The 1,000,576-nt window shown below is 35.4% G+C and overlaps 2 protein-coding genes across 12 annotated transcripts; both read left to right on the top strand.

The window, feature by feature from the left end:
* Positions 1-78,332: 78,332 nt before the first annotated feature.
* Positions 78,333-801,365, top strand: RhoGAPp190 (Rho GTPase-activating protein 190). Of its 11 annotated transcripts, none has more exons than XM_090410499.1 (28): positions 78,333-78,700; positions 161,386-162,060; positions 191,323-191,995; positions 262,010-262,219; positions 270,597-270,899; positions 285,797-285,949; positions 318,174-318,227; positions 338,719-338,833; positions 363,325-363,448; positions 391,302-391,503; positions 414,071-414,244; positions 415,507-415,758; positions 423,619-423,797; positions 437,917-438,088; positions 466,550-466,758; positions 496,332-496,820; positions 524,702-524,740; positions 547,215-547,351; positions 558,291-558,455; positions 563,481-563,619; positions 589,240-589,464; positions 605,429-605,692; positions 655,741-655,784; positions 658,380-658,481; positions 672,672-672,912; positions 694,405-694,536; positions 756,788-756,893; positions 799,632-801,365. In XM_090410499.1, exons 2-28 carry the CDS (start codon positions 161,652-161,654, stop codon positions 799,828-799,830), a joined length of 5,511 nt encoding a protein of 1,836 aa, XP_090266625.1. In that variant the 5' UTR covers positions 78,333-78,700; positions 161,386-161,651; the 3' UTR covers positions 799,831-801,365. The 11 variants fall into 11 exon arrangements, with proteins under 11 accessions (XP_090266625.1, XP_090266620.1, XP_090266626.1 ...); XM_090410494.1 differs by having other exon boundaries at positions 524,699-524,740; XM_090410498.1 differs by lacking the exon at positions 78,333-78,700 and adding an exon at positions 132,776-132,797 and having other exon boundaries at positions 524,699-524,740.
* Positions 801,366-843,348: 41,983 nt separating this feature from the next.
* LOC150095593 (trimeric intracellular cation channel type 1B.1) lies at positions 843,349-998,794 on the top strand. The gene is made up of 6 exons (XM_090409760.1): positions 843,349-843,590; positions 932,333-932,489; positions 948,828-949,012; positions 953,864-953,951; positions 980,250-980,601; positions 997,075-998,794. Exons 1-5 carry the CDS (start codon positions 843,470-843,472, stop codon positions 980,563-980,565), a joined length of 867 nt encoding a protein of 288 aa, XP_090265886.1. The 5' UTR covers positions 843,349-843,469; the 3' UTR covers positions 980,566-980,601; positions 997,075-998,794.
* Positions 998,795-1,000,576: the final 1,782 nt, after the last annotated feature.

Raw genomic sequence — 1,000,576 nt, 5'->3', positions numbered from 1 at the left:
TATTGTACGCTTGTGAAAAGCATTGCCTGTGGGACTGCTGTAATCACTGCAGCAAAAGGAGGTATGACAAGGCATCGTGGTTGTTTGTTTCTTACATTATGGTGACTTCTTTCCAAGCAGTGTATCTTAGCAAAGTGTGCACACTCATTAGCTTCTGACACTAAAGAGATTAAACTGAACTCTTTTTGATGCAGCTAAGCTAAATTATCAATGCTCATATTCTCCTCTATTTGCAATTCTTGGACAATTTATAACAAAGTACTACAGATGACTGCTGCTACTATTCCTGACTTATACAACTGTATGAATTAGAGTAGACTGCTTTATCTGAGTGGTAGCTGGATTGGTCACAAAATGTTCTTTGGTTAAAAAGATTTATGTTCAAATCTCATCTAGGATGCAAAGAACCTATAAAAATAAATAACAGTCTATTAAATGTGTTTTATTTCCCAAAGGGAGTAGACAGAGCTCTTTTAGACTTAACTAGCTTTTTTTTGAAAATTGATGACCAGGCAATCCTTTTCTATAGCTATCACTAGCAAGCTCAAGACTATCCGTAATACAAACCATCCTCAGTGGAGAGTAAGGTAGACAGCTGGTGTCATCTTGTGGTTCATAGCTTCAAGATTACATGTTATTGTCTGAAATAGTGCGAACACAATTGTCAATTTTCTTGATTTGCTGGGTTAAATATCTGAATTTCCAGGAGGGGAAAAAAAAAAAAACTTAATTGTCCATGCCAAAGACTAACTCAGGAACTGGCCGAAAAAAAAGGCACTGGAGAAATTTCTGTGGCTAATGACTAGAATCAAATTTAGAACATTATTTTTCTGGTAACCATGAAAGCAAATGCCACAAAGCTATACAGGCATCTGTAAAAAAGTTTTTCATCCGAATGAAATTATCTGGTCATGTGCTTAGGTGGAAGGGTTTTTCTTTCCAAAACTCGAGCTTTTCATCCATCAAAACCATACCTAATTAATGGGCATAATATGCTATGCTCTCAGCCTTAATTGCTTCTGCCTTAAGTCCAAATAACTGTTGTAGGGAAAATGAAGTCCACACTTGCCTCTTCAAAGATCATCTAATTTAATAACTGGATGGAAAAAATAAAACTTGAGAAACTGCTACTTCAAGCCAGTCACATCAAAGAGGCCAAATTTATCACAACCTTTCTTCTGCTAACATAGCATAAAATATTGGAAAAGGTTTTTGAATCTATACATTGACACGTAGTTTCCATTTAAAAAAAATTTGTAATCACACCCTTTAATTAGCATGACTCTCAAAGTTTATACTATTATGTGTTTTTGTCTTTTGTGTGTTTGGTATATTATTATTATTATTATATTATACTCTTATATTATTATATTAGTAATAACTATATAGTAATAGTATTAATAATATTATACTAATAATGTTATAAATGGATATGTTTGGTATATGTTCAAGTCATGCAATCAGGAGGTGTAGTTGATTTTTGACTGTCAACTAATAGTAAGCACCTGTAAAATTGGCAATTTTCCCCTTATTTATTCAGTTTTATTAAATTAATTGGTATATTTTTAAGATATTACTTTAATTTTTAATTCATTTGATGTATTTAAAAATATAATTTCAGATATATTATTAAGTTTTAGATATTTTAAAAACGGCACCAAAAACTTTTTAGAATAAAGAGGTGTTGCAAGCACAGGTTAATTTAGATGTCAGAGATGAAAACTTTTGTCCTGCCGAACAAAAGCATTGCAGCACCATTATTGATGATGTAAGTGAGGATAACTTGAAATTTGAATAATCAAATCAAAATTAGACAATCCACTGGAAAATTAGAACAAGTTAAAAATTATTTAAAGAAACTCAGACTGGATAAGAAAAATGAGCATAACAAGAAGCATGAAAAACAAACAGTGAATAATAATATCTCCCAAAGTAATATGGCCTTGTTATAGTGTGTGTTGGGGGAGGGGGGGGGAGATAATGCATGCTTCAGTGATGTTGAAAGCTGACAGTAGCTTTGCCAACAACAGGACCACTCTAATCAGACTAGTAGTGTTCCATTCCCGAAATTAATGGTGAAAAGCAAGAAGAAATCTTTATTGGATCATTCGATGCTCGGGTCATCAAAGACAGATGTTGGGATCCTGGACATCAGGTGATGAGTGCACTACAGGACTCAGCTCTCCTAGGTCCTGTAGTGCACCCAGGAGAGGAAACTGAAAAGTGACTGGTAAAAACAAATATAAAAAATTGATTGTAGAAGAAAATGAAGAAATTATGAAATGTTTTACAGATCAGCACCAGAAAATCAGAGTTTTAGAAAGTCTACGTACACAATCTGGAAATAAGCAACAGGAAAAAAAAAAAAAAAAAAAAAATCTGCTAATGCCTTTTTTCACCCTATAGGAGTAAGAGGCTGTTTCAGCCCTGTCTAAGATGGGGAAGTTCAATCTCCACGGTAAGCAAATCAGAGGTAGCTTCCCAAGACTATCACTTACTATCCGGTGAAGAGATGCAGCTAACAAGTGCTTCCAACTTGTGGTTCCTAATCCTAACACTATTTAATGCCTAATATAGTGTGGGTTTTAAGGTAGTTTTTTTTTTTTAGTTTATGTAATGCAAAAACTCACTTGCCTATGCCAGAGATCGACTAACTCAGGAACCGGTCAGATAAGGACATAAAAAAAGTTCCTCTAGTTGGCAACTAGAATTGAACTTAGGCCATTCTTCAGGCAGCCTAAGTACTGTGGATGCACATGCAACTTCCACTTAGCTATACCAAACATTCCCTGAATCTGCAATAACAGAACAAAGACTAATGGACCAGAAGAATTATATTTTCTGCAACAAAATATATACTGAACTTCAGTTGCATAAGTTATGTAATAAATCAACAGCTCTAGCAGTGAGAAATAAATAGGAGGAAGCACTATTTAATTTCAAAATTCAACTCAGTGATGAGCATGCTGATGACACCTCAGAATGTGTTGACAGAAATGCAGTATGAAATGAATTTGCCATATTGGTATGTGCGAACTCCATAAATGACCGTATGAAACTACCAACATTAAAAGCCCTACATAAATCTAGGCTAAAACAGCTCCTCTTATATGCAGATTATTATATTGTTATGTTGCAAGTAAAAGAAAGAATGAATTTGAAAGAATAACTCTACCAAATACAGATATGCAGGTGAGTAATGCAGAAGTGATTGTTCAACTAATGATTAGCCATTATGCTATAAACTATCGACCTGATATATGCAACATTGAACTCACCACTACCTCTTCACTGTATGAGGAAGTACTAAAGCTGTTGCACAAACTGAATAAGAATTCTGCAATAGGAAGAACTGATGGGATATCAGGACAGATGCTAAAAGAGTGTTCAGGGAACTCGCTGTTCCTTTGACCAGGCTATATAATTTTAGTCTCAGACCAAGTAAGATTCCACAAGAGTGGAAGGAATGTATGGTAATCCCATTGCACAAGGGTGTGGTGCAAAGACAGATGTATCCAACTATTGACCAATGAGTATCTCAGGAGTGGTGGTGAAGATTTTTGAAAAGTTAGTTAGGGCTTGCATTTAGAAATGGGTTGTCAGAGAATCTCTACTTTGCAATGAACAGTGTGGGTTTACCAAGGGAAGGTCATGTTTTAGCAACTTGCTCACATTCTATAATAATGTTACCACTGAGTTAGACAAGGAGAATAAATACACCTTGATACTTTTGGATTTTGCTAACGCTTTTGACAGAAAACAACATAGAAGACTGTTGCATGAATTGGAAAATATGGGATTTGATTATGGATAAGAGGATGGCTGACTGACAGATATAAAAAAGTTGTGTGTAGGGATGTGAATCTGCAAGATTCAAGGTAACCAATGTTGTTCCTCAAGGATCGGTCCTTGGTTATTCAATCTGCACATTAATGACATTGGGAAGGGTTTGACATGTGATGTACAGCTATTTTCTGATGATGCAAAGATAGGCAGGGTAATCAGCAGTGCTGCGGAATGATTTGAATAGACTGGAATTGTGGGCTTGTGAAAATTCCTGTCTGTTCAATGTTAATAAATGTAAATTCATACACTTTGGTGTGATTAGATATCCAATGCCATATTAGGAGGGATAATGCTAGAAGAAACTGATCAGGCTAGGAATCTTGGAGTTTTAGTATACAGGAAGTTGAAGTTCAAGAGTCATATAACAAAAATTGTAAATACAACTCGGAGAATAATTTCAATGCTGAAACAAACCATGACATGTAAAGATAAAGAAGTCATTTTGCCTCGTTACAAAGCCTTTATCATCATCATCATCATCATCAAATTCCTGCCATGTACCCTCAAGGGGTGAACAGGATATGACAATACTACATGAAAAAATTACATCATTACTAACTTCTTATCTACAATTTTCCTCCAAATCAGTCTGTTACTTGTCAAGACTCCAACATTATCAGATCTTATATTTCTATCGTCTAAGGCACTTTGTACCGTATCAATCCACCTATATCTTGGTCTTCCTCTGGGTCGTTTTCCTGCCAACCTGGCAGAGAACACTTGTTTTGCTAATCTTTCCTCTCCCATTCTATTTAAGTGACCATACCATCTGAGATTAGCTCTGCTAACGCATTCCTGGATGCTGACAATGTCAAGTTCTTTCCTAATATCCTCATTTTTAATATGATATTGCCATTGATGCCATCTGTTCACGCCTCTAATCTTTCTCAGGACTCTCATATCTGCGGTCTCTAGTCTTTGGTCAAGTGTTTTACTTCTGACCCAGCTCTCAGATCCATAAGTTAAAATTGGTTTGAACACAGTCTTGTATACAGCTAATTTAGTGTTCCGACTAATTTCTTTCTTATTCCATATGAATTTATTCAATTGACTTCCCACGATACCAGCTTTGCTGATTCTGTTGTCTATTTCTATATTTAGTTTACCATCTTCAGTAAAAATTGTGCCTAAGTAGCTGAAATGTTTTACTTGTTCCACAGGTTCTCCATTCACAACACAGTTGACATTTTCAATGATTCTGCCTATTTTCATTGTCTTTGTCTTTTTATTGCTGACCTTCATACCATATCTATTACAACAGCTATTCAATTTAGTCAGAGAATCTTGCAGACTTGTAGCGGATTTATTTACAAGTATAACATCATCCGCATAAAGCAAAGAGCTGACATTAACATCTCCAATTTTGATATCAGGTTCCTTCATAATGTGATCCATATAGATAATGAATAACAGAGGGGATAATGTACATCCTTGTCTCACACCAGATTTAACATTAAACCATCTTCCTGTACTTCCTTCAATTCTAACTGCTGACTTACAACTCAAATAAAGACTAAGTATTGCTTGATATAATGCCCCATTGACACCATATAACTGCAGCGTATTGAATAGCTTCTCTCTTGGCACCTCGTCATATGCCTTTTCCAAATCGACAAAACTTAAATACAGATCTTTGTTATATTCCCATGCTTTCTCCACTATTTGTCGTAAAGTGAAGATCTGATCCTGACACCCTCTATTTGGCCTGAATCCAGCTTGTTCTTCACCAAGCTTTTCTTCTACAATTCTTCTCAACCGTTTCTCAAGTATACTTGCATAGATCTTGCCAGGAACACTCAGTAGGGAAATACCTCTGTAATTCTCACATTCAGTTTTATTTCCTTTTTTATATATGGGTACTATGAGAGCTCTACTCCAATCATTGGGAATTCGTCCCTCTGTCCAGGCTTTCTGAACTATGCAGTGCAGCCACTGTAAGACTCTTATACCACCATACTTCAGCATTTCTGGTCGAATATCATCTACTCCTGCTGCCCTTCCACATTTCAAGCCTTTGATGGCTTTTTCTACTTCAAGTATGGATATGTATTCCTGACTGCATGCCTGGTCAGTGTTTTTTATCACTGTGCTGTCATCACTGCTTGTTTGAGCAGTGTTGTCATCACTGCTTTGCTTGTCAGCAAAGCCTTTATAGACACAAAAAAAAAGTCTTCTCCCGTGATACATTCCTCCAATTGTCCTGAAAGTTTGTGCACCAGAAATGACTCCTATCCTCTGTCACCTGTATGTGTGTATATATATATATATATATTTATATATTATTATTTGACACCTCCAGGGAGTCCAAGGACTCATCGAAGGAGGACACCTGCTCTACAACTCCGTCTCCGCCATTCAATCACCAACTAACCGCAACTGCATCAATGCCATCTACTGCTCACCATCCCTATTATTTCCACAGACAATCACATCCATGCTCACAGTGGGATTTGAACCCACAGCCTTTTGGCTGGAGAGCAGATACACTATCCACTTGGCCAACCAGGCTGGCAATATACACTCTTACTCCACCGGGAAATTGGCCTGTATTCAACCCATTCCCAAGAAGGATCTGTCCAACTACTGTCCCATTTCGCTTACTTCAGTCTTGTCTAAAGTAATGGAAAAAAATCATTTCCCAATTGCCGGTCATTTATTAGGTACCCACCTAATAAATGACTGCCAGTATGGATTCCGTTGCTGCCAATCAACAGGAGATCTGCTTACATATGTCACCCATCTCTGGACAAATGCCATGGAGAAGTTTGGCAAATCTGAAGTGGTTGCACTTGATATCTCCAAAGCTTTTGACTGGGTCTGGCACAAAGGCTTACTAAACAAACTACCATCATTTGTCTGTCTCAGGACTTCTGTAGTTGGATTGCCAGCTTTCTGTCTGGACTCACACTATGTGTGATGGTAGACAGTTCTTTATCCTCTCACCATTCAACTAATTTTGGGGTTACACAAGGTTCTATCCTCTCTCACCAACCCAAGTTTGAGCACCTTGGGCTAAAAAAATTGCCTTAATCACATCGGATTGAGCAATAATTAAATAATACATATACTTAATTAAATAACTTTCATTGCAAAAAATGTTATTTTTAAATTATATCGACATTGCACATTTTTATTTAATTCAACAATATTTATAATATAATAAAGGTGGTTTATTTGTATTTATAAAAATACACACAATAGAAAAAAGCTTAAAGAAATCTAATTAATTTTTTTTTTTTGTAGCATTTACTTTCTACAAATCTATAATTTCACTATGATCTGTCCTTTCTAATATATTGTATTCTTGGATAGAATATTTAAATTATTTAATTTGGATTGTCTTAACGATGATCATGATCGCAGATAATTTTTAATTCCTTTCAAAGTAGAAAATTATCTTTCCCCTGGGCTATAGCCCATTTAGCCCAATGAATAAGGAGGTCCTGCTCTTCCTGCTATATATCAATGACCTACTTTAGTTAACCTGCAACCCAATACATAGTTTTGCAGATGACAGCACGTTGCACCCTCTCTTTCATTTGATAAACCTTGCTCTACGCAATTCACCTCAACCTACAGAATATCAGCTATCACTACCCTCAATTCTGATCTCCAAGCTATCCTTCAATGGGGTTAGATAACATCAATTTCAATGCTAATAAAACCCAGTTGTGTCTTATTTTTCATAAAAAAGAACCATTTTTTTTCCCAGTATTCCAGACAATTTGAGATTACCCTGGCATCAAACCTCTCCTGGCATAAACATATCACAACCATTGCATCCTCAGCTTCAAAAAAAACTAGGATTTCTCTTTCACTCAAGACGTTACTTCACCCCTGAACGACTGTTAACATTATACAAATCACATATCCTCCCAGCAACCCACTACCCATATATTGTACTAATGTACTATAGGTTGATCAACCAACCTCTCGTCTATGAGCTCGACATAAACAAAAGACTTCACTTGTAGTATTGTGTGCAGGTCTGGTCTCTGTTATGATTCTGATTGGAGAGTATGCAAACAAATGTTAAAAATCATATCAGAATTGTGGAATACTGATTATGAAGCCAGATTGAGAATTTGTAGACTGCATACACTAGCAAACAGGAGAAAGAGGGGTGATATGATTGAGACTTGCAAACATCTGAAAGGGTCATACAGGATTTCGGTTGATGGAAGTTTTTTATTTTATGGAGGGCGGAGAAAAATCTTTCCCCACCCACAAGGGCTAGATTTTTCTCTCATAGGGTGGTGCATCATTGGAATGGATTGTTATAGGATATTGTGTATGCAAGCAGTGTGAATGAATTCAAGAGTAAGTATGATAGCTTGTGCTTGTAATATGTAACCTCCCATGATGAGTCCCTGACACTTTGGAGGTCTCTCTTAATAATAAAATGATCATCAGGAATTCCAAAAGATGAAAAACGAACTTAAACATAGCATGGATAGACTACAAGAAAACATTTGACTCTCTCCAACACTCTTGGATCATAAAATCACTAGAAACATTTGGAATTAACAAAAACAAGTTCGTTTTATGCTGCTATGAAATCATGACAATTTTAATAGTCAACAATGAACGATTCCGGGATTAAACATCGAATATTCTATAGTGATTCCCTGTCACCATCACTCTTCGTTTCTTTGATACTTTTGCCTATGATTTTGAAGAAAATAATTTCTTATATGAATTTCCTAAAAATAATATTCAAATTTCCGATCTGGATCATATGAAGTTATATGGGAAATTGGCACAGCGAATAAATTTATATTGTATTGTCACGCAAATTTGATATCATCAGGATATCAAAATGGAATTTGTTTGCGATAAATGCTCAATTTTATTTTGTAAACAAGGAAAAATTACTGTTGCCAGTGTTTTAATTTTGCCCACAAGAAAAATATAAGAAAAGCAATTTCAGTGGACGGATACTAAACATCTAGGAATATTTAAAGCTATGATATTTTCCACTCAAAAGGTTAACAAGCAGGGGCGAATGCTGATCTTGAAATTCACGCTTGCTCTTGTTATCATTCAGGGAGTGAGAGGTGTGATTGAAGTCTGATTAGCAGAATAATGAATTACTGACCATTTAAAGCTATATATTTAGAAATTTATGTACATTTAATCATACAAATACAGCATTTATTTTACAAATGATATTCTATCTTTTTATATTTAGCTACCTGAATACAAATTCTACCCTGCGGTTCTTCTTTATGAACTGGTCAATAACATCATCATAAAAAGTTGGTTGTAACATAATTTTCCCAAGCAACACGCACAATTGTAAAGGCTGGCTGAAGCTCACTGGCTAGAGCTACGTTGACTGTGTATGGCCTGTGTTTAAGCAACAGAGTGAGACGATGTGAAATGGCTATGCGCGCGCATGAAATCACAGTGCTGCTGTGAGGACCTGGAAGCTCCTACAACCGAGCTAGACAAGGTAGCTTTGACTAGATGAGCAAGCATCGGCCTTCGATACACAATGCAAAGCTCAATTATTGCCGAGCAAGCTTAAGACGTCTTTTGTCTACAAAAATAAAAGCCTAAATGGAATGCTTATAAATGCATGCATTTATTAACAAATAAATATTAATTATTTCTCAATTAATGAGCTTGCACAGCAAGCATGGAGAATTCGCCACTGAAAGAGACAAAGTAAACATGATTAGCACTACGACCACTCTACTACTGGCGCAAACTGCCTATTAAACAACAGTGGAACTGTGCGACGGACAGTGCCGCATTACGCTAATAGCTCGCATCTCGCTGTGAAGATGGATTTGTAATATTTTTTATAGAAAATAAGATAATTGTATAGATAAAATTAAATATCACAAGCAAATATTAATAAATATATTTATATATCGAGAAAAATTGGGGGTGCTCAATTCTGCAGTGCCTATGCACGAGCTGCCCCTGGTTAGATGCATCCTTCTTATCAATCTTTTTCTGTGCTCTGCAGAAAAAAAAAGGAAAAGCTTTATTAGGCCATTTTCAAGAAACAAGGCTATGTTAGTTGGATTTTAATTGGACGAAAAAGGTTAAATGTTAATTCAACATCTGATAGGATAATGAACTGATATTTAAATACTGACTACAAAATAGTGTTTCATCCATTTTGTAGATAACAAAAACAGGACATCTTACGCATCCTTGCTTAGCATTCAGCAACTACTTTATCAATGGATTACAGTTGCACATATACGTGATAAAATGTTATTTCCAAAAACAAGACCTTGCCATTAATCCCTACATAAAGTTGTTCATTTCGATTTCTCCATGTTCCAATTGAGATAGATTAATTGTCGTAGAAGCCGACAATAAGGCATTTTGGGTATTACTCCTGTCCAAAAAGAAACCGAACTTTTCGAAAATAGAAGAAACTAGTGGCGCCACCTGTTGTATCTTTTTCTTGTCGAAAGCGGCAACCTTCCTTAGTGTTGTGTCACTGTTTATGACATTTGTTTCATTAGAAGCCGAATTATAGTACCAAACGTCACAGTGTGTTTTGACGAACGGTCGTCACGATATTCATGCCGTACGAGACAAATTCTAGCTTCAAAACTTCAATATAAAACTCGCCATTGACCGTTTGGCCAGCCGGAACAAATTCTTTGTGGATAATGTCTTTGGAATGGTAGAAACAAATCAGCATTGTCTTTACTTTTGACTTCTCCAAGCAACTTTTTTTTCGGATGCCCATCTTCTGGTGGTCTCCACTCGGCACGCTGCCGCTTTGTTTCGGGCTCATACTCAAAACACATTTCGTCACCAGGTTTGAGTCCTTATGAGGTCCTTGCAGTGTTCAATTCGATACAATTTTTGGTCGTCGGTCAACTTGTGGGGAACAAATCACGAATTCAATTTACGAAGGCCCAAACTCTGTCAAAATGTTATGCACAGTTGATTTTAAAATCCCCAATTCATCTTCAAACAGTCTCACGGACGATTTCGGGTTTTCTTTGATGAAATCACGCACTTTGTGGATGTTAACTTCGCTCAATCCATTTTTTGGACGGCCCGGCTTTTCGTCGTCCTCAAGCCTCTCACGACCACTTTGAAATATCTTAAACCACTCGTAAACTTGAGTACGGGATAAGCATTCATCGCCGTATGCTTTATGAAGCATTCGATGCGTTTCGGTGAAACTTTTACCGAGTTTAACAGAAGTCAATCGCAGCTCTCTTTTTGAAACTCATTTTCCGACCGTTCGGCAAAAAAAACACTGTCACTCTTGGCGCTATACCTCAGCTTCTAATGAAACAAATGTCATAAACAGTTGACACCACTAATGAAGGTTGCCGCTTTCGACAACAAAACGATACAACAGGCCGTGCCACTAGTTTCTTCTATTTGCGAAAAGTTCGGTTTCTTTTTGGACAGAGGATGTAGAATGTGACGCGACTTTTCCTATAGAAGCAAGCAAAAAGCAGGTAACCAGAATGGGAACGTTTGGATTGGTGCTTTGTCAACAACACCATTTTGAAGTGAAGGTATCTTCAGCGGACTTTATTAAAACTGTCAAGTTTGTCTGTATTGATGGACAAGAAAATCAAAAGGATAGATTTTATTGAAACTGCCAAAATCCAGACAACTAGTTTCTTCTGAATTGCTTGCTTAGCATTGTAAAAGAAAATCCCATTTGTCTTTTACTTGGCATTATCTAATTTAAAAAAAGCGTCCAAAGAAGCTCATCTGTTGTTATTTTTATTAATCCTGACTCAACTGTCTAGTTGAGCTCCCTAATTAGAGATTTTTGACAACTTGAATGCAGTCGACTTGCCATTCATCTGTTACATCTCTATTGAGGGCATTTTATGTTTCCAATTGTGGACAATGCTGCAGCAGGCATGGCTGAAATTGCCTACGGCATCTGGTGGAGTCAATGCCTCGGAGAGTACAAGCTGCTATTAGATGGGTATCTCTATTTATATTGTCCATGTGTGTGTGTGTGTGTGTATATACAGGGTGTTCGGGATAAATTTGACAGTTTCGTAAGGAAAAAGAAAATCTTCTTTGTATCTATTAAATTTAATGAATTGACAAAAAAAACATTACAGGCAGAGTTAATTACAATACTATCAACAAGATTTACTCAAAATAACCACCATTAGCATCGATCACAGCTTCAATTCTGCTTCGGAACCTCGAACAAGCTGATGCTACAGTCTCCCTGGGAAGGGCCGCAAAAACTGTTTTAATTTTATCCATTAACTGGGCTTTTGTATTACTGGAAGTGCGATTGGTGTCTTTTTCAACTGCGCCCCATACAAAATAATCCATGGGGTTAAGGTCTGGGGAGTTTGGAGGCCAAACATTTGGACTGGTGAAGTCGTAGAAATTTTCAGACAACCATTTTTGACTTTTCCCAGAGGTGTGGCAAGGGGCCGAATCCTGCTGCCATACATACGGCCTACCATTGGCTACCCTTGTTATCCAGGGCTTGACTACAGTTAGCAACTCCACGAACAAAGCCCGAATTCCAATGCCAGGGTTCTTCAACACCTGTTCCTGCAGATTTGCGAGGAATTCTGCTGTACGAACGCAATCAGATCGTCTGCTAGGGATCTTTCTTCTTGCTACATCCTCGTAGTCACCATTGCAAGTCTCTAGTTCATGCCTGATTGTTTTTACTGTATTCAGGGAGCATTGGGCAGCAGTCGTAATATCCTTATTTTGATGGCGGGCACGAATCATCATGATACAAGTTATTCTCTTCCATGATTCAGGTCGGTTCCAGCTATCCATCCTTTCTGACATCTTGTATATGAATGAAGAAGGGTCCAAACTTTTAAATGAAGAGAAGTGTGTGTTAATACATGTAACTTACGGAAAAATATAATTAATTATAAATATATCAAATTTATCCCGAACACCCTGTATATATATACATAATTGTGTTCTTCAGATGATTTGCCTGTTGTGGTAGGAAAAACCATGCCCTCCCATATGTGATCGGCTGATATACTTATGTTAAAATTGGGAATGGTTCGGATGGGAAATGTCACACTTGTTCTTGTTTATCTTCTAGACTTAAAATTCGGCATCCTAAAATTGTTTTAATATTTTAGTAATGGGGAGTTAAAAAATGTTAATTAAAAATGTTAATATGACTATTACAAGTAGTAATATTAATAGCAGACAACTTCAGTGATTGTCTCCTGCAACTGCGTTTATAGTGCCGAGACCACATCGTGACACATTAATAATACCGTTTGTCTTAAAATCCCAAAATGATCATATATTTACAAATGGCATAGTACCGTCGAACCTTGAACAACGCGGGTCCACTTATGCGCTGATTTTTTTTTTTTTTTTAAATAAATATACTGGAAATTTTTTTGGAGATTTGCGACAATTTGAAAAACTCGCAGAAGAACCGCGTAGCCTAGAAATATCGAAAACATTAAGAAAGAGTTAAAGTATATCATGCATTCATAAAGTCTATTTTATCATCATTTACTCCATAAAATATACACGTATATTACAAAAAAAAATTAAGATTTATCAAAACTTACGCATCCAAACACTTACAGACAGTGCATGACCATTCGCAGTCAAGAGAAATGTAAACAAATGTAAAGATGCAGTATTAAATCATTGCTGCATAAAATTAACTTATTAATTAGTTAAATTTAGTTAATATTAGAATAAAATAAAAATTGTATACCGATAGGCTAGGCTATCTCGAAGCAATTGTAAATAAATATGAATTTATTTTTCACATCTTTTCATTTTTGATGTCTAGTGTTAGAAATACGTATAACATCTACATTGTTTTTGTATCATATAATTCATGTAAGTACTGACAGGCATGCGATTCATCGGGTATACAGATGATGTAAATTTACGGTATCGATAAATACAGTACAGTACTGCAAATGATTTTCTAAATAAGATTTGCTTTCTTTTGCTTACTTTATTATAAGAATATAGTATATAATACATGCATGCCATGTATTATATACATACAAAAATAGATGTTAATCGACTGTTCATGTTATCGGTAAGGCTTCCGGTTAACAGTAGGCTATTAGTAGTTACGGTAAGTTTTTGGGGAGTCAAAAGTCATACGCGGATTTTCGAACAACGCGGGGAGTCGGTGTCCCTAACTCCCACGTTGTTCAAGGGTTCACTGTATTTGTAATTCATTTCTGTAGTTGAACGAGTTGGTTTTTCAGAAAATAATTTACTTGGTAACCTTTAGGAGCAGCCATTCGGCAGGAATGATTCAACAGGAGTAAAAGTACCTCTTTCTTTCTTTCTATATTGTATTGCATATACTATATTCATTACAATATACATATGGCAGCCGCCGAATTAGAAATCTTCATGCAGATATATGTAAACAGCACTTACGCATCGTAAAAGCAAAATACTTGATCACGTGTTCTAAGCAACTATTGAAGAATGCTGCTGGACAGTAATAGTGTTGATCACAATGGGAAGAACAAAGGATCGTTAGGAGTTCGATAAAAGGCTTTTTATTCAGTGCCCATCTGGCTGGAACAGAGACGGCGTGAGGAATTTTGGCGCCTATGGCTAGGAAAGAAAATTGTGCCGTTCTAAAAACAAACTTTAAAAATCTCAATTTTAGTGTCTATGGCCGGGGCCACATTGGCCGTAGCCTCACTACGCCTCTGGGCTGGAACCACGATTTTGAAAACAGCAGAGCTGACTGGTTCACAAAAGGTAAGATATCCCGAGTGCTTAATCAGTGGGAAAATAACCCACATCTCTTGTCTAAGAAAAATGTGGTCTTAAAGACAGTTTTCAGGAACGTGATCACCGTCGTCTGAGTGAGCTGGTGCGGACTAAAAGAATTTTCTGTGTGCAGCACTTGACTGAAGCATTTAATGAAGGCTGTTCCTGACCCATCTCACCGAACTGTGCGCAGGGAATTGAAGATCAAACAGAATATATTTTCCTTATTTAAATTTAACATACTTATTCGGGCACTGAGCTAGTCAATTTAATCACTAAAATTACAATTTTACACTGTGCTGGATTTAAAAAAAAAAAGAATTAAAATGAATCTGTTTCTGGAACACACACTTCATTTTTATGAACTTCAGCAAAGTTTTAGCCCTGAAACGGTGGTGTTTTAAGGCTAAAACACTGCCGTTTTAGGTTGAAATGGGTTGAAAGGTGAGGTAAGTTTGTTTTTTTTTTTCGGTTGCTCGCGTCCAGATATTCAAACATATTTCAAATCCAGTGGGGCAACAATAGATTGAGTGAATGGCTGTGTTGTTTGTTTGAATAAATGTTTTTTGTCAATCTGTAGTTTACTTTGTTATTTGTAACAATGCCACAGTGTCATTTCCTTGACTTCTATGTTGAAGAGAAGTGTTTTTTTTTTTTTTTTCTGATCTACTAAACTATAATATTTTCAAGAGATTATTTGATGATTTTATATGAAGACAGTGCCATTTGCTCCCAGAAGAATTTAGTATGGGAGCCGTGTTGACGTTACTAAGACGTAAGTATTTCACACACTACCTGATGGCTTTTAAGTGCTGTATTTAGTGACGAAATATTTATTTTGTTCTCATGTGCAATCTTAGCCATGAAGCATGATTCAAGAGTATTGTGTGAATTTATTTTACCCACGCCTGAAAATTATTTCTTTATTGATCTACCCTAACAAGCCTTTAAATCTAACAAATCAAAGGTGAACTTTGATTTGTTTACCTCTGAGAGAACCAACTATTAACTGTTTGATTAATATAAATGCGTTATCGGCTATGCAAATGAGCATTTCTCCATTCCTTCCTTCACAAGATTATATCAATATCTTGAAAGTTGTCTGTGCAGGTGGACAATTGCGAATCATCCCCCGCACACAACTGGAAAGTAAAACTCAAATAACCTCTCCACTGGCATGGACCCCACACGTCCAGGAAAACCTGGATATGATTCATACCCCTGTTGAAAGAACATGGATAAGTAGTGTAATTTGGCCGTCATGTCCATTAGAAGGTGCAACAATCCTTCACGCTGACGAGTACACTTAATCAGATAATCTCGCGTATGTAGGCTACGTTCAGTTACCTATAGCAAGAAGGCAGTTTGTTAAAGATGCCAAGCTATTTTAAACCTGGTTTTACTCCATTTCCCAAGTAAGCAAACAGACAAATAAGTCAAGTTTGTGCCTGCATGTATTGCGACTCTAGGTGACCTATAAAGTAGTACAAGTCTAGGCAACTTGTGGTAAAGGTGGAATAAGCTCTGATCACTATTCTTAATATTTACCCTTAATGCAAAGCCCATCTCCTTGAGGAAATGTATGATGCTATGCACTAAAGGCAAGGGACCACTACCCAGACCGGTTTCGACCTTTATTGAGGTCTCATCAGTGGGAGCCAGGCTTAGAAATACCAAGGTTAAGTAATACAGAGATAAGTATTTTACCAAAACAAGTTACCATATGGTGCTTTGACCTTATTAAATAAAAATCTCAGGATGAGAGATAGATGTAGAAAGTATTTTACCTTGGGTATAATATTTGTTAAAGATGCCAAGCTATTTTAAACCTGGTTTTACTCCATTTCCCAAGTAAGCAAACAGACAAATAAGTCAAGTTTGTGCCTGCACGTAATGCAAGTCTAGGCGACCCGTAAATAGTACAAGTCTAGGCAACTCGTGTTACGGGTCACCAATACTTGCAATATATGCAGGCGCAAACTTGACTTATTTGTCTGTTTGATTACTTGGGAAATGGAGTAAAACCAGGTTTAAAATAGCTTGGCGTATTTAACATATATTATACCCAAGGTAAAAAATTTTCTACAAGAAAGCAGTTGTTTGCTATTTGCTCGATAACTGGAATCATATCAATCATGTAAAAATCATATACATAAAAAGTCATATGATTTTTTATCACATAAAAAATCATATCACATAGCAAAAATAAATATAATTTGTAGGCATTTAGTTATGTTAGACTAAATGCCTACAAGTTATATTTATTTTTGCTACTTGTTTTATATTGTCCAAGAGAATTCTGCTTGTGTATCGTACAGTTGCAACAGTGTGAAAGAAAAATCAGTACTAACTGATACAAGCCAGGCATTAAATACAGCTGGCACAGTATGTGCTTCTTTCTGCAGCGATTCAGATAATTCAGTTGAAAACCCACTTTGGCATGGGCTAGCGGGTTTTTTCTCCCGGAAACTGGTTTTTCATCCCATAAACTCAAGAAAATCGACCGTCAAACCCACACTATTTTCAAACATTAAAAATATGGTGTTAGGTAACACGAGATGGCGGCACTAGCTGCCGCCTTTTCACTGCATACCGATGAATCAGTGATAGCCTTGGGCCAGCTATCTCTGATTGGCTACCAGTGGAGATTGAACTGCCCAGTCAATCTCCAAAAGTTAGATAGGGTAAACGGCCCCGCCTACTCCCTATACGGGAACAAATAGGCATTAGCTGATTTTCTGATTTGAGTGTTTTATCCTATAATTATAGTTCTTACGACAGTGCAAAATCGGAGATCCTTTCATACTTTCTTCACTTCATATTGTATCACTTTGGAAGATCAATTTTTTTGGCAATTATCTTAGTCGCAGATACATTTTATTCTCCCAGAACTGGATTCCAGATAATTATTTTTATCAAACGATTATTTTATAAATTCGTGAAAATATGATTCTTAAAATAAATACTGCCTCCATCTGTCCCAAATTAAGTTTTCTTTATGTTTTATTCATAATTTTAGTTCGAAGGTTAGTTCACAGATTCCGTGAATGTTCGCACTTTTATGATTTTGCTTTATAAAGAATACGTAAATCTTGAATCATATCACGTAAAGATTTTTAATTTTCGCGATTGAGTGTTTCTTTGTTTTTATCTGTGTTTCTATCGCTACCGTTAATTTTGTCTTTATTTCTCGTACGGTTCCTAACATTTCTTCAGAGTTCACGTTATTGAACTGTGTGTAATGTTCATACTCCTCAAATTTTTTGTTGATTTGTTCCACGTGTGTATTTAGCAAGTTTTTAACCATGAGTTTGAATGAAGCAATGTTATCTGTAATTTTAGGATCAGGAAGTGGCTTACTTTGATGTGCGTCGTTGGTTTTCTTTGATGTCTGTTCTTTGTTCTTCATTTTCTCACGGCATAACAGTGCCATTCGGTCCGTTTCGTGGCTCCTTTTGCGCTCTGAGATCCCAGAGCATTGATAGTGTTGTCTTTTGCCACATCCAGAACAATGCGGCCCGTCCCCTTCGTCGCCTAATGGATTATTGCACTTGTTACAGCTCATTGTGCTTGACCTTTGCTGTCTCGGTGACATTTAGACTTTCTTCCCGTTAGCGACTGTAGTGCGACTTTTAAAATGGCGATGTCCTTTGTTCTTTATTGGTTGGTGACAGCAGTTCACTCTATGACTTTCAGCACTGAAAATCTGGATATTACTTAGCCGATTTTGATGATTTAAACGTCCCTGTCTTCAGCGTGACTTGAAGAATTAAAGAGCAGCAGTTTCAAATTAAAAACATGAGTTAAAACCACTTTAAATCTTTAAAAACGGGAGCAGCGATAACAGCGTGCGTGCATCCGCCTCCTAATTAAAGCAGAGCTTGATAATTCAGTTTTTTTTTTAAAGAAGAATCCGAATTTTCTTCATTTTCGTCTTCTAATGTCCTGGAACAGCTGTGAGCTCCTACTTCTTTTAAAGTCACAGCACTGCTACCAGCTTCTGTTTCCTTTGATGTTACTGCAGCACTGACACCAGTTTCAACATCAGTAGGCGAAATCTTTCGTTTCTTTTCTAAATGTGATGTTTCTGCAGTCAAGAATTTATCTACGGAACCAACCAATTCTTGTTCGATTTGCAATTTCTTTGCTCTTCTTTTCCTCTATTGGTCTCAGGACAAAGTCGTTGGTTTTGTTTTTTCTTATAATATTCTTTTTCTGACATCCGACAACATTTAAAAGTTAAATATAATTATTAATTTTTAAGAATTTTCATGATGGGTTGAGTTATATATAAAGAAATTAATTGATAAGCATTATTTGAAATCAGTATTATCAATCAATAATATCACTTATCCTTAGGATTATATTCGCAGGTTTCTCTTAAAAAATATTCAACTCAAATATACGTAAGATCGCGCAAGATAGAAAATAATGACAATATTCGTTCAACCACGGCTATACTATGTCTAAATGAGGCCGGATACATCATACGGATATTGTATATATAATTCTGGGATTCCTTAAATTGTCCCCTAAAAATAAATTTTGTTATATATGGGAAGTGGTATTCCCATCATACCTTCAGTATTCCATCATACCTCCAGCCTTCAATATTGGTGCAATGGCAGTTTCACATGCCATGGCACCAACCCAAGTAATCTCCTAAGCTTGTAATACTTACCATCCGTGTAATTCTACATATACTCCATTTTAAATGAAAATTCCATACATTTATGTATGGAATTTTCATTTCACTCCCAGGACAATACCATATGATCACTCTCACTTATTGGTGGCAACGTGGTCATATTCGTTATAGACAAATGCTCAGATGCAATTACTAGATCGAGCACTCTCGATCCCTTAGTAACTGCATAAATTCCATTTCCTTCCTCCCATGCGTCCTCTCCTCCTTCCAATCTATGTTTCCATAGTTGAAACCCCCCCATAATAATTACTTGTCCTACACTCAGAGTATATTTGCCAATGCATACTGTCTCCATCATCTATTCCGTCGCCTGGTCTACGACAGCACTCAACTGTATCTTTTATTCTGCTGGCCTCAGTCTCACACCAGATAGCCTGAAATGTGCTATTTTCACTATCATGAAATAGAACTTCTATTCTCTTTGGCTGCAGTTCATCAGCTATCATGAGTAACATCCTCCCCCCATTTTTTTCTCTCTGTCTTTCCTGAACACATATACCCCTCACATTCTATCATCTTCTGTCAGCCATGTCTCACTAATACCAATAACCTTTGGCAAGGATGAGCCAACTAATGCCATAAATTCCTTCTGCTTGTTCCAAATGCTCCTGGCATTAGTGTACATGAAGTGCAAAAGTCCCTTAGGCCCACCGCTATCCTGATGCTTTATGCTAACTATCCCATTCTGGTTTGTTACCAGTGATACTAACTTAGGCATATTATACATAATCTTACATGAAATCACATGCAGAATTTTTCCTTGCACACAATTCATCACCTGATTGATGATGAAAATGTAAGAATGTTTAATTATGTGTAACTCGAAACTTCTGGAAAGATTTATGCAAGACTTGAGAAGAGGCTAAAGAAATATGGAAGAGAAACTTGGGGAAAGAAAAAAAGTTCAGGCCAAATAGAGGATGTGAGCAGCAGATTGTTATTTTAAGATAAACACTTCAGAAAATATGAGATTGTAACATAAGGCATGATAAGATGCCACGAGAATTCAAAACGCAAGGTGTAAATGTGACATTTATGTCACAACATGATATTAAGGTTGTATGTCAGCAGTTAGAAATGAATAACGGCTAGAAATGGCATCATCAATTCCTCATATGCACTACATGATAGAATTCATATTTGAATTCAATCACAAGTCGTTTCCTCTCCAAATTATTCTGTTATTTGTCAGGATCCCAAGCGTCTGATATTTCAGTCTTCAAAAGCACTTCCACACTAAATCAATCCACCTAAATCTTGATTGTCCTTCGAGTTTTTTTTCCTGCTTGAACCTGTTTTGCAAACTTTTGCTGTCTTATTTTCAGTAAATTTTTCTACCACTTTTAGATTAGCTTTGCTCACACAATTCAAGGTTATGATGGGGATATACTGAAGAAGGCAGAGAGAATAAATGTAGACAAAGAAATGAAATTCAAGGACCACAGTTCAAGAACTGAAAGGCCAATGCAACAGGTTATTACAGTAACAAAGAGGGTAGTGGCATGCAGAAATACCGACGTAATAGTAAAACAGGTTTAATCAGTCTTCATTTAAGACTACTATATGTAAATTTTGTCACCCAGTTTTTGACGATATGAAGAGATTTTGGAAGGGATCCAGATAAGAGTGAATAATGTAATAACAAGGTAACATCAGATCTCAAGAATGTTGGATACAAGAAGAGACTTAAGGAATACTATTTACATAGTATTCCTTAAGTCTGAATAAAGGAACATGAAGTAATTTATTTTGCCCTTGTGTGTGTGTGGGGGGGGGGGTGACATATCAGTGGAATGCAGTGCAGAGGGTGTAGAGAGTGCAGCAACTGTAGTAATAGTACACCAGCTTAAGGTGTAGTTTGATGAGCAGTGTGTTAATGACTATTCAACTGCATGCTGGTCTAGTGATGATTGTAATAATTAATTTTCCAACCAGATTGACATTATTGTCGCCTGAGTACGACTGTACGAACGAACAGAATTTTCGGCGTGCAGCACTTGACCGAAGCATTTAATGAAGGCTGTTCCCGACCCATCTCACCGAACTGTGCGCAGGGAATTGAAGAGGATCGGTATTGAAGGTCAAACCGAATATATTCAATTTAACATACTCATTCAGGCACTGAACTAGTCAATTTAACTACTAAAAATACAATTTTACACCGAGTTGGATTACAAAAAACGAATTGAAATGAATTTTTCTTATCATGCAAGTCCTTTTATGAACGTACCATGAGCTTCGACAAGGTACAGTTTAACCCTAAAACGTTTTATGGGTTGAAATGTGAGTTTTTTTTTTTTTTTTTTTTTTTTTCAGTTGCTCAAACAGATATTCAGACAGATTTCGAATCCAGTGAGGCAACAATAGATTGAGTGAATGGTTGCGATGTTTGTTTAAACGAATGTTCATTGTCAGTCTGTAGTTTACTTGATTATTTGTAACAATGCCACAGTGTCATTTCTTTGACTTCTATGTTGAATAGAAATGGTTTTTTCAGCTCAAATAAAGTGCATAATTTTCAAGAGATTATTTCGAAGATTTTATGTAAAGACAGTGCCATTTGCTCCCAGAATAATTCAGTATGGGAGCCGTGTTGACGTTACTAAGACGTAAGTAGTTCACACACTACCTGATGGTTTTTAAGTGCTGCATTTAGTAATGAAATATTTATTTTTCTCGTGTGCAATATTAGCCATGAAACATGGTTCAAGAGTATTGTGTGAATTTATTTTACTCACGCCTGAAAATTAATTATTTCTTTATTGATCTACCCTAACAAGACTTTAAACTTAACAAATCAAGGGTAAACTTTGATTTGTTTACCTCTGAGAGAACCAACTATTTATATTTAACGTTTAGATTTATATTTAATTATTTATAATTTATATTCAACTATTTAACGCATTTATATTAATCAAACCGACTGTTTGATTAATATAAATGCTTTATCGGCTATGCAAATGAGCAGTTCCCCATTCCTTTCTTCGCAGGATTACATCAATGTCTGGAAAGTTGACTGTGCAGATGAACAATTGCAAATCCTTCCCCCCCCCACACACACACAAACTGGAAAGTAAAGTTCAAATAATACGATATTTAAAGTTTCCAATTGTGATATACACTAAAATGGCTCTCATTCTGCATTTCTCGCAGGACTTTTTCTTGAAATGATTCACATTCGCCGTTTCGTCCGCGTGGTTAGCCTAGTGGCTTTGCACTTCGCAACCATATGCCTGGGGAAGGAATGTCCTAGGTTCGATTCCCGTCGACTAGGCAAGGAGCTTAAGGATCTTCCTCAGCCATAGCCAAGTTTGCCGGTCTTGGGCGTGGACAGCACGGTTTTTTCAACCAGTTTGTCTGGGGTTTTTGATCCAGCAAACAGGCAAACCGGTCAAGTAAACACACACGGATTACAGTCAGGAATACTGACCCAGCCATAGGCCCGATTGGTCAGCTATGCTGGTTCTGGAGCCCAGATAAAATTTGGGGGAACTGTATGGTGCCGTACTACCTCATAAAAAGGGTATTCATGGCTACTGTACCATCACACGGAAATTTAACTTTTAATTCTCTATTCCGACAAAAGCTTCTCCATTTCTGTTTCTTCGTTTACATATCATCATCATCATTATCATACGTATCAAGGATTTAGGCCTAGCATTGCCTGTTCCGACCTTAGAAGTCATCGTTGAATCGTTTAAAAGAGGACGTCCTGGTTTTCTTTTCCCTAATGACTTGTATTTTTAGGCTTGTTTTGGTAATCTTTCTGTTTTCATTCTTTGAACGTGTTCCATCCATTTATGTTTATATTTTTTAATTTTTTCTATTACTGGTTCTTGGTTTAATTCTTTCATAATTCCTTCGTTTCTTTTATGATCAAATAGGGTATACTGCAAATTTTCTCATAAACTTCGTTTCTGCTGTTATTAATCTTGGTTTATCTTTTTGTTTTATTGTCCAGATTTCGCTTCCATACATTAAGACTGGCAGGGCTAATGTATTGTATGCTTTTAGTCTGGTTTGTTTTTGAACTAGGTTTGGTTTAAATATAGAGTTAATTGCACCTGTTATTTTTAAATATTTTGCAATTTTTACGTTTATATCTTTTTCATTTTCATATGTGATCATACATCCTAGGTAGTTAAATGAATTCACCTGTTCTAAGATCTTGTTATCTATTACTATTTTAGTTCTTGCTGGATCTTGTCCTTTAAAGGCCATAGTTTTTGATTTTTCCGTTGATATTATCATACCATAATCTTTGAATATCTCATTTAGATCTAAAATAGCTTTCTGTAAGTTATCTTCAGAATTTGTAATTATTATTTGGTCGTCGGCAAAGAGGAGAGTGTTTAAGTTTACTGTAGGAGAAAGTTTAATTCCTTGATGTAAATTTTTATTCCAGTTTCTTATTATTTCATTTAAGCAGATATTAAAAAGAGTTTTGCTGATAGGGAACATCCATGTAGGACCTCTTGGTTTATCTCTTTCGTATATGATAGCTCATGATTTAATGTTATTTGTATTTGATTATTTTCATATATATACTTGTGATAGGTTTTAGGATATTATTTGGTATTTGTCTTTCTCTTAATATATTATAATGAATTTCTTTTAACTTGGTTAAAACGTTTTCAAAGTCAATAAATGAAAATTTAGTAATTTTCATTTAAAGAGAATACAATTTAGTAACAATATGTGTTACTAAATTGTATTCTCTTCTTTTCTCTATTATTAATTTTAAGCAAAAGGCCGGGTCTATACATGATCGTCCTTTTCTAAACCCATTCTGTACTTCTAAAATGAAGTTTTAGGAATATTTCATTAGTTTGCTATTTAAAATTCTGCTATATATATTTTTTAACAGGAATTTAGTATACTTATACCTATATAGTTTTTAGGGTCATCTCTATTATCTTCTTTAAAGATAGGAATCACAATTGCTTTTTTCCATTCTATTGGGGGGGGGGGGGAATACCAGTTGAGTAGATTTTATTTTAGAATAATAACAGTCTTTCTTTGAGTCTTGTTGCTGCGTATTTATATAGTGGTGAACCTAGCTCATCTTCTCCAGGTGATTTTCCGTTTCTTGTTTCTTACAGGCTGATTTCTAATTCATCTTTAGTTATTTCCTTTTCATTTTCGTTAATTGTTTGAAAGTTGTCTTTTTTTAAAATATTTGTCTGTCCACAGTTCTGTGTGGTAATTTATAGATTCTTCTAATTTCAATTCGGTGTTTAATTTTATGTTTTCTTTAGTATCTGCATTTAGGTGTTTCAAAATCTTATATACATTGGGTCTTATTTTATATAAATCATGTTCTAAATTAGAAACAAATTTGTTCCATGATTCTCGATGTTTTTTTCTGACTTCTCTTTTAGCTATGGCTCTTATTCTTTTATATTCTATTTCATCTTCTAATCTTTTACTGCTTAGCCATTTGTGATAGGCTTCTTTTTTCTTTTTGATTATTTCTTTGGTTGTATCATCCCAGATCTTCAGTTTTTTGCTATTATTGAATTTCTTGGTCTTTTCTAAGCTTTCATTTGCTGCTGCATTTAGTATCGTTTTTATATTAAGCCATTCTATTTCCATTTCTTCATTTTTCTTCGTTTACATATTGCAGACATAATTTACGGGTTTCTCCTTCTTTCGATATCCAGATTCAAAATATACACAGGATCTATAACCATCTTCTACTCTTTATCTCACTATAACGTCTCTCAGTCTGCAAAGTTACTTGAAAAAATAAGATGTCGATCTAAAATTTTATTCATATTACCAAATGAAGGTAATCTTATGATTTTTATTTTTCACGCAGTCATTTCCTGTTGCAATGATTCCACATCAGAAAATGAACACACGCACGAAGAGAGAAAACAACACCATACTGACGCTCTTAAAACAGAATGTAGTAACCCACTTAGAGGAGAAACAAATGACGGTGATCCGACGGAATCGACCATTATTAAGGGAAACATGACGGATTTCTCCGATGAGGACAAAATGGGACAAACCTATATGGAAAGTCGAGACCCGATTAGAAAAGAAACAAATGACGGTAATCTGATGGAATCGACCATTATTAAGGAAAAGATGACGGATTTCTCTGATCAGGACAAAATGGGACAAATGTCTGATGCTATTAATATGGAAAATCGTGACCCGATTAGAAAAGAAGCAAATGACGGTGATCCGATGGAATCGACCATTATTAAGGAAAAGATGACGGATTTCTCTGATGAGGATAAAATGGAACAAACCTGTGATGCCATTAATATGTAAAGTCGTGACCCGATTAGAAAAGAAACAAATGTCGGCAATCCGATGGAATCGACCATTATTAAGGAAAAGATGACGGATTTTGCTGATGAGGACAAAATGGGACAAACCTGTGAAGCTATTAATATGGAAAGTCGTGACCCAATTAGAAAAGAAACGAATGACGGTGATCCGATGGAATCCACCATTATTGAGGAAAAGATGACGGATTTCTCTGATCAGGACAAAATGGGACAAATGTCTGATGATATTAATATGGAAAGTCGTGTCCCGATTAGAAAAGAAACAAATGTCGGCAATCCGACGGAATCGACCATTATTAAGGAAAAGATGATGGATTTCTGTGATGAGGACAAAATGGGACAAACCTGTGATGCTATTAATATGGAAAGGCGTGACCCGATTAGAAAAGAAACAAAAGACGGTGATCCGACGGAATCGACCATTATTAAGGGAAACATGACGGATTTCTCCGATGAGGACAAAATGGGACAAACCTATATGGAAAGTCGTGACCCGATTAGAAAAGAAACAAAAGACGGTGATCCGACGGAATCGACCATTATTAAGGAAAAGATGACGGATTTCTCTGATGAGGACAAAATGGTACAAACCTGTGATGCTATTAATATGGAAAGTCGTGACCCGATTAGAAAAGAAACAAATGACGGTGATCCGACGGAATCGACCATTATTAAGGGAAACATGACGGATTTCTCCGATGAGGACAAAATGGTACAAACCTGTGATGCTATTAATATGGAAAGTCGTGACCCGATTAAAAAAGAAACAAATGACGGTGATCCGACGTAATCCACCATTATTGAGGAAAAGATGACGGATTTCTCTGATCAGGACAAAATGGGACAAATGTCTGATGCTATTAATATGGAAAGTCGTGTCCCGATTAGAAAAGAAACAAATGTAGGCAATCCAACAGAATCGACCATTATTAAGGAAAAGATGACAGATTTCTCTGATCAGGACAAAATGGTACAAACCTGTGATGCTATTAATATGGAAAGTCGTGACCCGATTAGAAAAGAAACAAATGTAGGCAATCCGACAGAATCGACCATTATTAAGGGAAACATGACGGATTTCTCCGATGAGGACAAAATGGGACAAACCTATATGGAAAGTCGTGACCCGATTAGAAAAAAACAATGACGGTGATCCGACGGAATCGACCATTATTAAGGAAAAGATGACGGATTTCGCTAATGAGAACAAAATGGGACAAACCTATATGGAAAGTCGTGACCCGATTAGCAAAGAAACAAATGACGGTGATCCGACGGAATCGACCATTATTGAGGAAAAGATGACAGATTTCTCTGATCAGGACAAAATGGTACAAACCTGTGATGCTATTAATATGGAAAGTCGTGACCCGATTAGAAAAGAAACAAATGTAGGCAATCCGACAGAATCGACCATTATTAAGGGAAACATGATGGATTTCTCCGATGAGGACAAAATGGGACAAACCTATATGGAAAGTCGTTACCCGATTAGAAAAGAAACAAATGACGGTGATCCGACGGAATCGACCATTATTGAGGAAAAGATGACGGATTTCTCTGATCAAGACAAAATGGGACAAATGTCTGATGCCATTAATATGGCAAGTCGTGTCCCGATTAGAAAAGAAACAAATGTCGGCAATCCGACGGAATCGGCCATTATTAAGGAAAAGATGATGGATTTCTGTGATGAGGACAAAATAGGACAAACCTGTGATGCTATTAATATGGAAAGGCGTGACCCGATTAGAAAAGAAACAAAAGACGGGGATCCGACGGAATCGACCATTATTAAGGGAAACATGACGGATTTCTCCGATGAGGACAAAATGGGACAAACCTATATGGAAAGTCGTGACCCGATTAGAAAAAAACAATGACGGTGATCCGACGGAATCGACAATTATTAAGGAAAAGATGACGGATTTCGCTGATGAGGACAAAATGGGACAAACCTATATGGAAAGTCGTGACCCGATTAGAAAAAAACAATGACGGTGATCCGACGGAATCGACCATTATTAAGGAAAAGATGACGGATTTCGCTGATGAGGACAAAATGGGACAAACCTATATGGAAAGTCGTGACCCGATTAGAAAAGAAACAAATGACTGTGATCCGACGGAATCGACCATTATTAAGGAAAAGATGACGGATTTCTCTGATGAGGACAAAATGGTACAAACCTGTGATGCTATTAATATGGAAAGTCGTGACCCGATTAGAAAAGAAACAAATGATGGTGATCCGATGGAATCGACCATTATTAAGGGAAACATGACGGATTTCTCCGATGAGGACAAAATGGGACAAACCTATATGGAAAGTTGTGATCCGATTAGAAAAGAAACAAATGACGGTGATCCGACGGAATCGACCATTATTAAGGAAAAGATGATGGATTTCTCTGATGAGGACAAAATTGTACAAACCTGTGATGCTATTAATATGGAAAGTCGTGACCCGATTAGAAAAGAAACAAATAACGGTGATCCGACGGAATCCACCATTATTGAGGAAAAGATGACGGATTTCTCTGATCAGGACAAAATGGGACAAATGTCTGATGCTATTAATATGGAAAGTCGTGTCCCGATTAGAAAAGAAACAAATGTCGGCAATCCGACGGAATCGACCATTATTACGGAAAAGATGACGGATTTCTGTGATGAGGACAAAATGGGACAAACCTGTGATGCTATTAATATGGAAAGGCGTGACCCGATGAGAAAAGAAACAAAAGACGGTGATCCGACGGAATCGACCATTATTAAGGGAAACATAACGGATTTCTCCGATGAGGACAAAATGGGACAAACCTATATGGAAAGTTGTGACCCGATTAGGAAAGAAACAAATGACGGTGATCCGACGGAATCGACCATTATTAAGGAAAAGATGACGGATTTCTCTGATGAGGACAAAATGGTACAAACCTGTGATGCTATTAATATGGAAAGTCGTGACCCGATTAGAAAAGAAACAAATGACGGTGATCCGATGGAATCGACCGTTATTAAGGGAAACATGACGGATTTCTCCGATGAGGACAAAATGGGACAAACCTATATGGAAAGTTGTGACACGATTAGAAAAGAAACAAATGATGGTGATCTGACGGAATCGACCATTATTAAGGAAAAGATGACGGATTTCTCTGATGAGGACAAAATGGTACAAATCTGTGATGCTATTAATATGGAAAGTCGTGACCCGATTAGAAAAGAAACAAATGACGGTGATCCGACGGAATCCACCATTATTGAGGAAAAGATGACGGATTTCTCTGATCAGGACAAAATGGGACAAATGTCTGATGCTATTAATATGGAAAGTCGTGTCCCGATTAGAAAAGAAACAAATGTCGGCAATCCGACGGAATCGACCATTATTAAGGAAAGGATGACGGATTTATCTTATGAGGACAAAATGGAACAAACCTGTGATGCTATTAATATGGAAAGGCGTGACCCGATGAGAAAAGAAACAAAAGACGGTGATCCGACGGAATCGACCATTATTAAGGGAAACATAACGGATTTCTCCGATGAGGACAAAATGGGACAAACCTATATGGAAAGTTGTGACCCGATTAGAAAAGAAACAAATGTCGGCAATCCGACGGAATCGACCATTATTAAGGAAAAGATGACGGATTTCTGTGATGAGGACAAAATGGGACAAACCTGTGATGCTATTAATATGGAAAGGCGTGACCCGATTAGAAAAGAAACAAAAGACGGTGATCCGACGGAATCGACCATTATTAAGGGAAACATGACGGATTTCTCCGATGAGCACAAAATGGGACAAACCTATATGGAAAGTTGTGACCTGATTAGAAAAGAAACAAATGACGGTGATCCGACGGAATCGACCATTATTAAGGAAAAGATGACGGATTTCTCTGATGAGGACAAAATGGTACAAACCTGTGATGCTAATAATATGGAAAGTCGTGACCCGATTAGAAAAGAAACAAATGACAGTGATCCGACGGAATCGACCATTATTAAGGAAAAGATGACGGATTTCGCTGATGAGGACAAAATGGGACAAACCTATATGGAAAGTCGTGACCCGATTAGAAAAGAAACAAATGACTGTGATCCGACGGAATCGACCATTATTAAGGAAAAGATGACGGATTTCTCTGATGAGGACAAAATGGTACAAACCTGTGATGCTATTAATATGGAAAGTCGTGACCCGATTAGAAAAGAAACAAATGATGGTGATCCGATGGAATCGACCATTATTAAGGGAAACATGACGGATTTCTCCGATGAGGACAAAATGGGACAAACCTATATGGAAAGTTGTGATCCGATTAGAAAAGAAACAAATGACGGTGATCCGACGGAATCGACCATTATTAAGGAAAAGATGATGGATTTCTCTGATGAGGACAAAATTGTACAAACCTGTGATGCTATTAATATGGAAAGTCGTGACCCGATTAGAAAAGAAACAAATAACGGTGATCCGACGGAATCCACCATTATTGAGGAAAAGATGACGGATTTCTCTGATCAGGACAAAATGGGACAAATGTCTGATGCTATTAATATGGAAAGTCGTGTCCCGATTAGAAAAGAAACAAATGTCGGCAATCCGACGGAATCGATCATTATTACGGAAAAGATGACGGATTTCTGTGATGAGGACAAAATGGGACAAACCTGTGATGCTATTAATATGGAAAGGCGTGACCCGATGAGAAAAGAAACAAAAGACGGTGATCCGACGGAATCGACCATTATTAAGGGAAACATAACGGATTTCTCCGATGAGGACAAAATGGGACAAACCTATATGGAAAGTTGTGACCTGATTAGGAAAGAAACAAATGACGGTGATCCGACGGAATCGACCATTATTAAGGAAAAGATGACGGATTTCTCTGATGAGGACAAAATGGTACAAACCTGTGATGCTATTAATATGGAAAGTCGTGACCCGATTAGAAAAGAAACAAATGACGGTGATCCGATGGAATCGACCGTTATTAAGGGAAACATGACGGATTTCTCCGATGAGGACAAAATGGGACAAACCTATATGGAAAGTTGTGACACGATTAGAAAAGAAACAAATGATGGTGATCTGACGGAATCGACCATTATTAAGGAAAAGATGACGGATTTCTCTGATGAGGACAAAATGGTACAAATCTGTGATGCTATTAATATGGAAAGTCGTGACCCGATTAGAAAAGAAACAAATGACGGTGATCCGACGGAATCCACCATTATTGAGGAAAAGATGACGGATTTCTCTGATCAGGACAAAATGGGACAAATGTCTGATGCTATTAATATGGAAAGTCGTGTCCCGATTAGAAAAGAAACAAATGTCGGCAATCCGACGGAATCGACCATTATTACGGAAAAGATGACGGATTTCTGTGATGAGGACAAAATGGGACAAACCTGTGATGCTATTAATATGGAAAGGCGTGACCCGATGAGAAAAGAAACAAAAGACGGTGATCCGACGGAATCGACCATTATTAAGGGAAACATAACGGATTTCTCCGATGAGGACAAAATGGGACAAACCTATATGGAAAGTTGTGACCCGATTAGAAAAGAAACAAATGTCGGCAATCCGACGGAATCGACCATTATTAAGGAAAAGATGACGGATTTCTGTGATGAGGACAAAATGGGACAAACCTGTGATGCTATTAATATGGAAAGGCGTGACCCGATTAGAAAAGAAACAAAAGACGGTGATCCGACGGAATCGACCATTATTAAGGGAAACATGACGGATTTCTCCGATGAGCACAAAATGGGACAAACCTATATGGAAAGTTGTGACCTGATTAGAAAAGAAACAAATGACGGTGATCCGACGGAATCGACCATTATTAAGGAAAAGATGACGGATTTCTCTGATGAGGACAAAATGGTACAAACCTGTGATGCTAATAATATGGAAAGTCGTGACCCGATTAGAAAAGAAACAAATGACAGTGATCCGACGGAATCGACCATTATTAAGGGAAACATGACGGATTTCTCCGATGAGGACAAAATGGGACAAACCTATATGGAAAGTTGTGACCCGATTAGAAAAGAAACAAATGACGGTGATCCGACGGAATCGACCATTATTAAGGAAAACATGACGGATTTCTCTGATGAGGACAAAATGGTACAAACCTGTGAGGTTATTAATATGGAAAGTCGTGACCCGATTAGAAAAGAAACAAATGACGGTGATCCGACGGAGTCCACCATTATTGAGGAAAAGATGATGGATTTCTCTGATCAGGACAAAATGGGACAAATGTCTGATGCTATTAATATGGAAAGTCGTGTCCCGATTAGAAAAGAAACAAATGTCGGCAATCCGACGGAATCGACCATTATTAAGGAAAGGATGACGGATTTATCTTATGAGGACAAAATGGAACAAACCTGCGATGCTATTAATATGGAAAGTCGTAACCCGATTAAAAAAGAAACAAATGGCGATGATCCGACGGAATCGGCCATTATTATGGAAAGGTTGACGGATTTCTCTGATCAGGACAAAATGGGACAAACGTCTGATGCTGTTAACATGGAATGTCGTGTAGCACTTACAGGAGAATCAAATGGGGCTATATCTCTCTCCTTAACTCATTTTGAAACATCAGAAAAAGTGGCGAAAGGCGATGCTAATCCATTTGAAAAGGGAGCAACTGATGAAGATTCATCTACAGAAGGCAATCAAATCGATTATGCTCCAGATGGAATGGAAGCAACAGATCCCTGGCCGTCCAATGCACCCATGGATTTTCCGGAGATACAGATAGAATCTGAAGAAGAACTGAGTGGTTCACCGGGTTCTGATAAATCTGTGCAATTTGCACTGCAGCTGAACACTATCCACACTTATGAGTAAGTAATTGTAAAGCATTTAACATACTAGATCCTTCCTAAGTTAAATATTCTGTTATTTGAAAAAGATATCCGACGTTTTTCTTATGTTTAACGTTAGTTACAGACAATGTAACGATATATATAAAAGTTTAATTCTTTCCATTATTGCTTAAGAATTATTTATGTAGAAGACTTCCTTAAGATTCTTATACAATTCCTGTCGCATAACTGAAGAGGTGAACACGAATGACCTATGAGTCAAAAATTTCTTTTAAAATAGAAGAGCCTTCATAAATGAATCTCCTACAATCTTTTGAAAGGATAAGAAAAACATTTTGCATCATTATTAGACTTTTGATTGGGGTCCAAAGATGTTTCTTGGCTCAATTTTTCTTTCATTATTTTTATTTTATTTTTTTATCATTTATGATATTTCTCTTCCTTGTAGTTTTCACCGAAACCAATCTTATACCTATAGGTTTCAGTTGCATGCGGACATTCAATCGACCGTGCTGTTGAGGCAGGACACGTCAAAATAAAACTACGTGGAGCAGTCATTGACAATCTGAGAAAACTCTCTCGCTCATATTACTAAACATTAAAACTTTTAGAGAACGTTGCATTAAATGACAAAAAAAGCACTACTAATATTCACATTTGTCCCCAACATGATGTATCAACGCATTTTTCTGCTAAAACTAGCTTCTCTTCGATGTAAGTAAAGCCAAAAGTTTTGCTTTCATCGAATGATTTAAATGTTTTGGATGTTACCAACATCATAGCGACATGTTGATCATTTAGTGATAATAAAACATTGCCTTTCGAATGACACGAACACATACATGCTAAAATCTACTTTTATTACTTGAATACTTTTAGTAACTATTTAATAAACATCAATTACTCTTTTTTTATTGCAGGGTTAACGAAGAAGAGGTAAAGGCAAGGAAAGAGGAATACAAAAGAATAAAGGAGAAAATAGAGCACTGCCGTCTTATGAGAAAACGTCGTCATACTATGGAGCAAAACGCAAGTGACCTGCAAATGAAGACAGATGAATTGTCACCAAGACAGGACGGGAAAAAAAAAGACAGTTACTTTTGGGAAAGAATCTATTCAAGATTCTTACTCATTCAGACCGCAGCTCGAGCAAATAAACAGAAAAAAAATGAGTTGACCTGTTACAATGGTCGATATGCAAAAAAAAAAATGATCTGATTCATTTTTTATTATTGTTAATGTTTTATTTATATTTCATATTTATTCGTTTCATATTTATTATAATTGTTATTATTTTCATCTAATTTATAAAATGAGTTTAATGAGTTCCATTGCACCGTTAATGTATTTAAGTGTATTTCCCCATATACAGTGGGAGTTGTAAAATTTTAAATTCAGAATGCAGTGATCTCAAAATCCAGATCAGGGTGATGGTATTCCTACTTTTAAGTGTGTGTTTAGTTGGTGACGGCGGAACAGTCAAAGGGCATGTAACTGGAGAATCTGAGAAAAATATCTGTTGCTACATTAGGAGTTGAGATACATCCACTTGTATTTCATACAAATCGTGGTCCTGTTAGGTTCAATGTGTGGGATACTGCAGGCTAGGAAAAGTTTGGTGGATTTAGAGATGGCTATTATATCCAGGGTTAGTGTGCGATCATCATCATGTTTGATGTTACAACACGTGTAACATAGAAAAATGTCCCGAACTGGCATAGAGACCTGGTGAGAGTGTGTGAAAATGTGTTCTCTGTGGTAACAAAGTCGATATTAAAGACAGAAAAGTCAAGGAAAAATCTATTGTTCTTCATAGGAAAAAGAATCTGCAGTATTATGATATCAGTGCCAAAAGCAACTGCAATTTTGAGAAGCCTTTCCTTTGGTTAGCAAGAAAACATATTGGTAATCCAATTTTATAATTTGTGGCAATTCCAGCGCTTGTCCACCCAAAAGTAACTATCGATCCAGAATGGCAAGCAAAGCTTGAGAGTGATATGAAAGAAGTCCAGAATACACTGCTCCTGATGAAGATGATTTGTGGCTGTTTTGTCTGAATTTGTTCTCTTGTGCAGAAAGCCCCTTGGAATACTTACCTTCGATTTGTATATAATGTTAACTGCTTTTATTTTTGTATTAGTTTAATATTTAATCGTTTTTTCTTCTTAGTTTTATTATTATTATTATTATTATTATTATTTAATCGTTTTTATTTCTTGTTGTTATTGATATTATTATTAATTTGGAATTTAATCGTTTTTTTCTTGTAATTATATATCAAAATTCTATTTGTAAACATGTTAGAACTTAAAAAAAAAAGAAAAAGAAATATTATTGCTGTTATTATTCAATCAATTTACTATGGATGTATCTTATTCTTTTCTAATAACAATCAAATTTGTGAAATTCAAATTATACTACAGAATAATCTTACTCCTGAATATTTTGGCTTAGTAGAATTTCTCTTTGTTCATCCTGACGCGCTTACTTCAAGTATAAAAAGGAATTTCTAAAAATAGAATTGCATCATATTTGTATTCATAGCTCGGGTGTGCATTCAAAATACAGACACCTTTGAGAAGATGCACAGCGGACGGATCTGGTCCATATCTTAGCTTTCCAGTGGTTTTAAACCGGTTAGAAGGCGAAGATGGGTGAGCTCTGAGAGATTAGCACCTAGAGGGCGTGATTGGTTATTGTCAACCAATCCAATTGAATGTTGTCATTTGTCATGAGTTGCTATTTTTATTATCTGAGTTTCATCTTTTTTGCGTGCGTGAAGTGTGAAATGACGTGGTAGGTAAGTTTTTATATATAATATAGATATATAATATAGACAAGCTTTTAATATATAATTTTCGATAAATTTATAACGTTTTTGTCCATATTTACAATGGGAATCGGTATTCTGTCGAAGGCGATAAGCCTCGTCCTCCACTTCCAAATTTTACACCTTTGAGTAATTCAAATATATCAACCCACTAAATATAGCATTCCCCTTCATTATTGTTTTCTAATATATCTTAAAACAAACACATTGTCCCCCTGCGCAGATTTGGATAAAATTAATTGATAAATTAAAGTATTCAAAGTTATCCTACAGTAATTGCGTTGGACCAATTAAGATGAGTGCTGATGTGCTATACACTCTTAAAACTTTCATACATCGATAAAAATGTGGTCAGATTGACGTGAATTTTGTAGCATGGGTTGCAATAAGCCACGACAGCACACTCCACCGAAATGGGCACCTGACGCCACAATCTTTCAAGTTCATCATATCGAAAGATTGTCGAATCTAGAGAAATTACCTTAGATTCTTCCCATATCAATAACAGCCTAAGTTTCAATCTCTCTGATGCACACATTGCCTCTGTTCAATACTGGCGCACTCGTGACAGCACGTAGTCAACTTTTATTTGGACCTCAAGCTCGCATTACTGTTTTCAAAATGTACTACTGTCTTTTGTACTAGTACTGTTAATGCAATTTTTAAATCTCTGTTATTTTTTGTATATTTCTTTGATTGTGATACCTGAAGAAGTTGATCCATTCAACGAAACTAGTAAACTAGTAGTATCTTTTTAAATAAACTATGTCAACTCTTTATCTCTCGGTATCAGTCATTTAAACTAATTAATAATATTTTCTACCGAGTAAAAACGAACAATCACAATATATATATATTTTATGAAGAATTAAATGACTCTGTTCTAGTCATTTAATTCTTCATAAAACTATGTATGTTAACCGAGTCAATGATCATTCTGTCATATATATATATATATATATAAAAGGTGAACATCCTCAGGTATCATAATCAAAGAAGTATATAAAAAATTACAGAGACTTAAAATTGTACTAACAGAACAAATATAAAAAACAGTAGCGTGTTTGAAAAAAATGCAAGTATGAGTTCCAAACAAACGAATACTACGCGCTGTCGCGAGTGCGCCAGTACTGAACAGAAGCAACGTGTGCGTCAGAGAGATTGTAACTCAGGCTGTTGTTGATATGAGAGGAATCTAGAGAAATTTCCCTAGATTCAACAATCTTTCTTTCGAGTTCATCATAGCACACATGGATGTTAGCAGTTTGAGTCCAGTTTACAATGTGCTGGCGGCCATCGTCTGAGTTAGCTGAAAAGAGAACGTGGCTAGAGAGAGCGCTAGCTCTAGTCCTGTTATAGGAGATATCTCTACGGTGTTCATCCAAACGTAGAAGGATGGATTTAGCAGTCTGTCCATAGTATGGTTTTCCGCAATCACATAAAATCTTGAATACTCCTGGAAACTGAGTAGGAAGATGTTTCTGTTTATGTTTGCTAAGTAATGAACGAAGTTTTGGAAGCGTAGTGAAGCACGTATTGAAGTTGAATTTCTTGAGAATCTTTAGAAACATCTTCCTACTCAGTTTCCAGGAGTATACAAGATTTTTGTGATTGCGGAAAGCCATACTATGGACAGACTGCTAAATCCATCCTTCTACGTTTGGATGAACACCGTAGAGATATCTCCTATAACAGGACTAGAGCTAGCGCTCTCTCTAGCCACGTTCTCTTTTCAGCTAACTCAGACGATGGCCGCCAGCACATTGTAAACTGGACTCAAACTGCTAACATCCATGTGTGCTATGATGAACTCGAAAGAAAGATTGTTGAATCTAGGGAAATTTCTCTAGATTCCTCTCATATCAACAACAGCCTGAGTTACAATCTCTCTGACGCACACGTTGCTTCTGTTCAGTACTGGCGCACTCGCGACAGCGCGTAGTATTCGTTTGTTTGGAACTCATACTTGCATTTTTTTCAAACACGCTACTGTTTTTTATACTTGTTCTGTTAGTACAATTTTAAGTCTCTGTAATTTTTTATATACTTCTTTCATTATGATACCTGAGGATGTTCATGTAACGAAACTAGTAAACTAGTAGTATCTCGTTTAAATATATCTTGTCATCTTTTCTCGCGGTAATAGTCATTAAACCTTTTTTATAATATTCCAACCGAGTAAAAATGAATTTTGAAAAAAAAAAAAAAAATATATATATATATATATATATATATATATATATATATATATATATATATATATATATATATATATATATATATATATATATATATATAAATAATTTAATTGTAATTTAGTGAACCTGGCCATAAATCTTTCCACTATGAACTGTATGCAGTTTATTTATTGGCCATAATATATCATTTTTGAACTTGGTGTCATCTGTGCTACTAAAAATAGGCAAACTGAAGCCAGATTAAATGACAAAATTTTAGAGAAGATTCGAAATAATAAATCGACATATGATCTCTCCAGCCAGATCAGAGTTTAGTACAGGGTGTTCGGGATAAATTTGACATATTTATAATTAATTATATTTTTCCGTAAGTTACATGTATTAACACACACTTCTCTTCATTTAAAAGTTTGGACCCTTCTTCATTCATATACAAGATGTCAGAAAGGATGGATAGCTGGAACCCACCTGAATCATGGAAGAGAATAACTCGTATCATGATGATTCGTGCCCGCCATCAAAATAAGGATATTACGACTGCTGCCCAATGCTCCCTGAATACAGTAAAAACAATCAGGCATGAACTAGAGACTTGCAATGGTGACTACGAGGATGTAGCAAGAAGAAAGATCCCTAGCAGACGATCTGATTGCGTTCGTACAGCAGAATTCCTCGCAAATCTGCAGGAACAGGTGTTGAAGAACCCTGGCATTGGAATTCGGGCTTTGTTCGTGGAGTTGCTAACTGTAGTCAAGCCCTGGATAACAAGGGTAGCCAATGGTAGGCCGTATGTATGGCAGCAGGATTCGGCCCCTTGCCACACCTCTGGGAAAAGTCAAAAATGGTTGTCTGAAAATTTCTACGACTTCACCAGTCCAAATGTTTGGCCTCCAAACTCCCCAGACCTTAACCCCATGGATTATTTTGTATGGGGCGCAGTTGAAAAAGACACCAATCGCACTTCCAGTAATACAAAAGCCCAGTTAATGGATAAAATTAAAACAGTTTTTGCGGCCCTTCCCAGGGAGACTGTAGCATCAGCTTGTTCGAGGTTCCGAAGCAGAATTGAAGCTGTGATCGATGCTAATGGTGGTTATTTTGAGTAAATCTTGTTGATGGTATTGTAATTAACTCTGCCTGTAATGTTTTTTTGTCAATTCATTAAATTTAATAGATACAAAGAAGATTTTCTTTTTCCTTACGAAACTGTCAAATTTATCCCGAACACCCTGTATATTCATAAAAATACAAAATTAATAACGGAAAAACTCACGTAAAAAGATTATTTAATAATATTATTTTCGTCTGCGCGTTACATGCATCTTCTATACATTTTAAGCTAAAATTAAACAATAACTGACAATTCCAAAAAGCGCCACCTAAGTAACTAATGTAAGATAACTAAAAAGGTCAATAAATTTCCTAACTAAAAGGAAAAAAAAAATTACCGGTATATATACAATAAAAAGTTAGGAAAGATTAGCTGATTTATAAAGTACTATCTCCCACAAGGGGGATAGACGTAAACCATCGGATCTGTTTAAGTTAGGAGAGTGAAGTAAAGTTTCATATGTTTCTTTATAAAGCCGTTCCATGAAGAACCGACTTTTGCGAAGGTTCTGTCTTTTTCCAATCAACTCTATGTCTAGTGATGATGGCATGTTCTGCAAGTCCAGACTGTTCAGGTTCAAGGTATTGAATATAAGACTGGTGTTCTTCTAGCCGAATAGAAGCAGATCTTCCTGTTTGTCCGAAATAAGATAATCCACAAGAGCAAGGAATCTGGTAGACACCTGGAGAATTAGGATGTGGAAGCCTGTCCTTAAGAGAAGTGAGAAAGGTGGAGATTTTTCTGAACGGTCGGAAGGCAACAAAAATATTCAGTGGTTTTAAAACTTTTGCTATACGTTCACTAATTCCTTGTACATAAGGGATAGGAATGCGCGTTATTTCTTCTGTATTTGAAGAGGAAGACATTAAAATTACTCAAAGTTCTTTTGATGAAGGAATTCGTATATCCATTATATAGAAAGGAAGAAATAATATTTGCAGTTCTTTCTGTAATGGATCGTCTGAAGAACAAAAGGAGTTGGTCCGATGACCAGTGTTTTAATAGTTCCTGCCTTTTGACTGGGATGGTGATGAGATTCAGCATGGATATAATGGCCTGTATGAGTCTTCTTTCTATAGACTGAGAAATGTAGGTTACCATCTGGTTGGCGAAGAATTAAAAGATTTAAAAAGGCTAACTGCTTATTTGATTCTACTTCTAGGTTAAACTGGATCCTTGGATAAAGTGCATTTAACTTAGAGAGAAACTGTTGAGGTTTATCACCATTCCAGACAGCAAAAATGTCATCAACATATCTGAACCAATGAGTAGGTCTGGGAGAAATGTTGTCAAAGATACGTTGTTCAAAATGTTCCATAAAGAAGTTGGAGATAGCAGGAGAAAGAGGATTGCCCATTGCTGTTCCTTCAATTTGTTGACACAACTTATTTTTAAAGGAAAAATAACCAGAATGTATTACAAAATCAAATATTTTTACAACGTCTGAAGGAAATTCCTGTTGCAGTAATTCAATGCTTTCAGATAAAGGAACATTTATAAATAAAGAAACGATATCTAAACTGATCATGATATTATCCGAAACGTCCAAATGAAGATCTGAAATTTTATTTTTGAAATCCAAGGTACTTTTTATATAAGTATCAGTTCTTCTAGTTGAAGAAATGAGTAAATTGATAAAAATTTTGAAATTTTGTAAGTCGGACAACCTATACAATCTACAACTGGCTCAGCGGAATGCCTGGTTTATGAACTTTCGGAAGATCATACAATCTAGGTGGACGGCCGAAGAAGGTTTTAAGTTTTTTCTTTTGATCTTCATTCCATTTAGATACATTATCTATAAGAGAATTAAGTTTCTTCAATTGACTCCCGGTAGGATCCGATGTAAGAGGCCCTATAAGTTGAATAGTGGCGGAGCAATAGAGACATTTTTCTCTCATATTCCTTCCTATCTTGAATAACTACAGCCTTCCCTTTGTCAGCTTTTGTAATAATTAAATTATTATTATTCAATGATTTCAGGGCTTTAAATTCAGAGTAAGAAAGATTAGGACAAGGAAGCTTGGCATTAAAAAGAATTTTTGCACATTCAAAACATAACGTGTTGGCTGTTTTTTGCGATAGAGATCGAATACCTCTGTTTATGTTATGAAAAAAAATCCATCAAGAGCACCTTATTCGGCGAAATCATGTCTTTTTGATAAAACAAAATGTTGAGTGTCTCATCAGAATCATTAAAGACCTTCAGGTAAAAATTCGAAGTTATGCGCAATATAGTGTTAAACGTATCAGCCATTAAAACAGATTCTAGAGCATTCTTGATGTCCATAATTTCTCTATTTAAGAGGGCTAGAAATCTTTTAGCTTCGTGTAGCTGATAATTTAAAATAGATTTACTAGCTTTTAAATAGATCCGATTCTTTGAGACCTAAAAACTTCTTTTATTTTACAGCAGGTAGGAATAACCTGAGCCATCTTACAACGCTTTAGGAATATTACATTACAGGTCTATTACAGAAAGTACTGCAATATATTATTTCTTCCTTTCTATCTAATGGATGTAAGAATTCCTTCATCAAAATAGCTTTGAGTAGTTTTAATGTCTTCCTCTTCAAATACAGAAGAAATAACGCGCATTCCTATCCCTTACAAGGCATTAGTGAACGTATAGCAAAAGGTTTATAACTAATCAATGTTTTTGTTGCCTTCCGACCGTTCAGAAATATCTCCACCTTTCTCACTTCTCCTAAGGACACGCTTCCACATCTAATTATCCAGGTGTCTACCAGATTCCTTGCTCTTGTGGATTATCTTATTTCGGACAAACAGGAAGATCTGCCTCTATTCGGCTAGAAGAACACTATTCTTATATTCAATACCTTGAACCTGAACAGTCTGAGCTTGCAGAACATGCCATCATCACTAGACATAGAGTTCATTGGAAAAAGACAAGAGTCCTTCACAAAAGTCGGTTCCTCATGGAACGGCTTTATAAAGAAACATGTGAAACTTTACATCACTCTCCTAACTTAAATAGATCCGATGGTTTATGTCTATCCCCGAGATGGTACTTTATAAATAAGCTAATCTTTCCTAAGTTTTTATTGTATATATGCCGGTAATTTTTTTTCTTTTAGTTAGGAAATTTATTGACCTTTTTAGTTATCTTACATTAGTTACTTAGGTGGCGCTTTTTGGAGTTGCCAGTTATTGTTTAATTTTAGCTTAAAATGTACTGAAGATGCCTTCAGTACATTTTAGGCGAAAATTATACTATAAACTAATCTTTTTACGTGAGTTTCTCCGTTATTAATTTTGTATTTATATGTGTGCTCACAGTATTCCCTTATTAAAACTTATTTTAGTAAATTCGTACGTAAATAGTGACAAATCGAGTGAAATATAGGAACTTGTAATTTTGCAAAACATACCAGAAGCGTAGAAAGAAGTCATCGCGATGGATCAGCTTCCCTAAATATTGCATGGTTTGACTGATTCTGGAATATAAAGCTGCCCTGAAGTTCTTACATCTGAATTCATGATAATATAGCATGTTGGATCGTAATGTGAGCTGTGGCAATATTCGCCATCTAGATTTCAGAACGATTACTTCTACTTAGGGGTTTAATATCCATAAGGAAACTTACGTGTACAATTTATGGAGCTTATCAGATTAGCCAGTACTTCTGTCGAACTACTGGTTAATCTGATAAGCCCACACAAAATGTATACATTCTATCCAAAAAGAAACGGAACTTTTCGAAAATAGAAGAAACTGGTGGCGCCACCTGTTTTATCTTTTTGTTGTCGAAATCGGCACTCTGCATTAGTGTTGTGTCAACTGTTTATGACATTTGTTTCATTAGAAGCCGAGTTAGAGTGCCAAGAGTGACAGTGTGTTTTGACGAACTGTCGGAAAATGAGTTTCAAACAGAGCTGTGATTGACTTCTGTATTAAACTTGATAAAAGTTTTACTGAAACCCACCAAATGCTTCAAAAAGCATACGGTGATGAATGTTTATCCCGTACTCAAGTTTACCAGTGGTTTAAGCGATTTTAAAGTGGTCGTGAGACGCTTCAGGACGACGAAAAGCCGGGCCGGCCAAAAAACTAAACTGAGGGAAGTTAACATCCAAAAAGTGCGTGATTTCATCAAAGAAAACCCGAAATCGTCTGTGAGATTGATTGAAGATGAATTGGGGATTCCAAAATCAATTGTGCACAACATTTTGGCCGAGAGTTTGGGTCTTCGTAAATTGAATTCGCGATTTGTTCCCCACAAGTTGGCCGACGACCAAAAAATGTACCGATTAAAACACTGCAAGGACCTCATTAAAACTGCTCGTAAGGACTCAAACTTCCTTGAAACGATCGTTACTGGTGACGAAACGTGGTGTATTGAGTATGAGCCCGAAACAAAAACACCAGAAGAGGGGCGTCCGAAAAAAAGTCGCTAGGAGAAGTCAAAAGTAAAGACAATGCTGATTTGTTTCTACTATTCCAAGGGCATTATCCAAAGAATTCGTTCCGCATGGGCAAAACGGTCAATGGTGAGTTTTATCTCGAAGTTTTGAAGCGATTGATAGCGAAAATTCGTCGCGTACGGCATGAATATCTTGACGACCGACCGTTCGTCAAAGCCCACTGTCACTCTTGGCAGTATAACTCGCTGGTATTGAAACAAATGTCCTAAACAGTTGGCACAACAGTAACGTAGGTTGCCGCTTTCGACAACCAAAATATACAACAGGTGGCGCCACTAGTTTCTTCTATTTTCGAAAAGTTCGGTTTCTTTTTAGACAGAGGGTGTATGTACTGCAGAATCCCACAAAATAACTGATTCCGTATGTTGACTTTATTTATGTATTTTATTATTATTATTATTATTTTTTTTTTTTTTGGTAACCTGAGATTTGCTGTATGTATACTATATGACCACTTTAAGATATTGCTAGGTACTCTTGGTATAAAAAATTGCTGAAATAATTTCATATTTTAATTTACGCTATGAGCTAAAATATCTTCGAAAAGGCTGACGATAATTCCTAGTAAAAAGATCAATTTCATTTTGTAAGTAACACAACTAGATAAAAGATGGCAGCACTATTCCATTCTCTGTATAACACTGATCAATAGAGTTTCCATGTTCAGGTAGTGAAAAATTGTTAGGACAGAATGCGAGTAAAAATTGCGTACAAATCTAGAAGCAGATAGGAGAGTACGACAAAGAGAGGATTAGGGTCCAAAATATATTGGTTAACAGTATTTTTTTTTAAATTCTGCTCTGCGAATGGATAATCGGATTCTGTTTAAAAATAATGTTAGTTTAAATTCTTCAAAACCTTGGGCAGATTTTCTTATGAATTTTCAGTCTAATCCTTAGGATTCGCATCTCATATCGACAATTTAAACAATAATATAACTGGTATTCGCACTCTAAATCAGTATGTTAAGGAATGAGTCAAATAAACATTGAATATCAGCTTAACACAGAAATCAAGATACGATAAATAGAAAGAAAATAACACCGACTTTCACTTAACACACTGAAACCATGCAAAACGTGCAAGGTATTTCGCTTAATCAATCCAAAAATATTTTTTTCATTAAATACTGTTACAAGAAGTCAGGAAATTATATTTATAATGCATCACTGATTTGAAGTTTCGAAATGGTATGTGTGCTGAAGTAATAATTAGACGTAGCCGACATTTCTTAACTGGAATCGAAACTGTGGGAGTATCTATTGAGTAGCTTAAAGTAAAATTTAAAAAATTTTTAAATATTAAAAAATTAAAAAGTTAAAAAATATAAATACAAATGGATGGAACACGTTCAAAGAATGAAAACAGAAAGATTACCAAAACAAGCCTTAAAGTACAAGCCATTAGGAAAAAGAAAACCGGGAAGTCCTCTTTAACGATTCAACGATGACTTCTAAGGCCGGAACAGGCCACGCTAGGCCTAAATCCTTGATACGTGATGATGATGATGATGAAAGTAAAATTTAAATATAATGTAAAAAATTAAATAAAAAATATGTTTTTATACTACACAAGGTAGGCACTGCAGCAGGCTGTGTAACAACATTACTCGAAATTGCTCAGTTATCGACGATACCTTTTATTTGGAAAGGCCTCGGTTGAAAGCCGGTCCAGGAAGCTGAGAACCTTTATCAGAATTTTTCCAATGAGGTGAGTTAGAGGGTCTAAAAAGAATTGGGAAGGTTTTCATCTCGGAAAACTTGGGGTTTTTTAATCCGCAAAACTGAACACATGCATTTAAGATAATACGCAAATCTATAAACACAAAAATCTAGGAGTCTAAATCCAATCTTATATAGGGAAGTTCAGGAGTGTGTTTTGGAGAGGGGGGGGGATGCAAGAAATGAAATCCTCCTCTAGAATGAGAACTAAGAGAATTTCGAATGAGGAAAGTAATTGAGTAAAGGGGGAGGGAGTTGACGGATTACACTGTCCTTCAGAGATTTCGAAATGTTATTTAATTTTAATTTCATTTATGGAGACAGAAATCGGCAAATAAAACGATGTACTGGACAGCAGTTTTTTCCCCTGTATAGAAAGCTCTCCAAAATAATTCCTTGACAAGATTATACAATTTTGAAATAAACTCCTATTGGATTTTGCACTGCTTGGAAAGAAATCAATAGATACCCCCATGGGCAAGTTGCCATTTAACGAGCCACGTGTTTTCAGCCGGTATTAATTGGAGGAATACGATTCTCTCAAGTCAGTGCAACTGTGCCCGGATGGAATGACTGCTTGATGGGAACTGATGGGGGGTTTGAAAGAGGCGTTGTGATAGGATGTAATGATGTTGCAGGCCTATCTGTTCGGAAAATTGTTGACAAATTGGACCCTCCCAGATGAACAATCAGTGATATCATACTGAGATGGAAGCACAGAGAGTCAAATGCAAGTGCTACCCGCAGTAGACAACCTCCAAACTCTCATCGAACGTGACCGTAGGATGCTACGAAGGATAATATCGAAAAAAATCACCATTCGTCGGCCGACACGTCGAATGCGGAGTTCCAGGCATCGACTGGAACACGAATCTGAACAAAATCGAGATTCACAACATGCGTGTCCATGTTGTGAGTCTCGTTTAAAGAGATTAAATTTATTAGATTAGTTATTATTAGTTATTATATTAAAGAAATTAATTGATTAAAGTTATTTGTAGTATATCATTTTTTGTAACTGTAAAATTTATCATCAAAGAGCGTTTTGTAAAATATGTAGAATTTAAGTTTTGTTTGTCCGTGACTATGTCATCCAGGATTTTTATATTGATATTTACACATTTGCCACTGAATTAGAAACTTCTGTTTAATAACGTGTTGGATTTGCTTTAGCCCATTTACACGCCAAGCTGGATTCATTGCTTCATGGGGCTCCAGCCACTCTCTACCTAACGTTGAAGGTGTACGTGACTCAGTGGACTACGCGAGTTTTTTTTAGTCTTCTAGTGTCCAGTCACGCTGTTCCTGACACCATTGTAGGCTTATTTTCCGATTCTTCTTCGCTGAAATCGGTGGTTTCCGTAAAAGTATGCCACTGTCAATACCGATTCTCTTCAAATCCCTGTGCATGGTTCGGTGAGATATGAGTCAGGAACAACTTTCATTAACATTCAGCCCGTTGCTGAACACGAGAAGATTTGTTTATCCATACGTCTTCTCAGATGACAGCGATCTCGTTCCTGACAGTGTTAGGACCACAGTTATGCCTCTTAGATAAGCAGAGTTGTTTATTTTTTCACTGATTGAACACTAGGAATATCTCACTTTTTGAGAAATCAGTCAGCCCTGCTGTTTTCAAAATCGTGGCTCCACTTAGAAGGGCACTCACAATAAGCCCTTTATCGAAGTCTGAAAGAGCCTTTGTTTTTCCCATTATGATCAATACTGCTGATGATTACTGATCAGCAGCATTCTTAAATAGTTGCCTAGAACACGTGTTGATGCACGTAACTGCATAAGTCAAATTTACGTACATCTGCATAAAGCTTTTTAATTCAGTGGCCGGTATTATGTGCACTATTTGGAATTCTTGTAATAATCTTTATATTTCAATTTGTTTCCATGAAATGGTTTGTAGGAGCACAAATTAGCAAAACTCGTCAAACTAATATATTGCAATGAACTCTGTAGGACGATGGAATTTAACAAAATTTGGGATTTGTCTCTGGTTCAATTATGGTTTAAATCAAATCAATTTTTATGTTTTTATGTATTTATTATTTTTTTTGTGATTCAAAGATTTTTGTAAACTTATAGTACATCCCATGAGCACTGTCGATGCCAGGTTATTTTGCGTCCTAGGCAAAGTTTACAAGTGTGCCCCCTATTTTATAAATGAAAATGTTTCTAATTGATATTAAACAAAATAAAATTGTATATTAGTTTAAATTAATAGGAATATTAAATGGGGCTTTTTTTAGTTTTCTTTTTTAATTAATTTGAAAATTCTCTATTATAATTCATTTACAAAAAAAAAGTTATAAAATACCGAAATTTAATATTTTAAAATGTTAACGTTTTAAAATATTTATCTTAACTGAATTTTAAATAGCAGTAAGTTCAAATCATTTAGGTAAGGAACAAAAAAGAAAAAAGAGTTAAATAGTAAAATAATGTAATGTGTGAAGGATAAGGAAAAAGAATCGATTCCTAAATCATATATCACTATTTCATTTTGATATTTTAGTAAAGTATGAATAAAGCATAGCTTGAAGTTTTGCGCCCCTTCATAGCTTGCGCCCTAGGCGGTTGCCTAGTTTGCCTAGATGGTAGCGTCGGCCCTACCCATAAGTGAGATGAGAATGTTTCCCCTAATTTTATATTTATTTTTCACACAGTCTAGCGTCCTGCACTAGAGACAAGCCGTGTCAGGCTTCCAATAATGGACGCAGTGGTCTATAAAATTCATCTTCCACCCCAAGACAATCACAAACATTGTCCATAGCAGGATGCGAAACCCCAGCCTGTTGGTTGGAGGGAGGGATATGCTAACCACTCAGACAACCAGGCTGGCGATTAGCGAACCATTTTTACTCATATTAGTAATTTCACTTTGATGTTATTTAATGAAGTCTGGTATTTCAGGTTTATTTTTTAAAAAATAACCATTTGTCTGAACTATGTAAGTCAAAATATCGAACTTTAAGAAAAACGTGTTTATGATTTTTCACATTTGCGAGGTTTTTTCCCCACAAAATCTTGACTATTCAATGTAGTTTTTATAAGCATTCCATTAAAGGTATGCAATTCTTGCAAAAAGACTGGAATTATTTTCTTCCTCTTCTTTCTTAGACCTGTTGCGACACTGTATTGCATTCTATCTTTTCGTGGACTTCCAACACTGGTCTGACCGCTTGGTTTCCATTTTTCTATTCTTCTAATTTCCTTTTTCTTGTTTACACCCATTCATTTACTGGTTGTAAGGCACACTTTCATGTATTTCTTAAGTAGATGGCGTTGATGTTGATGATGGTAGTAGAAGTTTCATGCAATGGTGGAGATGGAGGGTTGTATTGAAGGTGTCCTCCCTCGAGGAGTCTTCGGACTCCTTGAAAGTGTCACGAAATAATAATAAGAAGAATAATTTTATCTTTCTTAAGAGTTTTCTGCAGTAACGTGTAACTTCTTCATCTAACCTGTTTCACATGCATAAAGTAGCTGAAACTAGTCTTATTATACTTGTGTTTAGGTGCAATATTTAGAATTTTATTTTTCTACTTAAACATCCAGAATTGTTTGTCTTAACGACTTGCTCATTTTTTCGTTCTGTTATTCTTTGAATTAATATGAATTCCTAACTAAGTACATAAAAGTCACGTTTGATTATTTGTTTATTTCTAGCTTACACCAGATTTGCTGTACACTAATCACGTGTTTTATCTATTGATATTTCAATAAAAAAAATATTTTGGCGAATTTCTAGAAATGAAATATTTCTCTTTATAAATTATATGGAATTATACAAAAGTTAATTAAAAATAAAAAGACATTGACAGTTTTTTCACGTGGTTATACTATAAATTAAAGTTACTAAGAAATTATATTCATGGGATAAAGGGGAAAAAAAGTGTATGCAAACAATGTTTGCACATGAAGCATCAAGACTGACTGGGCTACTTACATATAGAGGCTAATGACTTCACATCAGTGAAACAACTTGCAACATCTGTCTCTGATCCACAGTATTTTAATAATAAGGTGATGACTTATGCATTGCTTCAACCTTGGTATCTTCCATTGATGAGACCTGAATAAAGGTCAAAACCAGGGTAGTGGCCCTTTTCCATGATGCTTAGTATCACACAAGTCTGAAAGTGCCCTTTGAATTATGGGATACCAAGGCAACCGATGAAGTTACCAGCTTCTATATACAAGTAGCCCAATCGAAATTATATTAATAATTTACACTTGGATAAATAATTTGGTCATGACATGCATCCCTTGATGCTATGACCAAATCCAAAATAATCCTTGGGTTACCCAAGGCAAAGACTCCAACATGCTGTTTTGCCCACCCTGAATCAGAATCTAACACATATTCCTTATTCTCTACTCTCTTTTACAAAGAAGTATCCTTCCACTCATTTCTGCTACTTTTCTACTGTCATCACATTCCCATTCTTTGCCTTCTTCACCTATTATATTATCTTCCTTTCACTTATATTGAAATCAACTAATCTCTTCTCTAATGTCTTAATATCCTTTACCCCAGGCATAATTCACTATTTTTAATAGCTTGTACTATCGACAATGTTGAAATGGATGATAATGCATTCCTATTAAATTTTTCTACCAATTTATCGAGTTATCTTACAATGTTGAACGAGATGACTCAATAATAATAATAATAATAATTTTTTTTTCAGATAAATTACATATATTATATGAACACAACTTTGCATAACAAATACTTTCTCCTACATAAAGTTTTTTTAAAATAATAATAACAATAACTGTTTATAACGTATATTATTATAATATTCATAATGATGATTATTACAGATGTTTTTAATTATTAATTAAAATTTTTTTTAAAAAATTGTTTAACATTTTATTATTTCTCATTTGTAATAATAACAATTAATAATAGTAATAATTATAATTATTATTTCTCATTAATTTTTATTTATATATATATATATATATATATTTTTTTTTAAAGTTTGAGAAAGAGTGAGTATTCATACAAATTTCTGCATCTGCTGATTACTTGTAGATGAGTGAGGCAAGTTAATCCCACCTACTTCGAAGCTTGGGTTAGCTTTTGAAGAGAGTGGGATTTAGCCTTCACTATTTGTGTTGTTGCTACTGTTTATGTGTGGGGCGTAGGCATTGGATGCTAGTGATTTATAATGTGAATATTAGTGTTAATGGTTTCTTAACTTTGTTGGTATATTTTCCAGAGTTCGTTTTTTAATGTTCTGTAGTTATCTACGTGTTTTAACTTTCTTGGTAGGTTGTTGAGTTGCGTGGGTATCTGATGTGATCTCACAAATGAACCGTGAGTTGTTGAAGGGTGTAGGGATGTAGAGAGTTGTTGTAGGTCGTGTTATACGATATATGTCTCTGTTGTTTCGGTAGGTGATGTTGAAATAATTCCTTGTTAATGTCATGTAGTGTTTCAGGTTTTTAATGCTCAGAATTTTGTGTATCGCCATATGCTTGTCGGATATTGGTTGTTGCGTGTAAGGTGTCCAGATCACTGTTGACACGATTTTCCTGTGTAGTGTTTCTAATTTTGTTAGGTGGCTGTTTGATGTATTTGCATAGACTGTTATTCCGTATCTGAGTAGGGATTCGCAGATACCGTGATATAGGAGTTTTTTTATGTTGGGTTGAATAATATCTTTAACTTGGAAGAGTTTTGCTGCGATGATCCGGAGTTTAGTGTGTAGGTATTTTATATGTTTTTTCCATTTAAGGTGGGAATCTATATAGAGACCGAGATATTTTGCGTGTGTTACAAGTTTGATTTCGGAACATTGACAGGAATTTTTGATGTTAATGCAGCAGTATGTGTGACAATGTATCGATAGTGATGTAGTGCGTATGATTCTTGGGTTGTGTATTATCAACATCTGTGTTTTGGTGCCGTTGATTAGAATTGCGTTTTGGTGGAAGTATGTTGTGATTTCGTTTAGGTCTTGTTGTGCTTTGCAGAGAGCTGTGTTAATGTCTGTGTGGATTGCTAGTAGTGCAGTGTCATCTGCGTATTGAAATATTTGACTTCTTATGGATATGTTATGAACATCGTTAATGTATATGTTGAATAGAGTGGGTGATAATATGGCACCTTGAGGTACACCGTGTTTTACTTGTATACTCCGACTGTGACATGTACCTATTTTTGTTACTTGTGTTCTGTTTGAGAGGTAGTTCTTGAACCATGTATGCAGTGTTCCTCTTATACCTATTGAGTATAGTTTGGTGAGTAGTATGTCATGTTCAAGTGTGTCAAATGCTTTGATTAAGTCCAGCAGTATGAGGACGGCGTACTTGTTTTTGTCGAGAGCTTTGTTTATTGTGTCGGCGATGTCTTCTAATAAAGTAATGGTGCTTTTTGTTTTCTGGAATCTGTACTGGTTTTGTGAAATGATGTTGTACTTCTGTAAATAGTTCTGTAGTCTGGTGTGTGTTATTTTTTCTAGAATTTTTGAGATGACTGGTAGTGTAGCTATTGGTCTGTAGTTCTGAGTATCGTTTCTTTTGCCGTGTTTGTATATTGGCGTAATTACTGCAGTTTTTAGTTGTTGTGGAATAATGCCTGTGTCGAATGTTATGTTCACGAGTTTCAAAAGTATTGGATTTATTTGTTCAAAATGTGTTATAAGGTCTGTGAGTCTTATTTTGTCTATTCCTGGAGTGGACTTTTTAGTTGTAGGATTGCTTCTTTCAGTTCTTGTTTTGTTATGGGTGGAAAATACATCGTTTGTTGTTGACTTTGTGTCGGTAGTTTTTTGTTGATCGTTAGTAGTTTGTCTTTTTTGAGTTGTGTGATGTTGTTGTAAAAGCATGGTTGAATGAGTCTGCAAGTCTCTCTTGGTTTGTGTCCTAACCGAAGCTTTTTGCAATAAAATCTTGTGCTGAAGTTTTCTTTTTTCGGGTTATTAATTCGTTGAGTATAGCTCATGTTTGCTTAATGTTGTTGTTATATTCCATGAATTTTTGGAAGTAGTATCGTCTTTTTGCCCTACGAATTTTTGTTGTTACTTTATTTCTTGTGTTTTTGTATAAGGTTTGTAAATGTGTGTTACTGGGTGACTTTTTAAGTTTTTTCCATAGAGATTTTCTTTTTCAGTAATAGTATGTCGTCATTTATCCATGGGTTGCTGTCTGTTTGTCGCCTCGTTGGTGTAGGTTTTGTTGCTTTTTTGTATATTTCTGTGAAAATTAGTTAAAAATTCTCGTATAATGTTACAGGATCGTTTATTTTAAGTAGGAAATTCCAGTCTGTATTTTTTATTTGGTTATCGACAATGCTCTTTAGTATGATCGAGTTTTGTCGACTTTTGTGGTGGTGGGAGGGGGGGGGGGTAGGAAACGTAATAAAACGAAGTTGAGACAAAGTAGTGATCGGCAATTTTTACGTTAATTACTGATGATGTATACGTATGGATGGGAGCCCGTATGTTGATATGATCAATGCATGATTGTGTTAGTGAGTTATTGAGTATTTCTTCTCTTGTTGGTGTGTTAATGGTAGGGTTTATGTTGTACTGGCTTAGTATATCAAGATATGTGTTAGTGGTTGAAGAAGCGTGGTCTAGAGTATTTATGTTAATGTCTCCTATTAGGATGAGCCTGTGTGTTGTACGCGGTTCGATGCCGCTTAGCCATGTTCCTAACTCGTGAAGAAAACTGAGTGGATTATTATCTGGGGGTCTGTATATTGTGTTTATTGTGTGTTTGATACTATTGTGGCTATTTGTGAGTTCTAAAATTAGTGTTTCCGCATGTTCGAAGTGAGTTTGTTTTTCTGTCACATTGTATTTTTCTTTGATAAATGCCACAATTCCACCTCCTCTTTTGTTTGGTCTACATAAGTTGTAGGTTTGATAATTATTTATGTTGTATGCGTAAATTTCTGTGTCATTTATTGCAACTTCGGTCAGTATTAGCGCCTCTATGTTTATCATAGTATAATTGAGCTGTGTTATCAATGTTAGCCAGTGTTTTTTTATACTTCTTATGTTTGTGTGTATGATAGTGAAGTTGGTGTTGGTGGAAATGTTGTCTGACCATTCCTTCAAAGAGTCAAAGACCTTGAAGTTTATGTTGTCTGACTGGATATATTCGCCTATGTTTAAGATTTCCATTATATAGTTTTTAAATGAGTTCTAATCTTATTCTTAAGGATGTAAAGAGTTAGTTTTATATTGGTAGGCTGTGTAAGTCGGATTCACTTGTAATTATGTATACTCGAGTGTTTTCCCTCTTTCTCAAAAATATCTGGGAATTCTTTGTCCACAGGAACTTGTAGTTTTTCTCTGTTTTTGTCTTCCTTGCTTCAAGTAGGGGTTAAATGGATGAATAACACTATTAAGCTTGAGCTGCAAAAAAAGAAACAATTGTAGAGGGAATTTAAGGAGAAGGGTGACCATCAGGTGCAGGAACAGTATAAAGCTCAGGCCAGGATGGTAACAAGGGTGGCAAGAAGAGCAAAAGCAGATTACGAAAGGAAATTGGCCACGCAGGCTAAAGAGAATCCCAAACAGTTTTTTCAATATGTTGCAAGTAAAAGGAAAAATGCTCATGGTAGAATGATCTTAAAAAATTCTGAGGGTAGGGAGATAACCGAATCAGTCGATATTGTGGAATTACTGAGCGAGCACTTTGCAAGAGTATATCATCCAGGTGGTGACTTTGCAGGAAAGGAAGAACCAACAGCTTGTACTGGAATTGTGATGAATGAAGTAGAGGTAACTAGTCTATTAGAGAACCTCAATGTCAATACATCTGTGGGATTGGATGGTATACCAGCTCGTGTCGTACGTGAAGCGGCCAAAGAATTGTCAGTGCCCTTGACCATTTTGTTTAATTTGAGTTTCAGGACTGGGTCAGTCCCAAGGGGGTGGAAAGAGGGGAAAATAGTTCCACTGCACAAAGGTGGTTCCAAGGCTGCGGTTGAAAATTACCGGCCAATCAGCATAACAGGAATCATTATCAAGGTCTTAGAGAAAATAGTCAAGAGGAAAATACAAGATTTGATAGAAGAAAATGGGATACTGTATGGGGGACAGCATGGTTTTGTGAAGGGTAGGTCATGCCTCAGTAACTTGCTCACGTATTATAACACAGTGGCGGCTGAACTGGATAAAGGTAATGGGTTTACAGTGATTCTACTGGACCTTGCTAAGGCCTTTGACAGGATACCACATGGAATTCTAATCAGTAAATTGCAGCATATGGGAATGGACATAGGGTTGGTGAGATGGATAGGAGGGTGGTTGACGGAGAGATATCAGAGAGTGGTTTACTCAGGAGTAGAGTCCACAAGACGGCCTGTGACTAGTGGTGTGCCACAAGGATCTGTTCTTGGACCGCTGCTGTTTAATTTGTTCATAAATGATATAGGAAAGGATCTAAGAGGAACAGTTCATTTGTTTGCGGATGATGCGAAGTTGGGTCGGGCAATAGTGAATGCAGATGACGTCAAAATTTTGCAGGATGATTTAGATAGATTGGAGGTCTGGGCTAAGGAGAATGGATGTCAATTTAATGTGTCAAAATGTAAGGTTATGCATTTTGGGGTGAAAAGATTGGCGGCAGTTTACTGCATTGGTGGAACCGTGCTCCAGGAAATTGATGAGGCACGAGATTTAGAAGTGTTGGTGGATAAGGAATTGAAATTTAGGGGACACATTGCAAAAGTGGCCAAATCAGCTCATCAAATCACTTGGTTGCTGAAGAATACGTTGACAAGCAGAGACAAGCAGGTTATTGTTCCTCTGTATCGAGCCTTGATAAGACCCCATCTCGACTACTGTGCTGAGATTTGGTCACCTAGGTTTCTTCTTGATGGGGAGGACGTGGAGAGGATCCAGAGGCGAGTGACCAAGATGATAGCAGGTCTGTGGAATGAACCGTATGAGAACAGGTTGAGGATTTGTGGGTTGCAAAAATTGGTTGATTGGCGGAGGAGGGGAGATATGATTGAGACATTCAAATTACTGAAGGGTTTCTATAAAATTAATTCAGAAGATATTTTTGAGAACAGGGCTGGTTGTGGGAGAACTAGGGGACATCCATGGAAACTGGGCAAAAGTGTGGTTAGTAAAGGTGTTAGAGCTGGGTTCTTTACTTTTAGAGTAGTGAATGAGTGGAATGCGCTCCCTGAGACTGTGGTGGATGCTGTGACAGTGAATGAGTTTAAGGCGGGGTATGATAGATACTGTATGAATGTCGAATAGTTGTGAATATGATTTAGGACCTCCCTCAATGAGTCTAATGACTCCCTGGAGTTGCCCGTAATAATAGTAATAGTAATAGTAATAATTATGTTGCTTAAGTCTTCTGTATTTTCGTTATTCCCTCAATTTGAAGTTCTTTTTTTCTTTCTTTTTGTAGCATGTGTTCCATTTGACTCTTGAGTGTGTTTACTTCTTTCCGTAATTCTTGATTTTCGCGTTGGAGTGTTTCTTGCGTTTCTATCGCTACCGTTAATTTCGTCTTTATTTCTCGCACGGTTCTTAACATTTGTTCAGTGGTCTCGTTATTAAACTGTATGTAATGTTCATATTCATCGAATTTTTTGTTAATTTTATCCATGTGTGCATATAATAAGTCTTTCACCATGAGTTTAAATGAATCAAAATTATCTATAATTTTAGGATCCGGAAGTGGCTTACCTTGATGTGCGTCGTTACTTTTCTTTGGTGTCTGGTCTTTGTTCTTCGTTTTCTCACGGCACTGTTGACATCGCCATTCGGACCGTTTCACAGCTCCTTTTGCTTTCCACGTGCTTTCTGAGATCCCTGAACAGTGGAAGTGTTGTTTTTTGTTACATCCGGAACAATGCGGCCCGTCCCCTTCATCGCTTAATGGCTTATTGCATTTGTTACAGCTCATTTTGTTTTACTTCACTGTCTCCGTCACCTTTAGCCTTTCTTCCCGTTAGCGACTATAGTGCGACTTTTAAAATGGCGACGCCCTTTGTTCTTCGTTGGCTGGTGACTGCAGTACACTCTATGAACTTCCAACACTGAGAATTTGAACCTTACTTATCCGATTTTGGTAATTTGAACGTCCCTGTCTTCAGCGTGACTAGTAGAATTAAATAGTAGCACTTTCAAGTTAGAAACATTAGTTAATTAACACTTTAAACCTTTAAAACCAGCAACAGCAATACAACATACGTGCATCCGTCTGCCTACACAGCGCCCTCTTATATATATATATATATATATAGGAATATATATATATATATATATATATATATATATATATATATATATATATATATATATATATATATATATATATATATATATATATATATATATATATATATATATATATATATATATATATATATATATATATATATATATATATATATATATATATATATATAGGAATAATAATAATAATAATAATTGTTCTTTCTTTTTTTTATTATTTTATTTTATTTTTTTATGGTTCTTTCAAATATTTACATATGTACAATGATCATCTATTCAGTATATTATTTTACAAGGTTCAGCACTTTTTGCTACATATAATGAGGTTTAAATAGTAATGATGATAACATAGTTTTTTTAAAATAACAATCACAGTAATAATTTACAATTATATTGTCCAGAGTTACATAAGCTGTGTAATATTACATGTTGTAGTTTACTATTTTTTTTTCAGCTTTGAAAAGGTGATTATACAACAGTATTTACACATGCAATTAAAATATTATATTTCCTAATTCTCACAAACATGCAGTGTAAACTCATGATTTGCATTTTATTTTTTTATTTTTTTTTATTACATTGCATACATTTGTTACAGTTATTACATACATTACATACATTTGGTTACATATGATACATTACTTACATTTGTTTATATATGATACTTACATTACGCACATTTATTTACATATAATGCATACATTACGTATATTGGTTTACATGTGACATGTACATTACATGCATTTGGTTACATGAGAACTAATTTCTCTGCTTTCATCCTCGAGGCTTATATGTAAGCTTATCTGAGGATGACACCAGTTGGTTATTAATTATTGGTTTTTTTGCTGTGTTTGGAAGCTACGAAATCTATGATTCAGAAATTCGCGCACCCTCACGCACACACACACACACACATACATGCTTACAATAATTTGGAATGTATTGATGCGTCGCCGACCTGGAAGCCTGAACGAATATATTGTGTTTCATTAAGTTTGTATGGTATTTTGGGTGCGTGTTTCTTGTTCATAGTATGTCCTTGAGCTCTTTTCAGGCTATTTTAGTTTGTAAGGTTTCTGTGTTCAAAAGGTAATTTGTTTATCATGTCTGGGATGTAGAAGTTTCTCGTGGCCTTTCCGTAGTGATTATTGTATTTATATGTGATATAATTAGTCTGAGGTCTTGTTATACGGTATGTATTTCTGACTGTCCTGTAGTTGGCATCGAAATAATGTTTTAACAAAGCTGCATAGTGACATAAATGCGTTGCTGTCAGTATTTTGTGTTCTGACATTGCAATGTTTATAAGGTCGTGATTTTCTCTTTGTTCCCGAAAGATCAGTTTTATCATTTTGTACTGTAGCGACATTAATCTATTTAATTTGTAGGGTGCACAGAAAGCATACGTTTTTATAATGTATCTTAGTATATTTTGGCATAGTGCTTTGTATATTAGTGTTTTTAAGCGTGTGGGAACTATGTCTTTTAACCTGTAGAGTTTGCCAGTTATTGTTCGGAGTTTATTGTGTAGATGGTTTATGTGGCTATTCCAATTCATACCTGCATCGATGTAAATTCCAAGGTATCGTATTGTTTCAACCTAAGCGATTGTAGTGGTTTCGCTGTTCTGTGTGCTTTTTATGTTGGAAAATGGATGTTGAATGGTTATATATTTGTTATCAACTGGTTGAGTCAGTGAATTTCTGAATATCATTAATTTTGTCTTATCTGAGTTTAGGTGTATGGAGTTTTTCTTGAGCCAGTCTGTGATCAGATTTATGTCATGTTGCATATTTGTTTGGGCTATGCTTCCGTTATTATGGATGGATATTATTGCTGTATCGTCTGCGTGTTGGAATATCTTACCTTTGAGAGGTAGCTGATTAATATCGTGCGTGTAAATGTTGAATAGAGTTGGGGAGAGTACAACTCCCTGTGGCACTCCACAGGTTACTGGTAGCTCTCTACTTCGGTTTAACCCGATACATGTGATATTCTTTCTATTTTGGAGGTGGTTTGTAAACCACCTGTGCAGAGGCCCGTCTATTCCAACATGCCTCAGCTTTTCTAATTTAAAATTATTAATAATAATAATAATAATAATTTTTTTTAAATATATATTTTTACTGATTGCTAAAAATTAATAATAATAATAAAATTTTTTTAAAATATATATTTTTATTGATTGCTAAAATATTTATGCATACAATAAACATCTTGTGTGACATTGCACCTTATAATTTTACAGAGTTCAGCACTAAGTGCTACAGTTCCTACATTGGATTTCAATTAAAATTTTTAATAGTACTTTTTTGCCTTTATATTATGTATTTACAACACATGTTCTTCTAGTATTAACAATGAAGATTATACAGAATTTTTTGTATAATTTTTTTATTTTTTTATTTTATTTTATTTTATTTTTAAAGTTTGAGAAAGAGTGATTATACATACAAATTTCTGCATTTGCTTATAAGGATTACTTATAAGCAAATGCAGAATAATAATAATAATGATGATAATAATAATTATTAGTATTACCTGAGACATCCAAGGAGTCAAGGACTCATCGAGGGAGGCTATAAATCACCCAAACCAGCTATCCTACCGTCCCTTAAATTCATTCACACTAGATGCACTCAAATACGCCTAAGGCCAAATTATTCCACTCACTCACTGCTCTCTGGGAGAAAAACCTAGCTCTTACCCCTTTCTTGACTATGAACAAATTTAACTTCCATGGATGCCCCTGTGTTCTCTCCCCGCCTTCAATATAACGAAAAATTTCATGCTTGAAATCCTACACCTTTGAATTATGGGATACCAAGGCAACCGATGTGAAGTCACCAGCCTCCATATACAAGTAGCACAAGTTACACACCCATTGTGTTATACATAATGGGTGTATAACACCCATTCAAAAGTTTACTGGCCTCTATCATATCACCCCGCTTTCTCCTGTTACTCAAAGTCTGCAGTCCTCCATATACTTTCAATCTGTGCTCGTAATCTAAATCCCATAATCCGGATATAATATTTGTAACTCTTCTTTGCACCCCTTCCACAGCATCCTTATCCTCTTGAAACCCGTTAGACCAAATCTGCGCACAATAATCCAGGTGTAGTCTTATCAAAGCCATATAAAGCAGCAAAATGACTCACTTATCCTTGACATCGATATTATCCTCTGAGTTGTATTTGCAACTTTTACTATGTGATATTTGAATTTTAAATTCTTATCCGCCAATTCACCAAGATCCCTGCCTTTTCAGTTTCTTGTACCATACTTCACTAATATAATATGCCGCTGTAATTCTATTCAAGCTAAAGTTCATAACTTTACACTTACTGACATTAAACTGATAGCCATTTTCGTTTGCCACATTTTCAGTTTATTCGAATCATTTTACAATTGCTGAATATCAGTAGCATCCCTGATTGCCCTGCCCATCTTCGCGTCATAGACAAACAATTGCCTACCTGATGTCGTTAATGTATAGATTGAACAATAATAGCCCAAGGACTGAACCCTGAGGTACACCACTGGTTACCTTAAATCTGGCAGATTCACACCCACTGTATACCACTTTTCGATATCTGTCTCTCAGCCATCCCCTCATTCAAGTCAAGAGTTTATATTCCAATCCCATATTCTACAGTTTATGCAACAGCTTTCGTGTGGTATCCTATCAAATGCCTTAGAAAAATTCAACATTATCATAGAGTATCCATTTCGTTTATCACTCGGCCGTAACATTGTTCTTCTCTAAAATCTTCACTACCACACCAGAGACACTGATAGGTCGGTAGTGAGACACATCAGTTTTTGCACCACCCTTGTACAACTGGTTGATATATCTTAGCAAAGTGAGCACTCACTAACTGAACAATCTCCTTAGCTTCCGACACTCCAGTACCATCTACATTCAATAAAGTTATTCTTCCATATTCATTCTTTCTTTTGCTTGCAGCATAACGATAAAATTCGTTTGGTGTGCCTTCAGCTTGCAAGGCCAATTTTTTTCATACTCCGTTTTTGCTTTCCTCGTAATGCTTTTATGGCCTGAGCTTTTTATATAATTCATAACTCCTCTCACTCTTATTCTCAGGATATTCATTCCACATCATCTGCTTCTTGTGGATCTCTTGCTTAATAAGGTTGCACATCATTTCACACCCAACCTATTAATTCTTTGAACACTAGCATAGCCGTTTTTCCTGTTTTTTCTTTCTTTTTATTTTTTATTTTTTCTTTTTTTTTGCATATGTAACTACGTAGAAACAGAAATGGTGTAACTAATTTAGTAATTAAATTAATATTTACAAACCGGACGTTTTGTCAACTCAAGCTCACATTATCAAAGTCACTTTTAAGATAAACATTAAACGGAGGCTAGAATTAAAATAACTTCCAGAACAAGGACAGTCGTCTGTACGGAGTCACTTACATGGCAATTCGTGATTATTGTGAAGCGATGATAGGAAGGTTCGCCAAAATTTACCTAGAATTGTATCATCATTTCTGTAACAGTTGAAAAGGTTTTGTAGCAAATGAGCTGCTTCTAAGAACTGTCTCTGTGATCTAAACTGGGATTTAAGTAGTATCTTCGCTTTTCCACCTAATGAAACGATCTTCATCTAAGGCCTAATTGGCTGGTTCACCATTGTTTTGATGTCCATACCGAATATATTTTTGTGTTGATTTTTTCTGGAAATGGTGGTGTTTAATTTGTCTGAGGACATTAAAGATTTTGTCTGGAAATTTGTAAACCGCCCTGATATTGCGTTGTTTCAGGAGTAAGATCAGATTTTCTGTTTTATCATTGATATATTTATATATATAAAGAATCAGCTAACGCCTTTTTATTCCTGTATAGGGAGTAAGGGAGGTCGTTATAGCCCTATTTAACTTTTTGGAGGGAGAATGAGTGGACAGTTCAATCTCCACTGGTAGCAATCAGAGAGAGTTGGCTCAAGGCAATTATTAATTTAATTGGCACGCAGTGAAGAGATGGCTAACAGTGTCACCATTTCTTGGTCTCTAAGACGATCTTTTTAATGTCTGAAAATAGTGTTGGTTCGACTGTCGATTTTCTTGAGTTTACAGGACAAAAACCCTAAGTTTCTGGGAGAAAAAATCCGCTTGCCATACCAGAGATCGACTAACTCGGGAAGCTGTCAAAAAAGGCTTAGAAAATTGTCCTCTAATCGGCTACTAGATTTCAGTCTAAGTCTTCCTTCATGCAATCATGCGTTGTAGAGTGCAAATGCCACATTCACCGAGCTACACAGGCTCATCATTGATATAAGAGAAGAATATTTCATGTCATCTGGTCGGAGAATGATGGGTTAGTTCTATTTTAAAGGTTAATGAGTTTGTTTGTTGTAACCGTCCTGTTCAAAAAGTGTAAGTATAGCTTATTGTTCTAGATTCAGTACTCGTCCTGAGGACGAAATTCTCTCTCTACTCCTGAGGCTAAATTTTTTGAAAATTTTATGTTTTGGACAGGATGGTGATGGGAAGTGGTATGTAAATATTGCCAGTGTATGTGGACTTCATAGACTGAACACATGAGCGACTGGATGTCTCGTAACTGAGATATCTAAGAAATTTAGAGCTCCTTTTCCCTTTCAACAGCAGAAATGATTCGGCGAGAGGGAGTGTGGTTGAGAAATTGTAAAATGTTGGAAAGAACCTTTTGGCCATGCGGCTAAATAACAAAAATCCATTGGAATGTTAGTGCAAAGAAGCTGACAGATCAGAGCTTATTAAGCGATATTTTCCTTCTAAATGAAGGTTCTGTATAGCGTTTTTAAAGAGTGGATTTTTTTAATTTAAGACTATATATATCTTGCCAATATGTTTGTTGAGTTGAAGTAGGATAATTTGGGTAGCCCTTATAGTCTTTGTCTGCCCAACGGAAACGTCCAAATTAAATTTTATTTAATTTGGACGTTTCCGTTGGGCAGCTTGTAATATTGTCTGAAAAATTTAAGATTTTTTTAAAAATTTATTATTATTATGTGACACCTCCAAGGAGCTCGAGATTCATCGAGGGAGGACACCTATTCTACATCTCTTCGTTCTTAACCACTTCATCCACCAACTACACCGAACGTCTACTATAGTCATCTACAATAACGCCATCTACCGCCCACCAATACTAGTATTTCTTTGTCCGCAAATTGCGTGTGTTCTGAAGGACCGATTTCTCTGCACAGGGGAAGAAAAACCAGACTTTCAGGATGAAAAAACCCTGCTATCTCCGTGTGAGATCGGCTAATTTACTGTCAACTGAAAAATTCATATAAAGATTTCTCCCACCATGACGAGAATCGAACTGAGGCCTTTTCCAATCGAAGAGCGCAAGGTACCGTCGTTTTTCTAATTTTTTTAGATTTTTTTTTTTATTGTCATAATCCATTGGGATGTTCTTACAAGTTTAGCGATGTAGAAAGGCAAATAAGAAAAATAATACCAGGACTGTAGAATGTTGGTTATGAAGATACACTGAAAGCAGAAATCCGAAAAGTCTGGTGGTCAAAAGTATGAAAGACAAACTGTTGAGAGAGATTTGACAGATAAGACTGATAAGATTTGACAGGTAAGAGTGAACTGCCCACTAAATTTATAAAAGTTAGATAGGGCTAGAATGGCCTATCTACTCCCTATAAGAGAATAAAATGCGTTAGCTGATATATATATTATTTATTTTGTATGGTGTGTGGAAGCGAGTAGAAACACACCAACACATCCGCATGTATGCAATTTAACCTTCTTGAAAGGGGAGAAGTGTTTGAAAAGCTGTGTTTATGTCCTAATACTAGTAGTTGAGAAAACTTCGGTTTATTTTTAGATATTACCCTCTATTTTTTCATCTCACTATAATATCTATATACTACGTTTCAGCTTTCCATAAGTCCTCAGGTTTCTCCTATCCAATTGCAGTTCGATCATGTATTCCTGGATCATGTGTTTATTACTTGGAGCGTTACGACGGCCTGGGCATAAGTCTTTTTTACCTTAGTATTTTGTGTTCTATCATTGCGGCTCACATAAGTGTGGAATCTCCTCTTTGTTACCAGAAGATCAAGTTTACCATTTCGTATTGCAATGATTGTAATCTGTTAAGTTTGCATATGTTGTAATTGCATTTCTTAAGATGTTTTCACATAATAACTTATAGATTAGTATTCTTATGTGTGTGTGTGGTGGCAATTTGCTTTAACCAGTACAAGCTGCTTGTCATTATCTGGAGTTTGTTGTGCAGGTAATTTATATGGCTATTTCAGTTTAGATCGGAATCGAAGAGAAGTCAAAGTTATGGTGTTGTTTTCATCCGCAGGACAGTTTCAGTTTTTAATAGAATTGGTGATTTATGTATAGGGGATGGTTGTCGGAAAGCGAGATACTTATTTTCTCCAAGTTGAGTGTATAGGTTTTTCAATATCATTAGTATTCAGTTGGCCACCTTATGAACAAATTACTATCGTATTTCATTTTTGTGTATGCTGTATTTATATCATTATGAATGGGCACTATGGCGTCATCTGTGTATTGAAAGTCGTTACTATTTGAAGAAAGATTGTGAATGAAGCGCGTGTATATGTTAAAGAGTATCGGAGAAAGAATGTTCCTTGTGGTGCTTCGCAGGTTGCTTTGCCAGACAAGCGACCTTCACAGGTTGTTTTAAAAAAACTTCACAGGTGTGTGTGTGTGTGTGTGTGTGTGTGTGTGTGTGTGTGTGTGTGTGTGTGTGTGTGTGTGTGTGTGTGTGTGTGTGTGTGTGTGTGTGTGTGTGTGTGTGTGTGTGCGTGCGTGCGTGCGTGCATGCGTGCGTGCATGCGTGCGTGTGTGTGTGTGTGTGTGTGTGTAAAACTCGGACTTGTGATGAGTGGTAAAGCTGGTGAAAGTCTTGATCATTACGCAGAATGAATGCTCGCTTATACATATACTTTTAGAACACATTCATACGCATTTCACTGATGTAACTCTAGTGATGTTATTTATTTCTGAAAAACTTGACACAAACTTGCTTTACAAGATTCTTGAAACTACAAAAACATTATAATTTGCTTTCAAACACTAATGTTGTACTTATTCTTTCACTTCGGGCACATTTTAAAAAAATGGATACCACACACAGCGGAAACTTTGCTAATGAAGGGCCAAGCGTCGTCTGCTTCTGTCACGACTGCAGCGCCTCCTCGCCACAGTACACAGTTTAAAGAGAATTCGCAAGTCTTTGTGACAAAAATCTTTACAACTCCCTTTGGGGGAGGCACATCCGTCACAGGAGTGTCGATGTTGCATCTAAAAAAAAAAAAAAACTCAGGCGAGTAATTGACTCTAAAATACAAGAAATGAGGTGAGAGCTTTATGGTGCGATGCAGCTCCCACACACAAAAAAACTATATAATTATCATTAACTAAACATCAAGAAAATATATAATCATTATTAAGAAACAAGCCAATAACATTAATTAATTATATCAGTTTTTAATCTGGAAAGGGCATCAGCGTTACCATGACGACTACCCTTTCTATATGTAACGGTCAGATTATAACGTTGTAGGGCTAAAGCCCATCGGGACAACTTGGCACAATGAGGGGCACTTTTAGTTAGATAGGTCAGAGGGTTATGATCTGAAATTACCTGTATTTCAGCACCAAATACCCATGTGTCAAACTTTTCAACGCCTCCAAGACGCAAAAAGCTTCCCTTTCAATGGTTGACCATTTCATTTGACAGGAATTTAGTGTCTTACTGAAGAAAGCAATGGGCAATTCTTTTCCTTGTTCGTTGTTTTGAGCTAAGCATGCGCCAATTGCTGTTGCTGATGCATCCGTATACAACTGGAACGGCTTGTCGAGATCTGGAGTATGCAAAGAAGGCATTTTTATAAGCTCTTCTTAGAGTTTCGTAAAAGCTTCATCAGCATCAGTAGTCCAAGGAATGTTGTTTGGGACACTTTCCTTAGTCAGATTTGTCAGTGGTAATACAATTTGGGAGAATCGTGGTATGTAGTCACGGTAGTAGCTAGCCGGTCCAAGTAGACTTCTTACTTCCTTCTTTGTTGCTGGTGTCGCTAAACCTTTTATAACCTCGAGCTTCTCTAGGTCCGGGGAGTGTTGACCAGATCCAATCAAATGACCTAGGAACTTCACTTGATTTTTCCCGAATTCGCATTTTTCTAAGTTTACTGTTAAACCCACCTCTCTTAATGTTTTGAAGACTTCATCTATATGGGTGAGATGTTCAGACCATGTTTTAGAAAATATACCCAAATCGGCGATATAAGATCGGCAGTATGCCTTATGAGGAGCTAGTGCTTTATCTGATGATTTCTGGAATGTGCTTCCAGCATTCTTCATTCCAAACGGTAAGACGTTCCATTGATAGTGACCAGAATGCGTCACGAATGCGGTGAAGATCTTTGCTTCCTTTTCCATAGGGATTTGCCAATATCCCTTGGTGAGGTCAACTACAGCGATAAATCTTGCTTGTCCTACCTCAAATAATAAATCTCTAGCTATTTTCATTGGATAAGCATCTGGAATAGTAAAACTATTCAGCAATCTAAAGTCAATGCATAGTCTGACACTTCCATTTTTCTTAGCCACACAAACCACGGGATGAGCCCATTCACTGACACTTGGCTCAATGAGACCCATATCTAACAGTTCTTTGACTTGTCGATCTACTTCCTTTTGTAGAGTGATTGGCACCCTATAGGGTTTGAGTCTCTTAGGGGAACAGTTCTCTGTAACTTTGATGGAGTGTCCATCAACTTTGGCATGACCAGGTTTGGAACTAAAAACATCTGCATATTTCCGGAGGATGTCAAAAAGTTCTTGTTTTTGTTCTCCCGTCAAGAGAGCTTTCATATCCTCAAGGTGTTTCCTAATATTATCTTCAACTGATTTATTCATCTTGTCAGCAGGTGCATAGTAGAGTGTTCCGAAATCTTCATCTAGTTCGAAAACTAGACCGACATGATTAATTCTTTGAATATATGGTCGAAGCTTATTTATGTGGAGCTCACTGATACTTCCATCCTTCATCTCAACCTTCGCAGAATGTGGTCTAGTAAGTTGGATGACTGTAGCAGGTCCTGTCCAAGTATTTAGAAGCTTATGAGAGGATGAAGGTAACAATACTAAAACCTTTTCACCAACAATGAAGGATTTTTCTTTGGAACGAAGATTATATCTGGAGGAGTATTGTTCTTGAGACCCTTTGGCATTCTCGGATGCAATTTCATGAGCTTTTCTTAGATTTTCAAGAAGCTCTTGTAAATAATTTTCAACCGAGCGAGAGGCAGCGGTTGGGATGACTCGTCCACCAGTCCAAATTTCTTTTAACAAAGATAAAGGGCCTGGAGGTAATCTTCCATATACCAACTGGAAAGGTGATAACCCAGTAGTGCTATGTGGTACTTCTCGGTATGCGAATAGAAGATAGGGAAGATGTAAATCCCAATTTCTTCCATGTTCCTGTATATTCTTATTCATCATCTCTTTTAAAGTTCTGTTCCAACGTTCAACAGCGCCCATACTCTCAGGACGTCCTGGAGTGGAAAAACGTGGAGCTATGCCTAGCAGATCTTCAAAATCTTGAGTGAGTTTAGATGTGAAATTCGTACCTTGGTCGGTACAGACCATTAGAACGTTACATGTGGTTTTAGCACTTATTTCCTTGACAGGTATGGCTTCGGCCCATCTAGTGCATAAATCAACAGCACATATTATGAATCGACGTCCTCTTCCCGATGGAGGTTCCAACGGTCCGATACAATCCACGCTCCATACCTCAAACGGAGTTTTTGGTCTGACGATAGGTCGTATGGGGATTCTATCTCTATATGTAGCAGTCCTTCTCATTTGACATTCCTTGCAGCTTTCGCAATATTTTTTCACATCTTGTTTAATGGTAGGCCAAAAGAATGAGTTCTTGATTCGCTGACGGGTTTTCTTTTCGCCGAGATGGCCAGCAAGGGGGATTTCATGTGCCATCTTTAAGACATTTAATCGTTTCACACGCGGTAGCACTACTTGTCTAATATTCTCACCACAAATATGTTCGTTATGAAGCAGAACCCCATTGTCAAACGCATAGGAATTTGTCTGCTTTTTGCCCATTCAAAACACCTTCGAAGCGTCTCATCATCCTTTTGAAGTTTGCCAAATTCGAATTTTGTTTTTTCTGGTATACACTCATTTTCTGCACCTGGTGGGGACTCTATCGTACTTACTGCCAATGCTGTACTGGTTATTTTCGAAGGCATGTCTTCGTCTTCATCATCTTCTGACCGTTTATCACTTAAATCTTTTGATTTCAGAACCGGTGTCTCCCAATGATGACTACTCTCGTGTAGCTCGACGCTTTCGACCAGCATTTCATAGGCAGAGGAGCTCAGTAGCAGATCGGTAACCAGTCTTCTTGAGACGGTACAGGTGACTGGAACATTACCATGTAAATTATCATCAATTTTCATTTCAAAAATCCTTAAGGGTGTTATTTCATTTTCTCCGAAAGCAGAAGATATTTCTATCTTACTTTCTCCATCATGGGGCGTATCTGCCACTAAATCTTCGCTCACTACCGATATTTGCGCTCCCGTATCTATTATTCCATTTAAAACCCTACTTCCACATTTGATTTTGATGACCTTCAAATCATCTACGTTTCGATCAATGTCCACTGATTTGGATACTGGAAGGGAAATTTTGGCAGTCAACACACCTGATTTATCGTCATCCCCAGTGGTAGACGTTTTGTCGTGACGTTCTATTTTCATGTTGTGTTCTAATTTACCATCTTGTTTCGAGTCACTCTTATAAATAAAACAACTAATTGCGAATTGATCACCGATCCAAAAGTAGGGAAATTTATAATTATACTGCGCCACCCTATTTTTAGATTAGTCTATATAAAATAGCAGGATCAATTCTTAATTAAGTTAGCAGTCTTCTCATTTATTTAGGCCGAATTATTTCTATTTCACTCGGGGTTCCTGCAAGATTCGAATATTTATGAACGGTGCAATAAAAAGGAATTCAGGCAAACACAATATTTAGATTAACAAAATAAAACATTTAATATATGATATACTGTATATATAATAAATACAAGAATTCTGCTTTAAAATGAAAGAATACAATCAACTTAGTACATCTTGCTAAGTCACTCATTCCAATTCAATGTTCTAAACTTTAAAATACAATTCACTGCTTCAAAATTATAAATTTTCTTAATTCAAGTTAATAAAACAAAACTTCTCATTTGATCAGTCTGCACACATCTATCAGTTGTACTTAATGTTTAAATTCACAGCAGGGACTAATCAAGGTAGACATTATTCCAAGCAATCTTATTTCGGACCTTGAACTTCGAAGATACGCTATAGTTAATGTTAGAATAAACAAACATATATGACTACTCTTACCAGATACAATCTTCAATACATCAATTTATTGCGAGCACACTTATGAATTAACTTATTTCAGCTAGCGGAACACATTAAATAAAATTCTCCAACGCTTTAACTGAACTACTGTTAATCGCGCTTCACTACTCTAAAAAAACAGCAATAAGGTACTGATATCCTTCCTTGTTTACTTTTCTACAACAAGTTAAGTTCATTATATTCTTCTCAGGGCAACACAGAATTAAGACGTAATCCAAGATTAACTGGAACTAATCAGAATTTCCCATTGAATGTCCAGTTCTTTATTTATCCGATTACGACATCAATTTTCCTCTATAACCACAGCTGATTTCACTTGCAGCTGAGTATAAGATTCACTGCGTTTTTTGCTCACTTCTAAATACTATGCTCTTGAATTTCTGCCCTAAAGAATTTATAATCTTTCTTTCACTTCTTTGCTTGTATCGTACCTTCCTTCAGGCTCCGCAAAACTCTTTTTTTTTTCTTTCTATAAAATTCTTATTGCCTCCCCTTTCTCCTTTCTGGTTCCAAGGTCACGCACTCTTCGACTCGTGCTTGTTTATTTCATGCGTCTCCATGACAACGCATGAACGTAAATATTTCGCTAATGTAATACAACGCTCTACTCTTACATAAGTGATTACATAACATTAAATTTTCACAAATAAGAATAAACAGAATATTTGAGCTACTTAATCAGCTCTTTCATTACGTATACAATTATTTATAATACACTTTTCGTTACTTTACATATATATTTTAGTTATCATAAATTTCTACACATATTATTATTTAATAAATTAATAGTAGGTTAAGTTTAGAATAAATATTTAAATAGTAATCCTTAATTAAGGAACAATAAATAATCCTTATACAAATTATGATTAATACATAATAAGCAATGTTAAATGTGAATGAAAAAAAATAAATTACACAACATAGTTTCATTCACAATTTAACAATTGAACTAGGTTACTCTGTGCTGTAGTAGGAGTACCTTTTGATTGACTATTTTTCACACAAAACTTGGCGATATGACCTTCCCTTCTACAAGTAAAACAATTTGGTTTGTAGTGAGGCTTGTATGAATCACCATTTCGCCGCGGCTGGTACCATCTCGGTGGACTTTGAGAGGGAGATAATAACTTATTCTTGATTGTTCGCTCAGCAAGTGGAGTATAAGGTCTAAACTTTTCAGTAACCTTGTCCTTCGGAATAGCTCCGATGGGCTTCCTTGATGTACTACGAACACTGTCGTATTCGTCCAATCTGTCAGCTAACTTGGTTGGAGAAACGAATTTTGCCCAGTCGTCTAAGAGATGTTCTCTCACTTCATGTGGTACTTTCTTCTTCAGTTGATCCGTAATAATTAGATCTTTTAACCCTTCAAAATCCTTGATATCAAGGCCACCAATCCACTCTTCGAAATAATTAGTTATTTCATAACAGAAATCCCTCCAAGATTTTTCAGCAACCTTTTGGTGCATCACAAACTTTTTTCTGAAACTTTCAGGATTCAGTCTAAATCTCTTCAGTAGAATTGTTTTAATATATTCATAATCTTCGCAATTTTATTCTGACTCTCTTCCAATTAAATGGACAATCTCAAATGGTAACAAAGTCAAGAGACATGATATCCAGTCTTTAACATCTATTTTTGTTCTCTTAGCTTGTCTTTCAAACAGGGATAGGTATATCACAATGTCATCCTCTTGTAATCTAAACCTAGGCATTAGCTTAATTAGTTCAAGACAATATGTTTTATTGTCACTGGATACTGGAGTTGAGGTTGGTTGAATACGCGCTTCAATTTCCAGTTTCTTCAACTCGAACTCCATTTGTTCTCTTTTCTGTTGGGCTCCCAATTCATCTTTCCGGAATTGGGCTTCTAGTTCTTTCTTCATCAGTTCTTCATCGAGTCTGGTACTAATAATCGTCTCCAACATCCCTTTAACAAATTCTTCTTCATAAAATTTACTTCCCGTAATAATCATTTTAAGATCTATCACTTTCATTTCAACAGTTGGCTTCTCTCCCAATTCTTCAGCCAATTTACGTAAATCTTCCTTTCTACCTTTGGCTAAATAAGCCATGGTGCTAAACAATAACTCTCTTTACTGATTAAAAAAAAAAAAAATCACCCTTAAAAAAGAATTAATTGCAATTTTTTTTTTAAATGCCCAAAAAGAGATGTATACATTTGGCGATTATCGGACTCATAATTAAATTCAACATATCATTTGTAAACATAGATAAATCTTACAATATTATCAGATAAAAACTTCAACTACACAATTTACTACACTTTCAAATACACAAATATATATATATCTGTGTGGATATATAAAAACAAAACAAAAACAAAAAAAATAGTTCCGATTTTACACCGCTACTATATAATAACTGAAATCTCGAAACAGAACTATCAAAACAGTATGCAAAAATTAACTATGATAACACTGTCGTGTTCTTTCTCTGGCGAGAAATCACAAGTACTGACTGTTCCAAGATGGAACTAACATGCAAAACAGGACAAATCGGTAACTGCAGAACAAAATAAATTTAAAATGAAAAAAAACAAAAAAAAAACACAACTATTCTGATTTATCTGGGACGAAAATATAGCTTGAACACTGGCGTGTTTTTCATTTATCCAAACTGTTGTACTACTGTTCAAGGATGGAACAAAATTTGAATACTGATGTATTCTTTCCCTGGCGAGAAATCAAAACTACTACTGTTCCAGGATGGAAGGATGGAACAAACTCCGAACACTATTTTTTTTTGTATTAAAACAGACTTTCGCCCAAATAATCAAAATAGAACTCTAAAACATGGGAGCATGCATTTACATAACGAATGGCTCTCACCTTGTAGATCCTGTCGACTGCGCCAGTAAAACTCGGACTTGTGATGAGTGGTAAAGCTGGTGAAAGTCTTGATCATTACGCAGAATGAATGCTCGCTTATACGTATACTTTTAGAACACATTCATACGCATTTCACTGATGTAACTCTAGTGATGTTATTTATTTCTGAAAAACTTGACACAAACTTGCTTTACAAGATTCTTGAAACTACAAAAACATTATAATTTGCTATTATAATACAGCTATATTGCCTGCTTCAGTGTAGGAGTGCCCCTGTTTAAATGTCATTGGCTATTTACTCATGGGTTCTTAGGGCATTATGAGTGTAGATGTACTAAAAAGTATATGTAGCTTAAGGAATAGAAATTGCACATACCTTTTTCTGGGTGTTGTGGCTTTTCCTCTGTCTGCGATGTCGAGAACTGCAGAGTGTGTGTGTGGTGTGGGGGGGGGTAGGCAGTTTGGTAGAATAAGTTAGAAAAACCCGGGTTTTTTTCGTAATATATAGAAACATATACTTTTATATAGGGTGGGGAAAAAGGTGAAAGGGTTAATTTTTTAAAATAAGGAGGGGGAAGGGGAATCCCCCTCCTTATTTTAAAAAATTTTAAAAAATTAACCCTTTCACCTTTTTCCCCACCCTATATAAAAGTATATGTTTCTATATATTACGAAAAAAACCCGGGTTTTTCTAACTTATTCTACCAAACTGCCTACCCCCCCCACACCACACACACACTCTGCAGTTCTCGACATCGCAGACAGAGGAAAAGCCACAACACCCAGAAAAAGGTATGTGCAATTTCTATTCCTTAAGCTACATATACTTTTTAGTACATCTACACTCATAATGCCCTAAGAACCCATGAGTAAATAGCCAATGACATTTAAACAGGGGCACTCCTAAACTGAAGCAGGCAATATAGCTGTATTATAATAGTTTATAATGAGGAGTAACATGGGAGTTTTCCCAGAAATAATATACATTATAATTTGCTTTCAAACACTAATGTTGTACTTATTCTTTCACTTCGGGCACATTTAAAAAAAAATGGATACCACACACAGCGGAAACTTTGCTAATAAAGTGCCAAGCGTCATCTGCTTCTGTCACGACTGCAGCGCCTCCTCGCCACAGTACACAGTTTAAAGAGAATTCGCAAGTCTTTGTGACAAAAATCTTTACAGTGTGTGTGTGTGTGTGTGTGTGTGTTGTATATCAATCTTTTAGGACGTTTAGTGTTCCTTTATATTTTTGAAAACCATACTGTGTTATTGTGATGCTGTGGAATTTTTCTGTGTGTGGAGAGTTTGTGATAATCAATGTGCTCCATAATTTGGTTCATTACTGACACATAGTGAGGGTCTGTAATTAATTATTATGTTTGCATTCCTCATTTATGTGTAGGAGTGATTCATTCAATCCTTCGTTTTTCATATATGTGTGCAGTTTCAGAAATTTTATGTAACCGTTTTAGAATTAGTGTTTTTCTAAAAAAAAAAATCAGCTAACACCTTTTTATTCCCGTATATACGGGAGTAGGCGAGGCCATTTAGCCCTATCTAACATTTGGAGACTGAGTGGGCAGTTCATCTCCACTGGTACCAATCAGAGACAGATGGCCCAAGGCTATCACTAATTAAGCGGTACGCAGTGAAGAGAGACGGCTCAAATGTGCCGCCATCTCGTGGTCCCTAACCCTAACACAATATATTTAATGTCTGAAATAATGTGGGTTCTACGGTCGATTTTCTTGCGTTTACGGGACGAAAAACCCGAGTTTCCTGGAGGAAATACCCGCTAGCCCGTGCCAGAGATCGACTAACTCGGGAACCGGTCGAAAAAAGGCTTAGAAAAATTTCCTCTAGTCGCCGACTAGACTCGAAACCAAGTCTTCCTTCGTGCGGCCAAGCGCCGTGGTTGGCAAACGCCACATCCACTGAGCTACACAGGTTCTTTAGTGTTTTTCATGACTTTTAATTTAATTGCATCGATACATAGTTCTTTGTTGGAGTTAATTTAATAATTGTAAGTGGGAGATCTTCCTTTGTTACCGCTGGGAATTTCATTGACTATATTGCTCGTGGTGCTAGTCGACTTGCTTTGTATTTTTTTTTGAGGGGGAGGAGGAATGTTTCCTACAGTTTTCGAATGGTGTTTTCAAAATGTTTAAAGGTGTGCCCACTGTATGGGAGATTTTTGCTCGCAAACAAAGCTGTGTTTGATCGTATCAGAGGAGATTGCTTTATATATATGATCTAGCACCTTGTTAGGATGCCAGGTTATTTCCTTATTGCCACGCTGAGCTGTTGGCAGTTTGTTTCTATAATATTTGAAATTCGTGTTTATATGATATTCTATAATATAATAGAATATTATAGAAATATTACTTATTACTTAGACCTTAGAAATATTAGTTAAACCACTAATTAGACTAGTGGTCTAACTAGTTCTAATATTTGTTGCAAGATTAATCAATTTTGTTTGGTATTCTGCTTGTAATACTGTGTTGTTAAGAGATCTTCCTTAAGTTGTTTCTATGTTATTTATATATTACTCGACAAATACAATATTTACATCAATACTTTTGGCTCGACGAACAGAACTCCTTGAATAACTTTGAATATCAATTATTCTTCTTACTATTACTATTATTATTATTATTAAAAAAATCCCACCAGGTCTTTTAGTCCATTGAAATAGCAGCTTGCACCCATTGCGCTAAGCCACTCGAAGAAAGTGAATAGTTCGAATCTAGCCCTACTAGAGATACTTTTCTAACGCATCATTTGATATTTTCCCGAGTTTGTCGATCTCCGACATGGGAAAACTTTTTTTTTTTCTCTGACAATCGGGTTCCGTAAACAGAAAAATCGGCTGTAGAACCCACAATATATCAGACAATAAATACATTATTTTAAGGCTAGGGATCACAAAATGACAGCACTCTTTGCCATTTCTTCACTACATGCTCTTTATACTTAATGATAGTCTTGGACATCTCTGATTGGCTACCGATGGAGACTAAACTCCCCCCTCATTTTCCAAAAGTTAGATAGAGTTAAACGACCTCGCTTACTTAATGCTGTATAGCGGAATAAAGGGTGTCAGTGGATTTATTTATTTATTTTTAAAAATTCTCTCAGGAAATATGGCTTTGTATTCGCAAAGGAGAATTGCATGCTGAGTAATGTTTAGAGCTATGCAAGTTGTACCATAGCCACTAGAACTTCCAGACTAGTTTAAGTCGGAACTAGATTAATAGTGTTTCACATCCATCTATATGATGAAATCATGAAGATCCATACTAGATCATTCTGCGGCTGGGTAATCAGGTGAGATCTGTGCTGGAGGACCAAGTCTGGGACGACACAGGACACTTCTACGGAGCTACACAATCCAATTCCTTATATTTAATAAACTTCATTCGAATTAAAAGGACAGTTCTAAAACATGTTAGATGAACAAATGACTAACTTGTTATAGAGAACATAATTCTCAAAAAGATAACATCGAATTTAAACATGGAATGGATAGGCAATAAGACAGAATTTAATTCTCTCACTCATTCGTAAAACCATCCTAGATATTCGAAATTAGCAAAAACATATATACGTTTGATGTCGTCATTGGGAAAACACTCAACACAATTTTCTTAATAATAACGAATAATTTATAGATGTTATCATTAGGCGTCTAAGTTTCCAATGGAATTCAGTGTCGTAATTACTCTTCAACATTTTGTTGATAGAAGATGCGGGCCGTTGTTCGTTGTAGTGTGCGAATTAATTTATTTGCTTTCTGTCTTTTACCAGTTTTAGTCAGATACCAATTAAACTTACTGAGTCTTGAGCTAGCTATTCTGTGATGGAATAAGTGTGGATAAAAGCTGTTCACTAGTATTCAAAAGTTAGTTATGACGTAAATGTTTTCGTCTACTCCTATGGTGAATAAAATGCGTTAGCGGATTTTTTTAAAAAATTTTCTTAGTCATTGTTTGTTTTAGTATCATAATTATCTTCTGACTATACCTAAAATATTTGCTATGTGACTGTTCGAACCTTAGCTTCCTAACCGTGATAAAAACTCCAAGATCCTCATTAGTTTCTTCAGATAATCATCAGTTATATAATATGCCAATGAAAATCTCATCATGCAAATGTGCATAATGTCACACTCACTATGACTGAACTGATAATCAGTATCATTTGTCCACAGTTTCTAAGTGCTAAATATCCGTAGCATCCCTGGATACTTTTGCATCATCAGTAAACAAAATTTGAGCATATTCTGTTTTGTCTTTTCTATTATCATTAATATCTCAATCAAACAACAATGATTTACCATTAACCACTCACTTGTCTAAGCTTACATTCAAATACTATAATCCTCCAATTCATTCAACAACATTACATGTGATATCGTTTCGTTTGCCTTAGCAACCAACAATTTCATACTGTATCCATTCCCTTTATCCATCTCAGCCCTCACCACCGTTACAGACGTACTGATGGTCAGTATTTAGACATACTAGTTTTTGTTCCACCGTTGTACAATAGAATTACCATGCATTCTTTCCATTTCTGTGAAATATTTCCTGAACTTAAATTATACAACTAAGTCAGTGGTCTAACCAGTTTAAGTGAATGCTCCTTTAGCATGCATGCATGCATGCATGCTGTATTCCATCTATCCACATCACTGAATTTTTATCTATGTTATGCACCAGCTAGAACCACCTTCTCGTGCACCTCTCCCGACCTATCCAATGTACTGGTGGCATTGTGCATCATTTTACGTAGTCCAGTCGATCAATATTAGCTAACTGAGCACTCATTATTTGAATATTAGCATTCTGTTATCTTCTCCTTATGAATGTAATGCTTAACATGTTATGTATCCAATTCAATCCTGTCTATTCGTTCTTCAACCTCTGACGACGCATTCATATAATAAAACATTTAAACATGTTTTCAAAGCTGTCCTTGCACTGTTGAAATACTCTCTATTCAGTATCTGATATTATGGGAAGAAAAACAGAATATTCTCTTACGTTTATCATAATTTCCACATAATTCAGTATGTAACATCTGCTAACTGGAAAATTTAAGTGCTAAGGTCCCTTTCAGCATCTAATACTATCCTATCCTATCCTTCTCGTCCGTCCGTCCTAGAACGGGTTGAGTCCCCTCCTAATGAGGGATTACTGGCATATTAATGCAGCCGGTTCGCCACTCCTCTGCTGCATCCTCTATGGGCGATATTCGTGACTGTATCTGTGTGTATTCACGGAGTCGGTTTGCCGGCTTGTGGGATCAAAAACCCCAGATAAACTGGCAGAAATAACCGTGCTGTCCACGCCCAGGACCGGCTAACTTGGCTATGGCTGAGGAAGATCCTTAAGTTCCTCACGTTGTCGACGGGAATCGAACCCAGGACACTCCTTCCCCAGGCATATGGTTGCGAAGCGCAAAGCCACTAGGCTAGCCGCGCAGACCTCATCTAATACTATGGGACCGAAAACAGTTATCTTGAATTTATCATAATTTCTAGTTTTGTAATTCAGCATGTAACTCACCCTAACTGGAAAATTTACATGCGGAACTATTTCCCTGTTCAAAATGCAATGATCTCCGTCACTAGGTGGTGGCATAATCGTGACATTCTTAATTAAGAAGCCTTTTGACGTTATGATCAAATCCAGCATTCTGACTTTCAGTGCCTCTTCATTCACACGCCTTGAGAAAGTTTTATTGCAACAGCTCAATAAATTTTATTTTATTTTATTTTTATGATGAGTATTTTTCTGCTTCTAAATGAATATTCAGGTAATTTATGTCAGTCATAATCAGTGGCGCACCCAGAGGTGGGGCCAAGGGGGCCCTTCCCCCCAAAGGAAAAGGGGAAAAAACACGAAAAAAGTTTCCAAAAATCTTTTCCTAATTAAAATTAATTTTTTTTTATTTATGTTGTGTCGTGTCTTCTATTTCTGTACTACTTATGAATTAGCGATCATTGCAGATGCTCAGTCATAGGTCGTATGCGATGCGTAGTTTGTATTCTCAAATCGTCTACTGAACTCCCCCCCCCCCCCCCAAGATTAAATCTTGAGTGCGCTACTGGTCATAATGATTACTTGACAATTATGAAATCAGAAAGCTGAAATTGCAAATTATCTGAGCAGTGCAGTGCCTGCCGCTAAATTTCTCATACTGATTACAAATACCAGTACGATCATGTATCCAACAACATTCCTTGGTATTTATGTAAAAATTACTGCTTTTGTGCCTGTGACAAGTGGTTAAAGCACAAAATGAAAGCAGTATTTGTAAAACGAAACTGCAAAAATTCTCTGGTTCGAATGAAAAAATTTTTCTGTTTGTATCGCAGCAGACCCGATTTTACAATTAATGAACATTGACGAGTTTGGATTATGAACATCACAGTACTGATACATCAACACCGTTATTAAAATGGTGCTCTTGTTTCAATTTACTATTCACAAGAATTAGACATAAAGATTTAAAGATATGGTTTGCAAAAAACACAATTTACTTCGAACAGTACATATTTTAGGACGTTACGTGCGGATAATTACATATAAGGACATGATGTAGATAATAATAATAATAATTATTATCTACATCATGTAGGTTATTATTATTATTATTATTATTATTATTATTATTATTATTATTATTATTATTATTATTATTAATAATTTGCCTGTTTGGGCGGACAAAGAGGTGTCACTTATGTTTCCATGACAGTGTATTATTACATAGTGGAATACCACAAAAGTTCATTTTTTGAATTAAAAAGAAATTCGAAATAGGCGACTCTTTTGCGCAAAAAAAAAGGACTGTTTATTTATATGAAACTTTTCTGTTAAAAATGTCGTTTCTAGTTATGGAATTATTACGAAGTTTTTTTTTAATATAAATTAATTTTTAATCATTTACTTTCTTCTTTTCTTCTAGATGTCGCTTAACTGCTATAAAATTGTATGATGGTGGATTAAGTTTGTTCTGAGTGTAGTGTATTGTAAGCAGATTAAATGGAAATGCCAAGAAAGCTTTCGAAGTTGATTTGCTAACGTCGTTTTTACTCATTAATGAATAAAAATGTGTTACGGTGAGGAAGCTGTTAAGCCTGGTGTACGGTTAACGATTCAGCCATGTTTAGTGCGTAGGTGTATACTAGCCCAAAATGGCTGCTGAGGAGTAGTCGATTTGCGAGTTAAATGGTTTGCATCAAGTGTATTGATTAACATCTGCAAGAAATTTTCGTGCTTCCGTTATTATATTCATTATACAAAGGACTCTGCCCTAATTTCTAATTTCCAGTCAGTCTGCGTGCAATTCAATGAATGGGTAAGTTGATCAACTCAGCTTCTGTTATCCAGTTCGACTTTCTCATTGAATTAAAATTTTATGTAGGTATTATTACAGTCGGTTTTTGTATGTTCATATGAAATTAAATGCATTCAGACAATCCAGCTACATGATATAGGGCATATTCAGTATTTGTTACTAGTTTTAGCGTTATTTTGCCTTGTAGCAATCTGCTTGTTTGCTGTCATGAATGAAGACTGAATATTGTATGATCAGGTATAAATTCTTAGATATTCGTTTGATTAGTCAGCCACTCGCATCGAGAAAATTTTTTCGAAAATATTAGAAAATTTTGTTTGCTATTTGATTTTATGCATGTCAAATGCATGACATGATAATATACGTAGTCCACCGTTTCAATTCATATGGTGCTTCCAAAGTTGCATATTGTGGTCACTATTTTTTTTTTTTTTAATTTTTTTTATCACAGGTATATTCATAGAAGTGGTAGATTAAATTTGTAATTGGGTGTGGCTTACTTAAACCACCAATAATCATCATTGATTGCATTGTGTAAATAGTTACATGAAAATGAATAAGATAAAACTTACCATTTCCATTAATGTACATAATACTTACTTTGACCAATTATCTGGTGGTCAAAGTAACTGTTGAGATGGTATGTCTTTTTTGAAATAAATAAATAAATATTAACCTAACTTTCTTGCTATCAGTGAATTTTTTGTTGATATGTTCAGGTCTTATACAGATAACTATTATGCATTTAGGAATACTATCATAACTCACGCTGTCTTTACTTTTGAGCATTAACATTATTCTTCTATGAAATCATTTTTCAGCATCTGGAATCACTTTCCTCAAAAGAGTGCCAGATAAGATCATGTATTGCATACTGTATTGTGCAATATATCATTTAATTTGGCAGTGCTTTGTTACCAAATTTTGCAAAATCAGTAGTATAGATAATTTGAAGACTAACAATCATCAGTGGTATATGAGATAGATGTGGGGGAGTTTGTACAATCCCCATGAAGAATGCACTCTATGTATATCCCAGAACAATGATTAAGGCACTAATTTTCATTTTCATTTTGGCAGGGTTTAATTTGATTTTTTTTTTTATATTGCTAATTGAAACTTTATTGTTGGATAACAGAACAACAACAAAAAATAACAACTGGGTCTTCTTTGGGAAAATTACCATTTATCTGACCACACTGGGAAGGCAACTTGCAGTTCTGATAATTGAAGGGTCAGATAAGTGAAGTAAAATTACATTTATCATAAGTCATTTGGTGTACATTGGTCAGTTAATTGAATACTTTTTGTTTGATTGTCAGATAAATGGTAGATAACTGCAACTGGACCTTTTTAGTGAACTTCTAAAATAAAAAAGCTCCAGATATTCTTTTTTTTTTTTTTTTAATTCAATTTTTTTCCACTACTATACATTAAGTGCTAACAGAGGAAAGTTTCAAGTACAGAAGATGCTTGTGAGATTGCCATATGAGTCTCCAGCAGTTTTCATGATTTGTTGTATGGGAGTTCATTTGCATACTAGGGCTTGTAGAAGTTTGAAGGCTATATAGAAAAAGAATTGGTATGCAAATACCTATGTTTTTGAACAGAATTGTTATATCACTACAGCTGGTCTAATTGATTACGTAAAATACATGCCCTTAAGCTAGTTAAGGGAGCATTGTATTCTCAGATAATCAAATTTCAGACAAGGCAGGTTCCATCAGCTTTCAGAACTATTTGCACAAGAAATTCACATGAAATTGTTGTAATCAAGAAAGGTTAGTGTTCAAGTTTTTCATTCTGTAAATCCCAAAAGGTTGGGTTTTTTTTATTCTGTGTGCAAACTAGCCTGAGAACATAGGTAGTTTTTACATAAATCGTGCTTTGAGTAGGGATTGATAGATTGTTTTTAGTGAAATAATGATCACTGAATTGGTAATTAAAATCTTTATTTTTAAGTCTTTTTTTTATTTTTATGTCTTTTTTTTTTTAGTTAGTTTCCCCCATTTGTCTTGGCTTTTCTATGTTGAAAGTTTCCATTTTGTCACCAGCTGTCTTAAGAATCTTACCAAAATCTTAACTACAGAAGAAGTACATACAGTCATATAGTTTGTCTCCATTCTATTGCCACCCTTATGCAATGGCACTATCTTGCCCTCTTTCCACTCTCCAGGAACCTGTCCTATTGCAAGACTTTCATTAAACAGCTTGGTTAATGGGACAGCCAGTTCCACAGCACATTTGCTTAAAACACAATTTTTTATTATAATACTAAAATTCCAGGGGTTGCTTAAGAGTCAAAGCCTGGGAAGAGACCTCTGCATCGCCTTTCAAGAATGCAGAGAACTGACTGGGTTTTCTGATCTAATGTTCAATCGATACCCTCACGTGGTGCACCCCATTAGTAGGTATTTACTAGATACTGAATGAACAAAGATGTGCTGGTAGTTTAGGACTTAGCCAATGATATTGTACTCTCTATTGGCTTTAACCAGTGTTATATTCAGGCATGGTACAACATGATGAGATTTCATGCCAACTAGGGCATTGCCCAGTTAAACAAGAGCCATGTTGTTTTCTGGGCCATAGCAAACAGTGAAAAGTCAGCTACTGGAACAAGCTCCAACTCAACATCTGGAAGAAGAAAAATAAACCCAACGTCAGAAGAACTGAAGATAGGAACCGTCAGTATAAGAAGTGTTAATGGAAAGGAAATTACACTTACAGAAGAATTGGAAAAGTACCACTTGGACATGATTGGCATTACTGAGACAAAGAAAACAAAAACAGGTGAAATCTTATTAAATAATATGTATAGGATGTTATATTTAGGCAGTAATGATCATGGAAAGGAAGGAGTAGTGATAGCATTCAATACCAAAGGTGAAGATAAACTTCTTGATTGGAAGGCAGTTTCAAATAGTGATGTGGGCACACTTCAGAAGGGAGAAATGGACAATGAAACCTATTTGTGCCTATGGTCCCACAGAAGTTTTTCTAAGGAAGAAGTTGAATTTTTTGAATCATTAGAACAGGCAATTGACATAAAGAAAACGGAAAAAGTTGTACTTGTTGGAGATCTAAACAGCAGAGTAGGAAATGAATCCCAACAGGCATATAGAAATGTTTTGGGAAAATTTGGAGAATAGGGCAAAGTCAATAATGATGGTAAATATTTGCTGGATTTCTGCTCAACACACTGACTAGTCAGGACTAGTACATCTTCTAACATAAAGAGATGTATATAAGTTCACATGGAGAGAAGACACGAAATAAGAAAAGCCTCATTGACTCATCTTCATTGTTGATAGTGATATCTTCATGCTAGTTCAAGATACTAGAGTGTACATAGGATCTGAAATTGGAAGTGACCATTACTTAGTGCTAAGCAGGATGAACAGGGATATTACATTGAAAAGAACAGTATATAAGAAAGTATTGAAAAGAATTAAAGTTGAGCAGCTTTTACAGGTGAACTGTAGGCTCAACTATACACAAACATTATTGAAGAAAATTAGGAGTTTGAAAACAAGAACCAAACCTTGGAGTCTCAGTGGCAAACTGTGAAGAAAACATCGATTCAGTTAGGGGGAGATATGTGGTGAAGGATAGAAAAATAAGAACCTCATGATGGACACAAAAAGTTAAAGAAACAGTTCTGGAAAAGAAGAAAGCATACCAAAAGTTTCTAGCAAATAAGTTGGCAGAGGTGCTAAAAGAATACAGAGAAAAATGTAAGAGAGCTAAGTTATGTGTAAAAGTAGCTAAACAAAAGTCATGCAAAGACTGGTAAGAATACAGAAAATAAATATCAGGAAGGTGGCAAAATGTTCTGGAGGTATTGAAAAAGCTTACAAATGGAGGAAAGAGTACTGTAAGAGGAATCAAAGATGATAAAGGTAACATAAGGAAAGATAATGATATTTTAGATGTCTGGAGTAAGTACTTTGAAAGACTGTTTAATCAAACCAAGCAGTGACAGAATCATACTAGAGCATTTTCAAGAAGAATGCAAAGAGGAGTACATGTCAATACTCGAGGTAAAAAAATATGCAAAAAACTTGAAACGAAGAAAGGCAGCTGGAATACATGATATTCGACAAGAAATGCTAAAATATGGAAGTATAATAGTTTTGCAGTGGTTACACTGCATAATTCAGAAGGCTTATTAGTAAGAAGGTTGAATTCCAGAAGATTGGAGTAGAGCTCTCATAGTTCCCATCTATAAAAAAAGGGAATAAAGCTGAATCTGAGAATTAGAGGGATTTCTGTATTAAGTGTTCCATGTAAGATTAATGAAAGCATATTTAAAAAGAGGCTGAGAAAAATTGGGAAAGAGAAACTTGTAGAAGAACAAGGTGGGTTCAGGATAAATAGTGGTTGTCAAGATCAGATTTTCACTCTATGACAAATAATTGAGAAATTGTAGGAATAGGACAAGGATTTGTACTTCAATTTTGTAGATCTGGAGAAGGCATACAATGGAGTGCCAATAGAAAAGCTTCTCAAAACACTACAATTATATGGAGTGAAAGGAACATTATACAGAGCAGTACGTAGAAATTTATAAGTTAGTGGTTAGAATTCAAGGAAATACAGGCAGGAAATAAAATCAGGGGTAAGACAAGGATGCACATTATCTCCATGCTTATTCATTATCTACATCATTGGTTCCCAACTGGTGGTACAAGTACCCCCGGAGGGTACACGTTATTGACGGGTTATTAGTTCAGTTATTGACTGAATATAAGTAAGTCCGTTACATTAAGATAGGCACTGAACAAAAGTGTCAGTATTTAAAAACAGCTATTTTAAAAACAAGTGGTACAATTTATAGAAAGGTGTTTAAAAGAGTTACACAAGTGAAAAAAGGTTGGGAACCACTGATCTACATGGATCACATTATGAAAAAAGTGGCATTAGATGTGATATTAGAATTGGATGTGTCAAACTTAGTTCTTTGCTTTATGCAGATGATGTTATACTCCTAAACATCTAGTGTAAGTCTCCAGAATTCCCTCACTAAATTGAATAACAGCTGTAACAAATTTGGCATGAAAATGAACAATAAAAAAGACCAAACCAATGAAAATAGACAGGAGCATGGAAAACTTCAGCTGCATTGTGAATGGGAAGCTGATAGAATAAGTAAAATATTTCAGCCATTTAGACAGTTTTTAGTGAAGATAGCAAGTTAAATCTGGAAATAGACAACTGAATAAGCAAAATTGTTATGGTGGGTAGCCTGCTGCATAAATTTGTATGGAAGAAGAGAGACATTAGCCAAAAGAAACTAGCAGTATACAAGTGCTTAAACCAACTTGAAGTTATGGATCTGGGAGTTGGATTAGAAATAAAGCACTTGACCAAAGACTAGAGACCACAAATATGAGGATTGTCAGAAAAATTAGGGGAGTGAACAGACGACATCAATGATGGAATCATATTAAAAATGGAGATATTAGAATTGAACTTGACATTGCATTCATGTGGAAGCAGAGCTAATCTAAGGTGGTATGGCCACTTAAATAGAATGGGTGTGGAAATGTTAGCAAAATAGATGTTTGATGCCAAGATGGTAAGAAAGAGACCATGAGCAAGGTCTAGGTTGATTGATTCAGTTAGAAGTGCCTTAGAAGCATGAAATATTAGATATGATAGTATTGGAGTGCTGACAAGTAACAGACTAGACTAATCTGGAGGAAAATTGTGGATAGGAGATTAATAATAATGTAAACCTAATCATGCAGTGCTGTCATAGAGCCTGAGCATCCCTTGAAAGTATATATCAGGAAATTGATGATGATAATAATAAAATACCATTTAGTGTTCTCCCCCCCCTCCCCATTTAGCATTCTCTATAATTGGAATACTTATCATATAGCAAAAAACTTCTTATGGTTCTTGCATTGTAGTGCTAGGCTGCTCTCATATTCTAATTTTGCTCCCTTTACAATACTAGTCACTTTTCTAGTCAGAGACTTATGTTCTTCAGCAACTGTTCTCCCTCTTTGTTTTCCTGTTATTTCTTGTCTTCCATTTGATTCCAAATTGCTTTATCTTCCTCACTCGAGGTATAGAATCTATCATTGCTGTCAAAAAAAAAATTTGACAGAAAAAAAAAATCACTTGCCAAACTAATTTGCATAACCATTTCCTGCTTATCATCATTTGCATGTGTATTCACTGGTCTATAGCAACAGTCCACCAAAATATCTTGTCTTATAAACATCTGTTTCACAATATCCTCTGAAATCCATTAGTATTATTCCACTCTGATTCTACACCCAGAGAGGGTATGATTCCTCTTTTATCATGAGCAACACTCCACCAGGTGCAGTTTTGATAAATAGTTGATAGGCTGATATGTCTATAATTTTCTGATTACTCTCTTTCAGCAAGAATTAGGATGTCAAGATTGTGTAAAAGTTTTTGCAAAGAAATGAAACTGAATATTCATTTACGAATGTCTGGGATGAGTTTGATAAAAGGAATTTTAAGAGTGATGGTTTGCACTTAAATGGATTGGTGCATGACATTTGGAACATTTATTGATAAAGGATAGAGTAAATGGTCAAAAACAGGGAAATGGGATTTGCTAGGGAGGCAAGGTAATAGTCAGCTGTTAATAGCACTAAGGTCAATAATCACTGTGAATATGGGATTAATTGTTTTCAAAAAATTAACTGTACTGTATACAAAATGGGCTAATTCACATGAAGGGAGTATTGCAGTTTATGTATACCAATGCCCGAAGTATTCGGAATAAGTGAAGAATTTTTGTCATTGGTTAGTACAACTTGGCCAAAAATTACAGGAATTAGTGACACTTAGTTAACTAAGAATGATATAGTTAGAGGGATAGAATGTAAGAGATCCAGTATTTTCAGACTGGACAGAGTACAGAATTGGGAGAGGGTTTTACTAATAATAAACATTGTTGAAGCCAAAAAGGGCAGAAGTGCCCCAAGATGATAGGTATGCAGAGGGCAGTTCATTTGAGGCTATTTGGTGTGATCAACAGGGCAAAATATGTAATCGATTGCTGCTATAATCCAGGGGGTATGAGGGAGAATGTAGATGGTATGCATTGGCAAATTAGCATGCTGAGTGAAGGTTGAGTAATTATTATGGGGGATTTTAAATATGGTGTAGATTGGGAGAAGGAATGGTTACAGGGAAGGAAGGAAATGGAGTTTATACAGTTAAGAGATAACTATCTGAGACAGCATGTAATAGAAGGGACAAGAGATTCAAGAATGTTAGATCTGGTCATAACATTGGAGAACATATCAGTAACCAATTTAGTTGCACTGTCTGCATTTGGGGAAAGAGAATATGTGGTCTTGACCTGGGAAATTGTAAGATGTGCTGAATATTCTGTTAAGAAGGGGTACATGTGGAATTCAAGGCTAGTGATTATGACAAGCTGAGAATTCAGCTTTCAACAGTGCTATGGCATGAGAAATTGAAGGGGAGAGATGTTGATGGTGCGTGGGAGATTGTCAAAGAGTGTTTAAGAAAAGCAGTATCAGACTATTCCCAGAGTAAGGAGGAGAAATCAAGTTAGGAGTAAGATGGATGAATGGTATTATTAAGCAGGAGTTGCAGATAAAGAAAAGGTTGTGATGGAAGTATAAAGAAAAAGGTGATGAGCATACCCATGAGCAGTATAAGGTACAGGCAAAGAGGGTGACTTGTATGGTAAGGAAGGCCAAAGCTAATTATAAGAGGAAGCTAGCGATGAATCCAGAAGAAATCCTAGGGAGTTTTTTCGCTATGTGACAAGTAAAAGGGGAATGACTATGGAAAGATGACTTTAAAAAGTGTTGATAGTATGGAAGTTACAGAAGCAAATCAAATAGTTGTTACTTAATGATCATTTTGCAAAAGTGTATCATCTTGGTTGTGATATTGCAGTGCTGAATGTGTCATTGACTGGTGAGAGTCTAGAGATAGAAGAAATAGAGGTGCTTAGTATATAGTATATTACAGAATCTTAATGCTAACACTGCCATGGGGTTAGATGACATATCAGCTCGTGCTACGAGAATGTGCGAGAGAATTAGCACCTCCTCTAATCAGGCTGTTTAGTTTAAGCCTCAGTTTTGGTAAAGTTCCAATAGAGTGGAAAGAGGGGAAAATAATTCCACTGCATAAGGGAGGCTCCAAAACAGAAGTAGCAAATTATGGGCCAATCAGTATATCTGGAGTGGTGGTTAAGGTTTTGGAGAAATTGATAAAAATTTGAATTCAGGACTGGGTGGACAGCAATATGATACTTGATAAGGGGCAATATGGTTTTGTGAAGGATATGTCTTGCCTTAGTAACTTACTTTCCATAATAAAGTAACGGTGGAGTTGGATAAAGGAAATCCTTACTTGGTGATACTGTTGGACTTTGCAGAGGCATTTGACAGGATTCCACAGGATTCCACATGCCCTTTTGCTCCAATTTATGCAACATTTTGTTGCATAAATTGGAGCAAAAGGGCATGGATCTGAAGCTGGTGATTTGGTTTAGAGGGTGGCTGATGGACAGATATCAGAGTGGTTTATGGAGGAGCAGAGTCCAGGAGAAGGCAGGTGACTAGTGGTGTATCTGATGGCTCAGTGCTTGGTCATCCGTTGTTTGATTTGTACATTAATGATATTGGAAATAATTTGAAAGGAAATATTCACTTATTTGCTAATGATGCAAAATTGGGAAGAGCAATAGTCAATTCAGGTTATGTAGTTATCTTGCTGGATGACTTAAATAGGCTGGCAGCATGGACTGAAGTAAATGGCTGTCAGTTTAACATGCCTAAGTGTAACTTGATGCACTTTGAGAGAATGAGATCACATGCTGTGTACTATATTAATGGAACTGAAGTGCAGGAAGTTGATGTGGCAAGGGACTAAGGGGTTATTGTGGGCAGAGAACTTATTCTAAGTAGAGGGCATATTGCAAAGGTTCCAAAACAACACATCAAATTACATGGTGGTTGAAGAACACACACTGACAAGCAGGGATAGGAAAGTGATTGTTTCATTTTATAAGGCATTAATAAGGCCGCATTTGGACTGTTGCACACAGATCTGGCACTTGGATTTCTTGGTGATGAAGAAATGGTAGACAGGGGAGTTGCAGAGATTGTTGCACGTCTGTGGAATGTTCCCTGTGAGGAAAGATTGTTCTGTGGGCTCCAAAAACTAGCTGATAGACATAGGAGCAGAGATATGACAGAGGCATATAAATTATTAAAGGGGTTTTATAGGACTGGTACTGATGACTTTTTTTTTTCTGAACAGTGCAGGAAGAGAGAGAACGAGGGGAGGGGGGTCATCCTTGGAGATTGTGCAAGAGTGTGGTTAACAAGAGTGTTAGGACTAGATTTTTTGCTTGGAGGGTGGCGAATGTGTGGAATGCGTTACCAGAGTTGATTGTGATTGTTTCGTCTGTTAACGAATTTAAGGAGAAGTTTGATAGGTATTGTGACAATAATGGTTAGTGCGTGTCAGTGTGGGGTCTTTTAACTCCATAGACACTGTAATAATAACAACTACATTATAATGGTATTTTGGTATATATTTTAAACATTTATTAAACAAATTTTTAGTTCCTTTATTAATGGTTCCCCTGTTAATAAAGGAACTAAATTCTACTTGTTTTTGGTCTTTTCTTTTGTAATTCCTTCTCTTGGTTTTTTTTTCATGTTCTTTCACTGCCTGTCATACTTCTTTTATGATCCTCTTGTACTTGTTACAGAAAATAACAAGCACGAAAATAACTGGAAAATTAAAGAGTTGAAAAATACTGTGTGCTCCTATCTATAACAGATTGTTGAATGAGGTGAGAAAAACAGTAAATAGTCAAGATTGTTGGCAAGGTGTGATGTGAATGAACTGAGATATAAGGCATAGCTTTGATTGCAAATGATTTCAATGCATAAAGTTTAGAAGTGGTGTGCAGTATGATGTATCGGGTGATTTCTGATGCTTGAATGTAGGATAGATTTCACTTAAATGGGTTTAGTTAAGTCTTTGGAGACTTAACTCCAAATAACTCAGTAAAAGAGTGATAGAACATAAAGTACAGGATGTGCACATTAAGGTGGAAGGACTAAGTTGTAATAGCGGAGAGAGAATGTGATAGCATAGTAATGATGACTTCCATGAATAATGTCAGGATTCATTTTCTCAGAAAAGAAAAATGAATACAGCAGTATATGTGTACTTGTGATTGGAATTTGGTCATTCACCTCTGAGTGCTTATTTGAATTAGCTTTGTAGATGCTATCAATCACATTAACTAATGCTCAAAGCATCAGGAATAAAGACAATGACTTCTTGGCAATAGTCAAGCCTGGTTGAAAGAAGAGGAGTCCTTTCAGGATTACATGGTGATGGGTATGCTGTATTCAGGATTTCAAACGGTGAATGAGTTTTATAATAGGTTCATAGCCTTTTGGTGAGAGATCAAGATTAACAGGACAACATAGTTGAATGCCTCTGCATACTTGAATCATCGGAAGAGGACCGAACTGTGTAGACAGTTTCATGTCATTGTTATTATGGGATGGCTATCATTATGAGTGATTAACTCTGGAGATATAGATTAGAGGGAAACCGTATTTATAGTTGCTCAGGGATAACCATCTTAAGCAGCTTGTGACAGAATGGACTTCGGGTGTTAAGAATATTGGATTTAGTAATTGTATCTGATTATCTCTATAAATGAAATGACTTATGGATCCAGTTTGAGAAGTGACAAATCATATTAGATGGGGATAGAATTGGTGTATGTGGAACTATAAGTCAGGTAATTATAATAAATTGAGAACAATTTGAAGCAGTGCCCTGCTGTGAGTGAGAAGCTGCATGTTCAAGAAATTAGTAGTGCATTGGAGGAAGTCAAGGCATGGGTGCCAAAACAAGCCATATCTGACTGTTCCAGAATTAAAAGAACACATCACATGGGAGTCGAATAAAACTTTAAAGCAAGAGCTGTATAAAAAAAAAAAAAAAAAAAATTGTGGAACCAGTCATTTCTCTAATATAGCTGATTAGGAAAATAATTTGATTCTAAAAAAGCATCATCTGAACAGGCCAAGGGAAATCTGAGTTTTATTATTATTATTATTATTTTTTTTTTAAGCGGTGTGGCAAATAACAGAAAAATGGATGATATTTAGTATAGGATGAAGGAATGTGCAACAGAACCAACTTCTGTCTCAGCATAAACATGATTTCTGATGAATGGAAGGAGGACAAGATAATTTCATTATATAATGGAGCTACTAGGACTGAAGCAGCTAGTTATAAATCATTTTGTATTTCTGGAGTGGTTCATTAAGATATTGGAAAATGCTGGTGAGGACCTATATGTTCTATACTAGTGCAAGAGGGGTGAAATGGATATACCACAATATTTATGGATTATGTCAAGGCATTTGACAAATTTCCAGCTGAAAGGTTATGTTAACACAGAGAAGAAACGAGTATACAAAATAGGTTTCTGATGTACATAGGAGAGCAGCCTGTCTGACAAATAATAGGAACAAGGTGATAGGACATGTAGAAATGTGGACATGTTGAAACGCTTAGTCTTTGGCAGTTGTTCATTTTCAATTTTTTGCGGTTTAATTCACAACACAAAGAAAATAAATATGTATTATATATATAAATATATATTTAATTATGATTTAATTTATAATTCAATATCTTATTATCTTTGTGCTGTGAATTAAACTGCAAAAAAAAAAAAAAAAAATCAAAATAGTTCTATACTTGGTCCATTACTGTTTACCTTGTATATTAATGATATTGTGGATGGTCTGCAGCATTGGTCTCCAAACTTTTGTGACTGCTCTATCCTCTACTATAACAGTAAATATAACAGTGTGCATATATGGAATGAGCTTCCATTTTATGGCACGAGTGCATTTTCAAAGAATGTATTCAGGAGAGGGTTGTTTTCCTTCATTGAGTTGAGTCCTTGAACTCTTTGCTTATTTATTGGTAGTATATAATATCTCTTTTTTTAATTTTTTATATATTCCATAAACCCTGCTCTAGACCAAGCATGGAACTTTATTCAAGCAACTTCAGGCCTCCACTAAATGGGGTGGTGGCCTTGCAGTGGGCAGTTAAATTCATCTCCCACCTGAAGCCAATCACAACAGAGTGAGTTCATTAACCATTTGACCAACTAATGTTTGTAGATTGCTGTTTTCCACCTTATTACTGTGTTATTTATTTTTTGATCTTGTTCTTGATATGGTTTTCTGTTGGCTAAATAAGTGTCAGTATTTGCTTGTTGTGCTTTATGCAGTTTCTGCTGTTCAATCACTTTCTTCCATCAAACTATTCTGTGATCACTTCCTATACCTATTTGATAACAGAAATATCTTTAAAGATTTTTGCATGTGATATAATATGCATGTATTTTGGATACGAAAAGACAAACTATAATTTCACTTTTAGTCTTTTCTTATATTTCGCATTACTTTCTTGTTTACTTTTATTTTTCTCCAGTTGCACATTTTTAAATAAACTATTTTATTATTATTATTATTAAGAGAGAGACCCCCCCCCAGGTTGTCAGAAACTCATCGAGGGAGGTCACATGTTACCTTCACCAACTGTCATACCTGTTCTTGAATTCGTTCACACCTTCCTTCACCACTCTGAGAGAAATCTATCTCACCTCCTTCCTTGCATTCATTCTCAACTTCCAGGAATGCCTTCTTGTCCTTTCTTCACCCTCATTTTCCCATCTACTGATATCTTGTACAACCTTTTTCAGAAGTTTGTAAGTCTCAGTTATATCATCTTTCTCCCCCTTCCTTCCTGTTTGCTAATGTCTGCAGCTCACAAATTCTCAATCTGTCTTCCATAATCCTGATAAAATTTTTCACGCTCTACTTTGCACTCTTTCCACTGTATCAGAATCACCGAGGAAACCAGGAGATTAGATCTGCACACAATAGTTCAAGTGAGGTCTTATCAAGGCCTTGAACGAGACAAATTGACTTCATTATCTTTACATCTCAAGGTTTGTATAAGCATTCAAATTATAATCCCACCAGTGTAATATAACATTGAATATCTCACTACACCAGGTGCATGAATTTACATTTACTAATTGAACAGACAGGAATTTTCACATGCTCACAATTCCTGTCTATTCAAATCATTCTGCAGGTACTATATATATCAGCAGAACTCTTGATTACCCTATTTATCTTTGCATCATCAGCAAAGATAAGTAAATGACATGATATATGTTGCATGTCAAATCCTTCCCAATGTCATTAATGTATAGATTGAATAACAGTTTACCAAGGATTGATCTTTGTGGTACACCATTCGTTACCCTCAATTTTGCAGACTCGTCACCCATATAGCACATTTTGATGTGTCATTCAGCCATCCTTTTATCCATGCTAATATTTTATAATCCAAACCAATATTCTTCAATTTATGCAGTAGTCTTCCATGCTGTATTCTGTTAAAAGCCTCTCCATCCCCCTTATCTAGCTCAGCTGTGACTTTATTATAGAATATGAGCAAGTTGGTCAAACATGACCTTCCCATAGTAAACCAATGCTATTCATTGTATAGATTCTTTGTTAACTCATTTTGCATGCAAGCCCTAATCAGATTTTACAGAATCTTTACCCCATTCTAGAGATTTTTAATATTGGGACTACTGACCGAACATTCTCTCTCTCTCTCTGAGACACCAACACTAATCAGATCTAACACTCTCTGGCCTTGAGTTCTTCCTTCTGTCATGCTTAAGGAAGTTGTCTTGCAACAAATCAAATTGTTTCTTTCTTCTAATGGGATTTCACTGTCACCCAGTAAATGCTTGGATAATTGAAGTTATCCATTATGATTACTTATTTAGTATCCATTAGGATGAATTGGTGATGCATTTTGTTGTCACCAGCAACTGATCCAACTTGTATTTGATAGATTACACCTTGCACCACAGCTTCAACTTACTGCTATATTGGAAAGCTGTTACTATTATTGCAGCCATATTTTTCTATCCTAACTGGACTCAAATCATCTAATATCATTAACAGCATATTCACACCTTCTCTCCTATCTTGTTTATCCTTCCTAAAATACTGTACCCTTTATACTCAGTACCAGTTAGTATATCTTCCTCTGAAAGCTAGATCTCACTGATGCCTACACTCTGAAGTCCAATTTATTCACCAAGGCCACAAACTTCTATCCCTTTGTTCCAAATACTACTGAGATTTCTATACAGACATAAGTTACTTCCATGCTTTTTGTATATGCTAATTTTTATCACACATTTGGATATTGGATACTTAAACAACCTGTGTATTTCTAGATTTATTTGTTAAAATGATACAGCCCTTGAAACTGAGCTTAGGGACCTTAACAACACTTTTTTAGCCAATGCTATAGCCCATATAAAATATTACATGCCCCCCCATCCCTCCTACACCCAACACACAGAATCACAACAAAACCATTCCGATTCCGTATGTTAAGGGTACTTCAGAAAAAATAGCCAAAGTTCTTTGCAAATATGATCTTCATACCACTTTCAAACCTTTAATTCAACTAGCTACTTTTATATGTTCTCCTAAAGATCGACTACATCCTCTTGAACACCCAGGAGTGCATAAAGTTCCTTGTGCCTGCAAATGAGTGTACTTTGAACAGACTGATAAATCATTTAACATACACCTTGAATAGCATGAAAGTTGCATCTAAGATCATCTGTATAGCAAGTCAAGATTGGTATATATACCAAGCTCTGGATTCTCCTTCACATAGGATCAGATGAGGGAAAACATTTTTATTACACACAAGTTGTTACAGATCTGAGAGGCTATTCTTAGAATCAGCATCAGCTATGAAACACTTTCCCAATCTCAGCTAGTATGGTTGCATTAATTTACCAAATATCTGGGAGACCATCATTTTAAGATAATAATAGCTTCTTAATTAAATTTAGTTATCTGATCCATAGAGGGCGCAACATAAGGACATTAGGTAACAATTTAAAAATTGTTTCTACAATTACATAAAGTTTATGCTATATGCCTGTCACAGTTATCGTTGTTGCTCTGATGATGCTGGGTAGAAAACCAGTGAAATATTAGTGAGTTTAATAAATGTATTTTATCCTCTTGGTGTTAATTATACTGTTAAGCTTTATTATGGATAATGAACAACACCTAAGCCTTTTTTTTATGAAGAAAAACATAAGGTGGGAGCAAAACTTCTGAGTTTTGAAGCAAGTCTGTGAGAGGCATCTATTAACCAGACTGCGATCTTTTGGATAGCATCAAGCATTTTAGGGACTTTTTTTGTGAATCACTCAAAATGAGAGAACAGCATTGTAAGATTGAATGGATTTGGGATTTATGTAAGGAATTGTATAAGTGAGATGCCCCAAATTGGCAAGAGCAAGTTTTGTATATTCATACATTTATATATATAAATATGAAAGATGATATGGATGTTTATTCTGAAACACAACTTTGTGCTTAACTGGAAGATGTTATATTATCCAAAGGCTTGTTGACATCCAACCCATTTAGTATTTTTTTAACATATTTCTTATGAAAGATCATCAGAGCCATGTAGTGTATAGTTTACTGGAATGTGCTTTGTCCCATCAATCTATGTAGTAATTTGAAGAGAATAATGATGCCAGTAAGTCAGCTTCCACCACTCTAACTTCCAGATAATACTGTCATAACATTAAAGATTAAGCTTATTTCCTGGTATCAGTGTTGTGGCTTTAGTAATGTACCAGAAGGCTCAGCTTCTATTTGAATTGGAGGCAGGACCTGTTCTTTTTTCATTCATCTATTTTGTGGTGTTTTTTTTTTGCAGTTATTGCAAACTATAAATATACTACAGGCCGTAAATTTTTTTACGGCCTGTAGTATATTTCTTTACTCTTTTTCAGGTTATCTTGGAAGTAAAGAAATACACTACAGGTCGTACTGCTTCCAAAGGTAGGGGGATATTAGTTCGCTGTTACTATGGCAACAGTGAAAACTGTGATGTCGGAGACCACGTGATAGATAATTGCATTTTCCAAAAATAAGTTCCCTGTAACAAATTAATGATATGAAACATAATTCTGGTATCAGCAAGTAAGGAAGTAGCAAAATAATTATATACAAAGTATACTACACGATGTGATAATGTAAAAAATTTAAAACTATTTTGTGCAGCATAAGTCTATAGTACAAATGGTAAAAAAAAGCCAGAGATGTAGCTTATTCCACTACTTCCAAGATAACCTGAAAAAGAGTATTGTGTGTGTGTGTGTTTGCTTGCTAAGGATGAATGCAGAATTAAGTTACTGATATAATATGCTGAAATTTTTTCATAGACTGCCTTGGCACAGTCGTTGGCATACTAAGACTTGGATTTTGAATGGCAGTTTTAAGTGGAATGGGAATTGAAGACTGCCATTCTACCAGTAATTATTTTATTTATTTGGTCAGAATAAGTGTTTTGATGAGGAGAATGAAATCAGTGCCATGGGAAGAAAGAATAAAAGTTACAGTTGATCCCATTATCATCCTTTTAGTACCAAAGGACATGAGACTGGGAGATGGGCATTCTTTAGAAAAGGAAACATGGAAAAAGTATAATCAAATATAACCAGGAGGAGAACTGTAAAGATTTTTTTCCTTCTCTTTGCAAAGAGTTAACTGGCTGAGGTTTGGAGGATGATGAGGATTATCTGATATTCCAATGAGTAAATTTTGTATTAGGCCATTTCTGATAGCATGTGACTCACCATTTCTATCAGTGAGGCAATGGAATTGAAAAAGGAAAACTAGTTTGAGTTCTGAAATTTAAGTCCTCAAGGAAAATGATCTCACTGTTTGTCTAGTTAAATTGCAGAAAATGAAGTTTCAGAGATAAAGAAGTCGGAGTGATTATTAGAATTTAGAGACTGATAAATGCAACAAATTCATGCAACAGAGCCAGGACATTTTAAGCCCAAGAAGATTAGGGAAAAAAAAGGATTCCAGGTTTTGCATTCTTTTTCATAGGATATCAAATGTCATGAATGCATTATTACCATTTATGATAAAAGGAATTATGTAGGGTATAATTTGGAGATGGACAGTTGGCCCTCCAAACCCAGAAACTATTGGCTAGCCACTAGGTTCTCATCTCACTGTGTGCATGATGTTGGTTGAATATCCTTATGCGTTAGACAGTTTTTGTCACTCTGTGTGTAAGACCACATTTTACTTATTGGAGGCCTGAAGTAGCGTAAAAAAAAATATAGTGTTTGTTCTTGAGAGTAGGTTCCTGGATTATCTAACTCTTAACTCATCTATAGTAAAAAACTATTAAAGGTTTTCATCTTTTAATGAATTGTCATTAAACACGTTTGCACCCTCTTTCAAAATAATAATAGCAAAGTGTGTGCTAAATAATTGCAGCACTTTTTAAAACTTTTAATCAGCATAAATTACTCAGAGTTTATATATTACTCTACAAATATAAATGACTCGCATGAGCCATCCTGTTAACCATGACATGATTAGCTCTCATGTAAAACATACATGCAAAATGCACCAGTGAAATAGCATGAATATGAAGCTAATATAGTTGATAATTTGCTGGCCTGGTTGACTGATTAATATGCTGTTCTGTAACCAACAGGCTGCATAGGTTTGAATCTCGCTATGCACCTGTATGTTTGTGATTGTCTTTAGGCAGGAGATGAATTTTGTCACCCAAAACTCAACAAAAGACCAAACTCCTTGCATACACCCTCCTTTATATAACTTCTGTTTTAAATTCTTTCAGTTTGATTTTTTGTGTAGTGGTCACCATTGTATTTCATTTCGTCTGAATCTTGCTTATTCAGGAAGTGGACATTATTGTTGCTGACTGCAGCTCTTCGTTGCTATTAACTTCTCACGAAAGTGCATTCAAATCATTTCCCCTCAAAGTTTGGAAAAATCTGCACTGCATTGTCATCCCCATTATCTATGTTGAAAGTTTATTTTTCACTTGGTTAGAGTATAATAAATTTAGTTTAATCCTTTATCCAAGTGTGAGCAAACAAAGTTTGCACCTGAAAGTATCTTCAGGACTGGGGTAAGGTGGTACAACACCAAGGCACTCCTTGCAAAGGTGGAGCAAGCTACCAACACTCCTATCTCAGTATCTCCCATAATGCAAAACACATCTCCTTGCAGATATGTCTAATGTTATGCATTAAGGGAAGGGCCACAACCCAGACTAGTTGCAACCTTTATTGAGGTCTCTTCAGTGGGAGCCAGGCCCAAGTGGAGATACCAGGCAGAAGCATTAGCAAGTCATCTCCACCTATAGGAGTTGCCAAATGGTGTGCCACCCTTTTTTAATAAATTACTCTGGATTTAGAGAAAGATGGTGAAAATTTATTTTTCACTTGGTTAGAGTATAATAAATTTAGTTTAATCCTTTATCCAAGTGTGAGCAAACAAAGTTTGCGCCTGAAAGTATCTTCAGGACTGGGGTAAGGTGGTACAACACCTTACCCTAGTCCAACACTTTCAACATCTTTCTCTAAATCCAGAGTAATTTATTAAAAAAGGGTGGCACACCATTTGGCAACTCCTATAGGTGGAGATGACTTGCTAATGCTTCTGCCTGGTATCTCCACTTGGGCCTGGCTCCCACTGAAGAGACCTTAATAAAGGTCGAAACTAGTCTGGGTTGTGGCCCTTCCCTTAATGCATAACATTAGACATATCTGCAAGGAGATGTGTTTTGCATTATGGGAGATACTGAGATAGGAGTGTTGATGGCTTGCTCCACCTTTGCAAGGAGTGCTGTGGTGTTGTACCACCTTATCCCAGTCCTGAAGATACTTTCAGGCGCAAACTTTGTTTGCTCACACTTGGATAAAGGATTAAACTAAATTTATTATTATCCCCATTTTCTACTTCATATTGTTTTATAGTAATGTCAATAAGTGAGGTTGTTTGTGCTATATTTCTTTATTATCATAGATGAGAAGAAAGTTGTCAACATTGGATTTCATGACCTGTAGGAAATACATAAGTGAAGATTATTCCAAATGACCATGGTAGAAGATATGAATGAAGAGAAAGAAATGTGTTCTGCCAGTTTAGAATTGAACTGTGAAATAGTGTTTAATTTAACAGATTTAGAGTAGAGTGGAATGCCAATTCTGATGAACATCGACAATGGAAATGTTTATAGAAAATGCAAATATAAACAGTCTGTGGGAAATGAGCAGAATGAATTGATGAGATGAGTCATTTTCATTAACCTGATTGTCTTCTTCTGTATTGAATAAAGTATTTTTAAGGAACCCTGGGAGTATTCAGTGGTCGGATGGGTTTGCAGTGTGTTTAGAGGTAATTGCTGCTCATAGGTAAAGTAACGTCTTGAGCAAAAGAGAATCTAATTTTTTAGATGCTGAGTAGTTGATATTTGTAATGTATGTGCTTATGCCAAGCAAGATAGTTTAGTGTTATCCCATGAAGGGAAATCTCATTTTGTTCAGAGATATGGCTGTTGTCAAAAGGAAGACCAGAAGAAAAATTTTTTTTTTTTTTTTTTGCAAGAAATAAGACAGGATCAAGTCTTATTACTATTGTGATTATTGATTATGCTTTTGCATTTTTCTTTTTTGTTACAAGTTTCTTCTTTTTAGCATTTTTCAGAATCAGTTTTGGATGTGTTGATTGTTACTTGTAGCTGTTTCAGTCTTTCAAATAAACAGTAAAGGAAGATGGAGATTTTGATTAAAGCAGTGCATTATGCTTGGTTTCTTTCTCATACAGTATCAGCACATGCATGGAACTAAATAGGAGAATAAAGTTTGCTTGCAAATAAGTGTTGTTTCAGTGATATGTTCAGTACAGTTGTATGGATCAGAAGACTGCAAACATAACCCAACAATAATTTTATCCAATTCCTCTGAAAATATTCGTCTTTGCAGCATTTTCCATATACTATTTCTCTCCAGGTGCACATGTCACAATTCTGTTAGTAAAATTATGAAGATTTTCTGCCACTAGTGCACCATGTGCTGTTTGACTTGGATACTTCCTAAAACGTTACCAGTTGGTCTTTCAGATAAGTTTCTAAGCTATACCTTGAAAATAAGAAATATTTTTCAGGATATATCTTATCATCATGGAGGTCTCTCCATGTTTAACCCAAATCTGAAATCTCATTTACATAAATTGCATGCTGAAAGAAATGGGGAAAACAAGAAAATTGGGTGTTTTGCTCTGGACACCAAATTTGCTATTTAGTCAGTCCAGTTTTCTGCTGAGCAGAGTAGTGATATTTGTGAGACTTTGCACTTTGACTCCTGTCTATGTTAGCTTACTCTTGATAGTTTCCTCCAGGCTGATTTTGTGTGTTTTGACTTTTGACTGTGTATATATATATGTATATATATTATATCAGTGGTGTTGTGTGCTGTCATGTGGCTTATGCAACCCAATTCACGTCAATGTCTGAAAGTTTTAAGAAATCTCATTTACATAAATTGCATGCTGAAAGAAATGGGGAAAACAAGAAAATTGGGTCTTTTGCTCTGGACGCCAAATTTGCTATTTAGTCAGTCCAGTTTTCTGCTGAGCAGAGTAGTGATATTTGTGAGACTTTGCACTTTGACTCCTGTCTATGTTAGCTTACTCTTGATAGTTTCCTCCAGGCTGATTTTGTGTGTTTTGACTTTTGACTGTGTATATATATATGTATATATATTATATCAGTGGTGTTGTGTGCTGTCATGTGGCTTATGCAACCCAATTCACGTCAATGTCTGAAAGTTTTAAGAAATCTCATTTACATAAATTGCATGCTGAAAGAAATGGGGAAAACAAGAAAATTGGGTCTTTTGCTCTGGACACCAAATTTGCTATTTAGTCAGTCCAGTTTTCTGCTGAGCAGAGTAGTGATATTTGTGAGACTTTGCACTTTGACTCCTGTCTATGTTAGCTTACTCTTGATAGTTTCCTCCAGGCTGATTTTGTGTGTTTTGACTTTTGACTGTGTATATATATATATGTATATATATTATATCAGTGGTGTTGTGTGCTGTCATGTGGCTTATGCAACCCAATTCACGTCAATGTCTGAAAGTTTTAAGAATGCATAGCGCATCATCACGCACCTTAATTGGTCCAATGCAATTAATTGTATGTTAACTTTGAATACTTTAATTTATCATTAATTTTAACCAAATCTTCATAGAGTGGGAGAATAGTGTGTTTGTTTTAAGATATATTAGGAAACAATAACAAAGGAAAATGCTACTTTTGGTTGGTATATTTGAATTACTCAAAGCTGTAAATATGTGAACCATCATTAATAAGTCATATGAGAATGGGAAATGTTAAGGAAAGAATAAGTGTGAGTAGATTTACTTTCATTAATGGCAAATGAATTATTAATAACATTTGTGATGTGTGTCCTATAAGTCGCTAAGTAGAATGAATAGCATGTGATCCTATAAAGTGTAGATCTGAATAAGTGAATTTATAATGACATAATTAAAAAAAAAAAGAAAAAGAAAAAAAGAAACGAGGAGAGAGAAAGAGATTTGTTTGCAAAGTATAAATAACTAGCCAATAATTAAATTTCTATATGTTGTTATTATTTCGGGCGACTCCGGGAGTCCTTAGACTCATCGAGGGAGGCCTCAAATCATGTCCACACAACTATGCGATTACATTCTCACAGTATCTATCATACCTTGCCTTGAACTCACTCACCGTCATAGCACCCACAACAGACTCTGGCAGCTTATTCCACTCATTTACCACTCTAAAAGTAATGAACCCAGCTCTAACACCCCTGCTAACCACACTCTTGCTCAGCTTCCATAGGTGTCCCCTAGTTCTCCCACCACCAGTCCTGATCTTAAAAATATCCTCTGAATTAATCCTATAGAATCCCTTTAGCAATTTGAATGTCTCAATCGTATCTCCCCTTTTCCGCCTATCAACTAGTTTCTGCAACCCACAAATTTTCAACCTGTTCTCATATGGTTCATTCCATAGACCTGCTATCATCTTAGTCACTTGCCTCTGGATCCTCTCCACCTCCTCCCCATCAAGAAGGAACCGAGGTGACCAAATCTGGGCACAGTAGTCGAGATGAGGTCTTATCAAGGCTCAGTCAGAGGTACAATAACTTGCTTGTCTCTGCTCGTCAAGGTATTTTTCAACAACCAAGTGAGTTGATGAGCTGATTTAGCTTCTTTTGCAATGTGCCCCCTAAACTTCATCTCCCTATCCACCAACACTCCCAAGTCCCTGGCCTCATCAATCTCTTTGAGTACAGTTCCACCAATGTGGTATACTGCTGCTAATCTTTTCACCCCAAAATGCATAACCTTACATTTTGTCACATTAAATTGACATCCATTCTCCTTAGCCCAGAACTTCGATCTATCCAAGTTCATCCTGCAAGATTTTGACATCTTCTGCATTCACTATCACCCTACCCAACTTTGCATCATCAGCAAACAAATGAACTGTTCCACTTAGATCCTTCCCTATATCGTTAATAAACAGATTAAACAGCAGTGGTCCAAGAACAGAACCCGACGGCACACCACTAGTCACAGGCCGTCTTTTGGACTCTACTCCTGAATAAACTACTCTTTGATATCTGTCCATCAACCACCCACCTATCCATCTCACCAACCCTATATCCATTCCCATATGTTGTAGTTTACAGATTAGAATTCCATGTGGTATCCTGTCAAATGCTTTTGCCAGGTCCAGCAGTATCACTAAACCCATTACCCTTATCCAGTTCACCCGTCAGCTTGTTATAAAACTTGAGCAAGTTACTGAGGCATGATCTACCCTTCACAAAGCCATGCTGTTCCCTCTACAGTATCTCATTTTCATCAATCCATTCCTGTATTTTTCCCTTGACTACTTTCTCCAAGACCTTGACAACGACTCCTGATATGCTGATCGGTCGGTAATTTGCAACCGTAGTCTTGGATCCTCCTTTATGCAGTGAAACTATTTTCCTCTCTTTCCACACCTTCGGGACTAAACCAGACCCGACACTCAGATTAAACAACATGGTCAATGGCACTGATAATTCCTTAGCTGCTTCACGCAAGACCCGTGCCGGTATACCATCCAATCCCACAGATGTATTCACATTAAGGTTCTGTAATAGACTATTCACCTCCACTTCATTCATCACAATTCCCATATAAACTAATGGTTCCTTCATTTTTTCAATGTCACCACCTGGATGATATACTTTTGCAAAGTGCGCGCTCAAGTAACTCCTCTATATCGACTGATTCAGTGACCTCCCTACCATCATCATTCCTTAAAATCATTTTGCCGTGTACAGTTTTTTTCTTGCTTGCAGCATATTGAAAGAACTGTTTGGGATTCTCTTTAGCTTGCATAGCTAGTTTCCTTTCATAATCCACTTTTGCTTATTTACCACACTCGTTACCCTTCTGGCCTGCAGGTCACCCCTTTCTTTAAATTCCCTCCACAGTTGTTTCTTTTTTTGCAGCTCAAGCTTAATGGTGTTATTCATCCATTTAACCCTTCCTTGTTTCACTATTCGGACCCTAGGTATACAATCAGCCATAACTCCTGTAAATGCTCCTTGACCACTTCTCATGCTCTATCGACGTCCAGCCCTTGCAGTTGTACATGCCATGGCACTGATCCAAGCAATCTCCTAAGCTTGTCATACTTGCCAGCACGGTAATTCCACATATACCCAGTCTTAATCGAAAATTCCACGCCTTTAGCCACCTCCCAGGTCAAGACCTTATGATCACTCACCAATAGGTGGCAATATGGTCATATTCATTACAGTCAAATTCTGAGATGCTATTACCAGTCGAGCACTCTCAACCCCCCTAGTATTTTCAATTACATGCTGTCTCAAATAGTTATTCCTTAATAATTGAATAAAATCCATTTCTTTCCTCACATGTGTCCTCTCCTCCTTCCAATCAATGTTACCATAGTTGAAATCCCCATAATTCCCACCTTCCACTCATTTCATCAATTTGTTTATGCATACTATCTCCACCATCTATTCCATCACCTGGTCTATAGCAGCACCCAACTGTATATTTTATTCTGCCAGTCTCAATCTCACACCAAATAGCCTCAAATGAGCTCCTTTCACTATCCTGCGATACAACTTCAATTCTCCTTGGCTACAGTTCATCAGCTATCATCAATAACACCCCTTCCCCCATTTTATTCTCTCTGTCCCTCCTAAACACACTATAACCTACACATTCTATCCCATTAACTATATCATCTTCCGTCAGTCATGTTTCACTAATGCCAATAACCTGTGGCCAAGAAGAGCCAATCAAGGCCAAAAATTCTTCCTTCTTGTTCCTAATACTCCTGGCATTAGTATACATGAAATGCAGTGATCCCTTTGTCCCACCTCAATCTTGATGCGTTATTCTAAATGTCCCATTCCCATTTTTTGTCCTTAGTGCTTGCTCAGGTACATTATATACATTCTTACACTCAACTGTCTCACTGATGTCCGCATATCCACTCCTTCCCCTCCTTGGTAGTTCTAGTTTCCCTGGTTCTGCACATCAATTTTCACTTCATTCAGCAACACTTTTTCCAGTTTCTGCACACCAAGTCCATTCAAATGCAGGCCATCCATCTTGTATAAATCCTTTTGCCCATCAAACTCATTCCACACCATACATTCTGCATAACCTGCACATAATGTCATTTGCGATTATGGCCCTCCTAAACTCCTCTCTGTCATACTGTGGCAACACTCGCCATTCTAACTCTGTCACTCTTTTCTTTCGCTACCTTTAACAATACTTTCAAGTCCTCTTTCATAAAAAATTTATATCCTTTCAATTCATTCGTACCCGCCACAAGTATCAATTCTTTCACCCTCTGTTTTTGCGCTCTAATACTCTCACTTACATAGTCTTTAATAATCTCACTTATATGTATACATTTAGTAGTTCAGTTAAAATCTATGTGGAGAGGCTAATCCAATGAACTAATATTGATGAGATTCCTTTAGGCACGGCAGGAATACACGTTGTTTAATGGAGCAGCAAATTATCTCGTAAAATTTGTTGTACTTGTTATTGTGTATTTCTCTGGTTTATGTATGTTTTGCGTTATTTTCTTTTGTTTACTGAGACTCAGTATATCTTTCACACAGTAGTAGGATACATAATACCTGATCATTATCAGAAATATCCACGATTTTCGGAATCCTACATTCATTAGTTTTTTTTTTAGTGTCGGTGGCTCTTTTGTTTTATCAATAATAGATATCTCACATATGCTAGTATTTTGTTGTAGACCAACAACTTCTTATAATACACAGAAGTATTCATTTTTATTCAGGAATAGATACATTTTTTGTTATGTCTGTTATTGTCCCTGTACTGTTAAAAGAATTTCCAACCTCAATAGATGCTATACTGCACAAGCAAGAAAACCAATTAGCTTTGTTTATCACTAAATATAGTAAACAGACATTTAACATCTGTGTACTGTATTTAAGACAATTAGTGTAATTAGAGACAACTTGAACTACACACTTAATGGAAAAACACACTGCTCCTGCATACTATTATGCTGCATGCATGCATCAAACACAATAACCAATCACAGCCACTGATTTCTAGGTGTTATTGTATCAGTGATTTAAAACTTCTGAGTGGTTTAAAACCGCTGGAACGCTAATAATTTGATGCACTGTGTCATCTGTTCAAAGGGCCCAAAGGTGTGTGTATTTGTGACTGCACACCTGGGCTGTTAACACAAATGTGATACAATATTTTGTGACACCTCCAATGAGTATGAGGACTCATTGAGGAGGACACCCACTTCCCAACCCTGTATCTTCACCACTCCATCCACCAACTACACCTAACCTCTACTATTATCATCTACATCAATGCCATCTACTAGCCACCAGTAGTATTTTTTGTGTGCAAATTGCGTGTGTTCTGAAGGGCCGATTTGTCTGTATGCAGGATGAAAAATCCAAGTTTTCGAGAGGGAAAAAACCTGCTACCTCCATATGAGATCAGCTAACTCGCCTTCAACTGAAAAAGACCATATAAAGATTTCTCCCGTCACAACAAGAATTGAACTTAGACCTTTTCCAATCAAAGGGTGTAACTTACTGTCGTTCTTCCAATTGGACTACAGAGTTTACGCATCAAAGTGTCCTCTTCATGAAGCATTAGTATATTGTATTTAATTTTAGGAATCGTGAAGCAAGGAAACAATTAGGGGAGTCTTTAACGCAAATAAATGCAAAAATATATGTGATATTGCTATTCCGTGGATGTGCACTGCACACACCTAGAATATTTGCCCCTGATATATAATCTAGGATTACTAATTGGCCTGTGAACATGAAAGTGTAGGCAAAGGATTTTCTTGCTGCAGACTGAGTGAATTCTATATTTGTGGTGGTCAGAAAGTTATTTCCATCAGTATTTTAGACTTCTGAGGTGTTTAGCCATTTAGACATTGCAATCTATTTTAGCTATCCTGAGAGTAATGTCCTCAGCCTCCTTTTAAGCACAGAAATTGGTTATATCAAAAATTATATAATTGTAGTCTTTCAAGGCACAGTGAAGCAGTTATTACATCCAAAAAAAAGCAAAATAATACATTATTGTCTGTCATTAAGGACTTGTTTTGTTTATATATGCAGTTACTTTATAACACTTTGGTTAAGATCGTGTATATGTATTCATCACCAGTTAAGGTTAAGCCATTATTGATTTTAAGTATGATGTAGTGTTGTCTCCACCCAGTACTTCAGCAAGTTACTCTGGATTCTTCCAGTGTAGTGAAATGTGTATATCTAACATGGTGATAAATTCCATTGCTTTAACAAAAATTCTGCAGTATTGCCAGAATATTTTTCTGGTCTCAAGACTCCCATAAATGAAAGGTTGCTAATGTTATTGTGTGTTAGTACCATGGGCAGGCTAAGTATTTTTTTAAAATTGTTTTTAATATATATATATATATATATTTATTAGGAAGAATGGCAAGCAGTTATATATTTCTTTTGTATTTTGTGTATTTCTTTCAAGCATTTATAAGTTCTTGCAACATTTTTCTTGCCTAGTTGGCCAAATGGTTAGTGTATCTGCTCTGCAGCTGAGAGGCTGCAAATTCGAATCTCACCTGGGACATGGATGTTTCTGATTGTCCTAACTCTTTAGGAGTGGTACCTTCTGATAGAAGACTTGACCACCCAAAACCCAATGTTAATGGAGTGACCATCCAGGCATCAAAATGATGTCACATGTGAATAACTAACTAAATATATTTTACATAATCTGGAAACTTTACTCTAAAGACCAAGCATGGAACTCTTTGAAGCCACTTCAGGCTTCCAATAAGATACTGTCTGTTTTGGCCTTGTAGTTAAATTTACTAGCTAGTCTGTCCTAAAAACTTGATAGTTGTTTCTCTGTAATCAAGTGTTAAGTGACATTTGTGCCAAAACACATGAACAAAATTTTGTATTATTCATAATGCATATTAAGGAAATTCAGACATTTTGATCTGAAACTTAACAGATCATCTTCAGTATAAATGACAATTCAAAAGGTAGAATAACAATGGATTTCACAACTCGGATATGAGTGACGTTCTAGAGATGCTATGTTACTACGATTGATATAAAATTGACACATGTATGCCAAATTATTCAGAATTGCTAAGAATAAAATTTTTTCCAAATTTTTGGTAAGGACCTAGTCATTTCTTTTCAAGTTTGGGTGATGCAATAGTCACCAGTAGTTTGTTTATAAAATGACATCTCTTTAAGATCCATTCTTCTGGTTGAATCTTTGACCAGAAGATTCTGTGGACTGTGTTGACTCTGTTCTTAGCCACACTATACTTGTGGTATTTCTTATCATAGATACCATGTTTTTTTTTCCTGGAGTCTTTATCAGAATATCCCATATACAGACATATGTTCTAAACCACTGTCGTATAGAAAAATTGGCTTTTTCCCTCCCCCCCCCCCCCACTTAATGCATGTAATAGTTTTAACATTGTTTTTTAGCAGTCATGTGTGTAAATGATGTAAATAAAGCATTTATTTATCAGATACTATGCAAGCAAAAAATTTTAAATGTCAAAAAAAAAAATCATCTAACGCCTTTTTATTCCCGTATACGGTAGTAGGCGAGGCCATTTAGCCCTTTCTAACTTTTGGAGACTGAGTGGGCAGTTCAATCTCCACTGGTACCCAATCAGAGACAGATGGTCCAAGGCTATCACTAATTAAGCGGTTCGCAGTGAAGAGAGACGGCTCAAATGTGCCGCCATCTCGTGGTCCCTAACCCTAACACAATATATTTAATGTCTGAAATAATGTGGGTTCTACGGTCGATTTTCTTGAGTTTACAGGACGAAAAACCCGAGTTTCCGGGAGGAAAAACCTGCTTGCCCGTGCCAGAGATCGACTAACTCGGGAACCAGTCGAAAAAAGGCTTAGAAAAATTTCCTCTAGTCGCCGACTAGACTCGAAACTAAGTCTTCCTTCGTGCGGCCAAGCGCGGCGGTGTGCAAACGCCACATCCGCTGAGCTACACAGGCTCTAAATTTTAAATGTCACAAGCTGAAAAGTTTAGCTTGGCTTAAGGGAATAGGTATATGCCAACCAGTTTGGTCATCAGTCTACACCATTAAAAGATTTTCTGTTTCGGCAATAAGATTGTCATGTTTATGGATAATTATAGCATTAACCAGTGTAGAACTTTTTACTTTACTAAGAATCTAAATTTAAATATAAGACTTTATTTTTGTCTTTAACAACTGTAACAACAATAGTACGAGGCAAGTTTAGCCTGTGGCCTCTCTCTTTCTGTGTTCGGTTCATCATCGTCACTAAACTTGCTCATTTTTATCTTAATATTTAATGTAATAGGTTTACTTATCTCCTCTTCAATGAAGCAGCAGAAATTTTATCTTGAATTTTATGTTGAATTTTATCTGTCATTATTAACAATAATAAAATAAATGATAGTTATAAGCAGTTTATAATTCAAAGCAAAACACAAATGTTTCAGCAAGCAATGCAGTCATAAATAAACTAAGCTGATGGATACTATGCATTAATTGATTCACATTAGCATCATATGAGTGGATTGTCATAAACAAAGCATCATGAGGTGGGGTATTACTGTATGTCCCAAATATGAGAGATGGAAATTACAAAGAACTTGGTGAATCCCTGGGAGGAGAAAACAGAGACAAGTTTTTCCTTTATAGATGATAATGAGGACAGTTTCACCAGTTATACTTTGGCAGTTATGCCTTCCTTCCTTATCTAATTATTACCTAGAACATCTACAGGATTCATTTCTCCTCCATACATCCTCAACCTTCATTCTGGGTATGTTACATAGATGACATCTTTGCTACATGGCCATATTTTGAATCTGCTTTGGTTGGAAAGACTTGGGTTCAGATCCCATCTAGGATGGGAAGAATCTTTATTAGGGCTTTTTAATGTAAGGTGAGTTAGCTGGTCTCATATGTAGGTGGCATGGTTTTTCATCCCACACAACAGAAACTGGTCATAAGATCTCACATAATTAAGACATAATACACTGGCCTCATAGTCTGAGTTTCTTCAGCTGTAAATCTAAACTAACCAACCAACCAACTTGAAGTTGCTATACCTCCATTACTAGCTCATATTTGTGAGGAAGGAAACCAGTCAGTGATGATCCTGTCCATTTTTATTCCTCCTTTTATTTTTCTGTACATTTTTTTCCTGTTCTCTTTTCTTAGCTTCTAATGAGCCTATTTTTACTCTTCTATTTTCCAGACCATCATCACAAGGATATAATGCCTTTCTGTCATGTTGGCCATGTGATGTGACCCATGGGCATCTGGAAAGAAGGATACTTGCAATCTTGCATTATTTGGCCACTGTTTTGGTAAGGTGGGATGTCCTAAATAGCCTAGTCAGGATCATTTGGCTAGTGGACTTGCCTACAAGGTCAGTGTTTTGGAGTAAATCTCCTTTCCCATGGTCTTGAGACAGGGGCCAAGGCTTGCTGCAGTGCTAGGATAGCATCTGAGGTAAACCCTAATATTCCATTCTGAGTGCATTTATTGTTTGCCGAATAGTGAGTATCCATGTGTAGTTCAATAGCTGATGAGGATCTCCATCGCTGAACCAGAAACTACCATTGAGCATCAATCCTTTCAGAGGTTCTCACAAGGCCCATGACTATGGATACATCATTTGATATAAATAAAAGCTTCTGCACACATGCGTGCGAGTTGTTAGCAAGATAGTGAAGTGAGGAGACAGTAGTTTTAGTGACGGATTATTCTCAAAGTATTGGAACCTTACTACAAAAAGGACTACAGGAGCGTTTCTGAGTGCAATTCAGAAAAACCTATTCAGGTAAGTAGCAGCCAATTCTCTATATAACTTAGCAATACCAAGACCATGGAAAAGCCCGTAATGTTCGAAGAAATTTACAGAGAGTTCCTAAGATTAGGAAAACTCTTAAACGATAACTGGCCAGGGAAGGTAAAACTGTACGACACATCCCCCCCCCTGCAGTAGTTGCAGACAACATCATGGACAACCAAAACAACGAAGACGACACACACACCCTCAACAAGACTTAGCACTCTTGCCACAACCAGAACAAGCAACGCCTACCAAACATCTGAAAGTAGTACTAAGAGGAATGACAGAAACAATATCAGAAGTCACCGCAGACCTACATAACAAAGGATTTAACCACCATTAAGGTAAGCCAAATGCACAGAGCAGATAAGACTCCCTACCCTTGATCCTAGTTGAAATCTCAAAAGACCAGAAATATATATGTGACCTCCAAACCATCTGCGACCTAATTATAAAAGTAGAATCTCTGAGATGCAAATCCACAACAACACGTCACAGATGTCAGAAGTTCGGTCATGCACAGCGATGCTGCAAGCAGAATTCCGATGTGTGAAGGAAAACACGCCACACTAGAATGCAAGAAACCGCGCGCCCAGCCAGCGAAATGTGCTAACTGCGGGGGCCTACACCCCGCCAACTACAGAGGGGTACAGCATATCCCCAAAACCAGAAGATACAACCCCAAAGCAGCAAGCCCATACAAGAAAGCAGACCCACCCAACAAATCACAGCCTGCACAACAAACGGAAGAACATATGCAGAAGTTGCAAGACCAACCCAACAACAAGACTCCAAACCCAAAACAAACCACCTACAGCAAACCAGCAAGAACAATCTCCTCAATATAACAAGCTGCATAGGAGAGATGCTTGCTCCGACAAACTGACCCAACACAAGAAGCCAAGGACATCATTCTAAAACACAGATTTTATTCTCTGCAATCCTTAATGGATAAAAGCAAAATAAAACCCAACTCTCTACAGATCATCAGCTGGAATACTAACGGACTACCCAACAAAGCAATAGAACTACAGGAATTCGCGGCAGAAACCCAAGCAGACATCATCTTAGTAAATGAAACACACCTACGTACATCTGACAAGACAAGAATCAACAACTACACCATGTACCGCACAGACAGAACCTATGGAAGAGGAGGAGGAACTGCCATCTTCATTAAAAGAAGTATAAAACAGCAATCGCCACACCTCAAACAGAACACATGGAAACAACAGGAATTGAAATACACATGGAGAACACAAACGTATCATGGTATTTGCAGCATATATCCCCCCCAAATAAAAAAACTCCTAGAATCAGATCTGGACGAAATACTAAATGCAGGTAAAGCAGTAATCATAGCTCGAGATTTTAATGCCAGACATTCAGCCTGAAATAGCAGAAACTCAAATATCAATGGAAGAATATTCAACTCTTATTCTGCTTCACGAAACATAACAGTAATAGGACCCACAGAACCCACACACTATGGAGCAACCGGACGTCCTGATGTACTTGATATAGCTATATTAAAAAACAGCACACAGCTATCAAACACATGCAGTCAACGAATTAAGTTCTGATCCCAATCTCATCATATTGCAACTAGGCACCACATAAGATTTAACGGAAAATACCTTCACCTTTATAAACTGGAAACAACTTCCCTCAGCCTTACAGGAAATTCTTGGCCCAGTACCTCATGTAATATCCACTGAAGACATAGAAAAAGCAGTAAAAACTTTTGAAAAGCAAGTACTAAAATTAAGTTCTGATCACAACCCCATCATATTGCAACTAGGCACCACACAAGATTTAACGGAAAATACCTCCACCTTTATAAACTGGAAACAACTTCCCTCAGCCTTCCAGGAAATTCTTGGCCGAGTACCGCATATAATATCCACTGAAGACATAGAAAAAGCAGTAAAAACCTTTGAAAAGCAAGTATTAGATTACTAGAAATAAATATATAAGATTTAACGGAAAATCCCTCCACCTTTATAAACTGGAAACAACTTCCCTCAGCCTTCCAGGAAATTCTTGGCCCAGTACCACATATAATATCCACTGAAGACATAGAAAAAGCAGTAAAAACCTTTGAAAAGCAAGTACTAACAGCAGTATCACAGGTAACACATACAACCAAATGCGCACCACCAAATAAACTCCCAGAGGACATAAAATCTCTTATCCGAGAGAAAAACAGGTTAGGAAGAAAATATCACAGAACACTGGATCCCGCAGATAAGCAGGCAGTCAACAGAGCTATAAACCAGGTTCGGTATTCTTTAAAGGATCACTGTAACGAACTCTGGAATAACAAAATACACCAATTAAACACAGAGGGTCAATCATTGTGAAGAATAATGAGATCACTTCGTTCAAAATGTAACACGCTTCTCCCGATCCAAGGAGAATATAGAATCGCCTACAGTGATGAGGAAAAGGTAGAAGCATTTGCAGACAGCTTAGATAGACAATGCAGTCCCAATTATTCCAATGTAGATTTAAGCTTCATAAGAAAAATCCACACCCAAGTGCATAATAGAATCGCCTACAGTGATGAGGAAAAGGTAGAAGCATTTGCAGACAGCTTAGATAGACAATGCAGTCCCAATTATTCCAATGTAGATTTAAGCTTCATAAGAAAAATCCACACCCAAATGCATAAAATAACTCAAAACACCTCACTCCAATCCAACAACAAATCCGTGTCACCAACAGAAATATGACATCATAAGAAAACTAAACAACAAAAAGGCTCTGGGTCCAGATGGTATAAGGTGCTCAAGCTACTCCCCATAAAGGGGTTATACATCTGGTAGCCATCACCAATGCCATCCTTCGGCTAAATTATTTCCCAGAGCGATGGAAGCTTGCAGATATCTTCCTAATTCCAAAACCTGGGAAAAATGCATCAGTCTTCTATCATGTGTAGGCAGGATAGCTGAACGCGCTATACTAACACAAATTCAAGAAGCAACAGATAACAATTAAGTCCAAGACGAGCAATTCAGATTCAGAAAACAGCATTCTACGATCCTCCAAATTTACAGAATCATTGAATACGTCACCCAAGGCTATGAAAGGCACCAACATTCTGGCGCAGTCTTCTTGGACATAACACGAGCATTTGATAGAATTTGGCATAATGGTCTAATTTTTAAGCTATACCAAGTAGGAATCCCAATACCACTTGTTCTACTTATCAAATCATATCTCAGTAACAAAAAATTTAAAATAAAACTGAATGGAATCAGATCCACAGAAAGGAGAGTCATGGCAGGAGTCCCACAAGGCCCTCTGCTATCTATCTACCCTACTCTGCGCCATATACATGGTGGATCTCCCCAGGTTGTCCCCATCCATCACTGCTCTTTATGCTGACATCACAATTATCATAGCCAGATCCTCTCCACATTTGGCCACAAACAAGCTACAGAGAGCAGTCAACGAATTAGAGGACTGGTACACCAAATGGCACATTGCCATTAATCCAGGAAAAAGCTCTGCAGTACTTTTCACCAGACATAAAGCAGAACCGAACACAAGCATACAAATGTTTGGAAAAATCATCCCTTGGCACAACTCTACCAAATATCTAGGAGTTCATCTTGACAAATGTCTGAATTTCAAGACACACATAAATAGTATCTCCACCAAAGCAAGTCAGACCATAGCACAGCTATATCCACTTTTGAATAGGAACAGCTTCCTAAGCATAAGCAACAAAATTCTCCTTTACAAATCAATAATCAGACCACAACTAACTTACGCTTCTCCAACCTGGGGACACACAACTAAAAGCAACATCAACAGGTTATAGACGATCCAGAACAAATGCCTGAGAATGGCATTTAATGCCGCTTGGTTCATGAGAAACCTCCAGTTACACCAGGAAGCCAACCTTCCGGATATCAACACCTACATGACAGGCATTGCAGAAAAATTCTTCACAGACACAGATAATCACCCAAATCAGTTAATTCAACAGGCAGTAGACTACAAACCCTCAGATCATTTCAAACATAAAAAACCAAAATCCTCCATCGCAAGATAAAGCTAATACAGCTTACAGTGCTCACAATGAGCGGGTAATTACCCACAATAATCCTTTCATACACAAGCTAAAATCAGATGAAGGGATAAAGACGATCAAGGACTCGGTCCATCTCCCAAAGAAGTTCCAAGCAGTGGCCCGCACACTCACAGACATGCATATATATATATATATATATATATATATATATATATATACGCCAGTTTCTTATCAGTGCAAATAGGGAAAATGTCGTCCTTTTTTATTCAAAAGGGTTTAGAAGAATTTCCCAGATATCCTGAAAACTACATTCCAGTGATTTTTTTTTTTTTAAATGCTGAACTATTCTAAAAGTGTTATATCAGAGTAGGAGCTTCTTAATGTTCCATATGAGGAGGTATCTTTTGAGCTTATACACCATCTGTCCAAAAAGAAACTGAACTTTTCGAAAATAGAAGAAACCAGTGGCGCCACCTGTTGTATCTTTTTGTTGTCAAAAGCGGCAACCTTCATTAGTTTTGTGTCAACTGTTTGACATTTGTTTCATTAGAAGCTGAGTTATAGTGCCAAGAGTGGCAGTGTATTTTGATGAACAGTTGGAAAATGAGTTTCAAACAGAGAGCTGCGATTGACTTTTGTGTTAAACTTCGTAAAAGTGTTACCGAAATGCATCAAAAAGCATACATACGGTGATGAATGCTTATCCTGTACTCAAGTTTACGAGTTTCTGGATAAAGCGATTTCAAAGTGGTCGTGAGACGCTTCAGGACGACGAAAAGCCGTCCAAAAACTGGACCGAGCGAAGTTAACATCCAAAAAGTGTGCGATTTCATCAAAGTAAACCCAAAATCAACTGTGCACAGCATTTTGACCGAGAGTTTGGGCCTTCATAAATTGAATTCGTGACTTGTTACCCACAAGTTAACCGATGACCAAAAAATGTATCAAATTGAACACTGCAAGGACCTCATTAAAACTGCTCGTAAGAACTCAGAATTCCTTGAAACTATTGTTACTGGTGAAAAAACATGCTCAAAATGTTACTGGTGACAAAACGGGCTCGTACTCAAAACACCGTTTTGAGTATGAGTTCGAAATAAAGCAAGCGCCAGAGTGTTGAATGGAGACCACCAAAAGAGGGCATCTGAAAAAAAAAGTTGCTTGGAGAAGTCAAAAGTAAAGACAATGCTGATTTGTTTCTATGATTCCAAGAGTATTATTCACAAAGAATTTGTTCAGCCTGGCTAAAACGGTCAATGGTGAGTTTTATCTCGAAGTTTTGAAGCCATTGATAGCGAGAATTCGTCGTGTATGGCATGAATGTCATGATGCAGGCACTGGTCACTTTTGCATGATAATGCACCATCTCATCATTCGAACATTATGAGACAGTTTTTCAGCAAAAACCAAGTTTGTGTTTTGGATCACTCGCCGTATTCACCTGATTTAGCACACTGTGACTTCTTTCTCTTCCCCTGACTTCATTTGCCAATGACAGGAAAGCGATACGTCACCATTTAAAACTTTCAAGGTGTGTTGAGGGTTGTGGCAGTAACCACGACCCTCAACAGTATCTCAAAAACAGATATAAAAACTTATTTAACGAATTAATTGACCATGCTAAACGCTGTATCGAAGCTGAGGGAGAGTATATTGATTGAAATAAATGATTTGAATAATTATAATTGGCCTGTGTTTTATTTTCTATCAAAAGTTCAGTTTCTTTTCGGACAGAGGATGTAGATCAAGGGGTGACATGTATGAGGTGCATCCTAATATGTAGGCATGGTCACTTGGTTCTGTCCAGGAATATCATCGTTGCTTTTGACACGCATCCAAACCTCCATTATCAGGATACCTCAACTCTCCTGTTAGGTTCTACATCCTTAATCCACTGAGATGGTTTAAATGTCAGAAATACAGACATAGACAAACTGCTAGTTGTCTTCGCCACCTGTGCTCAAGGGACAATAATCTTGCTCAGAAAAGATTTATTATCATAGCAGTATGCCTATTACCATCAGATAATTTCAGCATACCTGAACTTTATGATAGTCTTTCTCTTTTGGCCAACCTTTCTCTTTATGATAGTTTTTCTCAGTTGCCCAACCTGTTAGGAACTTGCTCTTGAAAGAGCTCCTAAAATGATCCCTCTAAATGAGAACCCACTTATCAAGAAAATTATGGCAAGGATATCACTGAAATAAAAACAACAGAGACCATAGGAAAAAAAAAAAATAGATACCTCCGTATCCACCAAATGAAAATTAAACCTAAGAACTGATCTGGGTGTATCTGATGACTATTAAACTTTTCCAGAGAAAGAGATGGACATTAGTTGTCCATACTTCCCAAAATCAGTTGATAAACATCTGCCATATAATGGTAAGCCCTCAACTTCTTGGAAATCTAAGTCAATAAAGCAAAAATAAAGAGTTTTTTTACAGTGAAACTATTGTTAATGCACCAGAATATTGAGGGTATCAAAGTTCTACCAAAACATAAACCAGTTTGTTTCTGTCTGCAGGAGACACATTTAAACTCTAGTGAGAATCCCACATTAAAGCATTTTCTATAATTTCCTGATCATTTCAGGCAATGCATTTCACTTACCAGTCACTCTTCATGCAAAGAACTTGCTTCTCACTCCCCTGCTCATGCTTTCCTTATACAGCTTCCATTAGTTCTACCCTTGCCTCCCTCCACTCTATGAAATGTCTTCTTCACATTAATTTGGTAACCACCACCACCCCTCACCAACTTATGTTTCCATCTTATTCCCCCTCTCTTCTTCTATTCACAAGGCTCTGTAAGTTACATTTTCTCAATCTCTTGTTATATCTGACATTACATAGACCTGACACTAACTTAGTAAACCTTCTCTGGACCTTCTTCAGTACATCCTCATTCCCCTGAAAACCACGTGACCAAAGCTGTGCATAGGAGTCCATGTGTGACCTGATCAAAGCCTTAACAGAGGAATCATAACCTCTTTGCTGTCCTCATTATTGCCGTAATTCGTTGGGATGTTCTTACAATTTTGGCACTGTGATTCTTAAACTTCAAGTCTCTGTTTACTATCACTCCTAGATCTCCCATCTCCTCCACTGCCTTCAAAATTTCTCAATTAATTGTATACTGTGCATCCCAACTTTGCCTACCAAATTTCAAGACCTTGCACTTTGCAATATTAAACTGATAGCTCCAATCATTTGCCTACCCACATAGTCTATTCAGATCACTCTTGCCAAGCTACGTCTTCTCTACTTTTCATAACTCGTCCCAACTTTACATCATCAGCAAGCAGCTGCACATCTACATTTAAACCAATCCCAATATCATTAACATACAAGTTAAACAATAATGGGCATTGATTATTGTCCAAAGCAGATCCCTGTGACACTCCACTAGTCACCTTCCTCATTTGGGATACCATTCCTCCATATACAGCTTGCTGATGCCTGTCTGACAGCCAATCAGCTATCCAGCTTACTAGTCTGTTACCTGATCCCATCTGTTTCAGTTTAGCTACTAGCTTGTCATGTGACAGTCTATCAAAGGCCTTTGAAAAATCTAAGTACACCACTGTACATGCATCTGCTTCTTTATTGAGTGAGTTTGTCACCTTGTAATACATAAGTAGGTTTCTGAAATATGACCTTCCCCTAACAAACCCATGCTGACCATCATAAAGAATACTGCTTTTATCAACCCACTTCTAAATCCTAGTCCTCACCATCTTCTCTAATACCTTAACAACATCTCCGAAACACACAGATTGGCTTATAATTTGTAGCGTTAATCTTATCCCTCCTCATTTGTGAAGTGGAATATTTTTTCCCACTTTCCCCTTGGGATTGATCTGTTATAAGATGCATGTTAAATAGTTGTGCTAAAGGTGCCATTAACCATGCTAGGTTAAAATGTCTATAGACGTCAAGGTTATCATGGATGCGAAGTGCATATTGAAATTGTAATACCATTGATATTACATTGAAATATATGATGGATACGAAGCATATGAGGATGCGTATTTTATCCATAATGGCCGGTTAGGTGGTTAATTCCATAGGGTATTCTCTCGAGATACATGGTGATATACTGTCAAATCCTACTATCTTATTAACATAAAGTTTGCTTAATTCCTCATATACCTGCTCATTCACCATTGGTCCCTCTTCCACCATGCATTCTACACTCCAATTTCTCCTGATGTTGCCTTCATGAGGATGAAATACACTGATAAACTGATTATTGAATAATTCAACTATATCCTCCGCACTGGTTACCAATCTGCCAGTGTCATCAACTAGCATCATCATACCACAGTCATTTTCCTTCTACTTGCCAAATATCGAAATAACTCACTAGGATTTCTTAACTTGATTGGCTAATTTCTTCTCATAATCCACTTTTGTTGGCTTTACCAAGTTACCTTCTTGGCCTACTCTTTTCGCTGTACTCTTCATGCAACTGATCATTACCATCATTCATCTTATGTTGCTTTCACAGTGCCTTCTTCCAGATTTCACACTGGGCCAGCATGGTTGGCCGAGTGGTTAGCGTATCCACTCTCCAGCCAAAATGCTGCGGGTTCGAATCCTGCCATGGGCTTGGATGTTTGTGATTGTCTGTGAAAATACTAGTGGTTGTGGTTGGCGATAGATGGCATTGGTGTAGTTGTGGTTTGTTGTAGTTGGTGGATTGAGTGGTGGAGACAGAGAGCTGTAGAGTAGGCGTCCTCCCTCGATAAGTCCTTGGACTCCCTGGAGGTTTCACGTAATAATAATCTCTTCATTCATCCATTTTACTCCTGCCTTGTTAGCCTTTTCACCTTTGGAATAACTCGCACATTGCCCTTAAATAACTCTTGATGAATGCTCATGCAGTGTCTGTATCCTTCCCACTCAGCTCCTCTTTCCATGCTATAGCTCTCCTAAGCTTTCCATTATCACCAGCCTTGTAGTTCTACAGATATCACTTCTTTATAGAAGTTTTCATGTGACTGGCCACAACCCATGTGATCACTTTATGATCACTCTCTCTGCTCTTACTTCTCATATCTCAATTATCCTGTTCATTCATACTTTGTACACCTCCTCATCCACTACACCAGGAGAAGATTACACATCCCATTCCTAATTACATCCTCTGATAAGTATATCTAAACCTCTTAACCCTCATGTTCCCTCTGTTATGTACTTCCTAAGATTGTTGTCTCTTAAGAACTCAAATTCATTCTCCTTATTCCTGATGCTATTTCTTCATTCTAATCAATATTCTTATAGTTGAAATCACCCATAATGATCATCCTTTGCTTGCTAACTAATCAAGTTGCCTTTGTCTTTTACATTTCTTTGTCTCCACCTTCTACATTCCCTGGCCTGTAGCAACATCCCACCAAATATCTCATTCTATTCGATCTCTATTTCCCACCGCACTGCTTCAAAACCACCTCTAATTTTTTCTCCTTATATCTCAACCTTGAAAAGACACTACCATCACTATCATCAGGATCCCCCCCCCCCCTCCTTCTTGCCTTTCCTGTCTTCATGAAAACATCATATCCTTTCATTTCTATCTGCTGATATTTTGCCCCACATTCTCCTGAATTTATCCAACCATATTTCACTTATTCCAGCTATTTTAAGGCACATAAACTTAATCAACAGTTTCATTTCCCTTATTTCTGACACTCCTGGCATTTGTAAACAAACAATTCATTTCTACTCATGCTGTTCTTTGTCTGTGGCTTCTCCTCACCTTCTCTTGTCTGCTGATATTTTGCCCCACATAGACTCCAGACTAATCCCACCAATGTATTTCTGACCATTCCATTCCTGTGGTGACCATCCACATTTGTGCATTCATTACCATTTTCAGAATCCACTCTCCTTACACCAGGTCCCACTGATTTCCCTGACCCACCCTGTTTCCCCTGTCCAATTTGCTTTTCTGTTCTCACATCTTCTCCATTCACAACTACATCATTTTTATCTAGCCCACTCTCCTGCTTATTCACATCTTCTTTGACTTCCACTAATTCTTTCCAGCAGCAACCTTCCCAAATGACTCAGAGCTTCCAAAACTATTCAGATGCAGTCCATTTCTCTTATTCAGTTCCATTTGTCCCTCAAACTCATTCTTTATGTTCACATACTCCTTTCTCTTCACATATTTCCACTAACATTGCATTGAAGATCTTTGCTCTTTGCTGCAGTTCATCATTGTCATACCTGGGCAACACACCAACTATCCTTTCTACCACACTGTTGTCTTTCACTCTCCTCAATAATCTGCTGATATCTCATCTCACGTTCTTTCTATGCCCAATCAAATCATTTGTTCCAAACTACAACCACTAATTCCTTCACACTCTTACTTCTCATACCGCAATTACCCTGTTTATTCATACTTTGTGCACCTTTTCATCCATTACACCTTTTATGATAAAATCTCCATAAACTACTATTCTTGAGTCATTCACTTCCTCTTTCTCTCCACTATCTTTTTATTTTTTTGCACACACACTTAATTTCATTCCTCCTCTTAATTGTTTTTTTCTTCAATTCTTACATTCCAGCAGTTGCTTCCACTATTGCTTTGACAGTCAAACTTTCTTCTATTTCCACAATCATGCCAGCTCTTGCTTCCTCAGTCAGCTATGCTTCCACGATTATGCAAATTTATCAAAGACTTTGCAGAATTCTTTGGTAAATTAATGCAGCTACACTTATTTAGGTTATGGGAGTGCATTATAGTCAGTGCTTATTCTAAAAGTAGTCTCTCAAACTCAGCAACTTCTATGCAGCACAGTACTCTTCTGTGCTGCATAGTAGACCACACTCAGAATAGCCTGCATGGCAGGCTATTCTGAGTGTGGTCTACTAGTCCATGCTGTGGATATTCTGGCTTGTCATTATGACAAGCCTGTAACTTGATCTACTATGGACAGACTGACAAGTCTGTTCAAAGTTGACTAAGCTGCACGCATGTAACTTTAACACTTCGTGATGCACAAGTGCATTAAATTGTTTTTTAACTTAGGAAAAGCAGATGGCTTCTAATTGAATGTGTGGTTTAAATGTGGCATGGAGTTTATGATGAACTTTACCTATCTTTTAAGATGTATGCTTGATGTTAAGGAATGAGAATAGTTTTGTTGTGATTTTGTGTTAGATGAGGGAGGAATATGGACATTTCATATTTTGCATTTTATCAGGTTTTTGTAACCATTGGCTAACAAAGTGTGATGAAAACAGTTTTATGGCAAAAGCTGTCATTATAACAAATGGCTTCATCTCTATGTGTTTGATACATGCCTTTGGGATGGATGATGTGCTCTACCCTATTATGTAAGTGATTTCCATTGTATATTAGGTTGTTTGTAAACAAACAAAAAAAAAGATATGAACCATAGAAAGTGATGTAACTACTACGCATAAGAAGAGAGAATGATGGTTATTTAATTGCACAAAAAAAATTACCTAAAAATATATCTGAGTTCTACCCATGGGGGTCAAATAGCAAAGACAATAATAAATTTAGTTTAATCCTTTATCCAAGTGTGAGCAAACAAAGTTTGCGCCTGAAAGTATCTTCAGGACTGGGGTAAGGTGGTACAACACCAGGAAACTCGTTGCAAAGGTGGAGCAAGTATGAAATTGGTATTTCATATTTGTTAAAATATGAAATACCAATAAATCTACGGAAGTTTAGCACAACAGTAACGTTTCAACTTCTTAATGATTTCTTTGAGATAAGAACTTGTTTTGAGTAATCATTTATGCACTTAAAATTATTATTCACAACTATTAGTTCCAACAATTACAAAAGTATTAATTATTAAAAAATTAAAACCATACCATGTTAAACCACCCTGGATATACTGAACTACAAAAATTCACAAATTTATCTTGCAGTTGAAAGCAAAGACAAACAGATCATTTATGAACTGGCCAAATACTTCACAAAATTACTCTCCTCCACCCTTTCTCGGGGCAACTTACCCCTATATTAAAAATTTTATTCACTTTAAAACTTTAATTTAAAAAAATCTCATCCTAAGAGATTTATACATCATGATCAGCTTTGATATCACTTCTCTTTTCAGCAATGTGCCAGTCACAAAGACCACTGACCGGATTAGGCCATGATTACCCTCTGACAAACCTGAATTATTCCAATTCACCGTATATTCAAGTTATTTTACGTGGAGAGGAAAAATATGCAAAACAGAAATGCAACAGACTTTGCCACAACCAGCCAGTTTCTATACAGAACACGTAGAGATCAAAACACTCAATACTGCAACACTCAAATAGTCTGACATTATCTTTGCTGAAAGTTTTTTTTTTCTCACTTGGTTAGACTATAATAAATTTAGTTTAATCCTTTATCCAAGTGTGAGCAAACAAAGTTTGCACCTGAAAGTATCTTCATGACTGGAGTACAACACCAGGCAACTCATTGGCAAAGGTGAAGCAAGCCAACATCACTCCTATCTCAGTATCTCCTATAATGCAAAACACCTCTCCTTGCGGATATGTATAATGTTATGTATTAAGGGAAGGGCCACTACCCAGACTAGTTTCGACCTTTATTGAGGTCTCTTCAGTGGGAGGTAGGCCCAAGTGGAGATACCAGGCAGAAGCATTAGCAAGGTCATCTCTACCTATAGGAGTTGCCAATTTAATAAAAAGGTGGCACGCCGTTTGGCAACTCCTATAGGTAGAGATGACCTTGCTAATGCTTCTGCCTGGTATCTCCACTTGGGCCTGGCTCCCACCGAAGAGACCTCAATAAAAGTCGAAACTAGTCTGGGTAGTGGCCCTTCCCTTAATGCATAACATTATACATATCCACAAGGAGGTGTTTTGCATTATAGGAGATACTGAGATAGGAGTAATGTTAGATGACTTTTTGTTGTTATTATTGAACTCCATGGAGATAGACTCATTGCAGGGAGACCCATGCTAACCTTAATACACACATTACCTATCATATCTCTCCTTAAACTTGTTCACTGTTAGAGCACTTACAACTAATTCTGGTAATCCATTTCACTCACTCATTGCTCTCCAATGTTTTGACTAGTTAGCAGGTTTTTCAATATCAAAGTAATCCCTTGAGCTATTTTGCCAACTTTTGCAATATGAACCTCAACTCCCTGTCCCTCATTACTACCAAGAGATATTAAACTGACAATCATTATCCTTTTCCCATAGTGCCAATATATTTAAATCATCCTGCAGGATATCTACATCAACTTTATCATCAATCATCCTCCTCTTTTGCATCATCAGCAAACAATTGAATATATACCCACCTTTAAATCTTTCCATATATCATGAATATACAAATTAAAGAGTAGTGGTCCTAGTGCAGAACCTTTAGGTATTCAACTAGTCACCCTCAATTCTCCTAGATTCCACTCCACCATATATTACTCTATGGTATCTGTTAATCAGCCATCTCCAATCCATGATACCAGCTCCATATCCATTCCCATTTGCTCCAACTGTTTGTTCCAACTATCCATCAACTTAGCTCCAACCATTTGTAATAGTTTTCTCTGCAGTTTTATCTAATTCTGCTGTCACTATTATAAAGCATTGATAAATACACGACATACCTTTGACAAAGCCATGCTGTCCACTATAGAGTACTGTATTACCATTCACCCATTGCTGGATTTTACCTTTAATTATCACTCCTGAGATACTCCATAGGTTGTATAGTTTATAGTCTGCAATTTGCTACCTCTGTCTTGGGGTAATATAGTTCAATTTCATAGAGGTGGCTCTATGAAATTGAACTATATTACCCCCTCTTTTCTCACTCCCTTGGAATCTTGCCGGAGGTGTGATTGAACAATTTCGTCATAGGCACTACCAGTTCTCTTGCACACATTTCAACATGCTATACAGTTCTACTTCTGCATTCACATTGATTTTATATATATATATATATATATATATATATATATATGCTAAGCACCTCATGTTAATCTACCTCAAAATCAATATATCTACATTCTATACATGGAGTCTACTGCCAGAAGAACTAAAGATAGAATTTGTGGTTAGTGAGAGAGTCATCTATCTTCAAAAAAGTTAGTGCTAAAACCTGAGGCATAGCTGGGGAGGAGTGGACTGCCCCAGGCAGCACTTTGAACTTTTGCAGTTAATTCTAAAATGCAATCTCAATAACTCATTCCCAAATATTGTAATACCACTCGAATTTTCCTCACAATTGCCGTCAGTGTTGCTAGTTGTAAGAGGAGTTTTTCAAAATAAAATTGATTAATAATTACCTACATTACTATGAAATAGATTTTGCCAATGTCATCGACGCTTTTGCTAACAGAAAAGCAAGAAAAATAACATTTCAGAATGTTGAAATTAAAGTTTTACTTCAAAAATAAACATGCCGTTTTAATTTATTTCCCTATACGTCATTTTGACTTTTTGTAGTATTTTTGGTGTGTATTGAGAGGGGCAGCAAAAACTCTAACTACACCACTGGCTAAAACAGTGTACTTTCTTTGGATGAGAAGCGATAGATGTTAATGGATTAATTATTTATTTATTTGGCATAGAATGTCATTGAGTTATAGGAGGAAGGTTGTGGAGGGAAGCAGAGGCCCTGTGGTGTCCAAGCATTGAGAGAGAAATGTGATAAAAGTAAACTGAGCTTGATGAGAAGGCCTCCCTCAAGAACAATCATGTCATTGTCTCCACACTTTTAGTGGAGAGGCTTGCTTCCATGATGTTGGGATCTACCCAACATCATGGAGGCAAAAGTTTTTAATAATTGAAGATTTGGAACAGAAGACTTATTACTAATCAAGCTACGGAGAAATTTTCCGATCTTCCAAATGAACAGAGGAGTCATGCAGTTGAACACCATGTGGTATAGAACTAGAGATTTGCCCAATTCGTTTGAGTTGTCAGAAAAGATTGATGCCAAAAGGTGATGGTACCATACATTGTGCCATCAGGTGAGAAAAATGGAAACATAGAATGGTAGAGGTTGCATCCAGTGACCTTCATGAGGACCAAAAGGCTGAACTTCATATGACCAGAAGGCAAGTGATTGTGCATTTGGACATTGCAAAGTCTGCTTTGGATTAATATCTGTAAGTGGCACTGCACATCAATGATTGTATCTTGATGTGGAAGTGTGCTTTCATGGAATTATGCTGTTTTTTTTAGTTGTGTTGCTTGGTGAAATGGAAAATTTATACAGCAGGGATATACAGCACATTAATTGGTTGTTTTGGATTTACAGTTGAAACAGCTAAGGTTATGAGGCCAGCGTATCTGTAAATTGTGTGTTCTTATTGGTTTGCCCAGTTTTTTCAGGATGAAAAACCAGTTCTGTGGAGGAACTGGTCCTATATCCTCCATATGGGACCAGCTGGCTCATCTTTGCTGTTGAAAAACCTTCACATTGCCATGAAGAAGGTAATGTCAACTTGGTAGAGTAAGCAACAGCAGGAATATTTGCCAGCTTATCTGGAAAGCTAGTTAGATGCAGTCCTGTGTACCAAGTCTAGACTTCTGAAACTGCTTTACTGCTATACACTTGGAGGAGGTACTTGCAGCATATTTAATTGCTACAATATGTTGAGCATGTACAGCAAGACTGCCCTTACAATTATCCTCACATTTATCCTTACATTCATCACACACACACACACACACACACACACACACTGAAATTCTCCATCAGTGAAAATAGGGTTATCTCAACTACCTGTTAGGCTCTATATCCCAAACAGTTTATGCTGCTTAAAGTGTCATCAGTATGGTCATTCTCAGGCTGCCTGTCGCAGCTCTATCTTAGCTAGATATGGCATATTATATTAGTGTGATTATGCTACATGAAACTGATTAGGTTAGTGATCTTGGTTTTCTGGTGAATAGGAATTTGAAGTTCAAAGGTCACATAGTAAAAATTGCAAATACAACTCAGATGGTAATTGAGATGTTGAAATGAACCTTGATAGGTAAGGATATTTTATCTCTTTACAAGGCCCTGATAAGACTGTGCCTTCACTACTGTACACAGGTTTTGGTCTTCTTAGTTCGGAGGCAGTAAAGAAGCTGTGGAAAGTTCTGCACTTTTTTGCAGTCAAGGTTAACTCGATAACTGAACAGCTTCTTCCACCTGTAAGTAATGCCTTTTCATGGATGACGTTATCATTTCCTGTCATTCATGCATCACGGAAAGACAGCTGCATCAAGCTGTTGACCATCTTTAAATAGATACTTGCAAATTGGTTCAGATTTTTACCACATATGACTGCTTCTATGTATTTTTGACATAAACATGTTCTTCATTCTGATCCAGAACTAAATTTGGAGAAACTTTAATTCCAGTTGCAAACAGAAGCCAAATTCTTGGAGCTCATGTTTGATAAAAAAACTTTTTCTCCCTTGTGGAAGCTAGCATGCAGATGTTAATTGCTCTACACGACGTATCATACAAATGACGTAAAACCATTGATGCTACTTTCAGGATGGGTGAAGCACAAGTGCTTTTCATATTCCCCTTTGTCTGTAATGAGAGTTATTTGGGAAAGGGAGTTTTGTGAGCAATTGAGCTCGCCCTCTGGGGACAGTCGTTAGCTGTGATCAGTTGGAAGTAGAATAGACTTCGGTCTTTTATATTTGTAGTAATCTGTTTCATTGTAATTGACAGCTTGTACGATCAGCAGGTTTGAATGTGAACTTTACTTGACGAGTTTTTCTGCGAGATCACGAAGAAGGGAGGAGATGTGTGGAATGCCGGTTTCTCGATAAATCTGAATTTCTGATAAACCATTGGGCATCTAGGATCATTCTTAGTCACTTATTTTGGATTCTTTGTAGTTTTGAAATGTTTGATCATGAAGTGTGACTTCATGCTGGTGAGGCATAGGTAATAACTGGACGTATGACCATCCGGTAAAGTAGTAATTTATTTTGTAAGTTCAGTTTGCTCTTGCAGCTGATCATTGGGTAGAGTTGAGCTATTACTTTTGAATGGAGCCAATGAGATTGATATGCTTGTTAAAAAGGAGTTTCTTATCCAGTAGTACCCCAAGATATTTGATCTCTGATTGCCATGGAATCTTTTGACCAGAGAGCAAGATGTCTTCTTTAATGCAGATTAAACTAAATTTATTATAGTCTAACCAAGTGAAAAATAAACTTCCGACATTTTTTTCTAAATCCAGAGTAATTCAATAATAAGGTGGTACACCTGTTGGCAGCTCCTATAGGTAAATATGACCTCTCCTATTGCTTCTGCCTTAATATCTCCACGTTTGGGTCTGCCTCCCACTGATGAGACCTCTATAAAGATTAAAACCGGTCTGGGTAGTGGCCCTTACCTTAATGCATAGCAGTATACATCTCTGCAAGGAGATGTGCTTTGCATTATGGGAGACAAGGAGTGATGAGAGCTTGGTCCATCTTTGCTTGGAGTTGCCTGGTGTTGCACCACCTTACCTCAGTCCTGAAGATATTTTCAGGTGCAAACTTTGTTTGCTTACACTTGGATAAAGAATTAAACTAAATTTATTATAAGGAGTTTCTTATCCAGTAGTACCCCCAAGATATTTGATCTCTGATTGCCGTTGGATCTTTTGACCAGAGAGCAAGATGTCTTCTTTAATGCAGACCTTTCTTCTAGAGAAGAGCATGGCTGAGCTTTTGAGGGGTTCACTTGAATCCTCCAGTTGGTGAACTAATTTTCTAGAGTATTGCTAGGCGAGGGTTGAGAGACCTTGCTAGAATAGTGGTGTCGTCAGCATAAAGGGCTGTAATGGTTGTTCTTCAATTAAGAGGGATGTCTGATATGTAAGTTGTGAAAAGTATTGGGGCCAGAAGAGAACCTTGAGGTACTCCAGCTAGAATTTTGCACCTTGATGAAACAATTCCGTTAAGCTTTACTTGCATGTATCTTTCTCTAAGGTATGAGTATATAAGTTTTACTAGCTTAATTGGGATGTAGTTTGAAGATAAGGCCTTGATGCCAGACCTTATCAAAGGCCTTGGCAACATCCAAAAACACAGCAGCAGTGTGAAGGTGTTAAAACCATGGGTGATGTGTTTTGTTAATCGGTGAATTTGTTGCACTGTGTTGTAAGCGTTGCAAAAACCAAATTGCTCATTTGGAATTATTTTATGTTTGTCCACTGCTAATTGTAGCCTTGTTAGGATGACTTTTTTCTGTTACTTTGCCAAGGTAGGAATGAAGACTAATGGGCCTGTAGCTTTGGAGGAGTTGTGGGTTATTACCAGGCTTTTTCAGAGGGATGATATCAGCAGTTTTCCAATCTGCGGAAAAGTACTAGAATCTTAATATATTCGTTATATTGACTAGAGGAATTATCGCTTTCCTTGGGAGTAATTTTATTATTCTATTGGTGATGCCGTCGGAGCCAGGAGCCTTTTTATTCTTCAATTGGGATATAATATTGATTATTTCTGTTGGAGTAGTAGGGGTGATGATTTCTGAATTATCCTTAGGCTGTGTTAAGGCTTTTCTGACTTGACGATGAACTTTATAGATGAGATTTTCATAAGATGGGATGCATTGATTTTCCAGCTTGTCAATTAGGGCTTCTACTTTTTCTTCATCTGAGTGTGAAAATCCAAGTTTGGTCTTCATAGGGGGAGGGGGGTTGTCTTTGTACGAAGAGATTTTAGAAATTTCCACATGGAGTTATCTTCTGGGTTGATTTTCGTAAGTTTAGATTCCCATTTGGAATTCTTGTGTTTCTGGAGAGCTTATCGAACCTGTCTGTTCCAAGTTGTTTAAGGTTGTTTTATCCTGTGGGGCTCTGGTGTTGTGATATCGCTTTCTGGCTTTGTTTTTAGTCCTAATGAGATCCATTATCTCTTCCGGAATCCAACTGGACGTGTAGAAGACACACAGTAGTTTGTGTGACTGATGTTATTGTTGTGCTGATTTGTCTAGTTAGGTGCTTACAGCTAAGTCTGTCTTCCTTTTTGCAAATGACAGGTGGGCCGATGTGGTCTGAGAGAACCTTAGCTTATCCCATGCTGCAAAAGTATGTTGAGGAGAGAGCTGATCTTCGGTACCTAGCTTGAGCTGGATGGGATTATGATCTGAATTAAGCTCTACTAATGTCTCCAACTGATATTGATATCTGATGTTCCTGAGGATAACTATGTCTAGTACATTAGAACTTCCTGATGGGCTGTAGTGGGTGGGCTCAGTAGGTCCAGCTACTATTGATGAGTTGAGTGATGTGTAGTTAAATAAAGTACAGCCTTTGGGGTTGATTGACGAACTGAACGAAGCTGTATGTTTGGAGTTGAGGTCTCCTGCTATAATTATGGAATCCGTGGAGCTGAGGATGGAGTCTAAATCTGATGTCAAAAGTGGAATGCTGGGAGGATTGTACACTGCATAGATTTTTAAGTTTATCTGCATTGTTTGTGTGCACCTCCATACCTGTCACCTCAAGGTTTAAAGTTTGAGGGTTGGTTAATACATTGGGGCTTAAATAGTTTTTAATAAAAATGGTTGTGGTGCCACCACTCAAGTTAAGTCTGTCTCCTATATAGAATATAACCTCTAAATCTTGGGTTGTTTGATGGTCTGAGGTGGGATTCACTGATCCAGATTATGTCCGGATTGTATCTCTTTGCAGATTCTTGCAGCTCAAGAATTTTATTTATCAAGCCATTAGCATTCCATGCTATAATCATGAGGGAGTTTGGTTTCAATTTTTTAAACATTATAGAGAGCTGTCAATATGGATCGAGTTTTTAGATAAATTCTCTTTCTGGAAGATGGTGAGGTGCTTGCTTTGCTGAATTCATGCAGCATTGTGCAAGTGAGGCGGTTAGAGCTGATGTTAATTTGGAGCTTGTTTGCTCTTGAGATGAAGGAATCTGAGTTCGTGCCACTTCTGCATAAGATTTGGACATCGATGAAGGTCGAGTGCCTTACTGTGCTGCTGAATGTGAAGCATTTCGATCTGTAGAACGACCTGCTTGGTTGTTTATGGTGTCATTGCATGGGGGAGCATGGTTTAACTCTTGCTGACCCACGATTTTTTGGGTAGAAAAGGTACCCCTTGTAATTAGCAGGACGTGGTCCTCTACAGTTAGCACAACAGGCTGGTGTGGATCTTGGCTTGGCTTGGTGCAGGTGTTGGTCTGGTGTCCCTCCCCACATTTCAGACATCTGTAAGCAGCTCTGCACAGCTTTTGGGCATGCCCAAATTTTTGGCATTTGTGACATTGCCCTGCTGATGCCTTCTTCCTTAGAGGCTCGGTTGTGATTTTGAGCCTGCAGATATCTGTCATTTCATATATCCTTTTCTGTGTTGCTGATTTCGACCAACACCAACGGCATTGGCCTTTTATCAGATTTTAGCATCCTGCTGACTTTGATTGGGGTCAGTCCTTGACTGATGAGGTCAGCAGTGATCTCATCAGTTGTGATGCCCTCAGCAACCCCTCTAAGCACCACTTTAAAAGTTTTCTTGATTGCTAGCACGAAGGTATGGAAGGGCAATTTGGAGTTGTCCAACATTTTCGTCATCTTACGATAATCTGAAACAGTAGTAGGATGAATCTTTACACCATTATCAGTATTTCTTGCCCTGGAGAAGTTGATGTTTTGTTCTCCTAGGGACCTTGAGACTGATGTCTACTTCTCTTTATCTCGGAGGATAACTGGAGGGACCTTTTCTTTTCTATCTTGGGTAACTTGAGTATCTTGTGTTGCTACATCCTCTTCCATATCATCTTCAGATATTCTTCGTCTTTTATTTGATTGTTCCTCCTGCGAACAATCGTCCTGTCGTGGAGTCTTTGGAGGTGGAAATCTTCTTCCGTGTCATTAGCCTGAGTGAAGAGATTCAGACAGCCAGGATATTCTGTATCTTTTACGTTCTCCATTATTGCACACTGTCAAAGAATACTCAGGTGACTAGATAATCCTGTAGAATTTCGAGGTCCACTGACAAATCCCGTACACGCACACACTCGTGTGTCTACCAGCAAAACAGTATTTGTTAGAATTTATGATGCCCTAATAGCGGGGAAAAGGAGTGTCAGGATCTCACTTGGGCACAGAGCAAAAACCTACCTTCCTAAAGTACCATTAATCCACCACTGGTCCTCTTTGCGGGTGGAGCCTACACGGCCATCAGACCTTGTGCATATTTCATGCAGAGGGAGACAGTAGGTTTCGAACTGTGTTAGCTCCAGTGCAATGTGAGATTCCCGAAAAACCTTATATAAAATTCAATCAGGCACAGTCTAAAGTAATACATCCGATCACGTCAAAAGTCAACAAGCAATCTTCCTCAATTCAAATTACGTAAAAAGATAGAAACCTTTTTTTTTTTTAATGTTTTTTGTTTCACCTGTATTGTACACTTATCAGATCAACACTTGATTGAGTCTTGTCCTAAGTCTATGCCTCTGTCGAGGACGATTGTTGGATCCTATCCATCATCAAGCAATAAGAATTGAAGGTTGAGCATTTCGAACTTCACTGTTTCCTGTCCTTTGCGCCGGAGCAAATGGAATAGCTTTTGTCCTTTCGACTTCAATATGGGAATATCATTATTCTCATATGATATTCCCATATCATATGAGAATAAAATAAAATCCTGCCAGACCATACTGCATGGCCAATTATTTTGTCCACGGTGTAAGAATTTGTACAATAATCATGGGACTATCGTGTATGTCCCATTGGTTTGCGAACAAAAACATCCCTACGAGTTCTTGATATCGTTGTAGACAATATTGTACGGACTCCGCTAGTTAAACTGCTTCCGTGATAACTGCCGACATGCAGGTTTTCTTTGTGCACGTTAACCAAACATTCCGCTCACTACTAGCAGCTTTTTCAAGCTCAGAGAAACAAATACACTGATGATTCAAGATCAGAGGTTCAAGTGGGATTTTCAGTTGTCTTTCTAGAGACAGCGTAATATATACTCCGATCCCACTGGAACCGAGAACTTGTACCGCTGAATTGTATGCCACAGAGCTTGTATTAAATTACATAAAATTGAAACGCAACCAAAGGTACATATACAGATCAACAAAGCTCTCTCTCTACAGGCAGTAAGTAGAAACACCGTCTGTTGCTCTCTTAGATCCAACACTTGTTCTCTCGGTTAGGAACGCTACAACTAGACGTGCATTTCTTTTGGATCCCAAGTCATGTTGGATTTAACGGAAACGATGTAGCAGATAGTTCAGCCGGGTGAACTCGTTTGTCAAGATACCATCGTGTACCATTTCTCTACACTGATTATCGGCAGATTATAAAACAATCAGTGGTGTGCTTCATAATAGAGAGATGAACAAACTTTCCTCAAGCCTGAAATTAAATTATGGCGGTCTAGTCTATGCAGAGACCGTAAAGAGGAAGTTGTTCTTGCTTACCTGCTTAGATCGTAGTCATCTTACATACTCCTTCCTATTGAGGATGACATGTCTATATGTGTGTTCTGTAGTTCTTTATCCATAACACATCGTAATCGACAGCCCTTAGTACACGAATAAGAGCCAATCCTGTTTTACTGCTGTTAGTAATCTGAGTCCTGTGCACTCAGATTTTATTAGATTCCTCATGTATTCATTTTGTTCTCAAATTTGTAGACAATTAACGTTTAAGTTTACTTATGCATGTTGGCTCTAAGTAATGGAACATGCCATAGAAAGGGCCAGTCTTAGGGAAGCAACCGCATAAGTTTTTTTTTTATATTTTTTTAACACCTATAATTTTTTTATTAGTTATGAAAAACCACAGTACTTCAATGCTTTCCGTTTCACAAAGAACAGGCCATTTCTACAGAATATTTCATGACATATGGGCTACCCTGTAGAAGTTACAAGTTACATTTTATTTATAAAAATGTTATATATATTTTTTTAAAATATGTGATTGTTTTTACATTTTTTTATTTTATTATTATTTTTTTTTACACTGACCTTTGTATTAGCGCAGTATGACCATTAACTGTTTTTGCGCCACTAAACTTGAAACAAACCAAATCAATCTAGCTAGTTTTAATCCATTTCATTACTGTCTTTTAATGCTAATCATTGCTTATATTTATTATACTTATCTGATTTATCGTACCAATACTCTTTCCATGGCTTTTTTCTTATTTGTTTAATAATTGTATTGTTCTGGCCGTAAGCCTATTATGAAATTTGTTCCTAGGGATAGGATTTAAATTATGTGCGATGACCCTCAGCACCTGCGCCGGATTAAACCCTGTGGAGGCCCCTAGGCAGTCGAAATCTCTCTCCTCCCTCCCTCTCAAATTATCTCCTAATATGTTTTTAATCTTACCAACCAACAATTTTAATAAACCAATTTGATTACACAAAACAAACATTAACAATTATTAATGTTATTAAACAATAATTATTAAATCTTATTAAACAAAAAGTAAGAAATTTTTAATTTTAATAAACAAACAAAACTGAACATTCACTTTCCTCAATTTTTTTATGGTAAAATCTTTCAGGAAAACAGTCTCCCTTATGCAAGACGTCGTATTCAGTGGCCATAATGGTAAGTGAGTTCAGTCGTTCTTGTGTCATTGAAGATCGATGGCAATTTTTCAGTCTGGGTTTGGAGTCGGCGGGAACTCGCGACACACTCACAGAAATCTTGAATTCTGAGGTTCCTCCGCGCGCCCTCTAGTGTGATAACATTAATGTAAAGTTTTCGTTTTTTGAGTTGATTCATTTATTTCCATCTATTGGAAACAATTTAAGAAAGCTTGATTGTAATTTTCTTTCAAGATCAAATCAATATTATTTTGATCCATTGGCGCGGGGCCCCAGAAGGGTTGGGGCCCATAGGCCGGTGCCTACTTTTCCTAGTCTCTCGTCCATTAAATAATGTTTCCCGGTTAATACTTCTTAATTTTCTTATAGTCTGAAGGTTTTTTTTAACTTCCATTCTTGATTCTTTCTAATCTTCGTCTTAAATTGCTCTTCCAAGATCAAATGATTGCAATCGCTGAGGGGGTTCTAAGTTAGTAATATGGTCCACGAATTCTTTTCAAGAATTCATGGACCATAGAAATGAAGTTCAAGGTCCTGTCCCTACTAGTAAGTTTTCCCTTTGTATAATTATCACGAAATCCACTACGGCTGTATTATAAGCTTTTTCGTCAATTTATCGCCTATATTAAAATCAGCCAGTTAAGAATACTTTAATTTTCTATATATGATGCACAAATAGCACTACTTCCTCCACTACGGTAACATACTCCTGCCGTAAAAATGTAGACTACGTGTTTATTTTGCACCACTCTGTCTTCTGTCCCGAATAGGAATTAATGTGTTCATTTGAAAATCCTAACTCAAGCACGTCCCTCCTCTCTTTTCTTTTTCTTCTGAGAATTTTATCATTACCATTATGCACATCGATATCAAGAACTTCATGTATACCTTAAGTATTCTTTGGTATGCCAAAAGTATGCATAGGATTATCATTTGTTACTCTATAAATACGCACCTTACCCTCCTTGCTCAAAATGTAATTATCCCGTCTTTAAATAACATCTCAAAAACAGTTTTTTTTTTTTTAAAAGTCCAAATTTGCAAACAAATTGGTGCCGAACTGTCAGCCCAATTTTCTGTCAATAAAGTTACAAGCCAGTAATGAAATTTCAAATTTCACACACACCTCTTGTACTGTGTTAAAACATTCAAGCACAACAAAACCGAAAGTGTCTTTGATATTCACCTGCAGGGAAACTTTTTGAGTTAAACAGAATTTCAGTAGCTGTTCCTTTTCATTAGGACACTTATTAGCGTAAGGTTTATTATTAAACATACCGAATTACTTTACATAAATTACACAGCCGTAATCGCATTCTTTGCGCGGTTTTCCAAATTTTATTTTCCTAATAAACAATTTTTCTAGAAAGCAAGGTATTGATCTATTTTCCATCATCAGTAATTTTCTGGAGGTCAGAGTGAAAGCAAACTCTTTGCCTTATACGTTGGTGTTATAAATTATATAACTATGAGGAAGTGCAATTCTTGTGTATCAGATATGTGTGCCATCATCTTTCTCACTTTTGTACGACCTATGCATGTCTCTGGTCCGATCTTGACCGAATTGAGCTTTCATAGCTTGATACATTTTATTTGGAAAGTTCTTTATAAAAATGAAGATTCTTCATCCAAAACATGAATCTTTAAGAGTATTTCAACAGAAGGCGATAAGCCCTTTCTCATACTGAGGTGCAGAGCTTTCCTTTTACATAACAAGAAACCGGACAGAGAATACATAAACTTTACAGACAAAAGAAAATACACTTGCGATGCATGTTAGTGGAGAGGCCTCCGCAATGCGCCCGGTACTCCGTGGAGATGCCATGTAATAATATCTGATTTATAGGGATATAACTTGACTAATGACATAATTTAATGTGCACTAATTCCTGTTTTCAATTTTCATCAACTTTTTCTTCGAAAGATTTCACTAAACTCGATTACTGAAGCTTATTTCAGACGAATGCTGCGATACTAATTTTATTGTTTTTCCAATAATTACGTACCATAAAATTTTAGATGCTTTGAGTGTTTAATGAACCTTTTTTTCGCATTTTTCATCCAAGAACTTCATTGTGGACTTACTCTTTCAGTAGACTTCTGAATAGAATATCAGTTCAAAATATTTTGAGAATGGTTCCATTACAGCAAGGTTAATCCTCGCATTTACTCTGTAATAGAGTGGACGAATAGAATGTACCCTATATTCTGTCCGCATGCCAGTTATAAAAATAAAAATAGTGTATGGTTCAAAACTGTTGGATATCTTGATTATGACTGAAGCAAATTAAGGATATGTGGTCAGTGTATTATGACTGTGAATTGCGTGTGATCTTATGGCTGGTCTGCTTGTTTTGTGGAATTAAAAAAAAAACCTAGTTTCTACTGGGAATCCTGCCGTATCCGTTTGAGACCGGTTAACTTACCGTGTTTAAAAAGAAGTCAACAATGTCGCATGTATAAAATATATTTGACTTTTCATTCAAACATTTCTTATATCTATCGTGAATTGTTAATTACAGTAATAACTGTATTATAAAGATTTTTTATATATATTTAGTTCTCGCCGGTGTTCTTTTTTGAGCTGTTTTACTTGCAGGCCGCTAATCTGAAAGAGCGTTTAATTTTTTCCTCACCTTGCTTCTCAGGAAGTTGTTTAAATTGAATTTTCACCACAGTTCGGTTTCATTTTTATCAGCTGATAGTAGGATAATCGAATAATATCTCCAGGAAAATAGTAGCGTTATCTAACGCGAGGACGTGCGACGATGTAGCCTGGTAAAGGTGGCATGGCGGCGGTGCTTTCATGGTTGCGCATGTACGAAAGTGAAGATGTGTAACTGATACAAACAAATAGATGTTTTACGAGATTCTTATAATTATTGATTAAACTTCGTTTAGAATTCTGTATCCGGAAAGAATTGGTAAATAAATTCTGATTACAATATCGGAGAATCGAGCGCAGCCAACAGTGAATTTGACTTGTTATGGAATCGTTTCATTGCTCTCCGAGTGAGTCGGTCACACGTTTGACAGAATGTCTGCGTCAGACGTTACCGAGGCAATCGTTACCCGGTTGTGGAGGATTTAAGAGGCCGGATTCTAAACGTGTCTGCATTGGTATGATTTTTTACCCTCATCAAGAGATGTACTAGTAAATACCTGCAAATGTTATATTCACGTTGATGATACCAAAACGATTCTCACATCGAAATGTGAGAATTAACGAAGTATGTTATTATTATTAGGCATTATTTTCTTTTTATGTTTGTTTCGGTTTTCAAAACGTGAAAAAAAATAATTCACCAGAAAGTTTTGAACAGATGAATTATTCACAGCATTATAATTTTTAATGTTTGATAAGGTAAAAGAAACATTAGATTATTTTAGGAGAATAGACTAGTTTAGTTCCCTGAAATGTTCTTTGCCCTTGTACTTTCTTTTAAGCAGCTTGTTTGTTTTGTTGGTAGATAATGAAAAAGACACACTAAACTTAGTAAGTTCCTACAAATGTTACCTATAATTTCTTAAGTGTTTGGACAAATATTGTGAAACTCTTAATTCATAATTGATAGGATTAGTATAGCATAGGTAATTGATATATTTCAGCAATTTTAGCTCCATAATCTATATATAAAGGTCATAGCTCATAATACAGATTGAACATTAATTCTATATGCATACATGTGGCATTAATGAGATGTGCTTATTATTAAATGTATGAATAAGCCTGAAATTAGTCGGAGATGGTCTGATTATTACATGACACTTTCCAGAATCTTAATGAGTATTCTGTATATATGCTGGAGCATTTCTCAGTGCATTACTCAAATTTTGGAAGTACTCTAATGATTAGTGCAGTTTGCTCTGCTATACAGTGTGTATGATCTAATAAATTAATGCATTAGCATGAATCATATGTATGTTTGTAGCACTTCTAGGACAAACAAAAAACCTATCTGTACCTTTGCAATATTTCTTTAAAAAAAAAACAAAAAAAAACATACTTTCTGATAAAGGAATAATTGACAACATTAGACCTCCCTCCCTTTTCAGCCATTATGATGTAATTGAACATTAGAAACATGCACAAAGATACAACATTATTGTTACTATTTATCATTATCAATTTCCTGATAATTATGTATTGCTGATTATGAATAATTATGTAGTGCTGTAGTAACCTGAACACCCCATAGGGGTGTTCAGGTTACTGCAGCACTACATAATTATTACATTACACATTATTATTAATCTATCAACAATTTTCCTCCAAATCAGTCTATTACTTCTGAGCACTACAATACTAATATTTCATGCTTCTAAGTACAAAATGTTAGTATTGGAGTCAATCCACCTGGACCTTGGTCTTCCTCTGGGTCTCCTTCCTGCTATCTTGGCATCAAACACCTGTTTTGCTAACTTTCCTCACTCATTCCATTTAAGTGACCGTATACTATCTTAGATTAGCTTTGCTGACATATTCTTGAATGCTAATAATGTCAAGTTCCTTTCTAATATCTTCATTTTTAATATGATTCTGCCATTGATGCTATCGGTTTCACTTCTCAGAACCATCATTCATATCTTGTCGTCTCTAGTCTTTGATCAAGTGCTTTATTTCTAACCCAACTCTCAGATCCATAACTTAAAACTGGGTTGAACACACCATTTTCACTAAAAACTGTACCTAAATAGCTGAAATATTTTACTTGTTCTATTAAATCTCCATTCAGAATGCAGCTGAAGTTTTCTATGCTCCTGTCTATTTTCATAGGTTTGGTCTTTTTATTGCTGATATTCGTACCAAATTTGTTACGGCTATTATTCAATTTAGTGAGAGAATCCTAGAAACTTACACTAGATGTTTAGGAGTACATCATCTGCATAAAGCAAAGAGCTAAGTTTGACATCTCCAATTCTAATCCAGGCCTAATGCCACTTTCTTTCATAATGTGATCCATATAGATGATGAATAAGAGTATAGATTATGTGCATCCTTGTCCTGCCCATGATTTTATATCACACCATCTTCATTCAATTCTAATTGCAGACTGACAGTTTAAATATGGACTATGTATTGCTCTGTATAATTTTTCCATTCACCTCATACAAATCAAGTATTTTGAAAAGCTCTACTCTGGGCACTTTGTCATATGCCTTTTCCAGATCTACAAAACTGAAGTACAGATCCTTGTCATATTCCTGCAATTTCTCAACTGTTTATCTTAAAGTTAACTCTGATTTTGAAGGCCTCTATTTTGCCTGAACCCAGCTTGTTCGTCTTCAAGTTTCTTTTTCACAATCATTCTCAACCTCCTTTTCAAGTATGCTTGCGTAAATCTTACCTGGAAACACTTAGTAGAGAGTTTCCTCTGTATTTCTCACATTCAGCTTTATTCCCTTTTTTTATAGATGGTTACTAGGAGAAACCTACTCTGATCATCTGGAATTCGACCTTCTTACCCATCCCTCTGAATTATGCAATGTAGCCATTGCAAAACTTTATATCTCCATACTTAAGCATTTCTGGTCGAATATCATCTACTCAGCTGCCCATTTCCACATCTTAATTTTTTGACTGCTTTTTCTACTTCATGCATTGGTATGTAATCCTCTTTGCATCCCTCTTGAAAATTTTCTAGTGCAGTTCTGTCATTGCTTGGTTTGTGTAACAGTTTTTCAAAGTAATTACTCCAGACATCTAGGATATCCTTATCTTCAGTTTTCATGTCACTTTTATCATAGTTGATTCCTTTTACAGTACTCTCCTGAATTGCTAAGCTTCTTCAATAACCTCCAGAACATTTTGCCACCTTCCTGATATTTAGTTTTCATATTATTACTAAAGTCTTCCCATGACTTTCGTTTAGCTAATTTTGCACATGGCTTAACTCTCTTACATTTTTCTCTGTATTCTTCTAGGCATATGCTGACTTATTTGCTGGGAAAGTTGGTATGCTTCTTTCTTTTCCAGGACTGCTTCTTTAACTGTCCTTCATGGTGTTCTTATTTTTCTGTCCTTGCAGGCAACTTCACCACATACCTCCCTAGCTGAATCAGTGTGTTCTTCAGAGTTTGCCACTGAGACTCCAAGGTTTGGTTCTTTTCAATTTGTTTCATTTATTTAATAATATTTGTATAGTTGAGTACAGTTCACCTGTAAAAGCTGCTCAACTCAAGTTCTCTTTAAAACTTCTTGAAAAGAACCAATGTGATAACCATTTTTATCCTGCTTAGTATTAAGTAATGGTCACTTTCAATTTCAAATCCACTCTAAACACTATCTATCCTGAATCAGCATGATGATATCATTATCAACAATGATGTGGTCAATGAGGCTTTCTTATTTATTGTGTCTTCTCTCCATGTGAACTTGTGCACATCTTTATGTTGGGATATGGTGTTAATAATAATGACTGGTCTGTGTCCCGAGCAGAAGTTCAGTAAATACTTACCATTATTATTGGCTTTGCCCTTTACCCCAAATGTTCCTATATGCCTGTTGGGATTTATTTCCTAGTCTGCTGTTCAGCTCTCTAACAGGGACCATTTTTTCCATTTTCTTTATGTCAGCTTTGTTCTAATGACTCAAAAAATTTCTCCACTTCTTCCTTAGAAGAACCTTCTATGGGACCATATGCACAAATAAGTTTCATTATCCATTTTGAAGTTTGCCCACATAATGCTGCTTGAAACTGCTTTCCAATGAAGACATTGTCTTCATGTTCGGTGTTGCTATCACTACTTCTTGATCATTATTGCCTGAAAATAACATTCTGTACTTATTATTTAGTAAGATATCACCTGTTTTTGTCGCTTTGTCCCAGTAATGCCAATGATGTCTACACAGTACTTTTCCAATTATTCTGCTAATTCGATTTCCTTTCCATTAATATTCCTTATATTGATGGTTCCTTTCTTCAGTTCTTCTGATATTGGGTTTATTTTTCACTCAGAAACTTGGTTTTTCACCTGAATACAGACAAATTGTCCATGAGAACACACAGTTTACAGACAAAATATACTGTTATTGATGGTGGGCGGTAGATGGTTTTAATGATAGGAATGTCATTTTGTGTAGTTGGAGCATTAAGTAGTAAGGAAGACGGTGAGAAGCATGTAGTAGAGTGCCCTTCAATGATGAGTCTTTGGAGGTGTCAGTGTCTCATCTCATCTTCCTTTTACCCTCTTTTACTTTGCGGTGTCGAGGGGTTTATTAATTAATGGACCTCAAACCGTTCACAGGATAAGGTGGTCAGCCCTATGCCCCGGTGTATCGATGTCCATAGTGTTGAGTTCTCAAGGCCGGTTTGCCTGCTTTGCGAGATGAAAAACCCTAGGATTAACTGGGGGAAAAACCCTACTGTCCATGCCAAGACTGACTAACTTGGCTATGGCTGAGGAGCTGAGGAAGATCCTTCAGCTCTTCACATCTCTGACAGGAATTGAACCTAGGACACTGCTTCCCAGGTTGCGAAGCAATTAACTAGGCTAACCACGATGTCAGTGTCACATAACCATAATGACGTCCTCCTTTGCTTCCTCTTCAATTTATCTGTATCACCTTGGAAATCAGGAGACCAGATCTGTGCACAATACAGATGAATAGCTATAGCTATTCATCTGAGTTAGTCTTATGAAGAGGTAAAAGGCTGCCTTATTCTTACATGTGAATGTTTGTTTCAGCATTTCAGTTATCCTCTGAGATGCATGATCTCATGTCTGATGAATTTTTCTAACATAATCCTGCCAATAAAATACATCATTGCACTGGATATCTCATTATGCCAATGTAACCTTTATATTTACTAACGTTGAACTGGCAGCAGTTTTCGCATGACTAAAATTTGATCTTATTCAAATATTCTGAAAGTACTGCATGTCAATTGTATTCCTGATTATCCTGCCTATATTGCATTATCAGCAAATAGTTGTCTCCTGTTAAATATTTTCCAGTTTCAATGTAAAGATTGAATTTATTTTATTTTGTATGATGGATGATACAATGGCCACGAGCGCCTTTTATAGGGAGGTACGGCATCATCTCAATTCCCCCTAATTTTATTTGGGCTCAGGACTGGTATAGCTGACTAATCAGGCCTATAGCTGGGTCTTAAGTACTGTAATCCATGTATGTTCACGGGGCCAGTTCACCTGTTCTGGGGGACGAAAAACCCAATTTTCTGGGTAAAAAAAAAAACTCTCTACCTCTATATGAGACCAGCTAACTCATAAAGATTGAATAACAGTGAACCATGGACTGATCCATGGGATACAATATTGGTCACCTGAAATCTTGTAGACTCACCTCCTCTATATACTACTTTTTTGATGTCTGTCAGCCATCTTCTTATGATGGCAAAATCCCATATCCTCCAACTTATGATACAGCCATCTCTAAAACCTGTCGAAAGCTGTCTTACTCAATTGTCACATTATTACAAAATGTGAGCAAGTTATTCAAACATAACCTTCCCTTAATAAACCCATGCTGTTCTTTGCAAATTATAGATTCTCTGCCAACCTATTTAAGTATTCATATTTTATGAACTTTTTCAGAAACTTCACCACCACTCCATAGTTACTGATAGGTCAATAGTTAGGCACATGAGTCTTTGCACCACCCCTGTGCAATGGGATTATCATAGATTCTTTCTGCCCCTATGAAATCTTCCCTGTGTGGAGATTCAAATTATACAGTCATTAAAGGAACTGTCAGTTCAGCTGAACATTGATATTCAGTTTATGCAACAATTTGGATGCCTCCACCTCACACACCTGAGTTTCTTCTTCCAGTGTAAAGCCTAAACTGCCTGTTGTGGCTCTACCACCTGTACCCAATGTAGTAAAGAGTATGGTGATAAATCTTATAATAATAATATATGGTTTCCAGATCAAGTGTTGATCAATTTTGTTGGTCAATTTGATCAAATGTTGATCAACACTTGATCTGGAAACCAAATATTATTATTATACTAATTTATGATCAAGAAAATACCTTCACGATGATAAATCTTGTTCTGTAAAAAAAAGCTAAATGTGTTAGCTGTCAGGGAGATTATTATTATTGCAAGCATCTCCATGGAGTCTGAAGACTCATTGCAGGAGACTTAATTTATCAACGCAATACAAGGGTGGTCTGAAAAGTTCTCGGCCTAACAATGAAAAAACAAATTTATAATTTCAAAATTATTTTTATTTTTCAACATAATCTCCCTTAAGACTAATACGTTTATTCCAGCGATGCTCCAGTGCCATTATCCTATCCCTATAGTGGTTCTTAGTAAGATCTGCAACCACCTCTTGATTCAAAGAAAAATGCTGACCAGCGAGGAAGAGTTTTAGTTTTGGGAAGAGGTAGAAGTCAGAGGGAGCCAAATCTGAGGAATAGGGTGGATGTTCCAACAATTCATACTGCAGATCCCCTAATTTTCCCATTGCCAAAACACTTTTATGGGCAGGTGCATTGTCCTGATGAAAGATGATTTTTCTTCTTCTGAAAACCAGGTCTTTTCTCATGAATTTCGTCTAGTCTAGTTAAAAGATCGGAATAACATTCCCTGGTTATTGTTTTACTCTTTTCAAGATAATAAACAGCATCTTAAAACACTGATGCCATGACCTTTCCTTCTGATGGAACCAACTTTGTCTTCTTTGGGCAGTGAACAACTGGCTTCTGTCCACTGTTTTGACTGCTGTTTGGATTTTGGTGTGTAATGGTGAATCCAAGTCTCATCCATAATAATAAATCGATGCACAAAATCAGTTTTATTCTTGTTAAACTGCTCCAAGCACTGTTTAGAGATTTTCATGCGAGCGCATTTTTAATCTGCTGTGAGCAAGTACGGCACCTATCTTATCTTGCGCAAAGCTTTTTCATTTGCAATTCTTCATGCAAAATATATCCTACATGTTCTTTTGAAATGCCTATAGTCTCAGCAATTTCACGCACTTTGACTCGCTGGTCATCCAATACCATATCATTTACTTGATTAATGATTTCTGGACATTCTTCACATGGATCATCTTCAAGGCTGGTACGGCTACATTTAAACTCGACAGCCCATTTCTTAATTGTCAAAAATGGAGAAGAGTTCCCATAAACTTTTATGAACTTCGAATGAATTTCTTTTGGTATTAAACCTTCTTTTACAAAGAATTTTATAACCACACAATACACAAATTTTATCCATTTCAAGGGATACAGACAGCTGTGTAAAACAAACTACTTGATAAAATGACTTGCAATTTCACATGGACGCTTATGACAGATGTACCAACTTAGAAAAAAAAAAATCTTGCCGATAGTGTTGCCGTCTATGGTGAAGACCAAGAACTTTTCAGACCACTCTCGTATATTATACCTCTACTTCAGCCTATTAACAGAAAAAGCGCCAACAGCTGACTAGCAACCCATTCCATTCATTCACAACTCTCTAATTGAAAAATCTAGTCCTCGCACCACACCACTACTAACCACTCTTTTATTCAACTTCCAGGGATGACGACCACTTGTTCTGCTCCATTTATCTAAATGCTGAAACATTGGCCCAGCATTAATTCTATAAAACCCTGTAAGTAACTTAAATATTTCTATTATATCCACTCTTTTCTCCTTATCAACCAACTTCTGCAGTCTGCGCACTCTCAATCCCACTTCATATGGAATTTTCCACAGACTACTCACCATCATGTTGCTCACCTCTGAATTCTCTCCAGCAGTTCCTCATCCCCAGGAAACGAGACCTGAGCACTGTAATTCATATGTAGATGTATCATGGCCTTATAAAGAGGAATAACTTCCTTATCTCTACTTGTTAGCGTCTTCTTCAATAGCCAAGTAATCTTATGGGTCACCTTTCTCCTTAGCAATATGTCCTCTAAGTCTGTAGCTTCATCTATTTCCTGGATACCTCTACCTAATTTTACATCATCAGCAAACAGCTGAATATTTTTTCTTTTATATTATTTCTTATATCATTTATGTACCAGTTAAACAGTTGTGGTCCTAGACTGAACCTTGTAGCACCATTCTAGTCACCAGCTTTTTGCAGGATTCTGCTTCTCTGTATGTCACTCTTTGATATCTGTCCAGCAGCCACCTTATCTACAATAACCAGTGTCATATCCATACCCATTTGTTTTAATTCAAGTAACAGTTCCATGTGTATTCAACCAAATGCCTTTGCAAAATCCAGCAGAATCATTATGTAGCCATTTCCCTTATCCAACTTCACTCTCATTCCATTATAAAGGTTAGTAAATTACTAAGACATGACTAATCCTTCACATAGCCACGTTGCCTTTCATAGAGTATCATATTCCTTCTACCCATTCCTGAATTTTCTTTTTGACCAATTTTTCCAGTACTTCACTACTGTACACACCACTCCTGAGGTACTGATTCATCCCATTTAATCCCATAGTTATATTCCCATTGAGATTCTGCAGTATCCCAAGAACCTCCATTTCAACTACCTCTGTTCCCACATAAGTCTGTCTCATATGTCACAGCATTGATCTCACTTGTATGATATATCCTTGCAAAGTGGTCACTCAGGAACTCAACTATATTATCTAGTTATGTCATCCTGTGACCATCAGCACTCATTAACATTATTCTTCCATCATCATTCTTCCTCCTTCGTGCCGCATAGGGAAAGACCTCTTTGCGATTTCCTTTTGCCTGCTCAGCTAGTTTGTTCTCATAATCTGATTTTGTCTTCTTTGCCGTATGGGTCATCTTTCTTGCCTGACCCTTGTACTGTTCATAAGTTTGCTTGTCACCTTTCTCCTTATATACCCTCCATAGCATTTCCTTCTTCTGCAGCTCATACTCATCCATCTAACTCCTACTTCATTAACCCTCCTTATCTTGCAGGGTTTTATACCATGGCACAGCTTTGCGCTTCCTCCTAAGTTTATCATAATCATTTGCATTGTAATTCCATATATATATCTCTTCTTGACAGAATATTTTTAATTTTTTACAGTCTCCCAAGTCAAGACCACATGATCACTTTCTCCAATTGGAGACAATGTGGCCACTTTAGTTCTGGATAGCTCTTTTGATTCTGTGACCAGGTTGCACCTCAAGTTCCCTCAATCACATGCTGCCACAAGTAATTATTTCTCAGTAGGTGTATAAATTCCATTTCCTTCCTTCCATGTGATCTCCTTCCTATCATTCTATATCTCCATAGTTGAAATCTCCCATAATGATCACTCGACCTTAATTTGCTGATGCATACCGATCATCCCTGGAACCCTTTACCCTATAGCAGCAACCAACTATGTATTTTGTCTTAGTGGCCTTGACCTCACACCAGACTGGTTCAAATGAACACCCACCCTCCTGCCTATCTCCTGTTCTTTTTGGTAGCAGCTCATCTGCTATCATGTGCAGTACTCTCTCCCACGTCCTATCTTCTCCATCTTCCTTGAAAATTATATCTGCTGAGATCACCCAGCTTATTCCCATGCATGTCAGAGGTAGAAAAGTGAAAAAAAAATACACAAAATTAAAACAAAACCAAATTTTTTATCATATTCATGATGCAAAAAGGAAGTTAGCGATCACCACACCTGTTCTGAGATCCTGTTAGGCTGAGAAGGTAGCAGCAAAGAAAATGTCAACAGCATCTCAAATATGTATGTCTATTCTACCATTTGATATTTTCACCATACCTGAACTTAATGATTGTGTGAGTGCTTCTCTATTGAGTGCATCAATCACATGCCTATGATCTCAAATATGTATGTCTATTCTACCATTTGATATTTTCACCATACCTGAACTTAATGATTGTGTGAGTGCTTCTCTATTGAGTGCATCAATCACATGCCTATGATCTCACTCAGAAACAACTCCAAAAATCTTTCCATTTGATGAGAATGCACTTGTCAAAAAATTATGGCAAGGATAATATCACTTAAACCTTTTCTGTTTCTTATATAGAAACAGAAAAGGGTAATGTTTCTGCAGTAAAATCTTGATATCAATATTCTGCCCCCCCCCCCCATTGAAAAAAATCGAGGCTTTGGTATCCACCGAAAGTAAATTAAATTTGCCAATTGACTCTAACACATCAGATGTATTGAATATTTTACCAGAGAAAAAAAGATGGACACTGGCTGTCCATACTTCCCAAAATTAGTTGATAAATATAAACCAGACAAAGGTAAGTCCTCAAACTCCTGAAAATTGGACAAGCCTACAAAATCAAAACAGGATGTTGTGGGTTTGCCAGAATATCAATGATGTCAAGATTTTACTGCAGAAACACAAACCTTTTCTGTTTCTGTCTGCAAGAAATATATCTAAGATCCATTGAGGATTCTACCTTTAGCAAGTTCATTGTTGTATGCATGGGCAGAATTAGAGATTGTCCTGGTCATGGAGGAGTAGCTATCCTTGTGGGCAGTCATACTCCTTTACATGATGTCTAGCTCAATACTGCTATGGAAGCAGTAGTGATTTGCTTATCTGGGATTTCTTATTACAGTATGTTCAATTTATTTATCACTAGGTGCTGAGTTAAATCAATCTTGATAACCTTATCTTGCAACTGCCTGAACCCATACTTTTTATTGGTAACTTTAATGGGCACAACACTCGGGGATAGTACCAACACAAATGGATCAGACGGTATCATATCCTTGACAATATTGACCTCTCTCTTTTAAATAATAGATTCAATACTTTCTTCCATATGCCTACCTGCTCATATTCTGCAAACGATCTTACAGTCTCTCCTGTCATTTTTTCTACTGCTCACATGGGATGTTGAAGACAACAACTATGGAAGTGATCATTTTCCTGTTGTTTGCACAATGTCTTCACTCGAATTGATGTTCCATATGGGCATCCACCTACATGGGTGCCCATATGGAAAATGGATCCAGTCTACTAGACTACTTTTTTTCCCCATCTTGCAAAATTCTTATACAGTCAGTCAGACATCTTTCAGTGAAGCAGTAAAGTATGTAACAGGATTGCATTATCCAGACAGCAACAGGCCTCAATTCCAAAAATGTCATCTCAATTTATGCATTACCCAAAGCCTTAGTGGAACCCAGAAATGCTAGGCAGCCAAAAAAGATCAACACAGAGTATAGGGTATATTTCGTAGATACCCCACCACATTGAAATTAATAGCTTTTAAGCATGCTCAGGTCAGAGCACGTTATATGAGACATTAGTCAAAAACAATTTTGGATCCTATTTATCTCATCAAACAACCAACGCAAAAATTGTATGGAATGAAATCTGGAAAATGCAAATAGATAGAGAACACACTATTTGTCTATCTTAAACCATAACGGATGTGTTGTTGCTGATACTAAAACTATTGCAGACAACTTCAGAAGATACTTTTGCCAGAATCTCAGTGACAGCTTCCTATTCCCCTGAATTTTTAATATTGAAAGAGCAGAGCAAAAAGAGAGAGATAGTGGCTATAGAATCAGTCATTTGTTAAGGAGGAACTAAAACGAGCTCTTTTGCTGTCTCATCTTAGTGCAGTTGGCCCCGATGACATCCATTATGAGATGATAAAATACCTCCCATCATCTTCTGCAGATCTACTCTTACTTCACAACAAAATACTTGCAGAGGAAGAATTTCTGGATTCTTGACATAAGTCGGTTGTCTTTGCTATCCTGAAACCAGGAAAGGATCCAATGCAAGTAAATAATTATTGGCCTATTGCTCTGACCAGCTGCCTTTGTAATATATTGGATAAAATTGTTAATGCCAGACTTCTCTGGTATTTAGAAAGCAATAATCTTCTATCTAATACATGTAGTTTTCGTACACATTGTTAAGCTATGGACCCATTTATTCTGTGTAGAAACTTGTATGAGAAAGGGATTCCTGAAACAAGGACATCTGGATCCAGTGTTCTTTGACAGAAACCTGACATTCTTTGCACACATTTGTTAACTAAGAGAAAAGTGCAAGAGTGCATCTTAGTTATACTATGTTATAATATAATATAGTGACACACCTTTCTGGCAATCGTATAGCAAAAGTATGTAAGTTCTTTTCACTTAAACTCTGATATTCTAGGTCTAGCTACTCACTGATGAGACCTCAAAAAAGGTTGAAACTGGTCTGGGTAGTGACCTCTCCTCATAATGTAAAACAGTACTACATTTCCTAAGAGCTGTGTGTTTTTACATTATGAGAAAATATCAAGAACAGTGAGGGAACTTGCTCCACCTTTGCAACATTATGAGGTGTAAATGTAAAACAGTACTACATCTCCTAAGAGCTGTGTGTTTTTACATTATGAGAAAATATCAAGAACAGTGAGGGAGCTCGCTCCACCTTTGCAACGAGTTGCCGTGGTGTGGCACTACCAAGTGGTCACTTACGCTTGGATACGCTGACAGTTTGTCGGCATGAAACGTTCAGATCGTAGTTTTCGATCTTAGTTTCGCTTACTGGCTGAAAAACAATAAGGGATTTTTATCCCCTTAACTGATCAACCTCGCCAGAAAAAAATAGCCGTCTGGCTTTTCATCATAACAGCATTATGTTAAACCCACCAAACATAACCCACCATGGAGTGCAAACCCTCCATGGTGGGTTTGCACTCCATCCTGCGACCTCTGACTTTGTCAACTTCAGAAATCTCATACTCCATCATCTGTCTACCTGCAAAAGCACACAGAGCAGCCCACTCTGATTTCTTGCCTATCTATACTGATGGTTCAAGAACTGGCACCTGTGTTGGCTATCCTGCCATGTTTATCTGACATTACCATCTCCTTCTAGATCCTACCTGATTGCAGTAATTATACAGCAGAGTTGCATATCATTCAGCTCACACTTGTACATATAAAAGAAACTTGCTACCGAAAAATATGTAATTTATACAGACTCACTGAATTCTTTACAGGGTAGCTCCTCTCCTGTGTGTTATCCATCTCCAGTGCTGTGTGAGGTGTTACACCTGTTGTACAAAATGAAGACTCTTAATTTTGATATTCGGTTGTGCTAGTTTCCTGGCCACATTGGAGTTAAGAGAAATGAGACTGCAGATGCATCTCCTAGATCAGCTCATACTTCTATGATATATGTATCATATACACACTACAGAAAGTTTATAAGATCAAAGCTAATTGCCCAATGGCAGTCATCATGGTAGGAAGCACTGACAAACAGGTTCATGAACAATTCATTGTGGGAACTATTCATCGTGGAAAAAAATTCACTGAAAACATTATTCGCTAGAAAATTTAAATGATATTGTATTGATACCAATATATTAAAAGTAAATGCAGTGCAAGATACAGTTCACAAAATATAGTTTTTTTTTTTTATGTATTATTTGTTTAGATTTTAATTAGATGTTCATATTTTTATTCTTATAAAATTAAAGTAATATATTATTGATCAGTGAGCTTCCTAATTTCAGTTTCGTTGTAATTTTTATTCATTTTAACCTGGTTCGGAAATCCTGCTCAAATTCCATCACCAAACATGGAAACCACTCGAGCCACTTCAGGCCTCCAATAAGCAGTGCTATGGTTTCACATCAGATGACAAAATTCATTTCTTACCTAAAAACGATTACAAACATCCATGTCCATTGCAAGTTTTGAATCCACAGCTCGTTGGTGGGTGAGAGTACGCTGTCTATTCAGTTTTCTTAATAACATGATATTTCTGATTACAGTTTATTTTTGAACATTTCATAAGAGAAGTAATTAATTACTTATTTCACTTTGGGAGCATGCATCTATATTTTTTTTCAGTAAAGAAGACTAAATATTTAAAATTTCTTAGTGTTATGAAATACTAGTATTGGAGGAAAAGGTAAAGACTAGTATTGCACCTGCAGATGGCAGTTTAGCTTATGCTGATTTACATGATGATAGGATTTGCATAATTTTATTATAATTTCCTTTAATATAATTATCCAAAAGTGAACAATGATCTTAAAGTAGCTTTGTAAACAATAGCAGCATACAACATGTCTTTCGTATGCAGGAAAAGTGGAGTCATTTTCAAAATGCATGTTTATTCAATAACTGAAAGACTTCACCTTCTGAATTAGTTCAGATAAAAAATTATAATACACTTGGATGAATGTCTGAATGTGCAGAACAGAAAAATAGCGAATGATTAGAAGAATAAATATTCTTAAATGTTGTGCCCTTTCTCCTTAACTATTCTTAAATATTGTATTCTCTCTCTCTAATAACTATTCTAACTATTAATAGTTAGAATAGTTAATAGAAATAATACAAATATGTAAATAATTAACTATAAATATTAGTTGGATATATAACTATTATCCCTAAATATTCTTAAATATGGTACTTAATATTCTTTCTTTTAGTAAGAAAGAATATTAATAAACTTTATACAGAAGAAAAATTTTCAAAAAGCTAAATATAATTGAAATATTAAATAATATATGAAATATTTCTTAAATTTTTTAAAATATTTTTAAAAGAAATATTTAAAAAAAATATTTATATGGGAAATATTTATTTTATATTTAGCTTTCTGAAAATTAACTATTAACTATTTCTATTAACTATTCTAACTATTAATAGTTAGACAGTTAATGGGAATAATAGAAATATGTATATAGTTAACTATAAATATTAGTTGGATAGATTCATCCCTCGATGAGTCTAAGGACTCCTTGGAGTTGCCCGTAATAATAATATATTACTATTATCCCTAAATATTCGTAAATATGGTGCTCTTTCTCCTTAACCATCCTATCCCAGTTCTGTGACAATTAATATTCTATCTACAAGAGCCTGTAGTAAGAAAGAATATTAACAACTTTATACGGAATAAAAATTTTCAGAAAGCTAAATATAATTGAAATATTAAATAATATATAAACTATTTCTTAAATTTTTAAGAATATTTCCTAAATTTTTAAAAGAAATATTTAAAAAAAAAAATTTATTTTTTTTCACATATATCTGTGAAAAATTTTTGTGCAATTAATTTTCCTGCAGTGAATAGTCTCCGTGATGAATTTTCTCTGCAGCAAATTGTCTGGACACGCTGACTAACAAATTATGTGATTTTAAGCATGATGTTAAGCATTGGCAATTGAGTCAATGTAGAGCCAGAAGAAAGGAAGTTGCTCTTGCTAGGCTCTGCAAGAGCAACTTCTGCATTCTCACACATCTCATCATCTCACACATTCTTATTTACTGAAGGCTGATGACCCACCTATATGTGAAAAATGCAAAACGTGTTTGACCATGTGTCATATTCTTGTGGCGTGCTAGCATTTCGCATGAGAGATGAATGAAATTTTTACTTATCTAACCGAGCCATTTACTCTCAGTGATGTTGTTGGACTCTGGCAAATTGCATGATTATAAATGCATTATAAATTGATTATAAACTTTATTTATTTATAAGCAAACAGTTTTTGTGTGAAGTAGTATCTTCACTACTAGGCTACGTGTATGTAGAGACTGTTGACCCCCACATCAATTGCCCCAGTAGCCATAATGCAAAGCACACTTCCTTTTGGATGTATATATTGCTCATCATTAATAGAGGCATCACTCTGATAATGACTGGTTTTGACCTTTATTGAGGTCTCATCAGTGGGTACTAGAACCAGAAAGATATTGAGGTTAAATTGTATCATCAGGGAGTCCAAAGACTTGGTGTGGTAGGTCCCAGAGTAACTCACACAGCTGATCACACAATGCCTTAAACATATCCACTGTCTCCACACACTTGCCACACGTTCCAATCACTTACTTACTCTCCATGCAAAAAAAAAAAAAAAAAACCCTTCTCCCTGCTCACATTCTCCTTATACAGCTTCCAGGGAAGGCTTCTTTTTCTCTCTCCATAATAATTTCTTACCAACTTGTGTCATAACTCTCCCCTGCCCTTTCCTATCCAATAGACTTTACAAATTGCACTCCCTCACCTGTTCTCATATTCATCATTCCAGATGCCAGAAACCAACTTAGTCATCTCTGGATCTCCAATATCTCTTTTTTGGGAGGGGGATTTTTACAAGACTAGGATTTTTCTCATTAAGTAATGAAAACCCTTCTAATGCTCACAGCTTTAAATTCTATACATTAATTCTTCTCTTCTTCTTAGAAGCCCAGTTGTCAGCAGCTTTTTCGTAATTAAAATCTGTTGGATCTGGTCCCTCCAGTGAAATCAGCATCAGATTATTTAGAGTGTTCTGACTGATGCGATTCCTCATACAGGTTTTTATCCTGTTTAATGCAGAGAAATCCCTTTCACATTCAGCTGTATTTGTCTTGGATCTAGATTTTTGTATGACTGTCCATTAATCATTTTTAATGTAGCTGCCCATTCTAGTTTAGTATTTTCATAGTTTAAACCTGCAGGACTTCCATTTCTAGAATAATAATCAAAAAGAATCTCAGAAGCCTCACGTTGATCATGACTTTCTGCATTGAAAAGTCTTGAAAAGCAGGAAATGATTGTCATATCTGGAAATCTTGCTTCTAGGTGTTTAATAACTGTGCCTATGTATTTATCATATATTGTAGTCTTAAATGTAATAACATTAGACTCTGAATAATCCATGTGAAGGTCTGACCATTCACCTGAAAGATGCTGATGAAGATTTTGAAAATGACTACCAGGAGTCTTTCAATTCCATTATGGATAGTTTTCTGGCTTCTAAGACTGGCTCTATTTCAGTTAAGTTAATATCTTGCCTTTGCCATGATCTAGACAAGTTAGATAAATGTAGTAACACATCTGAGAGCATCATTAGTGAAGCTATGAAATTGTATGTTCTGATATATTTATTTAAACCTTCAGATGTGATATATTTTCGTTCGGTGGCCTCTCTTTCCAATTCAGCTATAACACTTGCCATGCATTCTCTTAGAGACTGTATTGCAGAATCATGAGACAGCCATCTAGGTGTCACTAGCCATTTTAAGTTTAATCTGAGGACTGTTCAGTATATTTTGGATTTGGGTTAAACCAGCCATCCTGACTGAGGAATTTTGGAAGAACAAAAACAATTGCCTTAAGATATCATTAAACATGACTAAATAAAGCACTTCAGCAGTTGCTTGGGCACTAGCAAGAACCAGTCGGTGGTTTACACAATGACAGTTGACCATGAGTCCATCTGTTTTATCTTTGAGCAGTTTTGCAACTCCCTTTTGCTTTCCAATCATGACAGCTGCTCCATCAGATCCTAGGCCCACCAGATTACAAGTTTTTAAGCCTAGACTGTCAAGGGTTTCAATTACTTTGTTAGTTATAGTCTCAGCTTTGCCATCAATGATATTGCAAGTTGATACAAAACTAACCCTGACTCAGTGGTGAGCTATAAGGGGCTCGCGGGGACTCTCGTACGAGCCCTTTGTTAAATTTTTCTAAAATTTGCGTGCCCCTTGTTCTTCTTGTTTAATAATCTTGTAGAACTAGAAAATACCACTGTGGAATGTATACATGCTACTATAATTGCTACTTTACATTCATATGGATTTTCTGTAACTATTTAAAAAATCATCTCATGCATTTTGTTCTGATGGAGCTAGTGTAATATTAGGAAACAAATCAGGTGTTGCAATCAAACTTCTACAAAAATTTCCCAACGTTGTGATTTGGCATTGCGCTCATCGTTTACACTTAGCATTAGACAATTAGATAAAAAAAATATTAACGAAATAAATCATTTTGAAATATTTATGGATAAATTATATGCTTATTATCATCAACCACCAAAAAATCAAGGAGAATTAAATAAGATTTCAAAAGACCTTGGTATCAAAATTTTAAAGATCGGCAGCGTGTTTGGACCATGATGGGCAGTTTGCGAACAGCTCTTGCTTTGTGGAGAAATTCCCCAGCTTTATGCAAGCATTTTGCATTGAACTATAAATATAAGGGCTTTTTAAACCGACTTCTCAATTTGGAATTTTTAAAAGATCCAGCATTAATGATTGACATCCTACAGAATTATATCTGTCAGAAGCTCTACAAAGTCGCAATATAAGTATTATAAGGGCTAAGTTAGGCTTTTTTTTTTGCTCGACTATGCGAGCCCTTTGTTAAAATTTCCATAACTCACCACTGCCCTGACCTCTTTTCTAAGTTGACATCATCATCAAATTCCTGCCATGTACCCTCAAGGGGTGTACAGGATATGACAGTACTACATGAAAAATTACATCATTACAAACTTCCTATCTACAATTTTCCTCCAAATCAGTCTGTTACTTGTCAAAACTCCAACATTATCAGATCTTATATTTCTATCGTCTAAGGCACTTTGTACCGTATCAATCCACCTATATCTTGGTCTTCCTCTGGGTCGTTTTCCTGCCAACCTGGCAGAGAACACTTGTTTTGCTAATCTTTCCTCTCCCATTCTATTTAAGTGACCATAACATCTGAGATTAGCTCTGCTAACGCATTCCTGGATGCTGACAATGTCAAGTTCTTTCCTAATATCCTCATTTTTAATATGATATTGCCATTGATGCCATCTGTTCACGCCTCTAATCTTTCTCAGGACTCTCATATCTGTGGTCTCTAGTCTTTGGTCAAGTGTTTTACTTCTGACCCATCTCTCAGATCCATAAGTTAAAATTGGTTTGAACACTGTCTTGTATACAGCTAATTTCTTTCTTATTCCATATGAATTTATTCAATTGACTTCCTGCCATACCAGCTTTGCTGATTCTGTTGTCTATTTCTATATTTAGTTTACCATCTTCAGTAAAAATTGTGCCTAAGTAGCTGAAATGTTTTACTTGTTCCACAGGTTCTCCATTCACAACACAGTTGACATTTTCAATGATTCTGCCTATTTTCATTGTCTTTGTCTTTTTATTGCTGACCTTCATACCATATCTATTACAACAGCTATTCAATTTAGTCACAGAATCTTGCAGACTTGTAGCGGATTTATTTAGAAGTATAACATCATCTGCATAAAGCAAAGAGCTGACATTAACATCTCCAATTTTGATATCAGGTTTAATACCACATTCCTTCATAATGTGATCCATATAGATAATGAATAACAGAGGGGATAATGTACATCCTTGTCTCACACCAGATTTAACATTAAACCATCTTCCTGTACTTCCTTCAATTCTAACTGCTGACTCACAACTCAAATAAAGACTAAGTATTGCTTGATATAATGCCCCATTGACACCATATAACTGTAGCGTATTGAATAGCTTCTCTCTTGGCACCTTGTCATATGCCTTTTCCAAATCGACAAAACTTAAATACAGATCTTTGTTATATTCCCATGCTTTCTCGACTATTTGCCGTAAAGTGAAGATCTGATCCTGACAGCCTCTATTTGGCCTGAATCCAGCTTGTTCTTCACCAAGCTTTTCTTCTACAATTCTTCTCAACCGTTTCTCAAGTATACTTGCATAGATCTTGCCAGGAACACTCAGTAGGGAAATACCTCTGTAATTCTCACATTCAGTTTTATTTCCCTTTTTATATATGGGTACTATGAGAGCTCTACTCCAATCATCGGGAATTCGTCCCTCTGTCCAGGCTTTCTGAACTATGCAGTGCAGCCACTGTTCTCAAACTCTTATACCACCATACTTCAGCATTTCTGGTCGAATATCATCTACTCCTGCTGCCTTTCCACATTTCAAGCCTTTGATGGCTTTTTCTACTTCAAGTATGGATATGTATTCCTGACTGCATGCCTGGTCAATGTTTTTTATCACTGTGCTGTCATCACTGCTTATTTCATTTAGCAGTTTTTCAAAGTAATTACTCCATACTTCAAGGATATCTTTTTCTCCTGTTTTCATTTCACCTTTATCATCTCTAATTCCTTTTACAGCACTCTTTCCTCCATTCCTAAGCTTCTTCAACAACCTCCAGAATATTTTGCCACCTTCTTGATATTTATTTTGTATATTCTTGCCAAAGTCCTCCCATGACTTTTGTTTAGCTAGTTTTACACACTGTTTAGCTTTCTTACATTTGTCTCTGTATTCTGTAAGAGTAAAAGCTGACTTATTTGCCAGGAACTTTTGATATGCTTTCTTCTCTTCCTTCACTGCCTCTTTAACTTCCTGTGTCCACCAGGGAGTTCTGATTTTTTTATCCTTGCACACAACCTCACCACATGCTTCTCTGGCAGAATCAATCAATGTTTCCTTCAGAGTTTGCCACTGAATCTCCAAGGTTTGATTCCTGTTCTCAAACTCTTTCATTTTCTTTTCAATAATATTTTTGTATTTTAGTCTACAGTTCACATCTGAGAGCTGCTCAACTTTTATTCGCTTTATATGAAATTCAATTTTATCCTGCTCAAGACTAAATAGTGATCACGTCCAATTTCAAATCCTCTGTACACTCTGGTGTCCTGCACCAGGGAGAAAACATCACTATCAACAATAACATAGTCAATGAGACTTTTATTTCTTGCCTCTTCTCTCTATGAATTTGTGCACATTTTTATGTTGGAACATGGTGTTAGTAATAACCAGTCCATGTCCTGAGAAGAAATCCAACAGGTATTTGCCATTATTATTAGCTTTGCTCTTTTCTCCAAATTTTCCCAAAATATTTTTGTGTCTGACAATCATTTCCTACTCTGCTATTTAGATCCCCAATAAGGACCAACTTTTCCTTTTTCATTGTGTCAGTTGCTTATCTAAAGCATGAAAAAATTTCTATCTTAGTAGAACCTTCTGTGGGACCATAGGCAAAAATAAGTCTCATTGTCCAGTTCCTCATTCTGATATTTGCCAACATCACTCTACTTGAGACTGCCTGCCAATCATGAAGATTAGCCTCATATTTTGTGTTGAATACTATGGCTACTCCTTCTTTTTCTTGATTGTCTTTGCCTGAATAGAACATTTTGTATTTATTACTCAAAAAGATCTCGCCAGTTTTTGTCTTTTTTGTTTCAGTCACCCCTATGATGTCGATCTGGTACTTATCTAATTCCTCAGCTAGCTCCATTTCTTTGCCATTCAGGCTTCTTATGTTGATAGTACCAATCTTTAACTCTGGTGATGTTGAGTTGGGGTTTGTTTTCAGATTTGTTCCAGTAGCTGACTTTTCGCTGTTCGCCCTGGTTCCCTGGCAACGGGGGCCTTGTTTAACCGGGCGACGCCCCAGCCGGCATGAAATTTTGTCATGTTGTACCCTCATTTTTTATTTTGGTTTAACCAATAAGAATACAATTTGGTCGGCTAAATCCCAAATTGCCAGCCCATCCTCGTTCGTTCAGTATCAAAGTAGATACCCAACAGGGTGCACCATGAGAAGGTGAGGATTGGTCATTAATTCAGAAGCCCTGGTCAGTTCTCTGCATTCCTTTAAAGGCTATGTGGAGGTCTCCTCTCAGTTATACAGCTTTGACCCTTAAGCACCCCTTTCTAAGTTGACTAACATATTTAATGTACACAATCTTAAAACTGAGATGTCTGTAGTTTCATCACATAAAACACTGAAATAATCTGCAGAATGTATATTTTTCAGTATTTCAGATCTAATTTCTGATGATAAAATATCAATCAAATCTTGCATTATTCATTCTGTGGTATAATGTGCATTTTTACCAACATTAAGATGTTCTAAGTAGAAACATCCCATAGCCTTGCAATGCTCAAGCAATTTTTCAAATAATGTAGTATGTGGTAACTTATTTTTTGCTAACGTAGATCTTAAAGGTCCCAGAAAAGCATCTCTCTGCAAGTTATTCAAAATTGAAATTGATTTTTCAATTTGCCCTATTCCAGTTTCTTCTAGCATACATTTTTCAATTATATCTGAAGAAGAATAAAAAAACTATTGTCCAATCTGTCTATTCTCTCACATATATAAAATCATGAACAGAGTAATACTGAACAGAATCCAAAACACACTTGAAGACAACTTCAGTAGAGAGCAGGCAGGATTCAGAATAGGCTTCTCCACAATAGATCATATCCAGGTCATTTTACAACTAACAGAAAAATGCAGAGAATACCAAATCCCTCTATGTTTCCTCTTTATTGATTTTAAAAAAGCATTTGATACCATAGAACACAATGCAGTCATCAGTGTCTTACTGGAAATAAATGTGGACCCTACTTACATCCACATGATAAAAGAAATTAACAAAAATCAGACCACACAAATAACCTTATTTGATCAACCTATAAATATAGATATAAAGAGAGGGGTCTGTCAAGGTGATGTGATCTCCCCAAATCTATTTACCAGCACTTTAGAATACATTCTGAAAAAAATGGACCTAAACGGAGGAATAAGCATAGATGGTGAAAAACTACAAATCCTTATGTTTGCCGATGATCTAGTACTGATATCCCACAACCCAAAAGACCTAGAAGAAATGGGTGAAAAAATATACACAAGCAGCAGTAAAATAGGCTTAGAAATGGATCAAAAACATCTACATAAGTTAGTTACTTATGTATTGATAACATCCCTATAGAACAAGTTGACTCCTATAATTACCTAGGACAAACAATAAAAATGAATAATGATTTATCTGAAGAACTAGCAAAAAGAAAGAAAGCTGCATGGCTTCAACAGACTAAAAGAAACACTTACTGATCCAAATCTTGACATCTCTGCAAAGGCAAAACTATTTAATAGTGACATTCTTCCATCACTCACATATGGATCAGAAACATGGAACATGACAAGAAAAGAAGAAACTCTCAGAATAACTCAGCATGCAATAGAACACAGAATTTGCAACATCAGCAAAATGGAACATGTTAGAAACACGGAACTAAGAAAGAGATTAGGCATAAAAGATGTAACTACAGTATATGAAAGCAAGATGAGATGGGCAGGTCACATAGCCAGACTCAGGGATAACAGATGGACATATGGAATACTCAACTGGCAACCAAGAGTAAAGAGAAAAGCAGAAAGACCACCTACAAGATGGGAAGATCCACTAGTGAAATCTATGGGTATAACATGGAAGCGAGAGGATCGAGATTGTTGGAGGCATCTTTGTGTTTCACTCATGGAGAAATCCTGAGTGAAACACAGGTCCATCAAGGTAATCTGAAGAAGAAGAATCAGTGTGTAACTTGCTTTGTTCACGGTCAACCAAGCTTTCTTTTCGAAGTCTTGTGCATTGCATAGTTACCCAAGTCACTTCCTTGTTTGTGGATCATCTCTTTCCATATTTCATACATGTGGAACACATCATTCAATTATCTTTCACTACTAACCAATGGAATTTTTTAAACCACTCGCTGTTAATACCTGATAAGCGAAATTCAGATGCATGTTTTACATTTGAAAGAGACTCTGCAGAAATCAATGATTCTGTTGCTGGTTTGGTATTTTTGCTACTATGCTTATCGGTTTCATCTTTCTTAAAATAACTTAAGAGTGTGGTTTTCTGACTAGACTTTTTACTCATTATGGGGTAATTTAATAAATACAAAATATCATTGTTATTAAATTAATCAGAACAAATCACTGAATTGTGCACTGACAGTAATACCCGAGACACACAACGCATGTTATATCACAATTTTACTATTTATAAGTATTAATTATTAGGAATGTGAATTGGTATCACTCGTGACTGACGTCATAGTCCTCGAGAGTTTCGAAAATTCCCCAAGATCACAACTATATTTGATGCGTAGGTCTATTTTCTTTTTATCTGATAATTTTACCTTAGTAAAATTAAATAGGTGTAGGCCTATTTAATTTTACTAAGGGTATTCTTTGGTGTATTATTATTTTTTTATTTTTTAAAAGAGAGACAAATGTTTCTTGATCCCCAGAGCTACTGTAAACTGAAGATTTTCATTTATTACATTGGAACCTGATGCTTCTAATTTTGGTAGCATTAGTTTCACAAACAGCAATGATTGTTTGTCAGCAGTTGCATTTTGATAGCAGCATTTAGTAATGCATTTAAATGAATCATATTGAACATTATGAATGTAGCATTAGTCTTCAATGAAATTTCATTATCTAAGGCAAGATAATTTGCCATATTCCCATTGATCGAGTTTGACTATATATTTATGGAAATTAAGGAAGAGCTGTAAACTGTTTTGGAGTAACCATTAGTTGGCACTGGACTAGACAGCAAAATATAAATAACAAAATTTTGTTGATTACATTTTGAGCAACAATTTTGTCTCAAAAATCACGAGTATTTATGGTTCAGATCAAAATATTAGTTGTAAAAGTGTTCAGAGTTTTTTTGAAAGTTAATTCCATGTAAAAATCCTGGAATGTCTTAGAAGTTATTCTATTTCATAGTTTGTTAATGGTTACCTGTTTCCCTGTGACTATTCTGTTAATTTTTTTTCTTTGGCTGGGCTCCTGCAAATTTTAGATTTGTGAAGGATCTAAACCAGAAAACTTGCCAGATGTCTAAATTGCATCTTCATATTTGTCAGAAGTAACGCTTCTCTTGATCGGAAAAAAAAAAAAAAAAAAAAAACTCTGGGTTCAAGTCCTATCTAGAATATGAGGAAAAAAAGGCTTTTCAATTGGAAGTGATAAAGTTGAATCCTGTCTCATACCTGAGGCTGGCAATGTTTTCCCTCTTAGAAACATTGTCCCCCTTGCAAAACAGATAAAAGAGCTAGAGAATATACAGTCAAGATATATATGCGGCTCATAATAGTAATTTAATCTTCTACCTTCTTGTCCCTTATAAGACCACGAGTAGCAACTTGCATCTTTTTCTAACGAACTGCAAAAACATATCAGTTGAATTATTAATTATATGAAGAGCCAAAGGCTTCAATTCGGTGATGTGAAACTATTTAAGTTAAGGGATATTATATCCCATATTGTTAGTGCAACACTGAGGCAACTCATGGAGTTGTCTCAGTGTTGCACTAACAAATGGGTTATGTGTTGCACTATCCAGGTATTTGCTTAAGCTTGGACTCGCTGAACTTTATATAGTTCTTGGCGGTTCTTATAGTACGGTATGTAAGTTCTGTTCGCTACAAACTTGGTATTAACTACGTACTCACCGATGAGACCTCAATAAAGGTTGAAACCGGTCTGGGTAGTGACCTTCTCTCATAATGTAGAACAGTAACCCAGCTCCTATGAGCTGGGTTTCACATTATGGACAAATACCAAGATTAGTGATCGGAGCTTTGCCACCCTTACTATGAGTTGCCTCAGTGTTGCACTAACAAATGGGTTATGTGTTGCACTATCCAGGTATTTGCTTACACTTGGACTCGCCGAACTTTATATAGTTTCTATATTTGGCATGAAACTCTTTGAGTTTCTTATTCGGCTATGAAACAATATGGGATATAATATCCCTTAACTTAAATAATATCAGTTGAATATGTCACTTGATAAGAACATTTCTTATAGTTGATGCAACTTCTTGTTTCCAATCTGCATGAACCAGTAAGTACTTCAGTATGTTGCAAGTTATTCTTAGCTTAATCCAATGAAACACTTAGTTAGAGAAGACTAACTTCATTCAGCAGTTTTTTATTAAAATAATTTTTTGAAGTTTCTTAGTCTACATTGTTATTTTTATAACACTAAATTAATCTGTATATGTAGACATCATTAAGCAATTTTGGCTATTTTTTTTTCTTTCTTTTTTTAGGCTTGCCCGCTGTGCAGTCTTCAGAGGTCAGCATGGCGGGTCAATCAGCAATCAAAGATAGGCACAGTGTACTATTGTTCTTTATCATAGAGACCAGATAAAAGGATATAGTCATGTCTCATTTAATACAGGGACCATTAAACTGCTGCAAAATCTGTGGGAGGTGTTCATTCCATGAACACCTTAATCGAAAGCATTTCTATCAACATTTAAATTTACCAAGACTCTGCTAAAGGCAAAGTTCATGTGCCATCCATAGCTAAGATATGGCCAGAAAGTCTGATTCCCAGCGCTTCTTCAACATTGCTGTTGTAGGATTATCTGGGACAGAAAAAGAAAAAGGAAGCACAGGAGTTGGCAAGTCTTGTCTTTGTAATCGCTTCATTCGACCTTTAGCTGATGATTATTATACTGATCATATATCAGTTTTGAGTCAAACAGATTTTAGTGGCAGAGTAGTTAACAATGATCATTTCCTCTATTGGGGAGAAGTTTCAAAAACTTCAGAAGAAGGTGCAGATTTTTCTTTTCATGTTGTGGAACAGACAGAATTTATAGATGATTCCTCTTTCCAGCCATTCAAAAGTGGTAAAACAGATCCATATTATAAAAGGTGCACTATTGCAAAACTCACTTCTGCAGAAAAGTTAATGTATATCTGCAAAAATCAGCTAGGTAATAATCTTTCATATGTTACATATATCAGAACTTTTAAATAATCTGAATCTTACAAAAATAAAATTTCACCTTGGCTTATTGTATTATATTGGCTTTTTTTTTATTTCCTTTACCAGTCATATATATACAGTAGCAAACACATTAATCCTAACACATTTTAAAGAGAAATTTTAATTTTGCAAAAAAATAAGTACAAAAATTAAACTCCAATTTTACCTAATAATTTATGTGCACTCCTCTGTTCCTAATAAGTTAATTAATTCACTTAGGCATGGACTCTACCAATGTAGAACACATTCTTATTTCTGCATCTCGAAACCATACTGTTATAATGGATTGTATTAAGTTATCCTTTGTATCAAAATAATTTTCCAAGTCTCTTTTTCACTATGAACCACAAGTTTTCTATTGGATTAAACTCAGGAGAGTTACCTGGCTACTGAAGCAATTGACTGTTGTGATTTTTGAGGAACTCTTTCATTTTTTTGAAGTGTGGCATGGAGCAAGATCCTATTGGAAGATGAGTTCTTGTCTTTCTGGATCTGTGGGACCACTTTTTTCTCCAATATTTTTATGTATTGTCCCTTTTCATCATACCATCAACAGGCACAAGTGATCTTGGACTGTCATGTATAAAACAATCCCAGTACATCTTTTTAGCTGGGTATTTTGAAGGTGGGCAGGAGAAGTCTTCTCCAGCCACTGATTTGTGAACATTGGGTACTCACTCTCCTTGGACAAAGAAATGACTCTCATCTGAGAATATGACCTTCTTCCAATTCTCAACAATTCAATCTTTGTACACTTTTGCCCACTGGAGCCTTTTTTTCTGCATAGGCTTTGTCAACAGTTATTTATTTATTTATTTTTTTGGTCTATGGACAGACCTCCCTGTTTCGGACAATCTTTGACAGACTCATGTCAGAAACATTAATCTAACCTAGCTGCAAAGTCTATTTAAGTCTACAGTAGCCAATCTTGGATTCATTTTGGTTTTCCTAACTAGTAAATGATCTTGAGTAAGTGTAGTTTTCCTTTTCATCCACATTTTTCTTTTTTTGTCAAGAGAAAAGGTACCTGTCTTGCTAAACCTCTTTAAAATCATATTAACAGTATCCAAACCAACATCACACTCATTGGCAATTTATCTTTGAATCATGGATGTGTGCTAAGAAAGAGCACACATTTTTGAATGCTTTCTTGGGGATGTATCCATTTTTATAGCTACACAAAATGAATAAAACGCTCTGAATATCAGCTTGTTTACACTATTAGAAATGCATAACACTGTTAATAAACATCATAGAGACAGTTAAAACATGCAGCATTCAACCAAAATTGTGAACTGAAACAATAACGAAACCAAAAAACTTCATGAAAATTTAGCTTGTATGAATTAATTTGTTTGCTACTGTATATTGTTTTATGTCTTTCAAAAATTTTGATGCCTTTTCATAATTAGTAAATAAAATTTTATGTGTTTAAGCTCGGCAATTTTTGTTGAGGGTTGCTATGGGTTTTGATCCATTAATGGATCACAACCATCATTTTTTAAAATGAAATAGAAAATATCAGAATGGATCTCAATCTCACGGATTGTGTTGTCTTAAAACACTGATTTTGTACAAGTGTTCAAATTTAACTATAAGACACAGATGCCATACAAAAAAATGTTGCTCACCCTTGGTGATTTGCCAAAGGGGTAGTGGTATGTGTGTGTTTGGGGGAGTTGCACTGTTTGCCTTTATCAGAAACCTCTCACAGCATGTCTTCATAAGTATTTCTTTAAAAAAATACCATTTAGCTGTCAGTTATGAATTATCAGCTCACTGAATAGATGACAGTTTAAAATATTTTGAAAAACAGAAATTAGTAAATTTTAAATCAATAGGTTCACCCCCATGTATTAAATAAAATATTTCCTGATTTCTTTTTGTATTGTTTTTGAGATATTTTTCCTTACATTGTTTTTAAATATTAAAATTATATCTACATTAAAATCATATTTAATATTAACTTTGTTACATTTTTTTATTTATTTATTTACTTCATAATATGAAATAAGGTTATGCATTGCTTATGGAAACTTTGTGTGTGTGCACGCCACAAAGTTTCATGATTTTAAGTTTCCTTGTGGGTTGCAGTCAAAAAAGGTTTGAATTTAAGCTTATGCATATCAGCTATATGGATGTATGAATTGCAGTTATTTCTTCTTAACTCAAATTATTTCTTCTGTTATAGGATTATCATGCAGTTGAATTACTTTGTAAATGAGGATTTGCAAGATTTCTTGTATATTTTAATAGAATCATAATGGTTAAAACACAGGATGTTTGACACCATTCTGGTCATTGTGCTATGGATCCATTTCTCAGTGGCTGTAGAGCTATTGGTATTTGAAACATCTTGTCTTGAGCAAAATAATAGTTTTTGTAAAACAAGTTTTACGATATCCAGTTCAGTTTCAAGAATGATCAAAATGACTGTCAGCCTTTCTGGTAGGACTTGATCATTCACATGTTGCATGACATTCTCTGAAATGTGAGGCTATCCATTTCTCTGTAGTATAGGTATGGAGGAAAGCTTTCAAGAACGCTGCAAGCCTACTTGAAATCCTTAATTTCCAAAAGTTGTTGGAAATTAATCTCTGCCATTGTTATATCATCATTATCTTGTTTATCCTCATTGAATGTAATGGTCATAATGTAATATTATGATGGTCACACAGTTCATATTTCACTATTGGTTTCCTATGTTTTTTTTTCCATGATTGGTCTTTATCAAGTCCCTGATTTGATCAGTTGTTACTTTTTAATGTACTCCTATATTTTTCATTATTTTGTGTGTGTGTGTGTGTGTGTGTGTGTGTGTGTGTGTGTGTGTGTGTGTGTGTGTGTGTGTGTGTGTGTGTTGACCTTATACAAGAGACCTCACAAGACCTATTAACACCACAGTGTTGTGTGTAGGCAAGTACAGGTAACCCTCGTATAACGCGGTACTTATACAATGTGGTTTCGATATAACGCAGCCTACAATTTCTAGTAGCCCTTTATTTTTTTTTTTTTTTTCATATTTTTCACTGCTGGACTTAAAAATCAAATTTTATCTTAGTTAAATTTGTGTCTGCCCATATTGCACAAGTAGTTATAAGTATCGAATTTAGTTTTATTACATCACTGAATAAGGTACTGTACAGAGACTTTTGCAGTCTGTGTCATTCTCAACAAATAGTGCAATTAGAGACAGATGAAATAAAAACGGTGCTAAGTAATAAATCACATGTCCCCTCTCACAGAAACTATGCTGTATAGACTTAAGCAAAACCATATGTTGCACTGAAACACAGTATCTAACTAAAAACTATTGTCCACTTTTTTCAATTATGAAATAAGTGTTTGTTTTATTGCATTTGAAATTCTCAATGTCATTATGACAGATCACAAAGGCTAACTTAAAATAAAAGACTACCAAGAATTGAAACGTGCCATATAATGAATGTGTGAGTTCGCCTGCCACCTCAAACACAAACAAGAAGCCATAAATTTCAACCAAGGGTTGAAACGTTTGTGTGAGTTGAGCCAGTCAGTAATGAGAAGTTCCATCGGAACGATAAATGACACCCTGTTGTGAATGTGTTAAAACTAATAGTGAATGTTGTTATGACAGTTTCAGATGTTATGGAATTCGATTGATGAGAATTAGCATTTCAACTCAACACTTGTCGGTTGCTTTTGTCTTTGGGTACCACGATCTTTTGTTAATAACGCACCAATTATATGCACGTCTATAGTTGCTGTCTTGTCTAAAACAAAATTCAGCTTGTACGTATTGTGACAATTAAAAAAAAAACTTGAATAATTTATAAGCGTATAAAAGGATATCACCTGTAAATCGTTGACATGCGAGCAAAATTCTCAGACGTGCCACCTCTGGCATGGGTGCCATAGGTTCGGCATCTAGGATTTACTCTATAAAGTGTTTATTGTTGAAAATTGTCTTCGTTTTCTGGCAGGAAAGCACATTACAAATCATAAGGAAACCGCATTTTCAAATCAAGCTGAGCAGTTTATTTTCTGATGAGTCTCATACATATAAGAATTATACAAATGATATCCAAGAGATTTCAAGTGGTGACGACCTCCGGCCACTTAAAGAACATCTATGAAATGTTATTTCTGAAGACAGTGATGATGATTAAAATATGTGCTTTATTTTATTGTCTAAAACATTTATGAATTATGTGCAATGAAATTTATGCACAATTTATAATTTTTATAATTTTATACTATGTATTTGTCTCATAGTTGGGGACAACATGGTTTTGTGAAGGGTAGATCATGCCTCAGTAACTTGCTCACGTTTTATAACACAGTGACGGCTGAACTGGATAAGGGTAATGGGTTTACAGTGATTCTACGGGACCTTGCTAAGGCCTTTGACAGGATACCACATGGAACTCTAATCAATAAACAGCAGCATGTGGGGATGGATAAAGGGTTGGTGAGATGGATAGGAGGGTGGCTGATGGAGAGATATCAGAGAGTGGTTTATTCAGGAGTAGAGTCCAAAAGACGGCTTGTGATTAGTGGTGTGCCGCAGGGTTCTGTTCTTGGACCACTACTTTCCAATTTGTTCATTAACGATATAGGAAAGGATCTGAGAGGAAGTGTTCACTTGTTTGCTGATGATGCAAAGTTGGGTAGAGCAATAGTTGAGTGCACAGGATGTCAAAATTTTGCAAGATGATTTGGATAGTTTGGATGACTGGACTAAGGAAAATGGATGTCAATTTAATGTGGCAAAGTGTGAGGTTATGCATTTTGGGGTGAAAAGATTAGCAGCAGTATATGACATTGGTGGAACCGTACTCCAGGAGATTGATGAACCCAGGGATTTAGGAGTGTTGGTGGATAGGGAGTTGAAGTTTAGCCGGCACATCGCAAAAGTGGCTAAATCAGCTCATCAAATCACTTGGTTGCTGAAAAATACTTTAACAAGCAGAGACAAACACGTTATTGTTTCTCTGTATCAAGTTGATAAGATCCCATCTAGACTACTGTGCCCAGATATGGTCACCAGGGTTTCTTCTTGATGGGGAGGAGGTGGAGAGGATTCAGAGACAAGTGACCAAGATGATAGCAGGTCTATGGAATGAACTTATGAGAACAGGTTGAAGATTTGTGGGTTGCAAAAATTGGTTGATAGGCGGAAAAGGGGTGATATGATTGAGACATTCAAATTACTGAAGGGTTTCTATATGATCTCATAGCGTACATCATCCCGCCACTAGCATATTTCAGGCAAAAGTTTGAAGAAGCATATGCTCTTGCCCTAGACATTTCCAGGGCATTTGATTGTGTTTGGCATTATGGCCTGCTTAGCAAACTTATATTCTGTTTTCCTTTCGCTCTCTGATCTAATTGAATATCCACCTTTCTCTCTGGTCATTCATTGTATGTCATAGTGGACAGCACCCTCTCTTCGAGCTTTGTCACTAATGCTGGAGTGCATTTGTGACATCATTTCTCAATGTGATTTGTCAGAAATATATATATATATATATATATATATATATATAATATAGGTGGGGCTATTATAGGTCAAAGTTGTATAACTGAGAGGAGACCTCCACATAGCCTTTAAAGGAATGCGGAGAACCGACCAAGGCTTCTGACCTAATGTCCAATCCTCACCTTCTCGTGGCGCACCTTGTTAGGTACCTACCTGGGTACCAAACGAATGAGGATGGACTGGCAATTTGGGATTTAGCCGACCAAATTGTATTCTTATTGACTTAAACCAAAATATAAAATTATGGTACAACATGACAGAATTTCATGCCTGCTGGGGCATCGCCCGGTTAAACAAGGCCCCGTTGATTTTGCCAGGGAACCAGGGCAAACAGCAAAAAGTCAGCTACTGGAACAAATCTTAAAGCACAACCAAACTCAACATCACCAGAGTACAGGATCGGTACTATCAACATCAGAAGTCTGAATAGCAAAGAAATGGAGCTAGCTGAGGAATTAGATAAGTACCAGATCGACATAATAGGAGTGACTGAAACAAAAAAAGATGAAAACTGCTGAGATTGATATCTTTCTAAACAATAAATACAAAATGATACATTCAGGAAATAACAATCAGGGAAAAGGAGTAGCTATTGTATTCAATGCTAAATACAAGGCTATTCTTCTTGAATGGAAGGCAATATCAAGAAGAGTGATGTGGGTAAATATCAGAATGGAGAACTAGACAAAGACTTATTTGTACCTATGGTCCCACAGAAGGTATATTCTGTGGGATAATTTCTTTCTTTAGAGAAAGCAACTGACACAATGGAAAAAAAAAAAGTTTGTCTTTATTGGGGACCTAAATAGAGTAGGAAATAATTGTCAGACATACAGAAATATTTTGGGAATATTTGGAGAAAAGATTAAAGCTAATAATCATGGCAAATACCTGTTGGATTTCTGCTAAGGACATGGACTGGTTATTACTAACACAGTGTTTCAACATAATTTATGCACATTTGTGCATAAATTCACATGGAGAGAACCGACAAGGAATAAGAAAAGTCTCATTGACTATTCTGCTGTTGATGGTGATGTTTTCTTACTGGTGCTGGACACTAGAGTGTACAGAGGATATGAAATTAGAAGTGATACTATTTAGACTTGAGCAAGATAAAATTGAATTTCATACTGAAAAGAAGAACATATAAGAAAGTTTTAAAGCGAATAAAAGTTTGAGCAGCTCTCAGATGTGAACTGTACACTAAAATACACAAACATTATTCAAGAAAAAATGAAAGAGTTTGAGAACAGGAACCAAACTTGGGAGATTCAGTGGTAAATCCTGAAGAAAACACTGATCGATTCAGCCAGAGAGGCATGTGCTGAGGTTGTCTGTGATAGAAAAATCAGAAATCCATGGTGGATCTAAATAGCTGAAGAAAGTTAAAGAGGCAGTGAAGGAAAAGTAGAAAGCATATCAAAAGTTCCTGACAAGTTAGCTTGTGCTCTTAGAGAATACAGAGACAAATGTAAGAAAGCTAAACACTGTGTACAACTAGCTAAACAAAAGTCATGGGAAGACTTTTCTAAGAAGATAAAAAATAAATATCAAGAAGGTGACATGATATTCTGGAGGTTGTTGAAGAAGCTCAGAAATGGAGGAAACAGTTCTGTAAAAGGTGGTAAAGGTAACATGAAAACTGGAGAAAAAGATATCCTTGAAGAATGAGTAATTACTTCAAAAAATTGCTAAATGAAACAAATAGTGATAGCACAGTGGTAAAAAAACACTCAACAGGCATGCAATAAGGAATACATATCCATACTTGAAGTAGAAAAAGCCATCAAATGCCTGAAATGTGGAAAGGCAGCAGGAGTAGATGATATTCGACCAGAAATGCTGAAGTATGGAGGTATAAAAGTCTTACAGTGGCTGCACTACTTAGTTCAGAAGGATTGGACAGGGACGAATTCCTAATGATTGGAATAGAGCTCTCATAGTACCATTATATAAAAAGGGAAATAAAACTGAATGTGAGAATTACAGAAGTATTTCTCTACTGAGTGTTTATGGTAAGATTTACTCAAGTATGGTTGAGAAGAATTGTGGAAGAAAAGTTGGTTTAGAACAAGCTGGATTGAGGCCAAATAGAGGCTGTCATGATCAGATCTTAACTTTATGACAAATAGTTGAGAAATCATGGGAATATAACAAAGATCTGTATTTAAGTTTTGTAGATCTGGAAAAGGCATATGACAAGTTGCCAAGAGAGAAGCTATTCAATACGCTGCAGTTATATGGTATCAATGGGCATTATATCAAGCAATACTTAGTCTTTATTTGAGTTGTAAGTCAACAGTTAGAATTGAAGGAAGTACAGGAAGATAAGTAGTTTAATGTTAAATCTGGTATCAGACAAGGATGTACATTATCCCCTCTATTATTCGTTATCTATATGGATCACATTATGAAGGAAAGTGGTATTAAACCTGATATGAAAATTGGAGATGTTAATGTCAGCTCTTTGCTTTACGTGGATGTTGTTATGCTTCTAAATAAATCTGCTACAAGTCTGCAAGATTCCCTGACTAAATTGAATAACTGTTGTAATAGAAGGTCATATGTTGTATGAAGGTCAGCAATAACAAGACAAAGACGATGAAAATAGGCAGAAGCATTGAAAATATCATCTGCATTGTGAATGGAGAATCTATAGAACAAGTGAAACTTTTCAGTTACTTAGGCATCATTTTTAGTGAAGATGGTAAATTAAATGGAAATAGACAACAGATTCAACAAAGCTGGTATGGTAGGAAGTCAAGTGAATAAATTTATATGGAATAAGAGAGAAATTAGTCAGAACACACTTAATTAGCTGTATACAAGACAGCGTTCAAACCGTTTAACTTATGGATCTGAGAACTGGGTCAGAAGTAAAACACTTGACCAAAGACTAGAGACCGCAGATATGAGAGTCCTAGAAAGATTAGAGGCTTGAACAGATGGCATTGATGGCAATATCATATTAAAAACAAGGATATTAGGAAAGAACTTGACATTGTCAGCATCCAGGAATGCGTTAGCAGAGCTAATCTCAGGTAGTATGGTCACTTAAATAGAATGGGTGAGGAAGAATTAGCGAAACAAGTGTTATCTGCTAGGTTGGCAAGAAAAAGACCCACAGGAAGACCAAGATATAGGTGGATTGATACAGTAAAAAGTGTCTTAGAAGACAGAAATATAAGATCTGATAATGTTGGAGTCTTAACAGGTGACAGACTGATTTGGAGGAAAATTGTAGATAGGAAGTTAGTAATGATGTAAATTTTTCATTACTACACGAAAAATTTAGTCAAGCATATCCTGTACACCCCTTGGGGGTGCATGGCAGGAATTTGATGATGATATACCGGGTGATTGTAAAATAACGTCAAGTGTTCAGAGCCCTCTAGCAATTAATGTATTGGACGAAACACACCATTATTCGGTAGACGTACACAGTGGAACATGGGGATTCGATTTAACAAAAAAAAAAAAAGTACAAAGTCGCTAATAGTTGAAATTTTGGTGCTGTTTACTGAGTAAAATGCATTAATTTGCATTATCGCGTTTCTTGTGAGCGATCATGCAATGAAAGGAAAGCCTGTGAGATTTCTTATCATTCTTAGATGAACTGCCTTTCGATGTCTTTTACCTTACGTGAGTGTGGTTTGTTAGTCAAACTCTAATATCAGTGGAACAATAATGCCCGTGCTTGTCTTCATGATTTTCGGCGTATGAAAAATTTATGAAAAGGATCGATTAGCGTAACAAACTTATGAAAACTGATTCGGTGATTTGAAACTACTGGAAGCAGTGCAGGTAGGCAGGGGATGCAAACCAATTAATCACTAACAAGTTGAACAAGTTGCAACTGCTATTGTGGAACAGGAGATGACGAATGTGCAGGGTTCCAGCAGTGCACAGGCAATATCCTGGCAAACGGATATTGCATACACAATGGTGTGGAAAATCCTACATCAGATGTTAAAGTTTTACCCCTATGAAATCAGTCATGTTCAAGAATTGCGCCCTGGTGATGCGACCACACGAATCGACTTATCTTTGAGATTCTTAGCATGCATGGAAGTGGATGATGCATGGCTGTGGCAGATTTTATGGAGTGACGAAGCGCACTTTTATTTGAACGGCGATATTAACACACGCAACTGTTGCATTTGGGCTGCAGCTAATCCGAACATGTGTCTGCAGATGCCTATCCACTTGCCCAAAGTCGCAGTGTGGTGCGGATTTACGGCATCTTTTATCATCGGTCCATACTTTTGCGAGGAAAATCACCAAAATGGACCAGTGATTTGTTCCGTCAATGCTAACAGGTATGCCAATATGCTACAGAACTTTGTGGTTCCACAACTGCAAAGAGGATGTCTCGATTTGACCATCTTCATGCAGGATGGTGCACCACCCCACATTGGACTTCGGGTACAGCGTGTTTTTCGACAACATTTCTCTGACAGAAGAATCATTAGCCGTGCATTTCCCACGCCATGATCACCGAGATCGTCTGATCTGCAGTTCCTGGAACATCAGAATGGTGGTCATATCGAATCTCATTTGTAATTAACAATAAACATTATGAAATTGATGTGTGCTGTCTCTCATTTGCCATTTAGTCATTCATTAGTCACACCTACTAAAATTAATTTGGCAGCACCAAAATTTCCCCTGTTGGCGACTCTTGGTACTTTTTTTTTTTTTTCGTTAAATCGAATCCTCATGTTCCACTTTGTACGTCTACTGAATATTGGTGTGTTTTGTCCAATACATTACTCGCTAGAGGGCTCTGAACACTTGACGTTATTTTATAATCATGTATATTTTATAACCCTCTCTTATATATTGCTGACCAGTATATTGGTCAGCAATATATAAGAGAGGATGATCTCACCTATCCTTTTTCTTATATACAAATACGGGAAACTCCTTTTTCATGTGTATAAATCGCTTGCTATAAATCCACAGTTTTGCTGATAGGACATTCCATTCATCCTATTCTTTTGACATGCCATGTAGTTCTCAGATATCCAAAGGATCAAGATTTGCAACCAGTACCTTGAACACTGATCTCTATACCATTCTTCAGTAGAGCAAGAACAATCTGGTCACCTTCGTTGCTACCAAAATGCAGTCTTGCCTTTTCTCTCAATAAAGGGAACCCAGCTCACCCCCTTATCCTCAGTAATGCACAAATCGCTAGGCAAGATAAAATCTCTCTTCTTGAATGACATTTACCATCGGCATTTCATGGCATAAACCTTTATCAGTAAATCATTTGCGGTTTTCAGCACATACAGATAACATGTATAACGTGCACGTAGCAGCAGCACTTATTATTCGAAATGTTGCCCTTTTACCTTCATATACACCCGAAGTCTGTGAGGCCACATATCAATGGGGCATGCCCAACATTCAACAGAAATTCTCCCACTGCTCACTCCAAATTCACTTTCAGGTTAGTGATACTGGGTTGTTGTTTCTTGCAGGTTACTCTCTCAAGCTCTGATAACAATTTGAAGTCCAATAGATTCAGATTGGAACTTTATATGCAGGATTAGGGCGATAGTACTTGAGAATTCTACCAATAACTTCAATGATATCAGAAATATAAGGGATTTGAACCCTGCGGTCTGTCGAACCATCCTTAGGTGTTGGAACATAGGTGTCAGTTATGTTGGATTTCATGAGGGTTGTAACCATATAATTCCGTTACGTTGTGAGAGAGAGATGAGCACACGTGCTTTATTAATTAATGACTTGATAACACCAGTCTTTTGAGAGGTGCAACGATCAGACTTTTGATCAGTGTATCTGCTGGTAAAGGTAGGTTTCCAGTAAACACTGGTTAACAAAGTACTGGAGGCTGTGCGAGTAAGATGGATGTCCAAGAATGGTAAACTCCTAGCATTTTCTTTTTGCATGGTGAATTGAATGCATGAGTGAAGGCTATAGATCTGATGTTGGAATGTGATGTGTTAATTTTCAGACAGACTCCAAAGAGAAAAAAACTTATTCGACGTAACATAACAAAAGAGAGGTTTAGGGATGAATGGATGAGAATATGGTATCTTCCATACGGTTAAAAAAAAATGGTTTGACAAAGGTCGAGATAGAAGACTACTTATAGTAATGCCTTCAGTCTGTCTGTAGATCTTGTTTTCCAGCTGAAATATCCTCATTGTATAACAAATTCAGAAATCTTCACAATATCAGGATCATCATACAGTAAACTCATAGTCAAATAACGGAAAGTTTGTAAATAAAGATACAGCTTCAAAGCTGAACTGACATATCTATTTTTTTTTTAAAGAAAATATGAGGAATTCTTGAAGAATGATCTGGATTGTCCAAATATGGACAGTTGATAAACATGAAAAAACTTAGTAGTTTTATAGATGGGAGAGTTAATAGAATTCAGTGGGTCTTACTGGACAACCTTCTTTATGAATTTTGAGTATACTAAACGAGGAGGCCTTCCAAAATGTGTGCAACTTATGCAAAGTATTTTGATCAGAGCTTACAACTTTGTCAAGGAGTTTATTTGTTTATTCTGTGTTTTTGTAGGATTACAAGTACTTTCTTGATAGATAGAGGTATCCTGTAAAAGACAGTCTATCTTCCTCTTAGTTGGCTTTATCCATTTTCAAAATCAATATATGGTTCTTTTGTTTTAATCACATGGAAATTTAGCAGATCTTTGCATGAAAGTCCCAAAAAATTGCATTCGATATTATGCAAAACAAGATGAAGAATGCCCTTTTGCTAACATGCTAGTCTCAGCATCAGACAATTGCCATCCAGATATGTTAACCCATTTATTGAGTAGGAGTGTTGTTGCTATTAAATATTTGTTTATGATATAACAATTAATATTTCTATTATAAAATATACACGTTTACACAAGAATATTATTTAATTTGCTAAATATTTCAGTCTGAATATTACAGACCATCTTCAGTCGCTACATAGGAATAGTTTTAAAAAACAAGGTGGGTGGAATACAAACAATTGATCATTCACAAATAGAACGAGCCACGTGATGTCATATCACTAAGTATTAAAAGAGTAAACATTTTTTATCGGAGTCATGATTAAATTAAAGATATTAATTCAGAAATTCATGTAATAATCTTAAATAACATTAGACTAATATAGGAAATTTTTTAAAAAAAATAAAAAATAAAATAATGTGTTATCCTGATTAAACTTTCCCAAATTGGAAAGCCATGGGAAGTCCTCCCATGGCTTTCCATGTTCCAAATAAAAGTTGGCTAGAAGAAGTCCTGTTCTCATCTATATTCCCTCAACCATCCTTTTCGGTGAGATATATAGATGACATCTTTGCTGTATGGCTTCATAACAGAGCCTCCTTACCTTCCTTTTTAAGCAGTATCAATTCCTTACATCCTCGTATAAAGTTTACCATGGAGATTGAAAAAGACAAAGAGTTATCATTTTTAGACGTCCTCCTCATCCGTTCACCTTCAGGTATTCTTACCACAAAAGTTTACAGAAGACCAACTTTCACAGGTCGTTATATTCTCAAAGAATCTGCCCATCATCCTTGTCAAAAAACAGGAATCATAAAATGTTTAATCCGACGAGCCAAAACTAATTGTTCAACTTCTCATTTATTACAGAAAGAACTATCGACTATCAAACATCACATGAAACTAAATGGCTTCTCCGAAAAGAGTACACAACATCTTTTCGATTCTTACAATCCAACACAAAACAGCAAAGATTCAATTCAATACGTCGAGTTCCAATTCCTTACATTTCCAGGATTTCAGAACCAATTTCAAGAATTCTGAAGAAATATGATTTAACAGCCACTTATACACCTATTAACAAATTATCAACCCATTTTCCTTCTTCTAAAGATAAATGCTCAACTATGTCTCTACCTGGTATGTATCAAGTTCCTTGTAACTGTAATCTTTCCTACTTTGGACAAACTGGACGCTCTATATATAAAAAAGAATTCAAGAGTATCAATCATTCATTCAACACAACAAACCCGAAAAATCTGGATTAGCTCAGCACGGAATAGAAACAAGCCACAACATCCTTTGGTCCAAGACTCTCCTCCTACACAGACGTCGCTATAAATTTGAATGTTTATTTAAAGAAAATGTGGAGGCCTTACTTCATCGTCCTAACTTGAATCGTAATGACTGTATATCTGTATCAAAAATTTGGGAAAGTTTAATCAGGATAACACATTAATTTTTTAAAATTTTTATTTTTTAATTTCCTATATTAGTCTAATGTTATTTAAGATTATTACATGAATTTCTGAATTAATATCTTTAATTTAATCATGACTGATAAAAAAATGTTTACTCTTTTAATACTTAGCGATATGACATCACCTGGTTTGATCTATTTGTGAATGATCAATTGTTTGTATTCCACCTTGTTTTTTAAAACTATTCCTATATAGCCACTGAAGATGGTCTGAAATATTTGACAAATTAAATAATATTCTTGTGTAAACGTGTATATATTTTATAATCCTAATGTCATAAGTATCTTTAAAGAATCAATTAATATTTCTGTCAGTTTGTATTGAATGTCTTTAATAAGAATGGATTAGTGATTGTTTGAAAACAGGTAGAACGATATCCAGTAATTCATCACCCATATTACTGAATTCCCTTCTTTCAAGATTTGAAATACACTGGTTATTGGATGATAAATGGTTCTCTAACTGTCCAAAGTTTGTTCTGTATCAAAGAAAAACTTGTGCAAGTAGAAATTGTGAGCTCCAGGTGACTGAGTAGTCTCTAAAATTTAGCAAACATAGTAATAGCTTTTGTATCACAGCATATTTTGAGAAAGGCAATCTGAGGCAATTTAAAGGTTAGATCTGTTATGAATTCATTTATTTCAGCTCAAACACTTATCTGTATATATCTGCTATTATCTGGATGAAAATATTTGTACTAGTGCATAACAGAAGAAATCCCCCATCTGTTGTATCACATAGTCTGTGTCTTACCAGAATAATAAAAATGGAAAGTATGCATGCAGACTACAGGTCATGAAAATTACATGAAATCATCAGAAATGAGATCAACTAATAATGATGCCCCGTTATGTAACAGAATACAGTAAGAATATGAGAGTAGTTGACATGTCAGGCATGATTAATTCTGTTGAATGCTTATTTAAGGGTTTGAAGAGATAGTTCTAAATTCTCAGAAAATGTACAAACGAAAAACGGAAAAAAATATGATGCTCTGAAGATTTTCAGCTAACTCTCATAAGAACCGTTTTACAAAACTTCCATGCATTGAGAGCAACCACTAAAATGAGATTTGTATAATCTTGCGAATCAACCCATCATTAAAAGGAAGGCATTTGCCAACTATGGTTCTACATGTGTGTGCGTGCACACACGCACACACAAATCCTATTATGTATCACCATGTTGTTCAACTACATCTGAAGAGAGAACAATAGGCTAAGAGAGAGAGAGAGAGAGAGAGCAGATTTGTGACAAATGTTGCAGTGTTCTGTGTGTTCTGCCCCTTGTTTTGAAAAATATCATATAGAGGTCATGCAGAATGTTCAGTATTGTATAAAAATACTGAGCAAGATTTTCATTAAAAATAATTTATAAATGTCACAGTTTTGGTTAACCTTGATTTGAAAACAGTTTTGCATGTTATTTTAATTTAAATTATAAAAGAAAATTTGAAAATGAGTCATAAAGAGGAGTCTGGCTGGCTTTTATCTTAGCATTGAAAAAGCTAATTAAAAATACTTCAACATAAACCTCCAATAATGAAAACAGTTTCGCACGTTATTTTAATTATAAAAGAAAATTAGAAAACGAATCATTAAGGGAAGTCTGGCTGGCTTTTATCTTAGCATTGAAAAAGTTAATTAAAAAAATACTTCAACATAAACCTCTAATAATGAAAACTTCTCTGATAAGGCAGTTCAAATTTATCTTTCTGACATACAAGTGTGCTTGATATTACATATTCTTACTATGACAATATGTTACAACTAAGAGCTTGTTATAATCAGTCTTTACTTTATATTTCATTTTAGATTGTTAAACCAAAATATATTCATTCTTTGTGTATAATAGAATCAAATTTCCTTGTGGATCATTTGTGGGATATGAGGTTACCTATTTTATGGAAAGTTTGATATATTTATGGTTTTTGAAAGTGGAGACATGGGTTTGAAAATTCCAGGAAATACTGTTGTGTTGCATAATTTTAAGATGATTCCTTAAAAGCAACATATGTATTACTGGAAGAAGTATTAATGATTGTTCTTGATGAAAATAATAAATTCATTATCTATAATGAATTTAAATTTGATGCTACAAATATATGACAACTTCAGGTATATGATGAACTTAATATGTCCAGCACCTTTTATACATATGGATAACATTCTTCTGTTGAAGAATTATGTTGAATAAAATCTTGGATCAATACACTTTTTCATCAAAAAAAAAACAACTCAGGAGGTTGTGGAAATGGCCTTCCCCAATCACTGTCACTTGTTTATGCCATTATGATCATATAATTATATCCTCAAAAGAATTAAGAGCAGCATTGAAGACTGTTCGACTGATCATGGCATTATTTGCTTTACCATGTGTAAAGCAAATAATTCCACCAGGAGTGCATCTAAGATGACATTAAATGCAGATCACACATATAGACAGTGATATTCTGAATGTTATCTCAAAATGCTGCTAGTTCCAATCTCAGCTTCAGTTACCTTCCTTATGTTACTTAAGAAACCTGAGCAGCACTAGTTGAACTTGTTTACCATCCTAGTTATCAAAATAACATGGCTAACAGATAAAAAAAAAAAAAAAAAAAAAAAAAAAAAAAAAAAAAATCAATCCATCTTTTGATAAGAAATGGAAAGCTTTCCATGCTTGGCAGAAAGGATTCGAGCTGCTCTTTAAGAAAATGGTACATCAAGAATTAAACTAGGACAGAAGTACGAAAGTTGAATAGTGATTGCAGAAATTTAGGGAACTAAATGTTTGACACATTACCCTCAAAGCTTCTTTAAGGCAGTCAAGGTATTCTGGGACACTTTCTCAATTAATGTGCGTCATCATCATCATATTCCTGATGTATCCTCAGGGGTGTACAGGATAACTGTGATTATACTACATGAAAAAGCTGCATTATTACTAACTTCCAATCAACAATTTTCCTTCAAATTAATCTGCAATCTGTTAAGATTTCGACATTATCAAATCTAATATTTCTACCTTTCAAGGCACTTTTTACTGTATCACTCTAATAATTGATACAGTAAAAATGCACTTGCATCTTAGTCTTCCTCTGGATCTTTTTTTCCTGGCAAAGGTGACTTGTTTTGCTAATCTTCCCTGTCCCATTCTGTTTAAGTGACCATACCACCTGAGATTAGCTCTGCTAACAATGCCAAGTTCTTCCCTAATATCCTCATTTTTAATATGATACTGCAATTGGTGCCATTATTTACTCCACTAATCTTTCTTAGAACTCTCATACCAGAGGTCTCGTCTGATCAAGTGTTTTATTTCTAACACAGCTCTCAGATTCATAAGTTAAAAATGATTTGGACACTGTTTTGTATATAGATAATTTAGTGTTTTCACTAATTTTTTTATTATTCCATATAAATTTATTCAGCTGACTACCCATCATACGAGCTTTGCTAATTCTGTTGTCTATTTCCAGATTTAACTTGCCATCTGCACTTAAATATGTGATAAAATAGCTGAAATATTTTCGTTGTCTGGTTTTAGAATGCAGCTGAAATTTTCTATGCTCCTGCCTATTTTCATAGTTTTAGTCTTTTTTAATTCCTGATCTTCATAGCACATCTATTACAACAGTTATTCAATTTAATCCGGGAATCTTGCAGACTTGTGCTGGATTTATTCAAAAGTATAACATCATCTGCATAAAGCAAAGAGCTTAGATTAACATTGCCAATTTTGATATCAGATTTAATACTACTTTCCTTCATAATGTGATCCATATAGATAGAGAATAACAGTGAAGATAATTTGCATCCTTGTTGCCCACCTGATTTTGCAGCAAAGCCTCTTCCTGTACCTCCTTCAATTCTAACTGCTGACTGAGAGAGGATACCTCCAGATAGCCTTTAAAGCAGTATTTCCCAACATTTTTTGGATCATGCCCCCACCTCAACGCCTCAAAGATTTTGATGCCCCCCCCCTTCCCAGACAATGGTGAGTGTTTTGAGTATATCAATGATGAGGTGACGAATGCAACATTGTTTTCTAATTGTTCCCCAAAATATTCAAATTGCCCCCCTGTGGGGCATACACCCCACGTTGAGAAACACTGCTTTATAGGAATGTGGAGAACCAACCAGCTTCAGACCTAATGCCCATTCCTCCTCACCTTCTCATAGTGCACCTTCTTAAGTATCTACCTGGATACTGAACAAACAAGGATGGACTGGAAATTTGGGATTAGCGATCAAATTGTATACTTATTGGCTTAAACCACAACATAAAATGATAGCACAACATGACAGAATTTCATGCTGTCTGGGGTATCGCCCCATTAAACAAAGTCCCCGTTGTTTTCGCTAGAGAACCAGGGTGAACAGCAAAAAGTCAGTTACTGGAACAAATCCTGAAACACATTCCAGCTCAACATCACCAGAGTTCAAGATTGGTACAATCAACATATGAAGCCTGAATGGCAAAAAATGGAACTAGCAGAAGAAGGGTGACTAAAACGAAAAGGACAACAAAATCTAGTAAGATGTTTCTAAGCAATAAATACAATATGTTATATTCAGGGTAAAGGAGGAGTAGCTATAGTATTCAACACCAAATACGAAGCTAATCTTGATTGAATCAAGAAGATTAGCTGATATTGCCTGAATGGCAGGCAATATCATGTACAGGGATGTGGACAAATATCAGAATGGGGAACTGGACAATGAGCCTTATTTGTGCCTATGATCCCGAATAAGGTTCTACTAAAGTAGAGGTGGAGAAATTTTTTGAGGCTTTAGAGAAAGCAACTGATACCATGAAAAAGGAAAAGTTGGTTCTTGTTGGAGATCTAAATAACAGAGTAGGAAAGGATTGTCATACATACAGAAATATGTTGGGAAAATTTGGAGAAAAGAGTAAAGCTAATAATAATGGAAAATACTTGTTAGATTTCTGCACAGGACTGTTATTAACACAATGTTCCAACATAAAAATGCGCACAAACTTGCATGCACAGAAGAGGCAAGGAATAAGAAAAATCCAATTGACTGTTATTTTTTATAGTGATGTTTTCACTATAAACAATAACATGGTTTCTTTTCAGTATAAAATCGAATTTCATACTGAAAAGAAGAACATATAAGAAAGTTTTAAAGCGAATAAAAGTTGAGCAGCTGTCTGATGTGAACTGTAGACTAAAATACACAAACATTATTCAAAAAAAAATGGAAGAGTTTGAGAATAGGAACCAAACCTTGGAGATTCATTGGTAAATCCTGAAGAAAACACTGATTGATTCAGCCAGAGAGGCATGGGGTGAAGTGTCTGCAAGGATGGAAAAATCAGAACTGCATGGTGGATCTAAATAGCAGAAGGAAGTTAAAGAGGCAGTGAAGGAAATGAAGAAAGCATACCAAAAGTTCCTGGTAAATAAGTCAGCTTGTGCTCTTAGAGAATACAGAGACAAATGTAAGAAAGCTGAATGCTGTGTAAAACAAGCTAAACAAAAGCCATGGGACGACTTTGGTAAGAACATAGAAAATAAATATCAGGAAGGTAGCAAAATATTCTAGAGGTTGTTGAAAAAGATCAGAAATGGAGGAACGAGTGGTCTAAAGGAATAGAGATGATATAGGTAGCATGAAAACCGGAGAAAAAAATATATTCTTGATGTATTGTGTAATTTCTTCAAAAGCAGTGACAGGACAGTGGTAAGAAACATTTAACAGGCATGCAGTCAGGAATAGGTATCCATACTTGAATTAGAAAAAGCAATCAAAAGCCTGAAATATGGAAAGGCAGTAAAAGCAGATGATATTTGCCTGAGGTTATCGTGGGTTCGAATCCTGTCATGGGCATGGATTTTTGTGATAGTCCGTGAAAATACTAGTGGTGGTGGGCAGTAGATGATGATGGTAGTTGTTCATTGTAGTTCGTGGATTGAGTTGTGGAAAGGAAAGTTGTAAGTAGGTGCCCTCCCTCGAATGAGTCTTTGGACTTCTTGTAGGTGTCACTTAATAATTATAATTATTATTATTTTCCATAGTACAAAAGTCTTGCAATGGCTGCACTGCATAATTCAGAAGGCCTGTACAGAGGGACGAATTCCAGATGATTTCAGTAGAGCTCTCATAGTATCTACAGTCAAACCCCGTTTTTACGTTCCCGCAATTTACTTTTTCCTGCCATTTACGTAATTATCCGTTGGTCCCGTCTTAAGGCCTATTCTTACAATATATTGTTTTCCAGCCATTAACAACTTGATGTGGACGTTATTGCCTGTGATTTGCGTCTTTTCTTGGGTGGCAATACTGATTTTCGAACCGATTTCTGCAGAAATCTGCGCATTTCTGTTCCCAGATGGCGTTGCTTTCGGCTGTAGTTTTGTTTCCGCCATCACGGTGATTTGCATGATTGCAGCAGTGATGAGCGATACCGTGATTTTTCAATCACAGTACGAATTGATATTGCAGAATTTATGCTATGTAATTTACAAGTTGCGGTGGTGGATTATCCATGTTAGTAACATGGAGAAAAAAGACAGAAAATGTATTTCGGTAGAAGAAAAGATGGCAATTCTGCGACGTGTAGATTGGCATGCCGGAACACGTGTTCATTTAGCAAAAGATCTTTGACTCTCCATGTCCACTATGATCACGATAGTAAAAAACAGGCCAAGCATTGAACTCAATGCAAAGCAATCTGGTGCTATGTCAAAAAAAAAAATAAAATAAACCCGAAAAGCAAAACCAATTAACAATTAAAGATTTTTTTGAATAGATAAATGTAAGTAATTGTAAATTCATTTATTTTCAGGTATTAAATTTTGTAATCGAGTATGTAGACTTACATACTAGCAGTAAGTCATCTTTTAGCCTTTTTTTTAATGTTTTTTTTACATTTCCTGCTATTTACACTTTCTTGCTATTTACACTTTTTTCCATCAGTCCCCTGAAAAGTGTAAAAAAAAAAAAAAAAAAAAAAAGGGGTTTTAGTGTATATACAAAAAGGGAAATAAAACTAAATATGAGAATTAGAGTTGTATTAACTGAGCGTTCCGGGTAAGATTTATGCAAGTACACCTCCAAATCAAAAAAAATTAGAGTAATCAATAACTAGAAAATAGTTATTACCAAATATGAATTAGCATCATCTAAATCTATTATATAACCATATAAATGCATAAAAATGTAATATAAATTATAAGAAAACTGTTATCTGAAAATATTCACAAAATTAGAATAATTTTTAACATGGTTCAAAATATTAGAATATTCCACATTTTTTTTACGATTGGTTTTGAGGAGTGCATAGAAATAGCATATATTTCAGTTTCGGCAAGACTGATTCATGCATGAGGAAAGAAAATGTGTGAATGTGCCTAAATCTATGACGTTCAGATGACTTCACAAATTTGATTTTAAATCACTTGTGCCTAAGACGAAGCTGCTTATGACTTCCAATCAAAAGGCAGCTAGAGTGCGATGATGTAAGCAAAGACTGTTATGGGGTGAAGAGGACTGGAAGAAGGTACTTTTTAGTAATGAAAGCATGTTTTGTGTGTCCCATGGTTTTCAAGGGATATGTGTTTAGTGTCTTAAGCAAGAAGCATTTGATAAAGAATGCATGGAATGTTTGGTAAAATTTGCAACCTTTGTCATGGTATGGGCTTGTATGACTGCAGAGGGTCTAGGTAGGCTGTGTATTGTATATGAAAGAGTCGATTCCAAAGTGTACCAAGAAATTCTTGAGCACTTTGTTACTGGCATCGGAAGATTTTTCTGATGATGATTTCCTTTTTCACCAAGATTCAGCTTCTTGCCACACTTCCAACACCACTACTAGATGACTGAAAGAAAGGCAAATCAATGTAATTCCTTGGCTGGCAAACTCACCAGATTTAAGCCCCATTGAGAATTTGTGGGGATTTTATGAAGAAACATCTTCAAGAAGTTGTCCTAAGAGACAAAAATGAATTTGTTTCTAGTCTGCAGACCATATGGGCATGTTTTGATTAAAAAAAAAGTGAACTGCTGTTCACAAATGGATAAAAGCTAAGGGGATGCAATAAAGTACTAATTATCATGTTGTTTTCTCTGACTCTAATTTTAGTGCATTTATTTTCCCATTATTCTAATATTTTGAACCATGTTAAAATTATTCTGATTTTGTGAATGTTTTCAGATAACAAGTTTCTTATAATTTATATTAAATTTTTGTGTTTACATTGTTATATAATCTACAAAGCATAGATTTAGATTATGCTAATTCATATTTGCTAATAATTGCTTCCTAAGCAATAAATTAGAATTGCAAATAAATCAACACATTTTCTTTGATTGTTCTAATTTTTGATTCGGAGATGTATACTTGAGAAATCGTTGAGGAGGATTGTGGAAGGGAAGCTTGGCAAAGAAGAACAACATGGATTTGGGCCAAATAGAGGCTGTCACGATCAGATTTTCACTTTACAACAAATAGTTGAGAAATCTTGGGAATATAACATCTGTATTTAAGTTTTGTAAACAAAAGGTATATGACAAGCTGCCAAGAGAAAAGCTATTCCAAACCCTACAGTTATATGGTGTGAATGGGGCATTATATCAAGTAATACTTAGTCTTTATTTGAGTTGTAAGTCAGCAGTTAGAATTGAAGTACAGGAAGAAAGTTTAATGTTAATCTGGATGTACATTATCCCTTCTGTTATTCATTATCTATATGGATCACATTATGAAGGAAAGCGGTATTAAACCTGATATCAAAATGGAAGATGATAATGTCAAGTCTTTGCTTTATGCAGACGATGTTATACCTCTAAATAAATCTGCTACAAGTCTGCTAGATTCCCTGACTAAATTGAATAACTATTGTAATAAATTTGGTATGAAAATCAGCAATAACAAGACAAAGACAATGAAAAAAGACAGAAACATTGAAAATATCAACTGCATCGTGAATGGAGAACCTGTAAAACAGTTCAGTTACTTAGGCACAATTTTTAGTGAAGATGGTAAAATACATATGGGCAACAGAATCATAAACAACAAAGAAACAACAAGGACCACAAAGTTAGTATGGTAGAAAGTCAACTAAATAAATTTATATAGAATAAGAGAGAAATTAGTCAAAACACTAAATTAGTTATATACAAGATGGTGTTCAAACCAATTTTAACTTATGGATCTGAGAGCTGGATTAGAAATAAAACAATTGACCAAAGAGTACAGACCACAGATATGAGAGTCCTGAGAAAGATTAGGGTCATGAACAGATGGCATCAATGTCAATATCATGTTAAAAATGAGGATATTAGAAAAGAATTTGACATTGTTAGCAAAGCTAATCTAAGATGTTTTGGTCACTTAAACAGAATGGGAGAGGAAAGATTAGCAAAACAAGTGTTCTCTGCTAGGTTGGCAAGAAAAAGACCCAGAGGAAGACCAAGATATAGGTGGATTGATACAGTAAAAAGTGCCTTAGAAGACATAAATATAAGATCTGATGATGTTGGAATCTTGATAATAGATAATTTGGAGGAAAATTGTTGATAGGAAGTCAGTAATGATGCAAGTTTTTCATGTTGTACTATCATAGTATCCTGTACATCCCTTGAGGATAAACATCAGTTATTTGATGATGATGATTTATAGCCTTACTAGAAACCGTGTATTGCTCGATATAATGTTCTATTTTCACTATATATCTGTTGTGTTTTGAAGAGCCATCTTGTGATATACCTTTTCCAGATCCACAACTTAAATACAAATCCTTGTTATATTCCCAAGATTTCTCAACTATTTGTGTTCAAGTGGAAATCTGATCCTGACGACCTCCGTTTGGCCTGAATCCAGCATGTGTTTTACTAAGCTTACATTCCATAATTTTTCTGAGCCTTTTCTCAAGTATATTTTTGCATAAATCTTACTGGGAACACTCAACAGGGAAATACCTCTGTAATTCTCACATTCAGTTTTAGTTCGCTTTTTATTGATGGATACTATGAGAGCTCTGCCCTAATCATCTGAACTTCAAGCCTCTAAATTATGCCATGCAGCTACCATAAGACCTCTATACCTCCATATTTGAGCATTTCTGGTCAAATTGTATCTCCCCCCCCCCCAACTGCCTTTTCACATTTCATTTTTTATGACTTTTTCTTCTACTTCAAGTATGACTACATTCTGGTTGGGAGGTCCCTACCACCATGATGACAATGCTTGTTTCATTTAGCAGTATTTCAAAGTAATTACTCCAGACATGTACAGTTCCTTTTATCTTCAGTTTTCATGTCGTGTTTATCATCTTTGATTCCTTTTATAGTACTTTTTCCTCCATTTCTAAGGTTTTTCAATAGCTTCCAAAATATTTTGCCATCTTCCTGATATTTATTTTCTATGTTCTTACCAACTTCTTCCCATGACGTTTGTTTAGCTTGTTTTACACAGTGCTTTGTTTCTTACATTTTTTTTCTGTATTTTCTAAGAGCACAAGCTGACTTATTCACCAGGAACTTTTGATATGCTTTCTTCTTTTCCTTGACTGACTCTTTAACTTTCTGATTCCACCATGGAGTGCTTATTTTTCTATCCTTGCAGACAACTTTATCACATGCCTCCCTAGCTGAATCAATCAGTGTCTTCTTCAGAGTTTTCAAATTCTTTCATTTTTTTTTTCTTAAATGATGTTTGCTTATCTAATTCTATAGTTCACTTCTGAAAGCTTCTGAACTTTGATTTGTTTTAAAACTTTCTTATATACTCTTCTTTTCAATATGAAATACAATTTTATCCTGCTCACAACTAAATAGTGATTACTCCTATTTCAAATCCTCTGTATGCTCTCTTTTTTCTAAACCAGTGGGAAAATTATCAACGCTATCAACCATAACATAGTCAGTGAGCTTTTTCTTATTTCTTGCCCCTTCTTCCCATGTTGAATTTATGCACATTTTGATGTTGGAATGTGGTGTTAGTAATAACTAGTCTGTGTCCTTAACAGAAATCCAGCAGGCACTTAACCATTATTAGTAGCTTTTCTTTATTTCTCCAAATTTTCCCCAAACATTTCGATATGTCTGGTAATCATTTCGTACTCTGCTGTTTAGATCTCTAGTAAGAACCAACTTTTCCTTTTTCATTGTGTCAGCTGTCTTTTCTAATCCCTCAAAAAAATTCTTCCGCTTCTAAGTAAAACCTTCTTTGGGACCATAAATAAACACAAATAAGTCATTGTCCAGATTATCATCATATTTAGTGTTGAATACCATAGCCAATCCCTCTTTTTCCCATTTGTTATTGCGTGAATATAACGTTTTGTATTTGCTGCTTAGAAAGATCTCACTTGTTTTTGTCTTCTTGGTTTCAGTTGATCTGGTACATATTTAATTCTACTGCTAGTTCCATCTTTTTTCTACAGATGCTTCTTACATTGATAGTACTGGTCTTGAACTTTGCTGATGTTGAGTTGGGATATATTCTGGGATTTGTTCCAATAGCTGACTTTGTGCCATTCACTCTGGTTTCCTAAAGAAAACAGTGGGGCCTTGTTTAACCGGGTGATACCCTAGCTGGCACGAAATTCTTTCATGTTGTACCATGATTTTACATTGTGGTTTAAGCCAATAAGAATTTGGTAGACTAAATCTCAAATTGCCAGTCCATCTTTATTCATTCAGTATCTTGGTAGATAACAGGGTGTACCAGGAGAAAGTGAGGATTTGACATTAGGTCAGATGCTCTGATTCATTCTCCACATTCCTTTAAAGGCTATATGGAGGTCTCCTTCCTGTTTTAGAGCTTTGATGCTTAATGTTTGTTGAAGGGAATATATTAGAGATCCAGTTGAAAACGGTTTGCCCATTAATTTCTCAACAAAAATTCTCCTAAAGCATTGATTCCAACCTGAGGTTTGGAATCTAAGGGGTTTGCTGAGCTGTTTCAGGGGATTCACTAAAAATTCTGTAACGGCATCTGCTTAGATAGATATTGGTATATATTTTGTAAACTACAAAAGTGTTTAATATGAACAGAAGTGTCTAATATGAATAAGGGGAAAAAGAAGTAGCTTGAGTAGCATGGAAAAAGTCACATCAATTAAGTGGTGTCAATGGAACTTGCTGTAGATCGAGGAATGAGCTGTTATGTTTGTATACAAATGCTAGAAGCATAAGAAACAAGGTAAATGAAATGGTTGCATTAATCGAGTCTGTTCACCCAAGAATTGTTGGAATATGTGAGACATGGTTGGATGTGGATGATGTCCTCACAGGAATAGAGATGAAAGGGTATTATGTGTTTCATGAAGATAGAACGGGAGGGGGGGTGTGCTATTGATGATAGAGAAAGAGTTATAGCTATACAAGGTAGAGATGTAAGAATGAAATAGTGCCAAGTGGTTTTGAGTGGTGTGAGGTAGAGGTGAATAGAATGAAATACTTAGTCGAATGTTGTTATAGACCTTGTGATATGGATGTAGTGACAATGAAATGTATAATGAAATTAAGCCATGCAAATAAGAAAAGGGTGATTTTAATCATCTCATCAGAGGATGGATGTAATTATAAATGAGGTGTCAAATCACCCTCCAGTTGGTGAGAGTAACCATGAAGTGATTACCTCGGTGGTTGCCTGCAGTTCAAGGTCCTCTGTGAGCATAGGTTATATGTGGAACTATAAGGCTGCTGATTATGAGGAGCTCAGGAGACAGCTTGCAGGTTTAGCATGGAATGAGGAGTTAGCTGGAAAGGAGCTTTGTGCAGCTTGGGGGATATGCAAGAACTCTCTACTAGAAGCAGTGTTTAAATGTATTCCATGGATCAGAAGGTTAAATAAGCTAGGTGTGAAATGGATGAATGATGAGATTAAGCATGTGATACAAGAAAAAGGGCATTATGGAGACAGCATAAGAGAAGTGGTAATAACCAATTCCATGAGGATTACAAAGACCAGGCAAGATGGGTGACTTTGGTTGGTGAGGGTAGCAGAAGTGAGATATGAGCAGCAGTTAGACAATGAAGCCAAAAAGAATCCTAGGGAGTTCTTTCAATATGTAGCCAGCAAAAAAAAAAAAAAGGAAAGATGACATTGATTAGAGAAAATGGTATAAGAAGAACTGCTGCAGAGGTTATTGTTGAGATACTTAATGAGCAGTTCATAAAGGTCTTTCATTCTTATGATTGTGAAATCATTGAGAGTTTGAGAGCAGTTGGTGATGAGGAGGAGAGGCTGACTGTAAGTGAGCAAGAGGTACATGGGGAACTGAGCAAACATAATGTTAATAAGACTGTGGGACTTGATAATATATCATTACATATTTTGAAGAAATGTGCCAGGGAGTTGGCATCTGCCTTGACATATTTGTTTAATGAGTCTTGCAGTTGGGGATGCCAATTCAGTGTTTGAAAATGTAAGGTTTTAAATTTTGGGAAACAAAGATGGGATATAGAATTTATGCTTTGTGGGATATATTGTTGGAGGTGGAGGAAATAAGAGATCTTTGGATGATGGTAGATAAGGATCTAAAATTTAGAGGACATTGCCAAAATTGTGAGTACAACACAACGAATTCTGGGAATGATGTGGAGGACACTGACTTTAGAAGCAAGGAGATTCTTGTTCCATTGTATGAGGCTCTGATTAGGCCACACATGGATTATTGTGCATGCACAGATTTGGTCTTCTGGTTTTCAAAGGATGAAGAAATGTTGGAAAGGGTTCAGAGGTGACTTACTAAGGTAGTTTCTGATCTCTGGATTGTCGAATATGAGGAAAGGTTGAGAAGATGCAATCTGCAGATCTGGTGGATAGGAGGAAGAGGGGGGTGTGTGATATGATAGAGACCTACAAGTTTAATAAGGGATTTTATAAAAGAACAATGTTGAAGAGGTTTTACCGAAAATGGTTGGGAGATCCGGGGAGAACAAGAGGTCATCCCTGGAAGCTGAATGAGGAGGTTGTGAACAAGGGATGAGAAGCATGTTTTTTGCATACCAATATGTGTGACACCATTCAGTCAAGTATACACAGTCTACAGTAAACAGTGCTAGTAGCTTATTAGAATATTAATACTAACATAATTCATAGACATGAACTTTTTTATACATGCAGATTAGGTAAAGAAAAAATAAGGCATTTAATATCAAACATTTTATGTGTATATCATCACATATTCAGAGAGAACACAAAGAAATGAACAGTATATGAAGTGAGCTTAAAAAAGAATTTATAAATTGAAATGTTATGAATTATAACATTTACATGAAAATTAAATATGTAGTGCAAATGTAATTCATAGATTATTTATGTAAAGTGAATATAAAGTTTATTTTAAAAAATAACAAAATCAACTTATATAGAATTTCATGCAAGAATTGTGTATAATAGGAATAAACATTAGATGCTTATGAGAGTTCAAAGTCACTATTTCCCATGAAAATGAAAATTATGGACCATCATTATGATTTAGATTAAGCTCCTTGTGAAGTGCTTCATAGTCTTCTTTGAAGTTTCTCTCTTAAATTTGAAAACATGTTTGTGAAGGAAAGCTTTCCATCCCCGGCAAAAGGATTTATTGAATTGTTCCACAGGATCCTGTGGCTAGTAGAAACTTCATGTTCTCTAAGAGCAGATTTCTTGGCTTGTGGAAAACTAATATAATGCATATGTTCTGATGATCAGATGTTTACTGCATGACCCATCTAGCCAAAGCAGAATAGAACTGCAGAAACAAGAACTGTGGTTCTTGTTTATGCAGATTCACTCCTGGTTCAGCTGAAAGAGGAAGTTTGTCTTTGTTGAAAGGCAAGATAGAAAAAAAAACAACAACTTGTATATGTCTTGAAAGCTGTCCTGAAGTTAAAAAAAAAAAAATCGAAGCATTGAGATTTGTCTTTTATACAAAGAATGGAAATTATCTTTATCTGATGATAAGCATTATTAGTAAGAGAGTAATTATCTAAGATGGGTTGTAATTTTTGGCTGGAAAGTTATATAATTAATGCATTGTAATTCTAAGTATAAGTATCTGCAGAAGAGTAGACATGCCCTGTGGGCAAGTCCCGAAAATTCCAAATTTTTGTGAAGGCTAATGCATTCTGTCATGGAGAATGTATTTTCTGGTAGGCTAGAGTTGAAATCACCAGTATTCTTAATGTTACAAGATGATTTTCCAGTTTGATTGGAAAGCAGGTTAGAAATTTTGACAGTTTATAAGTAGGACAACCAATACAACCAACAACTTGTCACAAACTGCCAAAAACATATCACATCCATAGCTGTTGCATCCTTCAAATATTTATAGCATCACAAATGTGAAATGAATTATTTTGATCGTGAGATAAATTTAAAACATAATTTTAAACAATTGCTAAATAACATTGAGTATGATGCATGCACTTATTTATTTGTTTTTCCTTTTAATACTTATGTGATTAATTTTTCATTCTTATTTTCAGGTATTGAAAAGGAATACGAACAGAAGTTATTGCCTGATGGGAAAATGAATATAGATGGCTTTGTATGTGTTTTTGATGTAAGTGAAATACAGGGGCGTAGTATTGAGAAACAGGTTGAATTTACAGCCCTCATTTTAAATAATTTAATTAAAACCAAAAAACCAATTGTTCTAGCTAATACAAAAAGTGATGAGGCTAAGGAATTGTACATTAAAGAAGCCGAGAAACTAGTAAACCGAAAGGAATATAAGAACAACATTCCAATTGTTGAAACTTCAGCACATGAAAATGTTAATGTTGAACTAGCCTTTATTGTTGTAGCTCAGATGATAGATAGGACAAAAGGAAAGTCAAAAATTGTGCCATTCGTTGAGGCAGCACGAGCACGAAAGGAAGTGCTCGATGTTGCCACAGAGGCATATCAGTCACTTATACGTGCTCAAGTCACAGATTACCGTGCCCTATGGAGTTCAGTTAATAAGAAATTTGCACAAAATCAAGACTTTGTTCATTATTGCGATCTTTTTGGACATGAAGCTGCCCAGAAGATGTTTAGACGGCATGTTAAAAAACTGAAAGAAGAATATATTGGCAGGAAGATGCAAATGTATATAAGGATATTACCTGAAGTACTTAGTGAATTGCTTCCTGATCTTGCAAGCATAGGTGATGGGTAAGTAATTCAATTAAGGATATTCTTGGTAACATCAAAATTTTTGTTCATGCTTTTAACATGTTATGAAAAATTTGAAAAACATGCTTGATCATATCCTTACAATTGTTTTTGCTTTAATCATTAATCTCATCTCCATTAATTGAGTTCCTTTAATCAATTAAATGTTGTACTTTCTTGCCAGCTCAATGTACAACTGAATCTTGACTGTATTTAGGCAATTATTGCATAATTATATATAACACACCAAATTTTTGATTCTCATTTCCTTCCCACTCAAAAATATTCAAAAGTTATCACTCCAAGACAGAGTATAAAGAAGACATAAAATTACACATTAAGACATTAGCAATTAACAGTAAATGATTATAAATTTCAATTTTTATTGACAGTACAGTATTTACTTAAAGTGGAATGAGTTATTTTTAGGTAGGTTTTGTTTTTGCCTTTTAACAGTATTGCATAACACACTTATGGTCAACTTTCACTATAGCAGATACCATAATAACAAACTGACTGTAAACAAGCTTTTTTCCCTGACCTCATTTCATAGGCATAATGCCATTTTGAAGAAAATTCACTATATAACAAGCTGCCCACTATAAGAAATTAAAAATGCCAAGAAATTATATTCTTGTTTAATCCATATTCAAGTTTAACCAAACAAAGTTTGCATGTGAAGTTTCTTCATGACTAGGCTATTTGCATATAGAAGCCAATGACCTCTCATTAATTGTATTAGTATCCCATAATGTAAAGCACACATCCTTTAGGGATGTGCTTTGCATTATGGATAATACACAGAATACAAATTGCTGACTTCTGGGTGGGGTTCAAAGAATCATGCAAAGAGCAAGAAACTAAGAGGACAATCTTGCTTTATTTCTTTAATTTTTATTTGGTCTGATAGGAACTCCTTGACTAGGAAGCAGGTAGTTTCCATTAATAGGCTCCTTTGATGATGGATAGTAGCCTTTTTCCCATGAAAGATACCAAGAAATTATATACTGGGTTTTAATCCTTTTCCCAAGCAAGCATAACAATGATTTGCACGTGAAATATATTCATGTCTGAGTTACTTGTATATAGAGGCTAATCACTTCATATCACTTGCCTTAGTATGTATCCCATAATGCAAAGCACCCCCCCCCCTTGTGGACATGTATAACGCTATTCATAACGACAGTACTGGATTAAGGGGCAGGATGATTGGGTACCCACCCCTGGTGCCAGACATAAGGGGAAAAAACTAAGATCGGCACTAGGTCCTTAGAGCCTGTGCTCCTTCCAAAAATAATGAAAATAATGATTTGCAAATTTCAAATTCAAAAATGACAATTTACTTCCAGAAAACATCAGTTTGCCTTTAGAAACTACAATTTTTAAAAGCAAGCAATTTGCAGAATATAGTTCCAAATACGTGGGTTGCATTGAGAATTTTGCTGACAATTTCAATAACGGTAGCAATAGCTGAAAGAAGTTTTAGCAAATTAACAAATTTATGAAATTATTAATAATTTGAAAAAATACAATTAGAAAATACTTAAGTATAAAAAAAAGCTTAGTGGCATTACACATGAAGTCTGTCTGCCCAGGGCACGAAATTATCTTGGTCCAATACTGCATCATGGGAAGGCTACTATCCAGACTGGTTTTGACCTTTATTGAAGTCTCATCAGTGGGAGCCAGACCTGGGAGAGATACCAAGACCAAAGTAATGCAGTAGTCATATATACAGGGTGTTCGGGATAAATTTGACATATTTATAATTAATTATATTTTTCCGTAAGTTACATGTATTAACACACACTTCTCTTCATTTAAAAGTTTGGACCCTTCTTCATTCATATACAAGATGTCAGAAAGGATGGATAGCTGGAACCCACCTGAATCATGGAAGAGAATAACTTGTATCATGATGATTCGTGCCCGCCATCAAAATAAGGATATTACGACTGCTGCCCAATGCTCCCTGAATAGAGTAAAAACAATCAGGCATGAACTAGAGACTTGCAATGGTGACTACGAGGATGTAGCAAGAAGAAAGATCCCTAGCAGACGATCTGATTGCGTTCGTACAGCAGAATTCCTCGCAAATCTGCAGGAACAGGTGTTGAAGAACCCTGGCATTGGAATTCGGGCTTTGTTCGTAGAGTTGCTAACTGTAGTCAAGCCCTGGATAACAAGGGTAGCCAATGGTAGGCCGTATGTATGGCAGCAGGATTCGGCCCCTTGCCACACCTCTGGGAAAAGTCAAAAATGGTTGTCTGAAAATTTCTACGACTTCACCAGTCCAAATGTTTGGCCTCCAAACTCCCCAGACCTTAACCCCATGGATTATTTTGTATGGGGCGCAGTTGAAAAAGACACCAATCGCACTTCCAGTAATACAAAAGCCCAGTTAATGGATAAAATTAAAACAGTTTTTGCGGCCCTTCCCAGGGAGACTGTAGCATCAGCTTGTTCGAGGTTCCGAAGCAGAATTGAAGCTGTGATCGATGCTAATGGTGGTTATTTTGAGTAAATCTTGTTGATAGTATTGTAATTAACTCTGCCTGTAATGTTTTTTTGTCAATTCATTAAATTTAATAGATACAAAGAAGATTTTCTTTTTCCTTACGAAACTGTCAAATTTATCCCGAACACCCTGTATATCATATACAAGTAACCAAAAGGTGCTCAGACGTGAATATATTTAACGCACAAACATTGTTTTGCTTCCTTGGGAAAAGGATTAAAACCAATTATATAATTTCTTGGTATCTTTAATGTATAATAAACCCAAGGTAAAAAATCTTTTTTCATCTTTCTCTCATCCAGAGATTTTTTTACTAATAAAGTCGAGCACCTTTTGGCTACTTGTATATGAGATATATATGACTTCTGCATTACTTCAACCTTGGTATCTCTACTGGGTCTGTCTCCCACTGATGAGACCTCAATAAAGGTTGAAACTGGTCTGGGTAGTGGCTCTTCCCATTATGCATAGCAATATACACATCTAAAAAGGGAGTGTGTGCTTTGCATTAAGGGATACGTACTAAGGCAAATGATATCAAGGCATTAGCCTCTAGATACAAGTAACTCAGACGTGAATATGTTTCACGCACATATTGTTTTGCTTCCTTGGGAATAGGATTAAAACCAAGTATATAATTTCTTGGTATCTTTAACATATAATAAATCCAAGGTAAAAAAAAAAAAAAAAAAAAAAAAAACATAGTACAGCCTATTTCCCATTCCAGTGTACTGGAGGATTTGAAACAAAGAAGGATGCTAGACACTTTAGAAATGTTTTGTTAGTATTTTTCCACAGGAAAGAAATAGATGAGATAGAATAATTTGACTACTCAACTAATTTTTTGAAAATTCTTATTTCTTATCATCAGGAGAAATAAGTGAATAAACTAAAAAAATGCAACAATAGTTGGTATACATAATTAAAATATTTGAACATGAATAATAATGGAAAGCATGCATTAGCTATGTCGTTTTCTGGCTCATGGACTTCTGTATACTACTTAGAACTATGTGCACTCATGATGAATTAGAGAAGACCATACCTGATGTAAAATCATTCCTTGTTTTTTTGATGCACTGTAGAGAATTTTTCATCATTTCAGCTGATTCTTTGAATGCTCTTGAAAAAAAAAAAAAAAAAAATCTGTAATCTATTTGGCTTGTTGCCATAATACTTGATGTTTAGTTTCACTTGTAGGTGCTGCTAGTTGTGTTTCCTTTTTGTTCTCTCTGTTCTTGATGTGTTCAGATTGGTGTACTTTTCCAGAGCTGCCTGCCTATCAAAAAGCCTGGTATATTTTGCATATACCAGGCTTTTTAAGAGGTGGATGGGAAGTTTTGGAGGTTTCAGATTAGATATCTTGTTGGGGGAGAGGTGAGAAGGCAACCTATATATTTTATTGATGTAGTGTCCTTGACATTTTATCAGTGACTAACTGACTGTATATAGGGGAGAAACTGTTCCTCTGCAGTCTTGTTTTTCATGTTCATCTGATTATCTTGGAGAATGACTTAGAATTTTGTTGACTAATTTTCTGTTATAACCATCCTTTGGTAGAATGATGATGAGGTGGTCAAGCTCTTAATTTCTTTTATCTATATTGCTGGAGATTTTGTAAGCTCACATAGAAAATGAGTAATGCCTATTTTTTGGACCGGGTGGTGATGGGATGTGGTGTGCAAATATCTTCCAATGTTTGTTGGCTTCCTATACTGTGAGAAATTGACTATTCTGCTTGGATACTTCAAGTGTGTCTAAAAATGGTAAAGACCTGTTTTCTTCCAGTTCAACAGTACATTTAATACGAGGGTCACTGCTATTCAGGTACGAGAGAAATTCTTCTAATTGGGTAATAGTCTGACCAAACACTGAATGTTGTTCAGTGTCTGAGCCAAATTTTAGGCTATGTTGTGATGCGTTCTATGAAGTGCATTGCGTTCTTTACAAATGAGGTTGATTTACCAATGTGAGAGTTTTGTTAGATATTTGGATAGCAATCAAGCTGTAGAATACTTTGCATCAACAATGGATCTCAGTGGTAAGCCATGCTTGTGCATGTTTGGGACTCCATAAATTCTTGGTACTAGATATGTTTTTTTTTAAATCAAATTATTGGTCTTGTTATGGAAATAACCCATTGGATCATGAACCAGTTTTGTTTAGGTGTTTGTATCATCCTGTAGTGATTGGCATTTCTTGTATGTATTCTGCATGAAAAAATATTAAAGGATAAGAGCATCATAGTTTTGGATTCTGATTATGTAGAGATTAGAGTAATTATTATTTGGTTCAGAATCCAACATGATCTTCCATCACAAAGGCTAGACTTGTAATTATGTAAATCACTTGTTTATAATTTAATATTCATATAACTACCTTTAATTTTATCTAATATTTAATTAATTAATCAAAGATATGTATTAATAATGAAAAGACTGTATTAAATATTATTAAGCTATTTTATTCATTACTATATTAATATTATAAGAACTTGTATTTGATAATTTAACTGCGCATTAATTGAAATGTAAATATTCTCTATTTATTCCTATTTGTAGAAGCTTAACATTATGCAATAGCTCAATTTTATTATGTTTTGTTTTGTTGTCATGGAGACGTATGTAAGTGAGCGAGCACGAGTTTGGAACAGCACGTGAGGAGAATGTTGAAAATTATTAAAAAGAGTTTTAGTCAAAGAAATCACGAGAACAATTTAGGCGGGAAGAACGCATATATAAAGGAAGAACACTGAAAAAATAGATTAGAGAGGAAACAGAGAGAGAGGATTGGCATTGGGTTGGAATCGTAGCATTGGGCATTCGGGAATCAGAGTGTAATAATAGCGAGTCGGCGAGTTACTCAAGCAGCTAATTTAAGTATACTAGTCGAGAAGCAGTTAGCTAATAAGGTGTAGAATAACAATTATAGCTACGGAAAACAGCTGAGAGACTATTAAATAGACTAGCGATACTTGAATTGAGATTTAATTTCAGCGCCGACCTTTCAAGGACATACGGAACCTTGAAGCAAAGCACGGAGTAACTAGAGAATAGTAGAGGCTGTGAAGTTTAATGATAGCTGTGTTTAGAATTATAGTGCCTAAAGAATTAATTGAATGCCGGAGGAATGGACAACTGTGCATATAAAACTTCAAGTCAAGGAATTAATGTGTGTTACCTTAATTCATAAGTGATTAGCAGTACTTCATGCAAGAAAGTTTGATTAAGTGCATTGTATCCGTTGATTAATTCAGTTATTGCTTAGAAGATATATTTTAATAAATGCCGTTTGTTGTTAAAAGTGTTTACAGTTTTAAAAAGTGTTTGTGTGTAAGTTGATGAAGAAAGAAGATTATCGGTAAGAACATTCCAACCATTAATATTCCTATGCAGAGATGTGAGTGTGTTTCATCCTAGAATTTCTTTGTTAACAGTAACTATTGCGAAGATTAGCTGAAGTGTAAATTTAAAAGTGTTTGCTTGTAAAGTGGTGTTACTGCGATTTTATTGTATTTGGAACTTAAGGAACTGTGAGAAGACTGTATTAGAGATAACAAATTTGCCATTGTCTGAATTTGTATGACAGTATTATCAGAAAGGCTGAAGTGTTTATAATAACTTAATTAGTGATTTGATCTTAAGTGTAAAATTTGTAATTTTAAAATTAAATGTTTGTTTTGTTAATCAAAAGTTGTAATTTGCCTGAATCTCTTTTACTGCACCATTCATAAAATATTCTAACCAAAGCGGGTGAATTAAGTAAGTCAAATATACTCGGTCAGTATATATAATAACAACATATAAAGGAAGGTAGTTGAGAGTTGATTTATCTTCAATTCTTGAACTAATTCAAATATAAAGTGGCGCAGTCTTTAAATATAAATTTTCTTTATATTTGAGTTAGAAATCAACTTACAACTTATCAATTAGTTAAGAACATCGTAATAGTAATCATGTCGGATCCAAAGTATAGATTGAGAAGAAGTAGGATCCAACAATAGTACTGAAATCTGACAAAGGCAACACAAGTCTTAATGAATTCAGTAGAATATGTTCCATTTTGTCTGCATTTCAATATGATTCCATTCTCTAGCTATCATAATGTAGTGGTGTTGTATAAGTATGGCTGCAGTTCCTAGAAGAGTCATTATGTAAATTCTGCATTTATTAATGTTAAGATACATCTACGATATTGTCACTCTGTTGTCAGCATTAGCCTTTCTTTGTCTCTTTCGATGTTTTAGAAAAGATCCAAGGGGTGGGTACAAGAATAAGAACTTCTACTCCGGGCCCTTTCAAAACTCTAGTAAGACTGGAGTGGGCATTTGTCTGTTAAGGCTTTTTTATCTGTAGAAGTATGTCTCTTGGCAAAATAACAGCCTAATATTATGGGATAGCATAAGTGTCCATATGAATTCTTATTTAACTGGACTGTGGAATCCTTATACATTTAATTAAGCAAGATAGAAAGGAGATATGATTAGTGAAATGTAGCTAGTACATCTTTGGTCTAGATTTGAGATTAATCGAATGAAGTTTTCAATTAATGAAGGAGCAGTCGTATATTTTACTCATGGTTAAATATTTTTGCATTTGCTTTTATTTTTTTAAATTTATTAATTCAGTTATTTTGTTCTTTTCTTGATGTGGAAGTTGGTTATTTATTTTTATTATGTGAACATTATTTATACTCAGATCTTTGCATCAGTGTACTTCATTATTTTTTCTTTGGTCGAATTTTTTATTGTATTCAGTCATATCTTTTTATTGTATTGAATTTTTTCTTTCTAATTTTTATTTTATTTTATTTATCTTTATTTTTGATGATCTTGTCATTGTATATCCTACATTTTATGTTTCCTCTTCCCTGATTTCTCCTTGTAGAAATGTTTCTTTTGTTTTCATTTGGACATCTGTTTGTTCAGCTGTTAAACTAAATTTTAAGGAGGGAGGATATCATCGAAACATTTAAATTACTTAAAGGATTTTATAAGATTAATACAAAGAAAATATTTCAGCACTTGGCTAGAGAGGGCAGAACAAGAGGTTATTCCTGGAAGTTGGGTAAGAGTGTGGCTAGCAAGGGCATGTGGTAGAATTTTTGCTTGGAAAATGGTGAATGAATGAAATGGGTTGCCTGAGTCAGTTGTGAGTGCTTTGTCTGTTAGTGGTTTCAAGGAGAGGTATGATAGATGTGTTGATAGTTTGGGTCTTACACAATGAGTCTTAGAAGTCCATGGAGGTGCTTGTGCAATAATAATATAGCTTATTGCTATTAATTTTAACTAATGATGGTCCTTCCATGGTTGATAGGGAAGATGGCTTGTGCAGTTCTGGAACTTTTGATATATTGTTGCAGACTTTTTTTTGTGATTTATCGAATATAGTTTCTTTGAAAGTGCTCTCTTTGCTAGACGGAATTGGACGATCTAGGAACTCTTCTTTATTGGCCTCCTCAGTGTATATGTTGGTTCTACTGCCTGCACTTTCAACAAAAGGTTTAAGGAACAGCTAGTATCACAGTGTGCTTAACTTTTGTTTTTTCTGCATAGATTGTGATGCTGACTGGTGATATGTCTAGTCTTTACACACACAAAATATTTTTCCTTGAATGAGTGTTACCAAAGTGATCACATGAGCTACAAATGCAGTGTTTCTGTGCCCTTGAATAGTTCACCATAACTCAAGTTGTGCCATTATTGACATAATTTGATATGGGCAACTTGCCCATTGTAAAAGTAACCTCACCTGAAAACCAGTTTGGATCTTCATTTAGATAATACTCTTTTTATTTTAATTCATTTTAGTCCATTTTGAGAAAAACGTGGATAAGGATTTCATTGCTGCTTTCTTAGTTGGAAATCTCAGTTTTTACTGCTTGCCTCTCTTCCTACTTCTTCTTCTGTAGCTTATCCCACTAAAATAGGATTGCTGTTTCTAATGAGTCTCCTCCACATCCACCTGCATGACCTTTCTTCCCATATACTTGTCCTCCCTCCTCGTTACATGACCAAACCATCTTAACCTTGCCTCCTGTATCTTCGCTCCTGAGTTTGTGACTTTCACCATTCCCCTTACATAGTCATTTCTCAGACGATCCTTTCTGGTCACCCCACACATCCACGCACAGCAGCAACACCGGCTGCTGTGTGCAGACTTTAAAATAAGCCATGGGATGAAGACCTGTCTTATTACCATTACAGAAATTATTGTGTACTATCTTGGAATGTAAAAAAAAAAAAAAAATCAGCTAACGCCTTTTTATTCCCGTATACGGGAGTAGGCGAGGCCATTTAGCCCTATCTAACTTTTGGAGACTGAGTGGGCAGTTCAATTTCCACTGGTACCCAATCAGAGACAGATGGCCCAAGGCTATCACTAATTAAGCGGTACGCAGTGTAGAGAGACGGCTCAAATGTGCCGCCATCTCGTGGTCCCTAACCCTAACACAATATATTTAATGTCTGAAATAATGTGGGTTCTACGGTCGATTTTCTTGAGTTTACAGGACGAAAAACCCGAGTTTCTGGGAGGAAAAACCTGCTTGCCCGTGCCAGAGATCGACTAACTCGGGAACCGGTCGAAAAAAGGCTTAGAAAAATTTCCTCTAGTCGCCGACTAGACTCGAAACCAAGTCTTCCTTCGTGCAGCCAAGCGCGGCGGTGTGCAAACGCCACATCCACTGAGCTAAAACCCTGTAATAATTTATCCTTGGTTTCCACATTGTTAACTACAACTAAATATTTCTCTCTAGTGTATAGCTTGAATAAATGAATCTGATTAGCATATTGTCTCATCTTCCATTTCATGTTAGGCTCAGTAGTTTGTCACTTACTCCTCCTATTATCTCTTTTAAAACCTTAGTCACTTGTCTCATCTCTTCACGTGATGGAATTTCATTTACCAGAGTTTGTACTGTTGGGGAAATTAATGTACACTAGTGGCCAAAATTGTGGAAACCTTTTGGAAAAAGTGTATTTCTGAGGTTTGATGGCTCATAACACTACTTTTTTTTTGAATAATATCATAAAATTATGTATCAATGGAAAGATAATTTAATCAAGAATGTAATGCAATAACTTTTATGAAGGATTTTTTTATTAGAACAGCAGTTATAAACAAGAAAAGTGAAACACGTAGAAAAAATGAGATATACAAAAATTCTCAGTGTGAGTTAATACTTAGTTGGGTAACCTTTAGCGTTAATTACGGCCTTACAATGCCTTCCCATGGAGTGAAGCAAGTTTTTTAGTTCTGCAGCTGTTATAATGTGAAACCAAGATTGAATTATTACTTCTATTAATTGGATTTTATTGGTGGGTTGCTTCTGACTAACAAGTTTCTTTAGTCGGCTCCATAGATTTTCGATTGGGTTAAGGTCTGGGCTATTCCAGCAATGGAATATGATTATCTTGAAACCACTTTTTGCACACAGCAGCAACATGACATGGAGCTGAATCCTGTTGGAATATAAATGCTTCATTATCTTGGAAAAGATCACGTGCGGAAGACTTCAGTTTGGGCTCAAGTATTTCATTTATATATTTTTGGGCATTTATATTCCCATTAATCATGCAAATTCTGCCCACACCTTTTGATGTCGTACAACCCCAGATCATAACACTAAGTGGGTGTTTCATGGTAGGTGTAATGCAATCAGGATGCAAATCTTCTCCGATTCTTCTCCTTACGTATTATATGCCATCACTACCAAACAGGGAGATTTTGGTCTCATCACTTCAAATAACACTGTCCCATTGTTCTGCTGTCCAGTTAACATGGGTTTTAGCCCAGTTTAATCTTTTCAACCTTTGTTTGAGAGATAAATATGGCGTTTTTCATGGAATTCTTGCAGTCTGCGCCGAACAGTCCTTGCACTCAACTTCACATTGTATTGCTCCATTTCATCTTGTACCCAGATGATTTTCTTCTGTCACGTAGGCACAGTCTCTCAATTCTTCTATCATCACTTGCTGTTGTGCACCTTTTCCTGCCTTTGCCAGTCTGGGTTTGTAGTGACTGAGTCCCCTTATACCTCTTCAGAAATTTAGAAATGCCACCTTTGGTAAAGTTTCCACCAATTTTTTTTTCTAATTTCTTCATAACTGTAGCCTTGTTCACTTAATAGTACTATTTTACATTGCTTTCTGGGTTATCAGTCAACTCTTTGCGCCATTTCTTTAATTTTATTATATTTTACAAGCTCACTAAATGAAAGAAGACAAAAAAACCCAACCAACTTGATAGCAATCACATAACACACTGACAGATATCCTCCTCTCAGATCCAATACATGACATCAATAACTGAATCCTACTGTGACCTTATTGGCTCATTGCCAAATCAAGATGACATCTGATTGGCTCTCTAAACACTCATGCTCACTACATTCAAATGAAGGAAAGCTACTTCATATGAACCTAAGCAAGTTGTGTTTCTTTTTTCTGGTTATTTGGCTATAACTTTTCATAGAATACAGATAATTGAACAAAATTTGTTGCATTACATTCTTGATTAAATTATCTTTCCATTGATATATAATTTTATGGTATTACACCAAAAAAAGCGGTGTTATGAGCCATCAAACCTCAAAAATACACTTTTTCCAAAAGGTTTCCACAATTTTAGCCATTAGTGTACTCTTAAAATATTCTTGACTAGAGATAGTTGTAGAAAGTTTTTTCCTCATTACAGAATGTTATACTTGACACGAAATTATATTCTTGTTTAATCCTTTATCCAAGTGTAAGCATATAGTTTGCTTATAAATTGCCTCAGTGTTTTATAATGCAAAGCACACTTCCTTTCGGATTTGTATATTGCTGTACATCATAGGAAGGTTGTTGTGTAGATAGACTGGCTTTCACATTTGAGGTCTCATCAGTGGAAGCCAGACCCAGGAAGATACTAAGATTAAATAGATTTTTGTCTGCATTTCATCATACATTTTCTATATAAAGAAATAATAAAATAGTGAATCTCCATGTTTATTAAATTTCGCCAAGTGAAAAAACTTTCTACAACTCAACCCTGAATCCTATCTCCTACAAACATTTTTTCCCCCTGTCATTGTTTTTACAATTGATGCTTTTCTTTCTGTATGAAAGACTTCATAAATATCTGCCTTTGAATTCCAAAAATCCCCTAATTTCTCTAGTAGGAATTTAACCTTTGTTATGAACAGTTACAGAAAGAAAACACAAACTGAGTTGTGATGAGCTGTGTAAGGGTATGTTTTAAGTCCACATTAAAGGAAAACATATTTCTCTAGAATTACGTGTAATGTATAGTGAGAATTACAAAATGTATTACTTTGTTATATCATCATAACATCACTTATAACAACATTTATATAATAATAATAATCGTATGATGATACACGGCCGTGAGTCCCCTTTACAGGGAGGTACAGCACCATCTAAGTCCCCCCAAATTTTATCCGGGCTCCGGAACTGGCATAGCTGACGAATCAGACCTATGGCTGGGTCAGTATTGCTGACTGTAATCCGTCTGTTCACTGGACCCGTTTGCCTGCTTGCGGAATGAAAAACCCCAGATAAACTGGTGGAAAAAACCCTGCTGTCCACGCCCAAAACCGGCTAACTTGGCTATGGCTGAGGAAGATCCTTAAGTTCCTCGCGTTGTCGACGGGAATCGAACCTAGGACACTCCTTCCCCAGGCATATGGTTGCGAAGCGCATATGGGTCAAAGATGTATAACTGAGAGGAGACCTCCACATAGCCTTTAAAGGAATGCGGAGAACCGACCAGTGCTTCTGACCTAATGTCCAATCCTCACCTTCTCGTGGTGCACCGTGTTGGGTATCTGCTTGGATACTGAACGAACGAGGATGGGCTGCCAATTTGGGATTTAGCCGACCAAATTGTATTCTTATTGGTTAAACCAAAATAAAAAAATGATGGTACAACATGACAAAATTTCATGCCGGCTGGTGCGTCGCCCGGTTAAACAAGGCCCCCGTTGCCAGGGAACCAGGGCGAACAGCGAAAAGTCAGCTACTGGAACAAATCTGAAAACAACCCCAACTCAACATCACCAGAGTTAAAGATCGGTACTATCAACGTAAGAAATCTGAATGGCAAAGAAATGGAGATAGCTGAGGAATTAGATAAGTACCAGATCGACATCATAGGGGTGACTGAAACAAAAAAGACCAAAACTGGTGAGATCTTTCTGAGCAATAAATACAAAATGTTATATTCAGGCAATGACAATCAAGGAAAAGAAGGAGTAGCCATAGTATTCAACACAAAATACGAAGCTAATCTTCTTGAATGGCAGTCAGTCTCAAGTAGAGTAATGTGGGCAAATATGAGAATGGGGAACTAGACAATGAGACTTATTTGTGCCTATGGTCCCACAGAAGGTTCTACTAAGGTAAAAGTGGAGACTTTAGAAAAAGCAACTGACACAATGAAAAAGGAAAAGTTGGTCCTTGTTGGGGATCTAAATAGCAGAGTAGGAAATGATTGTGAGACATACAAAATATTTTGGGAAAATTTGGAGAAAAGAGCAAAGCTAATAATAATGGCAAATATCTGTTGGATTTCTGCTCAGGACATGGACTGGTTATTACTAACACCATGTTCCAACATAAAAATGTGCACAAATTCACATGGAGAGAAGAGGCTAGGAATAAGAAAAGTCTCATTGACTATGTTATTGTTGATAGTGATGTTTTCTCCCTGGTGCAGGACACCGGAGTGTACAGAGGATTTGAAATTGGAAGTGATCACTATTTAGTCTTGAGCAGGATAAAATTGAATTTCATATTGAAAAGAATAACATGTAAGAAAGTTTTAAAGCGAATAAAAGTTGAGCAGCTCTCAGATGTGAACTGTAGACTAAAATACACAAAGGTTATTAAAGAAAAAATGGAGTTTGAGAACAGGAATCACACCTTGGAGAATCAGTGGCAAACTCTGAAGAAAACATTGATTGATTCTGCCAGAGAGGCATGTGGTGAGGTTGTCTGTAAGGATAAAAAAATCAGAACTCCCTGGTGGTCACAGGAAGTTAAAGAGGCAGTGAAGGAAAAGTAGAAAGCATATCAAAAGTTCCTGTCAAATAAGTCAGCTTGTGCTCTTAGAGAATATAGAGACAAATGCAAGAATGCTAAACACTGTGTAAAACTAGCTAAACAAAAGTCATGGGAGGACTTTGGCAAGAATATAGAAAATAAATATCAAGAAGGTGGCAAAATATTCTGGAGGTTGTTGAAGAAGCTTAGGAATGGAGGAAAGAGTGCTGTAAATGGAATTAGAGATGATAAAGGTGACATGAAAACTGGAGAAAAAGATATCCTTGAAGTATGGAGTAATTACTTTGAAAAACTGCTAAATGAAATAAGCAGTGATGACAGCACAGTGGTAAAAAAACACTGACCAGGCATGCAGGCAGAATACATATCCATACTTGAAGTAGAAAAAGCCATCAAAGGCTTGAAATGTGGAAAGGTAGCTGTAGTAGATGATATTTGACCAGAAATGCTGAAGTATGGTGGTATAAGTGTCTTACAGTGGCTGCACTGCATAGTTCAGAAAGCCTGGATAGGGGGATGAATTCCTGATGATTGGAGTAGAGCTCTCATTATACCCATATATAAAAAGGGAAATAAAACTGAATGTGAGAATTACAGAGGTATTTGCCTACTGAGTGTTCCTGGCAAAATCTATGCAAGTACAGGGTGTTCGGGATAAATTTGACATATTTATAATTAATTATATTTTTCCGTAAGTTACATGTATTAACACACACTTCTCTTCATTTAAAAGTTTGGACCCTTCTTCATTCATATACAAGATGTCAGAAAGGATGGATAGCTGGAACCCACCTGAATCATGGAAGAGAATAACTTGTATCATGATGATTCGTGCCCGCCATCAAAATAAGGATATTACGACTGCTGCCCAATGCTCCCTGAATACAGTAAAAACAATCAGGCATGAACTAGAGACTTGCAATGGTGACTACGAGGATGTAGCAAGAAGAAAGATCCCTAGCAGACGATCTGATTGCGTTCGTACAGCAGAATTCCTCGCAAATCTGCAGGAACAGGTGTTGAAGAACCCTGGCATTGGAATTCGGGCTTTGTTCGTGGAGTTGCTAACTGTAGTCAAGCCCTGGATAACAAGGGTAGCCAATGGTAGGCCGTATGTATGGCAGCAGGATTCGGCCCCTTGCCACACCTCTGGGAAAAGTCAAAAATGGTTGTCTGAAAATTTCTACGACTTCACCAGTCCAAATGTTTGGCCTCCAAACTCCCCAGACCCTAACACCATGGATTATTTTGTATGGGGCGCAGTTGAAAAAGACACCAATCGCACTTCCAGTAATACAAAATCCCAGTTAATGGATAAAATTAAAACAGTTTTTGCGGCCCTTCCCAGGGAGACTGTAGCATCAGCTTGTTCGAGGTTCCGAAGCAGAATTGAAGCTGTGATCGATGCTAATGGTGGTTATTTTGAGTAAATCTTGTTGATAGTATTGTAATTAACTCTGCCTGTAATGTTTTTTTGTCAATTCATTAAATTTAATAGATACAAAGAAGATTTTCTTTTTCCTTACGAAACTGTCAAATTTATCCCGAACACCCTGTATACTTGAGAAACGGTTGAGAAGAATTGTGGAAGAAAAGTTTGGTGAAGAACAAGCTGGATTCAGGCTAAACAGAGGCTGTCAGGATCAGATCTTCACTTTATGACAAATAGTCGAGAAAGCATGGGAATATAACAAAGATCTGTATTTAAGTTTTGTCGATTTGGAAAAGGCATATGGCACTTTGAGAAGCTATTCAATACACTGCAGTTATATGGTGTCAATGGGGCATTATATCAAGCAATACTTAGTCTTTATTTGAGTTGTAAGTCAACAGTTAGAATTGAAGGAAATACAGGAAGATAAGTAGTTTAATGTTAAATCTGGTATCAGACAAGGATGTACATTATCCTCTCTATTATTCGTTATCTATATGGATCACATTATGAAGGAAAGTGGTATTAAACATGCTATCAGAATTGAAGATGTTAATGTCAGCTCTTTGCTTTATGTGGATGTTGTTATGCTTCTAAATAAATCTGCTACAAGTCTGCAAGATTCCCTGACTAAATTGAATAGCTGTTGTAATAGATATGGTATGAAGGTCAGCAATAAAAAGACAAAGACAATGAAAATAGGCAGAATCATTGAAAATGTCAACTGTGTTGTGAATGGAGAACCTGTGGAACAAGTAAAACATTTCAGCTACTTAGGCACGATTTTTACTGAAGATGGTAAATTAAATATAGAAATAGACAACAGAATCAGCAAGGCTGGTATGGTGGGAAGTCAATTGAATAAATTCATATGGAATAAGAGAGAAATTAGTCGGAACACTAAATTAGCTGTATACAAGACAGTGTTCAAACCAGTTTTAACTTATGGATCTGAGAGATGGGTCAGAAGTAAAACACTTGACCAAAGACTAGAGACCGCAGATATGAGAGTCCTGAGAAAGATTATAGGTCTGAACAGATGGCATCAATGGCAATATCATATTAAAAACGAGGATATTAGGAAAGAACTTGACATTGTCTGCATCCAGGAATGCGTTAGCAGAGCTAATCTCAGGTGGTATGGTCACCTAAACAGAATGAGCGAGGAAAGATTAGCAAAACAAGTGTTCTCTGCCAGGTTGGCAGCAAAACGACCCAGAGGAAGACCAAGATATAATGGATTGATACGGTACAAAGTGCCTTAGACAATAGAAATATAAGATCTGATAATGTTGGAGTCTTGACAAGTAACAGACTGATTTGGAGGAAAATTGTAGATAGAAAGTTAGTAATGATATAATTTTTTTCATGTAGTACTATCATATCCTGTACACCCCGTGTAGGTACATTGCAGGAATTTGATGATGATGATACCTTGGGTTAGTAAAATTTTTTGTGGTTAATAGATTTAAGTTGTGTAGAGACCTGGCTACTGGTTCCTTTCACACATTGTCAATTCAGTCTTTCTGTTGAAGCAAAAGAAACTGTCTCTTCCAGAGCAGTTTATATGGTGTAGTCTGTTTTCTATACTTTGGGAGGTAGAATATCAGACACTTTAGACTGCCATACATTCTTTTGCTATGCATGTTAAAGATTATTTTCGCTGTTGGTATGAATGATGACAACATTATCTGCGCTAAACATAACAGCATTGTTTCATGCACACACAGCAGCCCACTCTGATTTCTTGCCCATTGATACTGATGGTTCAAGATATGAGAACCTCTCTTAGCTGTGTTTCCTAATATTAGTATCTCCAAACAGATACAACTTAATTGCAGTAATTATACAGCAGAGTTGCATGCCAATTAGCTTGTAACGCTGCTGTTTAAAGAAATCACTACCAAAAGTGGTTTCTATAAATACAGTATTACACATACACATATATTTTACACATTTTATTCACTCATTGAGGACTTTACAGGCTATCTCCTCTCCTGTGTGTAATCCACAATCAGTATGTTGTGAGGCTTTACAACTATACAAAATGAATGCATCTTAATTTTGATGTTCTGTTGTGCTTGGTTACCAGCCACACAGAAATTAAGGAAAATGAGACTACAGATGCTTCTGCAAGGTCAGCTCATACTTTTATGATGTACATTTTACAGTTTATAAGTTCAAAGCCCATTGGTTGTCATCATTGCAGGAAATACTGACAAACAAATTACATTATATTAAGCCTTTCAAATTACATGAAATTAAGTATTGGCAGTCTAGTCAACCTAGAAACAGAAGAGAGAAGTTGTCTAAGGCTCTGCATGAGTCAGTCATCTTGAACATTACCACATTTCCACTCATATGCAAAAAATGCAACATGTGCCTCACCTCTTGTCATTATCTGATGCAGTGCCTGTACTTCATGTGAAAGGAAAATGAAGTTTTTAATTATCTGACTGAGCCATATATATATATATATATACAGGAAAGAGCAGTGCACAACTGCTCAGATTAGCACAAGAGCGCAGTTTGTTCACCAAGATGGTCGCTGACCTTCGATAGAAGATAGCACAATAAGAAGAAGGAGGTATCAAAAAGTTTCAAGACTAGCTCTGTTTACGAGAAATACTTTATTTATCGTTTACACACTATCAACTTCAAAATAGTCCCCTTTCACTACATCGCTCCCAGCATTCTTGCCACTTCTGGAATGTGTCCTGGAAGTCTTCTTTTCGAAGTGTGTCAAGCACCTTCTGCTCTGAATCTCAGCAATGGTGTCAAACACAACGACTTTTGAGCTGGATCTTCATCTTCGGGAAGAGGGTGAAGTCCATAGGAGCCAAATCTGGTGAGTAGAGTGGGTGCGGACGTTAGATCATGTTGTTTCCGGCGAGAAAGTCACGTGTGAGGAGAGCTCGGTGACAGGTTGCATTGTTGTCGTGGAGCATCCAGTTTTTCGTACACCACAGATCCCGTTTGCTTTTGCCGAATGTCTTCCCTCAGACGCCTTAAAACCTGGCAGTAGAACTAATTATTGACGGTCTGGCCCCTGGGGACAAATTCTCTATTTGTCTCCAGGGGCCAGAATGCCGAATGTCGAAAAAGACGATGAGCATGCACTTGGTTGAGCTGAGGACCTGCCTTGCCTTTTTCGGTCGTGGAGATGATGGGCTCTTCCACTGTGAAGACTGTTGCTTCGTCTCAGGGTCGTACCCGTACACCCAAGTTTCATCACCGGTAATGATCCTCGACGTGAAGGATGGGTCATCCACGGCACGCTGATGGAATTCTTGGCAGACTTTGATGCGGTGTTTCTTCTGCTCCTTGGGCAGCAGCCTGGGGACGAACTTGGCAGCAACACAGCGCATGTTCAAATCACACTTGAGGATGACGCACTGACAATGGCAACAATGTTGTGGAGTGTTCTCTGACGATCCTCATGCAGGAGTTGCCGAATGGTGTGACATTTTTGGGGGTTGAGCTCGTTGAAGGTCTTCCTGATCTCTCGTCGTCTTCCAGTGATGTTCTTCTGCTCTTGAAGCACACATGCCACTCAAAACGCTTCGAACGACTCATTGCAGCATCGCCGTAAACTTGTCGAATCATGTCAAATGTCTGTGGCAAATTTGCCCAGTTTTACAGAATTTCACGTTCGCTTTTCTAACTTGCTGTCCATGATGAAATCGCAGATGTGGTAATGCACGTGGTCAGAATAGCACCAGTTGCACAAATCCCGATGTACACATGATGGTGTCTTTTGGTACACTGACTTATGAAGGTAGGTGCTCCTTGTGACTGTGCGTGCAGCCTTGTGTTGCCATCTGTTGACGTGTTACAAAACTAGTCTCAAAACTTTTTGATACCACCTCGTACTCAAGCAGACATTATTGGATTTTGATTTGGACAAATCGCATAACATTTTTAATTTTTTACAAGTAATTAATTTATATAAAGAGATTTAATTATAAATTCAATTTATATGTAGATACTGCATTGCTTAATTTAATTATTATTTGCTAATTTATTTCTTTGACTATATTAATATCTTGTATACTGCTGTAACCTTTGATGTGGTTCAGTATGAACTTTGCTGTCTTTGCACTAATAAATATTAAATCAACCATCCAACACTTTCATGCATTTACCTGAATATTCACTGCCATTGATTAAACTATCTGCTCACCCTCCATTTTCCCACTCTTTCAGTGGGAAACTGATGGGAACTTTACAGGATGGGCAAGTACGCACTCTGTCATGGATATGACGATGGAAAATTGAGCAAACCAACTGATTCACATTGTCCACATTCAATTCTGTGATGGTCTTCTTCTCTTCAATCTGCAATGCAGTGAATTAAATGACTGAGTGTATTACATAAACTGCCACACCTGCAGTTTCTAAACCATCAAGATGGTTCCCATATTTCTCTATGCCTAGATGGTGGTTGCACAGGAGCGAAAGAAGCTCCAAGGAAAGCTTTGGGTATTTTCTGCAGACCCTACAACAAAATAACATAGTTGCTTTGAAATGTGCTTGAATTTGAGCAAGACACATCTGGCGTCAGAGTCAGAAGGAATCTTGGATCCAATACATATCTTCCATGACATCTGTGACCAATAGTAAACAAGTGTGTGTGTGTGGGGGGGGGGGATGATGGGCAGATATATACCTCCCATCAGCTCTCCATCCTTGAATATGGATGCACTCTATCCTTGACACCAGATGCACAGTAAATCTAACAGTAGTTGCTGACACTTAGAGACTTTGACTGAAACATCAGCAGTATTCTCTTATTCCCTGTTCCTTGCCCAAAGAACCAAGTAGAAAGACAACAAATTCTCTTTTCTTCGAATGGCACTGAAGAATACAATTCTCTTCACTAAAGAAGAAATGAAAGCTGCTTTGCTTAAGTGACTGCTTAAGACCAGATAATATCCATTATGAGATGGTAAAACATCTATCGCAATTAATTCTTTGACTAATCCAGGGAATGATCCAGAATACCTAACTATCACCCAATGCACTGACTGACTGCTTGTGCAAGAATCTGGAAAAAAAAATGGTTTACTCTCTTTTATTGCTTGAAATAAAATTCCTGGAGCGAAACAATCTGTTTTCAAGAATAAAATCTGGCTTTTGAAAATATTCTACTACTTGCCATCTAGTTTGGCTGAAGGCATCCATTAAAGATATCTTCCTGAAATGCGAGCATCTAGTATCAGTCTTTGATAAGTACAAAGCATATGCATCTTGGAGATTTGGAATCCTGAAAAACCTACAGTTTTGATCTCAAAGGGCATCTCCTTGTTTTTATCAAGAACATTTTTTCTAACTAAATCTTTCAAGTCAGAGTGGGAACTGCTCTTTCCCAGTCATATATCCAAGTGGGGGAGACCCACAAGGTTTGGTTGTAAGTGTCATGCTTTTTGCCATTGAGGGCAACTTGATAACAGAACAACTTCCTACAAACTGTAATATCCTCTATCTTTCTATGATCCAAATATTACATTTATGTAATATTTGGATCATAGAAAGACAGCTACAGCAAGCTATTGACCATCTCTCAAAATGGGTGCTTGCAAATGGATTCAGATTTTCACAGCAGATGATAGTTTGTGTGCTTTTGTTGCAGATGTGGTCTTCATTCTGATCCAGAAAACTGATTAGGACAAACATTAATCCCAATTGCACCAAAAGCCAAGTTCTTGGGGATCATATTTGACAAACGTACCTTTTTCCCTCATATGAGGCAGTTTTGACTTATATGCTGCAAAGCAATGAATCCTATTTTCCAACTATTGGAATGCTGACAGGTGTTCTTTTCTTTGACTGTACAGGGTACTGATTAGATCAAAACTTGATTATTGGTTCTAAGTCTGCTTCTGCTAGAGAAAGCACCTTGTGATGGCTGTACCGTGTTCACCATCAAGCCATCAAGATTACAACTGGAGCATTTTGAAATTCACCCCTTCCTAGTCTCTCTATCGAGGCAAATAAACTACCTTTGTCACTTCAATGACAACAGCTGTCAGTTATATGCAACAAAAATAAAATCTATGTCAGATCATCTTGCATGATCAACTGTTTTCATCCACGATTGGCGAATCTGTACACCTCTTGATAGTCTGCCATTAAAACCCTTAGGTTTGCAAATAAATGATCTCTTGCAAGCTCTAGAATTGGGGTAAATAACAAAGCACAAATGGCACCAGTCTGTGCTTTGTTGTCATTCATGAATGTCATGATGCAGCTTTTCTTTCTGTAAGGTACCAAAATATTCCACCCTTCCTTTAGCTGTTTTAAGCACACAGAATCGAATACTCTGATTTTGTGCCTGTCTATGCAGATGGTTCCAAATTGGAGAACCTAATGAGATCTTCTGCTGTCTTTCCAGACAGCATTATCTACACAGATCCCATTAGCATGTAACAACTTAATAGTTGAGCTGTATGTGATTAAACTACTTGCATTAAAACACATGTGACTGCATTGCTACCAAAGGTGTATAATATATTCAGACTCAACTATTAAGTTGTTACATGCTAGTTACAGGCAATAAAATGATCTACAGGGCTTTCTTGAATCCAACACCTCTCTCTGTTATGGAAGCTATACTTAAATGTACATTTCTGTTGAATTTCAAATCACATTGGGATCACAGAAATGAGGGTGCAGATACTGCAGCTAGGTCAGCTCGTTTCTCAATCATCCATCTATGCGTATGAAACACTGTTCACCAGCAGATTATCAGACATAAACTTTTATCTCCTTAGAGTAGAGAGAGAGAGACTAATAATAAACTCTGCCAAATTAAATCTTGAAATTAAGTTATGCAGTCTAGTCCGTGTAGAGTTTGGACCGAGCAAGTTGTTCTGTTCTGCATAGGTCATAGTCATGTCACTTGCTGCTCCTTATTAAATGGATGATGGCCTCATCATCCATTTAATAAGGAGCCTGTGTATAAGTTTTGAAATTCTAGACTAACCATCAGTCATATTTTAATTGCCTGTCCTCATTTCAAGAATGAGCACAGTCATTATTTTAGCCATATTCACAGTCTATCTTCTTCTTCTTCTGCAGCTTCTCCCACTTAAGTGGGGTCACTGTTTGTTATGAGTCTCCTCCCCACCTTCCTGTCTTGGGCTGTCACCACATCCAAGTTCTTCATCTTCAAGTCCTCTTCTACCAGCTCCCTCCATCTCTTCTTTGGCCGCCCACGCTTCCGCCTTCCTTGCACATCCATCTGCATGACCCTTCTTCCCACTTATTCGTCCTCCCTCCTCATCACATGACCAAACCATCTCAACCTTGCCTCCTGTATTTTCACTCCTAATTTCGTAACTTTTACTGTTCCCCTGACATAGTCATTTCTCTGATGATCCTTTCTGGTCACACCGCACATCCACCTAAGCATTTTCATCTCTGCTACTTCCATCCTGCTGATGTTATTTTTCCTCAGGGCCACAGTTTCTATAGCATATGTCATAGCTGGCCTCACTACTGACCTATAAATTTTGCCTTTCAGATTGATCGGCACCCTCTTATCGCATAACACTCCAGCCATCTCCCTCCAGTTCCTCCAACCCGCTTGTATCCTGCATCCCACTTCCTTCTCAGCTCCTCCATCTTCTTCCACTGTTGAACCTAAGTATCTAAAGTCTCTCACTTTCCTGATGACATTTCCTTCCAGCTCCAGATCTGTCTCCTGGCCACCGCCCACTGCACAACACATATACTCTGTCTTACTTCTGCTCAGTCTCATACCCCTCTCTTCCAGTACTTTTCTCCATCTTTCCAGTTTAGTTTCCGCTTCTTCTCTTGAATCTACACACAGCAAGATGTCATCTGCATACAACATTGTCCAAGGTGCATCTTCTCTCACCTCCTCTGTTACCACCTCCATTACAATATTAAACAGAAACGGACTTAATGCTGACCCTTGATGCAAGCCAACTGTTACTTGAAAACTTTCTGTCTGTCCCAAACAGGTCCGAACACTTGTCTTCACATTTCTGTACATTTCCCGCACCAACCTGACATATTTCTCCTGCACCTTCTTCTCCCTCAGACACCTCCACACTTCTTGCCTTGGCACTCTATCGTATGCTTTCTCCAGATCAATAAATACCAGATATAGCTCCCTTTGTTTCTCTCGATATTTTTCCATCATCTGTCGTAACCCAAAGATAGCATCTGTTGTTGATCTACCAGGCATGAAGCCAAATTGTTCCTTTGCAATCTCCACCTCCTCCCTCAATCTACCATCAATAACCCTTTCTAGGATCTTCATTGTGTGGGACATCAACTTTATTCCTCTGTAATTTTTACAGTCTTGTACATCTCCTTTACCCTTGTAGATGGGAACAAGAGTACTCTCCCTCCATTCCTCGGGTATATTTTCCTGTTGGCAAACTTTCATGAACAAGTCCCACAGCAGGTCAATTCCCTCTTTCCCCAGTGCCTTCCACCTCCACTGGAATTCTGTCGGGGCCCACCGCTTTTCCATTCCTCATCCTCTTCATGGCCTCCGTCACTTCCATTCTGCTGATGTTCTGCACCATCCCCTCAGAAGGCTGCCCATCTCCTCTGTGAGTCCTTGCATTTTCCTCATTCAAAAGTCCCTCAAAGTATATTTTCCATCTGTTTCTTATGTCCACATCCCTCCATAATACTCTTCCTTCAGCATCTTTGATCTGCCTCACATGTAAGATGTCCTTAGCTGCTTTATTTCTACATTTCGCTAGTTGGTAAATTTTTCTCTGTCCTTCCTTTGTTTCTAATTGATCATACAGATCTTGATATGCCATGGCCTTCACCTGTGCCACAACTCTCTTGGCTTCTTGCTTTCTCTCTTTGTACACCTCTGTGTCCTCTTCCACTCTTGACTCATCCCACTTCTGCTTTGCCTTCCTCTTAGCTGTCACTGCCACTTGTACATCATTATTCCACCACCAACCCTCCTTCTGCTCTCTAATCTTTCCAGATGTCTCACCAAGCACCTCGATTGCACAGCTCAGGATTACTTTTGAATTATGTTTCCACCAATCCTGTACACTTTCCAGTCCCTCCGAAATCCTTTCTAACACTCTCTCCCTAAAACGATTCCTCACACTCTCCTCTTTTAAGCGAAACCACTTAATTGTCTTCATCCCATGGCAACCAGAAGTTCTTATCTTCGATCTTATTTTAAAGTCTGCGCACAGCAGTCGGTGTTGTTGCGCTACTTGATCTGTTGGAATTACTTTACATTTTGTCACAACCTTAAGATGTTTTCTTCTAGTCAAAATGTAGTCAATTTGGGAGCTGTTGTTACCACTTCTAAATGTTATCAAATGTTCTTCCCTCGTGAAGAAAAACGAGTTCACAATTGCCAGATCAAACGTTACTGCAAAGCCCACAACCCTCTCTCCTTCCTGGTTCATCATTCCCACTCCGTAGCCACCATGCACCCTTTCACAGTCTCTATTCTGTCTTCCTATGTGCCCGTTCAAGTCTCCTCCGACAATCACCATCTCATTTTCTTCCAATTCCCTCATTTCTTCATCTAACACATTCCAGAACTCATCTTTTTCCTCTGCTGTACAACCAACTTGCGGGGCATATACACATAATACGACCACCCGCTCTTCTCCAAGACCCAATTTCATTCGCATGACCCTGTCGTTCCTTCTACCCACGTCCAGTACTTCACCCTTCATTCTGCCACACACCACAATTCCTACACCATTTCTTCCCTCGTTATTCGCTCCAGAGTAGAACAATTTATATCCATCTCCCAGTTCCTTTGCCTTTCCCCCTTTCCACCTTGTCTCCTGCACACATAAAATGTCCATCTTCCTCATCATGTCTGCCACCTCTCTTCCCCTTCCAGTCATGCTTCCACCATTCAGTGTTCCCACTCGCAACATCCTCTCCACCTGCTGGGCTCGCTTCTTTAACCGCATCTGCCCTTGATGCTGTAGCCCTCGTCCACTTCTCACAGCTGTAGGGTGATGTGGCTGCGCGTCGCTTAAGGGGTACGCTCTAGCCCTTATATCATTTTCTCTTCGACTCATAATCATAGTGAGTTGGCACTGAAGTTTTCCGACCGGATGCCCTTCCTGACATCAACCCTCGCATTTATCCGGGCTTGGGACCGGCACCTATTGAGGCTAGCTTGCCTCCTTCAGTGGCTGCGTAAGACGAAATGACTTAGCAAGATAGGAAAGATTCACCCCTAGCCCTTGAATACTCTAATAGCATCAGGGGGAAGGAGCAAGGTTCCTTCCCCCTGATGACATATTCACAGTCTATGTGAATGATATATTCACATATGACATATTCACAGTCTATGTGAGCCCTATATGTTCAGATAGTTTCATCAGACTCAACTTTTGTTTTTAAATTTTTACAGAAAATTAATCTTTTACCACATATAGATCATTTACATTATTTTTATCTATACAATGTTTCTTGTATTACTTAAATTAAGGGGATATTAAATCCCACATAGTTTTAAAACCGAATAAGAAACTCAAAGATTGGAATCAGAGTTTCTTGCCGAATATAGTAAACATTATGGAAAATACCTAAGAATAGCAATCTAAACTTCCCCACCTTTGCAACGAGTTGCCCTGTATTGTACTACATACTAGGATCACTTGCATTGGCTAACGCTAGTGTCGCCGATACTTTATAGTTTACTATATTCGGCAAGAAACTCTCTGATTCCAATCTTTGAGTTTCTTATTCGGTTTTAAAACTATGTGGGATTTAATATCCCCTTAATTTAAGTAATGTTTTCATTGCCGAAATGAAGCTTATTAGCTCTTTATACTTAAATGTTTCTTGTATATACTAATATTCCTTTATTACACGGTTTCAACACTTCCTTTTCATCCATCTTTTTTCCTCTTTAGTACGCCTTTCTCTTATGAACTACATTTATAATTTTTATCTATATCCATTTATGCCTTTTTTTTTTTTTTTTAAATATAACTTGTATACTGCTATGATCATTTATTGGTGCAGTTCCACAGCTGTCCTTGCACAATAACATATCAAACAAACAGTGCCTTCACCATCACATGTAATTCTCAAACTGGGCTATAGATTGAGCTCATTTGGATTCTCACTTATGAATGATGCTATTTTTGTCTATTGTCATTCTTCAGGGACTGTTCTTATTGCCAGTTTTGTTGATCAACCAAATCTATGGAAGAGATGGATGATGTAGATGAAATCTACTTGGCTGAAACTTGCATTCTTGTTTGGATTTATAGCCAAAGTCACTAAGGCTATGAGGTCTGTGTATTATGTCTGTAAATTGCATGTGTTCTAGCAATTTTGCCTGTGTTTGGAGGTAAAACCCTGAGATCTGTGAGACTAAACTCCCATTCAGTTGAATAACCTCTAAAAATTATCATATTTGGTTTTTCCTACCAAATAGCATCATCAATACATTCAGACTTAGATACAGATTCTCTTCATGCTTGGTGGTGTGTAGAACAGGGTTTCCATATTATAAGAAATGAATGAAAAATATAGAAAAACAGATATATAAATAAAATGATTAAAAAAACCTTAGCCCACTCATGGTACTAATGTACTATAGGTGTACAACCTTATGGTGTATAATATAAACTTGGTGAGTGCTAACTGACACTAATAACAATTAAGGTTACATTGAGATAAATAGCAATCCATGCTGTTGTTCTAAACACAAGTTATTTTATTGTAGATCTTTACATGACTGATTAATAGATAAATTGATGAAGATCGCATATGTTCATTATGCCTGACAACTATCTTTAGAGCAATTGTTTAGTAGGTGTTAAACATTTCTGAACTACCATAGTATCTTCATAAACATTGTCCTCCTGGAAAGTTCACTTCACAGAAACTTCAGGCAGAGCTGCATTTATACTTTTGGAGGCCCGAGGCACAACATCATTATGAGGCCCTCAAAAATAAGCATTTTTTTATTTTATTGAAAATAAAAGTCAACATTTTCATAACTCATTTTAATAACACAATTCAACATTGGTATACATATATTTGCATTTTAAAAAAAAAGTATAAAAATAACTCAGCTCAAATTTAAATTAAAAAAATTAATAACTAAAAGTTTTTTTTTCTGGCTTTGGTTTTAGCAAATATATCTATATTGTCATCATAATTGATCGAGTCTATTACATCTGATTCAATGCATAATAACGGTAGGTCACTTGTTTTATTTTGGTGCAAGTTGCTACTTAAATAATTTTTTATTCGTTTCAACACTGAAAATGAGCGTTCAGCACATGCATTAGAAATAGGCATCGTCAAAAATATTTTTAAAATTGTTTCTACATTCAGAAAAGTAGACCTTAACCCATCATTTATAAATTTGTACATAATTTTAATTGAAGAATTTTCTTCCTTTATCATTATTAAAAATTGCTTAACTTTATCAGTAAATTTTTTCTGGATCAATATCAGTCCCATAAGTTTGTAAAATTTTATCAGTACTAGTCTTGTACTAGTTTAGTTAATTTCCGAAATTAGCTTATCGCAAATGACATTAAAAGTGTTCACAGCGAAATTTTCTTTCCCAGGTAATATAATCTTGTTGTTAGATTGTGAAACGTTGTCACTCATTTTTTGCCCATTTTTTAATTCTTTCCTTTTCATATTTAAATTTTGTCTCATCTGTTAATAAATTCACTTCATTTACAGCAGCAAAACTATTTCTTATATCTAAAATAAAACAAACTAAAGAGTGTAACAAATTATTAGCTAAAAACAAATCCATATCGAAATCTTGTAGAGATTTACTAGTAGCATCTATTCATTGTGAAATTTTGTCCCACATAACGGTTAAAATTGCTGTTTCTGGTTTGTCAAAATGTTCAGCCAATGATGAGCTCTCTAATTTAGAAACAGGTTTTTCATGAGGATCAATGGATAGTTCAAGTAATGCGTCTTTAATTTGTTTATATCCATGTTTCAAAGCCAATATAGCATCAGCTCTTGCGGACCACCTCGTTTCACTTAATCTTCTAACTGTTAAAGATTTTTTTCTAATTGTTTAAGGAGTATACCCCATCTTCTTGTTGAAGATGAAAAGCAATTATATACATTTTGAATAAAACAAAAATATTGCTCTGCTTCCAGACAAGATTCTGCAGCATAGTTACCAATTAAATTAATTGGAGAGCTCCTGAGAGATTTGTGTTTTTTGTTGATTTATTGGTGTTTTGGATTCAATTTAATGGACTTAAGTGTGTAATTTTGGTATATTATTGGAGCTTTATTAGCGTGGTTAGTGTACTAAAGTGTTTTATAACATAATCTATGTCGGGAAGTCGCCGCTAGATGAATTCGTCATGTGTAGTGTTCGTGCAAGCTACAGATAAGTATCATTTTCAGTTATCGATACAAATTACTTAATATTGTGTAGTTTTGTTTTGTTTGCCTTGCATATTTTAGTGCGTCTATTTTTGGTGTGTTATAACGTATAATTTGACAAAACACGTTGCAAATAAGAATGGCACCTGTGCGAAAGAAAATGGCGGCCAGTAATGAAGGTTCGCCATCGTTATCAAAGAACGGTAGCATAAAAGAAATGAGTCAGTGTACTAGCTGTGAAATATACGCTTTGAGGAGTGCGGTCGGAGTATGGTTAGATGATAATAAAGGATTGAATGTATGTAGAAAATGTAGGGAGAATGAGGAATTGAAGTGTATTTCGGATCGTGAGTGCGATATTTTTGTCAACTTTCAGAATGAAGGAAATAGGGATATGACAAGAAACGGCAAGGTTGTAAATTGTGAGAGTGTGAATGATAGTATAAATGGTTTCTCAGAGAACAAAAAAGATGAGATAGATGCATTGAGTGAGATCACGTTGTTGAATAGTGCGATAGAAAGAGCAAAACAGCAGCTAGAGTGCATGAACAAAAGTAGATTGAATGAACCAACCAATAATAAAAGGTATGACAGTAAAAAATAGATGTAAGAATGTGAACATGAATAAAATGAAGGATAGAGTGCTGTATGGAGACTCGTTAGTACGAGGTGTGTTAGTAGAGGATTTGACAAAATCGTACCAACCTGGTGCGACCATAAAGGGCGTAACTGCGTCTATTAGAGAGCAAAAGGAAAGGGTGAAAGAAATGATTGTTGTGGCAGGTACGAATGATTTGAAAGGAGATAAAATGGAAATGATAGAAGACCTGAATGAATTGTTTGGGGGTGGGGGGGGGGGGGGGTGGGGGGGGGGGGGGGTGGGGGGGGGGGGGGGTGGGGGGGGGGGGGGGTGGGGGGGGGGGGGGGTGGGGGGGGGGGGGGGTGGGGGGGGGGGGGGGTGGGGGGGGGGGGGGGTGGGGGGGGGGGGGGGTGGGGGGGGGGGGGGGTGGGGGGGGGGGGGGGTGGGGGGGGGGGGGGGTGGGGGGGGGGGGGGGTGGGGGGGGGGGGGGGTGGGGGGGGGGGGGGGTGGGGGGGGGGGGGGGTGGGGGGGGGGGGGGGTGGGGGGGGGGGGGGGTGGGGGGGGGGGGGGGTGGGGGGGGGGGGGGGTGGGGGGGGGGGGGGGTGGGGGGGGGGGGGGGTGGGGGGGGGGGGGGGTGGGGGGGGGGGGGGGTGGGGGGGGGGGGGGGTGGGGGGGGGGGGGGGTGGGGGGGGGGGGGGGTGGGGGGGGGGGGGGGTGGGGGGGGGGGGGGGTGGGGGGGGGGGGGGGTGGGGGGGGGGGGTACAGAAAATTAATCTTTTACCACATATAGATCATTTACATTATTTTTATCTATACAATGTTTCTTGTATTACTTAAATTAAGGGGATATTAAATCCCACATAGTTTTAAAACCGAATAAGAAACTCAAAGATTGGAATCAGAGTTTCTTGCCGAATATAGTAAACATTATGGAAAATACCTAAGAATAGCAATCTAAACTTCCCCACCTTTGCAACGAGTTGCCCTGTATTGTACTACATACTAGGATCACTTGCATTGGCTAACGCTAGTGTCGCCGATACTTTATAGTTTACTATATTCGGCAAGAAACTCTCTGATTCCAATCTTTGAGTTTCTTATTCGGTTTTAAAACTATGTGGGATTTAATATCCCCTTAATTTAAGTAATGTTTTCATTGCCGAAATGAAGCTTATTAGCTCTTTATACTTAAATGTTTCTTGTATATACTAATATTCCTTTATTACACGGTTTCAACACTTCCTTTTCATCCATCTTTTTTCCTCTTTAGTACGCCTTTCTCTTATGAACTACATTTATAATTTTTATCTATATCCATTTATGCCTTTTTTTTTTTTTTTAAATATAACTTGTATACTGCTATGATCATTTATTGGTGCAGTTCCACAGCTGTCCTTGCACAATAACATATCAAACAAACAGTGCCTTCACCATCACATGTAATTCTCAAACTGGGCTATAGATTGAGCTCATTTGGATTCTCACTTATGAATGATGCTATTTTTGTCTATTGTCATTCTTCAGGGACTGTTCTTATTGCCAGTTTTGTTGATCAACCAAATCTATGGAAGAGATGGATGATGTAGATGAAATCTACTTGGCTGAAACTTGCATTCTTGTTTGGATTTATAGCCAAAGTCACTAAGGCTATGAGGTCTGTGTATTATGTCTGTAAATTGCATGTGTTCTAGCAATTTTGCCTGTGTTTGGAGGTAAAACCCTGAGATCTGTGAGACTAAACTCCCATTCAGTTGAATAACCTCTAAAAATTATCATATTTGGTTTTTCCTACCAAATAGCATCATCAATACATTCAGACTTAGATACAGATTCTCTTCATGCTTGGTGGTGTGTAGAACAGGGTTTCCATATTATAAGAAATGAATGAAAAATATAGAAAAACAGATATATAAATAAAATGATTAAAAAAACCTTAGCCCACTCATGGTACTAATGTACTATAGGTGTACAACCTTATGGTGTATAATATAAACTTGGTGAGTGCTAACTGACACTAATAACAATTAAGGTTACATTGAGATAAATAGCAATCCATGCTGTTGTTCTAAACACAAGTTATTTTATTGTAGATCTTTACATGACTGATTAATAGATAAATTGATGAAGATCGCATATGTTCATTATGCCTGACAACTATCTTTAGAGCAATTGTTTAGTAGGTGTTAAACATTTCTGAACTACCATAGTATCTTCATAAACATTGTCCTCCTGGAAAGTTCACTTCACAGAAACTTCAGGCAGAGCTGCATTTATACTTTTGGAGGCCCGAGGCACAACATCATTATGAGGCCCTCAAAAATAAGCATTTTTTTATTTTATTGAAAATAAAAGTCAACATTTTCATAACTCATTTTAATAACACAATTCAACATTGGTATACATATATTTGCATTTTAAAAAAAAAGTATAAAAATAACTCAGCTCAAATTTAAATTAAAAAAATTAATAACTAAAAGTTTTTTTTTCTGGCTTTGGTTTTAGCAAATATATCTATATTGTCATCATAATTGATCGAGTCTATTACATCTGATTCAATGCATAATAACGGTAGGTCACTTGTTTTATTTTGGTGCAAGTTGCTACTTAAATAATTTTTTATTCGTTTCAACACTGAAAATGAGCGTTCAGCACATGCATTAGAAATAGGCATCGTCAAAAATATTTTTAAAATTGTTTCTACATTCAGAAAAGTAGACCTTAACCCATCATTTATAAATTTGTACATAATTTTAATTGAAGAATTTTCTTCCTTTATCATTATTAAAAATTGCTTAACTTTATCAGTAAATTTTTTCTGGATCAATATCAGTCCCATAAGTTTGTAAAATTTTATCAGTACTAGTCTTGTACTAGTTTAGTTAATTTCCGAAATTAGCTTATCGCAAATGACATTAAAAGTGTTCACAGCGAAATTTTCTTTCCCAGGTAATATAATCTTGTTGTTAGATTGTGAAACGTTGTCACTCATTTTTTGCCCATTTTTTAATTCTTTCCTTTTCATATTTAAATTTTGTCTCATCTGTTAATAAATTCACTTCATTTACAGCAGCAAAACTATTTCTTATATCTAAAATAAAACAAACTAAAGAGTGTAACAAATTATTAGCTAAAAACAAATCCATATCGAAATCTTGTAGAGATTTACTAGTAGCATCTATTCATTGTGAAATTTTGTCCCACATAACGGTTAAAATTGCTGTTTCTGGTTTGTCAAAATGTTCAGCCAATGATGAGCTCTCTAATTTAGAAACAGGTTTTTCATGAGGATCAATGGATAGTTCAAGTAATGCGTCTTTAATTTGTTTATATCCATGTTTCAAAGCCAATATAGCATCAGCTCTTGCGGACCACCTCGTTTCACTTAATCTTCTAACTGTTAAAGATTTTTTTCTAATTGTTTAAGGAGTATACCCCATCTTCTTGTTGAAGATGAAAAGCAATTATATACATTTTGAATAAAACAAAAATATTGCTCTGCTTCCAGACAAGATTCTGCAGCATAGTTACCAATTAAATTAATTGGAGAGCTCCTGAGAGATTTGTGTTTTTTGTTGATTTATTGGTGTTTTGGATTCAATTTAATGGACTTAAGTGTGTAATTTTGGTATATTATTGGAGCTTTATTAGCGTGGTTAGTGTACTAAAGTGTTTTATAACATAATCTATGTCGGGAAGTCGCCGCTAGATGAATTCGTCATGTGTAGTGTTCGTGCAAGCTACAGATAAGTATCATTTTCAGTTATCGATACAAATTACTTAATATTGTGTAGTTTTGTTTTGTTTGCCTTGCATATTTTAGTGCGTCTATTTTTGGTGTGTTATAACGTATAATTTGACAAAACACGTTGCAAATAAGAATGGCACCTGTGCGAAAGAAAATGGCAGCCAGTAATGAAGGTTCGCCATCGTTATCAAAGAACGGTAGCATAAAAGAAATGAGTCAGTGTACTAGCTGTGAAATATACGCTTTGAGGAGTGCGGTCGGAGTATGGTTAGATGATAATAAAGGATTGAATGTATGTAGAAAATGTAGGGAGAATGAGGAATTGAAGTGTATTTCGGATCGTGAGTGCGATATTTTTGTCAACTTTCAGAATGAAGGAAATAGGGATATGACAAGAAACGGCAAGGTTGTAAATTGTGAGAGTGTGAATGATAGTATAAATGGTTTCTCAGAGAACAAAAAAGATGAGATAGATGCATTGAGTGAGATCACGTTGTTGAATAGTGCGATAGAAAGAGCAAAACAGCAGCTAGAGTGCATGAACAAAAGTAGATTGAATGAACCAACCAATAATAAAAGGTATGACAGTAAAAATAGATGTAAGAATGTGAACATGAATAAAATGAAGGATAGAGTGCTGTATGGAGACTCGTTAGTACGAGGTGTGTTAGTAGAGGATTTGACAAAATCGTACCAACCTGGTGCGACCATAAAGGGCGTAACTGCGTCTATTAGAGAGCAAAAGGAAAGGGTGAAAGAAATGATTGTTGTGGCAGGTACGAATGATTTGAAAGGAGATAAAATGGAAATGATAGAAGACCTGAATGAATTGTTTGAGGTAGCAAAAGAAAAGAGTGAGAGAGTTAGAATGATTAGTCTTTTGCCACGGTGTGACAGTGAAATGTTTAAAAGGAGGGCTATAATTGCGAATGACTTTATGCGTGGGTTATGTATGATGAGTGGTGTGGAATTTGTGGATGTGTGGAGTGAGTTTGATGGGCGAAAGGATCTATATAAGATGGATGGCTTGCATTTGAATGGTTACGGTGTAAGAAGACTTGAGAAAGTGTTGCTGAATGTAGTGGATGTGCAAATTCAGGGAAACTAGATTTGTTAGGGGCGGGGAGTAGAGATACAGTCCTTATGGAGGCAGTTGAATGTAAGAATGAATATAATATGCCAGAGCAAATAAGGACAACAAATCTGAGTGGGATAGTTAATATAAGGCATCAAGGTAGAGTTGGGGCTAATGGGGGTCTTAAATTCATGTACACTAATACTAGGAGTATTAGGAACAAGAAGGAAGAGTTTTTGGCCATGGTTGGCACTTCCAGACCACAGGTTATAGGTATTAGTGAAACATGGCTGACTGTAGATGATATAACTAGTGGGATTGAATGTGATGGGTATAGTGTGTTCAGGAATGACAGAGAGAATAAAATGGGGGGAGGAGTATTGTTGATGATAGCTGATGAGCTCCAGCCAAGGAGAATAGAAGTTGAATTGCAGGATAGAGAAAAGAGCACATTTGAGGCCATTTGGTGTGAGATTGTGGCTAGCAGAACTAAATATACAATTGGGTGCTGCTATAGACCAGGTGATGGAAAAGATGGTGGTGACAGTATGCACAAGCAAATAGAAGAAATGGGTGGAAGGAGGGTGATTATTATGGGAGATTTCAACTATGGTCGCATTGATTGGAGTGAGGAGAGGACACACGGGAGGAAAGAACTGGATTTTATGCGGTTATTAAGGGATAACTATCTGTGACAGCATGTAATGGAAAATACTAGGGGTCAGAGAGTGCTTGACCTAGTAATTACATCTGAGGATTTGGCTGTAACAAATATGACCACATTGCCACTAATCGGTGAGAGTGATCATAGGGTCTTAACTTGGGAGGTGGCTAAAGGTGTAGAATTTTCAATTAAGACAGGGTACATGTGGAATTATCGGGCTGGAAAGTATGACAAGCTTAGGAGTTTGATTGGTTCGGTGCCATGGCATGTACAACTGCAAGGACTAGAAGTTGATAGTGCATGGGAGGTAGTTAAGAAGTGCTTGTATGAAGCAATGGCTGACTGTATACCTAGAGTCCGAATAATAAATGAAGTAGGGGTTAAATGGATGAATAACACCATTAAGCTTGAATTGCAAAAAAAGAAACAACTATCGAGGGAATTTAAGGAGAAGGGTGACCGGCAGGCACATGAACGGTATAAAGCGCAGGCCAGAAGGGTGACGAGTGTGGTAAGAAAAGCAAAAAAGGATTACGAAAGAACATTGGCCATGCAGGCTAAAGAGAATCCTAAACAGTTTTTTAGATATGTAGCAAGTAAAAGGAAAAATGTACATGGCAGATTGATTTTAAAGAATGCCGATGGTAGGGAGGTAACTGAATCAGTTGAGATAGTTGAGTTACTGAGTGAGCACTTTGCAAAAGTATATCATCCAGGTGGTGACATTGCAGAAACGAATAAACCAGTAGATTATACGGGAATTGTGGTTAATGAAGTGGAGGTGAGTAGTCTATTGCATAACCTCAATGTCAATACATCTGTGGGATTGGATGGTATACCAGCTCGTGTTGTACAAGAAGCAGCTAAAGAATTGTCAGTACCCTTGACCATTTTGTTTAATTTGAGTCTCGGGTCTGGGTTAGTCCCGAGCGGGTGGAAAGAAGGAAAAATAGTTCCACTGCATAAAGGTGGTTCCAAGACTGCTGTTGTAAATTACCGACCGATTAGCATATCAGGAATCATTGTCAAGGTCTTAGAGAAATTAGTCACGAAAAGAATACAGGATTGGATAGATGAAAATAGGATATTGTATGGGGGACAACATGGTTTTGTGAAGGGTAGATCATGCCTCAGTAACTTGCTCATGTTTTATAACACAGTGACGGCTGAACTGGATAGGGGTAATGGGTTTACAGTGATACTACTGGACCTTGCCAAGGCCTTTGATAGGATACCACATGGAACCCTAATCAGTAAACTGGAGCAGATGGGTATAGATATAGGGTTGGTGAGATGGATAAGAGGGTGGTTGAAGGAGAGATATCAAAGAGTGGTTTATTCAGGAGTGGAGTCTAAAAGACGTCTTGTGACTAGTGGAGTGCCACAGGGCTCTGTTCTTGGACCACTGCTTTTCAATTTGTTCATCAATGATATTGGAAAGGATCTGAGAGGAAGTGTTCACTTGTTTGCTGATGATGCAAAGTTGGGTAGAGCAATTGTGAGTGCACAAGATGTCAAAATTTTACAGGATGATTTGGATAGTTTGGAGGACTGGGCGAGGAAAAATGGATGTCAATTTAATGTGGCAAAGTGTGAGGTTATGCACTTTGGGGTGAAAAGAATAGCAGCAGTATATCGCATTGGTGGAGTCATACTCCAGGAGATTGATGAGGTTAGGGATTTGGGAGTGTTGGTGGATAGGGAGTTGAAGTTTAGGGGGAACATTGCAAAAGTAACTAAAACAGCTCACCAAATCACTTGGCTTCTGAAAAATACTTTAACATGCAGAGACGAACAAGTTGTTGTTCCTCTGTATCGAGCCTTGATAAGACCCCATCTGGACTTCTGTGCCCAGCTATGGGCACCAGGGTTTCTTCGTGATGGGGAGGAAGTGGAGAGGGTCCAGAGACGAGTGACCAAGATGATAGCAGGTCTGTGGAATGAACCTTATGAGAATAGGTTGAAGATTTGTGGGTTGCAGAAATTGGACGATAGGCGAAGGAGGGGTGATATGATTGAGACATTCAAATTACTGAAGGGTTTTTATAAGATTGATCCAGAAGATATTTTTGAAAATATGACTGGTGGTGGGAGGACTAGGGGCCATGCATGGAAGCTGGGCAAGAGCGTGGTTGACAAGGGTGTTAGAGCTAGGTTCTTTACTTGGAGAGTGGTAAATGAGTGGAATAAGCTTCCAGAGTCTGTTGTGGGTGCTACGACCGTGAATGAGTTCAAGGCAAGGTATGATAGATACTGTGTGAATGTTGAATAGTTGTTCTTGACATGATGTTAGGGCCTCCCTCGATGAGTCTGTTGACTCCTTGGAGTTTCCTGGAACAATAATAATAATAAATTTAAGGAATGACTACAGTATGGTATATAATGTGCAGAGGGACTACGTTTTTTCAGCCTAGCTTGCAAACCTGTATATATACCTTTCATATTGGCAGCGTTATCATAGCTTTGCCCTCTGCACATTTTTATATCCAAAGATAATTCTTCTAATTTTTTTAATACTACCTCTTCTAAATATAAGGAATTATGTTGTAATTCTGATGAACCCGATAAATGTTTCTCTAATGTCAGAATTTGCAGCAACATACCTAAATATCATAGCGCTAGTTGGTCGTTATGGGCAATGTCTGGCATTGAATCTAGTATTATTGCAAAATAAGCAGCTTCCTTAATTTCTAATATTAATATTTCTCTTGTTATTTTAGCTATGAATTCATCACAAGTATGGTAAGAAAGATAATTTGATCTGCCAGAACCATAGTTGGCATACATTTTCATGTGAAGTTTTAAAAAATCATCAAATTCACTTAAATAATGTAAACATGATAAATAATTTCTGCAAGAAAAAAATCATTTGTATTTCCTCTAAATGCTATCCCTAGTTTACTCAGTAACTTAATGGTAGCTATTATTCTTTTTAAAACCTCTCTCCAATAATTTTCTTCAGATTGTATTTGTTTGATCAATTCAGAATCAATTCGACTATTTACAGAACTTGATTTTCTTTTGCGTTATGTGCACATCGCTCGTATATGCTCAGTTGAATGCTCGTGATCACATAAGGTCCGTGTTATATTTCCCCAGTCATTAAACCCTTCATTAAGCTATTATTTGACTTAGAAAACAATATACAAACAAAGCAGTACATTGGGCAGCCTGTGTAGCTCAGTGGATGTGGCGTTTGCACACCACCGCGCTTGGCCGCACGAAGGAAGACATGTTTCGAGTCTAGTCGGCGACTAGAGGAAATTTTTCTAAGCCTTTTTTCGACCAGTTCCCGAGTTAGTCGATCTCTGGCACGGGCAAGCAGGTTTTTCCTCCCGGAAACTCGGGTTTTTCGTCCTGTAAACTCAAGAAAATCGACCGTAGAACCCACATTATTTCAGACATTAAATATATTGTGTTAGGGTTAGGGACCACGAGATGGCGGCACATTTGAGCCGTCTCTCTTCACTGCATACCGCTTAATTAGTGATAGCATTGGGCCGTCTATCGCTGATTGGTACCCGTGGAGATTGAACTGCCCACTCAGTCTCCAAAAAAAGTTAGATAGGGCTAAATGGCCTCGCCTACTCCTGTATACGGGAATAAAAAGGCGTTAGCTGATGATTTTGTTGAGCAGTACATTGCTTTGCTGGTTTCTGAAAAAATTAGCCACTCATTTCTCCTTTGTTCCATTCGCCTTTTTACAGTGCAAATGTGATATATTTACATTTCAGACATATATTCTATTGCATTCTGTGTATTCTTTTTTCAAATTTTCGATTTTGCCACATTCTGGGGCATATTTATTAAAATATGTTCGATAAACTGTTCATTAATAGTAAGTGGCCACTATATGCTATATCGGTAGGATAAGAGATAGCTTGCTTGCTGATAAGTACAGACTCAGATTGAAAATTTTCTTCAGAATTCTCTTGATTTGTTTCATTTACTTCTTTCTCGCCTTCTATGTTTTCCACATCATTTTGATGTTCTTCATTTTCAGTTTCATCTCCTCCTGATAATGATACCAATATTTCGTTTTCATTCTGAGAACTGTGAAGTACAACTTCAGTTCTACGAAATTCTTCATTTTCAGAATGCAAGAAAGACAAAATTGCCCCCTTTTGACTATTTAGCTGTTTTTCATTTTCTCTAAGTCGTTTTCTTTTACTAGCTCCGGATTCAAATTTTCTTGGTATCATGTGTGTTAATCTATCAAAAGTGAAATAAATATTTATTAAATCCAAAATAAACATATAAATAAAATAAACAATTACGTTAAAAGCTTAAAAATACAAAAATAGAAACAGTAGTATCTTGGTTTTGTTAAAATAAACGAGTAACATTAAAATAAGAATAATTAATTGAATAATATATTCTTACAGACTGCGACAACTATTTTAACCATATAATTAGGTATATACAGTACTGTATACGCTTGTATACAGTATACTGCATTACAAGTACTAGCCAAATAATGGTAACTAAATTACAGTTTAATTACCGTTTTTTTCGTATTTCCTTTACTGTTCTACGATATTTGATCCTTTTTGGTGCACAATTTATTATCTCTTCCCAAAAATATAAACGAATTTCACATATATACAATAAATATTAATATTAAAAAAATCTTGGTAATATTAAACTAGCAACCTTGTAAGTCATTTTATATAAATAAATGACTAACTTATATCAATGGATTATAAATAATTATGCAACTTCTACGATACTTCATATTTAATATTAAATTTTCTAAATAGTTTAAAATCTTTTAATGTAATTCTAAATATATATATTATTTACACTTTTAAATATTCCATGTAATTGAATCATAATTAAAATAAAGAAAGATGTAATTAAAATCTTTCTGAAAGATTTCAGTTGCAGTGTTGATTATTGATTTTGAGAACGTTGATTTTGTTTGACAAGCTTCGTTGACAAGCATCATGGTTGCTACAAAAATTCTGAACACCGAAAAAAGTATTAAAATATATGGTAATAATTTAGTATAAGGATAAAAGTGTTTTTCTTTTTAAAAAAAAAACTGTGAAGTTCAGATATTCTCACTAAAAATAAAAATCTTGAATTTATGGTAATAAAAATTATAGCAAAAATCATCTTATTTATGGAATTACAACATTTCTTTATTACAAGATTTATTCAACTCCAGCTTTGATTTTTTTAAGTTGCAGGAATAAGCATAATAATTCCAGCTTTAGTTAAAACGTAGAGGCAATAAATAGTAACGATAACTTGCTATGCTCACTAACATCCACTTTTTTACTCGAGAGTTTACCCTAAAATGACTAGAATCTTGATGCACAAAAAAATGAACTGAAAAATCAATTTAATTTATAAATAATAATAAACTTGAAATTCAAATACTCTATTTATGTGATATAGAAACTGCTCTAACCCAACTAATTAATACAAATAGCAGCGCACAAAAAACCTGTGTTGTTTCTGGAACATGTTTCAAAATGATTGCAAAAACTTTCTTGAACTCAAAAACATATTTACTCTATTTACAATTTTCACTTATTAAACTTCTAGTATACTTGCAAAGAGGTTAGCTAACTCTCTATTAAGTTACTTTTACAAACTGTATATCATCTTCAAATATGCCAATAGATTCTCTTAATGACACTTCTTCTTACTGTTAATCTAAATCTTAATTGTCCTACTAAAACACATTAGTAGGACATTACATTACACATTAGTATAACTTACAAAAGCTCTGTATCGCACATTCAGTCAAAGGTCTTGCACAAAAAGTTCTAAGGCAATTCTCTCATCTCAGATCTTGAGCTTCCTTCAGGAAATCTGGCTTCAGAAATATCTCATCGGGAAAATAGCGGACTGTAAACTGTGCCCTGCGATACTCATATACAGCTCCAGCAAAAAGTTATTCTCCCACAGCGAAAAGAAACACTTCCGAGCGAAGGTGCTTCGGGTAATATGTCTCTCCTTTTCTCCTTTGCTTGGGCTCGCCAAAAATGCTTGACTACTGCCTCCTTTTTCTGCCGCCTCCACTAACTCGAATTGCCGCCAACTATCAACCAGGAATCCTCTGTCTTGGAAGCTTTTCTCCGGCGATTAGAACATCTCCTTTCGGCAACTCGAAGCCTTCTCTTAAGACTGAAACCGGGAAGCTCCTCTCTGGCAACGTCTGGAAACAGGAAGCCCTCTCTCTCTAGCGACTTCTAGACCTGGGAAGCTCTATATGCTTGGCTCTGTCCCCTTTTATTATGCCATCTCTGAGACCTCGCATGAAGTTTGTAACCGCCAAAGAATTCGGCATGATTCTTTCATCTTAAGTTTCAAGGTCAGCCCACTTTTTGTTCGCTTGTGTGCCTTCTTTTGATTGTAAGTTGCCGACCATCGGAAAGTTGTTTGAACCTTTCTGACTGACTTCGGAGGTGTTTACGTGCAGAGCTTGTAAGCCTTTCTCATACACACGAAATTTAATAAACAACCTTTCTAATGCCGCCATGTAGATCTATAACATACAGCTCCAGCGAAAACATTGCCTTTGTTTTTAACATTGTAATGTATTCTTATTAAAGAAGTATATACAGTTAATTTCCAAAGAGCTATTTACAAAAATATTTAATACAAAATATACAGAGACAAACAAGGTTATTTTTTACAACATTCTTATGGGACTTGACCTAAGTAAAAAATCGATGTAATGTGCTTTGGAATATTTAAGCTACAATCGAGTTTTTACAATATTGATAAGAACATCTAAAAGTCCAGGTAGTCCAGCGAAAACCATCTGTGGCAAAATAAAACTAGTTTATTTATTTAAAAACACAAAAATACAAATTTATTAAATATATCTTTATAGAGTTCATAATTAAAAGGACTCTAATAATAATAATAGATTTCTACAGATGTGTCTGTCTCATCTTGTTTTGGCATTATCAAAATGATCAAGTTATTCTGAAGCATTATGAATTTTGCTATTTTATTATTATGCCACTAATATTTCTTCAAATGCGGCAATTTTTACAACAAAACTGGCTGAGTTATGTTGAATATTACTGTTCGCAAATATACTCAAAATCCCTTTGACCTAATAAAAAGGCAGAATGCTGATGAAGTTTCATCAGCATTCTGTCTGTTAAAATGCAACCCCCCCCCTGCCGTTAATGGATTATTGTCGTTATGTGCACTGTACTTCTTGGATTGACCCCTTTTTGCTGCACAATTTACTTTTTGTGTCTCTTCCCAAATAAATACGAATTTCACATGTGCGAAAATAATCAAAATGTTTGTTTGCATTGAAATATTATGTCAAATATTTATATTTTTTAAATAACATTAATTGAAATAAGTATGACATTTTGCTTCCTTTCCTTGCAAAATAAGATTACATAGATCGCACATTTCAGTTTTAGGAACGATTTTTTTAAATTTATGATTTAAATTTAAATTTAAATTTAAATTTATGAACAACAAATGGTGTTAAACTGCATTACTCGGTGTTACTGATTGTGAGTCTTTTTAATTTATATGCAATGGTATTTTATCAGAGATTCTATGCCTTTGTCTTTTGCTTAAAACTGCAACAGTACAATTACTTTGGAAAAATAACGAATTCAAACAAAATGAAAGTACACACATGTTATCTAACAGTATTTGTGTGTGTGTGTGTGTGTGTGTGTGTGTGTGGGGTGATAATTTTGGGAGGGGGCAGTTAGCCATTAAAGGCGAATTAATTCTGGTATGAAAATTTTGGAAATGAAATTTCATTTTGATGCATGCACCTACACATGTTTCAAAGATAAACCGTAGGGAAAATATCGCTACTTCAAAACTGCCGCATAATATCGAAATTAGCCGAAAATATGTACATAACAGTTGACTTCATAACTGCCGTTTATTTTGATTTGCAGTGAGTGATTAGGGGGAAACCAAGAAAGTTGAAGTGCAAAAACCAACAGATTGCGTTGTAAAAATTATGCATTACACGATATGATTCCAGATTTACGTATGATAACTAACCTTCGAACTAAGATTATGAATAAAAAAGAAAACTTAATTTGGAACAGATGGAGGCTGTATTCATTTTTAGATTCGGATTTTCATGAATTTATAAAATAATTGTTTGACAAAAATAATTATCTTCAATCAAGTTCTTGGAGAATTTTAAAATGTATTGGCGATTAAAATAATTAGCAAAAAAAAACTGATAGCGACATTGATCTTCCAAAGTGATACAATATGAAGTGAAGAAAGTATGAAAGGATTTCTTATTTTACGTTGGCATTAAAAACTATAATTATACGATAAAAACAAGCAGCAAAATTAATATAACTCATAGGTATTTAGTCTGATATAACTTAGATTCCGGTTACCGAGCAAACGGTAAGCAACTGCATTTCATGCTGTAGGCCACAGAACGTAGCTACTACGTACGCCATGTAATGTAGTTAAGTGTTCTTTTCAGCATGAAGGATTATTTCCCCTTCTAATGGACATGGTCAAACTGCACTTCTTAATCATGTTCTTTCAGCAGGTGGACAGAATATTATCCAGGTTTGCTGGACGTGTATATAAGTCCAGCAAAGAAATGATACGCTTACATACATGAATTTTATGGAATACAGAGTTCCTGTTAGTTTTATATTCTAAGGAAAGAACAATGTATTTCAAATGGAAGCCTCACAAATTTTTCAACAGCCTCTAGTTTTTATATTATGAACTGAATATTTAAAAATAAGTATTTTATTTTGCAACTATAACTGTTTTTTAATTGTTCTTTGTTGTAAGTAAGGTTTTAGAGTGAGGCCCCCATTTTGCGCCTCATGCACCTAATGGTAAATGCAGCCCTGACTTCAGGAATGAATGTAAGTATAGCAAATTCTAATCAGTTTGCTGTAGTGCAGTCATTCCTGCTAAAAGACTACTTCTGCTTTTAACAATTTGTGTTATGACATCCTGTCTTATATCGCACAAGAAAGATTACCCTTGATAAATCCAGATTTCTAACTGAATCGAATTTCTTTTCTTAGGCTGAGTTGCACATCACAATCTTAGTTTCATCATCTTATAAAAAAACTAGGTGTACTTTTCTACTCAAGACATTATTTCTCACCCATACAACTGCTGACACTTCATTAATCCCAAATCCACCCAACCCCAAATTTGGGATTGTCACATAAAACCATCTTAAGAATGCTTGATGCTGTCCAGAAGAGTATTTCCATGGATAACATTCATCTGACTGGCCGTCGCCATTCCTCAACTTCCTTCCAAAACTGTCGCAAGCAGCTGCTGGTAAGCAGTCATTTACTGTCTAATTTCAAACTTTAAACTTTAAATCCATGCACTTCTGTTCTTTGGAACATTCTCATTGTCTTTCCCCATTACTATGATGTGTTCTTGAACAACCTTTTGACTGTTCAAGAACGTATCAGATTCCTTCTTTCTTCTGACACCTATTCAAACATGCAGAATTAAGTGCTACAGGCTTTGCAACCTTGTATCACTCTTCAATACCTTAATGACTACTTCAGAGATAATGTAGGCCAGTAATTGGTTGTTTTTGTGTCATCTGTTCCCTTCTGTGATAGAATTATCTTGTCCACTGTGCACTCATTAAGAACCATGCTCGTGTTAAGGCTTAAGTTGAATAAGTCAGAGGCAACTAATCCTCTTTTATATTTGTTTCAGTACCTTTATCAATATTTCATCCGATTGCATTGCTGTGTTCAAATGTTCTTGCAGTAGCTTCGATGTATCCAACTCAGTCAATTCTATCATTTCATATAGTTCTGCCTCAGTATCCACGTAATTGGTTTGCCAGGATGTATAACCTTAGTAATGTGAGCACCTAACAACTCCATTTCTAAAGCACCTCACACATTATACTTTTAGCATTTATTAGGATTATTCTTCCATGGTTGTTTTCCATTTTACATTGGCACATGATGAAAAAATTCCCAAATTTCCCTTTGCATGGCAAGCCAGCTGCCAACTTCTTTTCATAGTTGCACTTTGCTTCTGCACCATGGCTATACTTTTCCTAACTTCCTTTTTTTTATATTATAAATGACACATGTAACTTGCCATTTTGTTAGCAAGATAATGTTCACAAAATAATGGTCGTCAGAAGCTTTTGTATCTTGTATGTTATCTTTTTATTTCAGTTGATACCATTAGCTAGTTTTAGTGAAACATGTCTAAATGTTCTGATAAATTTGCTTATTAATAAATTTTAATTCTCCTTGTAGTTTTTACTCCAGCAGTGATTCACTAATCTTCACTAAATTCAACCAAAAAATATTACATATTATGCATGGACTAGACTGGTGCACTTCTACTTTGTACTTATATCATATGCTGCAGTTAATTAAGTTAAGGGGATAATAAGTCCCTCGTTATTTTAAAGCCTGATAAGAAACTCTGAGATCGAAATCTAAGCGTTTCATGCCGAAGAACTTTCGGTGAGTGCAAGCGTTAGTCAACACTGCTTGGACTCGTCAAAAGTTCTTCGACATGAAACTCTTAGATTTCGATCTCCGAGTTTCTTATCCGGCTTTAAAATAACGAGGAATTTATTATCCCCTTAACTTAATTTATGTCGCCGGAAAAAATAGCCTCTTGGCTCTTTAATGCTGCAGTTAGTTAGAAAACCAATTGGTCAATCTGAAATTAGATTTACTGAGAGGACCGTCACCTACAGTAGGTTTTGTCTGGATTTCAGTTAGGCTCATACATATATACTATGCATTACTGTGATGTAAGTATATGTACGTTGTTCTGAACCATTAGTTCAAATTTTACTAGCAGACCCCTGAAATGACTCGGTGTTTTTATTATTCACAATTCTTCTGATTTGTTTCTTATTAAAGACTAAAGAATATTTGTAGTGAATATTTCTTAGTTGGTGTGTGTGTGTGTGTGAGAGAGAGAGAGAGAGAGAGAGAGGAAGGGATAACTTTTCCTTAGTCATTGTTACAGGAATTGGAAGAGAAGAGAGATGCCAGTAGGTCAGCATTGTCTTTGGAAGGTTATGATACATACCATCTGGATGTTGGAGATGGAAACATAGATAGCCCAAAGTTGCACACCCAATTACTTCTGGTCACTCATTAAGGCTTGACTGTTTTTCTGAATAGGAAGTGAGTTTTCTGCATTTGACATGTTCAAAATCAGATTTTGATTTCTTGATAGGTTTATGCAGTTGTTATGAGCTGCAGAGTATGAAGCTGAAATTTTATTCTTGCACCATTTGTGATATGTTAAATTTCTTTTGTGGACTGCTTTTGACATGCTTGTCAGAGAATGAATGCATCGATAGTGGTCAGAAATTTTGGATCAAATAAGGAGTCTTCAATCCTGTAAGAATTATTTATTATTCTGTATGTGCAGGTATTTGGATCAGGAAACAGTAATTTGACCATGCAAAGGATGCATATATACAGTTCATGGAGGTCATCCCATTTAGGACCTGTGTAATGCCACAGGACATTGTTAGGTTATTGTAGATGGTAAATATCTCAGCATCCCTATCAAATTGATCAGTGAATTTGATAAGGGAAGTCAGATTGAGTTCTGGATATGTCCAGAACACAAGTCCCTCAAGAAAGATGACCTGTGTTATTTTGACTGCAGAAAATTAAGCTTTAGAGATAGTTAATCAGTGAGGTCTGATATCGAAATTTAGAAACAGTAAATGAGAAGTTGCAGAGAGAGAGTTTCAAAGATGTTTGGAGTTCTAGCAGATCAAATGAGATGGGGTTGGAGGCTTCAAGATTCTCTGATATGGGATGATAGTTCTAGTGAATATATAAGGGTGGTCTGAAAGTTCTCAGTCTAACAATGAAAAAACGAATTTATAATTTCAAAACTATTTTTATTTTTCGACATAATCTCCCTTAAGACTAATACATTTATTCCAGCGATATTCTACCGCCATTATCCCATCCCTGTAGTGGTTCTAAGTAAGCTCTGCAAAATACCCCTCTACAACTGCAATCATCTCTTCATTCGAAGAAAAATGCTGACCAGCGAGGAAGAGTTTTAGGAAGAGATAGAACTCAGAGGGAGCCAAATCTGGGGAATAGACTGGATGTTCCAACAATTCATAGTGGAGATCCCTTAATTTTCCCATTGCCAAAACACTTTTGTGGACAGGCGCATTGTCCTGATGAAAGATGATTTTTTTTTTCTGCAAACTGGGTCTTTTCTCACAAATTTTTTCGTCTAGTCTGGTTAAAAGATCGGAATAATATTCCCTGGTTAATTTTCATGATAATTAATAAACAAAATACCTTTAACATCCCCAAACACCTGTAATAATGGGAGGTCTATTCTCTGTAATCTTAGCTTTATATATCTCTTTTTTTTGCAATGGATTTTTCTCCTCTGTTCCATGTTTTGGAATTCTCCTAGAAGCGACACCGGGCACTGATGAATACTCGCGGCAGCAGGCGGGATATAGGGTAGGTGTTCCGGCGTCTTGAACTGACCGGCGAAGGATTTTTGCATAGGCCTGGTCGCACTTACTCAACTTCAGAACCTTTATGGCAAGATTTCTCCTTAAATATCTTCAGATATCTTCCGGATATCTTCAGCTGTGACTGGAATGACATCGGTGGACGGGCTTCTCCATCTTCCCCACCGGAATTTACAACACCTCAGTCCTCGATTTCTCGTGGATAGATAACTCAGGATGAAGAAAAGGAAGCCTTTCTCATCTTCAACCAACCCTTTTATACACCAGAGTCCCTGCACCTTTGATTAAGTTTTTGGGACCCCTGGCGTCCCCGTGCAAGTCTTGCTAGTAGTTTGGAGAACCCTGTATAATGTTTCTCGAAAATTCGCCGACAATCTTACTTCCTCCCTTTACTGCCTTAATCTTGCCTACAGACCTTTCTCTTTGATTTGCGCCGTGCCCTTTCAATATTGACCTTGAAGGTCACCTGCGACGGGTCTTGCAAACAATCTTCAAAAGACATGCCAAATTTCGGGCGATGCTCTTGGTTTCAATACTTCTACATCCCTTCTGTTATTCCTAACAGAACCAACTGAAGTTCTGTTAGGAATAACAGAACTTCAGGCAGGATGTGATTCAGGAAACTCTGGATATGAGAATGTTGGATCCAGTCGTAAAATCAGAAGAGCTGTCAATAATTAAATTCTATGTTTCCACCATTTGGAGAGAGAAAGTGATTGTGCAATCTTGACTTGGGAGGTAGCAAAACATGGAATTATCAGTGAAGAAGGGGTATATGTGGAATTAAAAAGTAGGTGTTTATGACAAGCTTGAAGCAGTGCTATAGCATAAAAACTGCAATGGAAGGATGTTCACAGCACATGCAAGATAGGCAAGGTGTATCTGGAAGTCAGGAGGGTAAATCAGTTAGGAGTTAGATGAATGAGTAGTATCATTAAGCATGACCTATGAAAAAAGAAAGTGTTGTGGAGGATATATATAACGAAAAAGGTGATCAGCAAAATCAAGAACTGTACAAGGATCAGGCAAGAAAGGTGACAAGCATTGTTAGGAAGGTAAATTAAGATTATGAGAAGTAGGCCAAAGGAAATCCCAAAGAGTTCTTTTGTTTTGTGGCAAGGAGGTAGAACGACTATGGAAGGCTAACATTAATGAGTACTGATGGTAGAGTGGTGATAGAGGCTGAAGAAATAGTTGAGCTGCTGAGTGAGGCTATTGATGCTGTAGCAGAGGTGACAGGGATTGTGGGATGCATGACGACCATGCATCCCACAGCTGTATTTGCAGAATCTCAATGCAAATACAGCTGTGGGATTAGATGGGATGTCAGCTTGTCTTTTATGAAAATGTGCAAGGGAGTCAAATCTTGTTAAACTGACAATGAGTTTAACTATGCTGTTTATTTACTGTATATCTCATCTCTGGCAAAGTCCCAAGGGAGTGAAAGGAAGGCAAGTTATCTCAATATAACAAGACCAATCTCAAGAATGGTGATAAAAGTAGTGAAAAGTTGGTCACAAAGAGAATTCATGAATGGGTGGATAAGAATGATTCTTTATGAAGGCATGGCTTTGTGAAGGATTGGTCATGCCTTTGTAATTTACTAACTTTTTTCTAGCTGAGTGGGATAAGGGGAAATGGCTACATGATGATACTGCTGCATTGTGCAAAGGCATTTGACAGGATACCACATGGAACTCTATTATGCAAACTGGAACAAAAGAGGATTGATATGAAATTGGTGATACACATATAAGGATGCTAATGGACAGATACCAAAAAGTAGTACATAGAAGAGCAGAATCCAGGAGAAAGTAGGTGACTAGTGGTGTCACAAAGCTTGGACCACTTCTGTTTAATTTGTGCATAAATGATATAGGAAATATGAAGGTAGATATTTAGTTATTTGCTGATGATGCAAAGTTGAGTAGAGTAATGGTTAATTGAGGCGGTGTAGAAAGCCTGCAGGGTGATTTAATCTCATCCAAATTTAATTTGTAAAAAGTGTAAAGTTATGCATTTTGGGATAAAAAGATTACAAGTTGCGTATCAACAGCAAATAACTAAATATCTACCTTCATATTTCCTATATCATTTATGCACAAATTCATGCAGTATTAGATAGTTACGGTCTGTAGGGCATATTGCTAAGCCAGCCAGGGTAGCTCACAGTTGGGGATGAAGTGGTTGAGTATCCAGAGGTGAGTGACCAAAATGGTGAGTGATGTGTGGACTGCTCCCTCTGAGGATAGATTAAGGGTTTGTGGATTGCAAAAGTGTTGACACATGAAAAAAGAGGGATATGATAAAAGCATTTTAGTTACATAAAAGATTTTATAGGATTAATAAACAGGAAATATTTCAGCACTTGGATACAGGGAGCAGGACAAGGGGTCATCCCTGGAAATTGGCTAAGAAGTGCATTCTGGACTAGATAAGCAAATAGTGTGAGGACTAGATTTTTTGCTTGGGGAGTAATAATGAATGGAATGGGTTGCCAGAGTCAGTTGTGAGGATTTGCGTGTTAATGGATTCAAGGAGAGGTACAATAAATATTGTGTGGATGGTTTGGGTCCCTCACAATGAGTCTTAGGACTCCATGGAGGTGGCATGCAGTAATATAATAATTGGTTTGATGACTTATTAGTGCTGCACATCATTTAAATTAAGGCCATTGAAGTGGATGTAGAAATTCCCTCTACCCCAAGTATTATTAATGCTTGTGGTTTTTTGGAAGGTTTTAATGAGTTTTTTTTTTTTTGTCTGATCTGCAGCAAAATTTAATTTGAATATATTCTGCATTGTTGATATGGAGAAAAGTTGGAGTATGGGCATGCAGTGAGAGTAAATGACTAATGAATATACTGGCTGCACCATGGAAATCCATTCTCCTGTCCATCCCTGGACTTGACATTTCCATCTAGATACCACTTTACTTAGACTTCCTCCATTCTTCTTCTGACAGTAAATATCAGCACAATTACAGTTGCAAACAAATTAATCTGCTCACTTACAATTAAAGAAAAATTTTAATTTTGCAAGAAAATAAGTACAAAAATTAAACTTCAAATTTACTTCATAATTTGTGTGTTCCTCTGTTCATAATAAGCTCATTAATTTGATTAGGCATGGATTCCACCAATGTAGAACACACATTACTTATTTCTGCATCTCGAAACAATACTTTTATTATGGATAATGGAAAATGTGTTAAGTTATCCTTTGTATTCACAATTTAATTTTCTGAGTCTCTTTTTTCATTCTGGCCCACAAATTTTCTATTGGGTTAATGTCAGGAAAGTTACCTGGCCACTGAAGCAATTGGATGTTGTGATTTTTGAGGCTCTCCCACTTTTTTTGAGTGTGGCATGGAGCGAGATCCTGTTGGAAGATAAGTTCTTTGTCTTTCTGGATCTGTGAGGGCCATTCTTTCCTCCAATATTTTTATGTATGGGTCACTTTTCACCATACTGGATTGTAACGTGCAAAACCATCCCAGTGCATCTTTTTAGCTAGGTATTTAGGAGCTTGTTGAAGGTGGGCGGGAGAAGTGTAGTAGCAGATTTCCTATCTATCTTCAGGATCTGATGATAAATTATCTAGATAATCATTTAAGTCAAGAAAAACAGAAGTCTGATGATGAATAAGAAATGTAGTTCACAAATTTGGAAAAAGGATGGAATTGTTCAAGCTCAGAAAGATGATCCTGTACTCAAAACTATTTATGAAGCAGTATTGAGGGGTGAATGTCAGATATATTTTTAAACCTTAAAAAGTTATGTTTAGATAAAGATGGATTACTTCTATCTAGACAAATGGAAGAAGGAAGGTTGAAAGTGAAAATATTGGCACCAACTCAAATGATTCCTTGGATTATATACACTTTCCATGATTCTGACTTGGCAGGACACCAAGGATTTTCTAGAACTTGGGAAAGAATAAAAGATGTACATCTGGAAAGGTATGAAGAATGATATACTCGCTTATGTCAAATCATGCCATAAGTGCCAATTAAGATTCAGAGGAAAAGCTCCACTACAACCATTTCCAATTCCAGCAAGACCTTTTCAGGCTGTTGTTATTGGTGTAGTAGGTCCATTGCCAACTACTAAAAAGGCAATAACTATATTCTAGTAGCCATAGATATGCTAAGTAGATTTCCTGAAGCAGTCTCAATGAAAGATCAAGACTAATTACAAGACTATTATTTGTAGATTCGGAACTCCTCAGAACCAGGTAGCAAATTTTACATCCGAACTGTCGTTACAGTTCTGTAAATTACTCAATGTTAAGAAGATTTTTACTACACTTTACCACCCACAGTTCAATGGTATGTGAAAGGCTGAATAAAAATATAAAACAAATATTCTAATCTGGCAAACATTAAAATAAAAGTGATTTTTATAGGTGTTCGTGCATTTTTGCAAAATGCCTGTTATTTTGTCCATCCATCTTGTATATATGCAAGTTATTTGGGACTCTGATTGAAACTGCTTTTTCCCAATAGTATTTTGAATCACTACAAAAATTTCCAAGGCATTTCAGATTTTGTATTAGAACAATTTCCAATGGCATAAAGGGATAGAATATATCAAAGGTATATTGTGATACAGTTTTACTCTGACTGGATGGCTGCCTGGTAGGACTAATGGAATTATGTTTTGTTCCCTATTAGTTAACAGTAACCATGTTTAAGTTACTGTTAACTAATGACCCACTCTCCTCCTTTACATACAGTACTAACATGTCTATTACTTGAATAGACATGTTTATTCGAATTGCAACCAAATTGCTCTTTTGCCAGGGGAAGTATTTACATAAGAAGCTACATTGCTTAATGAAATTAAATTAGCAGTGATGAGCCCATCAGAGCAGTGAAACATGGATGAGTTAGTAAATCTCTAAGCATACACAGTACTGTATCTTGTATACCATAATTACCAGTTCATCTCTCTAAAAATAATAGTACTATTCATGGCACTGTTGTATTGCAGATTTACAGACTTTTGTGGTAAAACACTAATATTATTTGTGCAACATCGAGAAGCATATATTCAAATTTTTCAGTGAGTAGAATGTTTTCAGATTATAACTTAGTGTTGTAAACATTCATGACTGTCAGTGTTCTTGGTAGCATTCTTTATATTTAAAAAAACATTGGCACTGCTTACTTAGCAATGTCATTTTTCCTGATCAGAGGTAGAGTTGCTACTGTAGTTAGATCGTCTGATGCTAGTACCAGATCCAACTCTCTCAAACCCCCCCCCCCCCCCATCACATTCTGTTTCTGGTAATTATCCCTTAGTAACTGTATAAATTCCATTTCCATTTTGCTAAGTGACCTTCCACTCTCGTATCCTTATAGTAAGTCTGCTATGATAATTTCTTGGTCTGCACTCATTGTGCTGATCTACTGATGTGTATCATCAACATTTTCTTCTGGATCCCCTGGTCTATAGCAGCAACCAACAATATTTTGTACTGTTGTCTTTTATCTCACACCAGACAGCATCAAATGAACCATTTCTCTCAGATCTGCATCTTCTTTACCCTTCTGTTTTTGTTGGTTGATGTTCTTTAGCTATCATTAATAATATCCCTCTTCCTACCTTATTTCTTCTATCTTATTTGAAAATTATTATTATTATTACGTGACTCCTCCAGGGAGTACAAAGACTCATCAAGGGAGGGCACTTACAACTCTGTCTCCACCACTCAATCCACCAACTACAGAGAACCGCAACATCCACACCAATGCATCTATTGCCCACCACCACTAATATTTTCACAGACAATCGCAACACATCTCTTACAACGGGATTCGAACCCGCAGCCTTTTGGCTTGATAGCAGATACTCTAATCACTTGGCCAACCAGGCCATCAAATACTATATCCTTACATTCTATCATTCTCTGACATCTAGGTGTTGCTGTTGCCAACTATTTTTGTCCAAGTTGAGCTGACCAATGCCCAAAACTCCTCTCCTTTATTTTTGATACTTTGTGTTTTTATGTACATGCATTTCAACATCCCCTTGGTCCCATAGTTATCCTTTCATAATGTCATTACCTGCCCATTGAGATTTGAAACTTGGGAAATAGCACCCAGCTCTTCACAATGATTCATGTACTCAGACTTATCTATCCCAGGGGTGGGTCTTCTATGTTTTTTTGAAAATACTATATCTTTAACATTCTCTAACAACCAAGTGTCACTGTTGCCAATAATTTTTGGCCAAGTTGAGCTGACCAATGCCCAAAACTCCTCTCCTTTATTTCTGTTACTTCAGGTGTTCCTGTACATGCATTTCAACATCCCCTTGGACCCACAGTTATCCTTACATAATGTCATTACCTGCCCATTGAGATTTGAAACCTGGGAAATAGCACTCAGCTCTTACATAATATTTATTGCACTCAAAGTTATCTATCCCAAGGGTGGCTATTTTTGGAGAGTTATTCCTGTACCTACTCATTTGTCCCAGAGGTGGTTCAACACATGCTTGATTGTTCTTCTCCCCTGAATATTTCTAGTTTCTCTGGTTTTGCACTTCCAGAACAACACTTTCTCCAATCATCTGACACTAAAGCCATTTAAATGCATTCCATCAGGCATATAGCTGGCCTGCTTGGCCGAGTGGTTAGCATATCCGCTCTCCAGCCAAAATGCTGTGGGTTCAAATCCCATTGGGCACGGATGTTTGCGATCGTCTGTGAAAATACTAGTGGTGGTTGTGGGCGGTAGATGGCATTGGTGTAAATGATGATTGTAGCTGCAGTTAATTGTAGTAGGTGAATTGAGTGGTGGAGACTGAGTTGTAGAGTAGGTGCCCTCCTGTGATGAGTCTTTGGACTCCCTGAAGGTGTCATATGATGATGATGATAATAATAATAATATACAGGTCCTTACATCCATCAGGTTCACTCCACACATCTTCATTACCCCAGTATTCACACAAATTCACTCCACACATTCTTCACTACCCCTGTTTTAATCTGGTTATTTTGTTGATGAAGAAAATATCTTGTATTATGACAACATGGCTCAACCATTTGTAGCCTTTCTTCATACAGGATAGGTACTAAAAGGTGGCTGATTATTTAAACGCATCTCATCATTATTCACAAAGTCAGACTATCTTACTTCCAAAATACTCAAACATTGAACAAAAGCATGGAGTCTCCAATTATCACTCTTACACAGTGTTCGTTTCTGAACTCCATACCTCAAAACAAGGAGAGCCATACTATTCAAAATTAAGTTTTATTTCTTTCTATATGTTTTTGAATTTTTTTGCAACCATTATTAATCTTCTATCCACTTCATTCTTCACCTCACTAGCTCATATCACTAACAGTTACCAAGATAATTGGATTGAGTGACTTGGTTTATATCATTTTTTTAAGAAAGACAGAGGACTCATCTTTATCACCTGCTTTCATTACGTTTATTTTCTCAATATTAATAATTAAACCTTTTTGACCTCAAGCAGCAGGAGTTATTTTATTCCATTTTATTTGCAAATAAGGCCATATCATTAGCATAATTCAGATCAGATATTCTGAGATTCTTAGACCACTTTAATCCTCATTCTTGCCCTTGCGGAGGCTTTTTCATCACGAAATTAATTACAAGACTAAATAGAAAAGATAACAAGCCATACTTTTGTTTTAATCTGGTTATTTTAAACCATTCACTGTATGCTTTGACAACTTAGCACAAGTCTTGCTGTTATATAAAGCAGTCATAATGCTAATAAGTTTGTCAGATAATCTATAAGCTCTTACAGTCCTCATAAATTTTGCATATGAACTGAATCAAAAGCCTTTTTGATGTCAACAGAAAATACAATCACAGGTTTCTGAAATTCTAAATTTCTCAAGGATCTGTTCAGTAGTCTATGCAGCTTCTTACCCTTCTGAATCCAACTTGCTCATCTCAAGTTGCTTGTCAACCAGATCCTTTATCCTGATGAGAATAATAATGCAAAGCACATTATAATCATATTGGTGATAACTAACTGTGATTAATCTTCAGGTAGTGGAGAAGGTGGGTGTTAATGACTTTTCATCACTTTTAAGAGTATTGAGATAAGGGCAATGGGATGATAGTGTGATGGTTGACTTTTATCTCTTTATAGGAACAGGCTGCATAAGAGCTTGCTTCCATTCTATTGGAAAAATGCTGGATGAATATTACATGTAAAGGTAATACAGGATGGTGTTAATTCTTGAGTACTTCAAGTATAACAGGTGGAATATCATCTGAGCCATGGAACTTGTTAATATCAAGGCTATTTGAGTATTTTCTCAAATAGCCTTGATAGATCAGAGGAATTGTACTGTGATAAGTTTTGTGGCATAGAGGAGGAGGAGAAGAATTGCCTTACTCATCTAAACAAGAGTTGCAGGAGAGGATTGTTGCCAAGAGTTTGCCTTATATTTAGATGTCACCAGAAAGAGAGAGAGATTGAAATGTAGTAGGACAAAAGTCTTGCCAATAGTGCTCAGAAGGCTTGATTATCATTTGAGCAGAAGGCAAGCTTAGTGCATTTGGCTCTTACAGAATCTGAATTAGATTTATTAATGAATTTTTGCAGTTGTTATAGTCAGTAGTTTGTGGAGTGAGAAGCTGGAGTATGTTACTTGGTCACTGAGTGCATGCTGAATTTTTTAGTTCAGATAAATTTGGCATATTTGTTGGAAAACCAAGACTGAAATAACTCTTATTCTTTATGGAAACAAGAAATAATTGCACAATGGTTTGATTATTCTTGTTTCAAATCATTATTTTGAAGATCCCATATACAGACTATTCACCACTTGTAATGGGTGACGAACTGTAATCCCCCCCCCCCCTCCCTGAGAAAGTGTCAGAATACAAACACTATAACCAGTGGAAAATTCAAAGGGTCTTGGATTTTGAGGGAGAGGGGAAGGCACTAAAATAATTACATAATATTTTGAAATATTTCTTTATGGACTGACATGCTGGTTTTATAATACTGCTGGACCTATGAAATAGTTCTATTAACTGGCCACAGAAATAAAATATATCAAAAATATACACTTCCATATTATTTATCCATATTATTTCTACAGTATCCAAAATCCAAAGGTTGTATTAACTTTAATGGACTCTTCACATCATCAATAATTATATATTTTGAAATATTTATTTATTGACTTGACAGATTGGATTTATTCTACTGCTGAACCTGTAAAATAATTCACTTAACAACCCAAACAGCCATGTAGATAAAATATATCAACAACATACACTTCCATATCCATATTATTTAACCATCATATCCATGTTATCCATATTATTTCTACAGTATTAATGCAAAGTTAATACAAAGGTTGTATTAACTTCCATGGACACTTCACATCCATGCAATTGCAGACGTGTACACATGTCAAGGCTGGTGCAGAATTAAAAAAAAAAACTATTATCAAAAATAAAATTCTTTCTGAAGAAAATAAACAATGTATGTCTATGTACATTAAAGCAAAATAAATAAAAAAAAAATTGACCAAATTATGACTGGTCTATAAGTCTTTGGTTTATAAAATTATAGACCAGGAGGAGGGGAGGGGGCAAGGAAGACCAGCGACAAGATAGAAAGACTAGTGAAGCCAGAACAGGCAAATGCCTAATCCTCAAAAAGAAGAAAAGGGAAAGAAATAATTCTTTATATTGAATATCAAGTTAAGCATATTAAAAAAATATAAGCAGAATAATTGCTCTTGGTAAATATTCATGGACTTTCATCAGGTTTTTGGGCATGCCAGCAAAGGTTGGTCGATTGGTAGAGCCTCTGCTACTAATGGCTCACGCAAAAAGTTATAGTTGGAAGGGGATCAGTCGTTCGATGCTGTTGGCACACTCTTCCTCGATGAGTCTTTGGACTTCCTGGAGGTGTCACTTAATAATAATAATATCTGTCTCTGAAACCGTGGTTTTTTTTCCTGAGTATTTTTCTGAGGAAAGTATATATTTTTTTCACTATGATGTTATTATTTTTAATTTTTTCATAAAATTGCCTGTAGTCTTCTTTGAAGTTGCATTTTATAGTTAATAAATTTGAAATTATTGACACTTTCAATTGACTCTTCTGTAGACCATAATATTTTAAATCGAGAAAACTCTCTCTCTGTACAAGTTCTGAGATACTGCTAAGCTCAGAGCAAATTGTACTAAATGGAAATATTTTGTATTGATGAAATGTGTAAATATTTTAGCCCAAATATTTTCTCAAGTACTATCCTTTTGCCTTCATTCGCACAACATTTATTCAAGTATTTTTACAAGACAGAATGCATAAAATAAGTTTCCTCTATTTATGTTTCTTTTGAATGTTTAATCAAATTTAGATGCTGCAAAATCACAGGCTTCCTCAGTGTCATTCCATTTCAGTACAGAATATAAATTTATTCAATTAAAAATAAAACCCCATCAAAAGATTCTTCCTGCAAGCCAATATATTCCAAAGTGCAATTATAAAATCCCAGAATTAAATCTTGTACATTGCTTGAGCTCTTTATTTAATTTGTTCTATTCTTCCCTTGCTTTTCTAGAAACAGATTTCACTGTCTTCATGTTTTCAATCTTTGTTTTCAATAATTACAATTTGCCTAAAAACTCCAAATGCTGAATTTCATTGGTGCTCCATGCATTGAATACTTGGATTAGATTTCCAACTGATTTTGAAAAAAATGCAACCGAAATTTAGAGATCTCTTTTAAAAATATGAGACACTTAAGTTGATTTATAAAGTAGTTCTTCAAAGGCTCAAACTTCTAAAATTTGAGTCCTGCTGTATAGAAAGCTATACAGTAGGACTCGTAGTCTATTTCCCTGCACGTATTGTACTTACATCCAAACATAATTTCCAATGCTTTCCAATGACTCCTGCTGATTGGTGGCTTGGCAGCATTATGTATCTCGCAGGTTGTGATATGAGGTTCACTTGTAAGATATAGCAACTGAGTAGTACAATGATTGCCAGCAGGTCAGCATCATCAAATACTTTTTTCCACCATCCTTACCTAAAGGAGTTAGCCATCCCTAGCCAATCATATCTGAGCATGCTTCATTTTATCAGCAGGTGCTCTGTATACTATCTCTAAAAAGAAGTGTTAGTTACATTGCCCTGAGAAAAGGGCATTAAAATAAAAATGAGACAAGTGCTAAACTGGATGGGATGCTGGGTCACCCTACTTAATGGCAAATATCAATTTACACAGCTTTATGCCTATAGGTAATTCACAGGAAATGAACTACTAAGAACCAGAATAGTTCTGTAGGCACACAAATGGTAGAATTTGTATTATTAAACCTCAGTTTTTTTTTTTTTTTTTTTTTTTTTTTTTTTTTTTTTTTTTTTACATTACTGAAATTAATCAAATCTTAGAGAGGAATAACAGTAGCCAGATTTTTAACATGCTGTTAACAAACTTTGCTTGATGTGAAATTCATGCATATGCAAGAAATGCCCAAAACTATATATATAAATAGCTATAATTTATGCTTGCCTTAGAAAGAATTAACATTGCTATTTCTTAATTGACTAATAGCAAATAAGAAAGCTTGCACTATAAAATGATAATTTAATGAAAGGAAAATAAATATTGATGCTACATAGCGAAATAACCACAAACAAGAGTCACTGCTATATATCTACAGTACTGTATGTGATACCATAGTTTGTGATAATGAGGATAAGTGAGAACATCATGTTTTAATTAATTTTTTCTTCTCTTTCTTCCTCCTCAGTTTACCAAAGCAGTGTATTATTGATTGTTAGGTTTGCTCTCGTTCTTTACAGGTTTGTCATTACAGGTTACATTACTCATTTCATATGATTTACACTACACCAGTCTGGCTACAAGAACACTTAGATATTACATGATATTGTAGTTTCAAGGATCAGTTGAAGTTTTCTAGAGGAGCAGTGTTGATACATTATTTATTCTATGCCACATAGAGCATCCATTTATTGGTGGAGAGAATCTCTAGTGATGACTGGCCCCTTTTCATTTGTCATCTTTTTTTCAGTACTTCCTGTCTTCTTTGCTTTACTCCAAATCACAATTCATGCATATGCAATATTATGCAAGAAATGCCAAAAACTATATATATAAATAGCTATAATTTATGCTCATTTGGATTTGAATATAATTCATATTCAAATCCAAATATTACAATCCAAAGCCTTGATGCCATGTGTGCAGTGCATTGAGACCCTTCAACATCTGGAAAATTTGGATATTAAAAAAAAAAAAAAATTACATTAGAATCCTTCTAAACATGTTCCCAAACTATTGTAGTAAGTCCCAGCTTCCCTTATGGCAGGTAAGGACTAGCACACGCCTTGGATACCCCTTCACAGAGGATTGGATGGAAGAAAACAACACTGCTACACACAAGTCTTAGGAATCAGCAGCAGCTTTTAAAACCTTCTCCAAACCTCACCAGGAATGGCTGTATCATTTTATCAAAAATCTGGGAGTCGGTCATTTTAAGATCAAGTTAATACTCGTTAAACCTTATCCAACAATATATGGCACAAGTTAGGACTGCTTTGTGTTGTCTGTTACAATTTTAAGATTTTCCCACTAATGTCAAGAGAGCATTCAGAAGAAGGGGGAGGAGTCTCTGACATGGGTTACTTCATCTTTGCTAGAAGCTATTGGCATTAGTGAGACATGGCTGACAGAAGACAATATAGTTAGTGGGATAGAACTTGAAGGATATAGTATTTTCAGGCAGGATAGAGAGAAAAGAATGGGAATAATAGTATTGTTGGTGATAGCTGATGAACTGCAATTGCAGGCCAGTGAAAATAGCACTTTGAGGCCATTTGGTGTGAGATAGAAGTAACCAGAACAAAATATACGTTTGTGTGAGCAAAGAAAGTTTCCACCTGAAAATATCTTCAGGACTGGGGTAAGGCAGTACAACACCGGGCAACACATAGCAAAGGTGGAGCAAGCTACCATCACTCCTATCCCAGTATCTCCCATAATGCAAAATGCATCTCCTTGCGGATATGTATAATGTTAAGGGAAGGGCCACTACCCAGACTAGTTTCAACCTTTATTGAGGTCTCTTCAGTGGGAGCCATGCCCAGAGGTGGAGATACCAGGCAGAAGCAATAGCAAGGTCATCTTTACCTATAGGAGTTGCCAAATGGTGTGCCACCTTTTTATTAAATTACTCGGGATTTAGAGAAAGATGTTGAAAGTTTATTTTTCACTTGGTTAGACTATAATAAATTTAGTTTAATCCTTTATCCAAGTGTGAGCAAAAGGTGGCACACTGTTTGGCAACTCCTATAGGTAAAGATGACCTTGCTATTGCTTCTGCCTGGTATCTCCACCTCTGGGCCTGGCTCCCACTAAAGAGACCTCAATAAAAGTCGAAACTAGTCTTGGTGGTGGCCCTTCCCTTAATGCATAACATTATACATATCTGCAAGGAGATGTGTTTTGCATTAGGGGAGATACTAGGATAGGAGTGATGGTAGCTTGCTCCACCGTTGCTATGAGTTGCCCGGTGTTGTTACTGCCATACCCCAGTCCTGAAGATATTTTCAGACGCAAACTTTTGTTTGCTCACACTTGGATAAAGGATTAAACTAAATTTATTATAAAATATACATTTGGTTGCTGCTATGTAGACCAGATGTGAAGGATAATGTAGAGTGTATGCATCAGCAAATAAGCTCATTTGAGTAGAGGGCAGGTAATTATTATGGAAGACTTCAACTATGGAAACATAGACTGGAAGAAGGAAAGGGCACATGGGAGGAATTAAATGGACTTTGTGCAGTTAGTAAGGAATAATTACCTGAGGCAGCATGTAATGGAATGTACTAGATGTTGGAGAGTGTTAGATCCAGTAACAATTGCATTAGAGAAATTGACCAAAATCTAACCAAATGATCACATTGCTACCATTTGGCGATTGTGCACGGCAGGTTGTAAAGGAGTGTTGGAAGGAAGTAATAGTAGACTGCATACCTAGAGTCAGGAGGATAAATCAATATTCAGTATCTCTAGTGTGGTAGCATTTCACTAACTTCTCTTACCAACTTACCAGAAATGGGTAGACAAACAAGCTATACTCTGCAAGGAGGAGGAGGGGGGGGGGGTTACTAAAGGAAGGTCATGTTGTAGCAATTTGCTCATATTTTATAACGATGTTATTGCCGGGTTGGAAAAAGGGAATGAATACACTATGATAATGTTGGATTTTTCTAAGGCATTTGATAGGATACCACATGAAAGGCTGTTGCATAAACTGGAGAATATAGGATATTCTCCAGTTTATCAGATATCAAAAAGGTTACATACAGTGGGCGTGAATCTGCCAGATTTAAGGTCACCAGTGGTTACCTCGGTTCAGTCCTTGGGCCATTATTGTTCAATCTATACATTAATGACATCAGGAAGAGTCTAACATCAGATGTGCAATTATTTGCCGATGATGTGAAGATAGGCAGGACAATCAGGGATACTGCTGATATTCAGCACTTACAAAGTGATTTGAATAGTCTGGAAATTTGGACAAACAAAAATGGCTGTCAGTTTAATGTTAGTAAGTGTAAAGTTATGCACTTTGGTGTGATTAGATTTCCAATGGCATATAATATTAGTGGGTTATGCTACAAGAAACTGAGGAGGCACAGGATCTTGGCTTATTGGTGGATAGGAATTTGAAAATCAAAGGTCAAATTGCAATAGTTTCAGATACAACTCAGAGGATAATTGCAATGTTGAAGCGAACCTCGACATGTAAGGATAAGGAAATCAATTTGCCTCTTTATAAGTCTTTGATAAGATCACATACAGCTTCTTTATTCCAAGGGAATAAAGAAGCTGTGGAAAGGGTGCAAAAGAGAGTTACAAAGATTATATCCAGATTATGGGATTTAGATTATGAGGACATATTGCAAGTATCTGGATTACAGATTCTGATGAACAGGAGAAAGAGGGATGATTTGATAGACGTCTATAACATTTTGAATGGGTGTTACAGGGTATCGTCTGAAATTTTTCATTATATGGAAGGTGGGGAGAGAACACGGGGGCATCTATAGAAGTTAAATTTGTTTATAATCAAGAAAGGGGTAAGAGCTAGGTTTTTCTCTCATAGAGCAGTGAGCGAGTGGAATAGTTTGACTTTAGGGGTAGTTAGTGCATCTATTGTAAATGAATTTAAGGGAGGGTATGATAGCTGGTTGGGTGATTTATGGCCTCTCTCGATGAGTCCTTGACTCCTTTGAGGTCTTAGATAATAACAATGGATGAATTGCATCATTAAACCAGAGCTAGAGAGAAAATTTGTGGAGGGAATTCAATGAGATAGGTAACTAACATACAAAGCACAGTAGGTTAATCAATATGATAAGAAGGGCAAACTCAGTATGAGAGGAAATTAGCAGTACAGGCCACCCAAAGAGTTATTTTGGTATGTTGCAAATAAAAGGAAGAATATTTATGGCAGAATAATTTTAATGAATGCTAATGATAGGGAAGTAAGTGAATCAGACAAAATAGTTGAATTATTAAGTGAACATTTTGCAAAAGTATATCATCCAAGTGGAGATACAAATAGGCAAGTGCTTGTATGGAAACAGATATATGGAATTAGATGGTATACTAGCTCTAGTTAAAAAAACGTTTAATTTTCTTGACCAAAAAGCTCTGGAAAAACTTTAATTGGGATTATATTCATCAAGTGTATATAATAAACAACTAAGTTATACCAACTAGTTTCACCAACTAAGTCTGTTGGCATCTTCAGGGTACATAACTGATGTAAGGCACTAAAAAGTAAAAAACTGTTACAAACTAAAATCAACCGATTCCAATTATATTAAACAAAGAACAGAGCGCGTACAATACATTCATAGAGCGTGGATGATCTCACTTGTTGTTATTTAGGAACGTTCTATAGTTGGCACTATAATTCAGTTCTGGCGAGTTGAAGGATCTGATAAGGGTCTTCCAGATCATGGGCAAGATTAGTCCTTGGTTCCTGTTAAGGTTTTGTGCACAGCGGGCAACTATTGTGGCCTCCTTAAAAATTCGGAAGCAGAAGTCCTCCTCCATGTAAGGAATTGTGCTTCTATCCCACTCTATGGTATGGTTAGTTCTTGAGAAATGAAACGCTAACCCCGATTTTTCTTCTCTGTTATTATTGACGTCACCTATATGTTCTTTTTTGCCTAATTTCAAGGCTCCTTGAAGTTTGGCCGATGTAATTCAAGCCGCACGAGCATGGTATGTTATAAACTCCAGCATGTTTGGAGAAAGGGTGGCTATCTTTTGGAGATCTTAAGAATTGTCTAATCGTTTCTGTGGGTTTAAAGGCCACTCTTATTTTATGTGGTCTAAGGAGTCTAGCAATCTTATTAGAAACTGTCCCTAAGTATGGAATGACGATGATAGAAATATAACGTACATCATCTTGTTGTCTTTGTCGGGGTTCAGAGAAAAGTATCTTGTGGACGAGTCTTCGAGGAAATCCATTCATGGTAAGGTTGGTGGATATCAGGGATAGTTCGTCCTGGAGGTCTTGTTGATCTGTTTTAAGGAGAGAGGCACGGTTCTTCAGCATGTGTACAATACTAAGTTTCTGAGAAATGTGGTGGCAGGAAGTGAAATGTAAATAACGTCCTGTATTGGTAGGCTTGCGGTAAACTGAGAGGTTGATACCACCATTCGGAAGCTTCTTAATTAAAGTGTCCAGAAATGATAATTGGTTATCTTCAAGTTCTAGAGTGAATTTGATTGTGTGGTGTAGAGAGTTGATTTTCTTAAGAAAGTCGAACAGGTCCTTTTTTGTGTGGTTCCAAACGATAAAGATATCATCCACATATCTCCACCATACCGTCGGTTTAGGGTCTGTTTGAGTTAAGATTTTACTTTCAAAATCCTCCATAAAGAGACCAGCACAAGATGGAGAGAGGGGGGGGGGGGGCTACCCATTGCAAGGCCAGTCAATTGCTGACATATGGTTTTATTCCATAAGAAAAAGTTTGATGTTAAACAATGATGGAACAGAGAAGTAATGTCTTGTGGGAGCAAACTTCCTAAAATGTTGATCACTTCCTCCACAGGGATGTTAGTGAATAGAGATGTAACATTCAAGCTGGTGAGTAAATCCGTATTGGATACAGAGATGTTGTTCAGTTTCTCAACGAAATGTTGCGAATTTCGTATATAAGTGTCCGAATTATGGATGTGAGGTTTGAGGAGGCTTGCCAGGTGTTTAGATAAATAACAGATAAGTTGGCGAATTGATTCCATCCACAATCGGGGGGTAGTAGTATTCCATTTTCGTGTACCTTAGGAGCGCCATATAGTCTTGGTGTTAGTGGCTGCATGGATTTCAATCTTCGTTTTAAGTCTATAGACCAGTTCTCCATATGACATATTAAATCATTGGTATCATTGTGGTTCTTTAGTGTTGGGTCTGTGACTAAGACACGGTAGGTTGATGTATCCGACAATAAGCTATTAATCTTATCTTCGTAATCACTGGTGTTTAAAATCACTGTTGAATTCTCCTTATCTGCCTTCAATATGATAATGTCTTTCTTTTTTTCTTCTTAATTGTTCTTTTATTTTTAAAAGAACAATTCCATTCAAGATGAGCGAAACATATTTATTTTAAAACATCTTTGGCACTTCTACATGAAAGGATACAGCATACCAGATTTCTTTTAAGCCAAATAGATTTAGACTGTTATCAGATTTATGACGACATTTCTAGTACTTTAGATCATGATATACAGGGTTTTCGGGATAAATTTGACAGTTTCGTAAGGAAAAAGAAAATCTTCTTTGTATCTATTAAATTTAATGAATTGACAAAAAAACATTACAGGCAGAGTTAATTACAATACTATCAACAAGATTTACTCAAAATAACCACCATTAGCATCGATCACAGCTTCAATTCTGCTTCGGAACCTCGAACAAGCTGATGCTACAGTCTCCCTGGGAAAGGCCGCAAAAACTGTTTTAATTTTATCCATTAACTGGGCTTTTGTATTACTGGAAGTGCGATTGGTGTCTTTTTCAACTGCGCCCCATACAAAATAATCCATGGGGTTAAGGTCTGGGGAGTTTGGAGGCCAAACATTTGGACTGGTGAAGTCGTAGAAATTTTCAGACAACCATTTTTGACTTTTCCCAGAGGTGTGGCAAGGGGCCGAATCCTGCTGCCATACATACGGCCTACCATTGGCTACCCTTGTTATCCAGGGCTTGACTACAGTTAGCAACTCCACGAACAAAGCCCGAATTCCAATGCCAGGGTTCTTCAACACCTGTTCCTGCAGATTTGCGAGGAATTCTGCTGTACGAACGCAATCAGATCGTCTGCTAGGGATCTTTCTTCTTGCTACATCCTCGTAGTCACCATTGCAAGTCTCTAGTTCATGCCTGATTGTTTTTACTGTATTCAGGGAGCATTGGGCAGCAGTCGTAATATCCTTATTTTGATGGCGGGCACGAATCATCATGATACAAGTTATTCTCTTCCATGATTCAGATGGGTTCCAGCTATCCATCCTTTCTGACATCTTGTATATGAATGAAGAAGGGTCCAAACTTTTAAATGAAGAGAAGTGTGTGTTAATACATGTAACTTACGAAAAAATATAATTAATTATAATATGTCAAATTTATCCCGAACACCCTGTATGGTCGCATTTGGATAGAATGGTCACTACTAGCTATGATAAAGCCTTTACAACAAGCAATCGAAACCAAATCAAAAAATTTAACGATCTTTATACAAAACGTTTTAAGTCAAAACCTTCTCTACCAGACAACAAAGTTATTTTTAATTTATCAGATCATGTATTAACAAAACCAGAGATCAATATACTTAAAAAAGGGTTCAATTTTGCGATAACACCTCATAATGTCCCTAAAGTGGATATCATTTGTAATCTAGAAAAGGCAGTCTCGTCGTTACCGGAACCCATAGCTAATGATATTAGATTAAAAAGCAGTATCATCCTCTCATCTTCCAAAACTCCTAACAAAAACATCACTACTCTGGAAAAAAGAACATTGTACAGTTTGAAGAAAAAGAAAGACATTATCATATTGAAGGCAGATAAGGAAAATTCAACAGTGATTTTAAACACCAGTGATTACGAAGATAAGATTAATAGCTTATTGTCGGATACATCAACCTATCATGTCCTAGTCACAGACCCAACACTAAAGAACCACAATGATACCAATGATTTAATACGTCATATGGAGAACTGGTCTATAGACTTAAAACGAAGATTGAAATCCATGCAGCCACTAACACCAAGACTATATGGCGCTTCTAAGGTACACAAAAATGGAATACCACTACGCCCGATTGTGGATGGAATCAATTCGCCAACTTATCTGTTATTTATCTAAACACCTGGCAGGCCTCCTCATACCTCACATCCATAATTCAGACACTTATATACGAAATTCGCAACATTTCGTTGAGAAACTGAACAACATCTCTGTATCCAATACGGATTTACTCACCAGCTTGAATGTTACATCTCTATTCACTAACATCCCTGTGGAGGAAGTGATCAACATTTTAGGAAGTTTGCTCCCACAAGACATTACTTCTCTGTTCCATCATTGTTTAACATCAAACTTTTTCTTATGGAATAAAACCATATGTCAGCAATTGACTGGCCTTGCAATGGGTAGCCCCCCCCTCTCTCTCTCCATCTTGTGCTGGTCTCTTTATGGAGGATTTTGAAAGTAAAATCTTAACTCAAACAGACCCTAAACCGACGGTATGGTGGAGATATGTGGATGATATCTTTATCGTTTGGAACCACACAAAAAAGGACCTGTTCGACTTTCTTAAGAAAATCAACTCTCTACACCACACAATCAAATTCACGCTAGAACTTGAAGAAGATAACCAATTATCATTTCTAGACACTTTAATTAAGAAGCTTCCGAATGGTGGTATCAACCTCTCAGTTTACCGCAAGCCTACCAATACAGGACGTTATTTACATTTCACTTCCTGCCACCACATTTCTCAGAAACTTAGTATTGTACACATGCTGAAGAACCGTGCCTCTCTCCTTAAAACAGATCAACAAGACCTCCAGGAAGAACTATCCCTGATATCCACCAACCTTATCATGAATGGATTTCCTCGAAGACTCGTCCACAAGATACTTTTCTCTGAACCCCGACAAAGACAACAAGATGATGTACGTTATATTTCTACCATCGTCATTCCATACTTAGAGACAGTTTCTAATAAGATTGCTAGACTCCTTAGACCACATAAAATAAGAGTGGCCTTTAAACCCACAGAAACGATTAGACACTTCTTAAGATCTCCAAAAGATAGCCACCCTTTCTCCAAATATGCTGGAGTTTATAACATACCATGCTCGTGCGGCTTGAATTACATTGGCCAAACTTCAAGGAGCCTTGAAATTAGGCAAAAAGAATATATAGGTGACGTCAATAATAACAGAGAAGAAAAATCGGGGTTAGCGTTTCATTTCTCAAGAACTAACCATACAATAGAGTGGGATAGAAGCACAATTCCTTACATGGAGGAGGACTTCCGCTCCCGAATTTTTAAGGAGGCCACAACAGTTGCCTGCTGTGCACAAAACCTTAACAGGAACCTAGGACTAATCTTGCCCATGATCTGGAAGACCCTTATCAGATTCTTCAACTTGCCAGAACTGAATTATAGTGCCAACTATAGAACGTTCCTAAATAACAACAAGTGAGATCATCCACGCTCTATGAATGTATTGTACGCACTCTGTTCTTTGTTTAATATAATTGGAATCGGTTGATTTTAGTTTGTAACAGTTTTTTACTTTTTAGTGCCTTACATCAGTTATGTACCCTGAAGATGCCAACAGACTTAGTTGTTGAAACTAGTTTATTATATACACTTGATCAATATAATCCCAATAAAAGTTTTTCCATACTAGCTCTAGTTTTATGAGAAGATCCTAGGGAATCAGTAGTGCATTTTACTACATTGCTTAATTTAAGTCTTAGTTCTGGGTTGCTCCCAATGGATAAGTCCGTTGCATAAAGGAGACTCCAAGACCAAGGTAGTAAATTATCAACTGATCAGCATCTCAGGAGTCGTGGTCAAGGTATTGGAGAAGATGGTTAAGTGCAAAATACATAAATGGTAGTTAGGAACAGGAACTATATGGGAGAGTGATATCATTCTGCGAAGGATAGGTCATGCCTCATTAACTTGCTCACCTTTTATAATATAGTGACAGCTGTGTTGGATAAAGATAATGTGTTTATAGTGATATTGCTGAGCTTTTGCAAAGGCTGTAGATAGGATGCCACATAAAATTCTAATCAGTAAATTACAGTGCATGAGGATCTGTATAAAGTTGAAGTGGGTGGTTGATGGAGAGATATCAGAGAATAGCCCTCCATCAACCACCCACTTCAACTATACAAATATTGTGTATATCACTCCTAATTAGTATTCAACTGATGTGCATCGTAGTCTTTCTCTAAATGTGTAAAGTAGTTGTCTCTGTAACGTATTCTTAAAACTACTTTTAAAAGTATGTATGTAATGTTTGTACTAATATATGTTATCAAGCATCATTATCAGAAAATTTGCAGGAATTAAAAAAAAAAGCTCCCACTGAAATTTTAAAATCTCTCCCTCTCTCTTTTTTTTATAATGTTTTTTTTGTACATTTTAAGACAGCATATTTTTATCCCTACAGTTGGGTATTTTGCGAAGCTAACATAATTATTGCACCTTTTGTTAACCTTCTTGACTATGGCTGTTGCACTGAAGAAGAATGAATAGGAATATTTTCGTGATTGTCATTTCTTCATTACTTTCTGTCCATATCACTGAAATTACTTTCATAATAATAGTAAATTTAGTTTAATCCTTTATCCAAGTGTAAGCAAACAAAGTTTGCGTCTGAAGTATCTTCAGGACTGAGGCAACTCGTGATAAAGGTGGACCAAGCTCTCATCACTCCTTGTCTTAGTATCTCCCATAATGCAAAGCACATCTCCTTGCAGACATGTATAATGCTATGCATTAAAGTAAGGGCCACTACCCAGACCAGTTTTGATATTTATTGAAGTCTTGTCAGTGGTAGCCAGACCCAGAGGTGGTGATACCAATGCAGAAGCAATGGAGAAGTTATATTTACCTATACGAGTTGCCAAAAGGTGTCTCACCATATTATTAAATTACTCTGGATTTAGAGAAAGATGTTGGAAGTTTTTTTCCCACTTGGTTAGACTATAATAAATTTAGTTTAATCCTTTATCCTTTTATCCTTTATTTTTTGAAATTACTTTCCACAATCCATTTGTGATAAACTTGTATTTCAGAGTGTTAACATTACCAAACAAAATATTCCACTTTTCTTTTATAAGGGCCAAAGTTAGAATCAGATTCTGTCTCTCTAGAAATGGGAATTCTCACTTGAACAGTGCATCCCTCTGCATGTCTGTAGGGAAAGTGACATACTCTTTAAGTGTTTAGATTGAATTGTTCACAGGATTTTCAGAGGAGAGTAAATTCTTCCTGTAAAGTATGTATTTTCTTAACAGCCCCCACCATTTATGTCCAGTTGGGCTGAAATTTTTAGGAAAACTAAGAAACTGCTATTTCATATTGGGTCTAAATTAATTGGATGAAAGAGGTGTCATTGAGGGAAGCATTCCTTTCATTTTAGTTTGATTAGGCTGAATAGATTAGGGAACCTTGAGCATTGCAACACACTTCTATATTCCATATTTGGAATATAATACAGATACCTGCAGAGGATTGGTTTTTTGGGGTTTTGTACCACTTTGAAGGTACCTGTCAAAACGAAGTAGTGGATAAATAACCCACTGAAGTTATAAAAGTTCAGATTTTGGCTACAAAATTTCAAGTAATAAGTGTAAGTCGATGATTTGCTACAGTATGTTGCTAGTCACTTAAGCATGTTTTGTGACTCTTGGTATATAGATTACAAATAACTCCTTATTTTGATCACTGTTAAATAGATATGTAATTAACTTATTTATTATTTAGGGAGTGGAGCAGTGTTAGGGTAAAGCTACAGCAACATCCTGATTTTAGCCAGTATTTCCTAGAGAGTCCAGATGAACAGCCATGGCAGGAGAGTGATCTTGTAGATAGTTCGGAAACTCGCATTCCACTAGATATTTTAGATACACCCGAAGCTGAAACTTGTTTTGAAGAACATAAGGCCACTCTGAAAGCTGAAGAAAAGAGGAAAGAGTATGTATCTGTGGTTAAAAATATTATTTATGAGTACTGTGAATGTTACATACTGATTTTTAGAAGTTTGAGTAATTTCTATATTAACAAAGTATATACTATTTAACATAAAGGCTTAAGGGATTTTAATAATTCTTTAAGAATGATGACATTGAAAATAAGAATTATTGTCGTCACAAGAATAATTAAGTAACCATTCAATAAACATAGCTCTTCTACTAGTTTCCATTCAATCACATGAAACTGTATGATAAAGAGAAATTCAGATGTAGTCACATGAGCACAAAGCAAACAAAAAGTGTGAAGTTTTCACATGATGTCCTATCCATGCTTTGTAGATGTAGTCAAGAGTAGCTGGTTTTGTTTGCATTTCTTGAAACCTACATTCTGCCAAACTTGTGAAAATTTTCTGAGCTTAAACAAAAACTGGAGACTGTTATTCTGAATTGCATAAGTGGTGGTCTAGAATAATCTTGGATTTTCAAATTAGTTCTTTTTAGGTAATTTATTTCATGTTACTGAGCAAAGTACAGGTAACCCTTGTATAATGTGGTACTTATACAACACGGTTTCAATATAACTCGGTCTACAATTTCTAGTAACCCTTTATTTATTTATTTATTTTTTCATATTTTTCACCGCGGGACTTAAAAATCAAATTTTATCTTTGTTAAATTTGTGTCTGCCCGTATCGTGCAGTATCAGATTTAGTTTTATTGTATCGCTGAATAAGTTACTGTGCAGAGGCTTTTGCAGTCTGTGTCATTCTCTACAAATAGTGCAATTAGAGACAAATGGAATAAAAACGGCGCTAACTAATAAATCACATGTCCCTTCTCACAGAAACTATGCTGTATAGACTTAAGCAAAACCATATGTTGCACCGAAACACAGTATCTAACTAAAAACTATTGTCTAATTTTTCAATTATGAAACAAGTATTTGTTTTATTGCATTTGAGATTCTCAATGTCATTATGACATCACAAAGGCTAACTTAAAATAAAAGACTACCAAGAATTGAAACATGCCATATAATGAATGTGTGAGTTCGCCTGCCAAGAAGCCATAAAATTCAACCAAGGGTTGAAACATTTGTGTGAGTTGAGCCAGTAAGTAATGAGAAGTTCCATCGGAATGATAAATGACACCCTGTTGTGAACGTGTTAAAATAATAGTGAATGTTGTTATGACAGTTTCAGATGTTATGGAATTTGATTGAAGAGAATTAGCATTTCAACTCAACGGTTGCTTTTGTCTTTGGGTCGCGCAATCTTTTGTTAATACCGCACCAATCATATGCACGTCTTTATAGCTGCTGCCTTGTGTAAAACAAAAATTCAGCTTGTACGTATTGTAACAATTAAAAAAAAAAAAAACTTGAATAATTTATAAGCGTATAAAAGGATATCACCTGTAAATCATTGACATGCCAGCAAAATTCTCAGATGTGCCACCTCTGGCACGGGTGCCGTAGGTTTACCATTTAGGGTTTACTGTATAAAGTGTTTATTGTTGAAAATTGTCTTAGTTTTCTTCCAGGAAAGCGCATTTAAAATCATGCGCATGTGTTATTCTCAAGCTGAGCAGTTTATTTTCTGGTTAGTTACATACATACGTAATGCTTTTTTTTTATGTAAAAGTTTATTTTTATTGTAATGGCCACTAAAATTGCAACTAAAGGGAAACATTGAAGAGGAAATTCATTTCTCTCGAAGAAAAAATTAAAATCTTGGATCGGTTGAAAATTGGAGAAAAACCAGGAGTTGTTGAAAGAACTCTGAATTTAAATGAATCAACAATTCGAAAAATCAAACAAAATGTACATAAAATCTGAGAAAGTGTTATTGCTGGGTCAACGGTAAGTGCGAAACGCGTTGCTCATGTTTGTGATATTCTAATAGAAAAAAATGGAGAAATCTCTAATGATTTGGATAGAAGATTGCACTCAAAAGAAAATTCCTTTGGATCGACACCTTATTAAGCAAAAAGTTCTCACAGTTCATAAACATTTAAAAGAACTCGATCAAGATTCTTCAGAAGAAATCTCTCAGCATGGATTTTGTACCAGTAAGGGTTGGTTCGAAAAGTTTAAAAAGCAGTTTTCTTTGTATAATCTTAAAATCCAGGGAGAATCAGCATCAGCAGACGTTGAAGGTGCCCGGAAATACCCAGCAGAACTTTTAAAAATCATTAAAGAAGGTGGTTACAGTGCAGACCAGGTGTTCAATTCCAATGAATCTGGATTATATTGGAAAAAAATGCCAAAATACACCTATATATTTTGAAAATGAAAGATCAGCTCCTGGATTCAAAGTTTCCAAAGACAGAATTACTCTACTGTTTTGTAGTAATGCATCAGGTGATTACATGACAAAACCAATGTTTATTAACCGATCTGCAAATACTCATGCGATGAAAGAGCCCGACAAGTCCACCCTACCTGTTTATTGGCGGGCCAACAAAATGGCATAGGTTACAGCTAGCATGTTTGAAAATTGGTTTTTCAAGTGTTTTGTACCCGATGTAGAAAGTTACACAAAGAAAAAGAATATGGACTCTAAAATTCTACTAATTTTAGATAACGTACCAGGCCACCCAACAAATTTAAGCCATCCAAATATTAAAATAACTTTTTTGTTTTGTCTCAATTACACATTGAGACAAAGACTCAATGTGTAATTGAGAAAATTGAGATGAGTAGTTTTGTTCAGAAGCTGAAATTTGAGCTTCTATGTGGAAAAGTAGATGTTTTTGCAGGTTAGAGATTGAAACAAACATTGTACCTATTGTAACTAAGACAACATAGTTGGCACTTTTTTTGTTTAAAAAAAAAAGTGCCCCACTCATTCTTTGCTAGCATCAATAATTAAAAATTAAAAGGATATGAAAAGAAAACTAAAAAATTATTGCATGGATTACTGATTCTGAATCTTCGGTTTCAAAAAAATCAATTTGTTTACTAAAAAAAAATTACTGATATTGGCATTTCATAGTGTAATAACTTTTCTAGAATAAGAACAACAGATTAAATAAATATAACACACAGCTTATTAAACATAAATTTATTGTGCACATATATACAAATTAAGTAAAATGTATAGGATAATTTTTATAACAAATTCCAAATTTTTATTAAGTTGGTTTCTCTACATATCTTAAACAGTCATGAATCATTATATTTTGTTGGAATGAAATGTTTCAACAGAGGACCTATAATTTTAACAAATAGTGACAAATAAATTGTTTTTGTCATCAATGAAGCTGTGGTTGGACTGATGATCAGATTTATTGCATTGCTTTTTGAAAATGATGAATAAAACTTCCTACTTAAGCACATCATTTATTTAAAATTCTTTTGAATTTTCATTATCATCAATGTAGTACTATGACAGTACTACATAATTAGGTTTACATTATTAATCTCCTATCAAAAATTTTCCTCAAAATTAGTCTGCTCTTGTCAACACTCCCTAACATTCGATATTCTAAGAGACACTTCTAACTGAATGCATCCACCTCAATCTTGGTTTTCCTCTAGGTTTTTTCCCTGCCATCTTAGCATGAAACATGTGCACCCCCTTATCTAATATTTTGCTAACCTTTCCTCTCCCATTCTATTTAAGTGACCATACCATTTTAGATTAGTCCTGCTCACACATTCTTGAATGCTAATAATGTAAAATTCCCTCCTAATATCTTCATCTTAAAGTGGGCAGAAGAAAAACTGATTCCAAACCTTCCTAAAAATGCTGTTGTTATAATTGATAACACTTCATATCACTCTATTCGATTAAACAAAGTTCCAAATTGGTCTAATAAGAATCAAGTTCTTATGGATTGGCTCTCTGCAAATAACATTTCTCATTCCCCAGATATGCGAAAAATTGAATTGCTTAATTTGGTCAAAAGAAACTCGCCCACAACTAAACTATTTAAATTCGACATGATGCTCAAAGAGCATGAATTTCTAGCTTTGAGGTTACCACCATATCATTGCGATAATAATGCTATTGAGTATGTTTGGGCAGAAGTGAAAAGTTTCATTCGCCATCGCAACGTAACTGGAGATATTGAAGTGTCAAAACTTTTTAAGCTTTCAGAACAGGTGATTAAAAGTATTACAGTTCAAAACTGGGGAAAATATTGCTTTCATGTCACCTCATTGGAAAATATGTATTGGGACAGAGACGGAATTATCGAAGAATTATGTGAACCTTTTGTGATCAGTTTAAGTGAAAGTGATGGCGATTCGGACACTGATTCAGATGACTGAAGATTAAAAGGATTTGATAATGGTATTTTTTTCCAACATTTTTTTTTTGCATGGGTTTGTTAAAAGAGTCACAAGTCATAAATAATTATTCGATTTAGGACATCAAAGTGTCTCAGTTCTCTCAACTGTATAAGCTCATTTGAAAAAATTTCTGTTTTTCTGTATAATTATTTTTATTTTATAGAAAACTTTCTTAAAAATAAACTTAGTTAAATTTTTGTTTTATGCTATAGCTTTTTTAATTTTGTTAATACTCTACGTACATTTTTCCAACTGTTATACAAGCAAAATAGTTACACTTTAAAAACTACAATGTACGTAAAAGAAAAGCTAAATTTTCCGACCTGTAATAATAAACAAACTCATCCCAGAAGACAGATTGATTATCCTATTATCCTCTATTGATTACCCTCTCACCCCCCCCTTGCCAATTTCTATATGGAAGATTTCGAAAAACGAGCCATAGACTCACTCAGCCCCACTCAAACCTTCTATCTGGCTAAGATATGTAGATGATGTGTTCTCTATTTGGCCTCATGGCCCAGACACGTTAGACTCCTTCCTCAGTCATCTCAATAGTCTACATCCAAGAATCCAGTTCACTATGGAAAAGGAAAAGAACAATTGTTTACCCTTCCTAGACACCTTAGTCACACGCCTGCCTAATGATACACTTACCTTCACCGTATACAGAAAACCCACACACACAGGCAGATACATTCACAAACTCTCCCACCACCACCCCTCTCAACAATATGGCATTATTAAAACTCTTACCAAGAGAGCCCACAATCTTTGTTCCAGTGGAACCGCCCTCACTAATGAGCTTAACCACATACACAGCACTTTCCTCTCTAATGGCTACAGTGATCACAGTATCAAAAAAATAATCAACTCCTCCCCCATTCCCCTTCCTTCTCGTCAACAAGATTTTAAAAATGCCATCACCATACCTTACATCCGTGGCACTTCTGAAAAAATAGCCAAGATACTAAAACAGTACAATCTACACACAGCATATAAGCCCCACCGCAAACTGGCTACCATTATCCGTTCTATGAAAGATCAGCTCCCTCCTCTCTCTCTCTGCCTGGAGTTTACAAAGTACCCTGTTCCTGTAAGCTGGTGTACTTTGGACAGACAGGCAGATCAGCATCCATCCGTCTAGAGGAACACAAGTCTTACATCTTCAAACACAACTATGGCCATTCAGGCTTGGCTGACCATGCTTTGGACACCACCCACAGAGTATCATGGAAGAAAACCACCATGCTCCACCACAGCAAATTCAAGAAAGAGAGACTTTTCTTAGAAGCAGCAGCAGCTCTCAAAAACCAACCAAATCTCAATAAATATGGTTGCATTAAGCTTCCAAAGATTTGGGAAACACTCATCACCAGAGTTCCCACCTTACATTCCAGGCCACCTACTACTGCCCTTAGAGGGCGCTCTACCTAGATAGGACTTTAGTGTCACCCACGTGGTTGAGCTTAGTATTGTTTGTTATTTGTGCATATGTTACATTAATTGATTTTGTAATCCCCGTAGATGTCCTAGTGACTAGGACGAAATATAGGAGTATTAAATTCTATTTTAATTCTTTGTGAGTGTTGTAAAAAATCCATTAAGCCTCCAACATGATATCCTATTATCGGAATGGATTCTCCTTTTTCTGACATGTGCCGAAGTGTCGAGAGACCTCTAATCGGTGGGCGAACTATATCCCTGATGGCTCTGTGAGAGATGAAATAAACTTCAGTATGAGTTTTAAACCAGGGTTTAGGTGGTGGTCTGGGATGTTGAGTGGAATTGAGTTACTGAGTTGAGAGCAGATGTTTGGATCATAAATGCAAAAGCAGTGGCAGCAAGTAGAAATCATGTATGTCATCCAGTTTTGTATTGTGGCACAAAATGTCTGAGTTGTCAGGAGGATAGCTCACGATATATTTGAAAGGAGAGCTAAGTTAAGAAGTGATCAAGCATGTTAAGAGATTGGAGAGAATCATCTGGTTTTTCTTGTGTTAAATGGACTGGGAAATATCTTGTCACCTCTTGCAGCTTGATGAAGTTCTGACCGCAATTGAAAAAGGAAGCAAGTTCGTTTCAAATGTTAATGCCCTCAAGGAAGATGACCTGTCTGTTTGGGTATTTGGACTCTGAAACTCAAACTTCAAAGACCAATAATGAAAAAAAATCAGAATGTATGAATTTGGAGAGTGATAGTGACAGCAAATGAATGCAACAAAATTGAGCATGGAAATTTGAGCCAGAGCAGATTAAAAAAGTGATTCCATTTTTATTTTTTATTTTTTTACATGGGATGTCAGATCTCCATAGTGCAATTGGAAGTTGAGGCTGCAACTTGAGATTAGAGGTAACATATCATGTTTTAGATATCTTAATGGTGATTTAGTTTATGTCAGAGTACATGAATATTGCATTCATGTATGGTGTAGTTGGAAAGTTGAGGCTTTAGCTTGATGTTAGAAATGACATGTTAGGTTTGTTTCTGTGTTTCACTTTCATTATTAATTTAATGGCACAAAGTAATGTGAACAAATTGCTATTTAGTGAATCATAGCTGTTAAGTAATTGCCAATATCATTTAACATAATGAAATCAGTGGTTATGCTATATAACTTCTTGTGGATATTTTGGGATACTCTATTCCCACTTCAGTAAAAAGTGGTGGCAAGTTTTATAAAATATGAAAAATATTAGACAAATGTCTTAATGGTGGTGTAAAAGACTTTTCATTTAGCAAAAGAAGAAACATTTAGAAATAACCAGGACAAAATAAGAAAGAAAGAAAATTAAATCTTGTTGGAAGTTTTTTCACTTGGTTATACTATAAATTAAAGATACCAAGAAATTATATACTTGGTTTTATCCTTTATCCAAGTGTAAGTAAAGAAGCATTTTCAGGACTGAGGCAACTCGTATAAGGTAGGTAAGACTTCACATCACTTGCCTTAAGCATCCCATAATGCAAAGCACATCTCCTTGCAGACATGTATAATGCTATGCATTATGGGAAGGATCACTACCCAGACTGGTTTCGACCTTGATTGAGGTCTCTTCAGTGGGAGCCAGACCCAGAGGTGGTACTGAGGTTGAAGTAATGCAGAAGTCATATTTTCATATACGAGTTGCCAAAAGGTGCTGCACTTTATTATTAAATTACTCTGGATTAGAGAAAGTTGTTCTCTAATCCAAAGTAATTTGAGAAAGTTGTTCTCTAATCTAGAGTAATTTAATAATAAGGTGTGACACTTTTGGCAACTCGTATATGAAAATGACTTCTGCATTACTTCAATCTTAGTATCACCTCTGGGTTTGGCTCCCACTTGAGAGATCTCGATCAAGGTCGAAACCAGTCCGTAGTAGTGACCCTTCCCATAATGCATAGCATTATACATGCCTACAAGGAGATGTGTTTTGCGTTATGGGATACTAAGGCAAGTGATGTGAAGTCTTAGCTTCCTTATATGAGTTGCCCCAGTCCTGAAAATACTTCAGGCGCAAACTTTGTTTGCTTACACTTGGATAAAGGATTAAACCAAATATATAATTTCTTGGTATCTTTAATTTATAAAATTAAATCTTCCTGGGACATTCTTTGTTGGCTATTTTACCATTAGTTCCTTTAACCCTGCTTAATGCGTTAAGTGGTCTGATACTTTCTCATATAAAAACAATTCTAAAATGAATGAGTTTCCTGTCTTTTTCTTTTCTTTCTTTCTTTTCTTTTTTTTTTTTTTTGCATGAGAGAGAGAGAGAGATAGGAAAATGTTACTTTAAAGGCAAACCTCACTAATAGATTATTTTTGTGAATAATTTTTGATTTTGAAAAAGGTAATTTTCAGGATATTATATTAGATTACTTTCCTAGTACTGCATTCTTTAAAGTGCTTTATGCTTTTTATCTCCAACATAATCCAGAATTGTGTATCTAATATCGATCATGAGCTGTACTTTCAATAAAAAAAAGAAAGGGGAATTTCACTGTATTTTATATTAATTTTTAATATGCTTAAAGTAAAATGTTTCAAGCATTGTGTAAAGATGTATTTTTTATTACTCTGTCTTATCTTATTTACAGAATGAGGAAGCAGTTTAAGCAGCTTCTAGAAGAAACTGGATATATAACACCAGGCAAACCGCTGTCAGAAGTTAAAGTTCTTTTAATGGGTAGGGACTGCTATGAAGCTCTCCAAGAACAGGACTTACAAGATATTTATGATGGTCATCAAAAAGAAATTACTGAACGAGCAAAACAGAACTTTCAGGAATTATTACTAGAACATGCAGAACTTTTTTATCACTTTGCTAGTATAGGTCCAGGAAGTGTGATAACTCAAGAAGATATCAATAAAATAACTGAAACTTTGCAAGAAGATTCTAGGTAAATTTTTATCAAAATAATGATCAATTCCTAAATAACAAGGAACTTTTGTAATAACTCTTTGTGAAAATGATATTATCAAAAATATTTTTGACTTGTTATATTAGGAAATAATAGACTTCCAGGTTTTTAGATGTTATTTTAGAAATCTTTATTAAGAATGCTGTGCTTTGATAGCTGAAGAATATATGAACCCTGTCATGAATATAATTTAAAAGTGGCATTAAAGAAGGGTTTATTACTTAGTTTAAAATCAGAAGGATGCTATGTTGATCAGATATATTAAGCCTGCTTTGGTAGGTAAAAAGCCATGGCTTGTTTACTGCAGAGGCTGTGGATTTGAATCTTGCGGGTATAAGTGTGTGTAAAAAAACTGTTTTGGACTAGTTTGTATAGCTCTTCGAGTTTGTAAGGTTTATTTCTTTTTTAAATAAAAAATATATAATTTTTAATGATTTTTTATTTATTTATCAACTTTTTAAATATATTTTGAATTTTGAACAGCATCTCTTCCAGAAGCTTGTAGTATAGTATAGTTCTATGAATGATGTTTTTGCCATGTTCATCACAGTGCTTTGTAAACAAAATGTCATTCATCTTAAGGATGTAGTTTATACACCAAACTGAAAATACCAGGTGTATCTTTTTTAGCCTATCATTTAGAGGCCTTCAAATTCCTACTTGTTCAGAAGCATGCTATGTATGCATGCAGAGGACATAAGGTATAGATATTCTCTATCTTGCCAACATGTGTATCAAAAATCTGTTATCATAAAACATAGAATGTGCAATCTGTGTATCAATGGACTTTTCGAACATTGATACTTCATTTGGTTACTTGAATGCTTCAGGGATGGATTTAGCGATACAAAGAGTACATATCAAACTATCTTATCTTCAACTGTTATGTTCAAGAAACTGCTGAACATAGTTGATTTGCCTAAAAATTGTTGGTATAAGTGATACATGGTTGAATAAGGATGGCATTTTGACAGGAATAGAGATGAAGGTATATGTAGTCTTTTGTAAAGACAGACAAAGCAACAAGAGAGGAGGAGTGTTATTGATAATATCAGAGGAGTTGTACCCATCTAGGGTGGAGATGCTAGGAGCAAATACTGACAATAGTTTTGAAGCGGTATGGCATGAAGTGCAGGTGGACAGGATGAAATGTTTAGTAGAATGTTGCTATAGACATGGTAATGTGCAAGGCAGTGAAAAGGAAATGTTTAGACAAATTGGTCTGGCTAATAAGGAAAGGGTGATCATTATGGGTGATTTCAATTATGGTAATCTTCTTCTTCTACGCGTTATTCCCGCTTCCTATGCAGGGTGCGTGTTACTTTTAGATGCGACTTCTTGTTAGTACTACTCCCAACCGACCCGTCGCCTGGTCTGCCGCTGGGGGGAGGATATATTTTTGACTGTAGAGGCGTATGTTCACGGGGCCGATTTGCCTGTTTGCGGGATGAAAAACGCCAGATAAACTGGCAGAAAAAACCCTACTGACCGCGCCCAAGACCGGCTAACTTGGCTATGCCTGAGGAAGATCCTCAAATTCCTCACGTCTACAACGGGAATCGAACCTGGGACACTCCTTCCCCAGGCATATGGTCGCGAAGCGCAAAGCCACTAGGCTAACCGCGCGGTTTATTTCAATTATGGTAATATAAACTGGAATTCAGAGACAGCATGGAACCAAAGAGAATGAATTTCTTGAGTTTTTAAGGGATAACTACCTTTTACAGTATGTAATAGAGGCCACATGTGGATCAAGGGTCTTGGATTTGATTATCACATTAGAAGATATTGTTGTAAATGAAGTGATCTCTTGGGTGGTGGCCATCCATATCAGGAGTTTTGTGAGAAAGAGTTATATCTGGAATTATAAGGTAAGTAATTATGGCAAACTCAGGAGGCAGCTTGCAGCGATATCATGGAATGAGGATTGCATAGGAAGGAAATCATTGCTGCTTGGTCACTATTCAGGAATTATCTGGCTGAAGCAATGACTGAGTGTATTCCAAAGGTCAGGAGATTAAATAAGGCAGGAGTAAAATGGATGACTGAAGTGGTGAAGCATGCAATCTGTTAGAAAAAGGCATTGTGGAGGCAGCACAAAATGTGTGGAGATAATCAGTTACATGAAGAGTACAAAGAGCAAGCAAGGAAGTTGACTCACTTAGTAAGGGTAGCAACAGTATGGTATGAGCAGCAGTTAGCAAATGATGCTAAAAGAAATCCTAGGCAAGGCAGTTTTTATGTGGCCAGTAGAAAGAAGAATGATTATGGGAGAATGATGTTGTCAGTGGTAATCGGAGAATGATAACAACTGAGGAGGATATAGTAGAGGTATTGAATGAGCAGTTCATTAAACTGCTCATTCAATGTGTAAGGCCCATTGAAAAGCGTAAGTATGGCCTTGCATGTCAGTTATCTGAACTATTCATTTACCTCAAAAATGTTTTGAAATTAAAATAGTGCAGATTGGTTTGCATGTTATAATTCTGATGCATCAATATTTTATATTTCTGTAAATAAGTTAATGCTAATTAAAAGTAATATGTTTAGAATAAAAATGTTTTTAGGTAATTCACTATCGATAGATTTACATGTTTTATCTAGTAGATATTTTTTATTAATATGTTTCTATGGCATGTTTTGCTGGCAGATTGTAATCTAATTTTGCCATAGATAATTGATTCCAGACCAAGTACAAGGCACTGCTGATTTCTTTCCCCTTCAACTCACCAAGCCACTGCACATCACCAATCTGTTTACTTAATTTTTCATATTCCACTGATCTGTTATTCCACACATCTCTTGTTCCCTGAAGCTTACACCTGCCAGCTACTCCTTGCATCAAACCACATGAACACTCTCCCCAACTGGTGGCATCATGGTTATATCTTCTATTTTTGGGTAATTTACTATGAGCAGATCTACATTAACTTAATAAATAATTAGTTTTAAATGTTAGGTGTCGTTTATTACCACAAGATGTTTTGTTGTCTATATGGCTGACAGCATGTAATAAATTTAGTTTAATCCTTTATCCAAGTGTGTGCAAACAAAGTTTGCACCTGAAAGTATCTTCAGGAGTGGGGTAAAGCGGTACAACACTGGGCGACTCCTTGCAAAGGTGGAGCAAGCTACCAACACTCCTATCTCAGTATCTCCATAATGCAAGGAGTCCTTCGGTGTTGTACCCAGTCCTGAAGATACTTTCAGACGCAAACTTTGTTTGCACACACTTGGATAAAGGATTAAACTAAATTTATTATAGTCTGACCAAGTGAAAAATAAACTTTCAATGGCTGACAGCATGCATCTTCAAGAAGTTATTTTACACAAGCAAAAAAAAAAAAAAAAAATCAAATGTTTTCCAACACTCATTTTTTTTATAAATTAAAAATTGGAATTATAGGTTACTTACATGTATCATTTGACATATTATGCACAGTCTCTACATTGTTGTGTAAATTCTGCATATGTGATTGCTGGCATAGGAGATATCTTTAATGTTATAAATTAATTAATGACTTCCAAATGCCATGAAGAATCATTCCTTGGTTTCTATTTAGTGTGCCTTTTGAGTGAATGACCTTAGGAACCTCCTTGAATAATGTGTTAAGGATATCTAGGAATGGTAATTTTTTATTTATGTGAATTCGATTTTAATATGATTATTATTCAGGAACTATACAAAATCTTCAAAGTCTTTCTGGATATGTTTCCAAATAAAGATGTCATCAACATACCTCCATTAGACATGTTGTTTTTAAGGTCACCTGTGCTATAGCTCTTCCTCAAATTTTTCCATGTATAATTGGCAGTGGGAGGCAATAGAGGTGAATTCATTGTCAGATCATGTTTTTGGTAGTAAACTTTTTCTTTTCAAGTAAAGAATGAGGATTTGAGGTAATGAGATGGAAGAGATGTGTGATGTCTGGAGGAAATAGGTCTGTATTGACTCTTTGACAGAGGCATTTGTAAACACCAAAATTATGTCTAAACTAGCTAATAGATCTGATGGTGCAATCTACATGTTTGTATTATATATGTTATGTATGGTTAGATATGTTTCTCTACAAACTGCATTGAAATTTTCAAATAGGAGTTGGAATGTTCAATATAAGGTGTGAGGTGCTTTGGTAGTTGTTGGGAAAGAAAACATAGCCGAGCTTGTGTCATCCACTAACAGATGGAGAGATATGTCTAGTTTATGCACTTTAGGCACTCCATACAATCTGGTAGTGATTGGGTATCTTCATTTTAGCTGTTTTTTAAGATCTTTTGTAAATTCAAATGTATTAAAGATCATATGTAATTATCAAGTTGGATCATGATCCATTCTGAATATGTGGTCTGATAACATGGAGGTGATCTTGTTGTCATAATCTTTATTACATTATATAAAATAACTGTTTAATTCCCTTTATCTGTCATCACATGATGCTTCATGTGATGACAGAAATTTGGTAGCTTTATTGAATACTGGCCATGTCAGCTTTTGGAATGTGTCTAGAACTGAAGTTTCCTTATTATCAACATTATAGTTAGAAGAAATCAATACAAATTTATTAGAATTCAGAGAGGTTGTTTTTTTTGTAAACTGTTATTTAACAGCTTGAATTTTTTCTGCAGTCAGTATATACAATCTTTATCTACACTTGAGACTTTCAAATGCATACTATCTATGGCATTACATATATTTGGGGATATTGAATGAGCCAGAGTGTTATGCATGTAATATACTTCTTTGTTCAGTAGAGAGCAAGTCAGATCTGGTTTTTTGTATTTCAGCTTATAAAAGAGCAAAATTTGCATTTTTTTAATATCCTCAGTACTTTTGTGCAAAAAGTACATTTTCTTTGATTTTTAGAAATCAGGGATTATAGAATTATCTCTTCAGTTTTTTCAACGAATTAAGTCTGTTGGAAGGCAATGCTTTTTTTTTCCTTTTTTTTTTTTTGGCATTTAAGCTTTTCCAAGGAACATAACTGTTTCCTTTTCTCTTTGTCAAGATGATACACTTTTAGGTAATTCACTACATGTAGATTTGCATTAACTTAATAATTAATCAGGTTTTAACTTTTAGACATTTTTTGTTATCAGTAGATGTCTCTCCAGCATCTTCAGGTAGTTATTTTATATAAGCAAAAAATGACAAAAAAAATCAAATGATTCCCAACATTTGATTTTTATTCAGGATTCCTTTTTATAAACATCCATACAAGATTCCATATTCTTGCGGAAAGGCTTAAGGTGTCAAAATGAGAGAAGTTTTGAAATCCATAGCGCAAAAAAAAGGGATTAAAGATACTAAGAAATTATATACTTGGTTTAATCCTTTATCCAAGTATAAGCAAACAATTTTTGCATCTGAAGTATTCTCAGGACTGGGGCAACTCGTAGTAAAGGTGGTATGAGTTCACATCACTTGCTTTAGTATCCTATAATGCAAAGCACATCTTATGGACATGTATACTGCTATGCATTATGGGAAGGGTCACTACCCAGACTGGTTTTGACCTTTTTTGAGGTCTCATCAGTGAGAGGTAATACCATGGTTGAAGTAATGCAGAAGTCATATTTTTCTATACGAGTTGCCAAAAGGTGTCACACATTGTTATAATACTCTGGATTAGACAGTCCTGAAAATACTTCAGGCGCAAACTTTGTTTGCTTACACTTGGATAAAGGATCAAACCAAGTATATAATTTCTTGGTATCTTTAATTTATATAACCAAGTGAAAAAAACTTTCAACAACTATTTCTAATCCAGAGTATTATAATAATGTGTTACACCTTTTGGCAACTCGTATAGAAAAATATGACTTCTGCATTAATTCAATGCAGAAGTAAAAATGATCTTGGGAGTTTTGGTTTTGTTCAGTACAGACGTGTTTCTCAGTGCTCTAGTTATTACAGCAGTGATTAAAGTTTTTGAGATTTAATACTGATGATTAGTTCACAGTTCCTTTCAACATTAAAATAGTGATTGTTTGAAGTTTCTCCTGTAGCGTCAACAGCGTGCTCGATCAACAGAGCAGGTAAGACTTTTATTTTCATCTTCAAAAAAAAAAAAAATTTTTTTTTTTTCAGGCCCTCTCCTGTTCCCTGCCCTGTGCAGCACTTGGTGGTTGAAGGGACAAGGCAGGTCCTGTCCACACTTCAAGTCTAGATTTAATTATGGATTCACCATATAAGGATCTCCCTTTCAAGGAACTTGTAGCTATTTTTCGGTACATCGGTAACATTTGACACACGAAATGGCCAGGAAAGGTTGAAGTCCATCAGATTATGGAGGTCGAGACAGAAGACCCTCAAACCTCCGAACTTCTCCTAACCTTACACATGACAGTGTAATTTCCTCCGCTACAACAACTGACTTAGATTCTAATGATTACCAGGAGGTCAGCAGAAAGAAGAGAAAGAAAGATTCTCTTGCTGCAGAACCTGAATTTGCACCTCAAATGGACACATCAGCACTATCTGGTGCAAGAACAGAGACAGATATACTGACACAGCCCAAAGAGAGGATTCCACCAGTAATCTTGAGATCTAAAGAAAAATGGTCGTTGCTTGCAGAGACGATGAAGAACAATAACATCAAGTTCTCATCAGCCAAAAACACAGATGATGGAGTCCGCATACAGCCCGAAGGAACAATGGACTACCGCCAGCTCACCAGACTTATGGATGATCAGAAATTCCGGTTTTCATACATGCCAACTGAAAAGTGAAAAAAACCTTAAGGTAGTCATCAGAGGGTTGGTAGAAAACATAACATCAGAAGAGATAGCTACTAGCCTCAGATCACAAGGCTTGGAACCGATCAAGATTTCTCGCATGTATCGAGCAGACAAGTGTCCCATGCCTCTGGTCTTAGTGGAGATCAGTAAAGATCAGAGAGAAATTTACGATCTTAGAAAAGTCTGCAACGTGGTCATCAAGACCGAGCCACTGAGAAGAAGGGCATTAGCTGGTCAATGCCACTGCTGCCAAAAATTTGGGCATGCACAAATGTTATGCAGAGCAGATTACAAGTGTGTTAAGTGCAGTGGCAACCATCCCTCGCACACTTGCGTCAAGCCAAAGACCACACCTGCTAAATGTGCGAACTGCAGTGGTCCACATCCTGCTAATTACAAGGATTGTTTATGACTTATTTTTCATGGTATTAACAACACCACAAACACTTTTAACAACAAAGATGTTTTATTAACGCTAATATTTCGCTGATTTTCAACTCAGCATCATCAGAGCACAACACACATGTAAATGCGACAGTGAGTGAGTGAAACAATATAATTGCAAAAGACAAAAAATCTAAAGTCCTATTTTTTGGTGTCCTCTAACGAAGGGAAAAAAAAAAAGGCAGCAGTTATCCAGGAGTTTTTCTTAGGATAACCGTCTCCCAAATTTTTGGCAAATTAATGCAACCATATTTGTTAAGGTTAAGGTTCTTCAAAGCCATTGCTGACTCAAAAAATAATCTTTCAGATCTATAACGACTCCTAAATAGCACATTCGTTTTCCTCCATCTAATCCTGTGTGAAGGAGTGTCCAAAGCGTGGTCTGCCAGTCCCGACTTGCCATAGTAATAGTAGCGAATGTATCTTTCATGTTCTTCCAGGCGGATGTTCACTGATCTTCCTGTTTGCCCATAATAGGCCAAATCACAGTCACACAGAACTTCATACACTCCTGGTTGTGCTAAAGGGTGAAGTTTATCCTTAGGCAAGCGGATCAGAGTTGCCAGCTTGACATGAGGTTTGAAAGTGGTGCGGAGGCCATGTTTCAACAATACTTTGGCTATCTTTTCCGATGTATCTCTGATACAGGGAATAGAAATGGTCATGTTGTATTCTTGTGTATTAGGGGAGGGCAGAGTAATGGGCCTATGTAGTATTTTATCTATTTTGTAGGGATTGTAGCCGTTGGCTAAGAACGTATGGTGCAGGCATTTTAAAAACACTTACACACAGAGCCAGAGCCATTTGTTCTAAAGATACAGCTCTGACCACTGAACTCCAATACCTGCGTCATACGTTCTTAGCCAACGGCAAGAGTTTTAACAACAATGGAATGATGCTCTACAATTTTGCCTTGAAGAGAAATATTGTTATTGCAGGCCCGATCGAGCCAACACATTACGGAGCGATCGGCAGACCTGATGTTTTGGATATTGCTATATTTAACAACATTTCTCATCAATTCCAACTTCAAGTGGTTGACGAGCTCAGCTCAGATCACAATCCAGTACTTTTAAGTTTAGGAGGGGAGCCTGAGCTCATTCCCAGCCAATCCCACACTAACTTTGCAAAATTCAAAGCTAAAATGAACGCTATCATAGACTCAGTACCTACTATCTCCTCCCATGAAGAAATTGACGTGGCAGTCAGCAATCTTGAATGTAAAATACACTCTGGCTTATCCACAGCATGTTCTATTTCCACCCCATCTCAAGTAAACTTACTTCCTGAAGAAATCCTTGCTCTGATCAGGAACAAAAATAGACTCGGACGCCGCTATCACAACACGCTATCTCCGCAAGACCGTCGTGAACTAAATAGAGCGTCCAACCTAGTCCATTATGCATTAAAAGATCACAGGAATCAGCAATGGGAAAGAAAACTCTGTTCTCTCAAAATTGAAGATAATTCTCTGTGGAAATTGACTAAAGTTCTCCGTACGGATTGTTCTAACATCCAGCCCATTCACGGAGAAAGAGGTCTTGTTTACAGAGATAATGAAAAAGCAGAAGCTTTCGCTGACACTCTCCAACTTCAGTGCCGTCCTAATTATGCGCATGCGGATCTGGTCTTCATAGAGAAAATACACCGTCGAGTACGCTCCGCTCTTCGACAACCTTGTAGCCGTGAAAATATCTGTCCCATCTCACCTAAAGAGGTCTATTCAATCATTAGGAAGCTTAAAAACAAAAAGCCCCTAGTCCAGATGAAATTACCAACAAAACAATTAAAGCCCTCCCACACAAAGCTGTCATGCATTTAGTAGCCATTATTAATGCAATGCTGAGATTAAATTATTTCCCCTCAAGATGGAAACAAGCTGATATATTCCTTATTCTCAAGCCTGGTAAGGCACCTCAAATGCCACAAAGCTATAGACCTATCAGTCTTTTATCATGCCTGGGAAAAATCACAAAAAGAGTCATTCTCAACCGACTTAATGAGGAGGTGAATAAAAACAACATAATTCCGAAAGAACAATTTGGTTTCCGTACCGGACATAGCACTACACAGCAAATTCACAGACTGACTGAATTCATCACTACAGGCTTTAACTGGAAACAACACACAGGAGCTATCTTTTTAGATGTTGCAAAAGCTTTCGATAAGGTGTGGCGCAAAGGTCTCATCTATAAATTAATTTCAGCCAACATCCCTCTTTACCTTACTAAAATTATTGACTCCTTTCTAAAGGACTGTAAAATCCAGGTCAAGTTGCATGGAATTCAATCCTCACTGAAAAAAATCACTGCTGGTGTCCCTCAAGGCTTGCTGCTCTCACTGCTGCTTTTTAACATCTTTGTTTCTGATGTTCCTAGCACATCACTAACCACTATAGCTAGTTATGCAGATGATATGGCAATTCTTAGCAGATCTCTCAGGCTGAATATAGCTATGCAGTGCTTATGAACTGCAGCAACAAATTTGGAGGACTGGTTTAAAAAATGGAGAATATCTGTAAATGCTGATAAAAGTACTGCCATTCTCTTTGCAAGAAAACAAGCATCTCACTTTGGAGAAGTTAAACTTTTTAACACAGCCATCCCATGGAGATCTAGCACAAAATATCTAGGCATTCAACTTGATAACCATTTAAACTTCAACTCCCATATAGTTTATGCATGCAAAAAAGCAAACTGCAATTGTGCAATTCTATTCTCTCCTCAATCGAAGAAGTCAAGTCAGCACTGAAAACAAACTACAGATCTACAAAACAATTATCAGACCATCGTTAACTTACGGATCGCCGGCCTGGGGGCACACTTGCCCCACCAACATCAAAAAGCTACAAGTTATTCAAAACAAGTGCCTTCGTATGATTTTCAACGCTCCATGGTTTGTCAGAAATGCTCTCTTACATCGTGATGCCGATATTCCAAATATTCCCACGTTTCTCCATAATAGTGCCACTGCTTATTTTGCAAAAGCAGCTGTTCATCCCAATCAACTCATTCAAGAGTCATCTAACTATGACGAACACAATAGGTGGAAACATAAGTGCTCGAAAGCAGCTCTGCTTATCGGTTCAGGTGCCTCTGTACAGCCCTAAATAAGGTGAGCCAGGTGCTCGCTAACCTTTAATATAAGACTATTTCATAGCGATGAAGGGATCGGAGTCCATGGGACTGATATCCATCAAGCCACATCAGTTATCAATTATCAGCAGAAGTAAAATAACAACTGAATAGGTACACAATGAAATGCAAAAATATTCAACTGCTCTATAAGGAGATACTAGAGAAGAAACAGAAAAGCAAGTAAGACAACTGAAAGAATTATAACTAAGATAAAAAGCCAAACGTCTTTTTATCTTAGTTATAAACTAAAACTACAACTGAAAGAACTTAATATTCAGACAAGATCATTAAAAAGGAAAGATGAATTAATAAAAAAAAATTGAAGATAAACAAAAACAAATTAAAAAAAAAAAAGAAGTAATAAAAAATGTAAAGATGAAGAAGGTTGTAGATCATCAAATGAAACTCTTCAGGCTCAGAAAAGTTTATGGATTATGAAGAGCCAACTCTTGCTAATAAAGAGAAAGCAAGAGATACAATTAAAGAAAATATAAAGTTTACTGATTCAAAGTTTTCTCAGTGCAGTTATCATTTACTTAGAAAATAACTGGCTTCCAAATCAAAAATGATAGCTATAAAATTGAAGTAATGGAAAGCAACTATAAAAAAACTGGAAAACAGTGTACAAGAAGCAGGCTACACAATTGCTTCTTCACAGATTGAAGACCTCATCGGGTTCATCCAAAATTTAGAAGTTAAAGACTTACCAGTGACACTTCAATAATCATAGCATCTCCTTTTTGCATTGCCTCATTAAATGTATGCGGATTCCATAGGCAAATTAAACAAGAAACTATATGGAAACTTATGCTGTTCCATAATATCAGGTTTTTATTTTTCCAAGAAACATATTTCTGCAGATATATAAAAAGTTTAACAGATAGATATCCACTTCTTTCTTATTGGAGCTTTGGAAGATTTAACAGGGTTGGAGTAGGAGGTCTTATTCTTGCCCCCCCTCCTTGGGCCTTTCTGTAATATCCAAAGGGATGCAGAAGGGAGAATCTTGACAATAGATTGGAAATACCATGGATGTGTAATAAGGTTTATAAATATTTATGCTCCATCCAATGGAACAGTTAGACAAAAATTCTTCTAGGAATTGGAGCCATATTTATATGGTGCCCACACATAGCAATTGGAGACTGGTTGTATTGAAAACCTCACATTAGACAAAATAGGACACCCAGGAGTGGAAAAGTGGAATATGCAGTTAAAACATGTCTTGACAATGCTCAACTAGTAGACATTTTTGGATGATTATTCTCAATCCTAATCTCCAGATATTCACATAGGTGAATCAAGGTATTGGTAGTCGTATTGATTGAATTTATATCTATTCTTCCCTTATAAATAGGATAATTCAGATGAAACATCTTGACATCAACATGTCAGATCATAATCCAGTTATACTTAAGTTCCACTTGATGGAAAAAGTAGAGATCTCTTCTGGACCACAGAGACTTCCACCAAATTTTCCGTCGATCTTTTCAACTAAATTCCAGATCCTCTGTTTGAATTAGAATAATGTTACCTGGAATTGGGATATGTGGTTAAAATTCAAACAAGCAGTAAAGCAGAATATGATGGAATGGGGAAAGGAACCAGCTTTCCTCAAAAGGAAAAAGCTGAAAGTCAACCATACACATGCTGTGTGAGGAATAACAGTTCCTTCAACTAAAAAGGAAAATGAGGTATTAGCATATGCTGATGATGTAATCGGAAAAGGAAAATAATGTATTAGCATATGCCGATGATGTAGTCGGAACGGTGAAGGATAATGATTCCATATATATGTATTTTGGAAAAATTCAGCAAAAGCAGCAGATTAATTACTAATGCAGACAAGACAAAATTAAAAGTTTATGGAAAGTGGAATCTTGGAGGCATTCCTTTTGGACTAACCCCTAAAGGAAAACTGATTTTGACTTTGGCTATATGATGATATAAAAGAGCTGAGGCCTTCTCTCTCTCATGCTATCTGTCTTTTTTTCTCTGATACTATCAGGCTCTCTTGCACCCCTATACTAACTACTCTAGGCTTATGATGAGCAACCCTTTACTTTTTCACTTCAATAAAGGATGAAACTGGTCTGGGTAGTGACCCTTCCCATAATGCATAACATTATACATGTCTCTAAGGAGATGTGCTTTGCATTATGGGATACTAAGGCAAGTGATGTGAAGTCATACCACATTTATTACGAGCTGCCCCCAGTCCTGAAAACACTTCAGGCACAAACTTTATTTGCTTACACTTGGATAAAGGATTAAACTAAGTATATAATTTCTTGATATCTTTAATTGATATAACCAAGTGAAAAAACTTTCAACAACAAAAAAAAGAGATTTTGAAAACAAAAGGGAACCAAAAAGCAGACTTGCAGCACACATCATCACAAAATATTACGTAGCAAATTGGCAAGCCTCCTCCATCCCATGTTTAGAAGAGAATTACTTTGACAGATTGTTCAAGGAATCTTCTGAGGTCATTTGTTCAAAATGCACACTAAATAGAAATGAAGGACTGGTTCTTCATGACCTTTAAAAGTCATTAATTGATATGCGTAATATTAAAGACCTCTTCTATGACAGCAGTCACATACAGAATTTACACAACAGTGTAGAGACAACATAATATGCCTAATGATACATGTGATTAAACTATCATTCCAATCTTTTAAAATCAGTTTATTAAAATAATGTCGGGAAATGTTAGATTTTTTTTTTTTTTTTACTTATGCGAAATAACTTCCTGAAGATGCTGTCAGCCATATAGACAGTGAACCATGCTGTAGAAACATTTCATGTTAATAAACATCTAAGAGTTAAAACCATTATTTGTTAAGTTGAAATGTTTCTTTTTAAACTGAAAATACTGATGACATAATATTGCAATATAATATACCTACCACCTGGCAAATGTTTTTTTTGGAAAACTGATGTTAATTTTTATTGTGACAGTGTTCTTCATCATCAACAACCATGGGTCCAATGCCCGTAGGCGTCTGATGCCATCTTGGTATGATTCTTCCATTGCATTCTATTTTGTGCAAAATGACTCAGTTTGTGTATAGAGTTTCTGCACCATTTGACAATGTCATCTCCCCATTCTCTGTTTGGTCTTCCTTTTTTGTTCTTTCCTTCAAACATCCCAAACAACAGCATTTTTATTTTCCTCTCATCATTCATTCTACACATATGACCAAAGAGACATAGTTTCCTTTTGATTATTTTCTGGATCAGGTTTTCTTTTGGTTGTATTTGTCTGTAGATTTCCTCATTGTTCACTTTCTGGATCCAGCTTATTCTCAAGATCTTTCTATAGCACTTCCACTCAAATGCTAATATCCTCCTTTCAGATTCTCAGGCCTCACATGCATAGAGCATGCTGCTGAAGGTACAGGTTTCTACTATAACTATACACATATCCACAATATGTGTATAGTGTTTGCAATGTCTGTTCCAGCCTTGCTGCGTCTTCTTCAATCAGGACAGTGTCATCTTCCAAGCAGAGGTAGTTTATTCTCATGCCATTTATTAAAATGCCTCTACCTTCTTCTTTAATCTTATCTAGTGTTCTTCTTAGATGTGTGATAAAGATGATTGGTGATATTGGGGTCCCCTTGTCTTGTGCCTTGGCACTCCTGTCTCACCTGCTATTCTGATTTTTGCTTGTGCTTGGCTGTTTATATCTTTCAGCAGGCAGATCAATTTATTGTCTACACCATAGGATTCCAAGACAGCCCCTATTATATGTGATAGTGTTATATGGTACATTTATACTGTTAGATAATTGCCAGGTGTGGGACTGGGAAAATGCATATGGCATGAAAGACTAGTTTTAGTTTTTAAATTTGGTTATCAGTATATATCCATTGTGCTAATGCTCTGTATGTTCCACATTTTCACAAGACTTAGAGCACTGTGTCTCGGATATACAAAGCAAATTTTATTCTGTTTTTGAAGAAGTCGAGCATCGATCATCGTCCCATTTTACTCCACTGATTAAGAGCATGCTCTCATAGCTGAGCCTCCATAGCTCAGTCAGTATAGATGACCCCCTATGGTCGGAAAGACCTAGGTTCGATTCCCCTCTGTGACGTGAGGAACCTTTATCTGGTCTCTTTTGATGAAAGGTGAGTTAGCCAGTCTCATACTTAGGTAGGGAGTTTTTTCAGCCAGAAACTTGGGCTTTTCGTCCCCCAGAACAGGTAAGCCAGCCCTGTGAACACACACATCTACACCTCATGATGCTCTCACAGCTACCATCATTATCAATGGCTTTTATCCATTTGATAAAAGCCATTGATAATGATGGTATCTGTTATTTTTGAAATGTCGTATAGTTTTTATATGTCCACCTTTATGTAATCACTAAATTGCTAGATATCAAACACAATATTTTTTAGTATGATTTTGTTTTAATCACATGGTTGGTTTCTGAGAAAGACAATTTAGAAGGAAAGGTATATATAATACTTGACTCAAAGAAGTGGATTTTTTTCTCTACTTATATATCATGTTGTTTGTACAAGCTATTTTATTTCTTTAAAGGTATAAAACATTGGATCGATTAGATCAAGAAAGAATGCTTATGCTTCTTCGGCATTTAGGCTTTGTTCATGGGCCTATTCGAGAGCATTGTCCTGCTTATCCTAAATGTATGGATACTCTGATAGAAAAGGTTATAGCACAGAAAGCACACAGGTATGAAACTCTCCCTCACCGACAATTCTTTTGTTTCAGATATTAAGATTTCTGACATTCATAATAGACATTTAAGATATTTCACACTGTTTTGGTTAATTTGACTGAAATGTACTAATTTGAATAATTATATTATAATATAGAATTCTATCATTCGTCATATCTAAAAGTATATGGGCTGTGTGAAATAGTGTATCAGAATTGGGTACTATACATGGCTTGCCCATCCCTTTCGTTACAAATTTCTGAAGTTAGTTTGATTTGTTGAATGAGAAGTCAAGAATCACTGCTGTTCATAAGTCAGTTGTTTCATTTCAAAGCATGATTAATTTTTAGAAGTTACTTTTTTTTTTTTTTGTTCAAAAACCTCTACCAGGTTTTTATTCATCCATTTTATCTAATGTAAATGAAAAATCTGTATTACTTATTGCCATCATCTTTTTAAATAAATATTAATTTTTTTAGAGTGTACCTGTATATTATTACATTAAAAGGAAGTTTTGGAAGTCTTATTGAATTAAGGTGCTATTATCATGTTTTAAAAAAAATAATAAATTGAGAACTACTGAACTTAATTTTAGAAGGAACAAGATAAATCATAATAGATGATACTCTTGATTTATTGATATCATTGAAAGGTAATGTGGAGAAGCCACTGCATAATAGTGATGAACTTCCTAACCTCCATACAACTAATAATTGAAGACAATGAAAGTAAGCAAATGAAAGGAATCAGATTTAGGTGTTGAATTTTAGGTTAAGAAGACAAACTTCTTAATAAATCAAACTGAATCTGAATGATCTTTTCAAGATTTCATTTTGTCAAAAACCCAGGCTGAGCTAGGGTCTAATCTAAGATAGAGATTTATTTGGTGGGGATGGGGAATTTTTTTTAACCACTTTGTTTTTGATGAGTGAAGCTATTATTGGTATGATGATTATGGAGTGGATACTGGATAAAATACACTCCTTGAGAATTTAGTCAGCTAATTTTTTCAAGTAAAAACTATGTAGCTTTTCTTTTTTTTTTTTTTTTTTACTTGAATTGTAGTTACAGTTTTCATAATTTGAGTATTTTTGACTGTTATTGTTTCATAATAAATGTATTCTCTCTACTAAATTTATATTGTGATATAATGATATAAACTTCCTAACTTCCATACAACTAATCAGGGAAGACAATGAAAGCAAGCAAATGAAAGGAATCAAATTTAGATGTTGAATTTTAGGTTAAGAAGATGAACTTCTTAACAAGTCAAACTGAATTTGAATGATCTTTTCAAGATTTCATTATGTCAAAAACCCAGGCTGAGCTAGGGTCTAATCTAAGATAGGGATTTATTTGAAAAAAAAAAAAGGGGGGGGGGGGTTGACCACTTTCCCTTTGATGAGTGAAGCTATTATGATAAATGATGATTGTGGAGTAGATACTGGATAAAATACAGTCTTCTAGAATTTAGTCAGTTAATTTTTTCTTGATTTTTTAAAAACTTTTTTTACTTGAATTGTAGAGTTTATATTATTACAGAGTTTCATAATTTGAGTATTTTTGACTGCTATTGTTTCATAATAAATGTATTCTCTCTGCTAAATAAAACAGATTGTTGTTTGCAAGAGAAATTAGGTATGTATATTTTAAGTAGAATGTTTTTTTAATTTCTTAAATCAATGGCCAGAAAGACAAGTTACAGAGCTTTTAACTTTAATTTTGAGCTTGAGTGTACAAAGATGAAGTGAGAAGAACCAAGTATATTGCAAAAGGCCAGAATGTTATGAAGAAAAGCACTGCATTTTTCAAATTCCAGAAGTTCAAGGGTGGCTATAACATTCTCAAAGACCATCCTCATTCATTACTGTTGCTCTCATAATAGGTCCTGAGTAGTTGCATTGAATTATGGAAGCCAGTTCAACTTAAGAACTTACAGCTAGTTGGCTGACTACACTCCATAGCTAACTATACACTTTCACATTCACCAACTTTGCAACTCAACAAACCTTGTCAAAATTATTTGATAACAAATTGTCATAAGAACATGTTCAATACTACCATTGTCTAGGAAATTGCTTACCTCTTCTCAGGATGAACATTTCATCAAACAGATTATTACTAGTTTAAGAGAAATTATTCTTGTAGTTTAAAAATCAGAACTCATAAAATCATAATGTAGAACGTAGAAAACAAAAAATATTTCAGCTATTGGAGCAAAATTTTTAACGAAAATTATACTTTAAGAATGGAAAGAATTCATTGAATAATCATAGTAGATATATGGGCAGAATCCAATTCAATAAACTGATATGGAATAAAAGCAAAATGAGCTAAAACATCAGACTAGCAGTATGAATGATAATCCTCCAAATTGTGTTACAAATAAGTTATTGAAGAGATCACAAATATGATCTGAGACAAATTGAAGGAGTGAACAGATTCCATATTAAAAGTGAAGATACTAGAAAGGAGCTTGATATTATTAGCAACAAAAATGTGCCTGAAGCACTATCATGGTATGGCTGCTTGAACAGAATAAGAGAGGAAATATTAGCAAAATTCAGGGTTTGCCAAAATAGAAGGCCAAGATCTGCAGAGAAAGTGAAGACCTAGATAGATTGATTTAGTTAGTAGGTAAGTTAGTCGGAAACCAGGCAAGTAGCAAATTAATTTGAAAGAAAATTATAAATAGAAAGCCAGTAATAATTTGAAAGAAAATTATAAATAGAAAGCCAGTAATAATTCTCACTTAATTATGTGTTAGCCTAAAACATACATCTGTTCTCCTGATCCTAACTTCTATTTTGATCAAATAGCTGAAATTGTGCTAGCTTGAATGAAAATCTTCATGCCATGTTTTGTTCAAAATTTCCAACTATTATTCATGTATTGGATTTCCAACTAGTGCTAATAAGGCAGCCCAAGAAGAAGAATTTAGTATATTGTAGGTGGCTTGAAACAATGATGTCTGCATTGTGCAGATTTACACTCCAGTTTATGATACTTGAAACAAAAGGGAAGGGGTGGGACGAGGGCGTCAACTGATTGCGTTACGTAACGCAAAACTTGCGTTACACTGAAATGGCAATGCATCTTCTTGTCACTTACCAAGGTCACTGTGTGCATTTTGTGAAATTTGTGCAATTTCACAAGACATTTCCATGTCATTTGGTTAGGTTTATTTAAAGGCCTGATCATCAAACTATCATCTTGTCTACCTTCTGCCCTTTCTGTTTGTTAACTGTGTCATCGTGGATAGTTTCCTTTCTTCAAATATACATATTTTGGCGCATCTGAGGAGTGTAGTAACTGTAGTGTACTTCTGTCCACTGCCTTCTTCCTATAATTAATTTTCTCTTAATAAACTCTAATCTGTCAGTAGAATTGCTGAGGACAGTACACTATATTCCTGTTTTGTAATTTGACATAACTTTGTACTGTTAAAATATCCCAAGCTTCAAGATTCTCCATCTGACATGAACAATGGTTTCCTTGCCATTCTACAGGGAGATGGAAATAAGCATTGTGAACTTAAACTATCAAAATGCAGTTAAGTCTTACTACTTAGAATCTAAATTTCATATTACTTTCTTTCTATAATAATGCTCATTGCTACTTTCCTCTTTTTCATTTGATAAACTTTTCAGTGCTCAAATATCCCAAATTGCAAGATCTTCAATAACCAATGCCTCTGCCAGCATAAATCATCATAGCATCTTTGGCCTTCAAAACACTGGACGATTTTTCTACTGAAGATGCCACTTCTCAACTACAGCTGCTAACACTACATAATAAATCTCAAATCTGCTTATTTTAAAATACTGTTTCCATATTTGCATTGTGAGAGCAGTATGGATAGTTAGTAGCTCCCTTCTGAAAGACTTACACCAGTCACTTTCTTATGTTCTCTCTCTTTTGTAGCTATTTTCATGGCCTATGTAAATTGAACTCCAGTGAATTGAGCATCATTATTCATTCATGAAGTTCATTTTAAGATTGTAAGAACATGAACAGCTGTGTTGGTCATGTGTATTATACTTGACAAGAAATTATATTATTGTTTTAATTCTGTATCCAAGTATAAGCAGATGCATAAAGTAGCTTCATAACTGGTCAATTTGTATAATAGAGGCTGTTGTCTTCACATTGGCTGCATTTAGTATTCCATAATTCAAAAACATTTTGGGATGGGGACTCCCACAGGCAAGATGTAAGGGTCAAAACTGGTCTGGATAGTGATCTTTCTCATAATTTATTTAATTAGTTATGGGGAAATACAAGAAGTTATTGAACAAAAATATATACAGACTGACATTTCAGTTAACCAGTTGATGGTACTGTCTGGGAGTAAATGCAAATTCCCGAAGCCTCCAGGAAAGGAGTGTATTGGGACAATCATTGGTAGTATGATGCATAATCTACACAGCACCACACATACACATACAAAAGGGTGACTGAAATTTCTCACAGATGTTGTAATAACTGGCACATCAACCTAGTCCAGCCGAAATCTGTTTGTCTGACTCCAGTGCTGTCAAGTTAGATTGAATCCTGGCAGTTTGATCTGTGATCAGGCTACTCTTGATTGTAGTTCATTCCAGAGTCTTCTCCACTAGTCCTGGGGACCATCATCTGGTAGTATCACAAGCCATACGGGAGATCTGGAGGCATGGTGATGTGCTGGAGGTGGTGATATTTTGATGAACAGGAAGATACATATTATTTCTGATTTCTTTTTTACTTTGATTATAGCCTCATCAAATCTTCATCTCTTCTGAATCATGGAGGAGTGATGTGGGAAAGAAGAGATAACCATGGGAGAGGAGTATATCGTAAGGTACCAGAGATGGTTCTCATTGTTGTATTAGCTGTGTGTGTCCATGAGTCATGATGATTTCAGCTCCAAAGCAGTGAACAGTACAGGAAAGACTGGAGCCAATGCTGCTGTTCTAAGAGTTAATGCATTACAACCCCAAGTTGTGCCTGTCAACTTGTTTATGATGTTCCTGGCAGATATCTTTAACTTAGTATTTTCCCAATGTTTTCAGTGAATTAGACTATAGTGAAGTGGTACACTAAGGTAATAAGGGCTACTTTCATGGATGAGTCCTGTTACAGCAGTTTATTTTTAGTTTCCTATGAGCTTTATGGTTATTTGGGCAGAAAGCAGAAACAACAGTTTTGCTGGAATTAGGATATAGTCCCCAGCACTCAAAGCATCATATTTATAATTTCAGCATCTGATTTGATTTCGAATTCACTTTTGGCTCTACCTGTAATCCATTCCGTAACATCTGTTTGTGAAATTTCAACATCTGGATTTATATTTTTAACCAAATTATGCATGTTTTGAATTTCCTCTTTTTGTGTATCACCGTAGTTATACTGTACTGTAATAATAATAAAATAAATAATAATAGTTAAAATAATAATTATTAAATAAAAATAATAGTACACAAAATAATAATACGTAATAAATAAAACTTTTTTTTTCTTTCAAACTGCAGTTCGGATTTGCGAAATACCACTGTATATTATAAAAAAATGTAAGTGTACCATCATCCAGATAACCTTATTAGGCCTTCTGAATTACATAGTGTATCTGTTGAAGAACTTATGCTTCCATATTTGAGAATTTTCTGGTCAAATTTCCTCTACATAATTTTCTTTCCATATTTCTGATTTCTTACATTTTTTCTGCCTCCAATACTGAAATGTACTCATGGCTATGTTCCCCTCAGATATTTTGTGCTACTGTTTGCCACTTATTTTTTAACATAATTCCTCTAGATTGAGAATATCCTTATCATTGTTTTATGTGGCATTTATCATTTCTTATTCTTTTTACAAGACTATTTTCTCTGTTTCTTTAGCTTTTTCAATAGTATCCAGAATGTTTTGCTGTCTTATATTTTTCTTTTATGTGCTTCCCAAGGTCTTCTGTTAGAAACTTGATAAGAAATTGTTATTTATTTATTTATTTTAATCCTTTACTCAGGCATGAGCAAACAAAAGTTTGCATATGAAGTAATTTCACAACTGCTTATACATGGGGACAGAAGACCTTCATTAATTTTCCCATATGCACAGCTAATGTCCTTTTTTGAAGTATATATCACCAATTGTTATGCAAATCGTCATTATCCAGATTGGTTTCTAATTAGAATAGATTGTGGTTTGAGATCTGGTTATAGGATATTAGGGCAGTTTGATGTGACGTCATCTGTGTCTCTCCAACTTAGTTGCCTGAGTAGTTAGCATATCTGCTCTCCAGCCAACAGGCTTCAGGTTCAAATCCTTTCCGGGGCATGGATGTTTGTGATTGTCTCTAGCAGATTAATTTCATCACCCTGTGGGAAACCACCACCACCACCACCTCTACCCTACTTATTGGGGGCTTGAAGTGGCTTAAAAAAGTTCTATACTTGGTCTCTAGAGCAGGATTTCTGGATTATGTAAAAATAAGTGAAAATACATAAAAAAATACAAAAACGAATTTAAAAAATAGAAAAAAACCTTATCCTATTCATGGTGTTATTGTACTATAGGCTTACAAACTTAGTTGAGTGGGAATCATATAACATAAATGTACTCCAGTCGTTTTGAAATTTCCGTATTTGCTGGCATATAAGACGCACTTTTTTTATTTGAAAATAGGTCTGATAAACAGGGTGTGTCTTATACGCAGATACTCTGTTATTTATTACTTTCATTTCTGGAAATTTTCTTGGAACAGAGAAAATTTACGCGATTTCTATCTTGCTTCCTTGCGGTGTGTGAGATCATTCCAGTTACATAGAATTCAGTGGATGCGCATGCGCTGTCATCATCGATCACAGCTGTGTTCCTGTTGGTTTAAACTTTCCAATTGTTGTCACTGTTGTTTTGAATGGTGATAAATTTCTGCCGTTAAATTAAATTTTCTCTAAATGTTTTGGCAAATTATGGCTGAAAAACATCGTCATTACTACAATATTGCATACAAGCTACGTGTGATTGTGTTAGGTATTTGTTGAAAGTTGACCTACTTATTACTTTATATTTCAAATACTGTAAATTCATTATAATATTCAGTGATAAAGTTTTTTTCCTGAAAAATGTGTACAAAAAAGGGGGTTCGTCTTATACGCCGCCAAATACGGTACTTCATTATTAACTTTGTTGCCTCATTCTTGGATAAAGAGATATAATATAATTTCTTGACAAATATAATTTGTCATTATCAAATTCCTGAGATATATTCTCAAAGGATGTAGAGCATGCTTAAATAATACCTTATCGTTAAGTTTCCATTATTACTGATTTCCTTCATATTTTTTCAGTATTTCTTCATATTAATCTTCTGCTTGTTAGGACTACAATATTGTCACATCTTATACAAGGGGCATATGAAAGTAGTTCCCTCCCCCTCTCCCACTCTGCTTAAGTGCTTCTATAACTGTCAACATTGTGAACTAGTTGTGTGCTGCAGTCATCTGACCTACTAATTATATATTTTAAAAACATGGATTTAAAAGAAATTAGAATTTCATATGAACTCCTGTATGTTTCACTGACTGTGACATGAGCATCATTCAGGGAGAGTATAGAAAGACTAGTTACAACATTCAAAATCACAAGAATTAATCACATAGCATGAGTACTTCCTTGTGTCTTGGTCACAGCTGAATGAGCAGGAGAATGTTATTAGAGCTCAAGGGAACCAAGTGTAGCTCGGTAATTCAAGGTTAACTAAATAATTGATAACGTATTACAAATACTTTATGGCAATAAATTCCCAGAACTTTGAGACAGTCTGTATTGTAGTGCAAAAGCTTGGTTTGATTCCAAAGAACTAACTCTATGTGTTTTGTGTGGCAAAACAATTTTTACCTTCAGAAAGAGGGTACAGCCATGCCCCCCCCCCCAACAGCTAACTTTTATGTGGAAGATGAAAGACTTTGAGCAACGAGCTCTAGAGTCAGCGTGCCTAAAGCCCAAAATTTGGCTCAGATATGTTGATGATATTTTCGCCATTTGGCCCCATCACCACAAAGCACTAAATACATTACTTAACCACCTGAAAAACACAACAACAACACAAATGTATCCAATTCACCATTCAAATAGAAAAAAGCAACTCTCTTTTCCGTTCCTAGACATACTCGTCACACATCTTCCCTCAGGCTGTGTCTCCGCAAACCTACACACACAGTCTACCGTAAACCTACACACACACAGGCCAGTATATACACAAAAATTCTTATCACCACCCAACACAAAAACTAGGGGTCATAAGCACCCTTAAACACAGAGCTCAACTATTTGTTCAAATGAACAAGCTCTAAACCAGGAATACAAGATCATCAACCATACATTTATAAAAAATGGATACAGTAAAAAAAAAAAAACTATTCACAAGATCCTCCACAGAAATACCACTAAAAACAAAAAAGATTTTAAGAATGCAATTGCCATACCTTATGTTAGAGGCATTTTCGAAAAAATAGATAGAACTACACAAATACAACATCAAAACCACCTTTAAACCTCCGTCAAAATTAAGACACCTACTCAGTTCTTTCAAAGATCTTCTTCCACACCTAACCCACCTAGGGATTTACAAAATACAATGCACATGTAACCTACCATACATAGGAGGAAACAGAGCGAACTATCCCAATTAGGAAGGACGAACACAAAAGATACATTAAATACCTTCATTTTGTAAAAACTGGTCTTTCTGACCACACACGCTAAACATACCACAGAATTGATTTGAAAGGTACCAAGTTCCTACACTGCACCAAAACCTGATTCGAGAGCAAATTTAAGGAAGCATGTGAAATGCTCGTAATCCAAATCTGAACAAAAATGATGCTCTAACCATTCCAAGAATATGGAGGACTCATTTGCAACCTTTATAGCAACCACAACAAGCCAAAGAAAAATTGCAACACAAGAAGAAGTGAAGTGTTCCCCCCCCCCCCCTTAACATTCAAGCAACTTGAACTCTACAAATCCAGAAGAAAATCATAGTATAACAATCTGAACTCTATAAATTCAGAAGAATCTTAGTGCAGGAACTCTTTAGCAGAATTTTTTTTAAATAATTTTTTATCATCATCATCATCAAATTCCTGCCAGGTACCCTCATGGGATGTACAGGATATGATAGTGCTACATGAAAAAAATTACATCATTACTAACTTCCTATCTACAATTTCCTCTAAATTAGTCTGTTACTTGTCAAGACTCCAACATTATCAGATCTTATATTTCTATCATCTAAGGCACACTGTACCGTATCAATCCACCTTTATCTTGGTCTTCCTCTGGGTCGTTTTGCTGCCAACCTGGCAGAGAACACTTGTTTTGCTAATCTTTCTTCGCCCATTCTGTTTAAGTGACCATACCACCTGAGATTAGCTCTGCTAACGCATTCCTGGATGCTGACAATGTCAAGTTCTTTCCTAATATCCTCGTTTTTAATATGATATTGCCATTAATGCCATCTGTTCATGCCTATAATCTTTCTCAGGACTCTCATATCTGCAGTCTCTAGTCTTTGGTCAAGTGTTTTACTTCTGACGCAGCTCTCAGATCCATAAGTTAAAACTGGTTTGAACACTGTCTTGTATACAGCTAATTTAATGTTCGGACTAATTTCTCTCTTATTCCATACGAATTTATTCAATTGACTTCCCACCATACCAGCTTTGCTGATTCTGTTGTCTATTTCTATATTTAATTGGGTACCATCTTCACTAAAAATCGTGCCTAAGTAGCTGAAATGTTTTACTTGTTCCACAGGTTCTCTATTCACAACACAGTTGACATTTTCAATGATTCTGCCTATTTTCATTGTCTTTGTCTTTTTATTGCTGACCTTCATACCATATCTATTACAACAGCTATTCAATTTAGTCAGAGAATCTTGCAGACTTGTAGCAGATTTATTTAGAAGTATAACATCGTCCGCATAAAGCAAAGAGCTGACATTAACATCTCCAATTTTGATATCATGCTTAATACCACTTTCCTTCATAATGTGATCCATATAGGTAATGAATAACAGAGAGGATAATGTACATCCTTGTCTCACACCAGATTTAATATTAAACCATTTTCCTGTACTTTGTTCAATTCTAACTGCTCACAACTCAAATAAGATTAAGTATTGCTTGATATAATGTCCCATTGACACCATATAACTGTTGCGTATTGAATAGCTTCTCTCTTGGCATCTTGTCATCTTGTCATATGCCTTTTCCAAATCAACGAAACTTAAATACAGATCTCTGTTATATTCCCATGCTTTCTCAACTATTTGTCTTAAAGTGAAGATCTGATCCTGACAGCCTCTATTTGGCCTGAATCCAGCTTGTTCTTCACCAAGCTTTTCTTCCACAATTCTTCTCAACCGTTTATCAAGTATACTTGCATAGATCTTGCCAGAAACACTCAGTAGGAAAATACCTCTGTAATTCTCACATTCAGTTTTATTTCCCTTTTTATATATGGGTACTATGAGAGCTCTACTCCAATCATCGGGAATTCGTCCCTCTGTCCAGGCTTTCTGAACTATGCAGTGCAGCCACTGTAAGACTCTTATATCACCACACTTCAGCATTTCTGGTCGAATATCATCTACTCCTGCTGCCTTTCCACATTTCAAGCCTGTGATGGCTTTTTCTACATTAAGTATGGATATGTATTCCTGACTGCATGCCTAGTCAGTGTTTTTTACCACTGTGCTGTCATCACTGCTTGTTTCATTTAGCAGTTTTTTAAAGTAATTACTCCATACTTCAAGGATATCTTTTTCTCCTGTTTTCATTTCACCTTTATCATCTCTAATTCCTTTTACAGCACTCTTTCCTCCATTCCTAAGCTTCTTCAACAACCTCCAGAATATTTTGCCACCTTCTTGATATTTATTTTGTATATTCTTGCCAAAGTCCTCCCATGACTTTTGTTTAGCTAGTTTTACACAGTGTTTAGCATTCTTGCATTTGTCTCTATATTCTCTAAGAGCACAAGCTGACTTATTTGATAGGAACTTTTGATATGCTTTCTTCTTTTCCTTCACTGCCTCTTTAACTTCCTGTGTCCACCATGGAGTTCTGATTTTTTTTATCCTTGCACACAACCTCACCACATGCCTCTCTGGCAGAATCAATCGATGTTTTCTTCAGAGTTTGCCACTGAATCTCCAAGGTTTGATTCCTGTTCTCAAACCCTTTCATTTTTTCTTCAATAATCTTTGTGTATTTTAGTCTACAGTTCACACACCTGAGAGCTGCTCAACTTTTATTCGCTTTAAAACTTTCTTACATGTTATTCTTTTCAATATGAAATTCAATTTTATCCTGCTCAAGACTAAATAGTGATCACTTCCAATTTCAAATCCTCTGTACACTCTGGTGTCCTGCACCAGGGAGGAAACATCACTATCAACAATAACATAGTCAATGAGACTTTTCTTATTCCTAGCCTCTTCTCTCCATGTGAATTTGTGCACATTTTTATGTTGGAACATGGTGGTAGTAATAACCAGTCCATGTCCTGAGCAGAAATCCAACAGATATTTGCCATTATTATTAGCTTTGCTCTTTTCTCCACTTTTTCCCAAAATATTTTTTTTTGTCTGACAATCATTTCCTACTCTGCTATTGAGATCCCCAATAAGGACCAACTTTTCCTTTTTCGTTGTGTCAGTTGCTTTTTCTAAAGCCTCAAAAATTCCTCCACTTCAACCTTAGTAGAACCTTTTGTGGGACTATAGGCACAAATAAATCTCATTGTCCAGTTCCCCATTCTCATATTTGCCCACATTACTCTACTGGAGACCGACTGGCCATTCAAGAAGATTAGCCTCGTATTTTGTGTTGAATACTATGGCTACTCCTTCTTTTCCTTGATTGTCATTGCCTGAATATAACATTTTGTATTTATTGCTCAGAAAGATCTCACCAGTTTTTGTCTTTTTTGTTTCAGTCACCCCTATTATGTCAATCTGGTACTTATCTAATTCCTCAGCTAGCTCCATTTCTTTGCCATTCAGGCTTCTTATGTTGATAGTAATGATCTTTAACTTTGGTGATGTTGAGTTGGGGTTTGTTTTCAGATTTCTTCCAGTAGCTGACTTTTCGCTGTTCGCCCTGGTTCCCTGGCGAAAACAACGCGGGCCTTGTTTAACCGGGCGACGCCCCAGCCATCATGAAATTTTGTCATGTCGTACCATCATTTTTTTTATTTTGGTTTAACCAATAAAAATTAAATTTGGTCGGCTAAATCCCAAATTGGCAACCCATCCTCGTTCCTTTAGTATCCAAGTAGATACCCAACAGGGTGCACCACGAGAAGGTGAGGATTGAACATTAGTTCAGAAGCCCTGGTCGGTTCTCCGCATTCCTTTAAAGGCTATGTGGAGGTCTTCTCTCAGTTATACAACTTTGATCCTTAAGCACCCCAATAATTTTTTATTTTATTTATTTATTTTTTTTTATCAGAGGTCAGGCTAAGAAAAAGAACAATTAACAGCGTAGATTAATTTACCTTTATAGAGCGCAAGAACTTGTAGCTTGGTTTCCTGTATACATGTATTTTTTTGATGATGCACATGGGTCGAAACGTCAAGTGTTATTTTATTAATAATAAGTAAAATAATCATTTCAACATGTATGTTTTGTGTCCCTAAATTCGTAAATATGAATAATTCTGTGTAGTTTGTATGGCATAAAAAGTAAGTTCTAGAAGCTTTTGATTCTAAAAATATGATGCAATATGATACTTCTGCAAATGTGTTCTCAATCCAGAGTGACTGGGAGACACAATCAGGGCCTTGATAAACACCAGGCAAGGATAAAGGTGGCGATTTATTCTTAAATAATCCATTCTTCTACAGACAGTAGTAATATGTTTTCTTTTTATAGAAACCCTTCTTACAATGGCAGATATGTCCACTTGTCTACATTCCATCATCCATAAAATAAGATAGGTATTATCAAAAGTCTTACAGGTATTATTTCTGGGAAATTTCCCATAAAATGTGACGAAAACGCAATAAACATCCTCCGACCCTACATAATCTCTGAGAGTTGGAAGCTTTATAACATGAAAAATAGGTCACGACTCCAACCAATAGGAGACAACACAAGCACACCAAAGACAGAAACACCTAGCCGACATGACATAGCCTCTACTTCCCCCACGAATTGCAAAGACGACACATTGTCGAAATAGCGCGCATCCCATTAAGAACCAACTTTTTTCCCATCAATCTCTCCTCTCTCACCCAAAATTAATTTCTATCTTCAGATCCTTTTCTCACCCCCCCCCTCCCAAACACTCTGTACCCACCTTTAATAATAATAGTAATATTATACATGTAAAAAACCGGGTTTTTCCAAATAATTCCCTCGCGTATGTCTTCCAACACCCCCTTCCTTTGACAGCTTAAGAGCAGATGAATACATTTTGCTTGGATAAGGAGACAGAAAACAACATCCAAAAAAGTATGCCCAATTTTTCCTCCGATATTATTTTCATATATTAGTTTTATAACACTTCAGTAATGCCCTAAGATCTGAGTAAAGAGCCAATGACATCACGGGCACTCCTAAATGAAAGCAGGCTATATTAGGCATTAAAATAATAATCAAAAGTTTTGTTTATAGAGCTCATGCAATTTGTTCTTTGGATTTCCTTCTATTAGAAGAATTAAATAAGAATTACTTCAATGACTAATCGATATAAACAGTGAATATCATCCAGCAGCTAGATTACAATATGATGTTAAAAATTTCTATACCCAACCTCAAAGGAACTTCTGAACAAATAGCATGGATTCCTAACAAATCCAATTAATAGATTACTATCAAACCAGCTTGGAAGTTACCTTTTCCCCCACCATCTGCTAAGGGTAAATTGTCACATCTATCTTTGCATGGTGTTTATCAAGTGCCCTGTCCTATCTACTTTGTTACTTTGGACACACTGACCATTCTACTAAGATTAGAAATCAATATAACACCAAGACTGCATCACATTTTTAAACTCAGAGGGTTCTAGCCTCGCTGATTATGCAATTGACATTGTACATATAGTTCTTTGGAATCAAACCAAGATTTTGCACTGCAATACATTTAAATTCAGATACATATGCCTTGAAACTTGCAAAAACTTTTGACATTTTCCTAAACTTAAGTGCTTGGATTGCATACTTGTCTCAAAGTTCTAGGAAGTTATTACCATGAACTGCTCATATGTTTTTTTTTTTAATTTTTAAAATTAAGGGTCAAAGCTGTATAACTGAGAGGAGACCTCCACATAGCCTTTAAAGGAATGCGGAGAACCGACCAGGGCTTCTGACCTAATGTCCAATCCTCACCTTCTCGTGGTGCACCCTGTTGGGTATCTACTTTGATACTGAACGAACGAGGATGGGCTGGCAATTTGGGATTTAGCCGACCAAATTGTATTCTTATTGGTTAAACCAAAATAAAAAATGATGGTACAACATGACAAAATTTCATGCCGGCAGGGGCGTCGCCGGTTAAACAAGGCCCCCGTTGTTTTCGCCAGGGAACCAGGGCGAACAGCGAAAAGTCAGCTACTGGAACAAATCTGAAAACAAACCCCAACTCAACATCACCAGAGTTAAAGATTGGTACTATCAACGTAAGAAGCCTGAATGGCAAAGAAATGGAGCTAGCTGAGGAATTAGATAAGTACCAGATCGACATAATAGGGGTGACTGAAACAAAAAAGACCAAAACTGGTGAGATCTTTCTGAGCAATAAATACAAAATGTTATATTCAGGCAATAACAATCAAGGAAAAGAAGGAGTAGCCATAGTATTCAACACAAAATACGAGGCTAATCTTCTTGAATGGCAGTCAGTCTCAAGTAGAGTAATGTGGGCAAATATGAGAATGGGGAACTGGACAATGAGACTTATTTGTGCCTATGGTCCCACAGAAGGCTCTACTAAGGTAGAAGTGGAGGAATTTTTTGAGGCTTTAGAAAAAGCAACTGACACAATGAAAAAGAAAAAGTTGTTCCTTGTTGGGGATCTAAATAGTAGAGTAGGAAATGATTGTGAGACATACAAAAATATTTTGGGAAAATTTGGAGAAAAGAGCAAAGCTAATAATAATGGCAAATATCTGTTGGATTTCTGCTCAGGACATGGACTGGTTATTACTAACACCATGTTCCAACATAAAAATGTGCACAAATTCACATGGAGAGAAGAGGCTAGGAATAAGAAAAGTCTCATTGACTATGTTATTGTTGATAGTGATGTTTTCTCCCTGGTGCAGGACACCAGAGTGTACAGAGGATTTGAAATTGGAAGTGATCACTATTTAGTCTTGAGCAGGATAAAATTGAATTTCATATTGAAAAGAATAACATTTAAGAAAGTTTTAAAGCGAATAAAAGTTGAGCAGCTCTCAGATGTAAACTGTAGACTAAAATACAGAAATATTATTGAAAAGAAAATGAAAGAGTTTGAGAACAGGAATCAAACCTTGGAGATTCAGTGGCAAACTCTGAAGGAAACATTGATTGATTCTGCCAGAGAGGCATGTGGTGAGGTTGTGTGCAAAGATAAAAAAAATCAGAACTCCCTGGTGGACACAGGAAGTTAAAGAGGCAGTGAAGGAAAAGAAGAAAGCATATCAAAAGTTCCTGGCAAATAAGTCAGCTTTTACTCTTACAGAATACAGAGACAAATGTAAGAAAGCTAAACAGTGTGTAAAACTAGCTAAACAAAAGTCATGGGAGGACTTTGGCAAGAATATAGAAAATAAATATCAAGAAGGTGGCAAAATATTCTGGAGGTTGTTGAAGAAGCTTAGGAATGGAGGAAAGAGTGCTGTAAAAGGAATTAGAGATGATAAAGGTGAAATGAAAACAGGAGAAAAAGATATCCTTGAAGTATGGAGTAATTACTTTGAAAAACTGCTAAATGAAACAAGCAGTGATGACAGCACAGTGATAAAAAACATTGACCAGGCATGCAGTCAGGAATACATATCCATACTTGAAGTAGAAAAAGCCATCAAAGGCTTGAAATGTGGAAAGGCAGCAGGAGTAGATGATATTCGACCAGAAATGCTGAAGTATGGTGGTATAAGAGTCTTACAGTGGCTGCACTGCATAGTTCAGAAAGCCTGGACAGAGGGACGAATTCCCGATGATTGGAGTAGAGCTCTCATAGTACCCATATATAAAAAGGGAAATAAAACTGAATGTGAGAATTACAGAGGTATTTCCCTACTGAGTGTTCCTGGCAAGATCTATGCAAGTATACTTGAGAAACGGTTGAGAAGAATAGTGGAAGAAAAGCTTGGTGAAGAACAAGCTGGATTCAGGCCAAATAGAGGCTGTCAGGATCAGATCTTCACTTTACGACAAATAGTCGAGAAAGCATGGGAATATAACAGAGATCTGTATTTAAGTTTTGTCGATTTGGAAAAGGCATATGACAAGGTGCCAAGAGAGAAGCTATTCAATACGCTGCAGTTATATGGTGTCAATGGGGCATTATATCAAGCAATACTTAGTCTTTATTTGAGTTGTGAGTCTGCAGTTAGAATTGAAGGAAGTACAGGAAGATGGTTTAATGTTAAATCTGGTGTGAGACAAGGATGTACATTATCCCCTCTGTTATTCATTATCTATATGGATCACATTATGAAGGAATGTGGTATTAAACCTGATATCAAAATTGGAGATGTTAATGTCAGCTCTTTGCTTTATGCGGATGATGTTATACTTCTAAATAAGTCCGCTAGAAGTCTGCAAGATTCTCTGACTAAATTGAATAGCTGTTGTAATAGATATGGTATGAAGGTCAGCAATAAAAAGACAAAGACAATGAAAATAGGCAGAATCATTGAAAATATCAACTGTGTTGTGAATGGAGAACCTGTGGAACAAGTAAAACATTTTAGCTACTTAGGCACAATTTTTACTGAAGATGGTAAACTAAATATAGAAATAGACAACAGAATCAGCAAAGCTGGTATCGTGGGAAGTCAATTGAATAAATTCATATGGAATAAGAAAGAAATTAGTCGGAACACTAAATTAGCTGTATACAAAACTGTGTTCAAACCAATTTTAACTTATGGATCTGAGAGCTGGATCAGAAGTAAAACACTTGACCAAAGACTAGAGACCGCAGATATGAGAGTCCTGAGAAAGATTACAGGCGTGAACAGATGGCATCAATGGCAATATCATATTAAAAATGAGGATATTAGGAAAGAACTTGACATTGTCAGCATCCAGGAATGCGTTAGCAGAGCTAATCTCAGATGGTATGGTCACTTAAATAGAATGGGAGAGGAAAGATTAGCAAAACAAGTGTTCTCTGCCAGGTTGGCAGGAAAACGACCCAGAGGAAGACCAAGATATAGGTGGATTGATACGGTACAAAGTGCCGTAGACGATAGAAATACAAGATCTGATAATGTTGGAGTCTTGACAAGTAACAGACTGATATGGAGGAAAATTGTAGATAGGAAGTTAGTAATGATGTAATTTTTTCATGTAGTACTGTCATATTCTGTACACCCCTTGAGGGTACATGGCAGGAATTTGATGATGATGATGATGAAATTTTTTTAAAATATTTTTTTATTACTTAAGTAACCTAAAAATACAAAGCTATGATAATGATAAAAAGTTATTGATTAAAAGAACTATGGGAGAGATTGACTTCAATTTGGGTTTATATAGGTCAAATTTATTTGAAACTAAGTAAGAAAATACCAACAAGTTTCACCAACTTAGCTGTTTGGCTTCTTCAGGGTAAAAAATAGATTTAAAACAACTTAAACGCTAAAACTATTAATGAATGAAGAACCGAATACAATTGTATTTTTTACAAAAAACAAAGAATATATACATCACACGCATAGAACGTGTATGATCTCACTTGTTATGTAGGAACGTTCTGTAATTAGCAGCAAGATTTAATTCTGGCATGCTTAAAGATCTTATGAGGGTCTTCCAAATATCAGGCAGAATTAATCCTTGGTTTCTATTTAAGTTATGATTAGAACAGATCACTGTTATGGCTTCTTTTATGATTCGGGAGCGAAAATCCTCTAAGTAGGGCATGGAGCTTTTGTCCCATTGTATGGTATGGTTTGTCCTGGAGAAATGAAATGCTAACCCCTGAGTTGTCATCTCTATTATTATTATATTGTCTATGTCTCCTACTTGTTCCTTTTTTCTGATTTCAAAACTTCTAGAGGTCTGACCAATGTAGTTTAATCTGCACGAACAGAGGATATTGTAGACTCCATCATATTTGAAGAAAGGATGACTGTCTTTCGGAGATCTTAAGAATTGGCGTATGATCTTTGAAGGTTTAAAAGCCACTCGTATTTCATTTGGCTTGAGGAGTGTAGCAATCTTATTGGAAACTGACCCCGTATACGGAATCGCGATAGTGTAATTATAATGTATTTCTTCAGGCTGTCATTGTGGGGAGGTCACAGAAAAGTATCTTGTGGATCAATTTTCTTGGGTGACCATTGTCTATAAGGTTTTTTGATATCAGGGATAGTTCATCTCTGAGGTCTTTATCTTCTGTAGTGATGAGAGAGGCTCTATTTTTTAGCATGTGTATGATGCTTAGTTTCTGAGAAATGTGGCGTGAAGAAGTGAAGTGCAAGTATCGACCTGTGTCGGTTGGTTTGCGATAGACTGTAAGGCTGATGCATCCATCCATTTGTTTCTTAATTAAGGTGCCCAGAAATGGTAATTGATTTTCTTTCTCAAGTTCTAATGTGAATTTAATTTTGTGATGGAAGGAGTTGATCTTGGTAAGAAAATCAAACAGATCCTTTTCTGTGTTTTTTCATACAATGAAAATGTCATCCACATATCTCTACCACACTGTGGGTTTAGGGTCTAGTTGAGATAAAATTTCACTTTCAAGTTTCTCCATAAAGAGATCCACACAAGGGAGTGAAAGAGGGCTGCCCATTGCAAGGCCTGTTGATTGTTGGTAAATCGTTTTATTCCATAGGAAGAAATTAGATTTTAAGCAATGATGGAAAAGAGAAGTAATGTTTTGAGGGAAGAGGGTTCTCAAAATGCTGATTACTTCATCTACTGGAATATTTGTAAATAATGATGTAACATCCAGGCTTGCAAGAAGGTCTGTATTGAAGATCAAGATATTACTTAATATTTCAACGAAATGTTGTGAATTTCTTATGTAGGTATCCGAAGTACGGATGTGTGCCTTAAGGAGACCTGCGAGGTGTTTCGATAATAAATAAGTGGGAGAATTAATTCCATCAACTATAGGGCATATCACTATTCCATTTTTGTGAACTTTGGGAGAGAGACATATAGTCTTGGCATTAGTGGATGCATTGACTTTAATCTTCGTTTTAAGTCTGTTGGCCAGCTGTCCATATTGCGTAACAAGTTGATAGTATCATTGTGATTCTTTATTGTGGGGTCTGAATCTAAAACACAGTAGGTAGATGTATCAGAGAGTAAGTCTGTGATCTTTTCTTTGTAATCTCTGGTGTTTAAGACCACTGTAGAGTTCCCTTTATCAGCTTTTAAGATGATGATCTCTTTATTTTCTTCAACCTAAACATAACTCTTTTGTCTAGAGAAGTGATATTTTTGTTTGGAGCGCTTGAAGAATAGAGAATGATAGTGCTTTTTAGTCTGAGATCATTAGCTATGGGTTCCGGTAATGACGAAACTGCATTTTCTATGTTGCATATGATGTCAGCTTTAGGAATTTGTTCAGGGGTAATTGCAAAGTTGAACCCTTTCTTAAGTAAACTAATGTTACAAAGCTATATTGTCTCGCTATGCTTTTTCTCAACTGTTAGATCTGTAAGTTAAAACAAGTTTGAACCCTGTTTTGTATACTGTTAATCAAGAGATTTTGCCAGTTTGTCTTATTCCATATAAACATATTCAATTGACTCTCCATTGTACCAACCTTGGAATATTCTGCTGTCTATTTTATTATGTAATTTACCATTTTCTCTATAAGTAAAATATTTCAGCTCTTTAGGCACAAGTTCTAAGGTTCTTCCTTGTAAATGCAGTCAATGTTTTTTAGAATCTGCCTATTTTAATAATTTTACTCTTTTTATTTGCTAGTTTTCATGCCAAAATTCTTGTAGCATATTCAGTTTACAGTATTGAAGACTTGCACTAGATTTATTTAGGAGTAATAAACTACTGAATTTGAATACCTTTATCCTTTTGTAGTTCATCCAAGTGCAGCTTCTTTGTATATATGTGTATACTCCAGATGATGTGAATATGAATTCATTTCCATCACACCTAGATAGGACAGTTACCTAGAAGGGCTATGATTGCAAATGATTCAGTGTGTAGGCAGTGTAGAAGGAATGAGGAGAGTTTTTGGGTGTATGGAGGGAATTTCAGGGAAGATTGGATTTGTATAAGAGGGATGGACTATACTTGAATGCATTTGGCATCAGCAGTCTTGCTGATAAATATTAATTGATATAAGACCTAACACAGAGTCAGGGAAACTGAATTTTGATGGGAGGAATGGTGAGAATCTATGTGTAAGAACGACAATGTAAGATAACTGTGTTAATAATGGCAGTGGTTATTATTATTATTGAAATGATTATGAAGAGACAATTCTGTGTTCGTCCAGTTTGGATCTTTCAATCATGTGTAATGATGTCGGCATAAGTAAGGAACTAGATAAGAACAGAGATCTGCAAATTGTTGAACTGTCATGCAGATCACAGATAAGTGTACAAAGGAGCATATAGGTAATTTATTATGTTTCTACATGAATACTAGGAGATACAGAAACAGAGGAGTAGAGTTTGTTGCCTTTGTTAATATGAGGGTGGTCTAAAAAGGTGATCTAAACCGGGTCTTTTCTCACAAATTTTTTAGTCTAGTCTGGTTAAAAGATCCGAATAATATTCTCTGGTTAATTTTCAAGATAATTAATAAAAAAAATGCCTTTAAGCATCCCAAAACACCGATGCCATGACCTTTCCTGCTGATGTTACCAACTTTGTCTTCTTTTGCACTAAACAACCAGCTTCTGTCCACTATTTTGACTGCTGGTTGGATTGTGTAATGGTGAATCCAAGTCTCATCCATAGTAATAAATTGATGCACAAAATCAGTTTTATTCTTGTTAAAATGGTCCAAGCACTGTTCAGAGATTTTCATGTGAGTGCATTTTTTGATCTGCTGTGAGCAAGGCTGACACCCATCTTGTGCAAAGCTTTTTCATATGCAATTCTTCATGCAAAATATATCCTACGTTCTTTTGAAATGCCTATAGTCTTAGCAATTTCATGCACTTTAACTCACCGGTCATCCTGTGCACTTGATCAATGATTTCTGGTGGGTGTTGCATTTTTTGGACGTCCTTCACATAGATCATCTTCAAGGCTGGTACGGCCATGTTTAAACTCGGCAGCCCATTTCTTAATTGTCGAAAATGAAGGAGAAGAGTGCCCATAAACTTTTATGAACTGACAGCTGTTTCAAATTCTTAAAGACCAGGCAAGGTTTCTTCCTGGTTTCTAATGAAAACCAACCATTTGAAACAGCTGTCAGGCCAGTGAAACTTTATCAAAATGGACCAGTAGGAGGCGAATATATGGGTGCTGTCATAGCGGGCATGTCTCCTATTAGGTCTGTCTAGGGCAACTCGTAAATACCAGCATGTGCATTCCCATAATGTTCAGATTTCATACGAAACGCTTATAGTTTCTGTATTCAGCTTTGAAATAATGCTGGATTTAATGTCCACTTGATTTTTATAAATTTTGCATCGCTGAAGTGAAGCCTTTTGGCTCTTTATTTTAGTAAATACTTTTACGCACCGACTGAGAGTTTGCTTACGAAAAACGCACCTCTTTGATGTTTCAAGTTCCTTAGTAGTGAGAGTTTTTGCTCTCTTAAGGTTTCTGCCTGGTCTCTGACAAAAAACCAACCAGTTTGAAAACATCTGTCAGGCCAGTGAAACTTTATCAAAATGGATCAATAGAAGGCGAATATATGGATGCTGTCATAGTGGGCATGTCTCCTATAAGGTCCGGCTAGGGTAACTAGTAAATACCGGCAAGGGTATTCCCGTAAGCTCTCTTGTCAAATTTCATATGAAACTTCTATAGTTTCTGTATTCGGCTTTGAAATAATGCTGGTTTTAATATCCACTTGATTTTTATAAACAGTTAATTAAGGTAATGTGGAGAGCTTGCAGGATGATTTAAATAGGCTGAAATTATTGGCAATACACAAGCCAGTTTATTGTAGAAAAGATGCCAAGTTATGCATTTTGGAATACAACGATTACAATCAATGTACCATATTAAGGGAATTACATAAGGAAATTGATGAAGCCAGGGATTTGGGTGTACTAGTAGATAGTTGGAGGGTACACCGCTATAGTAGCCAAGGGCAGCTCACTTGGTTATTGAAAACACTGACAAACAGAGATAAGGGAGTTATTATTCCTCTTTATAAAGCTTTGATAGAACCACAGATTTTTGTGCTCAGATCAGGTCACTCTGATTTCTTGGGGATGAGGAAGTAATGAAGAGATCAGAGATGAGTCACCAAAATGGTGAGTGACCTGTAAAATGCTTTCTATTTGGTTCTATTGACATTTTTGGGTTGCAAAGATTGATTGATAGGTGATAAAAAAGAGATATGGTAGAAACAAAGTGCAAATATTTCCTCACTTGACTAGAGGGGCAGGACAAGAGGTCATTCCTGGACGTTGGGTAAGAGCATGACTAGCAAGCTTGTGGGGACAAGAATTTTCACTTTGAGAGTGGTGAATGAATGGAATGCGTTGCCAGAGTCAGTTGTGAGTGAGATTTATTATTATCTCACCCTCCATGGAGTCGACAGACTCATTGTGGGTGGTTCATTCAACTGACAACATATTTATCATATAGAATCTAAAAGTCCTTAACACTCCTGGCATTAACAACACATTCTGGTAATGCATTCCATTCACTGACAATTCTCCACGTAAAAAATCTACTCCTCACACCCTTCTTCACCACACTTTTACATAACTTCCAGGAATGACCTCAGGTTCTTCCCCTCTCACCTTCTACTCTTTTTATAATCCCCTCTGGATTAATCTGATAAAAACCTCTTAATAACTTAGATGTCTCTATCATATCACCTCTCTTTCTCCCATCCACAAACTCTGCAATCCACATCTCTTCAACCTTTCTCCATAGCCAGCATTCCAAACTCCTGATATTGTCTTATTCACTCATCACTGGACCCTCTCCAATGTCTACACATCACATTGAAAACAGGTGACCAGATCTGAGCACAATAGTCCAAGTGTGGTCTGACCAGTGCCTTATACAGTGGCACAATCACTTCCCTATCCTTGTATGTTAGAGTACTTCTTATCATAGCAGCACTACGATGTGCAACCTTTGCAACCCTAGCAATAGCCCTCTAAACCTCAGTCTATTGTCAACCATCACTCCCAAATCTTTAATCTCATCCACTTCCTCCAGTACGGCACCATCGATATAGTGCACAGCCCTATATTTCTGCATTCTAAAAAGCAACACCTTTCACTTATTGATATTAAAATTACAACCCTACTCTTTTGTCCAAGTATGTTTGTGTGTTAATAGATTCAAGGAGAGGTATTATAGTTATTGTGTGGGTAGCGAGGGTGTTCGGCGATGTGCCTTTGGACTTGACAGAGTCACCCGAATAATAATTATAAGATTTGATTCTGGCATTTTGTGAAGTCTGATATCTCATACCAGAGAATGTCAAAATTTGAAGTCCATCTTTACGATCTTCTGTTGCTCAAACTTTCCTTGTCCCATTCAGTGGATTTCTATCGCCATTACAACCATGGGCTCACTGCCCATTGGTGTTTGATGCCTTCTTCACTATCTTCTTCCACCTTTCTTTTTCCAGTGCACAGTGTCGCAGTTTTTGTACACCCATTCCACACCAGTCTTTTATATCGTCTATCCATTCTCTATATGGTCTACCTCTTCTGTTTAAACCATCCATAATACCAAACACAAATGTCTTTATCTTCCGGTCCTCACTCATTCTACAGATGTGTCCAAATAATTGCAGCTTCCATTTTATAATCTTCTGCATTAGATTCTCTTTTGGTTGTATCTTCTGATAGAGCTCTTCATTTGTGATTTTCTGTACTCATCTATTCTTAGACTCTTCCTGTAACAAGTTCTTTCAAATACCAAAATTCTTTTTCTTGATTCCTTATTTATTACCCACGTTTCAGATCCATACAGTGCACTGCTAAAGATGCATGTTCCCAGCATTCTTAGTGTTGTTTGCAGGCTGATCACTTTACTTTTCCAGATGTTATCCATGGCCTTCAGATTTGCTCTTCCCTTTGCAATCCTGATCTTTATTTCTTTTTTACGGTACAAATCATATGTCATTTTACTTCCCAAATATGTGAATTGTTCTACATTTTCTGTATCAATTCCATCCACTTGTATCTTTTGGAATTGATAGAAATAGATCCAAATACAATTATCGTCGTTTTTTCCAAGTTCATAACAAGTCCAAATCTCTTCCCTTCACCATTTAACAGTTTCAGTGTTTTTTGTAGTTCTCTTTCGACTTCTTCAATAATAACAATGTCATCTTCAAATCTCAGATTATTAATTCTCATCCCATGTACCGATATTCCTTTTGCATCTTCCTTCATTTTATCCATTGCTCTTTCTAAATGTGCGATGAAAATGCTTGGTGATATTGGGTCCCCCTGTCTAGTACCTCTGCTTGTTCTAAACCATTTCCCCAAATCATCACCTATTCTAACTGCTGCAATTGCATTCTTATAAACATCTTTTAATATAGCTATTAGTTTTCTATCAATTCCATTTGATTTTAGTACTGCTAATGTCCCTTTCTGGTCAATATCAAATGCCTTCTGAAAATCAACAAAGCAAGTATATATGTTTTTGTTTTTTCTCCTAGCTTTCTTTGCTATTCACTTTTGCCATTGTTAACATCTGTTGAATTTTAGTTCTATCTTTCCTAAATCCTGCTTGCTTATCTGCAAAGTATGCTTCCTGTTATGTTCTCAATCTTTCTGTCAATATCATCATCATCACTTTACCAATGTGACTTATGAAGGCAATTGTTCTATAATTTTGACATTCTAGTTTATTTCCTATTTTGTATAATGTCATTAATATTGATTTTACCCACTCCTCTTGTGTTTTCTCTTCTTTCCATACCATATTACATAGTTGGTGCGTTTCTGTAACCATACTTTTGCCACTGTATTTAATCATTTCTCCAGTGATTTTATCGTTACCAGGACTTGTGTTTTAGCCATCCTGTTGCTTTTTCTACCTCTCCTCTTAAAATGTCCATATCATACTCATTACCTGGTGGTGATATCTGCTTCAATTCTTCAGTCAGTTTTCCAAAGCCATCTAAATCTAGATTTTTTTCATATAACTCACTACACTATCTTGTCCACTGCTGTACAATTTTTTCTTTATTCATCAATACTTAGCCTTTTTCATCTTTAAATTGTGGTCTGTTTTGGTTGTCACCTTCTATTAATGGTTCTAATCATTTTGTATACATCCCTTATTTTATGCTCTCCATAGTACTGTTCTATATTATTGCATTGGGCTTCTAACCATTTCATCTTATCCATTCTGGCTGCTTTTTTCACCTCATTACACTTTCTTCTATATTGCTCCTCTATTTGTTCTGATGTATCCCTTCTTATCTTCAACATTCTTTTCTCCTGTACTAACATCAGTGTTTCTTGTCTAATCCATTTCTTCTTGATCTTCTTTTCTTCTGGTACTGTTTCATCATCTGCATCTTCTATCACCTTCATTACTCTTTTCACTCTTAGATTCGAATTTTTTTCTTTGTCCACACTTAAGTTTCTATTCTAACACTGTTCTGTACCTTCTTCCTATTTCTGCTTCATTTATTCTTGCTGTATCTCTTTGTTTCTGATGCGTTTATATTTTCTTTTTAATTTCAACTTGATCTTTGCAATAACTAAATTATGATCCGAGTCTATATCTGTTCCTTGAAAAGTTCGACACTACTGTACTGATGTTATCTGTCTTGTTTTCATAATCATATCAATCATGTTCTTGGTTTTCCCATCGTTTGATCGCTACGTCCATTTTCTACACTCCTGTTGCTGGAATCTTGTGTTACAGATCATCATGTCGTTGTCCACAGCAAATTCTAACATTTTTTCACCTTGTTAATTTCTTTCTCCAAAACCATATTTTCCCATAACTCTTTTCCAACCATCATTATCTATTCTGACTTTGGCATTCCAATGTCCTTCAATAATTAGTACATCTTGCTTTAGTATTGTTTCTGTTGTCTCTGTCAGATCTCTGTAAAATAAGTCAATATCCTCATCTATACCTGTATTGAGGTTTAAGTGCTGTGAAGAATTCATGTTAGAGATTTAATGGAATATTAACAGCACTGAGAAAGGATTAAAACTAATTTTAATACTTCCAATATTGCATCTCCGTCACAGAGACATCTTTGGGGATTACAAAAACTTTTTGTAACAACACACACAAATACAATACAAAGTGAAAACAAAGTCCCATATAGGTGGTGCGCCCTCTATGGGCATTTGCAGGTGGCCTGGGATGTAAAGAGGGATCTCTGATCATTAAAGTTTCCCAAATTTTGGGAAGTTTAATGCAACCGTATTTGTTTATATTAGGTTGCATTAAACTTCCCAAAATTTGGGAAACTTTAATTATCAGAGACTCCTCTTTACATCCCTGCAAATGCCCATAGAGGGTGCACCACCTAGATAGGACTTTAGTTTCACTTTGTATTGTATTTGTGTGTGTGTTGTTACAAAAAAAGTTTTTGTAATCCCCGAAGATGTCTCTGTGATGGAGACGAAATATTGGAAGTATTAAAATTAGTTTTAATCCTTTCTCAGTGCAGTTAATATTCCATTAAACCTCTAACATGAATCCTCATCTATGCTGTCAGATGTGGGTGCATATATCTGGGCTATTGACATATTAAATAGTTTTGCTTGAAATATTGCTACAATGATTCGTTCATTGACTAGTTTGTAGCCCAACAGTGCTCCTGTAACTCTTTTGTTAAGAAGGAAACCAATTCCTGCTTTATGCTTGGTGTCATACCCTGACCATATGACTTCACATCCATTTATCTCTCCTAATGATGTCCACATCTCCGCCAGTCCTAGTATATCACACCACTATCTCTTCATTTCCTCACGAAATAATTCTAATTTTCCTGAGATCCAAAGTGTCTGCGCATTCCATGTTTTCCTACTGACAATAGTTCTGTTAGTTTCTGTTTCCTTTCAGTATCCCACTTTTCATTCCAACCTCAATCACTCGTTTGGTATCGCGGGCCTTGTTGATCCAGCTGATGTCCAAGTTGGCATGTTTTAGCTGTTGATCGTATAGGCATCAGATAACAATCATGTTCTTTCTTTACATCAGAGCATTGACACTCATTTGACTGACCTTCCTCCTTTATCCAGGTTTGGGACTGGCATGAGACCCCTAAGGATTCCATGGCTGAGTTTAGATTTCTGTGGTAACTATTATAGGGTCAGGTACTATATACTTGTCTGCTGCTTGAATGGCAGTTAAACCTTCTTTTCCCCTGCAGAGGCCATTGAATGCAACTTCTGCTTATTCATGCTGCCATCTCTTTTAGAGGCAGATATTAGTATTGTAACATCACCCAAAGATAAGAGTATTTTTTGCTTCCCGAATTCCTACATTAATAATCAGGGTAAAGTATCTTCAACATTATAAAGAACTGCACACTACATGTCTCTTGTATTCATTTGTCAGAAAGATGTCAAAAGAATCCTGAATAGCTTGGTTACCAACAAGTCTTCTGTACCTGATAGTATGGCTCTCCAATTGTGCTTAGAACTTGTTCTCCTGCACTTGCACTTATCCTGTAACATCTTTTTGGTCATTCAAACTCATCTGGCATCCACCTTTCATCATGGAAACTAATCTATATCCAATCAGTCCTGAATATAGTAAACATCATTAGGTCATTGACAATCAATTCTTTCTTCTCATAGAAGATAACTAGTTTATCATAGACCACCAATATGAACTTCAGCATGCTTTGTGATGTTTTTTGTGGTTACTGTAGAACTTTTAAGTTTTTAAGCCTTTTTGTCAGGTCTGGCATTGAGTGTGCCATCTACCACCCTTCGCAGCTTGGTTGCCAATTTCCTCTCTGGTCATACATTGGATCTATATCTATAAGTATCACTTCAACTTGAATAAAGTAAGTAACTTAAAAGTATCAGCTACTACTTTTAAAATTTTAGCTTCAAATTTTTATTTTTAACTCTTTCTAGCTCTTTTTTTTTTTTTTTTTTTTTAAAGATTTAGCTGTTTTTAGTAATTTTCATTTGGCAACACTAACCCCTGGTTACTTCCATCACATGGTGTTTCAGATAATTATCCCTTAATAACTATAAATTCCATTTCCTTTTTTGCGACATGTCCTTGCCTCCTTCCAAGTGTGACCCCCCCCCCCCTTCTTTCTCCGTATTCTCCATATATTGAAAAATTGCTTTTACATCAATTTTGAAGTCTCCCATGATAATTGCTCTGCCCTCACTCATTGTACTAATCTGCTGATGCATGTTGTCCACATATTCTTCTCTGCCCCAGGTCTATGCAGCAACAAACAATATATTTTGTAGTATTGGCTTCTATCTCACACCAGACAGCCTCAAATAAACCATTTCTTTCAAATCTACAATCTTCCTTGAATTTTTTTTGTTGGTTAAAGTTCTTCACAGCTATTATTAATAATACCCCTCCTCCTACCCCTATTTCCTCTATCTTCTCTGAAAATGCAGTATCCATTGCATTCTATCTCTTTAACTGCATGATTCTCTGATAACCAGGTCTTAATGATGGCAATAATTTTTTGACCAATGCTTAAAAGTCCTCTCCTTTATTTCTGATACTTCGGGCATTTGTGTGCATGCATTTCAACATCCTCTTGGGCCCACAATTACCCTCACATAATGTACTTGCCTACTCATTCAGATTTGAAACCTGGGAAACTGCACTCATACTTATCTATCCCAGGGGTGGCTAGTTCCACATGGTCATTCCTTCACTTACACTCATGTAAGGTAGTTGCAAGATAAATGCCCTAAAACATTAAACATCCTTCTCACCCTATCTTCCACATTTTGGGGGTGCTAGATAATGATCAAAACTTAAAGGTCACAAGTTTATTTTTCTGCCATCGAGAGAGAGAGAGTACACTGGAATGGCTATACCCTATTCACCAACAGAATTGCAACTGGAGCATTTCCAGCTCTGCCTATTCCTGGTCTGTCTGCCTCAATATGCAATCTATTCCTTTACAGACTGTTCATTTGCCTCAACTGTATCTTGAGCTAAATAAACTGTTATATGCAACAAAAATAAAATCCCTGCATGTACAGATTTTCCCATCATCCATGATGGAAAATTCTTTACAGCACTCAGCATACTGCCATAAAACTTCAGATTTGCAAATAAAAGCTCTCTTAGAAGCTCTAGATGTTAGGATAGACAGCTTAGCACAGATGTCACGAAATATACTACCATTGGCATTTATTTGTGCCACCATGCAACTTTTCTTTCTGTAAGCTACCAAAATATTTGACCTTTCCCATTGTCTACTAACAGTTCTTGCAAGCATACAGGAAGGAATACTGTGATGTTGTGTCTGTGAACACTGATTGCTGAAAATCAGAGGACTTCGCAGGATCTTGTGCTGTTTTTTCCAACAGAATTATATCTGCTCAAATCCCACTAGAATGTAACAAGTTTGCAGCTATGTTGTGTCCAATAGAGATTGCACGAAAATACCTTAATCGATAACTTCCACTTTGTTTCCCCTGGCATGTTGTAACTGAGCATTCTACAACAGTTTTCTGTGTTTATTTTTTCTTTCTCAGTCTTTATCAAATGGTTTGTGTTTGCACTTACCATTGATTTAATCTGAATGTGCATTATACTTCTGTCTTTTTTGAACTGAGGACCTTAATTCATTTTCTTTCACTGATTTAACTTTGTTTTTATTGGAATTTCTTTCATAATTTTTAGCTTGTGTTTTATTCTTTTTTACTCCCAAACTTTCTTTTTGGGTTTTTATTTAACAGTTTCATATACAAGAGGCCATAAAGCCTATAGCAGTTAAACGCTGCATGGCCTTGATCAAGAGCAGGGTAGTTTGTTGATGTTCCTTTTGAAGAGCCGGAGACGGTAGTCTTTGGTGAATACTTCACCTGGAAGGCTTTCAGATGAAGATGGAATGAAAGGTGATTGGGAGTAGCAGGTTCAGTGAGTCAGTAGTTCATCTGTAAAAGGATGTTCAATGGCTGTTGCGTGTCGATGTAATTTTAACAGAGATGGGTTGCATGATTGATGCTTTTCTTCTGAACAGTGTCCATGAAAATATATTGTACTCAACAAGAAATTATATTCTTGTTTTAAGCAAACACAGTTTGTGCACAAAGTATTTTCTTAAACTAGTCTACTACTCATAAATAGAGGCTGTCAGCTTCATGTCAATTGGCTATGTGTCCCATGTTGTTTCTACATTATGGGAAGGGCTACTAACTAGATAGGTTTCAATATCTATTGAGGTCTCATCAATAGGAGTCAGACCAAAGAGGATATCAAGATTGAATCAATATGGAAGTTATATATTTTCTATTTATAAGTGATAAACCATATTATTAAATACATAGCAGTTTAGAGATAGTTGTAGAAGTTTTACTGCTGGATTACAAAGTATTTATATTCTTGCTTTAATCTTTTACCCAAGCATAAAGGAGGTGAAAAGTGTTAGAATTAAGTCACATTCAGAAAACATAGGTATGGAGGAGATGTAACAACGAGTATTACCAAAACTGAAATATCATGCAAAAAAAAAAAAAAAAAAATTGTCACTTCTTAAAAAAAGAATACACAAACACGAGATGCATATTTGAATTACATAAAAAGTTCCAGTAAGGACTCCACTTTTTTTCATAGTTACAGTGCAGATTTTCAATTAATGTTACTATAGAAATGATTTTAAAGTCCTTTAGTTTATTTAGGAAAAAAAGTCACTGTGCAGTTGTATAATTGAAAAATCACTGCATGATAAAATTGTTTGAAGTTCTTTCTATAACCTTTCTGTTTAAATTCACATAAATAATTGTTTTTAACTTTGCATTCTTTTTAATGCAAAGTGTTTTCAGGATACATGTTATTTCTGAGGGACTTTATGCTGATTTTATATTTGGATAACTGAGTTATTGGCATCATTCATTATTTTAATAATCCTCTAATCAACTAGCTTCATGTTCAGTTCCTTTTATGGAAGTTTGATGTAATGAGTATCCTGAATGGGAATAGTTTTATGTAAAGACCATTTGTCCATTTGCATTTGTATTTTTCTGTGTATCACCATTTTTATTTCACTATAAAAAGCAATGGTGATACACAGAAAAATAAGCAGTATTAAGTACCGCCAGTGTAAAATGAGTGCAACACTTCTTTTTTTATGATTGCCTAAAATTATGCCACAATGAAGGTTATTTATGTTTCATTTGGAACACAAACCAGGGACTACTGGCTGTTCCAACTTTATTTTATTATGAGGAATTCTAAAGAACAGTAAAAAATCTAGTGTGTGTCTTTTCAAAATCTGTTTTTTTTTCTCCCCACTGATTGCTGATGAATTTTTAGCCTACTTATTGTGGAGTCAAATCTATACAGGATCATCATTAACTTGCATTGTGATCATGTTTATGCTCTCAATGTGCATAATTCCTCTGTTGTAATTTATTTATAATACTTCCTCCTATTACACTTAATTGCTACATTCAAATTGCTTTGCATTCATAATAGTGGTCATATTTTAAATTTAATAACTTGAATTTTGTAGAATATGGATTGCTGGGGATGAAATTAATGAGATATGAAGTAATGTATTTCAAGTTAAGTAAAAAAAATACTTGCATAGACTGAGAAGAGGTTAAGCTTTGAATTCGCATCAGAAGCTTAGTCTCTGTAGTATGTTAACTAATATGCTCATAAGTTTGAAAGTTTGTTCTCATATGTATATATATGTATGTATATATATATCATGTACAAGTGGACCGGTTATCTGACAGGAATTTCAAAATATAGCTATTCTCACCAGTTGGACCGCATCGCCATCATCTTGACATCATCACGAACAAGGTACATTTTATATATATATCTAATTCCTAAGTAATTGTGATTAATCCTTTATCTCATAATTCATGAGCTCCCAGCCAACTTTCATTCATTTATCATCTTGCATTAATCATCCTGTTTTGTACTAACATCTCTATACTGTCATGAGGTTCTGTGAGTTTTGTTATGATCCTTTTCTCCCAGTTCAAAAACAGCATTATAAAGAATGAAACTCAATTTGCATGACTGTATGTTTTGAAAGTCCATTAATCCTGTTATGGCTAACATTTGTTTACTACTATTTGCAGTGGTTTGTTGTTGGTCATTATTAGCAGATTTCTATTTTTTTTTTTTTTTTTTTTTTTTTAAATCTTTCTTAAATATTGTTTCTAAGTTATATTTAAAGTGGATAATCACTACTAAATGAATGAATAATGTTTTATCCTCTTTTAATTATAAATTAATATATTTAGTGTTTTTGACTTTTTTTTTTTAAATCTAAAAAAGTGAACTAGAGTTTGCTTCAGGGTCAAACTATGTATTACAGAACCTCATGTCCTGTAAGGAATATGGAGAGTGGGCTAAGACTTCGGCTTCCATTATCATATCATTATATTCTAGAATAGTAACTAAGCAATAGTAAGTGGCTACTTGATTACTAAGCAAATCAATCCATTGGTATATAGCTTATATAACCAACCAATATAACCCTCTAAGTCAACTACGTTATGTTCTACATTGATTGCAAACTAATTTCACTTATTACAATGCTATCTGAATATAATTACTGATTGCAGGGTTAAACAGACTCCCTTCATCTCCCTGCCTTTTCATTGAAGAATAAGATAGAGGGAAAAATCTTACTGGAACAACTAGAGTGATCTGAAAGGTGAAAGAGGACAATTTTGCATCGATCCTGAACATGAGACAAAGTTCAACATATGGTGTGCAAGTATCGTGAATAGTCAGAAAGGTGAGAAGAAAGAAGAAACTTGCTGATGATAGATTTAAAATGCACATGTATATAGAAATTATATAAGATGGATGGTTATTCTAAAGGGCAGTAGTAATGTGAATGAAGAAAAAAACATTGTTTCTGTAAATTTGAAGATTAAAGGGGAGGATGACTTAGTGTTGGATGTTTCACAACAGATTTAAAGGGACATTGAGAGAATTTGATACCACTCCTTACCTGATGAATGGGCCCTTTGGTGTCAAAGCCAGATAAATGGGAAGAGGCTTCTGCTTAACTTAAGGGAAGTGGAGAACTGATTGGAGCTTTTGGTCCAGCATCCCGTCTTCTTGCCACCCACATTTAGTATCAATCTACATACTGAATAAGCAAAGGATGGTTTATACATTTGGGACTTAGCCATCCAAATTATACAAGGATGCACGTTATCTACACCGTTATTCATCTATATTGATCACATTATAAAGGAAATTGGTATTAAACCTGATATCAGAATTGGTGATGTTAATCTCAGCTCTTTACTTTACGTAAATTTTGTTATACTTCTATATAAATGCAGTACAAATCTGCAGGATTCCCTGACTTAATTGAATAAGTGTTGTAATAAATTTGGTATGAAAATCAGCAATAAAAAGACGATGAAAATAGGCAGAAATATTGATAACTTAAACTGTATCCTGAATGGAGAACCTATTGAACAAACAAAGCATTTCAATTTAGGAGCCATTTTTAGTGAAGATGGCAAATTAAATATGGAAATAGACAACAGAATTAGCAAAGAAACACTAAGAATTCAGAACTTGCATCCACTCAGTAAAGACAATTCTGCTTCTTTATGTTGATTTTGTATCGGTTTCATCACGTCTGTTTAACAGTAACTATTAAAACAAAGAGTAGGCATGTGATAAGGTAACCAAGAGAAATGCTGTTTAAAATGCTACAAATATATGATGTAAATAAAAACATAGTGAAATATTCCATGCTTAATAATGATAATTAAATACTTAATGAATTGACAGCTTACACTAGAAATAAATTAAATCAACTTTAATATATACTTTCCGATATTTCGGCAACGTCGCATTACCATCTTCATGGGAACTTAAGGTAAAGACAGGCGCACGCAAGTACTACATAACAGCAAATAAGAAACGAAGCGAGGAAGCTACCATTTTCCTAAACTCCTGATGGTGCCCCCCCCGGTGGGCTATATTAGGTGTTCTTGGCCTTTGGGCTGAAGTTCTTCTGATATATGTTTCCCAAATTTGGGGCAGTCTCATGCATCCAAATTTGTTGAGGTTTGGCATGTCCCTAAGGGCTGAGGATGATTCCATGAATAGTCTTTCATATTTGAACTTGCTGCGGTGTATTACTGTGACTTTCTTCCACCTTATTCTGTGGTGAGTATCCAGAGCATGGTCTGCAAGCCCAGAGTGGCTGCACTGGTGAAATCAGATGTAGTCCTTGTGTTCTGAGATTCTGATATTTGTGTAAGAAAACCTTACATTCCAACATAATGGTCAGTTTTGACATCTCCTCCTTATTCACAAATGTCCCCCTTAAAGAAACCTTAGAGCTAATCCAAGCTAACTTTTCTCCTGATATCTCAGCCCTATTTCAGTTTATAATTAACTCAGGCTATTTCGTTTGGCAGGAAAAATTCTACAAACAGATAGAGGGGACAGCCATGGATTCACCACTTTCCTCACCCTTGGCCAACTTCTTTATGGAGACTTTTGAAGAGAAAGCCTTAAACTCTGCCCCACAAAAACCTACCATATGGCTTCACTACGTTGATAATGTGTTCGCTATTTGGCCACATGGCCCGGATACACTTCTCTCCTTCTTAACACACTTAAACAACCAGCACCCTAGAATCAAGTTCACCCTGGAAAAAGAGAAAAACAAAACTTCCCCTTCCTACACACACTAGTCACCTGCCAACCTGATGGAACCTTGGTTTTCTCAGTTTATAGAAAACCACCCATATAGGCAGATACATTCACTAACACCCCCCCCCCCCCCCCTCACAACAATATGGAGTTAAGACACTATTCAACAGGGCAAAACTAATCTGTTCAAATGACCAAGCCCTAACTACTGAACTAAATCACATCCTTAACACTTTCTCAGCCAATTGCTACCCCCCCCCCCCTTCACAAAAGAGATTACTCTAAATCCATCACCATTCCTTACATCCGAGGCACCTCGGGAAAAAATCGGCAAAATCCTAAAAAACATGACTTGACCTCTTGTTACAGACCATATAGAAAATTGGCATCCCTTATCTGCTCCACTAAAGACCAACCACTCCCCCTAGACCTACCTGGTGTATACCATGTCTCTTGCAGCTGTAAATTGTCCTACTTTAGCCAAACAGGTAGGACAGCAAATATCAGAATCTCAGAACACAAGGACTACATCCGATTTCACCAGTACAGCCACTCTGGGCTTGCAGACCATGCTCTGGATACTTGCCACAGAATAAGGTGGAAGAAAGACACAGTAATACACTGCAGCAAGTTCAAATATGAAAGACTATTCATGGAATCGGCTTCAGCCCTTAGGAACATGCCAAACCTGAACAAATTTGGATGCATGAGACTGCCCCAAATTTGGGAAACATATCAAAAGAACTTCAGCCCAAAGGCCAAGAACACCTAATATAGCCTGCCAGGGGGAACCATCAGGACTTTAGGAAAACGGTAGCTTCCTTGCTTCGTTTCTCATTTGCTGTTATGTAGTACTTGTGTGCACGTGTCTTTATCTTAAGTTCCCATAAAGATGGCAACTTGACATTGCCGAAATATCGGAAAGTATATATTAAAGTTGATTTAATTTATATTTCTAGTGTACGCTGTCAATTCCTTAAGTATATAGTTATCATGTTTAACCAGCGTATAAGCCTTTCTACAAGAATTCCCATGCTTAAATTTTAATAGCTGACAATACATGGGAATGTATTGTCAGCTATTAAAATTTAAGGAGGTGCAGTAAGATGGTTTGATATGAATTCACATGTCAGACAAGGATGTATACTAGGTCTGCTGTTATTTTTTATTATGAAGGAAAGCAGCCTTAAATCTCATATCATCTAAACTATTTACAGTACTCCAGTATTGTCAGAATTTGTTATGGTCTTCTAAGACACTTTGTCAGTTCATCTAGATCTTGCTTAGTCTTCTTCTAAATCTTTTTGTTATCAACCTGGTACCAAACTGTTTTGCTAACCTCTCTACTCCCATTCTGTTTAGGTGACCATTACGACTTTAGATAAGCTCTTTTTACATCCTCAGTGCTAATAGTGCAAGTTCCTTCCTAATGTCTTTATTTTCCATATAATGTTGCCATTGATGCCACCTGTTCACTCCCCTAATTTTTCTCAGAACTCTCATATCTCTGGAATAGGATCAAGTGTTTTATACCTAACCCAGTTTTGAGATCCACAAGTTGAACTATGCTAGCACACCATTATTTATACAACTTATTTAGTTGACTCTTTATCATACCAGCTTTGCTTGTTCTGTTGTCTGTTTCCGTATTTAATTTGCATTTGATGGTCAACCTCTGTTTGGCCTGGACCCAGCTTGTTCTTATAGGGTTTTTTTTTTTTTTTTTTTTTTTTTTCACACAAAATTTCTTAAGCTAATTCTCTGGTATGCTTGAGTAGATCTTACATGGAACATTCTGTGTAATTTTCGCATTCAATTCTATTTCCCTTTTTATAGATTAGCACTGTGAATGGCATAATCTAGAAATTTGACCTTCTGATCACGCCTCCAGGGCAGTCAGTGTAAACTTTTACCTCTATGTTTAGGTATTTCTGGACATGTATAATCTACTCCAACTGCCTTTCCACTTTTCAGATTTTAATAGATTTTTCTTCTCTTAGTGTTAACATGATCTCTGATTGCATTCCTCTTGAATATTTTCAACACCATTTCGGTCACTTCCTATTTCATCTAGCAAAATTTGATAATTATTTTGTTGGGTTTTTTTTTATTGTTAGTTTCCATTTCATCTTTATCCTCTCTGATTCCTTTTTATTCAACTATGCTGCCATTTCCATGTATATCTTACAATTTATACCTATAAGGTTATTGACTTGATTCTTTTTAAAACAATAAATGATTACATTTTGAATTTTACATTACCCTTTTTCTAGAAAAGGGGTGATCACTTACTGTTTCAAATATTTTGTATACTCTTGTGTCCTGCAATGTAATACTTTTATTTTCTTTATATTCTCTCCATGTGAATTTGTGTACATCTTTCAGTAGCCTCAAGAATGTTTTACCATCTCAATATTAATCCTCTGTATTCTTACATGTGACTTTTGTTTACTTATACATTATTTTGCTTTCTTACATTTGTCTCTATATTCTCTTTTCCAGAACTACATCTTTAACTTCTTGAGTCCACCAGTTTGAATTTTTTTAATCCTTACAGGCAACTTCACCACATGCTTTTTGCTGAAGCAGTGTTTTTAAATAATATTTTTATATTTGAATCTACAATTTATACCTATAAGCTTGTTGACTTTCATTCTTTTTAAAACAATAAATGATTACCCTTTTTCTAAAAAAGGGGTGATCACTTACTGTTTCAAATATTTTGTATACTCTTGTGTCCTGCAATGTAATACTTTTATTTCTTCATATTCTCTCCATGTGAGTTTGTGTACATCTTTATAGTGGAACATGACTACTCTGACCTGAACAGAAATACAGCAGGTATACTTCCCCATTGTTATTAACTCTTTGCTTTTCTCCAGATTTTCACCAAAAATTTCTCTCTGGTATTCATTTCCTGTTCTGATGTTTACTTCTCTAACAGTGATCAGATTTTCATTTATGTCAGCTGGTTTCTGCAGTGACTTGAGAAATTTTTCCACTTCTTCCTTAGTAGAACCTTCTATAGGACATTAGGCACAGAGAAGACTTTTTCCAGTTCCCATGTCAGTGTTCATCCACATCACCCTACTTGATATTATCTGCCATTCAAGATTATCCTCATGTTTAGTGTTGAATGTTATAGCTGCTCCTTCCTTTCTCTGATCATTATTACCTGAATGTAACATCTTATAGCTTTTATTTAGAACGAACTTGCCTGTTTTTGGTTTATTTCTTTCAGTAATATCGATTATGTTGATGTTGTTCGTTTGTTATTTTCACTTCTTTTCCATTTATAATAGTCATTAATGGTACCATCATCAATTCCCACCTCAAATCATCAATTCCCACCTCCTACACTATCTGGAAGACACTCACCAAATAAACGACTGCCAGTATGGATTCTGCCACTGCTGATCAACAGGGGATCTACTCATATACGTCACCCATCTCCGGGTCTGGCACAAAGGCCTACTAGGCAAACTACCATCATTCGGCCTGACCCAGGACTTCTGTAGGTGGATTGCCAATTTTCTGTCTGGATGCACATTGTGTGATGGTGGATAGCTTCCTATCCTCGCACCACTCAATTAATGCTGGGGTCCCACAAGATTCTGTCCTCTCACCAACTCTGTTCCTGCTGTACATCAGCGACCTAGTGCAATTGACCTCCAACCTAATACACGGTTTTGCAGATGACAGCACACTACACTCCTCACTTGTATTTGATAAACCTTACCCTACACAACTCACCTCATCCTACAGAACATCAACCACCACCACCCTCAACTCTGATCTCCACCCCATCCTACAATGGGGTTCAGATAACCTCATAAATTTCAACGCCAACAAAACCCATTTCTGTGCTATTTCCCATAAAAAGAACAACTTTTTCCCAGTATCCTTTTCGACGATACCCAAATTTTCAGACAGCCTGAGATCTCGCTCCTCAGAATCACCCTTACATCAAACCTCTCCTGGCACAAACATATCTCAAACATTGCATCCTCAGCCTCATAAAAACTAGGATTTCTCTTCTGCTCAAGACATTACTTCACCCCTGAACAGCTACTAACATTATACAAGTCACAAATCCGCCCAACTATTGAATACTGCTCCCACATATGGGGTAGGGCCCCTAAAAGCTCTCTCAAAATGCTCGACTCAATACAGAGGAGGGCAATTAGACTTATCAATGATCCATCCCTTACCAACTCTCTCCCCCCACTTTCACACAGACGTTTGGTCTCTGCAGTAAGTATATTCTACAAATATTTCCATGGGAAATGCTCATCTGAAATAACATCAATAATTCCCCCACTCAGTACTAAGCTCATTGGAACATGTGCAACTGCTGCACAACATCCCTTCACGGTACACCTAGAAACAAACAGAACAAATTTCTTTTCCTCTTTCTTCATCCCTGTGACTGCTGCACTGTGGAACAGTCTCCCACCTGCTGTGTTTCCCAACAAATAAAATTTAAAGTCATTCAAATCAAATGTAAACAAATTCTCCTTTTCCAACCCACCACCCATATATGGCACTAATGTACTATAGGTTGACCAATCAACCTCCTGTGTATGGAACCAAACAATATAAATTGTTAGTCATGTATCTTGTAGAATATATGAACATTATAAAAAATACAATTTAAAATATCTCAAAATTTTTTTCCCCTTTCCTTTTCTCATCTTTACCTGTTCCAGAATTAATGGTCTCAAACACTTTTAAATACTTCTCTCCTTTGTGAGATTCACATGAGATAGTGATCGTGGCATCCAGAAAATCTTAATGAAACATTAAACTTTTGTTTTCATTCACTCAACACATTCATATTCTTAATTTTTTTTTTTGTTTGGAATTTCAGAATTATACTATTTTTATACTCTGTATATTTAATAAAAAATAAATTTGAAGAACTAGAACTTGAAGAGTTTTACCACTATTGCCAACATTACAAAGATTAAGAAGACCGTTACCATATAAATGTGTTGATGATTCTTTTTTTGCTTCATATCACTCTGCCTTCAGGTTTGTAGTTCACCACTGTCTGGCAGCTCTTGCTCTCTGGCACCACATTTGCATCACACATAAACTATTTTTAAATTGAGCAATCAAGTATAGTTTATTAATGTACACGATTACACTTGCTCAGCTGATTTTATTTGTATGCTGCAAGGCTTCTAAAAGAGAAAAATATAGATGTAGAGTGATGTCTAGTTTTTAGAACGGATTTACATTTGCAAAACATGCTTAACATGCAGAAGAAAAGTTGTGCAGAAAAAGCAGAACTTTTTTTTTTCCTGCCAATATTGGCAATTATCATTAAGAATAAAAATGCTATCCAATTGCAAAATTCTTGAGGAATGTCATAATATAGGAGCTGAAAATGTGTTAGTGCTAATTCTGAAAAAATACCTTACAGATATTTCCAAAAAGTAAAAGATATTTTCAATAGTACCTACCCATAGATGAATGACATTTGGAACATGTCCTGCAGAAAGGTAATAACAGAATTTGTATTTACCCTTACTGACCATATATCTTCCCACCTGATACTCATACAGATGTTGAGTTGGATTTGTTTAGCCATTGTTTTGGAGATGGTTGAGTGCATATTACATGATATAAATTTATCTTTCTTGGTATAGACTAGATATGGACTGATTTCAGATATGTTAAAATTTTCTGATTTATATACATAAGATTTTTTTATTTCCTGCTTTTTTTGGGTGGGGGAGGGAAAATCAAGGAATGCACTGAATGAAGTATGATGTTCAAAATTTGGAGGAAAATGAGATGGTTAGAAGAGTTTAGCATTGTCTTAAAATCACAGGTCCACGATTCCACCGTTTATGTGAGAACATAAAGTATAGAATCCAGGACAATTAAGTGAGGGAATATTGTAATCATTTGAATCATATATACATCTTTTTTTATTTTTTATTTATTATTTTTTTTTGTCAAATTTAGATTTAGTATATCAAAGAATTAAAGCTGGGGGATTTTGAGTCTGTTGTGATATTCTTCATTTTTATTTTGAACTGTGCATCTTGTAAGAAAAAAAAGGATTGAGTAAAGAACAAAAAAATTAAGTTTACTTCAAAGATACAATCTCTTTTTGCTGATTTTGTCCAAGAGACAAATAGGTGTTGAGACCAGAACACCAAAAGGAAGTCCTTTGAAATATGGGATTGTAAAAATTACCATATCCCCTTTGTTTTTGAGAAAGAAATCTTCTGTAGTAATGTGTGCCAACTTGTGATCTGAATTGTTCCTTGCAGAAGAAGCATTGCTAAAATTAAAAGTGAAAATTTGTTAAGAAAGCATTCTTTCCATAGCATTTATACCAATACATGATTAAGATGTCGGAGTGATTCGTGGCAATTTTGATGGGTTTAAATACACTATTTGGGTAAGATCATTGCTAATATCAAATGTTTTCATCACTTTTGTTGACTCTGGGTCATTTAATGGAAAATTTGGCACATTGAATTTGCTGATTGAACTTAAAAGAATGCACAAGGAAATTTTGTGCCAGAGAAGCTTGAAGGGGAAGAGGGATCTCTGCTAAGAAACTCTTGATATACATTATAGCAAACAATACCTGAAACACCTTTAATATTGACATAATCTTGGAAGAATTACTTCCTGGAAAAGATGATCAGTAGTTCATGTAGCAGATGCATAGTTATTATTATTAGAAAGGGTGTTTCTTGTTATTAGAATTTAGACCATGTATGCTGTAAAACGTTTTTTGTTTAGTTAACGAGTAAATCATAATAGACTAAGAAAATTATATTGTTTCAATCCTTACCCAAATGTAAGCAAAGTTTACACGTGAAGTGTCACCATGACTAGGCTACTTATATATAGAGGTTGTGGACTTCGCATCTGTTGCCTCAACATTCCATATTACAATGCACAACTCCTTTTAATCATATAATCCCATTCATCATGGGAAGGATTACTATTCACATTGGTTTAAATCTTTTATTCAGGCTTCAACAGTCAGAGCTAGGCCAGGAAGATACTAAGTTAAATCATTATGATGATTGTTTACATAATGCAAGTAGTAAAATAGTGTATCACCATGCTATTAAAATACTCTGGATTACAGGTAGTTGTAGAAAGTTTTTTACTTAGTTTCCAAATAAATTTTAATAAGAAAGTTATATTCTTTTATGCTTGGGTAAGGATTAAAACAAATATTTTCTTGTCTGATATAATTTGCTAGGTAACCAATGGAAAAACCTTTCTCTGACTAATCCAGAGTATTTGAATAATGTGATTAGGCACCATTTTACATGCATACTTACAATCTCTCACCCCCCCCCCCCTACTTTAGCCATAAATACTGTTACATCTTCACATCACATAAACCTTTAATCTATCAGTAAATCATTAACAGCTTTTAGCACATACAAACCACATGTATAATGTGCATATATCAATGCACTCGATGTTCAAAATGTTCCCCTTTTACGTTCATGCGTGCCAGAGTCGGTGAGGCCACATATCAGTGGTGGTATGCACAACATCCAATGGAAATGCTGCCACTGCATGCACCAAATTCACCTTCAGGCTGGCAATGCTGCGATGTAGTTTCTTGTAGATAGTGGTTGGGCACATTAGCCTCCAACAACTTTGTGTGGTCCTTGCTTTGTGTGCAGGGGATTGAGTACTGTTGAAAAATCCACTGCATACTGTGAAACAAGGTATTGTTCAGGGCTGTACTACAGGTTTCAGCAAGGTGTCTTGATACACTTTGGCAAAAGTTTTGATCTGTTTCTCACAGAAACACAATTTGGATATCCTCCTCCCCGATGCGTTGCTCCACACCAAACCATCACTAATGCAGGGTGATGACCTGTCTTAATTCTTAGTGCTATGGCACCCACTGTGCAACCATCTGGGACATATATGCTATGGTTTTGGCAGGTAAATGACTCTTCTGTGGTCATAATGATGATACTGAGAGTATAATGATGATACTCTCACCCCCCAGGTCATCAGTTAGTACACCTGACACCATTCTCTACAAAACGATCATCTCTATTGGCATCTTCTGCATTCTCACAGGATTACAGCGGAGGCATGCCTTCACAAGCTACTGCATCCTAACGCAGCTTGGCTGATCTGTTCTTTGGTGGTCAGATACATCTTTTGTATCGTTATAACTTCTGTATCGATACACAAACATCCTACTGATCCCAAGTGCTATTATTATTTGAAAATAACAGATGGCTGCAGTCCAACCTTGTGGAGTGTTATTTCAGCTACACTATTCTCATAATCTCTCCACTGCATGTTAACTGGTACAGCTAGACAACTCTCTCTACTGATAAACATGTGAATGTTGGCTGCAGACAGTGCCACTAATTGAAACTGGGCTCATGCAATTCTGTAGGCAGAGTGGAAGTTGTAACAGTATTTATGGGAAGACTGTGTATATATACAGTATATGACTTACACATTGAATTAACTCAAATATCTTCCTGAGTCTAGCTTCCAGGAATGCTGAGACCACAATGAAGATCAAAACTAGTCTGGTTAGTGATGCTTTCCCATAGTGCATGGCAATATATACTTCTTGGAAAGTAGTCAATGGACACCATAGTCTGAGGAACAAACAGCCAAGGCAGTCACTGTAATAAAACGTACGACCTCCTTTCGATGCGATGACTGCAACAATCCTACTCGGCATACTTTCCACAAATATAGAATAGTGATCAGTGGGAATTTTGGATCATTCCTCCTGTATGCATGTAATGAGGTCCTGGACTGTTGTGGGGTGAACATCCGTTGACCTTGCCCATTTCTCCAGTTCATCCCACAGATGTTCAGTATGATTGAGATCAAGGTTGTTGAGAGACCAGTCAAGTGTGGTGACATTCATGTCCACAAACCACACAGTTACAGCAGCAGTTTATGACATGGTGCATTGTCTTGCTGAAAGATCAGTTCTGTGGAAACACTACAAAGTAGGAAGCTTTCTCCAGAATGTTCAGATATCTCTCGGAATTCACTGTTTGTGGCACCATAAACAGAGATCTGAGGCCAAACCAGGAAAAAAAAAAGATCATGCCATTGAACTATCACCTCTGAATTTCATAGTTGGGGTTAAGCCTATGTCTTTGCTGTTTTAAGGATACTTGTGACATAAGACTGAATGATAAATGTACATAAACACAAGAAAGATATTTAATTAACCAATTATTTCGGTCTGGAAATAGCAGACCATCCTCAGTGGCATTACAGGAACAGTTATAAAAAATACAAGCTAGAATATTAACAATAGATTGTTTAAAATAGAACACGCCAAGTGATGTTATATCACTAAGCATGGAACAGAATATTTTGAAGTAGAGACATGATTAAAAAAAAAAAAAAAAAAAATTAACGAGTAATCTTGATTAGACTTTCCCAGATTTTTGATATAGATATACAGTCATGTTACGATTCAGGTTGGGACAATGGAGCAAAGCCTCCACGCTTTCCTTGAACAAACGTTCAAACCTATAACGGGATCTATGTAAGAGGCGAGTCTTGGACCAGAGGATGTTGTGGTCAGTTTCAGGACTCGCCTCTTACATAGATCCCGTTATAGGTTTGAACGTTTGTTCAAGGAAAGCGTGGAGGCTTTGCTCCATCGTCCCAACCTGAATCATAATGACTGTATATCTACATCAAAAATCTGGGAAAGTCTAATCAAGATTACTCATTAAATTTTTTTTTTTTTTTTTTCAATCATGTCTCTACTTTAAAATATTCCGTTCCATACTTAGTGATATAACATCATGTGGCGTGTTCTATTTTAAATTATCTGTTGTTAATATTCTAGCTTGTATTTTTTATAATGTTCCTCTAATATCACTGAGGATGGTCTGCTATTTCCAGACCGAAATATTTGGTTAATTAAATATCTTTCTTGTGTTTACGTGCATTTATCATTAAGCCTATGTCTACACCCACACCAATCCATCTGCTTGGTAAGGGTGTAGCATTATTCATCACTCCAGAACACAAGCTTCCACTTCTCACTGTATATGCTCTTTGCACCCCTGAAGACAACACTGCATGTTGGTTTGGGTAAAGTGCAGGTTTGCATATTATAGTCCTACCACGGAAATCCGTATTTTTTGTGCAGATTTGTGTTCGTCATTTTCCATAACTCCCCACTTAATTTGTCGGCCGACGAATAGCAGTTTTGACACATTATCTTTTGTTGCACCCTACAGCTATTTTGTTTAATGCCAGTCACATTCGGTGAATGTATTGGGTCATCCATTGTGAGTACCACTTGCAGTTGACTCCCTGTTCTTCCATCTCAGTATGGTATCACTTATTTTTGACCTGAAATATGTCCCAGTTTGTCAATAATTTGCTGAGTAGACATATCTGCAACGTGGCATCCTATCACAATGCCTCTTTCAAACCCCATCATTTCCCTTCTCAACCATTTCACTTGGACACAGTTTTACTGACTTGAGATCATCATATTCACCCAGTTTATATCGGATACAAACCGTGATTTGTTACATCACACGATGCACTTTGGGGGTGTCCATTGACCTCTTTCCAAGCAGTGTGCCTATTTAAAAGGAAGTGTGTTTTGTGTTATAGAATACTAGGCATTTGATGTGAAGTCAACAATCTCTATGTACAAGTAGCCTGATAGTTTGAAGGTACTTTACATGTGACTTTGTTTATGGCTTGGTTAGGAGTGAAAGAATAATGATTTTCATATCTACATAATTTACCATGTACACTGAAAGTGTATTTTCAATATTTTTGAGGACTTGAAGCACTAATTTCCAAAGCTGGTTTGTCTGAGAATATGTTTTTGCTTTGTGACCAGCAGGCTGTGTGCATTCAGATCCCATACAGTAAGCATGTTTGTGAATGTCTTCGGGTAGCAGATGAATTTCATTATTTGGTGTGAGATTATTATTATTATTTAGGCCTCCATTGAGTCAAAAGACTCATCATGGGAGGTCCTCCTAAGAAACACAGTCTATTATACCACTCCTTAAATGCATTGACTGTTCTCACTCTCACCACTCCATCAGGCAATGCATTCCATGGTTCAACCACCCTCCATGAAAAGAAACAACTCTTCACCCTCTTTTTCACAGTTTCCTTTCGTAACTTCCAGGAATGGCCCCTTGTCATGACTCCTTCCTGCTGTTCAACCAAGCGAAAGAACTCCCCAGTGTCAACCCTGTAACCACCTCTCAACAGTTTAAAAGTCTCAATCATATCACCTCTCCTTCTATCCACCAAACTCTGCAGTCCACATTCCCTCAGCCGATCCTCATAACTAACATTCTACAGTCCCGACACCATCTTTGTTATCTGTCTTTGTAACCTTTCCACAGTTAATTTATCCCCTTCAAATCCTGGGGACCAGATCTGAGAACAATAGTCTAAGTGTGGTCTGATCAGAGCCTTATACAACGGAATGATAACCATTTTATCTCTGCAGGTCAGTGTCCTTCTCATTATTGCAGCAATCCTCTGTGTTATCTTCACTACCTTTGCAATATGTCCCCTAAATTTCAGGTTTCTATCAATCATCAAACCCAGATCTCTTGTCTCTCCTACTTCCTCCAGTTTAACTCCTCCCATGTACACTCAGTGTCCCATTGATGTGTCCCAAACCTCAAGATCTTACATTTTGCTGCATTAAACTGACACCTTCCCCCATTCATTTGCCCATCTATCTAGCTTATTCAAATCCTCTTGCAGGGCTACCACATCTACACTATTACTAATCACCCTTCCCAGTTTCGCATTATACGCAATCCACAGACAATGTCATTGATATAAAGATTAAACAATATAGGTCCCAGTACTGGTCCCTGTGGGACCTCACTTGTAACCCTCTGCTTCCTTTAAACTGCCCCACCATACACAACTCTCTGATACCTATCGGACAGCCAATCCTGAATCCAGTTTACCAACTGACATCCAGACCCATGTGCTGCAACTTGAATATCAGCTTATCATGCCTTTGCTGAGTGTAGAAAAATGGCAGTATATGCCTTTCCCTCATCTAATGCTCTTGTAACTTTATCATAAAAGGCTAGCATATTGCCAAAACAAGAGTGCCCCTTCACAAATCCATGTTGACTCTCCCTGATAACATTACCCTCATCTGCCCTATGCTGTATATGGTTCCTCACTACTTTCTCCAAGATCTGTGAGAGACTAATAAATAACTGCTGATGACACAAACTGGCCTATAATTAGACACTTCCAGTCTCCTACCGCCTTCATGCAATGGCACTATCTTACCTTCCTTCCATTCCATGGGCACCTTTCCTGCAGCCGGACTTTCATTGAAATGCCAGGTCAAGGGCACTGTCAGATCCTTAGCACATTCTCTCAAAACTTATGGTGAAATACCATCCAAACCCACAGCTTTACTAACATCCAGAGTATTCAATATGTGGAACACACTCTCCTCCTGCACCTCTAAACCTCGGACCTGCTCTATCCCTCTAGTATTCATATTGACTCCTCCAAAGTGTTCATTGAACAATTCCACTATGTCCTCTGCATCAGTCACTTTATTCCCATTTTTATCCCACAATGTCATTCTTCCAGTCATTTCTCCTCCTACTGGCCACATAGCTAAAAAATTCCCTAGGATTTTCCTTGGATCTAAGGGCCAATCTTTTCTCATATTCCAGTTTTGCCTTCCTTACCATACTAGTCACTCTTCTGGCCTGTGTCTTATATTCTTCATTCATCTTCTCTTCACCTGTCTCCTTATATCTCTACTAAAGCCTCTTTTTCGCATGTAGCTCCTGTTTAACATTGTTTGTCATCCACTTTACTCCAAATTGTGTCCTCTTCTTCACTCGTGGAATACAGCTTACCATTGCTGCTAACAAATATTCCTTCACAATTTCCCAAGCACTAATAATATCCTGGCCTTCCAGTTCCTCTCTCCACGAAACTTCCCCAAGTTGACTTCTAAGAATATTATAATCACCTGCTTTATAATTCCACATATGTTCCTGTCTCTTTGAAACTCCTGCATTTCTATTCATTTTCCAAGTCAACACCATATGGTCACTCTCTCCAACTGGTGGGAGAGATGTCATCCTAGTTATTATCAGCTCTTCAGATGCTATAACCAAATTCAAAACTCTTGAACCTCTTGTTCCCTCTGTTACATGTTGCCTAAGACATTTGTCCCTCAAGAATTCTAGAAATTCCATTCCCTTATTGCTACATGCATGTTCCTCTCCCCAGTTGATACCACAGTAGTTAAAATCTCCCATAACAATCATTCTTCTTGCACTTGCCACGCCCAATTGTCAACATCTCCTGGTCCTCACCCTCTGTGCTCCTTGGTCTGTAGCAACACCCCACTAAATATCCTGTCTTGCCCACTTCCACCTCACACCATATGCTTTCAAAATCATTAGTGTCATAGCCTTCCAAAGCCTCCACTCTTAGAGGACATAGGTCGTCACTTATCGTAAGCAGTATTCCACCACCACGCTTTCCCTTCCTATCCTGCCGAAAAATGCTGTACCCAGCAACTTCTATTCCTGTTATTATATCCTCTTCTGTCAACAACGTCTCTGTGATCCCAATAATCTTTGGTCAGGCTGATGCTATTAGCGCCACCAATTCCTCTCCCTTATTCCAAATACTCCTGGCATTGGTATAAAGCATAAAAATGCCATTTTTTCTATACCCAGCATTATCCCCTCTAGACTCCACTGGGCTCAGCGTTACCTGATGTCGTCCCCCTTCTCCCAAGTACCCATTCCCACAAGAGGCCACCCCTGCTACCATCCACACTGGGACACACTGACTCATTCAGAACAGCGATCTCTCCATATGCCTACGTCCTTCCTCATTCAAATGCAAGTGGTCTCTCGCATACAATTCCTCTCTGCTCTCAAACGCACTCCAAGCATCCACATATTCGAATCCTCTCTTCTGACACATTCTTGCTATTATGCCATTCAATATCACCGCTCTTCTGCGACATTATCATACTTAGGCAACACACACTTCTTACAGCCTCAAGCAAGAATCTCATATCTCTCACTGCCCTATTTACACTACCACTCAAGTCGTTTGTTCCCACCATCACAATCATCTCATCCACCCTTTCACCTCTCTTAATTGCCATAGCCACACTTTCTATCATTCCTCCTGGCAAACATTCCTCACACATCCTATCTTGAACACCACAGATCATTGAGTACCCATACATTACACCTCTTACCACCGTGTTTCTCAATTGCTCACATGCATCCCTCACCCTCTCTCTCTTGTAACAGTTTCTCTTTGTGCTCCCCCTACTTACCTGCCTTCCTGACATCACTCTATCTCTAGTCCCTGTGCTCCCTTGCATTCCTCTCATTCCCTCTCTCCTGCTGTTTCCACTCTTTCCTCTTCTATCATTCCTATATCTGACACTCATTCCCTCTCTTACACTTATCCTATTCTAACCTCTTCTATCATTCATACAACTCTCTCATTCCCTCTCTTATACTGTTCCTATTCTCTCTTCTACCATTCCCATAACTCTCTCTCAATCCCTCTCCTCTACTATTGTTTCTATTCTCTCCTCTTCTCTCATTTCCATAACCTTTCTCACTCCTCCCCTGATTCGCCTTGCATTCGTCTCTTCCATTCGCTTAATTTCATCTTTCACACTTCTCATCTCATTCCCCAGACATTCCACCTGTTCTTTCAGCTCATCTATCTCTCTTTGTAAGTCAGCCACTCGTTTGCCATTTATCCTCCCAATTGAGACTATCTCCTAAAACTTCAGAATCATTCAACCTTTCCATGCTCCCCACTCTTATTATTTTATTCATACTTCTCTCACCCTCTATCATACCCGTCATCTCTATACGTGGAGAATCTACCGTCTCTGACTCAACGAGGTCAGTTATGGTCATTTCTAAATCACCAAGTTCCTCCCATTGCCTGCATTTTGCGCATATACGTTTTCCCCCGTCTTTCTCCTGCCACATATACAATCGCCGGGACGATTGTATATGTGCATATATTCCGCAAGTCCCGCATGCTACAAAATCCTGTATATCGCACAAAGTGGAGTCCTTAAATGGGGGGGGGGGAGGACTTGGCAATCTGCCATTTGTAATTTTAACTTTCGCTGCCGCCATTATTTAAAATAGTGTCGCTAATTAGTGTCAAAAAATAAACGGTAAATAAGTATCAGGGAACGTGTGGACAGACTTATGTGTTCGTCGTACATGTTGTTTATTTTTTAACAGTATATATTAGAATACAGAAAAATAAGTAAATAATTAATTTATTAACTTATTGCTGATATTTCGCTGGTGTTATAACCAGCATCTTCAGAGCACAAAAACACAGTACGTCAATACTCGAGACTATAACAACATGGTGTAATCAACAGACTAGTTAAACAAAATTGTAGCAGCAACACAAAGACTAGAGTCCTAAACAGAGAAAAAACCAGTACTAGTTTTTTCTTAAGATGATTGTGTCCCAGATTTTAGGCGAATCTATACAGCCATATTTGTTGAGATTTGGAGTGTGTTTCAGGGCTTCTGTTGCCTCTAAGAACAATCTCTCCGGCTTGTAAGAGGCTCTTACAAGTCTTTGTGTTGCTGCTACAATTTTGTTTAACTAGTCCGTTGATTACACCATGTTGTTATAGTCTCGTGTATTGTGACAAACTGTGTTTTTGTGCTCTGAAGATGCTGGTTATAACACCAGTGAAATATTAAGTTAATAAATTAATTATTTACTTATTTTTCTGTGTTCTAATATATATCGTTAAAAAATAAACAAGTATCAGGGAGTATAACTATAAGAAAAAGTACAAACAATTTCAAACAGAACATTTAAGTACATTAGATATAAATAAATGAAATGAAATAACTAAATAATGAAAACTTATCCTTCGTTTTGTCTTCCACCGTTATGCATTCGATTCCGACCCCGCCTTATCGGTAACCAAAATACACAATATCGTGACAACCTAACATCATCATTATCATCACCTAATTAATTGGAGGTGAGTAACTTCAAATTACCATGTTTAAAATGTATAGTTTGTAGATCACATAATCTCTGGCACATCCTAGTGATGCTGTGCTCCAAGTTTATTTTCAACCTGTGTGGGACACGCATGAGAAAACAGTCCATGAAAAATGGCTTCATAAAATATTCTTTCTCATTTTGTTTGAGAATGATGAATATTTGGTTGTGTATGAAGAAAAGCTTTCATGGTATGTGTAACATGCTTTGAAAGCTTCTCTAAATATAAAATTTTTTGTTTGTGTGTGAGAAAGAGAGAGATTTGCACAAGTGTGAAGAGATGGACATGTGGGGCGATGCCCCACATTCTGAAAACAGAAAATTCTCTAAAGTGAGAGCAGAGCAGTTTTCCCTGTAAATTGCTAATCAAGATTTTCTGTATATTCTTTAGAACATTTATCAGCAAGGTTATTTCACTATCTAATGTGAGAAGCTTCCTGATTATTTTCAGCATTGCGCACTGTTTCAATCAAACTCTGCTGATGCATCATAAAATAAGGGAGAAGAAAGAAAATTAAACTTGGGCCCTATCTTCTGATGAATATACATGCTACAAACCAATCATCATTTTAAACCTCCTCTTAAGTAAGTTGGCAATGGAAATCATAAATGGTAATCATATCCCATCTTTCAAAATGCCCCAAATTCATTTTATAGTGAGAGGTTTTTTCCCCCCTCCATTTATTGCAGTGAGAGGAAAATTTTGTGCAATTTGCTTTCTGAATGTAAGTTTGAAATGAGAATGAAATTTCCTCTTCAGATAAGTACATATCTTTTGCAGTTTTGCTTGCTTTTAATATGGTCTTAGTTACAAAGTGTTTATTTTTAGAAGGGGAACAAAATGAGTGCTAATATTAGAAAATGCCTCCTACCAGCCTTGGGTGAATATGTTCATAGGTATATTCTTTAATCTTTATTGTGAAAACTAATACTTTTGTACCCTTAAATCAGTGTCATCATATGTGCAAATACATTTTATATGATTGTTGCATGAACTACTTTTGGTTTGAATAAATGAAATTTTTTTTAAAGTTTAATAATTGTGGATATTTGTAAGATATGTAAAATAAAAACATATTTGACAAAACTTGTCAAAAGGTGTATTATATTTCTTCAATAATGGACTTCAAATTTTGATGAATGGAAACAATAATGAGATATAGGTGAAAGGCAAAACTGCAGTTGTGGCTAACCTTCCTCCCATTTTTAAATTCTTTAAAGTTTGTTTTCATTTATTTTTAATGTACACTATTAATATTTCTATATAACAAAAGATTTTCATGTGAGTTATATCAAATTCTTTTTATTTACTGTAATTCTAAAACATTAATGTGAATAATTTTATACTGTTAATTCCTAATCTCACATGCTGCTCAGTGTTCGTGACAATTGCTCAGAGCTGAGAAAAAGGTATGGAAACTGGATAGCAATTTAAATAATACTTCTTAAATGCTTGGTAGAGCTAAATTTTAATTTTGTTTTCTTTTTATTAGTTTATTATTAAAAATAAAAATATATGAAATTGATCTAATGAAAATTGTACTGAATATTATCTCAGAAAATTTTATTTTATTAGGCCTTCCTCATGGACCAGGAATAGCCAGTGGTTATTAGAAACCGAAAACAATCAATTAAATCTAGTTTTACTTGGCTCAGGTGGCTTAGCTGATGAATTGGCAAACATAATTAAGGTAGGTATATTATGTGTGTGTGTGTTTGTGTAAAACATATACAATAAATATAAACATTTGAATTGTTGTGTAGCAGGTCACATTCTGTGCCTTTTTTTTTTTTTTTTTCTAAATAATTTTGTAACAAGGCATTTCCATATATTGTATTCCATATTGATGAACAACATGATTTTATTCACAGTTCGAAAATTCTTCCTTTAAGACCAGCTTACTGTCATTTAGCACCTTGGTGACTATTTGGATGTTGGCTGTTTCACTGATGATAGATGTGCCATGCATTATTATTCTGTATTAAACAGTTAGCCACATCCTCTAATAATTATTCATTAGGTAAACATTAAAGGACAATCATCAGATTATGAAATATTTTATAATCTTAATTTTATATGAAATGCTTAGTGTGAAAGATATTAATCATTCATGATGTAATCTTGTTAAAGATAAAATAGCACTCTGATCGCTGACTTGGCATATTTAATAGCAGGTTGCTTTGAGATTGACAAAAGTGTGAATCCCAGTAAGATATGGATATTATAAAACTATTAAAATTTACCAGTCCCCCCCATTCATTACCCTTGATTGTCACTAAGAGCAAACTGGATAATTTGCTGTTGTAAGAATCAAAAGTTGCCAATTGTGATATTAGTTTTAGGAGAGCTCGTGCTTGGCTCACCAGTCAAGAATATCTTTTACTTGACAAATTGAAATCAATTTTTTTAAAATATTTATTTTGTTTGTGCATATGAGGGAGAACTTTTTTGATGCAGATATTAATTTTAATTTTTTTATTTAAATTAAAGTATTCTCTACACTTTTGTTAGTTAATGTACTTATGACCTTGATTCACTCACTGTCAGCTTGGGAATGATCTCAGCTTTGCTCTTTTTACTTAGTAATAGATGGGGTTGCTTACTATTAAGGCTCTTTACTCACTTAACAGATGTTGATTGGAAAGAAACAATTCTTTGTGATCATCTTACTTCTTGGTCTTAATATTTGTCAGAACTCAGAATTATAAACTATTAATTAAAACCATTCATCCTCTGGCAATGAATGAATTGAAGATATTCACAGTGATAATGTTTTAGGTAGTGAATGCATTATTTTATTTCTGTTAATTTTTGTTTTAGGTATTTAATTATTTTTTACATATTTTGTTAAATGAGTGAAGAGGCTTTAATAATTAAGTAACAAACCAAATAGTATACGATCCTCTTCAATACAGACAGCACAGCTGAGGTCATTACTTAATCGGACCTTGAGTAAATCAAAGTATGGAAGCTTTGCATGTCTTTAGATTCTTGAGAATTTCACTACTAGGTGTGAAATTATGACCATGCTTAAAATGGTGGTTTGAAAAAGTTCTTTAATCTTCAGTCTCAATAGTGACTAGGGTTTCTAGATTATTTATAAGCTTTTATGAGTGGATTGAAATGAAAAGTAGCACAGTCACTGGCCTTATGATAAAAAAAAAAAAAACTATTTGTATTTAAATTATAGTTGCCTCTTAAATTGGCTCCTCTGTGTGAGGCACACCGTTTCTAGTGGAGGGGACTCGTGATGATATTGGCTCTTTTCGTTCTTAATTTTTTCTTTGCCTTTCTTCATGTATTCTTCACTCTACCTGGTAGTCTTCTGGAAAGCAAGTTTGTTTAATAACAAAATAGATCATTTTAATACTGTCATAAAAGTGGCAAAGAGATTAAGCTGGCAGTTTTTCCCTTTTTAAATCTTTTTAAGCAGCAGCAGAGATCAAGTATGATGAATGTTTTTTTTTAATAATACAGGAATTGATTAAATGTTTATTTTTTATTTATTTTTTTAATTTTTTTTATGCACTTTCAAAAGACAGTGGTACTTTAGTCTTTATTCACCATGAGTTGAGAATGGTGATTTGCGAAATACTTTTGTTCTCTTGTTGGACTATAAACTGGAGAATTTTGACTGGATTTGGAGTTAGTGGTTTTGCAAACACTTCTAGAAGTATTATTTTATTTATTTTTTTATTTTTTAACCTCAGGTAAGGGTTGTGGAATACATCTTTTGATAAGCTGAAACTGAAGTATAAGTTGCTCAGGTTTGAGAACTGAAAATTGTTTTTACAAAATTCATAAACTAGTCTTGTATCTTTTCTCAGCTCATAGTATTGTCTTCTCTTTCTTCATTTACTTATTTTTTCTCTTTTGTTCTGAGTCTCAATTAGATTGTTGTTCATCACAAATTTGATCAACTCCTAATCAGATTGTATTGTAGGAGCAGTATCATTCTTTCAGTTATTGACTTGCTTGTTAATAATGCCATTATCTGAAAGAAATATACAAAACATTCAGTGAGAGCAGTACTTTGACAAGCTGAGCAGTAGACATTTCTATAAGTTCATCCTATGGCTTTTGTTAGACATTAGATTTAAAAAAAAAAAGTTTTTTTTTGGCATTTTAGCATTGCAGCTACTTCCAGGATTATAAGAAGTTTTCTTTCTGGACTCTAAAATTGTTTATTCATATGAGTGAAAATTAACTATTGTCACAATATTTTTAAATGGGGGATGATGCATGATGTTATTTAGTCAAGTAGTATCAATTATTTTTACAGTCATCTCCTCACTATATAGTAAAGTTATTAGCACCACAGGAATAGTTTGTTATAGTGGATAGAGATTTCTTTTCATCTAGTATTATGACTATGGAACTTTGGTTAGGAAGGACTTCTCAGTATTCTATAATGAGTGTGCTATAGTAAGAATTAACTGCTTTATTTATTTTGCAAGCATGATCTTACATTCATGATTTTAACTTTTAAGTCAGAAAAAAAGTAAAAATCTTTGATGTTCCTGATGTTCATCTAGTTTTATAACTTTTGTGTTTATTACTGTTAGATGTATCATGCATAAATTTGTGCCATTCCAATATTTTATTTTATCACATCTCAGCGCACCTTGTTTGCTGAGATGTGATAAAAAATCATTTTATTGGCAAAATGATTTCAATTTCCAATAAATTTTGCATTATCTGGATGGAATTTTATCAAAATCAGCACTTATGATATACACAGGAGGATGTCCACATTCAGTTTTGCTTTCACTCATATTATCATGATTGGCAAAATGGTTTGAACTGATATTAATAATTTGACACTGCAGGATGTAATTTTATGAAATTTTGGATTTAGTTGTGCACATGAAGATGTCTATTTGATTCAGTTTGGATTCATTCAGGTCATCTTTATTGAAAATTTTGTGATAGTACTTTTTGCAGTACTTTTAGCAGTACTTTTGTAAAAATTGCATTTTTACAAAAGTACTGCTACTTGATCTTTAAGTAATTTAATTTTGTCACAGACTTGTTAGTTCTCATGAAATAAACAGAAATATTAGCAAATAAAATTCATATCTGAGGCAGTTACTTTCTTGCCCTCCAACGTCCAACATGCACACCATGAGAGATTTCCATCAAGAGCATGCCTATTCAAGGATATAGAAGTAAACAGGCAGTAAGTTTTACTTACTGGCTGCCAGATAGGTGTATAGGATTGAACCAGATGGTAATTCATTCTGGAGGTTTTTTGATCATCTGGCAGATGCTGCTATCTATATTACTATATCATGCCTGGAGGGAAGCTGTAATGGTATGTGAGGGGTGCTGTTGAGATTTTGCAAAGGCATTTGACATAATACCACATGGAATGCTGTTTCCCAAATTAGAACAAATGGGAATGGATATGTTATTTGTTATGTGGATAAGAGGGTGGTGTAATGCCTGCTGGACAGATATCGAAAAGTGGTATATGGAAGTGCAGAATTGAGGCGAAAACAAATGACTAGTGGTGCTGCAAGGTTCATTGCTGAGACTTGCTGTTTAATTTGTACATAACTGATATAGGAAATAACCTGAAAGGAAAATATTTAGTTGTTTGCTGATGATGCAAAATTAGGTAGAGTAACATCAAGGCAAAGTGGAGAGCTTGCAGGATGATATATTTAGTTGTTTGCTGATGATGCAAAATTAGGTAGAGTAACATCAAGGCAAAGTGGAGAGCTTGCAGAATGATTTAATAGGCTGTCAGTATGAACGAAAGATAATGGATATCAGTTTAATCTGGAGAAATGTAAAGTTATCCATTTTAGGATGAATAGTTTATAAGCTGTGTACCACATTGAGGAAGCTGCACTTAAGGATATATATGAAGCTAGGTATTCTAGGGCAGTAGTAGATATAGGGTCTAAGTATAGAAGACATTTCTAAGGTTGCCAAGGAAGCTTGATTACTTGGCTACTGTAGAACACATGAACAAGTAGAGATAAGTAAGTTGTTATTCCTTTTTTATAAATCCTTGATGCATCCACATCTGAATTAGTGTTGCTCAGGTTTGGTCTCCTGGGGTTCTCGGAGATGAGGAAGTAGTGGAGAGGATTCAGAGATGAGTGACCAGAATGGTTAGTGGTCTGTGGAATTGTTCCTATGAGGAGAGTTGCAGAAGTTGGTTGAAAGGTGAAAAAGAGGATACGATAGAAACATTTAAGTTACTTAAACGGATTTATAGGATTGATGCAGGGTTAAACGTTTCAGCACTGATTAGAGTGGCAAGAGTGAAGTTGAGTAAGAATGTGGTTAGTATGGTTATAAGAACAAATTTTTCATTTGGAGAGTGGTGAATGAATGGAAAGAGTCATCTGTTAATGGGTTCAAGGCGGATGTTGTGTGAATAGTCTGCGTACTGATGTGTCTTTGGACTCAGTGGAGATGCCCATACATTAAACTTAATTATAATAAAAATTGTGTTGCTTTCCTGGAGTTTAACTCCCCAGCTGACCAGGACGTCTATAGATGTCCAGCTAAATCTGGATATGATTCTGTAACACCTGTTGAATAACATGGGTTAGAAGTGCAATTTCATCTCACTATTTCATCCACCTCAGCATGTAGGGAAGTTAATTTGAAATACTGCAGATGAATTATTGGCACTTTTGTCAACTTTTACTACCACCACTTCTCTTCAACTTCTAGCAGCTATTCAGTTCCTCCCGTTTGATTTGGTTGCTGGGATGTACTGTATTTGTAGTGCAGCAAATTTTGATTTATGAAACTTAGGTTACAAAAGATTTGTTAAGAATGTCACCATTGTGTAAACCAGAGAGTGGAAGTTATGCTGGAAAATGTTCATTTCCTAAATCTCATAATTATTAATTAGTTGACATATTCCCTTTTCGGAGTCCTTAGATTATAGAATGATTGTAATGCCAATGTAACAAAGCCATAGAGAATAATTTACTATTATTATTAAGAGAGACCTCCACATAGTCGGGAACTCATCGAGGGAGGCCGTACTATTTGCACCAGTTGTCATACATGTTCTTGAATTCTTTCACACTATTACACACACTACATATGAGTGAAAAATTTATCCCTAATCCTCTTCTTGACAGCATTCATTCTCAACTTCCATGGATGCCCTTGCATCCTTTACCTGCCCTCCATAAAATGAAAAATTCCATTTACTGAAATTCTGTATAACCCTTTAAAAGTTTGTAAGTCTCAATCATATCAGCCTTCTTTCTCCTATTTATAAATTCTCACTCTATCTTCATAGCTATATTCCACAATCCTGATATCATTTTTGACATTCTCCTTTGCACTTTCTCCACTGTCAAACTCGCCACTAAAGCCAGAGACCAGACTTCCACACAATAGTCCAAGTGAGGTCTTCAATGTCTTGTAAAGTGGCAAAACAAGTTCATTATGTATATTATTTCTGGGAAAACTCCCATGTGAATCCTCTTAATAAACTATTATAATTACGGCTATTTTGCCTGCTTCAGTTTAGGAGTGCCCCTGTTTAAATGTCATTGGCTATTTACTCATGGATTCTTAGGGCATCTTTGTCTTTTACATCTACAATGCCCTAAGAATCCATGAGTAAATAGCCAATGACATTTAAACAGGGGCACTCCTAAACTGAAGCAGGCAAAATAGCCATAATTATAATAACAAGTTCATTATCTGTACATGTCAAGGTACATTTCATCATTGCTATTATTCTCTGACTTGTATTTACAATTTTTGCTATATGACTCTTGAACTTAAACTTCCTATCTACTAAAACTCCAAGATCCCCAGCTGATCAGTTTTTTTCAAACATAATCACACCAAAGTGCATGACTTTACATTTATTAACATGAAATGCCAACCTTATTCACATATCTACAGTGTCAGCCTATTCATATCATTCTGCAAGTACTGCATATCATCAGCACTCCTGATTACCCTATCTTTCTTTGCATCATCAGCAAATAGCTATATGTCACATGTCAAATTCTTCTCATTAATGTACTGATTGAATAACAATGGACCAAGGACTGATCCTAGAAGCACACCACTGGTTACCTTGATTGAATCTTGCTGATTCACATCCCTCATATCACTTTTTGTTATTTGTCAGTCAGCCAACCTCTTATCCATGCCAATAGTTTATTATCCAATCCCTTCTTCTATTGCATCAGTCTTATGACTGGTAGCTCAGCAGCATTTCCTTTCATTCATCTTTTCTGTTTTCTTTCCTCTTTAGTTCGTAGTATGTTTTTAGTCCATTGCTTTGTTTTATTTGATCAAAGTATCTTTTCCTCGGTCTTCCTCTTTCTTTTTTTCCTTTGATTTTGCCTTCCGTTATTCTTCTCATTAGACTTTCATGTCGTAAGAAATGTCCAATCCATCTGTCTCTTCTTGTTATTAATGTCTTTATCCGTGATCTGGGTTCATTTACTTCCTTAAGCACTTCTTCATTAGATTTTTTTTTTTGTCTGTCCATTTTATCTTTTGCATTCTTCTCCAACACCACATTTTAAGTGCCTCCAGTCTGCTAATATCTCCTGTTCCCATTGTCCATGTTTCACTGCCATAAAGTGCTATACTCCATAAGTTTTCAGAAGTTTTCCTTAGTTGTAGACTTAAGTTTCCTTTTAATACTTTTCCATTTTATTGAATTGGTTTTTTGCTATGCCTATTCTTCTCTTTGTCTTCTTTTGATCTTCCTTCCTCATTTATTGTACTCCCTAGGTATTTGTAATTCTTTACTTGTTTTATCTCTTTCTCATTTAATTTTCTTTGTTCTTTGGTTTCTTGCTTGCCTGTAGAATTTTGGTTGTTTCAATATTTATTTTCATGTGGTATTTACTAAATATTTCATTTGTTATGCTGATTAACTTTTTTTAGTCTTCTGCCTTTTTGCTATGAATGTGATATCATCTGCAAATCTGAGGCGAAATATTTCCTCTCCACTAATCTTTATGCTACTACTTGTTTTTTCTTTAACTTCTCTGACAGCACCTTACTCCACATCTAGTATGTATGGGTTTCTTCTTTATTATTTGTTCTTATGTATCCCATTTGTCTTACATATATCTATTTGATTACTCTTCTGTCTTTATAGTCATTGTCACTTTTCTTCATAATATTCCACATCATCTTCCAATTAATTTTGTCAAATGCTTTTTCTAAATCCATGAAGCATATAAGAGGTGGTATCAACAAGTTTCGAGACTAGCTCCGTTTACGAGAAATTACTTTATTTATCTACGTTTACACACTATCACCTTCAAAATAGTCCCCTTGCATATCAATACAGCATTCTTGCCACTTCTGGAATGTGTCCTGGAAGTCTTCTTTTCGAAGCATGTCAAGCACCTTCTGCGATTAGCGCTGGATCTCCACAATGGTTTCAAAACGGTGACCTTTGAGCTGGATCTTTATCTTCAAGAAGAGGCAAAGTCTGCAGGAGCCAAATCTGGCGAGTAGGGTGGGTGCAGAAGTGAGATCATTTTGTTTCTGGCAAGAAACTAATGTGTAAGGAGAGCTTGGAGACAGGATGCATTGTCGTCGTGGAGCATCCAGTTTTTTGCGTGCCACAGATCTGGTCGCTTTCGCCAAATGTCCTCCCTCAGACACCTTAAAACCTGGCAGTAGAACTCGCTGTTGACGGTCTGGCCCCCTGAGGACAAATTCTCGATGCACAATGCCGCGAATGTCGGAAAAGACTATGAGCATACACTTGGTCGAGCTGCAGACCTGCCTCGCCTTTTTTGGTCGTGGAGATGATGGGCTCTTCCACTGTGAAGACTCTTGCTTCGTCTCAGGGTCGTACCCGTGCACCCAAGTTTCATCACCAGTAATGATCCTTGAATTTCACGTTTGCTCTTTGTTCTAACATGCTGTTCATGATGAAATCGCAGATGTAGTAATGCAGGTGGTCAGAATAGCATCAGTTGCACAACTCCCGATGTACACAGGACGATGTCTTTTGGCACACTGACTTATGAAGGTAGGTGCTCCCTGTGACTGTGCGTGCAGCCTTGTGCTGCCATCTGTTGGTGTGTCACAAGCCTAGTCTCGAAACCTTTTGATACCACCTTGTATATGTTTTTTTGGTTTAGCTCCGTTCTTTTTCGATTATAATTCTTGGGGTTAGTATTGCTTTTCTTGTTCCTTTTCCTTTCCTGAATCCATATTGATCTTCCTCTAGTTGTGAATCTATTCTTTTATATATTTGGTTTTCTATTATTTTAAATATGATTTTGCTAATGTGTGTAATTAGAGCTATTGTTCTGTGTTGGTTACATTGGAGATCAGTTGCTTTCTTGGGGATTGGTATTATCAGGGATTTTGGGAAGTCTTCTGGGAGATCTCCATTTTCATATATTTTAGCTATTAGTTCAAATATATAATTTTTGGTTTCCTCATCCATATTTTGAAAGGCTTCACTTGGGATGTTATCGATTCCTGGGCTTTTCTTTTGACTTAAGTCTTTTTTGTCTTTTATTATTGATTGTCCATTATTGTCTTCAGCTTACATTATAAAAAATTATGGAGACAACTACCGTGTTGGAGCAAAACTTTAGTTTAATATAAACCAAGATGAGCACTCGATGTTTCGACCTTCATATCAAGGTCATCATCTGGAGCATACACACATATATACAAAGAAACAAGCTGCACTACAATCTACATGGTTTGTTAAAGTTACATACCAACCATTACAACAATTATTGGCCTGACCTCTGATGAGAAAAAAAAAAACAAAAATACTTTGCTACATCAAAGCTAGAGTCCTATTATTATAATATCTTGATACAGATGTTCAAGATATTTTTTCCATCCTTGTAATATTTCTTCAGAATAAATAATAAGTTTACCATTCTCATCTATTAAGGCATTATTGTGTGTGCCCTTTTTCAGTTTGTTGCTCATTTTTGTTATTTGGTTATAAGCTGTTTCTAGATTTCCTTTATTAAACAGTTCTTCTGTCTTACATTCTTCTTTTGCTTTCTTACATTTCTTGTTATCAGATTTTTTAATTTTGTGTTCTACTTTTTCTATATTCTCTTATTGCCTCCTTTCATCCATTAAATCTAACATTTCTTCAGTTATCCATGGTTTTCTTATATTTTGCTCTTCTCTTCCTAGTATTTTGTTACTAGCTTTTAGGATATTGTCTTTTATTTGATTACACTTATCATTGTTGTTTTCCTTTGCTTGCATTTTCTTGTGTTAGTTTTTTTTGGTGGTTTCCTGGAATTATCTTCGTGTTTTGATTTTTTTAGTTTCAATATGTTGATCTTTGTGTTTTTTTTTTTTTTTTAGTTGTGTTTTCATTAATACAAGGTTGTGGACATCTGCTCCTGGGAAAGCTTTACTAAATTTGACTTGGTTATTAAATCTTGCTTTAACCATTATATAATCAATTTGGTATCTATTTGTGTGTCTGGGTGCCTTCCAGGTATATCTTCTTCTTTTGTGTGTTTGGGATATTGTGTTTGTGATTATTAATTCCTTCTTTTTCTAGATGTTGTCCTCTATCGTTTTTCTCTGTCCTAAGCCAAATTTTACTACAGTATTATCGTTATCCTTCTCCTACCATTACATTCCAAACTCCCATTATTATTGTGTTGTCTCTTTGCTTGAATACCTTCCATATATCTTCAATTTGCTCATACATTTCAACTATTTCTTCATCTTTGTGTCCAGTCATAGGCATATAGACCATTATAATGTTCAGATTGTATGCTAATTGCCACGATTCTGTCACTGTGTTTGATTGTTGTGGTTACTTTTTTGCCTAAGTGTTTCTTGAGTATTATTGCTACCCCTGCTTTTCCTTTCTCTCTTCCTGAGATAATATTATCCTGTAGTTGTTGCTCCAGATCTGGATCACCTTGATCTTTCCATCTTGTTTCACACATTCCTAGTTATGTCTATATTGCCTCTTCATTTCCTTTTTGATGTTTTCAAGTTTTCCGATTTCTAATAGGGTTTTCACATTCCGTGTTCCACGTTTGTATAATTTTTCTACTTCTTTCTGTCTGTATCAGGGCTTCATTGGTTTACGACCTGAGAAAACTGATTTCTTTCCCTGCCAAGCACGACTCTTCTCATGGAGGCTCTATTGCTGATCTGATTTTGATTGTTTCTAGTTTCCATGCTGCTTTTTTCTAGGGATATTCATGTGGTAGTTTCCCTTGCAACAGTATTCTATGATGTATTCTGTCAAAAGCCTTAGCAAAATCCAAAAGTATCATGGTATCCATTCTCCTTCTCAGTGGTTAAGTCTGCATTTGATGTAATGAGACATGGTTGCACAATGTATTGAGATTCTTGGTGCAAATTTTCATATATTGTGTAATAATATTAACTGTACTGTTATTTTAATATATAAAAGTATGTAAACTTTGCTGGTTCTTGAATATTATTTGATTAAAGTTTATAAGGCAGAACACTGGAATAAGTTGATAGCATTTATTTACTTAGTAACATGACTTTTCATCCCATTTGCACAGGATTTCTTTAGATGTAAATGAACAGACTAGTAGACAAAACAATACGGACAATAGAAAACAAAACACAAAGGTGACAACTGTTATATAGTTATATAAAAGAGACTGGTGTTATTTTTTAAAAATTATTTCTAATTGTTCCAAACATTCTGCGTGCATGTGTGTGTATATATGTGCTGGCACGCACACACACACTCACACACACACACACTCACTCTTGTATATATCAGCCATTGTTAATTCACTACTTTGGATGAAGGTCTTTCCAAGATTACTCTAAAGCTATCTGTCATTTATTCTCCATCCCCATGTTACTTTTGCAAATTTGATATTATCAATCTGCTGTGAATTCGGTCAGTGTCATGGTCATTTTTGCTCTTGTGGAATCCAGTCTAGTACTTCTTTTATCCATCATTGATCTTGTCTTCAAGCAATATGCCGAGTTCATTGCCACTTTAGATGTCTTACTCTTTCTGTGAGGTCAGCTACTAGTTTGATTTCTTATTTACACATTCCTTCTGTGATGCAGTCTTGTGATATCAAGTGTACTTTAAATTGAAGATGCCAAAAAATTATACTTTTTATCCAAGTGTAAGCAAACAAAGTTTGCTCCTGAAGAAACTTCATGACTGGGCAACTCGTATATAGAGGCTAATGGCTTCACATCACTTGCCTTAAGTATCCCATAATGCAAAGCATATATTGTTATGGACATGTATAATGCTATGCATTACGGGAAGGGTCACTACCCAGACTGGTTTTGACCTTTATTGAGGTCTCATCAGTGGAAGCCAAACCTAGAAGTTTATCAAGGTTGAAGTAATGCAGAAGTTGTATTTCGATATACGAGGGTCTGAAAAGTTCTCGATCATAGGTGGCAAAATTATCGGCAAGATTTTTTTTTTTTTTAAGTTGGTACATCTGTCATAAGCATCCATGTAAAATTGCAAGTCATTCTATCAAATAGTTTGTTTTATACAGCTGTCTGAAGCTAAAGTGTTGTCTGTATCCCTTGAAATGGATAAAATTGAGTATCGTGTGGTTATAAAATTCTTTGTAAAAGGTTTAACGCCCTTTAAGAAGGTAAAAAGAAATTCATTCGAAGTTCATAAAGGTTTATGGGCACTCTTCTCTTTCATTTTTGACAATTAAGAAATGGGCTGCTGAGTTTAAACATGGCCATACCAGCCTTGAAGATGATCCACATGAAGAACATCTAAAAAGTGTAACAACACCAGAAATCATTGATCGAGTGTACGATATGCTATTGGATGACCAGCGAGTCAAAGTGCATGAAATTACTGAGACTATAGTCATTTCAAAAGAACATGTAGGATATATTTTGCATGAAGAATTGCAAATGAAAAAGCTTTCCGCAAGATGCTTGTCATGCTTACTCACAGCATATCAAAAACGCACTTGCATGAAAATCTCTGAACAGTGCTTGGAGCCTAAAGGATAAAGTGCTTGAAGAATAAAACTGATTTTGTTCTTCGATTTATTACTATGGATGAGACTTGGATTCACTATTACACACCAGAATCCAAACAACAGTGGGCAGGAGCCAGTTGTTCAGTGCTAAAGAAGATAAAGTCAGTTCCATCAGCAGGACAGGTCATGGCATCAGTGTTTTGGGATGCTAAAGGCATTCTGTTTATTAATTATCTTGAAAAGGGTAAAACAGTAACTGGGAAATATTATATTGATCTTTTAACCAGACTAGACAAAAAAATTCGTGAAAAAAGACCTGATTTGCAGAAGAAAAAATCATCTTTCATCAGGACGATGCACCTGCTCACAAAGGTGTTTTGACAATGGGAAAATTAAGGGATCTGCACTATGAATTATTGGAACACCATCCTATTCCCCAGATTTGGCTCTCTCTGATTTCTATCTCTTCCCAAAAAAACTAAAACTCTCCTTGCTGGTCAGCATTTTTCTTCAAATCAAGAGTTGCAGCTGTAGAGGCGTATTTTGCAGATCTTACTGAGAACCACTGCAGGGACATGATAATGGTGTTGGAGCATCGCTGGAATAAACGTATTAGTCTTAAGGGAGATTATGTTGAAAAATAAAAATAATTTTGAAATTATAAATTCGTTTTTTTTTTTTCATTGTTAGGGGAAGAACTTTTCAGACCACCCTCGTACAAGTAGCCAAAAGATGTCACCTGATTTCACTGGTTTTCTTCTCAACATCATCAGAGCACAGTTATAACTGACAGGCACACAGTACTAAACTGAGTAATTGTGGAAAACAATTTCATTGTAACTGACAACAAAACTACTGTCCCCACATGGTGCTCTCTGTGAATCTGATAACAGAAAGTTAATTTAGAGAAGTCAGTCTATCAGGTCTTAAAATGATAGTCTGCCAGATCTTCGAGATCAATGCAACCATATTTGTTGACTCTGGGAGAGTGTTCCACATTTGATGCTAATTCCAAAAATAGTCTGAGATGCATAACGACTTCTATGTAATTTAGATGTTTATCTCTATCTGATGCTACGTGAAGGAATAACCATAGCATGATTTGCCAATCCCAACTTGCCATACATGGTCGTAGATTTAATTTTTGTGTTCTTCAAAGTGGATGTTAAAACTAATTTACCAGTCAGTCCATAGTAGCCTAAATTGCAGGCACGAGAAACTTTGTATACTCCAGGACTTTCAAGCAGATGCAGTTAACTCAAGAAAATTAACCATAGAACCCAGACTATTTTCAGACAATAAACATTGTGTTAGGATAAGGAACCATAAGATGGCAGCACTTCTCATCCCTCTTTTCACCAGATGGCATGTATAATTAGTAATAGTCTTGTGCCAGCTATCACTGATTAGCTACTGGTGGAGATTGAACTTCGCCCACAGTCTTCAAAAGTTAGATAGGACTAAAACGGCCTTGCCTGCTCCCTATACAGCAATAAAAAGTGTTGGCTGATTTTTTTATTTTTTTTTTTAAATTTTAATTTTATATATTTATCTTATATTTTATCAAAATTTATATTTTGGTCTTTTAAGTTCACTTCCTACTGTATCCATCCATCTAGATGTTGACTTCTTCCTATTTGTCTTTTTTTATCACAGCCTCGCAAAAATCACTTGTTTTGCTAACATTTACTCTGTTTGCACATTCCTGATTGCTAATAATGTAAAGGTTCTTTTTCTTCCTAATATTGTCATTTTTAATATCGTTCTTCCATTAATGCGCCTGTTCACTCTCCTAATGTTTCTCCCATCTTTATCTGTGATCATTATCCCATCTTAGTCTTTGATCAACTGCTTTATTTCTAACCTAACTCTCAGGTCGTTAGATAAAATTGATTTGAACACTGCCTTGTATATGCCAATTCTGTTATCTATTTCCATATTTAGTCATTACACTAAAAATTTTGCCCAAATAGGTGGTTTGTTTTACTTGCTGTCTATTCAAGATGTAGTTAATTGTTGTCAGTGTTACTGCCTATTATGTCTTTGTCTTTTTGTTTCTGATTTCATGCAAAACTTATTGCAGCTCTTCTTCAATTAGTAAGGAATCTGCTAGCTTTCATTTGTTTAGCAGTATATCATCTGCATAAAGTAAGCACTTTATTTCACTATCTCGAGTTTTGATATCCTGTCTCAATACTGCTTTCCTTAATAATGTAATCATCTAGTAATCATCAAATAACATGCACACTTTTTTGAGACAGAAGTTCACGTTATAGGTGTTTGATTTAACATCACAAGATAGTTTGATGTTAATCAAACCACCAGGTACAGGAAGGTACTTTCTCTACCTCCTTCAATTCTAACTACTGTTGTGCCATTCAAATATAAACTATGTATTGCTTGATATAAGCCACCATTTACACCATATGATTCTAGTATTTTGAAATTGTTACACCTGATATCTTGAGAATATAGTATTCTCAGTTATCATGGTGTAACATGAAAAATAAATAACATAAATAAAAACCCCTGCATAAAAAGGATAATTTAATTAATAAAATATTCTTGCATCCAGTATAAATTGAGTAAAATGTAAAGGTCTATTGTTTAGTTAAGATAACAAAAGAAAAGAATGTATTAAGATGTATTATGACTAAACAAGGAATTTGTATTAAATAAGTAGCTAACTAAGAATTAATATGGTAATGCGATTAAGAATGAAAGAGTTAAGTGCATAAGTATAAAAGAATGAGTCATGAAATGCGCTATGTAAGAGGCTACAGATTAAGCAGTAAGTAGAATTCTGAGAAAAGGTTTGAAAAGGGGTTAAGATAGAGGCTAACAAGGGAAATAACGGAATATCGCTTAGGGCCTATACCCGGATAGAAACTTCGTTACGAGTTGCCAATCAAAATGACGTATGGCGGCAAAATGCTATCCAATTGGTAGACAGACGGAAAACAAGTAGGAGGCGGGAGAAAGAAGTAAGAAAGGGCGTCAGTAAAAGGAAAGTTAATGACATAGATGTGCGTTAATGAAGTAAATGGTCTTGTTAATATTGAGTTTGATTAGTGTAAATTGAGTAATCAAGTGGACTGAGGAATTCGAATGCCTAGTGTGATGTGTAGAGAATTGGAATTGTCATAAGTATGTGCTAGAGTTGTTAATGACTTTGTTAGTGTACTTGAAGTTGAATAATCTATTAATGTGTGGTGATCTAATATTTCCATGTTAAGTGAATTCATGTTTTGTATGAAATTTTGTGGCGGCATGATCATAGTAACTTTTGTCGAATCATAGCTCAACTATTTGTATTAAGCTAATTTTAGTGTGTAAGTAATTTAGTTGAGTAATTTGATATGTACCATGTTTAGAGAAATATAAACCTTTTGTTTAATGTAAAAGAAAGTTGTCTGATATTGCTTATCCAATGCACCACTTAGAAACATTCGAGCCTAACCACGCGCGGAACTAATGTTAAGAAACGGGAAGTTCAAGGAATTATTGTTGAGTAACAAGAAATAGTGTCACGGCTGCAATAGTTACACTTTCAGATATTTGAGTTCCTTTCTCTGTTTATGTATAAAATATCTTAAACTAAATATCCCAAAGGGCGCAGTTAAAATACAAATACTAGGGATATTACGGGGAACAATAACTCAGATATTAATAGAAACTTAGGTGATGTCTTGGAAGTAGAAGTTAGGAGAATATAGATGAAGGCAGTTTGTAAGACAAACAAAATCGTAAGATAGGGACATAACAAAATTCTAGAATTTTTTTTTTAAATAAATGGTGATCACTTCCTATTTCAAATTCCACATATAATTTTTTTATCCTGAAGAAGTGTAAACGTATTGCTGTAAACATAGTCTATGACATCTCTTATTTCTTGTGTTTTTCTTAATGTTAGAAGTTTAACTTTGTTATTATTATTATAATTATTATACAGGCACCTCATGGAGTTCGAAGACATTGCGGGAGACCCTATCAGTTATACCTCTCCTTGACCCCATTAACAGACAAAGCACTCACAAATGACTCTGGCATCCTGCTCCACCGATTCACAACTCTCTCTAAGCAAAAAATCTAGTCAGTACACCCCTACTAACCACACATTTATTCAACTATCAGTGATGAGACCTTGTTATAGTCTCTCTAGCCTAGTGCTGGAACATTTTCCATGCATATATCTTATAAAACCCTTTAAGCAACTTAAATGTTTCTATCATATCCCCTCTTTTTCTACTATCCACCAACTTCTGCAATCCACACACCCTCAATCTATCCTCATAGAGAACATTCCACAGGCCACTATCTTGGTCAGTTGCCTCTGAATCCTCTCCACCACTTTCTCATCCCCAAGAAACCCAGAGGACCAGACTTGAGCACAGTAATCAAGATATGAGCATATCAAGGCCTTATAAAGAGGAATAACAACTTCCTTATTTCTATGTATTAATGTGTTTTTCAATAGCCAAGTAACCTTATGGGCTACCTTAGCAACATATCTTATAAACTTGAACTCTCAGTCTACCACCATCCCTAAATCGCTAGCTTTAACTATTTCCGAGTGCGGTGCCATCATTGTGATACACTGCTTGTAATCTGTTTATCCCAAAATGCATAACTTTACATTTCTCCACATTAAACTGACATCCATTATCTTTTGCGCCTACTGACAGCCTATTTAAATCATACCACATTGCCTTGATTAACTATTATTCTACCTAAGTTTGCATCATCATCATACTGAATATTTTCTTTCAGGTTATTTCCTATATCATTTGATATCTCTCCAGCAGCCACCCTCTTATCCAGTTTACACAGTTTACATTCATCCCATTTGTTCTAATTTGTGTAACAGAGTTCCATGTGGTATTCTGTCAATTGCCTTTGCAAAATCCAGTAAAATTATTGTGTAGCCATTTTCTGTATCCAACTCAGCTGTTACTCTATTATAAAACCTTAGTAAATTACCAGGGCATGACCGACCGCTTCACAAAGCCACCCTCTTACAGTACCATATTTTTATTTACCCATTCTTGAATTCTCTTGATTAATTTTTCTAGTACTTGTACCACATTGCCTGAGATACTGATTGGCATATAACATGTTACTGCAGGTTTAGAACCTCCCTTATGAAAGGGAGGTTCTAATTTTGTGCTCTTTCCACTCCCTTGAAACTCTACCAGAGCTGAATCTTAAATTAAAGAGTCTAATCAAAGGCATTGCCAGTTCTCTTGCACATTCTTGTAAAACCCTAGATGATATCTTATTACAGTGGAGATAACGTACACTTCTGTGAAATGAAAGTGCATATTATAGGTATTTGATTTAATATCAGAAGATAGTTTGATTATTAAATCAAACCACTAGGTATAGGAGGTACCTACCTGTACATCCTTCAATTCTAACTGCTATCATGCAATTCAAAAAATAAACTGTGTTGCTGTATTTACGTTGGGATTCTACAACATCCTAAGAACCTCCAATTCATCCATCTCTGTTTCCAAATTAGTGTCTGTCACATAGGTGAAAACATTAACCTTACTAGGATGAAGTCCTAGTAAGGTTAATTCCTTTTGCAAGGGTTAAAACATTAACCCTTGCAAAATGACCACTCAAGTAACTCAACCATTTTATCTGCTTCCATCTTCTCATGACCATCATCACTCATTAAGGTTAATCTTCTGTAGTCATTCTTCCTCTTACTTGCCACATAAGAAAAGAGCCTTTGGTCTGCTTGACTAGATTCTTCTCATAATCTGATATTGCCTTCCTTGTCATGCTGGTCACCTTTCTCTTTATGTACTCTCCACAGCATTTTCTTCTTCTGCAACTCATGCTTAATGATAACACTCATCCATCTAACTCCTACCTGATTAACTCTCCTTACCTTAGGTATGCAATTTAATATTGTTTCCTCTAGATCATAGGTTCCCAAACTTTTTCAGGCCACTGCCTACTTTGCAAGACATATATTTTGTAACCCCCCCCCCATTATAACAGTTTTCCATGTTTAAGCCGTTTGATTTTTTTGACATAAATAGCAACTAATGATACATTACTGCTTATGCCATTAAATTTTTAAAAAGAAGTGGCCGATATGTGCTTCATCTTGAACACAGTTATTTATATACCGATTTTGGTGAAACATAGCCCATATGTAAAGATTGTAAAATGTATGCTCGAATAACATTATGCACAGTTTCATACAATGGCTTAAATATGAAAATGTGGAATACAATTAAGAGGATTGCATTGCATTAGTAAGAATCTTATTGTAATAATTAAAACACCATTAAATATATTACAAAATTGTTTATTTCTAACTTATAAAGTAAAAATACAAAGCAAAAATAACAAATTAATGTGAAGTTTCATACAATGGTTTAAATATGAAAATTCGGAATACATATTAAGAGATTGCATTACATTAGTAAGAATCTTATTGTAATAATTAAAACACCATCAAATGTATTAGAAAATTGTTTATTTTGAACTTACAAAGTAAAAATATAAAGAAAAAATAACAAATTAATGTGAAGGATGAGCCTGGTGCATTTTTAAAAGTTTGTTAATATCGGGTTCAACTTTCGTTAAAAACAGTCGCAAATCGCCATGCTCAGTTATATGCAATCGGTTCCCTTTCTTAGATAGTACATTCACTACAGCCCTAAATCCATGCTCAGGACACATAAGAAGATGGAAATGCAATTAAAAATTTCTACACTATTTCCCATAATCCAGGGTACAGTGTCGGTATTGATTTTTGAAGCCAGAACTCTTGGTATCCAGTTTTTAATTTTATTTTTAGTGCTTCATTTGTTGTGAGTTCTATGAGTTCCACTTGTAAATTTGATGATCCTGCTGTGCTTACATGTGAGAAAGGATCTAGAACCCAATTTGGTATATTCATGTTTAGAATATCCTTGAATCGCTCACTGAAATCAGCATGGAGAACCCCCACGTGTTGGCAGTATGTAAGTAAATCTTCCTTTTTGAGAGACACTGCTGATAAATTTCAAAAGTGGCTATATTCCACTCGCTTGAACAGAAGAAGTTTCCCTACAAAGCGCCGATAACGTTTTTTGTTTTAATTAAATTCAATTCATCACCTTGTAGTTGTAGATTGACTTCATTAAATATTTTATAGAGGTCTGCCAAATAAGCGATGTCATTTTTGGATGTAATCAGGTTGGCCTGCAATCCGTCGTCTCTGTTTTCTAGGAATTCTAGTACTGAATCAAACAAATTGTAAAATCGATTCAGACAAATACCTTTTGAAAGCCAGTGAACTTCTGTATGAAGCAGCAAACGATTGAAATCTTCATCATTTTTACTACAAAGTTGGCTAAACAATCTGTCACTCAATGAATTGCTTCTAATCTTGTTGACTACTCTAATAATGTAATGGAGCGACGTGTGCAGGCGTTCACTTAAATTTTTCGCAACCAAATGTTGATGATGAAGAACACAATGTATAGCGAGTACATTTGGCACTGCTTGTTTCAAATGCGCTATGAAACCCTTGTGGCGCCCTGTCATTGCTGGAGCACCATCAGTAGCAGCAGACAAAATATTACGAATAGGAATATCTTTCTCTTGAAAAAACGTATTCATGATATTAAACATATTCTTCCTTTGTATCCGCTTCCAAGTTTTTAGCAAATAATAATTCTTGACAAACTTTTTCTTCTTTTATGAATCATACATATGATAAGAGTAGTGGTTCATTATTTGGGAGAGTTGATTCATCGAGTTGAATGGAAAATTGGCATGTCTTCAAATAATCGCAGAATGATTTTTCAACGTCTTCAGCCATTTCATAGATTCTTCTTTGCACTGAATTATTGCTCAAAGGAATTTTCCTGATGATATCTGACACTGGCTTATGAAGCACAGTGTTTATTACTTCTTTTACTGCTGTCAAGATTAATTCCTCACCAATTGTGTGTGGTTTTCCCTCTTTTGCGATTAATAATGAAATATTATAAGAAGCTTGTAATCCGTCATTATCTTGTTTAGTGGACGACGTAAAAAGTTTTGATATAGTTAGAGGTTTAAAATATTTTTCTTCTAGTACTTGAAAGTAGGACATATCTTTATCCTTTTTGTCGGCATGCATTTTAGTCAAATGCTCTTGTAGCCTAGAAGGCTTCATTTGAAAACACTTTTTGACAAATCAAGCACTTGGGTAATAATTGGTTCGTAGGAGACTGAATAAAACCATATTTCCAATACTCAATACTGTACTGTCGACATTTCTTCTTATATTCAGACATAATGAAGTAATAAAATTTGCAAAAATATTCACAAAATAAAAGATTTAATTTACACTCAGCAAGCATTTATGCAAAGCACACAGAAAATAATAAAACTTATTCCTAGACCACTGGTATTTATAGATTTGAAATCTAGCCCGAATCGACTTGCATGCATTGACTTGTTTGTGATACCATCATACTCATGCTTTGAACAAGTCACTGCAAGCACCCATTCCTGTCAAAACATGCTAAATTGAGTGAATTACCTACGTAATAGTTGACCGACATACTACTAGTTAAGACTCATCTGCTGCGTGGATAGACTAAAGCCTGTATGGCACATTCAGTTTTTACAATAGCAAGTATATAAAAAATAGAAGTTAAAATACCCTGTATGACACGTTCAATTTTTTTATTTTGCACGCAAGCACATTTTGTTCGTCTGACCACGACATTGTCCGAATAATTATAAATAATAATTAATAAATAAAATAATTACACAAGATATAAACAACAAACCTACAAAACATAACCACAGAAAACAGTATAATGAGTTTTGAATAATATTTGCTTTGTTTTTTCCCTCTAGTTAGCAATATAAGTTAGTACTAACTAGAATTTACGATTTTATTTCTTTCTTGCCATTATTATTTTTACTCGTAATATTAAACTATATAAAATTGGGTTTATTTTTGTACAAATCAATTAGAAAAGTGGTTTTATATATTTTATATATATTTTAAAATGAAATATAACAAATATATTTGCTACTATAAACATAACATATTATACACACATATATACATGCTCTATTTTCTCATTGACATAGAAAATTGATAAAAAAAATTGATCGTGTAAGACGGAATAAGATGAATTATAATGCAATATTTAAATTTTAAACGATTATCTAATCGCAAAATCACGAAAATAATTAATTTTTAAATATATATTATTAATTTCTTCTATAAAGAGCCACCGACTGCCCCCCAAATGCTTCCGATCCCACTATAGCCCCCTAGAAGGCTTCAGTGCCCACTGGGGGTGGTACCGCCCACTTTGGGAACCTATGCTCTAGATGAACCTTAACTATATCCCATGTACTACTAACATCATTACCCTATAGTGTTTTATGCCATGTCACAGATTTAAGCTTCTTCCTAAGCTTGTCCTAATCACCTGCCTTGTAGTTCCACATATACCCCTTCTTGAAAAGAATATTTCCTATATTTTACAATCTCTCAAGTCATGACCACATGGTAATTTTCACAAATTGGAGTTAATGTGGTCACCTTAGTTATGGATAGCACTTCTGATTTTATGACCAGGTCCAATACTCTGCTGCCCCTAGTCCCCTCCATCACATGCAGCCATAAGTAATTATCTCTTAGCAGGTGTGTAAATTCTATTTTCTTCCTGCCATGTGATCTTTCTTCCTTCCAGTCTAGATTTCCATAGTTGAAGTCCCTCATAATAATCACTTGATCTGTACTCATTGTACTAATTTGGTGATATATGTCTTCCAGATTATCTGTGGAACTCCCTAGCCGATAGCAACAACAAATTGTATATTTTGTCTTACTGACCTTAGTCTCAGACCAGATTGTTTCAAATGGACAGCTGCCCTCCTGCCTATCTCCTATTCTGTTTGGCTGCAGTTCATCTGCTGTTATCAACAGTATTCCCCTTCTCCCATTCTATCTTCCCTGAAAATACCAAACCCTTCACATTCAATCCCTGTGACTATATCATCAATAACATTTGGCGAGGTTGCACTAAACAATGCCAGAAACTCTTCTCTCTTGTTCCTGATATTTCTGGTACTAGTATATAGAAACTGCTTTACTTCCTGAATTGACTACCGTATTAAATATTTTTGCTTGAGAGACTAGATTCCACACTTGGGTTTGGGTGGGGGGGGGGTCATTCTCACACTCACTCGCCTCATGGGTGCCTTCACACAAATTCACTTGCTTCCACCCTAATTGCTTAAGTTTTCCTGAATTTGGGCTTCAGCATGCTCAGTGAACAACTCTCTCTCCAGACACCTAACACCAAAACCATATAGATGCTGTCTATCAGCATTGTACGAATTCTTCTTTCCATCAAACACAGACCACAGATCAACAAATCCTATAACATTCTTTCTGCATAATCTATGTATAGATTTAGTGGCTACCAGTGCCCTCCTCTTAGTTCACCTCTATAATAGTGTGGTAGGAGACTTACAGTTTTCACCTTCTTGTTCTTTAGTTTTTACCTCTTCTGGCATCTCCTTTACATCCTCCCTCAGAATACGTCTCGCCTCTCAAATGATCTATACCAACCAAGACGACAATCGTTTCCTTCTGCTTACCTTTTTGCATCCAGATGGCATAGCTAATATTGTGAATTTTTGCACCTGGGAAACAGAATTTTGTCATATTTTCATTATGTACTCCCCTGATCATTGAGTCTACATTTGGTCTGTCTTTATTATTCCTTCTGACCACCTGCTTCTTTCTCTTTTCAACCCTGCTAATCTCTTGCCACTTCTGCAATTTTTAAATTTTGTGCTTTGTCCTATGAAGGATAACATTTAAGCACTTTATTGCTTTATTAATGTCCATTTCATTCTCCTCTGCACATTCGACATAATAACATCGTTTTCCATCTTATCATCAGTATTTGTCACCTAAAACACTCACTTTTGAAACACTTAATACATATACTCTCTCCAGTTTCAATTTTCTATTTTCTCAATCCATCGAATTCTGCAAATTCAAATCACTGGACAAAGTGGTCTGGCGATTTGGTTGTGAAACTAAATATAAGTTCACAGATATAACTGATATTCTTTAAGTACTAATGGTGAATAAATATGCACATGTATAACACACACACACACACACAAATCTATGTTTTATATAAAGATATATACCGTAAAACCCCATTTTTACGTTCCCACAATTTACGTCATTTTCTGTTGGTCCTGTCTTAAGGCCTATTCTAACAATGTATTGTTTTCCCACCATTAACAACTTGATGTGGACGTTATTTCCCATGATTTGCATTTTTTTTCTCGGTGGCAATACCGATTTTGGAATCAATTTCACTGGAAATCTGCACATTTCTGTTCTCAGGTGGCATTGCTTTCGGCTGTAGTTTTGTTTCCTCCATCACGGTGACTTGCGCGCATACAACAGTACTGTAGTGAAGAGTGATACCGTGATTTTTCAATCACAGTATGAATTGATATTGCAGAATTTCTGCAACGTAATTTAGCGTGTGAAAGTTGCTTTCAAGTTGAGGTGGTGGATTATCCATCATGTCTTTTTTATCCATCATGGATAAAAAAGACAGAAAATGTATTTTGGTAGAAGAAAAGATGGCAATTCTGCGACGTGTAAATTGGCATGCCAGAATACGTGTGCATTTAGCATACGATCTTGGACTCTCCATGTCCACTTTGAACATGATAGTAAAAAAACAGGTCAAGCATTGAACTCAATGCAAAGCAATCTGGCACTAAGTCAAAAAAAAAAAAATACGAAAAGCAAAAACAATCAACAATTAAAGATTTTTTTTAAATAGATAAATGTAAGTACACTGTAATTCATTTATTTTCAGTTATTAAATTTTGTAATTTAGTATGCAGACTCGCATACTAGCAGTAAGTCATCTTTTAGCCTTTTTTTTTTTAAATGTTTTTTTACATTTCCTGCTATTTACACTTTTCTGCTATTTGCACTTTTTTCCATCAGTCCCCTGAAAAGTGTTAAAAAAAAAAAAAGGTTTTACTGTATGTGTGTATATATATATATATATATATTTGAAATATATGTAATATATGTGAATCATAGGAAATGCTTTCATGGCACCTATAAACGGAGCTATTTATTGGTTTTTTTTTTTTTTTAATTTTTATTTATTCTATAAAATGTTAGTATTTGTATGGCATGTTTGTGGTTATACTATTATGAAAATATTTACAGGCACAGTGTGTAGATGATACATTTGAAGTTGACAAAATTCAGTATACACTTGACTTCAGAATTATTGATGGTGATGTTGGCTTGCCACAGAACTCATTCAGAACATCAGATTTTTTACCTCATGGTAAGTAAGAAGTTCCATTTAATGTATTTAAAAAAATCCCAATTGATATATATGGTTTAAAGTTTTGAACAGTATTAAACGGTAAGCTCATCTAAAATCATACCAAAATTTGGTAGTTAAAAATTCCAATTACAAGAAGTCTCGAATTATTATAAGGAGGAAGCATCAAAAAGCTCAAACTTTAAAAGGGAGGTAAATTTTTGCAGTTTTTGTGAGACATGAGAAAAACAAATAGCTGTTGTATTGTATTGTGAAAAATTTTCCATGGCAGTTGCACACAGTTCATATGTTGTTCATACATTGAACACACAGTTATCAAGTACTATAAGTCCTCAGAAGGGAATATATGCAAAACCTAAATAATTATTGATTAGTTTAGAAGTGAATAATTAGCAGTAAATGTGAGTTATCAGCTGTTTGTTTCCTTATTGTACTTGGGGTGGGGGAGTGCATGTAATCATGTAGTGCAGGAATGAATTGAGGGAAATTGATATTTAGGCATCATTTTAAAATGTTTAAACTTTTTAGAACAAAAATGAAGATTTTTCCATGCATTTGTTTTGTGTAAAAATAAAAGATATCCTGAAAACATGACAAGAGAACATTGGTAAATGGAAAAACAATTTTAGCCGGTTTTGACATTGTTTCTCTATTCTCAATTCTCATCATTGAATTGTCTATCAGTTTTCTATGTGATTTCCCTCCTGATGTTGTGAAGATTTTTGAATTTGTTACAATCAAGATATTTCAGCTGGACAAAACAAAACTTGGAAGGCATAACCATGGGTAGCCCTCTGTCTCCACACTTGGATAACTGATATTTCAATCATCTGGGTGATATCGCATTTTCATCCTTTCATATTATTACATGACACCACCAAGGGGTCCAAAGACTCATTGAGGGAGGGTACCTACTCTACAACTCTCCACATCAACCATTCAATCCACCAACTACAGCGATCAGCATTATCTACACTAACAGCATCTACTACCCACCACCACTAATATTTTGAAAAACATCATCCATGCCCATGGCAGGATTTGAACCTGTAGACTTTTGGCTGGAGAGCATGTATGCTAACCACTCGGCCAACCAGGCCACAACCCTCTTTCTGGTTTTTCCATGTCTGTGATGTTTTTGCTGTTTTGTCTCATTCTGAAAATGAACTCGCCACCTTTCTTCATCGAATCAATAGCCTCATGCATGCAATTCACCATGGGAAAAAGAAAGTGCTTGTAGTTCACCTTTTTTGGATATCTTTCTTACTCCGAGAGTCTACAGTACTTTGTCAACCATCGTTTATTGAAACTGGTCTTTACTGCCAAATATATGCATCAAAAGTGTGCTCATCACTCCTCCCAAAAAATCAGTGTTGTCAAGTCAATAATAGAGTACATAATGTTTGTTCTTCTCCCTCAGGCTTACAATAAGAACTTCTTACTATCAAAACTTTATTGGAATTAAATATTTACAACTCTCATCAGATCTAACAGATGATCTTTGTCAACAGAATTTCTCATCTCTTACCATCTACAAAATATAAACTTTTCCCTCTGTCTTTAGCTGGTGTTTACCAGATTCCCTGTAATGTGCTTCAAAGAACATTGCAATGCCCCCTTTATGACTGCCTAATTTGAATCAGATTTTTCTCCCTCCCTCCTCCTCCAAAAAAAAAGTCTAGGAGACTTTCATCATCAAATTCTTGAAATGTACCCTCACTCAAGGGGTGTACAGGATATGATAGTACTACATGAACAAAATTACATCATTACTAACTTCCTATCTATAATTTTCCTCCAAATCAGTCTGTTACTTAACAAGACTCCAACATTATCAGATCTTATATTTCTATCGTCTAAGGCATGTTGTTTAAAAGGCACTTTGTACCATATCAATCCACCTATATCATGGTCTTTCTCTGGGTTGTTTTCTTGCCAACCTAGCAGAGAACACTTGTTTTGCTAATCTTTCCTCTTCCATTCTGTTTAAGTGACCATACCACCTGCTATTAGCTCTGCTAACGCATTCCTGGATGCTGACAATGTCAAGTTCTTTCCTAATATCCTCGTTTTTAATATGATATTGCCATTAATGCCATCTGTTCACGCCTATAATCTTTCTAGGACTCTCATATCTGCGGTCTCTAGTATTTGGTCAAGTGTTTTACTTATGACTCAGTTCTCGGATCCATAAGTTATATTGGTTTGAACACTGTCTTGTATACAGCTAATTTAGTGTTCTGACCAATTTCTCTCTTATACCATATGAATTTATTCAATTGACTTCCTACCATACCAGCTTTGTTGATTCCGTTGTCTATTTCCATATTTAATTTACCATCTTCACTAAAAATCGTGCCTTAGTAGCTGAAATCTTTTTCTTGTTTCACAGGTTCCCTGTTCACAACACAGTTGACATTTTCAATGATTCTACCTATTTTCATTATCTTTGTCTTTTTATTGCTGAACTTCATGCCATATCTATTACAACAGTTATTCAATTTAGTCAGGGAATCTTGCAAACTTGTAGCGGATTTATTTAGAAGTATAACATCGTCCACATAAAGCAAAGAGCTGACATTAACATCTTCAATTCTGATAGCATGTTTAATACCACTTTATTTCATAATGTGATCCATATAGATAATGAATAACAGAGGGGATAATGTACATCCTTGTCTCACACCAGATTTAACATTAAACCATCTTCCTGTACTTTCTTCATTTCTAACTGCTGACTTACAACTCAAATAAAGACTTAAGTATTGCTTGATATAATGCCCCATTGACACCATATAACTGTACCGTATTGAATAGCTTCTCTCTTGGCACCTTGTCGTATGCCTTTTCCAGATCTACAAAACTTAAATACAGGTCTTTGTTATATTCCCATGCTTTCTCAACTATTTGTCGTAAAGTGAAGATCTGATCCTGAAAACCTCTATTTGGTCTGAATCCTGCTTGTCTTCACCAAACTTCCATTCCACAATCCTTCTGAAGCATTTCTCGAGTATACTTGCATAGACCTTGCCAGGAATACTCAGTACTGAAATACCTCTATAATTCTCACATTCAGTTTTATTTCCCTTTTGATATATGGGTATAATTAGAGCTCTACTCCAATCATCGGGAATTCATCCCTCTGTCCAGGCTTTCTGAACTATGCAGTGCAGCCACTGTAAGACTTTTATACCACCATACTTCAGCATTTTTGGTTGAATATCATCTATTCCTGCTGCCTTTCCACATTTCAAGCCTTTGATGGCTTTTTCTACTTCAGGTATGGATATGTATTTTACCACTGTGCTATCAGTGCTTGTTTCATTTAGCAATTTTTCGAAGTGATTACTCCATACGTCAAGGATATCTTTTTCACCTGTTTTCATGTCACCTTTATCATCTCTAACTCCTTTTAAAGCACTCTTTCCTCCGTTTCTAAGCTTCTTCAACAACCTTCAGAATATCTTGCCACCTTCTTGATATTTATTTTCTATATTCTTGCCAAAGTCCTCCTATGACTTTTGTTTAGCTAGTTTTACACGGTTTTCTTAAATGTGTCTCTGTATTCTCTAAGAGCACAAGCTGTCTTATTTGCCAGAAACTTTTGATATGCTTTCTTCATTTCCTTCACTGGCTCTTTAACTTCCTGTGTCCACCATGGAGTTCTGATTTTTATATCCTTGCAGACAACCTCACCACACATGCGTCTCTGGCTGAATCAATCAGGGTTTTCTTCAAGGCTTGCCACTGAACCTGGAAGGTTTGGTTCTTGTTCTCAGACTCTTTCATTTTTTCTTCAATTATCTTAGTGTATTTTAGTCTACAGTTCACATCTGAGAGCTGCTCAGCTTTTATTTTCTTTAAAACTTTCTTACATGTAATTTTTCAATATGAAATTCAATTTTATCCTGCTCAAGACTAAATAGTGATCACTTCCAATTTCAAATCCTCTGTACACTCTGGTGTCCTGCACTAGGGAGAAAACATCACTATCAACAATAACATAGTCAATGAGACTTTTCTTATTCCTTGCCTCTTCTCTCCATGTGAATTAGTGCACATTTTTATGTTGGAACATGGTGTTAGTAATAACCAGTCCATGTCCTGAGCAGAAATCCAACACGTATTTGCCATTATTATTAGTTTTGCTCTTTTCTCCAAATTTTCCCAAAATATTTTTGTATGTCTAACAATCATTTCCTACTCTGCTATTTATATCTCCAACAAGGACCAACTTTTCCTTTTTCATTGTGTCAGTTGCTTTTTCTAAAGCATCAAAAAATTTCTCCACTTCGTACCTTAGTAGAACATTCTGTGGGAACATAGGCACAAATAAGTCTCATTGTCCAATTCCCCATTCTGATATTTGCCCACATCGCTCTACTTGAGACTGCCTGCCATTCAATAAGATTAGCCTCGTATTTTGTGTTGAATACTATGGCTACTCCTTTTCCTTGATTGTCATTTCCTGAATATAACATTTTTTATTTATTGCTCAGAAAGATCTCACCAGTTTTTGTCTTTTTTTGTTTCAGTCATCCCTATTATGTCGATCTGGTACTTATCTAATTCTTCAGCTAGTTCCATTTCTTTGTCATTCAGGTTTCTTATGTTGATAGTACCGATATTTAACTCTGGTGATGTTGAGTAGGGGTTTGTTTTCAGATTTCTTCCAGTAGCTGACTTTTCGCTGTTCGCCCTGGTTCCCTGACGAAAACAACGGGGACCTTGTTTAACCGGGCGACGCCCAGCCGGCATGAAATTTTGTCATGTTGTACTGTAATTTTCTATATTGGTTTAAGCCAATAAGAATACAATTTGGTCGGCTAAATCCCAAATTACCAGCCCATCCTTGTTCATTCAGTATCCAGGTAGATACCCAGCAAGGTGCACCACGAGAAGGTGAGGATTCGACATTCGGTCAGAAGCCCTGGTCGGTTCTCCGCATTCCTTTAAAGGCTATGTGGAGGTCTCCTCTCAGTTACAGCTTTCACCCTTAAGCACCCCTGGAGATTTTCATCTTATGTAAATATCAAAAATTGTTCTTTAATATTATTTATCTAGTACATGACAACTGTTTTAATTGGTAAACCGATTCTTATATTTAAATTGTTTTTCTGTTCTCTGAATTGCTTGTTGTTTCCGTGCACACACTAACAATGTGTTGTTAATTCCATTATTTTTCATTTCATAACTTTTCATTAAAGTTTATTACTGTGTATTATTCTTATTCTTGTTGTTTAACAATGAACAGCCTTCATCTAGAATTTATACCAGATTTAAAATGCTAAAGATGCGATGTGATTTTCCACTTGTCAGGCAGTGTGAATGGTTACCTCTGGAATTTTTTGGAAGTTTTTTTTCCACTTGGTTAGACTATAAGTTATATAATTAGTTATTATATTTTATAAATTATATATTTAAATCCTTTAATCAAATGTAAGCGAACAAAGTTTGCCCCTGAAGTATCTTCAGGACTGCGGTAACTTGTGGCAAAGGTGGACTGGGTTCTCGTCCCTTTCCTTAGTGTCCCATAATGCAAAGCACATCTCCTTGTGGACATGTATAATGCTATACATTATTGGTAGGGTCACTACCCAGACCGGTTTCGACCTTTATTGAGGTCTCTTCAGTGGGAGCCAGACCCAGAGGTGATACCAAGGTTGAAGCAATGCAGAAGTCATATTTTCATATGCCAGATGCCAAAAGGTGTCACCTTATTAAATTACTCTGGATTGGAGAAAGATGTTGGAAGTTTTTTTTCCACTTGGTTAGAACTATAAATTATATATTTCATATTTGTATTAATAATAATTTGTATATAAATTATATAATTATATATTTGTTTGCTTACACTTGGATAAAGGATTAAACTAAATATATAATTTGTAGTCTAACCAAGGGGAAAAAAAAAATCCAATATGTTTCTCTAATCCAGAGTAATTTAATAAGATGTGACACCTTTTGGCATCTGGCATATGGAAATATGACTTCTGCATTGCTTCAACCTTGGTATCACCTCTGAGTCCGACTCCCACTGAAGAGACCTCAATAAAGGTCGAAACCAGTCTGTGGTAGTATATCATCAAGTGAAGAAATTGTTATGGCAGAGATGATGGGGACTGAAGTGAGAACAGAAGTTGATGAATTAAAAGTACCTAGGATATTGTGAAATCTGAATGCAGATACAGCTGTGGGATGATATTGCTGAATTTTGCAAAGGTCTTTTTGAAAGGATACCACATGGAACTCTATGATGCAAACTACATCAAATCTAGATGAAGACAAAACATGTAATGTATAAAAGGGCCTGATGAATTACTTACTTACTGTCCTCTTCCATCTGGGATGGGTTGAGTCTTCCGTGTTTCCACAACAACTCCAGGAGTCTCGGTTTCTTGCGTGGCTGGTGAGCTGTCTATATGCTTATAATCCAGATTTGGCCTTTATTGATGCTATTCATTTAGTTCTTGGTCTTCGTTTTTTTTCTTTTAACCTTACATACAGAGCAAGGTTGAGTAGTCTTTTTGATGGCATTCTCTCATCATGTCCATACCATTGAAGTTGTCTTCTTTTGATCTTTTCTATTAATGAGTCTGTATATTTTAGGTCTCGTTTTACAGTTTCATTTGTTTTCTTTTCTGTCCATTTTATTTTATTTATTTTTCTGAGACATTTCATCTCGAAAGCCTCCAGTTTTTATCTTTGTCTTCTTAAGTGTCCAAATTTCTGAAGCATATAGCACAGTGGGTATTATAATTGCATTATATAATTTTATTTTTAGAGGTTTGGAGATTTTATTATTTTTCCAGATTTTACCTAACTTATTAAATTATGACCATGCAGTCGATATTTTGTGTTTAATAGTGGTCATGGTATCTAGGTGTTCTGTTATTACTGTTCCTAAATAGTTGAATTATTTTACCTGTTCAATTGTTGATCCATTTAAGGAGAAATTTAGTTTTTCTTCGTTTTTTCCAATTATCAAGATTTTTGTTTTGTCTGTATTTATGGTCATGCTGTATTCTTTAGACGTATTGTTTAGTTTGGTTATTAGAAGAAAAAATGGTGAATTGGGTTCACCATTTTTTCTTTTGTCTGCTATCATTACAATGTCATCTGTTTATTTTATGTTATTAAGGTTATAACCATTGGTTGATCCATTTTCTCCTTCCAAGGCTTAGTTATCCATATCCTCTAGGTAGATGTTAAAAGGGTATGGGGAGATGGGACATCCTGGGCTACTCCTTTACTGACGTTTATTTTATCTTGTTATACTATTGAATTTAATTATTGCTTCTGTGAGACTATAATATTTTTCTAAGAAGTTTAAGGTATCTTTATGGATTTGTTTCTGTTTTAATATTCTTAATAAGATTACTTTGTTTATTGAATCGAATGCCTGTTTAAAATCTATAAAACAGTAATAGATATTTTTTGTTATATTATCAGTATAATTCTGCTAATCTTTGTGTTATGAAGATCTGAGCCAATGTGGAGCGATTCTTGCTGAAGCCTACCTGTTCTTCACTAAGAATGATCTCATGTGTGCTCTTTATTCTGTTCTGTAAGACTTGTAAATATTTTGTAATCATTGCTGAGTAATGTGATTGGTCTGTAGTTTTTACAATTTTTCTTATCACCTTTCTTGTAAATTGGTAGGATAATTCCTGTTATCCAATCTCCTGATTTAATGATTTTGTTGAAAAGTGTGGTTAAGGAATTTTAAAGTTGTTTGCTTTCCTTCTGTCCAGAATGCTGATGGAATATGGTCTATCCCAGGTACTTTGTCAGGTTTCATTTGCTTTAGAGCATTCTCCACTTCCAATGGAAGAATCATTTAGGCTTCATGTCTTGAGTTAGTGTGGAGCTTTGTTATTAAGTAGTTATTGTTTTCATTCTTAAAGATTTCTTGGTAGTGTTCCATCCATATTGCTTTTATTGCATTTGGATTTCCTGTTTCCTCGCCCTGATTGTTGATTGTTAGATGCAGTGGTGAAAAGTTTTTTATAATTTCTTTATGTTGTGTAATGCTTTTGAGTTATGGTGTTTATATGCCTCATTGCATTTTTCTGCTTTTTTGTATAGCCTGTCTGCAGAGTTTATCAGTTTCGTTTTTGAGTTGTTTGTATTTCTTCTTGGTTTCTTTTGAGGTATGTCTGTTTATTTTTGTTTTTAGTTTTATTTTTTCTTCACATTTTCTAATATTTCAAACGTTATCCATCATGTTCCCCCTTTTCCACACATCAGCTAATCTTTGCAACCCACATACCTTCAACTTATCCTTGTAGGGAGTATTCCACAGACCTGTCTCCATTTTAGTTACTTGTCTCTGAATCCTCTTTATCATCTCCTGGTCCTCAAGAAACCCAGGCAACCAAATCTCTGCGCATTAATCAAGATGTGGCGAAATCATAGTCTTATAAAGAGGGATACTAACCTCCTTATCTTTACTTGTTAGCGTGTTTTTCAACATCCAAATAATCCTTTGAGCTATTTTACCAACTTTGCAATATACCCTCTGAACATCAACTCTTTGTCCACCATTATCCCCAAGTCCCTAGCCTCATCAATTTCCTGCAATCCAATACCCAATATGATACACCATATGCAATCTTTTCAACCCGAAGTGAATAACCTTACATTTTGCAACATTAACTTCACAATCATTATCCTTTGCCCACAATGCCAGTTTATTTAAATCATCCAGCAGGATTATCTACATCCTTTATCAACTATTGCTCTTCTCAGTTTTGCATCATCAGCAAACAAGTGAATATCCTTCTTTAATGTTCCTCTATGTTACTGGTATAACAAATTAGAGTAGTGACCCTAGTACAGAACCCTGAGATACTCCACTGGTCATCATCATTATCCTAGATTCCACTTTCCCATATACTACTCTATGGTGTATGTCTGTCAGTCCCTCATCCATTACCATTTGCTCCAGTTTTTGTAATAGTTTTCCATGTGGTATTCTGTCAATGCCTTGGCAAAGTCGAGCAGTATCATGGTGTAGCCATTACCTTTATTCAGCACTTTATTATAAAATGTGAATAAATTACTAAGACAGGACCTACCCTTTAAAAAATCCTGCTGTCCACTATAGAGAGCAGGGTTTTGTAAAGGAACATATTTTGTCCTATTTGCCTTTATCCAAACTTTTCTAATACCACTCCCGATATGTTAATTGGTCTGTTGTTTGCTGCCTCTGTCTTGGAGCCACCTTTATATAATAGATCTTACCCTCTTTCCACTCACTTGGAACCCTGCCAGAGCTGCTGCTGATGAACAACCTCATCTGAGGCAGTGCCAGTTCTCTTGCACATTCACTTAGTACATGGGCTGATATGCCATCCAATCTAACTGCTGTGTTCACATTCATATTTTTAAACATGCTAAGCACCTCCTACTCATCTACCTCAATGTTGATGTGCATCTCTCTAACATCATAACTCTAAAGTCACCATCTGGATGATGCATCTTTGCAAATGATCACTCAGCAGCTCAACTGTTTCTTTTGGTTCAGTCACCTTCCTATCATGACCATGTTTAAAGTCATCCTACCATAGTCATTTTTTCTCTTACCTGCTACTTAGTAAAAAAACTTTTTTGGGTTTACTTTGGTCTGTTTGGTTAATTCTGTGTTATAATTTGATATGGCTTTCCTTACCATGCTAGTCACCCTTGCTTGCTCTTCATACTGCTCATGTGTATGCAGATAACTTTTTCTTTATTTCCTCCACAATGTTTTTTTTTTTTGCAGTTCTTGCTTTATATCCCTATTCATCCACTTAATTCCAACTTGTTTTATCATTCTGATCTTGGGTATGCAGTCTGATACTGCTACTATCAAAGCAATCTCTGACCTTTTGCTCTAGTTTTTGTCATGTCGTGCACTATTGACATTTTTTTTTTTTTGTAGTTTCTCAAGCCATGTTACTGTTCCAAGATTACTCCTGAGTTTCTCATAATTACCATCCTTATAGTTGAACATAAACTGCTTCTTAAGAGAACCCCACATGTTTGGCAACTTCTCAGAACAAGACCACATGGTCACTCTCTCCAATTGGAGGCAGAGTGTACCTTGGTTATGGATACATCTTCTGATGCTATTATCAGATCCAACACCCTCAAACCCTTTTGTCCTCTCTATCTCTCTATAACATGTTGTTTCATGTAATTATCTCTTAGCAACTGTATAAATCCCACTTCCATCTTGCCATATCCTCTTTCCTCTCTCCATTCAAAGTCCCCATAGTTAAGTCTCCCATAATAATTGTTTGGGCTACATTCATTGTGCTAATCTGCCAATACATGGCATCTTCGATCGCCTGGTCTATAGCAGTACCTAGCAACATATTTTGTCCTATTTGCTTCTATCCCACCCCAGACAGCCTCAAAATGAATCATCTCCCTGAGACATAAAATCAATTTTAACTTCTAATTTTGTTGGTTGTAATTCTTCAGCTATCATCAGCAATACCCAACCACCTGTCCTGTTCCTTCTATCCTCCTTGAAAATACAGTATCCTTTACATACAGTATTCTATCCCTGTAACTATATAATTTTCAGTCAACCTGTTATGTTACATATTTCTCACTTTTCAAATCATTTGTGCCAGCCAAAACAATTAACTTGTTCGCTTCTTTCTTCTGCATGCTTACAGCATCACTAACATCCTTTATCTTTGTACCAAGAAAATATGCTTTCATCACTTTCTTATTAATCATACCTCTTATCATTGACTCTTCATATAATACTATCTCTTTTCTTCCAGTTTCTCACACTTTTATGCTTTTCACATTCACTCTTTCTTTTTTTCATTCTCCATCCTTCTGTACCATACGGCAATTGTTTCTCCAGTCTCTTGAGCTTATGTTTTGACCCGTGAAGGAGTCTGCATGAGCATGCAATTTCTTTCTGCACTAGCATCTCATCATCCATATTATTATTTTAAACCACTTCCTTCAACTCTCATTTACTGCTTTTACTACATTCTCCACAACACCTTTGGAGACTCTGCCCACTTGCAGAGTCACAAGTGGGCAGAGTTTTGCTGAAACTATATGCAGTAATCTCTTAATTATCAGACCTTCAAATGACCAAAACCTTCAATTTACTGATTCTCCAGTGGGTTAGTTTGGCAGCCACTTCCCTGCTATGGCAATATGTAATTGTACCTTTAGTTATCAGACCCTTCAGTTCTTCAGTCAGGATATGGCTTTCCTGTTTTGGTTCAATTTATTCAACCAAATTTTCAATTTGGTTGAATAAATTGAAGTATTACTGTATTACTTTAACTAAGCTTAAGATGGATGGAACTTAATGATCTAGGATTTACCACATACACAAAATGTCATTATGGTTTTGTTTAATTTTGTGTTCATATCAATTCAAACTGATGCAATGGCATAGCTAGAGCTGTTGCCGCCTGGGGCGGTACCTGAGTTTGCCGCCCCTCTTAATACACACCAAAAATACTACAAAAGGTCATAACGACATATAGGGAAATAAATTAAACACTGTTTATTTTTAAGTAAAACTTTAATTTCAACATTCTAAAATGTTATTTTTTTTGCTTTTCTGTTAGCAAAATTGTCGATGACATTGGCGAAGTCTATTTCATAGTGATGTAGGTAATTCTTAATCAAATTTTATTTAGAAAAACTCCTTTCACAACTAGCAACACTTACAGCAATAGTGAGGAAAATATTGTAGTATTACAATATTTGGAACTGAGTTCTCGAGACTGTATTTTAAAATTATCTGCAAAAGTTCAAAAGAGTTCAAAGTGCTGCCTAGGGTGGAACCCTTTGCTCTAGGTAAAAGCTCTAGCTACACCAATGATGTCACCATCAGTGGTGTAGCTGGAGCTTTTACCGCCCGCTGGGCAGTCCCTGAGTTTGCCGCCCTTCACAAGACACACCAAAAATAATACAAGCAAAAAGACATAGCATTTCTGAAAATCTGAGGCTTAGTCACCGCTGGTAAGACTGGCCTGCGTTTTCGCCGTAAACTCCCAAACGCGCAACAGTATGATAGATTTGTTTAAATGCAGACTCTAGACCAGGGGTGGGCAACTTGTGCATTTCTCATGTACCAACTGAAATTTTGGGGAACATATTATTATTTGGTGGCTTTTAAGTATTGAGAAGACCTTTTCAAATAATTAAAAATCACACTAGAATGGTAAAATCAAAGAATGTTGCAAGAGTGATTAATGTAAATGATATATGCATGTAAACACAAGAAAGATATTTAATTAGCCAAATATTTCGCTCTGGAAATGGCAGACCATCCTCAGTGCTATTACAAGAACAGTTTTAAAAAATACAAGCTAGAATACTAACAATAGATCATTAAAAATAGAACACGCCACGTGATGTTATATCACTAAGTATTAAGTATAAAACGGAATATTTTGAAGTAGAGATATGATTGGGGGGGAAAAAATAATGAGTAATCTTGATTAGACTTTCCCAGATTTGTTGAGTTGAAGTGTTGAGCCAATCCAGACTTTTGAGGTTTGTTGTGAAGAATGGAGGATTGATGTTCTTGGATTCTTTTTTCAAGAGACCATCCAGTCTGTCTAAAATAGGAGTTAATCAAATTCCTTGCAACTGTGATCTCTCCTATTTTGGACAGACTGGATGTTCTCTTGAAAAAAGAATCCAAGAATATCAATCCTCCATTCTTCACAACAAACCTGAAAAGTCTGGATTGGCTCAACACGGGATTGAAACTGACCACAGCATCTTTTGGTCCAGGACTCGCCTCTTACATAGATCCTGTTATAGGTTCGAACGTTTGTTCAAGGAAAGCGTGGAGTCCTTGTTCCATCATCCCAACCTGAATTAATGACTGTATGTCTATATCAAAAATCTGGGAAAGTCTAATCAAGATTACTCATTAATTTTTTTTTTCCCCAATCATATCTCTACTTCAAAATATTCCATTTTATACTTAATACTTAGTGATATAACATCACGTGGCGTGTTCTATTTTTAATGATCTATTGTTAGTGTTCTAGCTTGTAATTTTTTAAAACTATTGTTGTAATACCACTGAGGATGGTCTGCTATTTCCAGACCGAAATATTTGGTTAATTAAATATCTTTCTAGTGTTTAAGTGTATATATCATTCATTCTTATGTCACAAGTATCCTTAAAACAGCAGATTATTGTAAAGATTGAATGAATCTAAAAATTAGTGACAGAATTTTTACTTAAAAGTCCTTCTATCCTGTTGATAGCATGAATATTTTTTTATTTGCACTTAAGTGTAATTCTAGCTGTCATGTAAAGCCACACAATTTAAAGACGTGATTTTTAACATCAGCAAAAGAGTCGACAATAATTCTGATTTTTTTTTTTAATAGAGATCAATCAGACATAAGTTTTTTCATGTTTTCCCAATATATTGCAGTGCACAATCTCATAATCGTTTTACTTGACTAAAGCACAATAAAAGAAAAGAAAATTAAAATATAATTATATTACTTCTTAATCCCTTACGAGTAATACATAAAAATTACAAACAAAATAAAATGGTATTTTACCTACATAATATATTAAACAGAAGTTAATCTTTACCATTTCTAGCAGAAAACATCAAATCAAAACTAGAGAAAGAAAAATAGTGGACATTTTATTTATTTAACATCAATGAAACTTCTGTTGCTGCTGCATCACTAATAACAATTAATTTATATCAGATTTATATTTTGTAGCCTTTAGAAATATGCATGCACTACTAGTTTCATATGTAAGGCTACTCCTGTTACAAGACTTAAAAAAAGTTCATCACTGAGAACATTAATTCCCAAGACTATGTAGATGCAAAAATTGATATTAATGCTGTTGCAAGGATGTTTAAACATACAAAAGTTTCGGGAATAGCATTCCAAGTTCTTAGTATCCCTTTCCCCGCATTTCTCTATCTGTTACTCCGGTCTCTAATCGATCCTTTTCAATATTTTCCAAGTCAACTTTGAAAACAAATTTCTGCCTCCAAATTGAGCTACTTTGAAAATCAATCAACTGCATTTCAAAATCTTCCATATTTATCAACATAAACATCTGCAAGTTTATTTGAAGATGATTTCGTGTCCTATAGTTTGAGGTTCAAGTCATTTAAATGTTTGCAAAAATCTCTAATAAACACCACTTTACAAACCCACACGATGTCATACATTTCTTTATAAGACATTTGTTGATCAGTCAAAAAGAGATTTATCTCATCCAGGCATTCAACAAATCATTTCTGAACAAGACCTTGACTAAGCTAACGGACACTGTTGCACATTATTAGTCTGTTGTACACCGAATCCACTTCGTTTGATAGATTCTGAAATTGTCTTTTATTCAATGCAAATGCATTGAATAAAAGACAATTTCAGAATCTATTCTGGGGGGGGGGGGGGCTAAAATCCTGTCGATGACCTTAGTTATAAACAAAATTAGAAGAAGGAAAAAAAAAATTAAAAAAATACGTTTCCGCAAATGTGTACCGAATGTGCGGTGCCTGCTGCTGAGAAGCAGCCACCACAGTATAGGCAATAAAGCAATTGCCTTGCCATACGTTTTATTTTTAAGAATTTGAATTATAGTATGATAGGGAAATGTAACAAATTTGTTATATTTATATTTTATTTATTTTGGTTGTAAGTATAGTTGTTGAAAACTAATTATTAATTAAGTAATAAATATTGCTAAGTTAACATAAATAAAAGAATTGTCGACAAATAAAATTGTGTCTCAGGCGAGACCCAAAAAAGTGCTGCCCCCCTCCTGCTATGCCACTGAACTGATGTTAATAATTCTATGCTGATTGGATAGAATTTTAGTTTTTTTTTCTTCAAATTTTTGCTCCAAATCATCAACATGAATGACTGTGAGTGTCTTAAATTCGGAATGCTTATTATGAGATCGTCAACCTGGTTTTTGAAGATTGAAATGGCTTGAGGAAATTCCATTAATTCTAGAGCAGCATTTCTGGATTATCTGATTCTTAGCTCACTCGTGATACTAATGTACTATAGATTTTACCACCTTTCCTCAATGGAATTCACATTTTAAATGTGAATTCCATTGAGGAAATAAAGGCTGAATAAAGGATGAAATTAGTCTGGGTTGTGGGCCTTCCCTTAATGCATAACATTAGACATATCCGCAAGGAGATGTGTTTTGCATTATGGGAGATACTGCGATAGGAGTGTTGGTATCTTGCTCCACCTTTGCAAGGAGTGTTCTGGTGTTGTACCACCTTACCCCAGTCCTGAAGATACTTTCAGGTGCAAACTTTGCTTGCTCACACTTTGATAAGGGATTAAACTAAATTTATTATAAAAATGGAGAACTTGTTTTTATCTGCCTGACTTGACAATTTTTGTTTGTTTGTTGGTGATTGTTCTGCATTTGTTGGCAATGAAGCATATGCTGGTCTCATTGCCTCTAGTTGCTCTGGCTGTAATTCCAAAAAAATCCACTTGTATCACAGTTGGAAAAAATAAATAAATAAATAAATGAGAAGGATCGTGTTGATATTGGATTTGAACATCTACAAATAGTACTTTGTAGGAAAGACACTAGAAGAGAAGTTATCTCAAACAATAGCAATGGATGGCACACGAAATCAGGAAAAAATTATTTTGCAAGTTTTGAGTTTATAACTGTGGATAGGTAAATAGCTACTGCTTGTATTCTTATGGATTGTAGGGTAAGGCAGAATTATTCACTGTCAAGTATGTAATATCAGGAGAAAATGCATGCAGAGTAACATTAAGTATCTTTATGAAGAAGAAAGGAAGTTTTTTAATAAGTCTTTATTATTCAGCCTAACTCAATTACTGATTTTTATGAGGTACTGTTCCAAATCTGAAGATTGTATTCAAAGTTTAGTTGGAATAAAGTTCCTTGGAGGTAATAGTTCTTGAAAATCCCTTTTACAACAGAGTAAACCTGACTTCTTGGTCGCTTAGAATGATACTTATGGGATATATTTATAGCAAGAAAGATTGGAGATTAAAACTACCTCAGGGAGAGGAATCTTTTCAGTAGATTTGGATAGTATTGCTATGACATGGAGAAAAGAGTTTTTCTGATGAGATATATGACAGGATTAATTATTATTATTAATTTTTAGCATTGGACATTACACTGGAGATAACACTTTATTACAATACAAATGGATATTCTAAATGTTCAGATGCTTCGACTTGCAACTATTTCAAGCTGAATTCAGATATGCAGAAAAGTTGGTATTTTTATTGAAGGCCAGTTGGATGTGTTTATTTCTGATTTAGTACAGCACTGATATGCTTTGAGAAGTTTATATAAGTGATGAGAATTTTGAATGGAATAGGGAATAAATGTTTTCATACCAATAACTGAAGACGTGGAAACAATCCACTGAAAAGACAAGTTATCAAAGAAAAGAAATTGCACTAATGCGTAAACTGCAATAGTAAGAATGGGTACAGTCATCTTGGTAAATGGCCTTGAGGAAAAAACAACAGTCATTGTCTGATCTGAATTTTTTAACTGTAAAATCACTGGTGTGGAGTGAGGGAGTGTTGGTCCTTTACATTTTTTTAATGTAATGACAGATATTTATAATTGTGATGCTGAACATAACATTCACTATGAACATGCACATGCGCCTGTGCGAGAGTATGATTTTAAATAAGAGAACTGTATTAATTTGGTGCTGACCAATAGTTTTTAGAATGTTCTTTCTAAAATTGAGTAATTTATTCCCCACTTTCATAATTCTTGGACCATATGAGTGATATTTTTTTTTAATTCTGCTCTTTTGGCTCAAATATGACAGAATGTGACTATATCTTGTTCCCATCAGTATAGGCTTAACAACTATAGTAATAGTCACCATCCACTTTACCGCCACAGATAACTCTACACTGGACACAAGCAGTTCTCCCTGTAGTCTGAAGGTCAATTTCAGTGAAAGTGTCACTTCTAGGAATGAGCATCAAAACTTTAAGTACTTTTGTTCATTAAAGAAAGTATGTGACTTGAGTTCAAACATGATTACAACTTTTAGTAGAAGGAAATTACCAAAATGGCAGTATATGATAAATTTGAGTGCAAGAAAGTCCTCGATTTGCTGCATAATATTGCCAGAGTAAGAAGTAATTAAAGAAATGATTTAAAAAATGATATACCAACACCAGTGAATGAGCTAACAAAGGTATTTAATAAAATGGGAAATGAAACAAAAGTGTTAAAGGAACATCAGTCCATAACTAAGCCATGCTAATTTAGCTCATCCTGCTTGACTGTATTCATAAATCATTAACACTTTGAGTCCTATCGATGTAAATATACATCGATTGTGTGTGAACCCAGAATCCCATCGATGTATATTTAACTAAATTAAAAATTCTGAAAATAACATATGCTTGAAATTTATTATCAGACTGTACTGTAGTTAAATTTAAACCTTCAGTTTCATAATCTATGAGGATAGTTAACTTTTATTAATAAAAAAAAAGAGAATTTATATTAATATATTGTAACACCTGCCCATCAGCTGCATCACGTATGATCGCACGTGTTCATGTTTATATTACATCACATCGTCATAACTCTGGCTGCTCCAATCTAAACAATATAAGGGATTCACGACTCTTCTTGTGACCCGAGAGATTAGTTTGAATGGGCATACCAGGACCCAGTGGTGCCCAAAGCATTAGATGATTGGGCAGACAGTGATCCAGAACAAGAAGAAGCGCATCTCCCCACAAATGTGAGCTCTGAGTTCAGTGACAGTGACGCAGAACTTCGAACGACAGGTGACCAAATTCGAGGCTGTCCAGCGAGTCATTTGCGATCTCATGCGAGGTCATGGCATACGAGTATCAGGGAGAAGTGGCAGTTGGCAACCAAATGACTCACAGTTAAACTGGAAAAATGAGGGTACTATGCAAGACATACCTTTTTCATCAGTACTTGGTGTATCTTGTGCATCCAACATGAATGAAAATTTATCCACTTTTCAAGCTTTTAAAATATTCTTAAATAACAATGTTATATCTGATATGAAAACTGAAACAAACCAACAGATATGCTGCACAACAACTTGCAGCAGAAAAAAGGAAAAGGCCATTACCTAAACATTCAGTCTTCTCAAGATGGAAACCTGTTACCATATCCGAAATGAAACGTTTTCTGGCAATTATTTTGCACATGGGCTTTGTTAGGAAACCTAGAATTAGGGATTACTGGTCTACCAAACCTGCTTATGATTCAAAATTTGCCTCTTCCCTCCAGATATCCCTTGATCGCTTCTTTTCTATTCTGACTTTCCTTCTTCTCGATACCAATGAGACGTACATTCCTAGGGGAAATCCTGGACATGACCCTCTGTACAGACTTCGTCCAGTGTTCAATAAACTTCTCAATGATTTCCATACTTTCTCCACTCCAGATGAACTGAAATTTGATGAAGGGATTTGTGGCTTCAGAGGAAGAGTACATTTCAGAGTATTCATAAAAGGGATACCTGAGAAATATGGCATGAAACTTTTTAAGCTGTGTGAGGTGAAATCTGGATATGTCTGTACAGCTGAAGTCTATACAGGGAGGACTGATAAGAAAGGTTTCAACTCTTCTTTCAATGTTGTGGACAGACTTGCAACTTCATATTACAATGGAGGCTATACTATCTACATGGATAGATTGTTTTCAAGTCCAAAACTCTTTGATCATTTATGGCAAAATGGTACCAAAGTTGTTGGGACAGTTATGCCAAATAGATGTGAAATGCCAAAACAGGCTTTTCAACAAAAACTGAAGAAAGGAGAGTGAGTATCTAGACAACAAGAACACCTGTTAGCAGTGAAATGAGGAATGTTTGAGATGTCTACATTCTGTCCACCAAAAATACTGATGAAATGGTGGAGACTGATATGAGAGGTCAACACCAGAAGACAAAACCAGCTGCTGTTGCTGACTACAATAAATTCAAATTTGGAGTGGATTGTAGTGATCAGTTGTTGTCATATTACTCCTTCCTTTGCCATCAGAAATGGTGGAAGAAACTGTTCAACCATATCCTGGAGTAGACGATTTGAGAAACACGACCCATTGCATACGACCTATGATTGAGCATCTGCAATGATCGCTAATTTATAAGTAGTATAGAAATAGAAGACATGACACAACATAAATAAAAAAAAAAATTTACTTAGGAAAAGATTTTTGGAAAATTTTTAGTGTTTTTTCCTTTTTCTTTGGGGGGGGCAGAGCCCCTTCGTCCCTCTCTGAATGCACCACTTGTAGATATAATATTTGGGTTTATTTTCTTTGCAATAGTAACCTTTAATAGAGCCTACCATTGATCTATAACGATATTCTGTTGGTTTAGAAGTCAATGCGCATAGCAGTCTCCAGTTGCCAATTACACTCAGAACTGTATCATGTGACATCTTTAACCGGCAGAACACTTGTAACAAGTTCGCGGAACACCAGTTAAGAACTACTGCTCTAGACCAGCACTTCCCAAACTGTGGGCCACGGCCCCCTTGGGGGCCGTAGGTTTTGTTGAGGGGGGCCGTGAAATAATGAAAACAAATTTAAAATGTTTTAAGACTAAGTATATTTTTTTTTTATTTTAAAAGAAACGTATTTAACTTTTATTATTTCTTTTTTGTTATTTTTTATATTTTAATGGAAAAATTCACACATTGGTGTTGGTTCACAAACTTTGCTTCCTGCATATTTCGGCACTTAACGAATATTAGTAAATATTGCTTATTCATATGTTTCATTTCAAAGCAGTGGTTAATTCTATTTACTTCGAATGTTCTCCAGGGAAGTTCCAAATCTTTCTGTCCCTTTCATAATGCGTTCATAATCAGGGACTTGATATTGGCTTTATGTTGATATTGACTTTATATACATATCAAAACTCGTTTTATATTATCACTGTCATCCGAGCTAGTTTTCTGTTACCAATAAAAATTTCGCATATACTTCACACATGAAAAAAAGCTTAAACAAGTTCATGTGGGGATATAGTAACTCGCTTGCAGTGGTAAACAACATGCCCTCCCTAAGAGCCACTATACTGCAGAGGCAATAAAAATAAGTACTTTTATTATGCCAGTGAATAAGGTATGAGGAGTCTGTGTAATATATTTCTCAACAAATAGTGCAATTAGAGACAACTGGGATAAAAACACTAATTAATGAATCACATGTCCCCTCATACAGAAACTATGCTGTATAGACTGAAACAAAACCATATGTTGCATGGGCAAACATAGTATCTAACTAAAAACTATTGTTATCAATTAGATGTGTGAGTTCGATTTCCCAAGGCAGCAATAAAATTCAACCGAACATGTTAAAATTCGTAAAAGTGTTAAAACTAAGTAATATATATATATAATGAATGTTATGGCAGTTTCACATATGGAATTCGGTTGAAGAGAGGTCGCATTTCAACTCAATTATCAGCTATGCTTTTATCTTTCGGTTGTGCAATCTTTTGTTAATACCACACCAATCATATGCATGTTTTAATAAACAGACTGCCTTTGCTGTCTGTTTTGCGTTAGGCATAATTACCGTAAAAGGAGAAAAGTCACAAAAGTGAAAAATGTCCCTTGTCCTGGGATTCCCGTATTCAGGTAATATTCACTAATTTCATGTTATCAGTCTGTGGTGTGTCAGTATTGGTAAGTGGTGATATTATTTGATCTATTCTACGTTAAAAAATTTAACCCTGAGATGGATAAGTGGTTGATAAAAAAAAATTTTAAAAAAATCCCGCGAACAATCAGAAGAAGCAGAAACAGACTAAAATAAAAAAGGACAGTATTTCATATTTTACCAGAACAGACCGTATCGTCTTCAGAACCAAACGGTAAGAGGCAAAAAATGTAATATATGCATTTGATTTTTGCAATATTCGCTGTGTATGTTTTGTATTGAATATAAATACAATAAATATAATAATAATATATCTCTATTACGATTTTTTTCGAGGGGGGCCGTGAAATATTTTAATTTTTGCGAAGGGGGCCCTGATATCCAGAAGTTTGGGAAGCACTGCTCTAGACCATCAGTATATCCTCCATACAGATGGTCTACAGAATTTTGTGTAGATAAATTAATGTAAACTTATATTTTCTGTTTCAAGTTATAAGTTTCCATTATTAGTGCATTTATAGTATGTAAAAAAAGCAAAATTGATTCGCTGTTTGTATAAAGTGGTTGTGCAAATGTAGTAGATTTGCTTGTTAGTTGGACTGAAAATTAGTATTACAGTTTAATATTTGTATGTTTAAATTGTATAGGTTGAAAAGACTTATTACTAAGTTGACTGAAAATGTGACTTTTTACTGCTTTCAAGCAAAATGCCATCAAGATAACATGTATTGGTGGCAGTTTCCCTTACTTCATGACTGAAGTGGAACTGGAAATATGATGGTTGCTAGAGTGTGAGTGAGTGAAAAGAACATGGTTGCAAGTAAACAGCTGGAGAGAGCTGTCAGAGAGAGAGATGTTGAGATAGGGAAGAATTTTTGGAATGACTTAAAAGTTCCATGACTATTAGTCTTTCCCAAAGAAAGATATTTTAAAAGCTATTTAGCTGTTATGTTACAAAAGTAACTGGAGTATCAATTGATGAAAAAGTTATAGGAACTTTAGAACTGGATAAATGGAGTTTCTCACATAGAAAGAGAAATGTTTATTGGATGTTAAAGGTTCCATTAGTGCAGTAATTTAACAGCTGTTTCAGCAGATACAGCAAGTTGATTTTTAAGTGTTCAATCATTTTCCCTTGGGAATCCTTCATTTTTGTGGGATTTTTTTTTAGAAGGGATTGAAAGAGGAATGCTAGATGGTGTTCTAATTTGAGTTCTTCATCAAGTGTGAGTTTTTCGCATGTCTAACTGAGATTTAGGAAATCAGCGGTTATTTTCTAGATAAACTGCTTTTCAGCAAAAGAACTGTTTCCACCAAAGAAATAAACTGTCCCCCCCCCCCCAAGGAAGGTCCAGAGAGTGTTAGTACAAATGCTATTTTTAGCTGGTATAATTTTGTACCCCCAAAAAACTAGGTAAGATGTGATTTGTTTGTCTTTTTAGATTTTAGGACAAGTTTCTGTTGTTGAGGTGAAGCTCAGAATATTATACATATTTAAAAAAAAAAACTCAATCTCCAAGAGTTGGAAGCTCCATAACATAAAAATTATTTACGACTTCGACCAATAGGAGACAACACAAGTACACCAAAGACAGAAACACCTAATCAACATGACATAGCCTCCACACTTCCTCCACAAGTTCCGAAGATGACGCTCTGTCGAAACAGATCACACCCTGTTATTCCCACCTCTGACGTTTTCCCCATCAATCCCTCCTCTTTCCTCAAAAAATAATTTATATCTTCAGATCCTTTTCTTGCCCCCCAAACGCTCTCCACCCATCCTTAATAATAAGAAGAATATTATACATATAAAAAAAAAAAAAACCCGTTTTTTTTCAAATAATTCTCCCACATTACTTTTACCCTCACTTTCTCCAAATCCCCTTCCTTTAACAGCAGATGAACGCATATTGCTGGGATAAGGAGACAGAAAACAACATCCAAAAAAGGTATTTCCGATTTTTCCTCCAATATTATTCTCATATATTAGTTTTATAACACTTCAGTAATGCCCTAAGATCTGAGTAAAGAGCCAATGACATTTTAAGAAAGGGGTACTCCTAAACGAAAGCAGGCAATATTAGCCGTTAAAATAATATTTTTAAAATGTATCTTAATATTATTAAATTGTTTTTCAGAAACATAACATTTGATTGAAGACTAGATATTATTACAGATATGAAAGTAGTGAAGAAATTTAAGGGAGTGAACAAATAATATCTGGCCAAATGATATTAAAAATGAGACATCAGAAATGTACCTGACCTTATTAATATTCAAGAATATATGATCAGAGTTAATATAAGCTGTTAGCTAAAAAGAGAATGGCAGATAAAAGATGAAGTCAAAGGTAAATTGAAAATCTAAGGTTAAAAAAGAGACTAGGTTATTATATTGATACAGTTTGCAGCTTTAAATGAATGAATTCTAATAGCTGATCAAACCAAGACCTTACAAGTAATAGACCAGTTATGCTCCATGTGCCTATGCCAGAAAATGATCATGGGTTATAGTAACAATTGGATAATCTGATAATCCTGCTTTAGAGAGATACCATGTGAATTTTTAAAAAAATTCTAGTAAAACGAGTTGTGATCTTTGGCCACAGACATAATTTGTTATAGTGGATAGTGATAAAAATTGATGTAGTCATTTGAAACATCAATATCTTAGTGGGATTTGAACCTGTGGCCTATAGTTTGAATAGCAGAGACATTATCATTCACTTGATTGTCTAGATTAGTGGTTCCCAATCTTTTTTCACTTGTGTGCCCGTTGGTAGCCCATTTCCATAAATTATCCTTCACATTAGCAAAATGTTTGTAATTAATATAATTGCTATTATTTCGAATTTATATATTGTAACTGTAAACAAATGGTCCAAACTTTAAATATATTAATTCGAAACTAATATGTTTTGAAATAATATTTATAAAACACAACAAATATTTTATACACAACAGATGTTCAGTGCATTCCTTGAGCTTGTTTTGAGTCACATAGTTTTTTGAAATCAGGTTCAACTGATGTAAGATACAGTCTTAAAATCTGGAGCTGGATTTAGCTTACTATGGTGCTTATTTTTATAAAGGTATAAGAAGAGAATTCTCTCTCCACCAACTTTGTATTTGCAAATCGCAAGAGAAACTTAAGTGCCTTATGAGAAAGCTGTTCATATTCTCTTCTGATGTCAACCCAAAAGTTAATAAGGTTTTTTTCTTTGAATTCATCTTTTAACACGTTCATTGCCAAGCTGAAAATTGGAATTTCGTGTGGTGGCCATTTTTTTTTTACTTGATAGCGACGTCCACGCGATAACGCGTGATCGGACGACCAACGAGAATGTGCAGCACGCGATATCGCGTGATTGACAATGAATGTGTTAAAGTAGTATCAGTCGAAAGTTCAGTGAACTTCTCTTTTTCCTTGATTTGATAATCTGATGGTGCAGAAGTATTTTTCTTCAAAGGGATTTATAGTCCAGTTTTCTCTTCTCCAGGTTTTGAGAAGTACTTCTCGAAAGATGATTTTAAATCTTTCAAGTGTTCTGTTATTTTCTCACTCATTTCCTGGAAGAGCTTGTTTTCAGATAGGAAATTGTGTAAAGTTTCAAATATCTCAGGTTGGCCTTTTTCAATATATTACCTCTAAAAATCTAAATTTTTAATCGTCATCAAATTCCTGATATGTACCCACAAGGGGTGTACAGGATATGATAGTACCATATGAAAAAATTACATCATTACTAACTTCCTATCTACAATTTTCCTCCAAATCAGTCTGTTACTTGTCAAGACTCCAACATTATCAGATCTTATATTTCTATTGTGTAAGGCACTTTGTACTGCATCAATCCACCTATATCTAGGTCTTTCTCTGGGTTGTTTTCTTGCCAACCTAGCAGAGAACACTTGTTTTGCTAATCTTTCCTCTTCCATTCTGTTTAAGTGACCATACCACCTGCTATTAGCTCTGCTAATGCATTCCTGGATGCTGACAATGTCAAGTTTTTTCCTAATATCCTTGTTTTTAATATGATATTGCCATCGATGCCATCTGTTCACGCCTCTAATCTTTCTAGGACTCTCATATCTGCGGTCTCTAGTCTTTGGTCAAGTGTTTTACTTCTGATCCAGTTCTCAGATCCATAAGTTAAACGGTTTGAACGTTGTCTTGTATACAGCTAATTAAGTGTGTTCTGACTAATTTCTCTCTTATTCCATATGAATTTATTCAATTGACTTCCCACCATACCAGCTTTGTTGATTCTGTTGTCTATTTCCATATTTAATTTACCATCTTCACTAAAAATCTTGCCTAAGTAGCTGAAATGTTTTACTTGTTCCACAGGTTCTCTGTTCAAAACACAGTTGATATGTTCAACCATTCTACCTATTTTCATTGTCTTTGTCTTTTTATTGTGCACTACCTACCAAATCTATTACAACAGTTATTCAATTTGGTCAGAGAATCTTGCAAACTTGTAGCGGATTTATTTAGAAGTATAACATCATCCGCATAAAGCAAAGAGCTGACATTTACATCTCCAATTCTGATATCATGTTTAACACCACTTTCCTTCATAATGTGATCCATATAGATAATGAATAACAGAGGGGATAATGTACATCCTTGTCTCACACCGGATTTAACATTAAACCCTCTTCCTGTAATTTCTTCAATTCTAACTGCTGACTTACAACTCAAATAAAGACTTAAGTTTTGCTTGATATAATGCCCCATTGACACCATATAACTGTAGTGTATTGAATAGCTTCTCTCTTGGCACCTTGTCATATGCCTTTTCCAGATCTACAAAACTTAAATACAGATCTTTGTTATATTCCCATGCTTTCTCAACTATTTGTCTTAAAGTGAAGATCTGATCCTGACAGCCTCTGTTTAGCCTGAATTCAGCTTGTTCTTCACCAAGCTTTTCTTCCACAATTCTTCTCAACCATTTCTCAAGTATACTTGCATAAATCTCACCAGGAACACTCAGTAGGGAAATACCTCTGTAATTCTCACATTCAGTTTTATTTCCCTTTTTATATATGGGTACTATTAGAGCTCTACTCCAATCATCAGGAATTCGTCCCTCTGTCCAGACCTTCTGAACTATGCAGTGCAGCCACTGTAAGAATTTTATACCACCATATTTCAGTATTTCTGGTTGAATATCATCTACTACTGCTGCCTTTCCACAATTCAAGCCTTTGATGGCTTTTTCTATTTCAAGTATGGATATGTATTCCTGACTGTATGCCTGTTGAGTGTTTTTTTACCACTGTGCTATCACTGCTTGTTTCATTTAGCAATTTTTCGAAGTAATTACTCCATACTTCAAGGATATCTTTTCTTCCATTTTGATGTCACTTTTATCATCTCTAATTCCTTTTACAGCACTCTTTCCTCCATTTCTGAGCTTCTTCAACAACCTCCAGAATATTTTCCAACCTTCTTGATATTTATTTTCTATGTTCTTGCTGAAGTCCTCTCATGACTTTTGTTTAGCTAGTTTTACATAGTTTTCTTAAATTTGTCTCTGTATTCTCTTAAGAGGAACAAGCTGACTTATTTGCCAGGAACTTTTGATATGCTTTCTTCTTTTCCTTCACTGCCTCTTTAACTTACTGTGTCCACCAGGGTGTTCTGACTTTTTTATCCTTGCAGACAACTTCACCACATACCTTTCTGGCAGAATCAATCAATGTTTTCTTCAGAGTTAGCCCCCCCCCCCCCACACACACACTCTGCAGTTTTCGACATCGCAGACTGAGGAAAAGCCACAACACCCAGAAAAAGGTATGTGCAATTTTCTATTCCTTAGGCTACATATACTTTTTAGTACATCTACACCCATAATGCCCTAAGAATCCATGAGTAAATATCCAATGACATCTAAACAGGGGTACTCCTAAACTGAAGCAAGCAAAATAGCTGTAATTATAATGGGGATCTTTATTTTTAATAGGATGATAAAAGAATTTCTTCAACCACAAGGTTGGTACCATATAATTTGTATAAATTATTTCAAAACAGATTTAAAACTTTCTCTGAGTAATATGTTGAATATGAACAAATGAAAATATGATCAATCTAAAACTAAATATTAGATTTTATAAAAAAAAAAATTCTTTTAAAAAAATCAGTTTTTTATATCCATGAAGATAGGATTATAACAGAATTATTAATATTCAGAATTGATAGAGGTACAACAGATGCAGTATTCACCATAAATATGTCAGATTTCTTAAGAGTAAAAGCCAATTCTATTCACTTGCTATTATGGTAGAAAGAATATTTTATAAGTAATTTATTTATTTATATGGGATCCCCCCCCCCCTTCCTCCCATACCTCATCCGTCGTGTGGTTGAACTCTCCCAATGAGGGATTAAATATGTATTTATAACTTTAAATCCATGTGTGTTCTGAGGGACGAAAAACCCAAGTTTCTAACTCACCTTTACTCGAAAGAGACCAGTAAATGTTCCTCATGTCATGAATAAGAATCAAACCACCCAGGTCTTTCCAACCAAAGGGCTTCGTCTATACTCAGTGAGCTACGGAGGCTCTATAATAAGTAATACCAGGTATAAATCAGTCTAGAAATATGAAAATTCTCTATATTATTTCACTTGTTCTACTTTTGCAAATCTGCAAAAGGTCTAAATGAAATACCATAATTAATCATCTGTTGAACAGTTTGGTATGATAAGCTGAAGCTGAGCATACATATAGACACAATTAGTGTCTATATGCACCCCCCCCCCCCCCACACACACAGATTGCATGGAATCAATTAAATACTTTATGTACACGTGTGCGTGTTCTTAATTGCCCACTTTTTTTGTACAGGTGCCTAAAATTCAAAAATTTTAAGTTCAAATGTCTAGATATGTTGTATCTCTTCAAGTTAAATGAAGTTTATTACATTGCAATCTCATGACAGCAGACATTTTGAGACATAACTCTATTATAGTTTGTTCTAGCTGTTTGTTATATGAAAATTTCTTTTGATTAACAGCATATTCTGCAGACTTTGGATAAGGCATTTCAGTAGTTTGTTAAAATGAGAGGGTTGATTATAAATGTACTTGCTATCATGACAGTCACCTCCATCAATTGATTTAATTCATAATTACTTTTTCCCCCCCTCCCTGCCATAGGTTGCTTCTGTGTATACTCAAATCCACAGACTTTAGAATATATTCGTGACAGCCTTGAAAAGACGCTTTTGTCTAATTTGGAACAAGAAGATAGGTTGCCATTTCATGGATTGCCCATCGTAATACTCTTTGCTGCTGATGCAAGTATTAATGAAAAAGATCTGATGTTCCTTCGAGAAGAAGGACAAAATAGGGCTAAAAGGTATGCTTCATTAAATTTTAGTATACATTTCAATAGTTCACTTCTGCTATAAAGAAAACAGTAACTTAAAGGCTCGGATGTTTTGTATCTTTATTTGAATAGAAATTTTGGTATGAACTGTAATATTATTTGTTTATTTATGTTTATATTTCATTATCCACAATGATTAACATTATGAGAGTTCTTGTGATTTTAACCATTAACAGGTAAAAGGACTTGCAGAATGCAACTTGATGGAATCAGTAATCATAACATTAAAAATAAGTAGGTGTAGAATTATTATCATGCTTTGGTAAATTAAAATCTTTCTAAGTTGCCTCATAATCACAAGGAAAGAATTTTGATGAAGCAATATAACCTGAAAGCAGTAGGGTAGATGGATACAACTGGTATGAATTATGTCTAAGTAATAATGCTTTCTAAATGTAGATGTTAATTTTCTTAAAACTGTTCTGTTTCTTAACACGTTCATTGCCAATCACGCGATATCGCTTGATGCGAGTTCTCACCAAACGGCCGATCACGTGTTATCGTGTGGACATCACTATCAAGTAAAAAAAAAATTTGGCCACCACACGAAATTCCAATTTTCAGCTTGGCAATGAACGTGTTAAAATCATCTTTGATATCCATAAGATGCATATTGGTTTATATTAAGATTTGATCTATGAAGAATCTCCTTGTAAGAAGTTTGATAATTTCAGATTACTTAGAACTGTGATGAAGCATTGTTATTTGTTTCTTCCAAAATCATGGACCATAGATAAAATATGTTCAGCCAAGTCATGCTACCAGCTTTGAAGAAACTGGATTTAATTCATATGTGCTTCAAGTCATATTCAGTAGTATGCCCAGTTTGTTCATAACGGTTCAGGTCACACTGTATGAAAAGTCCATGGACGTATTTTATCATTAAGTGTATTAGGATAGAAGATATTTTTCCACACAGGTGTAAAGGATTTAGAAGTAACTGATGTGGCATAATGTAACTCATGATCACTTTGGTCAAGAATGTTCTGCCCACAATTCATGACTCCATTCATTCACTGTTCCAAGCAAAGAATAGTCTTATCCTTGCTAACCATACTGTTATTCAACTTCCACTGTGATCATGAGTCATGAAAATCCCTTTATTAACTCGTGTTTGTATCATATCCTCTTTTTTTTTCATAGGAAATACCACCAACCCATTCACCCCTTTGGTCACTTTCCTCTGAATCCTCTCCACCACTTCCACATTTCCCCAAAAAGCCACTTGATCAAATTTATGCACAGTAGTTTAGATCTGGGAATATCAAACTTGGAAATATGAACTTTGATATTTCCAAGTTTGACGTAACATTCAATTGATCCATTGATCTATTTAGCATACTTTTGCAACATGTCTCTGTAAATTAAAGATACCGAGAAATTATATACTTGGTTTATTCCTTTATCCAAGTGTAACCAAACAAAGTTTGCACCTGAAATATTTTCGGGACTGGGGAAACTCGTATAAGGAAGCTAAGACTTCACATCACTTGCCTTAGTATCCCATAATCCAAAGCACATATCCTTGCAGAGACATGTATAATTCTATGCATTATGATCGAAGCAATGCAGAACTCATATTTCCATATGCCACCAAAAGGTGTCGCACCTTATTATTAAATTACTCTGGATTAGAGACAGATGTTGGAATTTTTTTCCCACTTGGTTAGATTATAAATTATATATTTAGTTTACTCCTTTATCCAAGTGTAAGCAAACAAAGTTCCAACATCAACAACAGTGGCAAAGGTGGACTGAGTTCTCATCATTTTCCTTAGTATCCCATAATGCAAAGCACATTTCCTTGTGGACATGTATACTGCAATGCATTATGGGAACAGTCACTACCCAGACCAGTTTCGACCTTTACTAAGGTCTCTTCAGTGGGAGTCAGTCCCAGAGCTGATACCAAGGTTGAAGCAATGCAGAACTCATATTTCCATATGGCAGTTGCCAAAAGGTGTCACTCCAAATTATTAAATTACTCTGGATTAGAGACAGATGTTGGAAGTTTTTTCCCACTTGGTTAGATTATAAATTATATATTTAGTTTACTCCTTTATCCAAGTGTAAGCAAACAAAGTTCCAACATCTGTCTCTAATCCAGAGTAATTTAATAATTTGGAGTGACACCTTTTGGCAACTGCCATATGGAAATATGAGTTCTGCATTGCTTCAACCTTGGTATCAGCTCTGGGACTGACTCCCACTGAAGAGACCTTAGTAAAGGTCGAAACTGGTCTGGGTAGTGACTGTTCCCATAATGCATTGCAGTATACATGTCCACAAGGAAATGTGCTTTGCATTATGGGATACTAAGGAAAATGATGAGAACTCAGTCCACCTTTGCCACGAGTTTCCCCAGTCCTGAAGATACTTCAGGCACAAATTTTGGTTGCTTACACTTGGATAAAGGATTAAACTAAAAATATAATTTATAGGAATGCGTTAGCAGAGCTAATCTTAGGTGGTATGGTCACTTCAACAGAATGGGAAAGGAAAGATTAGCAAAAACAAGTGGTCTCTGCCAGGTTGGCAGGAAAAAGAACCAGAGGAAGACCAAGATATAGGATGTGGATATAAATTTTTCATGTAGTGCTATCATATTTTGCACAACCCTTGAGGGTACATGGCAGGAATTTGATGAAGATGGAAAATGGATGTCAGTTCAATGTCAGTAAATGTGAAGTCTTTCACTTCAGCATGATTAGGTATCCAATGTTGTATTATATTGGTGGGGCTTGAAATATTATATTGGTGTTATGCTTGAAAAAACTGATAAGGCTAGGGACCTTGGATTGTTAGTAGATAGGAATTTGAAGTTCAGGGGCCATGTGGCAAAAATTGCAAATACAACTCAAAAGATAATTGCAATGCTGAAACGAACAGTCACATGTAAAGATATGGATTCCCTTTTGCCTCTTTACTAGGCCTTGATAAGACCTCACTTGGACTATTGTGCACAGGTCTGGTCCCTTGTTTCCGTTGTGATTCTGATATATTGGAGTGAGTGCAGAGGAGAGTGTTAAAAATGATGTCAGGATCATTCCATCATTATGAAGATAGATTTAGAATTTGTAGACTGCAAACAGGAGAAAGAGGGGGTGACTGATTGAGACTTACAAACTTCTGAAAGGGTCATACAGGATTTCAATTGATGGAATTTTTCAATTTATGGAGGGTGCAGAAAGGACAAGAGGGCATCCTTAGAAGCTGAGAATGAATGTGCTAAGAAGGGGTTAAGGGCTAGATTTTTCTCTCATAGGGTAGTGCATGTTTGGAATGGATTGCCATTGGATGTTGTGAGTGCAAGCAGTGTGAATGAATTCAAGAATAAGTATGATATCAGGTGTGTGTGGTATCTGGCCTCCCTCAATGAGTCCCTGACTCCCTGGTGGTCTCTCTTAATAGTAATAATAATAATTTATTGTACTTACCAATTTCTAATTGTCATAATAATTTCGATAGTTCTTTATTGTGATTCACATTTGTCAAGCATACTGTGATATTAGTTATTCATTATAAAGAGTAAGGATGCACAGAATATTCACTTTTGCTTTAGTGTGTTTTTCAGATATTTGGCTTTATCTCAATCAGTAGAAAGATTAGGTAATCGTACAGCTGAAGCAGGAAAAATTCCAGTTACATTGACTATAACAAACACAACCAGTCAGGAAAAGCCCTCCCTTATCTTGTTTGACCGTTCAAAGAGAAGGATTCCACGGGTAGTGAGTAAACTCATTCCACAGCAGAATTTCTCAGAAAATTCTTTGGTCACTAGCTACCAGCTTATTCCTTGAAAAAGTTTTTTTCTGAAGTCAGAAATGTTTATGAAGAAGCCACACATATGCTATTCCAAAAACACCAAAAAATTAATTTTCCTACATCATAATTTATCATGAATTTCTTTTGATTATTAAATCCATAATTCTCTATATTTCATAATTCAAAATAAATTCTGTTAATATTTTTGTTATTTGAAGAAACAAGTGCAATATTTGTTCTGAATTTTATGCTGTATTGTGTTCTAAATACAGTGTTCTCTTTGAAATTAAATGATAGTTTCCATTTGAGAATATGATGATCCATCTACATTTTATAGGCCAAATGTAGAAAGAAAGTGAAATTTTGAAAATTTACCATCTGGCATATGAGAACAAGACTGTAATTGGAGTTGCTTTGGCTGCCCTATTTAAACAACACAAACTGCACCTGCTACCCTTATATTCACTTCATATTAATACATCGAAAAAGTTTTACTAGCCTGAAACACCAGGTCAAGTTCAACAAAATTACAATCAGTAGTGAAGACAAAAACTCATTTAATGCTTATAACTAAAGCTGTGTCAGAAAGTTAGATTTATCATAAGTATTCATTAGGTTGGGGTATAATAAAATATTAAACTATAGAGCTGAGAAGCTTATATTTGTCTTGCATAGATATTATAATATACAGTGTTACAGATTCATCTATATTTTATAGCAAAATGTGGAAACAAGTGAAATTAAGAAATGCAGAAAAATTTTCTTTATTTTGGAAATTTACTAAAAGCTTATGAGAAGGTTATGTTCTTATAGCTCACCCACCATTTGTAGGTCTCTCCTTGTCATTTTGTCAAAAATAGTCGATTCATTCACTGAAGGGAAGAAAGAAATGAAGGATGTACGAATTGGTCGCCAACATGCGAAATCACTTGCTTTCTTGTCTGTCGCTGTACTAGTACCAGCTTGATTTTTGTTGTTGCTTTTTTGCATTTTTTTTTATTATTAATTTGTATGATGGATCCAGTACAGTCAACAAGTTGTTAAACGTTTCAGTAGCTCTTGCAAAAGAATATTGAATAATGTGCTGACATTCTGCGAAAAGAATCATCAGAAAGTAGTTTCCTTGTTCCCCTTTCTCAAGTCATAAAAAGTGCAATTGCGGGCATATCCGGGTCGACTGTTAAAAGAATTCGTAGGGTATCAAAAAGTGAAGGGAAGCCAAAATTTAAATCTTAAAAAAAAAAAAAAAAAAATGCCAGAGAAAGAAAACCATTGAAACCGTAGCTTTGAATGATTTTGATGTAGACGTTATAGGAAGAACCATTCACGAATTTTACGTGGTCGAGAAAAGAGTGCCAACTGTTCTTAAATTGATTCCTGTGCTTAAAGAAAAAATTAATTTTCCTTGGAAAAGAGAAACTTTAAGGAAAATACTTCATGAAATCGGATTTTGTTTTAAAAAGTACCAGAATAAAAGGGAACTTATCATGAAGTGAGGTGACATTGTTTTATCTAGAACACAGTATTTGAGACCAATAAGATGTTTCAGGGAGGAGAAAAGACCGATTGTGTATCTAGATGAAACTTGGATTGATAGAAATTTAACTTATGGAAAATGTTGGCAGGCTAAAGAAGAATGTGGAGTGCTACAAACCAGAAATTCCTCGCAACGCATAATAATTTTGTGTGCAGGTGGAGAAATGGTTTTTTTACCGAATTCAAACTTACTATACAAAGCCAATTCAACTACTGGAGATTACCATAGGCAAATGAATTCTACGATCTTCGAAAAGTGGGCAGAAGAAAAACTGATTCCAAACCTTCCTAAAAATGCTGTTGTTATAATTGATAACGCTTCATATCACTCTATTCGATTAAACAAAGTTCCAAATTGGTCTAATAAGAAGCAAGTTATGGATTGTCTCTCTGCAAATAACATTTCTCATTCCCCAGATATGCAAAAAATTAAATTGCTTAATTTGGTTAGAGGAAACTCGCCCACAACTAAATTATTTAAATTCAACATGATGCTCAAAGACCATAGATTTCTAGCTTTGAGGCTATCACCATATCATTGCGATATGAATGCTATTGAGTATGTTTGGGGAGAAGTGAAAAGTTTCATTCGCCATTGCAACGTAACTGGGGATATTGACATGTCAACACTTTATGAACTTTCAGAACAGGCAATTGAAAGTATTACAGTTCAAAACTGGGGAAAATATTGCTTTCATGTCACCTCATTGGAAAATATGTGCTGGGACAGAGACGGAATTATCGAAGAATTATGCGAACCTTTTGTGATCATTTAAGTGAAAGTGATGGCGATTCGAACACCGATTCAGATGACTATGAAAATTAAAAGGATTTGATAATGGTATTTTTTTCCAACATTTTTTTTTTTCATGGGTTTGTTAAGAGTCACAACAAGTCATAAATAATTAATCGGTTTAGGACATTAAAGTGTCTCAGTTCTCTCAACTGTAAGTTAGAATATCTAAGTTCATTTGAAAAAAATTTTGTTTTTATGTATCATTATTTTTATTTTATAGAAAACTTTCTTAAAAATAAACTTAGTTAAATTTTTGTTTTATGCTATACCGTTTTTAATTTTGTTGATACTCTACCTGCATTTTTCCAACTGTTATACAAGCAAAATAGTTACACTTTAAAAACAGCAATGTTCATAAAAGAAAAGCCAAATTTTCCGACCTGTAATAATAAACAAACTCATCCCAGAAGACAGATTGATTACCCTATTATCAGAATGGATTCTCCTTTTTCTGACATGCGCAGAAGTGTCGAAGGATCTCTAATCAGTGGGCAAACTATACAAGCTATCTGGTAAATTTTGAATTATTTTATGCTTCTTTCTACATTTGGCTATAAAATGTGGATAGATCCATAATATCCTCCATTATAATATCTCACTTATTTCAAATTGAAGCATCTCGGCTCTTATCTTAAAAATTTGAAAATTATTATATTTTGAGAAAGCAAAATTTTGTTTTCTCTTTTTATCAAAGAAAATCCTTTCATTTTTGCAATATAAAATAAACAGCAATATGATTTATTAATGAACATTCTTATTTAGTAGCGAATTTAGAATCTTGAATAAAGACGAGAGTTTATGAAAATACAATCCCACCATTGAAGTTACCTTAGCTTGCACTACTTAAAAAATTTTCAAGTTTCTTAAGTAGTGCATGAAATATGGATTGAGCTGTTTATTTTTCAATGCTGAAATGAATACATTTAGGCTCTTCTTTGATAATTACTCACATTCACACCTGGCAATGTCTGCAGGTGCATAACCCCCCCTGGCAGGAACTAGCTTTAGCGTATGTATGCTGCTTCCACATCGGGCAGTCACATTTTCACAAAGCTTATATGGCATGTTGCAATTTTTTTTGGTAGAATTTTCTATTTGTGAATTATCTTGATGATATTGAATATCACAAATGTAATTCAAACTGATTTTTTGCTTTATATAAATTGTGTGCTTTCTGTATCCAGTGACTGCATTATAAACAGCTGTTATATATATTTTCTGGAGCTGAAAATTTGAAAGAGGATATTAGGACAAATGTGTATAGTTAGCAACTATGTTTAATGTTTGAATAAATCTGTTTTGCTTGAACACATGCAGTCTAGTCTCTCTCTCTGTGTATGTGTGTGTGGTTTTGTTGGTGGGCTTGTTTCCATTATGAGTGTCATTCCAGTTGTCTCTAATCACACTCATTGCTAAATATAGTACATAGACTGTAAATGTTTCTGTACTACATTTAGTGATAAATGAAGATACTTGTTTTTCTTGCTTTTGCAGTACAGCATCTCTTGAGATTGGAATGTGTTAATAGGAATATTTTAGTTCCAGTCTTTGGGAACAACACACATAGTAAACATTTATCTATTCATGAATAATAGTGAATACTTTTATGTATAATAAGAAGTAGTTGATCTACCACAAAATACCAGCATATGTAAGATATCTATTATTGCTAAGACAGAAGAGCCATTCACAAAAAGTAGGAATTGTGGAAGTGTGGATAATTCCGATATTGTTCAGATATTATGTATGATTTTGCTGTATAAAATGCTTACTAATCCTCAGTAAATAAAAGGGAATCCTTTGGAAACAAAATATAAATAAAACAGCAGATGATTTGCTGCTCCATCAACCCACATGTATTCCTGCCATGCCTCAATGAATCACCTGATCAACATTATTAGCTCATTGAAACCCCCCCCATAATTATTTACTGAACTATCAAATGTATGCAGCAGCTGTTTATTATTGGTAAGCTATTTATACTTTGCAAGCAGATCTCTTTCCCTCTCCTCATGAGATTTTTTTTATGCCATCATAAATTCACTTATTCCTGGGTGGCGGGATTGGAATTATCTCCGTCGTCACAACAAAGAAACAAAAGTGAGCAGGATTTCGATTCCGTATTTCCTATGGTAAGAAACGAAGAATGCCATTTAGCTAAAGGAAAGAAGATATTATCTATGTGTTTCATCATCCAGTGACAACTACGAAAAAAAGGAAATCTGTAAAGAAGTCGGTGTCCACATGGCGAGTTTCACAGCCATTGTATAGATGATTCTAAAAGTGTCCATAATTCAAGTACGAAAAGTTAAGATCGTGTGAGCACAGTTTAGTGCCAAAAGAATTTAGGAGTAACAGATTATTAGAGAGATCATACCAGGATAGAATAATCGGATAAAGGTAGAGGCCAATATAGAAAACTCAAGAGAAAAAGGTACTGTAAAAATCTCATGTTAACTGAATGTCGTCTGTAATTGTTATCATTATTCTATTACTGAACTGTTGAAGAGACTAAGGAAAGTTATACTAGGACTTCAGTGCATGACTGATTATAATGAAAGTATGCTTGTTAATATTAATATTATATAAGTAATTATGTGTCCTGAAATTTCTGCATGTGTATTGTAACTTATAGGAAAGTTTTAAATGTCAAAGTTATGTGTTAGTACAGTGAAAGGATAGTTTAATCTACATAGTTTTGGATAGTTAAATAGAGTGAATTGATTACATATGTCCATGTGCTACAGCATATAGCGTATTCAGACTAAGTTAGCTAAAGTGTTAATTAGATAAGGGATTATACATATGATTGTATGAGTCGAATTTGCCATGGCGGCATGATCGCATTACTCATATAGGATCATAGCCAAATTACTTGTGATAAGCTAATGTTATTTTGTAAATATTTTCTTAGTATTGAATTGAATTATATTAGAAATTGAATTGTACCATGTTAATGAGTTTAATAAACCTTTGTTCATTGATAAAACAGTTGTCTGAAATTGCTGCCCAATGCACCACTTGAAAAACGTACGAACCTAATCATGCTGGAAATTAATGTGTTAAAAAACGAGATAAAGTGTCACGACTGCAATATTGTTTCACATTCAGACATATTTTAGTAATTGCTCCTTGTTTGTGTATTTTGTATCTCAAACTAAATGTCCCAAAAGGCGCAGTATAATATAAATATTAGGGACACTAAGGGGAGAAATAGCCAAAATATTTATATTTTGGGGTGATATCTCGTACATAGATAAAAGTTGAATATAGACAAGCAGAATTTCACTAGATAGAATTATAATCAATAAAATGGGACACAACACACCTTTGAGTAATTCAAATATACCAACCAACCCTAGCATTCTCTTTCATTATTGTTTTTTCAAATATATCATAAAACAAACACTTTGTTCCCCCCCCCCCCCCCCAACACACGCTCCCATCCCCATGCAGATTTCATTACAATTAAAGAACTATCATGATACTAATGGCGTCTGCCAAAACTCAGATACTAAATTTCCGCAGGGCACAGTGTTTTCTCTTGGCCGGTCAGATGGTTTGTTACATTCCAAGCTTATATATATATATATATATATATATATATATAACTTGGAATGCAACACACTGAATATAGCAGTGGTTGAAAAAAGTGAAAACAAGGGTGTTCAATTTATCAAAATATCGTACCAGGAGATAGCCAAATTGACGAAAAAGAAACTGAAAAAATTACAAAGTATTGCAAGTTGCGGGTCTAAGTTGAACAAATTTGGCAAAAGAAAATGAAAGTTGTTCCCATATCCCCAAAACACTGAAAAAACATCTAGAAGCACTCAAGTTAGATGGATTAAAAACTGGGCAATTGCAAAAGGCCTCTTTTTACAGCACACTATTCACATTCAAAAGGTATTTCCACAATTCATAGGCCTTTGGGTAGGGCTCGAATTATTGGCTGGGGAAGCAAATCAAGACTTCGATAGATATTATATATTTATTTATTCATTCATTAATTTTCATATGGTAATATGATTAGGTAAAGTATAATCATTTCACATTTTTTAAATCTTTCTTCATTCTGCAATTTGACCAAGGTGCTAAATATTAGACCATAATTGATAATTAATTAAATTTTGATCATCGCAAATATATTTTATAAACAAATCTTTTGAACAAAAAATATTCGCTAAAAGTTTTTAATCAATTTTTAATGAGTATACTTTTAAAAAAAATCATTTGTTTATGCCATTTAATTCAGTATGCTTTGGCTAAATCTCACTTGAGCACATCCCTAGTAAAACATTCTCTTTTCGGTCATGATGATAACATGTCAGCCACTGACTTCTTGCCTGCCGCTTAGTTGAACAAGTGTGAATGCTCACTGATAAGGTGAATGGGTGATGGACCACTGACAGAAGAAGGGTTTGGTACCGTACCTGGGTAATGAAGAAATACAAGAAGAGAGAGAGAGAGAAAGGAAGGCTGAGATTGCAGTCCATAGAAGTTATCAAAAAACTGGACAGTGGAATGTATTAAGAGGACTTGTAATAAAAGGAGATATTAAGTAGATGTTTTATTTAAACATTCAAAGAAATGCAAAATTGAAAGTTTCATCTTCTCTCTCAAGGAGGACACTATTGATACCGATTATTTTCTTGGAACAAGTGATGGAATTAGTGAAATCAGAACTGTAAAATGGCTTTAATGATGGCTTTGATACATCTTATTTATAAAGTAGTAAAAGAAACTATTATTCTCTGGTAAAGGATTTGTTTTCTTGTAATTAAGTGGCCTAAGATAGGAATGTTTGTAACCACTGAAGCAGTGAGAATGAATGGAACGATATATGCTAAAATAGCAAATTCTACATAGTCCCATGGAAGTTAAAAGTTTTGTATTTTGCAAAAAAAAAGACCTGATAAAGAACTAGTTCTTATGAACATGTATTGTTTATAGGAATTCGTTGTGAAAAACAAAGTTCAGTCTAGAAGACTGATTAAGTAGTACATGTGTTGCTCAGGTATGACAATGATGAGTTGCAGTGAAGAGTGAGGATCTTGAATGGAATGTTAGTGGAGAGAAATGAATGGAACGATATATGCTAAAATAGCAAATTTTACATAGTCCCATGGAAGTTAAAAGTTTTGTATTTTGAAAAAAAGACCTGATAAAGAACTGGTTCTTATGAACATGTATTGTTTATAGGAATTCGTTGTGAAAAACAAAGTTCAGTCTAGAAGACTGATTAAGTAGTATATGTGTTGCTCAGGTATGACAATGATGAGTTGCAATGAAGAGTGAGGATCTTGAATGGAATGTTAGTGGAGAGAAATGTGTAAAGAGAAAAGAGCGCAGTTTGTGAATGTGTGGGATGAGACTGAGGAGCAAATGAAACTATATAGGAGTGATGGACTTCATCTGAATTGTTTTAGAGTCAGTCATTTGGAAAGGTTGCTGCTGGAAGAAAGTGTAATGAGTGATGCAAACAAGGTATTAGTGGAGGTCAAAGATGATGTAAATGAGCAGGAAAGTGGGCCGGGTGGCACTAATGTGGTTATGAATGGAGAAGAGAACAGGAATGAAAGTTGGACACAGAGTGAGCCATGGTAAGTCAGGGAGATACTCTGTAAGGAGAGTGAATTCTGAAAGTAGTAAGAAATGCATGTGGTCAACATAGGAAACAAATAAAGGGAAAATATGGGACAAAGGGTATGGTGAGCAGATAGGTGCAGATGAGAAGTCACAGATAGGGGGACAGCATGAGTAGGATTAGTTATAGACCAAGTAATGAATTGTTATGCTTATTTACGAATGCCAGGAGTATCAGAAATAAGCGAGATAAGTGTTGCATTGATTGAGTTTATGCAATAATAGTTGGAATCAGTGGTTGGATGAGAATGATGTCTTCATGGGAATAGAAATGGGGAGATATCATCTTTTTTTGTAAAGATATGAAAAGCAATATATAAGGGAGGAGTGCTGCTGATGATAGCAGGGGAATTATGTCTGCACAAAGTTGAGATACAAATTGAAAAAAGAAAGTGGCTATGGTTTTGAAGCAGTATGGTGTAAAGTGGAGCGTGATAGAATAAAACATTTGCTTGCGGAGTTGCTACAGGTCAGGGAATGGAGAGAAGTGGAGACAAAGAAATATATGGGCACCTTGGCTTATTAATCAGGCGAAGGGTGATCATTATGGTGATTTCAATTATGGCAATATTGTTGGAAATGAAGTGATAGGAGCATGGATTTCTCGAGTTCTTAATGGACTCGGGAATCTTAGGCAGTACGTCATGAAGAACACACGAGGATTAAAAGTCTTTTATTCGATATATCATTGTATGTGGGTGTAAATGGAGTGTCTAATCTTCTCCTCGTTAGCTAGAGTGATCACCTGGGTTGTAGCAAGTCATGAGAACTATAAACAAGGGATATATGTGGAACTACAAGACCAGTGATTGTGGAAAGCTTAGGAGACAGCTGGGAACTATAGCATGGAAAGAGGAGTTGAGTGGGAAGGGCATACACACTGCATGAGCATTAATCAAGAGTTATTTAATAGCAATGATGTCTGAGTATAATTCATAGTTGAAATGGCTAAACAAGGTAGGAGTAAAATGGATGAATGAAGAGTTTGTATGAAATCTGGAAGAAGGCACTGTGGAGGCAATGCAAGATGAATGTTGGTAATGATCAGTTGCACAAAGAGCAGTCCAGGAAGGTAACTCGGTTTGTAAAGGCAGAAAGTGGTGTATAAGAATAAAGTAGCCAGTTAAGCTAAGAAAAATCCTGGTGAGTTCTTTTGATATTGTGGGTGCAAAATAGTTTATCATTAAGAATGAAGTAATTAGCAAAATCTGTTGCTTTGTGTTACCTGTTCGATATGCATCATTTTACAAAGTTGTCTACACTAAAATATAAAATTCATTAATTAATTATATAGTAATTAAGAGAAATTTCATTTTGTGAGATAGAACAATAGAAAATCTGACAGATTTCAACTCTGTGCAACAGTGGTTAAATTTAGTGGAAAACAAGGTACCACTAAATTTAAAGAACGTGGAACAACACTTAAATATTAAAGCATTTAATTGAATATTAATTAGCAGATATTTCACTCTGTTTCAGAAAACAGTGTGTAAGCTCTTGTAATGGAAACTTTAAAGCAAACAGGTTACAAATGTATACTGTAGTAATAGTTAATTATTTTAAATGCAGTTGCATGTATACTACGTTTGGCACTAAGAATAAAGGAAAATAAATTCTTTAATTGGATATGAACATTTGGAATTGTCCTTAGATGGGAGATGAATTTCATCCTCCCTGTGTCAAACCACTGCTCTGCTTATTGGAAGCCTGAAGTGACTTAAATCTAGGTTTTGTCTCTAGAGTAGGGTTCTGAACTATGTACAAAAATAAATCAAGAATATTTTTTAAAAATATAAAAATTCTAAAAAAAATTTATTTCATCCATGATACAAATTATAAGTTGACTATCTTTTGTGGTTGTAAGCAAAATAAAAAAAAAAATGGTCTCTTCATAATATGCTAAATTTTAAATAATTACTAACACTGGAATAACTTACAGGACACCTTTCATTTAACATAATATTTTCACTCTGTTATGTAGAGTATCTTTAATACAACTTTCAAATTAAAGTAGAAGAGATAACCAGAAAACTCAATAATGAATTTTCTTTATTATGGCAGTGGTGTTCAACCTTTTTTACTATGCTAGCTACTTTTCTATAAAAAGTTATTCTGCGATCTACTCTCTTATATAGATCACGTTCCCTTGCTGGAACGTCCTACCTAACTGACTGTTCCATTTTTGTTGGTTTATTAATCTTATCTTTACCTCCTTAAATTCCATTTCTTTTCGATAGTTGTTGATTGATGCTTATCTGAATATAAGGAAATTTATATTATACTGCGCCACCCTATATTCAGTTTAGTCTAAACAATATAGAGGAATCAATCATTAGCTATACTTATTTTACCACTTTGTTTTCAGGCCAAGGTTATTAATAGCTTTTAAGGCTTCCGCAAAGGTCCGATTAATTTTATGAGCGGTGCAATGAAAGAAAACCAGGCAAACACTAAGTTTAACTCAACAAAAGAAAACATTTAATGTGGAATAGTACAACATATACATTCAAGCATAACTATCTGCAAAAGTTATTCAATTGAAAAATTAAAGAATTCACATTCAGACATTAATAACTTCTCAATTAGGTTTGAGGATCATGACTAATGTTAACACTTCTTAATTATTAAAGCATTAGTATTTCTTTCACGTAGTTCTTTCTATCGAATTAGATGAGTCATATTACAAATATATTAGCTCAGTTTAAAGTGTTCAGAATAATTACAATTCATTAACCATCAAACATTCACTTATCAGTTCTTTATGCTCATTCAATCAAGTTGAGAATAGTTCTTAAAAGTTTAAGCTTCCTAATGTTACAATAATTGATTTTATGACAGGCTACACTATATTCTTTCTCAGTCAGCTAACGCTTATTAGAACAACATAACACTTATTATTTCGAGGGGAAAGTACTTCAGTACATCTTACATCCAACCATTAATTGATATAACACCACAGCTAAGGTCAAAATATATCCGATGGAGTTAACAGTTATAACTTCACAGGTTATAGAAAGGGCAACTCTTACCAGGTTACTGCTTCTACACATCGAAATCGCATAGACACATTTGAAATTCTCGTTGACTTTTACTTTATGGCAACACAATTCAAAAGAAATCTTCCACTATAATAACTGGATTGTAGACACAGAAATACACAAATCTTGATGCACTTGGTTTAAGTTAGCTACTAATTCCTTAATTTCTTCTTTTTATCAACTTCATTTCTGCACTTCTTCCACTAAACATTTGGAGTTTATCGTAGTATCAGAGCTCCCATAGAAATAATTCGAAATGCCTATTAATTCCCAGTCCTTCCTAGTCGATTTACGGCATATATAAATTCTCCCTCTGCCACTCGTTACTGCACTCTATGCTGTCTCCAAGGCTTCTCCCTATATCTTATTTTCGTTTTCGAATTAACTCTGTTCTCCACTTTCCCTCCAAAACTGGTTCTGACCAGTTCAGCTCATAACAGTTCGCTTCTCCCTTTTGTATACAGTATTCACGTGCTACCTAAAAATAACTGTTTCCTTGACAGTGACCAATCAAATCTCATTAGCAGAATTGCTTAAATTTACTTTCACTTTCATTTACAATAATAAAAAACATACATCACAATTCATTTAGGATATATTTACAAGTTATATAAAGAATTTATACAGAATAAATAAATAACTAAAAAAAATTACAATTATTATTTCAATAAAAATTTAACAGTAAGTGTTTAATTTACAATTTACATAGGAGCAAACTTAGCTCAGGAAATACAATAGATGTTAAATCATGAATGAAGTATTAATAAATCATAAAATTCTTCATTCACAATTTAACACCCCCAACCTGATATCTGATTACGCACAAATAAACAAGTAAAAATTTTATTTGTGTATTTAAAAATTTATTTATCACTTTTAATTATTTTAATACAAAAAAATATATATATATATATATATTTATATATATTGGAATAAAATGTTTTTTTCTCTATTTTGGAAAACCAAAGTTAGAAAAACCACAAATTGATTACAAACTCACAAGTTATAGGAAATGCTGGTTGATTAAAAAAATAATAAAAGTTAATGTGAAATTTGGCATTGTTTAGACCTCGCAATATTTTCATAGTCAAATTGATATGAAGAACTGGCCAATTGCAGACAATCCTCCATATGATCATTTGTAATTTGGTTTCTTAATTGATTTTTTATGATGTTCATATTTGAAAAAGCAGATTCTGACAAGTATATCAATCCGAAACACGACAGAATTTTTCGTGCAATATCAGTTAATATTGGGAATTTTTCATGTGCATACTTCCACATTACTTCATTGTCTATTGATTTTAAATGTAGACTATTCAGAATGTTTATTAACTCAAGTTTTACTTCAGCTTGGTTTATATCAAACAGCCCACTAATTTTATTTGAAATTTCTGTGATATTGAAGTTTTCTTGAAATGGATTATTGATAAAAGATACAATCATTTCAGTTTTATTAAAATCTTTAAATCTTGAATGTATTTCTTCCTCAACTAATTCTATTTCACGAATAAATTCTTTTAAATCATAGCGAAGCATTTCTTGATTTTGTTCAAAAAATTTTAATAAATATGGGAGATGTCTAAATTCGCGGTCATTTATATTTTTCTTTAATAAAAGTAAGTATTGCCGGAAAGTTATTTGTAGTGATAAATTAGAGATAAATTTTTATCTCTACCTTATAAATCTAAATTTAAATTGGTTAATTTCATACAGAAATCTACTAAAAATGATAAGTGTAACAACCATCTTTTATCACTCAATTGGGGATAAATATCTCCTTTTTCATCAAGAAAAATTTTTATATTGTTAATTAATATAAGAAATCTTTCTAAAAATTGACTTCTGCTGAGCCAGCGAACATTATTGTACAACACAAGTTCCCTACCATCATCTGCCTGTAATTTAAATAACTGCCGTTGCAGGGCTTTTCCTCGAACAGAATTTACAATTTTAAATGTAATATCCAAAACATCTTTTGTGTTTAATCTTTTACTACACAGTACTTGTTGGTGAATAATCCAGTGGTACTTTAAAAAATCTGGATATTTGTCATCATTTTTTTTTTTTTTTTACATAATGAAATGAAGCCTGATTTATTACCTATCATTGCAGGAGCACCATCAGTAGTAATAGACACAAGTTTAAAAAGCGGAAGTTTGTGTTGTTTCACAAATTCATCAAATGCTGAAAAAATGTCTTCTCCCCTAGTCCTTCCCAATAATTGTATAATTTTCAAGAGTTCTTCTTTACTTGAATAACCTTGAAATACTATGCGAATAAATACCATTAACTGAGCAATATCAGTGAAGTCATTTGATTCATCAAATTGTAATGAAAACACAACACACTGGTGAATGTCTGACATTAACTGAGTATTCAGATTGTCACTTAAAATTTCAATTCTTTTCATAACTGTTGTTCTGGAAAGTTGTAAATCTTTAATATTCGAAATGATTTCATTTTTATTTTTAAAATTAAAAATAAAATTGAAATGGATTATTGATAAATCAGAAAATAAAGATTCTACTGCTGCAAGAAACGATTCTTTTATTAACTCTCCATCAGTAAAAGGCTTTTTTGTTTTTGCTAATAAATGACACACTTTCAAAGATGCAACAGTGACTGATATTGGTTTATTTATTACTTTCGAAATCATATTTTGTTGTCCAGAAAGTCCTGTCTTTAAATTTATAATTTTTGATTTACATATTTGGAATTTTGGTGAAAATCTTCATATTTTGCATGTAGCGATCGAAAATGTGTCTCAATATTACCTTTTTTTGGAATTGCTACAGATGAATTACAAATCAAACAACAACACTTTCCATTTACCATTGTAAAGAAAAAATCCGTTTCCCATTCCTTGTGAAAATGACAAGTCTTCGATTTCTTTGATACACTCATGATTATCCTCAAATTAAACACAACGCATACGATATGCTTTTGTTATACGTCTACTTTTGCTATCCAGTCATTACTGTGACATTGTAAACTTTTATTATTATTTAACTTTGTATACTTGTAATTTCTATTAATTTCTTGTGATGTCTTTTACTCTATACTTTATTCTCCGTTATTCTAATTTGCTGTGCACGCTTTCTCTCTCTCAGAATCTCTGTTGTTTATCTTATTACGTGCTATGTTTATCTACCTTTCGCATTAAGAATCTTATGCCTAAGATATTAGAAAATTTATTTAAAATGAGACTGCACCACTAATATCTTTGATTAGCAAAAAAAAAAACTCAAATATACGGCTGGTAGATTTCTCTCTCTCTCTCTTTCTCTAACACAAATTCCTACATTAAAACTTTTATAAACAGTCGTGGTCTATTCTTTTTCTTATTTCACGCTCTGGCGAACTCACTTAGATTCCCGCTCAACAAGTATGATTTATTTTAGAAACAGTGCAGTTGTAAATTAACAAACAGGCAGCACTCTTTTAACAAAAAAGTCAAATGACAATTATTTACATTACTATGAAATATACACAATTTTAACGTTAGGGAGATTGCTTTCTCTATCCATCTATAAAAACTCTTTAGCAAAAATTAGAACCTTCTTTCTTTAACACATAAGGTTACCTACTCTCAGTTTACAAATTTTTACTTTTAATCTCTAAGCTTACTCGTAAAGAGGTTACCTAAATCTGTGTTAAGTTATCTTTACACATTTGATATCAACCTCTAACATGCCAATTGATTCTCTTATGGACATTTCTTAATACTATTAAACATATATCTTAAAAGTCTTTCTCGTATCAACTATAACAAGAATTATATAAAAGTTTAAACTTACGAAGGCTCTGTATCTCACATTCAGTCAAATGTCTTTCACTAAAAGTTCTACGGCAATTCTTTAGTCTCAGATCTTCAGGAAATTATGGCTCGGCTGCATCTTATCGGGAACGTAGCAGGCTATTGGGTCATTCAGCTCTGGCAAAAGGGTACTCTCCCTCGGTGAAAAGAAAATCTTACGAGTGAAGGTGCTTTGGGAAATTTGCCTTGCCTTTTCTTGGGCTCGCCGAAAATGCCTGGGCGACTGCCTTCTTTTTCTGCCGTTTCATCAGCTGGAACTGCTGTTAGCTGGATCCCTCTCTGGCCTGTAAACTTTTCTCCCTCAATTGGAACTCTTCCTTTCGGCAATTTGAAACCTTGCCTGGTGCCTAGAAGTAGTCTCTCTCTCTCTCTCTAGCGACATCTCGAACTGAGAAGCTCCTCTCTCAAGCAACGTGGATCTGATCTGGGCAGTCTCTCTGACTGCGACTCTGGACTGGGTGGCCTCCTCTCTGACAGCAATTCTGGAACTGGGACCTCTTCTGCTTGCTTCAGTCCCTTTTTATTAAACCTCCTCTGAGACCTCGCATGAAGTTTGACAACCCTCAAAGAATCGGTACGAGTCTTTCATCTTAAGTTTCAAGTTTCGGCACGCCTTTGGTTCTCCTCCGCTTTCTTTTGATTGTAAGTTGCCGGCCATCGGAAAGTTGTTTGAACTCTTTCTGACTGATTTCGGAGATGTTTACACTAGAGCCTACAACCCTTTCTCATACAAGTTTCAATAACAATCTTTCTAATGTTGCCATGAACAGCTTCGGCGACAAAAACATTGCCTTTGTTTTTAACACTCTAACATATTCTTATTAAAGCAGTATATACAGTTAGCTTCAAAAGAGTTATTTACAAAAACATCTATACCGAGACAAACAAAGTTTATTTTTTTACAACATTCACATGGGACTAAGTAAAAAATCAATGTAATGTGCTCTGGAATATTTAATATTTAAGCTACAATCAAGTTTTTACACTTTGCTTATAATCTTATTCACTCGGCTCGCTGTTTGACTTCCACTGATCCAAATTAATTCATTTACCTGGACTTAAAAGAAAATTACTGATTTGACGATTTTAACGAAAAATAAATAAACAATAGCAATACACTTAAAGCGAATTAAAAATAATAGAAAAGAATGATAAAATATTATGTTTTCAGTTTTAATTAAATTTGTAAGTAAGGAGGAATACACAAGAGACCGACCAAAAATTGCTCCACAATCGACCGGTTGATCGCGACTGACGGGTTGAACACCCTTGATGTATGGGAAGAAGTTTAAGTAAGGAGGAACTTGATCATATTAGATTTGAAAGCCTGTGTATTGTATTCCTTGGCAAACACAGGATGTTTCAGAATGCAGTAGCAGTAGGAATGAAAGGAGAAACTTAAGTTCACAAGAGGAGTTAGGAGTTGGACTTGGAAGGGATATTGAGTGGCAACTGCATGCATTTCACTGGATTTGTTAGAGAAAGACAGAGAGAGACTGGTTGGATCATTGATGCTGCTCTACTTATTGGAGACCTCAAGTGGCTTGAATCCAGGTTTTGTCTCTAGAGTAGGGTTTTGAACTATTTATAAGAATAAATCAAAAATATTTAAAAATAAAAATTAGGTGAAAAAAAAAAACACTTATCGCATCCATGGAATATGTTCTGTGATATCTGTGAAGGAAATATTTATAGAAGGTACATGTAGCAGATACTAAACACTTATGAGAAAACAGTTGGAGTAAGTTGGTCCAAGATGGTCATTAATCAGTCTGATTCTTCTCTTCTGTGTTGTGTGAAATATTTTTAAAGCACTTGAAGCACTGCCCCAAATGTGTTAGCAGTACTCAATAGATATGCGGATTTGTGATATGAACAGGGTTAACAGCTATTCAGACATAACATCTTTCCTGTGATTAAATCATTCTGCTTCACGTATTTCATAGTCATCATTAATTGTTTAGAATTAAAAACTTATCTGATCTTTAATAAATTGATGCATTTAGGACTAGTATATTTTAAATCATGTCACTTGTCATGTGTTTTTATTTTTGCAACTTCTTTGAAATGTTTCTCTTCTACTTAATTTGAAAGTTATACTTAAGATTCACTGGATACTACAGATCCACAGTCATATCTAGAAGCTCTTCAATGGACTCAATAACAACATCTAGATACTAGAGTGATAATTTTAGGTTAAATGAAAATCTTTATTAATTTATTCAGTTGTTAGTAATTATTTCTTTAGTTATGTTGGCTTACATCCTTGTTTGCTGAGATATTGTCTGTCCATTCTTGCATTCTCTTTTTCGGAATTTAACCAGTTCTGAAATAGACACTAAAAACATTTGCACTGGAAGAAAATAGTGATCAGTTTGTCCAAAAGCATAATAATCAGAGTTTATAATTCTGTACTTGAATTACTCATACTTGTCAACAAGGAAATTTAATTTGTAATATTGATTCCACTTTGCAAGGGTCTGCAACTTTTTTTTACTATGTACGAGGGTTGATCAATAAGTAATAAGACTAATTTTACTGTTGTGAAACCACTCATCACAATATTAATTTCTGTGGAATAAAGAAATGTTGCTGTCTGTATTAACAAAAGAGATTGATAGATGGCGTATACGGGCTGATGTGCCAGAGTGTCACATGACTAAACGCAAGCTTGGTTCGCCGTGCCTACGAGCCGCAACCAGTCGTCGAAATGGAAGCGTTATGCGATTAAATTTTGTGTGCATTTGCAAAAATCGGCATCGGACACTTTTAACATGATACGCGAAGCTTTCCACAATGGAGCAATGTCAAGGGCAAGTGTTTTTCACTGGCATAAAACTTTTAAGGAAGGAAGGCAAACTGTGGAAGATCTTGAATGTGAGGGAAGACCTTCAACGTCTATCACAGAGACAATGATCAACACAGCAGCGATTATCATCAAGGAGGATCGCAGAATTACAGTACGCCAGCTGCATGTTGTCCTGAATATTTCTGTGGGAAGTGTTCACTCAATCATGGCTGAACATTTGGAACTGAAACGTGTTTGTGCCTGATGGATTCCCGAACTCTTGACATTGGAGCAAAAGCAGCATCGAGTGGATGTGTGCACAGAATGGAAAGAAAGACTGGAACAAGAAGGTGACAACTTCTTAAAACGCATCATTACAGCAGATGAAGCTTGGTTGTATCACTATGACCTTACAATGAAACAACAAAGCAGTGAATGGAAGCATCCTTCTTTGCCTACCCCCAAGAAAGCAAAAACTGTAAAATCGGCTGGTAAAGTTATGACCATAATGTTTTTTTTACTACGAAGGCATTGTTTACCAACACACTGTAGAATCCGGGAATACTGTAAACGGCTCATACTATGCGGATGTTTTACGGACAATGGTACAGCATGTCAAAAGGAAGCGGCCATTGCTGAAGAATGGCTTCTTATTGCACCACGATAATGCAAGGCCATATATTGCTGGTGATGTAGTGGACTTTTTTTTGCAGAACAACAACAGAGATATCCTACCACACCCTCCATACAGCCCTGATCTCGCACCGTGCAATTTCCAGCTGTTTCCTCAGCTCAAGAAACCATTAAGAGGCCGCCATTTCGAAAGCAACAAAGCATGTTTAAAAGCTGCGGAAGCGGTTTTGAAAGAACTCTCAAAAAAAACGGACTTTAACATGTGTTTAAGAAGTGAACGCAACGTTGTGACAAATGCATCGCATCTCACAGTAGTTACTTCGAAAAAGACCTTGTAAATGATGACAATTAAAGGTAATCTGTTTTCTGTATAAATATTATCTTATAACTTATTGAACAGCCTCCGTATTTAAAAATTTTTCATTATGAACAGTAATATAAGTTTTTAATGTATGTATTAGCTTTGTTTATTTATAGAAGAAATCTTATAATGTTACATAAGATTTATTTCCTAGCCTCCAGTGTCCATTCTTAGATGTGAGCAATCTGGATGCTTCTGCTGGTCAGAGGTTTGATATGGCTAATCTTGTACAGGCTTTGCAATCCCTAATTGAAAGCATACAACGACGAGCAGGTCTTCTACAGATTTATCATTCATTACCAGAACAAGCTGTAAATCCTGATATTAGGTAAGAATAAAAACAGAGTGGTAATTGTATCTAAAGTTTACTGTAAAATCTAAATTTCAAAATAGTATCCAGAATGTCAAGATTTTAAAATAAGTTTTAGAAATATTCCTATAAATATTTCTAAACTTTATTTTAAAATCTTGATGATATTCCAGATACATGATTAACATCAATACTGTCCTTTTAATAGCTGGAGTTCTCATTCTTATGCCATGAAACATAGCAGTTTTCTGAAAGGTAAATCAGCATTTTCCATAAATTGCAACATCTGATGGAATACTGATCTATATATTGAATCGCCAACGTACATTTTTCTCTGACTATTTATGGGAGATTCATCCAACTTTTGGATAATACTACACCTGTTCTTGCAAAATATGGATTGTAGCCAAATACAGAAACACAGTATCTTGGAATGAGGCTTGCCTTCTCCATAGAAATAGTTTAAATGTGAACATCTCTTCACAGAAATTCAGAAGTACTGTTACATTGGCCTAATATTAATTGAAATGATTCACCTTTCTCCCAAAAGTTTGTGAGATTCTCATACTGTGTAAATATTGGAAATGATTTATTATATATTAGATATATAATAAATCATTTTCAAGGACATGGCTTTTGCTGTTATTGGTTAACTAATTGTATTTATTTGAGTTTTATTCTGTCTCTTTGAATTGCTTCTTTGTTCCTCACCGATGTACGTTTGATAAGAAGTATTTGTGCTAATTTCATTAGTTATTTTCTCTCTCGATACTATGGCATTTCCTCCATTAATATTAAGCCTCATACAATCTGTGTAAAAAGAAATTGAAATTTTTTTGAGAGCAGGCTTAAGAAAATATATCTCGGATTACTAATGCACTTTTGAATAAGAGTAGATAGACTGATAGCTGTCAGTCTCTTACTCAAAAGCAAATATTAAAGTTCAAATATATGAGCTCTTGGTTAGAGTAATTTCTCATAAGCAATGAAATACTATGTCAGTTGATGCTAAACATCTGCATTTTTTAATCTTTTTGATCACTTTCATAACCTATTTGCATATATCATGTGAGTTCTTTGGAAGTATCAAAGGCAAATAGTTCTTGTCTATTTATTATAAAATGATTATATTTATTATTCCCACCTTTAATATCTTGTTTCTTTGTTTATAGATTACTCAAACATAAGTAGTATCTTTAACATAATATAAAAGAAACATTGATAAATATCATACCTTTTGTATATAATTAGTTTATTTTGTATTATTATTTTCTTTACAGGATAATTATGTGTATGCTCTGTGGAGATCCTTATTCTGTAGAGCATGTCTTGGGGCCTCTCTTAAGTCACCAGTGTTGTTTTGTTACATCTCCCCATACTATTACACTTGAAACCTACTTAGGGGATTCCAAACGAAGTGTAGAGGTGCGGGTCACTTCTTATCATGGAGCTAATGCATATAGGAATGAGCTGGTCCATGGATTTATTTTAGTATACTCAACAAAACGCAAAGCATCTCTTGCTACACTAAGGTATGTAAAGATGTGTTGTGATCGCATTATTTTGTGTGCACAGAATAATTTCAAATGGCTTTTACTTTTTTTTTTTTCAGGATGATGTAGCTCTTTTCTATTATTTACTAAATCAGTTGAATTTAATCATATGTGTGCAATTCTGTTCTTTCAGTTAGTTTAGTTTTAGTGCAAACATGTAATTTGAAACTCTTGTAAGAGAAGCAAATCTGTTGATTTATTGAGTATTTTGTTAAGATTGGTTAGTGTATTTTACTATGTTATAGGATATATATATATATATATATATATATAGTTTTTACTGGTGTTATTGTATTTGGTACATTTGCTACGTAAACAGCCTGGTTTTAAATGCACCAGGCTCCAATCACCATGCAACATATGCTGTCTGTTTATGGCTTCTACCAAATGAAGAATACTATAATCGAATATACCTATGGGAAAAAGTATAATTCGTTCCTCAAATTTCTGTTTTTACCCTTAATTTTTTTAATAAAAGAATTAGGATATGTCTCAGGGCCTGGTTACAGGGAAACCACGAAGCTGAAAGACAATAAAACATTCAGAATATAAATTTATCATTCTACTTCTTAACAAAGAATTGAGCTAACGTAGTTTGGTGGGCATTCTGTTTCTCTTTTTTTCATACAACTGACTGTATGGACCGATCCCCCCTTCTACTACTTCTACAAATTTTACTGCTTCTCATCATCATCAGAGTCGGCCTCTAAACATTACTGCTTAAAAATTTGATTGTACAAAAAATATTTTCAAATTGCTTCTCTGAAATCTCTTTGGACTTGTAAGTGATTTTCTTTATATTCTTCAGGATCTTCCCGCTGTGCATCTAAATTTAGCAGGTTGGAATCACTCAGTTTCTGAGAATGAGATTTAATTCATTTAGATTTATTTGAAAAGCTTCTAAAATCATTTGCACAATGTGGAAGAATGTGCTTCTAAAGGGCTCGCATATTGTTAGCAGTAATTTCATTTGACTTTGTAACCAGGCTGAGATTTCTCTGATTTGGCCAGAAAAGTCTTGGAAGGCATTTGCTTAAAAAAAAAAAAAAAAAGGCCGGTTTCATCAACAGTAAATATTTATTGGTCACAATAGCCCCCTTGATCCACAATTTTCTTCAAAATCTCTGGATAATTTGCGGCCACCTCCTTATCTGCACTTGCAGCTTCGCCTGTGATTAGAACATTATGTAGGCTATTTCTCTCTTTGAAATGTGCTCAAACCACCCAGAACTAGCGTGGAATTCTTCCTTTCCATCATTGATAGCCCTTTCTTTCAAGGTTGCAAAAAAACTTAATACTTTTGATTTAATAAGCTCAGTGCTTAGCGGCATCTGTTACAATCTTCGATCCATGTAGAAAGAAGTCTCTCTAATTCAATCATTATAATACTTTGATTTTGAGTGCATGCATGATGAACTCGAAGCAGCCTTACTTTTCTTTGTATTCAGTAGCTTTGCTGAAAATTGTTCTTGCAGTTGATTCATTTCAAATTTCAAAGAAGGCATGGAATATGATCATCAAAATGCTGCATAATTAGCAGACAACATAAATTTTGGTGGTAAAGTTGGAACACAGTGGACATGGAAATTGTGTAGTGGGTCATTAAAAAAATAACTTTGTAAAATGTTTTAAATCAGTAACTAAATTATTTCATCCTGGTGGGTGATTTTTAAAATAGTTAGCCATAAAAAATGCATAGATAGAAAATTTTTTAAATCTGTAACATTTATTTTTAAGATGTATATAGGTGCACTAATCGAGGGATTGCTGTATGTGTATGTATAAAAGCATGTATACCAGTGGTCGCCAAAGGGGTCAATATGACATTGTTAGGGGTCGATTCGGGCTCAGGGGTCAATTGGGGGTCGACAGAAAAATATAAGACATCATTGTATGGGTAATATTTAATTCAGTTAACTTGGATTATCTCCATGACAAAAGACATAGAGTGAATCGTGGGATCAGTACCGCTATCTTACAGGTCCATGAATAGGACCTGTAAGATGGACTAAGGTCATGAAAATAGTTACTGAGGCCAATCAAGTAGGCCAAAATGACGTATTTACCAATAAATGGATCTTGGTGGTTCCTGCCGGCTGGCGCAGTGGGAGCGAGATTGCAACACGTGCGTGGTTCTTATTTACTGATACTTACATGTATTCGATCCCAGTCTCATTTTTGCGCATCGACATACAAGTGAGCGTTAATGTTCTAAAATTCATCAACATACATATTATAATTCAATCGTTATTCATTCACGAACTAAACTTCTCTAGGTTGAAGAGTTGAGCAGCGCTGGTAGTAATACCAGTAGTTTATTAATATCACTAGTAATACCAGTGCTATTACTAGTGATAGTAATATAATAATATATACTATATTATACATACAATAAACACTGTAACTATAAAATAAGCAATCTAAAAACTCAAATAAGCATCTTTTTTTGCTTGTTCTATTATAATTACGTAATAGTAAAATATAGGGGGTCGATAAAAAGTCAAGAAACTCTTGAAGGGGTCGACGGGCAAATAACTTTGGCGACCCCTGATGTAGACTGTGCCAGTTGATGGATATATATGAGTTTATAAGGCCAAAAAACACATTTCATCCTAATTACATAGTTTCTTCAGGTGTAAATACAAAATCTAGTAGGCAAACAGTAGAGACTAATCAAAGTGACAACCACTATGCAGTTATACAAGAGACTGATGTTTTTAAAATATTTCTAATTTTGTATTGCATTGTTGAACACGTGTGTTTATGCATTTGTGTACACGTTTGTTGCTGATGTACCAGCAAGCTGACAACACCTCAACCAAACTGTTGCAAATTCTGACACCGGCTAAAATGTGTTATTAGATTTTAATTTGATAAAGTGAACATGATATGATTACAACTTGATAAAATTTTAATCTAATCTAATTCTAACTTTCCCATTTCTTAATGTGAATCCTATCCACAAAATGTTGTAAACCTATGTTTTAGAATACTGCTTTAGAGACCTGATGTAGCTTAATTAAAAGTTCCATGTTTGGAAACCTCACATTGAATACCAAACATGGAACTTTTAATTAAGCTACATCAGGCCTCTAAATCAGTATTCTCTTTCACATCAGGTTATGAAATTTATCTTGCCTAAAAACAATCACCTTCCCACGGTAGGAATTGTACCCACTATCTACTGGGCGATAGTATACGTTATATAGAGTGGGCCAGTTTACTCTGTCAAATTGGCTGGCTGTATTATTGTATCTAGTGCATGAAGTGAGTGATATTATATACACACAGACACAGCTAGAAGTTGGAAATTTGCAGTTTGAATTGGTTGAAGTCTGTTTTGCTTAAATTTAATATCACACCAGGTTTGTTACCATTGTTAACATAGCATGTAAATATCTGTACATTGATTATTGAATTACTTAAGGAATTCACAACGTAAACTAGAATATAAATTAAAATAAACTTTAATATGTACGTCCTATATTTCAGTAATGTCACGTTGCCATCTTCATGGGAACTTAAGATTAAGACATGTGCATGCTGGCACTAGAACAGCAAATGAGGTAGAAGCAAGGAGACTACTGTTATTCCTAAAGTCCTGATGGTGCCCCCTAGTGGGCTATATTAGGTATTCTTGGCCGTTGGGCTGAAGTTCTCATGATGTACATTTCCCAAATTTGGTACAGTCTCATGCATCCAAATTTGTTGAGGTTCGGGACGTTTTTTAGGGCTGAGGCTGATTCCACGAATAGTCTTTCAAATTTATTACTGTGGCTTTCTTCCAACGTATTCTGTGGCGAGTATCCACAGCATGGCCTGCAAGCCCAGAGTGGCTGTACTGGTGAAACTGGATGTAGTCCTTGTGTTCTGATATTCGCTGTCCTGCCTGTTTGGCCAATATAGGACCGCTTACAGCTGCAAGGGACCTGATAAACACCAGGTAGGTCTTCTAGGAGAAGTGGTTGGTCTTTTGTGGAGCATGCCCAAGATGTAGGGAATAGTGATTGATTTAGAGTAATCTTTATTGTGTAGTGTGTGTGTGTGTGTGTTCGGGGGGGGTTACTGGTTTTAGAATTTTTGGGGGTTGTAGCCATTGACTGAAAACGTGTTAAGGATATGATTTAGTTCAGTGGTTAGGGCCTTGTCATTTGAACGGATTAGTTTAGCTGTTATGTAGTGTCTTAATAACACCAACTTGTTGTGTGTGTGTGTGGGGGGGGGATTGTTGGTGAATATTCCTGCTTGTATGGGTGGGTTTTCTATAAAATGAGAAAACTAAGGTTCCATCAGGCTGGCGGGTGATTAGTATGTCTAGGAAAGGGAGGCTGTTGTTATCCTCTTTTTCCTAGGTGAACTTGATTCTGGGGTGTTGGTTGTTTAAGTGTATCAAGAAGGAGAGGAGTGTATCTGAGTCATGTGGCCAAATAGTGAACACATCATCAGCATAGCGAAGCCATATAATAGGTTTTTGTGGGGCAGAGTTTAAGGCTTTCTCTTCAAAAGTCTCCATAAAGAAGTTGGCCAAGGGTGGGGAGAGTGGTGAACCCATGGCTGTCTCCTCTATCTGTTTGTAGAATTTTTCCTGCCAAACGAAATAGCCTTAGTTCATTGTGAAACTGAAATAGGGCTGAGATATCGGGAGGGAATTTGGCTTGGATGAGCTCTAAGGTTTCCTTGAGTGGGACATTTGTGAATAGGGAGGAGATGTCAAAACTGACCATTATGTCTGCATGCTGGAGTGTAAGGTTTTTCATACTGGCTTTGAAGTGGGCTGAGTTTTTTATGTGATGGTGTGTGAGCTCTTTGGTGGCTAATTTGTACGTGGGAGAGTCTATGCCATCCACTATGGGATGTAATAGCACATTTTGCTTATGAATTTTTAAAAGTCTATATATACATGGGGGGGGGGGTATAGAGTTAAATGGTTTTAATTTGTTGGTGACTTCTGCAGGCCAAGAAGTGACTTTCTTAAGGAGCCTATGGAGTTTCCTGATTTGTGAGTTGGTGGGATTATATTCAATAGGAAGGTAGGTAACCCAATCTAGTAATAAAGCATTGAGCTTACCTGTGTAGTCAGTATGGTTGAGAACCACAGTGGTGCTCCCCTTATCCGCTTTGGTGATTACTATTTCTTTGTTTTTCTTAATTTCCTGTATTCACATATTGGATATGTTGGTTTTTGGTGAGAACACAAGCTACATCCAGTCTAATATTGTTGGCAATGTGGTTTTGGAAGGTGGTAGATACTGCGTTCAATCTGGATCATTATATCTTTGGTCAGTATTTTTCTTGGAGCAATGGCGAAATTGTGGCCACTTGTAAGGACGTTGAGTGCCTCGGGTTTCAAATCCATGGAAGAAAGGTTGTTGACTACCGTGTTGAGTGGTAGTTTTGGATCGGATGTAGAGTTCTTTTTCAGGTTATTATATTTCTTGATGTGTTGATTCCTTATTTTCTCAAATTTTTATCTGCGGTAGTGCATGAGACGTCATATAGAATCATCCAAAGTTCATGATTCAGAGTGTTGGAAAGCTCCTCCTCTAGCGCTAGAATAGCTTTGTTTGCATCAGCTAGGAGAATAACCAAATTCCTAAAAAAATATGACTGAGCTCTTGTTACAAACCATATAGACAATTGGCATCCCTTATCTGCTCCACAAAAGACCAACCACTTCTCCTAGACCTACCTGGTGTTTACCAGGTCCCTTGCAGCTGTAAACTGTGCTATTTTGGCCAGACAAGCAGGTCAGCGAATATCAGAATTTCAGAACACAAGGACTACATCTGGTTTCACCAATACAGCCACTCTGGGCTTGCAGACCATACTCTGGATACTTGCCACAGATTATGTTGGAATAATGTCACAGTAATAAATTTGAAAGACTATTCATGGAATCAGCCTCAGCCCTAAAAAAAAAAAAAAAAACGTGCCCAACCTCAACAAATTTGGATGCATGAGACTGTCCCAAATTTGGGAAACGTACATCATGAGAACTTTAGCCCAACGTCCAAGAATACCTAATATAGCCCACCAGTGGGCACCATCAGGACTTTAGGGATAACAGTAGTCTCCTCGCTTCTACCTCATTTGCTGTTCTAGTGCCTGCGTGCGCATGTCTTAATCTTAAGTTCCCATGAAGATGACATTGCTGAAATATAGGAAGTATATATTAAAGTTTATTTTAATTTATATTCCAGTTTACATTGTGAATTCCTTGAGTAATTCAATAATCATGTTCAGCCAACGTGTAAACCTTTCTACAAGAATTACGATCATCCATGGAGATTCTATCGCACGCAAGGCCCGCCAATACGATAAACTGAAGCTGAAGTTATCAAGACAACTGAATCATTTGACCTTCCTAAAACGCTGCCGGGATAATCGGGTAATCTCAAATTGTGTGAAATTTAAGCACCGTTTCTCTTCACAGAAAGCTCTCCTAATTTATAACCGCACCAGCTTTGCCCTGCTACGAGAACAAATTACCATGACGTGCGTTCTCCTAGATGCAAACAAAGCTATTCTAGCGTTAGAGGATGAGCTTTCGAACACTCTGAACCATGAACTTTGGACGATTCTATGACATCTCGTGTGCTTCTGCAGATAAAGAATTTGAGAAAATAAGGAATAGACACATCAAGAAATATGATAACCTGAAAAAGAACTCTACTTCTGATCCAAAAGTACCACTCATCACGGGTCAACCTTTTTTCCATAGATTTGAAGCCTGAGGCACTCAACATCCTTACACGTCGCCACAATTTCGGCATTGCTCCAAGAAAAATATCGGCCAAAGATATAATGATCCAGATTGAACGTGGTATCTGCCACTTTCCAAACCACATCGCCAACATTATTAGACTGGATGTAGCTTGTGTTCTCACCAAAGCAAGGCCACCAAAAAAAACAACATATCCAATAGTGAATACAAAGCTCTACAGGAAATGAAGAAAAACAAAGAAATAGTAATCACCAAAGCGGATAAGGGAATGCCACTGTGGTTCTCAACCATACTGACTACACAAGTAAGCTTAATGCTTTATTACTAGATCGGGCTACCTACCTCCCTATTGAATATAATCCTATTAACTCACAAATCAGGAAACTCCATAGGCGCCTTAAGAAGGTCACTTCTTGGCCTGTGGAAGTCACCAACAAATTAAAACCATTTAACTCTATACCCCCCCCCCCCCCATGTATATATGGACTTTTAAAAATTCATAAATAAAATGTGCCATTATGTCCCATAGTGGATGGCATAGACTCCCCAATGTACAAATTTTACATTAGCTTTAACAAACTATTGAGCCTAGCATACAAATGCAAAGATAGGACTTACTCTGCTAATTAAATTGCAACCTCAAATTGCTTCACCCGCTCTCTCACACAGCAGCACACTGGTATAGGTTTTGCAGCCTCTTATGATTGAGGTTGATAATAATAATAAATGAGTTATTATTGTTACAATATCAATAATGCTTCTTAGTATTGAAATTAGCATTAATATTACATAATAATTAAAGCTGTATAGATTGTTGTCTTTGAGCATTGCTTACAATAAGAATTCCATAACACACCCCAAAAGTTTATTTCATTGGAATTATTGAGAAATAAATTGTGTGTGTGTGTGTGTGTGTGTGTGTTTAGTGGTGTAATGATGGGAGTTTTTTTCTCCCTCTACTTAAACTTCACTATTTTAATCCTCTGCTAATTCATTAATGTATGATATGCAGTGATATGTTATAATTGCATAATTAACTTTAATGGTTAATTTCTTATCTGTAAACTAATTATATTTTTACCACATATTATTGAATTTTATTTATTTTTTACCAGTGCATTTTCCATGAATATTCCAAACATTCCGATACAAATTTTAGCAGTCACAGAAACAGGGAGTGCAAATGCTTTTTTCTCAAGTAATTTGTCCCATCAGTTGATAACAGATGGAAATGCTATAGCTGATAAGTTACAAGCACACTTTATGACCTCCTCTTCTACTTGCCAACAGAAAAGTAAGTAGCACATATAGCATGTTAGTTGCAGCTTTTTTGGTAGAATTTTATTTGTGAAATGTTTTTAACACCAAAAATCTCAAATAAAATTTTAACTGATTTCAAATTACACACACACATGAATATATGAATCTTTATTTGCTTTAGAAAATCTGCCTTACATAAACTGTATTCTTTCTGTACCCAGTGACTGCATTATAAACAGCTCTTACACATTTTCTTGAACTAAAAATTTGCTTGCATGCATGCATGCAGCATAGGTCTGTGGGGAGGGAGTATTTTTCCTTATGAAGTGTCATTCTTATCTATAATGGCACTAGTTGTTGCGAAATATAGTGCATACATTAAATGTCTCTGTACTGTATTTAGTGAAACAATAAAAGTTATTTTTATTAAACTCTTTAATTACATAATGTGGTTCTCAGTACCAAAAATTTCTCACAGAAATTTGCATTTGCAAATAAAACTAGTTGGTTTTCTTTCTCCTGCAGTATGGAGTCTGTTGAGGATGGAATGTTTTTCACAGTATAGGAACATTTTTATTCCAGTCTTCAGTAAGAATAGAAGTAGTAAAACTTCATATATATTCTTGAGTAAACATGAATACTTTTATTTATTATAAGAAGTGGTTGATCTACAACAAAATATTAGCATCTTCAAGATATCTATTATTAATAAGACAGAATAGCCACTGACAAATTATGTAATGAACATAGGATTCATAAAAGTGGGTTGATAATTCCAATGATGATGATCAGAAATTATTTTTATGTCTATGTAAAAAGTGTATACTGATCATCAGTGAACATGCACAACAAATTTTACATGATTTGCTGCTCCATCAACCCACATGAATTTCTGGCATGCCTAAATGAATCACCTGATCAACATTATTAGTTAATTGGATTAGTCCTACCTGTAGTTCTTATCTCATAAAGTAGCTAACAAAATTCAATTTGAATGTGCAAAAATACTTTCCAATGCTAAATCTCTTGTTGGTACCAGACCAAGATAATTTCGCACCCCTGGCAGACTGTGTGTGATGCCCCTAAGTTTATTTTTTTAATACCTAAGTGCTTTCTAATTGTAAGAATAAGTATTTTTTTCAAATTATTAATAATTTCATAACTTCATTATTTCTACTTATCATTTTTATTCACTCAGATATACTACATAAAAAAGAAACAAATAAAAATGATTACGAACAAAAATTATTGATTTTACACTAATTTTAATTTAATCAATTATAATTTAGATATATTTTTTTCTTGATTTTAAATGTGCAAAAGCTTGTTATTCTTTCACTAATGTTTATTTTCTGGCAACAGCATTTTGATAGATAACAAGCTAAAAAATTTGATCTATCACTCTCCATTGTCGATCGTAAATATGTTTTAATAAGTTTTAATTTGTTAAACTACTTTCAGCTGTTGCCACCATTATAGGAATAGTTAGCAAAATTCTCAATGCGACCCATGTATTTGGAACTATATTCTGCAATGGCTTGCTTTTAAAAATTGTAAAGCTTCTAACGATGAATTGATGTTTTCTGGAAGTTAAATGTCATTTTGAATTCGAAATTTGTAAATCATTATTTTTGGAAGGAATGCAGGCTCTAAAGCCCTAGTGCTGGACTTAGTTTTGGCATCCCAAGCAGATGCTCAGTCAGCCTGTCCCGTAATACGGCAGTGTCGCCTCTCCTCTCCTAATCTTTCTTTTTCTGGATATAAGCTCGGAAGCTTTGAAGGAAAGGCTGTTCAAGATTTAAAAAAAAAATGTATAGGATAAAATTGTTGGACCAAATGTATCAGTAATGTATCTCTGTTACACAAACATCTGGTTTTAGTTTTCTTTGATATAGTAAAATCTTACAACATAGCCTGGAGATTGGGGAACGTCTTTTTTATTCAAAATCTTTTCTTTAGACAAATCCCAGCCTGATTGGGAAGTATATTAACCCTACTGTATTGCCAATTGCAGAGTATTCCATAAGATTCTGTCTTAAGTGTAACATGATTTGTTATCAAAATAAACTCAATCACTGAACAACTTCTTCCCACATGTTGGTGATGTTACCATTTTCTCTCATTCTTGTAATAAGGATTATTGAAAAGTCATGTTAAACAAGCAGTTTTGGAAGGAGTGCAGGCTCTAAGGCCCTAGTGCCAGACTTAGTTTTGGCATCCAAAGAGATCATGAATGTATACATATTCATGATCTCTTAATAAAGGGTTCAGGCTTTCAGTAGAAGAAAAGTACATGTATGGGTATGCTTCTGCTGAAAATGCAATCTTCATCCATCCTCCGAGTTAAAAATGAGACAAATTATTATCCAAGTAGCAATAGGAAGAGTTCTTGAGATTAGTTTTTGACAAAACAAAAAAAAAAAAAATCCTCTGCAGAATAAATAATAAATTACACGATAACCACAGTAATTAACTTTAAATGAAATAAAGTTACAAATATTTTGTACTGAAATTAACAGTACATCAGTGTAGACAACAAACACTTCAAAGGAATGGAATACAAAGTACATAACAGTCGGTGGATTACCAATTAAAAACTGTTGCCACGTGCTAGAAATTAATATTAATTAAATACTTCTTAAAAACTATTTCTTTGATGGTTACATAAGATAAGAATCTCCCAAACTTCTGGGAGAGAGAGAGAGAGACAGTCATTTCAATTCAGATTTGGCCGATGTAAAAGAGCTTCACAACTTTCTTTGAAAAGGCATTTGTATTTAAACTTGCATCTATGGAGAAGATGAGCTTTATCCCACTGGATATCGTGTTTAGTGTCAATATCAATACTATGTTGTGCCAGACCAGACTTTTGAGGTTACATTATTTGATATAATATTGATGTTCATTCATTCTTTTTTCCACAGAACGACCTGTTTGTCCATTCACATGGTATCTGGTAAACGCCTAATGATAGAGGTGCCAGTTTGTCTTTTGTAGATGGCAACAGGTGAACAATTTTGTTGATAGGAAAATATGTGGGAATGAGATGATACCTCAAAATTCTGCCAATCGATTCCGAGATGTCAGAAATATAAGGGATATTGGAACCTGTGGTGTGTTGAAGAATCCTGAGGTGTTGGAACATAGGAGTCTATTATCTGCTGGATTTGATTAGGGTTGTAACCATTAAACATTTTGATAGTGAAAAGTTCTTGTTGTAAGCTTGAGGGAGAGGAGCACACTTTATGTGCTCTATTAATTAAAGACTTGAAAACACCAATTTTTTGAGAGGATGAGCACACTCTCAAAAAAATATCAACACTGGTTGATAAATTACTGGAGGCTGTGCACATAAGAAAGATGTCCAAGAATGGCAAACTACCAGCCTTTTCTTTTCTATGGTGAATTGAATGTGTGGGTGAAGGTTATTGATCTGTTATAGGAAAGTGTCAAGTTTATTTTCAGAATGAGGCCAAACAGCAAAGACATCATCAACATAATGAAACCAATGAGAGGGCTGGGGATGAATGGATGAGAACAAGGTGTCTTCTAGATGGTTCAAAAAATAGTTTTCCAAAAGATGGAGACAGAGGGCACCCATGACAGTACCTTCAACTTGTTTATAGATCTTATTTTTCCAGCTAAAATATCCTGAATGTATAACAAATTCAAAAATCTTTGCAATATCGGGAGGGTAATCATCATATAGTAAATTAACAGTGTCGATAATGAAATATTGGTAAAGAGGGAAACAATATCAAAGCTGACTAATAAATCCGACTCTTGTATTTGAATGTCCTTGATTTGTTGAAGAAAACGCGTGGAATTTTTGATGAACGATCTGGGTTGCCCAGTATGGGCAGTTAATAAACGTGACAGAACTTTAGCAATTTTATAAGTGGGAGAGTCGATAGATTCGATACAATTCACAATGGGTCTTACTGAATAACCTTCTTTACGAATTTTTTGGGATGCCATATAAACGAGGAGTTCTTCCAAAATGAGTGTGCAACTTGTCCACGGTATTTTGATCCCGACTGACAACTTCATCAAGAAGCTTATTTAATTGTTGAATTTGTGATTTTGTAGGATTATGATTGATTTCTTGATAGGTGGAGGTATCTTGCAAAAGGCAGTCTACTTTTCTCTCATAGTCAGCCTTATGCATTACCACTACCGCGTTTCCTTTATCAGCTTTTGAAATAGATATATTGCTGTTTTTTCTTAATGAGGTTAGTGCATGGATTTCAGCACTCGATAAATTACATTTACAAAAGACAAACTGGGACCTTTATCATTAGCTGCTGTTTACTAGATACCGTGTGAATGTAATTTAACATGCTTTGGACCAGCAGGTCATTCATGGAAAAAAGAATGAATGAAAACATCAGTATTATATCAAATACATGAAACCTCAACAGTCTGGTCTGGCACAACATAGTATTGACACTAAAGACAATATCCAGTGGGATAAAGCTCGTCTTCTCTATAGATGCAAGTTTAAATACGAATGCCTTTTCAAAGAAAGTTGTGAAGCCCTTTTACGTTGGCTAAATCTGAATCGAAATAATTGTCTCTCTCTCTCTCTCCCAAACGTTTGGGTGATTCTTATCTTATGTAACCATCAAAGAAATAGTTTTTAAGAATTATTTAATAATATTTTATTAATATTAATTTCTAGCACGTGGCAACAGTTTTGAATAAGTAATCCACCGACTGTTATGTACTTTGTATTCCATTCCTTTGAATTGCTTGTTGTCTACACTGATGATGTACTGTTAATTACTGTGGTTATCGTGTAATTTATTATTTATAGTTATGCCACATGTACCTTTTAAAGATTAACCTCTGCAGAATGGCATGTGGATCAATATTCTTTCTTTCTTTCTGTCTATATTTGAACACGCAAGTGCTCAAATATAGACAAAAATAAAGACAGCTTGATATCACTTAGCTATGGCCAAAAAATAAAATCTTTGATTTAACCATCTTTAGTAATATTTTTTTCCTATGTTGGTGAGTTCAGTATAGACAGCATTACACTAAACATGATAGACTTCCCAATGGAAGGCTTGCACTCCATCATGCAGCCTCTCTCTCTGTATCAGAAGGCAACTGCTTACTCCATCAGCAGTTGTTTATTGCACATGGCAGAGGACTCTGATTTCTTACCTGTCTATATAGATCAGTGCTTCAGATTGAGTTCTATACTGGATGTAGTGCTGTTTTTTCTTAACCATATTGTCTTGAATCAGATTCTACTTGAATACATAAAAATACAATTAACTGTCTTCACATGTAAGCTGTTCTGTTGTGTATCCATATCCATTGTCCTATAATGTTTTACAATTATTGTGTCAAATAAAGACTCCGAATCAACTGTGCTGGATCAATCACCTCAAGAGAAATGAGATAGGAGATGCAAGTGCTAAGTCACCTTTGACTTTATTGATGTATTGTTTGTCATTTTTACAGACTACAGTCAGTGAGTAAAGGCAAGATTAAGTAATCAGTGGCATTGTCCTGTCAAGTGAAGCACTAACAGGTAAATTGCAAAAGATTAAGCCAGATCATTGGCCCAATGCTCAGACTTAATTTTATGAGAGAAAGCTATTCATGCTAGGTCTTGCATAAGTAACAGTTACCTTGCACTTTTTTTTACTGAGGGTAGATTACTCATCTTTGTGTGAACACTGTGACAATTGGCTCACCATATGTCATCTTTAAGTGGGAGTGTCAGCACTTTGCTTGAGATAGGAATGCAAATTTTACTCATCCAGCTGACCCATATATAATACACTAAGACAAATGTTGTTACACTCATATTGCATGTTTTTAATTGCATGATCATTTACACAAAAAAATTGTGTAAATGATCTGATTATATATATACTATTTTGTTCAGTGTTTTAAAGTTTGTATAAGATGTTATTTTTTGCTTTGTGTAGAGCTGTAACCTTTTGTAATGGCCATTATCTTAGCTGGCGATTGGAATGAATTTCTTTTATTCCATATAAATTTATTCACTTGACTCTCCACTGTACCACCTTTGCTTTGTCTATTTTGGCATTTGCATTTGTCATCTTCGCTTATCAATTACTAAAAATAGTGATAAGTGAAATATTTTACTTGTTCTCTAGTTTCTCTATGCGGGAACAGGATCCAGCTGATATTTTATGTTCTTGCCTATTTACATACTTTACTTTCAAGCTTTGGCTTATGAGTCAGAGAACTGGGAGGAGACTTTCACATCACCTTTCAGGAATGATGAGAGCTGACTGGGGCTTCTGACATAATCTCCAGTCCTCACCTTCATGTGGTACAACCCATTAGTAGATATCTACTGGGCACTGAATCACCGAGGATGGGTTGGCAATTTGGGACTTAGACAAACAAATTATACTCTCTATTGCCTTGAACCACAAATGCAAATGAAGGTACTTCATGTCGACTGATGCTTCACCCAGTTAAACAAGGTTCCTACTGTTTTTCTCAGTGAACCAGGGCAAACATTGAAATGTCAGCTACTGGAACATACTCCAGCACAAAATCTAGAAGAAGAAACCCAGCATCAGAAGAACAGAAGATAGGAACCATCAATATAAGAAGTATTTATGGAAAGGAAATCAAATTTTCAGAAGAATTGGAAAAGTACAACATGGACATAATTGGCATTACTGAGACAAAGAAGACAAAAACAGATTAGATCTTGCTAAATAATAAGCATAGGATGTTATTTTCAGGCAATAATGATCAAGGAAAGGAAGGAGCGATAGCATTCATTGCCAAACATGAAGATAAACTTCTTAATTTGAAGGTAGTTTACAGTAAAGTTATGTGGACAAACTTCAAAATGGGAACATGGAAAATGAAACTTGTACCTATGGTCCCACAAAAGGTTCTTCTAAGGAAGTAATGGAGGAATTTTTTGAGTCATTTGAACAGGAAGCTGACATAAAGAAAATAGTAAAAATGGTCCTTGTTGGAGATCTGAACAGCAGAGTGGGAAATTAATCCCACCAGGCATATAGAAACATTTCGGGAAAATTTGGAGAAAGGGCAAAGCTAATGATAACAGTAAGTATTTACTGGACTTCTGCTCAGGACACGGACTAGTCATTAACACTAGTTCGTGTTAACCATCTTTCAACATAAAGATATGCACAAATACACATGGAGAAAAGACACAATAAATAAGAAAAGCCTCATTGATTACATCATTGTTGCTAGTTACAGCATCATGCTCTTTCAGGATACAAAAGTACAGAGAATGTGAAAATGGAAGTGGCCATTACAAAAAAATGGATATCACATTGAAAAAAAAAAAACAGTTCTAAGAAAGTTTTAAAAAGAATTACAGTTGAGCAGCTTTTATAGTATTGTAGAATTGACTATACAAACATTGAAGAAAAACTAAAACAAAGTGTACCTCCACTTCATCTATCTCAATACTCATGTCAATCTGTCACCTCAGTAACTGCAAAGTCCTTCTCTACGCCTTCTTTCCATAATCATTCTTTCTGTTACTTCTTGCTCCATAGCAAAAAAAAAAAAACTTTTGGATTTACTTTGACCTGCTTAGCTAACTTTCTCTCAATCTGATTTACCTTTCCTTAGTATGCCAGTGACCCTTCTTGTTTGTGCTTTATACTGGTCATGTGCATGCCAATCACCTTGTTGTTTACATTTCTTCCACAATGCTTCCTTTATTTGCATCTCCTGCTTTATATTGCTAGTCATCTACTTAATCCCTACTCAGTTTATCTTCCTAAAGGACATTGATGGTAGTTTCTTATGCTATGACACTCTCCAAGTTGCCTCCTAAGTTTGTCATAATTGCCATTTTTGTAGTTCTGCATAAACACTATCTTGACTGAGATTTCCACATGTTGAGCAACCTTCCACTATAAATTCCATTTTCATTTTGCAGTGTGCCCTTTCCTCCTTCCAATCTATATCACCATAGTTGAAGTCTCCCATGATAATTATTCAACCTTTACTCATTGTGTGCCAATCTGCTGATGCATTTCATCTACATCTTCTTCTGGAACTCCATGTCTAGTCAACTACTTAATCCCTACTCAGGGATTAAGTAGATTTATCTTCCTAACCCTGGGTATGCACTATGTACTCTGATACTGCTTCGCTCAAACAATCCTTGACCACTTTTCATGCACTAAGGACATTGATGGTAGTTTTTTATGCTATGACACTGTTCCAAGTTTCCTCCTAAGTTTGTTATAATTGCCATTTTTGTAGTTCTGCATAAACACACCATCTTGACTGAGATTTCCACATGTTTAGCAGCCTTCCACTATAAATTCCATTTTCATTTTGCAATCTACAATCTTCCTTAACTTCTATTTTTGTTGGTTTGAAGCACTTCAGCTATCATTAACCCTGCAGAGGCTGATCTGACAGATACAAACAAATTGTTTAATATAAATATTCTTACACATATCCAGTGTATAGCTTGGAGGTCATGAGTAGCTGTCTATGCATATATTACGAGTGATATTCCACACTGTTTATGCAGTCAGTTTTGGTTTAACACGTGTTATATAAAGGTGTGTGTGTGTTATTTCATAGCAAATTGTATCTGAGAGATACTGCGACCTCTGATGTCAGTAGAGTATTGGTTTAGTTTTTTTGTTTTTTTCCATTGAAAATGGCTGTAAAAATATATTGATTGGATAAGCCATCAGATGTTGAAGAGAGTCAGCGATTTTGTTACTCGAGTCTGATGATGAGAATGATAGGAGTCAAATGCGAAAGTGGTATTTGATAGTAAATTGTATCTGAGAAATACCGTGAACTCTAATGTCAGTATAGCATCGATTTAGATGTTGTTGTTTTTTAGTTTCTTTGTTCAATAATTTTTAGATTGTAACCGAAAATAAATAAACAATCATGTATTATATTCGCAATTTTTTTTAAAGTTTTATCGCATTTTAGCACATTATAGTAATGAATGTATCTCTCAGATATATGCGACCTACGCTGCAATTTTTTCAACTGCGACCTCCGCAGGGTTAATAAAATACCTCCTGCCCTTTTTCTTTTATTTTCTCTGAAAATACAATATCCATTACATTCTATCCTTGTAACTACATCATTATCTAACAACTAGGTCTCATTATTGTCAGTAATTTTTGTTCTGCTAAAATCTCTCCTCCTTTATTTTTTCTGATACTTCAGGCATCATTCGTGCACACACATTTCAACATGTACTCACACTTATCCCTGGGGAGGCTATTTCCACACAGTGATGCCTGCACTCACACTCCTTTGTCGGGGGATCTAGGCGTGTGCTTGATTTCTTCCCTTCCCCAATATTCAACCTCTTACTGAACAACACTTTCTCCAAGCAGATAACTCCAAAACCGTTTAAGTGCAGTCCATCAGGCATATACAGGTCCATATGTCCATCAAATTCACTCCACACAGCAATCATGGCCCTTCTCAATTCTGTGTTATCATAGCGAGGCAACAGACTCACTATCTTAACTTTCTTACTCTTCATTTTTGCTTCTTCTAACAACTCTTTCATGTCTTCTAACACTCCTTTATATTTTTTCTCACTGCATATCTCTCACCTTCAAATCATTTGTGCCTTGCAACTAACTCATTCTCTTCTTTCTTCTGCAAACTGAAAGCTTCACTAACATCTTTTATCTTCACACCTGGAAAAAATGCTTTCATCAATGTCCTATTAAGTTTACCTCTCACCATGAAATCCCCATACAATACTATCTCTTTATTCCCGGTTTCTCGCACTTTTATACATTTCCCATTCAGTTTTTCTTTCATTCTGCGTCCCTGTGTACCACATGCTGTCATTTTTCTAGTTGATCTCACGCTTTGTCCTGTGAGGGTGTCCACATAAGCATGCAGTTCTTTCCATGTTGGCATCTCATCATCACCCACATTATTACTTTCATCTGCTTCCTTCAAAACTCTCATTTGTATTGCGTTATCATTCACTGTTTTGACTACCCTGCTTTATATCCATAATATCAGTCACCTGATTCTTTCGCTCCTGACATAACTAGCATTTCTTATACTCACTTATGAAACATTTCTGACAAATATTCTCTCTATTCTTGCTCTCATACCACAAACCATTCACTCTTAGCAACGAATACAGTAAACACATGCTGCATTGCATTAAATCCCACATGTTAATATCAGTCAGACTGATGTCTTGGTTTGCCATTTTTTTTGTACACATCAGCGCCATAATGAAGAACGTATTTGAAAGAATTTTGAGTAATAATAGTTGACTAAACAACACCACTTAACAGCACTGTCAAAAATAAACAAAATACCACCAATTATATATAACTATCAGTAATATCTGCTAAAAATAATAACTTATCTGATCGACACATGTATGTCAGCCACTATTAAGGATGATGCTAGTGCCCCTGTTGATATTGAGTTCCTTGTTCCTGCAAGTTGGCCTGCTATGGACATACAGGAAGATTACCGACCAAGCGATTGGTAGAAGATAAAAAAATACATCTGCAGTCAAGACTATTGTTGATCTGGCCTTGCAGGCCATGTTTTGTATACAGCTCACAGAATCAATTGGAAAGAGACCATCATGCTCCATCACAGTAAATTTAGAAGAGAAAGATTTTAGAATCTGCTGCTGCTCTTAAAAATCTGTGTAATTTGAATAAATATGGTTGCATAAAACTTCCCAAAATATGGGAAACGCTAACACTTCAAGATCCCAACTTACATTCTATACCTCTGACAGATGTCATAGACGTCCCACCTAGTTAGGACCCTAATCTTTTGTCAATGTGTTTCAGTTAGTTTTCTGCTGCCTTTGTGTGTTACAAGTTTTTATTTTATATTCCCTGACGATGTCTCTGTAAATGGGATGAGATAATGGAAGCCTTAAATACTATTTGTATTCATTTCCTAGTGCTATTTTACTCTTAAACTTTTATCATGAGTAGCAGCAATTTGTTCTTGTAGGAGAGCTGATTTTTCCATTTGGTAAATACGATGTGCCATAACCGAATGTAACTCTTCCTTAAATTTTAGGAAAGCAGAAGTACTGTTGCTATTACTACTACATTTGAGGAAGGCTATTCGTTCAGCTGTTCTGGCCAATTTTTGTTTTAACTTGCTGAGCTGTCATGCTTTGTATACAATATCATCTCTGTTTATGATCATCAATCTAATAGACAAGCATATTTTTCCACTATTCTGATTCCCTATGTCCAAAGTACATCTAAAAGATAGCTAAAATAAAATATAACCATTACACTATATCCAAACCACGTGTTAAATTAGCAACTCTGATCCTCTCTCTTAAGGATAAACTCCATCCTTTGGCATATCCTTGTGTGTGTGTGGGGGGGGGTAGAAGTTCCATGTGACTATGACTTGGTCTGCTATGGACAGATAGGAAGATCTATTAACTTCTGCCTTGGAGAACATAAAAAATACATTCACTACTGTTATTATGGCAAGTCTGGGTTGCAGACCACGTTTTGGACACTCACTTCACACAGCATTTGATGGAAGAAAACGAATGTGCTTTAAAGAAGTTATTATAGGTCAGAAAGATTATTTTTAGAGTCAACCATGACTGTGAAGCATTTTCCTAACCTGACAAGTATGGTTGCATTCATTTACGAAAAATTTGGGAGGCTGTTTGAAATCCAATGAAATATAAGCCATTTAATAAACATCTTTTTTTATAATTTAGTTGGTTTGGTGTTGTGATACCATTAAAATAAGTTATGAATAATAACTTATTTTAATGTTCAACACCTAAGCTTGTCTGTTAGATAGACGACAGAATTAGCAAAGTTGGTATGGTAGGAAGTCAGCTGAATAAATTTATATGGAATAATAAAGAAATTAGTTAAAACACTAAACTAGCTGTATACAAGATTGCGTTCAAACTAATTTTAACTTCTGGATCCTGGAACTGGGTTAGAAATAAAACATTTGATCAAACACTGAAGACCACAGATATAAGAGTTCTGAGAAAGATTAGGAGACTGAACAGGTAACTAATGATAGTATCACATTAAAATTGACAATATTAGGAAAGAACTTGTTTTTTAGCATTTAGCAATGTGATAGTAGAGCTAATGTCATGTGGTATGGTCACTTAAACAGTTTTTTGCCAGGTTGGCAGGAAAAAGTCCCAGAGGAAGATCATGATGTAGATGGATTGATACAGTGAGCAGTGCCTTAAATGACAGAAATATAAGATCTGATAATGTTGGAGTCTTGATAGATAACAGATTAATTTGGAGGGAAATTGTTGATTGGAAATTCGTAACAATGTCTTTCAGTTAGTGCTGTCAAATGCTTTGGAAAAATCTGTAACGTTTATGTATATAACAAGCTAAATTCTATAATTTGTTCAGTGATGTTCCTTAAGGTAAACATGTAATATACAGTATTTCCACCTGTTGATTGGATTTTAATGGTATAGATTCGAACACAGATTGATAAGAAAATAACTATTTATTGACTTAATTGCTAATATTTCGTTAGTATTCTATCCCACATCCTCAGAGCACACAAATGTTTGTTACAGTAGCAAGACACCCAGATTCTGGTATAACAATGGGACTAGTATGAGCAATTGTAGCGTGCAACACAAAGACTAAAGTCCTAATTAGGCACCATCTAAGTTGGGAGGAAGGAAAAAAAAAAAAAACGAGTGAAAGAAAGCAGGTATTAATTTGGTCTTAGGATGACTGTCTCCCAAATCTTTAGAGATTTACACACCCATACTTGTTGAGGTTTGGAGTATGTTTCAAGGCGTCTGTTGATTCCAGGAACAACCTCTCTGACTTGTAAAAGCTTCTTTTCAGCACTTTTTTTTTTCAATCGATCCTGTATGCGGGGTATCCAAAGCATAGTCTGCTAGACCTGACTTGCCATAGAGAAAGTTCTGGGTATATTTTTTGTGTTCACTGAGGTGGATGTCCACAATTCTTCCTGTCTGTCCATAGTATGCTCAATGACATGAACAGGGCACTTCATAGACTCCTGGATGTGATAAAGGAGAGAATCTGTCCTTAGGTGAACCGATGAGAATTGCCAATTTCACATAAGGTTTAAATACGGTGTGTAGTTGGTGTTTGTTAAGCACTCTAGATATCTTTTCAGATGTGCCTTAAATGTATGAGATGGTGATGTTTTGTTTTAGTGGTAGACAGTGGGGGAAGATTTCTGGGGAGCATTTAGTATTTTATCTATCTTATGGGGATTATAGCCATTGGTCAGGAAGGTGTGATGAAAGTTCAGCAGTGAGAGCAATGTCATTGGATCAAATTTCTCTAGCTCTTTGGGTTGGTGTTTTTAGGATATCATATTGTTGAGATGGATGATGGTGTGATTGTCTAAATATCTCCCTGTATGTGTGGGTTTTCTATAAACCGAGAAAGATAAGGAACCTTCTGGAAGATGTGTGATTAGTGTGTCCAGGAAGGGCAGACAGTCATTGGCTTCTAGTTCCATTTTAAAGTGGATTTTTGGGTGCTGGTTATAAAAAAATATATTCAATGTGTCTGGGCCATGTGTCCAAAGAGCAAACACATCATCAGCGTAGCGTAGCCAGAGACTAGGTTTGAGAGTGCCTGTATTGATAGCTAGCTTTTCCAGGTATGTAGAAGTTGGCTAGGGGTGGGGAGGGGGAGAAAGGGAGAATCCCATAGCTGTCCCATCTAACTGTTTGTATATTTTCCCTTTCCATGTAAAATAACCTGCCTGTACTGTGAATTTAAATGGTTGAAATATATCAATGGGAAATTGTAAATTTAGTAATTAATGGTTTCAGTTAATGGTACATTCGTGAATAGTAAGTTGATATCAAAACTCACCATTAAGTCTGAACTTTTTAAGGTATGGTTTTCTAAAATACTTTTTAACTGGATAGAATTTTTACATAAAAATTCTTTGTAAAATTTTTATTTTCACATTTGACTTTCTCAGTTTTTGAAGAATCAGATCTCTTGTGAATGAATTTATATTCTATTATTTTACATATTTGTCATATAATTCTAATGGAGTATCGTAAATTATTTTTCAAATACTTTACCAGTCTGCAGCATAATTTGTAGAAATAATCATTTAAGAGTTGAAAATAAATTTTAAACATGTCTTTTCAGCTGCCTTTTATACACCATTTTTTAAAGAAGTTTGGGAGAGGAAACCACAAATCGAGAAAGCATTTAATATGGAAGATTCTGATTATTCCATTGGAAGTCGCACACCTGTGCCTCCACCTGTTCCATCAAGACAAGAGTCCTATCATATAAGGAGTGGATCTCTTGAAGATGGGTAAGTTTTTTCCTGGGAAATTACGTTTCATTTATTGTCTGGTCCACTTGATTAAATCTTAAGGGCAGTGCACAAAAGTATGTGTGTGGCAGGCATCAAATGTTCAACAGTTCTTGTTATCTTGTTTATATTTTACCTGAACCTCATCACTGAGCATAAAGTGTCCATATACGTCAACTACCAGTTGACGTATATTGTTGGTTGGATACTGTCGTTTTTAATGCTTTATTTTGATATTATCAAAAGCTGATTTTATAGGTATATATTTCACTAACATTTAAATGAAATAATAATAATAAAATGGAATAAAAATTTCCCATCAAGGGATTAAACTTTCTCCTACTGTAAACTTAAAGACTCTCCTTTTTGCTAATAATCAAATAATAATTACAAATTCTGAAGGTAAATTACAGAAAGATGTTATAAATTTAAATGAAATAGCCAAAGATCATGGAATGGTACAACAGAAAAATTAAAAACGATGGCCTTTAAAGGACAAAATCCAATAAGAACTAAAATAACAATAGATAACAAGATTTTAGAACCATAAGGTTGCTTATGCTTGCATCCGCCGAAACGTTTAGTTTCTATATATTCGCCACGAAACTCCTGTAGTTTCTATATTCTGCTATGAAATAATGTTGGATTCAATATTTATCATACATCTCCTCTAGGAGATGTGCTTTACATTATGGAAAATACATAGGAAAGTGTCCTAGAGCTCACTCCACCTTTACTACGAGCAACCCATAAGGTTGCTTGTGCTTGCATCTGCCGAAACGTTTAGTTTCTACAATATATGTTCGGCATGAAACTCTTGTAGTTTCTATATTCGGCTATGGAATAATGTTCGATTCAATATCCATTTAATTTGTACCATCATGTATTATATTTGCAGTGCTTTTTCTTTATGTTTTATTACTTGTTTGCCTAGGTTTGGAGAGTCATTTTGTTTGTTATCGTAGAATTTATGCCGTTAAGAAAAAACTATAAACTGTTCAAACGACGCTTGTTAACTTATTTTGATAAAAAAAAAATTGCAGTAAATAATGTAGGTACAAGTATTTATTAAACATTTACTTTGCATTCATTTTTTATCTTTCCTAAAAGAGTACCATATAAAATGAATTATTTATACAGTAATCGATCATGGACGAATTGTAATTTTTACCATTGATTATTAGATTTGATCAACTCTTTTTTGATATACGCGATAACATCGAGGGATTAATTAACTGCATTAATCGAGGGATACCTGTAATACATCAACCCTTCTAGTCATATTGTATGGAAGTGAAATTTGAACAGTAAAACAAAAAGACCAAGATAATAACAGCTGAAATTAATTTTATGAGAAAAAAACTGCAAAGTATACTCTATTTGATCACAAAAGAAATGAAGAAATTATGAAGGAACTAAACCAGGAATCAGTAATAGAAAAAATAAAGAAATATAAGCATAAATGGATGTACCATGTTGAAAGAATGAAAACAGAAACACTACCAAAACAAGTATTAAATTACAAACCATTAGGAAAAAGAAAACTAGGACGTCTTCTAAAGAGATTCAACAATGACTTCTGAGGCTGGAGCAGGCCATTGTAGACCTAAATCCATGAAAAGTATGATGATGATATTTCACTAACTTGGTTGCAAATATCTTAAGTATATACTTTCCCAAAGGATAGTTACCTTTTGGAAAAGCATAATGGCAAAGAAAAAAAAAATATACTTGTTTCTTTTGTTTTATAAGTTTATATTCAGTTTAGATTTCTTAGTTTATTACACTTAGTTTTTGTATCAAAGTTCCAGAGTATTCCTTTGTGATGGACATACAGGAATTTTTAATCAACTCTTTTAAGAGCCTCAAAAATTATTGGTCTGATAGATGTATGCTAAGTTACCATGTAGGCTCTTTGAGGATGTTCCACACTTAACCACGATTCCACTCCAGGATTTTGACTGATCAAGTTAATTTAGCTACATGTAAATTAACTTGATTAGTCAAAATCCTGGAGTGGAATCATGGTTAAGATTAATTGTGTGGAAAGGCTTATGTGTTTGTTACACATGTTGAGTGGATTTTAACGGTATAGATGCGAAACAGATTGATAAGAAAATAACTATTTATTAACTTAAACGCTAATATTTTGCTGGTATTATATCCAGCATCTTCAGAGCATACAAACAAAGTTTGTTACAGTAGCGAGACAACTGCAATCCAGTGTAACAGTGGGACTAGTATGAGTAATTGTAGCGTGCAACACAAAGATTAAAGTCCTAATTAGGTGCCATCTAAGTTTAAAAAAAATATATATTAATTTGGTCTTAGGATGACTGTCTCCCAAATCTTTGGTAGATTTATACAGCCATACTTGAGCTTTGGAGTTTCAGGGCTTCAGTTGATTCCAGTAACAACCTCTCTGACTTGTAAAAGCTTCTGTGCAGTACTTTTTTTTTTTTTTTTTTTTTTCAAATTGATCTTGTGTGCAGGGGTATCCAGAGCATGGTCTGCCAGACCCGACTTGCCATAGCGAAAGTGCCAGATATATTTTTTGTGTTCACCGAGGCAGATGTCCACAGTTCTTCTTGTCTGTCCATAGTATGCTCGATGACATGAACAGGGCACTTCGTAGACTCCTGTATGCGATAAAGGAGAGAATCTGTCCTTAGCTGAACGGATGAGAGTTGCCAATTTCACATAAGATTTAAATACAGTGTAGTTGGTGTTTGTTAAGCACCTTAGATATCTTTTCAGATGTGCCTTTAATGTATGGGATGATGACAGTTTTGTTGTAATCTTCTATGGTAGATAGTGGGAGGGATTTTTGGGGAGCATTTAGTATTTTACCTATCTTATGGGGATTATAGCCATTGGGTCAGGAAGTGTGATGAAAATTCAGCAGTGAGAGCAATCTCATGGGATCAAATTGCTCTAACTCTATGGGCTAGTGTTTTTAAGATACCATATTGTTGAGAAGGGTGATGGTGTGATTGTATGTGTAAATATCTCCCTGTAACAGGGAGATATAATCCCTATAAAATAGATAAAATACTAAATGCTCCCCCAAAAATCCCCCTCACTATCTACCACAGAAGACTACAACAAAACTATCACCATCCCATACATTAAAGGCATACCTGAAAATATATCTAGGCTGCTTATCAAACACCAACTACGCACCGTATTTAAACCTTATGTGAAATTGGCAACTGTCATCCGTTCGCTTAAGGACAGATTCTCTCCTTTATCGCATGCAGGAGTCTATGAAGTACCCTATTCATTTCATCAAGCCCACTATGGACAGATAGGAAGAACTGTGACCATCCACCTCGGTGAACACAAAAAATATATCCGGCACTTTCACTATGGCAAGTCAGGTCTGGCAGACCATGCTCTGGATACCCCTGCACATAGGATCAATTGGAAAAAAAAACAAAAGTACTGCACAGAAACCCTGAAACATACTGCAAACCTCAGCAAGTATGGCTGTATAAATCTACCAAAGATTTGGGAGACAGTCATCTTAAGACCAAATGAATGTCTTTTTTTTTTTTTTTAAACTTAGATGGCGCCTAATTAGGATTTTAGTCTTTGTGTTGCACGTTACAATTACTCATACTAGTCCCACTGTTACATAACAGTGTTTATTGCGAATAAACATTGAGGCAAGAACCTTTCAGGGGGTGTGCCGTAAATTCAAATATACAAATAATATTCAAGGAAAATGAAAGACCACAAGAATTCAACTTGAAGACTGAATGACAAACTCTGAAGAAAGCACCGATGCAGCCAGGTAGGCATGTGAAGTTGTTCACAGATAGGATAGAGAATTAGAACTGTGATGGATGTCAAGAAGTTCAAGAGACAGTTGTAGAAAAGAAGAAAACATACCAAAAAATCTGAGCAAGTAAGAATGTATTCAAAGAGCACAGAGCAAAAAATGTAAGGCAGTGAAGCAACATGTAAAAGTAGTTAAAAAAAAAAAATATCATGATAAAACTTTGGTAAGAATAGAGGATAAACAGGAAGGTGGCAAAATTATTCTGTAGACTACTGGAAATGAAGAAAAGAGTACTATAAAAGGAATTTGAGATTATAAAGGTAACATGAAAACTGAAGATAATGGTATTCTAGCTGAAATTGCTTTGAAAGAATTCTGAATGGTGGTAATATTTAAGAGGAAAATATTTATGAGAAATGCAATAAAGAGTATATTATCCATACTTGAGGTACAAGCAATCAATAAAATCAATGAAATGTGGAAAGTTTGCTGGAGCAGATGATTCCTTGGCAAAAAGGCTAAAATATGAAGGTATACAGTGGCTGCAGTGCATAAAGGCTTGCTCAGAAGTTCAAATTCTGAATGACTGCAGTAGAGCTCTCATAGAACCAATGTATAAAAATGGAAAATAAAACAGTGTGAGAATTACAGAAGAATTTCCATACTTAAATATCCATGATGAAATTTATGCAAGCATACTTGATTAAGAAAAACTTTAAGGTTAGGAGGTTAAGAAAAACTGTGGAAGAGAAATAGAAAGAAGGAAACAGGTTTGGGCAAAATTAGGGGTTGTCAGGATCAGATTTTTACTTGTTCAGAAATCACGGGAGCATCTAAAGGATCTAAAGCTTTGGTAAATCATCAAAAGGTAAACGCTAAGGTGCCAAGATAAATCAATTCAAAACACTACAACTATATGTTCTAAATGAAACATTATATAAAGCAATACATAGTCTAAATTTACAGTCTAAATACATAGTCTAAAAACCCCTGTTGGGGTGGAGATTATTACAACAATCTGCTTCCATTAATAAGAATACAGAACAGAATAATTATAGCCATAACCACTACTGACTTCGCATATTCACCAACGATCTGTTTGTCATGTATAATATTCTACCACTACAGAAACTATATCTCTGTGGTTGTCTACTATACGTAAAAGGGAACGCTAAAAGTTTCTTGGTATATAATGTAGACTGTGGATTACGATGCGGCTGGAACATGCTGGTAGTACCCAAGGCAAACAAAGAAATTTTTCATAAATCCTTCAAATACCTAGCGACAAGTAGCTGCAACAAACCCCCAAATGAAATCAAATCTATAACCTCATCTTATGCATTTAGAAAAAGATTGAGAGACTACCTCATGGGACTAAACAATGTTGACAATTACTTTAAACGTATAGTATAAGGGATCATTATAACTCGCATATCATATCCAATTAAGGTACCAATATACTAACTAGTTCATTCACTTAGGAGACTGATATATTGCCATGCACATCAAATCAAACCATGCAAGGTGAGCCCTCATAGATACGGTCACTGGACTCGCAGTGACTGTTTTGAACTAATTTAATTCTCTAGTAACTAATATGGCTACTGCCCTTGGTTGCACATAAATACACAAACTAACTTACATTAACACTAAAACCAGTAACTTTTTATAAACTATGAAAACAAAAACTATCCAAAATGTATTTTACTCTATTTGTGTGTGTGTGTGTGTGTGTGTGTGTGTGTGTGTGTGTGTGTGTGTGTGTGAAGAAACATTTATTAACTGTAATAAATTAATAGCCAAAAATAAGTGTAATTAACAACAAAAAATGATAGTAATACTTGAAATGTATTGTATAATATTGTACATTGATTGTGCAACTTGATGAATTGTATTGTATAATATTGTACATTGATTGTGCAACTTGAATTGTATAATACTGTACATTGAATTGTACAACTTAAATTGTATAATATAAATATCTTGTATGCATGATGGGAATGATAATAAAACTGTTAAAAAAAAATTGGAGGGAGCCCATTGATAACTGCTGGAAGTTTTTTTTTTTTAATTATTTATTTTTTTATAATTCCTGGTAGAATGCTTACGCCAAAGCCAGGTCCGAGAGGCCTGATTTGGTGAGGAGCTGAAGGCAGTTGCTTGAGTCCTCTGCTATTAACTGGGGAATTTGCCACCCCCACTGTGCACCAACGTACGCGAGCTTGTTCGTAGGGAATTTTGGCTATCTGACCTCGTGGATTGTGGATCTCGCTAAGAGTGATTCCTTGATAGGTTTAGGTGAGCTCATAGTTCTAAATTTAAGGTACTTTTAAGATACTTTTAAAGTAGATTTAAGGTACCTTTAAGTTAGGTTTTAGTTAGCATGTTGGCTAGTAAAAGGATGAATAAATTGGGAAAAGAAGAAATAAGTTGAGAGAAATCTGGCAAAAGTGTAAATAATATAATGTAGGTATTGATTTTGCATTGGCGAGTATGGCTAATAGTCATACTGTGGTAACTGCATGAACTGTATGACCATGTACCACGTTCCATTGAGGACTGAATGCCTTTAGGTCTTTAATGTGAGACAGGGGCACACTGCCAATGGAGTCAGACCTGATATTATAGTAGACCAAGAGAATCTAACTTGAAAATAAAGATAACTTAGTGAGTCTTACCTGATGATAAAGATTACAGGTTAGTTTTATCCTACTGATGACTAGTCGTTGCGCTAGTAATCCTGCTCAGTACGAGAGGAATCGCAGGTTCGGACACTTGGTACATACTTGGTCGAGTGAGCAGTGGTGTGAAGCTACCATCCGTGGGATTATGACTGAATTCCACTAAGTCGGAATCCCGTGTAGCCAATGCAACGATACCGTTCGGGCCTTGCGCATTAAAAGGCAGCACTAACTGGACTTGCTATCATGTTAATGTCAGCTCTTTGCTTTATGCAGATGATGTTATAGTCTGCAAGATTCTCTGACTAAATTGAATAACTGTTGTAATAGATATGGTATGAAGGTCAGCAATAAAAAGACAAAGACAATGAAAATAGGCAGAATCACTGAAAATGTCAACTGTGTTGTGACTGGAGAACTAGAACAAGTAAAACATTCCAGCTACTTAGGCACGATTTTTAGTGAGGATGGTAAATTCAGTATAAAAATTGACAACAGAATCAGCAAAGTTGGTATGGTGGAAAGTCAATTGAATAAATTCATATAGAATAAGAGAGAAATTAGTCAGAACACTAAATTAGCTGTATACAAGACAGTGTTCAAACCAGTTTTAACTTATGGATCTGAGAGCTGGGTCAGAAGTAAAACACTTGACCAAAGACTAGAGAACGCAGATATGAGTCCTGAGAATGATTATAGGCGCGAACAGATGGCATCAATGGCAATATCATATTAAAAATGAGGATATTAGGAAAGAACTTGACATTGTCAGCATCCAGGAATGCGTTAGCAGAGCTAATCTCAGGTGGTATGGTCACTTAAATAGAATGGGAGAGAAAAGATTAACAAAACAAGTGTTCCCTGCCAGGTTGGCAGGAAAACGACCCAGAGGAAGGCCAAGATATAGGTAGAATTGATATGGTACAAAGTGCCTTAGATGATAGAAATATAAGATCTGATAATGTTGGAGTCTTGACAAGGAACAGACCGATTTGGAGGAAAATTGTAGATAGGAAGTTAGTAATGATGTAATTTTTTCATGTAGTACTATCATATCCTGTACACCCCCTGAGGGTACACGGCAGGAATTTGATGTTGAGTAAGGTAGGGAGTCAAGTGAATAAAGTTATATGAGAGAAATTAGTCAAAACATTAAACTAGCTGTATGCAAGACAATATTGAAACCAACTGTTTGCATTCAGGAATATGCGAGCAGAGCTAATCTCACAAGTATGTTCACTTAAACAGAATGGGAAAGAAATGGTTAACAAATAGTTATTTGATACCACAATGACAGGAAAATGATCCAAAGGAGGAGACAAAGTTGGTGGATTGATGCAGAATAAGTGTCTTAGAAAATTGTAATATAAGGTCTGCTTAAGGGTCAAAGCTGTATAACTGAGAGGAGACCTCCGCATAGCCTTTAAAGGAATGCGGAGAACCGACCAGGACTTCTGACCTAATGTCCAATCCTCACCTTCTCGTGGTGCACCCTGTTGGGTATCTACTTTGATACTGAACGAACGAGGATGGGCTGGCAATTTGGGATTTAGCCGACCAAATTGTATTTTTATTGGTTAAACCAAAATAAAAAATGATGGTACAACATGACAAAATTTCATGCCGGCTGGGGCGTCGCCCAGTTAAACAAGGCCCCCGTTTTCGCCAGGGAACCAGGGCGAACAGCGAAAAGTCAGCTACTGGAACAAATCTGAAAACAAACCCCAACTCAACATCACCAGAGTTAAAGATCGGTACTATCAACGTAAGAAGCCTGAATGGCAAAGAAATGGAGCTAGCTGAGGAATTAGATAAGTACCAGATCGACATAATAGGGGTGACTGAAACAAAAAAAGACCAAAACTGGTGAGATCTTTCTGAGCAATAAATACAAAATGTTATATTCAGGCAATAACAATCAAGGAAAAGAAGTTGTAGCCATAGTATTCAACACAAAATACGAGGCTAATCTTCTGTGCCTATGGTCCCACAGAAGGTTCTACTAAGATAGAAGTGGAGGAATTTTTTGAGGCTTTAGAAAAAGCAACTGACACAATGAAAAAGGAAAAGTTGGTCCTTGTTGGCGATCTAAATAGTAGAGTAGGAAATGATTGTGAGACATACAAAAATATTTTGGGAAAATTTGGAGAAAAGAGCAAAGCTAATAATAATGGCAAATATCTGTTGGATTTCTGCTCAGGACGTGGACTGGTTATTACTAACACCATGTTCCAACATAAAAATGTGCACAAATTCACATGGAGAGAAGAGGCTAGGAATAAGAAAAGTCTCATTGACTATGTTATTGTTGATAGTGATGTTTTCTCCTTGGTGCAGGACAACACAGTGTACAGAGGATTTGAAATTGGAAGTGATCACTATTTAGTCTTGAGCAGGATAAAATTGAATTTCATATTGAAAAGAATAACATGTAAGAAAGTTTTAAAGCGAATAAAAGTTGAGCAGCTCTCAGATGTAAACTGTAGACTAAAATACACAAAGATTATTGAAGAAAAAATGAAAGAGTTTGAGAACAGGAATCAAACCTTGGAGATTCAGTGGCAAACTCTGAAGGAAACATTGATTGATTCTGCCAGAGAGGCATGTGGTGAGGTTGTGTGCAAAGATAAAAAAATCAGAACTCCCTGGTGGACACAGGAAGTTAAAGAGGCAGTGAAGGAAAAGAAGGAAGCATATCAAAAGTTCCTGGCAAATAAGTCAGCTTTTACTCTTACAGAATACAGAGACAAATGTAAGAAAGCTAAACAGTGTGTAAAACTAGCTAAACAAAAGTCATGGGAGGACTTTGGCAAGAATATAGAAAATAAATATCAAGAAGGTGGCAAAATATTCTGGAGGTTGTTGAAGAAGCTTAGGAATGGAGGAAAGAGTGCTGTAAAAGGAATTAGAGATGATAAAGGTGAAATGAAAACAGGAGAAAAAGATATCCTTGAAGTATGGAGTAATTACTTTGAAAAACTGCTAAATGAAACAAGCAGTGATGACAGCACAGTGATAAAAAACACTGACCAGGCATGCAGTCAGGAATACATATCCATACTTGAAGTAGAAAAAGCCATCAAAGGCTTGAAATGTGGAAAGGCAGCAGGAGTAGATGATATTCGACCAGAAATGCTGAAGTATGGTGGTATAAGAGTCTTACAGTGGCTGCACTGCATAGTTCAGAAAGCCTGGACAGAGGGACGAATTCCCGATGATTGGAGTAGAGCTCTCATAGTACCCATATATAAAAAGGGAAATAAAACTAAATGTGAGAATTACAGAGGTATTTCCCTACTGAGTGTTCCTGGCAAGATCTATGCAAGTATACTTGAGAAACGGTTGAGAAGAATTGTGGAAGAAAAGCTTGGTGAAGAACAAGCTGGATTCAGGCCTAATAGAGGCTGTCAGGATCAGATCTTCACTTTACGACAAATAGTCGAGAAAGCATGGGAATATAACAAAGATCTGTATTTAAGTTTTGTCGATTTGGAAAAGGCATATGACAAGGTGCCAAGAGAGAAGCTATTCAATACGCTGCAGTTATATGGTGTCAATGGGGCATTATATCAAGCAATACTTAGTCTTTATTTGAGTTGTGAGTCAGCAGTTAGAATTGAAGGAAGTACAGGAAGATGGTTTAATGTTAAATCTGGTGTGAGACATGGATGTACATTATCCCCTCTGTTATTCATTATCTATATGGATCACATTATGAAGGAATGTGGTATTAAACCTGATATCAAAATTGGAGATGTTAATGTCAGCTCTTTGCTTTATGCGGATGATGTTATACTTCTAAATAAATCCGCTACAAGTCTGCAAGATTCTCTGACTAAATTGAATAGCTGTTGTAATAGATATGGTATGAAGGTTAGCAATAAAAAGACAAAGACAATGAAAATAGGCAGAATCATTGAAAATGTCAACTGTGTTGTGAATGGAGAACCTGTGGGACAAGTAAAACATTTCAGCTACTTAGGCACAATTTTTACTGAAGATGGTAAACTAAATATAGAAATAGACAACAGAATCAGCAAAGCTGGTATCGTGGGAAGTCAATTGAATAAATTCATATGGAATAAGAAAGAAATTAGTCGGAACACTAAATTAGCTGTATACAAGACTGTGTTCAAACCAATTTTAACTTATGGATCTGAGAGCTGGGTCAGAAGTAAAACACTTGACCAAAGACTAGAGACCGCAGATATGAGAGTCCTGAGAAAGATTAGAGGCGTGAACAGATGGCATCAATGGCAATATCATATTAAAAATGAGGATATTAGGAAAGAACTTGACATTGTCAGCATCCAGGAATGCATTAGCAGAGCTAATCCCAGGTAGTATGGTCACTTAAATAGAATGGGAGAGGAAAGATTAGCAAAACAAGTGTTCGTTTTCCTGCCAACCTGGCAGGAAAACGACCCAGAGGAAGACCAAGATATAGGTGGATTGATACGGTACAAAGTGCCTTAGACGATAGAAATATAAGATCTGATAATGTTGGAGTCTTGACAAGTAACAGACTGATTTGGAGGAAAATTGTAGATAGGAAGTTAGTAATGATGTAATTTTTTCATGTAGTACTGTCATATCCTGTACACCCCTTGAGGGTACATGGCAGGAATTTGATGATGATCTGACAATATTGGAGTTCTGCCAGATAAGACTAATTCTGATGAAATTGTCAAAACTTCAATATTTGACCAATATATAGGATACAAGAGTATATAAGGAACTTGGAAAAAATCGTTATTGACTTTTAAACAGAACAAAAATGATTATCTTAGTATGACAAAAACCATGTTATTTTTTAAGATGAAAGTTCAGCTACTTTAAGTTAACTATAAATTCAAATATACAAATATTACTGCAGAGAATGTAAAACGAATTTGAAAAGAACTATAACTTAGAAATGCCACAGAAGGGTCTAACGAAAACATTTTTAAAAGACCCAAGCTGGTTAAGCACAGAGTGTACCTTTAGGTTATAAATGCCAAATTATTTTGTCAAATACTAATTACATCATAGCTTGTAACCAAGCAGAAAAACTTTCCACAATTATCTCTTTTCCAGAGTATTTAATAATAAAGTAATATATCTTTTTTTACTTGTACAAGGAAAATATTTCTGGATTGATTTCACATTGGTATAGTCTGCCCATAGTTGAGAGAACTGTAGCTGGTAGAGTGCCAAGAAGAGCCAATTCATGTTGAAAGGGGGGGGAGAGAAATAAGAATTCATCACCAACATGCAAATTTATGTGCTTTATACTTAAAATTTTTCAACTGTTATGCAAACAAAATAGTTACCCCTTTAAAAACTAGAATATTCATAAAAGAAAAGCTGATTTTCCGACACGTAATAATAAACACTTGTCCCACAAAATGGATTGATTACACTATTATGGGAATAGATTGATTCGCCACCTTCTGCTATGTGCAAAAGTGTTGAGGGTTCTCTGATCTGTGGTCAAACTATCTATATCTTCTTAGATCTGGCTCTCCCCTGATGGGACTTCAATGAAGGTTGAATCCAGTTTAGGTAGTGACCCCCATCACAGTGTTTTTGCATTATGGGAAACTAAGGGAATTTCTGTGAAGACAACAGTGAAACAAATGGACTTGCTGTGAAATTACTACATGCTTGCTTATGCTTACATTGGAGAATAGGATTAAAACAGGAATACAGTAGTGAAGCTGAGTTCAGAGATCGAAAATTCATAATTTCATGGAGGAACTGAAGCAGTTCAGTAATGGGTTTGTGAAAAGAAGATTGTTTTTTATAATTGTAAAGAGTGAATGTCAATAAAATCTATCCATGTAGTCAAGTATTAACATGCATTTTCTTTAGCTTGCTGAACCTTAGGGTTCTTTGCTGTATATACAAACTTCTTCCATTCTTTTTTGTCTTGAGCTTTTTCATTCCAGTTCTGGATTCCCATATCATTTAAGTCTTTTTTGGATTCTTTGTAGAAATAAAGAAACCTCCACTATTTTTAGTCATTAGTAGGTATTCGTGTGTGTAATATTAAATATCCCTCTGTTAAATTTTTCACTGCTGATTCACACTATTCTTCACATAGAAATAAATTCAAAATGCATTCCTAGATTTTAACAGCAGCCCTGAAATGCAGCAGGAAACAATAGGAATCACAATCCCCTCCTTACGGTGAGACAACTGCTTTCTGGTCCTGTCTACTGCAATAATGAAATTTTGATTTTTGTAAGAATTCAGTATATATGTATATTTTTGATGTTTTCTGCCTCTATTCTTGATCTTCTTGAAGGTCTCTTTCCTTCTGTTCTGTTTTTGAGAATTGCAGAAGGATTATACGGGCACCTCCATGGAGATCCAAAGACTCATCACGGGGGATCCAACATATCCACACAATCTATCATACCACTCCTTCAACCCATTAACAGACAAAGCACTCACAACTGACTCTGGCAACCCATTCCACTCATTCACCACTCTCCAAGCAAAAAATCTAGTTCTCACACCCCCCTACTAACCACACATTTATTCACCTTCCAAAAATGACCCCTTGTTCTGGTTCTTCTAGCCAAGTGCTAAAACATTTCCCATGCACATATCCTATAAAACCCTTTTAGCAACTTAAATGTTTCTATCATATCCCGTTTTTCTCCTATCAACCAACTTCTGCAATCCACACACCTTCAATCTATCTTCATAGGGAACATTCCACAGACCACCCACCATCTTGGTCACGCCTCTGAATCCTCTCCACTGCTTCATAACCAAGAGACCTAGGAGACGAAACTTGAGCACAGTAATCCAGATGGGCATACCAAGGCCTTATTCTTCTTTATAAGGCCTTAATATGCCAAGTACCATATATTATCGCATATAATGCGAAAAATTTATGGTAAAAAATACTACTTAACACGTTCGCTGCCAACTACGAGTATACTCGTAGTGGGTAAACCTGCTTCACAAGCCAGCTACGAGTATACTCGTATGACGCTTACCGCCGGGAACGAGATTATTGTAGTGACCTTGAAGAAGGGAAAATGCTTGGCTTGTGGGGCTAGCATCAAAACTGTGTGTATTCTCATAGACCGTATATGCTCTGTACAAGCCAACTACGAGTATACTCGTAGGACGCTTACCTCCAGTAACGAGATTATCGTACTGACCTTCAAGAAGTGAAATTGCTCGGCGTAGGGGAACAGACCATGCCGAAGTAGCGTGGCAGTGAACGTGTTAAAGTTAGGGGTTCTCATTATATGCGGATCTTAAAAAATATAACATCTTATTAGACTTGCACACACAGTATATACTACCTAATGCCTATGCAACCAAATCTACTTGACCCACTCACATTCGGCGACTGAACGCGCATCGTATCTGCGCATAAAACCAGTAATGTAAGTAGTGCTAATATCCTGCCCCCTTGGCGGGATATTAGCACAGTTAGGTATATTGGTTTAACTACAGTTCATTTTAAATATTATTTGTTAAACAAACCTAGCTTGAAAATGAGCCAACAGAAACGTAAGCATTCATCTTTTGAAGCAGGATTTAAATTGCGTGTCGTGCAGTTTGCAGAAGAACATAACAGTGTTGCTATGAGAGAATTTGGTGTAGCAGAGAGTAATATTAGACTTTGACGTAAACAAAAAGACAGTCTTGAAAAAATCCCCAAAACGAAACTTGCCTGTCGTGGAGATGTAGCATCCTTTCCAGAACTCAAAGAAGAGCTAAATGAATGGATTTTGACGCAACGACAAGATGGCATTATAGTAACAAGAAATGCAATTCATTTTTGAGCTCTACAACTCAAAAATGGTAAATTCAAGGACACACCAGGTATTTCATATTTTCTTGCTTCACCTGGGTGGTGTAACAGATTTATGGAACGCAAAGCATTAATATTACGACACCGAACAAAAATTGCGCATAAGTTACCAAAGCAACTTGAAGAAAAATTGGAGTCCTTCCATAAATTTAACATAAAATTACGGAAGTGTCATGGATATGAACTTTCCCAAATTGGCAATATGGATGAGACGCCCATGTACTTTGATATGCCTGGGAATCGAACAGTAAACTCAGTTGGTGAAAATGGTGTCCTCATAAAAACAATGGGACATGAAAAAACGCATTTTACCGTTGTTCTGGCATGCATGCCGGATGGAACCAAATTAAAGTCGACAGTGATATTAAAAAGAAAGAAAATTCCGAAGCATATGAAATTTCTGCCAGGTGTCATTGTTCGCGCCAATTAGAAAGGTTGGATGGATGAAGAAGGTGTACAATTGTGGCTGGATCAAGTATTGAACATACGTCCAGGTAGCTTGTTACAGCAACAAAGCATGCTAGTCTGGGATATGTTCCGGGCGCATTTAACGGAGGCAAGGAAAGAGAAAGGACGTGAGCTACATACAGACCTAGCAGTATTACCGGGTGGTCTAACTTCCGTTTTGCAGCTGCTTGATGTCAGCTTGAATAAGCTGTTTAAAGATCACTTACATGAAAAATGGAGAGAATGGATGTCATCTGGTTTGGTGAATATGACAAAGGGTGGGAATTTTCAGAAGCCTGAGATCACCCTAGTCACCAGCTGGGTTAAAGAAGCATGGGATTCCATACCATGTGCAATGATTCAACGCTCATTTCTTAAATGCGGAATAAGTAATTCAATGGATGGATCCGAAGATGACGTCATATACAAAAGCGAGGATGATGCACAACAAAATGGAGAACATGATGACGACGACAACTGCTACACTGATGACGCAATGCCTACAGATGAATTTATAAATGAAATGTTTGATGACTCAAAAGATGAAGAAGAATTTAATGAATTTTGACATTTTGTTTTAAAATAAATATTTCTTTCGTTAATTCATATTGTTTTATTTATAATGTTATGGAACAAGATTAACAGATCGCATTATACGTGGACATGGCATTTTAGGGCTAGTTTTCAAACGAAATTTCTAGTTTGTATTATACCTGAAAATATACGGTAATCTTATGGGATACCTTAGCAATATATTGTCTAAACTTTAACTTTGTCTACCACCACCCTAAATCTCTGGCTTCATCTATTTCCTGGAGTACATTGCCATCAATGTGATACACAGCTTGTAATCTATTTATCCCAAAATGCATACCTTTACATTTCCCCACATTAAACTGACATCCATTATCTTTTTCCCATACTTGACAGCCTATTAAACCATTTTGCAAGCTCTCCACATCGCCTTGATTAACTATTGGTCTACCTAATTTTGCATCATCAGCAAACAAACAATGGTCGCAGCAATGAACTATGGCAGAGGCGGGGTTTTTTCCTCCTGGAAAATTGAGTTTTATATCTAGAAAAATAGGCAAACCAGCCAGAAGTATACTTGTTATTTACAGACATAAATACATGGGCCTTGTAGCTTTAGTTGTAAACCTAAGACAACAATTTGATTGTTGGCATTATTGGAATATGGAAATTAATTATTTTCTCATGTTCTCATTTGTTTCTGCTTTTATCCATGCAGTTTTTTTCTCAGACATATTTTCAAAATCCACTATCTTTGCGGATTTCGAAAATTGCCTCATCTCTGAAGCCTAAAGAACTATTGTCAAATACATTAGACAACACACTTTTAAGTTTCTTAAGAAGATCTATATTTCTCCAATCTTTGATTAATGTGGCCAACTAAATGGTTTTTAACCACTCTGTTTCCTTCCACTTTCAAGATTTGCTTGTATAGATTTTCTCTTTTTCTGCAGTCATCACTGATTTTGTTTTATTAAAACTTATTTCCATGGCATAATGCTTGCTGTTTTTATATAAGTGTACTATCATATTCCTTTTCCCCTTTCCCTTGTTTATTTGTAAATATTACTAAAGAAACTGTGATATTTTGTGTGATATAATTTTTGCCCATTTACAAATATTCCTATTTTTTCTTTTGTGATTGATTCTTTTAGCAGTCCTCCAGACAAAGGTTAAAAAATATACTGAGAGAGGGAAATCCCTTTGACTCTTCTCTCAGTGATCTTTATAAGTTTTACACACATTTGAAAATTTATTGTTGCTCTTCTTGATGATTTGGGACTTCTAGCAGTTTTGAGATTTGGTTGAATAAGACCACTAAATAAACTATTGATGAATAAATTGGCCAGAATGGACGACACACTTAATTGACAGCCATAATACGCTATGCAGATTCTAGTAACTTCCCTATCAAAGCCGTGTTGAATAATTTCCATTGGTGATACTGCCCCTTTTCATTTTTAATTTTTGTCTATTCTTTTCTTGTTGTATTGTCAGAAATGTGGTTGTCGAAATTTCCTGTAGTGGATCTGCCATCTATGCTTGATGTGGCAATAAAGAACATCAAAATAAAGTGCAAAGCACCATAGTAATTGTGAGAAAGAGAGCATTCAGCTTATTCCTGAGCATGCCAAAGGTGGGAGATTGAAATTATCAAGACTGATCAGAACTTACTATATCAAAAGAAGAAGTGGCAGTATATCACAGCATCATCTAGTAGAAAATCTTCATGTGCTGAGAAGGTACTAGTAAAGAAAGTGTCAAAGGGGACATTGTATTTTCTCAATTTCATAATCCCAGAGTGATATGATTTACTTGCCATCTCCATAGAGTAAATTAGAGGGGGGGGGTGATGAAATGGCCTTGATCAATTAATTTTAAACCTATTTAATTTTAAAATTATGGATTGAATAAGATCCAAAAAATAAGACTTGTACAGGTTAAATAGAAGGAATAGGTATCCCTGACCACCATGGTAAATGAAATCTCCTTCCTCCCCCTCCCTAGAGATAAATAAACCCATGAAAATACCTGGTGTCTGAAATTTTTTTTGAGGAGATTGAAATGGACACTAGCAATTGACAATTCTCTATAAAAGAAAAATCCAAGCTAATAAAAACAAATCCTTACAAAATCACAAGCCAGGTGTATCCACCAAACATATCTAACAAATAATGAAGGGGATACAAATCCTTTGATGTTTATCTGCGAGTAAACGAAACTCTAAGAACTAGGACTAAGATCTACGAGTTTCATACCGAAAAACTATCGGCAAATCGAAGTGTAAGTAACCACTTGGTAGTACAACACCAAGGCAACTCGTATCAAAGGTGGAGCAAACATCAAAGGATTTGTATCCCCTTCATTATTATTAAGGTTGCCAGAAAAATAGCCTTTTCGCTTTCATTCCATATCTAACAAATTTTCTGTAATGGAAATGTTAAAAGTAAACATTAAGGTCACAGATAGTTATTAGAAGAGACTGGGTTTATTTGGTCAAAACCCAGTTTCTTTTAATTACTACAATGGAAGTTTCATAGAATCTGCCAAAACAGGAATGATATCAATATACTTTTGCAAAGCCTGTGTTTTTATAATGAAGAAATTTGAAACCTAATGAGGACCCTTCATAGCAGTATAAAGCTGCAGTTGACACCTCTATACTGTTATTGGGGTATTCAAATAGCCACAATATGGATAGTGCCACACTAACATCAGAGGAAGAGTTACGAAGCACTTGCTTGAAAACTCTGTGATGATATAAATGTATAGCATTTATAGAACTATAATAAAGTACATGCGTGCATAGTAAAGAGAAATTTTTAATAACTTAGTTACACAGATATTTTGGTTAAATATCTTAAACCATCAGTGTTAAAATGTGAATAATGAAAAATTCAAAAACAACAGTGCAAGCACATGGGGATTGTGTCTGCAGTCACAGGTGTCCCTTGTTAATATTATGCTTTTCAGATCTGATATTAACAGTTATTAGGTAATATCTCCAAATTAGGCTTAAATGGTCCGTCATTGATCTTAAGGTTTAGACTCTGAGTATGGATGTGCTTTCCTTAAAAAGTCGTTGGAATGTTTGTTTGCTTCTGCACAATAATTTAGTTAGATTTCAGAGGATACTGAGGTGTGAATTTCATGTTCAGCAAGACCAGATTTATGATGATTTTTTTTTTATTTTGTTGTAGGATTCATGTTCTAAAATATTTTTGTGATATTGATTTTGCCTGTTTTTTATTTTTGTGATATTGCAGATAACTAGCAGTTATAAAGAATTTGATATACAAAGAACTGATGCTTAAACTTGCTGCAAGATGAAATTTCCTTAGGATCCGATCATCACATTGAGAGGTGTCTAATACACTAGTTTCTGTAAATTAAAGAGAAAAATCACGATTTTAAAAAAAAAACAACTGTATGATGAATTTCAAGCAATTTGGTGAAAAGCAGTATGATGTGATATGTGAAAGAAACACCCATAAAAATTATAAATGAATAGTTTCATTCAAAAACAAGTGGTCAAAATGAGATAGCAAAGTGCTATAATATGGAATTTGTTTGCCCCTCACAGTACAATGTTTCATACTGTTTGTAATGGTGTCTAGGAGCCCATTTGGTAATAACCATTATTTTGCAAAGAGCTCTTAAGTGCCCTGAAGGTTTTGGAGAATAGGGTTGAAAGCAGCAACAAATCCACCTAGAGCATGCTCAATAAGATTAAGGTCAGGAGATATGGCTGACTTGCAACTGTCTGCAAACAAATGTTTAGTTCCAGGACCTCTATGAATTGCATCATTTGTGGTTCTGCTAGGAAGCAGATACAGGTTGTTGTCCTCTCAATGAGATGCCACCCCAAATCATCACACTACCTCACATCCACCATAAGCAAGGATGATAGCATATCTCTGGTTCTATCCAGATCAGATCACACATGTTATCACTTTGTAGAGCAAATCAGGACTCTTGTGAACAATACCAACTCCCATTGTCTTGTTTACAGTTGATGTGGAGTCTGGTCCATTTCACGATTGGTTTTGGGGATGGAACACACACATACTACTTGTTGCCTTGCTTTTGTGAAAGTAGGCACACACCACTTTTATGAAAGCCTTCTGTGCACAGCAGAAGCAGATCGCAATATTGCTACAGCCAACATGAGATCACATCATGATTGATTCGAAGTAGCACTCCCATTTCAGCATGCAGATAATTGTATATATCTGTCATCTACTGTAGTTGTAGCCCCTTGCCTTTCTTCACTGTATCTCCAGGATGCTATCTGTTGGAATTGGTTCCACAGTCTGTGAACTATGGAATGATTCATGTGCAACCATCTGATTACCTCTGCTCGACTTTAGCCAGCCTCTATTTTTATTATGGTGCACTACCTGAATTTATTGGTTAAATGTCTTGCAATCATATCCAAAAATTTTGCTATCGTACAATGTCAGGTTTTTGCTCTAGACACCGCCGGCCGAGCCCCTTAATTGTATAGAATAACCAGACTCAGCATCAGTTTTTTGCATAATGTTCCTGATTTCAGATGTCCCCTCCCTGAGTTTGCACAATTTTTCTTTCTTCCTTAATTTAAGAAAGTCGGTGTATATGGGATGGATATGCCTCCTGTAGAATTAAAACAAAAACGTTTTAATTGTTATAAAACTTTTTTAAATCCTCCTCTCTCAATGTTTTGGTGTATATGGGATATATATGCTATGTAAGCCTCTTCTAGAATTAAAACAAAAATGTTTTAATTGTTTTAAAATGTTTTAAAACCTCCTCTCTGAAAGTTTTAAAACTTTGATTGAGGAGGTTTGTTTGTTTGGCAGAAATTTCGTATCGAAGAGATTCAGATTAAGAACCAACTGTAGGCTTTTGATATTAGGCATTTAATAATACTATGTTGATGTTTGAATATCATGGCCAAAGAAAATAGCTTTGTGGTAGATGGAAGTGGATAGGTAGCCATCAGTTTCTCTTTTCAAAAAGCACTGAGAAAGGATAAAATTCCGTTTGATTATATTTCTCTAGTGAATTTGATTCTGGGTTTTTTTTATGCGAGTTTTTCCAATCGGCTAAAATATCATCTGTGTATCATAACCAAAGTAAGTGTTTTGTATATATGCCGGAAATGTTTTCTTTAGTTGTTCTTTATAAAAATGGACTAAAGTTGGACAAATTCATGTGCCCATTGTGATTCTTATAATCTGTCTTTAAAGTTTTTCATTACATTTATTGATACTGTGAAATATCTGTATCAAATATAGAGAAATCCAGAAAAATTCTTTCTGGATTTCTTCCTTGTATTGTATCAATTCTTCCATATGTTATTGAAAGAGGCTGTGATGCATTCTAGAGCCTTGTTCTTCAAACTGTGATCCTTGGAAATTTCCAGGCGGTCTGCCAAAAATTTCTCCCAATCATGTAGCAGCTACATGATTTGGGCGATATGTTGTTGCAGGGCGAGTGGGACATTGCAGGCGACAATGTAACACCCAAAGTATAGGTGAAGTGCGTGGCCCTCGAATGCCAGTATTGTGTCAGCTGGCCTGTCGACAACATGTCACAAAAATTCTTATTTTATTGTGTTGTGGTATTTCGGAAAACAAGTTATTTCTTTCATAAAATTTGAAACCCTACAAAATGGAGACAAACATTTTGTCTCCATTTTGCTGTTTGACAAAAAAAAGTCAAACAGAAAAAACCTTTTAACCTTCTTTAGTAGAGGCAAGGACAATATTTAGGAGAAAAGTAGTGATGGTACTGAAAGTATGCCAAGTACTAGTGCTTCAAGAAGAAACAAATATGTTGATACTTCGGAATGTGCAATACAAACCAAAAAAAGAAAAGGAAACTTTGTTAGGCGTTTCGACAAGGACTATTTAAAGTCTGGTTTCATTGTAGTCCCTGACAGTGAACTATCGCCACAGCCTTTGTGTGTAATATGTTCTGAAATTCTGTCAAATGATGCTACGAAACCTTCCAAACTTGCTCGTCATTTGCATTCGAAGCATAGAGATTTTATTGATAAGCGACTGGACTTTTTTCAAAGATTACATGACCAGATGAAAAGTCAGAAACGTAAAATGAAAATGATGATGACTAGTGACAAGTCTCTGCTTAGAGCGTCTTATTTAGTTGCTCTTTGAATAGTTAAAATGAAAAAATCATTTACTATCGGTGAGGAGTTAGTAAAGCCTTGCATCTTAGATGTCATACGAGAAATTTTGGGTCCTCAAACCACTAAAAAACTGAAGGCTATATCGCTTTCGGACACCACCATTCAGAGGAGAATTATTGATATGGCCACCGATATTGAAAAGCAAGTTGTAGAGGAGATAAAGAAATAGAGATGTTTTGTGATTCAACTTTGTTTCGTGAGATATAGTGAAGATGAAGACTTAAGGGAAGAACTTCTTTGTTGCCTTGACTTACCTGGACAGACCACTAGTTCAGAGATATTTAATGCTCAATGGGTATTTTCAAGCGCGCAGGGCTTAGACTGGAGAAAATGCATTGGAGTGTGTGTACAGACGGTGCTGCGAGCATGACTGGACGTCGCTCCGGAGTAGTTGTGAAAATAAATGAAGTCGCACACCCAGAAGTTTTGTCCACTCACTGTATGATCCACCTGGAGAACCTAGCAGCAGAAACTTTCTACTGAACTAAATACTGTGATGAATGACGTGGTGAAGATCATTAATGAAATTTGTAGTTGAGCTATGAACTCCAGGCTGTTCACGACACTGTGTGTGTGAGAGAGTATGGACTCGCACCACCATCTCCTTCTCCATGCAGAAGTGAGGTGGTTATCGAGAGGAAGGGTTCTTGCACACCTTTTCGAACTGAGGGAAGAAGTAAAGCAGCTTCTGCGAGAGCGAAAATCTGACCTAGTAGAGCCTTTGCTGAATGAGGAATGGATGGCTAAGCTTATGTATATGGCGGACATATTTAGCTTTCTTAACGAACTTAATATTTCTCTTCTGGGGTCTTGTACAAATATTTTTACACTGAGAAATAAAATCGATGCGTTCAAAAAGAAGCTGGCTCTTTGAGATAATCACATACAAGAGGAAGATACAAAAATGTTTCTATTTTTGGGAGAATTTTTTGATTACTACTGATGTCAACAAGAAAGTCATAATCAACATAATAAGTCAGCATTTAAGGGTGTTAGCTGAAAACTTTAATAATTATTTCCCTGAAAATGAGGATCTTCGTAAAGGTAATCTGGATTAATAATCCCTTCTTGTAAGATATAAAATCATGCGCACTTGATCCTAATGAAAAAGAAAAGCTGATCGAGTTGTCTTCTGATGTCACTCTGGTGTCCAGACATAAAATGCAGTCGTTGCCTCAATTTTGGATATCACTCGAAAAAGAATATTCATCTCTGAGTTATAAAGCTATCAAATTGTTGGTCGTTTTTTCGACTTCCTGTTTGTGTGAAAAGACTTTTTCAGCCATGTCAGTAATAAACAGAGAAATCGAATGGATGTTATTGCAGCGATTCATCTATCACTCCAGCCATGTATATCAAATTTTGTAACCTCTGAGCAGCAGCAGATTTCGCACTAGCTAAAAATTGTAATTTTATAACATTGGATTTAATAAACAAAATACTGTCTACATTGGTTTATGTCTCTGTCTTAGCCATCAGCCGGTCTGCAGGTGTAAAAAGGTTGAAGAATGCTGTAGCGACTTACACAGAAAGAAGAAATCCAGATAGAAGAGCATAATCCCGAATTCATTTATTAAGTGCAGAATTCATCTAAAAGGCTCCAACTGGCATTGATAATGAGCGAGCACAACTACAACATCCTGGAAGTGCTCAGACGATTGGATGAATGAAAGGATTTTTTGATTTTTTCTGAATTCATTATGGTTAATGCCTTTTAAAGGTGCTTCCCAAACTTATGGATGCCAAGGCCCCCTCCTGAAAAATTAAAATATTTCATGGCCCCCATAGAAAAAAATCATAATATAGACATATTAATATACAAACTTATTTAATACTGACCATTTACAAACAAACTTACATTATAGCCTACCAGTTTTGCCAGCAAACTGTTTGGCTTTTTCAAGGCGTTTACGGAAAGACATAAAAACTAGTAAATGCAAATTGAAAGGAACATAAAAAACGTTGTAAACCAACTAGTAGCTAAGGTTACACATTCGCGTGACATAGAGGACTTATTGTTCTTATACATTATCAACCATGCATGTTTGTTGTAAGCATGTGATGTGATTACAGGCTAGCTGTATTCAGTTCAGATTGATTTAGAGAGAGAGGATCAGGTTTTTCCATGAACTCTTTAGGATTGCACTCTGATTTCTGTTGAGATTTCTGCCGGTTATTAACACTATTGTGGCTTCCTTGAATAAACGATGTCTGTAGTCATCATCCAGATATGGCATGGAGCTGTTTTGCCACTCTATCGTGTGGTTAGATGTACAGAAATGATGTACGTCTAACCACGTCATGTTTTTTTTTGTCTGATTTCTAAACTCCATGAAGTTTAGAAAACATCGGACAAACTTCATGGAGTTCAGAAATCAGACAAAAAGAACATGTTGGTGATGTAAACCACAACAGAAGTATCTCTTCCGGCTTAGCACATCATTTCTGTATGTCTAACCACACGATAGAGTGGCAAAACAGCTCCATGCCATATCTGGATGATGACTACAGACATCGTTTATTCAAGGAAGCCACAATAGTGTTAATAACTGGCAGAAACCTCAACAGAAATCAGGATGTAATCCTAAACAGTTCGTGGAAAAACCTGATCCTCTCTCTAAATCAATCTGAATTACAGCTAGCCAGTAATCAGATTACACGTTTACAACAAACATGCATGCATGATAATGAATAAGAACAATAAGTCCTCTCTGTCATGCAAATGTGTAACCTTAGCTACTAGTTGGTTTACAACCTTTTTTTATGTTCCTTTCAATTTGCATTTACTAGTTTTTGTCTTTCCGTAAACACCTTGAAAAAGCCAGACAGTTTCTGGCAAAACTGGTAGGCTATAATGTAAGTTTGTATCTTAATTATAAAATGACCAAATATGTTTAGTTTAAATAGACATATATTATTATAATATTTATTGTATTTATATTCAAGATTTTGCGTTTGTAATCTTTTTTGTGTTTCTTGTCAATACCCTTGAAATGAAACTTATATGAATAAGCATACATTTACTAATATTCATTAATTGCCGAAATACATGAAGCAAAATTTGTGAACCAAACACCAATGTGTGATTTGTTCCATTTGAAATATAAAAAAAAGAACAAAAAAGAAATAATAAAAATTAAACACGTTTCTTTTAAGATTAAAAAAAAAAGTCTACTTAGTCTTAAAACATTTTAAATTTGTTTCATTATTTCACGGCTCCCTTGAGGGCCGTGAAATAATGAAAACTTCCCAGTTTGGGAAACGCTGCTTTAAAGGACCAAGTTCAGACCTGAAGACAAGACTTCCTTCACCAGCTTCCCTTATACTACTACTACAATCCCCCCCCCCCCCCTCCAAGCTTAGATTCTCTTGCTAACCCATCAGCATTTGCTGGGCTTTCTCTCTCTCTTTTACTGTCTCCCTTTCTGCATAAATAGCAGTATGGATTGCTTAACTGGGAATCTAGTTAACCTGGGAAAATACCTCTACTTGCCTTTAAGACACATAGAGAATTAAGTAGGGCTTTTGACCTAGTGGCCATTCCTCACCTTCTCACCATGCATCTCATTATTAGATATCAACCTGTATAATTAATGAGTAAGAGCTAGCAATTCCATACTTAGCAGAACAAATTGTATTCTGTATGGAATAAAACCAAAATCAAAAATGGTGATATGAGCAGTGAATAGACAGTTATTGGAACCAATTCAAACTTATTGTTAGTAGAATTATAGCTACCATCAACATGAGAAGCATCTATTGTAAAAGAAGTGAAACGAGTTGAAAAAAATTAGAGAAATACTTTGTTGTAATAATTAATGTTACTAAAAGTCTAAAACATTTGAGAAAGTGCTAAGTAGTAACTACAAGATACATTATTTTATAAATAATGATCAGGGAAAGGAGAGAGTAGTTACTATTAGCAACACTGAACCCAAAGATAAAAGTTCCATGGCAGATACTTTCAAGTAGAATAATAAGGGAAAATTTCAAAATGGGTAATTAGATAGAAAGACTTATTTGTGCATAATCATAGTCCCACAGCAAGTTTACTATAGAAGTACAGGAATTTTTCATGCCTCTAGAAAGGACATATGACATAAAGTTACTTGTTAGAGATTTGAACAGAAAATTAGGAAATGAACATCAGGCATATGTAAATACTTTGGGAAGTGTAAAGTTCATATTAATGGCAAGCACCCACTGGGTTTCTGTTTGTGACATGGACTAGTTATTACTCTCACCATGTTTTAACATAAATTCATGTGCTGTGAACACACAAGAAATACAGGGTGTTCGGGATAAATTTGACAGTTTCGTAAGGAAAAAGAAAATCTTCTTTGTATCTATTAAATTTAATGAATTGACAAAAAAACATTACAGGCAGAGTTAATTACAATACTATCAACAAGATTTACTCAAAATAACCACCATTAGCATCGATCACAGCTTCAATTCTGCTTCGGAACCTCGAACAAGCTGATGCTACAGTCTCCCTGGGAAGGGCCGCAAAAACTGTTTTAATTTTATCCATTAACTGGGCTTTTGTATTACTGGAAGTGCGATTGGTGTCTTTTTCAACTGCGCCCCATACAAAATAATCCATGGGGTTAAGGTCTGGGGAGTTTGGAGGCCAAACATTTGGACTGGTGAAGTCGTAGAAATTTTCAGACAACCATTTTTGACTTTTCCCAGAGGTGTGGCAAGGGGCCGAATCCTGCTGCCATACATACGGCCTACCATTGGCTACCCTTGTTATCCAGGGCTTGACTACAGTTAGCAACTCCACGAACAAAGCCCGAATTCTAATGCCAGGGTTCTTCAACACCTGTTCCTGCAGATTTGCGAGGAATTCTGCTGTACGAACGCAATCAGATCGTCTGCTAGGGATCTTTCTTCTTGCTACATCCTCGTAGTCACCATTGCAAGTCTCTAGTTCATGCCTGATTGTTTTTACTGTATTCAGGGAGCATTGGGCAGCAGTCGTAATATCCTTATTTTGATGGCGGGCACGAATCATCATGATACAAGTTATTCTCTTCCATGATTCAGGTGGGTTCCAGCTATCCATCCTTTCTGACATCTTGTATATGAATGAAGAAGGGTCCAAACTTTTAAATGAAGAGAAGTGTGTGTTAATACATGTAACTTACGGAAAAATATAATTAATTATAAATATGTCAAATTTATCCCGAACACCTTGTAAGTCTTGTTGGCTGTGTTGTTATCAATAGCAATATCTTGAGATTTGCTCAAGACACAATGGAATACAGGAAAATTGAAGTTATAATAATGAACTTATAATAAGTTCATCTCTACCTCATTTTTCTTACTACTTTGCATGTTGATGGACTTTGCTTAATTCTGTGTGGCACACATAGTTTCCTAGCTAAAGTGCATAGCAAAAACTAAGCAATGAAACAAACTCAACAGAATAAGCACAAAGTCAATCAACATGCAAATTAGTAACAGAAAAGTGGCAGAGATGAAATTATAATAGGTATTACTGAGATGAGGAAGATGAAAAGAAGTAGAGATGAAATTATAATAGATATTACTGAGATGAGGAAGAATAAATCATCTGACATCATTCTAAAAACTCTAAAGAAATTATAAGATAATTTATCTGTGCAGCAGGGATCAGTGAAATGAGAGTGAATACACTATTTCAGGATCTAGATCTTTTCTTTTTTATTACGTAGCTCCCACTCACAAAAGGTTGCAGACTTATAGTAAGTTAGTATTGTGTGTGAGATAAGGATTTTCTGTTTTTTTACTAAGTTCATATATTTATTTTTCTTTCTTTTCCTTTCTTTTCTTTTTTTTAACGTAGTCAAGAAATGCTGTTCTAAAGATTAAACATAGAACTTTTACAAGATGCTTACTGGAAGCATGAAGTATCCTCCAACAAGGGTTATAGTAGTTTCACACAAAGCATTAAAGTTTATCTTCCATCAGTGAGGGCAGCCTTTTCAAATCAAAGATTCAATACTCAAAAAGGAGTTCTAATTTTTCCATCTTAGCCACATGATTTGCTAATTGCCAACCATTTCAATCAGTCTCTCTCTAAGGTTTGGTTTTTTTTTTTTAATGATATAATTTTTTTTTCAATAATTTTGAACAGTTGAGCCTAATGTTATGCAACTTTGAAGTTTCTGAAAACTTTTATGTATTTTTCTCTTAAATGACACTCATTTTTATCCCATCCAAAAACTAAATAGTGATCACTTCCTCTTTCAAATTTCCTGTATTCGATTGTATCTTGAGCCAGTCTCAAGAATAATAACACAGTCAACAAGACACAGTACTTGTATGTTCATTGCATGTGAATTTATGTTAAAACATGGTGAGAGTAACTAGTCCATGCCACAAACAGAAACCCAGTGGGTACTAATATGAACTTGATACTTTTCTCCAAAACTTCCCAAAGTATTTACATATGCCTGATGTTCATTACCTACTTTTCTGTTCAGATCTCTAACAAGTAGCTTTATGTCATATGTCCTTTCTAGTGGCATGAAAAATTCCTCTACTTCTATAGTAAAACTTGCTGTGAGACTATAATTATGCGAATAATTCTTACTAATTACCAATTTTAAAATTTTCCCTGGCAAAATCAGTGGTTTGTATGACTATGTAGTGCCTGAACACCAACATTTTATCCAATTATTTTGTACAATGAAATGTATAGTGAATATAGAATGCTATTTGGCTAACCAAGTCTTTAAATGGTCAGCCAATTTTTTCAATACCGAAGTAGATAACCTGTTAATGGGGAACAGATTGGAAAGTGAGTAGCTTGTTCCATATTCCCTATTAGCTATGTAAATATCCCAACTGTGTCAGTTATCTGGCTTTGAACCTAAGTGATCCATTTTAAGTTCTGTTTACTCCTAATGGAAACAAAGTAGTGCTTCAAAGACTTTTGAAAAATGGATATCTTAATGTTAAATAACATTAATCATTTCAGTTTGATTTGAAATATTATTGTTTTCTATAGAGCTGAATCTGAAGGACTGTATGAACAGCTCCCAATGGATAGCAGTCATGGTCCAGATGATGAACCCATCTCACCAACAAGTTATAATGATGGTCCTCCTCTTAGTCCTAGTGATGACAGTGAGTTGTATGCCAGTGTATTTAATCAGGAAAATGGTGAACATTTGGTAAAACCAAGTCAGATCAAAAATCGAAGAAGTCTTCAGGCAGGTGAGTTCGCATAGTATTTGTTTTACAGGTAATACTTGTTTGAACACTGTTAACATCAGCAGAATGGTACAAGTACCAGTGGATGCAAATTGAGTGAAAAGGTCATTTATTATTGTTATTCATATTTAATGCTTTGAATATCTGGCCATTTAAACCAGCTGCTAGGTAGCTGAATATGAATAATCTAGTATTTGGCATACAGAACTTTGTTGCCAACTACAAGGTAAATCTTACCAGATAAAAGTATTTCAAATGAGGAATACGAAGCTTGGTGTAGTAAGCGTAGTGAAATTGGACTAAATACTTTGTAAAACGAATAAATGAGAGAAGTAGCATTGACAGACTTGTGGGGGGGGGGGGATGCAACATTGGACTTTCTATTAAATGATTTTGGAGTTTGTATGTCTACATTATCGGTTTAAAAATTTTATACCCCTGTTCAAGGGGAGTGCTGAGCTCATTAGAAGCAAGCAGGACCAAGGCTGCACTAACATCATTTTCAGCTACCATAAGCTATTTTTATTTTAATAGATGTGAAATTATTTTTCTTCAGGAGTCAAGTGACACTGGTTTATCTTTTACTGAAAAAAATTTCATAGCTATTGTAACAAAGGTGAAAATGTAACAGGAATTATATATTTTGAAGGGAGAGTACAAGGGTGGTCTGAAAAGTTCTCGGCCTAAGAATGAAAAAATGAATTTATAATTTCAAAATTATTTTTATTTTTCAACATAATCTCCCTTAAGACTAATACATTTATTCCAGCGATGCTCCAGCCATTATCCCATCCCTATAGTGGTTTTCAGTGAGATCTGTAAAATACCCCTCTACAGCTGCAATCACTTCTTAATTCAAAGAAAAACACTAACCAGCAAGGAAGAGTTTTAGTTTTGGGAAGAGAGAGAAGTCAGAGGAAGCCAAATCTGGGGAATAGGGTGAATGTTTCTACAATTCGTAGTGCAGATCCCTTAATTTTCCCATTTGCCAAAACACTTTTATGGGCATGTGTATTGTCCTGATGAAAGATGATTTTTTTCTTCTGCAAACTGGGTCTTTTCTCACAATTTTTTTCATCTAGTCTGGTTAAAAGATTGGAATAATATTCCCTGGTTATTGTTTTACCCTTTTCAAGATAATTAATAAACAAGATGCCATGACCTTTCCTACTGATGGAACCGACTTTGTTCACTTTGGCACTGAACAACCGGCTTCTGTCCACTGTTTGGATTCTGGTGTGTAATGGTGAATCCAAGTCTCATCCATAGTAATAAATTGATGCACAAAATCAGTTTTATTCTTGTTAAAATGCTCCAAGCACTGTTCAGAGATTTTCATGTGAGTGCGTTTTTGATCTGCTGTGGGCAAACGCGCCACCCATCTTGCACAATCTTTTTCATATGCAATTCTTCATGCAAAATATACCATACATGTTCTTTTATAATGCCTACAGTCTCAGCAATTTCATGCACTTTGACTCGCCGGTCATCGAATACCATATCATGCACTCGATCAATGATTTCTGGTGGTGTTACACTTTTTTGGACGTCCTTGACATGGATTATCTTCAAGGCTGGTATGGCCACGTTTAAACTCAGCAGCCCATTTCTTAATTGCCCAAAACAAAGGAGAAGAATGCCCATAAACTTCGAATGAATTTCTTTTGGCGTTAAATCTTCTTTTACAAAGAATTTTATAACCACATGGTACTCAATTTTATCCATTTCAAGGGATACAGACAACACTTTCGCTTCAGACAGTTCTATAAAACAAACTACTTGATAGAACGACTTGCAATTTCACATGGATGCTTATGACAGATGTACCAACTTAGAAAAAAAATCTTGCCAATAGTGTTGCCATCTATGTTTGAGGCCGAGAACCTTTCAGGCTACCCTCATACAACATTTTGTGCCTAAAGCCATTTGATAAAATAGGCCTGCAATGGTTGATGTGTTTCGGACAGTTTTTTGGTGTTGAATCCTTTCTGATGAGTAGATATCATCATTTTATATCATAATCTTTTGAAACAATACAGAAAGATTTAAACTGATACAGATTTAACATTATATTCAGCGAATATTTAATAAGTACTGAAATTTAAAAAAAAAAAAAAGCATGTATTTATAACCATCTCATTAGCATATCATATGTATGTCATTTTATTTATCACATAATGAGGGTTCCTTAGATTATTCTAAACATAGACTCAAAATAATGCTATCTCAACTTATGTGGCCTTTGAAAAGTTAGGAATGATATGTAAAAATTATTATATTGCATTTTATTCAGTATAAGCACAGTCTGTTGAATATTAATCTTCCTGGGAATTTTTTTGCTGGAATTCCTCCTCCATTTAAAGAATTGGATGGGATAGTAAACTAATTTTATTGTTTACTCGACTAGTTTTGTGAAAATCTTTTGTCTCTCATTATCTGGAGAATTCCATGAATAAACTAAAAACACAGGTAATAAGAGCTAAATAATTGAAATATTTGAACATGAATAACAATGGGAAAATGTGCATTTGCTATGATGTGTACTGGTTTGAGGACTACTATATATACTACTGGTAACTACATGTGTGTGTGTGTTTTGTGATGAAGTAAAGATCAGAATTGATGTTAATTCATCCCTTTGCACATCCCGTTTTTTGCACTGTAAAGGACTTTCATCATTTGCTTATTCTTTGAACACTCTTGGGGGGAAAAAAAAATCTGTAATGTATGTGGAGCATTTTTTTTGTTTGTTTGTTTGTTGACACAATATGTGATGTTTTGTTTCAGTTGTCAGGAGAGGTATGCCAATTTGACCACTTCAAGGATGTTGAGAACCAAAGAAAACGCAAATCAGGAGTCAAATTTGCACACCTCTCCCGACCTGCTTGTCTGTCCATTATAGGTAGACACAACTACAGCTAATCGTTTAGACATCTGTTTTTTTAAGAGTCAAATGGGGAAGTTTTGGAGGTTTCAGCTGATTAGAGATCTTATTGATGGGATAGAAGCCAACTTTACATTTTGTTGCTGTAGCATCCTTACTATGTTTCTGCTGGTATGTTACTCCACAATTAAAGAACTGGATTTGATGGTAAACTAATATTACTAATTACTTAATGTTGATGATGAAAGTCCTTTACGAATAATGTGCATATTTGCTCATGGGTTAATAGGCTGCTGTATAATACTAGTAACTTACATGTGTGTTATGAAGAATTAAAGAAGACCAGACCAGATGTAAATTCATCCCTTGTTTGTTGTTGCAATGTAAAGGACATACATCATTTCAGCTGATTTTCTTAATTCTTTTGAAAAAGAAATCTGTAATCTATGTGAAGCATTTTTGTTTATTGCCATAATACTTGATGTTTTGTTTTAATTGTATGTGCTGCCAGTTCTGATTTGTTTTCTTTTGTTCTCGACATCCTTCAAGTGTTCAAATTAGCATACCTCTCTTGTTTCCTTATCTGTCCTATGAAGTGTAAACCACATCTACAACTGATCTCATAGACACCTGGTTCTTAAAGGTGCAGATGAGAAAAGGTTTTGGAGGTTTCATGTGATTAGAGATCTTGTTGATGTGGTAGAAGGCAACCTTTAAACTTTTTGATGCAGCATCCTTGATCTGTTATCTGTGAGTGATTTTAAATTGCTTGGGAAGAAGTCAACAGACACCATAATGTAAAGAACAAACAGCCATGGTGATCACATAATAACATGTAGGACCTCCTTTCATTACGATGACTGTAGCAGTCCTTCAAGACATACTTTCAGAAGCATACAATAGTGATCAGTTGGAATTTTGGATCAATCAACACATTGAATGCAGAATTTTTTGAAACAACAGGAACATGAATCTGCACAGAATGTTCAGATACCTCTCAGAGTTCACTGTTTGTGACACCACAATAGACATTGAGGCCAAATCAAGAAAAATTGGACCATACCATCACGTTGCCTCCTCTGAATTTCATAGTTGGGGCTAAGCAGTCTGGTAACAGGAATTCACTGGGCATCACACCCATCCATCTGCTCGGTAGAGGTTGTGGTGTGATTCATCATTCCTTACACATGTCCTGCTGTATACGCTGCATATAGATTCTAGTAACTTGGGGTTTGCATATTCCAGTTCTACCATGGAAACCCATGCTGCCTTGGTTCTGAATGTTTTTGTGCAGATTCATGTTCCTGTTGTTGCAAAAAATTCTGCATTCAATGTGTTGATTGATGAATGGTGGATTTTATATATTATTAAAACAATCTTACATTTTGAACAGTATACCAAAGTGACAGTGATTTGATAAACCATTATTCTACTGGCCTGACCTTAGTAGGGAAAAAAATAAAATAAAAAACTGCATCAAAGCTATATCCTATTTATAACCTTATCAGAGAACAAATTCATATCGATACTTTTAATACAGTTAAATTTTTGGCCTAATCAATAATTTAACATGATTGTTTGTTGTATTACAACTACGACCCTAGATTACTATAATCCTAATTATAATTAACTCTTAGACAAAAAGGTGATGTGGGCAGAATATGTGCCATCCACATTCTTGGGACCGGCCTGGTTGGTGAAGTGGTTAGCATATCTGCTCGCTAGTCAAGAGGCTGTGGTTTCAAATCCTGCCAAGGGCATGGATGTTTGCGATTGTCTTACTGACTGTTTACCATATGCGCTGCTGTAACCTGTGTATGAGATCAGAAGAACTGAAGCAGTAGTCGGACCATGGAAAGAGAAATAGAAATCCCAGAGGCCTTCCAGTGGGTACCCTTGTAGTACCAAACGACAGGAGAATGTGACTGGTTGAAGGTTGTTGTTGTGTGGCAAAAGAAATGTATGAGGTTATGGTCTGAGTTAGCAAGAGGAGAACTGACAACCACAGTATACCTGGAAGGAGAGCTTGTTTGGAAGAAGTCAAGTGTGTTGGCAAATTGGAGGGGATTGTCAGGTATTCTGGTATAAAGAATGATGATTTGCAATAGGCCATTGATGATGGCAGACACTTCAGCATCCCTGCTTGTTTGGTCGGTGAAACTAGAGAAGGGATGCCAGTGTGAGTTGTGGACATTGAGGTCCCCAAGAAGGATGACCTCACTTGGGGTATTTCAACTGCTGAAAGTTGAGTTTTAGGGAGAGGTAGTTGAAGAGGTCAGAGTGGTTGACAGAATTTGGAGAGCAGCAGAAAGAGCATATGAGGTTGGTTTGGTAGAGAAATTTTGAGCCAAAGCAGATCAAACAGTGGGGGATTCAAGGATGTACAGTCTCTGCCATGGTATGTTGGTTCTGATGAATGCACACGTGCAGCCCTTGTGGCAGAAAGAGTTGTGTAATGTGTAGTTGAGGTAGATAGTTGGGGGTTGGTTCTGATAGGAATAGTACTTCTGGTTTAGATGCCTGTAGGTGGAGCTGCACATAATTTTTTCCTGTGCATGTCAGAATTGAGGTAGGTGAACCTCTTGTCCACTTGCTTCAATTCTGACATGAGTCTGTCACATAAACAACTGCAAAAATTTCACCTGGATGAGACCTTTGCAAAGTGATCATTCAGCAAAACTATTTCTTTTGTTTCTATCAACTTCCAACCATCAGCATTGATTAAAGTCATCCTTCCATAATCATTTTCCCTCTTACATGATGAATGCAAGTGCCACCCTTGTGGCAAGAGGGAAATTGAGATGGACAGTGGCTGTTGAGATTGCTAGTTGGGTTTCTGCTAGAATTAGTACTTCTGGCTTAGATGACTGTAGGTGGCTTCAGGATTTGAACGAACAAATATTGCTGCAGCCACTTCAGGTCTCTCATAAGCAAAGTGGTGGTGGTAATTTCCTGGGGGATGAAAGACATCTACCACCCAGAGGTCTTGTTGGCATTTCCTCCAACTAGGGAAGATATACTTTTTCAGCAGAAATGCTTTCCAGGCAATGTTCCAGTAATGCTCACTGAGTCAGTTTCAGGTCTATGGGATATGGGATATAAAAAAAGAATCAGTAAATGCAACATTCAGACACTTGTGAATATAAAGAGGGGATATGATTGAAACATTAGTTGGTGATTTGTATTACCAGATTAATGTGGAGGATATTTTTGATAGAGCAGACTGGAACAAGGGTAGAACAAGAGACCTCTGAAAGCTGTAAAGTAAGGGGTGTGAGAAGCATGTTCTTTGCATGGAGAGTGGTAGGTGAGAGAATGCATTGTTCAAAAGTGCAGTTACTGGCAAAACTGTGGATGGATTTAAGGCATCGTTTGATTTTTTCATGAGTTGTTGACCTTCCAGTGATTTTTTTGATTCCATGGAGGTGTGAAATGAATGATAGTAATAATCCTTTCAATAGTTTGCATCTACAGTCAGTTCATGATTTATTTGTTAAATTACTTTGTTTTGTATGGTTAAATGCGAAGTCGACTGCTTCCTGAAGGCTGAGTACTTTCCATTTAACAGAAGGACCATCAATTCACATCATACCAAAACATTGTATAGGTGTAAATTTAAAGAAGCCTGTGAAATTCTTATCAACCACTCTAATCTTAACAATAATGATAGTCTAAAAATTCCAAGAATATGGTTGGTACATATTCTATACATAACCTTTTGGTTGAAGAGTTAATTAAGACTGTCCTAATCTGGGATTTTAGCTTTAAAATAACAACTGCTTATGTTAAATTATTGATTAGGCCACCAATTTGATCAGTTGATCAAACTGGTGGCCTAAATTGATTTGATCAACTGTTTGACCAAACAGTCAATCAGATCATTGTTACTTTAGCATACTGCTTGAAATTTAATATAGCTTGTATTTGTGTATATATGTGTATACTCCAGATGGGTGTCCTTAATATGTAGCTCAAAATGTTAGGAAATTAAAGTAATTATTTCTAATGCAGTTGTAGTCTCCATAATTAATTTATCGAAATGAATGCTGATCACTGTAACACTAGACGAAATGTTAACATATTCCGAAAAAGTTTTTGTTGTATTCTTAGTTTTTCCAGATTTATTCACTTTGGAGAGCAGTGACGTTTCTTGAGTTTAGATATCGTTACCTAGGCTTCTTGGAAGAGAGGATGTGCTAGGAATGTTTTTGACACTATTACTCTCCAGTTAAAGAATCAGATGGAATAGTAAACTAATTTTTGTTTGTTTGTTTTCTCCCTATCCACCTTTATTGTTTAATTGGCTTAAAAGTGAGGATATAATAGAATGATAGGAGAGTGATGAATGAGTGGAATGGCAGAGGGTTTTATAAAATGGTTTTATAAGATTGATGAAGAGGAAATTTTTCAGCATTTGGTTGGTGGTGGGGGGGGGGGGGAAACAAAGTATCTATGGAAATTGAGTAACTGTAATTGTGGTTTATGTTACATTAAAGGGAGACAGACAGGTATGTTAGAAGAGTTATGCCAATCTGAACACTTCAAGTATATTTAGAACAAAACAAAACAGAAATCAGGACAGGCAGCACATACAACTAAAACAAAACATCAAGTATTATGTTAACAAACAAAAATGCTCCACATAGATTACGGATTTTTTTCTCCCAGAGATTTCAAAGAATTAGCTGAAATGATGAAACATCTACAGTGCAACAAAAAAAAACAAGGGATAAATTTACATAAAGTCTAGCTTTCTCTAATTCATCACGACAGACACATGATGTTACCAGTAGCACACAGCAGTCCCTAAATCAACAAGCAACATCGTAGCCAATGCTCTCTTTCCATTGTCATTACGTGTTTTTTAGTTTATTCACAGAATTCTCCTGATGATGTGAATCAAAAGATTTTCACAAAATTAGTCGAGTAATCGATAAAATTAGTTTACTATCCCATCTAATTCTTTAATTGTGGAGTAAGACCTAGCAAAAATATTCCTAGCATGTCCTCTCACCACCAAAGACTACACAACGATAAATATTAGTCTTTTGAAGTGCCATATAAGCTTAGTCTGGAGCAATGATTGGTCCATTTTGGCATACATTTTTTCTACACATAGAAATTTCTAAAAGTTAAAAATAAAGATATTGTAGAGTTCAACAGAATACCTAGTGCAACACCTCAGCTGCTGATTTCATCTCCGTTGTCATTAACCATTATTCTGAAAGGTTCTTCAGATCAGCTGTAAGTACTCTTAGCCTTGGCCACAATTTTGTAGTAATGCTTAAACAAATAGCAATATTAGACTTTATGTTACACATAGAATGCAGTCTAGCCTTACTTATAAAATTGTGAGTCACTTACAAATGATGACATTTCTTTACTTTTTGAGTAATGTTGCAAAGTGATCCTAATGTTTAGTAGACCCTATGGATTTTTCCTAGTTTAGAAATAAGGAATACCTAATATAGTGAGCAAATTGGTTATTTAATTAACTGAAAAACTAGTTATTTACAGATATTTTTGATATATTGCTTTCAATAGACCAAAACATATTGTGAAATGCTAGAGATAGAGAAAGAGAGAAAACAAAAACTTCAATTCAGTTGATTATGGCTGCGTGCTTAACAGTTGCTCTCTTAAGTATATGTGTATAACAGATTAAAATTACAACACTGGACTGGAACTTTTGGGAGAGGGGCTTATATCCATTTTACTTATTATTATATATAAGTGGATATTAGATCCAGCATTATTTCAAAGCCGAATGTAGAAACTGTGAAAGTTTCGTAAAACATAAGTTGACCAGAGAGCTTACAGGAATACACTCACTTGCATTCACGAGTTACCTTAGCGCAGACTACTTAGAAAACATAAACAATGCTTGCTCATTTATATATTCACTTTCTCATAGAAAGTCCATTTTGATAAGGTTTTACTGGCCTGTGATAGCTGTTTCGAACTAGTTGGTTCTCCTCAGAGACACGCAGAAACCTTAAGAGAGCATTAACTCTCGTTCAGTACTTAAGCAGTTATGTTATGTCGAAGGTGTATTTTTCGTAACCGAACGCTCGGTCAATGTGTAAAAGTATTTACTAAAATAAAGAGCCAAAAGGCTTCAGTTCGGTGATGCAAATTTATATAAGTAAAGTGGATATTAGATCCAGCATTATTTCAAAGCCGAATGTAGAAACTGTGAAAGTTTCATAAAAATAAGTTGACTAGAGAGAGCTTACAGGAATACTCTCTGGTCAACTTATTTTTATGAGATTTTCACAGTTTCTACATTCAGCTTTGAAATAATGCTATATCTAATATCCACTTATATAATTTTACATAGCTGAACTGAAGCCTTTTGGCTCTTTATTTTAGTAAAAAGAAAAATTATAATTTTTCTAACTTTGGGAATAGAAAGTCCATCATTACTATTCAGATTTGGTTGTCTAAAGAGTAGCTACTGTTGCCAATCTCATGCTGAGCCAAACTGGAATTTATGTGGTTTTATATGGTGAATATGCTTTGGATATTTCAGATATGTATTTTTCATTTGACTGAAGCAAACAAGTTTGTATGTGTATGGTGCTTCAGAACTATTGGATTGAGGCAAAGGGTAAAGTTTATGCTTAATAGATTTATGCTTTCTTTTAGCAATTATAAATCTTTGAAAACTTAATAACTTATCTTCCAAATCCTTTGGCAGCTTCTGTGCGATTTTCGTTTTTAGGTGAAGCACTAAATTTTTCCTTTCCATAAACTGGCTGCACCAACTACTGTAGCTTTGAAGTTTTTGCTGTCCTTTTTATTTGCTTTGCCCCACTTCAAAGCAAATAAACGAATATTATTTCTCATTATAATGAGTCCATTTTGGTGATTTTCTCGAATCCAATCCGCAACATTATTTTCCAGAATAGGCCACTTACAAATTTCTTTCCATAATGCGCACTTATTTTTTGGCATTTTCATTATTAAAGTTTCATTTTTTCTCCAATCACGAACTAGTTTTTCATTTACTCCGAACTGACGTGCAGCAACACAGTTAGGTATTTTCTTTTGTAAATTTAATCACTTTGCACTTAAAACTCGCGTCATATTTCATTCCTTTAAAAGGAGCTATTGCACTTTAGTTCACTATTGGTCAACTGGTCGATACGAAAAAGAAATTTTTCGAGTCGACTTATACGACGAGTATACTATAAAAACTCAAACTGCCATATTGGTTGTATCCAGGTATATTCCGACTTGTATGCTGGAATATATGGGATTTCTTGCCCTTCTTAAGTATAAATTGAAAATAGGATAATTTCTCAATTGCATGATGAATATCATTGAGATAAGGAGAGTGGAAAAGGTTGCACAGAAGTGAAGTTGTCTCTGGAGCAGTTCAACTTAACTATCAGAGAAATTCTATCATGATTAGCAAATCCTGCAACACACTCCAATTCAAGATCAGTACTATCAACATAAGAAGCCTGAATGGCAAAGAAATGAAGCTGGTTGAGGAATTGGATAAGTACTAGATAGACATAATAAGGATGACTGAAACAAGACAAACAAAAAAAAAAAAAAAAAGGAAAAGTTCGTCCTGGTTGGGGATCTAAATAGCAGCAGGAAATGATTGTCAGAAATACAAAAATATTTTGGGAAAATCTGGAGAACAGAGCAAGGCTAATAATAATGGCAAATGCCTGTTGGATTTCTGCTCAGGACATGGACTGGTTATTACTAACACAATGTTCCAACATAAAAATGTGCACAAATTCAGATAGAGAGAAGAGGCAAGGAATAAGAAAAGTCTCATTGACCATGTTATTCTTGATAGTATTGTTTTCTCAGTGGTGCAGGCCACTAGAGTGTACAGAGGATCTGAAATTGGAAGTGATAACCATTTAGTCTCGAACAGAATAAACTGAATTTCATATTGAAAAGAAGAACATGTAAGAAAGCTTTAAAGTGAATAAAAGTTTAGCAGCTCTCAGATGTGAACTGTAGGCTAAAATACACAAACATTTAAGTTTGTGTATTTAAGAAAACATGAAAGAGTTTGAGAACAAAAACAAAACCTTGAAGATTCATTGGCATATCCTGAAGAAATATAACCTTGATTCAGTCAGAGAGGCATGTGGTGAGGTTGTCCTGCAAGGATCGAAAAATCAGAACTGCTGGTGGACACAGGAAGTTGAAGAGGCAGTGAATGAAAAGAAGGAAGCATATCAAAAATTCCTGACAAACAAGTCAGCTTGTCCTCTCAACAGAATACAGAGAGAAATGTAAGAAAGCTAAACACTGTGTAAAACTAGCTAAACAAAAGTCATGGGAGGACTTTGGCAAGGACATAGAAAATAAATATCAAGAAGGTGCCAAGATATTCTGGAGGTTGTTGAAGAAGCTCAGAAATCGAGGAAAGCGTTCTGTAAAAGGAATTAGAGATGATAAAAATGACAGGAAAACGGGAGAAAAAGATATCCTTAGTATGGGGTAGTTACTTTGAAAAATTGCAATATATAGTAAAAGCTTGAAATGTGGAAAGGCAGCAGAAGTAGATGGTATTTGACCAGAAACTCTGAAGTATGGAGATATAAAAGTCTTACAGTGGCTGCACTGCATAATTCAGTAGGTCTGGACAGAGGGACGAATCCCAGATGAGTCAAGTAGAGCTCTCATAGTACCCATATATAAAAATTGAAATAAACCTGAATGTGAGAATTACAGAGATATTTCCCTACTGAGTGTTCCTGGTAAGATTTATGTAACTATACTTGAGAAATGCTTCAGAAGGATTGTGAAAGGGAAACTTGGTGAAGAACAAGCAGGATTCAGTCCAAATAGAGGTTGTTAGGAGCAGATTTTCACCACGGTGCCAAGAGAGAAGGTATTCAAAATGCTACAGTTGTATGGTGTCAGTGGAGCATTATATCAAGCAATACTTAGTCTTTATTTGAGTTGTAAGTCAGCAGTTTTAATTGAACGAAGTACATGAAGAGAGTTTAATGTTAAATCTGATGTCATACAAGGATGTAAATTATCCCCTCTGTTATTTATTATGTATATGGATCACATTATGAAGGAATGTGCTATTAATCATGATAGCAAAATTGGGGATGTTAATCTGAGATCTTTACTTTATGTGGATGATGTTATACTTCTAAATAAATCCACTACAAGTCTGCATGATTCCCTGATTGAATAACTGTTGTAATATTGGAATTTTTTTTTTTCCCCCACTTGGCCAGACTATAATGAATTTGGTTTAATCCTTTATCCAAGTGTAAGCAAGCAGAGTTTGTGCCTGAAGTATCTGCAGGACTCAAGCAACTCGTGGTAAAAGACATATAATGCTATGTATTAAGGGAAGGGCCGCTACCCAGACCGTTTTCGGCCTTTATTGAGATCTCGTAAGTGGGAGCCAGACCCAGAGGTGGTGATACCAAGGTAGAAGCAATGGAGACAGTACAGGGTGTCGAATAGAGGCAGCCTGTTTCACAGCACAGCTTAACAAGGGTGCTCGCCAGCCATATTGCGGTAGGTATCGCCACTACGCTAACAATTCTTGTTAGTGTAGCAAGTGCAGAAAGAAGTTTTTCCCAGCTTAAACTGATTAAAAATTATTTGCAAACAGCAATGACCCAAGAAAGATTGGTTGATCTAGCAACTATATCGATAGAGGTGGACATAGCTTATAATTTAAATTTAGAAAAGCTCTAAACAGTTTTGTTGTGATATCCCCGTAGAGACTTTTAATTAATATTATTATATAATCGTTTTGCATTAATGTTTCTCTTGTAATAAAAAGTAAAATAGCAACTGGAAATTTTCTTATATTTAGTCTTATAATCCATCAGGGGCGATATGTAATTGTTTGCGTCAGGGTGCGATCTAATCTAGTGACGGCCCTGAATGGAGAAGTCATCTTTACCTATACGAGTTACCAAAAGGTGTCTCACCTTATTATTAAATTACTCTATCATCACCTCTAGGTCTGGCTCCCACTGACGAGACCTCAATAAAGGTCGAAACTGGTCTGGGTAGTGGCCCTTCCCTTAATGCATAGTATTATACATGTCCGCAAGGAGATGTGCTTTGCATTATGGGAGATACTAAGACAAGGAGTGATGAGAGCTTGGGCCACCTTTACCACGAGTTGCCTCAATCCTGAAGATACTTCAGGCATAAACTTTGTTTGCTTATACTTGGATGAAGGATTAAACTAAATTTATTATAGTCTGGCCAAGTGGAAAAAAAAAAACTTCCAATATCTTTCTCTAAATCCAGAGTAATTTAATAATAAGGGAGACACCTTTTGGCAACTCGTATAGGTAAAGATGACTTCTCCATTGCTTCCACCTTGGTATCACCACGTCTGATTTTTAATGAGGATTGTAAATTAAATATGGAAATAGACAACAGAATCAACAAACTTGGTATTATAGGAAGTCAATTGAATAAATTTATATGGAATAAGAGAGAAATTAGTGAAAACACACTAAATGAGCTGTATACAAGACAGTGTTCAAACCAATTTTAATTTATGGATCTGAGAGCTGGGATAGAAATAAAACACTTGACCAAAGAGTATAGACCACAGATATGAGTGTTTTCTGCCAGGTTGGCAGGAAAGTCACCCTGATGTTTTTTCTCTCCTCTTTCTACTCATAGTAATGAAATAGAAAAGAGTCAAAAACAGAGTTATACAAGAAAGCATGACTTATATTTAACAAACTAAGTTTCTTGCATTTATAATGTATCCATCTGCCTTTTAGCTTTCAAGATCAGTTCTGGATAGGTTAGTAATTTACTTGCAACTATTTTGAGTTGTCATATAAACAGAAATGGGAGATTTAGATTTTGATGGAAGTAATTTGCATGATTGATATGTCGCTTGTGCAGCCTTCTTAGAGTTTTAGAGAACTTTATGAATGTTACTCTGTGGGAGAAGAATCAACACTGGCTGATTCTGTTTTTAACTGCCTCAAAAACAAACAACGTTCACAAATATACTTTGGTGTTCTTGTGAAGGATTGTGTATGTGTTCGGGGTTATCCGATATTCTGGTAGGCATATATATATATACATATATACAGTGTGTAAGTTCGATTGTTGGTGATAGCAAATGATTAAGCATCTCTATCTAATGAATCAGTATATTTTGAAAAGTAAAGCCCAGTGGAGTTACGAATTTTAAAGTCTCCAAGGAAGAAGTGACTATGGGAAGAAATGATCTATAGAAAATTAGCATTTAAATGTAATTTCGAAACTCCCTGACATGGTATTATACACTGGTGTCCAAATCCTAAGAACAATCACTATTTCTGAAGATTACAACCACAAATTCAGATGAATCAGCTTGTGGCACATTTTAGTACTGACGATTTGGAGTAGAAAGCAGGTACACATTCAAATTTTCAAATTATATGCAAGGGGTAATGTGGTAGCATTCAACAAGATAAAAGGTTCTGCTTAGTGAATTGCGCTTCAAGAAAGCTGTTTTCATGAAGGTATACAGTTACAACAATCTTGGATGTATTGTAATGTCTCGAAGACATCATCTAGATGATTTCACGTGGGGAAGACTAATTGGAAAGCATGAAAGGCCTTAGAATTACTGATATTGCTAGAGAGTTTGGAATCTCACATAGTGTTGTATCCAGGCACCTTTTCAAACTAATGGAATGTGTTCCAGATGTTTGCTAAGAGGTTGCCCTTGCTCTACCATGGAACATGAAGACAGATTTTTTGTTATAACAGCAAAAAGTAATTGATGCACCACAGCAGGCCAGCTTGCAAGTCGATTCCAGTCAAGCACAGGTATGTGAATATCTTGACAGATTGTGGCAAGATCAAGATATCTGCAACAAGTAGGCCTCTATACTCAAAGGCCTGTAGTCTGCACGCAGTTCATCATGGTGCACGTTTTCAGTGTTGTTGTATCCATAAAATTTGGACAGACCCCCAGTGGACTAATGTGCTCTTTGCAGGTGAGAGTTGTTTTAGTCTGTCCTCCAATTCTGTGCAATACTTGATCTGGCATGAAAGTGGTACTTCTTGCCATCACGAGCATGTTCTTGAAAGGGATAGATACAGAAATGCTTGGGTAATGATACTGTAGGTGAGGGATTCATTTTTATGGATAACATAAAATTTTTATGGATAACATAACACATTGTACACAAGCAGTGCAGATACTTCTGGAGACTAAGGATATTAATGAAATTGAGTGGCCAGCACGCTTCCCAGATCTGGACCCTATAGACCATGTTTGGGATGCAATAGGGAGATGCATTGCTGCTCGAAATTTGTCTCCAAAAACAAATAATACTCTATCCTTGCTCTAAAGGATGAGTGGACCAATTAGCCTCAAGAACTCCTGAATCACTTGTTGCTAAGCATGGTACGATGACATGAGAGCTGCATCGTAGTTCGGGGCATGCATATTCCATACTGAAATATCTCTCTGCATAGTTTTCTGGAAGTGCTGTACATTAATTCCTTAACTATGTCCTTAGGAAATTTGTAACTTTTTCCAGAAACATATTGCAATTTCATTTGTATGAAATTTTTACCTTTTTTTTTGTGTAATATAATTTATTAGTATTTTGGCAGTAAATTTATATCCACATTTGGCTACAGTTATGAAATTTTTTCATATACAGGTAAAAATCTGGTTTGTCCTTAGCTTTTGGACACCAGTGCGTGTGAAGTGAACATGTGCACAAATGCAATCAACCAGATAAAAAGAATCAAAGAGAAGTAAATGGGAAGCTGATGTGAATGCTGCACGAAGAGGGTGATTTGTGAGAATTTAGTGCGGTTTTGCAGGATGGAAATGAACATAGAGGAATACCTCGATTACTGGTTTGTAATTTGATACCAAAATTACAATTATTGTGCTCCAAATTCGAATTATCGCTGCCGCAAGATGTAGTTCACTACATATGCACCCAGTTCAAGTCGCCACTCTCCAGGTATCGCTCTCTTATAGCGCTTCATTTTTATCCGACAGCACCTGCTCACCAGTAACTGTCCATCTTTGCCTGAAGTACGTGAATATTTATTTCTCTTCTATTTACCCCTTCAATGAATGCTAAAAGAAACAAGGATGATATCAAATCTACAGCTATCAAGAAGAAACGTAGAGTGATCAGCTTAGAAGATAAATTGCATATGATATATAAGTATGAAGCAGGCATAACCCAAGCCAAAATTGCAAGAAAGTATGGTCTAAATGAATCAACTGTTTGCCATATTTTAGACCATGCTGCAAACTATAAGCAACTACGACAAAGTGCATCAACCTCGTCTGGATCCGAAACTACGAGAAACAGAAGCCATCTTATGATTGAAATGGAAACGCTATTGTCAGTGTGGATAGAAGATTGTAACCAAAAGAGAATTCCTCTTAGTCAAATGACTATAAAAACAAAAGCATTGAATTTGTTTGAAACTTTAAAAAGAAAACAATTAGAAAGCGAAAATGATTTGGCGTTAGTAGTGGAAGAAACTTTCTCTGCAAGTTCAGGGTGGTTTGATCAGTTCAAAAAGAGATCGAGCATTCATAGTGTTTATGCACAAGGTGAAATTGCAAGTGCCGATGAAAAAGCAGCAGTTGGTTTTCCTGGTAAATTGCAACAGATCATTGAAGAAAGAAATTATACTGATGATCAGATATTTAATGCTGATGAAACAGGCTTATTATGAAAAAAAAAATGCCCACTAAAACATTTTTAGCAAAAATGAAAAATCACAGCCTGGCTACAAGGTTTCGAAGGAGCGTGTAACACTTTTACTATGTGGCAATGCTTCTGGAGATTACAAGATGAAGCCTCTCTTTATTTATCGTTCACAAAATCCTCACCCACTTAGAAGTTTAGATAAAAATTTTCTCCCTGTTCATTGAAGATTCAATAGAAAAGCTTGGATGACAAAAACTATTTTTGAGGATTGGTTTAAAAACTGTTTTTGTCCTGAAGCTGAAAGGTACTGCACGTAATTAAATCTTGATTTTAATATCTTGTTGCCGGCCTAGTTGGCCGAGCGGTTAGTGTATCTGCTTTCCAACCAAAAGGCTGGGGGTTCGAATCCCGCCTTGGGCATGGATGTTTGTGATTGTATGTGAAAGTACTAGTAGTGGTAGTTGGCATTGGTGGTAGATGATGAAGGTTGGTGGAGTAGTGAGACGAAGAGTTGTAGAGCAGATGCCCTCTCTCAATGAGTCTTTGGACTCCCTGGAGGTGTGATGTTATAATAATAATAATAATATTAGATAATGCACCTAGTCATCCAACAACACTGAATGATTTGTGTGAAAATGTAAAAGTTATTTATTTACCACTTCCATCATCTAGCCAATGGATCAAGGTTTAATCGCATCCTTTAAGGCATATTACCTACGAAGAACTTTTTCACAAGCAATAGAAAAGACTACAGGAGATGAAGCTATACCCTGTACAGTGGAAAGTATCCCATCCCCAAAATATCCCATTGTGCACATGCAAGACAAACAAGTTTTATTATATCACTAAGTAGAGTACAGGGATATTTAAAGAGGCAGTGAAGGAAAAGGAGAAATCATATCAAAAGTTCCAGGCAATTAAGTTAGCTTGTGCACTTAGAGACAAATGTAAGAAAGCTAAACACTGTGTAAAACTCACTAAACCAAAGTCATGGTAGGACTTTGGCAAGAACATAGAAAATAAATATCAAGAAGGTGGCAAGGTATTCTGGAGGTTGTTGATGAAGCTCTGAAATCGAGGAAAGCGTGCTGTAAAAGGAATTAGAGATGATAAAGGTGACAGGAAAACAGGAGAAAAAGATATCCTTCAAGTATGGAGTAATTACTTCGAAAAATTGCAAAATGAAACAAGCAGTGATGACAGCACAGGGGTAAAAAACACTGACCAGTCATGTAGTCAGGAATACATATCTATACTTAAAGTAGAAAAAACCATCAAAAGCCTGAAATATGGAAAGGCAGTAGAAGTAGATGGTATTTGACCAGAATCTCTGAAGTATGGTGGTATAAAAGTCTTACAGTGGCTGCACTGCATAGTTCAGAAGGCCTGGATAGAGGGACGAATCCCAGATGATTTGAGTAGAGCTCTCATAGTACCCATATACAAAAATTGAAATAAACCTGAATGTGAGAATTACAGAGGTATTTTCCTACTGAGTGTTCCTGGTAAGATTTATGCAAGTATACTTGAGAAATGCTTCAGAAGGATTGTGAAAGGGAAGCTTGGTGAAGACAAACAGGATTCAGGCCAAATAGAGGCTTTCAGGATCAGATTTTCACTTTACGACATATAGATTAGAAATCATGGGAATATAACAAAGATCTGTATTTAAGTTTTGTAGATCTGGAAAAGGCATATGACAAGGTGCCAAGAGAAAAGGTATTCAAAACGCTAGTTATATGCTCTCAATAGGGCATTATATCAAGCAATATTTAGTCTTTATTTGAGTTGTAAGTCAGCAGTTAGAATTGAAGGAAGTGCAGGAAGATGGTTTAATGTTAAATCTGGTGTCAGATAAGGATGTACATTATCCCCTCTGTTATTATCTCTGTGAATCACATGAGGAAGGAAAGTGGTATTAAACATGATATCAAAATTGGAGGTGTTAATCTCAGCTCTTTGCTTTATGTGGATGATGTTATACTTCTAAATAAATCTGCTACAAGTCTGCAAGATTCCCTGACTAAATTGAATAACTGTTGTAATAGATGTGGTATGGAGGTCAGCAATAACAAGGCAATGAAAATAGACAGAAGCATTGGAAATATCAACTGCATTGTGAATGGAGAACCTGTAGAGTAAGTAAAACATTTCAGCTACTTAGGCTCGATTTTTAGTGAAGATGGTAAATTAAATATGGAAATTGACAACAGAATCAGCAAAGCTTTTATGGTAGGAAGTTAATTGAATAAATTTATATGGAATAAGAGAGAAATTAGCCAAAACACTAAATTAGCTGTATACAAGACGGTTTTCAAACCAATTTAAGTTATGGATCTGAGAGCTGGATTAGAAATAAAACACTTGACCAAAGACTAGAGACCACTGATATGAGAGTCCTGAGAAAGATTAGGGGCATGAACAGATGGCATCAATAACAATATCATATTGTAAACTAGGATATTAGGAAAGAACTTGATATTGTCAGCATTCAGGAATGCTAATGCATTCCTGGATGCTGACAGGTGGTATGGTCACTTAAGCTGAATGGGAGAGGAAAGATTAGCAAAACAAATGTTCTCTGATAGGTTGCCAGGAAAACGACCTAGAGGAAGACCAAGATATAAGTGTATTCATACAATAAAAAGTGCCTTAGAAGACAGAAATATAAGACCTGATAATAATGGGGTCTTGACAGGTAATTGACTGATTTGGAGGAAAATTGTAGATAGATAGTTAGTAATAATGCAAATTTTTCATGTAGTACTATCATATCCTGTACACCCCTTGAGGGTATATATCAGGAATTTCATGATGATGATGATGACATTTGCAATCTATGTACTATATTTAGTGATAATTAGCATAATTAGAGAACGGGACTGAAAATGATCATATATAATGATATGCTTTCCCTTCCACAGATATTATACTGCTTATACACAAGAAACACAGTTTTCTTTTAGCACCAAACATCATCGTATTTAACTCAATACATATGTCCTAACATTCTCTTTGAAATTTTCAGGTGCAGAAAATGCATGGTAAGGCCTGTTTATAATGCAGTCATTGAGTGCAAAAAAGCAAACAATTTATTAAGCAAATTTAGATGTATATGTATATATAACCTGAAATCGGTTTGAATTGCATTTGAGATTTTCTATATCATTAAGACAGTTCACAAGTGCTGATTTTATAACATTCTACCAAAAAACAATTGAACTAACATATCCTCTCAACTTTGTGAAAATCTGCCCACCTAACATCGAAAGGACATACATATAGTAACTTGAGTTCCTGTGGACAGCATAACACATGGGAGACACTTCCTGGCATGAACATGTTAACCATTAGGTTTTCGATGTGAAGATTTTCCCATGCGTGCAGCAATTCAGTATGAATGTTCACACAGTAAAATAAGTGAATGTCAAGGTTTGTCATTGTATTGTAATATAGTTACAATACAATTAATATAGCTTATAATTAGCTATAGCTAATTTATTTGATTTTCCCACCTTTCAGAATGTAAAAAAGGACATCAGCTATTTTCATTCTAAGAACATTTTGATTTCACTGTGTGCAAGTTGGCTATGGTGAAGTTAGATTCTAATTTAAAAACTTATTGTAAATAATGGATGTGCATTTGCTCCTTCACTGAACAAAAATGATGATTTTTTTAAAAAAAAATTTATGCTATGAATTCATTAATATAACATTGCATAAACAAATCATTATATATACATGCATATGGAAAATATTCATATTATCTACATGTATACATCCTTTGTGCCATGGCAACTCTTGGCTCATGATCCTGTCTGTCTTGATAATCACATATTTTAATTTTACAAAGTCACTGTGTACAGTAAGTTGTGGACTGTATTTATGAAGTGAATCTGGAATGTTTGCCTATTTCTGCATGTAAACCATTTCTCTGTTTTCTTGAGTCTTCATTGTTGTTTAATGTGAATTTAAACCTGCATATGCTGGAATGTGGCCAGTCATACTCCTTTCCATCATATTCAGCTTAATACTCTCTGGGAGCAATAGTGATTTGCCTATCTGTGGGGTTTCTAATCACAGTATGCTCAGTATATTTACTGCCAGGTTCTTAAATGAAACAGAACTCACTAATCTCATAATGCAACTACCTTAGCCCATACTCCTAACGGATGACTTTAATGGACATAACACTCTGTGGTTTAGTGCCAACGTGAATAGACGAGTCGTATGATTGAGCGAATGCTCGACAACCATGACCTCTACCTTATTAATAATGGCGTAAATACCTTCTTCTATATGCCTACTCACTCCTTATTCTGTGATCAATCTCCCCCCCCCCCCTACCATTTTTTCACTGCTGACATGGGATGTGATGAAAACACATATGGAAGCGATCATTTAACTATTGTTAGCACTATGTCTTGTTAGCACAGGATCGATGTCCTTGTAAACGGATGCTCATGTGGGAAATGGACCAGGCTGACTGGAATACATATTCCCATCTTGCATAATTTAAAACTGAAGCAATCAGCCAAACACCTATTAATGAAGCAGTGAATTATATCACAGATTGTACTCTAAATGCTGCCACCACAACTATTCCAAAAACATCATTCAGATTTCCACTCTATCCAAAGCCTTGGTGGAACCGAGAGTACCAAGCAGCCAAAAAAGATTAAGATATAGCATGCTCAGGCCAAAGCATGTTATGTGAGATGTCAGAGTCAAAAACAAACCTGGATTAAATTTAAATCTGATCCTGAAGCTATTGCAGACACTTTGGGATAAAACTTTGCCAGGATCTCAGCAACAGTTTCCTATCCTCCTTATTTTTTAATTTTGAAATGGAAGAAACAGTGACTAAGCTTTTGTACCAAGAGTATTGGGCTGTACAATCGGCCATTTATTAAGGAGGGACTAAAAAGAGCACTTCTCTCTAGCACAGTTGACCTTTATGCCATTCATTATGAAATGAGAAAACACCTTCCATCATCATCTGTGGGTCTTCTTCTTATAACATATTATTTACAGAGGAAGAGTTTCCAGTTTCTTGGCATTAGTCAATTGTCATTGCTATTCCAAAGCCAGGCAAGGATCCAGCCCAGGTCAAATTATCATCCCATTGTCCTGACTAGCTGTCTTTGTAAGATCTTGGAAAAAATGGTAAATGCTAGAATTTTGTGGTTCTGTGGCTTTTGTAGATACCATTTGACCTCGGACCATTTGGTCTGTTTAGAAATGTGTAAGAGATGCTTTCCTGAAACAAGAACATGTGGTTTCATTGTTCTTCGACATGGAAAAAGCCTATGACACAGAGATATGGCATATTAAAAGACTTGTTTAATCTTGGTCTGAGATTAAACAAGTCTTTTATTAAGAACCGTCTTGTTTTTATTAAGAACCTTCTGTCCAGCTCTTTTTCCCAAGTTCAAGTGGGAATCACATTATCTTGGCCATATTAGCAAGAAGGAAGTGGGAGGTTCTCAACGCTTTGTCTTAAGTGTAACGCTCATTGCTATTAAAGTTCAATTACTGAACAGCTTCCTCCCAGAGTGGGCAGTTGCCTTTATATTGGTCACTTCATAATGTACTATCACTCTTGTAACATGAGGGTCATTGAAAGATAACCTCAACAAACTATTGATCCTCTATCTCTTCATGTGCTCTTTGTCATAGATTCAGATTATCTGTAGAAAAAAATTGTCTGTATACATTTCTGCTGTAAATGCACTGTCCATCGGTCCTGATTTAAAAATGGAACATGCTATTATACCCATAGTTCCAGAAGCCCAATTTTTGGGTTTTCATCTTTGACAGAAAGCTAACTTTACACACATTCGTCATCTCCAGAATAAATGTAAAAAAGCATTGAATATATTATGCACTCTATCCTCTACAGAATCGGGTGCTGATCTGTGTTCTTTGCTCAGCATTTATCATGCACTTGTACATTCAAAGCTTGATTATGGGTCCCAGGTTTACAGTTCTGCAAGGAAGAACACAATCTGGTAGTTGGTCCCAATTAGCTATCAGTTCTTTTCACACATCACCCATTCAATGCCTTTATGTTGAATCAAATGAACTCCCTCCATCACTTCGACGAAAATATTTGTCTCTTAATTATGCTTTAAAAATAAAGTCTTCCAGATCATCCTTCATGGGACTAGTCTCCTTTCTCTGCATTGGAAGGTCCTGTATCATACATATCAGCCTGCCATCCATTTTTTTGATATGCATATTGAAGAGGTCATGGAACCTGCTAGTATGAGTGACATTACCTGCACCGAACAAAACGCATTCCTCCATTGCAAGCATGCACCCCATCCTGCAAACTCTTGCTTCATCAACTATGGACATCTCATATGTCTACCTTCAATTCACACAGAGCAGACCACTCTGATTTCTTGTCCATCTATATTGGTTTGAGATGAGAGATCTCTGTTGGCTGTGCTGCTGTTTCCTAACATTACAATCTCCAACCAGATCCTACTTGATTGCAATTAGTGTACAGTACAGTTGTACCATTCAGCTTGCACTGCATATCAAAGAAAACTCCTACCAAAAGTGTATAATTTATATAGAATCTTTGCTTTTTTTTTTTTTTTTTTTTACAGGCTATCTCCTCTCTGGTGTATAACCCACATCTATTGCCTGGTGAGGTGCTTCAACTCTTGTACAAAATTTATATTATGTTGGATTCCCAGCCACATCAGAATTAAGGGAATTGACATCACAGCTGCAAGATCAGCTCATAATTTTTCAACATATTGTTTGACAGTCCCCAATGCTGACTACACTCGGTGTATAAAATTAACTGCACAATGGCAACACTCCTCACAGGAAGCACTGACAAACAAATTTCATGAGATTAAACTTGAAATTAAGCACTGGCAGTCTAGTCATCCTAGGAACAGAAGAGAGGAAGTTTTTCTTGCTAGGCTCTGCATAGGTCAGTCATCTCACACATTCTTATTTATTAAGAACTGATCACTCTCCTTTGTGTTGGAAATGCAACATGTCTTACCATTAGTCACATTCTGGTGCAGTTCAAGTGCTTCACACAATAGAGAAATGACATGTTTACTTATCTGGCTGAGCCCTATGTACTCAGACAGATTACTTGATATTTTTAGATTTTTATAAAACATTAATTGATTCAAATACATTTGATTATGGATATGTAGATATTAAACTTTGTACATACATTTTATTTACTCATTTATCTTCTTATAACTTTGTACATATACTTCACATTATTCACTAATTTATCTCCTTGGAATTATTTATTTATTTACATATCAAAATCCTGTGTACTGCTGTAACTTGTGTCTTAGCCTGGTATAACATTTGCTGCACTTTCGCCATAAAACCCGAATCAGTCAACAGAATGGCATGCTGATCGACGTTCCTTTTTTGTGACACACGTGTGTGTTCAGAGCTTGTTTACAGGTCCTGGGTTTAAGTTCTGCAAGGAAGAACATGCTCTTGTGATTGGACCCCATCCATCATCACAGTATTTGAATAGCCACTGATTATTTTTTCATCCACTCAAAGTCTTTATGTTGAATCAAATAAACTCCCTCTATCACTTAGATAAAAATGTTTTTCTCTTAATTATGTCCCAAAAATAAAGTCTCATCTAGATCATCTTACATGGACTAGTGTCTTTTCTCTATGTTGGAAGATCCATTATCACACATTATACTGCCATTTGTCCTTTTGGTATGTGCATTAATGAGAATAGAGAAGCTTTTGGCATGAATGCTGACAACATTATCTGTCATAAACAAAAACAGCATTCCTCCATAGCAGGCTTGCACCCCATCCTGCAACTTCTCACTTTTTTAACTACAGAAGTCTTATACAACATCATCTGTCTACCTTCAATTGTTTAATGCACACAAACCAGCCTACTCCGATTTCGTACACTTCTATGCTGATGGTTCAAATCAGATGTCTCTTTTGACTATGTAGCTATGTTTCCTAATATTACTATTTCCAACCAGATCCTACTCAGTTGCAGTGATTATGCAGCAGAGTTGCATGCTATTCAGCTCTCACTTGTACATATAAAAGAAGACTTCTACCAAAAGTATGTAATTTATATAGACTGTTTGAATTCTTTATAGACTCTCTCTTCTGTGGTGTATAATCCACATCCTCTGTTTGTGGAAGTGTTACAACTTTTGTACAAAATGAAGACCCTTAATTTTAATGTTTGGTTATGCTGGATTCCCAGCCACATTGGAATTAAGGGGAAATGACATTGCAGCTGCTAGATCAGCTCATATGTTTTTGACATACTGTTTGATGGTACCATATACTTGAGTGACTATAAACAGTTTATAAAATCATAATTAATTGCCCAGTGGCAACACTCCTAGAAGGAAGCAATAACAAACAAATTGTATGAGACTAAGCATAAAATTAAATATTCACAGCCTAGTCAACATAGGAACAGATTAGTGGAAATTGTTCTCGCTAGACTCTGCATAGGTCACAGTCATCTTACACATTCTTATTTACTGAGGGCTGATGACCCACCTATGTGTGAGAAATGCAAAATCCATCTCACCATTTGTCATATCTGGTGGAGTGCTGGCACATCACCCAAGAGAGGGTAAATTTTTTTTTTGCTTGGTTAGAAAGTAAATTTATTATTTCTATTATTATAATTACGGCTATTATAGCCTGTTTTTGTTTAGGAGTGACCCCTATTTTAAATACATTGGCTATAATTACTTCCTCCTCACCCCCCCTTGTTATAAACAACCTTCAGCAGGATCATGAAATTGGATTACATTCTAGTATCAAAACAAGGCATGTACAAATTTTTCCACTTTTATTCTGCTATATTTGCCTTCTATACTCATCCATAATGCCCTAAAATATATATACCCTTTTTTGAGTAATTATAGCCAATGTATTTAAAATAAGGGTCACTCCTAAACAAAAACAGGCTATAATAGCCGTAATTATAATAATAGTGTTTAAGAGGAGTAGCATGGGAATTTTCCCAGAAACTATACCTAATTTATTATTTCTAGTCATGAAGATACTTTGCTCATAGCAGGTCTTTATTTCTTGTCAAGTTTAATCTAAATGTTAAGTTATTTGCTATTTTGAATGGAATGGAATAAACATATAACAAATTATTCTTGAAATAACTACTTGCAGTCATTAATGATTAATTACATAAAAAAGTGGATATTAAAGATACAGTATTATTTCAAAGTCAAATGTTTGTAGAAACTAATGAAAGTTTTGTAGTTTCTACAAATACATGGCTTTGAAAAATAATGTTGGATTTTTAATATCCACTTTTTCTATGTAATTTACATTGCCCAAATGAAGCAGTATGGCTCTTTAGTAAGTAATGATTAAAATATTTCTTCAAATATTTGCAGAGAAAATACGATGTTTTCACTAAATAGTTTATCTGCTGATTGTGTCTTTAGAAGGAAAAATTTCAAAACTATCGATATTATACTTTTATAAATGCAGTGATATCTTGATTATCCAACCTTCAAATTACTAAAGCATCAGTTAGCACATCCTCAAATGACTTTGTATGTCATATCACTTCCAGAACATCACTATGTAACTGTATTCAGATAATTGAGAAATTACTCTACAGTAGTGATATTGTTACTCTTTTGTGTTTGGATAGTGTTCAGCTGTGATTACAAAAGATTATGAACTTTCTCCCTTCAGTGTTAAGTGAATATATCTATTTACAATAAATAAACTCACTTTTTTTTTAGTTATTAAAAAATTATGATGCACTTAAGTGTTTACAGTAGAAAAGAAAAAGCTAAGCTATTTAAAGTGGTGGGGAAAAGATAAATAAAAAACTGAGTGTAGAATAATAAATAAGAATTAAAAACCGCTTGTGGAATATGATGAGTATAGTTATGGATGCCACTATTATTCTTTGATGTTTTGCAAAATATATTAGTAAGCAGTCTTTTTAGAGGGATTGTTCCTTAATGCTAATAGATTATCGTATTAATAGATTAATGCTAATCCTGTAACACTATTTGTTGCAGGATTAGATATGTTGAGTACTCATCTTAAAGGATTTGACTTATTGCTATATTTTTAAAAAAATTATGAATTTATTTCAAAGATTAATGAAACATTCATCTGCTGCTGCTGTTTTTACACAAGAAACTTTCTGTTTTGATGAATGCATGAAACTATTTGAATGGTGCTGGAGGTGTGTAAGCTATTTTGCTTTCAGTTAGCCATCTGTTACTTCCGTTACTGATGTTTGTGGAGGAGAGAAGACCAGATGTATTAATCTGACATGCCTATATAACATAAATAACTTGCATTTCATCTTCTTTAGTAAACCATTCTGCAGGAGCATGTTTGCAGCATATTTATGAAGGCACAAATTAGTTTATAGTATATACAATCACTTTCCAATGTCTATATTAAAAAAAAATCAAGGATATTATAATAATCAAATCTGACAGAGGCAATTCATCAATGATTATAGATACAGCTAATTACATGGCTAAGATTTTTCTCTTGTTCTTGGATTCTTATTATACTCCATTAGATTATGACCCTACTTGGAGAAACCACGAAGAGATCAAAATCTTTTATTCAACATTCTCACTTGGCCCACCTATAGATCTAAAGAAAAAGTTGAAAGCAGTGCACTCTTTAACCCTGCAGTTAAATGGACCACCAAAGGTACACAAGTCTGGCATTTGTCTTAAGCTAATCTTCGATGGCATTAGTTCGCCTACTTATCTTTTATCAAAACATCATGCCAATCTTCTAATTAACCGCATCAGTACGCATAGACTCCATCATTAAGAAATCACAACCCGTTAGACAAAAACTATACGAAATTTTCATCTCCATTAGATGGAAATATCTTTATGATACCTTGGTTCACAAATGTCCCGATTGATGAAGTCACTTAACTTATTGATGATTTGTTCTCTTCTGATACTTCTCAACTTTTCAAACATTGTTTCCATTTTAATTATTTCAGATGGAATGAGAATATTTACAAGCAGCTATCCGGCCTTACAATGGGAAGCCCTCTCTCTCCTCTGTGTTCGCTCATTCATGGAAAACTTGGAAAAATGTTTCCTTACATCTACAAAAAAAAAAAAAATCAATTTTGTGGATATATGTAAATGACGTCTTTATCAAAAATTCACTTTAAAACTGGAAAATAAAGGCAAACTACATTTTCTAGATGTTTTAATTTACAAAAAAAAGCTGAAGGAGGGTTCTCTCTTAGTGTATATTGCAAGCTCACTCATACAGGTCATTACCTGCACTTATTCTCATTGCATCATATATCACAAAAACTAGGTATTATACATACTGTCAGAAAAGGGCAGTCTCTGTTATAAGAGATGAAGAAAAACTAAAGGAAGAATTAGTCCCCTTTCCAACTACTTGTGTGCAACAGATATGCTAAGAAACTCTGACAAAAATTTACTATTCTCTACTCTTGCAGCAAAATCTTGACATTCACTACAAAACTTTAATTTCTATCCTTTACATTTCTCAAGATTGCTATTCATGTTCAAGCCCATTTTGTGACTATACAAGATTTACTTTGTTTGCCTAAAGACCCTTTTCTACAAACTTCTTGGGGTTTATGATATTCCATGTTCTTGTGGCCTTTCATACATAAGACAGACATCTAGAAGTTTTGAAATAAAAAAGAAAGAACATATTGGAAATGTCAGTAACAACAGAGAAGATAGCTCGGGCCTAGCTTTTAATTTTATCCCCACACATAAATCATAACATTGAATGGAATAAGATCTCCATTCATTTTGCTGCTTATAACATAAATGTATCTACCATGGTCATTTGTTCACAAGGCACACTCAGTTTGAATCAAGAATTGATCCTGTGTGATATTGGGAAATCACTCATTAGATGTTTCCACATGTCAGACTTTTCAGCTGCCTATTTGCACATGTTACTGAACGATAGCTAACTCATTTCAGCTTCCTTATTCTATGTTGTTTTACTTATATTGTAATGGTTCCTACATGTTTTTATGTATTTTAATAATGATATGGTTCATATTAGTCGTTTATTGTATTTTTGTTTGTTCTAACCTGGAAGAAGTCACAATTATCTGTGGAAAACTAGTAGGTTTTCATTTTTATTTTGCTACAGCCAAAATAAATCCATTGTATTTCTTTTTAGAGTATACAACAATGACTTTAAAATTAACAATTTTGTTCTCACTGCTGAAAGAGTTAAATTTCATGTTGAAGACAATGAAGTCAGCTTCAAATAAACATTTAAAAAAGATACTTATACATTAATACAATGCTCTATTTAAATTCATGTATTAATTATACACATTGCTAATAATACTTTTAATGGCTTTCACATTTTATGTAATGCATATTGATATGCTGTTCAAAGTATCTTTTAAGAACATATCAGAGATATGTTCTTAACAAGAAAACCTACTTAAGAATAATGGGTTTCTTACTTTTGTGGAAACATTCCAGGAGATCGCCTGTGTGAGATTTTGTATGATATTATACTGATATTCAATTGTCATGTTCTTGTGGAAGGAAATATTTTGTACATATTTAAATATAAACAATATGCTTAACTTGTTTTCAAATATATATATCCTTATATAGTTGGCATCATAAGCTTTAAAGAATAAAAAAATCCTCCTTTATAACCTTTTGTTGTGGATTATTATCGGGATCCACGATACAAGGTTATGTCTTTGTTTGTTATGTTTTTGCTTTCTTTATATAGAAGGCCATTGAATTTCTTAATATTCTGGAATAATTTTGTTTCAACCCAGTATATTGACCATCTACTGATGCTACATTTACATTGAAACTATTGTTAGTATAATTTTGCACTTAATGCTGTATATACAAATCTTAATTTTATTACGGTATGATCATTTTCATTGGTAGGCCACAATTAAGTTTTGAAAGAAAATATTCATTGTTTGTTGAGTTTAAAATGATGTTGCATTTTTCTTTGAAAATTTTTTTCAGAACTTTATCGGCAGTCATTTCCCAGCACTGAATCTTTGGACCGTTCTGTTACTATGAAATCTCGAGATTCGGGTGCTCCTCCTCCTCTGCCCCCTTCACGACATGAACGTGAATCCCATGTTGGCATTGATCTGACATTCCCTCCGCCCTCTCTGGCTTCCTTCTCTGGCAGTGCCTCTCCTCCTCCTTCTTATCATAGTCAAATACACTATTCACCTCGCCTTCCTCCTCACCCACTTCCTTTACCGTCTTCTCTCTATGCCACAGGCCGTAGAAGACCAGGGCCTCCAGAAAGGGCATTGCCATTTCCTCCATATGAACTGAAAAAGTCAAATAGCCTCAAGTCATGTGGAATGGGAATGCCATCCACTCCATCAGCTCCCAGCCTCAGCCATCCTAATCCTGGTCAAGGGTCAAGAATAACTGATGATCTTGATGCCTCAGACAGTATTACAGATGATGATGACACAATTTCATCAGGTCTCAGTGGTGAATAATCATTCAGCTGTTTAGATAAATAAATCTAAATGTTTTAAACAAATTTTCTTGGCTATTAACCTTTCTTCTCTCCTTGGCATGTTTATTTTTCATGCATGATTTCTATGCATGATTTTATTAAAATTTGGTTCTCTTTATGTCCATATCTGTGACATTTTGTATTTGCATCCAAACTTTTTTAGTTTCTTTTATTATTATTATTTTTTATTATTATTTACTTGCTTTCATTTTCTATATTTTTTCCAAAAAAGCATGTCATGCATTTTCTTTTGTTCATTTTTTTACTATTAATTACGATGTATTTTCTTTTGCAAGAAATTTTGGTTAAGCATTTCTAATCTAACTTTGATTCGTTTCTTGTTTATTGCTGTAATGTTATTTGTTTCACTGCTGCTAATTAATGTAATTGTTGATACTAGGGGAAAAGATACAGTATTTTGTAGTATACCTAATAAAAGAAGTATAAAAATGTTTACTTTTCCAACTAAAGTGATAGGGAATTAATAGTAATATAATAGTGATACATATTATGTGTGTGTGAGTGCGTTTATTTTTTTTCTTTGAAATTAAGAAATTTCACATATTTTATTTTTCAATTTTTTTAAGATTATAATAAAATTAGTAGTTTTATATCTACAGCAGTTTTGATTGTTATATAATATTGATATATTGTTAAATCACATTTCTTGTGCAGTCTTGCACCCAAGGACCTATCTGGCATATTATGTCAATTCTGGTTTTATTCATGCATGTATATATACATGGTGTTTCCTAAAAGCCTGACTTTAAAGCTATTTTACGATAGTAAACAATCCAGGACCATTTAACAGTGACAAATACCAAGTTTTTATTTGCACATCATGAGAGTGATTTCATAAAGCACTCTTCTAGTAATGTGACAAATACCCAGCCTGTATAGAAATCCTTTTAACACCCATGCCATATCTACATTGAGTAAAATATTGCTTTTGGGTTTTCATTTCATTAAGTGTTTTTTAACTTTGTATCACCACTTTTTTTTAGGTGTAGACATTTTGCTTAACTCATACCTGCAGCAGCAACACTGTCATTGCATTTATGAGTTAAATGCTTTAAAAGTGGGAAGAAAAATTGCTGCATTTGGGGAAAACCTTTTGCTTCGCTCTTATTTGATTTGTGTTACTACTCTTAAAGTAGCATTAGAGAAAAGGATTTGTGATTGGTCAGGTCTTTGTGAAATGCCCTGTATACAACCACAAAAAAATCATTCCATTTATCCCTCAACCGAACTCTCTGAAATTAGAATTATAGTAAATATTTAAATATGGTGGGTTTTCTATTGTTCTGTTTTATCTCTCTTCTCAGTTTGTATATAAATAAACACACTCACATATACAGATACCTGTTTTAAATTGCAGTGTTTTAACCTGTAGGTTGTTTACCAGAGTATACTTAAATATTTTACTTCAGTATTTGAATGTTAATAGAAAATAAATAAAAACTAACATTTGTAGTACTTTTAAAATAATAAGATTGACCTCTATGATGAGCATCATCCTATTATAAAGATTTGCAGCTCTTTGCAATCATGTATTGTACTGTGCAGGCTATGGAGCCTATCCACCTCCACCTGAACCTGCCCCACCAGACTTGCCCCCTTCACGTTTGAAGAAGGGATCCATGCCTCCTGGCCATCATGCTTCCCGAACAAGTTTGGATGAGGGTACTTTCTATGTTCCTGTGACTCTCTCAAGATCAAAAAGTACACACGCTATGCTTTTAAATGTGGCAGGGTTCAGTTTTAAAAATGTGCAAAAGTGCTGATTTTTAAAATTGCTTTTTTTTAACTAGATACATTAAAGGGCTGCTTGCTTTAGCTTTTATAAAAGCACTTATAAGCTTAGAATTATAACTTTAAAAATTCCTGGCATTTTAGTTCATTAGCTCTCTTTGAAGCATTTTCTGTTTGCATGGGTTGTACATTTACACATTAAAAATAGCTTATGTTTACCTGAAGTGAAAAAAAAAAAAAATCTGTATATATATATATATATTTATATATATTAAAGTATCTAAAATTTTATATCAGTCTTTTTTTTTTCCTTTAGAAGATTAATTTATAATAATATTATAAATGTTTGGGCTGATTGCACTTCAAAACATTTTTGTCTTTATCTCAGCATGTTTTATGTTTTGCATCAGAGGCAACCCTTGCATGACCTATGTTTGCATTATTGGATGAAGCTGCTTTCTTCTAGTTCATGGTAGTAGTTTAGAATATTCAATTTGTGATTGAAAATGTGGATGCAGTTTTGTATATGTTTGCTCTGTTTTGCTTCTTCCCTAAAACTTATTCCCTCAGTCTCTCCTCTACCTTGTGGCTGGGACCATGGGTTACTCTTTTGAAAGTGAGTAACACACTGCTTTCTTGCAACTCAGCTGCATGTTGATCCATTATTCCTTTCATCATCACTTCTGATATCAGTTTTTAGCATCAAAACTTGCACTTTATTAATTTGAATTTAACCTCATCTTAATTTCGTAACTTTTTACTTGATTTTAAACACTTACTTATATATACTTTTTCATTATATAATATTTTTTGTTTGCTTCTAATGAAATTAAAACTTTGAATTTTCTTTAGAATGTATAGTTAAATGCACTGAAACATAATATTATTCTACAGTAAATATTTCTTATATATTGCTGCAGTAACTTTTAATTTCATGTCAGTTACAAATTCAGTTAATTGTAGAAAATTATGATGCATATTTGCAAGTACTAACTTCTAATTACGTCACATATAGTTTTGATTCATTTTATTAATTTTGGAATATCTATATAGCCATGTGAGAAGTTTCCAGTAGCAACAAGTATTGTCTGTAGATGACTAGACAACAGGAATTGATGTTCTGTTGCAACTTTCTCTGGAAATATTAAAATAGGCTATCATTTTTCCTTTTGCTTTTTGGGGAGGTGGGTCATAAATTATTCTGATTGTTCTATCTGGAATAATTTATCCATATTAGAGTAATTTAACAAAGCTTGAAATGGATTCTGACTAGTATTGCATCACATGTTTATTAAAGTGCTGATAACTATTCTGCATTTCTTAATGCTTACACTTATAATACTTTTTTTTGGGGGGGGGGGGGATATCAAATGACATTTCATTCTAGTTTCCTGCAAGTTCAAAATTATTATGATGATAATGCTTTTAAAATTCTAAAAAATAGTAATAACTGGTCTTTACTAATTATTAAGGTTATATTGTTCACTCATTTGTGCATTCTTAAGTAGGTTTAAGCATTGTAATTGGTGATCATTTTAAGTTTTTTTGAGAACCTCCAATAACATTTATTGAATAGTGTTGCATTGTTTTCAGATTTGTTCCATAAATTCAACTGTTTCAGTATTCACGAGACATCAAGCACTTTTATTTTATTTTAGCCTCTCAAGTTGAAACATTTTGCTGTTCAATTTCAGGCAATATTATTGTTGCAGGTTATTAGAAATCTATCATTTACTTCAAAACCAGATTAAATACAACCTTCTGCATCAGATTTGCTTTGTATGATGTATAAAAGACATGAACCTTGGTCAGAGCCTATATATTCACTTTTTATTAGTGCTTTTGGTTAAGATTTCACTAGTGTGATAGCTTTTTCAAAATATTTTTAACACGAATACTAGGCAAGCACATTCCTGTGTAGTTTTTTTTTTTCTTTTAAGTGATTCTATACCTAGGTGACTCCACTCCTGATGATTGTATTCTCAAAAGACCTCAGGTTAATTTTGAAGCTTTTACTTGTTTCAGATATTTTGCTTTGAAATAATGGTGAATTCTTTATATCCTCTCATTGAAGAAGGATTTGATTTCCAAATCGAATCTTCTAAGCTCGTTTTTCAGTTATAACAGTAAAGGAGTAAAAAAATTGCAAGTGATAAAATTACTATGAATTTTCTCCTTTGTATCATTATCAACATTACAAAAAAAGTGAAGAAACATTTTTAATTTAATGCATAAATATAAAGAAATATTTACTGCATAAAATAAAAGGAAATAAAATGGAGGACATTATGTAGACCAAGAAGGTTCATGAAAATGGTTTAGAATGAAATCAAGTGAAGTCACTGATGTAGGCTATCTCCATTGTTATTATCATCTGTGTGGATCACATTCTGAAGGAAAATGGCATTAAATGTGACTTCAGAATTAGAAATGTTAAGCTCAGTGGAAATAATGCAATACACTTAAAGAAATCCATTGCATGTGATCAGAGCACTTGAACTAAATTCAGGGATGCACACTGTCTCAAATGTTACTTGTCATCAGTGTGGATCACTTTTATTATTATTATTATTATTATTATTATATGACACCTCCAGGGAGTCCAAAGACTCATTGAGGAAGGGCACTTACTCCACAACTTTCTGTCTCCACTGCTCAGTCCACCAACTATAACGAATCGCAACTACTTTGAATCCAACTGTCTAATAAAAACAACTCTCATCATCCACACCAATCACCACCACTAGTATTTTCACAGACAATCAAAAACATCCATGCCCATGCTTGGATTCGAATCTGCAGCCTTTAGGCTGGAGACCACTCGGCCAGCCAAGCCAGCTTTATCAAGGAAGGTGACATTAAACTTGGTATCAAAATCAGGATGAATTCCTGAACTTAATGATGAAAATCACCAATAAAAGGATAGCGTTGAAATAAGCATGAACTTTATTCTCAGTGTGAACATGCAGACCAAAGAATATATTTCAGGACATAATTTTTATTGAAGGTGGCAAATTACATGCAATATAGAAGAATAATCAGACCCAGCATGGTGAGGATCCACTATTTTTATTTTATTTTATTTTATTCATTTATTATTTTGGAAAGGGGGTGGGGGGGGGTTAACCAAAACAACTAGCAGCATACAAGACATTGCTCACACCAATTTTATGCTGTGGATCATTGAATTGGGTGAGAAATAGAATATTTGGTATATTATTAAAGACCAGAGATATCAGAAGTCTCAAAAAAATTAGTGGAGTCAAAAGATGCCATGAAGACAACAGAAAGAAATTTGACATTATTAGCATTCAAGAATGTGAGCAGAACTAATCTAAGGTGGTATAGTCAGAATGGGATAGGAAAAGTTAGTTAGGTGTTTGATGCCAGGATGTGAGGAAAATGATCCAGAGGATGACCAAGAACTTGTTGGATTGATGCTATTAGATGATCAAAATAAGTAGAAGACTTAATCATTTAGTACCATCCAAGTGTTTTGTATACATCTTTGACATACACAGATTTATGATATACAGTATATGTATATTATGTATTATTATTATTAATTTCCACACCCTATTCCATTATTGAATTTATTCATACATTGCAGCATGGAAATATCAATTCATACACAATAGAAATTGTGCATGAAGTGAATTGCCTCTTTAAGGTACCCCAATTGCTGTCATAAATTTTCTTCATTTTCTAACGTGCTTATTTAAATTTTTAATTGATGGCGGCTACTTTTTTTTTTTTTTTTTTTTTTTTTTTTTTTTTTTTTTTTACTTCCAAAAGCTGCATGGAAAAAAATTACTAATCTGATACATGTGAAAGTTGCACATGGTTTATATGCCTTCTACTGAAAGTGACTTCTATAACACATACTTGCTTTAAGGGTTCCTATATCTATAAATTTGATTCTTATTGTGACAAGAAGAATCTTTATATAGTTTTTTTTTCAGTTGAAGGTGAGTTAGCCAATCTCATATGGAGGTAGTAGGTTTTTTTTTTTTTTCAACCAGAAACTGGTTTTTTATCCCACATACAAATCAGCCTTGCAATTTACAGACAAAAAATACTACTGGTGGTGGTGGTGGGCAGTAGATGGTATTGGTGTAGAGTGATGATGGTAGTATCAATTCGCTGTAGTTGGTGGATTAAGTGGTGGATACAGAGAGCTGTAGAGTAGGCACCCTCACTCGAAGTCCTTGGACTCCTTGGAGGTGTCACATAATAATAATAATATGTATGATTTGAGTACAGCATGTGAGTTTAATTTATCAGAAGTTATCTTTCAGTATTAAAAGAGAGAGAAGAGTCATGTTTTTAACACCATATCCTACTTTTTTTAACCTTATACTTTACTAACTCTAAATATGAGAGTTTAAAAGGATGATTATTCTGTTTTTAATGACTGAAAAGCATTAAGTTAGTAGCTTTTTCAGTCCTTAATAAAAGCATTCACCTGGCTGTATGCCCAGTTAAATAATGAAAATCACTTAACTGGTTATATAGCAACATTGTCCCACTTTTTAAATTGCAGAACATTTCAGAAAACAAGAATATGTGGTAGTTTTCAAAAATCATGATTTTTGAAAATAATATTGATCAGCTTTGAAATTGGGGAGCTTTTTTATTTCAGTTTTTTTTTTTTTTTTTACTCATATGTTATAAATAAATAACTCCCACTTACAAAAGAGTGTAAACTTGTAACACATACTCGCACACATTTTTCTTTCATTATATATATATATATATATATATACCATGTGATCCAAAAGTCACAGAAAAAGTAAAAATTCAATAATTTGAAAAGTATAGACAGTAGCACGATGCGGTTTTCACAGAAATGCACAGAAAGACATGGATTTTTTTTAATAATGAAAAATTTTATTGCCAGAATAGTTACATTTGTCACCGACAGGTTACATTTTTAGCGGTCCTGGAGTCGCTACCTGTCACTATTTAAACCGTGAGGTACGTAAATTTCAGATGTAGTGAATACTGAAGTTAAACTTTCAGCATTTAACACTTATTACTGAAGTTAAATGTTCTGCCAAGGTGAGACATGTTATCGTTATGAGATAAAGCACTTTTAGTTAAGCTGTATTATCAGAACTCCGAATGTGCAAGTGTGGCTTTGCACACCTATCGTTCGATGTGGGGTATTAGAAGTGGAAAGGGACCGATGTCTTGTTCCTCACTGATAGCTATGATGAAAAGGTTTGAGGACACTGGCAGTTTAGAAGCACGTGCAAGAAGTGTAGGAAATGATGACCATATAGAAATGTTTTGAAAAATTTGGAGACAAGCACAAAGCTAATAATAATGGTAAATGTTTGCTGAATTTCTGTTCAGAACATGGATGAGTTATTACTAACACCATGTTCTAACATAAAAATGTACACAAATTCACATTGAGAGAAGATGCAAGAAATAAGAAAAGTCTCGTTGACTATTTTGAGAGCGATGTTTTGCCACTGGTTCAGGACACAAGCATATACAGAAGATTTGAAATTAGAAGTGATCACCATTTAGTTTTGAGCAGGACATAAAACTGAATTTCATATTGAAAAGCAGACTGCGTAAGAATCTTTTAAAATGAACCAGAGTTGAGCAGATTTCAAAGATGAACTGTAGACTCAAATATATAAACATCATTGAAATAAAAATGAAAGAGTTTGAAACAAAAACCAAACCTTGGCAATTCAGTGACAAACCCTGAAGAAAACATTGATTCTTCAAGAGAGGCATGTATTGAGGTTGTCTATAAGGATAGAAAAATGAGAATCCTATGGTGGACTCAGGAAGTTAGAGGCAGTGAAAGAAATGAAAAAAAGCATATTGAAATCTGCTGGCAAATAAATCGGCTGCTTTTACGGATTATGGAAAAAAATGTAAGAAGGCAAAGCATTGTATAAAATTAGCTAAACAAAAGTCACAGGAAGACTTTGGTAAAAACATAGACAGTAAATATCAGGAAGGTAGCAAAATATTGTGGAGGCTGTAAGAAGCTTAGAAATAGAAAAAGAGTACCGTAAAAGGAATTAGAGATGATAAAGGTAACATGAAAACTGAAGATAGATATTCTAGATGTCTGGATTAATTACTTTAAAAGATTGCTAAATGAAACAATCAGTGTTTTCACAGTGGAAGTCATCAAAAACCTGAAATGTGGAAAGGCAGCTGGAGTTGATATTCAACCAGAATTGCTCAAATATGGAGTTATCAAATTTTACAGGGCTGTATTAGCATAATTCAGAGGGCCTGGCCAGAGGGTCAAATTCCAGATGATTGGAACAGAGATTTCATACTACCCATCTATAAAAAGGAAAATAAAATAATGAGAGTATTACAGAGGTATTTTCCTACTGAATGTTCCTGGTAAGATCTATGCAAGTGTACTTGAAGAGGTTAAGAAAAACTGTGGAAGGGAAGCTTGGAAAAGAAAAAGCTGAGTAGATGGTAAACAGAGATTGTCAGGATCAGATTTTCACTTTAAGACAATTGTCAAGAAATCTTGAGAATATAGCAAGGATTTGAACTTAAGTTTTGTAGATTTGGAAATGGCATATGACAAGGTGCCAAGAGATGGGACATTATATTGTGCAATTCAGTCTCTATTTAAGCTGCAAGTCATCAGCTAGAATTGAAGGAGATACAAGATGATTTGATGTTAGATCAGGCCATTGACAGAAATGCACATTGTTTGCGCTGTTATTCATCATCTGTATGGATCACATTATGAAGGAAAGTGTTATTATATCATATTCCAAAATTGGCAATGTTGATTTTAGCTGTTTCTTTTATGCAGATGATGTCATACTACTGAATAAATTTAGTACAAGTCTGTAAGATTCCCTGAGTAAATTGAATAACTGTTGTAATAAAATTGGTATAAAAATAGGCGGAAATGTTGAAAACATCATTTGTCACCTGAATGTGAGCCTATAGAACAAATAAAAGATTTCAGCTACTTAAGCACAATTTTTAGTGAAGATGGGAAATTAAATATGGAAATAGACAACGGAATTAGTAAAACTGATATGGTAGGAAGGTAGCTGAATAAATTTATATGGCTTAAGGAAGAAAGAAAGAAATTAGTAAAAACACTAAAAAATTAACTATATACAAGTCAGTGTTTTTAACCAATTTTAATTTATGGATCTGACAGCTGGGTCAGAAATAAAACATTTGATCAAAGACTGGAGATCTCAGATATGATAGTCCTGGCAAAATAAGATTAGTGAAGTGAACAGATGGCATCAATGGCAATTTCACTTGAAAAATTGTAGATGGATTGATACAGTGAAAAGTGGCTTAAAAGACAAATATAAGATCTGATGTTGGAGTCTTCACGTAGTTCTATCATAATTATCTGATATATCCACTAAGGGTAAGTTCCTGATAATAAATTGAAGATAAATTTCTGATAATAAATAAGGGCAAATATGAGGAATTTGATGATGATCATGAGGTGAAAAATGGGAATTTTTTATTGTCGACTTCCATGTCAAGAAATAATCAATTTAGGTGAGTTCATTGAAATTTTATTTTTATATGAATTCTACCCATGAAAGGTTTTAAACTATAGTAAGCTAAGGATTAGATAATCCAGAAACCCCGTTGTAGAGATTAAATGTAGAATTTGTTCTTGTCACATACACAGTATGTCCAAAGTTTTAGGATTTGACTTGTTGTGTGTACAGCACCGGAGAAATTTATCAGCAAAGGCACTAAGTAATATCAACTAATGTCTACATCCCCAGAGAGTGAACTTAGTTTAAGCTCAGTAGTGTTTGAATTATGATGTGTAGTGTAAAGAGCTATTTCTTTGTATATCATGGATATGAAAAGTGTACAGAGAATTGTGATTAAATTTTGTTTTAAAGCAGGACTTTGTCTACAGAAACCCTAGAAATGATACAAAAGGCATATGGAAATGAAAGTTTGGAATCAGTTAGTCTTCAGGTAGTATTCACAATTTTATGACTGAAGAGAGTTAGTAGATGACAAGAGAAGTGGCCATTCCACATCAACTTTAACTCAAGAAAATGTTGTCATTGAGTTGATAAAGAATGATCGTTGAATCATATTACAGATGAAAACAGAGGCTTCTTTGCATTTTGTCCCACATGCCTTGGCAGCTGAGCAAAGAGATTGAGTTACATCTTGTCAGGACGCTATCCTGATGGCATATGAGATGAAAATTTTTTTCGCAAAATCATTACAGGAGATGAGAGTTGATGTTTTGCCCATGATCATGAAATGATGTGACAGAGTTTGGTATGGGTTTGTAAGATGCTTCCCAGGCCAAAGCAATTTAGTTTCCAAAAGTCATGCATGATCATCATTTTTTTGGACTCTCAAGGCATGGTGTACAAAAAATTTGTACTGGACAGGAGAACAATGAATGCAGAAGTTTATAAATAAGTCATGGAGCATCTTCTAAAATGCATTCATCATGTCTGTCCTGCCATATTCCAATCATGAGACATTTTCCTGTTGTTCAATAATGCACCACTCACAAAAATGCATTACTTTTTGACACACAAAAGTATCCCCCCCCCCCCCCGAACTATTTTCCATTCCCCAGGTTGAAAATGAACACTAATTTGCTGCTATTCGAACCATCCAAAATTCTGCAAATAATGAATTTAAAGACAGTCAAACAAGTGGAATTTTTTTGCCATGCTCCTAAAACTGTATGACTACTCAAAAACTTGTATGAATGCTAATAAAGCGGATTTTGAATTGCAAATATGTTTTATCTTTCATGATTTTTTGATTTTTTATAATCTTTGTCCTGAAACTTAATATCTTACTGACCTGATTTCCCCCCCCCCCCCCGCGCAAAAAAAAATATATATTTGGATCTAACACTCTTTGATCTCAAATTCCTTCTGTCACATAGGAAGTTTAAGGAAGTTGTCTCATAGCATCTCAATAAATTCATTTTCATTCTTTTCATGCAATTTCACTTCTGCCTAATCAATGTTTGGATAATTAGTCACTCATGATGATTAATCCTTTAGTACCTGTTAAGTTTATTTGATGATGCATTTCATTATCCACTAAATCTGTAGCTACACTCTGCTCTGTATTTGATCTTGTTAAACTCCATCTCACACTAAATAGCCTTCAAACTTACTTCTACATTGAAACCTGTTACTAATATTGTAATCATAGCTAACTTCCATAACTGAGCTCATATCATCTGATATCATTAGCTTCATATCTCCTCCTCACCTATCTTGCCTATTCTTAATTATAAAGTAACAGAATGACAATTACCTTAGGGGAAAAAATCCTTTAATATTTGTAGAAAAAAACTGCCACTTATAAGCTCTGTGACAAAATAAGCTGTTGGCTGCAGGAGGATAACTATCTGCAGCTATTAGAATTCCAAAAAATAAATTGACATAATTACAATTTTATGACATACAGGCATGAGAAGTGTTACTTAGGATGACTTCCCAAAATTTGGAAAGTTTTAGTTATGGTTTTTATTGAGGTTCGGACTGTGAATATGGGCTTCACAGCTGTCTTTATATAATCTTTAGAAAAGAAAATAACTTTTGTATATTCCACTGAATTTTGTGCCTAGTGGATAATGCTGTGACTGGCTAAACCAGGTGTCGTGACGTTCTGTTTTCATGTTATGTTCTAAATCCGCCATCTTGGTTCAAGTCACTCTTATCAATATAACAACTAATTGCAAACTGATCACCGATCCAAAAGTAGGGAAATTTATAATTATACTGCACCACCCTATTTTTAGATTAGTCTATATAAAATAGTAGGATCAATTCTTAATTAAGTTAGCATTATTTACTATTATTTACTATTCCACTTGGGGTTCCTGCAAGATTCGAATATTTATGAACGGTGCAATAAAAAGGAATTCAGGCAAACACAATGTTTAGATCAACAAAATAAAACATTTAATATATGATATATATAACAAATACAAGAATACTGCTTTAAAATGAAACAATACAATTAACTTAATACATCTTTCTAAGTCACTCATCCAATTCAATGTTCTAAACTTTCACATACAATTCACAGCTTCAAAATCACAAGCTTTCTTAACTCAAGTTAATAAAACGAAACTTCTTATTGAATCAGTCTCCACATATCTATCAGCTGTACTTAATGTTTAAATTCACAGGAAGCACTAATCAAGGTAGACAATATTCCAAGCAATCTTATTTCGGACTTTGAACTTCGAAGATATGTTAATGTTAGAATAAACAAACAAGTATGACTACTCTTACCAGATACAATCTTCAATACATCAATCAATTGTGAGCACACTTATGAATTAACTTATTTACGTTAGCGGAACACATTAATAAAAATTCTCCAACGATTTAACTGAACTACTGTTAATTGCGCTTCGCTACTCAAAAAAAAAACACATCAATAAGGCACTGATATCTTTCCTTGTTTACTTTTCTCAAACTAGTTAATTTCAATATAATTCTTCTCAGGGCAACATAGAATTGAGACGTAATCCTAGACTAACTGGAACTAATCAGAATTTTTGCATTGAATGTCCAGTTCTTTATTTATCCGGTTACGTCATTAATCTTCCTTTACAACACAGCTGATTTCACTTACAGCTAAGTATATGATTCACTGTTTTAGCTCACTTCTAAACACTATTCTCATGAATTTCTGCCCTTAGAGAACTTATAATTTTCTTCCACTTCCCTTGCTTGTATCCTATCCTCCTTCCCACTCCACAAAAACTTCCTCTCTCCTCTCTAATTAAAAAAAATCTTATATCTTTTTTCTCCTTTTAGTCCGAAGGTCACGCTCTATTCGACTCGTGCTTGTTTATTTCATGCGTCTCCATGACAACCAATGAATGCAAACATTTCACTAATGTAATACAATGCTCTACTACTACATGAGTGATTACATAACGTTAAATTTTCACAAATAAGAATAAACAGAATATTTGAGCTATTTACTCAGCTTTTTCATTACGTATAGAATTAATTATAATAATACTTTTCGTTACATCATATATATATTTTAGTTATAAGTTCTGCACATATTATTGCTTAATAAATTAATAGTAGGTTAAATTTAGAATAAATATTTAAATAGTAATCCTAAATTAAGGAATAATAAATAATTTTTATACAAATCATGATTAATACATAATAAGCAATGTTAAATGTGAATGAAAAAAAAAAAAATTACACAACATAGTTTCATTCACAATTTAACACAGGCTTATCAGATTCATGAAGTAAAATATGCTCATCTTGACAAATACGACGTGCTGAACAATCTATTTGCCTTTGATAACAAAGGCCACATAAGCACAGGATTCTGTAAATACCAGGATAACAGGAAGGAGGATAACTAGTAATTTATCTTTAGATAAATTACTAGGTAGTAATTTCTTCCTGTAACAAATCATTTTATGGAACAATTGGAACAACATATTCTCACTGTTTTTTTTTTTCCTCCCTAAGCCATCTGATTAGTGCAGGTTGATGACAATGTTTTTGCTGTGTGGAACTCTTCCTTTTTCTGATCTTCGTGAATTTTTTGAGAAAATACCTGGTTGGTTACCGTATTCCTGATCCAGCCAAAAAGGCCGTGGGTTCAAATCCCACCATGGGCATGGATGTTTGTGATTGTCTGAGAAAGTACTGGTGGTGAGCAGTATATGGCATTGGTGTAGATGATGATGGTAGTTGCGGTTTGCTGTAAGTGGTGAACATGCCGAGTTATACAGTACGTGCCCTCATTCGATGAGTGTTAGGACTCCTTGGAGGTGTCAAGTAATAATAATAAAATTAATGCAGTGAACCCAAGAATTATATTTAAATTGAAGTAGAATAACTCTTTTCTGGGCATTCTCATTCTTTGTCAACATAACAGCAGTCTACAGTTCTCAGTGTACAGAAAACTAACTCATTATGGTAAATATATTAATAGTGCTTCACACCATCAATCCTGTGAGGAATATGTTGTGATTAAAATTAGTTCACCTTTTCATTAAGATATGTTCTCTGATTCCCTTTTAAATAACAGACTATCATTTCTCTGAGCAGCTTTCATCTCTGATGGTTATAATACAAAAATAATCTAAAATAATAATTATGGCCTTCATTGTAATTCTCCTGAATTTCGATTCCATATGTTAAAGGACTATAAGAGAAAATTCTGAGAATTCTTTGCTACATCGACACAAGTTCCTTTCCATCCAGTTCATACACCAAATTCGTTCCTAGCTCTTTTAAAGACAGATATCATCCTCTTTATTATTCTGGTGTTTACAAGGTCCCTTGTTCATGTGGTCTTTGTTATTATGGGCAGAAGAGTATATCTTACTTAAGATTCTAAATCAGTTTTCGCCAGGCATGCCTTACCAGGTTATTGGCATTAGTGAGGCATGGCTAACAGAAGATGATATAGTTAGCGGGATAGAATGTGAAGGGTATAGTGCGTTCAAAGAGGATAGAGAGAAAAGAATGGGGGGGGAAGTGTTATTGTGATAGCCGATGAACTGCAACCAAAGAGAGTAGAAGTTCAAATGCAGGCCAGCATATTTGAGACTATCTGGTGTGAGATTGAGGCCAGCAGAACAAAATATACAGTTGGATGCTGCTATAGACCAGAGGATGGAAAAGATGATGGAGATAATATGCATTGGCAAATAAATTCAATGAGTTTAGGACAAGTAATTATTATGTGGGATTTCAACTATGAGAACATAGATTAGAAGGAGGAGAGGACACATGGGAGCATGGAATTGATTTCATGCAGTTACTAAGGGATAATCAGCTGACACAGCATGTAATATACTAGGGGTTCGAGAGTGCTCGATCTAGTAATTGTATCCGAGAATTTGTCTATAACGAATATGACCAATTTGCCACTAATTGGTGGGAGTGATCATATGGTCTTGACCTGGGAGGTGGCCAGATGTGAGGACACATGGGAGCATAGAATTGATTTCATGCAGTTACTAAGGGATAATCAGCTGACACAGCATGTAATATACTATTATTATTATTATTATTATTGTTCCGGGAAACTCCAAGGAGTCGACAGACTCATCGAGGGAGGCCCTAACATCATGTCAAGAACAACTATTCAACATTCACACAGTATCTATCATACCTTGCCCTGAACTCATTCACGGTCGTAGCACCCACAACAGACTCTGGAAGCTTATTCCACTCATTTACCACTCTCCAGGTAAAGAACCTAGCTCTAACACCCTTGTCAACCACGCTCTTGCCCAGCTTCCATGCATGGCCCCTAGTCCTCCCACCACCAGTCATATTTTCAAAAATATCTTCTGGATCAATCTTATAAAAACCCTTCAGTAATTTGAATGTCTCAATCATATCACCCCTCCTTCGCCTATCGTCCAATTTCTGCAACCCACAAATCTTCAACCTATTCTCATAAGGTTCATTCCACAGACCTGCTATCATCTTGGTCACTCGTCTCTGGACCCTCTCCACTTCCTCCCCATCACGAAGAAACCCTGGTGCCCATAGCTGGGCACAGAAGTCCAGATGGGGTCTTATCAAGGCTCGATACAGAGGAACAACAACTTGTTCGTCTCTGCATGTTAAAGTATTTTTCAGAAGCCAAGTGATTTGGTGAGCTGTTTTAGTTACTTTTGCAATGTGCCCCCTAAACTTCAACTCCCTATCCACCAACACTCCCAAATCCCTGGCCTCATCAATCTCCTGGAGTATGATTCCACCAATGCGATATACTGCTGCTATTCTTTTCACCCCAAAGTGCATAACCTTACACTTTGCCACATTAAATTGACATCCATTTTTCCTAGCCCAGTCCTCCAAACTATCCAAATCATCCTGTAAAATTTTGACATCTTGTGCACTCACAATTGCTCTACCCAACTTTGCATCATCAGCAAACAAGTGAACACTTCCTCTCAGATCCTTTCCAATATCATTGATGAACAAATTGAAAAGCAGTGGTCCAAGAACAGAGCCCTGTGGCACTCCACTAGTCACAAGACGTCTTTTAGACTCCACTCCTGAATAAACCACTCTTTGATATCTCTCCTTCAACCACCCTCTTATCCATCTCACCAACCCTATATCTATACCCATCTGCTCCAGTTTACTGATTAGGGTTCCATGTGGTATCCTATAAACCCATTACCCCTATCCAGTTCAGCCGTCACTTGTTATAAAACGTGAGCAAGTTACTGAGGCATGATCTACCCTTCACAAAACCATGTTGTCCCCCATACAATATCCCATTTTCATCTATCCAATCCTGTATTCTTTTCTTGACTAATTTCTCTAAGACCTTGACAATGATTCCTGATATGCTAATCGGTCGGTAATTTACAACAGCAGTCTTGGAACCACCTTTATGCAGTGGAACTATTTTCCCCTCTTTCCACCCGCTCGGGACTAACCCAGACCCGAGACTCAAATTAAACAAAATGGTCAAGGGTACTGACAATTCATTAGCTGCTTCTCGTACAACACGAGCTGGTATACCATCCAATCCCACAGATGTATTGACATTGAGGTTATGCAATAGACTACTCACCTCCACTTCATTAACCACAATTCCCGTATAATCTACTGGTTTATTCGTTTCTGCAATGTCACCACCTGGATGATATACTCTTGCAAAGTGCTCACTCAGTAACTCGACTATCTCAACTGATTCAGTTACCTCCCTACCATCGGCATTCTTTAAAATCAATCTGCCATGTACATTTTTCCTTTTACTTGCTACATATCTAAAAAACTGTTTAGGATTCTCTTTAGCCTGCATGGCCAATGTTCTTTCGTAATCCTTTTTTCTTTTCTTACCACACTCGTCACCCTTCTGGCCTGCTCTCTATACCGTTCATGTGCCTGCCGGTCACCCTTCTCCTTAAATTCCCTCCATAGTTGTTTCTTTTTTTGCAACTCAAGCTTAATTGTGTTATTCATCCATTTAACCCCTACCTGATTTATTATTCGGACTCTAGGTATACAGTCAGCCATTGCTTCATGCAAGCACTTCTTAACTACCTCCCATCCACTATCAACTTCTAGTCCTTGCAGTTGTACATGCCATGGCACCGAACCAATCAAACTCCTAAGCTTGTCATACTTTCCAGCCCGATAATTCCACATGTACCCTGTCTTAATTGAAAATTCTACACCTTTAGCCACCTCCCAAGTTAAGACCCTATGATCACTCTCACCGATTGGTGGCAATGTGGTCATATTTGTTACAGCCAAATCCTCAGATGTAATTACTAGGTCAAGCACTCTCTGACCCCTAGTATTTTCCATTACATGCTGTCGCAGATAGTTATCCCTTAATAACCGCATAAAATCCAGTTCCTTCCTCCCGTGTGTCCTCTCCTCACTCCAATCAATGCGACCATAGTTGAAATCTCCCATAATAATCACCCTCCCACCCATTTCTTCTATTTGCTTGTGCATACTGTCACCACCATCTTTTCCATCACCTGGTCTATAGCAGCACCCAATTGTATATTTAGTTCTGCTAGCCACAATCTCACACCAAATGGCCTCAAATGTGCTCTTTTCTCTATCCTGCAATTCAACTTCTATTCTCCTTGGCTGGAGCTCATCAGCTATCATCAACAATACTCCTCCCCCCATTTTATTCTCTCTGTCATTCCTGAACACACTATACCCATCACATTCAATCCCACTAGTTATATCATCTACAGTCAGCCATGTTTCACTAATACCTATAACCTGTGGTCTGGAAGTGCCAACCATAGCCCAAAACTCTTCCTTCTTGTTCCTAATACTCCTAGTATTAGTGTACATGAATTTTAAGACCCCCATTAGCCCCAACCCTACCTTGATGCCTTATATTAACTATCCCACTCAGATTTGTTGTCCTTATTTGCTCTGGCATATTATATTCATTCTTACAAAAATTCTTCTAATCGCCAACTAGATTCAAAACCATGAAGTCTTCCTCTGTGCTGTTAATTGCGTTGTGTGCAAACGCCACATCTTCTGAGCTACACAGGCACCAATGAATTGTTACAGCCAAATCCTCAGATGTAATTACTAGGTCAAGCACTCTCTGACCCCTAGTATTTTCCATTACATGCTGTCGCAGATAGTTATCCCTTAATAACCGCATACTAGGGGTTCGAGAGTGCTCGATCTAGTAATTGTATCTGAGAATTTGTCTATAACGAATATGACCAATTTGCCACTAATTGGTGGGAGTGATCATATGGTCTTGACCTGGGAGGTGGCCAGATGTGTGGAATTTTCAGTTAACACAGGGTATATGTGGAATTACAAGGCTGTTAAGTTTGCACACTGCATACCTGGAGTCAGGAGAGTGAATCAAGTGGGAGTTAAAGGAATGCATATCATCATAAACTGGAGCTACATAAAAAGAAACATTTGTGGAGGGAAATTAAGGAGAAAGGTGACCTGCAGGCACATGAGCAATACAGGACACAGGCCAGAAAGGTGAGTAGTGTGGTAAGAAAGGTAAAAGCAGATTATCAAAGGAAGTTAGCAGTGCAGGCTAAAGAGGATTCCAAACAGTTCTTTCGATATGCTGCAAGTAAAAGAAAGAACGTATATGGCAAAATGATTTTACTGAATGCTGATGGTAGGGAGGTAACTGAATCCGTCAAAATAGTAAAATTACTAAATGAACACTTTGCACGATTATATCATCCAAGTGGTGTTATTGCAGGAATGAGAGAACCAAAGTAACATCTGCAGGGAGTCCAAAGACTCATCGAGGGAGAGTGTGCTAACAGCATCGAATGATTGAATCCCTTCCAACTACTAACCACGCTCGAACTTGCTTAACTTTTTGCTGAGCCATTAGTAGCAGAGGCTCTACCCGTTGACCAACCTTTGCTGGCTACAAGCTTGAGTTTTACATGAAGCAGCAAAGGAATTGTCAGTGGCCGTGGCCATATTGTTTAATCTAAGTCTCAGCTCTAGGTTAGTCCCGAGGGGGTGGGAAGAGGGGAAAATTGTTCCATTGCATATAGGAGGCTCCAATACTGATGCAGCAAATTACTGACTGATCAGCATATCAAGAGTTGTTGTTAAAGTATTGGAGAAGTTGGTCAATAGCAAAATACAGGAATGGATAGATGGAAATGGGATACTGTATGGAGGTAGCATGGTTTTCTGAAGAGTAGGTCATGCCTCAGTAACTTGCTCACGTTTTGTAATACAGTGACAGCTAAGTTGGATAAAGATAATGGCTTTATAGTGATACTGCTATAAAGACTTTGCTATAGCCTTTGACAAGATATCACATGGAATTCTAACGTGTGCCGCAGGGTTCTGTTCTTATACCGTTACTGTTTAATTTATTCATTAACGATATAGGAAAGGATCTGAAAGGTATTGTTCAGCTATTTGCTGATGATGCAAAGTTGAGTGGAGCAATACTTAATACAGATGATGTCAAAATTTTGCAGGATGATTTTGGATAGATTGGCAGACTGGGCAAAGGTGAATGGATGTCAGTTGAATATGTATGTGTAAAGGTATGCATTTTGGGGTGAAAAAGATTACCGGTTATATACCATATTGTTGAACTGTACTCCAGGAAATCCATGTGATATCTTTTATATCTGTGATATCTCTTAGGTGGCACATAGTAAAAGTGGCTAAAGCAACTCATCAGATCACCTGGTTACTGAAGAATACTTTGACGAGCAGAGACAAGCAGATTGTTGTTTCTCTTTATTTAGCCTTGATAGACCCCATCTTGACTACTGCATGTAGATCTGGGCACCAGGGTTTCTTGGTGAAGAGGAGGAGCTGGAGAGGATCCAGAGGCAAGTGACCAAGATGGTAACAGGTCTATGGAATGAACCTTATGAAAACAGGTTGAAGATTTGTGGGTTCCAGAAACTGGTTGATAGGTGGAAAAGGGGTGTTATGATATGATTGAGGTGAAGAGTGTAGCTAGCAAGGGTTAGAACTAGGTTTTTTGCTTGGAGAGTAGTGAATGAGTGGAATAGGTTGCCAGAGTCTGTTGTGGGTGCCATGATTGTGAATGAGTTAAAAGCAAAATATGATAGATACTGCGCAAATGTTAGATATTTCTTGACATGATGTTTAGTGCCTCTCTCAGTGAGTTAGGACTCCTTGTAGTTGCCTGTAATAATAATAAATAATCTGCTAGGCAGCATAGAATTCAATCCTACACAAAAGTGATTTTCTTCTTGAAATATTATATTAAGAAAGTTTTGAAGTCTACATTCACAGTCCGAACCTAATGAAAATGATTCCCTTAAACTTCCCTAATTTTGGAAGTCATCCAAAGTACCACATCTCATTCCTGTGTTTCATCATAAGTTTATTTCTTTTAATTCTAATAGATGCAAATGGAGCTGTTCTCCTGTAATTAATAGTATATGTTGTCACACACTTACAATTTAAGTATCATTCATATTTGTGTTTATCTCTTTTCAAATGTATTGACAATGTTTAGATAACCGAGCTGAAAATTCTACAAATATTAAATAATTTTTCTTAAAATAAGTGTCATTCCATTGTTTTATCATTTTGTTCTGCTTGAGACAACATTTAAATATTGAGATATCTGCTTATGTCTCAATATTTAAATGATGTTTTTTTAAATCGATTTGCCTGTGCTTCCTAGTGAACAAACTGGTCAGCTTTCTCTTGACTGTAAGCCTAGTTCATCGTTGAGACGAACTTAAATATTTGACTATTTGGCCAGTAGATGATGTGGTTAAAGCAGAGTACATGAAAGCAAAGGATGAGAATTCATACTTTCAAATTCAAATGTAAACCTAACAAATACTGTACCTTTTACATTAAGTGACAGTTAGTATATCTGCCTCTGACAGCCAGGTCTCACTGATGCCAATAATCTGAGGTCACAACTTATATATTTAAAAAAGCATAAGTACTAGTCATTAGTCATAAGCAATAGTCGCTAAAGTTGGCTGGCTAATGATTCTTTTCTCTCTTTTATTTTTTTGTATTATATTATTTATTTTTTATATAATCTAGAAATCCTTCTCTAGAGTACCAAACACTCACCTTTTTTTTTTTAATAATCACTTCAGAGACCTCCAATAAGCAAGGCAGTTGTCTCATACCAGGCATTGAAATTCATCTTCTACCTCAATACATTCATGAACATCCATGCCATTTGTAGTATTTGAACTGGTAACCAGCTTGGTGGAGAGCGAATATGCCAACTAGGCTAGTCCGGCATCAGATTTATATGCCATAAATTCACAATTGGTTGGGTAATAAGCATGCCAAAAATACATCACTCAGATTCTCATTCCTCATTAAGTAATGAGAATAAAACTATTACAACCATTTTTGTTTTAACTGACTTACTGCTTTTTCAGAAACATGAACAGAAAAAAAAAAAAGGCTTTCTATTGAGTGTAAGGCTAGTGCACTGATGAGATGAACTTAAACATTTGGACAGTATTGATGAGTATAAGTATGTGAAAGCAAAGGATGAGAATTCATACTTTCAAATTCAAATGTAAACCTTAGTTAAGTGATCAAACTGATTATGGTTCATGATTTCAATTTACAAAAAAAAAAAAAAAAAAGTTTTGAATTAGATTTTGTGCATAAAGCATAATGTAGAAATTCACTTCAGAATATTCTGGTATTTCATTGTTAAGCAATTGCCATGGAAGTACTTCCCAAATTTTTACAGTGAACCACCCAAGTTTTGTTTCATTCAGATTATGTACATGTAATTATTCATAATGTTACAATTTTTTGTAATAATTATTGTGCCATCTCCATTGAGTCCCAGGACTCTTTCCAAGAGGCAATCCCACTCTGCACAATTATATGAAACAGCTTTGATCTGAAAGAATGAGAATAAATACAAATCCATGAGATTTGTATTTAGGAACCATGCCAAAATATATCCACTCATCTAATTTGGATTAAAATCAGACAGTTATTAATAGCAAAATAAGGTATCAGACATAATTTTTAAATTATGTCTGAAGCAACACAACAAAAACAGACAATTTTGGTAATGTTTGTTAATTGCATTCTTTTTGTTGTTCACCAGAACAGCTGGATGAAAAACCTGGAACAGGGGGGAACCCTTTCTTTTTATGAGACTAATGCACCGTTTGTTGATAAGTCCTTATAATGTTTGTTGTTCTTTCCATCTTAGACATGGTATTTCCAGCATAATTAGGCAAGAAACAATATTTTTTAAAGGACAAGGACATAAGCCAGAAAATGTTCTAAGATCATTTGTTGAGATTATGAGTGATATCACCATATGCTACATTTTGTCCATGCATCTTTCTTTCCATCTGTAATGAAGATATTTGTCAATTGTAGCTGGATGGATGTTTTCAAAATTTGATGTTTGAAATCCTTACAAAAATTTCTTTAACTGTTTCAGTTTTTAGTTAGCCCATTTGCTTATGAAAAATTTGGAAAAACATTCCAAATTTCCAAAAGCTATAATTCTGCCCTAAGTTAATGGAATTAAATGAATTTAGCACTCAGGATGTATCCTAAAATCAAACTAGGCAGCTGAATTTTATTACAGTAAGGCCATTTTTATTGGCATAATTGCAGTACAATTTGAAATGGTAAATTCTGCTTTGGCTAGTTGGAATTTAATAAAATTTAGTTATTGCTGTCTTGACTAATATTTCTTATGTTAATTTTGGTTTCAATCAGACTGTATGTGTTGGTCAAAATAAGGCAGGGAGCTGAAAATGTAAAAGTTTAATGCAGTGGCGAAAAAACGTTTTATGTTCAGTTGTGGTAATAATGTTTAAGTGAAAACTGCACATATAAAGCAAATGCTGCAAGGCCAACCTGGTTGGCTAAGTGGATAGTGTATCCACTCTCCAGCTAAAAGGCTGTGGGTTCGAATCCTGCCATGGGCATGGATGTTTGTGATTGTCTATGGAAATACCAGTGGTAAATGGCATTCAGTCAGTTGGTGATTGAATGGTGGAGACGGAGTTGTAGAACAGGTGCCCTCCCCTCGATGAGTCCTTGGACTCCCTGGAAGTGTCAAATAATGATAATAACATGAATTTTCTGGTTAGGATGTTTCTTTTGCAGAAGGAATATGTATGAGCCATTTTCAGTTGAAAAGTGATGTAAAGATTCTGCAGGTACATGACAGGATTGGAACCTTTGTATTTCAAACCAAACTGCATATATGTGTTGGACTGTTCGACTACTTTTGACTTACATAGCAGAGACCTGGAGACTAATGAAAAAGAGACATAGCTAGAATACAGGCAATGGAAATGAAAGTCTTTAAGGATAATGTTTACAAAAACAACGAAAGACAGAATAAGAAATTGACAATGGGAATAGTTTAGGACTAAAAACTTGAAGAAATGCTTGTGAACTCTCACTTGAAGTGGTTTGGACATCTAATGAGAATGACTTTAGAAAGAATATCAAGAAAAATGTATTTAATGAAATTTGAAGTGAAGAAATCAAGAGGATGACCTTGGAAAAGGTGGAGAGACCAGATAAGAGAAGATCTAGAAAACAGAAACTTGAAATTGGTACTGTATTCATGAAAGAAGAATTGGGGAGGATAGAAAGAAATGTAGAGATTTGAGCAGCCTGATCCGAAGTTTCTGTTGTGACAGTTATTGTTAAAGAAGGGATACTGTTATCTCCAACAGCGAGTTATGTGCTGAGAATTCATAGTTTTAAGAATGATTTAAATGTTAGGGAAATTCAGTAAATATGGGGAGATCAACTAACATTACGTGATTAATGAGTAGTTAGGAATTAATAATATTGTTAATGTGATGTTAATATAGGTAACGAGCATATTGACATAGTAAATAACCAAGTGGTGCTATTAACAGTGGTATTGTTAATTTAATAATAGTTTTTATGAAGTATGTTAAGTCAGATTAATATACAGTTAGAATTGAAAATTCTTACTGTATATTAATACATTTAGAATTTCCCAATAATAATTAACACTAGTCATGTGACTAACATATTTCAGTACTTTGTCATTGTATTATTGAACTCTACAGTGCTCTGAAAGTATTTATTAAAATATTACCATCATATCCATAAGTGAACACCATCACTTCAAGCTGTCTATATTTTTTTTTGCCTGTCCATTGAACTGTCGGTCCTATTATTCATTAATGCTTTGCAGGTTAATAAATGAATTGTTATTCCATTCAGATATCTCACTGGAAACAAGATCTTGATTTGGAAGCTCATAGGATAGTGGCATTGGCGTCTTGTATGACTGAAAAAAGGCAAATTTATGTGTAGAATAACAATAAAGATTAATGAGAGTTCTGAGAAAAATTAGGGGCCTGAACAGGTGGCATTGATGGCAGAATCATAGTAAAAATGAAGATATTAGGAAGTAACTTGACATTGTTAACATTCAAGGATGTGTGCATAGGGCTAATTTAAGGTTCTCTCTCATTCTGTTACTTAAACAGAATGAGAGAGTAAAGGTTAACAAAACAAGGGTTTGTGATACCAAGATGGCAGGAAAAAGATCAAGAGGAAGACTAAGATCTGTTGGATTGATTCAGTCAGAAGTGCCTTAGAAGGCCAAAATGTTAGGTATGACAATATTGGAGTGCTGCCATGTAGACTTTGTCGGAAGATTGTTGATAGTAGAGTAGTAACAATGTAAAATTAATCATGTAGTACTGTCATAGTAGCCTGTTATACCTCATGAAGGTGCATGTCAGGAAACTGATGATTAACAGTTTTTATAAACATAAACTGGCATGATTGGCTGAGTAGAATGCAACCTACCCCCTCAGTTCAGAAGACTGTGGGTTCAAATTCCACTGTTGGTATGGATGGTTGTTAATGTTTTTAGGTGAAATGATTTTTATCTCCCAGTGTGCAACCACATTTACTTTGAAGTATTTTAAAAAAAAGTAATGTGTTTGTTCTCAAGAGTATGATTTCCTGGTTATCTTGCACGTATGATACTAATACTATAGGCTTGCAACCTTTAGCATCTATCATCTATTATTCCTATTTACAAAACATCCATTTCTGCTGTGAGATTCAAAATCACAGCTTGTGGGAGCACGTGCAAACACTTGACCAACCAAACCTGTTTTATGTAAGACCATTATCAAACTTAAAGCCTGTTTATTTCTTTACCATTTTGATATATATATATTGATGATTATGCAAGGTTTCTTATCTAGGACATGGAACTTTGTTTATATGGCTGAGAAATGCTGAAATAAACTATAATGGAATTAACCACATAACTGTTGATTATTATTTCTCTTTTTCTGCTATGTGCAGATTTTTTTTGCCTTAATCCATCTAGGAAATGAACATAGCAAACCAGTGTTGAATATATTTACTGCACCGTAGTAGAAGAGATGGCTGTCATAAGATATATTATTGCCATTTGTAAGTCAGCAAAGATATCATTTACAAACACATTTTAGAGATTCAAGAAATTACAAGGAACATGAATAGTACATATTTCTTATTGCATTGCATGGTTGATTTCTTGCTAGCATATTTAAATCTTGGGCTACTCTTGTTAAGTTGCTTGGGCAGTGATAATGGGGTGAACTGTGTTGTTTTTCAAAATCACTTGCATCTGTCAACTGATACCAAAGCTATTGCATAAGCATCAGAGAATAGTTGTTATAGTTAGATGTTTAACTGTAGTGAAGACTGAATGATGTTTTGAAAATTTAACCAAGATTTATTTTGGTGATCCATTACTTGTATTACTCGATTAATGCAGCTAATGCATTCTTTAAAACAGGCGCATTAATCGAAAATGCATTATAATTCGTTCCTCAAATTTCTTTTTTGACTCTTATTTTTTATAAAAGAATTAGGGTATATTTCAGGGCCTAGTTAAAGGAAAACCACAAAGCTGATAAACAATAAAACATATTCAGAATATCAATTTAATATTCTACTTCTTAACAAAGAATTGAGCTAACATAGTTTGCCAGGCATTCTCTTTCTTACATACAACTGACGGTATGTCCCTGTTGCCTGTTCTACTCTTCTGCAAATTTTACTGCTTCTCTCTCTTCATCAGGGCCATCCTCTAAGCATTGCTGCTTAAAAACTTCAATTGTACAAACATTTTCAAGTTGTTTTTGTGAAATCTCTTTGGACTTGTCAGCGATTAAATTTTCTTCATATTCTTCAGGATCTTCCTGCTGTGCATCTAAATTTTACAGGGCAGAATCACCCAGTTTCTCAGAATGAGATTTAATTAACTTAGATTCATTTGAAAAAGCCTCTAAAATCATTTTGCACAATTTGGAAGAATGTGATTCCAAATGGCTCACATATTGCCAGCAGAAATGTCATTCGACTTTGAGACTATAACTGGGCTGAGCTTTCTCTGATTTGGCCAGAAAAGTCTTAGAAGGCATTCGCTTCCAAAAAAAAAGGCCGGTTTCATTGACACATTAAATATTTGTTAGTCACAATAGTCCCCCCCCCCTCCTTCTTCCACAATTTTCTTCAAAATCTCTGGATAATTTGTGGCCTCTCGTTATCTGCGCTTGCAGCTTCGCCTGTGATTCAAACGTTATGTAGGCTTTTTTTTTTTTTTTTTTTTTTTTTTTTTTTTTTTTTTTTTTGAAACTCTCAAACCACCCAGCACTAGTGTGGAATTCTTCTTCTTTTCCATCATTAATAGCTCTTTCTTTCAAGGTTGCAAAAAGACAATGCTTTTGATTTAATAAAGTCAGTGTTTAGCGGGATCTGTGTAGAAAGAAGTTTCTCTAATTCAATCATTATAATACTTTGATTTCGAGTGCATGCATGATAAACTTGAAGCAGTCTTATCTTTCCCTTTGTATTCAGCACTTTGCTTAAAATTGCTCTTATAGTTGATTCACCCATTTTTGTGTTCTTGTCCTATCTTTGCCCTGGACTCGCCTTGTTCTTCCAATGAGATTACTTTTTTGAATCATTTTCACACTTCCACTTTTTTGTTCACTAATTCTTTTACTCATGATGAAAGGCAGGGAAATTACTTTAAATTAAAAAATTAAGGAAAACAGTTGCAAAGGAGGGATGAGATATGATCATCAAAAGGCTCTGTAATTAGCAGATGAATTACATTTTGGAGTAAATTTGGAACACAGTGTACATGGAAATAGTATAGCACACCATTAATTATTAATAATTAATATATATATCATTATTTAAAAAAAACCATTCACCTACTGGTGAATGTTTTTTTTTAAATAGTTAGCCATAAAAATGTACAGAAAGAAAAATGTTTAAAATCTGTAACATTTATTTTTAAGATGTATATCGGCGCATTAATCGAGAGATTGCTTAGTCTGCATTTATCCCTCAGAAGTGAGGAAGGTTAATATATTTGGTAGTTTTCTAGGCATCAAATAACCCCCTGAATTTGTTCCTAAAATTTTTAGTTTTATCAGGATAATATTTTGTAGCAAGTTATATTGAAATTACATGACTAAATTCCAAGTTTAAGAATTATGAATAGATTGGATTGAATATAAAATTATTTATAGGGTTTTTTAATCAAATATTAATGTATTTTTTTCTTTTACAAAATAACTTGTAACATGGTTAGTTTTTTTTTTTTTTTTTTTTTTTTTAATCCATTGGTCTCATTTTTCTGTGATATACAAAAAAGAAAATTTGACTTCTTTCCTAGTTCCATGTAGAAATATAGGCACAGAAGATTATTTCCAGACCAGTTCGTGATATTGCATATTAATTGGAAATTTCCACTGAATTTTTCAGTAAAAGATTTTCTTAAAATTATTAATCAGTTTTCTCTGTTACTGATAATATCTAAACCAATTGTGCAACTATTCAGTTGTTCATTCCCCCCCCCCCCCCAATAGTTAACCAAATTATTCAGTGAATATCAGAAATGCCTAAAAGCATTATTCAATGTACCTCTTATTTAGGAAATTTTATAATTCCTCTGAAAATTATAAAATGAAATGAATGAAAATAATTTCATTATTTTCCTTAATGTATCATTATCTAGTGCAGTGCTATGTAATCTAATTATATCTTATTGTGTACATCTTTTCTAATGAGTCTTAACTTTTACCATGCAGCAGATGATCGAGGCTCTCAAGAATCTTTAAATAGAGAATCAGGTGAATAATCAGTTATAAAATATATAAATTCTCATTAACCATTTCTGTACTTATTTTCTTTTTTAATATATATTGAAATTTTCCAGGTAAGTATAATGAGTTTTTATTGGCTTGTGACATAATAATATCTAGTTCTCTATCAGAGGACTAAATTCATTTATGTGATTAATATTCTGTGTTAATAAATCTTTGGTTTACAATTTATGTATTAGAAGAAGTTTTGTTGAGTACATAAATTGTACACCTAAGATTTATTAACACAGAATATGAATTACTTAAATAAATTTGGTCCTCTGATAGAGAACTAGATATCATGCCAGGACAATACAATCAGAAGTAGTTTCTTTCTGATTTTTGCTAATAGTTTCAAGTAAATTGCACACACATAAAAAATCTGAGATACTTTCCTCTGTAAGTTTCCAAAGAAACTAAAAGGAATATTTTCATCAGATAAGACTAAATTGGACATCAAGAATGCAAAGGAAAGGCTTTTTCTGTTGTAGCTCTTTTTATCAGAAGATAATGAACATTCTGATGATGAAGTTTGTGTTCTCCTAGATTTCATGTTTGAAACTATAAATTGTGATGAAATGTAAAAATTAACTTAATTTAAATTTCTGTTTTCCTCTTGGCATGAAAGTAGCTACTTTTTCATCAGTATACCATAGAGATTATTATTCATTTAATTATACAGCAAGATAATACCATGTTAAGGTAATAACTTTCTTTTCATGGCTTGCTCTCAGAGAGAACCACTGCCATTTAATGTAACTTTACTTTTATTACAAAAATATCATGTTACATACAAATCAAATATTTTTATCTGTTTATTTAGAGCCACTTGAGTTTGATGAAATTTATTTCAAAACAATATATATTTATTTCAAAGACATTTAAAAAATAATATAGTCATCACTAAACAAGTTAGTGAGCTTGTTGAGTAACAGGAAATTTTAAGTAATTAACATAAGAAAATGTAAATACATATAAAAGGTAAAATGCAAAATTTGATAATCTAGCCATAAAATCATTTCAAAAACATTTAAGCTATAATTAGTTAATGCAAAATACACTGATGTTCAAAACATAAGGATGAACACTATTTCTGAAGATATTAACTGCAAATTCAGACGAATCAGCTTGTGGCAGTTTGTATAACTGGTTATTTCGGGTGGAAAGCAGGTAGACATTCAAATTTTTAAATTGTGCTCAAAGGGGGCCACATGGTAGCACTCAATAGATAAATGGCTGTGCTAAGTGAATTGAGTTTGAAGGAAACTCTTTTCATGAAGGCATAAAGTTGCAAACTTGGCTGTCTTGAAATGTCTCAAAGATGTTATCTAGATGATTTCACTTGGAGAAAAATTATTAGAAAGCTTGAAGAAGGCCATTGAATTACTGATATTACCAGAGAATTTGGAATCTCACATAGCATTGTATCCAGGCTGTGAGCAGCATTTCAAATGTGTTTCAGGCATTTACTGAAAGGTCACTCTATCACAGAGCATAAAGACAGAATTTTGGTTATAACAGCAAAATGTAATTGATGCACCACAGCAGGCCAACTTCCAAATTGGCTCCATTCAAGCACGGGTATGAGGATATCTCCACAAACTGTGGTAAGACTGGTGCAATAAGTGTGGCTAAACACCCAGAGGCCTGTAGGCTGCATCCCTTTATCCACAGCTCATCATAGAACACATTTTCAGTGCTATTGTATCCATAAAAATTGGACCAGACACTAGTGGTTTAATGTTATCATTACAGATGAGTAATTGTAGCCCTTCTTCCGATTCTAGATGACACTTGATCTGGCCTGAAAGTGGTACTGCTTACCATTGTGAGAATGTTCTTGAATGGGATAGATGCAGCTGTGTCGAGATCATTTTGTAGGGAGGCATTATGCTTAATGTCTGCACCAAGCTACAAGTGCTAGAAAAAGGGACTATGAATGGTGAATGATATTGTAATGAAGTTCTTCGCCATCGTGTTTGATTTTTCCGTTGTGCTGTAGGTGAAGAATTTGTTTTTATGATTGATAGTGCCATACCACACCGCACGAGCAGTGAAGATACTTCTGGAGACTGGGGATATTAATTGAATCGAGTGGCCCCATAGAACACATTTGGGTCACAGTAGGGAGAACACACTACTGTTCAAAATTCCCCTCCAGAAAACAAACAAATATCCTTATCCTTGCTCTGAAGGAGGAATGGGCCAGTTTGCCTCAAGAATTCTGGAATCATTTGGTGCTGAGCATCATATGACGTGAGAACTGCATCACAGTTAGGGAGTGAACATATTTCTTGCTGAAATGTCTGTCTCCATAGTTTTCTCTAAGCACTATACATTAATTCCTTAACTATGTTGATAAAAAATTTGCCAAATATGTATTGCAATTTAATTTGTACGAAATTCATAATGCATTTTTTGTGTAATATAATTTATTAGTATTCTGGAAATGAATTTATGTCCACATTTGGCTGTAGTCATGAAAGTTTTTTCATATACAGGTAAAAATATAGTTTATTTTTAGCATTTGGACACTAGTGTATTTATTGAACACTAAAAAAGAGGTTTATAAACATGGTGATTTTGCAGGAAATTATAAGAAAATAATGTGGTCAAATTTTAAAATTAACATTGGACAGTGTTACATTTGTTTTTGTGATACTTAGTAAATATTATTAATGTGTGACACCTCCAAGGTGTCCAAAGGTTCATTGAAAGAAGGCTACTCTACAATTCTGTCTCCACGAACTACAGTAAACTGCATCATCTACACTAGCGCCATCTACTGTCTGCAATCCCCACTAGTATTTTCACATACAATCGTAAACATCCATGACTACAGCAGGATTCGAACCCACAGCCTTTTGGCTGGAGAGCAGATATGCTAACCACTTGACCAGAAGGAAAAATGTAGAATTCATTGAATCATAACAGAAGCATATATTCTGGAACAGTTTTTCATTTTATTCTCTTTTGAAGTATGTTTACACTGATTTAAATGACTCAGGTGGAACAGTCAGAAAAATTTCTTCATAATTCTTGCATTAATTTATATTTCCCCTTTTTTTTTTTTGTAGATGAGAGCTATGAAAATGCTATCCAAAACATCTATAATTTGACCTTTAGTATGAATGATATAGCAGCACTGTGAAACTTTCTATACTTCGACCAGAAGGAAAAATGTAGAATTCATTGAATCATAACAGAAGCATATATTCTGGAACAGTTTTTCTTTTTATTCTCTTTTGAAGTATGTTTACACTGATTTAAATGACTCAGGTGGAACAGTCAGAAAAATTCCTTCATAATTCTTGCATTCATTTATATTTCCCTTTTTTTTTTTTTTTTTTTTTTTTTTTTTTGTAGATGAGAGCTATGAAAATGCTATCCAAAACATCTATAATTTGACCTTTAGTATGAATGATATAGCAGCCACTGTGAAACTTTCTATACTTCGATTGAACATATATCTACTCCATCTGGTTTTTCACATTTCCGATATCAAACAGCTTTTCAATTTCATTACTGAAACGTGTCTTTATGATTGCACTTCTAGATGTTTTATATTACTTTTGTGTTTCTGCTCATTTCATTTTATAATGTTCAAAGTAATTGTATCCCAATCAGAATACCATTCTATTAAATTTTCATTTTGCCTCTAATTCCATTTGTGGTTCTGACTTTTTTTTCTAAGCTTTTTCAGTCACCTCTGGAACATCTTGCCACCTTCATGATATATATACACACACACACACACACACCTTCTCCAAGCTATCCCATTTAACTGCTTTTACGCAGTACCATGTACCCTGAATTTAATTTTTGATATGATTTTGTCTTCCTCAGGAAATTTTTTTAAATTCTTAGTTTACCAAAGAGTTTGGGTTTTTCTATTTTGGAAACAACTTTACTATACTTCTCAAGCTTAAACAATAATGTTATCTTCAGAGTTTCCTTAATCAAGAACAACTGTCATGTTGCCCTTGTTAGCTTTTAATACTAAAATGTAGTTTTCAGAAATATCAGTAAGAGGTTTTACTTTCTGTTCTGCTGCGCTTCTGTTACACAGTTGCTCTCTTGCTATCAGAATAGCAGCTATTCTTATATGTTTTATGTCTGCTGTATCTCTTGGAAATTTCTGGAGACCTTTTACTCCATTTGCCATGATGCCAATTTCATCATCATAAAATTCTTGATTTATACTCTCAAGTAACGTGCAAGATATTATGATGGTACTACATGAAAAGTTAATGTTATTAATAACTTCTCATTGATTATTTTTCTCCAAATTAGTGTACTTGCCATGGCTTTGGTATTGTGAATGCATATGTTTTTGTCTTCTGAGATTCTTCAGTACATCATTTGTGTATGTACCAGAGGAAGACCTCTCCCTTGGTCTTCCTCTGAGTATACACACATGAATGAATGAATGAATAATAAGATACCACAATATCATTATGCAGAAAATCCATATAAGGAAAGGGATTAGACAGCATGATATTGAATGAAGTAATAACAATTTAAGAAACAAAAATTAAATGGAATACAAATGAAAAAAAAAAAAAAAATTTGATTGGCTATGCAGATATATTATTTGCAGAAAATGAAGATTATTATTAAGAACAACCCTCCACAGAGTTGGGGACTCATTGAGGGAGGCCACATATCACCTTCACCAGCTGTCATGCTTTTTCTTGCATTTATTCACACTATCTGTGCTCACTGTCTCCAAAGGCAATCCATTCTAATCACACATCACTCGGATGAAAATGTAGCTTATGCACCCTTCTTCACTGCATTCATTCTCGCCTTTCTTCAGTGCCCTCTCCCCACCCTCCTTAAAATGAAAAATTCTATCTACTGGTATGTTGTATGACTCTCGGTAAGTTACAAATCTCAATTATATCACTCCTCTCTCCTGTTTGCAAGCAGTGGCTGCATTCCACAAATTGTCAATCTGTATTCTGCAATCCTGATATCACCTTTATCACTCTTCTTCTTCATGCTATCTCTCCATGAAGACAAAATGGCTTCGTTATTCTTATATGTTAAGGTTCATTTCAGTATTACAAATACCCTCTGAATTGTATATGCAATGTTTACTATATGGCCCTTAAACTTCAATTTCCTATCTTCTAAAACTCCAAGATCCTTAGCCTGATCGGTTTTTTGCATTATCAAGCTAAGGATCATCTTGGAGATTTAGCACATAGGAAATTGAAGATTAGTGCCATATAGTAAAGATAGCATATACAATTCAGAGGGTATTTGCAATACAGAAACAAATCTTAACGTATAAGAATAAGGAAGCAATTTTGCCTATGAAAAATCCTTAATGCAATCTAACCTGAACTGTTTTATGCAGGACTGGTTTCCGTGGTGGTGATACTTATATGCTGATACATTTTGATGTAATATGGTATTGGATATCTAATTACACCAAAATGCATGACTTTACCTTTAGTAACATTGAACTGACTGCCATTTTCACATGCACACAATTCCAGCCTATTCAAATCATACTACAAATATCCATTTCAGCTGCCTTCTTGATTATCTTGCCTATCTTTGCATCATCAGCAGATAGTCGTATGTCACCTGTTAAATCCTCCCAATGTTATTAATACAAATTGAATAACAATAGACCAAGGACTGATCCTTTCAGTGAACAGTGGAAATAAAACACAGAATTAAACAAAGAAAAAATACCAATATGTATTTTTGTTATGTTATAGGTTTGTTGTAGGTTAATAACATATCAGGACCTTTAAGTTTAATTGTACAAATATCTAATGAAATAAATAACTAGTCCAACTAATATTAACTTACATGTGTGAAACAAAATAGAAACATCAAAAATCCAACAGATAAATACAATGTGTAATAAAAAAAAAAAAAAAAAAAAAAGCTAAGAAAAATAGAAAGATTTATGAGGAATAACAGTTTATGCACAACACAATTACAACCTGAAAATGGATCCAAAAAGAATAGTTAAAGAGACTTGAAACCAATTGGTAGACTGGAAAAATAAGATGATTTCAAACTGCTGTCTTGGTTGGTCAGCAATTTCACTGAACAGGGAAATTTGAATTCTCAAACCCACGACCTACTGGTTGGATATAGCATACCTTCTCTCCAACCAGTAGGTCATGGGTTAAAATCACACCATCAGCATGGATGTTTCTAAAAACCTACTCTGTGCAAGCTTATATATCTCCTTCAAGTTATGAAGCTTGTCTTCAAAAAAAAAAAAAAAAGTGAATGTGTTATTAAAAAAATAATTCTTTACACTGCATGAAGCTGTTTTTGTTGGCAGCAATCTAATTTTATTTAGATTTCTAATTGCTTTTTCATTAATCATCTCCTTATGAATATTAGGTCCAGGCATCTTTAAATGACTATAAAAAGTTTGAAACCTCAAAATGATATAATCCTCATCCATTCCATAACTCCAGTTCCACAATGGTTTAATCATAAAACACAACTTATCTGCATACATTATTTCTTTCCTTTCACTTTCATCTAATGAAATATCACATCTTCCATTATATTTAATTCTTCTAATTTGCATCATTTTCATTTAGGTCTTGCAGTTTTTTTTTTTTTTTATTATTATTTTAATGTTTATTTTTCAATGCAGCAGAAGCCTAAGCTTCTGGAATAATATCCCAGAAGATACTGAACATTTGCTTCTATATGCAAGGAAAATAATTAAGCTGCATTAAAGTTGAACATTTTCAACATTTAGTTATAATTATTTATTTTTCCCTTTTATGTTTTTTCACTTACATTTCCTTCTGTTTTATAAGTCATATATTATTATCATATGCATTTGTGGTTTTATCATGGAATATGTCAAAGATCTGTACTTAAGTTTTGTAGATCCAGAAAAGGTATATTACAAGGTGTCCAGAGAAAAGTTTTTCAAAACACTACAGTTATATGGAGCGAATTGAACATTATAAAGAGTAATATATAGTCTATGTTTAAGTTGTCAGTCAGCAATTAGAATATAAGGGAATACAGGAAGATGGTTTGTAAAATCAGGGATAAGACAAGGATACATATTATCTCCACTCTTATTCATCATCTATATTGATCATGCTATGAAAGAAAGTGGCGTTAGGTCTGACATTATTATGGACTACTTCATGGAGTCCTTAGACTCAAGGGAGAGGCACTAAACTCATGCCAAACACTATTCAACATTTGCACAGTATATCTATCATACTTTGCTTTGAACTCATTTGCAGTCACGGCACCCACAACAGACTCTGGTGCAACCTATTCCACTTATTTACCACTCTCCAAGCAGAAAATCTAGTTCTAACACCTTTGCTAACTATACTCTTACTCACTTTCCAATTATGGCTCTGTTAATCTTGTAAAAACTCTTCAGTAATTTGTATATCTCAATGATATCGCCTCTTTTCTGCTTGTCAACCGATCTCTGTAACCCACAAATCTTCACCCTGAAATATGGAATGAATTTTTCAGGTATATGGAATGAACCCTTAAAAGGTTCATTCCATATACCTGCTGTCATTCTTGGTCACTCATCTCTGGATCCTCTCCACATCTTCCTCATTGCCACAAAACCCAGGTGACCAGATCTGCATGCACCTGTAAAAGGGGGTCTTATCAAGGCTCGATAAAGAGGAATAATTACCTCCCTTTCTCTGCTCATCATTCTTGACTAACCAAGTAATCCGATGAGTTGCTTTAGCCACTTTTATTATGTGCCCTCTAAACTTCAGCTTTCAATCCAACAACACTCCCAAATATCTGATATCTGGTATGGTGAGTAGCCAGTTAAATAAATTTGCTATTTGCTTTATGTAGCTGATATTGTATTCCTAAACACATCTAATACAAGTCTTCATGATTCTCTAACTAAATTGGATAACAGCTAGGACAAATTTGACATGAAGATCAGTAGAAAAAAGACCAAAACTCTGAAACTGGGCAGAAGCATAGGAAACTTCAACTGCATTCTGAATGGAAATCCTATAGAACAAGTAAAATATTTCAGCTATTTAGTTTATAGTGAAGATGGCAGGTTAAATCTGAAATAGACAACAGAATAAGCAAAGCTTGTGTGGTGGGTAGCCAGCTGAATAAATTTATATGGAATGAGAGAGAAATTAGCTGAACTAGCATTATACAAGACAGTGTATTTAAACCAGTTTAAAGTTATGTATTTCAGAGTTGATTTGGAAATATAGCACTTGATCAATGACTAGACCACAGATATGAGAGTTCTGAAAAAAATTAAGGGAGTGAACTGATGGCATCATTAGCAAAATCGTATTAAAATGAAGATATTGGAAAGGAACTTGATATTAATAGCATTCAAGAATGTGTCAGCAGAGCTAATCTAAGGTGGTGTGGTCACTTAAATAGAATGGTTAAGCAAAAGCTATTTGATGCCAAGATGCCAGGAAAGAGACCTAAAGGAAAACCAAGATCTTGGTAGATTGATTCAGTCAGAAGTGCCTTAGAAGCAATGAAATGGCAATATTGGAGTACTCACAAGTAATGGACTGATTTGGAGAAAAACTGTTGATAGGAGATTAATAATAATATAAATTTAATCACATACTGCTGTCATAGTAATCTGAACATCCCTTAAAGGTATATTAGGAAATTGATGATGTATTTTATTACAGATTTTCAGGATTTTAAATAGAGGCATTGGTCATAATAAATTATATATATTTAAGTAGATTGAAGTTGGCTATTTACAACTTTCAATTATCTTAATTGTTTAGTTATGACAATGTCACTGTCTATGATTTTCTTTGCTGGAGAGACCTGAGATTGAATTTTGTTTAGGATGCAAAGTTTTTTCAGTTGAAGGTGAAATTAGCTGTATGTGAAATGGTGGTAGTAGGTTTTTCCTTTCAGCAACAGAAAAACCAGCCTGAAGAACACACAGCTTATAGACATATGAATACTACCCTCATAACCTTATCTGCTTTTGGCCGTAATTGAAAAATATCAACATCAAAGCATGCTTAGCAATTAAAGGTTGTAATTGTAATTGAAAATTTACTTGCCTTACTAAGATCCTGCTTTGAGTGTTTTGTGTAGAATTAAAAAGAAGAAATTACACTTCTTTTAAATTACACTTTTATAGAAGCAAGTAAAGACTATTCTTTGAGTCAGCTTCATCTTTAAAACATTTCCCTTGCCTTTAACAAATATGACTATCAAGTCTTAAAATTTATTCAAAAAATTTGCTAACTAATTTTGAGACCTCTAACACAACAATCCCAGGTTGCTTCTGAAGCCTTGAACTGTATCTGCCAAGACTTTTTTACTACAATATTGTACTAAAAATACTATAGTGCAATTCAGTACATTATTGAATAAGAATTCAGCAATAGGGACTGATGGGACAAGATACAGGACAAGATATTAGCGCTGCTGATGAAAGTGTGTTCAGCTGAACTGGCCATTCCTTTGACCAGGCTATATAATATGAGTCTCATAACAGGAAAGATTCCACAGGAATGGAAAGAATGTATGGTAATTCCTGTGGATAAGCATATATGTAGGTTAGACATACTTCAAATTTTTAAGAAATGACAATGTAAACTATACAGTCATGCCTCGATTAACAATGAGGATGCATTCACGAAATTGCTTTAAGCGAAACTTTGTTCTCAGAGGTAAAAATACTATGGTCATAATAGGAATACGTTCGTATGTAAAGAAAATGAAAGAACTTTTTCTTGAAAAAAGAAAACCTTTATTAAATAAAAAGTCAATATTTCATCCCTAACAAAGATAAAATAACGACATTTTAAAATATGAATCTAAAGTTTATTGCTTATGCTATTTTTCTCTTTCATTTAACAATTGCCTATATGGATTTATTGCATTTAACACTGATCGCTTAACAGTAACACTTCTTCCTAAATCAGGATCATTTTCATTGAAAATATTTTAAATGTTTTCAATGTCATTCAAGCACCTTTTTTAAATCTTTGGTTGCTGATGCTTTTTCGGTAGGAAATTCTTTAATTTCATCTTGATTTTCTTTGGCATTATTGCTAACAAGTTTTTCTAAATCTCCCACTGAAAAATCATCATCATCTGCATTTAATAAATTTCTTACATCCTCTTCGTTGACATTTTCGAAACTTATTGATTGAGCCATCTGGATAACTTCATTTCTAATCTCTTGAATGTTATTTTCTTCTTCTAGTACAACATCTGGCCATAATTTGCGCCAAACTCCATTTAAGCATTTCTGACTGACTTCTTTCCAAGAGCTATTAATGTTTTCAATTGCATCTTTAATGGTGTAGTTTTTTCAAAAAGTTTTAATTGACATTTTTTCTCCTTATCTTCTAATTCAATTAAATTGCTTTACCACACAAATAATTATTATTATTATTATTATTACGGGTATCTCCATGGAGTCAGTAGACTCATCGCGGGAGACCCAAACTAGCAAAACAATATCTGTCATATCTCTTCTTGAATTCATTTACAGACGAAGAGCTCACAACTAAGTCAGGCAATGAATTCCACTCATTCACCACCCTCCAGGCAAAAAACCTTGTTCTGACACCTTTGTTAACCACACTCTTCTTTAATTTCCAGAGATGACCTCTTGTTCTTCCATCACTATCACACAGCTGAAACATTTCCCCTGCATCAATCCTATAAAAACCTTTTAGTAATTTGAATGTTTCTATCATATCCCCTCTTCTTCGCCTATCAACCAATCTCTGCAATCCACAAGCTCTCAATCTATCAATGTAGGGAGCATTTTTTATATCACTCACCAACTTGGTCACTCTTCTCTGAACCCTCTCCACAGCCTCCTCATCTCCAAGGAATCCAGGTGACCAGACCTGAGCACAGTAATCCAAATGTGGAAGTATCAATGCTTTATAAAGGGGAATAATAACCTCTTTATCTCTGGATGTCAGTGTGTTCCTCAACAACCAAGTAATCCTATGTGCAATCTTGGACACCTTAGCAATGTGTCCTCTGAACTTCATCTCCCTATCTACCAATACCCCTAAGTCCCTAGCCTCATCAATCTCTTGGAGTACCTTTCCATCGATGTAGTACACAGCTGGTAATCTTTTAATCCCAAAATGCATGACTTTACACTTTTCCACATTGAACTGACATCCATTTTCTTTTGCCCATTTTACCAGCTTATTTAAATCCTCCTGCAAACTTTCAACATCAGCTTGATTTTTTATTGCACTACACAACTTTGCATCATCAGCAAACAACTGAATATCTCCCTTTAAGCCGTTTCCTATATCATTTATATACAAATTAAACAACATTGGCCCAAGCACAGAGCCCTGAGGCACACCACTGGTCACTTGCCTCATTCTGGACTCGGCTCCTCCATACACCACCTTATGGTATCTCTCCCTGAGCCATTCTCCTATCCATATCACCAATTTAATATCCATTCCTATCTGCTCCAATTTGCATAACAGTGTTCTATGGGATATCCTGTCAAAAGCCTTAGCAAAATCCAGAAGTACCACTGTGTAGCCAGTTCCTTTGTCCAACTCAGATGTTATTCTATTATGAATAGTTAATAGATTGCTAAGGCAGGATCTACCTTTAACAAAACCATGTTGGCCTCTATAGAGTATCATATCCTGATCCACCCATTCTTGAATTTTGTCTTTAACCAACTTTTCCAATACTTTTACCACTACTCCTGAGATGGTGATTGGTCTGTAATTCAATACTGCAGTTTTAGAGCCACCCTTATGCAAAGGAACCACTTTGCCTAACTTCCACTCCCTAGGGACCATACCAGAGTTCAAACTTAAGTTAAATATCCAGGTAAGAGGGGTTGACAATTCATTTGCACATTCACGCAACACCCGAGCTGATATTCCATCTAAGCCTACCGCAGTGTTTGCATTTAAGTTTTGCAATATGTTTAATACCTCTGATTCTTTAGCTTCAATTCTCACATTAGGTATTGCTGTAGGTATAGAGATATCCTCACTTGGGTGATAGACTTTTGAAAAGTGATCACTCAGTAACACGACTATTACATCTGATTTTGTCACCTCAATACCATCAGCACCCACTAAGGTTATCCTTCCGAAGTCATTCTTCCTCTTACTTGCCACATAGCGGAAGAACTCTTTGGGATTACCCTTGATCTCTTTGGCTAAGGTCTTCTCATAATCTGATTTAGCTTTTCTTACTATGCTGGTAACCTTCCTAGCTTGAGCCTTGTACTGCTCATGGGTGTCCTGATCGCCTTTCTCCTTGTAAATTCTCCATAACATTTTCTTTTTTTGCAGTTCAAGCTTGATACTACTGCTCATCCATCTAATGCCTGCCTTGTTTGACCTCCTAACCATGGGGACACAATCTGATATTGCTTTCCTCAGATACCCGCTGATTTTATCCCAAGCACTGCTAACATCTTTCCCTTGCAATATGTTCTGCCATGGGATGGCTGCAAGCTCACTCCGAAGCTTGTTATAATTGCCTAACCTATAGTTCCGTACATACCCCTTCTTAATAGAAAAATCCACAGATTTTGCAACCTCCCAAGTCAATACCACATGATCACTTTCACCAACTGGAGGTAACGAGGACACCTTACTTATGCATATAACCTCTGAACCAATAACCAGGTCCAACACTCTCACACCACGTGTCCCTTCAGTTACGTGCTGTTTCAAGTAATTATCTCGTAGAAGATGTATGAATTCCATTTCCTTTTTGCTACGTGATATTTCCTCCTTCCAATTGATATCACCGTAATTAAAATCCCCCATAATAATCACCAAGCCTTCACTCATTGCACTAAGTTGCTGATGCATGAATTCAATATCTCCCCCCGTACTCCCTGGCCTATAGCAGCATCCAACTGTATATTTGGTTGCGTTGGTCACTATTTCGCACCAGACTGCCTCAAATGAACTCTCATTCATTGTCTATCATCATGATATACTACTTTCTTTGGCTGCAACACATCAGCTATCATCAACAGTACTCCTCCTCCTGTTCTATCTTCTCTATCCTCTCTGAAAATACTGTACCCATCACATTCAATTCTAGTGACCACATCTTCTGCTGACAGCCAAGTTTCACTAATGCCTACAACTTTTGGTGAGATTTCACTGACTAATGCCAAAAATTCTTCTCTCTTATTTCGAATGCTTCTAGCATTGGTATACAAAAATTGCAGATTCCCTCTAGATCTTGTACCGGCTTTAGAACTGATATATAAGTCACTAACTACCGTAGTCCTATGCTGATTTTTATCCCCTCTGTTCTGCAATTTATTCAGCCTATAAGGATCAATAAATACACAATCAGTGCTAAAGTTTCTCTCTCTTACACTCAACCTTTTCAATATTAGTTTCCCTGCCCAATAACTTCAACCTGTTCAGAAAACAATAACTTCTTCAATCGCTTATGTCCTTCCATGTTAAGATGCAGTCCATCTCTAGCATACACTTTGTGTGTTCCTCAACATTTAATAAGTTTAAATGTTGCTATTACTCCCTGATCCAGCAGTTAAATCAGGGAAGTTATATTTGCTGGAAGAAAGACAATTTTGACAGGAATGCATGTGTCTAACGTACTATTAACATCAGTAGGATGTCCCGGAGCGTTGTCCAACAACAAAGCTTTTTCTTCAAAATTATTTCTTCAGCAATACTGTTTCACTTCTGGACAAAAATAGTTAACAAACCGATCAATAAATAACTCCTTGGTAATCCACGCATTTCTGTTAGCTTTCCATATTACAGGTAAATTCATTTTTATGTTACCTTTTAATGCTCTCGGATTTTCTGAATAGTAAACTAATTACAATTTTAATTTAAAATGGCCAGAGGCATTTGATCCAAAGAGTAACGTTGGATGGTCTTTGGCTGCTTTGAACCCAGCCGCTGATTTTTCTTCAATAGAAATGAAGTTTTTTCATGGTAGCCGTTTCCAGAACAAACTGCTTTCGTCAACATTGAACACCAAATCTGGTGAAAAATTTTCACGTTCAATTATTTCCTTTAGTTTTTCTGGAAACTTATTTGCAGCTTCTGATAATTTTACACTCTGAATTCTGGCCCATTTTTTAAATTTCTCAAACCAACACAAGAAGCCATAAATTTTTCTCCAATTTCTTCAGTTTGTATAGATTTCAGATGATTAAACAAAAATAATGCTTTTTCTTGAATCACCATTTGAGTTAAAGGCATATGACCTTGTGACATATCATCTATCCACAAACTTAACATTTCCTCCATTTGTTCTAAAATTGGACTCCTTAAACGAGTTAATTTTGCTGCTGTAACATCTGTACAATTCTGAGCAGACTGTTTTATTTTTTCCTATTGACTAAGTATGATTGTTCAAGTTGGCTGCACTAATCCTGAAGAATGTGCCACATCGGATTTTCTTTCACCCCTTTCAACACGTTGTACATATTTAATTTAGTTTCTAAAGAAATTGCTTTTCTTTTCCTTGATTCTGACATTTTAACTAAATATTAATATTTACAAAATCTATAGTAATGCTATTAGAGAATATACATCATTTAATGCAACGCACCACACTGAAACACACCCTAAGAAGTGTAAGCAACGACTAAATTACACAGATGATGTGCAAAACTGTTAAAATAGACACACCCACAGCTTGAGAGTACGTTTCGCCGTTGTTTGCCAATCGGATGATTGCTGGGTGTTGATTGACCTTAAAATTTTAATATTTTTTATGTAAAATGAGGCTTGAAATTGCAGACTTCGTTATATCGCAGCTTCGTTACCAGAGGTAATGTCAACCAAGGTATGACTGTATTAATTATAAAAACTAATTAAATACTACCTATATTTTGGCAATGTTACATTGCCATCATCAGGGATCACAAAACAATCACATGCACACAGGCACTCACACTAACCAAATGAAGCTGAAGTTGGTGCCTAAAAGGTCCCCCCCCAGTGGGGTAAATTGGGTTGTCTTGTCTGTTAGGATGACCATCTTAGAATCTATGCTTCCGAAATTTGGGGCAGTCTTGTGCACCCAAATTTGTTGAGGTTTGGGAAGTTTCAGAGCTGAGGCTGATTCAAGGAATGATCTTTCGTACTTGTACTTGCTGCAGTGTAATAAAGTAGCCTTCTGCCGGTGTATTCTGTGGTGGATGTCCAGTGCATGGACAGCAAATCCTGAGTGGCTAAATTGGTGGGGCCAAATGTAGTCCTTGTGTTCGGAGTTTGGATGGCATGATATTGCCTGCCTGCCAGGCAGGAACAGCCTGTATGAATCCTCTAGATCATCAGTTCCCAACTGGTGGTACACATCCCCCCCCCCCCCCCCCCCCCGGGTTCCGTACTGGGCCAATCAGGGGTATACGAAAAATAATCAGTAATGGTGGAAAAATAAATAAAGTAAAAACAAATGCACAATGCACTGAATAGACACTGAAGTGTCAGTATTTAAAACAGCTATTTTAAAAACAAGGGGTAGAATTTATAGAAATGAGTTTAAAAGGGGTATACAAGTGGAAAAGGGTTGGGAACCACTGCTCTAGATCATATGTGTTGATACATATATTTAGCAGTCTGAAGACAAAGATTCGAAATTCTTGAAATATCGTTGTCTAATGAATTCTTCTGTTTGTAGTAGGCTATAATATACTGTTAAACTTCAAAACTTTAAACCACCTAAATGTTTCACTTGAAGAATATTTTAGTATATTGTTATCAAGATCTTTATGATCAATTAGAAACAAAGGAAGGACAGAGAAAAATTTATCGATTGGCAAAATGTAGAAATAAGACATCAAAGGACATCTTACATGTGAGGCAGATCAAAGACTCTGGAGGAAGAGTATTAAGGAGGGATGTGGATATAAGAAACAGATGGAGATTATACTTTGAAGGGCTTTTGAATGAGGAAAATGTGAAGACTCACAGAGAAGATGTGCAACCTTAGGGGATGGTGCAGAACATCAGTAGAGTGTAAGTGAAGGAGGCCATAAAGAGGATGAAAAATGGAAAATCAGTGGGATCTGACAGGATCCCAGTGGAGGTTTGGAAGCCACTAGGGGAAGAGGGAATTGACCTGCTGTGGGACCTGTTCATAAAAATTTGCCAACAGGAAAATATACCCGAGAAGTGGAGGGAAAGTACTCTTGTCCCCATCTACAAGGGTAAAGGGGATGCACAAGACTGTAAGAATTACAGAGGAATATAGCTGATGCTCCCACATGATGAAAATCCTAGAAATGGTTCTTGATGGAAGACTGAGGAAGGAGGTGGAGATGGCAAAGGGGCAATTTTGCTTCATGCTTTGTTGATAGACGCCAGATGCTATCTTTGGGTTATGGCAGATGATGGAAAAGTTTAGAAACAATGGGAACTACATCTGGTCTTTATTGATCTGGAGAAAACGTATGATAGAGTGCCAAGCCAAGAAGTCTGGAGGTGTCTGAGGAAGAAGAAGGGGCCAGAGAAATATGTCAGGTTGGTTCAGGAGATATACAGAAATGTGAAGACAAGAGTTTGGACCTGCCTAGGAGAGACAGAAAGTTTTCCAGTGACAGTTGGCTTGCATCGAGGGTCAGCACTAAGTCCATTCCTGTTTAATATTGTGATGGAAGAGGTGAGAGCAGACTTTCCTTGGACAATGTTGTGTGCAGAATCAAGAGGAGAAGTGGCAGCTAAACTGGAAAGATGGGGGAAAGTACTGTAAGAGAGGTATGAAACAGCAGAAGTAAGACAGAGTATGTGTTGCAAAGTGGATGGCATTCAGGAGACAGATCTTCAGCTGGAAGGAAATGTCATCAGGAAGGTTAGATACTTAGGTTCATCAGTGAAAGAGGATGGAGAAGCTGAGAAGGAAGTTGGATGCTGGATACAAGCAGGATGGAGGAACTGGAGAAGATGGCTGGAGTGCTGTGTGATAAGAGGGTGCCGATCAATCTAAAAGGCAAAATCTACAGGATAGTAGTGAGTCTAGCTATGACGTATGCAGGGCTGAGCCGTGTGGTTGTGCAGATTGTGCGCCGCACAAGGGCGCTTGAAGATAGGGGTGCTATTTCACCACGGGAAATAATAAAAAAATATATATAAATTTTCTTATTCTTGAATTATATCGTTTGAAGTGAAACGTTATCAATATTACCACAGATTTTATTTCACTGAGTAAGCATTGACTCAGCAAAATTTTATAAATATTCTCGATTGTTTATTATATTTTTAGTGGAAATTGTTAGTTTAAGACAGACCGTGAATTCATTCTTACGCTGTGCTTTGCCCAGTACCGTCGACAGGATGTAGCATAGAGGCAGCCTGCCTCACGGCGCTGCTTAATAAGGGCGCTCGTTCAGCCGTATTATGGCAACAAGATATTTTACAAAAATACAGCGTTTAGTTTACCAAATGAAAAAGGCGCCATTTCCCATTGACGGTTAAATATGTGCTTATTATATTTTATTAATAAGAAAATTATAGTCATACAAACTAAAACTAAACATTTTATAACCCACTTATTAGATACTTAAGGAAACAACCCATAAAGTATCATACGATGTGAATTTCATAAACTTTTATAGTCTATATATAAATATATATATATATATTAAATTATATTATGCATGAATTCTCCTACTCAAATTGCAAGTCTCTATCGCCCCGAATTTCACATTTGAGCGATAATTCGCTCCCTGCAGTAAACAATACGCTATCCCCGACAGCCATTATACTGCATAAACACAAAAACTAATTAGTTTTATCATGTCACTGGATAAAGTTCACAGATATCATTTGCAGGTTGTGTAATATATTTCTCAACAAATAATGCAATTACAGACAACTAGGAATATAAACACTAACTAATGAATCACATCTTCCCCCCAACAGAAACTGCTATATACAGCAGGTGCAACATATAGTTTTGCTTGACACTACCCCGTCATGAACATGTTAAAACTAAGAAATATATAGTGAATGCATTTCAGATATTATGGAAATATTTAAGAGAATTAGCATTTCAATTCAATTGTCAGCTTGTTTTGTTTGGGTAGCACGATCTTTTGTTAATACTGCACCAATCATGTGCACTTCTTAATAGTGGCTTTTTCTCTATTATACTGGCCTACAATCGCACACATCTTTCACTTCTCATTAGTAATTGGTCAAGGATTGTTCATTACGTATCTCAAGTCTTAAATTACTGGTAATTTTTGCTTGATATAATGGGAAAGAAGATGACTATTTGGGTAGATATTTCGGTACATAACTTTGATTGCACACACAAGGAAACCGCTCTTGAGGACAGAAGAAGTGATGGCGAATAGAAGCTTCTTGGTAAGTCATACCCATTTTCAGTTGTTTTTTTTTCACTGAAAACTTTAGTTTCCGAAAATCCCCACATATATCTCGCAGCACGATTTTTTAGCTCTAATTTTGGAAAAAAAGTGAGAATTATAGTCGAGTAAATATGGTAATTTTTTTAGCTTTCAAATTGTTAAGTATGGATCATTGGTTAAAGACTGGATTTATAAAATGCACAAAAGAGAGCAATATAGCAGATATAGAAATAAGTAATTTCACTCCTATCATTGATGATAAATTATTTATATTAAGTAAAAATGTATAGTATCTTTATAAATTTTGTTCTCTTAAAAACACATCATTATTTTTGTTTAAATGTACATCTAAATTCAAATAAAACAGACATTTACAATTAAATATATTTTTATTTATTATTATTATTTTGAAAAGGTACTTGGTAATAATAAAAATTAAAGAAGGGATACACGGATATCTGAAGTTTCAGAAACACTGATCCATCCAAAAATATTTAGTCTGAAACATAGGTGTACATTACGATGCTCGTTTTCTTAAATTCTGCTTCGAATTTGGATAGACGAAATAGTGTCTATCCAAATACACACACTTCTTACATTTTTTCGGAGTAATTTCAATTTTGAATGTGAAACACATTGAGTGTATTGTGTATTCTGTGTTTAAATGACTTTGGACAATTTGACTTTGATTTTAATTGTGTACTTATTTTTAGATCTTTGATAGACAAATAAAATTTTAAAGATAGTTTATAAATTATAAACAGATTAATCACTGAGGGACCATAGCTAAAAATCCCGTATATATCTGGGATAGACTATCGGTGCATCAGGCTGACGTGGCTCGAATTAAATTAATAAACATAGGTTATTTATGAGCTATAAAACCCTTTAGATGATCTCTTTGTTTACACATACTACAATTGGCCCTTTCTTGATACTTTTTTGGTGTATTTTTGCATCATTTCATTTTGTGCGTTACAGTAACAGTGTTTGCTGTGCAGTTGCCTTTTGTTTTATAAAATATATTTATTGTTGTTTAGTAAATTTTTTGTGAATTTGGATTATTCACGTAAAGTAAGTACATCTATTATATTTTTGTTAAGTTTGAAAATCAGTTAAATTGTTTCATTTTAGTTAATTATCTTATTTTGAAAACAAAAGATTTTTATGTTATGCTGGGTAGACGTCTAGAAAATAAATAATTTTCAATAAGAGATTTATTTATATATTTGTTCTTCTTGTTCTGGTTGGAAGACATTCTGGTTGGGATCCTTTTACTAATTTCTTGAATAAATAATTTTAATATTCTAGAAATTTCTTAATTATTAAACAATTACCAGAATGTAAAAAATAGTAAATAAATATCACTGAGAAATCAATCAGTGGCTAATATCTATACATGTTAATTTTCAAAAAATACCTAAAATGTAAGTATATTTATTATTCAAAACATCTGAAAAATCAAATTTTTTAATAAAAAAAAAAAAATAGTCTTGGGCCATTCGCATTAAAAATAATAGTCGGTTAAGGGGTTAAAAAATAAGTTTAAGGGAAAATTTCAGAAATTATTTATTTTGGTGGACGACTTTTAACGCTCTTCTTATTTTAGAAATTGTTAAAGAGGCGAAATATTATTCATTAATTTTTAACACTACTCCGGATATAAGCCACACAGAACAATTATTTATTGTTATTAGATTTGTTAATCAAAATAAAGATACATATATAGCAGAAATTCATGAACATTTTTTGGGTTTCAATCTGTAGAAGATACCACTGGGCAAGGACTATTTCTATTTATAAAAAATTATTTAAAATTATTGAATATTAACATTTCAGATTTACACGACCAAGCTTATGATAACTTCAAATATGTGAGGCAAACATTATGGGCTGCAGAAAACAATCCTTGAAATAAATTCAAGGACTTTTTTTTATTCCGTGTGCTGCTCATTCATTAAATTTGGTAGTTAATGATGCAGCTAAGATATCCTGTGAAGCTGTAAATTTTTTGGGGGGTAATACAGGAATTATATCATTATTTTTCAATATCTGTAAAGCGTTGGGCTATATTAAAAAAAAAGTTTGTGTTTTAAATTTGAAACCACTTTCTGTTACTAGGTGGGAAAGTAGAGTAGAAGCAATAAAGCCACTTAAAAATAATATCAAGGAAATTTACCAGGCTCTTTCTGATATTAAGATGAAACTAAAGATATAGATTCTTGAGTTCAGGCAGACAACTTAATTTCAAAGATTTATTCCTTTAAATTTATTTGTTCTGTTCATGTTTGGTATGAAATCTTAAGTCTCAAATGTTGCAAGCAAAATAATGCAGAATCCGACATTTGATATAGGAAAAATTACAGAAAATCTTGATTATGTTATACAAGAATTAAATACTCGCTGAACAGACCAATATTTTGAAAATATTATTAGAACTGCAAAAGAAGTAGCAAATGATCTTAATATTTTTCCTATTTTTCCAGACATTCACAAAAGAACAAAAACAAAAATGTTTGGTTACGAAGCATCAGATGAGACAACGCATGATCCTAAGCAAAATTTTTAAATAAATTTTTTCTTTGCTATTTTAGACACGACAATAACTTCAGTCACGGAAAGATTTATACTCTTAAAACAACATAGTGAGGACTTTAAAGTTATAAGAGACATTAGCAAATTAAAAGATTGGAGCGATGAAGATTTAATGAAACATTATAAAGATTTGCACTTAAAACTGAGTGACAATCAAGATTCCGACAATCGCGATATTGAATGTATGACTGAGGAATTAAAAACTTTGCAATGTTTTATTAAAAAAGAGTCTGCTTCTAAGGATGTTTTAAATTATATATATGAAAATAAATTAACAGGCACTCCGAATACTGCGATTGTGATGCGTATTTATTTAACATTATCAATATCCGTAGCATCAGGGGAAAGAAGTTTTTCAAAACTGAAACTAATAAAACTAATAAAAAATCAATAATGTCTGTAGAGCATCTAAAGGATTTATCAATTATATCAATTGAAAATAATATTATGGATTCATTAGACATTAAAGATATTAAAAATTTTGTGGCGGCTAAAGCAAGATGGATAAATATGTAAAATAAATCTACATTTATACTAATTGTTATATAGTTAAAAGCATATATCCAAATTGTCTTTGTTGTGTAATATTTTTTTTTATTAAAATAAATGTAATTTTTGTTTATATATATATATATATATATATATATATATTCTCTTGTATTTATATATTAAGGAATAAACATTTTTGAAAATTTTTATTATTAAAAATTCCTTATTAATGAATTTCAGTGATTACAGTGTTCTACTACTGTTAAATAAAATTTATTTTTATGTATGCATATAAACTGTTTTGTACTTTTAAAAAAGTAAACTTTTTCGCAAAACCTTTTCATGGAAACTTATTTTATGAGGACGCTGAAAAAAAATTTTGCACGTATCTATGAAAATTGTGGCCCTGAGAAAAAATAACATCAGTAGGATGGAGCTAGTGGAGATGGGGATGTTTGGTGGATGTGTGGTGTGACAGGAAAGGATCGTCTGAGAAATAACTATGTAAGGGAAATGGTGAAAGTTAGGAGCGAAGATACAAGAGGCAATGTTGTGATGTTTGGTCATGTGATGAGGAGGAAGAATGGGTATGTGGGAAAAAAGGTCGTGCAGATAGATGTGCAGGGGAGGAGGAAACACGAGCGGCCAAAGAAGAGATGGAGGAGGAGGATGTGAAGGAGACTCACTAAAAACAGCGACCCTACTTAAGTGGGACAAGCTGCAGAAGTAGTAGTTAATAATCACAAAGTGAATCAAAAGAAATAATAAACCTTGATTTTACAATTAATGTGCTAGATTGTCAAGATATTATAGGGATTGTCCTAATTCATCACTAAAGAAAATGTATCTATGACTGCATTTATCCAGATGAAAGGAGGGACGACCGTATGAACTATCTTTTCAATCTGTTAGAACATTGTGAAACCATACACTATCCATTCACAGTTCATTCATCAAGCTTTCTTCTTCTTCATAAATAAAATTGCTAAGCTCTATTATGAGTTTTAGAAGTTTGCTTATATTTTTTTTTCCTCTCTTTTTTAGGGTGGGTAGATAACAGGATATATGGCCATGAACTGAGAGGACAGGATGATTGGCCAAACAATGAAATGTACCATACGTATCATTCAGATAGGCAAAAAATACCTCCTCCTACAAAGCCAAAACCAGGAAAACCAAAGGTTTGTTTTGCTAATCGGGTGTCTAGATTTAGAAAATTTCAGAAAAAGTTTACTTAGAATATATTTTTAACACTGTTGTTTATATTGTTTGAAAGAAGCACAGGCTTATATCCTAAGAATTAAATATAAATTTTTATTATAGTTTGTTTTATACTGTGTTATTTTTCATTGTCTTTTTTTTTTTTTTTTGCATTTTGAACCTCTTTTATTAACAGTGACTTCTAAAATATATGACTAAAATTTATTGATGGACAACAAATTGAATATAAATTGTGAATAAATGTGGGTTAGGTAAATTGGTTATAATTGGTTTCATAGGATACATGGAATACTCATTTAAAAAGAATTAGATTGCATTGCCTGAAACTGTCAAAACTGGATTAAAAATAATGATGAATAAATATATTAACCATAAAACTGTTAAAGTTAAAAACCATGAAATAGAACAAGTTACTTCATATGTATATTTGGGCCAATTGTTATCCTTTGAGGAGTGCCAAAGAAAAGAGATTGAATGAAGAATTCACCTTGGATGGATGGCTTATGGGAAAATGAGAGACATATTCAGAAGTGACATCCCTATGAGTCTAAGTTTTCGACCACTGTATACTTCCTGTCCTAACATATGGAGGAGAAACATGGACTTTAACAGAAGCCCTAAACAAAAAGCTGAGAACAACACAACATCACATGGAGAGAAGTATGCCAAAAATAACATTAAGAGATAGGAAGACAAATACTTGAATAAGATCTCAAACAGGTGTCATGGATATTGTAAAATACATTAAACAGGCTAAGTGGAGATGGGCTGGCCATATTGCCAGATGCAGTGACAGGAGATGGACTAGGAAAACAACAGAGTGGAGACCAATGGATAAAGTAAGACAAAGAGGAAGACCGAGAAGAAGGTGGAGGGATGAACTTGAACAAATTGCAGGCGTGAGATGGATGGGAGAGGCAGAAAACCGAGTGATCTGGAAAACCATGGGGCAGACCTTCGTCCAGCAGTGGACAGAACCAAAAGGTTGAAGAAGGACTTCTGTTTATTTACCAAAGGTATATCTTGATTCTCTACTATTATCAGTACATGAGCAGTTGGTTGCTCAGCCTGTATTATGTTAGTACTATGTATGAAGTTTAAGGAGGAGCTTGTTCGCATTAGATTTAGAGGCCTTTGCATTGAATTTCTTGGAAAACACATAGAAGTGTAGTCTGTTCCAAAGTAAAACAGGCTGCAATGAAAAAGGAGAAACTTATTATGTAGGTTAGGAGTTGGACTGTGAAGAGATGTTGAGTGCAGCTACGTACATTTCAGTGGATTTTTGTGTCACTGATTGGGGCATTTGTGAAAAGAGTAGAAACATCAAAACTCGCTGATAAATCATCTTTGCTGAGTCTCATGTTTTTAATTTTGTTTATGAAGTGTTCTGTGTTATTTATAACCAAATAGATAATTGAAATCCTATTGAAAATGCTTAGAAATTGAGTAAAGAGTACTGTAAAAGGAATCAGACGATAAAGGTGACATGAAGCTAAAGATATTTTAGATATGTGAAGTAATTACTTTGAAAGATTGCTATATGAAACAAATATTCACAGAATGAATGGCAGTGGAAAATACTCAGCAGGAATGCCTATCAATACCTGAAGTAGAAAAACCATTAAGTACCTGAAATGTGGGAAGACCACTGGTGTTAATGATATTCTACCAGATATGGAGGTATAAAAATGTTCAAGTGCCTGCAGTACATAATTCAGAAAGTCGAATTCCTGATGATTCGAGTTCTTATAGCACCCATATAAAGAGGGAAATAAAACTAAATGTGAGAATTACAGAGGAATTTACCTACTGAGAGTTCCTAGTAAGGTTTCTGTAAGCATACTTGACAAATGGCTAAGAAAAATTGTGAAAGGGAAGCTTGGAGATGTACAAGCTGGATTCAGGCCAAATAGGTTGTCACAATCAAATTTTCACTTTAAGACCAATGGTTGAGAAATCATGGAGATATAACAAGGATCTATATTAAGTTTTGTACATCTTATAAAGGCATATGATAAGGTGCCAAGAGAAAAGCTTCGAAATGTTTGTTATATGTTGTAAATGAGATATTACATCGAGCAATATACGATCGTAAGTCAACAGTTAGAATTTGAGATACAGGAAGATGGTTTGATGTTAAATCATGTGTGAGGCAAGGATGTACGTCATCTCAACTGTTATTCATCATTTATCTGGAAAACATTATAAAGAAAGGTGATATTAAACCTGATATCAAAATTGGAGATGATAATCTCAGCTCTTTACTTTATGCAAATATCGTATTTCTGAATTAAACTAGTACACGTCTGCAGGATTCCCTGACTAAATTGGGTAATTGCTGTAAGAAATTTAGTATGAAAATTAACAATAAAAGATAATGAAGATAGGTATGAGCATTGAAAACATCAAATGCATCCTGAATGAAGAACTTGTAAAACGTTTCAGCTACAGAATTTGCACAAGCTGGTATTGTAAGAAGTCAAATGAATAAATTTATATGGAATAAGAAAGAATTTAGTCAAACCAATAACTGGGATAGAAGTGAAATTCTTGATCAAAGACTGGAAACCACAAATATGAGAGTTCTGAGAAAGATTAGGGGAGTGAACAGATGGCATCACTGGCAGTATTAAATTAAAAATGGAGATATTAAGAAAGAACTTGACATTGTTAGCATTTAAGAATGTATAGAGCTGATCTTAGGCCACTTAAACAAAATTGGAGTAGAAAGGTTAGCAAAACAAGTGTTTTTTTGCCAGAATGGCAGAAAAAAGACTCAAAGAAATATAAGATCTGATAATATTGGAGTCTTGACGGATAGCAGATTTATCTGGAGAAAAATGTTTGATAGAAAGTTAGTAGTGATGTAACTTTTTCATGTACTTCCCATGAGGGTACATCTCAGGAAATTTAGGGATGATGATATATTACTCTAGAAAAAGTGTATAGTAATCATCAGAGAATGGAAAAAAAAAAATCATAGAAAACAAAACGAAAGATAAATAAAACAGAAATAAATGTCACTACAAGCACAACAAATTCTTCCAGATGATTTGCCACTCCATTAACCACCACATTTCTGCAATGCCTAAATGAATCACCTAATGAACATTATCAGTTTATAATCCCCCCCCCCCCATAGTTATATTTACTGAGTTATTAATGTATACAGCTGCTGTTTATTATTGGTTAGCTATGTATATTTTGGAAACAAATTTCTTTTCTTCTCCTCATACTTTTTTTTTATGTCTATCATAAATGCAAACATGCATGTCTAGAGTTTGTGTGCCTGTATGTAATTCGCTCCACCCAAGGAACTTATTGGACACACACAAATGAAAATTATTGCTAACTCGTTTGCCAGTAATAAAGTATTTCTATTCACACCTGTTCTCTTGCCCTTATATTTGCCATTCTCATGTGGCTCATTAATGTTTGTTTGGATATTTACACCTTTTAGTAATTTGGAAATTCCTGGTCAGAAGATTGAATTCCCAATGATTATAGTAGAGCTCTCATAGTACCCATTTATAAAAAAAAATGGAATAAAACAATGTGAGAATTACAGAGGAATTTAAGTGTTCCAGGTAAGATTTATGCAACCAAACTTGAAAAGAGATTGAGAAAGATTGTGGAAGAGAGACTTGGAGAAAAACAAGCTGAGTTCAGGCCAAATAGAGGTTGTCAAGATCAGATTTTCACTTTAAGACAAAAAGTTGTGAAATCCTGGGAATATGACAAGCATCTGTGCTTAAGTTTTGTCGATCTGAAAAAGGCATACAACAAGCTGCCCAGAAAAAAGCTTTTCAAAACACTACAATTATATGGCTTTAATGGAACATTATACAGAGCAGTACATAGTCTAGTCAGCAGTTAGAATTGAAGGAATTACAGGAAGATGGTTGGATGTAAAATCAAGGGTAAGACAAGGATGTACATTATCTCCACTCTTATTTATCATCTGTATGGATCACATTATGAAAGAGATATTATATAAAAGAGATCTGATATTAGAATTGGAGATGTCAAACTTAACTCTTTACTTTATTGCAGATAATGTTGCACTCCTAAACACATCTAGTGCAAGTCTTAAGTATAGGATTCACTAACTAAATTGAATAACAACTGTAACAAATTTGGCGTGAAAATCAGCAATAAAAAGACAAAGACTATGAAACTAGTTTTTAGTGAAGATGGCAGGTTAAATCTGGAAATATATAACAGAATAAGCAAAGTTAGTGTGGTGGATAGCCAGCTGAATAAATTTATATGGAATAAGAGAAAAATTAGCCAAAACCAAACTAACAGTATACAAGCCAGTGTTCAAATCAGTTTTAAGTTATGGATCTGAGAATTGGGTTAGAAATAAAGCACTTGATCAAAGACTAGAGACCACAGATATTAGGATTCTGAGAAAAATTATGGAAGTGAACCAATGGTATCGATTTCAGAATCATTAAAAATGAAGATATAGAAAGGACTGGATATTATTACCATTTAAGAATGTGTCAGCAGAGCTAATCTAAGGAGCATTGCCACTTAAATAGAATTGATGAGGAAAGGTTGGCAAAACAGGTGTTTGATGCCAATATGGCAGGAAAGAGATTTAAAGTCAGACCAAAGTCTAGGTAGATTGATTCGGTCAGAAGTTCTATCACAAAACATTTCTGAACATGATCCCCACATTGCCCTAAAGAAATATAAATTAAGCCTTGCTGAACATGAAATTTGTTTAATCCTAGCCATAATATTTTGTCCCATAATGCTAATCCTCCATATAGAAGCTCCAACAAGTTTGAACATTTTTTCAAGAAAGGATAAGTTTTTCTTGACATACAGATCTCATTTTCAGTAATGGCCTTACTCTATGAAAAAAAAAGGGGGGGGGGTATTAAAAATTATATTTCTAAATTTATATATACATATATAAGCATGTAGACATTGCTGCTTCGTGAGTATGTGACTAAGAATTTATTAAGGCAGAATACCGGAATAAGATAACATTTATTTTAATCGACAACACAAAGTTTCATGCTAATTGCACAGAATTTCTTCAGGTGTAAACATACAAACTTCTAAACAAAACAGTATGGGCTAACAACGGTGACAACTATTATGCAGTTATAGAAGAGACTGTTATTATTTATGTTATTTTAAAATATTTCTAATTGTATATTGCATTTCTTAGAATGTTGTACATTCATGTGCATGTAATGTATTCAGATATGTTGATACTTGGGTTAATATTTAGTTGTTTAGAACCTGATGCCATTTTCAAACACTCCCAGATTTTTTTCTTTGTTATATCATAGCAACAGTGTAATAATTCCGATTTATCCCAGAATATTTGATATCTCATTTGTGAAAAGTCTTGTGAGCCAGCTGGAGAGAGAACATGTGATGACAAAACTGAAGTTCACTCCTATGGTATTCAATATCTCAAATGTGTTATCAGTACATTGTTCAATTGATTTTTCTGTCTGTCCATTGTAAGATGACTGGCAATCCATAGCTGATAAACACCTAGAAGTGAACTATGTCACTTCTAGGTGTTTTCTGGATCGGATTAGTGATCTGATCTTGATAAAGGGGCAAATACTACTTTGATTTGATATTCCTTAAGTATTTTTACTAGTTTTGTGGAAATGGAGCTAATATATGGAATTATGAAGAATCCTCTGTTTTATTCATTGGAAATTTCTCTAATCTCATGTCGTTTGAGTAGTCTGGAGGTGATGTGGTCATTATAGCCATTTTGAAGGAAAGTGCTTTTTAAATGTTGAATTTCTTTAACTAGTTCATTCTTGTCAGTTGGTTCTTGATCCTAGTGTGGAAATAATACCCAATTTTTGAGGTCTGTAATGATGGGAAGAGGATATTAAATTATTTAAGGAATTTACAAAGTATACTGGAATATTAATTAAAAGAAACTTTAATAGATACTTCCTATATTTCAGCAATGTCACATTGCCATCTTCATGGGAACATACAACTATGACATGTGCATGCAGGCACTACAAAAAACAAATGAGGCAGAAGAGAGAAAACTACTGTTGTTCCTGGAGTCCTAAAGGGGCTCCCCCTAGTGGGCTAGGCTAATTCTAGGGTGAATGAAGTATGTTTATTGACACAATGCTATGATCTGTTTTGTACTTGACATATAGGTGGACTAAGGATGGATCATCCTGTTCCCATTTTCTAAAGCCCAAACATTGTATACTTTCAGATTACCAATAAACAGGATGATAGCCTTGCACTGTGTGATGAAAATAAAAACATCCATGCCACAGTAGATTTGAACCCAAGGACTGCTAGTTGGAGAATGGCAGTACTATCCACTGAGCCCTAGCAATCATAAACAATTTATAACAATGGCACAAATAAGGTTTTGAGAATATTGTGTACCAAACATGCTTATGAATTTTTAAACTTGTGGGATAAATTAGAAATAAGGACAGAAATGATTCCATGGTAATTATGTATACATCAGTAATGATGGACCCAGTTAGCTGGCTAAAACTAATATGATCACTAAATAACTTAAGAAATTCACAACGTATACTGGATTATAAATTAAAATAAACTTTAATATATACTTCCTCTATTTCGACAACGTCACGTTGCCATCTTCATGGGAACATAAGATTAAGACACGTGCATGCAGGCACTAAAAACAAAAAATGAGGTCGAAGTGAGGAAACTACTGTTTTTCCTAAAGTCCTGATGGTGTCCCCTAGCGGGCTATATTAGGTATTCTTGGCCGTTGGGCTGGAGTTCTCAAGATGTACGTCTTCCAAATTTGTTGAGGTTTGGCATGTTTCTTAGAGCTGAGGCTTATTCTATGAATAGTCTTTCAAATTTATACTTGCTGCGGTGGCTTTCTTCCGCCATATTCTGTGGTGTGTATCCAGGCCAAGAATACCTAATATAGCCTGCTAGGGGGCACCATCAGGACTTTAGGAAAAACAATAGTTTCCTCGCTTCGACCTCATTTGCCGTTTTTAGTGCCTGCGTGCACGTCTTAATCTTATGTTCCCACGAAGATGGCAACGTGACATTGCCAAAATATAGGAATTATATATTAAAGTTTATTTTAATTTATATTCCAGTATACATTGTGAATTCCTTAAGTTATTTAGTAATCATGTGCAACCAACGTATAAGCCTTTCTACGAGTAAAATTAATATCTGTTACATCTCCATAAAATAATAAAATCAATAAATAAAAATAATTGTAGAACAGTTGTGCTTGTTGCAGTTGGAAGAGAATGTCAAGGGATGAGCAAGATATGTTGGGTTTAAACACACACAAAGAGGAAGAAGAAAGAAAGAAAGAAATCATGATTCGAAAGACTGACTTGAGGAGTGTAACTCTAATATATGTACTGATGTATTGAAGTAAAAATGAGGTTCTCTGCTTCAAATTAGTAATTAGAGATATTAAACTTCAGGTTACAAGCATTTCTGACACTTAGCTCAATGAATATATTCTTGAAAGAGTACACAATGGGAATTGTAATGTTAGATATGACCAGAAAGAATATTATTCCTCAAAAAAGAGGACCTAATTATGCAATGGACAAATGATTAAATACATAGTGAGTTATCTTACTTTATGTGATGGCTCCACTCGCCAATATAATATTCACTGAGAGAATGAAACAGTTTTGCATAGAATAAATATATTTTTAATATTAATTTGTGGCAGCTTCTTATATTTGCTTAAAGCTACTCTTCAGAAGTCATTTAAATGTTATGAATCCAAGTTAAGCACAGAGAGAGAGAGAGAGAGAGAGAGAGAAGCGATGATATGAAAGTAACAATTGGAATTTAAGAGTTTATTTTCATGGTATCAAAAAAAAAAAAAAAAAAAAAAAATTGACAGCAAATAATGGGTGTTAAATTTTAATGGAAGGGCAGATACATAGGATGTTTTGCATAACATAGTATTAATGTTTATTTTTAGTATGTCTTTAAACATACTAAAAAAATGTATTTAAATATTGACTGGCATTGGTTGGCTGAGTAGGCAAAGAAAGACTATAAAAACTTGGGAAAGAACATAGATCAGAAAAATCATCTGATAAATCTAATAATTGCAAACAACTGTCATGTTTAACCTCATTGTTAATTAATTTGTGCTCATTTAGCTAGTAAATCTGAGTATGCTCCTAAAAGTATATGAAATAAGTAAAAAATTAAAATAAGTAGTAAAAATAATTTGAAAGAACATGCAGTATAACAGAGGTATGTGAGAATTTCTTCTTATGTGCTTTTGTAGTTGAAATAACTTGCAGTTTTTTAGAAGTACCTTTCTTGTAATTAAAAATATGAGTTAAATTAAAAATTCTATTGCACTTGGCAGAGCCTGACCCTTGTCTTAGGCATAATGAATTTAGAGTGGGGATTGAGGTGGTAAGGGTAAAGAATATACAGAATAGATCATCATCATAACACTGATTAGGGGTATAGACCATATTGGTCTGTTTCGGTCTCATTATCCATCCAGTATCCTTTTTTTGAGGTCTACCCTGACTTTTCTTTTCAATTGGCTTATATTTTAGTATTTGTTTAGGATGTCAGGTGTTGGCCATTCGGTTTACATGTTCAATCCATTTTTGTTTATAATTGTTTAGTGTTTCTTCTATTGATTTTGTTTTTAGTTCTTTTAAAATGTCTTCATTCCTTTTTTGATGTAATAATGTGTATTTTGCAGTTCTTCTCATAAATCTCATTTCACTTGTTTTTATTCTTTGTTTATCTTGTTTGTTTATTGCCCAAATTTCACTGCCATATAATAATGTGGGCACTGCTAAAGTATTGTATATTTTCAAGCGTGTTTCTTTTTGTACTATAATTGGATTGAGTGTTCTATTTATCAGGCCTATAATCTGTAAAATTTCGAAGTTTTTAATTTTGTCTTTTTCTCCTTCATATGATATTTCACATCCAAGATAACTGAAAGTATTTATCTGTTCTATTATTTTATTATTAATAACTATTTTGCTTCTAACTGGAGTTTGACCACAAAATGCCATTGTTTTAGTTTTATCTATGGAAATTTTCATTCCAAACTGTTCTACTATGTTTAAATTATATATTGCTCTTTGCAAATTGTCGTCCTTATCTGATATTATTACCTGATCATCTGCAAATAATGGTGTATTTATTTTGTTATTCTGGGAAATTTTTATACCTTGATTGTTTAAGGTGTTCCACTGTATTAATATTTCATTAATGTAAATATTGAAAAGTGTTGGAGACAGAGGTCTTACTCCATGGTTTATAGATTGTTTTTCAGTCAACTTTTATTTTTATTTCATTATCTTTATATATATTCAATATTGCATATAGTGAAATATTAGGTATATATATTCTTTGTAATATATCAAACAGTTTATATCTTTTTACTTTGTCAAATGCTTTTTTGTAATCTTTAAACAAAAGATGAGTTTCCAAATTAAATTCTCTTCTTTTTTTCTATAAGTAGTTTTAAACAGAAAGCTGCATCCATTGTAGAGTGTCCTTTTTTAAATAGAATATTCCTAACAGAATAGATCTCAAACTTAAATAATTTTAAGCATGAATTAGAAAGTGAAGGGTGGAAGGTTGGTTAAATAATAGCTATTGATGAATGATTGACATGTAATTAGACATTATATTGACAAAGTATCATCATCATCAGATGATGATACTTTGAAAATAAATATGTATCCTCAAGGGGTGTACATGATACAGTGATGGTACTAAGTGAAAAGTTTATATTATTACTAACTTATCATCAGTTCCTTTCCAGATTATTCTGTTAATTTCTCAGCTCTCCAATATTGTCATTTCTTATATTTTAACCTTCAAATGCACTTATAACTGCATCAATCTATCTAGATCTTGGTTTTTTTCCTGGTATCCTCACATTAAATACTTGTTTTGCTAATCTTTCCATTCTCATTCTTCTGTTTAAGTGATCATACTACCTGAGATTAGCTCGGCCAACCAACACACATTCCTGAATACTAGCAATGATCAAGATCCTTGATTCTAATGATTTTGCCACATGTGCCATCTGTTTATGCGTTAATTTTTATCAGAACTCATATCTGTAGTCTATACTCTCTGATCGACAGTTCTACTTCTAATCTTATCCTCACCACCTCTGACATCAATAAGTTGAAATTGGTTTAAACACTGTCTTATATACAGCTAGTTTAGTGTTTTGCATAATTTCTTCCTTATTTCATATAAACTAATCCCTATCATACTAGTTTTGCTAATTCTGTTGTCAGTTTTCATACATTTCATAATTAATTTTCACTAAAACTTGTGCCTAAAATAGCTGAAATTGTTTTTCTTGTTCTATAGGTGTCCTACTTATAGAATGCATCAAGAATGTTTTCCTCAATGTCTGCTACTGACTTTCAGTTTTCAAACTCTCTCATATTTCTAGAATAATATTTGCATATTTAAATCCAGAGTTTGTGCCTATATGATTCATTTATATCCTGCTTAAATCTTAAGTGATCATCACTTCCAGTTTCAAATGCCCTGCATATTCTTCTGTCCTAAACATTGTGAAGATATCACTATTAACAATATGCAGTAAAACTTTTCCTGATAGTTTTTTTGTGTATTCTAAAATGCAAAATATTAGATTAGATTAGATTAGGCCGAGCTAATCTAATATCAATTTATTTTTTATGTGAAAAAAAAATTCAAAGTCAGATTATATAAAAAAAAGTAAAAATTGAAATATTTCCAAGTTAATCGAACCATGTTCCAGAGGAATTATGGTTATAATTATGAAAGTGAAAATGATATAGTGCATTGTATTTTTACCATGCCTAGACATCTATCTATGAAATATTTTAAGTGTTAATATTCCTGCTTGCCATTAATTTCTAGCCAAAGAAATTGGATCTCAAACAGTATGGCCATCTAACTGATGCAATTGGTCGTTTAAATCTTACACAAAAACCAGGAGCCACTTTGCCAAAAGTTGGGCTTCTTCATGCCCCACTAGCTACACCAGAAGCAGTGGATATTGGTACTGAATATGCCCAAGTAAAGGTGTGTGTTTGCAGTTTGTAAAAATTATTAATAAATCATATTTAATTGATCTCTGATAATTCAATCGTATTTCATACATCCATAATTAACAATAGTTATATTTTTCAGGATATGTTTTGAATACTTGGATATTTGCAGTATCCTTAATACTTAGAACAAAATATTTTGTTCTCATGATATTCTTTTTGTACTTGAAAATATTTACATTTTTTAACACGTTCGCTGCCAACTACCAATATACTCGTATGTTGATTACCACCGGCTTCGAGATTATTCGTACTGACCTTGAAAGAGTGAAAGCGCTTGCCGTGTGGTAACAAACTATGCCCGAGGAGCGTGGCAGCGAACTTGTTAACTTCACTTGAGAAAGAAACCTATGTTGTAGTCTCTAGCTCAGCAATATACACTTGCAAATCTTTTTGGCTTACACAAAATACAAGAAGTTGTTTTTTACAAATAATTTGTACAGTCACATCTGATCATGCATGTCTTTTAAATGTATATGCTATGCTGTTCTACTTTAAAATTTGTTTAATTATACTTGCAATGCTATTTATTTACTTATCTCGCTGTTTATTTTTATCTTGGATACTGCTGCAACTTTTACAATATGACCTTAGTTTCTTTTCAGTAATAAACCTCAAACTTTCCTACTTATCTGCCTATCACTTATAATTTTTGCATACAAGCAGAGAGAGACATTGTCAGTCTTATCGTTTATTAAACTTGTCTTTCTGTGACTGATAATGGTAAAGCACAATAATATGATAATGAAATAAATGGCATGGGAAACTATGTTTATTTGTTTTGCAGCCATTAATCAGTCATCAGAAAACAGCAGCGTTTTGAAGGAGAGATTAATGTTATGTTCTTCCTGTTTGCTTGTGAGGAAAGTTGTGCACATACATTATGCTTCTAGTCTCATATAATTTTATTCCCCATTTTGAGCTGAGGATATTTTGATGTCTAAAAGATTATTCTTAAATAATTGTCTTCCTAGGAGGTATTGACATGTGATTATGGAGAAGAAAAGACATGGCTAGAATGATATCCATCCAGGTCAAAGCATTTCTTTTGAAAGATCTGAATTTTTATTTGAAATCTCAAAACAATAATGAATCCCCAAAATTAGTTGTACAGTAATTATAGTTAATTAAACTTATTAATTATAGTTCTTGAAATTCTATAAATTAAAGATGCCAAGAAATTTATATTCTTAGTTTAATCCTTTATCCAAGTGTAAGCAAACAAAGTTTGCACATGAAGTAACTTCACAACTGGATAATATGTATATAAAGGCTAATGACTTCACATAACTTGCCTTAGTATCCCATAATGTAAAGCACACATCTTTAAAGACATGTATAATGCTATACATTATGAGAAGGGTCACTACCCAGACCAGTTTCGACTTTTATTGTGAGGTATTTAAGATCCTTTAGGATCACTACTAAACTCATTACTCCTGACCTGAATCACTCCAGGACAGGAAACTAAGCAGTGGTTCCACTCAGTGACACTCATAAACCTACCACTGAGTGGAATTTCTTTTTTACCCCAGGAAGTAAGCAAACCTAGTGACAAGCATTAATAAATGTCATCAGTGGGAGCCAGACCAGAAGTGATACCAAGGTTGAAGTATTAACAGTCATATTTTCATATACAAGTGACTAAAAGGTGTCTCACCTTATTACTAAAATACTCTGGATTAGAGATAGGTGTTGAAAGTTTTTCCACTTGGTTATACATATTTGTTATATTATAATTAAAGATGCCAGGATATTATATTCTTGGTTTAATCCTTTCTCCAAGTGTAGAAGTAACTTCACGTTGCCCAGTTGTGAAGTTACTTCATGAACAAACTTTGTGCATGAAGTAACTTCTTTAATTTATGGTGCAACCAGGTAGAAAAACTTTCAACATCTTGAAATTCTATTTCAAAAATCTATAGCTGAAAAATATAGACTGAAGTTTAAAGTTAAATAACTGAGAACTCTGATTTGCCTGTTAAAATGCAAATAGGAATTTCAGAATCCTTGACCATTGCTTCTAATCCAGTTTGCAATTCTCTCCATCCAATGGTTTACTCTCTTATCAGAGTATTTTAATATATCAGTCTTATACGCAATTTGCTGAAACCCATAATGCATTGGTACGACGTGTAAGCAAAGTTTAGGGGAAGAAGGAACTTATATAATCTTGAAGAATTGAAGAAGACTATTCCATATAGTAGAGGCAGGTAGAATAAATGAACAGGAGAAGCAAATTCTGCTGATTTACAGTCAGACTAACAAGTTGTTGAGCAGTTGCTGCTCTTGTTTTTAACAGACTTATTGGAAAGTGGTAGGATGATGGACATCACTTCAGTGGAACATCATCCATAAAGTACCTCTTGAAAAGCCAAAGCAAAAACGTACCTTTTAAAATAGTAGTATAAGTGAATCGATTAGTGAAGGATCATCATTTTAAAGTACTAACACTTAGATGCTGAATGAACAAAGAAGGAACTGCTTAACTCAGCCTAAAATTATTGGTGAGTTTATTGCTAAATTGTGTGTGAAATTAACTAAACAAAAGTCATAAGAGATTTCGTAAAAATATAGGAAATAAATACTGTGAATGTTTTCTAGGCTACCAAGCTTAGAAATGGAGAAAAGAGCACCACGAAAAGGAATTAGAGATCATAAGGGTAATATGAAAATCTGAAGAAAGGATATTCTGGATGTTTGGAATAATCCAGAAAATCATCTTCCACCTAGAGTAATCAACTTCATCTGGTAGATGATGTTCATTTTATTTGGGATTTGCTTAAGATTAGAACATGACCTTTTCTTTGAAGTGAAGATAACTGGCAGTTGTAGATGCTGTCATGTAATTTGAATTTTTCACTGCCCTGTTAATGGAATTGCACACAGTGATTGTTTGGAATTTAAAAAAAAATAAATAAATAACAATTTTAGACATAAGATTATATTCAGATAAATATAAATCCTATGGGAATAAATTGAAAAAGGGATTGTTGAAGCAGCTCCCAAATTTAAAGCACCAAACAGAAACAGGTTCAGAGTCAATACTGTGAAGAGAAGAAACATGTGAAAGTAATTTCTGCCCTGAAATAAGATTTGCAAAGGCATCTCATGTATTTTAAAGCAAATTGAACTGACTTGTCAGTCTGTGTCTTTTCCATTTTGAGATATAAGTGTTGATAGTTATTAGCTGCAGTGGTAAAAGAATTCCATAAAGATGTATCTTTTGTGTAACTTAAGTTTATTACCTTGAAGAAAGGCTTGATTTTGAAAGGTGTTGTTAAACAAAGAAATTTCTGGCCTTTCTAAGAAATGCATTTTCATTTGGTAAGAAATGCTCACTGAGTGAAAGCTTTGTTTTCATCAGTGTACATTTTTGAGTCATTATTTTTAAATATGAACTTCAGTAGCAACCTCACAGATAACTATCTGGACTGCTGTATATGTCTTGGTGTGAAAATTACTCACCAGACATTTACAAGAAATAGTGCGAGCGTGACTGCCAATTTCTCAAAGTAACTACTTTTATACGATAGTACTATTACTTTTATTTTCTTAGGTAGATCTTCAGAATCCACTGCTGGATGGAAGCCTAAGATCACTCATGAAAATCTGACAATATCATCAATCCAACAATTTTTTGATCAGAGTCTTTCTCATTTTTCTTCATGTGAGATCCAGTCCATACTTCTTTGAAGACAAGATCAGTTGATCATCTTCAAGCAATAAGCACAGCCCATTGCCACTTGAGATGTATCACTCTTTCTATGATGTCAGAGACTTAGGTTTGATTTGATTTGTCATCATCCATGAATTTTTTTTTTTTTTGATCCAGTCTGATGATACCAAACATACTTCTTTCTATGCTAAATTGTGTTGTTCTTAATTTTTGAATTTCCTTTGCATTTAGTGTTTCTGATTCACAGTTATATGTCAATATAGGAAGAATACATTTGTTAAAAACTTTTTAGGCATAATAGTAATTGGTATTTGAACATTGACTGTAATTTTCCACCCAAGCATTTAACATCTTTTAATTTCTTCCATGATAATTTGATTAGTTAATATCTGTTTTCCTAAGTATATTTCATCATTAATGATTTTTATTATCACATAACTTGGGTATTTCTTGGTTTATCTTTAAGCCAGCCTTTTTCCAGATTTGGAATTTATGGATGCGAGTGTAATTCACGTGCAATTGAAGTAAATATAAGTATGTCATCTGCAAAGCGTAACTGGCTTAAATAGCTTCCATTTATCTTCAAACATTTTTTGTTTCCCATTCAAGAAGTTTGAATAGCTTGGATATAGTGTGACCTTATCTTACACCTCTGTATTTCCACTGTGGATATTTTTCCATTAAAATGAATTGTTCTCATCGCATTTGCATATACTTTTGATTTGTTACACTTGTTTTTGTAGTGTTTATTATAGTAAATTTATTTTCACCTTTTATGATGTTGATGAAGAAAGTAGCAGGCTGTTCTCTTGATGGCACTGAGATTTGATGTCAGTAGATGTGATATGAAGGTACAATATAGCTCCAGTATTATAATGATTTGTATAGCTTGAATATGGTACTGTGCAATATTTGTACCTTCTTGGTGTGGAAATAAATTAGCTGCTAAGGTAGCATTCCTAGTGAAACCTATATTCCAATGTTGCCAAATCAGAAATGATTGGATGTGCTGGGAAATTTATTATGTTATCTATTACAGTTATAATAGCATTATGAAAGTGTAAAAATTGATTTGATTAGGCATCAAACAATAATAGAACAGTCTAGAAGAAATTTACTGATATAGAACTAATAATGAAACTTTGTATTAAGCTATCAAGGGCCATATGGAATAATTGATAGTTCACTTCAAAAAATGGCACTGATGACGTGTGTGTGTGTGTGTGTGTGTGTGTGTGTGTGTGTGTGTGTGTGTGTGTGTGTGTGTGTGTGTGTGTGTGTATATATGTATGTATTTTTTTTTTTTTTCCCTATATGTAGGATGCTGTTCATCTGTTTTCTGACGATAATAGTGAGTATCGCTATGCAGTTGTTCATAATGCCCTTCCTGACAGTAAACCACACCGTGTTCGTTCGCTTGCTCGTCGCCATGGTGGCAACAGGGAAATGTTTGATAAAGGTATATTAATTTTTTTTTCCCAGGTGTTAACAAGTTCCTTCATTATCCTCACATTTCTGTCCATCCACAAGTTGTTCATTCTATAGTACTAATGTAGTACAGGTTGAAACAACTTCTAGATGGAATTACCATAAAAATATGTGTATTTACACACATAGTTGATGTTCACCATAACTGATCCCTAAGGATCAGAGAAATAGTTTGTTATAATACATGATTCACTGTAGGGAAGTTACAATTAAAAGACTGAACTCTACCATTCCCAGGATTAAATAAAGACACATAAAGGTACTTATTTATGTAGATAACTAACTTCTCACCTCAAACTTTTTTCAGGTCTGTTGGGACCATCACTCGGCCCCACCTCATCATCACATTAATTAGTACTACATCCCCCCCACCTCAAATGCATTGCCAAGTTTCGAGTATTGGCAGTTGATAATTATAAAAGAATGATGAATATGGGGAGGAGACTGTAGCTGAGTTAAAACAAATGAAATGGTGAGAAATCATGTATTGATGACAAAACACAAAGAATTGGTAGGAACCATACATGAGGCACACAAAACAACAACATTGAAGGTGCAACAGTAACAGAAGACATAGGAAAGAAGAAAACCAGAGAAATACTTCTCTGGTTTTCTTGAAATTATAAAATAAAAACTAGAAATGACATTTAAATTTGCTACTTCAGTGTTTTGTTAGCTTAATATCCAGTGGCAGCTTGTACATAAGCACTGCAGCACCCCCAAGGAAAAAACAAAAAAATTAAATTTTGTTTGTGTTTATAAATAATAACAATGCTTACAACATTATATAAATGCAATACATCATGTTAAAGGTTACAGCATATGTTTCGACATTGATTGAATAGTTAATAATAGAAATTGTTCGATTAACGCTTTAGATTACAAAACAAATACACTGCGATCTAACATAGTGTCGGAATTATCATGTTCGGTCAGTTGTGGCTAAACTTGCCGATATTCGTTTGCACATGTCACTGCATGTAACAGATAAATTGTATGCTTGCACACATTATTTCTGCGAGATACGAAACTTTTATTATTGGTATGTTCATGGTGAGGGTGAAATATTTTTGGTAAATCTTACTTTATTCTGTTAAAATAACGTATAATTATTTATTTATTATAGATACAAGGCTGAATTATGACGAGTGTCACTATTGAAAATATGAAAACAAAGTGTTGCTACAAATAAATTGTATGCTTGCGTGCATTATTTCTGTGAGATACGAAACTTTTATTATTGGTGTGTGTTCGTAGTGAGGGTAAAATATTTTTGGTAAATCTTATTTTTATTAGTTTTCTTATTTTGTATATGCAGCACCCACACTTAAAATTTTTACTGTCTGACACTATTAATATCACTTGCAGTCTTGATAATGAACTAAATTTGTGTAGTCTACCATTAAAAATAACCTGAAAACTTTGGTAGTCAGTTGATTACCTCCAGATACAAAGGAAGTGGGGAGCACATAAGTGATGGACAGTGAGCCTGCATTAATAAGCCCAAGGGGTGAGGAAATGTGATTCACATGGCTATTATGAACAGGTCCACTTCCTAGTGATAGACATTTGACCTCATCCTCATTTTCCTTTTACCCTCTTTTACCTTGCAGTGTAGAGGGTTTTATTAATCATCAGACCTCAAACCATTCACAGGATAAGGTGGTCAGTGCTGCAAAGCAGGCCGGTTTACCTGCTCTGCAAGATGAAAAAACCCCAGGATAAACTGGGGGGAAAACCCTGCAGTCCACTCCCAAGATCGGCTAACTTGGCTATGGCTGAGAAAGATCCTTCAGTTCCTCACTGATGGGAATCGAACCTAGGACACTCCTTCCCCAGGCATATGGTTGTGAAGCGCATAGCCACTAGGCTAACCTCACGGACAAATGACATAAATTGATAATGTTCTCTTATTGCACATCCATCCATACTGGTGAAATATATCTATCATTTTATGCTTCTTATCCATGTTTTAATTGACTTGTGAACACAATTACCACTAGGGTGGTTAAAACTAAAGATTAACGAAATTTTGTAAAATGAAATGGTACCACACAAGCTTCATAATTAAAGGGATTTAAAAAATACTGTATTGTGTCACATTTCTTCAATTTAGAGTTTTAAGAGCACAGTATCAACTTATGCCAGCTGTGCATCATTACATCTTTGTCCATTCAGGAGTCTGACTTCAAACCAGCTGTGATAGTCACTTTCCTCCTTCCCTTAGACTGACTGATGCATGCTAGCAGCTTATCACTTGTGTATCCTCATTCTTTATAAATGGCTATGACCAATTATAAAGGTGACCGGCTGCTGATATTTTCAGGCTTTTTGATTTTAATGGTACAGACCCTACATATTTAGTTCGTTATGAAGATTTCAAGTCAGTGACAACAGTTTAAGCTAGTGTAACATTTCGAAGTTTAAAAGTTAATTCTGCATTTTATATTGTTATAGTTTTAATAGTAGCACATTAATGTTATTTGCATAATGTATCGTTCCTGTCATTTACTTTTACTCACTTCAGCTAACATTCACGATTCCCCCCCTCCCAGATTTATCACTTGTTAATAAAAGATCACGCTGTCTAGGCTACAAAATATTAGGTATTTCTTAGCCTTTGTTTTTAAGTCTTTTTTTTTTATCATGTTGTAGTGTTCTTTATAGTGTAGTAATCAGAATTCTAACTAACTTGCAATAGCATATATGTTTACTTTCACTTAAGTCCCACATTCACTTCCTCTTTTATTTTTTAGTTAAAAACACAAAATACAAATAATTTTATGCAGTACTTAATGTATTGTTACTACAAGCACTGTATTTTGTTGCATAATTTGTAAGGAAATTGAGTTTGCCATCATTCAAGTTTTGTTCTTTTACTGTTTACAGTAACAAGCTTAAAATGACAGTTCTGTGTGACTTTGACCTGGTATTTTATGTAGCAAACTGTAACACATCGTTTTTCTACAGTGGTGGTTGCTATAATGTACATCTGCTGTATATGTTTGCCCTTTATAGGAAAGCAAAACATAAATACAAATTCTCGAGTATGTGTGTGCGTGTGTAAATATCTCTCATATTTATTGTATGCTAGGAAGTTGTGATCCCTGAGACTATTGTATATAATTAATATTGGTGAATAAATTAGATTTGAATAACATATTACAAATTATTTAAGCAATAATTTAGAAAAGCCAACTTATTATGTACTTCATTATCACAAGCAAATCACTTAACTGGCAGTGGTATAACATCATTTGATGTTGAAGAAAATAATCATATGCAACTTATCAGTATACTGAAAAATATGATTTCATGCATGAATTTTTTGTATTGAGTATGTGTCTCCTATTTAACTTCGAGAATATTTTTATTTCATACTGTTCTCAGGGGCCTCTGTAGCTCAGTGAGTATAGATCGAAGCCCTTTGGTCGGAAAGAACTGGGTTCAGTTCCCGTCAGTGACGTGAGGAACCTTTATCGGGTCTTTTTTGACTAAAGGTGAGTTTAGGCAGTCTCATATGGAGGTAGGGAGTTTTTTCATCTGGAAACTTGGGTTTTTCGTCCCTAGAACAGGCAAACCAGCCCCATGAACATATGCTTCCACAGACATAGGACACCTCCAGGAATAAGGTGTAACCAATGTATTCCATAGAATTTCGGTTCCGAATACCTTCACAGTATAATCTAGGTCTACACATGAGCGTAGATTAGGATAGGACTGTTCTCAGAACTGGAGTGCCTGTTATTGTTCTTCCACTTATCCTTTCCTTTTGCACAACGTTTTCAGCTTCTGACAGATCCATGGTACTAAAGCAGGAGTGTACAAAATTACGATGGTGCACTGGTTTACTTGAAATTATATTAGCATCCTGGAGGATGGGGTTATATTGTCTTTGAAGAAGCCAGATATATTAAACCATAATTTTGTGTTAATCTCAGAATAAGATGGTATAGTATGATGCACTTTATATATTAACATATATTATAACCATGAGCTGTATAATTATTATTAAGAGAGATCTCCAGGGAGTCATGAGGGAGGCCTTTCTCATCGAGGTAGGCCATACTATTTGCAGCAGCTGTCATACCTGTTCTGTAATTCATTCATGCTACTTGCACACACAACATCCAAAGGCAATCCATTCCAATTACGCACTGCTCTGAGAATAAAATTAGCCCTTTTAGACAGCATTCATTCTCAATTTCCATGGCTGCCCTCATGTCCTTTCCCAACTCTGCATAAAATGGAAAATTCCATCTACTGAAATTCTGTATAACCCTTTCAGAAGTTTGTAAGTCTCAATTATATCACACCCTTTCTCTTGTTTGCTAGTGTCTTCAGCCTACAAATTCTCAATCTGTCTTTATAATCAGTATTCCACAATCCTGATATAATTTTTGACATCTTTGCACCCCCCCCCCCCCCCCCGTATCAGAATCACAATGGAAACCAGGACACCACACATCCTCATGAAGTCCAAGTGTAGTCTTAACAAGGCCTTGTGAAGAGGCAAAATGACTTCCTTATCTTTACATGTCAAGGTTCATTTCAGCATTGCCATTATTCTCTGTGTTGTATTCACAATCTTTGCTATATGACGCTGAAATTTTAACTTCCTGTCTACTAACACTCCAAGATCCCTAGCCCCATCACTTTCTACAAACATAATCCCATCAATTTAAATTAGATATGACATTGCATATCTAATTACACCAAAGTGCATAACCTTGCATTTATTAACATTGAAATGACAGTCATTTTTACTTGCCCACAATCCCAGCCTATTCAAATCATTCTGCAAGTACTGCATATCAGCAGCACTTCCCATCACCCCACCTATCTTTGCATCATCAGCAAATAGCTGTATGTCGCATGTCAATTCCTTCCCAATGTTAATGCACAGATTGAATAACAGTGGAACAAGGACTGATTCCTGAGGTACACCACCTGTTACCTTGAATCTTGTAGATTCACCTCCCCCATATACGACTTTTTGATATATCAGTCAACCATCATTTTATCCACAATCCAATCCCATATTTTCCAATTTATGCAACTGTCTTCCATGCTGTATTCTATCAAAAGCCTTAGCAAAATCCAGAAGTATCATAATGTATTCACTCCCTTTCTCTAACTCATTGGTAATATTATTATAGAATTTGAGCAAGTTGCTAAAACATGACCTTCCTTTAGTAGTCATGCTATTCATTGCAAAGTAGAGATTCTCTCTCAACCTATTTCTGAACCAACTTTTCCAAAATCTTCGCCACTACTCCTGAGATTGGTTGATCGTTGGATATGTCTATTTTTTTTCTCACCCTTGTGCAATGGGATTACCATACATTCTTTCCACTCCCTGTGGAATCTTCCCTGTTCTGAGACTCAAATTATATAACCCATAGTCAAGGGAATAGCCAGTTCAGCTGAACACACAATTATCACCCCTGCAATGATATCCCATCAGTTCTTATTGCTGAATTATTCAGTTTGTGCAACAGCTCTAGTACTTCCTCCTCATCCACATGAGTTTCCACAAAGTGAAGAGGTAGCAGTGAGTTCAGTGTTGCATACAACAGATTGATAGCTTTCAGCAAAATGGTTACTCATTAATTGAACAATCACTTCTGCATCAATCACCCTCATACCATCTGCATTCATTAGTTATTCTTTCTTTTACTTAAAGCATAACGATAGAATTCTTTTGTTGTTTTTATCTTGCAGAACCAGTTACTTTTCATACTCGGCTTTCTGTATAACACTTATAATTATCATAACTGACATCATGCCTATGCACACAATATTCCTTCCATATCAACTTTAACTTACAAATCTCTTGCTTAATTAGATTACACATCCATTTCACTCCTACTTTATTTATTCTTCAAACTCTGAGGACACATTCTGATATTGCATCATTTGAGTATTCTCATGCAGTGTCAATATCCTTCCCATCCAATAACTGATACCATGGTGTAGAACGCAGCATACCTCTCAGTTAATCATAATTTCCTGCTTTGTAGTTCAGCATGTAACCTTTTCTGAACGGAACATTCTTATACTCCTAGCATTCATGTATAGATATAATAAATTACTGCATGCTCTTTTGTATTGACTTGTCTGTGGTCTGTATGACACAGTTTGACAACTTGCAGATCTCTGTTCTTATCTAGTTCATTACTTACACAGACATCACTACACGTGCTTGATAGTTCTATCTGGACGAACATAAAATTGTTCTCTTTTCATAACCATTCCCATCATTAATACAGTTACTTAATATTGTTGCTCTTACACACACAGATTCTCATGATTCTTCCCATCAGAATTCAGTTTCCCTGCTTTTGTTAGTATATCAATAATTTTTCAGAACTCCTGATGCTAAATGCATTCAAGTGTAGGCTGTCCCTTTTATACAAAATCCAGTCATCCCTCAAACTCGCTCCACACATCCAAAAACTCGTATCCATTCCTTCTACACACCCTGTGTATCGAATCGTTTGCCATCATTGCCTTTTCATAATTCATTTCCATCATATCTAGGTAATATACTAAAGATTTTTACTTTATTACTCTTCACTTGCTTCAACAACTTTTTCATGTCCTCTTTCATACTGAATACAAATTCAGTATGAGAGAGGACATGAAAGTTAAATCATTGGTATCTACCAGAATTACTACCGCTTTTCTGTTTCTCAATTGCTTGTGTTATATTTTTAATTTTTGCACTGGGAAAACTTGATGTTATAACCCACTCATCAATAGCATATTTTATGATAGTCACCATACCAAATAACATCCTTTTTATAATCAACTTTACTTACCAGATTTTTGTTATTATGCGTTTAACTTTCCTGATTCCATGCTTTGTTTTCCATTTTGCTGCTGAGCTTTTTTTATTCTTCCTATGTTCCTCTAAATGCTGCTCGACTTTCTGTAGTTTCCTCTTCATCTGTTTAATAATCTGCTTTAACCTTGTAACCTCTGAGATCGATCTCAGAGGTTAAATTATTTTCAATATCCTCTTCAACATCATCTTTAGTGAACAAAACCTTGTTCACTACTTCGCTGTTTGGTTAGCGTTCTGTTTCTTCTGCATTTTATGTTGCCATTCTGCAGCTATACCCAATATTAAAATATCACAACAAAAATATGTTATAAAGACACTCTTCTTCTTCTTCTACGCGTTATTCCCGCTTCCTATGCAGGGTCTGCGTGTTACTTAGATGCGACTTCTTGTTAGTACTACTCCCAACTGACCCGTCGCCTGGTCTGCCGCTGGGGGGGGGGTATATTTTTGACTGTAGAGGCATATGTTCACGGGGCCGGTTTGCCTGCTTGCAGGATGAAAAACGCCAGATAAACTGGCGGAAAAAACCCTACTGACTGCGCCCAAGACCGGCTAACTTGGCTATGCCTGAGGAAGATCCTCAAATTCCTCACGTCTGCAACGGGAATCGAACCTGGGACACTCCTCCCAGGCATATGGTTGCGAAGCGCAAAGCCACTAGGCTAACCGCGCGGTATGTTATAAAGACACTAAATACTCTAAAAATACAAAAATCTACCTCTTCTTCTCTCTTCCATCATCTATGTGGATGATGATGAGGCCGAATGAACTCTTTCCAATTCTGTCTGTCCCAGGAGAGTCCGAACAATTCTGTCCAGTTTGGTGTCGCTTGTTGTGATTTGGTTTTCAGGTCCTCTTTTATTTTGTGTATCCATCTAATTCTGGACCGTCCTTTGAATCGTTTACCTTCCATTGTTGTATTCAGGGCTTTAGATGGTAGTCTTTCTGTTCCCATTCTGATCACATGGCCATACCATCGCAGTCTTCTTTCTTGGATTTTGTCATCATCATCATCAAATTCCTGTTATGTACCCTCAAGGGGTGTACAGGATATGATAGTACTACATGAAAAAATTACATCATTATTAATTTCCTATCTACAATTTTCCTCCAAATCAGTCTGTTACTTGTCAAGACTCCAACATTATCAGATCTTATATTTCTATCGTCTAAAGCACTTTGTACAGTATCAATCCACCTATATCTTGGTCTTCCTCTAGGTCGTTTTGCTGCCAACCTGGCAGAAAACACTTGTTTTGCTAATCTTTCCTCGCCCATTCTGTTTAAGTGACCATACCACCTGAGATTAGCTCTGCTAACACATTCCTGGATGCTGACAATTTTAAGTTCTTTCCTAATATCCTCGTTTTTAATATGATATTGCCATTGATGCCATCTGTTCACGCCTATAATCTTTCTCAGGACTCTCATATCTGTGGTCTCTAGTCTTTGGTCAAGTGTTTTACTTCTGACCCAGCTCTCAGATCCACAAGTTAAAACTGGTTTGAACACTGTCTTGTACACAGCTAATTTAGTGTTCCGACTAATTTCTTTCTTATTCCATATGAATTTATTCAATTGACTTCCCACCATACCAGCTTTGCTTATTCTGTTGTCTATTTCTATATTTAATTTACCATCTTCAGTAAAAATCGTGCCTAAGTAGCTGAAATGTTTTACTTGTTCCACAAGTTCTCCATTCACGACACAGTTGACATTTTCAATGATTCTGCCTATTTTCATTGTTTTGTCTTTTTATTGCTGACCTTCATACCATATCTATTACAACAGCAATTGAATTTAGTCAGAGAATCTTGCAGACTTGTAGCGGATTTATTTAGAAGTATAACATCGTTCGCATAAAGCAAAAAGCTGACATTAACATCTCCAATTTTGATATCAGGTTTAATACCACTTTCCTTCATAATGTGATCCATATAGATAATGAATAACAGAGGGGATAATGTACATCCTTGTCTCACCCCAGATTTAACATTAAACCATCTTCCTGTACTTCCTTCAATTCTAACTGCTGACTTACAACTCAAATAAAGACTAAGTATTGCTTGATATAATGCCCCATTGACACCATATAACTGCAGCGTATTGAATAGCTTCTCTCTTGGCACCTTGTCATATGCCTTTTCCAGATCGACAAAACTTAAATACAGATCTTTGTTATATTCCCATGCTTTCTCGACTATTTGTCGTAAAGTGAAGATCTGATCCTGACAGCCTCTATTTGGCCTGAATCCAGCTTGTTCTTCACCAAGCTTTTCTTCCACAATTCTTCTCAACCATTTCTCAAGTATACTTGCATAGATCTTGCCAGGAACACTCAGTAGGGAAATACCTCTGTAATTCTCACATGCAGTTTTATTTCCCTTTTTATACATAGGTACTATGAGAGCTCTACTCCAGTCATCGGGAATTCGTCCCTCTGTCCAGGCTTTCTGAACTATGCAGTGCAGCCACTGTAAGACTCTTATCCCACCATACTTCAGCATTTCTGGTCGAATATCATCTACTCCTGCTGCCTTTCCACATTTCAAGCCTTTGATGGCATTTTCTACTTCAAGTATGGATATGTATTCCTGACTGCATGCCTGGTCAGTGTTTTTTATCACAGTGCTGTCATCACTGCTTGTTTCATTTAGCAGTTTTTCAAAGTAATTACTCCATACTTCAAGGATATCTTTTTCTCCCATTTTCATGTCACCTTTATCATCTCTAATTCCTTTTATAGCACTCTTTCCTCCATTCTTAAGCTTCTTCAACAACCTCCAGAATATTTTGCCACCTTCTTGATATTTATTTTCTATATTCTTGCCAAAGTCCTCCCATGAGTTTTGTTTAGCTAGTTTTACACAGTGTTTAGCATTCTTGCATTTGTCTCTATATTCTCTAAGAGCACAAGCTGACTTATTTGACAGGAACTTTTGGTATGTTTTCTTCTTTTCCTTCACTGCCTCTTTAACTTCCTGTGTCCACCAGGGAGTTCTGATTTTTTTATCCTTACAGATAACCTCACCACATGCCTCTCTGGCAGAATCAATCAATGTTTTCTTCAGAGTTTGCCACTGAATCTCCAAGGTTTGATTCCTGTTCTCAAACTCTTTCATTTTGGATTGGATTTTGTCTGTTATTGTTATTTCTTGTTTTAGTCGGGTCTTTGTCTTTGTTTCTTAGTCGATCCAGCAGAGATACTCCAAGTAATCTTCTTAGCCAACCCATTTCAGTAACTAATAATTTTTTTTCTTCAGTCTTTTTAAGATTCCAGCATTCACTTCCATAGAGGAGAATTGGGAAGACCATTGTTTCATAGATTCTTACTTTTGTTACTTGTTTGATGTCTCTTCACTTCCATGTTTTGTTAAGTCGTCCAAAAGTTTGCGATGCTTGACTGATCGTCTGTTTATATCTTTAGTAATTTCACCGTCGTACTCAATAACTCCTCCAAGGTAGGTAAAGTTTTCTACCTGCTCTAGATTCTTAGTATCAGTTTCAATTTTCAGATTGGTGCTACTTTTTCCTATTTGCATAATTTTTGTTTTGTCTATATTTATGCTTAATCCAGATTTTATACACTCCTCTTTTATTTTATCAGAAATTTGCTGTAGATTTTCTTCTGTGCTTGCAAGTAATGCAATGTTGTCTGCAAATTTTAAATTTTTTACATTTTTCCCATATATTTTGATTCCGGAGTCTTCATTGTTTAAGGCCTTATTGGTTGCTTCTTCCAGTGTAAGATTGAACAGATCTGGTGACAGATTGCATCCCTGTCTCACTCCACTCTCTGTGTGGAAACCAGTTGGTTAAAGTGTCCTCCATTCGTACTGCACTTTCAGATTTCTCATGCAGATTCTTTATTATTCTTATTGTTTTGTTGGGAATTCCAAATTCTTCCATAGTTTTCCATAGTTCTCTTCTACGGATTGAATCAAATGTCTGAAGAAAGTCTATGAAATTTATGTAACAATTTTGGTTGTACTCTAGTGTCTTTTCTATTAGCTGTCTTAAGGCAAATAGTTGATCAATTGTGCTTCGTCCTGGTCTGAAACCTGCTTATTCTTCTCCTAGTGCTAGTTCTTCTCGTGGAAAGGCTTAGATGTTGGTTATGCATTTTTACTATTAAAATAAATAGTAAATACAAAAATAGTAAATATAAAAACTCCATATCCCCCCGTATTTATGGACTCCCAAAAATACATAAGGAAAATGTGCCATTACGTCCCATAGTGGATGGCATTGATTCCCCCACATACAAACTAGCTAAACATTTGGCCAAAGCTCTCACACACTATACTGACAACACACCTTCACACATAAAAAAACTCAGCCAACTTCAAAGCCAGCATAGAAAACCTTGCACTCAAACACACTGATGTAATGGTCAGTTTTTATGTCTCCTCCTTATTCACAAATGTCCCACTCAAAGAAGTAGAGCTAATTCAAGCTAAATTTCCTCCCGATATCAAAGCCCTATTTCAGTTCACAATGAACTCAGGCTATTTTGTTTGGCAAGGAAAATTCTACAAGCAAATAGAGGGGACTGCCATGGGTTCTCCACTCTCTACAGGCAGATACATTCACCAACATTCCCACCACTCTACCTCGCAACAATATGGAGTCATTAAGACACTATACAACAGGGCTAACCTTATCTGTTCAAATGACAATGCCCTAACCACAGAACTAAACCACATTCTCAAATTTCTCAGCCAATGGCTTCCCCCCCCCCAAAAAAAAAAAAGAATCAAAAATATTGAAACCAATAAACCACAACCCCCCTCACAACAATAAACATCACCATACCCTATATCAGAGGCATCTTGGAAAAAATTACAAAAATCCTAAAAAAAAACATGGCTTAACTTCTTGTTACAGACCATATAAAAAATTGGCATCCCTTATCCGCTCTACTAAAGCCCCCCCCCCCAACCCCCCAGACCTACCTGGTGTATACCAGGTCCCTTACAGCTGTAAGCTGTTCTACTTTGGCCAAACAGGCAGGACAGCTAATATCAGAATTTCAGAACACAAGGACTACATCCCGTTTCACCAATACAGCCACTCTGGTCTTGTAAACCATGCGCTGGATACCCACCATAGAATACGGTGGAAGAAAGCCACGATAATACACCGTAGTAAATTCAAATACGAAAGGCTTTTCATGGAATCAGCTTCAGCCCTAAGAAACAATCCAAACTTCAACAAATTTGGGAACCCTACATCGGAAGACCTTCAGCCCAATCGCCCAAGAATACCAACATTGCCCACTAGGGGGCACTCTCAGGACTTTTAGGAGAAAGAATAGCTTCCTGCTTTGCCCTCATTTACTGTTTGTTGTGCATGTGTCTTGTTTTTAAGTTCCTGTGAAAATGGCAACGTGACATTGCCAAAATATTGGAAGTGTATTATAATTTATTTTAATGTATATCCTAGTATACGTTATAATTTCCTTAAGCTATTTACTAAAAAAGTGCTAATTCTGTATATGGCTTAATTTGTTTTTGGAGTACTTTCGTAAAAACCTTACTTGGAATACTGAGGAGGCTAATGCCACTGTAATTATTGCATTCGTTTTATCTCCTTTTTTGTATATAGGGGCTATAACTGATTTAGTCCAATCAGTAGGCACTGCTTCGTGCCTAGTGATTGTAGATCCTTTTGCAGATCCTTTCAAATAATGTTTTTAACAGTTCCAAAAGTTGTTCCTTTCCTGCTTTTCAGAATTCTGCGTGTATTTGATCTGCCAGGTGCGTTCCTAGTTTTGAGTTTTTCTATGTTGTGTGCTATTATTTCTTTGGTAAAGATATTTGTTTCCTCTTCCATTTCAGTAGCTGGAATTGTAATATTTCTTTTAGTTACATGGTGATCATCATTCATTTTAAATAAAATTAGTAAATAGATCGTATAAAACAATTGTAAATAGAATTTTGCTTGATGTAATTTTTTTTTTCCACTAGAGGTCACGCCAGTAGAATAATATGTGATCAAATCATTGTTTCTTTAGCTTACAGTTAATAATGTAACCCAGCTTGTCTTGCATATTGATGTATGCTCCAGATGATGATCTTGATGTGAAGATCGAAATGTCGGGATAAGAAAAGTTTTTTTTTTTTTTATATAACACGGTTGTAAATTCCATAAATTTTTAAAAGGAATAGTAATATCCTGGGAGCTGTTTTTATTACATAAATCTCTGAAGTATTCTTCTCATCTGGCTATTCTTTTCGTTTTACTTTCAGATAGTTGTACCTCTTTGAATAACGATTTTTGATCATTATAATTTTTGTTGTCCATGTCTTACTAATTTGGTCTATTTGTTTATATAATCCATGAAGGTTATTTTCTTTTGATAGCTTCTCTGCCATAAATTATTTAGTTTAATCCTTTATCCAAGTGTAAGCAAACAAAGTTTGCGCCTGAAAATGTCTTCAGGACTGAGGTAAGTAAGGTAGTGCAACTCCGAGCAAAGGTGGACCAAGCTCTCATCACTCCTTGTCTCAGTATCTCCCATAATGCAAAGCACATCTCCTTGCAGACATGTATACTGCTATGCATTAAGGGAAAGGCCATTACCCAGACTGGTTTCAACCTTTATTGAGGTCTCGTCAGTGGTCTCATCTCGGCAGACCCAAATGTGGAGATATAAAAATAAAAAAATAAACTTCCAGCTTCTCTGCCATTTTGCATTTTTCTTCTAACCAATATCTCTTTTAACTAGTTTTCTAATTTCTCTGGTTAATCTATTATATTCATTTCTGTTATAGTTTTGTTTTAGTTTCATGCTTTTCCTTTGATCGCTTAACCTTTTTACTTCATTCGAGATCCACTCCTTTTTACTTTCTCTTTCTTTGTAACCTATTGTATTTTCTGCTGATTTTAATATTATTTCCTTTAATTTGCACCAATGTTCTTCGATGTTTATATTCTGATTTGGTAGTTCCTTCAGGTTTTTATCTAGTTCTAGTTGATATTTTCATAGAATATTGTTGTCTTGTAGTTTTTTTACATTCAGTCTCCTTTGGACTCTAAAAGTGCTTTCATATTTTAACTTTATTCTTAGGTTTGCTAATATTAGCTTATGGTCTGATCCACAATCTGCAGAAAAGGATCTGCAATTTAGGATACTTGATTTCCATCTTTGGTTTACAATAATATAGTCTATCATATTCTTGGTTTGTCTGTCTGGTGATATCAATGTCCATTTTCTTTGGGGTTTTGGATGTTTAAAGAGAGTGTTGGTTATTGTTAGTCTGTTATTTAACCAGAAGTTTAGCAGTCTGTCGCCACGTTCATTGCTTTCTCCATACCCGAACTTTCCGATTACTCTTGGCCAGGTATCCCAGTCTTTGCCTACTTTTGCTTTTAAGTCCCCCATTACAATTAGGAAATCTTGACTTGATGTCTGCTGTACTGCTTTTTGCAAATCTATATAGAACTCCTCAATATCTTCTTCTGATATGATGTCGAAGTTGGTGAATATATTTGAATAATAGTCAGTGATCCCATTGATGTTTTAAATCTTGCTTTAATTATCCTAGGTGAGATAGAATTGTAAGACAATAGAGAGTTTTGAGCCTTTGGTTTTAATATAAGTTCTACTCCTTCTTGGTGTTTTTGTCCTCCCTGCCTGTAGTTAAGATTTTGTACTGTCCGTGGTGGAATTCTCCTTTTCCAGTCCATCTGGTTTCACAGAGTCCAATCACTTCCCATCGGTAGTTGTCTACTTCATGCAGTAGTATTTCCAATGCTCCTTCTGGTGAAGAGTTCTTACATTCGATGTTCCTATGCTTGTTATGCTTTTTCCTGTCTACTAAGTGATGTTTTGTTCCAATAGCATATTTTTTGCCTTCACTATCTTGGATCCCTAATAGTGGGTGCAACTCTTGTTTGACCGGCAGCGGTCGAGCCGGTATGTATCTTTAGGTTGGTTCAAGTTCATGCAGTTTCGATGGTTAAGTTTCGTGAAGTGTCAACCACCACTCCTTGACTTGAATTCAGCTGCTCCTAACATGCAGTACAGACACTGTTTGCAGCCGATTCACCAAATACATTCGCCACTTGAGATTGCCATATCTGGCTACCCTCACTTAGTTTAGCCTGTGGATGGACACAGTTTACCGGGTTGTGGCCGCTACCAGTTTACACTAGCTTCCTGGAGCCTCACTGGACACCCAACTCATAAGAGAGAGTTGGGTGTCCAGTGAGAACCAATCCATCTGAACCACAATTACGTGCAACCGTCCAAGTGGAGAGGTACTATCTCTCCTCGACACCTCATACACCTGAAAATCTACCTAATAATAAAACTCTAATTTTCTTAGGAAAAAAAACACAATAAAACAGAAATCACCAATTTAGTATGAGCACTAAATTACACCGACCACTCACAATATAACCTCACATAATGTAACCTCAAACTAGATCTACGAAGTATAAGATACTTTTTTTTAAAGGCTTCTGTGACACAAAATTACAGCTTAATGAATTTTGTTTCTTGAAGGATGACAAGTATATGTTTCACAATGCACTATGCACTGCACATTTTTTAATCATTAATGCCACATTAGAAATAGTCACAAATCAAACATCATATGCTAGAGAGAAGTATCAGGTAAGCTTCTTGCATCTTTAGCCATATAAATTAAAACTACACCTCAAACAATACAGTTCTCAAAAAAAAAAAAAAAAAAAACTTGCCCTCTGAGATTTTCTGGACTATTCTACTAGATCTCTTCTATGTAACTGTTTTAAGTGATATGCATATTTACTTTTTGTAGTAAACTGCTAAGAATCAAACCACTTCTTAATGAACTAAAAGGATATCTTCTCAGTGATTGCATGGTGATTGTGGATATGTTATATATGTGACCTGCCAGGAGTTAAATATAGCTGCTGTATTAATTTGAGGTACACCTACAAAATCTTTGTATGAAATGCTTCCTTTTAATGGTTGAATAATATAAAAAAAGATAATACTTGTCTCTGCTAAGTACAGTCTCTTGTTTACTGCTTAAAGTAGCTCTGTGTTTCAGAAATAATGCAACATTCAGTCTTTTTGGTGTTCACATTCAAGATCTTTTCTTAATTATTAAAAATTTAAATTAGCTCTTGTAGTATTATCAAATTCCTGATATGTATCCTAAGGGGGGTATTCAGGCTACTATGATAGCCCTAAATGAATAAGTTTACATTATTATTAATCCACCAACAATTTTCTTCCAAATTAGTCTGTTACATGTGAGCACTCCAATATTGTTGTAACTAACATGTCATGCTCTTGTGGCACTTCTGACTTCTGAATCAATCCATCTAAACATTGGTCTTCCTCAGAGCCTCTTTCCCCACCATCTGGGAATCAATCACCTGTTCTGCTAACTTTTCTTCACCCATTCTTGAATGCTAACAATTGCAAGTAATTTTTACAGGTAATCCTTGTATAACACAGATGTTAGGTTCCATAGAAATGCCGCGTTATATAAATCACGTTATGCGAGACTCAGATCAGATAGAAAAAGTAGGGTTATGTTCTGATATATATATTTTTTAAATTATATAAACAATAATCATATATCCAACAAAACTTCAGGTAATTCATGTAAGTTAAGAAAACATAAACTATGAAACAAATACGTAGTATAAACTTATAAAAATTATGAATCGTACGTAAACTTTATTAAACTTTATTGCACGTAATGCATAAATGTTTTAGGCAAAATAAAATAAAGTGCATATTTTTAATCTTCATCACTGTCTCCAAAACTAAAAGAAGAACATAGATGTTCTTTATTTATGAGTGGCTGGACATCATCGTCACTTGAAATCTCTTGGATATCATTTGTATAATTCTCATTGCATACTTCAGCTGGTTTAGTCATCAAGAAGTCAGTAATAAGACCTTGCTTACTACTATGTTGAAAATATTTATTAAGTTCATAATATGGAGCTAAACAAAAATCCAATTGTCTCGTGAATTTTCCAGAGCGCTCCATTGAGGGATCATTATCCGTAAAATAACTTCCTAACTTTCTTGCCAAGTCTAGTCCTTCTGCTAATTTCTTTAAACTGAATTCTTTAACGGATTCATCATAATCAGAATCTTCGGCAGAATCCCCCCCCCCCATTTGGTTTGATGTCATCTATTAATTGTACCAGTTACTCCTCATTTAAATCTATTTCCCCATCAACTAAATTCACTAATTTCGTTTTCGACCATCGCAAAAGCCCTCTAAGTGGCCATTACTATAAAAATAATTTTTTTACATAAAAAAAAGCATTTCGTATTGTATATAACTCATCAAAAAATAAAGTGCTCAGCTTGAGATTAACATACATGATTTTTAAAGACAATTTTCAACAATAAACACTTTATATGGTAAACAATTGACGTACTTGCATGCTAAAGGGTATTTCCCTTAATATAAATTCGCTACTTATAACTACATGCGTGATATGGGCAGACGCAAATTTAATGAAGATAAAATTTGATTTTTAAGTTTCGCGGTGAAAAATATATGAAAAGATAAAGGTTTACTACAGTTTGTAGACCGCGTTATAACAAAACCACGTTGAACAAGGGTTACTACAATTTGTAAACCGCGTTATATGAGGGTTACCTGTATAATATGATTCTGCCATTGATATCATCTGTTCATTCCGTTAATCTTAGAACTCTCATATCTGTGATTTCTAGTCTTTGATCAAGTGCTTTATTTCTTTAATTATGTTTGATCAAGTGCTTTATTTCTTTAGTTATGGATCTGAGACCCAGCTCTCAGATCCATAACTTAAAATTAGTTTGAGCATTGTCCTTCATACTGTTGGCTTGGTGTTTTGGCTAATTTCTCTCTTATTCTATATAAATTTATAATTTATTCAGCTGGCTACCCACCATACCAGCTTTGCTTATTTTGTTGTTTATTTCCAGATTTAACCTGCCATCTTTACTAAAAACTGTGCCTAAATAGCTGAAATATATTATTTGTTGTATAGGTTCCACATTGAGAAAACAGCTGAAGTTTTCTATGTTCTTGCCTATTTTTTTTATAGTTTTGGTTTTTTTGATACTGATTTTTGTGTCAAATTTGTTACAGCTATTATATGGTTTAGTTAGAGAACTCTTGGAGAATTGCACTGAATATGTTTAGTATATATCATTTGCATGAAGCAAAGGGCTTAGTTTGATATATCTGATTTTCATATCAGGTTTAATGCCACTAATCTTTCATAATTCAATCCATTTAGATGATGAACAAGAGGGAGGTAATGTGCATACTTGTCTTAGTCCTGTATTTCCTTCAATTCTAACTGCTGACTTGCAACTGTAAACATAGACTGTGTATTGATCTGTATAATGTTCTATTCACCCCAGTAGTGTTTTGAAAAGCTATTCTCTGAGCTAAATAAATATATACATATACATATATACAGGGTGTTCGGGATAAATTTGACATATTTATAATTAATTATATTTTTCCGTAAGTTACATGTATTAACACACACTTCTCTTCATTTAAAAGTTTGGACCCTTCTTCATTCATATACAAGATGTCAGAAAGGATGGATAGCTGGAACCCACCTGAATCATGGAAGAGAATAACTTGTATCATGATGATTCGTGCCCGCCATCAAAATAAGGATATTACGACTGCTGCCCAATGCTCCCTGAATACAGTAAAAACAATCAGGCATGAACTAGAGACTTGCAATGGTGACTACAAGGATGTAGCAAGAAGAAAGATCCCTAGCAGACGATCTGATTGCGTTCGTACAGCAGAATTCCTCGCAAATCTGCAGGAACAGGTGTTGAAGAACCCTGGCATTGGAATTCGGGCTTTGTTCGTGGAGTTGCTAACTGTAGTCAAGCCCTGGATAACAAGGGTAGCCAATGGTAGGCCGTATGTATGGCAGCAGGATTCGGCCCCTTGCCACACCTCTGGGAAAAGTCAAAAATGGTTGTCTGAAAATTTCTACGACTTCACCAGTCCAAATGTTTGGCCTCCAAACTCCCCAGACCTTAACCCCATGGATTATTTTGTATGGGGCGCAGTTGAAAAAGACACCAATCGCACTTCCAGTAATACAAAAGCCCAGTTAATGGATAAAATTAAAACAGTTTTTGCGGCCCTTCCCAGGGAGACTGTAGCATCAGCTTGTTCGAGGTTCCGAAGCAGAATTGAAGCTGTGATCGATGCTAATGGTGGTTATTTTGAGTAAATCTTGTTGATAGTATTGTAATTAACTCTGCCTGTAATGTTTTTTTGTCAATTCATTAAATTTAATAGATACAAAGAAGATTTTCTTTTTCCTTACGAAACTGTCAAATTTATCCTGAACACCCTGTGTGTGTGTATAAATATATATATATATATATATATGCAATTTATTTTACACTTTAATGATTAACCTTTTCTTCAGTGAAAGCATAATGCTATATGCCTTTTCCAGATACACAAAACTTAAGTACTGGTCCTTGTCATATTCCCATACTTTCTCAAACATTTTTGTAAAGTGAAAATCTGATCTTGACAACCTCTGTTTGGCCTAACATCAGCTTGTTCTTCTCCATGTGTCTCATCTATAATTTTTCCCAACCTCTTTTCAAGCATGCCTGCATAAATCTCATTTGGACATTTAGTAGGGAAATTCCTCCGTCATTCTCACCAGTGGCGGCTCGTGGCTTCAGATCATGGGGAGTGGGGGGGGGGGGGTGCTGTAACTTTAAAAATATACATACACACTGTAAGTACAGTGTATACATGTTTGGATAAAATATCAAAATTATGGTAAAAATTAAACATGGAAAAAATATTTTTATTATCGATAAAATACAGTTTGGTATAATTCAAAATTACTTAAAAATAAAATATATTTTTCTTGTTTTGTTTCATGAAAAAATATTGTTCGTTATCGATAAAATTATACAGTTTAGTATAATTCAAAATTACTTAAAAATAAAATATATTCTTCTTGTTTTGTTTCATGAAAAAATATTGTTCATTATTAATAAAATTATACAGTTTAGTATAATTCAAAAGTACTTAAAAATAAAATCCATTCCTTTAATTGTAATTAAAGGAATGGATTTACAATTTTTGGACATTACAATTAAATCCTTTAATTATAATGTTCAAATATTTAAAGAGACGGAGTAAACACGATAAGCACTGTGAACACTCTACTACTGGTGCAAACTGCATATAAATAACAGTGGAACTGCACAACGGACAGTGCTGCATTACGCTAATAGCTCGCATCTCACTATGACGTGCATATGCTGGTGCGTGTAGCAATATGACACTGTGGTAAACACAGTGCCGCTAGCGTCCTTCACCCTCCTAAGTGCTACAAGATGGATTATTTTTTTTATACAATATAGGATTGTTGATGATAAAATTAAATATTACAATCAAATATTAATAAATATATTTATATTTTGAAGAAAAATTGAGGATGCTGCAGTTCTGCAGTGCCTATACACGAGCTGGCCCTGATTCTCACATTCAGCTTTATTCCTTTTTGTGGATGGGAACAGAGCTCTACTCCAATCAGCTGGACTTTGATCTTCTGACCAGGCCCTCCGAATTATGCAGTATAGCACTGCAAAACTTTTATACCCCCATATTTAAGTATTTAAATATTGTCTGTTCCATCTCCTTCATGCATTGCACATTTTTATGGGTTTTTTCTACCTCATGTGTCGATATGTACTCTTGTTTGCATTCCTCTTGAAAATTTTCTACTGTTCTGGGTCTGCCTGTTTCGTTTAACAGCCTTTCATAGTAATTATTCCAGACATGTAGGATATCATTATCCTTACTTCTATAGCTATCCACAAAATTTACCAATAATCATTACATTTGGGGTTCATAATTTCCATAAATTCATTTACTGTTTATATGTATATTTGTGTACAATATGCTGAAATGAGTATGAAATACCTCCTGTTTTAGAATGAAGTATATAAATATTGGTGTTTATACTCTTGACGTAACGTGTGGTCTGCACCACTGTATAAGTCAAATGGATATAACCTTAGAATTTACTTGACGTCTGTATATTGTCAGGGGACAGGAACTTATATTGACTTCAAAAGTGGTATCACAGGCTGTTATGTCACATAATTTTGTAATATTGGTAAAATATATGTTGCTGCTCAAAAATCAAATCATCTAGGCAACATTATTAGATGGAAATATAAAATTAACTTTGCATGAAATGCACATGAAGATCCACAATGCTAACATCAGTGTACAAAAGTTGTGATAATCCAATCTGAAAAAGACAATCATTCAAAAACCTCAGGTTAATAGTGAAATACTATTAACCTAATGAACATCCATCATGACACTTAACAACACCAACTCTTCTGGATTATAGAATAGTGTGAAAAATGTAGCGTGTTTGTAGTCTAATGCAGAGGTCGGAATCACCCTATAACCATTAACATTTCGATAATTGTGGGTGTGGTGTTTTTTTTGATATGTCAGTTCCATACATGCACACACACAAAGTGATTTCAGAACCCATATCACATCAATACCATATGTAAGCAAGTGTCCCAGAAGAACATTTCTTGATATAATTTTTCTGCAACTGATAAGTCCTTGAGAAATACCTCTTGAGGTAAGTTATTCCAGAAAATAGAGGTAAACTAGTGAATGAAAGAGGAGGAAAAGAAAAGTTGGTTGCTTATCAGTTGAACTGTAACTGAATATTGAGCTGCTACTTGTATTATATAAGGTTGGTGGGGGGGGGGGGGGGGAGATTGAAATACCTGCTGAAAAGGCATAACACACTGTCTCATAGAGGTTGGAGTGAGTATGAGTGAAAGATAATTGATTAGCCAAGCTGTCTTCTTTTAGATAGCATCCAAAGTGTTTGTTTGTTTTTGGCACATGTATCACCCCACAAAGTGAGAGACATTTGCTTTGTTAATGAATCATGCAAATTCTTGTTAGCCTTCCTCTTATAATTCCTAGTGCCAAACACGAAAATCCAGTGAACTTAAATTTCCATTCTCACACATTCTTGAATGGCAACGTTCCTTTGATATCTTAATTTTTAATATGATTTTACCATCTATTCACTCCATTTTTTCTCAGAACGAACTCTCTTATTTGTGGTCTGTTGTTTTAGTTCAAATCACTCATATCACAGTTTTCTGGAATAGGAATACAGCTTTTATGATCAGTTGTTTTATTTATAACCCAGCTCTGAGATTCATAACTTTGGTTTGAACACTGATTTGTATATATATTGTTGTGGCTAATTTCACACATATTCCATATAAATTTATTTATTCCTTCAACTGGCATCTGTCACTGTCATCTTTGCTTTCTGTTATTTAGTTGAAATGTTTTACTAGTTTTATAGGTTTTAGCATTGAGAATGTGATCATTGTTTTCCATCTTCCTACCTATTTTCATAGTTCCTATTTTATCTACTTAATTTACAGCAGTTTTTAAAAATTAACTGAATAAGAATTCTTGAAGACTGGTACTGGATTTATTTATGGGTACAACATAATCTATTATTATTACATGACACCTTCAAGGAGTCCAAAGACTGATCAAGGGAGGGCACCTACCCTACAACTCTCTATGTCCACCACTTAATCCACTACACCGAACTGCCATTCCCATCATCTAAGCCAATGCCATCTACCTGTCCACCATCATCACTAGTACTTTATTTGTTTGTAAATTGTGTGTAGTCTGAAGGCCGATTTGTCTTTATGAGGGAGGAATGAAAAAAACAGAGTTTCTGGGAGTAAAAAACCTGCTACCTCTGTATAAGATAGACTAACTGACCTTCAATTAAAAAAAAACATATTAAGATTCCTCCCGTCATGACAAGAATCGAACTTAGACATTTTCCAATTGAAGGGTTCAACATACCATTGTTCTTCCAATTGCATTATGGAGGTGCTTAATCTTCATGAAGTAAAGAGCGCTTAATCTTCATGAAGTAAAGAGCTGAGTTTGTTATTAGGATTAATGTCACCTTTCTTCATTCATAAAGTGATCTACACAAATAATAACAGTGGAGATAATGTACACGTGTAGGTGCACACCTTGACTTATACCTAATTTTGCATCAAACCATCTTTCAGTTCCTTCTTTAGTTCTTCAAGTATAGGCTGTATGTTACTTTGTATAATGTCCCATCTGAACCATTTAATTGTAGTGTTTGAGTTCTACAGTTTATAACATGTAAATATTTTTATTTATACTGTAATTTTATTATTTTTTGTACAGATGTTTTGGGAGTTTGTAGGTCTGATAACCTATATAATTATCAATTGGTCTTAAAGGAACATTTTCTTGTGGTATCACTAGTATCTTACGAAGACCATAAAGTTAGGGACTTAAAAGCACTATCAAAAAGTTAATTCATCATGCTAGACTTCCACAACTTTACAGTTAACAATCAGACTTAATAAAGTCTGATTGTAAACTGTATAAGTTGTCTGACCTTGTAGACTCAAAACATCTCCCTAAGCGTCTCTGCTCCTTTGCTGGAAATTTGTCTTCCTTCATTAAAAGTTCAGATGATTTCAATCCAACAGATCTTTTAATTAGTTTTGATGTAGTGTGCTGTTCACAAATATCTTGCTGATACAACAGAATTATTACATAATGATTTTCCTCCTGATGTTATAAAATTATTCGACCTGGTCATACATACAGACTGTTTCATTGTCAAAACAAACTTTATAAACAGATCAAAGAAACTGCAATGGAATCTCCTATTTCTCCAACTCTAGCTGATTATTATATAGAACCTTTTGAGCAACATTTTCTTGTTTTTCCTCCTGAGCCTTCTATTTTTGGTATAGATACATTGATAATGTATCTATACCAAATTAGAACTCTTCTGGAATTCAATACTTTGAATTTGAGAAAATTAATTCAGTAAACCTAGAATTAAATTTATCCTTCAAATAGAAGAAAAGATTATTTGTAAACCTATAGTACATTTGTACTGTAGATAGGTTAAAGATTTTTTTTTTTTAGTGATCTTGTATATTCTTTCGTATTTTTGTTTACTCATTTTTTACATAATCTAGAAACCAGACATAACTTCAAGCCATTTGTCTTCAATGAGTGAGGGGGGGGGGGTCTCTCTACAGCACAATACAAACCCACAGCCTGTCAGTTGGAGAGTGGATAAACTAACAACTTGGGCAACCAGGTTGGCAATTGTCTCCCATTTCTGGACATTCTCATTTTACATGAACCTAATGGCAGTTTACTGTATACAGAAAAACATCCCTACTATTGTCAAAAATATGACATGATTAAAACTTGGGTTTATCATGCACATAAACTATGTTCTACCAGTCCTCTACATTCCTCTCTAAAGGATATTATACCCAAGATAATTAGCAAAGTAATTGATAATTATGCCCTTCATCCAAATCCTCCCCTCTAGGATAGGTATAGAATTTCCATTTCATACATAAAGGGATTGTCAGAAAGCATTTCATGACTATTTTGTCTTGTAATCTACATATTCTTTTCCAAACAGTTTGGAATTTAAATTCCTTCCTGGACTTTCCAAAAGATATCCTCTATTTTCTCATCTTGGAGCTTATAGGCTCGTGCAGGATTTGTTATTATTGACAGGTGGGTCATTCAGCTTAGAAGAAACATGATGTCCTTCTAGATTGATCTAGATTCTTTGAACTGTTTATAAAGTTTACATCATGATCTTTTTCTTCATGAGTCTGATCAGTCTGGTTTGGCTAGCTATGCCTTATCTATTTTGCATAGAATTCATTGGAATAAAACTAAAGTCTTACACAAAAGTTATTTTTTTCTTGCAAGACTATATAAAGGAAGCAGTGGAGCTCACATTCGCAGACTGAACCTCAACAAGAATGACAGTCTTAAACTTTCCCAGTTTTCAGAAGTCATCCTATGTAATAATCCTCATTCCTCTGTTTAATGAATTAGTAATTATTAACTAAAATTTGTTTCTTTGAATTCTAATAGTTACAGATAGAGTTATCCTCCTACAGTTAATAGCACTTAGCCAAAACTTCTGCATACATTAATCATTGTTTATTGGAGGAGATCTCTATGGCCATTTAAGGCATGCTAAGAACCAACTAGGGCTTCTGACCTAACCAATCTTCACCTTATGGTGCACCCTAATTGGGATGAGGATGGGCTGACAATTTGGGATTTAGCAAACCGAATTGTATGCTTATTGACTTAAAACCATAGTTCAAAATTATGCTACAACATGGCAGAATTTCATGATAGTTGGGGCATCACCTGGTTAAACAAGGCCTCCATTGTTTTCATTGTTTCCACCACCTCTTTGCATCGTCTAAGGTGGGCCTCCCACGATGAGTCCTCTGACTCCTAGAAGGTTCAGAATAATAATAATGATAAATGATATTATTAAATTAATAAACATTATCGATATTACCTAAAGTTAGTTGCTCCTGTTAATGTAAACTTAATTATGTAATACTGTCATAGTATCCTGTACACTCTCTTGACAATAGATATCAGGAAATTGATGATGATTACAAGAATCTGATTAATTGGCAAGTATAAACTATTTCTCTGATTGCTATTCGTTCTTTATAATGAGTGTATACCTTTTTAAAAAAAAAAAAAAAAAAAAAAAAATCAAACGAATGAAACAACAATATTTGACATTATTTTCCCTACTTCTTTTCGTTCATCATTCCTTCCTTTCTTACTTCCTTGATAGGCACAGATTCAGAGAGTGAGTGGAGCTCATTGGAGCGTAGACAAAGAGATATTTATAGCAAAGTGAATCGTAAACCCACTCCTCATAAGAAAACTCGTAAAAAACGTGGTATTCCTGTAGCTCCACCACGGATACCTTCATATGAAGGGCCACCACCTCCACTTCCCCCATTTCCTGGGGGTCAGAGGATGATGGCTGCTGAATCTCTTGATCCACTTGACAAAGGTATTATCACTGTGATTGCATGTAGGTTGCACTTCCACTCTGCATGCTTTTTGCACCTTTTATATTTTTTTGCTGGTCTGCTTATGTTGCAACACTGTTTTGTTTTGTTTTTAATCTCTGTGTGTATAACTATTGTACGACTCTTGGTATTCCACCACTCACTTCATCTGCATGTGTGTTAATGTTTTCTAATATTGAGTATGTTAATATTCTAAACATTGATTGAATTTTTGACCTGTAGTTTTTGTGTAAATGTTGTCTTTGTTTCTTCTCCTATATTTTCTTGTTTGTAAATATTTTACTATTAAGGCATATAAACATCACTTTTAAAGACAGTAATCTGACATTTCAAATTTCTTTGAGAACTACCTACAAAAAATGGAAAGTAACATGTCTGAATAGTTGTATTTATATATTTGCATGATTGATGTATATCATTAAGTAAAACTAAAAATGCATTAAAATTTTGAATATTTAAATTTGTGATAAATGAATTATCATTATTCATCTTTTATGTATATATTAGTTCATTATTTGCCATTAGATGTGATATCTCTGACATTAAGAACTGCAGTTTTTAAAAATTGCAGTTCTTAATTGTCAGAGAAATTTGATCACATTTGATAACATATTATATTTATCAGAAGACACATATTTTGAAACTGTTGTAATCATTGTTGTAAAGAGCAGAATCATGCAAAAAGAGTTATCACTTAAACATCTCTTTAATTTCTTTATCTTGATAGTAATATTCCCAAGAAAGTTGAATTACTAATTTTGTCAAAATTCTCTGTCTATTGTCATAATGAATTAATAAAATTAGTGTGGTGAGTTTTTTTTGTTCTTAAATAATATAGCACATATAAAACAATGATTACACTTTAGGGATTTACAAGTGATTACAATGAGCAAAATAGTTCAGTAATGGCTCTTTTTGAGTAAAGTCTTTGCTTTGTTATGGTGGATAAGTTTTGGGTTCAAATACAATTCTAACATGTAGTATGTTTGTTTAATAGTTAATTTTTCAGGTTTGAAAATTTATTGAGGTTCTCAAAAATTAAGAAATAAATTAATACATTAACAGATTAATGGCATTGATTGCTCTGATATTTGAGTTAATAAGAGGCATTTGTTGTTATAAGTAGCTAGGAACCCTCCCTACTCTAAAAGTTGTGTATGGTATTTTAGAGCACAGTTGTTGGTTTATTTAATCCATAGTTGCTTATTTTTGGTACATATACTTCAATGTGTTATTATTATATGAAAACAAGAACAAACTAAACGGCAAAACACATCAGTTCAGTTAAGCAAGTATGCTGTCAAGTTTTCTGCAAGGATAGAAAAATGTGAACTTTTCTTTCGCGTCCACTGTAAAGTTGCGGAGCAGAAGAAATGTCAAAGTCTCTGTCTCAGGTAAGTCATAGGAAGATTTTTTTGTAAGAAGATAGAGGATAAATAATATGAACATGGAGAATTTTCTAGAGACTATTGAAAATGCTCAGAAATGAAAGAACAAGTACTGTATAGTGAAAAAAAAAAAAAGAATCAGATGATAAAAATGACAAAATATGAAGATAAGAATATTCTGGGAGGCTCAAGTATATCTATTGAAAAATAATTAAGTAAGAAAATATCCATGAGGAATAATGTTAAGAGTGCATTTCAGTATTGGAGCTAGAAAACAAAGGTCTCAAAAATGTGAAATTGTAGCTGGAGTAGGTGATATTTAGACCAGAAATATTATTTTCTTCAGCTTCCTTTCAAATGTGGAAATGTTAAAAAGTTTACAGTTGGCTACACTTATTATTTAGAAGCCTGTGTCAGAAGGTTGCACTTGCTAAATTTGATTTAATTTAATTTAATTGTGTACAGGATAATTATACTCTTTTAATGGAATTTTGAGTAGGTGGAGATCATAAGGCTTCACGAAGTCATTTCCAAGATTTTTATGCTTACTGCATCTTGTTAGCATTAAGTTGGGTATTATTTGTATTATTTTTTTATTACTATGATTTTACTTAGAGATCAGAAGATATTATAGGGTTATTTCTAAACTTATTTCTGAGAGTAATGTCACATTTGTGGTGTCATATATCCATGCACATTATTACTTTTGTCTCCAATAGTAGTCTCCCCAGTTTTTTCCTTATGGAAAAAACTGTGGAGACTACTATTAAAATAATAACTTATAGATAAATAAAATTAATTATTCAGTGTTTCAACTTTCACAATAAACTAGTCATCTAGAGTGTGTGTGTGTGTAAAGAGCTGTTCACCAAGACTTACCTCTGGTTAAAAGCCCAGTCTGTTTAAAATGATAATAATTACTTAGAATTCTGATTTAAAAGAGAATTGGAATTTAATTCTCTCCTAGTTTTCTTGTTTTAAAACCTCCTCCAATGATTCCCTTTTTTTCCCTAGGTCCATTCACTAGTATGACTTGCCTAAGATGTTGCCTTATATAGGTTGCAAGAAACAGAATATTAAAATAAAAACACAGCCTATCAGATTTAATAAATATGAAAAGTAATAAATGATATTATTAAGAGTAATCTCCAGGGAGTCAGGGACCCATTGAAGGAGGCCACACACTACACGCACCAGCTATCATACTTGTTCATGATTCACACTGCTTGCACTCACAATATCCAATGGCAATCCATTCCGATTACACACCACTCTGAGAGAAAAAATCTTGATCTCACCCCCCGTCTTAGCATCATTCATTCTCATCTTCCAAGGATGCCTTCTTGTCCTTTCCCTACCCCTCCATAAAATAAAAAATTCCATGAACTGAAATCCTGTATGACCTTTCAGAAGTTTTTAAGTCTCAATCACATCATCCCCTCTTTCTCCTGTTTGCTAGTGTGTACAAATTAATTCTCAGTCTGTCTTCTTAATCGGTATTTCATAATCTTGATATTATTTTTACTTTGCAATCCTTCCACTGTATCAGAATCACAACGGAAACCAGTAGACCAGACCTGCACACAATAGTCCAAGTGAGTACTTATCAAGACCTTGTAAAAGATGGAGCAAGCTACCAACACTCCTGTCTCAGTATCTCCTATAATGCAAAACACATCTCCTTGCGGATATGTCTAATGTTCTGCATTAAGGGAAGGGCCACTACCCAGACTAGTTTCGACCTTTATTGAGGTCTCTTCAGTGGGAGCCAGGTCCAAGCTGAGATACCAGGCAGAAGCATTCACAGGTCATCTCTACCTATAGGAGTTGCCAAATGGTGTGCCACCCTTTTTTAATAAATTACTGTGAATTTAGAGAAAGATGTTGAAAGTTTATTTTTCACTTAGTTAGAGTATAATAAATTTAGTTTAATCCTTTATCCAAGTGTGAGCAAACAAAGTTTGCGCCTGAAGTATCTTCAGGACTAGGGTAAGGTGGTACAACGCCACCTTACCCTGGTCCTAAAAAAGGGTGGCACACCATTTGGCAACTCCTATAGGTAGAGATGACCTGTGAATGCTTCTGCCTGGTATCTCAGCTTGGACCTGGCTCCCACTGAAGAGACCTCAATAAAGGTCGAAACTAGTCTGGGTAGTGGCCCTTCCCTTAATGCAGAACATTAGACATATCCGCAAGGAGATGTGTTTTGCATTATAGGAGATACTGAGACAGGAGTGTTGGTAGCTTGCTCCACCTTTGCAACAAGTTGCCCTGGTGTTGTACCATCTTACCCTAGTCCTGAAGATACTTCAGGCGCAAACTTTGTTTGCTCACACTTGGATAAAGGATTAAACTAAATTTATTATACTCTAACCAAGTGAAAAATAAACTTTCAACACCTTGTAAAAGAGGCAAAATGACATCCTTATCTTTACATGCAAAGTTTCAACATTGCAGTTATCTTTTGAGTTGTGTTTGCAATCTTAGCTACATGGATCTAACAAAATCTCACCAATATAATATGATATTGTGTATAATCACAAGTGCATGATTTTACATTTACTGACATCCGGAATATCTTATGCAGAACTGATTGAAAGGTGGCCAATCCTTATGTTGTTGTTGTGAACACAAATTTAAGAAAGCCTTTGAGGCAGTAATCACTCAGTTGAACCTTAATGATGATCTAAAGATCTACAGAGTATGGATTCTTGATTTTAAGGTTACATATCCTTTAATGCAATTTAGTAGTAAAAAAACATTGAAGAAAGCGAATTAAAATTATTAAAAACTACATCTTATATTCTCCACTGTAACACTAACATAATTGTTTACCTCGTGTTTTTTGTTCTGATGATGCTAGTATCACAATAGAGAATATAATGTCAAGTTTATATATATATATATATATATACACACACACACACACATACATACATACATAACGTACGAGGGTGGTCTGAAAAATTCTTGAGTTAACAATGAAAAAAAAACAAATTTATAATTTCAAAATTATTTTTATTTTTCAACATAATCTCCCTTAAGACTAATACATTTATTCCAGGGATGCTCCAGCGCCATTATTCCATTTTTGTAGTGGTTTTCACTATGATCTGCAAAATACCCCTCTACAGCTGCAATCACCTCTTGATTCGAAGAAAACACTGACCAGCGAGGAAGCGTTTTAGTTTTGGGAAGAGATAGAAGTCAGATGGAGCCAAATCTGGGAAATAGAGTAGATCTTCCAACAATTCATAGTGCAGATCCCTTAATTTTCCCATTGCCAAAACACTTATGCGCAGGTGCATTGTCCTGATGAAAGATGATTTTTTTTCCTGCAAACTGGGTCTTTTCTTATGAATTTTTTTGTCTGGTCTGATTAAAAAGTCAAATTAATATTCCCCAGTTATTGTTTTACCATTTTCAAGATAATTAATTAATGAAATGCCTTTAGCATCCCAAAACACCGATGCCATGACCTTTCCTGTTGATGGAACCGACTTTGTCTTCTTTGGCGCTGAACAACCGGCTTCTGTCCACTGTTTTGACTGCTGTTTGGATTCTGTTGTGTAATGGTGAATCCAAGTCTCATCCATAGTAATAAAATAGTAATAAATCGATGCACAAAATCAGTTTTATTCTTATTAAAACTCTCCAAGCACTGTTCAGAGATTTTCATGCAAGTGCATTTTTGATCTGCTGTGAGCAAGTATGGCACCCATCTTGCACAAAGCTTTTTCATATGCAATTCTTCATGCAAAATATATCCTACACGTTCTTTTGAAATGCCTGTAGTCTCAGCAGTTTCACGCACTTTGACTTGCCGATCATCCAATACCATATCATGCACTTGATCAATGATTTCTGTTGTTACACTTTTTGGACGTCCTTCACATGGATCATCTTCAAAGCTGTTACAGCCATGTTTAAACTCAGTAGCCCATTTTTTTTGTTTGTCAAAAACGAAGGAGAAGAGTGCCCATAAAATTTTATTAGCTTCAAATGAATTTCTTTTGGCCTTAAACCTTCTTTTACAAAGAATTTTATAACTGCACGATACTCAATTTTATCAATTTGAAGGGATACAGACAAACCTTTGCTTCAGACAACTGTATAAAACAAACTACTTGAGAGAATGACTTGCAATTTCACATGGATGCTTATAACAGATGTACAAACTCAGAGAGAAAAAAAATTTTGGCGATAGTGTTGTTATCTATGGTCAAGGCCAAGAACTTTTCAGATCACCCTCGTGTGTGTGTATATATATATATAATAAATTTTAAGCCTTTTCCTCACTGTTTTTGTTATCCATTACTTCAAGAATTGGTGGCAAACCTCTAATCTCTCTAATCCAAAATGAGATATCCATCTTTAATCACTAATCTTAATAATGCATTTATCCCAAGAATACATGTCAGAGATTAGCTAGCTGTAAATCAACTAGTTCACTACTAAATAAATAAAAAATAAATTGTTTCTAAGACTCTAGACACCAAAAGTGAAAATAAGAATAGCATTTCACGCCATCACAGATAAGTAATTTTGCCATCATTAAGCCAGTGTTCTTTAAGCAGAATTTTCTTTGAACTATTTTTTCTGGTATAAAACTGCAAAGATGTCAAACAGAAACTATGCTTTTATTTTGACTAGTTTTATGAAATACCCCATTTTGCATTATCAGGAAATAACATGAATAAACTAAAAATGAGAAATCAAGTATTAACTCTTCTGGTAAAAAATATTTTTTGCCCATCTAAAAGGAAAGCGAGCTTCTAGATAATTAATCCTAATGACTGAGACATTTAGCTGTTGATGTTATTTGAAATCAAGCTCAAACCAACTTGGGTGAGCAGTTCTTCATTTTTTTTTTATAATTACGGGCAACTCCAAGGAGTCCTTAGAGACTCATCGAGGGAGGCCCTAAACATCATGTCAAGAACAACTGTTCAACATCCACACAGTATCTATCATACTTTGCCTTGAACTCATTCACAATCATGGCACCCACAACAGACTCTGGGTGCTTATTCCACTCTTTCACCACTCTCCAAGTAAAAAATCTAGTTCTAACACCTTTGCTAACCACACTCTTGCCCAGTTTCCATGGATAGCCCCTAGTCCTCCCACCACCAATCCTGTTCTGAAAAATATTTTCTGAATTAATCCTATAGAAACCTTTCAGTAATTCTCAATCATATCACCCCTTTTCTGCCTATCAACCAATTTCTGCAACCCACAAATCTTCAACCTGTTCTCATAAGGTTCATTCCATAGACCTGCTATCATCTTGGTCACTCGCCTCTTAAGTCACCCAGTGTTTGGCATAATAAATGCCAAATGCTGAGTAACTATGAAGGAAAGCATATAATGAAGATTTGCTGTCAGAATTGTCTTGATTTTATGAAAAGTGTATCTGGAAACCACATACAATTGTATATGAGAAGCAATCCTCAGAGATCCTATATTACAACTGAGGCCTTCAGCAAGCACTCAGAGGGTGTCGTACATAATTAGGACTTGACTCTTTTGTCTACTTAGTTTTGTATTGCCTGTGTGTGTGTGTGTGTGTGTTATATTGTACTCCCTAAAGATGTCTCTATGATTGATGTGAAATATTGGAAGGATTTAACATCTGTTTTAATCCATTAAGCCTACAGAATATGTTGTATGTGCAGTCTTAGTTACACTTCTGGTACATGAAAACAAATGATCTCTTGTGCATTTGTAAATCTTCACTTAATCTGTTATCTGTCAGGTCTTCATTATCATCAGATCTTATATTTTAGTGTTCTAAGGCATTTCTTCCACTTAAATCTTGATTTTCCTATGGGTCTACTTGCACACACTACTGAATGTTAGCATTACCAAGTTTCTCCTTTTGTTTTCTTATTATGATTCCGCCATTGATATCATCTGCTCACTCTAATCTTTCTCATAATGCTTATATATGTGGTTTCATGTCTTTAATTGTTTTATTTCTAGCAAGATCTCAGATCAATAAAAAAAAATATGTTTAAACACTGTCTTCTGTACACCTAGTTTACTGGTTTGACCAGTTTCTCTCTTAATCCATATAAATTTATTCATTTACTTCCTACCATACCAACTTAGCTAAGTCTGTTCCCTATTTCCTCATTTAGTTTAACATCTTCACTACAAATTGTGACTAAATTGCTGAAATGTTGTACTTCTATATGTTCTCCATTCGAGATGCAGTGATGTTTTTCATAGTCTTTGTGTTTTTATAGCTGAGTTTCATACCAAATTTATTACAGCTGATATTAGTTAGGGAATTGTATAAACTTCTTCTGGATTTATTTATGGGTATAACATCATCTGCATAAAGTAAAGAACTGAGATTACCATCTCCCATTTTGATATTAGATTTAATGTCACTTTTCTAAACAATGTCATTGATATAGACGATATAGACCAGGGGTTCCCAACCTTTTTGGTCCCCATACCCCCTTGGCTTTTAGTAAATTATCCGGTACCTCCTATTCATTATAATAAGAAATAAATTCTTAAGTTTACCATACAGATTCAAAGAATATAAGAAATAAACAGTAATTAAGTTTTCATAAATGCTTTATTCAGTAAATAAATCAATTACATTATCATAAAATTGTAAAATCTTTATTAAACTGCAGTAAAATCGACTAGTGAGACCCTTGATTCTGTTTCTTATCCACTGACAGTTTTATTCTTGGTACAGTTTTTGAAATAGATACCCGCATATCATGTTCAGGCTCCAGTTTGTTTCTTGCTTTGGACTTGATTGAAGACAGAACTGTGAATCAGGATTCTCAGTTACAAGATTTTTGTACACCAAAAATTTTGTAACTTCATTGATTGGAATTCAGTTTGCAGTTTCTTGTTATTGTGGAGATCAATTAGCTCATCTTTCACTGGGTCGTTGTCAACGATTTTTTCTAAATCAATATGAAAAGGGTTACGTATCCAGACTTCATTCATTTGGTCAGAAAGAATTATTCTTGCAAGTGCCTCTTTCAAAGTTTTTAAATGCAATAGAATGCTATCACGAACTTCTTGTTTTAGTTCATATGTTGGATCTGAAGTGATTTCTTCAAGAGATTTGAAATTGGCAAAGTTATCTAACTCCACCCTTCTTTCCCGGAGAGTCAATTTTTCTTGAAACGATTGTATCTTTAATTCAGCCTCGGCAAGAATGACATCTGTACCTTGCAGTGAAATGTTCACAGAATTAAAAATTCCAAATACATCAGTAAGATAAGCCAGAGAAATCTCAAAGTTTGGATCTTTGAAATATGAAGCAAAAGCAGATTCTTTTTTGACTAAAAAAATTTCAATTAAATTTCTAAGTTCAAAAACCCTTCTTAAAACATTTCCTCTAGATAACCATCGTATTTCTGTATGAAGCAGCAGTACGATATGATCTGCTCCAACCTCTTCACACAAAGATTTAAACACACTGTGATTCAATGCTTTTGCTTTGATAAAATTCACAACTTGAACAACAACATCCAAAACGGCTTTCAAATTATGTGGAAATGTTTTAGATGCTAAAGCATATCGGTGAAGGATGCAATGGCATGTAAAAATATTTCGGTTGATTTCTTTAACTAAAGCGGTGAAACCTGATTTTTTTCCCCAACATAGCGGGAGAACCGTCAGTACAAATAGATTCTACTAATTCCCATGAAAGGCCATTTGAATCAAAAAAATCATTCACCAAATTCATAATGTCCACTGCCTTTGTTGTTTCTTTCAAGGGTTTACAAAAAAGAAATTCCTCTTTTATTTCATTCCGATGTATATATCTAGTAAAAACAAGAAGTTTGCGCAGTCAGAGACATCAGTTGATTCATCCAACTGTAAACTAATTCTTGCTGGACTTTTCTTGATTTCCTCCACTATCTGTACACGTATGTCTTCTGACATTTCTCAGATCGGATCAAAATCTGATTTTGATTTCTTGAATCAAAATCAAATTGTATTATTTGATAATGGTATTTGTGCAATTTTCTCTTTTGCTTCTTTACCACACATCAACTCAACCATGTCCATAGCACATGGCTTCACTAATGTCTCAACAATTGTATGTGGTTTCTTTTCTTTGGCTACCCTCGATGCGATAACTGGCCTCCAGTGCTGGCTTCCTCAGGGTAATAAATCCATGGTCATGAAGTGTGATATTCTTACTAAATCATGCTCGTTTTATTCTAAATGAGGACTCTGACTCGTTAGAATGTTCGGGATGAACATTCTGAAGATGCTCTCTCGGTTTTGATGGCTTCATACTGCCATTGCTGAATATCTTGGGGCAAATGAAGCACTGCGGATTTTGCACACCTTCTTTGTCAAGCACAAAAGTAAAACCATATTGCACATCTAAATCTTGGTAACAATGTTTCTTTGGCGTGGTCATTCCTTGGGTCTGCAAAAATAATATTTTTTTGTATATAAATCCTGATCTAATCTTTCATTTTAAAAATAAGCTAAAAAATAAATAATATTTTAATGTATTTAAATCTTGATCTATCCTTTCATTTTTAGAATATGCTAAAAATAAACTATAAACTACTTACAATTAGATTAAAATTTAGTCGGCAAAAGTAATTCAGCTAACCTATGTTTATCACTAAAACGTGTGTACTGTGAGTATGTCGAAATGAAGCAGTCGGAGTGTGTACCATACAGTACGTCACACTCATGCAAGGAGGTGCAGAGGCAAGCCTCGAGGTAGTGCCGAACTGGCAATTTCATTACCTATCTTGAATCTTAACTGGGCATTTTGAGTTATCGGACCCTGCAATAAGAAAAAAGTCTATGCAACCTCACTGTGTCCGAAAAGAGACCTGAAATGTTGCTGGTGTGGCTGACAGATAGTACCAACACGGAATAGCCCAGAAATGTTGATAACATAACTATTTTTGGAATATATTAATAGCATAATATACTTATTTACCTGCTATTCACCGTACCCCCCACACACACCAGGGGGGTACTGGTACCCCAGGTTGGGAACCCCTGATATAGACAATGAATAACATGGATATAATGTGCTCCCTTGTCTCACACCTGATTTAACATCAAACCATCTTTCTGTGCCTTCAGTTTTAACTACAACTTGTCCTGTTTACATCATATGATTGTAGTCTTTTGGACAACTTTTCTCTTGGTACTTTGTCATATATCTTTTCCAGATCCATGTTCTATGATTTCTCAACTATGACATAAAATTTAATCTTGATGATACCTATTTGGCCTAATCTTATTCTTCTCCAAGTTTCCCTTCCAAATTTTTGTTAACTTTTTTGTTAAGTATTGCATAGATTTTTCCAAGGACACTCTGTATAAAAATTCCTCTGTTACATTCAGTTTATTTCCCTTTTTATAGATGTGTACTATGAGCTGTACTTCAATCATCTGGAATTTGACCTTTTTACCAGGCTTTCTGAATTATAAAGTGTAGCTACTGTAAATCTTTTATTCCTTCATATTTGAGCATTTCTGTTTTAATATCATCTACTGCAACTGCTATTCCAAATTTTTCAGGTTTTTGATGGCATTTTCTATCTCTAGTATTGATATGTTCTCCTGATTGCATTCTTCTTGAATGCTTTCTTACCGGTGTGCTGCTGTTGCTTGTTTCAATTAGCAGCCTTTCTAAATAATTACTCCTGACATCTAGCTTTATCTTCAGTTTTGATATCTTATTTATCATCTCTGATTGATTTTACAGTAGTTTTTTCCCCCCTCCATTTCTAAACTGTTTTAATAGCCAAAAGAACATTTTGCCATGTTCATGATATTTTTCATCTCATCAAAAGTCTTTCCGTGACTTTTGTTGAGCTAGTTTTATATATTGTTTGACTTTCCTACATTTTTCTCAGTATTCTATCAGAGCATGTGTTCAGTACTTTTGTATGCTAAAAATGCTTTTAATTCTATTTAGCAGCCAGTTTTCTTGCTCTCTTCATCATCATCATAGGGAGATTAAAAATAAATAAATAAATAAAGTTATATCCTGTCGTCCCTCATATCTTGATTGATCCTTCCTTTTACTTTGCAGAAAACCAAAATGCACACTCACAGGCAGACACATTCAGCAATATTGTTACCGTCTGCAATGACGCACACACACACACAAAAAAAAAAAAAAAAAAAAAAAAAAAAAAAAAAAAAAGAGAGAGAGAGAGAGGCATTTCGTTTCTCTCCCTCCAAAACCTTAGTATATAGGAATGTACAGATATCTCATATGCCAAGAGAGCAGTACTGCAGATCTATTAGAAATCCTCATTGAATATAATACCTTCCTTATCAATTACCAAAAAAGACTGAGTAGATCTTTATCAATTTCCCAAGTAGCTATATGGTCTTTTACATGTAACTTGCTTATTTATTGTGATCAAACTAGTTGTCAGCAAACAATCCACTGAAGGATGCTACTCTATTTCATTACTATGCCAGATCTTGCATATATATATATATATATATATATATATCCTCTGTTTTTATGGTAATCTCATTCATTAAAAAGTCTGAGCTCTGTAGTGATTGATATGTTCTCCTGATTGCATTCTTCTTGAATGCTTTCTTACCGGTGTGCTGCTGTTGCTTGTTTCAATTAGCAGCCTTTCTAAATAATTACTCCTGACATCTAGCTTTATCTTCAGTTTTGATATCTTATTTATCATCTCTGATTGATTTTACAGTAGTTTTTCCCCCCTCCCATGTAGTGATGAGCATAAGATAATTTGTATGACTTGGCAATGTATAATATGGAATCCTATTCTATACATCTGGATGTATTTTTTTCATGTCATGTCTTCAATTAGCAAGATATTCTCTCTCAGGTTAATGATATAAGTAATTTTTGTTTTTATTACTTTTAAAATGTGAAATAGTAATGTTATTAAACTGTACAATACCAATTCGGCTTTGTTGAAGGTTTAATATTTTACTTGTTGAACATTAATTTGCAGAGCTCCTAGTCAAAAATATATTGAAAGGTTTACAAAGTTAAGTTGAAGCTTTCGATTCAAGTTACACTATAAAGTAGCTTGGTTTATTCATTTAACTGTATATATTTTCCACTGTAAATAGATTTTCGATCTGTTTTGGTTTGATTTCAAGAGAGGGGGGGGGGTCTGAAAAGAAATCTAATTTATGAAACTGTAAAATATATCCTCTTTCTTTGCTTCCATAAAATGTCAAGAACATTATGATGGGAAGATGAGTTGGTTTACTTGTATTTATATTGCAGCTTAATGAAAACAGATACTTATAAATAACTGATTTCATTTTGCACTAATATTTCACTTAAGTGAAAGAGAAGTTTTGAAGAGAAACAATTAATAGGAAAGCACTGTTCATGTTCTTAATTTCTTCTAGTAAGCAATATGAGTGATGTTTTCAGTTAAGACACATCACAGAGAGTTACACAAAAGTGTATGACTTAATAAAGAATTCATTATTGTATATTTCATGTTCTTCACAGTTTCAACTCAGCTTTAACAACTACCATGAAAAGTCATCAGTGGGAAACAAATTTAATGTTTACAAATTAAACTTCGTTCCCTTTTTAATCTGCACCGATTCGACAGATACAGATGCTTAGATATTTACCATATATTCCCAGTGATATTGCAAACTGTAACAGTCATCTTATTAACCATTCGCCAAATATGCCTGTCTTCCTCAGTAGTGACCTTTCTAATATATTGTGGATGTTGTTTGTATTTTGGACAATTCAGATCTCTGTCTAGCATTACTTTCTTCTCCTATGGAATGACACTTTCATCCAAATTATCTTTTTATAAGAATTTCTAGTATGGTGTCTTCATGATTTCTGTAGTTCATTTTCTTAGATGGATTATTGTTTTCTGATCTAAACATTTGCACTTAAATGCATTGCTAAAAAGAATTCTTGTTTATATAGAATTTGCATGTCCCATTTGACTCAGCCTCTTTCCAAGCCCTAGTTCTCAAAGATGTGTAGTATGCTGTATATCAAGCATATTATGATTAGCTTTCATTCAATTCTCCATCTTTCTTTTTGTATTTTTACTGAAGATTGTAATAATTTTAGGCAAATATCTCTGATTTTAAAAGTGCAAAAACCAGACACTTGCATCATGTCCAAATGGCATTTGATCTTTTGCCAAGCTGTAACACATCTAACTCTGCTTTCACTTTGCTGTGATTGTGTTGCATCAATTCCCCCCTCCCCTCCTTCTCCTGCAAAAAAAAAAAAAAAAATCCTGCCTTTTTACTTTTTCTTTATTTTTGCATTGATGATCTTCATAATATTTTTCAAGATTATATTATTGTAATGCCAGGATGATTAAGGGAGAGGATGATACTATTCTGTCTGAAGAAATGGATGTGTTAGATAGATGCAAAGAGTATTTTGGGAAAAATTAATGAATAAAATAAATGGAGATATTCAAAATGATGGAGATCTGGTCATGAGACCAATTCCTAACATAACAAGAATTGGAAGTGGAGGAAGCACTGAGAAAGATGAAAAATGCAAAGGCAGTTGGACTTGATAACGTTGCTGCAAAAGTTTGGAAATGTCTAGGTGAATTGGGCGTGACTATTAATGGATGCCTTTAACACAATCATTGAAACTGAGAAAATGCCAGAAGTTTGGAAAGAGAGTATACTGGTTTCAGAATATAAGAACAACAGTGATATCCAGCCCTGTGACAACTACAGAGGAATTAAACTTATGAGTCATACTATGAAGGTATGGAAAAATGTAATTGAGAAGAGATTGAGTCTTTATGTCAATTAGTGAAGAGCAATTTGGGTTTATGCCTGGTCGGGGGAACAGTTGATGCCATCTTTTTTCTCTGAGACAGCTAATAGAAAGGTACTGGGAAAGTAACATGGAACTGTTTCTAGTCTTTGTTGATTTGGAAAAGGCCTTGGATAGAGTTCCAAGAAAAGAGATATGGAGAAGCATCAGGAAGAAAATGATTCCAGAGAAGTATGTACATCATGTACAAAACATGTATGATGGTAGTAAAACAAGGGTGAGATGTGGAGCAGGAACCACTGAGGCATTCCCAGTAAAAGTCAGCTTTTACTGAGAATGCCTCAGTAAGAACTCTCACTCAAGCTTTTAAAATCCAAATAGGTGTAGATAGTCAAAACAATAGAGAGATTCTTACACTGTAGCTGTAACTGAAAATAACAGTAATTATTTCTCAGCTAAATGCACTATTTTTGATATTGGAATGGTTTGTTTATACAGAATTATAGCCAAAATGACTAACATTGCGATGTCGGCATGTTTTGTTAATTGTGTGTTATATTCCACAGTATTGTCTGATTTGTAGGTGAAAAATCCAATTTCTGGGGCGAAAAATATATTACTTTGATATAAAACTGCCACTCCTTCACAAGATTCATCAATAGAACACTAAAATTAATTTTTCAGTTCTTAACAGGAATAATGATCTCTAGCATAAAGGAAACAATTCATGCTGGTAATGAAGTCCTTGCTAATTTACTTGAAAACCCCCATCTCTTAATTCATAGAGCTTTGGAGTGTGTCCAAGAAAACACATTCCTATGAGTTCAAATTTTTTCAGTTTTTTTTTTATTTTATTTTATTTTCTGTATTCCCTATATTTTTGATACTCTGTTTTTAATGAATACTGCTGGGAAGAATTACCATAGTGGAATTCAAACTTGCATGATTTGTCCAGGATTTTTAATTAGACTCAAGATCACTCATATGGATTTCATTATATGCATACATAGAAGATTCTTTGCTTGTATATAAAAAGTTGGGGGGGAGGTTTAATGACAGAAGTGCTTTTTCAGTAATGTATCTTCACCATGCTTCGCAGAGTTTATTTAAAATAAAGGTAAGTCTTTCCTTTCTTACTTTCTGAAACTACCACTTCCAAAGCTTTGTCTGTTATATATGTTAAAATTAAACTGCAGAAGTTAATGAAAAGTTGTTTATTTTGAATTAGCCTTCCATCATAATAGAATTATACATTATTAAATTAGGCCACAACATTTGTAATTGGAATATTGGTTTATTACTAAGATGTTTTTACGTCATGTATTTATATCCACAAAATGTTAACTAACATTTCCAACATTGTTGGAAATGGTAATTGATTTTTAATAGAGTGTATGTTAAAGCATATTTCCATTGGATGTGAATTACAGCTTGGAATATCACAAACTATAAATGATGCATGTTTTTTAAGTTCTTTCTTCTTCTTTTTTTTACAAAGCATGTTTCAGATGATTGATCTGCCCTGCCTGTAGTCAGAAATGTTATTTACATATGAATATGTTTATAATGTTTTAAAATTATATACTTAAATAGAAAATTGAATCATTAACAATCATACTCTCAGTCAATGATTTACAAGAAAATTTTAAATTAAGAATATGGCTATAGCTAAATGTGATTTGGACAAACATTTGTATATGTAGTTGATAGCATTTCTTCCAAAAAAAAAAAAAAATCCAATAAAGATGTATTATTTCTATTAGCATTGATAGATTCCTGCTTTCACTTTTACTGCATTTACAGTGCGTGGAAGTGGAAACAACTCGCCCTCAGAGGGCAGCGATCTTTCTGATGAAGAAGATCCCCGTTTTAAATCTGCTCACCGCATGAAATACAAACATAAAAGATCTTCTTTTCGCTTAAAGCGTAAGAAACAGCATCAACATCAACAGTTGCAGCAACAACAGCAAGCACCACCACCATCACAACAATCCCATGCTCCTCCTACCCTAGGAGAACCTCTGCCATATAGTGCACTAACCTCTGATAACGATCTCTTCTCTCCATGTAAGTTTCTTTTCTTCGTACTCTGCATTTTTTTCTTTTCTAAAACTGTCGCTAGGAATGAGCTTGTTGACACTAACCTTTTTTTTTTTTTTTTCTAATTTAAAAAAAAATCTTTTCCTTGTGAAACTAGCATGCAGGTTTTTTTTTTCCTCTATTCTAAGGTTTTTGCTATATCTCCATTGTACACTGGCAGTCTTACATCACCATAGTTTTAAAGCCAGTTAGGTTTGTGACATGCATTTTGATATTATAATAAATAATAGTCAGGTGCTTTTTCTTTTCTGAAAAGAAACATTGATTCTGTTAGTGATATATAGAACTTTTTTCCCTGATTTTGGAATATATATAAACTAATATGAAATAGGAAATATTTGGTGGCATTTAGGAAATTATGAAATGAACATAATTTTATTTCAAATAGATATTTAAGCATGTTGAAAATTATTAAGATTAACCATTCCATTTGCCACAAATGTTTAATACTACTATATAGTTAATTCATCAAGGACAGAATCATACAATATTAGTAAATTACTACCTTGTTTTGATAGCCCAGCTAGTAAATGCCATTGCTTGTTTTCTCTTTTTGTATTAATTTTTTCATAATATTCCCATATTTGCAAACTATAGAACACCACTGTCACATGAGGGAAGGAGTTAGGGGAGTTGGAACATATTTATATTGTTGAATTGCTGGCTATTGTAGTTGTGATGGAAAGGTTTATGGTGAAAGCCAGAGGCTACTTCAGAAAATAGCGACAGATATAACAAAAGCGTAAAGGAGAATCAAGTTCACCAGGTATTTGGACTACAAAAACCATGTTGGGAATCCGCTGCTCATAAAGTTTTCAGCAGGCTTGGTGAAAATCAGAATGATGATGGACATCAATTTTCTGGCACACTATCCATTGAAATATATATATATATAGAAAAGACAATAGAAAAATACTGTCTGTTAGATAGTAGTTGAAGTGAATCATTAAGAGAGGAATTTCTGGATAGCATCATGGACTTTTAGAAAGGCTTTTGGTGCACCATCCAAACACGGAACCATTATTTTAAAGTTTGACAGATTTATACAGAGTTAGCAGATGAACAAAGAAAAAGTAATGTTTTGAGCATGAAATTGCACCAGTTTTTTTAGATTCAGAGGAATCTGTTGATGAATGATATGTTAGCTGAAATGTGTGAGGAGAAAGCAATACATTTTGTTAATGTGTGGAATGAGTTTGAAGTATGAAGTGAACTATATAAGAGAGATGGACTGCAGTTGAGTGGTTATGGTGTGAGTCGCTTTGAGAGACTGCTGCTGGAAGGTCAAAAAGTGAGTACAGAGAATGAATCAGATCAAGTGGGAAGTGATGTGGAAGTGCAGGAGAGATTGAAGAGGTGGTTATGAATGAGAAAATGAGTGGCATGAGTATGGAAAATGGGAGAATGAGTGTGCAAGAGGAATGGGGAGGCTCAAGTGGACGGGTACACAGCGTGAGAAAGGTGGATGCTCGAAGAGGATGTGAGAGCATGTGTAGACAGGAAAGGAATGGGATGACCTGGGATCAAGAGAAAACAGTTGGAATTGAAGAGGGTTCTAAAATGAATAACCAGAAAGTGAAATGGCCCCAGTTGAGCATGGAGAGATCATATCGAATGAGTGGTATCAGTGGAACTAGCTGTAGATCTAGGAATGAGCTGTTGTGTTTGTATACAAATGGTAGAAGTGTAAGAAACACTTCTACCGTGCAGATGAAATGGTTGCACTAATTGAATCTGTTCACCCAAAAATTGTTGGAATAAGTGAGACATGGTGCTTTTCGTGAGGATGGAAGAGGTAAAAAGGAACGGTGTGCTATTGATGATAGAGAAAGAGTTATGTCCATAAAAAGTAGAGATGCAAGAGGGAAATAGTGCCAGTGGTTTTGAGGCAGTATGGTGTGAGATAGAGATGAATGGAATGAAATATTGGTTGGATGTTGTTATAGACCAGATATTGTGGATGGTAGTGATAATGAAATGTATAATTAAATTAGCCAAGCAAATAAGAAAAGAGTGATCATTATGGGTGATTTTAATTGTGGCAATATAGATAGACTGGAATGATGAGATAGCAACTGGAAGTAAAGAAAATGAGCTTCTTGAGTTTTTGAGGGATAACTACCTCAGACAGTATGTAACAGAGGGCACACGAAGATTTGAGGGTCTTGGATTTGGTCATCTCATCAGAGGATGTAATTATAAATGAGTTGTCAAATCACCCACCAATTGGTGAGAGTGACCATGAGGTGATTACCTGGGTGGTTGCCAGCAGTGTGAGGACCTCTGTGAGATAAAGGTATATGTGGAACTACAAGGAGGTGATTATGAAGAGCTCAGGAGATATCTTGCAGGTGTAGCATAGAATGAGGAGTTAGCTGGAAAATAGATCAATGCCGCTTAGGGGATTTTCAAGAACTATCTAGTAGATGCAATGTCTAAATGTATTCCAAGGGTGAGAAGGTTAAATAAGGTAGGTGTGAAATGGATGAATAAAGAGCATGCAATACAGAGAAAAAGGGCATTATGGAGATAGCATAAGAGAAGGGGAAATAACCATTTCCGTGAGGATTACAAAGACCAGGCAAGGTGGGTGACTTGGCTGGTAAGGGTAGCAAAAGTGAAGTATGAACAGCAGTTAGCTAATGAAGCCAAAAAGAATCCTAAGGAGTTCTTTCGATATGTAGCCAGCAAAAGAAAGAGTGATTATGGAAGGATGACATTGATTGGAGAAAATGGTATAATGACAGCTGTTGCAGAAGATGTGGTGAAGATACTTAATGAGCAGTTCATAAAGGTCTTTCGATCTTGTGAATGTGACTTCAGGAGAGACTGAGAGCAGTTGATGATGGGGAGGAGAGGCTGACTGTAAGTGAGCAAGAGGTGTATGGAGAGTTGAGCAAACTAGATGTTAAGGCTGTGGGAATTGATAATATATCGCCACATATTCTGGGACTTGATAATATATCACCACATATTCTGAAGGAATGTGGCAGGGAGTTGACGCCGGCCTTGACATATTTTTTTAATAGGAGTCTTGTGCTGGGTCAAGTTCCTAAGGAGGGTAAGATTGTGTCGCTTCATAAAGGAGTTGATAGAACTCAAGCATCAAACTATAGGCCTATCTGTGTGTCATGTGTTGTGGTTAAGTTGTTGGAGAAGCTTGAGAACTAGGATCCAGAATTGGGTTGATGGTATTATCTTTGATAGACATTGGTATTATCTTTGATAGACAGCATGGATTTGCTAAAGGGACGTCATATTTTAGTAATCTACTTGCTTATTACAATAAGGTGACTTTCCTTGGACAAAGGAGAAGGATACACAGTAATATACTTAGATTTCACAAAGACTTTTGATAGATTACCACATGATAAGTTGATAGTCAAACTAGAGCGGATGGGGTTGGATATTAGATTGGTGCATTGGATTGGAGACTGGCTATCTGATAGGTATCAACAAGTTGTGTATGGGGGAGCGATATCCAGGAAAATAAAAGTCACTAGTGGTGTGCCTAAGGGGATTGGTTTTAGGGCCATTACTGTTTAACTTGTATTTTAATGATATTGGTGAAGATTTGGATGGAGATATTCAGTTGTTTGATGATGATGAAAAGTTGGGACGAACTGTGAAGAGTAGAGAAGATGTTGTGGCCTTACAAGAAGACTTGAATAAATTCAGTGATTGGGCATGGAAATAGGAATGTGAGTTCAATATTGCAAAATGTAAAGTTTTAAATTTTGGAAATCAAAAATGGGATGCAGAATTTATGCTTGGTGAGGATATATTGTCAGAGGTAGAGGAATTAAGAGATCTTCGAATGATAGTAGATAAGGATCTGAAATTTAGGGGACACATAGCCAAAATTGTGAAGACAACACAAAGGCTTCTGGGAATGATGCAGAGGACACTGACTTGTAGAAGTAGGAAGATTCTTGTTCCGTTGTATAAGGCTTTGATTAGGCCACACATGGACTATTGTGCCCAAATTTGGTCACCTGGTTTTCAGAAGGACGAAGAGATGTTGGAGAAGGTCCAGAGGCGACTGACTAAGTAGTTTCTAACTTCTGAAATGTCGAGTATGAGGAAAGATTGAGTAGATGCAACTTGCAGAGTCTGGTGGATAGGAGGAAGAGGGGAGATATGATAGAGACCTACAAGTTAGTAAGGGGTTGTTATAGGATCAGTGCTGGAGAGGTTCTACAGAAAATAGTGGGAGATCAGGGGAGAACCAGAGGTCATCGCTGGAAACTGTATAAAGAGGGTGTGAGTAGGGGAGTGAGAGGTGGGTTTTTTCATGCAGAGTTGTGAATGAATGGAATGCCTTGCCTGAGAGTGTGGTGTCTGCAGAGAATTTGAGTGTGTTTAAAAGCATGGTATGATGAGTTGTGTGTATAATAAAAGAACCTCCCAGATGAGTCTTTGACTCCATGGGGTCATAGGTAATAATAATAATGTGTGTTTGTGTTAGGATAGGCTACATGTGTCAGAAGGATTTGATCTAGCTATTATTAAGAAGTACGACAAGGTGAATTTGAGAAAATATTTTATACAAGAAAGATGGTAAAAATGAGAATTGGTAGCATTGGTAGTGATCAAATTATTCTCATTATTGAAGAAGAGGTATTTATTCATTCAAATGAGTTGGCAAAATGGAGTATATTGTCATGTGCAAATCTCTGTTTAGGGTTAGGTTTATTGGTCAGTGACAGATGATGATTTATGTATTGAAGAAAGAGAATATTTTAGGACATGGCACCAAGTCCATCTGACATTGTAGAAATCTGAAGAGAGAGAAAGTGATCTACCATGATACATAGTTATCTACTAGCAGGAAAACTAGCTATCCAATTAGAGAGTAGGAAGTTGACTATAGGATGGTAGTTAGCTGAAATAATAAAGCAGAAATATCTTAAAATAATTTCAAGCAATTTGTTCCAAAATTTTACTATAGAAATTGCAACAAGCTTCACTTAAAAATAACAGAAATTGTCAAAAAAAGTGTAATGAATTATATTGAAATTACTCCAGAAATGATTAACCTAGCATATGATGAAACATGTGCTAGATTTGAATTCAGAAATGAAAATTGAACAGGAACTATTCATTCAAAACTTCCTAAAAGTACTAATTAATTTCCTGATTACATTTACCCCACTATATTGCTTTGCTACATCAATTTCTAGCATTGCTTCATGTGACTATTGGTAATTGGCCACTGAATTTTGTAAATATTTCATCAGTGAAGTGGTTTGGCTAACTGTCATTGAAACATTGCTGTTCTGAGTTGTCCAGTAAATATGTCTGTTTTGCAACTAGTATGCCCTGAGATTTGAATCTGTTGTGATGCTGAATGCCTGTGGAAGGACTAGATGATTTTCATTGCCAAATATGATTCTAGTAATTGCCCTGATAAGTGTCACTGATTCTAAAAGTATCATGATTAGTCTCTAGAATGGTAATCCTTGATTACGCAGCCCTTCCTGTTCAGCATACTATTATGTTTATACATTTCCAAATTTTTATGGATAGTATAATTCTTTATTATGTCATTAACACTTTAAAGAACATCGAAAGCATTATGACTAATACATACTTAGCATGATGTCTAATTTAAATAAGAAAAAGGAAAAATTGGGCAGGATCATTTCAGATGTGCCTGAAGTAGTACTTATATTATAGTAGAAGCTGATAACTGCTACAGTCATCTGAATGTAAGAATTCAAATTACTAAAAATCCTTAGTTTTTGATACATTGTGAAGTAGCCAGTGTACTGAATTGAAGAAAGGTAGGTAAGATCCTAAGATTTTTATTAATATTAGTTGTGTGGGCTAATTAGTTGATGACCTAAAATTAACAAGGTTTGTTGGAGACCAGGAAGTTAAGGAGTTCAAAACATTTTTTGTGTTAGTATACCATGAGTTATAATTCGTATGGTGTTGTAGACTCTACAAATAAGAGTAATGCAAATTTTATATATTTTTAAACCATGATTTTTATTGAGGTTAGGCTGATGAATGAGAATGTAACATGCTTCTTGAATCTCGCTCTCATACCAGATCTGATATGATGAAGCAGATGGATACTTTTCCATCCTTCCTGTAATGGGTTTCATTACATGGTCAGAACAACATCTTGCTGTAATGTATCAGCCTAATTAGATGTTTGTGTCCTTTTTTAAATAAAATTGTGCAGCTTTTTACCTATGTATGTGATGATGATTCAAGAATATTTAATTCAGCATATGCTAGATTAATCATTTTTGGAGTAATTTTGGTATAACCTGAAGAATGTGGACACGACATCGATATCCTTTTATCTCTGGTAATTTTTAGGGCTGCCATTTAAATTGTTTTTTCAATTCATTGCAAAATTTAATGCCTGACTAAATTACTAGTTTTACCTAATAAGTAATTATCACATTGAGTCATAATATTTTAAGCAAAGTGGATGACTGTAATGGTTAAAATTTTGCGAGTAATATTAAGTTAAATAAAGAAATGAAAGATATAAGTCAACAAGTACACAGTGAACATCAGATAATGAGAAATAGATAAGAAAAATCTTCCTATTTATGAAATCCTTATTGTGATGTATTCAAACTAAAAAAAAAAAAAAAAAAAATTAAGAAATTCATACCAAATTTTATGTTAACAGCAATCCTAATGATGTACATCACTTACATTCACCTAAACCAGACCTGCTATTATGTAACATTATTGCTTGACCTAATTATCTGCTGTCCAAACTAAACATTATGTTATTCCAGAAGTCACAAGAATCTCATGTGTGAATTCATTAGGTCTGACGTCTTACATCAGAAAATGCTAAACCTTGAATCCCTCCCATTTATCTATGTTTCAAACTTCCCTTGCCACACTTTATAGTACCAATTCTTATAAGCACTGATCTCTCTCTCCCCTTGATTATCCATCTCTAACGTTACCTTTTCTCTTGCACATCTTTAGAATTTCAGTGTTTACAACTTAGTGGCTTTTCTTCAGAGGTTTTTGTGTTACCAGTGGTTTAACACAAATAGGCCATGTACCTTCCAGAATACCAAATAAGTCTCACATTCGGCTAACACCTTTGACCTTATCTTAATCATCTCCTTCCATATACACTGTAGGTGTCAGTTCTCATTTTGGTAACACCATACCTTTTTCTAAATTTCGTTTACTGTAGAACACTTTTCACCCAGGCACCCTGTCTCATGCCTAGCATTACAGTAGCACCAAATGAAATGTCCTCTTTGACTTCTGCTCTCCATGGTCTGATTCTTCTGATTTTTACATCAATATTGATAGAATAATATAAAGAATTTTAACTATGATAGGATAGAACTGAGAAGGGACATGATTGTCAATGAGAATTATGTGGGAGGAATGGTGTACAGTTTATAAATCTGTGGAGTGAATTTGATGTACGTAAGGACCTGTGTATGTCCGATGGATTGCACTTAAATGATTTTGGAATTAGGTGCTTGGAGAAAGTGTTGTTCAATGAGAGCTTGAAAGTGCAAAACCAGGGAAAACGAGATATTAGGGTGGGGGGGGGGGACAATCTAACATGTGTCTAGCCACTCCTGTGATAGATAAGTATGAGTGCAGGAATGATTATGAAGAGCTGGGTGCAGTTTCTCAGGTTTCGAATCTGAATGGGCAGGTAATGCATTATATAAGGGTAACTGTGGGCCCAGGAGGATGTACACGAATGCCCAAAGCATTAGAAATAATGGAGAGGAGCTTTTAACATTAGTCAGCTCAACTTGGCCAAAAATTATTGGCATCAGGTTAGAATGTAATGGATATTTTATTTTCAGAGAAGATAGAAGAAATAGGGCAGGAGGAGGGGTAGTATTAATGATAGTGAAGAACTTGGCCAAAAATTATTGGCATCAGTTACACCTAGTTGTCAGAGAATGATGTAGTTACAGGGATAGAATGTAATGAATATTGTATTTTCAGAAAGGATAGAAGAAATGGGGCAGGAGGAGGGGTATTATTAATGATAACTGAAGAACCAACAAAAATAGAAGTTAATGTAAATCTGATGGCAATGGTTCATATGTGGCTGTCTGGTGTGAGATATGGGCCAATAGGACGAAATATATTGTTGACAAGCAGTTATCATGGACATCTTCAACAATGGTGATATAGATTGGTTTGGGAGTGTTGGATCAGTTAATAGCATCAGGAGATATATTTGTAACTGCAGACTATCTCTAATCAGAGAAAGTAATCATGCAGTCTTGTCTGATAGGCTCCTCAACATGTTGAAATTTCAGTCAAGAAAGGATTTATGCAAAACTATAAGCTGGCAATTATAACAACTTAGGAGGCAACTTGGAGCAGTGCCATGGCATTAGAAACTACATAGAATGAATGTCATTAGTGCAAGAGTAGTGGTCAAGGATTGTTTGAGTGAGGCACTATCAGAGTACATACCCAGGGTCAGGAGGATAAACTGAGTAAGGATTAAGCGGATGACTAGTAATATAAAGCAGGAGCTGCAAAAAAAAAAAAAAAAAAAGCAGTGGAAGGAATATAAACAAGGGGTGAGCTTGCATGCCCATGAGCAGTATAAAGCACAAGCAAGAAGAGTAACTAGTATTGTAAGGAAGGCTAAATCAGATTTCAAGAGAAAATTAGCAAAGCAGGCCAAAGCAAATCCAAAAGTGGTCCTGGTGCAGAGCCCTGAAGAGCCTAAGGACTCTGTACTAGGACTACTACTCTTTAATTTGTATATTATCGATATTGTAGATTATTTGAAGGGGAACACAATAGTTGATAAAAGTGGTGTACATATTTTACAGGATGATTTAAATAAATCATCTTGTCAAGTATGGTTGCAGTGTAGGCAAAGGACAATTGTTGTCAATTCAGTGTTTCAAAATGTAAAGTAATGCACTTTGGGATGAAAATATGACACACTTTGTATCATATTGATAGCACTAGACAGAAAATTGATGAGGCTAGGGAACTGGGGAGTTATGATGGATAGAGATTTGAAACTCAGAGGACATATTGCAAGAGTTGGCATAATAGCTCAGAGGATTACTTGGATGCTGAAGATCACATTGACAAGTAAAGATAGGGAGGTTATTATCCTTCTTTATAAGCCTATGATTTGGCCAATGTTGACTACTGTGTGCAGATTTGTTTACCTAAGTTTCTTGGAGATCAGGAGGTGGTGAAGATTCACAGGCGAGTGACAGGTCTGTAGAATGTTCCCTGTGAGGATAGGCTGAGGGTGTGTGTGGGTTGCAGAGTTTAGCTGACAAGCAGAAGAGAAGGGATATTATAAACTTATAAGTTACTAAAGGGATACTATAAGATTGACACAGAAGAAATTTTTCAATACATGGGGAGTAGGAGGAAAACAAGGGGTCTCTCTCTTTGAGGCTGTTTAAGAGTGTGGTTAGTAAGGGTGTCCAGATTAGATTATTTTCTTGGAGAGTGGTGAATGAGTGGAATGGATTGTGAAAGGTAGTTGTGAGCACTCTGACAGTGAATAGGCTTAAGGAGATGTATGATAGGTATTGTGTTAATGGATAGAGTGGGTCTCCCACAATGAGTCCTAGAACTCCATGGCATACACATATAAATAATAATGACTAGAATGAAGGCTTTTGCTTCCCCCTTCCCTCCTCAATTCAACCTAAAATCCCTAGCCATTTTCTAAACCTTAGCTCTCCAATTTTAGGTTCACACTTGGCTTACATTGCACCTTATTGTAGATGGGGTGTGGTGGTGTTTGTTAGGTATCAGAAAATGTAATATTATTCTAAGGAGGCCAAATGCAGATAACTCCTGTTCAAAGGCAGTCAAGCATACTTGTCCTTGACCAGTGCAACTTTTAACCTTCCATGATCTCACTTCACACCTATCGTAATAGTAACATCACCATTGCTCAAAGATAAAACAGTTTTCTGGCCTCTTTCTTTTTTCTCTACCTCTTACATAATAACCCTGAGAAAATCAGGACAGGTCTTTAATAGTTTGGACATGAACAAGTTTTGTCCTGATGGTATACCTCCTATTGTGGTAAAAAGTTGTGTTCCAAAATTAAGGGCTATCCTATATCCTTTTCAAACTCTTAATCAGAATCTCAATGTGCAGAAACAATCATGTATTTGGCCCTTTTTTGGGAGAGGGGGGATAAATTTCACTTCTAGCCTTTCTTTTCACAGATATATCATAGCTTCTTCAGCTTTCCAAAACTGGTCCTTCTTTTCTGTTCAACATATTTCTCACCTATATACTGTTGAGACTATATAAATCCCAAATCCAGTTGAGCTAGAAATGCTGTTTGCATATTTGGAGAAGTGCACCTAAAACCATTCTAAGAATACTTGATGCTATCTCAAATGGGATTATTCTGGTTAATTGATTATCCTTCTTTCAGATTCACTTCATTCACTCTCTCTCTCTCACTCATGGATATTCAGCTTCTTGGTTGTCTCTTTTCTATTAATTTTTTCATGGATAGTGTTTTACTGTATTGTTCATTCATATACTTTTTCAAGGCAGAGAACACAAGCTGCTGCTAGTCAAAATTCAGCTTCAAGCTAGCTGAACCATGCTCTCTTCTCTCTTTCATCTGATCTACTTTTGTTCTTTGAAATAGTCTTCCTCATTCTGTCTAGCTGCAGACTGTATCAGAAATTAATTTTTATTAATTTCTTTCTCCCTAACCTTTTGCTTATAGATGCCATTGATGTGCCACGGATTTCATTCCTTCATGCATAGGCACTGCAATGGGTAGCCCTCTGTCTACACCGTTGGCAAATTATTTTTTCAACCATCTAGAAGATACATTGTTCTCATCCATTCATCCCCCAACCCTCTCAAGGGTTTCGTTATGATGATGTCTTTGCTGTTAGGCCTCATTCTGAAAATGAACTTACCACTTTCCTACAACAGATCAATAGCCTTCATCCACGCATTCAATTCACCATGGAAAAGAAAAGGCTGGTAGTTTGCCATTCTTGGACATCCTTCTTACGCATACAGCCTCCAGTAATTTATCAACCAGTGTTTGTCGAAAACCTACCTTTACTGGCAGATACACTAGTGGCCAAAATTGTGGAAACCTTTTGGAAAAAGTGTATTTCTGAGGTTTGATGGCTCATAACACCACTTTTTTTTTTTTTTTTTTTTTGAAATAATACCATAAAATTATATATCAATGGAAAGATAATTTAATCAAGAATGTAATGCAATAACTTTGATGAAAGATTTTTTATTAGAACAGCAGTTATAAAGAAGAAAAGTGAAACACATCACAAAAATGAGATATACAAAAATTCTCGCAATGTGAGTTAATACTTAGTTGGGTAACCTTTAGCGTTAATTACGGCCTTACGACGCCTTCCCATGTAGTGAACCAAATTTTTTAGTTCTGCAGCTGTTATAATGTGAAACCAAGATTGAATTATTGTTTCTATTAATTGGATTTTATTGGTGGTGACTAATAAGTTTCTTTATTTGGCTCCATAGATTTTCGATTGGGTTAAGGTCTGTGATTATCTTGAATATGATTCAAGATAAGATAATCTTGAATCATATGATTCAAGTGGAATATGATTATCTTGAAACCACTTTTTGTACACAGCAGCAATATGACATGGAGCTGAATCCTGTTGAAATATAAATGCTTCATTATCTTAGAAAAGATCACGTGCGGAAGGCTTCAGTTTGGGCTCAAGTATTTCATTTATGTATTTTTGGGCATTTATATTCCCATTAATCACACAAATTCTACCCACACCTTTTGATGTCATACAACCCCAGATCATAACACTAAGTGGATGTTTCACGGTAGGTATAATGCAATCAGGATGCAAATCTTCTCTGATTCTTCTCCTTACGTATTTTATGCCATCACTACCAAAAGGGGGAATTTGGTCTCATCGCTCCAAATGACACTGTCTCATTGTTTTGCTGTCCAGTTAACATGGGTTTTAGCCCAGTTTAATATTTTCAACCTTTGTTTGAGAAATAAAAATGGCTTTTTTCGTGGAATTCTAGCATTTAGACCAAATTCCTGCAGTCTGCTCCGAACAGTCCTTGCACTCAACTTCACATTGTATTGCACCATTTCATCTTGTATACACACAGATGATTTTCTTCTGTCACATAGGCACAGTCTCTCAATTCTTCTATCATCACTTGCTGTTGTGCACCTTTTCCTGCCTTTACCAGTCTGGTTTTGTAGTGACTGAGTCTCCTTATACCTCTTCAAAAATTTAGAAATGCCACCTTTGGTTAAGTGTCCACCAATTTTTCTTCTAATCTCTTCATAACTGTTGCCTTGTTCACTTAATAGTACTATTTTACATTGGTTTCTGGTTGACCAGTCAACTCTTTGCACCATTTCTGTAATTTTATTATGTTTTACAAGCTCACTAAATGAAAGAACACAAAAAAAAAACTAACCAACTTGATAGCAATCACATAACATACTGACAAATGTCCTCCTCTCAGCTCCAATACATGACATCAATAGCTGAATCCTACTGTGACCTTATTGGCTCATTGCCAAAACAAGATGACACCTGATTGGCTCTCTAAATGCTCATTGGCTACATTCAAATGAAGGAAAGCTACTTCATATCAACCTAAGCAAGTTATGCTTCTTTTTTCTGGTTATTTGGCTATAACTTTTCATAGAATACAGATAATTGAACAAACTTTGTTGCATTACATTCTTGATTAAATTATCTTTCCATTGATATATAATTTTATGGTATTACACCAAAACAAAATAGTGTTATGAGCCATCAAACCTCAAAAATACACTTTTTCCAAAAGGTTTCCATAATTTTGGCCACTAGTGTACATTCATTGAAAGTCTGCTCATCACACCTATCAAAAAATTAGTGTTATCAAGTCATTAATTAATAGAGCACATAATGTGTGCTCCTCTCCCTCAAGCTTGCAACAAGAATGTCTCACTAATGGTTACAACTGTAATCAAAACCAGCACATAATTGACTTCTATATTCCAACACCTCAGGATTCGATTCTTCAACAGACCACAGGTTCCAATCCCTTACATTTTTGGCATCTCTGAACCGATTAGTAGAATTTTGAATTAGTATCATCTCATTCCCACATTTTCCAGTCAACAAAATTTCTCATCTGTTGCCATCTACAAAAGACAAACTGTCACCTCTATCATTAGCTGGCGTTTACCAAATACCTTGTGAATGTAATCCGACATACTTTGGGCAGACAGGCCGTTCTGTGGAAAAAAGAATTAACGAACATCAGTATTATATTGAATACATGAAACCTCAAATGTCTGGTGTGTCACAACATACTATTGACACTAAACACAGTATCCAGTGGGATGAAGCTGTCTTCTCCATAGAAGCAGGTTTAAATATGAACACCTTTTCAAAAAAAAAAAAAAAAAAAAGTTGGGAAGCCCTTTTACATTGGCCAAATCTGAAACGGAACAATTGCCTCTCCTTCTCTCTCTCTCCCCCGAAAGTTTGGGAGATTATTATCTTATGTAACCATCAAAAATGGTTTTTAATAATATTATTCAATATTAATATTAATTTCTAGCATGCGGTAACAGTTTTTAATTGGTAAACCACTGACACCTGTATGTGCCTTGTACGAGGGTTGTTTGAGAAGTTTGGTAAATTTCCAATAGACACTCACAAAAATTCGTTCATTCATACCAGTGTCGGCACGTATCATCTTTTTTCATACCCCTGGCAAAATTTTAGCCATGTGCAGTGCGTAGTTTTCGTTCGGCAAACATTTAAAATGACCATGTTTGCATTTTTCATAAAAATGGAGAAAAAAGAGTTTCATGCAGTGATAAAACACTTTTATTTGAAGAAGAAGTGGACATCTGCACAGATCAAAGCCGAGTTAGATGCAGTTCATGGGGACTCTACACCAGCATTAAAGACCATTTATTTTTGGATAAATGAGTTTAAGCGTGATCGTAAGTCCATCGAAGATGAAGCATGCTCCAGATGCCCAACTGAGGTCTCTACGAAGGAAATTATTGACAAAATTCATGATATCATTATGGAAGATTATCGAGTGGAATTACTGAGATTGTAGGCACTGAACGGGTATATAATATGCTGTACGAAAAATTGCACATGAAAAAGCTGTGTGCACGATGGGTGCTGCAATTGTTGACTGGATCAAAAATGCATGGAAAAAGACATTTCATTGCAGTGTTTGGCGATGTTTAATCGCAATTCGCAGCAATTATTGTGTTGATTCGTGACTGTAAACGAAACTTGGATCCACCACTACACACTTGAGTACAAGTAGCAGTCAAAACAGTGGACAATGCTTGGTGAAAGACCACTGAAAAAAGCAAAGATTGTTTTGTCAGCTGGGAATGTGTTTTCCATTGTTTCTTGGGATTCCCTCAAATTATCGAGACAACTATTTGATGAAAAGGGTAAGACAATAACAGGAGTCTGTTATGCATCATTTTGGACCACAATTCTTCTTTTAAACTTTTCAAACGTTTAAAAGAAGAACTGAAGAAAAACAGCCAAGATTGGCACACAAAAAAATTGCTCTTTCATCAAGACAATGCACCTTCCCACACGTCAGTCGTCGCAATGGCAAAATTGCACGAATTGAGGTTTGAATAGGTTCCACATCCATATTCTCCAGACTTGTCCCCATGTGACTTCTTTTTGTTCCCAAATTTAAAAATTTGGCTCGGTGAAAAAAACAATTTCATCGAACAAGGATGTCATCAAGGCTGTCAATGACTATTTTGCACAATTTTTTCATCCCATCTAAAAAGATGGGATGAAAAAATTGGAGACTCGATGGAGACTATGTTGAGAAATAAAGATGATTTTTCCCAAAAAAACGTGTTTGACTTATTTTTTTACCAAACTTTTCAAACAACTCTCATATTCCTGTTCCTTTGATTTGCTTGTTTCCACACACTGATGATGTACTGTTATTCTCAGTACAAAATTTCTGTACTTTCATTTCATTAAGTTAAATTACTGTAGTTATCGTGTAATTTATTGTTTATAGTCATGCCACGAGTACCTTTTAAAGATTAATTGTAAGAGTGTATATTGGATTTCATTCTTAACTCTGAAGAAGGCAGTATCAACTCATTCGAGCATTTCTTCTTATCAAACTTTTATGATTAATTTGAAGCATAATGCATGTTTTATATATCAATAGCCAGCATTCAAGCATTGACTTTGCTTTATGAATTTCGTGAAAAGTAAACTGTGCCACAGTAACTGTATGAAGAAACTTATTTGTTACACTTATGTTGAAATTTTAAAAAAATGAGAAGAAAAAAAAAAGTAAAAATGGAGTAAGAAGTGAAAAAAAAAATAATAATAATAAAAATGGTTTGCTATTTATGATATAGTAACAATTCAAAAATGCAGTGGATTCCATGGGAAAGTTATGAAATCACCAACACATCAAGGAGATATGTGAGATACATTTTTGTTGCATTCAGTTCCATTTATATGCTATAAAACTGATTACCAAATGAACATAAAATTATCTGAATGTAGGCAGAAACACATGTCAAATTGTTGATAACCTTTCTGTCTCCCCTCATATGCTAATTTGTTGATGGGACTCAACAGTATCTAAAAAGAAATGCTCATGAATTTTATGTGAAAAAAGGAGAAAGAGCAACAAAGGTGAAAAAATAACAGAGAAGATATCAGTGTGTAGTCTTATGAACTTAAGAATATTTTGTTGTTTCATCCAGTCGTTTTTGACTCTTGGTAATCCTGTGAACAAAGGCTGTCCATCCACTCAGCCTCTTGTCCTTTCTTTAGTAATTGTAAGTTCAAGTTGGTAAGTTCTTTTATGTTGTCCATCCAGCTCTTTTGTGGTCTTTCTCTTCTTTTCATTCCCCTTAATCTTCCCCATCATAACTCCCTTTTCCAATGATTCATCAGCTCACATAATATGACCAAAGTACATAAACTCCTATTTAGCTGTCATCACCTCTAAGGAGCATTCCTTTATATTCTCTAAAACCTTATTTCATTCTTGCAGTCCATGTGATTCTTAATAGTCTTCTCCACAACCAAAATTCAAATGAATCAATTCGCTTTGTCTTTCTTCTTGATAATCCAGCTTTCACATCCATACATCACTATTGGAAATACTATTTGTTTTGACAATTGTGACTTTCGTGGCCTTACTCACACTGCTATTTTTCATAATTTTTGCCAGGTTTAACGTTGCTTTTTTGACTATCCTTTTAATTTCATCTTCATGTTTACCATCATTTCTGATGCTGGACCATAGTAAATCATAATTTTCAACAATCTATTTTATCTCTCTCTATTATAAATTCATTTAAATTGGCAGAGGCCATTACTTTTGTTTTGCTGATGTTTAAATTAAGCCTGGCTTTGTTACTTTCTGTCTTAACCAATAGAATCAATCACTCCAGATCTTCCTTAGTTTCTGCTATGAGGGTTGTATCATCTACATATCTTAAATTCTTTATTTTTCTACACCAATCTTTATTCCAGCAGGGTTTTTGTCTAAGTTAGCTATTCTCATAATATATTCACTATAAATATTAAAAAAGCAGGGTGACAGTATACAGCCCTGCTGCACCCCTTTTTTCCCACTTGAACACTGTCTGTTTCTCTGAAGACTGTTTTTACTATAGCTTCTTGGTTATCATACAGCTTTCTTATAATCAATAAAACAGATAAATACTTCCTTCTGAAATTCTCTTGTTCTTTCCATAATTCATTTTATTGTTGAAAAGTCACTAAAACACTTGTAATTATGCTTGCTTTCTGTAAATTAACCCTTAATCAAATTTTCCAATTTTTTTGAGATATAAATAAACGTTATGCTGATCATTCACTAAGGAGGCTCTACATCCAGAGATATCTTGTAGTTTTTCAACTAAATATTGGTTACTCAGTTCATCACAGAGGCCACAGGGTTCTCCCCTTCCTAATTTTACCTCTCATGTGTCTTACAAAAGAGTACTTGCAATTTACAGCCATTGTACACTTGCATTTACAGCCTTAGTAAGTTTTAGGTGTAATCTGACCTACATACAGATGTTTTCATAAATTCCACAAGATTCTTCTGGAGCCACTGTCTCTCTCTCCTATCTCCACAACCCCCATCCATCATTGTTTTATATGCCCCTGTGTCAGCCACTTTTTAAAAAATATCAAGTTATAAATTTTAATGTTAACAGGAATCAGTCAGTTTGTATTTTTTTTATTATTATTATTACGTGACACCTCCAGGGAGTTCAAAGACTCATCGAAGGAGGGCACCTACTCCACAACTCTCCATCTCTACCAATCAATCCACTAACTACAACGAACTGCAACTACCTTCATCATCTACACCAACGCCATCTACTGCTGACCACCACCACCATTAGTATTTTCACAGACAATCACAAACATCCATGCCCACTGCAGGATTCGAACCTGCAGCCTTGTGGCTGGAGAGCGGATATGCTAACTACTCAGCCAACCAGGCCGGCATTTTAATTGGTCTACTGTTGTAGAAAATTATATAAGAATAACCACCAGTTTATGTTAATATAGCCTGTTAGACTTCATAATCCTGTTCCTGATATAAACTATATAGTTATAGTGAAATGTTAAAACGAATAGTTATTTCTTGCTTAGTCCACAGAAGTTTAATTTTTCAGACTTCTTCAGACGTACCAGTGTTTTTTTTTTTTTGAGGGAAAGAGATATGTATGTCACTTAATGATTTGTTCTTGCTATTCCTTTTTTCCTCTAAGTTCTAGTATATAGAATAATTGTAAGCACTCATCTAATAACATTTGTGCACCATATTTTGGTTCTCTTTCATATGCACCATATTTTACTTGCTGCACACTTGCTTAACATTCACTTGCTGCCAGTGTATAAGCTCTCTTCCTCTTTCCCCCCTCCCCCTCTCTCTGTGCACATATTCCATACTCAGTTCTGTATTCTTAATATATATTATACAACAGATTCACAGTATTCAGTTTTTTACTGTAACCTCTTCCTTGCTTGAGAAAGATCCAACCTTCATGATATTGAAAAGTGTTTTGTTTCCTGGTGTAAACTATATAGTTAGTGAAATATTATAATTAATAGTTATTTCTTGGTTATTCCACAGAATTTGTTCCTACATTAGATGTTACAACAAGTAAGCAAAAAAAAAAAAAAAAAAAGTGCAATCGTGCAGACAAATGTTGCTGTTTATTTTTAATATTTTTCCATTATGAGCACAAATAAGCAAGTGATTGCAGACAAACATAAAAGATATTTTGCCATAGCATTCTGGTCTAAGGCTATTATTTATTTCAACATTTAATCTAGATGATTTTTTGGGATATACTCTACCCAGCATATACGTAGGTTTCAAATTAGAATGGGCAGGTAATGACATCATTTAAGGATAACTGTGGAACCAAGGCAATGTTCAAATGTATGTACACGAATGTCCGAAGCATCAGAAATACAGGAGTGGAGTTTTTAACATTGGTCATCTCAGCTGGACCAAAAATTATTAGCATCAGTGAGACTTGGTTGTCAAAAAATGATGTAATTACAGGGATAGAACGTAATGGATATTGTATTTTCAGAGAAAAAAATAGGGCAGGAAGAGGTGGTATTATTAATGATAGCAGAAGAACTGCAGCCAACAAAAATAGAAGTTAGGGAAGAATGTAGATCTGATGGAAATGGTTCATTTGATGCTGTCTGGTGTGGGTGTGAGATAGAGGCCAATAGAGCAAAATATATTGTTGGGTGTCCAGAAGAAAATGCGAACGACATGCATCAGCAGATAAGCACAATGAGTGGAAGCTGAGCAATTATCATGGGGGGGGGGGGGTCTTCAACTATGGTGATATGGATTGGAAGAAAGAAAGGAAGGGTGCATGCCGAAATGGAATTTATAAGTTACTAAGGGATAATTACCTGAAATAACATGTGAAAGAATAGACCAGGGGTTTGAGTATGTTGGATCTGGTAAAAGCATCAGAAGATTCTATCTTCTAACTGCAGTAGCAACTCTACCTCCAACTTGACCATGCAGTCTTGTTCTGGAAGGTACATCAACATGTGGAAATTTCAGTCAAGAAAGGGTTAATGTAGAACTAGAAAGCCAGTGATCATGACAAACTTGGGATGCAACATGCCATGACATAAGAAAGTACATGGAATAAATGTTATTAGTGCATGGAAAGTGGTCGAGTATTGTTTGAGCAAGGCACTGCAGAGTACATATCCAGGGTCAGCAGGGTAAATTGAGTATGGTTTAAGTGGACAATATATAAAAGATTAAATAGCAATATAAAACAGCAGCTGGGAAGAAATATTGTTTTGGAATATAAACAAGGTGATTAGCATGCCCATGACGAGTATACAACAGAAGCAAGAAGGGTATCTAGTATGGTAAGCAAGGCTAAATCAGATTTTGAGTGAAACTTAGCTAAGCAGGTCAAAGGAAATCCAAAAGAGAGTTTTTGCTATGTAGCATGTAAGAGGAAGAATGATTATGGAAGGATAATGCTGATGGTAAGAAAGTGACAGAAGCAGAAGAAATAGTTCAGTTACTAAGTGATCACTTTGCAAAGGTATATCATGGATAGGAGGTGACTGATACAGACATCAGAGGGTAGTGTATGGTGGAGTGGATCGAGGCAAATGAAGGTGACTAGAGTGCCCTGATGCTCTATGCTAGGACTACTAATCTTTAATTTGTATATTGATATAGCAGAAGATTTGAAAGGGGACATTCAGTTGTTTGCTGATGATGCAAAACTAGGGAGGGCAATAGTTGATAAAGATGATGTATATATCTTACAAGATGATTTAAATAAATTGGCAGCATGGACAAAGGACAATGGATGTCAATTCATTGTTATAAAATGTAAGGTAATATACTTTGTGATAAAAATATTACACACTTCATATCATATTGATTGTACTAGTTTATAGGGAAATGATGACTAGGGTTCTTAGGGTGGGAAGGGGGGTAATGGTGGATAGAGATTTCAAGATGAGAGGATTACTTGGATGCTGAAAAGCACATTGACAAGTAAAGATAAAGAGATTATTATACCTCTATATAAGGCTATGCTTTGGGGCCACATGTTGACTACTTTGCAGAGATTTGGTCATATGTATTTCATGGGGATCAGCAGGTGGTGCAGAAGATTCAGAGAGGAGTAACCAACCTGGTGACAGGTCTGTGGAATATTCCTTATGAGGATAGATTGAGGATGTATGGGTTGCAGAGTTTATCTGACAAGTGGGGAGAAGGAATATTATAGAAATTTATAAGTTACTAAAGGGATACTATAAGATTGACACAGAAGAAATTTGGAGAGTAACGAGGGAAAACAAGGAGTCACACATGTTAGCTGTTCTGTGTGGTTAGTAAGGGTGTGCAGACAATAGTACACTGTGCAGATGGGATTAACCATCCTATCAGAACACTAATCAGTTTTGAGAAGATTGCCAGAGTCATTTGTGAGCACCCAACAGTGAATAGGTTTAAGGAGATGTATGATAGGTATTGTGTTAATGGATAGAATGGATCTACTGTGAAGAGTCTTTTGACTCATCACAGTAGACCCATGAAGTGCCAATTTAAATAATGATAATAATACTACTATAAAAATAGGCTTGTGGAAATGGCATTTGCATCCATAATTTGATTCCAGGTTTGATTCTAGTCACTGGCCAATGTTTTCTTTGACCAGTTCTCCAATTAGTTGATCTCTGGCACAGGCAAGCAGGTTTTTTCGTCTATAAATTTGGGTTTTTCATCCAGTCAGCTGAAGTTTGACCATAGAACTTGCACTGTTTTCAAACAATAATATATTATGTTGGAGTTAAGGGTGACAAGATGCAGCAGTTGTCTGCTTTACACCTGAGTGCCAATTAAAATCAGGAATAGTCTTATGCCAGCTACTTTGTGATTTGGCAGTAGGTGGAGGATAGCTGCCCATTAGTCTTCAAAAGTAAGTTAAGACTAAATGGTCATGACTACTCCTGGGGGAATGAAAAATATGAATTTATTTTATATTTGTATACTGTAGACATAAAGTTGTTTTGCCTAAGACCATGAAGAGAGTGTTGGCTCAGTGGTTTGTTATTAATACAGGGGAAGGATGAGGGATAATGATAATTCAATATTTCACATCCTTTTGCCTATAAAAATAGAATTGTAATGACAATGGGAAAATCTTTCAACTCCCAGTCTTCAACCTAGGAACAGCAATACTATAGTGTCTTATCAGGTGTTATATAACATTCCTGAGTTGGGAGGAATGTGGTTATAGAGAGAGAGAGATTGAAAAAATGTAAATTACTGAGTTTTGTGGATATGCAGAAAAGATGTGATATGATAGTTGTTTAATGGTAAATTAAATTTACAGGATTATGAATATGATTATGCATAGTATGGAAGCACTGATAATAGGCACAAGTGACTATCCCTGCACATTGCATGATAATATGGATAGGGGAAGAGAAGATATTTTACATATATAGTTGTCTGTGAATGGAATGCTTTGCTGGATTGTGTTGTGAATAGTGTAACAAAGAGGTTGCTGATCGAGTAAGACCTCGCATGAAGATTGTGTTGGCTCGGTGGTTTGTTTTTAATACAGAGAAAGGAGGGAGGGAATAATAATCATTTTGTCTCATCACATCGAATGATGTGACAGGGAAATCTTTCAATATCCAGTCTTCAACCTCAGAACAGTATGACTTTAGTATCTTATCAGGTGTTATTATTACATGACACCTCCAGGGAGTTCAAAGACTCATCGAGGGAGGGCACCTATTCTACAGCTCTCTGCCTAACTGCAACTACACCAATGCTATCTACTGCTCAGCACCATTGATATTTCCACAGACAGTCACAAACATCCATGGCCACGGTAGGATTCGAACCCGCAACCTTTTGACTGGAGAGCAGATACACTAATCACTCGGCCAACCTGCCAGCTTATACATATTTATATAAAATCATATACATATTTTTTTTTTAATATCATTTTGTATGTAATGCAGTTTGATATTGTTTTTGAAATTGTTCAGAGTTGAATTATCGAATTTTGGCTTTTAAATGGCTAAAGTTGCTGATTCCATGCTGGTACTACTGTAAAAATCCAGTCAATGTGTTAAAATTTATTTTAACACTTCAACAACCACAATTCTTAATCTAGGCATACAGTCTTGATTTGCTTTATTTTGCCAGTATGAATGACTCAGTAATTTTTGATTCTTCCTAAATTCCAAATTTCATTAAATTCTGCCTTGATAGTGCAGAATTATTCATCAGTTTAGACCATTTTGTAGATTTTTATTATTATTATTATTATTTGTCACCTCCAGGGAGTCCAAAGACTCATCGAGGATTAATTATTAATTACAGATTACAGGGGAATTGATTTAAAAAAAAAAAAAACTTTTAATATTGTAAGCATAATTATGTTCTGTTCTAATATTCTAAAATCCCAAATTTTATTCAAGTCTGTCAGACAAAGCAGAGTTATCACAGTGTGTAATTTCATGCTGTGTATGTAAACTAATTTTGGAACTTTCGTAATTTTTTTTGCAAATATGTGCCACCTCAGCTACATGAACAGAAGGAACCATTAGTTGAGTGAATCTCTGGGAATAGATGTAATATTTCAAAAGCATGTATATACGAGGATGGTCTGAGAAGTTCTCGGCCTAACAATGAAAAAACGAATTTATAATTTCAAAATTATTTTTATTTTTCAACATAATCTGCCTTAAGACTTATACATTTATTCCAGCGATGCTCCAGCACCATTATCCTGTCCCTATAGTGGTTCTGAGTAAGATCTGCAAAATACTCCTCTACAGCACAATCACTTGTTGATTTGAAGAAAAACCTTGACCAGCGAGGAAGAGTTTTAGTTTTGGGAAGAGATAGAAGTCAGAGGGAGCCAAATCTGGGGAATAGGGTGGATGTTCCAACAATTCATAGTGCAGATTCCTAAGATCCTTTGTTCAGTGCCAAAGAAGACTTCGTCTTCTTTGGCACTGAACAAAGATGCACTTTGGCCCTGTTTTGATTGCTGTTTGGATTCTGGTATATAATGATGAAGCTAAGTCTCATCCATAGTAATAAATCAATGCACAGAATCAGTTTTACTCTCGTTAAAACGCTCCAAACACTGTTCTGAGATTTTCATGCGAGTGTGCTTTTGACCTGCTGTGAGCAAGCACAGTACCCATCTTGCACAAAGCTTTTTCATTTGCAATTCTCCATGCAAAATATATCCTACACGTTCTTTTGAAATGCCTATAGTCTTCGCATTTTGACTTGCCGGTCATCCAATACCATATTGTGCACTTGATGAATGATTTCTGGTGTTAAACTTTCTGGGCGTCGTTCACATGGATCATCTTCAAGGCTTGTACGGGCACGTTAAAACTCGACAGCCCATTTCTTCATTGTTGAAAACGAAGGAGAAGAGTCCCCATAAAGTTTTAGGAATTTCTTTTGGCATTAAACCTTCTTTCAAAAAAAATTTTATAACCGCATGATACTCAATTTTATCCATTTCAAGACAAACCTTTGCTTCAGAACAACTGTATAAAACAAACTACTTGATAGAATGACTTGCAATTTCACATAGATGCTTATGACAGATGTCCCAACTTGGAAAAAAAATCTTGCCGATAGTGTTGCCATCTATGGTCAAGGCTGAGAACTTTTCCGATCATCCTCATAGTATTGCCTCTTGTAACGGAATAAGTCCACTGATCATAGTTCGTTGACTCATGATTGTCAGGTACTACATTTATATTCTGGGCAACTATATAATAGTTTTATGGTACTAGCTTTTTACACCTTCCAACTCGATAATGAACCATATCGTAAAGCAGTGTGAGCAGGTGGTTCAAAAAGAATAACATTGAATCATTGTTATCATTGATCAAGATTGACTGTTTTGTTAACCTAATATTCAGACCTAAATTGCTTAATATTAATACATTTCATAAACTAACAAGGAAAAATACACCTCTGAGTACTACTAGATTGTCATAAAATTTATCTCCTCATTTTTCATCTGTTTGAACCAAAAAGTAGCTTTTGTCATATATGATATATATTTATATATCAGGGATATTTTGGGTGTGCGGTGCACATCCATAGAATAGCGGTATCACTGATATTATATTTTCGTATTTTTTCCCATTAAAGACTCCTACTAATTGTTTCCTGGCTTCGCGTGATTCCTAAAATTAAACACAGTACGCTAATGCTTCATGAAGAAACAGTTTTCGATGCTTGAACATTGCATCACATTCATGTTAATAGCCTGGGTGTGTGATCACAAATACATACACCTTTGAGTCCTTTGAATAAATGTACAGATGGCACTGCGGGTCAAATTCTTAATGTTCCAGTGGTTTTAAACCCAGAAGGTGAGCTCGGACAATAGCACCTAGTGGCTGCGATTGGTTTTTGTGTCTGATGTGTGCATACAGCATAGTCTACAGGAGAGGAGTGCTTTTTTCATTCGTTTGAGTGATTAAAAAAAAAAAAAAAGCTACTTGTTTTTCTTGCTTGTGCAAGTATAGCATCGGTTGCGGTTGTAAAGTTTTTTAATGATATAGGGATATTTTTTATTCTAGTCTTTAGAAACAAGAGAAGACCTAGTAATAATTTATCTATTCCTGAACTGAATAAAAATGAATATTTGTGTGTATTAAAAGAAATTGTTGATCTTCAACAAAATAATATGCTATTATTTTGTTGAAAATAATATTTTGTTGCACTAAAAATAAAAAAAAATTAACGAATGTAGGATTCCCGAAAGTGTAGATGATTCCAATAATCATCAGATATTATGTATTTTATTATTGCATAAAATGTATACTGAGTCTCAGTAAACAAAAGAAAATTCTTAAAAAACAAAGTGATATATACATAACATGCACAACAAATTTTACGAGGTGATTTGCTGCTCCATCAAACCACATGTATTCCTGCCACTCCTAAATAAATCATCTGATCAACATTATTAGTTCATTGCATTAGCCTCTCCCTATAGTGACTGTTTATTATTGATTGGTTAGTTATACTTTGCAAACAAATCTCTTTCCCTCGCCTCATAAGTTTTTTTTTTTAATTATGCCATCATAAATTCACTTATTCATTTCATGTCTAGACTTAATAGGATCACATGCTATTCACTCTACACAGCAACTTAGAGGAAACATCATCATCAAATTCCTGCCATGTACCCTCAAGGGGTGTACAGGATATGACAGTACTACATGAAAAAATTACATCATTACTAACTTCCTATCTACAATTTTCCTCCAAATCAGTCTGTTACTTGTCAAGACTCCAACATTATCAGATCTTATATTTCTATCATCTAAGGCACTTTGTACCATATCAATCTACCTATATCTTGGTCTTCCTCTGGGTCGTTTTCCTGCCAACCTGGCAGAGAACACATGTTTTGCTAATCTTTCCTCTCTCTATTTAAGTGACCATACCACCTGAGATTAGCTCTGCTAATGCATTCCTGGAAGCTGACAATGTCAAGTTCTTTCCTAATATCCTCATTTTTAATATGATATTGCCATTGACGCCATCTGTTCACGCCTCTAATCTTTCTCAGGACTCTCATATCTGCGGTCTCTAGTCTTTGGTCAAGTGGTTTACTTCTGACCCAGCTCTCAGATCCATAAGTTAAAATTGGTTTGAACACTGTCTTGTATACAGCTAATTTAGTGTTCCGACTAATTTCTCTCTTATTCCATATGAATTTATTCAATTGACTTCCCACCATACTAGCTTTGCTGATTCTGTTGTCTATTTCTATATTTAATTTACCATCTTCAGTAAAAATCGTGCCTAAGTAGCTGAAATGTTTTACTTGTTCCACAAGTTCTCCATTCACGACACAGTTAACATTTTCAATGATTCTGCCTATTTTCATTGTTTTGTCTTTTTATTGCTGACCTTCATACCATATCTATTACAACAGCAATTGAATTTAGTCAGAGAATCTTGCAGACTTGTAGCGGATTTATTTAGAAGTATAGCATCATCCGCATATAGCAAAGAGCTGACATTAACATCTCCAATTTTGATATCAGGTTTAATACCACTTTCCTTCATAATGTGATCCATATAGATAATGAATAACAGAGGGGATAATGTACATCCTTGTCTCACCCCAGATTTAACATTAAACCATCTTAATGTACTTCAATTCTCACTGCTGACTTACAACTCAAATAAAGACTAAGTATTGCTTGATATAATGTCCCATTGACACAATATAACTGCAGCGTATTGAATAGCTTCTCTCTTGCCACATTGTCATATGCTTTTCCAAATCTACAAAACTTAAATACAGATCTTTGTTATATTCCCATGCTTTCTCGACTATTTGTCGTAAAGTGAAGATCTGATCCTGACAGCCTCTATTTGGCCTGAATCCAGCTTGTTCTTCACCAGGCTTTTCTTCCGCAATTCTTCTCAACCGTTTCTCAAGTCTACTTGCATAGATCTTGCCAGGAACACTCAGTAGGGAAATACCTCTGTAATTCTCACATTCAGTTTTATTTCCCTTTTTATATATGGGTACTATGAGAGCTCTACTCCAATCATCAGGAATTTGTCCCTCTGTCCAGTCTTTCTGAACTATGTGGTGCAGCCACTGTAAGACTTTTATACCACCATACTTCAGCATTTCTGGTCGAATATCATCTACTCCTGCTGCCTTTCCACATTTCAAGCCTTTGATGGCTTTTTCTACTTCAAGTATGGATATGTATTCCTGACTGCATGCCTGGTCAGTGTTTTTTATCACTGTGCAGTCATCACGGATTGTTTCATTTAGCAGTTTTTCAAAGTAATTACTCCATAGTTCAAGGATATCTTTTTCTCCTATTTTCATGTTACGTTTATCATCTCTAACTCCTTTTACAGCACTCTTTCCTCCATTCCTAAGCTTCTTCCACAACTTCCAGAATATTTTGCCGCAACCTTGATATTTATTTTCTATATTCTTGCCAAAATCCTCCCATGACGTTTGTTTAGCTAGTTTTACACACTGTTTAGCTTTCTTACATTTGTCTCTGTATTCTATAAGAGTAAAAGCTGACTTATTTGACAAGAACTTTTGATATGCTTTCTTCTTTTCCTTCACTGCCTCGTTAACTTCCTGTGTCCACCAGGAGGTTCTGATTTTTTTATCCTTGCAGACAACCTCACTACATGCCTCTTTGGCAGAATCAATCAATGTTTGGTTCAGTGTTTGCTACTGAATCTCCAAGGTTTGATTCCTGTTCTCAAACTCTTTCATTTTCTTTTCAGTAATCTTTCTGTATTTTAGTCTACAGTTCACATCTGAGAGCTGCTCAACTTTTATTCGTTTTAAAACTTTCTTACATGTTATTCTTTTCAATATGAAATTCAATTTATCCTGCTCAAGACTAAATAGTGATCGCTTCCAATTTCATATCTTCTGTACACTCTGGTGTCCTACACCAGGGAGAAAACATCACTATCAACAATAGCATAGTCAATGAGACTTTTCTTATTCCTTGCCTCTTCTCTCCATGTGAATTTGTGCACATTTATATGTTGGAACATGGTGTTAGTAATAACCAGTCCATGTCCTGAGCAGAAATCCAACAGATATTTGCCATTATTATTAGCTTTGCTCTTTTCACCAAATTTTCCCAAAATATTCTTGTATGTCTCACAATCATTTCCTACTCTGCTATTTAGAACCCCAACAAGGACTAACTTTTCCTTTTTCATTGTGTCAGTTGCTTTTTCTAAAGCATCAAAAAATTCCTCCACTTCTACCTTAGTAGAACCTTCTGTGGGACCATAGGCACAAATAAGTCTCATTGTCCAGTTCCCCATTCTCATATTTGCCCACATTACTCTACTTGAGACTGACTGCCATTCAAGAAGATTAGCATCATATTTTGTGTTGAATATCATGGCTGCTCCTTCTTTTCCTTGATTGTCATTGCTTGAATATAACATTTTGTATTTATTGCTCAGAAAGATCTCACCAGTTTTGGTCTTTTTTGTTTCAGTCACTCCTATTATGTCGATCTGGTACTTATCTAATTCCTCAGCTAGCTCCATTTCTTTGCCATTCAGGCTTCTTACGTTGATAGTACCGATCTTTAACTCTGGTGATGTTGAGTTGGGGTTTGTTTTCAGATTTGTTCCAGTAGCTGACTTTTCGCTGTTTGCCCTGGTTCCCTGGCGAAAACAACGGGGGCCTTGTTTAACCGGGCGACGCCCCAGCCAGCATGAAATTTTGTCATGTTGTACCATCATTTTTTATTTTGGTTTAACCAATAAGAATACAATTTGGTCGGCTAAATCCCAAATTGCCAGCCCATCCTCGTTCGTTCAGTATCAAAGTAGATACCCAACAGGGTGCACCACGAGAAGGTGAGGATTGGACATTAGGTCAGAAGCCCTGGTCGGTTCTCTGCATTCCTTTAAAGGCTATGTGGAGGTCTCCTCTCAGTTATACAGCTTTGACCCTTAAGCACCCCTTAGAGGAAACACATATCACAAATGTCAATTATTAATAATTCGTTTGCCATTAATGAAAGTATTTCTACTCACACTTATTCTTTCCTTTACATTTTCCATTCTCACATGACTTATTAATGATGACTCACATATTTACACCTTTGAGTAATTCAAATATACCAACTAAATATAGCATTCTCCTTCATTATTGTTTTCTAATATATCTTAAAACATTGTTTCCCACTTTATGCAGATTTGGTTACAATTAATTGCATTGGACCAATTTTAATGAATGCTAATGCACTATGCACTCTTAAAACTTGCATCGATAAAATGCGGTCAAACTGATGTAAATTTTGTAGCACAGGTTGCATAAACCACACGACAGCACACCCAACCGAAATGGGCACCCAGCACCACTGATATATATTAATGAGGTTATTATACTCTGTTAATTAGTGAAAAATGGAGCCAGGTTTAGTTTTATCATGAACCAAGTCCAGCATGGAATTTATTTTAGTTAAGAACATTAGACCTATGGAGAGATCTCCCCTTTATGACATCTTCAAGAATGATGCTCTTAATGTGTGAAATATTGCCTTCTGAACTTGCTTGATGAAGGCCTGCCCACACGGTATGTAGATCTTTACTGCTTTGTTCAAGTTTCACATTGATAAGACACAGCACTTCTGAAATGAACATTAATACCTCGCCTGCTCTTTGATCTTTGCTGTCTTTTTTAAAAAAAATGGTATAACCATCGTATTCTATTCCCCGTAAGTTCATCTTCCTTTAATTATCTTTCACTTACACTATTGATGTGTGGACTGACTAACTGTATCAAGGCTGTTACACTGCACTCTTATACCTAATACTCCTTGCATTGGTGTTGCAAGCACACTAACTTTCCCCTGGTTTCTCTCCTTCCTGTAATATCTTACCATTCATCAAGTCCTTTATTGCTCACATTGAGGCCATCACTGCATCCCTATCTTGTCTTTCTTCATCCATTATGTCACACCAATTCTGGTACCTTCTTAGCTTCACATATTAGGCAATTGTTTGCCTGTAATGTTTTCAAGGGTTTAAAAAGTCTTCTGCCCATCTTCTCCTGGGTCTTCCTCTTGATTGGTGTCCCGTTGGTTTATATTTCCAGGCAATATTTTGCCATCTGTCCTCATTTGTTCTTTCTACATGGTTTTTCCAGTTCTTTCTATAGTTTGTGATGTCTTCTGTTATGTTAATTGTGCATAATTGTTTCTTATTTCTTATCTTGTCTGTTCTTTTATAGCCTGCGAGCAGTCTTAGGAACTTCATTTCTGCAGCTTCCACTTGTCTTTTATCTCATTCTCCCAAGTTCATGTTTCACTGCCATATTTCAAGTTTGGCTATTATTTTATATAGTTTTTTTTTTTTTCTAGACATATGTTTACTGAAGTGCCTGTTCAAAGTTCCAACGACTTCTAGGAATTTTTGCTTTTTTTATCTAATGCTGATTTCTCCATTGAGGCTTGTGTAATTTCTTAGATATTTAAATTTGTTCACTTGTTGTGGATGACTAGTTTGCATCTTTTAATTTTTTTACCTTGAAATGCTATTGATTTTGTTTTATTTATTGAGATTTTCATGTCATACTGTTCTATTATTTTGTTCAAGGTGTAGATATTTCTGTAATTGGTCTTTATTTTCAGCAAAAATAACTTGATCATCAGCTTACAAAAGGCTGGTTAATTATTTTTTTCCTATTTTGATTTTCTTCTGCTCTCTTGAAATTTTTTCCATATATATATTGAAGAGTATTGGAGATAATCTACTTCCTTGAATGAGACCCCTATTGGTTTTAATTTTTTTGGTTATTTCATTTTTAATTTTAATATAGCTTTCTTCCATTATATTTGCGATTGCTTTTGTGGTTTGAGGTGGAACTTTCACTTTACACCGTATATTGATTAATTTTGTTCTGTTGATTCGATCATGCTTTCTTGTAATCCACAAAGGCCATATATATTGGCAAGTTGAATTCTTTCCTTTTTTTCTATAATTTGTTTGAGTGTAAATGTGGGATCTGTGGATCTTCCTTTCCAAAAACTGCATTCCTCTTGTTCAACCTTTTGGTTCTGTCCACTGCTGGACGAAGGTCTCCCCCATGATTTTCCAGACCACTCTGTTTTCTGCCTCTCCCATCCATTTTACTCCTGCAATTTGTTCCAGTTCATCCCTTCACCTTCTTCTCAGTCTTCCTCTTTGTCTTGCTCCATCCATTGGTCTCCACTGTGTTTGTTTTTCTATTCCATCCCCCGTCACTGCATCTGACAATATGGCCAGCCCATCTCCACTTAACCTGTTTAATGTATTTTACGATATCCCTGACACCTGTTTGAGATCTTATCCAGGTATTTTTCTTCCTATCTCTTAATGTTATTTTTAGCATTCTTCTCTCCATGTGATGTTGTGTTGTTCTCAGCTTTTTGTTTAGGGCTTCTGTTAAAGTCTATGTTTCTCCTCCGTATGTTAGGACGAGACGTATGCACTGGTCGAAAGCTTTCCTTTTTAGACTCATAGGGATGTTACTTCTGAATATGTCTCTCATTTTCCCATAAGCCATCCATCCAAGGTGAATTCTTCGTTCAATCTCTTTTCTTTGGCAATCCTCAAAGGATAACAATTGGCCCAAATATACATATGAAGTAACTTGTTCTATTTCATGGTTTTCAACTTTGACAGTTCTATGGTTTATGTATTTATTCATCATTATTTTTGTTTTTTCTCTATTTATTTTTGATCCAGTTATTCTGGAGGAAGAACACGATACCCCTGAGATCTTACAAGGTGAAGTGGAAATGGCACTGCAGGAAATGTAGCTGATTTATCCTTTCTTCCAGATCTTCAAGATTATCTGCTATTAGGACAGTATCATCTGCAAATTTCAGATGATGCAGCCTTTCTCCATTTTTGTTTTTTCCTTTTGTTTCCCAATCAAGGCTTCTAAAGACTTCCTTTAGTGCAGCTCTAAATAATTTGGTGTCACCTTTCCGGATGCCTTTTTGTATTGGGAACTTTTCACTGTTTTTATATAATTTAATTACAGAAGTTGCATTATTGTAAATATGTTTTAGTGTTTCAATATATGGTTTCTCAGTTCCCTGGGTTTCAAGTGCTTTTAGTGTTGCAGATGTTTTAACTGAATCAAATGCTTTTTCATAGTCTATATAGGCCAGACATAAGGGGTTAATTGTATTCAATTGATTTTTCAGTGAGCTGTCTTAATGTGTGAATATGGTATTGTAATTCTTCCTAAATCCAGCTTGTTCACAGATTACATTCCCTTTAGTTTAGATTTTATTCTATTATTTATAATTTTTGTGAAAACTTTATATATATGGTGGGGAGTAGGCTTATAGGTCTGTAGTTTTTAATTTCTTCCTTATTGCCCTTTTTAAAAATTAATATTAGAAGTGAATTGTTCCAATTTTTTTGATTTTTCTCTGCTTTAGGCATTTATTATAAAGAGTTTAGTCAGCTGCTTGATGATAGGGCTTCCTCCCAGTTTTAAGAAGTCTATCATAATTCCATCTTCTCCTGGGGCCTTTCCATTCTTCATTTCCTGCAGTGCCATTTCCACTTCACCTTGTAAGACCTCAGGGGCATCATGTTCTTCCTCACCCGCATTATCCATAGATGATTCTTGGATGTCTTGGTCTTTATCTTCATAGAGTTCAGTATAAAATTCCTGAATTGTTTTGATTATTGCATCTCTATTTTTTTTTATAAGTTCACCATTTTTTCCTCTTACAGCGGCTATTTCCTTTGTTCCAACTGATAATGTTCGTTTAGGACTTTCATATTACTATTATTTCTTTAATTTTACTAGTATTATACGATCTAAATTCACGTTTCATCCTTTTACGTATAGTTTTACAAATTTCTGCATATTCTATTTTACTGGTGTCATTCCAATCTCTTTTCATCTAAGGTTTCCTGTCTTAGTTTTTCCTCTCTTTGGTGCCTTTTACACCTCCTATTTCTAGTGCGCAATTCAAGATAGATTTTGCTAAGATTTCTTTAGCATCATCGATGGTATTAGCTGTGTTTAACTTTTTTAGTTCATTTTTGAGTGATTCTCTATAACAGCTTTTATTGATTCACTAAATTGGACTTTTTTCTTATGAGCGTATTTCGTTCCCATTTTTTGTTAATCCATACTTTTGCCCTTACTAGTCTGTGGTGAATTCTTTTCTTTTTTTCTATAATTTGTTTGAGTGTAAATGTGGGATCTGTGGATCTTCCTTTCCAAAAGCTGCATTGTTCTTCTCCAATAATTTACTCAGCCCATGGTGTTAATTTATTTTAATTATATCTAGATATATTTTATATCACGTATTTAATAAGGATATTCCTCTGTACTTTCCATAATCTTTGTTGCCTTTTTTGAATATGTTTATGACTATTGCTGTCTTCCATTCTTGTGGGATGTTTCCTTCTTCCCATATTCTGTTTAGGAATTTAATTGTAATTGAAATGGTTTAGAGCTGTATTTGTATAGTTCTGAATTTATTCCATCTTCTATTGTAGCTTTTCTGTTTTTTAGGCTTTTCAGTATTTTCTTTAGATCAGTGAACTATATTGGTTCTTCATTTGTTTCTTGACTTATTACTTGTTTTATTTCAATTTGATTATTATTGTTTAGGAGTTGGGTGTAGTGATTGGACCATATTTTTGGGGAGGGCCTCCTAATTGTAGATTATCCTTTGTTTCTTGAGTCATTTTTTAACGATTTTATAGCTCTTTAGTTGAGGTCTCCAGGAAGGCCATATATGTTGGTAGGTTCAATTCTTTTCTTTTTTTCTATAATTTATTTGAGTGTAAATGTGGGATCTGTGGATCTTCCTTTCCAAAAGCTTGATATGAAGATCGAAACGTCAGGAAATTAAAAGAGTTATTTATAACACTTATAAAGTCCATAATTTCTAAAATGAATGCTGATCACCATGCAACACTAAAAGAAAAGACTTTAGTTGAGGTCCATTTATGTCATGCTCTAATCTTGATACAAATTTTTCCAGTCTTGTCTTCTGATTTTCTGGTTTCTCTTCTTGTTATTGCTCCGATTCTTTTATATTCTCTTTTCTTTCTTATTAAAGGTTCTATTTCTGGATTCCAGGTTCGGAGTCCTTTCCTTTTTTCTTTGCAGTTTTGTTCCTATGGATTCATATACTGCTTGTTTTACTATTTGTTTAATGTTTTGCCATTCATTTTCTGTATCTGTATCTTCATTTATTTTCTTTGTATGATTAGTAAGTGTTCTTGGATATAGGTGTCTGATATAGATATAGTTTGCTGTAACAGTTCTATCTTAAATTGCTCCTGCTTTTGTTTTTGTGTTCTTGGATCGTTTCTATTTCTCTGGTTTGTGATCTTAATAGAACAGATTACTGAATGATGGCCTGAGTCAATATTGCATCCTCAGTAATCTGCAATTTCTTGCCATCTTCTTTAGTTTTTCACCCACTATTATATAGTTAATGATGTTTTATATCCTCTGGCTTCTCATGTATATTTATGTGTAACTTTATATTTAAACATGCTGTTGGTGATTTTCAAGCTATTATAGGCCACAAATTCTCTGAGCTCTCTTCCATTGTTATTTATTGTTTTCTCTTTGATTACCTATTAAATCTTTAAATGTATTTGATCCAATTTTAGCATTGAAATTACCTGCAATGATTAAGTAATCTTTTTTATGTGTGTTCTGAATTACGTTTTGGAAGTTTTTATAGAATTCTTCTGTTTCAGATTTTTTTGTTTTTCCTCCTTCAGGTGTGCATATTCCTGTGATTGTAATAAATTTCTTATTTAAGTCTAGCCATTATTATTCTTTCAGAGATCCAGTTACATGATTTCAATTTTCTTGTTCCATTTATACTGATCATGATGGCTATACCTGCAGCTGCTCATTTTTCGTAGGGTACTCCACTGTATATTAAACTGTAGTCCTGAAGCTCTTTAGAGCCTTTTGATTTTATCTTTGTTTCTGAAATTACTGCTATTTCTATTTTCATTTCTGTTAGGGCTTTTTGTATTTCTTCGATCTTGTGATTGATTCCTCTTATGTTTACTGTTCTGATCTGTATCCAGTTCATAGTCATTTTTTCCAATTTCGTTTCATTATCTGATTAGGCTGTCTCCGGTTTTTATTCCCTTGAAATTTGCGAGTATAACAATTTGTTGGTAACCAGCTAAGGTGACAAATTCTTATACTCGCAAATTTCAAGGGAATAAAAACCAGAGAATAGCCACCAGAACTGGTGGTTAGCTGGGAATACCCTATAAGCAGTCCTGGACCAAAGCAGGCATGTCTGGTGATGGGGCTGTCATCTTATGGCCTCCAGACATGCCCGCTTTGGTCCAGGACTGCTTATTGGGTATTCCCAGCTAACCACCATTTCTGGTGGCTTATTCTCCTATTCACCACCTGGGGACCTGCTTGGTCGCAGTAGCTCTGCTTCTTATGGTACCTTATATACCAAAATTGGCATGACATTCACCTGCCACAGTCCTACCATTTAGTTTTCATTTCTCTGACTGGCTGCACACTCTCCTCTTCTCATCAGCAGTCTACCCAACTTCATATAGCTGTTGTCTCTCAAATGCAGACCTTCTGCAGCAAACAGCTCTCCCTCTCTTCCTTCAAATTTATTCCATACATCCACACACTTAAGCCCACTATATCCTCATATTCTAGCTATCATGTAATTTGTAATCATTGCTTTTCTCCTAAGAGCTCTATTTTTTACTCTACTTTTAATAGTTTTACTCTTGCAAAGCATTTGTTCCTACCAACATGATTGTTTTGCATTTCCTTTCCACAATCTCAGTCACTTTTCTTATTCTTGCTCCTCTCAGATATATATTTTTAAACCAGCTTCATTATCGAATCTTTAGCCATAGAGTCCCCAAACAACACCACTACTTTTCGTCATTCATCTTTGACTAATTTGCTACTGTCACCTTCCTTATATCTCCAGCTATGAATCTTCTCTAAATGTCCTATCTCACTTGCACATGCCTCAGTTCATTCTTCAACCTGATCAGCTCTTTTCTAATATTCTTACTCATGTGTTCATATCTTTCATTCTAGCTTCTTGGCCATTTGTCCTTCATTTTTATACTGTTCCACTCTTTTTCATTTTCCTCTTTCTTAATACTTTCTGCCATGACATCCACTACATTTCTACCACCTTTGCTATTCCTTACTCTTTTTATGTTGAGCTCATACAGGAGAGGTTGGTTAATCAACCTCTGGTACGTTAGTACTATGTATGTGTAGTGGGTTGGGAAAGGAGAAACTTGTTTACTTCTGATTTAAAAGCCTGTATATTGTATTCCTTGGGTAATACACAAGGGAGAAGACTGTTCCACAGTACAGCAGTAGCAGGGATGAAGGAGGAGGAAAAGACACTTGTTCTGTTTGTTTCAAGGTGTACTGTGAAGGAATGTTGGGTAGCAGCCGCATGTGTTCCAATGGACTTAATACTGAGTGGAGGAATTATTGATGATATTTCAGATGAACGTTTGTCATGAAAATGTTTATAGAATACATGTGTTATGTTGGAAAAAGAGCTGACTCACTATTTGTAAGCCATCTTGTTTCCAACCCAACACACAGTGACGATATGACCTAAGGATAAAGACATGCTTATGCCTCCAGAGAAAGGGCTAAGAGAGTATTGTACATATGTTCACGCAGAAGTATATCAAACCGACTGAGATTGTTAATATTAAGTAAACTTAGGAAATCTGTATTTAGAATTGATAATGTCTGTGTAAAATATGCAAAGGGAAATTGTGTCTCAGGACCGAAATTGTTGTTATGAAATGTGCATAAGAGATCTATGTATTAGAACCATGTCAAAACAGTTCGGAGTTGGGGTGACCAATCGGCCGTGGCTAAGAGAATGATGTAGTCACTGAGAGAGGGCGCTCGCATTTGTAATATAAGGCGGGGCTCGAGAATCAAATGCTCTCTCTTGTTTTCTGTTCCTGTGTTCCCGTCCAAATCCTGGATAGCTACAGAAGCTTGTCGGCGGTGGTGCCCAGCAATCTCCCAGTTGCTGTTGTACCGAGTCGAGTAAAGCCACCAAAGGAATGAGGTCAGAATTCCAGTAAAGAGCCGTTGGTAAGCTATGCCAACGTGAAGTCAGCGAAGGGCAACCTTCAGAGATAGTGGAAGTGAAAGCGTGGAAGGAAGTCACGTAATCTCCATGAATAGAAAAAGATGGTAATGTACAATTTTTCATACTCATTATAGAATTGTAATCATAAAAGGAATAGGAGCCAAGGAATTAAGGAGCTCCACACATTAACTTACCCATAGTGCCTAAAAGACTGCTTGGACTTATCTGTCTGTGTCAAATAAGCTGGTGCCACTATAAGTTTGTGCTGAGAAAGGAACCTAACCTCTGAACTTTTTTTAGGAAGAAGCTATATGATATAATGTTAGATATTAGCCTGAATTTTAATTAAGTTGTGGGAGGATAGAGCTTGAGCACGAATTAGAATAATTTTCCATGTTAAAATACAAGACGGAATGCGTCTGACATATTTTGTATAAAGATTGTATATAATTGTGCTTAGAAATGAGCACTGAGTAGCCCTGTATGAAATAATCAAGTCTGGACATAATAATATAACAGAGATATAGGATTGTTTCATTTAAACATAAGAATTGAAATTTTGGATATCTTAACCTAAAGAAGGGGAGGAGAGTTCAGACTCTCTAGCATTGAAATTATTACTTAAAGTGTATCTATGAAAATGTTTATAATAAATGTATTTCTTTATGTCAAAGTTCATGAGTCTGTTGTTTCTGAGATTGAATTACCACTTATAAAACTTTTGGACCTGTTTGAGTGAAGGGGGAAGCAATTTACGTAAGAAAGAAAAGGGGGGAGCCACGACTGCACATCACGTGATCCTTTTGTTGTTTAGCGTTATTTATTTGAGTATCAGAATTTAGTTGCCAGCTGGCACAGTCGTTCTAAACAAAATATAAATTTGTCGACAATGAAATAACTGATATGCATGAGTGATAAATAATAGTTATATAGAATAATATAACATAAGGATAAAAGTGAAAGTGACGAGGCAGGACGTAACACATGTATTGCAGAAACCAAACACCTACACGAAAGTGGGAGGAGTGAGTAAGAGATGGATTATTAATCAATCTACTTGCCCTCCTCTGTATTGAGTCACGCTTGTATCACTTGTCATTCATGCCACTCAATTGCTTCTTTCACCAGATTACTAATCTGTACAGAGTCTTGCAAATAGGAGGAAAAAGAGTGATATGATAGACATACAAGATGATAACATGCTGTTTAGGATTAATGTTGAAGAGGTTTTTCATAAAATGGTGGAAGGTGGGGCATCATTGTCCCCACAATAATTATTAGAATTACCTTAATTTACCCTTATATTTTAATAGACCCAGAAAATTTCATAGAGAACAAGAGGTCATCCATAGAAGCTGTATAAGGAGGATGTAAGCAAAGGGATGAGAAGTGGTTTTTTGCATGGAGAGTTGTGAATGATTGGAATACGCTACTTAAGTGTAGTATCTGTAGAGAAATTGAATGCATTTAAGTTAAGAAAGATGAGCTGTGTGTATGACAAATGGATCTCCCATGATGAGTTTTTGACTCATAATGGGGGGGATCTTGAGATATAATAACCTTGTTACTGCTCTCACTGCTGTTTCACATATCTCTTTGCTAAGACAACAGCACTCATTCTTCTTGTTGCACTCTTGCTATTATCATCCTCAGTCACTGATACATCATCACCCATTAACTCCACATTCAAGTCGCACTTCACACAATCTCCTTCTATCCTCCTTGAAAGCCCATACGTTATCCATATAATCAGACAAATACATATAGCATTGCATGTTTCAGAAAGTGACTACAATTAAAATTTAACTCATGCATAGACAAAGCTGCTTTTATCTTACTATTAGTGACCATCAGTATAATTTGATATAAGTTAGACCTTATGTACAAACTGAAATAAACAAGCCCAAAGACTACAAGCACATAACAGCAACTCTTACACAAACACAGTTAGTTAGCAAAAAAATAAAAATAAAACCTTATTTTTGAACTTATGGTTCATGTAGCTCCTTTTGTAATGGTCATAAAGAGATTAGCAAAGATATTATTATTATTATTGTTCCGGGCAACTCCAAGGAGTCGACAGACTCATCGAGGAAGGCCCTAACATCATGTCAAGAACAACTATTCGACATTCACACAGTATCTATCATACCTTGCCTTGAACTCATTTACGGTCATAGAAAAGTATGTAGATGTCTTGACCAAAAAATGAATGTGACCAATCATGACTGACAGTGCGATTAATAAGTCATAATAATATGGATAGTTAAACTGACTAGTTTTGCCACATATATTAGTGGCTTCTTCTGGATTAGGAAGAACAAAAAAATACAAGTGTAAAACATGAACCATTACATAACTAAAAACAGAAACACAAGCGTGGAAGCTGGTACAGGTCAGCCATTGTTCAGTAGGTATGCATGATAGCAGAAAAGTTAGTCTGAGGATCTTATATGGTGTGGAAAGATCTTATAAGAGACTTATAAATATCACAAAATTATTCCCTGGTTTCTGTTGAGTGTGCCTTGTGAGTGGATAACCATCATAAGATTCTGTTGTTGCAGGCACTGAAGCTTTCTGCTCATCCAATATTGTGGTGAGTGCAGAAGAAGTGGAAATCCAATCTGATCTGTTCTCTATTGTTATTTACATCTCCAATATGCTATTTTTATCTAATTTCTAAACTTTTAGATGTTTGCCCTGTGTAAGCAAGGCCACAAGAACACGAAATATTGTAAACTCTAGAATGTTTGTTGAAAGGGATGAGGCCCTTAGATTGATGTAACAGAGCTCATAAGAGTAGCTTTCAATGGGTTGAAAGCCACTCTTATGGCATGAGATTTCAAGAGGTGTGCAATTTTGAGAAAGTCTACCAATATTAAGAATGTAAAATCAAGGTTCTGTAGCAAATGTTAGGAATTTGTTGTGGAGTAAGAGTAGAGAATAGTATGCTTTGTACCATTTTCTTAGAATATCCATTGCTCACCAATAGTCGGAGAAGAGAATGTAATTCTTCTTTTAGTGTTTATACATATGCTGAAAAAGAGCAATCTCTATTACAGGAGATGAAGAAACACTAAAAGAATTACTTTCTCTCCTCCAACTATTGGTGAGCAATGGATATTCTAAGAAAATGGTAAAGAATGCTATTCTCTGCTCCACAACAAATTTCTGACATTTGCTATAGATCCCTGGTTTCATCCCTTATTGGTAGATGTTCTCAGAATTGCCAATATCCTGAAATCTCATGACATGAGCTGTGTTACATTCATCTATGGACCAGAATCCTTTCAATAAACATCCTGGAGTTCACAATATTTCATGTTCTTGTGGCCTTGCTTACATAGGGAATGTAAGCAAGGCCACAATCTAGGTGTGGAAATTAGACAAAAAGAGCATATTGGAGACATTAATATCAACAGAGAAAGACAGCTTAGGCCTAGATTTCCACTTCTCCCACACTCACCATAATATTGAAGGGTACAAGAGTTCCATACCTTATACAAAAGGCAACTTGAATGCCTGCAATATCAAAGAATCTATGATGGTTATCCACTCACAAGGCACATTCAACCGAAACCAAGGAATGATTCCACATGTCAGACCAACTATTGCACACACTGAACAATAAGTGACCTGTGCCAGCTTCCCTGCTACACATGTTTCTGTTTTTTTAACTTTTGTGAATGGTTTTTACATGTTTGGATTTAGTTATATAATGGTTCTTGTTTGGAGGCATGGGGCTAAGCACCTTATCCGCAAGTTACGGTTGTGGTTGCGAAGCCCAAGAATAGTTGGAAGGTCGTGGGCACTTAAGTTCCTGTTAGGACCATTGATGATGAATGGTTCGTGTTTACTGCTTATTGTATTATTTTATTTTATTTATTTTTTTTTTCTAACCAAGAAGAAGCCACTAGCATGTGGCAAAACTAGTCAGTTTGACTACATTATCACGACCTATTAAACCAAGTGTCAGTTATCATTTATCAGATGAGCAAAGATTTATTTTTATTGAGCACTTCTTCTTCTTTCACTATGCGTTATTCCTGCTTCCTATGCAGGGTCGGTGTGTTACTTATATGCAACTTCTTGTTAGTACCACTCCCAACCGACTTGTTGCCTAGCCTGATGCTGGGGGGAGGGGTATATTTTTGACTGTAGCAGCATATGTTCACGGTGCCAGTTTGCCTGCTTGTGAGATGAAAAACGCCAGATAAACTGGCAGAAAAAACCCTACTGCCCGCACCCGAGAGCGGCTAACTTGCCTATGGCTGAGGAAGATCCTCAAATTCCTCACATCTTCGACGGGAATCGAATCTGGGACACTCCTTCCCGTCATATGGTTGCGAAGTGCAAGGCCACTAGGCTAAATGTGCGGACTTTTATTGAGCACTCTTGAATCTAAAACATTGAATTAACTACAGCTCTTTTGAAATTGTTAAAAATACTGATGAAACAATCATACATTGGTATTATTGCCTGTCTTATTTGGTAGTTACAATCTTTAGGAATTCAGGTGAAATTGTAAATATAGATAGCAAGAAATAAATGTGATCTTGATAAGTAAGAGTCGATAGAACTCCTTTAGGACTTAAATTTAAAACCTGACATATAACTAAGAGAATTTAAAAGCATAAAAATATATGATTAAAAGATACAATATGAACAAAAAATAAATTCAATAATGAATTATGTAATTTTAATAAGTAGCAGCATAAAACCAGAAAGATTAATAGTCAAAATACATTAAAAGCCAAAAAATCTAAAATTTAAAACCATGAAGTATGAAAAAAGGAATAATGTAAAGGCATCAGAATTAAAGATGAAATCCATTTGCAACGTAAAGTAAAGCCATTTAAGGATAACCATCGCCATAATAAACAAACAAAATTTTGTAGTTCACCTTATATAGGTTGTGTCAACACACTAAAAGCATATTGATTACTGGAAGGTTTTTCATTAGTAGGGACGGTGAACATTGGTAGTGTTACAATACGTTTTTATCTCTATGGCTTCATATATTCTTAATTTTGTTTTATTTTTTTGAAAGTTATTTTTTTCTATTTGTAGAATGTTATTATGTTCAATTGTATGTGCTGCTATTTCTGTGGTTGTAACCACAGAAATAGTAGCACTTCAGCTGGACCCAAGACCGATGGGGTCAGTATTGTTCGCAGATAAATCCTGATTTCCTCTACAAAGTGATACCAGGCATGTTGTGATCTGGAGAGAATCAGGGACATGTTATCAGCCCCTCTAATATCCATCAAAGGGACACATATGGAGGTAGTGATAAAGGTTTGGGGAGGCATCTCACTGGGTGGATGCACCAACCTGTATGTGCTTTCAGTGGAACCTTAAATGCTGCATCCCTATCTTCATCCTTATGCGGGTGAATGCAAAGAGACATCCTACAATACAGTAATCTTGTCCTTTTGGAGCAAAGTTCATGAACCAATGTCTTCAGGAAGAGACTGTTGCATAAATGGACTGGGATGCTCTTGGTAGATGTGTTGTTGCTCTCAACCTCTTCCCCCTAAACCCTGAGGGATTAAGAGAGCTTTCCAGATACAGTGATTATTATTACCAGCTGAGATTCTGGACACCATTATAATCAGTAAGAAACATCATTGTAAGTGCTATACAGCTGCGAGTGTTCACCACACTCCTTACTAAGGCTTTTTGACAATCTCATTTTTGAGCTCTTGTTTATAATCATTGTGTTAGTGTACCAATTTGTTATTGAATAAAATTATTTATTTACAATTTTTGTGGGTGTTTTTTTTACCTCTTATATCATATTGACTGAATTGTTTAAAAATTCATCATATAGTTTTTGAGTTATGATTTTTCTCTTCATTCCTTAATTTAATATTTAATGTATTTATTTTATTCGTCCTTTATGCTACTATATATATCTTTAATTATTCAGTGGGATTGGTTTTGAATTCTGTACTCTCGTGTTTTGTTACCTTACATATTTCTCCATAAGTTATCTTCTCTTACCATCAGAAAACATCCGATGACAGTAAGATTCTTTGGGATGCTCTCTGTTTTACTTGTTCTCTCCTATGTGCTTGTGCATATATGTATTTTTTTGTTAATGATTTTTGCTCACAAACTGCTGTAATTAGAGCATATAAGCACTCTGTGAGTGAGCTGCTTTGTCCATTTTTATTAATTTACATAATCTTCAATTGTTTATATTTTTTTATTTAGAATTCAGATATACAAAGGAAAGAAACTTTTTTGATTTTTTTTTTTTTATTGAACTCATTTAGTAGGATGGATGGCATAAATGGGGATAATTTTTATTTTACATACCATTTTCTTGATTTTTAAACTGAACATTAAGATTTTTCAATTACATATTAAAATGCACATGTTTGCATTTGCTAGCTATTTTGCACAGTCTGTTTACTCTAGTGTCCATAGAAATGATTTGTGGAAAAGGTTGAAAAATCAAAAGAACTCCAGAAAGATAAGTGCTATTTTGAGTGATAATTGGCAATATTTCATGCATTTTAGTGTTGTGCTATTTATTTTTGATAACGAAGTGTATCTGCGTGATTTTTGGCATGATTTCTTCGTGATTTATTGGCTGAAATTGCTTTCTTTAAACATAATACAATGCCGTTACTTACAAGGTCAACTATGTGGCTTTCGACCAGTGCAACTAGGTAAGCGCTGCAAAAATCAAGTCGCATTAATGACATACTTTTCAAAAATGATCCAGTGTCATGAAGGTAATGCACAGCAGAGTGTAAGAGATGTGTTTGTGGGGGGAGAGAGAGCGAGTGAACAGGAGCCAAGAGAGAAAGTATGGATTTGTAGGAAGTGAGATATATTAGACCATGAGGCAATGAATTCAAAACAGACTGAAAAGACAGAAGATTGCATGAATGAAAGAAACGGAATTATAACGAAAGCTAGTGAAAGTTAGTAATAAGGGAGCAAAAGAAAGTATGAATGAGGAAACAAAAGTAAGGTGGCAAAATGAGAGGTAGTGAGCCTGCAGCAGTGACAGCGAAATTGTCAGAATGTAAGATTTGATGAAACAGTTATTGAAAATGAAACGAGAAATATACGGAGTTATGTTAGACGTTTAGTGGAAACTAATGAAAGGGTGCAGGAGAATAGAACGAAAGAAAAAAGAGGTGATGAGTGATTCTAGGATAGTGATTCATGGAAATTTCATAGTTATAGGATTAGTTAATGAGAGAGTCCATAAGGTCTTCTATCCAGGATGGAGAATGAGTAGGATAAAGGCATTGGACATGAAGAAACGAGCAAGAGAGTTAGTGGTGATTGTGGGGACAAATGATCTAAGTGGACATAAGGAGAATGTGAGGGTGAATATCAGGAGGTTTTTGAGAAGAGTGAAAGATAACAGTATAGTGAGAAGGGTTGTCAGTGTGTGTTGCCAAGGTATGACAATGTTGCAACAGAGAGCCAAAATCATGAATGGTATGCTAACAGAGCTATGTGAGAGGAAGAGAATACAGCTTGTGGGTGTATGACGTGTTTGAGGAAGAATGAAATTATACAGGCATGATGGGCTGGATTTGAATGTCTTTGGAGTGAGTGCACTTGGAAGTTTTGCTGGGTGGAAGTACAGTGTATGATGCATGCAAGAGACAGAAGTGCTTGGCAATGAAAAACAGTAGTACTGTTGAGAGATGAAGAGAGAGCAGGAATGCACAAGGAACAGGAAAACGGGGAGAACCTAGGTGGACAGGGAGACATATCATAAGGAGAATAGATGTTGAAAATGGCAGTGAATGTATGTATGTATGAAGATGTAGTATATTGCAATATGGGTGGGGAAGTTGAGATAGAGCAGGTGATTGGGCAAGTGTGGTGGAGAAATCAAAACCAACAAGCATCTTGGATAGGACTGATTATAGACCTAAAAATGAATTACTGTGTTTGTTTTGAAATGCCAGACGTATCAGAAATAAGGGAGATGAAATGGTTTCACTGATTGAGTTTATTATTATTATTGTTATCTGACACATCGAGGGAGTCCAAAGACTCATGGAGGGAGAGTGTGCCAACAGCATCGAATGATTGTTCCCCTTCCAACTACTAACTTCCAACAACCACGCTCAAACTTACTTAACTGAGCCAGTAGTAGCAGAGGCTCTACCAATCGACCAACCATTGGAATAAGTGGCATTGTTGAATGAAGATGCTATTTTTAGTAATAGAAATGGAAGGATAGAAAGGACAAGAAGGAAGAGAGAGTGCTGTTTATGATAGCAGAGGAATTATGTCCACATAAAGTAGACATCAAAGAGAGAAATAGAAGCAATGATTATGAGACAGTGTGGTGTAACGTGGAAGTTGACAGGAAGACATATTTAGTTGGATGTTGCTGGAAGGTGGTGATGAAGAAATGAATAAACAAGTTGGATTAGTGAACAAAGGAAGGGTAATTATTATGGGTGATTTTAATTATGGCAATATAGATTGGAATGAAGAGAGCGCATTTGGGAATATGGAAAATGAATTTCTCGAATTCTTGAGAGATAACTATCTCAGGCAGCACGAAAAGGAGGGCAGGCGAGGATAGAGAGTTTTAGATCCGATCATTTCATTATCAGAGGATGTAATTATAAGTAGGGTTTCACACTTTCCTCCATTTGGTGAGAGTGATCACCTGGGTTGTGGGTAGCCATTGCAGACTTTTGTGAGGAAAGGATAATATATGGGGAATTATAAGGCTGGTGATTATGACAAGCTTAGGAATACAGCTTGGAACTATAGAATGGAACAAGAAATTGAGTGATAAGGAAATAAATGCTCTTTGGGAACTGACAAAGAAATACATAAAAGCATCAATGTGTGAAAGTATTCTGAAGGCCAAAAGGCTGAATAAGGTAGGTGTAAAACGGATGAATGTGGAGCTTAAGCATGAAATCTGGAAAAAGAAGGTACTTTGAAAGAAGTACAAGATGAATAATGGTAATAATTATTTACATGAAGAGTATAAAGAACAAACCAGGGCAGAGTAAGAAAAACAAAAGTGCAGTATGAGCAGAAATTGGCAAATCAGGTGAAGAAAAACCCTAGAGTTTTTTTTAGATATGTGGCAAGTAGAAGGAAGAATGATCATGGTAAGATGATATTAATGGATGAAAGTAGTAGAATGGTAACTACTGCAGAAGACATTGTTGAGATATTCAGTGATCAATTTATAAGGGTTTTTTTTATCCTGATCAGGATGGAACCATGAGAAACTTAAGTGTAGATGACAGGAAATGATAGCTTAATTGTGAGTGAGCAGGAGATATTTAATGAAATTAATAACCTTGATGTCAATAAGCGATAGGATTTGATGACCTATCACCACACATCTTACAGGAATTTTCCAGCTTTGGTGATCACTATTTCTTTGTTTTTAGGGGATAAGGGGAATGCCACTGTGGTACTCAATCTTAATGACTACACAGGTAAGCTCAAGGCTTTACTATTAGATCGATCCACCCCTATTGAATACAATCCCACCAACTCTCAAATTAGAAAACTCCATAGGCTCCTTAAAAAGGTCACTTCCTGGCCTGTGGAGATTACCAACAGACTGAAACCATATAACTCTAGACCCCCCCCCGCATATATGGGCTCCCTAAAATACATAAAGAAAATGTGCCATTACGTCCCATAGTGGATGGCATTGATTCCCTCACTTACAAACTAGCCAAGCATTTAGCCAAAGTGCTCTCACACTATACTGGCAACACACCATCACACATAAAAAACTCAGCCCTCTTCAAAGCCATTATAGAAAACCTTACACTCCAACATAATGACATAATGGTCAGTTTTGACGTCTCCTCCTTATTCACGAATGTCCCCTTCAAAGAAACCTTAGAGCTAATCCAAGCTAAATTTCCTCCCGATATCTCAGCCCTATTTCAGTTTACAATGAACTCAGGCTATTTCGTTTAGCAGGAAAAATTCTATAAACAGATAGAGGAGACAGCCATGGGTTCACCACTTTTCCCACCCTTGGCCAACTTCTTTATGGAGACTTTTGAAGAGAAAGCCTTAAACTCAGCCCCACAAAAACCTGCCATATGGCTTCGCTACGGTGATGATGTGTTCGCTATTTGGCCACATGGCCCGGATTCACTCCTCTCCTTCCTAACACATTTAAACAACCAACACCCTAGAATCGAGTTCACCCTGGAAAAAGAGGAAAACAATAACCTCCCCTTCCTAGACACACTAGTCACCCGCCAACCTGATGGAACCTTGGTTTTCTCAGTTTATAGAAAACCCACCCATACAGGCAGATACATTCACCAACAATCCCATCACTCTCCCCTCCCCCTCACAACAATATGGAGTTATTAAGACACTATTCAACAGGGCAAAAATAATCTGTTCAAATGATCAGGCTCTAACCACTGAACTAAATCACATCCATGACACTTTCTCAGCCAGTGGCTACCCCCCCCCCCCCAAAAGAATCCAAAAAATACTTAAACCAGTTATCCACCCCCCACCCACCCCCCTTCACAAAAAAAGATTACTCTAAATCCATCACCATTCCCTACGTCCGAGGCACCTTGGAAAAAATCAACAAAATCTTAAAAAAAACATGACTTGACCACTTGTTACAGACCACACAGAAAATTGGCATCCCTTATCTGCTCCACTAAAGACCAACCACTTCCCCTAGACTTACCTGGTGTATACCAGGTCCCTTGCAACTGTAAATTGTCCTACTTTGGCCAAACAGGCAGGACAGCAAATATCGGAATCTCGGAACACAAGGATTACATCCGATTTCACCAGTACAGCCACTCTGGGCTTGCAGATCACACTAATACACCGCATCAAGTTCAAATATGAAAGACTATTCATGGAATCAGCCTCAGTCCTTAGGAACATGCCAAACCTCAACAAATTTGGATGCAATAGACTGCCCCAAATTTGGGAAACATTTATCAGAAGAACTGAAGTCCAAAGGCTAAGAGCTACCAATATAGCCTGCCAGGGGGCACCATCAGGACTTTAGGAAAACGTTAGCTTCCTAGCTTCGGTTCTCATTTGCTGTTATGTAGTACTTACGTGCACGTGTCTTTGTATTAAGTTCCCAAGAAGATGGCAACGTGACGTTTGCCGAAATATCGGAAAGTATATATTAAAGTTTATTTAATTTATATTTCTAGTGTACGCTGTCGATTCCTTAATTATTAGTTATCATGTTTAACCAGCGTATAAGCCTCTCTACAAGAAATACTATAACAAGGCGACAAATACCTTAGACAGGGGAGATGCATATATAGTTGTACTTGGATTTTGAAAAAGCTTTTGATAGACTGCCACATGACAAACTGTTAAATAAATTGAAACAGATTGGATAACAGACTGAGTTGGATCAGTGTCTGGCTGTCAGATAAGTATCAGAAAGTTGTATATGGGAGTGCAGTATCCCAAAAGAGGAAGGTCGCTCACTAGTGGTGTACTGCAGGGATCAGTTTTGGGACCATTGTTGTTCAATTTTTATGTTAATGATATTGGAATGGATTTAACTAGTGATATGCAGCTGTTTGCAGATGATGCAAAATTGGGGTGAGCAATGTCAAATGGATGTTATGACCTTACTGGAGGACTTGAATACATTGCCTGACCTGCAGATAAGTGGAACTGTCGGTTCAATGTTGCAGAGTGTAAGGTTTTGAGATTTGGTAAGCAATGATGGGATGCGAAGTATATACACTTGGTGGGGAAACTTTAAAGGAAGTAGAGGAGATGAGAGATCTAGGAGTGATGGTGGACAAGGTGAACCTGAAAGTCAGGGGCCACATTGCACAAGCTGTGAAGACATCACATCAGATAATGGCAATGATGCAGATGGCCATGACATGCAGAAATAGAGAGGTTCTGATGCCATTGTGTAAGGCTTTAATCAGGCCTCGTGGATTATTGTGCACAGATTTGGTCGTTGGATTTTCATGGCGACGAGGATATGTTGGAAAGACTCCAAAGAAGATTCACAAAGATGGTCGGTGGCCTTTGGAATGTGGAGTACTAGTACAGATTGAGAGAATGTGAGTTACAAAGTCTCATGAATAAAAGGAAGAGGTGGGATATGATTGAGATATATAAGCTAGTTGGGTTGTTGTCAGGTTGACATGGAAGAGATTTTTTGTAGAATGGGAGAGGGAGGGATAGAACAAGAAGCATCAACGGAAACAGTATAAAGAGATTGTGAGCAGAGGAGTGAAGAGAAGGTTCTTTGCATGGAGAGTGATTGATGAGTGGAATGCACCTGAGTGTGCTATGAATGTAGACACATAAAATCACTTTATGGCATGGTTGGATGAGCATTGTGTGTGTGTGTGCGCAATAGTGTGTATCTTCCATGACAAGTCTCTAACTCCATGGAGGTCGGATTATGATAATAATAATAATAATTAAAGAGAACTAGCATATTGAAGATGAAAGGTTTTCCAAAACTGAGATAAATGGAGACAATATTTCCAATAATATTAGTCTTATGTATGAAGACTTTTCAACACTCCTTAAACTTAAAGAGAATGTAAGCAGAGGAGTGAAGAGAAGGTTCTTTGCATGGAGAGTGATTGATGGGTGGAATGCATTGCCTGAGTGTGCTGTGAACGTAGACACATGAAATCACTTTATGGCATGGTTCGATGAGCATTGTGTGTGCAGTAGTGTGTACCTTCCATGACAAGTCTCTAACTCCATGGAGGTCGGATTATGATAATAATAATAATAAAGAGAACTAGCATATTGAAGATGAAAGGTTTCCCAAAACTGAGATAAATGGAGACAATTATTTCCAATAATATTAGTCTTATGAATGAATGCAACTCTCCTTAAACAGTAATTAGAATTGTAATCTGCCTATGTAGAACTTATCTCCTTTCAGCAGACTGGAGTTTAGTTTAGATCACTAGACTTCTGCATATTTTGTACAATTTTGACTTTACCGATTCAAAAAGAAATATTTAAGTAAAACACCAGAGACCAGTTATTTCAGCATAATTTAAGATGGAAAAAGTGCTTTGGTTTTCCTGTGCTTGATCCTCTTTCTTGAAGCTTGTTTTCAGGAACTTTAAATATAAATACTTCATTTGATATAAATATAAGTATAGTTTCATATAAACTGTTATGCTTTTTGTTATATTATTTGGATGCATTAATTCTGAATTAAATTTTAAAATCAGAAGCTGATAAAACAGTGTTCATTGCTGTTCTGTTACAAATAATGCTTACTTTTTTTAACAAAGTATTTCTGTATTCTAGCCAAATTGCAAAGTTACCTTCCCTTGCAAGATGAAGATTCCAAGGTAAAGTATATTTTAATTTTTCAATTTTAACAAGTTTATAATAATTTGTATTGTTCTTTTGATTATTTCTCTTTCTAGTTTGCTTTGAAAAAAAATATATACGTTCTAATTTAATGTGAAATATATGTAAACAATATAGTCATGAAGTGACCTCACACTTGACTAAAGGATGAAAAACAAGAAAATAATTTCATATTACTTTCAAACCATTCGAAAAACTTGAGACAGTTGCTACAACTGTCTCCCATTCATTGTATTTTAATAATATGGTGTTACATCATATTCCTACTTGAATATGACTCTTATAAAAATATTTATCCAATATTTAACCACAAAGAAGGATGCCAAATAGAAAGTATTTTTTATTTCAGCTAGTTTTTTTTAAATGTGTTGTTTTTCTTAATCAGGAAATAACATTAATAAACTCAAAACTAGAAAGCAAGTTAAAAAAAACAATTAACATCTCTAGTGAAAATATTTGAACTCTCACAAGTTTTTACAAAATTTTTTGCTTATACATTCTAAACTATCGTGAATAAACAGATAAGCAGAAATTAGATGAGGCTATTATCATATAAATGCTGCTCTTCCTCCATTCTGGTAAATCGGGTTTGATTCTGTGATCTGCAAATGGCCAAATGGTTTCTAATGACTGTTTCCTTATGTTTGAATAGTTCTTCAAGGATTCTTGAAGAACCTCCTTTCCTTCATGTTTACCACAAGCCTACACATACCGGCCAATATATATATATGCTAACTCATATCACCACCCTTCGCAAAAATTTGGAGTCATTAACACCCTCAAACACAGAACTATAACAATTTGCTCTAATGAAGAAGCTCTTAAACAAGAATTAAAAATTATTAGCAATACATTTATAAATAATGGCTATAGCAAAAATACTATTAACCCATTAACATACAAAGATGTCTGTGACATATCTTTTGTTTATTGCACCAAAATTGATTTTGACGTATCGCAGATGTTATGAAGTTCGCATCAATTTCAAACGAATTTAGAGCCAATTTTTAAAATAATTTATATGTCAAAGGGTTAATAAAATTCTTCATAAAACTTCATCAAAAAATAATATAGATTATAGTAAAACCATTGCTATCTCATACATTAAAGGGTTATCAGAGAAAATTAACGGAATACTACACCATTACAATCTTAATACCACTTTTAAACCACCTTTATAAGTAAAAAAACATATCAACTCCTCTAAGGATCCTCTCCCCCCATTGGCATCCTAGAGTTTATTGCATCTATTGCACCTGTAACCTACCTTATATTGGGGAAACTGGACGTACAATCCCTATCAGTAAAAAAAAAAAAGAGCACAAACTTATTATAAATTTAACGACACATTAAATTTAACAATTTTGGTGAAGCAGGCCTCTCAGATCATGCTCTGCACCAAATTGATTGGAAAAGTGCCTGCTCGTTACGTCATACAAAACCTGGTATGAACGAAAATTTAAAGAAGCCTGTGAAATTTTGATTAACCACCCCAATCTTAACAATAGTGGTGGCATAAAAATCCCAAGAATTTAGATGGCACACATTCAGCCTACTATGTCTTGAAGCAATTTTTCAGTTTTTATTGGCCACTGTCCATACCAGTTAGCTGTTTATATGCATACTTATATAAGTACTAATTTTTTATTTATTAATTTTTTTCGTTTTGTAAACATGTTGCTCTCCAGCTTAATTTAATTTTGTAACCTAATGAATAATAATAGTACTCTAGCTTTGATGTAGTAAGGTTTTTTTTCCACCAGAGGTCAGGCCAATAGTTGTAACGGTTGGTCAGTAACTTTAGCATACCACGTAGATTGTAGTGCAGCTTGTTTCTTTGTATATATGTGTATACTCCAGATGATGACCTTTATGTGAAGTCGAAACATCAAGTGTCTATTTTGGTTTATATTAAACTAAAGTTTTCCTCTAACACGGTAGTTGTTTCCATTACTTGCATAATGTATTTTTGAAGAACAGCATGCTTAATCATAATAATCATATGATTATCATAACATGATTGTTTATTCATTTAGCTAATGTGGAAGGTTTGGATACAAACCGGATATCTGCAAGTTTTTAACATTATTTTAAAAACACATTTTAATTACATTGTTGTAATGTAGATATATCTGAACATATTTGTTTTAAAAAAAAATAATAACAGGAATATAAAACATGAATTTATTCCTCTGAATATACATGTTACCACTCCACTACATTACTATTCTACCATTTATAAACTTCTCCATAAACACTCTCTTACTTCCTCTTGTGTGATTTTACTATTATTTCCAATGGAGAGTTATTATTTTGACATCATGAACTAGAACGCAGATTGCTAGAAAATTTTTTAAAGGTCACCAGGGTTCTCAGGGCAAAGAATTGTGAGAACCATACAGTAAACATAATTTTATTAAGTGAAAAATTTCTTCCTTACATTACTGCATTATTATATGCGATGGTCAGAGGAATATTTCTTATTTACTTTAATTTTTTGTACTATACAAAATAAATAAAAAAAACTGATTTCCATATCCTTGAAGAATCAAAGTTTTACTGTCTTTAAATAGCTTAAAGCAAGGAATGAGTCAGACAAAACATCAAGAAAGAAAGAAGAAAAAAAGAAAACTAGAGAAGATGAAAAAATGGAAAAAAGACGGTTGAAAGAAGAGGTAAGAAACTTTGTATATTTGTCATGTGTCATAAGTATAACTGAATACACTCGCATTTCAAAAGGTGCTAGTTCAAATCCCATATAGGATGTGAGAATCCTTTCTTTGCTTTTTAGCCCATCTCATACAGATACAGAAGCTTTTTAACAGACCTAATATTAAAGTAAGTTTCGCTGCTTACACATGTAACAAAAAATATATAGATTTTGTTCAAAAACTCCAATATATTTCATCCAACATTATGTGGACATACCATTAATTACATTTAAAAAATTAATCAAATATTGAGTCATAAATCATGCATTTATTAGCTTGTATCTCTTTCACAGCAAGTTGAAGTGAATTAAAAATATTAATTAAAAAAAAAAACTTATGAGCATTTGAACTTGCTGGAGTGAAGAAGTTTTGTCTGGTTCCATAGAACTCTGTGCCTAGTGTCAATAACGTGAGATGCAAGGCCAGGCCTGTCAGATTCCCAACAATGCAATACAGTCTTGATGTTCTGCAATCTAATCAAGACAGAATTGCCAATCTGTCCAAAATAGACAAGATGACATGAACAAGGTATTTCATAGACACCTGGTAAGGAAAGTAGTGGTAATGTATCCTCTGTTGATGGTAGGAAGGATGACAGTTTGTTAGCTGGTTTGAAAGAAGCATATCGACAGAATTTATGATGCAGCCTTGTTATCTGTCCCAAGGTTCCTTTAAAGTAGAATACTAAAATTCTTTTCACATCAGATTGTAGTCTGGTAGTAGGATGTAATATCTTGAATGGTGGTTTTGTTTTATCCATTACATATCAAATTGTTTTTAACTTTATTCAGTTCATTTAACAAAAGGGAATCAGAAGAGCAGACCGTATGAGCTCTGTGTACAAGACACTTGATAATACTCATTTTTTGTGATGAATGATGAATTTAAAGAATTTAGGTCCCGATCAGTCTCAAAGCTTCCCAACTTCAAAAATGTTAACTACTTGAGTGTTTAATGTGGTAAGCAACATGCCAGTGAGGTGAAGGATGCTTGTAAACAAGGCAGCAGTTCTTCAGTGCCATGAAAGCATCGTCAGAAAGTTCAATAATTTTTTTCTCACAAATTTATATTACAGAAATACAAACTACACTAGAAGTGTTCTGTTTACAAATAAATATCAAAATCAAACCATTTTCAAGCAACAGGCTGTAAATATACAAAACTTTCTTATATTAACATTTCTAATAACAAGAAATAATGCATTTGCTTATATATTTTTTGGAAATGTTTAATTACATGATAAATAACAAAACTTAAGTTTAATTCCTTTTAAATTCTTTCCTTTGTATTTAATTATTTATCAAAATCAGATGCTGCTAAAATATCAATGTAAGATAATTGGATATTGCTAAATAGCACATATCCTACAAATTGTTCATAAGTTTTTAATTAATATTTTTTTAAATCGATTCAATTTACTACAGTTGTTCCTTTGAACTCGAATAGTGTAATATCATATACTTCAGCTGCAAACGAGACATGATCTAATATATGCATCATTTATGACTCATTATTTGATTTATATTTTGAATATAGTTAATGGTGAATCTTCCTCACGATGTCCACATAATGTTGCATGAAATATATTGGAGTTTTTGAATAAATTTATGTAATTTAACAAATTAAATAAATAAATAAATGAATTTTACTTTTAACAAAGTAAAAAGATATATACTGTTTGGTATATTACAAAGAATAAATATACCTAATATTTTACTACATGCAATATTGAATATATATATAAAGATAATGAAATAAAAATAAATGAAAAGTTGTCTGAAAAACAATCTATAAATGAAGGAGTAAGACAGGGATGCCATCTGTCTCTAACACTTTTCAATATTTACATTAATGAAATATTAATACAGTGGAACACCTTAAACAATCAAGGTATAGAAATTTCCCAGAATAACAAAATAAATACACTATTATTTGCAGATGATCAAGTAATAATATCAGATAAGGAAGACAATTTACAAAGAGCAATATATAATTTAAACATTATAGTAGAACAGTGTGGAATGAAAATTTCCATAGATAAAACTAAAACAATGGCATTTTGTGGACAAACTCCAGTTAGAAGCAAGATAGTTATTAATAATAAAATAATAAAACAGATAAATACTTCCAGTTATCTTGGAGGTGAAAATATCATATGAAGGAGAAAAAGACATAAAATTAAACACTTCAAAATTTTACAGATTATATGCCTGATAAATGGAACACTCAACCCAAATATAGTACAAAAAGAAAAATGCTTGAAAATATACAATACTTTAGCAGTGCCCACATTATTATATGGCAGTGAAATTTGGCAATAAACAAACAAGATAAACAAAGAATAAAAACAAGTGAAATGAGATTTATGAAAAGAACTGCAAAATACACATTATTAGATCAAAAAAGGAATGAAGACATTTTAAAAGAACTAAAAACAAAATCAATAGAAGAAAAACTAAACAATTATAAACAAAAATGGATTGAACATGTGAACTGAATGTAAACACCTGACATCCTAAACAAATACTAAAATATAAGCCATTTGGAAAGAGAAGGCAGGGTAGACCTCAAAAAAAGATATTGGATGGATAATGAGACCAGAACAGACCAATATGGTCTATACCCATAATTAGTGTTATGATGATGATTTATATAATTTTTGTTACATGTTCCATTAGACCTAATATATTGTATTTGCACATTTAGTTGCTTGTAATTCCACCCAAATTGCTCTTGCTTACCCTGTCACATACACGCACTGAACCATCCTGTTGCTTAGAGATACCCATCTTGAGCTTTCAGAACAGTTTCAAGATACCGGTGCATAGGCTCCACTGTGTTCCAGTAATACTCTGTGTTATTTTGTCCTGTGATAGTTCTACTCCTTTTCCTTCTTGTTCATGTTTCCTTCCTCTATTATTTGCTCTTCATCTCCTGAAATGTGTTTACTTTATTGTGCTCCATGCCACCATCACTGGGAATCCAGAATCCTGCTATTGTGTACAACCTGTGGTATCTGTGTTGCACAAGGGATAATACCAGTGGTGTTATACATACATTCAGTATATTGGGGGGGGGGGGGGTCCTGTATGGCCTGCTTTGCTGTGAATGTCAGCATTTGCTGCAAAACTAATATAGCTGGTCAGGTTAACTGAGTGTTGATATATCCATTCTCCAACCAGTCATCAGGCTACAGGTTTGAATCCCACTGCAGGCATGAATTTTTGTGATTTTCTTTAAATGGTAGATGAATTTCATTGTATGGTGTAAGACCACTCACTGCCTCATTTAAAGGGTTCTGAGGTGGCTTGTAGAATTTCATTGTTTGATCTCTACAGCAGGATTTTTAGACCAGGTAAAAATGAAGGATATAAAAAATTTGCGTTTATAAATGGTAAATGAATTTCATTGTCTGATATGAGACTACTGCCTCATTTAAAGGGTTCTGAGTTGCCTTGGAGAAGTTCATTGTTTGGTCTCTACAGCAGGATTTTTAGACCAGGTAAAAATGAAGAAAGAATATAAAAAAATAAAAAGAAAAAGAATAAAGTGGGGGGGGGGTGTCCTTCACCTACACATGGTGCAAATGAATTATTTAGGTTTACAAACTTTTGTGGTGGTAGTCACATATAGCTGGCATACATACAGGATTTTGACTCCCATATCTCACAATTGGATAAACCACAGTACTGCTTGAAAAAAAATAGAAGAAAGAGAGAGAAATAAAAGAAAGAAGGCTAATAGATATCAAATACATTGATTGCAGAACACAAGTGATGACAGGAATTCTACATAACACACACAAAACATGAAAAAGTACAAAACAAGTCCTGTTACATGTCCTCTGCTGATACTAGTTATAACTGGTTTCGATTGAAAAGTGTGCAGCATGCACCTAGGTGGCACAAAGAATGTAGAAATAATTAGTCTTAAGGTTAGAGGTCCTATTAACAGTATCCTTCTGGATAGTAACAGACACTTGCTATACAGAGAACCTTCACCAAGGAATCAGAGAATTTAGTGATTCCCATCCATGAAAAAAAAAAAAAAAAAAAGACCCCTTCCTCTTGAATCAGAGGAAATTACTATACAAAACAGCAAAAAAAAAAATAATAAATAGCTACAAGTTCAGACAATAATGGGAGATATAATGAAATAAAAGAATTTGCAGATTATGAAAGATTATAAAAATGAAAATCTGAATTAACATTTAAATTTCAAAACGTTAATTTAGCATAAATTCACTTCCTTTTATAATAAACTAAATACAGTTGAGTCTCTTTTTATGCAGTAGATACGTTCCACAGAAACCCACATATAAAAAATCACACAAAAAAAGCCTAACTCACGTTGAAAAATTATGGATATATTCCATAATTTTCTAAAACCACATAAAACCGAAGCAATGAATTAAAATAAACCTAAAATTGCATAAAAAAGTTAATGAAAATTCAGGAAAATAAGAATGCCTAAGTTTGTTTTAAAACTTTATTCATTTAATTTTATTGAAAAGTGACTTTTTTTTTTTTTTTTTACATTTTGTCATCAGAATTATCGTTGCTATTAGATAATATTCGGCAACGTTTGCGAACTGATGCAAAATCCCTTTCATCACCAGAAGAGATAGTCAGCACATCAGATCTGTATGGTAAAGGCAATGGTTCTTCACAAACAGAATTAGCATCACCCTCGTTCTGTGCTAATTTTTTTCTTCTGACAATGCAATCAGTAATTAAACTTTGCAATGATGATTTCACTAATTTTTTATACAGCTCGCGATATCCAGACATGCAGTTCTTCAGCTCACGTTGGAATTTAAAGGCTCGTTCAGAATTTGTGTCATTAACAAGAAAATGATTTTCCAATTTATTGCACAATTCAAGACCTCAAATTATATTTGCAGTGAGGGGGACAGGTTTTTCTTCCACTTCACTATCGTTTTCTGTGCTCCACGATACCTAAAGTTAATCGATATCCAATAATATCATCGTCACTTAAGGCATTATCCACAAGCAATTCGTCTACATTGTTCTGGCTAAATGTATCAAAACCTTCTCCACCAATTTCATGTGCCAAAGTAATGATTTCAGCTGATAATGTAGATGTTTGCATGGTTGCACTGTTTGCAACACATCCAGGCCAAGCTGATTTCCAGCAGGCATTTAAAGTTTGTGGTCTTATTTCAGCAATAGCAGATGCAACATGATTTAAGCAGTCCAAAATAGAAAATTTTTTCTAAATGTCAGTTACTATTAATGATTCATTTTCTAGTTAATCCAATGAGCTTAATGTAATATTTTTTAAAAGTAGCAGTTATGCCTTAATCTAATAGCTGAATAATGCTTGTTGTATTGGGTGGAAAAAACACTATCTGTACATTTGGATGTTCTAAATGCAGATGACTTGGTGCATTGTCAACAATTAATAAGACTTGAAAATTGAGGAAAAAAGGGGTGCTTAAGGGTCAAAGCTGTATAACTGAGAGGAGACCTCCACATAGCCTTTCAAGGAATGCGGAGAACCGACCAGGGCTTCTGAACTAATGTCCAATCCTCACCTTCTCGTGGTGCACCCTGTTGGGTATCTACTTTGATACTGAACGAACGAGGATGGGCTGGCAATTTGGGATTTAGCCGACCAAATTGTATTCTTATTGGTTAAACCAAAATAAAAAATGATGGTACAACATGACAAAATTTCATTCCGACTGGGGCGTCGCCCGGTTAAACAAGGCCCCCGTTGTTTTCGCCAGGGAACCAGGGCAAACAGCGAAAAGTCAGCTACTGGAACAAATCTGAAAACAAACCCCAACTCAACATCACCAGAGTTAAAGATCGGTACTATCAACGTAAGAAGCCTGAATGGCAAAGAAATGGAGCTAGCTGATGAATTAGATAAGTACAAGATCGACATAATAGGGGTGACTGAAACAAAAAAGACCAAAACTGTTGAGATCTTTCTGAGCAATAAATACAAAATGTTATATTCAGGCAATGACAATCAAGGAAAAGAAGGAGTAGCCATAGTATTCAACACTAAATACGAGGCTAATCTTCTTGAATGGCAGTCAGTCTCAAGTAGAGTAATGTGGGCAAATATGAGAATGGGGAACTGGACAATGAGACTTATTTGTGCCTATGGTCCCACAGAAACTTCAACTAAGGTAGAAGTGGAGGAATTTTTTGATGCTTTAGAAAAAGCAACTGACACAATGAAAAAGGAAAAGTTGGTCCTTGTTGGGGATCTAAATAGCAGAGTAGGAAATGATTGTGAGACATACAAAAATATTTTGGGAAAATTTGGAGAAAAGAGCAAAGCTAATAATAATGGCAAATATCTGTTGGATTTCTGCTCAGGACATGGACTGGTTATTACTAACACCATGTTCCAACATAAAAATGTGCACAAATTCACATGGAGAGAAGAGGCTAGGAATAAGAAAAGTCTCATTGACTATGTTATTGTTGCTAGTGATGTTTTCTCCCTGGTGCAGGACATCAGAGTGTACAGAGGATTTGAAATTGGAAGTGATCACTATTTAGTCTTGAGCAGGATAAAATTGAATTTCATATTGAAAAGAATAACATGTAAGAAAGTTTTAAAACGAATAAAAGTTGAGCAGCTCTCAGATGTGAACTGTAGACTAAAATACAGAAAGATTACTGAAAAGAAAATGAAAGAGTTTGAGAACAGGAATCAAACCTTGGAGATTCAGTGACAAACTCTGAAGAAAACATTGATTGATTCTGTCAGAGAGGCATGTGGTGAGGTTGTGTGCAAGGATAAAAAAAAAATCAGAACTCCCTGGTGGACACAGGAAGTTAAAGAGGCAGTGAAGGAAAAGAAGAAAGCATATCAAAAGTTCCTGGCAAATAAGTCAGCTTTTACTCTTACAGAATACAGAGACAAATGTAAGAAAGCTAAACAGGGTGTAAAACTAGCTAAACAAAAGTTATGGGAGGACTTTGGCAAGAATATAGAAAATAAATATCAAGGTTGCGGCAAAATATTCTGGAAGTTGTGGAAGAAGCTTAGGAATGGAGGAAAGAGTGCTGTAAAAGGAGTTAGAGATGATAAACGTAACATGAAAATAGGAGAAAAAGATATCCTTGAACTATGGAGTAATTACTTTGAAAAACTGCTAAATGAAACAATCCGTGATGACTGCACAGTGATAAAAAACACTGACCAGGCATGCAGTCAGGAATACATATCCATACTTGAAGTAGAAAAAGCCATCAAAGGCTTGAAATGTGGAAAAGCAGCAGGAGTAGATGATATTCAACCAGAAATGCTGAAGTATGGTGGTATAAAAGTCTTACAGTGGCTGCACTGCATAGTTCAGAAAGCCTGGACAGAGGGACGAATTCCCGATGATTGGAGTAGAGCTCTCATAGTACCCATATATAAAAAGGGAAATAAAACTGAATGTGAGAATTACAGAGGTATTTCCCTACTGAGTGTTCCTGGCAAGATCTATGCAAGTAGACTTGAGAAACGGTTGAGAAAAATTGTGGAAGAAAAGCTTGGTGAAGAACAAGCTGGATTCAGGCCAAATAGAGGCTGTCAGGATCAGATTTTCACTTTACGACAAATAGTCGAGAAAGCATGGGAATATAACAAAGATCTGTATTTAAGTTTTGTCGATTTGGAAAAGGCATATGTCAAGGTGCCAAGAGAGAAGCTATTCAATACACTGCAGTTATATGGTGTCGATGGGGCATTATATCAACTAATACTTAGTCTTTATTTGAGTTGTAAGTCAGCAGTTAGAATTGAAGGAAGTACAGGAAGATGGTTTAATGTTAAATCTGGGGTGAGACAAGGATGTACATTATCCCCTCTGTTATTCATTATCTATATGGATCACATTATGAAGGAAAGTGGTATTAAACCTGATATCAAAATTGGAAATGTTAATGTCAGCTTTTTGCTTTATGCGAACGATGTTATACTTCTAAATAAATCCGCTACAAGTCTGCAAGATTCTCTGACTAAATTCAATTGCTGTTGTAATAGATATGGTATGAAGGTCAGCAATAAAAAGACAAAACAATGAAAATAGGCAGAATCATTGAAAATGTCAACTGTGTCGTGAATGGAGAACTTGTGGAACAAGTAAAACATTTCAGCTACTTAGGCACGATTTTTACTGAAGATGGTAAATTAAATATAGAAATAGACAACAGAATCAGCAAAGCTGGTATGGTGGGAAGTCAATTGAATAAATTCATATGAAATAAGAGAGAAATTAGTCGGAACACTAAATTAGCTGTATACAAGACAGTGTTCAAACCAGTTTTAACTTATGGATCTGAGAGCTGGGTCAGAAGTAAACCACTTGACCAAAGACTAGAGACCGCAGATATGAGAGTCCTGAGAAAGATTAGAGGCGTGAACAGATGGCGTCAATGGCAATATCATATTAAAAATGAGGATATTAGGAAAGAACTTGACATTGTCAGCTTCCAGGAATGCGTTAGCAGAGCTAATCTCAGATGGTATGGTCACTTAAATAGAATGGGAGAGGAAAGATTAGCAAAACATGTGTTCTCTGCCAGGTTGGCAGGAAAACGACCCAGAGGAAGACCAAGATATAGGTGGATTGATACGGTACAAAGTGCCTTAGACGATAGAAATATAAGATCTGATAATGTTGGAGTCTTGACAAGTAACAGACTGATTTAGAGGAAAATTGTAGATAGGAAGTTAGTAATGATGTAATTTTTTCATGTAGTACTGTCATATCCTTTACACCCCCTTGAGAGTACATGGCAGGAATTTGATGATGATGAAAATTGAGAGTTTTTTGCTTCATATATGTTTCCACTTCTGGTACAAAGTAATTATTGAACCATTTAGTAAATACAGCAGCTGTTACCCAGGCCTTTGTATTAGCCATCCAGTGTACCGGCAGCTGTTTTAGATCTTTGCCTTTTAGAGCACGTGGTCTTAGAAATTGATTTACTAGGAGGGTTTTCAACATTCGATCTCCTGATGCATTGCTACAAAAGTAACCATGTTACTCGATCTTTTCTTGCTTTTTTCGATTAAACACTTAATCGGGACAATATCCACCATCTTCAGTCATTTTGGCTAACTTCTTTTGAAAATTTTTGTCTGCTGCTTCATCTGCTGCTGCAACTTCGCCTGTAATCTTCATGTTATGAAGTGCATTCCTTTTTAAAAACCCAATTAACCAGCCTTTGCTAGCCAAAAATTCTTTATCAGCCAGGGAAGTGGAAGTAGACAGCTCCAATTGCTTCATCTGTTCGTAAAACCGAAGAGCTTTTCATTTAATTAAATAACCACTTATAGGAATTCTCCTTTGAGTTAATTCTTCAATCCAAATTACGATCTCTTGTTCCGTGTTTTCTAATAAAGCATATCTTGAGTACGATGATAACTTGGCACTTAGAAACGATAGATTTTTTTTTTGTGGCTTCATTCTTTTTAATTGCTCTTGTAGTAGATTCGCCTAAATTAAAATGTTTACCAATCACCGTAGATCCCTCTCCTTTTGCTAAGCGATCTAAAATTGCAATTTTAATTTCCAAAGAAATTGCTTTTGTTTGGTGCTTTTTTTTCCTCCATTGGGCCAAATTAAATCTTTAAAATAACAATTAGCAAAATTTAGACATTCGACAATGAAAAGACAAACACTTACTCACATGCAAAATTAAACTTCACGAACACTCACTGCTTACACGTTATCACGTTACTCCAGAATGTGCTGCAACACTCTGTTCATTATGTAGAACGCCGATGAATGAATTGGTTGACAACACGCAAAATCACGTGCTTTATAGGTAAAATTTTCCAACTGTTATCCAAGTAAAATAGTTACCACTTTAAAAACTACAATGGTCATAAAAGAGAAGTTAATTTTCCACCTTGTAATAATAAACAACTCATCCCACAATATGGATTGATTACCCCAGGGTTTCCCAAACTGTGTTCCGCAAGAAGTTTCAGTTCTCTAAGAATTTTTCATGAATAAATATGTCACAGTGGAAATATTCTGAGGAGAATAACATTTGTGAATATAACCACTTATAGGAATTTGAGTTTTTCAAAAATCTCAGACCCAGAACGTAGTCTAAATAACATCTGTGTAGCAAATGTTAGTGACCAAGCCATGTATTTTTAAACATAGAAGTATTCATGAATTATCGTTAATTTTCACACATTGGAACCTTTCAACATTCGGGAAAAGGAATACCGCTGTTTATGACCGGTCATAAAAATTGCCTGCAAGCCGATTAGAACAATGGGCAACATATTCTCTGTTCTCAAAACTGAATGAAATAACATCTGTGTTGCAAATTTTAGTGACCAATCAGCAAAGAAGTATAAAGAAAATTTTTCTACTGAAATTGAAAATCAAAATAGTCTATATCCAGTTCTCAGATCTAATAATACTGAATACTTTCTTCACAAGTTTGTATTGTAGGGTGAAAGTGCTTGTTTTGAAACCGGAGTGCCATGATTTTTTAAAAGTAATAGGCCTGCAGATTTAAATTTTAATATGAATAAGAGTGAAGGGACTTTTTTTAATTTAGGTATTAAGAAATTTATTGAAGGTGTTTGTGATGCAACAGATAGTGATTCATCCACCTCCAAAGCCTACAAAGCAATCTCCAAGATATACAAAAGGAGGGGAAAACTATCAGCACACAGGAGAAAAGGTCTGCATTTACTTGTAAGTACTTATATTAATATTATGAATTTTTGGTAATCAGAATAGGATATGTCAATGAAAATCAACGCAAATTAATTTAATGATGTTTGTTTAATTGATGTTTAATTAATTAATGGTCAATTATTAAATAATAATAAAAAATAAGCTAAATTAATTATTAATTAATACATTACAAAACAACCAAGGTGTTCCACGAAATTTTCAGGATTTGTGAAGTGTTCCGTCGTAGGACAAGTTTGGGAAATGCTGGATTACCCTATTATCGGAATGGATTCTCCTTCTATTGACATGCGCAGAAGTGTTGAAAGGTCTCTTATCTGTGGGCGTACTATACATAAGTTTTGAAGTTATGCACCGCATAACTACAAATCCACATAAAAAGAGACCTGAGTGTATATGCAGTTTGTGCCATAAAAATAAAAAATTGCCCGAAAGAAAATTTAGCAGTATTTCAACTTCATAAGTGGATGCCTTCAGCAATAAAGAGGAAGAGACACAAGTGATGAACATTAGTCTGCATAAAAAAAAACATTTATTTTTTTTATTTTGGGCCCATACATGGGAGGTTGATTGGTCAACCTATAGTACATCAGTACTGTGTATGGGTGGTGGGTTGAGAAAGGAGGAATTTGTTTACATTTGATTTGAATGACTTTAAATTGTATTCGTTGGGAAACACAGCAGGTGGGAGACTGTTCCAAAGTGCAGCAGTTGCAGGGATGAAGGAAGAGGAAGAGAAATTTGTTCTGTTTGTTTCTAGGTGTACTGTGAAGGGATGTTGTGCAGCAGCTGCACGTGTTCCAATGAGCTTAGTATTGGGGCAGGGGGGGGGGGATTATTGATGTTATTTCGGATAAGCATTTCCCATGGAAATATTTGTAGAATATACTTATTGCAGAGACCAAATGTCTGTGTGAAAGTGGGGCGAGATAGTTGGTAAGGGATGGATCATTGATAAGTCTAATTGCCCTTCTCTGTATTGAGTCAAGCATTTTGAGAGAGCTTTTAGGGGCCCCACCCCCATATGTGGGAGCAGTATTCAATAGTTGGGCGGATTTGTGACTTGTATAATGTTAGTAGCTGTTCAGGGGTGAAGTAATGTCTTGAGCGGAAGAGAAATCCTAGTTTTTTTTGAGGCTGAGGATGCAACGTTTGAGATATGTTTGTGCCAGGAGAGGTTTGATGTGAGGGCGATTCTGAGGAGCGAGATCTCAGGCTGTCTGGAAATTTGGGTATCGTCGAAAAGGATACTCAGAAAAAATTGTTCTTTTTTATGGGAAATAGTACAGAACTTGGTGTTGTTGGCATTGAAATTTATGAGGTTATCCAAACCCCATTGTAGGATGGCTTGGAGATCGGAGTTGAGGGTGGGGGTGGTGGTTGATGTTCTGTAGGATGAGGTGAGTTGTGTAGGGTAAGGCTTATCAAATGCAAGCGAGGAGTGTAATGTGCTGTCATCTGCAAAACTGTATATTGGGTTGGAGGTCAATTGCAGTAGGTCGTTGATGTATAGCAGGAACAGGGTTGGTGAGAGGACAGAACCTTGTGGGACCGCAGCATTAATTGAGTGATGTGAGGATAAGAGCCATCCACCATCACACAGTGTGCGTCCAGACAGAAAACTGGTGATCCACCTACAGAAGTCCTGGGTCAGACCGAATGATGGTAGTTTGCCTAGTAGGCCTTTATGCCAGATCCGGTCAAAAGCTTTGGAGATATTTAGTACAACCACTTGAGATTCGCCAAACCTCTCCATAGCATTTTTCCAGAGATGGGTGACTTATGTGAGTAGAACTCTTGTTGATCAGCAGTGGCGGAATCCATACTGGTGGTCATTTATTTGGTGAGTGTCTTCAAGATAGTGTAGGAGGTGGGAATTGATGATTTTTCCATTACCTTTGACAGGACTGAGGTAAGCAAGATAGGGCGATAATTGGATGGCAGTGACTTGTCACCCATCTTGGGAATGGGCTGAATATAGGCCAATTTCTTGTTTGTGGGATAGATTCCAGTGGAGTAGGAGAGTATATATAGGTGACATAGGATAGGGGTCAGTTCTGGAGCACAATTTTTCAGAGCAATTGAAGGAATGCCATCAGAGCCAGGAGACTTTTTTGTGTCTAATTGGGACAGTATTTTTCTGATTTCATCCTGGCAAAAGGATATAGGGGGGCATTGTATGTTGGGTGTCTGGAATGGTTAGGAGACATTTACCATCGTCAGTTATGCATGCATTTGAAGCAAAGTATTAGGCCAGAATGGCTTTTTCTGTGGGTGATGAGGCAGTAGAGCCATCGGGGTGTGATAGGGGTGGGAATAGTGTTGGACAGAAGGCTAATTACGGCTAATTGCTTTGACAAGAGACCAAAAGGCTTAGCTGCTGTTTGGACAGGCTGCTAGTTTCCTGCTTTTTGCTCTTTCGAACTCTGTTTTGGAAACGTTGATTGTTTTTTTGCATCTATTACGGGCTTCGGTGTAAGCTTTGAAGGAGGATGAGGTTCTTGATTTCAACAGTGGTTGCACACTGGGCAATGAAATTCATCTCCCACCTGAAGACAATTACAAGTTCATCCTTCTCTACTATACATCAGAACAATTTCTGCTATCATTTGGAATATCATCTTTTCAGTTTCCTGTCAAATATCATGATTCCACAGTGCACCATTCATTGTGAACTTGGTTGACTTGATCATCTACATTTTCCCAACATCTGAATTATAGATTTCAAGTATCTAAAATGATGTTCTACCTTGACTTTGCCAACTAGGTCTAAATCACTTCCTTGTCCACCAACCACCGCATATTTCTTCGTAAAATTAACTTTTATATTTCCTATGCTGTGAACAAATAATTTTCTCATCATAAAATCATTGTCATCCTGATATTGAGCAGTTTTCACTTGGTTGTTAGTAAACAAACAAACAATGATGTTGTAATCAGTAGTGAATGAATAATATCTCAACTCCCATTTATCTGTTAAATATTAAGGTATATCTTGTCTCATCCAAAGGTTAGATGGGGGAGGAATACTAGGACATCCTGGAAGTTGTGTAAAGGTATGATGAACAGGATAGTGACTAGATATTTGACGTGGGATGTGCCAGATTGTGTTGTTAATGATCGGAGTGTGAATTGATTTCAAGGTTTGTTAGTTCATAATTGCCAATATAAATAGTCATTTCATGAACTATCCATTTCAAGATTTAATTGTTAACTTTGTTAATTCCTAAGTCAGGTATGGCAGGTTTCTAAACCAAAGTGAGATTGATACTCGTAACTGGAGCACACGATTAATATACAAAATGTAGAATGAAATCAATCTGGATTTGGCTGGACATGGATACGGAAAACGCTTAGGAAGTAGTAGTGTGTTATGTTATATTATGAAGAATGCATATGTTTTGCATTTGCTTTTATTTTTTTTATTTACTATTTTTTCCCTATATTTTTAGGAACGACAGAAAAGATTGACTGAGAAAAAAAAGAAAAAAGCAGCACAAGGAAAAACAGGGACTACTCCTCAACAAAATCAAGGATTAGAAGAATTTGTTCAGTCAGATGATAATTCAACTCCTTTATTTGTAGAAAAATGTATAAAATTTATAGAGGAAGAGGGTTTAGACTCTGAAGGAATTTATCGTGTCCCTGGAAATCGAGCGCACGTTGATCTTTTATTTCAAAAATTTGATGAAGGTAAGATTTTTTTTTTAACTTGGTAGAAAGAAACTTGCTTTAAAAAAGTTTACTTGCTGAACTTCTCTGAAAAATAATTTTAGAAAAGACCATTTTAACATTTCGTATTTTAGCCGAGTTAGCATCTACTAATTTGAATCTTTTATAGCAAATATACTGAATAAAAAAATTAGCAACAAATAAAAAAGGTACAAAGGCCCTCGTAATGCTTCTTTAAGTATCGTTTTTAGCTCTAAATTCTGATAATTTATCTGAATAGAGAGCAGTTAAGTGATGTCCTCATTACTCAAGTATTTCCAAAATTTTGATATTCATAACAGCATATTTCCTACACAGATATATCAAGAATTTTTAAAACTTTTGAGATTAAAGAATCGGAAGATTTAGTAAAATACATAATACAGTTTGGAAGGCTACTCCAGCTACTTTTCCACATTTCAGGCTTTTGATGGCTTTTCTACTTCAAGTAAGGATGTGTATCCCTGTTTCCATGCCTGTTGAGTGTTTTTTACTGCTGTGCTGTCACTGATTGTTTCATTTGGCAATTTTTCAAGGTAATTACTCCATACATCAAGGATATCTTTTTTACCAGTTTTCATGTCACCTTTATCATCTCTAATTTCTTTTACAGCACAATTTGAGAACAGAAACCAAACCTTGGTTTGGTCCCTGTTCTCAGATTCTTTCATTTTTTTTTCTCTTCTCTCATGTTCTCAAATTCTTTCATTTTTTTCTTGAATAATGTTTGTGTATCTTAGTCTACAGTTCACATCATGCTCAACTTTTATTCGCTTTAAAACTTTTTCTAGTGTCCTGCACCAATGAGAAAACATTGCTATCAACAATAACATAGTCAATGAGACTTTTCTTATTCCTTGCATCTTCTCTCCATCCGAATTTGTGCACATTTTTGTGTTGGTGATAACCAGTTCATGTCCTGAACAGTAATCCAACAGGTGTTTGCCATTATTATTAGCTTTGCTCTTTTCTCAACATTTTCCAAAATATGTTTGTATGTCTGGCAATCATTTCCTACTCTGCTATTTAGATCCCCAACAAGGACCAACCTTTCCTTTTTCATTGTGTCAGTTGCTTTCTCTAAAGCCTCAAAAAATTCTCCCCTTCTACCTGAGTAGAACCTTCTGTGGGACCATAGGCAAAAAGAAATCTCATTGTCCAGTTCCTCATTCTGATATTTGCCCACATCACTCTACTTGATGTTGCCTACTGTTCAAGAAGATTAGCTTCATATTAGTGTTAACTACTCCTCCTTTTCCCTGATTGTTATTGCCCGAATATAACATTTTGTATTTATTGCTTAGAAAGATCTCACCAGATTTTGTCTTTTTTTTTGTTTCAGTCACTCCTATTATGCCGATCTGGTACTTATTCAATTCCTCACCTAGCTCCATTTCTTTGCAATTCAGGCTTCTTATGTTGATAGTACCGATCTTGAAATCTAATGTCGAGTTGGAATATGTTTCAGGATTTGTTCCAGTAGCTGACTTTTCACTGTTCACCTTGGTTCCCTAGAAAAAAAAACAAGGATCTTGTTTAACCGGGCGACGCCCCAGCCAGGGTGAAATTCTGTCATGATGCAATCATTTTATATTGTGGTTTAAGCCAATAAGAATAGAATACAATTTTTCAGCCAAATCCCAAATTGCCAGCCCATCCTCGTTTGTTGATTATCCAGGTAGATACTTAACAGGGTGCACCACGAGAATATGAGGATTGGACATGGTCAGAAGCCCTGGTCAGTTCCCTGGAAGCCCTTGGCTGATGAATAGGTATGTGGGGGGGGGGGTACTGCCAGATTTAAAGTGATCACTGTTGTGCCTCAGAGATAAGTCCTTGGACTATTGTTGAGTAATCTATCCCAGGGATTCCTGGAATGGTCAGCAGTGACTCATGGGAGTCTTTGGGCAAATCTTAGGCGATCTTTAGTTCATAATCAAGCCAGTGGAGATTGGTAAGATTATTTTAAATATCTTTAAAGAAAATATTTCCTCACAAAGATAAATGTAGAATTAGTATACGAAACAAGTTAACTCGAGCAGTCAGCAAAATGGCTTATCTTCATGCACCTGGCAGCACATCAACTGTATGCCCTTTAAAACATAAATCAATTTTTTTAGTTAGTGTCCAAGCAGATTTTCAATTGCATGGTGATGCTTGGTTTCCTTTTACCGCCATTGCTGTTGTCATTCTTCAGTGCTATTTCTGGTGTCATTCGATATTTTCTGTCTGCATTGTTTAGGAGTGGATTATTCATTTTGTTTTAATAGTTTCTTATTAAAATAATTATTATCGCAAGAGTTCGTGTTGTTGAAATAATTTCTTACAGAAAACTCGTAATGATCATGTCTATTATGATCATTATGATTATGATCAGTATTCAGTAGAATATTTAAATTTTGGGTTTGTGCCTTCTCCCAGTAATGAAACAAAACCAATGTATTTTTTATGAGAAAACGTTTAGTAATGATACTATGAATCTTCAAAATTGAAACAAGGACCACAAGCATCGTATAATATTGCACTCCTAATTGCAAAGGAAGGAAAGCCACGTACTCTTGATGAAGAAATAATTCTATCCTCTATAAAAATGGCACTAGAGTCAGTTTGGAAAACTGACTCTAGTGCCTAATAAATTTAGTTTAATCCTTTATCCAAGTGTGAGCAAACAAAGTTTGCACCTGAAAGTATCTTCAGGACTGGGATAAGGTGGTATAACACCAGGGCAACTCGTTGCAAAGGTGGAGCAAGCTACCAACACTCATGTCTCAGTATCTCCTATAATGCAAAACACATCTCCTTGCAGATATGTCTAATGTTATGCATTAAGGGAAGGGCCACTACCCAGACTAGTTTCGACCTTTACTGAGGTCTCTTCAGTGGGAGCCAGGCCCAAGTTGAGATACCAGGCAGAAGCTTTAGCAGGTCATCTCTACCTATAGGAGTTGCCAAATGGTATGCCACCCTTTTTTGCAATGAGTTGCGCTGGTGTTGTACTACCTTATCCCAGTCCTGAAGATACTTTCAGGTGCAAACTTTGTTTGCTCACACTTGGATAAAGGATTAAACTAAATTTATTATACTCTAACCAAGTGAAAAATAAACTTTCAATAAACTTTCAAAATCAATGACTCTAGTGCCATGAAAACTTAAAAGGCTAATCCAGTTTTAAGGAGTGTTCCACATAGTAATAATTTAGACTCATCCTCTGAGTCAGTCAGAGGATGAATCTCAATAGAGCATAGTATGGTGGCTGCTCTTCTAATCATGACACCCAGACCAGTTTGGTGCCCACATACATTACACCTGAATGGTGAGGTGTAGGAAGTAGCAGCTGCATAGTTTAAAGGACTGTCTTGACACTTTCGTTCTAGTGGTCATCATCAGAGCGATCACACCGTAACAGCACGAAAGCAACTCTGGCTAGATCTGTGAGGTGCAAATGGTATCGTTGCATTGGCTAGATGGGATTCTGTTACATCCTGAAGGAAGAACTTTAAAAAAAAAAAAAAAAAGAAACAAACAATTCATTCAGGATTTAACAACTCAGAAAAATCAGCTCAGAGAAAAAACTTGTACTCGAGCAGAAGAAATAAAGTACTGGCTGTAAATAGAAATAGAATTACCTCCTTTTAGTAGAATTGTAATACCATGTAAAGAACTTTGAGTATAAATTAGTATTATATGAGTGCATCATATATACAATGAATGGGTAAATTGGATGTAAACAATAGTCCAAAGGTCACGGGTAGGCCTGAGGCATTGGCAATCTTGGAAAGCAATGCACATTCGTTTCCCGGAAGGTGCTTCCAGAGATCTTGCGATGTGCCGAAATTCCCACGGTCAAAGAAAGTAGCGGGCGGAAAAAAGATTGCAAAAAGTAAGAGGGCGCTATCGCAGCTAATAACAGGGTGCTAAAAGGGGGGAAGTGAACGGGGAATGAAAAGGGTTTGCACCCCTTTCTCGAGGCTTTTTTTCTCCTATTGGATGATGATTCGACTTCTCCCGTGGACTGGTAGTTCCTGATGGTGTTTCTTGGCGATTGTACAATATCGGACGATGCGCCTTTCCCTTCGATGTCTAAATTTCTGCCAGTATGAGATGGCGGCATATGCGGTCTTCGCTCCTTCGCTGAAAGTTCCGACGGAATAATATCACCGGACGTGTCCTATGAAACCAGCAGCAGAAACGACAATGGCCAAAACAGATCGAGAATAGACGAGGGAAAAACGCCAGGTGCAGAGCATAGCTTAATCTGATGACCATAGTGACCCACCACGTGGACGCAGGCTTATGGAAGTATCGAGAGTTAATTCAAACAAAGAAGGACAGTTCAGACGGACCTAGAGATCTTGCCCCAAGAAATGGTAAAGTACAGATTTTGTTGTATAATTATCCAGTCGGTAAAAGGGAAAGATCATAGTAGTGTAATAATTGAGTATGGACAGTATTTAAGAACTTGAAGTGATTATTTAGCAGTGGCTAATGTCCATAAGAAAAATTGTCTGGAATGATTATAGATGATTGTGACTAGTTTAATATGCAAGACTAACATAGTAGGTAGAATATTGATTAGAAGTGTATAATGTGTATATTATGTGTGTTTAATCTCTAACTTAAAAGAAGGATTTATTGTTCATGCATTAGAGTATTAATCGGTTTGATACAGTTTGATTTAGCATGTGATTGAGCTAATTGAAAGTGTATATTATGTCTTTAGATTCCAATAAATGTGTTTTTTCTTCTTCTTCTTCTATACCTGACTTTTGCCTGTGATATGAACCAAAACTACCACTCGTTAATCTGAACCACAGCGGGGGGGGGTTGAAAGAAAGGTATAACATGTTGTTATAGAGGTTACGACTGCAAACCAGAATTTACTTAGCCACAGTATAGCCTATGATTTATGAGTTTAAGCACTGAATTTATTCACCTAGGTGCACCAAGAGTCTGGAAAAGTCTCCTCTATTCTTAGATATTGGCTGGCGCAGCTTTAAAAAATAAATTTTTCAATATCTGAAGAGGAGACGGCCCCAGAAAGAAATTAGAGGATTCATTTCTTTTAGCAAGGAATAACCTTTAACAGTCAGGGTAAGCACGTGATTTAAATTCGGAATCGGCTAGAGATATAGAATTTGCTTTCCTTATAGAATGAACAGGTAAGAAGTGTTACAGATATTAGAGTCAGGGAAATTTTGAAAGTCTTATAGTTATTGTAGAGAGGTAAATTCATAAAGGAATTAAAATTATTATAGAAAAAAAAAAGTAACGACATGACAATGGCACAGAGCAGAAAAAATATAATAATTCTGACTTACAGTGTTCAGTCATCACAAGAACCTAAAGGCATACAGTTCTGGATGCACATGAAGCATGACATGGCCATTCATCTAGCCACCTGTGGCCTCTTGGTGGGCCCACAGATAGAACAGGGTTGGTGACCAACTCCCCATTTCTAAGAGTAGCCATTGGCATTCTCCATACAGGTGCCTCTCTCTAAACACAAGTGTACCTGCCCTTCTGTTAGGAATTTAATACAGGCTTATTTTGAACCAGCAAAACCAGAGCTTTGTCCATTGTCTATAGGGCATCCACTTCAATGAGAGTCATGTTTGCTCCTTCCATATTCCTGCGACTTTGATTAATATTCTTTCACTTAAACATTCACCCCACTGGCCACAAATCACAGTGGTAGCAGATATTGCTACCACTGTGATCTCAATGCCCATCAGTTGCTTTATTTTAATGAGGCAGTCAGATTCCCATGGTCTGTGCCAGTTCTAAGTTGGCTATTAGTTGCCATGAGGGCCATCTGGCATGCCACACAGCTGAGGCATACCCACTTTGAACCCCAGGCTGACCAGCCCAGTCCTGAGCCAATCCTTGTCCTGCAGTTACGGATCTGTCTTGCCGAGTTTCCTTACATCATATGTAGGTATGGGAACTTGGTGCTGGATTGTAGGAAATTGATTCAGAGGTCATATTGTAAAAGTTTGTAAAATGGCTCAAAGGATTACATGGATGTTGAAAACATGCTAACAAGTAAAGTTAGGAAAAGTTATCATCCATCTTTATAAGGTTGTGATTTGACCACATTTTGACTATTGTGCACAGATTTGGTCACCTGTGTTTCTTAGTGACCAGTAGGTGGTAGAGAAGATGGAAAGACGAGTGACTAACCTGGTGACAGGTCTGTGGACTGTTCCCTATGAGGATAGGTTGGAGGTTTATGGGTTACAAAGTTTAGTTGATATGCAGGAAAGAGGAGACGATGGAAACTTTTAAGATATTAAAGGGGATTTATAAAATTGATGCAAGTGAAATTTTTCAATATCTGAGACAAATAGTCAGAAAACTTGAGGCCATCCGTGGAAGTTGCATAACTTCCACGGATGGCCTCTCCACTCTCCATGATTCACCACTCTCCATGCAAAAAATTTGTGGACCAAATTTTTTGCATGGAGAGTGGTGAATGAATGGAATGGATCACCAGAATTGGTTATGAGTTCTCTAACAGTGAATGAGTTTAAGGAGAGATATGATAAGTTTTGTGTGTATAATAGTTAGTTTGGGTCTCCCACAATGAGTCTCTGGACTCCATTGAGATACTGTTTAATAATAATAATATTATTCAAATCCATAACTTATATCCCCTAATTTGAAACAGATTCACTGGCATCAATTTTCCTTTTTGAGACATAACTAGGTAAACATTTCACCAATTCAAAAAAATATTTTTATTATACAAAAGACTCATCCTGAGAACCCCATTATTCACGCAATACCTACCAAACCTGTCTTTTTGTAGTCATTCGTTGATGTAGCATTCACAGTCACTTTAGCAACCCATTACATCCATCCATTCACCTTCCTAGAGAAAAACCTAGTCCTGGCATCCTTACTAACCACACACTCATACAATATCCAGAGGTGATCCTTTGTTCTCTCTCTCTCTCTCTCTCTCTCTCTACCTGCCATATATTTAAAAAAAAAAAAAAAATCTTCAGTGCCAATCCTATAATACTCCTTTAATAACTTATATGCTTCTGTCGTGTCCCCTATTTTCACTTATCTGCTAGTTTTTGTACTCCACAGACCTTCACTTTTGTGAAGGACTCTTGTCTTTTTCCAATGAACTCTGTCTGGTTAAGATGGTATGTTCTGCAAGTCCAGACTGTTCAAGTTTAAGGTACTGAACATGTCATCTTAACCAGACATAGAGTTCATTGGAAAAAGACGAGTTCTTCACAAAAGTCGGTTCCTCATAGAACGGCTTCATAAAGAAACATGTGAAACTTACTCCACTCCCCTAACTTACAGATCTGATGGTTTACGTCTATCCCCTTTAAGGGAGATAGTACTTTACAAATCAGCTAATCTTTCCTAACTTTTTATTGTGTGTGTGTATATATATATATATATATATATATATGTATTTTTTTTTTTTTTTTTCATGAAATTTTATTGACCTTTTTAGTTATCTTACACTAGCTACTTAGGTGGCGCTTTTTGAAATTGTCAGTTATTCTTTAATTTGAGGCGAAAATTATAGTATTAAAAAAACTTAAATATAAAGAGCTAATAAGCTTCATTTCGGCGATATAAACATTATTTAAATTAAGGGGATGTTAAATCCCACATTGTTTTAAAATAAGAAACTCAAAGATTGGAATCAGAGAGTTTCATGCCGAATATAGTAAACTATAAAGTATCGGCGACCACTAGCGTGAGCTAATGCAAGTGACCTTAGTACGTAGTACAATGCCGGAGAACTCGCAGCAAAGTCATAAAGTTCTGATCGCTATTCTTAGGTATTTTCCATAATGTAAAAACACATTTCCATCAGCTACTCACTGATGAAGCCTCAAAAAAGGCTGAAACCGGTCTGGGTAGTGATCTCCCACCATAATGTAATAACAGCATACATTTCCTAGGAAATGTATGCTGTTATTACATACATTTCCTAGGAAATGTATGCTGTATGTATGTTATTACATACATTTCCTAGGAAATGTATGCTGTATGTATGTTATTACATACATTTCCTAGGAAATGTATGCTGTTATTACATTATGGTGGGAGATCACTACCCAGACCGGTTTCAGCCTTTTTTGAGGCTTCATCAGTGAGTAGCTGATGGAAATGTGTTTTTACATTATGGAAAATACCTAAGAATAGCGATCTGAACTTTACTGACTTTGCTGCGAGTTCTCCGGTATTGTACTATGTACTACGGTCACTTGCATTAGCTCACGCTAGTGGTCGCCAATACTTTATAGTTTACTATATTTGGCATGAAACTCTCTGATTCCAATCTTTGAGTTTCTTATTCGGTTTTAAAACAATGTGGGATTTAATATCCCCTTAATTTAAATAGTATTAAAAAAATCTTTTTATGTGAGATTTTCTGTCGTTAATTTTGCAAAAAACCATGTTAGATGTAATGTCATCTATATTGTTCATCTTACTCACATAGCAAAAGTATATAAGTTTTTTCGCTGCACAAAATTCCATCTAGCATTAACTAATGACAGATTTCATTTGATTCTTTGTGGTGTTTACTCACTTCATTTTAGATAAAAGGTTCGATAGGAAATGGTTCGTTTCAAATTATTTTAAAATCATTCAGTGGACATAAATGTGACAAAATACTATTCATCACCCACCCAGTATAACTTCTGCTAAATTCATTCACCCAGTTGGCATTCACCAGCTCAAAAGCTAAGCCATTCCAGATATGTATCATAAGAGAAAATCTAGCTCTAATTCCTTTCTTCACTATACTCATTCTCAACCTCTAAGGATGGCCTCTCCTTACCTTCTATAAAATGAAAAATTCTACTTTTATGATATTTATAATTCATTCAGAAGTTTGTAGGTCTATATCATTTCACCTCTTTTTCCTGTTTGCTAACATCCACATATCAATCTGTCCTTCATAATCTTCATTCCACAATGCTGATATCATTGTAAGGCTAAAAAAATATCATTTTTTACAACCTCTCCGCTATCTGCAATACATCAAATCAGGAAACCAGATCTGCACAGTAGTCCAGATAGAGTTCAGTCTTTTAAAAATAGACAAAATCACTTCCTTATCCTTTATAACTCAGTGGTCTTTTCAGCATTGCTGTTATCCTCTAAGTTTTATATGCAATCTTTGCTTTATGACCATTGAACTGCAATTTCTTATCTGGGAAAAATTTCAAGATCCCTAGCCTGGTTGGTTTCTTCTAGAATGACCACCACCCTTGTGATGTACCTTAGAGATCTCATTGTGCCAAAGCACATGACTTTACATGTTAAATGGTATCCAATTTCACTTTTCTATAATTCCATCCTATTCAAATCATTCTGCAAGTGTAGTATATCATTCACATTCCTAATTTTGCTTATCTTTTCATCATTAGCAAACAGCTGTAGGCAGTGATGAGCTATGAAAATTTTAACAAAGGGCTCACATCATCGAGGGGAAGAAAAAAAAAGCCATATTCCACACCAAAACTTTTATTAATACAGCTTGTGTACAAATTCCAATCAAAAAGTATGTGAGGACAATCAACCTCTAAAGGCTATCATTTTTAAACAAATATTTCATGATCTAAACATGAAATATTTGCACACAATCAACTGTGTTAATATATCTTACATAAGAAAAACATTTTTTAACTATAATAGGAATGAAATCTTTTATAATCTTTTATAAAACACTTGATTGGCTACTGGTTTTACCATACGATTGGCTACCAGAAGGGAGAAGGATAAAGACAGTGCATGCGCTTATATTCTTTTCAAATTTGGGGGCATTCATTATAGATTAGTTGAAACAATAATTCCAAATAATCTATACACTGCCAAATAGACTAATTTTTGTTAGGTTACAAAAATTATGTTAACCTCTAAAGGCTATCATTTTTAAACAAATATTTCATGATCTAAACATGAAATATTTGCACACAATCAACTGTGTTAATATATCTTACATAAGAAAAACATTTTTTAACTATAATAGGAATGAAATCTTTTATAATCTTTTATAAAACACTTGATTGGCTACTGGTTTTACCATACGATTGGCTACCAGAAGGGAGAAGGATAAAGACAGTGCATGCGCTTATATTCTTTTCAAATTTGGGGGCATTCATTATAGATTAGTTGAAACAATAATTCCAAATAATCTATACACTGCCAAATAGACTAATTTTTGTTAGGTTACCGTATGAGTTTGTTGCTTGAAATTTTCAAAAATAAAAAAGTAAACAAGAAGAACAAGGGGCTCGCAAATTTGAGAAAAATTTAACAAAGGGCTCATGCAAGCCCCTTATAGCTCACCACTGGCTGTAGACTCCTCTCATTTCCCAATGTCATTAATGTAAAGATTGAATAACAGTGGACTAAGGACTGATACTTAGGGTTCACCATTACTCATCTTTTATCTTGCAGACTAGACTCATGCTCCCCGTACACCAGTTTTTTGATATATCAGTCAGTCATCTTATCCAAATCAATACTTTATAATTCAATTCCATATCATCTAACTTACACAACAGCCTTCCATGCAGTATCCTTAGTAGAGGCCAATAATATCATGATGTATCCATCTCCTTGTCAAATTCACCTATAATATTATTATAAAGTGTGAGCAAATTACTCAAACTTGACCTTCCAATAGTAAACCCATGCTGATCACTGCAAAGTATAGATTCTCTGTCAGCTCATTTCTGTATGTGAACTCTGATCAACTTTTCCAATATCTTCACTACTACTCCAGAGATACTGATAAGTCAGTGGTTATGTACATTAGTCTCTGCATAACTCTTGTGAAAAGGAATTATCATACATTCTTTCCAATCCTGTGGAATCTTACCTGTGCTAAGTGTCAAGTTATACAGCCCAGGTTATGGGTACATACTGTTCTGCTGAACACTCTCTTATCATCTGTGTCATGTCATTCAGTGTAGATGTAACATTGAACTCCATATCACTTACTACATGTTGAAAGCTCTTAGCAAATCGTGCATACTTTAGGGATATTCATTTACAATATTTTTTTCTTTCTTTTCTTGCAGCATAGTAATAAAATTCTTTTAGATTCTCCTTGGCATGCAGAGCTAGTTTCTTTCCATATTCAGACTTTTTGTACAATACTTACTTAAAATAATTTATTTTTTAGTCTGAGGTTTCTAATTTTCATAACTGACACCATTCTTATATAAACACATAGTATACATTACATTATCTTTCCCTTGAAATTCTCTTGTTTAATAGGATTGCACATCCATTTCGTACCACCCCTATTCTTTAAGCTTTAGGGACACATTTTAATATATTGAACCAAAGTATTTTTTTAGTGCTTCCCATATGCTTCTGATATCTTTTCATCCAGCAATCAATAGTGACTGAAGCTGGTATCGTGAGTTGGTTGTAATTCAGCATGTAATGCTTTCTGAGTGGGACATTTATATGCCTAGCCACTTCCCAGATCAGTACAGCAAAATCACTGTCACCAACCAGCAGCAGAATAGTCATCTTTAACTAAAACCTCTCTCTGACTATAATCAGGTCAAACACTCTTTCTGTATAGATATCTACCATTCCTCTAACATGATCTAGATATTTCTGTACTAGTTAGTCGATTATGACTTGTACTTTCTCATCAATATGTCTGGATTGCTTTACTACTGTATGTAGTTTATCACTTGTATATAGTATTGAGGAAAAGTGTGTTAGAGGATGTTCATTAAAAGTAACATATCAGCATAGCAGAATATAGTTCGCCTACGGTTTGTAGGTCTCTGCTTGGCATCTTGCCAAGAATAATTGATTCATGCTGAAGGGGAGAAAGAACTGAAGGACATATGAATTGATCACCAACACACGAAATCACATGCTTTATAGGTAAAATTTTCCAACTGTTATACAAGCAACATAGTTAACTACAATGATCATAAAAGAGAAGTTAATGTTATTTGTACCAAGTATATGAACAGCAGTATCATATCAGAAGTCTTAAAAAATGATTCTGTCATTTGCAGTTTTATGGATTATGAACATTAAATCTTTACCTAATATCAGAAAAAAATTCTGTGAAATGGATCATTCTATTGTCTGTTATGTGCAGGTTTTTGACAATTATATGAACATATCAGAAAGGTCATATCATATTTCAGTTTTTTTTGCAGTTTTACTTATAATTGGTCCATTGTTATTCACTCTTTACATTACTGACTTTGGAAAGGATTTGACAGGTGACATACAGCTATTTGCTGATGATGCAAAGATACGCAAGGCAATCAAGAACGTGGCCAGTAGAATTATGGTTTATCAGATCATTGTCACTTTGACATACTGTTGAAATAAAATATTACATGTGTGTTTGCAAGTAGCATGTTTGGATAATTAAATGTCATGCCTATTCTTAAATTAATGAATTCAAGAATAGGTATGACAATTAGTGTAGGTAATGTGTGGTCTCCCTCAATGAGCTCCTAACTTCCTGGCAGTCTCTCTCAATAATAATAGTAATAATCGAAACAGCAATTATTCCACATGATTAACATCTTGGTAAAACTCATGGTGGGGAGGAGGGATATATGTCATGTAATTCATTGTAATAGGATTACCTACACAAAACATTTTTAGGAACATTGAAACCTATAATAATTATAGCCATCAACTTCTGGTGTATACCGGATATTATGACATGTTAATATAATATTTTGTAATTTGTTTCCTGGCAACAGCTTTCTTCCAGACTGGTCTGTTATTTTTGCAACTGCTTGTTTGATTGCATCTTGAGTTTGGATTTTATAAGTACCACTAATCAGATGAACATGCCTATATATCAGTCTTATTCCAAATATTTTTGCTTTAAACACATTTTACTGAACTTTCATCTCCTATTCTGTTTAAGTGACCATAACATTTTGAAGCAGAGTAGCTCTGTTATGGAATTCTTGAATATTAACTGTCAAGTTCTTTTCTGGTATCTTCATTTTTAATTGGCTTCTGTCATTCATACGATCTGTTCACTACCACACTTTTTCTCAGAACTGGTCATATACTCCAGCTGCCTTTCTGCATTACATTTTTCTGATGGATTTCTTTACCTCAGTAGTTGATATGAACTCCCTCCCTCCCTGATTGTCTGACCTGAATATTGTCTTTTATAGATCTGTCACTGATTGCCACATTTATTGTTTTCCAAAATAATTTCTTCAGATATATTCAAACTATCCTTCTCTTCAGTTTTTAGACAACTCTTTATGACCTTTGATGTGCTCTGTTCTTCATTTCTAAGTCATTTCAGGCTTCAAAAAATGTTTCTGCCTTCATTATATTTATATACTTTATTCCCTCAAGAATTTTCCTTTTCTTAAACTTTTTATTAAGGCACTTAAACACAGTTTGGCTTATTTTTCTTTTATTTCCTCTGTCTGAATCTAGGGTTCACATCTTGACAGTTGTTCAGTTCTGATTCTTTACATAAGTTTTGCATACTGTTATGCACAAATTTTTCCAAAACTTCTTCATATCTGGATTGATTTCTTATTATACTGTTCATGTCTCCAATAAGATTTAGCTTTTCCTTTTTTTTCTTTGTCATCTCTAATGAATTGAAAAATCCTCTACTTCCTTGCTAGAACCTTTAGAATTGGAGGCACAAGTAAGTCATTTTGAAATTGACTTACTCAAGAACATGCTTGAATTTTAAGACTGATTAATATACATCCATAACACATTTACAGACTTGATAATAACAGTTTTTAAATTACAGAATAGGATGATATTGTAAGTGGTTCTAAATGAATGGTTGGGATCTTTCATTATATGTATTTTAGAGTATTGTAAACACAGCAGGTGTAATAATGATTTTTAATCTTAAAAATTAAATAAACCTGCATTGTTACCTTAGTTTTATACAATTCCATATGATAAATTCAAAGCAGTCTCATGCACTGCAGGTAATTCATGTAAAAGTTGCTGCTCAGTCAGGTTGAATTTAGACCTGACTCACTTCTCCAAGACCTTCATAATTATCACTCTAGCTATTGACCTGATATTTGGTGCTTCGAGCTGCATATCAGCTTAGATCAGTGGCTGTGTCCTCTTTCCCCTCTTTTGGATATTCTTATTGTTCATTTTCTTATAAACAGCTGAATTAAAGGCATTCCCAGGTCCCTCATATTTCCTTAACATATTTGCTGAAAACACATCTAAAATATGATCCATTACTGTATTTGTATTAATATTTTTTACCTCAAGCTTATTCTCTCATCACTTCCCTCTAGAGTATCTTATTCTGAATTATTTGTCAGGTTGACATACTCTCGTGAAATAATCACTCAAAGATTCCCCTCCCCAAAAATTTCTTCTTGGTCAATTCATCCTAAATTTTATCACATCATTTTTCATGTAATAATTTTTTATATATTTTTTACTAAGGAATATGGTAAGGAAAATTCTCAGTCATTTTTTTATTAACACAATAAGGTAGGGAGCTCTGGAATTGAACAAAAAGTCTCTTGGGCATGAATTCCTCATCATCAAATGTTTTGGGGTTCCTAACAAGGTCCTAACCAAGTATCAATAGCATAGATACATTAATTGGTAATGAAAGTAAGAAACAAAATATGTGATACCAATATAAATGTACAAGTATTTCTAATCATCCAAGCAACAGGTGAAAAGCCAATGGGGAAATTGTCACCCTTCTTTATTCAAAAGTTTAGGACCGGCAGTATCTTCCAAAACAATCTCAAAAAAAGTATGTTCTGGAGATATCCTTGTGGAAACATCTAGTCAGCAACACTCAAAAAATTACTAAGGACTATATTAATGGGTGGAATACGAAGTGTGTTTTATGAGTTGGAGTGACCTCATAAAACATTAAACTCTTCTTGAGATGTGATATCAGAATGGGATCCCTTTGATGTTTCAAATGAGCACATACTGTATGTTCAGAGCTTAAAGGTCAGAGAGTGACAGATGTGAAGTGCATCCCAATATGGAACGTTATCCTTACTTCTGATACACCGAACCTTCAATATCTGTAAAGCAGGGTTTCTCAACTGTTCTGTTAGGCTGTACATCCCTAATCCACTGAGATGCTTTAAATGTCAGAAATATGGACATGGCGAAAGTGTCATGGTTCTATTACCTGCTGATGTGGTAGTAAAAAGCAAGATAACAAATCCTATTCTGCAGAGAAAACTAATTGTGTCAGTTGTCAGGGAGATCATTCAGCTTACATCCAGCTTAGGATGAACTAAGGAAGTTATCCACCCCCACACCTGTCCTGAGATTCTCTTATGCTGAGAAGGTACAGGCTGTTATTCCAGTAGAACAGAAGCTAAGTTCTTGGAATTATCTTTGTCAGAAAGCTTACATTCCTTGCACACATTTTTCAACTAAGAGAAAAGTGTAAGAGAGCATTGAATCTCCTTTGTACTTTGTATTCTCTACTAAATGGGGTGCAGATCGATGGTCATTGCTTCATCTTTATCATTCACTTGAACATTCAAATTGGACTATGTGTCTAGTCTATGGTTCTTCAAGCAGAGTAGCCTGCAATGGTTGAATCCCATCCATCATCAAGGTATACAGATAGCTACTAGTACTTTTCACACATTATCCACTCAGAGCCTTTATGTTAAAGCAGATGGACGGGTTTAATTGCTTAAACAGAAGCAGTTCTCTTAATTTGCCCTAAAAAGAAAGTTTCTTTGAGAGCATCCTCTGTGTACTAGTATCTTTTTTTTTTTTTTCATTAGAAAGTTCATTATTACAAATCAGACTGTGATATGTACCTTTGGTATAGTGTGTTGAAGAGATTATGCCAACTATTGACATGAATGTTGACCTTACCTGCACCAAACATAACAGCATTCCTCAATGCCATGTTTTGCACTTCATCCTATAACCTCTCACTGTGCCAACAAAAGAAGTTTCACATATCTGTCTGTAAGCAGTTATTTAATACATAGAAAGCAGAACACTGATTTATCTCCAGTCTACACTGATGGTTCAAAATCTGTTGGTTGTTGTATTTCCTGGCTATCATATCCAATCAGATCTCAGTTCATGCAGTAATTATACATCAGAGTTGCATGGATCAGCTTGTGCATATAAAAGAAAACTACTACCAAAAGCATTATCTATTCAGGCTATTTCTTCTCCCTTGTACAAATTGAGGTCTTAATTTTGATATTCAGCTATGCTGGATTCTCAACCACATGGGAATTAAAAGAAATGAAACTGCAGATTTAGCTTCTAGATCAGCTGTTAATTTTTTTCCATATTGTTTATCAATCCCATATACTGAATACAGTCAGTTTATAAGATCAGAAATAATGACTTAATGGCAGTCATCATGGGAGGAAGCACTGACAAATAAATTGCACCAGATTAAACTTCTAATTAAGAAGCAAAATCATTGACGCAACAAAGAAACAGAAGAGAGCAATTTGTTCTTGCTAGGCCCTGCATAGGTCACAGTCATCTTACACATTTGTATTTACTAATGGCTGATGACCTATTTATGTATGAACACTGTAACATGTGTCACACCATTCATCATGTTCTTATGGATTGCAAGCACTTTGCTCAAGAAAGGAATCAATTTTTTTTTACTACACTCGCTGAGTCTTATATGCTCAGGCAGATCTCATTGCACCCAGATAAATTACATGAAGTTTTTAATTTTCTAAAAAGAATTAATTTATATGATCACATTTGATGTATTCTATTTATATACAAATACCAGTTTACTTAATGTTTTTTTTTTAATTTGATTTTTGTACATAACATGATATTTACTAATTTATTTCTTTATTACTTTTTACTATTACCTTGAGTACTGTTGTAACCTTTGCTGTCCTTGCACCATTAAACCCCTAATCAACCAAACAACCAACCATCTCACAATCTATGATTATGTATATATTTTATATATTATTCTACCATACTGAACAATTTAATTTTTACAGAGTAAGAATGTGTTTACAAGTTTTTAATTTTTTTTTTAAACAAAATTCTTTTCAAGACCTGTAAATTTCATTCATCATCAGCTTATGCACTCTATCTTGATTTGGCTAATAGAATGCTGTTAATGAAGGAAAGTTACTGTGCATTTGCACTTGATTTCCTTCCACATTAAGAACCAAAAATCTCTTGCTTCAGTTGCTCTTGAACTGGAAAAGATTATTGGTCTAATTTATAAATTGGAGTTAATCATTGTGATATAAAAGTCAATTTTTCTCATATAAGTTATAAGTTTACAACTCAATCTATATTAGGATAGATTGAGTCTTCATCAATTGCCAAGTCTTGCACTTTAAAATATTGAATTCCTTCTTTTTATTTTTAATAAATAGGACTAATTTATTTTTGTTAAATAATTTATGGCCTTAGGATGGAAAAAAATCCTCTTAGCATTTTTCAAACATCAAAATAGAATGCTTAATGGAAATCTTCCTTTCCATTCAAATCCTTTCTGGTCTGGTTTGTGCATTTTAACCCAACGAATAATGTTGGCCGATTATTCTATCAGCCAACAGTATTCATTTATTTAAAGGTTCCTTTGCAGAGATACTGTATTACATCTTCTAGTTGTAATATCTTTTGTAGGCTTCACAAACCTAACTTGTGTCTATTCCCCCTCCCCACACACACACCTTTTCTTTTTTTTAGGTTTTCTTGCTTATTGACTCTTTCTCTTTGCAAACACTAATGTAAATTTTATAAGTAATAAATTATGATTATTTTTACATTTCTTTACTGCTTATCTCTTTTCTGCTGCATGCTGCTCAGTTTCACTGGCTTTTGCTTACAGATTTTGTTCATATTCCAGTTGTAATATCTTTTGTAGGCTTTTTAACTCTTACCAGATATATTTTCCTGACTCTAGAAATTATTATGAAGAGAGAGAGACATGGAGTCAGAGACTCATCAAGGTAGGGCCACACATTACCCACATCAGCTGTCATACTTGGTTTTGAACTCATTCACACTACCTGCACTCACCATATTCATTTGCATTCCATTCTAATTGCATACCACTCTATGATAGAAAAATCTTGCTCTCATCCCCTTCTTCACTGCATTCATTCTTGCTTTCCTCGGATGTCCTCTCCCCACCTTCCATAAAATGAAAAATTCCATCTACTGGTAGTAGTTTGTATGGTCTTTGTTTTGTGCATTTATTGCACATAATATTGCTTATTGGAGGCCTGCAGTGGCTTGAAAGAAAAGTTTCATATTTTGTCTCTAGAACAGTTTCTGGACTATGAAAAAAAAAAAAAAAAAAAAAAAACTTTAATAATAATAGGGGGGGGGAAAATATATATATATATATATATATATATATATAATTAATATTTTAAAAAAATCCTTAGCTCATCCACAGGAATCTACTGTAAATTTACAACAACATTTGCGATGTGTGTGTGTGTGTGAATGCATCATATATATATATATATATATATATATATATGAAATTAATATAAAAAATCCTTAACTTATCCACAATATGAATCTACTATAAGTTTACAAAAACATTTCACTGTGTGTGTGTGGGGGGGGGGGGGGCAACTTATAAAGTACATTGATGACTTTTCTCTTCTTAATATGTAATCCATATTATAGCTATGTCATCATAATTTCCGCATATAAGTACATTGTCATAATAAGGAAATGTCAGCTAAGGTTTGGTAGTAAATAAAAATGTACTTAGTAAGTGTTCTCTTAGTATCTGGTAAAAGTAAGTATTTGCATACTCTCTTCTGTGCTACTAGCAGTAATTTTAGATAGCTCCATAAACATTCTTATGTTTACGTAAAGAAAAGCTTAGGTGTTGTTCATTATTTATAATAATGCTTAACAGTATAAAGAACACCAAGAGGAATAATACATATTTATTAAGCATACTAATATTTCACTGGTTTTCTACCCAGTATCATCAGAGTACAATCTAGCAGTAACAGAGTACTATGTATAACTATAACAGGCACACAGCACTAAACTAAGGAATTGTAGAAACAGTTTAAATTGTAACTGACACCTAATGTACTTTCATGGTGCCCTCTACAGGTCAGATAAACTACTAAGTTAATTTAGAGAAGTCTGTCTATTAGGTATTAAAATGATAGTCTTCCAGATCTTTGGTAAATTAATGTAACCATACTTGTGTTGAGACTGGGAGAGTGCTTCATAGTTGATGCTGATTCTATGAATAGCTTTTCAGACCTGTAATAACTTCTATGTAATATAGCCGTTTTTCTCCATCTGATCCTGTGTAAAGTAGTGAATCTATTGTCACAAACATTCTCTTAAGATGCAGTCAACCCACTTAGTCGTGGGTGTAATTTCACCATTGTGCCCCCAAAAAGTACTGGTTTTAAAAATTATGACCAGCATAGAATATGGTGTCTGTGAACTCATGCACAGTTGCTAATAATTTTTGGTTGGATGTAACTAATATTTTAAGTAAATCCAAACCTCCCAATAATATTCCACCAAAAGAAACATCAGTGCTTAGAAAGTTATATAAGAACAAACAAATTATTGTAACTTAAACCAATAAGGGAAATGTACTGTCATTATGAATCAAGCAAAATACAACAGAAAAATTAATCATCTTAATGAGTCCTCCACTTAAGATATCATACATTGGGATCCTACCAAATCCCAAAAGAAAAGTTTGCAAATATTAAAAAAAAAAAAAAAGAGTTATATCCTTGTCTAAAGAAATTGCCTAAAAACTTAACCATTATCATGTCAAACCACCCTGGATATACGGGATCCCTAAAATTCACAACCCCCCCCCCCATCTCCTACCCAATTAGTAGGTGAGAATATCCCCACTTACTAACCTGGGTAGGCTAAACATTTATCCAAATCAATTTCCTCCTTTATAGGCAACTCTCCCTCATCTGTTATAAAAACTCTTTGCAATTTAAAATGTTATTAAAAATTTAACTTGGACAGATTCTGACACTATGGTTAGTTTTGATATCACCTCACTTTTCATTAATGTACCTTTGACAAAAACCCTTAATATAGCCTCATTTTCTCCCTGACATATCTGATTTATTCAGATTCACTATATACATAATTTATTTCCAATGGAAAGGAAAAATATACAAACAGCTAGACTTCTGTGGGTTCCCTCTTTTCCCACCTCTAGCAAACTTCCATGGAGCATTTTGAAAACCAGGCACTCACACAGCCACACTTAAACCAACAGTTTGACTGCACTGTGTTGATGATGTGTTTGCTGTTTGGCCTCATGGACCAGACACATTACATTTTACGATCTTAACAGCCAACATCCTAGAATAAACTTCACCACAGAAAAAGAAAGTAACAATCACTAGTCTCTCCTTTTTAGATACATTAAGTAACATAACTTCCTAATGGCTCATTATCCTTCTCCATCTACAGAAAACCCACTCATAATGGAAGGTATTGACAAACAATTACATTGCCATCCTTCCCAATAGTATGGTATCCTCAAAACACTTACTCACTGATCCAGGATTATTTGTTTAGATGATATAGCCCTTGAAACTGCGTGCAGGGACCTTTGCAACACCTTTTTAGCCAATGGTTGTAGCCCTATATAAAATATTACATATACTCCCTCTCCCCATCCTTCCTACACACAGGATCACAGCAAAACCATTCCCATATGTTAAGGGTATATCAAAAAAAAATAGCCAAAGTTCTCTGCAGATATGATCTTCATACCACTTTCAAACCTTTCATTCAGCTAGCCCTAATACATTCTCCTAAAGATTGACTATATCCTTTTGAACATTCTGGAGTGTATAAAGTCCCTTGTGCTTGCAGTTTGGCCTACTTTGGACAGACTAGTAGATCAATTAACATCTACCTTTAAGAACCAAAACACCAAAATTACAACTGTCATCATCTGTATGATAAGTTAGGATTGGCAGACCATGCTCTGGTTTGCTCTATATTACAAAGAAGTCATTACAGGTATGAAAGGCTATTTTTGGAATCAGCATCAAGTATAAAGCACTCTCTCAACCTCAACAAACATGATTGCATTAATTTAAAAGATCCAGGAGACTATCATTTTAAGACCTAATAGCTGGACTTCTCTAAATTAACTTTGTAGTTATCTGATCCCTAGAGATTCCATGTAAGGACATAAGGTGTCAGTTACAATTTAAATTGTTTCTACAGTTTCTTAGTTTGGTGCTATGATAACTGTGTGCCCATCACAGTTATCATTATGCTCTGATGATGCTGGGTAGAAAATCAAAAAATATTGGTGAATTCAAGAAATATATTTTTCCTCTTGGTGTTGTTTATACTGTTAAGTTTAAATAATCATACTTTCCAAAGTAATTCTTGCATATCATAACATGCTTACCACAAGATTTAAAATGTACCTGCCATATATTCCACATTTTTTCTTTTCTAATTTCGGTACTACATCATTTGCAGATCCTCAGGTTTCTATCAGAGAATTAGATATCCCTGTGAATGCTGTAGCCACAGCACTCAAAGATTTCTTTTCTAAAAGACTTCCGCCTCTCATTCCACGTGTCCTCATGGATGAACTTACCGAAATTGCAGGTTTGTAACCAGCATGTTTTGTTTTGTGATAATAATTGCAAAATTTTACTTTTTTTTAACTGCTACAGACTGTACATCTTCCTAACATTATTCTCTATAGTCTGATGAAATACTTCGTGTTTGGATGAGGACAAATGACATTTCTGGAAAAAAATAATTATTTTATAATTTAAAAGCCCATGTCTTGTTAACTGTTCACAATACTGACTTACTGTTTGTGTATATATTGCACTATATGTTATTATTCATGCAAAAAAATTGGTGGGGAAATGGTAAAATGTCTTGTGAACAAAGCTTTCTTCTAAATTTCTCATAAATTTCAAAACGTATGAAATACATATGTTTTGAAATTCAAAGATAGTTGGTTAATTTCAAATTAACTGATGCTCATACATTTCATGCTCGTTGATTGGCTTTTTTGTGCTTTATTTCATTCAAGGTCACAAATGTCTTTTTTTTTTTTTTTTGCCAGTGATCTTCCACTTGTCCTTTGGGCAGTTCCAGATTGCATGTGATCACTCTGTGTTTTGTTTCTTTTTTCAGCAGAACTAGAAACAATAATTCAACCTGATGCATTTTTGGCCTTCTAATCCAGACAGCTCTGATATACACATTATACTGAAATATTTTTTATTGATATAGAAATATTCATTCTCCATTCCACTTTGAGTTTTCATCCCTTATCTAAGCTTTTTTTTTTTTTTTTTAATCTAAGCACTCAGGCTGTTTTCAAGAGAAAAATCAGTCATCTTACAACTTGCGTTCATTGAAATCTCCATGTTCAGTTTTTTTGTTTGTACCTAATGCTAAAATATCAGATCAACACATCAAAATTTAGAAATATGCAAAAGCAGGAAATTTGCATCTTAGGAAAAACTAGTTTTTTGCTGTCTTATTATGTTTGCATTTTTTTTTTTTTTTTTTTTCCACATTAATGATGATAGTATGCTTAGACTACATCTTCTGGACCATCAACACAGCAGATCTTAGCTTTGCTGATGATGTTGTACTTGTCGATACAGAACCAACAATTGTGCAAAAACATCTCAATCTGCTAGAGGCACAGGCTAAACTTATTGGTCTGCAGATCAACATCCAAAAGTCCAAAGTATTCTCAAAAGGTTGTGAAAACTTTATTCTTCATATCAACAATAAACTCTTAGAAAGAGTAAAGGAACTTTCAATACCTTGGATCGTACATCAGCAATACAGAAAATTATATTAGAAAATAAATAGCTGGATCTAGTCTTCCATAACAAACTCTGCCCCATCTGGAAATCATCTTTAATATCATTAAAGATAAAATTAAGACTATACTGTGCAACCAGTAGATTTATTTTCTTGTATGGTTCTCAAACTTGGACAATAAGCACCAAAAAAAACTACAGATCTAATTAACTCCTTTGGAACTACATGCCTCAGACTGATCCTCACTAACTCTGCTATGCTAAATTTGCTAAACAAGAACCACTTGTCAGTATAGTCAAAAAACTACAACTCAGGTGGCTTAGGCATCAACTTAGACATCCTGGTCTCACCCTTTTTGGAATCCCTCATCCTGTACAAACCAGGAGATGGCAATTGCAGTAGAGGAAGACCATGCAAACAATTTTGGCAATACATATGTGAAACCGTCAGTAGTCTGAACTGTAAAACTCCATCTGACATCTACCAGTTAGCTCAAGATAGAGAGATTTGGAAGACCATAATTTGCAATATTTAATTTTTAATAATCTCTTTTCCCTTTTCACATTGTGAATAAACCCAGATTAATGATGATTTTAGTAAATATCTTGCCATTCAAAACTCTCAATATTCACGTCTCGTTTAAATATCTTCTAAAACAGATCTGAAGAATCTAATGTGGATATAGACCAGCCTCCTAATTCATGACATTTTTCCAGTTGTAAAAGTTTTGTTATCAAAGTTGACTCTAAATGCCTTCATTAAATTCTTTCTAAAATGAAGGAATCTAATAACAGTTAACTTTTATGGATTTCGCCACTAACAATCAAGTGGTTTTTTTTTTTTCTTTTTTTTTTTTTTTTTTTCATAAAGAATGTTACCTTTGGACTAATATGGAGAAATTTGAATGATTGCTCTTGATATTTCTGAAACATTAGATTGGGTTTAGCACAAATGCCCAGTAAGTACAAGGGTGGTCTGAAATGTTCTCGGCCTCTGCCATAGATGGCACCACTGTTGGGAAGATTTTTTTTTTTTTCTAAGTTGGTACATCTGTCATAAGCATCCATGTGAAATTGCAAGTCATTCTATTAAGTAGTTTGTTTTATACAGCTGTCTGAAGCAAAAGTGTTGTCTTGCATCCCTTGAAATGGATAAAATTGAGTATCGTGCGATTATAAAATTCTTTATAAAAGGAGGTATAACGCCAAAAGAAATTCATTCAAAATTCATAAAAGTTTATGGGCACTCTTCTCCTTTGTTTTCGACAATTAAGAAATGGCCTGCGAAGTTTAAACTTGGCCGTACCACTCTTGAAGATGATCCATGTGAAGGACGTCCAGAAAGTATAACAACACCAGAAATCATTGATCAAGTGCATGGCATGGTATTGGGTGACCGGCGAGTCAAATTGCATGAAATTGATGAGCCTATAGGCATTTCAAAAGAACATGTAGGATATATTTTGCATGAAGAATTGCAAATGAAAAAGCTTTGTGCAAGATGGATGCCTTGCTTGCTTGCTCACAGCAGATCAAAAACGCACTCACATGAAAATCTCTGAACAGTGCTTGGAGCATTTTAACACTGATTTTGTGCATTGATTTGTTACTATGGATGAGACTTGGCTTCACTATTATACACCAGAATCCAAACAGCAGTCAAAACAGTGGACAGAAGCCGGTTATTCAGCACTAAAGAAGACAAAGTCTGTTCCATCAACAAGAAAGATCATGGATCAGTGTTTGGGAATGTTAAAGGCATTTTGTTTATTAATTATCTTGAAAAATGGTAAAACAATAACCAGGGAATGTTATTCTGATTTTTTAAAACCAGACTAGATGAAAAAATTTGTGAGAAAAGACCTGGTTTGCAGAAGGAAAAAAAAATCATCTTTCATCAGGACAATGCACATGCCCACAAAAGTGTTTTGACAATGGGAAAATTAAGGGATCTGCACTATGAATTGTTGGAACATCCACCCTGTTCCCCAGATTTAACTCCCTCTGACTTCTATGTCTTCCCAAAACTGAAACTCTTCCTTGGTGGTCAGTGTTTTCTTTGAATCAGTAGGTGATTGCAGCTGTAGAGGGGTATTTTGCAGATCTTACTGAGAACCGCTACAGGAATGGGATAATTTGTGTTGGAGCATCGCTGGAATAAATGTGTTAGTCTTAAGGGAGATTATATTGAAAAATAAAAATAATTTTGAAATTATAAATTTGTTTTTTCGTTGTTAGGCCGAGAACTTTTCAGACCACCCTCATAAGTCTCCATTTTATGGTTGTTTTCTGACTTATGCATCCAGGTTGCCAGATTTGTGATCTGCATCTGTGTTATGTGATTTTGAATGGATTGTTATTATCAAACTTTGTAACTAATGATGGGACTCCACTTTTTTATTTTTTGTTTTTTTCTTCACCTGTTCTTTTCTTTCTGTACATAGTCTTCTCCACTATATCAGGTTCTTTTTTTGCTGATAACAGTTCGTTGCACTCTTCTTATTACAAAAGCCTTGTTGCACTATGTAAATCATCTAAAATTTAAAATATCTGTCTACAATCATAACTTCTAACCTATTAACTGTTCATTGTGCTAAGAAAGCCTTGTTAAACTCACTGTTTGTGAAACTCAGTTGTCTCATATTTTCATTTCCTTCAAAAAAAAAAAAACATTTTCTTCTATTCTTACTTTTGACAATGCTCAAATCTTTTATACAAGATGAATTTTACTTCCTAGGGATCACTGACATAAATATATACCTCTTCATCATCCAAGAAATCAGATTTTTGCTCCATGCATTAGTATACCTTCCAAAACTGATAAAGCTGTACAAGTCACTAATACAACAAACCATATAATGCTGTTTTCACATTTTGGGTAAGAGCTTCTTAAAGATCTTCAAAGCAGTACAGAGAAGAACAGTACAGAAAAGAACAGTTTGGTTTCTTAATGACCTATCTCTGACCAAGTGACTGTATTCAGCTGATCTATGATTTCTTTTTCTTTGTATGGTCATGTCACCACTCATCAAAACTGCCGTTGATAATTCTTCCATTATTTTCTGTTTATATAGAGAATAATGGAAAGAAGAATGAATGAAATTTCCTCATCTATGTTCATTCTTCTCCTAGTATACTAATCTAATGTTAACACTACTTTTTTTTTCTTAGCATCTTGTTTTCATCCACAATATTTTTGTATTATAGGTCGAACAACCTCCCATGCATCATGTATGCGGAATTATCTTGGGACATAAATAAAGCATACTCATTTTAATTAAGTATACTTGATTTTGTTCCCACTGCTTTCTTTCTTGCAGAAGTAAGTGTGCATTTCATATATCTGGGAAAAGGTATTCTTGTGCATTATTGTGATAGTTTCTTTATTTTTGATGTTAATGAAACAATTTGAGAAAACTCCTTAGCCAGTATATAATATATATAACATGAGGATTATATGTAGCTAGGCAGAAAGAAAATGAAATGGCAGTGGTCAAGGAAACCTTTAACAGCAGCAATGTCTAAAAGTATTCCATACTTCAGGAGATTAAATAGAGTAGTTGGAAAATTAATTAAAGAGAGGTTAACCATACAATCGGGAATAAGGGATTATGAAAGTTGTATAAAGTGGGAAGAAATTACCACTCACTCAAGGAATATAAAGAAGGAAAGTGGCATAATTAGTATAAATGAAAAGTGCTTTTAAGCAGTGTTGTTTTTTCCAGTTACACCACAAAGAAAAATCCCAGGGAATTCTTTTAATGTGGCTAGTAGGGAAAAAAAATTGTGGGAATATATTCTTTATTTCAATAAGGGAATACTCTGAGTAGGCATAATGATAATAAGTATTAAAATGGAGGAAAGGTACCTAAACAACTTATTTACTATGAAAATATTTTCACCTGGGTGTCATAGGCATCTTCACTACAGGATTATAGAAAGGTAGTTAGACAACACACACTCATACACATGACGGGGGGGGGGGGGGGACTTCTGATAAACACCCAGAACATGGTTCTGTCTACCTTAATTCCTTCATGGTGATTATCAGAACTTTTCAGATTCCCCTCAAGGGTGTGCTGAAAAGTTGTGATAAACACTCAGAATAAAATGATATTAAAGTAACTGATATAACTACAAGAAAGAACATACTAGTAGCAGAGTTATGAAGGTAACTTATGTTCTTATATCCTCATATGTTCTTTCCTGTGGTTATATCATTTGCTTTAATATTATTTTTGTGTTCTAGGTGTTTATCAGAACTTTCCAGACCCCCCCCCCCCCCTTCGTATAAGTTCTTCAACAGTCTCCTGTAGAAGTTGTCCTTTTCCTGTCAGACTTCTTCAGGTTCCAAGTTTTACATTCATTATATATATAAGCTGCATTCAGAATCCTCAACTTTGCTCCTGTAGCGATTGATCTATCCCTCAAGACTTCACATAAATCTCTAATTATTCTTCTAGCCATTCCTCATTTACTACTGTCTTATGAACAGAAAGTCTTCATGTTGATAATGAACTTCAGGTAGTACTCTGTTTCCTTTAAGACCGTAATTTTTGTCGTTTTCAGAGTTTAAGTTCAAGTCTCCTGTTCTTGCTGATTTCGATTTCATTAACTCTGCCAAGGATTGATCTTAGTTCTTCCCTGTCATTTTTCAGAGGAATAGTGTATCATCAGTATATCTCAGCTTGCTGACCCAATGCTACACTCAGAGTCCTCAGCACACAATACTGAACAGATGAGAAGAAAATAGACAGACTTGTCTATATGAAGCCAATTAATTAATCCAGCACCTGTTATTTCCATGGCTTCTTGCTTGTTGTACAAGTAAGCTATGATCCTGATACTTTCATTACCTCCTACAGTTTCATATACTGAACAGTCAAAAACTTTTGAGTAGTCTATGAAGCCCATTACCAAAAGAAGCCTAAATGCTCTATTTTTCTCATTGAGCTGCCTAAGGCAAAGGATCTTATTATTATTTTATTATTATTATTTGACACCTCCAGGGTGTCCAACAACTCATCAAGGGAGGGTACTTGCTCTACAACTCTGTCTCCACCACCAACTGACCCAACTACACCAATGCCATCTACCATCGACCACCACCACTTGTATTTCCACAGACATCATAAACATCCATGCCCACGGCGGGATTCGAATCCTCAACCTTTTGACTGTAGAACGGATACTCGAACCACTTGGCCAGTTTGGCTGGCATGGTATGGTATCCTGGCCTGTCCTGAAACCAAGGTGTGCCTCAGCCATCTCAGCTTTGACTTTGGCCTCAGTTCTCAAGTGGAAGGAGAATAAAATTGTCAAAGAGGATAATAAATCTTACAATTCAAATTACAGATGTGTATCTTGAATTGTGAATCAAGTATTAGAGTGTGACTGGTGAGGACTAAGATCCAGGATCTAGTTGATAACAGCAGGATTCATGCTAAAGGAAAGGTTTTGTTTTAGTAATTTATATACACATTATGATGTAAATTTGTTAAGAACTTGTTTTAGCACTTTATCATCATCACCATCATCAAATCCCTAACACGTACCTTCAATGGGTGTACAGGATATGTTAGTAATACATGAAAAACTTACAGCATTACTAACCTCCTGTCTACATTTTTCCTCCAAATCAATCTCTTACTTTAGTATTATCAGATCTTATATTTCTGTCTTCTAAGGCACTGTTTACTCTATCAAACGATCTATTTCTTGGTCTTCCACTGAGTCTTTTCCTGCCAACCTGGCAGAGAACACTTGTTTTGCTAATCTTTCCTCTCCCATTCTGTTTAAATGCCATACCACCTGAGATTAACTCTGCTAAAACATCTGATAAAACGCTGTCTTGTATACAGCTAATTTAATATTCCGACTAATTTCTCTCTTATTCCATATGAATTTATTCATTTGACTTCCTACCATACCAGATTTGTTGATTCTGTTGTCTATTTCCATATTTAGTTTACCATCTTCACTAAAAATTTTGTCTAAATAGCTGAAATGTTTTACTTGTTCTATAGGTTCTCCATTCACAATGCATCTAATATTTTCAATATTTTTGCCTTGTTATTGCTGATTTTCATACCAAGTTTATTACAGCAGTTATTCAATTTAGTCAGGTAATCTTGCAGACTTGTACTGATTTATTTAAATGTATCATATCATCTACATAAAGGAAAGAGCTGAGATTAACATCTCCAATTTTGATATCAGGTTTAATACCACTTTCCTTCATAATGTGATTCATATTGATAATGAATAAGAGAGGGGATACTGTGCATCCTTGTCTCACACCAGATTTAACATTAAACCATCTTCCTGTACTTCCTTCAACTCTAACTGCTGACTTATAACTCACATAAAGACTAAGTATTGCTTGATATAATGCCCCATTGACAACATACAACTATAATGTTTTGAATAGCTTCTTTCTTGGCACCTTGTCATATGCCTTTTCTAGATCTACAAAACTTAAATATAGATCTTTATTATATTCCCATGATTTTTCAGCTATTTGTCATAAAGTGAAAATCTGATCCTGACCACCTCTATTTGGCCTGAATGTTGCTTGTTCTTCACCGAGCTTCCTTCTACAGTCCTTCTCAATGGTTTCTTGAGTATACTTGCCTGAATCTTACCAGGAAAACTCAGTAGGGAAATAACTCTGTAATTTTCACATTCAGTTTTATTTCCCTTTTTATATATGGGATACTATGAGAGCTCTACTCCATTCATCTGGAATTCATTCCTCTATCCAGGCCTTCTGAACTATGCAGTGCAGCCACTGTAAGACTTTTATACCTCCATACTTGAGCATTTCTGGTCGAGTATCATCTACTCTAGCTGCCTTCCCACATTTCAAGGCTTTTTCTACTTCAAGTATGGATATGTATTCCTGATTGCATGTCTGTTGAGTGTTTTTTACTACTGTGCTGTCATCACTGTTTGTTTCATTTAGCAATTTTTTGAAGTAATTACTCCATACATCAAGAATATCTTTTTCTCTAATTCCTTTTACAGTACTCATTCCTCCATTTCTGAACTTTTTCAATGGCCACCAGAATATTTTGCCACCTTCTTGATATTTATTCTTTATATTCTTATGAAAGTCTTCCTATGACTTTTGTTTAGCTAGTTTTACAGTGTTTAGCTTTCTTACATTTGTCTCTGTATTCTCTAAGAGCACATTCTGTCTTATTTGCCAGGAATTTTTATATGCTTTCTTCTTTTCTTTCACTGCCTCTTTAACTTCCTCTGTCCACCATGGAGTTTTGATTTTTCTATCCTTGCAGACAACCTCACCATATACCTCTCTGGCTGAATCAGTCAATGTTTACTTCAACTTGCCACTAAATCTCCAAGGTTTGGTTCCTGTTCTCAAACTCAGTTTTTCTTGAATAATGTTTGTGTATTTTAGTCTACAGTTCACATCTGAGAGTTGTGAACTCTGCTGTTAAGATCTCCAACAAGGACCAACTTTTCCTTTTTCATTGTGTCAGTTGCTTTTTCTAAAGCCTCAAAAAATTCCTCCCTTTCTACCTTAGTGGAACCTTCTATGGACCATAGGCACAGATGAGTCTCATTGTCCAGTTCCCCATTCTGATTATTTGCCCACATCACTCTACTTGATATTGCCTTCCATTCAAGAAGATTAACTTCATATTTAGTGTTGAATACTATAGCTACTCCTTCTTTTCCCTGATTGTTATTGCACAAATATAACATTTTGTATTTATTGCTTAGAAAGATCTCACCAGATTTTGTCTTTTTTTTTGTTTGTCACTCCTATTATGTCGATCTGGTACTTATTCAATTCCTCACCTAGCTCCATTTCTTTGCCATTCAGGCTTCTTATGTTGATAGTACCAATCTTGAAATCTAATGTCGAGTTGGAATGTGTTTCAGGATTTGTTCCAGTAGCTGACTTTTCACTGTTAACCTTTGTTCCCTAGCAAAAACAACAGGGATCTTGTTTAACCGGGCGTGCCCCACCCGGCATGATATTCTGTCATGTTGTACAATTTGGTCATTTAAATCCCAAATTGCCAGCCCATCCTTGTTTGTTCAGCATCCAGGTAGATACGTAATAGGGTGCAACACAAGAAGGTGAGGATTGGGCATTAGGTCAGAAGCCCTGGTCGGTTTCCCACATTCCTTTAAAGGATATGTGGAGGTCTCCTCTCACTTATACTGCTTTCACCCTTTAGCATCCCTAATTTAATACATCCCTTTACTTATTTAAAGGGTAATAGGTAAGCAGGGGCAGGGCTACATATGCTGTATGATATGTGGATTGTGCATCACGTGATAACCTATCAACATCAAACACTATCCATGACTGGGTAGTGTTTGATTGATAGATGAGATTGGATAATAGATTTCTGAGCTGAACAGGAAATTGACTACCTCATCGGTGTCAGAAAAATTTCTGTTAAGAAGCAGTATCCTGGAAGAGAAAATTAATTAGTGGTTTCATCTAAGGATGTTTTAGAGCCATTGTTGTTTACCATGTATGTCTGTGACATCAGAAAAGGTTTAAATTAAAATATGCAGTAGTTCACAGATAATGTGAAGTTGGCAAGGTCTCTGAGAAACAAAACTGATATGTTTCCTGAGAGGATTCAAACATGCTAAGGTTTAGAAAAGTGAGAATGCAAGTTCATTATTGCCATGTATAAGTTTTTGAAATTTAGAAGACAAAGACAAGATTCTGCGTATTCCTTTTGTGCAGATGTATTGAAGGAAGTGATAATGGACCTAAGGGGAATGGGAGATAAGACATGAAATTGTCTAACATGTTGTAAGAATTGAGAGGACATCATCTCTGAATCCTCTCTATCACCTCCTGATAAAGATGTGGCCAAATCATAGCCTTATAAAGAGGGATAATAACTTCCCTATCGTTATTTGTCAGTGTGTTTTGCAACATCTAAGTAATCCTTTGAGCTATTTTACCCATTTCTGCAATATTCACTCTGAACTTCAACTTTTTGTCCATCATTATCCCCCAATCCCCTCTATCCTCATAAATTTCCTTCAATCCAATAAAATCAATATCATACACCACATGCAACCTTTTCAACCCAAAGTGCATAACTTTACATTTTGCAACATTAAACTGACAATCATTAATCCTTTGCCCACAATGCCAATGTATTTAAATCATCCTACAGGATATCTATATCACCTTTATCATCAACTATTGCTCTCCCCGGTTTTGTGAATCTGGGAATCTAAGAGAATGATTGTGACCACTAGTCACAATCATTCTCTTAGATTCCACTCCACCATTTACAACTTTCTGATGTCTATCCGTCAGCCACCCCCCCCTATCCATGCTAATAGATAGCCTTATATCCATTACTATTTTCTTCGGCTTTTGCAATAGTTTTCCATGTGGTATTCTGTCAAATGCCTTTGCAAACTTGAGCAGTATCATGGTGGAGCCATTACCTTTATCCATTTCTGCTGTCACTTTATTATAAAATGTGAATAAGTTACTAAGACAGGACCTACTCTTTTCAAGCCATGCTGCCCACTATAGAGTATCGCATCCTTATCCACCCACTGTTGTATTTTACCTTTCGCCAACTTTTCCAGTACTCCTGATATGTTAATTGGTCTGTAGTTTGCTGCCTCTGTCTTTGAGCCACCTTTATGCTGGGGTAAACTGTCTTTCCACTTGCATCTTACCATCTTTCCACTTGCTTGGAACAGAGCTCAGGCTTTGATTGAGCAACTTCATCAGAGGCAATGCTAATTCGCATGCACGTTCACGTAGTACACAGACTAATGTGCCATCCAATCTGCCGTGTTCACATATTTTTTAATATGCTGAACACCTCCTGTTCATCTATCTCAGTTTTGATATATGTGTCTGTAACATCAACTGTATAATCTCCAACTGGATGATACACTTTTGCAAAATGATCACTTAGTAACTCAACTATTTTTTTGGCTCAGTCACCTTCCTACTCTGAGCATTGTTTAAAATCATCCTATCATAATCATTTTTCCTCTTTCCTTTCACGTAACAAAAAGATTCTTGTGTTTACTTTGGCCTGTTTAACTAATTCTCTCTCACCCTTCTTGCTTGCACTTTTATACTGCCAATGAATATTCTGATCACTCTTTTCTTTATATTCTCTCTGCAATGTTTTCTTTTTTTGCAGCTCTTGTTTTATATCCCTATTCATCCATTTAATTCCAACTTGGTTTATCCTCCTGACCTTGAGTATGCAGTCTGTGACCACTTGCCATGCACTACTGACGTTCTTTCCTTATAGCTTCTCAAGCCATGCCGCTGTTCCAAGATGACTCCTGAGTCTCTCATAATCACTATCCTTATAATTAAACATAAGTCCCCTTCTTGACAGAGAATTCCACATGTTCGGCAACTTCCCCAGCACAAGACCGCATGGTTATTCATTCCCCCCCTCCCCCAATTGGAGGCAGAGTGTCTACCTTGGTTATGGATGTTGTTATCTCTGATGTTATCTCTCATGCTGTTATCAAATCGAACACTCTTAAATCCCCTCTATAAGATGTTTCATGTAATTATCCCTTAGCAACTATATAAATCCCAATTCCATCTTGCCATGCTCTCTTTCCTCTCTCCAGTTACTTCTGTATGTTTCACTCAATATGTCATGAGCTTCTTTCAGGAAGAAAGAAAAGCTGGTAACAACATTTCAATACTGAATACAAGAACAAGTCATATTGCATATAATATCACGTCTTGGTCATAGCTGTCCAGCAGAAAACTATTAGTGTTCAGACATGAGAATAGATGTATAATTAATTAATTTAAAAATAATAAATAAATAAGAATATAAACAATTAACAGCATTCACTTCCCCAGACTTAGAAATAGGCATACACTCTGTTTGATTGAGATTAGGACAATGCTGTACGGCTTCACACAATTGAAATTTTGAAAAAATTTGAACGTAATGTAGTGTAGCAACTTGGTATGGTGTCTAGTGTCGATGGCATGAAAAGCAAGGTCTGAACTTTCAGAATCCAAAAATCTTATATAATCTTGATGTTCTTTGATTCTAATTGCAGCAGAACAGCCAGTCTGTCCAAAGTTGCAAAGATGACAAGAACAAGGTATTGATAAACACCAGGCAAGGAGTAAAGGTGATATCTTTGATAGGTGGTAAGAAAGATGACAATTTCTGGGCTGGTTTGATGGTTGTGTACAGATCATATCTGTGAAGTGTCCTTCACAGATAAGGTAGGATATGCTGATCATTTTAACATCAGATTGCAATCTGGAAGAGGGATGATGATTATCAAATATTTTCCATATCAAGGTCTTGCTGTATCCATTAAGTAATAGAGTATGTTTTATTTTATTTAAATCTTCTAATAGAAGAGACTCAAAATAACAAATTGTGTGTGTTCTGTGTACAAGGCTTTTGATAAAAACCTATTTGTTTGTTGTGAAGGATGATGATGCAAAGATATCTGCCTATAAAGGATGGCTTGCTGTAAACAGAACATTCAATATTACCAGCAGAGTTAAGATGTATTAAAATATTCAAAAAAAAAAAAAAGAAGCTTATTAATAGATTCACGTGCAATAATGAACTTAATGCGAGTATATAAGGAGTTAATTTTATCCAGAAACTGAAGTAGAGTGAGACTAGATTGTAAAGATGCCATCCACAAAATGCCAAATGTGAGGCGGAGGAGAAATGGTATTAGAAATCCAATCCTCAAAATGTTTCATGAAACAATCAGTCAAAGCAGGTGATAAAGGACTATCCATCACAGTATCTTCGATCTGCTGAAATAATTTCTTATGCCAGGTAAAATAGCCTGCATTGATAGTAAACTTGAATAAATTGATGATGTCAACTGGCACATACACTGCTTGCAAAGAAGTCAGTGGACACCCCATGGGCAAGATGCATTGTGTCATGTAACAAGTCGCATGTTTCTAGCCAGTATAAATTGGAGTAATATGATGCTCCCAATTCAGTGCAACTGCATCTGTGTGAAATGGCTGCAAGAGGGAAACTGATGGTGTTTGAAAGGGGCATTGTGATAGGGTACCATGTTGCATACCTAACTATTCAGCAAATATTTGACAAATTATGCCATCTGGGGTGAACAAGCAGTGATCCCATACTGACATGGAAGTTCAGGGAGTCAACTGTAAGCTACTCACAGTGGATGACCTACCACACTCACTGAATGTGACCACATTGAATGCGGAGTTCCAGTTGGACATGAAAGCTTGGAATGCCGGGTTATGAAGCGATGAATTGTGCTGTACTCTCTACTGAAAAGATGGACAGGTGTGGCAGATGTCTAGTGAATATCTCTTACTAGAGTGTAACCCCAATTATGAAATTTGGAGGTGGTGTAATCATATGGTCCTGTTTTTGCCTCAAACCTCTGTTTATGATACCATGAATATTGAACTCTGAGAGGTATCTGGACAGTGTAATGCTTCATACTTTCTGGTGTTTCTGTGGAACTGACCATTGTCTCTTTCAGCAAGACAGTGCACTATATCATAATGCTTCTGCTATAACTGCATGGTTTGTGGACATGAATGTCACCACAGAGCCCTGATCTGAACCCTATTGAACATATGTGGGATGAAGTCATGTGAGGTCAAGAGACCTCCTCCCCAGAACAGTCCACAACCTCATTACATGCCTACAGGAAAATGGTCCAAAATTCCCATTGATCACTATCATATGCTTGTGGAAAGTATACCTCACAGGATTGCTGCCTCATTGCAGTGGAAGGAGGTCCTACATCTTATTGAGGTTAGTGGTATGGCTGTTTGTTCCTAGCACTATGGTGTCCGTTGACTTATTTTCCAAGAAGTGTATATCTTTGATCAACATCATATTTTGCCACACACATGCACAACACACATATAGCAAATAATTATGCATAAATACATATACACTAAAGAATAAGTAAAAAACATCAGTAATTTATGCATGTATATGCGACTTTTGATTACATAGGTCATTAAGTTGCTGTATATACCATATATGTATAATCATACATCTCATTCACCTAAGACTAAATAGCGTGTTCTCAATTAAAATCTGTAAAGCGCATGACTGCCTATTTTGCAGAAATAGTCAAGTTCTCTTTTATTTCCCCTAAAATATTTGGTTTCTACATTATTGATTTGGTTTCTCTTAGCTTTAGAACTGGTTTTGAAGAAGGACTGTCATCTTTTAATTAGGATGATCTCTTACAAAGGTGGAGAGTCCAACTTGTTGGATGAAGAAACATGGTTACATTCTCATTTACATGTAATTGCTAATATATTTTGCTTAGACGTAATTTTGTGGCCATGTAATACACTGAGAAGGTTACCTCTGATTAGGATTAATCTTAATTATGCCTTTGTACTTACATACAAAGAATAACTACTATGAAGACAGTATCAGTCTGCTTTGAATCATATTATTTTATAAAATGAAAATGTATGAATGTCATATCCCCCACGTGCCCTCGAGGGTACAGATGTCTGACATATGTCAGTTTACAGGCCGAAGTTAACCCTGTGAGAATGGCCAGTCCTCAGCAGAGTGGCAACAGCATTGCTTGATTGAACCCCTTCCAACTACTAATTGTGCTCAGACTTGCTTAACTTTTTGTGTGAGCCATTAGAAGCGGAAACTCTACCAATCGACCAACCTTTGCTGTCAAATGTATGAATAATACATTTATATAATAAAAATATTACAACCAACAATTGTACATTGCAGGAAGTGTCATTATAATAATGTTTAATGCACAAAATGTATGGAAATCAGATTATCGAACATTGCATCTGCTTGTATCTAGATAATATTAGTGTGGTTTACTGCAATTGTATATAAAAAGATAAAAATATACATAAGTTAAAAACATTTTTTATCTTATGTATCTGTTAGGATATTTGTTCTCTAAAGGTTTTCTTCTAAATATATTAATTTTTAAAAATTTCTATTTTGTTTTTCTGGAGTAATTATTATTAGTATCAAATAAATCATATTATTACAGAATATTAAGCTAATTAAATATAATTCTTTATACTATATCGAATGCATCATTCATATCATTCCCTAAAAATGCCATCAAGATATTGGGATTTCTTTTATTTCATTGCAATCCTCGGAGTATTAGCTTTTCATAAACAATTTGTTCTGCTTAGTATATATGGAATCGCCTTATTTAGAAGGAAATATATATATTTAAAATTAAGTGGATATTGAATACCACATTATTTCTTAGCCGAATAAGAAACTCAAAGATAGGAAATCTGATCTAAGAGTTTCATGCCGAATATAGAAAACTATATAAAGTACGGCGAGTCCAAGCGTAAGCCAACACCTGGTAGTGCGATGCCAGGCAGCTTGTAGTAAATTTGGAGCAAGATCCGATCACTGTCCTTAATATTTTCCCATAATATAAAACACAGCTCCTAGGAGATGTATTACTGTTCTACATTATGAGAGAAGGTCACTACCCAGACCAGTTTTGACCTTTTTTGAGGTCTCATCAGTGAGTAGGTAGACCTAGATGTAATACTAAGGTTACAATAGTCAGAGCTTATTTCTTTATTGTACGAGTTGCCAAAAGGTGTACAAATACAATTACTGACATAAGAGCTATATTCAACATGAAACTCTTAGATCAGATTTCCTATCTTTGAGTTTCTTATTCGGCTAAGAAATAATGTGGTATTCAATATCTACTTAATTTTAAATAATTTTACTTTGCCGAAGTGAAGCCTGTTGGCTCTTATTAGTACAGTTTATTTTCATTGAGTGATTTAGATTGTCAGTAGTCATGCACTCAAGTATATAAACTGTAACCCTCTTAATTAATGAAGAATGCTTATTTTTCATGTATGCAATTATTTTGTCACTCAAGGTGCTGATATAGTTGACAAAGCTTTCTTCTTTGGTGGTCATGACACTTTTTTATAAAGATAACACTGATTGTGCTGTTCTGTTTTGTACATAATGCTTAATTTATTTTTGATTGCTGTAGGAGAGGAAAATTAGAAAGAAAACTAATTTCTAAAACTCCTAATTCTTATAGAATCATTACAAGGTTCATTGAGTTAATTGATACTGTAATTCAAATGTGTGCATTTTTTTCTTTCTGAGGGGTATGGCACCCTATATCCCTTTCTCAAAACAACTTAATTGTTTGAAAAAAAGAAAAAATCTTCAATTGTAAAATATTGATGTGCTCATATCAGTTCAAGGCACCTAATATATGCTTTAAATCTTGATTTTTGCTGTATTTAATAAAATTAGAAATGGCAATCTTTGCCATCAAACTATTGATGGCAAATATGGCAAAGAGAATTATAAGTGTAGAAATTAAGCATTCATTCCATGAAGTAATTTTTAACTAAGATTTTGAATTAACAATAAACAGAACTTAATTTAGAATAAAAGTTAACCTAAAACTTGTACACAGGTGATTAATTTGGAGCAAATGATCATTATTTTATAATTAAGTGAAATAAAATTCTCTAGGAGCAAGAAATGCACCTGCCAGTTATTGATAATAATTAGTTGAGAAGATTATGAATGGTATGCTAGCAGAGTTGTGTAGGAAGAAAGGAGTTCATTTTGTGTGTTGAACCTGTCCCTCAAATTCAACCCATTGCATGGGTTGAATTTGAGGGACAAAAATATGACTTGACAACTTGTTATAAACCATATAAAAAATTGGCATCTCTTATCCACTTCCCCTAGACCTACCTGGAGTATACCAGGTCCCTTGTAGTTGAGGGACAGGTGGAGCTGTATAAAAAAAGATGGGATACATTTAAATGAATTAAATATAGTGTGCAAGTTAACTGGAAAAACTGTTGTCACAAGAGAAATTAACAACTAAAGTGAATTGAAGAATTGAGGAAACTGGAGATGTTGTGGAAGAGCAGAAGAAGAAGAAGAATGTGACATAAGTGAAGAGAAGGAACACAAAATGGACAGGGAAATGAGGGGGGGGGGAGTAGGGTGGACAGGAATGACACTATGAGAAGTGTTGGAGGATAGTTTCAGGAGGATATGTGAGTGTTTAAGAAAGGATTGAGATAGTCAATAATATGTGGGGTTAACATTTAGGTTTGGAAAGAGGTATAATATCAGTAATTCTTATAGATAAACTTATGTTGGTGATTCATAACTGTCAATTTTTAGTAAAGACAATGTATACTGTTATATTAATTTAAAAAAACTGTAATTAATACTTCCTATATTTCAGTAATGTTACATTACCATTTTCAGGGAACGTAAAATTATTATGTACACTCAGGCACTAACATCGAACAAATATGGCTGAAGACAACTGAAGTCTGTCCTAGAGTCTTAAAAGGTGCCACTTAGTGGGCTAAATTGGGTAGTAGTCTTGGCTGTTGGGGCTGATGTTTAAGAATGCAAGCTTCCGAATTTTGGGGCAGTCTCATGCATCCAAATTTGTTGAGGTTTAGGGAGTTTTTTAGAGCTGTGGCTGATTCCAGGAATAATTTCTCATATTTATACTTGCTGCAGTGAAGTAAGGTAGCTTTCTTCAAGCGTATTTTATGGCAGGTGTCAAAAGCATGGTCAGCAAGTCCTGAGTGGCTGTATTGATGGAAACGGATATAATCTTTATGTTCAGTTATCCTATTCCAGCAATCACCCCCCCCCCCAACCATATGGGATTATAAAAACCCTATATAACAGGGCAAAATTAATCAGTTCAGATAACAATGCTCTTACCACTGAATTTGACCATATTCTTAACATCTTTGTAGTCGATGGCTACAACCTCCATAAAATCCAAAAAATATTAAAACCAATTAACCTCAACCTCCCCCTCCATAACAGAGACTACTCTAAATCTATCACCATTCCTTATACTCTTGGTACTTCTGAAAAACTAACATTACCATCCTGAAGATGGTAATGTAACATTACCATCTTCAGGGATCACAAAATAATGATACGTGCACTCAGGCACTAACACTAAGCAAATATGGATGGGAAAAAAAATTCCACCCCCTTCATAACAGAGATTACTCTAAATCTCTATCACCTTCCCTTATATCTGGGGTACTTCTGAAAAACTAACAAAAATCCTAAAAAAATATGACTTGACAACTTGTTATAAACCATATAAAAAATTGGCATCTCTTATCCACTTCCCCTAGACCTACCTGGAGTATACCAGGTCCCTTGTAGTTGCAAATAGTCTTACTACAGGCAGGACAGCTAATATCAGGATATCTGAACATAAGGATTATATCAGTTTCCACGAATACAGCCACTCAGGACTTGCTGACCATGCTTTGAACACCTGCCACAAAATACACTGGAAGAAAGCTACCTTACTTCGCCGTAGCAAGTATAAATATGAGAGATTATTCCTGGAATCAGCCTCAGCTCTAAAAAAAACTCCCCAAACCTCAACAAATTTGGATGCATGAGACTGCCCCAAATATGGGAGGCTTGCATTCTTAGAACATCAGCCCAACAGCCAAGACTACTACCCAATTTAGCCCCACTAGGTGACACCCTTTAGGACTCGAGGACCGACTTCAGTTGTTGTCTTCAGCCATATTTGTTCAGTGTTAGTGCCTGCATGCACATATCATTAATTTTATGTTCCCTGAAGATGGAAAAGTAACATTACCTAAAAATTGACAGTTATGTATAATATCAGTGATAGAAAATAGTGGCTGGGGGTTGAGTATGGAGGAGTCATATCTAATAAGTGGGTTAGTGAGACTTATTATAGAACCAGAAATGAGCTAATGCCAGAAGTATTTGAAATAAGGAGAACGAAATTGAAGCATTGATAGTTTATTCACCCAAAAATTATTGGAATAATCGAGATGTGGTAGGATGAGGGATGACATGCCGACAGGAATAGAGATGGATGGATATGGAGTTTTTTGTGGAAACAGAAAAAGAAAAGGAGTGTTGATGTTGGCAGAGGAGTTGTGCCCATCAATGGTTGAGATGCAAGGAGCAAATAGTGACTGGTTTTGAAGCAATATGGTGTGAAGTGAAGGTAGACAGGTAATATTGGGGGTGGTGAAAAGAAAATATAGGCAAATTAGTATGCCTAATAAGGAAAGAATGATCATTATGGGCAATTTCAATTATTGAATGGACTGGAATAAAAAAATACATCTGGAACCAAAAGATTTTATTATTCCATGGTATTATTACACTAGGTCATAGAGGTCAAATTCATGTATTTTATAAAGCACCTTTTCTGGGTGGTTATAAAGTTCACATTTAGAAATATTCATACAAGTTAGTAAATGCAGCATGATGCTTCCTCGATGCCAGTGGTGAGTCATGTCCTGGAGAATCATTATTTTTATGTTTTCGTTTTGAGTAGTTTTAAAAAGATCAAAATCTGTCGTATCACTTGATGTTGCAGCCATTTTTACTACTTCATATACAGTTTCATTTCCCTTTAATCCCACATGAGATGAAGTCCATTGAAAAATTATTTCGGGAATCCTTATATAGTTTGTTTTTGATATGTCTGTAAGTGTATTTCTTGGTGGCTAATGTAGCAGTTCTTAATAACTTGAAGGGCTGTTAAGGAATCTGTGAAAAATATAAATTCCTTTGGGTTTTGTTTATCCAAATGCTGCAGTGCTGTGTTAATGGCTATTAATTCTGCATGGTATGAGTTGCATCCTATACTGTTGTTTTTAGTTCTATATTTTGAAAGTCACAGATAAGTATACCATTTATACAGAATTGTCATTTGCATTTTTGGAGCCATCTGTGTAGATTTTTATTGGATCAGATCCATATTTCATTATTTTTGAGAGAGAGCTAATGATCTCAAAATTTCATGGTTTTCTAGGCTTTTTTTCTCTCTCATGTTTCCCTATTTCAAAATATGGAAAATATATTAACTACCTTACCGGCCATTATGGATCAAATACACATTCTCATGCGCTTCATATCCATCATATATTTCAATGTAATATCAATGGTATTACAATTTTAATATGCACTTCGCATCCATGATAACATTGACGTCTATAGACGTCTTGGCTGGTAGCGAGGGTAATAACTATATTTTTCCTGTCTTGGTTTGGAGGAAATGCTGGGTAGTTGGCTATTTTATTTGAACAGTCTAAGGGAATTTTATTTTCCATGATTTTATGCATTATTGATTTTTTTCTTTATTACAAATTTAGTAAGTTTTTTTGCACTGTGATTTTCAAAGGAGCTGGATTCAATCCAGTAGTTGTATTCCTTAGTTCGCATATGATTCTAGCTGCATTTTTCTGAATTTTTATAAGCTTGTCTAAACTGGTTTGGATAGCAATTTAACAATACAATTCACTAATTTGCTACCTGACAGGGATCAACAAGTTACATTTGGGGCAGCAGTATCCCAAAAAAAAAGAAAGTCAGTAGTGGTGTGCCTCAGCGGTCTATTTTGGGGCTGTTGTTTATTTTGTATGTATATGACATTGGGAAAAGCTTGATTGGTGGCAGTTATTTGCAGATGATGCAGAGTTGGGAAAAGTTTTGAGGAGTAAAATGGATGAGGTCTTGAATAGATTGGGTGGATAAGTAAGTGTGTGGGGATCCCAGTTCAATATTTCAAAGTGTAAGGTTTTAAAATTTGAGATGCAGAGATAAGATACAGAGTATAAGATTGGTGGGGATATCTTAGATGGTGGTGAATGCTGACCTGAAATTTTGGAGATATTTTGCTAAAATTGTGAGGACAGCAGATTATGACAATGATGCAGAGAACACTGACATATAGATATAAGGATGTTATGATTCTGTTGTATAAGGCTTTAATCAGACTACATATGGATTACTATGCACAGAATTGATTACCTGGTTTTCAAAAGGATGATGACTTAGATAAAAAGCCAAACGGCCGAACTCTTAGATCGTAGTTTTCGATCTCAGAGTTTTGCATACTGGCTGTAAAATAATAAGGGATTTTTATCCCCTTAATTTAGGATGATGACTTGTTGGAGAGGGTTCAGAGACAATTGACTAAGTTAATTTCTGGTCTCTGCAGTGTTGAGTATGAAGATAGATTGCTAGAAGGAAATATGTCTTTCTTGCTTTCAATAGCACTGGCTCTGAGACAGCTACAAAACCAAGTTAATACACTGGTGTCCAAAAGCTAAGAACGAACTACATTTTTACCTGTATATGAAAAAAATTTTCATGATTACAGCCACATGTGCACATAAATTTATTGCCAACATACTAATAAATTATATTACACAAAAAATGTGCTATAAATTTTGTGCAAATTAAATTCCAGTACATTTATAGCAAAAGTTAAAATTTTCCTAAAGATGTAGTTAAGGAATTAATGTAAGCTGCGTACAGAAAACTATGTGATGAGACATTTCAGTATGGAATGTATCCACCCTAAACTGTGATGTAGCTCTCACAATGCCATACCATGCTTACCACCAAGAGTGATACAGGTGTTGAAGCAAACTGACCCACTCCTCCTTGTTTGTTTTATGGAGGGAATTTCAAGCAGCAATGCGTTCTTCCTGTTGTGTCCCAAATGTGTTTTATGGGGTTAAGATCTGGGGTGCATGCTGGCCACTATGTGATTAATATTCTTGGTCTCCAGAAGCATCTCCACTGTTTGTTTACGATGCAGTGTGCCATTGTCATCCATAAAAATTAATGCTTCGTCTACAGCACAACAGAACAATCAAACAACATTGAAGAACTTTGTTGCAGTATTGTCACCAGTCATAATCCCTTTTTTCTAGCACTAGTATCTCAGTGCATCCATTAAGCATAATGCCTCCCCATACTATGACCCCAGCACTGGCATATCTATCCCTTTTAAAAATTCTTGTGATGGTAAGCAGTACCACTTTTACTCCAGATCGAGTGTTGTCTAGAATTGGAGGAAAGACTAGAACTACTAATCTGTAAAGAGTACATTAGCTCATTGGTGTCTTATCCAATTTTTATGCATACAACTCCACTGAAAACCTGTGCTCTATGGATGAGCTGTGGATAAAGGGATGCAGACTACAGGAATATAGGCCTACTTGCCACAGTTTGTCAAGGTATCTCTATACCTGTGCTTGAATGGAGCTGACCTGTTGTAGCGCATCAATTTCGTTTTGCTGTTATAACCAAAAAATCGTCTTCGTGCTCCATGGTAGAGCAAGGGTGACCTCTTAGCAAATTTCTGGAACATTGTATTGGTTTGAAACACTGCCTAGAGCCTGGATAAGCACTATGTGAGATTCCAAACTCTCTGGCAATATCAATAATTCTGCAGCTTTCTTCAAGCTTTCCAATAATTCTTACCCACATGAAATCATCTCGTGATGTCTTTGAGAAATTACAAGGCATCCAAATCCGCAACTTTATTCTTTCATGAAAAGAGCTTCCTTCAAACACAATTTGCTTAGCTCAGCCTTTTGTCTTATATTCTGTTGAGTGTTACCACATGACCCCTTTGCATGATTCGAAAATTTGAATGTGTATCCACTTTCTACTCGAAATCATCAGTTATACAAATTGTCAGAAGCTGATTTGTTGGAATTTGCTATTGTAATTTTCAGAAATAGTGTTCCTCCACAAGTTTTGGACATCAGTACAGTAAGTCAATAAAGTGTTAACTTTCCCCTCCCCCCTTTCATTCATTATTAATGATAGTGGATGTAGCTGACATTACTACCGAATTTGAACATGAATGAGCAAATGAGTTACAACTTAAAACTGTAACAGTGCTAAAAATCCCATATACTAACATTGAGCACATATCTTACTTTACTACAAAATGTTGCAGCAAAATAAAATTTCATTATTGTATTCTTGATGTTTTATTTTTAAACTATGTCAAAATTTTCAGAAATTACTAAATATATAGCCTATAAGATTTCACTCTGGCAAAAATATGTTACTAATATAAAGAATATTATATATCCATGTTTATTTTTTAGCCAGATTCAAACTTTCCTGTCATGAGAATATAATCTTCAACACGGAAGTGTCTTGGTTTGCACTACCTAAAAGATAAGGTTTCACTGACCTAACAGCAATTTCAAACTATTATTCATAAGTAAACTCTTGGTAGATGCATGCATAAGGTAAATTATTAATAAAGCCTAAAAGACCTTCATTCTGGCAAAAATAAAAATGAAAATACAATATCCTGTATATTAATATAAATGCTTTCTAATGCCACAGATAAGTGCAAATTGAGAAGGATTATTATAGAAAATGAATCAGTGCATAAGTTACATGCAAAATGGTGAATTTGCTTATGTATGGAGCAATTTTGATAGACCAAAGACCATATATGAATAATGAGCTACACTTGAATGGATTTGAGGTTAATTTCTCTAGAAACTAATTCCTGAGTCCAGAAAGTGTTGGTTAGAGAAAGACTGAATTTGTAGAAGCAGTATCGCTATCAGGATGGAAATAAGTGTCAAAACTTAAGGACAAACACTATTTCTGAAGATTACAACTGCAACATAACAGGTAACTGATTGGAATGAGATGGTCTGTAATGGAAACAGTGCAACTTTTGAGCCTAAGGTCATTGCATAGCAGGCATTCTAATGCCAAAAGCTTTGGGAAGAATATTCTAACATTGGTCACTTTAGAATGTGCAAAAAATTAGAGGGACAAGTAAGTGGTTGACAGAGTAGTTATTGTAATCATGAGAATAGAAGTAATAAATTATATACATGAGATGTGTGTAAGATATTAGTAGGACCATAAGAGAATAGCACATTTGAGGTTGTCTGCAAAAGGAAGATGTCTGTGGAATATATTGAGCTAGTGAGCATGGTGGGAGCAATCACTATCAAGACATTTATTATTATTATTGCGTGACACCTCCAAGGAGTCCAAAGACTCATCGAGGGAGGGCACAAACTCTCCATCTCCACAACTCAATTCACCAAATACAGTGAACCACAACTACCACCACTAGTATTTTCACAGACAATCACAAACATCCATGCCCATGCTTGAATTCGAACCTGCAACCTTTTGGCTGTAGAGTGGATATGCTAATCACTTGGCTAACCAAGCAGGCAACAATATTGAAAGAAAGAAAGGGCTTGGAGGGGGAATGGATTTTATGCAGCTATGACCAGTTTTTATGTAATTCCTACCTACACACAAAAAATAAATAAAAATTTAAACGTATAATACTAAAAGAAGAGCCATAAGGCTTCATTTCGACGATGTAAAATTGCATAGGCAAAGTGGATATTAGATCACAGATTATTTCAAAGCCGAATGTTTGTAGAAACAATGGAAGTTTCATAAGTTGACCTGAGAGCTTACAGGAATACAATTCTCGGTATTCCCAAGTTGCCTTAGCTTGCACTAATAAAAAATAAATATATGGAAGCTTAGACAGCGTCCATGTCGTTTAAGTAGTGCAAGCTAAGGCAACTCAGGGATGCTGAGCGTTGTATTCCTAGAAGCTCTCGGGTCAATTTATGAAACTTTGATCATCTCTACAAACATTCAGCTTTGAAATAATGTTGGATCTAGTATCCACTTTGCCTGTGTAAATATACAGTATAATACATTAAGTACCATCGGTGGATAAAGGGTTAGATAATCTGGAACTTTCTTCAGGCATGCTGGGTGGTGATTCATACAGCAGCATTGAAATTCACTAATGAAATTAACAAACATCTGCGTATAGTGGGCAGTTTGAGTCCACAGCCTGTCAGTAAGATAGCTGCCTAAAACTGTTACAATTACTTGTAGCAGCAATTGATCAGAGAGACTTGGGGTTTGAGAAGGCTGAATCCAGTGATTTGCCTCATAATCAAAGTTGTTACTTTGATTGGGAGATTACTCATGCAGTTTTATTATGAGAGTTAGCCTTGAACGTAGAGTTTTCAATTTGCAGATGTATGTATTGAACTACAAAGTAGGTATTTGTGGTCATTTTGCAAAAATGACTTCGAGTATTTGCACTAGAACTTCGAGGAAATGTCATTAGTAGTGCATAGGAAATGAAAATGTTTGATAGAAGCAAAATTGAATTACATTCCCAGAGTTGGGATGCAAAATTAGATGGGAGTTAAATAGATACCAGGCATCATTAAGCAGGAATTGCTTAAAAAGAAAGCATTGTGGAAGGAATACATCTAAAGAGAAATGTAATGAGCAAACTGGTGATTGCGCATCAGAAAGCAGTACAGAGTAGGTGCAAGAAGAGCAACTCCATGTTAAGGAAGATAATCAGATTGAGTGATTTATGCAGGCCAAAGGAAATCCCAGAGTTCCTTTGGAAAAGGAGGAATGATTATAGCAGGTAAGTTTGAAATACAGATGGTAATTCAACTGTTTCTTCTACTGCTTTCCTGCCATCTGCATTCATTATTTGCGAGGATGTGCCAACCAAGTGGAAATAATATAACACAAGGTGATCTTAAAAGATAGGAAAATAGAGTTAAATAAACTGGAGGTGCTGTTGAAGACCTTGGAAAATCCTAATGTGTATACATCCACAGGATTAGAAGGATTTTTTCACATATGTTATAATGAAGTGCAAGAGAATTGGCACCAGTAGTCCCCTGTGGGAATAAAGAGTAGTATATTTGTCACATGAAAGACCCTTCAAATACAGAGGTGGTAAATTATATAGCTGTTCTTTCCCCAATATGAGTCTTAAAAAATTTTCCATTAATTTGACTATGTCTCCGAATATGTTGAGATGCCTATAATTAGTAATTTGCTCACCTACTGTAATTGACAGAATTCGTTAAAAGTTAAGAACTTGTAAACAGTTACATAAATTTATTCAAAGTAAGCAATAGATACTTCATTCAGAAAATAATTTTATATCATGAATATAACTAAAACAAGCATTCCAAACAAGGCAGAAATGAATGAGACTTCTTCATAAATATTGGGGTATGAATATTATTCCTTTTTGATACAATTGAAAAGACAGTTAATTTACCTTGAGCTTGTTACATGTACATTCACACTAGTAATTTCTTATGGTAAGGAACCAACTCTGGACTGTTCAAGAGAATTGGTTGTCAATATCCTGTCCATTACTGATCTACTTAATATTGTTTTATGTATCTCAAAACAAATATTCACATTCATTGGAAAACAGTACTTAGATGTTTGATTTGTTATACTGTAAATGTAAACCTATTTTTTCACTCTCTCCCCACTGACAAGTGGCTGTAGATATTTCTAGAACTTTTGCTAAGACTCAAGTTATTGCTAAAGGACATAATTTTGTTATTGTGCCAAATACATTCCTTATCGTATTTGCCAAACTTATCACAAATTGAATATCATGCTCTCCTTTTATTTAATCATCACGTATTTCAAAAGCAAATAGTCAAAGTCATAGCAGTGTTTAGAGTCAGTTTTAACAAGAAAATCTCTTTCTCACAACATAGCCCTACCTATCGAGATCAGTCATATTTGCACTAAAAATCACATCAAGCAGTTGAACTCTCTACTGGTGTTGTAAGCTGGGAGACAGAGTACTACTACTGCTGTAAAGAAACTATGTACTAAATTTGGGAGGACCACTCATTGTACAGTTTATCAAGAATTCTCAAGGATATGCCCATTAATACCCATTGCGACTCCACCTGTGGAATAGCGAAATTTTTATTGCATTTATTAAATGCACATTTTTGACAATAACAGATTTTTATAAATCCTGGCAGTTCCTCACAAAAATCAAGGGCATTATTTTATGGCCTGCTGATCTTTTGGCTAGTTTTGTCATCGTCTCTTCATTTACAACTAATCCCCTGGCTGAACCTATTAATTTCTTATCTGAGGAACTTTCCCTTGGATTGGTGTGATATTTGAATTTATTGTGCAATCTAGAATAAGACCACCTATGAACAGGATGAAGGCACAGCCATAGGGGATTCCTCTATCTCCACCAACTTACCATAAGGAATTTCACTGTTATATGCAAGGACAGAATTGGAGATGATCCTGCTCATGGTGGAGTAGCTATCCTAGTGGATAATCATACTCCTTTCCATCATGTTCAGCTGAATACTGCTTTTGAAGCAGTAACAATTCACCTACCTATTTGTGGGATTTCTTATTACAGCATGTAAAATATATTTACCACCGGGTTATGAGTTAAATGACGTGGAATCTGATAATCTTATATTGCATCTGACTCAGCCCATACTTCTCATGGGAGATTTAATGGACACTCTGTGGGGTAGTGCTTGTTAGCACTACCCCACAGAGAATGAATGATGTATATTCATTGAACAACTGCTTAACAATCATGACATCTTCGTTCTCAGTAATGGAGTCAATACCTTCTTCCATATGCCTTCCCACTCATTCTGCAATAGATCTTCCAATCTACCCTTCTGCCATTTTTTCGGTGCTGCTGCTGTGGAATGTCAAAGAATCTATGGAAGCAATAATTTTTCAGTTATTTGCATGTCTTCACAGGAGTCATGTTCTCTTGCATGAATACCAATGTGGAAAATTGGCCAGGCTGACTGGAGTACTTTTTCCCATCTTGCAAAATTTAATGCTGAATCAGTCAGTGAAACACCTATTATTGAAGCATTGATGTATGTAACAGATTGTATTGTCCATTTTGAAAAACATTATGTTGATTTATACTTTGTCCAAAACCGTGGTGAAATCCAGAGTGCCAAGCAGCCAAAAAAAAGATCAAGCCATAGCATGGGATATATTTTATAAATACTCTCCAACATCAAATCTAATAGCTTTTAAACATTTTCTAGCCAAAGCATGTTATGTGAGACATCAGAGTCAGAAGTATTCTTGGATCTAATTTACATCATCGATTAATAAAACAACATTGTTAAAATTGTAGAATCAATTCCAGAAGGTGAAATTTCGATATAAAACGCACCATTTTCCTACCCTAGACTATAATGGATATGTTGTTGCTGATTTAAAAGCAATTGCAGACACTTTGGGAGAAATTTTGCTAGCATCTCAGTGACATCTTCATATCCTCCTGAATTTTTAATATTGAAAGCATAACAAGAGAAACAGTGGCTAAACATTTTTTTTACAAATAGGCTAGAGCCATATGATCTCATCATCCTCTGTGCATTTCCTTTTCTTACTGTACAATAGAACACTTGGAGGAAGAATTTCAAGATTCTTGCTATAAATCAATTGTTATTGCCATTCTGAAACCAGGAAAGGAGCCAACACAGTTGCTGACCTATCACTTTGACCAGCTGTCTTTGTAAGATAATGGAGAAAATAGTTAATGCCACCCTTCTCTGATATTTAGAAATTAGCAATCTTCTCTCCAGTACACAATGTGACTTTCATTGACATTTTTTTTAAAAGTTGGACCACTTAGTTCATTTAGAAAATTGTATAAGAGACTCGCTCCTGATACGAGAACATTTGGCTTCAGTGTTCTTTAACATTGAAAAAGCTTATGACAGAGCCTGGAAATGTGGCATATTAAAAGATCTCTATAACCTAGGTCTCAGAGGGGACATTTCTGTATTTATTAAAAACTTGCTCTATCTGAGTCTTCAAGTCAGAGTGGGTAGTATGCTAACCTGGAAAAAAGCCCTGGAAAAAATGAGTGTTTCCCTGAGGATCTGTGTCAAGAGTGATGTTTTTGACATTAAAGTTAACTTGGTCACTTAACCGCTTCTTCTGACTCAAGACAATGTGGTGTCTATATGTTGATGACTTCACAATTTAATCACTCTTGTGACATGAGGGTAATTGAAAGACAGCTTCAGCAAACATTTCATTGTGTTTCTACATGTGCTCTTAGTAATGGGTTCAGGTTTTCTGCAGAAAAAGGTGTGTATGTTTGTACTTCTTTCAAAAATGCACTCTTCACTCAGATGATTCTTAATTAAGAACAGGATAAACTTATTCTAGTAGCAACAGAAGCTTCTTTGGACTCATCTTTGAAAGAAATCTTGGATTTGTTGCACACATTCGTCAACTAAGAGAAGAGTGCATTGAATCTTCTTCACAATCTGTTCTCTACTGAATGGGATGCAGATCGATCCACGCTGCTTTGTCTTTATTGTGTGCTTATATATTCAAAGCTGGATTATTGGTCTCAAGTCTAGTTCTGATTTCTCCAGTAACTTGAGTTACTGGAGAAATTAAAAATTCATGAGATATCTTTAAATTCTTCAGCATCTACATCCTCTTAATTAAAATCCCTCATAAGAGTCTAAACTTTCCACCTCTCCCTTGCATAAACATTTCTAATCTTTCATGTATTACGTTCATCTGAAAAAAAATTTCCATGTTACAAAAGTATCATGGACTTCTGTGTTCAAGAGTACTTTACATAAGAATTCCTAAAATAATTGCATTTGTAATATTCAAAGGCTTTTAATTAACAGAGACTATGGTTGTGAAGCATTTAGGATTGGAAGTGTGAACTGAATTGCTATTCATACCATTTTCTGAATATTTTTCCCAGAGCTTAAGTTTGCAATACATTCAAATATAATTCTTTTGTTTACTAAAATTAGAAGAGGGGAAATTAGATTTGACTTATAGAGTTTTGAAAAATGAAATAAATTGTAACAATATAGTCTCCCCATTTTGGGTTGCTGTCTTTTAATCTTATCAAAAAATTGATCACATTATTTATATTTATTCCTTCCAGAACTTTCTTGAGTCTTCCCATTATTATTATACGGCAACTCCATAACTTTGTATTCATCGTTTACTTAAATTCTCCATCAAACCTGATGGAGGATTAATGCAAATGCAGAAATGTTCATATTTTCTAGTTTTTGTGAAGGTTTAGAATTCTTTGAAGATTTAACAGTTACATCTGTATGAAACAGTTAAACTTTGTTTCAGGCTAACTAACATTTCTCTTCAGCTAATGCTATATATACTGCTTATTTCATTGTAGCAACACCCTTTTTATGGGTATTCTCTTTTAATTTGGGTTTTAAGCCATTTCTTAATTGAAATAAGTTTTCTAAGAAATCATTATCTGAAGCCTTTACATCAAATCCATAAATGGTGTCATTGAGCCTGTCATTAAACTGAGAAACAGTTTCCTTTGCTCCCTTAACATATTTTAAATTTTCCAATGACTAGGACCACTATCTAATTTTCTGGGAGATCTCTTTAGTGTCAGATATTTAAATGTTGCATAATCAGCAGCCTGCCTCATCCTTCTAGAAATGTGAACAGATATCTTAGATTTCTCCTGTAATTTTATCTTCAGAATAAGTTACAACCAGGAATCCTGTCATTTATATAGAGATGTAACATTTTCAGCAGTTTCCACTTTCATTTTCTTAAGGTTTACCTTGGAAGGTATGGAATAATCTTTCCTAGTTAGTAAGTTTTGAAAATTCAAAATTCTTCATTTTGAAGAAATGAAGCAAAATCACCCACATTTTCAGTAGCCTTAATAAATAAAACTCCTGAAATAAATATTGGATTTTAAATAAAATTAGCAGATTAAAAAAAATAATATATATATATATATATATAATAAAATAGAATTTATTCTTAAATTGTATAATTTTTTATAATTAGTTACAAATATTTCTTTTTTGCATTACAATTCTCTTGTCTTATTTAGAAGAAAGAAACTTATTTAAGTAGTGAATATAATATGAAATTTGTTTTAAATTTTGGGGAAAACCAATACTGTTTTAAAGTAAATAACATGTTAGAAAGAAACCATAAATTTTAAATTATACTTGTGGTATGAACCTAAAAAGAGTTAGGTTCATACCACAAGTATTATTTTAGTATTTATGGTTTCTTTCCAATATATTATTTTTATTTTCCAATATATTACAATATATATATTATTCCAACCAGATCTGTTTCCTTAACTGAAAGAAAGAATTTTTTTTTCTCCTATCTTAGTAGACTTCAGTGTAATCAAAAAAATTGCCCGACTTTGGAAAATTATCCATGAGGAGAGAAACCCTTAAAATAAACTGTTGGCTTTACAGTTCTTCTTTAATAATGAAGAACTATTGGCTTTACAGTTTTTCATTACTAAATGAAATAAGTTTCTTTCTTCTATGTTCACTTTCATCTAATGACTGAAGCAAATACAGAATAAAAGAAAACAGTAGACCAAAACTGCTAGCAGAATTTACTCTTTCCAAACTGTGTTACTGTTTTAACCTTTTAAAATAGTATTAAAAGTCTTCTTTTTTTACCTTTTGAAAGAATATCTTCAGATAAATCTGTAGTTTCTGATTCCATTCTTTAATTTTATATATGTATAGTCAGTGTGGTAGATTTTTTTAATTTTTTTATAGACATACATCCATTGGCTAACTTGTTAGCTGTGTATATAATATTGCTTTTTGAAACAAATGATCTCTTTTTTTAGGATAATTTTATGGGCTACCATTGTTAATGCAGTGTGCCATGGCACTGTTGTGACCATCCAAATATGGGAAACATTAATTAGTAGGCATTCTGTGTTAAAAGATTCTCGCAAGCAACCATCCTTCCTTTAGTCTACTACTAAGTTTCACTTTACTCTGTATTGTTTGTATGTATATGGCTTTATGACAGATGAAATATCAATAACTTTCCTTTGTGCACTGGTGTAGTTTCATCAAACTGAGTTATCACAAACCAGAAAAAGATTAAAAAATCCAAAATTGTCATATTTTGCTTTAAGTAATGGAGTAAGGATATCTCTATGTGCTTACTTTTGAAATATAATTTCATATTATGTTTTCATAATGGGAAATTTAAATGATATGCTAAATACAAATGTTATATATTCTTATGAATTACATTTCTTTTAAGGTTACGCAGTGATCAGCATTCATATTTACGAATTTAGGGACACGAAACACGTGTTGAAATGATTATTTTACTTATTAATAAAATAACAATTGACGTTTCAACCTCTGTATTGAGGTCATCATCAGAAAGATACGTGTATATGAAAACAACCTATATCTCTTGCCCTGTACAAAGGTAAATTGAAACTACTCTGTTAATTGATCTTTTACTTAGCCTGACCTCTAGTGGTAAAAAAAAAAAAAATACAATACACCCTGCTGAAGTCCTCCCGGTACTAACATTTTCTTCTGAATTTGTACAGTTCAGGTTGCTGTTGAATGTTTATAAAAAATATTTAAAAAAAACTTCACCCAGTCTTCTTTGTATTGAGATTTTTCTTTGGCTTGTTCCAGTTGTTATAATGGTTGCAAATGGGTCCTCCACATTCTTGGAATAGTTAAACCATCATTTTTGTTCAGGTTAGAATTGTGTTTGAGCATTTCACATGCTTCTTTAAATTTCCTCTTGAATCAGGTTTTGGTGCAGTGTAGGGACTTGGTACCCTTCCAATCAACACTGGTATGTTTGGAGTGCATAGTCTGAAAGGCTGGTTTTTCCAAAATGGAGGTATTTAATGTGTCGTTTGTGTTTGTCCTTTTGGGATGGTTCGCCCTGTTTTCCCTATGTATGATAGGTTACATGTGCATTGTATTTTGTAAACCCCCTGGGTGGGCTTCGGAGGTTTGAAGGTGGTTTTGATGTTGTATTTGTGTAGTGTTCTGTCTATTTTTTCCAAAATGCCTCTAACATAAGGTATGGCAATAAGCATTCTTGAAATCTTTTTTTGTTTTTAGTGGTGTCTCTGTGAAGGATCTTGTGAATAGTTTTTCTAACGTATCCATTTTTTATAAATGTATGGTTGATGATCTCGTATTCCTGGTTTAGAGCTTGTTCATTTGAACAAATTGTTTGAGCTCTGTGTTTAAGGGTGCTTATGACCCCTAGTTTTTGTGTTGGGTGGTGGTAATAATTTTTGTATACTGGCCTGTGTGTGTACGGGTTTGCGGTAGAGTGAGAAGGAGAGACAGCCTGAGGGAAGACATGTGATGAGTGTCTAGGAAAGGAAGAGAGTTGTTTTTTCAATTTCAGTGGTGAATTGGATACGTTTGTGTTGTTTGTTCAAGTGGCTAAGGAATGTATTTAGTGCTTCGTGGTCGTGGGGCCAAATGGTGAAAATATTGTTGACATATCTGAACCAAATTTTGGGCTTTAGGCATGCTGACTAGAGCTCGTTGCTCAAAGTCTTCCATATAAAAATTAGCTACTGAAGGGGGGGGGGGTGAGCCCATGGCTGTACCCTCTTTTTGAAGGTAAAAATTGTTAATTTTGTGTATTTTTTTATGTAGGAAGGGGAATGACCTACCAGTTCCTTGAGTGTGGCCACTAATAATTTTTTGGCTAAGTAGTAATTCGGGCTGTCGATTCCTTCAACAATCATACATAGTGGTGTTTGTTTTGTGCATTTTGTGTATATTTTATGTATTTTTTGTGTATTATTGTGTATTTTGTGTATTTTTGGCAGGCCATAAATTATGGCCTGCCAAAAATACACAAAACAATCGAGTATCGAGTGCTGTAGTATTCAGCCTATACTCCTTGAACAACAATAAAAAGTAGTATAGGATGAGACACTCGACTAGATCAGTCACTTATATCATGGTTTTCCTCTAGGTCTTTTTCCAGCATTTTTTACTTCAAAAATGCTCATGCTGCTAACCTTTCATCTACCAAGAAAATATGTTATGTTCTTTTCTAATATCTTCCTTTTTAATGATTCTGTCATTGATGCCACTGTTTGTTTTCTTAATTTTCCTCATATCTTCAGTCTCCAGGGTTCAGTAAACTGTTTTATTTCTAACCCCCCACATTCAGATCTCTCTGCTAAAATTTTAATTGCAAAAATGCAGAATTAAAACTGAATTTGAATTTTTGTGGCTCCCACCCACAAAAGTTTATTTGTAAACCTGTAGTATACATTTGTATCATGGGTGGGCTATGGATTTTTTTTCCTTTTAATTAATTTTTATATTTTTTTTCCCATTTCTTCATTATTTTTTACATAGTCCAGGAACCCTGCTTTAGATACCAAATGTGGAACTTTTTCAAGTCACTGCAGCAGGCTCTATTAAGCAGGATGATGGTCTCACACCAGGTGATGAAGAACTGACACTGTCTGTCATAAATGTGGGACCTACCTATAAAAATACATTGATAGCATGCGTACAGATAAGTCAAACTCCTTTGAAAATACTTGATAACACTGTCAGTCTCTATGCTTTTATATAGATCCCCTGTTAATATGCAAGCAGAAGCTTTATCTGTTCGAGGAGTACTAATGGATGCATATACAGTTCTCACATTCCTGTTCAAGGAATATACATGGTTGTTTCTCTAGCTGTAAGAGATTTGTGGAACAGCTACTGGTTTGAGTAAATATAACTCTAATTATATTTAAAATGACTACTTTGATTTTGGTATTTATATTACAGTCAATCTGTGTGTTTTTGTATTTACTCTTCCATATGGAGGAAATATGTATACACAAAGAAAAAAGTTAATGCACCAGTGTGATAAACTACAATAAAACTAAACTGATTAATATTTACTAGCCTGATTTCTAATGGCAAAAAGCTAGTAAAATAATGATAGCCTGGTTGGCTGAGTAGTTAGCATGCACTCCAATCAGCAGGTTGTTAGTTTCAAATTCCACCATGGACATGAATGTGATTGTTGTGGGAGATGAACTTCATTGCCTGGTATCTGAAGTGGCTTGAAAAAAAGTTCCACATTTGGTCTCTAGAGCAGGGTTTATGTACTATAAAAAAATAATAAAATCAATTAAAATAGAAAAAAAATCTTTAGTCCACTTGCAGTACTAATGTATTATAAGTTTGCAACTGCCTTTTGTGAGTGGATCATTTAAAACAATAAATAAATTACATCTAGATAATTAAAGGATTATAATCTGACACTTTCCCTCTAAGAAAGTCTAGAGTTCTGTTTTTATCTTCAGGATCAGATGACAATATTAGATATATTATTTACTATAATTTTAATTTTACATTAATCTTCTGGTTACTAAGATACTGTAGAAAGATACTTAAGAATACATATTAGGGTGGATTTTGTTGCCTCAAGTCCTCTTTATCTGTGGTAATTGTAACAAAAATGAACAGACCATTAGTGACAGAAAAACAGATTTTTCAGCAGAAGATATTATTACAAACTTCATAGCCTTTTTTTTTTAAACCCTAACTCAGTGATAACTATAATTGAATATCTAGAGTTATGGGAATATGGCCAACTTCCAAAAACTGAATTACAGGCATATGATCTTTTTAAGCAGGACTAGGGTCTTGTTTGAAAAGATGGCCAGAATATGGTCTCACTTAAGAAATATGGTATCTAGAACTTCTTCCCTTGTCATTAAAGAAGTTCTTTAATGACAAAAGAAGCAATCATTGATGTCTGAACAGGTAATGAATGTTGGTTGTTGAGATGATTAACCAATTTAAATCTTGGAAAGATTTGGTTGGGTTGATTTATTTATTTATATTTATTCCACAAATGAAAGGCAGAAGGCCAATTGCAAACAGATGCAATGTGAGGATGGATTCAGAAATACAGTAATCTGCTGATATTCTTCTTGAACTGTTGAAGATTGGCCCTTCAACAGTTCCCCCCCCCCCTCTTAATAGCATCAAGAATTTTTAGGGAGGTCCCAGGTACACCACCCCAGCCAATGTTGGCTGGACTTGTGTTTTGCAGAGAAGTACTGTCTTGACTAGAAAAGAATGCCAAGTCCTTTGGAAGCAGTTGATGTACAGAAGTGATATGACCATGTCAAGAAAGGCCCAGAGCAAGGATCAGTCCAAGAAGAGAGACCCTGTCATGACTGCCAATCCCAGTACTATCAAAAGTGGAGAAGATGCAAAGTCTTTTTTACAGGAAAACAAACAATATTGTTGCCTTAACTCTAATCAAGGATACTGTGAAGATAAATCAAGAAGATGCCGTCTTCCTGATTTATTAATAACCTGCTCTCACTGACTACAAATCCTGTTCATAGTTTTGCTTGTGATGGCACACTCCACCCAATGCTTATATGACAGGTTACTCATAGATGATCTTGAGCACTGCAAGGCCTGTCATATGAGCATTACGAGTGGAGTGTGCCATCACCAGCAAAACTATGAACAGGGTTTGTAGTCGATGAGAGCAGGTTATTTATATAAATCAGGAAGAGAGTGAGTGAAACGACACCACATCAACTCGAAGTGCGAGGAGAAAACACCATCCACAATTGCACATAGAGATTAATCTGAGAGAAAACCAGTAATCCATTTAAACAAGGATGAAGGCAGTCCATATGATGGTAACTTGAGAAGCCTGCGATGCCAGATCCCATCAAAAGCATTGGTGTATCAAGAGCAGCAGCATAGGTTTCTCCAAACCTTTCCATGGAATGGGACCAAATGTAAGTGATGTGTTGGCCAGGAGAACCCCCCCCCCCCCCGTGGATCCAGAGTGGCAAAATCCATCCTGGTGGCCACTAACTAGATCACAGTTCCCAAGGTGTTGAAGAAGCCAGCCATTGATAACCTTCTCTGAAACTTGAAACAAAACTGCAGAGAACATGTGTTAGTTCAGGAGCACACTGAGTGGAAATCCATCAGGACTGGCTTCCCCTGTAGTATCCAAATTATTCAAGACTTATGTTTCCCACCCTGCAGAAGGTCACAGGAAGCACACTGCAATGTTCTAGGCAAGGAAGGAGATAATCTGCCATGTAGGAGCTGGAAGAGAAGAATGAAGCCAAGATATTTTCCTGTCCCCATGCAATGTTACAATGCCACTGTTAGGATGGTGGAGAAAGAAGAGGTGGAAACACAGTCTATTGGTGTAAGTCAGTGTGAGTATAGAAAACTTGCATATTATCAAAGATGAGGAGAAATTAAGCAAAGTAATCCTTCTTGCAAGATTTGTTAGCACTCATGTTCACAGAGTTATCTCACAGAAAAATGGCAAACAAATAATAGTTGAATGTGTTAATGGAAGATCTTTAAGTCTGTTTTCAATGATGGTTTGCTACAGTATTCATCAAATAAAGAAGATTGGAGAATGCTATAAAAAAAAATGAAAACACTGATAAATGTAGATAGAATTAGAGGATAGTGAGAGGTCATTTATGTACAGGAGGAAATGCATTGCAATATTATAGTATACAATGGCATACCAAAAAAGTCGTGATAATCACCATGAAGGAATTGAGGTAGAACCATGTAACTTGCACATTATTCTACATATTCCCCATGAAGTGTTATATACTTGTTACAATGCTGCTGCATCATTTGCAATCCTCTGAGAAAAATGTCTTTCCCTTGTTGCACAAACAGTCCTCTGCTGCAGATATGACTTCATCTGTGGTAAATTTTGTTCCTTTCAAGTGTTGCTTTAAATTTGAGAATAGGAAATAGTCAGATGGAGCCAAGTCAGGTGAAGTGCAGACATGCAAGCCCAAATTGTGTATTCTCTGTTGGGTTTCATGAGCAGTGTGAGCAGGTGCATTGTTCTGCAAAAGCAAGATGCCTCTGCTCAGTTTCCCATGACATTTTTTCTTCAGAGCTGTTGAATAAACTGCTGCTGCTGTAACAGTTTTGCCTTTTTTTTAAGGTACGGTAAGGATTACACTATCAATATCCCAAAAGACAATGGCAAGAACCTTCCCTGCTGACTTTTGGGTTCGGAACTTCTTTGGTCCTGGAGAACCTGTGTCTCCACTCCAATCTGTTGTTTGGTCTCTGAGTCATAATGATGAAGCCATGTTTCATCAACAGTCATAATACGAGCCAAAAAAATTTGCACTTGATTTCTCAGAATGACCCAAAATTCTTTGAGATGACAGCACACGTTCTCTCCTTTGGCCAACATTCAAACATTTGTGGACCAACTTTGCTGAGAGCTTCGGCATCCTCAAATGTTGGTGGATAATGACCCCAACTCGTTTCCTGGATATCTCCAGAGTCTTGTTATTTTTGACTGGTATTCATCTATCATCGAGGATCATGGCATGCACTCCATCGACGTTTTCAGTTTCTTGAGACAATAGATGTTGTCAACATCTGTTGTCTCAGGATTTCCAGATTTAAACTTGGCCACTTTTGGATATGCTGGAGCACATCCAATTCACATCAGTTGTGGACTTTTCTTGCAGTATGAAAAAATAGTGGCCTGCACCTCTGACATGTCTTCTTATATATCCTAAAAGAAAATGAACAGATCATTACGATTTGAATGAAACATGGGGAGTTAAAGGGTTTTAAGATATGTTCTTTCTTGTAATTATATCAGTTGCTTTAATATCATTTTTGTTCTAGATGTTTATCAGAACTTTTCAACCCTCCCCTCATATATCATATTGGTGGCCAAATCTTAACTAGAAGCAATATCATGATCATAAAACACAAAAATTCATGATGCATGTGTTTTTTACAGACAGTACATATATGTATTTATGTTTAAATATTTGTAATTTTATTTTTAATGTAATAATTTTTAATTGAACTTTTTTAGAAAATTCTTATGGTTCTTAGGCCTTGGAAACTTGGCTGCCCCTGGTGTATATTATATGTTAAAATTTCATTAACATGATGTATTGGAATGCAAAACATGATGATAATTAATAAATAACATAAAATAGATTTACCTTATGTATATATTTTTATTAGTATAAAATTTTCGTCCTAATGGTATCAAGGGCATCTTCAGTATGACTCAAACAATAACAGAAACCAGTATATACACTCAACGCTGACATGCGCAAACTGCATGTGCATGATGTAGAGCATCATGGTCTAATTATATTAAGGTTTCAGTAAAAAATAACAAAGTAATTTGACTATACCTTCTGAGATGTCCCTAACATAGGGAATGGTGCTACAACAGGATATTTATTTTTCTAAGCTCAGCTAAAGATAACATCTGCCTTTAGACCACCCTGGACTGTATCAGGTAGCTCTGCAGCTATCTGTCATGGTGAACATTTTGACTATGTTAATTTCCATGAACCAGGGCAATCAGAACTAGTGGAGCATGCCATGACCACAGACATAGCGTTTTTTGAAAGAAAAAAAAGTTCTTCATAAAAGTAATAATGTGTTGTGATGTTTATATAAAGAGCCTTAGAATTCCATAATGCATGGCACACTTCCTTTTAAGTGTGCTCTGCATTATGGAATTCTAAGTGTGTGTGTGTGCGTGCGTGCATGCATGCATGCGTTATGGAAAGAGTCACATCCAGACTTGTTTCAACCTTTGAGATCTCACCATTTGGGAGCTAGATTTGTGGGTTACCAAGAGCTAAATCAGTGATAGACATCATGGTTCATATACAGGTAGGAAAATGATGAGAGATGGTTTTAAGTTTTTCTTGGTTACAAAGTAAATTATAAAAATGAAAACAGGAATATAATTTCTTGGTAAGTATAATTAATGGCTGTGATCGAATTCTCACTTGAAAAATAATGATACATATATACAATTACATTCGATTAAGTTTTCTTGTGGTTTGTGATTAACATTAGTTATTATTGGTGATAAGTATCAAGTGTTTGATATAAGATCAGTTTTATTGTATCTGTCCTTAGTCACTCATGGATTCAGTCTTATAGTCATTTGTTTGATCCTGGCTGATTTCTGCATCTAAAAACCAAGTATTTGATCTTACTGGCACCAGCTCGTGTTACTTTGGTATTTCTCTGAGACTTTTTTTTTCTCATATTTCACATCTTCTATGGACAGGATATGGTCGTTCCTCCCCCCCCCCCCCTCCCCATTGGGTTTTAGGGAAGAAGAAGTGGCAGGATTGCAGATGACCTTTCCACACACAACAAGGGTAATCATAAAATATCCATGGTGGGATTTGAACCCACAGCTTCTTGGTTAGAGAGCAGATTTGCTATTCACTCTGCCAACCAGGCATGCAAAATAATTAGCAAATAATTAACATTAGATGCAGCTTTCAGACAGGATGAAAGCAATATTTAAATTTCATTTATCAAGAAAGCAAAAAAGAAACTTTCGTTATTTCTCTTTATCAGAATTTTCTATTGGAAAATTTTTGAAGATGTTTGCTATTTAAATTTGAAATATGAGTTTTTTACTTATATACACTGTTTTATCATTTCTAAATGAATCATGAAATTCTTCCTACAAATTTCTTATTTATGTGTGAGGAAAAAATTATTTCTTAATTTGAACAATATTTTTCACATAAAATATATAAGCAAATGCACGTTCTTAATCCCTAGTAGTTATTTAAACATGAAAAATTTAAAAAAAAAAAAAAAAAGATTATCCACTGTCATGTATTTTTTTATTATAATAAATCAGTTAGTATAGGATTAAAACATGTCACACTTATCATCAAAATAACACGTCATTTTTACTCTACTGTTTTGTTTATGCTCCATTTGGTCCCAAAATCTTTTGTAAGTACATTTTGTATATCATATCTGTTTTAGCAATAGTTATTTAGGATAACTCATTTATATATATATGTGTGTGTGTGTGTGCGCGCGTGTGTGCACTTATGTATTACTCTTTGTATGTACGTGCTAAAAGTATTTCATATATAGACTATGTATTCTTGCTGAAGCAAACATCATTATAGGAAATGCTATAACAAGCTACAAAAAAAAAAAAAAAAAAAAAAAAAAAAAAAAAAAATTCCATTCAAAGTTCTGTAGCTAAATGTTGTTCTGAGAAAAATTGAATATAGCTAACCTTCCACCAGAAACAGTTCCTTTAATTCCTATAAGTTTGCTGTAGTAAGAGTTGACTGCATAATCATTTACATAGATACTTATTAGTACTTCGAATTTTTAAATACAGTATTAAAAAGCATAAAGTAAATGCATGCCATCTATTTAAATAGCAATTTGCCTTAAAGGTGCAAAAATTTATTCAAATTGGTATAGCCACTATTAGACAAAAAATCTGTTTTTTATTTACATTTTTATGCTTTTTCGGAATTGGTGAATAAATATTCTGATATATATTAACCGAAATGGTGACAGCTTTGGTAGTATTTGTTAGTTTTTTCTCTATTTATAAAGAGAGAAATATAGAAAATACAGAATGGAGAGCTTTCAAATTAATCTCTGGCATTGTTCATCTTTTATGTCTAATTTTTTTTTTTTTTTCAAATACATTCATAAACATCAGAAACCTGAAATAAAAAAGATAAATCAATAATATCCTAGTTAGTTGGAATAAAAAAATGGTTCAACATTAAGGCTAACTCACTCACTTTCAGGTGAAAAGCCCTTATTAAAGATTCTTCACATTCTATTCTAGATGGAATTTTTAACACTGACTAAAGGTGCAAATATTTATTCAAATTGGTATAGCCACTATTAGACAAAAAATCTGTTTTATATTTACATTTTTATGCTTTTATGCTCTACAAAGACTCCTTGCATTTGATTACTTAATCTCCTCCCTAAATTAATAATCCACATCCATAATATATTATTAATGTTAAAGTTTTATATTCTAGTAGACAAAGAAAGTCTTTACTTTTCATATTAGCTTTTCCAGTTTTTCAAATATATAAATCGAGATTTCCCTTCCCTCTTTTAGGTGTGTATGTAGCCTTCTGGAAATGGCACACTTACTTTCATAGTGTAGTGGCTGAATCATCCATAGAAAGACCATTATGGGTTTTAATTTTGGTCATCCTCTAGAGGAAGTTTTTCTATTCCTTTCTTTGGCCAGTTCCCAAGTTAGTTGATCTTTGCCACAAACAAGTAGGGTCCTCATCCCAGAATCTAACTGCTGAAAAATTGACTGTAGAACTCCAATGGGTCAGATACATATATACCTGTTAGGATTTAGGACCACAAGATGACGGTACTTGTCTTCTGTGCTATGTCCCCTGAAAGCCTTGATATTCTTGATCTCACTATTAGTTTTGGAAGTAGGAGAGAGAATGGCTGTTCATCAATCTTCAAAAAGTTAGTTACAGATAAACTGCCTTTGAGAATAAAATATATTGTAGTTTTTTTTTTTTTTTTTTTTTTTTTTTTTTTTTTTAAGGAATTTCTTGAATTTCAGATAATTTCATGGTCAGTTTCTCGAAGAGTCATTGTTCCCACAAACCACTTTTTGTACAATGATTAGAATACGAGGCTAAATTCCTAAGGAAAGTTAATTCAGAATTGTGTTAAAAATTTATGCTGTGTTATCTGCTATATAGTAATGTGATTGATTCCAGACATGTTTATAGAAACTAAAAATATTGCTAGACAAGCAAGTTAATCCTTGTTTACTCCATGTGTACTAATATCCATTTTCAGTAGAAATAGGTGTGTATTTGGTAATAAGAAAATATATTTCGTTTATGTAGTTGAGTATGTTTTAGTCAGGAAACTGTAATGTGTTTATAATTTACAAATGTAATCTCCAAAGTATTTGTTTCATAGCCCCCCCTTATTTATTATTATTATTTTTTTTTTTTTATGTGGCTCCTGCACACAGAATGTTATAAACATAGATACCATGGATTGGCAAAGAGATTTTACATTTTATGGAGGAGGGGGGAAAGGAAGGAAGGGCATCCTTGGAAGCTGAGAATGAATGAAAGCAAGAAAAGGACGACGGCTAAATTTTTCTCTCATAGAGTGGTGCATGATTGGAATGGATTGCCATTAGAGGTTGTGTGTGTTCAAGTAGTATGTAGCTCCTTAGATAACTCCCTCCCTGGAGGTCTCTCTTAATAATAATATGCACCTAAACCTCTTTTTATGCGAATTGGGATATCAAAACTTTTTTTACGCGATTTTTATTCACTTTTATGCAACCAACCTAAAGTCTAAGTTAGGAAAAAATCCATAATTCAAGAAAATTTTGAGAATTTTGTAGAATTGCATTCTCGTTTCAATTAAGAAAATTCTAAATTCTTGTGAATTTCATTTTTTGGGAATTCCCTGAATTACATAACTGACTGTGCATAAAAAAAAAGCAGTTCTTAGCAGTTTGAATTTGGTGTTCGAGTAGACAGCACAATTACCGCATTTTTTGTATTTGCATTTTTTAAGTGAAATCAAAATAAAAATCACGTTATAAAATTAATAATTTTGCCAAGAAATAATAAATGGTATGCTATATGTAATTTTCAAACTTTCATTTCATTAACCGAAGAATTTAATCCAGCCCTCACATGATGTTGCCGAAGCCAAAAAAAAAAAAAAAAAAAAGGAAAACCGTTTCCTTGAATATAAAAATTCAAATTTTAGATAGTCTTCAAACTGGGGAAGGTACGACGGCTGTGTGTAAGCATTTTGGAGTCCATGAATCAATTGTCAGATCTATAAATAAAAATGAAGAGGCCATTAGAAAAGCAGTATGTTCTGGTACAAAACCAGTGCAAAATTATCATCATACACAAGAGATGTTCTAGAAAAGGCCTAAAAAGCTTTAGTGATGTGGATAGAAGATAATGTACAAAAAAGAATGCCAGTTGACGGAAATTCCATCAAGCAATCAGCATTGAGATCTTATGAACAGATTATAATTATTTCATCAGCAGAAATGGCTTCTGCTGATGAAACAACTGCTAAAACATTTCCACAAAAACTTGCTAAAATAATTGAAGATGGAGGTTACACTCGTGAACAAGTTTGGAATATGGATGAAACCGGCCTTTTCTGGAAAAAAATGCCAAACAGAACTTGCGTATCAAAAATGCAACAAACTGTTGGTGGGTTCAAAGCAGCAAAGGATCGCATAACACACTTATTTTGTTCGAACGCTTTAGGAGATCGGATGTTAAAACCACTGCTCATAAATCGATCATTAAGACCACGGCCAATGAAAAGCATAGATTTTGAAAAATTGCAAGTTCATTGGATGGCCAACAAAAAATCTTGGGTGTCCATTGATATTTTCACTGAGTGGTTCCACAGATATTTTGTGCCAGAAGTTAGATGCTATTTGAATGACAAGGGTCTCGAATTTAAAGTGCTTTTCATTCTTCGTAATGCACCCGGTCATCCTGCCATAGAACACCCAAAGGTGCAATTTTTTTTCTGCCGCCCAATACCACATCATTGCTACAATCTCTAGATCATGGTAAAATTGCAACTTTTAAAACATATTATTTCAGATGAACATTTCAGTACGTTTTGAACAAGCTAAATGATGATGAAACACTGTCAGTTATGGATGTGTGGAAAAAATTACTGGTCTTGTAATAGACTTTATAAAAATGACATTTTACCAGACTATCTGGGTTCAGGTCTTTCAATCAATTCCAAAAGTTGCATTCACATTATGTATTGCTTATTTTGCCAAATGGAAGCATCCCTCTCTCTCTCTGTTTTGGTAGTATATTTATGTACCTACTGAGAGTTCACTCAAACTGATGTGAGATGGTATTTGAACAGAAAGTTTTTGCTCTCTTAGGTTTCTGCTGATCTCTGAACTGAATGATGGCATGCTAGTGGACTTTGCATGCTGTTGTTGATGTAAACTGGGACTTGATATTTCAATGTTATCAAGTAGAACCAAGATTCATAAGAGATCCAACTTGGAGCTATGTGAGAGTGACCTATTTTAGCTCACTCACAAGTCTTTGGACCTTGATAAATTTGGACATGTATTCTTGTCTCTTACAATAATAAATAATTCCATCTGCATTAATAGATATTAAGAAATAAATAATAAATATTTTTAATTTAAATAATTAATTATAATTGGTGAAACACATGAATTGTGATTATTGATTAGGATAACTTCCCAAAATTGAGAAAATTTAAGGCGGTTGTTTTTGTTGAGGTTGGGATGGCGAATGTGTTCTTCATAGCTTTCTTTATACAGTTTTTCCTGAAGAAAATAGCTTTTTTTTGTGTGTAGAACTTGGGTGTTATTCCACTGAATTCTGTGTTTTGTAGATATGGTGTGGCATGCCAATCTAGATTTATTGAGATCTTTAAGTAAAATATATTCTTGATGTTCTTTGAGATGAATTTGTGCAGAACGATCTGTCCGTCCGTCCATAATAACATAAACCTCGAGAATGGGAGATTCTGTAAACTCCAGGATAAGAGATTGAAGTGATAAGGAAAGTCCTTTAACATATGGAAGACAAAAGATTTCATCTGACTCAGCAGAAAAAGTTTTCATGACAGTTGAACAACATCACATACAGAAATTTCAATCTCTGTTGAATAAGAAAAATATGCTATTTAATAACTAGGTTGACTCTTCCAAAACTGTCATTAATATTTCAGGCCATCCTTTATCCAATGATGAAATATCAATTTTATCAAATGGATTAGATTATGCTAGAGGTGTAGGGGGAGGGGTGGGTTATATTTTTTAATTTTTTCTGTTACTGATTCTTGGTTTAATTCTTTCATAATTTCTTCATTTCTTTTGTGATCAAATAGGGTATACTTTGCAGTTTTTCTCATAAACTTCATTTCTGCTGTTGTTAATCTTTGTTTGTCTTTTTGTTTTATTGTCCAAACCTCACTTCCATACATTAAGACTGGTAGGGCTAATGTATTGTATACTTTTAGTCTGGTTTGTTTTTGAACTAGGTTTGGTTTAAATATAAAGTTAATTACACCTGTTATTTTTAAATATTTTGCAATTTTTACGTTTATCTTTTTCATTTTCATATGTGATCATACATCCTAGGTAGTTAAATGAATTCACCTGTTCTAAGAGCTTGTTATCTATTACTATTTTAGTTCTTGCTGGATCTTGTCCTTTAAAGGCCATAGTTTTTTTGATTTTTCTGTTGATATTATCATACCATAATCTTTGGCTGTCTCATTTAGATCTAAAATAGCTTTCTGTAGGTTATCTTCAGAATTTGTAATTATTATTTGGTTGTCGGCAAAAAGGAGTGTTTAAGTTCACTGTAGGAGAAAGTTTAATTCCTTGATGTAAATTTTTATTCCATTTTATTATTATTTCATTTAAGTAAATATTAAAAAGAGTTGCTAAGAGGGGACATCCCTGTCGGACCCCTTGGTTTATCTCTCTCGTATACGATAGCTCGTGATTTAATCTTATTTGTATTTGATTATTTTCGTATATACTTGTGATAGCTTTTAGGATATTATTTGGTATTTGTCTTTCTTTTAATATGTTAAATAATGTTTCTTTTAACTTTGTCAAATGCTTTTTCAAAGTCAATAAATGCAATATGTGTTTTTCTAAATTGTATTCTCTTCTTTTCTCTATTATTAGTTTTAAGCAAAAGGCTGGGTCTGTACATGATCGTCCTTTTCTAAATCCATTCTGTACTTCTAAAATAAAGTTTTTGGAATATTTCATTAGTTTGCTATTTAAGATTCTGCTATATATTTTGTAACAGGAATTTAGTATACTGATACCTCTATAGTTTTTAGGGTCATCTCTATTACCTTTTTTTTTTTTTAAGATAGGAATCACAATTGCTTTTTTCCATTTTGTTGGGAGGGGGGGAGATACCAGTTGAATAAATTTTATTTAAAAATAATAAGAGTCTTTCTTTGAATCTTGTTCCTGTGTATTTATATAGTTCTGAACCTAGCTTATATTCTCCAGGTGATTTTCCATTTCTTGTTTCTTTCAGGCTGATTTCTAATTATTCTTTAGTTATTTCCTTTTCATTTTCATTAATTGTTTGCCAGTTGTCTTTTTTAAAATATTTATCTGTCCACAATTCTGTGTAGTAATTTAGAAATTCTTCTAATTTCAATTCGTTGTTTAATTTTGTTTTCTTTGGTATCTGCATTTAAATGTTCCAAAATCTTATATACATTGGGTCTTATTTTATATAAATCATGTTCTAAATTAGAAACAAATTTGTTCCATGATTCTCTGTTTTTTTCTGACTTCTCTTTTAGCTATGGCTCTTATTCTTTTATATTCTATTTCATCTTCTAATCTTTTACTGCTTAACCATTTGTGATAGGCTTCTTTTTTCTTTTTGATTATTTCTTTGATTGTATCATCCCATATCTTCAGTTTTTTCCTTTTATTGAATTTTTTGGTCTTTCCTAAGCTTTCATTTGCTGCTGCATTTAGTATCATTTTTATATTAAGCCATTCTATTTCTATTTCTTCATTTTGTTTTATTTTATCTAGATATTGGTTAATTCTTTGTTCATATAGCCATTGTACATTTGTGTCATTCAATAGTCTAGTTTTATAAACAAATGTTTCAAATTTTCTTTCTGTTCTTGTTACTTGTAGCCATTTAGGTGGTAATCTTAATTTTATTTTAACAAGGAAGTGGTCACTGGTTATTTCATATCCTCTGTGAACTCTAACATCTAGATGTCTTTTCATTTAATATAAAATAATCTAATTTTGATTTCCATCCTCTTGCTGCTCAAGTATGTTTATGTATGTCTTTATGTTTATAGAAGGAATTCATTATTTTTAGGTTATTATAAACTACAAAGTCAATCAATTTTTTACCATTCCTGTTTGGAGTATGTTCTCCATGTATTCCTATATTATTATTAATTTTCGTGTTTCCAATTCTTGCCTTTTTCTATAAATTTTTTATAAAAAAATATAAAATAAAAGTTTTATCTAAATTTATTTATATTTATAGATTTAAAAATTTAAATCTATAAATATTAATTTTTCTATAAATGACAGAGAGAATACAAGGGTCACCACTGGAGGTTATATAAGAGTTTGATAAGTAAGAGCATGTGGTCTAGTGTGACAATTTGAATGAACATATATATGTAACAAAATGAAGGGTGTTATATATTCATTTTTATTATAACCAGACATAGAAACTTCAAAATTTGCCAGAGAGCTTATGATAATACAGGTAGGCATTCAAAAATCCGGCCATCGATAATCCGGTTCCTTCAGATCTCCGGCATGGATTTCAGAGTGTGCATTTTCAAATTTACTGTTTTGGCATGCCACTGTTTTCTGTTTATGTTTTGATGGCGCTGTAGTTGATAAGCATTGCGATATCCTGCTTATTTCTTCTCATTTTATCATTTATTTGCTGCTGTATAGCCCCATTATGGATTTGGCAAAGAAAAGAGGTGGCATAAAACGTAAACATCATGCATTGTCGATCGCACAGAGAGAGTGGAAGTGCTAAAAAAACTTGATAGCAGCCTGTCTGTGCGAACCATTTGTGAAACATACGACATTGTCTCTTCAACAGTGTATGATATTAAAAAACAGGAAAAAAAAATTGTTAAAGTTCTTTTCCGACAGTGTATCAAAAAAGCAAATGTTTGTAAGGAAGTCAATGACGGAGGGTAAAGGTTTGGAACTGGACCAAGTTCTCATAACCTGGTTTAATTTTCGTGTAAGTGAAGGTGTGGAAATGTCTGGTGATTTATTAAAGGAACGAGCCAAAATGTTTCATGAAGAGCTGGGATTGCAACACAAGTGTGAATATTCAGAAGGTTGGCTGCATCGTTTCAAGTTGTGGCATGGCTTACAGTATCGTGCGGTGTGTGGGGAAAAACATTCAGCAGATAAAGTTGTGGCTAGTGCATATGTGGATGAATTTGCAAAGTTAGTTAGTGATGAGCATTTAAGTCCTGAACAAGTATACAATGCTGATGAGACTGCCTTGTTTTGGAGATGTACGCCAAAAAGAACTCTAACAACTGAGGATGCAGAATCACCATCGTGGTTTAAAGCTTCGAAGGATCGCGTCACGGTAATGTGCTACTCTAATGTTGCGGGTACCCATAGATGTAAGTTGCTCGTTATCGGAAAAAGTTTACATCCGAGGGCCTTCAAGAGTATGACACAGTTTCCTGTCCGTTACCATGCCAACAAGAAGGGTGGGTTACCACTGATATTACATTGGATTGGTTTCAAAACTGTTTTGTTCCTGAGGCTAGGGCTCGGTTGGATTAGACCTAATCTCAAGATACTTCTTATTTTAGACAATTGTTCGGCATATCCAAAAGCCAATCTTCTAGTGAAAGTTTTTGTTGTCTACCTCCCACCCAAACTGCACATCACTAATTCAACCACGGGACAATGGTATTATATGTTCTATTAAGTGTAAGTATTGATCCCTGTTAATGAGGGGCCTAGTGAGTTCAGTTAATTCACACCCCAGTACAGAAGTTCATAAAAGAATTCAACATTAAGATGCAGTGTACTGTGTTGCCAATGCATGGAAGTCTGTGAAAACATCAACACTGAAAAATGGATGGCATAAATTGTGGCCAAGTTTAATGTTTACTTCTCATTCTAATGAAGACACTGAAAATAATATTGCAGGGTTTAGGGTTCCCAAAGAAAAGCAGCTTATACAGGAACTTCTTGCTTATGTTAAAGATGTAACTAATCCTGATGCCAAGGAGCTTTCATCAAGGATAAATGAAGATGTTTTAACGGAATGGATAAATGTCGATGATAATGTGCCTACAGTTCATCATTACACTGATTCTGAAATTGTAGATATGGTTAAAAGTCTGGAGAGAAATGCCTCTACAGGTAGTGATGAAGATGAAAGCAGTGACAAATGGGGAAGATGTGAGAGAAAGAATCTCTATTGACAGGTTAATTACATTGACAACTGAACTGCTGACTGGACTAGAGCAACGAAGTTTTGTAAGTTAACAAGAAATCTTGAATGTTTACTTGCTCCAAGATAAACTTATTAGAGAAAGACCCAAATATATGAAGCAGCAGACACTGCATGATATATTCAAGAAAATAGCTAGGAAGCAGGAAGAAGCAGCAGTGGTGTCCACACTTGATGATCCACTGCCATTAATTTCAAGTCAACCAGATGTTTTGTCACCACCATCAACATTTTATTAATTACAATTCTGAGGAACTATTTTATTCACTTAAACTAAAATTCTGTAGAACCGTTAGATTTAGTTGGTGAACGTTAAAATTTCGTAAGGTTTTCATTTAGTTTAATTTTCTTTCTTTAAAGGACTGTACAGGTAGTCATTTTCTGTTAAAAATATACAGCATATATAACCATCCGAAATCCGGCACCCTTCAGGTCCAGAGGTTGCTGGATTTTTGAATACCTACCTATATGATCCATGGCATCAGAGTTGCCTTAGATTGTACTATATAAAAGACGTTGTCTCTGTCCAGGAATCCATCCAGGAGACCCATATATTCGCCTTCTATTAGTGCTTTTAGGTTTCACTGGCCTGACAGCTGTTTCAAACTGTTAGTTCTCATCAGAGACAGGCAGGAACCTGTTATGGTCCATGTTGATAAGTTATATTATTGTTCATAAGTACTTACATACAGCATCAAATTATAGAGCCAAAACAGCTTCAATCTGTTTTAGTTAAGGATATTATACATCCTTTCTTATTATAACCAGACATGGAAAGTTAATTCAAAATTTACCAGAGAGCTTATAGTAGGAGCTTTCCAAAAACTTCTGGCACTTACCAAAATCTCCAAAGAGCTTTTGGTTCTATAATTTTATACTTTTATGTAAGTACACACCAAGAGTTCGATTATGTATAGTATAACTTCTAGACATGAGATTGCTATGGTGCTCAACAGAGGATTCTTGCTGTCATAAGGTTTCAGTCTGTCTGGTGTCTGATGAGAATCAACAGTTCGAAACAACTATCAAGCCGGTGAAACCTAAAAACCCTAATAAAAGGGGAGTGTATGGATTCCTGGACAGAGTCCACACCTTTTAAGTAGTGCAATCTAAGGCAACTCTGATGCCAAGATTATGTTATCATAAATTCTGGTAAATTTTGATATATTCATGACACCATAAACAGAGGTCCGAGGCCAAAACAGGACCATACCATTACACCATCACCTAATTTCATAGTTGGGATTATTCACTCTGGTCTATGGTGACATTCGGTGAATGTGATGGGTCATCCACTGAGGTTGCACTTCCATTTCAGTATGGTATCAGTTATTATTGACTTGGGATGGCCCAATTTGTCAGCAATTTACCAAACAGATAGGCCTGCAACATTGCATCCTATCACAATGTCTCTTTCAAAGTCTGTCAGTTCCATTCTCATAGCCATTTTACTTGGACTCTGATTTGGGAGCATCATATTCCTCCAATTTATACCAGCTACAAACACGTGACTCATTATGTGGCACCTTGCTCTTGGGGTGCCCATTGACTTCATTCCAAGTAGTGTAATCTGCACAAGGTAAAGAACAGGCTATTTTTTCCTAGGTTTAATATCATGCGTTAACCACAGACTCTGCCTCTGAGAACAAGTGTGAGTCTGTTTGTGAAGTACTTCCCTATTGTCTCTTAATCAAAATTCAGTAGTCATATGGAGACTTCAGTTGATGTTAGACTAATCACTTTCACACTTTTGGTATCTCAAATTATTAGAGATTAACAGTCTGGCATGTGAGGGTCATGTTCATGATCATGAAAATTTATCTACTGTTTCTAAATATTTTCTTGATTGATCACTCCATTAGCTAGAAAATAGTGTGTGAATCTTAGCAGTATAATTTGCTATACATATAGTATGCTCTCACTGATAGCTGCAGGAACTTGGAATCAAATTTATTTGGTTTCTTGCTTTTTTATGCATTTATTTAATGATGACAAGCAATTAGATAATGATATAACAATCTTGTATTGATAGGTATTTGATGAGTTAAGATTACCTGCATTTTCAGCACATGGAGTTTTCTCAGACATAAGCATGGTTTTATTTTGAAAGTTTATATCATCCTTCATTCATTCTGCATTGCTCAGTCCACTTCTCAAACTCATGCGTTATGCCATTTGACAGCATTTTGTGAATGCTAGTGTGTCCAAACACTTAACTGTTGTCTCAAGCATCTATCACTCACTTGGCTCCCTCAACAAAAAAATGGGGGCCTATTTTAAGTGAAGTCTGGAAGTTATTGATTAGATTTCTCAAACGTAGTTGTTTAACTTTTCTGACAATTACCTCCAAACAGTCCTACAAGACTATTACATGCCTCACATCACTGATTCTTTGATTGTTAATTCACAATTGGTTTAGCTAGCTTAGTTTTTTATATTTAACTTTTAAGTTTACTTCATTTACCACTCCTCTGTTTTAGCCACCTGTTCATCATGGTGAAAGTAGTCTCTTTTTTTTTATACATAGTCTAGTCATAAATAATGTTACAACTTGAACAGTGCATATACCTTTAATCTCATGCCAGATTCACCTTCAGGTTGGTGATACTAGGGTTTCATTTCTCGTGGGCTAATCTCTCAAGCTCTGACCACAATTTGAAGTCCAATGGATTCAGATCACGACTTTCTGATGGCCAATCAGGGTGATATTCGGTCTGGCACATTCACTTTCAACTACTGCTGTGTGGTCCTCGCCTGATATGCAGGAACTGAGTCCTGTTGGAAGGTCAGCTACCTGCCATAAAACAAATTGTTGTTCAGGAGCCACACTACAGATTCCAGTGCAGTTTTTGAGATCCTTCTGCAGCGGTTTTGATCCCTTTCTCCCAGAAATGCAACTAAATACCCCCTGATATGTCACCACCCACCAAACCATCAGTGACACGAAGTGATGATTTCTCTGAATCCTGGGTGCTATGGCATGTGCTGTGAAACCATCTGGGGCATATGCCTGATCGTTGTGATGGTGAAAATCTTCTCATCTGCAAAGAGGATATCTTTGTGTCTGATGTTCATGGAATGCCAGAGAAGTGCCTTTGATTTTTATCATCCTCTGCTGCATAAGTTGTAGTAATAGGAAGTGTCTAGTGGAATGACAATGGGCTCTCATCCCCAGATCATCAGTTAGTGCACATGACATCATTTTCTTCAAAACGTTAATTTCTCGGGACATTACTTTTTGCATTCTCACAGGATTATGGTGAAGGTATAGACCTCTCTACTGATAAGCACACAAATGTTGGTTATGTACACCACCACTAATGAAACCAGGCTTGGGGGATGTGTGGAAGTTGTAACAGTATTTATGGCAAGACTATGTTTCAGTCTCAGCAGCCATTAAACCAACTTCTTTTTATAATTGCAATCAGACATAAAATTCCATTGTAGGCACTTTCCAGTTTCAGATGTAATAAAGATCTTGAGCAACAATATAGAGTTATCCTGAACACCATTGGCTTTGGAATAGCACAGTAGCTCCTTACAGACACCACAACTTATTCTGAAATAATCAGGTTCCAACATGATACACAAAAAAAAAAAAACAAATGAACTCATTAAAGATATGAACAAATGAAATGAAATGTTTTGGAGAAGTACATTCCTGTTGCCCACCTAATCCCCTACATATACAACAAATAAAAACTTGCTGGTCCATTTAGTAATCAGTTGAAAGAGTTTTGCAGTGTTTAACTTACTGAAATGCTCAATCAAATTATTGAATAAGCACTTAATCAGTCATACTGTCAGTCATGTCTTCATGCATACAGAATTCAGTTGGAAATAACCCAACAGAACTTGTAGTCAGGCATTATTCTGCTCTTTTGCCAACAGACTAGTGAATGTGAGGGACTGGAATTCATCAAATAATAATTCCCTTCAGATATTGTAAACCTTTATGAATACTGTATGAACACAAATGGAAGAACAAACCAGAACAAATTATAGACTGGTGATGAGTTTTTTGGCTGGCTTGCTTTTAGCAGAACCATACATGAACAACAAATTACACAGTAACTACAGTAATGAACTTTAATGAAAGTATAGATATTTCATACTGAAAATAACAGTACAGTAAACCCTTGATTTAACAGACAAAATTTCCGATCTGTGTCACATGTGAAAATTAACACCCTGTTAATTTTAAAATGCTTTTAACCAAAATTTGTTTATAATTAACAGGTTATTTTTTGTTATTAATTTCCTGTTATTTTTAACAAATTTTGGAGAATAGGCCATCATATGTTGGAAAAACACTGTAGTAATTTAGCCGACATAAATGAGTTACCGCTCATAAAACATGTTCGGCGATCATACCAATTGCACTGTAATTGGTTCTTTTGTCGTGTGGCGTGACTTTCTGCAGCAGTTTTATTATACACATTTTCGTAATTTTAGGGAGTTAATTATAAAAAAGCAGCAGAATTCAGGTTAAAAAAAAACTTGATAGTTTTTTTCAGAGCAGGATTACCTAAACCAAGCACGTCAACATTGAACATTAACTTCTAAAATCATGAAAATGTGAAAATTGTGTGTAAAACAACTTTTTGTTATTACAGTGCTAATATTGATAAAATTGCAGTATAATGTTAGATATTTTTATTTTAAAAAATTCACAATTTAACGGACACCCCTATTAATTATTAGAGAAAGACCCAATTTTTTTTAATTTAATTTTTTTAATTAAATTAAAAAAATAACTGTGTAGAAACAAGCAAATCAGTAAACAGGAATACATACAACAGTCAGTTTACCAATTAAAAATGGTTTGCTGCAAGCTAGAAATATATTAATAAATAATATTAAACCTATTTTTGATGTTTACATAAAATGAGAATCTCCCAAACTTGTGGGGGGGGGGGGGAGAATCTTTCTGATTCAAGTTAGACCGATGGAAAAGGGCTTCATAGAACTTTCTTTGAAAAGGTGTTCATATTTACAATACACCTCGAAACCCACAGAACAAGTTTCTTTTCCTCGTTCATCACTGCTACTGCAGTACTGTGGAACAGTCTTCTCCCTGACATATTTCCCAAGGAATACAATATACAGGCGTTCAAATCAAATGTAAACAAGTTTCTCCTTTCACAACTCACCACCTATATATGGTACTAACGTACTATAGGTTGACCAGCCAACCTCCTGTATATGGGCCCAACATAAAAAAATAAATAAAATATTTAAATGAACAGCAGTAAACCCTCGATTTAATGGACTTCAGATTTAAAGGACAAAATTTCTGGTCCGTATGTCACATGAAAATTAACACCTTGTTAATTTTCACGTGATATATTTATTGACCTGTGACATTGTTTGTAGTTATGCCACAGGTACCTTTTAAAGATTAGAACCAAATACATGGTACATTTTGAAAATTCTGCATTAAATTAATGCCAATTTAAGATGGTCGTGTTGGTGGCATTATGTGGATGTTATTATAATCATTTGGCCACATGGTATGGAAAAATTACAAGAGTTGATCTCTTTCCCCCAATAAAACCCCAAAGAAGCCTGTTTTATGGCAGAACTGAAAGTGTTGGTTGAAGACCTGAAAGTCAGATAGTAAGACTACATAGCCAGTATATTATGTATCTCTCTCCTGCAGGGATAAAAACCCAAGTTTTTGGTGGGGGAAAACCTTACCATCTTTGTATGTGACCAGTAATTTACCCTTCATTTGTGAAGTCCTTAGAAAGGTTCTTCACATCCTAGACGGGATTTGAACCCATTTCTTTCCAAATGAATGACAAACCTCATATCTTCCCAAGTAGATAGACTGTAGAGACACTTCACTTAAAAAAGATGACCTAATAATTAAAAAAAAAATTAAGTAATATATACTAACATACAGAACAGAAGGATTACATTCCACAGCCCATCACTATCCCATGGAAAAGAAAGGCATGCTAAAAATTACATTACATTACACAGGTAATATAATGTAAACCTTGATTACCATCAAGGTTTATAATTATAATTAAAATCAAGGGTTTACTGTACAGAAATTTAGTGCAGTGAATTGCAACATATCTCTTTTCTTTTTTTTTACAGCTTTGAACTTTTTTTGAGAATTAAGACATGCTTGAGATGAGAATTTAAAGTGGTATGGGTAGTAAATGTTTCCATATCAATGAGAATTACATTTGGTAGCTTTAAATATGTCACCTGAATTTGAAGTGAAATATTTGAATCAGAAGACTGATAATAATTTGCCAAAGAAAATGAGACATAGTTAGTCCTACTTGGTATTCTTATGTCAGACATTATGTAGATGGAATGGATGTGTAAATGTTGCTGCATGAGTGTAAAAAACATTTATGTTCTGAATTACCTAGAGATCAGACAACATCCATAGTCTATATAGTAGGATTTCTAGTGAAGACATCCAGAATATATGCAGAGTAGTTAATTATCTTGTATTCTGGCAAACAGTTTGTGTGGAATCATTGGTTATAGCAAATTCATCAGAATCTCTATCTGCCAAGTCAGTATATTTGGAAAAGAAGCCTCCCACCTCCACTTTGAGTTGTAAACATTAAAATCTCCAAGGAAGATGACTTCACTGTTGGGAAAGTTAGACTTCAGGAAATCAGCATTTAAAGAAAGGAGATTTTTTTAAAAAAATCAAATGATTGGTGGCTTTATGAGAGTGATAGAATGGAGAAGAAAGCTTTTTCATCAAAGCAAATCAAGAAGATTTTCTCATATGAAAATTTTCTGACATAATATATCAGAGCAAACATACAAATGCCACTTTTTAGATGAAAAGGGAAGACAGTTAAAGAATGTGTAATTGGAAAAACTGAGTTGATCAATTCTTGAAGAAGCCAAAATTTGAGTTTCTTTTTGTAAAAATGGATGGTTTTGCTGATTAGAAATAACTATTGTTGAAGTTTTCTGTCTTTTTTCCCTGCAGTTTGAGTTGGTTGGAAAGTAGGAGGGGTGTGGAATAGTTTTTTTTAACTACAAAAGTTCTGAAAGTTTAGAAAATTATTTAGAATTTTTGAAATCACAAATAAGTGGGTAGAAACCCTCTTCTTCAAAATTCATTCCAAATTCTTTCCCTCCTATCATCAGCTCTGCTGATTATGATGAATGTTTTCATGTTCAAACAGAGCTTTCAAAGATATATATCTGAAATCATTGATCATTATCAAACTAATAATCCAATATTTGCTATATTTCTGATATATCTATTAGTAAATAAGCATAATAATCTCCCCTGTACTTAAAAATACCTAGATTCTTCTTGCTCACCTATGAAAACCCATGGAGCAATTTTGATCTGTACTATGCATTTTTTTTCAGCAGTAATTTTCACTTATATGATTAGCATCCAATTTTATCAGAATCATATTCTCAGAATGTGATCTCTCTCTCTCTACACACAGCCTGAAAAGAAGTCAATGGACATCATCATGTGAGGAACAGGCAGCCATGGCATCCACCTTAATAAACTGTAGGACCTTCTTTTTTTTCTGCAATGACTATAACAATCCTACAGGGCATAATTTAAACAGGCGTATGATAGTGATCAATGAATTTTGAACCATTCTTCCTGTAGACATGTAATGAGTTCAGTTCCTAGACTGTTCTATGGCAGACTCCCCTTGATGTTGCCCAATGCTCCAGTTCATCCCCTCAGATATTTAGTGAGGTTGAGATCAGGGGGCTCTGTGGAGGCATAAGCAGCCTTGTGACACGGTGCATTGTCGTGTTGAAAGAAGTGTTGAAATGCCACAGAGTAGGAAATTGTCCAGAATGTTCAGGTGCCCTCTTGGAGTTCAATATTTGTGACACAATAAACAGAGGTCTGAAGCCAAAACAGGACCATACCATTACACTGCCACCTCAGAATTTCATAGTTAGGATTATGCACTCTGATAAGTGATATACAGCAGGCATCTGCCACATCCACACCCTTCCATCTGCTAGAGTGTGTAACATGACCTTAACAGCTTTCCAAGCCTTTATGTCCTACTGTATATGCGCTTTGCACCATTGAAGGCTATGCTGCATGTTGGTTGGTTTGGGTAGCATGAGGCTTGCATATTGCAGTCCTACCATGGAAACTCATGTTGTGAGCTTTGGTGAATGTTTTTTGTGCAGATTCATGCCCAGAACTCTGCATTTAACATATTGGTTGGCAAATTATGGTTTTTACATATTATCTTCCATAGCACCCCCTATGTCACGATCTGTGAGTGGCAGGTCGTCCACTGCAGGTAGCACTTACATTTGACTCCCTGCACTTCCATCTTAGTATGGTATAACTGATTGTTCACCTGGGATGGCTTAATTCAGGGGTCTTCAATACATGGCCTGCAGGCCACCTGTGGTCCGTGGAGCTCTTTGCCATTTCCCGCCGGCCATTTTGAAAAAATAACTACTTAACATTAAAATGCAATTAAATAAAAAATAATTTCAGTGAGGCCCCGCAGGCCACTAAGCTATACTGCGGTATTTAGAATTGTAAGATGCTCTCCAGATTCACGAGGAATGCTGCATTTGATTCTTTACATAAAATCCTATAAAAAATAAATATTAAATAGACATGCTTCTTCAGCCATCTACCAGCGCCAAGCGGTACTTAAGTTACCGATGTCGCAGGTAGATGGCTGAAGCAGTAGTTCGTTCTAGTGCCTTCCAGATACATCTCAAAGGTTCTCGATACTTTGTTATTTTCATATAAATACAAGAGGATCTCATCCACAGTCAGTCGTGAACAGTGTGATATTCATGTATAAGTGCATGCAGGTTCGACATGTCAGCCTTAGCCTATTGTGGTTTTATATTGCCAGACTTTTCGCATTAGTGTGAGACATATTCAGTGGATAATAACCGTTATACAGCCATTTTGGATCATTTTTTGGGGTCACCTTCCATCACTAAGGCATCTATGAGTAAATCAAGTGATTCTTGTCAGATTTTTAATGAAAAGTGGACCAATTTATACTTTTTTTGTGCTGATCAATGAAAAGCCAGTGTGTTTAATTTGTCGTAAGTCAGTGTCAGTATCAAAATAATACAATATAAAACGAACTATGAGACAAAGCATGCATCCAATTTCAATCACCTTCAAGGGCTGTTTCATGTGGACAAAGTGAACAGTCTCCAAATTGATCTAAAATTCCAGCAGGGTACGTTTGAAAGGCAGAGGGAAGAGAGTGAAGCATACATTGAAGTAAGTTATGTAACAGCTGAAAAAATTGCTAAAAAAATCAAAAGCCTTCTTGGACGGTGAGTTTTTGAAAGAGTGTCTCATCGCTGCTGGGGATATTCTGTGCCCAAATAATAAGGAAGTATTGATAAAAACTGAGTTTGTCTCAGGTAACTGTAGCACGACGTGTCAAAGAACTTGCTAATGACATTGAAGGAACTTTAAAAAATGGTCGTCCGAATTTACATCATATTCACTTGCTTTAGATGAGAGCACAGATGTGCAGGATACGGCATGACTGGTTATCTTTGTCCCCGTGGCATTGATTAACAATTCAGTGTGACAAAAGAACTGCTAGGCCTCGCACCTGTGAAGGAAACGACGAAAGGCACTGATATTCTTGAAGCAAGCCACCAAAAAAAAAAAAAAAACGTTCTAGCTTTTCGACCTCAGCTTAACCAACCTCGAGGGTGTGGTAACTGATGGTGCCCCTGCTATGGTGGGAAAGAACGAAGGATTTGTTGCACTGCTATGGAAAGAACCGGAAGTAGAAGGAAAATTTCGTCCATTACCACTGTCTAATCCACCAGGAGAATTTGTGCAAGAAAACTATTGGATTTGAGAATGTCATGAAAGTTATTGTGACTGTCGTCAACATTATTAGGGCAAGAGGGTTGAATCATCGTCTATTCCAAGAGTGCAAAGCGGATCACGGCGATTTGGTTTATTATAGTGATGTGCGTTGGTTGAGCAGAGGGAAGGTTCTTAAGGAGCAAAATGCAGCAGTTCATGCAAATCAAGGGGAATCCGATTGCAGAATTTAATGATCCGAAGTGGATGACAGACTTTGCCTTTGTGACCGACATATTGTTGCATATGAATGACCTAAATACGTGGCTACAATCCAAAGATCAATTGGTGCACACTCTGTTTGATCACATCAAAGCTTTTGTGGCCAAGCTCAAACTTTGGGAAGCACAACTTGCAAAAAAAGACCTCACTCATTTTCAGCTTCTCGCTGAGTCCAACTGTTTGTCTCTTGATGAATACGCTACAAAATTAGCCGTATTGCGAAGTGAGTTCGAAGAGAGATTTAGTGATTTTCGTAACCAACAGTCTTCTTTAGATTTATTTTCAATACCATTCAGTGTCGATGCTGCCAAAATGCCAGGCTCAGTACAAATGGAGCTGCTTTAACTCCAAAAATAATTCAAAGACTACATTTCTGAGGACACATCCCCAATCTTATTTGTTGGGAAGCACATACTTATGTGAGCAGTTCTTCTTCAGAATGAAGCATGTGAAGTCCAAGACAAGAACTCAGATTACTGGCTAACATCTTGAGAATACTCTGCGCATAGCGACTTTCAACATTGATGCCAACATCGACAAGCTGGTCAAGTAAAAACATTGCCAAGTTGCCCATTGACATTGTAAAAAATGAATGTTTACTTTGTTAAATTATCTTTTTTCAAGTATTGATTGTATTTACTTATCACGAACCCAACTCCTACCTATGCTCCTAAAGCTGAGTTTGTTTATTTTTATAGGATTTTATGTAAAGTATCAAATGCATCGTTCCTTGTGAATCTGGAAAGCATCTTACAATTCTAAATACCACACTATGGCTTAGTGGCCTGCGGACTTCATTGAAATTTTTATTATGTCCTGCACTGTCTGAAAGGTTGAAGATCTCTGGCCTAATTTGGCAACAGTTTGCTGAACACATAGACCAGCAATGTGGCATCCTATCACAACACCTTTTTCAAACTCTGTCAGTTCCCTTCTTGCAGCCATTTCACCCAGACATTTGCACTGACATGGAAATGTTATTCCTTCAATTTATATGGCTACAGACATGCGACTCATTACGTGGCACAATGCACCTTGCCCATGGAGAGGGGGTGTCCATTATCTTCTTTCCAACCAGTGTATATATCCTTGAAATCATTGATGATTATCTAACCAATTATCCATTTCACTTGAAAAATCAATAGCACAAATTTTTCAGCAAGATAGAAATGGTATCACAGAGATCATTGTTTTAGACCAACCATAGTATCAAATAACATTGTGAGATATATTTTAACTTTGACCTAATATTTGGAGTTATATTTTTTGTTTATTTTCAAATGTATGTGGATTGGGAGTTGCATTTCATGGCACAGTTGGCTGAGTGGATAGCATATCCTCTTTCATACCAGTAGACCATTGGTTTGAATTTCACTGTGGAGATGGAGGTTTGTGAAAGTCTTCACAGGTGATAAATAATTTTCATTGTGTACTGTAAGGCTAATGTCTTGCTCATTAGAGGCTAGAAGTGGCTTGAAAACTAGTGTTGTGTTTTGTCTCCAGGAAGAATATGCCATAGGTTATTTAACCTTTTATGGGTAGGATTCATATAAAATGGGGGGAGGAGGGGGCATCGTATGTAAGGCAAACCAAGATAACATTTTCTGCTATCTTAGTTCAGGGATTGAGAAATAGATTTTCATTCTAATAGTGGCTTGATCAATCACTAGTACAAATTAATAAATATTACGTGGTATTAGTTTGAGAGTTAGTTTATTTATCATTCCAAAAATTCATATATTTCCATATTGTATTTCACTGCTAATTTTGGATTAAGATTAAGACTTCTCTCCTCAACTGAGATAAGTTATCCAAGCCTGATTTTATCACATGTAATATTTTATTTAATTTTTTTTATAATCAAAATTAAATATTCTTATTGACCCTTAATTTAGCATACAAAAATTATGGGTAAAATCACACAAATCATTTCATCCCACTCTGGTGGGGGGGGGGGGGGGGCAGGTTTTCGGTAATGCATGAAGTATACTAGAAATTCCCCATATATCTTGTGATAGGATATATAAAAATTCTTTAATTTATGACTTTTTTTTTAAGTTAATTTTCATTAGCTTTTTCTGAAATTGGTCTCCTTAACAGTCTCAGTGGAGTAGTGAACTTCTGATTATTAATGTGTGTTATGTCACTTTTTTATTATTAAAAAATTATGTACTCTCCATATGCTCATACTCCCAATTATGTGGTTTTGCTCTCTGTGCTTAATTAAGGGCTTAGTTATTATTTTTATTATGCTCTTTTATATAAATAAAAAAACAAATCTTTTTAGTACGTTAACTATTATATCATTTTTGTCATACTCATTCTTGTTCTTTAAAGGTTAAAGTTTGCATTTTCAGTTCTTTCATTGCATGTGTATTTTTTTTTTATTATTAATACTTTAATTACATATAATATATAGTTCTCATAAATTGTTGTTTTTTTAATTGTTTTTAACTTTCTTTTTCTCTCTTTTTTTTTTTTTTAATAGTTATATTTAATTTGTTCTATGACATTCAGATAAGTATGTTATCATGTTTTTTCTGACCTTACTGATTCTCATATACCTTACTGATTACTTTCTTCTAAGGGATTCAAGATAAAAGCTGTCGGTTATTTACTCTTAGAGATCTTTTGAAGAAGCTTCCATCTGTAAATTTTGAAATTTTAAGATTTGTCTTTCAGCATTTTGTAAAGTAAGTATGCAGATATATACAAGTTTATATATTTTATACTTTTATCTAGTATAATCTAGTACAAAAATCATTATGCAATCTAAATAATCTGATAAAAACATATGGTATGGAAATATCAACAGACAAAACAAAAGTCATTGCCTTCAAAGGTGCTAATCCAATAAGAAGCAAAATAGTAATAAACAACAAAATAATAGAGCAATTAAATACATTCAAATATTTAGGTTGCACAATGTCATATGAAAATGAAACTGATATAGAACCAAAGATATCAAACTTTTTAAAAGTAACAGACATTATAAATAAAGTTTTTAAACCCAATTATGTACAAAAACACACACTAATAAGAATCTACAATACAGTTGCTAAACCAACCTTACTTTACGGCAGTAAGATATGGACAATAAAAAAAGCAGATGAAAAAAAGAATTGAATCATCCGAAATGAAATTTCTGCACAGAACTGAAGGAGTCACAATAATGGACAAAATGAAAAGCAGCGAAATCAGAAAATAACTTGGAATTACAACCTTTCTAAATGAAACAGTGATTTGCTATAGAGAAAAATGGAAAGAACATTCTAAGAATGAATAGAAGCAGAATACCTAAACAAATTCTAAATTACCACCCAAAAGGTACTCGATGTAGAGGAATACCCTTAAAAAGATGGAATTGAGTCCGGAACAGGCCACTTGGCCTATAAGCCTGGAAAGGAAGAAGAAGAAGAAGATCTAGTATAATGAATTTTAGTTTACACTGTATGCTTACTGGTGCTTATGATGGCTATCCCATTTATCCTGTAATGCTATTTTCAACTCCTGATGTCTCGTTATAAGATTTAACAAAACTGTTCCATTTGCTGGGCATGCTGCCACAAAACGTCCATTTTTCTTTTATGGATGTTTGAAATGTGACTGACATTTTCCAATATAAGTTATTTATATTATTCTAACCTACATTTATTGGTTCAATCTAGGTTAGAATAATTTTTTAATTGTTGCAAGCACAACTTCACAATTCATTCTGCTTATCTACTCACCTTGTAATACACCTCCCTTGCTCACCATATTCTCATACAACATTAAATATCCCCAATATTAACCTCTTTTTACCCTATCCACTATTGAGGAATACAAAATGTAATTCACATTTTGTATTTCCTCAATAGCCAGCATTCCAGAGATGACAGACATTACTCATCTGAAGTTCAGATGTCTCATTTTGTCATCGCATCAGAAAATTGGGGATCAAATTGCCGGCCTGGTTGACCTAGTAGTTACCCTATCCGCTCTCCAGCTGAAAAGGCTGCAGGTACGAATCCTGCCATGGGCTTGGATGTTTGTGATTGTCTGTGAAAATACTAGTGGTGGTGAGCAGTAGATGACATTGGTGTAGGTGCAGTTCATTGTAGTTGGTGGATTGAGTGATGGAGACAGAGTTATAGAGTCTTTGGACTTCCTGGAGGTGTCATGTAATAATAATAATAAAATCTTTGTACAATATTAATGTGCCATTCAAAGCTCATATGGTCAGACAACCACTTGTCTCTACTTATTCAGCATCCTCTTTTTTGGTAGCAGTGGTATGCTCTGTGGTCCCCACAATTCAGATCTGAATCTTGCTAGCTTCAACAAGCTCAGCTTTATGATTACACTATATAATCTTACATTTCTACACTCTAAAGCAAACTCCTAACATAGCAGGAATCAGTTGAGCTTGTGGCTATTGTTTTGAGACAATCTGGTATGAGATTGAGACCAATAGGACAAAACATAAAATTGGTTGCCACTGCAGTGGTATCTCGCTAATCCGAACTGCGGTTTGAAAGAAAAAAAAGTTTTATTTATTACTTATTATTATTTTGTGTACTATTATTTTTATTTAATAATTATTTATTTTATTATTACTACAGTACAGTAATTTTATTTCATACTGTCGATTGTGCGGTTATACTGGAGGCCTATTTTGATATATTGTGTGTTCATGTTTGCTTTTTTATACTGTACAGTATGTACTGTATTGTCGGCATGAATCACAAATATACACAAAAAAGAGGAAATTCAAAACGTGCATAATTTTGTTAAAAATATAAATCCAGATGTTGAAATTTCACAAACAAATGTTACGGAATGAATTACAGGTAGAACCGAAAGTGAATTCGAAATCAAATCAGGCGTTGAAATTATAAATATAAATATGACACTACAGAATGAATTAGAAGACGATGCTGATGATAAACAACCCGAAGAATAAAAAGTAAAACATGAAGAGGCAGCTGACAGTTTTAATATGTGTATAGAATGTGTTAAGAAGAATGATATGCCATTCCACAAAATTTTATTGCTAATGTAGCTCCGAGCAGAAGTATTCGAAAAAAGTTGCAAGAAGCAAAAGAAAAGTAGTGACTCAGAAATAAAAGAAATAAAAAACTTTTTTTTGTGTTATTTTGTGAAACTTTTTTTGTGTTGTGTACAAGAAAGTGATATTTTTTACGCAAATTAAGTTACATACTGAACTATGCAATTTTATTAAATCAGAATCCTCAATACAGTACAGGTACGTGAAAATTAAATTTTTTACTAAAATAAACTTGTGTACTGTATTATTTTTTGTTTTGCATTACAGTACAGTGTGTTTTTTTTTTTCTGTCAGGTACTTCATTTATTTACAGAATTAAATTGATGTATCATTAGAATCTGATTATTTTTGTCTTAAACGCTAGTTATTGTTGTCTCTTAGGGAAAAATTCGATAATCCGATTGAGCACGGTTTTTATTAGTTCAGATTAGCGAGATACCACTGTATAGGCCTGGGGACATCAAGGATGATGTGGAAGATATACATCAGCAAATTAGTACAATAAGTGGAAGTAGAGTAGAGTAATTATTAAAGGGACTTCAACTTCAGAGATATAGACTAGAAGGAGGAAATATCACATAGCAGGAAGGAAATGAAATTTACACACGTCTGAGAAGTAGTACCTTGAAGTAGCATGTGATGGAGGGGACTCAAAGGTACAAGAATGTTGGATCTGGTTATAGGATCAGGAGACCTTTCTATAACTAAGATTGTTACATTGCCTCCAATTAAGGAGAGTGATTATTTGGTCTTGACCGTATCATTTATGTATAAGGAGATAGCAAAATGAGGAGATTTCTGTTAAGAAGGTGTATTATGTGAAGGCGGGTGATTATGACAATCTTATAAATCTTTATAAATCCTTGATTCAACTACATCTGGTTTACTGTGCTCAGGTCTGGTCACTGGGTTTCTTGAGGATGAGGAAGTAGTAGAGTGACCAACAGGTGAGTGATATGTGGAATTATGAGAATAGATACTGAGGGATTGTGAGTTGCAGAAATTGATAAGCAAAAAATGAGGGAATATGATAGAAACCTCTAAGTTACTTAATGGATTCTATAAGATTAATAGAACAGAAATGTTAGCTGGTTAGCTGGATGGGGCAGAACAAGAGGTCATCCTTGGAAATTGGGTATAGAGCGTAGTTAGCAAGGGTGTGAGAACTAGATTTTTTTTTTCCTTGGAAAGTAGCAAATGAATCAACATCAACAACTATTATCTACCTCAACTATCCAAATTATATAATTCCTTACAAGGACAAAGCTAGTTCATTTGCGATCACTTCAAAATGGCAAACCTAGAATCCTGCCTTTTTTTATCCATTCTAGCTCAAATTTTTAAAATTTCGAAATTTACTTCTCATTTTGTAGACATTTGTAGTTCATTACGTGTCAGCACTTCTGATTGAATCAATCTACCTAGACCTTCATTTTCCTGTGGGTCTTCTTTCTTGCTAGCTTAGCATATTTTTCTAACCTTTACACTCCTCTCCCATTCTGTTTAATTGGCTATACTAGCTTAGATTACCCCTGCTCGAACATTCTTGAATGTTAACATGTCAAGTTCCTTTCTAATGTAATTTTTAATATTATTTTGCCAGTGATGCCATCTGTTGACTCCCCTAATTGTTCTCAGTACTGTCATGTGTTGGTCTTTAATCTTTGATGAAATGCTTTATTCCTAACCCAATTCTCAGATATCCAGATGCTCCCCACCATTTCAGCTTTTCTTTTTCTCTTGTCTATTTCCATATTCAATTTTCCATCTCATTAAAACTGTGCCTGAATTGCTGAAATATTTTACTTGTTCTATAGGTTCTCCATTCAGATTACAACTGAAGTTTATGTTCTTGCTTAATTTCATAGTTTTTGATCTTTTAATAAAAGCTAACAAATTTGCCATGAAAACTGGCAATAGTTGATTTTCATGGCAAATTTGTTTACAACTGTAATTCAGTTCCATTACAGAATCTTGGAGACTTGCACCATTTGTGTTTAGGAGTACAACATCATATGCATAAAGCAAAGGGCTAAGTTTGATATCTTCAATTCTAATATCAAATTTAATGCCACTTTATTTCATAATGTGATTCATATAGATCATAGGTTCCCAAACTTTTTCGGGCCACCGCCCACTTTGCAAGACATAAATTTTGTAACGCCCCCCATTATAACAGTTTTCCATGTTCAAGCCGTTTGATATTTTTGACGTAAATAGCAACTAATGATACATTACTGCTTAAGCCGTTAAATTTAAAAAAAAAAAAAGAAGTGGCCAATGTGTGCTTCATCTTAAAAACAGTTATTGCTATACCGATTTTGGTTTAACGTAGCCCATGTGGAATAACATTATGCACAGTTTCATACAATGGCTTAAATATGAAAATGTGGAATACAATTAAGAGATTGCATTGCATTAGTAAGAATCTTATTGTAATAATTAAAACACCATTAAATATATTACAAAATTGTTTATTTCTAACTTATAAAGTAAAAATACAAAGCAAAAATAACAAATTAATCTGAAGTTTCATACAATGGTTTAAATAGGAAAATTCGGAATACATATTAAGAGATTGCATTACATTAGTAAGAATCTTATTGTAATAATTAAAACACCATCAAATGTATTAGAAAATTGTTTATTTCGAACTTACAAAGTAAAAATACAAATTAAAAATAACAAATTAATGTGAAGGATGAGCCTGGTGCATTTTTAAAAGTTTGTTAATATTGGGTTCAACTTTCATTAAAAACAGTCGTAAATCGTCATGCTCAGTTATATGCAATCGGATCCTTTTCTTAGATAGTAAACCCACTACAGCACTAAACCCATGCTCAGGCAAATAAGAAGAAGATGGAAATGCAATTAAAAATTTCTGCACTATTTCCCATAATCCAGGGTACAGTGTCGGTATTGATTTTTGAAGCCAGAACTCTTGGTATCCAGTTTTGAATTTTATTTTTAGTTCTTCATTTGTTGTGAGTTCTATGAGTTCCACTTGTAAATTTGATGATCCTGCTCTGCTTACATGTGAGAAAGGATCTAGAACCAAATTTGGTATATTCATGTTTAGAATATCCTTGAATCGCTCATTGAAATCAGCATGGAGAACCTCCAAGTGTTGGCAGTATGTAAGTAAATCTTCCTTTTTGAGAGACACTGCTGATAAATTTGAAAAGTGGCTATATTCCTCTCGGCCCATATTCCGCTTGAACAGAAAAGGTTTCCCTACAAAAGCAGCAATAACGTTTTTTGTTTATTTAATTAAATTCAATTCATCAATTTGTAGTTGTAGATTGACTTCATTAAATATTTTATAGAGGTCTGTCAAATAAGCAATGTCATTTTTGGATGTAATCAGGTTGGCCCACAGTCCATCGTCTCTGTTTTCTAGGAACTCTAGTACTGAATCAAACAAATTGTAAAATCGATTCAGACAAATACCTTTTGAAAGCCAGCGAACTTCTGTGTGAAGCAGCAAACGATTGAAATCTTCATCGTTTGCACTGCAAAGTTGGCTAAACAATCTGTCACTCAATGAATTGCTTCTAATCGTGCGCAGGCGTTCACTTAAATTTTTCGCAACCAAATGTTGACGATGAAGAACACAATGTATAGCGAGTACATTTGGTACTGCTTGTTTCAAATGCGCTATGAAACCCTTGTGAAATCGCTATGAAATCATTGCTAGAGCACTGTCAGTAGCAGCAGACAAAATATTACGAATAGGATTGTCTTTCTCTTGAAAAAACTTATTCATGATATTAAACATAGATTCTCCCTTTGTATCCGCTTCCAAGTTTTTAGCAAATAATAATTCTTAACAAACTTTTTCTTCTTTTATGAATCGTACGTATGATAAGAGTAGTGGTTCATTATTTGGGAGAATTAATTCATCGAGTTAAATGGAAAATTGGCATGTCTTCAAATAATCGCACAATGATTTTTCAACGTCTTCAGCCATTTCATAGATTCTTCTTTGCACTGAATTATTGCTCAAAGGAATTTTCCTGATGATATCTGACGCTGGCTTATGAAGCACAGTGTTTATTACTTCTTTTACTGCTGGGAAGATTAAGAAGATTAATTCCTCACTAATTGTGTGTGGTTTTCCCTATTAATCGCAAAAGCGATTAATAATATTTCATTATTAATCACTTTTGCGATTAATAATGAAATATTATAAGAAGCTTGTAATCTCTCATTATCTTGTTTAGTGGACGACGTAAAAAGTTTTGATATAGTTAGACGTTTAAAATATTTTTCTTCTAGTACTTGAAAATAGGACAAATCGTTATCCTTTTTGTCAGCATGCATTTTAGTCAAATGCTCTATAGCCTAGAAGGCTTCATTGCTTCATTTGAAAATACTTTTTGGCAAATCAAGCACATGGGTAATAATTAGTTCGTAGGAGACTGAATAAAACCATTTTTCAAATACTTGATACTGTACTGTCGACATTTCTTCTTATATTCAGACATAATGAAGTAATAAAATTTGCAAAAATATTCACAAAATAAAAGAGTTAATTTACACTTTGTATGACTCCACTTATCTATCACACTTTCGGCTGATGATTATTGGCAAAGCACACGAAAAATAATGAAACTTATTCCTAAACCACTGGTATTTATAGATTTGAAATCTAGCCCGAATCGATTTGCATGCATTGACTTGTTTGCGATACCATCGTACTCGTGCTTTGAACAAGTCGCTGCAAGCACCCATGTTCCTGTCAAAACATGCTGAATTGAGTGAATTACCTACGTAATAGTTGACCGACATACTACTAGTTAAGACTCGTCTGCTGCGTGGATAGACTAAAGCCTGTATGGCTCGATCAGTTTTTACAATAGCAAAAAATGAATACATTTTTTAAGTATATAAAAAATAGAAGTTAAAATATCATGTATGACACGTTCAATTTTTTATTTTGCTCGCAAGCGCATTTTGTTCGTCCGACCACGACATTGTTCCAAATAATTATAAATAATAATTAATAAATAAAATAATTACACAAGATATTAACAACAAACCTACAAAACATAACCACAGAAAACAGTATAATAAGTTTCGAATAATATTTGCTTTGTTTTTTCCCTCTAGTTAGCAATATAAGTTAGTACTAACTAAGCTAACTAAAATTTATGATTTTATTTCTTTCTTGCCATTTATTATTTGTACTCGTAATATTAAATTATATAAAATTGAGTTTATTTTTGTACAAATCAATTAGAAAAGTGGTTTTATATATTTTATATATATTTTGAAATGAAATATAACGAATATATTTGCTACTGTAAACATAACCTATTATACACACATATATACATGCTCTATTTTCTCATTGACATAGAAAATTGACATCTATTTCTATCTGACATGGTAAATTTTCAAATGATTAAATAATTGAAATAGAAAATTGATAAAAAAAATTAATCGAATAAGACGGGCATAAGATGAATTAAAATGCAATATTTAAATTTTAAATGATTATCTAATCACAAAATCACGAAAATAATTAATTTTTAAATATATATTATTAATTTCTGCTATAAAGAGCCACCGACTGCCTGAACGCCCCCAAATGCTTCTGATCCCACTATAACTCCCCCCCCCCCCCTCAAGAAGGCTTCAGCGCCCACTAAGGGTGGTACCGCCCACTTTGGGAACCTATGATATAGATGATGAATAACAGTGGAAATGGTGTGCACTCTTCCACCTGATTTTATATCAATCAATCTTCCTGTATTTCCTTGTATTCTAACTGTTCACTGACAACTTATATATAGACTGTATTGTTCTGTGTAATGTTCCATTTACCCTATATAATTGTAGTGTCTTAAAGCTTTTCTCTGGACACCTTGTCATATTCCTTTTCCAGATCTACAAAAAAGTTAAATAGAGATCCTTGTCATATTCTCATGTTTGCTCAGTTATATTTGTCATAAATACAAGTGATCTTGACAACCTGTTTGGCCAGAACTCAGCCTATTCTCTAAGTTTCTCTTCTACAATTTTTCTCGGTCTGTTTTCAAGCATGCTTGCATAAATCTTACCCAGAACTTAGTAGAAAAATTCTTCTTTGATTCTCACATTCAGCTTTATTTCCATATTTCTAGATAGGAACTATGAGAGCTCTACTTGAATCATCTGGAATTCAACCTTCTGATCAGGCTCTCTGAATTATGCAGTGTAGCCAGTACAAAACTTTTATACCTCCATATTTGAGTATTTCTGGTCAAATATCTACTCCTGTCTTTCCACACGTAAGGCTTTTGATAACTTTTTCTAGCTGAAGTACTGATATGTACTCCTCTTGGCATTCTTCTAGAATTTTTTTTTTTTTTAGTTTAAAAGTAATTACTTCAGACATCTGGAATATTCTTATCTTCAATTTTCATGTCACCTTTATTATCTTTGATTCCTTTTACAGTATTGCTCTTTTCTCCATTTCCAAGCTTTTTTCAATTACTTTCAGATCATTTTGTCACCTTCCTGATATTTATCTTCTATATTCTTACGAAAGTTTTCCAGTGATGTTTGTTTAGCTACTTTTATACATACCTTAGTTGTCTCACTTTTTTTTTTTTTATGTGCTCTTTTAGGGCATCTGTCAAGTTATTTTCTCTTACTGAAACTTGGGTTATTTCTCCCCTTAAAAACAGACAAATTTGCTATATCTTGCAAACAGTCTGATTTTCTGCATTCTAAACATCCAAACAGTTAAGTTAACTTCCTTGAGAACATTAGAGTCTACAACTTAACTAGCTTCTCTTCTCCAGTTCCACGGCTAGCAGAGATACTAAGGTATTTTTTTTAACAGTGACAAAACAAATTTTCCATCCCCATACCAGCAATACCACATAATTCTCATCATCATACCAATACCCTTCACCTTTTCTTAACTAGTTCTACTTCTTAATATACTTGAGATGTCAACTCTCAACTTAGTGACTCTGACTATAAACTCAATACAAATTTGTTTTATGATAGAGCATCCTTCGCCCAGCCAGCCGGTCTTTGTTATGCACCTCAGCATTATAATAGTGCCATATGAAATCCCCTCTTTGACTTCCATTCTTCTTTTCCATAGTATAAGTGTTGTTTCTCTTTTCCTGATTCAGACACTTGCTCTGATCAGATAACAGGAATAATTCTAATTGGAACGAAACCCTTCATCTCCCATGGCACTCAAAATCCTTTACCACTATCCAAATGCTTGGTTATCTCAAGTTACAGCTTCATGCTCAGGCAACAACAAAGCCTGCCATATGTGTTAAAAAAATTTAACTTTGAAAGGACCAAATTCACAACTTTTCTCTTGATCAAGAGGCCATTGAGTTTTCTTTTCTCTAGTATACAGGCTCTTTACCCAACTTATATTCTTTCGTTCTTCCACTTCTCTCACATCCAGATGTTACCATTATAACATCATCCAAAGATAATGCTGACTTCTTTTCATTAGTCTGCTTCATTGTTCCTGAGTTAGTCGATCTCTGGCATGGGTAAGCGGGGTTTTTCGTCCCGTAAACTCAAGAAAATCAACCATAGTACCCACATTGTTTCAGACAGTAACATATCCTGTTAGGGTTAGGTACCAAGGCAGCATTATTTGGCTGCCTATAATTAGTGATAGAAATGGGCCGGCTATCTCTGATTGGCTACTGGTGGAGATTGAACTGCCCACTCAGTCTCCAAAAGCTAGATAGGGTATATAGGCCTCGCCTACTCCCAATAAGGGAATAAAAGGTGTTAGCTTATTTATTTATTGCTTCATTACTTATGTAGTTGACCAAAGCAACTCACCTCCCATTATACTCACTGTGTGCTTCCTTTAATCTTTTATTCTTGCATTAGAAAGATATCTGAAAAATCCTTACTATCTTGGAGATTTGCATTTCTCCTGGTCCAGTGGTATCTCTGAAATTGTAATCAAAAGCTGCCAAAATTAACTCCTATTCTTTATGATATCATCTGTACTAACTCTTGAACTCAATTTTTACCTCCCTTACAGCATGGAAACAAGCCTCTTCTGTTCATTCCAAAATAAAAAAGGATAATAGAAATCAGCCATCAAACTATCATTCCATTGCTCTAACTTGATTATTTAAGTATGATGGAGGTCATCAACAGCCAGCTTATCTAGTAGAGGCCCACCAGCTACTAGTGATTAGTGATGTGGATTTTGCTACTCTTATTCTCAAACTACGTCAGATCTCCCAGCACGCCTTTGGAAACAAGCAATGAAAACATTTAAGGAAATGCATGTGATTGCTTGTGATTCCAGGACATTTAGATCATGTCTGGAATAGAAACTTGCTCTCAGTTAACTACCATCTAATGGGTTTGCCTTCTTTCCTTTGCAGTAGACTCACCAGCTTCCTCTCTCATCATTGACTCAACATCATGATGGTTTGTCTTCTCCTCAAATTTCTCTATTGATGCCACATTATCTCAGCATTCTGTACTTTCACTCACTCTTTTCCTCCTGTACATAAATGACCTTCTCTCACTGACCACAAATCCTATCTGTATTTGGTGATCATACACTCCATTCTTCTTCACTTAACTAATCTTGTGAAGCATAATCATTGCATCTTGAAGATCCTTCCATAACCAGTGCTTAAACTCTAATATCCTTAGCTTTGTCTGGTAGTATACGGATAAGCTTTTTAGCTTGTACTATAAAAACCTTAGTTCTGTTTCTGTCCTATTTTTTACAAGAAAGATCTGAATTCACTTTCCTGATAATATCTATATCTCTATTAAACCTAAGATTTCTCTTCCTGGGCTTTTTCAGCTAAACCTGAAGCTGAAAAAGTTTCATCTGTAGCCTTTTTAGCCTCCAAAAATCTAGTATCCTTTTCATCTCAACCACTTCTTGTCACTTATACAACTGCTAACATTGTATTGTGTATTTCAAAAGTAATGCCTCAATTGTAATATGAGCTATTGCAACTATTATGAGCTCACTACTTCAGAGAGAGATGTCAGTGCAATAAATAAAAATTGAAGTCTACTTTATTTTTATACAGTGTTTCTTGACACATTTTATTTCTCTATTTGACTACATTTTCTCCACTGTTTAACTAATTTTTAAAGCAATCATATGAAATGCTTCTAGGTCATTTTCAAAATAAATACCTTTGAAATATTCAATTGAAAAAAAGCGACAGCAGTCTGATTGGCTCAGTTTTGAGTTGTAGGAAAAAGCAACCAAGTATTAGGTTTAATGGAATAAATACAGCACAGAGGAACAATTAAAATACAAGTTTACGAGATCATATCTTTTGCCACTGTTGCATAGACTTAGTCAGGTATACAATCTCAAAATTGTAAAATTACATTTTACAGAAACATGTATAATAAGTGGGAAAAACTAGACTGAATGTCTGAAGTCTTATTAGAAACCCTGTGTGGGTGTTGTTGGCTGAATTTTGTTTCCCAATCTTGACAAATTCAACAGAACTATATTTAGTTTAATCCTTTATCCAAGTGTAAGCAAACAAAGTTTGTGTCTGAAGTATCTTCAGGACTGAGGCAACTCGTAGTAAAGGTGGACCAAGCTCTCATCACTCCTTGTCTCAGTATCTCCCATAATGCAAAACACATCTCCTTGCGAACATGTATAATGCTATGCATTAAGGGAGGGGCCATTACCCAGACTTATACAAGTTGCCAAAAGGTGTACCACCTTATTATTAAATTACACTGGATTTAGAGAAAGATGTTGGAAGTTTATTTTCCACTTGGTTAGACTATAATAACTTAAGTTTAATCCTTTATCCAAGTGTAAGCAAATAAAGTTTGTCCCTGAAGTATCTTCAGGACTGAGGCAACTCATAGTAAAGGTGGACCAAGCTCTCATCTATAAGTAAATATGTAATATATTTAAGTAAATAAGTATAAGTAAATATGACCTCTCCATTGCTTCTGCCTTAGTATAACCACTTCTGGGTCTGGCTCCCACTGACGAGACCTCAATAAAGGTCGAAACCGGTCTTGGTAGTGGCCCTTTCCTTAATGCATAGCATTATACATGTCTGCAAGGAGATGTGCTTTGCATTATGGGAGATACTGAGACAAGGAGTGATGAGAGCTTGGTCCACATTTACTACAAGTTGCCTCAGTCCTGAAGATACTTCAGGCGCTAACTTTGTTTGCTTACACTTGGATAAAGGATTAAACTAAAGTTATTATAGTCTAACCAAGTGGAAAATAAACTTCCAACTATGATTTAACAAATCTGCTGCTGATTCTAAGAAAAGTCTTTCAAGTTTATGTTTGGTGCAGTGAAGCACAGTATCTTGTTTTCCATTTGATTCTGTGCATGATATTCAGACATTGTAATAATAGTGGTCAGCTAGACTAGACTGACCATAGTTATGGTGGCAGATGTGTTTCTTGTGTTCTTCTAGGCAGATGTTGGCAGATCTCCCAGTTTGACCATAATAAGATAATTTGCAAGAACAGGGAACCTTGTAAACACCTGGAACATAGGTAGTGGAGAGTAGATTAGGACAGCCAACTTCAGATGAGGTTGAAAGCAGTACAGAGATTATATTTTTTTAGTATTCTGGCTATTTTATTTGAGGTGACCTGGATGAAGAGAATGGTAATAGCATTACTGTTAAATTGGAGTAAAAAAACAGTTTTTTAATCTTTATCATTGTAACTATTGAACAAGAAGTTCAATGAAGGAGAGATTAGCTAAAAGGGAAGCCTGGGTAGAACAGAGATTGGAGGCTCTGGTTGACGAGGGTTTTGATAACACCATACTGTCGAGAGGTTGGTAGGGGAGTGATGGGAAAATTTATGTATCTACCTACCTGTGTGGGTGGGTTTTTTTTTGTAAGTTAAGAAAGTTTTCCATGACACTACAAGAGAAATTATCAAGGAATTCCCAACAAAAGCAGTAACAATGATAAACAACAAGATGACTGAAACCAGGGATATTGAAGAGATAAGGAAAATCTGGTCAAACCATTTTAATATTATTTTTCATCGAGGAAATAAAACTATAATGCCAACAACAGAAGAAAATATCAATCACCCAAAAATCTTAAAAAAAGAAGTTAGATACACAATAAAACAATTGAAAAACAAAGTGCCAGGTATTGACACTATCCCTACTGAACCGTGGTTATGAGACAGCACATGAGTAGAATATTTAACAATTCTATTCAGCAAAATACTAGAAACAGGAGAAATACCAAATGACTGGAGAACTGAAAAGATCATCCCGATATACAAGAAAGGAGACAAAAGAGATTGCAGAAACTACAGACCGGTCAATTTACTCTCCCACACCTATAAAATATTTGTAAGAATTATACAAAATAGATTAAAATGCACCTGTGAAGAACTGATTGGCACCGAACAGGCTGATTTTCGAGGAAACTAATCAACAATAGACCAGATTTTCACATTGCATCAACTAGCAGAACTCAGCTGGGAAGACCATAAAGACCTATATTGTTATTTTGTGGACTTTAAACAAGCTTTCTATAGCATCAATAGAGAAATTCTTCTTAAAGTTCTACTAGAAAAAGCAATAGATAGATATATAATACAGTTTCTGATAAAATATTACTCTAAGACAAATGCAATAATTAAAAAAGGACACACTCACAACAGAACCCATAGAGATCCAAAAAAGAGTAATGCAAGGATGTCCACTATCCCCATGCCTATTCAACATATATCTAAAGAAGTTGTAAAGAATGCAATAGATAATGAGCCCGGAAACAATACCAAAGGTTTAAATATAAATAATATCAAAATGCAGATGCTCTTGTTCTTATTGCAAGAATCCCAAATGAACTACAATGATTGATAAACAAACTAAACAAAACCTGTAAAATATATGACATGGTAATAGATATACAAAAGACAAAAGTGATGAAAATAGGTCAGAACAAAACTAACATCTCAGTCACCCTAAATGGAGAAGAAATAGAACAAGTAGATAATTTCATATATCTTGGATCAAAACTAACAGAAACAATAGATGCACTCATAACAATCAAACACAGAATAGTGATAGAATGGACCACCATGGCAAAATTACAGAAAATCTGGAAAACAAACAAGATATCTAAACAAGCCAAAATCAAATTATATGAATCAATAATTATACCAACAGCTATCTATAGAGCAGAAGTATAGACATTTAAGAAAAGAGAGAAGAAAAAACTGTTGGCATTTGAAATGAAATGCTTAAGAAAAATAAATAAAACAAGTTGGATTGAAAAGAAAACAAATAGCACAGTTAGACAAGAATTATTGTATAAGAAGACAATATTAGAAAAAAAAATTAGAACACAACAACTGAGATGGTTTGGCCACACTGCACACATGGACTCAGACCGACTACCTAACATCCTAATAAATACTTTTACAACCAAAATAGAAGACCCGGGAGACCAAGAATCACCTGGCTGAAATCAGTAAAGAACATTTCAGGATGTAGAATTTATAATGAATTTTTTTGAAAAGTAAGGAATACAGAAGACTGGAAGATCCTGCTCAATGGAAGACTCAACTCGTCTTAGACGGAAGAGAAGAAGAATAACAAGAAGGAAAAAAGGATGCCATTGGGAAGGCACATGATTAAAGTATCTAGAAAAGACAGGCTATTATTATTTTGTTTTTTCTATAGTAAACTGGATTCTGGGGTTTTGGATGTTGAGAAAGGATTCTAATATGTCCAAGCCATGTGGCCAAATAGAGAACATATCAATATATCTTAACCAGATAGAAGTTTTGAGAAAAGCAGTATCAAGGGCATGCTTTTCAAAATGTTCTATATAGAAATTGGCTAGAGGGGGAGAGCCCATGACTGTACGCATTATCTGTTTATGTATGGCATCCTTCCAAGAGAGGTAGCCAGCATGGATGGCAAATTTGAAAAGATTGGTATTATCAGTCTTTTCAAATTTTTTAATATATGATGAACTATGACAGTAAGTGGGATTAAATGTTTGAGTTTTGTAACTGTTTCAGGAGGCCAAGAAGTTATATTATTATAAGATTATATTATATATATTATATTTTCTGAGAATTGGTGGGATCATAATTCAGAAGTTTATAAGTAGCATGGTCTCTAAGTAACACATTCATTTTCCAATTATAAACACTAGTATTGTTGACCACAGTAGAGTTACCTATATTGACCCCCAGTGATTATTATGTTATTGTCTTTGCATAATTTATAGAGAATATGCAACTGGCTGTCGGAGACATTTCTTTCAGGTGGCACTGCTTGCATAAGGATAGTAGCTACGTCAAGCCTGCTGTTATTAGCAATAGTAGGAGGCAAGTGGTGGATGTTGCATTCTATATGCAGCATGGAACTTAACAAGGTATTACTGCAGAATTGTGACTGAGGCTAAGGGTGTTAATGGCTACTTTGTCGAGTCTTTTTGATAAAAGATTAACAACTTGAGGAGGCTGACTACATGTCTTAGAAACAAACTTACCAAGGTTGTTGTACTTTTTTTTTATATGTTTGGCTTTAATTTTTTGAAACTCCGTATGAGCAGATTTTTTAGAAATATCAGAGAGAATACCCCATAGTTCAACATTAAGAACAGAAGATAGTTCAGATTGGAGAGAACTAATGACTGATTTAATTGCAGATGAGTTACTTCATGTAGTGGTGATTTTTGTGAAGCAAATGCAAAGCTAGCACATCTATAGATACAAAGAGCCTTAGATGATTGAAATTTTTTCTTAAACTTAACATAGGTGGGTATAATTCCAGTGTCCTTGCACCTTTTTTAAGAAGGCTAGTTGATTAAGTTCCGTGGATAACTGAGTTTCCACCTACCTTATTAAGGGCAGCCATTATTGTTTAGCTTTGCATTCTATATATACTCCATGATGTATACATTATAATAATAATTATAATTAAACCTAATAATGATTATTAGTTTTAATGGAATGGTTACAGCACAGAAGAACAATAAAATACAAGTTTATTAGATCCTATATTTCATTTCTGTCACAGAGATACCATCATGGACACAATCTCCAAAATTGTAAACACACACAAAAATAAACACTTAAAACAGTGAAAAAATAGACTTAAAACCTCAAGTCCTACAAGGGTCACCCGTATGAATGCTGTTGGGCAGGTGGCCTAAGAATTAGTTTCCTGAATCTTGGAAAGTTTGACACAACCATATTTATTAAGATCAAGCTCATTTATCATATCCAAGGATCCACTCCTTCCTCTCTATGTTCCAGGTGTTTGCAAGGCTCCTTGTTCTTGTAACTGATTGTATTATGGTCAAACTAGGAGATCCACCAACATCTGTCTATTTATTTATTCTTATGAGAAAAGGAATATAGAACAGCTACAGGTCAATGTCCAGTCTGGAAAGCCAATCCAAGGCCTCATCCTTAACCTTGTGGATGTCCAGTAGGCCATCACCGTGAAATTGGCACCTTGGGCAGTCATTCACAATATGAGTAATCATCTGAGCCACGGGAGAACAATCACAATAAGGGTGGTCTAACAGCCCCCAATTATGTAGTAGGTAGCCACATCTTCCCTGGTTAGTTCTGATCCTGTTGATTGATGACCAAATCTTCCTAGGAAGATCAAAACCAGGCTGTGGAGCACAGGGATCTTCTACAAGGAAGCCGTTTGTTGTTAGATTGTTGGACCAGTGGTTCTCTCCATATGTCAGATATTGATGGCAGCGCAGCTGAAAAGAGTTCATCCATGGACCAGAGAGGTTTCCTAGATTTGAAGCATAGACTAGGTGGGTTTATGAGAGTCTGATGTAGGGGCAGGAGTGGGTTGCTCACTGCTTTATTAAATTCCTTAATCGAGGCTTGTCTTCTCCATATTTGTGGTGGAGCAATGTTAGATAGAACAGGCAGCCAGGAGAGAGGGGTGCTTCTCACTGTCCCACTAATTGTGCACATGGTAGAATTTAGCTGGGTGTCTATAATGTTAGTGTGTGCACTGCTTTCCCAGACAGGGGCACAATATTCTGCTGCAGAGAATGCGAGGGCTAGTGCAGACGACCTTAAGACTTCTGCACCACAACCCCAGGTTGTTCCAGCAAGCCTTAAAATGATATTGTTTCTCGTTTTAATTTTGTTGGACAGGTTGGTGATGTGCCTTTTATAGGTTCGGCTTCTGTCCAGGCTCACTCCAAGGTATTTCGGGTGAGGCTTCTGTTCTGCTATTTTTCCCACAGGAAGAAAGGTTGAGGCAATATCTCACCTCTGCATTCTTCAAGTGAAATACTGTGGACACAGTTTTTGTTGGATTTGGCTTCAAATACTACTGCTTGAAGTACTCTTCCAGGATGTTCAGGTCTCTGTTCAAGGTTGATTCCAGGTTGTCAAAGGAGGTAGATTGATGTAGCATCGCTAGGTCATCAGCGTACATATACTTGCTTGAGCTGGTATGTGGTAAGTCATACACGTAGATGTTAAAAAGTAAAGGGGATAACACAGAGCCCTGTGGGAGACCGTTGTGAAAGAATGTAGGCCTGCTCTTTTTTCGCCGATATGGACCCGGATCTTTCTGTTGGAGAGAATGGATTCAAAAAGCTGGAAAGTTTTTTTGCACCTTATAATATTGCCTAGCTCTAGGAGGAAGCCCCTGATCCAGACTGTATCATAAGCCGATGTTAGGTCAATGAAAGTGGCTCCAGATTTAAGTTTCTTCTGGAAGCCTGCTTCAGTATCTGTTGTCAGAGCCAGGACCTGGTCACAGCAACTTCTTTCTGGCCTGAAGCCAGCTTGTTCAATTGGGAGTGCTCTTTCGATGAGTGGTGAAATTCTTTTAAGGAGAATTCTTTCAAAAAATTTAAAGGTGGAGCAAAGCAAGCAGATAGGTCGTAAATTTTTGACATCATTTGGATCTTTCCCTGGTTTGGCAATGGCAATTATTTTGGCTTCCCACCACAGATTTGGTAATTTTCCGGTCATTATAATTTCTGAGAAAAAGGTGGCCAGCGATGTTTGGCCTGGTTGACCAAGATGTTTTAGAAACTCAGGGAGGATACCATCCACTCCTGCAGCCTTGCCAATTTTGGTGAGTTTTAAGGCTACCTGTACCTCTTCCCAAGATACTGGGTGTACAAGTTCAGGGCCTGTCTTCAGGATTCGTATGATGAAGATTGCACAGTAAGTTTCCTGATAGAGCTGGGACGTATCTTGGAGGTTTTCGATAAATGATTAGCCATTTGATCAGCAGTTATCTCTGTAGTTTTGTGTGCTGTTGGTTCTGCTCCACCTAATTTTCTCAGAAGTGACCAGCCTTTATGGCTAGATGTGGTGAAATCGAGTTCATGGATGGTTGAGATCCATCTTTCCTTTCTGTTTTTATCCAGCATTGCTATGAGTTCCTTAGCAACAGTTGGATCTTCACTCTCTTCATATTTGGCTAAAAGTTCCTCAGTTTTGCTACTCCAGCATGGGATGTATTGTTTTCTGTAGCCTCTAGGAATAGAGGCTTTGGCTGCAGTTTTGATTAGTTTGACAAATCTTTGATAGCAATTAGGAGTGGGTGGAATTGCTCTAATGGTTTGCTCGATTTGTTTCTGAAATTGGACCTGCAGAGGTTCCATCTAGCGATTGGTGTTCCACTGATGACTGGGATTGATGTGCTTGTCTCTATTAGTGTAGGACAATGCTGACTATTAGTCAGCATTGTCCTATACAGGTTATATGTATCCATCCAGTTAACTAGATTATTACCATCCTGGTTGTTAGAGGAATAGCCACACATGGTGTGATGAGAGTTTATATTAAGCCCTTTTATATTGTACCTTTAGTGACACCCCCTTCTGCATCACACCTTCCCCCCCCCCGTCACCATTCTTCTGCATGCGGTTCCGTTCTTTTCTCATAGCGTCTTCTGGGAAGCTCGCGTGCACTCCGTGCATACGTGACTGCCGTAGGCTCTGCTGCTAATCCGAGTGTGCAATCTCGCGTACCTTGGACTCGTAATTTTACACACTAACATATATTTCACAAATTATTCTTCCCTTTTTAAACATACAAAGATAGGTAATATTCCTTTACATAGAATCATTCAATGTCAAGATACAATATCTTTAAGGCTTTCCAGTAATTTACAATTCTACTTATATACAAGCACATCCTTGTTGGTGTGTTAAAGCCTGTTAAATCCCAAATGAAATATTTCTTAGTGAAATCTCTTCATTCAAGATTTAACAAGTTGAAGTCACCAACATAGATAGCAAGGTGAGGTGATGGCCAGTCCATCTGATCAGGCTAGGATTGCGGTGGTGGTTTGTAGACATTGTAGATGGTGGTATTTTGAACTTTAATGCCTATGGAGTATTCTGCATCAGATACTCATTGGGTTATGTCCTTGATGCCAGGCCGGATGTGGGTTGCTTGGGATGGCAGTTATAAGACATGAGAATTAGGCCTGGGATCTTTAGCCTATTGAGAGCTATGTCAGGCACGTGTCTGCCTATAAGAACACAAGAAATACATCTGGCACCATAACTATTGTCAGTCTGGTCTAATTGACCATGCTTTAGATACTTTGCACAGAATCAAATGGGGAAAAAAAAAAAAAAAATATTATCTTAGAATCAGCAGCAAATTTGTTAAACTTCCCAAAATTTGTGGAGTTTAATTCTTAGGCCCTCTGCCCAACAACTAAGCCAACAGCACCCTGTGCCCTTTGTAGGACTTTAGGCTTTTATTATAGTTTTTTTTTCACTTGTTTTCAGTGTTTTGTGTGTGCTTGTGCATGTGCGTACACATTCACAACTTTTAGATTGTGTCCCTCACAATGTCTCTGAGACTAAATATAGGATCTCATAAACTTGTATTTTATTGTTCCCTGTTCTGTGTTTGTTTATTCCATTAAACCTAATAATGAGTTTAAACAAGCACATTTTGAAAATACTAGAAAGAGTAACCATTGCTATTACAGACAAACAAACATGAGGCTACACAAGAATGTTCACTTCAATAGCCTTTGAAGAAAGAGATAGGATTTCTGGTTACTTCCTAAATTGAAGACACACTCTCATGTTATGCATTTTGAAAATGATGGTCAAAGCAGAGGTGAGAAAATGATTCCAGAAACAACCTGAAGAGTTTTACTCTGATCCCTTTTGAAAAAATGAAGCAGTTCAAAAAAAAAAAAAAAAAAAAAAAAAACTTTGGAATCTCAGTGGCAAGCTCTGAAGAAAACATTCACTGATTCACCTAAGGAGGTATGTGATGCAGTTGGCTGAAGTACAGGAAAATAAGAACACCATGGTAGACAAGAAGTTAAAGAAGCAGTACTGGAAAAGAAGAAAGCATACTGAAAGTTCCTAGCAAATAAGTCTGCAGATTCCCTAAAAGAATACAGAGAAAAATGTAAGAAAGAAGCTGTGTGTAAAAGTAGCTAAACAAAAAGTCATGGGAAGACTTGATTGAGAATATAGAAGATATCAGGAAGGTGAAAAAATGTTCTGGAGGTGCTTGAGAAATGGTGGGGAACCAGTTGAATGAATTTTTATAGAATAAGAGAGAAATTAGCCAAAACACGAAACTATCAGTGTTCAAACCAGTTTTAAGTTATGGGTCTGAGAGTTGGATCAGAAATAAAGCATTTGATTAAAAACTAGAGACCACATATGTGAGAATTGTGAGCAGAATTAGAGGCCTGAACAGATGGCCTCAATGGCAAAATCATATTAAAACTGAAGACGTTAGGAAGGAACATGACATTGTTTGCATTTAAGAATGTGTAAGCAGGTACTAATCTGTGGTGGTATGGTCACTTTAATAGAACGGGAGAAGAAAGGTTAGCAAAACAGATGTGTGATGCGAAGACAGCAGAAAAAAAGACCCAGAGCAAAACCAAGATGTAGGTGGATTGATTTGGTCAGGAGTGCCTTATAGGAATGAAATGTTAGATACGATAGTATTGGAGTGCTGACAAGTAATAGACTAGTTTGCAGAGAAATTTTTGATAGGAGATTACTTATAATTCCAACTTAATCATGTGTTTCTATCATAGTAGCCTGAGCACCCCTTGAGGATACACATCCAGAAATCAATGATAATGATGCCTTTAAAAATTTTATTTTTCTTCTGAGAAAGTGTATTGAAAGGGTATGTGTGATTATTATGTTGAGAAATAGTGTATAGAAATCAAATAGTCCCCAAACTATCTTTTGTTTCTTTTTATTTCACGTAAGATTTGGTGCTGCAGCAGACGTTACTTCAAAAATGTCTCTCTTTATCCATGCTAAAAGTGTATTTAAATCCTATTGGAGGACTTTACATCTTTTCAATTCCTATGACTCTCCTAGTGTTGCACCATAGGCAAATGGCCTATTATCTCGGAATGTCCAAACAGTACCGGAATACATGCCCCCCCCCCCATCCATCACTAGAAAAAAAGTGTGATAGCTTATATGCTACTGAATACCTCATTACGTCTTATTGGTTTATTCGTTTCTGATTTCTGTGTCATTTGCCTTCTTTCTTTGGACCATACCATGGTCACTTCAAACACCATTCACCAATATCACCCTTTCATAATTATCCTACATCTTCACTTGATTTCAGCTTTAAAAAAAAAAAAAAAAATCTCATTTCATTTGTGTCCTAATTATTTCCCATGTTCTTTCATCATATTTTCCCTCAGCTCATTATTCCTATGGTGTTAGTTGATTTATAATCACGATCTTAAGTTTCACATTTATTCCTTTTTGACCAGGACTGGACCTGCTTGGCCATTTTCCAGGTCTTTGCCACTTGTTTATTCTCACCACTGGTAGCAGCATACCTCCTTTGTAGTTGATAACATATTCATCACTTTCCCATTGTTCTTAAAGAAAACTTGGGAAATTCATTTGCTTTGCTACCTTTCATGAATACAATTGTCCTTATTTTACGCATTTGTTTATACATCGTAGTCATTCATTATCACTCTCTTCATTCCCAGGCCAATGGCAGTATTCCTTTTGGATATTTGATTCTGTTTATTTCACCCTTCCATCAAATGCTGGCTAGTTAGCATTTCTTCTCTTCACTCCTCAACCTAAAAAGCTATATGGCAGCATGGATGTTTTTTTAATGTCTTTACTTGGAAAATAACTTTCATTGCAGAGGAGTGTGAAATTACCATCCAGAAATAACAATTCAAATAAAATTAATAACAGTTCTTAGCTTTGTAACCCATTTCAAAACACAATTAAATACCATTAAATTTCAACTAGAACCATTATCTGTGTAAAGGTCAAGTCACAAACATGTTTCTGTTCACTAGTCCAGAAATAATATTCCTTACTTGATTTGTAATCATCATCAGTTTTACAGCTTGTCATTGAACCTCCAGGATACTGAATGCAACAGAGGCTTTTCCCCTCTGGAAAAGATAATGGCAACCCAATCGTGTACCCCATTGATCCTTTGAGGAAATGCAAAAATGGTTACCTGTTGGAGGGGTTGGGGGTTAAAAAGTCTTGTAGAGGAACTTGGTCCATTCTTATGGCTGCCACTGACATTAGATTCTTTTCCATAACATAAATTAACTTCAAAAACAGAAATTAGATTTATTACAACTTTTGTTGGCATGTGCTGAAATATAGAAAACCAGATTACTGTTACAAAAACTAACATGTTTTTGGCACCCATCCCATAGGTTTGCCAGTAGTGCACTAGAGGGTGCAATATATTTTAACAATTCAGAATTGTAGCATTTGAATAATGTTTCCTGGGATTGCCACATCAAAGTGTACCATTATACATTTATGACTGTAGAAAAAAAAAGGGGGGGGGAGAACAGAGGAGCTGGAAAGGAAGATGTTTTTGTTTTAAAGTTGAAATAAGAAATGTATGGAACAGTGAAGATTTAAGTTATTCCTTGCATATGCAGCTCAAAAAGGTATAAGATATTTGAATGATCAATTGTGTATTATTGAGGAAAGGAAAGGTTGTGGGTGCCTGAGGCAAGTCTTCATAACTAGGATTTTGTAATTCACACAAAGAAAATGTATGTTTTAATAGAAAACTTCAAGCATTACCATAAATGTTAGGTAGCCAGTTATTTGAAAACCTTTGATCACTATTTTTAAAAGCAATGGAAACTGATTCTTGAGGACTTTTTTCATGTAAATTAGGTGTGAAAGAACTGGTAGTTTTCAGGATATGTAAATAAAAACCCTAAATTGCCATTTTTGGATTTACTGGTGTATTGATATCCTTTTCACACTGCTTTAATCTCTCTGGAAATAGGTGATGCCATCTAATATCCAGAAACTAATTTTCTTTGCCTTTGTCACTCAGGTAATACCATCACTTGTTTAAAGCCTGGAGAGTTTTTCTTTGCATATTTAATTTTAGTTTTAATGTATATACAGCTGTCATTTTGTTTAAAAAAATAAAAAATTGTAGATTCTGATGCATATCGTTACAGCATAAATTCAGAAATAATGGTAAGCCCACTCTTTGTCGCTGTATACTTTTGAGCAAAAAAGTGGCTTGAAAAGGGGCTATGTTTGGTTTTAGGTAGGGTATTTGGAATATCTAACCTTAGCCTGCCATGTTACTAAAGCAAACACTTTAGGTTTCCATCTTTTCCTGAGTGACACACGCACACATGTATAAATCCACTTGGTTTTAGATTACTGTTTCCATGTTTAGAATCGAACACCAGAAATTGCCTTAAAATGGCATTGATATTAAGAAGAAGCTTCTCCTGTTAACTGATGACACCTCTCTCTAACTCACTGTTTTTTTTTTTTCTTATTTTCATAGCTAATGTTCTGAATTTAGCCACCTTGTCCTGCTGCAACCACATCTTAAACCTTGTATCCATCTTCCTCTTGCCATACAACCTATTTGGCTATGCCATGGTGCTTCACAAATACTCTTTGATTGTTAGATATATTAGCTTCTTGATTCTGTGCCTTCTCAGCAAATAATAGCCTTTGTAAATGCCCAGCAGCACGCCCATTCAAATGCAATCCATCAACTTTAAACCATTCCAACATTCCTTTATATTCGCTACACAGATTCACAAACTGAATCCCTCCCCCTTTGCCTCACACAACTCAGCCATCTTTCTATTCATGATCTCTGCTCTCCTACTCAACTCACTATTCTCGTATCTGGGCAACACACTAATGACTTTTTCAACAACACTATTATCTTTTACCTCCCACAACAAATTCCTCAAGTCTCTATCAACATTCCTTTTTTCACCAACTAAGTCATTCATGCCCACAACTACCACTAATTCTAATGCCTGCTCGTTCCTTCTCTGCAAAAGCAACAGTTATTTGTGTCAATGTTCCACCAGGAAACAAAACGCATGTTTTGTTTACTTGATTAGTCATCACATCTCTGATGATTGAGTCCCCATACAATGATATGTGATTATTATCTTTTTTCATAATACTAACTTTCTCATTCACATCAGTCAGTCTCTTCTTTAAGAGTTTAATCTCATCTTCCAGATGCTTCATTTCACTTTTCATTTTCATCAACTCTTGCCTAAACTCTTCTACTATAATCCCTTTGTTATCATGACTAACACTTCCATACAATTTTTGATGATTAATGGTGATAGTTGCTCCCCTTTCAAAATGCTCTAACCTATCAATGCACTTTCTACATACATACATTAATGCTTTCCTTCTTTTCATTCACTCCAACAGTCTACAAATCTTTCAGATTTTTTGGTGCATACATGAAACAATTCTTGCAATGCATCCACTGGGAAAAATCCAGGGCAGAACTCAATCTTCATGTTGATGTTTTTCCATGCCGCAGACATAGACCTCTTTATGGACTCCATTTTCAGAAAGCAGAAGCAGTAGAATAAACAAGTAGCAAAAACACAAATAAATGACAAAATTCCAACAATGAACACTTGTATCCAGCATGAAAAAAATGAAGTGCAATTGTATGATAAAAAGGCACCATACAGTATTTAAAAACTTAGCACAGTTGAAATAAACCACTATGTTCACTTGCAACACTCCATATATACACTTATATACACTCTTAATTACTTTTACTTACTCTTATTAATTATATACACTTATACGACGGTGGTCTCAAAAGTTCTCTGCCTCGACCATACATGGCAACACTATCAGCGAGATTTTTTTTTTAAGTTGGTACATCTGTCATAAGCATCCATGTGAAATTGTCATTCTATCAAGTAGTTTGCTTTATACAGCTGTCTGAAGCAAAAGGGTTCTCTATATCCCTTGAAATAGATAAAATTGAGTATTGTGCGGCTATAAAATTCTTTGTAAAAGAAGGTTTAATATCTAAAAAAATTAATTCAAAGTTCACAAAAGTTTATGGGCACTCTTCTCTTTCATTTTTGACAATTAAGAAATGGGCTGCCGAGTTTAAACATGGCCATACCATCCTTGAAGATGATCAACGTGAAGGACGTCCAAAAAGTGTAACAACACCAGAAATCATTGATCAAGTACACAATATGGTATTGAATGACTGGCAAGTCAAAGTGCATGAAATTGCTGAAACTATAAGCATTTTGAAAGAACGTTTAGGATATATTTTGCATGAAGAATTAGAAACGAAAAAGCTTTGTGCAAGATGGGTGCTGCGCTTGCTGACAGCAGATCAAAAACGCACTCACATGAAAATCTCTGAACAGTGCTTGGAGCATTTTAACAAGAATAAAACTGATTTTATGCGTCGATTTATTACTATGGATGAGACTTGGATTCACCATTACACACCAGAATCCAAACAGCAGTTAAAACAGTACACAGAAGCTGGTTGTTCAACTCCAAAGAAGACCAAGTCAGTTCCATCAGCATTTTGGGATTCTAAAGGCATTTTGTTTATTAATTATCTTGAAAAGAGTAAAACAATAGCTGGGAAATATTCTGATCTTTTAATCGACTAGATGAAAAAATTCGTGAGAAAAGACCCGGTTTTCAGAAGAAAAAAATCATCTTTCATCAGGACAATGCACCTGCTCACAAAAGTGTTTTGGCAATGGGAAAATTAAGCGATCTGCACTATGAATTGTTGGAGCATCACCCTATTTCCCAGATTTGGCTCCCTCTGACTTCTATTTCTTCCCAAAACTAAAAGTGTCTTCCTTGCTTGTCAGCGTTTTTCTTCAAATCAAGAGTGATTGCAGCTGTAGAGGGATATTTTGCAGATCTTACTGAGAACCACTACAGGGACAGGATAATGGCGCTTGAGCATCGCTGGAATAAATGTCTTAAGGGAGATTATGTTGAAAAATAAAAATTTTGAAATTATAGGTTTGTTTTTTTTTCATTGTTAGGCTGAGAACTTTTCAGACCACCCTCTCATGTACACATGTATTCTGAAGTTGATTCCAGCCTTCATGCCATATCTTACACACACTTTTTATTCACTGCATGTGTGAATCTTTGTATTGTATATATATTTTTATATGCAAATGTAGCAATTTTTAGTTCATAAATTTCTTTTCCCTTCTCTCTATCATGTACTTTACTTTTAAATCTTTGTAATGTGATTTGTACTCCTTTGACAGTTTGTTTATAACTGTGTTCTCAGTTTCCCACAGACTCCAGATAGTATCATTGACTGGCTGGAGAGGGTGAACAGAAACAATGTAAAATAATATCTGTTGTCATGCCATTCTATTTTAGCTTCTTGTAGTAATTCATTCTCTTTTGTGTTTTCATTGTGATGATGTAATAGGATATTCATCATGAAATAGAAGTGATTTACATTAAATTCCTTATTCTCTTTATGTAATTTATATGTATAGTAAGTAAATTATGTCTATGAATTATGTTAATAACAATCAGTCTTTCATCCAGACTCCAGACTTTATAATTCAGTACATATCTCCTTTCTATTTTAAGCCTTTTGTTTGTTGATGATGTGTAAAAAGACCTTGCAGTCAGTATGAGATAAAAAAAAATACTACTCTAGTTGTTGATTATAGTATGATCTCTTATGTTTAATAATACTCAGGGTTTAATCCATAAACCCTGAGTATTCTCATTGGCAGCACTCCACTCCACGGACCAGTTACTGCTTTGGTCACTGGCCTGTAGATCCCTCTCCACCACTTCACATTTCCATAAAACCTATATATAAATGGACTAGTCTTGAATATATTTCATGTTCAAAATTTGCTTTACATGTACTTGGTAAAATAATGATAAAAATAAGAAAAACATTTCTTATAAAATATACTTTCTATCTCATTCAAAAAGACTTGCTCTTTTTAATATCATTCCCACATATTAGAGATTGCAGAATATATAACAATTTGATGCTATGTGTGGGAAGGGATAAAGATAGAAGGAATCTGTTGATCTTCTTTAAATTCCTGAGGAAGAATACTTCATAGGAATGGCTGCTTCAAAGAACAGATGGAATGAAGGATGAATGAGAGCAGTAGGTTCATTGAGCAGTTCAACATTGCAGATGGATGTTGAGGAGCTGTTGTCTGTGTTCTAAGTTTAGCAGAAATTGTGAGGGATGAAATGATGGATATCAGTTCTGATGAAATGAACAGCACCAGGTGAAAGTATGTGAAAGACACATGATGCACTGCTAAAAGTCTGAGAGATTGTGGATTTAGAGAAGAGTTGCTATGTAGTCAAACCACCCTACCATGGATAGCATCATGAAATCACAGTGAGGTTCTTGTCCCCCATCTCAGAAGAGAAATCCTTCTAATTGAAAAAAAAAGAAAACCTGTTTTGGAAATAGAGTATTGAAAGTGACCAGATTATAGTCATCCTGCTGTCTCTATCATATCTCCTAGCCTGAAGCAACAAAGTCACCAGTTATCAATATATGAAAATATGCAGTAAGCCTCTGAAGTAGAGAACCACCAGACTTTAATTGTTTCCTGTATCAGCAGCTCTCATAGAGTTTAGTTCAAAGTTTGGTAAAATTGGCTAATTCATTGTAAAAGCCTGGTTGGATGATGCATTCAAGCTTTGCTTAAAATATGCACCCATATGTTGAAGTAATTTATCATAAGAATACATTATACAACAGTAAGATATTGGAAATACTCTATTTTCATAAGTATTAGACTTTAAATCAGCACATTGACATGACGTGCTGTCATTTTATTTGACATTATCAAAGATTAATATATACTGTAAAAGGAGGGGGGGGGGAAACTTCAACAAAAATCTACTATGATGCAGTGAAAACAGTTTATTTAACCCTCTCATGCATCAATTAATCTTATAGTATTACCATGAATTCATTAATTTTGCTAAATTTGTGTCCTGTATATGTTAAAAATGATGTCCTCAGATGAGGACATCATGCACTAACCCCAACAGACTACAGATATTTCTATGGAAATGACTTAGACTAAGGAATTTATTTTCATTGAAAGACATTACAAGTATGACAAATCAGATTATAAACAATTTATATTTTGCTGAAACACTGCATGAATGATCAAAATTTAGATTACTTAGTACATACAAAAAAAGTAGAACAATTAGAATTTGCAGTAGAGCTATATAAATCATAAAGTCTTATTCTCTTTGCCACATTTTGTATGGAAAGACTGAAAACGTTCCGGACAGATTGGAACCTCACATCTACCATAGATGTATCTTGTTTTACTCTTGCAATGTACATCTCTGCAACGATTGGCATTAGCACCTGTTGTCTTCTTTGGGAAGTGTCCACTGCCGACAAAACATTTCTCATGTGCCGCAGAGTGAGTTTTCCGTTTCTTTAGTGCTGGTGGTGTCTGACTTGAAGGGCATCCTCGTTTCTTTGTACCTAGCTGAGCTAAACCTTGATAAATCAAAGCAGTTGCCACTCTTGATTTGAATTCCAACAAATCCAATTTTTCTTTTTCTTCCCATTTCCAAATGATCTGTGCATTACAAACAAGCACGTTCAACATATGGTAAAAAATTCTCATATACCATCATTTGTTCCTGGTATCATTTCGATACAAAGCCACAAGAGAGTCCATAGGGTCCACTCCACCCATATTTGTTATAAACAGCCATGCTGTGAGATTGTAGAATTTCAACATAGTTTTTTCCTTTCCAGCTGAACCTCTGACATACACTAACAGGCTCCTTTCCTAAGTAGCTAGATACCACATGTACTATTAAATTATCAACCCATCTGGTAACAGTAATGCCATCAGAGGACACAGAGATGTAACGAGGGTATGAAGCACCTGTGGCAAGTGTCTGACTTGTGCCCCCCCCCACCCAAAAATGACAAAAATTGTATACATTTTGCGCCCGTGACGGGTGCCTCTTTCGCCACGCCCTCGTTACGGCACTGATAGGACATGGTAACTGACATATTTCCTCGTCCCATCTTCTGCAAATCCTTTTCATTTTTCAGTTTCTTGTCAGCACCTTGAAGTTGATTTCTTGTGTATGTACCCACATAATAAATATAATCTTCCTTTAGTTTCTTAATTAGGGGGAGGGATGCTCATGCGTATACCTTGAAGTTCTTACCAGCAAGATCATGACAAAACCTAAGTACTACATTTTCACTTGCACTGAATGAATCTGAATTTTGTCTTCCAGGATCTGCACCTACATAAAGATCAAAATAATATACATAGCCTGAAATGCCTGTGCTCACTCACATTTTGAAACCCCATTTTTTTGGTTTCTTAGGTAAGTATTGTTTGAGTTGTGAACGTCCCTTGAATGGAATCATCATCTCATCTACACTCTGAAATTCTTCTAGGCTGACAGCAGCATGGAATGTTTCATGAAACTTTTGCAGCACTGGTCTTATACATATTGCTTTGTCTTTATTGTTGGTAGATATTGTGTCTGAATCAACAAAATGCAAATATCGCCTTATGTTCTCCCATCTGTTCACTGACTTAGCATCAGCCATCATATCCATGCACAGTCCATGTTCAGAAGACCAATACTGTCTTACACATGGGTATTTTATGTATGTCATGACAAGTACAATCCTAAGATAAATTTTGAGTTCAGTCACAGTAAGTGCTAAATTATCTTTGCCTTTATGGCATGCATACAGATTAGTTTGTTTCGCAATTTCATCCATCAATTCATCTGGAAACAGCTGTGAAAAATAACGTACAGGCTCTCTCCGTGAATATTTACTTGGTGTTTTCCTCTAAACTGTGGTTCAGTACCAGCAAAGGATTATCTTTCTCACTAAACCACACTGGTTGTCTCTGCAATGGCATATGACCAGCAACAGCTGTATTTTGCACACTAGCTGGACTTTGAACGTTGTGAGTCTGACCAACGGGCAAAGGACACTGAACATCACTGTCTTCATTTGAACTGTCACTCTCTGTAGGATCATTTTGTGGCTGCTGGTATGTAGGATCATCATCAGAATCACTCAGCTCCAAACCATCTTCAGATTCCTCCAACAGTTTTTCAATCTCCTCTTTAGTAAGTCTCTTGGTAATAGGCCATTTTTTATGCCTGATGGACCTAGCTTTTGGTTATCCATCTGTAAAAGAGATGATAATGCCAATTAACACACTTAATATTCATTTGTTTGCAAAAATAAAATAAATAAAATTATAAAAATATTGTACAAGAACTTTCTAACCTCAAACTATTTGCCACATAAATCTATGTGGCAAATAGTTTGATGTTAGAAAGAAATATATGTACCTTACAAACATATTGTCCTCATGTGAGGACAGGTTGTTTACAAGTTCGTTTTATGAATATGGTAATAAACATGAACAAATTAAATATTCACACTTCATCTACAAGGTATAACAATATATATATAAAACCATACTAACCTTTCCAGAAGACTCATAAAATCACCAAATTCAAATCAACAAAACAGCAGCTTTTCACTTCCTCCTTGATACCACCATACACTGCAGAGATATTGGTATTCTTATAACTCTGTTGAAACTCCTGCCATCTGGTGTGGTTTCTAAGAACACTTTGGTCTCCCCAGATGAGAACTACATGCATACAGTAGCACTAAATTATGAATGAATAATTATGAGGAAAACTATATGTCCTCATATGAGGCCCTTATGCATGAAAGGGTTAAAAAAAAAAAAAAAAAAAAAAAGTCAGAACAAACAGCATTTACACGATGTATCACATATGCAGTTCACTGTTTCTCATAGTTTTTCATAGGTAATGTACAATAACTTTTATAGGTGATTGGTGATAAAGTAAAAGTACTGCAAGATTGAATTGTGATTTGCAGATATACAAAATAATATCAGTTGAAACCATCAAATAAACAATGCTAGACTCCTTGCTTGCTCACTCTCTTTTTGAGGTGGGGTGAGTTTTAGTAGATTTTTATTGTGTTCTATTTACTACATGTTCACCCTGTCAGATGAATTACAGCAAAACATATTGTTCTTTATACAATAAATGAATCCTAACAGGTATTCTCAGTATATACTTCCTTGAGCAATAAACAGTTTCAGAGAATAAATGGCTATGATTAAGTATTATTTAATTCATTCCACTTCTAAAGTTTCAGGTTGGATTATCATTCAGAGTAAATGCATTTCTGTAGAGTGTAATAGATTTCTATCTTTAGTGTTGTGGAAATTTGTCAAGAATATTCATTCTACTGATTTTTAATGCTATTGGAAGCCTTCTACAACTGCTATCTGAAAAGTTTGACGTTATGACAAATATACTATTCATATGAATTTCATTAAATTCATTAACTTAACATGTGACATTGTACTAATTACTATCCAATGTTTGTGTGCATTCTATCATTATATATATATATATTTATGAAGAATTGAATGACTAGAACCGAGATTTAAGTAAAAAGGTTTTAATATAAAAACACTACTAGTTTCGGCCTGTAACAGCCTTCTTCAGGTGACATTATAAAAGAAAGAAAAAGCACTAAACATTGAAGGTTAAAAGACTATGAACAACATAGACAGTCTGTATACATAATTAGCATGAAAATGTTGTAGTTGTATTTGAAGCTGTTCTTTCGTTTGTTGCATTGTTGGAAGAGTGCGTGCTTGCAGCATCACGTGAACACCAGTACATGATTACAGCTGAATGACTATCTGGGAGGTTGTAGCTCAAGTTGTTATCTAGATGAACAGGATTGAAGATGATTTCTCTAGATTCCACAATTTTTCTCTGTAGTTCATCACTGCAACGGAAGATGTTAGTAGATTTTTCCCAGCAGACTTTGTGACTTTGGTTTTCATCATTAGGATTAGCCGAGAAAAGGATATGACTTGATAATGCACTGGCTCGCTGTCTCTTGTAAGTAATGTCCCTTGTGTTGTTCCATATACAATTCGACAGATTTGTCTGTCTGCCCAAAATAAGGAATATCACAATCACACAATATTTTGTATACACCAGGGTATTTGAGTTGACGATGACAAGGTTTTGGGTAGCTTATTAAGAAACGGATCTTTGGAAGTGGAGTGAACAATTGCATATGGAAGAACACATGAGGGACATTACTTACAAGAGACAGCGAGCCAGTGCATTATCTAGTCATATCCTTTTCTTGGCTAATCCTAATGATGAAAACCAAAGTCACAAAGTCTGCTGGGAAAAATCTACTAACATCTTCCGTTGCAGTGACGAACTAGAGAGAAAAATCATGGAATCTAGAGAAATCATCTTCAATCCTGTTCATCTAAATAACAACTTGAGCTACAACCTCCCAGATAGTCATTCAGCTGTAATCATGTACTGGCGTTCACATGATGCTGCAAGCATGCATTCTCCCAACAGTGCAATAAACGAAAGAACAGCTTCAAATACAACTACAACGTTTTCATGCTAATTATGTATAGAGACTATCTATGTTGTTCATAGTCTTTTAACCTTCAATGTTTAGTGTTTTTTCTTTCTTTTATAATGTCACCTGAAGAAGGCTGTTACAGGCCGAAACTAATAGTGTTTTTATATTAAAACCTTTTTACTTAAATCTCGGTTCTAGTCATTCAATTCTTCATAAAAATATGTACGTTAACCGAGTTAATGATCATTCTGTCATATATATATATATGACTATATGACTATTACTATTAACTTGGAGGTTGGATATGTTCATTTTAATATAAACTGACTAAAAATCCGAGAATTATAACAAATTGAGATTTATTTGAAAACGCAACATGTTTCGTCGGGATTGACTTCATCAGGCGTTAAGAACATAGAAAGCTATTAAAAGACACTGAAAAAAAACATTGAGACACTCTAAATCTATACAATTATAAAGCTATAATATTCGACTGTAAATTACAGTTATTATGAACTTGAGCTATAGTCCGTGTTAAAGTTCTGTTGTTGTTGTACACTTGTGCGTGTGTGGAACCATGCGATCTCCAGTATCTAATAGTAGAGCTGAAAGAGTCAGGCAAATTATAGCTGAGATTATTGTTCATATGAAGAGGGTCCAAGGTGATTTCTTTTGACTCGACAATGCAGCGTTCTACCTCATCGTGGCAAATGTGTAGGTTTGAAGTTGTCCAATTTACTTCATGTTGGCGGCTTTCGTTGTTCGTGTTTATTGAAAACACGACATGGCCTGATAGGGTAGTAGCTCTGGTTCTCTTGTAAGCAATGTCTCTCTGGTGTTCCTTGAGACGTAGGAGGATAGATTTCTCCGTTTGACCATAGTAAGGTTTTCCGCACTCACATGTGACTTTGTATACACTTGGGAATTGTAGAAGGTTGTGAGATTGTTTGTAGTTGCTGAAACTTGATCTTATTTTTGAAAGAGTCGAGAAGCACGTTTGTATGTTAAATTTCTTTAAGATTCTACTCAGTTTTTTGGATAGTGTGCTGATATATGGCAAGTAGATATAACCTTTGGAGTCGTCCTGTGTCTCTACGTTGCTACGTTGACAGTGGGATAATTGTTTGTTGATACTTTTTAAAGAGTAGCCATTGCTTTTAAAGGTCCATTTAAGATGTTGTAGTTCTTTTCTTAGTTCTTAATCTGACAGTACAGATCTTGCACGATTTGCATGCGTCCTCACATCACCATCCAGCACAAAAGTTGGGTATTATATCAACTCTTGCGAATCATGCAAGATCTGTACTGTCAGATGAATAAGAACTAAAACATCTTAAATGGACCTTTAAAAGCAATGGCTACTCTTTAAAAAGTATCAACAAACAATTATCCCACCGTCAACGTAGCAACGTAGAGACACAGGACGACTCCAAAGATTATATCTCCTTGCCATATATCAGCACACTATCCAAAAAAACTGAGTAGAATCTTAAAGAAATTTAACATACAAACGTGCTTCTCGACTCTTCCAAAAATAAGATCAAGTTTCAGCAACTACAAACAATCTCACAACCTTCTACAATTCCCAGGTGTATACAAAGTCACATGTGAGTGCGGAAAACCTTACTATGGTCAAACGGAGAAATCTATCCTCCTACGTCTCGAGGAACACCAGAGAGACATTGCGTACAAGAGAACCAGAGCTACTGCCCTATCAGGCCATGTCCTGTTTTCAATAAACACGAACAACGAAAGCCGCCAACATGAAGTAAATTGGACAACAACTTCAAACCTACACATTTGCCACGATGAGGTAGAACGCCACATTGTCGAGTCAAAAGAAATCACCTTGGACCCTCTTCATATGAACAATAATCTCAGCTGTAATTTGCCTGACTCTTTCAGCTCTACTATCAGATACTGGAGATCACGTGGTTCCACACACGCACAAGTGTACAACAATAGAACTTTAACACGGACTATAGCTCAAGTTCATAATAACTGTAATTTACAGTCGAATATTATAGCTTTATAATTGTATAAATTGTATAGCTTTCTATGTTCTTAACACCTGATGAAGTCAATCCCGACGAAACATGTTGTGTTTTCAAATAAATCTCAGTTTGTTATAATTCTCGGATTTTAGTCAGTTTATATTAAAATGAATATATATATATATATATATATATATATATTTAGTTGGATGATACTTTAATGCCTGGATGGTTGCATTGCTGCTTCAGTTGACTGTGAAAAGCTTAGGTTTGAACTCTATCTGTGACTGAAAACATTTTTTTTCCCATCTACAAAACAGACTATTGTGAACACATACTAGGACAATAGTCAAGTGCAGTTTAAAAATGAAAGAACCTTGGCAATTAAGTAGTGAATGCTGACTATATTAATAATAGAAATAACAAAGATCTATGAGTGATTTTTTTTTTTTTTCCTTGATCCATCTTCCTGTGAAAAGTTACCTGGGTTCATATCTCATTCTGGGATGGGAGGAACTACATTTGGCCTTGCTGTTGGCACTAAGTGTACACAAATGGTACTTGGAGATGATGGGGGAGAGGTTCTCTTCCCCTTGCCAAATGCAAACTGACACAAGAACAGATTATTCTGTTGACAGACTTAGCAATGACAGATGGGAAAATGAAGGTTATCGAGTTGCATTCGCTACAAACGTTTTTTTTTTTTTTTTTAGGAAAGATTAAATTAATAATGCTATTTTGTCATTATCCACAGGAGATTCATAATTGGGTCTTATTTCCCTAATTCAATCTTCACCATATCATGTTAAACTCATTAACGATCTGCTCACTCATTGTACTTACTGGTTTAATTAATTGCCTTAAATTTAATAAATAATTTATTTATTAATTTATGACTCATTTAGATCATTTATAAACTAACATTATGGATATCACCGTTATTCTTGAAGGAAAGCCCTCATTTTTTCTGCTACACCATGGCTTAACTGTTATTGAAGTAAATTCAAGTATTAAGCTTTAATGTATTGTATTTTCTGCACTTTTTTAAATATATAGTAAAGTGTCATATCTACTACTTGTTTATAGAATTGTCAAGTGATATTTGACATCTCTTAGAAAAGACGTGTTAATCCTTGTCAGTTGCATAAGGGACATTTTTTTAGCAATTGGTTGATTTTTCATGATCATCAAATTCCTGATTTGTACCTTCAAGGAGTGCACAGGATATGATAGTATTACATGAAAAACTTACACCATTACTAACTTCCTATCTAGAATTTTCCTCCAAATCAATCTGTTACCTGTCAATACTCCAACATTATCAGCTGGTTTTTCTTTTGTAATTATTGGGAAGTACAATTTACCTTTATTTTTGGGACTGACTGCAGGTTATCTGAAGAGGATCTGAATTGCAAGTGGTGGTGCACAGAAAGTGAACTTATGATATAAGTCCGCTTATGAATGTTTACTCAGATTTATGAATTTTAGAGATCTAAAAAGTTTAGCTATCATTTAGTAATTCAAGTACTCTGAGTACAAAATTGAGAAATATTGTTTTCCATCACATTGATTCTTCACTGAGAATCATAGAATATATCATATATTTTAAGAAAATTATTGGAAATATTTTATTTTTTACTATTATTATTCAGGACCTCCATGGAGTCATAAGACTAATTGTGGGAGGCCCACCTTAAACACAGTCTATCATACAATTCCTTAAACTCGTTCACTGTTTGTGCTCTCACTACTCTATCAAGAAATGCATTCCTTAGTCCAGCCTCCAAGTAAAAAAAAGCCAATCCTCACCCTCTTACCACTTTCAGGAATTTGTACTGGCATAGTTAAAAACAGTGTATTACAAAAGCCATCTAAATATTCTACTCTTAACAAGAAGTGAAAAATGATAGAGACGGCTAGAATATATAAAATTGTCATAACATGACTATCGTGTTAGCCTGAGTACTGTTTGAGTCTTTTATTTTCATTTTGCATTATATCATTAAGTGCCTTGGGAAATAGTCCAGACAGTTACATCTGTGGTACTTTGTTTTATTTTAAGAGGGTAAAACATTACAGAATTTCTCAAAAAAATTTATTATGCATTCCTTCAGGTGAAACTTGGGTATCAAGATAGCAACACAAAGTTTTTTTCACATATATGTTTGAGCAATAAGGATATTTACTGGAGGTAACAGATGTCTCTTTGTTTTGCTATTCAAATGCTATAACATGAACCAAAGTTCTTTTGGTCCAAAGAAGTCATGGAAAAGATTATCAGTTTTGCCTACTATTCATTGTTCAAGACTAATAACAGGAACAGAAAGGACCATTTCCATCAGATATGCAATCTTCCTTAACTTCCATTTTTGTTGGTTGAGGTTCTTCAGCTGGAGAGGGTGAACAGCTATCATTAATAATACCCCACCTCCTGCCCTATTTCTTCTATCTTCTCTGAAAATACAATATCCATACATTCTATCCCTGTAACTATATCATTCTCTGACAACCAGGTCTTGCTGATGCCAATAATTTTTGGCCAAGTTGAGCTGACCAATGCTTAAAACTTCTCTCCTTTATTTCTGATACTTCAGGCATTCATGTACATGCATTTCAACATCCCCTTGGGCTCTCAGTTAACCTTTCATAATCTCATTAACTTCCCATTCTGATTTGTAACCTGGGAAATGCACCCAGCTTTTCATAATCATTCCTGCACTCATACTTATCTATCCTAGGGGTGGCTCAGCACATGCTTGATTGCTTCCCTCTAGTTTCCCTGGTTTTGCACTTCCATACTCTCACTGAACAACACGTTCTTCAAGCACCAAACTCTAAAACCATTTAAGTGCAGTTCAACAGGCATACACTTCCATACGTCCATCAAATTCACTCCACACATCTATAAACTGCACACCATTCCTCCTTCACAATCTTTACTTTCTTTCTCTTCATGTTTGCTTTTTCTAACTCTTTCATATATTTTCTCATTGCATATTTCTCACCTTTAAAATAATTTGTGCCTGCCAAAACAATGAATTCATTCATTTCTTTCTTCTTCAGACTTATAGCTTCACTAACATCATTTATCTTCACACTTGGAAAACATGCTTTCATCACTTTCTCATTAAGTATACCTCTTATCATTGAATCCCCATACAATACTATCTCTTTTCTCCTAGTCTCTCGTACTTTTATGTTTTTCCAATTCACCCTTTCTTTCAAGCTCCATCCTTCCTTATCACTCACCAATCATTTCTCCAGGTTCTCTAGCTCGCATTTTGTGTCATTCTGTGAAGGAATCCATGTAAGCATTCAATATCTTTCCACACTAGTATCACATTATCTACATATTACTTTCAACCACAAGCTATCATTTGTGTTTCGTGCACTATTATTCACTGTTTCCGCTACATTCTCCACAGCACTTCCACAATCCTGCCTTACATCCATAATATCAGTCACTTCATTCTTTCACTTCCAACATGACTCACATTTCTTATACTCGCTTATGAAACATTTCTGACAAATACTTTCTCGGTTCTCAATCTCACACCATGAACCTTTCAAAAAATAAGTGCTTTAATTTTCAGGAGGTTTAAAGGCATTAAGGTTGTATTTCTGTAGTATTCTGTTTATTTTATCTGCTATCCCTTTAATGCATGGAATGTCTTGTGAAGAATTTTTTGATAATATTTTTGCTTAAGCCATTTTTTAGGGAGTATTGCTGATAACTTTTAATTCATGCTTAAGTGCTTGCTGATTTGTGCAGATCTTTAAAGCTCTGTTTTTGGTTTCTTAGTAATACCTTGTTTTTGTGTTGGGTGGTGTTAAGAGTTTATGTACAATATATATATATATATAGGCCAGTATGTGTAGATTTATGGTAAACAGTGAAGGAAAGACTGCCAAAAGAAAGACGTGTGAATTGGATCTAGAAATGGAAGTGTGTTCTGATTTTTAATTTCAATTGTGAATTGTTGAAATTGTAACTTCAGTTGTGCTGCTGAAGATGCTATAGTTTTAAATTAGTGAAATACATTAAATATCATTTAAAAAAGTGAAATAAATCATCATCATCCAATTCCTGGCATTTACCCTCAAGGGGTTTACTGGATGTGATAGTACTACATGAAAAATTTACATCATTACTAACTTCCAAATCAGTCTGTTACTTGTCAAGACTCCATCATTATCAGATCTTATATTTCTATCATCTAAGGCACTTTGTACTGTATTAATCCACCTGTATCTTGGTCTTCCTCTGGGTCGTTTTCCTGCCAACCTGGCAGAGAACACTTGTTTTGTTAATCTTTCCTCGCCCATTCTGTTCAACTGACCATACCACCTGAGATTAGCTCTGCTAAAACATTCCTGGATGCTGATAATGTTAAGTTCTTTCCTAGTATCCTCATTTTTAATATGATATTGCCATTGATGCCATCTGTTCACGCCTCTAATCTTTCTCAGGACACTCATATTTGCGGTCTCTGGTCAAGTGTTTTACTTCTGACCCAGCTCTCAGATCCATAAGTTAAAACTGGTTTGAACACTGTCTTGTATACATCTAATTTAGTGTTCTGACTAATTTCTCTCTTATTCCATGTGAATTTATTCAATTGACTTCCTACCATACCAGATTTGTTGATTCTGTTGTCTATTTCCATATTTAATTTACCATCTTCACAAAAAATCGTGCCTAAGTAGCTGAAATGTTTTACTTGTTCCACAGGTTCCCCATTCAAAACACAGTTGACATTTTCAACAATTCTACCTATTTTCATTGGCTTTGTCTTTTTATTGCTGACCTTCATACCATATCTATTACAACAGCAATTGAATTTAGTCAGGGAATCTTGCAAACTTGTAGCGGATTTATTTAGAAGTATAACATCGTCCGCATAAAGCAAAGAGCTGACATTAACATCTCCAATTTTGATATCAGGTTTAATACCACATTCCTTCATAATGTGATCCATACAGATAATGAATAACAGAGGGGATAATGTACATCCTTGTCTCACACCAGATTTAACATTAAACCATCTTCCTGTACTTCCCTCAATTCTAACTGCTGACTCACAACTCAAATAAAGACTAAGTATTACTTGTTATAATGCCCCATTAACACCATATAACTGTAGTGTATTGAATAGCTTCTCTCTTGGCACCTTGTCATATGCCTTTTCCAGATCGACAAAACTCAAATACAGATCTTTGTTATATTCCCATGCTTTCTCAGCTGTTTGTCGTAAAGTGAAGACCTGATCCTGACAGCCTCTATTTGGCCTGAATCCAGCTTGTTCTTCACCAAGCTTTTCTTCCACAATTCTTCTCAACCGTTTCTGAAGTATACTGGCATAAATCTTACCTGGAACACTCAGTAGGAAAATACTTCTGTAATTCTCACATTCAGTTTTATTTCCCTTTTTATATATGGGTACTATTAGAGCTCTACTCCAATCATCAGGAATTCGTCCCTCTGTCCAGGCCTTCTGAACTATGCAATGCAGCCACTGTAAGACTTTTATTTATACCACCGTACTTCAGCATTTCTGATCGAATATCATCTACTCCTGCTGCCTTTCCACATTTCAAGCCTTTGATGGCATTTTCTACTTCAAGTATGATATGTATTCCTGACTGTATGCTTGTTGAGGGTTTATTAGCACTGTGCTATCACTGCTTGTTTCATTTAGCAATTTTTCAAAATAATTACTCCATACTTGAAGGATATCTTTTTCTCCCATTTTCATGTCACCTTTATCATCTCTAACTTCTTTTACAGCACTCTTTCCTTCATTTCTAAGCTTCTTCAACAATTTCCAGAATATTTTGCCACCTTCTTGATATTTATTTTCTATGTTCTTGCCGAAGTCCTCCCATGACTTTTGTTTAGCTAGTTTTACACAGTGTTTAGCTTTCTTACATTTGTCTCTTTATTCTCTAAGAGCACAAGCTGACTTAATTGCCAGGAACTTTTGATATGCTTTCTTCTTTTCCTTCACTGCCTCTTTAACTTCCTGTGTCCACCAGGGAGTTCTGATTTTTCTATCCTTGCAGACAACTTCACCACATGCCTCTCTAGCTGAATCAATCAGGATTTTCTTCAAGGTTTGGCACTTAATCTCCAAGGTTTGGTTTTTGTTCTCAAACTCTTTCATTTTTTCTTCAATAATCTTTGTTTATATTAGTCTACAGTTCACATCCGAGAGTTGCTAAACTTTTATTCGCTTTAAAACTTTCTTACATGATATTCTTTTCAATATGAAATTCAATTTATCCTGCTCAAGACTAAATAGTGATCGCTTCCAATTTCATATCTTCTGTACACTCTGGTGTCCTACACCAGGGAGAAAACATCACTATCAACAATAACATAGTCAATGAGACCTTTCTTATTCCTTGCCTCTTCTCTCCATGTGAATTTGTGCACATTTTTATGTTGGAACATGGTGTAGTAATAACCAGTCCATGTCCTGAGCAGAAATCCAACAGGTATTTGCCATTATTATTAGCTTTGCTCTTTTTTCCAAATTTTCCCCAAAACATTTTTGTATGTCTCACAATCGCTTCCTGCTCTGCTATTAGATCCCCAACAAGGACTAACTTTTCCTTTTTTGTTGTGTCAGTAGCCTTCTCTAGAGCCTCAAAAAATTCCTCCACTTCTACCTTAGTAGTCTTCTGTGGGACCATCGGCACAAATAAGTCTCATTATCCAGTTCCCCATTCTGATATTTGCCCACATCACTCTACTTGAGACTGCCTGCCATTCAAGAAGGTTAGCCTCATATTTAGTGTTGAATACTATGGCTACTCCTTCTTTTCCTTGATTGTCATTTTCTGAATATAACATTTTGTATTTATTGTTCAGAAAGATCTCGCCAGTTTTTGTTTTCAGTCACCCCTATTATGTCGATCTGGTACTTATCTAATTCCTCAGCTAGCTCCATTTCTTTGCCATTCAGGCTTCTTATGTTGATAGTACCAACCTGTAACTCTGGTGATGTTGAGTTGGGGTGTGCTTTCAGATTTTTTCCAGTAGCTGACTTTATGCTGTTCACCCTGGTTCCCTGGCAAAAACAACGGGGGCCTTGTTTAACCAGGCGACTCCCCAGCCAGCATGAAATTTTGTAATGTTGTATCATCATTTTGTATATTGGTTTAAGCCAATAAGAATACAATTTGGTCGGCTAAATCCCAAATTGCCAGCCCATCCTCGTTCGTTCAGTATCCAGGTTGATACCCAACAGGGTGCACCATGAGAAGGTAAGGATTGGACATTAGGTCAGAAGCCCTGGTCAATTCTCCGCATCCTTTAATGGCTATGTGGAGGTTTCCTCTCAGTTATACAGCTTTGACGCTTAAGCACCCCCAGTGAAATATTCAATTAAAAAAAATTTAGTAGTATTTATACTATTTAATTACATAATTTTATTAATTATATTAATATAATTACATTTTCATTTTTTTAAAATGGTTAATTTCTCATATACAAATATTAAACTTCAACAATTATGTACAGTGTATATATCATTGACAGGTGTATTTTTATTAGTTTGTTTTGAGCTAATTAGTACTGGTAACATAGAGTAAATATCGTGAAATTTATTGTACAGATTTGTTATTAAGTTACTTTGTTCTTTCAGAGTCGCAGAGAACTGTCGGCTGAATAGCATGGATAGCAAAAACCTTGCCATATGTTGGTGGCCTACACTCCTTCCTTTAGAATTTAATGATATGATGATGTTCGAAAGAATGAGGCCTCATCTGGAAGACTCAGTACAGACTATGATAGATCAGTTTCGGTTTTTGTTTTGCGGGGAAGAAGAAGTAGTAATGGTGTGAAGATCCAGCTATGTTTATAATAATTTGGAAGTGCTTTAGATCTCATGGTTATAATCATGACCAGAAGAGATTTCTTGTCCATCTCATTACCGGCTGAGGGCTCCAGAAAATAAGTGAATTCATATTTTCACTTGTGAGTCAGCAACCTCCCTTCAGAAGGGCTGTGGTAACATCTGATGCAGTCTAAGTGCAGATTTCCTCTGTGCACTGGGAAAATGTAGTTGTAGTAGGGATAGAGAGAGAGAGAGAGAGAGAAAGAATGAAGAAAGAAAGGGAAAAAAAAGGAAGAAGAAAAATAGTGATGACTAAATTTATTTTAGTGTGGACTGCAGTTGGACTGTAATGTTGGCATATTTGTTGACACATCTACCAAGCCCATAGTCCTATCATCTCAGAGAACCATATCAATGGTTATGAAAAACTTCATGTGTACCATAAACTGACATTACCATGCTCACCAAGACCAGGTAAATCTGTTATTGCCTAAGGGTTAGGCACATCTAGTGTGTGTAGGTAAAGGTGAGTAATTATCTAGATCACAGTAGCATTGCATGAACAAAAAAAAAAAAGAAATAATAATGATTGTGACATTAAAAACAGCAAACAAAAAGATGGGGGGAGGGAGAGAGAGAAAGAAAGAAAGGGGCTTGTTACTGACCTACATTCTCAGTGTCTTTGTTTTAGACACCACAGTATTCTCACCTTACAATATGTGCCATTGAAAGAAAAAATAAATGGATTCCATTTTGGCTCATACCAAAATTTTACACCCTTTGCCAACCTATTCAGGCACTTGGTAGTATGTCAGGTAACATTCCTTTTTATTATTATTATTATTATTATTATTATTATTATTCTGCTTGCAGTTCAGGAGTTGTTTAACAGCAGATTCTGTATGTTAGAGTAACTATGAACCTGGTCTAAGAGTGGGCCACTTTAGCATGGCATGCAAGCACAGTCACCTATCTCAGTTCCTTCAGCCCAAAAATAATAATAATAAATAAAAAACGGTGTACCAGCTGAACTGTTTTATTGATTTATAGTCATTGTTGCTCTTCACAGTGAACTATTGGTTGATGTATGACAGCATCATATCAACACCACTTGTGGGAGGCACATTTTCTGTACATTTCAGTGACGTGATGTATATTTCAGTTTTGTACAGGGATCTGGAGAAAAAAAAAAATGCACTTTCTACTGCTTCTTGGGTTGTTTAAATGTTTGTGAAAAGATGTCCCAGGCCATATCTCATTGATGGAAAGTGTTAATGTGTGATCAGTAAGTTAGGGTATCTGTGTACAGGTATGGGTGCTGTTAGACAGTGTGTACAGAGATGAGTCAGTAGAGTGTAACTTTGATACCCCCCATCCTCTGTTCCTTGTGTCCAGCACAGTTGTAATCATGTCCTGTGTTGTATGAATAAAGAAACAAAATTTGATATTGAAGATACTTGTGAATATTCGTTTAACTTTTTTTACCTTCTTGAAACAGAAGCTTTGTGAACCTAACTTAATAAAATTATATGTCATAATTTATGCAGGCAAGAGCTTCGTTTTTGACATACTAGTACACATTAATTACACAATATTATTTTTCATGTTAATTATGCCAGTAACACCTTTATTAGTAACAACTTATCCAGGACCATCTTTAATGAATTGTGAAATAGAGTACTGCTAAAATTTAGAGATGGAAAGGGGAAACACCAGTATTAAATATAGAGCTTACTAAGTATGCTATGCAGGACTTCACAAATAGAATATTGATTCCAGGGGAAAGAAATTAAGATATGCTTCATCAATGATAATGCTTCTAAAATATTTAAATGGAAATCTTTTAATTATTTAAATATCAATTTCATGATTTTTATTAAAAATTTAGGTTTTGAATATGTATTAACTCTCTTAGAATTAATAAGTTAACTTTGGTCCAGGGTTACCAAAAGTGCAGTAATCATATGTATTTGACTTTAATATGATTTTTATTTATGTTTCAGTATTATTTAAAATTTTTTTAGAAAGACAATTTGATATTAGAAAAAAAAAAAAATACTGAAGTTATATTGCACAATCTGTGTGATATAATGTGGTCATGAATATGTTTCAGTACTAGCCAGTAGAGGTAGGAGGAAAAGTCAGAAATAAATCAAATGAGAGAAGACTATAGAACTACAGACACAGTCTAAGAACTCAGTTTGGAAGATCTCTTTTCCTTGACCCTTCATATGCATCCTCTGTTTTCTCACTACATGCTATGAATTGAAATGCCCCCTGTACTTGTGTATTTCTGTCACATTCATCTCCTTCATCTAATTTTTAAACTTTGAAACCAACTTCTCTCATTCTTTCATCAGAAGCAACATTTCACGTGCTCGATAATTTAATATTTTCTTCTGCAACTTCATAGTCCAATTCTACCATTCTGTTATCACAAGCAGCATTCCATTGCCTCAGTATTATATTGAATATCTGTTTTTGAAACTTCTCATTCCTCTCACTCCCATGAAATCTAGGGTATCATATCTTCAGCATAGAGTTTTATCAGCGCTACCTTGTTAATGGAGAGAATAACTTTCTTATTCCTGTAATTTAGTGTTCTTGTTAATATGACAGTTACATCAATTGTGATAATTTCATAACTTTTGAAGTATGACCCCTTCCTCAAACTTCATCTCTGTGTTCATTGCTGTTCCTAGATCTCTTTTTATAACTACTTGTAGTGAATTTCCATTATTTAACATTACACTGACATTCATTGTCTTTTGTCCATAGCAACCATTTGGTCAAATCATCCTCCATGATTTAGTATCAGAAATATTCCTTATTGTCCTTCCTCACTTTGCATCCATTAACAAATGAATATTAACATCTCACATATAATATTCAAGGACAGAAAGCTATGTAACTAACCCTATTAAACATATATATTATTTTAGATTCAATCCCTCCATAGATATTTCTGGTGTCTGTCAGTCATCTGCCTTCCTGTTCATGCTGCAAGTGGCTTTTCATTCCATTAATTTCTTTAGCAAACTTCTGTGTTGTATTCTGTCAAATGTCATCAAAGTATGCCAAAGGTGAATGGATGAAAACAAGATGCAAAAGATAAAGCCCACAAAAACTCTAGTGAGGAAACCCTCTTACACTGAGAAGGCAAAAACACATCTGTCCTATCTTCTTACAATTTCATCATCTCTGAGTGTTATTGATTTACTTGCAATCTCCATCGAGTGAATTAGAGAAAAAAATGAATATCATCTCGCTCCTGAAAATACGCCAGAAATGGTCCAAGCACATCTAATTCCTAGCTAGTTAAAAAAAAAATGGAACATGTTGTCCAAAGAATAAGGTCTCCAGATCCATTAATAGATAGGATTGGATACCTCTGCTCCCAAGAGGAAATTGAAAACTCTTAAAATACCTAGTGCCCTGGATGTAATGAAATTTGATATCTGTTGGATATCTTTCTTGAAGAGGAAGAGATGGACACTGGCCATACTCAATTCCCTAAAAAGGATAACTCCAAGATTGATTAAAGAAAATCCTCACAAAATCTGAAGTGTCAGATGCATCCAACAAGTATAAATGACTTCCTACAAATCAACTGCTGTGGATTCTGGGAAAATATAAATTAAAGATGCCAAGAAATTATATTCTTGGTTTCATCCTTTATCCAAGTGTAAGCAAAATTTGCATATGAAATCACTTCATGACTGGGCTATTTGTATGTAGAGGCTAATAACGTCACATCAGTTGCCTTAGTATCCCATAATGCAATGCACATATCCTTACAAACGTATAATGTTATGCATTATGGGGAGAGCTACACAGACCAGTTTCAACCTTTATTGAGGTCTCATCATTGGGAGCCAGACCCAGAAGTGAGACCAAGGTTGAAGTTATGCAGAAGTCATATTTCCATATACAAGTAGCCAAAAAGGTGTCACACCTTATTACTAAAATACTCTGGATTAGAGATAGATGTTGAAAGTTTTTTCACTTGGTTATGCTATAAATTAAAGATGCCAAGAAATTATCTTCTTGGTTTCATCCTTCATCCAATTGTAAAGGTTCCATGTATGTAGTGGCTAATGACTTCACATCAATTGCTTTAGTATCCCATGTTTGCCATGCAGTCCCATGGACATCAAGAAAGGGGATTCTGATAAGACTGCCCATTTTGCTTTGGAGAAGAGGCAGTCCTGGATAGCCTGACCAGAATGTCCTGAGTAACCATGGTGTTCCACTTCTGAGTGCATTTATTGCTTGTGGATAGTGGGTGTCCTTGTGTGATTCCATGGTGGGTGGGGAGCTCTAGTGCCAAATGAAAAATCCCTTGAGTATGAATTCTTAATCCTCAGATTTTGCAGGGGCCCCTCACAAGATCACAACCAAGTACAGATATGTAGATGCATTGTTTGATAGCAGAAGTAAGTAGCAAAAGGCATGTGACAGCAGAATAAATGTATCATTATTTCTCAAAAATGTTATTCAAAAAGTCTCTAGAAGGACTGACAGGATCTCCAAAAACAGTTACAAAACTATGGTTTGGTGATATTCTTGTGGGAACATAATGTCAGCAATATGCCATAACGTCATAGGTTCTCCATGATGTTCCAGGTGAGAAGATATGCTCAGATCGTAAAGATCAAGGAATGACAGGTATGTTCTGATATACTTAAACCTCCAACATTTAAAGAAAGTAGGTTATCTCCACTGTCGTGTTAGGCGGTATGTCCCTAATCACATCAGATGCTTTAAATGTTAGAAATAAGGATATGTCAAAACTTCCCGTTAGGACTCTACTACCTGTGCCTGATGTGGCAATAAAGAACATAAAAAAATCTAGCTCTGCCAAGAAAGCTAAATGTGTTGACTATCAGGAAGATCATCCAGCCAACTCCCACACTTTTTATCAGTGGAAAGGTGAAAAATAAATGCAAAATAAAAACAGAACAAAATACAATAGGATGCAATAAGAACTTAGCCCCCCATCAACACCTGTCCTGAAATCCTCTTCTGCTGAGAAGTTACGCAATTATGAAAACATCAGAAGCATCTCATAATTTCATGTTCAACCATCTGATAATTTCACCATACCTGAACTTTATGATCTTGACTGCTTATCTGTAGAGTACATCAGTCTCATGACCTACATACTCCAAAAATGATCTCTTTCAATGAGAATCCACTCAAGAAAAAAGTTATATTATTATTATTATTTGACACCTCTAAGGAGTTCAAAGACTCATTGAGGGAGAGCACCTATTCTACAACTCTTGTCTCCACCACTCAACCTCATCCACCAACTGCATCATCTACACCAATGCCATCTACTGTCTACCACCACCACTACTATTTTCACATTCAATCACAAACATCCATAGCAGGATTCGAACCCGCAGCCTTTTGACTGAAGAGTGGATACACTAACTACTCGGCAAACCAGGACAAGGGTATCACTGAAAGATAACCCACAAAAAAAAAAAAAAAAAGGATATTTCTGTATCCACTGTAAATGAACTAAACTCAACAAAGGATCTTGACACATCAGATGATGTATTGAACATTTTTTCAGAGGAAGGGATGGAGATATGCTTTCCATATTTGCCAAAATCATTTGATGAATGTAAACCTCATTGGAGGTTTACATTCATCACTTAACTCACAAGTCTACAAAGCCAAAACAATAGGAAAACTTTTATAGTGTAACTGTCATGGGTTTTTCAGGTATATCAATGATATCAAGGTTCTGCTGCAGAAACAAAGCCGTTCTATTTGTCTCTACAGGAAACATATTTAAAACCCAGTAAGGATCCCACCTTAAGCAATTTTCACTGTTCATAAGGACTGAACTGGAGAGGCCCTGCTTGTGATAGAGTAGCTATCCTACTGGGCACCATGGGATTACTTATTGCAGTATTTTCCATTTATTTACCACTGGATTGTGAGTTAAGCGAGATTGAACTCAGTAATCTGTTATTGCAACTGCCTCACCCCATATTTCTAACGTGTCCTTATATTAACGGACACAACACTTTGTGGGATGGTGCCAACAAGAATGAACAAGGTCATATTAGACTCATTACCTTCTTATACATGCCTACTCCCTCGTATTCTGCAATGTCTTAAAATCTGCTCTTTCTGCCTTTTTTTTTTCCACTGTTCATGTGGGGTGTCAAAGAGAACACACACACATATATATAGAAGTGATCACTTTCTGGTTATTTGCACTATGTCCTTCCAGGAGTTGTGTTCTCCTACACAAATGCCCATGTGGAAAATGGAACAGCCTGAGTGAAATACTTTATATTGCAAAATTTAATGCTGAAGTAGTCAAACACCTATCACTAAAACAGTGAAGTATGTAACAGATTGTATTGTCCAGGTAGCAACAGCCACAATTCTAAAAAAAAGATCAAAAGGTATATTTTGTAGATACTCTACCACATCAAATCTAATAACTTTTAAACATGCATGCACCTTATGTTACATGTCAGAGTCATAAACAATATGGGACAATCTTCAATCCAGTTTATTATCAATTAATCACACAACCAGTGCAAAATTTGTATTTGATAAAATCTGGAAAATTAAAAGTAGATATAGAACACACATTTCTCTACCTTGAAACAGAATGGATGTGTTATTGCTGATTCCAAAGCTGTTGCAACACTTAGGTAGAACATTTTACTAGAATCTCATCAACCGTTTCATATCTTCCTGAATTTTTAATGATGTTGAAAGAAAGAGAAAAACAGTGGCTAAGCTTTTCTACAAATGGTCTAGAACATACAATCAGCCATTTATTAAAGGAGAATAAAAAAGGGCTCATTTTACTGTCCTATGCCAATGCAGTAAGGCCCTAATGATACCCATTATAAGATGATAAAACATCCTCCATCACATTCTCGGGATCTCTTTCTATTACCACACCACTAAGGAAGAATTTCCAGATTTTTGGCATAAGTCAGTTGTCATTGCTACCCCAAAACCAAGAAAGGATTCAACAGAAGCAAACCATTATCAACGTTCTGCTCTGACCAGCTGTCTTGGTAAGATATTGAAGAAAATGGTTAATGTCATACTTCTCGGTATTTCAAAATCAATAATCATCTCTCTAATACACAGTCTCTTAACTGTACATTGTTAAATATTGAACAATTTGGTCCATTTTGAATCGTGTATAACATACCGTTTCCTGAAATGAGAACATCACGGTGTTGGTGTTCTTCAACATGGAAAAAGCTTATAACACAACCTGAAGATATGGCATATTAAAAGACCTCTATAACCTAGGTCTGAGGGTGGATGCCTTCCTATTTCTATTAAAAATTTTGTCTAGCCAAGTCTTCCAGGTCCAAGTGGGAAGTACGCTATCTCAGCCATATCATTGAGAAGAGTTCATTGTTACTTGTAACACCTGGGTATTTTAAAGATAACTTCAAGCTGATCTTGTCTCTTTGTGGGCTGTTAATAATGGGTTCTGATTTTCAGCAGAAAAAAAGTGTGCATGAACTTTGCCAAAAATACCATCTTCACCCAGATCCTGAGTAGAGAATTGGATAAAGTGTTATTCTAGTAGCAGCAGAAGCCAAGTTCTTAGGACTCGCCTTTTACAGAAACTTAACATTCCTAGCACATATTTGTGAACTAAGGAAAAGTGCAAAAGAGCATGGAATCTCCTTCACACTCTATCCTCTGCTGAATGGAGTGCAGATAGATCTTTGGTGTCATCTTTATCGTGCATTTGTATGGTCAAAGCTGGAGTATTATCAGTTTCATTCCTATGTTTTTGCAAGGAAGAGTAGCCTGTGATATTTATTTAGCTGTTGCTTTTTGTACATTGTCTGTTCAGAGTCTTCATGTCAAATCAAAAAACCGGCTCTGTCACTTTATGTATTGATTCCATACACAAGAGGTCAAAGGGACTATAAGCACATCAGTGATGTCTTGGGTGTAGGTGATGAGTCAGAAGTTTGACTTTTTTTTTTTTTTTTTTTTTTTTGAAGAGTTGTAGTTTGTTGTTGATTGGAAATACTTTTTGTGGTATGCTCTTCCGGAGTATGGAGGTAGATGAAATAAAAGAGGAAGAAGAAAAGCAGGTTCAGTGTGTTTACACTTGCACAGTAAAGGGATGCTGGACAAAATATATATATATATATATTGTATTGATGGTTGGCAATTCACTGAAGCAGTGACTATGGAAGTACCTGTAGAATGGACACAGTGCTGAATCTTGCTTTAACCTCTGTCTCATAATGGCGTGTGAGACTGGGGTTGAAGTGAGTCTGTAAGCAGTATCATCTGTGAATTGATTTGCTCTTCTCTGGACAGCATTAAGAATGTTTAGGGAAGTTTTAGATGCTCCACCCAAACATGTGAGCAGTATTCTAAGCATGGGTATATTTGGGATTTGTATATATTGTTACAAGTTGGTTGGTGTAAAATAGCATCTTGAACAAAAGCAAATGCCTAGTGTTCGGATAGAAGTTTGCTGTTGATGACTTTCTCCATTGTTTAGGAGAGGACTAAGGTGATGGCAGTTGGTCTGTGGTTTGATAGTAGAATTCTATCTGCCGTTTTTTTTTTTTTTTTTTTTTTTTTTTTTTTTTTTTTTGAATAAGCTGGATGAGATTGCTTCCATATGTTGGGATAACTACCAGCTGTGTATAATGGATTGTAGAGGTGATACACGATGATAATTAGCTCTGGAGCATAATGTTTTTGTGAACAAACATTGAGAGACACCAGTGAGAATGTTTGTGGTGGCTCTTTTGCTTTTCAGACTGAAAAGCAAAGGAGCCGCCACAGATCCTCGTGGAAGCCCACTTCTTTAAGAAATTTACTTATGCTTATTAGTAATAGTCATTAGTATATTATAGTAGGTATATTATAATATACCTGAATCCAGCTAATTGACAGCACATTATTTGCAAGATCGACAATCTTGAGAAATTTCAGGATTATACTCTCACTAAACATTGTCATAGAAATATCCACAAAAATAGAGGTTGTCCTCAGGCATTTATTAAAACTTTCTCAAAGGTGAAATTATGCATATTAGTCAGCTATTTAGTGGCCTTTTGGACCACAATTCTTTGAGTTCTGGAGCCAGCTGCTCTTATCCTATCCCTGTAGTGGTTCTCAGTAAGAACTGCAGAATGCCCCTCTACAACTACAATTGCCTCTTGATTCGAAGAAACATGCTGACCAGCAAGAAAGAGTTTTAGTTTTGAGAAGATATAGAAGTCAGAGGGAGCCAAATCTGGGGAATAGGATGGATGTTCCAACAATTCATAGTGTAGATCTCTTAATTTTCCCATTGCCAAAACACCTTTGTGGGCAGGTGCATTATCCTGATGAAATATGATCTTTTTTTCTTCTGCAACTCTGGTCTTTTCTCACAAATTTTTTCGTCTAGTCTGGTTAAAATTTCCGAATAATATTCCCCGGCTTTTGTTTAACCCTTTTCAAGATAATTAATAAACAAAATATCTTTAGCATCCCAAAACACATGCCATGACCTTTCCTGCTGATGGAACCGACTTTGGTGCTGAACAACCAGCTTCTGTCCACTGTTTGGATTCTGGTGTGTAATAGTGAATCCATGTCTCATCCATAGTAATAAATCGATGCACAAAATCAGTTTTATTCTTGTTAAAAATGCTCCAAGCACTGTTCAGAGATTTTCTTGCGTGTGCATTTTTCTTGCGTCTGCTGTGAGCAAGCGTTACACCCATCTTGCACAAAGCTTTTTCATTTGCAATTCTTCATGCAAAATATATCCTACATGTTCTTTTGAAATGCCTATAATCTCAGAAATTTTATGCACTTTGACTCGCTGATCATCCAATATCATATCGTGTACTTGATCAATGATTTCTGACAGTGTTACACTTTTTGGACATACTTCACATGGATCATCTTCAAGGCTTGTATAGCTACACTTAAACTCGGCAGCCCATTTCTTAATTGTCGAAAGAGAAGAGTGCCCATAAACTTTTATGCACTTCGAATGAATTTCTTTTGGCTTTAAACCTTCTTTTACAAAGAATTTTTATAACCACATGATACACAATTTTATCCATTTCAAGGGCTACAGATAACACTTTTGCTTCAGACAGCTGTATAAAACAAACTACTTGATCGAATGACTTGCAATTTCACATGGATGCTTATGACAGATGTACCAGCTTAGAAAAAAGTCTTGCCAATAGTGTTGACATCTATGGTCGAGGCCAAGAACTTTTCAGACCACCCTTGTAGATCTCTTTGCATCAGTGATCTCCAACTCTTGTCTAAAAAAACCAGTGCAAATCCTCCTTACTATTCCACAAACTACCCGAGAAGGACATCAGAAAAATACTCAGTAGCCTTGATACCAATAAGCCGTCTAGCTCAAATGCTATCCCTTCACTTGTACAAAAGTTCCAGAACTAATCCACGTTGTGTATCGTCTTTACAAGCTGCCCTACCCATCTGGCCAGCATGAAAGAAAGTGTTTATCAATCCTGTTCTTAAAATGTGAGATAAAGCCAACCATCAAACTGTTATCCCATTACTCTCACTTTAGTGTTATCTCAAAAATGGAGGTTACAGGTTATTAGTAACGTTATCTAGAGCTCCATCCATTTAAAAATTTTATGGAATATACAACCGTGTTAAAAAAAAAAAACTTTTTTATTATCCCTATGTTTCGATCTTCATATCAAGATCATCATCTGGAGCATACATGAATATACAAGACAAGCTGAGTTACATTATTAATGTAATGGGGGGGGGCATAGTGAAGAAATAGTTTTTTGACCGTATCTTCGGGCCATGTAGTAATTGGCTTAAGTAGTTTCTATGTTTTGTTTTTTATTCTATTGGTAGGGTTGTAGTTAACTAATTGGTATGTGTTATTGTCAGAGACCAGCAGATTAATTTTTTTCTACATAAGTGGTACAGTTTAAAATAACGGTGGCATTTCCTTTATCGGCTCTGGTTATTACTAAGTTCAGATTTGTTTTAAGTGATTTTATCGCTGTTAATTCATGTTTAGTTATGTTGCTTGTTGTTGTTTTGTTATGATTTAAAATGTTGGCAGTTTCTAAACGTATTTTGTCTGCTATGTTATTTGGGATGAATCTTAGGCCTCTTTCAGTATTACAAATAAATTCAAGTTTGTTTATCGATTTCGGTGCTATGGCAAAATTTAAACCTTTGTTAAGTATAGAGATTTCGTCTTTGTTTAGAGCATGGTTAGATAGGTTGACTATGTTATTGATACCTGTGGGCGATTGGTGACTCCTATTGTTTCTTGCTTCTGGTTGGTTGGTTGGTTGGTTGTTGTTGTTGTTCACCGTGGAGAACTTTGAATATGGCGGCTGGTTTTGTCGTTAGTTTTCTTTCTTCGTTTGGAGGATATGGTTCGCTGTGTTGTCCATAATCTTTTCTAGGATCATCCAGATATCTTCGTTTACGTAGCTTGAAAGTTCCGTTTTTTTCCTTTAGTAGCTGGTTTTGTGTAACAACTAGGTTCTTTCTGAGTTGTGCTCTCTGAGTAGTGTTTTCTCCATGCAGTGGTATATTCATTGTGCCTTTGTTGAGGTGAATTTTCTCTTTTTAGCCTGATGCAATTAGGAGTGATATTGCTGTCCCTACACCATTTTAAAAAAGCCAGTCGATTGATCAAATTCGAAACTTGAATCTTCAGCTTACCGTATTGGTTGCATTGCTTGTGGGTCGAATCTCCACGAATTATTGTAATCCTTTCTTTTAGTGTTACACGGTGATCAGCATTCGTTTAAAAATTTTATGGAATTTACAACCGTGTTAAAAAAAATTATCCCAACATTTCGATCTTCATATCAAGATCATCATCTGGAGCATACATAAATATATAAATATACAAGACAGGCTGAATTACATTATTAACTGCAAGCTAGAGAAACAATGATTTGATCACATGTTATTCTACTTGCATGGCCTCTAGTGGTGGGGGGGGGGATTATAAATTACATCAAGCTAAATTCTATTTATAATGACAGGATTAAAACATTCTTTCTTACAGATGGTTTTCTTTCAGAAACAATGATGTCTATTTTTTTATGTTCCTATTATATTATAAAAATAGGACATCATTGTTTCTGAAAGAAAACCATCTGTGTAAGAAAGAATGTTTAATCCTGTCATTATAAATAAAATTTAGCTGGATGTAATTTATAAAGTTTTTTTTTTTTTTTTTTCATTAGAGGTCATGCCAGTAGAATAATGTGATCAAATCATTGTTTCTCTAGCTTACAGTTAATAATGAACTCAGCTTGTCTTGTATATTTATGTATGCAACAGATGATGATCTTAATATGAAGATCAAAATGTTGGGATAATAAAAAAAGTTTTTTTAACACGGTTGTAAATTCTATAAAATTTTTTAATGAATTCTGATCACCGTGTAACACTAAAAGAAAGGACTAGAGACCCACCAGTTATTAGTAATAATTAATGTGGGTTCTATATTTTGATTCTACAGCAGATCAACTCATTTACCTTACCAACCCTTGATCCATTGGAAACATTTGTGGTATCTCATTTGATTGCTCTTCATACTTCCAAGGCATTTGATTGAGTCTGGCCTTCACAGTCTTCTTTCCAAGCTGCCATTTATGGTCTCCATCCTACCTTTTGTGAGTGGATTGCCAGCTTTCACTCTGGTTGTTCATTTCATGTCATGGCAGATGGTAGCCTCTTGTCTGATTTTTCCATCATTGCTGGAGTGCACCAAGGGTCTCTGCTTTTACCTACACTTTTTCCTATACATTAATAATCTCAATAAAATCAAATCCTGTTCTTAGTTTTGCTGATGACAGTACACTTTATTCCTCCTCCTTCTCATCATTCACAAATCCTGTGATACTCAGATGACTCAAGCTTTGAGATCTTCTATGGCCAATGCCTCAAACACTGATCTTCCAGCCATTCTCAGGTGGGGGGAAATATGATTTAACAAATCTTAATGTGTTACATGTGTGTGTGTGTGTGTGTGTGTGTGTGTGTGTGTGTGTTAAAGCAGGAATGTAAAACACATTCCTGCTTTATTTCTCAGAAAAAAGACCATGCCCCATTCTTCCTCAATTTTGATTATATTCCACTTGCCAACCGAGATCAGTTTTCTCTTCTTGTGCTGATTTTCACATCTACCCTATCCCAGCCTAAATACATCAACCATAGCCAAAAGGCTATCTTCAGTCTTCAACAAAAGTTTGCTATTCTTTTTTTGTTCTAAACATTTCTTCCCAAAATATTGCTCTCACATTCACTTAATAGATGACCCCCCCCCTCTCTCACTGACACTCTCCAAATGCTTTCCCACAGATGCTCTGTGTCTGCATTGTTTTTTCTATAGATATTTTCATGGCTGTTGCTAAAGTGAACTGGTCACCACCACTTTTTCACTTTCCTCTAATCACGTACAAACAGGAGCAGCTGCTAGTCAACCACCAAGCCAACTTTTCATAGTCTTCTTTCGATCCCGATACCTCTGTCCTTTCGAACAGTCTTCTTCATACCATTTCCTTAATGAATATACAAACTTCATGATAGGAATGAAAATGATTAAGAGATCTTTATAGTTCTTTCAAAAGTTATGCAGTTTGTGAACCTTCCTCAGAATGCAATTCCTGAATTTGAAGAATTTCTTACTGATTAATAATTAATGAAACAGCAACTTTGAAGAATTACTTTTGCTCTCTGTGTTTCCATTTTATTTTACTGGTTAGAGTGTACAGAAACATTGTACACTCTTGCTTCATTACTTATTACAGTACTCCATACAGAAAGCTTGTTCTTATTTGTACATTGTATTATTACACTCTGAACAAAGAGTAAAATTAGTTTAAAAAATATAAGAAAACAGACCTACACATTTTAACATTTCAGCATGTTAGTGGATTCTAAATGGTTCGTATAGTGATTTCTGATGAGATTCTGTTCAAGTGTAACCCTGTTATAAGTCAAGGATTGACTGTATTTAGATTTCTGGTGTATCTGGATGCCAGCATTGCAGTGGGTCCAACAAAATGTTGCTGAGTAACTGATAGTTCCAACTGACCTTGGTGTTTTATAAGTCTTGAACTGGAAGTGGCCTAAAGAGGATAAAGGGACCACTGTATAAGAGTAATAATAAAATGGAAGCATCAAGCCATAGATCACCTTTTCTTCTATAATAGTAAGAGATTTCATGAGAACTTGCATGTAGAAATGTAAAATAAAGATATTATTTATGAAGGTCAGTATGAATCTGTTAAGGATTGGTTCCTATTTCAGCAATCTGACAATCTTTTGTAATAAAGTAACTAGAATAGTATCAACATGACCATGATTTCATTATAAATTTGATTTGAAATTCCACATATTAAAAAAAAAGGTGGAGACTGGGGCAGTTTTTTTTTTTAAATAATAAATGGCATCAGTGGCAAATCATTAAAAATGAAGGTATTAGAAGCTTGACATTAGTTGCATAAGAATGTGCAATCAGACCCTACTCTAAGATGGTATTGGTATGAGCACTTAAAATGAAAGCAGAAAGGTTGTCAGAATAGGTGGTGATGCATGAATGACAGAGACCCATAGGAAGGCAAAGATTGGCATATTGATGCCAATCTTGAAAGACTGAAATATAATGGGGTTGGACACTGACTCGACAGAAATTGTTAATAGAAAGCTAGTAATAATTGTGAACTTAATTGTTTCTGTTATTACTGCTAGTTTGATCTTTCTTTCTGTTAAGGTTTTATGTAGATCTTGGTATTTGTGATGGATACTCCTGACATTCCAAGTAGCAGGATTCCAGATATTCTTGTTTATTTTCATTCTTTTTCCTTTCCTACCCTACTCACTGTTAACTTGTCAGTCATTTTCCAGAGTGACAGTCCGGTTACTTCTTTCCTGAGATGTTGAGTGAGAAAAGATTCAGCTTGGTTATTTATTGGCCATCCACAGCCTAGTTTGGTGGGTGGGACTGCCACCTTAGGACTTCCAAGCTTGCCCTAAGTCTCCCTTCTCTCATTTGTACCTGACCAAGCTTCCCACTTGGGGGTTAGTACCCAATCTTCCACTTGGTTGCTCAGGTCAGGTTTCAGGGTTCACCATGTGGAGGTGAGAATTGGATTAGGGAGGAGGATTCAGTATTGGACAAAGTATACAAATACTGAAAGAAGTGGATTGAACATATCGAAAGAGTGGAGAGTTCAAGACCACTCATAAAAAAAAAAAAATACTTTGGTTCCACCCAGATGAAAGATACAGAAGTCAGGGACAACCAAGGAAAAGATACAGTGAGACCAAAACAGTCATTGGGCCTAAATCCCTGAGAGGAGGATGATGAACTTAATAATTGTACTGGACTGTCATAGTATTCTGTTCTCCCATTTAGGATACATAACAGAAAATATCACTATTACAAAACTTCACTAAGTAGTAATATAAGATCTTCCCTTAGTTACTTTTTTATTCCCACCCCTTACTAGTGTTAATGTCCAAAATTATTAAATCAGCAGTACTATTCTTTCTTTTATACATTCCCTTAACACATAAAGCTAATTTCTATACATTCATGATTTATATATTTACATCAGGATTTTGCCATTCACATTTCAGCTTATCCACATCTATTTTTCTGGCATCATTTAATAGAACATCATTATTGCTTTAGTGACATACCCCAAGACAGTATCATATAGCAAATCATTTGTTTCAACCTGATCTTTTCTACTTTTTGTGATGAAAAGCCTCTCATTTCTGCACACTTGTTTCTCCATGTCATTTTTGTTTTATGCAGTTTATTTATTGGTGGTGGTCTGTTTAATCTTTTCCTGATAGTCACAGGCCAATTTTTGCAGCTGTACCATTACTAATTGTCAGACTACTCTGTAGTTTTTAAAATGAGCCAATCTGTATATTGCATATCCTCCACATATTGAACATTGTCTCCCAACAGAATACGAAACTCCTTTTTGTGATCCTCAGGCTCAGACAGAGTTCTCTTGCCATTGTTGTCAGTATCCAATTCCAACCCAAAATCAAAAATTGGTTGATCAGCCAACTGTCATTTAGAATATTCAAATTTCAATTTTCTGGACAATTGCCATTTTCATTATTGTAGGGATAACTTCATGGGGTCTGAAGGCTCATCACGGGAGGCCTTCACTGACCATGATTTACATAATGCATATACATCTACTTCAGAGCACTCTGAACCAATTACTGCCCTTTCAGCTCTCCAAGGAAATAACTACTTCTCATACCCTTGCTTACCATACTTATAGGAGTTGATTCCTTGTATCCTCTCCCTTTTCTCATCTTTTATAAAATTTCTTCTGTATCAATCATATAAATCTTGTTTTGTAACTTATATGTTACTATTATACACCTCTTCCTTCTCCTCAATAGAATTTTCTAACCTACAAACCTTTGATCTGTCTTCTTAGCACTCCACAAAGCTATTGCTATTTTTGTCAATCACTTGTAAAAGCCATTTTAACTGCAACTCAACTGATGGATAAATCTTGGTGCACAACCTTAACTTCTTTTCATCCCAAAGCTACTAATGGCAGAAGTTAGCCAAAAGTACTTCAATGGTTGCACTTTCAGTAGCTGGCATATGACTTCTTTTTTTCCTATGCCATTTCATTTGTTGCTTTCATGAGTTTGTAGCATCTAAGCTAGCTAAAGTCAAAGCATACGCTTTGTGAAAATTTGATTTTGTCTATCTTATGTAGCACTCCCATTTCTCATTAGTGTTTTATGTATAATATTCATCAAAGCTTGATTTGCTTCCTCAGTCTTAAGAAAAGGCTGGTTATATTCCACTAATTCGAGCCCTACCCAAGGGCCTATGAGTTGTGGAAATACTTTCTGAAAATGAAAGCTGTGCCGAACAAAGCGGGCCTTTTGCAGCTGCCCAATTTTTAATCCATCTAACTCGAGTGCTTCTAGATGTTTTTTCAATGTTTTAGGGGATGGCGCTTAAAGCACCTATTTCCATTATTTGGTTACTGTAGCTAAGAAGACTCCCGTTTCGCTTTAACAAGTGAACAGAAATTTAGCTATGTTCTTAACACTGAAGACAAATATGAATAGAAAAAATTGGATTTGATTGTTTTCCTGACATTACACACTTTTTATTTTTAAAATATCGCCTCTGAAATGCATTTTCACTTTTCAATAACATTGTTTTATATTGTCTGGGAACTACATGGTTTGTGAAATGATTAGGATGAGTGGAGAGTGCTATCATCAATGAAGCTATGGATAGGATTTGTAGTAATCGAGAGTAAATCATTTATGTATAAGAAAGAGAGGATAAGTGAGATAATGGAGCCCTGAGGTACTCCTGCATTGGCAGCAAAGCTCCAAGAGATGCCGTCCACCATGACATGCAGTGAACAAACAGAGAAAGCTGGCTACCTGACTAGTGATAGGCAGACAGTTTGCATAGCAGGCCTTGATGCCAAACATGATCAAAAGCCTTGGAAATGTCAAAGCCAACAGCACATATTTTTCCAAACCTTTCCGTGGCACATGTCCAGTGGTGAGTGATGTATACTAAGATATCAGCTGTGGATCTGGATTGGCAGAATCCATAATGGTGGTCACTTAACTGGCGAGCTTCTGAGTAGTGGAGAAGATAACCATTGATCACTTTATCCATTATTTTGGAGAGGATTGAGGTGATGGCAGTTTGTCGGTAGTTGGATGATATAAAAATAATTTGACCCACTCTAACAAAGATTTCACTGAATGAATATATTGATATTCATTCAGTGAATATATTTGTTATTGTCTGTGTCTGGCACTGAGCCCTCCTGAATAAGCTACCATCTTATGGCCTCCCTCCTACACTCTGTGATGGGACTGCCAGCATCCTCACTGGTTGTTCATTGTATGTCATAGTGGATGGCTTTCTCTCATCAGATTTCCCCCATCAGTTCTGGAGTGCCCTGGGGTTCTGTGCTCTCATCCACACTTTTTCTCCTTTACTAATATGACCTCCTTTCTCTGACTTAAAATCCTATTCACAGCTTTGCTGATGGCAGTACTCTTCATTCGTTAACCCTGTTGTACTTTAATGTTAGATGTCTCAAGATCTTCCATAACTAGGGACTTTAACATCCTCAAATGGGGTGGACAACTTAGTAAATTTGAATGCCAAAAAAAAAAATGAAATCTGCCTTATTACCTGCAAGAAGAATCCTACCTCATCCCTTCTCACTTTTGATAATGTTCCAGTTTCTTTTCTTGTGTTGACTGTCACATCCAATTTATCCTGTCACAAACATATTACTTATATAGCCTCTAAAAAAAACTTGTGTTCTTTTCCATTTTAAACTTTACTTCTCTTTTTCTCAACTCCTAACACTTTATAAGTCTCAGATCCAACCAACCTTGAAGTACTGTTCTGCATTTGGGATGGAATACCCAATACCTTCCTAAGATGATATTCAGAAGAGTGCAATTCACTTAATAGATGACCCTTCCCTCAGACTCCCTTCAGTCACTTTATCATAGGTGCTCTGTTTCAGCACTGTGCCTATAGGTACTTTCATGGGCATTCATTCTCTGAATTGGCTGCTACCATTTCTCTTCTTTCTTCTAACCATATAAAAATTAAAGCAGTTGCTGACCAACAGCAATACACTGTCCAGCTCTGAACACATTGAACTAACTACTCATTAGTTTCCTTCATTCCATTCCCCCCCCTATTCTTTGGAACAATCTCCCTCATACTGTTTTTCCTACTGAACACAACCTCCCACTCTTTAAGAAAAATATCAACAATATATAATCTATCTGTATATATCGTTGATATGCTTTTTTTGTCTTACAGTATGTACATTATCCCCTCGGCCATGGAGTTATATATCCTCTAAAATCAGGCTCAGTTTTAAGTTGCCAATTTTGGTCTAAACTTAGTTTTGGATTAAAAAGTCTGACCTATATAGATCATTACGACTTGATGTGTAACGTAATGCAGATTGACTTCCTTTCACTGAGTTTATCATAATATCCTGATCTGCATGTAGTTTTTCACTATCTTCTAAACTGAAAACCCAAGTCAAATAGCACCAGGTGATGTCATTGCTAGATTCAACAGTGGACTTGATTAATTGTCAAGTCCACTGTCTGTTTCAAATATTTCTAGATAAGTTATTCATTCTTGAATGGAGATAGAGGGAATTTTCCTCTGACACACACTGAATGTACGTAATATGACACATGTTGCTAATTTAGTGGGCCTCCTGTATTGAGCACTGACTCCATGGAAGTTACTGTAATAATAATTATTTTCAAGGCATATACTGCCTTAGTCTATAGGTGCTAATACAGATGTGTTTGGGAAGACCTGGTTTCAAATATCAGCTAAATGTAAGAAATCTTTATAAAGATTTAAGATGAGTTATCCATTGTGACACAGATAGGCTTGAGTTCTTCTCCTTTCCAAAAAAAAAAAAAAAAAAAAAAGGTACCTGCAAAACAAACAAAGGTGCCAAAGAATATGCTCAATTAGAAGTATCATGGCTTGCTTAGATATAATTCTGACCTAATTTTAAAATTTCCTAATCTTAGCTGCCCAGGTGTTAATTCTGATTAACCACTGCTCCTCCTTTAAGTCCAGATTCTATAGTAAAAAATAGTCTATAATGAATAAAAAAAATAGCAAAGCTTTTATGTAATGGAGCCCCTCCTGTGTTTCACAAGACTAAAATTAAGTTCCAACTAATTGAATTTTTATATTAAGAGTTTTATAAAAACGTACCTGGTTGTGTATGTTTTGAAGGAAGCTGTGATGTGGTCTTTGATGCCCAGACTTGATCGAGTTGAAAATGCATAATTTGGGAAAATTTTGAAGATGAACAAGTATGTGAGCATAGAAATATATATATATATATATATATATTCAGTAACAAAGAACATAATGAATCAAATAGGTGTGGATTTTAAGAATTAAAGAGGTGAATAACTAAATATTAAAGAACAAAAAGTAACACAAAGAAACTTGCAATTAAAAAAAAAAATAGCACTTAAATTGTTTCTATGGCTACCTTTGTTCCTTTTTTGTTATTTAATTTTTTAGTTAAACTTTAATTTGTACCTTCAAACTCTACTTTAAAGAAAATGAATCTGATTCATTTTATTTTTTGTTATTGGTTCTATTCATGTTTTATTTTGGTTATTGGAGATATATATATGCTCACATTTGTTCTTCATGCTCAACATTTTCCCAAATGAAACCATTTTCAGCTCAATCAAGTCTGGCAAAAAATGTCATCCCTTCCTTCAAAAAAAAACTGTACAACCTAGATATGCATTTTTGATACTCTTTTAATATATAAAAAATTTAATGTTCACCAAATGACCAGAGTGACACTTCTATTACCATAAAAGCTTTGCTGTTTTTTTTTGTTCAGGTTTCATTTACAGGGTGTTCGGGATAAATTTGACATATTTATAATTAATTATATTTTTCCGTAAGTTACATGTATTAACACACACTTCTCTTCATTTAAAAGTTTGGACCCTTCTTCATTCATATACAAGATGTCAGAAAGGATGGATAGCTGGAACCCACCTGAATCATGGAAGAGAATAACTTGTATCATGATGATTCGTGCCCGCCATCAAAATAAGGATATTACGACTGCTGCCCAATGCTCCCTGAATACAGTAAAAACAATCAGGCATGAACTAGAGACTTGCAATGGTGACTACGAGGATGTAGCAAGAAGAAAGATCCCTAGCAGACGATCTGATTGCGTTCGTACAGCAGAATTCCTCGCAAATCTGCAGGAACAGGTGTTGAAGAACCCTGGCATTGGAATTCGGGCTTTGTTCGTGGAGTTGCTAACTGTAGTCAAACCCTGGATAACAAGGGTAGCCAATGGTAGGCCGTATGTATGGCAGCAGGATTCGGCCCCTTGCCACACCTCTGGGAAAAGTCAAAAATGGTTGTCTGAAAATTTCTACGACTTCACCAGTCCAAATGTTTGGCCTCCAAACTCCCCAGACCTTAACCCCATGGATTATTTTGTATGGGGCGCAGTTGAAAAAGACACCAATCGCACTTCCAGTAATACAAAAGCCCAGTTAATGGATAAAATTAAAACAGTTTTTGCGGCCCTTCCCAGGGAGACTGTAGCATCAGCTTGTTCGAGGTTCCGAAGCAGAATTGAAGCTGTGATCGATGCTAATGGTGGTTATTTTGAGTAAATCTTGTTGATAGTATTGTAATTAACTCTGCCTGTAATGTTTTTTTGTCAATTCATTAAATTTAATAGATACAAAGAAGATTTTCTTTTTCCTTACGAAACTGTCAAATTTATCCCGAACACCCTGTATTTTAACAGTTTTGAATAAAAACATTAAAATAAATTAAACATGAACTGTCAGCACATAAGTCTTTCTACCCATTCTTTGTTCATTCTCTAAAATAGCTAAAAAAATTTTCAGAGAATCCTATGCATCATCTGTAATGTTTGTCTTAATATTCACCAAATGAATTTGTATACATTTCACATGCATTCCAGCTGAACTCCAATGCTCAAACCTATTACTATATTTGTCTTTTTATGTGAATCCCAATGCTTTAAAAGAAAAAACCTCTGCTTATAACAATTGGCTCAAGATGAAAACTCCAGCTGCCCTCTTTGCCTATACTGTAGCCTGCAACAGTTGTAAAAGAATCATGACCAAGTCGAAGTCAGACTTTGAAATGGCCAAATGCTGCAAACTCACTTCCTGCCCAAATGGCAGTTGCTTCTTCTAGTCCCTTGCCAAGGCCATTAGCACAACTTTTGCCACCCAGGTTTCCAGCACTCTCGCATCCAGATAGTACTGTAGTCACCTCACCAAAATATAAGGCCAACTTACTTGCATCACTCTTCTCTTCCAATTCCTACATTGATGACCTGGACAAAGTTGCCTCTCCACAAACAGTGGCTCCCTTCATGTCTCCCATGTTCTTCCAATAGAAAGAAATCTCAACAGTCCTTAACAACCTGAACACAAACAAGGCATCTAGTCCTGATGGTATCCTACCTACTATGTTAAAAAATTGTGTCCCAGAACTAACACCTATCCTGTATCGCCTCATCAGTGAAACCAACAACATGGAAACAGGTCCACATCCAGCCCATACCAAAGAAAGGTGATAAAAGTCAACCACTGAACTACCATCCAGTTGCTCTCACTTCTGTTCTATTGAACCATCTAGAGACATAACAACTAATCAGTGACCAGTAGTATGGATTCTGCCACTCGCGATCTACAGCTGATCCTCTTGCTTTGACCACCCATCTGTGGACTCAAGCCATCAAGAAATTTGGAGAAACTGACGTGGTTGCCCTCAACATTTCAGTCATTTGATTGGGTTTGGCACAGGGGCTTACTCACCATACTGCCATTCTATGGTCTGCCTTCCCCACCCTGCAACTGTATAGACAAATTTCTCACTGATTGCTCACTACATGTCATGGTAGACAGCTTACCCATTGGTGAGCAAGAATACCCATGGTTCTGTTCTATCACCCACTCTCTTCCTCTTGTACATAAACAACCTGCTCTCACAGACTTTCAATCCTAACCATATCTTTTGCTGACGACAGTACACTTCATTCCTCCTTTTCATTTGACAAACCTGTAGTGCTCAAGTATTAGAATCCTCAAGATCTACCATGACCAGGGACCTGAACTCAGATCTACTAGCTATATCCTAATGGGGCAAGGACAACCTTCTAAACTTCAATGTCACCAAAACTCAGTTCGATCTCTCACGAGAAAGCTCTCATTCCTCCTCCTTATCCACTTCTGTAACTAGCTTTTTATGGGCCCTATGCAAGATTTTATTTTATCCCCCCCCCCTTTTTTTTTTGAAAAAAAAAATAATTATACAACAGAAATAGATTGGTTAATTTTTAACTTTAACCAAAAATGTTATGGAATTGGCCTCCATGGCAGAAAATTTTTTTGATTTCAGTATTATATTTTCATAATACTGAAATCAGTATTATGAAAATATAATACTGATTATTTTTTGATACCCCATTTCAGGCCCCCTTCATCCTGTGCACCCATTGAACCTGCCTGGTTACGGCATTGCACTTACCTTCAGTAATACTGAGATATCCAAACACAATCAGATTTCTCTTCTTATACTGGCAGGCACCTCTGATCTTTCCTCGCTCTGTAGCTTCTGCAGCTGCCAAAATACTTGGTGTACTTTTTCACTTTTTAATATTCCATGTCCTCATATTTGGGGTAGTGCACCAAAATCTACTCTAAGATTGCTAAATTCTATCAAGCAGGGGCAATCTGGTTAATTGATGATCTCTCTCTCTCACAGACATTCAGTTTCTGTCTTGTGCCTCTTCTACAGATACTTTCATGGACAGTGCTCTGCTGAATTGGCAACTGTTATTCTTCAACCCTCCTCCAAAATCATTAAAACAAGAGCCACTGCTAACCATCATCCTTTTACAGTTCATCTTAAAACTTACTGAATCAATTTCACTGCCTCCTCTTTTATTCCATCTACTTCTGTTCTTTGGAACAGTCTCCCCCCACTCTGCCTTCCCCAAAGACCGCAAAATGTGAGCAAACTCCTCCTTTCTTCTATTTCTCTTGCTCACATGACACTAATGTACTATAGGTCTTATGGCCTTTCATGTGTGGGTCAGATATATATGAAGTACAGTAATATACCATTTATCTGACCTTCAATTAACTGACTCTTGCAAGTCAGCTGACTTCCGGCAGAGCACGATGCAATTATACTTCAATTATCAGAATGACGAGTTCTGATAATTCCTCACAATATGATTAATGCTGAATCAAATCACATAGAAACTCTTCTGTTCATACAAATCCTTTTTGATAAATTCTAATAATTCTGCTTCTTTTTAATTTAGTGGCTATTTGATCATTTCTTAATATGGCACCAAACCTGCATTCTTAAAATGTTCATTATTTTCTCCTACATCCAACAGCTGGTCAATATTTATCTCATGCTGTATTTCACCTGTTATCTCCACTGATATAACTGTTTCTTATTCATCTCAAACTGATCATCTTTGTCTCTGGCAGTGCTGATTTTTATTCTAACAAAAGATAAACCAACCTGACAACATGAATGAAATTAAAACTGTTCAATGGTAAACATCTTTGCAGTCTTCTTTAAAACATCGGTAGTGTGGTCAGTATCTTTTTTCTCTATCTTGTATACAAATTATTTAGAAAATCTTAGGTCAACACAATTGAATTTTTATCAGATAAGAAAATTGTCCCATTTATATGTTCACGAAATACCTAAATTTAAAAAATAATAATGTAAAGTTTATGAAAAGGCAATATGCCAAAAAAAATTAAAGAAAAATTTCGTTTTTTTTTTTCGGAATGGTTGGTTGACTCACTAGTATACCTACTCTCCCACAGGCTGTGGATTTGTATCCTGCAAGTGGCATGAACGTTTGTAATTGTCTTTCAGGTAAGAGATAAACTTCATCCCCAAATGTGAAAGTCTGAAACAGATTAAAAAAATCTTCATGTTTGGTTTCTACAGCAGAGTTCTTTTTTATTATTTAAATTGCTTTTGTTTTTTACATATTCTTTGTGCATTATGTAAAAATCAAATAAATAAATAAATAATCTTTAAAAAAAAAAATCTTTATCCCACACAACAGTACTAATGTGCTCTAGGTTTACAAGCTTATGTGAATGAGAATCCCATAAAAAAAAAAAAACAGTTCACTAAATATTCAGTTAATTAAAATATACCATAATTCATTATAATATGAAAATCATCAAAGAAAAACAATTCACAAAAAGTGAATATTGAATATTCATTTTTTGGTCTGCCAGTGGGCAAACTAAGTTTTAAACAAGTGCCGAGACTGGCTACCAACTGATCTTCAGAAGGGGAAAAAAATGGAGGGGGTTAGGACTAAAGTAGCTCTGCTTACTCTCGTTTTTTGGATAAAAAAAGCATTAGAGGTTTTATTATTTTAGATTTCTTGTTCATAATTAAATCAAAAGTAAAATTAGTTTCAGAGCAGGGTTAATAATTAAATATTTCTCAACTTCAATTGTGGTTTAAAAAAAAAGCATAAAATGAAAAGTTACCATACATGGCTAAAAATGTAATTTCTGCAAAAAGATTTGATTCACTCTTGTCATGAATTTTTTGAATTTTGGCTAATAAAAATAGTAAATTACATTTTTTTTATAATGTTCATTTTATTTTATCACAAAAATTATAGCCATAACTTTATTTGTACTTATTGCGAACATGTCTCAAAATATAAAGGTAGCATATTGGAAATTTATTTTGCACTTGGTTAGACTATAATAAATTTAGTTTAATCCGAATAAGAAACTCAAAGATTGGAATCCGAGAGTTTCTTGCCGAATATAGTAAACTATAAAGTATCGGCGACACTAGCGTTAGCCAATGCAAGTGATCCTAGTACGTAATACAATACCGGGCAACTCGTTGCAAAGGTTGGGGAAGTTCAGATCGCTATTCTTAGGTATTTTCCATAATTTAAAAACACATTTCCTAGGAAATGTATGCTGTTGTTACATTATGGAGGGAGGTCACTACCCAGACCGGTTTCAGCCTTTTTTGAGGCTTCATCAGTGAGTAGCTAGACCTAATACCAAAGTGTATAGCGAAAAGAACTTATGTACTCTGCGAACGAGTTTTCCAAACAGGTGCAACCATTAAGTTACATAAGTTCTTTTCGCTATACACTTTGGTATTAGGTCTAGCTACTCACTGATGAAGCCTCAAAAAAGGCTGAAACCGGTCTGGGTAGTGACCTCCCTCCATAATGTAATAACAGCATACATTTCCTAGAAAATGTGTTTTTACATTATGGAAAATACCTAAGAATAGCGATCTGAACTTTCCCCACCTTTGCAACGAGTTTCCCGGTATTGTACTACGTACTAGGATCACTTGCATTGGCTAACGCTAGTGTCGCCGATACTTTATAGTTTACTATATTCGGCAAGAAACTCTCGGATTCCAATCTTTGAGTTTCTTATTCGGTTTTAAAACTATGTGGGATTTAATATCCCCTTAATTTAAGTAATGTTTTCATTGCCGAAATGAAGCTTATTAGCTCTTTATACTTAAGTTAGTTTAATCCTTTATCCAAGTGTAAGCAAACAAAATTTGCACCTGAAAATATCTTCAGGATTGAGGTAAGGTGGTACATCCCTTGGGGACGAGCAGTGGCCCTTCCCTTAATGCATAGCAGTATACATGTCTGCAAGGAGATGTGCTTTGCATTATGGGAGATACTGAGATAGGAGTGATGTTAGCTTGGCCCACCTTTGCTACGAGTTGCCAAGGAATGTACCACCTTACCTCAGTCTTGAAGATATTTTCAGGCGTAAACTTTGTTTGCTTACACTTGGATAAAGAATTAAACTAAATTTATTATAAAGGTAGCATAAGATATTTTTCAAACCCAGCGTGAATCAGGAGTGTTGAGAAAGTATTATTCAGTGAGATCTGGAAGTGCAGAGTCAGTCAGGGAAACTAAAATGTTGGGTGGGGGTTGGTCCAGGGAGTCTAGAAATTGGTAAGTAAGAGAGTGAATATATCATGCTGAATGTCAATCCTCAGTTCTTAACTTTGAACAAAGCAAAACAAGATGTCAGATAAAAGAGTATTGAAGTTTATGTATATTAATGTTGGAAGTGTCCAGAATGATGGTGAGGAATTTTGACATTAGTTAGCTCAATTTGGCCAATGGTTATAGGCATTAGTGAGACTTGGGTGACCATTAATGATATAGGAATAGAATGCAAAGAATATACAGTAGTATCTTCAGAGAGGACAGAAAGAAAAGGATAGCACAGGGGTTTTGCTAACTGATCACAGAACTGAAGCCATAATGAGTAGAAGTATATCAGAATGACAGGGATGCAGAGGGCAGTTCATTGAAGGCTGGCTATCTGATGTGTGAGATAAAGACCAACAAGACAAAATATACACTCAAACATTAGATGATTGTGATGGAAATTTGACACTGACATTCCCCATGCAGAGTGAAACATACCGAAACCAAATGCAGACAGTATATAGGCAGACATCTGGACTTCCCAACAATGTATCATAATCAACAAACATGATTGTGATGTAAATGTAGCGATCTTAGCGACTGATCGTGGATGTTTTATCAATGCATGACGGATGGGTCATTCTCTTGCCCAAGTGGTAAGAACCTTTGGATTCTCAAGGGCAACCATATCAAAGCTCTACTGCGAGTAAACCATCAACAGATGTACCAGCAAGCAAGTGGTGGCTGACCACACAACATTGATGACTGGGCTTGACGTAGACTGTCCAGGCTCATACAGACCACTCACAGGGTGATACAAATCACATTCAGTTTCAATGTTGGAGGTCCAAGCAGCACTAGTGAGTGAACAGTACAATGTATCCTGAATACCATGGGCTATGGGAGTTGACTCCCTAGTGTATCACTGTAGACAGCTCGTCATCAGGCATTGTGCCTTGCCTGGTGTCAGGAAACCCAATACCAGGCAAGGCACAATGGCCAAGTTTCCGGGAGGAAAAAACCCTTACCAGAGATTGACTAACTCAGTGATAGGTCAAAGAAAAGGCTTAGAAAATGTTTCTCTAGTCGATTCAACTAGATTTGAACACATGTCCTCAAGCGTTGAGTGCAAATGGCACTTCCACTGAGATACAGATGCTCTCATATGAATTGTATAATTCCATTATTAATATCACTTAAAAATCAAACACAGCAATGTACTAATAAAATACCGCATGGAATATCTAGTTACCAGATCCTAACTAAAGTCGTAAAGCATTCGCTACCACTGGTCCTCATTCCTTTAATCAACTTATTAATGACTTCATTGCCATATTTTCTCAGTTTGTAAATAAGTCATTTTCTATTGTATAGCCTTTCCAGTGTTTCTTTGTGTTATAATGCTAGACTACCATTACAAAGACATATTCGTTTTTTTCCCATCTGGGTCCTGAGTTAATAGGCTTCCTGTGCTGCTGGCAAGTAAGGTTCCACATCACATCCTGGAAAGTGGTTTCTTACCCATCCCGATTTTAGAAAAATTGATTGCCGAAATCGTACTATTTCAGTTTGATAAACTTAAGATCCTTAATAGAAGCTATTTCGCAGTTATTTTATTAGCATCTGAATGTACTTCCAGGCCACTTAATAATAGACTACCTTATTTTATCCATAACAGATGTTAAAACTAATGACTGTAATGAATATGACCATTCGTGTGTAGAGGCTTAAGTGCTGTGAGGACATGTTGTAGGCTTAATGGATTTTTTACAACACTCAAAAAGGATTAAAATAGAATTTAATACTTCCTATATTTCGTCCTAGTCACTAGGACATCTACGGGGATTACAAAAACAACTAATGTAACATGCACACAAATATTCAATACTAAGCCAAACCACGTCGGTGACACTAAAGTCCTATCTAGGTGGAGCGCCCTCTAAAGAGCGGTAGTAGGTGGCCTGAAATGTAAGATGGGACCTCTGGTGATGAGTGTTTCCCATTAAGCCTCCAACATGAATGTGACCATGTTGCCACCTATTGGTGAGAGTGATCATAAGGTCTTGACCTGGGAGGTGGCTAAAGGTGTGGAATTTTTGATTAAGACAGGGTATATGTGGAATTACCGTGCTGGCAAGTATGACAAGCTTAGGAGATTGCTTGGATCAGTGCCATGGCATGTACAACTGCAAGGGCTGGATGTCGATAGAGCATGGCAAGTGGTCAAGGAGCATTTACAGGAGGTTATGGCTGATTGTATACCTAGGGTCCGAATAGTAAAACAAGTAGGGGTTAAATGGGTGAATAACACCATTAAGCTTGAGCTGCAAAAAAAAGAAAGGGGTGACCTGCAGGCACACAAACGGTTTAAGGTGCAGGCCAGAAGGGTAACGAGTGTGGTAAAAAAAAAAAAAAGAAGCAAAAGTGGATTATGAAAGGAAACTAGCTATGCAAGCAAAAAAAAAAAAAAATGCACACCGCAAAAAGAATGATTTTAAGGAATGACGATGGTAAGGAACCATTACTTTATACGGGAATTGTGATGAATAGTCTATTACAGAACCTTAATGTGAATACATCTGTGGGATTGGATAGGATACTGGCACGGGTCTTACGTGAAGCGGCTAAAGAATTATCAGTGCCCTTGACCATGTTGTTTAATCTGAGTCTCGGGTCTGGTTTAGTCCTGAAGGTGTGGAAAGAGGGGAAAGTAATTCCACTGCATAAAGGAGGATCCAAGACTACTGTTGCAAATTACCGATCGATCAGCATATCAGGAGTCGTCAAATTGTACAAATGTACAAATTTTTTTAAGTAGCATCCAGAAAAGAACAGACAAAACTCTCGGCATACTATGTTATTGTTTAAAATACTGTGGGTTCTGCTGCCAGTAGTTTGCGTTGCATTATTAAAAAAAAAAAAACGAGTTTCCGAAAGAAACTACTTGCAAGATATTATCTCATTCAGTGTAAGATAGGCTTAGAACAATATTCTCCGTGCAGTTACTAGATTCAAATTTAGAATGCTCTTTCTTCCCGTGGCTTAGAACTATATTTCCACTGGTATGTCTACGAAGGTAAAGTGTTGTCCTATACGATTTCAACAGTTTATAGACGTTGTTTTCATCAACAACCCTCTCCAAATACTCTCAATGTGTACACGTGATCTAAATTCCATAATCGTGATATCATTTTTAGCCATTCTTTTCCACTGCCTCTTCACCCATTCGCAATCTAATAGACCAAATCTCTGAACATTAGTCTAAAAGCGATTGGATCAAAACCCAGTAAAGTGACAAAATGACCTCCTTATCCTCGCATCTGAATGTTAGTGTCACCAACGCAGTTTATCTCTAAGTTGAGTTTGCAATTCTTGCAATCTGACCTTTAAACTTGAAATTCGTATCAATATAATTTCAACAGTCTTCAGAGGAATATTTTTCAACTTATAAAACCATCAGGAGTAGAAAAACATTTCAGGAAAGGCATCTTTAATTTCTGATTGAATAATCATTTATTAAAGACAGTTTGAATGTAATGAAGAACGATCAAAGCTATTAGACTGAAATACAGGTGATGAAGTAGAGAATAATTGCTTCGAAAATGCTTCAAAATCTGATCGGGCGATGATTTACTAACTTCTCCTTCCAATATTAATCTTGCTGAAGTACCTCCATTTCGCCTATACATATTCTGCATACGAGCATCGTATTTTCCTTCTTTTACGAGAGGACAAATCGACGCTCTCAATAGAATTAACTCGCCTAGTGTCAGACGGAAAACGTAGGTATTGAGGGGAAAAAAAGAAAAGAAAAAAAAAACACTTGTGTAATATGATTTCGATTAAGCAAAGCATTGGAAGTAATATCCTTAAGTGATCAGTGGTAATAGGAGTCCAACTGAGGTTCTTGCACAGACTGAAGCAAGCAAGATTCTAAAGGTGTCATTTAAAGAATATGTACTTATATGGATAAGCTGACCATATTTCCTTGAGACAAAAACGGGACATTGGGATGGCAAAAGTGGGACGGGGGTTAAGTAAATTTCTGTATTCATGAAAATGTAAGACAATAAAATATATATACATATATATATATATTACATAAATATATTGAGCTTACCATTATTCTTCAATGACATAACCCATACAAAAAGTTAGGTAGATAGAGGGGGACTGTATTTCAGGTAAGAAAATAAACTATAAATTTTGTCTTGAACACTAGAATTTGGCAAAAAGTACCGCACAACGATTGGAAAAGTTTGACGTCGTTTTTGTTTGATGCATCTAAACTGACTGTAATGCTTTTTGTTTTATTCAAATCCTCTATTACTTTGCCCAGTATGTTTGGTGATAAAACGTTGCTAATTACTGCTTCTGATTTGGCACTTGCAGGAGAAATTTTGGTACATAAATTTTATTTATCAATGTCAACAAGCAATCATTTCGGCGGGAATAACTTATGGACAATTTGTCCCTAATCCACAGTATGTTAAGCAACAAGAGCTTCACATGCTGCAATTTTTCGTTTACACTCACCATAAACGAGCTGATGTTTTTAACTGAAACCAGTCTTTTCAGCATCCTTATGTTTCTGGCTACGTAGATGTCGCTTCTGCCTCCATGAGCAAACGGAAAAATGGACAATACAATGTTGGCATACCACTTTTGTTCTATCGATACACAGCTCGCCCAGTTTAATAAATTTGAATTCTTTCTGGAGATCGTCATTAAAACCACAGTTCGCCTCTTTGACATTGCAAGGAGAGACTTAAAGCTTTAAAAAATAATGCAGAAAATTTTTAAAAAAGATGAAATTTAAACCACCGGCACTGAATAACAAAGCCACCGGTTAGCATACAGGCAAAACAAAAACTAACGCTACAGCAGAGCAGAGGTCGCGTCTGAGACCAGCAAGGGTTGCCAACGTGTATTTTTGTTTTTTTTTTTCTCTGAATAAATCACTGCAGATATCAATATTTAGTATCGAACAATGCGACTCCATGGTTATTAAAATTACTAATATCCATGATATTGATATACGAATAAAAGTTATGAATAATAATTTATGATTGACCAATATTAAGTTGTATTAAAAACGGGACAAAACTGACATTTTTATTAAAACTACGGAAATGCTGGGAAATATGAAAAAAAAATGGTACGTATGGTCAGCCTATATGGGGCATGGATTCCTGATCATTACAAGATTAATAAAATCATCTAACATTGTCTTAACTGATTATCTATAAATTTACAATTATCTGTGTGATTTAATTCCATTAAAGGATTAATAAGATATAAAAGATGAAATAGCCGTATTGATGTTTCACTCACCAGCAATTAGTAGGTCGACCTCCCTAGAAGCAAGAATTCGATCGTCTTCTTGGGTCCACCTAGAATTGATGCGTCTCACTGACATAAGAGCATTTGCTCCGGCAGGATGTTTTGATGATCCATGAACACACAGACCATGACCAGAAGAGAAATAACTAGAGCAGCAATCCTACCTGGATGTGATAATACTAACTGCATTCAGCAAAGTTATTCTTCCAAATCTATTCTGTATTAGACTATGCAACATACAGATGAATTTCTTCTCGGTTACATTTAATTGACACTGAATTTTTTTCGACTACAAACTAAGCGGCATAGTTTCCACAAGCGTACGATAGCGATTAATGGGAATAATGAACCATTCTTTCTGTAGGCATGTAATGAAAGTACTGGACTGTTGTAGAGCGAACCAAACTTCTTGCCTCACACGATCCACCCGTTCATCCCATAGATGTTCAACAGAGTTGAGATCAGGGCTCTGTGGAGGCTAGTCAAGTGTGAAGTTCATGCCCACGAATCACACAGTTCCAGCAATAGACATAACATGGTGCATTCTGATGCTGAAAGAGACTGGTCAGTTCCATAGAAACGCTACGAACTAAAACGCATTATACTGTCAACAATGTTCAGATAACTCTCTGAATTCAGTGTTAATGACGACACGAACAGTTGTCCATGACTAAATCAGAAAATACAGTACTATAGCGTCACACCACCAGCTACGAATTTCATGCTTGGGGGTACACACACTCTTGAAAGAGACTTTCGCCGGACATCGACTCATCGATCTGTTTAGTAGAGGTTGTAGTATGATCCATATTACAGCTTTCCAAGCCTCCACTATACACGCTTTTTATACCATTAAATACGATGCTGCATGTTGGTTCGGTTAATCTGAGGCATATTGCAGCACTACCATTGAAACCGACGTATTGAGCCTCGTTTCTAAAGGTTTGCGCAGATCAGTGTTCCCGTCGATGCCCACAGCTCCGTACTCCACTTGTCGGGCTGAAGAATGGTCTACATATTATCTTTCGTATCTTACATATTCCTGCAATATATACCGGCTCCAAACACAAGACGTATTACATGGCATGATGCTTATAGCTCATTTGGGGGTGTTTGTTGACTTCTTTTAAGCAGTGTATACAGTGTTGTGCCAATTATTATTTCAGCATCGCTTAGAAGATCATATGTTGAAATCTGATAATATCGAATTGATATTTCCTGCAGGTAGTGCTAGACGTAAATTTAAGCAGAAATTGTGTTTAGATGGCCTAAACTGATTCCTAACAATGTGCTCAGTGGATGACGCGTTTACACACCACGGCCTTGATAGCACAAAGAAGACTTGGTATCAAATCTAGAGGAAATTTTTCTAAGCCTTTTTTCGACTGGTTCCCAATATAAACCTCGTGCACCAGCAAGCGGAGGTTTTTCTCTCGGAAAACTCCAGAAAATCCCACACTATTTCAGACATTAAATACATTCCTTCCTATATATGCTTGCCCGTGTCCCCCCGCCACTAGTATTACCCTGTGGTACATTGCTGGTGCTGCAGGCAAAAGAAGCCCAAGTAACATGAAGCTAATGTCTCAAACATGGCGTTCAAAGGTACCAAACCTCCTGGACCACTTGGGTTAAGTGCAGTGGTGTAGTTAGAGTTTTTGCCGCCCCTATCAATACACAGCCGAAATACTACAAAATGTCAAACGATGTATACGGAAATAAATTAAAACACTTTAAATTAAGGGGATATTAAATCCCACATTGTTTTAAAACCGAATAAGAAACTCAAAGATTGGAGTCGGAGAGTTTCATGCCGACTATAGTAAACCATAAAAGTATCGGCGATTACTAGCGTGAACTAATGCAAGTGATCCTAGTACGTAGCACAATACCGGGCAACTCACAGCAAAGGTGGTAAAGTTCTGATCACTATTCTTAGGTATTTTCCATAATGTAAAAACACATTTCCTAGGATATGTATGCTGTTATTACATTATGGTGTGAGGTCACTACCCAGACCGGTTTAGCCTTTGTTGAGGCTTCATCGGTGAGTAGCTAGACCAAATTAATACCAAAAGTTATAGCGAAAATAACTTATATACTGCTATACGAGTTATCAAACAGGTGCATCCATTAAGTTACTTAAATATAAAGAACCAATAGGCTTCATTTCAGCGATATAAACATTGTTCAAATTAAGGGATATTAAATCCCACATTATTTTACTCATTGACAACTCGTATAGAAGTGTATATAAGTTCTTTTCGCTATTCCATTTGGTATTAATTTGGTCTAGCTACTCACCGATGAAGCCTCAAAAAAGGCTGAAACCGGTCTGGGTAGTGACCTCCCAACATAATGTAATAACAGCATACATTTCTTAGGAAATGTGTTTTTTACATTATGCAAAATACCTAAGAATAGTGATCAGAACTTTACCACCTTTGCTGCGAGTTGCCCGGTATTGTACTACGTACTAGGATCACTTGCATTAGCTCACGCTAGTAATCGCCGATACTTTATAGTTTACTATATTCGGCATGAAACTCTCCGATTCCAATTATTATTATTATTGTTCCGGGAAACTCCAAGGAGTCGACAAACTCATCGCGGGGAGCCCTAACATCATGTCAAAGAACCACTATTCGATATTCACACAGTATCTATCATACCTTGCCTTGAACTCATTCACGGTCGTAGCACCCACAACAGACTCTGGAAGCTTATTCCACACATTAACTACTCTCCAAGTAAAAAACCTAGCTCTAACACCCTTGTCAACCACGCTCTTGCCCAGCTTCCATTCATGGCCCCTAGTCTTCCCATCACCAGTCATATTTTCAAAAATATCTTCTGGATCAATCTTATAGAAACCCTTCAGTAATTTGAATGTCTCTATCATATCACCCCTTCTTCGCCTATCGACCAATTTTTGCAACCCACAAATCTTCAACCTATTCTCATAAGGTTCATTCCACAGACCTATCATATTGGTTACTCGTCTCTGGATCCTCTCCACTTCCTCCCCATCACGAAGAAACCCTGGTGCCCATAACTGGGCACAGTAGTCCAGATGGGGTCTTGTCAAGGCTCGATACACAGGAACAACAACTTGTTTGTCTCTGCATGCTAAAGTATTTTTCAGAAGCCAAGTGATTTGGTGAGCTGTTTTAGTCACTTTTGCAATGTGCCCCCTAAACTTCAATTTCTTATCACCAACACTCCCAAATCCCTGGCCTCATCAATCTCCTGGAGTACGGTTCCACCAATGCGATATACTGTTGCTATTCTTTTCACCCCAAAGTGCATAACCTTACACTTTGGCAAATTAAAATGACATCCATTTTTCCTAGCCCAGTCCTCCAAACTATTCAAATCATCCTGTAAAATGTTGACATCCTGTGCAATCATAATTGCTCTACCCAACTTTGCATCATCAGCAAACAAGTGAACACTTCCTCTCAAATCCTTTCCTATGTTATTGATGAACAAATTGAAAAGCAGTGGTCCAAGAACAGAGCTGTGTGGCACTCCACTAGTCACAAGCCGTCTTTTAGACTCCACTCCTGAATAAACCACTCTCTGGTATCTCTCCTTCAGCCACCTTCCTATCCATCTCATCTCACCAACCCTATATCTATCCCCATCTGCACCAGTGTATTGATTAGGGTTCTATGTGGTATCCTATCAAAAGCCTTGGCAAGGTCCAGTAGTATTACTGTAAACTCATTGCCCCTATCCAGTTCAGCCATCACTGTGTTATGAAACGTGAGCAAGTTACTGAGCATGATCTACCCTTCACAAAATCATGTTGTCCCCCATACAATATCCCATTTTCATCTGTCCAATCCTGTATTCTTTTCTTGACTAATTTCTCTAAGACCTTGACAATGATTCCTGATATGCTAATCGGTTCAGTAATTTACAACAGCAGTCTTGGAACCACCTTTATGCAGTGGAAATATTTCCCCCTCTTTCCTCACCCCCTTGGGACTAACCCAGACCCGAGACTCAAACAAAATGGTCAAGGGTACTGACAATTCTTTAGCTGCTTCTCGTACAACACGAGATGGTATACCATCCAATCCCACATATGTATTGACATTGAGGTTATGCAATAGACTACTCACCTCCACTTCATTCACCACAATTCCCGTATAATCTACTGGTACATTCGTTTCTGCAATGTCACCACCTGGATGACATATTCTTGCAAAGTGCTCACTCAGAAACTCAACTATCTCAACTGATTCAGTTACCTCCCTACCATTGGCATTCTTTAAAATCATTCTGCCATGTACATTTTTCCTTTTACTTGCTACATATCTAAAAAAGCTGTTTAGGATTCTCTTTAGCCTGCATGGCCAATGTTCTTTCGTAATCCTTTTTTTGCTTTTCTGACCACACTCGTTACCTTCTGGCCTGCGCTTTATACCGTTCGTGAGCCTGCCGGTCACCTTTCTCCTTAAATTCCCTCCATAGTTGTTTCTTTTTTGCAGCTCAAGCTTAATGGTGTTATTCATCCATTTGACCCCTAGTTGATTTATTATTCGGACTCTAGGTATACAGTCAGCCATTGCTTCATGCAAACACTTCTTAACTACCTCTCATGCACTATCGACTTCTAGTCCTTGCAGTTGTACATGCCATGGCACTGAACCAATCAAACTCCTAAGCTTGTCATACTTTCCAGCCCAATAATTCCACATGTACCCTGTCTTAATTGAAAATTCTACACCTTTAGCCACCTCCCAAGTCAAGACCCTATGATCACTCTCACCGATTGGTGGCAATGTGGTCATATTTGTTACAGCCAAATCCTCAGATGTAATTACTAGGTCAAGCACTCTCTGACCCCTAGTATTTTCCATTACATGCTGTCGCAGATAGTTATCCCTTCATAGCCGCATAAAATCCAATTCCTTCCTCCTGTGTGTCCTCTCCTCACTCAAATCAATGCCACCATAGTTGAAATCTCCCATAATAATAACCCTCCTTCCACCCATTTCTTCTATTTGCTTGTGCATACTGTCACCACCATCTTTCCAATCACCTGGTCTATAGCAGCACCCAATTGTATATTTAGTTCTGCTAGCCACAATCTCGCACCAAATGGCCTCAGATGTGCGCTTTTCTCTATCCTGCAATTCAACTTCTATTCTCCTTGGCTGTAGCTCATCAGCTATCGTCAACAATACTCCTCCCCCCATTTTATTCTCCCTGTCATTCCTGAACACACTATACCCATCACATTTAATCCCACTAGCTATATCATCTACAGTCAGCCATGTTTCACTAATACCAATAACCTGTGGCCTGGAAGTGCCAACCATGGCCAAAAACTCTTCCTTCTTGTTCCTAATACTCCTAGCATTAGTGTACATGAATTTAAGACCCCTAACCCTACCTTGATGCCTTATATTAATTATCCCACTCTGATTTGTTGCCCTTATTTGCTCGGGCATATTATATTCATTCTTACATTCAACTGCCTCCCTAAGGACTGTATATCTACCCCCTCCCCCTTAATAAATCTAGTTTCCCTGAATTTGCACATCCACCACATTCAGCAACACTTTCTCAAGTCTTCTTACACCATAACCATTCAAATGCAAGCCACCCATCTTATATAGATCCTTTCGCTCATCGAATTCACTCCACACGTCCACAAATTCCACACCACTCGTCATACATAACCCACTCATAAAGTCATTCGCAATTATGGCCCTCCTTTTAAACATTTCACTGTCATACCGTGGCAAAAGACTAATCATTCTAACTCTTTTCTTTTGCTACCTCAAACAATTCATTCAGGTCTTCTATCATTTCCATTTTGTCTCCTTTCAAATCATTCGTACCTGCCACAACAATCATTTCTTTTACCCTTTCCTTTTGCACTCTAATAGACTCAGTTACATCCTTTATGGTCGCACCAGGTTGGTACGATTTTGTCAAATCCTCTACTATCGCACCTCGTACTAACGAGTCTCCATACAGCACTCTATCCTTCATTTTGTTCACTCATACGTCTATTTTTCTTGTCATACTTTTTATTATTGGCTGGTTCATTCAGTCGACTTTTGCTCATACACTCTAGCTGCTGTTTTGCCCTTTGTATCGCACCATTCAACAACACGATCTCACTCATTGCGTCTATCTCATCTTTTTTTTATTCTCCTTAAAACCATTAATACTATCATTCACACTCTCACAATTCACTGGTACAACCTCGCCGTTTCTTGTCATATCCCTATTTTCTTCATTCTGAAGTTTGACAAAAATATCACACTCACGATCCGAAATACTCTTCAATTTCTCATTCTCCCTACATTTTCTGCACACATTCACTCCTTTATTATCATCTAACCACACTACGCAAAGCGTACATTTCGCTGCTAGTGGGCTGAATCATCTCTTTTATACTACTGTTCTTTGATAAAGATGGCGAACTATTATTACTGGCCGCCATTTTCCTTCGTACTGGAGCCATACGTACAACGTATTTTATCAAATTATAAATTATAACACACCAAAAACACACAGAAAGATGCACTAAGAGACGCAAGGCAAACAAAACTACGCAATATTAAATAAATTTATCAACGATAACTGAAAATAATACTTATCTTATCCGGAGCTTTCACGAACACTACACACTACGAATCCCTCTAGCGGCGACAGCCCCAATAAAATATGTTATAAAGACTCACAAAATACTCTATAAACACGAAAATCCTTCTAATATACTGTAAAACCAATTTTCTAAGGAAAAACACACACAAAAAACAACAAAAATCACCAATTTTACACGAGTGCTAAATTACACTGACCACTCACCATATAACCTCGAACCCCATTCCAATCTTTGAGTTTCTTATTCGGTTTTAAAACAATGTGGGATTTAATATCCCCTTAATTTAAATAATGTTTATATTGCCGAAATGAAGCCTACTGGCTCTTTATATTTAAGTGAAACACTATGTTTATATTTGAAGTAAAACTTTAATTTCAACATTCTAAAATGTTATTTTTCTTGCTTTTCTGTTAGCAAAATCATCGATGACACTGGCGAAGTCTATTTCATAGTATAGTAGGTAATTCTTAATCAGTTGTATTTAGAAAAACTCCTCTCACAACTAGCACCACTTACTGAGGAAAATTCGCAGTATTATTACAATATTTGGAAATGAGTTCTCGAGACTGTATTTGAAAATTAACTGTAAAAGTTCAAAAAGGTTCAAAATGCTGCCAGGGCGGACCGCCCCCTCTAGTACGCCACAGAGTAATTAGCCACGTTTTATCACCAAACATATTGGGCAAAGTAATAGAGGATTTTAATAAAATAAATTGCAGTCAGTTTAGATGCAACAAACAAAAACGACAAACTTTTCCCTGTCGTTGTGTGGTACTTTTTGCCAAATTCTGGTGTTCAAGACAAAATTATAAAGTTTATTTCCTTAAGTGAAATACTGTCCCCCTCTATGTCTATCTAAATTTTTGTATGGGTTCTGTCACTGAAGAATAATGGTAAGCTCCATATTTTTATGTAATATTTTTTTTTACTGTCATACATTTTCATGACTACAGAATATTACTAAACCCCCGTCCCGTTTTTGTTTCAATGAAATATGGTCAGCCTATATTCTCTCCTACGTCTATCAACTAGTTTTTGAAGCCCACAGACCAATCTATTCTCGTAGAAGACATCAAAGAGAGCCGGCCTACCAGTGCGGAACTCGGAGGATAGGGCGCCGGGGGGGGGAGGAACTCTTCTTTCGATTCTTCAAAATTCGAGTCATCTGAATTCAAGGAGAACCGGCCTACCAGTCAGGGGGGGAAGGATCCCCCCCCTAGTTACTTTATAAATAATAAACCGTGCAATATCGGAGACATAACATCTTTAAATGTTGAATATAATGACAGAAATCAGACGTACTACAGAAATATTTCAAGTGTTAATTTTTACTGTGAAAAAGCAAATGGCACAAAAGAATATCGAGAATGGCTTATTTTTTTCAGAAAGTAGCAAAATGATTTACTGCTATGTTTGCAAACGTTTTACACGTTCTATTACTAAATGTAGTACAGGATACAATGATTGGAAAAATCTTAAACGCGCATTGAAAGAACATATTTCCTCAATGTTGATTTAAAAAAAAAGATTGTCGATAACTGGACGTATTGATTCTCATTTGATTAATCAGATTAATATTGAACATTGAACAAAAATATTGGCGAGATGTTTTAAAAAGAATTGTAGCGACAGTAAAGTTTAGCAAGTTTGGGTTTAGGATTTCGGGGACACAGAGAAGATGAAAGTGTTGGTGGTGTTAACAAAAGAGGAAATTTTATAACTTGTATAGAATATTAATCACAGTTTGAGTTTATTAAAAATCATTTAACAAGATATGATAATATTGGAAGCGGGAAGGTTAATAACTTATCTCATACGATATGTGATGAATTTATTGCTTTAATGGGGACTGAAGTAAAGGAGAAATTAATTTTGGAAGTTAGAGAAGCCCTATATTATTCGTTGTGAGCCCGATGTGAGCTATATAGACCAGTTAACTTTTATATTGAGATATGTAAATATTAAAGGAGATGTGCTGGAACGGTTTTTTGGTTTTCTGCAATTAAATAACCATTACGCAAAAAATTTAGAGGAACTCGTTTTTAACAATTTAAATGCTCTATCTTTAGATATAAAAAAATTGTTGTGGCCAAACATTCGACAATGCGACAAATATAGCTGGCAAATATAATGGTCTACAAGCAAGAATTAAGACGTTGAACGAATCAGCAATTTTCTTTCCATGTTCCACTCACACACTTAACATTATTGGAAACTCTGCTGCAGAAGCTTGTTCAAAGGCTGTTTATTATTTCGATTTCGTACAGAACGTATATAATTTTTTTTATAAATCTACGCAACGATGGAATTTACTTACAGACAGTTTTGCCGATACAAATTCCGAACATATTAAAAGAATCAGCGACACAAGATGGTCATCACTAGCTGATGTCGTATCTGCTTTGCGATTAAATTATAAACATATTAAAACTGTTCTGGAAGAACGACGGTACATTGCGCCCTTCAATTGGAATAGGCCTAAGTTCGATTCTCGTCGCGACGGGAGGAATCTTTATCTGGTCGATTTCAATCGAAGGTGAGTTAGCCGATCTCATATGGAGGTAGCAGGGTTTTTTCTCCCGGAAACTCGGGTTTTTCATCCCGCATACATACAAATCGGCCCTTCAGAATACACGCAATTTACAGACAAAAATTACTAGTTGTGGTGTTGGAAGTGGGAGGTAGATGGCGTTGATTGATGGAGATGATTCGTAGTAGAGGTTAGGTGTAGAGACAGTTGTAGATGTCCTCCCACGATGAGTCTTCGGACTCCTTGGAGGTATCAGGAATAATAATAATAATAATAAAAAATAGGCGAAAATGAACTTGAAAAACCAGATAATAGATTGCAAGCGAAAACATTGTAAAAATAATTCGATAAATACAAAATTGTAGTGTTAACAATATTATGGGATAGATTATTGCAAAGAATAAATAACACAAGTCTTTTGCTTCAATAAGTTCAAACACATTTGTTGCAATGCGTAAAACTTTTAAAATCTTTGCATACTTTTATAATGGATGTGCGAAATGATTTTGAAACCATATAACGACAAGCAAATCTATTAATGATGAAACAAATTATGAAATAAATCGGATAAAGAAACAAAAATGACATTTTGATGAATTAAATACAGCATCAAATAACACGAACGAGACAATTCTAACATGTCGCAAATTGTTCATCGTAGATACTCATAATATGATTTGTGATAGACTGAGTACCGAAATTTTCACCAAAATTAATATGTATTCTAATGTGTTAAGTCATTTTCAATTATTTTTTGATCACGATATGAGTAAAGACGACATAAACGATTGCACATTTCTAAATTGGGAAATATATATAAGAATGATATTGAAATTAGCTATTTCAATGACGAAGTACATCATTTCTTAAAATACATAAAAGAAGAAAAAATCACATGTCCATTTCAAATGTACAAAACAATCATTAACGGATTGCAATCAACTTTTCCAAATGTAGAAACAATACTAAAATTTTTTTTAACAATGCCTATTTGTAATACTTCTGCAGAAAGATCCTTTTCCGTCCTTAAGCGTGTCAAGAATTATTTAAGAAATTCATTGGGGCAAGATCGACTATCAAATTTGTCACTGATGTTTATTGAAAATTCTGTATTACATATACAATAAGGAGAGCCTGTGTAGCTCAGTGGATGTGGCGTTTGCACACCACCGCGCTAGGCCGCACGAAGGAAGTCTTGGTTTCGAGTCTAGTCGGCGACTAGAGGAAATTTTTCTAAGCCTTTTTTCGACCGGTTCCCGAGTTAGTCGATCTCTGGCACGGGCAAGCAGGCTTTTCCTCCCGGAAACTCGGGTTTTTCGTCCTGTAAATTCAAGAAAATCGACCGTAGAACCCACATTATTTCAGACATTAAATATATTGTGTTAGGGTTAGAGACCACGAGATGGCGGCAAATTTGAGCCGTCTCTCTTCACTGCGTACCGCTTAATTAGTGATAGCCTTGGGCCATCTGTCTCTGATTGGGTACCAGTGGAGATTGAACTGCCCACTCAGTCTCCAAAAAGTTAGATAGGGCTAAATGGCCTCGCCTACTCCCGTATATACGGGAATGAAAAAAAAAAAAAAAAAAAAGGCGTTAGCTGATATACAATTAAAGTTATCTACCTATTTTCATATTTATATGTATACAAAACATTTTATAATTTTTGCTGTGAAGTAATTATTGTTATGTAGGTATGTGTATGTATTGTGCAATTATACATAAAATATTTTTTAAAAAAATTAAAATTAATTGTTTGTAACTTAATCATTTAAAGGGCCCCGAAAATCGCAAACGCCTCGGGCCCCCTAATGCCTAAATCTACCACTGCTCTTTACTTCTTCTTTCACTACGCGTTATTCCCGCTTCCTATGCATAGTCCGCGTGTTACTTAGATGCGACTTTTTGTTAGTACCACTCCCAACCGACTTGTCGCCTAGTCTGCCGCTGGGGGGGGGGGGGATATATTTTTGACTGTAGCAGCGTATGTTCACAGGGCCGTGTACGTTTGCCTGCTGCCGGAAAAAAACCTACTTCCCGCGCCTAAGACCGGCTAACTTGGCTATGCCCGAGGAAGATCCTCAAGTTCCTCACGTCTTCGATGGGAATCGGACCTGGCACACTCCTTCCCCAGGTTGCGAAGCGCAAAGCCACTAGGCTAACCGCTTGGATCATTCTACTCTCTTTACTACATAATTCTTAATCTATACACAATGCGAACTGATTTAGTTGCATACAATTATGCTTTCTGTTTTGTCATCAGAGCTCAAGGGTACTGATTTAACATCCATTTAACTTTCTTTCTTTTTTTTTTTTTTTTTGTGTGATAAATTTAGGAAGTTTTGAAATTTAGGATAATAGAGGCCACTGCTGTCACTACTTCACTTGCATCTTGTACGCATTCTCAGTGCGGTTAGAATTTGATCCCTTTTCATCGCGATCTGCTTTCGACATCGTTTTTTTTTATTCCTCTCTATTGAAAGTCGTGATTTATTGGCAGCCTAATCTCTTCAGAAATAATACAAAATGGATCCCGAAGCATTCCTCGATCTTGCAAATCAAGTAACGAAGCTAAATATGTTTCCTTATTTCGAATTAGCACATTGTATTATAATGTGCATGTATGTCAAAGATGATCTTGCTGCCGGTGAGTATAACCCAGCCGTATCGGGCATTTTGCTAGTTTTGTGGAGAATAGTTTACTGTTCTTTGAATTGTGAACTATAATGTTATATTACGAAATCTTTTGTAATACATATTCGAAATGAATTCGTTCTTACTGCATTTTAAAGTTTTGCAATAATTCATACACTGTGGAAACAGTGAACTTGTTGGCCATTTTGAATGTCTAAAAAAAGCTACGTGACAGCCTGGAGTAAATAAATTTAGTGACGCTCTCCAAGGAAGAGTCATGTCACTAAATTTGGAATTTTTACATATTTGAAATTTCATATACGTTTCATTACATAAATTAGAATTATACATTAAACCGTTTTGCTGCATTCCAATATTAAGGAACCTATTTAATATCAACAGGCAGTTTTATTTGTTTTTTCCATTAGAATTGGTAGTTTTTATAAGTATTAAATGAAACATGTTAATATATGCAAACCATTGAAGAAAATTAGTTTGTTTTGTACATGGGAAAAATTAAAGTTTGAAGAAAGCAGCAAAAAAAAAAAGAGTTGAAAAGAGTACATAAATAGCAGAACAGACGTTTAACGAAGTAGTGGATTTAATTCTAAATCTCAATTTAACCATTCATAAGTGTTTGTAGAACATTTGTGTGTTCTCTTAAATTACTACTGAAACATTTTATTAAAACTCTTGCTTTTCTAACCCCCCCCCCCACCCGATTTTGTATCCAAAATGTATATCCAATGTCGTTCTCTCTTGTGAAAGACATCGAAAATACATTTAAAGTTGACATCTTATCATGCACTTCCGTTTCATGATGGAGCTTAAAAATTTCTGAAATCATAAGCCAGCAAAGGTTGGTTGATTGGTAGAGCCTCTGCTAATAATGGCTCACGCAAAAAGTTAAGCAAGTTTGAGCGCGGGTAGTAGTTGGAAGGGGTTCGATCAGTCGATGCTGATCGTACCCCTTCCATCATACACTCTCCCTCAATGAATCTTTGGACTTCCTGGAGGTGTCATATAATAATAATAAATTGGACCTTAGAATAGTAACTTGTTTATGTAGAATGCTAATGCCAAACTCCTCCTAATCAGCAGTTTAATGGGCCATTTAGATCTAATGTTGTTATTGCTAGGTTTCCCCATCTGTCAGTCATAGGCTGCATCTGGCTGTATTAAGTCCTTCATTACTGCATCAATCCATCATGCTTGGGTTTTACTGTCGACCTTTTCTTGTCAGCTTTATTTGTAAATACTAATTTAACTGGGCATGCACTCTCCAAATAACCAGAACACTCAGTTCTTTTACGTATTATAAATTCTAGAACTTTGGGTCTTTGCAAGTTTCACAGTTCCTCATTATGTGTTCATTCACACAGTCCTGTATTTTGACTGTAAAATAATCCAGTATTTTTTAATTATCTCCTGTGTTATTGACCATGTTTCACAACTGGGTTGCTATCATTAAATAGTGTTTTTCTTTGGATTTTCTTGATGATAATCTAGATTTTAGGAGTTTTAAGATTGCAAAATATCCACAATTTGGCTTTCTCAAATCTCTTGATGCATATCATTGTATCTGTTAATGTTGACTACTAGATGGTTGAAATTATCTACTTGCTCAAAGATATAATTATCGACATTGTATATGTCATTGTATATGAAGTTGATGGGTCCTTGAAATGCACATGTACAGTTGGGTCTCCATATTCACTAGATCTGTATTTGCAGATTCATGTTTTTGCATTGACTGTTGCTAAATCTCATGTCTTCAATTTTGCAGTGAATGTTAGGATACCTGTGCATAAAATATTACTGTGTTTATATGAATACCCATGAATTCTAAATAGAGTGCATCTATCTATGGACAAAACCCTAAAAAGACTAAGAAATTGAGGACTTTGAATGGGAAAGTTTGAATTCTACTAGATAAATATTGAAACAAGCTCACACAGCATAGGCCACAAGTTTGCTATCAGTGAAAGTACAATACCTAAGGAAATAAGGTGCTGAGATCATGCAAACTGGTGGAATTCTTACAGCTACTCCACTTATGATAAAAATGGAGAATTCACCGTTTATTTGGACTGAAGACCAACACAAGAAAAACTCGTCTCTGAACATTTGTATGATTTCCCTAAGTTGCTTGTTCTTTACAACAGATTTAGGCAGCAAACTCTCCTGTCCCAGCAGCACTGCAAAAACTACTTTCATTGTCAGCAAAGGCTGGTTCCAAAAATTCAAGAGACGTTATCTTCATAATGTAAAGATTAGAGGCTAGTCCTCTTCAGGTCATCATGACGCAGCTGAAACCTACCTTGCATAACTCAAGAAGCTCATCAAAGAGAAGGAATATTAACTGGAACAGGTTTTCTGTGCTGATGACACTGCATTATTCTGGGAAAATCTGACTCAGCTCAACTATATATAGCCATCTAACAGAAGGCCAAACCCTTTGATCAGCCAGCCTTTCTTCTTCTTCTTCTCTAACCTCTACCACTGAATCCTGTGGTGAATACCTTGTTCACGATATATTCTTAACTATGTAATAAAATTTTGATCCATTATTTTCGAAACATGGGGTCTGAAATGTTACTCATGATTGTAAAACCCAATTAAAACCTTCTAAACACATTTAAATATTTTTCTGTTAATTATAAATGGTTGTGTAAATGTTTAGGCATATGTTGAATTGAGTGAGAGCATGGATTTTTGCTGGAAGTAATCCCTGTGAATATGGAGACCGAACTGTATTTAATAAATAAGAAAAGGGTGATCATTATGGGTGATTTTAATTATGGCAATATAGACTGGAATGATGAGATAGCAACTGGAAGTAAAGAATATGAGTTTCTTGAGTTTTTGAGGGATAACTACCTCAGATGGTATGTAACAGAGGGCACAAGAGGATTAAGGGTCTTGGATTTGGTCATCTCATCAGAGGATGTAATTATAAATGAGGTGTCAAATCATCCACCAATTGGTGAGAGTGATCATGAGGTTACCTGGGTGGTTGCCAGCAATACGAGGACCTCTGTGAGAAAAGGGTATATGTGGAATTACAAGGGGGGGGTGATTATGAAGAGCTCAGGAGACAGCTTGCAAGTGTAGCATGGAATTAGGAGTTAGCTGGAAAAGAGATCAATGCAGCTTGGGGGATTTACAAAAACTGTTTAGTAGATGCAATGTCTAAACGTATTCCAAGGGTGAGAAGGTTAAATAAGGTGGGTGTGAGATGGATGAATAAGGAGATTAAGCATGCAATACAGAGAAAGAGGGCATTGTGGAGGCAGCATAAGAGAAGTGGAAATAACCAATTCCATGAGGTCTACAGAGACCAAGCAAGGAGGGTGACTTGGTTAGTGAGGGTAGCTAAAGAGAGGTATGAACAGCAGTTTGCTAATGAAGCCAAAAAGAATCCTAGGGAGTTCTTTCGATATGTAGCCAGCAAAAGAAAGAATAATTATGGAAGGATGACATTGATTGGAGAAAACAGTATAAAGACAGCTGATGCAGAATGTGTGGTGGTTGAGATACTAAATGAGCAGTTCATAAAAATCTTTCAATCTTGTGAGTGTGACTTCAAGGAGGGATTGAGAGCAGTTGATGATGGGGAGGAGAAACTGACTGTAGGTGAGCAAGAGGTGTATGGGAAGTTGAGTAAACTAGATGTTACTAAGGCTGTGGAACTTGATAATATATCACCACCTATTCTGAAAGAATGTGCCAGGGAGTTGACACCTGCCTTGACATATTTTTTTAATATGAGTCTTGCACTCGGTCAAGTTCCTAAGGAGTGGAAGGAGGGCAAGATTGTGCCACTTCATAAGGGAGGTTATCGAACTCAAGCATCAAACTATAGGCCTATCTGTGTGTCAGGTGTTCTGGTTAAGTTGTTGGAGAAGCTTGTGAGAACTAGGATCCAGAGTTGGGTTGATAACAATGGTATTATCTTTGATGAACAGCATGGATTTGCTAAAGGGACGTCATATTTTAGTAATCTACTTGCTTATTACAATAAGGTGACTGCTTCCTTGGACAGAGGAAAAGGATACACAGTAATATACTTGGATTTCGCAAAGGCTTTTGATAGAGTACCTCATGATAGGTTGACAGTCAAACTAGAGCAGATGGGGTTGGATATTAGATTGGTGCATTGGATTGGAGACTGGCTATCTGATAGGTATCAACAAGTTCTGTATGGGGAAGCGATATCCCCAGGAAAAGGAAAGTCACTAGTGGAGTGCCTCAGGGGTCTGTTTTAGGTCCATTGCTGTTTAACTTGTATATTAATGATATAGGTGAAGATTTGGATGGAGATATTCAGTTGTTTGCAGATGATGCAAAGTTGGGACGAACGATGAAGTGTAGTGAAGATGTTGTGGCCTTGCAAGAAGACTTGAATAGATTGAGTGATTGGGGATGCGAGTTCAATGTTGCAAAATGTAAGGTTTTAAAATTTGGAAAACAAAGATGGGATGCAGAATTTATGCTTGGTGAGAATATATTGTTGAAGGTAGAGGAAATAAGAGATCTGGGGGTGATAGTGGATAAGGATCTAAAATTTAGGTGACACATCACCAAAATTGTGAAGACAACACAAAGGCTTCTGGGAATGATGTGGAGGACCCTAATGTGTAGAAGTAGGGAGATTCTTGTTCTGTTATATAAGGCTTTGATTAGGCTACACATGGACTATTGTGCCCAGATTTGGTCACCAGGTTTTCAGAAGGATGAAGAGATGTTGGAAAGGGTTCAAAGGAGAGAGACTGACTAAGGTAGTTTCTGACCTCTGGAATGTCGAGTATGAGGAAAGATTGAGAAGATGTAATTTTCAGAGTCTGGTGGACATGAGGAAGAGGGGGAGATATGATAGAAACCTACAAGTTGGTAAGAGGTTGTTATAGGATCATGCTGGAGAAGTTTTACAGAGAATACTGCGAGATCAGGGGAGAACCAGAGGTCATCCCTGGAAACAGTATAAAGAGGGTGTGAGTAGGGGAGTGAGAGGCAGGTTTTTTTCGTGCAGAGTTGTGAATGATTGGAATGCCTTGCCTGAGAATGTGGTGTCTGCAAAGAGTTTAAATATGTTTAAAACACGGTATGATGAGCTGTGTGTGTGATAAAAGGACCTCCCAGATGAGTCTTTGACTCCATGAGGTCTTGGAGTGGTAATAATAATAATAATAATAATAATCTTTTCTGGTTTATGGCAAGATATATAGGCTTACTTGCCTTAATAAAATTAAATATATAATTTGTATAACATCCTGACGAGAATTTCCAAGGATAAATGAACTTTTTTATGCAATACTGGGCTGAAGAAGGTCGTAAGAGAGCATCTACTTAGCAAAGTCTGCTTTTTATTTCAAAATTTCCTGAATGTTCCTGTAGGAAATGATGTATCTTGCAAAGTGTGTGGCAGTTACATAGTTATATCAATTTATATATTTTTGTCATGTTCTAAAAATTCTCATTACATCAGTGCATTTTTATGGTCCACAGATAACTTGAAGAAGCCACACTAATAGTCTTCAATGATGTGTGAAGCATATATATTAATTCTTTTCCAGTTAAGTATACATAGTATTTTGTTGCACTAAGAGGGAACCTGCATAGTTACTGTTAATTATGGGATCTCCATTTCATTCATTCATTATGCCACAGAATGTGACAGCGGCAACTAGCATTGTTCCAGTGCTTAGAGATTAGTACATTTTTCATTTTCTGGTCACGTTGTTTATAATACCATCTGCTGTATGTAATTTTTTTTCTAATATTTTTATAAAAGTCTTGTATCCATGAAGATGTAAGTCAACAACTTACAAAACTTGTTGGGTTATATTGTTTATTTTAATAAACCTGTTTTATGTATTAGAAACATTTCTCAAATTTTTGGCTGTTTTTTCTGGAGATAATTTTATCCCCTTAATTAAATTAAGGGAAAAAAATCCCTTATTATTTTACAGCCAGTATGCGAAACTCTGAGATCGAAAACTACGATCTAAGAGTTTCATGCCGAAGAACTATCGGCAAATCCAAGCATAAGTGAACACCTGGTAGTACAGCACCATGGCAACTCGAAGCAAAGGTGGAGCAAGCTCCTTCACTATCCTTGATATTTTCTCATAATGTGAAACACAGCTCCTGGGAGATGTAATACTGCCTTACATTATGAGGAGAGGTCACTACCCAGACCGGTTTCAACCTTTTTTGAGGTCTCATCAGTGAGAAGGTAGACCTGGACGATATCAAAGTTTAAGTGAAAAGAACTTGCATACCTTCACTATACGAATGCCAGAAAGGTGTGCCCATATATTATAACTAAGATAAAAATCCAAATGGCTATTTTTTCTGGCGAACTTAATTAAATTAAGGGGATGAAAATCCCTTATTATTTTATAGCCAGTATGCAAAACTCTGAGATCGAAAACTACGATCTAAGAGTTTCATGCCGAAGAACTATCGGTGAATCCAAGCGTAAGTGAACATCTAGTAGTACAACACCAAGGCAACTTGAAGCAAAGGTGCAGCAAGCTCCCTCACTATCCTTGATATTTTCTCATAATGTAAAACACAGCTCCTAGGAGATGTAATACTGCCTTACATTATGAGGAGAGGTCACTACCCAGACCGGTTTCAACCCGTCTGGGTAGTGACTTGATAGTGGTGGAGCAAGTTCCCTCACTATCAAGGATAGTGAGGGAGCTTGCTCCACTTTTGCTTCGAGTTGCCTTGGTGTTGTACTACCAGGTGTTTACTTACGCTTGGATTCGTCAATAGTTCTTCGGCATGAAACTCTTAGATCTAGTTTTCGATCTCACAGTTTCGCATACTGGCTGTAAAATCATCCAGGTCTACCTATTCACTGGTGAGATCTCAAAAAAGGTTGAAACCGGTCTGGGTTTCAATGTGCCTTACATTATGAGGAGTGACCTCTCCTCATAATTTAAGGCAGTATTACATCTCCTTGGAGCTGTGTTTTACATTATGAGAAAATATCCAGGATAGTGAGGGAGCTTGCACCACCTTTGCTTTGAGTTGCCTTGGTGTTGTACTACCAGGTGTTCGCTTACGCTTGGATTCGCCGATAGTTCTTCAGCATGAAACTCTTAGATCATAGTTTTTGATCTCGGTGTTTCGCATACTGGCTGTAAAATAATAAGGGATTTTTATCTCCTTAATTTAATGGCAAGATGTTATCATGCAGCATAAATTTCACACCATTTTCATGTCTCAGTATATGTTCCATTGTAGAATGTTCTTTTATTGCATCAATAACACATTGAAGAGATTCAGATTTAAACAAAATTTTTAGATTCCATGTTCCTCGAAATCTGTTGGTTAGTTCCAGTTGGTTGTCATCATGAATAATCCAGTTTGAAAACCTAGTGCTTGGTTTGTAACTTGTGGGTTTTTTACATTCAGTGAGTGGTCAGCACATTGTAACAGCCCCCATCCCAGAGGACCAGTGTGTTAGTCTGGTCCAGCCCTTTGCCATACTTGGCATGGGAGGGCTACCAGGAATTACATTATCACTGCATAGCTTTGAATCATTGGGATGTGCAAACCATCTACCATAAGAGTATCTCATAATTTTGTTATGTATGTACCCATCTTCTTTCTTTCTTTCTTAATCCTCCTCTTTTACCTTCACAGTGTTGAGATTTGAAGTCTTAATCATCTTCAATTCGAACTTGCAGGTGATTGGCCTACAGAGTCCTCTGAGTAGTCTTGTCTGTAAATTGTGTTTGTTCTACTGGTCGGTTTGCCTGTTCTGAGGGATGGGGATGAAAAACCCAAGTTTCCAGGAGAAAAATCCCTCTACCTCCGTATGAGACCGGCTAAATCACTTTTAGTCGAAAGAGACCAGATAAAGGTTCCTTATGTCATGGATGGGAATCGAACTCGGGTCTTTCTGACTAAAGCGCTTTGTCTATACTGACTGAGCTACGGAGGCTCTGTTATGTATGTAGGGCTTGAAAAATGTGCCCATTTACTCTTTTGTGATGAGCGAGAATTTTTACTTGATGAGGAAGAAAAAAATCAGAAGTGCATCTTGTTTAAGCATCAGTTTTATTTACATAGTGCTGATTTTGTTTCATGTTTTATATTCTATTTGTATGTTTACCGTACTTCTACTGGGGAGTGCTATGGTCATTACTGATTTTGTCATTATGAAGAAATGACCAATGAGAGGGTAGGATAGGATAGGATATGAACTCGTGTTATCTTTACAGCAGTGTTTTATAAGTTGTGTTCTGCAGAACTCTAGGATTCTGCATAAACTCATAATATTTCCTAGAGCATATCCATTTCTAACTTGTATTAGATATAGTTTCTGAAGAAAAACAGTTTAGTGAATAGGGAAAATGCTAATTTTTATTAAATCAACTTATTTCTAGTATAGTTATGTTACTTTATTATTTGTAATATTATGTGTCATGTTTTCTTCATGAAAATATGTTGTAGTTAATGGTTATTGGAAATGTGTGAGAAGAAAGGAATGAGTTTGAAGGACGAAGTGAACTGTATTGGGGCGATAGACTGCATTTGAGTGGTTTTGGTGTGAGGCACTTGGAGAGACTGCTGCTGGAAGGTAGAGGAGTGAGTGCAGAGAATGAATCTGATTGAGTGGTTGGCGATGTGGAAGAATGGGAAGAGTAAGACAGGAAAGAGAGATTAAAGAGGTGGTTGTGAATGAAGAAGTGAGTAGCATGAGTTTAGAGAATGATAGAACAGGTGTGCAAGACAGACAGGGAAACAGGGAGGCTCAGGGTAGACAGAGGAACACAGTGTGAGAAAGGTAGCTACTCCAAGAGGATGTGAATGCATGTGTAGACAAAAAGGGAAGAGGATGACCTGGGATCAAAGGAAAACAGTTGTGTGGCTCGAGTTAAGCATGGAGAAGACACGTCAAATAAGTGGTGTCAGTGAAACTAGCTATAGATCCAGGAATAAGCTGCTGTGTTTGTATACAAATGCTAGGAGTGTGAGAAACAAGGCAAATGAAATGGTTGCATTAGTTGGACAACAACTAATGCAACTAATTAGTTGCATTAGTTGTCGTCCTCATCCAACAATTTTTGGGTCCTCACCCAAAAATTGTTGGATGAGGACGACATCCTGACAGGAATAGAGATGGAAGGGTATGATGTGTTTCATGAGGATAGAAAGGGTAAAAAGCAGTGGCAGCCCGTGAAGTTTTAAGTGGGGGTGCTGCCTATACAAAAGAATTTTTTTAAATATTATTTTGTATAGGCAGCACCCCCACTTAAAACTTCACGGGCCGCCACTGGGGGAGTACTATTGGATATTCATATCCAATAGCACTCCCCCAATAGGAGATAGAGAAAGAATTAAGTCCATACAAAGTAGAGATGCAAGAGGGAAATAGTGCCAGTGGTTTAGAGGCAGTATGGTCTGAGATAGAGGTGGATAGAATGAAATACTTAGTTGAATGTTGTTATAGGTCTGGTAATGTATAGTAGTGACTATGAAATGTATAATCAAATTAGCCAAGCAAATAAGAAAAGAGTGATTACTATGGTAGATTTTGACTATGGAAATATAGACTGGGATGATGAGATAGCAACTGGAAGTAAAGAAAATGAGTTTCTTGAGTTTTTGAGGGACAACTACCTCAGACACCATGTAACAGAGGGCACACTAGGATTGAGGGCCTTGGATTTGATCATCTCATCACAAGATGTAATTATAAATGAGATGTCAAATCATCCTCCAGTTGGTGAGAGTGACCATGAAGTGAATACCTGGGTGGTTGCCAGCAGTGTGAGGATCTCTGTGAGAAAAGGGTATATGTGGAACTACAAGACTGGTGATTATGAAGAACTCGGGAGACAGCTTGCAGGTGTAGCATGGAATGAGGAGTTAGCTGGAAAAGAGATCAGTGCAGCTTGGGGGATTTTCAAGAACTATCTAGTAGAAGCAATGTCTAAATGTATACCAAGGATCAGAAGGTTAAATAAGATAGGTGTGAAATGGATGAATAGAGAGATTAAGCATGCGATACAGAGAAAAAGGGCATTATGGAGGCAGCATAAGAGAAGTGGTGATAACCCATTCCATGAGGATTACAAAGACCAGGCAAGAAGAGTGACTTGGGTTGGTAAGGGTTACAAAAATAAAGTATGAGCAGCAGTTAGCTAATGAAGCCAAAAGAATCTTAGGGAGGTCTTTCGATATGTAATCAAAAAAAAAAAAGAGAGAATAATTATGGAAAGATGACAGCATGGCCCCCACATCCTGAAGCAGACCCCTACCTGTTGCTCAGGTTAGGGACAATGCATTGCTATACAGTTTATGGTGTTTAGGATCAGTTAGTTTAAATGATAACAAAAAGTAATATTTATTTAAAAAACTACCAACATCTACATAATACAATCTAATAATAATATTCAAAATTACTTCAAAGTATATTTTCTAACTTTTGTCGAACCAAATTTATCAATGATGTCAGTAAAATCAACTCGCTTAGCCAAATCATTTTCAATGCACAAAATTGTAGGTAATTAAGTCCTTCTTGGCTATTTGTGCTTCTTTACCATGTTTTCAATGAATTGGCCAGTCTGCTGAATGATCTCTCAGCTGAAGAAACAGTAACCGGAATTCTGCAAAATAATTTAATGGCGAGGTAGATATTGACAAATATACCTTGCAGAAGTCTCACCGGACTTGTTTCTGTGCCAAAAACTATCTTATAAATACTTTTAAGGTGAAGAATTTCATTCACTAACTCTTCTGACCAGAGCTGGCACTAGGGTCTTTGGCACCCGCATGCAATTTCTATCTAAGCGCCCCTGTAATGATCTGGGAGTGTGGTTCTTTTATGATAATAAAAATTTTAATTATTTGAAATTTCTTAAATAAATTTTGACAGAACAGTCACACGTTGGTTCGCTAAATGTAACGAACCGGGGGTATTGGCTAGGCAGGATAATCGTTAAAAACCAGAATATTCAAAAAATTCTCAAAAGTTAAAGCAAATTTTGATAAAGCCACTTCATTTTAATCGTTGAATATAATGATACAGGTATTATAGCCTTCTCACCAACCCGAATCGCTAACAAAATTAAAATGAATTTTAATTAAAGTTAAAATTTATTTGAACTAAAGTTTAAAAAATTCTTGCATTTTACAAGTTACTAAATTCTTAGTAACTTGTAAAAAAATTTTAATAATTTTTATAAGTGGAACTATCTTTTAGAAAAATAAAAGAAACTCAAGATAGATGAGAAAATAAGAAAAGAATTCAGAAATAATTAGAACATTTAATATAAGTATTCAAAAAATGACATCTTTACAGAATAACAGAAAATAAATTAAATTACATAAATATACTTGAAATTTTTTTTTATTAAAATTTCAAGGTTTTTGATTTCATATTCGCAAAATTAGAAATAATGGTCTTAACGTTTAATTCCACACATATATCATTTTCGATAGCTGTTAACGCCAAACTAACAAGCCTCTTTTGACATACATGTTCTTAAGTAGGTTTTAATCAATTTCAACTTGGAAAAGGAACGTTCACTGCTCGCTACACTAACAGGTAAGGTAAATAGTATTCTTAAAGCAATTGAAAAGTTAGGGAAAGGTAAATTATTGGACACAATAAAATTAAGAATATCGAAAGGTCTTTTGAATATTTAAATTATCCTTCCGAAAAATATCCCGGAAAACACATAACTTGTCATATAATTCTATTTCATTTACGTCTTTATTATCGCAGTCCTTCAAGAGAATCTCTAAATCATCACAATTTTTTCGTAAATCTTCGTTCTTAATTTGTAGTAATCTATACAAGAAATTGAAATTATCATAATGTGTTTTTAGTTGTTCAAAACGTTCTATTAACGAACACATTGCAACGTCTAGAAGTGTATAAAACACATTCACTCTAAATTTATCTTCTGGCGATTGTGGTATTTCGTCATGATGCTCGTAGTCAAATTGTCGTGTCCTCTTTCGTCGTCGAACTTCCGTACCAGTTTTAAATTCTTGTACTCCATCTACCTCTTCACTCAGTTATTTTGCCGTTTTTAGAACTTTTTTAAAATTTGTATCTGATCGATACTCTTGTAAGAATATTTTTAAGTTTTCGATAGATTCTAAAGCAAGTGTAATGTTCATATTTTTCTCTTGAAGCATTTTACTCACAGGGTTTGTTCTGTTAAGTAAATCATGCCAAGTTATAAGAGAGCAAATAAATTTGTAGTCCTTTATTTTAGCACATAATGTTTGTACATCATGCTGAGTTTCTTTATTAAAATTTTCATTATTTAAAATTTCATAAAGTGCATCATAAATTTCTCCTAACTGATATCGTAGAGGGCGGATTGCATTAATTTTACTTTCCCATAGCTGTTTCAATGTTAATTTTTTTACGAACTTTAAAAGGATTGCCCAATGTTTGTAAGAGAATGAAAAGAAATTTTATATTTTTTGAATAATTGCAAAGAAACTAATTGTATCTGCATTCACTTTGGCTGCATCATTAACGATTAAATTTAAAGTATGAGCAGCACATGGCACGTAAAATGCTCGAGGATTTTTGTTCAAAAGCAAATTTTGGAGCCCATATTTTTTCCCTTTCATATTTGCCCCATTTTCATACCCTTGACCTCACATGTCTTCAATGGGAATGTTCCATTTTTCCAGTTGTTCCATTATTGTTGCACATAAACCATGTCCGTTCGAATCTGATATATCTGCAAAACCTAAAACGTTTTCCCTGATCTTGACAATTCCATTGTCACAGGAAACAAAGCGAATAATAATGGTCATTTGTTCTGTTTTACCTGCATCAGGTGTGCAGTCAAAAATTATGGAATAATATTTAGATTTTCGAATTTATAATAAAATTGTATCCCTGATTGCGTTACTTAAAGTTTCCAATATTTCATTTTGACTGTATTTACTCAAATAGTGTATCCTATTGTATTCGTTGTAGGGCCCTTTCAACATGATTTTCCATAACGGGATCAAACATAGCAAACAGTTTGACTAATTTTAACAAATTGCCGTTACTGCTTTCATATAATTTATCAGATGATCTGCGAAAAGCTAAATTTTGACTACCAAGGAATTTTATAATTTCAATTAAGCGTTCTAAAACACTCATCCAGTGTTTTTTTTTCATTTCATACATGCTTTGAGTCTGGAAATTAATAGTAGTTTTGTTTTTTAAATTTTTATCAAGTTCTTTCCATTTAAAGAAATTTTTCATGTGAATTAAACTAGTCTCATGTCTATGTAAAGTTGTACTTACATTTCTACAATCGTTATAACCTTCTACAAGACTCAGTAGGTGATTCAGTTGATTTAGTAGGTGCAACAAGTTTGCAACAAAAGCAAAAAACAGAATTTAAAGTTTTGGAATAAATGAGCCATGTTCATGGCATGAGCTCCTGTTTTCCATTTTTCTATTATAATACGTGTCGCCAAATTTACGACCGTATGTACCTCTGGGATATATTATATTTTTCTTTTGAACAGGCCCCATTTCAATTAAAACAACTCGTAATTTTTCATCAATATTTCCCCATTCACCTGGATCTTCTAAATTTACAGAGACTAACAAGGTGTTAGTTTCGTGGTCAACTACAACTAAATCTTCTCCTAACTATTTTTCACTTAAATCATGCATCTTGTTATCTTGTTCAATAGTTGCAATAGTACTTTCATGAAAACTGGATGATGTGCACAGTTCTTCAACTCTGATTTCTGATGTATCGAGTTGGTTACAATCTGCATCAGAATATTTTAATATTTTAACAAATTTATTATGAGCCCCAGTTTGTTTCTTAAGATCTGCTTCTTTTGCAGCATGACGCTTACGATTTTGTGCACCGAATAACTTTTTTTTTTAATTTTTGATTCCATTTCTATTTTATACCCACAAGAAATTATTACAAAACATGACACAGAGACGAAATAATAGTCGGCACTGCGCTACTGTCAGTAGCCTACTGAGATGCATACCATATGACTGGTTAACTAGCAACAAATGTTTTGTACGAAAATTTGTTTCTGCGCATAAAAACCGTTCATCGTTTCACTTTAGATAGATTGCAGCAGACACAACATTCTGCAGGCAAGCATTTAGCCTGCTCTAGCTGCAAATTGTAAACTGCCGGCTGATCAGAGACGGCAATATATATTTTTTTAAAATTTTTATTCAGTGTATCCGGCCTTATTTATTTTAATATTGATCATTCTAAGAGTTTTTTGTTTTTATGATAAAAACTTAAAAATTAACTTATGAACTGTTCCCTGGCGGTGGCACCCCCATCGTAGCGGCACCCGCATGCTCTGCATGCCCGCTTCCGCTGGCCCTGCTTCTGACAGATTTTTTCATACATAGTCACAAGTTTTGCTGTTTTTGCGATAAGTTGACCATCGTCCAAGTTGTGGAAATTTAAAATAGGTGAGTAATTCACATATATATTATCTGCTGCTTCAAACTTTGTTTTTAAATCATTCGAAATCCAATACTAGATAAATTACGAAGATTTTTGAAATCTTGTTCAGGTTCTACAGTAGTTTCTCGATTTTCGCAAAATTGAAGTTCCACACTGATTGCTTCAGCAAGTACTTTTGCTTCTTGGACAACGCTTTCCCATGAGTCACATAAGTATTGTATCTCTTGCACTAATTCTCTTATAAGTGTGGACTTGACCTCAAGAGATATTCCTTTACTTTGTATAATAATGTTCTTTTTGTCAATATTTGCTGATATTTTGCAGCAAAACATTGTCATTAGCATACCTTTATTATTATTATTATTCAGGCCTCCATGGAGTCAAAAGACTCATTATGGGAGGTCCTTTCTAAGAAACACAAGTCTATCAAGACGCCTAGGAAACACAAAGTCTATCATACTACTCCTTAAATGCATTGACCGTTCTCGCTCTCACCACTCCAGCAGGCAATGCATTCCATGGTTCAACCACCCTCCATGCGAAGAAACCACTCCTCACCGACTTGCTCACAGTTTCCTTTTGTAACTTCCAGGGATGGCTTTATTATTATTATTATTCAGGCCTCCATGGAGTCAAAAGACTCATCATGGGAGGTCCTTTCTAAGAAACACAAGTCTATCAAGACGCCTAGGAAACACAAAGTCTATCATACTACTCCTTAAATGCATTGACCGTTCTCGCTCTCACCACTCCAGCAGGCAATGCATTCCATGGTTCAACCACCCTCCATGCAAAGAAACCACTCCTCACCCTCTTGCTCACAGTTTCCTTTTGTAACTTCCAGGGATGGCCCCTCGTCATGACTCCTTCCCGCTGTTCAACCAAGTGAAAGAACTCCCCAGTGTCAATCCTGTAACCACCTCTCAACAGTTTAAAAGTCTCAATCATATCACCCCTCTTTTTTCAAGCCTTTAATTGTGTTCAGTGTTGAAGGAGTTAATTCTGTGTCCATCTCTCCAAGAATGACATCTAACACAGCAAGTACACCGGGATAATGTTTAATAACTGGGTGCATAGTTTGAATTCTTTCACTCCACCTTGCTTCTGAAAGACTTTGAAGAGATAGTGGCATGTGTTTTTTCAGTACTTCCCAGCGTGAAGGACTGTGAGCAAAGAAAGAGCAGAAGCTCTCTATATTCCCAAAAAACGTTATATAACATCTGGATTGATTTTGGCAGCATTGACTCCTTTTAATAATTGGGTGCATAACTTGAATTCTTTCACTCCACCTTGCTTCTGAAAGACTGAAGAGATAGTGGTATGTGTTTTTTCAGTACTTCCCAATGTGAAGGACTGTGAGCAAAGAACGAGCAGAAGCTCTCTATATTCCCAAAAAACGTTATAACATCTGGATTGATTTTGGCAGCATTGACTCCTACACGATTTAGTGAATGTATCCGCAGGGAGAGAATAAGGCACATTTGTTCTTTTGTAAAATGAGTGTTTTTACTCAGTTTACAAAAGAACAAATGTGCCTTATTTTCTCCATGGAGTGATTATTTGCGCTGTTTTTTTCCAGAGTTGCAAGTATTTCTTCAGTTATTTTATCTCTAGTTTTTCCAGTCAAGTTCATGAATTCAACGAAATGTTCATTGATTTCGCTTGAGTCTTGCTTTTGCATCTGAGAATTAGGATTTTGTTCATTGCGGGAGATATCTGATGCTGTGTCTACTATTATTCTATAGAAAATTGCATCTCTTCTTTGTTCTAGAATAGTTTGGAGAACTTTGCCCGTGCAAAGGTGCAAAACTCATTTTGCACCTTTGTCGAGATGTTGTTGTCACTTCATCATACTTTCCAATTAATTCTAATATACCTATTGTTAAACTCTGAATGAAAAGAAAAGTCAAAACCTTTACCTTCATTCAGATTTAACACGATTTATCAATTCCAGAGCCAGTATCAGTATATCAAGAGAAAAATAATCAATTGTAAATTATCAGTTCCATTAATATTTAAGAACGTTTTATCTAATGCATCATATTGAAATTAAATAAGTGTTCTGTAAAATTTAAACTATGTGTAATCTATGTAAGTGCTATTACACTGTTGAAGGCAAAAGGCAATCTGATTATACAGCAATGAGCAATGGCCTGAAGTCATACACGTGCACCAAATAGAACGCCCACACGGATGACCTCCGAATAGAACGCTAGGGGGTGAGATTGGCACTAGGTGTTCACAGGAGTGACACGCCGGGAGAAATCAGGATGACATAGGCAAGAAACATAGGGCGCACGTTTTAAAAGACGCTGCGGCGCCAGCTCGTGGCTTTTTTCTCGTTCCCTGTACTGGAGTCATCAGCAGAGAAGTCCATCGTGAGGTCATCGTGGCTAGCGGCAGTGTCCGTGGGCAGTTCTGGGCTATGGAATGACCTGACATGGTAGAGTTCCAGATCATGCCGAAGATCGTAGACCCATGCCCAGCCGATTGATGAGCGAGCGGGGAGCCAGAATTGTTTCCCCCATCAGCGATGTGTCATGTCCGAATCCAATTGATGTGTAGAAAAGCCGAGGTAAATTCTAACAGTGAGATTGTTTAAGAATTACGAGACTGTGTTTGGTTCCATGAATAAATATTCATCAAGTACATTTTAGGATGGTGCAGTATAAATATAAATTTTCTCTAAAATCAAGAAAGAACCAGTACCTGAAACGAAACAAAGGAATTGGCGCCAATTAACGACATTTCCTTTGTCTTCATAGCTCACGTGCACATCTTGTATAATTGCTTATCGGCCTAGATTGAAAGTTAAGACTTGATTCACTGATAGTTTGAGAAATTACTAATAAGTGGAAGTCAGAAAAGAAGATAATTATATATGTATAAATACAAGTATTAAAAGTAATTAAGAGTGAGTAAAATAATATTAGAATCATAAGAACAAGATATAACAGAGCCACGACAACAGAACAAAACACATGACATAAGCACAGGATATAACACTATGAAATTCCCATTATGAACATCTCCAATCTTCGTGTTCTCTCCTTGAAATGCTAAACCTCTGGATGATAAAAATAACGTTACATCTACAATCCGTTACAGAAGTGCTCTGCACTTATTTATTTCATATTGAATTTGTAGTTGTAAGTCTTTATCGATTCCATGTCCTTTCAAAGACTGCAAAAGGGATTTCCAAGCCAGATATTGTTCTCTGTGTTCAATACTATTTTCGTGAAGAGGCAACATATCATACAACTTTTTCCAAGGCGAAAATCCTTCTTGGGCTAAACTGCTTAAGTTTCTGTTATTAGAGTCGCAAAAAATACGACATGGTAGACAATAAAGAGTTTCTTTTGATACACCCCATGTTAACCATTCTCTTGGAAAATGTTCTTTCATCATTCGTTTTCGTATAGAGCAAAGAATCTTGAAATTTCCAACTATTAAGATCTCTTGGCAATTCCTTATAAATCTTTTGGAATTCTTGAAAGCTGATAGTTCATACAATCTCTTGCTGCATGTTGTTTGAGATTACTCTGATCCAAGTACTAGGGTCATCATATTTTATATCAGTTTTCAACAGGGCCTGCAACTAAAGCATCAACTGTATCACTCCTTCTGCAAGTTTTTCACTTGCATCCTTTTCTTCAGTTGCAAGAGGTTCACATGTAACAGTCGCTCATGAGTTTCGATTTGACATTGATATTCTGTTTGGATTTCATTGTCACAAACATTATCGCTTCCTTCACTATGATCAGTACTGGGAAACTATGTCCTTTTCATTTTCAGATTTGAAAAATTTGTTTGTGATTTGATGACCTCACGATGCTTCGATTTTCTCTCGGATTTAAGTTTCATCTTCTGAACTCCAGACTTATTTTTGTACTTTGAATCTGATATTGGGATTTTAATTATTTTAACTAGAACGTCTTTGCTTGCTTGGGATTTATTTATTTAAATATTTTTAATATCTCAAATTTGTATGATCTGAAAATAAATAATAATTAAGTTTATTTCATACAAAAAAATCATAACTAAAACAGCTTTATATTTTCTTTTACTTACTAACTAGCAAAAGTTTAATTCAAATAATTTTGTAGAAAATGTTTAGTTTCTTGAGATCAACTTTAACCAAATAAAACTATCAAACAAAGCTTTCTCTTTTACGAATAAAATAAAATTCTCTCAGCATACGCACTGTAGGCACCGGTAGGGTAGTGTGCCGGTAAAGTCGGCACGGCGTAGGCATTGAAACGACGCCGTACACAGAAAACGAGACAGGCAAACGAAAACCAAAAACTAAAGTAAATCCTTTTGAATGGGAAGTTTAGAAGAGTAACCATGAGTCTGAAAAGATGGATAATGGGTTGGAAACGATTGCAAAAGCTAGTAGTCCCTCTCAGTACATATTCATTCATATTTTAAAGTTTCTTTTTGTCTTTAGTTAGTCTCACTTAACTGGCTAACCCGACAAGACGGGCCCCCAGGCTAGAGCCCTGTCAGCCCCCATCCTTGCAGGGGCCATGGCTGATAGTGATTGGACAAAATGGTATAAGGACAACTACTGCACAAAGATATAGTGGAGATACTTAATGAGTAGTTCATAGAAGTCTTTCATTCTTGTGAATGTGACATCATGGAGAAATTGCGATGATGATGATGATGGGGAGGAGAGATACTGACTGTAAGTGAGCAAGAGGTGTATGGGGAATTGAGCAAACTTGATATTAATAAGGCTGTCAGACTTGATGATATATAACACCACATATTCTGAAGGAACGTGCCAGGGAATTGACATTTGCCTTAACATTTTTTAATATGAGTCTTATGCTGGTTGAGTTCCAAAGGAGTGGAAGGAGGGCAAGATTGTGCCACTTCATGTTGATAGAACACAGGCATCAAATTATAGGCCTATCTGTGTGTCAAGTGTTGTGGTTAAGTTGTTGGAGAAGCTAGTGAGAACTAGGATCCAGAATTGGGTTGACAACAATGGTATTATATTTGGTTGACAGCATGGATTTACTAAAGGGAGGTCATGTTTTAGTAATCTGGTTACTTATTACAATAAGATGATGGCTTCCTTGAACAAAGGAGAGGGATACACAATAGTCAAACTAGAACGGATGAAGTTGGATATCAGATTAGTGCATTGGATCGGAGACTGGCTATCTGATAGGTATCAGCAAGTTGTGTATGGAGGAGCAATATCCAGGAAGAGGAAAGTCACGAATGGTGTGTCTCAGGGGTCTGTTTTAGGGTAATTGCTGTTTAACTTGTATGATAATGATATTGGTGAAGATTTGGATGGGGATATTCAGTTGTTTACAGATTATGCAAAGTTGGGACAAATTATGAAAAGTAAAGAAGACTTGAATAAATTGAGTGAATGGGCACGGAAATGGAGATGGCAATTTATTGTTGCAATATTTAAGATTTTAAAATTTGGAAAACAAAGATGGGATGTAGAATTTATGCTTGGTAAGGTTATATTGTTGGAGGTGGAGGAAATAAGGGATCTTGGGGTGATAGTGGATAAGGATCTGAAATTTAGGGGACACGTTTCCAAAATTGTGAGGACAATACAAAGAATTCTTTGAATGATGTGGAGGACCCTGACTTGTAGAAGTAAGGAAATTCTTATTCCATTGTATAAGGCTTTGATTAGACCACACATAGACTACTGTGAAAAATTTGGTCTCCTGGTTTTCAAAACGACGAAGAGATGTTGGAAAGGGTGCAGAGGCAACTGACTAAGGTAGTTTCTGATCTCTGGAATGTCGAATATGAGGAAAGGTTGAGAAGATTCAATATACAGAGTCTAGTAGATAGGAGGAAGAGAGGTGATATGATAGAGACCTACAGGTTAGTAATGGGTTGTTATAGGATCATTGTTGGAGAGGTTTTACAGAAAACCACGAGAGATCAGAGATCCTCCTTATATAGCTTCCAGAGATCCCTGGAAGCTGTATAGGAAGGTGTGAGCAGGGAAGTGAGAAGCAGATTTTTTGCATGCAGAGTTGTGAAATATTGGAATGCCTTGCCTGAGAGTGTGGTGTCTGCAGAGAATTTGGGTGTGTTTAAAGTGCAGTACGATGAACTGTATGTATGACAAAGGGACTTCTTAGATCAGCGCTTCCCAAACTGTGGGCCGTAAGTTTTGTTGAGGGAGGGGGCATGAAATAATGTAAACAAATTTAAAATGTTTTAAGACTAAGTAGATTTTTTTTAATCTTAAAAGAAACATATTTAATTTTTATTATTTATTTTTTTGTTCTTTTTTATATTTTAATGGAAAAAATCACACATTGGTGTTGGTTCACAAATTTTGCTTCTTGCTTATTTTGGCAATTAATGAATATTAGTAAATATATACTTATTCATATAAGTTTAATTTCAAAGGTATTGAGAAGAAACGCACAATCTTGAATATAAATACAATAAATATTGTAATAATATATGTCTATATTACGATTTTTTTTCCGATGGGGACCGTGAAATATTTTAATTTTCCCAAAGAAGGCCTTGGCATCCATAAGTTTGGGAAGCACTGTCTTAGATAAGTCTTTCATTCCATGAGGGTCTTGGGATAATAATAATAATAATGGTTCATTGTCATCATTCTTTTCTGATAATTTTTATACATTTTCATGGGTAATCTGCAAAAAGAAATATTTTATCTGCAGTCCAAGAATGTTTAAGAAATGGTTGTTTAGAAAGCACTCAGTTGTTTCAGGTAACCAATTACTCATGGCATGGCAACCTAAAATAGGTACATAGCTGATAGCAGTAAGTAGTTTATTTCTTACTAATAGGATATGCATAAATTGACCATTAATATTGAATATTAAAACTTGGAATTTGAGAAAGAAGTATTTATTTTCTCTATATTTACATTCCAACCTAATTGTATTTAGATTCTTTTTCAAGTTGCTGCTATGCTATGCCTTGTCCATCTGATGATGATGATTTGAGGCAAATCAGAATTCATTCGGAAACATGTATTCCTAAGAGTTTTATTTTATTGAGTTATTGTTGTTATTACTTGACAATTCCAAGGAGTCCAAGGTCTTATGATATAGGATGTTTTCAATTTTTTTTTTTATATAATGTCAGAGAAGAATTTTTTTTTTTTTCATAAGTGATTTAAGACAAGCATTAGTAACAAAATCTTAGAAAAAAATAGTATCATTAAAAAAAAAAAAATCGTCATATATCGTAAAATGCATGCAATTTTTCTTCATACCTGTGTAGCTCATTGGAAGTGGCATGTGCCTTCCATGGTAATAGACCGCCCAAAGAGAGTGTCGTAAGTTCATTTCTAGTCGCCAACTAGAGGAACTTGTACTAAGCCTTTTTCCAACCAGTTCCTGAGTTAGTCAATCTCTGGCTCAGGCAAGCGGTTTTTCCTCCCAGAAACTCAAAAAAATCGACCATAGAACCCATGTTATTTTCATACAGTAAATATAGTTTTAGGATTAGGGGCTACAAAATGGTGCCACTTATCATTTGCCTCTCTTCACCATACAGCATATATAATTAGTGATAGTCTTGGGCCAGCGATCTCTGGCTACCAGTGGAGATTTTGAACTGTTCCCTCAGTCTCCAAAAGTTAGATAGGGCTAAAATGGCTTCACCTACTCCCTATACAGGAATAAAAGACATTAGCTGTTTTTTTTTTTTTTTTTTTTTTTTTTTTGTTGTTGTTTTTCCCCTTCATAAAGTGATAAACACGCTAGTATATATATATAAGTAGTTATACAGTGTAAAAATTAGCATTAATAGAAGCATGTATATTGACTAGCTCTGCAATTAAGCATGTGACTATGATATATTTGGTGACCATAGTAGAGTACACTTAAGCAGGAATCTGACTATGACTGAAGCAGTAATGAGATACTGATAGTCTGATGCAAAGGGTAGTACGCATTCATAAATTTGATCATTGAAATGTTTTGATAAATGCAAGACACTAGAAAACAAACAAAAGAATATTTTGCATAACTAGATGTGTTTTTTTTGCAGTAATATGAAATACAACTTATACTACTGTGACAAAGTTAAAAAATAAGTTAATTACAGTTATGATTTGGTGTTGTAATTTTTATGCTAATCTGGGCTTCTAGGGTTAGAATTCTTGGTAGCTATGAGTAGGGCTCCAAAAATCCACTCACCACAGATGAGTTAATAGAGACAAGTGGCGAGTGAATTTGCAGCTAGGTTCTAAATGTATTGTTTCCTTTGCATAATCTAGTTTTTTTTTATTTATTTTAAAACATCTTGCTCACTGTCAAGTTTTACTTCCATCTAGCACCTTATGAAGGAATTGACTTATTCAGTTAATTTAGCTGGTACCAGTATAACGTCAGTTTTACTGACAGTATTAAACAAGAATTAGTTAAGGAAATCAAAGACTCCAGTAGAGTTGGGCTTGTACTAGATGCTTCTATAGGTATTTTAATACTGGCCATGACATCTATTGACGTCCAGCTAAATTTGGATATGATTCTGTAACACCGGTTGAATAACATGGATAAGAAGTGCAATTTGGTCTCACTATTTCATCCACCTCAGTCAGTAGGGAGATTAAATAAGGATGAACTTTTCTATTACGTAAGATACATTGATTAAAATCGAAAGAGTCATTTATTACTTAATTACTGTAATTCTGTTCTAAGTGCAGGGTATTTTGATAGATTAGAAAGTGAAATAAACAAATTATTCTTGCCTTGATGTCCATAATGCATAGCACATCCTCTTTCAGGGCATGTGAAGTATTTTCACCACTAGGCTATTCGTGTGAAACAATTGATCCCAATTCAACAATCTCTGTATACAATTAACCTAGTCATGAAGACACCTTACATGCAAATACTTGAACTGAAGGATTGTTTGCAACATGACTAAATTTTCTCAGTTCTTTCAGTCTTTTTGGTCATTTCTGGTAAAAGGTATGTAATTTTTTATTACTGTTTTGATTTCAACAACAAAGGAAACATCTTTAATAGACTTTAAAAGAGCCATGCTGGAAAATATAATGGGCTGCAAAATTATAGCGAGACATACCTTATATCAACATATTGTATTTCTCATAATTTGAATTTGGCTCTTTTTAAATTGTATTAAATATGTTCCCTTTGTTGTTGAAATTGAAACAGTAGTAAAAAATTATATACCTTTTACCAGAAGTCATCAAAAAGACTGAAAGAATTGAGAAAAGTTTCTTCAGTTCAAGTATTGGCATTTAGTAAGGTGGAGGTCTAAAGGGGAGCACCTACTGTACTTAACAAATACTGTGAGTGGCAATGCATTTGGAGGAGATAGACAATGGAAAAGGGGATGATGTTGCTGCAACATCAAAAGGCTAGTTAAAGCAAATGAAGACATACAATCATATTCAGATAATGGATGCACAGATCTACAAGATTTTTATGAAAAAAAATCTAATTGGTGTAGGAAAAATATATTAAAAGCTGTCTCAAGTTTACCTGAGCTGAAGATCTGGAAGATTTTGGGTAAATATTTCAGCAAATATTTTGATGATGAAATCGTTTCAGTAAATCAGAGGTCACTGCCTCACCATGCCTGACAACAGAGTGAATATAGGTCCTTTTTTTGGAAATTTTCGAACCACCCACGACTGGCTTTGAACTGCTCTTGTGAAGCCTCCTGTGCTGAAGTATCTGGGGTCTGCTGTCGCAAATCTGCGTAAGTGGCTCGTGGCTTCTCGCAAATTATAGTCTCTGTCACAGTGTATCCTGCGAGCTGCTTCTCTCTCAACCAAAAAATCAGTAGGTTCTCCATCTTTTCATGGACAGAGTTGCATAGCTTTGAAATAATTTTAACTCCCTTAGCTGGAGTTATAGCCTTTATCGAGTCCTTCTGCTTCAGAATAGTACGTATTGTAGAAGTAGTGCGATCGTACTGCGTTGCCAAGTCTATTACTCTTACGCCTTGCTCATTTTTGTCTATTATCTCACGCTTTAATTCCATGGATATCACCTTTTTCCACCACTGTTCTTTACACTCACCTTCTTTGGACTCATGATTATATGAAAAAAATTAGCTAAATAACTGTACATACAAAAAAAAAACACAAAATTTAAACTCAACTTGACAGAAATGCTTCTGCAGTGAGGTAAACATGTGAACTGAACGACGCACAAGACTCAGGAATCTGAGCAGAGTGGTGGTTATGACGTCACTGAAGCAGGCTCGTATCTCAAATTCTGGCTCCTAACTCAAGGCAAAAAATCGACCTAGTGATGGCTCATATCTCAAAAAACTCATATGTTGGGGCACTCGTATCTCAAGGTACCATTGTATATACAGGGTGTTCGGGATAAATTTGACATATTTATAAGTAATTATATTTTTCCGTAAGTTACATGTATTAACACCCACTTCTCTTCATTTAAAAGTTTGGACCCTTCTTCATTCATATACAAGATGTCAGAAAGGATGGATAGCTGGAACCTACCTGAATCATGGAAGAGAATAACTTGTATCATGATGATTCGTGCCCGCCATCAAAATAAGGATATTACGACTGCTGCCCAATGCTCCCTGAATACAGTAAAAACAATCAGGCATGAACTAGAGACTTGCAATGGTGACTACGAGGATGTAGCAAGAAGAAAGATCCCTAGCAGACGATCTGATTGCGTTCGTACAGCAGAATTCCTCGCAAATCTGCAGGAACAGGTGTTGAAGAACCCTGGCATTGGAATTCGGGCTTTGTTCGTGGAGTTGCTAACTGTAGTCAAGCCCTGGGTAACAAGGGTAGCCAATGGTAGGCCGTATGTATGGCAGCAGGATTCGGCCCCTTGCCACACCTCTGGGAAAAGTCAAAAATGGTTGTCTGAAAATTTCTACGACTTCACCAGTCCAAATGTTTGGCCTCCAAACTCCCCAGACCTTAACCCCATGGATTATTTTGTATGGGGCGCAGTTGAAAAAGACACCAATCGCACTTCCAGTAATACAAAAGCCCAGTTAATGGATAAAATTAAAACAGTTTTTGCGGCCCTTCCCAGGGAGACTGTAGCATCAGCTTGTTCGAGGTTCCGAAGCAGAATTGAAGCTGTGATCGATGCTAATGGTGGTTATTTTGAGTAAATCTTGTTGATAGTATTGTAATTAACTCTGCCTGTAATGTTTTTTTGTCAATTCATTAAATTTAATAGATACAAAGAAGATTTTCTTTTTCCTTACGAAACTGTCAAATTTATCCCGAACACCCTGTATATATATTACTCCCACATGAGAGGCACCAGAGCCTAGAACAAGTAAATGCTATGTGTGGGCAATGGTCAGGAGCAAAGTAATCTGTTGATATTCTTAAACAGCTGGACATTGTGATCTTTTTGGAAATACATCACGGGAGCAGGCTTTTCCACAAATCTGAAGTGGATGGAACAAAAGATCACTGTGAATAGCAGTTCGATGAGTATACAGTTCAACTGTAAAGAGTATTGGAAATATCTGTTGAAGAGAGACAATGTGGAAACTGACCTATGAGATAGTGGCTGAAGAGAGGTGTTATTAATGAATTGAACTACTATTTTATGAATAGTATCAAGAATTTTTAGGGAGGTCTAGTTGCAGCAAACATGAGAGCAGTATCCCAAAGCTGGCCAAATGTGGGATTTATACAGAGTAAGTAATTGGGAAGAAGAGAAGTACTGTCTTGAGTAAAAAAAAAGGATGCTCAGTTTTTCAGAAGATGAGAATGTTATACAAGTGATGTGATTATCCCAGCAAGGGTTTGGAGTAAAAAATCAACCGAGAAGAGAGCTCTGGTCTCGAATTTTGAGCTGAGCATTATCAAAAGTGGAGATCTACGGTCTTTTTTGTGAGATAGCAAAACTGTGTTTTGGAAGCATTGAAAGTGGCTGGTTGTTTTCACCTCAAGGATACTGCAGAGATCCATGTTCAGACTCTCAAACTGCCTGTCTCTTCAAATCTATGAATCATGCATTGCACTGCATTTGATCTGAACGAAATTCTGAAATATTCGTACTTCATGTGACAAACCTTGCAGTGCTCAAATATTTCAAGAATTGAATTTTCAGAATTTTGCTCAGACCAAATGCAGTGCAACGCATGATTCATAGATTTGAAGAGACAGGCAGTCAGTCTAACCAGGAAGATGCCATCAATTTGAAATTCTGCAAATGACTGAAAAGACTTCTGAAAAACCAAAGGACAGTGGTTTTAGATGTCAGCATATCCTCTGAAATTAACATATGTTCCATATGTATTCTATATGGAAATAACAGAGAATGAAGAATTTAGAAAAGTAGCCATGCTGTGAATGTTGAATATAAGGCAAAATTTATTAACATGGAGAAAAGGATAAATAAAATTAAAGAAAAATATTGAAAAAATAAAAAAATTGAATTACAGGTAACCCTCGTATAACGCGGATGTTAGGTTCCACAGAAATGCCGCATTATATAAATCGCGTTATGTGAGACTCAGATCACATAGAAAAAGTAGGGTTATGTTCCGAAATGTTTTTTTTTTTTAAATTATATAACAACAATGACATATCCAACAAAAAATATATATATATTTATTTAATTCAGGTAATTCATGTGAGTTAAGAAAACATATAAACTATGAAACAAATACATAGAATAAACTTATAAAAATTACTGATTGTACGCAAACTTCCTTGAACATAATGCATAAATGTTTTAGGCAAAATAAAATAAACTGCATATTTTAATCATCATTGCTGTCTTCAAAACTAACATTTTGTAGATGTTCTTTATTTACGAGTGTCCAGACGTCGTCATCACTTGAAATCTCTTGGACATCATTTGTATAATTCTCATTGCATACTTTGGCTGATTTAGTTATCAAGAAGTCAGTAATAAGACCTTGCTTACCACTATGCTGCAGTTTTTTTATTAAGTTCATAATATGGAGCTAAACAAATATCCACTTGTCTCGTGAATTTTCTGGAGCATTCCATTGAGGGATCATTATCCGTAAAATAAATTCCTAACTCTCTTGCCAAGTACAATCCTTCTGCTAATTTCTTTAAGCTGAATTCTTTAATGGATTCATCACAATCAAAATCTCCGGCAGAACTTTCCCCGCCATTTGGTTCGACGCCATCTATTAATTCTACCAGTTCCTCCTCATTTAAATGTGTTTCTCCATCAATTAATTCACTAATTTCATTTTCAACCATATCACCAAAACCCTCTAAGTGGCCATTTCTATAAAAATACATTTTTTACATAAAAAAATCATTACATATTGTATGTAACTCAACAGAAAATAAAGTGCTCAGCTTGAGATGAACACACTTATGATTTTTAATGAGCTTTCCTGGCAGAAAATGAAGACAATTTTCAATAATAAACGCTTTATACGGTAAACAATTGATGTACTTCTTCTTCATGTAGCTTCCTCAGTGAGAGGGTGCAGCACCGTGTCCTTCCAGTTCTCTCTGTTGGTGGCTTTCCTTTTTTGTTTCTGCATATCCATGTGATCCTGTCCATGATCTTATATCTTCAAGCCATGTCCTTCGTTTTTTGCCTCTTGATCCTTTTCCCATAATATTTCCTTCTAAAACTGTTAGGATCCCCTGTCCTGCTTAACCTCTCAGTACATGTCCTGCCAATCTCATCTTTCTCTGTATCATTTCCTGTAAAAGATATCTGTGTTCTCATTCTCTGACACATTGACTTACATGCATGCTTTATTTCCCCTAATATAAATCTGCTACTTTTAACTACATGCGCGATATGGGCAGATGCAAATTTAACGAAAAGAAAATTTGCTTTTTAAGTCGCACCGCAAAAAATATATGAAAAGATAAATGCTTTCTACAATTTGTAGAAAGTGTTGTATTGAAACCGCGTTGTACAAGGGTTACTGCAATTTTTAGACCGCGTTATATCGAAACCATGTTGTATAAGTACCGCTTTATACGAGGGTTACCTGTACTGTTGAATTTTTAGTAAAACTTTTCAATATTAATTTTTATGAGTGTTTATCAGTAGTATTCTACATGCAGGGTGTTTTAAATTAAAGTACTATTCAGAGCTGTCTGTAGAGAGAGAGAGAGAACCAGTAGATGAAATACACTCAAAGTTGTGGATACCCTAACCAGATCATAGGGAGGAGATTTCCACAAAAAAATTATTTCAAAAAATGACTGATCGGGGAAGTATGGCGAAGTGAGAAGGAATTTTGCATTCCACATGAGCTATAAATCAGTATAAACAAAAGAGCAAGGATGACTTTACAGTCATTGTACTTTACACAAAACATTCCTTGCTTCTGAAGTGTTTCTGTAGAAATGGGGAAAAATGCTGTAGCAGCACTTTGTCAGTACAGATGCTTGAAGACTGAAAAATCCCATGTTTGATGGACAGTGGATTTGCTAAAGGGAGATCATTATTATTATTATTATTATTATTAAACAAGACCTCATGGAGTCAAAGACTCATCTAGGAGGTCCTTTTATCTCACACACACATCTCATCATACCGGGTCTTAAACACATTCAAACTCCTTGCAGACACCACACTCTCAGGCAAGGCATTCCAATCATTCACAACTCTGCACGAAAAAAACTGCCTCTCACTCCCCTACTCACACCCTCTTTATACAGTTTCCAGGCATGACCTCTGGTTCTCCCCTGATCTCCCACTATTCTCTGTAGAACTTCTCCACCATTGATCCTATAACAACCCCTTACCAACTTGTAGGTCTCTATCATATCTCCCCTCTTCCTTCTCTCCACTAGACTCTGCAAATTACATCTTTTCAATCTTTCCTCATACTCGACATTCCAGAGGTCAGAAACTACCTTAGTCAGTCGCCTTTGGACCCTTTCCAACATCTCTTCATCAATCATGTTTTAGTAATCTACTTATTGCCATAAGGTGCTGGCTTCATTGGATAAAGAAGATGATAAAGAGTAGTATACTTAGATTTTGCAAAGGCTTTTGATAGATTACTGCATGATAAGTTGATGGTCAGATGTGTTTGGGTTTTAGAGCTTTGGATTGGAAATTGGCTATCTGATAGGTATCAACAAATTGTGTTTGGGGGAGCAATATTCTAGAAGAGGAAAATCACTAGTGGTGTACATCAGGGGGGTCTGTATTTGGGTCATTGCTGTTTAACCTGTATGTTAATGATATTGGGGAAGATTTGGATGGGAATATTCAGTTGTTTGCAGATGATGCAAAGTTGGGACGAACTATGATGAATAGAACAGGTGTTCTAGCTTTACAAAAAGACTAGTAGATTGGGCGAATGGGCATATGAGTGGGGATGCCAGTTCAGTGTTGCAAAATGTAAGGTTTTAAAATTTGGGAAACAAATATGGGATGTAGGATTTATGCTTGGTGGGGATATATTGTTGGAGGTGGAAGAAATAAGAGATCTTGGGATGATGGTCAATAAGGATCTAAAATTTAAATGACACATTTCCAAAATTGTGAGGACAACATAACAAATTTTGGGAATTATGTGGAGGACACTGACTTGTAGAAGTAAAGAGATTCTGGTTACATTGTATAAGGACTTGATTAGGCCACATATGGACTACTGTTTGCAGATTTGGTCACCTGGTTTTCAAAAGGACAAAGAGATATTGGAAAGGATCCAGGGGTGATTGACACTAAGGCAGTTTCTGATCTCTGGAATGTTGAATATGAAGAAAGGTTGAGGAGATGCAGTTTACAAAGTCTAGTGGATAAAAGGAAGAATGATAGAGATATACAAGTTTGTAATGGGTTGCTGGTGAATTAATGTTGAAGAGGTTTTTCATAAAATGGTGTGAGATGAGGGGAGAACAAGAGGTCATTCCTGGAAGCTGTAAGGAGGATATGCTCAGGGGAGTGAGAGACAGGTTTTTGAATGGAGAGTTGTGAATGATTAGAATGTATTGCCTTGAGAGTATGGTGTCTGTAGAGAATTTGAATGTGCTTTAGGCGAGGTATAATGAGCCGTTTTTTATGACAAAGGGACCACCTAGATCAGTGATGGCGAACCTATGACACACGTGTCAGCACTGACACATTTGAGGGTTTCAGGTGACACACCTTGGATGTTGAAAGATATTGGTATTCTGATGAAAAGACTGCGATAAATCGTGTAAGATCGCTCTCAGTTAAGGCGAAGGTAGGTTTCGGTTCATTGAACGAATTATATTTTATAGTTAGCCTATTTCTATTTTATTTTGTAGTTAACTTATTTCTATTTTATTTTGTAACTAGCCTATAAACAATGAGCGTTTTAAGTTTACGATTTCTTTTTTAATCATTATAATTTCTGCATAGTCATATGATATTATAAAAACTTATAAAAATTATTATCAATATTATATGATACAAACTTATAAATACATGCTTTATATATTATAAACTTAAAGTTTTCATTTGACTTCTGTGTGAAATTCGTTCATGCATGCATTCCAAGTCTCTCAACTAAGTAATACAATTCTAAACATATTTAAAACCACTTTAACAGAAAATATATTTCGCAGCATTAAATATTGAATTTATCTGAGTAAATAATGAAAACATTTTTATAGTTGCAATAAATTCAGTAAATTTTGTTAAATAATGCAAATAGCAACAACTTACGATGACGTCGCAACAAAACCTACTAAATAGCTGCTATTTAGTAGCATGATAGAGAGTAAAACGTAACAAGGTTGCTACAAAGGTATCAGTAATAAATCTGGCAACCCTGCTGAAAGAAGTAGTGTAGTCTTGCATGGTCTGCCACTTAAGTCATTTGAGTTGCTGGTGTATAATTCATTTCCAGTAATTGTTGGTTCTTATTAATTATTACTGCTTAATTACCTCTGTATATAACTGTGCTCTTTTTTAATTTATAAACCTTTTTACAATGGCAGCCAGCACTAATAAAAAACTAAAATTATGACAGAAAGGAAGTGGAAGAAATTTCAAGATGCCTGGACTGAACAGTATGGTGTTATTGACAGAGGTGATAAAGTTCTCTGTAAATTGTGTGGTGAGCTATCTGTGAGTAGAACTTGGAATGTAAGAAGACATTTTGAAATTAAGCACAAATGGCTCCTAGAAAAAACTTTTGAAGAACGCAAAGAATACATATTGCAACATCTAAAACTGGCAGAATCAAAATCAGAGACTTTAATTAAATTTGTTTCAGGACCTTCAAATTTAGTAGCAAAAGTTACAGTATTTCACATACCATTGTTGAACATGGGAAACCACTTAGTGATGGTGATTGTATTAAAGAAGCTTTCGTAAAGTGTGCACCATTTTTATTTGAGGACTTTCATAATAAGGAAGCTATTGTAAAGCGCATGAAAGAGTTACCATTAAGTAGGAATACTATTAAAGACAGAGTTATATCAATGAATGCTAGTATAGAAAATCAAATACAACATGACTTGAACTCATGCCATTGTTTATCCATTTGTTTCGACGAAACTACAGATATTTTGTCATCAGCTCGATTGGCTATTATTGCAAGGTATGTTCATGGTGATTCTATGCACGAGGAATTGATAAAGTTAGAAAATTTATCCCAAAACATGACAGGTAAAGACATATGCGACTGAATTGTTAAAGTTTTCCATGAGAAACAGATAGATTTATTGAAAATCTTTTCGATTACAACTGATGGCACATCTAATATGGTTGGCCTTAATGTCAGTTTTATCAGACAATTTACAGAATATGTTGGTCATCCCCTGGTTTGTTTCCATTGTATTATACATCAGGAGACAGTGTGTGTGCGAAATCAGGCTTAAATGATTTGGATGATGAGAATTGTGACAAAGGTAACTAAATTTATTGCTGCCAGGGCTTTAAACAAAGGAGAATTTAATTCACTTTTAAGCAAAGTTGAATCTATTAATGTACGGTAATATTCGATGGTTGAGTCGTGGCCAAGTACTTGAACGGTTTGTTGAATGTTTAAATGAAATGAAATTATATTTAAATACGAAGGGCATGGAGCACGAATTTTCTCAGTTGAACAATTCTGCTTGGCTCAGTAAGCTGATGTTTTTCACAGATTTTTCATTGCACCTGAATGAACTTAATATACAATTGCAAGGTTTTGGAAAATCTGTCGATGTTATGTTTGGCACGATCAAGAGCTTTGAGAATAATCTCAAAATATTTCAACATGATTTAGAAAGTAATGATTTTAAGTATTTCTCAAGAGTGAAAATTTTTTTAACGAAAACCAGCCTCAAAAATCCTGAACAACATATCAACCAATCTATCGAAGTTCTAAAGTCAATAACTGAGCAGTTTTCTTCTAGATTTGAGCAATTTCGAATGTTGGAACAAACAATCCAATTCATAAAGTATCCTGATGAAACAGAATTCATGGATCTTAAATTAGATGGGTTTGAGTGGTTGGATTTAAAAGATCTAGAAATGCAACTAGCCGACTTCCAGTGTAATCCTATCTGGAAAAGAAAGTTTATTGCTCTTAGAAATGAATTAGAAGAACTTGAGCGGGAACGTCTGCATGATACCGTGTGTAAAAAATCAGACCGTGAAATTCTAAGTGTGTGGAATAGCCTTCCCGAAAACTTTCATGATCTTAAAATCTTTGCTAAAGCTCTTCTAACAATTTTCTCTTCTACATACTCTTGTGAAACTCTACTTTCTGCCTTAAATAATATCAAATCGAAAGGGAGAAATAGATTGAGCTATGATTTGAGCACTGCCTGTGTAGCATTAAAATGTACACACTATAGCCCTTCTATAAAGCAACTTTCTACCAGTACTCAGCAACAGAAAAGTCATTAAATGTAATGTAAGTTTGTAATTTCACTTTATTAAATTAATTGTATAATATGAATTCATAGATTTTATATCAATGTCCTATTAAATAAATAGCCTAATATGATATGTATAAGTCACCATCTATGATTATGTAGTTAAATTTATAATGCATGTATGCAAGTGGCATATCAACAACGTCAATATTTAAAAAAAAAAGATGTTTGACACACCTGGCTAAAAAGGTTCGTCATGTCCTAGATGGTTCTTTGATTCCATGGGATCATAGGATAATAATAGTAATAACAGTGGGAATAGTTTTACTACGATCTTATGTGTTGTTTTGGGGATAGATTATGGGGATGTGCAGTATTTTGTTTATTTTCCAGGACTGTCATTGGAACAAATAGCCTCGTTGTTTGGATATGTAGTGGTATGGTGTGCAGTGCTCATCCACCAAACAGAAATATCACCGATATTATATTTTTGCATTTATTCCCTTTAAAGATTTCCCCTAATTGTTTTCAGACTTTGCATGATTCCTAAAAGTAAACACAATATACTAATACTTCATGAAGAGGACAACCATGTAAACATTGCATCACAGGGTGTGTGTGTGTTCAAAATACATGCACCTTTGAGCACTTTGAAAAGATGTACAGATGGCACAGTGGGTCAAATTCTTAGCATTCTAGTAGTTTTACACTGCTCAGAAGGCGAGGCAGGGTGAGCTCTGAGACAATAGCATCTAGAGGCTGATTGTGTTATTGTGTCAACCATTCCAGTTGAACATTGTCATTTTTCGTGAGTTGCTGTTTTTTGTTTTCTGAGTTTCATCTGTCCTGTGTGCGTGAAGTGTGAACTGACGTGGTAGGTAGGCAAGTTTTTAATATATAATTTTCGATAAATTCATAACTTTTTTGGCCATATTTACAATAGGAAACAGTATTGTAGTCAAAGGAGGTAAGCCTCATCCTCTTCCAAATTTTACATCTTTGAGTAATTCAAATATATCAACCAAATATAACATTCTCCTTCATTATTGTTTTCTCATATATCTTAAAACAAAAACATTGTTCCCCCCCCCCCCACTTGGCATAGATTTGGTTACAATTAATTGATAAATTAAAGTATTCAAAGTTATTCTAAAATTGATTGCATGCTAAGACCAATTAAGATGAGCATTGATGTGTTATACACTCTTAAAACTTTCATACATCGATAAAAATGCAATCATGGTCAAACTGACATAAATTTTGTAGCGCAGATTGCATAAGCCACAACAGCACACCCAACCAAAATGGGCACTCAATGCCACTGCTAAATATCTTCCCATATGTGTGTGTGAGTTTTATATAAACAGAGATGTGTCTATAAAGGGAAGACAGTTAATAGTTTCATTAAAGTGAATTTTTAGATGTTGGTTATTTAAATACTAGAAATGCGTCTGAGGCCAAATAGCAAAAATATCACCTACGTCGTAGTATGACTCGTAGTTAATGTGTTAGCATTAACTAAGGGTCTTATTAATTGATTAGTTAATAAATTAGCCAAACCCTTAGTTAATGCGTAAGTATGTTGAATGCTTATTTTTTCAAAATTCCATATAGAAATTGGCTGGTAAAAGTGGATGGGGTGAAGCTAAGGGGGGACCCCATAGCAGTCCCAGTTATCTGTTTGTATGTTTTGTTTTTTCTTTCCATTTAACATAATCTGAATAGTTCATAAATATCAGGGGGGAAATTTGGCTTAATAAGGTCAAGGGTCAGACATTACTTTATTGTTCTCACCTGTTTATTCATTTTGCCTATAGCTTAGATTACTTTAAACAGACTGGTCAGTTCACCTATGTCCACAGTCATCTATATGACAGGTGAAAACTGATAGACTATGCTATGAAGTGTTCCTCAAACTCAACAAGTATTGTTGTATTAATTTGCCAGATCTAGGAGACACCCATTTTCCAACATCTGGAAAATTAATGCACATGCTTCTCTGAATTAACTGCACTATTATCTCCGAGAGTAGGACTCAACAAATTATGCATATTCTTACTCTCCACAAAAAGAAAAAAAAGGAAGGGAAGAAAAATGTTTTTAAAAAAAAGACCAACCCCCCCCTCCCATTTTTTAATGATGCATCCCAATAACTCAGTACAATTTCCGTACAGTGATTAGTAGTGTTATATCTTTGGAAAACATTTTTCCTTGTTGTGAGAACCATTCTAAGGATGAGAAGTCTATAAATGATAATAATCGGAACAGAAAAAACGACTTTTATTTTTTATTTATTTATTTTTTTTTTGAAAATGTAACATAGCAGTTAAATTAGAACACATCTCAGAATGAAAAGATATATTATTATTATTATTATTATTATTATTAAACAAGACCTCATGGAGTCAAAGACTCATCTAGGAGGTCCTTTTATCTCACACACATCTCATCATACCGGGTCTTAAACACATTCAAACTCCTTGCAGACACCACACTCTCAGGCAAGGCATTCCAATCATTCACAACTCTGCACGAAAAAAATCTGCCTCTCACTCCCCTACTCACACCCTCTTTATACAGTTTCCAGGCATGACCTCTGGTTCTCCCCTGATCTCCCACTATTCTCTGTAGAACTTCTCCACCATTGATCCTATAACAACCCCTTACCAACTTGTAGGTCTCTATCATATCTCCCCTCTTCCTTCTCTCCACTAGACTCTGCAAATTACATCTTTTCAATCTTTCCTCATACTCGACATTCCAGAGGTCAGAAACTACCTTAGTCAGTCGCCTTTGGACCCTTTCCAACATCTCTTCATCCTTCTGAAAACCAGGTGACCAAATCTGGGCACAATAGTCCATGTGTGGCCTAATCAAAGCCTTATACAATGGAACAAGAATCTCCCTACTTCTACACGTCAGTGTCCTCCTCATCATTCCCAGAAGTCTTTGTGTTGTCTTCACAATTTTGGCGATGTGTCCCCTAAATTTTAGATCCTTATCCACTATCACTCCCAGATCTCTTATTTCCTCTACTTCCAACAATATATTCTCACCAAGCATAAATTCTGCATCCCATCTTTGTTTTCCAAATTTTAAAACCTTACATTTTGCAACATTGAACTCAAATCCCCATTTGCTTGCCCAATCACTCAATTTATTCAAGTCTTCTTGCAAGGCCACAACATCTTCACTACTCTTTATGGTTCGTCCCAACTTTGCATCATCTGCAAACAACTGAATATCTCCATCCAAATCTTTGCCAATATCATTAATATACAAGTTAAATAGTAATGGCCCTAAAACAGATCCCTGAGGCACTCCACTAGTGACTGTCCTTTTCCTGGATATTGCACCCCCATACACAACTTGTTGATACCCATCAGATAGCCAGTCTCCAATCCAATGCACTAATCTAATATCCAACCCCATCTGCTCTAGTTTGACTGTCAACTTATCATGAGGTACTCTATCAAAAGCTTTTGCAAAATCCAAATATATTACTGTGTATCCTTCTCCTCTGTCCAAGGAAGCAGTCACTTTATTGTAATAAGTAAGTAGATTACTAAAACACGACCTCCCTTTAGCAAATCCATGCTGTCCATCAAAGATTATACCATTGTTGTCAACCCAACTCTGGATCCTAGTTCTCACAAGCTTCTCCAACAACTTAACCACAACACCTGACACACAGATAGGCCTATAGTTTGATGCTTGAGTTCGATCACCTCCTTTATGAAGTGGTACAATCTTGCCCTCCTTCCACTCTTTAGGGACTTGACCAAGTGCAAGACTCGTATTAAAAAAATATGTCAAGGCAGGTGTCAACTCTCTGGCACATTCCTTCAGAATACGCGGTGATATATTATCAAGTCCCACAGCCTTATTTACATCTAGTTTACTCAACTCCCCAAACACCTCTTCCTCACTTACAGTCAGTCTCTCCTCCCCATCATCAACTGCTCTCAATCTCTCCATGAAGTCACATTCACAAGATTGAAAGATCTTTATGAACTGCTCATTAAGTATCTCCACCACACATTCTGCAACAGCTGTCTTTATACCATTTCCTCCAATCAATGTCATCCTTCCATAATCATTCTTTCTTTTGCTGGCTACATATCGAAAGAACTCCCTAGGATTCTTTTTAGCTTCATTAGCTGACTGCTGTTCATACCTCTCTTTAGCTACTCTCACCAACCAAGTCACTCTCCTTGCCTGGTCTTTGTAGAACTCATGAAATTGGTTACTTCCACTTCTCTTATGCTGCCTCCACAATGCCCTTTTTCTCTGTATTGCATGCTTAATCTCTTTATTCATCCATCTCACACCTAACTTATTTAACCTTCTCACCCGTGGTATACATTTAGACATTGCATCCACTAAATATTTTTTGAAAATCCCCCAAGCTGCATTGATCTCTTTTCCAGCTAACTCCTCATTCCATGCTACACCTGCAAGCTGTCTCCTGAGCTCTTCATAATCACCCCCCTTATAGTTCCACATATACCCTTTTTCACAGGGGTCCTTGCACTGCTGGCAACCACCCAAGTAATCACCTCATGGTCACTTTCACCAATTGGTGGATCATTTGATACCTCATTGATAATTACATCCTCCGATGAGATGACCAAATCCAAGACCCTTAATCCTCTTGTGCCCTCTGTTACATACTGTCTGAGGTAGTTATCCCCCAAAAACTCAAGAAACTCATTTTCTTTACTTCCAGTTGCTATCTCTTCATTCCAGTCTATATTGCCATAATTAAAATCACCCATAATGATCACCCTTTTCTTATTTGCTTGGCTTATTTGACTATACATTTCACTATCACCACCATCCACATTACCAGGTCTATAACAACATCCCACCAAGTATTTGATTCTATTCACCTCTATCTCACACCATACTGCCTCAAAACCACTGGCCCCATTTCCCTCTTGCATCTCTACCTTGTATGGACATAACTCTTTCTCTATCATCAATAGCACTCCCCCTCCCTTTTTACCCCTTCTATACTCACGAAACACATCATACCTTTCCATCTCTATTCCTGTCAGGATGTCATCCTCATCTAACCATGTCTCACTTATTCCGACAATCTCTGGGTGCACAGACGCAATTAGTGCAACCATTTCATCCGACTTGTTTCTTATACTTCTAGCATTGGTATACAAACACAACAACTCATTTCTGGATCTACAGCTAGTTCCACTGATACCACTCACTCGATGTGATCTCTCCATGCTGGACTGGGGCCATTTCCCTTTCTGCTTCTTCATTTTAGAACCCTTTGCAATTCCATCTGTTTCCTTTTGATCCCTGATCATCCCATTACTTTCCTGCCTACACATTCTCTCACCTCCTCTTGGAGCATCCACCTTTCTCACGCTGTGTATCCCTGTCCACCCTGAGCCTCGCCGTTTCCCTGCTCCTCTTGCACACCCATTCTCTCATTTTCTATACTCATACCACTCACTTCCACATTCATTTCCACTCCCTCAATCTCTCCTGTCTTACTCTCCTGCTCTTCCACATCACTCCCCTCTCGATCTGATTCATTCTCTCTATTCACTTCTCTACCTTCCAGCAGCAGTCTCTCCAAGCGACTCACACCATAACCACTTAAATGCAGTCCATCGCTCCCATACAGCTCACTTCATCCCTCAAACTCATTCCACACATTAACAAACTCTACTCCCATCTCCTCACACATTTCAGCCAGAATATCATTCATAATCCTTGCTCTCCGCCTCATTTCACCACAATCATACCTAGGCAACACACTGACCACCCTTCCTGTCACACTATTCTCCTTTATCTTTCCAAGCAGTCTCCTGACATTCATTTTGACATGCTCTTTGTTCTCTCTCAAATCATTCGTACCAATTAATACAATTAACTCTTTTGCTCGTTCCCTCCTCATATTCAATGCCTCAATCACTCTACTCATTTTACCGCCTGGAAAACATACCTTGTGCATTTTATCCTCTAGTACACCTTTAATAATGGAGTCGCCATACAACGCCACTCGCTCATCTTTTGTTATCTCTTTCATGCCATCATGATTTATTTTAATAGTTTTGACCTGAATTCTCTTAATTTCATTCCGCATCCATTTCATTTCTTGCTTCATCCAATCCAATTCACCTTCTGAACCTCGCGACACATTCACTCTATCATTAAATCTTTCTAACTTTCTAACTCTCAACCCCCTCTTCTCACTTTCCCTCTCATTCATCCTTCTTTGTTTCCGTACTTTCGGTCCAACATACGTCCAACTTTCACTATCATTCTTCTCACTCTCACATATCTTTCTTTGTTTCCATACTTTCGGACTAACATGCGTCCAACGCTATCATTCTTCTCACTTTTACTGTCATTCATCTTTCTTTGGTTCAGTACTTTCGTTCCAACATGCGTCCAACTTTCGCCATCAGTCATTCTCTTTTCGCTATCATTAATTCTTTCGATTTTTTTTACTTGCGATTTCTGCACCACGCCATTTCTACTTTCATTCGTTCTCTCAATTTCGTTTCTTTCCGCCTTACTTTCGTCCCTTTTAACATCCGTTACGGTTGTCAAATCGCTCTTTTTCTTTTTTCCTGATTTTTTAACATTTTTTCGCCTGTCTTTCCTGCCATCCTTCTCTTTCAAACGTGCACTCGTGACACTATATCAAGAGGAGTACGACAAGGATGTACCCTCTCACCTCTGCTTTTCAATATGTATATATAAATAGAATTATAACAATCTGGAAACAGTATAACACATTTGGTATAAAAATAACCCCATTAATGAAGATAGATTCACTACTATTTGCTGGTAGTAGCTACATCAGAAGATGATTTACAAAGATCATTAAATGATATCTTAAAACAGTATAATATGACAATATCTAAAGAAAAAACAAAAATAATGGCATTCATTATGATTTACAAAGATCATTAAATGATATCTTAAAACAGTATAATATGACAATATCTAAAGAAAAAACAAAAATAATGGCATTCAAAGGAGAAACCCAATAAGAAGTAAAATAGTGATAGATAATAAAATATTAGAACAAGTAAATATTTTCAGATACTTAGGATGTGATTTATCATACGAAGAAGAAAAAGACATAGACACCAAAATATCAAACTTTGTCAAAGTAAATGGCATAATAAATAATATATTTATAATGAAAAAACTCACTAGAATCAGACTATATAACGGCTTGTCAAAACCAGCTCTACTATATGGAAGCGAAACATGGACCGTTAAAAGGAAAGATGAAAAACGAATTCAAACAGCAGAAATGAAGTTTCTCAGAAAAACAGCTGGGACCATAAAACAAATGAAGAAATCTTACAATCCTTGAAATAAAACCAGTTGACTACTACATAAGACAGAATAAACAAAAATGGCTAGAACATTTAAATCAAATAGCCAACAACAGACTAATTTTTGGTAGTCTGCTGTTGTCCATTCTATGTTATATAAATACAAAATAAGTGGGAAAAGAAGAATCGGAAGACCAAGAAAGAGATGGCATGAGACCGAAACATGGATTTTAACTTGGCCTAAAATCCATATTAGGAAGAAGAAGAAGGAAAATGTAACATGTTGTGTAATTTTGTTGTTTTAAACATTATGCGATAACCACAGTAATAAACTTAAAGTAGAAATATTTCATACTGAAAATAATAGTACATCATCAATGTGGGAAAAGCAGGCAAATCAAAGAACAGGAATACAAGATACATACAACAATCAGTTTATCAATTAAAAACAGTTGTTGTGTGCTAGAAATTAATATTAATAAATAATATTTAAATGTCATGTAAGTTTAACGTACACTCGTATCTGCCGAAACTTTTATATTTTCTATATTCGGCATGAAACTCTTGTAGTATCTCTATTCGGCTTTGAAATAATGTTGGATTCAATATTCACTTAAATTGAATAATTTTGCATCACCAAAGTGAAACCTTTTGGCCCTCTTTTTAAGTAATTATTGGTGCCTTTTGTGATGGGGCGCCTTTTTTTTTTTTTTTTGGTGGCTTGTATGGTAAAGTATAAGTTCTGCATCACTTCAACCTTAGCATTATGGTCTGGCTCCCACTGATGAGACCTCAAAAAAGGTCGAAACCGGTCTGGGTAGTGACCTCCCATCATAATGTATAACATCATACATCTCCTAGGAGATGTGTTTTACATTATGGGAAAATACTAAGGACGGTGATCGGAGCTTACTCTACCTTTACTACGAGTTGCCCTGTCATGTAAGGTTAGCGTATGCTGTATATCGGCTTTGAAATAATGTTGGATTCAATATCCACTTAATTTGAATAATTTTGCATCGCCGAAGTGAAGCCTTTTGGCTCTCTTTTTAAGTAATATTTAAACTATTTTTTGATGAGAATCTCTCTCTCTCTCTCTCCCAAAAGGTTGGAAAATTTTCATTTTGTGTAAACATCAAACATTTTGAATATTATTTATTAATACTAAATTGTAGCACACCGCAACTGTTTTTAATTGGTAAGCCAATTGTTGTATGTACCTTGTATTCCTTGTACTTTCATTAAAGTTCATTACTGTAGTTGTGTAATTTTGTTTTATAGTTATGCCACAGGTACCTTTAAAGATTAAAATTAGATAATTTTTTTTTACTAAAATGACCCTTTATATTATGCATATTCTTTTATTTTAATAATGTGTAAAAACTTATTTTTTAATTTTAAAAAAAATTCTGTTTTGTCTGGATTGAAGCTACTTGCCAGCTGCCAAAGTCTCTTCATGAGTATTTGTTGAGCCCTCCCCTAAACAGTGTCTTGTTAGGACATTTGTTCCTCATCTGTAACAATTTGAATTTTTCCATAACATTCTGAGTATAATAAATTTAGTTTAATCCCTTATCCAAGTGTGTGCAAACAAAGTTTGCGCCTGAAAGTATCTTCAGGACTGGGGTAAAGTGGTACAACACCGGGCAACTCCTTGCAAAGGTGGAGCAAGCTACCAACACTCCTATCTCAGTATCTCCCATAATGCAAAACACATCTCCTTGCAGATATGTATAATGTTATGCATTAAGGGAAGGGCCACTACCCAAACTAGTTTCGACCTTTATTGAGGTCTCTTCAGTGGCTGCCAGGCCCAAGTGGAGATACCAGGCAGAAGCATTAGCAAGGTCATCTCTTCCTATAGGAGCTGCCAAACGGTGTGCCACCTTTTTATTAAATTACTCTGGATTTAGAGAAAGACGTTGAAAGTTTATTTTTCACTTGGTTAGACAAGGAGTTGCCCGGTGTTGTACCACTTTACCCCAGTCCTGAAGATACTTTCAGGCGCAAACTTTGTTTGCGCACACTTGGATAAAGGATTAAACTAAATTTATTATAGTCTGACCAAGTGAAAAATAAACTTTCAACATCTTTCTCTAAATCCAGAGTAATTTAATAAAAAGGTGGCACACTTTGGCAGCTCCTATAGGAGGAGATGACCTTGCCAATGCTTCTGCCTGGTATCTCCACTTGGGCCTGGTTCCCACTGAAGAGACCTCAATAAAGGTTGAAACTAGTCTGGGTAGTCGCCCTTCCCTTACTGCATAACATTATACATATCTGCAAGGAGATGTGTTTTACATTATGGGAGATACTGCGATAGGCGTGTTGGTAGCTTGCTCCACCTTTGCAAGGAGTTGCCCGGTGTTGTACCACTTTATCCCAGTCCTGAAGATACTTTCAGGTGCAAACTTTGTTTGCACACACTTGGATAAAGGATTAAACTAAATTTATTATAGTCTGACCAAGTGAAAAATAAACTTTCAACATTGTGAGTACTGTCTCATCACAGTTATAATTTGTGCTCTGATGATGCTCGCTTGAACCAGTGAAATATTGGGCTAGTTCAGTAATTTGTGTCCTCTGGTGTTGTTTATATCATGAAGCACTGTATAAACTCGATATAGCTTAAAAATATCAAAGTGCATTATATCGATTTTTTAAATAGGTCAAGTCCCTTGAGAACTGTAAATAACCTTGTTTGTTTCTATGTATATTTTGCAAAATATTGATGTAGTTAACCCTGTGGGAAGTGAATGTATTTACTGTTTTAACATCAAAAGCAAAGGCAATGCTTTCCCATCGGGGAACTTTGCATATAGTTATGTGTAAGAGCGCAGGCAAGTTGTTTACTTGTTTTGTATATAAGAGTTGCTTACAAGCTCTGCGCTAACACCTTTAAAGATAGTATCCAAGAGTGCCACTAGGTTTAGAGAGGTTTCCGCAGCCCGAAAGGAGAAGCCAAGTATCAAGGAGGTCCACTAGTTTTAGAGACAAGTTTCTGTGCCCGGCAAAATACAATCAAACAGATTGCACGGAGCAGAACAAAGAGGATTTTAAACTAAAAAGAAGATGAAAGAGTCCTCCTGAATTCTTTGTGGTTTATTACCCTTAGTGCGAGGCACCAAGATCGAAAAATAAAAGGGGACTGAGCCGAGCATATGGGGCTTCCAGACGTCAAGAGAGAGAGAGAGAGAGAGAGAGTCATCAGAAATTGGAACTAGAGGCAGTTAGAACCAGAGCGGAAGTGAGCTGAGACTATAAGCAGAGTCCGAACCAGAGCAGTGGCAGCAAAGAACAAGGAGAGACAAGGCCCCAGTTACAAAGAGGAGAGCCGAGATCCAAGTGCCTAAAAAGCAAAGATGAAGCACTGTTACCGAGAAGTGCCAGTCGGCGGCAGTTGCAGTCATCGGCGATTAGTAGCAGAAGTGGCGGCAATTAGAAGCAGAAGTTCCCAAAGTAGGATCCAGAGGAGAATTTGCCTGTATGCTGATCTTATATGTGCTATTCGAGTACCGCAAATTGCAGTCCATAAGCCCGCTAACATCCTGACGTGATGCCGCTGAAGGAAGCCTATGATGAAAGAAAAGCCATAAAGATTTTAGTAAAAGACTCTTGACTGAATGTGTGAAACAGAGCCTCTGTAAGTTGTATCGTTTTGTATATTTTCTCTTATAATCTAGGAGATATATTGTATATGGACTGTAAAGAGTTAGTTTATTAGTAATTAGAAGTGTCCATAAGAGAGAGAGAGAGAGAATCAATTGGCATGTTAGAAGTCGATATAAAGATCTGTAAAAATAACTTAACAGAGAGTTAGCTAACCTCTTTGTGAGTAAACTAGTAGTTTAATAAGTTGAATTTGTAAGCAGAGAGTAAATCAGTTTTTGAGTTAAAGAGTTTATTTAGTATTGAAGTGAAAGGGTTCTATTTTTATTCTAAAGATTTTTAGATGGGTAGAGAAAGCTATCTCCCCATCGTTTGATTCATCTACTATATTTCATATTAATGTAAATAAATGTGTTTTAATTATTTGTTAAAAGAGTGTTGCCTGATCCTTTATTTTACAACTGTTCCTAAATAAATTGGACTTGTGAGCAGGAAACAATTAAGGCAATAAAAGCGCAGTTTAGTTACTTACGAACCATGACTGTTTATGTAAACTTTGTTGAAGGAATGTACGCTAGCAAGAGAGAGAGAGAGAGATCTACTGGTGCGTTTTATTTAGTCTTATGCCGATATGGATATACTGATGGTGCAGTCTCAATAAATAAATTTTCAGTGTTCTTAGGCATGTGGCTAGTAAATCCGGAAGGTGGAAAAACATAGTACTCGGCAGAGTAAATGAGAAAGGTTACGAGAGAGAAACCGCTATTTAGGGCACTGCTAAATAGAATAACGGTATATAAAGTATAGAGAAAAGGCATTTTAAATAATAGCAACTAACAGCACTCTTATGAATAACCACTAACACTTGACGTCTTTATATGTGCATACATCTTTATGTTGAAATGTGGTTATGATTACTAGACTGTGTCCTGAACAGCAGTCCACTGGGCACTTTGCTCTTTTCTCCAAATTTTCCCCAAACATTTGTATATGCCTGTAATTCCTTTCCTGCCCAGCTGCTTTGCTTTCTCTTCTTCTTTAATTAGTTGAACCTCTAAGGTCTTCAGTTGCATGCACCAGCTTCTTCCATTCCTTTCTATCTTGAGCTTTTTCATTCCAGTTTTGAATTCCCAGTGCATCTACAGTCTACCTCTGGGTCATTTTCCATCAGGCTTCATCTTGATGATTTTTTAGCCATTCTCTCTTCACCCATTCATTTCACATCCAAGCCATCTCCATCTTCTTGCTTGAATCTCAACTAAAAGTGGGGATCTATAGAGTTCATATAGTTCTTGGTTATGTCTTCTTCTGCATTCTCCTGTTGTGTTACCTCTTACAGGTCCATAGACTTTTCTGAGGATTTTATTTTCAAAGATCTGCAACACTTTTGCATCTTGGTTTGTTATTCTCCAGGTTTCTGCTCCATACAAAACAATTATTCTAATGATTGTCTTGTATATTTTTGTTTTAACTCTGCTTGATAGAATTTTGGAAGATAATAAATGATGTAGTGAATGATAAGATTTATTGGAGGCATATATTCTAGCTTTTATTTCTGTACTAATTTTATTATCTTGAGTATTCAGTGTTCTAAGATATTTGAAGGAGGTGGCACTTTTAAATTTTTGGTTATCAATGGTAAAATGTTAATTTTTTCCCTTGATTATGATTTCTGCATACATTTAAATATTCAATTTTATCCTGGTTAATTTGTAATCCTAGTTTTTCAGCAGCAATTTTGAGTTTTCTAAACGTTGTTCTAATGTCTTCAGCATTTTCTCTAACAAAGCATACGAGGTGTGTCTAAAAAGTTCAGTGAATGGTATCAGAAAACAAATGAAACAGAGAATACAAACAAATTACCTTTATTGGCCTTCAAAACAATCGCCATCCTTCACAACACACTTTTGGCAACGTTCATAAAGCTTCTGGAAACTGTCAGCAAAGGCCTCTTTAGGAATTGATCACAGAACCGTGTCACACATTCTTGGATTGCTGCCACATCTGCAAAATGTGCACCCTTCATGATGCTCTTCATGTGGGGAAACAGAAAGAAGTCTGCAGGCACCGTGTCAGGGGAGTACGGTGATTGATCGAGAACAGGCACATCATGCTGAGCCAAGAATTGGTGCCCACGGATCGCATAGTGTGCAGGCATGTTATCATGCAGCAACATCCACTGTCCAGTCCTGTTCAAAACTGGCCGAAAAACGGCAGATGCGCTGTAGCAACTTTTAAATTTGCTACAGCGTATTCAAAACTTCCTTGTAGTATGCGGCGTTCACAGTTTGACCCGCAGGAACGAATTCCTTATGGATGATGCCATCGTTGTCAAAGAAGGCGATCAACATTGTCTTGACCAAAAATCCATAAGGACTTTTGCAGGTGACTTATTTTGGGTTGCAGGGAAGACAGTGAATGCCATTCCATCGATTGCCGCTTAGATTCTGGATCGAACTGGTAGCACCAGGTCTTATCTCCTGTGACAATGGTTCGCAGAAAGGATGGGTCCTGGTCACACAAGAACAGATAGTGCACACCATGTCCTTGCTAATGCCCAATTCTTTTGCCAGCAATCGTAGAGTCAGTCACCGATCTTGTACCAGCATTTGTCGCACTCACTCGATCATGTCTGGGGGTTCTGCTTGTGGATGGCCTGTTGGCCGTCGACAAGCAAAACCCCAGACATCCTCAGTTGTTTCCTTCCCATCACGAAAGCGATTGAACCAGTCGTAAATACATTTTCTGCTCACGGCTTCTGTCCCGTACACTTGCACCAACATTTCATGCATCTTCATTGCCTTTTTTCCCCAATTTGTAGCAGAACTTGATGTTCACTTGTTGCTCATTGCACTGTGACCCCTACCTCTCACACTGACTACATTTGACTGCCCGCAGTGGGTTACGTGTACTTCATGCTAGGTGGTACTTCTTGACGTGTCTCTGGATAGTCATGTGCATGCGTGCGCACCTGGCCCATGTTGCCATTGAGATATCGGACCATTCACCAAACTTTTTCAGACTGCCTTCATATATTATCTGCATATCCTAATATTACTGTTCTGTTCATTTTGTTATCTTTTACAATTTCTTGAATGCATTTTTCTAGTGCTCAATTAAAAAAGGATGGGCAAAAGGACATCTCTTTGTTTTAATCCTGTCTTAATATCAAAAGGTTCAGATCTAATTCCATTAGCTCATACCATACTTTGGCTGGTGCAAATTTTGATTAAACGTATTATCTTATGATTCAGTGCTTTTTTCTAGAAAAAAGGTGCCAGAATTCACATCTTGTTAAGCTTTTTATAGAAGAAAATGATATTCAAATCTTAATTTAAATGAAATATAAAGCAGCTGTTGCTGTCACGGAGTCACATAAATAATTAAATATAATTTATCTTAAGTATTTTAAAATTAAACAAATTAAAATATACAACCAAAGACCAAATATAAAAGTAAATTTGTGAAAACATTATATAATTTAAGAACAGTTCATAGTGTTTTCCAAAGTTTTGTCCAATTCTCGTTGAACAAATCATCTCGACCCCTTTCTTTGCTCTTAATATCTAAGGCTGAATGTCGTCCTCTAAGTAACCACAGATCAACATACTTTGAAGGATCGAAAAGTCTTAAAGGTGGTCTAACGAGTTTGATGAATAAAAGTGCCGAAACTGTTTTTGTCTTCAACGAAGCTCTTGTTGGGGTGATAATTAAATTCATCTGCGAAAATCCGCGTTCACATTCACTTGATGAAATGGGAATGGTATTCAGAGCATGTACCAAACGCAACAGTTTTTCTGGGTATGTCTTATCGAGAATATATTCACAAAATCCATGAATCATTTCTCTTTCATTTAGTTGCAGTCTGATTAACAAATTTCTAATTTCCGCCTCTCCAAATGTTAGCTGAGCATCAATATCTTCAGGCCAATGTTTTTGGTCAAGCACGCGAGCTCAAAGTGCTAGCTCAACATCTTCGCTATCAAGCAACCTCAATTGACTCTTTCAGTTTGGTATAAAATGTTTTTGGGTCAATAGGAGGATTATTTTTTGGAGCTTTTTCATGAAATAAAACTCCATGAAAGCACAGATCGCATACAGCTGCCGTACATCTATAATAGGTTCCAAAATTCTGTCTTCTTTCTTCAAAAACTTGTACAAGTGCAGTTATTTTTTGATTTCCTTGTAAAGGTTCAAGTCACTGTCTTGCAGGTTCAAACTTAATTCAGACAATTCTTGGAGAGCATCACACATCAATCCTAGATCCAATAAAAAGTCTGTAGATGTTATTTTTCTTATTAAGCCATCATAAGTACATTTATCATTTTTATCTCTCCTAGGATCATGCATCGCATCTTCAAAATGATGCACTAGAGATTCAAAATTATTTCACACAGCCAAAACTGAACGGAAACTAGATGACACTTATCGAGTACTTAAAATTCTTCCGGTTTTCAGCAGCCCAACCTCTAGTGATTCTGCACACATAAATGCAACTCTTTAATGTTTTTTGGCGAAGCATGGTATAGGACATAAAGTTTATCAGTAAATGATTTGAATCTATTGATTCCTGAAATTTCCTTTACAGCATCACTTACTGATAATTCTATTATTGATATATGATAATTCTATTTGCTACTGTGATTAGCACAGTAGCAAACTATAATAGAAGGAGATTTTTCTGACAGCAATTTTTTCACTCCACTTTTACACCCTAACATTACAGCAGCACCTGTAATGTTAGGTAACATTACAGGTGCAACATTTCATGCTAGAGAAATGTTGCACCTGTAACATTTCATGCTAGAGAAACTAAATATATTTTTAAATTATCTTCTGCTATCCCATAATAGTTAAGACATTGAAGTAAGGAATCAAATACACTTTTTGCCATTACGGTTTTAAGTTCGATCAAGTCCAAAAATAAATTTATCGGTGAATTAATTCCAAAACCTTCGATACAGCATTGAATATACACCATGAGAGTGGTTTTATTGCTTATTGTTGTTGATTCATTAATTATCAATAAAATTATATTTTTGGATTGAACGATTTCTTTAAACACATTTTTTCTCATTTCTCCACTTACATGATTCACAATATTAATACATGCATTTTTTGAATGAAGAATACGACCTATTTCAATTCCATTCAGCTCTTGCAGATCAATTTCACTTTCAAAATTATGGAATGATTGGTTTTCCTTTGCTACTTTATATGCAGTTCGAAAAATTTTTGCAGTTATTTTTTTTTTCATGAAATAATGACTTTAAAAAAACCTTTTCGAGGGTCCTTATTTCGGCTTCTGAAACAATTTTTAACGCTGCTTTGTGTGCAGCAGATTCTCTGTGATCGAACTTTTGTTTTTTCGAATTGAGCTCATCTGTAAAGCTTCCTATCTTTGCCAGAATATGTAATCTCATTGTTGGCCCATTCTTTGGAAATTTTCATTCACATCTTTGTTTCAATTCCAAGAGTTCTGACTTTTCTGCAAGGCATACAGCCAAGTTTCTTTTTGCAAATATACATCCATTCATTTTTCAGAATGGATGTATATTTGCAAAAATCATTTTTTTGATCTAATGTCCAGCAATTTGGCCAGTCATTTTCAGTTTGGCCTTGCTCCTCAAGATTAGCTTGAGATGATTCGAAAACATCAACTGGCACCATTATTTCCATATTTTTTGACGTCGTGTCTGTTATTATTCTGGGCTTTTTATTAATGGGACCGGTGATTGAGAAGTAATTGGAAATCTTTTTCATTTTCAAACTTGGGGTCAGACTTTTACACAAAAAAGTAAAAAAAAAAATGCTAAAAGGATATGAAAATAATGACGTTAAATTTACTTCAATTCAATAAAGATATTTTTTAGATAAATAAGTGTTTTACCGAAAATCTTTCACACGTTGTCAATCACACGTCTATACAGCCACAAATGTAGATGCTAATGGTGTGCACATGGTGTTACCAGGCGTCGCCTGGCAACACGCATGCGCACGTGTTATGTACGTTCGAACATTATTTCAAAAATTACTTTTGAAAAATTGAAAAAAACTAAAAAAAAAGAGGTGCCAGAATCCCATTCAGTGTGTTACCCCAGAAAAAAAGCACTGCTTATGATGTATTTCTAGTTCATCTAATATTTCCCAAAGTCCTTCTCTATGAATGCTATCATATGCTTTTCAAGTCTACAAATAAAATATGGATCTGCAGATTGTATTCCCATTTTTTTCACAGTTTAAGTATAAAAATTTGGTCAACTGTCGATCTGTTTCTTCAGAATCCTTCTTAGTATTCTCCTATATTTTCATCGGCATAAAGTAAGATTCTTTTTAGTAAGATTCTTTTATTTGGCAAGGAAAATTCTACAAACAAATAGAGGGGACAGCCATGGGTTCTCCTCTCTCCCCACCCTTGGCCAACTTTTATATGGAGACTTTTGAAGAGCAAGCCTTGAACTCTGCCCCACAAAAACCAACCATTTGGCTTTGCTGTGTAGATGATGTATTCGCTATTTGGCCACATGGCTCCGATGCACTCCTCTCCTTCTTAACTCACTTAAACAACCAACACCCCAGAATCAAATTCACCCTGGAAGAGGAAAAAAACAACTGCATTCCGTTCTTAGACACACTGGTCACCCGCCAGCCTGATGGAACCTTGGTTTTCTCAGTATATAGAAAACCCACCCATACAGGCAGATACATTCACCAACAATCCCCCCCCCCCCTCACAACAATATGGAGTCATTAAGACACTACACAACAGGGCTAAACTTATCTGCTCGAATGACAATGCCCTAACCACAGAACAAAACCACATCCTCAACACGTTCTCAGCCAATGGCTACCCCCCCCCCCCCCCCAAATCCAAAAAATATTAAAACCAGTAAACCACAACCCCCCCTCCCCCTCACAACAAGGATTACTCTAAATCCATCACCATACCTTACATCCGAGGCACCTCAGAAAAAATCACAAAAATCCTAAAAAAACATAACTTAACTTCTTGTTACAAACCATATAAAAAATTGGCATCCCTTACCGCTCAACAAAAGACCAACCTCACCCCCTAGACCTACCTGGGGTGTACCAGGTCCCTTGCAGCTGTAAGCTGTCCTACTTCGGCCAAACAGGCAGGACAGCAAATATCAGAATTTTAGAACACAAGGACTACATCCGGTTTCACCAATACAGCCACTCTGGTCTTGCTGACCATGCTCTGGATACCTGCCATAGAATATGGTGGAAAAAAGCCAGGATAATACACCGTAGCAAATACAGATATGAAAGGCTTTTCATAGAATCAGCTTCAGCCCTAAGAAACGAACCAAACGTCAACAAATTTGGCTGCATGAGACTTCCTCAAATTTGGGAAACTTACATCAGCAGACCTCCAGCCTAATCGCCCAAGAATACCAACATCGCCCGCTAGAGGGCACCATCAGGACTTTAAGAGAAATAATAGCTTCATTCTTCTTACTCATTTATTGTTTGTGCTGTGCCTGCGTGCACGTATCTTGTACATAAGTTCTTGAAAATGGCAGCGTGACGTTGCCGAAATATAGAAATATATTAAAATTTATTTTAATGTATATCCTAGTACGTTGTAATTTCCTGAAATAATATATTGAAAATGCATAACCAACGTCTAAGCCTTTCCACGAGAAGATTCTTTTTAGTATCATATTAGCTAAAATTTTGTAGCCTGCTGACAAGAGTGATATTCCTCTGTAATTTTCACATTCATATTTGTTTCCCTTTTTATAAACTGGAATGATTAGCTATTCTTTCCATTCTGTGGGTATCTTTTCTTTTTTCCCATATTAAATTTATCAGCATGTGTATATAATATTCAGCCTGCTGAATGTGAACAGTCCATCTTGGGGGAGTGTTTATTCACTTGTATGAACAAATGTATGAAGGTGAAAGACGATCACAAACATCTAAGCCTAGGTGGGATTCAAACCCACAGCCTCTTTGCTGGAGAGTGGATATGGCCAGGCCAGTAGCATATGTATATGAGTGGTTGATTCATTATGACCATATTTAATGAGTTTGGCTACTATTCCATCAATACCTGGTGCTTTGTTTTTGAGCAGCTTTATACTTTCCTCTACTTCAGCTAGGGAAGGTTTAATTATTTCTGGTTGACAAGTACGATAAGTATTCTGTTTTAAAGACACAGTAGGTTCATCACGATTTAGGAGTTTGTTAAAGTACTCTCTTCTCCTGTTTGTTGTTTCATCTCTAGTGGCTAGTATTTTGTCCATTGCTATTGGTGATTACTGTTGTTTTCATATGTGAGACTGTTTTTTTGGTTTTTAGTTTTATGGAAAAATTTTCTGGGATGATTTACTGCAAAGTATTTCTGGACTTTTTCAATCTGTTCATGAAACGATTTTCTTATCTGTTGTCTTATTATTTTATTGGCTTCCTTGCCGCTCTCTTGTGTATCGCAGAGAGGCATGAATATCAGCTTGGTTATTAAGCCACATTCTTCTGTTTTTTTTTTTTCTCTTTACTGCGCATTCGCATTCTTCATTTGAACCATTTTTTATGCTGTATTTTACTTCGAATTCCAATTGAATTTTTTGCTGTTACTTTTATGCTATCCTTGATATGATTACCCATATACAGTACTAATGTACTATAAGTTGATCAATCAACATCTCGTGTATGTGCTTGACATTAAAAAAAAAAGTTTTCAATGTTTTCATTTTCCTCTGGTTGTATATTTTTCAATTTCTGTTTTAATTCACTCATTTTCTTCTCTCTTCTGTTATATCTAGTTTGTTAATATTGTATCTCAGTTGTTTTGAATGTGCTGAAAAATATTTACTCTTTATTTTAATCTTAAGTAAGGCACCAATTAAATAATAAGCAGCACTACACAAATGTAGTGCTGCTGCTTATGAAATTTTTGGATATGGCCAAATTAATTAATCTTTCTCCATTAATATTTGTCTCTTCATGAAGGCTTTGGTTTCCAATAACTTTTTTTATAAATTTCTTCTTTTCCAATTTTTATGTTGAAATCACCCAATAAAATTATTATATCCTACTGGAGAATTTTTTTTTTCTAGGATTAATTCTATTTTTTCATAGAATTCATCTTTTATTGACTCTTCTGCAGCTTCTTTAGGTGTACACATTAATGAAGGTTATTTTGAACCATTTTGCTTGTACTCTTAGCTTGCTTATTCTTTCATTAAAGCTTCAAATTCAATCAGAGATGACCACAATTTTTTTCCTAATGGTGAAACCTGTTCCAAATTCATGTTTATTAGAGTTGTTTCCCCAATAAAATAGCAAAAGGTTCTCTTTCTTCAGATTTCCTTTTCCTGTCCATCGTGTGTCTTGTATTGCTACTATATCCATTTTATATCTGTTTAATTCATGTATGATTTCTTGGAATGTTCCAACTCTGTACAAGCTTCTGACATTCCATGAACATATTTATAAACCATTATTCTAAGTCCTGGGTCGATATCCATTTAAGTCCATCCAGTGAAGATTACTTAGTACATGTTTTGTGAGTTGATTTTTTTACAAGATGGGGTTGTCAGCCCTATGCTCGATCCCCAACCTTGGAGGACCAGGATGACTCTCTTCATCTGATCCCTAACCTAATTTAACCTGTCCGGCTTGGGAGGCCCTGCTGGTAGCATTGCTACTACCGGTATAGCTCACAAGATCATTGGAATGTGCAAGCCTCCCCATCACGACAAGGTGAAGACACTATTGGGGGGGGGGATCAGGAGCTGTTTTCTCTAATGATTCAAAAAAAAAATTTCTTCCACTTCTTTTTTAGATAGGAGACCTTAGGCACAAATAATTCATTGTCAATTTCCCATTTTGAAATTTACTCGCATGACTGCCTAAATTGCCTTCCAGTCAAGAAGTTTATCTTTGCGTTTCATGTTGAATGCTATAACCTTTCCTTCTTTTCCTTTTGCTGATCGCTACCACCTGAATATAACATTTTATATTTATTATTTAGTAATATCTCACCTGTGCTAATCATCTTTATTGCAGTAACTAATTAAGTCCATGTGCTACTTCCCTAGTTCTTCTCCCAGTTTGATTTCCTTGTGTTGATACTCTTTATATTGATGATACATCTTCAGTTCTTCTGATGTGTTTGTTCCGGTAGCTGACTTTTAATTCTTCATCCTGGTTCCCTGATGAAAATACCTTGTGCATTGCTGTTACCTTTGATATGGTGCAGTATGACCTTTGCTGTCTTTTTGCCAATAAACCATAAAGCAACTATCCAATCAACCCTGATGAAAACAGTAGGAGCCATGTTTAAAACCTGGGGGAATGAAATATCATCATGATATACCATCATGTTTGTTTATAGATTAAGTTAGTTTGTTCAATTTGAATGTACTTGTTTGGTTGACACCCAAATTGCCAGCCCATCCTTGTTCACTCAGCATCCAATGGATATCTTATTTTAACTGTACTTTGCATGTTTTTATTTGTGCTATTTCTTTTTCTTCTTCTTATTATTATTGCATCGACATCTCCATGGAGTCCTAAGACTCATTGTGGGAGATCGAAACTATTGACACAATATTTATCGCAATTCTCAAAATCATTAACAGAAAGCACTTGAAACTGATTCAGGCCACCCCATTCCATTCATTTGCCACTCTGCAAGCCAAAAATCTAGTCCTCATGCCCTTGCTAGCCACACTCTTACCCAACTTCCAGGGATGACCTCTTACACTGCCCCCTCACTAGCCAAGTGCTGAAACATTTCCCCTGAATCAATCCTATAAAATCCTTTAAGTCAGTGCTTCCCAAACTTTTGGATGTAAAGGCTCCCTTGGAAAAATTAAAATATTTCATGGCCCCCATTGAAAAAAATTCATAATACAGACAAATATTATTATAATATTTATTGTATTTATATTCAATACAAAACATACACAGCGAATATTGCAAAAATCAAATGCAAATATTACATTTTTAGCATCTTGCATACACATTTGACATGGCACACTTAGTCTTAAAACATTTTAAATTTGTTTTCATTATTTCACGGTCCCTTGAATAAAACTAAAGACCCCCAAGGGGGCCACAGCCGACAGTTTGGGAAGTGCTGCTTTGAGTAACTTAAGTGTTTCCATCATATCTCCCCTTTTTTTGCCTGTTAACCAACTTTTGCAATCCACAAACCTTCAGTTTGCCTCATAGGGAGCATTCCACAGACCACTCACCTCTGGATCCTCTCTACCACTTCCTCATCCCCAAGAGCCATAGGTGACCAGATCTGAGCACAATAATGCAGATGCAGTTGTATCGTTACTGTATAAAGAGGAATGATAACTCCCTTATCTCTGCTTGTTAGTGTGTTCTTCAGTAACCAAGTAATCCTATGAACTACCCAGCATATTTTAACAATATATCCTCTAACGTTAGCTCTCTATCTACTACTATCTCCCAGATACTTGGCTTCATCAGTTTCTTAGAGTACAGTTCCCTCAATGTGGTACACGTCTTGTAATCTTTGTATACCAAAATACATAACCACTTTTCCACATTAAATTGACATCCATTGTGTTTTGCCCAAACTGTCAGTCATTTTAAATCATCCTGCCAGTTCTTTACATCACCTTGATTAACTATTACCCTACCCAAACTGCATCAACAAACAACTGAATACCTCCCTTCAAATTATTTCTTACATCATTTATGCACAAATTAGACAGTGGTTGTCCAAGCACAGAACCCTGCAACACGGCAGTAGTCACCTACCTTCTCCTGGATTTTGCTCTTCCATATACTACTTCTTGGTATCAGTCCATCAACCACTTTTTTTAATCCATATCACCAGTTTCACACCATCCCCGTTTGTTGCAATTTGCATAACAGACTTTCATGTGGTATCCTGTCAAAGGCATTTGACAGGATTAAAAAAAAAAAAAAAAAAATCTTCAGCTCTGGAAGTTGAGTAAGAGTGTGGTTAGCAAGGGCATGAGTCCATTGCCAACCTCATAGGGGGATATAATGGAGGCATGGATTGATACAGGGGAAATGTTTTAGCACTTGGCTAGTGGGAGCAGAACAAGAGGTCATCCTTGGAAGTTAGTAAGGGTGATTAGCAAGGGTGAGGCCCTTGCTAGTGTAGCCATTCCCTTTATCCAACTCAGCTCTCGCTCTATTATAAAAAGTGGTAGATTACTAAGGCATAATCTACCCTTCACAAAGCCATGCACCTTATAGAGTGTCATATTCTTATCCACCTATTCTTGAATAATTCTCCTTTTGACCAAAAGTCTCCTTGACTTTCTCCCATGCATTATGAACATCCTTTCCTTGCATGCCATGGTACTGCTTCAAGCTGCCTCTTAAGTGAATCATAAACACCTGCCTTGTAGTTCCACATGTACCCCTTTATAACTAGAATTTCCACATTTTGCTACTTTCCAAGTAGTTATCATATACATGTATTTTAAATTTCCTTTTTTTTTTTTTTTTTTAGCAGTTAACATTACAAATATAAACATTTCTAACATATATAGTAAATTTCTGTTGGATAGAATGAGGTTGCAGGTCTTCCGACTCGTGTAAGTGTCAATTTACAGATGGCCCTCCAGAATGCAACCTCTCCATAAGTGAGGGGCTGTCTGTACATATAACAGCTTATTCTAAAGGACAACAGGGAAATTGATGGTGAAGAAGGTGGGGGGGGGGGTGTTTCTGAGTTGATAGTTGAACTATAAGGAACAGTGACTGAGGCTGCATGTATCCTAACAGATTTAGGAAACAATGGAGCGCATTGTGAATGCCTCTTCTGATGAAAGTGACCATCGAAACATCTCTAATAAACGTACATCGTGGAAACTGCTTAAGGCAGGTCATTAATCAATTTAATTGCTCTTCTGCATTGAGTTCAGGATATTTAGAGATGCCATCCCTAATGTGACAGCAATATTAATCGATTAGATGGATTTGTGATTTGTTTATCAAAGGTAAAGTAATGCTGAAGCAAAAAAAAAAAGAACCTAGTGATTTGGATGCTTTGGAATACTAATAACATTGGAGGTTAGAGATATTTTAAAAAAAAGAAATCTCTTTTTGTCCAGAGATTTAGATATTGTCATATGTATGACTGGGAGAAAAGTTCTTTCTTTGTGAAAAATAAGGCATGCAAGTTTTGAGGATTGGATATATGGTTAAGTGGAGAAGTCATTTATATAGAAAAAGATTGACAGTAACTTAAAGAATGGAGACCTGAGGTACTAAACTGAGTTGCAAAGCTTTGAGGATGTTCATTACATATAATTGTAAGTAGAGAGCAAGCTGTCAACAAACTTGGCAGAAGAGAGAGTAATCTAAAATGTTAGTAAGTGGTAGCGTGATCACATGATGCTGATTGTAGCTGCTCAAGTTCTTAACTTTAGTTGGCTAAGCAGCACAAGGTATAAGGAAGGTTGTTGGATGAAGCGTTCTATTGCAGCTTATGTATACTAATGGCAGAAGTATTTGAAATAAGAGCAAAGAGTCATTGGTTAGCTCAACCTGGCTAAAAGTTATAGATATTAGGAAGACTCGGTTGACTGAGGAATAGAATATAAAGGATACAGTATCTTCAGAGAGGACAGAAGGAACAGAATAGAGCAGGGGTTTTGTTAATTATAGCAGAAGAATTGAAACAAAAAAGAACAGAAATACTACATCAGGAGGACAGGAATGTAGAGTTCATTTGATATAATCCAGCATTCATTACCCATACTGGTAACATCCTCTCATTCACTACTTGCTGTGCAAAATTTTTTTTCAAGTCTTTGCTTTATCCTTAAAAAGTTCCATGGATGGCATCCTATTCTACCACCACCTATTTTCCTATGTATATTAGTATCTGCTCTATATCTATCTGATAGACTCCTCTCACTGACTTTTATATTTCATCATAATATCTTCTCTTCATGTCTACCCATCTCTGCACAGCACATTCTAGAGTCCTGAGACAGTCTTAGTCACATACTTCTCATTATGGCAGCAATTTTCTCAAGTAACTTTTACAGTGTTTGCAGTGTGTTACCTGAACATAAGCTTCCTATCTATCCTCCATTTTTTGGAACAAAGTACAGTATAGCCTATTTCTATCTTCTGTCGTCAGAATGCATGACTTTGCATTTAACTATTGAATTGACATCCCCCATTGAACATACCTGTTCATATCCTCTTGCAACATGTTTCTCCTCTCAAACCTATATGTCATTGATATTTAAACAACAGTTATCAAGAATAGAATTCTGTGGTATCCTGCTTGTCCCTTTTCTTTTTGAAATGTTACATCTTGTACAAAACTCGTCCTGTTGGCTAGCCATCACTGTAATCATGCTACCAACTGACAATCCATTTCCTTCCTCCTCAATTTCAACAGTAGTTAGTTTGTCATGTGGTATTCTATCAAATTGTTTTGCAAAATATAGAAAAATTACTATTGTACCTTCCATCCAGTGCACTTCTCATCCTATTATAAAATGTAATGAGGTTACTGAAGCAAAACCTCCACTTGAACAAACCCACACTGCTGTTTAGAAAGCCACCATTTCTGACACCTTTCATTACTGCCACAAGTGATATAGGAACTTGCCCATAGTTTTAACCTAGAATCCTCTATCTGGGATTCTTCTTCCTTATGCAATGGCACTATTTTTTTCTCTTCTGGGACTGTTACTGTTGCCAGACATTTGTAGAACAACAAGTTAGCACTATTTGCTTTACATGCTGTCTTAATTATGGCAGTTACCTCATCTAGTCACATCTTCATTAACATCATGCTTATCTAAACTTCTGAACTCTTTATATTCTTGAACTGCTGTTATTTCCTCTTCTTATCCACTTATTCAACACTACCCCCAATCCCTCCAGGTCTGAGTCTGTTTCCTTAGTTTGTAATACTTGCACTTGTCTAGCTGTTTCCAGTATCAAAACCACATGATTACTCTCCTCCTCCTCCTTGGCCACATTGGTGACTCCATATGTTATCACCATATGAAACATTAAATCCAACACTAATGCTTCATATGTTGCTTCTCCTTGGAGTATCCCTGAAACCTTAGCACCCATACTACCATAGTTTATCATACACCTATTTTGGTAACTTACATTCACGGCCTCACTGTATGATTTTTTATTTCACTGCCTGAACACACACTTTCTTTTCTTCTCAACAGTAAGCTGTCCAGCTTCACTACCATTTTCACTCAGGTGAGGCCATTTCAACAAGCTGCTTTCTCTCCAACCTCTAAGTTTATACTTTACATTTGCTGTAAGTTAGTTATCTTTAAGCAGCTCAGTGAATTCATTCTTTATTCACAGGTTATTTCATGCTTCCTTAAAGTCACTCAGTATAAGCATCTGCTTGTCACTCACCTATCATTTATCTGAATATTTCCTTCTGCATTATCTGGCTTATTGTAGCATCTTACTAAATACCTAAAATTCCTTCTTGCTTTGCACCAAATGATTTTGAGACCATTTGGCATGAGGTTGAGATGAGCAGGGATATCATCAGCAACTAAAGATCGACTTCAGTTGCTGAAGATGGCATATTGATCATGAGAATTCTGTCATTGTGTTTCAGTCACTTTGATTGCAAGTAGTGTTGAATAACATGTCAAAAGAAGAGGAAATATTGGCATTTTAATAAGTGTAATGCATTATCCTTCACTTTGCATAACTTTCATCATCAGTAGTTTGTCATCCCTTCTCCTTTTTCTTTCTGAAAAAATGCTATATCTGTTATTATTATTACATGATATCTCCAAGGACTTGTGGTTGAACACCACTCCACAACACACTGCTTACTGTCTTTCCTAGTTAAACCTCCAACTACAAAATGACACTACTGTCATTAACATACAACATTGTCTACTACTCGCCACCACCACCACTGTAGTAGCATTTTATGTGTGTGTTTTCTTGGCTGATTTTTAGCCCAAGTTTCTGGGCTAAAAAATTCTGCTACTTCTATGAGATCGACTAACTCACCTATTTAAAAAACCAGTGATTTATATGCAAGCTAATTTTATCACAGACACTGACTCCACCCTTTTAGCACACCTTGCATTGGTGCATAAGCATAATTACCTTTGCTTCCACTGAAGCTATTCTTGAAGCCTTATTAATAATGCCACTATTATTTATCTTACATCTGTTTTGGTAACTTAGATTCACAGTCTCACTGTGTTATTTTTGTTTCCCTTCTTGAACACATATACTGTCAAAAGTAAACTATCCAGCTTCACACTGCCATTCTCACTCAAATAGAAGCTATCTTCAGCATATGGCTCTCTCTCTCTCTCCAACCTTTAAATTATCCCCTACTTCTACATACTCAGGGCCTTTCATCCTGAACATCTTAGCTGTTATGCCATTCATAATCAGTCCATTTTCCTCAGCTGTCTGTTATGATACCTTAGTAACACTCACAACTCTTTCTTTCACACTCTTCTCACTCTTTAACAATGCTCTTTAATTCTGTTCTGCCTCATTCATACTTTATCATAAATTATTCTTTCTAATAGAAATGAAATCAAAAATTACAGACCAATATCTATACTATCCACAATCTCAAAGGTTATTGAAATTCTGATAAAAAAAACGCTTAAATAACTACTTAAATACAATATCTTTTTACACAACTAATCAATATGGGTTCAGATCTGGATGCAATACTGAAAAAGCATTATTGGAGTTTCATAAAAAGGTCTATAGTGGAATAAATGAAGGAATGCACACAGCAGCTGTTTTTCTTGATATATCTAAAGTGTCGACTGTGTTCATCATGACCTATTGCTATTGAAAAAATCCAAATACGGCATTAGGGGAATTACTAATGACTGGTTCAGATCCTATCTGAATAATAGAAAACAATATACCAGCTATGATATATTTAAAAGCACAACAAACATAATAAAATACGGAGTCCCACAAGGGTCGGTACTAGGACCCATCCTATTTATAATATATGTTAATGATCTATGTAAATACAAACTTTTTGACAAAATCCTTTGCTGATGATACGGCTTTAGTATATATACACTGAAACAACCCTTGAAGATCTAAAAAATCAGATTAATAGTGATATGTTAAAACTAAGTATATGGTTTAGCAACAACGGATTTAACATTAATACCGACAAAATGAGATATATTTACTTTACATTAACAGAGAAATTAGATCACAGTATAACTATAAAATGGCATGAAAGGAAATGTAGTGATACTCTAAATTGTAAATGTAGCTTAATCAAAAAAACAAAAACCGTCAGGTATTTGGGTCTCCATATTGATAGCAATTTGAAGTGGACCTCCCACACCACTTTCTTAACAAATAAGTTTAAGTTCATAATTAATAGAATATATTATGTTAAAAAAATTTGTAAATGCAGCATTCTTAAGATGTTTATACTATTCCTGGGGGTAAATTCTTCACTGCAATATGGCATTACCTGTTGGGGCGGAGACTATTATAACAGTCTACTTCCATTAATAAGAATACAAAACAGAATAATTAGAGCCATAACTACTACCGACTTCGCACACTCAACCAATGATCTGTATATCGTTCATAATATTCTACCATTTCAGAAACTATATCTCTATGGTTGTCTGTTATATGTAAAAAGAAACACTGAAAGTTTCTTAGTATATAATTTGGACTATGGATTGCACTGCGGTCGAAACATGCTGTAAGTACCTAAGGCTAACAAAGAAATTTTTCATAAATCTTTCGAGTACATTGCGATGAGTAGCTATAATAAACTTCCGAATGAAATTAAATCTATAACCTCAGAATATGTATTCAGAAAAAGATTGAGAAACTACCTTATGGGATTAAAGAATGTTGACAATTATTTTAAACGTGTAGTATAAGAGATCATTATAACTCATATATCATAACCAATTAAGATATTGATTTACAGATTGGTTCATTCAATTAGGTATTAAAATATCAACATGTACATTATTATAACTGGTAAGGGAGCCCTCTTAGATGCGGTCCCCAGACACTCAGTGTTTCCTAGAAATACTTTTCTAGCTATAATACTGGAAATATAATTTCTAGTAACCAGTATGGCTATGGCCCTTGATTACACATATTTGCATTAACTAACTTACATTACTCTAAACCAGTTGCTTATCATAACTATGAAACCATTCGAAATATATTATATTCTACTTGCATATATGAGAAAACGTTTTATTAACCATAATAAAATAATAGCCAAAATAAGTGTTAGTACCAACAGAATATGATAGTAATACTTGTATTTTATTTTGTAACATTGTACTGTGCATTGAATTGTATTATGAAATACTGTCATAATTATACAACTTGAATTGTATAATTTGTATACGTGATGTGAATAATAAAAACTGTTAAACTGTTATTCAATACAGTCATTTCTTCTGTGCTACTAAACCTCTCATCTCCATAGCCACAGTTACTCTTCTATTCATCCTCAAGCACATGCTGTTTGCACACACACCCACTCACAGTAGTTTGCATACAACACTATGCTACTTTCTTCATTCCTTTTCAACTCCTCTTTCACTGGCACCTTTCTTATTACGCTTTCAGCAACCAGTCTCTTCCAGATTCTTTATTTCATTATGCACCTGCCATAATTCCCTTCTCATTTATTATCTCTGATTCTTTTTGCAGTGGTCTTTTCTTCATTTCTGAGGTTTTCCAATTGCCTCAAGAATATTTTATCACCTTTCTTATATTTGTTTTCTGCTTTTTTGCTGAGGTTTTCCTATGACTTCTGTTTAGCTAGTTTAAAAAAGTGCTTTACTTTCTTACCTCTGTATTCTGACTTACTTTGTCAGGCACTTTTTTCTTTTCCTAGGCAAGTCAGAATACAAAGGTAAGAAGGTAGCTATACGGGGGGTCATAGGAGGACTTCGGTGGGGAGACGCGGAGGGTGAACATTAGAAAGGTGATAAAATGGCCTGGTTGGCCGAGCAGTTAGCGTATCCACTCTCCGACCAAGAAGCTGTGGGTTCGAATCCCACCGTGAGCATGGATGTTGTGATTGTCTCTGGAAAAACTGGTGGTGGTGGTCGGCGGTAGATGGTGTTGGTGTAGTTACAGTCAGTTGGTGGATTGAGTGATGGAGACAGAGTTGTAGAGCAGGTGCCCTCCCTCAATGAGTCTTTGGACTCCCTGGAGGTGTCAAATAATAATAATAATAATTCTCTCCGATTTATCTCTTAATATCTGACTTAATAAATCATACTGTTTATTATCATACTGCAAATTATTGTTTAACCTCCTAACTAGCCACACAGATCAAATATATCAAAAATATATGCTTCGTATCCACATCCTTTTTTTATAATTTCCAATAGTTATATTGCTTCGATGGTCACTTCACATCTGTGTAATTATGGATTTGTACACTTCCAGGCTGATACATTGGTTAATTCTTTATCCAAGTTGCATATGAAGCATCTTCTTCATGACTCAGCTACCTTCTATATAGAAGCTGTTGACGTCACATCAATTGCCTTTAGTATCCTATAATGCAGAGCACCAGATCCAGGTAGATACCAAGGTTGAATTAACCTCCCTACTGGCTGAGGTGAATGAAATAGTCAGGCCACCTTAGCATTTTTCATGGATGAAAACATCATTGGCATTCTACCTTTTATCATGTAATTACCCTTCTCTGCTGTTAATCTCTTCAAGGCAATTATAGAATTTATTTAGTACTAAATTTGCTGTCTTTTATTCTTCAGATCAGTGTGATGGAACAAGAAAATTTATGTTCTTTTCATTTTACTGACACCATTGCAGAAATTATTTTCATGCAATTTTCAAATGCTTATATTGAAAATCATTATGCTAAATATTTATATATTTTTAAAAAATAATATTTATTGAAATAAATATGAACTTTTTTCTTTCTTTGCAAAACACCATTGTATGGATTGCCCCACTTCAGTTTTAGAAACATGTTTTCTGTTTATATGAACAATGAACGATGTTAAATTGCATTATTTGATTTCTGATTGTGTGACTTTTTTTAATATCAAAAATTTATATCCGATGATATTTCATCAGGAACTCATTCACCTTTGGCTAGAATTGCAACAGATGTTTTTTTTTAAGGATGCACATTTCTATAATATAATACCCAGTACTTAACCATTAACCACTGCAGATATGGTGAAAATATATGAATGCTGTCTTATACAGACTGATTCAAAATGTATTCTCGTTTCAAAGATTTCCAATTGTGCCCCCTCTGCTCTTGGAACTTAATTATAAATAATTATTCTAACTAATTTTCTACTGGTTAAATTTTCACAGACATTATTCAAATTCTGTTACTTCATTTTACTGTTTTGACACAAAAAATAAGGAAATAATTTCTCTCATTCTACAAAAAATTTCTACCACATTAACCTGGTAACAACTCTTTACCAACTTAATGTCTCAATCATATTTCCTCTCTTCCTCCTATTCACAAGACTTAATTTATAATAATCACAGTTTCACTTTTATTATTGAAAAATTCTAAATTATTTGATGCATCTTGGGGGGGAAAAAGATTTGAATTTTTTAAAGGTGCATATGTATTACATAATTAGAGCTTCTGTAGCTCAGTCAGTATAAATGAAGCCCTTTGGTCAGAAAGAACTAGGTTTGATTCCTGTTTAAACATGATGAACCTTTATATGGTCTCTTTCGGCTAAAGGTGAGTTAGCAGGTTTCATACGGAAGTAGTATTTTTTTTTTTTTTCCATCCAGAAATTCAGATTTTGCATTCTCCCAGAACAGGCAAACTGGCCCCTTGAACGCACACTTCTACAGTCATAAAAATTCTCTCTCTCTCTCTCTCTCATCCCCCTCCCAGTGCCTGATTCTGCACCAAGTGGGATAAAAGCACTAAAAAGAGGAAGAAGAAGATGTGTTGAAAGTTTATTTTTCACTTGGTTAGAATATAATAAATTTAGTTTAATCCTTTATCCAAGTGTGAGCAAACAAAGTTTGAGCCTGAAAGTATCTTCAGGACTGGGGTTAAGGAGGCCCTTCCCTTAATGCATAACATTAGACATATCTGCAAGGAGATGCGTTTTGCATTATGGGAGATACTGTGATAGTAGCTTGCTCCACCTTTGCAAGGAGTTGCCCGGTGTTGCACCACCTTACCCTAGTCCTGAAGATACTTTCAGGCACAAACTTTGTTTGCTCACACTTGGATAAAGGATTAAACTAAATTTATTATAAGAAGATGTGTTACATAATTGTTTAACTTTGGTGGGGGGGGGTGTTATCCACCTATTCAACCTGCAGATATTTCAGAATTTATTTTCAGAACTGTTCACATGACAATAGTTATGAACTTAAATCATTTGGGGAACATGCTCATTAATTTTAGTGTAAAATAGTAGTGAAGTATAACTACTTCAAAAATGCCACATATCTAAACTAGCAATGAATGTATTTTTCAGATGTGCAGTGATTTCTTCTTTGTACTACAAAAAAAAACAAAAAAACCAACTAATAATAATAATTAGATTTTATTATTATTATTAGATACAGAAGATTCTGTTTACACAGAATCTTAATTTTTTTTCCCTTTGAATATGCCATAGCAACATTATTTTTTACTTTGCTGTTTTGTAATAAAAAATATTATTAGTGCTACTTTAAAATTTTTTCATCTGTGCTGCTCACTGCTCTGAAAAATTAAAAGACAAAGTTTCACTATTGACAGGTTGCATTCTTATTTCCTAAAAATGGTCTTATTTCAAAAAATGTAGGTGATAGTGTTGCAAGTGGAGGATAAAATTGTATTTCAAAGGCGAAGTACAATTTTAATTTTATAGTAAAAAATGCGCAAATGAAATTTCACTTTTGATGTATGCACCTATATATATATATATATATATATATATATATATATATATATATATATATATATATATATATATATATATATATATATATATATATATATATATATAGTAAAACCAGGTTTAAAATAGCTTGGTATCTTTAACATATATATATATATATATATATATATATATAATTATTATTATTGTGATATCTCCAGGGAGTCCAAAGACTCATCGAGAGAGGGCACCTACTCTACAACTCTTTCTCTTTCCACCACTCAATCCACCAAATGCAAATCTAATACAAGTAAGATTCCAGTTAACGAGCATTAGGCATTAATGGGTATGACAGCTGATATGCACTTCTTATCCATGCTCTTTCAATAGATAGTATGCATCATATGCAGGTTATATATATATATATATATATAGCCAGGAGATATATGTATCTCCTGGCTGGTAGCAAGGTTAATGCTGAAGTCATATATTTTCCATATACAATAACAAAAAGGTGCATCACCTTATTAAAATACACTGGATCAGAGGCAGCTGAAAGTTTTTTTCACTCAGTTGGCAAGAAGTTATCTGTTTAAGTGAACCAAGTTTATGCATGAAGTATCTTCATGACTAGGCCACCTTGTATGTAGATGCTGTGGGGTGTTCAGGTTACTATGACAGCACTATGTGGTTAAGTTTACATTATTATTAATCTCATATCAAAATTTTTCTCCAAATTGATCTATTACTTGTGAGCACTCCAATATTGTCATATCTAATATTTCGTGCTTCTAGGGCACTTCTAACAACCATATCAATCAACCTAAACCTTGGTCTTCCTTCCATTTTCTTTCCTGCCATCTTGGCATCAAACACCTGTTTTGCTAACCATTCTATTTAAGTGGCCATACCACCTGAGATTAGTTCTGCGACACATTCTTGAATGCTAATAATGTCAAGTTCCTTTCTAATATCTTCATTTTTAATATGATTCTATCATTTGATGCTATCAGTTCACTCCTCTAATTTTTCTCAGAACCCTCATATCTGTAGTCTCTATTCTTCAAGTGCTTTATTTCTAACCCAACTCCCAGATCCATAACTTCAAACTGGTTTAAACACAGTCTTGTATAATTTTGGTGTTTTGGCTAATTTCTCTGTTATTCCATATAAATTTATTTGGCTGGCTATCTGCCAAACCAGCTTTGCTTATTTTGTTGTCTGTTTCCAGATTTATTCTGCTATCTTTATTAAAAACTGTGCCTAAATTGCTAAAATATTTTACTTGTTCTATAGGATCTCCATTCAGAATGCAGCTGAAGTGTTCTGTGCTCCTGCCTATTTTCATAGTTTTGGTCTTTTTATTGTTGATTTTCATGCCTCATTTGTTATAGTTATATTCATTTCAGTTAGTTGAATCCTGGAGACTTGCACTAGAACTCATCTGCATGAAGCAAAGAGCTAAGTTTAACTCCAATTCTAATATCAGACTTGATGTAACTTTCTTTCATAATGTGATCCATATAGATGATAAATAAGAGTAGAGATTTTATATCAAACCATCTTCCTGTATTTCCTACAATTCTAACTGCTGACTAACAACTTAAGTATAGACTATGTATTGCTCTGTCTGAAGTTCCACTAACTCCATATAATTGTAATGTTTTGAAAAACGTTTCTCTAGGGCACCTTGTCAAAACATTTGACCACATATTCCCATGATTTCTCAATTATTTGTCTTAAAGTGAAAATCTGATCTTGATAACCTCTATTTTGCCTGAACCCAGCTTGTTCTTCTCCAAGATTCTATTCCACAATCTTTCTCAACCTCATATCAAGTATCCTAGCATAAATCTTACCTTGAACACTTAGTAGTAAAATTCCTCTATAATTCAGTTTTATTCACTTTTTTTTTATAGATGAATACTATGAGAGCTCTACTCCAATCATTGGGAATTCGACCTTGTAACCAGGCCTTTTGAATTATGCAATATGGCCACTGCAAAACTTTTATACCTCCATACTTAAGCATTTCTGGTTGAATATCATATATTCCAGCTGCCTTTTCACATTTCAAGTTTTTTATGGCGTTTTTTACCTCAAGTATTGATATGTAATCCTCTGTGTATATCTCTTGAAAATTTTCTAGTAAGGTTCTGTCACTGATCGGTTCGTTTAACAGTCTTTCAAAAGTAATTACTCCAGACATCTAGGACATGCTTATCTTCAGCTTTCATGTCACAGTTATCATCTTTGATAATGGTGACATGAAAAGCTTTTAAGCTTCTTCAATAGTCTCCAGAACATTTTACCACCTTCCTGATATTTATTTTCTATATTCTTCCCAAAATCTTCCCATGACTTTTGTTTATCTACTTTTACATACAGCTTAGCTCTCATACATTTTTCTCTGTATTCTTTTAGGGCATCTGCTGACTTATCTGCTAGGATCTTTTGGTATACTTTCTTCTTTTCCAAGACTGCTTCTTTAACTTCTTGTGTCCACCATGGTGTTCTTATTTTTCTGTCCTTGCAGACAACTTCACCACATAGCTCCCTAGCTGAATCAATCAATGTCTTTTTCATCAGAGTTTGCCACTGAGACTCAAAGTTTGGGTTCTTGCTTTCAATTTGTTTCATTTTTTCTTCCGTAATGTGTAGTTAAGTCTACAGTTTACTTGTAAAAGCTGCTCAACTTTTATTCTTTTTAAAACTTTCAGTGTGGTATCTATTTTTATGCTTAGTACTAAGTAATGGTCACTTCCAATTTCAAATTCTCTGTACACTCTTGTATCATGAACGAACATGAAGATATCACTATCACCACTGACGTAGCAATGAGACTTTTCTTATTTCTTGTGTCTTCTCTCCATGTGAACTTTTGCTCATCTTTATGTTGATACATGGTGTTAGTAATGACTAGTCCGTGTCTGGAGCAGAAGTCCAGTAAATACTTACCATTATTATTAGTTTTGCCATTTTCTCCAAATGTCCCTGTATGGTGGGATTCATTTCCTACTCTGCTATTCAGATCTCTTTTTCCATTTTCTTATGTCAACTGCCTGTTCTATTGACTCAAAAAAAATTCCTCCACTACTTCCTTAGAAGAACCTTCTGTGGAACCATAGACACAAATAGTTTCATTATCCATCTCTCCAGTTTTGAAGCTTGTCCATGTAACTACTTGAAACTGCTTTCCAATCAAGAAGTTTATCTTCATGTTTGGTGTTGATTGCTATTGCTATGCCTTCCTTTCCTTTATCATTATTGCCTGAAAATAACATCCTATACATATTATTTAATAAGATCTCACCTGTTTTTGTCTTCTTTGCCCCAGTATTGCTAATTATGCCCATATTGTACTTTTCCAATTTTTCTGCAAGTTCTATTTCATTTCCATTAATACTCCTTAGGTTGATGGTTCCTATCTTCAGTTCTTCTGATGTTGGGTTTATTCTTCTAGATGTTGAGTTGGAGCCTGTTGCCTTAGTCATTTATTTTTACATCTTTCATAGAGAGACTTACTTCTCCTGCTGCATTTGTCTTTTGTTCCATTTTCCAATTTGCAGTGCTACCGTGATTCACTGCTATCATTCGACTTTTGTTCTATCCATGTCACCTTTGATGTCATTCATGTTATGTTCAATGGCTTTGTCTGCAACACAATCAGTTACATCCTTTTTTCTCAAGTTTCTTATACCTCATATGCTGTTCCTTCACATCAACTGTCACATACCTACAAGACAAGCATTGATTCATTCTTCTGGTGGCATTTTCTCTTCTCTTACTAAATTGGCACTATTACTACTTTTATCCTCAGTCATTTGCTCCCCTTCCCCCGATCAATTCCTTTTTCTAATTGCATTTTGTATACACTTTCCTACTATCTTAACTTAAAGGCCCTCAACTTATTAACACAGTCTACAGCATACGTATAACAAACATAGTTCACACTTTACAGTATGACTCAAGTTGAAATGCATGTCTGATATATAAAGCAGGTGCCATTTTCATTACCAGGCTAGTCAGTAAATTTTGTTCTAGTTTAAATAATTTATAAAAAAAACAAAAAATGAACTGCAGCAGTTCATTTGTGTGGAGTTACTGGTTGTTGTAGTAGTTTAAAAATAAACTTCTACATTCCTGAAATTCTCTCAAATTCTCTAAATAATTGATCAAAAACTTTACATCAGAGAGCAGTAATCCAAAGTACAGCTTCCTTATAAATTATTTAATGTGTTGTTATTATTGCAACTCAGTTATTAATCCATTTATTATTAATAAAATTTATAGATATTAATTTTTGTGTGATAAGGGGAGATTGGAAGGCAAGTGCCGTAACATCACCAAACTGCGATATATTTTAGTGAGCATTATTTGAGTGTATAAAATATGTTATGAACAACTTTCAGCAAACATGTTTGTTTAGTATTTGTTTAGAACATGCTGAAACATTTCATTGCAGAGAAAGGACAAGGAACATGAGCAAGTAAAAATGTTTAATTAGTCCTATTAGTTTTTTAACCATACACTATTTTTGTGGTGACAGTCTTTTCACTCATATTCCCCTTTAATGAACTATATAATACTAAACAAACCAGATTTTAAATATTGCGAAAAATGAATAGCACAAAAACTTAGTTTGAAAAATTAAGGCCGACAGAGGTTGGTTTGGATGTGGAATTACAGCCAAAACAACAACGGTTAAGAAACCAGTGTGTTGTATTATACCAGTTATTTCTGTGTGTCCTATAAAAGGGAATGTTGTGATGTCTTTGCAGTCAAGGAATGCTTGCAAGATGGTTAGGGAAGAAAATTTTTCTTCCATGGGTCCTAAAACCCCATCCACCATAATCATTCCTAATATAGCACTTTTTTTTAAAGTAAAATTGTTAAAATTTACTTGGTATTAAATACAATAAATTTAGTTTAATCCTTTATCCAAGTGTGAGCAAACAAAGTTTGCACCTGAAAATATCTTCAGGACTGGGGTAAGGTAGTACAACACCGGGCAACTCGTAGCAAAGTTGGAGCAAGCTACCATCACTCCTATAAAGGCTCCACCTTTGCTACGAGTTGCCCGGTGCTGTACTACCTTACCCCAGTCCTGAAGATATTTTCAGGCGCAAACTTTGTTTGCTCACACTTGGATAAAGGATTAAACTAAATTATTATAGTCTAACCAAGTGAAAAATAAACTTTCAACATCTTTCTCTAAATCCAGAGTAATTTAATAAAAAGGTGGCACACCTTTTGGCAACTCCTATAGGTAAAGATGACCTCACTATTGCTTCTGCCTGGTATCTCCACCTCTGGGCCTGGCTCCCACTGAAGAGACCTCAAGAAAGGTCGAAACTAGTCTGGGTAGTGGCCTTTCCCTTAATGCATAACATTATACATATCTGCAAGGAGATGTGTTTTGCATTATGGGAGATACTGAGATAGGAGTGATGTTAGCTTGGTCCACCTTTGCTACGAGTTTCCCGGTGTTGTACTACCTTACCCCAGTCCTGAAGATATTTTCAGGCACAAACTTTGTTTGCTCACACTTGGATAAAGGATTAAACTAAATTTATTATAGTCTAACCAAGTGAAAAATAAACTTTCAACTTGATATTAAATGAAGTGACTAATCTATCATTATTTTCCATGTGACATTTAAATGTACTAAAGTAATGAATTTAATTAACGGAATTCAGCCAGACAAATGTGGTTTATTATCAAAATATCATCTACTAAAAAACACAAATAACCAAAGATAAAGTTCCTCTTTCTAGAATGAGGTTCATGTAAGTAACATTTAGCCTATTCTCCAAGCAAAACATCCAGGGTTTTTTTAAAATTGTAATATTTAATATTTTAATATCAGAAATTTAATATGGTGTTTTTAAATTTCTTCCTACAAGTCATTTTACTCATGACAAGAAATCATTTCTACTATACTTATCGCTAGAACTGAATAATTCCTTTATTCAGTTCTAGTTTAAGTCAAGGTTATTTTTCCATAGGAGAATGATTAAAGATCATATTTGTTTGAGCTTGTTTTGATTTGAACTTCATTGTTTTTCAACTTTGAACTTTGCCGTAGAGTTAAGGTTGGTGAATAATTGCTCAATGGGATCCAAGTTTTATGTGAAGAAGAGTATTTTGGTCTCCATGGAGGTCTGATAATACTGTTTTTAGGTCTAGGTGATTATAGTTTTTTTGTGAATATAGATTATGATGAGTTAGCTGGTAGCGTATGTAGGATAGTGTTCAAGAGTTCTGGATTGCATTGATGATGAGCATTTTACCATTGTTTAGATTTTTTTTTTTTAATTGATAACATATTTGTTAGATAATAGGCTCCCTCACATTGTTCTTTACATATTAAGCACAATGGCATGTTATGGAAGTAACTTGAGTTTTTATAAACTTAATGTTGAATTTAATCTATTGCTTTCATGCTTACACGGTGATCAGAATACATTATGGAAATTATGGAGCCATCTACTGTGTTAGAGCAAAACTTTAGTTTAATATAAACCAAAGTGAACACTATGTTTGACCTTCATATCAAGGTCATCATCTGAAGCATACAGAGAAACAAGCTGCACTACAATTTACATGGTTTGCTAAAGTTACTGACCAACCGTTACAACAATTATTGGCCTGACCTCTGGTGGAGAAAAAAAACCTTCACTACATCAAAGCTAGAGTCCTATTATTGTTATTATCTATTAGGTTACAAAATTAAATTGGGCTGGAGAGACATGTTTATATATATAATAAAAAAAAACAGTGATTATACATATAAATTTCAACCAATTGGTATGGAATATTATTATTATCCCAAGACCTCATGGAGTCAAAGACTCATCTGGGAGGTCCCTTTATCTCTCTCTCTCTCTCTCTCTCTCACACACACCTCATCATACTGTGTCTTAAACACACTTAAACTCCTTGCAGACACCACACTCTCAGGCAAGGCATTGGAGTAGTTTCCAATAAAAGCTGAAAATTGCTTCAAGTTCTAAAGTATGCTAAGTATTAAGTAGGCTGAATATGTGCCATCCAAATTCTTGGAATTTTTGTTGTGATTATTGTTGCGATTAGGGTGATTAACTGTAATGAAATTGGTTGAAATTTATATGTATAATCACAGTTTTTTTAATTTTTATTATATATATATATATATAAACATGTTGCTCTCCAGCCCAATTTAATTTTGTAACCTAATAGATAATAATAATAATGGGACTAGCTTTGATGTAGTAAAGTTTTTTTTTTTTTCGCCAGAGGTCAGGCCAATAATTGTTATAACGGTTGGTCAGTAACTTTAGCAAACCATGTAGATTGGAATGCAGCTTGTTTCTCTGTACATATGTATATGCTCCAGATGATGACCTTGATATGAAGTTCATAACGTCGAGTGTTCACTTTGGTTTATATTAAACTAAAGTTTTGCTCTAACATGGTAGTTGTCTCCATAATTTCCATAATGAATTTAATCTATCTTTAGCTTTTAATTTTAATCAGTCTCAGTTAATCTTATTTAAACTTAATTACATTTAATAAAATTTAAACTTATTAATCTATTTTATTTACTGCAATGAGTCATTGACTCCATGGAGGTCTACCAATAATTATTTATAGATATACTTATTACTTATATATTAATATGCAATGAAAAAAAAATTCTTTATAAATGTTTCTTGCTTTCTAGACATAATTTGAACTTAGGTGTTTCAAATTCAGAGCAGCTCTTTTACTAACTTCCATAGATGCACTGCAGATAATAACAGAAATAAAACTAATTTTAGAAAACAGTAAATTGCACGATAACCACAGTAATTAACTTTTATGAAATGAAAGTACAGATACTTCGTATTGAAAATAACAGTACATCATCAGTGCGTAGAAAATTTTGGAAAAGTTGGACTTATGAAACTTCTTATGAAGACTTCTTGCTTATGAAATGATCTTACTTATGCCAGTGAGCACATCATTATCTGATACAGTCATAAAAACATATACATTTTGTGTATATTTAATTTCACTATGAATTTTGTGATAAAACTTTGAAAAACCTGTATAAAAAGCACACAATTGGGGGTGCAGTAAAACATAAATGCATCATTGCCTATTAATGCAGTCCACAATTAACCTATTTGTAAGCTGCTGTAATTATTATCATACTTTGCATTTAATCTGGTCATCAGGTTACTATCCAACAATGCACTAGCATTCATACACAGCAGTAGTACATGTCCCACCAGCTTTATGTTAAATAGCTTAATGTGAAAATACTCTAGCACATTTGGAAGAACGATGTGACATGTTCCTCGATTAGAAAAGACATGGATTCAATTCTCATGATGATGATGAGGGGAATCCTCTGTATGGACATTTTGCACATGAATGTGAGTTAGCTAGTCTCATATGAAGGTAGCAGAGATTTTTCTTCTGGAACTCAGATCTTTAGTTCTGGATAACAGACAAATTGTTATAGTAATCAATCGCACTATATACAGTAAATTATATAAAATCGATGAGTTTTGGTACTCTAGCTGATGTCATCTAATAATAATAATATCATTCCTCATAATTTAGCTGAAAGTTATTTGGTATAAACCAAAATTGAAGTGTTACAAGAAATTTAACTTTTTAAAATTGTAAAAATTAAAATCAATATCAAGTTTATTCAAAGTCTTTCCATCTAGAGGCCACTATTGTGGATGGACATAAAATACAACTCACATAGGCTTGTTAGGTTGAAGAAATGCATTTTTATTTATTTATTTATTTTTATATGAATTACTAAAGAAAAAAGTATGCATAAAAAATCAGATTAACAACAGAAGAAAAAAAATGATACAGATGACAATGCGATGAGGAAACATCCATTTCTCCAACTTGCTTTAAATCTTTTTGTGGTTTATCACTTGAAAGTGAGTTAGCTGTTTCATATAGAGGTTGCTAGATTTTTTTTCCTGATAACTCGAGTTTTTTTGTCCTGCATACAGGCAAATCAGCCAAGAGAACACATGCAGTTTATGAACAAAAAAATACTATTGTTGTGGATGGTGCATTGTGTAGATGCAGAATTAAGTAGTGGAGATTATTATTATTATTACTACGGGCGACTCCAGAGAGTCCTTAGACTCATCTAGGGAGGCCCTAAACATCATGTCCATACAACTATACGACATTCTCACAGTATCTATCATACCTTGCCTTGAACTCGCTCACCATCATAGCACCCACAACAAACTCTGGCAGCTTATTCCACTCATTTACCACTCTAAAAGTAAAGAACCTAGCTCTAACACTCTTGCTAACCACACTCTTTCCCAGCTTCCATAGGTGTCCCCAGTTTTCTCCCACCACCAGTCCTGATCTCAAAAATATCCTCTGAATTAATCCTGTAGAAACCCTTTAGCAATTTGTATGTCTCAATCATATCCCGTTGATGCCTATCAACTAATTTCTGCACCCCACAAATCTTTAACCTGTTCTCATAAGGCTCATTCCATAGACCTGCTATCATCTTGGTCACTTGCCTCTGGATCCTTTCCACCTCCTCTCCATCAAGAAGAAACCTAGGTGACCAAATCTGGGCACAGTAGTCAAGATGAGGTCTTATCAAGGCTCGGTACAGAGGTACAATAACTTGCTTGTCTCTGCTTGTCAAAGTATTTTTCAACAACCAAGTGAGTTGATGAGCTGATTTAGCCACTTTTGCAATGTGCCACCTAAACTTCATCTCCCTATCCACCAACACTCCCAAGTCCCAGGCCTCATCAATCTCCTGGAGTACAGTTCCACCAATGTGGTATACTGCTGCTAATCTTTTCACCCCAAAATTCATAACATTTTGTCACATTAAATTGACATCCATTCTCCTTAGCCCGGAACTCCAATCTATCCAAGTCGTCCTACAAGATTTTTGACATATTCTGCATTCACTATTGCCCTACCTAACTTTGCATCATCAGCGAACAAATGAACTGTTCCTCTTAGATCCTTCCCTAATGAATAAATTAAACAGCAGTGGTCCAAAAACAGAACCCTGCGGCACACACCACTTGTCACAGGCCGTCTTTTGGACTCTATTCCTGAATAAACTACTCTCTGATATCTCTCCATCAACCATCCACCTATCCATCTCACCATATATTGTAGTTTATGGATTAGAATTCCATGTGGTATCATGTCAAATGCCTTAGCCAGGTCCAGCAGTATCACTGTAAACCCCTTACCCTTATCCAGTTCAGCCGTGTTATAAAACTTGAGCAAGTTACTGAGGCATGATCTACCCTTCACAATGCCATGCTGTCCCCCCGTACAGCATCTGATTTTCATCAATCCATTCCTGTATTTTTCCCTTGACTACTTTCTCCAAGACATTGTCAACGACTCCTGATAAACTGATTGGTCAGTAATTTGCAACAGTAGTCTTGGATCCTCCTTTATGCAGTGGAACTAATTTCCCCTCTTTCCACACCTTCGGGACTAAGCCAGACCCGAGACTCAGATTAAACAACATGGTCAAGGGCACTGATAATTCTTTAGCCACTTCACGTAAGACCCGTGCTGGTATCCTATCCAATCCCACAGAAGTATTCACATTAAGGTTCTGTAATAGACTATTCACCTCCACTTCATTCATCACAATTCCCATATAAACTAATGGTTCCTTCATTTTTTCAGTGTCACCACCTGGATGATATACTCTTGCAAAGTGCTCACTCAGTAATTCCACTATATCGACTGATTCAGTGACCTCCTTACCATTGGCATTCTTTAAAATCATTCTGCCGTGTATAGTTTTTTTTTTCTTACAGCATATTTAAAGAATTGTTTGGGATTCTCTTTAGCTTGCATAGCTAGTTTCCTTTCATAATCTGCTTTTGCTTTTCTTACCACACTCGTTACCCTTCTGGCCTGCGCTTTGTACCATTCGTGTGCCTGCAGGTCACCTTTCTCTTTAAATTCCCTCCACAGTTGTTTCTTTTTTTGTAGCTCAAGCTTAATGGTGTTATTCATCCATTTAACCGCTACTTGTTTTACTATTCGGACCCTAGGTATACAATCAGCCATAACCTCTTGTTGGGATCCCTCCCACAATGAGTCTTTATAGTTTATTGGAGGTGTCACATAATAATATAATGATTCTTATAAAGCAACTTTACCAAATGACATTAGTGAAATTTATACCAATACTATGAACTTTGATTATTGGTCATGATTACTGAAGTCTGCAAAGATTGAATATTAAGAACCAGGTGTTTTTTTTTAGTACAGAGTAGCAATATGTGAGCTTTATAAAAATTTTAGTCAATGCAGAATTAACTCAGAGAAAACAAAGGATTTCTGACCTGATTTTCATATGAAATTAAGCCAAAACTAAGTAATGTTTGTATAAGAAATTATAGTGCTCCCTTAGATACTCTACCACAGTGCTGACTAATTGTTATAAAGAGAGGGGAAAAAATTTTTTTTTCTCCTCTTTTTCTAACGCACACACGCATATACATAATTTGATAAATTTCATTGTTATTAATATATAAATGATATGATAATATCATTATGAAACCTAACAAACAATTATAACATACTTTCTAATGAGATTCGATGTCATTTCTGTCATTAATAGTGTAGAGTTTTAATGCCATTATTATTTATGCTTAGCATATTTTCTTATATTGCTTGAATTTTGCAAACTACATTCAAATTATTAAATCATATTTAAGTTCAGTTGTAAATTCTTTCTTACAGTAAACATTATTTCAGGGGAAAAAAAATTTTCTCTTCAGAGAAAAAAAAAAGAACTCTGAATCTATAATAGCTGAATTGAATTATGAATTTGAGTTTCTTTTATTGCAGCATTTCTTATCCTTTTAATATGTTAGTAATTATATTTAATATAAATTCATATGTACATCTTGGAGTTATTGTTTAATGGTTTTTCTCTAAATATAAACCTTACATTCCTGACACTGATAGGAAGAGAAAACAACAGTGATGTTATCTTTACCTTCCTGAATCTTTTGCTGCTGTGCTACATTTTCTTGTGCCAAAAATAGTACAGGAACAAGCCATTATATCCCATCATTAAGTATACACTTTGTCCCTATTCTTGGGCACAGACAGCTTTTCTACTTGTGTAAAGTATCAATGATTCTTGCTGTCTTTTAAATGAATTTATGCTAAATTAAAATGTTTTTCCATTAGTTGAAAATTACATCAATTTTATCATTTAAGTTTGATACCACATAGAATTTTAGATAACATTACAGGATTATTCTGTTTTTTCAGGGTTTTTTTTGCATTCATAATTCATAAATTAATATATTTCTAAAAATTCAGAATGATGAAGCATTCATTGATATGAACTTAATCATTTTATCAGCAGTTTTAATCTAGCAGGTATTATTACTTAATTCAAGATGTCAATTTTAGCATTCCCAAATAGAAAGTATTCTTGCATAAGTAGCATGCTAGGAGAGAAGACACTAAAATTTATTTATTTTCCAAAAGAGGACTTTGTACCTTATACAAATACTGGATACCACACTGAGTGCACTAATTATTTGATACAGAATTTTGTAAAGACAAACTAATATTGGAATTATTAAAAGTGTTGGGAGTGAGAACTGGATTCATTACGTAGAGAGTGGTGGATGTTACTGACATGAATTCAGTGTAATATGTGCACAATGGAAGGACTTCTTGAGGGGAGAATAGTGACTCCATGGAGACCTAGGCATATCAACAGACCAATTATCATAAAACACCAGTTCTGTTATCTGACAGATACATATTTCCTCACAACACAAATTATTACACAGCTGTTAGATTTTTCTTATTCTTTTAGGGATTAGACTATTATCTGTTCCAGCTTCATCTATTCCTTGGCTATATCATGTTCTTCCTCTATTTTCCTTGGTATAGAATACTTCTTTAGAAAGTATTTGATCTCTTCATTATAGATTTTTCCCCATTCAAGTTTTCCAATACTGCATATCATTTACTCTTAAATCCTTCCTAATTTTTTATTCTTTATTTTTTTTCACACATCCTTCTCTGAGAAATCTGACCTTCACTGACATCCACATTTCTAAGCATCATAGTAGTTTCATATTGATAACAATAAAATTTTAACTCCCTCTCTTAGTTTGTCCTCATAGGTTTTTCTGAACTGTTCAATGTATATCTAGAAATCACTGAAATTTAAATGTTAAAATGTTTTATTAATGTTGTTCATAATCCAATATTTGTTTCAGGATATTGATGTCAATAATATCTTTCCCAGGGCTCTCTTAGATTGAGCTGTCAGTCCATCCCAGCAAAAACATCTAGGAAAATGCAGCAGCATGACTGACACAAAAATCATCTAATCAAACAGAAAACAAGTGAAAGTGGGCATCAAATTCATTCCTTGGTCTCAAAGTTAATTTATAAAGAAATTGAAAAGTTTATGATACAAGTTAAATAAATAAAAATGACATCACTAACTTCAAACTTATTGAAGCCAATTTCACATTTCCCTCTTCCATTCCATCTGTTTACTAGATTAGCCTTCTGTACATGTGTACTAACTTCCAGCTGTTGACAAGAAACATAAACATCAGTAGGTTCCTTTTCTCATCTTAAAATTCTTGTCTACAACACCAATATACAGATGAATTGTAATAGCTTTTTGGATCAACAAGATTGCATCTTTTAGTGACTGTCCCATTCAGATTCAAAATATAGGCACTATATTCAGCATGTAGGACTATATACAAAAATAATAAATCATAAATAAAAATATTTAGGAATAAATTTTCAAGATATGGTTATCAGATTTCTGTGGTTAGTCTGACTAGCATAGGCACCGTATTAATAGATTGCTGTATCTCTGCTCAAGGTGTTGCTTTTTATCCATCCTTAGAATACTGTTTTCATATTTAGGATGGTGCATCAAAACCTCCTAAAAAAATCCTTGATTCTATCCATAATAGGCTTGGCTAATTGGGGATCCCTCTTTCCCAGATTCTCTTTAACATAATGTTATAGCCTGTTTCTGCCTCCTGTATTTTCTACAGGAGGCAGAAACTGTTCCACTGAAGTAGCTGATATCCATTATTCATTCTCTTTTCATCATTAGAAGCTTCCAAATATCCATTCCCAGCCTAACTGCAAACCTACTTCTCTTCTTTCATTTCATCTGTCCATTCTATGAAACAGCCTTCATTACAGTGGTTCTTGGTGCCTGCAACCTTCAGCTGTTCCAAATAATACCAGTTGGTCCTTTCTTTCTTAATTCCTTTTTTAATTCTTAATCACAGCAATAATGTGATATAAGGTTCTGCAAACAGTTCTTGTGCAAAACTGATATTATTATTATTACCTAAGACCCATGGTGTCAAAGACTCATCTAGGAGGTCCTTTTATCAAACTCGCAGCTCATCATACCATGCTTTAAACACAAAAAAAAAAAAAAATCAAATTAAAATGGGCTAGCATTTAAAGGAAAAACTTGGATAAAATTGAAGTATTTTATAAAAGTAGATTAATTAGAAAAGAGAAAGTAAGTGTTTTAACTGTAATAAAATAGGATATCTAGATATTGCAATAGCAAATTGACTTCAAGTTGCCAAATTTGGCTCAGAAATAATAGCATTAAAAGCATTTGCATGTTTCCATGAGCATGCTCTGGCTTTCAGTTGGAAACATTACATGCATTTAGGAATGTGGGCCTTTCAGACTCTTAAGACCAAACCTGATTCTTAATTCATATTGAATTATAATTTTCCAGTTCATTTTTGACATATTATTTAAAGGAACTTTGCAGGAAACTAATTTAGATAATAAAATCAAAATATCAAGTATGTTAATTTAAGAGCTAGTAGCAGCAGCCTAAAGAATATTCTTTGAAATTGAGTTTCCTTATTTTTCCAGAAAATTTTCTCATGAATAGCTGCTGGTTTCCAGCCTTTTCTTTAGCCTTTTCTTTTGAGTAACTGCTTTTTTAATTCTCATTAGCTATACCTACACATACCAGTCACTGAATTAGAAACCTTTATGCAGATGTATGTAAATATCATTTTGATATGCAGAATTACTAACAAACTGGATTCCAAAAGAAGGGAAACGAGGGCGAGAATGTCTTAAAAGAAGGTGGAGTGATGAATTGTCAAATTTTGTTGCGGAAAATTGGTCAACTATTGCCAAGAACAGAGAAAAGTGGAAAGAAGTGGAGGAGGCCTTCTTCCAGAAGTGGACAGAAAATGGCTGAAAAGAAAGAAGAAGAGATATGCAAAATACTTGGTCATGTGCAATGCTACTGGTTAGTAATTATCAGTAGTGTTGATCACAATGGGAAGAATAAAGGATCTTTTGAAGTTCAATAAAGGGCTTATTGTGGGTGCCCAACTGTGTGGAGCCACGATATTAAGAACAGCAGAGCTTGACTGGTTTCTCAAAAGGTGAGATATCCCAGATGTTTAATCAGTGGAAAAATAGCTCACATTGCTTGTCTAAAAGATCCTAAGATAGTCTGTCAGGAATGAGATTGCCATCATCTGAGAAGGTCATCATAAATTGAAGATGCCAAGAAATTATATTCTTGGTTTCATCCTTTATCCAAGTATAAGCAAACAAAATTTGCACATGAAGTCACTTCATGACTTTTTCAGTTGGCAGAAAAGTAAAGTCCAATGTGTTGAAAGATCTAGTAAGTGATTTCCAAATGTCACATCAAATCATTCCTTGGTTTCCATTGAGAGAGCCTTTTGATTGGATAGCCATTGTAGCTTCTTTGATGGGAGTGCTGAAGTTGTGTTCTATGTAAGGCATGGAGCTCTTATCCCATTCAGTATTATGGTAGTTTAGAAGAAATGGAATGCCAGGCCTGAGCCTAATTTCCAAACTTCAAGATTTTTGGCCTATATAAGCAAGGCCACAAGAACATGGAATATTGTAAACTTGAGGATGTTTGTTAAAAGTTATTGTCCTTATGCAAACGTAACAGAGCTCAAATAGGCACAATGGGCTTGAAAGCCACCCATGTCATGAGATTTTAGGAGATGGTGATTTTGAGAGAAAGTTTGCAAATATAAAGGATGGAAACTGAGGCTCTGGCAGTTGTCATGGATCTGTTGTGGAGAAGGAGTAGAGAATAGTATTCTTTGTGCCATTTTCTTAGAATATCCATTACTCACCAATAGTTGGAGAAGAGAATGTAATTTCTGCTTTTTCCAAAATTAGAACATCTAGGAATGTACTTTTCTTTCATTTTCAAGTTCTAAAGTGAATTTAATTTTATGCTGGAAAGAGTTAATAGATGAAAGAAAATTTTGTAATTCAGCCACACTATGTTTCCAGATTATAAATATGTTATCTACATATCTCCACCAATGTGACAGTTTAGGATTTGTAGATAGCAGGGAATCTTTTTGAGAGTTTTCCATGAATAAATCAGCACATGGAGGAGATAGAAGACTTCCAATTGCAAGGCCAGATAGTTGTTTGTAGATTTTCCCATTCTCTCAGAAAAAAATTTCAGTTGAGACAATGTCTACATAGCTGGGAGATGTCCTGAGGGAACAGATTATCTACAAGTGCCATAACTTCATCTACAGTAACATTTGTGACACAACAATACAATATCCAGACTAGCTAGAATGTCCATTGGTGAGACTGAAATTTTTCCTAGTTCTACAAAGTGTTGCGAATTTTTGATGTAGATGTCCATTTGTCTGATGTGCTCCTTTAGAAAATTAGCCATATGTTTAGATAACAAATAAGTAAGTGAGCTAATATCATCTACGATAAGCCAAAGAGGAATATTAGTCTTGTGTACCTTGGGCATTCCATATAATTGTGGAGTTAAGGGGTGCATAGATTTCAATCTTTTTTTAAGATCCATAGGCCATGTAGTCATGTTGCATAAAAGATTATTGGTTTCTTCATAGTTTGTCCACGTATGGTCATAATCTAATAGAGTAAGCAGAAGTGTCAGAAAGTAAAACTGAAATTTTGGACATGTAATCAGTTGTTCATGATAATGGTCGAATTATCATGAACAACTGATTATCATGATAATCAGTTGTTCATGATGCAGGTCGAATTGCCTGCATCTTCTCGCCCTCCTTTAGGAGGGCAAGAAGATGAGAGAAGGATCACAGTCTTCAATCTGATGTATATATTTTTTAAAAAAATGAAAGTTGATGGTAATTATCTGGTCATAGTATCAGAGAATCTGTCCATGACCAAGATGGGGAGAGTGATCATGAGGTCTTGACTTTGAGTTTGCAAAACATGAAATTTTCAATCAAGAATGGGTATAGGCAGGTAATTATGATAAATTTAGGAGGCAGTTTGATGGCAGGAAAATCTGCGGAGGAAGGATGTTAGCAGTGCACTGGGGCTAGAAAAGGAATATCTGGAGGAAGCAGTATCAGACTCTATACTCCAAGGCCAGTAGGAGTTAGATGGACAAGTAGTATTATTAAGCATAAGCTGCAAAAAAAAAAAAAAAAAAAAAAAAAGAATATGGAGTATATATGAGGAGAAAGTGACCAGCATGGTAAGGAAGCAAAATCAGATTACGAGGAGGAATTAGTTGAGCAGGCCAAAGGAAATCCCATAGTTCTTTCATTTCATATGTGTCTAATAAGAGGAAAATGACCATGGACAGAAGCAGATGAAATTGTTCAGTTACTGACTAACCACTTTGTAGGAATATATCATCCAATAGAGGATTCTTCTGTAACAGAGATTGATGATTTTGGCAATACCTAAGATATTGCAGAATCTCATGCCAAATGGCTATATAGAATTAGATGGGAATCAGCTTGCATTTTAAGAGAATGTGCAAGAGAACTGGCAACTTCTAAGTTGTTTGTTTCAGTTCTGACAAAGTTCTGGGGAATTTAGAAGAAGGGGGAAATAATTCCTTTGCATAAAAGAGGCTCTCTCTAAGACTGTGGTGGCAAATTATAGACCCATCAGTATCTTAGGAGTGATGGTAAAAGTACTGAGAAAGTTGATCAGAGTGTGAATTCAGGAATAGGTGGATAAGAATATAATACTGAAGAGCAGTATAGCTTTATATGAGGGGGTTGGTCATGGCTTAGTAATTTACTAACTTTTTATAATAGAGTGACTGCTGAATTGGATAAAGGAAATGGCTACATGATGATACTGCTGGGTTGTGCAAAAGCAAAGCATTGACAGGATACCACATGGAACTCTAATGCAAACTGAAGAAATTTGGGCAAAAGAAAAAGGCTATCAGTTTAATATTAGTAATTATGCACTTTGGTGTGATGAGATTTCCAGTATCATATTATATTACTATTATTACTATTATTACGGGCAACTCCAGGGAGTCATTAGACTCATCGAGGGAGGCCCCAAATCATATTCATCACAACTATTCGACATTCTTGCAGTATCTATCATACCTCGCCTTAAACTCATTCACTGTCACAGCATCCACCACAGACTCAGGGAGCGCATTCCACTCATTCACTACTCTAAAAGTAAAGAACCCAGCTCTAACACCTTTACTAACCACACTTTTTCCCAGTTTCCATGGATGTCCCCTAGTCCTCCCACAACCAGCCCTGTGCTCAAAAATATCTTCTGAATTAATTTTATAGAAACCCTTCAGTAATTTGAATGTCTCAATCATATCTCCCCTCCTCCGCCTATCAACCAATTTTTGCAACCCACAAATCCTCAACCTGTTCTCATACGGTTCATTCCACAGACCTGCTATCATCTTGGTCACTCGCCTCTGGATCCTCTCCACCTCCTCCCCATCAAGAAGAAACCTAGGTGACCAAATCTGAGCACAGTAGTCGAGATGGGGTCTTATCAAGGCTCGATACAGAGGAACAATAACCTGCTTGTCTCTGCTTGTCAACGTATTCTTCAGCAACCAAGTGATTTGATGAGCTGATTTGGCCACTTTTGCAATGTGTCCCCTAAATTTCAATTCCTTATCCACCAACACTCCTAAATCTCGTGCCTCATCAATTTCCTGGAGCACGGTTCCACCAATGCAGTAAACTGCCACCAATCTTTTCACCCCAAAATGCATGACCTTACATTTTGCCACATTAAATTGACATCCATTCTCCTTAGCCCAGACCTCCAATCTATCCAAATCATCCTGCAAAATTTTGACGTCATCTGCATTCACTATTGCCCTACCCAACTTCGCATCATCCGCAAACAAATGAACTGTTCCTCTCAGATCCTTTCCTATATCATTTATGAACAAATTAAACAGCAGTGGTCCAAGAACAGATCCTTGTGGTACACCACTAGTCACAGGCCATCTTGTGGACTCTACTCCTGAGTAAACCACTCTCTGATATCTCTCTGTCAACCACCCTCCTATCCATCTCACCAACCCTATGTCCATTCCCATATGCTGCAATTTACTGATTAGAATTCCATGTGGTATCCTGTCAAAGGCCTTAGCAAGGTCCAGTAGAATCACTGTAAACCCATTACCCTTATCCAGCTCAGCCGTCACAGTGTTATAATACGTGAACAAGTTACTGAGGCATGACCTACCCTTCACAAAACCATGCTGTCCCCGATACAGTATCCCATTTTCTTCTATCCAATCTTGTATTTTCCTCTTGACTATTTTCTCTAAGACCTTGATAATGATTCCTGTTATGCTGATTGGCCGGTAATTTTCAACAGCAGCCTTGGAACCACCTTTGTGCAGTGGAACTATTTTCCCCTCTTTCCACCCCCCTTGGGACTGACCCAGTCCTGAGGCTCAAATTAAACAAAATGCTCAAGGGCACTGACAATTCTTTGGCCGCTTCACGTACGACACGAGCTGGTATACCATCCAATCCCACAGATGTATTGACATTGAGGTTCTGTAATAGACTAGTTACCTCTACTTCATTCATCACAATTCCAGTATAAGCTGTTGGTTCTTCCATTCCTGCAAAGTCACCACCTGGATGATATACTCTTGCAAAGTGCTCGCTCAGTAATTCCACAATATCGACTGATTTGGCTACCTCCCTACCCTCAGCATTTTTTAAGATCATTCTACCATGAGCATTTTTCCTTTTACTTGCAACATATTAAAAAAACTGTTTGGGATTCTCTTTAGCCTGCGTGGCCAATTTCCTTTCTTAATCTGCTTTTGCTTTTCTTACCACCCTTGTTACCATCCTGGCCTGAGCTTTATACTGTTCCTGCGCCTGATGGTCGCCCTTCTCCTTAAATTCTCTCCACAATTGTTTCTTTTTTTGCAGCTCAAGCTTAATGGTGTTATTCATCCATTTAACCCCTACTTGATTTATTATTCGGACTCTTGGTATACAGTCAACCATTGCCTTCTGCAAGCAGTTCTTAACCACCTCCCATGCACTATCAACATCCAGCCCTTGCAGTTTTACATGCCATGGCATTGAGCCAAGCACACACCTAAGCTTGTCATACTTACCAGCCTGGTAATTCCACATGTACCCTGTCTTAATTGTAAATTCGACTCCTTTAGCCACCTCCCAAGTCATGACCTTATGGTCACTCTCACCAATTGGTGGCAACATGGTCATTTTCGTTACAGCCACATTCTCAGTTGCAATTACTAGGTCCAGCACTCTCTGCCCCCTGGTATTTTCCAATACATGTTGCCGTAGATAGTTGTCCCTTAATAACCTCATAAAATCCAATTCCTTCCTCCCATGTGCCCTCTCCTCTTTCCAGTCAATGTTACCATAATTGAAATCACCCATAATAATTACCCTCCTTCCACTCATTTCTTCTATTTGCTTATGCATACTATCCCCACCATCCACTCCATCACCCGGTCTATAGCAGCACTCAATTGTATATTTTGTTCTGCTAGATTCTATCTCACATATATTAGCAAGGTTATGCTACAAAAAACTGATGAGGATAAGAAATCTTGGTATAATGGTGGATAGGAATTTGAACTTAAAAGATCACATAGCAAAAGTTTCATATATGACTCAGAGGATAATTGCAATGTTGCAAAGAAGAATTACAAAGATTTTATTGGGATTATGGGATTTAGATTATGAGGAACAGATTGTATGTGGATTACAGACTGGAAATGTATAACAGATTGTATGTGGATAACAGGAGAAAGAGGGGGTGATATGATAGAGGTCTATAAACTTTTGAATGGCTGTTATAGGATATCATCTGATGAGAAATTTTTCATTATATGAAAGGCAGAAAGAGAAAATGGGACCAACCACTGAAGTAAGTTTGTTCAGAGTCAAGAAAGGGATAAGAGCTAGGTTTTTCTCTCACAGAGCAGTGAGTGCGTGGAATAGTTTGCCTTTAGGGGTAGTGAGTGCATCTAGTGTCACTGAATTTAAAAGATGGTATGACAGCTGATTTGGATGATTTATAGTCTCTCTTGATGAGTCTTTGGTTTCCTGGAGGTCTCAGATAATAATAATAATGAAAAAATCCAGTCCTACTACCAACCAGCCAAACTGGAACTCTATCATTGCATAGGGAATGTGCATGACTGATGCAGTCAACAGCACCTTGCAGAACCTTCCAATATATGTAACCCCCCATTCAAACCTCAATGATGTCTGTTTCCATCTCCAGTCTACAAAACCCACTTACTTTTCTTGACAGAAACCCAAATTTCTACTCCACCAAGCACTACTCACCTCAGCTTTCCCAATTTCACTTTGACTCCTTTTGCCCCAGAGGTGGGGGTTTATGCATATTTTTTTTCTGCTATACCATGTCAAAGAGTGTACAACCTGTAATCTCCTGATTTTAACCTCCTCTGGCTAAAAATCTCTGCACCTCATTCCATCAAATTCATTTGCTGTTTCTACCATTTCCCTAATGCTACAAACCATTCTGAACTTTTTGATTTGCTTTCCTTAAAAGTCAATATTCTTCAATCCAGCTTTCCTAACACCGAAGTCATTTTCCTTGGAGACTTTAATGTTCCAACTCCAATTACAGGGATCAAGTAGGTAGAGATGCTGAGTCATTTGTCATCACCTTTACACAAATAGTATACATGCCCACCTGAATACCAGAGAAGCCCAACAATTCTCTAAATAATTTGGACCTCTTCCTCACTGGTGACCCATCTAAGTACACCATTAATGTAGTCTGTCCCCTAAGTAGCTCAGACTACAATTTCGTGCTAAACTCTTCTCCTGTGAAACAACACAAACACAATCGCACACATCTGCATATTGTATAGCATTAGAAGAAAGCCAAGTAGGATGATCTACACAATTACTATGCCATGTTTCCTTGGATTGATTATTCATTATACCAGCTGCCTGATTCAAACATATGTGCTGAACATATCACCGAAATAATTCTTATTGGCGTGGAAATATTTATTCCCTATTCCACCCTAAGTTTCCATCCCCTGTCTAAGCCTTGGTTCTTCTACAGGTGTACAAGAATTGAGCATACTGTAACTGGCTTGCATCCAAAGCCCAGAATAGTTGCAAGAACACTATTCACATCAAAAAATGACTTTGAACAAGCTAAAAGCAGGAAACTTGCATCTTGCCCACGTGGCAGCCATTCATTCTGGTCTCTCTCCAAAGCATTGGTCGCAACACAACTCAGCACAATTGCTTTTACTGGCTTGTGATTATTTCTGAAAATAGGTTGTGCATAATTTTTAATACTTGTAAAAGCTATTACTGCTATTCTAATATATATAATATATGTTTATTTAAATATATATGTAGGTGCTCACATGTTTTCAAGGAAGCATCCATTAGCTTGCTGGGCATCATGTATGTTATCCATTTATGGTGGAGTTATGTTGGCCAACTTTCTTTTGGGTGAACCTGTTTTAGGAGCCTTTAAAAATGTCAACTCGTTGCTTTTGGCTACAGGATCATGGTATGTATGATATTAAATTAAAAAAAAAAATTTGTTATTCATAAATTATGTAATTATGTAAGATATTCATATTAGCAAAATTAATATTGTCCAATACAATGTTAGATGATAGGCAAATTTTTCAAAAATTTCTTCTTCAGTCTCATATATTAATTATAACATCTGAGTTGATGTATGAGACAATCCAAAATGTGTGTGTGTGTGTGGGGGGGTAATAACACTGAATCATCCAAAGACATGAGGTTATATTCAAACCATTTTCCTGAAAATTATGGATTATTAACCATATCACACTATTGCCCTCTAAATAGTTGTTTAGTCTTTTTAAATATAGTAACATTACATAATATATTGTGTAATATACAATATATTACACAATATTACATATTACACAATATGTAAGTAGTGGGCATAGACTTCCTATCTATCTATCTACAGGTATCTATCTATTTAGATATTGAATAAATAAGGATAGGCTGGCAGTTGGAGATTTAGCTGACTGTATTGTATTCTTATTGGTGTAAACCATAATAAAATAGCATTACAAGATGATAGAACATGCCCACTGGAGCATTGCCTAGTTAAACAGGGCATCCCCCACCCCCCCCAGAGAACCAGCATTCAGAAAAAAAAGTTAGTTATGGGATCAAATTCCAATTCAACACATCTGCAAAGTTTGAGAATGGTGCTATCAATATAAACATCAATGGAAAAGAAATGGAGCTAGCAGAAGAATTGGATAAATACCAGATTGACATAATAGGTGCTACTGAAACAAAGAAGACAAAAACAGGAGAAATCTTTCTAATCAACAAATACAAAATGCTCTATTCAGGCAATAACAACCAGGGAAAATAAGGAGTAGCTAAAGTATTTAACACTGAATACGAGGATAATACTCTTGAATGGCAGGCAATATCAAGTAGAGTGATGTGGGCAAATATCAGAATGGGGAACTGGACATTGAGACTTATTGTGCTTATGGTCCCACAGAAGATTTTCTACCAAGAAAGAAGTGGAGGAATTTTCTGAGGCATTAGAGAAGAAAGCTGACAGATTGAAAAGAGAAATGTTTGTTCTTGTTAGTAGCAAAGTAGGGAATCATTACCAGATATGTTTTGGCAAAATTTTTAGAGTGATGGAAAACACTCAACAGGAATGCAAATTAGCAAACTAGTATGGTAGGAAGTCATCTGAATTCATTTATGTTAAAAAATCACTTATGGAATAAGAGATTTTTTTAGAGATAAATGGGGTCGCTTAAGGATTAATGCCAAATAACTATAGAGAGATCTTAACATCACCTTTAAGGAATATGGAGAAACAACTGGGTCTTCTGACTTAATGTTCAGTCCTCCACTTCATGTGACGTACTCTGTTGGTAGGTATCCATTAGGTACTGAACAAACAAGGATGACCTATCTATTTGGGACTTAGCCAACAAATAATGCTTTATATTGACTTAAACCAAAATGCATATGGTATGACATGAGGAAATTTTATGCCAGCAGGGGGCATTGCCCAATTAAATAAGTAACCTACTGTTTTTGTCAGGGAACAAGAGCAAACAGTGAAGTCAGTTACTGTAACAGACTCCAACTCAACATCTCTAATAAGAAGAACTAACGAACCCAGTGTAAGAACTGAAGATATGAACCATCAATATCAGAAGTCTTAATGGAAGGGAAATCGAATTTGCAGAAGAATTGGCATTACTGAGAAAAGGGAAAAAAAAAGATAAAAACAGGTGAGATTTTACTAAATAGGATTGATAAATGAATCAAAAAGTGACAGAACAGTAGTAAAAAATTTTCAGGACGAATGCAAACAGGAGAAAAAGCCATCAAAATCTTGAAATGTGGAATGGCAGCTAGAGTATATGATAATCGACTAAAAATATTCAAATATGGAGTTATAAAAGTTTTGCATTTGCTACACTGCATAATTCTGAGTGCCTGGTGAGGAGGTCAAATTCCCAATGACTGGAGTAGAGCTCTCATAGTTCCCATCTGTAAAAAAAAAAGGGAATATAGCTGAATGTGAGAATTATAGAGCAGTTTCCTCTACTAAGTGATACAGATAAGATATGTGCAAGCATTCTTGAAAAGGTGCTGAGAAAAACTGTGGACAAGAAACTTGTTGAACAACAAGCTGGGTTCAGGCCAAATAGATCAGATCTCAAAATCAGATAATACAATGACAGATAGTTGAGAAATTCTGGGAATATGATAAGGATCTGCACTTAAGTTTTGTAGATCTGGAAAAGGCATTCAGCTACAGAAAAGCTTTTCAGAAAATTAATGAATGGAACATTATACAGAGCAATACATAATCTATATTTAAGTAGTAAGTTAGCAGTTAGAATTGAAACATCTTCCTGATTTTACAAACATCAGGAAGATGTTTGTAAAATCAGGGGTAAGACAAATATGCACATTATCTCCACTCTTATTTATCATTTATGTGGATCGGTTATTGAAAGAAAAAGGTATTAAACCTGATATCAAAATCAGAATATCATATGCTTTATCCAGATAATGTTTTACTCCTAAATACATCCACTGCAAATCTCCAGGATTCTCCCACTAAATTGCATAACAACTGTAACAAAAACTATGAGAAAACTTCAGGTGCATTCTCAGTGGAGAACCTATAGAACAAGTAAAATATTTCAGCTATTGAGGCACAGTTTTTAATGAAGATGGCATATTAAATTTTGAAATAGACCACAGAATCAGCAAAGCTGGTATGATGGAGAGCAACTTAAATAGATTTTTATGGAATAAGAGATAAATTAGCTAAAATGCAAAACTAGCAGTATATAAGACAGTGCCCACACCAGTTTTAAGTTTGGGTCTGAGGGTTGGACTAGAAATAAAATATTTGATCAGAGACTAGAGACCACAGATATAAGAATTGTGAGAAAAAATAGAGGCCTGAACAGATGATCTCATTGTTTGCATTCAAGAATGTGTGAGCAGGTACTAATCTATGGTAGTATGGTCACTTTAACAGAATGGGAGAAGAAAGGTCAGCAAAACAGGTGTTTGATGTGAATATGGCAGGAAAATGACCCAGAGAAAGACCAAGGTATGGGTAGATTAGTTTGGTCAGGAGTGCCTTAGAAGAATGAAATGTCAGATACGAAATTATTGGGAGTGCTGACAAGTATTAGACTAATTTGGAGGGAAATTAGTGATTGGAGATTAGTAATAATGGAAACTTAATCATGTGTTGCTGTCATAGTAGCCTGAACACACCTTGAAAGTTATGTATCAGGAAATTGATGATGATAATAAGAGATGAATGTCAAAACACTAAACTAGCTGTATACGAGATGGCATTCATACCAATTTTAACTTATGGATAAGGGAACTGGGTTAGAAATAAAGCACTTCATCAAAGACTGGAGATAGCAGATATCCATTTTATGAAATATTAGAATGAACAAGTACTGTCAGTGACAGTATCATATTAAAATTGAGGATATTAGGGAAAGAACTTTGCATCATTAGCATTCAGGAATGTATTAGCAAAAAGCTAATCTCAGGTGGTATGGTCACTTAAAACTGAATGTGGGAGAAATGATTAGCAAAACAAGTTTGTTTTTGCCAGGATGGCAGAAAAAAGACCTAGAAGAAGGCCATGATCTAAGTGGATTGATACAGTATTTGGTTTTGATAGATTAATTTGGTGGAAAATTATTGATAAGAAGTTAGTGATGATCTTACCTTTCAGGTACTACTGTCTTGTTATATACACCTCTTGAGGCTGCATATCAGGAATTTGATGATGTTGCATTATAATACATAATATTAAGTGCTGGATTCATGGCAAAGAATATAAGTTATGAACAGAATAAATTATTTAGCTTATTCATGAGGAGTAATGAGCAGGGTAATTTCTCTGCATATTCAGATGATGAATACTGGCTAAATAACCTAGATGGTGTGCATTCTTTGAACGAATATACAGTCGACAAGATTTGGAATCATCATGCTCGAATTTTCAGACTTTATGGTGTTGTGAAGTTTTGTAAAGAAAATGCTCATTTGAATTCTTTTCTAGATTCTGTTTGCTGGCCAGATTTCTTTACTTTCTAAACCTATGGTTTCAAACTTTTAAACACCTTCCTCAGCCCATTTGAACAAACAGCATGAACACATACAGTTTACCATTAAAATTGAAGATGAAGACTCATTTCCTTTCCTGGATACACTTGCCACATGTCTTCCCTCAGGCAGTCTATCCTTCTCTTTTTATATACACTGCTTGGAAATAAGTCATGGATTTTAGGAATATGATGCTCCAAGTCAGTGCAACTGTGTCTGGGTGAAATGGTTGCTAGATGGGAACTCACTGAGTTTGAAAGAGGAATTTTGATAGTAACAATGGTGGTATAAGGATATGGGAGAAGTGGTACTGTTTGTTGGCCTTAGCAAGTGACCAGAAGGCAAGGCTTCAATTTAGACAAAAGGCAAGTTTTATGCTGTTGGACTTTATGAAGTTAGATTTAGAATTACTGATGACTGTTTTGTATTTAATGCATGTATCAGTATAGCCCAAGTATAATGCTGGGGGTTCTTGAAGCAAGCCACCTGCAATGAGTCAAGTTTTTTCCTTCAATTACTTTGGTATACTTTCTGTTGAAACAAGGCTTGGAAAGTAGGTGAGAAGTTTGGTTAGAATGGGAAATAAAGGCATTCATGAAAGTGAGGATAATTTCTTTAATTTGCTGTTGCTCAGTAGTCAACTTCTCCACTACCTAGAGACCATGGGTTAATTAGTAACCATCATTCAAGTTTCAGAGACCTCTTGGACTACATCACCCACCACTGGACATGTACCATGGAAAGTTTCAGAGAAACATTTGCTATTGCTCTTGGCATTTCCAGAGTTTTTGATCAAGTCTGGCATCAAGGCCAGACCTGATCATCCAAAGCAAATTGCCATCCTTTGGTCTGCCGCCCTTTGTGATTGGGTAGCAAACTATCTCTTTGGTCATGGTGGATGGCTCCCACTCTTCATGCTTCATCACCAATTAGGAGTGCTTCAAGTCTGTTCTATCACTTACCTTCTTTCTCCCACACATAGTCAGTAATACATAGATCACCAGACAGGATCAGATTTCTCTGCTTGGTCTCATTTACCTCCACCCTCTCCTGGTATGAACAAATCATATCTATCACTTCTTCAGCATCTAAAAAATGAGGAGTTCTTCCACACAAAATGCTATTTTTCACCCACCCTGCTACTTCTTTAGCTTCTTTCTATCCACGGCTGAAAGTATGCTTTTCCTTTAACTTTCCAGTTCTGTCTATCTTTAGCATCTGCCATCTTGTGTCATATATTTGTAGATCATTCCTCCATCTTGTTCTTTTATGACCTTTCGTTTGGTTGGTATCCAATCAGTACTTAATTTTGTCTACCTTTCATCTGGCAGTCTAGTAATATGCCCAGCCCATCTGTGTTTACATGCTTTACAACACTTCACAAAGTCTTCTACTTCAGTTATCTCTCTAATTCTAGTATTTCTTATATTACACTCTTTTTTGTTATGTTGTGCATTCTTCTCTTCAAGGCTCTTTGATCCACACACAACCTATCTTCCTGTATTTTAGTCATTGGGCATGTCTCACTTCCATAGATAAACAGTGGAATAATGCATATATTAAAGAACTCTATTTTTTATGCATATAGGTAAATCTCTTAACGTAATCTTTATACAGCCAAAATGCATTTTTTCCTTTTTTGATTCTTCTACTAACTTCTTATTGTTTTTCCTTAACACTAATTGACCAAGGTAAATATAGTCCTACAAGATTTTAATATGATTATCTGCTAATTTTACATCAGTTTGGTTGTAGTTATATTAATGCTTATACTTTTTTCTGGCTGTATTTTTAGAAAACCTAGCTGTGAATACAGCACTCTCAAACTAGTGGTTTGACTGCACTATGTTGATGATGTGTTTTCCTTTTTTGCCACATGGTCCAGTCACATTTTTAGTATATTTAAATAGCCAACACCTTAAAATCCACTTCACAGTGGAACAGGAAACTAATGACTGTCTGTCCTTTCTAGATACTACTCATGTGCCTTCCTGATGGTTCATTATCTTTTTCTGTTCATAGAAAACATAAACATACAGGGAGATAATTGCACTAACACCATCATCCAGCTCAAAAATGTGGTATCCTAAAAACACTAACTCACAGAACCAGGGTTATCTATTCCAGTGATGAATCTTACTACTGAACTCACTTACTTCGTCACACTTTTTTTTGCCAATGGCTATAATCTCTAAAGAATAGAAAAAATACTAAATGCTCTCCAGCATTTCCCTCTGTTACCTAACATACAAGATACAGAAAAATTGTTACCATCTCATACATTCAAGGCACATCCAAAAAGATATCTAGAGTGCTTAATAAATATCAGCTCCACACCACATGTCAAATTGGCAACTCTCATCTGTTCACCTAAGGACATTCTTTATCACATACAGGAGTATATGAAATGCCCTGTAGTTGTGACCTGGCTTACTATGGACAGACAGGAAATACTGTTGACATCCACCTTGGGGAACAAAAAAAAAAAAAAAAAAAAAAAAAAAAAAAAAAAAAAAAATTTACATTCGCCACTATTGTTATGACAAGTCAGGCTAGCAGACCATGTTTTGGATATCACGCAGGATCTGATGGGAGAAAACGGTGCTGTCATAAGTCAGAGAGATTGTTTTTGAAATCATCAGAAGCTTTAAAACATTCTCCAACCTCATCAAGTATTGCTGTATCAATTTACCAAAGATCTGGGAAACAGTCATTTTAAAATCAAATTAATACTTCTCTCTCTCTTTTCATCCAACAATAGATGGTGCCAATTATGACTAATTCTATGCATTGTTCTGTCCCATTGTTATACAATTGTTGCAATTTTGTGTACTATGACAAACAGTTTGTGCTCTGAAGATACTGGATATAATACAAGCAAAATATTAGCAAATAAGTTAAATAAATAATTATTATTTTCTTATATTTTGTGTTGTGAATGAATACTGTTAAATAAGCTCATGCACTGCCAACACATATGCCTTTTTTACTCATTTAAGAATTCTTCACGGAGATGATATCATATACAAGGCATGCCAACTCAGTAAGTGGAAGTTAAAATTGGCATGGCAGCTAAATAGGTTAACCTTCTTAAAGAGGTGCTGAGGCACTAATACATTATTAAACTGTGTCAAAATTAAATGCAAGTTTCATTTGTTTAAGGCCCAGCATATTTATAAATGGGCGAGTGTAGCACTATTGCCTGAACAGATAATTGCTACTTGTGTGGAGCTGTCAACAATAAATGCATCTATCAGTGCTCTAAACAACAACCTGTGTGATATTTTAAACATGGGGCTGTGGGCTATCCTTGTCAGCATCTTCGATGTAAAGGCAAATGAATAATTCAATAAAGTCAAATACTGGCACCAGAAAAAAAAAAAAAAAAAAAAGAAATCCTACATCATAGTGCTACAGAATGACCACAATTACAACAAGATCACATCGTTGTCAATTTATCATCTGTAGCCATAATGGATGAAGCTGTCGGAGTGTTAAGTCAAGGATATAACTTTGCCATTACACCAAGGCAAGTTCCAAAAGTGAAAATAATGGCTTCCATTGAACAGAGAATGTATGACCTGCTTCCACTTATAGTCAGTAACATTCATTTGGATGCAGCCAACATCCTAATCCTATCCAAACCTCCCAAAAACAATATGCCAAAAAAGAAAGAAAAAAGAAATCGGTTGTCACCAGTGTAACCAACTGTGGTTATGAATTTAGCTGAATATGAAAACAAAATGCACATACTTTTACAAGAACAGTCTACATCCCAAATCATAGATTGTGATCCTGCTAACTTTCAAAAGAATAAAGTTCTCGAATTACTGAAGAAAGTCACTTCCTTGCCAAAAGAAACTCTTGTAGAAAGGCTTATACATTGGTGACACATGACTATTAAATTATTTAAGGAATTTACAATGTATACTGGAATATTAATTAAAAGAAACTTTAATAAACACTTCCTATATTTCGGCAATGTCACATTACCGTCTTCAATGGGAACATCCAACTATGACACGTGCATGCAGGCACTACAAAAAAAAAGCAAATGACGCAGAAGAGAGAAACTACTGTTGTTCTTAGAGTCCTAATGGTGCCCCCTAGCTGGCTATATTGGGTTGTCTTGGCTGTTGGGCTGATGGTCTTGTGATGCAAGCTTCCCAAATTTGGGGCAGTCTCGTGCACCCAAATTTGTTGAGGTTTGAAAAGTTTTTTAAAGCTGAAGCTGATTCTATGAACAATCTTTCATATTTAAACTTGCTGCGGTGTATTAACGTGGCTTTCTTCCAATGTATTCTGTGGTGGGTATCCAGAGCATGGTCTGCATGCCCAGAGTGGCTGTACTGGTGAAACCGGATGTAGTCTTTATGTTCCGAAATCCTGACATCTGCCTGTTTGGCCAAAGTAGGACAGTTTACAGCTGCAAGGGACCTGGTATACCTCAGTTAGGTCTACAGGGAGTGGTTGGTCTTTGGTGGAGCAGATAAGTGATGCCAATGTTTTATATGGTTTGTAACAAGAAGTTAGGTCATATTTTTTTAAGATTTTGGTTATTTTTTCTGAAGTGCCCCGGATATAGGGAATGGTGAATGATTTAGTGTAATCTTTGTTATGAAGGGGGGGGGGGTTGTGATTATCTGGTTTTAATATTTTTTGGGGGTTTTGGCCATTGGCTAAGAAAGTATTAAGGATGTGGTTTAGTTCAGTGGTTAGGGCATTGTCATCTGAACAGATTAATTTTGTCCTGCTATGTAGTGTTTTTATAACCCCATATTGTTGTGAGGAGGGGGGAGGGTTGCTGATGAATGCATCTGCCTGTATGGGTGGGTTTTCTATAAACAGAGAATACCAAGGATCCATCAGGCTGGCGAGCGATTAGAGTGTCTAGGAAAGAGAGACTGTTGTTTTCCTCTATTTCCAAGGTGAAATGGATTCCATGGCTATCCCCTCTATCTACAGACAGATAGAGGGGATAGCCATCTGTTCACCACTCTCCCCACCCCTGGCTAACTTCTTTATGGAGACTTTTGAAGAGAAAGCTTTAAACTCTGTCCCACAAAAACCCACTATTTAGCTTCGCTACGTTGATGGTGTGTTCACTATTTGGCCACATGGCTCAGATACACTCCACTTCTTCTTAACACACTTAAACAACCAACCCCAGAATCCAGTTCACCTTGGAAAAAGAGGAAAACAACAGTCTCTCTTTCTTAGAGAGACCGTTGTCTTAGACACTCTAATCACTCACCAGCCTGATGGATCCTTGGTATTCTTTGTTTACAAAAAAAACCACCCATACAGGCAGATACATTCACCAACAATTCCCCTCCCCCCACACACACACAACAATATGGGGTTATAAAAACACTATATAACAGGGCAAAATTAATCTGTTCAGGTGACAGTACCCTAACCACTGAACTACAGCACATCCTTAATACTTTCTTAGCCAATGGCTACAACTCCCAAAAAATCCAACAAATATTAAAACCAGATACCCCCCCCCCTTCGTAACAAAGATTACCTAAATCCATCACCTTTCCCTATATCCGGGACACCTTGAAAAAATAACCAAAATCTTAAAAAAAATATGACCTAACTTCTTGTTACAAACCATATAAAAAATTGGCATCCCTTATCTGCTCCACCAAAGACCAACCACTCCCCCCTAGACCTACTTGGGGTATACCAGGTCCCTTGCAGCTGTAAACTGTCCTACTTTGGCCAAATAGGCAGGACAGCAAATGTCAGGATTTCAGAACATAAAGACTACATTCGGTTTCACCAGTACAGCCACTCTGGACTTGCAAACCATGCTCTGGATACCTGCCACAGAATACGTTGGAAGAAAGCCACGTTAATACACTGCAGCAAGTTTAAATATGAAAGATTGTTCATAGAATCAGCCTCAGCTCTAAAAAAACTTTCCAAGCCTCAACAAATTTGGGTGCATGAGACTGCCCCAAATTTGGGAAGCTTGCATCACAAGAACATCAGCCCAACAGCCAAGGCAGCCCAGTATAGCCTGCTAGGAGGCACCATTAGGACTTTAGGAACAACAGTAGTTTCTCTCTTCTGTGTCATTTGCTTTTTGTAGTGTCTGCGTGCACGTGTCATAGTTGTATGTTCCCATTGAAGATGGCAATGTGACATTGCCAAAATATAGGAAGTATTTATTAAAGTTTCTTTTAATTAATATTCCAGAATATGTTGTCAATTCCTTAAATAATTTAATAGCCATGCCAAAAGAAACTTTACAAACTCAAGCTTTTTCATGTAAAAACACCCAGAATATATGGAGCTCCTAAAATTCACAAACAAGATGCACCCCAATGCCTAATTGTGGATAGTATAAACAGTCTTTATAAACATTTCTTAGTATGTTCTTTTGATTATACCTAATTTTTGTTGAGAACAAGAACTTCAAATCCTATTTAATCAGTTTCTTCAAAATGGCTACTTAAAAAAAGATACTCAAGAAACTTCTGTTTCCTGACAAACTATCCCTTGATAACCCAGAAATTAATTATAAAAGCACGGTATCCGTAGTATATGTTGGCAGTGCATCAAGAAAAATTGCCAAAATATTAAAGGAAGTCAACATCAGAACAGCCTTCAAACTAGTTCACTTCTTACGAAGCTTTCTATATTCTGCTGAAGACAAAGTTCCATTTTATAAACATCCCGTTGTATACAAGATTATCTGATCTTGTTGGAAGTTGTACATAGGTCAAACTGGGAGAAGTTTTGCAATCCATAGCAAAGAACACATAGGCAATGTAGAAAACAAAAGGGAAGAAAAAAGTGGACTCATACTGCACATCCTCTAAGAACATCACACAGTAAATTGGCAACCATCCTCCATTCCCTACTTAGAAAAAAATTTCTTAGACAGGTTCTTTAAAGAGTTGAGCAAGGTCATTTGCTCAAAAGGCCTGTTTAAATGACAGGGAAATGTGCATTTAAGGATTGGTAGCCATATGTTCAAATTACAAATGCATCATCTACTCATCAAAGGGAGATCTCAGGTTGTAAAATTATGGATTCAAGAGCTTTCTGCGTGAATGTTTCTGCATTGAAGTTTGCGATAAGAGGACGTTGCTGAGCCCATAGCCATTCCTTGTTTTCGAAGGTAGACCTATTTTGTCACAACACTAAAGCCGAATGGAGTATGTGGCTAAAAAGGACTATAATGTCAGGTGGAAATTTCTCCAATAATTCTGTACATCTTTGCATTTAATTTCATCGGGACATTCAGACTAAGTACAATTAAACAGGAATTGAGACAAAGAATAAACAGGACTTTAAGCTGTGAATTGTTAATTTAATATGAAGTGGTAGATAATTACAAAGATTAATAACAGAATGTCAAAGAATTAATTTTTTGCATCACAAGAGGTCAGACTAGGCAGGTTAATTGGTAATACATATTATAGCTGGTACAGTGTTATAGTTGTTTTCATGCAGTGTGTGTGTGCTCCCAAAAGACCATGATGTAATCAAGATCAAAATCTAGAAGATAAGTTTATTCAAGTTATTTATCTCAGAACAGTAGTTGATTCTATAAATCTAATATAATGAGTTTTGTTCATTCTTCATTCAATCATACTAAAAAAAAAAAAAAAACACTTTCAATATCGTGTAAAGATTCCTTTTGTTAACAGAATCAAATTCAGGTCTTTTGCAGTCTGGGCGCACTATCTCATTGTTCTTCCAACTGCTCTGTGGAGCATTTATAATAATGCCACTACATTATTATAAATTACATGATTCAAGATGGAAAGATAAAAATGAAGAATTTCATTTCATTTCAGTCTGGCTTTGTTTTCCATAGAAAAATGAAAAAACAGTGACCATTCATCTGATCTTGATTTGTGAATTTGAATATATTTGAATTTGGAGATTGATCTCCCTCTCAATATTGTCGGCATGCTATGCTTTTATCATGAAGATATAAGGGTTAACAGGATTAGAAAGGTAGTGCCCTAGGTTTTTATGGTTTGGGGGGTGGGGGGGAGTTTGTAATTCAGATATGTTTTCACAATGCAGCAATTGTGAAAATAAATAAATAAAAAAGCGGAAATTGTGGTGTTGGTTTTGGAATATGGTAGATCTGTTTTAAACTATTTTGCTTGAAACAGTTCTATCATGAGTTGTTCTGTGTTGTTTTCAAAATGTTAGAATGGGCAAAACAATTTTGAAACTTCCACATGCATGTCATTTGCAGGATACTTTTTTTAATCAAATTTTCACATCGATAGTATCAGTGATAGCATTGTATAGTGCTTGTATCTGATTACATGGAGAACATAATGCACACCGTTACCCTGTGGGGTCTAAGGTGTATAAAGAATTACTGGAAAAGTTAAAATGCTAAAGAAACACATTAATCACATTTGCTTATCATTCCTTTATTAAAAATTTATTGCTTTGGGGAGGATTGAAAATTCCAAAGTTTAGTGAGAACAGTGAATTATAACAGCCATCTTTCACCAGACAATTTTAACATTGATGTTCTAGCATAGCTGCATTCTGCAAATGAAATTGAGCATTTCATTCATTCCTACATTTGCAGAATAAAGATATCATAGCATTGGCTAGATTCTGAATTTTATAAGGTGACACAAAGAAAGGAGGAATCTTAAAAAAATATGATTTTATATATGTGAAAAATACCATTGAAAATTTTATTACTTAATGAAGCAAATTAAATGAGACAATAGCATTGCAGGTTAAACAAGAAAGTAAAATTGCAATTGCAGCATTGTGGAACACCATTATCATTTCTTGATATAGTTCCTCAAAGGATGTACTGGATAATACTGTGTAGTCTGTGGCAATGAAAGCTTACTTAGTACAGTAGGGGTTTGTTGTAGCAAACCTGAAGAGACACACAGCAATATGTTATAGTTCATTATAGTATAGCAAATTTGGGGGGGGGGGGGGCTTCCCCTTCATTTTCTTACTGATTCTTAGAAATAAATATCTGAGAAAGTATTGGCTGTCCATGTGATATATAAATACAGTTGACCCTTGAACAATGCGGAGTTAGGGACGCCAACCCACCTCATTGTTTGGAAATCTGCATATAACTTTTGACTCTCCAAAAACTTAACTACTAATAGCCTACTGTTGACTGAAAGCCTTACCAATAACAGTCGATTAACACATATTTTGTGTGGTATGTATATATATATATACAGGGTGTTCGGGATAAATTTGACAGTTTCGTAAGGAAAAAGAAAATCTTCTTTGTATCTATTAAATTTAATGAATTGACAAAAAAACATTACAGGCAGAGTTAATTACAATACTATCAACAAGATTTACTCAAAATAACCACCATTAGCATCGATCACAGCTTCAATTCTGCTTCGGAACCTCGAACAAGCTGATGCTACAGTCTCCCTGGGAAGGGCCGCAAAAACTGTTTTAATTTTATCCATTAACTGGGCTTTTGTATTACTGGAAGTGCGATTGGTGTCTTTTTCAACTGCGCCCCATACAAAATAATCCATGGGGTTAAGGTCTGGGGCGTTTGGAGGCCAAACATTTGGACTGGTGAAGTCGTAGAAATTTTCAGACAACCATTTTTGACTTTTCCCAGAGGTGTGGCAAGGGGCCGAATCCTGCTGCCATACATACGGCCTACCATTGGCTACCCTTGTTATCCAGGGCTTGACTACAGTTAGCAACTCCACGAACAAAGCCCGAATTCCAATGCCAGGGTTCTTCAACACCTGTTCCTGCAGATTTGCGAGGAATTCTGCTGTACGAACGCAATCAGATCGTCTGCTAGGGATCTTTCTTCTTGCTACATCCTCGTAGTCACCATTGCAAGTCTCTAGTTCATGCCTGATTGTTTTTACTGTATTCAGGGAGCATTGGGCAGCAGTCGTAATATCCTTATTTTGATGGCGGGCACGAATCATCATGATACAAGTTATTCTCTTCCATGATTCAGGTGGGTTCCAGCTATCCATCCTTTCTGACATCTTGTATATGAATGAAGAAGGGTCCAAACTTTTAAATGAAGAGAAGTGTGTGTTAATACATGTAACTTACGGAAAAATATAATTAATTATAAATATGTCAAATTTATCCCGAACACCCTGTATATATACACACTGTACTATATTCTTACAATAAAGTAAGCTAGATAAAAGAAAATGTTATTAAAGAAAATCATAAGGAAGAGAAAATACGTTTACAGTAATGTACTTTATTTATCGATACCGTAAGTTTGTGTCGTCTGTTTACAAGATGAATCATATATCTGTCAGTACCTACATCAGTATTGTCTTATATGATACAAAATACTATACATGTTTTACATATTACTAACACTAGACATCAGAAATGAAAAGATAATGTGAAAAAGAAATCATTCATATTTATTTATAGGTATAATGATTCATGCATTGATAATGAAGCAGCAGCAATATGATTGCTTTATGATAGCCTAGATCAATAGCCTACGTTGCTTCGTGGTAGCCTAGCCTATACATTAATGAATGAATCGTTATAATTTTTTATTTTATGCAGTTATGATTTAATACTGCATCTCTACATTTATTTACATTTCTCTTAACTGCAAATGCCCATGTATGGTCTATAAGTGGTTGTGTGTGTAAGTTTTGATAAATTTTAGCTCTTTTATTTTTTATAATAGATTTATGTATATTTTATGGTAGTAAATGATAAAATAGACTAGTATCTACATATATTTTATGCATTCATGACATTCCTGCGAATTTGCAAGTTTTTTCAAATTCACAAAATCTCTAAAAAAATTTCCACTATATTTATTTAAAAAAAAAAATACGCATATAAGAGTGGAACCACACAATTCAGACCCATTCTTCAAGCGGCAACTGTGTGTGCTTGCCATATCCTGCACTAAGCTTTCAATGGGCTTCTTGAGCTCATACAAGCATAACGTTGTTAGCAGCTATGGATGTACAGTAATCTACTGTTTATCCAACCTTCAAATCAGTGCCCCTTTAATTAACAAACCCTTGTATGTCAACCGACTTCCAGTACAGCAGCTTTTAACTGTACTTTAATTATCAGAATTGCAAATTGCTTTCCTGTTGTGGTTGAATAAATGGTAGATACTGTAGTATTTTTATATTTTAAGCTTGGAAATGTGTAAAGGCCAATATTTTTAATTTAATTTATTTTTTTATGGAAAGCAGTATTACTAGTCTTGGTTTGAAATGTATTGTTGATATTAATAGAAGTGTTTAATTGATGTAGTAGATCGACTTGAAGACCACTGTTTGTGGATAAATACATTATGAGTTTGTTAGAAAGAAAAATGGGATAAGTATGTGGGGGGGTACTTCAAAGTGAACTTCAGTTTGCATCAAAATAGAATACAACAGTGGAAAATTTAAAAGAAAGGATGGATCAGTGGCACCCTTCCCTGGGGGGGGGGGCATCTCTCCCCCCCCCCCCCCAAAAAAAAAAAAAAGAAAAGAAAAAGGGAAAAAATACTAAAAAAATTTCCAAAAATCTTTTCCTAATTAAAATTAATTTTTTTATTTATGTTATGCTGTTTCTTCTATTTCTATACTACTTATGAATTAGTGATCATTGTAGATCCTCAGTCATAGGTCATATGCGATGCGTAGTGTGTATTCTCAAATTGTCCGCGCCCCCTGCCCCAAGATTAAATCCTGAGTGCGCTACTGGGATGGGTCATAAATATGTTCGTTGATATTTTATAGTAAAACAGGGCAGTCTGATTTATCATGAACTTAGATACCTAAGCAACATAAAAACCCAGAAATATTCCAAATTTGATTGAAATTATATGTTCATTATGTGTGCAAAAATTTGAGTCCCTCATTTTAATGCATTTATACTGAATTTCACTCTACAGAATAATTTTTTACATCATGACAAATTGGTTGAATCAAATTGAATCCAAATCCATTCAAATAATGTGATGTGTAGAGATGTCTTTGGAAGAAAAGAAAATTGCACTTTTAAACATTTTCAAAATAACTCACAAACTGGTATGAAATATTTGATTCGGATAACTTCAACTTTTGTTATCAATTTCTCAGCTGACTTTGAGGATGTTTTATTTTTTAATATTTTTTTAATGAATAGGAATATACATTTTTAATATTAGTAAATATTTCTGTATGTATGTATGTATATATTTAAAGATATGCATACCTCAGTAATATATGCCCTTGCCTTTGAATAGGTATTTAATATTCTACACTCCTTTTGATGTTGGTTACAAAGTATGCAAGTTTTTACCCATCAAACTGGTGCTAGCTGTAATGAAGGAAGTTATTAGATGTAAAAAAGTTCACGATGGTGTTCTTCATGCTGGTAAAATTTATCCCAATGGCTATCTGATTATGGTTATCATTGGAACTGTAAAAGGTAAATATTTATAGGACACAAAGTTATTTAAGTGTAAGATTTTATTATGTAGGGAATAAGAAAATGAACAGATATTATTTTTAGATATTACTACCTTTGAAATAGATAAAGAAAGATGGGGAGAGGGATCAGAACAGTGTAATAGAAGAGTTGTCATTAAGTTTAAATGTAGTCAGTTAGTTAGGCATAAATCACATTAATATACATGAATAGACATGCAGGAGTATCAAAGAGACGGGAACTTATGTGGAATTATAAGGCAGGTGATTATAATAGTCTTAGATGTCAACTTCGGGAAGTTTCATGGAGGGAGGAATTGGAATGCCGGGATATCACCAGTGTGTGGGAAATTGTGAAAGAATATTTGTTATCAGCAATGGTAAGTTGTATACCACGAGTGAAGAAGAGGACGCAATTTGGAGTAAAGTGGATGACAAACAATATTAAACAGGAATTGCTTGCGAAAAAGAGGCTATGGAAGAGATATAAGGAGATAGGTGAAGAGATGCATGAGGAATATAAGACACAGGCCAGAAGAGTGACTAGTGTGGTAAGGAAAGCGAAACTGGAATATGAGAGGAGATTGGCCCTAAGATCCAAAGAAAATCCTAGGGAATTTTTTAGCTATGTGGCCAGTAGGAGGAGAAATGACTGTGGAAGAATGATATTGTGGGATAAAAATGGGAATAGAGTGACTGATGCAGAGGACATAGTGGAATTGTTCAATGAACACTATGAACGTACCAGTCCTATCCCTCTAGCATTAAAACTCAGTTTTAATGCTAGAGGGATAGGACTGGTACGAGGTCTGGAGGTACAGGAGGAGAGTGTGTTTCAGATACTGAGTACTCTGGATGTCAGTAAAGCTGTGGGACTGGATGGTATTTCGCCACGAGTTTTGAGAGAATGTGCTAGGGAATTGACAGTACCTTTAACGTGGCTTTTCAATGAAAGTCTGGCTTTGGCAAAGGTGCCCAGGGAATGGAAGGAAGGTAAGATAGTGCCATTGCATAAGGGTGGTAACAGACTGGAAGTGTCTAATTATAGGCCAGTCTGTGTGTCATCAGTAGTTGTTAAGATCTTGGAGAAAGTAGTGAGGGACCGTGTACAGCATTGGGCAGATGAGGGTAATGTTATCTGTGAGAATCAACATGGATTTGTGAAAGGACGCTCTTGTTTTAGCAATATGCTAGCCTTTTATAATAAAGTTACAAGAACATTAGATGAGGGAAAGGCATATACTGCAATTTTCTTAGACTTGGCGAAGGCATTTGACAGGGTGCCACATGATAAGCTGATATTTAAGTTGCAGCACATGGGTCTGGATGTCAGATTGGTCAACTGGATTCAGGATTGGCTGTCTGATAGGTATCAGAGAGTTGTGTATGGTAGAGCAGTTTCCAGGAGGCAGAGGGTTACAAGTGGGGTCCCCACAGGGCTCAGTACTAGGACCTATATTGTTTAACCTTTATATCAATGACATAGCCAGTGGATTGCAGGGGGATATTCAGTTGTTTGCAGATGATGCGAAGCTGGGAAGGATTATTAGTAATAGTGCAGATGTGGTAGCCCTGCAAGAGGATTTAAATAAGCTAGATATGTGGGCAAATGAATGGGGGTGTCAGTTTAATGCAGCAAAATGTAAGGTCTTGAGGTTTGGGAAACATCGATGGGATGCTGCATACTCTATGGGAGGAGTTATACTGGAGGAAGTAGGGGAGACAAGAGATCTGGGGTTGATGATTGATAGAAACCTGAAGTTTAGGGGACATATTGCAAAGGTGGTGAAGGTAACACAGAGGATTGCTGCTATTATGAGAAGGACACTGACCTGCAGAGATAAGAGGGTTATCATTCCATTGTATAAGTCTCTGATCAGACCACACTTGGACTATTGTTCTCAGATTTGGTCCCCAGGATTTGAAGGGGATAAATTAACTGTGGAAAGGATACAAAGACGGATGACAAAGATGGTTTCAGGACTGTACAAGGATAGTTATGAGGATCGGCTGAGAGAATGTGGACTGCAGAGTTTGGTGGATAGAAGAAGGAGAGGTGATATGATTGAGACTTTTAAACTGTTGAGAGGTGGTTACAGGGTTGACACTGGGGAGTTCTTTCGCTTGGTTGATCAGCGGGAAGGAGTGATGACAAGAGGCCATCCCTGGAAGTTACGAAAGGAAACTGTGAGCAAGAGGGTAAGGAGTGGTTTCTTTGTGTGGAGGGTGGTTGAGCCGTGGAATGCATTGCCTGATGGAGTGGTGGGAGCGAGAACGGTCAGTGAGTTTAAAGAGTGGTATGATAGACTTTGTGTTTCTCAGGGGGGGACCTCCCCTCAGTGAGTCTTGACAGACTTTATGTCTTAGGAAGGACCTCCCTCGATGAGTCTTTTGACTCCTTGGAGGCCTGAATAATAATAATAATAATACCCTGATTACTTTTTACAGCAGAGCCTCTGTAGCTCTGTCAGTATAGATGAAGCCCTTTGGTCGGAAAGACCGGGGTTTGATTCCTGTCCATGACATAAGGAACTTTATCTGGTCTAAAGATGAGTTAGCCAGTCTCATATGGAGGTAGAGGGTTTTTTCACGCTGAAACTGCTTGGTTAATCTCACCCAATGTTCTCACTTTAACAGAATGGGAGAGAAAAGGTTAGCCAAATAGGTGTTTGATGGCATTATGACAATAAAAAAATACACAGGATTCATCTTCCCCCTGAAGACCTTCATAAACATCCATAATTAAAATAGGATTCAAACCCATGACTTATTGTTTGGAGATTGGAAATGCTATCTGTTCTGACCCTGGCTCGGCTTTGCATAAATCTATCCTGGAACACTCAGTAAAGAAATTTATCATTAGCTATAATTCTTGCATTCACTTTTATTTCCTCTCTTATAAATTGGTACTCTGAGAACTCTACTGCAGTCAATCTGGAATTCAATCCAGAAAACGTTGAGCAAGCTTTCTAAATGATATAGCAAAATATATGTACCGTCAACTCTCACTGTAGCATACTCCCAGAAAACACCATTTAAGGCTCTGTATATTGGTGCCATGCTAAAAGAGTTACAGACCTTTTATAACAGACTGCTTCTTTGGTCCTGATAAGTTTGCTGTAGTAAAAGTCAAAATATACACCATATTTCAGCATTTGAGATCAAATATCTATTCCTCTTCTTTTCTACATATAATAATAAAAGTTATGGGAAGATTTTGGAAAGAATACAGCAAATAAATATTATGAAGGTGAACATAAGTTATGGAAGCTACTCAAATTTCAGTAATGGAGGAAAAATGTACCAAAGATAAAAAAAGCTGAGGAAATTAATAAAAAAAACAATGGTAGGGACGAAATCACAAGGGCATACAGATTAATACTTGATGTAGAAAAAACAGCCAATGAAACCTAACATCTATTCCTCTTCTTTTCTACATAGGTTTCATTGGCTGTTTTTTCTACATCAAGTATTAATCTGTATGCCCTTGTGATTTCGTCCCTACCATTGTTTTTTTATTAATTTCCTCAGCTTTTTTTTTTTTTTTATCTCTTTTTATCTTTGGTACATTTTTCCTCCATTACTGAAATTTGAGTAGCTTCCATAACTTATGTTCTCCTTCATAATATTATTAACTACTTGACACACAACTTTCCTTCATTTTTTTCTATTTTCATAAATTTTTTTCTGTATTTTTATTCATTTTTTTACCTGGTCTTGGAAACCCTGCTCTAAAAACCAAACATGGAATTTTTTTTTAAGCCACTTCAGGCCTTCGATAGGTGTGGTAGTTTCATACAGGATAATTTAAATTCATCTCACACCTAAGGACAATCATAAACATTCATACTCACAGTGGTATTCAAACCCACATCCTGTTGGTTAGAGAGCAAATATGATAATCACATGGCTAACCAGGTAGACAGCTTTTACCAGGAACTTTTTATGTGGTTCCTCTTTTAATAAATCACTTCTTTAAATCTTTATCTACCATCAAATTCTTGTTTTTCTATCATTATGAGAAGTTCACCACATGCTAATTTGACTGAATCATCCTTCAAATTTTACCACTCTCATCTCTAATTCTTATTTTCAAACTCTTTCACTTTTTCCTCAATAATATTTGCATATTTAAGCCAGCAATTTCCTTTCCAGTCAAATAAATACAATTTTTAAAAATAAAATAAATTATGGCTTAAGTTGGACTCAAACATAGAATGTTCAGTATTAGTGACAAGCATTTCACTGCATACATGAGCTGCAGATGCTTGTCTCTTTCATTCTTGGCGATATGAGCAGAACTTGTAAAAACATTGCATCACATCTGTTGTGACAAACAAATAAAGCATTAATTATTATATTTAGAGAGAGACAAGTTATCCTAATTGAAAGTTTCTACAGTTATGTTTTATTTGAGTTTATCCAAGGCCTTCGTCAGCTAGCTATCCTGAAAGCACTGCTTTTACTTTTTAGTTCTTTCATCTGACTGACTGACTGGATTTCTGAAATCTGTAGCGTGCTGAATAGCCAAAATATTACTGCATATCAGCATGGAGTTCATATGATAAGAAATGAAAGTTTAATTTTTAATTAATGTTTAGTTAATTTTCATCATTGATATAAGATAGGAGGTAAGAAAAGTATAAAAAAAATTCTTGGTTTGTATTGATTTAGCCTTATCTCAATATATGAGTGAGCCAAAAACTTTATTTCTTCCTTCTAAATAAATTAAAAATTTGAATGTTATTACAACCATAAATTGAAATTTAGAGGTGTCATGAGACATCCATTAAGTATTAATTGTGCTGATACTTCAAATAAGTTTTTAAACAAGAGTAAACTTTTTGTATAGGAAATGGCACAGCATTTTTAAAGCTTCTAGAAAGACTTCTGAGAGGTGTATGGACTCCAAATGCTATTGAATTTATGCAACTTGGCTTGTAAGTAACGCTTGCTGTTTTATTTAAACTAGAAATTTAGATTACTTAAAAATGTTAAATTACATTTAACATTTTTATTTTATTTTATAGCTACTCCAGATCTAAATTTTTTATTTTATTTTATAGAAAAATTTTATAGCTACTCCAGATCTAAATTATAATAAGAATATGACAGTACTCCATTTTGTTATTTATGTGAGAAATATGATTTTGCAATCAAGGTAGCTCTCACTGTCACTACAGATCTAGCTCTCACATTGTCTGGATAGTAAATCTCACCATGAGGGTAATACAGCCCTGAGAAGAACAGGTGCTGTGCATTATGGGATACATTAGGCAGCTTGAAGTGAAATCAGTTACTTTTCTCTATAAATAGCATAATAGTAAAGATACTTCATTCCTAACTATTTGCTTACACTTGGGTAAAATATGGGGTGACAAATAATTCCTTGCCAAATGTAATATACCTCACAATACAATGAAAAACCTTGTTTCAGTAATTATCTTAGAACAGTGTTTCTCAACCTGTGGTCCGCAGGCAGACTTAAATTACATATTTATTTAATTATTTTTTTAATTATCTAAACAAATTCAAATTCAATAAGTAAGTAAAAATTATTGAAATCAAATGGAGACTTTAAAAAAAAAAAATATCGTCAGAATGTTCAAAGGCGGAAGCAATAAAACTATATTGAAAGTTTATTTTTCATTTGGTTAGACTATAATAAATTTAGTTTAATCCTTTATCCAAGTGTGAGCAAACAATATAGTGATGGGAAAGATAGGAGTTATGTTAGCTTGGTCCATCTTTGCAGTGAGTTGCAAAGGTGGACCAGGTCCAGAAGTGGAGATACCACCTTTGGTGGTATCTCCACTTCTGGACCTGGCTCCCACTGAAGAGACCTCAATAAAGGTCGAAACTGGTCTGGGTAGTGGCAATTCCCTTAATGCATAACATTATACATATCTGCAAGGAGATGTATTTTGCATTATGGGAGATAGCGAGATAGGAGTGATGTTAGCTTTGTCCACCTTTGCAATGAGTTTATTATAGTCTAACCAAGACTAAATTTATTATAGTCTAGCCAAGTGAAAATAAACTTTCAACATCTTTCTCTAAATCCAGAGTAATTTAATAAAAAGGTGCACACCTTTTGGCAACTCCTATAGGTAAACATGACCTCGCTATTGCTTCTGCCTGGTATCTTCACTTCTGGGTCTGACTCCCACTGAAGAGACCTCAATAAAGGTCGAAACTAGTCTGGGTAGTGGCCCTTCCCTTAATGCATAACATTATACATATCTGCAAGGAGATGTGTTTTTCATTATGGGAGATACTGAGATAAGAGTGATGTTAGCTTGGTCCACCTTTGCAACGAGTTGCCCGGTGTTGTACTACCTTACCGCAGTCCTGAAGATACTTTCAGGTGCAAACTTTGTTTGCTCACACTTGGATAAAGGATTTAAATTTATTAAAACTAAATTTATTATAATAAAACTATATTGTTGTTCACATCACCCTTTTTATTATTCGTCATTCTGCTGCTAAATTTGTAGCAGCAGAATGACAATGATAAAAGAGAGGTGAAGTGAACAATAATATGGTTTTATTGCTTCTGCCCTCCCTTGCTGTTATGTCAGATTTGAAGTGAACATATGTTATCCACATTTCAACCAATGGCTTGTTGTTTATTGCTTTTTTATTATTGAAAGTTTCCCTCCTTCAACCAAGGCTCAGTATATCTTGAGAAGTACTAAGTGATACTTGAACAAAGTGTGTCCTGCGTTAACCCCAGTATTATCATCATCAAACTCCTGCCATGTAATCTCAAGGAGTGTACAGGATATGATAGTATCCTGTACATCAGATCAGATCTTATATTTCTATTGTTAAGGCACTTTTGTACCTTATAAATCCATCTATATCTTGGTCTTCCTCTGGGTCATTTTCCTGCCAACCTGGCGGAGAACACGTTTCGCTAATCTTTCATCACCCATTCTGTTTAAGTGACCATACCACCTGAGATTGCCAGCTCATCCTCATTCATTCAGTATCCAGGTAGATACCCAACAGAATGCACCACGAGAAGGTGTGGACTGAACATTAGGTCAGAAGCCCTGGTCGGTTCTCTGCATTCCTTTAAAGGCTATGTGGAGGTCTCCTCTCAGTTATACAGCTTTGATCCTTAAGCACCCCCCTCCCCCAGTATTATATATTTATATATTTTTCGAAAACATTTTTAATAATGGAAAAGTAGCTTAGAACTAAGACTTTGAAAAGAAGGGCAAATGAAACAGGTGATGCTAATCCTAATTGTGATACAAGTGTTGTAACAGTGTGTAAATCTGATACTATTAAAGAAGAAGAAACAAGCAGTTCAAAGAAAAAATACAGTAGGAAATATTACAGTTCATATTTTGAATTCTGGTTTACTTGGTGTGGAGATGAAAGTGAACAGAAGCCTCAATGTGTTTTGTGTTATGAAGTGTTGTTGAACGAGTGCATGAAACCTGCAAAACTCCGACAGCATTTAGAAACTAAACATTGTGATGTGAAAAATAAGCCAATTGAATTTTTTCTGTGACGCTTAGGGACATTAAATCATGGGAAAGATATAGTTTTGGCCATGGGTTCCATTTATTTATTTATTTATTCGTATGGAGTTTCCTCCCTTTTTCTCCCCGTCCCTATTGGGGTTAGTTGAGCCCCCTTGTGGGGGGGGGGTAAGTATTTATGGCTGTAGATCCATGTGTGTTCACGGGCCGGTTTGCCTGCTTGCGGGATGAAAAACGCCAGATAAACTGGCGGAAAAAACCCTACTGCCAATGCCCAAGACCGGCTAACTTGTCTATTGCTCAGGAAGATCCTCAAATTCCTCATGTCTTCGACGGGAATCAAACCTGGGACACTCCTTCCCCAGTCATATGGTTGCGAAGCACACAGCCACTAGGCTAACCGCGCGGACTATGGATTCCATTAATAGCAAGACACTGAAAGCATCCTATCTCTTAAGTTTGCGCATAGCGAAAACAGGGAAACCTCATTCTATCTGGGAAAATTTGCTGCTTCCAGCTATAAAAGATGTGGTAAAAACGATGTTTAGCAACAAGTTACTAAAAGATGTTGATTTGATTCCTCTTTCAAATGACACTGTCGGTCGCAGAATTAATGATGCGTGTGATGTAGAATCTCAGTTAATCGAAAGAGTTAAGAAGAGCCCTTATTATGCATTACAAATAGACGAGCCTACTGATGTTACAGATGATGTGCGGTTAATATGCTATGTAAGATATGCACATGATAACAATATTCGTGATGATATTCAGTTTTGTAGAACTTTGCCATCCCGAACAGCTGGAGAAGAAATATTTCACACTCTCAATAATTACATAATACACAAAGGGATCCAGTGGGAAAAATGTATAGGCTCCTGTTTGGATGGAGCTTGCAGCCTTACAGGTAGGCATAGTGGGGTTGGAAGTAGCTCCGGATATGAATTGGGTACATTGTTTCATACATAGGGAAGCGTTAGCCTCCAAAGTAATGCCACCAGAATTTAAAACTGTGCTATATAATGCTGTAAAGCTAGTTAATTTTATTAAAGCTCAACTTTTATATATACAACTTTTGCTTCATTCTGAAATTCGTCTGAAATTCGCTGGCTTTCAAGGGGCAAAGTACTAACAAGGTTATTTCAATTAAAGCATGAAGTTTTATTATTTGTAAATGAACGTAATTCTGATTGTAATCACTCCTTGTTGATGAAGCATGGTAATAAACACTATCCTATCTTTCAGACATTTTTTCGAAATTAAATGAACTAAATCTCTCCCTTCAGGGAAATTCTTAGCTGTTCTTGATACCTACAACAAAATAAAGGCATTCAAGAAAAAACTGGTTTTATGGATTAATTATGTAAAAGACAGACAATTTGCACCTTTTCCAACATTGGAATCCTTTTTAGTGAAAAAATTATATTTTTTGTTGATTCTGAGTTTCTCAAAAGGGTTTGTGACCACCTCAAAAATCTGAAACGAAATTTTGAAACATTTTCCGAATAACTTTTATAAGAAATTTCTGTGGGTTCACGATCCATTTCAGGCTTGCAGTCACGAGAACAACCTTTCGTTATCGAAAAAAGAACAGTTAATTGATTTTTCAAGTGACAGTGGGCTTAAAATGCAATTCCATGATCTTGGTTTGCCTCGATTTTGGATCTCGCATTCAGTGAGAAGTGAATTTCCCGAATTATCTGAAGAAGCATTGAAAATCGCCATGCAGTTCTCTACCATCTATCTTTGTGAGAAAGGATTTTCATCGCTCCTTCAAATAAAAATAAAATACAGAAATTGTCTTCGACTGAATTTGACCAATATTGAGCCAGATATCCAGCAACTCTGCAAGGGCAGAGAAGCTCAACCATCTCATTAAAAGTAAGTAGTAACATAATTAGATCATATTCTTTATTTGTTTAATAAAAATTAAAACTTTGTTCAATAATGATACACTTTTAATCATTTACTTCCGATTTTTAATTATGTTTCCATATGTATTCAAAACATGCTTTAGATTTATTATGTTATAAATAACACAGTTTTCCGAAATGTTGGTAATTCCTACTCAGGTTTTTAAAAAAATTACAAAAAGTCAAAATGACGTATAGAAAAATAAATTAAAAACACTATGTTTATTTTTGAAGTAAAACTTTAATTCTAACATTCTAAAATGTTATTTTTCTTGCTTTTCTGTTCGCAAAATCGTCGACGACATTGTCGAAGTCTATTTCGTCACTCAGTTGCTGTTTTATAGACAGTGTTACATCCTGAAAGAAGAACTTTTAAAAGGAAACAATTCATTCAGGATTTAACAAGTCCGAAAAATAGCTGAGAAAAAAAAACTTGCACTCGAGCAGAATAAATAAAGTACTAACTGTAAATAGAAATAGAATTACCTCCCTTTAGTAGAATTGTAATACCATGTAAAGAACTTTGTGTATAAATTAGTATTATATGAATGCATCATGTATACAATGAATGGGTAAATTAGATGTAAACAATAGTCCAAAGGTCACGGGTGGGCCTTAGGCATTGGCAATCTCGGAAAGCGAAGCACATTCGTTTCCCAGAAGGCACTGTCAGAGATCTCGCGATGTGCCGAAATTCCTTGTATTTCGGCACATTGCAGTGTAATAATCGAGTATGGACAGTTTTTAAGAACTTTAAGTGATTATTTAGCAGTGGCTAATGTCCATAAGACAAATTGTCTGGAATGATTATAGATGATTGTGACTAGTTTAATATGCAAGACTAACATAGTAGGTAGAATATTGATTAGAAGTGTATAATGTGTATATTATGTGTGTTTAATCTCTAACTTAAAAGAAGAATTTATTGTTCATGCATTAGAGTATTAATCAGTTTGATACAGTTTGATTTAGCATGTCATTGAACTAATTGAAAGTGAGATTGGTCTAAGTGTATATTATATCTTTAGATTCCAATAAATATGTTTTTTCTTCTATACCTGAGTTTTGCCTGTGATATGAACCAAAACTACCACTCATTAATCTGAACCATAGTGGGGGGGGGGGGGTTGAAAGAAAGGTATAACATGTTGTTATAGAGGTTACGACTGCAACCCAGAATTTACTTAGCCACAGTAAAGCGTTTGATTTATGAGTATAAGCACTAAATTTATTCACCTATGTGCACCAAGAGTCTGGAAAAGTCTCCCTGAATAAGAGTCCCCTCTATTCTAAGATATTGGCTGGCGCAGCTTTAAAAAATAAATTTGTCAATATCTGAAGAGGAGATGGCCCCAGAAAGAAATTAGAGGATTCGTTTCTTTTAGTAAGGAATAATCTTTAACAGTCAGGGTAAGCACGTGAGTAAAATTAGGAATCGGCTAGAGATATAGAATTTACTTTCCTTATAGAATGAACACGTAAGATATTAGAGTCAGGGAAATTTTGTAAGTCTTGCAGTTATTCTAGAGAGGAAAATTCATTGAGGAAGTAAATTATTTTAGGAAAAGTAACACGACATAACAATGGCACAGACGACAAAATTTAACAATGGTCCAGACAACGATAATTAACAACAGTAAGGCAAGATTTCTTAAATGCCAAAAAAGTGCAGCCTGGGGTGGATTGCCCCCTCCCCTAGCTACGCCTCTGTAACTTAGTGGTCCGTAGAATTGTTTTCAGCATTTTACTGGTCCTTGGCCTTAGAAAGGTTGAGAAACGCTGTCTTAGAAGAAGGATATAAAAAGGATTATACCTTGAAACCAACATCAGATATGTAAATAATATAGATGAAAGTTTTAAACAAAATTATCACTGTTGATCATCTTTCAGGGTTGAACTGTAGATTCAAATATACAAATATTATTGATGAAAAAAATTAAAGCATTTGAAAATAAGAAATTAACCATTTTATACTTAATTAGCAAAATCTAAAGAAAACACTGATTCAGCTAGGAAGAAATCTGGTGAAATTTTGCAATCCTGTGTTCATGGTAGGCCTTTTGGCAGTTCTGAGAAAAAAAAGAAGAAAAAAAAAATCAAAAGTTCTAAGTCAGCAGATACCATCGAAAAATACAAAAATGCTAAACAGAAATCATGAGAAAAGTTTGGTAAAAATGTAGAAGATAAATGAAAGCATACTGAAAAAAGTAGCCCTATAATGAAAAATATTCTGGCTACTTGGAGTAATTACATTATATAAGGATACCAAGTAATTTTATAAACTTGTTTTTTTTTTTACTCCTCCCAAGTAAGCAAAACAGTTCAGTTAAGCCTGAACGTAGTTCAAGTCTAAAGGTAGTACAACACCAGGGCAACTCATTGTAAAGGTGGGTAAAGCTCTGATCAGTATTCTTAGTATTTCCCATAATGTAAAACACGTCTCACTAAGAGACGTATACTGTTATACATTATGGGTGTGTGTGTGTGGGGGGGGGGTCACTATCCAGACCGGTTTCAACCTTTTTTGAGGTCTCCTCATTGAGTAGCTAGACCCTGAAATACCAAGGTTTTTAGTAATACAGAGCCTTATCAACTTTACCTATGCAAGTTGCTACAAGGTGCTTTTACTTTGAATAAGAAACTCTGAATGAGATAAAGATGTGAAAGATTTTTACCTTGGGGATAATATATATTAAGGATACCAAGTAATTTTATAAACTTGGTTTCTTTTTACTCCTCCCAAGTAAGCAAAACAGTTAAGTTTGCGCCTGAACATAGTTCAAGTTTAAAGGTAGTGCAACACCAGGGCAACTCGTTGTAAAGGTGGGTAAAGCTCTGATCACTCTTCTTAGTATTTCAATGTCTGTATATATATATATAGAAATTGTTTTATAGACAGTAAGGCAAGATTTCTTAAACGCCAAAAAAGTGCTGCCTGGTTTGGATTGTTCCCCCCTCGCCCAGTTACGCCTCTGTAACTTAGTGGTCCGTAGAATTGTTTTCAACATTTTACTGGTTCTTGGCCTTAGAAAAGTTGAGAAACGCTATCTTATATATATATATATATATATATATATATATATATATATATATATATATATATATATATATATATATATATATATATATAATCCATCAAATTTCAGAACACCAACAAAGTTATATTAATTAGAAAATTTGAAGCTTTGCGGTTAGAACAGCAAAAATCATCCAAATTTAAGTTTCAGCTCTCTTCTGATAATTTATTATTAACAAATCCATTTACTATCTTTCTAATGTTGAAAAGAATATTCTTAATAAGGGTTTTGATTTTATGTCACCAAGATTTATTCCAAAAGAACTATTACTCAGAAAAATAGAAAAAGCAAGTTCATTCTTTCAACCTGAAGAAGCCAACTACTTCATATGAAATCCATCCTCACAGTTAACAGTGTAAAACCTCCAATAGATAATGTTACTATTGCAGAACGTCAAGCTGTGAAAGATAAGGATATTATAATTCTCCCTGCAGACAAAGGTAACACGACTGTCATCCTGGATACTCAAGATTGCAACAACAAGACTACTACAAACAGACACCTACTCAATTCTTGAAAGGAATCCAACTTGTGAGCTTCATAATCATATGAACAGTTTCCTGAGAACTATGGAATTTAATTTCCTAGAGACCTGAGATTATCTCTTTGTTCACTTCATCCTATTATCCCCTGATTATATGGCTTGCCTAAAATACATAAGGAAAACGTCCACTGAGACCCATCTGTTTCAGCTTGGCCATGGGCAACCCATTATCTCCTATATTAGCAAATTTATATTTAGAAAACTTTGAGGAGAAAGCACTCAATTCCTTCATTAAAGCCAAGGTTATGGAAAAGATATGTTGATTATGTTTTCTTAATTTGGAGTCATGGACTAGATTCTTTAAAGGAGTTTCTGAACCATCTGAACAATCCACATCCAAGAATACAATTTACCTCAGAATTGGAAACTAACAATTCTCTCCCATTCTTGGATGTAAAACTACCTCATGTGTCAGAAAAACTGAACATCTCTATTTATAGAAAACCCACATACACCAACAGATACCTTCGTGTGCGATCACATCATTATCTACCCCAGAAAGTTGACATAATTTCTACTTTGGGTAAACATGCTTGTTCCTTCCTCAGTGAAGAATAACTCATCAAAGAACTACAGTTTCTTCTTACAACCTTTCATAAAAATGGCTATCCTAAACAGACAGTTCATAAGCTACTTTGTAATCCACCTGCTCACTGTACTGAAAATAGTACTGGTGTAAAAAGCTTTATATCTCTACTGTATATCATAGCCATTTCACCAAAGTTAGCTAAACTTCTCAAGAAATTTAAAATCTGCACTTCTTTTCCTCTTCTTTTCAAACACTGTTCCTTACACCTAAACTAAAACATGGCAGTCTAAAGTATCCAGAAGTTTATCGTCTTTGGTGTACCTGCAGTGTGCCCTATTTTGGCCAGACAGAGAAATCCATTGAGTTGCATATGAAAAAACATGTGAGAGACATTACATATGGCAGAACTAGAGCCAGTACATTATCTAATCACATTCTTAATTCTGCTCACTCTAACAAGGAAGATTCTGTCATTCATCCAGTGATTGGAACAAACTAGAAAACATTTTTAGATGCTATGATTAACTGAAGGGGAAAATTGTGGAATCAATAGAAACTGTCTTCAATCCAGTCCATCTTATTACTAATCTTAGCTATAATCTATCTGATTGTCACTCTTCAGCTATCCGAGTGTACATGAGATCATGCCTGCGTGAATGTGCTAAACAATACTATAGCATCCAGAATGGCTTTAAATGTCAGCTATACATTTGCAAGTTAATTTATAGCTGCCTCTTGTAATGTGCGTTTTTTTTTTTTTTTTTTTTCGTGTTATGCACCCAATAAAGTCTTCTAAGAAGATGAAACAAGTAGTACGCTCAAATAATAAATAGCATTTTTCTATTTTGGTATCTCTTTGCTTCTAGTCATTAAACTTTTTTAATCATACATACATCTATCCCAAAAACTGTGTGTGTGTTCGTTCCATTCATCAACTTTTAATCGTTATACTAAGGCCATAAATTTATATTGGCTTCTCAATTTTTTTCATGGTATCCCTATGCCATAGAAGATTTACAGTGAAGAATAGTTCAAGTCAGGAGTTGCCTTGCTGAAAGCACACAGAGCTGCTACCACTGAGGAAATTGATCATATTTTGACTGGACTCAAGTCAGAGACTATTCAGATTCAGATAGTGATTTTAAATAGTGATGTGTTTGATCGTCTAAAATTTTTGACAACAATGTTGCTAAAGTTGCGTCAAAGGCGATATTGCTGATAACCATGCAGTTGTCTGTGAAAATAAATTTGGTGTCAGTGATAACTGCAGTGGCAATTAAGAGTCAGCTGACAATGATTATTTCGAGCTTTTTTTTACAGCACATGTAAAAAGTCATTGATGCTGAGACTAATAATTATTGTGAATTTGTTATGAAAAAACCTCTAAAAGGTAAAAGAGAAATCTAGAATGAATAAATGGGTGAAGACCACATTTTAGGAATTGTATTCGTTTTTGCTTTGATGGTGGCATATGTTAAAAAAAAAAAAAAAAATGATTGGTCAACCTACACTCATTATTGTCAGTGCCAGTTTAGCACTGACAATAATGAGTTGCATATATAAAATGATAAACGTTCTACTCAACGAGCATATAATAAACTAAGTCAACATCTAAACCGCAAATATGAAGCTCTTTCTTCTAAACAATTCAAGCCCCTCAAAACTCCAGATAATTGGATTGTCAATATATCTGGACATCCTCTAACTAGTAGCAAAACCCCTCATCCTTTCAAAAGGACATGATTTTTCTAAGATAACCATGCATTGTTCCTAATAAGATACCACATCTAGATTTCCTAGTTAACATTGAACAGAACCTCAGTCATCTAACTAGTAATAAAGCTAATGCTCTTTGCCTAGAAGTCGCTTCTTCTCTACTTGAGGCCAAACTTCCTCCTTCCAGCATATCTCTTTTTGAAATGAAATCTTTACAGTCCTTGAGAAAAAATAATCACCTCATTATCACCAAAGCTGACAAGGGGAAAGCAACAGTAGTTATGGACTCCGCAAATTACAGAAGAAAACTTTCTCTTTTACTTCGAGATCGCTCCACATATCAAGTACTTGATTATGATCCAACCAACAGACAACTAAAGAAATTAAATTCTCTCCTAGATGAAGTCATCAGTTTAGATAGAGACACAATTGAAAGACTTAAACTCATTTTGCAAGACCTCCTAGATTTTATGGTCTTCCTAAAATACATAAGATTTACTTTCCTCTTCGTCGAATAGTAGATTGTATTGATTCTCCTACTTATCGTATAGCCAAATATCTAGCTAAATTATTGAAATCTCACATAGCCAACTCTAGTTCCTTTCTTAAAACTCCTCAGATTTCTTAGAAAAATTGAAAAATATCTCATTGCAACCTACAGATCTTATGGTGAGTTTTGATATAGAATCTTTATATACAAATGTACCTCTCAAGAAGACTTTAAAATTACTGGCTGACATCTTTCCAGAAGACATTATAAAACTATTCGATTTCGTAATACACTCTGGATATTTCTTATGTCAAAACAAATTTTACAGCCAGGTAGAAGGAACAGCCATGGGAAATCCTCTCTCTCCTGCTTTAGCCAACTTTTATTTAGAACATCTAGAAAAAGTCCTCTTCTCATCTATATTTCCTCAACCATCCTTTTGGGTAAGATATATAGATGACATCTTTACTGTATGGCCTCACAACAAAGACTCCTTACCTTCTTTTTTAAACAGTATCAATTCATCGTATAAAGTTTACTATGGAAATGGAAAAAAACAACCAGTTATCAATTTTAGACGTTCTCCTCATCTGGTCACCTTCGAATACTCTTACAACTACAGTTTACAGAAAACCTACGTTCACAGGTTGTTATATTCTTAAAGAATCTTCCCATCATCCTTGTCAAAAAACAAGAATCATAAAATGTCTAATCAGAAGAGCCAAAACTAATGGTTCTACTTCTAATTTTCTACAGAAAGAACTTTCTACTATCCAACAGCACATGAAACTCAATGGCTTTTCTGAAAAGAGTACACAACATCTTCTCGATTCTTATAATCCACCACTAAACAACAAAGATTCAATACGTCGAGTTCCAATTCCATACATCTCAGGGATTTCAGAACCTATTTCAAGAATTCTGAAGAAATATGAGTTAACAGCTACTTATTCCCCTATTAACAAATTATCTTCCCATTTTCCTTCTTCTAAAGACAAACACTCAACTATGTCTCTTCCTGGAGTTTATAAAATTCCCTAGAATAAATTTACATAACATTATACATATCCGCAAGGAGATATGTTTTGCATTATGGGAGATACTGAGATAGGAGTGATGTTAGCTTGCTCCACCTTTGCAACGAGTTGCCTGGTGTTGTACCACCTTACTGCAGTCCTGAAGATACTTTCAGGCGCAAACGTTGTTTGCTTACACTTGGATAAAGGATTAAACTAAATTTATTATAGTCTAACCAAGTAAAAAATAAACTTTCAACATCAAATTCCCTGCAACTGTGATCTCTCCTATTTTGGACAAACTGGACGCTCTCTAGAAAAAAGAATCTAAGAACATCAATCCTGGATTCATCACAACAAACCTGAAAAATCTAGATTGGCTCAGCATGGGATAGAAACTAACCACAACATCCTTTGGTCAAAAACTCGCCTCTTACATAGATCCCGCTATAAATTTGAACGTTTATTCAAAGAAAGCGTAGAGGCCTTACTCCATCGTCCTAACCTGAATCGGAATGACTATATATCTGTATCAAAAATCTAGTAAAGTCTAATCAGGATAGCTCATTAATTCATATTAATTTATGTTATTTAAAATTATTGAAATTATTAATTAATATCTTTAATTCAATCATGTCTCTGCTTAAAAATATTTCTCTTTAATACTTAGGGATATAACATCACGTGGCTTGTTCTATTTATAAATGATCTATTGTTAGTATTCCACCTTGTATTTTTTAAAACTGTTCTTGTATTGCCACTGAAGATGGTCTGCAATTTCAGACTGAAATATTTGGCTAATTAAATATCTTTCTTGTGTGTACATGCTTATATTATACAATGGATAAAATTATTCATCTCAGCTGCCTTTAAAACTGAAGATTCGTTTAATCACATTTGGGGAGAAGGGAACAAAAACACTTTCTGAGGGAGATGTATTTTTCACTTTCTACCTAAAAGATTAAAGACAATTGCAGAATTGGAAAAGCATGATAAGATGCAGAGAGAATCCTATTCAGGTTCTATGGTGTGAAATGAGATGTTATATAGAACAACATAGCCTATACTTAAATCAGCAGTATTAGAATTGAAGGAGGTGCAGGTTCCATCTCCAGTTCTTTTAATTTATCAAAATCCTAATTTAGTTTTAAATTGTTGAAGTGAGCAATGAACATACCCAACTGAATGAAAACACTGTTGGAATTATATTCACATTATAGGTAAAGGTAATGTGTTTACAGTGATACTGATGGACTTTGCAAAAGCCTTTTGATAGGATACCACAGGGATTTCTAATCAATAAACTGCAGCACATTGGGATGGATTATAGGGTTGATAAAGTGGATAAGAGGAGGATTGAGGATAAAAAGAGTCCAGAAGAAGCCCTTTGCATAGAAATCTGTTCTTGGGCTACTACTGTTTAATTTGTACATTAATGATATAGGAAAGGATATGAGAGGAACTTCTCAGTTGTTTGCCAGTGATGGAAAGTTGGGTAGAGCAATACTTAATACAGATGATGTTAAAATTTTGCAGGATAATTTGGATAGACTGGTAGTCTGGGTAGAGGAGAATGGATGTCAGTTTAATGTGATAAAGTGTAAGATTATTCATTTTGGGGTGAAAAGATTACAAGCTGTATACCACATTGATGGAACTTTACTCCAGGCAATTGAAAAGCCAGAGATTTGGGAGTGTTAGTCAATAGGCAGTTAAAGATTAGAGGGTACATAATAAAAATGGCTAAAGCAGCTCATCGGATTACTTGGTTACTGAAGAATACTTTGATGAGCAGAGACAAGCAGGTTATTATTCCTTTTTATAGAGCCTCGATAAACACTATCTTGACTACTGCACACAGATCTGGTCACTTGGGTTTCTTTGCAAAGAGGAAGAGGTGGAGAGGATCCAGAGACGAGTAATGAAGATGGTAGCATGTCTATGGAATGAACCTTACGAGAACAGGTTGAAGAATTGTGGATTATGGAAACCAGTTGGCAGGCAGGAAAGGGGTGATATGATTGAGACATACAAAATACTGAAGGGCTTTTATGAGATTAATACAGTGGAAATTTTTCAGAACAGGTCTGGTGATTAGAGAACTAGGGCCATCCTTGGAAACTTAGCAAGAGTGTTAGAACTAGATTTTTTGCTTGGAGAGTGATGAATGACTGGAATAGGTTACCAGAGTCTGGTGTGGGTGCCATGACTGTGAATGAGTTTAAAGCAAAGTATGATACATACTGGGCAAATGTTGGATGGTGCTTGGCATTTAGGGCCTCCCTCGATGAGTCTAAGGAGTCCATGGACTAGCCTGTAATAATAATATTATAGGCTAAAAATATACAGTTAATTTGACTTATAGTTTAAAGAATAAAAATGAATGAATTATGAATTGAAAACAGCATATTGCATTATAGAGAAAACATTCTTATATTTGCCATATTAAAACATATACATTAACTTTAATTCCCTTCAAAGTTGAATTTTCAAAATTTTAATTATGTATAGCAATTTGTTCCTAAGAACAACATTGCTTCAAGCAAGTCTTCCTTCATTGAAGCTTTCAAATTTGATTTATTGATTTTTAGAGTTGGAAATAAATGCTCTACACTGGCTTGAGTAGGAGGCAATGCAACCACCAGATGTTTCTGAAAAAATTAAATGTGTATTATTGGAAAACCACTCACTGTTTAGTAAATAAAAAATAGTGAACAAAAGAAAATAGTGAAATGGAAAGTACACCATGAAGCATCAAAGCATATGTGTCACCCTCATGATTATGATTGACCAAATTAGTTTGAGCCATGAAACCAGTTTTTTAACTGGCTCCAGTTCCAACTCCTCAGTCCTGTATATTCATATTAATTGCCTTGGTATCCCATAATGCAAATCACACATGCTTTTTGGACATGTATAATGCTATGCATTATGAGAAAGACCATTACCCAACAATTTCAATCTTTTATTTTATATATATATATATATACTAGGGAGCTCTTCCCCCTGCCGCCTACGGCGCCCAACCCCCGTGTTCTGGACTGGTAGGCCGGTTCTCCTGCAATTCTGATACTCGAATTTTGTAGAGTCGACACTCAGGGTAGCCCTGAGTGTCGAGTCTTCAAAAGGGGACTCTTCCCCCCCGGCGCCTATGCCACTGAGCCCCCGTGTTCCGGACTGGGTAGGCTGGTTCTCCTTGAATTTCGATGACTCGAATTTTGAAGACTCGACACTCAGGGTAGCCCCTGAGTTTCAAAACGTTACAGCCTACATCCATTTCCAATTTCAGCTTATCATTTTATGGTATAGAGTATATATATATATATATATATATATATCAGGGGCAAATATTCCGGGTGTGTGGTGCTCATCTACGAAATATCAGTATCACCGATATTATATTTTTGCATTTATTCCTGTTAAAGACCCCAGTTGTTTGCAGACTTTGCATGATTCCTAAATTAAACACAATATACTAATTCTCATTGCCCTCTTCACGAGGGTAATGAATCATTAGTGCTTTATGATCAGGGTGCTTTTCGACGTATAAACATTGTGTCACATTCGTATTAATAGCCCAGGTGCACCTTCAAAATGCATTCTCCTTTGAGCCCTTCGAAAAGATGTAAAGAGGGCGCAGCGGGTCAAATTCTTAGCTTCTAGTATTTTTAAACTGCTGAGAAGGCAACACTGGGTGAGCTAACATTTTGAGCTCACCCAGCACTTAGTGGCCGTGATTGGTTATTGTGTCAACCAATCCAATTGAATGTTATCACTTGTCATGAGTTGAGTGCTGCTGTATCCGATGGCTGTATTACAAACAGCTGTTACACATGTTTTCTGGAACCGAAAATTTGAAAGCGGATGTAAGGAGAAAAATGCTGATTGTTTTTTCTTTTGCTTGTGCAGTATAGCATCGGTCGAGGTTGCAAAGTTTTTTAACAGTATAGAGACATTTTTATTCTAGTCTTTGGAAACAACAGACAGTAAAAAAATATCTATTCCTGAATAAAATGAATATTCTGTGTATTATAAGACATTGTTGATCTACAATAAAATACCAGCATATGTGAGATTGATAAGACAGACGAACTGCTGATACTAAAATAAAAATAAATAAATGTAGGATTCCCGAAAGTGTGGATAATTCCAATAATGATAGGATGTTATGTACGCTGCGTCTCAGTAAACAAAAAAAAATTCTTGGAAAACAGAACAAAATGTACACAAACCAGAGAAAGACACATAACATGGACAACAAATTTTACAAAATGATTGGCTGCTCCATCAAACCATATTTATTCCTGCCATGCTCTCTGTCTCTTTGTAAGTTTTTTTTTAATTATGCCATCATAAATTCACTTATTCATGTCTAGACTTTATAGGCTCATGCTATTCGCTCTACCCAGCAACTTATGGGACACACATATCACAAATGTTAATTATTAATAATTCGTTTAGCATTAATGAAAGTATTTCTACTCACTTATTCTTTCCTTTCATTTCCTATTCTCACATGTATTATAAATGATGGTTCACATGTTTTCATCTTTGAGTATTTCAAATATAGCATTCTCCTTCACTGTTGTTTTCTAATCAATCCTAATACAAACCGATTGTTCCCCGACTGCAGAAGTATTCAAAGTTATCCTGCATTTAATCGCATTGGACCAATTAAGATGAGTGCTGATGCGCTATCAACTCTCAACATTTTCATACATCGATAAAAATGGAATAATACTGTCATGTGCGTCCGCGGGGGGGACTCCCCCCCCCCGGGATCGAGTAAAAAATTCCACAAATTATAATCGTAAAAGTGACGGAGATATGTAACCTTACACCCTTGACCATGGGATGCTTTTTCTGTCTTAATATTTTATTATGGGTTGGCCTATTTCGGCCCACGGCGGGGTAGAACACGTGTTTTATTGCAGCAATAAAGCACATGTTTTTGGTTCATCTTTTTCTGATTTGTGAAAAAAAATGTTCATTACTGTTTTGTGAACAGCGACCAGTGTTCGCTTTCCCTCTGTGTCTAGTGAATCACTGAGTGAAGTGTGAATTGTAAATTTATAGTGAAAAAATTTAAACAGAAAAATACATTTTTTAATTGTAATTATAATGATGTAATTAAATAATGTAATTATTTAATTACATCATTTATATATATTTATATATCCTTAATATATATATCCTTAATATAATATCCTTAATAAGCAAACAAACTTTGTTTGCTTACACTTGAATAAAAGATTAAACAAGAATATAATGTCTCGCCAAGTTTAATTTAATCTTGTCTCATCTTTCTTTTACCTTGCGGTATCAAGGGTTTATTAATCATCGCACCTCAAATTGTTCACAGGATAAGGTGGTCAGCCCTACACACTGGTGTGTATCCTATGTCCTGTAGTGTTGAGTTCTCAAGGCCAGTTTGCCTGATTTGCAGGATGAAAAACCCCATGATAAACTGGGGGAAAACCCTACTGTCCATGCCCAAGACCGGCTAACTTGGCTATGACCGAGGAAGATCCTTCAGCTCCTCACTTCACCGACGGGAATCGAAACTAGGACACTCCTTCCCCAGGCATATTGTTGCGAAGCACACAGCCACTAGACTAACCATGCAGACTTCGTTTAATTTAATTTATAACTAATTTAAAAAACTCTATGAAAAAAAAAAAAAGCTGCATCCTTTATCTGCTTTTCAAACTCCAGAGACCACCCAAAGTCCCTAGACCTGCCAGATACCATGCAGTTGTAAGCTTTCCTGTTACAGCCAGACATGCAGGTCAGCCAGTTTAAGAATTGCTGAACAACATAAAGACTACATCTGGTTCCACTGCTACAGCTGCTCAAGGCTTGCTGACCGTTCCTTGGACACCCACAATTAGATACGGAGAAAAAAGGCCACTATCTCCACAGGAGCAAATTTAAACACGACAAACTTTTCCTAGAATCTTCCTCAACCTTAAGGAATTACCCAGACCAAAACAGATTTGACTGTATGAAACTTCTTCAAATCTGGGAGGCGCTCGTCTTTAGAAGTCCAGTTCAGTCTAGTAGCCAAGAACACCAATCCCAGCCCACTAGGGAGTCACTATTTAGCACTGTAGACTTGCCTTTGCTGTTCTGCTGCAGTCATATTTACTTTATGCAGTGTGCATTCACATATCAATTTATTCTCTTTTTTCCCTAATGATAGCAATTTTAAAAATTTTTAAATAAAAACATTGGAAATAAAGTTATTCTAATATGTAGTGTACGTTGTAACTTCCTTATGTAATATCATTATAAATAACCAACATATCGGCCTTTGTTACTGGAATCAGCTCTTTACTTTATAAAGCTGATGCCATATTGCTGAATAAATCCAACACATTTTTCATGACCATTCAACTAACCTGAACAGCTGCTTTAACAAATGTGACATGAAAACAGCAATAAAAGACAAAAATGAAAATAGGCAGGAACATGGAAAACATCAACTGCATTTCCAATGGAGAACCTATAGGATAGGTAAATTATTTCAGTTATTTAAGTATAGTTTTTCAGTGTTTTTACTAAACAGCTTAAGGAAATTACAACGTATACTAGGATATACATTAAAATAAATTTTAATATACTTCCAATATGCCATTTTCATAGGAACTTAAAAACAAGACACGTGCACACAAGCACAACAAACAGTAAATGAGGATGAAGCAGGAAGCTATTCTTTCTCCTAAAAGTCCTGATGGTGCCCCCTAGTGGACAATGTTGGTATTCTTGGGCGATTGGGCTGAAGGTCTTCTGATGTAGATTTCTCAAATTTGGGGCAGTTTCATGCAACCAAATTTGTTGAGGTTTGGATTGTTTCTTAGGGCTGAGGCTGATTCCATAAACAGCCTTTCATATTTTAATTTACTATGGTGTATTATCGTGGCTTTCTTCCACCTATTCTATGGCGGGTGTCCAGTGCATGGTCTGCAAGACAAGAGTGGCTGTATTATTGAAACCAGATGTAGTCCTTGTGTTCTGAAATTCTGACATTAGTTGTCCTGCTTGTTTGGCCAAAATAGGACAGCTTGCAGCTGCAAGGGACATGGTATACACCAGGTAGGTCTGGGGGGTGGGGGTGGGGGGGTCTTTAGTAGAGCAGATAAGGGATGCCAATTTTTTATAAGATCTGTAACAAGAAGCTGTCATGTTTTTTTAGGAATTGTAATTTTTTCCGAGGTGCCTCGGATATAGGGTATGGTGATGGATTTAGAGCCTTGTGAGAGGAGGGGGGGGTTGTGGTTTATTGGTTTCAATATTTTTTTGGGGGGGTAGCCATTTGCTCAGAAAGTGTTGAGAATGTGGTTTAGTTCTGTGGTTAGGGCAATGTCATTTGAACAGATAAGTTTAGCCCTGTTGTGTAGCATCTTAATGACGCCATATTGTTGTGAGGGAGAGTGGTGGGATTGTTGGTGAATGTATCTGCCTATATGGGTGGGTTTTCTGTAGACTGAGAAAACCAAGGTTCCATCAGGCTGGCAGGTGACTAGTGTGTCTAAGAAAGGAAGGCAGTTGTTTTTTTCTTCTTCCAGGGTGAATTTGATTCTGGGGTGTTGGTTGTTTAAGCGTGCTAGGAAGGAGAGGAGCGCATCAGAGCCGTGTGGCCAAATTGCAAACACATCATCAACATAGCGAAGCCATATGGTTGGTTTTTGTGGGGCAGAGCTTTCTCTTCAAAAGTCTCCATATAAAAGTTGGCCAAGGGTGGGGAGAATGGTGAACCCATGGCTGTCCCCTGTATTTGTTTGTAGAATTTTCCTTGCCAAACAAAATTAGCCTGAGTTCATTGTGAACTGAAATAGGGCTGTGATATCGGGAGGAAATTTAGCTTGGATTAGCTCTTAGGATTCTTTGAGTGGGACATTTGTGAATAAGGAGGAGACATCAAAACTGACCATTACGTCTGTGTTTGAGTGTAAGGTTTTCTATGGTGGCTTTGAAGTGGGCTGAGTTTTTTATGTGTGAAGGTGTGTTGCCAGTATAGTGAGTGAGAGCTTTGGCCAAATGTTTACCTAGTTTGTATGTGGGGGAATCAATGTCATCCGTTATGGGACGTAAAGGCACATTTTCCTTATGTATTTTTTGGAGTCCATAAATACAGGGGGGGGGGCATGGAGTTAAATGGTTTTAATTTGTTCGTGGCTTCTACAGGCCAAGAAGTAACCTTCTTAAGGAGCCTGTGGAGTTTTCTAGTTTGTGAGTTAGTGGGATTGTACTCGATAGGGAGGTAAGTTGTCTGATCTAACAATAGAGCATTCAGCTTACCTGTGTAATCCTTATGGTTAAGCAATACCGTGGCGTTCCCTTTATCCATTTTGGTGATTATTATTTCCTTTTTTTTTTTTAATTCTAGTAGAGATTTAATTTCCTTACTGGGCATGTAAGTTTTTGGTGGTTTTGCTTTGGTCAGAACACAAGCTACATCCAGTCTAATATCGTTGGCGACGTGGTTTGGAAGGTGTCGTATCCCGCGTTCAATTCGTATCATACGTATCATCGTATCATTTGGGAAACCTACATCAGAAGGCCTTCAGTCCAATCGCCCAAGAATACCAGCATTGCCCACTAGGGGGCACCATCAGGACCCTTAGGAGAAAGAATAGCTTCCTGCTTCGTCCTCATTTACTGTTTGTTGTGCTTGCGTGCACGTGTCTTGTTTTTAAGTTCCTATGAAAATGGCAACGTGACGTTGCCGAAATATTGGAAGTGTATTAAAATTTATTTGAATGTATATTCTAGTATACGTTGTAATTTCCTTAAGCTGTTTAGTAAAAATGCATAACCAACGTCTAAGCCTTTCCACGAGAGTTTTTCAGTGAAGATAGCAAATTAAATTTAGTAATAGATAATAGGATAAACAAAGCTAGTATGGTAAGTAGTCAGTTGAATAAATGTATGTGGCATAAGAGAGAAATTAGCTAAATTGGTAAACTAGCAGTATCCGAGAGTTGAGTTAGAAAGCTATAAAGTTAGAGAGTTAAGTTTGATGAAAGACTAGGCACCAAAGATCTGAGAGTTTTGAGGAAAACTGGAGGAGAGAATAAATATCATTGGAGTAGAATCATATTAAAAAGAAAGATATTAGAAAGTTACTTGACACAAATAAGTGGATTAATGTTATTTAAAGACCTGATAAATAAAATATTAATTTGGAAGGAAGTTACTAGAAATGAAAAAACTTAATCATATAGTACTGTCAATGTCAGAAATTTGATTATGATGAGCATGCATTAGAATTATAGAGGACAGGCTTTCTGTGATCCATTTAAAATGGTTGTCTGTATGGATTGCATTATGAAAGAAAGTGGCATTAAACCTGTTATTAGAATCTGAGATGTCACACTTAGTTCTTTGCTTTATGCAGATGATGATGTTGTATTCCTAAACAAATCCAGTGGAGGTCTCCTGGGTTCTCTAACGAAATTGTATAACAGTTCTAACAAATTTGGCATGAAAATTAGCAATAAAAATCCAAAACTATGAAAATAGGCAGGAATATAGAAAACTTCAGCTGCATTTTGAATGGAGAGCTGATCGAACAAGTAAAATATTTCACTTATTTATGCAGTTTTTAGTGAAGATGACAAGTTAAATCTGGAAATAGACAACAAAGTAAGCAAAGTTGGTGTGGTGGGCAACCAGTTGAATAAATTTATATGGAATAAGAGAGAAATTAGCCAGAACATTAAACTAGCAGTATACAAGACAACATTTAAACCAGTTTTAAGTTATAGATATGAGAGTTGGGTTAGAAATAAAACACTTGATCAAAGATTAGAGACTAAAGATATTAGAGTTTCTAGAACCTTTGCTGCTGTTTTACACTAAAATGAATGGGCATGTTCCCAAAGTGATTTACGTTTGTAACAGTTGTCTTGCGAATGATTTATAAAATAAATTCTCTGAAATATCTGCAAGACTTTGGTTGATTGGATGGGTCTATAACCCCCCCACCCCCCAAAAAAAGAAGAAGATTATGTAATGCATATGCTCCTTTTCTTTTAAAATAATTCAAATCCTCTTTTTCAAGATAATTGTATCAAATAATTTATAATTTTTCGATAATAAAAGTGAAACTGATCATTATAAATTAAGAAATTATTTTGGCATAAATAATGTATCAACATGTAAAAGAAATGTCAGTATTTCTGTTAGGATATTTGCTAATCAACAGTAGAAAAGAAAACAACATTCTTGGTGTATATTGCACTACAGCTTGAGGCACTTTAGTCTGCCTTTAGGGTTCTCTCCTTTCTTTCTCAATAGCAGTAAGAGTAATAAGCCTTTAGCTTTTCCTCCAGCTAAAAGCATATTATCAAGTATTTCTAAAACATTGATTATTTCAGAAATAGCAACCAGCAATAGAAGTAGTAATATTTAGATTTTTGTTTTAAGAAAAACAAATAAAAATAATACTACTAAACTTTCTTTTGTGTGGTATGCATATAAACAATTTTGCATGGTGAAAATATAGCATAGTATTTCTAAAATTTCAAATAATTTCAGCAGACAGTAGAACAGCTGATTTTAGATTGCAGAGAAATAGCTGTATACAAGACAGTGTTCAAACCAGTTTTAACTTATGGATCTGAGAGCTGGGTCAGAAGTAAAACACTTGACCAAAGACTAGAGACCGCAGATATGAGAGTCCTGAGAAAGATTAGAGGCGTGAACAGATGGCATCAATGGCAATATCATATTAAAAATGAGGATATTAGGAAAGAACTTGACATTGTCAGCATCCAGGAATGCGTTAGCAGAGCTAATCTCAGGTGGTATGGTCACTTAAATAGAATGTGAGAGGAAAGATTAGCAAAACAAGTGTTCTCTGCCAGGTTGGCAGGAAAATGACCCAGAGGAAGACCAAGATATAGGTGGATTGATACAGTACAAAGTGCCTTAGACGATAGAAATATAAGATCTGATAATGTTGGAGTCTTGACAAGTAACAGACTGATTTGGAGGAAAATTGTAGATAGGAAGTTAGTAATGATGTAATTTTTTCATGTAGTACTGTCATATCCTGTACACCCCTTTGAGGGTACATGGCAGGAATTTGATGATGATGATGATGAGAAATAGTACAGAATTAGAAGCTTCATGGTATAACAAGCTTATTGTCGTATTTCTTTTGTCAAAACGGTAAAATGAAGTAACAGATTTTGAATACTGTCTAGAAAAGTTTTCAAACCTGTAGAAATTTAAAGTAGTTGTGTAATTGAGTTCCAGGAGAGGATGAGGTGGGGGGGGGGTACACATTAGAAAATCTTTAAAATGAGAGAAAATTTTGAATCATTCTATATATGATATCTTTCATATTATATTTTCAACATATCTACGAGGATATGCACTGGATATTATCGTAATGTGCATAATACAAAAAATATATATATATATGAAGGCGACGAATCACTGCTAAAATATCATTGGATATAAATTTTTGATACCAAAAAGACTCGCACCGAGCAATGCAATTTAACATTTGTTGTTCATAAAGACAAAAAAAAAAAAAAAAAAAAACGTTTCTAAAACTGAAATGTCATGATCCATATATGAACCATATGATGATATTTTGCTAGGCAAGAAAGCAAAAGGTCATATTGATTTCAATAAATATTATTCAAAATTATAACTATTTGACATAATATTTTCAATGCGAACATTTGAAAATTTGCGAAAAAAATTGTTTCTGTATTGTGAGTAAAGTGAAAAAACAACCAGTGTAACTGTTCCATTGCACTGATTTGAAGAATAAAATATAGCAAATTTACTATTACTAAATAGATTCATTGCAAAGGCTGATCGGTGGTCATTTATTTTTGCACATGTGAAATTCGTTTCAATTTTTGGGAAGAGACACAATAAATCATTTTAGAGGCAGAAAGGTCAGATATCTTAGGACAGTAAAGGAAATTCCAAGTAACACAATAGATGCAAAGACAGGTGACACAAAGGTCACTCATCAACAGTTATTCCACTAATGGCTCTAGAATAGCCGTAATGGGATTAACTGCAGAGGAAAGTAATGGCATGATAAAAGGTTGAATGCTGATGAAGTTTTGATCCATGAAAAAGGCTAGGGAGGTCTGGCTATTTCATCCACCTCAGTCGGTTGGGGGATTAAAGAAGTTAGACCAAATACAATGCTTGAACAGTTTTGTGATGTTTGATGAGAAGAGGACTGATAAGGCTCAGCACTTTGGGTATGATCTATAGCAACATATTTTAATTATTGTTTAGCTTTTTACTATTCTTTTCCAGTGGGAGATCACGTATTCTTTTATGCCATTTTATTTTCCAAGTATGCACTACATGAAAGCAAGTTATTAAGTATATGATATTACCTATATGTAACATTTGAGTATTGTGGAGGAAGTCGGTATCAGTTAATGTTGTTATAACTATATTTTTAAAACATTTATTTCTAATTTGATTTTTTAATCATTGAGATATTATTACCAGATGAGAAAAAAAAAGAACTACACATGTTTGAAACAAATATTATATGTTTTCAGCATTCATCTTGCTGAAAATTTTTTCACTTGATTATACTATAAATTGAAGATGCCATGAAATTATATTCTTTATTTCATCTTTTATTTAGATGTAAGCAAACAAGTATTTGTTTGTGAAGTCACTTCACGACTGGGCTTCTTGTATATAGAGTATAACTTATGCTTGGATAAAGGATGAAACCATCTTTAATTTAGAGTATAACAAGAAAAAAACTTTCAGCAAGATGGAAAGTTGTATATGTATTAGCAGCATCAGCTATAAATTGTGCTATTTTAAAAAAAAAAAAAAAAAAAAACATGCAAGTGGAATTAAAAACATCTGTCTTGAGACAATTTGAGGCCTAGTTTTGCTTCATCTCACATTTGCAATACATGTCTTACATTGTAACGGTTTGAATTTTTTTTTATTTATATTTATTTATTTTATTTTATTTTTTATGCTGTTCTCATCCATGAAAGGTTATTAGTAAATCTATAATGCATTTGTAACATTGGTGAGCTAAGGATTCTTTTTTTTTTTTTTTATCAGTTTTATATATTTTTTGCAATTTTTTATTTATTTTTGCATAGTCTGAAAAATCCTGCTGTAGAGAACACACGTGGAACTTTTTCAAGTAACACAATTCACCATGCCTCTAATAAGTAGTCTCACGCTGGGTGATGAAATTCATCTCCCTTCTAAAGATGATCGCAAACATCAATGACCACAGTGGGATTTGAACCCACTATCTGTTGGTTAAAGAATGGGTATGCTAACTACTCTTTGCCAACCAGGCTGGCATTCATGGTGAAATGCTGCATTTCTTTAGGTAATTACTATAGAAACAAATTACATATTGTGTATACATTAGTACTAATATCAAAATGACATGAATTATTTTATTATAAAATGGCTATAAAAGTAACACATAACCACATTTTGTATTGAATCACAATGATGACATGTCGGAGAACCCTGCATGAAATCAAACATGCCATTCCATTTAATAAGCAAAGTGTGATGATGTTGCACCAGGTGACAAATTATTTTCAGCTTATTAGAGTTCCTATTGAATGAAAATTGGAATATATTAACATTTAGTAAGGACATTCAAAATCGATATTCATACATTTTGTTGTTGCTGTGCAACAGTGTGCATCTGTCCATTTTGGAGTCTCGCTTTATGCACTGTCCTGATGGGATGGAGTTTGATATTGTCACAATTTCAGTTATTCTGCAATTATGCAACACACTATTTTTAAAGCATTTTTCCCCCCCTCCAGTCCTTATTATATGGATCTTCATAGTAACTGCAGTAATGGTTGCTCAGAAAATTAGATCTAATTAAATATATGTGTTCAGAATTTTTATGTTTGTTCTTGGGCAATTTTTCTTTTGTTAAATGGGTTTATTCCTATTTTTTTTTTTTTCACACAAGCTGAAAAGCATAATAAAAATATCAGTACCAGCAAATGTGCCTTGTATGATTCTTAAATCATTTCCATGTTTGTTAGTATTTATCTTATAAAAACATGCACTACTATAATCTGCATTTGTTAAGTTGTATAAGAAGACTAATTCCATATTATCGACTTTCTTGAATAAGTAAAGTTTTTCAGCTATGTGACAAGATATTGAATTAAATAAAGATAGCAGATTTTTTGATACAAGGAGTGTTAATAAATTTGTAGGTTATCTCATGATAACCTACAAATTTACTGTATATAAAACTGTTTTGCACTTTTCTGATGAAAATTAATTCATTTAATGTTTTAATTAATGAAAATAATGCCATTCACAACATATTGACATGTTGTGAATGGCACTATTTTCTTTAATCTTTGCATGTATTGGGCATATTTTGGAAAGTGTTGTATTAATTCTTTTGCTATTATATGTTATGTAATTTGTCTATTTTATTTTTTTTAGCCCCACAAAAGCTTGCATTGCTGCGTCTGTAATCTTTGTTTTGGATAAGAAGACTGATTTAATATCTGCTCCTCATGCACTAGTTTACTTTGGAATTGTAATTTTCTTTGTATACTTCAAGTTGTCATCCATACTTTTGGGCATCCATGATCCATTCTTACCTTTTGAGAATCTCTTCTGTGCTCTGTTTTTGGGAGGTATCTGGGATACAATTGCTAGGCTTCTTACTCCTGCCAGCAAGAGTGATTCAAGTGGACCAGCCAAAGTAGATACTGCCAAAAATGGAAAAGCTGATTCTGCCAAAAAAAAGGAGTAAGCTGAGCCTAAATATTAAGAGTGGCTGAGTAGAAGTGTAAGTATCTGGTCTGGTTATTCTTCTAATGTAAATTCTGTAATTTATCTTAAACTTATGTCAGATTATTCTCGTAGAAAGCTTATACGCTGGTTATACATAATTATTAATTAACTTAAGGAATTCACAACGCACAATAGAATATAAATGAAATTAAACTTTAATATATATTTCCAATATTTTGGCAACGTCACATTGCCATTTTCAAGGAACTTACAATAAAGACACGTGCACACAGGCATTACATACATTAAATGAGGACGAAGCAGGAAGTTATCGTTTCTCCTAAAAGTCCTGATGGTGTCCCCCCTAGTGGGCTATGTAGGTATTCTAGGCCGTGGCTGAAGGTCTCATGATGTATGTCTCCCAGATTTGGGGCAGTCTCATGCAAACAAATTTGTTGAGGTTTGGCATGTTTCTTAGGGCTGAGGCTGATTCCATGAAAAGTCTTTCAAACTTGAACTTGCTACAGTGTATTATTGTGGCTTTCTTCCACCGTATTCTGTGGCAGGTATCCAGAGCATGGTCTGCAAGACCAGAGTGGCTGTACTGGTGAAAACGGATGTAGTCCTTGTGTTCTGAAATTCTGATATTCGCTGTCCTGCCTGTTTGGCCAGAGTAGGACAGCTCACAGCTGCAAGGGACCTGGTATACACCAAGTAGGTGTAGGGGAAGTGGTTGGTCTTTAGTGGAGCGGATAAGGGATGCCAATTTTCTATATGGTCTGTAACAAGAGGTCAACTCATGTTTTCTTAAGATTTTGGTAATTTTTTCCAAGGTTCCTTGTGTTAAACTGTGAATGAAATTGTTTTGTATATATATATATTTTTTTTTTCATTCACATTTAACATAATATACCATATACCAAGCAAGACTTGTGTAAATATTATTTAATGTAAACAACTTATTTTACAATTTAATATTCATATTAAATTTTTAACTTAATTTTGTCTAATATTTAAACTGTTTACCTTAATTTTGTCTAATATTTAATTATTTAATCAAAGATATATGTATTAATAATGAAAAGACTGTATTAAATATTAAGCTATTTTAATTATTATTATGTTAATATTATAAGAACTTGTATTTGATAATTTAATTGCGCATTAATTAAAATGTAAATATTCTCTATTTATTCCTATTTGTAGAAATTTAACGTTATGCAATACCTCAATTTTATTATGTTTTGTTTTGTTGTCATGGAGACGCATGTAAGTAAGCAGCACGTTTTTGGAACACCACGTGAGGAGAAAGCTTATTGAAAAGAGTTTTAGTTAAAGAAATCACGAGAACAATTTAGGCGGGAAGAATGGATATAAAAAGCAATGAACACTGAAATTATTATTAAGAGAGAAAAAGGAGAGGATTGGCATTAGGTTGGAATCGGAGCATTCAGGAATCACAGTGTGATAATAGCGAATCGGCAAGTCACTCAAGCAGCTAATAAAGTCTACTAGTTGAGAGGCGGTTAGCTAATAAATTGTAGAATAACAATTATAGCTACGGAAGACAGCTGAGTGACTACTAAATAGAATAGCGATATTTGAGTTGAGATTTAATTTCAGGGCCGACCTGTCAAGGACACACAGAATCTTGAAATAAAGCACGGGGTTACTAGAATAGAAGAGGCCGTAAAATTGAAGTTTACCGTTAGCTGTGCTTAGAATTATAGTGCCTAAAGAATTAATCGAATGCCGGAGGAATGAACAACTGTGCATATAAAACCTAAAGTTAAAGAATTGTTGTGTATTGCCTTATTTCATGAGTGATCAGTAGTACTTTATGCAACAACGTTTGTTTATGTGTATTGTGACGGATGATTAATTCAGTTATTGCTTAGAAGAATTTATTTAATGAGTGCCGTTTACTGTTTAAAGTGTTTACAGTTGTAAAAAGTGTAAATGTATAAGTAGATGAAGATAGAAGATTATCGGTAAGATTATTCCAACCATTAATATTCCTTATGCAGAGATGTGAGTGTGTTTCATCTTAGAATTTCCTTGTGTTTACAGTAACTATTGCAGAAGTTAGCTGAAGTGTAAATTTAAAAGTGTTTGTTTGTGAAGAGGTATTACTGCAATTTTTGTTGTATTTGGAACTTAAGGAACTGTGAGAAGACTGTATTATAGAGATAACAGATTTATCATTGTCTGAGTTGTATGATTGAATTTATCAGAAGTTAAAATGTTTGTGATATCTTAATTACTGATTTGAATTTAAGTGTAAAATTTATGATTCTAAAATTAAATGTTTGTTTTTGCTAATCAAAAGTTGTATTTTGCCTGAATCTCTTTTACTGCACCATTCATAAAATATTCGAACCAAAGCGGGAGTGATAAATAAGTTAAATATACTCGGCCAGTATATATAATATTAACACATAAAAGGAGAGATAGTTGTGAGTTGGTTTATCTTCAATTCCTGAACTAATTCAGATATAAAGTGGCGCAGTCTTTAAATATAAATTTTCTTTATATTTGAATTAGAAATCAACTTACAACGTATCAATTAGTAAAGAACATCATAATAGTAATCATGTCAGATCCAAAGTAAAGATTGACAAGAAGTAGGATCCAACACTTGGATGTAGGGAATGGTGATGGATTTAGAGTAATCCTTGTTGTGAAGAGGGGAGGGTTGTGGTTTACTGGTTTCAATATTTTTTGGATTTTTTTTGCGGGGGGGGGGGGGTAGCCATTGGCTGTGAAAGTGTTGAGGATGTGATTTAGTTCAGTGGTTAGGGCATTGTCATTTGAACAGATTAGTTTAGCCCTGTTGTATAGTGTCTTAATAACTCCATGTTGTTGTGTGTGTGTGGGGGGGGGGGGGATTGTTGGTGAATGTATCTGCCTGTATGGTTGGGTTTTCTATAAACAGAGAAAACCATGGTTCCATCAGGCTGGTGGGTGACTAGTGTGTCTAGGAAATTTATTATTATTATTATTCGTGACACCTCCAAGGAGTCTGAAGACTCATCGCAGGAGGACACCTACTGTACAACCCTCCGTCTCCACCACTACCAATCAACTACATCAGCGCCATCTACCGCCCTCCACAACAAGTAATTTTTATCTGTAAATTGTGTGTATTCTGAAGGGCCAATTTGTCTGTATGCGGGATGAAAAACCCGAGTGACTAGGAGAAAAAAACCTGCAACCTCCGTACGAGATCAGCTAACTCACCTTCATTGGAAAAAGTCCATATAAAGATTCCACCCGTTATGACGGGAATCGAACTCAGGTCTTTTCCAATCAAAAGGTGCAATGTACTGTCGTTCTTCCAATTGTGCTACAGAGGCACTTAAGGGAGGCTGCTGTTTTCCTCTTTCTCCAGGGTGAACTTGATTCTGGGGTGTTGGTTGTTTAAGTGTGTTAAGAAGTAGAGGAGTGTGTCAGAGCTATGTAGCCAAATAGCGAACACATCATCAACATAACGAAGCCATATGCTTGGTTTTTGTTGGGCAGAGTTTAAGGCTTTCTCTTCAAAAAGTCTCCATAAAGAAGTTGGCCAAGGGTGGGGAGAGTGGTGAACCCATGGCTGTCCCTTCTATTTGTTTGTAGAATTTTCCCTGCCAAACGAAATAGCCTGAGTTCATTGTGAACTGAAATAGGGCTGAGATATCGGGAGGAAATTTAGCTTGGATTAGCTCTAATGTTTCTTTGAGTGGGACATTTGTGAATAAGGAGGATACGTCAAAACTGACTATTATGTCAGTATGTTGGAGTGTAAGGTTTTCTATGCTGGCTTTGAAGTGGGCTGAGTTTTTTTATGTGTGATGGTGTGTTGCCAGTATAGTGTGTGAGCGCTTTGGCCAAATGTTTAGCTAATTTGTATGTGAGGGAATCAATGCCATCCACTATGGGACGTAATGTCACATTTTCTTTATGTATTTTTCGGAGTCCATATATACGGGGGGTTGAGTTAAACGGTTTTAATTTGTCAGTAAATTCCACAGGCCAAGAAGTGACCGTCTTAAGGAGCCTATGGAATTTTCTAATTTGTGAGTTGGTGGGATTGTATTCAATGGGGAGTTACGTCCCATTACGTTGCCATTACATCCCTTAGTGGATGGCATTGATTTCCCCCACATACAAATTAGCTAAACATTTGGCCAATGTGCTTGCACACTATACTGGCAATACACTGTTGGATTCTGAATGAAGAGAAATTAAAATTATTAATACTCCTTTCAGAATCCAACATAATCCACCATATCAAAGGCTACATTTGTAGATATTATTTAATATAAATCTCTTATTATAAACTATTATTCATATAAGTACCTTTGAGTTTTTTTTATTTAATTAATTAATCTAGGATATGTATTAATAATGGAAAGGACTATATAAAAATAACTTTCAGATTATTTTATTTATTCCTATATTAATAGTAGAAGAATTTGTGTTCATCATATTTAATTACATATTATTTGAATTGAAAAATATCCTGTTATTTAGTTTCTGTATGTAAAGGTATAATGTTATGTAATGCTTATGCTTAGGTACTGCTGTAATTGTTGTCTTGGAGACGGAGTTAAAAGTAGAAAGTGCGAGCGTAGTAGCGCATGAGTTATGGAATGTGAGATGGAATTGATATGAGCTAGAAGGTGAGAACAAGTTTTGGCGGGAAAACGGAGTGAAAATATATAAATGGAAAGCGAGAGTAATCAAGACAGTGAGCAGCAGTTGGTCGGCAGAGTTAGCACTAGAACTAGGAGACTGAGTACAATTGGAGCACAGTAATGGCACTGAGAACAGTATAATAGAGATGAGGAAATAATTTATTGTCAGCATGGAGTTAAATAAGAGGCTGTAGTACAAAGAATTAATTGCTGTGATCAGATTACAAAGAATTGAAATGTAAATTGACAACTCAGAATATTGATATGGAATTCTGAAGTTAATGTTGTATTCCAGAGATTTCAAGGAAGATTAGTAGAAAGCTAATTCTATCGTAAAGTAGTATATGGGGAACAAGTAGATTTTCTAGTGCAAGTGTGTCTGCCTATGTGATGTGCTGAAATTAACGATTAAGTTAATTTAAAGAAGATTACTTTTGAAATGTGTAGCTCCAGTGTGATAATTAACTAAAGTTTTAAGTGTGCCTCAGTGAATAATATGTGCAAAGGTTTATTCCGGCAAGAACAGTTGTACTTTATAGCATTTTAGAGTGAAGTTATAAGAATTATCTCCTTCTGTTAAATCCTAACATTAACTGTGGTGTTTATGCTGAAATTAGCCAAAGCTAGAAGGTTAATAGTATCCCCCCCCCCCCCTTATGGTGATAGCTATCTCTTGACTGAGCTATGTGATTTCTGACTAAGGGATAGATAAAGAATAATATTGTTAAAATATTTGCTGTGAATTTCAGTGGTAAAGAACTTTAGAACCATCTTTGCCTATTAAGGAGAAATTAGATTTTGAAGCTCAGTGTTTGATACCAAAAGTTAAGTGAATGTTATGTGTAGTTGAACTGAGTTAATATTGCATTATCTTGTATCCAAAGTATGCTTATGTATATATTATATAACCTTGCATTAAATGTTTTGTTTTATTGATTTCAATTTGTTGTTAGCCTGATTCTTTTCCACTGCACCGTTCATAAAATTATCGGACCTAGCAGGAACCTCAAATGTTAATGTAAAATTTGGCCTATATATAAACATTAGACTGCTAAAGTTGATTAATATTTGAATACACAATTTTGCATAAACTAATCTGAATATAGGGTGGCGCAGTATAATAGAAATTTCCCTATATTTGGATTAGTAATCAACATACAATTAATTAACCTTAATAAGAACAACGTTAAAGCAAGATGGTGGATCAAAAGACAGGAAGGACGATCCAACACACCATCACACATAAAAAACTCGGCCCACTTCAAAACCAGCATAGAAAACCTTACACTCCAACATACTGACATAATGGTCAGTTTTGACGTCTCTTCCTTATTCACAAATGTCCCACTCAAAGAAACATTAGAGCTAATCCAAGCTAAATTTCCTCCCGATATCTCAGCCCTATTTCAGTTCACAATGAACTCAGGCTATTTCATTTGGCAGGGAAAATTCTACAAACAAATAGAGGGGACTGCCATGGGTTCAGCAATCTCCCCAACCTTGGTCAACTTCTTTATGGAGACTTTTGAAGAGAAAGCCTTAAACTCTGCCCCACAAAAACCAACCATATGGCTTTGCTACATTAATGATGTGTTCGCTATTTGGCCACATGGCTCTGAAACACTCCTCTCCTTCTTAACGCACTTAAACAACCAACACTCAGAATCAAGTTCACCCTGGAGAAAGAGGAAAACAACAGCCTCCCTTTCCTAGACACAGTAGTCACCTGCCAGCCTGATGGAACCTTGGTTTTCTCTGTTTATAGAAAACCCACCCATACAGGCAGATACATTCACCAACAACCCCCCCTCCTCACAACAATTATTAAGACACTATGCAACAGGGCTAAACTAATCTGTTCAAATGACAGTGCCCTAATCACTGAACTAAATCACATCCTCAACACTTTCACAGCCAATGGCTTCCCCCCCCCCCCCAAAAAAAAAAAAATCCAAAAAATATTGAAACCAGTAAACCACAACCCTTCCCCCCCTCCCCTCCCTTTACAACAAGGATTGCTCTAAATCCATCACCATTCCCTACATCCGAGGCACCTCGGAAAAAATTACCAAAATCTTAAGAAAACATGAGTTGACCTCTTGTTACAGACCATATAGAAAATTGGCATCCCTTATCCGCTCCACTAAAGACCTACCTGGTGTATACCAGGTCCCTTGCAGCTGTGGGCTGTCCTACTCTGGCCAAACAGGCAGGACAGCGAATATCAGAATTTCAGAACACAAGGACTACATCTGTTTTCACCAGTATAGCCACTCTGGTCTTGCAGACCATGCTCTGGATACCTGCCACAGAATACGGTGGAAGAAAGCCACAATAATACACTGTAGCAAGTTCAAGTTTGAAAGACTTTTCATGGAATCAGCCTCAGCCGTAAGAAACATGCCAAACCTCAACAAATTTGGTTGCATGAGACTGCCCCAAATTTGGGAGACACATCATGAGACCTTCAGCCCACCGGCCAAGAATGCCTACATAGCCCGCTAGGCGGCACCATCAGGACTTTTAGGAGAAGCGATAGCTTCCTGCTTCTTCTTTATTTACTGTATGTAATGCCTGCATGCACGTGTCTTTATTGTAAGTTCCTTGAAAATGGCAACGTGATGTTGCCGAAATATTGGAAATATATATTAAAGTTTAATTTAATTTATATTCTATCGTACAATGTGAATTCCTTAAGTCAATTAATAATTATGTCAGATTAATGTCACTAATTTATATGAACATTCAATTTGCACTACAGTAAGTACCATTTTAGTGATTATGCACACTCATACAAATTATTGAAAAGTTCTCACCGTTTTCTGATTACAGCATTGCTGAATGCTTAATGTTGCACCTTTTTATATAAAGGTGAGTTACAAATCTTATACAGGTAAGCTTCTCTATCTCTTAGAAACTCAGAATTTACATTCCACATTAGTAGCCCCCCCCCTCCTCCTTATCCTGGGGGGTGGGTACTTTCCAAGACCCTCAGCAGATACCTGAAACCGCAGATAGTAACAAATCCTATATATACTTTATTTTTTCCTATGCATACATACCTGTGATAGAATGTAATTTATAAATTAGGCACAGTAAGAGATTAACAACAATAATTAATAATAAAATAGAAAAATTATAACAATATAATGTAATAAAAGTTATGTGAATGGAATCTTAGCAAACTCACCATACGATTTATTTTCTTTCCTCATGAAGTCGAGAACTTTAACCTTTGCACTTGACACCTTCTCTTTGGCATATCCAGATTGCTGGCATCAGTACTCACGCTTTGGGGCCATTATTAAATAAAATAAGGTTTATTTGAACAAAAGCACTGCGATAACACAACAGTATATCTGATTACTGAGATGATTACTGAGGCCAAATGGTGTATACAGTTCAGCGTGGATACACTGGACAAAGGGATGATTCACGTTCCCAGCAGGACAGCGCGAGATTTCGGCACGTTACTCAGAACAGTGTGCAATTTAAACTGTATGAATTGTTTATTTCTGGAATTTTCCATTTAATATTTTCTGACCAGGGTTTGACTGCAGATGGGAGGGGGGCACTACATTTCATAAAATCCCTGGTAGCAGCCTTAGTCTACAAAACTCTAAATTGCAGAACAACTCATGGATGGAGTTCAAATAAATTTTAACTTCCTTTCTTCCTAAATAGCTTACAAAGATCTGCATGAGATGCCATAATCTTTCATCTAGCATCATGCAGATGTTATGTCTTCTTCTCATTTGTATAATGCTAGCTTGATTTAATGATCACTACCCCTTCCCTTACCTTATTATATATGCTGGCCTCTGTCTGCCATCTTTAACCCTTATATATCTCTAAATCGTCTGCCTAACACTGAGTATATGATCTTACTGTTTATCTGACAATTTCTAAATTTTGGGCCCCCACAAAATACCTATTCCCTGATCTCTACAAGTTATCCACATTCGCTCAGACAAATTTATTTCCTGCACCAGCCTGGGCTTTAAGGACAGAGTCAAACTCAGCCTAAGGATGGTTATAGAGTATCAGATACTACTAATATAATTCACTTGAAATCAGAAGCAGTAGGTTTTCCCTTTTGTCTGTTTGCAGTCGTATTCCCCCCCCCCCTTTCCTTTCTTACTTAGGATATCCCCGCGCACGTATATGATTACCAGGTTCGTATTTTTATGAAGGGTCTAGGTTAGTCAACATGGTTAGAAAAGCAAGTATGGAAGGTAACAAACAAATTTAATGAATTCATAATTAATTACAATACAAAGACAAAATTGATATTAATGCTAGGTTAAAACTTTTACGTTTCTCTCACTTTCTCATTCTTAGATAAACATGGATTTCTTAATCTCTACAACGCTATTCTTTCAATTTATCAAATATTTAGTTTACAACTTAATAAGAGCCAGCTAGGTATATGGCACATTGTTAATCTTCCTTGAATAGGTCACGACAGAATCTCCAGTAAGTTAATAGTTCATAGAATTCAGTCTAATGGTATACAGTCATTCACACATGTAATAATTCTTCATGCTTATCCTTATCAAAATTTCGAGTTACACTTTCTTCCGTTTCTGTTAGTCGAGTTCTCTAAAGGGCTAGAATATGTAAAAGTACTTATCTACACTATTTTAGGTTCTTTCGGGATTTTCTCTGTCCTTCCTTTTTACGAAGTTCTGGCTGCCTTGGTTCTGTTGCCACATGGGAATCACGTGCTCTACCTGGATCGGGTGCCTGGTTTCTTTACTAAGGATTTATGTCGATGCTATTCCCTACCGACGGCCTGCGTTCAAGATTTGCCATGCTCTGTGGCGGTGCCATACTGGGATTTCTTGGAGATCATCTCTTAAGGACAAGAACTGAATCACGATGACCACTCGAAGCACATGGTGAGAATACAGGAACAAACAAAACATGGGTGATTCAATTCTGTGTTGCAGGTTTTATACGCTCCCCAAGAGTGCCACCTTTCCAAGTTTGATCTCTCCTTTCGCCCTTCCGATTCGTCCCCGACTGGGTGACTTCACCGATCCTCATACAGGGCTTTCCAATTTCGGGAATGCATGCATCTTGATGTTTTCTTAGAGGTAGCACCCACAGACGCTTATGCTGCTATTGTAGTATTGGGTGACCTTTGCCCGTTCTTACCGAATTATTGGCATTCTTTCATGTGTAGAAATTCACTGATAATTACTCTCATGTGAGCCCTTTTTGTTGACTTACAGTTACATTAAAGTATAAACACACTAACTACAATACAAACAGTTTTTATTCTAATTTGCCAGTTGTTATTTCTTTTAAAACATAGTTAGATTGTGCCAAATGATAAGTATGCTCATTTAATGGATATCTTCTGTTAGACTCCGAAAAGGTGATCTCATTTAGAGTGGGGTTGCCCGTTTCAGATCTAACACAGACAACTTTCACTGTGTTTAGCATCTTTGTTGAGCATATTTTGAAGTGTGATAACACGTTAATAAGAAACATTGGTTTGTAAATATTTAGTTTTAGTAATTAAGTATTTCGGTGGAGTGGTTGTTTGGAGAGCAGATAAATCATGTTAGTAGTGGTTTGGTTAAGTCTTATTTTTTTTTCTGTCTCCACGCTGCTTTTCCACTATTGCTGTTTTGTTTGTTGGGTGAGGGAATTGTTTGAGGATGGTGGTATATAATGTTTCTGATTTTATGTCGATTTATGGCCACTTGAACGCATGTGTTTTTTCCTGGAATTTAGTTTTTCATTAAGCAGTTCCTCGTTGTAACAAATAAATCCTATTTTGTTGGTAACTATCTTAAGAATCCCCATCCTGCTGGAAAGGATTTTATGGCGATAGACTTATTTGTTAGTATGAGGTGAACTCTTTGTAGGCTGTGAATAACAGTTTTTTGATTGAGTAATAAGTATAGAAATAGTAAATTTTGAATGTTTCTTTATTTACTCTTTAAACATGCATTAGCTTTATTTAAAAATAAATTCCCATTGGACATAACCAAATTATCTGAACTTGTAATGTTCTCTGATATGACACAGTATACTATACAAACAGATGACACTGTTATATACTGTCTGCATCCTCCCTCCCGCTAGCTTAGTGCTTTATGAATGCTTGAACAGAAAGCAATAAACCCAGATCCACTAAAACTCTCCATCTCTTATGCTACATAGACAACATATTTGCAGTTTGGTAACCTGGCCAGGCATGATAAATGTTTTTAATCTCTCCACATAATATATACCATAGAAACGGTTTTGCTGTTTGGAAAACACTGAAGAAAAACTGTAATTCACAGGATATAGAAAATCAACACATGTTAACAAATACAAATAAGCTTTTCTATCATCACCACCATCCATTTCAATAATATGAGGTTCATAAAATCCTTCTTGTTTTATTACAGCACGACTTAATAAAGAACTAACCATTCTGATAAAGCATTCCTTAATAATCCATGTAAAATCAAAACATATGCCACTACTACTCCAAACAATGACCCCTTCCCCAAAGTACAATGCCTATGCAGGACTGAAAAAAGTAAAAAGAATTTTACGAAATTCTCAACCTTCATACTTATTAGCATCCTCTTGATTTCACCCCCCCCTCAAATAAGACAAGTATAAAATTTCATGGAGCTGCAGGTCATGTCATAGACAGTCAGGATGTCTGTTGCTATTTGAATGGAAGAACATCAGAAGACATCATTTTAATAGGATCTGTCCATTAAGGTCTAATAGTCCAGAAGCCTTTACTGTGAATCTTCAGGAAGAAAAAATAAAATAAAGAGAAAGAAGTGGAGGGAAACAGGTACAGAAAAATCTGATTCAAGAATTAGAGACTATGAGTAAAAATAAGATAATTACAGTGGATTATCTTACATTTTCATTTTTCATAATCCCTTATTTAATTGATGAAATATGTTAATTCCTTAAACTTGAAAGCATTTTAATGAAATTTTGCTGAGATGAGATGGCATCTACATTATTAATCCATACCAAAAGAAAGTATTATTCCAAACAGGTGCAATTTAAAGCATTGAGAACTTCTGACATCACTAAAGAGTGGTATTAATGCCAATGCTAAACAAGTTGGTTATGTGTTAAATAAATAAGGAAATGATTAATAACAATCATAGAACAATGTGCTTGCATCAAACTATTCACAGTATACATGCTCTGATACTTCACATCACAAAAATCCTCCATACCTACAGGAAGAATAGTCCAAAATTCCCATTGATTGCTATTGTATGCTTATGGAAAGTATGTCCCATAGGACTGCTGCAGTCATCGTAGTAAAAGGAGATCCTCATGCTATTAAGGTGGGTGCCATGACTGTTTGTTCCTCACACTATGGTGTCTGTTGACTTTTTTTCCCCAAGCAGTGTACACCAGTTGCGTAAAAAAAACATAGGACAAAAGAGAGCACCAAAACAATGGGCAACATTAATTCTAATATCCACTCACAAAAATGGACTGAAAAAAATTACACAACTGCTCTAACAAGTCATGTGATGATGATATTAACAGTAAGAATAAGAAAACTAATGGAAGATGAGTAAGTAGGATTTAGAAGAGACAGAAGTACTGTGCACCAAATATTAGTATATTCCTCGAATGCTAGGTGTTCAGTGCACACTTACAGAATACCAATATCACTGATATTAAATTTTTGCATTTATTCCTGTTAAAGACTCCCTTGATTGTTTCCTGGCTTAATTAAAACATAAACTTAAATTGTTCCCTACTCTCATTTTACAACATACCTTTTTGCTATATTGTGCTTAAGAATTGACACCATATTGTGTTTCATATTTAAGTTATCATACCCATCTGGCATCTGCCCAGCAGCATGAAAGCAAGTCTTTAGCCAGCTTGTCCCTAAAAAAAAGAAAGATGTAGGTCAGCCATCAAGATAACATCACATTGTCCTTACCTGATTATGCTTGAAAGTGATCGGAAGGTCATCAACAACCAGCTTCTCCACTATCTGAAAGCCCATTAGTGATTGACAATATGGATTACCCCACACTCATTCTTCAACATGCTCTTTACTTATCTTACCTACCTTTGGTCACAAGATCATGGAAAGATTTGGAGAAACTCACCATCTTTATGATTGGATCGGCAACAACTTCCTCTTATCAGTTTTCATCAGTGCTGGAGTACCTCATGGATCTATACTCTCTGTTCGTGTGTAGAGGCTTAAGTGCTGTGAGGACATCATGTTGGAGGCTTAATGGATTTTTTACAACTCAAAAAGAATTAAAATAGAATTTAATACTTCCTATATTTCATCCTAGTCACTAGGACATCTACGGGGATTACAAAAACAATTAATGTAACATGCACACACAAATCTTACAATACTAAGCCCAACCACGTGGGTAACACTAAAGTCCTATCTAGGTGGGGTGCCCTCTAAGGGCGGTAGTAGGTGGCCTGGATTGTAAGGTGGGACCGCGGGTGATGAGTGTTTCCCAAATCTTCGGAAGCTTAATGCAACCGTATTTATTAAGATTTGGTTGGTTTCTGAGAGCTGCTGCTGCTTCTAAGAAAAGTCTCTCTTTCTTGAATTTGTGGTGGAGCATGGTGGTTTTCTTCCATGATAGCCTGTGGGTGGTGTCCAAAACATGGTCAGCCAAGCCTGAATGGCCATAGTTGTGTTTACAGATGTAAGACTTGTGTTCCTCCAGGCAGATGGATGCTGATCTGCCTGTCTGTCCAAAGTATGCCAGCTTACAGGAACAGGGTACTTTGTAAACTCCAGGCAGAGAGAGAAGAGGGAGCTGATCTTTCGTAGAACAGATAAGGGTAGTAAGTTTGCAGTGGGGCTTATATGCTGTGTGTGTTGGTTGTACTTTTTTAGTATCTTGGCTATTTTTTTGGATGTGCCACGGATGTAGGGTATGGTGATGGCATTTTTAAAATCTTGTTGACGAGAAGGATGGGGAATGGGGGAGGAACTGATTATTTTTTTGATACTGTGATCGCTGTAGCCATTGGAGAGGAAAGTGCTGTGTATGTGGTTAAGCTCAGTAGTGAGGGCGGTTCCACTGGAACAAAGATTTTGGGCTCTCTTGGTAAGAGTTTTGATAATGCCATATTGTTGAGAGGGGTGGTGGTGGTGGGAGAGTTTGTGAATGTATCTGCCTGTGTGTGGGTTTTCTGTATACAGTGAAGGCAAGTGTATCATTAGGCAGGCGTGTGACTAAGGTGTCTAGGAAGGGTAAACAATTGTTCTTTTCCTTTTCCATAGTAAACTAGATTCTTGGATGTAGGCTATTGAGATGACTGAGGAAGGAGTCTAACGTGTCTGGGCCATGAGGCCAAATAGAGAACACATCATCTACATATCTTAGCCAGATAGAAGGTTTGAGTGGCTCGTTTTTCGAAATCTTCCATATAGAAATTGGCAAGGGGGATGAGGGGGGGGGAACCCATGGTGGTTCCCTCTATCTGTTTGTAGATTTTGTTCTTCCAAGAGAAATACCCAGAGTTAATGGCAAAGGAAAAGAGATCTAAGATGTCAGAGGGAAAAACTTTTTCTAAGAGAGATAAAGTGTCAGTTAAGGGAATATTGGTAAACAAAGAGGAGATATCAAAGCTTACCAATATGTCTGCATTATTCAGGGTTAAATTTTCTGTGAGGGCTTTAAAGTGGGTCGAGTTCTTTATAGGAAGTGGACCTTCCGGTGAGGGGATCAGAGAGTTGGCCAGCTGTTTAGACAGTCTGTAGCAAGGTGCATTGGTGGCATCTACTATAGGCCTGAGTGGGGAATTGGGTTTGTGGATTTTTGGTAAACCGTATATTCGGAGGGGACGGGAGCGGAAAGGTTTAAGTTTTTTCGTGACGTCAGGGGGCCAGGAAGATACTTTTTTAAGTAAGATTTTTAATTTCTTAACTTGTGTTTTTGTGGGGTCGTGTTCTAGCGGGATGTAGGTAGCGCGATTGCGGAGGATAATGTTCATTTTACGATTGTATTCACTGGTATTAAGAACGACTGTGGCATTACCCTTATCCACTCTGGTGATGACGATACTTTTTTCTTTCCGTAGTTTCAGGAGAGTCGTGCGTTGGGCATACGATAAATTACTTTTTGGAGGCGAAGAATGAGCGAAGATGTTGGCTACGTCAAGTCTGATGTTGTTGGCTATCTCCGACGGTAAGTGACCAATCCCCCGTTAGATGTTAACCATTACATCAAACACCAGCACTTCCTTCGGAGCGACGGCAAAATTACGGCCGAGGCAAAGGGCGCTGACGGCATCGTCGTTGAGCCTTTTGGAAGAGAGGTTTACTACTGTCTGGAGCGGTTGAATTTGTGGTTGTGGTTTGTGTTTAACCAGGTTGCTATATTTCCTGGTTGCTATATAATCAGGTTGCTATAGTCCCACCTTACATTCCAGGCCACCTACTACCGCCCTTAGAGGGCGCTCCACCTAGATAGGACTTTAGTGTCACCCACCTGGTTGGGCTTAGTATTGTATGATATTTGTGTGCATGTTACATTAATTGTTTTTGTAATCCCCATAGATGTCCTAGTGACTAGGACAAAATATAGGAAGTATTAAATTCTATTTTAATTCTTTTTGAGTGTTGTAAAAAATCCATTAAGCCTCCAACATGAAGACCAATGAACAGAATTGTCAATTAAACAATTTCTTGTTTACAAATGTAAGTTTGTAAAAGAAGATTGCTTTTATTTCTATTATAAACTTTTATAAAATTAAGTTTTCAGAATGTTTTTGTTAATTTTAATATTTTTCTTTCTTTTATTGAATAAGAACTTCTTTTTCTTTTGTTTGCAAACTTCAATCTTAAGAATGACTAGTAAATGTCCTGAGTAGAAGTAAAGAAGGTAGTTCTTGTTATTAGTGGCTCTACTGTTTAGATCTCTGACTATTATTTTTTTTTAATTTATTTATTTTATCATTTTTTCAGCTTATCTTTCTGTGAATGTGAAAAATTCTTCCATATTATCACTTGAAGCATTTTCCTTTTTGAAACTTATGCATGTTACTTTTCATGAAACTGCATCCCATTCAAGAATTTATATTCGTGTTCAGTGTTGAATACTTCAACTACTCCCTTTGTTGTTTGATTCCTGTTGTCTGAAAAAAGTCATCTTATATTTATTATTTAAAAAGGATTTCCCAATTATAACTTCTTTTCTCAGTAACATCAATTATACAACAATTTTTCTTTAATTTGTTTTCTTTTCCATTGTTTTATTATGTTGATGGGGCCCCTTTAGTTCTCTTGAGGTTGTTCCAGTAACTGACTTTTCACTGTTCACCCTTGGTTCCCTGGCATAAAAAAGTTGAAGCCTTGTATATAAGAAATGTTCCCATTCTTCAGTTATCTGATTATGTTGTATCATCGTGTGTGTGTGTGTGATGTAATGGTTTATTGATTATGTCCTTGTTACAAGAATGAAATATCAAAACTTGTAATTAAAAGGTTTTGCTTACTTCGTGTGAGTATAAAAGAAACATGAAATGTGCAGCATGTCTGCATCATAATTTCATAAGTTTGTATAAATGTAGTTTTGTCATTGAACTGGATATCATCATAAAATGATTTTCTTCATTTTGCTATCTTCAGTGTCTACATTATCATTTTACAGGACATCTTGTTGGCTGCAGTTAGTTTTCTTGATATATACTAATGAAAGTCTAATTTGAAATTAAATAACTTAGTATAGTTGAATTTCATTAATGTATTACATATTAATGATTATATGAATTCTTATATAATTCTTATGATACCTTTTAGGCTATTTAAGATAGATATAAAATTATTTTGTGTTCTAATTTTTAAACTTTTACTTCATTAACAGATTTTGCCAAACTTCAGTAGCCACTGTGACAGCACTTTAAAAACCATGTGACCGTCATTTCTTCAGATGTGTATATCATCTGTGTAAAAATCCTCTCCTCCTAGTCCTCCAATAGCTGTACTGTAAGCAGCCTCTTGATATCCATTACTGACTTACTGAAGGATGGAGATGACCATCAAAGTTGGTTTTGCCAAAGAGCAACTGATGTGTTTGAGATTGTTCACAGTGGAGCAAGCATTTCATAATCTTTTTTCATACAGTTGTGGGAAAGAGGGTAGAGGCATAATATGTGTAAATATAACTCTTTCTGAGTGTTTTATATAGTAGATGATCACAAGTGACAAGTATAATTCATATACTGTCTGTCTTTAAATCTTAAGAATAGTGTATTGATAGGAACTTCAGTATATATAATTATGTTTTGAATTATATATACCTTCATCATGCAAAGTGATTTTGCAATGTGTAAAAATGCTTGCTGTTATTGAATATGGACATAAATGTGTGTGTGTGTGTGTGTGAGGATGACAACATGTAATATAAATGTGTGAAGATGAGAGCATGTCACAGAACATTTTTTTTTTCACTTGTACAAATTTATTTAACTATACATTTTTGTGCATAATTTCTTTCAAGTATGTGCATGTGTGTTATTTATAAGATTGTTTTAGATGAATATCACTGTTTGCCAGTAATTTTTAACATCCATGTTTTGACAATACTTTGATAGAAAAGTTTTTTAAAAAAATGGTGTTTTTTCATAAATTGACTTGATGAGGAGTCATTTTTAGGCTTCTGTATAGACTGATTTTAATAATGGTCAATAATTCTGCTATGATTTAATACAAATTTTCATCCTATTAAAATATATATATAGGAAATTCACAAATACCATACTACTGTACATGCATAACCACGTATATGTGCATATTCTTTATGCACATGTGCATGTATAGATGTATCTTGTGCATTTTGTTTAATTTTATTCAGCTTTACTTTATAGAAATATTTTGCTCAATATGTTTGTTGATATCTTAAATTTTAGATTTTGTATGCCTCTTTCCTCTTACCTGTCTAATGTGTTTTACAGAAACTAAATAGCATTAAACAGACTGAATTCAGTTTGCGCATTTTAATTTTGGAGACAATTTCAATCTGTCATTTCAGGAAGTGGCATACCATGGATGCACATGTGTGTCTGTTCATGTGGCATACACCTACCCACCCACATATACATATATGTGTGCTGCTGAAAGCTGATATGAAGATTCATAAGTTTAAAGGTGCCTTAGAAATCACATTCAGGTTCCATTACACTTTTAATAACTTTGCCAAAAAGATATATTTGGGGATTTTTTTAGTCATTATTTGTTTATATGTAATTGTGTTTGGTCCTCAAAACAGTCTTTTGAAGGAATGTTAATGGACAGCTTATAAGTGAACTATGAATGCAAACAACCTAATGCAGTGTTCTGTTTTATCCATTATTTATTAATACTATCTGTGCTGAGGTCTGCGTCATTAACATGAGATTTGTATAATCTATGCATATTTCATTCCTGTGTTGTGCTATTAGTTAAATAATGTACAATTATACGATGTGTAATTTGTGTGGTGTGTTATTACGCCTGAGGTTTTACAGACTTTCGCTGCTATACATTGTATCAGTTAACGATCTTCCATCTACATGATATAATAAAAGTATACTTCAAATATCCAATACTTAAACTCAGTTTTTGATGCATTTTCACACATTAGGCTTTTCTTCATAACTTTGCTTTCATTGTTAAATTTCTTAATCCTCTTCAAAATATATGCAAAATGCATTGAAAACACTAATTTTTTTTAGTGCCTTCATATCACGTAATAATGCCTTTGGAATGGTTCGAGTTCAAATTCCATGAAGGAGGCAAAGAACATTTGTAATGGCTTTTCATATCAAGGTGATGTAGTTTACTGCTCATATCAAAGTGGCAGGATTCCTCTCCTGGAAATTCAAGTTTTTCTCATATGAAATAGACTAGCTATTCAGATAACACACACAGACATAGTAGAATGCGGATATAATATTAACTGCCCTGTTATTGTAAAATTTTGTATAAGAAGAAAAGTTAATTGGCTGTGATTTATCTTATCCTAATAAATAAAAGGAACATGGGATGGATTGAAAAAGAATCTTATTTTTGAATAAAACCAGAAATACTTATTAGTGAATTAAATTTGATATACAGATATTATAGGATATTTCCTAGACAATTCGTGACTTTTGAACTTCTCTTAACTTTTTAAATTCTTTCTCAGTGAGTGTGAAAGTGATATTAAGATTATTGACTGAATGTAACATTATTATTTAAACCAAATTTCATGGATATTTGATGAGCTGGCATTATCCTGATATAAGGTGATGTCTAATTTCAGGTTTTTGCACTCATAGAAACACAAAATGTTTCATTTAATTTCAGTTCAGAAAAGTTATCAATAGCATATTGATGCCATGGGCAGGCTATGGTTTTTAATTTATTTATTTTTTTACATTAATGGAACTTCAAGCCAATTCAGATGACCTCCAATAATTGGAGGTGTTCAAATCTCACCTAAATACAATCACAAACATTCATGCCCATGGTGAGATTTGGAGCCATACCTTTTAGTTGGTGAGTAAGTGAGTATGCTAACCAAAGTAGAAACTTCACTTGAAAGGCCTTGTTTCTCTGTGTGTGTGTGCTTTTCTGTCTTCACTTCAATACCACACTTAAAGCCATAAAAACTAAGTTCTTTGGCATATGCAAAAGTAGTTTTGATGAATTCATTTAACTGTCTTTCTGTGATTTTCATCACTTGTGAAGCCTGATGATATGCATGATCTAGATTGATCTTCTAAAATGATTTGGACCAGCTATTATTAAAAGCTGCATTGAAAAAATTTTAATTTATTTTATAGTAAAGGTTGCAAATAATACATTAAAATTAAATTTTATAGTTTATGAACATAAAACTTTACTTTTCAGTTTCTCCTTACATATTTAAAAACCATAATTTGTATGAATTGAAATGTTTCACACACCACAAATAAGATAAACCTGAAGTTGGTTTTTTTTTTTTTTTTTTCGAACTTGGAACTTTCATGGACTTAAAACTATGTAACTCACTCTTTTACAATTTTTTTTTTTTTTTTAAGTAAAACTTTTTACTTTATTTTAGTTTTCATTACTTCCTATGTATATCCAGTTAAGTATGCCAGTGTCATTGTCTTTGGAGGTTAAGCTTTCTCCAAATTAACAAATACTTAATCAGAAGAGAATTTATTATTTTATTGTTTGGCACAATTTTAATAACAAAAATTGACCGTTATCATCATCAAATTCCTCTCAAGTATCGTACAGGCTGCTCCTATAGTAATACATGATTCAATTTACATTATTACTAACCTGTCTATAAATTTATACAAAATTAATTTACTGTTTGTCAGGACTTGAAGTCAGATTTTATATTTTTGGTCTTC

The sequence above is a fragment of the Typopeltis vanoorti genome, chromosome 20, assembly GCF_054136105.1.
Source record: "Typopeltis vanoorti isolate ZY-2024b chromosome 20, IOZ_Tvanoo_1.0, whole genome shotgun sequence".
NCBI lineage: Eukaryota > Metazoa > Arthropoda > Arachnida > Uropygi > Thelyphonidae > Typopeltis > Typopeltis vanoorti.
This window is presented reverse-complemented; position numbering and strand designations above follow the sequence as displayed.

Excerpts from the sequence above, each read along its gene's own strand:
- RhoGAPp190 (XM_090410494.1), top strand. The coding sequence starts at position 161,652 with ATGGCCAGAAAGTCTGATTCCCAGCGCTTCTTCAACATTGCTGTTGTA. Across the intron at positions 191,996-262,009 it reads CTTGCAAGCATAGGTGATGG|GGAGTGGAGCAGTGTTAGGG; the intron begins GTAAGTAATTCA and ends TTTATTATTTAG. Across the intron at positions 658,482-672,671 it reads AAAGACGGTTGAAAGAAGAG|GAACGACAGAAAAGATTGAC; the intron begins GTAAGAAACTTT and ends CTATATTTTTAG.
- LOC150095593 (XM_090409760.1), top strand. The coding sequence starts at position 843,470 with ATGGATCCCGAAGCATTCCTCGATCTTGCAAATCAAGTAACGAAGCTA. Across the intron at positions 932,490-948,827 it reads CTTTTGGCTACAGGATCATG|GTATTTAATATTCTACACTC; the intron begins GTATGTATGATA and ends GCCTTTGAATAG. Across the intron at positions 953,952-980,249 it reads GAATTTATGCAACTTGGCTT|CCCCACAAAAGCTTGCATTG; the intron begins GTAAGTAACGCT and ends TATTTTTTTTAG.